Source organism: Tursiops truncatus, chromosome 5 (genome assembly GCF_011762595.2).
Source record: "Tursiops truncatus isolate mTurTru1 chromosome 5, mTurTru1.mat.Y, whole genome shotgun sequence".
Taxonomy (NCBI): Eukaryota; Metazoa; Chordata; class Mammalia; order Artiodactyla; family Delphinidae; genus Tursiops; species Tursiops truncatus.
Window position 1 is genome coordinate 26,860,073 of NC_047038.1, and position 1,153,433 is coordinate 28,013,505.

Below are 1,153,433 nucleotides of genomic sequence, written 5' to 3' on the forward strand. Positions count from 1 at the left end.
CAAATAATCATATGACTCAACATCATACATCATTAGGGAATTACAAGTTAAAACAGCAAAGTGAAAGCACTGCACACTCATTAGTTTGGTTAAAATTTAAAAAAAAAACTGATAATACCAATTGCTGGTGAGAATGTGAAGCAACAGGAACTCTCATGCTTTGCTGATGGGATTGTAAAATGGTACAGCCAATTTAGAAGACAGTCTATTAATTTCTTGCAAAGCTAAACACAGTCTTACCACACAATCTAGCAATCACACTCCTATGTATTTACCCAAATTGATAAAACTGTATGTCCACTTAAATACCTGTATTAGAATGTTTAGAGCAGTATTCATACCCCAAACTACAAGCAACCAAGATGTCCTTCAAAAGGTAAATGAGTAAACAAACTGGTACATGATTACAATGGAATGTTTTTAGCAGGGGGGATAAAAAAAGAGGTATTAAATGACAAAAAGCCATGTATGGATCTTAAATCCATATTGCTAAGTGAAAGAAGCTAGACTGAAAAAGTACATACATGATTCCAATTATATGACATTCTGGAAAAGATACATTTCTGGCAATGGTGAAAAAAATTAATGGTTGGCAGAGTTTTAAGGGTAGAGGACACAGTGAATAGGTGAAACACGGGACATTTTTTAAGGTTGTGAAACAATCCTGTATTGATACTGCAATGGTGAATAAATGACACTCTGAATTTGTCAAAACCCATAGAAGTTTACAGTACAAAGAATGAATCTTAAAGCAAATTTTAAAAATATCACATAGGAAGTCAGGGGAATCCAAGGATGGAATGCAGGATGTGACAGTACAATCTAACTGTATCACAAATGTATGAAAAAACCTCACAAAAGAACGTGAGGGAAAAGGTCCTGATCAAGGTAACTTTGGAAAAGAGTGGAGTGTGTAAGACTGAAAGCAAAAGAAATTGTATATAAGCACTGTATTCTAATCGATAAATTTGTTTCCCATGCGGGTATTGGTTAATAATTCTGATACCACTATACATATATACTAGAAGCAACCATTATAAGTGAAAAGCAGCTGGTTTGAATGGCAGATAAGTAACATAAATGAATGGTAAGATAAGGGGAAGAGGCTAGAATGACTCATGTAACAATGCATTAGAGTTGGGAGACATCAATATGAACTCATATGTAGCCTAATGTAGATACAGGTGGTTACAGATAATATTTTTCAATATATGTATATGTAAGGGTTATTATACACATACATTTCCTTGCTCTGGCAGCTGAGAAGGCCTTTGAGAAACAATATTTCAGTAGCAATGAGCACACTTATTGCCCAGATCTTTATACCATTCTCCAATGAAAAGAACCAAGAAATGGCTGGTTCTAGGACTACAGCAGGAAATAAACAAGATGAGCCCTGGATATCTGTAGTGCCACTATGTAAAGAAGTGCTTAAAAAAACACACCACAGTGATGGGAATGTATCAAAGGGAATACTGGAGCCAAATGAAAGGGCTCCCGATGACCAAAGCTGAAACAATTTAATCAACAAAATAAAGTTGTATTGGATTGTAACTCAAGATATAAAAATGTTCCTAAGTCCATACTGATATAAATAAATGATCAAATAAATTAATAAATGGAGGGAACAGGTAAGTCTCCTTTGCATAAGAATTAAAAATAATTCACGGAAATGTCTCCCTCAAGGAGGTAGAGCATAACTATCCACTCCTTACGTGTGGGCTGTGGAGAATGACTTTCTTCCAAAGAGTACAGTTCAGAAAGGGGGGAAAGAGTAACTTTACAGTGGAGAAAACCGACAAGCACGACCTGAGCCAGGCGATCAAGGTTTAACACCAGTAGTGATGTCACAGTGAGATGGGTACTATATACCCCTGAAATATGATAAAAATGGTACATTCCCTCTGGAGTTTTTCTCCCTCAAACATATAACTCTGGTCTAATTATGAGAAAAACATCAGACAAACCCCAATAGAGGGACATTCTCTGACCTGTACCCCTCAAAATTGTCAAGTTCATCAAAAATAAGAATGTCTGAGAAACTGTCACTGCCAATAAGAGTGTAAGGAGATGTAACAACCAAATGTTGTGTGGTATCCTGGAACAGAAAAAGGACAGTGGGTAATAACTAAGGAAATATGAGTTAGTATGAACTTTAGTTCATAATAATGTATCATATTTGTTCATTAATTGTAACAAATGTACCATACTAACGTAAGATGCTAATAACAAGAGGAAATTGGAGGTGAAGTATACGGGAACTCTTTGTACTTCACATTTTTTTCTGCAAATCTAAAATAAGGATTTGTCTTAGTTACTGTTAGAGAGGGGTTATGAAAGCTTACTTTGATAGAAAAAAGTTGACCAAAGTACAGAATCCCTGCCCTACTTTGAGTTTATGTGTATAATTATCAGAGAATACCATGATAGGTGAGATAGCCAACCTGAAAAGTATATTTCTTGAGGCATAGCTCCTAAAAATTAAAGCCAATTTCTAAGATTAGGAGATAAGATTTTCTCAGCAAAGCATACCAGCAGTTTATGAATATTAGCTTTTAGTTCAGAAATGAAGCCACTGCTCCATCAGATTATGATTCTTGTTGGACATCCTGCAGTGATGTCCAACAAGTCCTTCCAGACCCGGAGGTCTTGATAGATGGGGCTCACTTTCAATTGTAGCATTCAAGATTTCCTGTTTTTCTTTGCTGTGTAAAATCGCCATCCAGCCTGAGATCTTAGGGATTCTAATACTGGGTTCATGAATTTTAGTCGATTCTGTAACAGTTCCTGCTTATCATCTAATGATAATAGAGAAGGAGAGAGGGAGGGTAAGAGGGAGACATCACCTCATTATCTTGCATGTCACCTTCAAACCATATAAAACAAATGTGATATGGAGGAAATAATTACTCCTGTGTCCCTTGAAACCTTAATTTCCTTTCTCCTTTCAGGTGAGTAAACGTGGCATGTAGCTACTGAATGACTGAAAGTCTCCGGGCAGAAACCTAAAACCCTTGCCTCCTAAGACAAGGCTGGATTCTGGAATCATACTGGCAGACAATGATGCCTGTCTCTGAGTTAATCACTTCGTGTAATAAAGTATATGGAATTGGTTCTGCTATATCAAGCTTCTGTTCATATATCCAATGTGACAGCTCTGTAAGCTAAAAGCTATTTTTTTCGCCAGCAATTTAACTTCCCGAGCCCTCAATTTCATCATGTGAAAAAGGGGAGCTTGTGCCATATTATAAGAGCCCTCTCAGCTGTATTAGTCCACACCCAGTGGCCTGAGATTAACTTGAGACCCAGAGCTTTTGTACTTTGTCTCTGTTATTTTAATGCATGGTAATTCTATTTCTATCTTCATTGCTGCTCAGAAAATTTGACTTCAACTTGAGTTACCACCTTGCCTATCAACCTTATTTTCCCACTCTCAATTTCTAACAGTCCATTTACCAAACCAGAAAATTCCTTAGAAAATTCTTATCTCCCACAGAGCAAAGTTCTACAATTTCATAACATTTTAATTTGTTCTTTTTAATTCTAAATATCATTTTCAAGAAGTACACCCATTTCCAGGGGCTGCCATGACAAAGTACCATGAACTGGGTGGCTTAATCAACAAAAATGTATTGTCTCAAGTTTTGGAGGGTGGAAGGCAGAAATCAAAGTGTTGGAAGGGCTGGTTCCTTCTGTGGTCTGGAAGGAAGAATCTGTTCCATGTCTCTCCTAGTTTCTGGTAGCCTCAGGCATTCCCCCCATGTGTTTACATTGCTTTCTCTCTGTCATGTTGTATTTCTGGGCCCAAATTTCCTCTTTTTATGGACACCAGTCATATTGGATAGGGCCCACCCTAATGACCTCATTTTAATTTGATCATCTGCAAAGACCCTATTTCCAAATAAATTCACATTCACAGGTACTGGAGGTTAGGACTTCAACATCTTCAACACAATTCAATCCATAACAAGAAGAGAAAAACTGTTATTCCTAATAACAGGTAAAAATGTTTCCTCTTCCAAGTTTGATCTTTATAAAATGATACGGACATCTAATGTCTAGTTGGCATAATCTTGCTTTCTTTTCATATTTATATAATTCTCTCCTTCTCCTTTTTCCCTTTCCCTTTTTATTTCTTTCTTCCTACATCATATGAAAATCTAAGAACCTGATGCAGACTTTTGAACTTTCTGCTTTTTCTCATTCATCAATTAGCTTCAGCCAATGCAGATCATAACCCAGAACTATTTGTTTAGCAGGGATGGCTAGGAAAATGTACTTAACCCCAGGAAAGAGGGAGAGTTAGAGCAAGGGAGGGAGGAGTCAGCATCAGCTATGAAATGAAAAGTGGCCAAGGAAAGGTGAGATTCTACCTGCATGTCCATTTGCCCAAGCCTGGATAATTAAGAAAATTGCTTGGGGAGGGTGTAAATTGGAAGATTGGGATTGACATATACACATTACTATATATAAAATAGATAACTAATAAGGACCTACTGTATAGCACAGGGAACTCTATAATGGCCTATATGGGAAAGGAACCTAAAAAAGAGTGGAAATATGTATAACTGATTCACTTTGCTGTACACCTGAAACCAACACAATATTGTACATCACCTATACTCCAATAAAAATTTTTAAAATAAAAAAATATTGTAACAGATTGAATGGAGAAACAGTTATGACAATCCAGCTCTTTTATTATTAAGCCAGATATTAAAGAAATTTTGAAAATTTAAAAAAAAGAAAATTGATTGTAAAGCTGCTCATAAAATTTATATAAATCTTCTTGGTTGTAATAGGACACACCCTCACCCCAGATCCTGACTGTTATCATGGAATAAAATTGGCTCTGGTTTGAAATTTGTACTTATACCAAGGTACCATTAGTGTCTATGAAATAGACCTTGAACTTACCACTAGCAAGATACACATAGTGCAAAAGCCAATTAAGCCCATCAGGAAAGCTACTTAAAGCTCCTGGATCTGAGACCGGTCAGCAATTAGCATCTCTGTGCTTAGCACTTATTAGCTAAGAGGATTCTAATGCTGAAAGGCATGTAGCATATTTGAAGTTATTTGCCCCTTCTTTGAAAGGCATGATAGATACACGGAAGAGGAATCTGTGTCTCTGTCAGCACCCATGGTAAACCTTCCTCCTGCTGTTTACATATGCAACGTATCTAGTAGTTTCATGCCACATGGGTGGAACTATTTTATAATTCAGCAAATTTGATAAATAGTGATTTCTGATCTCCCTAATTCTTTTCAAGTCCAGCCGAAAGATATTGTTTATAATCTTAGCAGATCCAAGAAGAAAGCATCAATTTGTTTTCTTCATGCAGTTTTGCTCTCTATAAATTGTGTTTCAGTGGTTTCTGGGACTGCAATATAGTAAGTATTATTCTCTTTTTAACCACATTTATTATCATGGGTTAAATGTATTCCTTATATCTCTATGTTCTTACTTTACATGTATATCTATGCCAGATTGTACTCTAAGATTGTAGACTGCCATAGCAGTACTCCCAAACTGTGGTGTGCATAAAATCACTGAATTCTATTATTAAAATGCATGTTTAGGGCCATTATCCAAACAGATTCTTAATCAGTAGTTGTGGAAGAGAGACCCAAGAACCTGTACTTGTAACAAGCATCCTATATGGTTCCGATGCACCTGGTCCTTGGACCCCACATTAGGAAACAAACTGAAAGGATGGCGATTAATTCCATTTCAGATGATTTATACCATGCTGGGAGATATTTAACTAACTCTAGGTGTTAGCTGCTGCTGATTTCCTCCTAAGCACTGCTTATAGCCAACTTGCTGTACAAAGGTGGAGTTTTACATGGTTCATTAGCCACTGAGAAACAGGAGAAAGGGCTGATGGATTTTTTTTCCTGAGTAGTAGAGACGGCCATTAATTCCTAGACAAGTTACTCAGACGCCCTCTTTTCTTCGGTGCACACAATCCCTTTGGCTACAGCAGTTCTTATAGATGGCTATTCTATCTATGACTGACAACATATGAATGGAAAAATGTTTAGAGTTTTAGAGATGTACTCATTTCCCTTTCTGTTTTGCCTCAGCATGTCACTTCTCTTCACATTTGTTTGATGTCAGTTGAGGAAGATGCATTTGTTTCATCAATTGCAAAAGTATTGCACACGAAGGAAAGTACCTAGTAGGCAATACCATGCCACTAAGGCTAAGGTTTCTGTACGAAGAGCTCTGCAACTTCAGTACCCCTGGGCAGACACTTCACCTGATCCCGCATGATGTAGTCTAGCATCCTCTGCCCCCCTCACTCCTTTTCTAGTCTCCTACAGTACAGTGTCATAGACAATTTACTTGTCTGAATCCTACTGTCATTTCTCCTTGAGGGTAGGAATTATGTCAAAACCATCTGTATCTACAACTCTTGGCAAAATGCCTGACTTAAAGTAGACAATGTAAGAACAACAGTCTAATGAATGAGTCAATAAACCAACCTCCTGGAAAAGTAGAGCTAGTTTCTCCCACAAGCTTCTAGGAAAATTTCTAGTTTCTCCAGCAGTATTGGATCCGTACAGGAACCCACGTTGCTGCCCAGCCAGTTCACCACGTCTCAACCCTGCATGGCATCGACTTCACCAGATTTGTTTTGGAAGGATTGGTTGAAAAGAGATTTTAAAAAGAAATCTAACTTTCGCTCCCAAACATGAGATGTCTAAGGCAAAGAGCAAGCTTAGACCCATGAAGGGGGCGTGTGTGTGTCGGCGGGGGGGGAGGGGGGGGGAGGGGTAGGTGGGAAGTTAAAGGCATTCTCACAGATTATAAAGCTTCTGAAACTAACCGTTCACAATTTTCAAGTGAATAAACAGTTTGGGAAAATTATGGGCCACAGGCTGAAACCACAGCATTATGGTTAGTTCTCCCACTGAACTTAAAGGGGCCCTAGGATATAGAATTTAGCTTATAAAATCTCTCTCTATACAAGCTTTATATTAAAGCACCTGCGATTACTTCCATTAAAAGGCTCTTCTGTGCTTCACAATAAAAATTTTATAGGAAATTATATGCTATGTAGCTGGAGATTTTAAAGACAATTTTTCTACATATCCAAAACTGTTTTCTTTTCTACCATCCATGAAATCAAGAAGCAAAAAAGACTGTGGTTACTGAAAATAAAATCCTCCTAGGAAACCATTTCATACAATACAAAAATAATCTAATGCTGGCAGAAACGGTCCCTTGGAAATAGTGGCTCATTTGTTTAGAGTTCTACTGTTATTAACTTCTGGTGATCAGGGAGTGAGAAATGGAAAGGATGCCACAGAGGATCATTAAAAACAACACACCAGACAGAGAACCATTTAGCTGACAAGCCATATAATGCACTTCGGATTAAAAGCAAACAAACATAGAAAAACAAATAAAAAGTTTAAAACCACTGCTGGAGAGCATGTCCCTGAAAATCCTGGCAGATCACTGAGGTCTCTACAAACGAAGAGGTCACTGCAACTTTATTGTCCCAAAACAGTAACAAATGCTATTGCATTTAAAAGGAGCTAGGAAAATGAAAAAGAGACATTCTTATCTGGATGTTGGCAATGTTTAAATGAGAGATCTGAAGTGTCTAGTGGCTCATGACCTTTTGTGAACTTAGATGCTCAGATGCCTTGGAGGGGCAGAGCCTACAAGGTCAGGCCTGACCTAACTGCAGAGCCCTATCTGGAAACTTCTGTGCATTTCCAGAGAGCCTTGATCCCAGCCTTTGGGGGTTTTTTTTGTTTTGTTTTGTTTTGTTTTACTGTGCTCTCTTTGTGCTGTCACTTACTCAAAATGATAGAATGAGGCTTTGAACTCTAAGACTAAATTAATCATTGTGTCCACACTGAAAAGTTTCCCGAACACTTGCTGAGGGCAGAAACTGTACTGACCTTCAAGAAGGTGAGGGTGTGATGGACCCACTTCAAGCCCAGAGCAGAGCCCCCTCTCCAACACAGGACAGATATGAAGGATGCTTATCCTCTCTTCTTGGGACTTTGACAAAGTCACCATTGAGTGAAACCAGCTAAAGGGTTAGAGCATTCTTGCTTTCTTACTATTTTCTTCCCTATAGCTTCTCATTTTGGAAAATAGGATAATAATTGCATAGGCACCAAAGGATTTCCCAGTGCAGTTATTCAGATATGGAGGGGATGACCAGGATTCTTGATTCCACACACAAAACAGTTTAGGGATATTCTCAGTCATTAATAGAAGATTCAGGGATGTGGATCATATCAGGCTTGCAAAATGAAGTACCTTCAAGTTATTAGATTTATTTGACTCATAAATAGAAGCTGAAAAACCAAGTCAGGTTAAGTTGCCCTTGAAGAAAGACTTTTTCCTGAATTCATTTTTGAAAATTTTATCTTATTGTGGTAAGAACACTTAACATGAGATCTACTTTCTTAATTTTTTTTACCTGAATGTGTTGATCATTGTCTTATACCTTTACTTTTTCTCTATCAGAGAAGCTTTTCTGTTATTTGTCATAAAAATAATTGCTTCAAAATGAAATGCAGTTATTTGATAAAATATAGTATGTTTTGTTTGAATTTAACAATGCCTTATATAAACAGATTTGACTGTTTTATTTTAAATACAGCCATTTTAGACAAAATCTTTTGAGATTTCTTCACACTGTTTTATCCTTTCAAACCAATTAGTTAATTTCCTAGGTGTCTCAGTCCTTTTGGGCTACTGAAACAAATTGCCATAGTCTGGGTGGCTGATAAACAATAGAAATGTATTTCTCACAGTTCTGGAGGCTGGGTGCCAGAATGGTGGCATTCTGGTGAGAGCTCTCTTCCAGGTTACAAACTGCCTACTTCTGGGTGCATCCTCACTGGGAGATAAAGAGTGAGAGAGCTCTCTAGCTTCTTTCTGTAAGGGCACTAATCCCATTCATGAGAGCTCCACCCTCATTACCTAATCACCTCCCAAAGACCCCCTCTCCAAACACCCCCTCTCTAAACACCATTACATCAGGATCAGTCTCAACATATGAATTTGGGGGGAACACAAACTCACAGTCCATTGCAATAGGTTTCAGCCATAAACACAGTCAATCATTATGGAACTATTGTCTCCCTTTTGCAACACAAGGACCAAAAGGAATCAACCTATATATAAACGACCACACTCACTCTTCTCTCTGACCAGTCCTTCTTCCCTACATAGCTGTAAGCCTCACTCTCTTGCCTTTTTCAAATCTTTACTCAGGTGTCACCTTAGTGAGACCGTCCCTGTCCAGTCAGTTCAAAATTACAGTCCCACCCCTACACCCTAGTTCTTATTATGCTTCCCTGATTATTCATCTCAATAGGATCTTTACTATCTGTGTTGCTATATATTTTATTTCTTTAGGAAAGCCTCCCATTTCCATGAGTGAACAGATCTTTGTCTCTTACTTGCTGCTATATCCCCAGGATCTAGAAGAGTACAGACACAGAGTATGCAGTAAATAAAGACTTACTGTATGAAGGAAGGAGAGACTTGTTTAATTGGAAATTTGCTTTGCAATCACCTCCGAAGTCACCTTACTATGAATGGAATTAATTTATAGATAGTCCCCAACTTACAATGATTCTACTTAACGATTTTGACTCTGCAACGGTATGCAAGCCATATGCATTCAGTAGAAACCACACTTTGAGTTTTGAATTTGGATTTTTCCTGGGCTAGCGACATGTGGTACCACATTCTCTCATGATGCTGGGCAGCGGCCACAGCTCTCAGTCAACCATGTGATCAAGAGAGTAAACAACCAATACACTTTCAACCACGCTGGACCCACACAACCATTCTGTATTTCACTATCAGTACAGTATTCAACAGATTACATGAGATATTCAACACTTTAGTAAAAAATAGGCGTTGTGGTAGATGATTTTACCCAAGCTGTAAGCTAATTAAGTGTTCTGATCACGTGCAAGATGGGCTAGGCTCAGCTATGATGTTCGGTATCTTAGGTATATCCAATGCATTCTCCACTTAGGATATTTTCAACTTACAATAGGTTTATGAGGACATAACCTCACCGTAAGGTGAAGAAGATCTCTATATATCCAGGAAAAGTATATCATAGAAGGTCTTTGCAGGGCAAATCAAACAACAAAAACAAATAGTGATAGTAAATTATACGTTATTTTTAGATGTTATGAAATAGAACAGAGAAAGGGCAAGCTCTGTGGGGGGGAGAAACATACAAATTCTATATTTGAGTAGAGAGACTAATTCTCAAAAGGGCTTTACAGTGCTTGGAACTCTGCAACAATAGTGTGCATGGTCATAACTATTATAAATGGGTGAGTTGGCTGCAGTTTACTGTGGGTTTTCAGTTCCTTCACAGGTGACTGAAGAGGTTGCTAAACCTCGTGAACTGAAACCAAAGGAAAGATTTCCCCGAGCTGCTGACAGGCTCTGCCTGCCAAGAGTTTGATGTTTCTGATCCGGAGGTGCAGTTGAACAGCAGAAGAGACTTCCTGTAGCTAACAAGCCCTTTTGCAGGTGCTCTGCATTGCTGAGGCCCCACAAAAGTCAACACCATATCAGGGATTGCTCAAGGGAACTTTCTGGAGCCAAACTGGGCTTTCCGATATTGTCATTAGGCACAGCTATTGGCATGCCCTCAGGTGACCCAAGCTGCCTTCTCTGTACTCATTGCCGCCTTCTTTAGCACCTGCTAGAGAAATGTTTGCAACTTGTTGAGTTACAGGACAGAAAGGGCAGAAAAGGATTTACTGTGAGGCATGAAGGCAGCCATCTAACCTCACAGGAGACCTCTCTCATAAGCTAGGTAGACCAGTCAACAGAACTGGGACCGGCAGCATCTATTCTGTCCTGTGTGTGGAGGACAAGGGTACACAGTGTGGCTCCCTCTCTCTGCCTTCCATTTTCTCTTGCTGTTAACTTTCTTCTCCTCTTATAGTAGGCTGGGTCGTCTAAATTCCATGACCCAGGCATACCCTGGAGATACTGCGGTTTGGTTCAGACCACTGAAATAAAGCGAATATCGCAATAAAGCAAGGCACACAAAGTTTTTGATTTCCCAGTGTATATAAAAGTTATGTTTAGGGCTTCTCTGGTGGCGCAGTGGTTGAGAGTCCGCCTGCCGATGCAGGGGACACGGGTTCATGCCCCGGTCCGGGAGGATCCCACATGCCGCTGAGCGGCTGGGCCCGTGAGCCGTGGCCGCTGGGCCTGCGCATCCGGAGCCTGTGCTCCGCGGCGGGAGGGGCCGCAGCGGTGGGAGGCCCGCGTACCGCAAAGAAAGAAAAAAAGAGAAAAAAGAAAAAAAAAAGTTATGTTTACATCATGTCTAGAAAAACAACGTACATATCTTAATTTAAAAAATACTACATTGCTAAAAAATGCTAACCATAATCTGAGCCTTTAGCAAGTCAGAGTAGTAACGTCAAAGATCACCGATCACCATAATAAATATAATAATGAAAAAGTTTGAAATATCGTATCACAAATACTGACAGAGACGGGAAGTGAGCAAATGCTCTTGGGAAAAATGGCGCCAATAGACTTGCTCGATATAGCGTTGCCGCAAAGCTTCGATATGTAAAAAACACAGTATCTGCGAAGTGCAATGAATGAAGTGCAGTAAAACATGGTATGCCTGTACTCTATCGCCAGCTAGCTAGTTTGATGAAGTCTGTCCAGGGAGCATTGCTTTAATGACTGAGTTAACAACATTGAATGGGAGATCTCAGCTCTCGGTAAGATATTTCATGCCACTCTAACCCCATGGAGGAAAGGAGAATATCACAGATGAATTCACTTTCTCAAAAGAAAAATATGTTCACCATACTTTCTCTAAGAATGAGTATGCCATAGTTTGCTATTAGAGTAAGGAGGGTAATATAAAGGTTCAAGTCCTGGGTTCTACAGTCAGAGAGCACTGCTTCTTACTAGGTATGTGTGCTTGGCTATGGCCCAATTTTTGTGACTATGAAATAGGGGTAATAAAAGCATCTACCATTAGGGTTCTACTGACAATTAAATGAAACCATGTACATAAAGTATTTAAGACCATGCTAGACACACAATTTCTCAATAAACATGCACTGTTACAATGATTTCTTGTTACACTGTTGAAAAGAAAACACTACAGTTCTTCCCAACCGTGTAGGAAACAAACAAACAAACCCGGTCTTTCCTTCCTATGAGTCTTTCTTCTGTTTTTCTTTCCCATGTGTCTCCTTTACTACTCAACACAGAATACCTCACTCCTGACACTTCTCATCACCAAATGTGTCGGGGTTTTTCCCCACACCAAGCAATTCTCCAGGCCAGCTGGGCGTCCTACAACTTAATTCACTTCTGAGACTTTCTACCCAGCTACCTCATCAGATCCCGCGGGTTAGAGGCTCCGTTGCCCCAGATTGCTGCTCCCCATTCAGATGCTAATTACAAACCCAGGTTGTCACCTGTGTTTCTGACCTACAGGCTATAGATTAGAGCTTCCAATGATCCACTCCTTGAGTTTGATTGATTTGCCAAAGGAGCACACAGAATTCACAGAAATATTTTACTTACGTTTACTGGTTTCTTCTTAAATGATACGATAAAGGATACAGAGGAACATCCACATGGGACGGATGCTAGGGCAGGGTTTGGGGAAAGGGCACAGAGCTTCCGCGACCTCTCCAGGCACCTCTACTCGTTCACCACCCTGGAAGCTCTCCAAACCCAGCTTTTCTTTGGGTTTTTATGGAGGCTTCATTACATAGGCATGACGGACGAACTCATTGGCCGTTGGTGATTGGCGCAAGCTCCTGCCCTTCTCCCCTCCCCGGAGGTCGGTGGGCGGGACTGAAAGGTCCAACCCTTTAATCATTTCGTTGGCTCCACTGGCAACCAGCCCCCCACCCTTAAGTGCTTTCCAAAAGTCATCTCATCAACATAATAAAAGACACATTGATTGCTCTCCTCATTTAGGAAATTCTAAGGGCTTTAGGAGTAAAAAAGGGGACAAAGCTCTAAAATATACTTCTTATTATAAATCACAATATCATAATGTGAGAAAAAAACGCTTTAAACTCTTCTTCCCATGAAGATATGATAAATTTAGAGTGTTAAATAATATCACAGCCACCTCTCAAGTATCTGCGCATCTGAGACCAGGAGATAAAGGATGATCATCCCCAGTTCTAACTGCATTTCAGCTGCAACTGGTCAACTCTTATTTTCACCGGTGTTAAGAAGTAATTAACAGGCTTGTGTTTAAGCTCACCATCTCTAGCTCCTCCTCAACATCTGGCTCAGGTGCTAATCTGCAGTGAAATAGTTGAGGGAAAGAGAAGAAACAGAGAAAAGAGAAGAAACCTGGGGCCAGGCTGATCCCAAGCAAAGGACCGTGAGTCAGTGAGCAGGGAGCAGTGGAAGAGCTGGTGAACGGCTCTGGGTCGAGTGGCCACCTATATACAGGTCCATGTTGTCCTTTTCTACCATTACAAACCTAGGGAAGACGACAAAGGGTTAAATGACGTTAGTGAGTCTGTCTGAAAAATCCTGGGAATTAGTTTCAGCCACAGCACGAGGCTTCAACTTAGGTGGTGCCTGGCTACAGGACACGGTTTCCTGACTGTGTGAGAAAAAATATCTGCCTCTCTTCACCCTCCAGAGCAACAAAGCTCCACACTCTGGGATTTTGGCTGAAACTCGATTATCTGCCCAAATGCATCCTCCTTTTCTTCCAGGGTGATAGGACTCTAACGGGCAAGACCTTGCGGCCATGGGACTGAGTTCTCACCAGTGAAACGTTAGCACAGGGGATTTTGCCATTTCCTGATGGGAGCTTTTAAACAGAGCAGCGGGGCCTCTCTACACTCTTTTCCTTCCACCGCCGTCTGCGTGCACCTGTAAGGCCTAGCACATGGGTCTCTGAATCGCCAGGTGAAGCAAAGCTATCCAGTCACCCAAACATCCACACTGGATAGTTGTGTGAATGGGATATAAAATTCTGTTGTATTTGGTCGATGATATGGTGGTTTAGCCCGTCCCAATTAATCCACCACCTTCAATTCCACTGCTGGAAATGTACTCCTTTGGATTAGAGCTTTATTCCTTTGTCCGACCCCAATAAAAGACAACTATGTCTGGGATATGCAAAATAAATGTTTTCTTAGTCATTTTCTCCTTGGTGAGATGATTCAATCAAAGATCTCTTGAAAAGTGATTATGACATGGATCACAGAGGAGGAACTATAAAAAAGCAGGAACATAACCTAAGAAGGGAGAAGAGATCAGGACCTTGAGAGAATAGGTAAGAGTGACCTTTAAGTCCTTTACAACTTTGTGTGGAGCCCGCTCTAACTAACATGGTGGACCTAGTAAGACCAAACCCTATCCTCTCTGTGGTTATAGGGTGAATGGCTTTTCTCCCAGCCTTGCCCCGGAAATCAGTCATATGGTATCTGCTGTTCTCCGGGGCACGTATAAAGGAGTTCCTCTCTGTTGACTGAGCACCTACCATGTGCCAGCTAATGTACATAATGCCCCAAAGAGCTGCCTCCCCCCTCCAGAAGTTACCAGACCTCTGACACTTACGGCTGGGCTTTCCACAGGGTAAGGTGGGGCTCGCATCTGTACCCAAGGTCACCACAGCTGGAGGATCCTACTGGACAAAGTGACAGCTGATGTTTTTCATAAAGGTGCTTGCTTCCAAAGGAGCTTTGATCTACTAGACCCACTGGGCTCGGCTGCTAACCAAATATATATATTTCCCATTATAAATCCCAAGAACACAACATTACAAGGAGGAAAAAAATACATGAAACTCTTCCTAACATGAATATGTGATAAAGTCAGAGTGTTAAATAATCTCACAGACACCTCTCTCAAGCATCTCTCAAGCATCTGTGCCTATGAGACCAGGAGGAGATAAAGGATGATTATCCACAGTGCTAACTGCCTTTCAGCTATAACTGGTCAACTCTATTTTCACCAGTGTTAAGAAGTAATGACCAGGCTTGTGTTTATTTCACCCTCTCAATCTTCTTCTCTTCACCATCTGGTTCAGGTGCTAATCAGCAGCACCTGTGAAACAGCCAAGGGTCTTCCTGAGCCAAACAGCCATTTCCAAACTACTTTCATTTAGTAGAAGGGCATTTATTGAGTACCCACTCTGTGCTGGGAATTAGGTATTTGCTAGAGCATTAACTTTCCTCTGTCTCCTTTGAGACGAAGAACGTTACCCATATGTACACATCTGCCCACGTTCTGGGAGACTGAAGTTCAGAAGAGCAGGATCCGCCTCCACTAGTGCAGGAGCTGAGGGTGAGGGAGAATCCAAGCCATTGTGGATACAGAGGCCAAACAGAGAAGCCTTCTTCCTCATCTCTGCCCCAAGCCCTCCTCTCCCATCAAGGCTTCTGACCTCTCCTCAGCTCTTGGCTCTTGATTCAAACTGGCTCCTAATACAAAACCCTGGATCAACACCAAACCTTGGTTCTCTGCACAAAATCTTGGACCATTATTGAGGAATCCAAGCCAGAAACAAATAAGACCTCTATTCATCAGTTTCCATTTGTTGCAAGACTCATAGTTTGTTTTAGGGATAGCTCAGTTACCAGATCTTCCCCTGATAGGGAAGGTCATGAGGCCATAATGATCTGTTTACTCCATCATTCCTAAGCCAGAAAGAAGGACCAATAAACACTGCTGTTAGCTCTGAAACTGAACTCTTATTTTAAAACTCCTCATAATTTACTCTCTTCACTTTAATGATCATTAAGTCCATTCATTTAATCCAAAGGAAGGAACTATATAAAGTCCTCAGTAAAGCACTAGTCAAAGAACACCATGGATACTGTGAGAGCTGATCCACCAATCACCTCATTGCATCTACAGAGTCCTACATTTTTAGCAACAGGAAACAAAGAATTCAGACATGTTCAGTAGTAAGCATGACGTTTATTACGACATTCCTCATGTTGCTAAAGAGAGTGCTCTATTCCCTATGAATGAACAATTTTTGAAGAAAATGATTTCTTTTCCTCTCACCTTGCTTTGGCAGGTCCAGAAAGTTTGCAGGACATATGTCTTCTTGTAGGACATTACCCAAGCAGGACCCTATGGGGTCTTCTCGGGATAGACCCCCACCCCGCCCCCCATGTCCTCCATCTGCCTCTTTGTAGAAAAACTTTACCCTCCTAGGCCTTCCCTGAGTTCCAAAGGATAAATTTAATCAGAGAAGTGAGAAAATGCAGAAACAAAGGAAAACAGTCAAGCAAGACAAAGTAATAATAGTTTAGCCATTATACAAAGTCAGGGACCTTTAGTTCCTCCTCAAGGGCTAGAGATAATATTCTGAGACATATTCTAGAGCTATTTTGCAGCTACTTAAACCCCCACCAGCCGGAAGAAGTTAACTGTATGCTGACCACAAGCACGTAGACCCCAGACCGGTTGGAACCAGAAGGTTGATGATGTTGACCCCTGGTTACCTCACCACCAATCAATTAGAATAATGTCTGTGAGCTGATCACACACCCCTCAAAATTCTCCCTCACCCCTGAGAGAGCCAGGGGTGTTCAGGTCTTTTGAGCATTAGCTGCCTGGACTCCTTGTTTGATGCCTGCAATAAACATTGCACAACCCATTGTCAGTAGATTGGCTTTACTGTGTGTGGGTGAGTGGACCCAAATTTGGTCCAGTAACACTGCCACTATGTGAAAAGTAAGGTAATCAGGGCAAAGCCTCTCCACCCACCCTTTCAAATTGGGTGGAAAATTCGGCATAAAAAGTGGGAGCAGAGTAGGAAGCTCAATTTTGGCCCAAATCCTTGCCTACTCCTACTTTATCTTACTACCAAAGTAAAGCTGATCTTTACTCCTAAACTTTTCTCCATCTGGTTGAGAACTCTTAGGAGAGGGGATGTGATTCACCATCACCTTCGGATCCCACGGCAAGCAGGGAGGTGGGTAATTAAAGAAGAATATTCACTTCCTTATACATAAACTCAGATTTGGTTTATGAAAACTGTTTTCAAAAATTTATTTTGAAAGTGGAAATTCCAATATCCCTTTTGAATGATTTGTTGAGTTTGTTGACCAAATTCTGGGTCACCTGTGACTCTCACTGGAGATGACCAGGTGGCTGACTATGACACAGGAGGCCAGAACGAGAGGACATTCAGAACCTCCAGTCTGTGGTGAGATAGACAGGGTGGGGAGCGAACTTCTGTCGATGTTATGTGTGTGATTCCAGGCTTCTGTTGTGATTATTTGAAGGAAAGGAAGAACATTCATGCATTAATCAGATTTTCTAAATAAATATTTATGAGCCACAACCACTTCTAATGCAATATAAAGCCCCAAACTGAGCTTTCAAATGTGAAATCAGCACAATTGGAAGGTCTCTTTTTCAAGGTGCAATAACTTAAAATATATAAATATTTCATTGATTTTTATTACGTAAGTTAGTAAGGATTTCTGCAAGGTAAAGAATGAAACCATAAATTTTCACAAATAGAAATGAGTCAAATGGGTCATTAGACATATAAGAAAGGAAATGTTCTTTCTCTGAGGAGTTTTACCAAATTGGAGTAAATTACATAGAATTTATTTTGCTTTTATTCTTATATTTTACAATATTTCATATTTTGTTACTTGTGAAAGTAACATATTTTCAAGGAAGAAAACTTGGAAAGCACAGAAAAGCAGAAAAGAATTCCTTTTTGTACTCACAGAAGACTATTGTCCATCTTACCCTTCCTCCATGTTGTGCGTGTGTGAGTGTGTGTGTGTGTGTGTGTGTGTGTGTGTGAGAGCCTGTGAGTCTGAGTAAGAGTGTGTGCACATATGTGGGTGAGTGTGTGTGTCTCAGATGCTAAATGATCCTTTCCTGCTGACTCACAGCTTGAAGCTTTTGTGAGTCCCAAAGGGCAAGAACTATAGGTGCTCAGCCAGTTTGGCAACCCTAGCTCATCACTCACTCTGCAAGAATTGAACCGAAAGGGGAAGGTAGGGGAAGAGCCAGGCCTGATGATGTGGAGTACAGGTTGCCCCCCCACCCCCGCTATCTGAAAGCAGAGCCTTCCTATGAAACCTTTGTAAGCCGAAGTGACATACAGCAAAGACACAATTACCTTAGGGACACGTCTTGCTCTGGATACACAAAATAAATGGAGCAAAAGCCCAGATGCTCACAGACACAGGTCAAAACTATGGTGGCCTGATGCTGAGATGCTGAGTGTAGTTCCCAGGGAAGGAGCTTGGCAGTGCCCCTCTCGGGGTTGAGGGTGCACGCTGCCTCTATAAAGGCTCCTGCAAAACAGACACTGAACGCTATTTTCAATTTTCGCCTTTTTCCATAGACGCGAAAAACCTCTGGCATTTCTTTCAGTTGGCGAAAACAAGTATTAAAATTAGGTCTTTTGTAAAGGCGATGTGGCATAAAGCAAACTTTAGAAAAGTAGGGATGCCTGTACTTTGCAGAGACTGCTAATGTCCTGTGAATTCCGCTTTCACTCCCAGCTATGCAGGGAGAACTTCAAGGAAACCACCTGAGCAGATAGGCAAGTGTCCTCTGGAACTGGGGAGACTGAAATCGCCTGACTCGGGCCCGAAGAGTCTGGAATGGTCTGTGGTGGCAGAGCAAAGGCAAGAAACAGGTCTGCTTTGGTATGGCCTGAACTTGCAGATATTAACAGGGCAAGAATGCACAAGAACCAAGTGGACAGGAAAAGGTGAGTGGCCTTGAGCTGGCCTGAGAAGAGCTCAAGATGAGGACACACAGAGTGAGGTGGCCCCCAGATTATTGGTAGCTGGGGGTAAGGTGGGTTAGCAAGCAGCCAGCTGACGGGCTCCAGAGATGGGGGCTGCAGTCAGAGGGAGAGGATGGAGGTAGCGCCTCAGGCCAAATCACACACACAGACGAGCACGCGCGCACACACACACACACACACACACACACGTGCAGAAGATCACCCTGTCCCTCCTAATCCCCCTTAGTTTTTTCCAAAGCATTAGTTATGTATACATGTATTTGTATGTGCATTACTCCTTTGCAAAATAACATTTTACTCCATATACCAGTAACTCTCTTCAAAAATTTTCCACTGTGTGTAAAATCCCATGTATAAACACATTTTTTAATACTAATTGAAGCTTTATTTTAATAAACCCTGTCCTTGGTAATTATATCCTACTTTTCCAATAATGTTCTTATTTTCAAAAAGTTTGCTCTTGGTAACACCATCAGGATTTTCTTTTCTTTTCCGCGTTTGCCAGGCTCTCCTTCCTGCACCACACAGCACAGCTTTCTGTGTCTCCTGTCTGTGACCCTTCAATGCATTCTACCCAGCGCTTTCCTAATCAAATATCTGCTGTGGCTGCCCAGGGCTAACCCCATAACATCCAAACTCCACAGCCTGGATTAAGACTTTCGGTAATTTAATTTTAAAAAACCTTTTCAGATTTACTTCTCATCATTCCCCAAAACCAGCTTCCACTGTCACGAATACTGGTCTATTAGTACCCTTTGAACATGCCGCCCACAAGTCCTCCTCTCTGGCTCTCTTACATTCCTCTGGGCTCCTCTCTACCTACCGAGGAATAGTAGGTGAAATTTTTGGCCTTAAGGTTGGGGAGGAAGAGATAATGGAATGTATTTGGAGGAAATAGCAGATTCTAGTCAAGTTCATTTTAAGTTAGGCTAGAAAACGCCATGGGGAGGTGGGAGGCATCGCCAGCAGCTATGGCGATGGGGGCGGGGAGAGATTAGCGCAGAGATCAACAGCCATTGCAATCAACAGATTACAATGCTTTTATGGTAACAAAATATTGCTGAAATAACAAGGTATGGGATGCAATTGCATGAGTATATGCCTTGGAAAAGCTCCCAAGAAGGTCATTTTCTTAAAGACAAAACTATGAATTGCCAGCCAGATGCAATTAATGACATTTTATTAGACATTTGGGTTGCCTTTCATTGCACGAGTTCCCAGCATGATGGAGCAGTTGTTATAAATGTGGCCTCTGGCGTCAGAGCTCTCACAGCCTGGCCCTACCCTTCCTGGCTGAGAGACCTTGGGCAAGTTACCTCACCCTCGTCTTCTGCAAAATGGGAGCGTTAACTGCAGACACCTCAAATGGAATGTTGTGTACAAGCAAAGTGCTTAGAACAGTATCTGGCTCATAAGAAGCTCTCCATAACTGTTAGCTTTTTAAGAAGGAATAGAATAGTATTTAAACAGAGTTTGGCTTAAATAAGGTTTGTTTATTTAATGGTTAAACGTTAACGTGGCTAATTTCTAACTGAGTCCCTGTAGTCACTGAGTCTATCTGCAAGTTAAAATCACAGCTTGTGAGAGCTGGCAGAGGTCTTAGAGTCTTCCAGTCCACAACTCGTCCCCATGTCTAATAAAATGTCATTAAATGCATCTGGCTGGCAATTCACAGTTTTGTCTTTACAGAAAATGACTTTCTCGGAAGCTTTTCCAAGGTATATACTCATGCAATTGCATCCCATACCTTGTTATTTCAGGAATATTTTGCCACTTCCCGGTAAAACTGAGATCTGGAAAAGTTCAGCAACTTTTCCAGTCGCAAAGCTCCTGAGCTGGGCGATTCCCACTCTTATTGGGGCAGCTACCACCTGGAGCTGTATGGCAAATGACCCATCGTCTGCTGCCCTCTAGTGGCAAGTTGGGGAAATCCTCTTATGTACAATGATAGCTAAGAAAACTGTACTAATGATAGTACAGTGGACCCCTGAATATGGGACGACAGGGGTTAGGGGTGCTAACCTTACAAGCAGGTGAAAATTCGGGGATATCTTGTAGTCGGCCCTCAGGATCTTCGGTTCCATATCCACAGTTCCCAGCTGAGGATCGTGAGGTACTGTACTGTTTACTATGGAAAAAAATCTGTAACTAAGTGGACCCTCACAGTACAAACCTGTGTTGTTCAAGGATCAACTGTATAACAAGAACTGCTTATTTGTAGAGGGCTCAACAGGCATGGACCAAAGTCTCTCTGTGTTGTCTCTATAATGAAGTGAAAGTTAAACCTACTAGACGTTGGTATTATTTATGTTTATAAGTAGCTAAAATTCTTTCCACACAAATAATATAAGGGATTATTCCTCTTTTATATACAGATCTCCCTCAGCATAGAACGGGGTTACATCCTGATGAACCCACTGTAAGTTGAAAATATTGTAAGTCAAAAATTTAATACACATAACCGACAGAACATCATAGCTGAGTCTAGCCTATATGCTCAGAATACTTACATTTGCTTAAAGTTGGGTAAAATCATCTACCACACAGCCTGTTTTATAATCAAGTGTTGACTATCTCATGCAATTGAATTCTGCACTGAAAGTAAAAAACCGAATGTTTGTATGGGGACAGAATGGTTGTAAGTGTATCAGTTGTTTACCCTCATGATCACATGGGTGATGAGAGCTGTGGTTGCAGCCACTGCCCAGCATCATGAGAGAGTGTGGTACCACATATCGCTAGCCTGGGAAAAGATCCAAACTCAAAATTCCACATATGGTCTCTACTGAATGCATGTCAATTTCACACCATTGCAAAATTAAATGATGATAAGTCTGAGACTGTATTTACATTTCCCTGTTTCATGTACCTCCCCATTTGTTTAAAATTAAAGTGTTGTTTATGTATTAACAATAGCTCTTTATCGGTATCTATTTCTACTTGGGCTTAATCACCTACTGAATAACTAGATCCTCTCTCTCAAATAGCATGTGGTTTTTTAAAAAAGAAGAAAGAAATTAAACACAGCCAGAGGCTACTGGGTTAGTCTCTCGTACATACAACCTGGGGAACAACTGCCAACAGATTCACACATTCCCACCAACACATATATATTAAGTTCTACACAGATGTGGGCATACTATACCCCTTCCTCTGGACTTTACTTATTCATATGAGACGTACTTGAAGATAACAGCTACATACTATTCCATTATGCATCCTATTATGGATATAAAATTTGTCTCCAGGTTTTTTTTTTTTTTTTGAAGGTACAATATTTTCCTTTCCCATGGAGACCATCAAAAAAATCCCTTAAGGTAAAACTGTTGAGTCAAAGGATTTGTACATATTTAATTCTGAAAGGCATTACTTTGTAAATTATTTTTTATTCCCACTGGCATATAGGTACCCCATTTTCCCACACTTGGGCTAATACTTGGTCTTAATGAAAATTCTAAGAGTGTCCAAATTGATAGGTTTAAAAATGGCATATTATTGTTTTATTTTATGATGTCTAATTGTAGGTGAGACGGGGCTATTTTCTCAGGTAAACAAGTCATTTGAATTTCTTCCTATACCTGTGTGAAGTCTGTCCGTATCCTTTGCTGTTTTCATGTTAGGTTGTTGACATATGCAGTCTCTTTATATAATCAGTAAATTCATATTTTTTCATTTATATTTTAATTTTGCTTATGTTTTTTCTGTGTGCAAATTTAAAATATTTATATCATCAAATGTATGGGTTTTGTTCCACCTGGGCTTCTGGGTTTTTTCTTGACTACAAATATCTTCCCTATTGAAGGTAATAAAAAATTTTGCTACTGCTTTCTTTTATTATTTTTATGGTTTCTTTAAAAAATTTTGCATTTAATTAATTGAGTTATCTATAATTTGCTTTAGTGAAGGGAACAAATAGGGATTTAGCTTTATTTCATCCCCCAAATAACTAGTCATTTGACCCAACACTATATAAAATAGTCTGCTCTTTTCTGCTTGATTTGAAGGGCTACATTGATCATATACCAAATTTCAATTTATTTTCGATCAATTTCTCTTTCTGGATTTCCCATTCTATTTCATTGCTCTTGCTGTCACTTACTACACTCATATTAAACTATTTTAGAAACAGTAGCTTAAAATACATTTTAATATCCAGTTGGGTTACCTTGTTACAAACATTCCTTTTCTTTAGCCCCTAGAATCTTGATTAATTTCACATGCTTGTTTTTGTCATACAAACTCAAATTAAAATCCTATAAGAAATTTTATTGTGATCATATTAGGAAATAAATTAATGGAAAATTGACATCTTTACAATATTTTATAATTATATACAAGATAGTATATCTATCCAATTATTTAAGTAAAGCCATTAAACATTTTTTAATAGGTCCTGTACATTTCTTTTTAAATTTATAACTAGGAATTTAATCTCTTTTGTTGCTATTATAAATTATACGTATTTTTTCTTCCATTTTTATTTTTAATTTGGAGATTTCATATGTTAAGGAAAGTTATGGATTTTCTATGTTAATCTTGAAAAGAGTGACAAAATTGTTGACTAATTTTTCTTTCGGTCTGTCTCTGGTTTTCCTGTTTCACAAACATATTACCTGCATAAATTGATGTTTTCTACTTCTTTTCCAGGTTTTATGCTTTAATTTCTTTGTTTTTATTCAAATTTGCATTGATTAATACTTCTTGATCAATTCTGGGCAGTAATGGAAATAATGGACTTTTTTGTCTTGTTCAGAGTTTTAAAATAGGAATGCTCCCATTGTTCAAGGTTAAAAAGGATGAATTATGGTGTAAGGGGCACATGTCCCCTCCTTAGTGCCCTTAATTCATTAGAAAATAATCTGGGTTACAAGGCAAAAAAGCAATGAAATAAAAGTTATTTTCTATGAAGTACAAATTTTGCTTAAAATTGCTACATCATCTGTGAACTACGAAAAGTAAATTCTTTCTATTTGCAGTATATGCGTAACGAACAAAAGAATCCTCTATTGCACATTCTTTCTGTTCTTATGCTTTAAATAACTTAATGAATGTATTAATTTTGAAACTTCTACATGCGAGGATTCATAAATATTTCAGAAATAATATCACCTTGCAAAGAGACAAGCTTGGATACAAATGAAAAGTTGCTATTTGAAACAACCTGGATAGACTTGGAGGGTATTAATGCTGGCTGAAATAAGTGCAACAGAAAAAGACAAATACTGTATGATATCACTTATACATGGAATCTAAAGAATACAACAAACTAGTGAATAAAACAAAAAAGAAGCAGACCCACAGATAGAACAAGTTGTTACCAGTGGGCAGAGAGAAGCGGGGAGGGGCAAGATAGGAGAAGGGGATTAAGAGGTATAAACTATTCGGCATAAATTAAGCTATAGGAATACATTGTACAACACAGGGACTATGGTAAATATTTTATAATAACTGTAAATGGAACATAACCTTTAATATTCTGAATCACTATATTGTACGCCTGTAACTTATAACATTGTATATCAGCTATACGTCAAAAAAAAATTTTCATAAAAAAAAAGGCATGGGGGATGGGGGGGAAGTAAAGAGAAAGAAATGCTTTCACTGGTGATAAAGGAAATCGTACATTGGGACCCACAAAATAGAGGCCACCCCAGTGGTCTGGCCCATGTCACAAATCCGTCAGCTGCCACTTCCAGGAAACACATCACTGTCAAGGAATCCTAATGTACCAATCACAACCCTCCAACTTAGGTTCAACTAGCTTACCTGACCCTAGAAAACAAGGCCTGCTTGCCTTATAAGGAAATCCTCCACCTCCTGGCCAATCATGCCCTGATTCGGAGTTGTCTCCTCTAATGCTCTGTGAAACTCGCTCTTGTGCCAAACCCCTCAGGAAGAGCGCCCCACCTCTTGGGAGGCACTGCATTCCTTCAATCCATTGGTTGTTTTCCCCTTGAATAAAGAATATCAAACTCGTTTGATATTAAAGCTAAATTATTTTATTTTTGTCATACGATGCTGGTGATGTGGAGGGCTAGCACAAGGCGGTTGAGGAGAAGCATGTGGTTTTGTGTGGTGTGCAGTGAGAGAGAAGGTTTTCTCTATTACTGCAAAAGCCGTGCTCAAATGGGCATGACTTAAACGTGCTCACCAAATTTATTTGAACATTTGTTAAGGACGTGCTGTTTATACGTGCACATGTATCATGCGATCATTTTAAGGAAGAATATATCTCTTCTGACTTCTTAAAAAGATACAAAATTCAATACTGGAGGGGCTTCCCTGGTGGCGCAGTGGTTAAGAATCCTCTTGCCAATGCAGGGGACGCAGGTTCGAGCCCTGGTCCGGGAAGATCCCACATGCCGCGAAGCAACTAAGCCCGTGTGCCACAACTGCTGAGCCTGCGCTCTAGAGCCCGCGAGCCACAACTACTAAAGCCCACACACCTAGAGCCCGTGCTCCACAACAAGAGAAGCCACTGCAATGAGAAGCCCACACACCGCAACGAAGAGTAGCCCCCACTCGCCGCAACTAGAGAAAACCCGGGCAGCAATGAAGACCCAACGCAGCCAAAAAATAAATAAATAAATAAATGTTAAAAAAAAAAAAAAATCAAGACTGCATGCTACATTTTAGCAAATGCCTCTTGCCCAACTATGGGTTTGTCTCTTTCACTTTTCAATATGGGTAATATATTAACAGCTATTAGTAATGAGCCACTTTCATCTTGGAATGAAGCCACTTAGTCATAGTTTATTATTTTTAAAAATGTGTGCCAAATTATATTTGCTATTTTATTTGTGATTTTTGCATAGCTATACCTTAGTAAAACTGGTCTATGAGGTTTTTTTGTTGTTATTTTGGATGTTTTTTGGTCACATTTTGTCCAGTTTTGGTACCAAAGATATACTTGCTTTGTTAAAAAAAAACTAATGGGAAATTTTCTTTTCTCCCAGGGCCCTGTGGAAGTTTAAATGGTATTGGAATTGCCTGTTTACTGAAAGCTTAATATAATCCATCTGTGACAGCACCAAGATCTGGAGCTTTCTTGTGGGCTTAAGTCTTTGGCTACTTTCTCCATATCTTCCATGGTTATTGGGTGTGTTAATCAGTTAATCTTCATTCCAAGATGAAATCAGTTCTCGCGAGAAACAGAACCAATAGGATATATGTAAATAGATAGAAATGAGAAGGAAAGGGGGTCAGGGCACAACCTTTAAAAGAATGACACAGCCATTGACGGGTTAGAACCAATTAGATCCAAAATGGTGAAAAATTCAGCTTCCAGTGGACCTTGAGCTTCACTATACGTTCATTGCAATACATCAACATCTAAATGACACGCCCACAGGAACCATGACAGCACCAGGCCGACCATAAAAGGCCAAAAAGTGGGTAGTTGCCCAATTCCTCAAAATCCTCGCCCCTTCCCCAAAATAGTTGGAATAATCCTCCCATACACTAGCCTATGAAATTACCCACCCTTAAACCCTGACCACCCCTGCAGCCCAGGCCACTCTCACCTTCTGAGACAGACTACGTTCTGCCTATGGAGTGTATATCTCTCTAAATAAACCTGTTTTTACTTCACTATGGCTGCTCTTGAGTTCATTCCTACATGAAGCCAAGGACCCTCCTCTGGCAGCCCATCCCAGGGACTCACCTGCGACCTGAGACATGACCAGCCTTTCGCGCCCCATTTCCTGTAAGAGATTCATTGTGAGGAATTGGCTTACACAGTTATGGCGGCTGCGAAAGCCCCACGGTCTGCTGTCTGCAAGCTGGAGGCCCACGGAAGCCGGTGGTGGAGTTCCAGTGCAAACCCGAAGGCCCGGGAACCAGGTGGTCCGTTGTATAAGTTCCAGGCCAAGTCCCGAGGCCCGAGAACCAAGAGCAGAAGATAAACGTTCCAGCAACACTCGCCCTTTCTTTGTCTTTTGTTCTGTTCAAGCCTTTAATGGAATGCACGATCCTCACCTGCGTTGTTGAGGCGGTGTCTTCTTTACTCCGTCTACTCATCAAACGCTACCCTCTACTGGAAACAGCTGCACAGACACCCAGAAGTAATGTACCAGCTCTCTGGTCATCCCTTAGCACAATCAAATTGACAGGCAAAATTAACCATCACTTTAGGGTTTACCTTTACTATCTCTTCTGTGATCAATTTTTAAACAAAATCATCTCTTTTATTCAGGTTTCTGCATTTACTTACATAAAATTAGGTAACATTTTCTTATAATTATTTCCTCCCTGATTATCTTCCTAAAGAGATTCTACTCCTCATTCCTCTGTGTGCGTGTGTGTGTGCGTGCGTGTGCGCGTGTGCGTGCGCGCGCGCGCGTACTGGCGAGGTGGAGGGGCCAGGCGGGCGGAGGGTGCGGATTCCTCACCCTGAGGAGCAACCCTCCAACACCAGCTGGATGGGGTCGATTCTGACACTATACTCGGAGACAGTATCAGATCCCACAGGTTCAGGGCTCAGTCTTACAAGACTGTGCCCTCCCCTACCCGCCCCCCCTTCAGACACAATTCAAAAGGCCAGGTTGTTACCTGTGTGCACACCAGCTATAGAGTTTCCAGTGACCCCCTCGCTGGGTTCAATTCATCTGCCAAAGCAGCTCATAGAACTCAGAGAAACATTGTACTTACTAGATCGCGGGTTTATTATAAAAGGATATATAACTCAGGAAGAGCCAGATGGAGGAGCTGCACAGGGCAAGGTGTGGGGAAAGGAGCTTCCAAGTCCTCTCTCTGCTAGCGCCCACTCTCCCCACATCTCCAAGTGTTCATTCACCCATCCAGAAGCTTTCCAAACCCCAGCCATTTGGGGTTTTATGGAGGCCTCATTACACAGGTGTGATTGACTAAATCACTGGCTGTTGGTAATTAACCTCCAGCGCCCGCCTCTCCCTGGAAATTGGGGGGGTGGGGTGGTGGACGCAATATTCCACCCCTCTGTTCACGGTTGGTTCCCCTGGCATCCAGTCCCCATCCTTAAGTGCTTTCCAAAAGTCACTGCATTAACATAAACTTAGGTGTAGTGGAAAGGGTTTGTTAAGAATAGCAAGACATCTATTTCACGTTTGTGGCTCTGAAGCCATGTGAGGAACTGAGGAAAAGAGACCAAATATTATAACAAAAGATGCTCCCATTGCTTCTGTCCCTCAGGAAATTCCCAGGGTTTTAGGAACTCCATGCCAGAAACCAAGACCAAATATATTTCTTATTATAAATCACAATATCACACTCCCCCATTCTCTTTCTTACTATTGCACATTTCTGCTTTCTCTGACTTCTTGTTTATGTTAGTGGCAATTTATCTATATTATTGTTTCAAAAGACAGCTCTCAGATAGATTTTGCATTTTTACTGTTTTTTATTGTAATTAATAAATTGATTCTTGAAGGTTTGTATTTATCTCAATATATATTACATGTGGCATACTCTCTAAGTTTGCCACAGGCCTTACTAGTTCTTATTTTCTTTGCCCAGACAACTCACACATTGTTTTCCTGTCCTGCCACTCTAGGCATAAGAATTATGACCCTTAGTTTAAGGCTTTTAGTTTTCCTATGACCTATGCTTAGACATATCCCATAGTTTCTAACGCATTAAGTTTGAAGATTTTTTTGAAGCCAGACTTGAAGGAGGATTGTGAAAGAGGAAACTGGGGAAGCATACGCAGGGAGAGAGAGAGAGAGCGAGCGAGCATTGGTTGCCAGGACTGGAGGATAAATTTGTTTTCTCAGAAACTGGGAGAAACCTGAAAGTGTGCCTAGGCGGGAGAGAGAGCCAGTAGAGAGCATAACTGGTGAAAACAGTAAGGGCTAGCGTGCATGTGGATATGAATAATTTGGGAGGTAGGAAGAGGACAAGCATTTGTGATGGTTAATTTTATGTGTCAAATTGACTGGGCCCTGGATGGTCAAGCGTTGTTCTGAGTGTGTCTCTGAGAGCATTTCGGGATGAGATTAACAATTGACTTGGTAGGCTGAGGAAAGCCAATTGCCCTTTCCAGCGTGGGTGGGTGGGCCTTATCCAATCAGTTGAAAGCCTGACTAGAACACAAAGGCTGACCCTCCCTTGAGTAAGAGGGACCTTCTTCTGCTTGACTGCCTTGAGTTGGGGCATGGATCTCTTCCTGCCTTCAAACTCGGACTGAGACATTGCCTCTTAGATCTGGAGCCTGCTGGCTCTTGGACCGAAGCTATACCATCCTGGATCTCAGCTTGCTGACTGCAGATTCTGAGACTGCTTGGCCTCTAAAATCACATGGGCCAATTCCTTATCATAAGTGTCTATTCATGCATACATCCTACTGTTTCTGTTTCTCTGTAGAACCCTGACCAATACAGCACTGAAGTAATTAATGCCCATTGACAACTAATTTCTTATAAAACAGAGTCAAGGTCATCGGCTGAGTATGAAGCATGTGAGGAAGTCGGTTTTGGGAGAGATTTTGCAGAAGGATAGAAGTGAGGATGGTACTGAACAGGGCTTATTTCCTTATAAGTAAGGTAACAAGGTATTTCTCTAGAAGAAACTTAAATTTTAATTAATGATTTGTGAAATTATTGGTTCCGTATGTGTCTGCTGCAAGATTATAAACTCAAGGGGTAGGGACTATGTGTTTCAAAGATGGAGCATGGTTTGCTATTGGAGCCATCTGCTTGGGTTCTTATCCTAGCTTTGCTGTTTTTCAACTGCACGATCTTGAATGAATTACCCAAGTTTTTTGTCCCTCAATTTCCTCATCTATGTATACTTCATAGGATTTGGTAGAAATTAAAGAAGTTTCAAGGGCACTTTCAATGGCGACTGGCAATGGTAAAAAGTCATGATCATCTTGGCCTCAATCTACCCTAAGTACTTAGCAAAATGTCTGGAATAGAGTAGGTCTTGAGTGCGTGAGTGAGTGAATGGAAGAAGACTGTTATTCTGTGGCTCAGCCCCTGTGTTGTTGCTGCTCTAGTCTACATTCTTCCCTGCAGGCAGGGGAAGATGGTCAGAACTATATTTTTTGGAATCCCTTTCCAGTGGCGTTATGTGATACATTCTGCCAACGATAAGTGTCTGCCTGATGTTTGAAAGGGAAAGAAAAGGAAACAAATTATTTGTCAAGGGGCAGCTGGGGAGCGTGCCTGGACTTTGGCAGAAGACAGAGGAGGGTTTTGTGCACTCATGTCCGGGCAAGCACACACTTCTTGCTGCAAAGAGCCCAACCCATCAGTGGCTGCTTGGAGTTCTGATTTCTGATTTCTGCACTTAAGAAGTTTCTTCAAAGTAGCATCGGCTTCCTTGCCTTCACTCTTCTGACTCTTCCAACATTTGTGTAAGCATCTAATGCCCTGCATTAAATCCTTCCCTACTTAAAATACCTAGTGGGCTTTGTTTTTTTGGACTAAACCCAATTGTGGGTGGAGTTGTGTCCTCCAAAAACTCATATGTTGAAGCACTAACCTTCATTTTGTCAAAATGTGACTGTAGTTGGAAACAGAGCCTTTAAAGAGGTGATTAGTTTAAAATGAGGCCAGTTGGGTGGGCCTGATGGAATCTGACTGGTCCTAATAAGAAGATATTTGGACGTACAAAGAGACACAGGGATGCACACACACAGAAGAAAGTGAGGGCATAGGGAGAAGACGGTCTTGTGCAAGCCAAAGAGAAAGAGAAAGGCCTCAGAAGAATCCAATCTGCTGACACCTTGATCTCAGATCTCTGGCCTCCAGAACTGTGAGAAAATTCATTTCTGCTGTTTAAGCCATCTAGTATGTAGTGTTTTGTTATGGCAGTCCTAGGAAACTAACATACCAATCTAAAGGCTAACGGCATTGTTGGAAGAACAGACTCTCCAAATTGTTCCTCTGACTTTTTGGGGTGAGAGAGTGGGTGGCCGGGGGAGGTGTTTCTCTAAGGTATCAAATATTTGTGAGTCACTTGGAAAATACACACAAGGTCCACCTCATCCAGAAGTTGCTGCTAGACTAGTGTCACGTAAACCCTATATCGTGGCCTGGAGGAGGGCTGAGTTCTGATCAACGCCCAAGAAAAACTGGCAGGATGTGGATTTCACGCTGACATTGTAATTCAATTGTTTCTGCACAACCGCAAAGGCAGCTGTTGTGTTCAGATCCACCTCCAGTCCAGCCCGGGGCCCTGCCAGCACTTCTCTTTGCAGCAGCTAAGCTGGACGTAGGGGAGTTTGGGTGGCTTTATCTAATTCGCTAGTTTCGAAAGTGGAAAAGAAAGAAAACCCGAGCTAGAGTATGTGTGGGAAGTTTGAAAAAGGACTGGAGACCAGAACTGTGCGCTAAGAGCCTGATGAGAAGAAGAGGTCCTGAAGAATCCTTCCCCAGAAGGGGAAGTGAATCAAAGGGCTTAATTGACAAGCACGTTCTGCGAGTCCCTGAGAGGAAGCAGCTAACTTTATTTTCTAACCTAGAGGGCTAACACCTTCAATACCAATCCAGAGGCTCACTCCTCCCCAAAGAAGTGGAAGGTCACAAATACGGGTCCGTACCTAATGGCCTCCAAGGACACATAGGCCACCGCGGCACTTCTGGATTAAAGGGGGTGACAAATGGGGCAGGACTTGCTGCCCTTCCCTGGGTCTGGTAAGGCCAGAGGGTTCTGAGGCAAGTACAGTCAGCCCTCCTTATTCGAAGTTCTGCATTCTTGGATTCAACCAATCGTGGATCAGTTTTTCACCTATTGAATCCCTGGATGCAGAACACGCGGATTTGGAGGGCTGACTCTACTACACAATTTTATACAAGGGACTTGAGCATCCACGGGTTTTGGTTTCCGCAGGGGGTCTGGAAGCAGCTGTGGATAATGAGGGATGACTGTATTATCCTCTTATTTTACTGATAAGGGAATTGTGTGCCTGTGGGTAAACTTTCACAAAGTCACATAAATATCAACATAGCTGGATTGATTCCAGTCCAGTCTTTTCCAAGATCATCTGTTTAACCCTTGTGTCATAGTGCCTCACTGAAATATTTCAAGGATATATTAACCGAGCATTTCTAGTGATTGAAGATATCTGTTGAAGTACTGCAAATACCACTGTCAAGTATCTCTGGCTACCATACATAACAGCTCTACCCAAAATATATTTATGTGTATCGTTTACTCCATACCTTGGAGCTAATCCAAAGCAAGGGAGTACTTCTTTTTTTCCCCAGGAGTATAACCGAAAAAGAATATTTTAACTTGTGTGCAGGAGTTGGGTGGGAATGTTTTTCTTAAGGTCTTTAAAAGATTTTCTTAAATGTTCTATTCTTAGAGTGAGAAAAAGTTGTATTACATATTTACATAGGTGATTCATTCCAAGATTGTAATTCTAGCTTTAATCAGATCAGAAACAGAAAGCATACCTTAACTGAAGGAAGGACAGTGTAGTTTTTAAGCAGGGAGTGGTGACTGAAGACAGACTTGTTCAAACAGCTTTTTTTTTTTATAACATAATGAAAACAAGCAGACCATCTTTATGAATTAAGAAAAACTTGTAGTGATTTTGGTTCTCATTAAATATTTGTTTAGCTTCCCTTTATCTGTTTTATTCATGTGCTTGTCTACTTGCCCACACCCAGACCTTCCGTGATGACATAAATGACACAGGCATCTCAAGTTCAAGTTTGTTTCGATGTGCCTGTATTTAATTTGCAACTCTTTATGAGACGTGCATAATCTTCCCTCAGTCTGGAGGGCTCCCCCCAACTTCACATCTTAAATATATTTCTGTAAAAGGTCATATGAATCACTGTTCCTTTTTTTTACTGGGGTTTGCACACCACATAATTAAACACGGGAAGACACTGAACATTCTCTGATGCTTTACTCTCCTTAATTCAAACTCAAGGCAATGGAAGCTCAGAGTTCCTGTCAATAGAAAGCACAGCACGTGAAACAAATGGGAGGAAGAGGGATGGTCACACAGACACTCCCACTCTGGAAAAAAAATTTTTTTGACTCTCTTTTCTTTGAAATATTTCAAGCATAACTGGTACTTTAATTTTGGAAGGTCTTGTAAATCATCCAGGCAGATAAGCCAGATCCAGTGAGTTTCCTATCTCATACTAGATAAGATTTAAATAAAACTTAATTTTTAAACCGTGTCTTTCTGTTCTGTTTTTGCAGTAAAAAATGCTATAGCAGCACTAAAGGGAGTTTTCAAAAAGCAAAACCCAAAATAGTCTCCAAACAAAACTGATTCCAGTTTTGCATATTCCTGCCCTGTCTTCATTTCTATTAACGGATCCATTTCATTTCTAATTCTCAGTCAATGAGAGAGAAATAAAACCCCAGAGCTAAACACTGCTCCCAAAGGCAGAAGGTGTTTCCTGAGAGCCATGACCTTACAGGAGAGAAGTGAATCCGGGGTCCTTCTCTGTGCTGCCCACCCCTGGATCCCCTCTCCTCATGTCCTCCAAGCCCACAAGTTCCTACTTCTCATTTACTAGTGATCCCAAAACGAAATCTTTGTTTTTCTCCCTTTGCATAACGATCGCAATGAAAGTTCTTTGAGGGCAGGGATACAATCTTTCTGTTTCTCCCAGTGCTTAAACAGTGTTGGGCATAGAGCATATTCAGTTACCAAATAAAGAGAACAAAGGCAAGCTGCTTTTCTTTTGGCTTCACGTCTATTTCATCTCTTTAATAACGTCTCACCTCCTGAAATCACAGGTGAGTTCTAAAGAAGAACAAATCACTGTTGCCACACTTGACACTTGTACATTTTATTTAATTAAATCAGCCATTGTACACATTGCAGCTATGTATTGTTAGGGTTGTATTTTTTTCCATTAACTAATACATGCCCTCATAGATATATTCAATTAGTGTTATCACCATGGGAACAAGATGCTGATTCATCAACTGAAAATTCACTTCTTCTCACATTATTCAAGTTTTCTGATTACACAGCAAAAATCAAAATCAAAAAAAGGTGATTAACCATTATGTTGTTACACAGACATCATCTGCACTGCAAATAACACAACAGAAATGCTTTTCTTGAGCTCCAGTGAAGGTGTAGAGAAGGAGGCCATGGTATGTCCAAAATGTTTCACTGTTGGCCTCCTTCGTTTTGGCGGCCAAAGATGCTTGCTTTCCTATCCAGCTGCCAAACGTGCTAGCATTCAAGGCTTAGGAGATCTGGCTTGTGGGAAACCTCCCTCCCAGGAAATCTTCTCTCTTGGCAAAATTACTTGAAATGATGAAATGCCATTGTTTGTCATCTTTGTTTTTGACATTCAGAACAATGAGTCATTTTTGCACAACAGGAAAAGACCAGATAGGATTCGAAAATGTTTAATCCCTGGAGGATAGACTCTGGTTTTCAAAATTTTTTAATTTCATCTTCATTGAATATACTTTTCTTTAACAAATAACTGATTCAAAATGTATACCGTTTATATGAATATATTTGTGAATATATATATATATGTTAAAATGCTACACAGCTTCCACCACTAGAGGAATAAGGAATAGGACATGGAAATCACTCAGATGATTAAAGTCCCTTCTTTGAAACAAACAAACAGGAAAGTGCACAAATGCACTTCAGGGTTTCCAAGGGAGTTTGGATTTCAAATAAATAAACCCAAAATTTTAACCCAAACCAAAATTTTCAGGATTTCTCAATCTCGTCTGCAAGCTAAAAAACAGACCTAGCTGAAAAGTGAAAAGTGCTTGCTCAGGGTAAAAAGAATGAAAACCATCAATGTGATTAGAAGATGGGTTTGAACTGTGGTTTGATTCTTAAATGCTACATGCAGGTATTAGAGAAGATATAAACCTGGAAGAAAAAAATGAAAGAAACCACTCCAACACGGTGAAGGAGTTTAACCGTTTGTGTAGGGGGCAAATCTTGTTTCCAATGAATTATCTACAGTGCAGTGGCCAGGAGAAAGTACCACCAATAAGACAGCGTGGTTTGCTAAAGCAGCAATGAAAACTGGAAAACTACAGTAGTTATAGCTTTTTAAAATACCCTGCCAACATGTCCCAAATCTAAAGGACCTGAAGATGCTAGACAGCTGCAGGATGCCACTGCTGGCAACTGAATACCTCACCGCTTCACCTCGTTGCCACTTCTCCCTTCCTCCCCTCCCTCAGTGGCTGCTGGAGAGTCATAAATCACAGCTGGCCAGCACCAGCAATAAGTGCTTAGTTAGGACAGTTCTTCAAGGTTATGAACCCATCTTTCACTAGGAGCCAGGGCTACTCTGGAAGTTCTAAGGACATGGTAGGTCTGAAGTGCTTCTTTTGCAGGAGAACTGTATTACGTTCGATTGTGTTAGCAATATCTTAGTGAACCATTGTTCAGCAATTCCTAGAGGCCTTTTATTCCGTGATGCCCAGTGTAGTTACGACAGGCAGTGGTTTTAATATGTTGTTCGTCTGAGCATTTTAGCTATATATATTGTACACGGGTATCTCTTTGAAGGATTCCTAGGTATCGTCATTTGAAGAGGTCTGCAGGTGAAGTTCTTCTGTTCAATGGATTTTCATGGAGCTTGTGCAGAAGCCAAGAAGAATAATGGAGGTGGCCAGGTCCCAGGTGAGCACAGACACAACAAAGGAGTGGATACAGCATCCAGGATGAAGGATGCTATCTTTGGTCACAAATTAGCTTACAGTTAAAGAGGATGGGGAAAAACTCAAAAATGCAGCGTATATGCTAAGGGTGGAAATCCCATTCATCAAGCCAGTTAGTTCACTCCTCTAATGAAACGGGAAGTTGCATATCGAGTGAATGTGTGGTTTCTGGTGTGAGAATTGGACAGCCTCTCATTTGGCCTCTTGCTTCAAGTCCTCCTTGCAGAAATGCCGAAGGAGTCGCTTGAGGTCATGCTGGAGGTCGTCCTGGTCTAGTGCTTCTGGGACATCCTCCAGGTGCTCCAGGTAAATGCGTTTTCCATGCTGGTCCTTCACCACAGCCCTCTTCTGGGTTCTAGCTTTACTCATTGTTGTCCTGGAGGAAAACAGACAAGAGAACATTATATTCTTTCTTCACTGCTAAAAGGCAGCCACTACCTTTGGTATAAGAGTACCCATGATACGAAAGTACTGCTTATTGTCTTAACCTCTAGATATTTCTACACTGGGCTATTAGTAGGACAAGTACAGCCATCTTTTCCCTTCTTCCTTTTAAACATGGTTCTCCTATCTGAAATGACTCATGAGATTTTTAAAAAGTATTTTGGAACAAGGAGTTTTTTTTAAACCTTTAGGAAATATTTCAAATAAATGAAACCGTGCTTTCATATGATTCCCTCAAAAAGTAATTAACCACACAATCATTCATGTTTTGATTAGGAAAGAACGTGGCTCCTCCTGAAATAGCGATTCCATACGTAATGTTTGACAGGCTAAGAAACACAGTTTTTGATTTAATTTATTTAAAATACCTTAGCTGCCAGCTTAATCCTTAGAGTACTACCCAGCTCAAACTTCCCGAAAATGTCCTAAGAGAACTTTTCCATGGGATATAGGTCTTTAAAAACTGGAATAATATTCTATCAGCATAAAGGCAGGTGACTACCAGCAAGAGTTGCAGGTTGGCCCAGGCCTCTGAAGCTTCATCCGGAGACAGTGGGGAAGGGAGAGGGAAAGGAAAAAACCCACCGAGAGACACATCCTTCCTCTGTCTTCCCAGCACGCAAGTACTGGCCCACTTTATACCTCCTACAGCTACTCAACAGTGTACTGATTTCTTGGCCCGTCATCAGACTGGCCATTACTTGAGAAAAGCGGCTCTGACGTACTATTACGTCGGTACTATTATTTTCCTGCATCCTTTCTTGAAAATGATTATACTGTGATTTGTTCCCTCTCAGTTCTTCTCCCTCTCTACTTGTTTATGTATTTACTTTTGGTTCCATTGGATTTTCGTGGCTGCGCGCAGGCTCTTCTCTAGTTGTGCCGAGCGGGGGCTACTCTTCGTTGTGGAGCATGGGCTCTAGGCGCGCAGGCTTCAGTAGCTGTGGCGCACGGGCTTAGTTGCTCCGCGGCACGTGGGATCTTCCCGGACCAAGGATCGAACTTGTGTCCCCTGCATTGGCAGGCGGATTCTTAACCACTGCGCCACCAGGGAAGTCCCTTCCTCTCTACTGGTAAATATAATTCTTCATTCCGCAAATATGTGGTGAACGTGCCTTATGGGCCAGGTACTATTATTATAATAACAAGTAAGGAAACTGGATCTCAGAGAATTTAAGCAGTGCTCCAAATAAAAAATAATCCAGTTACTACGCAGCGGGGCCAAAAGTCAAAGATTCCAGAGCGTGAATCTGTCACCACGACGCCATGCAGCCTTGCTTTACAGCACCATCAGAAGGATCAGTTTTCATAGCTTTACCCAGCATTTTCCTTATAGATTCCTAGTGTCCAGAAGCTGGGGGCTCTGCCCATGGGCTGCCCTTAGCATTACTCTACCTTCCAACACCTCTATGCATTTCTTAAGATCACCTAGACTTTTAAAAAATGGCTGACTTCAGCCAGAACTCTTCTGGCTTTCCTTTGGACATCTTGTCTCCTACCTTCTTTCGTGTTTTCTTACCTCCCCTTTCCTTTGATTCTACATGAATTATTTGGTATCTGAAAGCAAACTTAAATTTGTTCCTTTTGATAAAAAGGTCAAATTTGGTTCCAGTGGTTGAAATCAGATTACGATTTCTAACTATTCAGCATCCACATATATTTTTTTCTCCCCAAAGGCAAATATCTGACTATCGCTGCCAAGAGCTAGTAAAAACCTCTATGGCATTAGTGTCGGGGGATAAGCTTCTATCATAGGACATTCCCTGGCGTTTTGTGCTCACACATGTAGACGAATATATTTATGAATACGCATATGTATGCGACTCAAGCAGCGGGTATGATCAAATGTCTTCAGCAACATATAAGATAAAGTGTTGCAGATCACGAATAGACTTCCATGACTAAGCAGCTGTGGAACTGGATTGAGATGTCTATATCCCTAGCTTCGCAACTCACCAGCTGTCATGGCGAATTTTGGATTAATTGATCTCTAAATCTATTCCCATGCGAAGATCTCATGATGCTAGGGTGTCTGTGGTTTATGTGGTTCCATATGAATGATGGAGTAAAAGACTTAAAAAGTTCAGAGTATAAGAAGCACTTTATCCTTAATTCATATATAGCATTTTTAAAGTTCTGTGAGCAATTACTCTCTTTTATATTCCTAGCTGGGGCTGTTTTTCACATGTGGTTGGAGGGTGGAATCGTGACAGAACCTTTAATTTCACTGTTCTAATTATTATGCTCTACAGGCTAAACATAGCTTTGTAGAGTACTATAAATGACAATCTTTCTCTTCTTTTTAATGAAGTGAAAAGCACAACAGTAACTTCAATTTCCATTGTGTCTTTTCACTGCAAAGCTGAGAACATTCTGTCAATCCTCACAGTGCTGCTAGAGGCCCAGAGAGAGGTGAGGGTATAGACCAAGGCAACAGTGCCGAAGTTTACACATCAAATAGGGGATGGGGGTGGACTGGAAAGCCTCATAGCTGGTCCCTGTTCATATGCACAAATATGAGCTGCTTACTGCTTTTAGGATACTTTCTTAACTTATTAAAGCCCCTGGTTTCAGCCTCGCTAGGTGCATTGAGGTTCAAACCTCATGTTATTTGCCACTCACGCTCATGTTATGTGCCACTCACATGCAGAGTCATGAAGCAGCTTGTTTAAAACAAAAACAAACAAAAACACCATGTGCCCTTCAAAGGAATGATTACCAAGAGCTGAAGGCACCTGGTCACAAGATTAGTTTGTGAGCAATTGATTAGATTCCTCTTACTGTGCTGGGCAATGGAATATCCCAGCTGCTTGGCCTCAGCGAAATTGATGACTTGCTGAAACCCAGGGAGCGACTGTGTAAACAGTTGTCTGACTATCATCATGCCTTAGTATTACATTTAAAACATCAAGAGGACACTTCAGGAATGACACAGCGACACATGTACCACTTGACAAAAGTCTTACAATGCAGGGAGAGTCTGCAGTTTCCAAGGGGTTTTAAGGTAGATGCAGGGGCTCTATTTTTCTTTTCTTAAAATTGGAAAACTTTTTAAAGGTGTTAGTTGGCAAAGCATCACCCCATGCTAACCCAAACCTTCTAAGTATTGATCCATCCTCCTTCAGGATTTCATTCTCTACTAAACTGGGGGAGTGGACTTTCATGTGGCTACCTGTGTAACTCAGAGCCTGAAGTGAGAAAAAAAAGAAAAGAAGACAAAACCCATCATAAACCATAGACTGTAACATAACCTATTATTCTGCTTAACGAATAGTATAAAAAAACATGCTTGAAAGGATAAAGAAAAACAGTTCTTAGGGGCAGATCTAATTATTGAGTTTTATTTAGCAAGTCTGTTAAATTTCTCCCATTTGTGAGGGAGATTTGTTCTATTGATAATTATTTTACGATTCTTGCAAACTATACTGGTTGACTTCTACTTTCGTGCTTGCCTTACCCGCATCCTTTCTGCAGTGAAGACTCTAATAACAAATACAATGAATAATGACCAGAGGCAAAAACACGCAACGGACAAATAAGGCCCAAAGTGTATAATCAGATAATACATCTTTTGATTGTCCAAGGCCACCAGTTGTCAAAATGTGAAGAACTAAAAGTATTTAAAATAAGGTATGCTCTTAATATCCCAATGCATTCATATATAATCTCAATGCACATTGTGGGTATGAAAGAGGACATACATGTAACATTTAACTTCAAAATGTTTCAATAGCAAAGAATGTCTCAAAGATGTTTGCACATGCCCGCCATCCCTTAGCTGAAACCTTTGGCGCCAGATGTGTTTTAGATTTCAGATTTTTTTTCCTTTTGGATTTTAGAAAGGTAATATGATGTATATACTGTATATTCTAATAGCTCAGATAGGATAGGGACAGCATCCTGTAATCAAAGCCATTGATATATCAATAGCAAAACATGAACATTCACTCTTGTAGAATAAAAAAGACTGCCAAGTCATTACAGCCCCATGTCAGTTCACATTAAGTTTTATTGCCAAATTAGCTTGCTACTAACCTATAAAACTTGTTTTGGTTTTCAGAATGTTGGGATTTTTTTTTTTTTAAGATATGGAAATTTATTTCAGATGATCTTCACCAGCACCATAAGTTCCATTCCCTGGATCAAAATTCTTATACCAACATTTTGATATCTTCAGTGTTCCAAATCCAGAATTCAAAATAGAAAATTGTGACATTTTATTCAAATTGGCTGCTCATTTATTGAAAAGACCTAGAATGTGTAGTTTTTTGTTTTTTTTTGTTTTTTTTTGGTTTAGAATGTGTAGTTTGAAAAACATTCTAGACAATAAGCAGCAGCCTGAAACCCTCTTTTAACTGGTGATATAGAAACAAAATATTCAATATTATATAAAATAAGCCAATTGATTTTTAATTGCCAAATGCTAATATAAGGTTATCAATTATGGCATTTGTAGCATTACCAATCTATTAGTTGTGGGGTTTTTTATTAATTTTTATTGGAGTACGGTCGCTTTACAATGTTGTATTAGCCTCCACTGCACAACAAAATGAATCAGCGTATACACGTACAGATATCCCCTCCCTTTTGTTTGTTTGTTTTTTTTTTTTTTTTGCGGTACGCGGGCCTCTCAATTCTGTGGCCTCTCCCGTTGCGGAGCACAGGCTCCGGACGCGCAGGCTCAACGGTCATGGCTCACGGGCCCAACCGCTCCGCGGCATGTGGGATCTTCCCGGACCGGGGCACGAACCCGTGTCCCCTGCATCGGCAGGCGGACTCTCAACCACTACGCCACCAGGGAAGCCCTATCCCCTCCCTTTTGGACTTCCCTCCCATTTAAGTTACCACAGTGCACTAGGTGAGCTCCAGAATGTTGGGATTTTTGAATTGTAATAAGTGTTTGTGGATGTCACTGTGGACCTGTTTCCTAATTATTGAAAATCAGAACTTAACTAATAAAAGATACCCGAATTTTCTTTAATGCCTATCGTTGGAAATATCTGAGAATATTAGCTAGCAAAGATAATGTACAATACCTATTTCTTTCCCTTACTAATTGGGAGTGCAAGTCACTTCTGGGACTTTTAGGCAAGATGTACAATCATGTCCCGACTTCAGAGATTCTGATTCTCATTGAGCTGAAGCGAATCCTGGTCATATGGATTTTTTTTTTTTTTTTTTTTGCGGTATGCGGGCCTCTCACTGTTGTGGCCTCTCCCGTTGCGGAGCACAGGCTCCGGACGTGCAGGCTCAGCGGCCATGGCTCATGGGCCTAGCCGCTCCGCGGCATGTGGGATCCTTCTGGACCGGGGCACGAACCCGCGTCCCCTGCATCAGCAGGCGGACTCTCAACCACTGTGCCACCAGGGAAGCCCCATATGGATTTTTTAAAGCTTTTAAGGTGGCACAAATGAACACAATAAGTTGAGTAAAATATTATTTCACTGTATACATTATTCAAACAGGAATTCTACTCTCTTGAATTATTCTGCATCCTTCCATGAATACATGTATGGAATGACACAATGATAAATGATTTTCTTCTCAAACACAAAGCACACATAAAATGCCCCCCCCCCCCCACACACACAGACAAAGTGATGATGCTTTATACCTCTTCAAAGTCATCTTTGGCTGAAGGAAGATCAGTGGCTAAACTAGAATCCCCCAGATGCTTCTCCATCCTCTCTCCATGTACCACAGTTGTTTTAACAACTTTGCTGACTCTACGGCCTTCCACTGGTTCAGCCTGAAATTGTGAGGTACTGGACAAAATGCTGGGCTCAGACAAAGTTACCTGATGAATGAAGGACATACAACATACAGTTTCTGACTGCCAAAATGTAACGATGATGAATTTTTCTATGTTAAAAAACACATTACAACGGTATATCCTGAAAACAGCATTTTGTCAACAAGAAGCAGTTAGAAGAAAACTCTAGAATCAATTGGTAATATCGATATTATGACTATATGTACACAGTACCAAATCAACCACTTAATTAGTCACTTGAACGAAAATTGGTCAGGAAGCTTCATGACTGAGAAATTGACTGCTCAGTGCAGTGCAGACATAGCACCCTGTGGATGAGCTCTCTTTTCCCATGTGCAAATGCTTTGTTTTGACATTATGGAGACAAAATTAACCTCCAAAGGAGGAACCGTCAGAGCTATGAGAAACTGAAAATGTAGACTTTTAGAGAACCTCATGTGTATAATAATTACATTTTGAGGATGTGAATGAACGCGAGATGGTGAGAATCTCCCGAATGACATGTCAAAGAGAGTAAATATGTTTCTGAAAGAGGGAAGTAAAACAGAAAGAAATAAAACTATAAATCAAGTGAGTTTCTGGATCCTGATTTCAGTGACTCTGAAAAGCAGAAGTTTGGAAATCAAATATTTCTCTAAGGTGCCCTACAGAAGGCTGCTGCTGCCTACTGGGCAAAGCACCACAGTGCATTTGCATCCCTACTGCTTGCCAGCCGATGGGATTGCTGTCTTTTAAAATTTGACTTTTGGATTTCTGCTGCAGTCAACTGAATTAAAGACAAAGTAGAAATAGAAAGGACCAAAGACAATGAGTATAATGGTTACAAATCTCACTGATGGTTACCTAAAAATTCCACAAAATCACGAAGAAAAAAAATGAATGTGTAACTAAACGAAGACTGCCTTATAAAGGGGAGAAGTGAGGCCAATAGGAATAAGCAATCTCGTCCATCTCTTGTGAGCTGTATCTTACACCTCTCCATAAAATCAGTTCTGGAGAATCAGATGGTCTCACCTCCGACTGTTCAGTGTCACTCTTTAACACAATGCGCTTTATGACTTTGGAATAGCCATCCCCTTCCTCAATGTTGATGGGATCCTGTGGTGTTCCCTGCATCGTAATCTCTTCTTTCTCTGTGCCATCAGAGGAGACGTACCGCCTAATGATTTTCCTAGTGACCTGGAAGATATTTTATTCACGTATCTTGTTTTTGAGTGACAGTGCCAGGGTACTGATACATTTTAGACAGGAGGCTTGAAATTAACCATGGTGAGATACTTAAGATAATACCTTCTTTACCACAGTGTGTCCCTGCTCATCGATGTATTCTTCTTCTGTGACTGTTTCCGGGGGTATGTCAGGCATATCATCTCCCTACACATTTGAAAGAAAAGGGTCACTTCCATGTTTGGCATCAATGCTGAGGAACTACTCCCAGTGCTTACAATGCCAGGAACGTTAGAAAATTAAAGGGGCTTTGAGAAGCATTGCTGAGATGCCAAATCCTGTTAAGTAGTATGTTTAAAAGAAAGAAAAAAAAACCGTGGGTAATAACATGCTAGAGAACCTGACCAAAGTCAGCTCAAACTTAAACAAACAAGCAAACAAACAAAAACAGACAAGCCAGAGGTGAGGTGGGTGGAACTGAAGAGGCTAAATCTTGCTCTCTTGGAGGTAGGGGGTGAATGTCATTACCGCTGCATTTCTTCACAAACAGAACTTAGGAGAGTTACGGGATCTGCTTTCTGAAGGCCATGCACTACCTAAGGAGCATGCCAAGCCCTCCGTTCTAGGTCGGTCACTCTCGAAGGGTTACGGGGACAGAACTGTCCCAGACGTGCAGTAATTTAACAGCTGGTACCTGAATAATCACTCGTCGGCGGACAACCCTGGTAGTTAGCATCGCTTCCTCATCTGAGCTGGCCTCCAGCTCACCTAATTCCTCTGTTAGCTCCTGGTGGAAGCATGGAAGCACTTTTTTTTTTATCATGCTAAGGAATGTCCTCACTACTCGTTTCTGCTTTAGCTCACACCGGTTTCCGAAAGCTTTATTCATGGTGATTTTGGTGGAAAAGCCAGCAGGAGTGAAAACAGTGCATGCTGGGCTCAAACTTCAGTGAGAATATAGCTTTTTGTTCTTTGAATGAAAAAAACAAATTCTGGATTCTGAAAGCTGTCTGAGCACCCATCTGTCAAAATCCATCAGAAGAAACAAGCAGCTTGCCCACTCCTGGTGAATAACCAAATGTAAGCATAGACCCTAGGCAGCACGATAAATACTTGTGAGCCATTGCCTCTTGGGCTTAGGCTTAGAATGATCCAACCAAAGGTATAGAAGTGTCTTAATTCTTGTAGCAGAACTTTCTGCAGGAAGTCAAAGTTTCCTGTAGTTATTATCTGGCCAGTAGTACATTTCCCTACTGGCAAGACAGAGGAAGGCAGACGGGCTACGAATAGTATTAGACTCATTTTGCAGAGAAGTTGAGGTGCAGAGGCCAATCCAATTTTATGGGTCTGGCCCAAAGCCAAAGCCGGAGCTAAGAACATAACTTTAGATTAAAACGTATGTTTTGGGAGCTATATATCGAATCACTCTTTCCTAATGGAATGCTATTAAAAAAAAGAAAAGAAAACTCAACTAAATTTTGTCAACATAGTTTAAAATACCGCTTATATTTCTATATTCTTTCCTGCTAAAGGAAAACATGTAAATTTTAAACCAAATTATTCTTTAAATACACTTAGGAATCTGCTGCCTAGAAATATGGTCAGCAAGAAAAGTGATTGAAATTGGACCCTCAAGTCAGGGTCACGAGAGGATAAGGGTCAAAATAGGAAGCTTAAGAACTGGAAATTCATCAAGAATAAGTAGAACAGGCCCATATAAATAATGTGGAATACAGGACAACTTGTCAAAATTTATTTACATACACAGAACAGATTAAATATATGAATTATCCAGATAACTGTCTCAAGCCTACGCTTCAATTAGCCTATAGATTCTTAGACTAAAATTGGCAACTTTTAAGTCCAGACAGCATCTACCAAACATTTTTACTAGGATTCATTTAAGCCAAAAACTTGGAGATGAATAATTCTATACAAAGGCAAACTTGGAATAAAAATCCATTCATGGGATGAATTCATTATTTAAGATAACTGCCAAAATTTCGAGCAGTTCTCATCTGCCTGGACCTCCGCTAATTTTAAACTATGATTTTAGATAAATCCTGCTAGCAGATATCACACTCATAGTGAACAAAAACAAATGTAGATGTTAAGCCCAAAGATATGTCATATCACTTTCTCCCCCAGAGTTTTAGCTATTTTATAAAACATTCTTTCTTAAAAGATGTATATTCATGCTTTAAAAATACTTCGACATATGTTCTTGAATCCAAAAAGGAAAAATATATCTAATTTAATCCTCTACAGAGTTACTGGAATGCAGATTCTTCTCCCTCTCCTGGCCTCCCTGGGATTCATTCTGATTCAGGAGTCCTAAGTGGGGAGGGATCAAGCCCTCCAGTTAAAGCTGAGGGATATGAACCATTCAGACCAGTTTTGAGAATAAATGGTTTAAATGAGTTTCTCCACCTCTCTTCACAACATCAAAGCTCACTTAAAGACAAAGGAAAGACTGATGCATATTCATGCTGCTATCGATTTTCTGACATTTAGAACCAGCCATCAATTTAGGCATAATGTCCTTTTCATGAGTCATTCTTAAAATAAATATAAGGAGATTTCGCTTGGAAATAATCCTTCCTCTAATGAGAAAAATTTGTTTTGGGAGTAAACCCCACTCAATATCCACAGTTTGTGTGCTCATCACCTGACAGCACGGACCTAATGAACAAGAGTGCAGTTTCTAGCAATTTCCCATGGCAGGCTGACTTACTTACCTGAGGCTCGGTTAATTCCCCTCACTAGTCTTCTTTATGCCCAAGATTACTAATTTTGAAAAGCTACATCTGGTATATTGTTTCACTCCAGGGTTCATTTCTCTTAGCAAAAGGGTTTCCATCTATAAAATTAGGGCTGATGGTCAAGTAGCTAGAAATGGAACCATGTATCATCTTTTTCTAGATTCACGGGTTCTCAGATTTTAAAAGGGATTGAGGGCTTCCCTTGGCCCAAGATAATTAATTTGGCAAACCTTTCTGTGAAAACATAAGCCATCAGAGAAATGGAAACTGGGAGAAGGTTTGTAGCTTTGTTACATGTGGGCAAGGAAATAGAGGAGGAGATTTTACCTTCTGAAAAGCAGCATCTTCATCGAGCCTTTCAAAGGCCTGTGGCTGGTCATCGGCTGACTCCACTATCACGAGGCTGGTTTTTCGAGGCGAACTCTCTTCCCTACGTTCTGGGGGCTCTTCGGGTTCTTGCACAATGGGAGAGTCTCCCCGCTCACTTGATGTCGGGGTCTGGAGATATGGCCTCTCCTCCTCAGTAGGGGTGATTTCCTCAGGTGTCTTGGTGGGAGAGCCAGATGCTGCCATAGCCTTTTGAGTCTCTGACACTTCTGTCCCTGGGGTTGTCACACTGAAACAGAAAAGCCCAATTATACCATGAGAGCATATGCATTTCCACCCCTGCTGATGCAAGGGATTTGGAAGGAAAGATGGAACTTGTCTTCACAGTCTGTGAAAGTCTAAAGAGGTTTTGTAAATTTGGCTAAGAAATGAAATGTGAATAAAAATTATATGTAAAATACAGAATACAGTTACAGCTCATTGATCTAGCATTGATTGGGAAAAATGTATTCTAAAATAATAAAAATTATCCTCAAATGTATTACCATTTCCTAATCTCTACAAAGTAGAGATAATTAATAATGAGAGATATTAATAAATAATAATTTCATCTTTCCTTTGATAACTCAAGGTAATACTGATGATTTGAGGAGGTATATATAGCAAAGATCTATAGACAATAAGGCTTTTGAAGCAAGGATCAAAATTTGGCAAAATTTCAAAAAAGCAATATATAAACCCCATGTTAATATAGTTACCATAATCATAAACACAGGGAGATTCTTATTATCCATCCAGAAAGCTGCGTTACTTGATAGGAAGATCTGTTGGCATTGAAACTTTTTCTACCGATATAGTTTGGAGATAAGCAATGTAATCTTTACAATACTCCTAAAAGAAAAAAATTATCTGCTTGTTCTGCTCCTTCCTTCTAATTTTCTGTCACTCCATAGATATTAAATGCCCAAAGTGCCTTTCTGATAGCCCCTCTTTGCTTCCCATCTTTTTCTCTTTCCTTCTCTCTTTTCCTGACCTATTCTTTATGCTCTCCCCTACAATCTAAAGGTAGATGGGTGAGGGGGCAGTGCTCCGTGGAAGAAAAGCTCATTTCAATACCCCTTTCGCCCTTTTCTCAAGTTCCAGTGACTCCAGCACAAAGCTCACTCAAGGACAAAGGAGATGCTGTGTTACAGCCTCCTGACACGCTATTCTCACATTTCAGGGCTGGGACATGCTTGCCTTTCTCATGATCTGGTTGCTTTTTCTAGACAAGAAGTGTCATTTATACAACTCCTTTTTGCCTTTGCTTCCAGAAAGCCCAGAACTTGAGTTCTAAGCTGACTGTGCTCTGCAGCTTCCTTTAGGCAGAAGCGCTCTAGAAGACTTCTCTTTATTCCTACCCCAACCCCTGACGGCCTTTCATTCTGTGTGAGTAATCTGTGTTGCATTTCTATTTTTATTGCTAGCCACCTCACAGCTTTGTTGAAATACACAAGGGCTGCTTCACCTACAGTGTCACTGTTCACCTTCTGAACCAGCCAGGGTGTGACAGGCACATATACAGAGAAGTGAGGTGCAGCAAACATACGAGTAATAACTGTGGTCTACAGTTTCAACAATGGTTTCACAGGCATATCCGTGACCTTTGAGCCTGTCAGATGAATAAGGTGGATATTATTATCACAATTTATAGACGTGGAAACTGAGACTCAAAGGGCTTAGGCCTTTGCCCAAGGTCATGGAACTGGAAGTCGGCTCAAGCAGGCTTGTGCCACACAACACCGTCACAGTCATGTCTCAAGTATTTTGCTTTTTTTCCTGTAGTTCTGAAAACTATTTGAAAACGCTTTACGCTTGTATACGCTTGGCACCCTCTGCATATTGGCTTGTGTCTTTGGAAAGACCCCGCATAGGCTTTCTTTTGGAACTCACAAGTATTCCTGCTGTTCGAGGGCTGACTCTTCAGGCAGGTCTTGCATTTTCCCTGAGAAATCCTGTTGAACTTGTTCCTTGTGAGTCTGGGGAAGGAGCTCTGTTGCTGAGCCGTCGCCCTCAGTTTTGGAGATGCTATCCTGAAAAGTGGAGTAACCGACAGAAATGTCTTCCTCCGAGACGATGGGAGGGTGATCATAGGACTCGTCCTCCTTAGAAGCAGTTTGCTCCTGCTTCTGCTTGTGCTGGGCGGTGCAGAGCTCCTCTTGAAGTACTGAGAACCCTACAGGGGAGAACGATTCAAATTAAGTATTTAATTGAAGCTAAACTATATTAAGTGGGTATTTATTAAGCGACTACTACATGCCATGTCTGTGATCAGTCATGGTTACAAAGCTGAAAGAGGCACTGTGCCTGCCTTCAAGATGCTGACCATCTAGGGAAGCTCAGGCAAGTAAGAGATAATTAAATGCAGAGTGACTGGGCCACAGGTGCCGGCCAATGAATGCCGAGCATCCAACTCAGGGTTAAAGAATCAGGAAAAGAAATGCAGAGGGTATGGCATCTTAAGGAGGCCTAAAGATAGGCAGGTATCAACTGCGACAGTTGAGGCATAAATCTACATGGTAAGAAGAGCATTAATAATAATAATAAATAGCTAACACATTCTGAATATTTACTATGTGTCAGGCACCATTCTAGGTGCTTTACAAGTAGTAACTTGTATTAAACAACACTCTGAGGTTAGTACTCTTTTGATGAAGGGTCTATTAGGCCAAGCTAAGGAATTTCATATAGCAAGGGCAATAAGGAGTCACTGAAAAACTTTCGGTAGAGGTGTGATTGACCTTCATCTATCTAGTTATTCACTCAGTAGATATATATTGAGTATCAACACTGTAGTAGGTGCTGTTAGATGCTGGATACGTAGCAGTGAACAAGACAGAAGAGGCTTCTGGCCTGACTGAACTTGCATTTCTGCAGATTCCTATTTCTGAAACCAGGGTAAAGGTACAAAGAAAAGAGGGCCAGTTTTTTAGATAGATTTGTCGGAAGAGGCTCCTCTTAGGAGCTGATACTTGAGCAGAGGCCTGAATAAAGTGAGAGAAAAAGGTACCCGGTGATCTTAGGGAAGAAAACTACAGAATGCAGGCAAGAGGAAGCACCAGAGCCTGGAAGCCTGAGAAGGTGTAGGGTGGCCAGGGCACAGCCCAGAGGCCAGGTGTCTGGGACTTGGGAAAGAGGGAGAGAGATGGGAGATGGGCCGAGCTATGAGGCTCTTGCTGAACAGTAATACATGCCATCATGTAAACCTATGGAAAGTAAGCTGCAGAAAGACACTGAGGAAGACTGTCCTATAAAATAAGAAAATAAAAAAAAAAAACAAGAAGAGAGGTTATCATGGAAAGTGAGTGAAGAAAATGTCTTAAGAAGAAGGGATTAACTTTCTGTGTCAAATGTTAAGAAGAGGTAAAGGAAGATGAAGACTGAGAATGGCGTCAGTGCATTTGGCGATGAGGAAACAATTGGTTAATTTTGCAAGATTCTTTTCTGTTGCGTGGTGATGACAAAACCTGACTTGTGTGGATTCTAGAGACAGTTCTAGAGAGAAGGGAAGAGAGAAAGTAGAGAGTAGTGACAGAAAAGTTAGACTATTCTTTTGAAGAGATTTCCCATGAAATGGATGGAGAAACAGAGCAGTCATACGGGGGAGCATATAGGGTGAAAGGAGTTATTTGCTTTGCTTTGTTTTTAAAGCTGGGATCTATCAAAGCACGTTTCAGTGCTGTTCACAATGTTCTAGTTGTAGGAGACAGAGTGGGTGATTGCAGAAGTGAAGTCAATAGTTGGTGAAAGGGGATGAGATCTAGTACAAAAGAAGAGATGATGGCTTTAGCAAAGGAAGGCCATTTCATACAGCAGGGAAGGTAGAGTATAAGCACTGAGATGCACTTAGGTTGAGAGACTTTGCGGTGAAAGAATATGGACATTTGCTTACAGGTATTCCTATTTTTTCTAAGGAATATGAAGTATGGTCATCAGGTTGGAATAAATAAAAAGAAGAGTAATGTTGGAGGCTTGAAAGAAGAGAAAGTGTAAAAATAGCAATGAGAGAGAGAGAAGGAGAAAGAATGGGAGTGAGTGAGCATGGAAGCGAATGAGGGTGGATTTGAGAAACTTTTAATACTGAAAAGGGGGTAGGACCAGTGACTAGAGGTCCAGTGGGTTTGCAGAATTATTGTGTAGAAGTAAAAGAGGATGTAAGTATAATGCTTCAAGTTAGGACCTGGAAGTAGTACAGTCACTGATAATGATTTAGTTTGGGTTGTGGGCACAGAAATGGGTCACTAAGGTAGAGTAAAAGACACAAGTATCAGAAGTACCACCAAGGGGCTGAGGAAAGGGCACTGGACGGGTCATCCATGTTGATGGCTGTTATGGACTGAATGTTTGGGTCCCCTTCAAATTCATATGTTGAAACCCTAGTCCCAACGTGATGGTATTCAGAGGTGGTAACCCTGCGAGGTAATTAGGTCATGAGGGTGGAGCCCTCATGAATGGGACTGGCACCCTTATAAGAAGAGGTCAGAGGGCTAGCTACTTCTCTGTCCCCTACGTAAGGACAGAGCAAGGAGACAGCCGTGTACAATCTAGAGTAGGGCCCTCACCAGAACCCAGCCATGCTATCACCCTGATCTCGAATTTCCAGTTTTCAGAACTGTGAGAAACAAATTTCTGTTGTTTAAGCTACCCAGTTCATGGTATTTTGTTACAGCAGCCCACGCTGACTGAGACAATGATGAAATAACAAAGAACGAGAGGGATGGGGGCACCTAAAATGGGCAGGGAAGTCTCAGGAGAAGAACGTACCAGCAAAGGCCATGGTTGACGCTCTGAAAAAAGGAAGACAGTGGGTCCAGTTGCCTGAATTGACCATACATCACAGACACTCATACACATACACAAATTGTCTGACCTTCACTATGATCCAGTGTGATGGTCTGTTCAATCTCTGCATAGCTATGACTGATGCGCTCCTGGAGAGGCTCTGTGCTGGTCTCCATGAGATGAACAATATCCATTCGGTTGATCTTGGTGAGACATTCAATGAGACTGGTATCTGGGATATCAGAGAAAAACTATTTATTACACCTGAGGGCTACTCTTTTAAAAATCTCTTTCATTTAGTTACCTTACTGAATTTTTTTGGTGATATATTGTAAGCATAGGAAAAATTTACTACAATTTTGATGTTTGTACAAGAAACAACCAAAGCCCAATTAAGGGTCTTTGTAAACGTAAGCAAACAAACAAGGGCTATGTAGGAAATGGGTGACAGAGCATATGCGCATAAGCCCTAAAGGCGGAGTTGCTAGATTACACATAGGACACCCTGTCAAATGTGAAGTTTAGATAAAAGACAAATTGTTTTAGTAAAAGTGTATCCCCAATACTGCGTAGGATATGCTTATACTAGAAAAGTATCTGTTGACTATCTGAAATTTAAATTTAACTGGGTGCTCTCAATTTTTATTTGCTAAATCTGGCAATCCTACCTAGAATCATGGTAAGAGAAGGAAAGATAAATGTGGGCTAGATGTAGATAAGGGAGGTCTCTAGGTAGGTCTTCAAAGAGGCATTAAACAAAGTGGCAAACTTAGACCAGCTGAGGGATAAGAAGTAGTTATGTCCTGTATCACTTCCCATTTTATTTGATGTGGTCAGAATATCATATATAAATCATTATGTAGAATATCTACTTGACATTTTCCCCGATTTTATTTATTTATTTATTTTAATTAAAAAATTTTTTTTTTCGGTACGCGGGCCTCTCACTGTTGTGGCCTCTCCCGCTGCAGAGCACAGGCTCCGGACGCGCAGGCTCAGCGGCCATGGCTCACGGGCCCAGCCACTCCGTGGCATGTGGGCTCTTCCCGGACCAGGGCACGAACCCGTGTCCCCTGCAGCGGCAGGCGGACTCTCAACCACTGCGCCACCAGGGAAGCGCCCCCCCATTTTAGTTATTTAGGAGTAAAGGAAGCAGGAACTGAATGTAATGCACCATCAGTAAGACAATGGCTAATAAAGCAAGTGTGCTGCTGTCAATACGTAGAAAATTTTAGGACTTTAATAACTTTCCTGTTAGCAGCCAGTGCTAGTATCACTTTCCACTAGTTAATGCTGTTCAAAGGAACACAGTACAAGAATTTTTATGCAACATGCATATTTGAGAAATGTTACAGCTTCTTCTCATTTGCTTACAGTAGCACTTCAGGTTGATGGCATCTGTCATTTTATCTGTTTACTGAATTTGCATAAAAGGTTTGTTGAACAAGACTTTTTTCTACCTCCGGCCTATTGCCTTTTACATATACCTCTCCACCTACCTGTCGCATGTTTCCCATCCCTTTCTAGCCAGTACTTCAATAGTGCATGACTCTGGTCTTGGAGGGAGTTAGGGTTCTCAATTCGAATTTGATGAATTTGCTCCTCAGTGAAATCCAGTTCTCTTGCTAATTCTAAAAGAGAAAATACTCCTCTGTAAATACATTAACTTCATAGTTTGAGTCTCTACACCTTGCCTTGTGATTTTGTAAATGATGTGTTCTTCGTATTGCTGTAACAGAGTTCCTTTATCTTTTCCTACTTATTAGAAATGACTCTCGTATGCCTTTGTTCTTCTAGCACTAACTGCAGATATTTTCCTTAAATTTGGGTATAGAATTGATCACTGTCATAGTGGAAATAGTAAGTTTGAGGCAATGATGATAAAATATGTAAATTCAGGACCATTTAATTCCAAAATTTGGAAGAGACCATTAATACTGGCTTATACTCTTAACCAAGACAATGGAAAATAAATGACTGAAAACAGTAGAAAGAGACCATGTCTCACTTTTAATCATAATTAGGGGACTTGCAAATACTACAAATTCTGTTTCTGGGTACTTGGATAAATACTGGTTGTAGCTATATTATGGTGGTTGGATAAACTCCTTTCTGTGATTTGATGTCACATGAACAAAAGGTCTGGGAAGGATTAACTGACCTAGGGAAGAAGCCTCAAAGTTTTCCTTTAAAGTCTACCATTAACATTCTATATGGTTGCTTATACATTGAGGTATGTGTGGCACGTGTGTGTGTGTGTGTGTGTGTGTGTATGTGTGTGTGTGTGAATGAGGTGTCTTTTCGGAGGGCAATTTGCCAATATCTTTCAAAATTAAAAATATACATATATTTACGCAGCTTTTTTTCTTCTAGGAATATGCCCTATAGAAACACCCACAAAAATCTATCGGTGCATAAGGATGTCTACTGCCCCTAACAGGAAACAACCTAAGTAGCCATCAGCAAAGGCCACTGATAAAATTATGGTACCTCCACAGAGTGGAATTAAATAGCCATTTAAAAGAAGGCCATAGATATTTCTATGCTGATGGAGTATTTATGAAGAATACTGTTAAGTAAAATTTTGCTTATTTTTAAATAATAAGCATAGATGTGGGCACTGCGGATTTTTTTCTGAATACATGAGAAAGTGTCAGCAGTTACCTTTGAGGAAAGGGGCTCAAAGATGAGATGTGGGTGTGAGAGACTTATTTGTTTCTTATTTTATACCATTCAGTGATTGTAAGGTTTGAATTTTCACCAACTATAATAGATATTACGTTTAATATATACACTCATAAATACTTAAGAAGCAAAATAAATAATTCTGAATGCTACCTACTTGTCAGTCAATCAGGGATATTTTGATACCCTTCCTTCCCCTAAATCCCTCAATTAAATAAATCTGCTCAGTATTTTTAAATTACTTTAAAATGCTTTAGTCATTTATTCTACATTATCAGTTATCTTTGTTATCGATATAATGACTCCTATCTCCTATTCATACCAAATTTTTAAGAAACTGAAAGGAGATTAATATTAACTTTAAACTGCTTGTTTCAATTAAGTAGTCACAAGTGACATAAAAGGAAGTCAGACCAAACAAATAAACAAACAACAAAAACAGAAAAAAATCCAGATGGACAATCTTGCTTTAATATGTTAAGTAGCAGGAAAGATGAAAGGGTATAGCTTTAAAACCTACAACTCATGAGTTGCAAATAAACCATATTGATTTTAGAATTCACTTTCCATTAAAAAATTATGTAACATACAATTTCTAAACTGAAACATACCCATCTCTCAGAGAATTATTAAACATCTCATTCATATGTACTTCAACATTCATCTGAAGTAAATTTTAGTACTGTTCAGGATGAAGATATCTGATTCAAGGCATCTAAAACAAGGAGCCCCGGTTGAATCTCAAATTAAATTTTATGACAATTACAACTAACAATGGTTTTGAAACACAATAATCTCCCCAAAGTTTAGATATCCACAGCTCCCAAAGGAGGGTAGTGGGGCTTCTTATATTCTCAAAATCTCTTAATCTAAAGTTCTATTATTCAAAATGCCAGAGACAATAAAAGGCCTGCCCTGGTTCACGCAGTGAGTTAATGCAGACCCTGGATTTTCTAGTTCATAGTATCATTCTTTTCACTATTCCATGTGTTCTTCCTCAAGGAAAGGAAAAAAAGGCCTTTTTTCATTGTTAATGACAGTTGGCTGATGCAACAATGTCATTTAAACCAAGCAGGTTTTGTTGAAAAAAAAAGGGTCACACTCATTTTACCTGTCCAGCTGAAACCAAGGTGATCAGCAATATACGCCAGCCTTTCCTCAATCCGTTCCTGCTCATCCTGTTGATCTACAGAAGGTCAAAAACAGAATGGCCAAAGGTTGTCCATGACAGGAGAGGAACCACAATACTGATCATCCAAAGAAAGGCAGTCAATTGTCCAAATATTCAATCATAGCACAAATTAACGATTACATTTTAAATCATATTAGATTGTGTGTTTGCCTGATTTCTGGAATGGAATGGGGAATAAATGTAATAAAAATCATGAAAACCATCTGCTTCCATATCTCTTTAATCAAGACTAGGCACTGGACATAATTATATAAGTTACCGATTTCTAGTAATCTTAGGACTTTCCTCTTAAAATTATCTGAGAGGATACTGCCCACCCGAAGAGAATCATCTAGCTCATCAAACACCAGAAAAATCATAAATGGGATGGAGAAATGGAGTAATTGGTTAGGACCTCCTATTATTGCCTGTGGCAGTATAAGATCATGTCTGGGTCATGTTGCAAAGAAATCACATCCGAGATTCACAAGAGACCGAGATCATGGGTTGATCAGACCATCGTGGCTTTTTTCAGTATGGCCAGAAACAACATTTATCTTGGTTCTGGTAACCTTGGAAGAAGGAAGAATAAAGTGTATGTATATGTATGTGTATGTCATATTGTCTTTTGGGCAAAGTTTCTGTCTGCTTACTACTAAGTAAGCTCATATAATACTCCCACAGACTATAATTTTCCCTGTGATTTTTAACCCCCATTAATTGATGGGCAGCATTTTAGGTCATGGTCATTTTTTTATAACCCAAATTTAAGAATAATAGTCTTTATTGTAGAGATATTGGAAGACCAGAGGCTACTTCTCAAAGCCATCTATGGTTTCCTTTTTTATAATTCAAAGAGCCATCATCCCTTCACAGTCAACTTAAATCATGCAAAGTTTGAGTTTTTGTTGTCTGCTGCATCTAATCAGAGTCCATTCTCCATTCATCTGCCGCATAAATGAAAAGCATGTTTTTACCTTATGATTGTTTGCTTAAAGTGTTTACCAATGGTATCTGAAATCCAACCTTTCTGAATCAAAAACAAATCCTCAACAATTAGAATTTCATGGTATGTGAAATCTTCTTGTGTAAATGGCTTCCTAATCATTGTAAAATCGTTAAGTACTTATTAAAGTACTCAAAGGTAATTAGAAAAAGCAATGAATCCTCATAATATGAAACAAAACCAAATATATCCGTACGCTTAATTTAAGGCTAAGCCTGGAACGTCAGAACAACAAAACTCAAAGCTTGCATGGCGTCACGTGCAGCAGCTAGAGAAAAGGCAAGATCCCCGTTGCCTGTCGATCATGTTTATGTTTTCCATAAGCATTCTCATTACTCAATCTTGAGATTGTTTCCACAGACAAGAGTATACAGAGAAAGCACAAAACACAAAGGGCTTACACAAACATAGTAACCACTACAGAAAGCTTAAAGAAAATGAGACACAAATCACCAAATAAAACAGACACACAAAAAAACTATATCAAATTTATGACATGCGTAGCACAGGGAATCCCAGTGGCTGGCAAATACCTTCAGCATGGTCATGGCCATTTTCATCAGGGATGCGTTCAATCAGAGTCTCAATGGACTCATCCCAAATGGGCCTTGTGTCAAAGATGTCCTCAGGAATTGAGTTCTCGGTCTCAACAGGTGGCAGATTTTCAATTACTGAAACTTCCAGGGCACTACTACTTTCGTCATCTGAAACTAACTCCTGCTCCCTTTCTGACTGTGTAAGTCTATCCACTAACTTGGAAGCCTCATCACTAATCTCCTCAAAGAATTCTATGGAGTTCCTGTAAAGGTCAAAGAAATGCTCCTTATTTTCTTTTGTGGGGCTTGTGGGCCCCCTGCAGGAAGATGTGGTGCTTTTGCTCTTTACTGGCAATCGGGATGCAAATATCTTTGGTTTTGTGGCCCCTTCCTCTGATTCTAACTCAAGCTCCTCTGCCCACTCTGTGCTTTCTGTTTCTGTCTCAATGTAACTTCTAGTTTTTACTGGACATTTGGTCTTTGCGTCCAAACTGGCATCAGATTCAGGTTTGCTTCTATTACTTGGCGCTCTGCTTGTCATGTCCTGTCCCTGAGGAGCCTCTGTTTTCTGTAGAGACAGGTCTAGATGCGAAGGCTGCTGCTCGACTCTTTGGACGGGCACTTTCGTGGGGATTTTAGACTTTGGTTTTGTTTCATCCTGTTTACTTTCCTCATCCAGGCTGGGTAGAAAATCTTCAGAAAGGGAGCTCTCATACTCCACAGATGGAGGTGCTGGGGTTGAAGTGGGTATAGTCCTTACAGGGATTTTGGACCTGCTTTCAGTAGAAGGCACATTCTCCATGGGTGCAGTAGGGATTTCAATGACTGATTTCTGTTCCTCTGGGGATGAATCGGGAGAATCATCACCCCGATCTGCATATACAGACCTAGTGACTGTGGAAAAATCTAACTGAACTTGTCCAACCGGTTTAGGGGAGTCGGGGCAAGCTGTCTGCTTCACACTGGACAGGGGAGGTGTGTCACCCATTCCCACGGAGGGGAGGTCCTCAGCTCCCGCAGAAGGTGCCTCTTTCACTGATGTTTCAATGGAGGCTGAAATCTCCATTTGGGAGTTAAGTGGAGCGTCTGAAGCGTGTGTTTCTTCTACTTCCTCACTCAGGTCATCGGGGAGTAGCTCTGCTTCGTCATCCACTGTTTCTTTCGATTCTAAGAGTGCTAATGACTCAGCCGATGTCTCCAGCTGTAGGGGCTCAGCACCAGTACCCCCTTCTCTCATGTCTTCAGAGAGAGTCTCTTCCCTGGATTCCTGCCCAATTTGGAAAAAGTGGAAACTTTCGTCTGCATAGGACCTTTTGGTCATATCAATGGCACCACTTCGGGTCATCTCAAACAATTTTCCTTCCTGAAAGAGAAACGGATTTTGCTCACTGGTTGGGGTCCCCTCTTCAGTTGGGGTCCTAGCAGGAGTGGTGTCAGGGGTGGTACCCTGCGATTGTCTGTCTACCATCAAACCAAATATCTTCTGTTCTTCCTCTTTCACTCGAGCCTCAAAGGCTTCATCATCCTCACGGATTTCACTCCAGGAATCAGAATCTACATCAGTTTTTGTGATGATGACTTTGCTTCTCTGTTCACCAGCAACTGTTGATGCATTTGGTACGGTTGGCTCTAAAGATGAGGAGGCTCTATCCGACTGCATTTCCCACAAGGTACTTTCTTGTTTGGGTTCTACGTCCAGGTTCTCGTCCTCAAAATTAGATTCTTCACTTGAAACAGTTCTTCCAGAGGCACTTGTCACTTCTGCGTCTTCAGCGGAGGATGTGATGGTAACAGAAGACACTTCAGAAGAGTGAAAACTTGTGTGTCTTGTATCTGTTTGGGTTTTGCTTTCTTCACTAGAGAAAAAAGGTTGAGAAGGAACATTTTCATAAGGGCTTATGATTTGAGGATCAGAGATTTCATCAGTCTCCGCTGGGTCAGACACTGGAACATCCAAGGACGATCTATCAGTTTGAGTAGTAATGGATGAGTCTAGAGTGGACCGGTCCTCTGGTAAGCTCTCAAAAGCTTGGTCAGGTTTTGTGACCTCCATTTTTGTAGCAGAAGATGTAGAGACTATGTCTTCGTCTAATTCTTTTGCTTCAGATGCTGGACAACGATGCAAAGAGGACAAAGATGAAGAGCTTTCACTGGGGCAATCTACTTGTGGAGATTCGACTCCAGAAACATCAAGCTCTTCTTCTGTATCTTTTCCACCAGTGTCTTGGAGAGCTAATGATTCCTTATGGATAACTAGCTGCTCACTGACATCATCACCAGTGGAACTGCGGAGACCTGAAGAGACAGGAGTGGCTGAGCCGCTGGGACTCCCTGCTTCATACCCACGGTCATCACAAAGTTTTTGTTGATCAGCATCTCTGTTTAGATCATCATAAGACATCTCTGGGCCATCAGTAGAAACAGTATGACTGTCTTCAGATAAATGAGATTCACGATCTTTTTCTTCCTCTGATTTACCTGAATCTTCCTGAGTATCTTCATTCATCTTAAAAGTGTATTGTTTGGAAACAACAGGCTGGAATTGTACTTCTTCGGGACTGGAATTTGAGTCTATGCTGGATGGAAGTGGGGAAGGGGGTTGCACTTGAATAACTGGCTCTGATAAGAGGCCTGAGTCAGCACCTTTCTTCAGCTGTGTCAACTCAGGTTCACTTTCTGAGGAGGAAGAAGCCTTTCTGCTCTCTGATGTTACAACCACAGGGACATCGCTTTCATCCTCTACACTCTCCGTGTGTTTTGTTTCATCCATGTCTGCTGAACAGTCAACATCTGCGTCAGAGGATGAAGAAGATTCTTCTTGCTTGGGTTCTCTTTTGTAGTCCCTTTTCTGCTTTGCTTCTTGTTCAAGTTCATCAAACGTTTTGATTTTGGTTACCATTTTAAACATTTCCTCTTCAGGTGTGAACCTCTTTCTCTCCCCATTTTCTGAGTCATCCTCCTCTGCACATTCAGGAATCACAGCTGGTTTGGGGGTGCCTGCATCTGTGGTTTTGGGTGTGACCTCATAGCTAATTTCTTCGGAGCTGGGGGTGTCAGGGGAAAGGGGGCTCTTCCCTGAGCTCTCCATGAGTGACGTCTGCTCAAGGCTGTCATCCTCAGCACTGCCGTCTGGGTCTCGGAGCAGCCGGGACCGCATAGAGGCCACTTCCGTGAAGAGTTCTGTTTTGGCAACGGCTGAAGGAAGAGGAAAGTGACTCGGCAGAATTCCAGCCTTCATCTTTGGTTCAACAGGGCTGCTTTCAAGAGAATCATGGCAAGGGGATTCTTTCAGAGGACTCGGTTCCAGGGAATCAGGAGTTTTGTGTGAGGAGTTATCCTCCAGCACTGGGCTGGCTTCCAGGGAGTCTTTGTGGCTCACTGTGAAGGACTCATCAGCCCCAGGGCTGAGGACCTCACTATCACGGCTAGGGAGTGCGAGTTCTAAGCCTTGGGGACTTCTAATGACCCCCTGGGGCTTTGGCTCAGCCCTTGGGCCTGTCTCTACAGCAGCATCAGGCAGCGGCAAGGCCTTCGTCTCATCTGAGGGCTCGGTGGCTGTGGATCCCTGAGCTTCAGTATCCATTTGTGTCTCATGGGCTGAACTAACATATTTAAGTGGACCTTCATCACAGGACACTTCCTCAGTCAGTCCTTCGGATGTTTCTTTTGCTAATGATACGCCTTGGCTGCCAAGGCCGTCACCTTCTTGTGGGGGGCATGTGTCTTTGGAAGGGTCTAGGGTGACCTCCTTCAGCAAACACTCAGCAGAGGGCTCTGTGCCCCCCGTGACTGCAGCACCTTGCCCTTCAGAACCATCAGTAACGTCTTTGGTTGAGGGATGTCCTTTTTCGGAATGAATTTCTGGTGGTGTTTTTAACTTGGTAGTTTCCTTTGTTTCCTCAATTTGCTCCTCCCTTTTCTTTGGTGAGAAAGAAAGGCTTTCTGGGCTTGTCTCGGGGGTCTCTGCTAGGCCCTCATGCTTATAGCTTTCTTCTGAACTAATCTGAGGGGTTCCTTCCATCAGGCTGCCACACGGAGAACCTGCTACCCCTTCCTGCTTCAGGCTTTCCGAACTGCCATGTAAGGCACCACTCTGTAAAGACAGGGCTGGGAGGAACTCATCTTTCATGTAATCTAGCGGGAACGTTGTGTTGAAAGGACTAGTGAGCACTTGGTCTAAGTGCAGCTGCGCCTTCTCAGTCTCTTCACTCAGGCGGAACTGTTGGTATTTGTCATTGTCTTCCAGTTCCTGCTTAATGACGTCAGAAAAGTCAGTGGAGGTTTTCCTGTCTGGGCTGATCTGGAGATCCATGTCTCCCTGTTCATCAGCCAGCTTTTCTTTGGGGACTTCACTATCTTTATGGCTTTCTTCTTCAGGTGCTGGCTGAACAGGTTCGGGTGTTTTGTGGTTGAGCGCTTTCTCCTTTCCTTCAGCTACATCTTCTCTCTTAAACCCTGCGGAGGAAGCACGGACCGCTCTTCTGGATTCTGAAGGTCCCGTGACCAGGAATCTCTGGCCTCGTTTGATTGTCTGACTCTCCGTTTTATGCGTTTCTCTCGGGGTTACTATCTGCCCCTTTTCTTTTTCTACCCGAACTTTGCTTTTTTCTTGTGGCTGTTTTGGTTTTGCGGATTTGTGCTCAAAGAGTCCAGTCTTATGTTTAGATGGGTCCTGACCTGACTGGAAAGCTTTCATCAACTCCCGAACAGACATTGTCTCCTCGATTCTTTCTGTTTTTGAGGTGGGGGAGACAGCTGGTTGCTTGTCTGTTTTCCCAGAAGGTGACACAGGCAGGTGCTTCTCGGTTTTCCCAGAGGTTGAGACAGGTGAATGCTTTTCCATTCTTCCAGCTGGTGATACAAGCAAGCGTTTCTCTGTTCTGCCAGGTGACACGGGTGGATGTTTCTCTGTTCTCCCAGAGGGCGAGCTGGGTGGGCGTTTGTCTGTTTTACCTGAAGGCGAAACAGGTGGGTGTCTTTCTGTTTTTGTAGAAGAGGATACAGGGGAGTGTCTTTCAGTTTTTGCGGAGGGTGACAAGGGTGAGTGTTTCTCAGTTTTACTTGACGATGACACAGGTGAGTGCTTTTCAGTTTTTGCAGAGGGTGACAAGGGTGAGTGTTTCTCGGTTTTACTCACTGGTGATACTGGAGGGTGCCTCTCAGTTTTTGCAGAAGAGGAAAGAGAAGAGTGTCTTTCTGTTTTCAAGGAGGGTGACGCTGGCGCATGTCTCTCGGACTTCAGAGAGGGGGATGCAGCTAGATGTGTCCTTTGTGTTATCTTTTTTGGCACATCTTCTTTGCCTTTGACTCTGACAGGCAACTTGCTTCGCCCTTTCTGTTCATCTTCCACTCGTTTCTGAAGGGCCTTCACCTTGTCCTTTATGGAACCAATGGGAGTTTCTTCTATCAAAGGTGACGTAGCTTTTACAGGGGGAAGAGGCGCGGGGGCTAAACCTGGGTCCTCATCTAATGACTCTTCTGAACTACCTTTTTTAAGTTCAGTTTTTTCTGCACTAGCTTGTGAACTATCCTCTTTTTGTTTCTGTTTTTCTTTTAGTTTCCTTCTCACTGGCTTCTTTATGCCCAGGCTTGGTTTGGGCTGTTTCTGTGTGCTCTGTGTCTCCTCTGAAGCTGCTTCTTTAGCTCTCCCTTCGCTTTCAGAGCTCCTGCAAGGCCCCGGAGCCTCGCGTTTCTCCCCTGCCAGATCTTGCACCGTCTGCGGCGGCTCTTTGTGAGGAGACACGTAGGAATTTAGATCCTCGGCAAGGTAGTTCACTAGCCCTGTCGAGTCTTTCTCTACTTTTGCTTTGGTCTCTTTCTCTATTCTAACTTCTGCACATGGGTATTCGGTGATTTCTAAAGCTGCTTTTTGCTTAGCCTCCTCTATTTCCTCATCACTGACAATAACCCATTCCTCTTCCACTAATTCTCTCTCTGGCTGAGACCTTGGCACACTGTCTTCATCTCTCATGCAGGTTCCGCTTCTCAGGATTTTGTTCACCTTCTCTAAGTCCTCTTTAACTCTTTCAACAATTTCAAAAGGCTCCCCTGGCTCTTCCTCAGCAGCCTTCACCAGCTCCTTCACTTTGAGGGAACCTGCCCTATCGGATCCATCTGTGGTCAAGATGGCAGTCATTTTGATCAAATCTTGTTTCATCTCAGAAACTTCAGAGAGCAAGTCCGGACTTGCTAGGACAGGAACTTCATTAACCAGGTGACTTTTCAGGACAGATGTTTCTGTAGATTCTGTCTCATCATCTTTGATGTGAATGAAAAACATTGAAAGTAAAATGGAAATCAAAAAAGATATTGGCAAATGTAATCAGGACTGAAACGACACAGTGTCTTTTCCTGTTGTGGCGGGTGGAACAACAAAAATGGGCTGGGAATGGTGGATCCACAAGGTCTCAGGATACAAAAGCAAAGCAAGGCTAACGGAAAAAAAACTGAAAAGGAAAAATGAGCAGGAAATAACTTGCTTAATTTTCTCACTTGTAGCACATCCACACATACAACAAAACTGTAACAACTAATCAAGACACACACAAAATCACAAAACAAAGAACGAACGCAGTGAAATTACACAGAGATATCTCAAGATTGTTCAGATGTTACAGACCAATGTTGAAAAAAGATGAACATGGGAAAAAAAGGAAAAAAGCATTAGAAATTGCAGAAAGTTGATTTCCTCTAGGAGAAAGCCAGTAGTAGCAAACTCAGAATATCGTCTAATGATGTATAGACATTGTTTAATCATACGAAAATCTGGAATTCAGTATATTTAGTTCTGCCAATACACAATGACTATGTAAAATATATCTGAATCAGCTGCAAACCGGCATTTCATCTAAGGGAAATTCACACCAACAACGAAACGAACAGTCTTGTGCTGAGAGGCATGGTCCTTTCCTTGGAGCAACCTCCTTGTTTAGACACATAATGGACAGACCAAGGAGGGAAAGAAAGGAAAGGAAAGAAAAACAACAAAAACAACGATTGTGATTAAACTTATATGTGAGTCCAAAGTTAAAATGTGATGCATGGCAACCCAAATCAGAGACAGTCACACAGGACACACGCACAGTTTATGTAAGCCAAGTTATTTCCATGCAAAGCAAAGGTGGAATAAAACTGGTGGGAGAGGTGGCCTTGCTGAAATGTGCAGGCAGGAGAATGGTAAGAAATTAGAACAAATATGGAAAACGTTACTGTGGTGAAGCATATTTACTTCCCTAAAAGTCCACATACAAGATGCTCGATGCAGTATGTTTGAGGCATAGGTAGTGGGGGCCTGCACCCCTTAAAGGCAAGGGGGAAAACTCAAACTCTCTTGGGATTTATTCTTGAAAAGACCTTAGGAAAGAGTCCTTTCAACAGAGCCCTCCTTTGGAGATTATTTCATGCCTGGTTGAAGATTATTTTTTGATTGTCTTTATACTAAAAGAAAGCCAAACATGAGTCTATATTTGAAACTTTTAAAGCAGTCACAATACCTGGGAGTCATTCAGGAGGATCTATGACATTATAGCAATATAGTAACTTTTTAAAAATGATTGAGCCAGATGGATGAATTTTTAATTCCTACTAGCTTGTATCCAAGGAACAAAGGGCCATTTAAATAAACATCGTAGTCCCAGAGAAGAAAGTGGGATAATAAAATCTCTTTAAAAAGAGGAATTAATGAAGGCAATGATAATGTAAATTTTTTATAAACATAAATGCCTTCTCTTGAGAGAATCAGTATATGTTGAGGAGCTATACTATGTGAAATGCATATACAAAGATATATTAAACTACTTTATATCAATACAGATTTGTTCAGATATAAAACAATGAAAACATCCGGAATTTCAAATATTCTCATCCTGAATAATGATTTAACATGAGGGTAAGGAGACTCTCATTTGAAAGTATTTCAATAACTTAGCAGTAAATTACATTGTGCTAGGACTTCAAAAGAAGGGGGGAAAAAAAGCCTGATGATTATTGCATAGGGCCTGATGACCATATTAAACATGGTTCTAAGTTTTCTTCTTTTGGGAATAGCACCCTGAAATACAGTGAATCAAAATAAATCTTAAAATGAATAAACATTAAAAATTAGATTTTTTTCTAGAGCATTTGGGGCATAAAAGCAAGAAGGAAACCTGAAAAACTCAACTTCTTCCACATAAGAAGTTAGAGTCACCAGAAACAGTTCAACACACTAAAAATTTAATTGACTGTTACAAACCTGAAATGAACTCTAAGATAGCTCTCTCAAAGTCTGTAAAAACCAGTTCTCTTTGTACTAGATTACGTTTAGGCTTTGAATCATTATTTAAAATTAGCACTATTATGACATACTGCTGTGATTAATAATTTCATCCAGGAGGTTTTAATTTTTGCTTTTCTGGTTCTTAATTTTTTCAGAAAGTTTTCACAAAAGTCCATTAGACCTCAGCCCTAGAAAAGTCAGTTATACTTCACCACAGTAAGAGGTGTAAGGGGTAGGGGTCGGGGTGGGGTGAGGGGAGAGTTAGCTTTAGCTGAAAACTATTAAGACAGTATCACTTTTGCAGGTGTAGCCTACATAAATAATGAGCTCTCTACTGATGTCAGTTGTTGCTTGATATAAAAAGTGATACTGTCATGTCAGAGCTTAAAAAAAATGAGATGACAATATTATGCTAACAAATGGACAAAAACGGTAGGGTGGGTTTCTAAACAAGCATAACAGCAATAGCAGGGTTAACAGGGATCTAAAAGAAAGTGAATGCTTAGATGAATAATCATTGCATTTTACTGCTAATTAGCTCACAAATTAGATATATTCATAATTTAACTGGCCAAGCTGCTTTTCTAAATAAATATTAATGATTAATAAGGATAGTATAAAAACATAATTATTATAGTGGTTAGTAATGGCAACTAGCTTGCATCTTGATTCATGCTTTTCTTTATTGTAGCCAGCTTTCAAACAAACTCAATTTTATTTGAAATCTTACTTTTTTCTGATGTCATATCGATCTGAAAGAAAACATACATAAATTGAATGGTTACAAATAGCATCTTGCCTCACAGCCCCTGATGTGTACAGTAAGCTCCTATTTTACAGACGTGGGAAATGCCATAAGCTAGAGGAAGGTCAGAGTAATTTGCTACTGTTCTTCCCTAGAGTCTCTGATTCTTATCCTAACTTTGGAAAAACAAATCTCCTTTCTAGACACTATGGGTGGAGAGTCCTTTCTAACATGTTACTCCTGGGAAGGTATGATGCAGGTGTGTTTGATGTTAGAAATACATATTACGGAAAAGGCCAGGAAAAAAGTGAAGTAGGTTTTAAACAGTAAGTGTCAATTTAGTTGAGAGAAAGGAAAGAACAAAGAGCATGCCAGGGTGTTACATTCTACAGAAGTAGTTTCATTATTAGTTATAAGCCAGAATTCCAAATCCTGAAAAGAATACAAACTGGATCTGTCGCCCTGAATAGTTCCTGAAAATACTCATTAGAGAAATCATAAGCCTAATGGAAGAATTCATTTGAACATAGCAAAGTTGGTTTCATAATTGTGTTGCTCTTTCAACAAGGTATGCACGTATCATCTTGAACAGCTTGGGGATTGAGTCATCAACTACAGAAAGGAAATTGAATATGAGAGACAAAGAGTGACTGCACAGTTGAGGGAAAAAATAACTTCAGTCTTGTCGTAAGTTTATTGTGTATCTGGTTATACGTGGCAGGACAATGAGTCTCTCATCCTGCCCCACTGCCTTGGTATCGGTAAAGAAGTGAATTCAGGGGCAGTCTATGAACTGGTAAGGCCTTACATTTTAAGCTGGTGAGTACAAGGGTGTTTATTATGTTTTTCTTTATGGTTTTCTAGTTTAAATCCAACAGAATAACATTAAAAAATAAAATTAGTATATTTGACAACATTTACGTGCAGCTAATAACAATTCCATTTGTCTATCTTAGAAACAGGAAGCTATATGTTAATCAGTTAAATATATGGACTTTTCCAACGATTTCTTTCATTTCTATGATAATGTTTGGGCATTTTCAGACCTTTATAAGGGAAACAAACGCACACTTGCTTTGACTATCGAAGCAGGTATAATTCAAATGGCTATTTATTCAAGGTAACCTCTCTAAGGCTCATTTTCTTCATCTGTCACATATCATCTATGATATGATAGCACACACCTCACAGGGTGACTGTGAGATCAGTGTTGGTGGGGTATGTGGAGCACGTAGTAAAGAATCTACCTTATAAGAAGTGCTCATTATATGTAGAGTTCTGCATTATAATATTAGTATAGTCAAATGGATGAACTATATGCTCCTTAAAGTTTTTTATTTCAGTAGTTCTCAAACTTTTTGTTATTAACCCCCCTTTACACTCCTAAAAAAATACTGAGGAGTCTGAAGAACTTCTGTTTATGTTTAACATATATAAATAAATATGTGTATTACAAATAAATATACAAGAACCCAAGTATACACAAGCGCACATTCCAGAGTGTCAGGGTGATGATGTCATCACATGTAATGGAGCCTCTGGAAGACTCCTATGTAGCTTGTGAGGATATGGGAGCTAAAAGGCAAAAAATGTTTCAGTACTATTAAGGAAAGAGTTTTGACCTCCAGGCGTCTCCAGACCAACCTTTGAGAACCACTGAGATAATGGTTTTGGTCTTCAGCTGTTGGTAGAGAAATCTCTATTGCTACATAAAGACAGGTAAGAATTTATAGGGAAATTTTACTGTCCTCTGAAATCAGTCCATAAGATGAGAAAACAGGCTCAGAGAGGTTAAGTAAGATCGTGACCCTTTAATTACTAAGGACAACGGTGTAACCCTTCTAAGACACAGGTAACCATGTGCTCTTATCAGTGGTTATAGCAGTAACACAGCCATTAACAAGTGACAATGCCACACAATTACCTCTTCCTCCTGTTCTTGATCTGACTCTGATTCCTTGCCGCCCCAAGATGCCATGCAAGATGGAAAAAAGAGAGCAGGAAGAGTGGAGAGTATTTAGAAGAAAAGACAAGACTAAATACCCTGACAACAGATATCAATAGGTAAGCATACGTCAGCATACTTGTATTTTTTCTTACTAACAGTGTACAGAAAACAAGCACAAAAATTAAAGATTGATTTAAATGCAAATGTCTGTAGCTTCAAGAGACAAAAGAACCAAGATTATAAATAGACTAATCTACTAGACAAAAGAACTAAAATTATAAATATACTAATTTCAGATGCTCCGTTACCAGCAGCCTCAAAGTTTGACGTTTAATGGATTTGATGGCATATGTCTACAGAAATGGTGATGACAATATCTCAGCCATTAACAGATATTGGCTAAAAATGTTAAAAGCCACAAATAAACATATGGTGAAAATATTTTCAATACACAGGCAATATTTAGGAGTTCTATTATAATCAAGAGCTACTAAGTTCTAAAATATATCTGAACTATACACTGTTTGGCAATTTTTTCTTTTGTTTTGAGTTACTAAATGGAAAGTTGTCCTGGACCATCACGGCATTAATAACTGTGTCTGATACATCTTGACTTAAAAGTAAAAAGTAATAATAAACTAAATGCTTTCTTTCATAGCACATTGAAAGCTCATTGAAATCAGAGACAAAGCTCATTCATCTTTATATATCACTTAGGTGGATCGCCCCAGCAGTACATATTTCTTCGTGGTTCTTATTTGGTATTCTGCTTCGGTGACTCAAAAGTGATCAGCAGTACAAACCCCAAAGTACATTCTGTACCACTGGAGTGCAATTACAGTCCACTTACTGGATCAATATACCTATTGCTGTATTCTAATTCTTGGAATAATATGTAAATTTATGTAAACAGATACTGGTATTTCATTTAATTTTTATCATTTAATAAGAATTTACAATGTTAAACATGACACTACATGCTTATCTCTATGTGACTGATCTCTAATTTATAAGAATAATTAAGTAAGAAAAATATACTGTGGTAAATAAAAAGAAGTATAGGAAATGTTTTGTTTTGCAGAGTCAAGATTTAGGATTTTAAATATACTTCTACCTCTCCTCCAGGTCTCACCTGCCACTACTCATCCCACTTCCCAACCTCTAAAATTCACACTGATCACTTGCTATAACCTCCTATAAATTGCCATGTGGGAGCTTTCCATTAAAAGGAAAGGGATACTGGTTAAAATTTTTTTTAATAATAAATAAAGTTCTCCCCAACATTTAATTCATCCCCCTTGCCTTCTTTGATTTGATCAGAGTAATCAATCAAATTGATTGATTACTCTGGGGAGAGGTTTGACTAGAAAGTAATACCTGTAGGTAGATTTGGGTCAAGAATTAATGAATTTTCCTTTCAACCATGTTTCAAATCTACTCCTATAACATGCGAGTATTTTATATACTAATCATGTTAAAATAGTTGAAAAATTAATTTGATGCTCCTAAAACAGTACAGGTTACAAGATGAACAAATAATTATTTTAGCAACAAGGTAAAATATCCTGTTGTTGCTCTGAATCTCATAATACATAATCCACCTGTGAACTGGTAGTAAACCGAAGCTAACAGACTCATAAAGTTTTGGTAGGGTGAAATGTACTAGTATGGTGCCAGGAGGGCACATAAAAACAATAAGAAAGGCAAAGTGAACTATTTAATTTTTAAAAATTAGTCCAAAAAATTAAATCTTAAATTTGAATTTTCTCTCTTCCATATTCAATATGTATTTATAGAAAATTTTCCATCAAAGTGAATTTAATGTGAAATAAGGTAGAGCTACTTTTTCCCTTACTTAAATGGAAAATCATAAATTGGACAGGGTATCAAAAATGACTGTTATATATGGTTGCATTCAGTGTCTTTGCTTTTATTTATTTTAAAGAATTTGAAAATCAAATACTATACTCCCTGAATTGCACTACAGCAGATTACAATACCTTCGCATAAATTGGCAGGGTGATGTTTAAGTTGCAAATAGCTTGATGCACCAGGCCTCTTGTAGATTTTGGCTCTTTCATAAATGATAGTCGTCCGCAAGGTTCCTGAGTTGTATCACGTACCTTGAACAAGAAAGGCATACATGCTTCACCCATGTGATGCACACTATTTATTTTAATGAGATGATACTCAAAAGAATCAGGAAATATCATTAGATAATGCTAAATAAGGATTTGGAGGTGTTCCTTTTCTCCTTTCCTATTGTCATTTAGAATGGTTAAAAAAGATCATTTAGCTTAAAAAAATGTGGTAAAATATACATAACATAAAATTTACCATTTTCGTTTATACACTTACCATTTTCAAGCATACAATTCAGTGTCATGAAGCACATTCACAGAGTTGTGCAATCATCACTACTATGCAGAATTTTCCATCATCCCAAACAGCAACTCTGTACCCATTAAGCAGTAATTCCCCATTCTACTCCTCCCCCAGCACCTAGTAACCTCTATTCAACCTTCTGTTGTTATAAATTTGCCCCTTCTAAGTGCCTCGTATAGGTAGAGTTATACATTCACGTTGCAACATATATCAGAATTTCGTTCTTTTTAGAAGTTTGTGTTAAATTATACATAAAACATCATTTCAACCATTTTTACATGCACAGTGTAGTAGCATTACATTAAGTACATTCACACTGTTGTATAACTATTACCACCATGCATCTTCAGAACGTTTTCACCTTCACAAACTGAAACCGTTTCCATTAACTTCCCATTCCTTCCTTCCCCGATCCCCTGGTAACGACCATTCTATTTTCTGACTCTGCATTTGACTACTCTAGGTACCTCATATAAGTGGGAACATACAATATTTGGCTTTTGTGTCTGGCTAATTTCCCTCATTTTAAGGCTGAATAATATTCCACTGTATGCGTATACCACATTTTGTTTATCCATTCATCTGTGGATGGGTATTTGGGATGTTTCCACCTTTTGACTACTGCGAAGATGCTGCTATGAACATTGCAAGTAACCAAGTCCCTGCTTTCAATCCTTCAGGAATTGCTGGATCATATGCTAATTCTATGTTTAACTTTTTGAGGAACTGCCATACTGTTTTCCACAGTGGCTGCACCATTTTACATTCCCACCAGCAATCAATGTATCAGGATCCCAATTTCTCCACATCCTTACAAACAGTTGTTATTTTCTGTTTATTTGTTTGTTTGTGATAATAGCCAACCTAATGGGTATGGAGTGGGATCTCACTGTGGTCTTAGTTTGAATTCACTTAAGTTGTTGAGCATACTTTCATGTGCTTATTGGCCCTTTGTATATCTTGTTTGGAGAAATGTTTATTTAAGTCGTTTTCCTATTTTTGTATTGTGTTGGTTATAAAATGACTTTTGCACATCAATAATATCAAATATTAGCACAATTATACAGCTGTTTGTGTTAAATGGATCCACTGCCCCTCAGCAGTTAGTGCTTAATGTGTGATCTGTAAGAGCCTTTCTTTAATCGGGCAAAACAAATGAACCAGAAATGGCACAATGAAGGCCTGCAGTAGAGATCTTGAGAAAACTTAACAGACTTATTAAAATTTAAATAGAATTATTACTTCAATTTCACAAATCTCTCACTCATATCCATTTTTGTCCCTCTTTAGAACTGGGAATCTAGGACAAAACTTGTATATGTTACTGCCAAATTCCTAACGTGGATTAATATTCCTAAAGAGGGACGACAAATTTATGGTACACTGAAGTGTCTCCATAAATATTTGTTGAATGAATTTATGAAAGTATATCCAGTCTATAGCTCTATCTGGGATAATCTCTTAATAGATTAAGCGAGATCCTGGGTCTTTTGAGAGCTTTTTATTACAAAAATTTGTCACTAAGAACTCTTTTGGTCTCTACAATTGTGAAATCACATGTTTTAAAAATTTAAGCACAAATATTTAAAAGAACTAATAGTAAAAAAAAAAAAAAGAGAGAGAGAGAGAGACTTCCCTTAAAATTTGGAAAAGAATGGCCAGTTTTTCTAATTAATGAATTGGCTATTTGTCCCTCATTCTTAGCCTTAAACATAGTCTATAACTAAAAATTAAGGTTGAAATTTTAAAAAATGGTTGGTTTTCTAGGACTTGAAAATTTTACAGAAATGGTTTAAAAAAATCACTGGAAATGACTGAAAAGCAAATATTTTCTTCTACTAAAGGAAGTCAAAGCTTTACTTGATCTTGAATTAATGCATTACAAAGTTCCATGTATATATTACCTTGACAAAGAGAGGAAGTCTGTTTTCTTTGAAGGCGAAAAAACTGAATATATGATGTTGGCCACTCTTGGTTAATGGCACCAGGTTGCCAAAACAATCAACATAGATGGGTTTTCCTTCTAATACCTGGTGGACATAGAGAAAAACAACACAGAATATAATAGCTGCAATTATTACTTGTTATTTACATGAAGAAGTGGTGGTATTACCTGGAACATTAAAATTCTTAAAATGTGCATACAATAATCTTTAAACTCCTGACTGACATTTGGTCTTATCTGTGACAAAGCACGTACCAGCACTCCCTCTTCTTACTAGTAATGGGAATCTTCAAACGCATAGTGGCATTTAATGTTAATGGTCTCATTTCTAATCCTCTAACATGTTACCTTCGCAAACCAATATATCTTTAAATACTAAATTTAAATTTCTTTTTGACATCACAATGAGTCAGGTTACTTGAGTTCAATATCCAAAGGCCCACACTGATGGAAAATTCTGAAATAAGAAAAAGTAATGTAGAAAAGCCCTGGATATCATACTTTCACATTTATACAAAGCATATACTTCCTGGACTGTTTTCTTCACTATTAAAGAATAATAAGAAAAAAAAAGAAATCAAATAAATATTCACCTCAAAAAATAATAACAAGGAAAGATAAAAACATATAAATTGCTATATTCATTTACATACTTTGAATTTATCAATGACATATAATTTTTCCCACAATAATCTTTAAGAGTCCTTTTACCTCCTCACGTACACTGAGACTATCCCAACTGAATAGGTCCAAACTGGCTAAAAATGGCTGATTTTAGACCCTGACCTTCCTTCTAACTGATCAAGATGTCGACTGGTCTTTTTTTTTGATGGCTCTATTTATGGTATACTATTTTAAATATAATTTATTAATAAAGGTATAAACAACATATTAACAAAAATTGGTTTTACAAATACAGTACCTCCACATCCCTGCTTCTGGCCACCTCAGCAAAGTTTTCTTGTTGTTCAAGCGTCTTATCCACTTTATCATCAGTCATGCAGAAACACCTCAGCCTGGCTTCAATGGGGTCATGTGATTTGGCAAACACTACAAATTTGGCCATATATGGTACACAAATAATTTCTCTATACACTTGTGATGCAAAGGTAACGGACTCCTGGATTTGTCGACAATCTATCAGCCAGAACCTATAAAATAAAATAAGGTCAGTTACCTGAAATTTAACGTACAGTTAGCCCTCGGTATATATGGAGGACTGGTTCCTGGAACTCCACAGATACCAAGATCCGCAGATGCTCAAGTTCCTTATTTAAAATGGTGGAATACAGTCAACCCTCTGTATCAGTGGGCTCCACGACTATGAATAAGGAAGGCCAACTGCATGAAAACCAAGTCCGTTCCTTCAATATGATCAAAGTAATCATTAAATGCTTCTTGGAAAAAGAAGGGAGCAAGAAAAGGAGATAATGAGAGGAAGTAAAAAGGAAGGGAAAGAAAGATAGGGAAGGGAGGAAAGGTAGGAGGATAGATGGCAAGGAGGAAGCAGGTGAGCGGAAGAGAAAAAGAGGTACCAGGTGTTTAAGGTCAACTATTAAATACTGTGTTTGTAATTTTTTCCCTTGGAAACTCTTCTGAGTATTCAATCTCCTGAAATATAGCTTCAGTGTTTAGAATCCTTTAGTGATATAAGCCCAGTATTGGACATTATGACAAGTATCTCACTGGATGAGTTTCTATTGTCCATGATTGCCCCTCCTGTTCATTTCATTTCCTGAAACTCTTTTCAACAAAATCTACCTAGCTTTTTTCCTCATTCCATCATTCTTTTCCAAAGGACTCACAGTCACCAAAGTTGGATCAACCCAGCCACTTAAAAAAAAATCTGCTTTTGCTTCAGAACTCCTAAGTATTGCTTAATACAATTAATAGAAGAAACTATTAGCTTTGTGACTAATTTATGATTTCTAGCCTCAGCTAAATCTGTGACATATTTTGGCAACTTCTTCCTCAGATACCATTTTATTCAGTACATTAATGGTGCTAAACCTTTATGATACCCCTGGACCTTCCCCCTCAGCTCAGACCCTCAGAAAGGTAACTTCACTGAGAAAGCAGAGACGATCAGATGGCCATTCTCTCAATTTGCTATTCATACACTTCAAAGATTTATTCCACATCCTCTTACTTTGAAACCTTTCTCCATCTATGATCACTCTCCTTCCCCCAACCCATTGCCCATAATCTTTAGGTATTCTGAGATTTCCTTATCTTCTTAGCCTTTCTTTCCTTCAGTTCCTGATCCATCTCTCTTCTTCTTCTTTTTAATTGTGATAAAATATATGTAAAATAAAATTTACCATTTTAACCATTCTTAAGGGTGCGATTCATTGGCTTTAAGTATGTTTACAATACTGTGCAATATGACCACTCTCCATTTCCAGAACTTTTTCATCATCCCAAACAGAAACACTGTACCCATTAAACAATCACTTCAAATTTTCCCCTTCATCTCAGCCCCTGGTAACCTCTATTAAACTTTCCGTCTCTATAAATGTGCCTGCTCTAGGTACCTCATTTACATGCAACACCTGTCCTTTTGGGTCTGGCCTATTTCATTTACTATAGTGTGTTGAAGGTTCAGCATAGTTCCTGGCTCTCGGCAGGCACTCAACATTACCTTCCTCTTTATACTGATTGAACTATACTTTATTCACTGCTTCTTCAATTGTCTGAAAAACTTAAATTATTAATACAATAACATAATAACTCATGATTTCTTGGTCTATCCTACAAGGCCTTCTGTAAATAATGTTGTTAACCAACATTCCGGTATTATTGCTGAATTATAGACTCCACTGTTGCCAGCTCCCAATGCCCTTCTGCATCTTTGCTCATGTTACCATCTTTTCCACTTTTATATATCTGCCTGTTAGGTTCCTACCTATCTCATGAGTCACCTCTTCTCAGACATCCTCTGTGACCACCCTGATGCAAACACCCTCCTCTGAATTCTTTTAGTACCTCTTTTGTACCTTTCCATTCAGAACTTGTCATTTTCTGGCATTAGAACGTGGATGCCTGAGTGGCAGGGCACACTGACACATAGAACCGGAGACTCAAAGTTGAGCCCTCTGGGTGGCTTGAACTATAAACATGTGTCACCACACCCATCTATTGCTGTGCACTGTTATTTACGCATCTATCTTTTTTCCCCCTGAATAAGAATTTAAGCTTTAACCACTCTCAACTTCAGTTTTCTCATCTGTAAAATGGACATAATGCTTCTTGCCCTTCTTAAGTCACAAAATTGTTGTAGTAATCAAATTAAATAAATGGGAAAATGCTTGGCAATCTATTAACAATCATGCAAATGAGAACTCATATTAATAAACTGAGTTAGTGTATACACATGCAATAAAACTAAATAGCTTAAGCTTTTTAAAGATGTGTGATACATAAGTGGGCAATATGTAAATGTGCTATGATGCGTAAGCATCAACGAAACCTCTAAACTGTTTAAGCAAACCATGATATGCTTTGTGTTTTGGTTATCATTCTGTTGGAAAAAGTAGTTCAGGCTATTTTGTTGACAGCAGGAAATCTATCATTCCTAAGACTTTTGGGACTGGAAAAATCAGCAGTGGCTGCTAAAACCAGAGTCTGGGTCATACAGTAATAGCCAACAATCATTTATTTTCTTTAGATTTTAATCTGACTGGCTGTACTTTGTTATTGCATTATCACTGTTACATTTACTGGCAGGTCTAGTTTATAATATGAAGGTAAATGAGACCATATTTAAAACCATACCAAAAAAATGACTTTTAAAGAATGTAAGGAACAAAATAAAAGACATCGGGGGCACACAATTTCACAGTGGGTTTTTCTGTGCAATATAATCATACCTGGCAGACACATTGGTTGTAAAGGAAACACATTCATTGACAAATGTTAATGGCGTAGTTCCTGTAATATCTTCCCACTGAGCAGGGGTGGTTCCACCTGAAATAATATGATTGTTGAAAAAAATTAGGCAAAATTCCAGACCCTGCATTGTAAAATAAAGTCTTTGTGGTAGTGGCTATGTTCACTCACCCTTCGAGATGACACACTGGAAGCAAAATGACTAAAAACTGTATGCTAAAAAATGACGCATTGAAAACAAACAGCAAACACCACACTTCATGGAACTAAATTTAAGGGAGGTCATTTGAATAACTGCTTCAAATTACTAGGCGCTCTATTCTCTGCTGACATTCTAAAGCTTTTATTGTAATTGCAAGGCTCTGAAGATAATTTTGAATTATATAAAATTGATGATTTTAAAAGATCCTTTGACCAAGCAAGGAGCTGAATGCTTTGTTAAAACAAAAATCCAAATATTCTCTTGTTCTTTAACTTCATATTTTATGCAATTATTTTCAAGAAAGAAAACTTCCTCTCAATTTGTAATTGAAGGCTGGCAAAAAAAGTGCTTGGAAAATATTAAGAGCTCAATAAATACTGCAAAGTGAATGAGCAAATGACTGAATGCCAAAGGATGACCTCTGTGCACAGACAAATCACTATGGAGGGTGATGCTGACTTTTATTTCTACTGAGAAATTAAGTTGGCATAGATAGGACAAAACTGTCTTCAAGCACTGCAGGAGAAATATACGTTTGAGATGAAAACCAATTTTGACTAAGGTTTCTTAAAGAAGGGAATGAGTTATCAAACAAAGGTCATGGAAACTTATTCTTGGAGGCCTCTAAAATATACACTGTAAGCAGAACCATAAAATATAACTGAGCAAAACACAAAAATCCAAACACCTAGGTTAACATATTTGTAAAAATTAATAGATAAATTAAAGAAATTGTTTACTACAAATCCATCCAAAGACAGAGGGCTGGAATAACTAGATCAGATGGTGCCTAGGCCCAGGTGGTATCTTCATTTTGTCATCTATAAGGGCAGGATGTACCATGGACATTTTTCAATCTGACTTGTTTTGCAACCACACTATTATGCTGCACATTGTAGGAAGGTTAATCATATACACATGGACCAAAAAGTATGGGAAAGATACCCAGGAATGCTATGTAATAACCAGAAATGAGTAAGTGGAAAGAGGCCATAAGTGAAGCATATGATTTCCCACTACCCTCATTTTAGTCCATGTACTTTAAAATTATGTCATATTATTAAACTTACGCGGTAAAGTCTCAATGATTCGTTATCAAGAGTACAGAAAAAACATTAATGAGGAGGAAGAATGAAAGAGAGAATAAAAAAAGGGTAAACATTTCTGCTAATATGAAGGAGAAATGAAAAAAAAATTCTAACAATACTTAAGCAAGCAGAGATGGTCACTATTCCTACTGACAACAGTACGAATATTTACTGAAAGCCAACACCATGTAGTTATTGTTAATTAGGGAAATCATCAGCCAAATTGTGTAGTTCTAACACAGGCTACTTGTGTGGATTTTTCACCTCTCACCATTTGTGGTGGTATTATTGGCAGAGACGACCAATATTCTGGGAATGTCTTTCTGGAGTTTGGTAGCTGACTGAAAGCTATTACAACTTCCAATTGAAAAGACCAAAATTCAGTTAATCATTAAAAACCTTCATTTTGTTTTTCCAAAGTTAGTTCAGCACATCAATGATAAAGACATAACCAATTCCTGGACAGAAAAGTTTGAATTATTGGGTATAATTATTCAAGATATTATTTATTTTTCAACAGGTATAGGATGATGTCTTCAAAGAAGGCTTAAAGCTTGGGTTTTGAGGAATATGGGCTTGGGTTTGAATCTCAACTCTGCTACATATTTACGGTATAATCTCAGGCAAGTTATAGAATTTCTCTCAATCTTGGTTTCCTTTTCAGCAAAATAGGATTAAAGTTTCCTCACAGGGCTACTGTGGAGATAAAAACAACAATGTATATGAAGTGTCTAAAAGTTTCGCATACAGGCTTTATTTAGTAAATATTAGCTCATTTCCTTTCCCCTAGTTAGAGTGCCTTTCCTGAATTAATGCATATAACCTTGCAGGCATCTTACGACCAAAGTAATTTAATATTTACAACAATCTAAGTTTCTTCTTTCAGAACTTTCTACTACAGTAGTCACGTGTGACTCACCTGTGATGCTGCATAGTAATCTTAAGGTTGGTGCATCTCCCCCAAAACCATTCAACATGACATCACTTGAAGCTTTGGGGACAGGAATGGTCATGGTAATTGGCTTGTGAAATTTTCTTCTTCTAGGTTCCAAAGTGACTATAGGGCTGAAGGTAGCTTTGTTGCCTAGGATCTTCTTAACCAACTCACTGTGCATAGGTTGAGCCTTTTAAAAGAAAAAAAAAATTAAAATAAACAATATATCATTATATTCCATGTCAAATTTCTTAATGCATTGCTCTTTATTTCATAAATCAGTTTTCTGGCTTCAAATATGGCAACTGAACGTTTACTACTGTTACCAAACACTCATCTAAAACTTTACGAGACGTATGATCTCCTAGGGCAGCTTTTGCTCACCCAGGAATAATTTGATTCTTTAACCATTTTAATTCCCATTTGAAAAGTTGACTTTTAATCACTGGAATAAAATCCATGTTCGGTTAACTTGCATCTTGATGTGGGCATACCTGTAGGCCTACACGGATCCGCTTGGTTAGTGCCCCCTCTGGGAAGACGGCCTGCACTTGGGGTACCACTGTGCTGCTCAGCACGCCTCCCTCTGGGCCAATCAGGTTGCTGTCCTGTTTGATGCGAGACACCACTGCAAAGTACTGTGGGAAGTCACGGGTGATGATGCGGCAGATCCGTTTCTTTTCTAGGTCTTCCGGGCTATCCAGCACTGAGACAAGAAATGACCCTTCTTCATATAGCAAGGATTTCCTTCTGAAAGCATTCTAGCAGACTCACTGGCATAGTTAATAGTGAACAGGTGTTGTAACAAAACACTTCCTTTTTTAAATAATAGGAAAATTTAAAAAGTAAGGCTATCCTAACAACACCCAAAAAATGACTGCAATCTTTCAAGACCTGTCAGCATTTAGCTGGCACGTTTTCTCTCTTTGTGGAAACTAGGTCTTTCCAGGGCACTGTGAAAGAAAAGCATCTAGTTCCAGATGCGGTATTGCAGGGCTGCCTTTGTAAATGAGGGGATTTGAGGGCAAACCTGGAATGAAAATGAACCTGTTCTATTCTCAGCTCAACATGACGGAGAGGAAATTTGTTATGGGCTCCTTTTCTTTGCAAATTTCAAAGTTAGCTCAAAAACCAGTTATTGTGGTTTTAAGAAGTAATATGGCCCTTTCAGTTCTCAGGGGAGCAGTGCATGAATAAAATCTGTCTTGGAAGGGTAAGATTCGTGTTTGTGTGTTCATTCCAGTGGCATGGTTGTCTCTGAGATAATCACTGTGGATATTAAAAAAAAAATCAGTGACTACAAATTCAGGGATTCAATATTCCCCTGAAACCATTAACTTACCAAATAGATCATCTAACATCAGGAGAATGGGATAATGTGCTCTTTATAAATTGTATTAGCGTAGATATGTAGGGCAATACAATAAATCTGACTGGTTTAAAATGCTGAAAATTTGAACTAAGTGGATCACTGAATTTTAAGGGATTATGGGACTTTATTCATTTTTAGAAATCATTTACAATTCTTATAGAGGCATGAACAGCAATCATGTTTTTTCTTAACTACTGAATATAACTAGATAGCAAAAGTCAGAAGTCCCAGGATCTGATCATTCATGATTGAAGATCGATGCACTGGCAAATACTAGCTTATACTTATAAAAGAACAGGTTACCACACATAATGAACATAAAAATATACAAATCCGATTCTCTGTTTTAAAATGAGCCTTTTACATATGTAAAAAGTTATAAGAGTGGGTCCCCATCCAAGGATAAGATGGCAGTGTTAATGACAGGTAAATACTTCAGATGGAAATATCCTAAACTAAATGCAAGCAAAAGAAATGGTTTCAAGGAGTAGAAGCAGCTAAATACTGCACAGAACAAGCCTTATCAGTAAGAATCCTGATCTTTTCATCTTGCGTGGAAGATGCTGACCTACACATCTAGAAGGCATAATTTCCTCTTCCATCCACCTCTTGGATAGGGTTAGCCTGGCCTCTCTTCTTACTCAGCCTCAGCAGGGTGCAGAAAGAAATGTTAGAGCAGCTGCTGTCAGGCTACACTTCACTGTTCGTGAGCCATACCTGAAGCTACAGCCAGTGGTCCTGGAAGACTAATAAAACTTGACAAACAGCCACACAGCTGTGTGTCTACCTCTGTGCAGACTTTGGTAGGCTCTTGGCACTTAGGCAAAGAACTTGCCCTATTTGTGTAGTTACATAAAGTGCAACATATCTGCCGTTATCAGGACTGAGAGATCTCATCTCTGTGCAACCTCGGGAGGCCTAAGAATGAGGCACCTCCCTCTAGTCAAACTAAGATATTTCAACCTGGGGCTAAATGGCCTAAGCTGGATTTGGGATTTACAGAGATTAAAGCCCTAATGAAAAATAAGTTCCTTAACTATATGTGTAGGTTTGTATATGAAATTCAACCCTAACGAACTCCCTGTTCAAACTATATATAAAGTGTGACTGAACTTAATTTTCCTATCTCCTTAATAGAAAGTTAAAATTTATATTATCTTATAATGCGGTAGTTATGGTTATATGTAGGTCTTCCTACAGAAAAGCTTAACACCTTTTATCAGTGTCTTAAATATCTAAACGTTCAAGTTAGGCATTTTTTAAAACCATGGATTTATTATCCAGTATCAGTTGTTTTGTTATGAAATGAAAATATCTATTCTATCTCACGTTTTAGAAAAGTTTACACTAAAGATAGAGATGGGCTGTATCTCTTTATTAAAATGAGATATTTACTATTAATGATTTTATTTTCCCAAATGTAACAAAAGTAAGACTAGATAAATATATTGTATACTCCAACGCATCACCATTGGAACATACCAGAATACTTGCTGTGGTAAAATAACAAAGGGACACATTTGTTACTAAACCAAACTTGGGTCTGCTTACCCTTGTGCAGTAGAACCAATCTACTGACACCAGGTTGTGGTGAAGGAAATTGTGGCGTTTACTGCAGGTGCCAAACGAGGGGTCTGGGCAGCTAATGCTCAAAAGACCCAGACTCCTTGTTTGGTACCTGCAATAAACACTGCACTTCCCTTCACCACAACCCGGGATCAGTAGATTGGCTTTACTGTGCAAGGGTGAGCAGACCCAAGCTGGATTAGGCAACACACACACACACACGCCCGTAGGACATAAAGAAACGCATCATTATCATGCTTTCGCTTCAGAGTTCTTTTAAAACATTTAATATGAAGTACCTTCATCCATGCCATTAAGGATTTCATTCAGTTCATCTTCAGTGTATTCGCAGTAATGCTCTTTCCAGCTGTCCCCATTCTCACTGCGCAGGACAACCAGTTCCCTCTCTTTTCCTCGAAGGGCAGCAAAATGAGGGATCTCCACGATCACAGGCCTGACACAGTAAGGCAGAACATTCAGTGTGGACAGGAGCTAACCAATATCGAGACAAGCACCTTGACTCTGTCTGTTGCAAAGTGACCTGGAATTCTTCTCTTTCTGGGGACAGGGACCTAGTGGGCCATCCTCTGAAGCCCTGAGGCTAGCAAATGGTCCCGCGGTAGCTAGCACTTCACCTCAGGGGCACCAATCCTCAGGGCCACGCTGTTACCTTAAGCCAGTGCTGTTTCTCTGTGAGTGCATGTGGCATTCTGGAACTTCTCCTTTGATAAATGTAAGGATAACACATTTAACCAAAAGAAATGTACATGCATATCTATGAGGTGTGCCAATCACTTAAAATGTTTTCTACAAGGTACAAAATGACAAAATGGTTTAAGAGGGAAAATGGCTCATACGCTGTGTAATTTGATGTGTTGTAAATGAGGAGATGTCAGAAAAGTCAACTACTTGGTAACTAGAAAGACATGCACTCATGGGATTTTTTTTCCTTCTATTTTCTCCATTCAAGAAAACAATAGGCATGTGTACACAGTGTGGCCCTAATTGAGCACCTCAGCAGGCAGCCCAATTTGTGTCCAATGCCTATTATATTCAGGACCCAGAACATGCACTTCCCTACTGCTTTTTAGGTCACTCTCAAAATTTAGAGAGGCTTTTGATTTTTCAGTCCAGGTTGCTTTGATACAGACTCCAAATTTACCATAGTCACATCGTAACTAGCACATAGTACAACTAGGCAGATCTCATGCTTTAAACGAAAATGAAGGTCACAGCACTTTAAGGAAAAAGATAGAAAAACATCACTCGAAAATAAAAGTCACATACCACAAGGGTCAGAAATGGTCCACTAAAGATAGGTTATACAGAATTTAAATCATAGAGAGGGACATGTCATGGGCACAATGACAAAAAGAGAAATCATATTGCAGAAGAAGGAGAAGAATGGGGGCCAGCAGCCATCAATTTGTTTTAAGTCACTCCTACCCAAGGAATTTGGTTCCAGGAGGCCCCAGCTGAAGGATGCGGCTGACCAAACTTTCTCCCTCATTAAGTGGGGGAGGAGCCGTTGGCAGGTGAAGTTTACTGAGTACATCCAAAGCAGCAGTGAAAGAAAGAACATAAGTAAGCTTCAGGTGTTGTTTTCCACAGAACCCCAGCGTCACCAGCTGATGAACAGGGTGAAGTTTGGTTTCACACTGCATTTGGTTCTGCCCCCTCCATTGGTCACAAAGAGCAAGAACAGAGACCCAGAGTGTACAATGGAGGCGTGTGGAAGGAGGGAGCATGGGGGTCAGATCTGTCCCTACTTAGGTTCACTGCCGGGGCATGAGCCAAAAAAGAAAAAAAATATGCTCCACTGGAAAGACAGAGCTGTTGGGGATACAGTAAAAACTCTGACTCCATAGCGAGGCCAGAAGTTTTCATGGATATTCCTCAACAGATGTGACGAGTATTCAAAAGCCTACAACTACCTGCACATGAGGAAGGGGAAAGCACTTGGTACATACAGAATGAAAGGAACCACTGGGGAATTACTCCAACCATAATGGCATCTTCTGATGCAACCCAGAACTTCACAGGCTCCTTCTAAATCGCTGGTCTGTCTGATAGGACATGGGGGGTGGTTTCCATAATTGGGAAATACAGACACACCCCTTTTCACATGTGAACGTAATTTGGAGCAACCTGTTAACAGTTTGCTCCAAATTACAAGGCTTTAGAACATTTCCTGAGTTCTAAAGCAAGAAATCCTCTCCCCAGTATGACACTGGCAAAGCAAGAGTTCACGATTAATAGGATTTTCTCCCAGTTCTTGAGCACAAAGGGTTGATATGACAAGACTTAAATACAATTGATTTGTTTCAAAATATTTTGAAACTTGTCCCCCTCCAAAACTTCATTGTTTTGTCAGTTTTCAGCAGTAGCTACTCACTTCTTGGCATACTGAGATACCACTTAATATAAGCAGCCATACAAACAAACAGAAGAGAGAAGAAATGTTTATTTCTGCTCAAAATTGCTAAAATGAGCATGGCGAAAGTTATTCTTGATTTGGTCCTCTTAATGAACACTATGCCTAAATAAAATGCCAGTATAATTATAAGACTCAAGGTAGCAATTCTGACAACAGAAAAGACAAATCACATAGACTAAATTTTTGGATGTTCTATAAAGAACACTGCTCTCCAAAGTGAAGATAAGGATTCTGTTTTGTAACTATACAAGACTTTACATTTGGAATAGACTAGTACAGTTGACCCTTGAATGACTAGGCAGGTCCACTTATGCCCTGATTTTTTTCAATAGTAAATATAAGAGGACCACACAGGCCGACTCTAAGGTGTATGCAAAGTTTTGACTGTGTGGAGGGTCAGCACCTCTAACCCCTGCATTGTTCAAGCGCCAACTGTATTTGTTTCTCCATGACTTCACCACTTAAATCTCAGATTAAAAAAATACCTACCATCGACCAAAACATGATTATTCATATTGGGAGTCTAGCACCTACTATCACATTCAAAGAGAAAGAGTAAATAACAGTTAACCTGAATGTTTAATCCATTAATGCCTTAAAATAAGAGGCATTTAAGTGGAGTCAAGCATTGAGGCATTACTTCCAATTCTTAAAAAAATTTCATAGGGGCCAATCTTCTTTCAAAATGTTTTGACGTACCTTTTTCCATTCCATCCTAGTGATTTCATGTGGAGGACACAAGCTCATCGGTGACTAAGTGGGAGGTTTATCAGAAACCCTTACCCAAGGAACTGAGCACCCGAAGGTCCGACTTCAATCAGGCGACTGGCCAGGCCTTCTCCTTCCACCATTGGAGGCATTGTCGCCAGTCTATGGCGTTTGACCAGTCGGCAGGTGACTCGTGTTGGGGCAGTACATTTCCGAGGCGGAATGATGATGCGGAGCCCATTGTGTCTGCATCCTCGCATAGCACCACCTCGGGCGTCCACCATAAAACTAACCAGGAAACTAAAAATTAAAATAGAAGGTTAGATGTGTTTAGAAATATCAATGGCAGATAAACAAGCTTTGTCAAGTTATTTTTTTTCCATAATGCTCTGTTCTTAAAACATCTCTTTTTTATTTATATGCATGGTGACCAAAAATTGCCCTTAAAAGTTATTTTACTTTATACCAATGCCTTTATTTTAATTTGATTGTTGTTTTAATTTTTGTATTTTTCGATCTGTAGCTAAAGAAGAGTTCTAATTTTTTTGATAATGGTAATATTAAATATAAATTGTAAATTAAAAATATAGCCAATTGACTTAGAAAGTAGAATGAAATTATGTAAAGAATATTGATTAGTTTCCTTTTGTTATCAATGCAAATACTTTTGCTTCCTTCTATGTGTGTCCTGAAAAATCCATATTTTGAAATAATATAAGGATAGAGCAGAGGGGAAAGACTAAATTGCAGCTTTTCTAAGTAAACTCAACTTGACTTTTAAAAATTACATCTTGTCCAGATCATTTTAGTATAATTCTATGACAAAAAAATTCACAGGCCTTCTCCCAAGATCAAACCCATGTACATGCATCCTGCTCTGACATCGGCTTACCCAGGATGCAGGTTTTTAACTCATTACATTCTAAAAATAAAAAAGAGGAAAAGCAAAGTAATCAAATGTTTTGGATAGAACCAATTTACTGGTTAAAATGCACTTTTTCACTTCTTACGTAGAAATCGCTCTGCTATACCTTTTTTTTTTTTTTTTTTTGCAGTACGCGGGCCTCTCACTGCCGTGGCCTCTCCCGCCGCGGAGCACAGGCTCTGGACGCGCAGGCTCAGGGGCCATGGCTCACAGGCCCAGCCGCTCCGCGGCATGTGGGATCTTCCCGGACCGGGGCATGAACCCATGTCCCCTGCATCGGCAGGCGGACTCTCAACCACTGTGCCACCAGGGAAGCCCTACTATACCATTCTAATTGAAGGGGTAGATAGGAAACAAAGATTATAAATACCCTCTATTCTGGGTTTTGAAGTGGGAAAACCTGGGCTCATTCTAATGGAGGATACCTGTGCATCATGATTTTCCCCAAATTATAATAAATTGAATATGGAAAGTCATAGGTAGTAATTTAGAAATGTAAAGGCATCTATTATTTTTGCTCCTTTTTTGCCAAGCTAATTACTTGTAAATAGGGGAATAATGATCCAAGGTGACTTGGTTTGTTTATTTTAAGTGTACCAAGAGAAAGGGTTGGTCTTAACTTTGAAGTTGTTTCCTTTGGGCTGTTTCTGCAGCTTAGTTTGAGTTCTTCTCACTATGTTAGTGTAACACTCATTAAAGCGTTGGAAGCACGCACTTTGTCAAGGAGCAAAAATTAAATCAGGCAATCTGATGGTCATACACATAGACACAAAGACACACACAGTGTGCACACCCTTACACAAATAACATTACTGTCTTTCCCAATTCTCCTTGCATTTGCAAGCTTTTTATACCAAAACAGAAAGAGGAAAGCACCATACAGGTGTATTATGGATCTACTGATAGCTTAACCATCACAGAACTATACCAGATTCATCACACCTAGACATTGCATCCATGACAACATGTAAAACATTTCAAAGATATTTCATCAAAGTAAGTTATGGGATAGAAACACAATACATTTATGTTATTTTTAGATAAGTGAAGGAAAAATACCTTAGCGTCCTCTTTATAGCAGAACACAACTCATTAAGCATGCTATTAAACAGAAACCCTGTTGCTAGTAATACAAATGGATGTGAAGGAGCCCAGACTGCCTGTCTGAAGCAGGTCGTGCAGGATGAGACCATGAGAAGAGGCGACACACTTCTTCCCACGTGCAGGAGCCGGTCTAGACCTACCAATTCATACCCAGTCCTCTAAGTTTTTAGTATGTGGCACAAACTGGGGAGTATAACCAACAGTTAAATCCTGAAGTGTGGATATTTCTGGTCTTTATCAAATCACAATGAGAAAATGTTGGCTGCTTTTCTTATTACTAGCGTTTAAGTAGGCGTTTTTTTTTTTTTTGGATCCCAAGAAAACAGGAGTTTACTGTGGTTTAGAATTCAGAATGACTGTACATAATAATTAGGTTTAACTGACAACACTTTTTTTGAAATTTCTGAATTTTTGCTAAGTTTTATATATTATCACTAGCTTGAGTTCCCCCCCTCTCTTACTTTTATTACTAGAGTCACCAGAAGGAAAATTTAAAATATTTCAAAAAGAGCTGTTTCTGGGCAAGTCACCCAGCACACACTCCTAATGTTTCCTCTGGTTTCAAACATAAAGGGGAACCCGGCTCAGACAAGGACAATCCTTGCTGCACACCCGCCGGCTCATGCATCCCACTTTTTATTCCGAGAGGCTCTAGCTCAAAACAAAAGTTACAAGGTTAAGCGCTACTCCGAGTTCCTGACACAGCTAAACCCTGCTTCGTCTTCAAAAACATAGAAGTCTGTAATTCCTTTCTGAACATGCCTTCGAAGTGGAGGTCTTTGGCCATGAGCTCCTTTCTGACACCATCTAGTGCCCACTGGTGGTCCGTCAGCTCCAAAGCCTCCCACTCTGTCTTAAAAGCTCTATTGATGTCTGCGAGCATGGCCATGGCTGCTCCAGTCATCTGTTCCTGCATTAGCCGTGACTGGACAGCAGCATTATCTTGGCCCAAAATCACAGAGTAAATGCTCCAAAGTCCAAAGACATTGAGGAAATACCAGGATGCAGAACTCACCCAGGAGGCATCTAATGTGAGTAGTTCAATTTCTTGCTGTAGCATAGGCTTAAAACAGAGGGTCCGTGGAAACAGGACCTTGGTTATGACAAAGCCTGAAAATGCCATGTTGATCCATCCACCAATAAGAATCAGAGGGAGGACATTTGTGACATTGCCTTTCATCATGTTGGTGAGCATAGTGGGATCAGTCATAAGAGAGGGAGGCACAAACTTCCTTTTAGTTTTTTGAAAAAACCCATCCTCTGGGCTGTTGAAGTAATATTTTCGTGTCAGGAAAGACTGTTTGGGAATTTTTTTCCATTTTCCCTGAGGACTCTGCTTCGAATTAGGACTTGACTGTCAGAGACTTGTTCCTGGGTGAGCTTCTTGTCACTCTGCAGCAGGATGGACATGTAGTGGCAAATCATGCCCATGAAGAAGGTGATGACAACGATAGGCAGGACCACCCAGAGGCAGATGTTGGAGTCGAGCAGCAGCTCTGGTCCTGCCATTTTCACAGAGAGCCGGCTCCTGGCCGGCTGTAGCTGGGTTGATCTTCACCAGGGCGCGGGCTGCGGGGCTCCTCGTCAAGTTCGCCTCTGGGCCTTCTCACGACCCTCAGCCAGGTGAGCCTGGGACAAAACCACAGCCTCGGCCCTTGCGCCCTGCCCACCGCCACGCCGCCAGGCCGCCCACTAAGTAGGAATTCTTAAAAAATTATTTTCTATTTGCCTTTTAAAATGCACTATTGCTCAAAAGAATGAGAGAACTGGTAACACTTCTAGATGACTATAAAGGTTTCTTTTCCATTTTACTATTTTCTTTTGACTATGATATTTATGTTGATTTTTATAAAAACTAGAAAAAAGTGACTTAAGTTTCAACCAGTGCTGTTCCAAACTCATTGCTACATTTCTGACTTTCTCTACTTTCTCTGATTTTGTTTCATCTTTTGAATACTAGCAGCACTGGTGAAGAACAGGGACTCAAACCAGTAAGGAACTATATATAATACATCTACTTGATATTATCAATCTTCAATACTATTTGTACCATGTGAAGGCATTTAGGGAATTTCCCAATTCATGTTGCATGCTGTTACATTTCCACTATGTTTATTCCAGTGATGGCTTAGGGCCTACATAACATCTCCATTTAGAACATCTTCTAGAGGTGCAGGATAAAGCAGGGGGCCCGAACCCCCGGGCCAGGAACAGGTATCTGTCCATGGCTTGTTAGGAACCAGGCCGCACAGCAGGAGGTGAGTGGCAGGCAAATAAGTGAAGCTTCATCTGTATTTACACCCGCCCCCCATCGCTCGCATTACTGCCTGAGCTTCACCTCCTGTCAGCATTATGGTGAGTTGTATAATTATTTCATTATATATTACAATGTAATAATAATAGAAATAAAGGGCACAATAAATGTAATGCGCTTGAATCATCCCCAAACCATCCCCCTGACCACTGTCTGTGGAAAAACTGTCTTCCATGAAACTGGTCCCTGGTGCCCAAAACATTAGAGAGCGCTGCTCTAAGGAATGAATTGAAGTAGCTATGTTCTTGGCTGTAACAATGTTAAAGTAACTATATGTTTGATTACTTTCTCTGATTTTGTGTCATTGGCTGATTTTTTTTTTTTTTTGGCGGTACGCAGGCCTCTCACTGTTGTGGCCTCTCCCATTGCGGAGCACAGGCTCCGGACGCACAGGCTCAGCAGCCATGGCTCACGGGCCCAGCCGCTCCGCGGCATGTGGGATCTTCCCGGACCGGGGCACGAACCCGTGTCCTCTGCATCGGCAGGCGGACTCTCAACCACTGCGCCACCAGGGAAGCCCTGACTGATCTTTTTAAAATTCTCTTTTGTTCTCATTTACTCCATAATTTCCACGCCCCTTTTCATGCAACAATTTGTTACCCTCCTAGTAAGTACTAGGTGCCCTGCTAGGAACCAAGCGAGAATACAGAAAGTAAAGACGTAGTTGCTGCTGCCGAGATGCTCACAGTCTAAGCCCCAAATGTCACATGATGGTTTCACTTACTCAGAATCACTTACTTTCCTAATCAACGAGAAATGAATTAAACCATATATAGAAGCCATATCAGTGCCACAATGACAGTGACCTTGTTCTCCATATTTCTTCCTGTGTCCCCTCAGTGCCTAGCACAATGTAAATAGAGCACATAGTAGGTAGTTAATAAATAATTGTTGAACAGTGAATGAATGGAAGAGTGAAAATGGTAAGTTGTGAGAAGCTGTATATATTTATTTCTTATTGAGAAGAAGCCTAAAATAGAAGGTTATTTAATTCTCTGGTCCCTGGACAAACAATCCAGTCAGACCTCATTCAAATTACTACACTCAGATATTTCAGCTCATAAAATAGCAAAACAGTTGAGAAGGACCGACCTCAATGTTAAATATTCCTCTATAGGTATTTTACTGCTCCAAAATGAGAGACCCAATATATTTATTTCCCTTGATAGAGGATGAAGAAAGACCAAAGGTTTGAAAATAAAAGAACTTAAAGACCGGAGCTGCAAGTAGATAAGTTTAACTATATGTGTCTCGGTGTCATCACAGATCTGGAAAATTATATTTAAGTACTGCACTGGAACACAAAGTAAATTGGAAAAATTTAGGTGCCCATGTGCATAATTCAGAGAAAAGAAAAATTAAATTTCCAATGAAAACAAGTTTTTGTGTCTTTATCAAATAACTAAAGGAAATGCAACAGAGTAACAAAAAGCAACAAGCTCTACTGAGGGAATTATTTGACAAGAGAGACAGAGAGAGAAAGAAAGAGACAAAGAAAGGGGGGGGAGGGAGGGAGGGAGATGGAGAGGAAAGTAAATCAGAAAGATATCAAGAAAGAAACAAAAGCATTGGAAGTCATGAAAGAGCTAAATACTGATAGTAAAAATTAATAAAAATATTTACAAATTTAGCAAGAAAATACCCTAAGCCAATCAGACTCAAATAATGTAACTGCAGAATAAACAACCAATTAAAAAGCTGACTATGTAGAACTCTATACCAAAAGAAGTCTTTTCTTCAAATAAGAGGGAATAAGAGAAATAATGATTCAAGATTATATCTAGGGCTGATGAAAAATCTTTTAGATAAAAGTCAACATGCTAATCATTAATCCCAATAGTTTGTAATATAAAATTAGGTTAGCATTTGAGCATTTTCATTTAAAAAATCAGAATCAAAAGGTGTCACTATTTGGATAGGAAGTAGAATTAGTGGATAGTTATTTTGTGATGTATAAAACAATTTCAAGGGACATCCCTGGTGGTACAGTGGTTAAGAATCTGCCTGCCAATGCAGGGGACATGGGTTTGAGCCCTGGTCTTGGAAGACCCCACGTGCCGTGGAGCAACTAAGCCCATGCGCCACAACTACTGAGCCTGCACTCCAGAGCCCGCGAGCCACAACTACTGAGCCCGCGTGCCACAATTACTGAAGCCCGCGCGCCTAGAGCTCGGCTCCTCAACAAGAGAAGCCACCACAATGAGAAGCCCATGCACCACTACGAAGAGTAGCCCCCGCTCGCCACAACTAGAGAAAGCCCTCGTGCAGCAACGAAGACCCAAAGCGGCCAAAAATAAATAAATGAAATAAATTTATAAAAATTAAAAAAAAATTTCAAAAAGCTAAAAGCAGATTATAAAAGACCATTTACTTTTTTTGGTACCATAGGAAAAAGTGAAAGGTTGGAAAGGAGGGAGTCATTATATGAATCAGTTCACATACTAGGTTTGATTAAGTAAATATGATTTTCTCATATGTTCAGATTAAAAATGGGACAAGATAATGCCTATAAACAGTTGGAGATGAAAGGAGTTGAAGTAAAAACATGTAATTAAGTATGCACAGAGGTATCGTATATGGATTAAAGCTAAGCTCCACTGTTTATGAGCACTGACTAAGCCTCATCTGTCAATGAAGGATAATCATACCACCACTTAAGGGCAGAGTGAGGATTAAATCATGTATGGGTAAAGCACATAGAATTCAATAAATGCTTGTTCCCATCATTTTCCTTTCCTGGCACCATATGGTTTTATATGTCTTAAAAATTATAGTATAATATAATACCTAAAAAATAAACAGAGAAACTTAACGTTTATTAAATACCTACAATGAACCCGGAACTTTGTTAAAGCAGTTTAATATGGAGTTTTCATTGGTTTATGAACTGTACTATTCAAAGAAGATATAAAAATACTATTATCACAGAGCACAAGATAATGCAGCAAGTACCATGCTGTTTCCTGGATACAACTCTGATCTACCAAGAGATCCATCCCTGTCTTGAATTATTGCTGTAACCTCGGGCAAGGCACTTAACATCTTTCGGTTTCAGTTTTCTCATCCATAACATGAGAGACATTAAATTCTTAAACTCTAAGGTGGCCTTCTGGTGTTAAAATTCTAACTAGGTTAGACAACCTATTGGAATATTCCATTTCAGATGTTCTGGAAGCATTCCTAATTGGAAAATAAACTGCTACTCCTGCAAGAAATATACACTATTTTTGCTGTATGGTTAAAACAGTCAAGGAGCAGTTTTGCAGAAAATGTATACACATACTGCACTAAACATTGACTTCAGACTGTACAGACAAAAAACATCACGTAACATACTCGGTTTTAACTGTATATCTTACTCTCCAAATGAAATTCAACAATCATGCAAATTAGAAACCCTTATTGAAGTTTTCTAAATTGTGAGATACGATGTTATCACAATTTAAAAGGAATAAAAGCCAAAGCAATCCACCATTATTATGCAGATGACTTGCCTAGGAATATGTAGTTGATTAGCTAGACAGGTACATGCTTCAGAGGAGGCAGCAGAAAACAATGATTCTGCACTTTTGAGGACTATATCCTCCACCCCAAAAGTTATGAATCCTTAGGTTTACTTTTAATTCATCCAGGACCATGGGGTGGGGACGGGGAGGACACTGCAGCATTTGAAGTTAGTTATTGATTGAAAATAGGGGAAAAAATGTCATCAGGGTGCTTCAGTGATCCACATATACATAGCAAGAGGGCCTTAAATCTGATTTCTGGGGCACTATGAGAAAACCGTATCATGAGCTCTTTCTCCTCTATAATTTCCTTAATTCCTTCCCAATCTTTGAAATTCCATGAACTGAAAAACTGATGAAAAACGGCTTTGAAAAAAGTGCCTCAAACTTGTTAAAATCACCAAAATATTTATCACTCACTTTGTTCATGTATAGAAACATAATATTTAGTGTGTATTTCAGAAAAAAGTAAAAGAATGGATGTACATTTTTCAAAATTGAAAACGGTTTTATTTGTAGACAATCTTTAGTATCATGATGGATGACTGTAAAATAAAACATAATAATCAGCAGTTTGATAAGAACCTTTAAAAATAACTTTATTAAAATGAAATAGAATAATGGATGTCTTTAGAACACTGGAATCATTCTACAGCACAATTTGTAAAATATCAAAAGGCTGCATTTAAAGTAGTACTAGCAAGCAAATGCACTATTAATAAACTTTCAGCCCTTGGTTCACCTAGAATATAGTTAAAAAAAAAAAAAAAACCTCTGCTAAGTGACACTTAAAATCACAACCTTTACTATAACTTGAAAATAGCTCAACCAATTTGCATAATTGCTGGAATAGCATTTTTCAGCTCTATGTAGCACTTGTTCTCACAAAAGAAGCTAAGATATGGAGACCCATGACCAAGACAGGCTCTCACTTTAGGTCTACATTCATTTTGGTACAACCCTACCTAATTTCCAATAAAATAAGAAATACCCACTTTCTCTATACCATATGGCCATGATATGAATAAAATACATCATTCTCTCTCTCTCTCTCTCTCTCTCTCTCTCTCTCTCTCTCTCTCTCTCTCTCTCTCTCTCTGGCTAGGTATGGTCACACTAAAGCATCCTGAGGCAGGGTATATGCAGAAGGAAATGACAAAAGGAGGAGAGGAAGAGGCAACATGTTCAGAGAAAGAATTATGCAGAAGTTCACCTGCTGTTGTCACGATCAAGACATGGAGAGGTGCGGCTGCAACAGAATAGATACTTTAGCACAGAGAAGGAATGGATAACGTGAAATATAAAGAAGGAAATCAGAAGTGACTTTCAACTGAGATATATTATTTATATACCAATACCGTATTCATTGAAAAAAAGATGGAAATACAAATGAGATACAGCTCTATGCAAATGCTGAGAGAAGAGCCAGGTACAGGGGCTCTGTAGCAACTCCCAGGTTAGGGAACTGGGATATTATAAAATCACTGGAACGTGGATTTGTAGCCTTATTCAACTCTGGCTTACGTGGGCACTTAAAATCTAAATGTCCAAGAAGCTACAAAGCATCAAAGGGCATTATAATGAGAGTTTCAAAGTTTTCGATTTGATGGACATAGTTTTGCCTCCAAAGCTTTTCTTTCATACTTTTAATACTTTCAAAATAATGGTAATGACCTTTTGGGCTCTTACAGAAGAAATGCAAACAGAAAAGGCACAATTAAAAAAAAATAGCTCCAATGACACACAATAGCATAAACTATAAGGCAGAGTAGGTAACATTAATTACCTACTAGTAAGTAACAGAAACTATGCAAACAAAATCTTAGTGCTTTTTTCAAGACTTTCACTCTCTGTTTTGGGGATTGCTGTCTTCCTCGCTGGTCATATTGTTGAATCCCACTTTACAGTCCTGCCTTTCACTCCTCTTCTACGTGAGTCTGCTCTTCCTCAAAACACTCCATACGTTTTTCACAGAGTTCACTTGGGTTTTCAACACCTGATGATATATAAATGGATATACATATCCTTTGGACCAGAAACCCAGCCTTACAAAAGGCTGGGTACAGCCTTACAAAAGGCTGGCTTTGCTACTTATAAAATAATTTTCTTCATCCAGAAGAATTTACCTTCATGTACCTTTTAAAAAAGGAGTGTTTGAAATACACTAACAGCTAAATTAACCGCTATATGTACTTAGATAAATATTAACGTTGTCAAATGAGAAACAGCTTTAACTTCCTTGAGTTTCAAATATCACCTTCCACTATTTGAGCTAACATCTTTACTTTTTTTTTTTTTAAATAGACTATATTTTTTAGAGTAGTTTTAGGTTCACAGCAGAACCATCTTCAGCATGTTTTTATGAAAAGGAAGTCCTTTAAAAGATTACTTTCTTATTGACTTCTAGTTACCATATCTTGTAGTATAACATCATGAATTGACATTTATTTGTTGGCACTTGGCTGTTATTAAAAAAGTATAAAAATAAAGACTTTCGAAATAATATTTCAAGTGAGTCACAAAACTAGCTCTCACTAGGAACTTGTGCCTTACATCTGTTGATTCATTATGCACTTATGAAATAGGGAAGATTAAATTCAAATTCAATCTTGTCCAACCTTGTGTTGGATGTGATTATGACTGGGATACTAGAAATAATAATTGTTGGTTAGAGTGTGAATCAGTAAGGCAACTTCTTCAAGAACAACAACAAAAATATTACTGTCAGCCTTTCTTTTGCTAGCTATTGGCTGTATCTCTTGGTCAGAACAGGCTTTTTAATCACTGATACCTATTCTCCTATAGTGACAGACATTAGTCATCGGAAACAGTAGAAGTAAAAGAAAATCACTAATAGTGCTTATTGGTAGAAGCTGTGTCTTCCATTAATCTAAAATCCCTTTATCTAATCTAATAGAACATTATACATCAAATTAGTGGCATATGCATATAAAAGCTAACTTTTTATCCCTCCTATCAAAAATTATTTTTTTCTTATATTTTGGGCAGATTTTGAAGTGGCTTAGGAATTCACCCAATTAATTAAAGAGAAACTCAGTTCCTTGAAAACTATATAAAAACTATTACTCAGGAATCTGGTGTATAATGAATAAAATTACATGTCATTGTTACATGATATATTATGAATTTTATTCATATACATTCATATCATGGTAGCTTTCAAATACCATCACCCTCAGAATCATTGAGTTTTCAATGGTAACTACCCATCCTCTTAGAGTCATCTTTTGCACTGTGTTCATTCAAATACTATAGTAGAGACACAACTTTATGATAGATTACCTGATTAAAAATAATAAGTCAAACACTGCCATTATGAACTGTACCACATTGGTTATTGTCATTTAGAGGATTCAGAATACATTTTGTTTCACTGATTTGGAATTTGTTAAAGATGTGGAAAATGTGTATGGGGATTATATAAATACTAATGACTATAATCTATTGAGTACTTATTCTTTCTAGGCAAAATACTAACTACTTAAGAAGTGTCGAATACTTAAAGCTCCACTATGGAATTCATAATATAACATTCATCTTATAGGTAAGTAAACTGAAACTTATATATTTTATACAACTTGCCCAGTGTCACATATTGAGTGTCAGGGCCAGGATCTGAATTCTGATTGATCTGATTCCAAACACACTCTTAACCATCATGTTATCTCTCTTCCAGAGATTGTCTTCCAAGTTCAAATAACAACACATAGGTGTGTTTCTTAAAGGTAGTGGCTAGGTTTTACTCATCTATGTTCCTTAGTGCCTGGCACAAGGTTTGATACATTGTAGAATTCAACAGTGTGTGAAGAATGAATACTTAAGTAAATGGAAAGGATAAAAAATATTTGAAGTAACTAGTCATATGTTAATTACCTAAGTCACCCTTAAAGTCAAACTTTTATTAGGCAATTTTGTTCCTTTCTAACGGTTTGTATAAAACATATATATCTGCTCTATTGGTACTTGTAGAATATACCAGTGCCAAGGCCCCAGTGACAGAGACTGTGATGTAACTGATTTGAGTTGGGGCCCAGGCATCAATATTTTTTAAAGCTCCCAGGTGACACCAATGTACAGCCAGCATTGAGGATTAGCATCAGTGATCAGGTGTGAAGTTAACAGAAAAACTGATTTATTAGAGACCAAGATTTTAAAGATCCTTATTTTAATGAGTGATTAAACTTTAACCACGGGATACTCTTGTTTCATCATAAGTAATCAATTCTAATTACTTACACATGTATCTAGTTTTATACTATTGGTATGTATATCGATGTACCTCATCTGAGTATTTTACTGCCCTTCAGTAGTTAAGACTTCTTTAAGAAATTCCTTTTATAAAGTAAATTATTTTGGAAATTGAAATACCACCATAACACTTTGACTCTTTTATAAATTCGGTTACTAATAGTTAATTACATTTTGCTTAAAATAATCTTGTCACTTTGTAGGCTGGGTATGGGCTTCAAATACTAGACTATGGTTTCTAGATTCTGAACTATTATCCATCAACACTCTAGGTCCAACTTTCTTTTTTTTTTTCTTCTCATCATTGTTGAAAAACTTAGTAGCAGAATGCAATGTTATGCTTTTTGAGTAGTTTATAGCTGTCAGATTTTAATTATTTTATACTTAAAAATGTGTAAGTAAATCTGGATGAGCTTTAATTGATTTTTATTCCCTTGAATAACACCTGCCTCAAGGACTAGCTTTTACTTATTTAACAAAGAAGAGTATTATGATTATTTTCAATAACTAATTTTATATTCATTCTCCGAGCCTTTAACAGAAGATCAGGCTAAGAAGTACAACATTTTTAACTACAATATCTTAGAATGCTTTCCTGAAAGGAGAATATTTTTTTTATATTTATTTATTTTGGCTGCTCTGGGTCTTAGTTGCAGCATACGGGATCTAGTTCCCTGACCAGGGATCGAACCCCGGGCCCCCTGCACTGGGAGCACGGAGTCTTACCCACTGGACCACCAGGGAAATCCCTGAAAGGAGAATATTTTAGAATAATCAGAACAAGAAAGAATCTACTAAAAATAGTTCTGGGGATTATGGAAAAAGAGTTTGGGATAATAATTTAAATCAAAATATTATATTTAGTTAGATAAAATATGGCAGGGATTAAAAGTGATTAAATAAAAACATCTTAAAAGTTTATATGTAATTATGAAATTACTATACAACTTGACACCATTGAAATGTAAGGAAAAAAGCAATCATGAAGAGTTTACAATTTAAAACTCCTTAAGGAATGTATATTCCACATAATTGAATTCTTATAACTTAAGATGATCTTTAAGAATGTTTAAACTTATTAACTCAAAGCCCTACTTTTTAATGAGTTGATATAAATAGGCAGCATTTCTTAAGTAGTGGCAAATATATTATCTGGATGACTTTTAAAAGACAACTGAGAACCTGACTGGTTGCATTCAAATTTTCCTTTTTAGAATATCCCTACTTCAAACAGCTTGTGAACTCCTCTATACATTTGTATGACTCACACTTCCGTAAACATGATTTTAAATGCATTAAAACATAAGCAAAGGCATTTATGAAACTAGTCAGTTAATCTTAGTAAACAGAAATTTCAAAAAAGCAAATGATCTTGCCCCTCTTTTCAAGGCCATCTTAAAGACAAAAATGTGAACAGTAAGGAGGCCACTGGTATACTCTGGTTAGTTAGCAAGCTGTCTGACGCAATTCTACGACTTATTTGAAAACAATGGTCAGTTCTTCTATGCTGAATTCGACGCTTTTTGCTGGTTTGTTTGTGTGGATAGAGTCGATGGTGGATAAAGCAGTGACAAGTTTTCAAAAAGGTCACTTCCCCTGTAAGCTAGCCATCAGCTAAAGCTACTGGACAAAGCTGTTATTTTCACTCATCTCTTTTTACCTCTCGATCTGGATGCATAATATTGATTTACTTACCCTGAATGAATAGGGCTGGAAGAAAGAGCCACGTTGTCTAAGTTCTCAGTGCCCCAGCTTAGACGATAAGAATTCCTTTCTGCCTCCTTGGCTAGAGTTGACACCTAAACACAAAGAACACTGGATTTAATAAAAAGATGTTCCTTCAATTAAATTAAAATATAATGAACTTTAAAAAAATGGCGTGACAGGAAAGTGATATTACCTGGAAAAACGCTCATTTAAAAATATGATAGAAGACCAAGGCATTTAAAATGTATCTTTATAATGCATTCCCATTTAAATTATATTATTGATATAGGATCACATTTCTGTAATTGTCTTTGAAAAGAGTAGGTGTTCATCTACTTCCTATATCCAGCCAAAGCTGATAAAATTATATCTAAAATGAAAATATTCCATAACAAATTCTATATCTTTTCTAATAGAAAACAATTTTAAATATAGAGAGACATATTTTTAACCTGTACCTTTCATCTTTTACCTTAAATGCATCCTACCTTACATTTTCCTTTAATAGAGATTTTATAAAGGAATTGAGTTTTATATATAATGTCCACCCGGAAGAATCCAGTATAGCTGAAGAAACAAGCAGTATGTTATTTTAGAAAAACTCTGCTCACTGAAAAATGCAGCAAACATTTTTTATGTTTTAGAAAAACTCTTAAATCCCTTATCCTAGATTATCAACTGAATTAATACAATTTTTTTTAGATTAAAAAACTTCCTCTGGACATTTCCGGCATCCGATAATGCTAAAAAGCTCTCCAGAAAGCAGAAATGTGAAGGCAAAAAGTCACATACCTGGTGACTGGGGATCACAACTGTGTCGTCAATCATGGCACTGTCCCTCAGGTATGAGGCATGGCTCAGGGTGTGAGACCTGTCGGAACTGAAGGATCGAAGGCTGGTAGGTTGGCAGGAGGTCATGGTCAAATACCAACAGCAGTAGTAGGGTTGGGAGGATGAAATGACGAGCCGAGCAGGAGAGTGAAAAAAGCGTGCTATTAGCTAACAGTGCAACTTCCAGGGGGACATAAATCGCAACCGTGGAAGAAGGAAACACAGGTCTCTGTGTTGCCGTACCTCTCTGTCCCACAGCTAAACTAACGTATCTTTTGACTGGTTCCTACCACTCAATGGCAAGGGCACAAGGGAATCCAGAAGATAAAATTTGATACTCCTAATCTGATTCATTTTCTTCCCAGAAATGTTTGAAACCAACAACTGTAGCTTACTTACTGCCAGTATAAGAAATTCACACAGAAAATAATTCCAGGATAGATTGTTTAAATCTGTGTTAAATGTAAATCTCCCTGCAACTAAGAAAAATGTTAGGGGTCGGGGGAGGGGAATAAGACAGCCCTTGGAGAGAATGAAATGAAAGCACAGGTTCCTCATTTTCCTTTCTCTCCACGCCTCTTTTTCCTCCTCTCCAACTGTGAATGACTGAATGTTCGTGCACACCCCTGGAAGCTACAGAGTGAGATGAACTGTGGCCAGATGCATGTTTCCTGCGGAAGTGGTGTCCCTCCTGTTTGTCCCTGGTGTTTCCAACAATGCTATTTCAAAGGACAGCACTGTTCCTCGTGCATGTCCTGTGTGTGGTGAGTGAAGCACCACAGAGTGCTGGTTGCTGTGGCAATGAGATGCAAGAGCACAAGAAACTGTTTCCAAGACCAACCCACAAAACACACACATCCGCCAGCACGAAAACGAACTACCAGTAGACACTGACCCAAAACTGAGGTTTGGCTTCAAAATGGGATTTAGGCCTTGATAATCAATGCTTTACACTTCTGATAAATCTGAATTTCAAAGTTCTGAATTATATACTCAAATGAAATTGGTGAACCTTGACATTTGCATAGATGCAATTTCATTCCTTCTTAGTCAATTTGTGCAATCAAATGACAAATAGATTGATAACTTAAATAAACTATATTTTATACATGTTAGTCCAAGTATTAAAGATCTGTATTCAAAATATTAGCCCAAAGCCCATAGGGGAAAATAAAGAGATATGCAAACTTTCACAATATTGATAGAAGCAAGGTTTCATTTACGTTTAGCTAGTAGGTATTTGGCTAGTGAAGCGCTACAGAATTATGGACTAAACATCAAGTTAGCATATTTATTAGCAGAAGCTATTTTCTTTTGCAAATATACCTAAGTTTGTAAGCCATATACTGTCATCTTTATGAGGTGTCAATATTGCCAACTTCAATTATTTTTGAGGAAATCATCACTTGGTAGATAATTCATAGTAATTTGGGGCTTTCTCCTATTCTGCTGTAGGATTTATGCCCCCAAAGTAAATGCCGAATATTAGAGGGTAAGTGACATGAATCAAAAAAAGTTTAACTGTCTGATCCTGGGACTTCCCTGGCAGTCCAGTGGTTAAGACTCCACGCTCCCAATGCAGGGGACATTGGGATCTCTGGCTGGGGAACTAAGATCCCACATGCCACATGGTGTGGCCAAATAAATAAATAATCAAATATACTTCAATAAAAAATAAAATAAATATTTAATTGATCCTATGTTTTTACACCTATATTAATCTGTGTTTATAATAAAATCAAATCTAAATAGAATTTGACAATATACTATTTTATGTTATATAAGCTCTTGGGGAAGATTGAGGCTCCTGACACGGCCAAGGCAGGAGCAGCCTGAACGCCTAGCAAACCTATTCACAGGGGTTTTAGTCCGGGCACTTGGAAACAGCTTACATTATAGCTGTTTTTACAGCTGTGCAGTTAGATTTTGATGGTGCGCTTCATAAACAGGCTGCTGTGACCAACCTTGGTGTGACCTTGAAATTGAGGATGGGAAGGTGATTAAATTATTGGGGAAAGGGGTTTTTAATCTCAGCAAAAGCTTGTCTCAATTAGTGGACTGAGCATTTTTTTTTTCCTGCACTTGTATTGTTTTGTACCAGGCAGCACTAAGATCAACAGCTCTTAAATTCTATTATCCTTTATTTTGTTTTGAATTGAGCCAAGAGAGGGCAAACAGTAGAGAGGTCAACCTCTTGAAATGATATGGTGTCTACAGGCGCAACCATCTGCCCCCATTAGTTCTGCTGGGCTCAGATTTGTTAATTACTTAATCTCTATCCTCAGCTTTAAAATTCAAAGATCCAGATGGTGACTTTACACATTTAAAAGTGCTAGATTCGTATGAATGAACAGTACTAAAGGACCAACAGGCACTGGAGTAAAGGAGTAAAGATGCCTGCTCATAACAGCAAGTAGAGACGTCGTCACTACGTAGATTAACCCTTAAAGGCAGCACTGGAATAGTAGAAACACAGGTCTCAAAGGGGAAATGGAAATTTAGCTTGGATGGGAACAACTTGAATGGCAAAAAGAAGGTACCTCAAATAAGACCCAGTGACGTGGCTGCCACCACTGTAAATGTGTAAACTTTGAAAAAAAGGCAGCCAGGTCTCAATGGCCACTCTAAGGGAGGCACCACAACTGGGTGGATGTCTGTCTGCTTTAGGAACGAGGTATAAAGAGCTCATCTGGCTGTGAATGTAGAGCTACATCCTGCAATCAGTGTATCAGAAATAAAGGTGGATTACTGATATCCATCTACCCAATACCTGGGTCTATCTTTCAATTGGTTTTGAAACAGGAGCAAAGGGGTGTTGGTGCTATTTTTTGTCTTTCCTAGAGCCCCAACAGGAAAGAAATACAGGGGGAGAAGAAAGGAAAGAAAGAGACAAAGTGACTGACCACAAAAAGGAGGTTGGGGTAGGGAGAAAAAGATATTAGAAGATGCAGACAGAGAGTGAGGAAAGTTGGAGAGACAGAGGGAGAGAGAATAAGTTGAAACTATATGTCTAAATATCTCTATCCTCTGATTTTATTCTAGTTCACTCTGCTTACTGCCTTCTAAAATGCTAATTGGTATTTAATCAATGTTTATAGTTCTAACTGATCTTTTTTCTATGACATCATAGAATCTACTTAAATGAAATATATGAAGTAAGAATATTCCAAGAGTAAAGAAATTATTCTCTCTAAAGGAATCATGACCAGCACAAAGGTCTGGGATAACTCAAGTCTCTGGATCAGAAATTGCCTACCCTGATTTAAAACAGTGCAAGCAAATTCAAATATTTTGCAACAGAGTTGCCTTTTTTTTTTTTTTTCCAGTAAGTCAGAGGTGGTGCTGTTCAGTTAATAAATCTGCAATAGCACATATCCATAAAAGTGTAAATTTTTACTTGCTGTTTAGCTAAGGGATAGGCCAAGAGTTTTTTATGATCTTAAATTTATACTTTTTTCACCATGATACAACTGGTTTCTGGACACATATTAGGTGGTATCAAAGTCTGTAATTCCACAGAAAAGTATAATAATTACTATCTTAGGAAGCTGCAATATTTATTAGACATCCAATGAACGGTGTTTTCAAACCTACTGAGCAAGTGAATATCCAAAAATGTCAATGTGTCTGATTTAATACACGGAGAATCTTTTGTGGTTCATTGTTATTTAGCGTTTTGCATTGAATTTGAATAGTATTTTTAATTTGTGAGTAATAATAAAATAAAAGGGACACAAAATCCAGCGAATCAAATTGACTGTGTTTCTATTCAATGTGATTAAAATTTACCTATTTTTATTCTTCTGCATCCATGTACATTTTAGGCATCTGAATCATTTTTTTTTTTTAATCATCTCCAACTATACATAGGCTAATTAGGTTCCTTTTGGGGAAGCCATGCTAATGTTTTATCAACCACAAGGTGGAGCTGTGACCGTTAAAACAGTCAGGCCTGGGGCCTGTCACAGACTGATTCTAGTAAAATACTCACCCTTCTAGCTTGAATAGATATTCAATACATAAAAATCCTAATCTGAGAATAAATCCATAATTCTAGAATATAAGCACCCCCTGCCAAGACAGACAGACAGACACACACACACACACACACACACACACACACACACACACATACATACATTGAGCAGGGAGCAGGGAAATGTGGATGTATCCAGGAAAATCATGTTTTCATGCTATGTAATACCTACCTGGGCATGGTACTATTGAAAGCACACCAAATAAAGAAATAATGAAAAGGAAAAAAATGGTTACCGAAAAAAGGTAACTTATATTGAATTGTCTAAGCAAAATTTAAAAAATAAATAAAACACTGCATTGCAATCATGAAAATGAGATACTGACTATAATTCCATCTTGGAGAGCATGAATACCTCTGGTGTTCTAGAAATGCAAGTGTGGAGCTGGACAACAGCTCACGTCTCCAATGTTTCACATCTCCTGTCTTTACAAGCTGAGAAGTATTCAGTTTAGGTAGAATCCTCTAACCACTGACCCCTGTCTTATAGAAAGTATTGTTCTAAATCTTTCTCAGTACTAAGTACTTTCAAAGAAGGCAAAAGGATCAAATCAAGCACTTACTCTTAGTAAAAGAAATCAAGCTGGGAAAAAAAAAGGATTTTTGGATAACAGTAATATGATTATTCATAGCTTATTATGAATTTTTGCAAAGCCATAAACATTTCACTTTATTGAAATTTGAAGCCTTTTAAGAATCTCAGACTGTGAGGCCCAAATCAATCAGTGTGTCAACATTCAATATCTAGAACGCTGACACCATCACAAGCTCCCCTACCCTCACCCGCCAAACGGCTCCTCCCTGTGTACCCTGATCCCAAGGACCACTCTCTACCTAAGTCATTGAAGCCAAGGAGCCAATCAAGTCTCCTTCCTCTTCTTCACCCACCCCATGAAATCCATCGCCAGATCTGGCCAGTTTTACCTCACAGATATGTTCTCAAATTTTTCATTTCTAAAACTCTCCCCCTGACTGCTACCACCCAGGTTAGAGTTCAAGTCGTATCCTAGCAACTTCAGCGAACATTACCGCAATAATTTCTCAGGTGGTTAATACTGCCAAGTTTAGCCCTTTGACAACTTTCCTCTAAAATTCATCCTCTATATCACGGTCAGAGGGATCCATCCGAAATGTAAATGTGACCTCCCCTCCTTCATACTTACACTCCAGCCACACTGCACTATTCTGTTTCTCTCATACACCACGAGCCTTTGCTCACCTTATTTAAGGCTTCAAATACCCTCCCCACCTTTCTTCACCATCATCACTATTATTCTGTCTCGGTTTGGGCTCATTCCCTCCAGGAAGCCTGAGCCTCAGGGCTCCAGTTGCACTCTGTGGGTACCACTAGCTTCATCTCTCTCTCACTCCATTAGATTCTGAATTTAGCAATTACATATTAGTCACGTTTGTACCTCTGGTACCCACCACAAAGCCAGCCCAGAAAGGCACTCATTACACGCACACTGAATTGCTTTTTAAAAAAAAAAAGATAGGAGGGAGGCATTAGTACTCAAGGGAAAGGCCCAAGAAAAGCTTGTTTTTGCTAATTCCCCATTCAGAATTGACTACTCTTTAAGGCATTTATTTCTTACACGCCAAATGTGCTGGATACAGCCAAGAATAGAGCCAATATTAAAGTTATAAACCTAAGATAATTGATTAGCAAAAGACATTACACTATATGTACAACCACATGCTTAACCTAAATTGACAGTCATACTTTTGATGAGGCTCCAAGGAATGTTCTTAATCAGTTTACCTCAAAAAATAATAAACACCTGGTGTGCTAGTTAGTAATAACCCCAAAAATAGATTGTATATTTCAGAATATAATATAAACCTCCCTGGATGTGGCTATCAAATCTGGGCTCCTTCAGATTTTGCTATCATTGCTTTTGGTATCCAGGCTCTTTAGGGATTCCGTTCTGATTCTTTTGCATGAAAAAATCAGTTCCAGCCAACATTTCCTTCTCAATTTGTTACCTTTTAATCCTTCTTCACAACATACTTTTGTTCACAGAAACTATGGCCCTAACAGAAAACCCCAAGGAGATTGGGAGGATCTTATAACTGCCGTTTAGTAAGAGTATCCATAAGGCAAAACTGTCCTTTTAATTTGCCTAGAGAAAAAAGTTGCAGATGATAAAAAATATCATATTTTAATGGTTCAGAGCTCTTTACTGATCATGGCTCTGATTCTTACAATGCTTGACTCCTACTAAACTACTTAATCTCTCTAGGCCTCAGTTTGCTTTAAAATGGACACTTGAAGTTGTTAGAGAATGCAGTAAGATAACATGCTAACTGCTGAGAGTAGTGAGATACCTATAGAGTGTCAATAATGGTGTCTACTTTTTTTATTATTATCATAAAAGTGTGTTGCACTCACTTCTGATATCAAGGGAAAGCTTTATGTGAATACCTGTCAGAGCGTCCTCCCTCCAAGCTGTATCTCAGGTAATTCATCCCATCCAGGAACTGACTGCTAGGTAGGGAGTCATCACCCAGTTCTTTTAGATCCTCAGGTCTAAGGTACTCTCCCCCATCACCTGTCATCGTGTCATCACCTTGAAGCAATCAGAGAAAGATGGAGAATTACTTGTTGAATGTAATATCGACTACAAAACATGATTATGATTGTGAAGAAATCAGCATAATAGCACTGACATCACTGAAACACTGCACGCTAGAAAAAAAAACAAAAACAGAACACATGCAGCTGAAGAGCGCTAAAACTCAGGTAAACAATATTTGACCCATGTTCCTATTACCTACTAAGAAGAAATAATTACCTGAATTGGAATTCTTTTAATATCAATTTTCTTTACTCATTTCTTTAACCCGATAGCTGATTTATCATGATAGCTGATTTATAGCTTTATATTTAACTTAGTAATTAGCACAACATGTAGACAACTTAGCTTCTGTCTATAGTATCAATAATTTTGTACATAATGTCCAGCATTAACAGTCTTTTCATGTAATTGACAATATGCTAAGAAATACCTACTGCTCTAAAACAAATAAGAGGTGTATTAAATGGAACAATATGACATAAAATTAGCAAAATATGCACATTAGGGAAAGAACACTAGAATGAAGTAGACAGATTATGACATTGTAATAAAAAACCTGGAATTTAATTTTAAAATCATTACGGAGCATAAAAAGGATGCTTTGTTGGAAACTAGATGGTTTCCCAAAAGTGAAGTACAGGGAAAAAAGTGAGATAGATAATAATTAAGCAGTGGCCAAAAGCGATGACTAAGTGTTGTAGCTCTCATTTGGAAGCACAGATGGTACGAGTACATTCCCTGCCCGTGAACTGGAATAGAACACTTTTAAAAATACACATTTCAGGAAATTCAATAAATAATACCTCATTCACAGAAATGCTCTCCATACCATTAATGTGCTGGGATGGGGCATGAGGCATTAGTACTCAGGGGAAAGGGGGAATAATTTAGCTGAGAGAAACAATTTTTGATGATCCTTTAAGCGTACTAATCACACACTGAAAGCCTGATAAACAATGTAAGGGAAAATGTGAAAGAATGTAGTTCATGCCTATAATTAAATTAAATATTTATTTTAATCTTATCTGTTTAAAATAAGTGTTCTAAATCAATACTAATTTATTTATAAAGATACAGCATTAAAGACTTTTAAGAGGAATACGTTTTCAGCATCTCATTACTTCCCTGTATATATGATCTTAAGAGCCCATAATCAAGACTATTAGCTCTCCAAATTACTTAAAGGCAAAGACAGTTTGAACAAAAGACCTTCCAGTAAATAGAAATGTAACTTATTCACCACTAAATTTTTTTCTCAAAGTCAATGCATTTAATATTTGGCAGTTACAAATCTCATCATTAAAATTACTTTTATTGCTCCTCAGTGAAATCATTAGATATTTATTTAGTTTTAGCTAAGTGAATTAGGCTACACAGAGTAGTTATTAAAAGTTTAGTCTTTAAAATCAGATAGACCTGGGTTCAAATTCTAATTCTACTACTTACGGGCCAGTTAATCTTCCTAAGCCTCAGTTTCCACAAGAAGAAAATGGGAATGATACTAATAATCTATCTCACGTGTCAGTTATCTGAATTAAGTAACATATAAGGATTATAACAGAGTTCTGGAATATAATAATCGCCAGTTATTATTTTTATCAATACAAAATGATCTAAGTGTTGACACACCAATGCAATATGAGCTAAATTTCATTTATGCAGAATAATTTTTGAAAAATTTAAAGAAAAATATAATTGTACTGTTTAAATATTTCATAAATCTGACAACTCTAATGAAAACATGAATACGTTTTTAAAATTAATTTTGTTAAAGTGGTTCCCCCCAACTCTTGTATATATTCTCTTCTTCAAAGTGTTCCCTCACAAAACACGATGCAGCAATAGCAGCGATCCAGGGATAAATAACAATATAGATGAACATGAAATGCATGATGTTGGTGAACTTTAAGAACCAAAAAGGTCAGAGGAGGGAGAGATCACTTTAGAATAATGTAATGGGTTGAGTAATGTCTCCCCTGCCCCCAAATTTCATGTCTACATGGAAGCCCAGGATGTGGTCTTATGTGGAGATAGGGTCCTTGTAGATGTAAGTAAAGTAAGGATTTAGACGAGATCATACTGGATAATTGCAATGACGGTGTTTTTTACAAGAGGAAGAGAAGGACACACAGAGACAAAGAGGAGAAGGCCATGTGAAGGCAGAGGTTGGAGTGACGTGTCTGCAAGCCAAGGAACACCAAGGATTGCTGACAGGCACAGAAGCTGGAAGAGGCGAGAAAGGGTTCTTTCCTAGAGCCTTCGGAGCTTAGCATGGTCCCACCATGGACTTCCAGCCTCCAGATCTGTAAGAGAATGAATCTGAGCCACCAGCTTGTGGTAATTTGCTGCGGTAGCCCTAGGAAATTCCCAAGGAAGCTGGAGAAGGAATCACTGAAGAAGGAATGGGAGCTGGTCAATTGCTTGGGAGCAATTTTGATGGGCAGAGATGATGGTATTTCAGGTGAGAGGCTAGTGTGTAAAGGGTCATGGAGGGCAGTAAAAACAGTATGAATAAAAGAGTAATACGCATTACTTACTTAGAGAATACTAAGTGGAATAACTTAGCACTAGTCAGCGTCCATGCTGGTGAGCAATGGCAGAAAGTCCAGGAAGAAAGCTGGTGTCTGAACAGAGTGACAAGATCGTGAAGCTTGGACATTTTATTATAGGACTTGTGGGACTTATGTGTTCCACTATTTCTCCCTTCTTGTTTAATTGGTAAATCTTTATATAGGAGTATTTTTATGAGTGAAATAAGTTGGGATCCCCATTGCTTTATTTCTGGGAGAAAAAAAAATTCTAAGATCAATCCTAAGACTTGGTTTACCAAAACACAGGTATTGTCTGGTTTGGATATAAGCCTAAATTATTTTCAGAAAAAAATATGCACGTCCTGTTAACTTTTGAGAAAACTAAGCCTAGTCTTATTTATGAAAAAGTGAAGGGAATGACTGAATGCAGGATGTCATATAATACAAGCTGTACCTTATGGATCCCTTGAGCAAGAGGCCTACAAAACTATGTAAAACCCCAAAGCCTGCTTGAATATACTCTCTCTCTCTTTCTCTATTCCCCACTCTACTACCCCCCCACACCTAATCCCCAAGAATCTAAAATAATTGAGCTTTGCTTTCTAGCATCTAATTCCTAATTTCACCCAGATTAGGGCATCCTGCCCATCTTCAGAGTCAATCTGCTTTTGCATTTCATCTTGCTTCTCCTAATTTGCCAGTTCTCACCACAGTCTCTTAGCAACCAAGATGGTTACAGAGAACAAAGACAACTCAAAATAAGTTTCAATTTCTTGGTCCTTAAAATTACTCAAAACTCCTTAATACAGTAGGGCCTACACTTCAAGTTTTCTGTCTTATTCCTCTCATCTTCTCCTCTTGTTATTCCTTGGTAAAGAGAAGGTTTATAAGAGTGAAGGAAAGAAAAAAGAAGGAAATCTAGCTGGATTGACTCCCAGTATGGAGAAGCAAGGCCCAGCACCGGCAGTTTTATCTTGTAAAAGATGCAAACAAACTACATGAACTTAGCTTTCCCCCTCTTGCGCATAAAGAAACTTACTATAAGACAGAAGGAAAGCAACTGGAAGAGTACATTTTTAATCAAATGTATCAAGTTGTGTGCCTCTGGTGTGGAGTCAACGTACAAGTTCAAAACCCCTGATTACACTGAGTTCTGTGAAATCGTGGATGTCCTTTACATTCTCCCTCATTTCTGCATTTTGATGGCTTTATTACAATGCTATCTGACTAAGACAGCTGCTACATTAAAAAACCCCCTCCTAGGTTCCATGTTACCAAATGTGAAGTTTAGGGGTTTGGGGACACCTATGGTGGCCTTAGGTGTATATCCTGATGTCTTGATTATGTCTCAGAGAGAAATGGCCCAAAGATGCAAAATCCCTAAATGCTGTTGTCAGTGGCCAGATGCTAACCCAATGTTGGAATTAGCTGGAAAGGTACCTGTTCAGGTACTAATCTCACCAGGGCTACCATAAAATGTCTCTCCCAGGATATGTGTGTATAAAGCATGCTATGCAATAGTACATTATCTGCAGTGTGGGATGGAAAGTAGAAATGCCTGTAGAAAATGAAAAATCAATTTGGGAAAAATATAATACAGCTCAACATTTTAAATGTTATTAATGTGTCCAAAAAATAAGATAATCATATCCTTGCCTTTCATCTTGGTAAGTGAGACGACCTCTACAGTCCAAGGCTAGCCTATCCCGGCCTTTAAATCCTCATCTTCTTTCATCTTCCTAGATACGTTGTCTGCTATCTTCAAATAAGATTTTGAATTTTAATATTTAACTCTTGTTTGAGTACAGTTCTATCAGGCTTGGAAAGAATTCTGCATAACTCAGAAAGCTTATGAAAGAATGGTTATACCCTAACATACTTTCTTTTATCAACTTATTTGATGTAAAACAAATAAACAAAGAGCAAACCCTATTTTTTTGCATCATAACAAACCTAAAGTGAATTTCCTTTTTGTTTCCTATACTTGAACAACCCCTTCCCTGCCATTACATATTTACTTACTTAATAGAATTCTGACTTCCAGGTTTTAGGACTTAACTTTTTTCATTGTATTCTCCAATCTTTCCAAACAATTTTATGAAAACCCTTTCCTACTAATTGTAGAGCATTGATGTATCACTTGCTTTTAAAGTTTCATGTTTTAATATCTGGAAACTACAAGATTCCTCAGTGATAGAGGCACATTTAGCCATGACCAGCCTCTATAAGACACAGATCACAAGAGTACGGGAATAAATTAAGATAAAGTGGGAAGGTCCCAAGGATTCTTCATTCTGACAACTCCTCACAGTGCTGGGAAGAAGGAGATTCTCTGACATGTCACTGAGCTCTCTCTCTCTTAAGAATGCTCAGCGCTTCTGCTGATAAGTGGGTAAAGGACTGAAACCTCGGGTGTGGAGCCCCACTAACGTCAAGTGTCCACAGTGGAAGTATGTCAAAAGGAGAAGGTAGATGTGCCTCCGTATTTCACCCCAACACTCAGTCATTCTGGAGTTCTCTTGATCATTAGTACACATCGTCCCAGAGAACGAATGCAGAAGTTTATACACACCACCCACTCACAAATCTCTGAGTATAAGGGATACACGGGTCACATTTCCGCAGGTAATTTAGTTACACAGGTGTATAACCCCTGAGCCCCACCATACAATTTATGGCTATGGAGCTGAGTCATCAAAGACAGGAGTCAGCTCAGGATCCTATGAAGATGGAGAGGATTACATTTACAGCTTTGTTTGAGTCTACACAGTAGAATATTCTGAGACTGAATTCCCATTTCTCTTTTTCTTCCATTTCTCTGCCATTTTGCTCCATCAGGACTCATTTACATCATGACTGAGCTATTACAACAGCTTTCAAAGCGGGTTTAGATTCCACATTCACCACTTAGGAGCTCTGTGCCACTGAACAAACTACTTAACGTGTTTAAGCCTCAGCCTCCTCATCTTCAGGTGAGCCTTTCTCACCTGAAAAACAAATGAGGGGAAATCCATAGCCTATCCCATATGGATGCTGTAGGGATTAAATGAGACAATGCACCTAGCATTGTGAGGTCTAGTAAATGCTTTCTCTTCCCTCAGATAGCTGCTTCCTTCCAATTTCATCCCAATGCACTCCTTCGTGTGCCGCTGCTGATTTAATCTTTGGACAAAACAGATTTAATTGTTTCAATCATTAATTGAAATCTTTAACACATCCTAATTTCCTTGACTTTTCAGTTGAGAATCCAAACATTCCACAGCGAAGCCCCGTGTGTTTTAAGGCATCGGCCAAAATGAATGACTAGATTATTTTGTCACTCTGTGTCTCTCTCTTGCCCTTTCCCATCTCGGGACCTTCCCATACTGTTCCTTCTCCACTCCCTAAAACCTGTGCCACCCTCCTATTTATCTCCCAGCTTTCAGCAGTTCCTTGAGACTGTGCTAGGTCTCTCCCTCTCCAGATTTTCCCAGGCAGATATGAAAAGCAGATGACATAGTGCCTTTAGTTATGCTTCATTAATTTATACATTACCTCTCCATATATGTTCACTTTTGATTCCCCCATGGTACCAGTCATAGAGCTTTACACACAAAAACATCACCTTCACTATCTGTTGATTGGATTTGTGAGTGGAAAATTCTGAATGCTTCACTATAGCAAGTTAGCCTGAAAGGACATCTGTACTTGGTTTGGATATTCTTCTGAGTATTGACACATAGACTATCATTAAAATCGTAGAGCTGTAAAGAAAACAGGGACTGGCTAATACTATCCAAACACATGTGGCTGCACTTCGTCCATATAAATGATGGTAGGTTCCGTGAAAACATTTGAAGAGCACAAAAAATTAAAGGATTGGCAATGTCAACTAGTCAAATTCCTTTATACTAATTGTTTGTACTAAAAAGTTACTTCACAAAACTCAGACATATCCTATACAAAAATATTATTCAACTTGAATTTCTTTCTGGGGAAAAATGTTAAGTTTTTGGCCACATCTAGACATGGAGAGCTTCCTCCATCACCATGAAAGATATTCTTGATCATTAGCCAACATTCCTCTCAAATCAAGAGTTCTTATCACTAATAACTTTTAATACATAATAGTTTTAACAAAAGTATACAAGATGTTATAGCTAGGTCTTATATTATGCAATGGGCAGGTCCAAGAGGATGTTTCACACAAATGGAATTTCTAAAAACCCAGTAAATACTTTGGATGCATTAGCTATTGGAATTCTTTAACAATTATTTTGGAAATAAATAACTATTTTTAGATTAAATAATCACTATCTAATTTATCTGATTTATAAAGTTAGATTTTCATGTAATAGGTTTGCTTAAAGTGGTACCACATATACTTTGGAAACTTCTTGCTAGATAGAATATTTTATATTATTCATTTTTCCCTATATGCCAAAGTTTCCCCTAAATAATATTTAAAGGTTACTTTATTCCTAGCTAACTTTAAAAAATTAGATTATAACTACTAACTTAATATATTTTTAACCACATCTAAAATATATCTTTATCCAGGAATGGGATGACTGCCTATCAAGTAGCCTAACGTAGTTGTTAACATGTTCATGCTAATTCAATGTCAACTTATCCAAAAATTAATTTTTCTCTAAATTTGTATTTTAAGAAGAAATATTAGTTTTGGGAAAATATTTATATAATGTTCATTAGATAATTTAATTATGGTAATAGGTCTCAATAATAGTTTCAAAAATCATTAATAGTATAAGCAATTCATAGTGTTAAGCTTCCAAGTTAATAAAAATCCACACACCCAAATGCACACATAAGCAATTCCACTCATATTACACACGCTATTTCAAAAACCACTAGATTAGTATTAGGCACCCAGATTTAAATATTAAGCTAGTTGCTTCTAGCCAGTTAAGAAAAATTAAAAGCAAAGACAAACTTTCACTTCAACAATTTCCTCTAAAGGTACCTGAATCACTAAGCACTTCCCCATCAATAAAGTGGTCACCAAACTGTTTAAAGGCTGTTCAACATGTAAGTGAAGATAAGAAAGAAGATCACACGAAACAAAATATAGTGTGCACGTACGGATGCCGAAAATTGGCAAGTATTAGGATGGAACGCAAAATTATTACAATAAATACTTGGAACCATTAGCTTTGGCAATACCTTTTAATTTACTTACAATAGTACATTGACCCAATATTTGTTTGTTCTTGTCGTAAGTTCTTATAAAAGCTGAGACAACTCAATGTCTGTTACCGATAGGTGAATTAACAAATTGTTTCCAAATAAGGGCATCTCAATGTAAAGTTTTACCTTCTGAATACATCTTGAAGAACCTAAAAAAATACCTTTAATATTTCTCCATAAAAGCAGTTAGTATTGGGCCTACTACTAGGGTCAGTATGGCAATAATTTTTCAAACATGTACACTTATGTACATGTATTCATGTATACATGTCATGTCATGTATATACATACATATATATTTTTCTAACAGGTACACTTGACCAATAGCTGCACTACTGAAACTTGGTTGCATACTTTATGTGCTGCATTCATGATTTTTTTAGCAGATTTTTCTTATTGTTCAAGAAAAGTCAACTACTCTAGTTGAAGTAGAGGTGGGGAGCTAGAAACCCTTCTGGCAGTACCTCTAACATGATGCCCCATACCCACCCCAAGGCAGTCCCTGGTGCTCCTCGTAGAGCTTCTCAGACCTTTGAAATCCACTGGCTTAGATAATTTTTATCAACTCTAGAACTATAGGGGGCATATAGTTCTTCTGACTTATCAATTCTTATGTTGAATTTGTATGACTTACTCCTGCACTATTTTTAACCTTCGCTAAGGCTCTTTTTTTCTATGTATTAGTTTTTAAATATATTTTTTTCTATATATTAGTTTTAAAATATATTCTGTATGTTTGAACCAATTAGAAAGCAGAGATTTCTCAATATACCATTGATAGAGTATACGTTAAGTTCTTTTACTTTAAAGCATTTTAATAAAAAATGTATTTTAGCATAGTTAAAACATATTAACAATAATTGTATTATCAGGTAGATATCTTAACAGATGGCCGACTTCCAGTTTCTCTCCCTTGTCCTAGTCCTGTTATTTAGTAAGTCATTAAAGATAACACCAGTTGAAAATATATAAACAAAATTCTCCCTCCCCCAAATTGAAAAAGTAAATGTACTGAAACAAAGGTGAAAAGGTTACTTTAAGTGCTAAGATGCTGTCATCCACATCCACCGTACCAGCTTGTTCCCTGAAAAAATGGATGGTTTCCTTTGTGTAAGACCATGACAGATGTCATAGGAGAATGAATAAAAGTCTTACCCTCTTCATCAGAAACATCAAGAACCTCGGTCATGGTCTCAGGAACATTTAGCTTGTGTTTCTCAGTGATAGTCTGGAAAGACAAAAGTCATTAATGCTCAACTTAAGAACAAAAATCAAACAAAAGATCAAAAGAGTCACAGAGGAGAGGCCATAGTCAACAGCATCAGCAAGCGATCAGGCCCCGAGCACTCCATCTTCTCCACACGGACATTTTGGAAGCTTAGTCTCTTATTCTCCTTCATGGAAACTCATTTGTTCTTTCTGAAGATAAATGATCGTTTACTCCAGTGAAGTCGTGCAAGAGAAAGTTCATTATTTTGAATTCCCATTTGCAAAATAAATTCTTTAGCAATGGCATTAATAGCCCTATTGAGAAAGCAGATTCAGGTTTTCAGGGCTTCCCTCAAATGGACTGAGTAATGTCTCCAGAAAAGCTTTCAAAAGAAGCAGTGAATATGTGCAATTTATGAAAAACAAAGCCACTGGAACGAAGTTGTAAACAATGTGAAAGACATAAACTTCGGGGCAGAAAATGTGATGCATCTCTTCTGGGATTAGAGGATCAACAGTGGAGAATCACCCATCCTTATAGTCTTTCATGGGTCTACAATTCTGGCTTGCTGCTTATTTGCCTTCCATAATAGCCCTCCAGAGTTGCCAGATGCACTGCCTTCTATCCCTGATGGATGAGGTAAGGTTAAGAGACCAGGCTCTGGAGTCTGGCTACATGGGTTCAAATTCTAACTTCATCATTTATTAGCTATGAGGCCTTAGCAAGTCCCTTTATTTCTCTGTGCCTCAGTTTCATCATTTGTAAAACAGGATAATAATACTACTTCATAAAATTGTTATGAAGATTAAATGAAATATATAAGAGCTCTAAGAACAGTGCTTAGTATATGTTAGTATTCAGTAAATATTAGCTAGCATAATTTATCATCACTATATTTTGATATTAAATTAATCTTAAAAACAAAGGGCCTCTGAACATTTTAGTCATTCAGGCACTCAAGAAACATTCTGAGTGCCTACTGCATGCCAGGCACTGTTTCAGACACCAGGGATACCACAGTGATAAAAAAAAAGGATAAAAATCCACATCTCATGACTTGAAATATCACCTAAAGATAGTTGAGTCTCAAATTCCTATCTCTAGTTTCTGCATTGAAAGTGCATTAAGTACATCACTTGGCATTGTTATGAGAAAATTTAAAAACTAATCTCCTAAAATAAGAGTAAAATCTTCAACTAAAGCCACTAAAATACAGTAAATAGGTTGTCTAGGTTTTTGAGCTTTGCTACCTAGAGACTACAGACTTGTTTGGCTACAATACCCCTACCACCAACTCTTTTTTTTCCAAAAGCAGTAGAGAACTTCAAATAATTTTACAGGGAAATTCAACTGATTAATTTAAGAATATATTTACATACAGGGGTATAATTTCTATATGTGAAGGACTGATTAAATCACAATGTGATACTGCATAACCTTTCAGTGGCTTCCCATTTTCTTCAGAAGAAAACTTAATAGAGTTGATCCCCGAACAATGCAGGTTTGAAACTCATGGGTCCACTTACACGTGGATATCTTTCAATAGTAAACACTACATTACTACATGATCCGAGGTTGGTTGAACCCATGGATGCGGAACCATCCTTACAGATGGCTGACTGTAAGTTATATTCGGATGAATTCCCCGGGTTGTTCAAGGGTCCGGCAAACTGGCTGGGAAGATGCTTGGTGATGTAGTAAGGATTGTCAGGGAGGCCTCATCCCTCCACCACACGCTACAACCGTGTTGGCAGCCATGTTCTCTTATGCCTCTGCTTTTTTCCCCCATATATCCTTTTCTTTACCAGAAATGTTCTTCCTTCTCTTGTCTTGGCTCATATAAGATGTAACTTCCTTGGAGAAACACACCCTGACCCTCCTCAATGAATGTGTTTGTTCAACCATGTTTATCTGCCGCTACCCACTCCTATAGCATCACGTGCACCACATCACACACACCTGTACGTGCCCCCTTCACCTCCCACCTCATGGGTGTGAGTCATGAAAGAAGTTGTTTCCACAGAACCTGAAACATAGTAGGGGCTTCTCAAATACATATTGGAATAAATTGATGACATAATACATTTAAGATCCACATAATGACCACATAGATTTTCTTTGGGAAGAAAAGAAAAGGAAGAAATGCAGAAAGTAAAGAAAGTCTCATGTTATCCAGATGAAGGTACAATTGTAGACTAGAGTAGTAAATTCAGCTTTCCAGCATGTTGTTTCTGATGTCTAAATAATTCCATAATGTCTTATTCACTGAAAACAAATTAAACACTGTAGGAAAGACAAAAGCATCTATCCAAAGTTCTGGAGAATAACAGGTAGTCAATAAGAATTTGATGAATGAACAAACTTAAAAATATACCATTTAATTATAATATTAATTAATTTATGAATTTAACACAGAAAGATGATAACCTAAGTTCTATATTAACGGTTCTCAGCTCTACCTGCATATTATAATTATTAGAGAAATTTAAAACATATTGTTGCTTGGGTCTCAACACAAGCCAATTAAATCCGCATCCCTGAAGACAGGGCCAGCTATAGGTATTTTTTAAAGTTCCTCAGGTGGGTCTATTGTGCAGCTCAATTTGCGACCCACTTTCCTGCATTAGGAAAATGTATAGATTGCAGAAAAATGACTTACATTTAAAATACAGGATAGAGACAATGACATTCAATTAAACTATGACTTTGGGGGAAACTTTTAAAATAAGTATCTAAATGTACATTAAATGATTAAAAATCTTAAGGGATACCTACTGCATTAGACCACACCAGAAAGTCCATTTTTGCAGAAACGTTCTAGAGTATTTGCCCTTCATAGGAAACATTTCCACAAGAAGATGCTTCTCCATTTGAAAATAACTGATGGAAATACACTTTAAATGATTAAATTATATTGCCCGACCTTCTCAGTTTCTATTTTCAGATGCTGATAATGTGACTATATTTTCTTTGAACTTGTGAGAGTGGAACTAACTTTGCTTTAGTTTGGTTATTGAATGCTATTAAGGTTATTATCAGCAAATATATGTGGCAATAGAAAAAGTAACACTGATCGTATTGGTCATGGATACTTTTTGGCACAGATATTAAAACTGCTTTCTATACACAATGTAGTAAATATAGTATGCCTTTGTACATGACATAGTGCCTGACCCTTAAAAGGTCGTCAGTAAATATTTGTTGAATGGATAATAAATAAGTCTTCCCACTCATTAGTAATGTGATAAGAAATGAAAAAAATTGTCCTTTTAAATGAAGTGTCCTTTGAAAACTTGATTAGCCAAACATAAATATGGTTTTATGCAAGTACATCTGAATAGCCCAAAGAAAACAAGGATATAATTAAATGATCATGGGCGTCTTCTTCTGCTATAGAATCTCGGATTCTATGGTCAAGATGAGAAACTACTTTAAAAGTTAAAATGAGTAGTGCACGATGCATAAGTTTAATAGGATGTAATTAAATCATATAATGTGGCAAAACAAATAGAATGCGATAGATGGCAGACTTAATAATGAGTTTTTAACATTTCTCATGATGTAGAAAATCAAACATGAGTCCTCACATGGTGTTTTATAAATGGGGGATAATATCTGCTTTTTTTTTGTGCAAAAGAAAAAGTGTGCTTTACTGCTCTTCATTTAGCCCTTCTCCCTGGTCAACCACTTCCTTTGTACCACTTACTCAGCAAGTCACAATAAGTCACAGCGTGGCGAGTGACCTTGGCTAGTATGCCACCTTCCAGTGTCCACACACATTGGCTCCCATCAGTGCTACAAGCTAAACCTGGTTTTGCTCCCAAACCCCTTTATACCAATTGTACATGTTAACATAATTTTTATATATAAGTTAAATACTACATAAGTAATATTTTTCTATAAAAACTAAGGTAAATGGTTTGGAAAGTCTCAACAAAGGTGAGTCTCCAAAAATAACTGCTACTCAGGTGTGGCTGAGACAATTATAGCACGTTGGGGAAAAAATGTCAAAAGTTTAAAAAGGTTCTGCACTCAGAATAGTGTCTCTTTAAGATAATACACAGGATAAATTGTATATAGATATAGACATTATAGGATAGACACACACAATACAGTATGTATTACAGATGTTCTTTGTTCAAGAATGACAACTTAGCCTTCTAGTCAATGGACCTGTATTCAAAGAAAAGTTCTTGACTCCACTTAAAAAGTGTCAAATGACTTTACATGTATTTATTGCACTGCCACTTTTATGATTCCCATTTTAACGGACTTACGGCATCAGATAAGATTTAGAACCAAAGTTTAAATGGTAATATAACTATAATGTCATTTTTATTTTAGTAGCTTATTCAGTAATTTATGCTCTACATATCAATGATTATATGCAACGATCACTTTAAAACTATGCAAATAATTGATGATAGCTGATCAGTAAGTAGAGGGATGAGTCATATCTCACAGTTCTTCCAAACTGCATTAGGAGACTGAGCTTGCTGGCTTCTGCTGCCAGAAATGTGTCCCTCCCACTCTGATGTCCATTCCGGCAAATAGACAATGACTGTAATCCCCAGAGAGTGCTCAACTGTCTCATATCCTCTGCTAGGTCTTACGAAGTAAAGTTAGAAAAGCAAAGGTTAAGGAAACAAACCAGGATTCCAAAAATGTCTCACAAATTTCGGAAGCAGTGACTTTTCCTTTACAAACTGCTGCCTTACTCTTCTCTCCACACAATGACTTTATTCATACTTTGGGGTGAAGAATTCTGGAAGGAGGAATAGCAAAGGAAACTTTCTCTGATGGCAGAGAACTCACATTGCTGCTCAAATGGCACATCGTATGAAGCCAATGATGTGAAATTCGTATGTTAGATGTATGGCTGTAGTTCAACTATTACATTCAAATGGTAGTAACATGAAATTTAATTGGATTAATTTTACATAATTATTGCCTCGTGCTATTTACCTACCACCAGTGAGTAGTTCCAAATTATTTTTAGTGAATCTGTAGATTTTAGAAAATGATACTGAATATGATACTTCCATGAAAATCCATAAAGGGCGCTATTTAAGTGAGTTTTTAAAAGTTGAAAATTCCTGGTAAGCTACTTTTAGCAAAGTCAAGATCAGTTACATCAGAGTGGTTAAGAATATGGATTTTGGAATCTGACAACCTAAATTTGAATCCTAGATCTACCCTCAGTGTCTGGCATATTTGTAACTACTAAATTTTAGTTATAGTTTTTAATATCATTAATATCATCGTTATGTGGGAAAAGAATGAATGAAAATCTCTTCTGAAAGAGAAGAAGTATAAAGTAAGAAGACTCACATCACGGAAGGAATAAGCTCATATTTTCAATCCTTAACCCCAAATTCCATTTCACAAAACAATAAAACTCACAGTTCTAAGAATCGAATTCTAAGAGAAGAAGAAAGTAAAGATAGGGCAGCATTAAAACATGTAACCAATAAAACTACCCATTTAGATAAAGGGGGTACTTGTTTAGTTAATGTGGGCAATGATTTCTTATTTTCCCAACTGAAAGCAGACATGCTGTTATGTTTTACATTTGTTTGTTGGCTTTTCACCTAGAAACTTGATTTCTAAGTATGGTGGTTTTTATTGGAGCAATGATTAGCTAGGCAGCATAGAGATTAATAGTTACCAGAAAAGAAAAAAAGCTCACAGAGAGTTTTATGAGGAGTTTTCACATCCCCCTAGAGCTACATATGTGGAGATATGACCATATGTCTGATTTCTGACAGGGTATTTGAGAACTTTAGCAATAGTATTTAAAAAAATTGCTCCTCTTTTTAAATATAGATCTGTATAGTTAAATTCATTCACTCTAAGTAATATTTGTGAGCCTGAGATCTCTTTGAAATTAGACGTGTACGTTCTATAGTTCTATTGATATTAAACAAGAATTTATTGATATTTTCTTACAAAACTTAAGTCTCATTCTTCACTCCCACTACACTGTAAGTTGCCGGTAGGGAGGAGTAGTGTTTTCACCATTGATGACACTTCAGCACTGAGCACAGAACCCAGCACATATTTTATATCCAATAAATACTAAAGGAATGAATTAATGAAATGAATGGAAGAAAAAGCAGGTCAAGATAGCTAAAAGATGCAAGTTTGCCATCTAGTGGTCATCTGATAAAAATGTACATGCATAATTCCCAGAACATGCAAGAGGTAAAGTTGAGAGAAAACATGACTTCTAAGAACAAAAGTGTTTACCCAATCTTGCCACCAAAACCTTCACTTATCTGTGATGTGCACATTGTTTCAAAGATGCCAAATAAAGATATATGTACAGGTGCCCAGTATGAAGATTTTCCTGGTATAACAAATCATATAGTAAGAAAAAGCCATTACGATTTAGCCATATGTAGTGACTCAGAAGTATAGTGCGAGGTGATGACAAGACTTGTTTTTCTACTATATAATTTATTGACACTATACTTTAAATCTTTAAAAATATTGTGGTACACTGGCCAAAGATTTTGCTTGAGAAAACACACAGTGCCATTCTCTCATCTAAATTCAGTCTCTGTCTTGTAGTTCATTAATAAATCATACTCCACTCTATTTAAAACTTCACATCAAACCAACTACCTCAATATCTGTCAACAGGGACTTGCTGTCAGCCTGAAGAACAAAATTCCTTTCTTTTTCCTTACATCTATCAAAAGTACCAGGTGTTCCAAAACTCTATATGCATTATTCGTAGCTTGGAGCATTTACTAGAACCTCATTCAGAATTTTATATTTGTTGATTCATGATCTTATTGTCTCTCAGGAACATCTAAATGTTCTGCTGTCGGTCTACTTTTCTACTTTATGAAGAGAAATTAAAGAGCTGTTGTTCTTAGAGTTGATGCTTAAGGAGAAAAGTTAATAAATATATGCAAAGAGAAGAGCACTTTTCAGCTGCGAGTTTCCTCTCAGGAGGCCTCCTTTTAAGCTTGGCTCCAGCTGAATAGCACAAGAGCATTAGGACTCATTAACATCACGGTCCTCACTCTTCCAGAGTTTCTCTGGCAAAGGCCAGTGATGATCACTTTTCTCTCCTAAAGAATCAGCAGTCATATTCCAAACAGCGAAAATAAAAAATGTTACATATATATTCTGTCAAGATACAGACACAGTTTCTCTCTTAAGCACATTCGATTTTCTTTTTGAATAAAAAATAATCCGAAATAGGAAGAAAAGCAGGATGAATTGTTCTCACTGGGAATGCATCTGACCCAGTCGTGAGCGTAGCAGGGATCAGGGTCTTCCCAGAGTCTGGCGTGACCTCCGGGCTAAGATAAAAAGTTTGCTGTGGAGTGTCCTACCACTTTGCCAGCGGTAGGTGTCACACCCAACTACAGCAACAGGGCAGAGGAGCCAGAAAAAAAGAAGTCAGTCACAGAAAAAGGAAGTATTATAAAATTACATTCACGCATTTTATATGGATTTATGTTGACTAAAGGAAGCTGAAATCCCTGTTACTAGTTGTGTAAATGCCTTTACATCTGCATACTTCAATGTATGCTCTACAATAAAAGAAGTTCAAAATCAAAAGCTCAAAACATTTTGTAAGTGAAAATGTCTGTGGCTTAAAAGCCACAAGGGAGCCGAAGCCGATGGGTTCCTTTCACTTACCGTGGTGGTGGTGGTGACCTCCTCGGTTACAACCTTCAGGGTGTCCACCACGGAGATGTAGCCCAGACGCTTAGCAATCGCCAAGGCAGTGTTGCCATTCTGAAGACAGAGTGAAAAAGAGAGAGTGAGAGCCGGGAGGGAGGACGGCGATGTGAGCCAATGAGCTCACCCGCGGCTCCACATGAGCCAGCATTTCCTTCCAAAACAGGCACAGCTTAGGAAAATCACTAGTTTTTACCATTACATCTGAATCTTCTTTGTAACTTCTCTAGACTATAGCCCAGGTCACCATGGTAACACAACAAGCTGCAGCTGCTTGCTCTTTCTAATAAGAAGTGCTTGACGGCTTTAACCCTAAAGTTGTCAAACCCCTCTCCGAATCCTGTACTATGCTTAGGAAAGTAACTCTTGAACTGAGGATGAGGCCTCCGAAGAAAACTATTCAAGTACCAAGTACACTCACTCCTCAACAGAGGTCAGGCCATCTGTTGCAGGTAAGATGTTACCACAGGGAACACAGTAACATATTTAGCTGCAGCTGTGCAGAAGCTCACCGTGCAGCAAAAGGACACAAGCAAACAACGCAGGCTCCAGCAGCCACTGGGGATCCCGGTTTGTTAAATTGCACCGCTTAGTTTACAATTCAACGGCTCCACATCCCAAACAGCTTAGTCGGAGCCAGCGGCCTCGGAAACTGTGCTCCCTTAAGAAGGCCGGGCGGGAGGGGTCGGACTCCGCGCCCAGCCGAGAGCCAGTTGGAAGCCGAGCTCTTTCCAGCAGCCCGAGCGCAGGGCCCCCTCCCGGAGGAAAGACTGGGTCAGGCCGCGGCGCGCTCCCTCCCGGGACGAGCGCTCCCTCCCGGGACGAGCGCTCCCTCCCGGGACGAGCGCTCCCTCCCGGGACGAGCGCTCCCTCCCGGGACGAGCGCTCCCTCCCGGGACGAGCGCTCCCTCCCGGGACGAGCGCTCCCTCCCGGGACGAGCGCTCCCTCCCGGGACGAGCGCTCTCAGGGAAATCCCAGGCTGATTTCTGGAAATCCCAGGCTTTCCGGAGTGCGGAGGCTCATTTAAGGAGGCTGTATGGGGACTCAGCTCAGCCAAGCGGCCCCCCTGGAGGGGGATAGGGGCGGGGGCAAGGAAGGAGCTGCGCGGAAAGGGGCAGCCGGCGCCGCCTTACCGCGGTGGTGGCGTTGGGCTTGGCCCCGTGCGGCAGCAGGACGTTGATGATGTGCGTGTGGCCCTGCTGGGCGGCCTGGTGCAAAGGCGTGTAGCCGTTCTGCAGACGATGGTGGCGGCAGATCGAGCAGAGATTTGCAAAAGGAGGAGGAAAACTAGGTTAGCCTTTATTTTGAATTTCTTAGTCTTATTTACAACCAAACCGTCACGGATGCCTGCGTCTTTGGAGCACAGTATCACCAGCAGCCCATTTTCTCAGCAGCAAAACTCCCCCCCACACACACCTTACCGTCTGCTAAACAAAGAGGCTGGCTTATGAAGTAGCAAGATTAACAGACTCCAAACCATAACTAGAGTTATATTTTCACCAATTAGCATTTGAGTTAGCATTAAAAACGTGTATGCTGAGAGAAGATTTATAATGAGAAGGAGCACTGTCACAGTGATTTCTTCCCTAGGAAAAAGGAACGGTCAAGTGTTTAACTGAAGCTTCGGAGTACCATACAAACAGCTGCTTGTTCATCGAGACTTCCTTCATCATTAACCTCTGGGCTAGCTTTAAGAATTCTAAGTCAATGAAAATAAATCTAAATCTTATATTCCTTTCAGAGAACACCTCAGTCAAAGACGTACCCACTTAAGAGAAGATTTCATTGGAAGCTGAGTGGCCCACTTTCAATTAAAAAATGTCTTTTAAAAGTAGGTTCTTTTTAACATTCTAGTCTAAACTTTCACTCAGATGAAAGTTCTGTAATCCGTGATTTGTGAGGAATTGTTGTTGAGGTTAGTGGGAAGCCAATCTTGCTCAAAACTCTAGTGGGTGGTGGGTATGGTACAGGTTGGTTGCATATGCACATTAATTAAACTGCATTGGAATCCTTGGAGGCACAGCAAAACATTAATAGCTATTGTGTATTAAGCATCCATTTTACGCCAGATATTGGACCTTATATTTATTCTTTTTTTTTTTTTTTTTTTTTTTTTGCGGTATGCGGGCTTCTCACTGTTGTGGCCTCTCCCGTTGCGGAGCACAGGCTCTGGACGCGCAGGCTCAGCGGCCATGGCTCACCGGCCCAGCCGCTCCACGGCATGTGGGATCTTCCCAGACCGGGGTACGAACCCATGTCCCCTGCAGCGGCAGGTGGACTCTCAAACACTGCGCCACCAGGGAAGCCCCATTGTCTCTTTTAATCTTTATTACCATTCTGAAAATGAGAGTGCTTGGTACACAGTAGGTGTTTTATAAATAACAGATGCCTAAATGAGGGCATGAACAAATGACTGAATAAATGAATAATTTTCTCCCCATTTCAGAGATGATGAAACTGAAAATAACAAGGTTAAGTAATTTCTTCACAGTCATTCTAGGTTCAGATCCTATGTAGAAGAGCATGAGAGACAATGACTACCAGATTACTTTTTTATTGTCTACCTGCCTCACCCCCAATAAAATTTCATCTATGTATGTCAAACCCAAGTGTCCTGGGCACAAAGTCCTGAGTAGCCCATGCATACCTTAAACTTGTAAGAGTATATGTTCCCTACATCTAGTGTCACTGCCTCCTCATGACCAACAGGCACAATTGCTTCTCCTGTCTACATGAAGTGTCTGACTCTGTGCTGTTAAAAAGAAAACCACAGGCCCAAGATGGAGTCACTTATGCTAAGCCACACCACCATATTGGGGCTTAATACCTAACCTAATTGAAATTTAGTCTTAACCAGGCAGTCAAGAATTTTCTAGTCAATACCAATGAGGTAATACGTTCATTCCCCAAAGGAAGATGAAGTAATCTGCCACATAGACCTTTTCTGTCCCCCATAGGTAGGTTACCTAAGCCTGAAATAATCTTTTTTTTTTTTTTTGCAGTACGCGGGCCTCTCACTGTTGTGGCCTCTCCCGTTGCGGAGCACAGGCTCCAGACACGCAGGCTCAGCAGCCATGGCTCACGGGCCCAGCCGCTCCGCGGCATGTGGGATCTTCCTGGACCGGGGCACGAACCCGTGTCCCCTGCATCGGCAGGCGGACTCTCAACCACTGCGCCACCAGGGGAGCCCTGAAATAATCTTTTTTCTTTATGACTTGCTTGTCCTGCCTTTAAAAATCTTTCCCTTTTGGTAGCCCTTTGGAGCTCCCCTCTACTCACAGAAGGATGCTGCCTAATTCATGAATCATTCAATAAAGCTAATTAGAGCTTTAAAATTTAGTCAGATGAATTTTGGTTTTTTAACAGATTTGGTGGCAGCAGTGTGATCCAAAGTGAAGTTCTGATGGCATTTTGGGACAACAAGAAACACAGTCGTGATACCTGCAAACTCCTATCTGAGTCCACTGTCTTTCTCTCCATTTCTGGGGACTGTTGGTAAGTTCCTCTCGGTTTGAGCTCTGCTCTTTTTGTGTTGAACTCCAGATCTAACTGGCTTTCCAGTTGGTTCCCAATTTGTTTGGAATCACTAGTTCCATGTTGGGTATTTCTGGTAGTTCCGACCACAATTTCCTATTTGACTGGAAACCCCAGCTTATGGTTCTGTCCCTAGATTCCATGTTGGGAACTGCTAGCTACAGTTCCCCATTTGTTTGGAATCAGTCCACAGACCCTATTTGTTGAGGTCTGCTGGTTCAGTTCTTCACCTCAGGCTCAGGTTCCAAGTTGGGAATTGTTGGTAGTGTACCAGGGCCTTTTTCTTGGCCAGGCTGCAGTATTTGGTATTTACTGTACTTAATTCTGCAGTGTTAAGGTACACATACTTGTTTGTCCTGTTTTGTGTAGATAAAGGCTAGCTAAAAGAGATGGGATCTTTAATTTCTAAAGAGTAAAGTGCACCGCCTTCTGGCACAACTGCCTATTTTATGTCTAAGAACTATAATCGCAGAAGCTATAGATGTCTACAAAAATGTCAAAATCTTACTGTGTCCTGAGAGTTTTACCTGGTAACTATCATGTTGGGGATCCCCAAAATATGACCAGACAGAAATGTGGGTGGCACTCCATTTGTGGCAAAATATGGCTGGACAGAAATGTGAGTTGAACCCCATATGAAGCTAGGGTCCTACCGAACTGCTGCCAGCCCTCAGGGAAATTACAATGGCCATTATGAGGAACATTCCAATTAGATAAAATCTTTTAAGAAGTGAACTTAAGGGCTTCCCTGGTGGCGCAGTGGTTGGGGGTCCACCTGCCGATGCAGGGGACACGGGTTCGTGCCCCGGTCCGGGAAGATCCCACATGCCGCGGAGCGGCTGGGCCCGTGAGCCATGGCCGCTGAGCCTGTGCGTCCGGAGCCTGTGCTCCGCAACGGGAGAGGCCACAACAGTGAGAGGCCCGCATACCGCAAAAAAAAAAAAAAGAAGTGAACTTAAAAGCAAGGGATACATATTTTAATTGGTATGCAAAAGCCTCCAAAAGGGTTCAAAATTTCAAAATAGCTCCACTGAAAGTTCTGTTGCAAAGAGCTAAGAAAAAATTAAAGATATAAGAGGTTCCTAAAACAAAAGACTGTAAGACTGACATAACTCCAGTGGTCCCCTCTTTCCTCCTTTACTTAAGTATTCATTCTAGTAATCCTGTCTGAATTGCCTTTTCCACTCTAAAGAGAACAGGAGACCGTAAACAAAAGCCCACCATGTTAATGGCCTTACAGACACCCCCATGCCTATCTTCGAAGGAGGGCCCCCATATGGACACCTCTCAGAGCTGATGAGACTTTGAGGGATCTTCTGGTAAACTGCTACACTATGCCCTTAAATTGCCAAGGAAAGCTAAAATTAAAGTGAATAAAAAACAGGAGCCTGTAGAGGGGATCCAGGGAAAAATGGCAGAAGCCAGGGAAAGGTAAGAATTCTTACCAAACCCAGTTCTACTGAACCTGTCTATAGTGCCCAGGTGAAAGAGGAAAATAAAATTTCAACTTGTCCCTTCCTTTCCAATACAGATCCATTGGTTATTGATCCTTTCTCTCCCAGGGATAGCCATTGCCTTCTTGCTTGTCTTGCTTGATGCCCTAAGTACCTGGCTTGGCTTTCTGCCTGCCTGGGACATGCAAGTTGTCAGTTCTTTCTTTTGCTTGCCTTTGGGTGACTCTAGATCTTGTGAATATAATATCTTTTGCACCCTTTCGGGGGACACCTCTTGAGTCCAAGAGTTTGTTCAATATTACCAGAAATATCCATTGTTTGTCCTGGCTGAAAACTGACAAGATATTTGAAAGGATTTAATAACTTTATAACCAGAGGTTTGGCCAAATTGGAAGCTGATATTCAGAGCCTGACAGATTAAAAAAAATTTTTTTTGGCCATCTTCTCTAAGCTAAATGTAACCAGAGAGAAACATTCCAACATAGGTAGAGGGGTATGTCAGTCCGTTAGCATCCAGGCTCCAACGCAGTTCTTTAAGGAATTGAGAACAACTGTCCTTATCTTAAAAGTCTTTGCAAAGCTAGAAGTATAGCTCTAGAGAACTGCAGGAAAAAAAAAAAGGAGGTGGGGAAGGGGACTTTAAAAAAAATACAAATTGCTAAAGCAGCACTCTTGCCCAAAAATCTAGTTCAAGGAAAATTTTTAAATGAAAACTGTAAGATCTCTGTTTATGTCTGTCTGTATGCTCATGTGTGTCTATATATGTGTTGTAGGTGTGTGGCATTTTTCTACCTTTGAATGGTATTGCTAAAGTTAATTTGTAAAAGAGCTCCATTTAACTGGCTTAAACAAGCAAGCCTTTTACAAATTTAGGATTCAAACTAACCCAAATGCTTTTCAAGTTCACATGATCTGCGATAATGTTTGGTAAATAAAGGCTAGTTTAAGTTTGATGGTTTAATGAAAATAGATATGCCTTTAGAGTTAATAACATTGAATATAATGCAGACAAAACTTTTTATTCTACCTGGGCTTATTAGTCAAATAAATTCATGTTATCTCTTGCAAAATTTGTCAGCCAGAAAAATAACCTAGAACATTAACAGACTTTGTCTAATGTCTCATGAGGTTTTTGTGGGTGGTCTAAACATAATTATTGAAAACAAGTAAATTAAATGGGTGTAAGTGAGAGAAAAGTTTCTAGATGAACTTTTTCGTACTTACCCCAAAGCTTTCTAGTATCCTGAGACCTTAAAGTTTTGCTAAGTTGAATTAAATGATGGATAGTCATTGAATATCCAGACCATTTCCAAATAGGATAAAATATTGAAACATTTATTACTGGGCATAGGTTTATCCACTTTTTGCTTCCTTTCACAAAGGAATTAAAGATATTTGGGTCTATTAGCAAACATCTTTTGTGCCATTGTGAGCATTTTTCCAGAAATTATAAAAAGTGTTTATAAGTCTGGCAGTAAACAGAATGCTGATATAAATGACAGTTTATAATGCTTACTTCTTAGTTTTCACTAGAATTAAAGGTTACTAAGAGTTAAATATTCTTATATGTGCAGTTAGTTAAGCCTACTAGAAATAATAAGGAAAAGGAATTTTACATGTGGTCAGGACTAGATAAGTAGAATGAATTTAGTTATGTAAATAAGTTTGAATATCAAAAGTTGGCTGGTGCAAAATTGGAATTTGTTTTTTTCTCTGTGAGAAGGTCAACATTTTTTGTTTTCTACAAGTCTGTTCTTGAAAATAAGAGATTACGGAAGGTTTTTCTTTAAGTAATCTGCCTAGAAATAACAAAGATATTATATCTTGTCAAAATAATCACCTATGTTCTATGTTGTCATTATCAGGTCATTGATTACTTAAATAAACCTAGTCCTCTAGATATTAAAAGAGCTAAGTTTTGCTCAGAACTATGTAACCTTCAGTGTCTACCTAGGAAATCTTTGTTATTTTGATTAAATAGGTAACTAAGTATTGTTTCACAATGACCTATGACCCTATTTGATCAAGTTATAAAATCTTCTGATATTTTTGACAAACTTCCCCAAAATCAAATTCTAAATGAAGTCTTTTTGACCTTAAACTAACATGGAAATTTTCCAGAGGGCCCCTGGAATGTTTCAAAAGATTTGTTCTCTCTCCTTATAAAAAGGGAGATGCTTATTTGGTATTAATTATGCTTATTTGGTATGTTAAATTACATGGGAAGCATGTAAGAAGTAATACAAAGCCTTCTTTATGTTGTGTTTATTACAGGTATATGTTATAAGTATTTCATAAATTGTGTGAAATTCCTGGAAATCTGATACGTCCTAATTCCAGTTATTATCTAAATATGTTGTGTGTCACAGAAATAACTAAATATCCTTGTTAATTCCATCAGGTCTTTAATAATGGACATTTTTTAAGTCTTCTGTCATTTGCAGAGAGCTATTGTTTTACTCTGACACTTTGCAAAGGTCTTCTGGCAAAAGTATTTCATCTTCAGAAAAATTCAAGAAAATAACTTTTTGACAAGTGCAGGCTTCTGATAACTTTAAGATCATACAACTGAATTGGTAAGCACAAAGCCTGCCTTTGGATATTCTTGGAAGGGATTATACCAAGTCCCGTTTACTATTCAGATGACAGCGAAACTTCAACAATTCAAGCCTTGGGCACATATTTCACAGTTAACAAAGACTCCAGCTGACATCTGGTCCCATCCAAATGCTGGAGACCTCCAAATTAAACTGACTAGGAAGAGAAGTAGCTGACATCAAGGTAGACTGCTTCTTCCCAAGACACCAGATCATGACTTCATGCTTTAACTAAACGTGAAACCCTCTCTTCTCCTTTCCTTTACTCCAGCATTGGCCTGGAAAGATAACACCACCATTCATATCTCCCAGGCCATTGCTAAGAGAAGTAACCTTTCAGACTGCTGGATTTGTCATCAAAAACTCGGATCTGTCCATGAGGCTAGAGACCCCTGGTATGTTTCCCTGTCTCTTATTAATACCCCAGATTTGGGAAACTTTGTGTCCATGTTCTATGCAAAGAAAGGGATACAAGGCAAGAATAACCAGAGTGCAACTGCCTACATGGTCCACAGACCCTTAATACCAGGAGGCATGCATGATTCCAAATTAACTCTCTTTGACAGATCCCTACATCCCTGATTAGGAGTAAATGTTAATGAGGAACCTCTCTTTAACTTTTGAAGATATTCCAGATTCTGTTGCAAAGATAAGAACTGCCCAAGAAAGATCCTTAGACTCTGTGGCTAAAGTTATTCTTGATAATAGGATAGCCCTTGATTCTGTTTGAGCTGAGCAAGAGTGTGTGTTGCAGCCAACACCCCCTGCTGCACTTGGATTAACACTTCTGGGGAAGTTGAAACAATTACATAAAATCACTGAGCAAGCCACTTGGCTTAAAAAAGGTGACTCCTTCAATGAGGTCTTGATTTCAATTGATTTCGGTCTTGGGCACCACGGCTCAGAAGTGTACTCCAAACATTGGGAATTATCCTGCTTATAATAATTATAATAATCTCCCTCGTGCATCGTGTTCTGGCAAAAGCTTTAAATACATGTTCACAGCCACTAAACACAAAGCAAATGATCTCCCTAAGACTGGAACATCAGGAAAGGAACGAAGAGAATAACCAATTTAAAGATTGTGAACCTGAAGCTATAATCTTTGAATATCACGGGGTAGAAGAAACATCATAACCTATGGATACCACCAAAGAGATGATAAAAACCATGAGAACTTCAGAGAGGTAGCTGAGAGTGATGCTAATGCCTTAAAGTTTGATCACTTCTTTCAGTTAAGCTGAAAGTCTGATCAAAAGGGGGGAACTGTTAAAAAGAAAAGCCATAGGCCAAAAAATGGAATCACTTGTGCTAGGCCACACCATGAAACCGGGGCTTAATACCTAACCTAACTGAAGCTTCAACCTCGCCAGAAATGTAGTCTTAATTGGTCAGTCAGGAATTTTCTGGTCAGCACCAAGAACGTAATCCGTCACGTGGGCCCGCACCATCCCCAAAACGAACAAGAGGTAATCTGCCACTTAGACCCCTTCTGTCCCCCATATGTAGGATACCTAGGTCCGAAATAATCTTTTTTCTTTATGACTTCGTTGTTCTGCCTTTTAAAACCTTTCCCGTTTTGCAGTCCTTCGGAACTCCTCTCTACTTGCTAGATAGATGCTGCTGATTCATGAATCATTCAATAAAGCCAATTAGATCTTTAAAATTTACTTGATTGAATTTTTTTAAAACAATGCATAGGGTGCCACATGATTCCTTCTATGCTTTCACTCTGGCCTTTCCATCCATGGGGATGTACCATATGTGTGACAGTCTATTTGTCTGACTACCCCCAGGCTGGAATGTCATCAGCTTTGCCTTGTCTGTTATATATCCCTACAATGGAATGACCTCAGGAAACCTGGAAATATAAATCAATTACAAGGACTCTGAGAAACTTATAGCTACTGCAAGGACTCTGCTCTCAAGTCAAGTAATCCATGGATATTTCAGGAGCATAAAGTAAGTAATATTTCTTTTCCTAAAAAAATTACTCCTTTCCATTGTGTTTATAAAGATTATACCAAAGTTTTATAAAATTTCCCAAATTTTTATACCAAGTGATGAATCTTTGAAGAGTAAACGAAATACGTATGTTTTTATTTTCATAGCAACAAAACAATTTTTTAGTAACTATGGTTACATATGGGATGTGAGGAAGAAAACATGATTCCTCCTCCAAAACTGTCATTTTCTGTGAAAAAATTCTGAAGTATTTATTAAAAGAATGTCCTTTGAGGTATGTATCTGTCCACTCCCCTGAAGATATATGAAAAGATATATTTACTTCCAAAAGCAGGTAAAATCTACATAGTTCACTTTTTTAAAATCTGAAAAGTTAAAATGAGATTTTTCTCTCAACCAAATGTCCATTTGAATGCAGATGAAACCCAGGGGAGGTAAATGACGTTATATAGACAACATGTCTGGCTTTTAAATATCCTAACAATTTCAACAAATATTTAACAAAAAAATATGGTAAACGTTTTCAAGTTCTGACAAAATCTCATTGCATTGCTGCATTTATGCTTTTCCGGAGAATACCTGGATTCCAGCAAGAAAGTCTTTCCAGCAATACTTATATGTGAACTGACTCAGCAAAAAGGTATCACACGCTAAAGCCTGAGAATTCATATGGAAGCTTTTAAATAAGTCTCAAAGTGCAATTTCATGAACACTCAAGAACTGCTCAGAAACTAGGCAATAGCTATTCTTGTTAGAGTCAGAGTAGAAGTTTTGAATCTCAAATGTTATTAGTATTATCAATAATTAAAAAAATAACTTTATTTTTAATTCAGTTACAAATACGCTTATGTATAGGCATGCTTTTGTTTCTACTTCAAAGAGGATATAAAAAACTGAGTTCCAAAACTTATGTTTCTAATTAGTAGCATCTTTTTTTTTAAACATCTTTATGGAGTATAATTGCTTTACAATACTGCGTTAGTTTCTGCTGTACAGCATAGTGAATCAGCTATACATATACATATATCCCGATATTCCCTCCCTCTTGTGTCTCCCTCCCACCCTCCCTATCCCACCCCTCTAGGTGGTCACACAGCACTGAGCTGATCTCCCTGTGCTATGCAGCTGCTTCCCACTAGCTATCTGTTTTACATTTGGTAGTGTATATATGTCCATGCCACTCTCTCACTTTGTCACAGCTTACCCTTCCCCCTCCCCATGTCCTTCAGTCCATTCTCAATGTCTGCGTCTTTATTCCTGTCCTGCCCCTAGTTTCTTCAGAACCACTTTTTTTTAGATTCCATATATATGTGTTAGCAGACGGTATTCGTTTTTCTCTTTCCGACTGACTTCACTCTGTATGACAGACTCTAGGTCCATCCACCTCACTACAAATAACTCAATTCTGTTTCTTTTTATGGCTGAGTAATATCCCATTGTATATATGTGCCACATCTTCTTCATCCATTCATCTGTTGATGGACACTTAGGTTGTTTCCATCTCCTGGCTATTGTAAATAGTGCTGCAATGAACACTGTGGTACGTGTCTCTTTTTGAATTATGGTTTTCTCAGGGTATATGCCCAGTAGTGGGATTGCTGGGTCATACGGTAGTTCTATTTTTAGTTTCTTAAGGAACCTCCATACTGTTCTGCATAGTGGCTCTATCAATTTACATTCCCACCAACAGTGCAAGAGGGTTCCCTTCTCTCCACACCCTCTTTAGCATTCATTGTTTGTAGGTGTTTTGATGAAGGTCATTCTGACCGGTATGAGGTGATAAATGTATTGTGGTTTTGATTTGCATTTCTCTTATGATTAGTGACGTTGAGCATCCTTTCATGTGTTTGTTGGCAATCTGTATATATTCTTTGGAGAAATCTCTATTTAGGTCTTCTGACCATTTTTGGATTTGTTTGTTTGTTTTTTTGATATTGAGCTGAATGAGCTGCTTGTATATTTTGGAGATTAACCCTTTGTCAGTTGCTTCATTTGCAAATATTTTCTCCCTTTCTGAGGGTTGTCTTTTCGTCTTGTTTATGGTTTCCTTTGCTGTTCAAAAGCTTTTAAGTTTCATTAGGTCCCATTTGTTTATTTTTGTTTTTATTTCCATTTCCCTAGAAGGTGGATCAAAAAGGATCTTGCTGTGATTTATGTCATGGAGTGTTTAATCCATGACATTTAATCCATTTACATTTTTTTAAACATCTTTATCGGAGTATAATTGCTTTACAATGGCATGTTAGTTTCTGCTTTATAACAAAGTGAATCAGTTATACATATACATATGTTCCCATATCTCTTCCCTCTTGCGTCTCCCTCCCTCCCACCCTCCCTATCCCACCCCTCTAGGTGGTCACAAACCACCGAGCTGATCTCCCTGTGCTATGCGGCTACTTCCCATTAGCTATCTATTTTACGTTTGGTAGTGTACATATATGTCCATGCCACTCTCTCACTTTATCACAGCTTGCCCTTCCCCCCTCCCCATATTCTCAAGTCCATTCTCTAGTAGGTCTGTGTCTTTATTCCTGTCCCACCCCTAGGTTCTTCATTACTTTTTTTTTTTCCTTACATTCCATATACATGTGTTAGCATACGGTATTTGCTTTTCTCTTTCTGACTTACTTCACTCTGTATAACAGACTCTAGGTCCATCCACCTCACTACAAATAACTCAATTTTGTTTCTTTTTATGGATGAGTAATATTCCATTGTGTATATGTGCCACATCTTCTTTATCCATTCATCTGTTGATGGGCACTTAGGTTGTTTCCATCTCCAGGCTATTGTAAATAGAGCTGCAATGAATATTTTGGTACATGACTCTCTTTCAATTATGGTTTTCTCAGGGTATATGCCCAGTAGTGGGATTGCTGGGTCATATGGTAGTTCTATTTGTAGTTTTTTAAGGAACCTCCATACTGTTCTCCATAGTGGCTGTACCAATTCACATTCCCACCAGCAGTGCAAGAGGGTTCCCTTTTCTCCACACCCTCTCCATCATTTATTGTTTCTAGATTTTTTTTTTCTTTTTTTTTTTTTTTTCTTTTTCAGTACGCGGGCCTCTCACTGTTGTGGCCTCTCCCGTGGCAGAGCACAGGCTCCGGATGCGCAGGCTCAGCGGCCATGGCTCACGGGCCCAGCCGCTCTGCAGCATGTGGGATCTTTCCGGACCGGGGCACGAACCCGTGTCCCCTGTATCGGCAGGCGGACTCTCAACCACTGCGCCACCAGGAAAGCCCTGTTTCTAGATTTTTTGATGATTGCTATTCTGACCCGTGTGAGATGATATCTCATAGTAGTTTTGATTTGCATTTCTCTAATGATGTTGAGCATTCTTTCATGTGTTTGTTGGCAGTCTGTATATCATATTTGGAGAAATGTCTATTTAGGTCTTCTGCCCATTTTTGGATTGGGTTGTTTGTCTTTTTGTTATGGAACTGCATGAGCTCCTTGTAAATTTTGGAGATTAATCCTTTGTCAGTTGCTTCATTTGCAAATATTTTCTCCCATTCTGAGGGTTGTCTTTGGGTCTTGTTTATGGTTTCCTTTGCTGTGCAAAAGCTTTTAAGTTTCATTAGGTCCCATTTGTTTATTCTTGTTTTTATATCCATTTCTCTAGGAGGTGGGTCAAAAAGGATCTTGCTGTGATTTATGTCATAGAGCGTTCTGCCTATGTTTTCCTCTAAGAGTTTGATAGTGTCTGGCCTTACATTTAGGTCTTTAATCCATTTTGAGTTTATTTTTGTGTATGGTATGGTGTTAGGGAGTGTTCTAATTTCATACTTTTACATGTAGCAGTCCAGTTTTCCCAGCACCACTTATTGAAGAGACTGTCTTTTCTCCACTGTATATTCTTGCCTCCTTTATCAAAGATAAGGTGACCATATGTGCGTGGGTTTATCTCTGGGCTTTCTATCCTGTTCCATTGATCTATGTTTCTGTTTTTGTGCCAGTACCATACTGTCTTGACTACTGTAGCTTTCTAGTATAGTCTGAAGTCAGGGAGCCTGATTCCTTGAGCTCCATTTTTCGTTCTCAATATTGCTTTGGCCATTCGGGGTCTTTTGTGTTTCCATACAAATTGTGAAATTTTTTGTTCTAGTTCTGTGAAAAATGCCAGTGGTAGTTTGATAGGGATTGCATTGAATCTGTAGATTGCTTTGGGTAGTAGAATCATTTTCACAATGTTGATTCTTCCAATCCAAGAACATGGTATATCTCTCCATCTATTTGTATCATCTTTAATTTCTTTTATCAGTGTCTTATAATTTTCTGCATACAGGTCTTTTGTCTGCTTAGGTAGGTTTATTCCTAGATATTTTATTCTTTTTGTTGCAATGGTAAATGGGAGTGTTTTCTTAATTTCACTTTCAGATTTTTCATCATTAGTGTATAGTAATACCAGAGATTTCTGTGCATTAACTTTGTATCCTTCTACTTTACCAAATTCATTGATTAGCTCTAGTAGTTTTCTGGTGGCATCTTTAGGATTCTCTATGTATAGTATCATGTCACCTGCAAACAGTGACAGCTTTACTTCTTCTTTTCCGATTTGGATTCCTTTTATTTCTTTTTCTTCTCTGATCACTGTGGCTAAAACGTCCAAAACTATATTGAATAATAGTGGTGCGAGTGGGCAGCCTGGTCTTGTTCCTGATCTTAGTGGAAATGGTTTCAGTTTTTCACCATTGAGGATGATGTTGGCTGTGGGTTTGTCATATATGCCCTTTATTATGTTGAGGAAAGTTCCCTCTATGCCTACTTTCTGCAGGTTTTTTTTTTTTTTATCATAAATGGGTGTTGAATTTTGTTGAAAGCTTTCTCTGCATCTATTGAGATGATCATATGGTTTTTCTCCTTCAATTTTTTAATATGGTGTATCACATTGATTGATTTGCATATATTGAAGAATCCTTGCAATCCTGTTTTGTGATTGCTTGTGATTGCTCTGTTCATATTTTCTATTTCTTCCTGGTTCAGTCTCAGCAGGTTGTGCATTTCTGTGAACTTGTCCATTTCTTCCAGGTTGTCCATTTTATTGGCATAGAGTTGCTTGTAGTAATCTCTCATGATCCTTTGTATTTCTGCAGTGTCAGTTGTTACTTCTCCTTTTTCATTTCTAATTCTACTGATTTGAGTCTTCTCCCTTTTTCATGATGAGTCTGGCTAATGGTTTATAAATTTTGTTTATCTTCTCAAAGAACCAGCTTTTAGTTTTATTGATCTTTGCTATAGTTTCCTTCATTTCTTTTCCATTTATTTCTGATCTGATCTTTATGATTTCTTTCCTTCTGCTGACTTTGGGGTTTTTTTGTTCTTCTTTCTCTAATTACTTTAGGTGAAATGTTAGGTTGTTTATTTGAGATGTTTCCTGTTTCTTAAGGTAGGATTGTATTGCTATAAACTTCCCTCTTAGAACTGCTTTTGCTGCGTCCCATAGGTTTTGGGTCGTCGTGTTTTCATTGTCATTTGTTTCTAGGTATTTTTTGATTTCCTCTTTGATTTCTTCAGTGATCTCTTGGTTATTAAGTAGTGTATTGTTTAGTCTCCATGTGTTTGTATTTTTTACAGATCTTTTCCTATAATTGATATCTAGTCTAATAGCGTTGTGGTTGGAAAAGATATTTGATATGATTTCAATTTTCTTAAATTTACCAAGGCTTGATTTGTGACCCAAGATATGATCTATCCTGGAAATGTTCCATGAGCACTTGAGAAAAATGTGTATTTTGTTGTTTTTTGATGGATTGTCCTATAAATATCAATTAAGTCCATCTTGTTTAATGTATCATTTAAAGCTTGTGTTTCCTTATTTATTTTCATGTTGGATGATCTGTCCATTGGTGAAAGTGGGGTGTTAAAGTCCCCTACTATGGTTGTGTTACTGTCGATTTCCCCTTTTATGGCTGTTAGTATTTGCCTTATGTATTGAGGTGCTCCTATGTAGGGTGCATGAATATTTACAATTGTTATATCTTCTTCCTGGATCGATCCCTTGATCATTATGTAGTGTCCTTCTTTGTCTTTTGTAATAGTCTTTATTTTAATGTCTATTTTGTCTGATATGAGAATTGCTACTCCAGCTTTCTTCTGATTTCCATTTGCATGGAATATCTTTTTCCATCCCCTCACTTTCAGTCTGTATGTGTCCCTAGGTCTGGAGTGGGTCTCTTGTAGACAGCATATATATGGGTCTTGTTTTTGTATCCATTCAGCCAGTCTGTGTCTTTTGGTGGGAGCATTTCATTCATTTACATTTAAGGTAATTATCGATATGTATGTTCCTATTCCCATTTTCTTAATTGTTTTGGGTTTGTTATTGTGGGTCTTTTCCTTCTCTTGTGTTTCTTGCCTAGAGAAGTTCCTTTAGCATCTGTTGTAGAGCTGGTTTGGTGGTGCTGAACTCTCTCAGCTTTTGCTTGTCTGTAAACATTTTAATTTCTCCATCAAATCTGAATGAGATCCTTGCTGGGTAGAGTAATCTTGGTTGTAGGATTTTCTCCTTTATCACTTTAAATATGTCCTGCCACTCCCTTCTGGCTTGCAGAGTTTCTGCTGAAAGATCAGCTGTTAACCTTATGGGGATTCCCTTGTGTGTTATTTGTTGTTTTTCCCTTGGTGCTTTTAATATTTTTTCTTTGTATTTAATTTTTGATCGTTTGATTAATATGTGTCTTGGCGTGTTTCTCCTTGGATTTATCCTGTATGGGACCCTCTGTGCTCCCTGGACTTCATTAACTATTTCCTTTCCCATATTAGGGAAGTTTTCAACTATAATGTCTTCAAATATTTTCTCAGTCCCTTTCTTTTTGTCTTCTTCTTCTGGGACCCCTATAATTGGAATGTTGGTGTATTTAATGTTGTCCCAGAGGTCTCTAAGACTGTCCTCAGTTCTTTCCATTCCTTTTTCTTTATCCTGCTCTGCAGTAGTTATTTCCACTATTTTATCTTCCAGGTCACTTATCCGTTCTTCTGCCTCAGTTATTCTGCTATTGATCCCTTCTAGAGTATTTTTAATTTCGTTTATTGTGTTGTTCATCATTGTTTGTTTGCTCTTTAGTTATTCTAGGTCTTTGTTAAATGTTTCTTGCATTTTCGCTATTCTATTTCCAAGATTTTGGATCATCTTTTACTATCATTATTCTGACCTCTTTTTCAGGTAGACTGCCTATTTCCTCTTCATTTGTTAGGTCTGGTGGGTTTTTATCTTGCTCCTTCAACTGCTGTGCATTTTCCTGTCTTCTCATTTTGCTTATCTTACTGTGTTTGGGGTCTCCTTTTCGCAGGACGCAGGTTCATAGTTCCCATTGTTCTTGGTGTCTGTCCACAGCGGCTAAGGTTGGTTCTGTGGGTTGTGTAGGCTTCCTGATGCAAGGGACTAGTGCCTGTGTTCTGGTGGATGAGGCTGGATCTTGTCTTTCTGGTGGGCAGGTCCACGTCTGGTGGTGTGTTTTGGGGTGTCTGTGGCCTTATGATTTTAGGCAGCTTCTTTGCTAATGGATGGGGCTGTGTTCCTGTCTTGCTAGTTGTTTGGCATAGGGTGTCCAGCACTGTAGCTTGCTGGTCGTTGAGTGAAGCTGGGTCTTGATGTTGAGACTGATATCTCTGGGAGATTCTTGCCATTTGATATTATGTGGAGCTGGGAGGTCTCTTGTGGACCAGTGTCCTGAAGTTGGCTCTCCCACCTCAGAGGCACAGCGCTGACTCCTGGCTGGAGCACCAAGAGCCTTTCATCCACATGGCTCAGAATAAAAGGGAGAAAAAATAGAAAGAAAGAAAGAAAGAGGATAAAATAAAATAAAGTAAGATTAAAAAAAATAAAGTTATTAAAATAAAAAATAATCATTATGAAAAATATTTTAAAAAGTAAAAAAAAAGAAGAAAAAATGAATGGACGGACAGAATCCAAGGACAAATGGTGAAAGCAAAGCTATACAGACAAAATCTCACACAGAAACATCTCAAAATCTCAAACAAAAAGAGAAAAGGGGAAACAATAATATATCTTGCTGCCAAAGTCCACCTCCTCAGTTTGGGATGATTCGTTGTCTATTCAGGTATTCCACAGATGCAGGGTACCTCAAGTTGATTGTGGAGATTTAATCCACAAGCAATCTGGGTTGTAGGTTTTTCCCTTTCATCACTTTAAATATGGTCCTGCCAGGAGTTTCTGCTGAAAGATCAGCTGTTAACCTTATGGAGATTCCCTTGTATGTTATTTATTGCTTTTCCCTTGCTGCTTTTAATATTTTTTCTTTGTATTTAATTTTTGATAGTTTGATTAATATGTGTCTTGGTGTGTTTCTCCTTGGATTTATCCTGTATGGGACTCTCTGCACTTCCTGGACTTGATTGACCATTTCCTCTCCCATGTTAGGGAAGTTTTCAACTATAATGTCTTCAAATATTTTCTCAGTCCCTTTCTTTTTGTCTTCTTCTTCTGGGACCCCTATAATTGGAATGTTGGTGTATTTAATGTTGTCCCAGAGGTCTCTGAGACTGTCCTCAATTATTTTCATTCTTTTTTCTTTATTCTGCTCTGCAGTAGTTATTTCCACTATTTTATCTTCCAGGTCACTTATCTGTTCTTCTGCCTCAGTTATTCTATTGATCCCTTCTAGAGTATTTTTAGTTTCATTTATTGTGTTGTTCATCATTACTTGTTTGCTCCTTAGTTCTTCTAGGTCCTTGTTAAACGTTTCTTGTATTTTCTCCATTCTATTTCCAAGATTTTGGAACATCTTTACTATCATTATTCTGAACTCTTTTTCAGGTAGATTGCCTATTTCCTCTTCATATGTTTGGTCTGGTGGGTTTTTACCTTGCTCCTTCATCTGCTGCATTTTTCTCTGTCTTCTCATTTTGTTTAACTCACCGTGTTTGTGGTCTCCTTTTCGCAGGCTGCCAGTTCGTAGTTCCCGTTATTTTTGGTGTCTGCCCCACAGTGGGTGAGGTTGGTTCAGTGGCTTGTGTAGGCTTCCTGGTGGAGGGGACTGGTGCCTGTGGTCTGGTGGTGGGGCTGGATCTTGTCCTTCTAGTGGGCAGGGCTGCGTCTGGTGGAATACCTGTATATCTTTTTTTTTTTTTTGGTACGGCGGCCTCTCACTGTTGTGGCCTCTCCCGTTGCGGAGTACAGGCTCTGGATGCACAGGCTCAGTGGCCATGGCTCACGGGTCCAGCCGCTCCGTGGCATGTGGGATCTTCCCGGATCAGGGCATGAACCCGTGTCCCCTGCATCGGCATATGGACTCTCAACCACTGCGCCACCAGGGAAGCCCCCCTGTATATCTTTTTTTCTTTTCCTTTGTGCTTGTCTAGTTTCACTTGAAGTGCACCCCACTCTTCAGACCAGAGTTCCTAGTGTGAAATGGCTGCGCCCAACACCTCAGCTTGGCAGGCCGTGTGCCTGAGCGCTATGCTCCACATGGGCAGCTCTCTCTTTCTCTCTCTCTCTCTCTCTCTCTCTTTCTGTCTCTCTCTTACTCTCACTCTCCTCTCTTTTTCTGTGTCAATTGTGTAGTCTGTCAGAGTCTTATCCCCCTGGGAAGCCTCACCAGCAGCTCTGCCCAGCCCTGGAGCCTTTTTATTCCCTTTGTGCTTATTCTATTTTTACTTGCTCATAGGGTACTGCATGCAGAGGCCTCGAACCCAGCGCTTCAGACCAGAGTTCCTCGTGGAAATCGGGACACCATGACAGCTCAACTCAAGATGGTGGTGGCTAATTATTAGCATCTTGAATGATGACTTTGAAAACTCCCGAATGTGCTCACACTAATTTACTTGAGCCTATTCACACAGCTGCAGTTAGTGATTTCTGATACATAAACTTAAACAAATGCAATTACATACTTCTTTGGACCAAGAAAATTGGAGCTGCAGGTTATATTATGCATAGTAGCAGTAGTCATTTTACGCATTTCTCTTCCTTGAAATAATTTGAATATACCGAAGTGTGGTTTTATGTTCCCATCATGCTTTGCAGGATAGGACCCTTCATATGGCACTGAGAAAAACAGTCAGCTCTGCATTATCTTTGAAATCTTCCAAGCCAGGCCTTACACAGTATTGCCTCACTGAGCACAACCACGTGGTAGTCCAAATGTGACAGAATTCATTAAAAATGAAAGGCATGCAGTCCAGGCTGCCTGTCTGTATTTCCTCACCAGAGACTGAGGGCTAGGGGAGGGCCAAGGCCGTGAAACAATGTAAAGGAAATCGGCCAGAACATCAAGATATTCTAGCCAGCATCTATTGTATCCTATAGTAAATTGTTAAATCGATGTCGCCTACATGGCTGTCAAAGGTTATTAGAATGAGAAGTCCCAACAACTGTACAAAACTACATCGCTTATTCAAAATCACTTAAGAAGAACTAAAAAGAAAATATGTTTGTAACTGTGGTGAGCTACTGAAGTGTCCATATAGCCGAACCATTTGTTTATAGAAAATAAAAATGAGTACATGTATTTTACCTTGGTTTTTGCATTGACATTTGCTCCCTGCTTCAGAAGAAAGTTGACCATTTTCACGTTTCCATAGTGACAGGCCACAATTAAAGGAGTGTAACCAAGCTACAAGTAATAATAAACAAATAAATTACTACTCTAGTAGTTAATACTCAAGGGGAGAGGGGGGCATGGAGGGAAGCAAGTACAGGAAGAAAAGTGCAAGTCATCCTGACTAGCTGAAGTAATGAGGGAGAGAGGGTAAACCTAAGTCTGCAAAGTTGGAATCTTTTTGTAAAGATTCCAAATATCTGCTATCCATTTGCACTTGCTTTCAGTAAAAATGGAGAACCATTATAGATTTGTGAGGAGAGTCATAAATTATTCAGAATGGGCTTTGAGGAGGGGGAACTTGGACTTGTGGTGACCTGAATGGGGGCTACTGGGAATAATCCAAGGCAGAACCTGTCACAATATTACAGTGACTCGCTTTACCTTTGTGTGAGCATCCTTGTCAGCCCCATGCTTGGTGAGAATATCAGCAACATTCACTTTATCTTCCTGGGCTGCAAGGTGTAAGGATGTGAGTCCACTCTATAGAGAGAAGGGAAGCAAAGGGGGTACAATTGAAGAAGAAAATACATTGTATCATCTATAATACTATGTCTTGAAAAATCCTGAAAAGTTCACAGCCTCTCTCTAGAAACTGCATTTTCTGATATCTAAGACAAACCCTCCAAGTTAATATGACTTTCCATCTAAGACATACTCTCTAAGTTACTCAACACTTTCTTCAAATTACATTTTCTATACTGTGTACTTATATTATGATGTGAGCCTTTAAAATAACTCAGCTAGTAAGCTTCCAAACAACATTTATTTCAAACCCATCTGTGCCTCCTGTTGAATCAATTTATTTCCTTAAATAATGGACCAACCGGTTACTACTTCTACATTATAACCACAGCAATAATTTATATTTTCATCAATCAAACATCACATCAATGAAAAAGATGTCCAGAGTTACAGGAAATGAGTTCAGAATAATTTTCTCCAGCATCTCCAAAGATAGTACATTATTTTGGGGGTTCCGCTAAGTGCTAAATAGTGACCCCATCATTTATATATTGCCCCATAAATTTGGCCAGTTTTATGTACATGTCCTGGCACACATACATCAAGTAATTATTTTAATTATTTGAATATGCAATTAAAGTACAGTTAAGAATTAATAAAAGATGAAAGAATAGAGAAAGGAGGAGGGAAAAGTGGTTCATTCAGTCAATGCCACAGTCTGGCAGCGTTACTACATATGCAAGTATCTCCCATCAAGCAAAATTGAAATTTAAAGAGTATCTTTAAAACCTAAGTCATTTGTATGTTTAACTAGTGTTTTTTGAGTACCTTTCACATGCCAGGAAGTGTTCTAGGCACTCGAATATATCAGTGAATAAAAGCTTCTGCCCTTTTAGAGCTTATATTCCAGCTAACAGTATATTCATGCCGTATGTTTCTCTCCTGCTGTATTGTTCAAATACCTAGTATATTTATCCTCTACCTGTACATCCTGCATCTGTATACTGAGGTATCTTACTTGTTCTGAGTTGGCACCCCCTCTCCCCCAATTCACATCCAATTAAAGTTGACCATCCCTCTTAACCATGGCTTTGCAGGCCTGCTTTACTTCTATAAACTGACAAGTTCTCTGACCTTTAAAAAATCGAAGTGATATTTACAGAGAAAGAAAAAGTTCTCCAACTAGAGAAAGGGCTTTATATTTAAGAGTCCAAGGCTTTTTGATTCTTACAGTGCTGGCTGAGCTCAGCTTTTGTTTTTCCTTTTTTTTTTTTTGGCTGTGCCGTGCAGTGTGTGGGATCTTAGTTCTCCAACGAGGGATCGGACCCAGGCCCTTGGCAGTGAAAGCTCTGAGTCCTAACCACTGGACCACCAAGGAATTCTGGAGCTCAACTTTGAGTTTCATAAAACATGAGGATGAGGTGGAATATGCACTCTTTTGCATTAAAATGTTATCACTTCTAAACAAATAGTATACAGTCCTAAAGTGTAAACAGTATGAATATTAGGACAAAACAGAAGATTATTCTTCATGTTGTTTTTCTCCATATTAAAATAGCAAACATAAAAATATTTCTCCTTTGAGATCATTGGTCTTTTAAAAATGTTATTGAAGTGATCATCAAATATCTCAAAGGCATCTTTAATGGCCTTTCAAATATATGTGCTGTTTTCTACATGACTTTGCAGAATGGATTTTCTACAGTATAAGATTGCAAACTAACAACCAGTATGAAAATCCTCTATAGTTTATTATGGTAAGCTTGCATACCTAAATCAAATTATGTAAACCTTCCTAATAAATTAAGAAAATAGAAGATGTTGAAGGAGTTCTTTTCAAAAAAAGTAATTTATTTCCTAAGATGTACCGGTGGACTCTACAGTCGGTTTTATTTTATTATTACATAGTGATTGGATAAGGAATGTAATATCATTTCTATATTACGGTTCTTACTAAGAAATAATCATTTAGAGAATATGAAATTACTGATTTTAGCTGGTCTTAAGTAGAAAAAGAATATATGTAATTTACAAAAACAGGAGAATTTATTATTGGTTTTGCTTATTACCTGAGATACTTTCACGGTTGCATTATCTTATAATTTATTTATTTCCTATATAACTTATTTATTAATTATTATAATGTATAATTATAAATAATACCAACCAAAAGCCAGGGTTATATTTTTATATATTATATTGTTATTCAGATATATCTTAACATATTTACTAACATTTTACTCTAGTAGCAAATATCAGTACATCATGCCTTTGTCTTTAAGACACCACCCAATGTTGAAATCATTGTTATAAAGATAACATAAATACTTTGTGATTCAAATTGAATATTTTTCTCCATTGCTGAGTGGAGAAAATATTCAAAAATACTCATTAAATATTTGCTGATTGACTGCTAAAATTCTCTCAAAGGAAGTAATATGTTTAGAAGAATACTATCAGGGAGAACATAGTGAACTGATTCCAGATATGTATCTATAATTTTTATGAATTAAAAATTACACCATCAGAAGCACTGTGTGATCAGTTTCATGAAATGTCTAGAATTTCCATTCTACTCAAAATTTTGCCTGATTTGTTTATGGATTTCTTGTGTTTATTTTTTAACGAAGATTTGTTTTTAATGGACAATAAACACTTACATGACTCATTTGTATACTGATGTTAAATGAAATATTCTACTATTGGTTTCATGGTGAGACTATCCCCAGTGGGGTAAAAGACCACCTGAGAGGCATGATTTTAACGACCACAAGGAAATCCATGCCCGGGACTTTAATGACTGTCTGACACACTGAATTTCACCATAAGGCTTCATCATGTTCATTCTTGTTAAAATGCAAATATCTTTTGGAGGGCTAACCGTGTAATTAGTATCACCATGCTTTAAAAAAGGATCTCAGAGGCCTTTCGATAGAGAAGAGAGAAGTGCGGAAGGGCAAGGGATGTACTGGAACACTTCTGAGTGATAAAGACACAGAATAGGGCTCTAGAGGCATTCAAGACAGGCCTGTCTTTTTCACAGCTCTTTCTAAAGGACATAAGCTACACGACCCATTTACAAATGTTATTAAGACCAACTTACAACTGAGTCTCCAAAAGTACTAATTAATTCAACAGTGAGATGTGGAAAACATCTTATTTGTATATTTGTGGAAAATCCTAAGAAACTTAATTTTCACTAAACCCACACCACGTGTTACAAAAAAGTATTAGGAGATCTAACTGATGAGCTAACTTATAAATACAGGCTCCAATTTTTTGTTTCTCAGCAGCTGGCTCCAGTGGAGTACACAGAAGTATATATAGATATAAATATATAGATACAGATACAGATATAGATAGGTATAGATAAGATAGGGGCATAGCTATATATGGAGAGAGACTGACATGTACTTGTAAAAATCTAAATATTTGAATAATCTCTTTTTCTGATATGTCCCTAACTATTACTCTATTAGAGCTAATATGCTGTCCACAAAGGCTATTCTCTGGAGACGTGCTTTATCTGACCACCTCCACAACAACCAGCCGAGCTAGGCTCAACTGAAGCTGGCTCAGAAATCTTTATTTTACTGAGTTCCCTGCTCCCAACCAACAGGTGCCTCGGAAGCTCAGCCCAGCTGAAAATGACTTAGGTCATGGGCACAGACCAGCAGCTTCGAAGCAATTGCTTGGGCCGGAACCCAGATGAAACTGCCACCTCTCTCCCTCTCTGGAATTTGGAATTAGGACCAGCAGGTACCATGGCAATCTGGACTGACTGCTTGAATTGCAGCGATGCTGACTATTGGCAGCTATAGGGTAGCCTCTTTGGTCACATACACAGAGACGCACAGGAAGCAGATCCACAGAGAGAGGCAAATGAAACTGACTTGTCGGGAAAAGTCAAGATACAAACATGCAGCCCTACAGGCAGAGTCTGTGAGCCTCACTCCTGCTTCCTTGTGATCTTCCGGTCCCTCATGAGGCTTGACTCCTTTGCTACACTTGAATTCTATGAGATATTCTTGTTTCTCTTTCAAACCTGCCCCCTTTTTGTTCCAAATGATCTTAGATTGGTTTCTATTTACATTCATTCAGAAGACTCTTCACTAAAGCAAGAGGCAAAACCGGAATACCTTGGTTGACATGTGGATATTTGCTCCCTTATCCAGAAGCAAGGTGACCATATCTGTGTGCCCCTCTTGCGAGGCCAGATGGAGTGGAGTGACTCCTTGCTTTGTCACAATGTTCGTCTCTGCTCCATAGTTCAGGAGTGTGGAAGCTATCTGCATTTGATTCTTCTTGGCAGCAATATGTAAAGGAGTATAGCCATTCTAAAAAAGTAAAGATAAAACTCATGTAATTTGTAAGCTTAGCAATTGCCATGATATATGTCTGAAGGAAATAAGAATCTCTAATCAACAGAAAAGTTAAAAGTGCGTTTATACTAAATCCAAATTCTTGCCCATCGTAAGTTTCCATCCAACAACATCCAAATCTTTGCAACCCATGTCACAAGGCACCCCATTCTACTTACATGTAAGACAGATATAGACACAAATGCCCCAAAGCTTAAAATCTCCCCCTCATAATGCTGCCCCTGAAGAGCAATAAACCAGATTCCTCTTCTATGTGACCGTCCTTTAAATACCTGGTGATGGTTTTCATATCTCCCTTTAGTCTTCAGTTTTCCAGGCTAAATCTCCCATTCCTTCAACTATTCCTGACAGAAGCCCCATTTCTAGAGCTCTCTCCATGAAGGATGACCTGCTCTGGACTGATGCTAGTTTGTCGATATAGCTCTTGAATTGTGCTGCCTGGAACTGAATACTACATTTCACACATGGTTTTAATAGAAGAGAATAAAATGGATTTCTATGGTCTTGTTATAACATTCCTACTAATGTGTACTTTTTACTCATTCAACAGCTATTTAGTAGGTACCTAGCGTGTGCTGGTCAGTGTGCTAGGTGTGGGGATATAGAGGTGGATAAGACCTGATCCCTGTCCTTAAGGGGCTGCATTCTGGTGAAAAAGATATTAATAAAATAGGCTTCTATTAATCCTATTAGGTTAATTAATTAATTAATCCTATTAGGTGGTCAGTTAAAATCCTGGATCCCCCCCTTCATCTCTACAAACTGCTCAAAAGTAGCAATAAGAGGCTACTAGTTTTATGTGGGAGTTTGTGGAGAGGACCAGAGGAACTCATACTTCGTTTACAACAGCCAAACTTTAAACCCCATACTTAGTTAAAAGAACAAACAAACAAAACCCTGGAACAAGTGTAAGTCTGGAACCTGTATTGTTTCCTTTCCTTTTCTTTATCAAGTCAGGTAGAATTTTCCATGAAAAATGCGTGATAGAAATGAAAAGCAGTGGCTTTGCCACTGCCTGTGGCATGCTGAAGGGAAAGACTGCATGTTGATCAAGGGCTTCTTTTGAAACTCTAAGAAGAATTTTAGGTCATGGGGATTCCTGAAGTCTAACTGCAAAGGGTACCAAAAAAATACAAAGGAGTTTTGAGAATTTAAATGCCCTTATGTGTTGTCATGAAACCTTGATCTTCAAACGTCCCTACATTATCTATCTACTCTGTCTTCCTTTCTCCAAGCCAAAATAAGCATCTTTCAGTTCAGATGAATATTTCCCTCTAAGCTGCTCAAGAAATTCAGCAGCTCTTCTTGGAAGTCCTTTCATAGGTCCTTGATGTTCCACGTCCTCTAGAACATTGCACTTGGACCGTGGGCTCTGTTGAATAAAAGGGCACATAGATTTTTGTGGAACCTATAAGTTTAAACACTTTTTTGGCTACGGTGGGCTTTCTTCAGCCCCACCTCCCCCTATTTCTGCAGCACAGGCTTTACCAAGGCTAAGCAAAGAATCAGTAAACCTACCAAGTTTAGGTAAAGTCAGAGACCTACGTGGAGAAGGACAGGGAGGTTTTAACATAACAACATAAGAGATCATCAAAGAGAGTGTCAAATTTTTAGTAATATAAGAGGTCTGACTGACCAGCAGATACTCAACCTGCAAGTCTGAAGAACCCTCCTAACTCCACGTAGAGTCAAAGTTTTTGGAACCAAATAACAATAACAACAGCAAAACCCGATGAAGACTAAGAAAAGATTCCGGATTTTGGTAGAAAGAAGCAAAGAGGTTCTAGGGTCCAAGGGACCACGTGTGTTGAGAGGTGGGGTGGGGAACTGTAGTGAATAGCGTGTCAAAAGTGGAGTTAGGGGTGGGGTCCAACCAACTGGCAGCTTCTCGGAGCGGCCCCCGAGCTACAGGACTCATGCTGATTGACAGGCGAGGTCAGATGAGTGGAAGACACTAGAGGAGCCTCCTGAAGCCCCCCTCTGTGGACCCTGGAGTAGAGGATGCTCTCCCTAGTGATCTGGACTTTGTTCACGTGTGCCAAAGAGTAAGGACCACACTCTATAGAGGCTGGAGATCATGGGCACATTTGTCTCTTTGGAAGAACCATACACGTTATTTTATAAGTTAGGTCTTTTCTCCCTGGTACATTGAGAGCCCATTGTGGGAGGAGAACACGTGTTTTATAGTTTTACTACAATCCCTTCTTTATATACATGTGTTGTATTGGGTGTTGATAAAGTCATATCTTTGTTCAAAATGGTCAGCCTAGAAAGTTAATGAAAAAAAATACTGGCATGTTAAATGAGCATATTTTTTTTTATTCCATTGGAATAGTCGCTCAGTCTTCATTCTTCCTTCAAATTTATTGAGAACCCACATAATACTGAATGAGATACCTCAGAGATATGCAAATATGAATATAACATGATTAATGTCCTCAAGTAGTTTATAATCTAGTAGGAAGAAAGACATAAAACAAATACATGATTGATGAGATTACAGAGAAAGGGTTATAAAGAAATAAGGATGGTATGTGCAATAAAAAAATTTGTCCTGCTCTTTTAACAGTTTAAATATTTTATTATAAGCCATATATTTGTAGCAATAAAATATGTATATGTGTGTATATATACATACATATATAGATCTATATATAGGTATGGGTACAAAGTTATACATATATAATAGTTTATTATATATAATTTGTTTATATACAAAATATACTTTCACATAGAATATTCTATTTTATTATATATGTATAATGTGTATAATTTAAATAGACATGTGAGCATATATGTACATAGTTATATAATAGAAGTGGAATAATTCTCCTCTACTGCTTTGGGACGCAGTAGACCTAGTGGTTAAGAGTGCTGCCTCTAAAGTCAAGATTGTCTGAGGTCAAATCCTAGCTCTGTCAATTAGTAGTCATGTGACTTTGGACGTACAAAGTAACCTATTTAAATCTCACTTCCTCATCTATAGAATAGAAATCATTATAATACCAATCTCATGGGATTATTATGAGATTAAATGAGATATTGCATGTAAAATGCTAGGCACAGTGTTTGGCATGTAAGTGGTAATAGTTGCTGCTTTATTATGTCATCTAACATAGCATGGATATTTTCCCACCACAAGAAATATTTTTCTTTTTAAATAAACTATGACATCTTCTCAATATATATTTACTGAATGAATAAATGAAAGATACAGTGATGACTTTATCTGTTATATGACATTTATGTATATTTTCAGCGTAATAAAGAGGCAGCTCAAATGGTGGGAAACACTCTGTCCAAAGGTTCAAGTCTTAGTTGGAGCTATTTTATGAGTTGGTGCTACACATACCCCCAAAATGCATTTCTAGCCTAGGAACTTGGAAGGATGTATGCTATAGTTAACACGAATGAAACATGTAAAAAACAAAAAGTCTTTCATACAGAGCACAGTGAAAAATTTGAAGTCAGAAGGAATGAGTGAATAAAAGGGTAGGTGTATCACGACATTCTGTTTATACGAGAGAAGGGAAAACCTGAACTGCCTTTCTTACGTTTAATTTCTCAAAACTCATACTTGTGTGCCTAAAACACTGAGTGTTGGCAATCAGAGTCATCTTTATTGGTTCCTGGGCACGTCCCCTTAGTATTTACTAACTTGTAAAAAATCTTAAAAGGCTTTGGGCTTCCCTGGTGGCGCAGTGGTTGAGAGTCCGCCTGCCGATGCAGAGGACACGGGTTCGTGCCCCGGTCTGGGAGGATCCCACGTGCCGCGGAGTGGCTGGGCCCGTGAGCCATGGCCGCTGAGCCTGCGCGTCTGGAGCCTGTGCTCCGCAACGGGAGAGGCCACAAAAGTGAGAGGCCCGCGTACCGCAACAAAAAAAAAAAAAAAAAAAAAAAAAATCTTAAAAGGCTCTGTGGAAGCAAACTGTCGGGAAAAAAAAAACAAGGACAATACCAAAAGCTACTATTGCCAAGACTGGTTGCAGTTATATCAGCACCATGTGCTTAAAAAACAGTTCCCATGTCCAGTCAGATTAGAGTTACACCCTACAGTCTGTAAATCCTTTCTGTGGTCCTCACCTTGGCAGTGGCATGAGGGGAAGCACCCTTCTCCAGTAACAGCAGCGCCACCTTCTGGTTGTCATAATGAGCAGCAACATGGAGCGGGGTAAGGCCATTCTGTAATGGGTGTGTTGAAGTTTCAGTATTAATAAATTAGCATTAGCTGCCCTGAAGCTGCCAGGATGCAAGGAAACTGGTATCGATTAAGTCCATGTTAATTAATTAATATAGTCAATAGGAAAAATAAAAATAAATACCTCATGATTTTCTTATTAGAAACGTAACTAAAACTGAAAATGATACGTTGAGCTTTCAGTTAGCACAGGGCATCTTGATTCCACCATAATTAAAAGTCTAAAATGCCATGTAAGGATTATTACGTTAACATTCCAAGAATTCTTCTTAACATAGAGAAGTTCTGGGCCCTGTTGTGACAGGAACACACATTTGAGGCACAGCTCTTTTAAACACCTTCTGAATCAGTGTATATGTGGGCAGGTCATGGACACCGCCATCATATCTATTTGGTATAGTTTCATCCATTACATTCATATTCCTTTAAGAAGAATGAGCAAAATATCTTGAAATGCAGATCTCCCAAGCTTCCAACTTGACCGAGTTATATAACAAACATATATGCTTGAAAACTTTTACCTTCCCCGCAGAATCTGCAGCAGCACGGCGTTGTAAGAGAAGTTTTGCCACATCCAGGCTTCCATACTTGGCTGCTACGTGCAAGGGTGTGAAACCCTTCTGAAAATGTGAATAACAAAAGTAAAATGTAGCAGTTTTCTTTGTGACGGCTAACAAAATCTTTTTTTACTGGTTAACATATTAAGCAAACTTATGTTGATTCTCCATTTGGGAAAAATACTGGGAGCGTTAAATGTTAGCCATAAACAAGGACTAGGACAAAGAATAAAGTTTAACAAGCAAGAGTTTGGCTTGACAGACTGAACAAAAGAAATTTTATCTTGAGGGCTTAGAGACTGAAATTTGACGTTCTAGGCTTGGTATTTATGTGTCAGAAAAATGGCTCTGATTTGTGAGTGAAAAAAAAAAAACCTACCCTGTCTTTTTCTTGCCTCTAAAATTAATAGGATTGAGACAGTAGTACCTCCTGTCCAGGCTTTCTCATTTTTCCTATCCTTTTTATAATACCTGAATTCCAAATTTCTTTATTTAAGGTTTAGGGTATTTCAGCAGCTATGATTAAAAAAAAATTATTTGTGATTCAGCTGATTGCATTTTCTGCAGAAATAGCAAGATAAAATGGTGGACAGAAAAAAAACAGTTCACCGTTTGAAAAGCACCTCTCGTCCTGACTTTTATCCCTTGTCTCAAAAGACCCACACTTTATATAAGACCAATTCCTTTCGGAAAATACACTCTACTTCTGGCAGGATGTTGAGCTGATTAACATCAAACTTTTAAACTGCTGCTCTCCTACACGTTTACACGAACAGATTCAATGTCTTGTGTGCCTAACCAATGTCACTCTCTGTAATTAGCAGTGTGTTACAAATACAGCTAGGTCCCTGGACTCAGATCTCAAGGATGGCACAGTTCCTACACCATGATCTCAAATCCATCCTCTTGGCCAGACAGTCTAATCACATGTTCTTCTGGCACTACATTGGGAGTGGGAGAATTCTAAAGCTGACCCGGGCTTGCAAAACACACACAGCAAACATGCCTGGGTTAAGTGGTCTAAGATAGGGCTTATCCTTCAGACCATTTAAGCCTTCATCAGAATACAGAATATTCCTCAAGAAGCAATACTGCTTTTTCACAGTGTCACTACACAAATTATTTTTAGCTAAGATGTCATTTTTCTTTTTGCTCTTTTTGAACATTAGGTACTAAGAAGTCCTTGGAGGAGAGTAAATCTGCTTTTTCCAAGTGTGGGGCAAATATAGGAAGTCCATTTAAGCCAACATTTGTTGTTAATGCTCTCTTCCCTCTAACTCAATCCACACAATGACCGGAGTGACACTCAGGATGAAGTCGAGTTCCCTGAGACAAGCCATGTGGTAAGAAAGAAAAAATAAACTCCTTATCCTTAAAGTCTTGCTGGAATAGCGGTCCAGCCCCTTTATAAATTTGGAAACTATTATTAGACAAAACTACATAGAATCTTTACTGTAGAATCACAAAATAGAGGTCGGGAAGCATCTCTTGAATCACATGTCTTCCTTCTTCCCCTATGTTAATCTCATCAGGATTTCATTTACCCTCTGATATTTATCAACACTGAAATAGCTTTACTGATGATGAGTCAACTACCCTTCAAAACCCCAGTCAGTTCCACTGTGGAACTGTTTTGCTTAATAGTTTCTTCCATTTAACTGTCCTAATTTACTATTGCTTTAGATATATTTTTAATTCTAAAAATCTTCAGAAGACAAGGGATTATGTTTTATTCTCTATTTCTGTATTTTATATATCTAAATTTCATTTATTTATCACCTTCATCTGATGAGACAATCACCCAGTCTCTCTTGGGTTATTATTACTATTATTATTATTATTACACAGTTGCCCCTTGAACACAGGTTTGAATTGTGAAGGTCCATTTATATGTGGATTTTTTTCAATAGGAAATAATACAGTACTACACAGTCTGCAGTTAGTTGAATCCAAGGATGTGGAACCATGGATATGAAGAACCCAAGATACAGAAGAACTGTGGATATGAGGACAGACTATAAGTTATATGAGGATTTTCTTTTTTTTTTTTTTTTTCTTTACCAAAATTATGTTTAATGTTTTAGAATGATCGTGGTTGTTTTATCATGACTATATATGAGGATTTTCAACTGTGTGAAGGGTGGGCGCCCCTAACCCTCTCATTGTTTAAGGATCAACTCTATGTTTGTTGTTTAGTTTATGATGTTTTTAAAAAAAAGATTTTAAAAATCCTTTCAACCCTTCTGATTTCAGCATTTGAATAATTACCAACTTCTTACATCAAAGCATGTTTTACAGCCATAGGCAACCAGGTAAGTCGTAACAGCAAGCAGGCTGCTCCTACCTCTCAGAGGACAGATGCCACCACAGTACTTCAGTTAGTACTTGCAAACTCCCTTCTCCCCCAGATGCAGTATTTGTGCCCGTTCCTTAGTAATCTGAATCACTGTTGTATTTGTGGGAATTATTTTGCCCTGTGAATAATTCACTTGTTGTAGGCTGTAATCTGTCTCGTTCTTCTTCTCTTCTGTACTAGTCCAATTTCTTTTGCTCCAATTAGCTGTGTTCGTGTTTTATTCTAAGTCATATCCAAAGAGGGGATCGCAAATATAATCTATCAAGTGGAGATAAAATTACTCTGCCCTAGTTCAAAACTTTGAACATAAGTCAAATTCTTTGTTAGATGACAACTAATACAACTAATAAAGTGTGACTCTCAGCCCAGTTCTGTTTAGACACCGTGTAGCTGGTAAAGTGTAGGGAGCAGAAAGGGCATAATAGCTGACACCAGGGATGGAAAAATGCAAGATTATGTGAAGTGAATTTCTAGGTGGTACTAAAACTCAGCAAATACAGTATTGCCAATCTAACGCAACATTATCTTCCTCAGTAGTAATACTAGCTCAATGTATTTGGGAATTGTATTTTTTTCTATAATATATTCATGGGAATATATTATAGATTTTTATCATGGAAAGTAAAGAGAAAATAACACTTGCTTTATGGAAATCATCTTAATTAAATTTATAGAGGGAATTCCCTGGTGGTCCAGTGGTTAGGACTCCGTGCTTCCACTGTAAGGGGCCCGGGTTCGATCCCTGGTCAGGGAACTAAGATCCCACAAGCCACACAGCGTGGCCAAGTCATAATAATAATAATAAAGTTCTAGAAACAACACCGGCATTAATTAGAAGAAGAGAATCCAGCCCTCCTTTTGAAGATATATGCAATCTCACAACCCCCCTTGGTCATTTAGAAAATGAATCTAAAATATTCAAAGAGGAAGAAGTCGGAGGCCTACAGGAGATCTACCCTTCTTGACACTCTATGATTTGGGATTGCTCCTGGTCCATGCCAGCATGAAACCATTCCTCTTACCTTGGTAGCTAAGGAGTGGGCGGCTCCTGCTTCCAGCAGGACTGATGCCACGTCTACCTGGCCTTCCCTGGCAGAGATGTGCAGTGGTGTGTACCCATTTGTAGTGGCCGCATCTGGGTGAGCCATATGTTGTAGAAGCAGCTGAACAATTTCTGTCTTACCCAGGCGAGAGGCAATATGCAAAGGCGTCTGTTCCTCCTACAACTCAGATCAAGTAAACAGTTAGTGCCAGGACAGACCAAACGTCACTAGTAATACATTTCACTCAGATGTTTCATGATGTCTTCTTGGAATCTCCAGGAACCCCTACCCAAAAGGAAATTACTGCTACTCTGACTACAATTTATATCTTGTTATATAGAATGACCTGTTTGGTCACAAAATCTTCCTTCAATTTTTTTAAAAGTAGATATTTCCATGAACTTGGTCACTGTTTTCTGGGCACGCCAAAATGTTTCTCAACTCATTAAGGCCTCAGCCTTCACTTATGTTTAAATATAAACCAGCTCATAGTTCTGAATAAGAAAGAAATCTAGTCCAGAAGCCCTAAGACCTAGATTCTCATCCAAAAGCTTTCACTAAGAGACAGTATTTATTCTGGGAACTGTATCAAGAGGAAAAAAAAAAGAGGGATGCTGGGAAAACTTTGTTCTTACTCCACTCAGCAAGCCAAGGATACAAATGCTGGTTATTTTCTTCAAGGAGAGACTGTGGATAAAGAAGATGTTGCAATCTGATTTAAAAAGATGTTGTTCCAGGAAACGTTGCAGATGGGTCTGGGACTTACATCCAGGGCTTCAAAGATGAAATGGAAGCCTGGCGAGGAGCAAATGGGGTTAAGTATTTGCCAAGTGCTTCTCATTTAAAAACAGGGAGAGGAGATAGCTGGTATAAGGGACAGGAAGGACACGCTGGAGAAGGCTTAAGAAATCACCTGACTCTAATGTGTGGTCAGGAAAATGTTTTCAGTGTTAAGAAAACGAGGCCAAACCATTGTCTTGATAAAAGAAAATTGTGTGTAACCTTAGTGATGAAAAGAGGTATATCTCTATAATCTGCCCAAGGGCATGTCATGACAAAGGTGAGAAAGGAAAAGCTGGGCCAACTTCCAGGGCTAAGAATGAATGGAGAAGGTAGAATAGAATAGGGAGAACTGTTCAAATAAATGCACCTTATCTTAAAGTTATAAGGAAAAAAGTATTAAGTGGGAGGTACAGGAAGAGATGAAATAGCACTGCATGCATTTCAGGGTGGTAAGAACTAAATAATAAACAGTAATAATACAATTATTTTAGCAATAGAATTGGAATTTTAGAAAAATTTGCACCTTATAAACTTCTTTCATGTATGATGCATATCTGACAAGTCCTATACTTAGACCTGAAAGGAAGGCGTAACATATATTATTCAACCATTTTCCAGTGAAAAGAGATTAGAGGAATTAAATGAGTTTTCCAGGACTGTCCAAGGTTACGCAGCTATGAAAACAGAACTTGAATTCAGGCATTGGATTCTAAAGACATTTCTTTGTCTATTCATTCCACGGAAAGAGAGACAATATGATGGCCTCTAAGAAAACTAACAGGACAAGAGGTCTCTCAATAGGAAGGGAGACAGACAACACTTGAAAGATACAAGTTTCTCTGAAATACAGAGGAGAAAAGAGAGGAATGGAGAGAATTAAAAGTTACAAAAATAAATGGACACAAAACACAATCAAAGACCAAAGAACTTGAGGATAGCTATCATGAACATCTGTTGTTTCTGGGTTTCCTGCTTGGACTTCTGCCCAGCAGAATTTGATTGAGGTGGGTATTACAAGTGACACACTCTAACATGTGTTTTCAGTGAGCGAGGGGGAGCGTTAGGGCAACGGTGACCCCTTAATCCATAGCTGAGAAGCGGCAGTCCTTGACTGGTGGTGGCCAAGTAACTGGTTAAATTATCGATCAGTGTCTCTTGGTTCTCAGAGCATTAAGGTACTTGTTTTTTTAAAAAAAACAGGAAGTTAAGAAGTAAGCTGTTTTGCCCATTTTCTTCAACTTTTGGTACGCTCCTATCTGAAAGTGGAAAAGGGAAGAACCTACAAATTTGATAAGAAAGTCTTTCCACCTGTAATCAGAGATTATAAGACCTTGGAGGTTTGGGTAATTGTTTCCCTGTAGAATTGCAAAAGTTGAATTTGCCACTCCAAGCTAAAGCTAATTCTATCCAAGGCAAAGAATTGGGAAATCACAGAAGATAATATTCGTGGGAAGAGCTAAAGAAAAAAATGTGGGCAGCTTGGTCCTCTAGGCCTCTTCCAAATAGAAGGGGCAATAATTCTCTCACCATAAAGCATCACTGACAGTGATACAGCCTGATCCAGGAAGACGTGAGCTCTGCCTTACCATCACTGCTAGTTTCCAAAATTAGGGAAACTTGCTGAGCCCCAACTCCTTTTACCAAAAGACAGAAATAGCAAAGGCTGGGACAGGGTTCAAATGTTTGATAAAATTTCTGCTATAAGTTACTAGCTAACAGGATTCCCAGGAACCATATATACCAGCAGTTAACTAAAGTTTTAAGTGAGTTTAAGACTAGGGGCCCTGTGATTGCTCAATCCCTAAAGCAAATGCCAGGCCCCTGTATTGTGCCAACAGAATACTGGCACCTAAAGCAAGTGAACTCCTAAAAGGGCAGGTCCCAGCGGCCCTCTCAGCTATGTCTATGGAGGACATTGGACAAGAAAGGACCTTCTTGAGGGCAGGGCCCCGGGGACAAGCACATTGGCTGACCCAGGAACTCATGCCACTGCAGCCCCGGCCTTCCAGTCTGTACAGCAAAATATGTCTCATGCTTTTGACTGGTGAATAGAGAATGCTGCTTGCACTTTTAACTGAGAGATATTATTGTGATGATATGACTTTTCTTTCATTATATATTGGGAGTAGGCATAAATATGACTTAGCCCCATGATTATATAACCATGAGGTATTATTTCTACACCTGATAGAGAAGAACACAGACTACCCAGAGATCTTGACCTTGGAGATCAGTGTAGTAGTGGGTATAATTTTAACTATCTCCCCTTTGGAAGAGAGTGAATTGTAGAGCAATGGTATTCAGTTAAGAGAGGGAGTTTTCAGAAGTGCATGCATGTGGGAATTTGACTACAAACTATTAAGCAGTTTTATTTTATATTAAGAGGGATTCATGAGAAACCCTTTTATTATTAAGTATGGATTACAAAATATTTACCAGGAAAACTACCACAATTTCTGGTAAAATTAATGAAGTTCAAGATATTCAGAGCGCATTGACGGACCATAAATTTTTTTTTAACAGCTGAATTGCCAGGTAAACTTAAAAGGAAATGAGACTAGGCAGAGCAAAGAGGATTTTTAGGGCAGTGAAACTACTCTATATGATACTATAAGGATGGATACATGTTATTATATGTTTGTCCAAACCCATAGAATGTACAACATCTAGCGTGAATCCTAACGTAAACTAGGTGCTTGGGGGAATAATGATGTATCAATGTAGGTTCGTCACTCACAACCAATGTACCACTCTGGTGGGGAATGCTCATAACTGGGAAGACTATGGGGTCAGGGGGCCTATGGGAAGCCTCTGCACCTTCCTCTCAATTGTGCTGTGGAACTAAAACTGCTTTTAAAAAATAGTCTTTAAGGGGGTGGGGAAGGGAAACAAGAAAAATGCCAAGGCAGGGAAGAAGAGAGTTTGAATAACAAAAGCATTCAATATATAAGAGCATAAAATGCCAATGATGAGTACCAAAGAACATAAATTACACTACTTGTACAATGGATAGAAAGGCAGAAAAAAATCAAAACTACTAGAGTAATGAAGGCGGCCCACGTATCACTGGATTCTGCATGAAGGTCTGTGGAAAAAAATGCTATAAAATTCAGAGTCAGAGAATGTTAAGAAGTCTGGAAGGCCAATGATATGTACCAAAGAACATAAATTACACTACTTGTACAACGGAGAGAAAGGCAGAAAAAAATCAAAACTACTAGAGTAATGAAGGCGGCCCACGTATCACTGGATTCTGCATGAAGGTCTGTGGAACTAAATGCTATAAAATTCATAGAGTCAGAGAATGTTAAGAAGTCTGGAAAGGAGTTTCAAGGTTTCTAAGTCCAACCCTTATATTTTAATAATAAAGACCCAGAAGTGAAATGACTTGTCTGAAATGACAATTTGTATGTTTCCAGCTGGATGTTTTCATTCCAATACAATACTGTTTTGAAAATGGACTCACTACGGTAGGATTCAAGGTGAAGTGAGTTCTAGCTTAGATATATCAAATATTGAAAAAGAAGCGAAAGTGTTTAAATATTCCATGAGAATCCCAAAGGTGCTAGTGCGAAAGTTAATGAAACAGCGTGGAAAAGGAAACAGAAGATATTGATAAAATATTCAGTGTAAAGGAAGAAGGTGAAAAAAGCAACTGGGAAGGGACATTTTTTAAAAAGAAGAAGAAAATAAGTCAAGTTGTGGGAATCAGAAATAGGAGAATCCAATCTCCCGGGCCAAAATTCATTTATTTTGGAATAGTGGAAGGGTAGAATGCCTAAATATGGAAAATCAAAGTAAGAAGAAAAGTAGAACTCATTATAGAAATGAGGAAAGTAAAACAGATGAAGGGAAACATTAAAACTTTGAATATGGTTTGTCTTTAAGTTACTAGTAAGGAATGTCTATGGAAATTTGATTGGCTTTGGTGGTAAGAAATAAATTTTAATATATATAGTATCTATATAATATAGGTTAAAATGTTAAAATTCATGAAAATGAAGATATATGTGGAAGGGCTTTCAAAGGTAAAAAAAATTTATTAAAATGTTAGTCAATGCCAAATTTCTTAGATATTAAATTGTATTATTTTTTCAAATGTTAGTGTTTCTGAAATTGAAGTGCATTTTCCATTGTGTATATTTACCGTACCATTTCACTTTTGCCTGAAAAACTGTCACTGAATTGATGTTTTCACTTACAGTCCTTGGCATTTCCACATCAAGAGATGAATAGCGGCATCTCTTAAGGATAGAACTCATGCACGTAACAGAAGAAAACCGCAAGCACCAGCACCTACCCTGGCTCTGGCATCGACAAGGGCACCATTTCTCAGGAGGCATCGGACCACTTCCACCTGCCCCGCCCGGGCTGCCATGTGCAGTGCAGTCTCCCCACGCTGCCAGGAAACAAAGATCATTCAATCATAAGTAAACCCACTGCTCTGCATGGCATAGAATAAAAATGTGCCTTTTTGTGAAAGATAGCATTATATCCAAAAGTTTCAGAAATCTATGAAAAGGTATAATTATTTCATAATTGTTTAGTCTGGAAAAACAGTATCTTCTCCATCTTCAAAAGGATAAGACAAGCGTTTAATTTTTTTTTCACTCATGACAAACCAGTGAACTTACCCAAACATTCAGGATACCCTGAGGTTTAACTTCACAGTCAACGTGGCATAACCTAAATTGCTTTTGGTGGTATGAAGTTACCTTTCATCCTTCAAATCTAAAATCTGTCACACTTAAATATGTGATTACAGCTCTATCCCGTTTTTATGAGAAACTCTAGATGCTGCTGATCTAGTCAACACAGTGCAAAAAAATCACATCATCTGTTACCATACATGTCATTTCTTTCCAGAATTCAAAATTTACTTCTGAAATAAGCTATTTTTTTTACTTTGGCTTTATCTTTGTGTTATGAGACTAGATAAAGACTGTTCATACGAGGAATCTGATTTGCCCAGGAGGTCCTCTGCTTGTTATTGATGAGCGTATTGAATTACAGACAGTTACTCGAGAGAAATACTGAGAGATGAGTAAAGCAATGTTAACAGTGCCATCAGTTGAGGTGGGCAGCACTGAGCTTCAGGTGTCTCCTCAAGTAGCTTCATGCTGCATCAAGGAAGACACACTTATCAGAAAAAGGTAGCTTAACCTGCAGCATGAAGGATGATGGTTAGACATCAGAGAATTTTCTCATTGGGAAGCCTGTTGATTACTGCCTCTAAGAGAAGGGTTTTTTTTTTCAATCTGCATATTTTAAAACCACATGTAGTTCTAAAGAAAGGGATTCATTCTTTCAAAACAATTTTACAGTTATAAAAGAATAAAATATTGGAATAAAAGTTATTTTAGTCACCACAACTATACTAGAAAATAAGGTTGATTTCAACCAGGTAAACTAGTCCAAATAAACTAAACTGATTTCAACGTTGGTTGAGGTAACTGGATAACGTCTGACAAATTCCAGTGAATAATTTCTTCTGATTACTTGCACAACAAACCCTTAAACTCAGATTTAAGACAAACTTTAGTTTGATACTTAGCTCAGAGTTCATTTTTTGCTAGTATTCAGAGACCCATTCCTTATGAAGTTATGAGAAATTCAATTCCAATGATTTGAATTTGAGAGCATTAAACTGGATGTCTATGCTAATCTTCTTTTTGTTGATAATTCATTTATCCTCTAATGGCCTTATTTTCTGATGTCATCTTTTGACTTTCATAGAGTAAATGTATTTGGAGTATGTTATTACATAAAATAACATGACTGGAACAGCAGTACTTTTCAGACTTTGGATGTACGGCAAGATTTTTCCTCTTCAGACAGCCATGATTTCTAACTTTTCTATATCACTTAAAACCTGCCTCTAAAAAAAAAACCCTCAAATCTTTATTCCATTTCTAAGTCTTATAATAGTACAACAATTTTACTAATTTTAGTAGAATGAAGACAAAAAATGAGTTTCCTTATAAGAAGTTAAGTCAAAGAGGCCTCAGGAGTACCTACTCAATGATGAATTTATATGCTTACAAGCCAAACTTTATCAATGAGGGGTTTTCAAAATCTAAAAGGTTTCAAATACTAGTCTTAGTATTTCTAGTACCTTTATTTATGCTTAAAATAAGTTGTTTTTATGATGTTTACACATTTGAAATTGACAAGTTAGATATAAAACCTAATCTAAAGTATTAAACATTATATACAAAGAAAACATTATATATACATATATATATATATGCAAATGGTCTCTCTACTTTAAAACAATGGTGTTGTTTAATTCTTATTTAATGATTTTTGGGTAATTGACCTTTATGTAAATTGCCTTTACCCTTTTATATTATGTTACCCTTGTTTATACATAAGTATAAATAAGAAAATGAAAGAGGGTATATATGTTTTAATCAGTAGGTTCCATTTCTTAGTTACTGGGCACCTCATCTTATTCAATGCCCTGTTTTCCTTATCTTAAGCTCATTAACTTTAAGGATTAGGGGAAATTCTTAAACATAATATGAAGTGTGAACTTAGTCATGAATCCGTTGATTTGCTGTAAGAAGAGAAAAACTCGATTGTCCCCCCACTTTGCATTGTGGACAGCTCCAAAAGTGCTGGGTTTTCTACTCCCAGAGTTGTCAATGAATACTTTGGATTATGGATGTATTACAACTGGCTTTCTAGGTTTTCAAGTGCATTTGTGAGCCTTCTGGAAAGGGAGATTTGCGGTAATAATATCTGCACATGATTGAGTTATTGGTACAGTTCACACTTGGAGTGAATTTTGAGACAAAAACAAGACTGGCAGGAGAATGGGTACGCTCATGTCCAAAGCAGGTACTACATTTCATGCCCCTCCCCCAGTTGTTAAAACTGACTCTGCTGACAGCTACATCGACTTCCACTTTGGCTGCATCAATTGTAAAGCATCAAAGCACAACAGACAGCACTGCATTCAAAAATGCAACATGATTTCAGGCAACACACAAAGGCTTCAAGGGTAGGGTACTTTGGGGTCAGGAAATGACCAACTCTGACACAGCAAGCAGGCAGTCAGTGTTCACACCGTTTCTTAATCAACCTGCAAAGAGTTTTGGATGCAGCAGCTATATCCTCACGTTCTGAGAATACACCAGTTCACAGGCATCCCACTGCTAGAGAAAGTTAAATTCCTCTAAATGTAGGGTTGCCAGATTTAGCATATCAAAATACAGGATGTCCGGTTAAATCTGAATTCCAGACCAACAAAGAATAATTATTTTAGTATAAGTGTGTCTCAACTATTGCATGGTACATACTTATACTAAAAACAATTATTTGGTGTTTATCTGAAATTCAAATTTAACCAGGAGTCCTGTATCTTATCTGGTAACCCTATGTACATGGTATCTGCTCTCTGAAGGACACATCATACAAAAATTAAAATGAACAAACAAAAAGCAACTAGGAAACACATTTGAGAAGAGGATTACATTGGCAGGTGGCTCTCAAGTATTTGTTTTGAGAAGGCTGAAGAGAAAGAGTATGTAATGGACGAATGAGAAGATAAAACAAAATGAAGAACTTTATAATGACCAACAGGTGGAATTTAAAGTTTAATATAGCAATTGCCAAATTTGGGAGTATTCAAGAACCTAAATATGTCAACATTTTTATTGTTTTAATTGATATTTTGTTTAACAAATAAAAATGTGTTTTTTATTTGAAAATCTATATGTAGCCCATATAGTTTTTTGGTTTTGTTTTCGTTTTTTTTGCGGAGTGGAGTATATCAATATGGAGCAAATACATAACCATCAAATAATTTGGAATTGGTCAGTTAAGAAGCAAATTAAGAGTGCCGCAATATCATACAATCATTTCATGTGGCTTTTCTTTGATGATTTTGCAAAAATCTCCCCTCAGAACGATTAACATGGGGGATTTCAATCAAGCATTGCGTAGAATATACTTGTCTATGTTACTATGATAATATAATTTTACATAGTATTACCATTGCTCCTGAGATCCTGTAGGCATTTTAATGCAAAGAAGGAAAATACAGTACAGTGGGAAAGTACTCAGAGAACTTCTTTTTAAAGGTACTGGTTTGTGTAGGTCTCAATTTTAAAAAGGGAGGTGGTCATCTCTGAACAGAAAAAGGATGCTATTGATTTCTTTTAAAGTTCTAAGAAGTGACCATAAATTAAACTCAAATTGGCATGTTGTGAAATTACTCTTATCCTTAGTGGAGAAATTTAAAATTAGCATATATTATTACTTTAGGATCAGTAAGCTGTAATTAGGGGGGTGTATAAATACAGACTATATTTCAATTCTTTGATGGTTTTATACTCCAATGGTGAATAATATGAAGAGAGGTATTAACACATATTTAAAATCAAATAAATTTATTTCACATGGATTTTGTCCATGCATCAGAAACTTCAGCACAGAAACAGTGTATAAAATACAAGGAAATGAGAAAATGAAAGGGAATATGAATAAAAAGTAAAATTGAACATTCCATTTCACAACTCAAAAGGAATGGAATACCAAAAATTAGCAACAATAGTAAACCAATTGCTTTTGAAAATATGATTCATTTTAATAATAAGCACTAAGATTTATTTGGGGAGTTATTTCTGTTGAATACTTTTTAAAAAATCTCAATATTCCAGTGGGTCCTGGTGAGCTTCAAATACATGACAGTATTTTGTACAGAGCAAGTTCTCTTGCTCAGGAGAAAATCTGTATTCAATGATCAAAGTTTAACTGGGCTGACTCCAAGAAAATGAGAGAAATATAAAGAAATGGGAAGTAAAAATCCTAATTTATATTAGGTAGAAGAATTCTGGAATATCCAGCATTTATTGTCAGAACAAAAGTTGTCTGAAGACCAACATGGATTTCAGGATACATGAAAAAGTTGCAAGTTATAACTAATTCAGCCAACCAAATCAAAAGGAAAAATCAAAGTAAGGTTAGAAAATGGAAAATCCATGTAACTGAAGGAGGGAGGGAGAATTTGATATTAAGTAAAAAATCTTCTAATATTGGTCTATCTCTGGTTAATCATTTGATAGAATTGATTATGGTACTGACTTAATATTTTAACCAAAATTTCCTGGAATATGATTCACTCAAGCAAGTAGAGTGAGTCCTGAATATTTTCTTCCAATCAATCATTCCTTCACGTTCAGAGGAGCTTTTAAAATGTATTTTGTTTTATAAGTGTATTTAAGATGCATGTTCAATTTATCTGCACCAGGAAGCTGACACAGTCTTATTCCACAGCTTCCATTTTATTACTTTGTAAAACATTTCTTACCCTATGGAGGTTCCTTTCAGCGACCTTCTAGCAATTATTTCAATAATACGTTATCACGGGGGCTCTTCTCAAAGCTCAGCCACTGAGCTTTGATCACACACACACACACACACACACACACACACACACACAAACATCCCTACACACCCACACGCTTCCTCTCTTTCTCCCTGTGGTTATTCTGACCCAAGCCATACTCACAATGTTAGTGACATCTGGAGAGGCTCCATTCTGCAGCAGAAGTAGGACAATGTTCAAGTGGCCCATGAAGGCAGCCACATGTATTGGTGTGAGGCCAGACTGCGAAACAAAGCGACAGCAGTTTTACTCCTCTGCACCGGTGGGGGCTTTGGGGCTTCTTCAGATAAATAATACTTGAGCGAAGAGGACAGAAGATGGGCAGAAGGAAGGGGAAGAAGGAGTAAGAGAAGGAATGTTTCGTGACAAGCTGAAACATTTTTCTACCTCTGTTATAGCTTGGATTGAAGCCCCATATTTCACCAGCAGTTCCATGACTTTGATGCGGTTTTTCTTGCAGGCAATGTGCAGTGGAGTAAAACCATTCTGTGCAAAAGACAATCAAGTTAGTTGAAAACATGCAGAAATGATTCTCACACAACTCCATGCTGGCACATTGCAGGCAGTAATGTTACATCCTCATTCATGTAGTGCGACCATTTCTTCAAGTGCTGTAGGTGTTGGATTTAGAGAGAAAGTGGTGGTGTATTCCTGGAGGCTCTGAACTTGGTTTATATGTGGTGGGCAGGTATGGCATTGTTCGTGTGGTTACAGAGAAAACAAAAAGGAAGAAAATTACATGGGCCTACTCTTCCAAGAAGGAAAAAACTGAGGCAATTATACTTTACAAGTTCTAAAATGTTTTAAAGCATACTGATTGGTCAGATTATGGAATGGCTTAAAGATGCATCAAAGATAAGCATGTGTTTTTCTGATGACGAGCTATTTCTTAAAGGGAAAAATCATCACCTGTTTTACTTCAAAAATCTAAGAACATGACTATAATAAATGTTTCAGCCTAGCTACTATTTTCTTTAGGGAATAGGTGTTACAAATTAACAGAAATCGTTATTTGTGTTGATAATTTTTTTATATCCAGAAGTTATAATGTTTATATTAAAAAGTTTTTATGAGGAGTTGTTGCATGTTAGTGGAAATCATTATTTATGTTGATAATATTTAATACCCAGAAGTTATATTTCTTATATTTTAATATATTTTTTATAACTTATGTCAATCACATACATTTTGTTTCAAAAAGAAATGATTATTAAGTTCCCAAATATTTTCAAAATAAGTATGAAGAATTTTTGGAATAACTGGAAGAAGGTATCTCTTAGAAGCAAAGGAATGTGGAGAAGTCTTTAAGGTATTTTCTAACTTTCCATACTGGGCTAATGTGCAGCAATTAGGGGAAACTACATAAAAATTTGTTAACTAGCTCCATGCTTAATCCTTATGTGTTATATTTAAGTATTACATTTTTATCTGAACAATGATGTCTCTATATAGAATCGTATCTATTCTGCTAGTTAACAATTTTGCATGTCCCAATAGGGACTGTTCATCAGTCAATATTTTTCTACACTAGTAGTTCTCAGGAAAGCATATGATTTTCTTTAACCTAATGACATTATTGTTCACAATATTTGTTAAGTAATTTCCCATTTATGAGCTATGTAATAAGCCAGATATAAATAACTACATGTATGTGCAGCACTTAAAAGATCTGCAGTGATTAGAATGTGATATTTTACATGCTTATTGACCACTATCCAAATGAAAATGAGTACTTTCCTCCTTATAAGAAAATAAATATCCTTACATAATTGCACATAAACCTAAAAGTATAGTTGCTTCCCAGGCAATAATAAATAAATTGATTCCAATGGAAAATTTCTAATAAAAATAAGATTAATATTTGCTAATTCTAATGACATTCTCTTAATATTGATTGTCTAAAGACTAATTTAACTTACATAAACCATTTAACAAATAGAAAAAAGGGTTTGCTTTTAGTTGGAGAATTAAGAAACAAGAGGCATAAATTAGTACATATCTAATACTTCCAATGATTATGGTTAAAATATAAGTGAAGCAAGAAGATTTATTCAATATTAGAACTTGGGAGAAACAGAAGCTGCTCTAGGGACAGCCTCTTGCAGATTTCTCCTGAGCAATTCCTGAAATAGTTTATATAAAATGCTTCCTGAAGCAAGAAGACCCTAAGCATTACTCTTCCATTAGCCTGTGGCTGAGTAATCAGGTCAATAAGGAATATCTCCAAGTGAATTCTTCACAGGCTTACATTTTACATTATCTTACATAGTAAAATCTATTCGCCACTTTAAAACTTTCTTTGTCAAAAAGAAATTAATAAAGTTCAACTTTTTTACAATTTTATTCTGACTCTATATAGAGGTGTCTAGAACTTACTTGATAATTGCTATTTTTCAACTTCTATTTTCCATTTAAAAATGCTATCACTCCAGAGGTTTCATACCTATCTATGAGTTGCTAATTATGGAAATGTTACCTTGGTGTTCTCTTAAATCTATCCTTGCCATCATTTAATAGCAAACTGTGAAGGCATGAAGTAGGCAGGCAGCTTGTGGGAGGTGACAAATTTAGAATTAACTACACATCTATAACCATGCACTGCTGTGCCTACAACCATTGGTCAATCAATGCGGGTTTGCTTATGTCGATCTGTATTCAGTTAATGTGGACTGGGCTAGGTTTACCAGGGCTCTGGCGTTTGGATTGGCTCTCTTGTCCAGAAGGAGTTTGGTTACACGGTAGTGACCACAGTGTGCGGCAACGTGGAGGGCCGTCAGGTAGTCCAGGGTGACGTCATCAACAGGCGCCTTGTGCTGGAGCAGGTGCTTCACACATTCCACGTGGTCTCCTTGGGCAGCCATGTGAAGCGGAGACAGCCCATTCTGCGCATCAAAACCAAACCAAACCAAGGCCACATTTTAGTCATTACTTTCAGATTCTGAAACACGACAAACAATTCTTGATCTCTGGAACCATTGGTAGCAGAGAAAAATAATTTCCACTCGACACCTAAACATACAGCAGATTATGTTTGGCAGAGAGGAAAGATAAGAGAATGTTTAATTTCATAACTGTGATATCCTTAGGCAAAAATTAATAGGTCTTTCATGAATGAATATATAGTACGTGTAGCAATTCAGCTGGCCCACAATTATCAGGGCAATATTAGCTGTACAAAAACAAGTAATAGCTGAGGCTTAAATTATCTGTATCCAATTCCATACATAGAAATCTACATTCAATTCATCTCTCTGCATGAATTTCTTTACTTCTCAATGGAGGGGAAAGTGGATGCAGGAGGAGCAAGTGGGTGGGTCAGGGAGAGAAGGAGACTTTGATCATCTCTTAGATCCACACTGCTCGGAAATTCTGCAACTTCTTTTTTCTGTCATGATGCGTAAATTGGATTTGGAGAAAGCAGTCAGATAAGAGCTAGAAAAGTATAAGGCAAATATGGACCATGTGTCAATGACCTCCCAACTTTAAAATTTTGAGGATAATCTAAATTTATCATCATTGATACTGCCAAAAACAGCTTTAGACTTAATCCTCAGAGAAGGTCAACAGCAGGGATACAAGACAGCCAAGTAGTTCACTGATAATTATTAGTCTAGGTGAGACTCTCATTTTTAAAAATTTAATAAACAAGCCTATAGGAAAAAGCGAAATTAGAAAACATTTGCCCATTAAAAGAAGGGGACTATTGTCCTTTCTTACTAATCAATGCAAATACAGTCACTAGAAAATAACTGTTGACCAAGGATTTAGTTTGGCAGTCATCATATTCAAAGAAGCAGAAATTGTCTGGATAAAGAAGCCAGAATAGGCCAAAGGCCCAACATTCTCAACCAGGAAGGTGATTTCAACAGTGTAGGACAGTCGCAGATTATGCAGCCACAGATGCTTTATGCTGTATCCTTATATATGAATGATATTTGATTTTACAAGAAGGCCATTAAAAATGTTCCATCTCGGTAACCCATGGTCTTCATTAGTGATATGACAATTACTGGCAGATTCTGTAGGTGAGATTATTTTATGGTTTGTGCAACAGTATATCTACCTACCCTCAATTTGAGATAAGCCTTTTATTGGTTATAACATGACTAGTCTGAAATTTTGTTATTTCCATTTAAATTTCAATCCGTTTCCTCAAGGAAACTTTCCATAATTATCTTTGCATGACCCAGCCCAAAATGTTACATTTTAAAGACAGATCTCTACAACATTCTCAGTATAGGTATAAGAATAAAAATAACGCAGATGATTTACTTCTCATCTTCATATATTTCTGATTTGAAGCCACCCTTTCATGATCTGCGTGGCACATCTCTAAAGACTGAGTGCATTCTATACAAATTTTGAATGTGTGGGCCAGTTTTGCTCCAAATTATATCAACTAAATATTCAATTAAGATATAATATAAATTAAAAAATATTTGCTGTGTTTGCTGCCTTATTTTTCTCACCTTACCCTAGTAACAGCATCAGTTGATATGAATCATGTTCAGGGGATGGGGGAGATGAAATAGGGGGAAAATATTAAGACATGTCCCTTGTCTAAATTTTTGTTGTATTTAAGGATCCGAGGGTTGTTACATGTCCCATTAAATAACTCTGTGTGATTATCTTCAAATTTCGTCTCATGATATTTTCTGGTAACCCAAAGAAAACCTCCAACAAATCAGCTCATCACTTGGTTTCTATTTATATGGATAAGAGTTTTCCCCATGGTTGGGCATGTTGATGAAATGAGACAAAAAATCCTAGATGTACTGTGCCATAGAGAACAGTATGCTTTTTTATTGGTTCTTTGTAGCTGGCCTATCCTAACTCATGCTTTCCACATCACCTATTAATCCCAATTATAATCAAACAACACCACCAGTGAGTAATTCTTTTTACTAGATATTGTCTATTTTACTAGATATTGTCTAAAGATTGGAGAGCCAAAAGACTTATCTTGTATTGCTACTTGTGCTTCTTTAAAAGACAGTTTTATAAAAGACAGTTTTTATATATATTTTATAGTCATCTCAGAGAATCATAAAAATGTAGACTAATAAAATGTAAGAAATTTCTCACTTATATATAATATTCTCATTCACGTATAATAGACTAATATTTACATTTCCATCTGCAGAGAGAATAGCAGGTAAAAATATAGAAAGAACTTGAAGTTATACATTTAATACATCTTAATGCATTTTTTCTTTTAAATAGTTTAAAAGGTTTGATATCTATTACTCATTCCTTGAACACAAATATTGAGCAACTAGAATACGCTTGGCTGATGCTTTGATTTCAAGAAGAATAGAGATTATCAAAAAAATGTCTTAAAGAGTTTGTTGGATCCCATCTTCCTCATAATGACTCACCTTCGTCCTTGCCAGCAAGGGAGCCCCCCGCTCCAGCAGAAGCTCCACCACTTGGTCATGTCCACTTCTTGCAGCGCAATGAAGGGGCGTCAAGCCATCCTGCCAAAAGAATGAAAGATAGGCCTCAGTTCACTTTTTTTAAAAAAACAAGATTGTATCTACTGCCACCTTGAAGAGAGGGTTTCCAAAACTCAGCCCTAGTGACTCAGTAGATCAGTAATAGAATTGCTATCAGTTAAATAATAAAGAACAGTAAGAGAGAAAACAAGACAGAGATCTCGGCAGAGAGAAAGAGAATGAGAAAGACAGAGACAAAACAGAAAGAGGGAGAGAGCAAGAGAAATCCCATGTGTGGAGGTTTAATGTAAAAAACACTGTGGCTGGTCATGTGTTTGCATATTTAGGAAGATGGAAAAGCAGAGGGTGTTGCATTTGTTGAACTTGAAAGCCCTACCTGCCTGGAGCCACACCCAGAGATTATACTGTTATACTATTTTCCTTCTGGTTGTCCTAACACAACTCCTAAAATTTCTTCTTAATCTAATTTGTCTGTCTTCTCTCTTGAATTGTCATTATTTTCATAAATTCTCCTAAAATGCTCCCTGAGGCTCGTAAAAGGGAAGGGTTATTTTTTCACATTCTTCTAAAGGTTTCCACTCAGATTTTTCATCATTTTACAAAATACATAATTATTTTTCAAAAATTAAATTTAGGGCTTCCCTGGTGGCACAGTGGTTGAGAGTCCGCCTGCCAATGCAGGGGACACGGGTTCGTGTCCCGGTCAGGGAAGATCCCACATGCGGCGGAGCGACTGGGCCCGTGAGCCATGGCCGCTGGGCCTGTGCGTCCGGAGCCTGTGCTCTGCAACGGGAGAGGCCCAACTGTATGTTACGCTATTTATAAAACTTTCTGACCCTGATAACCTCACAGGTAGTTTCTGATTCTAGAGCAATCTCCAAATACCCTCTGTCTTTTGGGTTTTATTTCTCTTATTCATAGTCCAGCCACAATGGTATAAAGAAGCCCTTTAATAATCTCTATTCAAATCATCAAATTTGAGTGTGTCATCTGTTTTTGTCTAGGACCTTGATGATAATTATTCCTTGCTTTGTTAAACCTATTTAGCCAGTATTGAGATACTAAACAGACCTTGCAGTTTTGGTTACCTGGGAATTAGCATGAAAAGACTGTCTCTTGAGAAAAAAGTATTGGAATGCCAAGTTATTTTAAAGTTTGCCAAAAGGAGCTTAAGAGACAAACTGTGGGGGCAAAGTGATTAAAATGATGATGCTTTTGTATCTTGTCCTCAGTGCCCTATGGTGGAAACACAGAGCATTGGTTGCTATATAAGTGAAATAGCAGTTAGATACAGCTTGATTTCTCAAACATATTCTTGGTGGGAGCTTCATTGAGATCTAGAGTTTGAGAAATCCAACACAGTAAATGAAAGCATGATGTGCACGGTCCAGCGGGTAGGCCCTGGAATCACAGAGCTCTGGGTGTGAGTCTCAGATCAGCCCGTCATGGGTGAAGCTCTCTGAGGCTCAGCTTCACGATATTTCAAATGAGGATGCTTTTTCTTACCCTGTTTAATTTACAGCATTGTTTGAAAAATGAGGGGATGCTGCCTTACATCATTTTTAAAAAGGTATTGCTTTCTATGGATTACATGAAATATTCATTGGGTAATCACGTTGAAACCTCTAAAATGCTCTCAGAACAACAATAGGAAAATATGGAGAACACTTAATAAACCCGCAAGAACATCAAGTAACAGTAAGGATTAAGTAATTGGGTCTAAATCTTACAGTTTAGTGATGCAGTTTATCTGCTCTTAAAAAGGATATGTGAGTTATATCAAATTCAAGTTGCCCAACATGCTCAATCTGGGTAGATTTTGGATATTTTCTACAAAGTGCAGTGTCTCATTATTGTCCCCCATAAAATCTTTATCAAAAGGTTTTGTATTCAAGAACTTTTAAACTTATTCTTTTAATTTAGTTTTTACTCTTAGAGACTATGATCTGTTCATTATCTTTTTTTTTTTCTTTTTTTAAATTCTTAAGACTGTGTTTGAAGTTTACATTTTCCTCCCCTCCAGAGTCCCCTTCCCTGTGTTCTCTTTCTTCGCTGGAATCAGTTCAAATCACATGGTGATGTCAGTAATTCTTAAAGGGACACCATTCATCTAGCTGGTAACCCACAGCGTTAGCTTCTTATGACCATTTCTTTCCTTATCTTTTCCTCTCTTCCCTCTCAGCTTACATTATTCTTCCAGCAATGTATCCTGAATTCTGTGTACTAATATAGGCTCTGCTAATTACTAAGCTGTGTGTCCTAGGTTAAGTTATATAACTCCTCTGGAACTCATTTTTCCCCTTGGTAGTCTCATTCTCAAATGGAGACCTCTATATTTTCTCAACAAGAAAATAATAATACTTTGTAAGTTGTTAGGAAGATGAATTAAGATGGTATTTGTATAGTACTTAGCAGGGTGCCCAGAACATAGTGGGCATATGACAATTGGTAGCCACTATTGTTATTATTTTAATTATTACTCCTAATAACAAATAGCAAGGGTGATCCCTTTTTCTGATGTATTGTTTTTCATTCATCATCCTTTAATGTTTTTTGTATACTTTTATTGTTTTCATTGAAATATGTATTTCAATATTTTAGCCATAATCCTTACAGGAAGTATTTCCACATTTAAATAAAAAATAAATTTAAAAATAAAAAATGAATAATGCCTTTAATAAAACTTGAATTAATAATATCATTTTAGCTATAACGTTTCTGTTTTAACATTAAGATGAGGTTTTCCAGATACCAGAAAACCAGGGCTCTGGTGAAAATGTCTCAGAGTTTCACACTAGATTCTAGTCAATGATGAGAATGCCAATGAAATGCAAAATGTCTCAGTGATTGACACAGTGCTGGTGAAAGTGGTGGAGAAACTACGGCTATGATTTTTTTTTTAATTACCCCAAAGCCTTTATATATCTTGCTCTTCTCCTAATAATGAAAACATTATAAGTGACAAAATAATAAGACCAAGGGAAAATCTTTGATGGAACATACTAAATTCAGAATGTTTATGACTAATTTGACTGCTAGGGGAAATTGAGACCTCTGTGAAGAAAATGAAACAATAATATTAATATTATTTGAAATTCCATATACAGACACACTATTGTGTTACCTAAAAAGATAGTCAAAAACAAGTATAACATTTTTTAATTTAAAAATATATTTTTAAAGGACAAAAGAAAAAGCAAACCATATTCCCTTAGTAATCAAATATTATAGTTCCAAAAATATATATATATTATAGTTCCAGAATTGGCCTCCTGATTCCAGACCACAGTACTGCATTTCAGTATTTACCTCCTACTTGATTTTACTTTTGGTAAGAAGGATACAGGTCTGATAGTTATAGCCAAAACTGAAAGAACCTAACTGTTTTTAAAATCCTACTGCTTAGAGATGAGGAAGTATTTTCACTTACAGGGAAAAGCTCAGCCCCACCTTCATTATTGTGACTGATCCTTAGGGTACACTGGAACCAGTTTGCACACACTAGTGAGAGTCAATGTTTTGCACGTCTTTTCCCAATTCTGCATTCAGGGATACCATATTGGTAGCTCCAATTGGCCATGGTGAAAGTATGGAAGTATTTACACCATGGAAATCATCAAAGGCAAAGGTGACAAATCAGAGCTTTTTATTTTATTTTTTTTAAGAGCTGATTATTAAATTTTTACCAGTACACTGCTAACCTAATCCCTTGGGTACTGTTGATTTGCATCTCTGAGTAAAGGGATATAGTCTGTCTTGTTAACTACTGTTATCTCTAGGGTTCACAACACCAAGTAGGAAATCAATAATTATTTGTTTAAGGAAGAAATGAACAGAATGTCGGTACAATGTATAATTAGAAAATCCATTTTCATTTTATAAATTCTTGAATGAAATTCCATTTATTTGCTATATCTAAAGGCTAAACCTGATGAAATACAGTCCAAATATTCCCTTCAAGAATAATTAACCAAGGCTTACATTTCATTGTTAAATTGCTCCAGGACAATTAGTTAATGGCAGAACTAGCATAAGAATCCATTTCTCTCCATTTCTTAGTACTCTTTCATAAAAAAACAATGTCTATTTGGAGTTAGACTTTTAAATTGTATATGCAAATGTATGTAGGGAATGCAAATTAGAGCATCTTTTAAAGAATAAAGCAAATATTGTGACAATCAATAAAAACAAAATCAATTGCCTCAATAATGAATGAATACTCCAGAAAAGCATTAATAAGAGCAATGTGCATCCTTAAGACATTGACCAAGATAAAAGTTTTTTGCATTTACAAAGTGCTGTCTTTCCACTGGTACTCTCAATTATTAGAGTCTCAAGAGAAACAGAAAGGTGAGTGTAAAGGGACTCATTATGTTAGAAATGTACTTAAAGGAGGAGGTACAGAAACTCTTTCCTTTAAATATAGAGAACAAGTAAGCAAAGCATGCAGCATTATATGTAATTGTTCCAAATTCTGCACACCTACAACATAGCAAGGGAAAAGGCATGCCATCAAATCAAAGGGTAGAAACCATATAAAATTTTGATGCAAAGACAATGGACACCACAACAAAGATCTTGATAGACAAAGCAAACCACTCCAGTACTCCCACATGATAATATGACACAAGTGCTCTGGACCAAATGTCTTAGAGAAATGAGATTAAGAAAGCAACATTTCCTGAGGTCATTAAAACCCAAAATGTATAGTCTGGGACTGGTGTAGTTTCTAGAAGCTCAGAGATGATAAGGTTTATTAAACAAAATATTTGTTAGCCTCAAGATTTGCAAGGGAATTAAATTAGATCCTTATTCCTTGGACTATGAGAATGCAAAGTCCCAGAATTAAACAAAGTGAAGATAAAATATCACAAGGGACATATTCTATCTACTAACTTCACAGACTTCTTCCACCATATATTTCAAAATTTTATATAATAGGAATGTTTAAAGTTTTACTTAAGTCTATGATTAATCAAGTCTACTCCAGAGAATTAATATTAAAGTACAAGACTAGTTTAGTTTAATGTTTAAGCAAGTAATTGTGCATAATTTCCATTACATAATAAAAAATTATGAGTAGCTAAGTAATTTACTTAACGCCACTTAAAAAATACCTAAGAGTTGATTCTCAAACGACCCTATGAAGTAGGTAGTATTATAGCCTAAGCTCAGAGAAGGCAAGTAAATTGCCAGTGTCATTCAGCTTGTAAGCAGTAGAAGCAGGCTTTGAAATTAGGTAATCTGCATTCAAAGTCTGCACTTTCAACAGGTGTACTGTCCTGCCTATCTTATTATTTATTTGTTGGGAGTATGTAAAAACTCAGAATTTTATTTAACTCAACAAGTTTGAAATGAATGAAGGGCACTGCCTCTTAGCGAGTTGACATGAGTAAAAGTGCAACATAATAACTGTATGCCTTTTTTTCCATAAGCATAATAGGAGATCTCCTGCTCAGATCCCTATAGCATAACCACTTAAGAAAAATGATTTAGGAGCTGAAAAGTTCGAAGCAAAAGATTTTCAACATGTATTAAAATATTTTACATAAAAACCACACTCTCATAGCTTAATGTATGCAAATGAGTTTGGGTTCTTGATACTTACAGCTAGCTAAATCAGAGATGAGTTAGTTCAATCTTTGATCTTTGTTCCATGAAAATCAATAAGCAAGGACTTGAAAAACTGTCTCAATGAGAGAGGCTAGCATTCTGTTTCTCCAGGCACTTACGAGCAAACATTAATTCCACTTTACATATGATGTGCAACCTTTAAATGCTGTATGAGGTTTAAATCGAATCCAAGAAAGCAATATCCTTGAAAACACATTGCCTGTGTTTAGGGACTGGTATTTTAAAGTGTCTACTAAAAGAATACAAAAAATAATAATGGTAGGAAATTGAAAGAACAGAGATACTCACCCTGGTTTTGGCATCGATCTGACCACCACGATCCAGTAAGAGCTTCACCATGTTTGTGTTTCCCCTTTTGGAAGCCACATGCAAAGGAGTGATTCCATTCTACACCGTGGAAAGACCAAACAAGAGCATGTTGGGTATGACAGGGCATGATGGTGATGGCTTCGTATTAGCACAAAGGAGATTGTGACCTATTTTGTAATTTTATCTGAGGTTTCTATGGTTTCAATGCTTTTGATTTTTAAGGAACAAAAAAGCACACAAACCACAAAGCACTGTAGAGAATGATAAATGCAATGAAACTGCATAATTAAGTTAGTCAATAACTACAACATATGTACTGAATGTACACATCACAGTCAAGAGACAAAGGGAGCACTTTGGCATAATACTCAATAGAAACAAAATTTCAGATCCTACCTAGATAGAGCCCTAGGCTAAAGTCTAGCTTTCTTATTATAACACTTATGTACTTAAAGATTCTGGGATCCTAAAGTTCACTATGCTTAAAAATAGAGTACACATATACATATCAATACCCAATGTAAAAATGATGATTAAAAACACCTTCTTCAGAATAATTCAGTATGAAAAACTTGAGAATAACTCAATGTAGTTTCAGAGAAGAAGACTTCTAAGGACAAAAATACTATATACATGAATTATATGTATTTCTTTCCTTGGCTCTCATATACCATTATTAGGTCAAGGATGTGTACCTGATTTTTTGGTATGTTATGATTTTGCAAATATTCAAGTACTGCATTTACTGATTCATATTAAGTACACTGAGTTTTATAATTGTCATGTAAGTGAATTCTTTCCAGTGAAAGCATACCATTAAAACTGTAACACAACATAATGTGCTTTTACTATTTCAGTAAGACTCCCCATATGAGCAAATTTTCAATTTATTAAAAAAAAAAAAAAAAGATCCCGGGACTTCCCTGGGTGGCACAGTGGTTAAGAATCTGCCTGCCAGTGCCGGGGACACGGGTTCAATCCCTGGTCCGGGAAGATTCCACATGCTGTGGAGCAGCTAAACCCGTGCGCTGCAACTACTGAGCCTGCGCTCTGGAGCCCGCGAGCCACAATTACTGAGCCCGTGTGCCACAACTACTGAAGCCCGCACGCCTAGAGCCCGTGCTCGGCAACGAGAAGCCACGGTGATGAGAAGCCCGCGCACCGCAATGAAGAGGAGCCCCTGCTCGCCGCAACTAAAGAAAGCCCGCATGCAGCAACAAAGACCCAACATAGCCAAAAAAAAAAAAAAAAAAATCCCTGTCAAATTGTATGCCCTATAGTCACTGTTAGGACATACTATAAATGTAGTTATACATTTTATACTTAATGTTTTAACAGTTTAATTTTTTATCAACTTGAAGCTGCTTGTTCATGATTCGTGGTGTGACCTTTAAATGTAACTGCTCATACTGATGTCAGAATCAACATCTTCCTTATTGCAAATGATTTGCGTGCATGTGAACTGACACACTATTTTTCACGTTTTGGGTTGTGACGACTTCCTGTGATTTGAAGGGAAAAAAATGGAAAATCTAATATCTCCAGCACAGATAAATCCAGGTAAGGAAAAGGAAATAAAATCTTTATCATTGTTAATGTTTACTTTAGTAAAATGCGAAATTCTCTGGTGGTGCAGTGATTAGGACTCCACGCTTTCACTGCCAAGGGCCCGGGTTCAATCCTTGGTCAGGGAACTAAGATACCGCAAGCTGGGCCACATGGCCAAATAAAATAAAATAAAATGAAACTATTTTAATCCATACCCTGGCTGTGAAGTCCACAGCAGCTCCCCGGTTTAGAAGAAGAGTTGCCACATTGACATTTCCATAGTGGGCAGCGATGTGCAAAGGGGTGAAACCACTCTGGGGAAAGCAAAGAAAATGACAGTCAGTAAAGCATTTCACCTCTGTATGTTGCAGTCACTGGATTAGAGAAGAAAATCACATCTATCTAATACGTGAACAATGCAATTCAGATCATAAATGCTTTATAAGACTTTTTAAGTTTCAGTGCTATTATTTAAATTTAGTGGTAAATAAGTCAACATATAAACAGGTAAATAAATATCCTACATTTCTTGGCAACATTATTTCCAATTACATTAATTTATTTATGAGATTTGTTATCTGTATGAAACCATGTTTCTTGAGTTGATTTAGCTTTAGAACAAAACGATATGATTAAACAGCATATTTTTTCAGCCATAGAATTAATATAATTATGAATAAAAAATGTTTTCTCCAGAGAAAATCTCAAAACTTCTCTTTTTTTCATTTGTTTGTGTTTTAGTTTGGGTGTTTTTTAAAATGAAAAACAGCATTGGTTGATGTTGTATCTTTGGAACTATGAAAATATTGTGAGAAATTCTTACAGAACATATACAATTCATCTTACATCATTTACACTGTCCTGACATTTCTATCCTCTTTAACAACTATGTTTAGTCAGACTATATTGTTATAATAAAAAAAAGTTAAAAAAATTAAACAATATACTTGGAATTAATATGAATATTAAAGAAAAAAATTAAGTGGAACCCAATTTTGAATGTTAATTAAACCAAACTTTATCAATAAAATAAGATTGATGTAGAATAAAATAAGCAAGTTGAATCAATTACATGAGCATTAGAGAACAGTTTACTATCAGAATGTTTTAAAAATGAGTCTGAAAATCTTAAATGGAAGAAAAGCATATTTCCTTTCTTCGTTTTTCTAATGAAAATTTAGTTAGAAATCTGCCATTTTCACAGTAGAAGCATATTAATTCTTTTTTCTCATTAAAGTATGTAAAGAGGCATTATTCTTGCTCTCCATCATATTCATTGCTTAATAAAAGATTATAGGAAAAATAAAGACTGTTCCTGTAAAACTGGATATCAAATCCTGCAGTTTTGAGGATACTTTGCATTGTTCTCTTTTATTTGAAATGAACTTTGATGTGTATAATACTGTTTCTAAGAAACATTACCTAAATCACAACCATTATTTTTCTATTCACTTGATATATAGAGTTTGGTGGCTTTATTTTTAAAATGGCCTAAAGAAGCATCCAGATACCTTAGGTAATAGAAATTCCTCTGTGCTATCAGCCAAATTAGCTGCAAATAATTTCTGACTGTAGCAAATCAAGACAAAATAAGAATAGTAACTATCAATCCAAATCCTACTCTTGCGGTCATGATATTTTTATTTTGTGTCTACATGATGGCAAATACTAATGTCAATATAGAAGAAAAAAATCAGTCTACAACTTGGCTGTTATTTTATAAAATGTCAAGCTTTAGTATTTTAGGAAATAATTCACTAGATGTTTTTCATTTTTATCTTGATATTTCCTGTCACCCAGTTATATCCTGAATATGCATCTTTTATTCAAGTTACAATTTAATTTCAGAAAAACATAGTGACTGCTGATGAATCATTTTCAAATTATTCAAGTATAATAATATTATTTTTCCTATTTGCAGAAATAAACTAATTTATCTTCTGACACAGCCTCATTGAAAATCCATGATGATGCCTCAGGCTGTGACTCTTGGATCAACACGAGGCTGGTATAAGCCCCTCAGAGGAACTTTTCCCTGAGTAACGTGGAGGTGGAAGGCTCAGGTCACCCTCCTACAGGACTATTGATGGAGGGGTTTTCCCTCTTTGTTATTCTATTGTCCCCGAAGAAATATTTCTAACTCAGTCTGTATCTACTCAAATAGCTACTTTCAGCATAATGATTAGAGCCAATACTGCTTTAAAAAATGTAAACGATTACCAAAAATCACCTACAAAAGAAAGGTATTAAAATCAGTAATTAAGATATATCAATTTGTATGATTCCAGTCTTGAGCAATTTCACCAAGCAGTTGGGCTTTTAAAAAAAAATCTGTGACCTAAGTTCCACACACAGATATGGAACAGAAGAAATGATATGAATAATTCAAGTATATTCACATCTCAATGGGTAAATTTGTCGATAAACAAGATATTAGGTTTAGAAATACACTGCTCTCGGTAAATACTAAGTGTAAATGCTCAAAACCCCCATAGGCCCACAACCCAGTGATCATATGAGATGTTAGTCTAAAGAATTCCCTCAGCAAAGTGAAAATCAACCTACATAAGCAGTCGCTTGCTTTTGAAAGTTAATTTTTATAATATAGGTTAATTTTTATAATATACTTTCAACGTTTGTGTTAGTGCCTCTTATACCACACACACACACACACACACACACACACACACACACACACACACACTCTCTCTCTCTCTCTCTCTCTCTCTCTCTCTCTCTCAGAGCCTTCTGAACCAAATACTCCTGTTGATTTTGTTAACTGATGGGACTTATTTAGGTATGTGGAAAATAGACGATTTCATGACAACTATTGTAAGAGCAAGATAAAAGTAAATGCTTTGCTCATGATAGGCTCAATATCATTACTGATTATATACAGTGTGGTAAAAATAAAGACAGAATAGAAGGGCAACTGCAATTAGGTAAGAGGATGAAACAGTGGCAGAGAAACCTCCTTAAATTATACTTCACTAAATTCTAAATGCAGAACTCTCATTAAGAAAGGAGGTCACATCTCTTATTGGCCAAAAGTTAATAATAAAGCTCACTTAGTAAAATACATATTATAGAAGAGTCTTGTTTCATGCTCTACTCTAATAAGCTACTTAACGTTTCACTGATTAAATAATGCTTCAAATACATGCTATATTAAAAATTTTGAATTATCTATCCACTTGCCTTAATTATGGGCAAAGTTTCCAAATTAATTAATTTCCTAATAATGAAAATTCCAATCATTAGTATAAATTAGTGAGCATTTATTCTAATTGGACAAAAAATAAAATAAAAACAAGGTATATTTTGATATAACCGCAATACTGTACCTCGGTTGTCCTATTCACCATCATCTGAAGCGGTGTTGTGTGGGAAAAAGAGGGAAGATATTACACAGTGCAAAATTAAGGAAACAATCAATCTGTTCTCTGCAGTTGAATATACCGTTCCAGCATGCCAAAATGCATTCTACTGAAAAAAGACAACTATAACATTATACAATTATATCTTTCTAATTCTGCTTCTATTATTTTTTTTACCACAAATAGAAATAGAATGAATAAGCAGATTGCTAAAAAACTGAACCTCACCTTTTATAGAAAATTATCTTGAGGTTTTTTTCTGTTTTCTTACTGTACTCAACAGACAGTCCCCTTTTTTTCTGAAATACCTCTGAAAGTAAATTCTCTCTTTTGATGACCAGAAGCAATTTTGCCTTATCACCATGGCCTACTTCTTTATCATCTCCCAGGAGGAATCTGGTGGCCGAAGAGTGCCTTTCCACAAATGTATGAAGCTTTTACCTTGGATTGTACGTCAGCGTTGTGATCGTTCTGAAGCAGGAGTGCAGCAGATTTGGTGTCATCTTTCCTAGCTGCAATATGCAGAGCTGGCAGCCTTACTTTCCCTTTGGTGTCATTCTCCAAGAGGATGGCCACTGCCTGGTTGTGTCCTTGCTGGAGTGCCACCGCTAGGGGCGTAAAGCCATCCTGGTAAAACAGAAGAAAAAATCTTCCATCAACTTTTGGAAGCCTGGGATTCAACTCCAAGAAATAGTGCATCTAATTTTCACATTAATGATTAAGACTGACAAGAAAAATGAAAGGATTAATTATTACTGTGAAGATTAAAGCAAATTATCATCACTTGTTGTACTATGCACTGGCTTCATTAGATTTTTTTAAATACCCATTCTATTTATTTTTTAAAACATCTACATTTCCTAACAAAGCATAATGCACACAGGATGTATTCAAATGTGTTTTGAATATGAAAATAAAAATTAGAACCAACCCTAAGTAATGCCTGTTTATGGAAAGGAAAATGTGGGAAGGGCAGAAATAATGGAGAACAAGTCTGACTGAAAATCAAAGATATGGTAGCCAAGACAGGGAAATAAATCACATGATTAACTATGCAAGGTGCTAAATATCTCACAACAACTGTTAATGGAATGGTCTGTTACCAATTAATTTGGGAAGTTTAGGACATCATATGATCTAAAATTCTTTGGCAAATTAGGCTAATTCATTAAGTTTTCACTTAGTTGAATTGTATATTATTTAAATCATTTAGATATAAAATTGTGCTAAGTAATGTAAAGAAAATCAGTCTTTCAATTAGAAACTTAACAAACAATTAAAAAAATAACAAAGATCGGGGCTTCCCTGGTGGCGCAGTGGTTGAGAGTCCACCTGCTGCTGCAGGGGGCACGGGTTCGTGCCCTGGTCCGGGAAGATCCCACATGCTGCGGAGCAGCTGGGCCCGTGAGCCATGGCCGCTGAGCCTGCGCGTCTCCGCAACGGGAGAGGCCACAACAGTGAGAGGCCCGCGTACCGCAAAAAAAACCAAAAACCAAAAAACAAAGATCATCAAAGTTAGAGGAGCCTTAGAGGTAGATGGATAACCACATTAGAAAAATTAGAAGCTATGTTTTCTCTCTAGAAACAAGTATTCAGCAACGGAAAGGTGATGAATAAGTAGAAAAAATATACGTATATATTCTAGGCTCTGTTAATGTGAAAACCTCCTTTAATTCACAAAAGCTTGAAAATAAGTCTCAGTTAAATGTTTCCATTCACAGAAGAGATGAGGGCAATTGGATATGGTACATCTATTGAATATATTCCAGAGACAATGGCAATTTATCAGCATCTAACTACTCCATTTGTTTTCAACAGTATTTTTTTAAAAGGTAACTGTAGACTTCGGAGGGAAAATCATTTCCCTCAAATGCATCATATCATATATGCACTACCACAGTAAGAGTTGAATTTTTTAAATTAGAATTGAATTTTAAATAAATACATTACTTAACGGAATGGAAGAGTAAAGCATGTAGTGTTGTAAGATGAAAGAGAGTATCCTAAATTTAGAACTTTGTTTGGCACAAATTAAGCCCTCTGTGAAGGAGGAAAGAACAGGCTCATTATCATGCACACATTTAATTTGATTCCCCCCTGCAACACTGGGATAGTTTATATTAAAATAATGTGAACTTTATTTTTTCTTAGAGACAAGGCATTTGCTGACAGCACAGAACCTAATTAAAAAGTTTTTAGCCTTCAATTTTGGTAACATTCAGGAAGAAGGAAGAAAGCAGAGAATTATAAAAATGGTACTGGACAGACAGAGAACTCCTTTGAGAGAATTTAACTTTGGACCTCCACCACACGGATTTCATTCTAACCTACACTTCATGGGAGAAGGGTAAAGATTTGAAATGATTTTTTGAAGTACCTTCACCAACTCTATGAAAAGGAAACCTATATTAAAAATCTGTAGCTTAATTTTTCATCATTTATTTACCAATGCTAATTGCTATAATTACGGGAAATTTCAACACTTTAAATATTTCTTTTCAAACATGAGTTTCATTGCCATACTGAATGATCTCACAATTATCTGATTTTTAAAGTGGTCACAATGTCTTGATTAGTAACTAAGTTTTGCAAATTAGGGCTACTAATGGGTTCAGGGTAAGTGTCTTCTTTAGGTATATTCATACATGTACATACAACCGTAGAAGGTATTTAGCAATATAGCCTAAAAGATCAAATAGTAATCAACCATATAGCCCTATGAAGATGTTATTCATTCACAGAATGATAGACTAAAGGGAACATGCCAAGATTTTTCCATTAGTGTATTTCCTGATAACCATTCGGGCCAGTGGTATGGAATCAATCAACTAAGTTTATACATATCCAGTCAGGGAAAATTAATTTTACTTATTTAAATGATTAAAAAACAAAACAGATATATGTTTGTTTAGAGGCATATATGTGTCTAAACTAGGATTCAAAACCTCATGTGATTTACTTGCGACAGTCATATTTCTTTGTGGAAATAAGAGACAGTTTTAATTCTCTGAGAATCAGAGTGTAACACGGACTCCACTGATGCAACATACATAAAAGGATATTTCTGGAAGCAGAGTGAGATGCTACAGGGGTCCAGACCGGAGGAGTCTTGAGAAAGCTGACAATGCTGTCAGGCAGCATTTCCCTAAATCATACACTAGAAAAGTCTATTTGGTGAGTAGAACTCTGTAGTGTAAAGGTTTCTCTAGATAAATGATTCTGCTTTCAAGGAAATAAAGTAAAACAAATGCATATTTCCATGGTTTGGTACGTTTCTCAGAGGTCCTAATGCAGAGATATAGTCTCGTACTGTTATCCAAGCTTTGCCTGAGGATATTCACGTGCTACTCATTGACAGAATTAATGTCTCAGAAAGTCATAAAATCATAATCATAAAAATCGCGCTGTACTCATGTGGTAAGAGTGTAAAATCTGTGTGTGCTTAGTAGAGAACGTGAAATCGTTTCATACTACGCAGTCGTGTTTTCCAGTCATAAACAGGAAATGTGGTCCCATTAATAGTGATGTCTTGGGATTGTTTTTAACTAATGAGAGTAAGCTGTCAGAAAGTTATCGCCAGGCTCCATAAAAAGTTTTCTCTCAAAGGGCCTGGACATGAATTTAACAGATTATAAATGACCTCTCTCCACAGTGCAGGGTAGAAGGGATTTCATGTTTATTTCACCTAAAGACTTAATTGTCCAGAAAGGAGGCCATGTTAGACATTAAAAGTTATCAGGATAGTTTCTGGGTGACAGCCATCTATCTACCAGTCACCTTTCACTCCAGGGCAGGAGTTTTAAAATTTTATCAGTGGAGCCACAGAATGTGAAATAGGAAAACTAAAGCCTGGTTGCTTTTGGGTGAGGAGAGGCATGTCCCAAAGGAGCTCTCTTCCCCTCCTCTCCTGTGTCACCTACTCCCAACCTTCCAGTGGCCCCTGAGGCATTTTCTCCAAGCTCTAAAGCATCCTAAGCATCACTTAAAAATCACTGTTCCAAACAATCACTGAACTCCCTCCTTAATCTGTTTAGGCAGAAATGAGAAGGAAAATACAAAGTAGGTTCGGCTTATTGGAGAACACACACAGGAAAAGGAAAGTGATGTTCTAAGTTGGCCCATTCCAACCCCTTTTTATGCCTAGATGGCCTGAATGTTTTGAGACTGGATTGATTTTGAACATTCTATTCAGTTGTTGCCATAATCAGTCACACAACCACATATCATAATTTGTACTTCATAAAATATGAACAGCTTCCTGATGACATATTTCTCATGAAATTGTGTGAACATAAATAACTCTGAATTCTTGCTAATCATTAAAAAACTTTCCTTTAAGGAATTGCATTAGATCCTAACAAAGACAAAACAGTGATGAAAAGAGATGGATAAAATTTACTATAAATTGATTTTAGAATAGTATAAAGCTCCCAAAAGCTAGAGAATGGCAAATTGATGGAAGCGTGATTTCACGTAAGAATAAATTGACATGAATCCCAAATCAAGGCATAAACTCATTGAACTGTGTGCACTGGGTCATTCGTTCATGGCCACTGTTGTAGATTACAATAGTAACATGAACACTCGTAGGATAAAGGTAATGGAGACCCTTTGCATCTGGATACAAAGAGCATGGACATTAAGATCAAAGAATTCAAGTGTCTTACCTCAGTAGCAGTGCTCTGATTAGCCCCATTTTCCAGCAAATATTTTACAACATCAATGTGGTTCTCTTGGGCAGCCATGTATAAAGGAGTGAAGCCATTCTGAGGACAAACAGTGAAAAAGGTATCTTCAACCATTTGTAAAGTTTAAACCAGGGAAGAATACATGACAAAGAAAGAGAGAATACTGTGAAGCAAAACTTTGAAATGGTGAAACATATAGCATACCTTCACATTGAAGAAGTCATACAAGCATTTACCATCAGAAAACTAGACAAATAAAAGTTAACCAATTCCCACCCACAATTTTTGAAAGAATGAGGAGAAAGGGAAGAAATATCCCCCTCATTTCCTGCTTTCATTTCAGCACCAGAGATTCACATTTCTTATCACCCGACACTGTGTTAAAAACTAAAGATATTTAGTATCTTAATATGTATATAATTCTATAATATATATCATTCATTATATATAATATCTATATAAAGATATCTGTAATATTTATGTAGTATCACCTATATTTATCAATTCATAAACTATTTAAACAGACGACGATTATCTTGAATATATACATTTCAACACCCTTAAAAGTATAAATTATTACTCATATCAGAATAAGCTGAGAGATTGCAAAGCTGATTGAAAACTTTTAAAATCTGTATTTCAATGTTCTGCTTGAGGTAGCATGATTTATACTGAACATCTTTACATTACTTTTTAAAAGCCATTCTGAAATTCTATCATTCATTAATTCTCATATTCATTTATTCAATTATTTAATAAAAATCCAAGCACTGGTAGCTGGGCCATCACTGGGAAACAATAATAAACAAGACAGACATCTGCCCTCATGGAGTACATACTACGGTAATATGATAACATTATATAGTCATAGTTGTTTTTTTTTAAAGCACTGAAATTTTGTAACATGAGTTTGACACTAAGTATAAACTGGCATATTTTCTTTTCATTAGATCGTTTGCAATATATAATACTTCATTAAGGTAAAAACCCACAAAACTTTTTTTAAAAAAGAAAACTTGTGAAATAATTCATCAACTCTCAAAACATAGCATTCTCTTAAAATTATGTCAGAGTCTTAAAGACAGTTGATTACTTTAAAAATTCCACACATTAATGAGAATGAGTAAAAACATAGATGAAACTTCAGGTATTTCCAAAAATTTATAAGGAGAGAAAAATTTTTTTCTTTTTTGAAAAATTCTTCTGTATACCTTGTATAAGTGTGGAAACATTATTCAAAATGGTCAAGATAGAGCAAAATACAGAGTATACAAGTAGAACACGAAAAGTAACTTTAAATTTGATTACAAAAGAAAATCTGTAGGTTTCAAATGATGGTGGAAAATTTAAAACTAAGAAACATTACAAATGGAATGAACTGACAATTTTGTAGGATTCAGGAATAACCTGCTAGCTGGAGAGCATATTTTTTAAAACACAGAAAATAGGTGAAACCTTGTGTATTTTAAGAACTGAAGAGGTGGCGGAAGGATGGAATTAGAGATTCAAAGGAAGGGAAAGCCAGTGAGGATGGTTAAAAACATTGAGTGGGTGTGGAATGGGGCTCTTTCACGACAAGTAAAAGGCAGGGATGCAAAAAGAACTTTGAACAGAATAAAACAATTTGCTTACGTGTTTCCCTCTGACAGAATCTTGTGTGTAGATCAGAAGAAAGGGAAATAGACTGTGGTTACCAGATGAATAGGGGAAAGGAGAGACGAGCCATCCCTAGGCTCTTGTCCTGGGTCCTAAACTTTACAGAGACCTCTTCTAGCTGAGCTGGGCAAGGGATCCAGAGGGCCAAGGGGGTATGCCCATCCTGACCCTGCAGCTCCCGCTTCCAGATCACACACCAGACACGAAACCACCCAGAGTTCCTGCCCACACAGCCCCAAGTGTGGTTCCAGTGCTGGCTCAGATTTCTTCCTTGGGTTCATCCTCCCAAGGGTCCACGGGTAGGCATACCCTACAGTAGGCTGAATAACGCCCCCAAATATGCCCACATCCTAATTGCCAGAACCTGTAAGTGTTACCTTAATGGTAAAAGGAACTTTGTAAATGTGATTAAGTTAAAGATCTTGAGATGGGGAGATTATCCTGAATTATCCAGGTAGGCTTGATACAATCACAAAAGGTTTTTATAAGAGGGAGGCAGGAGGTCAGAGAGAAGATACCACACTGCTTCTCACTTGCAGCCTCAAGTAGGAACCAGAAGTGCCAACACCTTGGCTTTAGCCCTGTAGAACTGCTTTTAGACTTCAGACTTCTAAAATTATACAAGAATAAACTTGTGTTATCTTAAGCCACTGAATTTGTGATAATTTGTTACAGCAGCAACAGGAGTCTAATACACACTCTTAGAGTTGTTTGTGAGGGAGGGTGGAAGTTAGGAGATGAACAGAGCTTGAACGTGCAGGCTGGGGTGCGTACACCTTTACACATGATGCTCTTGTGGTGTGGATGGAGCAGGGGATGAGGAGAGGAGAGGGGCCAGAGTGCAAAATCAGCCCCAATCTGCATGGAACGAACTCCAAGGTTTCTAAGAAGTCTAAATTTAGACCTATCTTATTGCTAGAAAGATATATTTATCAAGGTAGGAGGATAGGAGAAAGTTATTTTATAGTTTATTAGCTTGATATATAGCTTTTAGTTTTAAAAATATACTGTAAGTGGACCTCTTTTGCAGTCTTGTCCTGGGCCCTGCAAGCATTAATGGTGGGCTAGAGTAATAGAGAAAGAAAAGGGAAAATATAAAAAATAGAGAAATGTCAGGGCTGACAACATATAGTATCTGGTGGGGAAAGGCCAGTGACAGACAAATGATCAGGCTCTCGGTTAGAGGGCATCATGAATACCATGTGCTCCTTGTGCCACAACCTCAGCATGCAAGGGCTTCCAGCAGAGTGGGATGCACGTATAAAGAACGATAAAAATAAAAATGATTTATTGAACTTCTGCTCTATGCCATTCACTGTGGGAAATGCTTTGACTCTACTGCTTCAAATCACCATGACCACATGCTCCGGTTTCCCCAGGACAGTCTAAGTTTATGCATAGTTATCTTGGAGTAATTATTAATAGTATCTCAGTTTGGATGATAAATTAAATGGCCCAACATCATCTCTAATCCTTAGAATAGTGCTGTAACATTGGTATTATTATCCCCATTTGAAATAAGGCAGCTGAGACTCAAACACTTAGGTAACTTGGCCAAAGTCTCCCAGCTAATAAGTGAACTGGAAGTGACAGACAGGAGCCAGTACGTGGACAGCCTTCTTCCCCATAAAGGAGTTGGGATTTGATCATGTGGATGTGTGGTTCACAGCCTGGCTGTGTTATAGAATCTCCTGTGGAAACTTGTAAGAATGCCTAGGGACCACCTTGCCTCTCCTGAATTGTAGTCTCCATACAGGAAGCCAAAGTACATGCCTTTTTTAAAAAAGCTCCATTTAAAAAACTGCCCCAAGGACATTGTTTTAGGTGATGCAGAACAACTGAATGGTTTTGGGCAGGGATCACATATGCATTTTGGAAAGTTCACTCTGGTGACCACAGATGCCTTGGTTTGGGATGGCAGGATTCAAGAATGGAAGTAAGGGATTAATCAGCTTTTGCAATATTTGCGATAGTGTATTTAAGTGATGAAGGTAACATGAGCTAAGACAACACCTTGGCTAGAAGAAGGGGGAGCTATTTACTGTTACTAAATGTATGAAGTGAGAAGGCAGTAAAGATTTACTACAGGTCCTAAAGATGTGGGAAATTATCCTTCCTTAACTTACTGAGGCTATTTAACAAGAACTAGTCCACCAGAGAATGTGAAGCACACCTCTGGGTAACTGGGAAAGGGCATGGCTGCACTTTAACACCATTGTAAATTTTATAGGAAAGCTTTTATCTTCCCACATAAATAGGTCAGCCACACAGGATTATTGGCTCCTGTGTCCATGTACCCAAGTGCTTTCCAATATATTATGTCTCCACGTTTTTCTAAAATGGTCTGGCTGCAGGTAGGTATGAAAGTATATGCATTTTCTCCTTTTTGATATAAAAAAGTCAAAGAGATCCGGAGCCCAGGTTGATACTGGAAGGATGCGTACAAGAACAGCATTATTTGTTGTTAGGGTAATTCCAGGGTGACCAATAGGTGCCTCTACCAACTGGTTATTAAATATTTTGAACATTATCCCTCTCCATGGCAAATTATTAATTATTTGCCATTCATTTATATTTATTCACTAAAACTGCGTTTGTTGACTCTTCACTGCTAGGCATTGTGTTCAGCTTTGGTGATTCAGAGATGAAAGCTCCCTGTTTATTAGGAGCTCACTGTCCAGAGGCTGAGATGGGCAAGTAACCAAACTATTGTATTACAGTTCCGTGAACACATATATAGTTAGTTTCTTTCAAAAAAAAAAAGTTATGGGGCTTCCCTGGTGGCGCAGTGGTTGGGAGTCCGCCTGCCGATGCAGGGGACGCGGGTTCGTGCCCTGGTCCGGGAAGATTCCATGTGCCGCGGAGCGGCTGGGCCCGTTAGCTATGGCCGCTGAGCCTGCGCGTCCGGAGCCTGTGCTCCGCAATGGGAGAGGCCAAAACAGTGACAGGCCCGCGCACCCAAAAAAAAAAAAAAAAAAAAAAAAAAAAAAGTTATGTGTTGGGTATAACGAGAACATAAAAGGACACAGAACTCAACTGGATAAAAAATTACATCTGAAGGAAACACTGGGAGTGATACTTGGAAGACACTGGGAGTGATTCGGTTTGAGCTAAGATATGAAGACACTGAATTTAGGCACAGAGGCAGGAAACCTCATGAGAAGAGAAAACCCTGACCATATCTTTGGAAAATTCACCGTGACTAGCGGGGTGAGCAGGCCGAGACAGGCAGGGATCAGCCCCCATCCGTCACGCTGAGGCACCTGAATTTTTTTTTTTTTTTTTTTTTTTTTGCGTTACGCGGGCCTCTCACTATTGTGGCCTCTCCCGTTGCGGAGCACAGGCTCCGGACGCGCAGGCTCAGCGGCCATGGCCCACGGGCCCAGCCGCTCCGCGGCATGTGGGATCCTCCCGGACCGGGGCACGAACCCGCGTCCCCTGCATCGGCAGGCGGACTCTCAACCACTGCGCCACCAGGGAAGCCCAGAGGCACCTGAATTTTATTCTGAACTCTTGGGTGTCACTGAAGGGTTTTAAGCAGGGGTTTGACATGGCTACATTTGCATTTTAAAGAGATTAATTTGCCAGAGAGGGGAGGATGAATTAGAAAATGGCCAGAGAATAGTCTGGAGGAGTAAAAAGAAAGTTTTTGTAATAATTCAGATGAGAAGTGAGGATTAGAAACATTGAAATGGTTTTGAGATTTTGAAATGTCATTTAGTGTTCATGTATTTATATTCCACTTAAAGATCAGAAGTGGTTTCAGTCTGCATGAGTTATTAGTTATTGATAACATTTCTCAGATTTATTAAAAAGTTAAAATACTTTTCTTCAAATCTAGAAATTGCATCATATTTTAGAGAATTCAAACACTTATAATATTACCAAAAATGTTGTTCCTATTTTCATTAGTGATATATGAACCAGTAATCAGGTTTTAGCCACTGGAGAAAAAATTTTTTTTTTGCTAATTGGATTATCTGGGAAAACTGAATGAACATGAGCTGATAATCTTCCTATCAAATGTTAGATTTATTGCAGTTTGGGGGAACATTTTAATGCAATAAACCTATTGATATCTGTACGTCATTTCAAAGAAATTATATAGAGACAAATAATGTCAGTATGAAAAGTAATAAATGGTTTAGAATCAATGTTTTGGATAAGGATCAAAACTCTAAGAAGTATCAATATTACCTATTTTTACAGAATCTTAACTTTTCAGACATAATTTTGCCAGAACATATAACCTTATTCTTCTATTACATAAATTAAGATTCATCAGTCGGATGACCTGAAATGATCATACAAAATCACTTTTATCTTAACATAAAGGTCAATGTTCAAATGTATGGACCAAGGGGGGAAAGTGGCGGGGGGTGGTGGTGGGATGAACTGGGAGATTGGGATCGACATGTATACACTAATATGTATAAAACAGATAACTAATAAGAACCTGCTGTATAAAAAAATAAATTAAATAAAATTCAAAAAAAAGTCAATGTTACTATTCAATTCAAAAGGTCTCTTTTTAAAAAATGAGATGCAATTAACATATTATATTAGTTTCAAGTGTATAACATAATGATTTATTGTTTGTACATATTGAGAAGTGATCTCCACAGTAAGTCTAGCTATCATCTATCACCATAAATAATTTTTCTTGTAATGGGGACTTCAAAAAAAGGTCTTTTTTTATAGCACCAAATTTGTTCTAAAGTTTTTCTCCTTGACACTGGACTAGGTACCAAGTAACAAATATGAACATAATACTGTTCCTGCCCTCAAGAGCAGAAAATATAACAGATTCACCGACTACACGTATATGGAACCATAGCACAAGACATACTATAATTGCCGAAAGAGAAGCATGAATAAAATGCTGCCAGGGCACTAAAGAGTTAGCAATTGATACCATGAAGAAAGGCATCTCAGGCCCAAGCACACAGACCTGAGAGGAAATTAGGAGGCCTTAATGAAATCAAGACGGTAGATCTAAAGAAAAGAAAATGTGCTTTGCCATTTTTTTCTATTCTTCTTTCATTCTCCCTCTCAAGAAATGTGGTGTTTGTGTGAAAAGTCAGAGTGTATTTGCTGCAGGCATATATCACTTGGGGAATTCTGTTCTCTAAGCACAATACTGAGTCTAATGAATTAAAAAAAGAACTTCAAGTAAATTTACCAAACATGAGTAAAATCTCATGCAAGAATGCATCTTGAAAGGAATTCTTACAGGTCTAAAAATTTTTTTAAAAATTTCAAAGATCTCTAATTCATGTCTAACATATTACCACCCAGCTAAAGATATACTTTAGGAAATTTCATAGATCGAGTGTAAGCTTAACGAGTAGAAACTGATTATAGAAACTTCAAATGGTATATAAATTAATTTCTCTGTAACTGCTCACTGTTATTTCACTTGTTCTTACTTTCAGTTCTACGCTGCTAAAATTATTAAGTATATTTCAATGATTAAAAGAAATTGCCCTATTTTTCTAGATTAAAATGTTATAGCTAAAAGGAGACATCCTTTTACTGCTGAGGAAATTTTAACCCAGAGATTGAGCAAACTTCCAAGTGGACTGGGCAGTAACAGAGGTTAAGGAGGGAACAGGAAGTTAGTAGGAAGTAAATGGACACAGCAGAGGCAAAGATGCTTGGAAACTTTTGCCCTCTTCTTTTTATCTTTCAGGCACTGACACGTGTCACCCTCTTTGGGAGGCCTTATTCAGTGCCCATAACAATCTTAGCACATAGTAGGTGTTCAATAAATATTCGTTAAATGGATGAATAAATAAAGTGAAATAGGATCCAAGTTTCTTTCTACATCTGTGGTGGTTTTAAAATATGTCTACAGATTCTTTTCCCATAAAGGTTATTATAGAATACTGAGTAGAGTTCCCTGTGCTATAAAGTAGGTCCTTGTTGGTTATCTATTTTATATATAGTAGTGTGTATATGTTAATCCCAAAAAAGAATAGACATATGTATATGTACATGTATAACTGAGTCACTTTGCTGTACACCTGAAACTAACACAACATTGTAAATCAACTATACTCCAATATAAAATGAAAATTAAAAAAAGAGCAATGCATATGTCTAAAAGCTCAAAACCTAAGTATAAATTGTGAAGAGAATTCTGGAAAAGAATTGTGTTGTTGGCAAAATGGCATCTTAAAAAATCAAAAAATAAATAAAAATTAAAAATTCACACACAAAAATATATGGCTGCGAATTCTTTGACACTCCTCCCTTCAAAAGTCAACCTAACTCCATTTCCACAGAGTGTGAACCAACTTAGTAATTCACTTCTAATGTATTGATTATGGTGGAATCGATGATGTGTGACTCCCGAGGCTAGGGTTCAAAGTCACTGTCCTATTACTAGGTTTCTCTTGGGTGACCTGTGCTCTGGAGGAAATGAGCTGCCATGCCATATTAACATTCAAGCAGCCTGTGGAGAGACTCACATGAGATGGCACTGAGACTTCCCACCAACAGACAGTAATGACTTGCCAACCATGTGAAAAAAACTACCTCGGGAGTGAACTCTCCAGCCCCAGGAAAGCCTTCAGATGGCTTTAGCTCTGGTCAACATCTTCACTAAAGACTCATAAGAGACTCTGAGCCATAATTTCACAACTAAGCTACTACTGAATTCCTGATCCACAGAAGCTATGATGATAATATGTTTATTGCTGTTTTAAGCCACTAAAGTTTGGGGTAATTTGTTACGCAGCAATAACTAACACAATGTCTAACAAGGTCATACATGATCTGGCCACAGCCTACCTTGCTGACCACATCTCTTACCACTCTTACTCTATTCTACTTCCTTTCTGTTTATGAAAGACATTCAGATCCTGGACAGTTTTTTTTTTTCTCAAATTTTCTAGTCATATAACTCTCTTCAAATGCTATCTAACCCAAAAACTCTGAAAATAAAATATTAAACACTGCTGCTCTGTTTGATGTTGAATGAGTTATAACTTTCAGCAATGTCTTCCTTATTCCCAAATTACCGGGACAATCATTTGTAAACTGTGCTGTGTTCCGAGGAGGTATATCAGGGATCCTTCTAGTAGAATGGTGAGTTTTAGGAGCTATCACTGTTTGAAAACACAAAGAAAGAGTAGCCTAATATGGTAGTCATGTGTTACCTTTCTTTTAGTTTTTTGCAATTAAAAATGACATAGCCTTTCCATTAATAAGAAGGAATGAGTAAAGTAGGTAGTTGTGTATATTTGCTTAGATGGAGCAATTTATATCTAAGAGAGTCTGAAAACTGCAGCTTTAAATATTTATAATACCCTTAATTCCCTGTGCCATTTGCCAGTTAATAAGAACATTACAAACATTACATATACTCTCCACATCTACTGGAAAACTCATCAACAGATTACACAATCAATCCCAACAGTAGAAAATGGAAATGGTTATAGATAGCTCTGGGTTTAAACTTAGCAAAAGTAGAATTCCCCTTTTGATGAAACCTTCTTGTCTTTGGCAGGAAGGTCACTGTTAAGATTTAGATTTTTTCACAAAGCAGAATTCTTCAGCAGCCTTAGCTATGACATGGTAGTAGGCTTTTTGTCACACACCGGCTAGCACTGGTTGGGAATTACTACTCTAGTTTCTATTCCAAATACTATGTATCGTCTTCTTCTTTTGAATTAGCATTATGAGAGAGAAGTTTGGAAAGCATCCCAAAGTTATCACACAGCTTTAAGGTCAGGATAATTCAAATTATTTCCCTAAATATACTGTAAATGCACAGCTGCAAAGGATGTAAAAAAACCAATGGGTACTAATTGTAGTCACAAAAATAAAGACTACTCTTTGTAATTTGCGGGTGTGCTCAGGGCAAAAGAACAAAAGATACGATTATGCGCTTGCTTGGAAGTTAAGAAGGCATTTTATTAATTAAAATGTCATACAAATTTTCTCAGATAATCAGAACATGACAACTCTTTACCAGGGTTAGGATATTATAAGTTATTTTAACCTCTTCTCTCCAAAGGTCCTCTTTAAATAGCTAAACTTTAAATAGCTAAACTATTAGATGACATTAAAATGATTAATGTACTAAATCTTTCTAGGAAGGTTAAACTTTATGGAGTGTTTACTATGTCATCGTGTTTCATCCCCACCCCTATGCTATTAGGGCCATTTAAGACTACAGCTCATAGTCATTCATCCAAGGGTACACCCGTAAGTGATGTGATCAGGGTCTGAACACTGAAGGACTCCAAACACAGTGCTCTTTCCACTCCCCTCAGCTGTCCCCTTCAACCAGGATCAGATTACCTCAGAGAACAAACACTAATTGGACAATTAGCCTTTTCTTAAGCTCTTCACTAGAAATGACAGCATTGGAAATGCCTTGACTTGCTTAATGAAGAATGTCCAAGTGCCCTCTTAGGTATAAGGATTCTTCCAGTCTTTATTTCCAGTGATTAAGAAATTTGGGGTGGTGGTAGCGAGGAGAGAAAGCTACACACTTTATATTTGTTATTTAATCCTAACAGCCCAGTGAAATAAGTAATATATCTCTACATGACTTAAGGAAATTAACACTCACAGGGACTGGAAGCATTCCTAAAGTTTCACATCACTTACAACGTGGAGCTGGGATTTGAATCCACGTATAACTAATTCTAGAGCTCATGTTCTTTCTACTACACTATACTGTCATGTGTTTTAGCAGCAAATTTGGCAGACAGTATTTTATCATGTCTGGGTATTGCCAGCAATCAGAAACACCACTGAAAATACTGTATTCCCATAATCACCGCTTTCACCTCCTCATGGATAAATTACCAAGAAAACGTTAACTATTCTACATACTTCAAGTTACTCACTCCAGTGCACCCTATACATCAACCTGAACTAATCTTCCTAAAACTATTTTCAACGCTTTCCTGAATTGATTGTCATCTTACTGACCATAATTAAACATCAGTTTTTCACAAACCATGGCTAAAGATGAAGACCTTTTATACCCTAGCTCCACTGGCATATTAAGAACAAACCTTCAATGCACATTCTGATGTTGTTCCAGACCAGCTTGTCTCACCAATATTTCTACACTCACCAAGCTCAATTATACCTCCCATCACTGTTGTAACTAATCTTCCCATGTGGAAAGTCTTCTGTTTCAATTTCCCCTCTGCAGAACTTTCAGTGATGGGCTCAGGTCCTCTGAGAATTTTTCATTCATAGAATTTGGCCAATTTCAACCTTCTTCTCTTGAATATAGTCTAGAGAGGAAGGTTGAAATCATCTACCATCTTCTGTTGTTTGCCTTTGTTCCTGGTGTATTTGTCCTGACTTTGCAGGTAGCCTATGTACTTTTAAAAGCAGCTTCCTGCCTGACACTTGTTTAGAATCCTCCACAGCAATGAGAACTCTGCTGAGTACACAGTAAGCACCCAATAAACAGCTTCTAACAGTTTACCCTCAATTCCTGACAATGATGAATAACTTAGATTTATGCTTCTCTCCTTTATTCGTTTAAAATTTAAATTTAACAGGTGACTTACCACCAGTTCATTCTACAAAGGAGATGAGATGGCTGGCGATGTTCTATTCATTCTCACATAACACCAAAATACTGGAAACATTTATCTCCGTGTTTTACTTTACAAAAATGAATAAATACCTCATTACATTGTTAAGCCATTACTGATAACTATATAGTTAATCTCCTTGTATTTGTCAACAAAAAATGAGAGGCAAATGAATTTTTAAACAAATATAGAGAAAGCAAATGAATTTTAAAAGAAAGTAAATGAAATTTTAAAACTGAAGAAAGCAAATGAATTGTTTTTTTTATTCAGAGTCCAAAAAAACAACAGTCCAAATAAACAGATGTAGTATACAACTAATATAATCTATAATGAATTTTTTAAATGGAGGGCCCAATATATAGTAATAGGTATTGGTTGATGCCTACCCAGGATCCCTCCCCTTTTTTTGAAAGCATCCCGGTTTTTCCTTAGAGTATCTGTCTTTACTCACATAGTTCATGTAATTCCAGCAAAGCTGAACTTCTCAGCTTCCAGCTCCAGGAAGAGCATCAGATAACTTAAGCCAATCAACACATTCGATCCTCTTAGATACAATGAGTGGTTCAAGTTTGGGCAAGAGATTTAAGATAGTCTAATCAGTCAAACTCAGGATTCTCTTGTCGAAAGCTGGGACAAAGTTTCCTTATTTTAACAACAAGAAAATGTCTGACTCTAATCTTAGGTCCACAAAAAGAATAAAAATGACAACAGCATCTAACATAGAGCGCTTGTTATGTGTCATGGTTTGTGCTGTATACTTCGATCCTCACAACAGCCCTACATTTTATGTACTATAATTACTCCTGTTTTACAGATGAGTAAATCCAGACACAGATATGATAAGTAACTTGCCCTAAATAACAAGGGTAGGAGGTGGGTGATGGGGGCAGGATTCGGGATTCAAGATTGTCTGACCCCAGAGATGTTGCTCTTAACCACTGCTAAACTGAAGCCTGTCCAAGTTTAAATCAACTGCTTATTACGCTGGTCTTGATTGGTTCTCATTCTAGTTCTTCCAGACCTGCTATTTTTCACTCACTGTACGTTAAGAATCCACAGTCCGGGCTTCCCTGGTGGCGCAGTGGTTGAGAGTCCGCCTGCCGATGCAGGGGACACGGGACATGCCGCGGAGCGGCTGGGCCCATGAGCCATGGCCACTGAGCCTGCGTGTCCGGAGCCTGTGCTCCGCAACAGGAGAGAGGCCACAACAGTGAGAGGCCCGTGTACCACAAAAAAAAAAAAAAAAAAAAAAAAAAAAGAATCCACAGTCCTCTGGACAATTACTATAAATTTTTCAAAATTTTGGCCATATATCCTATATTTTCTTTATCACCTCACTTTCTCCAATCTGAAAAATTTCCTTAAAACCTAGACCCTCTTCCACTTCTCCCTGGCTTCACTGCTTTGGCAGTCTCATTCAAGTCCACTGCTTCGATAACCACTTCTGTCAGATGACCCATAAATGTCTTCATTTCATTCCAGAATTCTCCTCTGAGCTCTAGACTTGCAGCTCAGACTTACCATTAAAACCTCCTCTTGGATGCCTAACAAGCACTTAAAATACAACTCATGCTCTCTACCCTCCTTCCCACCCAAACAAAAACAAAACCTTGTCCTTATCCCATGTTCTCTATATCAATGGACTACATCACCATCCATACTGACAGAGGAGAAATCCAAAAGTCATCCTTGTACCACCCCCTTCTCACCTCCCTTCTGCCATCATCACCAAGTGCTCTGAAAGAGGTCCTACATGTCTCTCAAAGCAGTTCCCTTTCTCCATCATCTAAGGTAGCAGCAAGCACTCCACTCTAACTAATATCACCGACTGTCTAGAGTCAACCTCTGTAGCAGTCTCCAGATACTTTGCTTTGCATCTGTCTTGGCCTCCCTCCAAGCTGTTCTCTGAACTGCAGCAGGTGAGCTTTTCAAAATCCAAATCTTGTCTTGCTCTACCTCCCACCTCCACCTCATACTGGGCTTAGGATAAACATCTTAAAATGAAATCTTTAATATGGCTCACAAGGTCCCATAGGATCTGACTTTCTCTCTCAGCCCTCATATATACCACATTTCCCACTCATGTTTCAACTCCCAGATTTCTTTTAGGCTCTTGCACGTACTATATCATTTTCCCATAGCACACTTTATCTCCTCTTACCCCTAATTTTCATATCAATCCTTTCTTTAAGAGAATAGGTCACTGGAGGTCATTATGCTAAATGAAATGTCAGACAGAGAAACACAAGCATCACGTGGTATCACTCATATGTGGAATCTAAAAAAAAAAAAAAAAGCCAGACTCATAGAAACAGTGCATAGAAAAGCAGTTGCCAGGGGCTGGGGGTTGAGACAAATAGAGATTGGTAAAGTGTATGAACTTTCAGTTATAAGATGAATAAAGTTTGAGGATCTAATGTATAACATGGTGGCTACAGCCGATAACACTTGTATAACTGAAATTTGCCGGGAGTAGAACTTAAATGTAAAGAAAGAAAGACAGACAAAGAAAGAAAGGAAGAAAGGAAGAAAGGAAGAAGGAAAGAAGGAAAGAAAGAAAGAAAGAAGGAAAGAAAGAAGGAAAGAAAGAAAGAAAGAAGGAAAGAAAGAAGGAAAGAAGGAAGGAAAGAAAGAAAGAAAGAAAGAAAAAAGAAAGGAAGGAGGAAGGAAGGAAAGATGTGAGGTGATGGATTGTTAATTATCTCAATGGGGGGGAATCCTTTCACAAAGTATATGTGTATCAAATCATCACATTGTATGCTTCAACTATCTCACAATTTTACTTGTCAAATATACCTCAATAAATTTGGGGAAAAATTTTTTTTTAATTATCTATGAGTTTTAAAAAAAGAGAGCAGTTTAGTCACCACTTCCTCAGACTCCACCACCCCTACCTATTAGAGCGCACACATTAAATTCCCAAATACCTGCTAAGTGAGTGAAGGAAGGAGGGAGGGAATGAATGATTACTTCCGACAATTTTCTATTGGGAAGTTTTATTTAGTGTCATAGTTTTCCAATTTTGCCTTGTTTTGTGGTCTTTGCCTTAAAGGATGCTTGTTTTGGGGTCTTCCTGATGGTTTCACCTACATCTTGGTTGCTGTGGAATGAACACATTAAGCTGTGAGATCTGAAGTAAGAGGTAGACTGCTACACTGCTATTCTAACTATTTGCTGCCGGAGAAGCTTATCCTCCATACTAACTCAGAAGGAGAGAGAAGGAATGGTCTTCTGTATGAAATTCGAACTCCATATTTATTAACAGAAATTTGGAGCTATCTCTGACATTTTACTCTTCTCCCTACAAGTCTTACCTTACTACAAATTTATTTCCTTTAAAACGCAGTAATATTGGACTTGGATAGGCTTGTGAAGGGATAAATAAATGGGACATCTACCAAAGAAATAGATTTGATGATGCTTATGCCTTAATTCATTCAATTTTTAAAGATATCAATTCTCATCATTTCTCTAAGCACATTGGAGGATGGAGAACTGGAGAAAGCATATTTCCTTTATTTAATTTGGAATGCTGAGGAAGGCAGATACTCTTGCAAACTTGTAATCACCCAATAAACTGACTTTCCGAGTCAAAAAGACAACAAAAATATCCTGACTTCTCTTGTATCTCTGGTCAAATGCAAGTAGATGCCATCATCTTAACTTTAGACAATTTGTATTACAATAGTAACTTTCCCAATTAAAAAACGAAGAACCTTATTAAAAAAGAACCATATGTATAGGTTTGGAAAAAAAGCTGAAAACAAAACCTTTTTTGGAATCTGTGATCATGGATCCCATTTTATACTGTGCGTGTGTGTGTGCGCGTTAACAGAACGGAATGTTCCATTATGAGTTTTTATTTTGAGAGGCAAGGATGGCTCTACGGCCATATGGAAGCGATTCCGTGTAGTGGGCATGCTGGCCAACTGTGTAGGCTTTCGTCCTCTTCACAATCCAATTCAAATTACGTTTGACAATGGGTGAGTGCCAATGAAGAAAAAACTATTGGAAGCTACACCTGAAAAGACATTTATCATTGCATACAGTGGGTGTATGCACCTCTAAAATTCTGGGGGTGTAATCAATGGTCATGTAATCTTGCAACTGGCATTACTGGTCATAATCTGAACATCTGAAAGGTAATAAAATAACAGCCTAATCATGTTTGTGTTACAAATAGGAAAATCTTCTTCTGGAATAAAATTTCCAGGAGTAAATCAACACAGAGTAGTGAGCATAAAATAGGCAAAAGGATTCAAGAAAAATAGAAGTAAATTCAGTAAAATATGGTATCAAGAATACCAAATCAGAATATCTTATTTGGACTCACTTACCATCAAAATAAAATAAAAAGAAAAATATAGTGTTCCTGAAATCCTCATAAAAGGACTGAAAACATAAGAAATTTCAAGAAAAAGTAGAACAATGTAGACATAAGAGAAGAAAAATGAATCAAAACAATCACAAACCACATTTCAGAAAGTATAGTCTTCCCTGTGTTAAAAATTGTTGGTAAGAGAACACTCCAAGAAAATGGATGGCTGAGTGTCACAGTGCTAATGAATCCCCTTACTTGCTAGTTGTCCAGCTTCTGTGAAATGCTTTTAGTATTCCCAGCATCTGAGTGGACAGACCAGGAGAGAATGGATGGCATTTAAGCCATAGAGCTGGCTCTTGTGGGATGTAAGTAGGGTCTTGGACCTCCCTAGAGGAGACAGAAGGTGTAGAGACAGCTTAATGGGAAACAGTGAAGTATGCTGAGGATTTCTGGAAGGGAGGGGTCCATGCCATTTGGGTTTGTGGCTCCATTGCTAATTTTTTATAAGACCTTGGCTTTCTTATTTGTGCCTCAATTCTCCCCATATCCAAAATGAGAATAATCACTGCTGACTCACATCATTATAAAGATAAAATGAGATTAAAGAGCACATAAAAACACTTTTTAAAATTAAAAGTCTAAAAAAAAAAATTAAGAGTCTAAGTGCAAGATATTACAATTGGGCTGTATTTCTTTGGCATTTGGAATCTATTCCAAGAAACACTCAGCTCCCTGGACGTATACGTCTAAATCAGTCTCATGAGAGCTTCTAGCCCATCCTTTCTTCTAATGAAATCACACTTTCCTCTCTCTCTATAACTGTCAGAGAACTCAAACATCATAGGCTCCACTGAATAAGGTAAAAGATAGAGAGCTACAGCTGACCGCAAGTTCTATGTTCCCCACGTTCCACAGTTTCACTTAGCTGTACGGAGATATCACCTATTCTAGGACCCAGTTTGTTTTGTAAGCTGTGGTAAAATATAAATAACATACGCCAGTTTTCTTTGTAAAATCAAAAACCAAATACCTGTTTTTAAGTCACTTTGTTGTATTTCAGCGGTCATTCTGATTTTAATAATTTTATATACGGACATTATAATAAAGATCTAAAACCAATACTCACATATATGAGGAACAAGAAGTAAATTTTGGTAGAGATGATTAAAGAGGGGCATTTTCTCAGGCCAGATTTCCTTGGAAGCAACAGCACTTGGTTCATGCTTTGAACATTTTGCAGAGATACAGCGTTTAAGTTCACAAAAAGTACCAAGTAAAGAATTTTCACCTCAAACCTTTTGCATGGATTCTACTTCAGAAGAACCAGCTTACTTGGACCTTAATAGGGTTTGGGCCAAAAGAAAGAGGAATTTTAAAAATTATTCTCTGGGGTCTGTAGTGAAGGTAGAACTGTTATGGGAACTAGGAGAAGCAGTTTTGCCTGGAGAAGAAAATTATGAGCAGGTAAATGAACCATCTTTGTCTCAGTCTGTCATCAATACTGAGAGTCAATGAAGATCAAAAGAGATAATGCACACAATGCACCACAAGACAGTGCCTGGCAGCCAGTAATATTATTTGTACTATTATTAATATTAATATCTAGGGCTTCTCTGGTGGCGCAGTGTTTGAGTGTCCGCCTGCCAATGCAGGGGACGCGGGTTCGTGCCCTGGTCCGGGAAGATCCCACATGTCGCGGAGCGGCTGGGCCCGTGAGCCATGGCCACTGAGCCTGCGCGTCCAGAACCCGTGCTCCGCAATGGGAGAGGCCACAGCAGTGAGAGGCCCGAGTACCGCAAATAAAACAAAACAAAAACAAAAAAATTAACATCTACTGTTAGGAATGACTGGAATACACACCAAAGCTAATTCTTATACGTGAAGAGGATACATGCATATGTTTAGCCTCCAGTTGTAAGTAAGCAAGGCATTGTGCCAAATCCTAAAACTATGAAGTGCGAGAAAAATTATCTGCTCCCAAGAAGTTTACCACCTTGCAGAAACTGTAACTATACATTTAAAAAATAAACCTGAGATGGGCAAATATCAACAGGCAAAAAAGGCTACAAGAATTTAGAGAAACTCCTCACTCGGAGAATATTTTTAAAACCTTCTCAAAGTATAATTTCTTTGATAATAAATAATAGGAACAATTTTTTTAAAGTCATATCTCCAAGTCTAATAGGTTTACAGGTTACAAAGGTGACAAACAAACGTCCGCACAGATAGCTGGAAAGCATTCCAGCATTACTTATATAGGACTGTTTAAAGGATGTTAATATGCTTACATTTTATGAACGTGCCTGTGTTTTTCAGAAAGCAAGCAAGCACCTTCAAAGCAAACAGCATTCCTCAAATCACTCTAATTTGACTTCCAGTCCCATTATTCCACCAAAACAGCTTTCACTGAGATCTTGATGAGATCTTCACACCATTAAATCCAGGAGACTAAAAAACCAAGCCTGAGAGCTACATGGTCGAGGCAAGGCTTAAAATCACACCAAGAACTGCCTCAGTAGAGACTACACTGCCACCACCATTGAGCACAGAAACTTAAACATTTGTTGACTGTCATTGTATCAGTCACATAATTCTTTTTAAAACACTTAAATTGTTCCTGCTAGTATACTGGAATTCTTTTTTTTTTTTTTTTTTTGGCGGTACGCAGGCCTCTCACTGTTGTGGCCTCTCCCGTTGCGGAGCACAGGCTTCGGATGCGCAGGCTCAGCGGCCATGGCTCACGGGCCCAGCCGCTCCGCGGCATGTGGGATCTTCCCGGACCAGGGCACGAACCCGTGTCCCCCGCATCGGCAGGCGGACTCTCAATCACTGCGCCACCAGGGAAGCCCTGGAATTCTTTATGAATTAAGCACACCGCCTACCAAAATTGGCACTGTGCCATGTTGAAGGTCAGCCTCCTATGGATCGCATAGCTTACGTAGAGAATGCAGAAAAATTCCATAAAGGCACACAGCTACATAACCTAGGAGCCTGTAAATGTTTACTGAGTGATTGTTCCCTGGAGCTTTGCAGAGAGTTTCCTACCTTCTTAATTCAACAATAACCTTAGTGCTCCATTTCCAAGTAACTCGGAAGTTTGCCAAATGTAAACGACTATGCAGTCACCCACGCTCCTATAATAACAGATTATTCTGCACCCACTTTGTATTATGTTCTTAAAAAGATGTAGGAGAAGGTATAATTTGAGTACAAACTTCAGAATTTATGTTGTGCATCTGGGATTCCTATGCCCTTTTTCTGGTTCTCAAAAGGGAGTGGCTGTTCAACTATCATGAGCATGGCTCCTAACCATTCACCTGACATTCATTGTTGTCACACAAGAAATTTGTATCGTAAACAAGACACCACCAACAAGAATCATACATGGAGAGGGGTTCACATTTCCCCTCAACAAATCCTTAAAACCATGCCTTTGGAATTTGATCACACACAGGGCAAAATAATCAACCTCTTTTAAATAAATTCCTGCATTTTAATTTCAATTATTAAATTATAAAATATTCTAAGTAATAACAATTTGTGTTACTTGTTAATGATGGCTACCTGAATTTAATAGCAAATGATGTTACAGGTCTTATCAAATGATGTATGCATTTAGAAAAACACCCTAAATTTTAATTACTAATTGTTCTTACAGTATAAATTAAAACGTTCTCACAATATAAAAATCAGTGTGAAACTATCTGTCAGGATTTCCTACAATATAAATCTAAACAGAGCTAACTGAGTACAGTACAAATAAAGATTATTTTAATCTCATCGATAATATAAATTTTCCTTTAAGATCTGTTATTATCTGGCATGATTGTGACTATGAAGAACAGCCTCATTGACACTGAAAGCAAATCACTGATTAAATGGTTTTAGCTTGTTTTCCTTGAAAAGTCTCCAAAGCATCTAATGTCTAATAAAACAGTATAACAACTGATACAATTTTTAACAAGTTTTTACCTTGCAGCATTTGATACCTGTTAACTTTTATGAAATCACTATGTTCAACTAGTCATTTTGAGGAAAGTAACCAAGCTCTTTTTATAGATATTAACAGCAGCAACACATATGTGAACTCCCTGTCAAAAGTAACCTCCTACAGGCAATGGGAGGCTTTTACTGCCATGCTTTTTTAAGAACACAAACTACTGATTCATGCATGTAGTTGAACCTATATTTAAACAATCTTACTGCGATATTCTTACACTCAGTTTTCTCTTACATTCTCTAAATCAAAGGTTCTCAAAGCGTAGTCCCTGGACCAACAGCACCAGCACTACCTGAGAACTTGTAAGAAATGAAAATTCTCAGGTCCCTAGCCAGAACTGAATCAGAAACTCTAAGGTGAGGCCCAGAAACGTGTGTTTTAACAAGCCCTGCAGGTGACGCAGGCTAAAGTTTGAGAACCTCTGCTCCAAAGCAAAAAGATGTTCTCCAGATGTAAAGAAGTTTTTATCCCTTACTTTGGAACAGTCAATTTTGTAGTATCCTGTGTCTCTAAGCCCAAGATGCCATTATCATTATAGAATACACCAGAGTTCTTTACAAATGATACCAATTTTTTAAAGAATTTCATTTAATCAAGATTTTAGAATATGGCATATTCTCAATAAATGTTAAAATATTGATGCACACTTAACTAAAAATGTGGGTTGTATGGGGAAAAAAGCAGCATGATATTATAGAGATAAAAATGGATAATTTCTTGTCTGTCATAATTTAAACAGATTCTTCCCTCTAATTAAGGTCAAAGAAAATAGGGCTCTTTCTTACTTTTCCCCATTGGTATTTTATGGGTCCAGAACTTGTGCCATTTATACAAGTAGAGTCATGTCTGCACGATGAATGAATGAACAATATACGTAACACATATTCCTATACAAAGGCCTTCAAAGGCCCAAAGAATGGATAGAGAGGAACTGGTTTATTTTGCCAGTAGCCTGCATGGTGTGGCCTATGTTATTAGAAAGGCTAAAAACTTTAAAAAATAGAAGAAATGGATTTGACTATAAAGATATGCACCTCAATTTCTGCATAAATATATAACAGATACTAAGAGTAAAGCTTTGGGCAAAGCAATATTTTCTTCCCCTTTCAACCAGAGAAAAAATAGGGATCAAATTTATAGTATGATGTATTTTGATTATTCTTTTAAAACTGTTCTTAATTTCATTTTAAGAATATCATTCCCTATTCTATACAATTGTTATTACATGCATCATAAAGCTGTGGGTCTCGAATTTTCCTTTCCCTTAGGAGCTTTGTAAAAACCATATTTTATATGCAAAGTACCCAAAGTAGTGTGATTCCCACTTTATAGCAGATTTCCCACTGGAATACAAATCTTTTGAGAATTTTTTCAATTTAAGAAGAGAAAATACTTTTATAGAGCAACATAACTTGCATGAATAATTCATCTTTCACAGACATCACTGTCATTCTAGAAAAAACACTATATAATTCTTTTTTTCTTTGCACTTAAAGACAATGATAGACTGTGAACTTGTCAAATTTTCAGTTATATTAAGAGGAGATGATGTGCTAAGTGAAGTAAGTCAGAAAGAGGAAGACAAATGATATCAAATGATACCATATGATATCCCTTATATGTGGGATCTAAAATATGACACAAATGAACTTATCGATGAAACAGAAACAGACTCACAAGCATAGAGAACAGACTTGTGGCTGCCAAGGGGGTGGTGTGGTGGAGGGAGGGAATGGGAGTTTGGGATGAGCAGATGCAAATCATTATATCTCTATATGGATAAACAACATGGTCCTACTGTGTAGCACAGGGAACTATATTCAATGGTTTTCTATATGGTTTTCCTGTGATAAACCATAATGGAAAAGAATATGAAAAAGAATGTATATATATATGTATAACTGAATCACTTTGCTGTACAGTGGAAATTAACACAACCAACTATACTTCAATAAAATAAATTAAAAATAAAAAAGAAGCTAGAAAAAAGAGGGAGATGATGATACATCACGAAAATAAGAAATGTCATGGCATGAGTTAATAAAATAACTTGCCTGAAATAAATCACAGAGTGTTTATAGTAAATCTATCTACCCAACAGATGGCTAAACCCATTAAATCAATTTCACAAGGCTGTTCTAAGTTAAACTCATTTACATCAGAGAAAATCTGAATGTAATACCTGAGACTGTGCGTTAATATTGGCTCCTTCCTTAACGAGAACTTTGACAACTTCTGCTTGTCCAGCCAAAGATGCAATGTGAAGAGCAGTATTTCCTTTCTGTTTTGGAGAAACAAAATGGAAAATGTTGGAGGCTTCCAAATTTTGTAGAAATCAAAATGTACAGGTATTTTGAATTTTGCTGATGATTTGAAGTGGTTAAAACTTGTCATTCTATCAAGATTGCAGCCCACCTTGGGAAAAGATAATTTATACCATCAAAACATTGGCCATCCCATACAATGTCTTCCTTTTCTATCCTGCACAATTCCAGTTTAGTGTTAAGAACATGAAAAGACTGAGATCTTACTGAATCAAATAATCTGGGATGTGTGTACGTGTGTGTCTGTGTGTGTGTGTGAGAGAGAGAGAGACAATATTACCATTCATGTTATTACAACAAAAGAGTCCTACCACAAGATAATATAAACTAAAAAAAAAAGTTTATCTGAACCATTGAATTTATTTCACCTTGCAGAGAAACCTAGGAATTTTCAGTTGTAGAGAAACTGACAATTCACAGTTGTATTTCGAGTCACTGGAGCACACGGTTGTTCAAAATATTTTGGGAATAAAATAATAAATTTCACATGAGCTATACAATGTTACCAATAATTTCTACCATTTTCTACATCAAAATTTATCATCAACAGTACCAAACAAAAATGAAAAATAATTTAAACCTATCATGAAAAGAAAATATAGGCTAAGAGACTGAAAGATGCCTATCATAGGATTAAAACAAATAACAAAAAGAAAAATAAAAAGCAAGCAAATCTATACATTCAAAGCCATAAACTTTGGACACTAGTTCTCTTTTTGCCACCTCCTCACTGTGGGTCTTTATCCACTCGTACTATTTTGAAGACTTACTTGCCTTCTCTTTAAATGAGGAGATTTAATGAGATATTTTTCTGGATCTAAAATTCTACAATTGTAATCTGTGATTAAAAATGAACCTATATTTTAAAACATCAACAGAGTTTAAAGGAAAGGAAACAAACGATAATAAACAGTTAAGCAAGAAAGAGTGATTGGTCTAATGAATATATTAATATGAGCAACTCAGGGGAAGCAAATAATTTGATATACATTCAAACTGACATTCTTAAATATTTGTTTAACATTTATCTCATGTTGTCAAGAGAAATGTTAATAAAAATATTTATTCTCTCTTTAAAGTAAGCAATTTCTTGCAAAGCAAACATATTTTAACATCTTTGGAACTGCCAAAGAGTTCTTTGTTTTCGTTTTTAAATTTCCACTAGAACTGCTGTACACTATACTGTGAGCAGGGTCAGTCTACACTTTGGCAATTATGTATGAGGTGTTGGAAACCCAGGTTAACTGGCCATATCCCTAATTTACTCCAGGGCTCTTTCTGTCTATCCCTGATTAGACTAATGACCCGGCCAGGGGTTTGAGTACTTGCCACCTCTCTCTGCAACTCCCACGACCAGACTGTCACACTGCAGCCCTGGTCAAATGGCGTGATTCTGATAGGCTACTGTTTTTTTTCCAAATTAAAATTTCACCTTCTAAAGACAAAGATTTGTCACCACTGATATTTTTTTTAAAACACCTGTTGCTTCTGAAATGATCCCCCAAAGACAAGGTTCAAATATATTTAACCAAAAGAAGTATCAACAAGGAAGCAACAGGTTGTAGTATACCAAGCATCTTGTAAATTCCTTTAAAAATGAGTCAAATTTCTTTACGAACACACGTTACAGTGACAAAATCTAATTTTACCCTAATAATTCAATCCATGATCCCCAAATCCCTTTTCCATTAGAGTATAAAAGATCTGTATATTCTCTTACCAAGTTAAATGAATACATTAAAAGATATAACAATTTAATGAAAGCATGAAAATTATTTGTTCATTTCCATTGAGAAGTTTACTATATCAATTATTTTAAAAAATGAATTAACCTTGGGAAAATAGGTGCTTTTGTCTACAGAGGATTATATTAGTCTAGTCTCTCTGTGAATCAAAGGAAAAAAGATAGAATACTAGAAACTAGAGATACAGAATTCTTCAGTCTCTGATAAGTCCCTAAACGAAACCATTCAAACTCTGCAAAGTTTAATGGACAGAATTTCAATTTCAGTTCTGCATTGTTGAGAATCTGTGGTGTTCCAGCAAAGCTCTGAAATGTATAACCCGGGAAGAGAAGCTTTAAATCATTTCCTCTTTTCCAAGGAAATAAATTCTACTAGCATAAACATTACCTTAGTGGCAGAATCCACAGCGGACCCTCTTCCCAGTAGCTCGTGAACCAGCCCCACATGGCCTTCCTTGGCAGCCAGATGGAGAGCGTTGAGTCCATTCTGAGAAGAGAAACAAACAAGGCCTCAGAAGTGGAGTAATGATGAGGCAGACAGTGGCTGATCTTATGCAAGTATATAACCCAGAAGATGGGCAGACTCTGATCCCCTCATTTTCTCTTTCTTTTTGCATTAGCTTGAAGCTATTAATTTCAGAGAGACTAATTTCCAGTGATTTTGATTCAGAGAGGCAAAGAGGTAAATATTCATTAGAAATGTGGATCTGCAACTTCAACAAACTTTCTTTTTAGACTAAGAAATATCTAAACACTTTTGCAATGAGGAAAGAAAAAGAGCAACTCTGTATCATTTGTTGTGCCAGCCAGAAATAAAATTCTGTAGTTTCTAGAACATAAAGAACTTTAAATAAATCTTACTTTTTAAACAAATGGGAGAGAAATGTCCTCTTCATAAAAAGTAATTAGTGTCATAGGACAAATTCTAAGGTAAAACAACTTTGTAAGGACAACATTGTACTTAAAAAAACATTTAGCACTATGTCACTAATTTGTCTTGAGGGTTTTTTTCAAAAATTTATCTTATAATCTATGATAGTACTGAAATACCTGGTTCCCATCTATCTAAATTCCTGAAAAATTCATTACTCACCATAGCATTGAAAAAACTCTTTGAAAATTTCACTAAATATGGTATCTACGTATATTATACTGACAAAGTTTGAAAGCAGATCTTGTCATACATGTAGGAAGAACCAAATACAAGTACAAATTGCTTCATGGCAAATTTCCTATTTGTGGTCATTGTATATCTTATACTTAATGATTTTCTTATGAAAAGTATTCAGGCTTTTATATGTGACTCAAAAATAAAGAAATATTTGCTTTTCTTCTTTGCAAAACATGGTCCTGGTTTGTCACCAACATTTAACTTTGAGTAGCTGACAAAGTTGTATTCAGTACTATTAATACATTCATGTCATGGTTTCCATATATTTACTGGCACAAAATGCTAAGAATTAAATTTATTATTATCATTTATTAAATTAAATTTTGAAATTTATGATTATGTATATTCCTAGAACATTTAACAAATGAATTGACAATATAATAAAAACTTGAAAAATATGAAGTTTTATGACCCCTGGATTCTACTTGTTTGCAAATGATGTTAATGGTGTTGACTGTACACAAATGATTCCGCAAAGAAAATTGTCACTCCCTTTACCAGACCAAGGAAAGCATTATATTTTAAAGTTGTTTTCTGAGTTAATTACTCAACACCCAGTCTCCTTGGCAACAGGAAGTATTTGATTTAAACAGAGGTAATCTATTTCACTAACAGTAAACTCATTCTAACAAATAAGGAAGGGAAAGCAGTATGTCCATTGGGTAGGAATTTTTTTTTTTTTTTGCGGTACGCGGGCCTCTCATTGTTGTGGCCTCTCCCGTTGCGGAGCACAGGCTCCAGATGCGCCATGGCTCAGCGGCCATGGCTCACGGGCCCAGCTGCTCCGTGGCATGTGGGATCCTCCTGGACCGGGGCACGAACCCGTGTCCCCTGCATCAGCAGGCAGACTCTCAACCACTGTGCCATCAGGGAAGCCCGGGTAGGAATTTTTAAGGAGCTAACTAAGCCTGATGATAGTTAAGAGCCTTTACCTTTCCCGATATCTTTTTTAATTTATATATTCTTCAGCATGACATTTATTGATTTTCCTACGTTGTTTACAGGAAGAAATCTTTTACTCTGTATCATGAGCCATTGCTTAAATGTTTTGGAGAGTGGATCCATTCTTTCAGTCTGTAAGAATCAAATGTTCCAATCCTTGGGAATTGTTGAAATAGCCTAGCAAACTAATATTTAAATAATTTTGCATTTTAAGATGTTTCTTTTTTTTAAAGATGTTTCTTGTAAGAAGTTGCCTTTCCTTTTCCTCAATTCCTACCCTAGACTGGCTTGAAAATGATCTCAACAGTGCATTCTGAATGTAACTTTCTATGAAATTTAAAATAGAAAGGTTTGAGAATTAAGACTTTTTAAAGGTGAAAATTTTTATTTGATTACACGAGTGACCAACTTTCTGAAGGTTAGAGCATTTGCGATACTCTTCTCAATCACCCATCTGGGAGATATTACTCCCGTCACTACAGCATCAGCTCAGCTGAAACCTTTAACTTGCTGTAGACCACACTTTTAGAACACTAAACTTACTATGTTCATGTTTCAATAAATATTGACAAAAACTTTTTTAAAAGTTAACAAAGGTAACAAGACACCATCTCAAATAGAATATAGTTGACACAATCTAAAAACTTATGAAGTTCAAATATATATTTAACTTAAAAAATTTCAGGAGACATTATTCTAAGGAGGACTCCAATGCCAAACTATTTCTCTTAGTTTACTTCATACTTTTCTTTTCATGAATACAAAATGTAGCCTACCTCATTTTCACACACACAAAAACACAAACAGAAAACATTTAAATCTGCAGAACAGGATAGAACATTTTCTCAATAATTGGCCAGGTTTCTTCTCAATTAATTACAAGGCTGGGATCTAAATTAAAAGAATTTTATGAGGACAAAGTACCTTTTTGGGGGGGGGGCACAAAGATCCTACTACAAATCACTGCAATATAGTTGCAATTTATTTAAAAAGTCATTAAGAATATGATTAAAATTTTTTATATGAGGGAATAGTTCAGAAACAAAATTGTCTATAATATGTAAATCGAATTCAGGATATACATATGTCTTCAAGATTTCTGTAACACTAATACTACCAAAACGAGAGTGATTATAAAGACACAGATGATAATAGGTGAAATTCTAATTATAAATGTTATAAATTCTTAAGCTGCCTTCTTTTAAAATACAGTCAAATTGGGACTGCTATCATATCGTTGAATTCATGTCCTTCAGCTGTAGGAAACAGAAGACAAGCAACTTTCTTCAAGCTAATGTTTTGGTTTTAGAATTTCTAACCCCAAATATATTTAATTAGCAATTGAATATGTTGGGTAATTGTTATCAGAAAAAGCAACTCAGCAGCAACTGGACTTAACACCAAAATGTTTGATCTTGTGAATATGAGCTAACATATAAATTAATCATGTTTAAAATGGAAAGTGATAAATAAACCTATTTAATAGTACAGCTCAGCTAACTCTTTGAGAATGTATTTTGTAGTTAACTCATTTGGGTGAGTCCCTCAGGTCATGCTTCTAAAAACCAAATTTCCCATAGGAGCTACACTAACGCTCTTTAGCTTTCCACACTCTATTACCAATACTAGCCCACATTCCAAAGGATGTTTTGTTGTTAGATATTTTTCACCTTGTTGGATGTGGGGTGGAAAGGAGGTAGACATGCAAAACTGGTCAGACTTTTTGTATTTGGGTTCAAATACAGGGCAGGGCTTAGTATTTTCCCGGTAATGCCTCCCACACATATGGTATTTGAGGCACATAGGTCCTTTTTTATATCAAAACAGAAGATACTGTCACTCTCTGCATTTATTAGGACACTCATGATGAGCTTACTGAGCTCTGGCTAAAAAGTGTTCTGAGGCAAACTCATATTTAACAGAAACATTAACTATTCATTCTCCTAGATTAATATCAGAGTAGACATTCAGTGAGATCACCAAAAAGCAACATACCTGGGGCATGTTATCTCTGTTCTCTACAGTAATGGCTTCACAGAATCATAAAATGTTACTACAAATTTGATTTTTACATAAGGCAGATACAAGCAATGTCCATTTGAGCAATATTTATGTCCTTGTGTCTATTTTTAGATGGGTTATCTTGATGAACTATTGTTGAGTTCAATAACAGGAAAAATTTTAGTAATAGGAAAAGCCACTATGCTTATTCTCACTAATCTTTAATTTAGGAAAATTGCATAATTCAATGTGTTTGTCTTTTTTCACAAGTTTACAGGAAACACAATAAATTCAGTATCCATTGGAATTAAGTAACACACGTCCTTATTCCTCTCATCTTTTTACTTGGTTTTGCTTTTGTCTTGTTTAGTTTCATTTTTAATAATATCAGAATTAACAGTATATGAGTGAGTGTGTATATATTGAATATATGTTGTGCCACCAATACTTCATGGCAAAAAAATTTGTCAGTGATTTTGTATCTCAAAACAGCACTATGCCAAGTGCTATTCTCACTTAGTTTTATGTATTCCCTACCTGATAGGATTTATAGACAGCAATTATACTTTGATAGACAGAGTTGCTGATTCTAATTAGCTACTCAGTGACTCAAAATACTGACCACCACTGTGAAAAAAACTCAGAAAATTTTAAATGATTCAAAAATCAAAAACAAAATTTTAAGAGAAAAATTCAAGAATTAATTAAATCTGAAAAATAGTAGGCTAAGCAGTGAGTTAATATCCTCAGTATGTTTGAGAATAAAAACATTGGTATTATAATTCTGTTGAAGCAAACCTGGAGGAAAATAACTAAATTCACAGTAAAAAGAATTTAGATGAGCACTGGAAGAACATCCTTACACTGAGTTAAAGAATACTGGAAATATTTCTTTTTAAGGTTTTAAAGTTTAAATATTTCTCATTTGTATGTGATTGACTGAATGTGGGGATTTTCTTCCTTTTTCTTTCTTCCGTTCCTTTTTATCTTTTAATCTTCTTCTACTACTACTTTTTTTTTTCTTTTTTGAGACAGTGTGGTCAACTGCAGGAATAACATGGTGATGGGAATGATAAGAAATGAAATCTTCTCCTTGCTCCACTACTAACCAGAAGTGTGAATTTGGGCAAATCACTTAACCTCTCTGTGGTCTAATGGTTTTATCTACAAATAATATTTATAATGATGACAATGAAAAACAATGATGATGATGGTAAAGAAATAAACATTCATGAGCACCTGTTATGTGCCCATCATTGCTTTAGCCTTTTTCGGGGGGTCAGGGCAGGGATGAACGTAAATTTATTGAAACTGGTTTTGGGGAGGATGGGTGAGTAGATAGTTATGGGTTTTCCAAAAAGAACTGTGTGTAGCAGCCAGCGCCCAGCCAAGAGGAAGCGGGTGCTCAGCCACAGACCCTATCTCAGTCCCAATTTCTTCTGCTTCTTGCACTCAAGGCCCAGTTTCCGGGCCTTCCACGTGCTCTTGCACAGTTTGGTGGGGCACGAGCCTACTTACTTTGCATTCATCTCAACACACAGAGCGCACATAGTTGCTGGGGTCCTTAAAGCTGAAGAAGCTATAGCCCATGATCTTGCCAGTGCACTTGTCGCAGATCCCCTTAGCCTTAAAGAAGCATGGGAAGGGGAAGGGGCTGAAGGTGAGTTCCAAGATGGCATCTCCATTTCATTGCCCAGATCCCCACAGAAGATTCGGAAACCATCTGCATCCCACTCCAGCAGGCTGGGGTCCTCCCAGCTGCTCCCAGCTGCCGGTGCAAATGCTGCATCAATTTCTCTGGCTTTCCTTTTCTCTTGTCCTCACCCAGGGACTCTGGGATCTAGAAGGGTCACAAGGCCAGGGCGAGGGGGCAGGGGCCAGGAGCTAAGGAGTGTGCGCTGGAGGCAATAAGCCTGGCACACTACTTCCAGCAGGAGGGGCAGGGGCTCAGGCAAATCCATGGTCAGGGCCAGTGGTAGGTGGCCAGGGCCCAAAGACCAGGACCAGCTGGGGTGCTTCCTGCCCTCACAGCCACCAGCACCCTAGCCTCCTCCAGCCCAGCTGCTGCCACCACCACTGCCTCTTCCTTCTCTTCCAGAATCAACCCCAGGCTGACGCCCAGCTCTCGGTATGCTGCTGGCTCTTCTAGGAGAGGCCTCAGAGCAGCCATGGAACCCAGGGAAGGGCTTCAGGACCCCAAGCCATTGGTGACAGCATTAGAGGTGGTCCGGGGGGTTGAGGGGGTCCAGGCAGAAAAGGGGGCCCACGAGGGCCTGGTGAGGGGGCAGCAGGGCCATGGGGTGAGGACTGCCTGCTGCAGAGTAAAGAGCAGAATGTGCTCTCTGTAGCACGTGGGGGACTAGTGCTGGATACAGGAGAGGAGCCCTCTGTGGTGGGTGCCACAGCTGTTCATGGCAGGAAGAGGGCTTCTCCAGCCTTTGGACTGTCCAGTTGAATCCAATCATGGGGGCCAAATGCGCCTGGAAAGGAGGTACACCACAAAGGGAGGGTCACCCACCATGGGAGGAACCACTGTGGCCACGGTGGCTGCCCAGGTCTGGAGAGTCTGTTGGACCTGCTAGTATGTTGGTTGCTATCATTGGGCAGGCACAGGAGCTGCTGGGAACTGCATCATTTCTACCATGGGGACTGTGGGCACTGGAGTACGGCAGGCATAGCAGTTGGGATTCTGGTTACCAGAGCCCTAAAACTTCCTGCTCAAACAGGGCCGTCTCTGCCTCTATCTCTTCCAAGCTTTCCTTGCTGCCCTTGCCCGGGTGCTGGCACCAGGGCCCAGGACCACAGGTACTCCTGCACCTGGGGATCGCAGGGCTGGCCCGCCACCTGCTATCATTACTGTGGCAGCATCCTGAATGGGGACCAACCAAAGCAGGCTACTACTGATAAGTCTTCGATATTGGCTTTATGTAAGTTAACGTGGATAAAAGAATATGAACTTGAGTCGTTTGAAACAATCAAGAAATATTCATTGAGCTGGTTTATTGTGAGCAAAATATTGATTGGGCTTACAGATCTGTGAGTCCCAGGCAAGATATCACTTTGATCTACAACTTTTGGAATAATTCTATTTCTATATAATATCATTAAAATGACTAAATATACCATGTAGTTTAAAAATAAGATCTTAAGGCTACTTTGAAACAACCATGTGCACATTAATCAACCTTAAAGGGCAGAGTTATCTTTTTTGTTTAGCACTTCTATTAAATTTTTATAAAGCAATATTATAACATTTTGTCTATAATCAAATTTTGCAATAAGCTCTATTCTCCATTTCTCTTGATGATTCTATGAGATATTTTGCCCATTGACTGCTTTTCTATGATCATAAAACTAGTGGATGAAACCCCAGGTAGAACCACTAAAAATTTTATGCCACCATTTGAGCATTGGTTACATTTCTGGCACATATGGACAATGTATAGACTAGTCCATTTTTAAAAGTTGAGGAACAGATTCAAGAAGATACAGCTAACCATACATGAAACTTAAATGCTTGCATCAAAATGCATTAAATTGTTTTGGATCTTAGGACAAATCTGTAATGAATATAAACTTATCAGTTAATCAACAAGCATTTGCTAGTTACCCACCAAGTACTTAGCTCTAGGTGCTAGGTTCTAAGGGAGGACCAGTGACATAGTTTCTGTCCCCAGAGAGCCCCCCAAATATTTATTATTAAACAATTGAAAATCACCTCTGCGCTAGCATATACTCATGCACGATTTTTTCAAACCTTTGGCTATTCTACTTCGCAAATCTTACACGTTGAATTAAGGGTCCTCCAGTCTGTCAGAAAAGTACAACTAACTTAATATATAACTTCCTTAATAACATTAAAATTTAAATATTTGAAAGGAGGCAATTGTAAATATGAGTTCTTGAAAATACTAAAGGAAAAAGATGGAGGGCAAATGGATATATCAATGGGAAAATAATGGAGAAGAGAAAGTGAAATTTGTTCCCTAACCTCCACCCCACCCCCACTCATAATGGGGCTCCTGTGTCAGAGACACCCTAAATGAGGAGCTCTTTTCAAGAGGAACTACATGCCCACATATAGAGATACAAATAATTATGAAATGCAGTTTACAGTTTCACTCTGCCATTACCATAAATGACACTGGTGAAAGGTATCATCTATATAATGGGAGGAAAAAATCAAACTCAAAATGAAAATGACCTGTTTACATATTCCCAATCCAATTGCCACTCAGTATACTCATCCATAATGTATCTGCACCTTTCCCGCCTCTTTCATGGTGGCTGCTCTAAACTAAGAGTACTCACTATGATGGAATTAAGAATGTATTTAGTTTTCATGAAGATGGGGAAAAGCAAACCACGTGTCATCTTTTGTCAGTTGAACTGATCTTACTGTGTCTTTGATGTCCAAAGATTTCTGATTTAATATATAAATCAAACTATGGATGACCCAAGAGGAAACTTGTTTTACTAGTGAGTTATTCTCAAATCCTAGAGGCTTTCTTTTTAATTCCAAAATGATGAATATTTAATGAGGATTTGCTAAGTCTTCATCAATTAAAAAATATTTACAATGTGGCTTGAAATTTGGTGGCTCATTGGTCATTTCATAGGGAAAAAGCTTAGAATAAGACTGCTTCAAAGATACGACTTTATATAGTCTATTTCTAGATCTCCATTTCAACCATAGTGGAAGCCCATCTAGCGCTCCTGGATGGTAGCTCCCTTTTTGGCACTGGTCTTTTCCCCTGTCTAACCCCATCAAATGTTTCAATCATACAATCCCCCAAATATGGAGAATGACATTAAATATGATGGTGAGTTAGCCTGGGAGAAGAAAGAGTTATGAAAATTCTTCAAAATCTTACTAGGACCAAGAAGGATGAAAGATTATGAGAGCTGAGAAATAAATACTTAACGAATGAAAGAGAAGCTTAATGACATGGATATCATTATTATATTTTATATTTTACATATATTATTATATTTTATAGATGAAGATACTAAAATTCTCAGAAGCCAAGTGATTTGCCTCAAAGATCCTTACCGCCAAGAAGAGGAAGAGCAAAAATTCAAACTTAGATCTGATTTCCAAACTCATGCTTTCAAAAAAGCTAAAATAATTAAGCTCCACACCAGTGTTTCAAACTGTAGGTCATCATGCACAAGTACATCCTAAAATCTGTTTAATGGATTGCCAATCAGTGTATTTCAAAACATGAAGTAGAGCAAAGAAAAATAGAGTGCACTGTGGGTGGCAAGTGTTGATTTTGTTTCGGAGGGGTTTTTTTGGTGTAACTTTACATACACATACATGTGTACACACGTCTGCATGTGCGTGTGCATGTGGTGTGCTCCTGTGTGTGTGTGTGTGTGCATGTGCACACATGCTTCTCTAGATTACAAAAAAAAAAAACTAAGGAAGTTTAGGCAAGACCCAAGACATGAGGGCATCTTGGGGAAACAAGATGTTGTTTCAGACCAAATAAGTAAAAAAGCTAATGCTTACAAAGGGCACTCTAAGAGAGGAATGGTTTTTATGATATGCTTATTTGAATTTTATGAAATCAGTAATTTTCATTTTAGATGAGTGCTGTGATGCAAATAAGATGAATAACGTTGGGACAAACAAGGATTCTTCCTTTTGAAAATACTAGCAGAATCATGGTTAAACCACATCTGGAGTTCCAAGAGGGAGTGTGGAATAGTGGAGAACACACATGTTAGAGTTCCTATTCTGTCTCTCCATTACTAGCAATATAATTTAGTTTCTTCACTAGTAAAAGGGCAAGTTTCCATTCTGCCTTCTATAGATAGTTAGTTAAAAGAGAATATAGAGGGGCGCCTTCAAGATGCTGGAGGAGTAAGATGTGGAGATCACTTTCCTCCCCACAAATACATCAGAAATACATCTACATGTGGAACAACTCCTACACAACACCTACTGAACGCTGGCAGAAGACCTCAGACTTCCCAAAAGGCAAGAAACTCCCCACATACTGGGGTAGGGCAAAAGAAAAAAGGAAAAATAGACATTAAACAATAGGGATGAGACCTGAACCTCTGGGAGGGAGCTGTAAAGGAGGAAAGGTTTCCACACACTAGGAAGGCCCTTCGCGGGTGGAGACTGCGGGTGGCGGAGGTGGTGAACTTCGGACATGAAGGAGAGCGCAGCAATAGGGGTGCAGAGGGCAAAGCGGAGAGATTCATGGACAGTGCCGACCAGCACTCCCCAGCCCGAGAGGCTTGTCTGCTCACCCACCGGGGTGGGCAGGGGCTGGGAGCTGAGGCTCGGGCTTCGGTGGAATCCCAGGGAGAGGACTGGGGTTGGCTGCATGAACCAGCTGGAAGGGGGCTACTGCGCCACAGCTAGCCGGGAGGGAGTCCAGGAAAAAGTCTGGACGTGCTGAAGAGGCAAGAGACCATTGTTTCAGGGTGCACGAGGAGAGGGGATTCAGAGCACCGCCTAAACGAGCTCTAGAGACGGGCGCGAGCCACAGCTATCAGTGCGAACACAAGAGACAGGCAGGCATGAGATGCTAAGGCTGCTGCTGCAGCCACCAAGAAGCCTGTGTGCAAGCAGAGGTCACTATCCACACCTCCCCTCCCAGGAGCCGGTGCAGCCCGCCACTGCCAGGGTCCCGTGATCCAGGGACAACTTCCCTGGGAGTACACACGGCGCGCCTCAGGCTGCTGCAACGTCACGCAGGCCTTTGCCACCGCAGGCTCACCCCGCATCTGTACCCCTCCCTCCCCACGGCCTAAGTGAGCCAGAGCCCCTGAATCAGCCACTCATTTAACCCTGTCCTGTCTGGGCGGGAACAGATGCCCTCAGGCGACCTACATGCAGAGGCGAGGCCAAATCCAAACCTGAACCCCAGGAGCTGTGTGAACAAAGAGAGAAAGGGAAATCTCTCCCAGCAGCCTCAGGAGCAGCATATTAGATCTCCACAATCAACTTGATGTACCCTGCATCTGTGGAATACCTGAATAGATAATAAGTCATCCCAAAATTGAGGCAGTGGACGTTGGGAGCAACTTTAGACTTCAGGTTTGCTTTCTGCATCTAGTTTGTTTCTCGTTTTATGTTTATCTTAGTTTAGTATTTAGAGCTTGTTATGACTGGTAGATTTATTGATTTGGTTGCTCTCTTCCTTTTTTAATTTTACATATATATATATATATTTTTTTTTTTTTCCTTTTTCTCTCTTTCTGAGTGTGCATGTGCATGCTTCTTTGGGTGATTTTGTCTGCATAGCTTTGCTTTTGCCATTTGTCCTAGGGTTCTGACTGTCTGTTTTTTTGTTTTTTTGTTTTTAGTATAGTTTTTAGAGCTTGTTATCATTGGTGGATTTGTTTTCTGGTTTGGTTGCTCTCTTCTTTCTTTCTCTCTCTCTTTTTTTTATTACTTTTTATTTTTAATAATTTTTTTCTATTTTAATATTTTCTTTCACTTTTCTTTCTTTCTTCCTCCCTCCCTCCTCCCTCCCTCCCTTTCTTCTTCTCCCTTTTGGTGCACTGGCCAGGTGTCAGGCCTGAGCCTCTGACGCGGGAAAGCCGAGTTCAGGACATTGGTCCACCAGAGACCTCCCAGCCCAACGTAATATCAAATGGCGAAAGCTCTCCCAGAGACCTCCATCTCAATGCTAAGACCCAGCTCCACTCAACGACCAGCAAGCTACAGTGCTGGATACCCTAAGCTGAACAACTAGCAAGACATGAACACAAACTCACCCATTAGCAGAGAGGTTGCCTAGAATCATAATAACTTCACAAACACCCCAAAACACACCACTTGACGTGGTCCTACCAACCAGCAAGATAAGATCCAGTCTCATCCACCAGAACACAGGCACCAGTCCCCTCCACCAGGAAGCCTACACAACCCACTGAACCAATCTTACCCACTGGGAGCAGACACCAAAAGTAACAGGAACTATGAACCTGCAGCCTGTGAAAAGGAGACACCCAAACAAATTAAGTTAAGCAAAATGAGAAGACAGGGAAATACACAGCAGATGAAGGAGCAAGGTAAAAACTCACCAGGCCAAACAAATGAAGAGGAAATAGGCAGTCTACCTGAAAACGAATTCAAAGTAATGATAGTAAAGATGATCCAAAATCTTGGAAACAGAATGGAGAAAATTCAAGAAACATTTAACAAGGACCTAGAAGAACTAAAAAGCAAACAAACAATGATGAACAACCAAATAAATGAAATTAAAAATTCTCTAGAAGGAATCAATACCAGAATAACTGAGGCAGAAGAATGGATAAATGACCTGGAAGATAAAACAGTGGAAATAACTACCACAGAGCAGACTAAAGAAAAAAGAATGAAAAGAATTGAGGACAATCTCAGAGACCTCTGGGACAACATTAAATGCACCAACATTCGAATTATACGGGTCCCAGAAGAAAAAGAGAAAAAAAAAGGGACTGAGTAAATATTCGAAAAGATGATAGTTGAAAACTTCCCTAATATGGGTAAGGAAATAGTCAATCAAGTCCAGGAAGTGCAGAGAGTCCCATAAAGGATAAATCAAAGGAGAAACTTGCCAAGACACATATTAATCAAACTACCAAATACTAAATACAAAGAAAAAATATTAAAAGCAGCAAAGGAAAAGTAACAACATACAAGGGAATCCCCATAAGGTTAACAACTGATCTTTCACCAGAAACTCTGCAAGCTAGAAGGGAGTGGCAGCACATATTTAAAGTGATGAAAGGGAAAAACCTACAACCAAGATTACTCTACCCAGCAAGGATCTCATTCAGATTTGATGGAGAAATTAAAACCTTTTACAGACAAGCAAAAACTAAGAGAATTCAGCACCACCATACCAGCTCTACAACAAATGCTAAAGGAACTTGTCTAGGCAGGAAATATAAGAGAAGGAAAAAGATTTGCAATAACAAACCCAAAACAGTTAAGAAAATGGTAATAGGAACATACATATCAATAACTACCTTATATGTAAATGGATTAAATGCTCCAACCAAAAGATATAGACTGGCTGAATGGATACTAAAACCCTTACATATGCTGTCTACAACAGACTCACTTCAGATGTAGGGACACATACAGACTGAAAGGGAGGGGGTGGAAAAAGATATTCCATATGAATGGAAATCAAAAGAAAGCCGGAGTAGCAATTCTCATGTCAGACAAAATAGACTTTAAAATAAAGTCTATTACAAGAGACAAAGAAGGACACTACATAATGATCAAGGGATCGATCCAAGAAGAAGATAAAAATTGTAAATATTTATGCACCCAACATAGGAGCACCTCAATACATAAGGCAAATGCCAACAGCCATAAAAGGAGAAATTGACAGTAACACAATCATAGTAGGGGACTTTAACACCTCACTTTCACAGATCATCCAAAATGAAAATAAATAAGGAAACATAAGCTTTAAATGATACATTAAATAAGATGGACTTAATTGATATTTATAGGACATTCTGGCCAAAAACAACAGAATACACTTTCTTCTCAAGTGCTCATGGAACATTCTCCAGGATAGATCATATCTTGGGTCACAAATCAAGCCTTGGTAAATTTAAGAAAATTGAAATCATATCAAGTATCTTTTCTGACCACAACGTTATGAGACTAGATATCAATTACAGGAAAAAATCTGTAAAAATTACGAACACATGGAGGCTAAACAATACACTATTAAATAACAATGAGATCACTGAAGAAATCAAAAAGGAAATCAAAAAATACCCAGAAGCACATGACAATGAAAACACGACAACCCAAAACCTATGGGACACAGCAAAAGCAGTTCTAAGAGGGACGTTTATAGCAATACAATCCTACCTCAAGAAACAAGAAACATCTTAAATAAACAACTTAAGCTTACACCTGAAGCAAATAGAGAAAGAAGAACAAAAAACCCCAAAGTTAGCAGAAGGAAAGAAATCATAAAGATCAGATCCGAAATAAATGAAAAAGAAATGAAGGAAATGGTAGCAAAGATCAATAAAACTAAAAGTTGGTTCTTTGAGAAGATAAACAAAATTGAAAAACCATTAGGCAGACTCATCAAGAAAAAAATGAAGACTCAAATCAGTAGATTTAGAAAAGAAAAAGGAGAAGTAACAACTGACACTGCAGAAATACAAAGGATCATGAGAATTTACTACAAGCAACTATATGCCAATAAAATGGACAACCTGGAAGAAATGGACAAATTTTTAGAAAAGCACAACCTTCTGAGACTGAACCAGGAAAAAATAGAAAATATGAACAGACCACTCACAAGCACTGAATTTGAAACTGTGATTAAATATCTTCCAACAAACAAAAGCCCAGGACCAGATGGCTTCACAGGCAAATTCAATCAAACATTTAGAGAAGAGCTAACAACTATCCTTCTCAAACTCTTCCAAAATATAGCAGAGGGAGGAATACTCCCAAACTCATTCTATGAGGCCACCATCACCCTGATACCAAAAGATGCAACAAAAAAAAGAAAACAATAGGGCTTCCCTGGTGGCGCAGTGGTTGAGAGTCCGCCTGCCGATGCAGGGGACACGGGTTCATGCCCCGGTCTGGGAAGATCCCACATGTCGTGGAGTGGCTGGGCCCGTGAGCCATGGCCACTAAGCCTGCACGTCCAGAGCCTGTGCTCCACAACGGGAGAGGCCACAACAGTGAGAGGCCCACGTACCACAAAAAAAAAAAAAAAAAAGAAAACAATAGGCCAATATGACTGATGAACAGAGATGCAAAATCCTCAACAAAATACTAGCAAACAGAATCCAAGAGCACATTAAAAGGATCATACACCATGATCAAGTGGGGTTTACCCCAGAAGTGCAAGGATTCTTCAATATATGCAAACTAATCAATGTGATAAACCATATTAACAAATTGAAGGAAGAAAACCACATGATCATCTCAATAGATGCAGAAAAAGCTTTTGACAAAATTCAACACCCATTTATGATAAAAACCCTCCAGAAAGTAGGCATAGAGGGAACTTACCTCAACACAATAAAGGCCATATATGACAAACCCACAGCCAACATCATTCTCAATGGTGAAAAACTGAAACCATTTCCACTAAGATCAGGAACAAGAAAAGGTTGCCTATTCTAACCACTATTATTCAATATCGTTTTGGAAGTTTTAGTCACAGCAATCAGAGAAGAAGAAAAAGAAATAAAGGGAATCCAAATCGGAAAAGAAGAAATAAAATTGTCTCTATTTGCAGATGACACGATACTATATATAGAGAATCCTAAAAATGCTACCAGAAAACTACTAGAGCTAATCAATGAATTTGGTAAAGCAGCAGGATACAAAATTAATTCACAGAAATCTTGCATTCCTATAAACTAATGATGAAAAATCTGAAAGAGAAATTAAGGAAACACTCCCATTTACCATTGCAACAAAAAGAATAAAATACCTAGGAATAAACCTACCTAAGTGCACAAAAGACCTGTATGCAGAAAACTATAAGACACTGATGAAAGAAATTAAAGATGATGCAAACGGATGGAGAGATATACCATTTTCTTGGATTGGAAGAATCAACTTTGTGAAAATGACTGTACTACCCAAAGCAATCTACAGATTTGGTGCCATCCCTATCAAACTACCAATGCCATTTTTCACGGAACTAGGACAAAACATTTCACAATACGTATGGAAACATAAAAGACCCCAAATAGCCAAGGCAATCTTGAGAAAGAAAAACAAAGCTGGAGGAATCAGGCTCCCAGACTTCAGACTACACTATAAAGCTACAGTAATCAAGACAGTGTGGTACTGGCACAAAAACAGAAATATAGATCAGTGGAACAGGATAGAAAACCCAGAGATAAACCCACACACATATGGTCACCTTATATTTGATAAAGGAGGCAAGAATATACAATGGAGAAAAGACAGCCTCTTCAATAAGTGGTGCTGGGAAAACTGGACAGCTACATTTAAAAGAATGAAATTAGAACACTCCCTAACACCATACGCAAAAATAAACTCAAAATGGATTAAAGACCTAAATGTAAGGCCAGACACTATAAAAGTCTTAGAGGAAAACATAGGCAGAACACTACGACATAAATCACAGTGAGATCCTTTTTGACCTACCTCCTAGAGAAATGGAAATAAAAACAAGAATAAACAAGTGGGACCTAATGAAACTTAAAAGCTTTTTTGCACAGCAAAGGAAACCATAAACAAGATGAAAAGACAACCCTCAGAATGGGAGAAAATATTTGCAAACGAAGCAACTGACAAAGGATTAATCTCCAAAATATACAGCAGCTCATGCAGCTCAATATCAAAAAAACAAACAACCCAATCCAAAAATGGGCAGAAGTCCTAAATAGACATTTCTCCAAAGAAGATATACAGATTGCCAACAAATACATGAAACGATGCTCAACATCACTAATCATTAGAGAAATGAAAATCAAAACTACAATGAGGTATCACCTCACACTGGTCAGAATGGCCATCATCAAAAAATCTACAAACAATAAATGCTGGAGAGAGTGTGGAGTAAAGGGAACTCTGCTGCACCGTTGGTGGGAATGTAAATTGGTGCAACCACTATGGACAACAGTATGGAGGTTCCTGAGAAAACTAAAAACAGAACTACCATACGACCCAGCAATCCCACTACTGGGCATATACCCTGAGAAAACCATAATTCAAAAAGAGTCATGTACCACAATGTTCACTGCAGCTCTATTTACAATAGCCAGGACATGGAACCAACCTAAGTGTCCATTGACAGATGAATGGATAAAGAAGATGTGGCACATATATGCAGTGGAATATTACTCAGCCATAAAATGGAATTAAATTGAGTTATTTGTAGTGAGGTGGATGGACCTAGAGACTATCATACAGAGTGAAGTACGTCAGAAACAGAAAACAAACACCATATGCTAACACTTATATATGGAATAAAAAAAAAAACAAAAAACCAATGGTTCTGATGAACCTAGGGGCAGGACAGGAATAAATACTCAGACAGAGAGAATGGACCTGCGGACACAGGAAGGAAGAAGGGTAAGCTGGGATGAAGTGAGAGAGTGGCATGGACATATATACACTACCAAATGTAAAACAGATAGCTAGTGCAAAGCAGCCGCATAGCACAGGGGGATCAGCTTGGTGCTTTGTGTCCACCTAGAGGGGTGGGTTAGGGAGGGTGGGAGGGAGATGCAAGAGGGATGAGATATGGGGGTGTATGTATATGTATAGCTGATTCACACTATTCATATGTACAGCAGAAACTAACACACCTTTGTAAAGCAATTATACTCCAATAAAGATGTTAAAAATAAATAAAAATATGAATAAAATAAAATGGCAAAAATGCAAAAAACCAAGAATATAAAGTAATGTATGTCATTGTAAAGCAATTATACTCCAATAAAGATGTAAAAAATATATATAAATAAAGTAATGTATGTTTATGTTATTTGGACTCTTACAAATGTAAGATATTATGATTTCCTGGTTAGATGCAGAAAGTAATAAATTCACACATATTCCTAACTCTTTCTGTTTTCTATCACAGAGATCTGGATAAAGATGATGAGCTGAATTGAGTGTTTTTTCTTTCATGGAAGGGGCCACAAGCAGATGGCAGTCTGAAGTCAGAAGTCCACGTTGAGTTTCACTGGGCTAAAATCATGGTGTCAGCAGGGCTGCATTCCTTCCAGAGGTTCTAGGGTAGAACAGTTCTTTTTGCCTTTTCCAGCTTCTAGAGGCCACCTGCATTCCTTGGCTTGTGGCCTCTTCCTCCATGGTTAAAGCCCACAGAGGAGCATGTATAAATCACTCTTGAATTGAGTATTTTGGGTCTAACATATAAATGCTTACTTGGGCTGGGAAAATTATTAAGTTAGACAGAAATGATTATTTTTAAATGTATTTTGAATTCTAATGAAACCTAAAAAGCAGATGGGAACCTGGTCTCTTAGTAGTCATCCTGTCAAAAATTCAAAGAGCTGTTATTTCACTACTGAGTTTTAACTCTCCTAAGTTAAATGTCATTTTCATGTGGTCTCATTTCTCTGGTTAATTTTATGAGAAATGATATATAAATTACTTCTTTAGTATTTGACTTAACATGTATTAAAGCAAGACATCTGACTTAACATGAAGCTCAAAGACAGAAAATTATTTGAGCTACTTATTATAATAGTCATGGTTTAAAGAGATTTAGACATTAAAAGTCAGCAGCAAATTATTTAAATAAAACCTAAAACTTATTACAGTTTATTCTCATGTGTCAGGCTTAGATCTAAGCTTTTAATTGCATTAACTCATTTAACCCTGAATTGAACATTATGAGTTATGAACTGCCTGGTGATTCTAGCTCAGAAAGTATACTCTTAACCCCTACCATTAAAACAACAAAAAAAAACCTGTGGGCTCTGCATTATAATTCTATTTCGCTTTCTTTAGACCTCAATTTCTCATTAACTCTTAGTTGATATTTTTTAGAATAAAAATATCTTAGCCTCTGATAATAAGTCAGTAGTTAAGGAGAAAAACTATTTCCTTTAGGCCTCTAGACTTACAATCTCTAAGAGTGTCAAAATTAGAAAGGAATTCTATAATGAATTCTAGACCGTTATAGTATCATGTCCATGCCAAGCTTAGTTAGTTTTAATTTAACTTAAAAATGGAGGAAAGGGGTTATGTTTGGTTGATCCCATAAGTTACTTACGGTAGTAAAATTCTTTGGTTCTTAAATGACAAGTAATGAGAGTATAATTTCCAGAAGATTTAAAGAAAATATCGGGCTTCCCTGGTGGCTCAGTGGTTGAGAGTCCGCCTGCTAATGCAGGCGATGTGGGTTCGTGTTCCGGTCCGGGAAGATCCCGCGTGCCGCGGAGCGGCTGGGCCTGTGAGCCATGGCCGCTGGGCCTGCGCGTCCGGAGCCTGTGCTCCGCAGCGGGAGAGGCCACAACAGTGAGACGCCGCGAACCGCAAAAAAATAAAAAATAAAAAAATAATAGAAATTATCTACTAGACGAAGTCTCATCTTTGTATATTTATCACTGACTCATTTAATATTTCAATCAATTCATCTTAAAAGAGGGCATTAAAAACATGGATCTTCTTCTGACATAGAATTTATCAAGGTTGGCAAGCAGGGGAAGGAATGTATATCAGAATTAACCAGTAACTTTTTTTTAAATGAAACGAGAAAACTTCTCTAGTGGGGCAGCCTGAAGTGGATGTGCCTCCAGGGGCCAAGGGTGAGATTGAAGTGAGAGAGTGAAAGAGCAGCAGGACCTCAAAAGGAAGGAAGCAAAACAGGAGCGTGCAACCTAAAAAGGTTCCGCACAGCTCATTCTCGTATGTGCTGTGTCCGCCTACTTCTAGTGAGACACAAGAATGTTGTCCACCATATTAAACTCAGATAAAAACATGGCACAGAGTTTCAAATTAATGTAAACTAGAGAAAGCTTAAATTCAATAATTAATAATAACTGAATATCAATTATTCACCTAAACTTTTTTGTACATGTATTATATGTCAAGCATTGTGCGAGGAACCAAGTTTACATTTCCAGGTACCCATAAAAAAATCTAGTAATGTTATTAGATAATTAATAATTAATAATATCCCCCTTTTTTACAATTTTAATTAAAAATAAGCCAAATTTGGCTTGCTGGGCTCTAAAAGAATATGGGAAGAGTGAGGAGGGAGCCATCAAACAAGAAAACTTAGCTTATGGGAGTCTTCCAAGTACCACACCATCACTCTGCTTTCCATCATAATATTGGGTTGGCCAAAAAGTTCATTCAGGTTTTTCCAGACGATGTTATGGAAAAAACTTTTTGGCCAACCCAATAAAATGATTCCTGCAAATTGCATTCAGTATCAATTTCAGGTTTGTCTGCGATACACAAGCCAGCTTAGTCACTTTATCCTCTGAACAATCACAAAATTTGGTTCTTTTCACAACTGATTGAATTTTGTGTCCTGTTTATCTTCCCAACAAGGCTTCTTATGAACAAAAGTCAAATCTATTCACCTTTGTAACCTCTACGCCTAATATAGTACCTAGCACAAGGCGAAGGATACTGCAGTAATATTCTTACAACGAATGAGCTAATGAATAGTATGTCTCGTGCAGAGGTAAGCAGGATTTTGTTTAATTCATCCAGTCACTGTGCATTCTATCAGGAAATGTGGTCAGTGCACAGACAAGTCAGGTACAACTACGTCCACCTCTAGCCTTTGGAAACACAATCAGGAAAAGTGCACTCTCTGAGGCTGAAGCTGGTTAATATTAATGTGTATAAGAGCAAATTAGACCGTGAGAGAAGGATTTAATCTAAAGTGGCTTTTCGGGCTTCCGTGGTGGCGCAGTGGTTGAGAGTCCGCCTGCCGCTGCGGGGGACGCGGGTTCGTGCCCCGGTCTGGGAAGATCCCACATGCCGCGGAGCGGCTGGGCCCGTGAGCCATGGCCGCTGAGCCTGCGCGTCCGGAGCCTGTGCTCCGCAACGGGAGAGGCCACGACAGTGAGAGGCCCACGTACCGCAAAAAAAACAAAAAAGATAAAGTGGCTTTTCTCAGCCTGGAATCCTTGGATGTGCTCTTAAGGATCTCAGAATTCTCTGAGAATTTTTTTAATCTGATATTTACATTTAAGTGCCAATCTTAAAAAAATTAATAGACATATATGCTAGATCATCTGGGTAAATCACATTTTAATTAAATATCATCTAGTAATTTCTTGTTCTTGTGTTCTTGATTGATTCCAAGGGATCATTTAAAGGAACATGAATCTTAATGCAGGATTTCTGAAACTGAAGCATACAGATGTATTCTCAGGGCTCCCCCCAAAATCTCCTTCTCTAAGTAGGAGAAATACTACCTCAAGAGATAGTCTGTAAACATAACCTGATGAAACTTGGGTCTTTCCATTTGGAAAGCAGAATAGATGCTTGAGGAAGGAAGACTAGAACCTTCCTAAGTATTAGAAGCTTTACTATTTCCCACAGAATTACAAGTTGTCTGAAAGCAATAATGACAATTTTGATTAAGTTGGAAGGAATAAACTTGTTAGAACTTATCCAGAATTTGTCCATCCAGCTACTCTATCTTGAGTGAAATCATCCATTGTGGCCAGCCCAACTTTTTTAACTTCTCTCCGACTGCAACTGTCACAGCCATAATTTGGCCTCCTGAATGAGTGTGTGCAACACAGTGGGTTTTCTCACGTATCATTTGAGCCCAAAGTAGTTTCCCTTTAAGGTAGAGAAGTATGTTGCGAAGATTACATACATGAAGTATGTAACACAGTGATGAGCATGTAGTAGGCATGCAGTAAAGAAACTATTATTTGATATCATAGGTATTATTACTTCTCATTTCACAAATGGATTATTTGACTCAGAATAATTTAAGTGATTGGCTCAATGTCTGTGTTTATTCAATTATTCATTTATCAAATATTAATTGGAAATCTACTGTGTACCAATCCTGGGTCTTATTCCTTGCAGCAAAGTGCCCTTTTCACTAAACACTGAAGCTTAAATACTAGTTTATAAATCATTCATTGTGACCTGGTTCATATAAGCTAGTAGCCGTATTTAGACTGGTATACTTCATGGGCCTTTCTTTTTAAACCCCTTAATTTTCCTGTGTTGTTGATGTTCCAAGTTCCCAGTTTGTGGAGTTTGCCTTCCTTTCTGTGTATTGCTAAATTGTTAGCTGTGAACGCAAATGGTTAATAAGAATCTAATGTCTTCTTTAGAGACACAGAAATCTCACTAAAAGGAGTCATTAAAAAGGGCTGTAGGATTCCCTGGTGGCGCAGTGATTGAGAGTTCGCCTGCCAATGCAGGGGACACGGGTTCGCGCCCCGGTCCGGGGGGATCCCACATGCCGCGGAGCGGCGGGGCCCGTGAGCCATGGCCGCTGGGCCTGCACGTCCGGAGCCTGTGCTCCGCAACGGGAGAGGCCACAACAGTGAGAGGCCCGCGTACCGCAAAAAAAAAAAAGGGCTGTAGAGACCGTCTCCAGTTTGAGGTCTGAATTAATAATTTCAAGGGAACTTGAATAACAGATCTCTTGATATAACTTCTGGTGGTTGCTTTAGGTGAGAAAATATATTCTCACCTCCCTGGTAAATTGCTTCTTTCTCATGCTACTTCCCTCCTCTGCCTCCCATGGGCACTATTGTTGTCTTCCCTCATTCCTTAAGGGAAATATCACATCACAGGTTCTCCGATAAACTTCTTTCCCAAGGGCAGTGGCATGCTTCTCTCACCCCCGCAGTGAGTCTGCATACCCACTCAGGTGCAGGGTTTAATTTCAGATTGTCCTCTCTGCCCCCTCTACCCTGCGCAAAGAAGTTTTCTTCTTTTTATTGATGGTAGCTTTTTCTTTTTTTTTTTTTTTTGGGTGGTGGTAGCTAGGGGAATGAGGGTGTGGGGAGAGCCAGGGATGACCTCTTCCAAGGTGTGCCCTCATGAGCTTTTGTTCATCTGCATCTTAGACTCTTTCATTTTACCCTGAAGACCTTTCATTTCTGCGGGAAGAGGCTGAAAAGAAACTGAGTAAAGGACTAAAATCAGTTGCCTACATCAGGTTATACGCACGTACATATACAGGCTCATCAAGAGACATGTAGCCCCTGATCATGTCCATCTCAACAGACAAGCACTTTTTCATATGGAGCTGCTGAATTCTCTTCTCTTTTTCTGAATCTAAAGAAGGTATCATGTGAAAACAAGGTTTCCTTTTTTTCCTTCCTCCTTATTCCAGAAGAGAGAAGGCCTTGAAAAGACTAGAGATCCTAGGATTTGGGGTTACACCTTTATAATCATCAAAACACATACACATACACACGAAAGGATAAGGAGAAATCTATGAGGGTAGGGAGGGATGGGAGAGGCTTGGGAAACTTCTATAGAAGAAAGGAAAAAGACTGTTTAGAGTAAGTGATCAGCAAACAAAGAGACGGTTAGACTATGAATGGTCAAAATCTCGGTTACTGCAAAGGGGCTGTTTGATTTTTAATGGCACAAAGAAAATAACCAAGCAGAAAAATGACTAAGCGAAAATGGCCTCTACCTCTTACCTCACACACCACCTGTGTTTGGTTGTAGTGCGTATCTGAAGAGCTGTATTGAATAGGTGTTTGGATCAAGATCTTCCCTCTGTTGACCCTCCACAGCAGAAATCAAGGTGAGACTCCATAACTCTATGGGCTCCTGGCTAGACTCCCTGCTGCCTCTTATCTTGCTCCAGACAACTCTCACAATCTCACCATCACCACCTGGTTGGGACCATATGGACTACACTTATTACACCCTGTATCCCTCTTTGTGCCAGTCACCACGTGAATCCTCATCCCTCCAAATGCAACCCCTGTATGCCTTGCTATCCCCTTTTCTAACGATGTCTCTGATCACTTCCCATGTCCTGAAATTCTTACACAATGGCCTCTAGAAGACATGAATGTGGTTATTAGCAGCATCTGTGTCTTAAATCTTTTCTCTGAGCATTCCTTTTAACCTTTCTGTTCTAAATGAAACCCGAAGCTACTGCTTCCCTGAAGTCTGCTCAAGTGATAATATTTATCCCCTACACCCCAATTAACCACTGGACTCAGTGGAGCTATGCTAATGCTCCTTGCTCTTCAAAACGATTTTTTCCTCATCCTTTTACATAAACCTCCAGAAGCCACCAGCCTGTATGTTTTAGATCCCATCCTCATCTCTTGAAGATTTTAGCTTCTAGTTCATTGCCACCTTTTCCAACATATATGAAGGTGGTTTTCCCAGAACTCTACACATTCAGGTTCCTGACTTTTCCACCAATAATTTTTCTTCTCTCTACCTCATCTACTCTTTCCACGGTCATTTCCAGTGATATAATCTTCCTCCAGGATTTCAACTTCGAGCACCCGAGCCGTTAACTTCCATTTACCCTCCTGCCAATCTACTGACCCAAATCAAACAATCCTTCAGCCCCTGACACCTAGAGTCTGTTCACCTTCTCACTGTGTCCATTTCTTTCCTCATTCAGCCTAAATTCCATGCATAATCTTTATAATCATTTTAGTCATTCCCTTGTATGCATCCGCAGTTGGCTTGCCCTTCTCTGGCTGTACTATACATGCTTAGCTCAACCACAGTCTCTGCAACTGATCCCATGTCTGAATGTGGCTGCAGAGATACACATACGTGCTCGCTTGTCATAATCCTTAAGTGGGCCCTTAACACTGCCTGGCAATCATACTCTGTTACCCTTAATCACTCTCTCTCCCACTCTCCTAGATGATTATTTCATATCTTCTGTCTCCTCAATCTCCAACACCTCCTCTCCCATCTTAGCTCTCTGCTGATGACATTCATATTTCACTAAAAACTAGAAGCAATTAAAAGAGAATTTCCATTCCACATCCAGCTCCCAGCACCACACCCACACTACTTCTTGGTCTTTTATCCCTAAACCCTTCTTTTTCCTGAACTATCCATGTTCTTAGCAAAGGCCGACTCCCCCACTTGCGCACCAGGTCCCATCCCCTCTCACCTACCCTAGGACACCATCCAGCAAGTCTACCCTCTCTCTCATGCATCACTGATTTTTCCCTCTTCTGCTTTTTTCCATTAATAAAACAAAAATGCTATGATTTATCTCATATTTTTTAAAAAGCCTCTCTTAATCCTACCTCCTCTTCCAGCTGCGTCCCCTGTTCTCTCCTTCCCGTTACAGAAAGAGACCTTCCAGTAGTATCTGGTCTGCTCATTACCAACTGAATCAACTCCAGTCAGGCTTTCACCCCACCAGGCAACTGAAAATGCCTTTAACAAGTCATTAGCTACCACCACTTCACTACAGCATTTGTTCTGTTCCTCAGCTTATTTGATCAACAGCATTTTATAGGGTTGATCATTTCCTCCACCTGAAAATAACTCCTTCACTTGGCTTCCGGGACACTGCACTCCAGGGTTTCTTGCCACTTCTCTGGGCAACTCTTCCCCATTCCCCTTGCTGGTTCCTCCTCATCTTCCTGACCTCTAAGAGATGGAGGGTCCCAAGGCTCAGTCCTTGGACCTCTTCAATTTTTCATAAATTTTTCACTCACTGTTTTGGCAACCTTGTCCAGTTTCCTGGTTTTACATAACATCTATAACACTGAATGCTCCAAATAATAGATCTCTGGCCAAACTCTCTTCTCTGAACGCCAGACGCATCTATCCAACTACATGCTCAATATCTTGGATATCAACTAGACAAATCAAATTTAACATGTTCTCAAGTGACCTTCTGATTATTCCCTCAAACCTGCTCAAACCACAGTCTTTCCCATCTCAGTTAATGAAACGTTAGCCCACATTCGTCTTGCGACCCCAGCCTTCATCTCTGACTCCTCCTTTTTCCACTCGGCAATCATTCACTGTTACACTTAATCACGCTCTCCCACTCTCCTAGACGATTACTTCACACCTTCTCTCTCCTCTCGGGTAATGAATCTTCCACCCTCATTATTCTCTTTGCGACCCCAGCCTTCATCCCTGACTCCTCTCTTTTGCTCTTAGACTACATGAAATCCATCAACAAAACCTATCAGCTCTATCTTCAAAATATATCCAGAATCCAACCACTTCCCACCATCTCTCCTGCCTGCTTACCTAGAACACCTCATCTCTCACTGAAAGTATGACAAAAAGTGTAATACTCCTTTGTAAAGTGTAATACTCCTTTGTAAAGTGTTAATACTCCTTTGTCTTGGTAAAGTATTTCAAAAGTGTTCCCTCCTTCTGCCCTTGCTCCCTTTCAGTCTAAGGGTGACTATTCAAACTTAAGTCAGCTTATGTCCCTTCTCTGCTAATCACTTCTCTTCTCTTGGAATTAAAGCCAAAGTTCTTAAAATAGCCTACATGCTCTCTGGTGCTGCCTTGGGCTCTCCCCGACCTCCTACTTCTCTTCCCCTCCCTCGTTTTACTCCAGCTACATTGGCTTCAAACACGCCAGGCATGCTCCCTCCTTGGGGTTTTCTCCCCGTCAAGCCTTCTTCTAAGATATACTCCCTCCAAACAGTGCAGGGCTTCCTTGTTCAATTCCTTCAGGTCTTCCTCTGACCATCCGACCTCAAGTAACATGCTGCTCCCCTTCCCCTCCCTCTCCTCTCCCCCTACTATATTTTTCTCCCTGTCATTTACTTCCATCTCTCTTTCCAGATATTTCAGTTTTTTCCTTAGAGACTGTCTCTCTCAGGTTGTAGATTATAAGCTGTATGAGGGCAGGGTTCTGCCTCTCTCTTCATGGCACCTAGGACAGTGCCTGCCACATAGTAAACACACAATACATGCTTGAATAAACAGATAAGCAAATGGTAAGCCTGAGTTCAGACTGGCCGAAAGACTGCTATGATGATAAAATTTGAGATGACTTAAGGAGGTTTGAGTGGCTGCCTGGGAGTTATGTTTTAAAATCCACATCTTTTAGTCATAGAAAAAGAGCATTCAAGAGAATTCTTAGAATATAAATTGTTCTGTTCAATCTAAATCACATTAGCAGAGTACTTAAGAAGACGAGTTGGGATTTCCCTGGTGGTGCAGCACTTAAGAATCTGCCTGCCAATGCAGGGGACATGGGTTCAATCCCTGGTCTGGGAAGATCTCACATGCCATGGAGCAACTAAGCCCATGCACCACAACTACTGAGCCTGAGCTCTAGAGGCTGTGAGCCACAACTACTGAAGGCCGCATGCCTAGAGCCCAAGCTCCACAACAAGAGAAGCCACTGCAATGAGAAGTTCGCGTACTGCAATGAAGAGTAGCCCCTGCTCACCACAATTAGAGAAAGCTCGCGGGCAGTAACGGAGACCCAAAGCAGCCAAAAATAAATGAATAAATAAAAAATATAAAAAATAAAATAAAAAAAGACAAGTCACAAAAAAATCTGAGTGAAGCTACCCTTGGCAATTTTTAAATGAAAGAAGATCTTCATAATCCTGTGTAGTTACACACAGAAGTGAAACTTTTCAGAGCGATGGACAAGTAGTTGAGGAAGTCTCTACCAGAATTACTTTACATTGGATGACTTATCAACATTGAAACTGAAAATTCTAAGTTCTCAAAATATTCAGCATACATTATTCAAATCCAACTTAGTGCTACTCAGTATAGAGCAAGAACTGGTATTAATGTATTGAAAAAAATCAGAGAATAATGCAGAATCCAGAAACAAGAGCACACATAGCCAGAACTAGACAGAGGCAACACCTTTGGCTTCTTCTAAATGAGGGGTCAAAATAAGCTCATAGATATATAACAAGATTATTTGTACAAATATTTTTACCTCATTTAACTTGTTAGAAAACTATATATAGTTCATTCCATATTCCATTAATTCTATGAATCAATTCTCAGTTATTCATTTTTGTTGTTTCTGGCATTTTTAAATGTCATTTCTGGCATTTTTAAAGAGAGGTCCAGACCAGATGGACCCAAATGGCATTTATAAAAAAGATTTTAGTTCCAAAAAAGATTTTAATTTAAAGAAACCCAGATAAACAGTAACCGTTACCAAATTGCTACTAAAGGTGTTATTTCCTAATTGGTGACACAGGCTATGATAATACCTTTCATGTTCTGTCCTGCCTATAAGACCCAGCACCACTTTTGCTAAAACTTAGGTTGAGAATCAATATAAAAATATTTGCTAATATTTATTGAATACTTGCTCTGTTAACCTTGTTTATAATATTGTAATCTTATGAACAATTACTAAATAAATTTAAAAAATAAGTATATATGAGTTTCAAAAATAGGGAGCAAACACTAGGATTTATTCTCCTTTCTGAATGTACAAGAGATTAAAAGATAAATGAATACATTACCAGCTTAATCCTTTACGGAAAATGAAAGTTAACAAATTTGTAACTATTTGCGAAAAATATGAAAACAAAGTTTTTTTTTAAGAATATTGTCTTGTGTCAAATTTATGAATTTTTCCCACATCATTTAAACAATTAGAAGCCAAATGGTATTTTTCAACTGAATTTCAAAATTCTCATGGTAGTTACGAGACCAATTTTATAAAGAAAAAGATTTTCATCCAAATTTCAGTTTAAGGAATCTTAGCATGCCAATACATGTGGTATTTTTGGAAAGTTGGTACAGCCCAGATTGCCTTTCATTGAGAAATACAACAGGGTACAGAAAATCCTGCTTTCTATGTTACATGACATAATGCTCCCCAGAAACTCAGGCTTACAAGCAAAATAGAGAATACTTTTTCTTTCCTTCTTTCATATGCCATATTATCTTTGAGCTTTCACATATTTAGAAATAGCAGTACTTTGGCTGAAGAGTTGCCTCTTTTGCCCTCCTAGGTGTTTGGAAATTATATTCTGCTCTATATTTTATTTGAGTTTTAGTAGTAATCCTGGTGGTGGTGCTCTTTGACTTAAAAGTTCCTTTAACTACATATTATGTTGATTTGAGGATGAATAAAGTCCTTTTTATATTAGCAATGGTAGATTAAAAATAAGATTCAAACATCTCAGGAAGACGTCCTGTAGTAGAAAAGACTTGTATGTGAGAGACAGATCTGTGTGACCCTGGGGACATCACTTAACCACCTGTGGACTCAGTTTCAGGCAAATGCCTACCTTATAACATTTGTCTCTGCTGATTGATGAAACATCACACATAAAGCCACCAGCACAAAGCCTGATACATAGCAACTAACTAGTTAACATGAGTCACTTCATTTCCCTAATCTCTATTTAATATACATTCTTGAATGGGAATAATAAAGAACCAACACCAGACAACATTCACTTTCTACCTAGTAAATGCAGGTGACTGAACAGAGTCAATCTCATACTTTGTGTGGAGGTCAATTTTAATTTTTCTGATTCTTGGTAGACATACACAGTAACTGCAATTAGAATAGGTACACCTTAGAAAGTCCTTTCATATTTCATATTTAATTTACACTGCAACTCGGTGGTGTAAGATTGAATGTATTATTGCTTTCTTGTTTTAGAGATTAGAAAAATGTCACTTTCTGAATTGAAATGACTTAACAAAAGTGGAGATGGAACTTGAACTGCTGGGCTCTAAGTTCTGTGTGGTTTCATGACATTTTGTTGCCTTCTCACAAAAATACATGTTCTTCCCCTTTATAGTAACATGCTAGTGGACAGTCGGCCACTACACGAAAAATATGTTAGGCAGCTAAAAACTTATCAAAGTAACTCAAGAAGTGAGGTTGGTCAATAAAGTGAATAAGAATTGAGTATTTACTGCTGAGAGTTTGTTTTTCTTTAAAAATAAACTCCAAGATCTTTTATAAGATTAAGATATTTCTTATACTTTAGGGTGAAGTGGACTTGGTTTGACTGAGGTCAACTTTATTTTCCTTGGGTTCGTCTTTTGGTATCACTTACAATGATTTTACCAAATGAACTAATAGTTCTAACAGTTTCATTGCCTATTTTCCAGCATACTGCAAATTTAGAATGTTAATGAACTGATATTAAAATTGGGGGAATGTATTTAATATACTTGAAAAAAGTCTAAAATAACATGTGAAGGGACTTCCCTGGGTGGCCCAGTGGTTAAGACTCCGCACTTCCACTGCAGGGGCACAGGTTTGATCACTGGTCAGGGAACTAAGATCCCGCATGCCATGCGGCCAAATAACTAAGTAACTAAAGAAATAAAATTAACATGTTAAAAATTTTAAATATTTCATATTCAATCTCACAGGTAGCTTTGGAAGAATTTCATTTATCTATATCTATATAGGAATTTGGATGTTGTCTTTCTCTTTTAAAGTAACTAATGTATCTAAACTTCAAATTATTTGTTCAAAAGAACACTAAAAACATCAAGAAGAGATTCATAATGAAGTATAAGATGGATAAGAAATAGAGATGTAAAATATGAAGATCTTATATATTGGGATAAAGGAATTTACTCTTATTCCATAGGTCAGGGTCAAGAACTATGTAAGGTCTGGGATTTTATCTCACCTACAAGCTAAAAAGCTTAACTGCTACTATTTCCTGATACGGGTAGAAGACATGAGTCTCCTGGATCAGAGACAATGGACTTTACAGTTCATGGCAAAAGGAGCGGCTGAGTGTCAATATGTTGCTTACACCAGTTCCCTATGCCCCCCTCCCAATCCCATGCGAGTGACATACAGGACCAGTGATGGATGCCTGGGCATGTTGTGGGTTGTTAAAGAAGAACATTAACCTTGGGGAATTCACAGCTTTTAAAATAAGAAAGAACAAGCCTACTTCTTATCTAGAGGAAAAAGTTACCTAATCCCTCAAGGTTGCTCACTGCAATCACTACCCTGAGAAATGCTCCAGATAAAGAGCATACAGGGCCTTTCATTCTTGACACACACAAAAGAATATATAGGGATGCTCAGGGTGACGGCAGACTGATATTCCCTACAGCAAGCACTCAATATATTTTTTTTTTAAATGTTGAACCTTCTTTTAATTTATTTATTTTTATTTTTGGCTGTGTTGGGTCTTCGTTTCTGTGCGAGGGCTTTCTCTGATTGTGGCAAGCGGGGGCCACTCTTCATCGCGGTGCGCCGGCCTCTCACTGTCGCGGCCTCTCTTGTTGCGGAGCACAGGCTCCAGACGCGCGGGCTCAGTAGTTGTGGCTCACGGGCCTAGTTGCTCCGCGGCATGTGGGATCTTCCCAGACCAGGGCTCGAATCTGTCCCCTGCATTAGCAGGCAGATTCTCAACCACTGCACCACCAGGGAAGCCCAACACGCAATATTTTTGATGCCACCGGAGTTACTCCTCTAAAGGATAAGAAATACTGCCATCGATGACAGTGCTTCTTAAGTCAGTTACTCTCAAGGGGAGCAAGGAAAATCCTTCACCCTTTGCAAAAGGCTTCAGGTAATTCTTATACAACTATCTTACTAACCTAAGCATTGGAAGCCATAGAAAGTTTGGTAGTGAAAGGAGTGCCATAATCATATTTTTATTTTAGAAAGATGACCCAAGACATAGTATGGAGATTGACCAGAGTGGACAAGATGAAGACAGGACCTAATTAAGGAGGCTGTTATAGCAACCATGGTAAGTGACCATGTTGTGAGTTAGTGCAAATTTGTGGATGTGGAAGATGAACTGAAAAAGGAGTGCTAGACTGGTGTACGGGAGAAGACAAGGGTGGAGAGCTGTTGGAACTAACATTGGTGAGAAAACCAGCAGGTAGGAATTTGAGAGGAGAGTAAGTTTGAGTAAGAAAAGATATCAGGTTGCTTTTGAAAAGCTGTACTTGAAAGGTATACTAATTTCAGGTGACTATAGATGGAACGTAACTGGGCTCAATATAGATCAGAATATATATCAATATATATCATAGGCATTCTATAGATGATTTAGAATCCGCCAATAAAATTCATCTCCTATTAACTTAAAATTAGTCAGGATTATTCACTTCCCGGTCAGCTCTGTCTCACACACACACACAAACACACACACACACACACACACACACCCCCAACACACACACACCGATGTGCAACATTTAGCACACTGTATTGAATACTGTAGTCCACTAGACACTTTAATTCATGGCATTAAAATCTTAGTTAAAAATAGCACAAAAATCTCAACATCACTGGGACCAAATAATATCCAAATGTATAATATTGTCTAAAGTCCTTAGCGAATGGATGTGATAAATAAATAATCCAAATACCTCATTTAAGCCAACAGTTGCAACCTCTTCTCATTCAAATTTATATTTTAAAACTAACTGGGTCAATTTTAATTTTTCTGATTCTTGGTAGACATACACAGTAACTGCAATTAGAATAGGTACACCTTAGAAAGTCCTTTCATATTTCATATTTAATTTACATTGCAACTCGGTGGTGTAAGATTGAATGTATTATTACTTTCTTGTCCTAGTCAGTGTAATAGAGCATAAAAAATAAATAAAGGCATAAAGTTGAAAAAATAAAAATAAAAAACTAATTAGGGGGAAAGGGAGGGATAATTTTGATTTTATCCTCTTATTTCTCTATCCCAAATTGTAACAATCAGTTACCCCTAAGTAAAAGGCATACAGCAAACAAGAAAAGAAGCCACAGTCTGGATAACTAGTTGATGATAAATGAGAAGTAAAACATCGTTCTTGGTCAACATTCCAGCTCAGGGCAGCCCAGATCATTTCATAGGCAAAACTGAGGTTCAATTATTTTTGATCTATCTAATTTGCCAGCCTTATTAACTCTAGATACAACCATATGAGGCTTCAAAAGTTGGTAAGGAAGAAAAATGGACTTTCATAATTCTGAATTGCTGCTATCTGAGTAAATTCAACAAGCACACGAAAAAAGCTGGGCTCTTGGAATGTATCTGCAGGTAATAAGAGTGTTTTCAATGTATAATACAGAACCAGCGGCCGTGCTCTTACCTGGTTGCAGGTATTGATGTCTATGCCCCCCTTGAGATATTCCACTACTTTGTCTAAGTTGCCTGCTCTGGCAGCACGGAGGAAGCTTGCGTTGCTGTCAGACTGTGAGAAAAAGAAAAGACCTTTAGTGAAGTATTGATAAAATGAAAACATATCAAAGACAGAAACACAAGAATGTTTGCACCATGCATCAGAAAAGCTTCAGTTGCACTGTGTCCATCGACAGATGAAAAGATAAAGAAGATGTGGCACATATATACAATGGAATATTACTCAGACATAAAAAGGAACGAAATTGAGTTATTTGGAGTGAGGTGGATGGACCTAGAGTCTGTCATACAGACTGAAGTAAGTCAGAAAGAGAAAAACAAATACCATATACTAACACATATATATGAAATCTACAAAAATTTTAAAAAGGTTCTGATGAACCTAGGGGCGGGACAGGAATAAAGACGCAGATGTAGAGAATGGACTTGAGGACATGGGGAGGGGGAAGGGGAAGCTGGGATGAAGTGAGAGAGTGGCATGGACATATATACACTACCAAATGTAAAATAGATAGCTAGTGGGAAGCAGCCGCATAGCACAGGGAGATCAGCTCGGTGCTTTGTGACCATCTAGAGGGGTGGGATAGGGAGAGTGGGAGGGAGACGCAAGAGGGAGGGGATATGGGGATATATGTATACGTATAGCTGATTCACTTTGTTATAAAGCAGAAACTAATACACCATTGTAAAGAAATTCTACTCCATTAAAGATGTTAAAAAAAAAACAAAGAAAAGCTTCAGTTGCAAAATATTTCAATCCTGAGTTTAAAACACTGAATAATAATTCACAGTACAAGTCAGCAACTTCACAGTACTTCTAGAGAGTTGTTTAAAGACATTAAAGTCAATACACTCTGCTATATTAAAGAGTATAAAAGAACAATAAAAATAATTATTACCGATTTACTCCAAATCTTCAGCCACATTTGAAGATGAATTTACACTACCCCCAAATCCACTGTTATCCATGCATTTTAGCTTCAGGAAGCTAGTGACTCTATACTGAGCCTAACGTCGAGCTAAAAAACCAATGAAATAAGGTACTGGGTTTCTTCTTTCTCTTCCTTTACTGTTTGGTTTTCAGATGCATCTGCGGGAGAGCACTGAGTATGGGTCACCTGACAGTCTGTCCTCATTGTAAGGGAATAACAGAAAGCTCCCAGGATGCTTCGAGGAAAGCAGATAGCACTAGTTGGCAAGTGTGGACTGGGCCGATGCAAATTTTGTGATCCCAGTGATTTTGGAAAAACAAGATTAAATTTAAACCAGCTGACATAATACCAGGCTCAAATCTCTTGGTAAAGATGATCACTCTGGGTACAAATTGCTGTTTAAGTCCTCATCTTGCGCCCATTCCTCTCAAAATCTGATTCTGGGAGAACAGCTGAATTTCCCCCACAAAAAGTCTCGGGCAGGCTTCTCAAGAGATGTAGCCACAATTGCCCTGCCTGACAAAGTCTGATTTTCAAACCTTAACACAAGGATGATGATAAGCCTTCATTAGGTTCCAAGACACTGGCATCATTTTGTAGTTCTTTGGGTGGTACAACATCTGACTACAGAGAAAATGGTAACACGAAAAGGGACCTACTAGGAATTAAGATTCAGGTGGGGCAGCTCTTAATCCATCGTTCTCCTCGGTAGGCTGCCCTGCCCTCTCTCGAAGAATGGACTTGGCCAGGGCCCTTGGCACACTCTGTCAGGCCTATTTATTGTGACTGATGATGACGTACAGAGATAGAAATGTAAGCGTTTTCTCTGGGAGTCTCAAATACAGAATTACTTGCATACCATTAAAATGATTTACACAGGGGAAGACTGAAAACCCTAGGACGAAATTACCTCATATTTAACCCAAAACCACAATGGCGTATAAATTTACAAATAATATAGGTAATTTATGAGGATTTGAGAGGTATGACTGAAATCTACACATCTGGAATTCACGCTCGGAGTCCTGGTATGACTAACATCGCACTGTTTCTCCTCCCGCCTGCCCTGCTACGATGCCTCACGCTCCATCCTTCCTGAAAGCTGTGCCCATGGCAGGGTGCCCCAAGTATATCTGCAATGCTGCAGGGACTGAATTATGACTCATTTTTAAATGCCTATTCTATGAATGTATTTTGCGGCTTGCAGCAAATTCTAAATTCCAGGAAGATTTTCCGCCTTCAGGTTTCTTGCCGCAGTACTTAAAAGCGAAACATCATACTCTGCATCATGTTCTGTCAGTATCCCACAAGAAACATCATTGACTAAAAAACAACAAAAATTAAGTAATATTAGGTCACAGAAAGTATGACAAGGTTATTTCCCATAGATTTTTAAAATAAATCCACATGCTCTGTACTATATTAAAGAGGATGCCTAGAAAATACTTCCATCTTATACATGAGGCTTCATAATTATAGGTAACATTTATGAGTATTTACTGTGGGTCAAGCACAGAGCTAAGAAGTCATATGCATTTTATCATTATTACAATAATACTAGGAGAAAGGAACTATTATTACGCTCATTTAATAGGTGAGGAAAGAGGCTTGGCAAGTTTCCAAGGTCACATAATCTTTCAGTGAAGATTCAAGACTTAACCCATGTTTATCAGCCTCAAAGCTAGTCTTATCTGCTGTTCTACCGCATCCCTGCAAAGTATCAAAGCAGATGTTAGTACAAATACCTAACCTATGAGCTATAAGTTTGTTTCATTTGTGATAACCTCAGTATGCCCTTGGTCTACATATTCGCTCTGAAAATCATGGCACTTGCTAAACAGAGTGTCTTAGCTGGAGAGGGAATTCTTGGCAGACAGCCCTAGCCCCAAATTTATCAGCCATCTATGCACCTAGGAAAATGAAGAGCTGCCTTGAGACAAACTAATTAGAAACATACTCACTTGGGAATAAAGAAAGAGACGGTAAAGTACACACTGCATTTAAAAGCCAGTTGATTGTCTCGCTCTACATGTCTAACACGACTAAACTCATGAACTAAGATCAGGGTGCTCTATCATTCTTTTAAAAAAAAAAAAAAAAAAAAAAAAGAATGCCATGAACAAGTAGAGCCAGAAGGGAGCACCTGACCCTTTAGGGATGAAGAAACACCTGGAGACACCCTGTGGAAGCTTACAGAGGCAATTGTTGGTCTGAAGGGGGCTTCTGGCATCACGGAGGGGACTCTATTAGACCCTCTTAGAACCTTCTTTAGGGACTGGGCATGACATTGAGGATCGCTTTTGCTGTTACGTAACAACAAGTTTTAATAACTATTTTTCTCTTTTCTGAATCAAACTCCTAAAAAGTAGAGGCAAGTCAAAGACTTACAGCCAGTCCCTGGAATTTTAGCAAAAACTGCTCCCAGTGCTTTGGAGGGGCTAGAGACAGTGGAAATGTAACATCTGAGCCATCCTGCCAGGGACCTCTTCAACAGTTGAGTCACAGTAGATTTTGCTATAAGTTGGATTCTTCTAGAACCCCATTAAGGGATTGAGTTTTCCCAAAGTGAGAAAATGTATTAGAAATGCATTTTGCAAATGCAAATAAGTGTGTTATTATAAAACGGTTCCAGAGCATGAGTTTCAAGAACAAAATTCAAATGAGACTTCAAAATTTATATGTAGATATTGACATCTTTGAAGGTTTAAAGTATAGAACAGCATGGAAGTATGTATTTTTCTCCTACTTCCACATAAACACATGCAAACCCTATGCTACAAAGAGGTCAATCTGTGATTAAAGCTCTTGACACAAGAGCTTAGGATAAACAGCAGTCAGTCTGGTTACCTTCAATCAACACAGAGATAAAAGAGGATTCAGGGACTCATGGTGAGAGATGCAGCAATTTTTACCATGCTATGTTTCCCTCTGAGTATGACAAAAGTAAGAATTTAAAAATTAAAATTAGGTATTAGTAGGGGAGAAGCATGCTTTCAAAATAGACTGTTGTCTCTTGCCTCAACCAGGAGATTTCACACATAAAAAGTACAAGAAAGAGAAAATGAGGCAATAGCAATTCCTTTGGGGTAAAAGTCTCAGACAAATAGACTAACCTCTTTCTGCTTTGCTGCTTTAGGTCCCTAGAACTCTCAATCCTAAAACCAATTGTACTTATGCCTATAAAGTGTGACTCTGGACGAGGCATTCAAATGCTGAGCTCCACTTACTTTAATCTGCAACAGATGGATGTCATTAAAACTTGTCCCCTTTTCAACCTGAGTGTGGCATCTCAAGCCGAGAAAGAAAAATTTCCTCTTCAGTTCTTCTTGACACAGTTCTGTACATTTTTGATCACAATGTTAGAAAAACAATACTTTCTTAGCATCCAGCAGGGTGGACATGAAATGCAAGGAGGAATGTGCATTCACAGAGCCACATTATGTCCTAAACGAGTGCTTCCCCGAAGGGCCCAGGGGTACACTCACAGAGATTCATGAGTTTGCTCCAAGATTTTGTAAAACTTCTATGCTTACAGTTCAGTAACAACCTAAGAAGGAGAATATAAGCATGTCCCAGGTCATCTAGATGGCTACCCTTTAACTGAGTACAACCATATAATTTTGATATATGCCTTTGTGTTTATAATTCAGTGCATAACAGTTGAAATAGGGATGGAATATAGACAGATGCATAGGATGCAAAATATTTTGCCATGGGACAGAGACTGATCAGAGAATCTGGCCATCATACAAGGTAGGATGTACCAAAAGAACCTGAGCACAGCACTCAGTAGCACATTAAAGCTTCAAATAACAACAGGCTCAGGTGCTATCTTTGTAGAGTCCAACTTACCTGGACTATTACCAGTGACTGTAACAGAAAATCCAGAGTAAAATGTTTTTCAGTTCCCAATTGCAGCTTTTACTGGATTAGGTGCACATCTTTACCACAATACTAATTTCATCTCCAAGTAAATGAAGAGAGCTTTAAATGATTATCAAATGGCATGCCATTAAAATTGGCATTGGCAAAGTTCTCTAATCACTTTAACTATTCTGAAGTAGGAAACAAAACCTCAAATGCATTAATAATGGTTGTACAACATGCTTATAGAAACGTACACTCTATATTATTTTCACTGAAGTCAAATTCAGAAATGTATTATAGAAATCTGAGGTTAAATCTTTTTACTGTTAAATCCAACATCTGTGATTTAGTTTTAGACAATCCTATCCATTCTATTACATTGGTGTTATTTATTTAAATAATACTAGTTTTGTAGTTCTGTTCATGCTTAATTTGTACAACTTTCTTTTTAACAATGGTCTAAGAGTTTAAGGAATTTTATGTAGTTTTATTTTTACACTTAAATTAACTCTATAGGGAATTCCCTGGCGGTCCAGTGGTTAGGACTCCATGCTCTCACTGCCAAGGGCCCAGGTTCAATCCCTGCTCGGGGGAAATTAAAATCCCACAAGCCTCACAGCATGGCCAAAAAAAAGAGTCTTTTTTAATTAAAAGAAAAATAAATTAACACTACAATAAAAATAACAGCACTGGAGGTCACAAACTTTTTTTATACTTCAAAAGAGAGGAATACATTATTCAAGTTTGAGAAGCAGGCATCCTCTAGTGTGAGTCAGCCACCAGCCTCAACTACCCTAGGGAGTGACATGGGGCACCTCCCCTCACAGCCTCTGGCTTATCCCGTACCCTCCACAAATATTTGCTGACTGATTAACCACAGGAAAGCACATGCTCCTTGTGGAATTTAGGGAATTTGCTTATTTTCTTAGGATGCAGTCATTCCTTTGTAAAAACAGGGTCATTCACCTGCCTACTCCAAGATCCACATTTTTACAGTAATACAAAATAAATAAAATATATTAAAATCACTTGAGGGGGAAACCTTTAATATATACATAATGAAATAAGGGACATTTCTACAATTCCTTAGGTCTTTTCCTAGGAATGCTGGATAAGTTAAAACCATGTCCAGCAAATCACGAGTTGTATGATCTTGAGTCTTTGTGGGTCTTAATTTCCTTATCAAAAAATAAATGTATTTTATAGAGTTGCTGGGAGAATGAAATAAGATTTGAAGATGCTTAGCTCAATGACAGGCACAGAGGACACTGACCGAGATTTTTAATAATTGTAGTTTTTCTTGTAAATGATAAAGGCGAAACAACAATGACAAATCAAAGGATAGATGCATACACATTATCTTCTTTAAATAAAAAGGTTGTTGCCAGAAGACCAGAGTGTTTAAAAATATTTTGCTGTGTGCAGGTACAAAAGGACAAAAAAGAAAGCAGAACTGGGTGTGGTCTGTCTCCAAAGATGAAGATTTTACAAAACACCCTCTTTGTGATATATGAATGCTTTCACTTAAATAATCATACTTTTGTATAGGAACTGCTGGATTGTTTAAATGTTTTAGCTCTTTTAGTAGCTCAAATTGTTATCACTATCTTGTCATAAACCAAAAATTGGGGGGCAACTGAGAACCGCACACTAGATGTACTGAAATATTTCAGAAAGAAGTCCACAAGTTGCCTTCCTGCAGTTAGAACATATAAATGACCAGTAAAACACTTTATACCACGAAATCCTACTTAATTTCAATTCAGCCGGACACTAATAACAAAAATTGCTATAAACCATATGTTTGTACACTGTAGCTCAACCATGCTGATTAAGCTCCATTTTTAGCATCATTTCAATAGGTCTTTACACTGCTATTAAATGGGAAATGCAGAAGGAGCTATGATCTTCAGAAAGAAATAATGCAATTTCTCTAAAGATTGTTCCTACTTCAATGACCTATGTTTTAAGAAAATTGGTTCAGGCATAGGTGTTTCTATTTCACTTTTAAAATGTTACTTAACAGACTTCCCTGGTGGTCCAGTGTTTAAGACTCTGTCCTTCCAGTGCAGGGGGTGCGGGTTCGATCCCTGGTCAGGGAACTAAGATCCCACATGCTGCATGGTGAGGTCAAAAAAATGATAATAATAATGAAATAAATGTATTTTTAAAAATAAATCAAATAAAATAAAATGTTACTTAAGATAATTAATGATTAACACATAAAATATCAAAACAATAACTAAATTCTGCCTGCATATTTTAAGCAAATATCTTTTTGACATGTGAGATCATTTGAAATTACACTTTTATATAAAGACAAAGTTTGTTTTCCCTTAACTTAGTATTACACTTTGACACTGATTATTCACTAGCATGTTAAAATTATTTCATTATCAGTTGTTGGAAGCCATCCTGGAGTCCCGGCGCCGTGACAAAGTCATGATGCAATCAAAGGCAGGACTGCGAAGCAGCACTGTGCCAGGACGGTGGACTACATCTCTACTGATTTGTTTGGCTGTGTTAAGCTTATATATGGAAACAGCACAAGGGGGATTTGCGCCCAGGGTTAGGAAAATGAGAAAAACTACTACCCCCCCTCCACTATTATTATCACAAAATTGAAAGTACCTATTTCGGCCCCAGGAAACTGGGAACGCAATACACAATCTGGAAATATAGGGATGTTCCTATGGAAAACACCCCCAACTGAACAACAGTGGCCCCTACGAAGGGGTTGTTGATGATTTTGCTTTCATATGGGTCCACTATAAAGAAAGGTTAATACTCTGGCAACAATTGGCGGATGATAAACAGGAGCGTAGGAGGTATTGTGAGTGCTACTAGTGCAGTCAGGTACACAGGAACTGTAGGATATATTGTAAATATTTTCAAGGCACTATTCAAAAAACTTGCCCATGCAGAAAGAACACGAAGCTTGCACTTGTGTAATAAAGACTTACATAATAGCCTGGCTTAACTACTAGAAAATAACCTGCAACTAATGAGAACTTGGGGAAGTATCTTGTTAGTACATCTAGAAACTGGGGACATTTTCAGAAAACTGATAAAAATATTTTGAGGTTAGAACATGTTGAGATTTTGTACATGATGATGAAACCTGCCTACATATAAATACCTGCTCTGAAAAATAAATGTGTGCTCGATGTGCTGACATCTACAAAGGGTGTCAGGTCTTATTTCCTTCGCCGACGCCGTCCATCCCTCAGGTTTCCCTGGACTCGTTGGAGCTGGACTCCGACAATCAGCGTCTTCCCTGAGATTATCATCCATGAAAAGAAAAACTGCCTATAGCATACCAATTCCATCCCTTTCAAAGCATTAAGAATATTTTGCAATACTATGTAGAGATTCATGAATCCCTTGTACAATTCTTACACTTCAAAAAAGAGTCAATCTAGAATATTACATAGCAGTGGGAACAGAAGTGAATGAACCATATCCACATGGAACATCGACAGATCTCACACAAAAAAAGGCTAAGCAAAATTAGTCAGACCCAAAAAGGACATCTTTATGATTCCATTTATTAAAGTTCAAAAACTGACAAAACTAATCTATACTGTTAGAAGTCAGAATAGTAGTTTCTGGAAAGAGGCAGAAAGGGCCTTCTGGTTGCTGGTAATATCATAGTTCTACCTGCTCATTCTGGGTGTTGTTAAATGCGTATGTAAATTTTGTGAGAAATATCAAGATAAACAATATAATTTATGCATTTTTCTGTATGTTTGTTACAATTAAATGAAACATTTACTTTAAAAAGATGGCAACACTGAAAAATAAGTTGTTCCTAACTTACACAATAGTGACAAAAATCACTGAAGAGTAAATAGATGAAAAAATTAGTATTCAAAAGCAGCATCTTTTTCTTACTATGGAGGCAATTTTTCTAAGGCAGACTATTCATATTACGCAAGGTTTTTAATGAAAATTTGATTTGCATATATTTAAGGTGCTACACAGTCTAAGAGAAAATGCAGGCTACTAAATGCCCACGGCTTTGTGCTTGAACTCCGAAGAAGGTTGTTGCTAACTCAAATTCTACAGCATCTTTTTATTATACTGTACAAATAGTACTCCTCTGGTCTTCAAAAATATTTACTACAAATCCAAGAAGACCAGGTCTGGTTCAGAGATCTCAGTTGTTACGTCTTCTGGGATAAATATAAGTAAGTTCTAAGACACAATTTTATACCTTAAAAAAATTTCTGTACACTCACTTTGTGTCACTCACTTTTCTGAAAACTGAATCAAAATAATAATGTGATGATATCTTTCTCAATAAATTAGAAATACTGCAAGAACACAAAACTAGTAGGAACAAAAACCCTAAATCAGAAAAAAAAGTTGTGATATATATTTGATAACTATTTTATACTTCAGATTCCCTGTGATTTTGAAATTTTTACATGCTTATATATTTTTATAGATATTCATTTTAAAATAATTATCGAACAGAAGAAATAGGAATTCCTGAGTTAGTATGTTATGAGATAGTAAAAGTCTAACTTGCAAAGTAACTGTTCTGCTGACATGAGTTTGGTTCCATAAGATGTTTCTACAACTAGGCTCAATTCGAAGATATCAATACAATGAGACATTAAAACTTTCACTAAAATGAGAACTTTTACAGAGATAGGTAGAAACTTTCTTAAGTTTCTTAACTTAACTTGCTTACATCTCAGTTTCCTACTGAACATCGTAAGTTGAAAATTTAAGCAACTTCTCCTAAGGCAGGGAAATCAACAAGTTTTGATTACTTGTATTCTAGACATATGTTCTGCCTACGACTCCAAAACACCTACAGAACTCAGAAGTTCTGTCACAAAATAAAACACATCAATTTTTTTCTGAATTTAAATGGGAAAATGGTAAATTTGTAGATGGAGATATCTGTGGCTCCTCCACAACATTTACAAATCTAAGAAAATCAGAATAGTGAGGGAAACATTTTGCTGTCACTGTAGTCAGACACCAGATTAAATAATTGGAGGTTCATCTTAAAAATTTAAATTGAAGAACACTGCAACTGAATGCTTCAGATTGCCTCAAAGGATAAGATACTCTTTGAGAGGCTTCAGTTACATCAACAGATTTTTCTTTTTAACATCTTTATTGGAGTATAATTGCTTTACAATGGTGTGTTAGTTTCTGCTGTATAACAAAGTGAATCAGCTATACATATACATATATCCCCATATCCCCTCCCTCTTGTGTCTCCCTCCCACCCTCCCTATCCCACCCCTCTAGGTGGTCACAAAGCACTGAGCTGATCTCCCTGTGCTATGCGGCTGCTTCCCACTAGCTATCTATTTTACATTTGGTAGTGTATATATGTCAATGCCACTCTCTCACTTCATCTCAGCTTACCCTTCCCCCTCCCGTGTCCTCAAGTCCATTCTCTACGACATGAACAGATTTAAGACATTATTGCTTTGGTTAGGTAAGCACCTTAATGATTGCTTTAGCTATTAAACTATTTATCAGGAGTTAATATTTCTTCCTAAAGAGCTTATCATGCTTTGAGAAAATGGCATATGATTAGGAGATTATGACACCCCACTTTCATCACTGGTTCCTCTTGAGGTAGAAGTATCTTGTCACACCATGGTTTAATGTCATATACAACCACTAACACTATTGGGTGAACTGATACATTTGAAAAGTTCTGCTTTACCTTTTTTTTTTTTGACTTTTTAAAAAAGTTTTTTACTGGGGTATAGTTGATTTACAATGTTGTGTTACTTTCTGCTGTACAGCAAAGTGAATCATATACATATACATGTATCCACTCTTTTAGATTCTTTTCCCATATAGGTCATTACAGAGTACTGCTTTACTTTTTATGTTCAAAATGTTGACAATGCAAAGACAAGCAAAATATTCCACAAATCTTATACTGAATATTATACTTTCTCTATAATATTCCCTAATATTTTCAATAGCTAAAGTAACATGTATATCTGCATTTAACATGCCAACAATAAAAATAATGAAAATCTAGAGCTCCACAACAGAAATTTAATAACACATATCACATCTATATAGGACTGAATTCTAAACGGTTCTCTATTATTGCTTTGGGATCTCCAACTGGTTTTGTGTGTAAAATAATGAAGCATTATTTTTAAAACAATCTGTATCCGAGGTCTAATATCTTTCCTAATTTTCAATGAGCTGGACATCTCTGTAAAAATGTTCTGCCAGCATCTTAAACTCAAATGAACATGGGCCAAAACATGGAAGAGCTTATCAAGCTTTTATGCTATGTACACAAATCTCCAAAGGAATTTCCCTTTGGCCCACAGCTGGCCATAAAAAGAGTAGGTTTTATAAATGAAAAATAACCTACTATAATAATACTTGGGTCAGGCGAAAAAAGAGAGACCTTTTGATATAATTTGGCAACAATAGTTTATTTAATGCTTTCTTTAAGAAATCTTCTCTACAGGAAACTCTTCATTCCCTGACTAATCAGTCTGTTAAAATACTACAGGGCATTTGGAAGGAAAGATATATTAGAGTTTATCCCACTGCTATACTTAAGTATCAGGATAAATGGAACTGAATTAGGTTTTAGTCTCCTTTGAAGGCCTTTAGAACTGTCAGGATATGAAAAAACCAAACCCAACCAAGTGAAAATATCTTTCATCAATTCTTTATTATGTCAGGCATCCGACAGTGTTAATTTACTATTGCCCCCTTGAGGTAGGCACCGAATTTCTATCCCCATTGGTCTGATTATTCATCTTCAGACCATCTGCTCTGAAGCAGACATCACTCAAACAGAAGCAGCTTCGTGACACAGCACAGATGAGGTGCTGACCGCAGCCCCACATACTGCACACACTAAAACGTAGACTGTTTCTCTTGCATCGAATTATTCAAGATGCAACAACAAGAAAATACACTCTTGCAATGAAAGCTTCACAATGGCTTACCTCATTATATGACCACTATTTTAAAAGAACTTGCATATATTTTTGTATCCTTACACTGTTGATTTTAGTGTAGCCCTGTTAACATGCACATGGAAACAGAGAAGGGCTTTCTGTTTACCACAGTTCAGTGTACATCTGTAGTTGTCAGTCAGATGGATTTTCTAGGGGGTATCACTTAATTACAGCTCAGCAAACACACACAGTAACAACCTGACTGTCTTGTTTAAATGTAATTCTGAACTCATACTGTTTTCAAAAAAGACTAATTTAGAGAAAAATGCATCAAAACTGAGCTGTTAACTCAATTTTTTTATTTTACTTTTTTGAGTGCATAAGTTCTGCAATATTAATGTCTACTCCAGAATAAATAAGAATTTGAATTCATCACTTTCTAAAAAAAAAGTGATTCAAGATCACTTTTTGTTCCAAGACAATATTTTAATTTTATAGGAATAATAGACCCAAGAACTCTATTTGTGCCACCCTTGCAGTTTCTATGTTTTTGGAAATCTTTCTAATTACTGGGTGTCAGAAATTTCAGCATGATAATCATGTTGTTTATTAGAAATAATCTGTGTCCCTTTGGTTAAACTGCTATTAAGTTCATTGTCATCTGTAAAATGCAAAAGCCCTTCTTTCTAATGTGCATATAATTTTTGAGAAGTTGTTGATTCAACCCATTCTCCTAAGTAAGTCGGTCCCAAAGGAGCATGCACAGTTTTCAGACTCTTTTGCACATTTCTGATGATCTACATGGAAAGCAAAATTGTAATTCTCAAAAAATCTGCATCATCCTAAATGTAATATAGAAAATCATTTTTACATTCATTTCTTGACCCTCACCATGCTGGTCCTTGATGAATGTCAACAGACCTGTTAAAAATTAAATTAAATTTTTTAAAAACCTAAAGAATATGCAACATGTATGCTGTATAAGAAGTAAATAACTTCCAGTTTGACTCACTTTATTCACTTGATTAAATTTCTGAAAAGATCTATAGTTGTACCTATCTAAACGTGTACATATTGGAAAAATCACAGCTTCAGGGGACTTCCCCGGTGGTGCAGTGGTTAAGAATCTGCCTTCCAATGCAGGGGACGCGGGTTCAATCCCTGTTCAGGGAACTAAGATCCCACATGCTGTTGCAGGGCAACTAAGCCCACGTACCACAACTACTGAACCCGCACACTCTAGAGCTCGTGTGCCACAACTAGAGATAAGCCCGTGCGCCACACCAAAAGATCTCGCGTGTCACAACGAAGCTCCCTCATGCCACAACTAAGACCAGACATAGCCAAATAAATAAATAAATATTTTTTTAAAAATCATAGCTTCAGTTTGGAAAAAAGTGAAAATAAATTAGTCAAACAACAGATTATTTTGATAACAAATATTATATATAGAATGGCTAAACAGCAAGGTCCAACTATATAGCATAGGGAACTATATTCAGTATCCTGTAATGAACCATAATGAAAAAGAATATATATATTATATATATATATGAAACTGTCACTTTGCTATACACCTGAAACTAACACAACATTGTAAATCAACTATGTTTCAATACAAAATAAATTTTAAAAAATTAGTTAAAATAATTTAACCAGCTCTTAACAACCAGGCTAAGACAAATTTTTGGAAGCACCTATTGTATGCCCGGCAGTGAGCAAAGGATTAATGTAGAAAAAATAAACATGATCCATCCCCTCAAAAGATTTTAAGGTCTGCATTAAAAAAAATTTTTTTAGCTGCAACATAGTCCATGAATTAGATAGAAATGGGTAAAAGTGGATCCAGGGAGATCCATTTAGAGACAGTAGTCCAAGCAATAGATGCTTGTTTTGTTTTACAAATATATTTTACATTTAGATAGAGAGTAGGAATAGCAACATAGTATTTTATAAAGTTCCTGGTGATAAGTTAGGTGGAAAACATAGCAGGCACAGGGACTAATGAGTGCAACATCATAGTGGTAGGAAAGAACACAGTAGGAAGAAAATTATAAGTAATGCAGTGTGTGTGAATTATAAAGATCATGTTGGAAATGAGAAAAGTAAAAGTCTCAAAGTAAGGCAGGGCCCAGACCATGAATGTTCTTATATGTCGTCATAAGAAGGCTGAGCATTACCCTCTAAGTGAAAGGACAGGAAAAGCCAAGATCAGAATACTGTTTCAAAATAATCACCCTATAACATATGGAAGATGAGTTAGAGGGGAGTCTGTGAGACAATCTGGGATACTATTGCAACAGTTCTGGCGAGCAGTATGTCAGGGACAGCAATGTGAAAAAAGTAACGATTTGTCATAGGTGTAGGGAAAAGAAGCTACAAAACTTGGGGAAATTGAATTTAAGCGTTTATGGAAAAGAAATTAAGGAAAATTGGGCAACATCTAGCTTTGGCGTGTAATGAGCGACATTACTAATCAAGACCAGAAATCTGGGGAAACAGAATACCCTAAAATTGGAGAGAACACAATAGCTTGGTTTTGGTCTGGTGAAATTTGATGTGCTATCACGGCATGGTAGTGTGTTGAGAATGCAAGACTAAAAAATCCAGGAGAGGATATGGACTACCGACAGAGGCCACAGCCTAACCTCTGGGAGATGGTCTGGTTTTTTTTGCAGCAATACTGGTTTTTGCTTCATTCCTTACCATTTCTCTGTCAATAAAACTCCTAGGAATAGGGAAGCACTTCTTGTATTGCCTCTGGAAGCAGATACTGTTGACCTATCAACATCTTGCATGAAATGCCAGGAAGTGCTGATAAAATAAAAAATTGCAAGATCTATGTATACTGCAGTATATGTGTATACTTATACACCAGTGAGACTAAAACAGATTTCTGTACAGGAGATTTCGCATGAGCTCAGAATACTAATTTCATGCAGCTGACATTTCCCTGAAAGACCAGGGTACAACTGAGCTATTGCTTTATCCACAATGGATGTGACCTGCTATAACTTTCTAAATTTACCCTTGTGCTATGAACTGCAATTGTCTAGACTAGTTTGAGCTATTCAATTCTAACTCTATGCAAGGTAAAGAGCTTCCGTAACTTTACAATGAAATGTAAAAAGAGGATGGAAAACTGGCTTTGAAAAGGAATGTGTTAAATTAATTACAGTACATGACACATGGCAGTGGAAAAAGAAGAGCAAATCAAGTATTTGTAGCGTGCACTGCCTTTTTTCTTTTTTTTAACATTTTAGCTTATACTACAAAATCCCTCAGTTGGAAATCAGTCAATAAAAACCCCTCTGGTTATTACTGCATTTCAGAGAATATGTGAACTTCTTCTGAGGCAGCTATCAAAACAAATTCTTGATTTGTTGGGGTAAGAGCATTGGCATCAACTCCAAAGAGAATTTTGAAAAGTAAGGAAACTCAAAATTTAAACATAACTAAAAACAAAAATAGGGTTAATTTATCTCATGAAACTAAGCTTTGGTTCAGATGCCCAGGACCATTTTTTTAAAAAATCGGGCTTAAGCCAGCCAGGTTTAATGAGAAATGGAGAATTCTCTGTTAGTTGTTTTTTTATTATTTGACTTCTACGAGAAGTTGTATTAAGTGGATCTATGGGTGTATTTCCCAGAGGCTTGGGATAACTTCTTCACAACACCCTTCCAACCTACCCTTCTCCCCTCAAGTTTGACCAAGTTCCTTTACTCTGGGGTCCCATAACACGCTGAGAATTCAGTCATTCATAAAGGTTTGTTGACTACTAGTTATAAGCACAACACTACACTAGATATTGTGAATGGCTCTAGCAGGATCCCCAAATTATCTGTTTACACATGTATCTCCTCAGCTAGCCTGGCCCTCCAGGATAGATGAGGCCATGACTTCCTCACCTTTGTGTCTCCACTGCCCAGCACAGGGCCCAACACAGAGTAGATCAATAAATACTTGTGGAAATAAAACAAAATAAAGGAAGAAGTTCAACAAAGTGAAGGTGGACAAATAGGCACACGAAGCATCATTGGTCTGTATGAATTAAACTAGTGAAAAGTTTGGTGAATCAAGTAAATTTTTGCAGACTTACTAAATTTAAAAACTTGATTTAAAATCCTGATTAGCAAAATTTATACTTGTTATGTTAATTCTATTAGATAACCACAATAAAACCAAATCCTGTCTAACTCTTCCTAAGGGTAAGTGAATAAAGAATAATGGGTCAGCATGCCCGCCGTCTGTATAATTATTATCTTACAGTTGAAATCATGGGAAAATGACTATACTTAGCAATGGAATTGATTAGATAGGTTATGGAGCTCAACATTCTCTGACCTTAATTAGTTTAACAGATAATTGCCAACTGTGACATTAGTAATGAAATTAAACATAGAAAGAAATGGTATCATACTGATACTGACTACACAGAACCATTAGTATCCTGTTTCTCAGAAATAAGAAACTATAATTTTGTTCTTTTCTGGGGGGAAAACTTTACATAGAGCAATAACATAAGCTTTTATTATTGTAAAAATTATCCAAAGAAGAGGGGAATTACTGAATGCATAACAACATATGGTAATATATTGCACTATCCCCAGAAGTTATAGTAAGACTAACTTCTAAATAAAAGAGATCATTGGTATGTTTAAATTATTCGATGAAGATACAGAGGAGAGAGGCTGTTTCCTTTTAGAATTATTATGCATGTAAAATTCACCTCACTTCAGTCATAGGTAAAACTATATATTTAATTCTACCTCAACATTCTCATATAAATACCTACCTGTAATACGACATGTAAAATTAAACTATCCTATTTGTGCATATGTGTATGTGTGGTATATGTGTGTAAGAATGTGTGTGGAGAGTGGGAGAGTCATATATCCCACCAGTCAGAACAAAATTATAACATCTCTTGAAGACAGAAACTATGTTTTATAATTCTAGAATTTCCAAAGCATAGTTTACTGCCTAAAATATATTAGCCAATAAAGATGATTATGATGACAACAGAACCTTGGGAAGAACATTATCATAGTTTTTAGTCCTATGCAAAGCTGAGAACAGGTAACATAGATGCAAGATATTCTAGTTTTAATTGCTCAAAACTTAAATTTAGAAATTAAAGAAAAGTTAGATTACTTTTGTACATATAAAAATATAGCATTAGAACTTTTTTTGCAAAGCAGTAAACTGTAGCCACAAAGACCTCATTTGTCCACCAAAATTAACTTAGTTGATATATAAACATTTTTTCTTAAATATTAACACCATAGAACCTTATTTTTGGTCCTTGACTAAGAAGCAGGTGGCAGGCTACATTTGTCTTAGTAATTAAAGGCCAAAACTTGTGAAACTAAAAGATACTAAGATTTTCATTCAAAAGATGTTTAGCCATATATGAAAAACTCATAGCTAACATCATAGTCAATTGTGAAAAGCTGAAAGCATTTCCTCTAAACAGGAACAAGACAAGGATACCCACTCTCACCACTTTTATTCAATATAGTATTGGATGTCCTAGGCAGAGCAATCAGAAAAGAAAAAACTAAAATGAATCCAAATTGGAAAGGAAGAAGTAAAACTGTCACTGTTTGCAGATGACATGACAGCATACATATAGAAAATCCTAAAGATGCCACCAGAAAACTACTAGAGTTCATCAATGAAACTTTGGTAAAGTTGCAAGGTACAAAATTAATATACATAAATTGTTGCATTTTGATACATTAACAATGAAATATCAGAAAGAGAAATTAAGGAAACAATTCCATTTACCATCACATCAAAAAGAATAAAATACCTAGGAATAAACCTACCTAAGGAGGTAAAGGACCTATACTCAGAAAATTCTAAGACACTAATGAAAGAAACTGAAGATGACACAAATAGATGGAAAGATATACCATGTTCTTGGATTGGAAGAATTAATATTGTTAAAATAACCATACTGCCCAAGGCAGTCTACATATTCAATGCAATTCCTATCAAGATACCAATGGCATTTCTCACAGAATAAGAACAAATAATTTTAAAATTTGTATGGAAACACAAGAGATCTCAAATAGCCAAACAATCTTTTTTTTTTGGTTTGTTTGTGTGTGTGTGGTACACGGGCCTCTCACTGTTGTGGCCTCTCCCATTGCAGAGCACAGGCTCCGGACGCGCAGGCTCAGTGGTCATGGCTCACGGGCCCAGCCACTCCGCGGCATGTGGGATCTTCCCAGACCAGGGCACAAACCCATGTCCCCTGCATCGGCAGGCGGACTCTCAACCACTGCGCCACCAGGGAAGCACCCAAACAATCTTGAGAAAGAATAACAGAGCTGGAGGAATCATATTCCCTGACTTCAGACTATATTACAAAGCTACAGTAATGAAAACAGTTTGATACTGGCATGGAAACAGACACATAAATCAATGGAACAGAATAGAGAGCCCAGAAATAAACCCACACACTTATGGTCAATTAATCTACAACAAAGGAGGCAAGAATATACAATGGAGAAAAGACTCTTCAATAAGTGGTGCTGGCAAAACTGGACAGCCACATGGAAAAGAAATTAGAACATTCTCTAACACCATATACAAAAATAAACTCAAAAGGCACTAAATCCTAAATGTAAGATTGGAAACCATGAAACTCCTACAGGAAAACAGGCAGAACACTCTTTGACATAAATTGTAGCAATATCTTTTTGGATCTGTTTCCTAAAGTAAAGGAAATAAAAGCAAAAATAAGCAAATGAGACTTAATTAAACTTAAAAGCTTTTGCACAATAAAGGAAACCATCAACAAAATGAAAAGACAACCTACTGAATGGGAGAATGTATTTACAAATGATATTACTGATAAGGGGTTAGTATCCAAAATATATACAGAGCTCATACAACTCAACATCAAAAAACCAGACAACCCAATTCAAAAATGGGTAAAAGAACTGAATAGACATTTTTTTCCAAAAAGGAAATGCAGATGACCAACAGGCACATGTAAAGATGCTCGACACATCACTAATCATCAGGGAAATGCAAATCAAAATCACAGTGAGATGGGCTTCCCTGGTGGCGCAGTGGTTGAGAGTCCGCCTGCCGATGCAGGGGACACGGGTTCGTGCCCCGGTCTGGGAGTACTCCACATACCGCGGAGCAGCTGGGCCTGTGAGCCATGGCCACTGGGCCTGCGCGTCCAGAGCCTGTACTCCGCACGGGGAGAGGCCACAGCAGTGAGAGGCCCGCATACCGCAAAAAAAAAAAAAAAAAAAAAAAAAAATCACAGTGAGATATCATCTCACACCTGTCAGAATAGCTCTCATCAAAAAGAACACAAATAAAATAAAATAAAATAAAAGAACACAAATAACAAATGGCAAAAATGTGGAGAAAAGAGAACCCTTGTATACTGTTGGTGGGAATGTAAATTGGTGCAGCCATGGTGGAAAACCGTAGAGTGGTTTCTCAAAAAGCTACAAATGGAGCTACCATATGACCCAGCAATTCCACTCCTGGGCATATATCTGAAAAAAACCCCAAAAACATGAATTTGAAAAGATACATGCACCCCAATGTTCACAGCAGCATTATTTACAATTGCCAAGATATAGAAGCAACCTAAGTATACATCAACAGATGAATGGATAAAGAAGCCATGGTTTATACATACAGTGGAATACTACTCAGCCATAAAAAAGAATGAAATTTTGCCATTTGCAGCAACATGGATAGACTTGGAGGGTATTATGCTCAGAGAAATAAGTCACACAGAGAAAGACAAATACTGTATGATATCACTTATATGTGGAATCTAAAAAATACAACAAACTAGTGAATATAACAAAAAAGGAGACTCACAGATATAAAGAACAAACTAGTGGTTACCAAATGGGGAGAGGGAAGAAGGAGGGGTAATTGGGGTAGAGGATAAAGAGAAACTATTATGTGTAAAATAAGCTAAAAGGATATAATGTACAGCACAGGGAATATAGCCAACATTTTATAAATTTATTTGTAAATGGAGTGTAACCTTTAAAAATTGTGAATCACTATATGGTATTGTATACCTGTAATTTATATAATATTGTACATCAACTATATACTTCTATAAAAATTAAAATTAAAAAAAAAAGATGTTTGGATTGTGCCATTTCTGATTAACAATGTTTAACATGAGAACCCAGCACATAATGTGAAGCTTGAAGAGAACTTGGGTATATATTAAAATCCTGTGGCATCCCTACAAGGTACAGTCCTTTATAGTTGGAGAAGCTCCACTTCTATTTGGTTTCTTTTTCCCACATATAAGAATTGTGGCATATTTCAGCAATTGAGTTCCCTCTACTAATAATATCTTTTCATAGATGTAACTATTAATTTAGCATGAATTATGTAAAGTAATCATTACAAAAATTTAGCCTGACGTAAAGCCTTTCTCTTCTGGTTATGATTTCAAGTAAGAGAATTAATTACATGTGTTTTGATTGGGGTGACTACACTTTTGTTCACTATATTTTGCTTGAAGATAATTGTCAAAGTCACATTGAGCAAGTCAATTTTTCATCATTTTTACATGATTTGTTTATATTTATGTAGTTTTAGTGATTTTTTTACTTAAATTTAAAAAATATTTTCTCACAGAATATGAACTGACATACACTGTATTAGAATTTTACATGCCACCCAGACTTGCTTTTTCTTTTAAGCCATTCATCTACTCATGAGACTCCATGACATGCAGCTTGCTTTGGGTGCATACACTCTGGCTGCTCAACTTCTTGAAGGAATGAATAATAGTTTGTACCTTTTGTCAAAAAGTTTGTACTACTGTACGTACTACTACAATATTAATGTAGTATGTCAAAACATTTATAGTCTCATTTAATCCTCATAAAGCACCCAACTGAAGAAACTGAGGCTTAGTGAGATTAAAGCACTTGTCCACAGATATTTGGTAATAAATGTCAGAGCTGCAATTGGTACCCAGTCAGTCTTACTACAGAGGCCATGATCATACCACCGTGTGGTACCACTTCCCTAGCTCCACCCAAAGATGCCAAATACCTTTCCACTGTTGAATGATTTGTAGAAGTGTCTGCTGCTTCCTCTTCTGGGGAAAAACTACTGCAATCACATTCCTGGCCTCAGTGATCATGTTATGATTGCCCTTGATGCCCAATTCCCTTTCCTGTGCTAGGGGCAGGGCCTAAAGTTTGAACATTTGCCACTGACACCTCTGGACTACCAAGATTTCTTTTCTTTAATGTTGCTAACCCAAGAGTTGTGACTTTAAGGGACTCAGTTACATTACTTGAAAATATTATTGCATATTATACTCGACAAGTGAATCTAGAGCAATGTCTCCATCACCATTATTTTTACTACCATGCACAGAAAAAAAAAATCAATCCCCACAGCACGGTAGGCTTCAAAGACAACATTTGTTCCTCTGTTTTCAAAGCAGCATGCAGACTTTTACAAGCTCGCACTGACATATTTTCCTGAGTGGGATTTAAACCTGGACTGCTTCCAAGGTAGATGAAACCTCTCTCAGCTGTTTTTAATTAATCACCACACCTGCTATTTAAATGTTGATTACACCTATAGAAATGATCATAGTAAATCTTATTTCCCCTGTAAAATCTTAGTAAAATGTACCCATAAAAAGTTCTCTCCTCCAAATTAATTGAAAAGCTAAATAAGTGTAGAATATTAAATAAAATAATAATTTGTTATGAAACCTAAAGAATACAGAAATACATATTCCATCAGAGCATTTATCTAAAACTATAAAACTTTCTAGGTTCTTTAGCTACTTTTTGGTTCTTACAATCTCTCTTCTCTTAAAAAACATAGGGGAATCATTATAAAAACATATACATATTCTCATAGAATATTTAAGAAATGAATTTAAAAAATCAGCCAACAGCATAGTCCCATTACTCAAACTTAACACTGCATATTTTGATGCATTTTCTTTTAGAATTTTTCTACACATACACTGTATCTGTGCATATAAATAATATTTTTACAAAGTTGGGATAATAATACTCTGTCTTCTACTTTTAAAAACTAACATTGCCAAATAAGTATTGCCTACAGCATTCAGAAGTCATGAAAGATATTCTAAATCTTATATAGTAGTTTACAGATAGGTTACAATTGTTTTTAGCTTTCCCTAATTATTTGTAGAACTAGTGCCTTTGTTTTCATTGTTGTACATAAGTCTTTGTCCTTGTCTTGATTGTGTCCATTGTTTAAATTCCTGAGGGTGGAATAATGATGTCAAAGGATATAGATTATTGGTACATATTGTAATATTGCAAAACTAACCTTGAGAGAGGCTGAAGCAAAAGATGCTACCATAACTGTTTGTGGAAGAGCCTGTCTCAACTTAATCACATGCTCAAATTTGCTTTGCTCAATTGATATGCCTATCTTAACGGTTTTGATTTACCTTTTTCATTTTTGAAGAGTTTAAAAGCTCAGTCATACATTTAATGTCTATGACAATTTTTATCTTCTTTGACTTGTCAACATTTTTTGTCCTTTCAGAGTTTCAAATGTCTCTTTTATTTTTAAAAACTTTATATAGACAAGATAACTCTTTTCCAAGTTTGTTATTTTCTCTTTAATATATTTTTTGCCTTTTACAAGTTTTAAATTCTATAAATTGAAAAGTATAAATTTAGATTTTTATTCCATTGCTTTCATGCCTTCCAACCCTGAAATCAATAAAAGACTTCTCATTTTCTTCTGGCTTAAAAAAAATTGCTTTTCTTTCCATTTAACTTTTAGTAATCTGAAATTTGTTTTGGTATGGGGCATAAGTGACAATCTTACTTGAAATTTTCCAAGCAGACAATTTTTTTCAATTGTTGAAAATCATTCAACCCAATTTAACTTCCCCTAATGTCTCCTCTTTACATTTCTCTGTCTTCGAAAAGTTAGTCTAATATAATGAGCTTCAAACTACTTTTTCAAGGAGAGTACAAATGCAGGGCTTTTAAAATGCATTTGAAAGTAAGAGATCAGCAACTTAAAACAATCACGTATATGTATAGACTACTGTTAAAAAAATCCTCATGGTAACCAAAACCCAAAAATCTATAACAAGTACACACACAAAAAAGAAAAAGGAATCTAAACATAACACTAAAGATAGTCATCAAATCACAAGAGAAGAGAACGAAAGAAGAAAGAAAAAATCTATCTTTGCAATCCTGGTTCTATCACTTACCATGAGTTGTGTGACCATGAGCAAAGTACTGAACTCAAATAAGCCTCAGTTTACTTGTCTATAAAATGTATAGGATTATATGGACTAAATTAGATACTATATGTAAAAATTCCTAAGAAGAGTACATTGGAATAGCACACACTCAATAAAAGTAAATTTTAATACTTGATTCACAGAGCTATCATAAGGAGTAAATGAAATTTATACATGTAAATGGTATGTGGAGCACCATTACAGAACCTGGCAAATAATAGGGGCTCAATAAATGATAGCTATTATTATTACTAATTAATATAGAACATCCCCTACATCTCCACATTTCATTTATTTATTTATTTTCTTTATTTTTTATTCTCCTGCTATTTTCCACATCTAAGTCAACTGTTGATCCTGAATAGAATAGATCTAGTCTCAATGCAAAATCAAGTGGTTAGGGGTAGACCAGAAAGCAGCCCAGTATCAATAACTTGGCTGACAGTGTTATGGCTAGGGTCTAACACGTAGCTCTAAACGCTTGGGTCACATTTTAAATAGAAATGAAAGCTGACATGTCCATCTGGATCACTGTTTAATTCTTCAAATAATTAATTGGTGAGTTTACACAAATCAACACCAAAGAAAAGACTGATTCTTTAATCTGTATTTATATATTATATAACAAAAGAAAGAACGAAAGAAAGAAAGAGCATGTAGACAGTAGAATTCATTATTTACTTTCGTGGAAGAAACTGATTTAATATTTAATTTTACAGGTCTTTTAGAAATGCATATATAATTTTTTAAACTGAAAATATACGGAGTGAATATTTGACACCTCACATTAGTTGATGTACTAAGAAATTTTAATGAGGCCAAAAGAACTTTGTTAATCATCTCTCACATGCTGCATGACTTTTTAGGCAGAAGTGCGGAATTCAGTCAGGAAATCGTACTGGACTTCAATTCCAAGAAAGGATCAAATCATTCAGAACAATCTTACTGTTCAAGCTGGCTGCTCAATGGTGGAATGAAATTCTGATTTTTAAAAAACTGGGAGACACATTTTCATAACAACATCTTATGTTGTTAGCGCCTAGATTTCTGATGGGAGTTTACAAGCTTAAACAATGAAAGGACTCTATATAGGCGTACAGCAATTATTAGTTTTAGGAAGTGGAGCTTAAATTTACTTTAAGTACTGTGATTTAAAATTACATGGCGATACAATGCAGACCCCTTCTTACTGTTAAGATAATGCATTGGACCGTAGGAGGCCCCATTTGCTGGCAGAGCAGCCTCCGTCCCCACGTGTCCTGTGTGGTCTTGGTGTCTTTAATTGCCAGTAAACAGAATTTGGCAATCAGTTGAATTAACCTGGATTAGAAGAAATTTAATATAATGTGAAGGGTTTTAATACTCTTATGCCCTTATGTGCAGTTGTTACATATTCAGCCCCGTTTCTTCAGTAAAGTCAACCTCTTAGAACATAAAGCAGTGGTTATCATACAATAATGCACTTAAGGGTTACTTAGAGATCATGCTTAATCTTGTTAAATAAATATTCTCAGCTCCCACCTCAGAGATTCTAATTCTGGAGGTCTGGAGTAGAGCTCAGCAAGCTACATCACTTTAAAACACCCCAAGTGATTCTTCTGATGTGGGCAGTTCATGGAACACACTTTGGAAGGTGATGACATAAGGGATTAACTAGACCTTTCATTCTATGTATTTGTTACACAACCCAAAACACTTTATCCCTGATGTCATCCTCGATCATTTAGGCAGTCAGAATGTATGATGTAAGAATGCATAGGGCTTCCCTGGTGGCGCAGTGGTTGAGAGTCCTCCTGCTGATGCAGGGGACACGGGTTCGTGCCCCGGTCTGGGAGGATCCCACATGCCGCGGAGCGGCTGGGCCCGTGAGCCATGGCCAGTGAGAGGCCCGCGTACCGCAAAAAAAAAAAAAAAAAAAAGAATGCATAAGAAGCTGAATATGATAAGCCAGTTTTTAAAGAAATAATTATGCATTATAGACATATGGACAATTTTGTGAAACATACACCTTACTAACAGAAAACTGTTGAATGTCTTTTACTTCTGAAAAAGGAGTTTTTCCTTTTGTAAATCTAAAGAAAAAATTATATGTGACGACCAGTGGTTTTCAAAAAGAAAAGAGCCACAAATTTTCCTATGTCCTTCTGTTTTACTAGGTGTCTTAGTACATGCTTTCTAACTAATTTCCTTCAGAAGGCTAACAATCCAGAAGGATACGATTCTAATGTAGCAAGTCTGAAGAGACTTCAACCGTAGTTTTGTTTTGTTTTGTTTTGTTTTGTTTTGCGGTACGCGGGCCTCTCACCGTTGAGGCCTCTCCCGCTGCGGAGCACAGGCTCCGGACGCGCAGGCCCGGCGACCATGGCCCACGGGCCCAGACGCTCCGCGGCACGTGGGATCCTCCCGGACCGGGGCACGAACCCGCGCCCCCTGCACCGGCAGGCGGACTCCCAACCACTGCGCCACCAGGGAAGCCCTCAACCGTATTTTTAACACATTATTTCTGCCTGGAGCCATCTTTTCCGTGATAAAGTGAGAATTCCTCATTAGACAAATTAACAATCTTAGATATTTAATTTTAAGTACATGATGTGTTTATTTAATAGAGTTGTTATACTAGATAGAGAAAGCGCTATGGTGTCAAGTAGAACATAAGATTATACTTCAAAGCCCCCTTTTGAAACTCACTGATAACTGAGGTAGGTAAAGAGTACAAAAAAATCCAAATTTTAAAATAATATGTCAGCAACATTTATAATTCATCAAAAACACTGTTTCAACTCACAATCTCTACTATTCAACACCTGGCTTTCACATAGCTTTTAGATACAATTCATTAGCTCAAAGATGCCATTGAAATGATTATACTTCCGATGATCGTTGTAGTATTTTTTACACCTTATAAGCAAATTTTCAAGAAAGGTACAAAACAGTTTTACTATAGTCACATAAGCCCATACAAATATGACGTGAATGTAAGCTTTGAAAAGTCAAACTCTTAAAAGTCTGACAATGAAATGTAATATAATATGCCCCAAATTTCAAAGAGAAGCCTTTAAATGAAAATGAAGGAACCAGTAGCTATTTCTTATGGCAAAATAAATTTTAAGTTTCACCCATTAAGAAGGCATTCAATCCAAACCAGCAACTGAAAGTGGGTAAGAAACAGCAGATGTCTGTGTGGGAAGGAAGCAAAATATGGTTGAAAAGACAGCTCTCTCTCCACAGAGTATTCTCAGCTCTACCATACATGTGACCCTGAAAAAGCCACTGTATATCCAGTAGAACCAATGTTATTAAATACAGAAGAAAGACTTAAAATTATTACATAGTTCAAATTATGTTTGGTTTGGATGAACCTCATAAGGAAAATATAATGGAAATAGTATTAGATATTGATTGTTTATATTATAATAATAATTCCTCTTATCACAGTGTAATATTTCACTGAAAGGCATCTATTGCATTTTATGTACAATTTCATATAGAGATTGCATAATAATTCAAGGAATTATTATAGTAAATATGTTTTATACAATTAATATTTCACAGCAGTAATGTATGTGCACTTGCAGTAGGGTACATTTTTTTTTGAGCAGAAGGTTATAATTAAATCTTCTTAGTTTTAATTCTTAGTTTTTCCAGGTTCTTTAAATATTTTTAGAAATGCCTTTTGTATCTCTATCACTTTTTCAATTTTCACAGCCTTTGGTTTCATCTGGGGGCTTGTCACCTGCAGCTGGAAAATGCCCACAACTAGATTCACTATCGTGGGTGGTTTCTTAGTCATTAATTTATTCAAGTTTTCCAAAAATATTTATTGAGCATCTGTTAGGCACTAGGTGCTTGGTTAGGCACTGCAAAGAGAGTGGAGCTTCTGATACGCAAACCACAACCTAATTGGTTCTCCTAAAACAGCCTTTGTCAGTGGTCTTTCAGTAGAACAGAGTCCAAATTCTGAAGCTTGGCCTATGAAGCTCTTGATAGTCTGATCCCATGTATATTAACCAAATTTCATGAATTACACATGTGTCCAAAAAAAAAAGGTGTTACAGCAATGGGGATTCATAACATTGCTTCTCTCATTCTAATGTTACTATTGACTCCAAGACTGAGATTGTGATCTGCTCATAATGCTTCAAGATTTGACTTTTCTGTAACCCTCTGAGACTGAGTTGTCATTCTCAGGTATTCCACAACACCCTGTGCTTTCTCACCACACTGTAACACCATATTGGGACTCCTGCTTTGTCCATCCTTGGATTACGCTCCTTCAAGCCAAAGTTGCAGGTCTTATTCATCTTGGTAAACCCAGTGCCTGGCACTTAATAAATGCTCAGTCAATGCTTACTGAATGTGCCTTCTTCCCAACAGGAACCAAGATTGTACTCTGTTTCCAAGATCCACTGTAAGCTAGCACATCTATACAATGGAATACTACTTGGCCATAAAAAAAGAATTAAATTTTGCCATTTGCAGCAACCTGGACAGACTTTACGGGTAATATGCTAAGTGAAATAAGTCAGACAGAAAAAGACAAATACCGTATGATATCACTTATATGCGGAATCTAAAAAATACAACAAACTAGTGAGTATAACAAAAAAGCAACAGACTCACAGATATAGAGAACAAATTACTCATTACCAGTGGTGGGGGGGGAGCAAATTAGGGGTGGGGATTAAGAGGTGCAAACTACTAGATATAAAATAAATAAGCTACAAGGATATATTATATAGCACAAGGAATATAGCCAATATTTTATAACTATAAATCGAGTATAACCTTTAAAAATTGTGAATCAGTATGTTGTATACTTGAAACTTATGTAATACTGTACACCAACTCCACTGCAATAAAAAATTAAAAATAAAAATTTAAAAAATCTACTACAGGCTCTAACTTCTCCATTAGCAGAATGGATGTTCAAAATATTTAACAACTGGTACAGTTCACACACCAGCCTATTACAATGGACACTGTCTGTAGCACTGGAGGAAGGTGGTCCTGGAGGCCCCTAGCTGGTCCAGGCATCATTCTTCTATTTGTTCATTTGGGGGTTGGAAGTGGACTGGGGAATCCTGAGGATGGGCTCCATGTAGCCACAGTAGAAGGAGCAGCTTGGTGGGCTCACAGAAGTGGCTATTTAATTAGTATGCATGGAATCATTTCAAAGTATAAACAATTGGTACAGCTGTTCTGCTCCATACTAGCTGAATCTCAGCCCTGTCCATGAGACATTCCCAAAACAGTATGTATGATCTGTACCGTTCCTCTTCTTCCTTGTCATCTTTTAGGTACTCATTTCACCACTCACACTGCCACCTACTCTCCTATTGACTTTAATAGTTAATTAATTACATGTGGGTAAGTCCTGCTTCTAAAACTAGATTGAAAGTTCCTAGACGACAGAAGCCATATCTTATGTTCTTTCAATATTTATCTTTAAATAAATTATCCAAAAGCTACATAACCATGCTCTATATCATTTCATATTTTTAAAAATGCTTTACCAGAATGATTTTCAGCATACTCTTGGACCTTTTTAGGGTTAATAACAAAACTATAGGGAGAAAATTTTCTTATAACAGCTATAAAAAAGGCTACCAAAGATAATGTTCACAATATCATTTAAAGTCTCTTATTTCTATCCTCTTAGAACTCAAAATTGAAGAAAAGTTTAACTCTCTTGACATACTGTGTGCTTCATAGATAGGGAACCATCTCTCTTTCACACACACACACACACCGTGAGCACGCGCGCGCACACACACACACACACACACACACACCACTCCACCTTAGTAAATAGCACCATCTTGTACCCAGTTGCTTAAGCCAATAACCCCTTCTCTTTCTTTCAAGAGCCAAAACAAGCCTTCAATAAAAACAAAAATACATCTGGAATCTGATCACTTCTCTCACCACCACTGTTAACACCCTAATTTAATCCTACGTCATCGTTCACCTCAGGGGTTTCTGGGACAGCTTAAGTTGGCCTCCCTTGATGGAATTTACAATCCATTCTCCACCAAGCAGAGATAGAGAGACAGAGACAGAGAGAGATAGAGACAGAGGCACAGAGAGGGAGGGAGGAGGAGAAAGCTCACACGAGAGAAAGATCTTTTGAAGCATAAATGAGGTTCTCCTATTTCTCTAAAACCCTCCAGAGGTTTCCCACTGTACTTTGAATGAAATCCAAAGTCCTTTACCAAGGCCCCCTACATTTAGAAAGAAATCTAAACTTCTGCCAAGGTAAGCCTGTACCTGCCTCTCAGACCTCATTGCCAGCCCCTTTCTTCTCTGTTCACAATGCTGCAGCCATGCCTTTTTGTCCCTTGGACTCACCCGGCACATTCCTACCTCAGCTGGGCAGCACACTCCCCCCACCTCCCTATGCAAGTTTAATGTTTGTCTCCCCCTACTCTGTCTCATCCACATATGTCCAGCATTTAGATCGATACCTAGCTCAATAAATATTTGCTGGTTGACTTACTACCTTTTGATTCAGCACAGCAGAAAAGTACTACATTGTTTTCACAAAAACACCAGAATTCAATGCCTATGGGCTAAGGTCACAAGAAAATGTATACAATAACAAGAAGGCTGAAATAAAGAAGATAAAATTTTTTTACTATAACTGAAAAAATGTTTAAATAAATGAATCAAGAAAATAAAAATCTCTGAGAAAAAAACTGGTAAAACAAGGAGGATAACAATTTAAAAGTCATCTAGGACAGATAATCTAAGTAATATTTGTGATGAAGCGTCACATTTATGGTTTTGCTCTTGGGACAAAGCAAATTAATCTGATATGGTAAAGAAACTACAGTGAATATATGTCCATGCCACTCTCTCACTTTGTCACAGCTTACCCTTCCCCCTCCCCATATCCTCATATATACACTACCAACTACCAAACGTAAAATAGATAGCTAGTGCGAAACAGCCACATAGCCCAGGGAGATCACCTCGGTGCTTTGTGACCACCTAGAGGGGTGGGATAGGGAGGGTAGGAGGGAGGGAGATGCAAGAGGGAAGAGATATGGGAACATATCTATATATATAACTGATTCGCTTTGTTATAAACCAGAAACTAACACACCATTGTAAAGCAATTATACTCCAATAAAGGTGTTAAAAAAAAAAAGAAACTACAGTGAAAAGTACATGATCTCAATGCAAGACAAATATAAAGAACACTTAGACCAACATGCAAATCTATAAATGATGCCATGACAAAAATACAAGCCAAGAAGAACAAGAAATGAAGATCTATTCCTGACGCTGTTCTAGTCTGCACTTTACCAAAGCATGGTCAAGAAGCCGCCTCTCTGGAGCCCGCTTAGCCCTTGCATGGCTTTGCGGACTCATGTCCCAGACAGAGCTCCCCTAAGAATCCAGGACAAAATCTATAAAGCATCTCTGAGAGCTTCTTCTTTCATAAATAAAACTGGAATATATATACCCATCATCTGTAAAAAGGAAAAGGAAAAGGTATCTGAGAGATCATGCAGTTTTCCCTTCTGTGATCAACAAAAATTTTAGAAATATCACTAGGACTTACTCTGAATAAGAATTTTAGTACAGCTGAATTTTGTTCTCAACTCTCTACTACCCCACATGCTTCCTCTTTTTGTAACTGTCAAGCTGATTGTGATAATAGCAGATCTTGGAGTCCTTTAAGGACTAATGTAAGAGGCAACCACATTTCAGAGGAAAACCCTAACATAGGCTCATAAGCCTTACATCTTCATTAGGAAGGCAGACATTTTTTCTCAGTAGATTTGGAATAAGGTCTCTCTGGGAGTAGAGTTCTCTCGTGCCCTCAAAGTTTGAGTGAAGGGAGGGATGGACTTGGGAATACTCACAACACAGGGGTTGGAGTCCAGTGTAGTTCTTTATCTGTGGTCGGGGGTGAGAGTCTGCCCTGAAGGTTTGCCTACTCTTTTTCTCCATGCAAATATCTCCCTGCTACTAGAGTCCTGGCTGCACCAGCAAAATGAAAAAGACACACTGTAACTAGTTTGAAATGTATTTCCAAATTGCTTTCCAAATATTTAGAAAAATTTACAGCATACCCTGGAACGTCTACCCGTCTCAACACCCTCTTCTAAGACTGAATATTATTATATTTTATATTTTTGTTAACAGAATATTTTATTATTGTTTTAATGTATATCTTTACAAAATAGGAAAAGAATACTAAAATTAATATTTAGTGACTGAAAAATTTAGCAATCAAAAATTTAATAATAGAAAAATTTAGCAATTGTTGGAAAACAGCCAGGTCGATTTGTTGCCCTACTGTCTAAGGCTGCGTTTGCTCTACAACCAACAGGGCTGAGAAGCAGCAACAGAGACCACGTGCCCACAAAGCCTATAACATCCACTCTCGGACCCTTTACAGAAAGAGTTTGTTGGACTTGGCTCTAGAATTTAAGTATTAATTTGAATACACATTATAAAATATTATTTGTCCAGTTATAGAACTTTAAAATTTTGTGGTATATTAGCTGTTCATCATTTTTGCTATAATCTTTTTTTTTTTTTTAATATGTATTTATTTATTTTGGTTGTGCCAGGTCTTAGTGGCAGCAGGCGGGCTCCTTAGTTGCAGCTCCAGGATTCCTTAGTTTTGGCTTCCCGGCTCCTTAGTTGCGGAACACGGGCTCTTTAGTTGCAGCATGTGAACTCTTAGTTGGGGCATGCATGTGGGATCTAGTCCCCTGACCAGGGATCAAACCTGGGCCCCCTGCATTGGGAGTGCAGAGTCTTATCCACTGTGCCACCAGGGAAGTCCTGCTATAATCTTTTAAAGTTACTTTAAAACTTAGGAAATTATTACATTGCCACAATAATATTTAGTTTCATTTTCTACTTTTTTGTGGTATAATTTCTGGGTTTAATTATGTAACATATCTGGAAATAATTATTGTCTGATTTTTTTATCTTATAAAAAATGTATAAGCCTATTAAGTGGAATTTCAAATATGCACATACCATAATATGGTTCTAGAAGAAATTATTTTTGTTCGCTTACTTTCAACAATTCCTGGTAACTGATTTATTCCTCATTGCTATACTTATATATACAAACAAATGTCAGATTATTCAAAATTCTAAATAAAACTTATAGAAAAGAATGAAGTATAAATTTACATAAAGCCCAGAGTTTTAGAACTTTAAATTTATATTTTTTTTCCATGAGTTTAGTTCCGATTATGAATAAACCTGGAAATTTATTTAGTTGAAATTTTTGTCCCCCAAACACAATAAACTCTATGAAACATTTCTAAGTTAATTTCCAGAAGAAAAAAAAATGCTAAGGACCTGTGTTTCTGTTTTTCCCCCAAAAAAAAGATTATTATAAAAATAAAAGTTAGTAAGTTCTGAACCTCTTAACTTAATCATTAATAATGACAAGCATGAATGATGAAAAGGGACTAATTATGAAATGCACCTAGATGATGTAAGGAGTGAGTGGCTTCAGTCTTACAGTACCCATTTAAAAGTAAAGAAAGATGATAGATTTCTTAAATTTGGGAAACTTAAAGCTAGACAGAACCACATATTTTGCTTGTCATCTTTGGTATTAGCTTTTTTTTTGCCCATGTCTAAAGTGGTGAAATCCTGAGTAAAATATCACTTCAGAAAGTAGGCAACAGGTGCATTTCCACTTCTACCATACCTTTCCATGTCACAACAATCATTATATGCTCCTGTCCATAAAATCTTTGACAGAAGAGATTATCCAATGATCAGCAGGTTATATTATTTAATTCAGAGAAATCAGATTGTAGTAAATTTTTAAATATCAACTCAAATTTTTTTCAGGGCTAATATCCATATTAAAATGGATAGGAGGATTTTAACAAGGGAATGATATCGCTATTGATTATTTCTTCTTAAAACGTTTTTAATCATTTTCTGAACTCGAAAGTTTTGAATGAATTTCTTATTTCAGCCCTTGGATCTAAAAATCACGCTAAATCTTGCTCTTCTTTACCCAAAAGAACCTATCAGTGCATCAAAATATCATCACTTCTGTTCTCTATGTTTTAAAAATAGGCTTTTATATTTAATTTTTAAAGTACCTCTAATTTATTTTCATGCTTTACATTTTTCTTAATGGTTTTTAAGAGGTGAAAACAGGGAATACACTTGTGTAGCTTAAAAATATTGAGGGAATTATTAACTAACATTTTAAAGAATGGTCTCAATGTTAAATTAATGAAAAAAATTCCTAGAAACTACCTTTTAAGCAAGGTAGCCACTTCTTGGAGAATATATTCATATACTGCAACTAAGCAAGCTTGTAGAGCTACTAAATAGTTACCCAAAAGTTCACCTTTTTTCGCCCCTTCAGTCCAGAAATTGCACTTGAAGTGGCCGCTCAGAAATCCCGAATGATGCTGCTGGTGGATGTGGATAATTTAAACCATAAAACCATAACCCAGAAAGAGAACTGCAACAGCCCCTGGTCACAAACCTGGGCGGTGTGGTTGTTAAGGCAGGTGTCCTCCCTCCCCACCTTTTTGCTTAATCTCTTGCCTGGGGTGGCTTCTTTCCAATTCGGGAAGCACCGTCCTCATTTGCACTACAGTGCTGACAGACTTTCTTTTCACTGCAGCTATCTGGAAACACTGGCTCTGCACGTTGTTCTTACTGGTAAGTTCTTAGTTTCTCTTTCAGTTTCACTGTGGTCTGACAGAATTTCAATGCTACGAAATTATGAAATTCATCCAGCTCAGAGTAAAAGCCAAAGAGAGTAGGGAGTCACCTCAAAGTCCTCACTCCTGGAAATATCAGGCACACACTTCAAAGTACAGAGTATGTTTCTCTGATTCAGAAATCTTCCTTATCTTAGTTCCATGGCTACGCTCTGAAATACATGACTTGCAATAAGGTCAAATTCCTGCATCTGACAGATCAAAGATAAACTTTATCCTCCAGCAAATAGGAAAATCAAAATATTTCAGAAAGATTTTTGGCCCTCCCCCCCCAAAAAAATCACAATAAGCCTTTGTAATCATTTTAAGAAACATACCATGACTATGAATTATTAAAGTCTGAAAGTCAACTTAGGTATTTGATGGCTCGACTTTTAGGCCTCTGCACAAAATATTATCATCATAATCAGAACAGTATTTAAAGGGCTTTTCACTGAAGTTAGTTAAATATTAGAAGAAGAATGCCTTTATAGGCTGAAACTGGGAAGTTAGTACGTGCTTTTTAATCCTAATGAAAAATGAACTATGAATATATAAACAGGCAAAATAATTTAACAGCCTGAATGTAAGTGAATCTCTGCAACATTGCTGCAAGTCACTCCATAATAAAATATATGTTCAGCTTTGGACAAAACTTAATTAAAGAGACGGCATCCTTGCTTATTCCCAAATGTCAGTTCATAGCTAAAACCAGCTCAGAAGGAACAAACATGAACATTGCAGAACACGAAGAGGAAACAGCAGCAGGCCACTGAATCAGAGGCAGTCAGCTGGTTTGATCACATTGGTTTTATTCTGTCAACTTCCTTCCAGGAAGTTTAGAGTTTTAACCAATGAGGTCCAATGTTGATTCTTGGGCCACCATCCTCCTCTCCTCCAGTCTGTGACTTAGAACTTACCCGCACCCCAAGTTCTTTGGTGTCCTCGCTGTTACAGCCGTAGTAGTCTGGGGTTTTGTCCAATTCCTGCAAGTGTCCCTGTGCTCTTACACTCTTATCCGCATGACAAGACGGGCAGAGAGCTGCATTACCCATCTCAGTTCTACGGTTCCTGCTGTCAGTGGGGCCGTCCTTGCCCTCTGTGCTCTGTCCAGGGCCCCCAGGGGGACACTAACGTGGCCGATTCATCCAGACGATCCTGGGTTCCTCTGCTCAGTTCCCCTACACGCCCCTCACCAGTTCTCCCCATCTGCTGGCTGGCTTGCTGGTGTCAGAGAGAACTCAAAACCCGAGCAACTGCAGGCTGCCTTCAGTGACCATTTCCAATTCAGGCTCTGCCAGTCTATTTTTACACCTACCAGGCCAGCTATGCATGTCAATGGAGTGAGGGGGGGCGAGGCCAGGGGGGAGCAGGGGAGGGGGCAGTGTTGTTTTGTTTTTCACCATGCAAGCAGCCTCCTTTACACATGGACTGAAGTTCCTGCTGTGTAAAATGTCTCTACATAGGAGAATTTTTGCATTACTCAATGAATGTCTTTGATTTTCCCCCTCTCGGTCTTCCTGTTCACAAAGAACACTAAAGTTGCTAATGACCTCACTTCACCAGTATAACAGGTAAAAATTACTTTTGTCATTGCTTAAACCAAGAAGGATTCACTTGGCTTACAGATTTCTTTTTCATAATCATTTACAGAAAACAATTAGCCATCCTTGCAGCATTTAAAATTCACTGGAAACACATCAATCAAAATGGCTCATTTTATACCAGTATGGATGTTTTAAATTTAATAAGTTATCCACGGTTTTTCATTATTCATGAGTGTTCCAGTAAGAACAAACATTTTGCTTCATTTATAATTCTTTTTAATTTTTACTATTTTGAAAATGTTTCCCTCAGCTTTACAATAGATAATCAAGGATGGATGGCTTTCAAGGGGAGGGGAAAAAAAAAAAAGAATGGCTTTCAATATGATACATACTATCTTTGAAACCATATTACAGATTTTGAAAGAAATTGTTTCCCACTGAGATGAGCACAGCAAACACACCACAGATTTTTTTTAACATCTTTATTGGAGTATAATTACTTTACATTGTTGTGTTAGTTTCTGCTGTATAACAAAGTGAATCAGCTATACGTATACATATATCCCCATATCCCCTCCCTCTTGCATCTCCCTCCCACCCTCCCTATCCCACCCCTCTAGGTGGTCACAAAGCACCGAGCTGATCTCCCTGTGCTATGCAGCTGCTTCCCACTAGCTATCTATTTTACATTTGGTAGTGTATATATGTCAATGCCACTCTCTCACTTCGTCCACTTAGCCTTCCCTCTCCCCACACCATAGATTTTTGAAGCCAATTATGATACTTTTAAAAATCAAGACTTTGTTATAGACTATTACGGGTTGAACTTCATTCCCCCATTGAATTTCCTCTACAACATTATATATCTAATTATTTTAATAGTCCTGTACTTCTTCATTTGTTATTTGTTTTGTGTGTGCATATTTTCTCCTCCAAATAGGTTTTAAACTCTTCACTGGTAGGGTCCAGACTCGATTATTGTATCATCCACCCATATGTTACATATTAAATATTAAATGTTTAAGAAATGTACTGAAATGAAAGTGATCATTTGGGGAAAACAGGAAGTAGAAGATATCAATACTTAGGAATTAACCACATTACATTTGATAGAACTCACCTTTCAATTTGTCATTTTTTGAAAAAAGTAAAAATGCTTTGTCGTTTTTTTGTTAAAAACAGCATTCCTGAAAGAGTCCATCACTCTATATTGCTGTCCAAAGCCCTATGAACTCAAATCTGCAATTGGCACTTTTGGATTGTTGATTTCCACAAGAGCCCCACAATGCTTTTTTACCAATCCTGTTTTGAATAACTCTTTATCCCAGAGTTCACGAGCCTAGAGTATGTTACTAAATATTGGAGCCCTACACGTCAGTATCTAAGGCATTATCAGCATTCAGTGAAATTATTTTTACCTTTCAGCTATAGGTGAAGATACTGTTTAAACCCTTCTAAAAAAATTAATTGACTGAACCAACAATATTAGGACAACGATGGAGGGGTGGAGATGATTTCTCCATTCACATTAAAGAGGAGCATAGTCTAAACATTTAAGATATTAAAGATTTGGGTGAAAGTATTAAAAAAGATGGAGCTTCAGTATCAGTAACGAGATTAGACTGGTAGCTGAGATGTATCAAGCAAAGCCTTCCAAGTTGCCTGAATTATTCTTATAGACTAAACTAATGATTTTGTATAATGTGGTAATTTTTCATCAAACGTTCCATATACTTTGAACCATGTACTGTAGGAATTCAGTAAGCTATGATGTTTAATGATGTGGTTACAAACTCTACCAAAAGGATATGTTTTAATTTTTCCTATCTTCTCTAGAAGAAGGTTCATAAAGCCGTATGATGCCTTACAAAGTCTCAAGACAGCTGCTTCTTCCTGAATATATATGAACTATTTTATTCAAAATAGAAACCAATATCTCACCAACCGTTTACATTTACGCACATTTAGAATTAGTAAGTTGACTATTTTTAAAATTTAGCAGTCTTTTGATATAAAATCATGCAACTTAAAAATTGGAAGCAAATCCTGAAAATTCTCTCTAGCCTCCCCCTCTCATTGAGCTGTACTTATACATATAAAAGAAATATTTAACCACTCCGGATTGGGAAAGATGTTCCTAGGTGCTTCATAAATACTTCTACAGTGCTTTAACAGCATGAATTGTTTCCTGGCGTGTTTCTGTTGCGTTAATACATTACCCATTCTACCACTGTGTCTTTTGCTTCTCTTTCAGCCAAGCATGCATCTCCCTTCCTCTACCAGTACAAGTTCACCGGCTTTTTCAAAACTCATCTTATTCAAAACTCATCTTAAAATTCACTTTCCCCTGGAAGTCTTAATGACACCTCTGTTAGTCTCTTAATTTGTTCTATCTTTTTGAATAAAGTTGAGACTACTATCAGCTCTTGTCTTTTTACATAAAATGCCTCATCTCTCTCACTGACCTTCTCACAGAAGTAAAGCACACACAGGAGTATTAAATGTTTGTTAAGTAAATGAATAAAAGGCAGCCCCAAATAGGAGCACAGTATCAATATTTAACTGGCCTACACTGACCTAAACGTCTCCTTTTACACATTAACAGTAACAGATTTGAAAATTATAAACACTTTAAGCATAACAAATCTTTAATTTTATTTCCAGATTTGCAATAAACACCCCTTTTAGTGTTTGGAAAAATATTCACATTGTTTGGGGTGTATTTTCCTAGAAAGTAATTTGTAGTGCTTTGTTACAAGAGAAAAAAAAGTCTAAAAGTACACTGAATTATAAACCAACAAAGAAACATGTTGACAACTCTTAGAAGATACTTTTTCTAAGTGACTAGCCATCAGTCTTCTACCCTTCTCTCCCTTCATCCCAGGGAAATCTTCTCATTCTTTCCCTAGTAGAGAAACTTCATGCTTGTTGAAGATAACATCCATGCTCCTATCATTTGGGCTGCCCAAAATACACCCCATAGTGGTACCAAAATCTCACTGCTAAAGTTGAATGCCTAAAGAAGAATGAGCAAAGACAGGTACACACCGCTTGTGCTCCTGTGATTGCTGAAATTTTCTATTTTCTGGCTGAACAGATTTAAATTATCGACCTGGAAGATATGATAGTTACGAAAACATAACTTGCAATGAACAGCTTTCACATTTGTGATCACTCCAAACTTTGCCAATGGTCTGATGTTTTCAGCCTGATCAAAACCAAGGAGGAGAAGGGTCCACAGAAGAGGGCATTACTTCAGAAGTTAAAACATTTCCAGTTTTACCCCTAGTGCTTAACTAAGAGTGGCGCCTGACAGGTCTGTCACAAAGGCTTGGGTGATGTGACAGCCTATATACCTAACATTGTGTCACATAGAAGGCAAGATTAGCAAATACTGTGCAGCACCCATGTCTTAATAATGTGCCTGCAGACTACTGGGATCTCTGTGGACATAACAAGGGACATGTTTTCTGCCAGGGCAGAACAATGTCACCACTGTTTCTCAAAAATGCTTCAAAGTCATTAGGGCAAATTACTCAGAAAGCAAATATTTGCATGTTTGGCCACACTTGGAGCAGGATACTTGAACTTAGTATACGATATAGAAAGTGAAATTCAAGACCCCCCGTGCTGTGACATATTTGCAATATCTTCTTAAATTCCCAAGCACTTTTACTGGTATTATTTCATCTGTATTGCTGTGTTTCAAATCCATCAAAAGAGAGAAGTGATTAAGGACTGAGAACAAAGGCCAGCTTCTCAGCTGTAATCTTCTGAAAGTAGCTACTAAGGTCCCTATGACAGCAAATCTGAAAACCATCCATTGCAGTTTTAAATTTCACCTCTTAAGTAAGAAGCAATGATTACAGAATCATCAGAAAACTAACACCTTGGAAAAGGAATAACTGTCACAGTTCTATAATTTAGCCTAAAGAGTTAGATCACAGCTCCTGCAGAGGTGTGAAAGGACCTCTTAGCTAGGAGTAACTAATCCCAAATTTTGGTTCTACCACTAAGTTACCTGTGTGGATGTGTGTAATCTTTATCAAATCTGGGCTTTCATTTTCTCTTTTTTTAAAATAAGGGGGTTAGACTGAATGATTGCTAGATCCTTTCCAGCTCTGAAGTTCTTTACTTCTATGAAACAGAACTTGTTAACACTTGAACATAACATCTAACACGAGGTGGTGTCTGAAGCTGACCATCTATTTAGTTTGTTAGCGTGAAAAACAAACAAACAAAAAGGATAAGAACTACTCAGTGTCTTGCATCATGGGTTCCTGTGCTAGGAGCTGACTATGATCCGTAGCATTTCCCTGGGAGACTCACAAGGAAAGATGAAAGGACCACAGTGTGAAATGCGACCAACTCTTTGTTGGGATCCGGAGCTCTTTTCCAGGATGTAGACTCCTTTGCTCTTGCCCCACCCTTCCTGAATATTAGCCCCACTGAGAAACTTCAAACATTTTGGAAACCACACCCTGCCAGTTTTCTACATCTCACAATTTGTAATAGAACTTTCACTCTGAATGGTCTCACTCACCAAAACGGACATGGTAGGGCAGCTTTATAGGACTTTGTAGAACAAGTTTTTGCAAATCAACTGCAAACACTAGTAGGGGTTTTATTCTCCTTCAAATATTTTGATTCACTTGTTCCTAAAGGGCAAGTGCTATCATATTAAAAATACTGAAAAAAATATTTTGCCGAAAGTCTTTAAAGTGGCAAATCAGGAAGAAAATTTCACTCAGAGTCACGGAAATTAATTTTTTCCTCTCTTCCAAGTTGTAAGGGTTATTCAAGAGTATCCATCACACAGATGAAAAAAGTCAAGGTAGAGTCTCCCTTAATCTAACCTATCATGTACAAAATGCACTGTTCTAACATGATATTCAGTTAACACTTTGTATTTTGCAGATCATTGTTAACATGTAAGATTTACGTTCCCTTTGCTGAATTTAGAAATCTGCTTAGATTATAAAACATCTCTCCCTTTCCTCTTTTTCTCCCCACGGTAGTCATAATTCAAACCTACCCAGTATCCATTCTGTACTACGTCCTTAGTAGCAGAGTCCTGGGTATTCTGCCTAACCAAAACCTTACATTTCCTAGTCTGCACTTCAGATAAAGTTGTGCATTAGGATTTAAGAAGAAGTGGGAAGAGAGTCCTAGGAAAGCTCTTTAATGGTGTGCTCCCTTTTGCCCTTCCCCCTTTCTCCTTCCCATTGCCTGGGATGTGGATATGATAGCTGGCACTCTAGCAGCCATTGGGACCATGAGGTGACCTTGAAGATGGAAACCTATGCTAAACACTGTGGAACAACAAGATAAAAGAAGTCTGGATCTATAAGAAGTTGAGGTTATATATTATAATCTCTAGGGTAGCCACTAAAAAATATATATATATAATTAAGAAATTCAAAGAGAAAAAAAATGGAACAATAAAAAATAGTTGATTAATTCAAAATAAGGCAAAGAAGAATAGGAAAAAGAATATAACAAGTGGGACCAATGGCATACAAACAGTAAAAAGGTGGCAATAAACTCAACTAAATCACAAGCCTAAATGGTTGCTGGAATCCAAGCTATCATACCTACACACTGACCCAACATGGGAAAATCTGAGCCTCCATAAGGATAATAAAAGCACTGGGTTGAAACTAAAAAAAAAAAAAAAGACTGTTTTGGTCAAATGTATTTATCTGATTAAACTAATATTTCGTTACTCTTATTGTGTGCAAAATTCTCCATGCCCAACCACATGAAACCAAGGACAAGTTCTTCTAACTTTGGGAATCACTGACCTGTGGAAATAAAACTGGAACATTTTGTGCAACAACAGAGGCAGCATGTTATTTTCTCCCAGGTCTGGGTACATTCAATATCATTTCTTTGGCTAAAAGTTAAATATGTAATGATTTTCACCAGTTGGATCTGTTATATAACTGATCAATCATGAAAACTGTTGCATAATTTATAGATCTACACTAGATTCCCTATATTAACACGTGGCATAACTTTTCTAATTGAGGTCAGTACAAAGGAGTTTTACTGTTTATGCTGTACACAAATGAATCAAAATGAATATTGCCAAGCTATTTATGTGCCCACAAACATTAATTAACCAATTTAATTTTACATTCCTGCCAGCGATTATTTTCATTCCAGACTGCTGCCTCTTGACTTCTAGTACATAAAGGAGGACATTCTTTAATAAACAGTGCTAACAACTTGAGAAGTTTTCTAAAGGCTACTCCACACAATGCCCACTACAAAGTGGGCACTCAATAAATGTCGTGGACTGACATTAAAGAGACTATGAAGCAAGAAGTGTAGGGTATGCAAAGCTAGCCATTTGACCAATTCTATGCCCTGTCATATTAGACTGGATTTTGAAACACAACATGAATAAAACAATTTAGCCATTGTGCACTCCTACTTTCTCCGAAGAAAAATATGTGTGTACATAATACTCAGAAAAAGGTTAATTACTAAAGCAAGGGTTCCCAGCAAGCTTTGTTTATAGAGAGGGTCAAGCGACGAAAATAAAAAAAGAGGAAGAGGGCTCTATTACAATCTGGCTTTAATTGTTACCGTCTGAAACGCAAGTCAGTGTTATAGTTCACTAACATTTCTTGTAAGTTTCTATCTGTAAACTAGGAAGACCGCTGATAGAAGTAATCTGAAAAGTACTCTGTTAAGGTGATTTTAAAATCAGTGAATGGTGCATAGCACAACTGTGGATTAGTTAATGGGGAAAGTCTAGTGCTCAAAGGAACAACGTTCTCAGAGGCTGGGGAGAAAGCTGACCAGCTCTGCTCTATATGTTGTGTGCCACAGTTGTCTAGACCCATCTATCAGAGAGGTCTCTGACACACCACAGTGGTTAGACACAGGGCTTGAGCCTTAGGACAAGATAAACAGAAGAGCTGTACTAGTGAGAATTTATAATCAACCTCTCCAAATAATGTTCTCCTATTAAGCATACAGGGAACTCCACTACTAAGCTTAAATGAATTATCCATGACTGAGACTAGCAAATAAAAATTTTCTAATCCTTTCTATACTTCTCAATTCTCACTTCACTCAGTATCTGGACAGTGTTTTCCTTTGATGGTTCACAGGCATTAAGCTACATGTATTTATATTCTCAGTTTGTACATTCACCTTAGAGGTTATAGAGAAATAGCAACTTTTCATCAACTTTGGGGGTTATGACATAAAATATGATGGTTTAAATGTTTTGATACATTTGTCATTACTGCAAGAATGTCTTCAGTTGTAAAACAGAGCCCAGTTCAATGTAATCATATACTTACTGAAATATTTTAATCTATTGGTCTCAAAGTATTTTAAAATAATATTTTCTAAACAAAATTAATGCACATGTATACACACACACACACACACCATTTGACATACACTGCCTGTCACTGATCAATCAAGAACAAATTCAAGTTCAAGCTAAATATCTAATACTGGTTCAAACTGAAGTAGATATGAGTGTTCATCAAAATTACCAATTAAACTGATTTATTATGAGGATGATAACTGATACCCTTGTACTATATTAAAACATTGAATCACGTAGGTTCATCCAGTTGTGTTGCACTTACCTCAGTGAGTGATTGTAAACTATGGTATCACCAGTTTTTTTTAAACTGCATGTTAAGTGTGCATTTAAACAAGAATTAAAAGAACTAAAATTATAAAGTGATAGACTATATATATATGTATATTTTTTAGACACATGTTTTTTCTTATTTTATTCTTTTTTTTTTTAACATCTTTATTGGGGTATAATTGCTTTACAATGGTGTGTTAGTTTCTGCTTTATAACAAAGTGAATCAGTTATACATATACATATGTTCCCATATCTCTTCCCTCTTACGTCTCCCTCCCTCCCACCCTCCCTATCCCACCCCTCCAGGCGGTCACAAAGCACCGAGCCGATATCCCTGTGCCATGCGGCTGCTTCCCATTAGCTATCTACCTTACGTTTGGTAGTGTGTATATGTTCATGACTCTCTCTCGCCCTGTCACAGCTCACCCTTCCCCCTCCCCATATCCTCAAGTCTGTTCTCCAGTAGGTCCGTGTCTTTATTCCTGTCTTACCCCTAGGTTCTTCATGACATTTTTTTTCTTAAATTCCATATATATGTGTTAGCATACGGTATTTGTCTTTTTCTTTCTGACTTACTTCACTCTGTATGACAGACTCTAGGTCTATCCACCTCATTACATATAGCTCAATTTCATTTCTTTTTATGGCTGAGTAATATTCCACTGCATATATGTGCCACATCTTCTTTATCCATTCATCCGATGCTGGGCACTTAGGTTGTTTCCATCTCCAGGCTATTGTAAATAGAGCTGCAATGAACATTTTGGTACATGACTCTTCTTGAATTATGGTTTTCTCAGGGTATATGCCCAGTAGTGGGATTGCTGGGTCATATTGTAGCTCTATTTGTAGTTTTTTAAGGAACCTCCATACTGTTCTCCATAGTGGCTGAACCAATTCACATTCCCACCAGCAGTGCAAGAGTGTTCCCTTTTCTCCACACCCTCGTGACAGACTATATTGAACTTATTTCAAAGTTTGAAAACTTAAGAGCACCAAAAAGAATCTGAATTGCATTGTCCAGCTGATAATTAATGTGGGCTCGTTTCCAAGATCTCTCTAGAGCAAATTTATTCTTTGTACCTTAAAGTATAAGTAATTGTTTATAATCTTTCACTTATTATTCATACTGGAATAAATATCCTGATTATTATATATCATTTGTTCTCCCTGAAAAATGGGAGAAATTGTTCAAAAGTTTTTAATTATGCCCTAATTTTTTTGAAGACAATAATTTTATAGGCAATCAAAAATCGTGGTAATATAAAAATTAAAATATCATAAAATTCATATTTTTAATTCAATTCTTCTAAAATTGTGTCAGTGTGCTCTTATGTCCTCCAAGGTACAATGTTATTGGCCACATGTTGTTAAGGAATGAATACTGGACAGAGCACTGTCAGCTGCCATTTTGAAATTTGTTCTCATCTGTATAATAATGAGCTACAGTAAATAGACTCTTATGCTAATATTTGTATGTGTTTAATCTTTAGAGTTATAAGTCTATAAATCATGCTATGAGGTCAGAAGATGATTTATCTTCTCTGCAGAAGACAAGGAAGAAGGGAAGGAGGAATGGAAGCAAAGAAGGAACATAAATATGATAAGAACACAGATTTGTTTCTAAACCTTAAGAGTTTTTTTTCTAAGAGGAGTTATTTTAAAAATCTTTTTAATAGAAATGTTTCTCCTTTTTACTAGATCTTTAAAGCTAGTATTTAAACATGCTCAGGGCTTTCCCGGGTCAATAAACATCTCTCCTCGGAGCTACTGTTCTCCCCAAACCTGCTCCTGACCCTGTCTTCTTCCACTCACTGACCAGCACCCTTATTCACACCTTGCTGCTCAAGTTGGAAATGTTCATGGTTGTGACATTCCCTTTTCCATACACCCAACCTTGAAGAGTCTACTTTTGTCCATACTTTTGCCACTATGTTAGGTCAGGAATTCATCATTTCCTGGCTGATTTACTGTAACCATTTCCTAAATAGTTTCTTACTTCTAGCCTTGCTTGATTCCAATCCATTCTCCACACCATAGCCAGAGTGATCTTTCCAAAGCTTAAACCTATTCCGGGCACTTCTTACCATCTTCACCATAAAAGAGAGAATCTTTAATGTGGTCTACAGAGTCCTGTGGTATCTGATCCCCTCCTCCCCTCATCTTAGCCTTTTCTCTTCTGATTTCTTCTGGACTTTTATAAACAACTAATATTCCACCTGGATCACCTCCCTCCCTCTCTCTATATTTACAAGACTTCTCTTGGAAGCCCTGCCTGGCCAGCAGGATTAAGAGCCTGTTGTGAACATAGAGCCGTCACAGTGTTTGCTACACTGAACTGCAATCATCTTTTTCTACGCCTCTCTCCTTCACTAGAATATGAGCTCATTATATTTTATTTTTCTGTTTTGTCTTTAGTGCTTCTGATAATGCCTCTAATATAGCAGACACTCACAATTGATTACTGAATATGTAAAAAATAAAAATCTTCCTTAACATATTTAAAATAAGATTGGTTTTTACAAACATTTATTTCATCATCCCATAAATATCTATTCAGCACTATATGCCAGGCCGAAACATATTATTTAAATAAAAAGAGGCAAATGTGTAATATTTCTGATGTACACACAGAAATGCTTCAACAAGTCTCTGAGAATGGCAATCCACAGCAATCTATTCAATTACCAGTAAATGCTCCTTGGTTTTGTTCACATTACTATCCTGTCAGCTCTCATATGATTATTTTTTCAGATGTTTGATTTTGTCGTGAAATGGTCTAGGCACTGAACCTATTGGTAATCATCTGAATATGAGGAGGATTGAAAAGGACAAAAATACAAATGCCCACAAAAGTAGCCACAAACCAGAAGATGGTTTAATGTTAAGAGTAAGACAATTGATCACACGATGGATATTTCATCCATGCCTAAAACCTATGGAGAATAATCACTGTTAATGCCAGAGAAATGCAATGAATACTCTTACAATGAATGTCTACACACACACACACACACACACACACACACACACACACACACACAATGCTGTGGCTTGGCCACCATGGGCCTCTAATGTGTTACGTGTGGTGGACCTCCCTCCACTGTTTTTCTTTATTTCTTCACACATATCCTTACTTCTAATATGTCTTACCTTCAGTGCAAACACTAACCTCTTGTAGACAACAACAAACAATACTATCACAAATTCATAAATGCAAAAACACCTCACGGTGATCAGCCTACCATAGGACTCATAGAAAAGATGTACATTTTCTACTTTTGTTCACGAAAAACAACCAATTCAAGTGCTCAGGCGGAACTCTCCAATCTTTGCCACTATTAGACATCAGTCATCCAGATATATGGTAACTGCGGTAAATGTGCACCTTGAAGAAAGGAGCACCACAAAAATTCAACTCTTGCCTTCTTTTTTTACGTCACGTCTAATGTTTGAAATTAGAATTTACAATTTCTAAATCCCTATGGCAATAACATTTATTTCTGACTTCATATTTGATAACTCATAGGACTAATCAGATTTTGTCAAATTTTAATAAACACATAGGTAATGTTCTATTTGGCTGACTAAAAAGCATGTTATGATAACTTAATTTTTTTAACATCTTTATTGGAGTATAATTACTTTACAATGGTGTGTTAGTTTCTGCTTTATAACAAAGCGAATCAGTTATACATATACATATATACCCATATATCTTCCCTCTTGCGTCTCCCTCCCTCCCACCTTCCCTATCCCATCCCTCTAGGTGGTCACAAAGCACTGAGCTGATCTCCCTGTGCTATGCAGCTGCTTCCCACCAGCTACCTATTTTACGTTTGGTAGTGTATATATGTCCATGCCATTCTCTCACTTTTTCCCAGCTTACCCTTTCCCCTCCCTGTATCCTCAACTCCATTCTCTAGTAGGTCTGAGTCTTTATTTTCATCTTGCCCCTAGGTTCTCCATGACCACTTTTTTGTTTGTTTTTTAGATTCCATATATATGTGTTAGCATACGGTATTTGTTTTTCTCTTTCTGACTTACTTCACTCTGTATGACAGACTCTAGGTCCATCCATCTCACTACAAATAACTCAATTTCGTTTCTTTTTATGGCTGAGTAATATTCCATTGTATATATGTGCCACATCTTCTTTATCCATTCTTCTGTCGATGGACACTTAGGTTGCTTCCATGTCCTAGCTATTGTAAATAGAGCTGCAATGAACATTGTGGTACATGACTCTTTTTGAATTATGGTTTTCTCAGGGTATATGCCCAGTAGTGGGATTGCTGGGTCGTATGGTAGTTCTATTGTTAGTTTTTTAAGGAATCTCCATACTGTTCTCCACAGTGGCTGTATCAACATACATTCCCATGAACAGTGCAAGAGGGTTCCCTTTTCTCCACATCCTCTCCAGCATTTATTGTTTGTAGATTTTTTGATGATGGCCATTCTGACCGGTGTGAGATGATATCTCATTGTAGTTTTGATATGCATTTCTCTAATGGTTAATGATGATAACTTAATTTTTATCCTAAATTCTTCCTAAAAATGAATCACCAATAAGCGTGAATGTGGCTTCCATTATCCACTGACCTTTTTAAATGTCAGTTTTGCTAAAATATGTTCTTTCTATTTTAATAACATTCGATTTTAGCCACGTTGGGGATCAAATGTTAAAACCATATCTTATAACTTTCCTTCTCTTTGCTCTGGAACCCAGAATAGTTCAGTTTATTATTAGCCCACACTAAAATAAGGGAAGATCGACCTCTCTATATTATAAAGATAATATAGAGATCCTGGACCTCACTGTTAAGCAAAGCAGAAATGGCATTCAAAGACCTTTACGTGCCGCCCACCTTTTTGTGTTTGGAGTCAACAATACCCCAGTGGTCTTCCTTTTCCAGTTTGTTTTGTATTTATGTCCTTGGGTTCTCTCTGTGGTCCAGTGAAACAACTAATTTTCAAGAAATTTTAGAACTACTTCCATCTGCAATTTGATAAGCTGACTTCAAATTAACTGACCATTTGATATTTTGGATCTATGAGACCTACATCATCTGTCCTCCACTCTTACAACAGATTCCTGTTGAAGACATCTAGGACTTAGACATCTGCTTTGAAGCTATTTTGATTGTTGGAGATGCGAGTTGTACTTGAGCACTTGATAATTTTAACCATTCTGTCCTTCTTCCTATAATCTTATTATTGAAGACCTTCATGTAGTGTAGACCACATTATGACTCTTAAGAAGCCCCTCTATCCTGTTTGCTTTGTTCCTGGAAGTGTTAGAAATATTTTTGTATATCTTAGTGACATGTATTCTACATCTCAGCTACTTTTCTCTCTAGCATTATAAATAGGAGAAGTACAGATACAAGTTATCCAGAGTTTTCTCTTTCTTCCTTCTTAAACCTCACTTTTCCCACTTGACAAAAGGGGTTTATAATCATTTCTACCTCGTGGTGTTGCTGAGGGATGAAATAAGTTTCTGCGTCTTAAATGCTTAGCATAGTGCCTGGCTCATAGCATTGTTCAGGAAATGTTAGCTACGATTATTTTTCCTCAGCTTTACTCTTCCTTGTTTGAATTGCACTTGTATCTATTTATCTGTTCTCCAATTTAATTTAAAAGTACTCCAAAATTAGATATTGTGTCATAGTACATACCAGCATGGTTTAAAGAAAAAGCATGAGCTTTGGAATTGGATATCTGGGATCTATTTGCTGTGAGATTTTGCGGCAAATGAATTAATCTTTCTAAATCTCATTTTATGTACCTAAAAAATGAGGCTGAATATATCTACCTCATTGTGATAATCAAATAATATAGTGAATAATCGTTAAAAAAAAAAAAACAAGTACAGAACCTATATGGTCTTATTTCCCTCTGCATCCCATCTGCTGCCACCATTTATCCTTAATTTCAGAATAAATAGGTCAGACTTCCTCAGGCTTCCACCTAGGGGTAGCTCACAATGAAGTCATCTTCAGGAAAAGGTCCTATTTCTCCCCTGTCTCACCAACCATTTAGAAGCAAGTCCTTGTACCTCCACCTGTATCTAGGCACAACCAATAATGATGTCACCCCAAAGTATAACTTCATTTTCCTCTACATGTTGTCACTGAAGAGGAGTAACCCTTCCTTCTAAATTTAGTCTGTGTGACCAAAGCTATAGTACCTCTCTCTGGTTGGAGAGCTGCTGTGAAGAAGATTGTGGGTGGTACAACTTCCAAGGTACATTCATGACATTTTTCTTTCCCAATATCAAAGCTTTATCCCATAATCAATACCAGTGAGTGGTATCATGCTGGCCAAGAAGAGATGTTTGCTTGATTCCCAAGCTGCTGAAATTCCCCATTTCTGTATTCCCCCTGCCCAATAAAAACCCCAATGTTGACTGTTTTCTACATTGTGGATGAGGCAATTATGTGATAACATGCCTGGCATACCTGGCTGGGCCGAGTCTCTGCAACTATTTGGGTCTAATGTCAGATCCCAAACGCATCCATCCATCTCCTGAGCTATGTCTATCTGAGACAGCGCCATCAGGTCTCAGGCTACAGTTGCAAGGTATACAAAGTAGTGCTGTGAAATGATTCTATACTTTAAATTTTGATACTTTTTAAGTTACAAAATTTGTTTTCAATTTCACATACTTATGACAAAGATCATTTCTTTTGTTGATTCTTATTAAAATGATCATTCCCTTAAGTACACTTGAAGTACATACTACAGTAAAACTGCAATGCTGTAACTTCAATATATTGAAAACTCAGGGGGAGAAAAAATAGAGAGAGAGACATTATTAAAACACATATAAAAATGGAAATAGGGCTTCCCTAGTGGCGCAGTGGTTGAGAATCCACCTTCTAATGCAGGGGACACGGGGAGCCCTGTTCTGGGAAGATCCCACATGCCGCGGAGCAACTAGGCCCGTGAGCCACAACTACTGAGCCTGCGCATCTGGAGCCTGTGCTCCGCAACGAGAGAGGCCGTGATAGTGAGAGGCCCACGCATAGCGATGAAGAGTGGCCCCCACTTGCCACAACTAGAGAAAGCCCTCGCACAGAAACGAAGACCCAACACAGCCAAAAATAAATTAATTAATTTTTAAAAAAAGTAACAAATGTTCAAGTACAATTGGTGTGTTTAAAAAAAATGGAAATAAAATTTTGAGAAATACAGATGTATAGACTATAGATACGTATGTACATACATATACATACACATAATACCTTAAGAACAGAATTCCAAGGATAGGTTTTCTCAAAGAAGAACCTACTTCAAAGTGAGCTAATTTAAAAAAAAAAAACCCTCTAATCAAGTTGCATTAGTATTTATGATCTGATAGTTGTGACATCTCAGAATAGTATCCTATTTTTTCTTTTTTATGGTAAAGACACTTTCCTAGTCAACTTTACTACTCTGGTGGGTCAAATTCTTGACCTATCTACTCCAAGGAATTAAATGACCATTGAACTCAAAGAGGAAAGGGGGAAAAAAAGCCTTTGAACCCTTAAGGCTTTTGTCTATACATTTCATTCTTATATCTTGCCCAGATGTGTTTTTATCCCTGAATCTTTCATGAAAAATGCATGTGGTTTCACACAGAGAAAAACTGCTTCTTCAGGATATGTAGAATCACAAAGAGTCCCATTTAACTCTACCACGCTTTCGTGTGCAGGAATGTTAGAAGGTTTATACTCAGTTACAATATACTGCTTGTTGCAACAGAAGTGTGCCTTTAGTGTCCTGTTCTGCAGGTTGGTCTCCACTTGAGTCTATAGAATATGCTGACATGCCAGCCTTTAAAGTCTAAATGAGCTTCACACTTCCTTGCTTTACTTTTGCATTTCAATGATGTGCATACTTTGCAGCAGCTTTCCAACTGGAGAGACCTATAAGTGTCAGGAGAGGTAATCCCTCAGAAGTTTTATAAATCACTAGAACTCTGATATGTCTCCCAAGGAATGAAACCTAGATTTCAGTAATGCAACCTATACCTAAATAAGCTATATGCCCAGGTCACTGGCATGCAGACACCTCATTGCGGGAGCCTGGCTGGGATTCATCAAAATAGAGCAGGAAGAGAACAAGGAAATTTACTGAGTTTGGCCATGCTTTAGGGCAGCTTAATGTGCTAAACGTGAGTGTGAACAAGGATCAAGGTTAACAGGAGAAACAGGGCAAACAGGAGTTATGAGAGAGTGTTGCCAGCCTAGTGTAGTAGACTTCATGTACCACAGAGGAAAAGTTCCAGGTCCTACAAAGACAAGGGAATTTGTATTGAAAACAGTAAAATTAATAGTTTACAAATTTACTAATTTATAGTTTGAAACGTTAGTGTGACTTTAAGATGCCAATACAGTACATTAACATTTAAGTATACAAATACAAGGGAAGATAGAAAATATTTCTCCAGAAAAAATTTTTTGTCTCATCCTTCATAACATCTTTAATTTCCTTGTTAATATACACAATTGAGAATAGCTGTTCACAAAATGTTAAAACCTCTGGTTCTGTTTCATTCTGTGACAACGCTTATGCTACAATCTACAAGTTGCCCAAATAAACTTCTTTCTAGGTTTGACTCAGAAGACTAGCCTATGACAAATTTGAGTTTATGACACAAAAAGAGTAATTAGGTTGTTTAGAACCGGTAGGGTATCTACTGTGACTTAGGCAATGGTAGCATGATATAGGAAGAAAATCAGTAGCCATTACGGGCACAGCAAGTTGGTCATATACCATGACATCCAGGTATTAGGCTATTCCATGCAGGACACTGCTCTCATCATATGCATTAAAACTTCAAAGTACGTAGGCTTAGAGAAAGAACTTTGTCTTCCTAGATAAACACATTTAGTTATCACTCTATCATACAGTCATTTACGCAGAGAGAATGCATGTAACGTTAACAGAAATACTTGTGTGGGCTCTGATCCAGGGTCAAGTGCTCTCTGCAGGAGGTTGTTTAAAATACATGCTCAACTTACAGTATCATCATACATTTGATTACAGCTAAGAATTTAGTGTCAAGAGTGAAACAACTATACGCACCTAAATATTTTACCAAGCTAGATTGAGGCAGGCAAATGAATTGCTATAGGCAAAGGAAAACAAAAGGAAAAATTTTACTGACTTTGGCCACGCGGTAGCAAAGTTAATTAAAAGGAGAAACGGAGTGCATTTTTGGGAGGGACCAGGGAGTGAGTCATTAGTTGTGAGATTATCATCTGATACATGGAGAGCAGCTGCCTGCTCATGAAAATTATCAGAGAATCAAGTATGGTAAATCAAAGAGAAAGTCAATTCTCATGGTCAAAGTGGACAAAGGACAACTCTGTCATGTATTATCACCGCTGAAACAGGTTCCTGCAGATTCACGGTGTGTCTTAGTTACAAAAAGAGGCAGAGAAGTAGGACAATTATCTCAGTAATCAAACTGTGTAAAATTATAATTTTGCACACCAATGGGAAGATGAAAAGTGCTCAACAAATGTTAGTTGCCAGTGTAATTTTATCACCAGCAAATAAATATACCCCACCAATTACCAAAACAAGGATCTTTTAAATTACCATTTTGCTCAAAAAGGATTCAGGAATAAAATGAAAAAAATAAGAAAAGCACTGCATCGATGCCAACATCATCTATGTCAAGAGTGCAATATTCAGTATAAGGCAGACATATGATTCATAAAGACCCACTTCAGATAATTGAAAACTAGCACTGTCATGAATAAAATACCATTCTGATAATTTGGTTATATCATTTGATACACTGTATATAAGTTCTTTGCATGTGCCTTTTAAAAAATATTAATTTATGTAAAAACCTTCAGAAATACATGTAAAACAAAAACCCAAAACAATTCTGTTTTGCCTTTATAATTCCATTATATCTTTAAAATAAATCATTAAAAATATCATCACACAATCTCTTTATCTGAATGTGTTTGGGAGTTCAAAAGTTATTCTAAACTATACAAGATAATTGTGTCTCCTAAGTTTTTCCCTCTTTGAAGACTTAGGCACAATCAGTTAATTACTACCAAATTCTGTAGCTAAAAACAATTCACTGATAGAACTTTTAATAGTTTGAACTATCTAACAAGCTAGATTGCTGTTCACCTTTGTATTAATCATAATTTATATGATTTCTTCCAGATTTGTTAATTGGAATTCTACTGTAAGAAAAATACTCACCTTTTCCTTATTTATTCATTTATCCAATTATTTATTTCTATTAGTATGGACTCACGGATATTTATTTTATTCTATAAATTAATATCCATTACTTTTGTTATTTATTTTGTTGCTGAAATTTCTCTATAGCAGGTCATTGGGACTTCTTCAGGTTGACATGCCCCATCATTTTTTGAGCACTTTCTTACTTGAATCAGCCATTTCCCCAAGGAATTATGGTTCCTTGTATTGGAAAATGGTATTTAGAAAAGGTCTGGGCTACATATGCCCATTGCTACTGAGACATCATTGCGAGATGTATGTATTTACACATACACACAACATAGCTCTCTGTATTTCTCTTTATATCTATATGTATGTATAGATAGTAAAAATAATGAGTTTATATCAATACTTTCATGAACATTTTGTTTTGTTTTGTTTTTGTTTCTTGCGGTACGCGGACCTCTCACTGTTGTGGTCTCTGCCGTTGCGGAGCACAGGCTCCGGACACGCAGGCTCAGCGGCCATGGCTCACGGGCCCAGCCGCTCCGTGGCATGTGGGATCTTCCCGGTCCGGGGCACGAACCCGTGTCCCCTGCATCGGCAGGCGGACTCTCAACCACTGTGCCACCAGGGAAGCCCAAAAATACCATCATTTTTAATATCATTCAAATGTATGACCTTAAGGTCATTTTTATTCACCTCTTTTGTTCCCTATTCTCAGTTGAGTGCTAATATCCATCCTGTTTCCCTCTCCACCGATTTTCCTGTGCAACTCTTCTAATCCAAGCCCGATTCACTTTCTTGGATGACTTTACAGTCTCCTGGGTGACCTCACTAGCTCCACTTCCTCCCCATAAGCTTACATCATCACAGAAACTTCCATAGTTTCTTATTCTTTGCTTCACTGAGCTCAGTTACCTCTTCCTTGTTTTAAAGGCTCTCCTGTGCAGTCAGCTTTATTTCCAACTATCCACCAACTCCTATCCAGCCCTACTCTCTGGTCATGCCATGCTAGGTTGTTCATCAGCTTCTATGTCTGTCCTCTGAGACAGCCTCTCCACCTAAGCCAACCTTAATTATCCTGCTAATGCCCAACTTGAAGTCCACAACCTCTATAAACATAAAAGGCTATTACACCAATCTAGCACTGTCCTCTAATTTTTTTCCCCATTGACATCAATCTTAAATACCTATCTAGAAGAGAAGTTCCTTGACAGAAAATATTTCTTTTACTCAACCAAAAATCTTTACCACTCAACTTAAAAGTTAGCTCAGGGCTTCCCTGGTGGCGCAGTGGTTGAGAGTCCGCCTGACGATGTAGGGGACGCGGGTTCGTGCCCCGGTCCGGGAGGATCCCACATGCCGCGGAGCGGCTGGGCCCGTGAGCGATGGCTGCTGAGCTTGCGCGTCCGGAGCCTGTGCTCCGCAACGGGAGAGGCCACAGCAGTGAGAGGCCCGCGTACCGCAAAAAAAAAAAAAAAAAAAAAAAGTTAGCTCATAGTAGTTATTCATTTAATAATTATTTTATCCAAGAACTGCAATATCCTGAATTATGTTACATCTGAACTCATATTGGAAATAGGATGATTAATGGGAAATGAATTGTGATTTTTTAAATCTAACACACAAAAAAAGAGGAATTAACAAGTACAATCTAAAAGCTTCTAGGTGACTCTAAGTGAAAAATGTAAAACTCTCTAGCATAATTATTTGAGTTTCTTGATTAATTGAGTTTTATAGAATTTTAAAGATCATTGGAGTGACTAAATTGTTTTGTAAGCTCTTATACAACTTACTATAGAATACATAACCCAGAAGGCTCATGTGTGGAGGCTAATTACAGTGATTAAAGAGACATGCATCTCAGTTATCAAGCTGCCTTTGATGACAAAAAAATTTCTCATATTAGCTTACTACAAATTCTTCTTCCATCTTTCCAGTGCTGTTTTCTAGTATAAAAGTCAAAAGTTCTGAAATATTGCCTCTTGTGTTAAATGGCTGAGTATGAGTGTTGTGTTTTATGTTATATACAAAATCCTTTATATGATTCAATATAGTGTAGTCATAGGGCTGGCATCTGCTACTGGGTCCTTTGTCATCCGCTTCCTCCCCATTAATGACAACTTGTGCTTTCACAGATGGCTTTTTTCTCCCCCACCCACGCCCAGTCTTTGATTCCTGTCCCTCAGAGCCCACATTGCAGCCCCATGTTTTGTAGGTGACTGCCCTGAACAAAAGCTCCTCGTTTCCTAAGTGACCTCTTCCTCAAAGGAGTTACTGTTTCCAGGTAACCTGTGCTACTTACACTTTATTGGTTTCAGTCATGTTAGAATGTGACATACTTTAATTAAGCATCTGGCCCAGTTTGAGGCAGGAGCCATAAATAAGGAGGAAATCTGCACTTCTACCCCAGAAGAACGCAGGAGGTGTCTTATTTTCCCTGAGCTATACAGCTAAATGGTTTGTAAATTGCTGAGGTTGCTTTAAGTGCTTACCATGGGCTCTTGTTAGCCATAGCGCCCTGTGGTTCAAAGGCAGTTACCATTACTACCATTGGACCTTTGTAAAATGATTAACAACACTGTGATGATATTTGTCTGCGGGTTTATAAGTCATGGCAGTACCAGTATACACAGGCTTAATAGAAAATAAGGGAACCACAATAAACTTCTTCCTGTGAAATGACTCAAATCAGTACCTAAAATACAGAACAAAAACAACTGCAAGCTTCATAAGATTACTTCATTTTCTATATCTACTGCCTTAACAACTTCCAGAAAATTTCAAGTACCACAACAGGAACAATTTCCCTCCATTATTTCTTCTGCCAGATAAGAGCTTACAAATACAAGACCTATTAAAGAAAACTTGCATCATATATACAAAAATAGACAATTTCCATTCCACCTTAATGGCCCAAATAAATTTTATTCTTGTTATTTGTGAAAGTACCTATCACCCCAGGTGGTCTGAGAGCTTCTTGGATACAGGAACTCTGTCTGAGACATAGTGTCAGCTCAAAAAAATTCCTATTAGATGAAGAAAAACTTGGAAATTCCATTGAACTATCTCAATCACTTACAAAAATAGAAAGAAGCAAAGAATTTAAAATGGTGCAGAATCATACAAGTACAGAAAGACTTCTAACAGATTTTAGGTCCTCATCATTTTACAGGTGAAAAAACTAAGGTCAGGTCAATAATTTACCCAATGTCACAGTTAGTAGACAGAGTTACACACAGGTCTCCTGAACTTGTTTTTATGGAGCTTTAGAAGTATCTGGTAATTTTGTGTAAATATCACTTATTAAATTAGTAAACAGCTTTCTGGTATGTGGCCTGTTCTTTATAACCTTAGATCCCATATCCACTTCTAATCATGCTGAATGTCTTGAAAGTGTTGGCAGCTAAACTTAGTTTCAAATACAAAAGTAATATTTGATCCCTGTATATTAATACAAAATGAAAGTAGATTCTTAGAGTTCATGTTTGTGATGCTAATATAATTTATGTTTTAAAATTTAATCTAGAGATTAAATAGCTCCCCTGAAAAATAGACATTTGGTAAAACCAACATTACTCACATACAGATACATAGCGGTCAATGTCAGTTTTGATTTCAACCTCTTTTTACAAACTGTAAACAAATGAGTTAAAATTGGTAATTAACAAGTCTCTATGCAAAATATAGAGAGAGCCAAGAAATATATATTAATGTGAAATTACTAATGTGAAATAACACTATCACTCCTAACCAAATAAAAACTAGATTATGTGTTTATAATAATTGTTGTACCCTGATATTTCTCCTCCTTAATACCTCATAGTTTTCTATTAAGGTGTTCCTCATGACACGAGCAGTGCAGTAATGATACACATACAACAAAGGGACGTCTCTAGAAAAAGGCTAAGTTGGATTACAATGAAAGTTTAATAGGAAAAAGTTGTTTTTCTTTTCTTCTGGCAAGCTACGAATGAAGTGATGGAAAATGGAAGGAGTAATTCCAACTATACATGCTAAAAAGTCCATTCCAGACTTCTGTACAACCTAAGGGGGAATCCCTTTCTGGCTGCCCTGGCAGCTGCGGTGAGCCAGGAGGAGAGTGAGAGAGCAGTTGGTAAAATATTCATGCAAGAAACCAAAAACAAACAAACAAAAACACCTGGCATTGTAGAGATCCTGTTGAGTTAGAAATATTAAAAGGAAATATCTGGAGCTTCCCTGGTGGTGCAGTGGTTGGGAGTCCGCCTGCCGATGCAGGGGACACGGGTTCGTGCCCCAGCCCGGGAAGATCCCACGTGCCGCGGGGCGGCTGGGCCCATGAGCCATGGCCGCTGAGCCTGCATGTCCGGAGCCTGTGCTCCACAACGGGAGAGGCCACAACAGTGAGAAGCCCGCGTACCGCAAAAAAAAAGGAAATATCTGAAGAATTGGGAGAGAGAATTTATCTATGAGTTGCTCATTCCTTCTTCCTTCCCCACATTCATGGATTTTATATAATTTTGAAGATATGAAAAATCTAGCCAAGTTGAGTACAAAGAACAAAAAGTAGTTACTGACTCGTGTTTAGGAGTTCCAAAAGTGCTGACATCTCTAAAGGTTTGAGGTCTCCAAAGGCTGCTACATTACCAATTAAATTCCCAGGACATTTACTTGAGTTCATTCAAAACAGCACAATCTTTTTAAGACATAACTTTTAAATCACACTTCAGTGGTTTTCTTTCAAAAATTTAGCTTGGATAACACCTCGATTCTCTATGAGCTTAGTTATGTATGTGTGTATACACAGAAACATACAAGCCTCATTCTTGAAGATCATACCATCAGGGCAGAGATAGTCATACTGCATGCAGATCATGAAGCCTTACAACTTACCTATTAAACACTCTTTCCTCTTTTCCTGGCTCAAAATTAATTGGTTATTATATAGACCAATTAGTCTCATTAAACATTCAAAAAGTTGCCAGGGTGTCTCCTATACACACATGGAAAATTTTTCTCAATGGCAGTTTAGAGTAATCCTGATTATTAGGAGCAGATCTGTTATTGATTCAAATCAAAGATGGAATAGAGGGCTTCCCTGGTGATGCAGTGGTTGAGAGTCCGCCTGCCGATGCAGGGGACACGGGTTCGTGCCCTGGTCCGGGAAGATTCCACATGCCGCATAGCGGCTGGGCCCGTGAGCAATGGCTGCTGAGCCTGCGCGTCCGGAGCCTGTGCTCCGCAACAGGAGAGGCCACAACAGTGAGAGGCCCGCGTACCACCCCCACCCCACCACAAAAAAAAAGATGGAATAGAGTAAGAGTTGGTGGGGGGATGAAAATATTTATTGCTGTGGTTTCCAGTTCTGGTTGGAATCACCAGGGGAGCTTTAAACATATATAGATTATGGTCTTCTTTCCCTTTCAGTCTACCCCAGGATCCTGATTTATTATGAATGGAATGGAGCCAGATGACTCTAATGGGATTTTCCACAATATACATTTAAAAATGACAAGTCACCTTTGAAGTAAAAGGGTCACACTCAAATAGCTGATGATTCCACTAGCAATTTCCACAGAACTCCAAAATTTTGGAAGTGACTTCTTTGTACTATTCTCCATTTTAATATACCGTGTCTCTGTCTCTGATACTAAAAGTAATCATTCTTTGTGAAGAAGAAATTATTTCGAGAAATACAAATGAAAAAGGGCGACATAATGGAAAAATAAAAGCACATACCAAAAAATCATTAAATATGGCACAAGCAGAATTCTTAACTTCCTTGTATTTTCACCGACTCCTATAATACTTCTACAAAATATTTTCAGTATTCTTTATGATGTAAAAATGTGCTGTAAATATCATTACTTTTACCCAAATGATGAATAAAGTAACTAATAAAATTAAAATTTGATAACAAGGGTCACCAATGAAAACTGTTTTCATAAAGAATAAAACATTTATATGAATTCAGATGAACACAACTAAAAAGGGGGTGGGGAATTACACTGAGTTTGTTTAAAGAGTTTAGATTCCAAAAATAAACTCACGCACAGTAGGTTTTTTTACTTTAAGATTTTGTCTTTTAACAGTCTTCCTAAAAACTTATCTCAAGCCATATACTTGGGACTATTTTTGCCACAGTCCCACAAAATTTGACAGCTGTAATCCTAAGCTAGTAGTTAGTCACCCACTCAAATGGTTGAAAGAGGTTCTTTATAATTAAAAAACCAATAAAAACTCAGACTTAGGGTGCTGGCCAAGAGTGCCATTAATAGTGCAAGTCACTTATATAAAGATAATTATTCTAGTCCAGAAAGGGTTTCTGAATTGAACTAAGAAAAGGGGATAGAAGGAGGATTAAAGAAGAAGAAAATAGGTTTTTAAAAAAAATCATGCTTCTGTGAGTTCCCTGGTGGTCTACTGGTTAGGGTTCAGCGCTTTCACTGCCGTGGCCCGGGTTCAATCCCTGGAGTTGAGATCCCTCAAGCCACGCGGCATGGCCAAAATTAAAAAAAAAAAAATCATGATTCTATGGAAGCCTCCACATGTAAATAGATATGCCTGAACATATTTATTTAGACTGAAGTGAACATTAAGTCCTGAAAAGAGATTAAGCTCAAGACCTCACCAATCTACCTTATGTTACTGTGGTTTGTAGACATACTGATGTATTGGTGAAAGAGTCATAGGAAATTATATAAAGACAATTTGATGTAAATGCTAAAATATGTTATTGGAATTTTCCACGTTTGAAGGGTTCTAGAATGTAATATTATACAGGACCACATTATTGTGTTGTGATTTGTACTTTTAGTCACATCGCATTTGGTTTGGTGTCCAGAAATCTTTGCATACATGGTTCTTGACTAAGTTTTGCTGGTCTCAGAGCTGGGCTTCCCTTTGGAATCAGGTTGGGTGCCCGAGCAAAAGACTCAAGGACAGGAGAGATATCTGGCCTGTCCGCTCTTCTCCCTACACAACTAGGTTCACTCAAAGACCACCGGGGAAGGCAGGTTCAGCTGGCCATTATATTTTATGTTTATTTACAACTCATAAGTCAAAAGTTGCAGAATACATTCCTCTCCACACTTGCAAATAAGCACTCTTTCATTTTAACAAAGTATACTAACAGAGTAACTTTTAAAATTCTTCATCTCTTCATGTTCCCTTACAACTTAGTAATAAGTCCATTATATATACTCAGTAAGTATTCTCATTGTCATCAACTTAATAACAAAGTGGACAAGGAGAATATGGTTGGGGCAGTCCCCCAAAGGTTATCCTAGAAATAAGAAGTCTTGTTCCTTCCAAGATTTTAATTATATACATGTAAAAAAGCAAATAACTGATCAGAACCCTCTTCTATGAAATTCAATGAAAAGGACGTGGAAAGAAGTTTGCTTTTATTTTCTATTTAATCCTATGCAAAAGCACCTTTCAGTGTCAGTTTAATAAATGTAAATATGCAAATACATTTTGAAGTCTTGGTAAAACTGTAACAAAGAATGATCATATATAATCATCTATCATTGATGGCAACTGCTATATTTAAGAAGCAAATGTGGACTCCTAATAGCTGATTTTCCAAGAAATCTCATGAAATGTTTTGGTGCAATCACGACAGAAGCACAACCTTAAATTTATATAATTTCCTCTCAAATATGTTATTTAACTTATTCTCACAGTAAATTTCAGTTATAGGAAGGTATTTTGGAGGTTAGAAAACCAAGGCATTGGCAGATTAAGTGATTTACTTATGCTCTAGATTCAGTGTAGGTACAAGACCAAGCAATCATATTACGTTTTTTTCCCCAATGAACTTTGGAGCCTGGGGATCAAATCCCAACTCTGCTATACACCAGCTGGGTACGATTAAGCAAGTTCCATAATGCTGAGCCTCAGTTTCCTCATTTGTGAAATGGAGAGAATACCTACTATACAGGACTGCCATCGGGATTAAATAGTACAGCGTGTGTGCCAGACACAGGGCCACATTGGTACTCAGTAAATATTATTATCATAGTTTTTACAGGAAATGTAAACTCTGCCATTTTAATAGTATAAATTAAAATAACAGGAATACCAAGAACTAGTCATACAAATTGCCTTTTATGCCATACGATTTCAGTGAGTGTTGCGGACATTATGATGGACTAGAGAATGGTTTGTCCATGCCGAGAAATAGATATGGAGAACATATCTATTATTTGAAAATAACCGGTAATCATAAGTTTAAATGAGGAAGAGAATTTAAACACATGCTTTACATTCAAGAATGAAATTGTTTTGTTTACTGATTCTCTGAAAATTATTTATTTTTCCAAATTAAAAAAAGTACAGTTGGGAAATAGTATATGATTGTAGAAAGAATATTATACTCAAAATCTCATTCTAGAACAAAGTCTTACAAGTCTGTGAGAAATCATTCCTTTTGGAATCCTTCTCAAGTCTAAAATTCTCAGCGTTTAGAATAGACACTAGACATCTGGACATACAAAGAAATGACTGAAGTTAATATAAGCTAATAATGAGCCCTATCTCTGTAAAAAGCTGGAATATCAATGTACTCTTTTGAACAAATAAATGGTAAATGAGTTTGCTTCAACTAATCTTAATCTTGGTCCATTAGCTTGAAGCTTAGTTTTATTCTAGGTCTACCACAGTATGACACATATACAATATGTGTTTGGTACATACTATATTTAAATATTAGCTCTCCAGACTGTAGCCCAAAGAAGCCTGAATATTTTATTCTAAGATAAATTCTGCTTGTAATGAGGTTGAAACTAGGTCCCTTAGTATACAAATCCGGCCATTTACTAAAACCATAGCACTGAGAAGTTGGTAGAGGGCTTACAGCCAAGCATGCAATGTGTTTTAACTTTACAAATAATTAAAATTTATTTCAAATGTTTTATGGAGTACAAAATAATAATGCAAAGATTCTTTTAATTAGCAGTGAGTTTACAAAAGAATATTAAAATGAAATCCAAATATAAGGCTGCTTAATTGATTTGTTTTAATACTCAATAATTTTACTTCAGTAAAAATCTTTTCAAAATCAGTTTATTTATTTTTTTCAAGCTCCATGGTTGGCTTTTATTGCCACTAGGGCAGGTCTCATCTGAATTTTCGAATAAACAGTTTCATCTGCAACGCACTTTACAAATGGACATGCAAACGATAAACTCAATCATCTCTACAACTGATGTATTCCCTTATGGTTATAAAATGGCATCAGCAAATAAAGTATAATGATTTTTAGATTACTTTCTGGAGATGGTGTTACAGAGTGCTACTAATAGGCAACCATCCTTTTTCCATTTCTTTATGAATTACCATTATATATACCTTAAGGAATAATTATGAGGTAAAGTTTTCTTCTTTTAAACCAAATTTTAGAACTGGCTCAATTGCTTATGTGTGCATGGGGCCAGGGAAGGGGGAGATATAAATGTATCTAGAAAACAAATCTGACACAGCTAAAAAACCCAGCCACTCTTTCAGCAAGCATTTGTTCTGCTATGTAAATACCTATGTAATGACACATGCAGCTGAAGTAGAAAAGGGAAGGTGACCAATAGATGTGTGTGTGTGTATATATATATACATATATATATATATATATATATATATACATAAAAGAGGAACAAAAACAAATAGTAGCTATGCCATCATTCCCCCAGTTTCTCTGGTTCTAGCTTAATGATATTATCTAAATACGAAGATCAGATGATCCTGTCATATGATCACAGTATCAACCAATGATCTCTCTCCTGCCGTGCTGGATTCAAGCTAAAGCAATGCAGCATCCAAGCAACTGAGATTCTCAACAACTATTGGCACTTTTCCATCTTCATGATGTGGTTTTTCAACTTTAATAAAGTATAGAAAAAGAAGAAGCTTGAACTAGATACAGAAACAAACCAGAGTGAGACCAAGAGATTTGCCAGGTGTATGCGTGGTACTCTAGGTGAGCAAAGTTACTAGGTCACACTGTGTACTGAACAAGCGCTCCCCGGCAAAAAATAATAGACTGTGTTTTGGAGAACAAAAGATAAAAAAGATATAATCACAGGAAACTGCTTTATGCCATAAAGTTCCATTTAGACGATTAGAAACAGAACTGCAGTAGCTGTCAAGAAGGGTGCCAACTCCCTCAAAAATGGCCAAAAATACTTTTGATATTATGAAAAAGAATTAATGCATCCTTGAAACAAGGCCTTTTAAAGGTCAGACAGGCAGCATTAAAGTTTTCCCCAGAAGGGAAATGATAATATATTGCAAATTTTATTTATTCATGTTGCCCAATGACAGTCATTTGATCTAACTACTGATGAAATAAGTAGTAAAACTGAAATGTAAGGAATCCCTATGCAGTAAGATCTCAACTTAATGCGGGTCCTCAAGTGTCCTTCCAAAAGTAAGGCAAAGCTAATATCCCCCAAATGGAAAGGTAAACACATCTATTACTGAAGAAAAAAAAGACATTGAACACATGGATTACTAAGCCTATGGATCCCCAGTGCATCCCTAATCCCAGAGCTATGTTTAACAGCTTGTGTACAAACCACGATTTTTATGCTCTGCTAATGTAATATGCCATTTATCGTCTTCTGAAATTATTCAGTGACCTACTTTGTTAATTACAGCATTTACAGAGATCTTCTCCCCTTATAGAAACAGAGCACTAGCTAAATGAGTATAGCAGTTCCATCAAGTTGTAAGGTTGTTTCTATTTTAAAGAAAAACAATATTTTAAAAGACAACGATTCTACACTTTATCGTAAAGGGAATCAACATTTTGTCCCATTGGTTAACCTTGGTCTTTTCATTTAGTTGCTATAGTCAGAAAAGAAAATCATAAGATTAATAATGAAAACCAGAAAGTGAATTAATTAAAATCTTAAAAATCCTGATACACGGCTCACTGCACCAAGATTCTTAGCGCAGTTTTACATAGAACAGTGTCAACCTTCAGAAGGGGGAAAAAAAGAGTAAATAAAACCTGTGATTTATTCTTAACCAGAGATCTACATCAAATACATGGAGTCAGTAAGAAGGCACAGGCTTAAAGATCTTGTAGTAGAGGTGAGGAACAAGAAGAAAATACTTTAACCCTCCAACCATAAACCAATCCCTTCCTTCTTCTAAGACAAGTGTTCAGAGTCACTTGGAGAAATAAAAACACCTGGCTTTGAGACTGAATAAAGATACTGAGAAAAGCAGAAAAATGAAGTGGAGACATTTTCTTGCTTTACTTGGTTAAAGCCAAGGAAATGTGCCCTGCTCAGGCATCTCCTCCCAATGCAGCAAATTTAGGCACGAGCTATAGGCTGCAAACTGAGCTTGGAAATGGTGCAGGGAAATGATGGAGGGAAAGGAGAAGGAAGTTGCTGGTTCTCAGGCTCATGGTTCTACACAGAGCCACAGAGGCAAAGGGTTAAAGGGATGCTCTTCATACCTTTCTTTTCCGTTCCATACGTTCCCTGGGGATTTTCCGTTGTTTTTTTCTCTCTCTCTCAAGGATTTTTTCCTTTTCATCCAGTTCAGCCTCTCGAACTTTTTTAACAGAAGCAGCAGCGTGAGCCATTTTTGCAGAGGGAAGCAGCAGAAGCAGTTGCCGCGGCTCACTTTCCACTCCCCAGCAAACCAGGTGATTTTAGAGCTAGATGGGGATGTGATTTTCCCCGCTAGGGCAATGGCTGGCAGCCAGAACACTCACAAAATAATCCACTCCACCCCCGAGCTAGGTCGTAATCTTGCTCCAGCCTCTGCAGCACCATAATTCACCACAACGTACCAAGGTCCGAGGCCAAGCCCCCCAGGAGCACACACCTGAACACACGCGGGCATAGGTGTGTGCCCACACTCGGAAATGGTCCCACGGGAAGGCGGAGCACTAGACTTCGAGCTCTTCAGCCGTTGGGTAGCCGCAAGTGCAGACAAGCATCCTACTAGTTGAAAAAGCCTTCCTTAGGCACACATCACCAATAGGAACGGTCTTTGGGGACTCCTCCAGACAGTCTGTCTTCCGACTGGAGCCAGGAAGAGGCCACCTCCGTGGAACTGCTAGGGGGTGGGTAGTTTATTGCCGCTTCCAACCACACCTCTATGCAGGGTGAGAAAAAAATGGTGCAGTCGCACTAAATGACTCGCTTCTGCTGCTGCCGCTGCTGCCGTTGCTACTGCTGCTCTGCTGTAGCACATGACACGAATCCCTGCTTTTAAATCTCTCAGCCCTTCCCTTCTCCAAGGTTCATTTAAGAAAGAAGAATCAACGCTGCCGTTTGGGGAGAAGACGAGCACAGTTGGAGTTACTTGCCACTGCCAGCGAAGCACTGGGGTGTGCACGTCTGAGAAGGGCTGGGAGAAGCCCAGTCTTCGGTGTGTCAATTACAGACCTACGTGAGGCTGCCTCAGGGAGCTGCATTAAGCAGGGAATCGAAAGGAGCTGTCAGTGAGCACGCAGCATAATCTGGGCTCAGCCAGGTTATCCTGGGAGAAAGAGGGTGCCCTCAAAAGAGGGAGAGGAGGACAGAGGCAGAGAAAGGGAGAGAGGGAAGCAGGCAACACCTGAATCACTCTCCATCATTCTAAGAGGCACACAGGTGCTCATTATTCATTACCAAAAACTTTGGTTAAATACCAAATTAACATTAAATAACATGAGGAAGTAACGCAGAATTAGTATTTCTGGATGTTCCTGTATGTGTACCCAATAAAGAGACACAGTGAAAGAAGAGAAAGGATACAACCTGTTAATTCAAGAAGATGAAATTCTCTATAGTATTCCAATTGCATACACTACCAATTTTTCAGAATTTTACCACGATTTTATCAAGGGCCAATAGGATGTCACTCATTTCTTAATTATTCATCCCTAGACTCTGGAGACAGAGTCATAACACTGTGTTGTACACAGTGGATTATGGACACCACCACCCTTACATACAATCACACAGTTGTCTCATTTTAGAAGAAAAGTTTTGATAAGTACCTTAACTGTTGACATTTAAACAATATAATTTGATTCTATATATATCCTATTATAAAGAAAAAAGTAAAATAATATTAAAAGTGTCCTTTTAGAAAATGACATATTTTTGTATCCTAACTCTATGACATATCTACCTAGATAAATGGAAAATGTAAAATTTCATTTCAGTACTATTTCTAGGAGGGAAAATACTAATTTTCTATACTGTGGGTGGTCACTACATGTTTTAGCCTATTACAACAAAATTTATAATTTTTCTTTTTTACCTAAATTAAGTTGAAAGCTGTAGGATTACTAAAATATCCCACAAGCAAGCAGAATGCACTCCATGGCATAGAGAACCCAGCACTTAATTGGATTCAAAAGTCAGTTAAAGGAGAGAATAATCGGCAGGGCATGAGCCAGCACTGTATTGGCGCCATGATGGTTCACGGGCCAGTTAACTTCCAGGCAGCATGACTAGTTTCTTATATATGGGGAGCATAATCTTCTCTGACTTGAGCAGCTGAGACTTCATCTTCTGAAAAAAAAAATCAGCTTCTTATTAACTCCCTCCTCTGGAAAATATTTACAAAGAAACACACATAGACATTTAAGTTCCTTAACCAGGTGAGCCATCACCTGCCACTTTATATAATTCAAACATTTTCTCCTCTGAGGTACTTTGAAATAAATAGCTGTGATGGTGTCAAAGCAGCCATTAGGAGTGAAAGTGGTTCAGTGAAAGCATCAAGACTGGAGCACAGGGTGATCTTAGTGCCATCTGGCATTCTCTTTTCTTTTAAATATTTTTTTTAAATGTTTACAACCAACAAGTCTTACTTGATTTGTGACTAACCTTTTAACTTAATAACATGAGTCCCAACAAACTGTAGCGGACCCTCCTACAGTAGATTCCCTTTAGTGAGGTTGACTCTTCTGGGCTTCGTCTAGGATAATGTCCTTCCCACGGCCCCTTTAGAACCTGCTTATACTATATCACAATATTTTCTCCCCTCTATAGATTTCCCAAAAGGAAAGTGAAAAACTACAAGCAGTAGCTGAGAAGAGAGTGGGGAGTTCCTGTTGTCAAAAACATTAGTTTATTTCATTAGCCTTTAATGAACTCAGTAGACCTACCTGTAAAATTGGACAGCATCAATTCAATTATGTGATTTTCTAATGCCAGGAGAATTACACATTTTTAAAACTTCGATCTAATAACTTTAAAAAAAGAATTTAAGCATGGTTAACAAAGTCTTAGTCCCCTAGATTCCCTCCATTTTTCTACAAAAAGTATGTGAGCTCTGGGGCTTCCCTGGTGGCGCAGTGGTTGAGAGTCCGCCTGCCAATGCAGGGGACACGGGTTCGTGCCCCGGTCCGGGAGGATCCCGCATGCCGCGGAGCGGCTGGGCACGTGAGCCATGGCTGCTGGGTCTGCGCGTCCGGAGCCTGTGCTCCGCAACGGGAGAGGCCACAACAGTGAGAGGCCCGCGTACCGCAAAAAAAAAAAAAAAAAAAAAAAAAGTATGTGAGCTCTTTTCTTCACTTTGTCGCATGAAGAAAAGGTAATGAGTCAGATGTTAGCTTGTTAGATGTTAGTTTGACATTAATATTTCACAAAGCACCATGATTGCCATATCTTTAGAAACAATAATTATACTACTTTGCTTACATTTTCTCATATCTTTGGATGCAACCCAGAGAAGCAAAGTCACCGTAATTTTACAGTGGAGGACCCTAGAAGGCAAATGACTTGTTCCAGATAGCCCTCCCCAGGAATGGCAGGAGGCCTGAGGTTCAGTGCTCTTAAATCAGCCCACCTCAGGAGAAGGAACCCACTCATAAAACCCTCCTGTGGGCTCCCTTACTGAAATCACAAAACAGAAAATCTCAGACTAGTATGAATACTTTTATATAAAATCAACTAATCACAAGTTCTTTTTTAGCATGTGATTTTTCATTTATCTTGTTCCCAATCACAGAAAATTTTGCTCCCACATTAGATGAACAAAGACCACATAATCCTTTTTGGAGCACCAGGCAGATTAGACATTCCTATGCAGTGATAATATTGCCTCTCTACAACTAACCTATTCAGTAGTAAACTGTTGAGAAAATAATTTTCTAAAATCATTCCTTCCTGTATATTTGTGTTGCTCAAACTTTCCTATAATTTCTATTTGAATGGAAAAAAAAATCAGTATCAGTTTTCTGGAGAAAGAGAGCGGCACACACTCACCAGCTGACCTCTGCAGAGACAGGGCACCAGGTTCCAGTCCCAGGAGCTCCCGGCCATTTAAATGACGCTTGTACCACATTAAAGGAGTCTTCCCATCAAGCCTCCAGCAGAGGTATAATACTGGCTGAATTCTGAACTTGTAACAAAAGCTGTTTCCTTTCACAAAGCACCTTGGCCTTCAATGGGATAAGCTTGTGTCTGTCTTCAAAGTAAGGAATGCACTGTCTTTACATTTAAACTTGAGATCCAGTTTAGATAGATCACCCTTCAGAGAGGACATACTTCATTTTAAAGACAGGAGAGAAAATGGCCATTTGCTGTTCTCAGTGTCCAGCATTCCATCGATCAGAATCCAAAGAAAATCCTCTGCAGACGTCAGGCATCAGTCAGGATGTTGTTCAATAACAACTGAGCTAGCCATACGCAATTTAATCCCCCTGCTCTCTCCCCAGCCTCACCCAGGAGAAGCAGCAATGCAATTAAATAGCATATATTGTCACTCTTCCACAAATGGAATGTGGGTGGTAAGTGGGAAAAGAAGCAGATACACTACAAAGACAGTTAAAACATCACCTAACCAGAATAAAAAAAGGCTCTGCTCACTTGAACTATGAACCAAGAGTTCATTCTACTCAAGTTCAAGGACGTTTATCCATATTTAAAAATGTGTGTGTGTTCTGAGACTAATGAATGGTCAGGGTAAGGTAAAGCAAACCTAACGAGTGACTACATTGATATATCACCGCCCAAACTGTTTTACCTGAAGCCAAATCTAAAACTCAATTTGATAACAAGAATAAAGCAGAGCTTGCTAGTAATATAATAGATCCTTTCTGTTGATAACAGTTTCTGTAAGGAGATGACTTCATTAAAATTAGAATACCCAAAAGGTATCTTCCTTCTACTTCTGCCTGAGGAATGGAAACAGAGGGTTTCCATAGCTCAGGATGGAGAAGCAAAGCAGTCTCAAGTTCCCCACCTTCCAGCCTCCGAAAGAAGCTCATAGCACTTCTGAGGTTTCCCAGAAACCTTCAGCTGGTAACAACGGTAAGCCGACAAGGAGTGAAAAGCGTCCCTCTGGAGATGCCTTTACACATAAAGAAGATCAAGCCACACAAACTGTAGGTCATAAATATAGATAGCATTTTGTGACCGCAGGCCTCAGCCCTATAAGGACGGTGAGGATGGTCAGGGGATTACTGGCAGCAGTTACATCTGCAACGGGCAGAGGTAAGAGAAAGGCACAGAGAAAAGAAAATTGAAAAAGCCCAGTTCAGAAGAAAAAGAGAGACACAGCCTATCTCTCCCTGCGTCCTCCCAACCCCCATCACCAATCATTCATTCCCAGAGTGCGAATTTAGATGGACAAAGATGCCGGTGCCTTAGCCTCGCTTGCCTAAACTGGAGTCCGTGGACATGGGTTGGATCTGCTCATTGTGAAAAACTCTTCTGACAGAAAATCCCTTCACTGAGGCTTCCAAATTTATTTTCTCTGTGCTCAGTTGGACAGGAAAAAAAGAAACAAGTTCATTCAGGAATCAGAAAAGCCCCACAATGCTAAAATCTTCCTTCCTTTTAATTTACTCAATAGCATCTTGGATTGAAAGCCTAGGAATTAATCTTAAAATGTGCTTTAAATTTTTTTTTTTTTTTTTTTTTTTGCGGTACGCGGGCCTCTCGCTGCTGCAGCCTCTCCCGTTGCGGAGCACAGGCTCCGGACGCGCAGGCTCAGCGGCCATGGCTCACGGGCCCCGCCGCTCCGCGGCACGTGGTATTTTCCCAGACCGGGGCACGAACCCGCATCCCCTGCATCGGCAGGCGGACTCTCAACCACTGCGCCACCGGGGAAGCCCCTAAAATATTTTTAAAATAAAACCTTTCTCCCTGTCCTCATCTTGTTACTGCACAGCTTCTGTCTCTGGTGCCATCTTTTATCGAATACAGTTACTGAAGGCCAGTCAAGGAGCACTGCGGATCCAGTAGTAAAAATGACAAAGTCCCTGCCCTCGTGGAGTTGAAAATCCAGCGGTTATATATTTTCAGACTTCCGGCAACACCTCAGTCACTTCGTAAAATCTGCAGTGACTGGAACTACGAATATTCAGATCTTGACTAGAAAGCTGCTTCACAAACTTCACGTGCCTGGTTTCGAGTTTCCAACTATTTCTAGATATCTTCAAATGACTCCTCAAGGCCACTCTCTTCTCATAATTAAACTTTTATTCGGAAAAACATACTGATCCTGGACAAGAAAGCCCCATAGTCTATTAGAGACTGAAATATTGGGGTTAAATTCTTAACTCCTACTGAAAATTTACTGTTGTGTTTCAAAAAACATAAAACTTCCCTTTGGGGTTCGTAACAGCTTTTTATAAAACCTGTGAGTATATTTTTTAGCCCTTTTATTTTGGTCAAATAAAGAGCACTGAACTGTGGTTAAAATGTAAAAATGCAATGTCAAGCCTGTTAGTCCTGAAGACCCCTGAAGATGTTCTGTGTGCCTATAGTCCACGAAAAAATTTATATTTTTATTTTAGAATTTTTTTTTTTTTACTCAGGAATTATTATCTGTTAGTAGCTCTAGCATCGCAAAGGAAACAACTTATTGGTAAGAGAGAGAGAAGTTTGATCAATACTTGAAGGTTTATATTTGCATAATGTCAATTATAGAAGTGTTATTGGGATAGTTTGATAGAACATGTTTTAGTTAGACACACAAAAAGATTATTTTCCTGGTTGTGACAAAACTCTTTTTAATTGTTATTCTTTATGTGACTCCAAATTTAAGCCATGGGTGTTTTAAATTTTCATGAAATAATTTATATTTGCATATAAATCAGTAAGGCTTAAAAGCCAGTAAATGTGGCTTTAAGTGACTGGGCTATTATTCTATACTTTTTATGGACCATGAATTATAGCCCTCTAACTCAGTATTCCCTGGCCAGTAAATTATTAGCAAAAAGATCTCATTGTTTTTCAAAATTAACCATAGAAAGATGGCAAAATGTAATCTTAGAGTATAATCAAATCTGCTGAAGATCAAACATCAAATCAGTGATAGACACTTCAGATCTCTGATTTTCCAACCCTATGCCCTTATTATTAAACCACACACATAAACACTTTCAGCAATTTCAACAACCAATGCTATGCCCAGCAGAGTTTCTGTGTAGTAGATACTGCAATAAATATAAAAGACATAAAATATCTTGTTTGGATAACACAAACATTCAAAAAACAATCCCCTTAGGGCTGCATTGCTGGTACCAGAAAACTGAAGTGCTCTAAAGTGCTACTGATGTATCCATGGGTAGTTAGTAATTTTTATAAAGGTCTGGATTATTTCTGGATGCTACTACATGTATTTAACTGTCTCCTCCCTGCCCCACTGAGTGTCCCTGAACTGCTTCACGTAAGATATTCTTTTTATTGCACCTTTGTTTAATTAACCTATAAATAAAATCTGTTGCTAGGCAGTCAGTGTTTCTTGCTTTAGGCATGACCAGCACTTTTCATTTTATACTTTTACTCATGCAAAGTCATAGTCCACGAATATGGAAGCCAAAGTCTAAAATTAAATCAAACTTTCTTTGGAAACCACATTTTCAGAGGTAAGGCATAGTAACGCCTTTTATGTGACATGGTGTTTGTATCACTTCTAAATCAAATCAATCATGGAAATACTAAGCGCTGTACAGTATGTGTTTCCAGCTAATAGGAGCCAGGTCATTCAGACCCACCCTCCCAATGAAACACACTAGGCATGCTGGATAAAATATAAACAACTTCCTGTTAAAAGCAACAAACAGCTGACATAATGATAATAAGGAATTCCTAGGCAAAACTGAAGGAAAATGGAACCACTGGAAGATAAACAAGCAGAGAAATTCCTTTTGTTTCTTGAGTGTATTTCCTAGAAAATTTGAACCTTCGTTTTGAAAGTTCAAATTTGAACTTTCATTTTGAAAACTTCATGAGTAAGAGGGCAGAAGTCAAAGACCAATGTCTACACAAGGTGCAGAGTCTAACAGGGGGGCTCCCCACAATTATCTGAGACCTCAAAAAGCTATACTCTTAAGCTAGGGGTAGAATAATAAATAACCTGCCCTCCAGCAGAGGTTTTATTGCCCGGAGTTTCAACAAAACTCAAGCCTTGAACTTGGTTTAGGGTGATTTCCAAAGCATTTGTGACCACAGACCCTGGCAGAAGTAAATAAATATCTTCTCTGCAGAAGTTACCTTCATCCTTGACCTCAAATTATCTATATAAATAACTTTGCAAAAACAATGACCAGCATGTAATCAAAGACAACCAAGCATACAGCAGAAGCCACAGAGCAGAGAAACAGACTTATAAAGACTTGAAGTGATGGAACTATGAACAAGGCCCTGACACAAAAGAGGTGAATTAAAAGAAAAAAAAAAAAAAAATCAGTTCTGGTCCCCCAAAGTAAGATCACTTAGTTGGGAAGTTAAATAATCCGAACTCTTCAAACTAGTTTTATTTCATTTTTTTCTGTACCTTTCCACCAAACTATACTACTTTGCATAAGAACAAATAATAATAAATGTTATATAAATGGGCAATATAAGCATCAAATGAATTGTAGAAACAATGTGTACTCTAGGACTTTAGAACACTATACTTATTTCTTTTCTTTTTTTTTTTTTAAACATGGAGTAGAAGTTCTCTTAACAAACCTTTACTTAACAGAATGTCTCCATTCCCTCTGCATACTGACTGATGGCCACCGTATTAAAAGCTTGTAGCTTGGGCTTCCCTGGTGGCGCAGTGGTTGAGAGTCTGCCTGCCAATGCAGGGGACACGGGTTCGAGCCGTGGTCTGGGAGGATCCCACATGCCGCAGAGCAACTAGCCCCGTGAGCCACAATTGCTGAGCCTGCGCGTCTGGAGCCTGTGCTCTGCAACGGGAGAGGCCGCGATAGTGAGGGGTCGGCGCACCGCGATGAAGAGTGGCGCCCGCTTGCCGCAACTGGAGAGAGCCCTCACGCAGCAACGAAGAGCCAACACAGCCATAAATAAATAAATAAATAAAATTTAAAAATAAAAAAGGCAAAATTCCTTTAAAAAAAAAAATAAAAGAAAAAATAAAAGCTTGTAGCTTAATAGCTTTTCTTTACTATGTGTACATTCTTCTCCCACCAGTAAAGTCGTACGCTTACCAAGAGCCAGGTATGTTTATTACTAACCTTTTTATCCCAGTTGTAATTGTTATTGCAATTATATGATTTAAATGAAACTTATGAAATATGGGTAAAAAAGAGTTGTGGGCTTTTTGAAAATTAATATAAATGCTTTGTAAGGACTTGATAAAGATGAATCACTAACAAATATTGCTGTTGAATTATAGGTATGGCTGAAATAATTGTAAAAGATTGGGGAGGCGGCTTTGGAAACCTAGAAATTCTACAATCAGATGGTTTTGCAAGTGTCTTTAAGTTCTGACTCTAATTAAAAGATGCCAAACTGGAAAATATAGATGAGACAGTACTTTTAAGTAGGTATTGTTTATTTAAAAAAGATAAGGTGAAGCCCCAAACAGTGGAAAATTCGTAAACAAAACATTCTTAAATGAAAGATTATGATCCTACATCAAACCATTGGTAAAAGAATTCCAATGTATACGTTTCAAATTAAAACAAAAAAAGTTTAAAGTATGTATGTACCATTGTTTTTGGTTCTCCACTTTAACCACCTTTTTTTTTACTAAGGGATAAAAATAATAGCTTTGATAATGTTATAAAATAGAGCTTCTTTTGTGTGGTAAAGGGTCTTGAGTTTGGGTTTTGAATTCCAAAACTTGGACTTTATAACTTTGGGTATATTATCTAGCCTACAAAGACTTCAATCTTCTTTTATATAAGTGGGGATAATGTCTATCAAATAGAACCAAGAGAACTCGCATATGTAAAACATCTAGTAGGTGCTCACTAAGTAGTAACTACTATGATTATTGTTCTAAGAAAAAAAACCATGAATATAAAAGCATGAAAGGGAAGGAAAGTAGACTTGTAAAACAGAAAAACAGGGAACAAATAGGAAATGAGATAGGATCACGCCTCAAAATAGTGTGTGTAGAAAGACAATGCTGATCACTTTGGTTAATCGACACCAATAATATGTTCACACTTCTTAAGACTATATGGTAATAATGAAATCCAACACGAACCTTGTAACAGAATAAATCTTAAAGTCAATGAACATGTGCTATGGTCTGAATGTTTGTAACCCACCCCCAAAATTCACACCTTGAAATCCTACTGCCAAATGCAATGGTATTAGTAGGTGAGCCTTTGGGAGGTAATTAGGTCACGAATGAGATTAGTTCCCTTATAAAAGATACCCCAGAGAGCTCCATGCCTCCTTTCCACCAGGTGAGGATACAAGGAGAAGCTGCACCTGGAAGAGGTCCCTCATCTCACCTGACCATGTTGGCACCTGACCTTGGACTTTCAGACTCCAGAACTAGAAGAAATAAATTTCTGTTGTTTATAAGCTACCCAGTCTGTAGTATTTTGTTATAGTAGCTTGAACAGACTGAGACAACATATGTGCCTTGGAAAGTATTTATTAGCCCCTATGAAAGCACAGCTCTTTACAGTTATAATACTTAAATAAATTCAGTACCAAAGATTTAGACCAGGCCTCAATCAGAAAAAAGGGACATCCTACAAAAGCTTCATTGTGATTGGAAAAACAAAGCAAAGAACAATTACCATTTGGCTAGGAGGTAGGCATAGTTCCAAATGGAAGGCTCTGTAATGGTTTCTTCTGCAAATAGATTTATTACCAAGGCAAAGTAACAAATAGGCAAGAGATGGAATGCTTTTTCACTCTCATAAGTAATCCCTAAAATTCAATTTTAGTAAAGGGCAAAGCTGGTCCCGTTACAGGAATAGTTTTAGAAGTACAGTCAAACAGTCCATCAGTTTGGCACATCTATGAAATATTGTGAAGAAAATTTGTCAAAATAAATGCCTTTTTCACTCAAAAGATTGGAGATAAAAATGCCATCTTTCCCGGAAAAAAACAAAACCAAACAAGACATATAACCACACAGTAGGAACTCCAATTGAAGACAAAACCCTGGATGAGGCACTTTCATAATTTGCGTATATTTTTTCCCTGCAGTGTCAGCATTAGGATTTTTACAGAGGGAAAAATATTTACGACTATACTCAAGAAGAGCTGACTTTGAATTTGGAAGAGTATTTCTGGATAAATCAGAGCAGAGGGTTTCAATTATCTTCCACACCTCACTGGGGTTTCTGCAGAGGCAGCTCGGGGGGCCTTTTGAAACTAAAGCAGCTCCACGTGCATCTCCCTTATGTGTTGGAAAACTGCATTTTAAGAAAAGGGTCTGGTGCTTAAACAAACAAATGACTAGAAAACTGAAATAAACTATATAAATTTGTAGTCATGTGTGTAAATTGAAATTGATAGAGTTTGCTAGCCCTCTGCTGGATGAAAGATATTAAATCCAGTTGCTCTAAATATTATTTGAGGAACTAAACGTTTTCATAAGGTTTACAGGACAACTTTAATGCTTGCTATATGCATTTTTTTGTTTAGTGGATACTTTTCTGTTATTGCAGAAGAGAGACAGGAAATATCCGCTCTGCCAAGCCATATAATGTAACATTAAACTAGAAGAATCTAATGCAGGTTATAAATTAAAATACTGTGCAGGTTTCTTAAAAATAAAAATAGAAAAAAGCAAATAAACTTTGCAGACAAGAAATATATTTGTAGGTTGTCAGTTGTCAAATCCCAACCCAGGATTCTCTTAACCTCATTCTAAGTTAGATCAATATATTTATAACCAATTTAAAAAATTATTTGTTGATGCAGTCTCAAACTGTATACTAATATGCATTGTCAGATCTAATCTTACACACATTTGATTAATACAATATAGTCAGGTTTTTGTTTAGAGTAAGAACATTTCTAAACATCATGGCAGAATCAGTCTAGAATATTCATCTCAATTTGGATGTGCAATTTCTGAAGCAAATCACGTCCTAGAACAATACTATTTTTACAAAAATTGTTTCACAATTTAACTTTCATGCTTACATCAAACCCAAATGGAAAATTCGTTCATGTATATTTTTAAGTCTCAGTAGTAAGCCTTAAAATGAATGAGTCTTGAAATAGTCTGCTTAGGTCTTGGATCAATTTCTGGTTAATTTCATTTCACATATCCAGTCTTTTCAAAATCCCATCCTCCTGTTGTAGGACTTAAAACCGTTTCTTACTTTTAACCGTCTCCTCATATGCCCAAGCCTCTGTCACTACTTCTTCCTAAACCAATTGATAAGGTTTTGCCTGGTTCACAGTCTTCAATTTTCCCATCCCCACAGCAGAGGCCACTTGATGTTCACTTTCAAATTCTGCTAATCTTGTTCCAAGGCAAGAAGGGTTTAAGGAATTCATTTCCAATTCTCCAAAATGCAGGACCAACTCACTTTTACTTCTCAGTTTAGATAACTGGGCTTATGCTTTGATGTCAAAATTAATCCCAACCTGAGTTGGTAAAATGTCTATGACTTCAAAAGTGCTACCTACTGACAAGAGTTGCCTGTTACCAACTGCCCATCATTCTACCGAATACCCAGAATGATTCCCCTCCTGGATTCCCAACTCCATGCCTTACCTGTCTGCTGGGACACCGCTGTTATGCATAGTAGATCCTCTCAATCTGCTTGGACTGTCACCTATTTCCTGGAGCCATTTTCGAATATCACCCTGACCACTGAGTGTACTGAGTCTACCTATTTCCTGTTTCTGCTGTTCATTGTGCTTAACTAGACACTGCTGGAGGGGTTCCAAGGTACTACGCTTATTACCAAACTTATGTTCTTCACCTTCACCCATTATATTTTATTTCACTTATTTTAAATCATAAGACTCACTTCACTTGCTTTTTTTAATGATCCTGCCTTCTCCTTCAGTTTTTTTCTCAATTACACATGTTTTTCACAATTCTTTTCTCTTCTTCAAAAAAGCTGTCTAGATTTATACAGCTCTTTGTGTTAATAAGGTTTTCAAATTTTTTAAAAAAGGCAAAATCTGCTTTTCTTTTTCTTCTCATTTGCCAACCCAGAATTCCCACAATGTCTCCATCAAAATCACAAATCACTAACTTTTGGGAAAAAGGACTGTAGCATTTCACCCAGGGAACAGGAACATTAAGCAGGGATTACATTCTTAGCTTTTACTACTGAAAAAAGAAACAGGCTGGGGAATGAAAATGCGGACAAATGAGGTTTACCCTTCAATCTGTTTCTAACGTTAGCAAATACTCATCAAACCCCAGGTTTCTGAGACCCTTGATATTTTAAAAAGTACTGCCCAAGTCAGCATTTTGTCTGTCTTCTAAGGGAAAGAATAAGAGGCATGTAGGAGGACAGGGACACAAATGACAACTAATATTTTTTAACTTCCTAAAATCCAAATATTTGTCTTTCATTACAAAACTAGGCTTAAACATCTTCCTCTTATTTTATATTTAAGTAAACATTCCATGAGATATTTATGCAATATCATAAAAATTTACAAATGGATATATCTAACGTGTATACTCTATCAACTTTATACAGCTGACTTTTAAAACACTGGCAATAAAACTTATATTCCTAAATGATGATGAATCATTCAAGGCACAAATCATATTCAGTAATGCATTTCCAGAGATCCTCTGTGCTTCAAAAGTACTAAGCACTGGGCTTCCCTGGTGGCAAAGTGGTTGAGAGTCCGCCTGCCGATGCAGGGGACACGGGTTCGTGCCCCGGTCCGGGAAGATCCCACATGCCGCGGAGCAGCTGGACCCGTGAGACATGGCCGCTGAGCCTGCATGTCCGGAGCCTGTGCTCCGCAACGGGAGAGGCCACAGCAGTGAGAGGCCCGCGTACCGCAAAAAAAGAAAAAAAAAAAAAAAGAAAATTAAAGAAGTGAAAAAAGGTGAAAAAGTTCAAATCATCTTGACATAAGCCGTGTCACAGTATTTGTGTTCCAGATTAAGGCCAATTTCATTGTATGCGATGGATTACAGCAAAGAAAGTTCTATTTGTGATTTAATTACATCAGGAGTAGACAAAACAAGGACGTAGTCACATGGGTTTGACGAAACAGATAATACTTTATTATTAATTTTCCTAAGTAGAGGAAGGTAAGTAAATTAAGTAAATCTAACAAAGAGGAAAAGTAATTCTATGAAGGATGGTACAAAATAATTATATATTGAATATACGTTGTATTAACTTTTTCTTTTGGCCTGTTTCATTCTCCCTGTCTCCCCTCTCCTTGTGTCATACCTTTCTTCTGGCTCAAAGAGAGGAGAAAAATTAGACAGATAGGGGAAAATAACTTGAAGCAGAAAAGAAAATGAAGTCATTCCCTGGGGACAATACAATGATGAGAAGGATAAAGAAGAGGATGTTCTAGAAATCCAGCTCAGTCTAGTTATGTGCTTTCAAGACAGCTGGAAATACCTTACTAAGTTACCAGTGACCTCCATGCTGCCAAATCTTATAGAGGGTTGTCAGTCCTCATATTATTTGAACTTCTAACAGTATTTCATATAACTGAATATTCCTTCCTCTTTTGGAAAACTCTCTTTCCTCAGTTCTGGCTCTAGAATCTTCTGTTCTTCCATCATTTTCGCTAGGCTTCAGTATTCTGTGGGGTGAACTCATTTTCCATCATCTGAACTCAGATATTCCGAACTGTCCTGGGGTCTTCTCTCTTCTCACACTACACGTGTTCCCCAGCAGCAGCAACTTCCATGAATAGCGGCCAGCCAAAAACCTGGGAATTGTCCACATTCAACCTATCTTGTATCCATATTGTAAAATTTTCACTTAAATGTGTCTTCATCACGTCCTTTCTGGTTTTGGTGTTAGAGTAATGCTGGCCCATAGAATGGTTCTATTTTCTGGAAGAGATTATAGAGAACTGATCTTATTTCTTCCTTAAATGTCTGGTAGACTTCATCAGTGAAATCATCTGGGCCTGATGCTTTCTTTATTGAAAAGTTATTAATCATTGATTTAATTTCTTTAATAGATACAGGCTTATTCAGATAAGCCTTAGTCTAGATCTTCGTTGCGGCATGCAGGATCCTTTTGTTGCAGCGCACGGGCTTCTCTCTAGTTGTGGCACGTGGGCTTAGTTGCCCCGCGGCATGTGGAGTCTTAGTTCCCCTACCAGGGATCAAACCCACGTCCCCTGCATTGGAAGGCGGATTCTTAACCACTGGACAACAAGGGAAGTCCCCAAAATATTTCTTTATTGTCTTTTTAATGTACCTGGGATCAGCAGTGATAGTCCCTCTTTCATTTCTGACATTAATAATTTGTGTCTTCTCTCTTTTTTTTTCTTGGTTAGCCTGGCTGGAATTTTATCAACTATTTATCTTCTCAAAGAACCAGCTTTCGGGTTTGTTGATTTTTTACATTGTTTTCTTATTTTCAATTTCACTGACTTCTGCTCTAATTTGTATTATTTCTTTTCTTCTGCTTGCTTGAGGTTTATGTTGCTCTTCCTTCTATAGCTTCCTAGGGTGGAAGCTTAGATTATTGGACTTTGGATCTTCTTTTCTAAAACTGCATTCAATGCCGTAAATTTCCTTCTAAGCACTGCTCCTGCTGTTTTGCTTTGCTTTGCTCATCTTTATTTTTTAATTTTTCAAAATAGATTCAACACATATTACACATATAAGCAAACAGAGAAAAGAAATGGAAACTTTGAAACATGGCTAGAACTTATTGATCACTAAGATGTTAGGCCTTATTTATCACTCTGTTCAAATCATACATGTATATATGTGTTTGTGTGTATGTGCAAAAGAAAAACGTCTATAGGTATTTTGAGTTTTTTCTCTGAGCCAACAGTTAACCCAAACTTCAAAACTATCTTTCTAAAAGGTAAGATAATTAGCAGTCCTCAAATATCTGCAGCATATGATGTTCCTGAATCCATGTCCACAATTTCTCTTGACTGTATCTGAAAAGTAATATCCTTTAAAAGAGGATCAGCCTTAGGCAAAAATTAGAAAGTTTTTCAACTATACAGTGCTTCCTGAAATAAATATGTATCAAAAGCAGATAGCTCTAAAAATGACCTAACATTAATTGATCCTGATTTATTTTCCCTTTGGATTAGGAAAAAGAGTAAACTTTGATAGGAAAATATTCCCAAGCTGCATAAATTGGGCACAACTGCATTCTGGAATCCATTATTCTTACCATCACAGTTTGAAGCAGCCAGATCTAACAGAAAAAAACATAAGCTAGGACTCATTAAAAAAGAAAAGAATTACATGCTGAGTGTCTAGAAGTCCACCATAAACAATCTGCATGAGTACTATTAACTCTAGCAGATGGCCCCATCAGAAATATACCTTTCTGTGGCCAGACTTTAGGGGACTGAATACTTGTCATCAAAGCGTGCCATCTGGTACAATCTGGTGCAAAGATCACATCATACAGAGAATTCTAGCACAGCAGAGAGAGAATGAGTGACTTACTTTGAGCAAGTCCAATGAGATAAAAAGGAAAGGTGGCACTGGACAATTCTATAAATAACAATCTTAGCTAGAAGGGAAATTAAAGGAGTGGTAATATTTTGCCATAGAGAGGGCCAAATCAAACAGCCCATGATGGCATTGGAGCCAGTTAATACTGGTTTGACCCAAGGTCAACTGGTGGGTGGTCCAGAAAACTATTTGCATGACCACTGTGGCAAAGTCCACTTGTTATTCCTCAACAGCTATTCTCTCTTCTGTCATAATAAAGGCTATATTTTTCAGTCTCAATCTGAAGCCAAGTATAGTAATGTAACTATGTGATAACCAATAGGTTGTTTTTAAAAAAAACGGCCACTTGCAACTTTTGAAAGTGTCCTCAATGACAAGGCATGAATACCCTTCCCTACCTTTCCCCTTTCTGTTAGACATGATGATTAGAGCATGAGTCATTAGTTCAGGCTGTGAGGTGGAAGCCTCATGGTGAGGATGACAGAGCCGAAAGAGAAAACGACCCTGGATTCCTGACCCAGTGGAGTACCTTACCAGTCCCAAATTATTTTATGTGAGAGAGAAATGAACTTCTCTCTCATTTAAGCCACTGTTACTATGGGTTTTCACTGGTTCTAGTGATAGATGAATCAGTAAATCAACTAATTAATTCTAATGATGAAGAGAGTAGTGAGTCTTTTGGTAAACAAACAAACAACTCATCCAATCTTTTTATCAAGTGATGTTGAGAAAGCTGGATGGCCACATGTTAAAGAATGAAATTAGAACACTCTCACACCATACACAAAATAAACTCAAAATGGCTTAACGATGTAAATATAAGACATGATACCATAAAACTCCAGAAGAAAACATAAGCAAAACATTCTCTGACGTAAGTTGTAGGAATACTTTCTTAGATCAGTCTCCCAAGGCAAAAGAAATAAAAGCAAAAATAAACAAATAGGACCTAATCAAACTTAAAAGCTTTTGCACAGAAAAGAAAACCATAAACAAACATGTTTGTTGTCTTGAACAAACATACGTTGTTCAAAACAACCTATGAACTGGGAGGAAATATTTGCAAATGATGCCACTGACAAAGGATTAATTTCCAAAATATACAAACAGTCTATACAGCTCAATATCAAGAAAACAAACAACCCAATTAAAAAATGGGGGGGAAGATCTAAATAGACATTTCTCCAAGAAGACATACAGATGGCCAAGAGGCACATGAAAAGATGCTCAACATCTCTAATTATTAGAGAAATGCAAATCAAAACCACAATGAGATATCACCTCACACCAGTCAGAATGACCATCATCAAAAAGTGTACAAATAATAAATGCTGGAGAGTGTGTGGAGAAAAGGGAACCCACTTACACTGACGGTGGGAATGTAAATTACTATAGCCACTATGGAAAATAGTATGGACATTCCTTAAAAACTAAAAGTAGAGTTACCATATGATCCAGCAATCCCACACTTGGGCATATGTCCAGAAAAATGAAAACTCTAATTTGAAAATATACATGTACCCCAATGTTCATAGCAGGACTATTTATAATATCCAAGACATGGAAGCAACTAAGTGTCCATCAACAGATGAATAGATAAAGAAGATGTGGTATATATATATATATATATAAACACACACATGATGGAATGTATATATATTATATATATACAATATATATGTGTGTGTGTATATATATGTGTGTGTATATATGTGTGTGTACATACATACACACACACAGGAATATTACTCACTCATAAAAAAGAATGAAATATTGCCCTTTGCAGCAATATAGGTGGACCTAGAGATTATCATACTAAGTGAAGTAAGTCAGAGAGAGAAAGACAAATATTATGATACCACTTATATGTGGAATCTAAAAACATGTTACAAATGAACTTATTTGTACAACAGAAACAGACTCACAGACACATAAAACAAACTTATGGCTACCAAAGTGGGGGTTGGGGGTTAAGGGATAAATTAGGAGCTTGGGATTAACAGATACACACTACTATATACAAAATAGATATACAAGGACCTACTGTATATAGCACAGGGAGTTATATTCAATCTTATAATAACCTATAATGGAAAAGAATCTGGAAAAGAAAATATATATACATATATAAAACTGAATATATATATAAAACTGAGTCACTTTGCTGTACACCTGAAACTAACGCAACATTGTACATCAACTATACTGCAATTTAAAAAAAAAAAAAAACAGGGCTTCCCTGGCTTCCCTGGTGGCGCAGTGGTTGAGAGTCCGCCTGCCGATGCAGGGGACACAGGTTCGTGCCCCGGTCCGGGAAGATCCCACATGCCGCGGAGTGGCTGGGCACGTGGGCCATGGCCGCTGAGCCTGCGCGTTCGGAGCCTGTGCTCCGCAACGGGAGAGGCCACAACAGTGAGAGGCCCGTGTACCGGAAAAAAAAAAAACAAAAAAAAAAAACTCATCCAAATGGAAAAAGAAGTGAGTCGCAGAAGATTTATGTAATAACAAGGTCGTCTTCATAAAACAGGAAGAGCTGGCAGCTGTCACAGATATTTAACTCCTCATCAGCTCCTGAGTCCTCTCCTATTTGAACTTTATAGAAAGAATTGGAATAATGAACTCTGTAAGACACTGGGGCGCAAGCTACACTACTTTGGCCGCCCTTCAGTGTAGCACAGTGGGGAGTGAGTTCCAATCAGTCCCTTGGTACCTCAAGGGCACTGGTGCTGTGTCAGTGGAACCTGGAGACAGAGCAGTGGGCAGTGGAAGAAAAGCAGTGATGTGCTCAAACGCCTTATGGCAGCCGATGAGATGGCTCACCAGACCTGATCATGAGCACGTGCTAGATCCCACCTAGAGACCCCACCTCCCAAAATACAAGAGTGGTGAATGAGGGCAAGAAGAGTAGGCTTCTCAGGAGACTGAGATGGGGATATGGGTCATAAAATAAGACATGAGACTATTAAACTGACGTCATTTGTATCCATGGCTGGTGAGGTCTAAGAAAATTTGGACATCCAGATGTGGTTTCCATATGCCAGTGCCTGAATTACAGTTAACGAATACAAAACGCCACATACACAAAGACTATAGAAGAATATAAATATGAGCATGCGCAGACAGTGACATGTACAATATAAATGTATTTAGATGAGAAACTAAAGCAAGGGATAAAGATTCCATAGTTCCTAGAAAGCAGAAGGAAAAAAAAGTATGCAGTGGTGGTGGCCTGAAGGAGGTGAGCAGAAAAAGCTCAGAAAAAACTTAGTAGTGGTGCAGATTTTCTCACAATTGGTCCTAACCAATCTAATTGGTATCTGAGGTTCTCCTTTTAGTATTTGAAGAATTTGACTTTCTATAGATGAATTATTAACATACTTATAATCAGAAAAATACAATATTTGCTTCACCTATTCTAATCTAGACTCTTTCCCTGGTCCCCATCATTTTATTTGTGGTTCTTCTTGTCTACTGCTGGGGACAACAGAATGATAGAGAGAAATAATAAGGAGAAAGGACATGCCAAAGCATAGTTCAAGGTCTGAACACTCCCGATCTTCAGGCAAACCTCCCATTTACCCAAACTCATCAATAAAATGGCTTCAAATTAACAGGGCCATTGTTTTGTGGATCCTTCATTTTCACCTATATAGATACAATTTCAGAGTTCTTAGAGCATCTAACCAAAATTAAAAGCTGCCAGAAAAAAAAAGGCACAAAAGAAAAAACAGGTAACACAATAAAGATATATCTTGAAGAAGTGTCAGCATAGCAGAGAGAAGTTAGCCAGAGAGAAGTAAGTCTCTTCTCTGAGAAAAAGAAAATCAGTATAAACCTTCCTCTGTGAAAAAGTCCTGAGCAACAACTGCGTTAAAGTATCACCCAGTATCAGAACACTTTTTCCATATTGGGGGAATCCCAAGACTAGAGGGAGACAGTTCCCACCTCCCGTTACGGAAGACCTCATGTTCCATTTCACGAGCCCTGTGGATTAGCACATGGTGCATGATCTTAGCTGATGTGTCATTGCTCTTTAAATTCACCTGTTGCTTCGAATCTAGCAGTGATGCTGTTCTGCCTAGACACCACTTGAGGCCAGTCACGCTACAGTATGAATTGCAGCCACACTAAATTAAACATATACTTACAACTAAACTGTATTTACAGAAACAGTGCTTGTGACCAAACACAAATAAAGGAACACAAATCTAATTTTAATTTTAAAATTCAATATAATAGTAAAAATTTTTTCTGGAGAAGAGATGGGATTTGGTTTTGACATTTCAGTTAAACACCTCCATCAATCCAAAGATAATTAAATATGTTGATTATCTTGATTGTGGTGATGGCTTTACGGTTTATACGTATCTCAAAACTTATCATATTGTACACTACACTAAATATGCACACTAAATATTTATGTCAATTATATCTTTAAAAGCTGCTAGTAGAAAAGAAACACACACACAAGAGCTATATACAAACACATGTGTACACAAATACACACACATATACACATACACACATACATACGCACACATACACACACACAAGAGTTACACACACACACACACACACGAGCTATACACTCCTCTCCAGATCAGTAAATTTTTTCTGGCCCTCTCAGCACTGAAGTAATCATTTTGAATCCATAACCAAAGATCTTTCTTCAGATAAATGTCCAAATTTTTAAACTTTATATAAACATGGTTCCCTTGAGATTGTCTCTTTTCTAATGACACAAAGCCTTTTTCTCAGAGATATGTTGATAAGAAAAGTCTTTATTTGTAAATCTGATGACTAAGCAAAATAGCATTCCTATGGTTTTTAAGAAACCACTCTTTTTAAAAAAATTTTTTAAAGTTATTTATTTATTTATTTATAGCTACGTTGGGTCTTCATTAATGCACGTGGGCTTTCTCTAGTTGCGGTGAACTGGGGCTACTCTTTGTTGTGGTACGTAGGCTTCTCATTGCAGTGGCTTCGCTTGCTGCGGAGCTCTTTTTTTTTGAATCACAGAGTACCTCAATGGGACATGACTTACAGATGTATTAAAATAAGCAGAAAAAAATGAGCCAATTTAATTTGCATTCACTTTAACATTCAATTCAATTAAATATTTATTAAATGTGCTGGCCACATGTTCACCAGGAAAATTTACCATGACTAATTGAGAAAGAGAAATAAAGGCAGCAGATGAAGAAAGGTCCAAGAAGTTATACTCATTTATAAAAGTTTCATAATATACTCTGGTCTAACATAAACCCCGGCTAAGTTGATTATGAATCTGGGACAGGTTTTTCAGGCAAAGAAGAATTAGTCAACTCCAAACACTTAAGTTTTTGGTTATCGTAGAGTTGATATTTTGCTATAAACTTTATACCCAGAAAAGAGAAGCAACAAATTTCAGAGTTTTCCAGTGGAGAGCAGACAATTAGGGTGAAGTCACTGTCTTTCACTCAATGAAGAATTACTGTGTGCCTGCAATGATTCAGCCAGTGTGCTCACATACTGCCTAGACAATAAGGTGACAGAAAGAGGAGAGGACAGCAGACTTTTATTCGAAGCTTTGATAAATGAGCTATTACATTTTCAAATAACAAATTATTTCCTATAGAAATAATGGATTTGGGATTAGATATAGGCAATTAGGGTATATATGTGTGGCTGAAACAGTAATTTAATAATTTGAATGATTTTCTGAGCTTCTAAAAGTCCCCAGTGTAGTGCCACAAAAGAGCAGTCATCCGAACACAAATTCTCATCATTAAGATAACAAATGCATAATAATTGGGTTTTGCCAGTTCTATAAAATCTATAAAATAGTACTATAAGCATTTTAAAGCATTTTATGTTCTCATATAATATCCATGAAATCCAAAGGTGTCAAATGACAGGTCCAAGGTCAAGAGAATGGGACTAGAGTATAGTCTGTCTAATCCCTACTCCAGTGTTTCCTCTACTGGGCTCTAACTAGAAAATCTTCCTCCTTTTAACTTCAATTTAAAAGCATATTTATATTGGTACAACTTTGGAAAACAATTTTGTATTGCCTCATAAAATTGAAAATGTGCCCAAAAAATGCATATCTATTTATAAGTATAGGGGATTCTGAAATAAATGTATTATCTCACTTGCCATGTGATCAGTAAGGTAATACAGTACATCAGATAAACAATAACTAAAATAACCAATGCAGGCATTTATTAACTGCATACTATGTGAAGGATGGTCCATACACCTTTTAACCATTACTTCATTTAATCCTTACAATAGTATGAGGTAAGTATTGTTATTACCTCTATTTTCCAAGCAACTAAATGAAGATACAGAATTAACTGGTCCAGAATCAATGTAGCAAGTGGCAAGGAAGGAGGAAACTAAAATAGAGGTATAGTAAGTGACTTATTCAAGGTTGCACAACTAATTACTGGCAGAACCCAATATCTCTAGCCCAGTGATTCTCAAACTTTAGTGTGTACATGAATCACCTGTTGATGTAAATATAGGTTCTGATTCCCTAGGTCTGGGCTGGCATCTGAGATTATGCATTTCTTACAAGGGGATGCCCATGCTTCTGGTCTATGGATACACTTTGATTAGCAAGGATTTATACCATTGTTTCTGCCTCTATATCAAGTTACTTCTCACTAATTCTTCCATATATTTATTAAGCTTAATAGTTATTAAACCCCAGTCCCCACCGTCAAGAGTAAGGGCAGTTTTGCACTGTGATAAGTGCTATATATAACTTTGCTGTTGTGTATAGCATAGACTTTGACCACATGGATTTTAATCCTATAGTCAGACGCCATTCTAAATAAATCCAAATATTCTAACCTTAATTTTCATCTTTGTACATTACTAAATTTTAAAAGTAACTTTGAGAATGTACACTGACTCTATTCAAACCATCTTAGAGGAGAAAAATAATGTTTAAAGTGGAAAAACATGATTTTATTTTATAAGATTCTACCAGTCTTCATATTAATGAATCTTGTTTTTATCTGTCATTATAGTACCTATGACGAAAATTCCTTAAGTTTCATACAATACGTTCCAGAAGCCCAGTACACTTTAGACTCCTGCACATTATTACAATGTCTGAAAACAGGCCTTTGTGAAATTCAGTGGAGGCTGGAATGGGTGTCTGAGAGAGACCAGCAGAGAGGAGGTAGAGAAGAGTGATTAAGAGCAGACTTGGAAATCAGACTGCCAGGAAACAGATCTCTGTGCTCTGTGAATTTAGACAAATTTTATTCCCTCTCTATGCCTCAATTTTCTTATCTATAAAGTAGGGCTGGACTTCCCTGGTGGCACAGTGGTTAAGAATCCACCTGCCAGTGCAGGGGACATGGGTTTGAGCCCTGGTCTGGGAAGATCCCACATGCCACAGAGGAACTAGGCCCGTTCGCCATAACTACTGAGCCTGTGCTCTAGAGACCGCAAGCCACAACTACTGAGCCTGTGTGCCACAACTACTGAAGCCCATGCGCCTAGAACCCGTGCTGCACAACAAGAGAAGCCACCACAATGAGAAGCCTGTGCACTGCAACGAGGAGTAGCCCCCGCTCAACACAACTAAAGAAAGCCTGCATGCAGCAACAAAGACCCAATGTAGCCAAAAACTAATTAATTTTTTTTAAGTAGGGCTACCTAATAGAAACAAATGAATTAATTAACATGGAACTTAAAATACTGGCATGTAATAAGCTAACAATAATGTTAGCTACTGTTATTAAAAACTAACTTGTATAATTTTCAAAATTATTCATGCTGATCCATTCTTTGATTCAGAAAGGAGAACTATAGATGTTTGGTAATTTTTTCTTTTTAATCACCCTTAAAATTGCCAATTTGCATGAAATTCATAACTATACTCTGGGAAAAATTTAATAATGACAAACATGGCAGAACACATAACATTTAAAAATAGAGAGAGAGATCAAGGAACACATCTTATAAAGGCTGTCCCAATCCAAAATATGATCAAAAGATCTGACCACTATTTTGTTTGCCTAGATTCCTGAATTCAGAATTCAAGGTAACTTGGAATTATATATATATTTTTTTATCCTTTGTAGCTTTATAAGAGAGAAGTCAAAATTTCATGCTGTGTGGGTTTGCATTTCAATACGATGCTAAAGATGACTGATAAGAAGTATTTTTTAAAACAGCAGGTGCAATCTGTGCTGAAGTATTACTGCCAAAATCAGGTTTTATGATATAGTTCAGAGACAGGCAGAATCCATACCACTGTAGTTCAGGAGGCAGATAGACGGAGGTTCTTTTTTTCTCTTTGCACCCGTACACCTGATGGTCTCCATACTCTGTTACTTGTATACCATTGACACTCCGTTGTAGCCCCCAAAGTCTTTGACTATCAGACATCACAGGGGTGTTTGGATCCTTTCAGCCATAATTGCTTCACTGTCTCAAACTCAAATGCCTACACAGGCAAGCAGGTTATGTAAGCATAGGAAGTGGAAATGATGGTGACCAGATCGCATATGCCCCATCTAAAGAGGGCAACTTCCATTCAGCTTCAAACCATTATGTTCAAGTGGGAATGCTGGCCCAATATTCTCAGATATTCTTTTTTTTATTGGAGTATAATTGCTTCACAATGTTGTGTTAGTTTCTGCTGTACAATGAAGTGAATCAGCTACATGTAGACATATATCCCCTCCCTCTTGGACCTCCCTTCCACCCCCTCCATCCCAACCATCTAGGTCACCACAAGAGCATGAGCTGAGCTCCCTGTGCTATACCAGATATATCAGATATTCTGATTTTTATAGAGAAGCTGGAATTTCAGACTTTTATGTAAAATCTTCTATCAAAATATTGACAACTAAGTCAATTTTTAAACATTACATAAGCAAAACAGAATATGCCTGTAGCTTAGGCCATGTATCTTCTAATCCCCAGATGTTATTGTACAGGATGCAATTTGAGGAGACAAACTTATATAAAAACAACCCAAAAAACAACCAAAACCCAAAAAAGGAAACTTTAAATCCTTACAATGTCAGTTACTGGCGCCATTTAAGAACAGATCACTCAGGGTTAATTTTCAAGAACTTATTCCTAAATAAAGTTCCCAAATCTCAGGCAGCCTCCTCTTAGAAAAGAAATCTCAGGAGGTTATCTCTTTTTGTAGCACCATTTAGGTTTTCCATTTTAGAACTCCTTTTAGCACACCTCAATAATATCTTGAGATGCCAAAAGAAATTAGATTTTGGAAGGAGAAGGAGTTAAGAGTAATGACTTATTATGTAAAATGGTAGTTTATCAATTATTTGGTATTTTTATGAAAGTCATGTTCAAGGTTAGAATAATTCTTAGAAAGAGAGAATGTCACTGAGAAATCTTATATTGGGGGAAAGCCTTTAGATTTAGCAGGTATTTCTGCATTAGCCAGGACCATTCCATGTCCATAATATGATTCCACAGATTTCTTGGTATGAGAGCACTGGATCTAATAGTATTAAGTATCTGAAGGATGGCAAGACTTTGACTTCACACAGCTTTTACTTATTGCTTCATTCTACACAAACAACAACAATAAAAAAAAATCACATTTCATAGCATTTTACAAAACTATTAATGCCTCTGTAAGTCTAGGTGAAAATTCCTATGCCCTATGAACTAGAGATTATGCTTCACATTTCTTTTTCATCTCTTTTTAATATATTAAAAGTTCCTTTCAACTGCAAATCTAGCATCTTCTGTAACACCTTAGATTACAGAGGGCTCTATTTATAGGTTTTCAAGGTATCTTCATGCTCCTCCACAATGGTAAAGTATGACAAAATTAGGAGACATATTCAAGAATCTAAAATGTTGGGCTTCCCTGGTGGTGCAGTGGTTGAGAGTCCACCGATGCAGGGGACACGGGTTCGTGCCCTGGTCCGGGAAGATCCCACATGCCGCGGAGCGGCTGGGCCCATGACCATGGCCGCTGAGCCTGCGCGTCCGGAGCCTGTGCTCCGCAACGGGAGAGACCACAACAGAGAGGCCCGCGTACCGCAAAAAATAAATAAATAAATAAAATGTCATTTTCTAACATTCTTTAGTGCTTTGGTAATAATGCAACATAATATAACATATTAAAAATTAAAAACAGAAAAGAATAGCGAGCAATTAAACACGGTCATAAAATGTTTGCAGCCATTCCCATCAGGAGACAAATTTTTTTTCCCACCCATTGAGTCTGGGCTGGCCTTGTGACTTGCTTTGACTAATAGAATGTGGTGAAGTAGCACTGTGGGACTTTCAGAGCCCAAGTCTTAAGGCACCTTGCAACTTTCATTTCCATCTTCTTGGAATGCTTCCTTGAGACCACCATGAAAAAAAGCTGATCGAGCCTGCTAGAGTATGAGGGAATCTAAATTGTTGTTGTTTTAAACCATTAAGTGTTCTGCTGGTTTGTTATGCTGTGATAATTAACTAGAGCAGAACTATGGCTCAGAACAATCAAATGATGTGTTTTAGCAGAACTGGGACTCATGATTGGTGAGACCATGGACATTAGAGCCAGAAAGACTGTATTCCAATTCATGATCTGGTCATCCAACTTCTTGGAGCCTCAGTTTACTCATCTGTAAAATACGGTGCTAATGATGTCTGTGTAACAAATTGTGGCACATGAGCTAATGTAAAAGACCCAAATACAGATAAATGTTAGCTGCCTTTCCAGCTCAGGTCATTTGTCTTCTGTTTCATTGTCTTTTGGAGACATAAAATGTTCTTCTTTTCTAAATAACATTTTGTAAAAGATTAATATTCTGAGGTTTTTGAGCTTTGTTACATAAAGCTCATTAAAGCAACACTGCGATCATGCTTTTAGGCATGTGAGACCAGTTGTTGACGATGGTGTGCTCTGAAAGTCTCCACTTTAAAATTATGTTTGAAAATTAAGAAAGGTACTAATGTTCTGCTCACATGGACATGCATATGCTAAAACACCACTGCTATCTGCTCATTCCTAGATGAACTGTGACTATTGCCAACCACTAATGAAAGGCCCCCTCACATAGCCAGAGAGACAGACTCCTGTGAAAAACTCCTAGTGACCCAACTGTGCCTCTCAGGGAGCTGCCTACACCTCTGGAGAACCCCAGAGTCCCTGAGCTCCGGTTTTACAAGCCTGTGGTATCCCAGCATCAAGGGATAGCTGACATAGCAATTTATCAGCCCTAAACCTATCCAGTGAACAACACTCATGAGTGAATTAAAACTTCTTATAGAGAGCATACAACGCTGTTCTAGGAATTCTAGAAGCAATTAAATCTTCAAAAACAGTAAAATGAGGCTCTGCAGATGCCAACGCCAACACCCAGCCAAGGTCAACCCACCCTGTTCTTTGACATCACAGTCAAGGGTGAGACCTTAGGCCACGTTTCCTTCAACCTATTTGCAGACAAAGTTCCAAAGACAGCAGAATACTTGCATTCTGAGCTCTGGGGAGAAAGGGTTTTGTTGTAAGGGTTGGTGCTTTCACAGAATTCTTCTGGGGTTTGTATGTGATAATGGCACTAGTGGCAAGTCCATGTAGGGGGAGAAATTTGATGATGCGAACTTCTTCCTGAATCACAGAGTCCTGGCATCTTGTCCATGGCAAATACCAGGCCAACACAAACAGTTCCCAGTTTTGCACTTGCACCGTCAAGACAGAATGGTTGGGTGGCACACGCAGGTAACACGAAAGAGGGTATATAGTGGAAGCCATGGAGCACTTTGGGTCAAGGAATGGCAGGACCAGCAAGCAGCTCACAATTGTCCACTGTAGACGACCCTAATAAATTTGACTTGTGTTTTAACTAAACCACCAGGTCATTCCTCCTGTAGCTCAGGAGAGCGCCCGCCCCCCCCCCCCCACCAGCAGGCAGCATCCTGTAATCTTCAGGCTCTTGCTACAATTCTTCAAGGTCCCCCTTTTCCTATATCCCTGCAGGTCTAGCTGGCTTCCAGACTTAGGTTTATGATTATAAAATAACAAACAAACAAAAAGGAGTACCAATGAAAATACTACATGGAGAAAATTTATGTTCAGAATCTAGAATTTATTTATAATTCATTTCTAAAAGTTTCCAGCCAGGATGTAAGATAATAAAGCAAATAAATTTTAAGCAATGATAAGTCATTCAAAATATGTGAAATCTCCTGAAAGCTAGTATTACTTGAGCATGAAACAGTTGTTAAAAATACATTACTGGATGGACCTAGAGTCTGTCATACAGAGTGAAGTAAGTCAGAAAGAGAAAAACAAATACCGTATGTTAATGCATATATATGGAATCTAAAAAAAAAAAAAAGTGGTGCTGATGAACCTAGTTGCAGGGCAGGAATAGAGAGGCAGACATAGAAAATGGACGTGAGGGCAAGGGGTGGGAGGGCGAAGCTGGGGCAAAGTGCGAGTAGCACCGACATATATACACTACTGAATGTAAAATGGTTGGTGGGAAGCAGCAGCATAGCACAGGGATATCAGCTCGGTGCCTTGCGATGACCTAGAAGGGTGGGATAGGGAGGGTAGGAGGGAGGCTCAAGAGGGAGGAGATATGGGGATATGTATATGTCTATGGCTGATTCGCTTTGTTGTGCAACAGAAACTAACACAGTATTGTGAAGCAATTATACTCCAATAAAGATCTAAAAAAAAAAAGGTACATGTACACCTTCCCTATGACCCAGCGATTCACTTCTAGAGAAATAAAAACATATGTCCACAAAAAGGAAAAAAAAACAAGTCACGTTGACTCCCGTGTTCATTGTACCATTATTCCCAGTAGCCAAAATGTAGAAACTCAAGTGTCTATCAACAAATGAATGGATAAACAAAATGTGGTCTATACATACAACGGGATATTATTCACCCATGAAAAGGAATACATTTGTGATGTATGCTACAACATGGACGAACTTGAAAATATGCTATGTGAAATGAGGCAGTGACAAAAAGACAAATATTGTATGATTCTATTTATATGAAATATCTAGATAGGCAAGTTCATAGAGACAGAAAGTGGAGTAGAGGTTCCCAGTGGCTGGGAGAAGAGGTGGATGGGAGATATTGTCTTATGTTTATAGTTTCTTTTTGGAGTGATGGAAAAGATTTGGAAACACAGAGCAGTGATGGTTGCACAACAGTGTGAATGTAATTAATACACTGAATTGTACAATGAAAATGATTTAAATGACATATTTTTGTCATATATATTTTATCACAATAAAAAATGTTTAACCCCCCCCCCAAAAAATACATTACCATATTTATATCTCTAGAACTTGGGAAAAGTCAATTTCTGTGAGGAAATCCATCATTTTTAGAAGTTAAATAATTATTAAATAATATACATATAACTTTGAGATCTTGATTTTTTTCCCAAAAACTAAAAGTTAAAGTAGCCTTGGAAATTCTCCTTGTTTTCCTGCACTGAGGAAATGAATAAATCATCTCTATTTGATATTATTAATTGATTGTTAACAATTTTCCCTGCTTTTAAGGAGTGCCAAAAAAAAGAGAAAAACAATGAGCTTAATATAATGGATACACATTTTAAACTTCCATAGAATAAAATAACTCAAATTAAGAAGGAAAAACAGTCTAGAATACTTTACTGTAATGTCTGAAAGATTTTTGTAACTTGGGACCTTTACTATTTGGTTCTAATCTATTTTCCAGCCTCATCTCCCATTACTTTCTGATATACATCTTTGGTTTTTGTTTTGTTTTTTTCTTAATCTCATTAAACATTTTTCCAGACCTAAAAATATGCCTTGGCTTTGCCATGTGCTCCTCCCTTCCCTTCCTGGAAAACTCCTATTCATCCTTCAAACTCCATTTCACCATCATTGCCCCCACCCTGCGCAGTGCAGTTAGTTATGCTATCTACTGCATTTTGTTCCTTTCTTTATAATGGCACCTAACACATTGCATTGTAATTTATTTGCTTACACATCTCTGCGTATTTGAATATAAGCTTCGTGAAGCTAAGGGCTGTCACTTCTGTATTTCTGTATCCCAACATATACCTGCCACACACAGTGGCACTTTCATGACCTCTGACCTTATCTCTGACCATTCTCTTGGTGTTTCAAGGTCTATATTAAGAGAGTACTCTGGTTCTTAAATGAGTTCTGAGGCAGTTTTTATGTTTATATTAAATATAATATAGTACCTTAGTTCTACTATAATCTTCTGACCAATGATCAATAAATATATGCTTTGGACCAACTTTTGGGTTACACAAAAGGAAAAACCTGTAAGTAAATTGACTTGGATTTTACAGGGACTCGAAGCTGAAAGCAATCTTGCTAGGTCCTCTGTTCTTTCCATCTTTCCCTCTCCTGTCTATATTCATGCAGAGCTTCCAATAAACTGTTCCAGAAGATGAGAAACAATTTCTCTTAAAGAAAAATAGATCAAGTTTTATAAAGCCTAGTGACTGAACGTTCCTCCCTCCTCTAAATGCCTTAGGCTGCCATCTAAGCCTGTGCTGGTGGGCTTCCCCACCATGTTCCCACAGCCAGCCTTTCTGCTAACAGGGCCTTCAGGTAGTTCAACACTTTCACAAACTTATGTTCTAGGTCTATTTTCTCTATGATGAACTTTCTTTGATCTGCCAAAGGACTTTAATATGAAAAGTCACAATTTGCATCCATTGGTGACTTCTAGGTAGGCAATAAATATTACCACTGGGACTAATGAAAACAAAAAGCCTGCAGAAGCAAACGTGCCACAGAAACCTGTGAAGGACAAAGATTGACACAATAAAGTTGGGCATGAGTAACCCACATGGAAACAAATACACATCATAAGTGCATCAGAGCAGGTGCAGGAAATGATTTAATGCGGGATTAGCCACAGGTAGAATGGAGACAAGTAAAGGGAAGGATAAACTACAAATTGAGAAATACACATAGGTCACAATACATGACAGGATAGAATAAGCTCAAGTTAATTATAAATCTAACCATAATTCATGCCTACTATAATATCTTATTTTTTTAATTGGTTTTATTCCCCAATGTTTATGACTCTCTACTGAGCTATCCTTTAAATTACTTTTCTGAAGCCCAGATGTGGATATTATATTTTCGTATTATTTCAGAATTTTAAGTCAAATATTGATAATGTAACTGAACTTTGTATTTTACATTTTAAAAAGTACCATGTGCCGGGCTTCCCTGGTGGTGCAGTGCTTAGGAATTCGCCTGCCAATGCAGGGGACACAGGTTCAAGCCCTGGTCGGGGAAGATACCACATGCCCCGGAGCAACTAAGCCCATGCACTACAACTGCTAAGCCTGCGCTCTAGAGCCCGCGAGCCACGACTACTGAGCCCTCATGCTGCAACTACTGAAGCCCACGCACCTAGAGCCCGTGCTCCAGAACAAGAGAAGCCACTGCAAGCCTCCGCACCGCAGTGAAGAGTGGTCCCAGCTCACCGCAACTAGAGAAAGCCTGCATGCAGCAACGAAGACCCAACGCGGCCAAAAATAAATAAATAAAATAAATAAATTTATTTAAAAAAAAAGAAGTACCATATGTCTGTTTTGAACTCGTACTCATCCTTCCAGAATCAATTCAAACATCACCTCCTCTGGGACACCTTCTACAGCAATCACTCCATCCCACCCAACACTGAGGTAGCCTCTACTCCAAGGGCTTATAAGCCTCCCTGAATATTCTTCATCAACTTTATCAGATTGAGAAGTCTCTGCTTACTCTCTAACCCTCGTGAGACTGTGATCTTCTTGAGAAAAGCAACTTTGTCTTTTATATCTGTACTAAACAATTTTAGGCAATAAAAACTCAATAATGTATCAGTGAATAAAATGTTTAAAAGTTACTTATACTAAATAAAATCATTTTTGAAAAATATAGAAGAGTTATGGGTTCATTTAGAAATACACTGGAGCTGCAGCTTCGATGGCCCTTGTGAATTAAAAGAAAAAGCCTTAATATCTGTCCACTCCTGGAATTCTACTCTATGAATATTTAAAAGCTAATACACAAGATACGCCTACATCAGCAAAATGAATAAACCAACAATGCTGATCTGTTATTTCAGTCACCTTGTGATTCTCACATCACCTGCATCAGTGGTCATTTTTATAGATTGTACAAACTGCAAAATTCAAACTAATGGTCCTTTCCAGTGTCCAGGTAGATTCAGTCATGTAGGTAATGAAAACAGCATTACAAGATTACAGTTCTTACTCATCTAACCCTTACAATCCACAGTATTTTAAGCTGGCTGTTTAAACACTGTGAGTCTATATTTCTTTTTTTTTTTAACATCTTTATTGGAGTGTAATTGCTTAGTCTATATTTCTTGTCCAAAAGGGGGCTAATAATACCTTTTCTATCTTTCTCAAAGGCTCATTGATGGGCTCAAGTGGCATAAGGACTTAGAAATATTTTGTAAAGTACTATAAAGACACAGTTATTCTTAATCACAGAACTTTATTTTAGCAGCACAGAATGATTATATGTCATAATCATTATAATACAAAAGAATGTGTTGTATATATCTTCTAAATAAAACTAGCATCTTGCTTAGTAATTTTAGGTAAGCAACTACAGAAAGAGGGCTTTTTATCCCATTACTTAAAAATAATCACCTGAGGGAAAAAAGGAAATAACTATTTTGAACTTCCGAAATCTAAGAATATCTCCATAATCATCTACATGGGATTCTATTTGATGACACAACAATCCTCTTGTTCTAAAACAACAGTCCTAAATATATTCAATTATGGATTGATAATGTTTAGTTTTCATTTTTAAAAATAGCCTTATTTTTAATACCATTTCTCCAAAGACAATTTTCAGTTGTTGCTTGAATACAGCAATCATGATCACTCTCTTACCATAGCAGAGGAAGCAAGCTATTCACCAAAAATTCATGCTGTCCTTTCACAGAGAAGTGTTGTTTTTAGAAAATGGCCACCCACTGTTAACCTTGTCTTCCCACTCCTTTTGCATTTGGTTAGACTGTAAGACAGATTATGGAACCCAAGTAGAAGAAATACACACCCCTTTCAGACAAAAGTCCACAATTCTCCACATTTCATTTCCTCAGTTGGTCAACCCCGAGAGACACCTCAGAAGCCCAATGTTACAAGAAGCAGAGTTTTTATCAACCTGAGTCTCTAAACAGATCTGTATAAACTCAAGTCCCTGACAATGGTGTGCAGAATATATAAGAACCTCAACCCACAAAACACCATCATCACACTAGACTTTATGTGAACAAAAACTAAGCTTATTTTGTGCTAAGACATGAAATTTCAGGTTTGTATGTTACAGTGACCATCAACCATAACTCTTGTATCACCTAAATTTAGCATACAATCTAAATATCTTTTTTTAACATCTTTATTGAGTATAATTGCTTTACAATGGTGTGTTAGGTTCTGCTTTATAACAAAGTGAATCAGCTATACGTATACATATATCCCCATATCTCCTCCCTCTTGCATCTCCCTCCCACCCTCCCTAACCCACCCCTCTAGGTGTTCACAAAGCACCGAGCTGATCTCCCTGTGCTATGCGGCTGCTTCCCACTAGCTATTTTATATTTGGTAGTGTATATATGTCCATGCCACTCTCCCACTTCATCCCAGCTTCCCCTTCCCACTTCCCGTGTCCTCAAGTCCATTCTCTATGTCTGCATCTTTATTCCTGTCCTGCCCCTAGGTTCTTCAGAACCATTGTTTTTTGTTTGTTTGTTTTTTTAGATTCCATATATGTGTGTTAGTATATGGTATTTGTTTTTCTCTTTCTGACTTACTTCACTGTATGACAGTCTCTAGATCCATCCACCTGGCTACAAATAACTCAATTTCGTTTCTTTTTATGGCTGAGTAATATCCATTAGAGATACATTTTCAGAAAAAAGTAACCTGAATGAATTACTTATTTATACCAGATGTATAAATATTTTACATACTTGCTACTGGCTAGTTTCTTTAATGAGACTGAGATTTCTTATTTCCTAAGCAACACTGTCACTATAAATCAATACATATATGTTATGGTTTTGAAATTCAATGCCCACATGATTTTGTTTGGCTCAGAGCGCCTTATAGATTACATGGTGGGAGGAATACATTGTAATCCCCCTTTCCCACTCCTTATACCCATCAGTGATGGAACTGATTTGTGCTTCTGAAAGAAGATGGAGTTGAGGACAAGATGCAAGTCACTTGCATAATCTAACTGCAGAACTAACTAGGAAATTATAGAGAAATGCACTGTCCTGTCCAATGGAGCTGAGGGCATGTATCAGAGAGTAACTCACACTACTTGTGCCCAAGCTGCCCAGACATGTTTCCATCTTTGAGACTCAGACAGATTTTGTAGTTTTAAGCAGGACCACCTTCACAAAGATGGCTCAAAATTTATAGCAGAATTTATATGATATTTTAAGAAACATAACAATGAACTCTAAATATATAAAATTTAAAGAGAGAGCTAGGAATAAATTACCAAGGCATTCTGTCCTGTAATAGTCATAAGATGCAAAGTATATTGAGTCAGAATATTTAAACCACGTTTTCTCTCCTGTCTTGTATAATATTCTCAACTGAAGCAATTATCCACAACAGAGGAATCCACTCATTGTATTTCAAATACTGAAGCTGAATTGGTTTTGTAAACAGTCCAATGGATAAAATGAAAGGGTAAATTGTGCACTAAAACTAAACGTTTCATTAAGTTTTAATAATCCTGGCATTTCATCATTAATAATAGTATAAAATTAATTATTAAATAAAATGTATAGCCATTAAAAAATCTGAATATAAATGTAATCCTGCAAAAATAAGAAGTAATGCATTCTTGTACCAAATGAACCTGAATTATTGTACACATTTGCTGCATATTTAAATGCAAAATGTAGATCATGCAAATCCAAAACCAAGTTAGTACAAAATGTAAAATTTTTGTACATTACAGATTTTCATGTATTACTTATTCGGCAAATATTTATCAAGTACTTAGAAGGTGCAGCCACTGTACTAACTGCTGGGAATATAAGTAGGATCAAGTTATTTTACAGGGAGTAAGATGGAAAAGTGTAGAATGTAATGACTGAGTTTACTTAAGCAGAAAAGATTTCCTTAAAGAAATAGCATCTAATCTGAGACTTGACAGATGAGTGGCCAGTTTTGCTTGTTATTAATAAATAACTTTTCATCATCATTAAAAGCACTTATCATTTATCATGCAAAACCATCTGAAGTCTAAACCAACAGCTATTACGTGCTCTCCACTAGTGATTTAAATAATCTATTCAACCATCAAACCACCTTGACTGTAAAGCAGAAGAGCAAGATTCTGCTAAGAATAGTTGCCATGACAGCAAAAATTTCCCCAAGAATTGTCAATGAGAATAACATTTTTACATTAAAAAATAGATCTTTTTCTATTAAATATTCAGCTTCTTATTACTTTATTATTAAATGGTCCTTAATGTCATGCTGCTAGGATCGAGACAGTTGAATTACTGATTAACTCAATTAAATGGAAGCCAACTTTATTAATTTGGAAAAAAATGTCCAGTCATTGTAGCAGGGCATCAAAGACTGTTATCCTGGAGTGGAATCATGTTCTTTAAAGGAACTAATGACTACTGAGAGATATACTACTTTTTTTGTTTGTTTGTTTTTTGCGGTACGCGGGCCTCTCACTGTTGTGGCCTCTCCCGTTGCGGAGCACAGGCTCCGGACGCGCAGACTCAGCGGCCATGGCTCACGGGCCCAGCCGCTTCGCGGCATGTGGGATCTTCCCGGACCGGGGCACGAACCCGTGTCCCCTGCATCGGCAGGCGGACGCTCAACCACTGCGCCACCAGGGAAGCCCGAGAAATATACTACTTTTAAACTTAAAAGCAATCATCATACGTAGGAGTTTCTCGCTGATACCAGTTTACGCTGAGCTTAAAAATCTAAAGTGGTAAGTGGTACTAGATGTACACAGTAAAAATCTTATTAACAGGCCTAATTAAACGAAGACAGTCTGAGTTGGTGAAAACTCTATATTATAGTATTTTTTAAAAGAAATTCAACTTCTTTAAAATACACAAAATAATAGATTTCTGGATTCTGATAAGAATAATATATATTTTGTAAGTAATACCTTTGAAGTGCTTGAAAATAGTTTGTTCATGTATTTTATAGATTTAAATTTTCCCATACAATTTTGTTTATACTGTCAATGTGTTGATAGTGAATCAATGTGGAGGTTACCACACTGTCCCTAATGGGCCTTCCTGCATCTTTTTTCTCTGCCATCCTCTCCCTCCCCATCCCTGCTATTTCCTACGCACAGCATCCCTGGTCTCACTTTCTCCCACATCTCCCTTTGTCTTTCTGTCCTAGGGAGATGGATTCCAAATACAAAGGTGTAAAAAAGAATACAAAATCAGTGGGTTACTTGCCCACTAACCAACAGGTGACAGGGCACAAACAGCAAAACTAGTAAGCAGGTGAAGCCAGATACAGAGGTAACGGATTTTTTTCCAAGTAGCAGGATTTCTTCCCTTCCATTTGAACGGTTTCTAACGGCCTTTCATATACGTATGTTAATTCCAGGCTTGAACATTTTAACCTGTCTAAGAGTATAGTCATGAAATTGGTTTTCCTGTGTAGCTTAGTCACTCACAATTGTAATCACCTAAAAATTGGTCATGGCTTGGAGGTTCCTTAGAAAACTAAAAATAGAGTTATCATATGATCTAGCAATACCACTTCTGAGCATATATCCAGAAGAGATGAAAACTCTAATTCGAAAAGATACATGCACCCCAATGTTCATATCAGCGCTATTTACAATCGTCAAGACATGGAAGCAACCAAATGTCCACCAACAGATAAATGGATAAAGAAGATATGGTATATATATATATATATATATATATATATATATATATATATATACAATGGAATATTACTTAGCCATAAAAAGGAATGAACTAATGCCATTTGAAGTAACATGGATGGACTGAGAGATTATCATACTATGTGTATTAAGTCAGACAGAGAAACACAAATATATATATATATATAACTGAATCACTTTGCTGTACACCTGCAACATTGTAAATCAAATATACTTCCATTTTTTAAAAATTAAAATATAATCAAATATACTTCCAAATCAAATACTTCCAAATCAAATATACTTCCATTTTTAAAAAATTAAAAATAAAAAAAAAATAATAATTTGGTCACGGCTCAATTTAGAAAGTGACCTTTCAATTTGATTAGAACCTAAGGTTTATAGATAGTAGAGTCTATATCCATTATATTATATATTTTCTCAAAACGATATGGGAAGGAGAGCTTCCAAAATGTGCACTTAGTAAGCAAAACTGTTTTTCCATCAAACAATTTAAAAGGCTTCCCAGGGCTTTTATACTTTATACTGAGTTTTAAAGTCTTCTAGTGATAAAGAATAACAATGGAAAATATAACAATTAGGGGTTGACTGTGAAATGACAGACTGCTCTAACAATAAAACCAAATCTACCTTAATAAACCACACACAAATCACTTCCTCAGGAGAGCAATAGCGACTGTTTTGCTCTAGAGATCATCTTAAAGCCTAGCTAACCATGTGTCAGGTTCATCATTCTCTGAGGTCACAAAGGACCACAGCCAGATTAGCTAGAACTGCATCTGCCAGAAGCAAGACATTAAGAATGTCAGGGTGGCAACTGGCTCTCCTCTCTTAAATGAATGGTTAAAATCGCTTTCTGTTATCATCTTTGATTAGGTTTGAATATTTTTTGCTTTAGTTCTTGTGTAGGTTCCACCTGTTTTACTGTGATAATTTTAGGAGGAAATGAGCCTTCTCTAGGTTTTAATTTCTCATTTTTAGAAAATAAATGGGTTATACGAAATATTCTGAGACTTTCCATCTTTGAAACTCTCCTCTAAGATTCTCTAATTTGGGAATTAGCAATTTTACTTGTATATTAAACTATGAGTTTGAGAAGAAAGCAGCTTACTATTTTGCATTATTTTTACATGAATGGCTAACCCTAAAATACCCTCTGGCAGTTGGTTCTTCTAAGTGCTTCAATGTTCCTTTTTGAACTTTGTTTAGAATACTTATGGGTAAACATTGCTAGGTACTGTGCAGCAGAGGTTTTACAATCAGCCTACCTAGGAGGCTCCAAATTTTGGTCCACTACTTACCAGTCAATTGACCTTGAGTGTATTGGCCAGTTTTGCTTAGCCTCAGTTTCTTCATCTTTAAAATGGCAATAACAATAGTATATCATAGTACTGATGAGAAGAATCAATAAGACGAGGCACATAGAATGTTTTGGATAATGCCTGGCACATGGGAATTGTTCAATAAGTGCACTTACATGTTTTTATATTTCTTTTCTCTACTAGGTTGTAACTAGACAGAGAACATTGGTAGCTACCTGTTGGTGTGTCACCCTAGACACCCACTCTAGAAACCTGGCAGTTAGCTTTACACCCAGTCTATACCTGTTGATCTCACCTCCTTAATATTTCTTGAATTCTTCTTCCCATCCCTGACTACCAATGCGCCCATTGAAGAAATCCCCATCTATCCCCTGGATGATAATGCATCCTTACATGTCTCCCTGACTAGATAGCTGCCAAAGTGACTTTTCTATAATATAAACTTGGCCATCATTTCCTCTCTTGATCAAAACTCCACTGCCTAAAGGACAACGTAGCTTGGCTTTTAAGGATCTCAAAAAATATGGTGCCTGATCAGCTCTTTGCATACCAGGCTTTAGGAAAAAAATCATAGAATGATCTCACGGAGAGCATCAGGGAAGGTTTAATCAATAAGGTAGAAAGAGAATCAGAACAGTACAGTGTTCTGTAACAAACATCAATAGTATTTCTCCTTCCTCAAAAAGGTAGGAATACTGCTCTATAAATTGAGTAATAAAACAGCTAAAGAAACCAAAGCAGGAAAGGCTCACACCTGGGTATTTTTCTATTCTGACAAGAGAGAGGAAAATGTCTATCTACCACAAAATTAATAAACTTTTGAAAGACAAAAGAAATCAGTGCTGATAACTCTATGAGGTTTAAGCTTAATTTTAGAAAAAAAAAATCATAATTCATCTGGGTCCAGCCTATGCCTCGGACAGGCTGTAACCGCTAAATCATTAGTAACATAGTGCTTCACTTGACCTTATTTTCCCAGACACCACTGCCACTACTGACCATCAGAATCCAATATGCTGAGAGAATAATGTCATAAAAAACCCTCAGCAACTCTGCCTTCCGGAAGTGCTGCTTCTGCCAGTGACGTCACAGCTTGTCAGCTCAATATGCCACCGGCATATAGGTTCACTTCAAGTGGTGCTAATAAATAGCACCAGGCCATCCAGTTGCAGTCCACTTTGAGATCACATTACAAAGCTACATGAAGTCCTGGGCAAGGCAGGAGGACTGATACTATTTTACTGTCTCTTTAGCATCATTATGTACTTGAAAAGGAAAAGAAATCATAAGAAAAATAGGAACATAATCATCTAACAACTAACTGTAGTTTACAAACTTCTTTCTTACATGCTTTACAGGAGGTAGATAAAGCCAATATGATTCCAATTTTAAAGATAACTAAACTGGAGTTCAACTGAGTTTCCCCAGGTCACTCAATAAGATGTGGCCCTCACGTCTTCTGTCTTCATATTTTCTGTAGGTATCGCATGAGCAGAATCAGATAGACCGGGCCTCGGTGGTGTCTGCTTCTTATGCAGGCGTATTCAATATATGGGAGTAGGGCCCCTCTTGAGGGGCTTGGGCTTGGACTATTGTTCTCTGTAATAGCATGGATGGCCAGCTGCTGGCTTTGATTCAGTAGCCAGTTGTAAAAAGTGAACAACACTTGCATAGAAGCAAAGTAGAAAGCAGCCCTCCTTGGGGACAGCTTGAACTCAATAAATAGCTCCATTAGTTTAAGGCGGGAGATATGCACAGGGATACAGATAGAACTCACAAAGGCACTGTTTCTTTCTACCTTTACTAATTGCATCTAACTTCTTTCAGTGGTTACTGGTTAATAGGACTGGGCAGATGGTCCTTAGAATTGAAGAGACATTAAAGGTTCATTTCTCCCATATGCCTGTTCTTAAACAGAACCACCCTTAACACCGTATCAGATTGTTTTGTTATATTTCTTTAAACTATATAAAGTCACATAAGCTATTGAAGCTACCTAACTATTGAAGCTACCTAACTATAAAAGTCACATAAGCTCATTGAAAAGATTTTGAATTATACAGAAAATTATCAAGAAAAAATTAAAATCACCTACAATTCAATACTCTAGATATGGCCGTTATTACATTTTGATGTGTTTCCATTCAATTTTTTACATGTATGTTTCTATCGTTTTCAGAATTAACTTTCTTATATCCTGCTTTTTTTCTCTTAACATTATATGAGCGAAGCTTGATTATATGATGAGAATCTTCCTATTAAATATTCTTGAAAATTATTAATTTAAATGGCTGCACTTTTCTCTCATATGGATACACCAAAATATGTTTACCCTTGTTTCTACGGTTCAACGGTCAAGCTTACTTTGCTGTTGATAAAGAATGCTGCAATGATCATCCATTTACAGAAATGGTTGTTCAAGTTTCTGATTATTTTCTTAGACAACTCTAGAGAGGGAATTACTAGCTGAAGGAGCATTAAGATTTTATGACTTTTAATACTTTTTTTTTTACTACAACTATGACTTCTTTTGTTTTCAAGAAAGCACCAGCAATATATGAGGGACGTTTTACATTCATCAACTTTAAATATTATGTTCTATATTTGTTTGAGTTTGCTAATCCAAGAGTTTGTGAGTATTCCTGAAATGTATTTTCTTTTTAAAGACATTCAGAGAATGAGATTTGACACCCTCCCTTGACAAAACCCTGCATGACTGATTGAAGATAAACTGGCTTTGAATATAACAAAGTCTAAAATGTTACAGACACTTGTTGTTGTTGTTTGATGCAGAATAAAATTAGGAACAAGAGAGAAAGTGGGCCGGAAACCAGACCAGAGGCCGAACTCGGGATCCGACAAGATGGCCGGGCTGCCCCGCAGGATTATCAAGGAAACCCAGTGTGTGCTGGCAGAACCAGTTTCCGGCATTAAAGCAGAACCAGATGAGAGCAACGCCCGTTATTTTCATGTGGTCATTGCTGGCCCTCAGGTATTCCCCCTTTGAGGGAGGAACTTTTAAACTTGAACTATTCCTTCCAGAAGAATACCCGATGGCAGCCCCTAAAGTATGTTTCATGACCAAAATTTATCATCCTAATGTAGACAAGTTGGGAAGAATATGTTTAGATATTTTGAAGGATAAGTGGTCCCCAGTACTGCAGATCCACGCAGTCCTGCTATCGATCCAGGCTTTGTTAACTGCTCCCAACCCAGATGACCCATCAGCAAATGATGTAGCGGAGCAGTGGAAGACCAACGAAGCCCAAGCCATAGAAACAGCTAGAGCATGGACTAGGCTATATGCCACGAATAATATTTAAATCTATCCAATCATCAAGTGTACATCACTTCCCCTGTTCTGCCAAGGCTTCTTCCTTTTTTGTTTGCATTTAATGGACACAGTCTCAGAAACATTACAGAATAAAAGCCCAGACATCTTCAGTCCTCTGGTGAGTAAATGCACAGTAGCAAATCTATGTCTTGTCCTGATTCACTGTTGTAAAGCATGAGCAGAGGCTAGAAATATCATCTGGGTTGTTGTGAAATGTTTAAAAGCAGTGGCCCTTCTCTGCTTTTATTCATCTCCCTCATCATGGTTTAAGTATAAAGCACTATGAATGAAGGTAGTTGTCAGGGTTAGCTGCAGGGGTGTGGGTGTTTTTCTTTTTTTATTATTATTTTTTTTTAGTGGTGGGCGGGAAGGTAGTTTTCATTTTATGGGCTCCTTACCCCCTTTTTATGGTGATCTGATTGCATTGGTTAAAAGCAGCTAACCAGTTCTTTAGAATATGCTCTCTAGCCAAGTCTAACTTTATTTAGACACTGTAGATGGACAAGCTTGATTGTTTGAACCAAAATGGGAACATTACGCAAACATCACGGCCCTCACTAATAACATTGTGACTTTGCTGTCAAGTGTAGAATCCTCCCTTCAATTAAAAGCTTGTGACCACTTTGTATGGCTTGTCTGGAAACTTCTGTAAAACTTATATTTTAATAAAAAAATTTTTGTTATTCTACTTTGCCTCTGTACAGTTTATTTTACTGTGTTTATTTCATTTTTCCCAATGTGACCATCGTATTTAAAAATTAAAACTGATGAAACATTCTATTTTGGTCTTCACCGTCTGACAAATTGAATGGTGAGAGAGAGATTTTGCCAGTTTCTTTTCACTGATGCAAATTTGCGTTAAGATACATCACTGAATGGAGTATTTATAAGCTGGCCCTGAGCACGCCTAAAGCATCAGTATGTGACATTTTTTACCTCCTAGAAATTTGAAATGTGTTTGTATTGTCTGATTAGTTAGACGATCATAGAGTCACAGCACAGCCACACTTGTGACTGGCTTTGTGTGGGACTTTCACCTGTGCCACATTTGTGTCTGCCATTTGCGTTATGACCTTGCTCTTATTTCTTGTCTCAAAACTTCATGTGTGACCACCGGTGTGGATTATTAGGAAACACCAATCTGATAATCACTTGGGGTTTGCTGAGGCATTTATGAGTCTTTCTTACAGACCTGCTGAGCAAATCTCAAGCAGCCAGCTTGCATAAGTATCATCAGAAAGGTTTCTCCCTTAGAAGGCATCATATCCTCAGTTAATGATTCTTACTGTCATCCCTCTAATATTAGCTACGGGAGCTCCTTTTATTCTTTAATTTGATAATCAGCTCTTTTTTCTGCATTGACAGAGTTCCTCTCCCACAAAACTGTTCTTTCCCACTCTTCCATATCTAATTCCTGACTCTTGTTGTTTTTAAGACATAAATGCAGTCAGTCATAAGTATGTAAATGTTAACCTGTGGGTTGGAACCTTTGTCTCTTGCAGTTTAAGGTAATGGACATTGTAGCCCATCTGAGTTTTCCCCACTCTTATTCTCGTAACTTCTGGAGTTTCTTCAGAATGTGGTGTATTTTATTGTGCTCCTATGTAAGATGAAGCATTACCCATTAAAATTACATTTTCAACATAAAAAAGAGATGAAGTGATACAGAACATGAAGGTAATTTAATCATATTTTGATCATACTATATCTCAAATAAAAGGTTTCTTTGTGTCTTAAGTAACGTAAATCAAGTACATTGTTCTCCCTTACTGTCAAAAAGGTATTTCAAATTTGTCAACCTGAGTTTTTTATCTCTTGTATCTTCTTCTGTATTACAAAAGCTCTTAGCTCCATTTTACATGGGAATACAATAAAGTCATTGACTAGTCACAGTTGTAAAAAGTCACTGATAAATTAAGGAGGAGAAATGATACAAACTCCCCACTTTCTAAGATAAAACCTGACATTGACCCATGCAGCAGATTTTCAACAGGACAACTGTTATCTAATATTTCTCAGCCCACTGAATGACCTCACAACGGATAGGAACATCCATTCCTATTTTCTTATATTCTTTTTTCTTCTTCCCTCCTTTCCATCTACAATGGTAAGTAGGTATGGAAAAAAACAAAACAAAACAACAACAAAAAATTTCTAGCCCAGTAAAGTCAGATACTAATTATAAATTTCTTACAAAAAATGTACTGAACTATTTCCTGCAAAAATGCAACATGATCAATAATCAACTATAATGGATTGTACATTTCAATGCTTAGAATATGAAATTCTACAGTGAATTAAAAAATCATTTTCTAATATCATCTCCTTCAGAAAGCTTGCATGATTAAGTGGATTAATCTACAGTTTACTAAGCTTAGGTAATAGCCTGACAATTAGGTTTTAGCTAATACTGATACTGGAAGAAAGTTATCAATTCCTAAGAATATAATGCCTACAGCAATGTTATTTTCAAAATGTAGTATTCTTAGAACCAATAAAAGAATCTCCTGGAATATTTGTTTCAATGCAGATTCCTGAGCCATTTCCAAGTTACTGAATCAGAATCTCAGTAGGGTTTGGGATATCTTTTTTGAACGACATCCTCAGATATTCTTTTGCACACTAAAGTTTGAGAAAAGCAGATGATTTCTACATCTAAAGCAAAATAGCTCTTGTTGCCAAATATCAACCTAAGGATATTTAACCAGATCACCAAATCCAGTGCTATTTTGAGAAAAGGAATGTCTTAATAATTATTTGTGAATATACAGCCTTTTCTTGAATCGGAGGCACTGTTGGAAAATAGCCATTCATAAAATATTCTGCCATTTAGCAAAACCTCTCTGAACCACTATTTATAGTTATGTGTTAACTTCAGATTAAAGAGGTAAATAATGCTTAAGCATCTACCCTAGACCCTCTCCCCATGTACATCAGGTCTATTCTGGCATCCAGGTTTCCATGGATGAAGTTTCACAGGCCCCTGTGTTTCTTTCCCATCTGCCATATGCCACCAAACCCACATGCAGTAGGATGGCAGTGGCACAGTATAGTGGATTATAATGGGGTTTCAGAGGTGATTTTGAGGACATCCATTTGAAAAGCAAACGCAATATTATCAAGGTCTAAAGTGAAAAGATCTTCATTCAGGACATGAGGATTGGAACTCAAGAGGAATACCTCTGAAAGTCACATGAATTTAAATGCATTAATCATGCTTAAGGAAATTATCATATGGGAAAATAAGGTGTGATAGATATTTTTTAAATCTGATAAAAAGACACAATTATTGCCTGTCAATATTATATATTTTTCTCATTCACAGTCAAGTATAATTTAATTTATTGAAACATGTGCTTACTTCTCTACTGTCCTCAGTTGATTATAGCTGTATAGTTGTAATAGTAATTTAGATACAAAAGTAGTATTTCTCAGACTTTAGTGTATATACAAAAATCTTTCTAAAATGCATATTTTGATTCTTAGGTCTGGGGTGGGCCCCAAGATCCTATATTTCTAACAAACTACAGATAATATGAATGCTGGTGATCTGAGGACCACACACTTTGAATAGCAAGGTGCATTTTTACAACCATTTTTAATTGAAGTATAGTTAATTTACACTGTTGTCTAAAGTACATTTTTAAATCTATACCTACTGCACCATACCTAAGGCACTTTCAACCTTGTGGTCTTAGGAGTAATGTTTAGAGCATGAGAAAAAAAAGTTGTTGAAATATCCCACCATTTCATAAATGTATTTGGGCTCTTACTAGCTAACCCAAAATTACAAATCCATGGTACTTTTCATAATAGCAATCAACCCCATACTACTTTTCTCAAAATATGCATTAGCTACTCAGTGTTCACAGAGCTGGCCCCATTCTATCTCATCCTTGACTTTGACTCTCTTCCTGGACACCCAACTCTGCCAGTCAAAATTTTACACATTTCAAGTCCATTGAAATATTACCTCTTCATGAAATTTTTCCTGATGGCCTCAATAGAATGTAATTTCCCCTCCTTCCAAATTCTCATACTTATCAAATAGCCAAATCATATAAACACTGTCCTTTGAACATCTACTTGGACTTGGCCATCTACCTTTTCACTTCCTTTAGACCAGTTGTTCTTTCTCAAATCCAGAGGCACATTATGCATATGAGGAGACATACGACAGAAACTGAGGCCACAAGCCTCACCTAAGACTCATTAAAGCACAGTTTCTGGGGAGTGAGACCCAGGCATCAGAATTGTTTTAAATTTCTGGGATTCATGGCACCACAGCTGAGAAACACCATCTTAGATGGTAGGCTCTCCAAAGGGTTGCACTAGGTCTTAGGCATAAGCATTTATAATAGTATACTCAATTCAACTCAATAAATACTTACTAAGGGCCTTGAACACTTAACAGTAGGCACTTAATAAATACACATCAAATTGAACATTTAAATTTGTCATATTTGCACACTGGGAAGAAAAGGAAAGCGCGTTAATCAAACATTTTAATTCTTCACAACACATTCTTAGGTGATAGACTATCAAAACAGACCAAATCCTTTGTATAAAAAAATTTTGAAATTGCTGATCTATTCCTCAACTCCTCTGCCATCACATGTTCACTCTGTAGATTAAGATTTTCCATAAGACTGTGTCCAATTTACTCTTTTTTCAGAAAAGCACTTTTCTCCTCTCATAAGTTGAATAGGTATTACAAATCATTAATGGAATTTGCAGCAGCAACCATACTGGAAATAATCAGCTGACATCCAAGGTAGGGCAGACTTTTTGCTGCTGTCAAACAAAATTAATCACACATTTCCAGCATGCTGAGTAGAGGCGGCCTGGGCTCCATCAGATGCGGTATTTCTACAGCCTGGCAGCCGTCGGTGACCAGCAGGAGAGCCAAGCTGTTTTCAGAAAACACCGCAATGGGTTTCTGTATCTTCTCTTCTTTTCTTTCTTCTTTTCAATTCCTAAGGGAGAATCTCCTGGCAATGTACCCAGGAGATTCCAATGCCATGGAAACAAGGAAGTGGAGTGTTTGAAAAGCTGGCTGTAGGAAAGAATGCCATTCTCCTTGCTTTGTTCTACCTCTGCGTTATAGCCTTTTGCAGAGGACTCGGGGAATTATTTAAATAATTCAGGCTGAGTCCTAGTTTCACCTGAGTTATACAGATGATCCAGGCACACTAGGTTGCCCTGGCCATATTACCCAGATATACCTATTCTAGTATTCTTCAGTATTATTTAGTAGAGATCTAAGTTGTATATGCTCAATCAACAATGGGTTAACTTACTCATTATTTAAAAATAGGGCTCCCCTGGTGGCGCAGTGGTTGGGGGTCCGCCTGCCGATGCAGGGGACACGGGTCCGTGCCCCGGTCCGGGAAGATCCCACATGCCACGGAGCGGCTGGGCCCGTGAGCCATGGCCGCTGAGCCTGCGTGTCCAGAGCCTGTGCTCCGCAACGGGAGAGGCCACAACAGTAAGAGGCCCGCGTATCGCAAAAAAAATAAATAAATAAACTGCCAGGTATTGTGCAAAACTCCAAGAATCGACACAGTGGAGAAAATAGGCAGGTCTATGAACAGTACACTTCAATTGTCATAAATTGTATAACAGAGTTTGAATAGGGACACTCTAATATTTTTAATTACAGCACCCAATAAACAATAAACACATACTTTGGGAACTAGAAAGGAAGGACAGCAAAAAAATTTTTCTTGAAGTAACTGTTTTTTTAAGAAAAAAGAAAGAACAATCAAAGTCATCATGGTAATTTCTTACACTTACATTTTGGTTGAGCATTGACTAAGGCATTGTTATTACCTAAGCAACCTCCCTATACAACTCTCTGAGGTGATCTCACACCCCATCCCCCGCAATACCTCTAAGAAAATAATCTTCTAATTTTGAGAATACCTCATGCTTACTTTATTTGAACATCACAAAGGCCAGTCTAGCAAGAAGACTGACACTTGAACACCTGGATAGACTGGCACTTTGAACTCTGCAGCATTCATAATACAGTTTTCCGGTACTTCCCTGGTGGTCCAGTGGTTACGAATTCATCTTGCAATGCAGGGGGCGCTAGTTTGATCCCTAGTCGGGGAACTAAGATCCCACATGCTGCGGGCAACTAAGCCCATGTGCTGCAACTACTGAGCCCGCACGCCACAGCTAGAGAGAACAATGTGCACCGCGATGAAGACCCCAGGTGCCGCAACTAAGACCCGATGCAGCCAATAAATAAATAAATAGTTTTTTTTAAAAAAAACACACAGTTTTCCCCCAGAAATTCAACAGTCTATGTTGCTTGAGTTTGCTTGTCATATGCTCCATACAACTGAATCTCTGATTCATTCCTGCCTGCTAGAGATGCCCTAGACAGAGGATCTGGTTTGAGCACATAAGGACTGTTACAGAAGCTGTGTCTTATTGGCCTTCTTTCCCATACTAAGTAACCCTTAGGTTATCTATCTATCATAGTAGAGCCCCCTCCTACTTATATCAATAGGACGATGGTAAAAAGTGTTGGTAAAAGTGGGGGGTTAGTTGGTAAATGCCTCCTCAAGGTACTTGCCTTTCTGTCTGATCTCTTTGGCTGTACAGGGCTGATTTTATTAAAAAGAGGGGAGGGGTAAGGTGTACTGCTATCTAAGCCTAGATCAGATTATAAAGCTATTATGGCAACAAAAAGGAAGCAGTTAATCCTACCAGGGGTACGGGTAGTGAGTAGGGAAGAGTAAATATGTTAGTGGATCAAGGAAAGAGGAAGCCTGGTTAAGGAGAAGGTGGATTTAAGTTTGGAAGGTTTTCTGGCAGCCAAGGTAGGCTACAGTCCAGGTAAGGTACAAGATATGATGAAATATATGGAGATGTTCACAAAGTCCTGCCTGATCCCTTGGTCTGAGTAGTGAACTGTACTATGCATCTCTAGAGCACTCTTTAAAAATATGTAGCATGGCCTTCATCGCAATGAACTGTAAATGCTGTTTATTATCTAGCCTACCGCCCTGTCAGCTGACTGACGTTGGAAATCATGCTGTTGTATCTGCCAGACCCTGTCTCTAATCTGAGTGAAAAGACATCAGGCCTAAGCTTCTGTCAGCTCCTATTTCACTTAGGCTTTGTTTTTAAATAAATGTGAGGCAATTAAGACATGTACAATATACATGAGAAGCAGTCATTATTTTAGGACTATGGGATGGTTGCCATCTCAGTTTAAAGTGGACTCAATCTTATTCTTAGGGCTTTCTCCTGTCTATTATTTCTTTCTAAAAAAAATCTAACTAGACATTCTTGGCTCATCACTTCTCTGGGGTGTGATAGTGTCCTTTGTCCATCACCATTACTGTCAACAAAACTGGATGTTATGATAGGTACCAAGGGTTTACTAAGCAAGTAAATATAAGCATTTCAAATGTCCCAAGGGCTTATTGTCTTATACAGAAAAAGGCCAAGGCAGAATGGAAGGTTAATGACATATGCCATAAATTAATTAGTATCTAAGGGTTTTCAAAAGACTCAGTGCATTCAATGGCAGCAGCGAGTAAAGTCGGGAAAGTTACACAAGGGAGTGAGGGCGCTGGATCTCTATTCAAGGAAATGTAGTACAGTCTCACTGAGTAGGAATGGTTGCTGCAGAAGAAAATAAAGAGTGTTTAATTGGTTGATTTCAAAATTGTAGTGATAGACTTACAGGGCAAATATATTCTGTCTTTCAGACAAATGCAGTGCTTTCCTGATATCCCCAAACCAAGCAATTCAAGTAACTGCATTTTTGTTGGAATTCAAACTCAGAGTCACTAAGTTTAGTTGGAATCAGATGAAAAAATTCAAACAGTGGCAATGCCATTTGTACTGATTAGTCCCAGAGGAAAAGATGCCAAGTACTCATGTGCTTAGAGAATCAGCACTACACTTCTAATTAGAACTCACAATTTCATGAACTCTAGTGATGCCGAGACTTTTAAAGTGACAAAGTGACAATGCTTGCATGCTAGGAATAGAGCTCAGTAGAGGACAAAGGAAAGCAGATCAGCTTTGTCTAGCAGAAGGGAAAGCATTCCACGACAAGAGAAATGAAAAATAGTACATTTTAATTTGGAGAATATAAAATGACTCTCTGAGCAGAAAGGCTTGGAGAGGAGAATTTATGTTCCAAACCTCTGCAGTGTCCACCCAGGATGAAGAACAAAATATAGACAAGTGGTGTAAAGACTGACATGTGGGCTGACCCTCGACACAAGAGGGTCATACGAAGCCACAATATTGACCAGAACATCCAACTGGGCTTGGGATAAGATGGGTTAGATTATTCCGGTCAAGTGTCAATACAGAGGGAGATAATACCACTTTACAGCACAGTGCAAAGCTGTAAAGGCTCCGCACCTAGAAAACAAGATGAAAGGGAGGAGGAGGTTACCAGAGTCAAACAGAAGACAGAACTCTGGCAGTAGCACTACAGGTAGGATACTCATGCATCCTTGAGGGAGGCCAGAGAAGGAGGAATGAATAGGGACTGTGGTAAAGGTAGAAGTGATGAGTTCCAGGAACACACTGGATATTCAGTTTGAGAAAGAACAATGAGCCACATGCAGTCCCCAAGGTTAAAGAGAAACATTACCCTTTAATGGGAAAGTTTAGCATAAACGATGATGCAATAAAGAGATGAGCAGTTCTTTCTTGTCCTATTTAGTTTCATTCGGTAGCAAAATACTCAGTTTGAGATATCATATAGGGTGTCAAAGGCCAGATGCATTGTCTGACTTTTAAAAGACTGATTGCAATAGGGAAGTCTCACGAACGTACGTGGATCTTCTTTGATTGTGTTATCCCTTCTCTTACTAAGTACACCTTCTCCTCTCCCAGCCTTCCTGAGGCGTGTAGCTGTTGCTAATCGTTCACTGTAGCCCGTGCTGGAGACCTGGATGACAGCCTGCTCTAATTTGGCTCATTTGATGGCTTGTGCCAATAAATTCTAAAATTCGGCTCTCCAGGTGGCAAGGCTGTTTTATAACAAATTGCTGGCTAATTAGGGCATAAATGTTCTTTTCTTCATTTCTCCCTGACCTTGCTGATTACATGCCCAGCGTCCTCCCTCCCTCCTTGTTCTACAGTAACCCCTGCAATCTGTTCACATCGCCTATTCCTTCTAGGACTTTGATCTTCATTTCCAACTTTCTTAATCTGTTGAATCTGACATCACTTACTTGATTTTATATATTTTCAGTGTTTCCCTAAATCTAGAGTTGTACTTTATTATTTATTTATTATAAAATTGCCTACATTTTGGGACTCTTAGCCATGTCATTATTCTCTTGGTAACAAATATACAATCATATGAGTCATTTCTGATCATTCTCTTGATCCTCATTTGATATCAAACTCTAATCTGAAATCTGGGAAATACATACAGGTGCTTCTCTAGGCACTTTTCTAATCCACTACTAAAATAGTATATTTTTATTTGCTTTTCATCATATGTTATCAAGTTAAAATTTTCCAAAGTTTTTAGGGGAAGCCTATTTGTATGACATTCACAATACAGCAACTGGTAGAAGCAAACAAGGGTAACACAAGTTTAAAGGACTTCCAGGGACCTCTAGTTTGCAAATTATTTTAAAATAACAAAGTAAATATTCTTGTAATAATTTCCATCACCACTTACATGTGACACATCCAGTATATACATAACTAATTGCCTCAATTTTGTGTATCTTTACAATTCTTTCATTGTGTAAGAGAAATTCACAATGAAGGCAGGAAAAGCTTAAAGATTTTTTATCAGCTAGTCATAGGCAATTATTAGCAGATTTGTTTTGTTGCAAAGACGTGGCTATAAAGTTCAGATCTTTCCAATACTCTGGAGAAAACTGAAGAAAAAAATAAAATATCACAGAAAGAGATGATTTATTTTGGGTTTCTTTGGGAATAGTTGCCCAAATCATCTCTTTAACTTGTGATCTTTAATGATCTCTTTAATTTAGGAATAACTGCCCAAATGATATACTTAATGCCCCAACTGTACAGACTCATAACAGTATGCTTAGAAAATCAACTAGCATTACTCAATGGCCCCAAAGACACAATGATTGTGTGACCAATGGACAGGAGAACAAGCTTGGTCCACCTAACCAGGGAGAAACATGTGACCAGTTAACTTATTTTCACTGTGGCCATGCAGCCTGGGTGAAAAACCAGGCAACTTTAGACTCATGGTTTGGGTTATCATATGCAAAGTGCAGCCCCAGAGGAATACTTGTTAGCATCTAAGCCTGGCATTCTTATGTGGGGAAATCATACCTGGAGGCAAAGATGAGCATGTTCTCTTTCCCAGCTCTCCTAGGAGCTCTTCTATCTCCTTTTGTTGTCTCTACCCTAACAATTTCTTTCTTGTAACTACAGGTGTCACTCCAAGACTGTCCTCCATCTATGAGTGATTTCATTACTTCTCATGATTTCAACCTCACCACACTGATGGTTTTTAAAATTATAGCTGTCCTGATCTTTCCCCCAAGTATCACTCGTCAAATGTCTGTTGGACTGTTGGAAGCCATCCTGGAGTCCCTGCGCCGTGACAAAGTCATGATGCAATCAAAGGCAGGACTGCGAAGCAGCACTGTGCCAGGACGGTGGACTACATCTCTACTGATTTGTTTGGCTGTGTTAAGCTTATATATGGAAACAGCACAAGGAGGATTTACGCCCAGGGTTAGGAAAATGAGAAAAACTACTACCCCCCCCCCACACACTATTATTATCACAAAATGGAAAGTACCTATTTCAGTCCCAGGAAACTGGGAACGCAATACACAGTCTGGAAATACAGGGATGTTCCTATGGAAAACACCCCCAACTGAACAACAGTGGCCCTACAAAGGGGTTGTTGATGATTTTGCTTTCATATGGGTCCACTATAAAGAAAGGTTAATACTCTGGCAACAATTGGCGGATGATAAACAGGAGCGTAGGAGGTATTGTAAGTGCTACTAGTGCAGTCAGGTACACAGGAACTGTAGGATATATTGTAAATATTTTCAAGGCACTATTCAAAAAACTTGCCCATGCAGAAAGAACACGAAGCTTGCACTTGTGTAATAAAGACTTACATAACAGCTTGGCTTAACTACTAGAAAATAACCTGCAACTAATGAGAACTTGGGGAAGTATCTTGTTAGTACATCTAGAAACTGGGGGCGTTTTCAGAAAACTGATAAAAATATTTTGAGGTTAGAATATGTTGAGATTTTTTGATTTTGTACATGATGATGAAACCTGCCTAAATATAAATACCTGCTCTGAAAAATAAATGTGTGCTCGATGTGCTGACATCTACAAAGGGTGTCAGGTCTTATTTCCTTCGCCGACGCCGTCCATCCCTCAGGTTTCCCTGGACTCGTTGGAGCTGGAGTCCGACACTGGACTTTTCCCTCTGCATGTTCCACAGGCACCATGAGCCCTACAGGTGAAAATCAGAACCCAGCCCCTTTCCCTCTGAACCTGCTCTTCTGCTATTAGCTCTGTCAGTTGCTAGTACGAACAGCCACCAAATCACCAGAATTGGACACCTAGGAGTCACTTTTCACTCTTACTCTTCCCCCACTTCACCTCACTACTAAGTCCACTCAGTGGCTTAATCAGACTCATTTACCTTTATCTGTCCCTTCCTCTCCACAGCTACCACCACTACATCTTAGTTTATTCCAAGATCACATCTCCCAAGTTTTATAACTCCCTAAATAAATTCTGTCTCTAGACTTTCCCATTCTCTGCAGTCTCCACAGTGATGGAAATAATAAATCTGGTCATGTCGCCCCACTGCTTAAAGTCTTTTAAAGTCTCCTCTTTAGCTATACAACATACAGTCCAAGCTTACTACCATGAGGCACGATAGCTTTACTTCTGCCTCATGTATCATATGCTCTACTTGCTTTTCATTTTATAATCTAGCAGCAGAAAACCTACATGATGCTCACTATTGCCAAGGCTTATTCTATGCACTTTACATATATTAATTCACGTAATTCTCACAGAAACTCTATTAGGCAGGTTCCGTAATTATCTCAGTTTTTACAGATGAGGAAACCGAGACACAGAGAAGCTAAATCATTTGTCCAAGCTTACACACCTCGCACACGTCAGAGCCGCTGTCCCATTCCAGACTCCAACCTCAGCCCCAATATGCCCTTCTTTCCAGGCTGTGCCGGCCTGTTTTCACTTCCCCATGACATGAGTCATGCTCTAACTTCTGTCAGAAATGCTTCTGTTGCACCTGTGCCTGGATCACTCCTACTTATCCTTTAAAGCTCAGCTCAGTCATCAGAACTTGCAGGAGTTCTTGTCCGGCCTTTTCTGTGCTCTTGTACTAGACTATGCACATTTCCATCACGTCAGTTATCATGTAATAAAATAATCATCTATTAAATGAGGGAGACATATTCCCGGGCCTCAAGGAATTAGTTTTCTATATTTTGTATTTTGCACCACACAATGTCCTACCATTAAGAAGCATTCAATAAATGTGTGTTGAGTGAAGAATTAATAATACATGGATGAATAAAGAATACCCCGACTAGTAACCAAGAACCTTTCTTAATAAGAGGACCACAACAGAACTTTAAGCACTCACAGAATGGGTCCAGTAGCCCCTAGAGTCAGCTTACAAAAACTGTAAGAGGCCTAAGTGTGTGTGCGTGTGCGTGCGTGTGCGTGTGTGTGTTGGGGGGGAGGACAACGTGAATCAAGGTAGGAAGAGATTAAAACTTGAAGCTACACAGACTGTTCAGTAAAACCAAGCATCCTTATAAGATGGATATGTGTTAATAGTTCAACAAATCCATATAGTTTCCTAATAATGCTTTGATTTTGGCTACCTTTTCAGTTTGTTTTAAAGTTCTAATTTTAAAAGGCCTTAAAGTATCATAAAATATATACCTGGACCTGGCGGACACCAGGGTCATGACTCCAGCAAAGTAGCCACCCTTTTACACATCCCAGCTGAAAAACAGCCCTAGATTGGGAGCCCTGGTATAACAAGTTCTCATGAAGCACTCGATTAGCAAATATCAAGAAATTAGCTTTTGCATAATAACCTTGCAAATGAAAATTGGCACATCACTTGGTGTTAGAAACATGGCCTGTCCTCACTGTCAAGCTGACCTGAGTCTCCTTCATAAGCAGATAAGGGGCCTTTGTAAAGCTGTACCTCGCTCAAAATCAACATTTAAATACTCTTCTCATTGCTAGGCTTTGACTGCTCTTTAAGATGACCTCTAAGCAATAGAAAGATCACTGTTCTAGGGGTCAGGAGACCTTAAGTCTAGGCCCACATCTGCCCTTAACGACTTACATGATTTTGGCCAATGTATTTGATTTCTCTGCATCTCGGTTTCCTCATATAAAATAAGACATTGGGATTTTGAAATTTTAAGCTAATTCCAGCTCTATTTTAAGCTACTTGGAGCCCTACAAGTTTATACTCTCGAAGAAACTAGTATGAATCACACAGTAAATTCACTTGTATGCATACACACATCAACACACACACACTCTCGAAAGAGAGAGAGAGAGAGAGAGATTGAGGGTTCGTAAATATATTGGTTTTGCAATAATAAAAATATCACCTTTATTATACACATAGGATAGGTGCTAAGGATATTTAAGAGGTATTACATTTGTTTAAATTTCAATTCTAAAATTGTTTATTTGTTAGAGGTTCTACAGATGCACAGAAAATGAATTGCAATTTATGACTCAGATCATAAATAAAAGACTGTTTACTTCCCAAAGAACCATACAAGGCCAGAGTGTTCACACTAGTCTGGATTTTCTAAAAACGGGGAAAATGAGGGGCTTCTGGCATGGGAAAAACAAAAGACGGCTGTGTGCCACACCAGAGTATAGAGCCCTCCTGGCTAATCCTGGCTGAATCCTGACTGGCATGCCTGCTGTTACGTATATACTCACTGAACAATTGGTACTGCATATGGGAAACACAACTAAAGCAGGCACAAAATCCTATCATCATGATAAGCCCCTAGGAGTATTGTTGAGGGAACTTAATCCACACAGAGAGATGGATGAGGTAGGTGGAAGAGACCTTTTTTTTTTTTTTTACTGTTAGACTCACAGCGAAATCCACTATGCCATATCAAACTCTAAAGCGTTTCAAATTCATAAAGAATTAATGAGGCAAAATTTCTCAAAAATAAGTAATATACATCTTTAACACCAAAAAGCAAAACAGCTTAAACTGGACCACACTGCAAAAAGTTCCAAAAATGACTTTCAATGGAAGGAAAGCCATTTGTATTGTACATTATCTACTGAAAAAAAAAAAAAACTTTTTTTGTGTTTTTCAAAAAAAATCATATTTCAGTTTAATGTCTTAGGTCAACCACAAAATAAAACGTTGTACTAAAATGAGCTGAGTGGTGAGCACTCCATAAATAAAGTGACATATGAGCCATCAAATGAAATACAGGAGCAGAAAAGTATTTTTCCCTTTGCAACCTAAACAAATTCTCATGTATTTAGTTGAAAATTAGCAAGAACTATCATAATGTCTACTCAAAGTAGACTGGAGATTTCTTTTTCAGCCTTACTTTTATATTTGCTTTGAGTTTGGTTTCATAATTCTAAAGGTAGAAATATTTTATTATGAGAAAAAATACCATTTTCCATAATTCAGTTCTTTGATTTCCAAATTTACATTAATTTTCAAGAATTTTTAAACTTAAAATATAAAAACAGCTATCTATAACTGCCAGCAACTGAAAATAATCTCTAATAAATATCATAGATGTAGATTACTATTTACCAGTTTATTTGGTCTTCTGTCTTCTCCCAACTGAGAAAGTGGCCACAAAAAACAGAAAATGTTTTTTGACTGTGACTAAAAGCAGTTCTTTTTCCAATGGAAAATGACATATCAGCATCATTAAAGAAGTACAAACTTTGACTAGATACATGGTGAAAGCAAACTCAAGAACTACAGCATATTTTCTAAGAAAGTAATACTGAAGTCCACTTTTCTCAGAATGTCTTATTTTAATACGACTGTTATCAAATATTATCTTATCTTCAATTTTGGCTGCAGATATGATTTTACTAAATGATAACTGAATGCTATCACTTAGAAAACATGGCAAATTTTGTGGTATCTTTTGCTATCATTTGGTAATATCCGAAGATTTGTTATACACACATATATATGTGAATACATGTTCATATGTATTCCACTGGATATATTTTTACCAAATCTCATATTCAACTTCAAAATGTTAGATTCAAGTAGAAATTACACTCTAGAACGTGAATTTTGGTCAGCTATAACACAGACACTTATCATCTGTTACCTAAGTTAGTATAAGCACCTCATTTCCTCAAGGTCACTTTAGGGTCAACAGACATATTACTTTTCATTGTGGCAGGCCTAGGGAAAATAATCAAATTAGAACTGTAGAAAGAAGAAGCAAAATATCAATTCTATTTTTAAATATGTCAGCTATACAGCCTTGAAATTACTGGGTAAATAATAGGTGAATATGTACTTGACAACTGCCATTGAACAGAGGCAAGGGATCATTCTCATACCCCAGAATATTCAGTATATGGAAAAATGTAGTCAGCCATACCTGCCTAAGTATCAATCACCCCCATGAGGTACTTATTTGTATCAAAAACATTCTAGGAGTTCCATGTTGGATCACATATTCTCAGTTTACTGAATTATTCATAACTGTTCATTTCTTCAATTCATATAGTGTTAAATAATCTCTACTCAAAATAAGGTTCTTCTGGAGGTTTAAAAAAACGTACTATGAAAGGTTGATATGCATTCATATAGAAATATACAAAGAGCTGTGTAGTCAGGAGAGAATATAACAAGATCTAAACTCATTGATCACCTTGAAATGAATTTGAGAAACCATTCCAAAGAGTAAAAATTCCAAAATGCACACTAACATTACTTTCTTTATTACAAAGTATTAAGGCAAAATGTACATGATATTTGAATTATAGATTAGGCCATCTAGGGACTTCCCTGGTGGTGCAGTGGTTAAGAATCCGCCTGCCAATGCAGGGGGCATGGGTTCGATCCCTGGTCCAGGAAGATCCCACATACCGCAGAGCAACTAAGCCCATGCGCCACAACTACTGAGGCTGCATGCCACAACTACTGAAGCCCACGTGCCTAGAGCCCATGCTACACAGCAAAGAGAATCCATCACAGTGAGAAGCCCACACACTGCAACGAAGAGTAGCCCTCCCTCTCCACAACTAGAGAAAGCCCGTGTGTAGCAACGAAGGCCCAACGCAGCCCAAAAATAAATAAATAAATTTATTTTAAAAAATAAATAATAATAGATTAGGCCATCCCATGATAATCTCTACATGACCCTTGACTCCTGGGTTGAAACTTGAGACGGCCATCATAGATCCTGGCATACACAGATGAAAGTAGCCAAACCCACCCTAGGAAGGAAGCCTGTTTGAATATTTGGAAATTCAATTTATAGCTTCCAAATTAATAATCCTGCTGTAGACAAGAATCTAAAATCTATACATGGCATATCACTAGGTTTAGAATGAGGATAATTCATCATAGAAACTTTCTATAACAACAACAATAATGAAGACACTTCAAACATCCAGGCAACTATGAGTTAGAGTATGGTTATAACTTTTTTTTTTAATCAAAAGCTTCTAAGCCATTTACAATATATCATAGCTGAAACTCAGAATAATACAAATGTGCATGTATGTGTGTATATAATTTTTTCCTAAACTCTTTGACATTGTTATAGGCAGCCTACAAAAAGTATATCCTAATAACCTTTGGGAAAAGAAAAATTAATTGCTCTGCAAAGGAAAAAATACTTCCATTCAGCTAATTGTCTTCACATCTGGATAAATTATAAATAAAATGTTGTAAAAATATAATCATCTCTTAAAATTATTATCAGGAAGAAGCAATAAGGAAAGGAACTTCACTCTTTCATTGGACTCTGGCCAGTGACTCAGTAAATTGTCCATGAGTAGTTCTTTATCTGATCAAGGCATTCTGTCAAAGTAAGAGTAAGTTCCCAAACCACATACACTTGTTGCTGTTGCCTAAGAACTACCTTCACAAATCAGGCATGGAAGCCATTCCGGGTCAGGCCATCTGGAAGAATTTGCAGATGGAACAGACCTCCTATCCTCTCAAAAATGAAGGTTCCCACATGGGCCAGGAGAAAAATGCCTGATTGCCCCATGTAATAGCCCAATCACTCCTACTGATTCTTTAACAACTGGAAAGAGGTCCCTGCTGTGTAATGAGATTATGGAACACATGATAGATTAGTGACCTTTTGAATTAGGACAAGCAACATGAACTCACTAACAAATTCCCCCTTATATTGGAGAGGCTATGTTAAGGGTGTCAGCCATTTGACTAAAATAACTGAAGCACAGATGCAAATACCAATGTATAAAGCTTCATTCTTCAGTGTTCCAGTACTAAGACTGAGAACTCACATCTGGCTAGGATATTGTGAAAGCATCTGATAATTTTAGTCAACAACTACATAAAAAACATTTTCCTATTTGGATTTATACTTGTGTTTTAAACTATATTTGAAAAAAATCAATCAAAGTAGCTTTTTAGATTCATTGACCAATCAGTGAAGGCATATTGGTACAATGGGTTTTGGACAATGGGTTTATTCTTTCATTCTTGATCCTATTTTAATTGTTTAAAACTTTGTTCTATTATCACAGCACAGGGTTTTGGAGACAGGCAGAATGGTAGGTTTGACCCGGGGTAAAACCTGGGAGAGCTACATGGATTCAATCAGGGAAATCTTTCAATCCCTTTAGACATCAATCTCCTCATCTTTAATGTGAGAATAATGTAGTACCCACTCATCGGATTATTGTGAAGAGAAAATTAGATAATCTATGTAGAACTCTTAGCACAATGGCTAGCACCTAATACTGTGATAAGCTCTCAATATTTTTAACTATTGCTTTTTATTTTTTTACTTATTCTTGTAAAATGTTGTTCCAATGAGGTGAACTATTTTTCCTAATGAATAATTTTTCTATAGTTAAATTGCTCATCTTATTGGATAAAACATAATTTATTCAAACAAGTTTGACTTCGGTAAACACCATAAAGCCATAGAGAACCTCCATTTTACTTTCATTATTTTACTATTCTTACTCCTCATTTGGATCTTCTAGACAAGATAGAATTCCTTATCATATTAAGGAGATAGTAATTAGGGAATAATCTTGACACATAAATACGTGTCAATAGAGCATCCATTTTTAAAAAGTGTGTGTTTGGGTAATGGATTTAAGTTTGCACACATCTAGCAGTATCCTCCTTCTCTGTCTCCCTTTGATCAGCTACTCTTTGAGGTTACACATGAAGTCCATGCCTTTGAGACTGAAGAGAATTGGTCTATATGGAATATAGCGGCTAGACTAGCACTATACCCTAAATAGCTGAGCAATTCAAACCAAAACCCAGTCACTATTCATCCTAAAACCCCAGTACATGGACTTATTCAGAGTCTCAGAGTAATGTGTTACTCACAAACATTTTATTAGTGCTATTCAAATGTGGTTTTCAAAACAGTCTAAATTTATGAAAACAAATGGGTAATTTACATTAAGGCTTTCCATAGTCACTACTATACATTATAGGCTATGAGGAAAGTGTTACCAATTGCTGAATTCTCAAAGCACAAATACAAAATTCTCAAAGCCTTTTACACATATACTTTATTTTACTCCTGTCACTTGCTTCATTTTGTTCTGTATGTTGTCCTGGGAGAACCAAATCCCTTTGCTAGAACTAGGGGTAAACTCCACAATGTAAATTCTATTCTAATATCAGATTCACATGTTCAAAATGATCAAACGATTATAGTACCTTGAAACCCAAACCAAAATAACTGCTCTGCAGATAAACCTCAGATACAAATTTATTTTATCCTTCTGAATCACAAACTTTGATGCATGTCTTCAAAAACAGGTGGAAGAGAAGCTACTATGGGACATTTCCTCTATCCTTCTCCTCACCTGTACTACATAGGATAAAGCATTATCACCAGGATAGAGCAGTACCTTGACTTTCTACAGAGGATGAGAAGCTGACAATCATACTGAAAGGCATATTAGCTTTCTTCAGGAGATTTAGAAGAAACATCACAACACTGAGTATGACAAATTTGCCTCCACCCTGTCACAGGCCCACATCCCCATTACATGCTGTATGACCCGGCAATGCACAGGTGTGTGGCATATAGCCACATCAAAGTACTGGAACAGAGGAGTGCTTACACAAATACACCGTTATGATAACCCTCTCGTCTGCATGCTGAGGCAGAACAGAACTGATTCCTATAGGCTATTTATGAAGTCTCTCCGTTGGCCATTTAAACATAAGCTTTGGAACAACTTTTCTACACAGATGATGATACATGATAAATCATGCTAAGCCTCAGTTGCATAGACAATTATTAAATATACTACTACAGCTCATGACAACAATATACATATACCAAATCATATGTAGATCTCGTCTTTTGAATTTGACTGATTTAAGAGGACACTGAAAGGATTTACTGTGTCAGTTACACAGAAAATACTAGACAATTGTGTCAGGTGAAACACGGCTAACACAGATTTGATTGGATGTGTGAAAATTAGGTAGATATTCATACTCATTTTAATAAGCCAATAGCATGGATAGTGCTAATAATTCTAATGGTATCTCTGAACTACTGAATGAAAAGTGCCTGTATTTGTCCTAGTTTTTTTCCTTCCTGATTTTCATTTTTGAATATTGGTTTTTAGCTTTGCTGCCACCCCTCTGTGCAATGATTACAAGATAATGCTACAAAATAAGAGAGGAGGGCATCTTGCCACCACACTGTCTCAAATCAGGGCAAATATTGAGAACACCCAGGAAAAGGAATATTTAGGGATACACATTTTATGAAAAGAGAACTAAAATCCTGACACAGAAAATACCAAATTTCTCATACATAATTCTCATAATGTTTTGCTTCTTTAAAGTTTTCAATAATTTTTTAAAAGTTAGAACACCCTCACCTAAACTGGCTCAATTTGCCACATAGAGATACTTGTTGCTAAAGATCAGCATTATAGTAAATTATTACATTAAAATACTTATAAAAAGGTATCACTTTCTAGTACTTGGTGAAATGAATGGTCCACCTTTCATTTTTAACTTCTTCAAACTTGCAAAATCCACACAGATCCTAACATTTATTTCTGTTTTCATAGTTTTACTTCTAAAACACTCCTTTACTTCTTTCTCTTTAAACTTAAGTGTTCTCTGAAGTGGCAGCAGCTATAAGTGTCCTTACTTTATGGGTAGAAAGTCCAAGTAGGCTAACATACAACAGATATAATAATAACCAGATGAGAAAAGCCATTTTCTTTTTTTTTTTGAGAAAAGCCATTTTCAGCTAATATGTAGAGTCTTAGAAATTCCTGTGTAAGTGTTCTAGGTAATTACAGCCCTGGGTTAACTATACCAGTATCTCTTAAGGTAAAGGTAGAGGTTGATTATTTGTATAATTTCAAAAAGCATTCCTATGCTTATTTTTTGGAATTTACTATTGACTACAGAAATAATGTAGAAACATGAATAAATATGGGGCAAGACCTTCACAGATGAATGATTAGTGATATATTCTATAAGAGAAGGACACAGTATAATCCCCCAAACAAAGTGGATTCCAAAATGTAAGCCTAGAACTGACCAAGGCTCAGAGCATAAGGACATGTCAGAGAGAGTTCACCCACAAAGTTTACAACTGTGAACTACATTAAATGTCTCACCAGTTTCGTAATCTTTAATGTAGCTTGTAATTGTATGGCTGAGGTTGCTCCATCTGATTGCCTGTGTATCCCCTTCCTTCATACTTAAGTATTAGTTGAAATTCAAAGCTCAGGGCTATTGTTCACCCATTCATATGGCTTAATGTTTTAACAAAATCACACTGATCTCTTGCCCTTCTCCAGGCTCCTGAGAATTAATTTTTGGCAATGTACAACATAATAATTATTACTTATAATATAGGTATTACATAATATTTATAATATTTCTCTGGATGGCTTATTTTTTTGATAGAAATGTCTGCTCAGGCAGATATAAACTCAGTGAGGGTATCAATCATTGACTTTTAGTCCAGCAATGCCATAGCGGCTATTGCAGTACTATACACCTGGCAAACCAGTTGTTGAATTAAAGGAGCTTTCCTATGTGTTAGGAAGAAACATCTAAATTAAACTGAGTTAAACAAGTTGATTCTTAGAAATCAAAGCTCATTAAGCAAATGTTACAAATCAAGGTCTTTGTCTTAATGAGTACAAACACAAATTAGTGGGTAAAAGAAGAAGATATTTGTCTGTGAGTTACCAGAAAAACATGAACAAAAACTAGGTCTGATAACTAAGTAGAAGCTTAACCTCTAGATTTACGTGTATCATTAACTAGTACATTTCTTACTGTCTCCCTCCAGCTTTAAAAAATTGACCCTCCCTAAAAGGTTGGCAAGTATTAATGGATTTCAAAGAAAAGAAATACCCTATCATACTGACTTGAACTCGAGTATATAAAATAATTTTTTTCTATCAAAAGATTGTCTCATTTGGTAGCAATCCCAACTCTGCCCTTCCAAAGTCAAAGGAAATTGAGATGGTAAGTTTATTTGTTGTGATGACTCTTGCCAGTGCCCACTGATATAAAAATAAGCAGTGGCTTTGTTTCTGCTACACACAGGAATTAGAACAGAATACAAGCAGGAAAGAAATAAAACTGTAGACACATTTATAATCTAGTATGCTCTAACAAATGCAGATTAAAAATCTGAATTCTATTTCAATATGCAATCACTTGTCTCTTCAGAAACTTTATCAAGAAGGAAAAAGAAACCTCAAACACTTCAGAAAAGAGTATATGAAAAAGAGCCTTCCATAGAGCAATTACTGGGAATATCATGCTCACAAAGTTCCTCAAGGGAATAATTAGAACTCATATTGTGAAAGTAGGATCAAGTTTTCATGTTAGCTTAATTTAACACACCTAAACCACATGATACCTGTTTGCTTCTTTTGTTGTCCCATTCCTTTCTGTGGATTTTCAAATAAACATCTGAAAGAAACTGAAAGAAACATCTACACCAACATATCAGAAAATATAATGGAAGCAAAAGGAAGAGAAAGAGGAGTCCTGCTTGGAAGAATATTATAGACATCCAGGAAAGACATCCTCTTTACATATTATTCCCAGAGATTAGAGTGGGCATTTTGAAAAACGTGATCAACTGATGAAAGATAGGAAGCAACAATGGGGGAAAAGATCTGGAGGATATCTTGGCAGAAGATGAAACTATAGATAGCTTAGAAGCTTTGCTAGAGACACAGGAATAGCTTAGCATAGAATAGTTTAGCATCTGGTTTCCATGGGAGAAATGGTTCAAAATATGTCATTTGTTGATTGGTGGGGAAAATGTCTATCATTTCTCCATCTCTCTCTCTGTATAAAGTCTCTGAGTCTCCAGTTGCTCATCTACAAAACTGGGATAATAATACTCAATGGGAGTTATTTTGAAGATTAAATGAGATGGTGTATGTGAAGCATTCTAGGTTCTAGAGGTAGAATAAGAAGAACATGGGAGAAAAATGCTTTTGCTTCTTTTGTATCACTGCTGTTGCCATCTAGACTTAAAAGAAAAAAATGTAAGAGCCAAGTAGCAATCTAACACATCTAATTGAAATCAGAGATTCTTCTTTCTAAAATAACTCGACTTCATGACTGCTGACCACTTTCTAAAGCAATGGTTCTAAACTCTAGCGCACATCAAAAAGAGTAGGGCACCAGTTAAAAACCCTCAAAAGTGACTGAGCAGGTCTAAAGTAGGTCCTAAGAATTTTGTTCTTTTAGCAGGCAACCCAGGTAATTCTAGTAGTTGCGGTCAGCAGACAGCACTTTACTCTAAAAAAGGATATTTTAGGATTAGTTTCTAGCTATTACGTACATATGAAATTAGCAGTGAAAAATATCAGTATCATGAAGGTGGGTCAAAAGAGATGGAAAGAGAGAGACAGACATAGAAAGAAAATCACAGAATACTAGGTTGTAAGGCAGGGGTCCCCAACCCCCGGGCCGCGGACCGGTACCTTTAGGAACCAGGCCGCACAGCAGGAGGTGAGCAGTGGACGAGCTAGCGAAGCTTTACCTGCCGCTCCCCATTGCTCCCCATCGCTCGCATTACAGCCGGAACCCTAACCCTAACCTTCACCTCCAGCCGTGGAAAAATTGTCTTCCACAAAACCGGTCCCTGGTGCCAAAAATCTTGGGGACTGCTGTTGTAAGGGATTTTTCCATCCAGTAAAAAAAATTTCCGTTATCTCTGACAGATGGTCATTTTAAATACTTTCAGTGATGGGGAATTGCTGTCTTCAGGCAGCACACGCTATTCTGGGTTATAAACTGATGTAAAATAAAGGGTAAATCGTAAGTTTTTGGAAAATTGAAGAAATGTGGATATTATTCAGGGTGAATTATATATTAAAGGCTTTCTAGACTTGATTGGACAAGATAAGGCACCAACTAAATTCAAAACTAATTTGACTGCAAGACAAGGTGAACATCCAAATGTTGGATCTGCTACCTGATTCCACTGAAAAACCCATGCTTTCCATGGCTGCTGTAAAAATAAACCTTTCACTATGTCTCTCATTCACATTTCAATGGTTCAGCATTTCACTCACATATCTGGCACTACTTTCATCTCCCCATTTAGGCAGTGGCAAGTAAACAGCAATAAAATTATATAAAACAAAAATATTTCTGCAAAGGTCATAAATATTTTCAAATAATGGTACAGGTCAAAACTTCTTAAATGAATATAAGGTATCCTACAAAGCCATTTTATCTTACTACTTTGTTAAAAACACTACATATTTATACATTCATCTTTATATAGTTATTCCACCAAATGAGGAACATAGTTATTAAGCCATTTAATTATTTACTTGTTTTAGAAGAACTCACCAAGCCTAGTGGTTTCAGATGGCTCTGTCACATGTGATTGACGTTTGAGCATTTCCATTATCATTTATGTACATTATCTAAGGCTCGTGCAGCCTCTTCCAGTGTAAATCCACTGCCATGTCATTGATACAAAATTGGAAAGTATGGGTGCTGCCCACTAATATGGTCTTGGATTCTTTTCATCTAATCTGCCAAAATATTGTCTGGGATAAGAAATTTTTATAGAGTTGGCTGGGATTTAGAACAGGCTGAACACTTACCCTGATACATTTCACACAGTTGCCAATGCTTCCTTTTAGTCCAGGATCCCAGGTGAGAATTCCAGTAGTTTCCATATCCTCTTCTCCACTGAACCCTCACTAGAACGTCAATCCCAAATCTGTGTCCTAGCTAATATTTATTTGTGTGAAATAACTGAGCCTTAAGGAAACTATTTTTTGAAGTATTAAATGAAAAAGGTTTCTATGAATATTTTAGCAACAATACTATCTGATTTATTTTCCTTGGACACTAACGAGCATCCAATAATAAATAAATCTCTCTCTCTCTCCAAAAGTATCTTTGTGTTCAAGCTTGAGAAAGAGAAAAGCGGCCGCTGACATCCAGGAGCTGGCCTGTTACTATCAGCTTGACCTAGGTGTTTTGCTGTTGAACATAAATCATTTCACAGGGCATCATCATCAGACCAGGCCACTCTGTGACCACGATGGAGCAGGACAGTAATGGCACCTTATCATGTCTAAACACAGACAAAATATGAACATTGTCCAAGCCACAAAATTCTAGCCATCCCTCTCTCTTGCTAACTGAGAGATTGCCACTTCTTTACTGACTACAGCTTTAGTCTCCCCTCCTACAGCTAAGATTTATTGGGATACACAGTCATAAAACTGTTCCTGCTTTCTGACAGCACCCAACCCAGAGTGCGTCCCCACTTTCTTGGACCCTCCCCCAAATCACTCATTCAAAGCCCGAACCTAATGAGTCATTTCAAACTCGGTTCCTTGTGATGTGCATCCTCCCTCACTGCAGTGAGTCGGAACCCCAATACACCCAACGACAGGTGTTTTCCTGGTGGTCTTTGTGGGGAGAGCGCTGACGAGCTCAGTCACTAAAGCCAGAACAGACATTCTTAAGAAAAGCTAAAAGAATTTCTATCTTCCAGATACTCACTAAAATTCTAATACAAAATAAACTCCTTGAGCTTATTTTCTCACATTGTGGCTTTTTTGGCAAAGGACCCTTTAGTTCTGTCCCTCAGAAGAATTGCTTTTGTGAGGTGTAGAATAAACAGGTGGATTATGGCTCAACTGTTAAATATTTACTCAAGGAAGAGGCACGTTTCCAAAAATTATGATTCAACATGTTAGATCAACACCCAGGCCACAGTGAGCCTGGTGGCCCATAATCCTGGATGCTTACGTAGAATCCTATAGGGGGACTTCCCTGGTGGCACAGTGGTTAAGAATCCACCTGCCAATGCAGAGGACACGGGTTCGAGCCCTGGTCCGGGAATATCCCACATGCCATGGAGCACCTAAGCCCCTGGACCACAACTACTGAGCCTGCACTCCAGAGCCCGCGAGCCACAACTACTGAACCCGTGTGCCACAACTACTGAAGCCCATGCGCCTAGAGCCCATGCTCTGCAACAAGAGAAGCCACCGCCATGAGAAGCCCGCGCACCGCAACAAAGAGTAGCTCCTGCTCTCTGCAACTAAAGAAAGCCCACGCACAGCAATGAAGACCCAACGCAGCCATAAATAAATAAATAAAAATTTTAAAAAGAATCCTATAGTGGATTCAATGTGAACCTCTAGTAGAAAAGCAGACAATAGAATTAAGTGACGTGGCGTTGACTTTGCTCCAATTCTTGCTTTTCTCAGATTTCATCCTTATTAGGGATGAATATCTCTCAATTATTATTTCCCCAACAGAGCACATTTAATGGTCTATTAAAGTTAGCAAGAGAGGGGGATGTCTGGTATTTCCTGGCTTGGACAATTTAGAAGTTTCTAAATAGGAAAATTTAAATTGCCTGCTGTGCAAAAGATGTGAAGCAGTAATCTAAAGACCTGGGGTACATTTATATAAATCTCAATAATTTGTATGAGACAAAATGTTTCCAATTATAGCATATAACTTCTGACATTTTGAAAAATGACTAGTAGCCTTTGCAAAGTACCAATAGCATATTCTGCCTCTCTCTAAATTATAAATAGACTTTCCTCTACATGGTTTATTCCAAAAAACAATTCCATTTAAGGGAAGAGCAATAACACGTAAAAGCTACTGTCATCACCTATATATTAAATACTGCTCAAAGAATTTTATACACATTTGTGTGTGTGTGGTACGCGGGCCTCTCACTGCTGCGGCCTCTCCGTTGTGGAGCACAGGCTCCGGACGCGCAGGCTCAGCGGCCATGGCTCACGGGCCCAGCCGCTCCGCGGCACGTGGGATCTTCCCGGACCGGGGCATGAACCCGCGTCCCCTGCATCGGCAGGCGGACTCTCAACCACTGTGCCACCAGGGAAGCCCCACATTATTTTTAATCCTCACAAAATACCAAAAGGTATACATAGCTGTTCACATTTTACAGATGAGGACCTGGAAATTAAGCGATAGGCTCCAAACACACAACAGTAAATGATAGAGTTAAGGTGATAATCCACTTTCATCTGACTTGCCAAGCTGAAGGATGTTTACCTGTGTGCATGCGTGGTATGTGTGTGTGTTCTTTCTAGGTGAAATTACTTTTAACATTCAAAATTCACTGTGTTTTAACCGTTCATTTAGTATGTACCTTTTAATGTATGCACAAACATACACACACACTCAAAACTTGCTATTAATTGCTATCATTTTGACTGCAAGTTTGGAAAAGAATTTATTCCTAAAATAAATATGTTTGAGAAAATGGAGCTTTAAAAATATTACAGTTATCACATATGATGATTTCTTCTTCTCTAACCCCTCAAATAACTTTAAGATGGCTTTGGTCGTGTGAATTCAGTATCATCACTCAGAGCTTAAAATCTTCTTGAGATACGTTCTCCACCCCTTTAATAGTTCTGAGTATATTGTTTCTAATACAGCACAGGGAATTCAGAAATAAATTAAGAGGATTTTGAAATGATATCGTGAATCCAAGCAAAAGTTCCCTTTTTCTTTTTCCCTATCTCTTGCTCTCTTGCTCTTTTCTAGTTGTTTTTTTCTTTTTTAAAAAATTATTGATCAATTAGCTAACACTCTATAAAAATGTCCTCGAGGGCTGGGGGATCCAGAATCCTTAAGTACAAAAGGACATTCTACCAATGTTCCTGCCTGCCCTGAATTATCCTTTTACGTTTATCAGATTGCATCACTATCTTCATGCTATTATCTAAAAACTGTCATATGTGGGCATGCTTTTTTTAACCAAATTACACGGCACTGTACAAATATACTAATCCCTTGTTTGCCAGTGACCTTTTCAATATCAGAGGTTTGGAATTATTTCAAATTTTTTAGATTAGGAGACATTTAGTACATCAGAGATCTACCACTTTGAAGCACAATGCAATTTCAACATTATCAAAATAAAAAATATTCATTTGCTCATGATACTTATTTTTTTAATCTGCTCATTCAAAACCCCAAACCATCTAGCTTTGGAATCCATTTACATTAGAATCATAGATCCCGCCCATATTATTGACTCAGGAAATAAATGGATTTTAGGAGACTTTATTTAAAAGGCATCTCCTTCAGAGGTGGAGCTCAAAGAGCTCTGTGAGGCTGCAACAGTTTCCCAGGAGTCAGGCCATAAAGAAAGAAGTGCTGGCACTGGGTGGGGCTGAATAGTTCACATCTTTTCTCACTGTTTCTCACTGGTATGCTTCCATGAAAATCAAGGGTGTGGGAATGTATGCCAGGGTAGGAAATCCTACAGACTGCTTTGTGTGCCCAACACCCCCTAACCCATGATATCTTTAGCCGTTTATCTTAATCAATGAAAGAGCTATCACATTAATGTCTGGAAAAACTGCAAAGGAGCTAAGCAAACCAAAGAAATGTCATGCTGGGGATCAAATTTCTCCTGTCACATCAGTCTTTTCTCCTTCGGAAGAATACACTTAGCACGGATCCAAAACGCATTTGCTGTCCAGCCATCTCAAGATCGTCACGGAGCCAAAACATCTGGCCCCGAATCTTCCTTTTGCTCCACAATCCACCTTGCTTAACAGTTCCTTTTAAACTCACCCATTCTAAAAATAAAATGACTCTCTCTGTACCCAGTTAATACCAGAAGCATCCATCAGCGGCCACAGTCCTCAATAATCCACATGCCAAACACACCTTATCTCTGTGCATTTCACCACGCTCCAGTCAACGTTATCTATTATGAACCGAGGTCGCTCTCCTATTCTCAGAAAGCAGCGCTTTGCACCTACCTCTTTAAAAAGCAATGCTTGCACAGCTATAGTCTGTAGTTACTCTTAATGCTCCATGGTTTCTACAGCCTCACTGATATTACACACTCACACATACACACACATCTCTACACAGACATTCCTAATTCCAGCAGTTTACCTTTTTGGGTCTTTTTCTTCTCTGACTACTGCCATTGAACTTCTCCCCACTGTCGCTTTTCTGAGCTGCATCTTCGTTCATCATTTTGAACAGTTTGGAAAGAAAACAGCGCTGCCATTAAACCCTGCCGCCTGTCCAGACCACTAGCGAGTATGCACTTACTGGAGGAAAGCTAGAGGAGGAGGGGTGGGGAAGGGGCGCGCACTGGGAGGGTGAGGACGGTGACGTTGCCATGGCAGCAGCTGCCACAACTGTTTATCTGACTGCATTGTTCAATCTGATTCAACCAATTACCATCAGGGACCGGTTACAAGGAAGAAAGCCTTGAAAAAAACATGCCAGGGACTCGAATGATTTGGGGACACTGCTGGTTGGTTTTTGACACACCCGCAGTCCCAATGGCTCTCAATCCACACACAAAACCTGCACTTAATTTTCTTCCTACAGGTACTTCAACACAGAGCAGATACAGTGCGTAATGAGAAAACTATAACATCCTTGAATGTCTCTGAACCTGAAGAGGCACATTTTAGCTGGCGAAGAGGCTACTCAAGGAACAGGATTAGCTATTAATATCCTAAGGTAAATGTAAGAAAGTTATATTTTTAAGATGTTATTCACTTGATTCCAGACGATAATCTTTCAAAACTCAGCTCAAGGATGATTTCTGTTATCAAGCCTTGTGAGCAGGCTCCCCAGCAACCAGGTAGCAGACCTGTCCCTGTTCTGTGCCTCCCCTTTCCACTGAGCCTTTCTGACATAGCACCCTTAACACTGTTCCACAATTGCACGTTTACCCAGCTGTCTACTTTCGACAGGCCAAGAGCTTCTTAAAGCCAGAGACTGAGCTTTGTGTGTGTGTGTGTGTGTGTGCGCGCGCGTGCGTGCGCGTGTTTGGGTTGGGGGAGATTGCTGAATTTCCCGGAACCAAGCATGATGCAGTGGTACATTAAAGACACTATGGGTGGGCTTCCCTGGTGGCGCGGTGGTTGAGAATCTGCCTGCCAATGCAGGGGACACGGGTTCGAGCCCTGGTCTGGGAAGATCCCACATGCCACGGAGAAACTGGGCCCGTGAGCCACAATTACTGAGTCTGCGTGTCTGGAGCCTGTACTCCGCAACAAGAGAGACCGTGATAGTGAGAGGCCCATGCACCGCGATGAAGAGTGGCCCCCACTTGCCACAACTAGAGAAAGCCCTCGCACAGAAACGAAGACCCAACACAGCCATAAATAAATAAATAAATAAAATTAAAAAAAAAAAGACACTATGGGTAATACAAATATAAGAAAGTTGTGGAGTTAAAACATTTTATAACTGATCTTTTAAATCTTCTTAACCTAATTCTCTCTATTGACTGATGAATAAAACACAATTCCTGCTCTCCAGGAGCTTATAAAGTTCCAGAATTCTTCTTGATAAGAAAAGAAATTAGAGCCTGTTTTTATAACAAGAAACCCAATTTTATCCTATTGGATTGAGGTGGCCATATTTGTATGTTTAAACATGTTAAATTGTGGACGCAACCAGAGCCCAACATGTTTTGTACAAATACACACATGCACACACTAAACACTCATCCCTATTCCTAGAAAACAAACTCAAAGCACAACACACAGAATACTGAAATGGGAAAAATAGAGTAAGGATTAAACCAATGAGATAATGTATATAAATACACTTTGCAAATTGAAGGTCCCTATGTAAATGCGTTATTGCTATTGTTAATCCTATTATTATTACAAATATAGGTAATTTTCAACTCAGAAAAGTATATCTTAAAAAGGTTTCTTACAGGAAAACAGCTACCAAAATTGGGAATTCACCTTTCCAGTAAACACAGCAAGAAAAACTCAGCTTTTCTCCCCACTGCTGTCAGGATTGCTCCTTATCTCTGCCTGACCTCCCCTGAGACCCTTGCCACTTCCTCATCTAGGGTCAGCCCCACCTTGCTGCCTCTCATTCCCTCCACCCTCCTTCTGCTTGAGCAGACCCATCCCACCGTGATGCCTTGGATCCCACAAACAGGACAGAAGCAATAGGACCCTTTTTTCCTAAACAAAACCCTACAGGAACTTCTACAGAAGCTTCTAAGAGCCCAACTCCCACTGTTGTCAGAGCCTTCATGAAAATCCCTCCTGATACCATCCCACTCCTCCGCTATCCCCTCACCGAACCCCTCACTCATTCCCTCACCTGTCCCCAATGTGCCTCCCTTTTTGACCTTTCTTAGGAGCACCCTCAGCCTGGAAACTGGATTAATTTACTCAATAAATATTTATTGAATACCTACCATGTGGTAGGAACTAAGCACTAGGGACACACTGCCCTAACCACCAGGGATATAATGGTGAACAAAACAGGCAACATTTTTTGCAATCACGGTGCTTATATTCTAACAGGGAAAATAGACAGTAAACAAAAATAATAGTGGTAAGGGCTATGGCGGAAAAAAGTAGGATAAAGAGTGATGGGGAACAGATGCTATTTTAGATAAGGTAGATAGAACACTCTCTAGAAACCTGAATGAAGTTAGGGACCAAGCCAAGCAATTATCTGGAGGAAGATTATTTCCTTATTGCATTTAAAAATAAACCTTGGGCCCCTATCATATGCCGTGCAATGTTTTAGGTTCCATGTGGGATGTAAAGATAGACACTAATCCTGCCCTCAAAGCAAAGAGAAAAGCAGTTCAAAAGTCCTAAAATGGGAACTTCTTGTCAAACATATTAGGAAAACTATGATACTCCAAAAGGGGAAAAGAAGGGAAAAGGAAAACTTTTCTAGCAACTGGATCCATAGGAGAGATATGTTACTAATATCCTTCATTCTCATGTGACGCCAGAATGGGTTTTTCAATCGATCGGTTTGGTAGCCCAATTTGGAACCTAATCATTGCTTTTACATCACCTCTGCAGTGTATATCGCAAACAGATGTACTTCATATTTCACTACTTTATGAATCAGCAACTTTTTTTTTTAATTTATTTTTTTGGTTGCACCAGCTCCTTAGTTGTGGCACATGGGCTCCTTAGTTGCAGCATGCATGTGGGATCTAGTTCCCTGACCAGGGATCAAACCCCGGCCCCCTGCATTGGGAGTGTGGAGTCTTAACCGTTGCACCACCAGGGAAGCCCCAAGCAACTTCTGATTATGTTTGAACCGCCTCTTGTTACAGTGCCTCCTCTGTCAACATTCAAATATATAGTACACGGCTTAAACACTCAGATGCAGGCCTCCGATTCTGACAATGAGCTCTAACCTCTTGCTGCTTCTTCTAAACTTTTATACAGTATACTTTCTTTACAGAGTGAAAGTACTGCACACATACTAGACCAGCATACCACAGAGGTCAGCACCCATCCTCAAACTGTAAAATAAAAATCTCAGCACATAGATAAACAGGTGCTAGTAACATTATGTTCATTACAGCTTTAGAAGGTACATTTTATACGTACAGAGAACATCAACATGTTATGGTACTGTGAATGCGGGGGGTTTCTCTTTTGAAGCTTTCAATCAATTTCTCAGTGCCTCTCTAGTGGGCACTCCTCCCTGCCCGTCCTCATAGTGCAGTTTTTTTTGTTGTTGTTGTTTTGCGGTACGCGGGCCTCTCACTGTTGTAGCCTCTCCCATTGCGGAGCACAGGCTCCGGACGCACAGGCTCAGCGGCTATGGCCCACGGGCCCAGCCGCTCCGCGGCATGTGAGATCTTCCCGGACCGGGGCACAAACGCGTGTCCCCTGCATCGGCAGGCAGACTCTCAACCACTGCGCCACCAGGGAAGCCCTATAGTGCAGTTTTTTGTGGGTACGTGTCCAACTGGACGTTAAGCTCCTTGAGGGCAGGATATGTCTATCTTTGCATCACACGTGGAACCTAACACATCGCGTGGCATATAATAGGGGCCCAAGGTTTATTATTAAATGCAATAAGGAAACATTTTAAATATCTACCATGAGTCTATGCTTATGGTTAAACTTCTAATGGGTAAATTCATTTCTTAGATTATTTTGTGTACTTTCTGACCTCTAGGAGCTATGCATAATTTCAAATAAGATTTTTAAAGACACTTGAGAAATTGGAGTTGCTGCAGATAACATAGCAGCAATAATAGTACGTTACATTTTAAAGCATTTTATAATTTGTATAATTTTTAGCTCCAAAATAGAAAATCCATGAAGACTGAGATCTCTGTCTGCTCGCTGATATATCGCAAGCACTTATAACAATCCTGGCATTTGACAGACACAAATATTTAGTAACTTTATGGGATTCTCACAACCACACATGGAAAAAGGTTAAGATCAATCATAGCACAGGTGAAAAAACTGAGGTAAAAAGCAGTTTTGGTGACTTTCCCAAGATAACAAGGTTAATAACATACAGAGCTAACGTTCTTCTGATTCTAATGTCACTGTTCTTTTATTAAATCATGGCTGGCTTCAATGAAGAGCAGCCACTTAATAAAGTGCAGGAGGATGGAAACTGCCAAGAGCGGAAACTACAGTCGGATGACAGTGACCCGAGTAGAAAAAGGAAACCTTTATTAGTTTTATGTTAAGCATATTTTTATAGGCATGGCGTTTTAGAGGTGATTATATTAATTTTAATAGGCCTGCTGTTCCATGTTGTTGTCCAACTGCAGCTGGGAGGAGAACCCTGGGTACATGACAGAGTGGACATGACTCCAGGCACAGCAAGAGGGGCTCAAAGTGGGACTGGCCCTGGTGATTGGCATCAGAGAGAGGAAGTGGTATCATGGCTGGGTTCAAATCATATCAGGATATGTCCCGTGCCCGGCAGTGTTTTGGGCCAAGGCCACTGACTCTGTACCTCATTTCTATCCTACCTACCCATTCTCGATACTTTGCTTCTTCTGTCATTTATTTGAGCGGGGTAAATTTCCCTGAAGTGTAAGCAATTGTGTCTATGTTTAAGTCCTAACCCTCCAGCACTGTGAATGTGATGAAATCATGTTAAGATGAGGATGGGTGGATTAGGGTGAGCCTTAATCCAATGACCGGTATCCTTATAAAGAGGGAGAAATTTGGGCACAGAGACACACAGCGGGAAGATGGCCATGTGAAGACTGAGGTAGGAGCAATGTAGCTGCAAGCCAAAGAAGATCCATTGCCAACAACCACCAGAAGCTAGGAAGAGGTAAGGAAGGATCCTTTTCTAGAACTTTCAGAAGGAGCATGGCTCTGACAACACCTTGATTGCAGACTTCTATCCTCCATAACTGTGAGAGGATAAAGTTCTGTTATTTTAAGCCACCCAGTCTGTGGCCCTTTGTTACGGCAATCCTAGGAAAGTAATACAACCATATCTTCCAGCCACCCTTGCAGCTGGACCCAGCCATATGACCTAGTCCTAGTGTTATGGCACGCAAGTCTGTGTGCCCAATGCACAGTGAGGCCAACCAATACCAAAACTTCGGAGTTTAGAGCAGCAAAAGGTTTATTGCAGGCCAGACAAGGATGGCTGGCTCATGCCTTAAAAACCCCAAACTCGCTGAAAGCTTTCAGCAAAGCCCTTTTATAGGAAAGATGAGGGAGGGGCATGGTTAGTTGTTGCGTACTTCTTGGGGTCAGATCCTTTGTTCTCTCTTTTTTTTTTTATTTTCATGATCCTTTGTTCTCGGTCAGGTCATGATGTCCTGTTAACCTCCACCAAAACAAATGTTATTCTCTGGTCTGACCAGAAAGCGCAAGGTCCCAAGGCTCAACTTCCGCCCTCTGAGGTCCAGACCCCGGCTAAGAGGAGGAGATCCCTGCGCGGGCAGTTACCCTGCCTGAGAACGTTCATCCAGCACCCCATCTGGGTCCTCCCAGCACTGCCCGGGCCCAGCTGAGGAGGCAGATCTCAGCTGGCAGCGCCCTCAGGGCCAGGTCCCCAGACCCTGCCCAGCCGTCATCACTGAGGGAGCCCGGCGCCCAGGACCCAGCCAGCCCTCAGGCTTTTCATTTAAACTGGAGAGAATCATTTGTATGGGATCGATAGGAATACGTGTTGTAGCAAATACCCCTCAGGTGAATCCCCAGCTCACGACAATTGCCCTCTTTGAGAAGAGCCCCAAGCACAGAGGTGGACCTGAACTAAGGATGTGCAGTGTCCTTACCACGTAAGCCCGACCTCGGGCCACCTCCTTGGGGTAGACAACTGACCTAACCTGGACCAACTCTGGAAACGTGAACAGAGAGACTCAGGCTGGTTGAAGCTGTTACCTTAATGGCAGTGTTCATATACTCCAGTTGCTGAGGCCCCCGTGCACTGCGACCTATGGAGACTGGAGCCACCATTCAGTTGCGGGGGGTGGGGAGCGGACACCACAGCCAGCGCCCTGGAGCTCTGCGGGACACAGCCCTCAGCCCGTCCCAGGGCCCCTCAGCTCACTCACCAGCCCTGGAGGGCCCCAGAGGGCCTGGAGGGCCCCAGGGAGAAGGCCGCAATCCAGCTCTCACCGTGCTCTCTGCTGCAAGGACCACTGCCAGGCTGACTGCTGGCAGAGCAGGACTAACTCACGTGCTCAGGCTCTCACACTAACGGCTGTGCACCGGCTGCACCCCTATTACACCAGCCTGTAGAATGTGGGTGGAAGTGTATGCCACTCTCAGGCCTAGCTAATACAACCTTCCCATGAGCAAGCTTTTTTTTTTTGTGGCCATGCCAAGTGGCATGCAGGATCCTAGTTCCCCAACCAGGGATCAAACCCATGCCCCTGCAGTGGAAGCACAAAGTCTTAACCACTGGACCTCCAGGGAAGTCCCCCCATGAGCAATCTTACCTATTTTTCCCATCTAGTGGCTGAATACAGAGGAAGATATAACCTGGAAGATGGAAGAGCAACAGGTCCAAAAAAGCCTGAGTCCCTGAATCACTGTGTGGAGGAGGGACCCTCTTCTTCCTGTTCCCTCCTCAACTGACCCTCATTAAACCTGAGTAATTTTTCTCGTGAGGGCTTTGTCGTTATGGTGTTGTTCGTTACAACAGTTAGCCTGTGGTAACTAATCATATCTACTCATGTTTTCCAGGGAATATGGAGTCACATTTCTATTTTAGGTTGCCTGTTACACGAATGACGCTTGCAGTGCATCAAAGCTTTTAGCCATTGGAAATGGCTCTTGTGCCCTGGAGCAAAGGTGCTAGTCTCATTTAAAGAACAAAAAGAAAACGGAGGAACACAAGTAATTAGAGGTGAGCAACATTGTTGATTAGTGGTGGGTAGGGGAAAGGGATGCCTGACAGCTCTAGGGGATCAGAATCTCAGAACAGATTTTGTCCACTTTCCTCTTCATCCTGTCTCTCTTCCTGGATAAGTCCTTTGCTGCTTTTCCTATTTCCAGAAGTCATTGCTTCTGAGCATAGTAGTCTCCCTTTTCTGCCCCACTGAGTATGAACACATAGAATGCAAGTCTATCATATAAGCAAATACAACGCCTTCTCGAGGTTCTCTAAGGATTTTTCTTTCTTTCTTTTTTTAATATTTTTGTTATCAGTGGGGAGAAAATGAAGGAAAGATAGCAAACAAATGAAAAAATCAGTTTCTCAAAGTTCACAATGGTTGGAATGTACATAGTGTTGAACTCAGAACTGCTCTCCTCTGGTGCTTTGTCTAAATTGCCAGGAGTTCAGCACAAGTCTTATTCCATACCGTTGATGTTCCTTAGGAGACCTGGAGGGAGTCTATTTAACAGTTACACCTCCTTGGAAGCTAAAGTCAGGCTCAAGGGCCAGGCAAGAAGCCTTCTTCATTTTCCTCTCCCAGTTCTTTGCTGTCCCACCATCGGCATCAGCAGAAAGTACTTCCTCGCCCTCCCTGGGATCCTCTCCTCCTTCTCTCCCCTGTACTCCTCTTCCATCATTCATCTATTTCATGTAACACATATTCTGTTGGATGACAGACTGCTATACGCCAGGCTCCCTGGTTTAGGGGCTTTAGCATGAATTAAATAATCTTTGCCTTTAAGGAGTTTACAGTATAAAAGTGGTGATGGTCATTGAACTAGAAGCATAATAACTCTATAGGGGATTTTAAGGGTCCTGTTCTCTTAGGAGGACGCTTTTTAAGCTTTTATGAAAGCATAAAAAAGGGACATCCAACGTAGTCTGAAAGAACAGAGCAAGTTTCTGAGTGGAGGTGACTTGAATATTGAGAAGACTTGAATGATGACTAGGAATGATCTAAGTGGAAAGGGAAGTATAAGGTGAGATTTGGGAAGAATGATTCAAGCAGAATCAACAGCACAGATGAATGCCCTCTGGTGGGGAGGAACGTTCAATTGGCAGAACTGAGACAAGGCTCCCATGGTTGTATGGGGGTAGCTCCTAGTCAGGCCTGCAGTAATGACTTCACCCTGGGGCTTAACGGTTCAACAAGTATGCCTGTCCACAGACTGGTTATTGCCCCATGTAGGTATCCAAGTGTGATACCTAAACATTATTATATAACTTGTGAATCATGTAGCAAGATGACCCTGTTAGCTTACAAAGAATATGTACTCAGAACTAGGATGTTAAAACCAGGTGGAGATGGCCAGAAGAAAGCAGATTTTGCAACCATGTAACATACTTATTCTGGAGCTTCGAGGAACACATTTGGAGACAGAAAAATCCAGTCCTCACCCTGGACGGGAAAGATTCCATGATCAGGAAACTGAGTGCATCTCCTATGAAGAACTGGGAAGACTTAAGAAGCCACACACAGCAACATCCCTCAGCCTGATGTCACCAGGTGTCCTTTGGCAAAAGTATATCCTTTGTGCTTATTGCAGCAAATTTAAACTAAAACAAAGTAGTCATCTTCACAGAGCCACCCCTTCAGTCTTCTGTGGGACATTCTAGGCTACAGCAAAGCAAAGAAGAGGGAGTCATGAGAAGAGGCCAGAAGTATAGGTAGGGACTGAGGCATAAAGAGTCCAGTAAGCCATGTTAAGGATTTGGGATTCAGACTGCAAAGCCATGTGAAGTCGTTTTAATGAACTAAGGAGAGAAGTAAGATGATAAGATATGTTTTTTTAAGAACATTCTTTATAAAGAGCTATTCAATGGGACCTGAACAGAGAATGAATGTGAAGAGTTGTGTTTAAGAGGCCATATCAGCAGTCTGGGAGAATAATGATGGTGGAGCGGACAGAGGCATTAGTTAGTCTGTCACCATTAACGGTGCTACATTCATAAGTTCTGGAAGGAAGTGAAAAGTAAGAAGAGGGCGGTGGGGAGACATCCTTCCTAAATAGCAAGAAGAAGGAGACCTCACCTTTGTTAAAGTCTCATATTGAGAAGAGGCCTCAAAGAAAAATTTTGGAAATCCATCTCATTTAACAAAGAAAGAACAAGACTCAGAAAGATCAGAAATTTTCCCCAAGGTTCCATAACTAGTTAGTAGTAGAAGGAAGACCAGGATCCAGGACTCATGCCACCTCACTGAGCAGCCTTTACACCATGGTAATCTGCACGTGGGTGAACTTACAAAGCCTATGGCAAATCTTATCTATTTTTATTTTAAGTTAAGGAACCCTCAGCTCTTACATAAGGTGTAACAGAAATTAGAGAGAGGGCTTCCCTGGTGGCGCAGTAGTTGAGAGTTCGCCTGCCGATGCAGGGGACACAGGTTCGTGTCCCGGTCTCGGAAGATCCCACATGCCGCAGAGCGGCTGGGCCCGTGAGCCATGGCTGCAGAGCCTGCGCGTCCGGAGCCTGTGCTCCGCAACGGGAGAGGCCACAGCAGTGAGAGGCCCGCGTACCGCAAAAAAAGAAATTAGTCCACTAAACAACCATGCCCCTCAGGGAATGATTGGGAAGAAGGACCCTTGTTTCTCATGTAAACATGGTATGTGTCCAACACCAGACTGGAGCAGGCTCAGTAGATGTTTCACTGACATGGATCTTAAAGAAGCAGCAGCAACAATTGATTAGGGACCTACTTCTTTCCCTTTAAGCCAGTCTTACATAAGGTTTACCAAAGAGGTATTTGGTTGCAAAACTTACCATGTCCAGCATAAAGAGGAGCTTTTGGAACCCACGGCAAACAATTTTAGCGCCTCACTTCACCGGAGGCACCCACTTATTTAAATTAGCATAGTGATTGATTATAGTCTCATTTTACATCAATATCAGCAAAAATACTTGAGATCAAAGGTAGAATTTTACGGGAGAATAACAAAATGTGGCTGAGCTCACCATGTCTGTGTCCCTGTCTAGGTCAGTTTTTTAGGACGTGCTGTTACTTGCTTGCTCTACTCTAGGGTCTCTCTGCTCAGTCTCCAGTGATGTGAGTTCTTGAAAATAGCTGTTATAATTGGGTTTCCTTACAGATGCAAATGAATGGCACATTGGGGCAGGCTGTGTCCTTGACAGACATATTTTTTCAAAGCAATTTAACTTTATAACTGTAAACATTTTAAACCTTAAACCAGCTTGAAAGTAAGGGCATTTTTTTTCTCTTTTAACTATGAAGAGAAAGTATGTGTCCATTGATAAATACCCAACATAAAAATAATCTAGAGGCTTGAGTCTCATATAAACATAAATCATATTTTGAAAGATGCATAACTATGGTGGTAATAGAAGTGACAAAACCACAAAGAATCACAATGTTAGAAGGTAACTTAGAGACTGCTGTATCCAGCTCCTCACTTTTAACAAGAAAGTTGGAGCCCAACTTGGTTATGCTACTTACCCAACGCTGTACCTACAGTTAGTAGCACTTTGAATTAAATTCCAAGTTTTCTCATTCCTAATCTAGTATTGATGTCTTCCAGTGGGGTGTCTCTCTACTAAAATGAACTTTAAGAAGCCCTCCCTTCTCAGCAAACATACAGGCCCAGTGATGGCTCGTTACTCACAGAATGGGGGAAAAATTATATGATTCATTATACACCAGGCAGAAATGTTTCAGGCATTAGAAGTAGGGAACTGAATAAGACAAAATAATACATTTCTTAATGTTGCAAAACATCCCAAGTTTAGACCAGGGTTTACTATAACAGATTCATAGTAGGAGAAGGCAAAGGAGGATCAATTGTTTTTCCACAGTGCTAACCCTTTGCCAAAGACTCTCAAGAATGATAAAAAAAAAAAAAAAAAAAAGTAGTGATAGGGCGTCCCTGGTGGCGCAGTGGTTGAGAGTCCGCCTGCCGATGCAGGGGACACGGGTTCGTGCCCCGGTCCGGGAAGATCCCACGTGCCGCTGAGCGGCTGGGCCCGTGAGCCATGGCCGCTGAGCCAGCGCGTCCGGAGCCTGTGCTCCGCAACGGGAGAGGCCACAGCAGTGAGAGGTCCGCGTACCGCAAAAAAAAAAAAAAAAAAAAAAAAAGTGGTGATAATATGAACATTAAAGCTCCAAAGAGCCTTTAAACAAATGGCTATAATAAAAAAGACAGATGACAACTGAAGCCCGTTTGCTATCTTATCACTCCTGAGAATGAATTATTAATAAATGACCACTACTATTCCTCCCATTTAGAAAACAATGGTCAAAGTGAAGAGTTTATTATCTGTTAGTGCTCTCGGACTTCTAACTACCATCCAGTCCAGACTGATGGTGTTCTAAATATGTATTGCCATTGCAAACTACCTCATAAACGAGTGGTTTAAAACAGTAATTTTATTTTGCTCACAAACTTGTGGGCCTGGGATTCTGGAAGGGCTCAGCTGACTGGTTCATTCATATTCATGCGGTGACAAACGAGGCAGCTGGGGCTGGAGGTTCCACTTCCACAATGGCATCCTCACCCATATATCTGGTGCTGATTGGCTTCTCTCTATCCACGCGGCATCTCATGTTCCAGGATCTCTCCACATGGCTGAGGCTTCTAACTGTATGGTGGTCTCAAGGTGGTTGTATTCTTCCATGATAGCTGCTTCTAAGAGGCAGGACTTGGAAAGTGCCGGACCAGTTAAGGGCGCTGCCATATTTTATTGGTCAAGGCAGTCACAGGGCCAATCCAGATTCAGGAGGTAAAGAAATGGACTCCCCCTCTTGATGGGAAGGGTGGAAAGGTCAACTGGAAGAAGAACATATGGGATGGGAGCCATCTTGGAAAATGCAATTTGCCACAGATGGTTAGCAAGTGAAGTAGGCCATGAGGGAGATGAAGTACAAGGGCTGATTTTGCATACTATAAACACAAGGTCTTTTCCCAAATGAACAGACTCTGCTAGCTAGAAATGCTGTCTTCTGCATTCTTTTATTTATTTATTTTATTACAAAAAAGGTTATCAATATTAATTCCTGGAATAATTAACTACATATTACTGGGTCAAAGTCAACTACTTCCTTTCAAAGCGGAGTCTCTGTTGATCTCTGAAGATGAGTTTCATGTATTACACTTTCTGACTGTGAGCCACTGTGGCTAATAAATTCACAGGAAGTATTTTACATTTGAAGTACAGCTTGTTTTGCACTTTTTCTTTTTACTCTTTCTTTCCACTCTCCTTGGCCTCTCACTCACCCTTTTTTTTTTTTTAATAAATTTATTTATTTATTTATGGCTGCTTTGGGTCTTCAATGCTGTGCACAGGCTTTCTTTTTGCGGCGAGCAGGGGCTACTCTTTCTTGCGGGGCATGGGCTTCTCACTGCAGTGGCTTCTCTTGTTGTGGAGCACGGGCTCTAGGCACATGGGCTTCAGTAGTTGTGGCTCGCGGGCTCTAGAGCGCAGGCTCAGTAGTTGTGGCGCACGGGCTTAGCTGCTCCGCGGCATGTGGGATCTTCCCGGACCAGGGCTCGAACCCATGACCCCTGCATTGGCAGGCAGATTCTTAACCGCTGCGCTTCTCCCTCACTCTTTCATCCATTCTATCCTTCTATATAATATCAATATGACCTCATAACAACCTTAAATTCTCCTGTACAAAAAAATATGATAATAAAAACGCTTAAAAAGAAAACAGAAGTATATAAAATAGCTTAGAGCTAACTTTAGCTAATGTCTAAAAAGAGAGACATGCAGTGCACCCACATTCATTGTTAGCTTTAAACTCTGTACCAGAAAAATGATTGGAGGCAAGATTATTAACTTGTTAACTACACAGTTACTACAGCCCAGAATTTATCTTTAGTGCTGATTTGTGTAAATGTTGGATATTATTTGTTCTGGGCCTTAAGAAAACCTATGTATCTAGTGGGTTCTCGTTATCATTCAATATTTGTGGTATTCTCTTCTATTTAGGCCTCACGTTTCCTGTTTATGGCTTGGTAGTAAAACTAAAACAGACAATGTCTATTTTAATTATTCAATCTGCTTAACTACCAAGAACAGATTGTGCCTTGGGCCTTGATAACATAGTGATAAGCAGACCTGGAAAAGAGAGATTTCAAATTCAGGTAGGAAAAAGAATTTTCCTCAAGGAAGTTCTTGCAAAATTCAGGAACTAAAGTAGAGTCAATCCATCCATTTTGGTCACATTAACTATCTATACAAATTACTATATAATATCTGCTTGCCAGCCGATCCTGCATAAGTGTCCAAAAATAACTTTACTCAGTATGCAATTCACAGAAACATTCAGAATATAGCAATAATGTATTCAATGCTATACGGGTTGTAAAGGGTAATAGCGAGTGTTATTTCACAAATCCTATCACTGAGCCCCAGGATATTAATGCCACACTTGGATCTCTGGCTGTTCTATCTAAAACTACAGAAGTCTAACCAAGTAAAAACCGATATACAGCATTTCAAATTTTCTTTATGCCTAGCCAATTATCAGACTTTTCCAGGGTCCACAAACCTCTCTACCTAGAAACTGTTAAGAATTGTGAAGGGTCTGAGATCTTACTTGCAAGCTAACAAGTTAGCCTGCTGCAGTTTCATGGATGCTGCCAGAAGATATGAAACTCCTGGGTCTGAGACAAAGAATTTTATGACTCATGGCATAGCAAGCAGCATGGTCATCAGCATACTTGTGTCAGTTTCCCTTACTCTCAATTTTCACAGCGGTAACTTCTATGGTCCGAATGCATACCTGCACACTCATTGGGTTGGCTGCACACGGGAGAGGAACCCTGAGTTTTGGGACCCTGAATCTTTTATAATAGGCAATAAGCATATCTGTACTTTGCTCCTGAGGGAGCCATTATCTTTACTATATTGGATAGTAAGCATGCCTGAGCTTCTCTCCCCTATCTTGCAGGGCTATTTGCTATACGAACATCTTGGAAAATATAGTGTGGAACAAAGACAGCCAGTGCCTCTGCTTGCAAAATGTACAGAAATGTAAGAAACTGACAGAAAATTATCTCTTCAACAGAAAGTTTCAAAAAATACACATTATCCTACAGATGAGGAGATAAATGCCAAATTGCTCTTCATGACTATCTAAATTTAAGTGGAAACTAAACAAATTCTCTGCAGTCATTTACATACATGTCTGTGCAGTAAGTTTTAACAGTTAGCTTGGTTGTAAACATTTGGAAGATTTCACAAGATTTCACACACAAAGTAGTTTTGCAAGCATTACTATAGTGTACAATAAGGAGCAATGGTTTGAAAGTCAGCACACGTAGGTTTTCATCAGCATTCTAACAACTAACAACATGCTCACAACAAATCCTATAATTGACCTGGGCCTTAGTTTCTACATATCTCTGAATGTATGATCATTCTCTTATTTTTCCTAGATAATTCTCTACTTCTATATTGCTAAAAGTCCTTGAATCTATGAACCTACATTTTAAAGGGGAAAAAAATGACTCAAAGAGAATTTAATAAGCAGATTAAATAGCCAGTGATTCAGTATCAAACAGAATGTGATGTAGCTGTCTTCCTTTTCAGTTTCTTTTTCTTTTTTCTAATAGACAACAATACATTGGAAAACATATGAGTTACAGAACCTAATTTTCTCAAGGTTAACAAATGAAGTAAGAAAAATAATGAGGGAAAACAGAAATGCTGACAGTTATGATACAAATTATTTAGACCTGGAAAACAATTTTGGCACTGGTAGAAATGCTGTGGAGTTTTACCCACCAGTCTGGACAGAAATAAAAAGTCTACTAGGCTTAAAACTTCTGTCATTTTCCCTTTTCTCTTTCCAGTCTCTCATACCCAGTAAATAAAATCATTTTTGTTTCTACTTTGGAAATGTATCTTACGTATTCTTATTTTTTCCATTCTATTCCTATCACCACTGTACCCCCTCTTTTTCTCTCATATATATGAACTATTTTAATCAGCAGAATTTGCTGTCTCACCACCTTCAGGTTTTTCTCCTCCAATCTGACCTCCAGACTGTTGTAATTTTTTTCTTCATAAAACATTTTTTTCTAGTCTTCAGCATCCTCAGAATGAAGTTCAAATATCCCCAATTATTACTCAAATATATCTGTCTTCAAGTGTTTTACTCAAAATGGTCTATTTTAAAGGAGATGGATAAATCACAATACAGAATGTTCAGCTTTCTGTTAAGGAAATGTTACCAGAGCTGTTAGGCGGAGGAGCAACCATGAACTGCATCAGTTAGGTGGGTCAGTGAAAAATTCACAGTTAGAAAATACTACCCTTATTTTCTTCCTTCTCCCTAAAATCTACCCACCTCAAGTCCCAAACTGATCATGGAGCTTTTTCTAACAACAAACTATGTTAAAATTTCCCTCTCTCAAGATTGCTATGCTACTTCTCTGTATTAATTACACAAGCTAGTTAACTGCTTAATATACATCTATCTTTTATGCCCCACTAAATGCCTTGCAAAGTCAAATAAAATAACCATGGATAAATTCAGAACAATCCCCCACAGCACCACTTATCCTTTGATAAATATCTTTTTATCTTAAGTGAAAGGCACTCTTGATATTTATTTCCTCTACAGAGTCATAGCAGCAAGAATAGTAGAAAAGCCTACTAGAAAAACAAAAAAAGGTGGATGTGAGAACCTAACTTAGAAAAAGGATGGGTTCCCAAGTTTGAACACATTTGGTCCTAGAAACTATATGTGACCCGATGAGTTCCTGGATATCCCACAAAACCCTTTGCATCCCCCCAAACAGTTTTCGATTACATCTAAACTGCTGTTTTAAGCGTGTCTTCTACAGGAAAATGAATTTCATTCTCCACTAGGGATGCCAAAACACACTTCCTCATCATGGCAGCCTATGCAGGGAAATGGGGAAAAGTGGAGAGAGGGAGGTCATTAGATGGAAAAGAATGAAGTAATTCACTCATTCTCTACATTGGCCCAGAAAGACTGCAATACTCCTTCAGCAAACATTATTGTGCACCTGCTAAGTGCCAGGTTCTGTTCTCTCTTCTAGAGATGCAAAGATAATTAAGACATGATTCTTGCCCTCAAGGGTATGCACAAAAAGGCGCTCTCTTCTCATTGAGAACTCTCTGTTCCTGCCTTCACTGTAACCTTAGGAAAGTTAAAACCACCCCTGGGAGGTTCCTTTATATTGGCTGCAGTCTTTTCTCAACAATAATTTCTTCCCAGTAATGCTGGTCACACAGCAGACAGTGCATATTTCTTGATCAACTGCACAGATTGCAGATAAATCAATTATTAACTCAGTTATTATTAGTTTAATTGGAAAACTCCGTATGGTTATAAGCTACATAAAAATACAAAAAAAAAAAAATAGCAAACATTCCTCTTTTTGGCCCACCTAGAAAGCGTTGTGACATAATTAAAACTGATCTTGGTTTCCTGTCTTGTATAATTTCATTCTCAAATTCGCCCATCTTCAAGGTTTTCCTGTTCCACTATTCAACCTGGCTCTTCCCTTGAAGTCAGAGCCTCTTCCTCTGGAACATTTTTGGTAATTCCCAGCAAATGACTCATTCCATTCTGCTAGCTAATTTGACTGGTAATTTGACATGGCAGCATACTGACAGAAAAATGAAGCAAGCAGGAAAAGAGATGGTTCCCCAGCACCAGATCTATGCACTGAGTCCTACTAGGAGGCTCAACCAGGAAGCCAAGACACAGTCTTCAGGATCGTTAACAAAGCTCTTCCTGTAACTCAACCAGTCATCCAAGACGTAGGAATGAGAGAATGTCAGAGAGAGAATCGAGGCAGGTGATTGCTGGAAGTTGTCAATATAGGGGTCAAGTGGTAGTAATAAATGGGCAATTAGATTGTCCCTACAATGCTGTCTGTCTCAGAGCCTATACTTGTAGAACAAATGAAAAATGCCCATTTCATTTGCTTTTTACCATAAGAATCACATACCCGGCTGGGCTTCATGATACTGTTGAATGAGGACAGTCATGAAGATGACAACTTCCATCTGACCAAACTTGAAATGGAATCCACAAACTTCTTTTTCAAATTGTCAGTAGCTATTATTAGAGAAAGAAACCCCTCTTCTCCAAAAATATAATAAAGGCATATGATAATAATACAAAGTTTGCATTTGATGTGGAAAAGTTCTGTTTTGCTTTGTTTTTTAAAGTATGCCTCTAGTTTCTCAAGTTTAATTCCCTAGAGAGCACTTTTTTTCCTATCATGCTATTATTCACCTTGAGTTTTTGGTCTGCTCTACAGAATAAGAAGTCAGGACTCAAGGATCCCATTCCTGGATCGACCACTAATTGGATTACATCCATGGGCAAGTCACTTTACCTGCGTCTCAGTGCCTTTATTTCTAACATAAGAAAGTTAAGCTATAGTTATGATTTCCAAGGTTAAACTATAGGTATGATTTCTGAACTTGTAATCCTGGTATACACTCAGTCATTCTCACCTCACGTAATACAAGATTGCGCTGTTATCCTGCCATTACACTGGCAGCCACATGGTGTTCCTTGAATCACTATTTATCATGTTTCTTAAGTCCAGATAATAAGTGGTCTTTAAAACACAAGAAAGAGGCTGTTTCATTTTTCTCAAGTGTAATCTAATTTAAACGGTCCTTGTGGGCAAATACAGCAGTACTTGTTATTCCACCAAGGTGCATATGCTTTTCCTGCTAATGGAAGCTCTTTTGTAGTACAGTGAATGTCAGCTGGACCCTCTTCCAAAACTCACTCTAAAATTTGATTCTCTGGAAGGAACTTATTGCTTTCCTGAGTAGAGAAGAATGTTTCACCTGGCTGATAGTAGATATTTTCAGAAAAGATATATTTGTAAGTGTTTGAGTTGGTATTTTAACTCAGCCTAGGAACACTATTCCTATCAGAAACAGAACACTATGGGGTAGCTCTCTCTGGATAATATAAAACAAATGAGACTCACTGAATTGTAAAAGAGTACCTTCCTTCTTTCTAAACTGATTCTTACATCTTTCACTGGTATCACTGACTTCAGAAAACAGAAGAAGCTACCTTTGGGAAATACCTCATAGACACGTTACAGCCTTCCTCATTGCTAAGTGGAAGATTTGGGAACCACACGAACATCTCTAGATCTACTTTCAGAACCCCAACACCAAAATGACCAGATTGGGAAATTAATAATCTATACACTCAGCATGGAATTCCTTTGGGAAAACAGTTAAATGTGAATACTGTATGTTATCACTTATAGGTAGAATCTAAAAAATAAAATAGAAACAGACTTACAGATATAGAGAACAAATTAGTGGATACCATTTCAGAGAGAGAAGGAGAGAGGGGCAAGACAGGGATGGGGATTAAGAGATACAAACTACTGTGTATAAAATAGACAAGCAATAAGGACATATTATGCAGCATATGGAAATATAACCATTATTTTGTAATAACTTTAAAGGGAGTTTATAAAAATATTGAACCACTATGTTGTATACCTGAAACTAATATAATATTGGAAATCAAATGTATTTCAATTAAAAATAAGAATTACTTACAAATGATCAAAAATGAAAAGGGTGAAGGTGGGAATGAAGAAAAGCTGGCAATAGAAAAGGGACTCAGAGAAAGAAAGATTGATTTCTCATTGCTCTGGAATCCCTCTTATGCCCCACTGGGAAAATGGAGTTCAGTTCCCCAATGAGAAACCCAATCGGTACTGTAGCACATGACATTCACAAGGTGACTTCACCTAGATTATTGCCGTTAGTCTGCACCATAACCCTCCGTGAAGAGGTTCTCCTTGGTTCTCCATTTTACATGGTAGGAGACTTGCAGCTCAGAGGGGTTAAGTACTAGCCAAGGCAAATCCTAGTCAGTGGCAGAGAGGGAGCTTCAATGCAGGTCCTCCAGTTCCCATTTCCACTGTTCCACATTCCTTATATTTAACCTATGCCCTTGACTCTTCATACAGTTTGTGCCCCAGGTCTGGGACAAATCTGTGGAACAATAGGTTTTCTATATGTAGAAACCAACTGGAAATATAGAAAAAAGAAGAGACGAATTCAAAACATTCTTTATGTTTTTCTCCCTCTCAAAACCACAGATATATGATTTAAGTTGCATATATTTTTCAAATAGTCTGTGTAGCCAAATAGTAGTACAGTATACAGAACTGTTAATTAAAGTCAAAATAATGCTTTGATTCATGTCTGAGGGCATTAACATTCCTGCCATGGATATTTGGGATGCTTTAGTTTGAGAAGCTCTTTATTTTTAAAGGACTCTATTGGGCTCATAGAGGAATTACACTACAACTTGATCACACAGTAAGTACATCGAAGGGGACTTCCTCAAAACATGCTGTGCTTGAGTAAATACAAATGTTTTGTTTTAGTAAAAGAAAGAAAGAAGAAAAAGAAAAGAAGGAAGGAAGAAAGAAAGGAAGAAAGAAGAATGAATAAGGTTTACGGCAGTTCTCACATACCCTTGCATTTGATATTAAGGATCTCACTGTTTTATTCATCATGTGTATTCCATTTACGAAATAATAGGAGGAGGGGTATTCAGATGGGATTTCCCAATTTTTCTTTAATGAGAGGCTTCTCCTAGCTACCTCCCGCTGAACCCTGCAGTTACATCTGTCCTACTCTGATAACAAAAGAACCAACCACTGGTCGACTTAAGGTTTCATCAGTGATAACACTAAGTCATCAAGTCAAACCAGAATACCAAAAATGAGAAATACGTGGGGGCTAGGGGAAATGAAATAATATCTGTATTTTTATTTATATTTCCATGATTGAGTAAACCTCATTTTAAGTGGCTCCTATCCCTCAGGAAGAAGTTTAAAGTCAAACCATTCCAGCTTACTAATAAGCAAGAAATCAGCCCCTCTGCCCTTTATTCTGCAACAGTCCCCAGGGCATCTTCTCTCCCCTTAAATAAATATATCTAAGGCAAGATGAATGGATAGTTCACAGAGAGATAAATATCTCCAAAAAAGATGAAATAAAGAGAAATTTTGAGCCAATTAAGAAATTAATTATAAAATGTAATTTTATAATTAATTATATCTCTATGCATCTATATCGAATGCATCTCTATAGGAGTCTCAAAAATAACGTTACATAGCTCTGCCTTTCATTTATTTTAATTAAAATTTATAATTTATTTCAGAGTTTTTGGCAAACTTCAAATTACAGTCACAGGAATGGTAGACAAGACGATTCAAGTCATCTGCTAATTATTTTTCAAGCAATATCTCAAATCTTAAGGAAAAACAACCATTCATTATCTCAGTCAAGATTTCCAGGATGGTAATTTCACTATTCTCCTTGTCTCCTCTAATATTTATCATTCTCATGGTCACCAAAATGTCCTTTTCCTTTCACTGAGCCCATTTTCCCTCCATCTCAATATAAAAAGGAAATAATCAACATCCCTTACTAAAAAAAAAAATCCCTTCCTGTACTTAAAAGCATCTATGTAAGTAATTTTTAAGCTTATCTGTTTTTTTTTTAATTTTCTGGATTGAACCATCCTTATTTCTTAAACCTGTACTCATGTATGACCTCCTTTTTCTTTCTTTTATAGCATTTGGATTACTTTTCAACACTCTTCAGTTTTACCTTTTAGTTCTTAAAGTACATTTGCCATCCGCAAACATGGAACTAATAAAAATCACAGTCAGCATGGTGTCGACATTTTTAAACAATGGCGTTGTATTACTGACTCATATTCAGCTTGTACCAAATTTTTTTCCTGGTCTTTTCCTTCATTTCTTGTGCTGAGTCCAATTCTGTATTTAAGTTACAAAGAGCACCATACTTCTCTGTATGGAAATATTATTTCTGTTTGTAAAACTACTTGAACTTTACTTCTAACCTTTGGGGTCTCACCTAGGATTTAAGCATCAAGTATAAATCTGACAAACATATTCCAGATTCTTTTTTTCAGGTCCTCTGTAAAGATAGTAAAGCAAGGGGCCTCAAGCCCAGTCCTGGTGCTTGATATTTCATAAGAAAGATATGAGATATCTCTGAGCTACAGAGAACTGCATAGGTTCTTGCTTCAAGCTCTCTCCTCTTCAAACAATCAGCCAGGCTAGAGGTGACTACTTTGTTTAGGAAACTATCAAGTGTGTCAAATATAAGACTTTCCATTCTCTAGATGGTTGACCCCTCCCCACAGGTTATCTGATTGTTTTTACTATTATATTAAGAATGTACTTTTTCTTCTCCTTTTAGTTCCATAGATGAAATACATGCTTCATTTTCCATATTACCTATCTATACACTATCATCCTGTTGCCTTTGATGATATTTAAAATTCACATAGTACACTAGATATTATTTTTAATATGTATTTTTATTCTAAATAATAAATAGAATTATTTACTTTTCATTGAAAAAGTGTAACTTAGTAGCAGGTAAATTAAAAAGTAAACCAGATTTTACATTTCAATTTCAAATGGAACAATGAGAAAACCACATAAAATTGTGTGACTATTAAGTGATAAGGTATATACATTTTATTATTTCTCTCACTTATAATTTAAGAACAAGTCAACAGACATCCCCATACCCTACCTCTTTAATCTACCTCCTTAACCTACTGGGTATTTGGGCTGTCAAGATAAGGATGTCATTCTGAAGCATGGAGGTACAGAGAAAAGGCACACGCAGGAATGAGGAAAGGTGCACAGGTGAGGCTCTACGTGTGGGTGTGTCATTCTGAGCAGGTCACTCCAACTCACTGGGTCCCCCTGGGCCTCAGACTCACTGATCACCATGGTCTCTTAAGCTCTAAAGGGAAGAGCTAAGGGAAACTTCTGCCACATTTATTTGTAGTATCTTTTGTCAAATACCCAAATCCCCACATATCAGAAAAGTCCTTACTTTAGAATAATTTTGTTTTCTTAAAATAATATTTTTCTAGGAATTAATGACAAGTAATATATAACCTATTCTTATTTATACGTTAAAAGTGCCTGTAGTTTTTCTAGCTACTCTGAATCCAGGTTTTCGTTTTATTTATTTTTTAATTTTTTTACCTTTGGCCATGCCTTGCAGGATCTTAATTCTCTGACCAGGGATTGAACCTGGGGCCATGGCAGTGAAACCGCCATGAGTGGTTTCATGGCAGTGAAACCACTGGACTGCCAGGGAACTCCTTGGGTTTTCATTTTAATCTTCTAAATTCATTCAATTGCGTTGACACCCAATATGATCAAACCTTCAGAAGCTGAATTGCACTAAAAGAACACCTAGCAACACAACACTCCAAGATATTAATTTATATTAGTACACAGTACTTGAGTTGATTGTGTACTTCAATCCTTTTCCTGAGGAGACTACACATATTGGGTTCACATAAAGCAAAATATAATGGAAGTAGATGGCCTTTAAATTATCTCCTGCAACCTCTGAGTTAGCAAACCATTATTCTTCATCATGGAAACAATCCCCCAAATAGAATGTATAGACACTCCACAAGCATTGTTCTGCTCACTTATTCTAGGTTTCTTATTCTGAAACCTGCTGAAAGCAAACATATTATCTAGGTAGTACAATCTTGAATTCAGAATTAAGCTCCTAAATAAAAACTTAACAAAAAGTCCCTTTAACGTTTGGATTGTTGTAAAATAAATCTCCAGCCTTCCTTAGAACCTCTAAACATAATTGATTATTCCTTCTTCATTCTACTGCAGTCTTTGTACATGTCTGTCTATTCCAGTATCTATATACTGCTCTGCAATTATTTGTTAATGTGTTAATGTTACTTCTTGACTACATAGTAAACACCATGAAGACAGTTGCTTTGATTCTGTAACTGATTTTAGTAGAGTGCCTGGCACACAATAGGTGCTTAATATATCTGTTTGTTGGATGAATGAGAGCTAACAAATGTTCTCTCCATTTTTCTGAATTGCTGTGTCCTGACTGACCTCTGGGACAGTGTCATCACCTGCCTTTCTCTCTGTTCGGAATCACCACCTCCCTTTATTTCGTACCTTCCTATGCTACTTCAGGTCTTATGCCACAGGTGACTTCCTCTGAGAAACCTCTGTCCTGTTAGATTAATTGCTTGCTCACTCTGTGCTCTCATGGCATTTTACACTCCCTACCATGGCACCTGCCACTCTATTGCAACTGCTTAATGGGCCATGTCCCCTGCTAGATACAAGTAAATACGTGCAAATTGTTTACCATCACCACTACGGTATAATCCACAAAGGTGCTAAATACATGTTGGTCGGATGAATGACTGTCAGTCACCTATTTTAATACCTTTACCAGAACAGAAGAAATAAATTTGAAGGAAATTAATTTGAAATTTGAAACAAATAAATGGATGAGCTGTAGGAATGTACACTTTTACACCATCACATTTGTGTTATTTTTAACATCAACAAAACTATGCCACATTACATGACAACACGATGGTGTATTGTAAACAGAGAAATCAAGCATTTCACCCAAAGTCACCATTTCCAGATAAATCCACTAGTCTCCCCTCCTCTATATGAGCTATATTTCTGTGGTTTTAGGGAATTTCAACAAAGAAGACAGATATCTATTTCTATTTATTGCCTGTATACCACCCAACAGAGGATTTATGTTTAACTTCAGCTAACAACAGGCTAACAGGAATTTTAATATTTGTGAAAATGGAAGTGTGTCATACTGTTCAGTAGAGATCAAAGAAAATGGCTGCAAGACACCTGGGGACATGAGCTCTTCCTTAGCTCCCGGCAACCTGATATAATGCTGGAGTCCAGGGTCCGGAACACGTGGGTCATCTCAGGTAATGGTGGCCCCAGGAAGGGGACAGACATGGATTTCAGAAGAAGGGCTATACACAAAGAGGTAAAGATCCAGTTCTGCACAGCCAGCAAAAATAACCACAGAAGACTCTTGGCTCAGCTTAGCCCCACAGTCATATTTCTTGAAGTACAGCCCACCTTTAAGGAACTAAGACCATGGGTCTGGAGACACTATTACATGCTGGAGTGACCTTCACACATAGGAGAGAGTTTACCTTCTGCAACCTGTAAGGTAGTGAAGGTACTGAACTTCTGAATATACTCTGAATATGCTCAAATTATGAGCCATAATTTTATTAATTATCCCATGCAGAAGCTAGCAAGAAATTTTATGTTTCAACTGTACACACCATAGAGGGGTTCACATATGTCACTAGGCATGCAAGTCAAAAGAAGTCACTTACTTTCCAAGATACCAGTGACAATGAAGAGAGGGTATCACCATCCAACTTCAAGCAAGCGCAGGTGCTCCCCATTTCCAACACACCGTCTTCCCTGAAATGAATGGATTCCTCTACTCTCACCCTAGTCCCTTTTCTCTTTGTATCCAAGCTACTGGAAAAGTTGCATACCTCTGGCGCTTCCAGTTTCTCACCTCTCACTCCAGTAACCTTCTCCAACCTGGCTTCCATCCCAACTCATACAAAGGGCCACCCTTTCCAAGGTTTCCAATAACCTCCTCTCAGCCAAATCAAATTGCTTCTTCCCTAGACTAATCATTTTATTTCTTTCCTCCAGAAAGCCAGTCAGCACAGTCCACTATTATGAATAACTCCCTTCTCCTTGATTTCCCATTGTCCTGTACTTCCAGACGTAATTCCACCCTCTCCTGCTATTCCTGTCATTTTAATTTGCATCCTATTCAATCTTTTCCAGCCAGATTTGACTATGTTCCACAGCTTAGCACTTTCTTATAAATGGCTGCCCTCATAATTATCAAGGTCCTTTGTCCACTAAAAATACTTCTGTAGGTCAAATTTCCCCATAAAACTGCAATCCAATGAAAGTTTTGATTAAAATATTTCTATCAGTTGCTGATCCACAGTAGCAATGCTTTGTTGATATAGTTAAAGAGCAGACAGTTCCTGCCCTCAAGGAACTTAGAATAGAGCTCTCTAGCACAGAAAGGAATCTTAGAGGTGATCTAGTCTTTAGGAAACATATCATGACAGGCCCTGGGCAGCATATGACTTCATTGTGTGGTCTCATTGTGTTTAGTTTGGCCTACAGTTTCATTTTTGATAGAGGTCACTTTAAAAAAAGTCAAGAGATTTTGTATCAAAATTTCAATTTCTGGTCTTCCCTGGTGGCGCAGTGGTTAAGAATCCGCCTGCCAATGCAGGGTACACGGGTTCGAGCCCTGGTCTGGGAAGACCCCACAGGCCACGGAGCAACTAAGCCCATGCATCAAAACTACTGAGCGGGCTTCCCTGGTAGCGCAGTGGTTGAGAGTCCGCCTGCTGATGCAGGGGACATGGGTTCGTGCCCCGGTCTGGGAAGATCCCACATGCTGCAGAGCGGCTGGGCCCGTGAGCCATGGCCGCTGAGCCTGCACGTCCAGAGCCTGTGCTCCGCAACGGGAGAGGCCACAACAGTGAGAGACCCGCGTACCGCAAAAAAAAAAAAAAAAAAAAAAACTACTGAGCCTGCGCTCTAGAGCCCGCAAGCCACAACTACTGATCCCGCGAGCCACAATTACTGAAGCCCGCGCGCCTAGAGCCTGTGCCCTGCAACAAGAGAAGCCACCGCAAAGAGAAGCCCACGTACCACAACATAGCATAGCCCCCACTCACCGTAACTAGAGAAAGCCCGTGCACATTAACGAAGACCCAATGCAGCCAAAAATAAATAAATAAATAAAATAAATTTATTTTTAAAAAAAATATCAATTTCTTAATTCTTTTGAAAACTCAGATCTGGCCACATTGAGCTCACATTCCTACATGGCAACAATAAGTAGAGCTAAATTGCCACAGTTCCCTTCAGACAGGGCATTTGTTTTCCACGTATCAGGTCCCAAGTGTCAGCTGCCATATATCATGGCACTTGTGTTTGTACTTTTTTTCCCTTAAGAAATTTATCACACTCTGTGTCTGTCAAATGTCAAGTTGCAAAGTGATCAAGAAAAAACAATGAAATGCTTATTAGGCTTGTCCAGCTTCATTTATTTATTTAACCTGCCTGTTCCTGTTTTAATTTGTATTCCTGATCTCCTAATTTTATAAATTAGGAAATTAACACACAAAAAGATGAAATAACCTTCATAAGTTCAACCATGTATCATTTCTCACAATTTAAAGTTACACTGCTATTAGTTATACCACCCATACCTCCACATCTCTGAAAAACTTTTTTTCCACAAAGTAATTCCTGATTCCACCATCAGAGTGAGACCCCCTTCCCCCCAATGCCCTCAGCTCCCTTAGCAATTTATATTTACAGATTACATAGACAGAAAGAAAGAGGTACTCATTAACCATTCGCAAGAACCCAAGAAAGAACGAAGAAAGCTCATTACAAGTGCATAAGGAGATAGCTTCATTCAGCTTGAAAGAATGTGGGTATGACTGAAAAGAAGCTTTAGAAAGCGTCACAGAGATTAATTTTTAGCGATGTTTTGAACAGAAGAAACATTATATCTCTGGAGTTCAGAGATTATCCATAAAGGCACAAAGAAAAGAGAAATTTACACTCGTTTGGACAAAGTGAAGAATACAACTGGAGATGGGCCTATCAGGAAACACTGTAAATCAACTATACTTCGATAAAGTTAAAAAAAAAAAAAAAGATGTATAGCTGATTCATTTTGTTGCAAAGCAGAAACTAACGCACCACTGTAAAGCAATTATACTCCAATAAAGATGTTTAAAAAAATTAAATTAAAAAATTTTAAAAAAAGAAAATACCCAGGGAGACTCCCAAAGGACACATATACACACAAACTTTCTTTCTTTCTTTTTTTTTTAGCATCTTTATTGGAGTATAATTGCTTTACAATGGTTCGTTAGTTTCTGTTGTATAACAAAGTGAATCAGCTATACATATACATATATCCCCATATCTCCTCCCTCTTGCGTCTCCCTCCCACCCTCCCTATCCCACCCCTCTAGGTGGGCACAAAGCACCGAGCTGATCTCCCTGGGTTATGCGACTGCTTCCCACTAGCTATCGATTTTACATCACACAAACTTTCTTGCTCTGTCATGATTCTTACCTCATGGGTATGTGTTGTGAGGGGTGAAGGGTGGGGAGTTCATGGAGACAGCCACTTTATACATGTTACTGTGTTTTCAGAAAATGCCATGTGGTTAGAGTGGCATCTGAAGATTGATCCTGCCTCTTATGTTTAGGATAAGGTGGGGAAGAGAGCAGAAAAGAGCAGAGGAAAAGAATTAGAAAAGAATTGGAGGAATATGGAGGTGTACTTTGAACACGAATTATGAATGTAAGAATTAGGGGAAAAAAGATGACTTTCAGAATTTTAGCTTTGGAATAATAATGAAAGAACACTTACAGAGTAATAAATCAATTGTATGCTACAAAAAACAAGAGGTACAAAACTAACATGAAATACAATTTCTAAAAATTGACACAAGTAGATTAACTATAAATGTAAAGATAAGGGGTTCCTTGTGAAATCTCTGTACCTTACTCTTAATTTTGATGTGAACCTAAAACTGCTTTAAAAAATAGTTTTTTTAAGTAAAGAGATTTTTTTAGTTTAAAATATATTTTTAAAAAGTATGCTGGAAAAGATTAATCATTAACATTTTTAATAATACATTCTTCATACTTGTTACTATTATCACAGGGCCTGAAATTTTGTGACTAACAAATATTTAGAACCCATAACTTAAATCGTACTATTTCAACAATAATTTATACACGGCATTTATTGTCTGTTCTTTGTAAGGCTGGGAAGTGGAAGTGTATTTAAATTTGCATTATGTCCTCAGAGTCTTTAACTTACAAGCTCTACGATCCTTACAAACAGAGAATGGTTTGTCCTGGCATACTTCACAGTTATTCTGCCGGCCACAGGCCACGTGACTATCGCTATAGTTACACAAGTTCTGGCAGGGACACTTTGTTTGGAGGAATATTCCCTCCCTTGAGTGTCTTGGATTTTTTTTTTTCCTCCTTTTAGTGTTTCATTTGGTGTGTGTGTGTGTGTGTGTGTGTGTGTGTGTGTGTGTGTGTGTGTGTAGATAAAGGAAAATTTCTGCATCCTTTTAAGAATGTTTTCTCTATGTGACAAATTGACAAAGTAAATAGGTAGAGAAAAATTTTAATGAGGGAAAAGAAATCTGACATCATAAAGTTGAACAACAGACTATCTCACCTGTGTCTCTGAGAGAACATCTAATATGTTCTCAATTTTTAAGTAAAAACAGATGAACACATACTGCTCATTATTAAACCCTGTCTCTGCAATGGAAGAGGATGCTCTTTGGGTAAATATACAGTTTCGTGCTGTTAACAAATTATAGAATTCCTTTATATGTATCTTTTTTGGTTTCCATTCTCATTTCCTTGTCTCTTTAAGCCTGGTATGAGTATATGTTCTGTGCTAATGGACTAGAATAGATGTAAAGTTACTAAAATAAGAGGTTAAATATTTTAAGTTCCATGAAGGAAGGGACTTGATCAGTTTCCTTCGCTGTTACCTTTTAAAATTATCTTCTCATGAAGGAACTCATTGATTTTCCCCCAATTATTTATTAAGCACCCACTAAGTGCCAGGAACTGATCTAGGTGCTGGGGATGTAGCAATGAACAAAACAAAGACCCCATCTCATGCAGCTTGTATCATAGAGCAAGGAGAGAGAAAACAAGCAAATGAAGATGGAATATGGCCGGTAGTGATACAAAGACAACACAAGGTAAGGTAGTAGAGAGTGGCAGGTGGAGGGATTTTAGATGAGGTGTTTAGACACAGTGACTCAGAAAGTGGCATTTGTTCAGGGACCTGAAGGGAGTGTGGGAATCAGACACTAGCACATCTGAACAGAGCATTCCATGCAGCAGAGTAGAGTCCGCCTGCATGGAGCACGTGGTGAGGACCAAGAAGGACCAGGCAGGTGGAGTGGAGGATGGGAAGAGGACATGTGATGGGGCTGAGGTAGCCGGAGCCATCCAAGGAGAGCCTAGCTCCTGCTGGCTTAGACTGTTGGTGGGGAGTTTGTGAAATGAGATGAGGGTTTAATGATAAAGAGTGGTGTGAAATTTAAGCTGTGATCTGAATTCACTCTATTCTTTGGCCCATATTTATGGACTGACTCACTCCTCATTTCCTCTCCCACCCATACTATAAACTGTTTTTGTTTTTGTTTTTGTTTTTGTTTTGTGGTAAGCGGGCCTCTCACTGTTGTGGCCTCTCCCGTTGCGGAGCACAGGCTCCGGACGCGCAGGCTCAGCGGCCATGGCTCACGGGCCCAGCCGCTCCGCGGCATGTGGGATCTTCCCGGACCGGGGCACGAACCCGTGTCCCCTGCATCGGCAGGCGGACTCTCAACCACTGCGCTACCAGGGAAGCCCTATAAACTGTTTTTGAATCACAGATAACCCCTGGAGCTATGTACAGATTTTTTTTAAAAAAAATCAATCCTAACATTTATTACTTTTATAAAAATTCAAGTAATGGAAGGAGAAATCATCTCTTCTGCTGTAGCTCCATTGTATTCCTTATGCCAACCTCCTGAAATTCAGCAACAATTCTCCCGTCAGGATAGAAAAAACATAATAAGAGGAATTTGGCTAATTTTTCAGGACTCATCACTGCATCACCCAGTCAATGAAAAGTGATATGAAGTCTCTGCTAAAAATAGGCCATGGTTATTATGACACTAAAGCCACTCCCTGGACCCCCTCAAGGTTAAGTAAATTAGTGTCACAGCCACACTGAGAAGTAGCAGCTATATTTTTAGTTTTTAAATTTCTCTATCATGATTAGCTCTAAATGAATGATATATGCCCGAAAATTCATTCACATACAGTCAGTGCCTCCTGGCAGGCAATGGTCAAGTGCCTGCAGGATGTGACCAGGATCTTAGGCCTACCAAGAGCTGAAAAATCTCTGAACCACTCGGAGTCACTGTGAAAAGTGATGAGTTCGTACTAGAGCCCCTTCCAGTTGGAAAATGCTGTTATCTTGGAACTGATTATCAAACACAATTTGGGTGAGGAGTGTCCAATTTAAGGATGAGGAATTAGAATAGATTTTAATTAAAAAAATGCCTTTTCTCTTAGGCTTTCATTTGCAATCTGGTAAAACATGAATTTCATAAATGACGGGAGCAATGTTGCTGAATTTGCCCCAAGTATACTGATCACTTAATTTATGTGTGTTATCAAATACATATGATCAGCAACATCATATGGACAAACTGATAATCTGCCCTAGTTTCCCTTCCCAGGTAGGGGGAAAAACACACACACAAACACACACATGTACACACATATATTCTTTGTAAAAACAAAGAATAGGGTGTCCTTGCTGGACCCCCTGACCAAAGAATCCCAAAGTTTTTATTTTATTTATTAATATAAAATTACCAAAACTTCGGAAAAAATTTAGAAGTTCTGAAAGGTTGGAAAAAGGGGAAAATGGGAGAGAACAAGAAAGCAATCCAAAGACTGTTCAAAGTGGGAAGGTTACTTTACTTTAGTTGTTAATTAATATTTTAAAATATAGTTAATTCTTATAACAGTTTTATCTAAGTTTCCTTTCTTTCCCTTTAGATTCCAAGCTCCTCAAAAGTCATGGCTCAAATTACCTAATACATATGTAAACGTAATACAGCTTTAACAAACAATCACATAGGGAAATAGAAAGAGGTTGCCATAAATACATAATATTATGTCTCAGTCAGTGAATTATAAACACTTGTACATATTTCAGAAAGGCAACTCCTTATAAAGATGGCAAAGTTATTTCTCAAGATAATGTTTCTTGACATTAAAAAATCATACAAAATAGATAAAATGAGATCCAATCCAATAAGAGTAAATAAAAAATGTCCACAGAATTTACCTCCCTGCTCCTCCAGAATCCAGCCTGAATTTCTTCCCTGACTCTACCATCAATACGTTTTCTCACCTCAAGATCCATCACCAGAGGCTCTCTATATCACCTCCCTCCCATATTTTTGGGAAGCTTTTTCACCACAAAACTGAAGTAAATGTCATATATTTAAAGTTTCTTTTAAAAAATAAAAGAAATGAAGGATCACCTAGGGTATCAATAGTTAACTGAGAGTAGTACTCACTATTTTCAGAATTAATACAAGGCCTATAGCTTGTAGGTTACATGACCTGCAAGTTTTGCACCCCTGAAAGAAAAGCTTCTTTCAGTTGTATGAGTTTCTCATTAATGAATTCCTTTATTTTGCAGACTCCTAAACCTCAGTAAATATACGGAAAGAATTTTTACTTAAAGCTACATTACCTTAAAAAGGAAAACAAGAATGGAAAATGAGAGGATATACTGGATTCAATCACTGGAATAAGTGGTCAGTCATTTTGGCTAACTTGGTCTCAGTTGGGTCATTAGAGAATCACGAAACAAAATTTACAATTGTTTTCAGTGTTAGTTTTGAGTCAGGTTGGGCTGAATCATATGGGTGACCTAATAATTAATGGACTATTTTTAAAAATTGTGACTTTGAGTGAGCTGCATCGTTGAAGTTAATATCAGCAAGAGGATAAGGACATTTCTGATATCCCAAATTGCTTTTATTTGAGAAATCACGAATGGTTTTCTAAAATATGTTTGGTCTCCATTACAGGCAGAGAATTATTCTGAATGTTTCTAAGGAGCTATTGAAATTCAGTGATGAGTCTACATCGGGTGGAACAGCAGTGATATGTCTTTTCTATTGAGATTGCCTTAGGAAGTAAATTCATGTTGTCTGTACTAGGACATTTTCTGAAAATGTAGTTTTAAGGAACAAAAAGACAGGAGAATAGTAGAGAAAACCTGATAGACCTCCATCTGATACTAAATTGTATCGCAATGTTCTCTTCCTCTTTTGAATAATAATAATTATTATTACTTAACTAGTGCTTTATTCTTTAAAAAGCTTATTCATATTACTTCAGTTGATCGTCTCAAGAGCCCAAAGAGGTAGGTAGGTTTATACCAGCAGCATAGGGGAGCATTTGAAAATGCAAACACTTGCTTCTTTCCTCTCCCTGGGATTCTTATTTCCTTACTCCTTTTAGGTTTTTACCCCCAAAATGCCACCTTTTTCTGTGAGACCATCCCTGGTGACCCCACCTAAAATTATAAATCATCCCACATGTTTCACTGCTTTTTCTTTTTTCTTTCTTCCTTGCACTTACCACTCCAATATATGATATATTTTCTTTTTTAAAAATTTCATTCATTCTCCTTCCCGATTAGAACATAGGCTTATAAGGGCCCAAGCCCCTGCCTTTTTTGTATGTGTTGTTCATGCCTACATCTCCAGCATCATGAAAAGGTAACGCACATGTAATAGGGGTTCAGTAAGTACTCTTTAAATGAATGGAATCAGATTCCTCTCTGTACTTTTCTTTCTCTGTAAAATGTTTTAATAGTTCCTATTACTTAAGGTTGTTAGGGCAATTAAATCACCTAAGGCATGTAAAGCACTTAAAACAGCACCTAGAATGTAATAAGCATAGAATTAATAGAAACCATTATTACCTCCATCTTTCAGATAAGTAAACTGAGATTTGGAGAATTTAAATGACTTTTCTAAATCACCCGGCAAGTATTTAGTGGTGTCTGATCAGGATCTCGTTTGACTTCCATTTCAGTATGTTTTTTAAATGTACAGAAACTATTCAATACCATAAATGTCACCTTCTGTATACAACGAACCTACTGAAAAGTGCTTAGGAATAAAATGCCTAATAAAAGTAACTACCATTTATTCAGTGCTTACATGAGCCAGACATTTTGCTTCCCATAAATCTTTTCCGTTAATACTCATTAAGGACCCTATGAGATCCTCATGCTATTGATAAAACATTGAGGCACAGTTGAGTAACATGCTCTCTGTATTGAGTAACTTGACAGAGATCCCAGCACTACAAAGAGGCAGAGCTGGGATCTGCCCTGGGATCCTTCGACTCTGGAGCCCTAACTGCCCCGCTGCACTCCCTGACAGCTACACCCCCAGCTTGGCAATGCTCCACACCCTCTCCTTGCAGAGATCTTACAGGGGTTCACCCTAAGTTAACTAGCAGGGGTCCCCAACCCCTGGGATCTAATGCCTGATGATCTGAGGTGGAGCTGACGTAATAATAATAGAAATAAAGTGCACAATAAATGTAATGCTCTTGAATCATCCTGAAACCATCTCCCTCTGGCCCCATCCTTGGAAAAATTGTCTTCCACGAAAACGGTCCCTGGTGCCAAAAAGTTTGGGGGCCGCTGCTACAGTGTGTTCTGGTTCTGAGTGATTCATGGCAGAACAGAATAGTCTTGTGTGACCAGAAACCCCTGAAACATCTTACTCTAAGTATCTGGTAGAATAATGGAACTGTAAAAGGGGAAGAAGTGTTGTGCTCAAAGAGCACAGGACTCTGCATTTTTTCTTTGTATATAAAGGCTTCTATTCATTGGGATTTAAGAGAAAAAAACAAAATCCCCTTTACTCTCTGTGCTTTGAAGGGCTTACATCATAGCTTCTCACATTCCAATAATTCAGCAGCAACAGCTGTTCTGCTCTCCTGGGCAAGAAGCCATGAACTGCATTCCGAAGAATGTTTTCCATGCCGTCATTATTTATTAATTAATGCTATAGCTCCTGCCTTGTAATAAATGAATATCTGCCCAAAAGAGTAAAAAACAGAAAAATAATTTATTTTCTCTATTTCTCGAACCCAAAGCAATACCCTGATTTTATATCCCTACCCTCTAAATGAACTGCTATGTCAGTCTCTCCATTTTTCTAATAAATTCATTAAGAATCCTTTCTTGTCTTTGCTAGAAGGTAGACCAGAAACATTTTAAAATTTAAACTGCTTCATAAGCAAAAGTGAAAGTTTTCTTTGGCTCAGGAAGTCAAAAAAATATAAACAAACAAAAAAAAAATCCAAGACAGTGAAAATGGGAAATGTCTTGCACATAGATTTTTTTAATGATAAATATTCAAAATAGAAAAATTCTGCACAGCTAGTATCAATCTAATCACTAAAGCCTAGCCAGTTACCCAGGCCTTCGGAATCATGGAAAGACCAATACATCTTTACTGCAATTAACAACATCTAATCTTTGAAGTTTACTCCTTATCTATACAGTTGTATCTATATATTTATTAGATGATAGAGAATATCTTCCGAGTCTATATTTAGTTTAGAAATAAAATCCACAACATAAATACACATTCAGTTGTTTTTAGGAATACGTGCATTATTTTTCTGGATTTTTATAGTCATAAAAAATAGTTTTGCTACTTGAGATTTTAAAATAGTGATCTAACTTTTTCAGAAAACAGAAACATGGGAACTTTCTCCCTAAAACATAATAAAGCTCCAAACCCAGACTCAGAAGTGCTGAAATTTTGTTGAATAGCATTATAATTTTCTCACACACAGAAGGTATTTTTTATGCTCAAATGATGTTTAATCTGTGCTCATGGAAAACATATTTTAATTTCTTTTTAAGATTAAAATTTTTTGAAAGAAAGGCTCCATATACTAATATGAACAAAAATAGTTTTATTTACTCAATCATCAAAAACAATTATAGCTTTTTCCTACAATATTTTGTATGTTTTGTTTTCCCTGATTTATTTCTGTCCAAAAATTCAAAGGCTATACAAGATCACATAAAAACATTTAACTGAAAACATTTTGCTTGGAAGAACTGACTTTTATATACCTAGGGCAGATTTTAGATACAAAAAGTGTGCTCACAAGTTTATTTAGAAAAGTGATTAAATATACAGTGGAGAAAAGACAGCCTCTTCAATAAGTGGTGCTGGGAAAACTGGACAGCTACATGTAAAAGAATGAAATTAGAACACTCCCTAACACTATAAACAAAAATAAACTCAAAATGAATTAAAGACCTAAATGTAAGGCCAGACACCATCAACCTCTCAGAGGAAAACATAGGCAGAACAATCTATGACATAAATCACAGCAAGATCCTTTATGACCCACCTCCTAGAGAAATGGAAATAAAAACAAAAATAAACAAATGGGACCTAATGAAACTTAAAAGCTTTTGCACAGCAAAGGAAACCATAAACAAGATGAAAAGACAACCCTCAGAATGGGAGAAAATATTTGCAAATGAAGCAACTGACAAAGGATTAATCTCCAAAATTTACAAGCAGCTCATGCAGCTCAATATCAAAAAAACAAACAACCAATCCAAAAATGGGCAGAAGACCTAAATAGACATTTCTCCAAAGAAGATATACAGATTGCCAACAAACACATGAAAGAATGCTCAACATCATTAATCATTAGAGAAATGCAAATCAAAACTACAATGAGATATCATCTCACATCAGTCAGAATGGCTATCAACAAAAAATCTAGAAACAATAAATGCTGGAGAGGGTGTGGAGAAAAGGGAACCCTCTTGCACTGCTGGTGGGAATGTAAATTGATACAGCCACTATGGAGAACAGTAAGGAGGTTCCTTAAAAAACTAAAAATAGAACTACCATATGACCCAGCAATCCCACTACTGGGCATATACCCTGAGAAAACCATAATTCAAAAAGAGTCATGTACCACAATGTTCATTGCAGCTCTATTTACAATAGCCAGGACATGGAAGCAACCTAAGTGTCCATCAACAGATGAATGGATAAAGAAGATGTGGCACATATATACAATGGAATATTACTCAGCCATAAAAAGGAACGAAACTGAGTTATTTGTAGTGAGGTGGATGGACGCAGAGACTGTCACACAGAGTGAAGTAAGTCAGAAAGAGAAAAACAAATACCGTATTCTAACACATATATATGGAATCTAAGAAAAAAGATAATAAAGGTCATGAAGAACCTAGGGGTAAGACAGGAATAAAGACACAGACCTACTAGAGAATGGACTTGAGGACATGGGGTGGGGGAATGGTAAGCTGGGACAAAGTGAGAGAGTGGCATGGACATATATACACTAACAAATGTAAAATAGATAGCTAGTGGGAAGCAGCCGCATAGCACAGGGAGATCAGCTCGGTGCTTTGTGACCAGCTAGTGGGTGGGATAGGGAGGGTGGGAGGAAGGGAGATGCAAGAGGGAAGAGATATGGGGACATATGTATATGTATAACTGATTCACTTTGTTATAAAGTAGAAACTGACCCACCATTGTAAAGCAATTATACTCTAAGAGAGATGTTAAAATAAATAAATAAATAAAAGTGTGATTAAAGTAAAATGTTCTCTGTGTTTTTATTTCACACTATAAGTGTAGTGACAGAGAACTGATGAGAACTTTCAACTAAATATTGTTGAAAAATACAAAATATTTTTAACTAGGATATTTAAAAAATTTTAAACCTACTGGCAGTAAGTTATTAACTACCTTTTCTTATACACAGAATCTGTAAGTACATGTATCTTTAAATATAAATATGTACACATACCTTTAATTGCTACCTTAAATAAAAAGTTTTGAAATCCTATCATAAATGCTCAAGAATAAGGACGTCACATGGTTCCCCTCAGTTGGTTAATTTGAGGAGAAATCCAATATTTTAGGAGATTCAGCTACACCTTGCATTTATGTGACTACTGAGATGAAAAGAATAATAGCTAATCCCAGAGAGCTGCAGAATTAACACAAGAAGTTGATATTCTTGCAAGAATCAGCAGCCCTGTTCTGTCCATTCGCTTACCAAGGAAATGGGGAAAATGAAAGGAGTGGTGCCACACACAAAGTAGCCCATCCGAAAGGTCTGAAAGCATGCAGTTGCCTACTGGTGGCTGAAACAAGGTCAAGGGCAACCTGGAGAAGCATCCCCCAAGCCTCAGGCTCCTGTCCTTCTGTGAAATGATAGGAGGGGAAACCTGGCTGATGATAGAATTGGTATATTCTTTACAGTTTTGCTTTGGTTAGCCCTGGCTATGTCCCTAAAACATCATCTTACTTACCACGTTTACCACAAGTGCTAAAGGAAGCACCCTTCAGACTTTATATCTAAACTCTAAGTTTCTGGACTGGTGAGCTGTCAAATAGTAAAGAATGATTTGATTTTTCTTCCATTCACACAGGCTTTTCTCCTAAGAGAATGTGATCAACCACTATGATGTTGATTCTTAACACGATGGTTCCTTAGAAATTTTGCTACCAAAGCAAAATCATGCATTTTAATTGTAAGCTGGTGTTTTGATTGATGATCAGTGACTACTATCCCTCAAAGTATGGCCCTTATCCCAAGGTAGACTTAATTTCAAATTTTCTCCAAGTCACAACCACTAGCTTTGTAAAATGGCTTCCTGTCAAGTTGCCTGTGTTTTATATCATTAATTTCAGCCAGCTACCTCAGGCAACAGAATACTGATCTTGTCAGTTTGAACACACAGACTTGGAGAATGACTGACAAATAAAGCACTCCTTAAAAATCAAACACCCTGAACAGTTCATCTTGTTGCTTTCAAGGGAAATGTCATCAAAAATTGTGATAAATTCCTATTGTTTTCACATGTATGACTTTGAACTTTTCTTCTTTGTATCCATTAAATTCTCATAAGAGGGAGTGCCTCAGTGGCCCTTTTGCCCTTACACCTACCACATACAATTATGTAGAAAATGAATGCTTTCTATAACTGAGGATCAGGTCTGATGGGTCATTTGACTCCGAAATAAAGGTAGGGAGAAAAAGCTTTTCAGAGCAATTGGTATGGATCTCATTGCATCATATACCACCAGCTCAGTGTCTAGTTAATAGGGGCTTCCATAAAAACTGCATGCTGCAGCTAAAATTCAATCTCACTGGCCAAGTTTTCAAACCCATTTTTAAGTGCACTTAAAACAATTGGAGGATTAAAGGTCCCAATGAAGAGCTACATGTTAATGAGGGATGCAAATCCAAGGTTTGGATGGAACCCAAATACTATGAGTTTCTAAAAGATTTATAGTTGCTGCATACTTCATGAAGAGAGAGTCCATCAACTGAATTACAGAGTCTTCGGGAAATGTATTAGAGTTCTAATTTCTGCAGTGTTGGCTTAGCTTTTCTCTTTTGGATAGGCCAAAGTAGAGGTTTCAGTCTTGCAGAATTTTCTCTTTAAAGAAAAAGATCAAAGACTACTATGCTATACATGAAGCACACTGGGCTTCATCCTTCGTTTTTTCTATTTTTATTTTTTGCAGAGTTCACATTGTCAAGCATAGTTATTCACAGAATAAAAAATTGATCAAGTCAGAGTTTCCAAACCCCCAATACATTTCTTGAAAGTGAAATGGGTGCTTGGGAAATTTTAAGCTATACAATGTACTCAAGGAATATGAAATAAGTTTAATATTTCGCTAAACAAAATAGGAAAATAAACCCTTGCAAAAGAAAATTCAGCAGCATACATAGAGGTCAAAAATCAGCTACAAAGCCTTTTGAAACACTTTTAAATTAGAAATTAAGAGCTGTTTATTTACTATAGGTGCCCACAATAGTTTCAGAAGTGGTCTGCCACCTTTCTAAGTACATACTTGCTTAGAAATGAAGTGAAGGGGATGGTAGGGAACGCTAATAGTAATTCTCCTTCACCAGCTGAAGAGAAGAGGCAGGCTGGGGGTATGGAGACATGGCCCCCAAGCTCTCCAAGTTGCTGTGAGGTAGGGCCATCAGGGACAACCCACATGCCTCTGACCCTCAGAGACTGAGACTCGGCAGGGTAGCCTCTTCTCATCTCCTGGCCCTCACTACCTCTCAATAGCCGCTCTGGCAGAATGTATAGGTGGGCTCTGCAGAACCAGAATCCAGCTTCCTTTCTGCACTGCTACCTTGGACCCATCTTCCTATTGTATAATTTTTCATTCCTTTGGGTCTTGACAACAGCCCTTTTAAGAAACACAAACCCTATGCTGGGGGAGATGGGTCATGGCCACAAGAGGCAGAGGGAGGCATCAAACTATCAGTTAATGCCTTCATTAGCATTTAACCCTTTGCAGGGCCCAGACGGCACCCCAGGGAAGAAGGGGAGACCTAGGGAAGAGCATCCTGGAGCAGAGAAAAGATGATAGGAGCTCTGAAAATGAAAAGGCTGGTTGTCAAAACAACATGACAATGTTGCCATTTCCCCAAAACTGTCTTGCATCACCATTTGACACATGAGCTATAAGTTGCTGAGCAGAAACTTGGTAGGTAAAGAACCTACAAGAGTTTGTGCTTCCTGTACATTAAGAATGTACATGAGGACTTCCCTGGTGGTGCAGTGGTTAAGAATCCGCCTACTAATGCAGAGAACATGGGTTCGATCCCTGGTCTGGGAAGATCCCACATGCCATGGAGCAACTAAGCTCGTGCATGACAACTACTGAGCCTGTGATCTAGAGCCTGCGCTCTAGAGCCTGCAAGCCACAACTACCAAAGCTCGCACGCTCTAAGGCCCGTGTGCCACATATACTGAGCCCACATGCTGCAACTACTGAAGCCCACGCACCTAGAGCCCGTGCTCCACAAGAGAAGCCACCGCAATGAGAAACCTGTGCACCGCAACAAAGAGTAGCCCCAGCTTGCCGCAACTAGAGAAAGCCTCAACACAGCAACAAAGACCCAACACAGCCAAAAAAAAAGAATGTACATGAAAGTTTTTATGGGCCGCACATCAGATGAGGCTTCCATCTCTCTAAGGTCTCCTGATCATTCCCTAAATGCCCTTAATGACTGGAAGCCTGCCATCTACTAGGAAATTTGGAAAAAAAAAAAGCTATGTGAGGAGAATCACCAGTTTCTCTGATGATTCTCTTGAATGCTTCCATGTCTTTTTTCTCCTGAAAAATCTGTATGGGTGAGCTTTGCAAATATTGACTTTTAAAGACCATATCATGATCTCCTTATTAATCATTTGCTTGTCTCCCCAAATATACAAGATGTTATTCCTCAAAACTTGAGCCTAGGGCTTCCCTGGTGGTGCAGTGGTTGAGAGTCCGCCGATGCAGGGGACACGGGTTCGTGCCCCGGTCTGGGAAGTTCCCACATGCCGCAGAGCGGCTGGGCCCGTGAGCCATGGCCGCTGAGCCTGCGCGTCCAGAGCCTGTGCTCCGCACTGGGAGAGGTCACAACAGTGACAGGACCGCGTACCGAAAAAAAAAAAAAAAAAAAAAAAAAACTTGATCATAACCTTTTAAATCTATGCTGAATTATCTTTAACTCTCTAGGAATTAAATGAGCAAAAACTCATGAAAGTAAAAAAATATATGGACCAACAAAATATATGCACGATTGGGAATTCAAAATCTGTCAGGTTTTTATACTTCCAAATTCCTTTTGTGAAATGGCATCCTCCATAACAATAATCATTAGACCATGTAGTTTGCATGGAAAATGGAACATGATTCAATATGATCCAACAGCCTATATATTTTTCACTATTTATGAAGTAGAACAGAGAGAAAAAAAACTTCAGGTAGCCAAAAAAAAAGAAACTAATAAACTAATATTATGAATGACCTCATGAACATATTAAATCATGACATTTAATTCAACAACTGAAAATGCAGTAAACAGTGCATAGAGGGCTAGGGTTAGATGCTCTCAAAGTCTGTGCATATGATCACGAAAGTAAGACCCTTTGAAATTTCAATTACTTACACTATTAAAAAGAAATAGTCATTACCATTTATTTAGGGCTCTGAGCTAAGTCCACTCTCATCTTATCCTTAAACTCTATCACAACCTTGAAAATTAGGTCTCACTGTATCTCCTCAAAGAAAGGAGGAAATTAAGGCTTGAAAGAGGCTAGGAATTTGCCAGAAGTCACATACTTTTAGATGCCAGGGTTATTTCTAAAATTTCTTTAAACCTGCTCCATAAACAATAGATAAAATTTTGTATGATCCCTATTTACAGAAATGATGTCTCTCAAATCCAATCCACATGACAAGAATATTGGCTCCCATGTACTAAGAGCACCATGTGACTGACACAGTAGTAAGTGCTTTATATACTTTCTCATTTAATTTTACAGTAACTTTAAGAGAGAGTCTTAATCCATTCAGGCTGCTATAATAAAATACTACAGGCTGGGTAGCTTATAAACAACAGAAATTTACTTCTCACAGTTCTAGAGGTTGGAAGTCTGAGATTAGAGGGCAAGCATGGTCGGGTTCTGGTGAAGGCCCTCTTTTGAGTTGCAGACTGCCGACTTTTCATTGTACCTTCAAGGGCACAAGAGGCAAGGGAACTCTCTGGGGTCTCTTTTAAAGGACACTAACCCTATTCATGAGGGCTCCACTCTCATGATCACCCCCCAAACACCCCACCTCCTAATACCATCACCTTGGGCATTAGCTTTTCAACATATGAATGGGGGGTCACATTCAATCTATAGCAGAAAGTTCCTAAAAAAAAAAAAAAAAGAAAGAAAGTTCCTTATTATTTCCATTTATAAAGATGAGAAAACTGAGGCTTAGGGAAGTAGCTTCTGAAGGGGATGTGGAGAAAAGGGAACCCTCCTACACTGTTGGTGGGAATGGACATTGGTACAGCCACTTTGGAAAAAAGTATGGAGGTTCCTCAGAAAACTAAAAATAGAATTATCACATGATCCAGCAATCCTGGGCATATATCTGGACAAAACTCTAATTCAAAAAGATACATGCACCCCTATGTTCATAGCAGCACTATTCACAACAGCCAAGACACGGAGACAATCTAAATGTCCATCAACAGATGAATGGATAAAGAAAATGTGGTACATATATATATATAATGGAATACTGCTAAGCCAGAAAAAAAACCGAAATAATGCCATTTGCAGCAACATGGATGCAACTAGAGATTATCATACTAAGTGAAGTCAGAAAGAGAAAGACAAATACCATATGAAATCACTTATATGTGGAATCTAAAATATGACACAAATGAACCTATCTATGAAACAGAAACAGACCCACAGACGTAGAGAACAGACTTGTAGTTGCCGAGGAGGAGGGATGAAGTGGGAGGCTGGAGTTAGCAGATGTGAGCTATTATATATGGAATGCATAAACAACAAGGTCCTACTGTATTTAGCACAGAAAACTATATTCAATATCCTGTGATAAACCATAATGGAAAAGAAAATGAAAAAAAGAATATATATATATATATCTGAATCACTTTGCTGTACAGCAGAAATTAACACAATATTGTAAATCAACTATACTTCAGTAAAAAATAAATTAATTAAAATGTCAAAAAAAAAAAAAAAGAGAGAAGTAGCTTCCCCCAAAGCACATAGCTATTAAGTAGCAAAGTCATGATTGAACCCTGTCTGCTGGCCTGCAAAAGCCATGGTCCTAAACCACTTTGCAATATTGCCTTAACCTCTTCAAGTTGGTCAGCAAGTGAAGTGAATTCTCATTTATCGTTACAGAAGGTGAGCTAAATGCATGAAGAAGAGCAAGTTAATACCTACTGGGTAGTTTTTATCCAGCATACTGTGACGTGAAAGTGCTTTGATCTTAGATGACCTTTTTTTCCTTGACAGTAATATATTCCTAGAATTAAAGAAAATCAGCTACAATGAAAATGAAAACTTATTTTGAAAAATAGTCATTCTAATTCCATTTTCACCAGAACTTTCTGATTTGTAATTTGGTTCCCTGAGTAGATCTGTACAAAGAAAATGAGATGTGCTCTGTGGAGATGACTAGTCCATATTTCAGAAAAAGTTGTGTCTTCCTTTGTAAATGGTTTAAATTGTTTATGCATTTACTTACTGTGAGCAAACCACTAAAGATAGTGCACCCCTGGATGAACTGACAAAAAACACAAGTCTCTGGACCAGCAAAATTGCGGATCAAATCATGGGCCATGAATATCCCCAACAGGATAGCTTAGCCTAAAACAACCACCCAGTGTCCCTCAGAGCAAAGTACAGTGGTTTTAGATGATGGCTCTGGAAGTAGTCCAGGTTTGATTTCTGGCTCTGATACTTAGTAACCATGCAACCTTGGGAAGTTGTTCAAATTCACTCTGCCTCAGTGTTCTTATCTGTAGAATGGGGATAATAATAGAACACTCATAGGGTTATCAGTAGAAATAGAACCCCTGTATGGTATCATAAGACTTAAGTGAGTTAATAATGGAACTCTTATTAACAGTGCCTGGCACATACTTAGATCTCAAAACATGTCAGCTATTATTATTATTTTTTTTTTACGGTACGCGGGCCTCTCACTGTTGTGGCCTCTCCCATTGCGGAGCACAGGCTCCAGACGCGCAGGCTCAGCGGCCTTGGCTCACGGGCCTAGCCGCTCCGCGGCACGTGGGATCCTCCCGGACCGGGGCACGAACCCGAGTCCCCCGTATCGGCAGGCGGACTCTCAACCACTGCGCCACCAGGGAAGCCCTCAGCTATTATTATTTTCTTTTAGGTGCACAAGCAGCTCAGTCTTTATTGATTAGCCAGCCATCCTATGAAATCTTCAAAGATCTTCTGTTTTATTTCTCATTTATGGGTCTCCATGAAATGACAAACAGTAGACAGAAAGTCCTACTTATAATTCATGTCTGATGCAAACCCATACTCAGCCAACCTAAAGCCAGTTCTCCAGGCTTCAGTGCTCAACCTGTTAAAATATGTGCTTATTTTATTTCTTATTTTAATTAACTGTTTAAATGAAAGTTACACATTCTCTTTCCCTCACTCAAAAGTTTAGTGATGAAAATTTTAAAAAATGCTGGCTTTATGTTCTGTTAAGATGGTGATTAACCAAATCCTTAAACCAAATATTCTGAATACCTCTTGGAACAGGACAAAGCAGATATTTAGTAAACAAGGAGGATTTCAACTTTACGACTAACCCCTGACCATTTCAACATTTCAGTGTGCCTGTAGAGGAAAGAACGGTGTCAAAACCACAATAGAACAAACATGAAGACAGTGTTAAAGCAGATTAAAAATTCAATGTAAAGGTACCTTCAAAAAACACACTGCCGAGGAAACAAATACATTATACATCTCTTTATTTAGCAGCTATAGATATACATGATTTTTACCACAAGGTGTACAAAGCAATTAACTCTAAGAGATTTTTAACTATGTGCTTTATGCTTTCTAAACTGTCTGCATTTTAGATAAGAAATATGTAATAAGTATAACGAAAAAGTTATTTTCATTTTGGAAAAGAGAGAAATACAAATACTAATATAATTTTTGGAGTTCTCAAGTATTCTGATGCATGACAGAAATATGAAATAATACTTTTGCTTTCAAATCATCAATGTGTGATGATTGATGGTCTGACTCCTTTGTGGGCCCTTGGAAGAGTCAGGTGGAAATGACCTTGAATGAGGCAGTATCTGTGAAATCAAAACACTCCAAAAAGCAGGCTGCTAAATTACCACCCTGGTACTGAAGATTACATATGCTGGACTAATCATAAATTAGAGTGCAATTCATTGCGGATACCAGCTCCTTTCCGAAGTATGGAGTTCCTGCCTTATGCTAGCTAGGATCACTTTAAAATACCACTGAGATAAACAATGTCTTTCACTTATGAATTCCAACTGATTGCAGGGAAACTTTAAAGTCCTAGCAACACCGTTGCTATAGCAATGCAACCTGATTAGATATTCTTAGCAACCAGCCACAACTCACACCCACAGCGTCCCTTCATTTATTCCAAGAAGAATAATGTTGACATTCCAATTTCTAAAATATACAGAACTCAGTGACAGACATTTATGGATGAGAGGCCTGTGAGATCCAATAGAATAGCAAGTTAATAAATGATATACCTGAGCCTTGAACGCATCTTATATGTATACAATAAACATATATAAAAGTGTATTCTACATGGCTAAAAATTGAAGACATTTCATTTGGCCCTTGGAGTATATGTAAATAGCAGAATCCTTGAATTTCATATTATAGTAGCTAATGTTTACATGCTTCCCAGACAAATAGTATATTTCATACTGAATTAACAGAGATAACAATAAAATTACATGTTTGCAACCAACAGCAGTAATTTGACATTTTAATTCTAAAGCTTTCATCAGAACTGGTATCATACTTGAAAATCCACAGGCACTATTGAGAGTGAGGGTATGGCTAATTATGAGGGTACACAGCAGAAATGTGGCCTTGATATCACACATGCTTAAGCAGAGCTGATACAAAGGACTGAGTGAGTTACTGCTCTGAAGGAAAGGATCTGTCACATTCTGAGCAGGGTAAGATTTGAAGACTAAATTCTGGAGTCATCCCCAGGCTGATCTTAATCAGGATGGTCAGATGCAGGATCAGATCTATGAAGGCTCAGAAAAGACAACAGCCCAGAAATATACAAACATGACCCATGGTTCTATAACTAAATAAAGGACGCTTTTCTATAAACCCAGATCCTGAATCATTCTGTTTTGATAGGGAAAAGAAACGAATTACATTCTTGCCTTCCCCTGAATGGCTACATTCTGTGGTTAATAATCCAATCTCTCTCTATATGCAGTTTCTGTTACAAATGGAGTGTGGTGAGAAGGAATTAAGGTGAAAATAACCAGAAGCAATAACCAATGCTTTTTTTGTTGTTGTCATTGCCTTTGAAAGTTATTAAATTTGAGCCATGGATATGGTATTCTGAAAAGAATTACTCTCAGCTAAGCTACAGAATTAGAAAGCCCTTCTGAGAAGTCTCCAATTTTGTTAAATTATTTAAAAATATCAACTCTATATAAAAAATCTGCATCAAAAGCATGTTGCACATCCCTATATAACAATTCAACGTATCATAAGAAAATCATTATTGTGTACATATGCATGGTTAGAAGAACGTTCATTCCAGCAGTCGAAAATAACAAGGGGAAACAGTCTAAATATATAAAAATGTGGCATTAACTAAATTAATTATGGTGTTTTTTATCATGAAATACTGCTCCACAATCCCCTTACCTACCATCTTGAAATCTAAAATCTACAAAAAAATCGAACGTCTATATATAACCTAATTGGCAGAAAAACCTGATCTGACCAGAACTCATGTGACACCAAAACTTAACTGGAAGTGAGACTATTCAGAGGCTTTATTTATCTCACACAGCATGATTATTCTTATGCTTCACTACAGAAATATTCATGTGTTTGATTACAGGGTGCTACCCTAGACACTGCTGAAAATGTTTCCTAATATATGAATTTAAACATATTACGTTTCAAAAGTTAAAAAAATTCTGCATTCTATGTAAAATCTTGTGGACTGTGATATACCCCATGTTCTCTCTGCCTGAAATACTCTCTCCCTGACTTTTACATGACTTGTTTCTTCTCATCCTTCAGGTCTGGACTTGATAAATCTCCTCCTAGGGCTGGTTCCCATCTGCCAAGTCTAAAGAGAACCCATGTAGTTACTCTTCATCACGTATGCTGTTTATTTCCTTCACAGCACTTATTACAACCACTGGTGATCTCCTTTGTTTCTTCACTTGCACATCTAATGATTTTCTCCCCCACTAGCTCCAGAAGGGCAGGGACCTCATTTAGCTTGCTCACTGCAGTGTCCCCGCATCTCACAACGTCAGGCAACTAGTCTGTGCTCAGTATATATTTGCTGAATGAATGAATGAATGAACAAATGAGTTTTTGTAAATATATGTGCATTAAAAATGGAAAAAATTACCCAATATTAACAATTTAGTGGAAGTAGGGGTGTCTTTTCCCTTTGGGGCTTATTTTTATGTTTCAAATTTTCTGTGAAAAAGTATTGCTTTTGTAACAGTGGGAACAATTTTTAAGTGGATAGTATATCAAGTGCTTAAATTGATTCACATACACCAAACACTTCTCTAAAAGCACTTATTATTACAAAAAGTACACAAGCTAGCAAGAATTTCTTCAAGTCAGGATTACATAGTACAGTTCCACCAAAATGAGAAACCAGGCAAAATAAAAATGAAAGATAATATTAAGCCTCTCTAGAGGTTCCATATTTTCTTCAATTCTTTAGAATTTTCAGTTCTTCACCATGTGTAGATTATTATATTATATGCTCTCCTGCCTAATTCTCAGGCCAAAGCATTGCCATACCGCAAGCATAACAGGTGTGTGTGTGTATGATCTCTCCCAACAACGAGGCCTTGAAAAACATGGAACCTACCAAAACCTTTAGGTCTGTTTATGAAGAGAGACTGAGAATTAGAAACACAAACCTACTTCATAAAGGTAAAACATTTTTTAAATCCACAATGAGGCATTTCCAGAACTGACTTATCACGCTGAGTTACCGTGGATTAGTTTACAAAGGGCACATACAACCAAATGTTAAAATTTCCAAATCCATTCCCAAGATCCTTTTTATCCTGAGAAGCCGCCCAGCACTGAGCAAGAGAAAGCACCCTGTGTCCTCTGACCCAGCCGCATGCAGGCTCTAGAACTGCAGGGGGTCTGGAAACAGAAAAGCTACATTATATTATACCTACAGTTACACAAAACATTCTCAATATGCTTCACTCCAACTTCCAAACATGTTTTCAGGTGAACAACCTCTAAACACCCTGGTGTTTGCAGATTTTTTAACACACTCTGCTTTGTATTTATTGCACCTTTTTCAGATTAACACCTGGGCCCACTGCTTTGAAGTTAGAGGTACTTCAACTAAAAAGGTATCTGGACAATGAAGAAATACATCCTAAACACATAAAACTTTAAAATAACTCATGTATATTTAAAAGTTTCAGAGTTTTTGGACCCTGTAGTTTCCAGAATACATTTAAAACAAAGAACAGCATGGATTCACCATCATTTTGAGGAATCACTGGACACCACACCCATCTCACTTATTTTTGCTCTAATTTAATAGCAGCTCAAAAAGCAAAACAAAACAAAGCCACTCACCAGAACAGAGTTCTCCTTTATATGCATGTCTGCTTGTTTATAATTAAAAATCTTTAGTTTAGGCCTAGTGGAGGAATAAGTTCCCGACAGCCCTCCTTGTAGACTACCGTGGGCAGGTGTGTTATGTTGTACTGTTATTTAAAACATGCTGTTTAGAACATTGAATTCTTTCTCTGAGGCTCCTTAAGTGTTGAGGCAGCTGAAGACCAGCAGCTGCAAGTCTTCTGCTTTATTCCTGAGCTTGTCATTGTTAGCTCTGGTCACTGAGCCCTTTTCCCTAATGAACAGGCTGGGTCTGGGGGGCAGCTGGACGGCACTGCTCCTATTCACCAGCCAGACATGGAATACAGAACCCCAGAGCCACACCTGCCAATGGCCAGCAGGCATGGTGCTTACTTTAGGTAATGGAGTATCTGGGATATTAGATAATAAAATTATCCCGCTAATGATACAAAATGAAAAATCACCATTTGATTCAATAATTTTCTCCCCAATGTCCTCCAAATAGTATTTGGATATACTTATGTTTTATTTTTCTACAGTGGACCTCATTCCTTAATTCACATTAAAACACCAAATACCAAAGGCTTATTTCAGGGCCCCCCAACTACATAATAAGCATGAATTAAAGTAAATTCTTTTATTGCCCGTTCTATTTTTTGTAAATTATTTTCAAACTTTTAGCCTAAAACTGGCTTATAATCAGAGGTCACAGATACTCTTTCTGGTATGAGAATTAAATTTCCTGTCTAAAAACATCAGTTCTTGACTAAAGCTAAAATAACATTCTCATTGGTATATCAGAACTAAATTTTAAGGCTACACTTAAAAAAAAACAGATGGTAATCCTGTGAGGTTTTGCTCTACCTACCAATACAAGACATATGGACAAAAACCTACACTTAGCTGCCTTTAAAAGCCAATAAAGTGTAACACACAAGGCTTTATACGTGTTTACAGTCCTGTACAAATGGGAAATCCTGAAATTACAGCCTGAGTTTATTTCCATTAAAATTTAGTTCACAAGGAAAAAAGAAAATTCTTTTCAGAAAAAAGAAAAAAAAGAAACAAGCTTAAGAAGTGAATGATGCAGATACAATATTACCAGGGTAAAAGCTGCTATAAAATATAAGAATTAAAACTGTACATGATGGTGGCTCCAAGGAAGAAAATGTTTGCTGTTCTTACACTGAAAGATTTTTGAGTAGCTGAATTGGAATCTTGAAGCCCACTAGCTTGGATTTACACAGTGTGAAGAAACAGCACTCTATAATTCCTGTATGCTGCATTTTCATGCCATATTACTACCATATGACAGTATTGTTTCACATTTAGCGTACAATCCACTCCAATGCTGGTTTTCATTCTAGCTATGCTTATGTTTGTATAACATTGCCTTTTTATTCACTTTCATCTTTTTTGCTTCTGTTTTTAAATCTTAATGCTGTACTCCCAGGTACAAACTTCCTCACCATTAACAAATTCAGTATGCATGTTCTCTGTTTAGCAATCCAAATCATTAATTAAATAAATGTGATGTGATGCTAAATAATATTTTCTTACATCAAAGTCTTTCAGAGTTCTTTCTCTTCTTTGAGTAATAGTTTTCTCCTGGGATGGGGAGAATAAAACACTCTCAATAAAGTACATGGGAAAAATACATCTACCCACTTCGGCAGATGGCACTTTGGGTGACCTGTAATGGAACTATTGATTCTTCACAGTTTCTGAGCGTAGTTGTCAGGTAAGGATAAATCAGGGGTTTTGGGGTCAGGGTCAGACTTAGCCACCTGCTTCTGTAGGACAGCACAGCAGGTAGCCATATGTGTGAGAACTCCATTCTGAAAAGCTTAAAGCTTACTCTGTTCCCCAGGGGCCAAGACCAAGGTCAAAATATTTATAACCAACTGCTCCACAAAACACTAAGTCAGGTAATTTCATGTATTATATATTTTTCCATTTTTCTTATAAGTTAAAGTAACCAACATTCGATCAAAGCATCTACCCTAAAAGATATAACTGACTTTAAAAATAGGTATTTTGGAAAAGCAATGGATGGTATATGCCAATGTATAGTGTATCTATATATATTTTTAGACCACTTACTTTCTCAGGCTAAATAAAATGCTAGCATTTCAGCTTCAAACTAGAAGATAAGAAGAGTAACTCTTTTCCTTCCTTTAAATTTTCTAACTGTTAGTAATTTTAAAATTATGAGTTTCTGTGGAAATGTATTTGTCAGAGTCATGGTGGATTCATGACAAAGTTTTACATGTTTGAAGCAAAATATAGGGAGATACATTGCAGGGGGTGGATAAAGGGGGAAAGAAAAAGACAATGCTGAACTAAAAGATGGTGAAATAAAGGTTTTTAAAAACAAAATTCATTTAATTTTAATTTAAAATTTTATTTTTTTTAATATAGGAAGTACATTAACACAGTTTTAAATATTTCTGTGAATTAAATCCCTACATGTAGAATTACTGGGTCGAAGGGTATTTATTTGTAATGTTGATAGATGTTGCCAAATTGCCCTCTATAAAAGTTGTACCCACTTATACTCTTACCAAAACCCTATGAGAAAAATTGTTTTCCCATTTTCTAACATAAATTATCAGAATTTTTTCATTTTTGCTAATCAGAAAGATGGTAAATGATAATCCAATGAGCTTCAATGTGTACTACTCTTGTGAGTGAAGTCATGCCTCTACGCATATGTTGAAGGGACACATTTCCTTTTCTGTTAACTATCTCCTGTCTTTTACCTATTTTTATTAGTTCATTGGACTTTTTCTTATTCATATGTGAGGTCCCTTTATATATTAGCTAAACAAGTCCTATGTCCTGATACATGTTGCAAATATGTTTCCCTGATTTAGAGATATTTTCTTGAATTGACTTATAGTGATCTCTGCATGCAGAAATTCTTTATTTATATGTAGTTGAACTTGCCATTTTTCTTTCTTAAGGCTTATTGTTTTTGTTATACTTAGAAAGTTTTCTTTACTCCAATTTTATAAAAATATTCTCCTATGGCTTATTGAAATATTTATTTTATGCTTCCATTCTTCATATTTAAATCTTTGATTCATTGCCATTTATTGTGGCATCACGTAAGATTATTTTTTCATACCTGATCAGTGGTCCCCACAGATTTGAGATGCCACCTTAATCATATATTCAATCTTCATATGTATCCCAGTCTATTTCTTTTTTTTTTCCCAGTCTATTTCTTGACCTTCCATTTGGTTTCATTGATTTGTCTCTTTTCATATTCCAATACTATGTTCTATGTTTCATGGTTTTATAATATTTTTAAATATTTAACATATCCAGGCTAGCTCTCTTCCCATGTTATTACTCTCCTTTTCCAGAATCTTTTAGTCAATTTCTTTTCTTTTTTTTTTTTTTTTTTTTTTTTTTGCGGTACGCGGGCCTCTCACTGTTGTGGCCTCTCCCGTTGCGGAGCAACAGGCTCCAGACGCGCAGGCACAGCGGCCATGGCTCACAGGCCTAGCCGCTCCGCAGCATGAGGGACCTTCCCGGACCGGGGCACGAACCCGTGTCCCCTGCATCGGCAGGTGGACTCTCAACCACTGTGCCACCAGGGAAGCCCTAGTCAATTTCTTTTAGTCAATTTAGATTATTTTATTTTTTCATTTGAATTTTAGATTCAGTTTGTCTAGCTCAAAAAAAACATCAGTAATATTATTTTGGGGGTCATGTTAAATGTATAGATTAACTTAGGAAAAATGTATATGATATTGAATTTTCCTATGTGAAAACATGGTATGCCATTCCATTTGTTCATATTTGTTTTTGAAACCTCAGGAAGAGCTATAACTTTTTTTCATAAAAGCTCACACATTTCTTGTTTTATTCATTCTAAAGTATTTTATCTTTTCTGTTGCTGTTGTAATTGGGGGTACAAAGAATTGCAAGATAAGATTTCCATGCTCAGAGTTCAAACTCCAATAATAAAACATTCAGGTTACTAGAACCACTGAAATAGGTGATGCTTGCCATAAAAAAAAAAAAAAAAGTCTGGAAAAACACATTATGGGAATGGGACCATGGAGATTACCACACAGAGAAGTGTCACCTGAAGGATACATAGGTGTCTCCCAATAGACAACGAGACCAAAGGCACTTCAGATGGATGGAAGAATCTGTACAGTGCCACAGACACCTGAGAGAAAGAGGTGACTTGATGAACTGTAAATAGTTTCTCAGAGCAAATCTGTCAGAATCTTAGAGGGAGTGGGAGGAGATGAGGCTGAAAAGGTGGACAAGAGCCCAATTGCAAGGGACCTTGTGTCCTTCCAAGGTGCTTAGACTTTACAGATATTGAAGTGTTACAAACAGAGAAGGCCCAAAGTGCCCCAGAAAGGGGCTAGCCCAGAAATTAGAAAATAGGAGACTATTTCAAACTTCAAGGTAGGAAAAAACAAAGGTCTGCAATATGGAGCTCAAGGAATGGATTAAAGAGATTCTCAGGAAGTAGAATTTTAGGACTTATAAATAATAGAATATGAAAAGTAAGAGGGAGGATTCCAGCTTTCTGCCTTGAGCACATGCCAGGCCCGGACTGGAGAGAGAATTTCAAGGAGGTAAATATTTGGAGATAGATGAAACACACTGTCATAGTCAAGATACTCATCTGTTGGTGGTCTATCTCATCACCCCTCACCAGAGAGGTGACGGGGAGGGGACAAGTCTGACAACACAGTCCTAGGAAATCCCAAACTTTAAATGTCAGGTGGAGGAAGGGAATCCTTGTAAGACTGACAGGAGTAACCAGAACTGTAAGTGGATTTGACTCAGTGGTGTCTCAGGATCCAGGGCAGGACCAAATTCAGTGAGTGAGGGTCAATCACTAAAATCAAAGGTAAAATAATATTCGAATAATGTTCACCTAATCAGAAACACAGGGACACTTGAAATGCCTCAATTTTGGGGGGTAGAGTGGGATGGGGAAGGAAAAACCTTAGTTAAATATTTATTAGTCTGACACACTCCCAGAATATTCAAGAATATATCAATCATTTGACTGCAGTCTTCCCTTTGGTAGTTTTGCTTCATCATTTATGTTTTTCTGTATAATAAAGGTATTTTTATTAACATTCAATGATAAAGGTTCACATTATTTTTAAAGAAAAGAAGCAAGAAAGTGCAGTGGAATGACAGAAAACATTCAACATTCATCTCATATCTTTACCATCACAGACATGAGCTCAAAATTTTGTAGAAATTACTCCCGGGTCTTTTGTAAACAATTAGAAAAAGTGACAAACAATTATCAGTTTATGTTCTTCTTTACAGTGGTGACTGTTTGGGTGATAAGGAGAATAATAAAATCGACATCGTTCAGTCATGAAACTATAACAAGGAGCCATGTGAAGGTATCTGGAGTTTTGAGTCGATTTGCTGGGAGTTGATCTGAACCACCCATATGCTTTCACGAGAAGCTGTGTGCACAGATCTAGTTTTCCTGGTTTACCCAAATTATAACTCTGTCTTTAGCTACCATATTCAACTTTTCATTTTTTTCCTGGAAAACTTGCAACTGCCTTATCAGATTACCTTCCTCCATTAATACATTGGCCAGTGTAGTATGATGAGAAAAATATTGGACAGTGTATTAAGAAACCCAGACTTTACTCCCGATTGTCCCAGCTTTATTATATGTTACTGAATAAGTCCCTTTATGTCTCTAGACCTCAGTCATTTCTAAGACCCTCCAGATTTCACGCTCCCAAATCAACTTTCCTGTGATGTTTGCCAAGAAAAGCCAGAAAGAATTCCAGAGATTCAAATAAAATTAAAATTCACAGCCAAACCCTTCATGGTTGGTATTCTGACAGTGGATATGGGCCCTTTTTTTTAAGGAGGAGGAAGCAGGGTATGGGGGAGAGAGGAGACTTAGTATATTGCTAGAAGTCTCCTACTGTTTTTGCAGTATAAAATTTTAGATGTTCTTTGGTGAACCAAAACAGTGAACTGAATACTTCAAAACTATGTATAGACTTTAGGAATTTTTGTCCCTTTCCCTCCTGAGATGCAGGCCTAGATCAGGCTGTGTGGTCTTCAGCAAGTCATTTAACCTCTCTGATCTCCATTTCCTCAGTGTAAAAGGAGGTCAGGCTGGGCCTCTCTACCCTGCAGTATGATTTCAAGAACTAGGTTAAACAATATATTTAAAATTTCTTGGTGAACTGTGACATACAAATATGGAGTGTTACATTACAGTTACTCTTTTGAAACTGTATTCCTTATCGTTATTTTATTATTAAAAATTTGGGTAAAATATTTTCAACCATGAGGAATGATCTCTTCACATCTATCCGTATTGCACAGGAAAATGGGAGGGCAGAATCCATGACAGGAAATTGTTTATTTTAATATTTAAAAAGGCGCAGTGTGCACATACAGAGCATTTTGTCTAATATGTCCTGCAATACTTTATATATGTATATACCTTCTACAAGTATAGAGACAAGGCTACTCTTGCTAAATTCATAATTATTGTTCTGATTTCTCCTATTTTGATTTGCAATTAAAATATATACCAAAAGGAGCATATACAGAAAGATTTCTCCAAAATAATTTAGAAGTGTTTACTTTTTGCAAGATGAAAATGGATATTTTTGAATTTAAAAAAAAAGGTGCCGTGATCAAATATGTTTAGTCAATGCTGTGGACGACATGCTTATCTTAGAGATTAAGAATATAGCAATTTATGAAAAGTTCCAAGAAATCCTGCAACAGAGGAATCTGTTCAACTTTATTTAACACAGTTTCCCAAATTTATTTAACGTGACACTCAATTTTTTTTAACTAACCACCTATTAATAGCTTATGAACTTGCAGTGTTCTGCATAACACAATGCAGGAAAAGCTGGTCTGTTTCAAATATGCAACAGTCACTATGAAAATAAAAGACACCCAGTGTTAACTTTAAACTAGGCTTGCTGAGCACTTTTTTCCTCACTCACTAACATTTCAACCTAAAAGTCATCCTGGGAAAGCCCTGGCAAATGCAAATAAAAACATGCCGCCATGTGACTGAGATTGAATGAAAGGCAGAGGACACTTCTGGCAAATGGTACAAAGTATTACAGTCGTTAAACACCATCACTCATTTTGGACACAAAACCTCTTCTGAATTATACCCTAAGGGCCTAGTGGGTGAGGGGGAAATTGCACCTAAAAGGAGGCAGACATAATTGACTTCCGCTTGAAAGAGTTGGCTTGCCCTTGGCAAAATAGCTAAATGTACCTTGAAAACGGCAATTATTTATTACCACTGGATTATCTGAGATTTATGCAAAACTCACAGTGGGCCAGACTCTATAAAAATATTCATCTCAACTAATGGACTTTTTATGATTCCCGTAACTTTTGAGAATAAAATGTGAGGAATTACAACCATCATATTTAGGACCACATGCTCAAAAGTTGACTTTTGTATATGTTACAATTTCCCACATGCTATATAATTAAACAAAGTAGTCAATGGCACCAAAGTTTTGTGAAAACTGACACCACAATTAGAAAATAATGACCAAAATAACTGTGTATACTGTGAGAATAGAACAAAACGCTACGTTCTCTAAAAACAGGAGAGTTCTGTTGACTCTTTTTAGTGTGTAAGTGGAAATGAGCTCCGAAGGGTGAAAACTCCAAGAGATATGATGGAGGCATCACCTCAGCCTCTGAAGAGTTTCAAGGTGAAGAGCTGGTTGACACTGTTGTGTGTTTGTTAAGCATGTTGTATCATCACTGGTTTCCTGGGGCGGGGGGGAGGTATGAACTGGGGGAGGGGGATTGTGGGAGGGAAGCTCCCACAGATTGGGTTCTGTCAGATTCCACAGAGTGGGATGTATTTGCAGTTTGAAAACCTTTACATATTCTTACTACAGGAAAAGAAACTCCATCATAACCTTGACTAGTGAAGATACACTAGTGAAAAAGCACTAGGAAAGAACCTTAAAATTTATGTGGATTAAAATGAATGAAATATTATGATACAAATTAAGTGAACGGTTCAATAAAAGGAGGTGTTCCTATTGCATTCTATAACATAGTCCATGTTTGATGTGTAAACATAATACACATTCTGTTTTTTAATATAGTTTTATTGAGGTATCATTGATGTAAAATAACCTGCATATATTTAAAGTGCACAGTCTGATGAGTTTTAACATATGTATACACATAGAACATATGTGAGCCATCACCACATTAAATATAATGAACATATCCATCACCCCCAAAAGTTTCCCTATGCAGCTTCCCTCCCTATGCCAAACCTTGTCCCCAGAAACTCACAGATTTGCTTTCTGTCACTATGGTTTTGTTTGCATTTTCTAGAGTTTTATATAAATGGAATAATACAGTATGTGTTTTATATCTGGCTTTTTTCTTTTAGATAATTATTTTGAGATCATCTCTATTGTTGTATGTATCAATAGTTTGTCTCTTTTTGTTTACCCATTCGCCAGTTGATGGATATTTGGGTTGTTTCAAGTTTGGGGCTATTACAAATAAGGCTGCTGTAAATATTTGCATATTAATCTTTGTACGGATTCATGCTTTCACTTACCTTGGGTAAATACTTAGGAGTGGAACGGCTGGGTATGGTACGTGAATATTTAACTTTTTAAGAGACATATTTTTCTCCAAACTGTACCTTTTACATTCCCACCAGCAGTGTATGAAAGCTGGAAAGGGTGTGGAATCCTCACCAATACCCCATGAAAACAGATCATACTATCAAAATCCCAACATATATATCACAAAGAATTTTTTAAACTAATGGAGACTTACTCATGACAACTTGCATTCCAAGTACTGCCAACACTTTATCAGTAAAGGAAAGTCCAAAGTAGTTCTTAGCTAATTCTCTTATGAATTATTGACCTAGCTAGGATATAAATGTTCAAATTTTGTAAAGAATCACATCATTTTTCTTTTTGCTATTAGTTGCAATGAATCGACCAGTAAAGGGGAACTATATCCATTTGTTTATTGCAATATGTGACAAAAACATGGAAGAAGAATGTCTTTTCCTCAGTGTCAGAGGGAACCTGTAAAAATATCTTTGAGATTAAGTCAAAACAAGAAAATTGGCTGGATTAATATCTGTTTTTATTAATGTATTCATTGTTTCATTCAGGTCCAAGCATCAGCATACAAACCTACCTAGAAATGAATAAGAGGCTCCATTAAGATGACTGTCTGTCCAATGGAAATGTGTTTGTGTGCATGGATGAGCTCAGGAATTTAATTGCCAGTAGAATGTAAGCTCCATGTACCTGGGGACTTTGTCTAGTTTACCTCTGTGCTCCTAGCACCCACAACAATGCACAGAATACAGAAGGTATACAACCAGAGAAACAGAATCAGTAGGAGGTATATATTAAGAGATTGACTGCAAGGAATTGGCTAACACAATTGTAGGGCTGGCTAAGCAAGTCTGAAATCCATAGGGCAGGCCATCAGGAAAGGAAGGCTGGAACTCTCAGGCACAGGCTGAAACTGCTGCCCTCAAGAAGAATTTCTTCTTCATCAAGGAAACCTCAGTTGTTTTTAAAGCCTTTCAACTGATTGAACCAGGCTCACTCAGATTTTCTAGGATAATCTCCCTTATTTAAAAGTCAGATAATGGACTTTAATCACATCTACAAAACACCTTTACAGCAACACCTAGATTAGAATTTGATGGAATACCTGGGAACTCTTATTGTGGACACATCAAAATGACCATCACACCAGCCATGCAATCCAGGGGCGGGGTGAGGGAGTAGGGGAGCGAAAATGCTGACACTCTAAGTGTATTCTGTCCTGTGATAAGCATAGAAGATTCATACAAACAAGCAGTGGATCATTTCCTTCTTTGTCTACTTTGCCCCCCCAAATTGGTACCGTCTCCTTTTTTGAAGTGCCTATCATTTGAAAACATGAACTGTTGATTTACACGGGTGCATTAGAAATGATAAATTGGACTGTCTCTCTGGAACAGACTCAAACATGTATATGTAACTCTTAGGTATGCCAAGACAAAAACATACACCAAGATAAAAAAAAAAAAATCCCTCTCACTAACATGCTGGACATTAGAGAACAAAGAAGTATCTGGGCTTAATCAAAGAATACTCAGAGTAGGGTATCATATAACATCTGAGGGTAGGGATTCATGCATCAGAGATTCTGCTCATGTCAGCCTTCTTACGGCCTCAAAGCTATTGTTTTGGCTTAATACGTACATTATTTTAGAAAATTATTAATTCAGATTGCTAATATATTGTAATTTCAACAATACCTATTGAGATATGGAATTGAATGTTAATTTTCAATTTCATCTTGGAAGGATACAGTCATGAACTACTATCCAAAGTTAAAAAACGTATTTCCTTATGATCCATTGGTTTAAAAGCAAGCATTATTCCAATGGTGCAAAACTTGGCAGGCTATTAACATACCATACACTACCATTATACCATCAACCTCCCTGGCCTCCCATCATTCCCTTTGAAGCTATATTCTTTCCAAGATCTCTGATGAATTTCCACCATCTTGGGGAGCTGACAAGGCTGCAGGACTTTTTCTAAAACTATTTATTTAAAATTTGCCCCACTGTGTTGTTTCTTAACATCTGATAATCTAAGACCTATTTTATGAAACTATAATGAGAACATACTGTACAAGACTGCTGAGTCTTTGAGGCACCAGGGCTTATTTTTATCCCCAGAATCAATTAGCTACAATAAATATAAAACACCACCACAAACAGAAGGAAATATGGTAGGTAAATATTATGGCTAAGAAGGATCAATGAATCAGTAAGAGCACATGTTTTTTCATATGCTTGTGTCTACAGGTTTCATTTTCATCAATATTATAATGTAAATTGCCCTATTAAAGTTATTTATGAGTTTCTGTTATACTATTAAGTAAGAATTTTTAACTCGGGAAACTGATGACCTCTTTGTGCCTCCGTTTTCTTATTAAAATATGAGAAGAACTAGACCTCTAGGGTTACCACTAGTCATAGTGCTGGTTTTTACCTGCTTTAAGAAAAACACAGCTTGGTGATACATCTACACGTAAATTAAAGTAGCATTTGTCTACACAGAGTTGAGCAGAATCATTCCTATCTCATCAGGCTCACCTAGAAAATCTGCCTCCCTCCCATCAGACTGTTTTAAAACAAAGCTTTTTCTCTCCCATGTGGATGAAGAAAGTCACCTGCCATATCAGTAAACAAAGGATGTTGCAGCCATCAAGACATCAGCCACTGCAGCGGCCCTCCACTGTGTACCCTGAGGGGATTCAGATTGGAAAAAAACAGGATACTGGCCCTAGATAGTCAAGGTGCATATCAAAGGAATGATTTCAATAAGCCCAGACTCTTGCATCTTCCCATACATAGCAAAGTGCTAAATTCTTTAACTTGAGATGTCTGGTTTTCCTTTAACAATAATCTTTTGATGTTCAGACTACCTGGTTTTTTTGCAAAAACTCCTATATATCCTGGCTCCTCCCTCACCTCTTTGGAACAGTCCCTCAGAGCTGAGAGGCTGCCTCCCAGGTTTAAGTCCTCATTATGTCTACTGAATAAAAAAGAATTCTCAACTTTTAGGTTGTGCTTTTTTTTTTTCAGTCAACACCCATCAGATTTTTTTTTACCATTTGGGTTACCCAGCAAAAGCATATATATTGGTCTCTGGTTAAAAGCTATGAGTAGAATAAAGACTCTAACCTCCATCTACTAGTTCATCTACCTGTCCTCATGCATACATCCAGGTTAACATTACATTTCCCATTTATCTAAAGGGTTCTGTTAGGTTCCAAAAGGATAAGTTAGGTGAAAGAAGATTGTAGATCATGAGGCATTACATGTACTTTAGCTGTTACCATTTAACAAAACAAAGAAACAAAAAAAGCTAAAATATATCCCAAGTTAATCAGTCATTGTATCTCCAGATACTATTCTCCAATTTCCATCGCTAAATCTGGGGACTGGAGGTGACTGTGTTTGATTGGCCTGTAGCAAATTGTTTCCTCTCCCTTTGAGAGTAAGTATATGCTGGATTTCTTCTCAGCTCAAATCTTCTTTCCACTGATTCCCTAAATCCTTGCTTCCACATCTCAGGACCCAATGAAGTTGGGGGCTGGTGTAAAACACGGACTAACAGGTCCACATAAGTAAGAAGTGGATCACCCACTCAGGTACTTCAGCCATCATCCTGTAAGCAACGCTCCTAACATGGTCACCAGAATAACAGGTACAAAGGTCTGTTGAGGACATGTGATTCCCACAACAATGTAAGTGACAAAAGAGCAAAGTGTTTTCTCTGTTTTACTTAATGTTGCATCCCAGTTGCTGGAATAGTGCTTGGTACATACAGTAAGCTCAGTAAATATCTAATGAACAAATTAACCTGCTTCAAGTATGCTTCCTTAACAACTTCTAAAAGATTTCTTTTCTTACACAGCAGCCATATATGTATAGCTATTATTACTCTGCAGTGCAAACCACTGATTTCTTTTCACTAGGGCACTGAGAAAGTGCTAGAGCATAAACGATATCCAAATTCGGAGCCCATTTCTCCTTTGTTATGCTAGTTCTTCTCTGCTATCTGAGTCACCTTCCCTGTTTCTATATCCTATTCTGTTGTACACTAATAGTGTCACTACCTGGAATCTGAAATAATATATAGGAAATACCCTTTTTTTTTTATCATAATGTGCACCTGAAAAAAAATGTTACAAAGTTTACTGTCTGAAAGTTGGGCAACAGTCCTGCATGTTATAGTTGTTCCCTCTGAAACAAGACATGAAAAATAATAATTCTTGAATCAAATTTCTTTCTGGTACTGCCTTTCCCAGAGATAAGCAATCCTGTTGGTGGATGATAATTTTCCCAGGTGTGTGGGAATTGCTGACCTGGGAGCCAACTGGTTATTTCCATGTCCTGCCACGTTTAATCAGGCATTCCCTTCCCCAAAACATGCCACCTTCTAACAAAGGTGGGTTAGAAAGCCAGCCTCCAATCTGAACCTGGTTAGTACCTGAAACAAAGGATAAAGGATTATTGTTTATCTCCTGCCCTATCAACCAGGAGAGCTGAGCATAGAGGGCGCTGCTACCTGCTTACAGCCCAGCACTGCCCACAAAGCTGGGGTAGAAGGAGTTTGAGCCGGAAGAGCAGATATCTGCCCTGATGTCAACCTAGGATGAAGAAGACGGAAAGATGGGACCACAGACGCATGCAATATCTTGAAATAATTAGGTAGCTGATATGTGAAAAGTTTAATTAGATGTATGCAATGTGTGCTGATGTCCATTTAATCTGCCAAAGTGTAAGTTCAGTGAAATTTGAACAGAAAAGGTGGAACACAGCACAGTCTTATTGTCTGCAAGCACTCAATGTTCACTCTGAACAGCTACACTTACTTCATCACCCAAAATACTATTACCCTATATATGTAGTATACTCATAATGCTACTTAGCTATTTTTCCCATTTGATATTTCACAAGTCCAAAATGCTGGAATGGTTAACAGTGAAATGCCTTAAAAGCACTCTGTTACTGGCTTCCGTAAAAATGTCACCTACAAAGATATCTGTTGCAGGCACACAATATATAGGGCATCTTAGACATGTTGAAGACTTTCCAAGACAAATGTTACCAGGAAGGTTCTTCCCCACAGTCAAAAGTCAGTTCTTCTCTGCATGTGTTCCTTTTCCCACTCTCAGCAGTTCCCTGGCTGGAATAACTTAAGAGAAAACCCTCTGCTGGCTACCTTTCTAGGACTTTTACAATTTGCTGATTTTATGCTCATGTGGGTTACCAAAACACAGGCCTTCATATAAAACTAGCATTGTAAGCATTTCAAATGTTATAAATTCCTATTTTTATAAATGGAACTTCTACTATGTTTTAAATCTTAAAATGCATTTGAATGGTATGACATTCAATTAGAAAAAAATGTCTATTTATATACAGAAGCTATACACTTCTCTAAATGTACTGTACAACTCAATGATAAACAGAAACGAACCGACCTTACTGGGATCTAAAACCCTGATTCTATTAACTTAGACCAGAGTCTATTTCTTTAATCAGAGCCTAGGGTCTCTGAATATTCAGTCCCAAAACCTGCCTTCCCGGGAAAGCTGTGGAGCCTAATCAGAATGCCCATCAGACAACTTGAGTAATGAGACTGCAGGTAGACTGCTATATTACTAGAGTAATATACAGATGTCCTCTGAAATTAGTAGCTTCAAAGAACTAACATTAAACCAAGCAGGTCCCTGTGGAAGAGTGAATGTCCTCATAAATCTCCAGATGAGAACTGCTTTACAAATATGGAGAATAAGGACTCTCCTCAATAAAAGCTCGGAAAGAGGTTTCTTTCTGTTAAAACCACAACATAGCTGCAGAAGGAAAGCACACCGCTGTGAGACAGCCAGTTCTCTAGAAGGCTTTTTGCTCTCACTGCCTACCTTTCACCCTTAGAAAAATGACAGGAGATAAGTGGGAAAGAAAACAGGCTTGGGGCTTCCCTGGTGGCGCAGTGGTTGAGAGTCCGCCTGCCGATGCAGGGGACACGGGTTCGTGCCCCGGTCCGGGAAGATCCCACGTGCCGCGGAGCGGCTGGGCCCGTGAGCCATGGCCGCTGAGCCTGCGCGTCCGGAGCCTGTGCTCCACAACGGGAGGGACCACGGCGGTGAGAGGCCCGCGTACGCAAAAAAAAAAAAAAGAATATGTTGAATAAAATAAAATATATAATGATGTGAGGAAATACACCCATTATATTCAGAAATGCATATTCTTTTACAATCCTGCATGACAGCTTTTCTTCAAGATAATAAAGAGAATTTTGACTTTAAAGATGGCTATATATACACCAATATGTATAAAATGGATAACTAATAAGAACCGGCTGTTTAAAAAAATTAATTAAATTTTTAAAAAAAGATGGCTAAAAATACTGCTTAGAGTTAGTGAGAGAAATGAAAATGATTACTATCATTAGTCTTGTTGGGGTGACTGAAATGCTGTGTGGGTCTGGTACCCTGGTTGCCATGGTGTATATTGTTGCATTCTTCAAATAGAGGATAAAACAGTTCTGCAATCAATAACAAATATTGAAAGAATGAATTCTACTGCACAGACCACAAAACAACTTTCCCATCTCTGCTTTTTCCTTCAACTACCAGGAGGAGCCACAAAGTATACACCAAATGATGGAACTTTCTAGAACTGCTTAACTGAAAGGTGTAAACAGTGTCTTCTTGGTGGTTCAGTTTCAAATTTGGCCAGCTTTTGTGTCATTTTCTCCCCATCTGCAGGATAAGTTCAATTCATGCTATTCTTACAAATTAGATTAGTCTGCCATTCTGATCACTCTATACTAATGGTTCTATGTAAGACAATAATAGGACTTTTCAGTGTCTGTCAAAGATGATGATCCTATTTCAGAATTTAAAGCTGGGGAAACAAATTTTAGTATATGTGCTGCCGAAGCGAGCACTAAGGGGGAAACAAATTAATGCTGGAGATCACTTACCTCTAACTCAAAATTTTCTCCTATCAATTTTATGCTTCTCCTTGTACCTCTCAATGACCATATCTCCTGCATTCTCCACTTTCTCTTCAAAACAGACATTTCTTGAAGTTTCTTGCTTTGATAAATTTTCTTCTCTATAATCTTTTCCTCAGTGACCTCATCCTTTACCATGGCTTCAAAAATGTCCTCCATGAAGATACCCACCTCAGTCTAAAATAATGACAGTTCCCAGTTTTTCCCTTCAACACCCCTTATTACAAATATACATGTGTTTCTAAATTTAATGCTGTATTAGTTTGCTAGGCTAGGGCTGCCATAACAAAGTGGCTTAAACAACAGATATATATTTTTTCACGGTTATGGAGGCTAGAAGTCTGAGGTCAAGGTTCCTTCTAAGGGCGTGAGGGAAGGATCTGTTCCTGGCCTCTATGTGGATGGCCACCTTCCCCCTGCGTCTTCACATTGTCTTCTCTCAGTATGTGTCTATGTCCAAATTTTCTTATAAGGACACTAATCATATTAGATTAGGGCCCACCTTAATGGCCTCATTTTAACTTAATTATCTCTGTAATTACTATCTCCAAATATGGTCACACTCTGAGGCACTAGGGGTTAGGACTTCAACATGTGAATTTTGGGAGGGACATAATTCAGCCCATAACAAATATTATATGATTGCATTGTACTGAGATATGATTATTCCGTTAAAACGTATAAAATTAATACTATCTTATTGTCGTTATGGGAAGAATATTATCCAAGTGAGGTCAATCTTCATGTCAAGGACCCAAGAAAGAAACAGATACACACACAATCAGGATAGACCCCAGCTATGGAATTGACTTGTCTATCTTGGTCAAAAATCTTGAGGGGCTTCCCTGGTGGCGCAGTGGTTGAGAGTCCGCCTGCCGATGCAGGGGACACAGGTTCGTGCCCCGGTCCAGGAAGATCCCACATGCCGTGGAGCGGCTGGGCCCATGAGCCATGGCCGCTGAGTCTGTGCGTCCGGAGCCTGTGCTCCGCAACGGGAGAGGCCACAACAGTGAGAGGCCCGCGTACCACAAAAAAAAAATATATATATATATATTGAGGAAAAAGATATTAGGATAGGGATCCTAATAATATCCTAATAATAAAGATATTAGGATTGGAATCCTGGATGGTGGGTTTTGGGATAGCTATTGCATGGAGGGAGTCTGAGAGCCATGAGGGAAAAAAAACAAACCATGCCCATAGTAGGTCCCAATTAAACAGAAGTTAGAAATATTTTGTGGACCAAATTATCTGTCATGCTTAGTATTTTAAAAACTTATTCTCCATCTCAAATTCTTTTAAATTTTCAGCATTCTATAGCTTTCTCTCAGTGGTTGACAGTGAATATTAATAATAATTAGTACTCACTGTAAAATTAAAATGAAGTAAAATTAAATGAAGTAAAATAAAACAAGATTTTATAATTTTTTAAAAATGATTTACCTTTGTTTAACTCCGGCATTTCCAAGCTCTTTTAACCATAGACCTTTTTTTGCCCATGGACCAACAATCGTTACTTCACAGAACATTTTGAAAAGGGCTTAGTTTGGCATAGCTTTGTTTGGATTTTTAAACCTTGTCCCAGCTGTTCTCTGGGGTCAAAGTGAAAGTCCCACTGCTTCTATAAGCATAGCACTGGCAGAGACAATTGTCGAAAGGCAGAGAAACCCTTTCATAACCCCACTCCCAGGAAGATGCACCTTACGATTGTTAAATGAATAAAGTTAGAATCACACATGAAAAGATGCTCAACATAGCTAAACATCAGGGAAATGCAAATCAAAACCACAATAACATATCACCTCACACCTGTCAGAATGGCTATCATCAAAAAGAACACAAATAACAAATGTTGGAGAGGATGTGGAGAAAAGGGGACCCTTGTACACTGTTGGTGGGAATGTAAATTGGTATAGCCACTATGGAGAACAGTATGGAGGTTTCTCAAAACACTAAAAATAGAACTACCATATGATGCAGCAGTTCCACTCTGGGGTGTATATCTGAAAAAAACAAAAACACTAATTTGAGAAGATACATGCACCCCAATATTCATAGCAGCATAATTTACAATTGCCAAGATATGGAAGCAGCATAAGTGTCCACCAACAGAAGAATGGACAAAGAAGTTATGGTATATCTATACAATGGAATACTGCTCAGCCATAAAAAAGAATGAATTTTTGCCATTTGCAGCAACATATATGGACTTGGAGGGCATTATCCTAAGTGAAACAGGTTAGAGACAGAGAAATGCTGTATGATATCACTTATATGCAAAACCTAAAAAATACAACAAACTAGTGAGTATAACAAAAAAGAAGCAGAATCACAGACATAGAGAACAAACTAGTGGTTATCAGTGGGGGGAGGGCAATATAGAGGTGGCAGAGTAAGGGATACAAACTACTGGGTGTCAAGGACATATCATATAAATTGTACAACATGGAGAAATAGCCAATATTTTGTAATAACTGTAAATGGAAAGTAATCTTTAAAATTGTATAAAATTTTTTTAATTGTATAAAAAAATTTAAAAATTAGATTTGGCAGATTATAATTAATTCATTCATTAATTAAAATGAAGTTAGAATCGCACAATCTGGCCTCCTCCTAACCTTGGAATTTAAAGATTTGTTTTTAAGGAAGAGGCAGTGCTTCACAATCCCAAATTCCTACCTCTAGCCCAGACTCTCTTTTGCCCTTAAGTTTTGCAGTACTTCCATTCTTTTCCACTAAAGTTGATATTCCTCCAGTGTATCTTCCTTGGGTATATTAGCAAAAGGACTAATCTTTAGACTCTTAAACTCAGAATACCAAAACCAGAATTCGCCACCTACTCCCCAGCTTCTTCCTCCTTCTGATTTTATTATTCCCATTAATAGAACTATCATTCTATTAGTCCTTTCAACTTAAAACTTTAGTCGGTCCTTCTCGCCTCGATTTCTCATCCAATAAGGTACTACTAAATCCTGTGGATTTCACTTCTGCAGTGTCTCTTGAATTTATCCCTTCTTTTTCATTCCAAGCTATCACCTTAATCCAGCCGTTTTCATATAAACTCTTCTGATATTCCTCTTCACTGTTCTCAATCCGCCTCCCACCTTCCCTTCTCCATCCTCTACATTTCTACTCGTTAGTTTTCATGAAGGCAACTCTGACATTTCTGTACCCAAATCTTTGATATCTTGCCATTGCTTACCAAGTCAAACACACACAACTGGCATTCTGCCTAGGATATCTACTCCACAATTTCATATCCAAATTGCTTTTCCAGCCTTACTACGCATCCTTCCCTACTCATATACCAGTGAAGTCTTAAGCATGCGCCTCACTTGAGCACATCTCTGCCACTTTTATCTGGAATGTTCTTCCTCCGCACTCTTCTCCCATATCCATCTCAAGTATTTACACTTTCAGCCTGAGGCATGCTGTAGTAAAATGGTGAGCACAGGTGTGTACAAGCTTGGCCAGCAGGCAGATCTTGATTCATACTAAACTCTGACTCCTACCAACTGTAAACTCTCTCTGATCCTTAGTACCCTCAAGTGTGAAATGGGGATAATAATCTTACCACATAGGTTTTCATAAAGATTAAATGAAATACATATACATACACACGCATGCACGCAAGCACGCATATCTGGCACATAATCATTGAAAGCTTTCCCAATTTACTCTATTTTGAAATGATCCCTTTCAATTAAAAATCTCACAATTAAAAAACTTCACTTTATTGACACGAATTCTGCTTTATTGTGCTTACTAATTCCTACCACAGCTCCCACCCCAACCCTAAGCGCCGCAAAGAGGAAGGACTATACCACGTGTTAGCATACAGTAGATCACTTAACATGATGCCTGATTAAAGCACTCAGCACATACATGTTTAAATGAATTGAAGCAGCGGGACTGGTTTGCAATACTCTTCTCACAGGCAGAATTAAATGTCAATTCTTCACTTACCAACCATAGCAATCAAGTGTTATGCTATTATAATTTCCATTGTAAAAATGTGGACACCTGGTCCCTGAGAGACTAACTTACTCAAGGTCACATGGCCAGTGATGTACCGAGTCAAGATTTGAGTCCATATGGAGCCTAACCACACTCTATGGTCAAAGGATTTGTTAAAATTTATGCTTCGTGGGCTTCCCTGGTGGCGCAGTGGTTGAGAGTCCGCCTGCCGATGCAGGGGACACGGGTTCGTGCCCCGGTCCGGGAAGATCCCACATGCCGCGGAGCGGCTGGGCCCGTGAGCCATGGCCGCTGAGCCTGCGCGTCCGGAGCCTGTGCTCCGCAACGGGAGAGGCCACAACAGTGAGAGGCCCGCGTATTGCAAAAAAAAAAAAAAAAAAGTTTATGCTTGTTGAAGTACTTTAAAATTGCTAAAATTACAGTCCCAAAAGCATTAAATTATGGGGAAATTTTTTTAAATGGTTGGAAGCAACGCAAAGGTCCACTGATGGATGAATGGGTAAACAAAATGTGGTATACACATACAATGGAATATTATTCCGCCTTAGAGGGTAAGGAAATTCTGACACACACTACAACATGGATGAACCTTGAGGACATTACAATAAGTGAAATAAGCCAGTCACCAAAAGACAAACATCTTATCACTCCACGTACGTTAAGTACCTAGAGTAATCAAATTTATAGAGATTCAAAGTAGAAGGGTGGTTGCCAGGGGCTGAGAAAACGGAGGAAAGAGTAGTTGTTGTTTAATGGATATGAGGTTCAGTTTGGGAAGATGCAAAAATTCTAGAGAGATGTGGTGGTAATGTTCTCACAGCAATGTGAATGTACCTTATGCCAGTGAACTGTACACTTAAAAATGCTTAAAATGGTAAATTTTATGTTACGTATATCTTACCACAATAAAAAAAATGGAACAAAATTACATTGCAAACAGAGTAAGAGGAATTTTTAAATGAAGGTAACAGAAAACAAACTTTTAAAAAAAGACTCAATTACTTTCTTTTTTATCAGAATCTTAGGGGGAAAAAATCAACAAATCAATGTTGTGCTTAAAGAAGAATGATGATACACATTAGAAAACATAATCACATTTAAAAGAAATTCAGAAGAGACATTAGACTCAATGATTCAAACTCAGTTTTCAAATTTCTTTATATTATAAAATTAATATAAAACTATTCTTGAAATTAAATTCCACAAAGTACTTCCTAAAAATTTGGACCTTGTTGAAAAAGAAAAGTATACTTTGCTATTGTTAATTTCAACAATATCATTTAAGGGAGAAAGGTAATTATTCATAACAAATAACTTTATTTTTTTTCCATACCAAAACAGTCAATTTGACATCAACTCATTTCTTTAAAGATGACAATAAAGATGAAAGAAAGGCATATGAATACAACTTAATTCCTACTATTGGCTCCCCCTTTCATAAAAATCTAATTTTTATAATAAATTTGGCCCAAGATAAACTATTCTTTTAGCAGGGCAAACCTCTATTTTGTTTAAGAAAAGAAAAACAAGTGAAAGAATAGAACACACAATTCCTGCTTTCCAATCTTCCAAATTAAATCTAACTCAACAAGGACTTGCAAGAGCATATAATTGGCAGCCCCCAGTATGAGATGCTAGGGCTACAAAGATGACTAAGGCCCTTTCTCCCTGCTCTCAAGGAATTAAGTCCATGGGAGACATACATGCACGTAAATGCATCTCCATGTTGTGAGTAGAGATTCAAAGAGGTAGACTTAATAAAAGAGGTAGATTCAAAGTACAGTAGGGGCACAAAGAAGTAGTCAGCTCTAAGTTGGTGATTCTGGAGCTCTCTTAAAGGAAAGAGAAAAAAGAAAAGGAAATTACAAGTCTCTCTAGCTTGGGATGGATGTCTTTAGAAAAAAGCCAATATCAACATTAATATCCCCTTACATTTCTAATATCACCCTATGTTTCACTGTGATATTTATTAAGTGACTATTCATACACTACTGGATATAAAGAGCCTGTTGAAGGCTCCATGATTACTCCCATATTTCAGAAGAGGAAGGTGTCTCTCAGAAAGCAGCCAGCTCAAAATTACGCAGCTAATAAATCCCAGGGCTATTTATAATAAACACTTTTAATTCCTAAACTGCTTCCTCACTGCACTTGCCACTAGCACACTTACAAAAGAAAGGCATAGAGAATTTGTGGATTGCAAAAACAAGTCTGCAAGAAGTGAAGCGAAGAAATGTCAGAAGCATGTTTTGGCATATCACATTTTCAAAATGAGAAACATCAATTATATATAAAATGGGAACAACTATTTAGCCATCTGAGGCTTTCTGAATAATAAAAAACTAAAGATTAACTAACACCCAACACAGATTGGTCATATCCAAATATACTCGCAAATGGTACCCATTTACCATGTCGAGAGAATTCTCTAGAAAGTAATTAATCAGTGCTGTGATCTAATAATCTAAGAGTTTAAATGAAATATCTGATTATCACAATATAGAGAAACCACCTTGAACCTGATTATTGTCAACATTAAGGAAAGCATTTGCGCACAAAGAATGGTAAAAGGGAGTTTATTTGATTCCAATCCTGCTGTATGTTATTTATAGAAGGAATAAAAATTAGAGTGGTTGATGATGTTTGCTTTCAATTCATAGGTCACATTAGATAAAACTGTCAGCCCTTCCTTTTGATTTATTTCCTCCAATTTAATTAAACCCATTTTTTCTGTATTATTGAATACACCAAACAAGGAAAAATCATTTGAAGTTGTGTGTAATGTTTTCCAAAAATTTTTTTAGGATCCAATAAGTTTTTTTTTCCTTTTAAGTTTATATTTACCTCAGCTATACTTGACAGTCTGAAAACTGTGAATATATCATTTTATTTGAGAGAGCAAGGCAACTTCAAATTCACTCTAGCAAGAAAAAAATTGTAAAAAATAATCATCATGAACTTAGGAAAATTATGATTCCTGCTAAGTGAACATAAACATCCATAAAATATACTCATCATATACAAGTAACTAAATGGAAGTTCCTAAGCAGTATGTTCCTTTACAAAAAGACTATGTCAGACAGATCAATAACCTCACATAACTTAAATTTTTTGGGGGGCATTTTCTGGATTTGAAATGAAGAAAAGCAATGTGATATATGAAAAGTACTAGCCTGGGAATGGGCAACATAGTTTCAAATCCAGGTTTACTTCTAACTAAATGTTTTACTTATTTTGAAACTATAGTTAAGCCATATGAAAATGAAAATGTTGGACTAGATAAACTGAAAATTCTTTCCTATGGTATTTCCTCTCTTCTTTTGATAACCCTGCTTCTTCACTTTTGAACAGGCAAAGCCCACATCTATGTTCTCTTCTTTTCTTCTTTTTTTACATTTGCCAAGGCAAAATTAGGAGCTACGGTGGAGAGAGGAAACAGAGAAGACATTTCTATGGAGAATGTGAGTTCTTTATAGAAAACTAGCTAGGGAAACAAAACCAGACCAATTTTGTTAATCTCTCTGAACTTCACTGTTCTCATCTATAAAGTGAAATAATAAAATGATCCCAAGGATTCATGAGATAATCCATATGTAGTCCCTACTGCATAGAAAGCACCTAATAAATTCTGGCTATTACTGCTATTGTTTATTTATAGTGGGGAGATGGAAGGAGAAATAGGACTAGTCCAGGATCATCTATATCTTCTCTTCCTTCTTTTTATTTTATTTTCCCTCTCTTCACAAACTACTTAGCCATCTGAGGCTTTCTGAATAATAAAAAAATAATAAAAAACTAAAGATTAACTAACACCGGACATAGACTGGTCATATCCAAATATATATATATATATATATATATATTATATATATATTCACAAACATTTACAATTCCATTTCACTCTGTGCTATGATCTATATGAAATATCAGTATTTTAATTTAGTAACAAGAGAAAGCAAGCCTTTTGAATTAGCATTTTGTGTTGTTTATTCAATCCCCTTAGCTCTTTATATTGGACACAGAAAATTAGCAAAGTCCCCTCCTTAGTGGAAAATGTTTTCTTGCTAAATCTACATTGCTTTCCAATTTAGGCCCTTGTCATTGTGTTCCCACAAATGACACAGTTTAACAGTGCATGGGTAGATTCTCTAGAGACTGAGAAGCCTCATGAAAACATGCATAAGAGAGGTGTGTCATTTCCCTCAGCACTACACACTGCACCCAATTTAGAAAGCCAAACTCTCAGCAGATGGGTCTCCTGGCCCCTTTCCAATACGTGATTTGAATTGTTTTTAAAGACACCACAAAGCAAAAGCTGACTGAATGTTGCAAGCAATTTTTATGTCTCCGAGAACCAAGAGACAAGGTCACTGCCTTTAATTATTATACCTTTTAATGACTTGCTTTTTCAAGTATGGTAGCTGGTTGCATAAGTAGTTTGAGGCTTTCCTAAGATTATAATGAAATATTTCTTACTTTTAGTTATCTATCCAGTCAGACGGGCAGTGAGTGACCCCTAACGATAGTGCTGTGGCCTATAAGGAATACATTTCTGGTTTTAATCCAGTTCCTTAATGGAGAACCACCTACATCACACAACCCATCACCCAAAATGTGACAATTCAGACTGAAGGAATGATAGCCAGAAGTGGTCCTGCATCTGGATTAGCAAATATTTCAATCAATATCCTAAATGATGGCACAAGGAACATGCTTATTAAGTCTGTGTAGGAAGCTATGTTGCAAGGAAGGCAGTGGCTGGCATCTGAGAAAATACTAATCAGCTCTCTGTGACCACGTCTAATTGGATCCTTATCAAAAGCAACACAACAAACTCGGAAGGAGAGTACAAGCACAGTGGGGGAGGAAAGATAAGACAGAAAAGCACTAAACTAGTCAGAAGCTCTGAGGTCAAGACTTAACTCTGCCATCTACAGATAAATCTATAATACAAATTTATTAGTATATTATTATAATCATATAATATATATATGTACACATATATTTAAATCTTGAGCACATCACTCTGCTTTTCTATACTTTGTCAGCTGCAAACAGAGATAAAAATATCCTACCACAACTATTTGCTAGAGTTTTGCAAAACTCAAACTGCATCTGCTCATTTGATTTTAAAAATAAAAACACGAAAAACATTCACTCCAAAGAGTGCATTTCTCATAATCTCATTTCTTTGTTGTCCTACTCATATGAAAGTTTTACTGAGGAAATTGTATTTTTGGAAGACTATTTGATTACTACCTCCCCCATATTCACTATTTGTGCTATCCTACTGCCAAGGCCACTACCACTCATTCACCTTTCCCCTCCAGGCCCTCCCCTGGCTTACAGTAACACCTGTACACTGACAACTCTCAAACACTCATCACCAGGTCCCTTCTCCCCTCTGAACTTCAGTCAGTTCAGTCCACCTGACATCCGCACTTGCATATCTAAGAAGCATATAAAAACTTATTTTATAGTAAGAATAATAATTATAATGATGATAATAGCAGCTACAGATTGTTGAACACTTACTTCATTCCAGGCACTATGCTAAGTATGTTTTCAATATCGCTTTATTGTTCCTGCCCTGGCAGGACTCCTCTCCCTTAAATTTCACACTGCTCTTGGCACAACTGTCAAAAGAGCCCATTGAACCTTCGGTGATTCTTCTACATCTCTTTGATAAGAACCATTGCTAGAGGTGGATCCATCTTAAAGTCAAATTCTTGGACTATATTTTTTCCACTCCCTTCTCACCCTATCCCTGTCCCACTGGAATTGCTTTCTCTGGGTGGATTTTAATGTCATGTTTGAGGCTTCCATCACAGGGCACTCTAAGAAAACAGCCCTATGACATCTGTTATTGTGTTTGCTGGAGAACTATTTTGAGGACCATGGGATGTGTAATTCCAAGCCCTCACCCCACCCCCTGAACCACAATCTGAGGCTCCTCAGGATATACTTGCCTTTTCCTAAGAATTGATGTATTTATTCTTTCCAACCATAAAATCTTCTAACCTTTCATATCTTCTATTCTCTTTGGCTACCAGAAGACCTACAACTAAATGTAAATTTCAAACATACTGATTAATAGGACCTTACGGCTAGATTGTGTACTTATGGTCCATTTCCCACCTTGCTCTTGATACTTTACAGTAATTTTTTGAATTATTTGTCAGAAAAATTATCTGAAACCTGGAAATAGGAAAAAGAAATTACTGAGTATGCTTTCAGTGCAGTACTGTGCTTGACATTCTACTTCACGCCTGTTTACAACTCTGTAGGGACGGAAGTTAAAACATAGATTCTGTTCAACAGACATGCAAATAATGTCTGTCCAGTGGAACCCGAAGGTTATGGTTTAAGGCCCAGTTTTATATCTAATTTAGCAGTCCAATAAATTGTAATAAATCTAATAAAACCCAAACCAGTCTTTGGACTGGTTTTTAACATTTTACTGGTTCCCTCATCAATTAATAAGATGAATGATATCTGTGACATGCATTCATTTTATACTCTTATGAGTCAGGATTTTTCATTTTTAAAATCATAATTTTGGAAACAATCCCATTTACCATCACATCAGAAAGAATTAAATACCTAGGAATAAACCTACCTAAGGAGGCAAAAGACCTGTATGCAGAAAACTATAAGGTCCTGATGAAAGAAATCAAAGATGACAAAAAGAGATGGAGAGATCTACCATGTTCTTGGATTGGAAGAATCAATATTGTGAAAATGACTATACTACCCAAAGCAATCTACAGATTCAATGCAATCCCTATCCAAGTACAAATGGAATTTTTCATAGAATTAGAACCAAAAATTTTACAATTTGTATGGAAACAGAAAAGACTCTGAATAGCCAAAGCAATCTTGAGAAAGAAAAATAGAGGTGGAGGAATCAGGCTCCATGACTTTAAACTATACTACAAAGCTACAGTCATCAAAATAGTATATTCTTGGCACAAAAACAGAAATATAGATCAATGGAATGGGATAGAAAGTCCAGAGATAAACCCACGCTCCTATGGTCAACTAATCTATGACAAAGGTAGCAAGATTACACAATGGAGAAAAGACAGTCTCTGCAATAAGTGGTGCTGGGAAAACTGGACAGCTACATGTAAAAGAATGAAATTAGAACACTCCCTAACACCAAACACAAAAATAAACTCAAAATGGATTAAAGACCTAAATTTAACACCGGATACTATAAAACTCTTAGAGGAAAACATAAGCAGAACACTCTCTGACGTAAATTGCAGCAAGATCTTCTTTGATCCACCTCCTAGAGTAATGAAAATAAAAACAAAAATAAACAAATGGAAACTGATTAAACTTAAAAGCTTTTGTACAGCAAAGGAAACCATAAACAAAAAAATGAAAAGACAACCCTCAGGGGCCTCCCTGGTGGCGCAGTGGTTGAGAGTCTGCCTGCCAATGCAGGGGACACGGGTTCGTGCCCCGGTCCAGGAAGATTCCACATGCTGCGGAGCGGCTGGGCCCGTGAGCCATGGCCGCTGAGCCTGCGCGTCCGGAGCCTGTGCTCCGCAACGGGAGAGGCCACAACAGTGAGAGGCCCGCGTACGGAAAAAAAAAAAAAAAAATAGACAACCCTCAGAATGGGAGAAAATATTTGCTAATGAAGTAACTGACAAGGAATTAATCTCCAAAATATAGAAACAGCTCATGCAGCTCAATATCAAAGAAACAAACAACTCAATCAAAAAACGGGGAAGATCTAAACAGACATTTCTCCAAAGAAAACATACAGATGGTCAAAAAGCACGTGAAAAGATGTTCACCACCACTAATTATTAGAGAAATGCAAACCAAACTACAATGAGATATCACCTCACACAGGTCAGAATGGCCATCATCAAAAAATCTACAAACAGTAAATGCTGGAGAGGGTGTGAAGAAAAGGGAACCCTCTTGAACTGTTGGTAGTAGTGTAAATTGGTACAGCCACTATGGAGAACAGTATGGGGGTTCCTTAAAAAACTAAAAATAGAACTACCATATGATCCAGCAATCTCACTCCTGGGCATATACCCAGAGAAAACCATAATTTGAAAAGATACATGAACCCCAATGTTCATTGCAGCACTATTTACAATAGTCAGGACATGGAACCAACCTAGACGTCCATCAACAGAGGAATGGATAAAGAAGATGTGGTACACATATACAATAGACTATTACTCAGCCATAAAAAAGAACAAAATAATGCCATTTACAACAACGTGAATGGACCTAGAGATTGTCATACTGAGTGAAATAAGTCAGACAGAGAATGACAAATATCATATGATACCACTTATATGTGGAATCTAAAAAAATGGTACAAATGAACTTATTTACAAAACAGAAATAGAGTCACAGATATAGAAAACAAACTTATGGTTACCAGGGGGGAAAGGGGAGGAGGGATAAATTGGGAGATTGGGATTGACATATACACACTACTATATATAAAATAGATAACAAATAAGGACGTACTGTATAGCACAGGAAAGTCTACTCAATACTCTGTAATGACCTACGTGGGAAAATAATTTTAAAAAGTGGATATATGTATAACTGATTCACTTTGCTGTACACCTGAACCTAACACAACATTGTAAATAAATTATACTCCAATAAAAAATTTTTTAAAAAAAGGAAAAAATAATAAAATCATACTTTAACATATTTTATATAATCATGATTTTGAATTTCTATTTATAGCTTATTTTGTTATACATATTTTTTGTAAGCTGTTCTGAATCATTTACACGTCATATATCATCTATATAGAGAGATAACATATAAAGAGAGATATTTATATCATATATATATATAGTTTAGCACTACTGTCAAATAAAACAGTATGACAACACCTTGCATCAAAAATAGTATTTAGGGGACTTCCCTGGTGTTCCAGTGGTTAAGACTTCGCCTTCCAATGCAAGGGGTGCAGGTTTGATTCCTGGTCAGGGAGCTAAGATTCCACATGCCCCATGGCCAAAAAACCAAAACATAAAACAGAAGCAATATTGTAACAAATTCAATAAAGACTTTAAAAATAGTCCACATCAAAAAAAAAAATCTTTAAAAAAATATATTTTAGAATTAGATGTTAGCCCTCTTATACTCATCACTAATGAGACTAGTATATTAAAGTACCACGTAAGGACTCAGCTATGAAGAATAATACTTATCATCAAATACAAAAGGAGGCTGCTGAATAACTACTATGCATATCCACCAAGGACAGAACAAGAGGATACTGGCGCACGGTACAGGGCAAACATTGGTTTAGATGTAAGAACAAACATTCTATAAACAAAATGTCCCAAAATATTTTGAAAACCTGGCTAGATGAGGTTTGATTGAGTTTTTCTCCACACCATGCAGTTCATATTCTGCCTCTTCAGAACATCAGCCTCAGACTCATTTTTCCATTCTTTTCCTCCCTACCCTTCATTTTCCTTAAGCCTTACCCCTTGCGGCATCTAAACTTCTTTTGGAAACAGTATATATTGTTCAGCATTCAAGTCCTGGGCAAGACCAATGACATGAGAAGTCAGAAAAGAAGGCTGAAAGGATAAGAATTGAAGAGAGAGATTTGGAAGTAAGAAGGAAAATTTTGGGAATAGGCAATACCTTTATCCTGGACACTCAGGAAATAACAGACCCTTCCCCGGGAGAAATGACATGCTGCATGTCCAAGGCAAAGAGTATTCAGTGCATTTCTATGTCTTGAAATCTAAGTGGAGCTGCAAGTAACTCTCACTAACAGAGCTGTTGTAGATTCAAGAAAAGAGCTCCAGTGCCTGAAGTCTGAGAAATATAGATACCACCATTTATTAACCATGTGGCCTTGGGCAAATATCTCCCAGAGCCTCGTTTTCCCATTTATAAAATATGGATGATCACACCCACTTTGCAAGACAAAGGTGAAGATTAGACAATGTATGCAGAACCTCCAGTGTAGTTCCTGGGCTATTCAAAGTAATAGCTAAATAATTCGAATCTGTAATTATTATTAAGGAAGAGAGCCATTCTGAGTTCAGGCTGTGGTGATGGATTTGAGGCCAAGACACAAAAAGATCCTGTTTCTCCAGAGACCTAGGACCAGCTTAAAATGGTGTAAACAATCAAGGAAGGTCAGTATCAGTAGAGAAATGAGCAACTAAAGGGTTATAAAAATATTAAACTCTCTAAAACAGATTGTTTAATGCTTTAACCCTATACTAAGCTAATTAAGTAATAAAGGATTGTGTCCTGTATGGAAAAGCATACAATTTCTAACTGGGGATTCCTTCCCATTGTAGCAAAAATTGCTGTGAGTGTTATAATGGTGGTTGCTATTGGCAACAGCGGTCACAATGTGGGAAAAGAGGAAAAACAGAAAAGGGTGATTCTATAAGGAATCTGTCTTTGCAGATATTCTGTATCCTCATTCCTCTGTTCTTCATTTGGGGGTCAGGATAAATTTACTAGAGACAAGTAGAAGAAAAAAATCGGGCATGAGCAATTTCTCAACCAAAGACTCACTCTTTTCTCTGGGATGGCCACTCCCTTCAGCCAACGGCATGTTATAGGAGAGCTAAGATAGGAAAAAGCAACGGCCAGCCAGTCTAATGAGCCCTGTCAATGGTGAAGTGACAGATGTCCCATTCAATTGCTCTAACATCTGAAAATAAAATCTGTGGCTATGAGGATCAATGGATCTGACCATTATTTAATAGCACTACTACCTCTCTGAACCCTGTTCAGTGATAGAGATCTCAAGTTAAGAATTTCACTAACCTACTAATAATTCATGTTCAATTATAATTAATGATTCAGAGAAAAGTCCTTCAGATGAACAATCAACTGAAAGAAAGTTCAATGCCTTCAAATTTTAAGTATTCTGTGACTGAATAAATCTCTCTGGAATAAAGAAAGTCAAAGATGCATAAAAATCACTATGAGAATCATCTAATTTTACCTCCTAACATAAGTAATCTACCATCAACTATTAGGGAAATGTCTGTATGGTAGACAAAATGGATCAGTTAGACTTCCTTTTATGAGACAATGGATTTGACAATCTTCCTTGACATGTCCACAAGCCTCTGTCTATTCACCTCAAACTGAGAGAGGAAATGATTAAATATTAAAATAAGCAAGATGCTATCTCTTGTTTCTGCCACCCACAACTAAGGATTTTGCATTTAAGATCTGTCTGAGTGTGATTAACAAGCTAAAAATAAAGGATCTAACTAAAATAAAAATCAGTATAACATCAAAAATATACTGGCTTGACATTTTTTAAAGGAGAAATATGAAATTTTTAACACTTTGACTTACTACAACTTTGATTTCATCTCTGTTCAGTTTTATTTTTTATACCTTTGGAAATGTATACATCATTCCAGTATTTCTTCACAGATTAAAAAAAAAAGCAAAAGCCATTTAGTAATGGGCAACTTTATCATCTAAACTACTATTTTGATTATAAAATAAAGGAAAGAGACTTCTGAACCTCTGTACAAAATGGTGGTGAGAGGAAAGGTGATCAAACTAAAGCCCTAAAATGCAAGTTTCAGCTCTGGCTCAGAATTATGTGGCCTGGGGGAAGTTGTTTAACCTCTTTAAGTATCACTATACTCATGGGCAAAAACAAAAAAAAAGATCTGGATTAGTCTAATCTTGATCTTGACTCTTGCTTTCCAGCCCCAGGAAGGTGTAAACCATAATCCAGCCCTTGTACCTGACAAGAGAGCCAGGTCATACAAACAAACTCGCAAGTTGCACCTTCCTGGAGGGTGGAGATTACACTGCATTCACTTTCTTATTTGAAACTCAGTACAATACCATAATATTTCAGCATTTTAAAATAATAAGTACTTATTTCATGAAGAATTCCACTGAGAAAATTTCTAAATTATCTGTAGACAATATATTTTCTCCTACCACTCAGAATGGCTTAATGTGTCTTAAGAACATCCCCAAACAACTATTATGACAAAAGAACCAGCAATTTGCCCTGACATGCTAACCCCAAGGCTCTCGTCAAGCTTTCTTACATTTATTGACAGTGCTTGTTCAGGCTGAAAATGAGATTTTGCCATTCCAAGAGGGAAGGGTCAGAGGAGTAACACTTTTATTTAATAGGTTTTACAACATTTTATGTATCAATCAAACACCACCAATCAAGATTATTTAATTGTTTATAAAACAATTTCATAATGGATTTTTAAAGCCTTATATAGAATATATTGCTTTATATATCTACCATCTTACATATGGCTATGGTTCTCAGTGATACTCAAACACAGACATCTTTAATTCTCTAGAATTGACTCTATGTACAAAAATGTTCATTGTAGCATTACTTGAAATATTTTTTTAGAAAAGCAAGTAAGAGAACATTTTCTCAGAATACTTACAAACATGAAGAACTTCTCATTATATAATTAAGTTGAAAGATTAATTTTCAACATGATCACAAATTTGCTTTTAAAAAGTATTATATATATATATACACACACTCATTTTAAAAGAACTAGAAAGAAAAATAAAACATTAACACTAATTTACATGACGAATGTGACTAATGTGAATAATTTTCTAAATTTTCTACTAGTAAAATTTTTACAATGAAAAATATGTTTGAAAAGGGTTATATTAAAATTGCATAAAGAAAAATTATTTTAGTATACTTTAATTTTTTAATGAGTCATATAATCTTTTAAGAAGGAGAATAAATTTAATCAAACATTTATGATATAATTTGGTTTCGCAGCAGAAGTATTCATGAGGCAATGGAAATATATCATCATAGTTTCTTCCTATTTTTAAACTTGATACATGTAATTAAATTATTATAATTGAAGATGTTTATAGATTTAAAATTTTGTTTTATAATTAACAATGTGACAGGTATAATTCTATCTAAACACACTGAATATAATTTGAAAGTGTCATTAAGACTCTTTTTATGAATTTTAATGGTTTTGTAAAATCAGGCAATAGCTATTATTATAAAAAATAGTATTACATTTTTGGCTATAACAGGAATATTCTAATAAATGTAATTCAAAATATCATCTAGACAAAAGGATAGTAAAAATTGAGTATCATGTTTTACTGTAAATAATGTAAGAACACACAACAGGGATATAGTTGAATAATAATACAATGCAGCCATTAACATGATGTATAGGATGACTGTATACAATCATGAAGTGGTTAAAAGAAATCAGCATCAGTAAGGATAAACAGTTGGCTACTATAAATAACAGGGGTAAAGACAGCAAAGGATCACAAAAAATGAAATTGTGCTAGTATGTGGATGTTATCCTTTGTTATATTTTTACTTTGTATCAAGGTTATGCTAGATGTTTTGATTTATAACTATTTGATTCTTGCAAAAATCACATTCTATAGAGACATAGTTAAGCTGCCATATTTTACAATGTTTTTAAGCTATGTTTTTCCTCAAAGAAAATTTGTGAGAAGTTAACAAATATTTTATTATTTCCATTTTATATATATGTGATGATTTGTAGGTACCTACAGTACCTACAGGTAAGCCAAGGCCCAGTCTCTAAGGCATTTTAAAGTATTTAGAACCTATTAAAGAAATGAGGAGCTGATTAAACACATACTTTTCCTTTCTCAATCCCTATGTTTAGAACCTTTATGTTCGTAGCTTTGTTTTGGTAATTTTGAAGTAAAAACAGGTTCTGTTTGATAATATTTTGAAATGGAAACAAGTAACTATCACTCTTATATACCTACAAAACCATCCTTTAAGTCAGTTGTCTTTTTCCCACCGACACTGAAAGTAGCACACAAGAGTACTGTTGCATTTGATATACTGACTTTTAGAATCCAGAGAAAGCACTTTTTTCTTCACACAGAATTCATTGCAACTAGATCAGACAAACACTTTCCATGGGCTGTCTGCCCAGGCAAGGAAATAGCTGTTTGTACAGAACTCTTCTCTGTAGTGACATTTTTGTAATGGAATTTTATCTGTAACCTGTTTGTCTCGATTAAGCCCACTATTATAATAGCAGTTACTTAATTTACATAAACTAAAGAATTTACAGTATACCTTTAAAAAATAACAATGCTACACAAGTTTGATATGGAAATTGCATTTTGCAAACACCTTACAAATCTGATGATCTGTGAAAGCATCTGATGATAAGGCCATGTGGCAAACTGAGAATAACGTGGAACTTAGGTCCTAAGGAAAAGAGCAAATTATTATTTTCTGAACCTTGGTTTTATCTGTAAAATTAGAGTAATGATACCTACATCAGGACACCGGGAGGGGGAAGGGTAAGCTGGGACGAAATGAGAGAGTGCCATGGACATATATATATATATATACACTACCAAATGTAAAAGAGATAGCTAGTGGGAAGTAGCCGCATAGCACAGGGAGATCAGCTCGGTGCGTTGTGACCACCTAGAGGGGAGGGATAGGGAGGGTGGGAGAGAGATGCAAGAGGGAGGAGATATGGGGATATATGTATACGTATAGCTGATTCACTTTGTTATACAGCAGCAACTAACACAACAATGTAAAGCAATTATACTCCAATAAAGATGTTAAAAAAAATTTTTTAATTAAAAACAATGATTCCTATGTCAATATCCTCATGGGGATATTATGATGGTTAAGAGGAGAAAAGCATGGGAGGAAACTTGACAAGTCAATATATAAAATAAATTACTCTTAATACTATAAAATGCAGTTAAGGAAAATATTGGTAGAGTTAAATTTTAATGTTAAGAATTATCAGTAACTTGTTATCTTAAAGAATACATTTATCAAGATAATAGTGTTTGTTTATTTTAAATTCATTTAATTTTGGTCTTGAGCTAAATACAATCTAATTTTAGGCATTATGATTGCCCCAAAGATTAGGACAAATAATTTCTTTTAAAATAAAAGATGGGGACTTCCCTGGTGGTGCAGTGGTTAAGAATCCACCTGCCAATGCAGGGGACACAGGTTCAGTCCCTGGTGTGGGAAGATCCCACATGCTGTGGAGCAACTAAGCCCGTGAGCCACAACTACTGAGCCCACACGCCACAACTACTGAGCTCGCGTGCTGCAACTACTGAAGCCCACGTGCCTAGAGTCCGTGCTCCGTAACAAGAGAAGCCACCACAATGAGAAGCCCATGCACCACAACAAAGAGTAGCCCCTGCTCACCGCAACTAGAGAAAGCCCGCGCGCAGCAACAAAGACCTAACACAGCCAAAATAAATAAATAACATAACATAACATAAAATAAAAGATGTTCTGGGTTCTGGTTCTTAAAAATAAACAAACAGCAAAAAATAAAGAAAAAAACAAACAGGCCACTCTCACCTTCTGACTTGGACTGAATTCTACCTATGGAATGTGTATCTCTCTAAATAAACTTGCTTTCACTCTACTTCAGCTTGCTCTTGAATTCTTTCCTGTGAGAAGTCAAGGACCCTCACCTGGCGGCTTGTCCCAGGGACTCACCTGAGACCTGGGGTATGACCATCCTCTCGCGCCCCATTCTACTACAACACCCTGGGGTCAATTATATCTCAATTTGAAAAAATGGTACTTGCAAGCTGCATTGCAAACAATTATAACAGTGAGTGGAGGTCACATCCATTTTCTAATGCACGTAGAGATGTGTTTAAGGACAACTGAAATAAGGATGTTTCTAAAAATAAATGAATAAATAAATTTTTAAAAAATTAAAAAACAAACAAACAGTGATTATACTTGGGAGCCAGAAAAACTATGTTAGAAAATGGAAACTTCTTTTATGTCCGGTATAATGCTCAACTCATCTATTTTCTGTCATTTTGAGTGGCTTTGGAAATGAGATACCAAAAGATAACAATAAAATTTTTTTAAATGCAGCAAATATTCACACTGTTCCTTCTCTGGTTTAGAATCTACCCTACATACATTTCATCTACGGTCATCCCATTTAGACCACCTTGCCCACAGAAGGAGGCTTTCTGACTATATATAGGTCCTCAAATCTAGTGGCACCTCCTGACACTCCTGACACAGATGGGCTTCATATTATTACAGTATGGTTTTCTAAAACGTTTTTCTCTTAGATGTTGCTAGGCTTTCTCTTAGTTGTTAGGCTTGGATACACAAAATCTTTTCTCTCCACCTAGGTTATTTTAAATAAACTCTTATTATTACCAGTGTCACCACAGGAGACAAACACAATGAAAAGCTCATCAGAGTTTCCATTATGCACTTTGTTTTGCTGCTTTCAAGCTATTTCAGCTGCTTAACATTAAGTCAGTCTAAGCCTTGGCCTCCAGATTGCAGGAACATTTGTAATTGTTGACAGTTCTGAGGCAGATTTCAAAGAAGAGGGTGTCTAAAACTGGGCTGACATAAGGTACTTCTCAGGGACTGAGCAAGTATTGGTAGCTGGATTTGACAATTCTTCTCCCAATCTTCCCAGAGTCTATTAGCCAGAATTTATTTTTCCTTCCATTCTTTAATCTTACTGCCAGCACTTTCAGCAATAGCACTTATATTTCTACACATCAATACATTTGAGGTAAGAATTCTGGTCACAAAAGGCAACTACACTACAGACAGAGACTATCTCAAGTAAAACAAAATATTGTCTATCTACCTATCCATACGCATGTGTATGTCCCATAATATCTTCACAACGTCCCCAAACCTTTACTTTTTCACCTTTGCATCAATTCAATTAGGCAAATATTGATTAAAGCATTAGAGACCCACAAATAACTTTTTTAAATCCCTAAGGAACATCCTCTTATTTGTGGCAGCAGGGAGAGTTTCATTAATAAAATAACATTTAATATACTGAAGCTTATTTTTTTCCCAGAAAATATGCTTCTTTAGGGGTTAAGTCTGCATTTCAACCTCCTTTTTCCCAATAAAAGAAACCATTATCATTGGATAGGGACAAACACTTGGCTCCATATATTAACAATAATTTGTCATTACATGTTTTTCAAGTACAGTCAACTCAAAAACAACTGACCATATGTGGTACATATTAAAGCTTTAAGACAAAGGCAATACTGCAGATTCACTTTAGGGAAATTTAAGAGGCCACTTTACAGAAATATGTCATAATCTACAGAGTATAGACAGTGTCCACCTTCCTATCCTTAGCCATTATATTTAATTAATACCCAGAGCACTCAATGTCTTTATCCACTTTATTCCCTTCTTTCAATTTTAGTTTTTTCATCAAGACCCCAAGTGGTAATGACTTAGAGATTATCCACAATGATGATCTCAGGATGACTGATATTTATAAAATGCAATGGTTCTCTTTGAAGGGAAGAATAAAATAAGAATTTTTAAAATGTTTTTATATGTCTTTGCTAATCATTATCTCTCCTGCACTAGGTACAGCAATTGGCACATACTAGTGATTTATAAGTACCTATTAAGTGAATGAATAAATTAATAAATGCCTGTACTTGCTGCAAAAAAAAAATTATTTAAGAAACAAGATGACATCCATACAAACTTTCCTAAATAGAGATATGGGTCCTTCGTTGTCCCTCATCCCTCAAATGCTACTAATCAAAGATTAGTACATAAATATTGGTACTTATATATTTAATGTTTTATATGCCCAGCATATTACTGCATATGTTTGTTTTTAGTAAGTAACATTCATGACATGATAAACTAGAATCCCACTGTATCAGGCTGTATGTGTGCCAGGTAGTAAACTGGTAATCCCTTATGTACTCACATAGACAATAACTTCACTTTGATTAAAAAACGTTTTTTTATAATAAGATGTTTTGGGGTTTAAAAGATTTTGGACTAAGAATTAAAAGACTGGGGTTTTAGTCTTCCTTGCTATAAATGTTGTCACATCTACATGTCAAATGGAAATTTAGAATATATGATCTCTAAGGTTCTGGCACTTTCACTATTAAAAATTCTTACCTTGAGCATAATCTTAAATTATTACAGGGTTGAAAAATGGTTTGTATAATCATTAGACCTAGGTTAATGTGATGTCTATTTCTGGATGAGGAATGCGGCTTCTTATTTTTCATGTTCTTTATTATAAAAGTAATATGATATTTTTAATTTTAAAAAAGTAAAACATATTTAGAACACAACCACTATTAGCATATTGAGTATTTTCTTCCATAGATAGCTTTAACTGTTGCCTATTTTTAGTGAACTTTATTTGATTTGTATCAAAGGAAATTATTTCTATCTTCTTTTTTATTTACATGGTCATAAATTTTCATTTTATTGCCTTGTTTCTGTTAATATAATTGTAATGTGAGCATAGTTAGTATGACTTCATACCTCTTGCCAGAGATCTATATTTTTCACAATTATACACTCATTTGGCCAGGCACAGGGTTTTTTTTTAACATATTTAGAATTATTTCCTTAGGACTGATTCCTAGAAGTTGACTTCTTGCTTATGTACACTTTCATGTTTTTAATATATATTTCCAAATTATTTTCCAAAAATATTACCCCATCTTATGCTCAAACCCTATTTATAATACTGTATCTACACAGAATTTGTATCTACATACAAAAAGCAGAGGTGGCTTTTTAACTCTAAACTTTTTCACTTCATAAACTATCACCTTTCTACTTTAAGAAGATGGGGCTTCCCTGGTGGTGCAGTGATTGAGAGTCCCCCTGCTGATGCAGGGGACGTGGGTTTGTGCCCCGGTCCGGGAGGAGCGGCTAGGCCCGTGAGCCATGGTCGCTGAGCCTGCACGTTCAGAGCCTGTGCTCCACAATGGGAGGGGCCACAGCAGTGAGAGGCCCAAGTACCGGGAAAAAAAAAAAAATGTTGCCTTCTTAAAGACTATATTTATTTATTGCTATTCTTTTTGTTTCGAAATAAATGCCAGTTGGTCAAATAAAATTAAATCTATTAAGAAATCAATGGAGGTTGAAAACCAGGAGTTACTGGTCTAGGGAGGTAGTACAATTTTCTACTGAATGAAGCCCAAAAGCCACCACCTGTTTAACAATTTAGAGTTCTTACTAGTGTGCTTATATTCGAATTGTGTATTAGATATGAGGCATATCGGCTCCTGGTGCACAATCCCTTCCATTTAAATACTTTATCTCATTATTCCCATGGACAATAAATGGCATAACTGGAGTTCAAATAATATTCTGCCTTGGTTCAGGAAATAAGTCAATGGAAGTGCTTTTTGCCATTCTAACTCTGTAGAAGGAACTATGCCTTTTTAGGGTTGATATGTTGCTGAACTGACTTATGTAAAGATAAGAAGGAAGGAAGGGATGAAGGGATGAAAGGAAGGAAGGAAGGAAGGGAGGGAAGGAGGGAGAAAAATGGGGGGAAGGAGAGAGAATGCCAAAAGTTCAATATCCAATGACAAATATAATTCCATAAAAATGAACCAAATTATTCACATGGTAGTAGCAATCAGGTAATAAAATTCTGTTTGGGTTTAAAATGTGGACAAAAATTACTGTATTCTTCTCAGTCTTTAAAGTGTCAACCTATTCTGTTCTCTAGCCCTTCTTTTCCTTCCTTACACTGTACAAAAGAAGAAAACATCTGTTTATGTAACTTCAACCACCTAACAGAAAACTTAAAAACTGGGATAATTGAATAAAGTGGATAAGATATCTGTGGCTAGTGCCTATCTATTTTCACAATGTATGAGATGCTTAATATTAGGCAACAAAACACCTGATAATATCCTTACCAAAATTCAAGGGGTAAGCTTTAGTGCCAATCGAGCAAAAGAACTACCTTCTTGCAGAGTGGAGAGCCAGGGATTAGACCTCTAGAGAGGTTCAATTTCCTTAATCGGAAATTAGTATCTAGCAGAAGCAGTCCCACATGAGAAATGCTAGTGTCAAAGCTCTGAAATTAATGCAAACTAAACACATGTAATCCTCTCAACAAACAAATGATGGGATTCTCCCCACATCCACGTGAGGGGGCTTGGGAATGGTAGGCAGCGTGGCCCTCACTGTGAACACCTCCCTCATTGGAATAGCAGAAAAGACCTCTGGCCTTGGAGTTTCACATAGAATCAAACACCTGAATTCAGCACTTTACCTCTTTCTGGAATGATGCAAAATAACAACATGTGCAGCTGAGAACAATGAAGCTGTATTACTGAGTGGTTAATTGTTTAAAAATAGGCAATCCCCTACACAGCAGAATACTGTTTACCAAGTTAGCAGAGAGAACCTCACATGCAACAAAAGTCAGCAAACAAACAAAAGGCCACAAAGATGTGGTAAGATACAGTATCTGTTACAAGAAATCAGTTGTTTTTTTTTTAACATCTTTACTGGAGTGTAATTGCTTTACAATGGTGTGTTAGTTTCTGCTTTATAACAAAATGTATCAACTATACATATACATATATCCCCATATCTCCTCCCTCTTGCGTCTCCCTCCCACCCTCCCTAACCCACCCCTCTAGGTGGTCACAAAGCACCTAGCTGATCTCCCTGTGCTATGCGGCTACTTCCCACTAGCTATCTATTATATGTTTGGTAGTGTATATATGTCCATGGCACTCTCTCACTTCATCCCAGCTTACCCTCCCCCCACCCAGTGTCCTCAAGTCCATTCTCTACGTCTGCGTCTTTATTCCTGTCCAGCCCCTAGGTTCTCCAGAACAATTTTTTCTTTTTTTTTTTAGATTCCATATATATGTGTTAGCACGCGGTATATGTCTTCTGCATTCTGACTTACTTCACTCTGTATGACAGACTCTAGGTCCATCCACCTCACTACAAATAACTCAATTTCATTTCTTTTTATGGCTGAGTAATATTCCATTGTATATATGTGCCACATCTTCTTTATCCATTCATGTATCGATGGACACTAAGCTTGCTTCCATGTCCTGGCTATTGTAAATAGAACTGCAATGAACATTGGGGTACATGTATCTTTTTGAATTATGGTTTTCTCAGTGTACATGCCCAGTAGTGGGATTGCTGGGTCGTATGGTAGTTCTATTTTTAGTTTTTTAAGGAACCTCCATACTGTTCTCCATAGTAGCTGTATCAATTCACATTCCCACCAACAGTGCAAGAGGGTTCCCTTTTCTCCACACCCTCTCCAACATTATTGTTTCTAGATTTTTTGTTGATGGTCATTCTGACCAGTGTGAGGTGATACCTCATTGTAGTTTTGATTTGCATTTCTCTAATGATTAGTGACATTGAGCATTCTTTCATGTGTTTGTTGGCAATCTGTATATCTTCTTTGGAGAAATGTCTATTTAGTTCTTCTGCCCAATTTTGGATTGGGTTGTTTGTTTTTTTGATATTGAACTGCATGAGCTGCTTGTAAATTTTGGAGATTAATCCTTTGTCAGTTGCTTCATTTGCAAATATTTTCTCCGGGCTTCCCTGGTGGCGCAGTGGTTGAGAGTCCGCCTGCCGGTGCGGGGGACACGGGTTCGTGCCCCGGTCTGGGAGGATCCCACGTGCCGCGGAGCTGCTGGGCCCGTGAGCCATGGCAGCTGAGCCTGCGCGTCCGGAGCCTGTGCTCCGCAGCGGAGAGGCCGCAGCGGTGAGAGGCCCGCATACCGCAAAAAAAAAAAAAAAATATGTTCTCCCATTCTGAGGGTTGTCTTTTCATCTTGTTTATGGTTTCCTTTGCTGTGCAAAAGCTTTTAAGTTTCATTAGGTCCCATTTGTTTATTTTTGTTTTTATTTCCACTTCTCTAGAAGGTGGGTCAAAAAGGATCTTCCTGTGATTTATGTCATAGAGCGTTCTACCTATGTTTTCCTCTAAGAGTTTGATAGTGTCTGGCCTTACATTTAGGTCTTTAATCCATTTTGAGTTTATTTTTGTGTATGCTGTTAGGGAGTGTTCTAATTTCATTCTTTTACATGTAGCTGTCCAGTTTTCCCAGCACCACTTATTGAAGAGGCTGTCTTTTCTCCACTGTATATTCTTGCCTTCTTTATCAAAAATAAGGTGACTATATGAGCGTGGGTTTATCTCTGGGCTTTCTATCCTGTTTCCTTATCTCTCTTGACCTTGGTCAAGTCACTTAACTTTTCTGTATCCCCATTTCCTAACCTGTATAAATGAGAGCAATAATATCCCCCTTAACTGGATTGTTGAAAAGGTCAAATAAGACGATATGAAGAAGCATTTTAAAATGTAAAAGGTTTACATTATAAAAGTATCACCGAGAGATAGTTTAGTTCAGATAATTGTATCTGCATTGGAATAATTTCACTCGGTAACTGGGAGCTTTGCATATATCTTTTATGTTTTCTTCCCCTTTTTTTTTTAAACAAGATGCTCAAAGACTTAAAAGGCGCATGTTAAGCAAGAGTCACCTCCTTAATTACTTCATGTTAAGAAAGTAATTACTCTTCCTTAACATGTACTAACGGCAGATAACAATAAAAATGCCATAATACACTGCACAAATACAAATTAGAGACTCAAAGAATGCTTCTATTTCATGGTTCTGCAGTTTTCCCAGAACAATAAAGGTAACTCAGAAAGCAAAGATAAAAGCTATATTCAGAAGACACAGACATAGAGAAAGGACGTGAGGACACGGGGAGAGGGAAGGGTAAGATGGGACGAAGTGAGAGAGATGCATGGACATATATACACTACCAAATGTCAAATAGATAGCTAGTGGGAAGCAGCCGCATAGCACAGGGGGATCAGCTCTGTGCTTTATGTCCAACTAGAGGGGCAGGATAGGGAGGGTGGGAGGGAGACACAAGAGGGAGGAGATACGGGGATATATGTACATGTATAGCTGATTCACTTTGTTATACAGCAGAAACTAACACACCATTGTAAAGCAATTACACTCCAGTAAAGAGGTTTAAAAAAAAAAGTTATATTCAGTGGTGTGCTGTAGCTGTCTCACACAGGCGTGCAAGAGCCAAGTGTTAAATTTTCAAGAATTCTGCAAGACAGTTGGTACTGATCATTAAAGTTATATAAACTTACAATTAAGTACATTATATTAAAAGTAAAGATAAATGCACATTTCAAACTTATCTCCTCCTATTTATTTTACTACATTTACTACAATTCACTATTATACCTTTTTGTTGAAAATACTGTATAATGGTGTGCTACTGTGCATCTGTTCCCAAATCCATGTTCAGTGATGTCACATTGATTAGACTGAGACTGGCCATGGTGGGATATTTACACAACAAAAATTTACAAGTGCTATAGAAAAGGGCTTGATTTAGTGCTAAAGCTGAGATTTGAGTTTAATGAATATAATTTGTACAAGAGGGATAAACAGTTACACAGTAGATCATATATAATTGGGAAGACAGTTAGTGGATTGTGATACAACTCTATGTGTCAAATCATGGCTGAACTCACAGTGAGATGTCACCTCATACCATTCAGAATGGCTATCATCAAAAAGGCTACAAATAATAAATGCCAGAGAGGGTGTAGAGAATTGTAAATTGGTGCAGCCACTATGGAAAACAGTATGGAGGTCGCTTAAAAAACTAAAATAGAACTACCATATAATCCAGCAATCTCACTCCTGGGTATATATCCGGAAAACTCAAATTCGAAAAGATATATGCACCCCACTGTTCATAACAGCACTATTTACAATAGCTATGACATGAAAATAACCTAAGTGCCCACCAACAGACGACTGGATTAAGAATATGTGGTATATATACAATGGAATATTACTCAGCCACAAAAAAGAATGAATTATTGCCATTTGCAGCAACATAGATGGACCCAGAGAATATTAGTAAAGTAAGTCAGAGAAAGACAGACACTATATATCACTTATATGTGGAATCTAAAAAATAATACAGACATTCACAGAAGATAGACAAGATGAAAAGGCAGAGGGCTATGTACCAGATGAAGGAACAAGATAAAACTCCAGAAAAACAACTAAATGAAGTAGAGATAGGCAACCTTCCAGAAAAAGAATTCAGAATGATAGTGAAGATGATCCAACCTTGGAAAAAGAATGGAGGCAAAAATCGAGAAGATGCAAGAAATGTTTAACAAAGACCTAGAAGAATTAAAGAACAAACAAACAGAGATGAATGATACAATAACTGAAATGAAAACTACACTAGAAGGAATCAATAGCAGAATAACTGAGGCAGAAAATGTATAAGTGACCTGGAAAACAGAATGGTGGAATTCACTTCTGCAGAACCGAATAAAGAAAAAAGAATGAAAAGAAATGAAGACAGCCTAAGAGACCTCTGGGACAACATTAAACGCAACAACATTCGCATTATAGGGGTCCCAAAAGGAGAAGAAAGAGAGAAAGGACCAGAGAAAATAATTGAAGGGATTATAGTCGAAAACTTCCCTAACATGGGAAAGGAAATAGCCACCCAAGTCCAGGAAGCGCAGCGAGTCCCATACAGGATAAGCCCAAGGAGAAACATGCCAAGACACATAGTAATCAAATTGGCAAAAATTAAAGACAAAGAAAAATTCTTGAAAGCAGCAAGATAGAAAGCCCAGAGATAAACCCACTCACCTATGGTCAATTAATCTATGACAAAGGAGGCAAGGATAGACAGTGGAGAAAAGACAGTCTCTTCAATAAGTGGTGCTGAGAAAATGGACAGCTACATGTAAAAGAATGAAATTAGAACACTCCCTAACACCATACACAAAAATAAACTCTAAATGGATTAGAGACCTAAATGTAAGACCAGGCACTATAAAACTCTGAGAGGAAAACATAGGAAGAACACTCTTTGACATAAATCACAGCAAGATCTTTTTTGATCCACCTCCTTGCATAATGGAAATAAAAACAAAAAGAAACAAATGGGACCTAATGAACCTTAAAAGCTTTTGCACAGCAAAGGAAACCATAAACAAGACGAAAAGACAGCCCTTAGAATGGGAGAAATATTTGCAAACGAATCAACAAAGGATTAATCTCCAAAATTTACAAGCAGCTCATGCAGCTCCATATTAAAAGAACAAACAACCCAATCCAAAAATGGGCAGATGACCTAAATAGACATTTCTCCAAAGAAGACACACAGATGGCCAAGAAGCACATGAAAAGCTGCTCAACGTCACTAATTATTAGAGAAATGCAAATCAGAACTACAATGAGGGGCTTCCCTGGTGGCGCAGTGGTTGAGAGTCCGCCTGCTGATGCAGGGGACACGGGTTCGTGCCCGGGTTCGAGAAGATCCCACATGCCGCGAGGTGGCTGGGCCCGTGAGCCATGTCCACTGAGCCTGCGCGTCCGGAGCCTGTGCTCTGCAATGGGAGAGGCCACAACAGTGAGAGGCCCGCATACCGCGCAAAAAAAAAAAAAAAAAAAACTACAATGAGGTATCACCTCACACCAGTTAGAATGGGCATCATCAGAACATCTACAAACAACAAGTGCTGGAGAGGGTGTGGAGAAAAGGGAACCCTCTTGCACTGTTGGTGGGAATGTAAATTGATACAGCCACTATGGAGAACAGTATGGAGGTTCCTTAAAAAACTAAAAATAGAATTACCATATGACCCAGCAATCCCACTACTGGGCATATACCCAGAGAAAACCATAATTCAAAAAGACACATGCACCCCAATGTTCATTGCAGCACTATTTACAACAGCCAGGTCATGGAAGCAACCTAAATGACCACAGACAGACGAATGGATAAAGAAGATGTGGTACATGTATACAACGGAATATTACTGAGCCATAAAAAGGAACGAAATTGGGTCACTTTTTGAGACGTTGATGGATCTAGAGACTGTCATACAGGGTGAAGTAAGTCGGAAAGAGGAAAACAAATATCGTATATTAATGCATGTATGTGGAACCTAGAAAAATGGTACAGATGAACCAGTTTGCAGGGCAGAAATTGAGACACAGATGCAGAGAACAAATGTCTGGACACCAAGGGGGGAAATCGGCAGGGGGTGGGGGGGTGTGGTGAATTGGGCGATTGGGATTGACATGTATACACTGATGTGTGTACAATGGATGACTAATAAGAACCTGCTGTATAAAAAAAATTAAATTAAAAAGTTAAGAAGTAAAATAAAATAAAAAATAATATGAATGAATCTATATACAAAACAGAAACAGACTCACAGAGATAGAAAACAAATTTATGATTAACAAAGTGGAAAGAGGGGGAAGAATAAATTATGAGTATGGGATTAACAGGTGCAAACTACTATACATAAAATAGATAAGCAACAAGAATTTAGTGCATACCACAGGGCATTATATTCAACATCTTGTAATAACCTATAATGAAAAATAATCTGAGAATAAATTTATATATATATACATATATATATATATACCTCAAAATCATTTTGCTGTATACCTGAAACTAACACAATATTATAAATCAACTATCCTTCAGTTTAAAAAAATCATGGTTGACCTGCAAACATTGGTTACCTACAGACACAAGTTCAGCAAAAAATCAATAAAAGCATTTTGTGAAAATGAATTAGGTATATATAGCTTAAATAAAGAGTATTTCCTATTTTATTATGACTTTTAAATTGTGTGCTACCTTCATATTAACTGTGTGCATCTTTTATGTGAGTAGAATTTGTTAAAAATTTATTAATGTATATAGTTTTTCAGAGACCTGGTTGTTAAACATTCACCAGTACACTGCTGGTTTGTTGTTGTTTTTTTTAACTCTTAAATAGTGGGAAAAAACAAGCTGTAATCTCAAATAGTAAAAAAGAAAACAATTCCTCACCCACTAGGTGGCAGTAACAAGAATTAAGAAAATAGAAAAACAAACTAGAAGGAAAAGGAATTTACAAAGAAATTACTTCATTTGTTTTCTTTTCATTTGATTTATTAAATAATATTGGAAAAGAAAATTATGACCATTTTAAGGCTGTCTGTACTAGCTAGTTGTCAAAATACCCCACGTTCAGTATAAAAAATTCATAAAATGAACAAGGACATATAAATTAAGTAAAATGACCCATAAAATGATTAAAGAATTAAGTGCTGTCAATATTTTGGTGAATATCCTTGTAGACATTTTACAAAAACAGGGTCATATTGTACATACTTCTTCATAATTTTATTTTTTCCCTACTGTATCATAAAAATTTTTTCCATCAAGAAATACAGATCTATACATTATTTTTAGTGATTACATAATATTTGGCTGTTTGGATGTACTACAATAGATCAATTTCCTATTTATTAATGAACATTTCACTGCTAATAACTTTTCCCATCATAAATAATACTTTGATAAATAGCCATGTGCATGTGTATCTTTGTGCATAATTTAACCAACAATTTTCTTAGAATAAATTCCAAATCGTGGAATTACTTGATCAAAAGGATGCACATATTAAAATCTGATTCAAATTGCCAAATTTTCCTGCATAACTATTGTGTCAATTTATAAGACTACATTAGTTCACCCACACTGTGTATTTTCTGTTTTCAACCTTTTTCAATTCAATAGGTAAATATTGTATGTAATTGTTTTAATTTATCTACTATTAACTCCTTCATTCATTTACACAATTATTCAACAAACATTTGAGCGTCTACTGTGACCAAGCACTAGACATATATTAGAAAAAACCCAGAGATTAGCTTCCTGGCCTTAAAAAGTTTCTATTCAAACAGAGTCAGACAGGTTGTGACACAGAGAGTTACTGAGCTGAGGGGCATTAGAATGAAGACCTGAGGAGAAAGGAATTAATCTTTTAAAATTTGTGAGGAAAGGAAGGAAACATTTAATACAGACCAAATAGGTCATTTGTGAGGCTGAACATATAATCACAGTTATGTTTATTGATCAACTGCATTTCTTCTTTATCGAGTTGCCTATTTCTAGCCTTTGTTCATTTTTCTATCATATTTCTATTTTTCTTAATATCTCATATATTGAGAATATTAACCCATCTTACAAATTATTTCTCCACTGTATAATTAGTCTTTTAACTGTTAATGGTGCATACCATACAAAAGTCTTTAATTTTTACATATCTCAATTGAGCATTCTTTTCCTTTATGGTTTCTTAATTTTGGCATCAAATTTAGAAAGGCCTTTCCAGACTAAGATGACAATATCTCTTCTTTCTACTACTTTTATCAACTTTATCCTGCATTTTAACCTTTAACCCATCTCAGGTTTATTTTTGTGTGTGGTATTAAAACAGAGATCATACTATTTTTGTTCCAAATGGTTAGCAGGATATACCATACCATTTGGAAAAAACTTTCTCAAACATATATGATCATTACATTTGAAAAACACTGTGGAATAAAACTCTTTGTTTTGGCTCAGAATTTAAGCTGAAGCCCCAGTAGGTCAGAGATCTCTACAAATATTCTAACAATAACCAATAAATAGATCCATCATCTTCACGAGAATCAAAAGATTACAACAGTCAACCAGTGAATATGTACAAGAAACCTATAGATTCATTAAGACTGTTTCCTTGATGACAATTTTAGGAGAATGCTCTCTGATGTCTCCCCTCTGTCAAGCCTTGTAGGAAAAGGAGGGACCAAGAGAACCACTTTGGAGATGGTTGCAAGTTTTACCCAACTGAGGAGATACCAATCTCTTCTTTCAAGCTAAGACCAATGAAACTAGATTAAAATAGCTAAGCTAGACTTTTCGTGGACTTCATAGGCATTGCCAAGACAGCTGCTGCCTGCTGGGGCAAAAGGACCCAAGAGGAAATGGTGGGAATTGAATGGCCCTGCGCAAAAGCTCAGGGGTGAGAGAAACTCTGAGACTCACTGGAGAAATCCCACGGGAGATTTTCAAAGAACTCTAGTGGCCTCACAAAAGAGGCAGCATCTGAACACTTGAAATAAAGAAGACATCTGATACAAGGAAAGTACTACAAACAACATTACTCATTACCCTCTTTCTCCCAACCACAGAAGATCTGAAAGCGAGGAGAACATGAGGCAAGAAGAGTAGAAGTACAGGCCATACTCCTCCTTACACTCTTCTGGTTCCGAATTCAACCAACAGTCAGGCCTGAGCGGAAAGGAGACAGAGCCTTTAGATTGAGTATCAAAATAAAGTTTTGATATACAGGGACTAGACTCTTTAAGGTCTGAAAATGAGACCATTTGGGCACATGAAAGTGACCAAAAGCTATCAGATGACTTGAGATGATATCCAGGGCCAGGAAAGAAATGACAGCTTGAATGAAATGCTAGGAAAAAATCAAAGCTGTTTCCTGTGTGTAGCCCCTTCATTGAATCAAACCAGTTACACATTTATCATGTAATTGGATTTCTTCTGGATTCCACCCCAGCTCATTGATCTGTCTCTTCCTTCACCAGGAATAGTTTTAGTAACTAATTACTGTTACTTTAAAATTGCTCAAACACAAGTAACAAATACATTCAACTTTAATCCAAACAGTTAAAATTTTACATTAATTCTCACAAAAATAAACCACAGATAGGAAGTAGGCATGGGGTAAGTGTGTGTGTGTGTGTGTGTGTGTGTGTGTGTGTGTGTGTGTGTGTGTGTGTGTGTGTGTGGCTTCTCCAAGGTGCTGATTTTTAGTAAGTAGGCAAAAGGCAGCTGCCGGCCCCTCAAGCAGCCGTATCAACTGTCAATGCCCAGTTTTCCAAGGCAAGTGGCACACACTTGATCCTCTGTGATAACTTACCCCCAAAATCTCCGTTTCTGATCTTTCTCTACTCTGATTTGGACAGAAAAATGTGATGAGGAAAATGATAATCATGGGTCTGCGTGTAACATTAGGAAATGCATGTAATAAAATGACAGGGGTCACGAGGGAAGAGTGGCTCTGAGCACTTCCCGAGACCAGAAATTTTAAATCTCATCACGAGGTTGGCAGATATCATAAGGTTCTCCTATTTGCCACAATATGTTCTCCAGAAAAACAGAAAAGATGGCATCTCCAGTAGATTCGCTGACTTCTCAAAATAGTCTTTTAAGTGTTGGGCTTAAATAACGATAACAGTAATTACTGTTTACTGAGTGCCTACTTAATTCTAGATGTTTTACACATTTGATCCTCAGAACAACCTTACAAGCTAGGAATTACAAACTCCATGTAATAAATATTTAAAAATCAGTTTCAAAATGATTATCTAAATTGCTGCAGGTGACATAGCTACTAGTGAGAGAGCCTGGATGTGAACCCAAGTCTACCTGACAGACTTTGCCCTGTGTGTTTTCCCTTACTTCCCACAAGCTCTCTGGCTACTTACTATAAATGGCAGCAATTTTTTTATTTTATAAATTAATATTTTTAACTTTATCAGTATAACATCTATGCTAAATATATACTTCCTCACTGTCTGGAAACAGTAAGATTATAACCTTCAGTTGTACAGATTTCAGTGGGCTTCCCTCTGTGGCTTTGTTCCAGATGCCTGCATGCTTTTCTTGTTTGTATCTTAAGATTATGAAAGCATAATTAAATAATTCTACTCATTTTTTTTTGGCGTAACTCAAAACAAAGTATAAGTACCTTATTTGATAGCAAGATCCCAGAGCAAAGATTTTCATTAAAATTTTGGGCATATGTCATCAGTTAATGAGCTACATAAAATGCCTAACCATAAAAAAACTACACTTCATAAAATCAGCCACTAATTGAAGGGCACTACACCAAGAATAATAATGGGGGTTAAATAACTGTTTAGCTACGGTTCCTACTCCCAAAGGGCATACAATATTATGTGGAAGATAATATGGACTTAATTAATGCAGCACGCATTCATAAGAGTGAATCGTTCGAGAGAAAATACTGCTGTTTCTGCATCGGTTTCATTTCAGTGTTAACTGGGAAAGGGAGTCTAGAAATGTGGGGTGAGTAGAGTCTTTGAGAAAACATAGTTCTTCAACTTAAAAGCAGAATTGATCCACTGAAAATAATCACCTGTGCAAGTGTATTTCAAAGGAAAGCAGATGTTTGAAGCTTAGCACTGTGACTTTCCAGCCGTATAATGTGAGGGAAATTACTTAATCTCTTTAGGCCTCAGTCTGCTTACCTATAAAGTGGAATCATAATACCTACCTCATAGGGTTGCTCTGAGGAGTCAACAAAAAATCTGTATTTACTATAGTACCTGGCACTGTTTAGTAGTCAATTTTAAGAAAAAGCATATTTTTTACGGTTGTAAATACCAAAATTAGTCGGTCTGATATTGTTCCTGGTATATACATGGTAGAGGCCTTATTTATTTCTAAGTTAGAAATGGTCAAAATAGACAGCTGTGTCTGGTTGACTGACAATTTCACCCTATTTGCCTTTTAATTCTCCCCGAGTGCCGTCTTCCTCACTTGATTTGCTTTAAGCACTCCTTTAAAGGTCCATTAGCTGACTGTGCCTTAATCAAATTATAGGCACTCTTCCATTTACAGGAATCCTCACACCACTGTTCTGACTTTCGCAGCACTTAAGGCGTATCAGTCCGCCTGTTCATTTCCCCAGCGTTCCGGCTCCTAAAAGCCCACCTCGGCCTCAGTCCCACCACATCCAAGCATCAGGAGGACGGCTCTGCTGGGCAAGGTCTTCTTTCCAGGAAGGGCTCTGGTCTTCAACTTCTGGGATATCCCTGGCTCTCAGACTCAGACAAAGGCCCTCTCGCAGGCCCAGGAAAAACAACAATAATAACTGGACTTCTGTAGCAAAAGCCCAGAAAATCGCTAATTTATTTATTTATTTTTTTAAAAAATAAAATTTTTTACTTATTTATTTTTTGGCTGCATTGGGTCTTCGTTGCTGCACTCAGGCTTTCTCTAGTTGTGGTGAGCAGGGCCTACTCTTCGTTGTGGTGCGCGGGCTTCTCACTGCAGTGGCCTCTCTTGTTGCAGAACACAGGCTCTAGGCGCGCGGGCTTCAGTAGTTGTGGCTCGCGGGCTCCAGAGCGCAGGCTTAGTAGTCGTGGCACACGGGCTTATTTGCTCCGTGACATGTGGGATCTTCCCGGACCAGGGCTCAAACCTGTGTCCCCTGCATTGGCAGGCGGATTCTTAACCACTGCACCACCAGGGAAGCCCAAAATCGCTAATTTAAAACACTTCGTTATAGTAAGAGTATGAGCACGACTACCACGCAGAACCGAGATCAGTCACCCTTCCCTCGGGGAGTCCAGCTGGTCCAGCTGCACCAACTCTGTCTCCTGACCCTCCACGGCCCCAGCAGTCAGCTGTCCCGTGGTGCCAGGCTTGCTGCAAACTAGCAGAGTATGTGGATGAGCACATGCACTTCGAGGCCAGACAGGCAGAGCTCCGTGCTACTCGGGAAATGGTACTTGACCTCTTAGAGCCTGGGCTCCTTGTCCATAAAATGGGCATTACAATACTGCCACCACTTATTATAAGTACCATAGGATATAACCTTGTATTTCTCAAACCAGAGTCTGTTGAATTGAATTCTTGAGGTAGGGGGTTACAGGGTGGGAGTAGGGTCCTGTGTCTGCTGCAGTACTCATGTAGAATTATTTTACCTCTTTCTGAAGGAAATAAACTTTTCCTTAGTGATAATTTGCAATTAATACGTATTTTCAGAAAATAAAACTTAAATCGGGACTCCTCAAACTGCTGTTCATGGATGCATTCCCAGGTACACTTCTCAGAATGACTGCTGTGGTTACTGATAAGAAATAGTAGCCCTGACCCAGGGATTTATTCAATAATTTTTTGTGATTCGTCACTATGTCCACTTTTCCTTAACTAATGTACTACTTTTAAACTCTTGATACTAAATAGTAATTGGAAATATATTTTGCTTCTTTTGGTTGAGGCTGGTGCCATTCACCAATATTTCTGTTTCTCCTCCTTTCTGGGTACAAGGTGGGACTGCCCTGTTCCTGCACTTGCTTTGGTCAGTGAAGTGTGAGTAGAAGTAACATTCCTTTCTTCCAAGGAGAAGCCTTTCACAGTGTGTGCCCATTTCACCTGTTGCTTCCCAGTGCCATGGCAGACAGCAGTATTCCAGGCACTGGAAGCTCTGCCAGCCTGTGCCTTGAATGAGGGCAATGCTGGGCAGCAGCCCCGCCAACCCAAGATACACATGTGGCATAAGAAGAGCTAAATCTTTGTGGTTTTAAGTCACTAAATTTTGTCATTATTTGCTACTTCAGTATGACCTTTCCCATTTTGACGGGTACCCAGTTGGTTCAATATTACCTAATAACTTGTATAAAACCTTGGCTATGACAGCCTTAGCCTGAGAATGTTAGCTTTCACTACAGCATTGTCTTTTTCAATAAGCTACCTTTTCCTAAAAGGTTATCAGCCCTGAGAGGGAGAACTACCTGCACGAATTCCTATTCTTCCTCAAAGGTGAGGTGTCATCCTTACCAGTCCACTGATGGCTGTGTTACCTCTTTCCCTCTAATGTCCTCTACAAGCCATATTTTTATTCTATACTATCTGCCTCAGTTCTCTTTGCTGAAAATAAGCTAGTCTTTTCATTTTATTTTCTATGTTGCACCTTAACCTTGGAATCACTTCTCAATTGCCATGTGCAAGCAACTACCCTGCTCATCAAACCTCAGGGATCCTCCCATTCAGAGGTCACCATCAAGGAGGGAGGAGATGTTTATTAGATGGATATAAAAGAGAAAATTAGAGTTTATATAAAAGAGAAAATTAGAGTTTAGAGCCTCCCTAGGCTCTTAAAGTTAAGGGTACCTTTTATGTGCTATAGCACTCAGTAAATGTATTCTTTTTTTTTTTTTTTTTTTTTGCGGTACGCGGGCCTCTAACTGTTGTGGCCTCTCCCATTGCGGGACACGCAGGCTCAGCGGCCATGTCTCACGGGCCCAGCTGCTCCCCGGCATGTGGGATCTTCCTGGACCGGGGCACGAACCCGTGTCCCCTGCATCAGCAGGCAGACTCTCAACCATTGCACCACCAGGGAAGCCCATGTATTCATTACTGATAATAATTTCCCCTTATCCTATCATAAAGAGGTAGAATGTTTGCATCTTTGAAAAATTTCAAATTAGCCCATGATTTTATTTACCCAAGCTAAAGAAAATACTACGCTTGGCAGGTCTGTCAACTGCAAAAATCATTTCCTCAGTTTATTAACTGGAAATGAAAATACTTGTACAGTAGTCTGTGGGTGAGATCATGGTACACAAATAAACAAGGCAGCTAATACAATATATCATTTCTTGTCAATTACTAACAGGCCATAACAAAGAGATGCATACCAAGTCCAAGCCCTCACAGAACAATAAGTGAAAGTCTTGTCCAGAAGTGTAAGAGGGTGTAAGGGCTGATTTCTATGTAGATAACCCTTATACATGTTTTCTCTAGTCCTTGTTAAAGATATATATTAGTTCAATAGACTGAAAATTCTGCGAACTATACCTCAGGCTTCTCTAATTAGGGGCTACCAAAACCCATTCTCATTTCACATAAATAGTCTGAAGTCATCTAAATTATATCTGACATACAAATTAGGTTTGAATCCATAAAGCTTGTTACTGAATACCAACTCTTTCCTAATTAAAAAATATTACCTAAGAATGCCAGAAAACAAATCAAATTATATTCTCTGAGTAATCTTCTCTTTCCACAAACCCTATTCCATCCCCCAAATGTTTACAGCAAAACAAGGTAGAGGAAAAAGTAAAAATCATTATGGGCTCCATTTTACTATTTTTTTTTGTGAAACGTCATTAATCCTGACATTATCGTGTACACACACACACACACTCACACACACACACACACCTTTGATATATAATAAAGTTAGAAGAGTTTAGAGCTGAAAGGGTCTTTAGACGCCTAATGCCATTACTGTGAAGATGAGAAGACAGAATCCTACAGAAATCAAATCCAGGACTGGAATCCAGATCATATGACTTCTAGTCAAGGGCTGCTCTCACCAGGGTACAATGGCCACAAGTGAAGATAAAGAGAAAGGAGAAGACTAACAGGAATCTGGTTCTCCCAGCATCTCTAATTTTCTCCAGCAGTTGTTCAATCACTATAGTTAATTGTTAATTGAGGTTGCCTACATTTGCAAGTGTAAGGAAGGAAGGGATAGAGGGAGGGAGGGAGGGAGGGAGGGAGGGAGGGAGAAGGGGAGGAAGGAAGGGGGAGAAGGAGTGGGGAGAGAGAAATTTTCAGTTTATTATGAGAGATTTCTCACAGAGAATACACTTTCCTTTCAAGTTGTACATCTGAGACATCACCATCTAGGATCTAGGATAAGAAGACTTAGCCACCTGCTGAGCCCCATCTTTCTACTTAAATCTGATCTCAGAGTCAGGGGTTCATTATGAGACTTAGACTCTCCCATCCTCCTGTTCACAGAAGTCTAGAGAAAGAAAAGAAAGATTAAGAGCTGCAAAAATGGTTACCAAGTTTAATTATTTATATGTTGGGCAAGTAAAATTGGGTTCAATTTAGCCATTTGTCTTTTGCTAATACTTTAGATTACCGTTAGTTTAAAAGCTCCTCTCCCGCAAAAGAGATAGTATGTAAGAAATTAATGGAGAAAATTATTTTCTTAATTTTATGAATAGGAGGTAATATAAAGAGATAAGCAAATAAATATAAAATTAAAATTGATAAAAATAAAAATGATTTGGGAAATTATAAGGAAAGAATTTGGCATGTGTACTCATGCAAACCCATCTGTAAAGCATGCTAAATATGTACATAATCCGTTCCATTCTTACTAGTTTTATTTTTTCAATCCCAATAAATATTTCATATATGTCCTATATTATTGGTGTAATTCCCTAATAGTATTGCTTTGATCATTGTTCCTCATTTTTCTCATTGGAGGCCATACCCTTTAATAAAATTACCTGGGTTCAAACCCTGACCCCACTATTTGCTTGTTGTGAGTCAGCTTGGTTTTCTCATCTGTAAAATGGGAGTAATATCATTAAATAACATAACACATAAAACTAACGCACAAAGTACTAAGTGACTACGAATTCCTTTAAACATATCCTTAGCTTTCATTTGTTCAACAAATATTTACTGAGCACAGACTAGGAACTGGAAAAGCATTAGACACAAAGGAAACTAAAATCACCAAGACCTACACAGCCCTCTCAGTGAAACTTACAGCTTACTGAAGACAATCCTCATACAGATAATGAATTACAATATCAGTATGTGCTGCAAAGGAGAATGGTAAGATCCTATCTATCCCTCTAATGTTTGGATGACAGCATTTGGGAACTAAAAAATATCCTAGAAGTAGATAATATATGTTTAAATAACTTAATCATAAAATTAATATGTTGATTATAGAAAATTAGGAAAATAAAGGAAACAAAAGAAAATAAATCCATATAACAATAATCTATAAAACACTATTCATAGCAATAAAGATGACAATAATAATAGCTATCATTTATAGGAGGCATTATTCTAAACATTTTATAATTATTATTTTATTTAATCTTTATAACAACCCTATGAAATACCTCCTGTCATTATCCTCACTTTTAAACTGAAGAAACTGAGACACAGAGAAAACGTCTATCAAAATTTTTGTTTGTTTGTTTGTTTTTGTGGTACGTGGGCCTCTCACTGTTGTGGCCTCTCCCGTTGCGCAGCACAGGCTCCGGATGCGCAGGCTCAGCGGCCATGGCTCACGGCATGTGGGATCTTCCCGGACCGGGGCACGAACCCGTGTCCCCTGCATCGGCAGGCAGACTCTCAACCACTGCGCCACCAGGGAAGCCCTATCAAAGTTTTGATGTATAGCTTTCTTTTTTTTTCCTGTGCATACGTATTATATATTTTTTCTTTTTAACCAAATTAGATTAACACAGTTTATGTTCTTTTCTAATATGCTTTAATATGTTCTATTTACTCAACAAAATAGCATGAACATTTTCCCGTATTATTAACTATTCTTCTGCCGTATGATTTTAATACAGTATTATATAAATGAAGAATATAAATATCTTAAAGATGCTTTTAATAACATTCATGACAAAGTAGCCAAACTCCTCTGACAATTTTTCAGTGTACGTTTTCTCAACCTTTAGAAATGCCAAAATCTTATCTACAACAGCATGGGTGGGTTGAAAGTATCTGTCCCTTTCACCCTCTGATCTAAAGCTCTTAATGAGAATTCAGGCATTAAACTGTGCTCCAGTACATAAATAAATCATATGCCTTGACACAAGAATCCCTGTTTGGCTACACTTTCACCAAGAGAACAGATGCCTCAGGGACAAATCAGTGTGCTTTAAGCTATCTGAAATAAAAATGCTGCTTTTCCATGCAAAAAAACAAACCAAAAAATGTTCAAAGATTTTCAATAGATTCCTTCACTTTGGGTTCCTTTATTCGCAATGTAAATACTGAGCTGACATTGTACGTATGATTCAGAGGCTGTTATGCTAAATGAAGTCCTACAACAGTTATCCAACTGACCATATGTCAGACAGTCTGAACCCCCAGTGCATGATATTAACGGGTATGCTAATTTTCTGTACAATGCCTCCGGCATTTGGAGAGTCTTAAAATGCTAATGACATCACTTCTCATTATAACTAAATACTGAAAGTGATCTGGTGTCAGTCATTTTTGTTAAGTAATTAGACATTCCCTGTGTGTGTTCAGATACAGCCAATTTTCAGAATGTCACTAGCTTCTTCTATTTATGTGTCCCTAGGTAGAATTTGTACCTCAAATGCTGTACAAAATTATTAGGTGATTTCTACAGTCTCTAGCGTAGTTTTAGGGTCATAGGAGTACTTAAGAATGACTTGTCAGGTAAATATGTATCTTGCGTGTCTACTGGTTTCTTAATAGCAAATTAAAGAAATAAGGCAAAAACTAGCCTGGGTAACAAGCAAATAACATTTGATAGTATAAAATGCCTGTAATTGTGTTTCCTTGCCTGCTGATATGATTGCAGGATATTGCTAAGGCACCAGAAACATGAGATGGGTTGGTGGACATTTACAACAATCTGGTAAAACTCGCCAACATACCGAGAACCTGTGTAAATAACTCACATGCAAATAAAAATTTATTGTGAAAACTAACTTAAGAAATTGACAAAACTAAAATAAGAACTCCTATTTAAATATAATTTAGGGACTACCTAAAGGAATTTTTTTCAGTGGGAAAACACTGCCATTTCTAATAATTAAAAGCATATTATGAAAATCGAGAAGACTAAGTAACTAAGTTTTCCATCAAATTTTGTCCTATATAGTAATAGGTTTAAGTTGTATAGTAGTTTTATAATAATAGGTACAATTTTATAGACAGACATATTCACTTGCAAACATCTAAGACATCTCAGGAAGGACACATGGGAAAATAACATTGGTGGCTTCAAGGGAAGGGAACTGGGTAGCTGGAGGACAGAGACAGGGAGGGAGAAGTTTCACATTTTTTGTACTTTCTGAATTTTGAGTCACTCTAATGAATATCCAATTTTAAAATAAAAATTAAATTTTAAAGAATGATTGTTCCCTGATATTATGTTTTTTAAATTCAGTCTGTTCTGAACTTGACTTGATTAATATGCTTACAAGCTTTCCCATTTTCTACTGACTGACCTGCCATTTCCCAAGCAAATTTAACAAACTAGTCATGGAAATATTTCCACAAGCTTTATTTTAGTTTAAAAAAAAAAAAAAACTGTTTCAAGTTCCTCCAGATATTAACAAATAAACTTTATGACAGGAGTCATATCCTTTATGATAGGATCCAAAACTATAAAGCACTAATAAGACTTACAAACTTGTTTTTATATATGAACTGCAGAAAATTATCCAGCAAAAAGAAAAAGATGAGTAATATTTTTAATTTAAAAAATAAGTCAACTTTAACAATTAATTCATTTAATGAGTACTTACTGAGTTCCTACTGTGTGGCAGGCACTGTTCTGGATTTGGGGATACGGTAATGAAGAGAAAAGAAAAATTATGGTGCTTACGTTCCAGTGTAATATTCCACTGATGAGTAGTTACCAGTATACTAGAGATTCTGAGGTGGAAAACAGACCCCATGGTTACTTTTCCCCTTTCATTGTTTTCCATTTATTTCCACTTTTTCCTCTTGCCTCCTCTAATTTTTCTTTCTTAGCTCAGCTATCTAGAAAAATTCCACTAGGTGGCACTGTATTCATTGATCAGAATAAAAAGTAACGTTGTTCATGCTGTATTCTTTTTGTCTCCTTTGGTTTTGTTTTTAACTTGCTTTTTTTGTGACCAAAACACAACTTAAAATATACCATATGGGGAAAACAAAAAATGTACAAAGAGATGAGATATTAGTCTGAGTTTGCTACAACATACCACCTTCTAACACATCACTCAATCACATCCCAACACACATGGTGATGGATAGAATCTTCACCACAAACGAATAGAACTCCTGAAAAGAAACAGTGTAGCATGATGGAACAGAAGTCTGGAGAAGGTGTCTAGAGATATGCATTCTCAAGTCCTAGCTTTAGCTCACCTTTAACCCACCTTTAGATGAACAACCACGGACAATTCATCTAATCACCATGACCTTTAAGTTTCCCATTAGAAAAATATTGGGAGTAATACATCCTTACTCATCTAAGAAGGTCTTGTGAAGATCAAATGATTTAAAATCTGTGAAAGTGCTATTTTGAACACGTTTAGCTATGCGGTTCTGACAAGATATTTTGGCTGGGAGAAAATAACATGATTTTTGGAATTATGAACATAATAATATTTTTATTTTACTTTTTTTACATCTTTATTGGAGTATAATTGCTTTACAATGGTGTTAGTTTCTGCTTTATAACAAAGTGAATCAGTTATACATATACATATGTTCCCATATCTCTTCCCTCTTGCATCTCCCTCCCTCCCACCCTCCCTATCCTACCCCTCTAGGTGGTCACAAAGCACCAAGCTGATCTCCCTGTGCTATGCGGCTGCTTCCCACTAGCTATCTATTTTACGTTTGGTAGTGTATATATGCAGAATGAAGTAAGTCAGAAAGAGAAAAACAAATACCGTATGCTAACACATATATATGGAATCTAAGAAAAAGAAAAAAAGGTCATGAAGTACCTAGGGGTAAGACGGGGATAAAGACACAGACCTACTAGAGAATGGACTTGAGGATACGGGGAGGGGGAAGGGTAAGCTGTGACAAAGTGAGAGAGTGGCATGGACGTATATACACTACCAAACATAATAATTTTTCTTTTTACATCTTTATTGGAATATAATTGCTTTACAATGGTGTGTTAGTTTCTGCTTTATAACAAAGTGAATCAGTTAAACATATACATATGTTCCCATCTCTCTTCCCTCTTGCGTCTGGTTCTAACTGCTTTAAAATATTAGTTCATTTAATATTTAAATGTAACACTGTGAGGTAGATACTATTGTTATCCTCATTTACAACTGAGGAAACTGTGTTACAGAGATAGAATAACCTGCCAGAGGCCACTCAGCTATTAAATGGCAGAGCTCATCTCTTCCCAAGGACCACCTCATTTCTATAAACCATCCATTATATGAGCTGCTTGAGGAGCCCCTGCACCACTGAAAACATCATAACCAACAGAACACTTAGGGTATGCTAGGACTAAAGAACAAGAATTCCTTTCAGAGCATGACGGAGTAATGAATATAACTGCTTCATTCAGGGAAATCCAGCTACTCAGACCTAAAGATGCCCAAATTGAAAGAGTAAGAACTGTGCTCATACAAATAAAGTCTATACTCACATATCTTGGGTATTTTTTTAAATATTTTATTTTATTTTATTTTATTTATTTATTTCTAGCTGCATTGGGTCTTCATTGCTGCGCACCGGCTTTCTCTAGTTGCAGCGAGAGGGGGTTACTCTCCGTTGCGGTGCGCGGGCTCGTTGCGGTGGCTTCTCTTGTTGTGGAGCACGGGCTCTAGGCTCATGGGCTCAGTACTTGCGGCATGCGGGCTCTAGAGAACAGGCTCAGTAGTTGTGGCGCACGGGCTTAGTTTCTCCACAGCATTTGGGATCTTCCGGGCCAGGGCTTGAACCCGTGTCCCCTGCATTGGCAGGCGGATTCTTAACCACTGTGCCACCAGGGAAGCCCTTGGGTACTTTTATAGCTGCTCCAACATAAAGCCTGCCATCCAAAAGGTAAGTAATGAAAGGTAAGATTTTCAACACCTACCACTATTTCATCCAGTCCTTCAAATACGTGTAAGCTCTTTGAAAACAAGTTCAGATTTATTTGTTGGCAACTTTTTGAAAAGTTGTTGAAGTATAAATAAACTTTATCAGTAGAATAGTTTGGAACATGATCTCTGTAGAGTACAGACTGTCTTGGAGAATTCTGGCTCCCCACCTGCCAATTAAAAGATTTGGGGAAAGTTACTGAGCTCCGCATCTGTAAAATAGGGGCAGTAACAGTACCTCTTAGAGTTGCAAGAGAAAAATGAGTGAATATATGAAAACGCCTAGAATAGGACCTAGCACATAGTAAGAGCTCAATAAATGTTAACAGTATTCTTGTTGTTCCTACTTCTCAAATCACATGAGCTCTTTACACTCAGTGGCCAAATCATCTGCCATTTAGTGGTGTACAATACAGAAGCTCCTCCATTTACAAACTTTCAATTAACACAATTCCAGAGACAAAGACATGCTCTAGAAGAAAAGCATCTATCACTGATAGATGGTGAGAGTGGTCGCTGACATATCGTCATTCTGAACTAGTGACAGATTAATTTAACAAGTCTTTCTGTCCCAGGAAAGATAAACACTCACTATTTTACATCACTGCTATTCCTTTGTCATTCTTAAATTTTAATTTCTGTATATCTTTCCTTGTCTCCTGCTATGAATGACTGTAAATTCCTTGAGGCAGTGGTTTTGTTGTATATTTTTATATTCTTCATAATATTGACCAAGGAAGACTCTCAAAGGGCGTTTGTTGTCATCCTTGTTATGCTTATTGTATTCTTCAAAAATCACATAACTGAGAAGACAAGACGCCAGATGGATGGTCTCAAAGGCAGGGACATGGCCTAGATATCTTTTTCTCTCACGACTGATCACTATCATAGGTGCTATAATCCCATGGTACATGCCCCAAAATATTTATTCAAATAAACAAAAGATGATATCATATTTGTCTTCACAGTTTTAATCTAAGTTTTTTGCTTGTTTGTTTTGTTTTGCTTTTTACTTTCACCTCCAAGAGTGTAAACCCCGAGAAAAAGAAAACATTAAAATGCAACTTGGATCTTGTCACTTCTCAGCTAGAAATCCTCCAATAGGATCCTGCATCTCACTAGGAGGAAAGCTAAAGACCTTACATGGCACAGTATGTTATAGCACCCCAGCTGTACCCTTACACACACACACACACACACACACACACACACACACACACACACACGCACACCCCTGACTGCAGTTTCTACACTCTCACTTGCTTACCCCATTCCAGCCACAGTGGCCCCCTTGGAATTCCTGGAGCAAGCCAAGCAGGCTCTAACTCAAAGACTTTGCCCTCACTGTTGCCTGCACACAGAATGTATTTTCCTCCGATATTCACACTGTTCTCTTACTTCCTTCAGATCTTTGCTCAAATGTTACCCAATCAGAAAGGCCTTTCCTGTCTAATTTATATATTTAAAAAAAAACCCTCCCCTCCATACTCCCTATTCCTTTATCTATAGCACTGATTACTGTCTAACAAATATATTATTACTACTTTGTTCTCCGTCTTCTTCCAAGAATATAAACTCCATGAGAGCAAGGATCTTTTGCTTATTTTGTTTAGTGCTGTATCTCCAGTATCCAAAATACTGCCCGGCATGTAGAAAATGCTCAATAGTTATTTATTATAAGTTAATTTTACATCATCTTCCTTATATATAACTATATGTTCAACAAAGTATGAAGAAATAAATACTGGGAAAAGGAAAGAGGTGGATTGATAGTGACCTTTAATGGCAGAAAGAGAAAATATGATAATGGAATCTAATAAAATACCAATGAACTGACTTAAACCCTGAAAAAATAGAGATGTTGACCAAAAAAATCAAGTAGAGAGGAATTAGGAGGCCAGAGGGAGAAGAAAAGAATGTTGAGAGAGAGTAATGTCTTGGATAAAATGAAAAATAGAATGATATGGAGCGACAGGGATCAATGAAACCACAGACAGCTGGAAGGTTTCTCAGGGCTCGAGAGGATCTAACCTCCCATTTAAAGACAGAAACACCTCAGCGGGGGTCGATAGTAGGTCACTAGCTTCCACTGAAAGCTTCACACAGAAATAGTCTTATTTTACAAGATAATTAAATTCTATTTGAAGAAAATTCTCATTAAGAAGTCCTTCCAAATTCTGAATCCAAACCTTCCACTTTATTCTCCCATAAACTGGTCCCATTCTGCCTTCCAGAACTGCACTGATTCTCTTTCCACAGCTCTTCAAATATTCAAAAGAAACAAACAGGTCCCAACTCCCCCAACCATCCTTCCTGTAGGCTAAATCTCCCCAGGGTCTTTGGCCACTCTAATATGACATCATTTCCAGATGGCCATCCTCTTAGTCAATCTCCTTTAGATCTATTATAATTTTTCAGTTTTCTTTTTTTTTTAATTATTTTCACAAAGTTAAGTGATTATTTAATAACCTATACCTTATTTATGGAATCACTTTCTACTTTCTTCAGAGTTCCTTCATGTGAATTATATTAACACTCACTGTAAAATGCCTTTTTTTAAATTTTAAGTTGGAAAAACTGAGAATCAGGAGGGCTCATTGACACATCCAGAGCACAGGTCCAATATCAAGTACCTGTCTCTAGGTTTGTTTTTACTTAACTTTCTATTATGAAAAATTTCAGACACACAAAAAGCAGAGAGAGATTTGTAAAGTGAACGCCCATATTCTCTTTCCCTAGATTTAACAATTATTAACACTGACTTCATATAAGTTTTTTTATTCTTTGGCAAAGTATTTTAAAGCAAATTCCAGACATAGGCATCTTGGCAATTCATCACTAAATCTTTTAGTATGCATCTCTAAACCATAAGAACACTTGCTTACATAACCATGATCTGGTATCACATCTAACAAAATTAACAATAATTTCTTAATATCACCTAATTTGCCTCTCCATATTCAAATTTTTCTGCTTATATCCAAAATTATTGGATTTTTTCAATTAATTTATTCATGAGTCATATCCCTTAACTCCTGATCCATTCTTCTTTCTACTGTACCGTGGAAATTATAAAGAAAATGGAAAAAGGTATGCCTAAGAAAGCAAGATGAAAGAGGAACTTGAGTGTTGAATAATCAATTAACTGATATTTACATTTTCCTGAATATAGGAAGAAATAGGAGAATATCAAAGGTTACATGGAGTTAACTCCTTTGATTAAATGAAGGAAAATTACATTGGCAATTTTACTAAAGTTTTTTACTAGCACATCATTTTCCTTTAGTTTTACATTAGGGAAACTTTAATCTTATCTAGTATGAAACCACTTTAAACACTAATTGAAAGAGGTTTTTGAAGAGTGAAATTATATGCAGTAATCTGGAAAATACTTTCAAGAAGTTTTCTTTCTCATTGGCCTTAAAATATTCTACTAAATCTGATTACAAACAACTTAAACTTTGGATTAACACTAAACCTTATAGCCTTTGTAGGCAGAAAGCCACACCTACAGACATGAGAATGAGGCTAGCTCACTGAAGACTGTTCAGCATTTCAGCCAAGTGTTTTATCTTTATCACTATCAGGCTAGAGGCTGACCCTTGCACTTATTAAACAACAAATTAACACTCACTGATAAATAACTAGTTCTTAGCAGCGGGAACACTATGATATTCTGTTGTCTTTTTACATATGAATTAAACTGAATCTTCAGCACCTATATTAAGCTGCAATTCCAATTTTTTAGAGTCACTCTAAGCTTCATTGTTTGATTCCATGACAACTCCCAAATATGAATGAAAATTAATTTTGTCTGTAAAAAATGTGCAATTCCTATTAAGATAGAGATACCAGGATTGGGGATATAAATCAGTATGGGATGCTGATGGAATTATCACATGATTCTCTAGTCAAGGCATCAAGACCAACCTGCAGTTCCTTCAAACGAGGGAGGAGTCTTTGTGGAACTGGTTAAAGCAGAAATCCTGGAACTGTACATAAAATAAGTAGTATGCAATCAAGCTTGTCATTAACTTACAAAAGACATAGGGCTTCTTGGATCCCCATGGATTTATGCTGTGAGCCTATGATAAAATGCGATTGAGGGTAAGACCAATTTTGTAGGGTGCCAGCCTCTCTACTTCCAACCACTAAGACTCTGCCCTCCAAGGCTCTGCTCTGCTCAACACTTTCCCAGAAATGTCCCCCTATCATCTGCACCAGGCTGTCTCCCTAGTCACATGCAGACTCCACAATGGGTTTAAAAGTTCTTATCATCACCAAGAGGAAAGGACTAAAGTACTGTTACAAATCATCAAAATTCCTGCTCATCTACACCTGATATCTTGAAGCCTCGGTGTCCTATTCCACTTGTGCTCTGACCAAATCCTGGCAGTTATTCTCAATCCTTGCTTAATTATAGTTTCCCTGCTAAGACGTACACTTGTAAATGGAGACCCCACTTACTATTCCTGTCTGTTGTCCTTTATCACTTACATCACTCTTTTTCCCCCATACACAGTGCAATCCAGCCTTCTCTCTCCCCCGCTCTTACCCAAACTCCTCTGCTTGGTATTCACAGGTAGCACCCTAAACAACACTTGAACATTTTCAATAATCAGGAAAATGACTGTACAAAGATGAGCTCCCATTCTGATAAGAACTTCCACCCCCAAATACTCTATTCCTCTACTCCTTCAGCAACATCTTTTTCACCCACTCCCTTTTATGGGCCCGGAAGCAAAAAGTGCATTATTCTGCTAGTCGCCAGTCACTCAGAGACTACACTTCATGAGTCAGAGCGTCTATCACAGTCTCCTCGCTGGGCAATGTCTAACTCATTGTAAACTGGGTATAGGAGAGTTCTTCCAACATCTGTATAGGCCACTACTTTCTGGGAACAAGAGAGAACAGGCCATTATGCCAGTCCTCATCCCATAGAAGGATATCACTAGACTTGTGGTCATCAGAGAGTGAGAATCAAGGTTGAGTCTGCAGCACAGATCGTTAGATGAGAGCCTTGCCACCGGACGCAAGGACAATCGCTCATTGTAACCCAGACTCATTTATCACTGCATTCACCTAGAGACACTCAGTTGAGGTGAAGAAACGGAAGATTTCTTAGGGGAAAATCAGCTTGGCCAGCTGGCTAGTGCCTAGGTTGGTCATGACAGAAACAAAAAAGAAGGATTAATTCAATGACTGCACATGAACACAACTACAGACTGAATCCTAAGAACAGTATGAATATTTGTCACAGCAAGCCTACTAGTTCAGGAGCTCCCTTCCCACAAAGTTCTCCTCATTTCTTCATTATTTTCATAATCCTAAAAACAATTTGTTTTTATCATGGCAAACCCTGGTTAGAATAGACATATGTCTAAAGAATAAATAGTATGCCAATCACTTTTAAATGAAGAGATACATAGTAGTATAAATCAGGGACTTCCTAAAAACAGAAGTTGACTTTGACCAAAAAAATAAGCCAAATAAATGTTGACTGGTAAGCACAAATTAACCTACTTACAGACTTTAATATATGTGGTTCCTTATCCCACCTTGAACTCACTGAAAAAAAAAAACTTAAGACTGGGTATCTTAAACAAGAGAAATGTATTTTCTCACAATTCTGGAGGCCAGAAGTCCAAAATCAAGTGTAGGCAGGGTTGTTTCTTTCTGAAGCCTCTCTCCTTGGCTTATAGATAGCTGTCTTCTTCATGGATTTTCAATTTTCAAATGGTTTTCCCTATGGGTGCGCCTGTGTCTTAATCTCTTCTCACAAAGACAACAGTCGTATTGGACTAGGACCCACCCTAACGACCTCACTTTAATTATCTCTTTAAAGCTATATCTCCAAATACAGTCACATTCTGAAGTACTGGAGCTTAGGACTTCAACATATGAAGTTGGAGGGGACACAGTTCAGCCCATGACAATTGCTATTCCAAAACATTCTACATTAGGTGTTTTAAGTAAAATGTATATTTTAATGATTGACAATGGAAACATCTCATAATGTCATTTGTGTTTTCTATCATAAGTGCTAATTACATGAATATATATTCTTTTCCTATTTAAAACATTTCCTAATTGCATCAGCTTAGGAAAATGAAAGGTACTTCCTCCTGTCAATTATAATTACTGCAAAAGCTAGTTCAAAAAAACCCAGCAACTGTTTTATTCTGAACTCCAATATATTATACTTTTCTCTATATATTATTTTAAAACTTAATAAATATGTTCTCACACATGAGTCTATTCTTTGGCAAACTTTTTCTTGATATTTCTAAAAGTGTACATACTCATTTATTTTTTGATTTTTTTTTTAAATCAGAATGAACCTACAAAACTATTAGAACATCAGAAAATGCTTCTAAACTTTATAGGCTAATGACACAGCAGGGACCTTCTTAATCAAATATGAAGAGTATCTAGAGATCACCTTAAATTGGCTCTGATCATTGGTATGAGAAGGTTTATCAGTCTGGAAAGCAAGAGAGGATATCTCTGAATTGTTTCAAGAGCAAAGTCACATCTCCACAGAAGAGGTCAAAGAAATAAGTACAATTTATATATAACTTTGACATAGTTTGCCTGTTGCCATGGTAGCAAAGAATGTTTCTCCAGTGAATGTGATGTGGTTTATGACCATAGCTTAGCAAAAGCCATAGGAATGATTATGATGTAATTAAAAGATGCAGGATAGTTGATTTTTGTCAATAAATCTAACAGAATAGATTTTTCAGAAAAAGACAGGGTAGATGATTTTATGAATTTTTTCTGTGTGATATCAGAGAAGGAATCATCTCAACTTATGAAAGAAGCAGTGATGGGCAAGGAGGATATATATCCTATCTCCAGCTCCATTGCCAGGTAGTGATAAGTGAGAAAACAGCCAGCAGTTGGAAGAGCAGCAGGAATAGAAATATTCCTGATGAGAAATCTTTCCAAAGGCAAATCTAAGTCATGCAGGGATTTATAGTTGAGAAAGTACAATTTTCAAAAAGGTAAAATCATAACTATCATCCAAATATTAGATAATACATGTCAAAGATTTTATATAGCTAATTAATGACAAGATCAGTAAGATGTTAAAACTGGTTCAAAGAAGGATTAGAAGAACAGACTTATACATGGACCACTATGTATGCTGAATGCTGAAATAATTTGCTAGTATATGCGAAACTGGTTAATAACCTATTGGCAATAAAATATTATGTTTTGGATTATCTTTTCTATAAAACAGAAATTAAATGTATTCATACTGAGGTGGATAGACCTAGAGTCTGTCATACAGAATGAAGTAAGTCAGAAAGAAAAAGACAAATACCGTATGCTAACACATATATATGGAATTTAAGAAAAAAAATGTCATGAAGAACTTAGGGGTAAAGCAGGAATAAAGACACAGACCTCCTAGAGAACGGACTTGAGGTTATGGGGAGGGGGAAGGGTGAGCTGTGACAGGGCGAGGGAGAGTCATGGGCATATACACACTAACAAACGTAGTAAGGTAGATAGCTAGTGGGAAGCAGCCGCATGGCACAGGGATATTGGCTCGGTGCTTTGTGACAGCCTGGAGGGGTGGGATAGGGAGGGTGGGAGGGAGGGAGACGCAAGAGGGAAGACATATGGGAACATATGTTTATGTATGACTGATTCACTTTGTTATAAAGCAGAAACTAACACACCATTGTAAAGCAATTATACCCCAATAAAGATGTTAAAAAAAAAAAATGTATTCATACTGGACAAAATCTATTAGCATTTGTATGGAAAAGAATCATTTGCATTCCTATCAGTTTAATACAAATTAACTTCTACCTCCACAAAGTTGTAAAATGGCCTGGAAAGAAAATTAAATATGCAAACCTTTATAAAATCAGATAATTCCAGGAAGGTCTGCTTGATAATGCTTAGCACTCCACTGAACAGACACCCAGTAATCTCTTCTGCCCATTTCATATCTCTGACAATTTATTCTGACATAGTTGAATCAATCAATCGGCCTGTTCTTTGCCCTTGTATTCCTGGCATGGTAGAGCCTTAGACAATAAATATAAAAACTATCAACATGTGGGATGAGAGCTCATGACAGAAAAATATCTTTTCTATTAGAAAAATAAGTATTTTATCTATTTTAAAAAGTAGACTCTGACAAGCCTCTTAGATAGCCTCATCCACCAGAGGGCAGACAGCAGAAGCAAGAAGAACTACAATCCTGCAGCATGTGGAACAAAAACCACATTCACAGAAAGACAGACAAGATGAAAAGGCAGAGGGCTATGTACCAGATGAAGGAAAAATATAAAACCCCAGAAAAACAACTAAATGAATGCAGATAGGCAATCTTCCAGAAAAAGAATTTAGAATAATGATGGTGAAGATGATCCGGGACCTCGGAAAAAGAATGGGGGCAAAGATCGAGATGATGCAAGGAATGTTTAACAAAGACCTAGAAGAATTAAAGAACAAACAAACAGAGATGAACAATACAATAACTGAAATGAAAACTACACTAGAAGGAAACAATAGCAGAATAACTGAGGCAGAAGAATGCATAAGTGACCTGGAAGAAAGAATGGTAGAATTCACTGCTGCAGAACAGACTAAAGAAAAAAGAATGCAAAGTAATGAAGACAGCCTAAGAGGCCTCTGGGACAACATTAAATGCAAAAACATTCGCATTATAGGGGTCCCAGAAGGAGAAGAGAGAAAAAAAGGAACCAAGAAAATATTTGAAGAGATTATAGTCAAAAACTTCCCCAACATGGGAAAGGAAATAGCCACCCAAGTCCAGGAAGCGCAGAAAGTCCCATACAGGATAAACCCAAGGAGAAACATGCCGAGACACATAGTAATCAAACTGGCAAAAATTAAAGACAGAGAAATAATATTGAAGGCAGCAAGGGAAAAATGACAAATAATATACAAGGGAACTCCCATAATGTTAACAGCTGATTTCTCAGCAGAAACTCTATAAGCCAGAAGGGAGTGGCATGATGTACTTAAAGTGATGAAAGGGAAGAACCTACAACCTAGATTACTCTACCGGGCAAGGATCTCATTCAGATGGAGAACTCAAAAGCTTTACAGACAAGCAAAAGTTAAGAAAATTCAGCACCACCAAACCAGCTCTACAACAAATGCTAAAGGGAATTCTCAAAGTGGGAAACACAAGAGAAGAAAAGGACCTACAAAAGCAAACCCAAAACAATTAAGAAAATGGTCATAGGAACATACATATCAATAATTACCTTAAACGTGAAAGGATTAAATGCTCCAACCAAAAGACACAGGCTTGCTGAATGGATACAAAAACAAGACCCATCTATATGCTGTCTACAAGAGACCCACTTCAGACCTAGGGACACATACAGAGAGGCTGAGGGGATAGAAAAAGATATTCCATGCAAATGGAAATCAAAAGAAATCTGGAGTAGCAATACTCATATCAGATAAAATACACTTTAAAATAAAGAATGTTACAAGAGACAAGGAAGGACACTACATAATGATCAAGGAATCAATCCAATAAGAAGATACAACAGTTATAAATATATATGCGCCCAACATAGGAGTACCTCAATACATAAGGCAACTGCTAACAACTAAAAAAGAGGAAATCGACAGTAACACAATAATACTGGGGGACTTTAATACCTCACTTACACCAATGGACAGATCATCCAAAATGAAAATAAACACGGAAACACAAGCTTTAAATGACACAATGGACAGATCGACTGAATTGATATTTATAGGATGTTCCATCCAAAAACAGCAGATTACACTTTCTTCTCAAGTGCTCACGGAACATTCTCCAGGATAGATCACATCTTGGGTCACAAATCAAGCCTCAGTAAATTTAAGAAAATTGAAATCATATCCAGCATCTTTTCTGACCACAACGCTATGAGATTAGAAATGAATTACAGGGAAAAAAAAGTTAAAAACAAAAACACATGGAGGCTAAACAATACGTCACTAAATAACCAAGAGATCACTGAAAAAATAAAAGAGGAAATCCAAAAATACCTAGAGACAAATGACAATGAAAACACAATGATCCCAAACCTATGGGACGCAGCGAAAGCAGTTCTAAGAGGGAAGTTTATAGCTATATTATACAAGCCTACCTCAAGAAACAAGAAAAACCTCAAATAAACACTCTAACCTTACACCTAAAGGAACTAGAGAAAGAAGAACAAACAAAACCCAAAGTTAGCAGAAGGAAAGAAATCATAAAGATCAGAGCAGAAATAAATGAAATAGAAACAAAGAAAACAATAGCAAAGATCAATAAAACTAAAGCTGGTTCTTTAAGAAGATAAACAAAATTGATAAACCATTAGCCAGACTCAGCAAGAAAAAAAGGGAGAAGAGTCAAATCAATAGAATTAGAAATGAAAAAGAACTAACAACTGACACTGCAGAAATACAGAGTCATGAGAGCTTACTACAAGCAACACTATGCCAATAAAATGGACAACCTGGAAGTAATGTACAAATTCTTAGAAATGTATAACCTTCTAAGACTGAACAGGAAGAAATAGAAAATACGAACAGACCAATCACAAGTAATTAAATTGAAACTGTGATTAAAAATCTTCCAACAAACAAAAGTCCAGGACCAGATGGCTTCACAGGTGAATTCTACCAAACATTTAGAGAAGAGCTAACACCCGTCCTTCTCAAACTCTTCCAAAAATTGCAGAGGAAGGAACACTCCCAAACTCATTTTATGAGGCCACCATCACCCTGATACCAAAACCAGACAAAGTTACTACAAAAAAGAAAACTACAGACCAATATCACTGATGAATATAGATGCAAAAATCCTCAACAAAGTACTAGCAAACAGAATCCAACAACACATTAAAAGGATCATATACCATGATCAAGTGGGATTTATCCCAGGGATGTGAGGATTCTTCAATATATGCAAATCAATCAATGTGATACACCATATTAGCACATTGAAGAATAAAAACCATATGATCATCTCAATAGATGCAGAAAAAGCTTTTGACAAAATTCAACACCCATTTATGATAAAAACTCTCCAGAAAGTGGGCATAGAGGGAACCTACTTCAACATAATAAAGGCCATATATGACAAACCCACAGCAAACATCATTCTCCATGGTGAAAAACTGAAAGCATTTCCTCTAAGATCAGGAATGAGACAAGGATGTCCACTCTCACCACTATTATTCAATGTAGTTTTGGAAGTCCTGGCCACGGCAATCAGAGAAGAAAAAGAAATAAAAGAAGCAGTAAAACTGTCACTGTATGCAGATGACATGATACTCTACATAGAGAATCCTAAAGATGCCACCAGAAAACTACTAGAGCTAATCAATGAATTTGGTGAAGTTGCAGGATACAAAATGAATGCACAGAAATCTCTTGCATTCCGATACACTAATGATGAAAAATCTGAAAGAGAAATTAAGGAAACACTCCCATATACCATTGCAACAAAAAGAATAAAATACCTAGGGATAAACATACCTAGGGAGAAAAAAGACCTGTATGCAGAAAGCTATAAGACACTGATGAAAGAAATTAAAGATGATACCAACAGATGGAGAGATATACCATGTTTTTGGATTGGAAGAATCAATACTGTGAAAATGACTATACTACCCAAAGCAATCTACAGATTCAATGCAATCCCTATCAAATTACCAATGGCATTTTTTAAGGAACTAGAACAAAAAATCTTAAAATTTGTATGGAGACACAAAGACCCCGAATAGCCAAAGCAGTCTTGAGGGAAAAAAAAGGAACAGGGGGAATCAGACTCCCTGACTTCAGACTATACTACAAAGCCACAGTAATCAAGACAATATGGTACTGGCACAAAAACAGAAACATAGATCAATGGAACAAGATAGAAATCCCAGAGGTAAACCCACGCACATATGGTCAACTAATCTATGACAAAGGACGCAAGGATAGACAATGGAGAAAAGACAGTCTCTTCAATAAGTGGTGCTGGGAAAACTGGACAGCCCCATGTAAAAGAATGAAATTAGAACACTCCCTAACACCATACACAAAAATAAACTCAAAATGGATTCAAGACATAAATTTAAGACTGGACACTGTAAAACTCTTAGAGGAAAACATAGGAAGAACACTCTTTGACATAAATCACAGCAAGATCTTTTTTGATCCACCTCCTTGCATAATGGAAATAAAAACAAAAGTAAACAAATGGGACCTAATGAACCTTAAAAGCTTTTGCACAGCAAAGGAAACCATAAACAAGACAAAAAGACAACCCTCAGAATGGGAGAAAATATTCTCAAACGAATCAAGGGACAAAGGATTAATCTCCAAAATATATAAACAGCTCATGTAGCTCCATATTAAAGAAACAAACAACCCAATCCAGAAATGGGCAGAATACCTAAATAGACATTTCTCCAAAGAAGACATACAGATGGCCAAGAAACACATGAAAAGCTGCTCAACATCACTAATTATTAGAGAAATGCAAATCAAAACTACAATGAGGTATCACCTCACACCAGTGAGGTGTGAGATATATAACAGAGAAAACCATATACCCAGAGAAAACCATAATTCAAAAAGACACATGCACCCCAATGTTCATTGCAGCACTATTTACAATTGCCAGGTCATGGAAGCAACCTAAATGCCCATCGACAGACAAATGGATAAAAAGTTGTGGTACATATATACAATGGAATATTACTCAGCCATAAAAAGGAAAGAAATTGGGTCATTTGTTGAGACGTGGATGGATCTAGAGACTGTCATACAGAGTGAAGTAAGTCAGAAAGAGAAAAACAAGTATCATATATTAACGCATGTATGTGGAACCTAGAAAAATGGTACAGATGCACTGGTTTGCAGGGCAGAAGCTGAGACACAGATGTAGAGAACTAAAGTATGGACACTAAGGGGGAAAAGCCGCGGAGGGTGGGGATGGTGGTGTGATGAATTGGGAGATTGGGATTGACATGTATACATGGGTGACATGTATACATCCATTTTATACATTGACGTGTATAAAATGGATGACTAATAAGTACCTGCTGTATAAAAAAATAAATAAAATTTTAAAAAAAGAGTAGACTCTGAGCTCTTTCAGAGAGTAAACAATGTGAGGACCGGCCTGACATCTTATTTCTTCATATCCTCAGTGGTTTGTACATACAGCCCAGTCATTCTCAATCTAGGCTATACATCAAAATGACTAGAGGGGGTTTTATGCTTCATTTTGTTTTGTTTAAATATAGTCACCCTGACCCTACTGAAATCTACTGAACCAGGTTCTCCAGGCACAGAATCCAAGTCTCTGAACTTTTTTAATGATTTTAATGTGCAGCCCACAGGAAAGACACCCTGTTGACTGACAGAAAAGGTTCAAAGAAGTTATTTCTGAAATTGTTGTGTAGGAGCCCAGAACACAAACTAATAGCTGACTTTACTTGCAACTATTCTATTAAAAGCAAAGTAACACTGTATTTTCTTTTCATGATCACTACAAACTTTCTCTCTTAGCTGACAATAGGTCCAGTCAAGAGTGGAAGAATAGATTGATTACCAGGGAAGTGCAGGAAAGAAACTTATTTCATGCTCTACAACTTTAATTAATTTTATATTCTGTACCAGCTAACTCTTCTGAATAATCTCTCAAAGTTCTTCCAAGTTTATTCCACTAAAGTAATCCCAAAATGTTTACAGTATACTGTAACCAATGGATTTTATTAATAAAAAATTCCTTTGAGGGGCTTCCCTGGTGGCGCAGTGGTTGAGAGTCCGCCTGCCGATGCAGGGGACACAGATTCGTGCCCCGGTCCGGAAGGATCCCACATGCCGCGGAGCGGCTAGGCCCGTGAGCCATGGCCGCTGAGCCTGCGCGTCCGGAGCCTGTGCTCTGCAACGGGAGAGGCCACAACAGTGAGAGGCCCGCGTACTGCAAAAAAAAAAAAAAACTAAAAGTAGAACTACCATATGATTCAGCAGTTCCACTTCCGGGAATATATCCAAAGAAAACAAAAACACTAACTCTAAAAGATATGTACACCCCCTTGTTCACTGCAGCATTATTTTCAATAGGCAAGACATGGAAACAACCTAAGCATCCGTCAATGGATGAATGAATAAAGAAGTTGTAGTATAGATGTAAAGAACAAACATGGATACCAAGGGGGAAGCAGGGGGTTGGGTGGGATGAACTGGGAGATTGGGATAGACATTTGGATCTGGTGTGATAAACAAAGAAATAGATGATAAATGCCTCTCAAAAAAAAAAAGTTGTAGTGTATATATATATACTATGGAATATTATTCAACCATAAAAAACAAGGATTTGTGACAACATGGATGGATCTTGAAGGCATTATGTTAAGTGAAATAAATCAGACAGAGAAAGATAAATACTGTATGATCTCACTAATATGTGCAATTAAAAAAAAAAAAACCTCATAGAAAAAGAGATCAGACTTCTAGATAACAGACATGAAGTGTGTGGTGAGGGGGAATTGGAGGAAGGTGGTCAAAAGGTACAAACTTCCAGTTATAAGATAAATAAGTACTAGGGATGTCAAGTACAACATGATGAATATAGCTAACACTGTTGTATGTTATATAGAAAAATTGTTCAGAAAGCAAATTATAAGAGCTCTTCTCATAAGGAGAATTTTTTCCTTATTTTCTTTTTATTGTATCTATATGAGAAGATGAATGTAAGCTGAAACTATTGTGGTAATCATTTTGTAATATATGTAAATCAAACCACCATGCTGTATGCCTTAAACTTACACAGTTATGTACGTCAATCATTTCTCAATAAAATGGAAAAAAAGATTTTTTAAATAAATAGGAAAAAATCATTTTAACATATCATCCTTTCATTTTTTACACCAAGACTTATAGAATTATTTTGGGGGTCATTAAAACAGAGGTGTGACTAAGATGTTTCACAACTGGAAGAATAATTATTTTTAAATCTGTGCTGAATTTAAGAGATCATTTCCTTTTGGTTTGAATCAAATTCCGAGAATTTGGGCGTTTCATTGTATTCCTTTCCAAATTCCTCACTCCTCTCTATTCCAATATCTAAAATATCTTAACAACATAGCAAAAGTAACCAATTCTTTTTTTTACAGCTTTACTCAAGAGATGACATAATGTTAATATTTTGGTTCCCATTTTGTTCAAATCTCAGCACTTGCCCCTTTGGAGTATTTAAAATGAACATTCTAATTTTAGAGCAGTCATGAACTTTTTTTACTTAATATCTAATTCATATTTGCAAAAGACAGTGCTTTTTCTTCTCAGAAATACCTAGTTCATCTTATTTTCCCCCAACTTCATTTATTACTTGAGCTTGCTGTTTGTTGGGATTTTATTAGCCCAATGCCCTTTTAAAACAATACAGCAACAATTACCTTAATAATCAGCTAATAATCAGCTTCCAAAAGTAATTCCATACTACAGAGTTTAACAATTTAGTTAGCAGTTTAAGTACCCACAACACACTGTCTACTAGAGCGACTGTTTTAGCATTTAATTTGGACAGGCAAAGAGGCAACAGCATTAAATACATTTTTTTTAACTCTTCATTATTATCTTCTACAGCAATTATTTAAAGTGTTGGAAAATAAATTTCATTTCTCTGATCTCTAGTTTAGTACTATGTGTTAAGTGGGAATGGCTTGGAATCTAGTGCTATTAAATGCTAAAATACAAATATGTCAAGAAATAGAATAATGTGTCCACTAGAGTATATTGGTTAATGAAACTGCACTTCCATTTTGGAACTACTTATCTTGTGACATTTAAATCTATGCCATTCTAATAATAAATTCAAGGAATTACTTTCTTTGTAGTTAGAAAAATAATCTTAGCATTATGTAAGAATGTTTTTCTTTTTTTTTTTAAAAAAAGTATCCTTTATAATACTAGAAAAAGGGGAAACAACCTAAGACAAGAACTCTGTTCCCTTTGCTACTGCGTCTTGAGTTTTGCTAGTTTGGTGTCAGTGACAATGAATTCATATTCATATTCACAGTCATTTTTAATTATAGCTGTTTTTTTCAGGGTTTGGCCATACTTAACTAAAATTCAACATTGATATTGAACGTGCCGAATTGATTAATGTATTAAGTCAGCATCAAACTTCAAAACCTTCTTTTTGAAACTCCAAGTAAGCAAGCTCTTTATGAAACCTTTGCTCAAAATAAGTGATTCACCCCATCTCTGACTCTCTCGCACCAGGTTGAGCAGTCTTTGCTACTATCTCAAATAGTCCTAAGCAAACTACACTTTATTCAATATGCACTTTAGTTTTGCGAGATAATAGAAAATATATATATTGGTCTCTGCCACTGGCTCCTGACACAGAGCTCCTAAAACCCATGTAAATAATAAGAGCAGAGCAGAAGAAGGTAATCCTTCTGTTCTAATATTTGGTCTTTGGCCCTGGTTCCTGCCACCAATTTGGAATTTCCCGTGTGACAGGAGTGGCTCTTGTCCTAAAGAGGTGACTGTTAGTGGGGTCCTGGATGGAGGCTGGTCACCAGAAAGACCAAGCCTTGATTAGAAGCTTGTTATTTTCAGCCCCACCTCATCCCCACTCTCCAGAGAGAGGAGAGGGCCTGGAAATGGAGTTCATGAAGAATCACACTACATGATGAAGTTTAAAAGTAGGGGATTTGGGGCTTCCCTGGTGGCGCAGTGGTTGAGAGTCCGCCTGCCGATGCAGGGGACACGGGTTCGTGCCCCGGTCTGGGAAGATCCCACATGCCGCGGAGCGGCTGGGCCCGTGAGCCATGGCCGCTGAGCCTGCGGGTCCGGAGCCTCTGCACCGCAACGGGAGAGGCCGCAACAGCGAGAGGCCCGCACACCGCAAAAAAAAAAAGTAGGGGATTTGGAATGCCCCAAATCCGGTTGGTGAATACATGGAGATGCTGGGAGAGAGGATGGAAACTCCTCTCCCCTTCCCACAAAGCTTGTCCTACACATCTCTTCCATCCTGATGTTCATCTGTATTCTTTATCATATCCTTTTATAGTAAACCAGCAAATAGTAAGTAAACTGTTTTCCTGAGTTCTATGACCCACCCTAGTAAATCAATCAAACCAGACGAGGGAGTTGTGGGAACCTGCAGTTTATAGTTTCTAGGTCAGAAGCACAAGTAACAACCTGGGCTTGACATAGGCATCTGACAGGTGGGGGCAGTCTTGTAGAACTGAGCCCTTAACGTGTGGGATCTGACACTATCTCCAGGTGAATATTGTCAGACTTGAGTCAAATTGTGGGACACTCAGCTACTGGAGCACAACTACTTGGTGTGGGGAAAAGACCGGACACATTTGGTGACCAGAAGTATCAAGTGTTCTGTGTGAGTAGTAAAGGAGACACACAGAAGAAGTGAGTTTTTCCTACTCAAATGTCTTTAAGTCCTCTTTGACTTCTTTGTATTACTTTACTACTGAGCCTTAATTGAGAACACTGTTAAAGTTCAAAGTTTGCCAACATAAATCCTAGTTGGGCTACATATGTTGAACAGGATTTCAGAGTTAGTGAATATTCCTTGTCAATTATTTTATCATTTTATTTTAACTATGGCTCATAGGGATAGTAAAGAACCTGGTCGCAGAACTGGATGTGTCATCATGAGCACAGATGCTAGAATTCTTGGGCTCCATGAAAAATAGGATTGAAAGACCAACCACTAAAAAACTTAGAGATCAGGACAAGTACAAATACAACCCCATACAGAGCTACTCAAAAATTGATTACTCTCCTCAAAAATCCTAAAAATGAGAACCAGTCTCCCCTCTCTAACTGACCAGTTAAAGGAAATCAAGGGTTCCAGAGACTGGTATATTTGGACATTCGCAAGATCAATTAGAGTAGCCCTACAATTTCATGAATTGACAATATTTGAACTAAAAAAGACCTTAAAAATCATACAGTCCTACGTCTTCATTTAACAACTCAGGAAACTGAGGCCCAGAGATGTTGGTTAGGTGTTCAAGGCCACACGATTAAACAGCACTGGAGCGAGAACTAGCACCCCAGTCTTCCGACTTCCAGACCAGACTTCTGTTCCCTTTGCTGAGTGTCAGATGACAGTTCCCAGGCAGAGGAATACAAGGACAAATGAATGAGAGCTGAATTGCTGTTGCCATGGCAACAAACTTTTAAACATATGAACAAATGGAGGGAACTGAAAAAATGTGGAATTGTATTTAAAGTCACTCTTAAAAATCTGATAAAAATTAGAGAAATGGTATCTCACATTTCTCAACATACTTTTACTCAACTCTGAATCAGAGCATACAACAGTGACTATAAAAAGAATGAAAGAAACCTAATGCAGGAAATTTTCTCATAAGAAAATGATACTTAGAATTATTCATTTGGACTATCACCATTAAAACCGTCTGATAATATATTTAAGTAAATAAGATCCCCTGAATATTTCTTAACCAGAAATCCCTGAGCTATACAAGCCAAAGTTTTGTTTTAAGGTAGGGTTTTAAATGTAAAATTTAACAATTTTATATTTGGTGTTTAAATCAATATTAAACAGAAAGGGAGGGAGGGTGGAAGGGAGAATTCTTGATCCTTAAGTATGTGTGTGTGCAATAAGGTATAGCCAGAACTAATGAAAGTAAACATGACAATTTGATTATATAAGAATAGAACAGACCATCTTTGAAGGCAGAATCAAAATCTATACACCCTGTATCTCTGAGGAAGGTAAGCAAATAAATGGCTTCTCTGTGCCAGTTTGCACATTATTTATAACCAAGATGGTAAATCCTTCAAAAAATCCAAGAGAATTTAAAATATTAATGCTGAAATTGTTATTCATAACTGAAAATAATACATAATTGTTAGTAATCAAAAATCCTTTAAGATTGTTTTACTTTGTTCAGATTTTAAAAGCATAGCTCTTAATAAAAAATAAATCTTTCTTTTTTTACTGTTACATTCTATATCCTCTGATATGTGTGTAATATTTTGGAAACATTTATTACCTCTTAGCTAATTGCTTTTCCATAGGGAACACATGTTGTTTGGCTGTGGGAAAGTGTATGTATATATTGACATTTCCCACTCAAATGTCATGAGATCATGTCTCTCACCTGACACCATCTCAGGAGTTGTTGTCAGCACATAATGCATTTTACAGATATTTGAGGAAAGAAAATTGAACTGAGTCTCCTCAGTGTTAGAAATGCAGCCTGACTTTGCTGTCAAATAAAAGGTTTAGTGGATATTATATACCATAATCAGAGGTAGCACTGAGTGAGGAACAACATTCTGAGCTTAGAGGTGGAAGATGTGAGGTATAAACCTAGCTTTGCCACTAACCAGCCAGGTGGAGAACCTTTACTTCTACAGCACTGAAAATAAGATCACTGAACTGAATGATCTGTAAAGGTCCTTTCCAGGAAACGTAAAGTTCTAAAATTTTATTATTCTACTCTAAAATAAAATAAATGTTGTTAATATCTACATGAGGAAAAACTATAAGCAGATTGACAGATTCATTTATTAAAATATTTATTCTTATCTAGACAAATAATTTTTTCATTAAGATGTTCAATCTCCATTGATGGCAGACATTTTAATGCATTTAAGGTTCTTTTTTTAAATTTTTATTTATTTTATTTTTTGGCTGTGTTGGGTCTTCGTTGCTGCGCACACCCTTCTTCTCTAATTGCAGCAAGGGGGGGCTACTCTTCATAGCGGTGCACAGGCTTCTCATTGTGGTAGCTTCTCTTGTTGCGGAGCACGGGCTCTAGGCATGTGGGCTTCAGTAGTTGTGGCACGTGGGCTCAGTAGTTGTGCAACATAGGCTTAGTTGCCCCGCGGCACATAGGATCTTCCCAGACCAGGCCATGAACCCGTGTCCCCTGCATTGGCAGATGGATTCTTAACCACTGAGCCACGAGGGAAGCCCCTTAAAGTTCATTTTTTTATTTCCCAACTAGAACTTTAGTTTGGCTACACTTAGCTACATTTGCAAGCATTAGCAAGACGCTTAATATGATTAAAGCAAACAAAGGATTATTCCCTATTACAGAAGTATGAGCAAAATGCTGGTTTATGAATTTTCTACTTGTTATTTTTTGCTAAGGGAATTCTATTTGGTAATGCACTTACTTCATTTGTCTTAGGAAAAATAAAGAGAATAAAAGCTCTATGCATCTCAAATTGTTAGGATTTAGGTATACGTTAAAAATAATTCAATGTATTTTCAAATTAGTTACATTTATTATCCTCTATTGGCTTTCATAAAGTAAACTAATTGCTTTATTTCCTCACTTGAAGGGTTGGATTTCAACCAACGTTAATGACAATCAGTGAGTGAACATAAGTTTTCTATTTATTTAAAAATACCATTTGTTTTTTAAAAGCATAGTTAATACTTACAAAGGAAAATATCTGTGATAAAGAAATGAAACCTGACTAAAGCTAATGGAAGTATGAACTACACTTCCATACAGTTACTACAAGTCTTCAATGTCACCTATAAACCCATTTAATATAAAAGATGCTTCTCTCACAAGAAAAGATGCTCAACATCACTAATTATTAGAGAAATGCAAATCAAAACTACAATGAGGTACCAACTCACACCAGTCAGAATGGCCATCATTAAAAAGTCTACAAATAACAAATGCTGGAGAGAGTATGGAGAAAAGGGAACCCTCTTACACTGTTGGTGGAATCGTAAATTGGTGCAGCCATTATGGAAAACAGTATGGAGGTTCCTCAAAAAACTAAAAAAGGAGTTGCCATATGATCCAGCAATCCCACTCCTGGGGATATACCCAGACAAAACTCTAATTCGAAAAGATACATGCATCCCTACATTCATAGCAGCACTATTTACAATAGCCAAGACATGAAAACAAGCTAAATGTCCATCGACAGATGAATGAAAAAAGATGTGGTGTGTGTGTGTGTGTGTATATATATATATATATGTATATGTATATATAATGTAATATTAGCCATCAAAAAGAATGAAATAATGCCATTTGCAAAGCAACATGGATGGACCTAGAGATTATCATACTAAGCGAAGTAAGTCAGAAAAAGAAAGACAAATACCATATGATATCACTTATATGTGGAATCTAAGTATGGTACAAATCAACAATCTATGAAACAAAAACAGACTCACAGATATAGAGAATAGACTTGTGGTTGCCAAGGGGCAGGGAGGGGGGGAAGAATGTAAGTTTGGGATTAACAGATGCAAACTATTATATATAGGATGGATAAACAACAAGGTCCTACTGTATAGCACAGGGAACTATTCAATATTCTGTAACAAACCATAGTGGAAAAGAATATGAAAACGAATATATATATATATATATATTAACACAACATTGTAAATCAACTATATTTCACTAAAATTTTTACAAATAAAAAATAAAATAAAAAATGCTTCTGCCAATTTTCAATATGGAGCTAAAGCCAGCGGACAATACTGATATGCATATCCCAGTATACTAAGACATTTCTACTAAGCTAGGAAGAGCTCCATTTTAGTCAATCCAAAAGGGCATTTGCATGGAGAAAATGGTAAATATTTACTAAATACAAAGTGTAAGAAAATAGAAACTCAATAGCGAGCATATAATACAACACTGTAAAGCAACTATACTCCAATAAAAATTAATTTTAAAAATAGTGAGCATAACTAATGGGGGGGGTCAATTAAAGCAGAGTATGTTGCTACCCCTGATTAGCATTATATAGACTTAAATAATTATGCAGAAATGACGATAAGCAAACACTAATCCCAGTTCCAGAAGTAGCCAATTAAAGAACAGATAGGAACATAGGAAAATAGATTGCCATGAAAAACTTTAACAATTTTTCAAAAACAGAAAATAATTGGCATGAAAGTTAAAGAATTAAAAAATGAGGAATACAAAAAATCAGTTGCAATCCAAAGCCAATAATTCTTTTGGCATGCCAAACAACTTAAAACAAAAAACGCAAAACACTAAGAAGACAGCAGATAATATCATTAGTATTACTGCCATGCTTTTTTATTTTATTTGTTATAATGTGGCATAATCTTCAGGTTAAAAGATTTTGAGAGAGAATGTAAATAGTATCAATCATTTTACACCCTACAGAATCCTTTGGGAACAACAGCACGAATAACATTCAAATTATTGTATTTTGCAAACTGTATTCCCTCACATATGTTCTTATGTAGTTATAATGACGGTAGGCTTTGTCATTAAAACAGGCCTGGGTTCAAATTTAAATACCATTTTTAGCTGTCTAAACTTGAGCAAATTATTTCATCTCTTATAATGCACATTTCTTATAATGCACATTTCAAAAGTGAATATTAATAATGTTCCCTCAAAAATTAATGTGGGGATGCAAAATTATATCCACAAAGTGTCTAGCACATAAAAAGCATCTGGCTCATAAAAGGCCCAAGCCTACTAGTTTGTAGTTACTTACAAAACTAACCATGTCTTACAATAAATTATATGCCTAAGCCAGGTACGTTATAGATAACATTTGAAAAATACTCTTTTAACAGGCAAATGAGACTCTAGTCATTAAAAAATCTCCTATGTCCAGGAAAAAAAAAAAAAAAAGCTGCTCAAGAAAGAGTCTCAACCCTGTTTAGTGAAGTGTACTGTCTGTTCATGCCACAGTCCAGGGCTGCCCAATCCCACCCACAGCAAAACATAAAAATGACTCTCTTTATCAATTAAATAGTCTTTTATCAAATTGATTTCACTTACTAATGAAATAAAGCAACAAACAAAACTATAAATCTTTAGATGTGAACATGGAAGTGAGGTAGTGAGGATTAAAAGCACTTAGTGGAATGGTTTGAGTAATACTAAGTAGTATTCAGATTAAAAGGCACAAGTAGGGGCTTCCCTGGTGGCGCAGTGGTTGAGAATCCTCCTGCCGATGCAGGGGACACAGGTTCGTGCCCCGGTCTGGGAAGATCCCACATGCCGCGGAGCGGCTGGGCCCGTGAGCCATGGCCGCTGAGCCCGTGCGTCCGGAGCCTGTGCTCCACAACGGGAGAGGCCACAACAATGAGAGGCCCGCGTACCGCAAAAAAAAAAAAAAAGGCACAAGTAGATTTCAGCCATAAAATATGATGAACTTGTCTTTCAATTAACATTACTCAGAATTAAGCAAGAATTTTCCGCTTTATAACTGAGGAGTGTTGACCGAATTTAAAAAGTCCCTCAGCTTTGCTGAACAAGGCCAAGATTTTTTAATATGTTTCAATTTATTCTTCAAACAGGAAAAATAGTATTCACTTGGACAACAGATGCCATCATGCTGAAGACAACCACAGAAAACTAGTGTCTGAGGTTAGATGTTTCTGCCATGTCCCTCGGCTACTCCCAGCCAAGTAGCTTACACTCAGTGATGCTGGGTGCAACAAATCTGGGCAGGTGACTTGATCATCTTGGACCCTCCTTAAAGGAAAATCTGATGATGTCACTTTTCTGCTTATGCTCTTTCAGGTACTGTACATAATATGAATAATTAATGCAGAGAAGGGAAATATATTGAATTATGTCTACTCTACCCTCCCGGAGCCCAGAGCATTCTTCAACCACTCTAGATTTGAATCTCTAGAGATTCAATCAATCTCCCAGTCACTCTAGTCCACCGAGCTTGTCTGAGTCTTGGAGTCCTTCTCAAGACTGCTCTAGGCAGCCAATTCCAATCAATCAGAGGTGGCCCATGAAATAAAACCTATTCACCTCCTGAATACATTACTAATGAGGACAATGCTCTGACCAGATGACAGTCTGGGCAGCAGTGGCCTCACAGGTAAAGCAGAGTCAGAGAAGAAAGGTGTGGACAGTGCCAGTCCAAGCAAGGGAAGTGATGCACTGGCCCTACGTCATCTGTATCCCTACCCTGCTAGCCACCTAATCCTTTTTATGCAGATGGTATCTTGGGATACTAGGCTGATGCCATTGGAAATTAAATTATATAATTATCTTCCTCTTCCTCTGGCCTCGTGCTTATGTAAAAACCTTCTGTTGGGCTTCCCTGGTGGCGCAGTGGTTGAGAATCTGCCTGCTAATGCAGGGGACACAGGTTCAAGCCCTGGTCTGGGAAGATACCACATGCCGTGGAGCAACTAGGCCCATGAGCCACAACTACTGAGCCTGCGTGTCTGGAGCCTGTGCTCCACAACAAGAGAGGCCGCAACAGTGAGAGGCCCACGCACCGCGATGAAGAGTGGCCCCCGCTCGCCACAACTAGAGAAAGCCCTCGCACAGAAACAAAGACCCAACACAGCCATAAATAAATAAATAAAATTTTTAAAAAAACCTTCTGTTAATATTTGGTTCCCATACAATTTCAGTTACTTTTAAAGTTAGAATACTATACTCATGTTAGCACTACTATTCAAATGCCTTGAAAATACAGTGGAATCCTGTTTTATACATCACTTTCTGCGAGCTCAGTTAATATGAATTCACCCGAGACTGCTCTATTCTTGATGTGCTGACAAACATAGTTTCTGAACCTACAAAGTAAGGATTCAATACAGAACCATGATGGATTCCCCAAGATGTGGCATCTTACAACATATCATAACAACCAAACAGCTGGAATTTATTGCTAATGCTACTTCTTTCTCACCAGACCCTCAACATATAACACATGGAAGAGAGGTCCCCTATGAACTGAGCCCCACCCTTTTTTTTTTCTAATTTTACGTCTCATGTGGTCCTCCAGTTAGTACCAACAGCAGGAGTGCCACCCATGGCAGTGCTGGTGGTGGAGGGTGGAGGATAGGATGCATCAAATCAAAGTTATGAAGCAAAATCTAAAATAGGAGAATGAGAAACAACGTTGGAAGCTGGGAGCATCAAAAGCTTGTAGAACTGACCTGGATGTAATATGATACGGGAAGTGGGTTTACATCCAAGAGAGCTATCCATAAAGAGACTTTTTTTCTTTTTTTTTTGGCGGTATGCGGGCCTCTCACTGTTGTGGCCTCTCCCGCTGCGGAGCACAGGCTCTGGACGCGCAGGCTCAGCGGCCATGGCTCACGGGCCCAGCCGCTCCGCGGCATGTGGGATCCTCCCGGACTAGGGCACGAACCCGTGTCCCCTGCATCGGCAGGCGGACTCTCAACCACTGCGCCACCAGGGAAGCCCCCATAAAGAGACTTTTATGAGTTCTGTTTTCTTGTGGCGTTTGGTGCTTTGGCAGAAAGATGGTAGCTGAAAGCAGCTGTGTGACTCTTGGGCCCTCTACTCAGACTTGTTTTGTGCACAAGCCCTGAGGACTAGCTATCCTGAATTACTTGCTGTTCTGGAATCGGCATGTTCCACACACCCTTGTGCCTTTGCACATGCTCTTCCTTTTTTCTGAAATACCCACTGTCCTTTACTCAAGCCTTCCCTCCTCTCTGCTCCCACAGCATTTTTGGAATTGGAATTTAAGTTACCCCTGTATATTTCCTTTGTGATTGTAAGTTCCTTAAAAGCAGAGCCCTGTTTAAGTCATCTTAATTCCACTGAAGTGCTATAACAGTACTTTATATATAGTAAGGATATATGTAATTTGATCATTGAATTACTCATTAAAATACATTGAATGGAAATCCTGATGCCATTATAATGGTTGAAGATGTTCTCACACATACTCATTTATTCACTTATCTGACAAACGCCTATTGAGGTTTTCGTTTTTTACCTTTTTAGTGTGTCAGACCTTGTGCTAGGAATGGAAGGTACGAAAGTGACTCAGTCTTGACCATTAATGAGAGTACAGTCTTAGCAGAAAGTTGACGCGTTTACTCTCAGTCACATTACTATCCAAATACACTCCAACCTATACTCTTCTTTGACAATTTTAACCTATCCTTTTAAGAAAAGTCTCTTTGGAGACTAATTTTCCTCTCAAACTAATTCATATTCTTGGTAAAGATTTCTTTAAATCTAGTTTGGCATTTACCATTTATTTGTTTAACCCAATATGATTACTGAGCTCCCATCATGAGCTTCAAGGCACTGAGGATCCTGAGGTTAAGAAAACAGACAAGACTCCGGCTCCAAAAGAGCTTTCTCTAGAAAACACACAAGGAAGTAGAAAGAGAAATAATAATTAGAGAAGAAATCGAAATCTAATTTTTGTAACTCAGTTCTATTCACTAGAAGTCATAGACTTACTGTCTTGGGAAAATCAGAAAATACAGACCCCATATTTAGCCACAACCTTTAGTCTAGATGTATTTTCTAGTAACTATTCAGAAGACCGCAGTCATCGGGACTCAGCCCCAGAAGCACCAGTCATTACCATTAATATGAAGACTGTGTTGCATTAAGCTTTCAAAAATAGTATTCACATCTTCAAATTCACATGTTCCTTCATGTATCCTCAACAGATCTCTCCTCCAACAGAAGAAACATTCTGTTCTTCCTAGACTATCATTTCAACCGTGATTTGGGGATTCGAATGTAAAAACAAACAAAAAAACAAACAAAAAAAACAGGGGTTGGACTAGCTCTCTAAGGCCCCCAAAAGCTCTAAATTTTAGGAAACAGCAGGTGCTACTCCTTCCCAATCTGAATACACATGTGCTGGGGGCTTTCCCCCATCAGGTTACAGAAATAAAAGTAAGCAGATGTGGAATCAGATTGTAGTTCACATTAGAAACCCTATGCAATCACATTTCATCTTACCCTATGTTAATTCTATCAATGACTGGATGTAATTAAAGTAACACAAATGGATATTTCATTATTATGTTTACATATGAAAGTTATCTATATATTTAGATACATAGGTTGCAGTTTGATTTTGTGATTAAAGGCATGAGTTTTGAAATCAGACAGGTGTGGATTTGAAGCCTAGCTATGCCACAATTGATGTGACCCAAACAAGTCAATAACCATGCTAAGCCTCGGTTTCCACTTCTACAAAATGGGAATAAAAGTCTACCTCAAAGTATGATGCACCTGGGACTTCCCTGGTGGTCCAGTGGTTAAGACTCTGTGCTTCCCCTGCAGGGGGTGCAGGTTCGATCCCTGGTAGGGGAACTAAGATCCCGCATGCCGTGTAGTGTGGCCAAAAAAAAAAAAAAAAGGTATGATGTGCCTGAGGTCCTTAGCATGAAGTAAACACTAAAGATGTCAGCTATTACTGCAATAAAACATTTCCATTGCAAAGAACATAAAACAAGCATCAGTGAAAGTTCCCTAATACAAGAGAACATAAATGCAGAAAAAATATCTTGAAGATGCTATTATATCTAAATTTCATAACAAACTGCCCCATGTTTATAAGACTTGGATCTCTTTTCAAGCTCCACACTATAACTTCTCTATGGTTTCCAAATAAGGCTTTCAAGCTACTGGATAAAAATAGGTACATCTTAAGAGTTTTATGATACATGTCTAACAAATTTACAGACAAGGCCAACACAGATGAAGAGAATAAAGGATATGAAGAGATTTTTTAAACATTTAGAGAATTCAAAGTGTTGAACTCAAATATAGACTCCAAAATCTAACTGGGAAAATTCAAGAACATATCCTTTTCAAAAGGTATTATTAAAAAATTAATCCTGATCTAAAACAATGTTTTAGGAAAATAATTTAAAAGTACAAACTAAAACCTATTTTCAACATTAAAATATTCCATTTAAGGGGCTCATCTGGACTTGACAAAGTAGTCATGATACACTGGAAAGTCTCATTCTCTCATTCCCGCTATCTCTCCTTTCCTTCCTTTTTACCTTTTTTGTTTTTAAAATGGTAGAGATTGTATTCATTTTTTAAAACTTTTATTAAGAATTATTATATTGAGCAAACCTCTTATTCTCTCAGTATCTTAATTACCTTGGCTCAGAAAGTGGGAATGATAATAACTTTACCTATTCAACAGGGAAAGGAGTTACACTGGTCAAAAGAATTTACAATAAGCTTCATTTTGCTATAAAATTGTACTGCAAAAAGATACTGAAGTGCCGATGACAGACATTTTATGTAAATATTTCATATTATATAAATATTTATTATTCAGGCAATATTTAATAGGGCACTATTTGAGTGTTATCAGATAATGTGGATAGTTACAATGGGAAGAACTAGCAACAATAGATGTGAACAACTATGTAAAGTACTCTAACCACAAGCTAATATTAGTTCTACTGTTACATAGGTAACCTGGGCCAAGGTAACGCATCTTGTTCCAATCCTTTATTGACCTATTATATCAGAAAATTATAGATCTGGAAGAAACGTTAGAGACTTCAGTAAGTATTCAGTTCAGTACATTTTTTCTCTAATATGTTTTCCTAGAGGTAGTCATTATCATGCTCCTGAAGGATACAGACCATATGGAATTTTAATGTAGATTTATAGTAAGTGAAACTGATGGACCCAAACCAAAATTCTACATATGTTATGGGGGGGGGGGGGACTCTAATTGCTATTACTTTTCCACTCACTAACAATGGCTAATGATGTATTTTGTAACTCCACCACATACAGTCTTCTCTATCACAGGGATGCTTTTGTGACTCCTCAGTTTCAGTCCTTTTGGAGTAACACAAATAGAAATAACTTTATGTCAGTGCTACTCTCTTGACACCATCCTAACTGTACACTTCCTGCAAAGTTCTCAGCCTAATTATCTCAATAGAACTGCAACGTTTTCTAGTTGTCAGTGTCCCTATTTGACAACAAAAAAGTTCATCTCTTCCTCATCCATAATTTCAAATGATTCTCATAATAATCATGTAAAATAAGCAGATCTATTTACTTTTTTAAATGGTCACACACTCAATAGCAAAGTTAGGACTAATAGTCTTTCCACTATGTTATTCTCTTTAAAATATATACATATTCCCTTAGAAAAATAAATATATATGTGTGTGTGTGTGTTAATACACACTCATTGAAAAAAGATCCAAACAATACAGAATGTATTTATAAAAATCTCCTATGTCTACTCAGAGTCCTATTTACCAAAGGCAGCCACCATTAACAGTTTAGTGTTCTTCAGATATTTACTATGGCCAGGCACAGAAATAGATTCAATCATAGTATTCTATGCCTTTCTTTACTTTCTTTTTTCTTTTACATTGGCCATGTTTCCACCTCAGAACATATAAATTTATTCATTTTATTTAAAAAACTCTATCCACCAGTCCCCTCTTAAAAGTGCATGTTCTCTTTAATGTTCCTATTTTAAGCACATTAAATATTATTTTGTAATGCCACAACTGTAACTAAAAAATTCTACAAAATGTGAAAATCAAGGATTTACATTTCAAATAAGTCAGTCCTCTCTACTGTTTGGTATGATTTAATTTTTTTGATAAAAATACTTAAAATATGTATACTGGAATTTAAAACACTTAGGTCCAATTACTTTAAATTGCTACAATAATTTGTTCTGAAAGACCGTCATCCACCCATCTCATATATTTTCATACAAACACATATACTATAAAACACATACTATAATATGTTAATATTGATATATCAGAACATTTTCATATATGCCAATATTTTCTAGGAAATATTCTTTGGAGATAAACTCATCTCTACTCTTTTGTAGCTTGTTTTTCTGTAATGTAAATAATCTGAGTCAGTAAACAGGGTTTGTTTCATACAGATACACAGAGAAATAATGGCATTGGTTTCATAACGATGAAACTACAGCAATAAGCAGCAAGAAAAAAAAGATAATGAAAGAGAATTTTTTTTAGTTAAAAGGCAAAGAGCAAATAATAAACAAACATCTTCAAATTATAAACCATATGGCTTGGACTACTGTTAATTATGATAAATTATTTAGGGAGCACAAATGGGTATTAAAAGGCTAAATATAGGTTTTTTTTTTTGAAAAAGGCTAAATATAGGTTTTTCTTTCAACATTTTTCAAACGTTGCTTCTAAAATCTCTTAGCAGTTAATCATCTTCCAAATATTATCCTCTTTCTAAGGTGAAAAAAACAAAAGATAATTAGTTCCTCTGGAAGTCTCTACATTTGCCTGATTGTTCTGAGTAGAAATATGCACATTTGCAGATTTGCCAAGTTCAACCCATTTTGCTGGAGAATTCCCAGTGCACTGGATTTTTGCCAAAGAGCTAAGCTAGGTTGTTGAAAGTTCTTTTTTATCCATCTGCAAAATTTCACTCTCCCTCTGCTGGCGGCCATAGACACCCTTTTCAGATTAGGTTTAGATGTGCAATGAAACAAACATTTGTTCCCTTCAAGCTTTACAACAATGCACACTTCAGCATCCCCTTCTTACAAGTATTTTACTTTAGAGCAGCTCTCACTAACTGGCGTTCACCATTCCCTGTGGAGTTGAATAAAGCTTTTCTGTGATAGGCTCTTCCTATAAGATTTGCAACTCTTACCATTATTTGAAGAGTTCAGAAGCACTTCCAAAAGCTGTAAGCATTTTACAATGTTTTCTTTGCACCACTGAACAGCCCCAGCTGATGAAAGCAAAATGAAAAGGGCCAGATGCATGCTGAGAAGGGCATGATCTTTTCTGTGAGATCAGTATTTCCAGCTTCAGTCCACTGATCAGGGTAAGGCCCTGCTTTTCTAATATGCTTTGCCTCTAAGCATGTGGACTCAGACATGGAAATTGCTGTGATTCATATGTTTGTGAAAAAAAAAAGCCTCTCTAACATGCCCAAGAAGAACATACTTACTCTACTGTTACTTTGTTTGCAAAATTTTAAACACTAAAGAATATGGTTGATAATAATTAACACAAATTTTACTGTTGTGCCCCTGATTATGTGACCAATACAGTAGCTGTAATAAAGAATTACTAACATTGCCTGAATTACAAATAATTTATACAAGTTGAATGGAGGGACTGTGGGAGAGGAAGGCAAATTTTGCTTTGAGAAAAGTAAGTAATCAATTAGCTCATTAGAGCTTTGTTCATTTTATCGGATATCAATTCTTTCTACACGGTCTGTGTTGTACGTAGACTGACCACAGAGTGAGGGATTAGTTCCCAAAAAACTTGTCATAGAGTGAACACATTCCCCCCCACCCCCAAATGCTCTTCTGTTCTTTCAGAAAAATCAGTAGTACTTTGGTTTACTGAGTTTCATTTTCCCCCTCTTTCACAGTGAAGACAGAAAAAGGGTTTTTATGCCTATTGTAAACAGCTTTAACCAAAAACAAAATATAACAAAACAGGAAATAAGATGAAATGAAAAAAGATTCTTATCTTCAGTCACAAGAACTGTATGTAAAATACAATTATAGTAACACAAGGGTAGTATATCTATTAAATTTAGCTGAGGAGAGAGAGACCAGAAAGCTGCCACTTTGATTTGACGATTACACTTAAATGGGTTAATATGAACAAATCTAATTCTATCATTATTCCCAATTATATATGTTCTCCAGGAAAAAAAATATTCCAGAAGATGCAGAGCTTAAGAGTTTGAATTTTCTAAATTAAAGCAAGTTATGTTATAATTATTGATCAGAACAGAGGGTCAATATTTCATCACTGTAGGAAAGTCTCAAATATTACATTTGATTTACACCAAAAGATAAGAAATTGACACCACTGAAGTATAAAAAAATGTGTTTGACATCACAGACAAACAAAAGTACACGTATTATTAATGATCATTCCCATGCAGGGTATTCTATTCCCCAACATCTGAGAAGTTTATTAGTCTTTGCTATTTTCTCCCAGGAACCCTACACATTTTAAACAAGCCTTAAAAAACCTTTTCAAAACTCAAGATTATAAACTTTATATCTGGCTCACGTGATGTCAAACTTAACCCTTTTAGTTGTTCTTATTTCCTTTCATTACTTTCTTCTCCATAACTACAACAAGATGTCACAAAGTAGGAGATGCAGATCTTAGTGTGTGATTCAGGGATAAACACCTGAATAGAAGATGTCAGGACACAACCCAGAACTGAGCTCCTTTTCCTTCCCCAGGAAATGAATCTTGGAATGAAAAGACAAAGCTCTCCCCATCAATGGCCAGACTCTCAAACGGGGACATCATGGGGAGTCCTCAGCCAGCTAGAGTTTTTCCCATCTGACCTCAGTGCTAAAGCTCTTGGTGGCATAAGCCCCAAGTGACCTGAGCCCTGAAGGGACAATCCTCTAATCACCGTAGTATTTAGAGGAAGGATTGTCTGGAGGCAATGAGAAAGGCAGTAGATTTTAAGGATACAAACCGTCATTGGTCTGTCAGAATCACTTCTTTCTCATGGAGCTATTGGAGGTACTTAACTTCCTGGGAAGCACTCTGACATGGAGGACCAGCCCTCTTCTAGCTACGTCTCTAACAGTTTAGGACATTGCCTTCACTTCACCTACTTCTAGTTCCAGCTGGCTGTTGAATCTGACTTCACTAGGCCACTTTGGTGATGAAATAAAATGATCCGGATCTCAATTTTGACCCCACTACACTTGCTGGTAACTCACTGTGTGAGATGGACAAATTGCTTAACCTCTAAGAGACTTCATTTCATCGAATATAAGATCAAGTCATAATATTTTCCTCATTCATTTGCTATGACTGTTAAAAATAACTCAACCAAACAACTTGACATTGTATGTGGCACAAATCATATGTTCAATACTGTCCCATATTAGTTTGACTTTATAACTCTGTTAGCAAGTTCCACATACTCCGCTTTAGCTTTCTTTTGACCATTCCTTATATCTACTTTATCCATGCTCTAGTTTTCAAAAAGGTACTATTATTTTCTTGAAAACATCCAATTCCATGCCTATGGATACTGTCAGTCATAGACAAAGTCATACCCTAACAGAAGAACAACATCTTCGTTAACTTATAACAACATACTTTCATGGCTACTCAAGACCAAGGCAGTTAAATCCTCCCTGCCATAGTCCTATGTCCATCCTCTGAGGACAATAAAGAACACTTCTATTCCTGAACTTAGTAAAGGGGTACCCGTTTACGAACTTTGGTCATCCTGACCTGCAGAATTAATTAAACTGAGTGCCTGGCTTTTCAAACCTCAGATTTGCAACATAAATAGCAGTGGTTTCTATGGAGTTGCTTTGACCAAATTCAGTATCTATTATATTATCATTAAAATTAACAATATAAGATAATTATACACTTTGGGTCAAAGTAAACACTAACCTGCCTATTTTATTAGAGAGAAAAATTATCTTAAAGCCACAGCTAACTTATGTTAAGAACTTTATATTTTAATGAAATTCAGTAGAGTTGTGACCACCTAGAATTATAATTTTCAAGCAATGTTTCATGGAGGGTCAATGGTGATGTCTCAGGGGACCTACCCGAAAGTGGGTGAAGAGGAGGGGAAAGAGGTGACCTGAGTAAGTGGGCTCCAGGTCCCCCATGCCTACTGGAACCAGAATAGTTCTCTTTATATCTTTATTTACACCAAATTTTATTATTCAGTGTGGTTTTGCAGCTAAAACAACATCTGAAAGTCCCTCAACTAGAGACCTCTTCAGTTTTATAAAATGCCCTATACTCTCAAGTAAACAGTCTAAAATATCAAAATGGGAAATAGAAATTTAGAGTTTCTAGTTAAATAAGCATATTAACATTCTTATAATTCAAAGTCAACAAACTGAAGTCTTTCATCTTCGGGCCTGTTTAATACTTCCACAGCCTAACTAGACCATCCAAAGGACGCACACCAGAGTAGGAAGAACATGCCAAACCAATGATGCCTGAGTAGCTTCGGACAGCAGGCTCTCTTCAGTCATGGCAAACAAGATATAAGTTTTGAATTAAAAATAAAAGTCATCTTTTCTTCAAGGTCAAACAGTTTCTTAAATTTTGCCATAAAAATACTGTCATTAGGAGACACACACCAAAAATGAGTACCCGTGAAAAGAATACTCAATATCTTTCTTTTCCCTTTCATCCAAGCCAAATATGTCTGATTTCTGATTTTTAGAAAGAAATATTCATGCATATAGTACACTTATAAACACACATATGTTCATGCAAATTAAGGGAAAACACCATAATTAGATTAATGTCTTCAAATATGGCTCTATTTTAATTCTATGGGAGAAGATCATTATATATTAGGTTTCAATAAATCCTTCAACCACCTAAGGCTTGTCATGGTCTACAATGGTTGACTGAGAATTGTAATCAGACTGGAAGCTTAAATCCACTGGCAAAATTCAGGGAATCGGATGACACAGTCATTAATTCCCAACCATTACAAATTCCCAGTCATTAATACCAACCTAGTCTAACACTGTCCCCAGTGCAAATTTCCTTCTCCCATTCCCCACAAACACCACTTCAAACTCTTCGCATTTCCTCAAATCCCTACTAAGTATTCTGACCACACCCTCTTCTTAGAGGAAATAGAAACCTTTGTTGATACTCCCCTAAACTACCTACCAAGTCTATAACCCTATCTGTGTCTGTACATATCCTACTGCTATTGTCTTAGTTATGTTGAGGAGGATTCCTCCCATCAGCTACAAGTAATCCCCCTTCCTGCACTGAGACTCCATCCCTTCCTTCCTTCTCAGAAATCCATGCCTTTAATCTCTCCCCTTCTCTGCAATGTTCCCATTAACACTTAAACATGTTCGAAACTCTGTCATCCCAACATCCCAGTCCAGCTACTGGATTCTCTCCACTTTTACTTACAGACAAAAATTTCACAAGAACTATCTTTTTTGCTAACTTTTTCTCCTAACCTCCTATTTATTCTTCAACCCACGCCAATATGGCATATGCCCCCACCATTCCAAGAAAACTTCCCTTGCCAAAGTCACTAAGGACCTTTATGTGGAAAAATTCAGTGGGTTTACTGAAGTCTTCATCTTCCTTCACCTGTCAGCAACATTTGACACTCCAGCTCAACTCATCATTCTCTCCTTTTCTTCAGGTATTGGAACCGGTCCTCTATTCTTCATCATACTATAATCTCTACAAAAGTGGTCCCATTGGTTTCCACAGTCTTTGTTACCAACTGTGAGACAATGGTTTCCAAAACCTACCATAGATCTCTGCTCTGAGTTTCTAAGACTCATCTACCTATCCAACTGCCAACTTAGCATTTACACTTGGAAATCTCACTGATATCTCAAGTGAAGCAAATTGTATCATAATATATTCATATAATAATACAGCGTAATATTTGCCCTTCCTAAAAATAGCCCAAGCTAATTAGTGCTCTCTCATTATCAGTATTAATAAAGTCGCCTAATTCTCATTTGACATTCAAAAAATAGCCACAAAGTAGAGAAAATTCATGCTACTTAAATGGTCATCATTGGAAGAGTATAAACTTTTTGGTGTAAAGTTATTTCCTTAATTTTTTTTTAACTTCTCTTCAAATTAAGCCTCTTCATAGCACCTGCCCTGAGTTCTTATAAGCCCCTTCAGCAAGATTAGAATTTTTTAATTGTGGTTTTATACAGACAAGTTGAGTTCTTCTCTTTTACTATTCTCATATATCTTCTATTCATTGGAATGAATTTTTAATTTAGTATAAAGGGACAATACATGCTTCATTACATCTAAATGTCACTGGTCTTTTGCATAATTGTCAATGGTAGTGGAGTCACAGCTCATCTAATAGCTCATAGTGCAATTATCTCCCTCTCAACCAGATGTCATGGTTGAGACATGACACTATAATATTTTAAAGATTCCTTCTTGAAAATAAAGAGGTTCTTCTAGATAAGTTTCATAACTTCAAAAAGGAATCATATTTCCCCAAATCATGCATGTGACAGATATCCAAGATCTCTATATTCTATTATTTAAGTGTAATGTTTCCTTCTTCCCTCCCTCCCTTTTATTTAAATTTTTTTCATATAAAAAGAATCTGGCAAATTCTCCACACTGATACAATCCATTTGAATTATCCAAAATCAAATTGCCTTACTGACAAGCTTAGAGCAATCAATTTTATGAGCGATTCTGAAGATAATTTTTTGATCACAGGAAACAAACCATAAGCCCTTGGAGAAAACATACAGCTCTGATGCACAAATCTCAATGTGTTCACTTTGTTGCATCTAATTTCTTTCCCCCACCTCCCTCATTCCACCAATGAATATGTTGACAAAGTGATCAATTTATTTATCTTTCTATTCCCAAATAATACAATAATTTCCTAGACTCAGAAAGAAAAGTCCTATCATACAGGTATTACATTTCTCATAATTAAAATATTATCAAAACTATAACATCTTTAAATCTGTTTACACAAAAAATTATTTTTACCAAAACAGAACTTATACATTCCAACCTCTGTGTCTTTTTATAGTGCTCCTTCTACAGTAATATTAAAATACCAAAAGTACCTTTTGCAACATGGTTGTCATTTGAAATATCAGTTCTTCATGTCCCCGTTCAGTTACTTACCTAAAAGAACAAAAAAGAAAACATAAGTCTGAAATAATTTCAAATTATCTTTAAGAACAGCTTTTACATTTCTAATAAAAATAGGTTTGTAGTAGGCACTGATAAACTTGTTAATAAGAAAACTGTCACTGTATTATAAATGTGAAAGAGCAACCGAAAACATGTAAATCTTTCAAGAGCTCAGAAAAGTAGGCAAAACAGAGTAGATGAAGATGGAAAAATAGCGTGTATAACAGGAACAGATTTAAGAAATTATGAAAATGTTCATCTAATCATAAGGAACTTTAAGCAACGTTAGTAGATTTGAGATGGTCAAGATAATTGAGAACAAGATTAAATTCTGTGTTCATACTTCAGAATTATTTTTTATTGGTTCAAGTTTCGCATGACAAACATCATCGAGCCAACACCCTTTGGTTGATGCTTTAGTCATAGTCTATAAAAGTTTACATAATCTACATTAAAACTTTTATTGTTAAAACATTACAAAAACAGTAAGATCATTTTAGGAACAACAAAAATCATTCTTATTCCACTATCTGAATTCAACAAATATATTTATTCATGTTCTTTCTCTTTTAAATCTATGAATATGAATATGTACTCATTTAAACAGGTGAACATACACCGAGCACGAATGTGAGTATGTTCTCCTTTAAACCTGGCATATATAATACATTATAATTACAAAACATTGTATTCCTTTTTGACCTATTATTTATACTTATTTTTCTATGTGTCTGTCTACTGTTCATACATGTCATTTTAATATCTGCAAGTTTGTGCTGTTTCATAATTTACTTAGCCATTATCTTTTTAATGACATTTAAATTATTGTCAAATTTCTATAAATAATAATTCAAGTATATGTGTATACATATCCTTTTTATCTCTTTTCACTTCCACTTATCTTTAGTCCTAACTTTTGCTGATTTACAAGTGTCCCTACATCTGGTAGGATACATCCTTCCTCATTGTGGTTCCAGAATATACTTTTATATTCATGCCTATGTCTTTTCCAATTGAAGCTTAGTATCAATTTGTTGAGAGTTTAATTCCTTAAAGTCCAACGAGGCTCATTAGGATTACATTCAGTTGATAAACAGACTTGATAAGAACTGACATCCTAACAACCATTTGTCATCTTATCCATCCCTTATTCAAATCTCCCTTTTCATCTCTAAAAGAGTATTCAGTTTTCTTTGCATAATCCATGCATATCCTTTGCTAAATTCATTAAGAAGTACTTCAAAATTTTTCTTGCAGTTGTCAAAAGGAACTTCTTTCTAATTGTATTTTCTCTCTGATATACATTACTACTATTAATTCCTATACTTTTATTTTGTGTTTATTCTCCTTAGAACGTTTATAGCCTCTTAAGTTTTTGACATTTCTCTAATCACATCACAATTTTTAAAAACTATAAGGAAAATTCACAAAGTCTTCCTGAGTATTCCCTTTATAGAAGTTAAAATAATTAGACAGACTATGATATTCAGAACAATCCGTAGTTAATGACAGTGAGGACGATTAAGATGACTTAGCCTCATTTCAAAAGCAGGCTTTGATTTTAATGCGTCCGTCCATTTAGAAACTATGCTGCCTCATACATAATATTCGAACATTTTATACGTTTGCATGAGGAGCCTGTAAGTACCAACCTAAATAGTTTTCCTGAACAGATTTTCAGAGAAAACTTACTACACAATTATATCCTTTGACTTTTCTTAGGAAGCTATTATAAGTGCATTTGCATCTTATGGGAGAAAAGGCCAAAGGATGTGAACTGCAGTTTAACAGCAAGAGGCCTGGCTTTGGGATCATATTGGCCTGGCCTCAAGGCCTGACTCTGCCACTGGTAACAACAGGCCCTGCACAAATGGCTTACTCTGAGCCTGAGTTCTCCTCCTGAAATGAGGTTACTTGGAGGCTTGGAGATAGTAGGTAGAACGCACCTGGCATAAATTTGGCACTCAAAAATTGGTAGGTATCATCATTCATCGACAGAAGGCCATGTCTAGACCTCATCCTAAGCATTTTACATATGTTTATTCATTTAATTTCACAATAGCCATGTGAAATACTATGCACATTTAGTCCACGAGGAATGAGTTCAGAGTCTATATTGCACAAATTTACGGTAATATTCAACACTGATCCAGGATTCTAACCATTGTTTCTCTGATCCTAAGTCAATGTCCTCTCCACTATGACATCCTATCTTCCGTTTTCATTACTTTTCCCTACTAAGATCTGGGATTTCATAATATTCTACAGATTTCCTTTTAATTTGAAATGATTGGAAAAGAGCCTTTTCTAATTTATTTTAAAATCCAGTGAATATCGTCTATAATCTTGAAACCGTCATTAAAATCCATTTATCATCTATCTGACTCAAAATAACCTTTTCCAACATTATCACTACTTCCCTTTACTCGTCCTACAACAAGACCAAATTCCTTGATTTTCCCCTTTACATATATACAAAATTTTATCTAATTTTCCTGTCTCCATACTTTACCTCAAGGTAATTCGTTTTTAAAAAATTTATTACAAAAGAAATAACTGCTCATGCTGGTTATTTTCTAGGCACCCCTGAGCTCCCATCTGTTCATTTTTCTTCTCTGCCCTGTTCTCATCCTGTGAGGTTGACCCCTACCCTGTGTCACACAAACTCTCTTGCCCACTGGCATCCATTTGTGTTTGCTCAGTTGCATGCACCAGCAACAGATCCCAAAACAGAATTGGAGAGAGATTAACGTATGTATTCTTCATGTTCCCTCCCTGCTTTGACATCCAGGCGGTAGCTGCATTCCTCTAGCACCATAGCTTCCATCAGACGTTCCCTCATCTACATTCTAGTAAACACAGCTTCCTCCACCTCTTTCAGATCTAGCCTAAGAGTGATGGTGGTTGCCCCATGGTCCCTCACCACCCCTTGATGGTTCCCTTAACCTGACTCACTTCTCTTTAAACTACCTCTTTATTAAAGTCTCTTCAAGAAACCTGGCTGAATGCTTCATCTATTCCTTCTCATTAAAAAAAAAAAAAAGTGGAAGCATATAAAGTACAAAGAAGAATATTCTATATATAAAGCATATAAAAGTAAAGAGAAAGGTGTTCTTGGAATAACCAGGCTTAACAAGAAACACACTACTTCCAGAATCACTTTATATACATACATATAGTTACTGTCTTAAATATTATACAGTATTGTTATTATATAACATTGATTTTTTTGCCCTCATGGTCCTTAACCATGCCAAAATATAAAAACTCACCTCATCTGTTTAAATTTTCTTAGCATTCCAGAAAATATGCATATACCATATACCTATTTAATCAAAGAAAGACATGCTTTCTATTACACAATATCTGAAATCAGTCTAAAATTTCCTTAGTTTTAATTTATATCTTCAAGGGTTACATTCATAATTCTTACATGAAAGAAATTGAGGGATGATGTCTACTTTCAGAGTCAGTCTCAAATTCATACAAAAGCATTGGTTGAAATTGCTGTTCAAGGAATGTTAAGCTGAACAGGCATCTCGTCCCAGTTAAATTGCAATGAAAAAAACTAAGAGATGAGAAGTGCCTGTGTCCTATTTTTTCTTCTTCCTTCTATAACTACCATTTATTAAACACAATATGTCTCTCTGTTTATATTATCTATTTATTCTTCATGACATGTAAGACAGGAATTACTAAGTCCCCTTCACAGATGAAAAAAGGTTAAGTAATGTGCCTAGGCTCTAAGTGCTGAAGCCTGGAACTGTCCATCTCCAAAGTCATCTTTTTTTTTTCTTTTAGTCTTCTTTTTCATTGTATCTTGCTGCCTCCTCTATAAGATTTGATTTATTTACATTTTACTTGATATCAGGAGATTACCAACTTTTTCATGCCAAAGTCTTATTATATTATATTATATCAGGTTTTGCTAAATGCTCATCATATTTTATCACAATATATCATATTTTCATAAGATGTGATTTGGCCTATGATATCATTAGGCCATTAAGATATTATAAAACAAAAACAAAAAAATATTGTAAAACAAATATTGTAATGTTTCCATTTTATTTTCTCTTTCTCTTCAAGGCATATTAGAACTCTAACAGTCTGAGAGTCGAGTTATAAATAGTTATGAAAATATGAAGGACCCAAGTACTAAAGAGTTAGTGATGTCCCAGTGGCTTGGAGCCCCTAGACCAGTGTCCCTGGGCCAATTACAACAGACCAATCACTAAGGGTGCTTTTATTTTTTAAATCACAGAGTCTTGAGCCTCACTCCAGTATAATTTTTTGACTTTACACTTTTTACAACTTCTGCATATTCAAGTTTGAGAGAACAAGGCAAGAATCATTGCTTTATTTCAGAGATCCCAGGACCAGCAGTATATCAGCATCACCTAGAAACCTATTAGAGATGCAAAATCTTGGGCCCTACGCCAGACCTTCTGAATTAGAAATTCAGGAAATGGGCCCAATAATATGCGTTTTAGCAAGCCTTCCAAGTGATTCTGATACAAGTGAAAGTTTGAAGACCACTGCCCTATGTGAAGCAATTTCCTGGCTCCTGTGTCCTATTTGCATTCCCTTATTATGGGACTATTCTAGAGCCACTATGGAGCCAAGGCATTGTCACTCTTCACTTTCCCAGGAGGCTCTTTGAAGTCCCAAAAAGAGACCTCTCTGGTACACACATTATCAAATGCTTACCACTTCTCTTTCCCTGCCCTTATCTATTTGACCTACCCTATGTCTAGATTAAAAGATTAAAGTTTCAACAGATGCAGTGTCCACACTCACATAATCTTATTAGGAGTTACCAAAATCAAAAAGGTATTCAGACACTTAAAACAGAATCGTCATTTCAAATTCCTTCAGAATCACATATGTAACCATAGAGATCACATAGTTTGCATAATACCATTTAGAAAAAGTCTTCCCCTAGTCCACTTTTTCTCTGGTGAACAATCCTCTCTGTGCCTTAGCACCAATTTAGAAAGTACAACATTTAAGCATTCATAAGGTGTTTCCATGGAAAAGGTCAATCAAATTGAAAGAAGAAAAACATCGCCTCCAGGTGTCAAAAGAATAAAGCAAGTTCACAAATACCTTGTCCAATTAAAGTTCAAGGCAAATAGGCAATAACATCTCAGAACAGTAATTATGGATGGAGTTGCCTTCCAGCTCTCATATTCATGAATGCACTCACAGGGACCTGATTCAACACCTCACGCAACAATGCGGAACACAGTAGGAAAATCAGTGTTGTACACCACACGCTGAGCAAAGTGTTTCATCTGACACTTAGAACTGGTTGCACTCAACTACTTTTAATTTTAGTCCCAGTTTCAAGAGACTGCCACTGACACAGAGCTACTACGTGAAGTCCTTGCATCCAGCTCCCATCAGGCTGTTCTGTCGAGCCTTTGAATACTTTGAGCTCCACTGACAGAACACACATTATTTCCTTTTGAAACTGAAAACCAGGGCCTGGGCATTTGCATATGCATTTATTCTTCTCCAAGAGAATTGAGAGCAATTTACGTGATCTCCTCTTCACCGTGAGCCTGTAACTCTCCTCTCTTAATGAGGCAGTGTCTTGTGCTTAGCTTGGTTTAAAATGCACTTTTTTGGCCTCCTTCAGATGCACAATTCAACTGGATTCTCCTGGCCTCTGACTGTGAATAGCTTCCTGTGGTGAAATATAACACACCTCTGATTTTTCTTCCTTCAAGGCAGAGTGTTTTGCTTTGAGGTTGGCAAGGAAACAACTCGGAAAACCATTTGCAACAAATAAAATATTAACAAGACAGAATCTCTCAACATCATTTTCTCAACACCTCTCTTTCCTGCCTAAACTTCATAGAAAACCCCATATAAAGGAAAAGACTCACTAATTTAATCATTTGGCCTAATTTTAACTCCTTATATAGGAATAATAGCTACAGTTGCTTTCCCTTCATGTACTAGTCATTTTTCACAGTGTATGTTTCTGTTCATACCTTATAGCTGTCCAGTCACAACTGACTACTAAAAACAATATCTGGACAAGTGGATCAATATTTAGATGACTATGTAGGAGCCCCAGGGGCTAAAAGTGGTAGGTCAGAAACCTAAAAAAAATGACTGCCCACAAAATGACACGCAGTATCAACAGTGTACAAGGAATTATTTAAAGGCCTTTCAGTCAAGTTAGAGATGATATAATTAAACAAAATAAAATAATTAATAATAAACTATCACTTATAGAATGCTTCCAAGTACCAAAAATTGCACTGACTACTTTACACACATTACCTCAATTACTATTCAAAACAGCCTCATGGGACTTCTCTGGTGGCGCAATGGATAATGACTCAATGCTCCCAGTGCTGGGGGCCTGATCGATTCCTGATCAGGGAACTAGATCCCACATGCATGCCACACTGGGAGTGCACATGCCGCAATTAAGGAGCTGGCAAGCCGCAACTAAGGAGCCCACAAGCCACAACGAAGGAACCTGTCTGCCACAACTAAGACTCTGTGCAGCCAAATAAATAAATATTGAAAAAAGAAAGAACAGCCCCATGAAAATCATCCTGTATTTATATTCTAAGACAAGGAGAGTGAGACTCTGAGAAATAAAGGGACTTGCCGCAAGACCCTATTACTAATAAGTGATTGGACTGAAAATCAGATCCAGGGCTTTCTGGTTTATAAAGTCTAGGTCTTAGTCACAGCTGGTTGTATAAATGAAGGCAAGGGGCTTCCTGGTGGCACCGTGGTTGAGAGTCTGCCTGCCAATGCAGGGGACGCGGGTTCCTGCCCCGGTCCGGGAGGATCTCACATGCCGCTGAGCGGTTGGGCCCGTGAGCCATGGCTGCTGAGCCTGCGCGTCCGGAGCCTGTGCTCCGCAACGGGAGAGGCCACAACAGTGAGAGGCCCGCGTACCGCAAAAAAAAAAAAAAAATGAAGGCAAGGTAAACTAAGTGGCACATTGGTGGACTGGGCATTAAATGGCTTGGTGGTGTGTAATCTTAACTGAGGTGATGAAACTTGTGCTGAGCTTTGAAATAGATAAGAAGAGAGAATACAGGGCTTCCCTGGTGGCACAGTGATTAAGAATCCACCTGTCAATGTAGGGGACACGGGTTCCAGCCCTGGTCTGGGAAGATCCCACATGCTGTGGAGCAACTAAGCCCGTGCGCCACAACTATTGAGCCTGTGCTCTAGAGTCCGCGAGTCACAACTACTGAGCCCGCGCTCCTAGAGCCCATGCTCCACAAAAAGAGAAGCCACCACAATGAGAAGCCTGCGCACCGCAACAAAGAGTAGCCCCCGCTCACCGCAAATAGAGAAAGCCTGCACGCAGCAATGAAGACCCAATGCAGCCATGAAGACCCAATGCAGCCAAAAATAAATAAAAATAAATAAATTGAAAAAAAAAAAGAGAGAATAGGAAAAGAAATTGGAGAGAAGGAGAGGGAAGGGAAGAGAATGACCCAAAGAAGAATGTAAGATGCATTACTATTGGCCTAATGTAAAGATACAGAGCAGATACTCAAGGTAAGCTCAAAAGACCAGTCTCGCTGCAGTAGAGTTAACAAAACACAAAGATAAAATTGAAAACATAAGTTAAGGTCAGACTTCAAGGTCTTAAGTGTCAAGCTAGGCAGTTTGACCTTTATTGACAGAGTATGAGTCATACTTTAGGTTTTTCGGTAAGGAAATGTCATGATCAAAACGGAGTTTTGTTTTGTTTTGTTTTTTTGAGGTACGCGGGCCTCTCACTGTTGTGGCCTCTCCCGTTGCGGAGCACAGGCTCCGGACGCGCAGGCTCAGCGGCCATGGTTCACGGGCCCAGCCGCTCCGCAGCATGTGGGATCTTCCCGGACCGGGGCACGAACCTGTGTCCCCTGCAGTGGCAGGCAGACTTTCAACCACTGCGCCACCAGGGAAGCCCCAAAACGGAGTTTTAAGAAGATTCATCTAATGAGTAGGCAGGCAGCTTGGATAGGAGTTAGAGAGAAATAACTGCAATGGAAATAATGCTCTAATAAGGACCTGACGCCTGCAAAACACTTCAAGTCTTAATAATATCTTAGCTCCTAAATGACAAATCTGCATCAGTTAAATCTTCTGGACATACTGCTGAACTTCCTTTCCTCCCTTCCAGGTCAAATCTAGTGCTATCATCTGCAGAGGCTCCAGCCATCAGAATGCAAGCTCCATGAGGTAGGGATTGCTGATGCTGTTTTAACTGTTGAAACTCTGTGCCTACAACAGAGCTTAACACTGAGGAGGCACTCAGTAAGTACTTATTGAATGAATGAACACATGAACCAAAATGCTCGATCATGAAAATGGCTAATTCTAGGCCTAATGTTATTAAATGTTTAAGTAGAACAGAGAAAAAGTGAAGCAGAAATAAACTTTTTATGCACACCATCATTTACCCATCTTTGACATAAATCACACTCCCCTATGAGTGAAGATTAAACAAGGCCTCACTATAACCGAATGCAATGTACGGGTCTTGTTTGGGTTCTGATTTGAACAAATCAACTGTAAAAAAAAAAAAAAAACAGGTTTGAGACAACCAGGAAAATATGAAAATTAGATATTTGGTATTAAGTTATATGAATGAGGTGTGATAATGGCATGGTGGGAAAAAACTAGGTGGTGGGAACTTACTAGGTAGAGGCATAATGAAATATTTACAAGTAAAATGACACAGTGGGGCTTCCCTGGTGGCACAGTGGTTAATAATCCGCCTGCCAATGCAGGGGACACGGGTTCAAGCCCTGGGCTGGGACGATCCCACATATCATGCAGCGACTAAGCCCATGTGCCACAACTACTGAGCCTGCACTCTAGAGCCTGCAAGCCACAATTACTGAAGCCCGCGTGCCTAGAGTCTGTGCTCAGCAACAAGAGAAGCCACCCCAATGAGAAGCCCGCACACTGCAACGAAGAGTAGCCCCCGCTCGCTGCAACTAGAGAAAGCCCGCGCACAGCAACAAAGATCCAACGCAGCCAAAAATAAATAAATTTATTTTTTTTTAAATGACACAATGTTTGGTGTTCTCTTTCTAATACTCCAGCCAAATGAAACCAAAAAAATGTAGGATGGGAGATAAGGTGAAACAAAATTAGCAAAATGGTGCTGATTTTTTAAGCTGATTGGATACATGGAGATTCATTATAGTATTCTCCTTACTTTGGTCCATGTTTGAAAATGTTAAAAAAAAATGTTCATCAAAGATTTTTTTAAGAGACTCATGAAGGGTGGGCAATAAAACAAAAACAGATGCCAGTATTTTAGTCTATGCATGAAGATGTCCACCGGATATCCTCCAAATATACTCACTCGTTTACTCATTCATTCAGCACATGGTTACTGAGTCTACAATGTACTAGGGGTTATTCAAGGTGAATGAGACACTGTCCCTGCCCTCAGAGATCTCATCATCATGTAGGGCAGGCAGGACGAAAAACTAGTGATGGCAATCCAGAGTCATTGTGATGTGCAGATATGAACAAGTTACAGTGGAGGCATAAAGGACATAATTAAATTTAATATTGAGAAGGCAAGCTCTGGCTGCACGGCACTTAATAGATTGAAGAAAAGCAGAGAAAATGTGGGTGAGAACTGAAGCAGTAGCACTAAAGAAGGGATGGATCCAAGAAATTTTAAGAAAGTAGTAGGGGCTTCCCTGGTGGCGCAGTGGTTGAGAGTCCGCCTGCCGATGCAGGAGACACGGGTTCGTGCCCCGGTCCGGGAAGATCCCACATGCCACGGAGCGGCTGTGCCCGTGAGCTATGGCCACTGAGGCTGCGCGTCCGGAGCCTGTGCTCCACAACGGGAGAGGCCACAACAATGAGAGGCCCGCGTACCACAAAAAAAAAAAAAAAAAAAGAAAGAAAGTAGAATTCTCACATTACTTATAATTTACTTTTAATATTAATAAAATAGCTACCTCTATTAGGTGCCTACTTTGTACCCAATTCTGTAAAGAAAATCATGTTTTTGATCCTGTCATCTGTGCTAATGGCTAAGAAAATGGTGTTGGTATATGTGGGCCAGAGGAGGAAAAATGCAATTGTACAATACATGTATGCACAAAGCAGTAATAATGTAAATACTCATTGACAAAAGGAGAAAAAAGTTTATGGAGAAATATATAAATAACTAGTATAAAATCATTTTGGACAACACTAAAAATTATGTAAATACACATTAATCTATACAATGGGTTTTATTTAAAGGGAACTCCTTTTGCTAAACTCACATATGTGGTATTTAGAATTCAAATGCTACAAAGTATATCTAATTATAAGGTCACATCTGTATTCTGTTAAGGAAGTTATTTTCCTAACTTTCACTAATATTAACATATGTGACAGGATATTTAAGTAACTACATACCTGAATTATTCTTCATAATACTTCTTTCACTCAATTTTAAATAAGAATAACAAGCCTGAGCCCACAGGAAAAGCTTCACAACCCCATCAACCTGGATAGAGTCATGCTAGAAAGATGCAGACGAGGGTTAGGAAATGCCTTTTCCTTCCTTCCCTGAGCAAGGTGTTCCAAAATGCTGAGAGTACCCCTGGATGGTAACTTCTTTAAATGGCTCTCAGACCAGAATGAAATATTTAAGTCGACAGTCATGATCAACAGGGCAGTGATTCCTTCCTGGTGCTGACACTTCCCAGAGAAAAAGATCATCTTCTGTTTCTTCCTTTTTATATGGCTCACGCGCCCAGCCGCTCCGCGGCATGTGGGATGTTCCCGGACAGGGGCACGAACCCGTGTCCCCTGTATCGGCAGGCGGACTCTCAACCACTGCGCCACCAGGGAAGCCCTGTTTCCTTCCTTTTTATCTCCTGGTGTGTCAACTACACACACACAAAATTTGTCTCTCTTGGTGAGTGGTCTCGGTAAATGACTATTCCATTTGTTTCCATTATGCTGAAGGCCCTTTCCTCATGCTATTTTCCAAATTAATTTCCAAATCTAGACCTCTTATTTGAAGAAATAGTCAACACAGGTTTAAAACTAGTTTGCTTCCTTGGAGAAATCTGACAAACACTATTTCAGTCAGGCAACCAAGATTCACATCAACAGTGATAAATCATATTGAAGGTATTACCTTTGATCAGATGTGATGAGAACAGCACTTTATTCTGTGATCTTCCTCTCAAAAACATATAACCCAATCTAATCATGAGAAAACCATCAGACAAATTTCAGTAGAGGGGTATCCTCCAGTATACCTAATCGATACGCCTCAAAACTACCAAGGTCATCAAGAACAACGAAAGTCTAAGAACTGTCACAGCCAAGAGGAGCCTTAGGAGGCATGACAATATGTAATGTGGTATCCTGGATGGGATCTAGGAGCAGAAAAGGAGCATTAGGTTAAACTAAGGAGATCTCAATAAACTGGACTTTAATAATAATATAACTAATAACTATAATTCGTAATAATTTCTTATTAATTGTAATGAATGCACCACACTGTTGTAAGATGTTAACAATAGGTGAAATGGGGGGTGGGGGATGGGTAATACAGGAATTCCCTGTACTATCAACTCAATTTTTCTGTACACATAAAACTACTCTAAAAAATAAGGTCTGGGGCTTCCCTGGTGGCGCAGTGGTTGAGAGTCCGCCTGCCGATGCAGGGCACACGAGTTCGTGCCCCGGTCCGGGAGGATCCCACATGCCGAGGAGCGGCTGGGCCCGTGGGCCATGGCCGCTGAGCCTGCGCATCCAGAGCCTGTGCTCCGCAATGGGAGAGGTCACAACAGTGAGAGGCCCGCGTACCGCAAAATAAATAAATAAATAAATAGATAGATGAAAGTCTGGGACTTCCCTGGTAGCGCAGTGGTTAAGAATCCACCTGCCAATGCAGGGGACACGGGTTCGAGCCCTGGTTCAGGAATATCGCACATGCCACGGAGCAACTAAGCCCGTGCACCACAACTACTGAGCCTGCCCTCTAGAGCCCACGTGCCACAACTACCGAAGCCCGCGCGCCTAGAGCCCGTGCTCTGCAAGAAGAGAAGTCACGACAGACAATGAGAAGCCCGCGCACCGCAAAGAAGAGTAGCCCCCACTGGCGACGACTAGAGAAAGCCCGCGTGCAGCAACGAAGACCCAATACAGCCAAAAATAAAAAACAAACTCATTAATTAATTAAAAAAATAAATTCTGTTATTTTTTTAAAAGGTTCGCTTCTCCCTTGAAGAAATAAATCAAAATATAAGTTTACCTTTTAAATTTATATTTCATTTTATAAATTAATACCAGACTAGATATTAAATCTCTGTTCTTTTGAGCTACTTGAAAGGAATATATTTTTCTTCTCCATTACCCCAAAATAGATTTCCCAGTCTCAGAAAGGAAATATGAAAGAAACTAGCTCTTATAATATTCTTGGAAATAATAAGAATAAAAAGCTCTTCCAGAGACAAGAGGCCTGATGCCTTCTGGAGAGGCATTCTGTTGCTGCCAGCTGAAAGGGTGAGCAGTGGGAATTGCAGTGCAGTGGTATCAGAAATCCCAAACAGATGTTCAAGCCATTGATCAAAAAGATGAGTAGTATGAAAGCTGAGCATCCATCTGTTCTCTCCCACAAGGAGACAGAGCATCATCAGGGCACGGAAACTTTGAGCGCGAGAAAGACCCTTATGAGATCCTTTGCTCTAATCCCTTCATTTTCACAGATGAGGGAATTTTAACAGCCAACTAATTTCTGATAAGCAATCCTCTCAATACTTTTCTGAAACTTGAAAAATAAAGACCCTGATTCTAAGAGGTTAGAGAAAATCAGCCTCTTTTCTTTATCATCACGTATGCAAATGATTTTTGCTTGAGACAGGAGATTTTTTCCATTTGAATTCCTATTATGGAGAATGAAACAGTAGCAAGGACGAAGACACAAATAAGAGTCACTGGGCAAAGAAAGAGAGGGTTGGTAGACTACGTCAACGAACTTGAAGCTCAAGGGAAAATCCAGGAAAGGGGAGAAACTTCTGTCATGAGGTCCAGAAGCCATAGTTTTTGGAGGCAGATACAGTTTTTGTTTTGCTTGAGTGAAACCCTGAGTACCCATTGCCAGATCCCTAAAGAACTGTCCTCTCCCTCAGTTACCAGTTATCAGAGAAGCTCAAGTAGAGAGGGGACTCTAGCCTTGGCTGTAAGAGAAAGAAGACTTGTCAGATCACCAGTTGGAAAAGAACCAGTGGGAGAGTGCCCTGGAGAAGGGAAATTGAAAAAAGGAATTCGTGACTAAGGAATGATCTTCACCTAGGATACAAGAGGCTGCACTGTCACTGACATGTCTGTAAACAGTTGTGCTCAGCAAGCTCACACTTGGAGTTAAGTGGTTTGTTCTCCTCTGAAGGACAGTTTGACTCTAACGTCAGTAACGACTCAGTGGAAGGAGCTGTCCTTAGAGCAGGGAAGTGGCCATGGCCATGATTCCAAGGTCAAATACAGACAGAAGCCCCTAATAAGGTCTCAGGTTGGTGACAACAGAAGTGACAACCTGACAAAGCCACCAGTGTGAGCCCAGCATTCATAGTGTTTATCCAAACGAGCCCCATAGCAGCAATAAAAACCTTGGCCAAAAGCTCTTTAACCCCTTTCTCAGCGTCTGAAATGCGCTAAATGAGAACTCAATGGCTGCCTTTCTCTACCCCGAGAAAAGGGTTACCAGCACCCAGACATTAATTTATCGCTTCTGCAAGGATAGAGAGATTTCAGTAAGCTAAGTTTTATGCTGTGTTCCTCAATCCTTTTTTCTCCCCCTCTTTATTTTGTTCTGGTGAAAATGGTTTGAACTTTCCAATGCACAGATTTACCTCTCAGAATCCTCACTTACTTAGACAAAGCAAAGGGCTTAGAAACAAATGGAATGTAGGAGAAGTTCATGCTTGCACTTGAAAATACGACCCTGGTGAATAAACAGAACTTTTTCAAACCATAGTCTATATCACCCATGGCAAAAGAAATAATTTTTGCAAGTATACTGTAGCTCCTCCCCTGTGGCTGAGAAACAACATACACACAGCTGAGCTCTCAAAATAACCAATGGATATAAATTAAGTCAGTGCTTCACTCCAAGTCCAGCAATCCTGCTGACCCTTCAAAGCATTCTAAAGTGGGTTCCTTTTTCTCCGTTAAGAGTTCGGGCACAGTGGCCTGGAACACAAGCAGTGCGGTGACAGGAGACTGAGAACAAATGCCTCCACTGTGCAGCTTGCTAAGACAAAAACGAGAGTTTGACTCACAAATACAACACAATTAGAGGCAGCCCAGAGGCCACAACGGGCCAACATAGAAACACAGCCGGTTTGAATGCTTTCACTTTGATGCACACCCTGAGTCCAAAAGTTCTCCAGCGTGCCCCTGAAATTACTGTCAACCGAGAAAACTATTTTTAAACCGCTTCTGTTCATATTTTGACTGTGGAATTCAGGAATACTTAGGAAGGTAGACTTGACTGGATGTCTTGCCTGGTTTGTTGTTTTTGTTGTTGTGGTTGTTGGCATTTTTTTTTAACATTAGAGTCTTGCATTTCTCTTTAGTTTGGGGACGCACGGGTCGGGGAGGGGGGTGTTAGGCAGAATTTCAAAGTAACTGAACTACACAATACAGTTGCTTACAAATTAAAAGTGTTGTTGGAAGAGATATGGGAACATATGTATATGTATAACTGATTCACTTTGTTATAAAGCAGAAACTAACACACCATTGTAAAGCAATTATACTCCAATAAAGATATTAAAAAAATAATTAAAAATAAATAAATAAATGAAGTTGGTGAAAATGAAAAAAAAAAGAAAGAAGGAAAGAAAAACAAGCCATTAAAGAGAAATTCTTCCGAGAGAATTAAAACATGTTATATACCTCTGAAAAAAAATAAATAAATAAATAAAAGTGTTCCTTTGGGTTCTTATCACTTGTCTGAAAAACACAGAAATGCCAGCACCTGCAAGCCCTGGTGCTCTATGAGCATAAAAGTAAAACTGTGACCTCACTGGAGCATTTAAAAAATCTATTTAATTCCCCTGAAGAATAGACAATGATAACTTTCTGTCACTCTGGGGAGAAGTTGATGGCATCTTTCACCTAAAAGGTCATATAATTGGTGGGGAAAGTAATCCTGATCCTCACTATGAATGAAAATTCCTTTTGCAAGTCCTGCTTTGAATGATTTTTTTTTTCTTTTAAATTGAAAATAGGCTTACATTTAGACTTGGTTCTGCTATTAAATAACTTTGTAATTTTAAACATATGACAGCCTTTTCATCACTCTCAGCTGTAAAATTAAAATTGTTGAACTAGAAAAAAAAAAAAGAAAAAGAAAATAGGCTTACCTCCTCCTCAAGTCTGGGAAGGAGAAGATTCACTGGTTTTATGGCGATTGTAACCAGTTCTCCCCTAAGTACTGTATTGATGTCATCCACTGTGGCATTAGGCTAATTAGGCATTATGCCTGTTTTCAATGCCATCTGTATTTTTACTCAGACAAATGGAATATGATAGCAACGATACTAAGTGGTTCAATGCTCATCACAATAAAAATTTCCATTAAGAAAATATGTTTCAGAATGCTCAGGATAACTAAATTACCCTTAAGTCATTTACCAGTACACTGATGCTTCATTTCTAAGCGTCTCCATCGGAAGCGGCCTTATAAAACTACTGAACAAAATGTGTCTAATGCACCAGGATCCTGATGTCACCAGTGGTATAATTGGTACATTAACCCTGCCAGGCACTTAGTAAATTGCTGAAATTTTATCACTTGATAGTCATGAAAATTGAGGGGAAGAAAGAAATATTATATATCAAACTTGGCATTCAACCCATGCAGTCTCATCATATCTATTAGCTCGGCTGTTCTAAAGCATGTTTCATTGATGTGACTCATAAAAATCACAGCTAAATCATGAGTATACCAGACTCCCCTCTTGTTTCCACTCCTGTAAAGTCATGCTGGAACAGCCAAGGGATGGTGAAAAAATTGGGGTGGTGACTGAATCCAAGAGAATATCATGCTTCCAACGAAGAATGACAAGGAGTTTGAGTATTTGTATTTTACTGTGTTTCTACATTTAACACTTAGGCAATTGTGGAACATTCTACAGCACACCCAGAGAAAATAAGTAGTCCAAAAAATTTTATGACAGTCAATAACATCAATCTCCCTGAAAAGAAAAGACTAGCGGATGCCATCTATACAAATGAATGGAGTTCTCCTTCCCCATAGAATTTTTTTTTGTACTCTTTATTGGAGTATAATTGCTTTACAATGGTGTGTTAGTTTCTGCTTTATAACAAAGTGAGTCAGTTATACATATACATATATCACCATATCTCCTCCCTCTTGCATCTCCCTCCCACCCTCCCTATCCCACCCCTCTAGGTGGTCACAAAGCACCTAGCTGATCTCCCTGTGCTATGCAGCTGTTTCCCACTAGCTATCTATTTTACATTTGGTAGTGTATATATAAGTCCATGCCATTCTCTCACTTCATCCCAGCTTACCCTTCCCCCTCCCCGTGTCCTCAAGTCCATTCTCTACGTCTGCATCTTTATTCCTGTATTGCCCCTAGATCCTTCAGAACCATTTTTTTTCTTTTTTTTTAGATTCCATATACAGGCGTTAGCATACAGTATTTGTTTTTCTCTTTCTGACTTACTTCACTCTGTATGACAGACTCTAGGTCCATCCACCTCACTACAATCAACTCAATTTCGTTTCTTTTTATGGCTGAGTAATATTCCATTGTATATATGTGCCACATCTTCTTTATCCATTCATCTGTCAATGGACACTTAGCTTACTTCCATGTCCTGGCTGTTGTAAATAAATTTGTCTGTGTAGCTTTGCTTTTACTATTTGTCCTAGGGTTCTGTCTGTCCATTTTTTGTTTTGTTTTGTTTTTTAGTATACTTTTTAGCACTTGTTGTCATTGGTGGATTTGTTTTTTGGTTTGGTTGCTCTCCTCTTTCTTTTTTTATTACTTTTATAATTTTTTTAATAATTATTTTTTTATCTTAATAACTTTATTTTTTTCTTTCTTTCTTTATTTTTTTTCTCCCTTTTCTTCTGAGCCGTGTGGCTGACAGGGTCTTGGTTCTCCAGCCAGTGTCAGGCCTGTCTCTCTGAGGTGGGAGAGCTGAGTTCAGGACATTGGTCCACCAGAGATCTCCCAGCTCCATGTAATATCGAAGAGCGAAAGCTCTCCCAGAGATCTCCATCTCAACGCCAAGACCCAGCTCCACTCAACGACCAGCAAGCTACAGTGCTGGAAACCCTATGCCAAACAACTAGCAAGACAGGAACATAACCCCACCCATTAGCAGAGAGGCTACCTAAAATCATAATAAGGTCACAGACACCCCAAAACACACCACCGGATGTGATCCTGCCCACCAGAAAGCTAAGATCCAGCCTGATCCACCAGAACACAGGCACTAGTCCCCTCCACCAGGAAGCCTACACAACCCACTGAACCAACCTTAGCCACTGGGGGCAGACACCAAAAACAACGGGAACTACAAACCTGCAGCCTGAGAAAAGGAGACCCCAAACACAGTAAGTTAAGCAAAATTGTAAGAGAGAGAAACATACAGCAGATGAAGAAGCAAGGCAAAAACCCACCAGACCTAACAAATGAAGAGGAAATACACAGCCTACCTGAAAAAGAATTCAACATAATGATAGTAAAGATGATCCAAAATCTTGGCAATAGAATGGAGAAAATAAATGTTTAACAAGGACCTACAAGAACTAAAGAGCAAACAAACAATGATGAAAAACACAATAAATGAAATTTAAAATTCTCTAGAAGGAATCAATAGCAGAATAACTGAGGCAGAAGAACGGATAAGTGACCTGGAAGATAAAAAAGTGGAAATAACTACTGCAGAGCAGAATAAAGAAAAAAGAATGAAAAGAATTGAGGACTGTCTTAAAGACCTCTGGGACAACATTAAATGCCCCAACATTCAAAATTATAAGGGTCCCAGAAGAAGAAGAGAAAAAGAAAGGGACTGAGAAAATATTTGAAGAGATTATAGTTGAAAACTTCCTTAATATGGGAAAGGAAATAGTTAATCAAGTCCAGGAAGTGCAGAGAGTCCCATACAGGATAAATCCAAGGAGAAACACGCTAAGACACATATTAATCAAACTATCAAAAATTAAATACAAAGGGCTTCCCTGGTGGCGCAGTAGTTGAGAGTCCACCTGCCAATGCAGGGGACATGGGTTCATGCCCCGGTCCGGGAAGATCCCACATGCCACGGAGTGGCTGGGCCCGTGAGCCATGGCCGCTGAGCCTCCGCGTCCCGCAATGGGAGAGGCCACAACAGTGAGAGGCCCACGTACCGCAAAAAAAAAAAAAATTAAATACAAAGAAAAAATATTAAAAGCAGCAAAGGAAAAGCAACAAATAACATACAAGGGAATCCCCATAAGGTTAACAGCTGATCTTTCAGCAGACACTCTGCAAGCCAAAAGGCAGTGGCAGGACATATTTTAAGTGATGAAAGGGAAAAACCTACAACCAAGATTACTCTACCCAGCAAGGATCTCATTCAGATTCAACAGAGAAATTAAAAACTTTACAGACAAGCAAAAGCTAAAAGAATTCAGCACCACCAAACCAGCTTTATAACAAATGCTAAACGAACTTTTCTAAGCAGAAAACACAAGAGAAGGAAAAGACCTACAATAACAAACCCAAAACAATTAAGAAAATGGTAATAGTAACACACATATTGATAATTACCTTAAATGTAAATGGATTAAATGCTCCAACCAAAAGACACAGACTGGCTGAATGGATACAAAAATAAGACCAGTATAAATGCTGTCTACAAGAGACTCACTTCAGACCTAGGGACACATACATACTGAAAATGAGGGGATGGAAAAATATATTCCATGCAAATGGAAATCAAAAGAAAGCTGGAGTAGCAATTCTCATATCAGACAAAATAGACTTTAAAATAAAGACTATTACAAGAGACAAAGAACCCCAAAGAATTTCTCAAAGACAGGGACAGTGTTGTATTCACTTCTGTATTACTGGGGCCTAATACATGCCTAGCACATAGTAAGTGCTCAAGTAATGAAAGAATTAGGTTAAAAAATATATGCTTATAAGTAGTCAACTAGGACATCTTGAATTGAGACATCACTGAGCTTCGAAACTAGGAATCAACATGACATGGTGGAAACTGCACAAGCTTTGGGGTCACACAAGCTTGTGTTTGTATTCTGATTTTACAATTTCCTGTCTGTGTGATGTTGAATAAATAACTCAACCTCTGTGGAGATTTCCTCCATCTCTAAAAAGAGAAGAATCTTGCAAGACAATTATGGAGAATGTATGCAAAATGTAGAGTTTGATAAATGGTAATTACGATGATACCCTCATTTCCTGAGGTTACTTATAGCAAGTTAAGATTTAAGGTGCGTTATTATTCATATTCACAGTAATAATATCTCACACTTGTAGGTATAATGCACTTTTCTAAGCATCTCATTACTTTTATCATGTTAACCCAATCAACAACCATATGAAGTAGTATTACCTCCATTTTATATCTGAGAAAATTGAAGTTCACATTCCTAGGTATATTCACAAAATTAGAGTTAGAATATCAGAATGGGCTCTAAAGGAAACATAAAAACAATTAAATAGAAAACCTTACACATTTATCCAAAATGTGGTTGAAATGACTATTTTTGGGGTATATTACCTGTTTTAATGAATAACTCGTAAAAAATATAAATAAGATACTTAAAGCACATGTACATGCAAGAAGATTATCTCTTCTCACCTTAAAGGCCACTGATGCAGCAGCATTCAGTAGCCAAATATGTGGAGTGAAACTGGTTTTTCAAAGATCTTTATTAAGCTCAAAACTACTTAAGCCTCATTTTTTTTAAGGGAATTTAAAAAGTAGTTATGCTTTAAAGTTTAACCTCAATACATTCTTAGCAAACACATCAGTCACAACCTCGACTCTTGAATCCTTGCTGCTCTGACCACGTGAATACGGAACACTGCTGTTTCCAAAGAACAGCACACCCAAGGTCCAGAGATTATAACTAGAACAATGTCAGCATTCATAGCAGGGCCACATCTTTGTAAAGCACTTATAGTCACAAAGAGCTTTCAAGTACTTGACTTCAAAATTCTATGAGTAATGTAGCTGTTACGATCCTTAAAAATTATAAAACTATCATTTGTTGAATTTCTACTATAAGCAAACATTATATTCATGTACACACTCTTGCATGCACACACATACTTCGTTCTAATCCTTACAACAACTCTATAAAGGAAATATTATTATCCCTAGCTTTCCAGTGAAGCAGCTGAGGCTGCTTGCCCAAGGGAATTTACTCAAGGTTAATAAAGATAGTCTGGTTTCAAGGGCTGAATTTTCCTGCCATGCAAGAGCTATTTCTCTTTTCCTAGCATATAATGCCAATAAAGTCTTTGTGCAAATGACATTTGTCTAAGGGCCTCTTCCATTTCTACCCCTTCTTTCCATCTGAACTCTAGAAGTTTTACTGGCCCACAGAACTTGTCTAGAACTCCCACATCCCATCTGAGTCTGCCCCCCCAGAAGCTCCATACAACATTTCTCCTACCCAAACTCCCATTCTCTACTGCCACCGTCAAAACCTACCTACCTATCTCTATTCTTTTATGTCTCTTTAAAATACAAATTGTCGGGCTTCCATGGTGGCGCAGTGGTTGAGAGTCTGCCTGCTGATGCAGGGGACACGGGTTCGTGCCCCGTTCCGGGAAGATCCCACATGCCGCGGAGCGGCTGGGCCCGTGAGCCATGGCCGCTGAGCCTGCGCGTCCGGAGCCTGTGCTCCGCAGCGGGAGCGGCCACAACAGTGAGAGGCCCGCGTACCACAAAAAAATAAAAATAAAAAAATAAAATAAAATACAAATTATCTTTGTAACACAAATGGATGCTAGTGCATTTTATTTCTCTGGAATAGTATATATTCATTTATTCATTTAATAAATATTTATTGAGAATTCATTATGTGATACTTCCCCAAAACTAATGTTTTAATTCTAAGAACCAATAGAGCTACATTTATTGTCAGACAAGTGTTTGGATGGCATTCAAAATTCTCTCTCTACGTATAATAACAGATAATACTCACCAAGTGTTTATTCTGTTTTAGTGATATACATGTATTACCTCATTTAAATCAATGACCTTATAAAATAGGTACTAATAATATTATTCCCGTTTTATATATAAGGAAATTGAGGCATAGTGGTGAGATATTTTGACAAAAATTATTTGGCTAGTAAATAGCAGAATCATGGTTTGAAGTAAGTTCTGTCTTGACAGCTGCTCCTCTTAATAAGCTATACTCGCTTTAGGGTTTTTTGTTTGTTTTTATATAAAATTAGGGCATGTATACATTCTAACTTGCCTGGGATAATTCTGGGATGAGCCTGTATTCCCAGAATAATTAATAGCGCCCCCTTTCACTCTCAAAAGTGTCCTTCTTTGGAAACTTCCCTGATGGTCCAATGGTTAAGATTCCGTGCTTCCACTGCAGGGGACACGGGTCCACCTCTGGTTGAGGAACTAAGATCCCGCATGGTGAGTGGCCAAAAAAAAAAACCAGAAGTGTCTGTCTTTGAAGAATAAATTATATTGTTACCCTATTGCCAATAAAAGAATAATAGGGGCTTCCCTGGTGGCGCAGTGGTTGGGAATCTGCCTGCCAGTGCAGGGGACTTGGGTTCAAGCCCTGGTCCAGGAAGATTCCACATGCCCCGGAGCAATTAAGCCCGGGTGCCACAACTACTGAGCCTGCGCTCTAGAACTTGCGAGCCACAACTACTGAGCCCACGAGCCACAACTACTGCAGCCCCCGCGCCTAGAGCCCGTGCTCCACAACAAGAGAAGCCATCGCAATGAGAAGCCCACGCACCGCAACGAAGAGTAGCCCCCGCTCGCCTCAACTAGAGAAAGCCCGCACACAGCAATAAAGACCCAACGCAGTCAAATATAAAAAATAAATAAATAAATAAATAATAAAATAAAAATAAAAAAGAATAATAGTTAACTGGACATGGCCAAAAGAGAAAACAGCACAGGGATATTCTACAACATAGTCACTAGGATACAAAGGGACTATGGAGAGGAAGGAAAAACAAAAAACTAGGAATCAATAGACCTTGATTCAAGACCGGGCTCTGCTACTAGTCAGTTGTGTGCCATCGGCCAAGTTGCCTCTGTGAGTCTCAATTAATATCCTCTATAAAAGAGTTAAAAACACCAACTCCCAGGGCTATGGTGAAAAGCACTTAAGATTACCTAGGAAAAGTACCTGGAACATGATAAGATCTCAAAAAAATAGACATTTAGTTATTCTTTGGAACAGTTTCTCTTACATTTTACATGATTTTTCTACTGCAAATGAAAATGAGTTCTTAGAGGAATTAAACAGCCTTTGGACAGGCACCTAACATTCAGAGCCAACAGAAATTTATACCAATAATTCCAGCTGTAATCTTAATTCTTCAGAGTTATAGAATTGGGAATTATTTACAAAAATGAATCCATTACATAATGCATTTCTTGAAGGCCACACAATATCCTAAAGCCCGACTATCAACTCATTGTAGGTGGTCTTACCATGTAGGTTGAAGTGGGAAAACCACATCACATTCTTGGATACATATTTTTACTTTAAAATCTGGGACTTCAAAGACTGAGGAACCAAGTTTCAAGACATCTTGAGGGAACAGGAAAGGAAATCCCAGAGCAGCAAGGTAAAATGAAGCTCTTTTCCTTTCTCCCAATGTGAAAGAAAACTATTTGGCAAGGATACTATGTTTGTATCTCCTTGTACTATGTTTAAAAGAAGAAGAAGAGGTGAGAAAGAATGGAGGGGGTGTGAATGTATTATAAACCACTAAATATTATTAGTTTAACATTTCCTAAGCCTATTTGTTTATTTCATCTTTTAAGTAGTCTTCCTTCATAGCATGGCTTGGCTAGATAGTCATGAGGCAAGATGCTAAAGAATTATGTGTTTTCACCTAACAGGCTATAAAAAAAGAAATCAATTTAAAATGGCACTCAACTAAGAAAACATCACAGTCCCACAGACCTCTGGAACCCTGAATCCTTGAAGAATGTAGATTTATCCAGCACTGGGTATCACTATATTGTGGGGCGATTGTGTTTCCTTAAACTCAAATAATTCATGGAATTACAGAACTCATGCAATTACTCCCTATGGATTTAGTAATTCCCTAACAGCTGGGATGTGAAATAAAGACCATAAACTCAGTTCTTTTCAAGGATAAATTAAAACATAAACCTATTTTATCATGACATGCTTTACTAATAAAGAAAGTATCATGGTGTACTTTCATTTCTCACATTAATTTTGTAAAGTAGAAATAATTGGTCATTTTTAAAAAGGAAAAAAAAGAACAAAATCAGGAACCCAGCAAAAAATGGGGGAAAAAGGAAAGATCTTTAAAAAATAATGATATCCTGAAAACCTACAGTATGACATCTAAAATACAATTGAGATAAGTGTTTATTCTATTCTATTCAGTGTAGCTCTGCAGAATTATGGGCTCCACTGCACCTAGAAGAATGAAAATAGGCCATGTAGAGCGTACATCTCTAAACGTGCATAATAGCCTGTATGTCGTACTCTATTATAGAAGCAACATCATGCATCACTCACCCCAAAGAGAAAAGTCAATATCTCCCATAAAAGAGATGATTAATAGTAGCCATAGTGTTTAAGTGAATTTAAAGTTAATCTTTTTGAATGAGAACGTCAAGAGAAATAGCACTCATAGAATTCAGGAACTGTAACAGAAATAGTTTCTATTTAACAAGCTTAAAAAAGCTGGAAAATTTTGTTATTTTAAGGAAACCTGCATAAATTGAGATTTTAAGGAGAGGAGAAATGTCATTTACAGGAGAGTTAGGAATTGCAATTCACATTTTTGTGACACCACTTGATGTATGTTAGTTGATAAATCTGTATCAGTCAAAGGGACCAAATATAATGTGGGGTTTATGCCCTGATTTCTTTTCTGCATCACTATTAACAAGCCTTCCAGAAAACCCACCAGAGTCAATAAGGTTCAGTGTACTGGGGTCAGCATTCTGAATCATCCCCTTCTTTGTTTGGCTATCCTGACATGATACTTGTTGGTACCACAACAAGGACAGCTGACAACTGCTTTTCCTATTTGAAAAGACTTTGCCATTCAACTTGAACCAAAAACATTTGTCATGTTGTAGGCAGTGGATTAACTATAATCGGACCAAGCCAGTGGTAGTGCCAGTGCCAGGTTGAAAGAATCTTGGGGAACAAAGCCTGGATTTATCTCTTTGAGCATTGTTAGTTTGTTTCTTTTTGGGGGGGTGGAAGGGTGAAAGGTTAGAAAACAGGCAGAACTCCCCTTTCTGTAAAGTAGAAAGAAAATATCAAAATTAAAATTATTTAGAGCTGTTTACCTTGCTAAAATTTTCCCCAAAAAATACGTTTTGATATTGAGTATTTATCTTAGTTATATTTTAAAATGTAAACATCTGTTTATTTTCAGAATGCAAAAAAAAAATCTTCCTTGTGTATTTTTTTTTTGTATTTTTATTTGAAAAAAGTAATTTTCCAAAATATCAATTTATCCTGACTGTGAACTACTCTCTTTAACTTTCTGGAATTAATTTTTCATCACCTCTAGTGATTAGATGAATCTCTAGGGTCCATTTTGGCTTGGGAATGTGATGACACTAAACATTCTGTTAACCACCATGTTTTATATAACTAGCAATTCCCCATCAACTGATTATTTTTAACTTGTGAGTCGTTATCAAAGGGAGCATAAAATTACTGTCAGTATGATATGTATAAATAGCAAATAAAATCTTCAGCTGAAACCATCTTGAAAGAAACTAACAAATAAAGGAAAAGACTACTTATCTTAATTTTTGTTAAAATATAGATTTTAGTTAATAGGACTTACATGCAACTATCATTTCTGAGAAAAATTATTTGGAAACTCTGAAGGCTTTTCTTGATACACTTAACTGTTTTAAAATAAATTATCATGAAATGCTAAAATGTGTACCATATTTACCAAAGTTTGGACAAATACCAGTCGATGTAAGAAATTTAATAAATATTTATTGAGCATTTACGATGTGACACAAATTGTTGAAAATACTGGGGATACAAACAAAGTCTCTATTCTCAAGGAGCTTACATTCTAGTGGAGAAGATAGACATAAATAAATTTATATTCAACGTTCTAGGATAAAAACAATAAGCAATTACTTTTCCCATTAATACAAAGGGAATGAAGACTAATCACTTTAGCCTACTAATTTTTGGAAAACTCTACGAAAACTCATGATTCATGATAACATTGAGGAAGATTTTCCACTCATACACATATGTACCTAAGTAAACACAAAAATTTCAGAAAGTAAATATTTTTAAAATGGGAAAAAAGAACAGAACACATACATCTTTTACTCATATATTCAAAAATAATTTTTGAGTGCTTACTATATGACTTTAGTGGGTAAATACATTAGTGACTAAAAAGATAAGGAAATACAATCTCTGATTTCAACCAAGAAAATAAAATATGCATGGAGGTAACTATAATATACTATAATATAATATAATATAATTAGGTACCATGGAAGAGGCATAAATCAGTGAGAAGTCAAAAGAGAAATAAATTATTTCAAGTTGGAGGAATTCAGGGAAGCTTCTTGAAATTTTCCTACCATTTAAATAGAATCTTGAAGGATGTATTAAATATTAACTTTAAAAATGGGAAAAGGCACTACAGGTTTTTTTGTGGGATGGCAATATCTGGGTCATCCCAGGTACACATTCTATTGACTGCATTTATTTCTTGATCATGGGTCTCATTCGGCTTTCCCACATGACCAGTAATTTCTTTTCAATGTCTAGTGAACACTGTTGGTGATAAATTGTAGGAAGTCTGGATTATGTCATCTTCCTGTAAAGTATGTTGAGCTTTTTTCTGGAAGGCAGTTAAATTACTCAGACACTTTTAGTCCCATCAGAATCAGTTTTGCATTTTTTGTTAGGGCAAGTCTACTTTGAACTTAAACTTAAGGCATAGCTCTTATCCCTACTCCACACACTCGCTGAAGTGTGGTCTTTAGGGAATCTCAACTGAACACTTAAGGTGCCCAATGTGGTGTCTCCATTCTTGCTGGACCAGAACTTGAACATCTCCCAGCATAGTACAAGCTCTGTATCACATTCACCTCTCAACCCTACACCAGGCAATTTCTGCTGGGCCTCCTGGAGCCTTGCCTTATATATATATGCAGGTCTGCCTTTGGCCAAGGATGAACAGTAAGTCCCCAAGAAGACTTCCATGACTCTCCTCTTCTCCAGGGCCCTGCCCTACAAAGCCCAGCTACTTCAGCAGGCTCAAACTCTGATCCCGGCCTCCTCAGCCCAATGAGACTGTGCTTCATTTGGGCTCCACCTCCATGTGTCATGGCAGGAAAGTGTTCCCAGGAAGAAGTTAGGGCCACCTCGTCCCTATCTCTTTAGATATCCAAAATATATTATCTCAGGAAAAACTAAATGCCTTAACTCAGTAAGGGATACATGAATACCAATACAGACAGAAAGCTTTATTGTTACTGTTGTTAGTTTTTTAATAAAGCGGAGACTTGAGCATGATTATGAACACGGAGGGAAGTCAATGGAGAAAGATTAAATAAAGATGGAGAAATAAAAGGATATTTGAGACCAAAGACCCAAATCAAAATGCTTTCAAACTTAATGAAAGAATAATAAATATTGTATTTTGATAGCAAACATGTCAATCTATTAAGTATTTATCCTTCTATGTGCTCAGTACTATGCTGAGGGGAATTAGAGGGAGGATAATACATGATCTCTGATCCTAGAAATTATACTCAAAAGAATCAAAGCTCACGGATCTGGAATAATAAAGGACTAATTCACACTAATCATAGGAAAGAGAGCGAAGGTACTTAAAAGAATTTGAAAGCAAGGGAGGTACCTGAGAGAAGCTGGGAAAGTTATGAGGAAAGGCAGAGGAATTAAGCTAATTCTGGATTAGAAGACACAAAGAAGCTATTCCAGGCAATAAAAAATGTGAGCAAAAGAATGTGTCAGCAAATATGAATACAACGTGTTTCTGTTTTACTGAAACATCCTGATTAGGTCATGAAAAGGCAACGTTGGATAACTTGAATGAGGGATAGATCAGGGGTTGGCACACGAGGGCCCAAGGGCCAAGTCCAGCCTACCATGTGTTTTTTTCAACAGTCTGTGAGCTAAAAATGGTTTTTATATTTTTAAATGGTTGGGGGAGAATCTGAAGGAGAATAACATATCATGACATGTGAAAATTATATGAAATCCAGATTTCAGTGCCCATAAATAAAGTTTTATTGGAGCACAACCACACTGACTCATTTACATGTTGTCTACGGCTGCTTTGGGTACAAGAGTAGAATTGAGTAGTAACCATATAATCCACAAAGCCAAAAATATTTACTATCTGGTCCTTTACCAGAAAAGTTGCAACCCCCGATCTACAAAAATGAAACTCCTAATTTATTCTATTACCCACAGACCAACAAGTTTAATAATTTAAGTCAAAATAGGTCAGTTCTTTTCATTTTTGTGATAAGACAACTAGAGAGAATTTTAAAGATTACAAATTTATATTGTTGTCGATCACTGTTTCTAAAACGAAATTCGTTTTCCTATAATTACTTACCAAAAGTACTGATGAGTCTAAGTCACATTTTCATTGTCACTCAGGGGAATTTATGAAATGAGACCAAATTTGGTTGAACCATTACTGAATCTTTTTTTTTTTTAAATCTCTATTGAAAATCACTCACAGTGTTAAGTCCACTCTCTTATCTCCTTATCTAGAGCAAATCAGGTCCAGGTGTTGACTGATAAGTTGAAAAAGTTAGAACGGAGAATTAGTTTAAAAGATGTATACGTAACTTAAATATTTTATTTTAACTTAATTAAAAGTGCATTTAGGGCTTCCCTGGTGGCGCAGTGGTTGAGAGTCCGCCTGCCGATGCAGAGGACATGGGTTCGTGCCCCGGTCCGGGAAGATCCCACATGCCGCGGAGCGGCTGGGCCCGTGAGCCATGGCCGCTGAGCCTGCGCGTCCAGAGCCGGTGTTCCACAACGGGAGAGGCCACAACAGTGAGAGGCCCGTGTACCGCAAAAAAAAAAAAAAAAAAGTGCATTTATTCACCATTTATTGCAAAGGGACAAAAACCCTTGTTTAATTTCATATCTACAATACGGAGTTCCAAGTCTTCTTCCCTGCAATTAAACCACATCCTCAGTGGATATTCTCCACTTCAAATTTCAGTTTCTTTAAGTGGAGGGAAAATGTCAAGCCAAATGTGAGGCAATCTGAATATAGACCCTTCATGATTTATATTTATATAAAAGGAAATTCTCTCTAATCTTTTACAGTTTTCTGGCCCACCTTGACTCACTTTTGTGGGTTTTTTTTTTTTTTTTTTTTTTTGCTGTACGTGGGCCTCTCACTGTTGTGGCCTCTCCCGTTGCGGAGCACAGGCTCCGGACGCGCAGGCTCGGCGGCCATGGCTCACGGGCCCAGCCGCTCTGCGGCATGTGGGATCTTCCCGGACCGGGGCACAAACCCCTGTCCCCTGCATCGGCAGGCGGACTCTCAACCACTGCGCCACCAGGGAAGCCCTTGACTCACTTTTATCATCTTTCCAAAGCATTCCATTTTTCATACAAATAACATTTATTTCAAATATGTTTCATCTACAATGTAACATTTAATCAGTTTGCATAACTATAATAACAAATACAAAGAGACAGAAACACAAGGGACTATGGGTACGCACACAACTCCCAGGCAAACCAGAAAGTCGTCACTCGCCACATGCATTCAGCACATCACGGCCAAATTCAGCATATTCTCCAGGGGAAAGGAGTATATAGGTTAATCCAGCTTGATGACTTTGTGAACACTTACTGTATTCTGTTAAAAGCTAATAAAGTTTTGTATCCTTTGTACAAGACTTATTTTCATGGAATTTGTCTAGAAATATTTTTCATATTCTCAGAATTCCTAAAAAAATTAAGTATTTTCTGCTTATATTAAGTGATGAAATCAACAGAACCCAGGGATTTTTGCTTTGTTTTGTTTTTTAATCTTTCAATTATTGATGCATTAGAGCTGGTATTCTTGCTTAATGCTAATTTGGATAATTCCATGTTGCTTACATAAATTTTCCCAAAGTTTCAATTAGATACAGCATCCTTTGATTCTGATCCTAAACCAACATTCTTATTGTTCTGAACCATCGATCAGCTGCCAGATTCCATTTCCCAGATCAGGTTTCCAACCATTTCAATTAGTAAACATCATTCAGAATTTGAGATGGAAAATACATTTTAAACTACTAATGAATATTTCAGCAACTTAAAAAAATTAATATTTTCTTCTTTTCTAACTGAGCTGGCAATATTGACCCTAACATTGCTGGCAATTACTTCTGTATATTTTTCCCTACATGTGGGACTATAAAAACAATTCAAGGGTCAAAAGCTTAGAGAAAAAAATATCTTTATTCACAGCAGCTGATATATTCAAACTTCATTAAATAACAGTATATGTTAGCTATTTTAAATTGTGCTATAGAACATATTTGATAACATAATAATTCACGATACAGTAAGTAAATAACACTTAAAATGTGTGGTATATTTTCATTGTTATAAAGAAGAATGAGAATTCTGTTTATACTAAAATATAAAAGTTAATAAAACTGTAATTGGGGCTTCTCTGGTGGCACAGTGGTTGAGAATCTGCCTGCCAATGCAGGGGACACGGGTTCGAGTTCTGGTCTGGGAGGATCCCGCATGCCACGGAGCAACTGGGCCCGTGAGCCACAATTACTGAGCCTGCGCGTCTGGAGCCTGTGCTCCACAACAAGAGAGGCCGCGATAGTGAGAGGCCCACGCACCGCGATGAAGAGTGGCCCTCACTTGCCACAACTAGAGAAAGCCCTCTCACAGAAACGAAGACCCAACACAGCCATAAATAAATAAATAAATAAATAAATAAACAAAGCAAACTGTCAACAAGTAAAAATAAATAAACACTATTAAAAAAACTGTAATTGTAAAAAACTACATATATGTAGTTATTTCTATATGTTAGGCATAGTCATAACTTTTACTTTCTTTTTTTAGCTTATCTGTACATCTGATTTGAGGCTATTCTCCAAGAAACAAACAATTGGAGCTATTCTCCAGAAAAAGACTGTATTAATTCATGAATTCTAATCTGATCCTAATTCATCAATCTCTTTGAGGAATTTATAGGGAAGTTACCAACCTCTGGTCTAATCAAATACAGAAAAGAGAAGAAGGAAAGAGGATCAGAGGATACAGATAGGGGATGCTCTGATCAAATTTTTATGTGATAATTAAATGGAAACAGCAAGTTTTGTTTTTCTTCTACCTCAATCAAAAACTACAAATCTCTTTCAACCTATAAAGCTAACTTTTCTAATTACAGTCAGAAGCTAGTTTCCTGGAGGAAGATGATGCTTTGCTGTTGGCATTTCACACTCTGCTCAATGGTGTAAACTTACTATATCTCAACCGATCTGGCAAACAGATCTCTAAAACCCAAGAGCCATCTCATCACAACTGTCAATAGATAGAATTGTTTCCCTGCACTATTAGGTTCCAATGCTCACTGACTTTGTAAACTAGTATATTAACTACAACAAAATAAAATGGGGTATTCTTTACCAGACTTACACAAGCACTTTCCAATAGAACTTTCTGTAATGATGGAAATGTTCTATAATTTGCCCAAAGAAGTATAATTTGTACAAAGTAGTTTGGAGAAGAAGGAGGTGACGTGAGAGGAAGAGGTTTGGAGGAAACTTTTAAGCATAATGCATATTCACTATCTTGACTGTGGTGATGTTTTCAAATTTATTTTAAATTTATCAAAGTGTATGCTTTCAATATGTACAGCTTATTATATTTTAATTATACCTCTATAAAGTTGTGTGTGTGTGTGTCCCACTGTGCTAGTAATATGTAGGGGATATCACTTTTGTTAAAGAGCTGCTTTAGGGTATACAGCTGGAGCTTCAATTCAAGAAGCTGATCTTTGTTGATCCTGGAATTCCAAAATGTCAGAACATAGATGAAAGTCCAGGGGAACCAGCACTAAGTATCTCCTGGCTGGAGACGCTGAAGAGGGAAGTGGAACCAGATCACATAGACTGGGTAAGTGCAAGGAATTCGAAATGTAATGAGAAACCATTGGGGGATTTAGGGAGGAATTTAATTTTCAGAGCTCCCTTTGTAGTTGCCCTTGCTGTGTTTGTTTATACATATAATACACTCCCATGGTTCAAGAGTTCAATACCTATAAAAATGTATACAACAAAAAGCCTTCTGCATTAGTTTTCTATCGCCATGTAACAAATTACTCTCAAACTTAATAGCTTAGAACAATAAACATTTATTATTTCACAGTTCCTGTGGCTCAGGGATTTGAGAGTGGCTTGGCTGGGTGGTTCCGTCTCAGGGTCCCTCACAAAATTGCGTCAAAACTCAGGCCAGGACTCCAAGGATCTGAAGGTTTGCCTGGGGAAGAGGATCTGCCTCCAAGAAAAGACACACATATGGCTGTTGTCCGGAGGCCTCAGTGCCTCAACAGATGAACCCCTCTACAGGTGTGGAGCTGTTTGAGTGCCCTACACCAAGGCAGATGGCTTGCTCTATAGGTACTGATCCAACAGAACAAGATAGAAGCTGCATATCTTTTTCTTTTTAAGAATTTTATTTACTTATTTATTTTTATTTTTATTTTTATAAAAGATATGTGGCTTGGGACTTCCCTGGTGGTCCAGTGGTTAAGGCAAAAACCTCAATTTAAAAATGAGTACATCTCTCCAAAGAAGACTAAAAATAACCAATAAGCATATGAAAAGATGTTCAACCTCACAAACACAATGAGTTACCACTTCATACCCACTAGGGCAGCTCTAATCAAAAAGTCCTGGGACTTCCCTGGTGGTCCAGTGGTTAAGAATCCGCCTTCCAATGCAGGGGATGTGGGTTTGATCCCTGGTCAGGGAACTAAGGTCCCACATGCTGTGGGGCAACTAAGCCCGAGGCACACCACAACTACTGAGCCCGCACGTTCTGGACCCTACACGCCACAACTAGAGAAGCCCAAACACCACAACTAGAGAAGCCCACACGCCACAACAAAGATCCCGCATGCCGCAACCAAGAACCGATGCAGTCAAATAATAAAATTTTTAAAGTCCAATAATAACAAGAGTTAATGAAGATATAGAAAAATCAAAACCCTCATACTCTGCCAGTGAAAATGCAGTCTCTTTGGAAAACAATCTTGCAATCTCTCAAATGATTAAACCTAGAGTTACCATGTGGCCTAGCAATTCCACTCCTAGGTAGAACCAACAGAAATGAAAACATATCCATGTGAAAACTTGTACATGAATGTTTATAGTAGCATTATTAATAATAGCAAAAAAGTGGAAACAATCCAAATATGTGTCAACTGATGAATGAATAAACAAAGTGTGGTGTATGTATACAGTAGAATATTACTCAGCCATAAAAAGGAATGGAGGACTGATACATGACAACATGGATGAATCTTGTAAGCATTATTCTAAGTGAAGCCAGACACAAAAGGTCATATAATATACTGGGTTGGCCAAAAAGTTCCTTCAGTTTTTAAGTAAAAATAAAAGACACATTTTTTTATTTTCACCAAGAACTTTATTGAACAATGTTTCACCATTTTGTTCTACTACCTTCTGACATTTTTCAGGCAACTTCATATTTCCATCTTCCCAAAACATTTTATCTCTGAGCAAAGAACTGTTCCAGATACCTTTTACAGTCTTCCAGGGAATTGAAATCTTTTCCATCAAGAGAATTTTGTAAAGACTGAAATAAATGTAAATCCAAAGGTGCATTGTCTGGTGAATATCGTAGATGAATCAGAACTTCCCAGTCAAGCTATAACAGTTTTTGCCTGGTCATCAAAGAAACATGGGGTCTTGCATTAACCTGATGGAAGATTATGCATTTTCTGTTGACTAATTCCGGATGCTTTTCATCGGGTGCTGCTTTGTTGGTCTAACTGGGAGCAGTACTTGTTGGAATTAATTGTTTGGTTTTCCGGAAGGAACTCATAATAGGGGACTCCCTTTCAATCCCACCATATACACAACATCATCTTCTTTGGATGAAGTCCGGCCTTTGGTGGTTGGTGGTGGTTCATTTCTCTTGCCCCAGGATTTCTTCCATTCCACATTATTGTACAGTATTCACTTTTCATCACCCGTTACAATTTGTTTTAAAAACGGAACGTTTTCGTTATGTTTCAGTGGAGAATCGCATGCAGAAATATGGTCAAAAAGGTTTTTTTCACTTAACTTAGGTGGAATCCAAACATCAAAGCGACTAACATAACCAAGCTGGTGCAAATTATTTTCAACACTTGATTTGGATATTTTGAGTATGTCAGCTATCTCCCGTGTGGAATAACGTTGACTGTTCTCAATTTATGCCTCGATTTCATCATTATCAATTTCAACTGGTCTACCCAACCGTGGAGCATCATCCAGCTTGAGAAATCTCCAGCATGAAACTTGGCAAACCACTTTTGACACATTCAATCAGTCACAGCACCTTCTCCATACACTGCACAAAGCTTTTTTTGCATTTCAGTTGTGCTTTTACCTTTCTTGAAATAATAGAGCATAACATGCTGAAAAATGTGGCTTTTTTCTTCCAACATTAAAATGGCTATACAAAAATTCACCAGTTTTGATGAATTTTTTTTAAATGCATGTTGATATGACACCTGCCACAGTACAATCTAACAAAATTGTTTCGAATCAAGTTAAAGACAACTAAGCGCTACTAGAGCCATCTTATGGGAAAAAAATGAACGAACCTTTTGGCCCACCCAATATGGGCCAACCCAATATGATTCCATTTATATAAAACATTCAGAATAAGCAAACCCACAGACACAGAAAGTTTATTAGTGGTTGCCAGGGACTGGGGGGAAGTGGGAATGGGGAGTGACTGCTAACAGGTACAGAGTTTCTTTTTGGGGTGATGAAAATATTATGGAATTAAATAGTGGTGTTAGTTGCACAACTGTGAATATGCTAAAAAAAACCACTGAATTGTAGCCTATACAATGGTGAATTTTATGGTATACGTATCATACCTCAATTTTTTTAAATAGTATTTATACAAAAAAATGCAAAACTGAAGAAAAACAGAAGAAATAAATAACAAATTAAGAGTATTCACCAGAAAAATGCTCCCAAAGACACATAAAATTTAATCAAGTATATATTAATACTATTTTTCTTAAACTTTTAAAAGTAATTACCTTTATAAAATAAGAGCACAAAGTAGAAATACAAGTACTTAGGGAAGATAGGGAAATACTTTCAAAGGAGATAAAACATGAACTGGTAGAGTTCAGAAAAAAAATGGAAGAAAAAAATTAAAAGACCTCAGGAGTTCCCTGGTGGCCTGTGGTTAGGATTCCAGGCTTTCACTGCCAGGTCCCAGGTTCAATCCCTGGTTGAGGAACTGAGAGACCGCAAGCCATGTGGCATGCCCCCCCCCACACACACACACACAATTAAAAGCCCTCAAAAAACGAAGTTATTATGAAAGCAGAAAAGAAGTACATTACAAACAAAAGATCTTTTGGAGTATATTAAAGGAGAACTTAGAAATCCAGTATAGCATGAATCTAGAAAATAGCTAGATCTATAGAAATACAAATAATTTTTTAGTGTATGAAAAGTAAATTTGAATTGCAGAAACTTAGATTTATTTACAATTTATGTAATTTTAGTTACAAGGAAGTAACTATTCTGACATAGACCAAGACTGATAAACCACCACAAAAGATTATCAGCAGACAATGTAGAATTGCGAGGGAAAAAGAAAAGACTATAGTTTTCCTTTAGATATATTTAACTTTTAAGAAAAAGTTAAGAATTTAACATTGGGACCACAGCACAAAGCTCCCATCTCTTTAAAAAATAATAATAAACATGAGGAAAAACACATTAAAACTTTACACCAGTGTTAACATCAAAAATTAACTGTTGGGGCTTCCCAGGTGGCGCAGTGGTTGAGAGTCCGCCTGCCGATGCAGAGGACACGGGTTCAGGCCCCCGGTCCGGGAAGATCCCACATGCCACGGAGCGGCTGGGCCCGTGAGCCATGGCCGCTGAGTCTGCACGTCCGGAGCCTGTGCTCCGCAACGGGAGAGGCCACGACAGTGAGAGGCCCGCGTACCACAAAAAAATATAGAAAAGAAAATAACAGGGTACTTAATTGCTTTAAAACTTGGAGCAACAACTTTTTTTTGGAATTAATATGTAAGAAACCTAGTAGACTATTCCTACCAATAATAGATTTTTTTTTTTTTTTTTGCACAGGCTCCGGACGCGCAGGCCCAGCGGCCATGGCTCACAGGCCCAGCCGCTCCGCGGTATGCGCGATCCTCCCAGACTGGGCACGAACCCGCGTCCCCTGCATCGGCAGGCACACTCCCAACCACTGTGCCACCAAGGAAGCCCCAATAATAGATCTTTTTAAAGGTGCAAGGAAATTTGTGAAACTCATCCATCTTCAGTGTTTCAAGTATATATGTCAGGAAATAAATCTTAGGTAAATGACAATATATTTTTTAAGGTTATGGTGTAAAATTAAATTAGATTCCTTGTAGTATTTTCTATGAATTCTAACTGCAGCAAAAATTCGTTCAAGTAACTCATGTTTCCCATCTCCATATCCCCACACCACATTTTGTTTTGTCCTCACCACTCTGTAAGTAGTTTATTCATCTATTTTTCATGGGTGAAACTGGCAGTGGAGTGAGATTACTGCAGCAAAGTACATCCTTTTTACGTGGCACAGAAATGCTTTTCATATACCCAGAAATCTTTTAAAAAGTGATTTTTAAACCATTTTTTAAATTGAAGTATAGCTAATTTACAACACTGTGTTAGTTTCAGGTATACAGTAAAGTGATTCAGTTTTTATATATATATATATATATATATATATCCCTTTGCAGATTCTAAAAAGATTTTTGTTTTTAACATGAGTTAAAAACAATACACAAGCATTCTCAGTGAGACCTTCTACAGTTGTGAGTTTGGTATAAACCAAAATTCATTGTAACTACAAGTAACAGAGCTTTCAAAAAGTTTTGAGAAAATGAAAGATGGGAAGGTTAATTTCTTTACTGCAATTTTTAAACTCTCCACATTAAGTTTCAAGACTGTATACAGTCCTTTTGGGAGATTATGACTTAAAATGCTGAGCCAGAGTTCTCCCCATTACTTTGGCAGCAGCTGAAGTAACCTGTACCATTGGATGGATCAGTCATCATAATGCACAGGTCTTAGCTAATGCCATTTCTAAGGCTAACGAATCCCTAGTTTCTACTTCTAACTGTCACCAAAATTAAAGTGCCACCAGCATAGCACCTAGTTGTTTTTATATGGTTTCAAACTACAGCATTTGTTCATCACTTTTGACCAAGTAAAACATTAAAGAAAAAATATCTTGGAGGTGTGGGCTCAAACCCTAATAAAAGATATTGCCTGTTTTTTGTTTTTGTTTTGTTTTTTGTTTTGTTTTTTGTATTACAGGCAGTATATAATGTCAACAGTCACAAGTAAGAAATCTGATCTCCTCAAAGAATTAACATATAAAATCAGTCCATAGTGCAAAGTCATCTTAAAGAGGCAGAGTAGCAGAAGTTAAAATAAAGGGAATGTCATACCTGCCACTCCCCTGCCCTGATCAGCGCCTGCTACACAATAAGGATCTCAACAAATATTCATTGAATGAATGAATGGCAGTCTCTGATATCATTAACACTCTGAGATCTCATTTACTATATGAACATATCCAAAGTAAGAATGTACTATTTCGAATTAGAATTCATCAGTAGCAGAGGAACACAAAAGGAAAGTCGTCAATGCAGATGTTGGCAATGTCCATCTAAAAAAAAAAATTTTTTTTAAATTCTTATCAATGTGTTAATTAACTAGATGGGGGGTGGGATTCCTTTCACAATGTATACATATATCAGATCACCACGATGTACATTTTAAACATCTTACAATTTTGTATGTCAATTGTACCTCAATAAAGCCTAAGTTTTAAAAAAATCCCTACCATTTAATGAAAATGTTACTGGTCCTTCCCAAAATGTCACAATGATGAGATGGCACTGAGAATCAGTGATATATCTGGTTAAGGGATATCTTGATCCCACCTGGAACAAAATCTTTGTTGAATGCTAAATGAATGTTAATATTCATTTATTAACCAGAACGCTTATTTTAGTCCTTCCCTATTATTTTGAATCTGTTTTCTTCCTTCTACAAGTAATTTTTGGCTCTTCTCCATAATACCCTATCTAATCCCTGTTTCTTCTTCTCATGACCTCTACATTTAGATAGTTTTTCTGGTTGCATGTATACCTACATAAATGTAAGGCCCTTGGGGACCCCTGAGTATACTGTCATTTACCTTTTATTAATTCCTTTAATAACAGTATTTTATCATATAATATTTGACCTTCCTTTGTTTACGAATATTTTATTATTTTCCTTGTAATATTACAAGATGGAGTTGCTCAGTTATAGTCATCACCAAATCAAATACATATAAAGATACTCTAAAGTTAGATATTTTCCCCAAAATTACATAGGAGTAAAAAATAAAAAACAGGGGCTTCCCTGGTGGTGCAGTGATTGAGAGTCCACCTGCCAATGCAGAGGACACAGGTTCGTGCCCCGGTCTGGGAAGATTCCCACATGCCGCGGAGCGGCTGGGCCCGTGAGCCATGGCTGCTGAGCCTGTGCGTCCAAAGCCTGTGCTCCACAACAGTGAGAGGCCCGCATACCACAAAAATAAATAAATAAATAAATAAATAAAATAAAAAACAAGATTTTTAAAAATTTATTTACTTTATTTATTTTTGGCTGCATTGGGTCTTCATTGCTGCACACAGGCTTTCTCTAGTTGCGGCAAGCGGGGGCTACTCTCTTCATTGCAGTGCACGGGCTTCTCACTGCAGTGGCTTCTCTTGTTGTGGAGCACAGGCTCTAGGCATGCAGCCTTCAGTAGTTGTGGCACGTGGGCTCAGTAGTTGTGGCTCACACGCTCTACAGTGCAGGCTCAGTAGTTGTGGCACACAGGCTTAGCTGCTCTGCGGCATGTGGGATCTTCCGGGACCAGGGCTCGAACCCGTGTGCCATGCATTGGCAGGCAGATTCTTAACCACTGCACCACCAGGGAAGCCCAAAACAAGATTTTTTTAACCTTTAAGATAATGCTGAAAGCTCAGGCTATTGAATTTATTACATCTTACATAAAATTAAAAATTATGACTTTTTAATTTGGGAGTAATATATGATCATTCATTTTTTTTAATGAGACTATTTGAAAGATAAAAACTCTAAATCACCAATGTTTCCACTACCCACACATAGACACTCTTCCTCCTAGCCTTTTTCTCTATTGAAAGACACCTTGGATTTTTTTTTTTTTTTTTTGCGGTACGCAGGCCTCTCACTGCTGTGGCCTCTCCCGCTGCGGAGCACAGGCTCCGGACGCGCAGGCCCAGCGGCCACGGCTCACGGGCCCAGCCGCTCCGCGGCACGTGGGATCTTCCCGGACCTGGGCATGAACCCGCGTCCCCTGCATCGGCAGGCGGACTCTCAACCACTGCACCACCAGGGAAGCCCCGACCCCTTGGATTTTTATAGTTAATCACACTAACTATGTATAAATTAATATCCCTTAAAATCATTTTTTTAATGAAATAGCATATTTGGTGGGGGAACATAGCTTACTAACCTTTTGTTCTAGGAAAAAAAACATAAACATGGATTAGAAGAAATTATAAAATGGCAAGGCATTTAATAAATTCCAAAATCTTTACTTCATCACTAAAGGTACATGTGATCATTTATGTATACAAACTGTATTTACAGGAAAATTCAAATTCTGGAATTGCCTGCATCCTCTAGAGTAAATGGTTTTCATTTAATTTTTTATTCATAGGAAAAACATTTATCTCATGCCTTAAGAATGTTTTCCAAATCAAATATGTAAAATAACTGAAAAGAAAACAACTAGTTAATCAAACAATACGATTAGGTCATAAGACTTCACATTTGAGTATTTGACTGACTAATTTCATTGCCTTCTAATTGGAGGAGAAATAACCCTTCTCAATGGAATTAGACTCAAATCAGAGTCCATAAACATTTCCTCCACTAGTTTTGTTTCTGAGCTTTTTTTAAAATCCCATAAAAAACCACTGGGACTCTGGAATACAGCTGCCCTTGTTAGCATTCCAAAAATTAAAGCTCTCATGTGCCTCGGCCAGGAACACTCCAGAAATAATGAAGCCCAGCTTTCACATGGAAGATAAGCATGTTTAAAAATGTAGCTTAGAAGTGCTCTCATGGAAGAAACCATCTCTATCTCTTTATGAAATCAAAAAGTAATAATTGGATGCTAAAAATAATGAGATGAATTTATTCCAAGAGGAAGCATCATTCCTTAAGCCTGTCAAATACCACCATATAAAATCTCTTTGTTCCTATTTTTGATATTGAGTGCTCAGCAGTTTAATGCCAGTGGTGGAAGTAACAATGATCCTTAACTTCTACTAGGTGTTGGGCAAATGCCAGATATTTTCTTTCCATTCTTTATTTCCTTTCATCTTCACAACCACCCCCAGTGAAACCAGGACCCCCTAAAACTGAGCTCCTCTGGTGAGTTTATGATCAACCTCTCCACCCAAAACTTAATTCCCTTTCTTGTCCCACACCTGTTCCCCCTCAAAATTGAGGAGTATCAAAGAAAATGGGGATTGAAACTGAGCAGGATTCTTTGAGGTCTTCCCAGGTACAAACGCCCCTATGTGCCCCCCTCTTTCTTGTTTGTAGCAAAAAAAAGAAAAAAGGTTTTAGTCTCCTAGGCCTCCCCTGAGTTCCAAAGAGCAGGCTTAAGCAGTTAATAATTAGGACAATAAAGTCACAGGACTTAGTTCCTCCTGAAGGGATATACATCTGATGATGAGTTGTTCTACAGAAACTGAGACTCCCACCCAGGTGGAGGACGGTGACTACATGCTAACCACAAACACTAGACCCCAGACTGGTTGGAGCCAGAAGGTTGAGATTCTAGAAACTTCACCCTGTTACCTCAACACCTACCAGTCAGAAGAAGGTCCATGAGCCGATCATACAACCTATGACCCTCTCCCTTAACACTATCTTTGAAAACCCTCACCTGAAAGCCAGAAAGTTTGGATCTTTGAGCATGAGCTGCCCATTCTCCTTGCTTGGCCCTGCAATAAATCTTTCTCTGCTCCAAACTCCGATGTTTCAGTTTGTTTAACCTCACTGTTCATCAGGAACCTGACCTTGGGTTTGACAACACTAACTATTTTAGATGAGGAAATTGAAGCAGAGAAGCTAAATAACTTGCCCCAGTCACTTAGTAAGTGGCACACTCTAGATCAGAATCTAGATTTGAACTCAGTGCCAAGTTCTTGATGCTCTTATATTATAGAATAAGGAAAATTTTTCTTTATGTTCTCCACATAGCTCTGAATACCACCCCCTATTCTTCCCCCGTTTTCTCTCACCACCTTTTGTTTGCTTGTTTTTAACAAAGAATTATCTCAATGCACATTTATGATAAAATGTTGCACCCTGAAAGAGCTACATTTTAAAACATCATACCAAGTAAGGATTAGAAGCACTATCAGGTCCCTTGGGACACAGACCATGTCATTAAATTTTATTTAATCCTCTCAATAACGCTTTACATATCCCATTCTATACAAAAACTCAAGTAATTCAAGTAACTCCCCTCAAAGCAAATAGCTATTTATAAAGCTGAAATTTTTGTACAGCCAAATTTGAAACCCACATATTGTTTACTCCAGAGACCATGCTCTTTAATAGGCTAAAATATGTGCACTGCCATGCCTGCAATAAACAGGGTATTTAAACAACCCTCAGTAAATCAGAGTAACCACATGTTTAGTTTGGGTCTCAATCTAAATCCTCGTTAGTCAAATATGATCAGCCTTTGGGAGAATCCTAAATTCCTCAGAAATGGATTTAGAAGTTCCAAATTTCAAGGAATTCCAACTTATTTAGTAGTCCATATGCAATTTCAACCTTTCCTTTCCCTAAGAAGACAAAGCGTGTAGCCCAGCTAATTAGGTCTTTGTCAAACAATAGTTCTTTTCTTTAAATCTGTGGCTTCTCACCCAGATGATAAAAAGCTATTTCAGCTCAAGACTCTTACTTAATTGGTTTGCACCCTACCAGGGACCTCCTGGGCTCCTGCATATCCCCACATCAGAGTGCAGGGAGAATTCTCTGCCTGCCAGCAAAGCACAGTTCTAAGATTTATGCCTGGTTTTCATGTTCACCCAATGAATTAACTGGAAAGGCTTTGCTCCTATTGCTGCAACTACGTTCCCTAAGGAAAGCACTGCTTCGGAAGCTTGTGCATGTCAAAGGAAGTTTGTTTACCATTAGAAAAGTCCACCAGAATTAACAGTGAAGCGATTCTTTTGCAGCCTTTGGCAGCCCACATAGCTAAGGACCCCAAATCCCAGTGGCCTCAGTCACCCAAGCTTGGAAAGCAAAACTCACATCCAAAAACTAGCCATTATAAAATCTTTCCACTTTAAAACGCTAACTTTTTAAATATCCTACTGGTACTTTTTAAACCCACATATTTAAACAAGCTCCTAATTTAGCAAGTATTGCCTTATGTTGTAACTATATGGTGATACAAGTTTAGACCTAAAGATACCAGTAATCGTTTTTTCTAACCACTTCATTTTTCCAGATACTTAAGGACCAGAGGGTTCAAATATCTTTTCCAGTTAGTAGCAAGGGGTGGGGGGTGGTCCAGAACCCAGATCTTCTCAATTATTTCTTAGTGTTCAAATAAAAACTTTTTTTAAAAAAAAAAAGGAAGAAAAAAACCTCTGTTAAAAACTTGGGTCACAATACATGGTAAATTTGACTCCAAGAGACTGTGGGAGGAGAGAGTGACTGGGAAAGGAAGCACAGTCAATGGCACTTAATCAAATAAATGTTTTATTCTCTGAGTGATAGGATGCTGTAATAATGAAACACTGACATGAATCTTCCTTTCACTACAGCTATTTTCCCCCACAGAATGGATCAGATTTGCTGGGATATACCACCCACCCAATGTAGAGAATGGTATTCTGTATTCTGTAGAGAATGGCTGTTCCATGATTGGCAGATCAGCCAGTGAATTCACATCTGTTAGGGAGCAAACAAACATCATGGAAACCAGGGCAAATTTAGTAAGCAACTAAAATTTCATCTTTTCATTATTATTTTTTTTCAAGCAATGAAGGTTATCAGTTCAGGAGAGTGCCAGCTCTCTTAACCATCTAACCGGAAGTCAGTCAGGTGAGAGGGAGCCCCAGAAAGGGCTTGTGGCCAGGCAGGGTGGTCACAGATGAGCAGGGATGCAACTGCCCCCATGCCGATTGCACACACACTTGCTGCTCAGCAGAGACTTTATGAAGGAGACTTCAGGCAGCAGAACAAAAATCTCTGGCTTCCTGCCATATATGCTGGCAGCAAATAAGAGACAACAGAAGAGCACAAGCTTAGGCACAGCACCGCTGAGGGTTGGAGCCTTCCTGGATGTGGGGAGGAGGAACCTGCTGAGGCCAGACAACTCAGGAAGACTGACATCTATCTGGGCCCACCAGCACTTACCCTTTCCCAAATGCAGAAAGCACAAAAGAAGAGTACCAGGAGTCTAAAAGGCATGGTATTTTAATGTAGATATTGAAACAAATGATCATAATTACCTTATTTAAAACTATAGCCCTTTGAGAGAGTATGGCTAAGAAAACCCCCAAGTTCTCTCTTTTTGCTTTGCCCAGGAACTATTTAGCCCAGTGACTACATAGCCCTTGGCCCAGACATACTTGTCTGTCATTTACTTCAAAGACTTCAGGGTAGGCAGCAGGATAATGTGGTTGTACACGGATTTTAATCCACACTCTGAGGGCAGCTAAATCACGTTTCCTAGGGGGTGGTTTTTGGCACTGGACAAACCCTCACCAAGAGTCCAAATTCCCAAGGTTGCTTGGGCAAACACTTCAGTCATCTCCCTCTGAATCTGTGCAAGAGGGGTCATTAATGAACACAAGGGCCTTAGATATAATCTATTAATGGTGAACTGAGTGGTGCTCAGGCAATGGGGACTGGCTGGAAATGATGGATGGAAAGCTCTGCCCTGCAGGGTCGAGCACCTGTCCAGCCCAGCAGCATAACAATTTTAAGACAGCTCTTATGACAAAAACTTCATTTGTTCCTGTGTCTGTCACATAACAGAAAATTCTGCCACCTGATCCAAATACAGTTAGGAACCCTGCTGCCAGACTATCATAACATTGCCTCAGATGGACCTCCCATATGTTGGTGATTTCAGGAAAGTATGAAAGGGTGGAGACCAGAAGTTGCATTCCAGGTTGTATGACTGCTTTTGTGCTAGCTCGCTATTAAATGTATGTTCATGGAACACAATTTGGTCCAACACGTGCTTTTATTGTATTATGTCACATGGTAGTTAGGTTGTAGATGGGAGAGAAGATGACTCTCACTCACTTCCTCTACTCATAGCACCTACTATGTGCACGAAAAGAACCTGAGAACTGTGAATGCCCACACTCTGAAGAGAGACCAGTGGTGGGCGCCACTCATCCCACCACTACCCACCTCTGCTTGTGTTCTTCCTGAACAAAGAGGGAATTAAAAGGGAAATTTCCCACACGTAAGTCCCCCTCTAGAACAAGGTATTACTATAAAAGTTGTGAAGTTACATTTACTTCTATAATCTCCAAGTTTGTTAGCAAAATGATAAAACAGTACAGACAAGAATGCTATATATACGGGTGACGTGTGAGGTTGGTGGCTGAACTTTGATTGATCCCACTAACTGCTGACAAGATGAGCACTGTGGGATTCTAGGATGACTAGAGGCACGGCCTCTGAAGGTTAAGTAAGCTGTGAAATGCAGGTCCATTTCAGTAAATAGGATCAGTCAGGCCCTTTGCTTTGGGTTTTGTTTTTAAACGTTGTCAGATTATATATCAAGTTTTTTTAAAAAATATATACAGCAGGTTCTTATTAGTTATCCATTTTATACATATTAGCTTATATGTCAAGTTTTGTTGTTTTTCACCAAAAATTATGCAGCGGACTTTGCTGCCAGCGTAGCAATTTACTGAAAATACCTGTGTGTGTGTGTTAATTCATTGATTAGCATTTGTAGTATATAATCATGAATCAATACTCCAGGTCAAGAAAAGAGAAACTTTCATGGAAGACAATAAGAGGGTAAATATTCTCTAAATCATCTTTGTCCTCAAAGATATTACATACAGCCATAGTCCTAAAGAAAATCATTAAGCCAAGCTGGTCTTTTTTTCTAATTTTCCCTTTGTTTCAGTCAATACAAGAACTAAGATAGAGTGTAAAGAATAGAATCCTCCTGGAAAAATAAGAGACCTTGACATCATTCCCGTTACCAACCCCAAAATTGCTCTTATAGATCAGAAACAACTTAAAAGTCAAGCAGGGCTTCTCTGGTGGTGCAGTGGTTAAGAATCCACCTGCCAATGCAGGGGACACGGGTTCGAGCCCTGGTCCGGGAAGATCCCACATGCCGTGGAGCAACTAAGCCGTGCGCCACAACTACTGAGCCTGTGCTCTAAAGCCCGTGAGCCACAACTACTGAAGCCCACATGCCACAACTACCGAAGCCCACATACCACAACTACCAAAGCCCACGTGCCTAGAGCCCGTGCTCTGCAGCAAAGAGAAGCCGCAGCAATGAGAAGCCCACCCACTGCAACGAAGGGTAGCCCCGCTCGCCGCAACTAGAGAAAGCCCACGCGCAGCAACAAAGACCCAATGCAGCCAAAAATAAATAAATAAAATAAATTTTAAAAAAAAAGTCTAGCAGATCTAAGTTCAAATTTCCCTTCTTTCATTGCAGATACCTACCTTCTCTGAACTATGATTTCTTCATCCATCAACAAAACATATTTAATAATATCTACTTTGCAATGTTGTTGTAAGGACTAATACAGATAACAGAAAAAGAGCACCTGAAAGAATGCCTAACACATAATCTGTGCTCAATATATGACAGTGTTATTATTTTTCTTACTGACCTTATTTCTGTGAGTAATAATATTGTCATTCATTAGCAGCTTGCCTAGAATGAAGGAAGCAGTAATATCTATAAATAATTCATGACATTCCATGAAATAACAGTCATCTTCATTGCCTGGAAGCAATAAATAAATTAAAATTCTGATTTTCTTCATGATGTGACAAGAATGTGAATGGGATCAAAATATCTGCCCCCAAATATGCCACTTTGGCATAAAAATTGTTTTGACCTGAAGGCAATTAAAAAGCAGCGAATGTAGAATGTAGAAAGAGATCTCTGCTCTCACCCTATCTGCCTAAAAGTGAAACATAAATTTCCCTTTTTGAAGTTGTTCTCCCTTTCCTCTCCAAAACCAGGAAAAGGAAAACAACCATTATTACTGGAGACAGAAAGATGACACCAAAATCAGTCTGCACAAACAAACCTTACTAAAATAAATTTTATCTTTCATAACTTTCCCCCATATACTTACTTTCCCCCAATATACTTTCCCTAGGAGCCCAAACCCTTTTTCCTTTGTCTAATCACTTCTCCACAATTTATCACTCTTTGTTTAAACGGTATATGAGATCTCAAGGCTAACTGCTTCTTTAGATCTTCGTTTCCTTTCTATGAAGGGCTCTGTACCCTAAAATTAAACTATTAACGTCAAATAAAATGTGTGTGCCTTTTCTCCTGTTAACCTTTTTGTCAGTTCCAGTCTAATTTGAACATCTCAATAACAGAAGGTAAACGGTAGATTAAAAGTTTTTTTTTCTTCCCCTACAAATCTGTATATGTTTTGAAACTAAGAACTACTCATCTTAATTTTAGGGGAGACAAGTAAATAAACAGTTTGAAAGAGCACTTAGTGCTATTCCTTTTGAGTTAGATCTTTGCTACACATCCAAGGACCGGCAGAATCAGCATCACCTGGGAGCTTTATAGAAATGCAAAATTTGAAGGCCTATCCCAGACCTACGGAATCAGAACCTGCATCTTAACAACCTCCAGGGGATTTGTATGCACTTTAAAGTTTGAGGAACACTGGACCCTTACTGTCCATATTCCTCCACTTGCCAGCCAACTCAGAGTGGTGACATTCTATTATTCTGTTTCTAATCAGTAGGAGGTGACTAAGTAAATTATTACAGCATAGAAACTTGTTATTTCTTTTTTAAAAACCCAGTTAGAGCCTTGTACAATGTGTAAAAGGCTCGGAATACCCATGGTGCCAAATTCTGGACAAATACATTCTTGTGAATTTAAACATGGTGGAAGAATATTTCCTAATGATTTTTCAAGCTGCCTAAGCCTAACCATGAGCACCTGCCCTTTGTGCTATGGCCAGTGTAGCACAGATACATTTTACATAATATGTTATGGTGAGCTCAAAAAGCAGACTGTCTTACATACACTGCTGATTTGATATTTCCTGACTTTTTGAAATACGAATGCTCAGTAAGTCTGAGGAATACCTTCCTCCATTTCTTAGAAGACTAATTTCATCCACATCACATGTCTATTGTTCACAGTCTCTTAAAAATATTTTTTTTTTTTTTTTTTTTTTTTTTTTTTTGCTCTAATTGACAAAGACTCGCTTTACCAAAATTTAGTTAGGTTCCTTTGAGCCCTCAACTAAGCCTCAATCTTGACCCCCATCCTTGCTGGGACTGGAGAGCCCAACTTTAGCAAGAATCCTGTTAAGTCAGTTTAGAAAGAATCTCCCACCCAGGATATCTGAGCAAATTCTTCATCTCCCATTCTTGATTTCTAGTCACCCTGGCTTGCCTTCAGCAAGAATCCTAAGTCAGTTCAGCAAGAATCCTCCTCCTCTGGATGCCTCCTCTTATTATTTTCCATCCACTGGCCCCCTCACTCTGCTCACTAGTTCTAAATCCCCAGCTCTCTTCGCTATATTGAGAGTTGAGCCTGATCTCTCACTTCTATTACTGTAGTCTTGACATCTTCCATAATAGTTCCAAGTAGTCTTCCTTACCATTTTAACAAGTGTCAGAATAATTTTGTCTTTAACAATACCCTTTTTAAAACTTCTTATTAAGAAGCAGCCAGGAAAAAAAAAGCGACAGCCAGAGCACAGAAACATTGGCAAGAACTGTAGCTTACTCCCTGAGAACTGTAAAGCACTGGGAACAGTGTGTTTGAACCAAGTTTATTTTATTAAAAGTATATTTGAGACTATTTAGCTCAAAACAAAACAAGTTAAGTTATTCAAGGCTGTGATTTTACCCAGAATGCTAGATAGAGATAGTCTAAATAAAATCAAACATCTAAACGATGGTCCAAAGATGTGAAGCCCCCAAATATTAATGATCTATTTCTGTTGGGAGTATAAATAGAAATGAGCCAGCTGAACAGAGGTCCAGTGATCCCGCATTAACTTACCTCTTGGGCAAGTACCCACATCTAAGTTTCACTCATACTACTCAATTGAAGTCCCAGAAACGAGACAACAGGAGACTCTTCTCACATCCCTCCAAAGGCCATCAAAATGACAACAGGGTGGTCAATTTCCAAAGGTCCGGGCACTCTACATAATACTGCCCCCATCACATCAAGCATTCCCACTGGGGATAATTTTTATTTTTAAAAAAATATTTATTTATGTATTTATTTAGGCTGTGCCAGGTCTTAGTTGTAGCATGCAGGATCTTTAATTATGGCATGCGGGTCCTTTATTTTATTCTACTTTTATAGTTGCAGCATGTGGACTCTTAGTTGCAGCATGCATGTGGGATCTAGTTCCCCAACCAGGGATCAAACCCAGGCCCCCTGCATTGGGAGCACGGAGTCTTACCCACTGGACCACCAGGGAAGTCCCCCACAGGGGATATTTTTTAAAAGACCTCTAAATACTCTCAAGTCTAAAAATTAACAAAATAGGTCAAAGTAGATGTAGTTACTAAAATGTGGATAGACGATAAGACAATTTCAGGCCACTTTTACAGGCATCTCCTTGGTTGAGTGCTTCATTATCCATACCTGTGTTTCCCAAGGCTGCGTTCTATAGAACACTAGCCGATGAGATGTTTTCAAAAAAAAAAAAAAGGTTCCTTGATCAAATTAACTTGGAAAAGAATGAATGCTCTATCCTCCCTGAAAAGAATCATATGTTCATTAGCATACAAAAGATTCTAAATCATATTAGCATGTAAGGTTCTGAAAAGTTCCGAAGGAAAGGAGCCTGTATAACTTTCTTTAATCCAGGGTCTTCCCAAATGCAATTGCCACAGAACTTTTTTTTTTAAATCCCACACTGTGTGGGAATTCCCTGGTGGTCCCGTGGTTAGGAGTCGGCGCTTTCACTGCTGAGGGCCTGGGTTCAGTCCCTGGTCGGATCTGCAAGCCGCGTGGCCCAGCCAAAAAATAAAAAGTTTATTTTAAAAATCTCACAATGTGAATTACTCACTGAAAATCGCTGAACCTTATGGTGAGGACTTCATCTTCTTGGGGAAAGAAAAGGAGGAGGGGATGGGAGGGACAGGTGTCTTATATTATCAGTGAAGCTTATTTTACAAAAAAGGATTAAGGTATGGCATTCACAATACTCGCAGACACACAAATACACTACCATCATTACTTGTCATCTCTCCCAAAGTATAGAATAATGGGGAAATTTTGCTTTTCCTTTAAAGGTGGAGAGCCTAGAGGTAGAGTGCAGTCATCCAGAAGAACCCCTACTGGTAACAGAGTTAGAAAGTGAGGACAGGCATGGAGGGTGAGAGGCGTTCTGTATGGGGCTGGGACGAGACACCTGCACCTGACAAATCATTCCCATTTATTCAGAAAGATGAAACACAATCACTGAGGGCACTAGAAGACTGGGAGGAGGGCTGGAGAAAGCAAAGAATGAGGAGGGTAACAGAGGGATCGCTGCACCCATTGTTATTCACCATTTGCTGTTTCCTTGAAGAGATGGGTAACTTGGTGGTCAAGCTCAGGGACTCTGAGTCTGAACCCTGGCTCTGTCACTCTCCAGGTGTGAGGTGTCGGATAAGTCACTTAACCTTCCTGTGCCTCTAGTTTTCTTGCATATAATCATACTTACCTCATAGGGTCGTTGTGAAGTTAGTATGTGTAATTCGATTATGGCAATGCCTGGCACACAGTAAGTACTAGAGACATATTAGCTATAATCGTTACAGGTATTTCTGCTATAGCTTGATGTATACATCCTGAAAAAAAATTCTATATTCTACAAAACTGTGCTCTAAAAACACAGTCTATGGAGGGCAAAAGAGGAATAGAGGGACTTCTTAAAACCTATGCAACCTGTCATCAGGGCACTACCAAAAACTATAACTGGTATTGCTTGGACTTCCTGGCCAGGCAACTTAGCTGAAAGTTGCCTCAGCAGGTGTTCAAAATGCACAAAGACAATCGAGTAGAAATGTGGACAATACTTCAGTCTGAGCAGGCTGGTAGGTACCAAGAGAATGCAGATGGACACAGGACTCTGGGCCAGAGGGGCTGGCACCGAGGAGATCCCAGGAGGGCAATGCAACCCACCAGGAGTCGTAAGAGGCGTGCAGCCAGGGGTGTGTCCATCTGGGAAGGTAGCCCTTGGTCCAGACACTCGTTTTTAATTTTCACAAAATCCAGCAGAAAGTATCCCTGGTAACAGTGCAATTTATCTATTCCAGGGTCTCCACTGAGAGAAAGAGACAATTAGGAAGCTCACTGTTCCCACACATCTAAGCCACATCCTTTCACCCAGCTTTTTCAGTACTACAGTTAGTTGTTTGCTGTCTGTTTGCCTGAATCCTTTGTCATTCTCAGTTAATTTTCAAGTCATGGAGAAAAGAGGAGTAATTATATATTAGCCCCCTGCTTAATACATTTTCCCATTTTAAGATGAGGAAACTGAGGAAAAAAATCATTAACTTGCCCAACGTCAGGCAGCCGTGCAGAGAGCAAGTTCACGGGCTATGCCCAGAGCGTGGGTAGCCTGTCTTATTCAATGTATTTGTGGGATTAAGAAACTGAACTGCAAAAACAACACTTGTGTCATTCGGAGCTTAATGTTTAGAAACAAACTAAAATCTTTTTTGAGGTTTGTCTATATACCTTCAACCTAACTCTTCAACACCCAATCAGAAACACAAGTAATATTATACAAAGACGCAAATAATCAAAATCAAGCCAGAGCACCTCACCCCCCATGCTACCCCATTCCTCCCACACCGAGCCCCTTCTCAGCACCCGGGCCTCCCATTCTTTTTCCTCACCCGAGCCCCCACCTCTGCACAATTGGTCCTAAACTGAATCCTCCATCACAAGCTCATTATGAACCCATTATCCATCTCTATCAGGTGTTGCTCCTGAATCCACTCTTCCACCTGTAACTCCAATCTTGGTCAATCATTTCTCACTCTCTCTTAGGCTAGAACTCTTCAGCACCTTCTTGAAATACTACTTCCAGACAGCTGAACTGCTGAATCATGTGGATCTAACCTCTCATTCCTACAGTACTGGCCCTTATCGTCTGTCCCCTGGAGTCTACAACACGCTCCCAACTATCTCCTGCCTCCCTGCCACCACTTATGGGGTCTTCTACCAATGTGACCGTGCGGGAGCACAACGCTACCCCGCCACCACAGCACGGCAGGCCATACATCATCTGGACAGCCAGTGGACAGGCCGTCCACTGTCTACGGGTTCCTCTCCTACCGCGTGCCTTAAAATTCCTTAAACATGCCAGATTGGCTCTTAAATTTTTGGTCCTTCAATCATGTGTTTCTGCCTGAAAGACCCCTCCTCGACTCCCAGGCCCCACCTCCTCCAGTTCTACAATCTATATAACCTACTTCCTACTAAACGCCCCCCCACCCCAAGTTTATAAGACTCCATTTAAGAATCATTTCCAGAGGAGTTTCAAGATGGCGGAAGGGTAAGACGCGGAGATCACCTTCCTCCCCACAAATACATCAGAAATACAGCTACATGTGGAACAACTCCTACAGAACACCTACTGAACACTGGCAGAAAACCTCAGACCTCCCAAAAGGCAAGAAACTCCCCACGTACCTGGAGACAAAAGAATAGGGACGGGACCTGCACCAGTGGGAGGGAGCCGTGAAGGAGGAAACGTTTCCACACACTAGGAAGCCCCTTCGCTGCGGAGACTGCGGGTGGCGGAGGGGGGAAGCTTCGGAGCCGCGGAGGAGAGCGCAGCCACAGGGGTGCGGATGGCAAAGCAGAGAGATTCCCGCACAGAGGACCGGTTCCGACCAGCACTCACCAGCCCGAGGGGCTTGTCTGCTCACCGCCGGGGTGGGCGGGGCTGGGAGCAGGCTCGGGCTTCCGGTGGAGCGCGGGGAGAGGACTGGCAGCGTGAACATAGCCTGAAGGGGTTAGTGCGCCACGGCTGGCCGGGAGGGATTCGGGGGGAAAAGCCTGAACCTGCCGAAGAGGCAAGAGACGTTTTCTTCCCTCTTTGTTTCTTGGTGCGCGAGGAGACGGGATTAAGAGCGCTGCTTAAAGGAGCTCCAGAGACGGTCGCGAGACGCGGCTAATAGGGCGGACCCCAGAGACGGGAATGAGACGCTAAGGCCGCTGCTGCCGCCACCAACAAGCCTGTGTGCGAGCACAGGTCACTATCCACAACCCCCTTACAGGGACCCTGTGCAGCCCGCCGCTGCCAGGGTCCCAGGATCCAGGGACAACTTCCCCGGGAGAACGCACGGCGCGCCTCAGGCTGGTGCAACGTCACGCCGGCCTCTGCCACCGCAGGCTTGCCCCGCATCCGTGCCCCTCCCTCCCCGCAGCCTGAGTGAGCCAGAGCCCCCGGATCAGCTGCTCCTTTAGCCCCGTCCAGTCTGGGCGGGAACAGACACCGTCAGGCGACCTACATGCAAAGACAGGTCCAAATCCAAATCTGAACCCGAGGAGCTGTGAGAACAAAGAAAAGAAAGGGAAATCTCTCCCAGCAGCCTCAGGAGCAGTGGATTAAAGCTCCACAATCAACTTGATGGACCCTGCATCTGTGGAATACTTGAATAGACAACGAAATCATCCCAAATTGAGGAGATGTACTTTGGGAGCAAAGATACATTTTTTTTCCTTTTTCTCTTTTTGTGAGTGTGTATGTGTATGCTTCTGTGTGTGATTTCGTCTGTATAGCTTTGCTTTGACCGTTTGTCCTAGGGTTCTGCCTGTCCATATATATATATATATATATATATATATATATATATATATATATTTTAGTATAGTTTTTAGCACTTGTTATCATTGGTGGATTTGTTTTTTGGTTTGGTTGCTCTTTTCTTTCTTTCTTTCTTTTTTTCTCCCTTTTATTCGGAACCATGTGGATGACAGGGTCTTGGTGCTCTGGATGGGTGTCAGGGCTGTGACTCTGAGGTGGGAGAGCCAACTTCAGGACACTGGTCCACCAAAGACTTCCCAGCTCCATGTAATATCAAACAGCGAAAATCTCCCAGAGATCTCCATCTCAAAACGAAGACCCAGCTCCACTCCATGACCAGCAAGCTACAGTGCTGGACACCCTATGCCAAACAACTAGCAAGACAGTAACACAACACTACCCATTACCAGAGAGGCTGCCTAAAATCATAATAAGGTCACAGACACCCCAAAACACAACACCACACGCGGTCCTGCCCACCAGAAAGACAAGATCCAGCCTCATCCACCAGAACACAGGCACCAGTCCCCTCCACCAGGAAGCCTACACAACCCACTGAACCAATATTAGCCACTGGGGAAAGACACCAAAAACAACAGGAACTACAAACCAGCAGCCTGCGAAAAGGAGACCCCAAACACAGTAAGTTAAGCAAAATGAGAAGACAGAGAAACACACAGCAGATGAAGGAGCAAGGTAAAAACCCACCAGAACTAACAAACAAAGAGGAAATAGGCAGTCTACCTGAAAAAGAATTCAGAATAATGATAGTAAAGATGATACAAAATCTTGAAAATAGAATGGAGAAAATACAAGAAATGTTTAACAAAAACTAAAGAGCAAACAAACAACAATGAACAACACAATAAATGAAATTTAAAATTCTCTAGAAGGAATCAATAGCAGAATAACTGAGGCAGAAGAACGGATAAGTGACCTGGAAGATAAAATAGTGGATATAACTACTGCAGAGCAGAATAAAGAAAAAACTGAAAAGAGTTGAGGACAGTCTCAGAGACCTCTGGGACAACATTAAATGCACCAACATTCGAGTCATAGGGGTCCAGAAGAAGAAGAGAAAAACAAAGGGACTGAGAAAATATTTGAAGAGATTATAGTTGAAAACTTCCCTAATATGGGAAAGGAAATAGTTAATCAAGTGCAGGAAGGGCAGAGAGTTCCATACAGGATAAATCAAAGGAGAAACGTGCCAAGACACATATTAATCAAACCATCAAAAATTAAATACAAAAAAAAATATTAAAAGCAGCAAGGGAAAAACAATAAAAAACATACAAGGGAATCCCCATAAGGTTAACAGCTGATCTTTCAGCAGAAACTCTGCAAGCCAGAAGGGAGTGGCAGGACACATTTAAAGTGATGTAAGGAAAAAACCTACAACCAAGATTACTCTATCCAGCAAGGATCTCATTCAGATTTGACAGAGAAATTAAAAATTTTCCAGACAAGCAAAAGCTAAGAGAATTCAGCAACACCAAACCAGCTTTACAACAAATGCTAAAGAAACTCCTCTAGGCAAGAAACACAAGAGAAGGAAAAGCCCTACAAAAACAAACCCAAAACAATTAACAAAATGGTGATAGGAAAATACATATCGATAATTACCTTAAATATAAATGGATTAAATGCTCCAACCAAAAGACACAGACTGGCTGAATGCATACAAAAACAAGACCCGTGCATAGGCTGTCTAAAAGAAACCCACTTCAGAGCTAGGGACACATAAGACTGAAAGTGAGGGGATGGAAAAAGATATTCCATGTAAAAGGAAATCAAAAGAAGGCTGGAGTAGCAATTCTCATATCAGACAAAATAGAATTTAAAATAAAGACTATTACACAAAGAAGGACACTACATAATGATCAAGGGATCAATCCAAGAAGAAGATATAACAATTGTAAATATTTATGAGCCAAAAACAGGAGCACCTCAATACGTAAAGCAAATGCTAACAGCCATAAAAGGGGAAATCAACAGTAACATAATCATAGTAGGGGACTTTAACACCCCATTTCACCAATGGACAGATCATCCAACATGAAAATAAATAAGGAAACACAAGCTTTAAATGATACATTAAACAAGATGGACTTAACTGATATTTATAGGACATTCCATCCAAAAACAACAGAATACACTTTCTTCTCAAGTGCTCATGGAATATTCTGCAGGATAGATCATATATTGGGTCACATATAAAGCTTTGGTAAATTTAAGAAAATTGAAATCGTATCAAGTATCTTTTTCGACCGCAACGCTATGAGACTAGGCATCAATTATAGGAAAAAAAATCTGTAAAAAATACAAATACATGGAGGCTAAACAATACACTACTTAATAACCAGGAGATCACTGAGGAAATCAAAAAATACCTAGAAACAAATGACAATGAAAACACAATGACCCAAAACCTACAGGATGCAGCAAAAGCAGTTCTAAGAGGGAAGTTTATAGCAATACAAAAAAATCCTACCTTAAGAAACAAGAAACATCTCAAATAAACAACCTAACCTTACACCTAAAGCAATTAGAGAAAGAAGAACCTTACACCTAAAGCAATTAGAGAAAGAAGAACACAAAATTAGCAGAAGGAAAGGAATCATAAAGATCAGATCAGAAATAAATGAAGAAAAATGAAGGAAACAATAGCAAAGAAAAATAAAACTAAAAGCTGGTTCTTTGAGATGACAAACAAAATTGATAAACCACTAGCCAGACTCATCCAGAAAAAAAGGGAGAAGACTCAAATCAATAGAATTAGAAATGAAAAAGGAGAAGTAACAACTGACACTGTAGAAATACAAAGAATCATGAGACATTACTACAAGCAACTATATGCCAATAAAATGCACAGCCTGGAAAAAATGGACAATTCTAAGAAAAGCACAAGCTTCCGAGACTGAACCGGGAAGAAACAGAAAATATAAACAGACCAATCACAAGCACTGAAATTGAAACTGTGATTAAAAATCTTCCAACAAACAAAAGCCCAGGACCAGATGGCTTCACAGGTGAATTCTATCAAACATTTAGAGACGAGCTAACACCTATCCTTCTCAAACTCTTCCAAAATATAGGGGAGGGAGGAATACTCTCAAACTCATTCTATGAGGCCACCATCACCCTGATACCAAAACCAGACAAAGATGTCACAAAGAAAGAAAACTACAGACCAATACCACTGATGAACACAGATGCAAAAATCCTCAACAAAATACTAGCAAACAGAATCCAACAGCACATTAAAAGGATCATAACACCACGATCAAGTGGGGTTTATCCCAGGAATACTATGATTCTTTAATATAGGCAAATCAATCAATGTGATACACCATATTAACAAACTGAAGAATAAAAACCATATGATCATCTCAATAGATGCAGAAAAAGCTTTTGACAAAATTCAACACCAATTTATGGTAAAAACCCTCCAGAAAGTAGACAGAGAGGGAACTTACCTCAACATAATAAATGCCATATATGACAAACCCACAGCCAACATCGTTCTTAATGGTGAAATACTGAAAGCATTTCCACTAAGATCAGGCACAAGACAAGGTTGCCCACTCTCACCACTGTTACTCAACATTGTTTTGGAAGTTTTAGCCACAACAATCAGAGAAGAAAAAGAAATAAAAGGAATCCAAACCAGAAAAGAAGTAAACCTGTCACTGTTTGCAGATGACATGATACAATACATAGAGAATCCTAAAGATGCTACCAGAAAACTACTAGAGCTAATCAATGAATTTGGTAAAGTAGCAGGATACAAAATCAATGCACAGAAATCTCTTGCATTCCTATACACTAATGATGAAAAATCTGAAATTGAAATTAAGGAAACACTCCCATTTACCATTGCAACAAAAAGAATAAAATGCCTAGGAATAAACCTACCTAAGGAGACAAAAGACCTGTATGCAGGAAACTGTAAGACACTGATGAAAGAAATTAAAGATGATACAAACAGATGGAGAGATATACCATGTTCTTGGATTGGAAGAATCAACATTGTGAAAATGACTCTACTACCCAAAGCAATCTACAGATTCAATGCAATCCCTATCAAACTAACACTGGCATTTTTCACAGAACTAGAACAAAAAATTTCACAATTTGTATGGAAACACAAAAGACCCCAAATAGCCAAAGCAATCTTGAGGAAGAAAAACGGAGCTGGAGGAATCAGGCTCCCTGACTTCAGACTATACTACAAAGCTACAGTAATCAAGACAGCATGGTACTAGCACAAAAACAGAAATATAGATCAATGGAACAGGATAGAAAGCCCAGAGATAAACCCACCCAATTATGGTCATCTTATCTTTGATAAAGGAGGCAAGAATATACAGTGGAGAAAAGACAGCCTCTTCAATAAGTGGTGCTGGGAAAACTGAACAGCTACATGTAAAAGAATGAAATTAGAACACTCCCTAACACTATACACAAAAATAAACTCAAAATGGATTAAAGACCTAAATGTAAGGCCAGACACTATCACATTCTTAGAGGAAAACACAGGCAGAACACTCTATGACATAAATCACAGCAAGATCCTTTTTGACCCACCTCCTAGAGAAATGGAAATAAAAATAAACAAATGAGACCTAATGAAACTCAAAAGCAAAGGAAACCATAAAGAAGATGAAAAGACAACCCTCAGAATGGGAGAAAACATTTGCAAATGAAGCAACTGACAAAGGATTAAATGCCAAAATTTACAAGTATCTCATGCAGCTCAATATCAATAAAACAAACAACCCAATCCAAAAATGGGCAGAAGACCTAAACAGACATTTCTCCAAAGAAGATATACAGATTGCCAACAAACACATGAAAGAATGCTCAACATCATTAATCATTAGAGAACTGCATATCAAAACTACAATGAGATATCATCTCACACTGGTCAGAATGGCCATCATCAAAAAATCTACAAACAATAAATGCTGGAGAGGGTGTGGAGAAAAGGGAACCCTCTTGCACTGTTGGTGGGAATGTAAATTGATACAGCCACTATGGAGAACAGTATGGAGGTTCCTTAAAAAACTAAAAATAGATCTACCATACAACCCAGCAATCCCATTTCTGGGCATACACCCTGAGAAAACCATAATTCTAAAAGAGTCATGCATGTATACACTACCAAACGTAAAATAGATAGCTAGTGGAAAGCAGCCACGTAGCACAGGGAGATCAGCTCGGTGCTTTGTGACCACCTAGAGGGATGAGATAGGGAGGGTGGGAGGGAGGGAGATGCAAGAGGGAGGGGTTATGGGGACATATGTGTATGTATAACTGATTCACTTGTTATAAAGCAGAAACTAACACACCATTGTAAAACAATTATACTCCAATAACGATGTTTAAAAAACAACAACAGGGCTTTCCTGGTGGCGCAGTGGTTGAGAGTCCGCCTGCCGATGCAGGGGACACAGGTTCGTGCTCCGCTCTAGGAGGATCCCACGTGCCGCGGAGCGGCTGGGCCTGTGAGCCATGGCCACTGAGCCTGCGCGTCCAGAGCCCGTGCTCCGCAATGGGAGAGGCCACAACAGTGAGAGGCCCGCGTACCGCAAAAAATAAAAAAAAAAAAAGAGTCATGTACCACAATGTTCACTGCAGCTCTATTTACAATAGCCAGGACATGGAAGCAACCTAAGTGTCCATTAAGAGCTGAATGAATAAAGAAGATGTGGCACATACATACAATGGAATATTACTCAGCCATAAATAGAAACGAAACTGAGTTATTTGGAGTGAGGTGGATGGACCTAGACTCTATCATACAGAGTGAAGTAAGTCAGAAAGAGAAAAACAAATACTGTATGCTAACACATGTATATAGAATCTTAAAAAAAAAAAAAAAAGTCATGAATAATGTAGAGGCAGGACGCAGACCTATTAGAGAATGGACTTGGGGACATGGGGAGGGGGAAGGGTAAGCTGGGACAAAGTGAGAGAGCGGCATGGACATATATACACTACCAAATGTAAAATAGCTAGCTAGTGGGAAGCAGCCGCATAGCACAGGGAGATCAGCTTGGTGCTTTGTGACCACCTAGAAGGGTGGGATAGGGTGGGAGGGAGGGAGACGCAAGAGGGAAGAGATATGGGAACATATGTATAACTGATTCACTTTGTTATAAAGCAGAAACTAACACACCATTGTAAAGCAATTATACTCCAATAAAGATGTTTAAAAAAAAATCATTTCCATTGTTGTGCCTTTACAAACCCACATTCCCTCCTCCATCCCCGAACTTCTGTAAAAGTGTCCATCCCTTCTTTTTGGTCCCCATTTTTTGTCATATAAAGTTCCACCTTAGTCCTTATAACACTCTTATTGCCCTTATTTCCTTACAGGTACATCTTGGTCTGCTATACTCTAGGCTCCTTGAGGACACGTACTGTATCTAAATTGTTTCAGTTTCTCTGGTGCCTAACATTATTCCTGGCATGTAGCTGTGGACTATTAAATGCTTGTTTACTGAATGAATGAATGACACGTATGTTTAAGGTATTTATTTCTACACCACTTTGTGGTCATTCCTAGACATGGCACCTTCTCCAGGATCCTGAAATCCTGTGAATTAAGAAACATTCCCAATTTCTCCAAGATTTCCTCCTATTCTTAACAGTTCAAAATATTCATAAAAGATGGAAGACTCAATTGATTAGCTAACTTGTAATAGTTGTTCTACTGTTAAAAGGAAGACTTTTTTAACAAATGAAAGTCAAGAACAATAAAAGCTCAAAGAGTCAACCTCTCAAATTGTTCTGTATTTATTAGAAAAAACAACTATGTGGATGTAAGTAAGACAAAACTTCTGCTTTTAATATTTTCCTTTAGTAAATTAAGTTCCAGTAGATACTTCTAGAGCATCCTTTGGCCTTTCCATCACATATTTTATGCTGTTGTACAAAGTCAATTCAAATTTACCACTATACATCAGAGAGAAACCAGAGTCATTATAAATAAATAACTTATTTTCTAAGATGAAGGGTCCAGAAAGTGGCTTTAAATATTAAATGTACCCAAATGTTTTCTTTTAAAATCAATAAGCCCAGATGACAACATGTCTTTTCTCCAAATTCCTGCTTAATTCCTTCTGATGCTTTCTTGATTGAGGCCATGTGTTATCTTGAGAGCTTTTTTTTTTCCTGTCAGTATTCCATTCCAATACTCTCACTTAGGATTCAGCAAAGAAAAGGGTCTTATATTCCAACAAGGAATGCATCAGAAGAACTCTAAATTGGATACTTATAAATGCCATGTCATTTACAGAAGTTCTTAACTAGGAAATGGAGAAATTTTTTGTTGTTTAATATGTAAAGACTCACATCTTAGCCTGGAAATTTAACCTCAAACATATTAAATAACTCATGTTATTCTAACTTTCTTGACTAATCAGTTCCACTGATTTTTTTGTTGTGTTTAGCCCATACTAGACATGTAGGGAAAGGGAGGGCAGACATAAGAAGTAAAGGAAATCTTCTTGACCTCAATAAAATTAGTTGAAAAAATAAAACAAAAAATAAATAAGTTGAGAATTATAAAATAATAATTTTTAAGTACAATAGCAGAGATGCCAACTAGAGGTACACAAAAAGCCATCTAGGAGAGGTGGACAGTGAATTGGAAATTTAAGAATATAAAGGGTTAAGGGGCTGTCCTTCAAGCAGAAATGTCCACTTGGGCAAAGATGCAATAGGAATGAGCATGGAATGTTCCGAGAACATTATCTTTCTAAAGTGCTGTTTGTAAGCTGGAGTATGTTGTAAAAGAATGTCATGCATTAGGGCAATGAAGAGACACTCGAATGCCAATGTGCATCTAATCCAAAATACCTTGGATTTATAAACATTCTTCTTTAGGAAGCAAACCAGAAGTGAAGGAGAACACTTACAGATTGGACAAATCCATTCGAGGGTGCTAAGGGTCCGTCCTAAGTTAATGGTAGCGATACTGGAGAATGATCAAATTACCGAAGCATTTTAAAGAAAAGGAATGTTACTAAAATACTCAACTTTGTGGCATATGAGAGAAGTCAAGTTAAAGGTGGTGAAAAGTTCTAGTGTAACAAGAGCAGTCGGGGAGGAGAGCTGTCTTTGAGGGGAATATGATGAACATGGATGCAGGATGAGAGTGGGAGAGCAGGAAGGAGACTTGTGTGTCAGGGGAGGAGGAGAAATGTTCCTCCCACTCCCAATGTTTCCTCCATGTGGACAGATGTCCAGTAGTGCAACCCCCTCGGCCTTGCTCCATCTCCTCACTCACTTCTCCCCACAGGAGGCTGACTGAGGACCTTGAGAGCAAAAGCTGGACATGTACAGCATCTCTCCTTTTTCTCTTTATCTTTGGGCAGCAATCGCCAGTAGGAAGTGCATCCTGCTGTACACTACCTGTTTAAGTTTTAAAGTGGACTAATTTTAGGTCCAGCATTAGGAACTCTATTTCCCCCAAGTATAAGCCACCTTCTCCAGTTGCAACTTTATTAATAATAAAGATGGTATTTTGGTTTCATTTGTCTTACTCCTAGTCTATCCCTTAACTGGCTCATATCTTGGGTGTGGAGGATGAGTGCTAGTCATTGGTCCCCTAAAACCTCAGTAACATCCTTGAGGCAATGAGATCATACACAGCGATGCTAACTTAAGAAATATCAACATATAGGTCAAGGTTAAAGATGAATTCCCTAGGAGCAAGTATAGAGAAATAAGAGCGGAAGATGGCAGACAGAGAGATGAATGACCAAACGAGGGTCACCAGCACATGCTAATGCATTCCAAGTTAAAAGACCAGCACGGGCAAAGTCAGGAAACTATGGGGCAACACAAGGAAAAGGCGATTCACCTTGTTTAACTAAACTATAAAGTCTGTGTAGGGAATGGGAGAAAGGAACAAAGGATAGGCTGTAAAGGTAAGTCAGAGCCAGATTTTAGAAAAATTTAGACACTTCTGCACAGCAATGGGGAAACTTTAAGTATTCTAAACAGATCTATAACTAGACATATGCTTCTTTAAGAAGCATAAACTGGAGGCAGTATATTGACAAGCCTGGAAAGGGGAGAGATGTCATATAAAGAGGAGAGAGAAATCCATACAGGAGTGATAAACCATGTGTGCAGTGGAATGGAGACAGAGAGAGAGAATGGATATAAGAACTATTACCGAATTGAGTGGTCTTAGGCAACTCTTCATTATAGGGGACTAGAAAGAGATATTTCAAGACTTCAGAGCTGTGTAACACAAAGACCGGTAATGTCATTGAAAGAAATAAAAAAGTTGGGTAGGACACCAAAACTACAGGCAACAAAAGCAAAAATAAGTGGGACTACATCACACTTAAAATCTTCTGCACATCAAAGGAAACAATCAATAGTGTGAAAAAGCAATCTACATAACGGAAGAAAAAAATTGCAAAGCATATATCTGATAAGGGGTTAATATCCAAAATACATAAGGAAATTTCACAACTCAGCAACAACAAGGACAACAGCAACATCCAATATTTTAAAAATGGGCAAAGGACTTGAACAGACATTTCTCCAAAGAAGATATTCAACATCACTAATCATTAGGGAAATGCAAATCAAAATCATATGAGATGGGCTTCCCTGGTGGCGCAGTGGTTGAGAGTCCGCCTGGCGATGCAGGAGACACGGGTTCGTGCCCCAGTCCGGGAAGATCCCACATGCCGCGGAGCGGCTGGGCCCGTGAGCCATGGCCGCTGAGCCTGCGCGTCCGGAGCCTGTGCTCCGCAACGGGAGAGGCCACAACAGTGAGAGGCCCGCGTACCGCAAAAACAAAAAACAAAAAACCATATGAGATAGCACCTCACTCTAATCAGGATGGCCACTATCAAAAAAATGGAAAATAACAGGGATGGTGAGAATGGAGAGAAATTGAAATGCTTGTGCACTGCTGGTGGGAGTGTAAAATGGTACAGCCATTACGGAAAAGAACATGGAGATTCCTTAAAAGATGAAAAATAGAATTACCATATTATCCACCCATCCTACTTCTGGGTATTTATCCAAAAGATTTCAAAAGAGAATCTCAAAGATATCTGCACACCCATGTTCATCACAGCATTAACACAATAGCCAAAAGATGGAAATAATCCAAATGTCCACTGACAGATGAATGGATAAAGAAAATGTGGAATATAAAAATAACAGAATGTTATGAAGCCTTAAAAAGAAGGAAATCTTGTCATGTGCTACCACATGGATGAACCTGAAGAACATTATAAGTGAAATAAGCCAGTGACGAAAGGACAAATGCTCTATGATTCCACTCATGTTAAGTATTTCAAGTACTCAAAATCAGAAATAGAAAGTAAAAGGGTGGTGCCCAGGGCAGGGAGAAGGCAAGAGGAAGAATTAGTGTTCAGTGGGTGCAGAATTTCACTGTAACAAGATGAAAAAGTCCTAGAGATCTGTTGCACAATAATGTTAATATACACTACTAAATTATACACTTAAGAATGGTTATTATGGTAAATTTTATTATGTTTTTTACCACATTAAAATAAAAAGAAATAGAGAAGTAAAGAAGAGGAACTTGTTTATTTGTTTGGTAGGGGGGAGTTGATATTAAGCCTGATTTTGTCACATATATATACACCCTGCACCTAGTGCCAAAATTTCCTCTATAAAAATAGCAGATTATGTTGTCAACTCTGCATGCTTGAACACATCAATTTGTTTTACATGTCACTTTTTTGGGACTGTGCCCCACTTCAACTTTGGCCTCCATACAGATGCTCCTGTAAATCCCTTACATGGTTCAATAAACATGGACTATGAAACAACATTCTACCCTACTGATGCCAAAACAAAACACTCCAGGATAAATGCAATTTTGCAAATTGTTTCACAGTCCAGCAGTTGCTATTTCATGTTCAGAATCAGAAGTCTGCTCCTTTTTATTGCAAAACAGCATATGCACATCCGTCAAACTCTTGTTCCATTCCTTATGAGAAGGGTAAGTCAGAGCCAGAAAAACTGATTGACCTTTTTTTTTTTCTACTACAACTCCATTTCAATACAGTTCAATGCACTTCAGTTTAAAAGACATTTATTTTATGTCTATTTTTGCCTGGCACCAAAGATCAAAGGTGAGTCAGTCAAGACTCCTATCTTCAAAGAGCTCAAAATCCAACAGGTGAGACAACTACATACATAAATAAATATAATAATAAAAGTTCTCTTATAGAAGCATTATCAAATGCTATAAAAACAGATTGGGGAAACCAACTTCTTCCTGCAGTATTCACACACACACACACACACACACACACAAAATACGGAAGTGACATTTAAGAAGGAGAGAGAAGGAAAGGAAGTGGCATTTTGAGGTTCTCCTATGGACTGGGTACTTTACATACATTCTCTTATTAAACCCATGCAATGAGGAAACCAAGGCTCAGATGAGGCTCTTCAGAGGCTCTCCAAGTCCGCCTAGCTCCAAAGCTCATGCCCTTTCAGGTGAGTAACAGTGTGGCCAGCGTACAACAAGGAGGCACCGCTCAGGACTGAAGGAACGGGAGCAAACACAGACCCACAAGGGCCTGAAGTGTGTGAGAGGGGTGATGAATGCCATGCGACTAGAGCAGAGAAGATGATGGAAATACTGGCTAGAGGTAAGTTTGGGAAGGTCAGCTGGGCCTCGATTGTGAGGGTCTTCTATTTACCAGCAAGTAATCTGAATTAAAATCCTAAGGCCAGTAATTTTCAAATGACACTCTAAGGACAATGCCCATATAAGAAGTTCTGAATATTTTTTTATATGGGGAATTTGGGGTAGGATTTATTTTAAGAAAAAAAAAAGTGTTCTATTTCTAAAAATCATATTTAAAGAAAACCCACAGGAGCAAATGGAGGGTCACTACAGACTTTTAATCATCCATATGTGCTTTAGAAAGATAAATATGGTGGCTGTGTGGGGAGGACAGTCATCTAAGGAACAACTTTTGGACTGGAGACCAGTCAGGGGGCTTCAGAAATAATATAAGATAAAGCTTTTTAGGGCCTGGATAGACACAGACAGTGGTAGAAGGATGGATTCAATAATTAAAATATATAGAACTTGGTGGCAAATTTGCTGTGGGGAATAAAAAAATCAAGAATGACTAAGTTTTCTAGTTCAAACAACATAGTAATAACCACTAACTAAGACTGAGAAAGTTTGGTAAGAGGAGTCAACTTGGAGAAAACAATTAGTTCACGCTTGTTTCGTTTTGACATGTTGAGTTTGAGGTGTCTTTAGGACATGCAGAAGAAGACATCACATGTGTGAATTAATTAGATGGGGAAATTCTTTCACAGTGTATATCAAACCACCACAATGTACACTTTAAATATCTTATAATTTTATATGTCAATTATACCTCAATGAAGCTGAAATTTTTTTAAAAGAACTAATGAACCATAAAAAAAAAAGCATCACAAAGTAGACAGATCTGTGAATGTGGAACATGAGAGAATGGGGCTGACCCACTCATTTAGCAGGGACCACTCATTTTGCCTTCTCCCCTTCTTCCTCATAGTTATTAAACTCACCGTTTTCGCAGAGCACATGGCCACTCATTTCCCAGCCCCTCTTTTTTTTTTAAATATCTTTATTGGAGTATAATTGCTTTACAATGGTGTGTTAGTTTCTGCTTTACAACAAAATGAATCAGTTATATATATACATATGTTCCCATATCTCTTCCCTCTTGCGTCTCCCTCCCTCCCACCCTCCCTATCCCACCCCTCCAGGCGGTCACAAAGCACTGAACTGATCTCCCTGTGCTATGCGGCTGCTTCCCACTAGCTATCTACGTTTGGTAGTGTATATATGTCCATGCCTCTCTCTCTCGCTTTGTCACAGCTTACCCTTCCCCCTCCCAGCCCCTCTTGACGCTACAGGTGGTCAGGAGACTATAACCTCATCAATGCAATTTCAGCAGAAACACTGTGTACAATTTCTTTATCACTTCCTTTGGAAATTCTTGACCTTCACTTCCTGGGTGTTGGAACATAGACATGGTGCCACTGGGCTACTGCAGATGTTGCAGATAAAGACAGCACCTTAGGGGATGGTGGAGCAACAAGAGATAAGAAAACTGAGATCCTGGGTGACCAGATGGAGCATAATCACGCACCTACCTCTTTGTTACAGCAGCTTAGCCTCACTCTGACTAATGCATGGGGCATCAGCATATAGTTCAAACCTCAGGATGAATGAGATCACCAGAAAAAAAGAGAGAAAACTTAAAGGAACACAAAGATGAACAACAATCTCTAAAAAGTGAAGAAAGGCCCTTTTACAAGACCAAAAAAACAGCCACAGGGGTAGGAGAAGGTCAAGAGAGAGGAGGGTACTTCGGACAGGAAGAAGACTGGTTTAGAGATATACAATGGGGCAGAGGAAAACTAAGATGGAGATTTAAAAGAGGCTAATCAATTTGGTGAAGAACAAAATTGATCTTTGTTCTTTGCCAGAACAAAGTCAGTGAAGCAGTAGGGGTGGTGGCCTATTAAAAGTTAATAGGAAGGACGGAAGCAGCTAGAGTTGCAGAAGACTACTGTTTCAAGAAGTAAAGAGGGGGCTTCCCTGGTGGCGCAGTAGTTAAGAATCCGCCTGCCAATTCAGGGGACACGGGTTTGAGCCCTGGTCCGGGAAGATCCTACATGCCGCGGAGCAACTAAGCCCGTGTGCCACAACTACTGAGCCTGCCTGTCACAACTACTGAAGCCCGCATGCCTAGAGCCCGTGCTCCACAACAAGAGAAGCCACCGCAATGAGAAGCCTGCGCACCACAACGAAGAGTAGCCCCTGCTCGCCACAACGAGAGAAAGCCCGTGCGCAGCAATGAAGACCCAACGCAGCCAAAACTAAATAAATAAATAAATATTTTTTTTAAAAAAAAAAAAGGAAAGGGAAGAGAGATGGAAAAAAGTATTTTGACGGTCATTTTATATAGGCTTAAAACTCCTAAATGTATGGTGACTCAAAGGAATTAGAAACCAAATAAGAAGGCTTATTTTCCATTCTATCGATAGATCTGATGGGTTCCCCTTGCCAGTGCCAACGCTGTAAGTCAGAAGTAAGGGAGGAGGCCAGGGTAAGGTTTTATCCTAACCTTAGAACTTCCAGTAGTTAGACAACATCCCAAGAAAATCTCTAAGACTTAACAATAACTTTTGGAAATTCACAGTTTCGTAAACTCTTCAGTAAATTTTTGCATGTTGACAAATATCTCCAAACTGCCATTGGTGGTGCCTCTGTTACAAGATGGCAACATAAAATCCACACGGGTGCATGTGGAAGCTAGACGGGAAGCTAGTGATGGTTAATTTCCCAAAAGACATGCTATTTCCATCTATCACATCCCTGCAGTTACAACACTCCCATCCAACTTTCCCATCACCAAGAGAGGGCTCCAGGTGCATGCTCTTCTTTAATTGGTTTCTACTCTCACCTTCCTTTTAAGTCATCATTTTCTGGGATAATTGGTATCTGTGAATTCTCACTAGAGTCTGTTTCCTTCTACTGAAAAGGAACTTAAATTACAACCTAAGGAAGAAATATATTCTCTGTTTAACTGAATTTTCCCTGTTGTTTAACAACTAGTTCCATTTGCTGCATTCTGTAGTTATACATAGAGAGAAAAGTTAAAAACAAAAGAGTAAATTATGTTCATCAATATTTGAGCCCCATCTTCAGATAATTGATTCTATTAATTGATTTCAATTTTATTCTAATAACTAGGCAATAGATTTTACATTATTCCACATTTGCTTCTGCTAATGAAATTTTATATGTACATTAATTGCTAAGTACAGGTTTTGCAAAAACTCTTTGAAAGCTATCTTGCAGTTTCCTTTGAATCACAGGATTTCATGAACCACTGTTTATCCCTTTCAAAAGCTGTACTCTTCATATAGGTTATGGTGGGGATGCTATCAGTATAAACCAAGGGTAATATAAGAAATTTCTCTTTGAAATGCATCGCTGTGTTTAAAGATAAGCTGAATACATTATTCTTTATATTACACAGTAAACTCCTTCTGTTATACCATAGGAAGAGTTTCTCTCTGGTCCTAATTCCAGGAATAACTGTTTCATGTGAGCAACTGACGTCATAATTTTCTAGATATTGAAAATCAAATAACCAACTGCTTCCTTCATAGGCTTCCAGTAAGCTTAGCACCAAATTACTATTCTCCCCTTACAAATGCATAAGATTTTGTGGTATATATTTTTCAGAACTAGGCTCAGTCCTAAATCCATTTTACTTTCCAGCCCTTATCTTTCCTTTGCTTTAATTGTCTTACCTAATTTTAATTTAGCTTTTTCCTTATTCTCTCTCTATATATTTGGGAGTTTCCTCAAATTTTAAGTAGGGAAGGATATAAATGGATGGATCAACTGATGGATTATTGACATACACACTTGATATTGCTAGGATTTCCATCCTAAATTAATGCATTCATTCATTCATTGAGCCATTCATTTGACAAACACTGGTCCAGTTCCTGCTAAGGGAAAAGCATTGAAACAGGCACACAACAGATATATTGATGGCTCCTACCCTCAGGAACTTTACTGTGTGCAGGCAAGCCATAATATACAACTAATAATATATGATTAAAAAGTGATTGGTGTCATAAGAAAGTGCAATGAAAGTCTTATCTGACAAAGATCGCATTGCCAACCTATGCTAAGGACCATCTTTCCATGAACCCAGAAGAGGAAGCTAAAGCTCTCTTCACACCACTGTTGGAAGCTTCAGGTGAATCAACCTAAGTTATCAGTTACCATTCTGGACTCCTTCAGAGGAACTGTCTTCTCAAAATAGGGAAAAGATTAATATAATTTTTAAACGAATGGATTCCAGTCCAGCGATTCAGAAATAGTATTCACAGTAGTAAATTTTTCTACATGCCTTGAAAAACATCAAGACATTATCTTGCTTTTCAAAACAATTTTGTTTGTGTTGTCATAGTCACAAAATGTTTTATGCATGTAATATTATTCTAAATATTTATTAACAGAAACTTAAGTTATTCTTAATATCAGGTTTTTAGTTTAAATTATGAAAGTTGGTTGCTTTACAGTCTAAATAAACTAAGTTCCACATAAGTAGTAGAGACAGAATTAAATAGGAAAAATGTCATTTAGGAGATATTTAGAGTCAGCTCCACTATGCCCTTTTTATTTTATTTATCTTTTCAGGGCAATATAGTTAGTTAACTTTTAGAATGAAAGACCGCATTAAGAACAACAGTTCCTGAACATGATACACTGGTATCCCTGAGAAGGTCATTAATGAGCATTCTTTTTAAATATATATATATATAAAGAGAAAAAATATTTCATTGTAAAATACATTTGGAATCACAGACAACAGCAAGAATTCTCAGTAGCTTTCCCATGTGCTAATGTGTATTAAAGAGGAAGGTGAGTGGGAATGTATAACAGATAGCTAGTGGGAAGCAGCCACATAGCACAGGGAGATCAGCTCGGTGCTTTGTGACCACCTAGAGGGGTGGGATAGGGAGGGTGGGAGGGACGGAGACGCAAGAGGGAAGAGATATGGGAACATATGTATATGTATAACTGATTCACTTTGTTATAAAGCAGAAACTAACACACCATTGTAAAGCAATTATACTCCAATAAAGATGTTAAAAAAAAAACAAAAACAAGAGGAAGCTGAGTGGGTAAGAGCACACAATGTATTGAATATTTCAAGCTTATTTGACTCAGAACACTTTTTTTTTTTTTTTTTTTTTTTTTTTTGGCTGCATCAAGTAGCTTGCAGGATCTTAGTTCCCAGACTAGGGATGGAACGGAACCTCGGGCCACGGCAGTGAAAGCACGGAGTTCTAACCACCGGACCTCCAGGGAACTCCCTCAGAACACTTTTTAACGCAGAACATCTTTAACATTTCATGGGCCACTAGAGCGCCAGTTTGGTAAATGTTGCTCTAGGGCCCACTTCACATCACTGTCAGGTGTTCTCAGATAAATCAAATGTGAGACCTTAATGGAGCTTCTGGTATTTGGATGAAAACAGAAAGAAGAGTTGAGGGAGAAGTGCTAATTTAATATGAGTTTCTCCCACACAAAACCCCTGAGCAAATCAGTCATATGTCTCTGTGGTAGCTAAGTAAGGCCTCCACCACAAGATGTCCACGCCCTAATCCCTATAACCTGTGAGTGTCACCACAGATGGCAAAAGGGACCTTGCAGGTGGGATGAAGCTAGGGATTTTGAGATGAGAGATTATCCAGATGGACCCAGTGTAACCCCAAGGATCCTTATGAGGGAGGCAAGTGGATCAACAAGGGAGAAGGTGATGTGATGACAGAACCGGAGGCTGGAGTGATGTTTTTTGAATATGGAGGATGGGGTCAGGAGCCAAGAAATGCAGGCAGCCTCTAGAATGGGGACAAGGCAGGGAAACAGATTCTCCCCTAGAGCCTTCAGAGGAATCACAGCCCTGCCAACACCTTGGTTTCAACCCAGTGAAACCCACTTGGGACGGCTGATCTCCAGACTGTAAGGTAATACATTTGTGTTGTTTTAAGCCAGTAAATTTGTGGAAATTTATTACAGCAGCAATAGGAAATTAATATAGTCTCTTAGTAGTCAAAAATTTAAAAATAACTCTTATGAATCATAACTCTAGCTTTCAGCGGTTTAAACTATTGTTTTCTTTGGTGGAAAAATGGTTTTAAGAGAAGCACCAGATAGCTTTGAACCCTGAAAATAATTGGGGGTTGAGGGTCACTCACCTTTTGCTTTAAATATTTCTTCTATTGAATTTTTTATAAGAAACACTTATTGGGACGTCTCTGGTGGCGCAGTGGTTAAGAATCCGCCTGCCAATGCAGGGGACACGGGTTCGAGCCCTGGTCCAGGAAGATCCCACATGCCGCGGAGCAACTAAGCCCGTGTGCCACAACTGCTGAGCCCGCGCTCTAGAGCCTGCAAGCCACAACTACTGAGCCCGTGTGCCATAACTACTGAAGCCTGTGTGCCTAGAGCCCGTGCTCCGCAACAAGAGAAGCCACCGCAGTGAGAAGCCCGCGCACCGCAACGAAGAGTAGCCCCCGCTCGCCGCAACTACAGGAAGCCCATGTGCAGCAAAAAAAGACCCAACGTAGCCAAATAAATAAATAAATAAAAGAAGCACTTATTATTTTAATGGAAAACAATTAGTTGAAATTAATAAAATAATTTGGGTTTGGATATTCAGTGGGGTCTATCAGAAGTTCATGCATCTTTTCATAGTCAGAAATAACCATGCCCTTCTGTAAAGCTGCAAGAGCTGACCCAGTTAGGCAAGGGTATTGATGAGTGCAGGAATAAGTGTTTATGCAGCAAACCTACACCTAAGAATGATTGGGTCAGTGTTAGATAATGTTTTGTGGGTGTAATTCTTCCAGCAAGGAGGCCAGGAAGGTGTCTACGTTGCCAGACTACTGGGCAAAATTTCCAAGAAACGGCAGGCCTCTTGCTCCTACTCCTACAGAGAGAAAGAGAGCCACTCAATTCACCAGTTTCCTTCTGATTCAAGATAACTCCAGATCTGTTTGTAAGCCAGGTCTCTGTCAGCTGGCACAATATGTAAAAATGTTAAATAGCTCCTGAGTAAGAACTCAGGTCAAATAACTCTCCATGTCAGAAGCTCAGAGTTCAAAAGTGTTTTTCCTTGTTAACATGTTTTAAACTTGTTAATAATTAGCCATGTTACTGAACACACAACATGAAAGCTTTTAGATACTCAATCTGATATTAAAATCAAATAAAAGAAGCTAAAAAAAATAAGAGAAACTGAAAGGTTGTTCAGCCTTCTAAACATGCACTGTGAGTTTGGGGGTGTTTTGTTTGGTTGGTTTTGTTTTGTTTTGTATCACACACTTGCTTAAAGACTAAGATGTTGGGGCCTTAATCTCTAAAAAGAGTGCATCCAGTCTTCACTCAGGCAGTGAAGTGAAGGACCACATCTTCTGTAACAGGGATTTTCACTGCATCTAGATTGTAAAGTAACAACAAAAAGAAGCATGTAATTTCTTCTCTAAAACCGAAGCCAGTCCTAAAGGCGTTTAAGAGGGCAGCTGTCAGGGCTTCCAGAAGTGCTCTTTGTGTGGCCCATGGAGGAGGGAGGATATTACTTGGTGAAAAGCTGAAGAAATCAATGCTCAAGTAGAACAGTATGAAAGGTGTGCACTTCCGCTTTACCATTTTACATGATGCTGCTTCTAAGAGACAGCTGACTGCAGTGGTAATGAGCTAACCTTCTGTACTACACTTATCTGTGTTGGAATCCTGTGTCTTCTAGGGGACTCTGAGCATTGCTTAACCTTCCTGTTTCTTCATTTGTAAAATGAGGACAATAGTACTAACACAGTTACTCATAAGGCTGTTGGGATTGAATGAATTAATGTATGTAAAGTGCTTCTAAGCACCTAGGTATAACAAGACATTGCATATGTACTAGCCCTTATGCTTTTACCTCTACATTTTTCTGTCCCTAAATGAATGTTCAGAATATTAGCTGCCAGCTATATTCTCCCCTTGAACAGTCCAGGGACTAAATTATGGACCCTCTAGGGGTACAAGCCCTTAACCCCACCACCACCACCCCTGACCCAACCCAGAATCTGCCCCTCGATCCAGAACTAAGAATTTCTGGAGGACAGAACTCATACCATTCCCAGAAACCTTTACACCAGCACTCAGCCTACCTCTTCCAAGGGAAGCTCCTTCAAGCCAGGCAAGGTGTTCCCCTTCTGTGGAGCCTCCCAGAAATATTAATGCTGAGTGGAAAGAAAGCCCTCTCTGAGGGATGTGTTGCACTGCATGCTGGCTGGTACTCTCCCCCTTAACCACCTTATTCCTACTATGCTCTGGACCAATGCATGAGAATCATCTGATGAAAATTCAGATTCCTCAGTCTATCCTGAGATTCTGACTTGGTAGCTGAGGTAGGGCCCCAGGAGAGGCCACAGACCACACTCTGGGAAACCCTGCCTGTTCCAGGCAGAGATGCTTAACCTAGTGGCAGCTGTTAGAGCAGGACCACATCTTATTTGTCTTTGTACCACCAGATCTAGCACTTAGTAGTTGCTTAATAAAATTACTGTTGCATGAATGAGTGAGAGCAGGAGGAATAACACTTGTCCTTCATAGATGGGAGAAACAATCTATTGCCCAACGCATAGAGGAGTGCAAACCTAGCAGAGAAAGATCACAAGTTGACGTTTTTAAGAGGTTTTCCTCTTTAGGAGTTCCAGGTACAGAGAATGTACAAGACAAAATTTCAACTTCTACATATAATTTTTTAAGTCATCCTTCATCCTAGGTATAGAATTTTTTTTTTTTTTTTTGCGGTACGCAGGCCTCTCACTGTTGTGGCCTCTCCTGTTGCGGAGCACAGGCTCCGGACGTGCAGGCTCAGCGGCCCTGGCTCACGGGCCCAGCCGCTCCGCGACACGCAGGATCCTCCCGGACCGGGGCACGAACCCGTGCTCCCGGCATTGGCAGGCCGACTCTCAACCACTGCGCCACCAGGGAAGCCCCCTAGAAATTTTTTGATTGAAGAACAGACATGGGTCATTCCTGCTTAAAATTGATCACTGACATCTGAACTAACTTGTCATGGATTAATCATAAAGTGACTGAAAAAATAAGCGGCCTCTGTGTTCTTGACTTTCTTTCCTCTGCTTTATACTTTATTTTTCATTTAAGTAGCAAAGCAATTCTATGAGAGTTTGTGATACTCCAAATCTCAATTAAAATACCAAATGGCACTCATCTTAACCAAAACCACACCTTAATACTTAAAAGTCATTCAAATTTGGCAAAATATTTAGCCTCACCACTCTTTAAAGACTCAGCACACATTCATGGTATCTTTCTGTCAAAGTAGAGTATCACTAGAATTGCCAAAAGTACCTCTTGTTTTCCAGACTGTTACTAAAATATTTGTGTGCTCCTTCAGCAGATTTCATTGAAAATAGAATGATCCTGGCATCAGGGAGCCAACCATCCTCATCCAGTCTGCAGGGCTGACTCCGTTATTATCTTCCGCATATCATTTCAAATCACTTAACCTTTCTGCATTCTGTATATCCAAGAAACCTGGGACCAGTGAAAGAAAAGTGCTTGTCAGCTATTCTATAGGAACATGGGAAAAAGAAATGAGGTAATGCTGAGAAGGGCCAGTTTTATCCAATCACATGAACAAAGGAATTGTGCAAAATGTCTCCTTACTTCCTGGACAGATGGTGCTTCTGAGAATTGAAAGATTAGAGCAGAAAGTAAGGAGAGGAGGTGCTAGAAGCCTTAAACCCTAGGAGAAAGAGGGAAGAGTGGCCATGATTTGATAGGGGGAAGTAGAGGAATAAAGCTAAGATGAAAACCTCACTAAGATGAGGAATACATGGGAAAGAGGAATGCCAAGAGCACAGGAGAAATAGTCATTCTCATGAGTTGCTAGCAAAAATAATTTAGCGTATCAACTTTTAGGCAAATTGCATTTATTCTAGAGTAATGTTTGATGGGAATGTTAATTGGTCATGGTTCTATTTGGGCAGGGAGGGCAAGGCAGAGGAGAGGAACACTCTATTTCTACTGGTCATGGTTAGAACTTAGTGTTGTTTGCATTCTACCTATTCTTTTTTTGGACTGAGACAACCTGAAAAGCAGTTTCTCCGTATGTAGCCAGGCCTCCGCGACAGGAAGCTGCGGCCCCAGAACCTCCATGTGAGTCTCCACCAAGGCTAATACTAGAGTGACAGAATGGTCTCTCAGCAAAAGGCTCAGAGGAGCTAAGACTTTTTGGGTTTTATTTTTTCATTCCTGAAAACAGGTGGAAAAAGAACAATCATTACTGCTCAGATTGGGGGCAAAAGTGAAGAAAGGGAGAAAAGTAGCACTACGTATTGAGCATCTATTTGCCCGGGGCTGTCCAATGGACTTTGCATGTGCTATTTCATTTAACCCTCAAATGTTAACCAAGTTCATCTTACTGAGCACTTACTATGTAGTAAGCACTGTACCAAGCATTTTGATAGATTGTTTCAAAGATGAAATAAAATCAGGAATTGGATATTACTGTTATTCCCAATATATGAATGAAGAGAATGAGGCTTAGAAAGGATAAATAAGTTGCTCAAGGTCACGTGATTAATAAGGGATCCAGGGTTAAAATACTTGTCTGTGTGACTCTAACTCTTGCGTTTATACTAAACTAACACTCAGAAAGTAAAAAATCCAATAATTATTTTTCTATTAAAATATAAATATCTTAAAATTCTATAGTTTTCTCATATGCTTATGTATGTATAATGAATAGTAAATACAGTATAAAAAAATATTTAATCCAAGAAATAGCAAAAGAAACACTCTAAATATCCATAAATAGGGACCCGTTAAATTATGGTACAGTAAAATGCTATATGGTCTTTAAAAGGATAAGCCAACTGTACTTAGACTAATCAAAAAGTTGATGAGGGGAACTTCTTTATTTTGCAATAAATGCAAAAATGAATGGAGAACTAGAAAATTATTTTGCAACCCCTAATGGAATAATGGACTGAGGCAGTAATAAACACTGGATGTCAAAAACATTAGACAAAATGTAGATGGGAAGCTTTACAATAGGCAGATCAGATTGACACCACCCAAATCCTCTGCTCAATCTTTGAATCACTCAAAATCAAACGTGAGACATATGAGCCTCTTAAGGTGATGCAGCAAGAGCACAGCAGGCAGCATCTAGGAAGGATTCTTGCCAAAAATATTCAATCTGAATCCAATCAAGTCTCAAATACAAGGGACAGAGGAACAAGTTGAACACCACATGGACGGAACAGTCAAATCCAGAAGGTGTGGTCTTCTGCAAGATAAATAACTTAAGTTTCTTAAATGAATGGATGCCTTTTTTTAAGGAAGAGAATTATTAAAGTTTAAAAGTGTCAATAGATGCCATATGTGGACCTATTTGACTTTTAATTTAAACAAAACAACTTTAAAAAGATATTTTTGAGAAAATTAGGGAAATTGAAAAATAGATTGGATTTTAGATTATTAAAAAATATTGGGCTTCCCTGGTGGCACAGGGGTTGAGAGTCCGCCTGCCGATGCAGGGGACACGGGTTTGTGCCCCGGTCTGGGAAGATCCCACATGCCGCGGAGCGGCTGGGCCCGTGAGCCATGGCCGCTGAGCCTGCGCGTCGGGAGCTTGTGCTCCGCAACGGGAGAGGCCACGTAACGGGAGAGGCCACAACAGTGAAAGGCCCGCGAACCGGCAAAAAAATAATAATAAATTAATTTTCTGAGACGTGATAATGGCATTGTAGTAGGTTTTTGTTCAGTATGTCTTAGGAATACATACTAAAGTATTTATGGGTGAAATTACATGATATCTTGGATTTATTTTAAAACACTCCTGAGAAAAAAGGAGAGCTATAGTTGAAACCAGATTAGCAAAGGTATTCTTACGGAAATCGTCCAACATATACAATAGCAGAGAAATAATACAATGAATCTGCATTCATCCAACTTCAACATTTTGCCTATCTTGATTCAAGTTATTCCTCCCACACATATCTTTTCTTATATATTTTAAAGTAAATCTCAAACATCAGACAACATATCATTTCACTCATAAATATATCAACATGTATCACTAATCAATAAGGAGTTTTTCTTTTTCACATAACAACTAGGCCAATATCACATGGAACAAAATTAATGATAATCTCTTGATATTTTCTAACATACAGTAAGATTGTCAAAATATTGATATGTATGTTGAAGCTGGATAATAGATATCTGGGAGGGGTCATTATACATGCTAATCTTGTGTATGTTTGAAATTTTTCATAATAAAACACTTGCTTAAAAAATAAGCAACTTTGTATGTACTGATATGGAAAAATGCTCAAGACATATTAAGTGAAAAAAGACACAGAATAGTGTACGTACTATGCCACAATTTGTGTTTAACAAGATATAGAGATACGTGTGTGTACATATATACATCTATATAGATAGATAGATAGATAGAGAGAGAGAGAGAAAGTCATGAAATACAATCGGAAAATACACATGGAACTAAAAACAGTGATTGTCTCTGAGGAGGGGAACTAGAGCACAGGGGAAGGAAGAAGATATGTTTATCCTTTTGTGTCTTTTGAATTTAGGGTTGTATATTATATATACAAAAACATAAATCATTCATAAATTAAAAGAAAAAAACAATGTATAGACACCTGGTGTATCATGTATCATCAAAACTAATCATTAACTGTGATTATCAGTCACAGCTTAAACTAATCTAACTTTGGTATCCTACCAGATTTATGTTGGAAAATTGCTCTGATATCTCTAAAATCAGAAATCTCCAGCCATCTGTTTAATCCAATGTTCTGTTCTGGGTTTTCAAGCTACTATGGTCTAAAAGATTGCCACTTCAACTTATTGTTATCTCCCTTACTTACTACCTCATGTTTGGCTTATTCTGGTTCAAACCTTTTTATATTTCTATGTTCCAGCGTTTCCTCAGTAGAGCAAAGCCTCTCTGTTTATTTCTCTGGTGGTTAAGCTGAAAGCAAGACCACCTTTCAAAACTGTCCCACATCCAAATGAGACCTGTATTACAATCCAGCTGCTACAGATCATTTTCTGCCCTTCCAACCTAGCTAAGTGTTGATCAACTAACATATACCAGTCTAGCTGTCATTACGGGGGATTTGCCTTTTTTCCAAATTAAATTTTAAATAATTTAAACAGATTAGTGCCTAAACACAAAAATATATAGTTGTCTCTTTACAGCAACAATTTAGGTTTAACTGAGGCAGCATATTGGGAGCTTATAAAGCACCAAGGCATCTCCTTTTTAAATATTTTTTTTTCCTAAATTTCTTCTTTTCAATCCCAAATGGAAAATGAAGCCAGAGTACGTAACAAATAGAAAATCATGGAATGTTATTCCCTGTGTGAAACTTTAGAGCAACAATTATTTTTAGTAACATCTGGGCCAAATGTTCTTACAGGATTCAGTTTATTCTGAAATTAAATACCATACAATATCAGGATGAGGAGTTTAAAATTCTGCCGTATTACTCCCCAAGTAACTTTACAACTAGAAAGAATATGCTTTTATATATACCAACAGTTTTAGTAAGCATAAAATGTACAACATGGAGTAATAATAGTCTTTTCTGGACAAAACATAATAATTGTGTGACTGTGAAATCATGCAAAATCTACTTTGTAAATCAGCTTCATTCTTCATTAGGGATGGCTTAATGTTTCTTTTATTATAAAACCCAATAATATTGAGTTATGAGGAAAAGTTATTGAATGGCAGAGTTGATGTTTCAACACCAAGATGAGAAAAAAGATCTAATATGTAAACCTTTCTGGAACCTATTTTTCATTAACACTTGAATAGCACATTTAAGGGTATACTTTCAAGTGTCACAAACAAAACCTGCAACAATGGGTAGGTATTCTGAATGGCTAGCATGAAAGGATTTGTCAAATTGCTTTGCTAAAAACCAAGGCACAAGCAGTTCAGTTTGGATTACTTAGATATTTTCTGTTTTTCTACAATTTATTCTCTTAAGAAGTCAAAGAAATCCTGCTTTGAAGTTTCAACCACTAAGCTTACACCTTTAGAGAGCTGGCCTCTGAGTGGTTGGCAATTTTGTGAACAAGCAACATCCTGTACCAGCTACTGTGCCCAGCTGAGAAGGCAAAGGTAAAAGTCGGCCTCTCTCTCGAGGAACTTAAAGAAATCTAAGCTATGAGGGCAACTGACTACCCAAGTTCGGGGACGTGAACTAATATACAAAAGGAGGAAAATATAACAAATATGATAATGTGCTTTTTTAGATTTTTAGTAATATCGTTCTGTGAAATAACTGTATTAGTGCATTAAATAACATTGATTACCTTTAGGAAGTCTTAATCATTGCAAAACTTTATAGTAAAAGTCTACCCTGTTTTGGATAAAGCTAAAAGAGCTACCCTTTTAATAATAAGGACCTGTAATGCAAAATTTTGTTAAATTACATTTTCATTAGGAACTTGCTACGGGGACTGTCTTCTAGATACTGAAAGTAGAACTAACAAGCAGGTAAGTATTACTTCTAAGCATTCCCTGTACCTTTCAACCATATCACACCACGATTCATTAACACAACGAAATCTTACCTAAAATAAAGGCATTCCCTCCTCATCTGTAAATCAACATCCCCCCCATCACCAAATCTGTGTTGTATGTAGATAAAAAAGGCTTTGTCACAACCTTTTAGTTTGTGTACAAAACTCGATAGAAATCTATAGTTGAAACAATAAGCATAAGTTATAAGAGAAAGCGCTTTAGACTTCGAAAGACCCGGTTGGAATCTCAGCTAACAAGTCATGTGCTTTGGGGCAAGTTTACCTTACTGTCTGTGAAATGTCCATAAATAAATGAAATGTTGGTACCGGGTATAGCATATGGGAAGTGCTGAACACGTGGTAATGGCTATTGTTATTATTATTATTGCTTATGATACTTCCTCAAAATATGATAAAAAGGCACAAATCAAATGGGGTAAGATTAAAATAAAGGATCTAACTGAGTCAGTAAAACCCAATACTGAGTCTTGAATGATAGAATTGTCTTTACAACGGAGGACAGTAGATAGTCTTTTTCTAAATCAGTATACACAGAACGGCTTTTCTACCCAGTCTTCTCAAAGGCTGTGATGTAGTGGTGCTTTCAAATGTAGTGTTGTGCAATAGATCTTCATGCCTTCTTTTCCATGCTCAAGACAAAGGACAAAAATATGCTGAAGACCTACACCAAACCCAAAGCCCAAAAGACAATAGACAGTTTTCACAAGGAAGCCCTCCATCTAAACAGTTTAGAGAGTTGGGTGTAAATTAGGCTTACGAGATTGTTCTAAAAAGCAGCATTAATTAAACCAGACTGGAGTGTAGAAGCTTGAATTCATGATCAGAAAAATCAATCTATAACTTCCATTGACCCCAAACTGCAATCTCAGATTTCACGTTGAAGCTGGCAGAGTTACTAGCACAGTAAACAGTAGCATCTGGCTCTCATGTGGGATGGTGTATACAATGGACTGATCCATAACTTTAGTCTACTTTAGACATTTAGATGGATGGGCTAAGAGCCCAGTGTGTTATAATAACCCTGAAAAGCTTTTGGCTCTGCCTGTGAACACATTAGCATTAACTTAAATCTGTTGCTTTGTTTACCACAAGAGGTATTTTCTTGTGCTTTCAGCCTAAATGGAACCAGTTAAAGGCACCCAAGACCTGAGAGTGAAATTTACAACCAGGACAGCAGCTATTCACTGTATTGAGACTCCGGTGAACATCCTTTTTTTTTTTGGATTTCCTCTTAAGTTACATCTTTTTAAAATAAGTGGTACCTTTATTTGGAGTCTCTGTCTCTCCACAGTAGGAGCATTAATGCCTAATTTCCCTTTTCTGTTTTTTGGCCCTCTCCATAACCTGAAGCTGAAAATAAAAAATCAGAGGGTTCCTTGACTATGTCACCATTCAGAAATGTCACACATGCAGCCATTTGTTTCTAAGCTAGAGAGTGCAGGCTCTTTAGAACAGTGTTCCAATTATTCTTGTTGAAACCACTCAAAGCTACCAGAACTAATTTCTCCCAATATATCACTAGAGTTTAACGTCTAGAATGAAAAGATGCCCTCACTGGACCAGTAGAAACTGATGATTGCACACTAAGGATATAATCAGAGGGTCTCTGTATTGTAGTCAAGGTTTCCAAAAAATGTAATTAAACAACACCCAACCTAATTATGTGTTTATTGCTTTTACAAATAGCATTAACATAGACAAATTACATGTGACATTTATTCATAATTATATTGATTTCAAAGAAATATGTGAATCTCACCCTGACTAAAATTAGACTGAATAATTTACAGATGGGCATTCTAATACCATTAAGGAACAGCATAACATTGTGTTACATTTTAAATTGCATTATACTCATAAGCAGGCATTGTAGTATTCTTTATATTCTATCCCTCAATCAGTAAGTATTTTTTGAAATCTCTTTGGGGTCTAGCAGTAATCTAAGGAGAGGAGGTCAAGCTGAAACTTTATTTTAAATTAAACATCCCTTATACACGGTTTTAAATATGTCACCATAAATAGGGCCTGCATAAACAAAGAACATTAATATGACTCTGAAAACTACCCAACGGGGAAGAAGCTTCTAAATGATCTTGTGGTATTTGATTTGCCAAAACTGAACAATAATCCCTTTATTAATTAGGGTGGTCCTCATTTCTGGTACGGCAAGATTGGAAAACTAATGATCAGGTATTTGAAATCTCATCACATGACCTGCAAAGAATATATACATGCCATGCCCCTAAGAAAAAGAAACTTAATTTTCTCTTTAAGGACTTTCCAACCTATTCCAAGATATTCTTAGGCAAGTGAAATGGCAGTGGTTTTATTATTCCAGCAATACCATAGCTAAAGAAAAAGAAAAAGAACCTGAAATTGAAAGAACACCTAAGTTTGTAGGAAAATACTCTTTCCTTAAGTTATGTGACTGCAGAGGTGCACTGAGATCTAGGTTCTGGTCCTGATTCTGTCACTCATCACATGTATAACTCTGGCCAGTTTCCCCCTCTGTAAAATAAGGGGGTGAACTGTCAGTCCTTAAGGTTTGTTCAGCTCTAAGTTCCTAACTGCGCATGTCTTCCCTGAAAAGTAGTATGGGGTATAGATGGCCTCTCTGCATTAATCATAACCTGCCCAAAGTAATGATTAAGACAAGGGAACACAAAGACAGTAAATGGAGCTTGTGCGAGTGAGATGGGGAAATGGGTAACTTTTCTTCCATTTCTTTTCATAGCAGTGTATTAATTTTTGAAGAAAAGAAATTCTAAAACTCCCATAAATGGGCATCTCTACCCTGAGAAGCAGGAATTGTTTGCTTACAGAGAGATGAGGGCTCCTCAAGTTTCTATCCAAGGAATCAACACGCCCAAGCATGGACATCACTTCATCAGGCTTCCCCTCAGAGAGAGATGGTGTTTGGCACATGGCCAGAAAAGGGGGTGTGGTCTCAGGCTGGTCAGAGAAGGCAGAGAGAGAGCGCTGGGTCAGTAATACCTCTGAAAACATTCCTCACACTGGGCTCACCTACTCTCCGCCGAGCACCAGCTGCATTTCCTCTGCCCTTTGTCAGCGTCTCTGGAATAACTCACAAATTTACAGGCAGTGATAGGGCCCTTTCCAGCATAAATCTGCCTTCACTCAACAATATGGAAGGAGGACAAGGTAGGGTGGGGCAGGACAGGGGGAAGCTCATTTTTCTATGCTTCATTTGATTTGGTTTGTACTCTATTCCACAGAGTCACAGGATGAATTGGAACCCTTTCTGCACTGAGTGCTCATGCGAGTTAGTGGAATAAAATGGCAAGTGAATAATCCATGTTCACAACACTATGGGTGGGGCAAGCTCTTGTCTGTTGTTTGATGTTCTGTGACTTAAACCATCTATTGCAAAAGGCTATAAAAAAGAATAGACCTCATCTCAGCTTACTTTCTTTGCTCCCATCTCACCATCTTTCCCACCCAAAAGTTTCTTCAATGGCTACATGTTTCTGGAACCAGTCTTTGGCCCCAAAGCCTACAGTTTGTGCAGAGACTCACAGAAAAGACTAGGGTTATCCCTCAAAATAAAACAAAAAACGAATAAATATTTTACAATGCTTAAAGATATAGCCTAATTATTTATTTGCTATTGTCTTTCAAGTGGACATCCTATACCTTGACCTAAAACTCTGTCAAGTTTTCATAGAAAAGTACTAAGGCAAAGAAACGATTTGTTCTCCTAAATTTCCCTTTAAAGTCCCTTCCAACCACACACACTTATTTTTACTTATCTCTAAAACAAATGTAGTGTCATATGCCCAGAAGAAACAGTAAGATGTTATTGAATTTATTCCCTTGCTCTCCAAAAAGCCCACACCTAAACATTGCCAAGGTGAGGATCTCTTCTGATGCATGAGTGTGGGAATGTGATGCTTGTTACCAGCAAAAAACCAAAAAGCAGTGCTTAGAAATCTGTGCTCTAGCACTTCTCACTGCTCTTTAATTCGGCTTTTGAAGCAGGCAACAATTTGCTTGCTGGGAAAAAGGGCAGAGAACTCCATCATTCTTCCACTACCGGCACCTGTTCTGCCAGCTGACCCCACCTAATATAAATTAGACCATTAAAAATCGCAATTTACCAGTAACTACCTAAATCTACATGCTCCTCACTGCTGGTTCACCCTCCTTCCCCTCTCACCAGCCACTCACCCAAAACAGAAAAGAGGCGGCAACCACTAAATATTTATCCAGCACAGACACAGCCAATATCTTAACAGAAGCAGTGATTCTGACCAAGAGAGCCACCACCCTCTTTCCCCTCTCCCTGCTTACCATACAGAGAATACCAAGTCCACTCATGGGTCTGTGAATCTGAAATCAATTCGCTTTAACCAGCTCTAACAAATCTACCCTAGAATTACAAAAATAGAAAATGAAATTCAGAAAGACACATCCTGTGGAGAACAAACAGAAATCAGGGCTGGGGGACATTTGCACATCAGTGCTGCCTATGAACTCCAGGATGGCACAGAAAGCAATGCTGCCCAGCCCAGATCCGGGAGAGTGTTTTACAAAGGGCTTCCAGAAACCCCCATCAACACCAGTGCTTCCTTTCCGCTTCCAAAATGCTCTGAATAAAGACCTTCTTTAAGCACTTACTGGGAGCAGCAGCTTCTCTCAGCAATGCGCCCGTGAGTCACGCAGCAGGAGGGGTCCCTGAGCAGGGCAAATCGGAGAGCCCCCAGCTTCCCAGCAAGCTGATGTCTAGCAGACAGTAGCCCAGGAGCCGACTTTCCCATTACAGCCTCAGACTGTAATCCATGTGCTTTCGGCGGGCCAGTCCCAGCTGCCCACAGAGCACCACATGATCTGCTCTGACATCAGATCAGCCAGACGTGACAGCCCATCGGCCAGCCTCTTCCACACTCATGGGTTGCATCATTTGGGTGCCTTTAGCTTGCCTTTAAGCAGGTGGTACAGAGTAAGGAACTGTTGTTTTCTCACAAAGTGTTTTTTTATTTGTTGCCTGATTCCTTCTGTTTCTAACAGAAGGAAAAAATAAGAAAGAAAGCACTTGGATTCGTTTGCAGCCAGAATTTATCAGCTGTATGGGAAGTAACTGGACTTCCACACCTGGTTCAGGGAAGGTGAGGAATGAGCCACTGTCAAGATGCCAATACCAGAGGGGTGATTTCATCTGCAAATCACCACCACCTCCCCCATGTTTCTGTAGATCATCATGTATATAATATATGATATTATATATATCATAAAATAGCAGTGGGTTTTGTGTAGATTTTATAAGCTAGGCACCACTGATGTTAGTTCATGGAAGATCTCAGGGAGGTAACCACTAGACTCAGTGCCAATTACAATAATCCCACCGTGAGGGCACTCATATACAGTCCAACAGAAAAAGACTTGTAGATCTAGACGGACAGAGGTAAGTAGGTAGAAAGTCAGGATGATCTATTCTTGCTTGTGTTCATTCATTCAGTAACCATTTATTGATCACATGTTAGGTACCCAGCACAAGGGGGGAATATTAAATTGGGGGGGGTGAATATTTGAACAATATGCATAGTTGCAAGTTTTTTTTTTAATTTGGCACAGGGTTTCTAATTCTATTTCTGTAATATGCAGTGGAAGTAATAGCTTTATGAAGGCTTTTTACAATATGTTCTGTGTCGAACACTGAATCTGAAGGCTGATAACAAAACCATGTTCTACCCTAATTTCATTATGATAAATGGGGATAAATGTAACCTTTAAGGAAAGAATAACCAAAATTATTAAGCTTTTATGAAGCAAAATCATAGCCAAGCTAGGCAGCAAGGACCAGAAATGTATTCTTCCCTAATCAAGAGAAGAATTCACTCTGTGTGCTTTAACTATATTACTTCCTGTGAATTTGGTTAATCAACTGCATTTCAGATATTTACGTGGAAACAGGAGCTCCCTAACCAGCTTAGAAACCCATTGAATGCCATGTACCTCGGTATTATTTACAGTGATTTAAACATAATAGGTGTTCAATAAGTAGTAAGAATAAATGAATTGACTCAAACAGTTTTATTCTTTATGTAGCTTATTCCCAATAGAGATCAAATGGAAATTAGTTGCCTCATGGAATCTCATATTGAATTCCATAGTCACAAGCAACCAGGTAATCTTCTCAGCGGTAAACATCACAAGTTTGATGCAAAACAAATAGATGACTTAAATATTACATATAAAATAACAAATAGATTATTAGATTAATAATTATATAGATAATAGATTGCTATTAGATTAGATTGCTTCCATAACAGAGGATATGTAGATACTATCTAATCACTGATATTATAGCTTTAATAAATGCATAAGAAAACAATACAGTCCACTTTAAATATAAAGAACAAAGCTGAAAAGCTGCTCAACATCACTAATTATTAGAGAAATGCAAATCAAAACTACAATGAGGTATCACCTCACAGCGGTTAGAATGGGCATCATCAGAAAATCTACAAACAACAAATGCTGGAGAGGGTGTGGAGAAAAGGGAACCCTCCTGCACTGTTGGTGGGAACGTAAATTGATACAGCCACTATGGAGAACAGTATGGAGGTTCCTTAAAGAACTAAAAATAGAATTACCATATGATCCAGCAATCCCACTACTGGGCATATACCCTGAGAAAACCATAATTCAAAAACAGTCATGTACCATAATGTTCATTGCAGCTCTATTTACAATAGCCAGGACGTGGAAGCAACCTAAGTGTCCATCGACAGATGAATGGATAAAGAAGATGTGGCACATATATACAGTGGAATATTAGCCATAAAAAGGAACAAAATTGGGTCATTTGTAGAGACCTAGAGACTGTCATACAGAGTGAAGTCAGAAAGAGAGAAAAAAATATCATATATTAATGCATATATGTGGAATCTAGAAAAATGGTACAGATGAACTGGTTTGCAGGGCAGAAATAGAGACACAGATGTAGAGAACAAACGTATGGACACGAAGGGGGGAAGTGATGGGTGGTGGGGGTGGGGAGATGGATTGGGAGATTGGGATTCACATATGTACACCAATATGTATAAAACAGATAACTAATAAGAACCTGCTATATTTAAATAAATTAATTAAATTTAATTTAAAAAAAAGCTAAAATGTTTTTGGTTATTCTGTAGGAAAAAGCATATTAATAAACTAAGATACAAGAAAATGAAAATGATATATTTTTCTACTTAAGAAATGTCCTTTAGTTTCTTGGCATTTTGTTCACCTTTAACTTTATAAACATAATTAACTTGAACATTTCAAAATAATACTTCCCAGGGCTTCCCTGGTGGCGCAGTGGTTGAGAGTCTGCCTGCCGATGCAGGGGACACGGGTTCGGGACACGGGTTCGTGCCCCGGTCCGGGAGGATCCCACATGCCGCGGAGCGGCTGGGCCCGGAAGCCATGGCCGCTGAGCCTGCGTGTCCGGAGCCTGTGCTCCGCAACGGGAGAGGCCACAACAGTGAGGGGCCCACGTACCGAAAAAAAATAATAATAATTCCCAGATATGTGTCTGTACCAACACTCCACTTAGTGAATTTTGCCATTATCTCTTACTATATGGGCTAAGTGAGAAATTTGGCCTCACAGACAAAATGCTACTTCCAAATCTATACAGCTAATAAAAATTTAATATTCAAAAGACTATCACTAAAGATGTTAAAAAAAAATCTTCCAACAAACAAACAAACAAAAAAAGACTATCACTGCTACTGCTAAAACCCTAGTTCAATCTGCATCATCATTTGTCTCCTAGACTATGGCAACTGCCTCCACTCTGTCCTCCATTCGGGAAGCAGAATGTTCTTCTTGAGCAAATTGAATCACTCTTTTACTTAAAACCTTCCACCAGTTTCCCATCTCATTTAACTCCTTACCATGGCCCTTAAAACCCTTCAATAATAGTGCATAGATGTTTCTCAAGAGCCTTTCCTCTCTAGTAAGTAACATACTGAACATTACTCTCCTTGACTGAATTATTGTTCTTTAAGGAATTAATACATTTTCTATAATTGATTTATTTCATTAGGGTAGACTATCAGAAAATGGAATTATTGCATCAAAGCATATGGTCTTCTTCCAAAGTAATAATGTTTAAGCTAGATACATAGTTGACTGTCCAAAGACTAGAGCTCCCAACCTCCCTTGCAGCTGGGTGTGGCCTTGTAAGCAGAATTCTACCTCTCTTGCTTAAAAGAAAATTGCTTCTCTTACAGTTCTTTTTTTCCCCTTCATGCAAACTGGAACACAGACTTGCCTGTGACCGAGCTTCAACCACACAGCTTTAACACTTTGGAAATGGCAGGGCAAGAGAATGGAAGGAAAAGTGGCCCCTGAATAACGACAGAAAGCAGAGCTGTTCTTCCAACCCAGACCACTCACTATGGACTGTTACATGAGAGAAAAATAAATTTGTTTTTTTAAGACACTTTATTTGGTACCTCTTTGTCACAGAATCTTAGGCTCTGTCCTAACTAGTATAAGTGGTCATAACTTTCTTTTTTTTTTTTGGATCACAACTTTTTAATATTGCAACTTAATTCATATTGCACAATTACTTAGCAGAAAGCCAAAAATCAAGTGACATTTCCACCAATGTGTACAAGATTAGTTTTACTGCATTCTTGTCAACACTGAAGCTTATTTCTTTTAAAGAAAATCTACTAAATTGATAAAGGAAAATAATAGTATATGTCCTCTCTTTTATTATTAGGAAGTTAAACATGATTTAGTGTTCATTTGTATTCCATCTTTTGAGAATTGCTTATTCATGTTGTTTTTCATTTTTATTGGATTTTTAGTATTCTTGTCCATTCTGTTGAGCTTCGTAGTTTGTCTTTTAATTCTGCTTTTCGAAAACATGCTGAAATGTTTTATTGTCATCAAATTTGTAATTTTTCTACTACAACTTGTTCCATGGAAAGCATTCCTAATGCCCAGATTTTGAAACCTAAATACCATTACCTCACTAAAAAGAGTCAGGGTTTTTAAGGGAAAAGGCTGATTTCAGATCTGAGGCAGAGAAGGTACAAGGTAAACTTGGGACATTCTCTTACGCCAGAAAGCAAGGAAATTATTGAAGAGCATTGGCGTCGTGTCAAAGGACATAGGAATCAATTTGGGGAGGCTCCCAAAAGCCAACTTCATCAAAGCATCTGTTCTAGTTACTATGGACATGTAAGAGCCACACCAAACTTAACTTAAAACAACATTTATTTTTGCTAAAATCTTTAGTGTCGGCAAGGCTCAGTGGGTCAGCTGGTGTCTACTCTACTCAGTATCAACTGAGCATCTCAAAAGCTGGAGGCTGGGGACTTCCCTGATGGTGCAGTGCTTAAGAATCCACCTGCCAATGCAGGGGTCACGGGTTTGATCCCTGGTCTGGGAAGATCCCACGCGCTGCGGAGCAACTGAGACTGTGCTCCACAACTACTGAGCCTGCGCTCTAGAGCCTGCACCCTGCAACTACTGACCCAGCGTGCTGCAACTACTGAAGACCACGCACCTAGAGCCCATGTTCTGCAACAAGAGAAGCCACCGCAATGAGAAGCCCGCGCACCACAACAAAGAGTAGCCCCCGCTCCCCGCACCTAGAGAAAGCCCGCACGCAACAAAGACCCAACGCAGCCAAAAAAGAAAAAAAAAGCTAGAGGCTGAAATCTACTGAGAGCTTGTTCACTTGCATGTCTGTTGTTGCCTGGACGTGAACAGCTAAGGAATGGAACAATCTGGACTTCTTAGCTAACTCTCTTTGTCTCTATGGTGTCTTTTGATGTGCTCTTTTCAGTGCGATGTCTTCAAGGTGATCGAATTTCACTAAACACACATGTCCCAAGAGAGTGCCCGGCAGAAGTGATGGAGAAGTGTCAATATCACATTATAAGAAGAACATGTGAGACCAAATATATTGGTGTAGCCTTCTTCGGTAAATGTAATCACAGCATAATAAAGAATTCTATAATTGACTGATGTATTTGAATATATAAAAATCCTAATGACACTCAACACAGGGAAAAAACCCACATTTGCCACTAATTGAGATGACAGTTATACCAATTCCTTACTCAAAAAGAGAGAGAATTTTAAGTATTAATTCTTTCTTTTCTACGTGGGACTCTATTTCAGAGTAAAAATTAGTTCCAGTGGATGAGGGGAAGCTCTTCTTGACAGAAGAATTCCAATTAATGAATGCAAAAGGACAGAAGGAAGTGGAAAAAAACACCATTTTTCAACTTGTAATGGGATAAGTGGTTCAGGCAAGAATCAGCAATGGATACTGAAAGCATTCAATATGAGGTTGACAAGGGACTGGATACTAATCTGCCACAAAGTTAACAACACACAGAATATTTACTTGTCTCAAGGGGAAAAATCATAACTTTACAATGGAGTAATGTTGTGATTACATTACAATGGAGCAATTTTCACGTTAACCATTAATCCAGTGATGGAGCTTAGATTATTAAAAAGTAAAACAACTAGGTATTATGCAACCCCTAAAATAAACAATATAATATGCACAGCACCAGGTCTTCCCTGGTGATCCAGTGAGTAAGACTCGGTGCTCCCAATGCAGGGGACTGGGTTCAATCCCTGGTCAGGAAACTAGATCCCACATGCATGCCACAACTAAAAGCCCACATGCCACAACTAAAGATCCCGCATGCTGCAACTAAAGATCTCGCATGCCACAGTGAAGACCCGGGGCAGCCTAAAAAATAAATTAATTAATTAAAAAATATATATATTCACAGCATCACCCATGAAATATTCTTGACAAGAATGTTTTACCTGACTTTAGTCATAACGTGAGATCAAAATTTCGTGTTTACAGAAAATACAGTGGAGAGTTAATAAAAAGTTAAATGAAACCAGAAGGAAACAATCATGTGAGTCCAGAGGGTGGAATTCTACCAGAAAATTGACGCAGTCTCTTCAACGAGTAAATATAATTTTTAAAAAGGGGGAAATAGAGAAGGGTGGAACTTTCCTGAACTAATAGAGAAATAAGATCTACAATAGCCAAACGGTAAGAGCCATGTAGGTCATTGATTAGATCCTGGTTTGGGCAAATTAGTTAAAAACAAACAAAACAAACAAAAAAACAAACCACACCCTTTGGGGACAACTGAGGAATGTGTATTGGGTATTACAAGATATCAGGGAATTTTTGCTAATTTTTTAGATGTGATAATAATAGTATCATGCTTAGGAAAAATATCCTTATTTTAGAGATGCATACCATAGAATGTAGAGACAAAACATGACCGTAATTTGTTTCCAAATGTTTAAAAAGAAAATTAAGTAAATACGGCAAAATGTTAATAATTAGTAACTCCTATATAGGAGTATGTGGGTATTTGTCACGCTATTCACCCTATTTATTTTCATGTTTGATAGGTTTTATAGTAAAACATAATAACACAGAAAAGTACTTCCCAAGTCCAGGAGTTTTCTAAATATTTACTTCTAATTTTTATGGTTTGATTTTTTTTTTAACCATTTAACAATTTGTTACCTGGACTGTTTTTTGCAGTATTTTGTCTTTCCCCAATTATGAAAGCAATTGCCCTAAAAAATGATTAAATAATCCTTCTATTTCTCCTAAATTGTTATACTTCTTTTGTCTTTTATTAATTATTGATATATTAGTCTATTTCTAAGATAACTATTCCATTGATATATCTATACCAGTGTCATTTTAATTTAATTATTATAGCTTTCTGCAATGATAAAACAACCTTCTCTTTTCAATTTTTAAAGCCATTATTGCCCATTTGTTTTTCTGTTGTTATTATATTCACAAGTTTGGTTTATTTTTTATATTCCACATATAAGTGATATCATACAGTATTTATCTTTGTTCATTTGTTTTTGGGGGTAATTTTTGAAATTTGCCCCCAACCTCCAAAAAAATCCTATTTTTGTTTGTTTGTTTTCTATTGGGGTTTGATTAAAGTTGAATTGGAAAGGATTATCATCTCTATATTACTGACAATTAATACTTAATCTCACTCAAATTTTAAGAGCTCTAGTTTTAATTCCTCCTCATATTGAATTATTAGGTGCTTTCTTCAAATTCCTCAACCCCACAGTTTTAGTTCTGCTCTCTGGAGTGACATAAAATTTGTGAACTCCTTCTACATAATTGAAGAGAGCAATTAAGTTCCCAGTTTATTCAGCCGTTTCCTGTTTGACATGATCTTTCACTCTCTTCATTGTCCTGCTTACCCACTTCGAAATATGCTCCACTTTGTCAGTGTTTCCTCTTGAAATGTGAAGCCCAGATCTAAGGACTCAAGACTCCAAATATATGTGATCTGAGAAGCACAAAGAAGGGATTATTATTTACTTTATCCTGAACACTCAGCTGTTATTAATGCAGTCTAGATTTGTATCCAGTTTTCTTGGCAGTCCTCTACACTATTGGCTCAGAATGAGCTTGCAGTCAACTAAAATCATTAGAACTTTTCCACTGAATTGTTCTTAAAATAGATCTACATTTTCTTGAATATAAGCAGATGAATGCTGAATCTATTTGTATATATATTACTATATGTACCCTTGTGAAATTTCATCTTTTCAACATTGGTCCATCATTTCAGCCTGACTATAAATCCTAATTTTACTTTTCAAGCAATTAAAACTTAGTCATTAGCAAATTTAATAAACATGTCTGACAAAGAGTAAAGAACCAAGTCCAATGACAAAATAACCAAATGCTTCATTCTGGGGGATTGCCCAAGGCTGAGTTGAAATAGTGGATCTTCAGCATTTCCTTACCAACTAGGAGACCTATGAAAAAAAGGAGCAAGGTTAGTTTTGATCTCACCTGCTCATCGTAAACCCATACCGATTCCTAATGATTATCTCCCCCCAATCTGAATGCTCACACACCTCCTATTTTAAAATTCATTCTAAATTTTGCTGAGGACCAACATCGAACACAATTATACATCAAAATCCAAAGTTTATTCCCTTTCTGAAAATATGAATAAAAATCACCCATCACCTAGAATCTCTGCCATTCTCCAGCTCTCCTCAAAGAATAGTGACTGTGAATTGCACTTACATATTTTTCATTGCTCTGCTATACCATTCCTTAAGTCCTAGAGCCATGAACTTATTATGGTACCTGCATGTACTTCTGTGAAGGTGTTTGCATACACATTTGTCTCCTCAATCAGATTTTACGTTACTTAAACAATACTGAGTAACATTCAGTTCAATTCAACCTACACTTCATGAATGTCAGGTATTTTAACAGTAACTGTGAGAGTTTACAGGGAGGCAACAGAGAAAACAACAGAAACAGAGATGCAGAACAGCACAGTGTGTACAGGGACTAGAAACAGTTCTGCACTGCTGGACTGAGAGTTATGGAGTAGCAGGAAATAAGGATGGAAGGTACCTTTTAAGTAACATCCTTTAAGGACCTTTTAAAGACCTCAATCAGAGAGTCCCTTGGAAACCATGCTAAGAAACTTCAACTTTATCCTTTAGGAGAAAGTTGGAAACAGGCCACCCAAGAGCCAGGTTCCTCTGCAGTCTCATTTTGTTTGCCCCACACAATCTCAAAAAAAAAGATACAAAAATCCACAGACCTATCTACTTTGTCACAGTCCCTACATCCTTGTGGTCTTAAACTGCAACCAGAATATTGGCTATTGGTACACTGGACCTTTGTCTGGATCCTTTATAATGGGCTCCTCGATGCCTAGGTCAGTGCCTGAGGCATACAAAGCATCGAAAGACTATGTTGCTGGTGGTGGGAATGTAAAGTGATACAGCCGATATGGAGAACAGTATGGAGGTTCCTTAAAGAACTAAAAACAGAACTACCATATGACCCAGCAATCCGACTACTGGGCATATACCCTGAGAAAACCATAATTCAAAAAGAGTCATGTACCACAATGTTCATTGCAGCTCTATTTACTATAGCCAGGACATGGAAGCAACCTAAGTGTCCATCAACAGATGAATGGATAAAGAAGATGTGGCATATATATACAATGGGATATTACTCAGCCATAAAAAGAAACGAAATTGAGTTATTTGTAGTGAGGTGGATGGACCTAGAGTCTGTCATACAGAATAAATTAAGTCAGAAAGAGAAAAACAAATACCGTATGCTAACACATATATATGGAATCTAAGACAAACAGACAAAAAAATGGTTCTGAATAACCTAGGGGCAGGACAGGAATAAAGATGCAGATGTAGAGAATGGACTTGAGGACATGGGGAGGGGGAAGGGTAAGCTGGGACAAAGTGAGAGAGCAGCATGAACATATATACACTATCAAATGTAAAATAGATAGCTACTGGGAAGCAGGTGCATAGCACAGGGAGATCAGCTCAATGCTTTGTGACCACCTAGAGGGGTGGGATAAGGAGGGTGGGAGGGAGATGCAAGAGGGGGGGATATGGGGATATATGTATAGGTATATGTATAGCTGATTCACTTTGTTATAAAGCAGAAACTAACACACCATTGTAAAGCAATGATACTCCAATGAAGATGTTAAAAAAAAAAAGACTATGTTGGTTTCATCCCAATAGATGCAAAAAAATCATCTGACAAAATTCAACATCCTTTCATGATAAAACCCTCAACAAATTGGGTATAGAAGGAATGTACTTCAATATAAGATAGGTTATATATGACAACGCCATATCCAACATTGTACTCAACAGTAAAAAGCTGAAAGCATTTCCTCTAAGGTCAGGAACAAGACAAGGATGCCCACTTTTGCACTTCTATTCAACACAGTACTGGAAGTTTTAGCCAGAGTAACAAGGCAACAAAAATAAAAAACAAAAGGCAACCAAATAGAAAAAGAAGAACTAAAATTGTCTCCGTTTGCATATGACATGCTCTTATATATAGAAAACCCTAGAGACACCCCCCATAAAAAAAAACTATTAGAATTAATAAACAAATTCAGTAAAATTGCAGAATACAAAAATCAATGTACAAAAATAAGTTGTGTTTCTATACACTAACAACGAAGTATCAGAAAGAGAATTTTTTTTAAAAAATCCCACTCACAATAGCATCAAAAAGAATAAAATACTTAGGAATAAATTGAACCATGGAGGTAAAAGAGCTGTACACTGAAAACCATAACATACTGATGAAAGAAACTGAAGATGACACAAATAAATGGAAAGATACCCTATGTCCATGAATTGGAAGAATTAATATTGTTAAAATATTCATACTCCCAAGGCAATCTATAGATTCAATGCAACGCCTATCAAAATTCCAATGGCATTTTTCACAGAAATAGAAGAAAAAAAAGAAAACTTCTACAATTCATATGGAACCACAAAAGACCCTGAATACCAAACAAATTCTGAGAAAGAAGAACAAAACTGAAAGCAACATGCTCCCTGATTTCAAACTATATTATATAACTATAGTATTCAAAACAGTATATTACTGGCAGAAAACACACACATAGATCAATGGAACAGAATAGAGAGCCCAGAAATAAACCCATGCACATACATTCAACTAATCTTTGACAAGGGCACCAAGAATACACAATAGGTAAAGGATAATCTTTTCAAAAAATAGTGTTGGGGAAATTGGACAGCTACATGTAAAAGACTGAAATTGGACTCTTTATCTTACACCATACCCAAAAATTAACTCAAAATGGATTAAAGACTTAAATGTAAGACCTGGAACTGTAAAAGTCCTAGAAGAAAACATAGGGAAACAACTTCTTGGCAATGATTTTTTGGATAGGACACCAAAAGGACAAGCAACAAGAGCAATACTAAACAAGTGGGACTATATCAAACTAATAAACTTCTGTACAGCAAAGAAAACAAACAACAAAATGAAAGAGTGACCTACAGAATTAGGTGGCTCACATATCCAATAAGAGGTTAATATCCAAAACATATAAGGAACACACACAACTTAGTAGCAAAAAATATCTGATTAAAACATGGGCAGAGGACATAAATAGACATTTTTTCAAAGAAGACATACAAATGGCCAAAAAGTACATTTTAAAATGCTCATTGCTAGATTGTTTCAAGATGGTGGAGTAGAACGACATGCTCTCACTCCCTCTTTCGAGAACACCGGAAGCACAATTAACTGCTGAACAATCATCAACAGGAAGACACTGGAACTGACCAAAAAAGATACCCCACATGCAAAGACAAAGGAGAAGCTGCAATGAGATGGTAGGAGGGGCGCTATCACAAAAATCAAATCCCATAACTGCTGGGTGGGTGACTCACAGACTGGAGAACACTTATACCACAGAAGTCCATCCACTGGAGTGAAGGTTCTGAGCCACAGGTCAGGCTTCCCAACCTGGGGGTCCAGCAACGGGAGGAGGAATTCCTAGAGAATCAGACTTTGAAGGCTAGCGGGATTTGATTGCAGGGCTTTGGCAGGACTGGGGTAAACAGAGACTCCACTCTTGGAGGGCACACACAAAGTAGTCTGTATATCAGGACCCAGAGGAAGCAGCAGTGACCCCATAGGAGACTGAACCTGACCTACCTGCTAGTGTTGGAGGGTCTCCAGCAGAGGTGGGGGGCAGCAGTGGCTCATCAAAGGACAAGGACACTGGCAGCAGAAGTTCTGGGAAATACTCCTTGCTGTGAGCCCTCCCAGAGTCTGCCATTATCCCCACCAAAGAGCCCGGGTAGGCTCAAGTGTGGGTCCCCTCAGGCCAAACAACCAACAGGGAGGGAGGCCAGGACCACCCACCAGCAGAGAAGCGGATTAAAGTTTTACTGAGCTCTGCCCACCAGGCCAACAGCCAGCTCTACCCACCATCAGTCCCTCCTATTAGGAAACTTCCTCAAGCCTCTTAGATAGCCTCATCCACCAGAGGGCAGACAGCAGAAGCAAGAAGAACTACAATCCTGCAGCATGTGGAACAAAAACCACATTCACAGAAAGATAGGCAAGATGAAGAGGCAGAGGGCTATGTACCAGAGGAAGGAACAAGATAAAACCCCAGAAAAACAACTAAATGAAATAGAGATAGGCGAACTTTCAGAAAAGGAATTCAGAATAATGATGTGAAGATAATCCAGGACCTCGGAAAAAGAATGGAGGCAAAGATTGAGATGATGCAAGAAATGTTTAATAAAGATCTAGAATAATTGAACAAACAAACAGAGATGAAGAATACAATAACTGAAATGAAGAATATACTAGAAGGAATCAATAGCAGAATAACTGACGCAGAAGAATGGATAAATGATCTCGAAGACAGAATGGTGGAATTCACTGCTGCAGAACAGACTAAAGAAGAAAGAAATGAAGACAGCCTAAGAGACCTCTGGGACAACATTAAATGCAAAAACATTCGCATTATAGGGGTCCCAGAAGGAGAAAAGAGAGAGAAAGGAACCAAGAAAATATTTGAAGAGATTATAGTCGAAAACTTCCCCAACATGGGAAAGGAAATAGCCACCCAAGTCCAGGAAGTGAAGAGAGTCCCATATGGGATAAACCCAAAGAGAAACACGCCGAGACACATAGTAATCAAATTGGCAAAAATTAAAGACACAGAAATATTATTGAAGGCAGCAAGGGAAAAATGACAACTTACAGGAGAACTTCCATAAGGTTAGCTGATTTCTCAACAGAAACTCTGCAAGCCAGAAGGGAGTGGCATGATGTACTTAAAGTGATGAAAGGGAAGAACCTACAACCAAGATTACTCTACCGGGCAAGGATCTCATTCAGATGGAGAACTCAAAAGCTTTACAGACAAGCAAACGCTAAGAAAATTCAGCACCACCAAACCAGCTCTACAACAAATGCTAAAGAAACTTCTCAAAGTGGGAAACACAAGAGAAAAAAAGGACCTACAAAAACAAACACAGAACAATTAAGAAAATGGTCATAGGAACATACATATCGATAATCACCTTAAACATGAATGGATTAAATGCTCCAACCAAAAGACACAGGCTTGCTGAATGGATACAAAAACAAGACCCATATATATGCTGTCTACAAGAGACCCACTTCAAACCTAGGGACACACACAGACTGAAAGTGAGGGGATGAAAAAGATATTCCATACAAATGGAAATGAAAATAAAGTTGGAGTAGCAATACTCACATCAGATAAAATAGACATTAAAATAAAGAATGTTACAAGAGACAAGGAAGGACACTACATAACAATCAAGGGATCAATCCAAGAAGAAGATATAACAATTATAAATATATATGCACCCAACATAAGAGCACCTCAATACATAAGGCGACTGCTAACAGCTATAAAAGAGGAAATCGACAGTAACACAATAATAGTGGGGGAATTTAGCACCTCACTTACACCAATGGACAGATCATCCAAAGAGAAAATTAATAAGGAAACAGAAGCTTTACATGACACAATACACCAGGTAGATTAAATTGATATTTATAGGACATTCCATCCAAAAACAGCTGATTATACTTTCTTCTCAAGTGCACATGGAACATTCTCCAGGATAGATCATATTTTGGGTCACAAATCAAGCCTCTATAAATTTAAGAAAATTGAAATCATATCAAGCATCTTTTCTGACCACAACAACACTATGAGATTAGAAATCAATTACAGGGAAAAAAACATAAAAAACACAAGCACATGGAGGCTAAACAATATGTTACTCAATAACCAAGCGATCACTGAAGAAATCAAAGAGGAAATCAAAAACTATCTAGAGACAAATGACAATGAAAACACGATCCAAAACCTATGGGATGCAGCAAAAGCTGTTCTAAGAGGGAAGTTTATAGCTATACAAGCCTACCTCAAGAAACAAGAGAAATCTCAAATAAACAATCTAACGTTACACCTAAAGGAACTAGAGAAAGAAGAACAAACAAAACCCAAATTTAGCAGAAGGAAAGAAATCATGAAGATCAGAGCAGAAATAAAAGAAATAGAAACAAAGAAAACAATGGCAAAGATCAATAAAACTAAAAGCTGGTTCTTTGAGAAGATAAACAAAATTGATAAACCATTAGCCAGACTCATCAAGAAAAAGAGGGAGAGGACTCAAATCAATAAAATTAGTAATGAAAAAGGAGAAGTTACAACAGATGCCGCAGAAATACAAAGCATCCTAAGAGACTACTACAAGCAACTCTATGCCAATAAAATGGACAGCCTGGAAGAAATGGACAAATTCTGAGAAGGTATAACATTCCAAGACTGAACCAGGAAGAAACAGAAAATATGAACAGACCAATCACAAGTAATGAAATTGAAACTGTGATTAAAAATCTTCCCACAAACAAAAGTCCAGGACCAGATGGCTTCACAGGTGAATTCTATCAAACATTTAGAGAAGAGCTAACACCCATCATTCTCAAACTCTTCCAAAAATTGCAGGGGAAGGAACACTCCCAAACTCATTCTATGAGGCCACCATCACCCTGATACCAAAACCAGACAAAGACACTACTAAAAAAGAAAATGACAGACCAATATCACTGATGAATACAGATGCAAAAATCCTCAACAAAATACTAGCAAACAGAATCCAACAGAACATTAAAAGGATCATACACCATGATCAAGTGGGATTTATCCCAGAGATGCAAGGATTCTTCAACATATGCAAATCAATGTGATACACCTTATTAACAAATTGAAGAATAAAAACCATATGATATGATCATCTCAATAGATGCAAAACAAGCTTTTGACAAAATTCAACACCCATTTATGATAAAAACTCTCCACAAAGTGGGCATAGAGGGAACCTACTTCAACATAATAAAGCCCATATATGACAAATCCACAGCAAATATCATTCTCAATGGTGAAAAACTGAAAGCATTTCCTCTCAGATCAGGAATGAGACAAGGATGTCCACTATCACCACTATTATTCAATATAGTTTTGGAAGTCCTAGCCACGGCAATCAGAGAAGAAAAAGAAATAAAAGGAATATAAATTGGAAAAGAAGAAGTAAAACTGTCACTGTTTTCAGATGACATGATACTCTACACAGAGAATCCTAAAGATGCCACCAGAAAACTACTAGAGCTAATCAATGAATCTGGTAAAGTTGCAGGATACAAAATGAATGCACAGAAATCTCTTGCATTCCTATACACTAATGATGAAAAATCTGAAAGAGAAATTAAGTAAACACTCCCATTTACCACTGCAGCGAAAAGAATAAGATATCTAGGAATAAACCTACCTAGGGAGACAAAAGACCTGTATGCAGAAAACTATAAGACACTGATGAAAGAAATTAAAGATGATACCAACAGATGGAGAGATATACCATGTTCTTGGATTGGAAGAATCAATATTGTGAAAATGACTATACTACCTAAAGCAATCTACAGATTCAGAGCAATCCCTATCAAATTACCAATGGCATTTTTTTACAGAACTAGAACCAAAAATCTTAAAATTTGTATGGAGAAACAAAGGACCCCAAATAGCCAAAGCAGTCTTGAGGAAAAAAACGGAGCTGGAGGAATCAGACTCCCTGATTTTAGACAATACTACAAATCTACAGTAATCAAGAAAATATGGTACTGGCACAAAAAGAGAAATATAGATCAATGGAACAAGATAGAAAGCCCAGAGATAAACCCACACACCTATGGTCAACTAATCTATGACAAGGGAGGCAAGAATATACAATGGAGAAAAGACAGTCTCTTCAACAAGTGATGCTGGGAAAACTGGACAGCAACATGTAAAAGAATGAAATTAGAACACTCCCTAGCACCATACATAAAAATAAACTCAAAATGGATTCAAGACCTAAATGTAAGACCAGACACTATAAAACTCTTAGAGCGAAACATAGGAAGAACACTCTTTGACATAAATCACAGCAAGATATTTTTTGATCCACTTCCTAGAGTAATGGTATTAAAAACAAAAATAAACAAATGTGACCTAATGAAACTTCGAAGCTTTTGCACAGCAAAGGAAACCATAACCAAGACCAAAAGACAACCCTCAGAATGGGAGAAACTATTTGCAAATGAATCATCGGACAAAGGATTAATCTCCAAAATATATAAACAGCTCATGCAGCTCAATATTAAAAAAAACAAACAACCCAATCCAAAAACGGGCAGAAGACCTAAATAGACATTTCTCCAAAGAAGACATACAGATGGCCACGAAGCACATGAAAAGCTGCTCAACATCACTAATTATTAGAGAAATGAAAATCAAAACTACAATCAGGTACCACCTCACACCAGTTAGAATGGGCATCATCAGAAAATCTACAAACAACAAATGCTGGAAAGGGTGTGGAGAAAAGGGAACCCTCTTGCACTGTTGGTGGGAATGTAAATTGATACAGCCACTATGGAGAACAGTATGGAGGTTCCTTAAAGAACTAAAATTAGAATTTTACCGTATGACCGAGAAATCCCACTACTGGGCATATACCCAGAGAAAACCATAATTCTGAACGACACATGCACCCCAATGTTCACTGCAGCACTATTTACAACAGGCAGGTCATGGAAGCAATCTAAATGCCCATTGACACAAATGGATAAAGAAGATGTGGTACATATATACAATGGAATATTACTCAGCCATAAAAAGAAACGGGGCTTCCCTGTTGGCGCAGTGGTTCAGAGTCCGCCTGCCGAGGCAGGGGACACGGGTTCATGCCCCAGTCCGGGAAGATCCCACATGCCGCAGAGCGGCTGGGCCCGTGAGCCGTGGCCGCTGAGCCTGTGCATCCGGAGCCTGTGCTCCGCAACGGGAGAGGCCACAACAGTGGGAGGCCCGCGTACCGCAAAGAAAAAAAAAAAAGAACGAAACTGGGTCGTTTGTAGAGACGTTGATGGATCTAGACACTGCCATACAGAGTGAAGTAAGTCAGAAAGAGAAAAACAAATATTGTATATTAACACATATATGTGGAACCTAGAAAATGGTACAGATGAACCGGTTTCCAGAGCAGAAATTGAGACACAGATGTAAAGAACACACTTATGGACACCAAGGGGGGAAAGCGGTGGGGGGTGGGGGTTGTGGTGTGATGAATTGGGAGATTGAAAAAAATAATAAATTAATAAATAAATAAAAGACCATGGGTTCAAGGCCCAATCTGGGTTGTACAATATCAGTGGGAAACCCCATTTGTAGTCAGCTGAACAGAAATGTGGGGTAGCCTGGGCAACCCATTTGTGGCTGGTGTCTGACGTAGGGTAGCCTGGTGGGACAGAGGGGTATGAGCTAACTTTGATAGTATCAGAGTTGAATTGCATTTTTGGATACCTAGATGATGCCAGAGAATTGGAGAATTGGCTGTTGATGCTGGAAAAGACACCATTTATTTGGTGTTAAGGAGGATACAAACTTCAAAACTGCCTACTGTGTGGAACTGGGCAAACCACAAAATTGTTCTTAACTGCAGTTTCCTCATTTATGAGCTGTGCATAATTCTTCCTTTGCAAGGTTATTGTACAACTCAGAAAAATTATACAGCAACCTCAAATAAACCTTGACTTTCACAGGTTAAAAAATAATAAAATAAAATAAAATGCCCATCGCTAATCATCAGGGAAATGCAAATCAAAGCCACAATTAGATATCACCTCACACATGTTAGCAAAAGAACAATAGATACCAAGTGTTGGTGAGAATGTGGAGAAAAGGGAACCCTCGTAGACTGTTCGTGGGAGTGTAAGTTAGTACAGCCATTATGGAAAACATCATGGAGATTCCCCCCAAAATTAAGAATATAATTACCATGCAATCCAGCAATCCCACTTCTAGGTATATATACAAAGGGCATGGGATCAGCATCTTGAAGAGATATCTGCACTCCCAAGTCATTGCAGCATTATTCACAGTGGCCAAGATATGGAAACAAGCTAAGTGTCGATGGATGAATGGATAAAAGAAAACGGGGTATATATATGCAATAAAATATTACTCAGGCATAAAAAAACATAATTCTGCCATTTGTGACAACATGGATGACCTTAGAGGCCATTGTCCTAAGTAAAATAAGCCAGACACCGAAAGACAAACACTGTATGATTTCACTTATATGTGGAATCTAGAAAAGTGAAAACTCACAGAACCAGAGAATAGGACAGTGGCTGCCAGGGGTTGGGGGTGAGGGGAATGGGGTGATGTTGGTCAAAAGGTGTAAACCTTCAGTTGTAAGATGATAAGTTCTGGGGATCTAATGTACAGCATTGTGACTATAGTTAATAATACTATATGATATACTGGAAACGTACTAAGATAGTAAATTTTCAATGTTCTCATCACAAAAAAAAAACAAATCAAAAATTGGTAACTATGTGAGGTGATGGCTGTGTTAATTAATTTGATTTTGGTTATCCTTTCACAATACATACATAGAATAAATCATCACATTGTACAACCTTTAAAGAGGATTATAAATAGACTAAGGTTATTTTAATTATCATAAGAATTTTTGATTACTTAAGAAATATCCATTTACATACGATTATTGATTTCAAATTATTCCAATTTAGTGACATTTTCTTGTGCTTCGTTACTCTGTCTTGAAGTACTGCCAAAGAATGTATGTCAAAATAGAGAATGTAATTTTTTCAATCTTTCTTTAAATCAGATTTTAACTAATTCAGACATCTTTCCCGATTAGTTTAATTTGAGAGGGTGACATCTGTGATATCACATACAAGACCTGGGTTCTTCTACTGAATACTTCTCATCATAGACAGCAATCTTGGTAGAATAATTAGGGAATATTATATAACATTTATGATTCTAGACTCAAAACCCTATTCTGCTACTTACTAGCTAAAGGTAAGTTACTCTACCTCTTTGTGCCTCAGTTTCCGCAACTATAAAATGGAGATTAAAATAACATCTATTTTTAGAGGGTGTGGAGAGAATTACGTTAGTTAATGGGTATAATGTGTTTAGTATACTACCTAGCATGTAGCAATGGCTCTATAAAGGTTCATTGCTATAAGAATCAAAATTGAATCCCTAACTTTTTTAGATATATTTTCTCTATATTAAAGATATTTTTACATTACAATTACCAATAATTAATATACTAATAACTGGTATTTATATAAATAATACAACAATCTTTGAAGAAGGTATAAGAGAAAAGTGACCTTTCTAAGCCATGGTACTTGTGAATTTTACTTTTAAATTTTAAAGAATTTTCAGGTCCCAAAGGAATAAGTATCATTTTGAGGTGCACAGTGAAAGAACAACAATAAATGCTTATTGATTGACCTGTAAGCAAACAAATAATCTTTCTTCTCTGACACATTTTGTACATTTCTCTGACCTATTTTTCCTATTCATTTTTCTTTCCTCATTCTTGTGTCTTCATACACTTTTAATATATACAATTTTCTTTGTCAATTAAACCTCAATAAAGCTGGAAAAAGAAAAGGCTCTCTCGGCTGAGATGCTGGACTGGACCACTTCACTGGTTCACACCACCTGTTATGAGGATGGGCAACCAACAGCAGCTGCTACAGATGCCTGGTTTATTCTCCTCCCATAAAAATGTATGAAGCTTAACTGTAAAATTTTCTTTTTTAAAGAATTTTCTGTTCCTCTGGCACCTGCACATCATTCAACATCCTTATGATGCAATTAAACCTGAATTTTTGAAGCCTACTTTTCCTACAAACCATGGTCTAACTAAGCCCAGCCCTCCATTCCTTGGCAACTTCATATTCTGGGATGATATGACCACGTGGTCATGCCCTCCCTCAGTGCCAATCACGTCCACGTTTCCAACCTGCTCTTCCTTGGCATTCAGAATCAAGTTCTGGATGTCCATTCTCTTGACTGCTTCCTTGCTATTCTGAGAGGTGAAATTAGCAGCAAAGCTAGTTGAGGGTTCATGAACTGCTTTTTTAGCAGAACAAGACTACCAGAAGTCTCTGTGCCTATGTTTCAATTTATACTTGGAAAATATTGGCCACGTCTTCTATCTTACTCGGCGTTCTATAGCAAGCTCCTTTAATCATAGGAGTCTCGTTTTGCTCTCCTGTCATTCATATACAAATGCTTATCATTCTCCACTTTCTGGATTCTTTTGGAAAGATACAGTATCTTGAAATTCAGTGCTATTACTACCACACCCCTCTTTTGCTGTACAAATGTACACATACTCATAAATATACACACACAAAACAAAACCACCAGAGCTGCTTATTTTAAACAAAGTATTGTTTTAAAAACTGTGAGATTAGCCATGCATTGATGATTGTGGAAGCTAGGTGATCCCTACATGGGGCTTCATTACACTATTCTCCCTACTTTTGAATATATTTGGAAATTTCAATAATAAAAATACTCTTTAACTATTTGTAAAATTATTAGGTTATTTATTTACTCACCAAACATCCATTTTACCAAATGCTGTTAAACAGTAATATGAAGATTAACGCAAGATCTCTATCTAGGGTTACCAAATAAAATACAGAATGCCTGCCCTGTTAAATTCGAATTTCAAATAAACAACAAACAATAGGTTTTCAGTATATTTAAGATATTTATTGTCTCCGACTTCTGGAGTTAAAGAGCATGAAATCAGTTTCGCTAGATCAAAATCAAGGCGTTAGTAGGGCTGCATTCCTTCCCAAGGCTCTAGGGGAGAATCTGTCCCTTACTTCTTTTAGCTTCTAGTGGCTTTCAGCATCCCTTGGCTTGTGGTCACATCACTCCAATCTACAAGGCCGACATCTTCAAACCTCTTACGGCTCCACCTTACATTGCCTTCTCTCCTGTGTATGTGTGTTAAATCTCTCTCTGCCTATCTCTTATAAGGACACTTGTAATGGCATTTACAGCCTGTCTGGATAACCCATCTCAAGATCTTAAACTTAATCACATCTACAAGGATCCTTTTTCCAAATAAGGTAACATTTGAGGGTTCCAGGAATTAGGACCAGATACCTTTGGGGGTTATTGTTCAGCCCACCACAGGAGCCATGATAGACATCTATCAGGGAACACTGGAAAAACAGAGAAGGAGTTGACAGTTCAACTTGAAAGGAGATGGAAAACAAGCAGATGCCAAGAAAGGTTTTCTAAATCAGTGATGCCAGAGAGTATAAATAACTAAAGCAGTAGTGATAATAACAACTAGTAATCAGACCAACCATAACAGACATTAGCTATAAATAACCACTATAGCCTACCAGGGAGTGCCGGTTGAGCATCAGTCTTGCTAACAGGTATAATGTTGGAGGCTTGCTACAGGAGAATAAATAAGCAGCAGCAACTGAATGACAAACATTCTTTACACATAGTTCCTGATATACCACTTAGGGAGGCAGGAAGGCAGAAACACCTGTTCCATGTAGTTTGTGGAGTATCCCCACACCTCCTATCTCACTTCCAGTCTTTTTTTTTTCTTTCTGGGTCTTCTGCATTGCCCTTCAAAACTTCCGCAACACTTTAACTACTTTTTTCAACTCAATGTACTCAAAATTTTTACTCAATTATTTACTAAATAATTTTCATTTTATTATTTTCATAAAAATAAAGTGCTTTGTGTAAAAAAAAGTTCTAGCAATATAGAGGTATATAAAGTAATATTTCCCTCTCCTCCAACTAAACCCACTTCCTAAAGATGAGCACATCAACAGATATATCAAGACCTTATCTATGTATATATAACCATGTATATATTTAAGTAAATAGGAAAGAGCAATCGTTTAGCTGTTGGCAGAAAGTGATAATCAAAACAGTGCTACCTCAGCCCATTATGCTCCCAAGAAGCTGCAAGTTATATGCTCCTGCTTGTTATATGCTTTGGATCCAATCCCACAGGAAATATCTCTAATTCACAAATTATTTATTTTATAGTGGCATCCTAAGAGAGGATTGGCAATAAGGGCAAGAATTAAAACATCAATGACAATAATTTCCCCTAATCTCCCCCTAAACTTTTCACCCCAAAAGCCTTCTTGCTTGTTGCACAGGCACCTCAAATATAAATTACCTAAAATTGAACTTACTGTCTTCCCTAGGAAATCTGATACTCATAGTGTTTTCCTTCTAATCCAGTGGCCAAGCCAGAAACCAGGGAGTCCACCTTTTCCCTCACATTGTATATCCAGAAAGCTACCAAAGTCCCAAAGAGGGATTATAATATCCTAGATTAGTGAGCTCCTGCTTATCTCTCTGGCTTCATCTCACACCCTCGCAATCTGGTCTCAAACCATAATGTTCACATTTTTTCATTTTCTTAAGAGTGTATGCTTACCCACGCTGGGACTTTGTATGTGCTGTTTCTTCTAAAAACAGTTTTCCCTCTCCTTGCTTAGCTAACTCCTATTAAATTGATAGGTCTTAATTTAGCCATCAGTTTCCCCAGGAGGTCTTCCCCCTGATTCTTCTGGTCTGAGTTAGGGGTCTCTTTTCTGTTCTATCTCAGCATCCTGTGCTTTCTGTCACTTATTAATACTTAGCAATTGTAACAGCCTATTCATTTGTCTTTCACCACCACTAGACCACAGGATCAGTTCACCTTTGTATTATCAAAGTATTATCAAATACTACCTAGCCTAATAATGGGGACACAGTAGGATCTCAATAAATATTGTTAAATAAATGGAACTAAATAGGTAAAAAGAGCAATACTGATCCCAGTAGCAAAGGTACTGTACATTTTTGTTCAGGGAGGCAGTTCAATGCATGGCTTCCCTGTAACAAACAAAATGGCAGCATGATTGTTTACAGCATTTTGTTGACTTGGGCATAAGACAAATAAACCCAAACACCACCACCCCGCCCCCTCGCAAATAAGCCCATTCTCCTACAGGAAGAAAACCAGACTGTGATTCAGCTGCAAATTTGTTTCCACCTTATCTTTCTGAATTTATACAGAAAGTAAGAGCAGTAATGTAACAGCAGAGTTGACTGATTCCTGCATGTTTCGGCCATTATCATGGTCCAGTGAACAGTCCTCAGCTTTGCAGGCTCAGAAGCTCAATTTTTTTTTTTTTTTTTAACATCTTTATTGGAGTATAATTGCTTTACAATGGTATGTTAGTTTCAGCTTCACAACAAAATGAATCAGTTATATATATACATATATTCCCATATCTCTTCCCGCTTGCATCTCCCTCCCTCCCACCCTCCCTATCCCACCCCTCCAGGCAGTCACAAAGCACCGAGCTGATCTCCCTGTGCTATGCGGCTGCTTCCCACTAGCTATCTACCTTACGTTTGGTAGTGTATATATGTCCATGCCTCTTTATCGCTTTGTCACCGTTTACACTTCCCCCTCCCCATAGCCTCAAGTCCATTCTCTAGTAAGTCTGTGTCTTTATTCCTGTTTCACCCCTAGGTTTTTCATGACATTTTTTTTTTAATTCCATATATATGTGTTAGCATACGGTATTTGTCTCTCTCTTTCTGACTTACTTCACTCTGTATGACAGACTCCAGGTCTATCCACCTCATTACAAATAGCTCAATTTCGTCTCTTTTTATGGCTGAGTAATATTCCATTGTATATATGTACCACATCTTCTTTATCCATTCATCCGATGATGGACACTTAGGTTGTTTCCATCTCTGGGCTATTGTAAATAGAGCTGCAATGAACATTTTGGTACATGACTCTTTTTGAATTATGGTTTTCTCAGGGTATATGCCCAGTAGTGGGATTGCTGGGTCATATGGTAGTTCTATTTGTAGCTTTTTAAGGAACCTCCATACTGTTCTCCACAGTGGCTGTATCAATTTACATTCCCACCAACAGTGTAAGAGGGTTCCCTTTTCTCCACACCCTCTCCAGCATTTATTGTTTCTAGATTTTTTGATGATGGCCATTCTGACTGGTGTGAGATGATATCTCATTGTAGTTTTGATTTGCATTTCTCTCATGATTAGTGATGTTGAGCATTCTTTCATGTGTTTGTTGGCACTCTGTATATCTTCTTTGGAGAAATGTCTATTTAGGTCTTCTGCCCATTTTTGGATTGGGTTGTTTGTTTTTTTGTTATTAAGCTGCATGAGCTGCTTATAAATTTTGGAGATCAATCCTTTGTCAGTTGCTTCATTTGCAAATATTTTCTCCCATTCTGAGGGTTGTCTTTTGGTCTTCTTTATGGTTTCCTTTGCTGCGCAAAAGCTTTTAAGTTTCATTAGGTCCCATTTGTTTACTCTTGTTTTTATTTCCATTACTCTAGGAGGTGGGTCAGAAAGAATCTTGCTGTGATTTATGTCATAGAGTGTTCTGCCTATGTTTTCCTCTAAGAGTTTGATAGTTTCTGGCCTTACATTTAGGTCTTTAATCCATTTTGAGCTTATTTTTGTGTATGGTGTTAGGGAGTGATCTAACTTCATACTTTTACATGTAGCTGTCCAGTTTTCCCAGCACCACTTATTGAATAGGCTGTCCTTTCTCCACGGTACATTTCTGCCTCCTTTGTCAAAGATAAGGTGACCATATGTGCGTGGGTTTATCTCTGGGCTTTCTATCCTGTTCCATTGATCTATCTTTCTGTTTTTGTGCCAGTACCATACCGTCTTGATAACTGTAGCTTTGTAGTATAGTCTGAAGTCTGGGAGCCTGATTCCTCCAGTTCCTTCTTTCGTTCTCAAGATTGCTTTGGCTATTCGGGGTCTTTTGTGTTTCCATACAAATTGCAAAATTTTTTGTTCTAGTTCTGTGAAAAATGCCAGTGGTAGTTTGATAGGGATTGCATTGAATCTATAGATTGCTTTCGGTAGTAGAGTCATTTTCACAATGTTGATTCTTCCAATCCAAGAACATGGTATATCTCTCCATCTATTTGTATCATCTTTAATTTCTTTCATCAGTGTCTTATAATTTTCTGCATACAGATCTTTTGTCTCCTTAGGTAGGTTTATTCCTAGATATTTTATTCTTTTTGTTGCAATGGTAAATGGGAGTGTTTTCTTGATTTCACTTTCAGATTTTTCATCATTAGTATATAGGAATGCCAGAGATTTCTGTGCATTAATTTTGTATCCTGCCACTTTACCAAATTCATTGATTAGCTCTAGTAGTTTTCTGGTAGCATCTTTAGGGTTCTCTATGTATAGTATCATGTCATCTGCAAACAGTGACAGCTTTACTTCTTCTTTTCCGATTTGGATTCCTTTTATTTCCTTTTCTTCTCTGATTGCTGTGGCTAAAACTTCCAAAACTATGTTGAATAAGAGTGGTGAGAGTGGGCAACCTTGTCTTGTTCCTGATCTTAGTGGAAATGCTTTCAGTTTTTCACCATTGAGGATGATGTTTGCTGTGGGCTTGTCATATATGGCCTTTATTATGTTGAGGAAAGTTCCCTCTATGCCTACTTTCTGCAGGGTTTTTATCATAAATGGGTGTTGAATTTTGTCAAAAGCTTTCTCTGCATCTATTGAGATGATCATATGGTTTTTCTCCTTCAGTTTGTTAATATGGTTTATCACATTGATAGATTTGCGTATATTGAAGAATCCTTGCATTCCTGGAATAAACCCCACTTGATCATGGTGTATGATCCTTTTAATGTGCTGTTGGATTCTATTTGCTAGTATTTTGTTGAGGATTTTTGCATCTATGTTCATCAGAAGCTCAATTTTATTATTTCACTCCCAAGGGGAAAGTCACTGAGGCAGACTTTCTCAACAGGGGTTCTTCATCTGAACACAGAATACAGAAAATTATTTGAGAGATTATTTCTCCATTCTCCCAAGGATGGCAAATAATTACTACCATTCTAGATGCAATGAGAAGTTAATTCATTACATGCAATGGATGCCTAATAACCATTAGGGCTTATTTCACTCCCAGAATTCCAGGGGGCTTGAATCCCATGAAGTAAACTATATATATATACATATATACATATATATATATATATAGTTTATACATATATATGTATACATGTGTGTAGGTATGTACATGTATATATTATATTTACTAATTGGTAAAAGAAAATACATGTGTCACAAAAACTAGAATATAGTATCTAGTTATAATGTGGCTAATTATACTAATTATAATTATAATGTGGCTTAAAAAATATGGACTCTAGAGCCAAAAGGATTAGCTGTTTTTAAGGATTCATTAATTAAGCTGTCATATTTTGGTGACTCAGCTTCCCTCCTTGGAGAGATAAGAGACTGTGAGCTCTTTGAGAGAAGGAACAACATTTGTCTTGGCTTCACTTTTTATTAAAATTTGAACTCCTAATAATTAACATAGTGCATGGTACACACTCCGTTTCATTAATGGATAGATGGATAAGTTGTAATACTTCCTGGATTATATTCTAATGGTCTTGCATTTCATATATGAAATGTGAATTCTTGCCCATTCATTTAACAAGCACCTACTATGTGCTTGGAGCCTAGACAGGTTATGCATTATGCATCATTTCTTTAGGATTAACCTACCACTTCACATCCATTAGGATGACATTAACAACAACAACAAAAAAAAACAGAAATAACAAGTGTTGGCAAGGGTATAGAAAAATTGGAACCCTTGTGCACTGCTGGTGGGAATGTAAAATGCTGCAATCACTATGGAAAATTTGGGGATTCCTCAAAATATTATAAATATAACTATCATTTGATCCAATAATTCCACTTCTTTTTTTTTTTTTTGGTACGCGGGCCTCTCACTGCTGTGCCCTCTCCCGTTGCGGAGTACAGGCTCGGGACGCACAGGCTCAGCGGCCATGGCTCACGGGCCCAGCTGCTCCGCAGCATGTGGGATCGTCCCGGACCGGGGCACGAACCCGTGTCCCCTGCATCGGCAGGCAGACTCTCAACCACTGCGCCACCAGGGAAGCCCTCCACTCCTTGGTATATACTCCAAAAAACTGAAAGCAGGGACTTGAACAGATATTTATACACCTATGTCTATAAAAGCATTATTCACAATAGCCAAGAGATGGAAGCAACCCAAGTATCCATTGACAGAGGAATGGCAAAACAAAATGTGATATATACATACAATAGAATATTACTCAGCCGCAATAAGGAAGGAAATTCTGACACATGCTACAATATGGATGAACCTTGAAGACATTGTGGGAAGCAAAATAAGTTGGTCACAAAAGCACAAATACTGTATGATTCCACCCATGAGGTATCTAGAATAGTCAAATTTATAAAGACATAAAGTAGAATGGTGGTGACCAGGGGCTGGGGGTGGTGGGAGTGGGGAGTTATTGTTTAATGGGTATAGCGTTTCAGTTTTGGAAGAATAAAAAGTTATAGAGGGAATTCCCTGCCGGTCCCGTGCTTAGGACTCGGCGCTTTCACTGACAAGGGCCCGGCCAGGTTCAATCCCTGGACAAGGAACCGAGATCCCACAAGCTGCTTAGCGAGGTTAAAACAAAAAAAAAAAGTTCTAGAGATGGATGTTGGTGATGAATGCACAACATTGTGAATGTATTTCATGTCACTCAACTGTACACTTACTTAAAAATGGTTAAAATAGTAAAGTTTATATTATATGTATTTTACCACATTTTTTAAAAGATTAATACAGTTGTCCTTATTGATCCTGTCCCTGGACCTTGACATCTATCTTACTTTAGCATCTGTGGCTCTTGTTCATCTTTCACAGAGAATAACAGTAAACCCACCTTACCTGAGCACTGGGACTCTATAAGCAACTGGGAAAAATTTTGGATCACTTCAACCTGGAATGAAGGCCTCGTTATCATCATGTCAAGTTTCTAAGTAATATAGCCAAAGATGAGGCTTCTGGGAATGGGAACTAATTGGATTTGCACTGCTTGAAGTTAGAGTCAGGAAGGGGACACAGTGGAGAATGGTAATCTCAATTGTATTTAAAGGCAATGTCCACAGATGGCTTCTGTAGTAGCCCGATGTGCTCTGTCCCCACTTCAGTTATTCTGCAGTTTAGTCTCCAAAGAAATCCGAAAGAAGTAGAATTGAATTTGTAGGGAGACAGGGAGGGAAATAAGACATGTAACATGCACCATATACTGCCACTGGTGCTTGACATATTTCATTTGATTCTTTTTTTTTTTTTTTTTTTTTTTTTGCGGTACGCGGGCCTCTCACCGTTGTGGCGTCTCCCGTTGTGGAGCACAGGCTCCGGACGCGCAGGCTCAGCAGCCATGGCTCACGGGCCCAGCCGCTCCGCGGCATGTGGGATCTTCCCGGACCGGGGCACGAACCCGTGTCCCCTGCATCGGCAGGCGGACTCTCAACCACTGCGCCACCAGGGAAGCCCCATTTGATTCTTATAACAAACATATTATTATACTCATTTCATAGATGGCCAAATTAAGGCTCAAAGCAATTAGTATTTCCCAAAGTCATTTGCCTGCAAGTCCTAGGACTAGGATTCAAACTTGATTATTTTCTAATTCTTATAGCCCAGGATCATTTTATTGTTCTGTCTCACAATTGCCTATAGAGTCAATTTCTGCCATTGGCTCCTACTTGGAAAGCACTATGTTACCCTGAAATAAAAAAACCTATACCCAGGGGCTTCCCTGGTGGCCATGGCCGCTGAGTCTGTGCGTCCGGAGCCTGTGCTCCGCAACGGGAAAGGCCACAACAGTGAGAGGCCCGCGTACCGCAAAAAAATAAAATCTATTCCCAAACTTTTATGCTGGCAGGCAAATAAGGCTCCTGGCAGCAAGTTCATTCTTTGATGAACTTAAGAATTGATTCCCAGGGCTTCCCTCGTGGCGCAGTGGTTGAGAGTCCACCTGCCGATGCAGGGGACACGGGTTCGTGCCCCGGTCCGGGAGGATCCCACATGCTGAGGAGCGGCTAGGCCCGTGAGCCATGGCCGCTGAGCCTGCGCATCCGGAGACTGTGCTCCGCAACAGGAGAGGCCACAGCAGTGAGAGGCCCGCGTACAGAAAAAAAAAAAAAAAAGAATTGATTCCCAGCTAGAATAATTAGAGGCAACAGAAGAAAGTGCTTCTTACCCCTGCATTCAGTACCTCCCTTGGCTCAAGAGGAAAACAGCCACCAACTCATATTGATGAAAGAAATTAAACCTGATGCCTGAAAATCACTAAGTTTAAATTCAGGCTTGGATATTGTACTCCCCTATAAGCATTCTAGGCACTTAATTATATTTAAATTGCATTTTCAGGAGTATTTCTTATGGGATTGATTTTACTTTATTGGCTAAGAATAAGCAAAGCAATAAACAAATAGGATAACTATATACTCTGTTTTTATTACTCATTTAAGTAATTGAATATCTTCCAACAAGTGACCTGATCCTCTTCCAGACAACAGCAGACTTGTCTATCAAAATACTGCATTAAATACATCAAATTCTTATAAATGAAATCTTACTACACAGCAATTGATTTTATGACTTCCAAGTTAGAAATCTACACAAATTAACTCTTAACTGCATGAAAACTTTCCAAAGGATTTTCATGACCTTCTATGGCTTGTCCTAAAATGAAATCCACTTTTGTCATAGAAGCACTTCAGAGTCTCCTGCATTGTTAATATATCTTCCAACACATTGGATTGCGGTGGGGGAAATCAATAATTCATTATTCCACAAACCCCACCAATGAAATGTGATGAAACCCGATGGGGTTGGGAAGGCAGGGGAGCTGCTAGTTACTCAATGGAGGAAATTATCTCATCTCCATCTGAGCTTCAGTTTTCTCATCTATGAAAGATGGAATTGAGTAAAATCATCTCTAATTTATTCCAGTCTTTGAGCTTCTATGATTTAGTTATTCAGCAATGTGATAAACCAAAATACAAAATAGTTCCTACCTAAGTTTTAATAACTAATGGCATGATGAGATAAAACTCTTAACAGAGGGTTTGCAGGGTAAATAATAATGATAAAAACTACATGTCATAACTACTTTTCTAAGTTATTACAGTATAACTAATATGCCTATAATATAATTAAATTCTTTGAACAAAATAAAAATAATATTCCAGGCTTTCACATCAATAATCTTGATATGAACGATCTTAACACCTTAACTTTTGGCTCGTTTGTGACTTGTTTTAATTTCTTGGGCAAAATAATTTAATAAATGGCACCAAAAGATAAAAAGTTAATTTGAAGATTTTCTTATATTTTTAATACTTTTAGGTTCTTAACTCTAAAAATTGAAGTTCTTTTTAAAGTAAACCACACTGTTGTGGTTTTATTTTATACTTTTGGATCAAAAGGGATGAGTTCAAGTTATCCAAAAAAAAAAAATCTAGTTTTGAGGTAACAGATGGTAAGTTTAAAAAGAATGCACTCTTTTCCAAGTGTTCTATAATAAGCATGTATCAAATTTATAATAAAACAAAAACAAAAGAATAACATACCATGAAAATAAAATTCACATTCTTCTTTATATCAGGATAAAACTTTTCTATTTCTCTCTTTCCTTTTGGCCCTTCATTTCTCTACATTTGTAAAATAGTAGGAAATCAACTAAGCAGGGAAGGTAGAAAACTATATGATGTATAGCATCTATACGTTTCTAACATTTCTTGTCGCAAACCAAATATTTTTTTCTGCTGCAGTTAGCATAAAGTATAAATTTTTGTGTGACCCAAAGTAAATACCAAGTGCCTAAGATTGACCATCCACCTAGTAGCCAATCTATGGTCATCAACAACACTGAACAATGTAGACTATCATCTATTTTTCATGCTAAAAGGATTCAAATTCCAGTGCAATAAACCTGTATATAAGAATGTTTTCAAGGGCTTCCCTCGTGGCGCAGTGGTTAAGAATCCGCCTGCCAATGCAGGGGACATGGGTTCAAGCCCCGATCCGGGAAGATCCCACGTGCCACGGAGCAACTAAGCACATGCACCGCAACTACTGAGCCTGCACTCTAGAGCCCGCGAGCCACAACTACTGAGCCCAGGAGCCACAACTACTGAAGCCTGCACGCCTAGAGGCCATGCTCCGCAACAAGAGAAGCCACCACAAGGAAAAGTAGCCCCCGCTCACCGCAACTAGAGAAAGCCTGCGCACAGCAACGAAAACCCAACAGAGCCAAAAATAAATAAATAAATAAATAATGTTTTCAAGTCATTCAAATGTTGATTGTTATTAGGTCCAATTCCGATATCCTAACAGAAGCAAAATTTACCTCACTGCCTACTGAGAAAGGAACTCTGTCAGGACGTGCTGAAGAATAAAATGAAATGAGGTTTATGTTCTCAGAAAGTACTTATCAACATCCAATAATTACACAACATATTTATAATGTTATTATGAATTTGTCCTTTAAAGAACCAGCTACATGACAAATACATATGTATTCCCTTTATTTCTGTTATTTATGAAGATTAAGATATTTGGAAATTCTATCTAGGTAGATTCTAATGCTTTCAATTCTCATAGCTAACCAAGTACAGGCAGCTCTAGAGGTAAGAGGTTTTCTTTACTTCCACTTTGATTTTCCAACACCTATAATTTTGGTTCCTAACAAGTTTCCAGAATAAAATCAAACTTTTTTTTTTCAAATGTGTGCTCCAATATATGCCTATCTTCAAAAATCTACAGCGTGACCTTGTTCCTTCAGATTTAAGAAAACTGAGATCATCTGGCCAAGCCTCTCCTAGTCTGAGGATGCCCTCTAAAACTTTCCGGACAGATGGCAACCAGTTTCTATTTAAACACTTCAAACACAGTGTTCTCCTGTTTTGTTTGTGTCCCCACAAAATTCCTATGCCAAAGCCCTAAGGCTGAGATGGAGCTGCTAAGGAAGCAATTAAAATCAAATGATGTCATAGGGGCCCTGATCTGACAGGAATTAGTGTCCTCATTAGAAGAGACACCAGAGCACTCACTCATTCTCTCTCTCCCTCCCCCTCCACATATGTACTGAGGAAAGACCATGTGAGGACATAACGAAAAGGCAGCCATCTGCAAGCCAGGAAAAGAGCTCTCCCTAGAAACTCAATCAGCCAGAACCTTGACCTTGGAGTTCTAGCCTCCAGAACTGTGAGAAAATAAATTTCTCTTGCTTAAGCCACCTAGGCTATGGAATTTTGTTTTAGCAGCAGACTAATACACCTTGCTTCACAAGGTGGCCAATTCCACTCTCAAACAACTCCAAGTGTTGCAAAGTTCTTATTTTAAGCAGAAACCTGCTTTCTGCAGCTTCCACCCGATAATCCAAGGTCTGCCTTCTGAAGCTACAGGAAATAAATTTAACCCCTGTTCTCGATTTAAAAAAAGATTACGTGAAGAGTCCCCAATATTTTAACAACTCTTCTCTATCCTTCAGCCTCTTACTTAAACATACTCTAATTTACCAAGACTCTCTTTAAAATGTGGCAGCTTGGGGATTCCTTGGTGGCGCAGTTGTTGAGAGTCCACCTGCCGATGAGGGGACACGGGTTCGTGCCCCGGTCCGGGAAGATCCCACATGCGGCAGAGCGGCTGGGCCCGTGAGCCATGGTCGCTGAGCCTGCGCGTCCGGAGCCTGTGCTCTGCAACGGGAGAGGCCACAACAGTGAGAGGCCCGCGTACCGCAAAAAAAAAAAAAAAAAAAAAAAAAAGTGGCAGCTAGAAAGACTCCTTAAGTACTCCATAAATATGAATAATAAGAGGCACGATACTTTGCTAAATTAGTCTTAAATTTTCCTGAGGAAAAGCTACTCTCTAAAAACCCCTCAAAACCCTTAAGAGGGGATTTCCCTGGTGGCCCAGTGGGTAAGACTCTGCGCTCCCAATGCAGGGGGCCCGGGTTTGATCCCTGTTCAGGGAACTAGATCCTGCATGCGTGCCGCAACTAAGAAATCCGCATGCCGCAACAAAGATGCCACATGCCGCAACGAAGATACCACGTGCTGCAACTAAGACCCAGTGCTGCCTACATAAATAAATAAATAAATAAATAAATAAAATATTAAAAAAAAAAACCCTTAAGAGGAAGGGAACTTCAGTCGATGAGACCACCTATCTATGACGAAAAACCTTCTGTAAGGTCCTCTTTGTTGGAAATCTAGTCAGCTGGCTCAGAAATCAACAAGATAGACTTCAAGATCAACTGGTTGGAGACCTGATACTTCATGAAAATAAATGAGTACATCATTGAGGACAGATTATTTCTATTTACCTCAAGGTCATTGTGGACAAAGAATCCATTCATTCCTTCTCACCAGTAAAATTCATTTATTTTTTATCACCTTTCTTATGTCCAAAATGTCTACATTAGTCTTCTCTTATTTATTCTCTTTTTTTCCATAGGGAAAAACTAGTTAGTCCAATGCACATGTAAACTACTATATTAGAAGAGCAAATAAGCCTAGTCCTTTGGTGCCTGGGGAACTCCTCAGTGAATCCCTTGCTGTCACCATCTTGGGTAACTCTCTGGTGCTGCTTCCAAGGACCAAAGAGAGGGAGATTTTTTTTTTTTTTTTTTTTTTTTGGCTGCGTTGGGTCTTCGTTGCTGCGTGCAGGCTTTCTCTAGTTGCAGTGAGTGGGGGGTTACTCTTCGTTGTGGTGCACGGGCTTCTCATTGTGGTGGCTCCTCTTGTTTTGGAGCACAGGCTCTAAGCACGCAGGCTTCAGTAGTTGTGGCTTGCAGGCTCTAGAGCACAGGCTCAGTAGTTGTGGCACACGGGCTTAGTTGCTCCATGGCATGTGGGATCTTCCCAGACCAGGGCTCGAACCCATGTCCCCTGCATTGGTAGGCGGGTTCTTAACCACTGCGCCACCAGGGAAGTGCCGAGAGGGAGACTTTTGCCTTCAAGTCCTGCACCTTTTGGTTCATGTCCTCTCGCATCCCTTTTTTCTTTTTCTCTAGCTTATTCCAACTGCTGTGCTTTTCTTGTAAATATGTCATATCTGAATTGTCAAAAAATTACTTTGAATACTAACTGCTGTGGTCCACAACACAGAGATCAAAAGCACAGATTTACTAATGCCATTTGCAGCAATGTGGTTGGACCTAGAGATTATCACACTAAGTGATGTAAGTCAGACAGAGAAAGACGAATACCATATGATATCACTTATAAGTGGAATCTAAAAAACAGTACAAATGAACTTATTTACAAAACAAAAACAGACTCACAGACAGAAAACAAACTTATGGTTACCAAAGGGGAAGGAGGGAAGGGATAAATTGGGAGTATGGGATTAGTAGATACAAACTACCATATAAAATAAACAACAAGAATTTGCTGTAGAGCACAGGGAATCGTATTCCATATCTTATAATAAACTATAATGTAAAAAATAAAAAAGAATATAAATATATACATATATATGTATAACCAAACTGCTTTGCTGTACACTTGAAACTAACACAATATTGTAAAGCAACTATACTTTAATTAAAAAATAAATAAAAGAGCACAGATTTACTAGAGTATAAAGGAGATAGGGGACGTAAACCACATACACCAGAGTAAATCATTGGCACGATCTAAAGAATTCAGTAATCTTTGTTGTCCGTGTTAGTGCATGTTGCTTCTCCCTGCACCTCCAAGCCCAGAATAAATTCAACTCCAAATTTAATAAATATTTTTATTTTTGCATTCTTACAGACTGTTGAAAAAGTCATTCCTCTCTAGGCCCTTCACTTCCTTGGTCTCAAATCATCACTGTGCTCTGTGATGATCCGCTAAAAACTCAAAGATGGAAGATATCAGTAGACTGCAATATTTGGGGCAGGCTTTGCCTACCTAATCATTAATATTTCAGCTTGGTAAAATCAGAATATGTGTAAATTCATAGGGAACGCCCTATGGATAAGAGAGTAAGTGTCAACAAAGGCAGAGAGGTAGAAACACCTTAGACACGTCTTGGACATAGCAGTCCCAGGGTCACACAGAAAATCTCATTCTTCTCACTGAAACTGCCTACCCATGACAGTGGTGCTACTTTTTCTTTACTCAGAAATGGCCACTGAGTAAACCAGAGTGGGCCTGACCCAAGGGCAGCAACTCCACAGTCTTGACTCATGGGGTGGCCCAATTCAAAGGACTCTTCCTACTGGAGCAGTGGAAATTAGTCCAATCCGACTATCTCCCTCCAGAATTTTTTTGTGTGTGTGTGGTACGTGGGCTTCTCACCGTTGTGGCCTCTCCCGTTGCAGAGCACAGGCTCTGGACGCGCAGGCTCAGCAGCCATGGCTCACGGGCCCAGGCGCTCCACGGCATGTGGGATCTTCCCGGACCGGGGCACGAACCCGTGTTCCCTGCATCCGCAGGCGGACTCTCAACCACTGCGCCACCAGGGAAGCCCTCCCTCCAGAATTTATACTGGAGAATGCAGAGAAGATTGAACAGGGGGGAGAAAAATAGAGAGCAATCACCCGGAAAGACATCAGAAAACAAAGTCTAGGTCCTTGGTATTTACAATAAACCCCTTTTATCTTACGATTACCTGAATGAATCTCCTCCTTACAACAACAAAAAGCCTAGTGCAATATATTTTAGGAACAGGCAATACACAGGTCTACCCTGATGAAGGGTTTATCCAGGGGACAGCAAAAGGTAAATTCAGGACAGTAGATTAAGGTCTTCACTTGTGAAGAACTTTGAATACTAGCTATATTTTTCTTTCTTTTTTATGTAATCTTACTTTCACTTTGCCATTGCACATTCGGCAAAACTTTAAAAAAAAAACAGAAGAGTGCCTACCAGTCGAGACTGAAATAAATTAATTTGCAAGAGATATATGTGACTTGAGGAGTCAGTCACCTCAAGCCGGGCGAGCACTGTGGGCCGAGCAGGGGCAGCGGGGCAGTGGGAGTGCAGACTGAACAAACGCAGACCACCGGGGCACTACTCACTCCTCCTGCTCTGATCTGCTCTTGTACTAGGGGTCTGATCAGGCCTGTGTCTGCCTCCTTCCTGAGGAGGCCAGAGGTCCCATCTGAACAGCCTTCCTACAGCAGAGTCCCACTCCCCGTGGCCAGGCGGGAGTTCCGGATCAGTGTTGTCTCCCGGGACCCTGACACAGAGGCCAAGGTTATCGGCGCTGGAGCCGCCGCAGTTGGTGTGTCTGGTTCAGGGGCCGGCATTGGCACAGTGTTTGGCAGCTAGATCATTGGCTATGCCAGGAACCCATCTCTGAAGCAGCAGCTCTTCTCCTACGCCATTCTGGGCTTTGCCCTGTCTGAGTCTATGGGGCTCTTCTGTTTGATGGTCACCTTCCTCATCCTCTTTGCCATGTGAGGCTCCATGAAGGTCACCTACCCACACCTGATGCTTCGACTCCAGGCCATGCCCAGTGCTAGAGTGTGCTAAGAGAGAGATGTGACTTGAATAGCATAAATAACAATGTTTGATTTTATATCTATTTGTCACAGATAACCAAAGGTATTTAAAAATCTAGTAGTGTGTTGACATAATAAGATGCTCTCTAAATCTTTTTTTCACACACAAAAAAGATGTACATCTCCCACTAAGATCAGGTATATGGAAAGGACATTCCCCTCTCACCACTTCTTTGCAGCATTATAATGGAAGTCCTTGTTAATGCAGTAAGGCAAGAAAAGGAAATAGAAGGTACACAGGCAGATTGGGAAGGAAGACATAAAACTGTCTTTGTTTGCAGATGACATGATCATCTATGTGAAAAACCAAAAGGATCAAACAAACTCCTAAAGCTAATAAGTAATTATAGCAAGGTTGCAGGATACAAAGTTAATACATAAAAGTCAATTGTTTTCTACGTACTAACAATGAACAAGTGGAATTTGAAATTCAAAACACAATAACATTTGCATTGTTATTGCAAACAATAACAATCCTGCATTGGCAATGGAATGTCAAAAAAAAATACTTAGGTATAATTCTAACAAAATAAGATCTATAAGAGCAAACCTCTGATTAATGAAATAAAAGAACTAAATCAATGGGGAGATACTGCATCTTCATGGATAGGGAGACTCAATATTGTCAAGATGTCAGTTCTTCCCAACTTGATCAACTGATTCAATGCAATCCCAGTCAAGATCCTAGCAAGTTATTTTATGGATACAGACAAGCTGATTCTAAAGTTTGAGGACTTCCTTGGCGGTCCAGTGGTTAAGACTTCACCTTCCAATGCAGAGGGTGTCGGTTTGATTCCTGTTCGAGGAGCTAAGATCCCACATGCCTTGCAACAAAAGAAACTAAAAATATAGAAAACAAACGCAATATGGTAACAAAGTCAATAAAGACTTTAAAAATGGTCCACATCAAAAAAATCTTTTAAAAAAATAATAAATAAAGTTTGTACACAGAGGCAAAAGACCCAGAGTAGCCAACACAATATTGAAGTAGAATAACAAAGTTGGAGGACTGATGCTACTCAACTTCAAGACTTACTATAAAATGGCAGTGATCAAGACAGTATGGTATTGGTGAAAGAACAGATAAATAGATCAATGGAACAGAACAGAGGTCACAGAAATAAACTCGCATAAATATAGTCAACTGATCTTTGACAAAGGAGCAAAGGCAATACAATGGAACAAAGGTAGTCTCTTCAACAAATGGTGCTGCAATAACTGGACATCCATGTGCAAAAAAACGAATCTAGACATAGACCTTACACCTTCACAAAAGTTAACTAAAAATGGATCATAGGCCTAAATGTAAAATGCAAGAACTATAAAGCTCCAAGAAGATAAACTCCCAGATAACCTTGGGAACAACACCACCAAAGGCATGATCCATGAAAGAAATAATTGATAAGCTAGACTTCATTAAAATTAAAGCATCTGCTCTGCAAAAGACAATGTCAAGAGAATTAGAAGACAAGCCACAGACTGGAAAAAAATATTTGTAAAAGACACATCTGAAAAAGGATTGTTATCCAAAATATACAAAGAACTTTTAAAACTCAATAATAAGAAAACAACCATATTAAAAAATAGGCCAAAGGCCTTAACAGACATCTCACCAAAGAAGATATACAGATGGCAAATAAGCATGTGAAAAGATGCTCTACAACATACGTCACCAAGGGAATGCAAATTAAAACAATGGGATACCACAACACACCTATCAGATTGGCCAACATCAAACACTGGCAAGGATGTATAGTAACAGCAACTCTCATTCATTTCTGACAGAAATGCAAAATGGTACAGCCACTTTGGAAGACAGTTTGGCAACTGTATTAAAAAATTAAACATATTCTTATCTTACAATCCAGTAATCGTGCTCCTTTGTATTTACCCAAAGGAGTTGAAAACATGTCCACACAAAAACGTGCATACAGATGTTTATAGAACCTTTATTCATAATTGCCAAAACTTAGAAGCAACCAATATGTCCTTCAGTTGAGGAATGGATAAACTCTGGTACATCCAGACAATGGAATGTTACTTAGCACTAAAAAGAAATGAGTTATCAAGCTATGAAAAGACATGGAGGAAACTTAAATGCATATTTCTAAGTAAAAGAAGCCAATCTGAGAAAGCTACATGTTGTATGATTCCAACTATATGATATTCTGGAAAAGGCAGAAATATGGAAACAATGAAAAGATCAACAGTTGCTAGAAATGGGGGTGGGGGTGAAGAGACAGAGCATAGAAGGGTTTTAGAACAGTGAAAATACTCTGTATGATATTATAATGACATATTATTATATGTCATTATGCATTTGTACAAACTCATAGAATTAGAACATATAACACAGTGAACCCTAAAGTAAGCTATGGACTTTAGGTAATAACGATGTGTCAATGGAAATTCATCCTTGGTAACAAATGTACCAATCTGGTGAGTGATGTTAATTATGGGGGAGGTGGGAATTCTCTGGTTGGCCAGTGGTTAGGACTCGGTGCTCTCACTGCCGAGGGCCCAGATTCAATCCCTGGTCGGGGAACTAAGATCCCACAAGACACACGGTGTAGTCAAAAAAAAAAAAAAAAAAATTATGGGGGAGGCTATGCACATGTTGAGGCAAAGGGTATATGGAAAACCTCTGTACCTTCCTATCAATTTTGTTGTGAATCCAAAACTGCTCTAAAAAATAAACCTTTAAAAAAAAGATGTACATCTACATCCAAATCTCATATTGCCATATTTTCTTACACACAGTGAAGAATGGATTTTGCAAGCCAAAATATTTTGGTCAACATTGTAAAAAATTTATAGGTTATCTCAAAATAAGATTGATTTTTCTTGTAGTTGAATTTAAATATTAAAGGCTTTATGGTTCCAATTGGTAATGCATAATAACTGGGTCTGCTTTATAACGATTTTTTAAAGCAAAGCATAAATAGCAAGAAAGTTTAAAGGAGTAAGATGCTAAAATGTTCTTTCCTGTGTCTAGTAGTATGCTTTAAAAATTTTTTTAACCATAATTCTTTAATTGAAATATCTTCTTTGACTCTGTCTGAAGTGAAGGCAGCTGAAACCTTTAATATTCAGAGGAAAAAAAAAGCAAGTATCCAGTTTTCCAAGATAATCTCAACTAAGAATCTACCTACAGTGCAGGAACATTGACTACTAAGTATTGCTAACGTGGGAAAAAGAGAAAAGCTTACAGTTAAAAAACAACACCGACTGGTAATGATTTATTTTCCAAAGTCATTCCAGCACCTCTTACCTCTTTCTACAAATGTGTGTACCAAGAGCACAAGGGCCACGGCAGCCTGGCAAAGAAGATTCACCTTGGTATGCTCAGTGTTCATTATTGAAGCTCAGGCTTCCCTGTGTCTTTTCAGGTTTTATGTAAGAAAGGGTCACTAATTCCAAGGGCCTCAAAAGGTCACCAGAAAGGCTAAAGATATATTAGGTATCAAGGAGAGGTAGCAAAATAATCGTGAGAGAGTGGGCAGTAAAAATGGATAAATACTCCCACCAACGATCCAGATGTACAAACTCTTCCATCATTTACATCCACAGCCCACCATAGACTCTTTCTTTCTTCTTTCTTTATGGCTGCACTGGGTCTTCGTTGCTGCGCAATGGCTTTCTCTAGTTGCGGTGAGCAGCGGGCTACTCTTTGTTGCAGTGCGCGGGCTCCTCATTGCAGTGGCGTCTCTTGTTGCGGAGTACGGGTTCTAGGCATACCGGCTTCAGTAGTTGGGGCACACAGGCTCAGTAGTTGTGGCTCGCGGGCTCTAGAGCGCAGGCTCAGTAGTTGTGGCGCACGGGCTTAGTTGCCCCACAACATGCGGGATCTTCCCAGAACAGGGCTCGAACCCGAGTCCCCTGCATTGGCAAGCAGATTCTTTAACCACTGCGCCACCAGAAAAGTCCCCCACAACCCATAGACTCTTGAAGATGGAGTTCTCTCAAGAGCAAGCAGCTGTTTCACCAAAGCTACACTGGGGTTATTTCTATAAGATAATATATTATTTTGTGAAGACTCCCTCTCTCCTATTTCTGGTTCTTTCCCTCTTTTTTATGTTATTGGCCACAGTATCAAACTGAGTAAAATTTTCCAGCTCAACCACATTATCTGCTTTGTCTATCCACACACTCTTAAAGTTGCTCTTAAGGGGGGCTATATTTTTCTGTGAGAACAGATGAAATACAGCCTGTCATGACAATCAGTGTGAACCATCTGGAATATTTTCAGGAAAGACCAAATAAAATCCAATCAAATACGTTTGAGAAGCAACAGAAGTTTAAGGTGGTGTTTTTATCCACTAACTGTAAAATTTATAAATTGCCATTGTTGATAGGTGTTTATCCTTTGAACACACTCATACGACTATGCCCTATATATTTGTAGGAGAGTGCTTGTCATAACAAAAGGCTAGAAACAGCCTAAATGTCTATCAGTAGGGAGCTGGTTAAATAATTAGTCTACCCAATACAATGAATGGATACTATGCAGCTAATGAAAAGGAATGAGGTAGCCCAATATTTGTGAGATAGAAAGCCCACCAAAGAATAATAAGTGACACTGAAAACAAGTTAAAATGAAAAGTTTAGCTTTAGTCCATGTATTTTGTTTTTGTTTTTATTTTTTGCGGTACAGGGGCCTCTCACTGTTGTGGCCTCTCCCGTTGCGGAGCACAGGCTCCGGACGCGCAGGCTCAGCGGCCATGACTCACGGGCCCAGTCGCTCAGGCGGCATGTGGGATCTTCCCGGACCGGGGCATGAACCCGTGTCCCCTGCATCGGCAGGCGGACTCTCAACCACTGCGCCACCAGGGAAGCCCAAGTTCATGTATTTTCAATTGTGTACTATGCCAGAGTATGAGTATACCACAATATATTTATAAAACATATCAACATAAATGTATCTCATAAACATAAATTGAGGGCAAAATGCAAATTGCTAAAATACTAACAATATTATATCATTTATATGACATTTTAAAACATGAGAAACAATTCTACCTACTGTTAGGGACACATATATATGAATTAAGAGTACAAAGAAATGCATGGGGATTAGGAGGGACAATATAATTGGGAAAAGGTATTGGGTTAAACCACATGATAGTGCCAATGTTCCACCATTTTTGACCTACAAAAACAACAATGTCATATATCGTTCAACCTCACCTGTAAGTGGTCTTTGACTATGTTAAGTAGGTTTTACTTTTTAAGCTAAGAGGAAGATACACATGGGTTCATAGGAACCCATGTGGATCCACCATTATTTAGCTCTATGACCCAAGACAAGTTATTTAACCTAATTTCTTTATCTGTAAAATGGGGATAATAATGAAACATATCTCACAGGGGTACCATGAAAATCAAATAAGTGAATATATATTAAGCACTTAAACAGTACCTGGCACATGGGTAAGCACTATTTGATTCAGCTACTATTATATTCTATAGCCTTTTGTACAGCTGTAATATTTCATGAAAATATTTTTCACTTATTTTTTTCACTTATTATTATGGAAAACTGTAAATATAAACAAAAACAAGGAGACTAGTATAATAAGCCCAAATGTGCCAATCACTTTGCTTTAATAATTAGCAAAGCATGGCCAATGTTTCACTTCTACCCCCATTCCCAGAAACGCACATTAGATTATTTTGAAGGGAATCCTAGATTTCATCCATAGATACATTTTTATGTCTTTAAAACATAAGGATTTCTAGAAACATAACCAAAAATACCATTACATTTTAAGAATTAACGATTCCTTAATATTATCAAATATCTAGTTGCTGCTTCAATTTCCTTGCTTGTCTCATAAATACTTAAGTAAATTTTGTTTTGCAGTATTTATAAGTACACAGCTTGCTGAATTTTTACAAAGTGAACATTCCCATGTAACCAGCCAGCACTTGGAAGAAGAAATAGAATGTTGAGTTTTCCATCTTTTTGTGTGTTTTTTACAAATGTTTTCAAATCAGGATCCAAATAGGGTTATATCTTACAAATGGTTGACAGTCTCTTTCACAGTAATTTTTCATTTTTAAATTAACATTACAGTGATGAATGATATGAGCCTATTTCTACTTTTTAGACAATTTAGGTGCTTTTCATTATTTCTAAAAGAAAATATAAAATACTGTTTTGTTACCACTGGCAGTGAGAATGGAAGTCAGAAATATGCCAGGGTAGTCTTTCAAGGCATTATCAACAAACAGCATTTTTAGAAAGGAAATACCACTGAAAATTAAAAACAGATTCAACTATGGTCATTAAAGTATAGCAAACAGCCAGAGATCTATTCTCCAGCTAACTCAATATAGAGATTCGCTTTTAGAATTTACTTGTATTTTTCATTATTATAATTGTATTCTACCTTAACTACTGTGCTTCCTTACTTGGGTTTCCAGCCCTGAGTCGAAATGAAATGAAAGTGTCTCAATGGTGCGCCGGTAATAGAATTTGAAAATCTTTATTCTGAGATATTGTAGTTTTGCAACCCTTAATGGCATTGTCCTTGACTGGAGATGCACAAGCAAATTCATTTCCTGCCAGCCTCTCTGAGGCTAATGGGCCTTCCAACTGCAGAGTTTTCACTGACTTCTAATGACTGGGTGCAGCAGAGAGGGGCCTCTGGGAGCAGGATGCTGTCTTCTGGCAGAGTTCCTGGGAGAAAGAAAACCTTGAAAGATGCACTGCAATAAATCCCTTTTTCTGGGAAAACAGAAAGTCAAGCTCTACCATAAATTTTTTATTTTCCTCCATAATCCGATTTTAAGATTATGTTCAGGTGAAAGCAAGAGAAGATTGTCTGATAAAATAATTGTGAAAAGGTCTGAAATTAAAATATGTATAAATGCTTATGTAAAACAGTCATGTAGAGTATTTCACTCTCCAAGACTTTGAGAAAAATGCTAAATCTGGTGATAAAATCTGAGACTGTCTCTCATACATTTGTAAAATTAAGATAATTATGTGAGTAAATGAGAAGAAAATGAGAAATCTATATACTACTATACTGCATTGTCAGTAAGAATAAGGTGACTGATTTTTAAAGAAAATGCAGAATTATCAAAAAAAAAATCACTTACTTATTCCACATTTATATTATAAGATGTGTGTAGCTATTGAAAATACACCAGAACCTCACCCAGAGAGTGTTTCCACAGTCCGAGAAGACAGCATTGATAAATGGAAGTTGCATATCACACAAACTGAATGGTGATGTAGAAACCTTGCACAGAAGCAGGCTTTCATTTCTGACCACTTTGGTACAAACTAGATTTCCCTAGAGGTTCAATTTGATGTAAAGAACAGGCAATTTAAGCTAACTCAGCAGGTCAGAAATCAGTGGTAATAATAAGTGGTAAGTGCCGGAAAAAGGTGATGAGAAGTTGGAAGCTGTTATAAATTCAATTTCCCCATACAAAAGAAAAATTAGCAAAGCAACAAATGCAGCTCCAGGCAATGGTGTGTGGGTTGGTTATCTGATAGTCAAGCCACTCTCTCATCATGCTCCCACCGCCCAAACACAAATAAGAATAATTTAGCTAGCCAATCCCATTGCAGTCTGGCATCAGTTCTCAAAGATTTGGTTCCATGACATAGTTATTGCAAGGGGGTAAGCAAGGTACAGGGACCTGCTTTCAGAGGAAAGGAACCTACCGACCTCTCAAGGAAAGGAACTGTGTGTTCTATTTACCCTTGTCTTCCCAGACCTTAGCACTACCAGGTCTCATTGTATCCTCCACAGATGTTTGTTGACATTGCAGTTGGTTGGAAGTCATAATATTTCAGGATTTGTGTTCAGCCAGACCTTGAAGTAGCATAGTAAAGAAGAAATCAGCTATGTGTATGAAACTGCTTTTACAAGGATACATTATTTCATGAATAAGTTAAATTTTGTCAGCACCCTGCTACTTCAAGGTCTGGCTAGAATAATTATTATCCTGATTTACAAAACCTGTTTAAGACTACCTGGGACTTCACTAAAAAAACCAAGATAGGTAACAAAGATGGGGCTCAAACTCTGGTATACTATATCCAGTGTGATTTTCTCCATACCTCATCTGTTGAGCTATCAAATACCAACAACCACAGAAAAGAGAAGGGCGGGTGACAGCCACCCTGATTGGCTCTTCAAAGTCTTACTGTTATTATCAGCAGGACCCTGGTCTTGTTTGTAGCCAGCACAGAGATCAACTGTCTTGACAATCCCAGAATCAGCTGTAGCTGTAGCCCCAGGGCCAGCATAGACTGTTTTCACTACATTCTGATGAGTGTTGGAGATTGGGAATATTCGTCTGGAAGTAATAAGCAAGATCAGAAGTGACTGGAGGCAGGTAGAGCAGTTAAAGGACCACAAGAATAGCCCTAGAATAAGAGACTCTCTTAAGTAATATAAAAGGAAAAGAAATATACATCAAAAGCTGAAACACAGATAGATAATAGGTGGGTAGATATATATCTGATAGATATCAGATACATACATATAAATTAGAATGTCTTAATTCTGAACTATATATCTTTACACATCTAATGTTTCTGAAATAGGGATGCATTTTATAATCAACGTGCATATTTAACACAACGGTCTTTTTTTCCTAACACTACAGAAGGGAAGAAATGTACATGTAATTTCTACTGCCTAACGACTTCTTTCCTTTCATTTGGAACTGTAGATCAGAGAGTGGTTGATCAATAAACTAAATTTGATTATCATTTATACTCTTTTTATATTTTTGCCTTACTACATATGATCTCTCTGAGACCAGAGGCCCCATTTTACTTATCTCTATAATTTCCCATAACACCTAATATTTCTTGATACACAGAGTTTAATACATATTTGCTAATGGGTATTGTTAAAAGTTACACACATACAATTAGCAAAAAAATGTCTCAAGCAGGTGATTCATGTCAACAAAATGAAAGAAGTTGAGGAAAATAAAACTGATGAGCATATTTAAGCACTAGATACATCCATTAACTCAGATGAGATATCATCTAAATATCTAAACAGCAAGGAGAATGTTGCCAAAAATTAATTTGTTTATGACATTTTAGTAGAAATTCTCTATCATACAAAAAAGAACATTAATTTTTACCTCACTTTATTTTGATTAGAATAAATTTTAAAAAGGAAACAACTGGAGGCAATAGTTAAATTATAATACAACCATAAACTAGAATGCAGTGCTGCCAATAAAAAATGAGGTTTCCAAAAGATACTTAATGACCACATTATAATATTTAGTGGAAAAAAGCATGATATAAAATTAAATCAATTATTTGATTTAAGTTTTTAAAATACTGATGGAGTTCAGAGCATGCTGCCCCCAAATATGGCTCCATGACATATTGAATACTTTAAGCTAAAGGAATTTGAGAAATGACAGATACGGAAAGGACTCTCAGACCTACCCCATCTCCCCTGAAACAGGTGATAAGACCATCACGTGAGAGGTGCCATCCTTATACCTGGAAGAAAGTAGCGTCCTTATCTCTGAAGACAGAGGAGCACCAAGAAGAATCCCAATAAACAGGGCTTGCTAAGTTTCCCCCAGTTTACTACCCTTAGCTCATACTTCTTTGTCCATAACTATCCACTCTTCATCAAATCTAGAATAAAAACACTCAGGTTTAAACTGTTTCTTCAGGTCTTCATTCCCTTATGAAGGCTCCCAAGTCACATAAAACTTAAATAAATGTGGTTGCTTTCCTCTTGGTAATTTATCTTCTGTCAGTCCAATTTATAGGGCCCCAGCCAGAGAACCTAAGAGTGTAGTAAAAAGAAAAAAAAAGAAATTTTCTTCCCCTACAAAATATATAAGACTAGAAAGAAATATACCTAAATCTTCATAGTGGTTTTATTTCTCAAATATGAAACTACAGATATTTTTAAAAACTAATTTCTATAATTTCCAATATTTTTATCAGCAGGGCTTTTAAAACGTTTACCTTAATGAGCAAGTTCCCCACAGTGTGATTTTGTTCATTTGAGTCTTCTATGTGCATATTGCTGGCCAGCTGTAGCTTACCCCTCAGAACAAGACTGTGTATAGAAACGACTCAACCCAATTAACAAAAATATACTACCCCAACCTTTACTGAGTTATTGTCACCAATATTATTTTTATTTTCCTCCTAATAAGAAAATTAAAATCTATTTCAATTTTTAGAAGCAACTCACATGAAATCTCAGATTATAAACTGGGTCTGACTTTTCTATTCCAGGAATGGGTTAAACCGATCAGTTAATGAAAGGACTAGCTACTGAGACCTGTAGGAAATGGATGACACCCAAACGAAAGCCATTCAGGGATTAGAGTGAGAGGGATCCCTCAAAAAAGACCAGATTTCTGGGATTCACAGTATCCTCTCTTTCTCCAGGTTCTCCTCTGATCCTTCTTATCTAACTGTATACCTGAAATGTGCATATTTTATGTGCAAATATATGTGCATAATGTACACATGTAATGTACAGTTATTTTTCTTACTAAGCAAGGGAACACTAAGACATATCTATAAGTAGCTCTCACTAGCTCCTCTTCCTTCACTTCCTCCTTAAGCTGGGCACTGCCCCAATTGCCACCCTCAGACCTCTTCTTTCACTACATGTTTCTTTAGGCTGATGCTTCTCCAAGTGTGCTTCCAGACCAGCAGCATAAGCACGACCTGGGCGTTTGTTAGAGCTGCAAATTACTGGGCCTATCCCAGACTGAATCAGAAACTCCAGGCATGAGGCCCTGCGGTGAGTTTTAACAAGGCCTCCAGGTGATTTTGATGTGTGTTGAAAACCACTGCCTCCAGGCAATCTCATCTGCCTCGTAGGTCTGTGGCTATAAACCTGTACTGCCTGGCTCTGACCTCTCTTATGAGCTCCAGACCTGAGTTACCATCTGCCTGCTAAATCTCTCTATCTGAATATCCCCAGTGTAACTCAAACTCAGCAAAGTAATAAGCTTCGACCTTCCTACCCCTCTCCCTGACCACCTCTACCCTAAAACCTGCTCCTTTTCCGGCTCTCCCATCTCAATGAATGATACCTAATATTCACCTGGTCCCTTAGCCTAGAAATCTTAAAAATCATCTATTTTAGTTTTCTTCCGGTCTCAAGTCCTGACTCTACCTTAGCGATGTCTCTCATGTCCTACTCTCCTTTCTTACTTTCACTACCGTACTGCAGTAACAGGTCTATTCACCACTGGTTGATCCCCACCCAAATCCATCCCTCACACTTCTGCTGGACAAAAAAAATAAGAGGGAGAAAGACCATGTTGTACATCAATATAATCCCATTGCTGGTTGCTCCAAAATATTCTTTTTCTGGGACTTAATTCTCTCTGTGACCCTGTTGCTCATAAATATTAATAGTATTGCGTTATTTTTCCAAAACATCAGTCTTTTCCTGTTAAACCTCTTCTCAAAAACTTTCAGGAGGAGGGGAAGAAAAAAAAAGAAAACTTTCAAAACTTCCCATTGTCGAGACTTCCCTGGCAGTCCAGTGGTTAAGACTCCGCGCTTCCACTGCACGGGGCACAGGTTCAATCCCTGTTTGGGGAAGATCCCACATGCCATAAGGCCAAAAAAAAAAAAAAAAAAGAAAAAGTTCCCACTGTCTATTTAAAAATCTCAACTCTTTAAAATGATGTTTTTAAACCCCTGCCCCCTGCCATGACAGCGTGGTCCCACCCCACACTTTCACTCATGCTCCTCCTTGGATCTGGATTTCACCTCCCATTTCCATCCCTCTTTCTTTCTTTCTTTCTTTCTTTTTGCGGTACACAGGCCTCTCACTGTTGCGGCCTCTCCCATTGCGGAGCACAGGCTCCGGACGCGCAGGCTCAGCGGCCATGGCTCACGGGCGGAGCCACTCCGCGGCATGTGGGATCTTCCCGGACCGGGGCACGAACCCGTGTCCCCTGCATCGGCAGGCGGACTCTCAACCACTGCGCCACCAGGGAAGGCCCCCATCCCTCTTTATTTACCATTTTACTTTTTATCCTTCAAAGACCAGTTTGAATGCTACTTGCCTATCAGAACTCACAAATCAGTTATCTTTGTGCCGCCCATGGCACATTTCTGTTTTTCATAATGTATTTATTTATTTACTTTTTGGCTGCGCTGGGTCTTTGTTGCTTCACGCAGGCTTTCTCTAGTTGCAGTGAGCGGGGGCTACTCTTCGTTGTGGTGCCTGTCAGGCTTCTCATTGCGGTGGCTTCTCTTGTTTCGGAGCACAGGCTCTAAGCACGTGGGCTTCCGTAGTTGTGGCTTGCAGGCTCTAGAGCGCAGGCTTAGTAGTTGTGGCGCATGGGCTTAGTTGCTCCGCAGCATGTGGGATCTTCCTGGACCAGGGCTCTAACCGTGTCCCCTGTATTGGCAGGCGGACTCTTAACCACACTGCACTAACAGGGAAGTTTCCCAGGGCACATTTCTTACACCTCCGTGTGAGAGTTTCCTTTCTTCCAGGCATAGTAGTTATTTGCTTATCTGATAACACATGCCCTAAAGGGCATGATGGAGACCTTAATTCATTTCTATCTCTTAAACTACTTAGCCTACTTTGAAAGCATTATGCTATGGTCTGAATGTTTGTGTCCTCCCAAAATTCATATTTTGAAATTCTAATGCCTAATGTTTATAGCATTAGGAGGCAGAGCCTTGGTAAGATGATTAGATCGTGAGGGTGGAGTTTGCCAATGGATTAGTGCTCTTATAAAAAGGCTCACAGAGCTCCCTAGCCCCTTCGGCCATGTCAGGATACAATGAGAAGATGGCAACAGGGAAGAGGATCCTCACCAACCATGCTGACATCCTGATCTTGGACTTCCCAGAGTCCAGAACTGCGAGAAATAAATTTCTGTTGTTTATAAGCTACCTAGTCCATGGTATGTTGTTACAGCAGCCCAAACAGACTAAGACACACTCAATAAACACTAACTGAGCGGAAATACATATTGTATCAATTACCACACAAAGGTTAAGTCAAACCAACCTATCTTGGCACAAATTAAATGCTTGAATGGGTCTCTCCTAGTTTCTCCAGAACAGGGGCTGTCACACCTGGGTGATGGTGAAAGAAGAGGGCTGAGGATGGATTTTGCAGCGTGCCCAATTTAAGAAGGAAATGAGGGAAAAGGAGCTAGTGAGGGATACTTATAGATATGTTGTAGTGTTCTCCTCACATTGTAATAAAAATAGTTCTACATTCAGTATGTACATTTCTTCCCCAAAAAGTAGATTCCCAGAATATTATCTAGATAAAAACAGGGAAAAGCAATGAGTGATTACTTTTTAGTAAAGGAACTAAGGAGAAGAGGATGGAGGGAAGGTTTTACTATATTAATGTTCCAATATGTTCATTTTTCTATTCTTAATGCCAATATAGGTTATCTGAGTAGAGGAATATGGGCCAATGTTATGGGGTTTTATTTTTTATTTTTTTTATAACTTTTTTAAAAATTTATTTTATTTATTTATTTTTGGCTGTGTTGGGTCTTTGTTGCTGTGCACGGGCTTTCCCTAGTTGCAGTGAGTGGGGGCTACTCTTCATTGTGGTGCGCGGGCTTCTCATTGCGGTGGCTTCTCTTGTTGCAGAGTACGGGCTCTAGGTGCCCGGGCTTCAGGAGTTGTAGCTTACGGGCTCTGGAGCACAAGCTCAGTAGTTGTGGCGCACGGGCTTGGTTGCTCCATGGCATGTGGGATCTTCCCGGACCAGGGATTGAACCTGTGTCCCCTGCATTGGCAGGCGGATTCTTAACCACTGTGCCACCAGGGGAGCCCCTCTTATGGGTTTTTAAAAAATAGTTTTCTGTATTTTTTTAAGACCTAATACACTGTATTAAAATTAAATTAAAATACAGATTCTAAGGTCTCATTCTGGAGGTTCTCAGCTGGTAAGTCTACAGTAGGGATCTGCATTTTTTTCCAATCTCCCCACATGATTCTGGTACATCCCCCAGGACACATGTTCCCCAGTACAATAACCTCCTACCTCTGGTGGTAAGTGGGTGGGGCAACTTCTGTTAAAAGTGTAACAGAAGAAGAAAGCAACTTCACCAGCAGATAATAAAATGGACTTGAAGGTGTGACCTGGCTACAAAATCCATCACACCAAGGGTACCAAACAGACTAAACAGCAAGGGTCTTGGCCCTCTCCCTCTTGAACACACATTTCTTTCCTGAGGTTATGCTGTACTATTTAGTGAAGCTACACTTGCCTTAACTGCCTTCTTTTCCCCTCAAAACAGTCCTTCACACTCTTTTAAGCCAGATTTTAGGGGAATAAAATATTGCCTAGCCAAAAGGGGAGGGTAATCCAGGTGTGACACACCAGAGAGGGGATGGTGCTCTTGGCATTGTCGCCTCTCCGAGGTAGAATTCCCCATCTTCACATCTGAGCTCAAGTTATGGAGGTCCTTGTTAACGGTGCTGAGGAGTTGGGACTTTATTCAGAGATAAAGTACCTTTCAAAGTGCAATTACCAGACCATCAGTATCAACAGGGTGCTAGGAACCTGTTAGGAAATGCAATTCTTGGGCATCACCCTAGATCTACTGAACCAGAAATCCTGGAGGTGGGGCTTAGAAATCTGTGGTTTATAAAGCCCTCCAGGTGATCCTAATGTACATGAATCTGAGAACTACTGATGTAAAGGAAAGGTAGTGACTGGTGGTTTAAAACAAAGAAATGATGTATTGAATACTTTTATCTGTGTTTTAGAAAGGTAACTCTGATTGTATAAATTAAAGCAAAGAGAAACACAATAAATCAAATATTTATACTGCACCTACAATGTATCAAGTACCAGGTACTTTACAGATATTTATGTCTTGTTTGGACTGAAAGCCAGTGAGGCTGTCTCTGTCCAGACTCCCAGAGAGCCTTCAGTGCAGTTCTCCCAGTAAGGGTCCCCTCAAACTGCCCATGCCTGCTGCCCTACTGCCCCCTGTGCCCACTCTCTGTTCATTCTGTCCTATGTCCTTCTTAGATGCTGACCTTTGAGTCCCCCACTTCCTGTCTAATGGCCAGAACTGGTTTGCATGGACCTCAGTGAGGCACAAGAGATAATGCAGTGTCTGCTGGGCCCGTGTACCTTTTGGGCCTCTGCCACAAAGCTCTAGAGCTCCTCGGATCAGAATGGTAAGTCAGCACCAAACTTTTCAGTATGGAATCCCTCCTCCGACCCCTGTGTCCTAGGGCCATAAACAAAAAAGAGACACTGGTGCCAGATCTGGATGAGACACTTGCTAACTTCTACCACGATAGTCTTAGGGTCACAGTCCTCCCCAAACACTTCCTCTCTTCATCCTCGTAGTAGAAATACTCCAATATACCACCCAGCTTTTTAGCCAAAAGAAATTTTAGATTTTCTTCTAGAAATGTCGAGCCTACGGCACCAGCTGCTGTTCTTGTAGAAAGTATGAAGATTTAAGGCTCTGAAAGGCATCAGCAGAGGCATGCCCAAGAAGATACCACAGAGAGACACTGGCATCCCAACCAAGATCTGCTTTTAGTGACCTCCTGTGACCCCAGCGTTAGAGGCCTCCAGAATCTGTTTCCAATGCTGATGCATCCAGTTCTCTGCGATGAGTGTGCTATGGAGACCTGGAATCTTCATCAGCATTAGCTACAGTAAAAACTGCTCTCCTGGGCTTCCCTGGTGGCGCAGTGGTTGAGAGTCCACCTGCCGACGCAGGGGACGCGGGTTCGTGCCCCGGTCCGGAAAGATCCCACAATGCCGCGGAGCGGCTGGGCCTGTGAACCATGGCCGCTGAGCCTGCGCGTCCGGAGCCTGTGCTCCGCAACGGGAGAGGCCCCAACAGTGAGAGGCCCGCATAACGCCAAAAAAAAACCAAACTGCTCTCCTCCCATTTAACCAGGGATGGTACCGATGAATGGAGCATGAGTCCTTGGGATGCCTTCTGATACCCTATCGGTAACCGATCAGGACCCTATGGGGCCTACCCGGACAGACCCCTCCCCCATATCCTCTGCTTTAGCTCCTCTCTTAAGTACCCAGATAATACTATCTCATGCATATTTCCTGAATTTTTCAGATGCTAAAAACCACCACCAAATGGAAGAAATTACCTACCTGATGATCATGAGCATGTAGCCCTCAGACCTACTGGTGCCCAAGGATTGATAATGTTAACCACCCTGTCACCTCAACATCAACCAATCAGAGAATTGTGCACGTGCTGATCACATACCCTGCAACCCCACTCCCTTACCTGGCCTTTAAAAATGCTTTGCTGAAACCCTTCGGTGGATTGGGGTTTTGGGGGGCATGAACCACCTGCCTCCATGGATGGTCCTACAATAAACCTTTCTCTGCTCCGAACTGTGACATTTCAGTATCGTTCGGCCTTACTTGTGTCAGGCACACAAACTTGCGTTCAGTAACGTACCCCATGCTGGATGAACAAACAGCACAGAATCTGCAGCAGGCTCACCCAAACCATATGTCCACACTCCCTGGAGCTCCTGACTGTGGCACAGGACTAGGAGGGCTAAAACATCTCTGGGGTTGTGAGTCAGAACTTCCAGAAAAGGGAAACCAAACTGACGGGGATCTGCAGGGTTCATGGAGAAATGAACCAGTTTTATTTTGATCTGATGTAGAACTTGATAAAATGGGGTGGGGTTGGGGAAGCCTACCAGTGCAAAGACTATTACAGTAATTCAGGAGAGTGATGGTTAAGGTCTTAAATCAATCAGCATTAGTGGGCACTGATGAGGAGAAACAGCTGATTCAATTCAAAGGAAGAATGAAGACAGGATCAAAACTCTTAGAGGAAAACATAGGCAGAACACTCTTTGACATAAATTGCAGCAATATCTTTTTGGAACCACCTCTTAGAGTAATGAAAATAAAAACAAAAATGAACAAATGGTACCTAATTAAAAGTAAAAGCTTTTGCACAGCAAAGGAAACCATAAACAAAACAAAAAGACAACCCACAGAATGGAAGAACATATTTACAAATGAAGCAACCGACAAGGGATTAATCTCCAAAATATACAAAGACCTCATATAGCTCAATATCAAAAATACAAACAACCCAATCAAAACATGGGCAGAAGATCTAAATAGACATTTCTCCAAAGAAGACATACATATGGCCAATAGGCACATGAAAAGATGCTCAACAACACTAATTATTAGAGAAATGCAAATCAAAACTACAGTGAGGTACCACCTCACACAGGTCAGAAAGGCCAACATTAAAAATTCTACAAGTAACAAATGCTGGAGAGGGTGTGGAGAAAAGGGAACCCTCTTGCACTGTTGGTGGGAATATAAATTGGTACAACCACTATGGAGAACAGTATGGAGGTTCCTTAAAAAGCTAAAACTAGAACTACCATACGACCTAGCAATCCCACTACTGGGCATATACCCTGAGAAAACCATAATTCAAAAAGAGTACCACAGTGTTCACTGCAGCTCTATTTACAATAGCCAGGACATGGAAGCAACCTAAGAGTCCATGGACAGATGAATGGATAAAGAAGATGTGGCACATATATACAATGGAATATTACTCAGCCATAAAAAGAAACGAAATTGAGTTATTTGTAGTGAGGGGGATAGACCTAGAGTCTGTCGTACAGAGTGAATTAAGTCAGAAAGAGAAAAACAAATACTGTATGCTAACACATATATATGGAATCTAAAAAAAAAATGGTTTTGATGAACGTAGGAACAGGACAGGAATAAACATGCAGATGTAGAGAATGGACTTGAGGACACAGGGAGGGGGAAGGGTAAGCAGGGACAAAGCAAGAGAGCAGCATGGGCATGTATACACTATCAAATGTAAAACAGATAACTAGTGGGAAGCAGCCACATAGCACAGGGAGATCAGCTCGGTGCTTTGTGACCACCTAGAGGGGTGGGATAAGGAGGGTGGGAAGGAGACACAAGAGTGAGGGGATATGGTGATATATGTATACATATAGCTGATTCACTTTGTTATACAACAGAAAGTAACACAACACTGTAAAGCAATTATACTCCAATAAAGATGTTAAAAAAATAATACCTGAAAAAAAAAATAAGAGAGAGAGATGAACAAAGTAAAAGGAATTCATAATCCTATGTGTGATAAGAGGTGAAGGGGAATGAGGGACACGTGATTAGAAGGGTAAACTGCGATGGACTTTTAACACAAAGGACTCAGATGCAACCCAGGTGATCCATGAGAAGGCTCGCATGCCCAGCGTTCAGCTGAGGGAACCATGATTGACGGACCTGGCTGGGGTCCAGGGAGAAGACATGGGAACGATGCTGAGGAAGACCATACCTCTGCAGAGAAGCAAAAAGGGCTTCATACACCAGGGATGGGAAGAGCAGGCAAAGCAAAGCTTCCAGCCAACACTCAGCTAATAACAGACATGTGAGGGAGCCAGGCCAAGCCAAGAACTAACCAGCTGATCCAGAGATGCACAAGCAACAACCTGTGCTTGTTATTTTCAGCACCCAGTTCGGGGAGGGTGGGCTGTTTTGCAGCAGTAGCTAAGGGATGCATCAGACTCAGCAACGCTGAGGCAACCAGAGGTAACTTCAGTACAATCTCCATTTGAACCAAGTATTTTCTTTGCTGTCCGCCCTTTTTGTGTTGCTTATAAAACCTCAAAAGTATATAATTCACCTCAACATAATAAAGGCTATATATTCTATATGACAAGCCCATTAAAAAAAATACTATATAGATCATTCCTGGAATGTGACAAATTCAAATTTTGCTTTCTGGAACTTTCTGGAATTGTTTGGTTTTTTCCTGAATATTTTTGATCCATGGTTGGTTGAACCTATGGAGGTAGAACTTACAGATACAGAGGGCTGACTGTATTTATATCTTGTTATATTTTTTAACCACGATAAAAATTAAAATCACTGAAATAAAAAAGACATGGAAGCAACCTAAATGTCCATCAACAGATGAATGCATAAAGGCGATGTGGTACATATATACAACAGAATATTACTCAGCCTTAAAATAGAATGAAATAATGCCATGTGCAGCAACATGGATGGACCCAGAGATTATCATACCAAGTGAAGTAAGTCAGACAGAGAAAGACAAATATTATATGATATCACTTATACTTGGAATCTAAAAAAAAAAAAAAAAAAGGATACAGGGACTTCCCTGTCGGTCCAGTGGTTAAGAATCCGCCTTCCAGTGCAGGGGATGCAGGTTCTATCCCTGGTCAGAGAAATAAGATCCCACATGCTGCAGGGCAACTAAGCCCGCGCATCACAACTACTAAGCCCGCGCATCACAACTACTGAGCCCACACACTCTAGAGACCCTGCACCACAACTAGAGAGAAGTCCGCGCGCCACAACGAAAGATCCCATGTGCCGTGACTATTTTTTTAATAAAAAATTTAAAAATTAAATTAAATTTAAAAAAAGGATACAAATGAACTTATTTACAAAAGGGGAACAGACTCAGATTTTGAAAACAAACTTATGGTTACTAAAGGGGAAACGTCGGGGGGAGGGATAAATTAGGAGTTTGGAATTAATATGTACACACTACTATATATAAAATAATTAACAACGAACTACTGTATAGCACAGGGAAATCTACTCAGTATTCTGTAATAACCTATATGGAAAAAGAAACTAAAAAAATGGATATATATGTATAACTGAATCACTTAGCTGTACACATGAAACTAACACACCATTGTAAATCAACTACACTCCAATATAAAATAAAAATTAAATTAAAAGAAAGAAGACATGATCAACTAACTGCATGGCAAGTAAAGGGAATAGAGAAACCAAGGATAACTCTGAGTCAAACTTAGAAAAGTGCAGTAAATTGATTCCATTTAATGGCCCCAATTAAAGGGACTCCCATATCTAGACCCTTTACCCTATATTTAGTTCCCTCTTACTCTGACTCTGGGCTGGGCTATACTACATGCTTTCACCAGTGGGACAATATCAAGCTTGAAGCAAGCAGTGACTTGAAAAAGCTTTTAAGAACTTCTACCTTCTTTTGCTTCTCTGTGATCGCTCTGTGTATATTCTCCAAGCTTGCTTGAAAACATGCTCCGGCTAGCCTACTACAAGGACATGAGAAACGTGCATATGAGAGACACTTGAAGAAGAGCCCAGTTATCCGACTAAGGTCATGTTAGACCAGCCTATAGCCAGCTGCTCCTCAAACATGTGAAAGCCTCATCAGGCTCACCAGAACCACGCAACCGAAGGGCAGCTGACTTCACACTACATGCGCAAAACCAGCTGAGACCTGTAAGCCATAAAAATGACAGTATTTTAAGCCACTGAGCTTTCAAAGTGAACTGTTACACAGCATTTTTATAGCAACAGGTAAAGGTAACTGAGAGAATCAAGAAACCCAGTGGGGGCTTCCCTGGTGGTGCAGTGGTTGAGAGTCCGCCTGCTGATGCAGGGGACACGGGTTCGTGCCCCGGTCCGGGAGGATCCCACATGCTGCGGAGCGGCTGGGCCCGTGAGCCATGGCCACTGAGCCTGCGCGTCCCGAACCTGTGCTCCGCAACGGGAGAGGCCACAGCAGTGAGAGGCCCGCGTACCGCAAAAAAAAAAAGAAAAGAAAAAAAAGAAACCCAGTGGTTCTCTTTGCAGACTTTGAAACAGACATAGAGCATGTGAGTAGAGGAAGAAAAATTCAAGTCTAGACATCATGAGTTTAAGAGCATTATAGGACAACTAGGTAAAAACATGCAAAAGTAACATAGAAACACAAGTCTAGAACCCAAACAAAATTTTGAGTTGACGACATAAACTTCCTCCTTCAGCATAAACTGATCTCAGAGAGCACAAAGAGTAAGATTTCTTTTTTAACAGCAAAATATAAAAGTAATAATAATAATAAAAACTTTTTAAAAACAGCAAAATAAGAAATTTGGGGAACACCGTTTAAAAGGTAGTCAGTAAAACAGGTATTCTCTCCTGCTACAGACGAAAATAATACCGCAAAATATAAACAAACAGAATTTCAAGAAGGCAAGCATGAACAATAGTACCAAGTGCTTCTGATTTCAGTTCGGATGAGGTCTGAAAATGTATATGCCTACTGATTATGGAGTAATGTCAATGCAGATAGAAGGACAACATATAAAGTTAAACATCCCTTACATCCATATGCCTTACTCCCATTCACCAGTAGCCATTCAAGAAATCTTGCACATCAACGTTGTCTTCCCAGGTTTCTTCCTCCTTGCCCTCTCCCAGTCTCCTGCCCCTTTTGTGCCTCTCTGGCCCTATTCCTTTCTTCCTCTGATTGTTTTCAGCTAAAAGGCAAAGGGAGTATTTCAGACCTTGATATGGGATTGAGGAGATGGGAAAGGTATTCCTATAATAGGAGTATTTGATTGCCTGGGTCAGAAACCCCAGCCTTTTTGAGCATTAGTTCCTTCTTTCTTTTTTTTTTTTTTGAATTTTATTTTATTTATTTTTTTATACAGCAGGTCCTTATTAGTCATCAATGTTATACACATCAGTGTATAGATGTCAATCCCAATCTCCCAATTCATCACACCACCACCACCACCACCCTGCTTTCCCCCCTTGGTGTCCATGTTTGTTCTCTACATCTGTGTCTCTATTTCTGCCTTGCAAACCAGTTCATCTGTACCATTTTTCTAGGTTCCACATATATGCGTTAATATACGATATTTGTTTTTCTCTTTCTGACTCAAAAGTCCAGCATTAGTTCCTTTTAAAGTTGAAAAAAAATGTTACTTCTAACATCTGCTAAGGTAACAACAATGGCCAAAAATGCAACCAATGAGGGACTTCCCTGGTGGTCCAGTGATTAAGACCCCGAGCTTCTATTGCAGGGGGCACAGGTTTGATCCCTGGTTGGGGAACTAAGATCCTGCATGCCGCATGGCAAAAAAAAAAAAAAAAAAAATGCTACCAAGGAATAGACATTTAATTTTTAACAATAGCACCTACATATTCAAGACCTATCCAAAAAGAAAATTTAGTCTATAAATAATATTTGCCTGCTGTCCATTCCCTTTGCCCCAGAGGTGAAAGCTAGGAATATATGGACTAAACTATATTTTTAGAAATTAAATTTAGCATTTTAACTCATACTACCTTGAAGTGTTCTTCAATTATTTTACTAGAAATTTTGTTACCAAGGCTGTTGCCCCAGAATCATATTCCTGCCCCTCCTTTGAATAGAAACCAACTAATCTAAGTTTCAGGAAGAAGCTGCAAACAGAAAAACAAAAAACAAAAAAAAAACCATGAACTGGTTAGAATCAATTAGGCCCAAGATGGGGGAGGATTTGCCTTCCAGTAGACCTGGAACTTCATTATAGCTAATTGTAATGCACTAGATTGCTAAATGACACACCCACCAGAGCCATGACAGCTGATGATTGCCATGACAACAACTGGAAAGCCCAAACAAGGAATGAAAAGGAGAGTTGCATCAATTCCAGGTCCAAACCACACCCCTGTTCTTGGATAACTCATGAACATTCCTCCTACTCTTTCCAATTTCCTCCCTTTTACCTCCACCCTCCTATATATTTGGTGTCTCTGCCTGAATTGAGAGGATGATTTGTGAACTAGGTTCCGGCTTCTCCATTCTTTGGCCATTGAGTAAAGCCTGTGCTATTCTAGTCTCAGCATCAGTTTCATTATTGGCTGCACAAATCCTATCAGAAAAAGAACCTCCCTGGCCGAAACCTCCTATCTCTCTGAGGCTAGGACCCAGACACCGGTCTGGTCGACCAATTCAGTACAATGTGACACTACAAGTAGGCCTCAAGAAATATTTGTAGAATCGAATTAAACACTTCAGTTCTATTTGGGAATTCCCTGGTGGTCCAATGGTTAGGACTTCCAGCTCTCACTGCCTAAGGGCCCAGGTTCAACCCCTGGTTGGGGAACTAAGATCCCACAAGCCATGCAGTGCAGCCAAAAAGAAAAGAAAAGAAAAAAAACACTTCAGTTCTATTGGAAATATTCCTTTAGTTTCTAGTTTCATGGTAAGACAGGGATGATGTTTTACATCACAAGATATTCAAAATACACAAATAATATTTACTATTTAGTGTTGTGTAATAATGTTAAAATTACACTGTATAATTTCGTTTTTAAAATCTGTCCCTGGTTCAGATGATGATGACTGAGTGAATATTTGATTGGTGTTCTGTACTGAGTGATGGGTTAGAGCAGTGGAAATGCATGTTGTTTTGCTGTTTCCTGCTCAGCATCCATCCCCTCTTCTTTGGATAAAAGCATCTGGTGCAGATGGGCTAACTTCAGTGCCTGCCTTGAGTGAAGGAAAAGAAACAATCTTGCCGGACCTGTTAATGTACCCCATCTCCTCTGGCCACAGTGATTGGCTTAGGTATGAGCAGGTGATGCAAATGACTCTAGTAAGATGAAAGTGTGGGTTGGAACTGTTAGGACAAGGAAATTCTCCTTTCTCCTGGACTTCGGGGTAAGGGATATAAACCTTGAGCTGCTGGGCACTCTCTTGAGGAAAGAGCCCATCAGAAAGTGAAGCCAATATTCAGAGTAGAAAGCCAAAAGTTAAAGGAGATCGAGTGCCAATAATACAATTTACGGCCATGGATCTGGCAATTTCTGAAGGCAGATACCCCTGAACTTTTCAATTACATAATCCAGTGTGAACTGAGTTTTTCTCACTTGTAATTAAAGGAGTTCTAACAAAATAATTTTGTGTAATATGTGTGTGTGTGTGTGTGTGTGTGTGTGTGTGTGTGTGTGGCAAAACAGTCTGCTTTAAAAGGTCAAATTTCAAAACTCATTCATTCAACAAATATGTACTGAACACCTACTATGTGCTGGTGTAGTGTTTTTCAACATGGGCACTATTATAACTTTAGGCAAGATAATTCTTAGTTGCTCTGGATTATTCTAAGTAGGGAAGAACATTTAGCATCCCTGGCCTTTGTCCAATATACATGCCAGTAAGCCCCCAGTCACTGTGACAATTGAAATTGTCACACATTTCCAGAAATTCCCCTAGAGGGCAGTACTACTCCTGATTGAGAATGACTGAGGGGCGAGGAGCGGGGAGACCCTGATAATGACATCATAGAACTAAGGATTTTACAGCTGTCAGGCATGTCCAGTATAAAGGACATATCAGAAGTACTCATCGAGGAAAAAAAAATATATATATATAGAATAGGAAAAGTTGTTCAAGAAGTCAGAACAGAGTGATATCTACTATTAGAAGGTAAAAGACAAATAAGGGTTTCAATGAATAGAAAGAGATATGAAATAGCAAATGATTAAGGATGTAAAGAAAAAAAATGCTTGAGGTCGCCAGCAGCCAGGGGCAAGACAAAACAAGTTAATAATAAAATAGAGCTTCATTCTGACAAGTTCAAAACGGAGACATTCTGCAGTCAGTTGGCCCTCCCTCTCAGCAAGGCAAGGTCAAAACCAAGTTGGGGCTTGGGGGCAGTTAGAACTATTCTAGATTAAAAGAGACCTAAGAAACAGAACAAGCTAATGTGATAAGTATGCTGAGCGTGCTTGAATCCCAATTTGAACAAATTCGCTGTAAAAGACATTTGGGGGACAACTGGGAAAATCTGAACACAGACTGGATCTTCGATGATATTAAGAAGTTGTTGTCCAGTTTGTTTGATGTAGTTATATAGAAAAATCTTCATGTTTTTAGAGATGTATAATTAAATATTCAGGGGTAGACAATCATCATGTTTGTTAGTATGTTAAAATATTTCAGATGAAGCAAATACGGCAGAATCTTAATAACTGTTAAATCTAGGATACTGTGTTAGAGATTCATTTAGCATTTTAATTCTCTCTTTAACTGCTTTTTAATTATTTTGTTAAAATACTGCTGGATATATAGATTTTCACTAGCGTATTCTCTCTACTTTTCTCTATATTAGAAGAATTTTCATAATAGAATGTCAATTAAAAATTATAACTTTATCATAGTTAATTGAAGAAATAATACATATGCATCCTTCCTACGGTTTTCTATTTCTTGTCCTACATAGTTCCTATGTACTGATACTATTTAAAGATTCGTTTAAACAATTTCCAATTTTTTAAATAAATAACTGTTTATTTAAGAAAACACTGAAGGGTATGAACTGTGCTATAATATTTTGGTCTCCCCACTCCTTTTAATTTTAAAGCTGAAGAAGAACTAGAGAAACAGCTTAGAGTACACACTTAGAACATCACTTCGAAACTACTTGAATCCAAAACATGGGCAAGTTGCTTAAAATCTCAACACCTCAATTTCTTCATCAGTAAAATAGAGATAATACTTATTTTATATGTGGTTGAGATTAAATGAATGAATACTTGTAAAGTGCTTCAAACAATACCTGGCACATATTAAACTGCATATAAATTCTTTTTAAAAAGATCATTTCAGTTTAATAAGTGACAATTTGCAAGGAAAAAGCAAACTCCTCATGAGACATTCTAAAACAATGGTTCTCAATTATAATTGTACGTTACAACAACCTGGGTACTGGAGAGTATTTTGAACTTCTTTGTAGCCCCTTCCCTAGACAAATTAAATCAGAAACTTTGGGAGTAGAAACTGGGCATCAGCAGTTTTTAAAGCTCCTCTGGTCCTGTGGGCTGCCAAGTTGATAAGCACTGACCCAAATTTTACTCTGCATTCATTCATGTGTGGGTCCCCCATCCTATCTGGGTGATGCCCTATCAAATTCCTGATACCAACCTGCAGTTCGGAATTTATACTGACTTGAGGCAAGAAGGGGTTTTTAATAACCCTGACCCTGCCTTTCAGCATTTGGCTACTCTTTCTTCTAGGGCCATTCTCACTTTATGACCCAGTTCTGAAATCTGAGATAAACCGACTGGGTATCAATATCCCCATTACTATAAGAAGACACTGGAATGTAAATATATGAAAGATCTTCATAACTGAAAAAGTTTCTGATCCAGATAAGAACTCAATATCATGATTATTAATATTATTTATTATCATCCCATTTTGCAGACATGGCTCAAAGATATTAAGGACTTGTCCAAGTTCACAGAGCTCGTAAACAATGCAGGCAAATCATAATCAGAGGCCTCTGCCTCCATGTTCAATGCACTTGAAAAAAATGAAACCAGGGCTTCCCTGGTGGCGCAGTGGTTGGGAGTCCACCTGCCGATGCAGGGGACACGGGTTCGTGCCCCGGTCCGGGAGGATCCCATATGCCGCAGAGCAGCTGGGCCCGTGAGCCATGGCCACTGAGCCTGCGCGTCCGGAGCCTGTGCTCCGCAGCAGGAGAGAACACAACAGTGAGAGGCCCGCGTACCGCAAAAAAAAAAAAAAAAAAAAAAAGTGAAACCACAGGTTAGCCCTGGCCTGTGCTTGAAGAATATAACTTTAGCAAGTGTATGCAGAATGAATTAGACCAGAGTCTTAAACTACAAATTCCTGAGCCCCATCAAAAGTCTAGTAAAAAAATCTAATAAAACGTAATCTCAGGTCCAGGAATCACTCTAGCTAATTCTCATCCTTTGGGGAAAACTGAATTGGACTCATTGGTTCTTTGTAGATTGTAGAAGGAAGAGAAAACAAAGTATATTGTTGAGGGTCTGATATAGCCCGGGTGGTTTGAGAGGAGCAGAATAGAAAGCTCTCTAGGTGATCTTTTTTTTTTTCTTTAGGTGATCTTGATTCATGATGACCACCTGTGTCAGCCCTACCAGTCAAGACCGTAAATTAGAGGGGATTTATGGTGAGGTCAAGGAGACCAATTAGAAGACACAAGGGGAAAAAATCAATGAGAAATATTTTAAAAAACACGAAAGTGACTGGAATAGAAGGAGCCATAGATTAGAGAGCTACAATAGAAAAGAGATCGATGGGACCAAGAGCCATCTGATTGGATATGCAGAGTAAGTAAAGTCAAAGATGATGCCAATATTTAGCGGCTGTATAATGGGAGGATGGTGGGGGGAAAATAATCATGAGACCCAGAAGGAATAAACGTGGGAGTTACGTTAAATTTTAAGTGTAAGTGAGATATCCAGGGAAAGCTATAGGACAACCAGGTGGCACCAATCACCAAGTAGGCCAATGGAAATGTTATCTATGCATCTCTGGAGATATGTACCTAGAAACACAGATTTAGGACTACTCTGAACGAAAACAGTGATTAAAGCATTGGCAGTAAGTGAGATCAGTAAGTGTACAATAAGAATGTTGAATATAAACGCACAAATCTTGACATAGAAGAAGCCCTTAGGGCTAGCTCCCCATGGCCTTTAAAGATAGATTCCAAGTGTGCACACAGACATGGAACGCCCTCCAAGATATTCCCCTCACGCATCTCCCTAGTTTAGCTGCAAACTGTGTGGACATTTAGCCACACTGAACTTTCATGTCACTAAGGCCAAAACTAGACTCATCACCTTTCCCTACAGCAAGACCTGCTCTCACATTTTCTATTTTACGGTCTGATCTATCTTTAATGACCGTGTCAGAAGTGTGGAAGACTTCCTCAACCCCGCACTCTCTGGCTGACGTCCAATCAACACCTTGTCCTGAGAAATCTATCTCCTGAAGCCATCCTGTCTTCCTATCACCAAGGCAGCCAGCAAAGCCAGGCCTTCAACTCCAACGTCTCTCCTGTCTCACCACCCTTTTGACTGGGAGCCTGGCTTTCAGTCCAGCCCCTGCAGCCACAGAGCGAGAACCTCCCTCAACCACAAATCTAATCCTTTCACTTGCCAGTGAAAAAATTGCCTTTGGGATAAAATCCTAAGCAATTAACATGACCATTACGGTTTGGCCTCAGCTTGCAGGCTAATGTCTATTCATTTATTTTAGATCTCAACTTTAATATCACCATGTTCTTTCTTGGTAGTAGTTAACTCATCACACCTTAAACTGACTGCTTAACTGTCAACCTCATATGCTACACTAGAGAGTAAACTCATTGAGAGTAGAGACTGAGTTTGTCATTTCTAGCATAGTACCTAAGCATAGGTACTCAAAATCTATCAGGTGGTTGGAAGGCTATGGAGTCTTCCAAACTTGGCAAACTCTTTTTATGGTTTTCTTGTTTGTTTGTTTTTGCAGGATCTCGCTTCCCTAACCAGGAATTGAACCCAAGCCATGGCAATGAAAGTGCCGAATCCTAACCACTAGACTACCAGGGAAATCCCCATGGTTTTTTGTGGTTTTTTTGCGGGGGCTGCGTTGGGTCTTTGTTGCTGTGCATGGGCTTTCTCTGGTTGCAGTGAGCAGGGGATACTCTTCATTGCGGTGCTCAGGCTTCTCATTGCAGTGGCTTTTCTCGTGAGCACAGGCTCTAGGCGCATGGGCTTCAGTGGTTGCAGCATGAGGCTTAGTTGTGCCGCATGGGCTTAGTTGCTCCACGGCATGCGGGATCTTCCCGAATCAGGGCTCGAACCCGTGTCCCTTGCATTGGCAGGTGGATTCTTAACCACCGCACCACCAGGGAAACCCAATCCCCATGTTTTAAATGTATGTTTTACGTGCAGTAACCTCTGCCCAAAAGGTGCTTACACCCCGTCTTAATTAAATCTTCTTCAAACTCTTTGACCTTATTAAACATTTTTTTAACTTTCAACTCTGGCATCACTACTTCAGTTCTCACTGCTCAGTCTGTAATTTCCTAGGACCCCAAGTATCATAACCCATATCAGAATAATGCCATAGCAATGCAACCATACTGTACTGTAATGGTGTGTGTCTTTCCCATACTAGACCTTAAACTCCTCCTCATTGTACTTACTTGGTTTTAAATGTTTTGCTGAAGACTAATAAAGTGCACAAATCATGATGTACGGCTTTATGAATTTTCACAAAGTAAACACATCCATATAATAAGTAATCAAGTTAAGGAATAAAACACCACAGAACCATTTTCCAATGTCCAATGATTAGTACAGTGACTCTCATCTTCTCTCATACATTCACACACACACTAAATGAATGAATGCCTAAATAAATGAATTTGGAGAAGGACCAGTCAGATTGATGTGTCACAGAAAACAAAAGAAAGAGCTTCAAGAGAGAGGAAGGACCTAACAATGCCAAGAGTAAGTGGAGGTTAAAAAAAGAAAGAAAGAAAATATGTTAGAAAACTGGTGATTGCTGATCTTAAAAAAAAAGCTTTGATCAAGAGCCAGAATGCAGGGAGTGGAAGAGTAAGCAGTTGATAAGGGAATAGAGATAGTGGGTTGATTTTGGTGATGAAAGGAAAGGAACATGTTGACAAGATCAGTGAAGGATTTTAAGCCAAGAAAGAAAAAAGAAAGAAACAAAATGCCTGCATAGCACTGTGGCTGACAGCAAGAACTCTGGAGTCACACTTCTCGATTCACATCTTCACATCACCAAACGCTAGGTGTGCGACTTTGGACCTCTTACTTCACTTCTGCGTGTTTCATCCAGTTCCTCATTTGTAATACAAGGTTCATAGTTTGTACAACACAGGGAATTTAGCCAATGCTTTATAATAACTATAAATAGAGTACAAACTTTAAAAGTTGTGAATCACTATATTGTACACCTGTAACTTATATCACATTGTACATCAACTATACTTCAATTTTTAAAAAAACTAAAAAAAAAATTTCATAGTAATACCTCCCCCATAAGATCATGAGGATTAAACGAGAGGCTGCTAGAAAATACTGAAGTACTAAACACCCAACATTCGTCCTTGAAAAATCTCAGTAGGTGGACAGGTATTTGAAAAAAAGAGAAGAGGTCAGAGGTCAAGAAGATAAAAGGGAGACAGTAATTCAGTGGCTAGAACACTGCACCAGGATCTTGGAGATGTAAAATCTTGTCTTGGTTCTGCCATTATCTAGTGAACACTATCCCCCCAAATGTGGCACCTTGGCATACTGAATGTTTTAAGCCGAAGGAATTTGAGAAATTTGAGGAATTTGAGAAGAAATTCTTCTGCAGATGCAGGAAGGACTCTCTGACCTCCCCTGTTTCTCCTGAAACAAGTCTTAAGACCCTCATGTGAGAGGTGCCTTCCCTATACCTGGAGGAAAGGAAGATTCTTATCTCCAGAGATAGAGGGACACAGAGAGGAACAGGCCTTGCTAAGTTCCCCCCAGTTTATTACCCTTAGCTCATACCCTTTTGTCCTATCACATTTTTCCGTGACTCTTCACTCTTCATCAAACCTAATTCAAAAACCCTCAAGATTAACAGTTTCTTCGGGTCTTAGGAAGGCTCCCAAGTCACATAAAACTTATGTTAAATAAACTTGTATGCTTTGCTCTTGTTAATCTGTCTTTCATCAGATCACTTTTTAGGGCCCCAGCCCGAGAAAAAAGAATTTTTTCAGTAGGAAAAAGAATTTGTGTTCCCCTATGCTAGCAACTCATTAAATGTTTCTGAACCACATCTGTAAAATGGGATCACTATAACCTATCCCATAAGGATAGTGTAAGATCAAATGAAACAATGGGTGTGTACAGATGTACCTCCATTGTTCATATATGGATGGTAAGTAGTCTAAGTAGAAAGGAGCACAGAAACAGCTGATTGAAAGAGATGGCCTAACCAACCAACTCACTACAAAAGCAATTATGTCAGAACTAGGTGGAGGGCTTCCCTGGTGGCGCAGTGGTTGAGAATCTGCCTGCTAATGCAGGGGACACGGGTTCGAGCCCTGGTCTGGGAGGATCCCACATGCCGCGGAGCAACTAGGCCCGTGAGCCACAACTACTGAGCCTGCACTTCTGGAGCCTGTGCTCCGCAACAAGAGAGGCCATGATAGTGAGAGGCCTGCGCACCGCGATGAAGAGTGGCCCCCACTTGCCACAACAAGAGAAAGCCCTCGCACAGAAACGAAGGCCCAACACAGCAAAAATAAATAAATAAATTAAAAAAAAAAAAAGAACTAGGTGGAAATGATTTGGTAGACCCTATAGGGAGGCTACATATCAATGACAAAGGAGAGCCTTGAAGAACAAAGTCTGTACCAGAATCCAAGAGAGGTAGCCACTGGGGGTATTGTTGCCTCTTCACTATAGTTTCAATTTAGAACTAAAATAGAAACCCTGGGCCCAGATATGAAGCCAGAGCACAGTCTCAGCATTCCTAGTAAAAAGAGAGGCTGGAAAATCCTAGGGGGCATAGGGAGTGCGAAAAAAGGTGATTTCCAGTGAAAGAAAAGACGACAAGATATGTTGAGAAGCTTTGCCCTAGAAATGTTTGCAACTGTCATTGCTTTAAGTTATTTTAATACTGTGACACAAGCTAGGTTCCTCTGGCTTACTTAACAGTCAAGATTCCCTGGAATTCCTGAAATTAGCTTCAGCAGTTGTATATGGGTTCTCCATTGATTGGGACTATGAACTACTGAGTTAGAGGGAGGAGAGAGTGCAGTCAGGAGACCAGTTAGAAGATACAGGGAAACACCTCAGTGGAAGAAAAGTGTGTGGATTCCAAGGGAATGATTTCTTTGGGGGAAAACTTCCTGTTTGCCAGATGGTAGGTTTAGTCAAAGTCTAGAATGAACCCTTAGGTGAGTGAACCTTGCATTCCAGAAGCCACCTTGGAGTCTGACAGTGTTAACTCCCACAGGCAGATTCCAATGGGGAAAAGCAGTGTTTTTTTCATGGGGCCCGGATCTTAATGGCTGTATCCTAAATAAAGTGGTAATTGATATTAAATGTGTTTTGAAAAGTTTCAAGGACAATTCATAAATTTGAATGGAAACACCCCAGAGTCCCCCAACAAAGACCCAAATGAAGCCCTAACAGTTAAATAGTAAAAAGAGAAAGGTGCACAATAAACACTATTCACAGATCCAGAGAGAAATGTCTAGTCCCATTCCCTCGGGAGACTAATTCTACATGCCTTTATTGACCTTTCAGGCCTAGCCTCCTATATGCATTATAGTTTTTTTTTTTTTTTTTCGGTACGCGAGCCTCTCACTGCTGTGGCCTCTCCCGTTGCGGAGCACAGGCTCCGGACGCGCAGGCTCAGCGGCTCACGGACCCAGCCGCTCCGCGGCATGTGGGATCTTCCCGGACCGGGGCACGAATCCCTGTCTCCTGCATCGGCAGACGGACTCTCAACCACTGCGCCACCAGGGGAGCCCTATGCATTATTAGTTTTGAACTCAGAGACTGGCAAAATTTTCAGAATGTCTTAGCAGTTGCCAAAAGCCTGGTTGAAATATCCCTTTTGAATGGCCCTCCATCTCTCTCTGTCTCCTCATGCTCTGCCTAGTAACAATAGTAACAATTCCTAGCAACAAAAATAACCTAAATTTTAGGGACTTCCCTGGCAGTTCAGTGGTTAAGACTCCGTGATCCCAATGCAGGGGACACAGATTTGATCCCTGGTGGGAACTAAGATCTGTATGCCGCAAGGCATGGCCTAAAACATTAAAAAATAATAATAATACAAAACAAGAAAAACCCCTAATTTTTAGAGTTGTTCTAAAATTAGCAAGTGCTTTATCTACACATTTCATTTAAGACACAAAATCAAACCAATAAACATTGATATTACAATTTCCACTTTACAGATGAGAAAACTGAAGCCCAGCAAGGATAAAGGGCAACAGCCAGTCGGAGTTGAAGCAAGTGTCCAAACTCAGTCTTCTCCAGACTCTGGATCTTGAGCCCACCATTGGGGTGATGGCAAACAGGGTATTTTAAATATCGTGGGCACCACCCTCCCACTGGTGAGGTGACTGATCTTGAACTAGAAGCAAGGTCTTTTAGTAAAGTTTTCAGCTGCATGATTCTGCCTTGAGTTTTTCAAAAGAAACATGACAGGTTATCTGATACTTTGTACCTCTATAATCTGATTTCTGGGATCAGGGAAAATTCCACTGCACTTAGTTATCTTTTAAATACAGCAGACTACTGCCTCCCGGGGGCAAAATTCCCTAATTATTGAAGACCTATAGATGAAAGAAACTATGTAAATTACCACTCCACTTTGTATGTTCTTGATTTCCTCTTGATTTGATATACTTAGCTTCCTAGATAAGTGTATCAGCTACAAACTACTAACTGTAACACTTTTTGAGAACTGTAGCCCACTGATTCTTTTTTTTCTTAAATGAAATTAATATTCATCAAATGTTAGAACAATGTTTCTAGGAGTTATTACTTTATGTTAATCCAAATTAGTACTTCTTTCCCATTAGTTGTAAGCCTAATTTTCTCCTAATGAAATGTTGAATATGCATAAAATTAACTATATCGAGTAGTAGTGAGCATTTTCAAAACACTAAATTAAGGATTTAATAGTTCATTCCTGCCACTAGAGGGCACGAGAAGCTCAGAAGCTCAAGCATTTAAAAAATACCATAGTTTTCAAGTTGCTAAAAATTCAATTTTGAAGTATTTAAAAAATAGAGTACAGGTTAGAGCGTCAAAATATTTAGAAAATCTAACTCATGGCTTAATTTTATGCTTTTCCATTAAATATTTTTAAACTGATTTTTAAAAACTGACACAATATTTGAAACACTTACAAAAGTAAAAAATTATCAGAATTATATTATCGAGCTTATTGCTATTTTAAATTAGAAGGTATTCTGCTTAAACCAATAAATTACCTCACTTTATTAAGGGTACAGATTTGAGCTTAGTAATTTTCACCTTAGCTAACATATTTCCTTGCCTTCTCTTATATTCCAATGATTTATTTAATCAAAAGTTAAGAAAACTTTTTTTTTTATCTCGTTTATTCCAAAGAAACAGACTAGCCCTCAGAGGTCTATGTTTCAATCTTTCAATGCACTGATCAACTGGGGCAACAAGTCACACCTAAAATGCTGGAACTCTCCCTACCTTGGTGATATGATTCCTTTTACCTGAAACATCTTTCCCCCAGCCCAATAAATTCAAGGACCGGCTCAAATATTGGTCCAGCTGCCTTTCACACTATGTCACCTGTAGAAAAATGAATCACTCCTTCCTCTGTGCTTTTCTGTACTCCTACAACACTTGGTATTTCCAGTGTCATTAGATGAAGGAAATATTTCTTAAAAGCCTACTATATGCCGTGCATCAGAGGCTTAGCTTTTTCCCTCAAGGAGTTTATATCATGGGGTTCAGAACACGCTTCCCTAAAATACGCCATCTTGGTATATTTAATATTTTAAGGTGAAGGAATTTGAGAAATGGCAGGTGGAGGAAGGACTTTTTGACCTTCCTCTAAAGCAGATCATGAAACCCTCCCTACACTCAGACAAAAGGATCATCCCTATCTCCAAAGAGAAAGAAACACAGAGATAAACCTGAATGAACAGGCGTTACTAAGTTTTCACCCAGTTTACTGCACTTCATACCCTTTGTCCCATCACTGGGACCTTTCCCAAACTTTTCACTCTGCAGCAAATCTAGCATGGAAACACTCAGGTTTAACCATTTTGTTTCATTAGGTCTTCATTTCCTTATAAAGGCCCTGATATCACATAAAAAATATTAAATAAACTTGCATGCTTTTCTCTTCTTAATCTGTCTTTTGTTGAAGGGGTTGCAGTCCAGAACTAAAAAAAATAGAGAAAAAAGATATTTTTTTCTCCCCTACAATAGGTAACAGAGTGACACGAGGAAAAAAAATACAATTACATGCAAAAATAGGTATATGATAATGGAAGAAGCACAGTAGAGGAAGACTAGCAAACATTAAGTAAGCATTCATTAGTGAAAGAAATATTTCCAAGTACTATCTTTGCACTCAACTTGGTAGAGAACTTTATTTGTATTAATTGAGATCCAGCTCAGAACACTGCATTAAACACTGTGAAGAAGCCTACAAAAGAAATAAATGGCACAGTTCCAAACTTTAGATATTTTAAGCATACACACCCCAAACTTCAGTACATTACAAAAGTAATATACATTCAACTGTAATATATTTACTATAAAGACAGTGCACACATGTTCAAGAAAAAAAGGAATAGTTTATAAAGAAGGTACACATAATTAACCCTCCTAAAGCACTTTTGATTTCATATATCAGAAAATAAGTCCCATTATGTCTAGAGGAGAAAACTCAGCTTTAAGAAAATGGAATTTGAAAAATATTTTCAAAAAAAAAAAAAATTTTCCTCCTAACTCTACAGAACGAACTGGAACTGGGGTGAGAATGAGGATGGGGGTGGGGACTAAGCAGTCAAACTGTGATTTATGGCCTGGAAGGCAGTGGTCCAGAGACCTGCAGGGGGCAGGGGCGGGCAGTGGACCTATAATCTTGCCAAAGTTACATATCTCAGTTTCTTCATTTAACAGATGATGTGTTCATATTAAATGGTCTCTAAGGATTCTTCCAGCCCCACCACGCTGTGATTTTTATGGTATCAGCTACTGGAATGGATGGGTTGAATCTAAAACACATAATAGTCAGGGAATCAATAGGAACTTAACAAAAATTGGGTAGAGAGAAGATGAAGGGGAAAACGAGTGAAATACATCATGGATGCAGAAGCCCTCTGAAAAGCATAAAGTCCTCTACAATGTATGAAACTCTAATAATCACTAATTATCAAATAAAGGTTCCAAGTCTGGATGACAGGAAAATGCTGGAGGGATACCACTGAAACCAATCAAAGCCACAGAAGTTAAGGATGAGAGAGAAAATGGACTTTCCTTTCATATGCTAATTTACTCGCCACTACCACCCACTTCTCTACAGTATTGAGATGGAATTTACCACCAAGAAATGGACCAGAGGGAATCCTCTTATTTTTATGCAACTTCCACCTTTGTTCTTATTGTCTGATACCAATTCCTAGGAAGATAAAAGAAAATAGCAATTCAAGTTTGGTAATTAGAAAGATCTGCTGCCTTGTAAAGACTGTTCCGACAGTTTAGTAGATCTGATCCTTAGTATTGTTTCCTGAAAATCATAAATAGAAAAACTAATTTGGAAGGAATGACATTCAAAACTGATCAGAGAATTAAAATATATTTAGGTTTGCATTTCAAATCCAAAATAGACAATAAACAGAAAAAAAATTCTATTTTTCTAACTTAATGTTCAAACTTGTACATAATCATACACCTAAAACACTGCATCTTTGGAAAGATTACGACAGGGTTCATAATCAGGACATACTACCCAAAACATGGTGCTTTGGCATATTAAACGTTTTAAGCTGAAGGAATGTGAGAAACAGCCGGTGCAGGAAGAACTTTCTTACCTACCTCTGAAGCAGGTCTTAACTTCCTCATGTGAGAGATGCCATCTCTATACTGGAGGAAATGAGCATCCTATCTCTTAAGAGAAAGGGACACAGAGAGGAATCTGAATGGAGAGGCCTTGCTAAGTTTCCCCCAGTTTACTCCACTGACCTCATACTCTTTGTTCCACCATATCTTTCCATGACCTTCCACTCGCTGACAACCAAGCATAAAAAACACTCAGGTTTAACTTCTTCTTCAGATCTTTCCTTATAAGAGCTCACATGTCTTATAACACTTATATCACATAAATTTGTATGCCAAAAAAAAATTTTATATGCTTTCTCCGATTAATCTGTCTTTGTCTCATTTTCAGACCCAGTCAGGAAACCTAAGAGGGTCAAGAAAAACGTTTTCTGCTCCTACAATTAACAACTCCAAATTATGAAGCCCTTGATATTTCTGTCTTTTACCACACACACCATTTCTCAACCCACAGACTTTATTCCTGTGTTAGGATGGGATGGCTACAGACACAAAAAGAAGATTCACCCTAAAACCTAGCAGGCAAAATGTTGAAAAGTGTAAGACGTTCATGCTTGAGAAACTCTATGACTTCAATTTTGTAAACTGTGGATTACTTATTAAGTGACGAACTGCTCAGAAGTAATCTACCATAGACTAACTCTCTGTACTTCCAATACCTCATCTATAAAACCAGAGAATATAGTAGATCCCGTCTCACAGGATTATTGTGAGACTTAAATAAATTAATACACGGGAAATGCCTGACACGTGGGGTGCCATCAAGGTAGACTCATTAATACTGTTAGACAATTACTAATAAGAAATGTCACTGTCATTAAGAGACCACAGGAAATGCCAAGTTAACTGTCAACAATGAAATTGTAACATGGGAATTGTAGGATGATGTAATCACAAATGGAAAAGGTGAAATCACAAGAAGGCAGGGATTGACTTTAAAACACTATAGCAACAAAAATAAAGGAAAGGGGCTTCCCTGATGGAGCAGTGGTTAAGAATCCGCCTGCCAATGCAGGGGACACGGGTTCAAGCCCTGGTCCGGGAAGATCCCACATGCTGCGGAGCAAATAAGCCCATGCTCCACAACTTCTGAGCCTGCGCTCTAGAGCCCGTGAGCCACAACTACGGAGCCTGCGTACCACAACTACTGAAGCCTGCAGTCTAGAGCCTGTGAGCCACAGCTACTGAAGCCCGCGTGCCTAGAGCCTGTGCTCCGCAACAAAAGAAGCCACAGCAATGAGAACCCTGAGTACCGCAACAAAGAGTAGCCTCCACTCACCTCAACTAGAGAGAGCCCGTGTGCAGCAGAAGATCCAATGCAGCTAGAAATAAATTAATTTTTAAAAAAATAGGGTTCAGATGAAGAGCAAATATTAATAACTGTTGAGTCAGAGTGATGGTTATAGAGGATTATTAAACTATTCTCTCTACTTCTCTACAGGATTGAAAACTTTCATAATAAGAAAAGTAATTTTGTGGGCTTTTTGTTGTTGTTGTTTTTTTTTGGCTGTGCCACGCAGCATGTGAGATCTTAGTTACCCGACCGGGACTGAACCTGTGCTCCCTGCATTGGGAACGTGGAGTCTTAACCACTGGGCCACAAGGAAAGTCCCAGGAAAAGTAATTTTAAAAATCAGAAGAGCATTAAGAAATACACAACTCTTAAAACAATATAATTGCTATTATTTATTGTTGAACTTATTGAGAGCTCAAAAGGTTTTTTTTGTTTGTTTGTTTTTCAAAAGGTTTTAATCAACTCAGTTTTATTTTTGCTGGTTTGTTCTTCTTTGGTCCTACTGCTGCTAATAAACTTGGCTTTTAAGTCAACTTCCTAAATAAATCAAAACTGAACTTCTTCAATGTCAAATGAAGGCAAGTTTCTTCTCTGCTTTCCTCTTGTGCAGTCTCTCCACACACTGGAATTTAAGGTTTTTAGAAGAATGATGTGGCTGCATGATGTGATGAAAGATACCCTCACCTGGGATCCAGGCCACATTCTGTTCTCAACCAGCTGTGTGGCTCACCTTTCAGAATCCAACTTACTCACTTCTAAAATGAGGGATTTGAACTCCACCTTTTAGGTTCCTTCCAGATATAAAATATTTTGACTTCTAATTGCAAGAAGAGGGATTTCCTCAATTACTGATACACTATTTATCACCTGCATTTCATAAGGATAAGGGATAAAAAGGACTAGATTTGCCGACAAGGAATAACCTGTCTTTCTCGAGAATGAGATGGGGATTTGTTGATTTTTTCAGACATTTAGTATAACTGAAACTCCACACATTTATGTATGGCCTGTTTTTCCTTTTAAAAATTAGATGCATAGGGGAAAAAAACAAAAGCATACAACAACACGTTAACAATGATCATTTTCAAGTGAATACTATCAGGGGTTTTTACTTTTTTTCTTTTTATCTGTTTTCTTATTTTTATTTTTCTACATCTATAAGATATCACTAAAACTATTTTAATTACTACATTCAAATATTTTAAGATTCAAAAGTATTCTTCCCCTCTCCCAATATAATCTCCTATCCCCACAGGGAACAAATAATACCAGCTTCATTAGAACCCCACGAAATATGGTCTCTCTGTTTACAAGAAAATACTTGGACATTGCTTTGCAATATGGCAAAAGAGTGTTTTAAAGCAATAAATAAATAAACCACCAATGCTTACTTTCTATTCTAGCCCCTCTTTGCACTGGCCTAACACTGGATCCCGTTTTTCACTTGGTAAAGGCTCTAGTAACCAAAAGTCAATCCTGTATTCCTGCTTCATTCAGGGGCTAGCTGAGCTCCCAGCAAGGAAGGCCCTTTATTAGAGGAACTGAGGGGTCTTTCTGCCTGAAATACATTTTCCACTCATAGTCATTAAGGAGTACAGGATATTTTCTTCCCTTTTTAAAAATTATTCAGACACATAGTGACTCACTTTAATAATAATTTCAAATAAAGAAGATGATGTTACACAGATTATAAATAATGTCGAAAACTTATGAACACAATGGTTAGGAAATAATAATAAAACCATTACCCTATTTATAAGGATTAGCAAGGTTAGCCAAGGTTGCAAATCAAATACGGGGGAAAAGCAATGCTAATTAAGTGCCATCTAAGTAATTGTTGTTTTACTTTTGCAACGTCTTCACTTTTTGCCTTCACTTTCTTGATTTAATATGGCCATCCCCTCCCCCTACATCACACTGCCAATCTTTGTTCACACCTCTTCCCTACCTCCCCAGTCTGTCAGCAGTCAAGGGGTAGGAGGTTCCTTACACATCATGTACCTTCTCACACACACAGCAAGAACTTAATATCATTAATTGAGCTATATAATATAAATTGAGGTCAATAAAGATATATCAGAGAGAAACTTTTGGAGTCTCAATTTGTTTTCTATAAACTATGTACAAGTTTATCCACTCTCAACAGTCTATCATTTTATGACGGCTAGTGATATACTGGTACTTTTCCAACAAAACTTCATGCAAGGGCAACAATATACTTTGGCTCAAAATTAAAATAGACATTTATTCTGAAAATTAGAAAAGGAAGATCTACAGAATAAACTAGATGACCTTCCTGAAAAAAAATCGTAAATAGTACATTTGATTTGCACATTTGGTGGTGTGAGATTTAAAAGTGTATATTTTATGTGGGGTTTTTTTGTTTGTTTGTTTGTTTGTTTTTTGCCTGTATCGGGTCTTTGTTGCTGCACGCGGGCTTTCTCTAGTTGCAGCGAGCGGGGGCTACTCTTCATTGCGCTGCATGGGCTTCTCATTGCGGTGGCTTCTCTTGTTGCAAAGCATGGGCTCTAGGCACCCGGGCTTCATTAGTTGTGGCATGCGGGCTCAGTAGTTGTGGTGCACAGGCTTAGTTGCTCCACAGCATGTGGAATCTTCCAGGACCAGGGCTCAAACCCATGTCCCCTGCACTGGCAAGCAGATTCCCAGCCACTGCGCCACCAGGGAAGCCCTGTTTTATGTTTTTAACAAGGTTGGGAAGTCCAGATAGACCTGAACAGAGCTTGCAGGGTTAGATTATTAAGGCTCTGATTTCCTACTGTTCTCTGTAGCAGTAACATCCCTGAATAATAGCACTGATAAGGTAACTGCAGAAGGAGCATAGTCTTCTATTGAACAAATATTTAGGAAGAACATTCCACCTGACCTTAGAGAATCTAGTCTTGCCTTTTTAAACTGTAGAAACCAGTCCCTATAGTTTACAGGGCAGGACCAAAGTCACATGACGTGCTGACATGCTGGAGCCCAACGACCTCCCTTGGGACCCATTTAGTAAACATCCTCCAGTGCATGGTGAGACCAGATGCTGACAAATTCATGGTCAGATATACTGGAACCATTATCCCAACAGATTCAAATCACATCGGTAAACCTCAGCCAGCCAAGAATAGCCCAAAGGATCCTAGGAACCAACTATGAGAAATACTGAAATATATGCTTGTCTCGAGTATACAAAGCAATAATCTTAAGATTAATAGTTCTCTTATTTCAATGCAATAATCATTTATTCTGCACCAATATCACTCTGCAGGGCTTATAGGCTAGTTAAAAGAATGAACAAGAGTTGTTCCTGCCACAAGGTATATACATTGGTCCACCACCAGACTTAAAATCTTGACAGAGTAAATATTAGTTACTTTTAAGTTTTTGATGTGCCTGAAAGTTTTCATCTTGGATTTTCCCCACTTGTAAACTGTCAGGACACAGAGCTTAAGGTAGAAAGTAAAAGGTTCCTGTCCACGCCTCCTCCTCTGTCTCTGTTTACAGGGGTGACCACTGTCAGGTTAGAATTTGTCATTCAGTATTCATCCCCCTCAATCTCCACTCCTGTTTTTTTTGCGGAGCGCAGGCTCCGGACGTGCAGGCTCAGCGGCCATGGCTCACGGGCCCAACCACTCCACGCATGTGGGATCCTCACGGACCAGGGCACGAACCCGCGTCCCCCGCATCGGCAGGCGGACTCTCAACCACTGCACAACCAGGGAAGCCCCACTCCTGGTTTTTCTTTACATGATCCCTCACTCTCCCTTTTACCACTTTCCTTTCTAGCAAATTGTCCTGGGCAGTTTTAGGGCAGCGACTCAGATACAGTACACACAGTGGTTAGGAAATAACATGAAAAGTTGAAACAGGCTTGTGGACCTGGGAACTGGTGAACTTTATCCAGTCTGCAGGTGGTGGCCACAAGAAATGGCTCCAGCTGATATCTATCTTAAGGAAACCAAGTTTTTTCAAAAGAAGCTGGAAATCCATACTTTTATATGAAGGCTTTTAACCATTGGATACTAAAAATTTTTGAAATAATTCAGCCCACACATGCAACAAAAACATAACATGGACCCAACTCAGCCCACAGGTTGACAGCTACCTATGTTTTTAATTTACAAGAAGCTTTAGCTTGCTTATAGAAATTTAGAACTGAAAAAGATTTTAGAAATCAGGAAGTGCAAAAAACTTTGTTTTACGGCAGAAAGGAAACTGGGGCCCAGAGAGGGACCACGGCTTCAGTGCAGGTGAACCAGTGTTAACTGGCGTTGAATTACCATGCCAGACAGAGGACACGGATGCCCTCAAGGAACTGTCCTCAAGCTGCTCAGTCTAGTGGAAGAGGGGAACCTGTGAACTCTTGGAAATCCGTGTCATCAAGGCCCAAGCAATAGGAGAAGATCGTTCAAGGCCCAGAAATAGAACAAAGGAGTAAAGTACTCGACTCTCTGATAGCCAGCTGATGTCTGTCCTCCCAAACCTGGTCTCTTGTTCCAGTCTCAATCTCCTCCAGGTATACCAGACTGCCTCCTGCCTCCTACGAACAACCCCAAGCCCTCACTCCAAGGAAACGGAGCAGTATAAAATGTGGCCGTGCTTGCCAATACAGAGAAAAGCTGCCAGTACTTAGAACGCCAGGTACCAGAATCAAGCAACCTGTGAAAGAGAAGAAACACTTGGGCTTTAATTTTTAAAATACGATGGTGCAGCTAACACAGCCCTGGGTATGAGAAAACAGAGGTCTAGTCCTGGCTCAGCCATTAACTAGCTCAAGGATTAGGCAAATACCTAAACCAATGAGGTTAGACTGGAAGGCGACTTAAGGAGCTGCCAGTTCAGTCATCCTAAGACTTTTTATGACAGACTTCATTGAAATTCAAAGAGGAAAGATACCATTGTGGGCAGGAAACATTGGAAGCAGAGGAAACCTTGCAGAGGAGTTATGGATTAGATTAGGTCCTAAAGGATGAGAAGGTTTAAGTAGTGGGGGGGGCCGGGGAAGGGATGGAATTAGAAGTGGGGGGGGTGGGAGAGTTGAAGGAAACAACTTTAGCAAAACTGTAGGGAATGGAATGCATCCTGAGATATGCTAAGGTGTGGAGGGAGTTTACACCAGATGGCAGAGATCTTATCTCTAAAGTAGGAAGTGAGGTCTATCTGCATAAGGAATCCCAAGGGAGCTGTTAAGGACTTAAGAAGTGGGGCAAATTTTTTGACCTTTTCTTGTGGGGATGTGCTGAGGTCTCAAGAAGTGATGTTGCAGCAGAGCTGAGAAGCCTGTTTAGTGAAGATGATGACATCTCAGGGAGCTGCTTGTACTATCAGTACAATGATGGGGGAATATAGTTTGGGGCATGCTCTGGTGTTTTTGCTACAATTCTTAGGACATAGTACCTGAAGATAAAAGACGATGGAAGCCAAGACTTCTTATATACATGGCACAACCTGATCCCCACTCCCAGGAACTCTAGTTTCTTCAGGAGACGGAAAATCGAGGGGAAAAAGACCCCAATCCGGGCTTCCCTGGTGGCGCAGTCGTTGAGAGTCCGCCTGCTGATGCAGGGAATACGGGTTCGTGCCCCGGTCCGGGAAGATCCCACATGCCGCGGAGCGGCTGGGCCTGTGAGCCATAGCCGCTGAGCCTGCGCGTCCAGAGCCTGTGCTCCGCAACAGGAGAGGCCACAACAGTGAGAGGCCCGCGTACCGCAAAAAAAAAAACAAAACAAAACAAAAAAAAACCAATCCTTTATTCATCCATCAGTCATCCACTGAGTTCTATACGACACCCTGTTAGGAACCTGACTCTGTTACTTGTCCTCATTAGACTACTAACATCGTTCTCTGCTCTTTACCATCTGTTTCAACCCCACCAAACCTTCTTGAGTGACATGCATTGGTGTGTGCACGGTAAGCACTCCACTCACACCTGGGACACAAGGACGAAGCAAGAGAGATGCTTGCTCTTTGGGTGATTAAATTTTGGGCAATTGGTGCCTGTTGCTTCATTCTAGGCCCGGCCTTGTAGTGTACACACAGCCTTTCTTTCCCTCTCTTCTAAGCAACACTCTCTTGGTCGGGTTTGTCTCTTTTCTTCACTTCCTTCATTTCATAGCAATGTTCTCAGCAGCCTTCCAATGAGCCTGGTCCCTCTCTTTCCACAGGCCTCTGTTCCAGGTTCTTTTCTGTAGCCCCAGGCCCTTTCCTTCATAGAGTACCTCATTGCCTCTCAAGCCCTCACCTGGGGGCTTCTCCTGGGCTCAGAGCACAGGACTTGCTTCATCTACTGAGATTTGAAGGATTGCACTGGCAGGAGGTAGAAAGAGTTTAGGAGAAACCTCCACCTCCACAGATATATATACAATAGATACAAATAGTTATATTGTAGTAAATAGTAATATTAGATAGCAACATTGAATCTGGTTAAAAGGCAGTGTGCTGAGATTCTTGTCTGCCCTTATAATTCAACCAGATCTAAATACATAAAAGTCTGAAGGGTGATTTTTCTGAAAAAGAGGTAGATATTTCCTACTTAATGAGCTTCCGTCTCAAGGGCTTCCATTTCTCTTTATTTCCTTGATGTGCTGAATCACAAATTTGTTGGAATGGGGCAGGGGATCCTGGGGCTTTCTAAAAGCACTGACTCCTCCTATTAATTACACTTGAGTTAACCTGAGATTCACCCCTTCACTATCTGCTTCCTGTAAGAGAAGGTGAATGTCCTTACAGATCAAATAAAGCCTAATAATATCCATACTCCAATGCATGGAAATAAACAGGTGCTTACTTACTGTTGATCTGTTTAAATTTTTCTCATTCATGAACACTAGGGTAATCAAAAAAGTGGGGTTGGAGGTATCTTTCTTGAGTTTCCAAGTAAAAAATTACGGAAGTAAGAAAATAATGTTAGAAGGTGCCTAGAGCTGAATAATAGTAAAACGAACACGTTTTATTACTATGGTAAATCTTGTTGTCAAAAATTTGCTTCCTAATTATCCAGCACCATCGAGAACATCATGGTGCAATCTTAGAAAATACTGCTGTGATTGTTTTCAATCCAGCGACATTATTCAGTAGCCAACCATCTACCTTACAAGCACTGCAGGGTTGGAACAGCTGACTTTGGGAAGTTTTAGAGTGAACAACACATGCTTTTCCATACTTTATCTGAATGTAACATTTTTTTCCCCGAATTTCAAGGTTTATTTATTTAGGTCCATAAGCAAATGCTTGCCATTAGTATCTATGGATCTAGTTTAACACCTAAGTGCAAAGTTAACCATTTTCCCACTAGAAATTTGAAATCGTCACATATATGTTACCAGTGACAACACTTTATAGATGGCGATAATTGCTGAAATGTGCAGGGGTCATAAAAGAGTTGATTAAAAGTGACTTAGAGAAAAAAAAAAAAGTGACTTAGAATCATGAATCAGTCCAATGCCTTTATATTAAAGAACCACCTCTACTTTTACCTGTTATTTACTAAGTTGATTATCTGCAATTTTTGCTTCCAATAGTTTCAAGCACTTTAAAAGCATGATTGTGTTTCATAATGTTCTCCAACAAAGTGGTTTTCAACTGCCTTGCTTCAGGGGACCATAAAGCATGTATATGAGAATCTTGTTTTCATCCATTCTCAGAACACATGCAGGAAAAAATCATCTTGTAAGAAACTTCAGGCCCAACAGCACTAGGCTTAGAGGAAAGGAAATAAGATTAAACAGGAATGTGTTTTCTGTGTATGAAATTAGCACACCCTTATAGGTTAACCGTAAGACAAAGATAGAGCCAACTAAAAAAAAAGACAGATTTAAGGAAAGAAGAATTTATCACTGTGAACTAGTCCTCTCTCCAGGAATTAAAGACACTAGGGTTACTCACTTTCCTAAAAGTAAGTGCTTCAGGTTTGTTATGAAGATGTTCTCAACCTTTCCATAGGAGGTTCAGTTGTAGCAAGTCTGAATTAGATCTACCACACTTGGGGACCTTGAATTTTATTTCTGACTTGTGCCTCCATATTTACTCTATGAAATTCACAATGACCATTTTAATTTGCTATCTAACAATTATGACATGGGAAACATGTTTGTGTAAAAACGCAAATTTCGTGGTTTAGCTCCTGATTAAAAACTGATTTTTGCCTCAGGCATCCCTTGTGAATTGGTACAGAAATTCAGGAACAAGAGAGTGTTCCAGAAGGGCTTTTAGTGTTCTACATCATACAATATTAATCACTACATTTTCTTGATGTCCTGAAGATATTGAATCACTTGGAGGATACCTTACCAAAAAATGTATGTATGAAAACAGATTTTACTATATCTCAATAGCAAATGTAAAACTCATTATATTCTAGGATGATAGACAGATCTTTTCATCAATGGAAAACAAAAAAGTAAACATACATATGATGACATCTTTGGGAATCTCTACAATAAAGAACTATTAGCTCCTTGTGCCAGGATTATCCTGATAACATCAGCAGATGATGTTAGATTTAGGAATACTTATCAATTTCTACCTTTTATCTCTTAATTAATATTTCTCCTTTTCAACCCTAGGATACTGAAGGGTTAAAGTATTATTTAAAGTCTATTGTTACTTCTGTCCTATCACTCTTCATACTTCTCCCACCTTCTTTTAATTCTCAATATTAAGAGGGCAGCTGAATTCCAATAAGGAGAACCGGAAATTAGAGAACCACCATTTTAAAAAAATCACTTCAGAGCAAAGTCAACTTGCTTAACTGTCAGCACTTAATATTTAACTTTTGATTTGCAAAATAAATCTACTTTTAAATTTAGTGCTTTCATGTAAAACTGAGCTTCCCCTACTGCCTCCACCCCAAAAGAACAGCCACCTTCCAACTCCCCTACAAAAGGTATTCACCCAACCAATTTGCGCATAAACCACTCATTTTCACATGCAAATATCCTTGTACATTACCATTTAGCACCTTTAAATGTGATTTTTTCCATTTAAAGTCCAGTGGCAAGGCTTTAGAGATCCCAGCCTGTGGTCTCTGGATTAAGATTTCATTTCTAATTATCATTTCCTTTAGGTGCTAATGTGTTTGTTCCTTATTAGTGCCACTCACTGGCCTGGATGTAAATCAGATTAAAAGAAATTCCTTTGATTGTCCTGGTTTCAAAGATACAAAAGAATTTCTCACTTTGAAAATCCCCACAGAGTTTTGGGTGAAGAATGTATCACCTCAGGATGTTGATACCCTTCATTATAACTTACATTCTTAGGAATTCCTCAACCTCAAAAGACCTGGTTATTGTTGCTCCTTTCTTTTGGGGAAATTGGAGTCTGAAACTATTAATTGTACTCAATTCCTGAAATAATATAATACATATTGAAGTTCATTTTAGAAATAAGTGAATACAGTTATAGAACTAGTTACTGCTTAAAATTGAATATTTGAATGCATTTGAAGTATTTACAGAAAAATAAAATCATGTCTTCTTTGGTCACCAAATAATAGGAATAACTTTAATAAGCTTCATCAGGCATTCCCTGCTATGCATAGTTAACATTTAAAATAATAAATCAAAAAAAATCATTTACACCTATTTTAAAGTAATAAAAATTAAATTCTTTTAGATTAATATGTATTAAGTATTTGTTCCTATTTTACAAATATTCAGATAAAACTAAATATTATTTAACAGTAAAGCATGTGCAAAACATAAGGGGCTCATCATCTGCATCTTTCCAATACAAGAAAAATAATGATATTTTTCTTTATCCAGAAAATTATGCACGTTAGAAAGAGGTAGGTATTTAAAGGCATTTTCTGGTCCCCAAGTTAACTCTGCCACCTCCACAATCCAAATAACATTTTATTTGGACTCTCCTTTTATTTGCATCATACTTGAGATTTAAAAAAAAAAGGCAGTTTTAACTGATGTAAAACACACCAAAAAGTGCTCTTTAAATATACTTAGGAAACGACTCTTAAGATTAATATAATTTTTCAATTTTCTTAATTCTTGTACATTTTAATGATCAACAAAACCTGGCCATACATGCTAATGTATTTGTCATCCCAAATATGTGTAATCTTATCTAATAACTTCCAAAATATCTTAGCAACTGTATAATTGAAAATTCAGCAGATTTCTTTCCATGGATGAAGTGAGGAGCAGGGGTGGGTTAGAGGAAAGACTCAATGCTGTGTTGCAAAAAAAAAAAAAAAATGTTATTATAGTTCTTATGTATGAATTCATACTTGATACTTATGTGTTGGTACCTGTACAATAGGCGTATATGTAATTTTTCTTTCTAAGTATTAGAGAAGTATATAATGAAGGAAAAAAGAGTGGTAAATATGACTGCCTGCTTATGAATATAATAAAGGAAAACTATGATAAATGGAATCCAAGGATTCCAATCCAACTGCAAAAAAAATTAGTTGAGGGTTTCCCTGGTGGCGCAGTGGTTGAGAGTCCGCCTGCTGATGCAGGGGACACGGGTTCGTTCCCCGGTCGGGGAAGATCCCACATGCCGCGGAGCGGCTGGGCCCGTGAGCCACAGCCGCTGAGCCTGCGCGTCCGGAGCCTGTGCTCCACAACCGGAAAGGCCACAACAGTGAGAGGTCCGTGTACCGGAAAAAAAATAAATAAATAAAAATTAGTTGATCACATATGACTTATACAAAAAGTCCTCACAAATCAATTAAAAAGAGACCAAAGCACGAATAGAAAATGACGAAGACTGTGAACTGACATTCACAAACAAGGACAATATAAACGGCTGATAAACTTATAAAAATATGTTTAACCTAATCACAAATGAAGAAATACGTGTTAATCCAACGAAATATGTTTTGACTGTCAGGTTGGCAGAGATAAAAAATGAGAGGAGGGCTTCCCTGGTGGCGCAGTGCTTAAGAATCCACCTGCCAATGCAGGGGACAAGGGTTCAAGCCCTGGTCCGGGAAGATCCCACATGCCACGGAGCAACTCAGTCCGAGCGCCACAGCTACTGAGCCTGAGCGCTAGAGCCCACAAGCCACAACTATTGAAGCCCACGCGCCTAGAGCCCGTGCTCTGCAACAACAGAAGCCACTGCAATGAGAAGCCCTTGCACCTCAACGAAGAGTAGCCCCCACTCGCCGCAACTAGAGAAAGCCCCTACGCAGCAACGAAGACCCAACACAGCCAAAAATCAATAAATAAAATAAATAAACTTTAAAAAATGAGAGGAAAGATTTATCATTGGCAAGCATTTGCTGAAACAGGCACTCTCATATTCTATAAGCAGGAATGTAAATTTGTGCTGTAAGCATAGAGGACAATTTGGCAATATACTCTAAAATTCAAAATACACTGAAATTTGACTTCTAGGATCTCATCCTAAGGAAATATGATAGGTAACATGAAAACTGGAGACAATGGAAATGTCCTTAGAGTAGAATTACCCATTAAATGTAATACTCTGCAGCCATTAAGTAAATGTATTTATGCTATTTTATCCAAAATGTTCAGTGAGAAATATAAACTACAGAATAATATACATCTACATGTGTTGGTTTAAACAACAGACACGTGAAAAAGTTGAAAGACTGTACTAGGGAAGTTATCTTTAGGGAAGAGACTTGTATTTTCCTTTAATATATTTCTATAATGTTTCAAGTTTTTACAAGCAAATACTATGCTGTAACCAGAAAAATGCATTATTTTAAAATAAAATACAATATGTAAAACTGAAACAAAATATGTAAATAACAATTTAGTAAATAAACAAAGTGACTCACAGGATTCTACTCTAATGGACTTGTCAGATATCGACTATCGACTGCCTGTAGTTTCATGTTTCTGTCCCAAATGGAAAGGAAAGATCACAGAAAACCATTAAAATGGCGAGACTGGGGAAGAAGCCAGTTTCCTAATGACCGTGTTATTGACCTAGCAATGCAGTGAGCTGATGTGGGGAAAAATTTGCTTTCACAGCCTAAGGAAGATTAAAGTTCCATATTCTTCATGCAAAGTATCATAGAGTCAACATTTGGGCTTTGACCTGATTTGGTGGCCCCAGCAGAACTCAGAAGGACACGTGGAATGAAGATGGAAATCTCCAAAATCTGTTTATGGATTCTTATAATGGAATTTTGGATCATCTGGCATTTCATTTTGGGGGACTTTTACCCAATTTTAGTTTTACTCTGTTTTAAGAAGAAACAAAGTAAATCTGATCATGTTACTTCTCTGCTTGCAAATCTATTACGGGGAACCATTGTTCAAAGGATAATTCCCAAACTCATCTTTATCAAGGCAAACAGGCCCTTAGCATTCTGGCCCCAACCTACCTTAACCAGTCATACCTAGGATCTCAGTTCGCCCAATTCCACACCCAACCTACACACACACACACACACACACACACACACACACCTCCGTGAAAAGTTTGATGAGGACACAGTGCTAACATAGGGTGAACTTCATCTCCTCTATGGAGCCTTCCCTGAGTTTGTGTGATATTTATCACACTTTATTTTGTTTGTTTAAGTGCTTATTCTCTGCTGTAAACAGTAACTTATTCAAGTAAAGTGTAAGGAAAATGCTTTGAGAAGTGTTTAGAATCCAATACCAATTTTAAAGATTTACAAATCAGCCATTTCACAGGAAGCATAATGAAATCCAAATGGAATGGAGAACAAAAAACAAATTTATAATTATAAAATTATATCCAGAACAAAATCTGACTATGAGTGATTATCCTAGACAGCTCTACAGACCCCAGCCCTGAGACAGATGGCTGTGGTGAGGGACAGCCAGCAGCTCTGCAGACCACACTTCCCAGTTCCAGCCCTAAGAGAGCATGCACAGGGCAGCTTGCCTTGTCCAGATGCCCCTGTAAGGAAAAAGGAAGCTGTCTACTGATATAGGGCCAACTGTAGAAGTGTCACACTTGCTGGAAAGAAGAGGCCTTATTGGATAGTGCTTTTGGAAAGAGGAAAGCCAAATGGTTAGGGAAAAGCCTAGTGGGAGCAGTTAGATCACTGAACAGAAGGGAGTCATGCTTATATCTTTCTCCTGGGTGTTTATGTCGGGGTGAGAAAGGCAAAGCTGAATCTCTGGATACAGAAGCACATGATAAACGGTTGTTGCTAGGGAGAGGATGGTTGTCATACGTGATACTAATCCTTCAGAGAATAATGCTTTTGGCCCTTTGGTAATACCTATTTGTTTCTGCTTTTCCTTTCTCCCCATCCCCTCAATAAGAAACTGGACTGCAAATACTGACAGCTAACCACATTTAAAAGCAGCTGGCTGGTGGTGAGAATTTGGAAAACAAAATAGCCAGGCTAGAAAAAAACCAGCCTGCAAGCAAGATTTTACATATATATATATATGTATATAATTTGTTTGTTTTGTTTTGTTGGCCACGCCGTGCATGTGGCTTGCAGCGATCTTAGTTCCCCAACCTAGAATCGAGCCCATGCCCCCTGCAGTGGAAGCACTGGACCACCAGGGAATTCCCAAGATTTCATCTCTTAAGAAGGGTTTTTCCCAAGAAAAACATTACCATTCATTTAACAATTCATATAACACACATCTTGTGCCTTCTCTGCACCAGGCACCAGGCTAGACACTGGGGATAAAATGAATAAGACAGAGCCCATGCCCTCCAGGATGTTACAGATGTTAAGACAAAGAAGTGCATTAAACTGTTAAAGGTGGCGACAATGAAAGCTTAAAAAGGTGGAGGCCGAGCACAAAGAAAGACTGATGAATTCAACCTGGGAGACTCAGAAAAGCCTCCCATAGAGGGTTGACTCTTAAGATGAGTCTAGAGATAGAAGTAGACTCCGTGGGTGGCAGGAAGGGGGAAGGCTTGGAATCCAACCAAAGGAATTTGTATAAGAAGCAAAATGTGCTTGGCCCATTCAGAGACCTGGGGCCTTGCTCAGAAGGGACAATTCAGACTGTGGAGGATCTTAGAAGCCTTATCAAGAATCTGAACTTTATCTTAAAGGCAATGAAGAATCATTGAATAGTTTCAGGCAAGGAAATAACAGGATCAAATTTGAGTTTTAAAAAGATCTTGCTGGCAACAAAGTAAAGGATGAAATAGAGGACACTAGGAGACAAGCTAGTAAGAGAAGAGAGTAAGAAAAGCAAAAAGGGACATGTAAGAGATGTTACTTTATCATTCTGGGGGGGGAGGGAGGCGGGAAATACTGACAAGGATTACATTTTAATCTATTGTTTTAGTATCAAAATGTTTGTATTGCACACCTCTTCTTCCAGCCCTGAAACTCCAGCCATACTTTCCTGATAGACCCAGAAGAAAGCATATAGGCGTTTTCTAGCCCAGCATGAGTGTTAATGCTAATTATGCAGCTAGAGGAGACCAGGTTTCTAATTCAGGGCAAACTGTTAGCCTCATGGAAATAGGTAAATAGAGGAACCACTCATTGAGAACTTAACCTGACATTTACCTGGGTTTTCTTAGAGCTAGAAAGAATCTCCTAGGATGAACAGTAATCCAATCCATCTGGACTATGTCAAATTTCCCACATCTTTCTGACGAAAATATGGTAACACAAGGTCATACTGATGGGATTGAAGATTGTCCTCCTCAAGTATCTATCATTCAATAAATTAGTCAAAATTGTTTATTATAAACAAAATATTTTAGATATAAACTTTAAAAGTATATATAAGTATATATTATATGTATGTATGTAATTTTTATATATATAATATAATTTACCAATATTTACTTAGTTCCAAATAGGTTTCAGGGTAAATGAACAATGAAACATGAAACACAATCCCTGCCCTTGCGTAATTTACACCTGAACAACAACAACAACAATTTATATATATCCTCCTATTTTCTGAATATATATGCCATAAAGGTAAATTTTAAAATGTATTTCATAGCATACTTTTTTTTTATTTTTTTGCGGTACGTGGGCCTCTCACTGTTGTGGCCTCTCCCGTTGCGGACCACAGGCTCCGGACGCACAGGCTCAGCGGCTGTGGCTCACGGGCCCAGCCGCTCCGCGGCATGTGGGATCTTCCCGGACCGGGACACGAACCCGCGTCCCCTGCATCGGCAGGACTCTCAACCACTGCGCCACCAGGGAATCCCATAGCATACTTTTGATTGTATAAAGCATTCAGATATTCCAGAAGTTACTTCACCCTGTGCCTACATTTCTTTTTAAATGGTTTATACTCAGTTGATTATTTTTAACATTATTAATGCAAGATGACAATTTGGGCAATACAGAAAGTATTAGGAAGAAAATTTTAAATTATTCGAGCTATTATTTTTTTAATCACAAACCTTGCATCTTATTGCTTCCTTTCTTTCCCTCACCCACCAACCGTACCCAATTTATCAGAAAGTCTGCAACTCTATCTTCTAAATACATTCAATACCATCCACTTTTCTCTATCTCCATTGATAGTACTCTAATCCAAGTTACCATTATCTCTTCCATGGATTGCTATATACTATCTTAACTAGTCTTGTTAACACTCTTGTCCCCATTCCACCTAATCTCCACACAGTAGTGATTGAATTTTTTAAAAAGTAACTCAGGGGATTTCCCTGGCGGTCCAGTGGTTAAGACTCCACGCTTCCAACGCAGGGGCTGCAGATTCGACCCCTGATTGGGAAACTAAGATACCACATGCCAGGTGGCACCGCCAAAAATTTTTTTAAAAAATAGAAAACAGGGTTTCCCTGGTGGCGCAGTGGTTGAGAGTCCGCCTGCCGATGCAGGGGACACGGGTTCGTGCCCCGGTCCGGGAGGATCCCACATGCTGCGGAGCGGCTGGGCCCGTGAGCCATGGCTGCTGAGCCTGCGCGTCCGGAACCTGTGCTCCATAACGGGCGAGGCCGCAACAGTGAGAGGCCCGCGTACTGCAAAAAATTAAAAAAAAAAAAAAAAAATATATATATATATATATATATATATATATAAAATAAAAATAAATTTAAAAAATAAAGGATAAAAAATAATTCAGATGATGTCACTCGCATACATATCTTTCAATGTGGTGACTAATAAGCAACAAATAATAAGCAACTCTTTATAGAAGTTCATCATCATGACAGTGACCTTCTGTCCAGCAGGATAACTGTTGCAGTTTTTCTCTACTTAATTTTTCCATGGTCGTGAAACACCCCTATTCCCTTGAGTATTATCCTATCTCATTCTACATTAAATGAAGTCTGAAAATGATTCAGCTGCAAGGGATCTTAAAGGTCATAAACTCCAGTGGTTTTTCAGTTTTGTTTTTAGCTGTATAACTCAAATGAACAATTATACAACAACCCCATATATAAGGTGATATGAACTGTATTTTATTAGGATAAATGTGCTATATAAATTCAAATCTATATTTTTTTGTAAAGATACTTGTTAAGACTTATCTAAGGTAATAACTTGGAGCTGGTTATGTGCTTGACTCTCCTTGGTGGACAGAGCATGCTGGTGCTGATGGGAGCTTGTGGAGGTTCTCTTCCGATGGCTTCAACTTTCTCAGTGAATCCAGAAGGAAGGTGAGAGTGAAGGTAAAGGAGGAGATGTTAGAAGTTTAAGAGAATGGAGAAATGAAATTATGAAATAGAGTGAAAAAGTGAATGGTCTAAGACACTAGTTTGCAAAGTGTGGTGCCCAGACCAGCAGCACTAGTGTCATCTGGGAATTTCTTAGAAATTACAAATCTCAAGGACCACCAGACTTACTGAATCAGAAACTTAGGAGGGGAGGTACTCCTGGATGTCTTGTTCTAACAAGCACTCCGCCCTGGTGAGAGTGATATGCAATGAAATCTGAGTACATGGGATGAGGGAAGTGCAGTAACATTTCTGGACAACATTAAGAGCCCCTGGAGGTTCAGGATTATGAATCTAAAGGGAAACCAGGCACCACTGTTGCATATTTTTCTTTGGCCAAATGTAACGGTGGGGTGCAGGCTTGAAGTAAATGGAGATTTTAATTTGACTCAAATTTGTGGTTTCTTATTATAGTACTTTTATTTAATATATTTCAATGTTATGCTTTTTTCCAATGTTTAAAAATGAAAAAAATATATTTAAAAAATAATACCTGAACCACATCGTTTTCATTCCTAAAGCAAAAACACCATATGAAACCATGGGATCTAACCCAACTTTCCCATTACACAGATGAGTATGCCTCATTTGATTAAACTGGCCCCTATTTTATTCCAATTGATAAGAATTCATATTTTGAATAGGAAATTGGACAATGGTTATATTCAACAATGACAATGATATTTTTAAGAAATATTGGGAATTCCCTGGAGGTCCAGTGGTTAGGACTCCGTGCTTTCACGGCCTAGGGCCCAGGTTCAATCCCTGGTTGGGGAACTAAGATTCCGCAACCCACGCGTCACGGCCATAAAATTTTTTTTTTTCTGGAAACTTCTTAGCATACTTGAGTTAAATTGGCGGTTCTCTAATATTTTCCTCCTCTAACAAAAGAGAAGGCGACAACTCAGATTTATCAGAAAGAGAGGTTGGAGGGGAGGTAGGAGGAAATTGCTCCCCGCCCCCCAAGGAAACATCAGGAAGTTGGTAATTTGGCGTAAGGGGGCATGGGCATAGGTAGCCTTTAAAAGCTTCCATCCTGTGCAGTTTATTTATTTATCTTTAAGTAGAGTTGATTTACAATATTGTATTAGTTTCAGGCATGCAGCAAAGTGATTCAGTTGTACACATACATATACATATCTCATGCACATTTGCCTCTCCCTCTCTGGAACCACTTGGGAATTTTGCTGATAACCTCAAGGTCGAAGGGTCAATCCCTAGATTCCTGAGTACCAAATGCACACTCCTCTCTGCTTGCTATTTTGCAAGCACACGCCCGTGGCTCTAAGTTAGAAAACAGTGAAGAAGCAGTACAACCTCAGCACGGCTGCTACGGAGAAGAATCACTCACCTCATTCACACACACACTGGCTTCCATTCTCAGCACTGGGCTTTTTTATCTGGAATGCTTCCTCCCCTACACCTTACCATTTCGTATCCAGACAAAAGAGACTTCTCCTTACCTACTTTAGCTCTGCTTCTCTCCTTTCATTTGAACTCCTACAGAATGTATTGTTTTTACCTCACAGTCCAGAATTTTCCTGAACCCGCAGACTAGGTTAAGATCCCTGCTAAATCCTGCCAACATATAGTTCTTACCGTTCTCAGAGCACCATCAAATCACAAGTTAGCGAAATCACTTAATTGCCTGATGTATGCTCTATCAAGGCAAGGATCTTGTACATTTTGTTCACTTGTGTATCCCCGGTGCCTACTACAAGCCCTGGCACAGGATAAATGCTCAGTAAATAACTGTGGAAATAACAAATAAATATCCTCTTATACACCAAGGGCAGTCAAATATTTCTATTAGATTAAAGGTGTGGCAGTCTGTTACATTAACGGACCCCGATGAACCACACCTCCTACTATTCACATCCTTGCGCAGTCCCCTCTTCTTAAATCTGACACACTTTAACCAGTAAAATACAGTGGAAGATACTCTGTGCCAGTAACCAGGCCTAAACCTTAAGAAAGCTTAGCAGCTTCCTTTTTTTGCACATTTGGAAGCTAATCCATGTACATAGTCCAACTACCCTAAGACCATCAAGCTAGGAGGAAGCCCAAGTGACCTATATGCTGGGGCCACATGGAAGAGCACTGAGAACGCAGCCAACAACAAGAACTGAGGACTCAGCTGAGCAAGAACTGAACCTCTCCCGAGCCAGCACCAACTTCCCAGGCATGTGAATGGGCCATTTGAGAAGTGGACCATCCAGCCCCAATCAAGCAGCCCCAGCTGATGCCACATGGAGCAGAGACAAGCTAATCGACCAAGTCCCGCACAAATGGCAGAATCATGAACAAATAAACGATTTGCTGTACTTTTAGGCCACTAAATACTGGAAGGGTTTGTTATGCAGGAATTGATAACCGAGATAGATGGTTGACGGACAAATATTAAATTTCATACAAATAATACCCAATAAATAAACATATACACAAGCATACTCAAAGATTTGCTTCAATGAAAGGCAACAAATTTACAGAAAGAACTTGTATATTTTCTGGTCATATGAGAGTCTGATGTGTTATTAAATCAAGCAGTAAGAAGTGTTTGCATATTGTAGGCATCACTTAATCCTCACAACGATTCTGTGCTACACATACTATCCCCAATTTACAGATGAGGCAACTGAGGGTTAGAGAGATGAAGTACTCTAACCAGTCCAAGGTCACACAGCAAGCAAGATTCAGTGCCAGGATCTGAACCCAGACAATGTACCTTTGGATCCCAAGATCTTAAAAACACTACAGTGATTTTCAGAAAAGAACCGCTGCCACCGCCACCCAATCATCAGAACCATTTAACTGTGCTCCTTAAAGGAAGAAGACAGCAATCTGCCGCGCTAACCACTTCTCTTTCTCTAGTTTCAGCAGAGCTCCTCCAGGGCTACTGGTCAAGTGGGAGAATCGGAAATATTTTCTCTCTAAAAAGGGTTTGTAGAAAGACAGTCAACGTCGCCAACATTCAGCACCTACGGAAATGATGTGATTGCAAAGAAAACCTGTCTGACCAAAAATTTCTTCCCCAGCTGGTAGACGCCTGAAGCGTGCCATCACAGCAGGGAAGTGATACTGATGTGTTACATACTTCTGTAAGCCCAATTCTCTGGACTCGATTTCTTCATGTGTAAAATTAGAGAACTTTATTGTTTAAATTCTATGGTTTTATTTTTTTTTAATATTTTTACGATAAATTTAGCAGCTATGTCACTAAGTTAGGTAAATTAGGGAATGTAGCTGTTTAAGTCATTAAGTTAGGTAAAGGACTATAAAATATCATGACTTAATTGAAAGGTACTGGTAATACATGGGGTTTATTTCTATTCTGAAACTTACAAGAAAAGAGAGAGTTTAGGGAACACTTAGTACAAATGACTCCCAGACAAATTATCTACATTAAATCTGCCAGCAAAGTTAAAACTTGTTGAGAAAAAAAAAATTTTAAACCCGAGAATAAGAAATGTTACATAAGTAGCCCTCATGATCTCCACTAGTATGCACGGCATGCAGCTAAAGCAATTCTCTGTATGGGTCAAATTGCTTTATTCATTTAACACAAGTTTATTGAACATATTTAACTAAAAATTTTCTGTTCTAAGCAACATGAACAGTCAGGAAATGCACATTAAAAAAGAAAATGTACATGACAATATCTTTCCAGTAGCTTAAAATCTGATAGGAAAGAAAAGATGCATCTGTGAATAATTGCAATCAAGGAAAAATATAGTATATGAAATACTGTGTGATTCTACTTACATGAGGTATCTAGAGTTGCCAAATTCATAAAAATAGAAAGTAGAATGGTGGTTACCAGGGGCTGGGGGAAAGGTGGAAATGTGGAATTGTTGTTTAATGGGTACAGAATTTTAGTTTTGCAAGTTGAAAAAGTTCTGGAGATCGGTTGCACAACAATGTGAATATACTTAACATTACTGAACTGTATGCTTAGAAATGGTTAAGATGGTCAATTTTGTGTTATGAGGTTTTTTTTACCACAATAAAAAAGAAAGGAAATAGAATATAAATACCACATGAATTACACAGATATTAAGTAGTGCAGGGATTCGAGGAGATGAGAGATAACATTTGTTCGGTGTGAATGTTAGTGTGATAAGGGAAGCTTTCTTTTTTTTCTTTTTGGGAAGCTTTCTTGTAGGAAGTAAAACTGTGACTTGAGTCTTGACAGGTAGAGATAGGGAAGATTGAAGTGATGAAAAAAACTGGGGAAATAGAAAAGGCCAGTGTATTGGGAGATCAGAAGAGAACTACTCTGACTTTGCACTAAGCAATGAGCACAGAGAAGAAATACTTAAAGAACCAAAATCCAGGGAATTTTAACTTCACTGTAGTTAGAGTTATATTTCCACTGTGCACCATTTCATACCTGAGACAACATATGAGGTTGCCCTAGGGAATGAACTTTTTAATTGCTTCAATCTTAGATTGGTAAGAACATGTTATCATGTATCATTAGTAACAGCTAATAACAGTAATGATTTAATAAGTTTAATGTAATCTAAGGCACTTTACAAATAAACAAATTAAACCAAACTGGGCAAAATGCCCAGATTACTTCCTACACACACCAACAAAGTACTATACAAAGTAAAAATGGAAACAAGTGTCTCACAATAATGCTGGTTATATTTTGGATGGTAAAATAATGAAAGACTTTTTTCTTCTTCTTCCCTGTATTACTTTTTATTTCTGTTTTAAAAATAAGCATGGGGGCTTCGCTGGTGGCGCAGTGGTTGAGAATCTGCCTGCCAATGCAGGGGACACGGGTTCGAGCCCTGGTCTGGGAAGATCCCACATGCCGCGGAGCAACTAAGCCCGTGAGCCACAGCTACTGAGCCTGCGCGTCTGGAGCCTGTGCTCCGCAACAAGAGAGGCCGCGACAGTGAGAGGCCCGCGCACCGCGATGAAGACTGGCCTCCGCTCGCCGCAACTAGCGAACTAAGACCCAACACAGCCATAAATAAATAAATAGATAGATAGATAAATAAATAAAAATAAGCATGAACACCTTGTCTAATGAAAAAACATTTCATGAAATAAATTTCCAATATAATGAATGACATTGGAAAGTGGAAGAAGTATTCTTTGAAAGATGGGGATCCTCTTTGATAAAATAAGGGGACATATTTTGTTGGTCTGATTCTCTCAAAGCCTTCTCAGACCACTCTCCACATCTATGTATCACCAAGCAAAGTGGGGATTACAGCTCCATGGTGGCAGGTAACTTGTGTTTCATTGATTTTACATACCCCTAACAAGGCTCTTTCCAGCATGCTTTCTCAGTAAATAGTTCTTGAGGATTAGTGACTCTGAACACAAAAGACAGAAAGCACTAAGCCATCCCTGGGGTTCATCTTGGCCCTGAACTTAACTAGAAAGACAAAGACGGAACAGTGGGAATACTCCCATCACTTATTACGCTAAGGAGAATGTTTTTATAACTTGTCAAATCCCATCAGTGAGCCAATTTGGGGAGTTAGTTCCCTCACCCAAAAAGTAGAAGACATGGCATCTTCTCATAAGAAGACACTGCGAGTAGGCTTACAATTGAACTCACGTTTTTCACCCCTAAAAAAACCCAATGCTACTAGTTTCTCCCATTTTCTTCCATATTCTGTGTATATAGACACAAATATGTATGTTACACACACACATCACATCGTATTACGTCACGTAAGTGATCTCTGTGTCCGATTTTCCACTTTCTTTCCACCCCCAATATATTCAGCCTCTACCCATAGTATTAGTCCTTGTTCATCTGAATTGAATTGTTCAATTGAATCAAAGAAAATTTCACTTATTCATTCAACAAATGCCTAATTTGAGCTAGATGCTGAGTCTACACCAGTGAACCAAACAGACAGGGTTTCTGCCATCACAAACTTTAGAGTCTAACTTGCAAAATCATAATAGGCTATTAGTCTAAAACCTACCTAATTTATGCAGAAAATACACTTGTATGAAATAACTAGAGAAAAATTACCAATGGAGTCAAATGCTTAATCACTGATAGAGCTACAGGCTACACATGGAACAGACGCTGAATCTCCAAACATTAGGGCCAAGAGGCAGAACTGGACAGGCTTCGGTTAAGCAAGAATTTTATGCCTAGAAGACACTGTAGATATAAGAAAATCCAAATTCTTTACTGTTTTGGTGAGGAATCTGAGGCTCAGGAAGAAAAGTGAATACTATTTAGCTGCAGAGGGAAACCCAGGCCCTTTCCAATCCAGAGTAAACGGTATTGTCTGGTGTTGATGAAAACCTGTATAGATGACTTTGAAGAGTACATTACAACCTTCAATTGTGAGGCTGCATTTTTTTTTTTTTTGTAGAAAACACTGTAAGGAGAGAACACCTCTTTGGGAATAATCAATAATAGCAATGCAAAGCATTTAAGGCCATGAACTCCAGAGCCTGACTGTTGCAACCAAAATTCCTACTCTGCTACTTATTATCTGAGTGACCATGGGCCACTGACCATAACTTCCCTGGCCTCCATTCCTTCATCTGTAAAATGGGAATGATAATGGTACTCATTTTATGGAGTCATTTTGAGATTAAAATGAGTTGATAAACACACAGTGGTGTGATGGAAAATGTTTAACAATTGGCCTGTGAGATAAGATTGCTTTGAAGAGATTGCCTATTTCCTTCCACAGCCAATTTCAAGCTACCAACATAAAGACAATCAGGTCACAGAATTCCTGATATTTGAACAATTGGTTCTCTCAAGCTGGTACATGGCTCACCACTGCATGCAGAGCATTATAAAATACACACACACACACACACACACACACTACGTAGATATTAGTTACTATATATATATACTATATACATATACACAAAATACGTAGATATTAGTTACTATATATACTAATATAATACATATGACAGCATTTTCTCTGATTTTATATCATTCAAATACCCTACAATATTCAGAATAACTGAATTTATAGTAGTGCCCAGGGGGCCCTACTTCCCAGGAGGCCCCCCAAAAACATACAACCTAACTAAAATAGTATGCTTACTATACAGATCAACACAGATTCCCGCAATGTCTCTGCCACTTCTAGTCAGATTTCCACCCTTATTCCCCTCCTAGAGTAGAGCCACTGTAAATGCATGAATGATTCCTATTTGAATGACATTATTAATGATACATGATTTATAATTTCATGACAATTAATTGTGGAGCCCATGTGCTTTACTTACAATATCTCAATGAATCCTTACAGCCAGCATATTGGGTGGATATTATCCCCAAGTGAAGAAACTGAGTCTTAGAGAGGATTCATAACTTTCCAAAGGGTACACATCTAGGAAATAATATAACATATATACTTAACCTAGTCTTTTGAGGGTAGAGCTTAGCTTGCTCCATTATCCCACATTATTTCATAATTAGCAGAAATTTTTTTGTTTTGATTTTCATTTTTTATCAGTTCCATGTAAAAATTTGGGTTAGCTTATATAATAGTATTTTAACAATAACTCTCTCTGCTGCATACTACAGCTACTATATACTGAACCATGTATGTATTATTTAATTTTATATATACCGTCCATAGTAAGCTCTAGTTGGATATTTATAAACACTGAGAAAACTCATCTTAGTGTATATTTTCCAGTGAATTACCCATAATACCAAAATCAATAAGGCTTATACTTCGATTTCTGTAATTTTTAATTTACTTTCACAATAATGGAATTCTTAAAATAAGCTTTAATTTCTGACTCTGAAGATTTAGACACAATGTTAATTCTGTAATGTGAACATTCTGGAAACATATTCCTTTAGAAGAATGGCAAGAGGGGGCAGAGTTGGGGGGTTGAGGGGGTGAGGATCATACTGAATACAGTTAATGGAATGTGTGAGCCAACACAAATGTTCATCTGTTAACTGCAGAGGTATAGAGAGTGAAACATACATGATTTAGATCAATACAATCATCTGCTTTCCAACAAACCGACACTATGCCTACAATTATAGAGAAATATAATACCCATATTTTATTCATGCGAGGACATATTTGTACACACTCAGTATCATAACCTGAAACACGATCTGTCCACCCCCACCTCTGCGAGATCTCATTCTACCACTTTCCTCCTCACCTACTTTGCTTGAGCTACACTGGCAAGCTCCCTATTCCCGAACACACCAAACTGGTCCTACCGTTGCCCATTCCCATTTGCTTTAACATCTGCCTAAAACGCTCTTCCCCCAGAGGTGGGTCCCCTCCTTCACATACTTCATGCCTCTGCCTGACTGCCACTCATTAGGGAGGTCTTCTCTGATCACCAAATATAAAATACCAATCCACACCCCTCCCCGCAAATCCCATGTGTTCCACACTCATCTTGTTTTATCTCTTCCATGGGCCTTATCACCACCTGACATTTTATTTCTTTTTAATTGTGGTAAAATATACATAAAAATTACCATCCTGACTCATTTTTAGTGTACAGTTCAGTAAAGTACATTCACATTGTTGTGCAGCCAATCTCCAGAATTCTTTTCATTTTCCCAAACTGAAACTTTATATCCAATAAACCACGACATTCTCCCCTCCCCACAGCCCCTGGCAAACACCATTCTACTTTCTCCCTCTATGAATTTGACTAGGTACCTCATATAAGTGGAATCAGACAGTATTTGTCCTTTCATGGCTGGCTTATTTCACTTAACAATGTCTTCAAGGTTCATCCACATTGTAGCACATGTCAGAGTTTCCTTCCTTTTTAAGGCTGAATAATATTTCATTGTACGTACAGTCAGCCCTCCATATCCATGGGTTCCACATCCATGATTCAACCAATCGCACATCGAAAAAAAATTTAAAAAATTTTTCCATTAAGTTCCAAAAAGCAAAACTTGAATTTGTCGCATGGCAGGCAACTATTTATATAGCATTTACATTGTATTAGGTATTGCCAGTAATCTAGAGATGATTTAAAGTATACGGAAAGGTGTGCATAGATTATATACAAATATTGATATTAGACCATTTTATACAAAGGACATGAGCATCCTCAGGTTTTGGCATCTGAGGGGGTCCTGGAACTGATCCCCTATGGGTATAAGGGATTACAAGAGATGACTCTCTCTCTATCTCTCTCTCTCTCTCTCTATATATATATATATATATATATAATATTTTGTTTATCCATTATTCCATTGATGGACACTTGGGTTGCTTTCACTTTTTGCCTATAATGCTTCTACGAACACAGGTGTACAAATATCTGTTCAAGTTCCTGCTTTCAAATCTTTTGGTTATATACCTAGAAGTGGGATTGCTAGATCATATGGTAATTCTATTTTTAATTTTTTGAGGAACTGCCATACTGTTTTCCATAGCAGCTGTGCCATTTTCCTTTCCCACCAGCAGTGCACAGGGTTCCAATTTCTCCACATCCTCACCAACACTTACTAGTTTTTGCTTTTTTTTTTTTTTTTTTTTTTTTTTTTGTGGTACCTGGGCCTCTCACTGTTGTGGCCTCTCCTGTTGCGGAGCACAGGCTCCAGACGCGCAGGCTCAGCTGCCATGGCTCACGGGCCCAGCCGCTCCGCGGCATGTGGGATCCTCCCGGACCAGGGTACAAACCCGCGTCCCCTGCATCGGCAGGCGGACTCTCAACCACTGCACCACCAGGGAAGTCCCATATTTTTTGCTTTTTGATAGTGGTCATCCTAATGCAGGTGAGATTATATATATTTATTCTTATGCCTTTATTTTCTCTCTTTCCTACCTACTAGAATATAAGCTCCATGAGGGCAGGGACTTCATTTTTGTCACTGTTGTATTCCCAAATCCTATAACACTGCCTGATACATATTAGTTATCCAAAAAATATTTGTTGAATGAACTAATGATAGCCCACCTTAAAGATCTCATTCATCTTAGCATAAGTTTCAAATTGAAAAGACAAGAGAATAGTTATTGTAGGAATTATTACATAGACCATCTTTAACAGATCCCCTCAGAAGTTTGAGTGTAAAATTGAGACTCTTATAACTATTGATGACATTTTAAAATTCAAAAGCAGATGTAACTTCAGTAATGTAATGCATACATCACATCAGCTGAAGAATCAATTCTTTCAAAACAAACACATTCTCAGCAATTGTCAAGAACCATATTTGTTTGTTCCTGTGATCATCATCTAAACAGTTTCCTTTGCTGTTAGGTTCTAAAGGAATGCTCTTAGATGACAGTGTTTTTGATCACCATGGAAACATCAACCACAAAGCTTATATCAAGCCCTTGTAGAAATAGCTAAACAGAAAAAGAATTTAAAAACGACTTTTCCTTCCATTGAGGTAGATAAATTGAACATAAGATACAGCATTTAAACCTAACTGTGGTAAATATCCAGTAAATTAATTGCAGATTCATGAGCTCTGAAATTCAATTGAGTTCTATCTATGTAGATGTAGCAGATTTCTTGGTTGGCTACCAAACACCTTTCTCTAATTTTTCCCAACCATTTTGGTTGGATGATAATGTATCCAACCTCTACACATGGCATCCTGTTCATTTTTAGGGATTTTTCAAAGGACAGGCAGGCACATGATCCAGTTCTAACAATGAAAGGAAAGGAGGCTTTTGCAGGATGGCTTCTAGGAAAGATTTCCCTCCCTTATAAGAAAAACGTATGACCAGAGGAAGACCTGGCCACCACCTGCCCCCTCGCCTTACCCTTGCTTTAGGCTTTGGCTGTTACACAGAGACACGATGCTTGGAACTGTGGCAGCCATCTTATGACCAAGAGAGATGACATAACACCTGAGGACTGCAAGGCAGAGGAATCAGAGAAGCTTCAATCACTCATAACATTACTGAATCACTGAACCAAACATCCTGGGACTGATAACTTCAGCCTCCTTGTTAGCTAAACAGTAGATATCTGTATGGCTTAGGGATGTGTGTGAATGTGCGTGTGTGTTTTAGGTAGACTCTTCCATTAAATAGCTGTGATTCTAGACCACAGCTTCATCTTTTGCAAAGAGAGAGAGGGACAGAGAGACAAAGAGACAGAGAAAGAGAGACTGTTAGGTGGTTCAAACTTATAAGCTTTGGGGACCAGAAGTAAGGATGAGTTAAAAGAGAGTTGAAGACTAAACACAAGATAAACTGCAACTATATTATGTTTGTGGGAACTGTCCCTGCCAGCCTTGAAGTAATTTAGAGCATACAAAATGGTGGTAGCTAGTTAGAAATCACTCAGATAATATGTCTGCAGATACAGGAATCTGTGGACATAAAAGTTAACAAAGCAAAACCTTTAATAAAAGTTAATAAAACAAAACCTTTTATGAGATTACATTTTTTTCTATTAAATTTGAGGACAACAAATGAAGTCTGATAATAATGCATGCAAGATAGGCAAATTCCCTCTCTGATGCCTTCACTTCTCTTCTAAAAGAAACTCATTTTAATCACTCTCCATGACATGAGTTTAGATTAGTGTGATCCCAGGTGATTCACTTACTCAAACAATGACTTACTTTTGATATCTTTTCTGTTAAGGCTCGCAATTCCACTTCCATCACACCTGCATGTGAGTTGCTAGCTAGACATAATAACTCCTGACAGTTTCAATTCAGGATTCACAATTTCATTGTTACGTTTCCCTTTGAAAAGAGCAATAGCTTTGGAATCATTTCTTCTACTTTCCACTTCTCCCACATTCTAATTTGGAAACTCACAGCCTTTTTCCAGGTGTACAGGGACACTGCCTTCCTCAGGGCAGCCAAACTCCTAGTGAGCTCCAGGGTGATGAACGAATCTCTATTACCTTCATCACAATGGCAAACCCAGTTCGAAGAAACACAAAGGAACTCTTCATCTTCTGTCCTACCTTTTCCTCAGCATCCTTCTCCCACCCTACCTTTCACGTACCCAACCTTTAGAGTGGCCTGGGAGCATAGGGGCTTTTGAACTTTAAGAAGAGAGTAAAAAGAGCCCACAAAGTTGAGGGGGGTGGCATGGGAGACTTTTTAAAATACTGAGATAATCCCATGTAACTTTTCAGAAAAACAACAGGTAGGCAAAACTTCTTAGTCATGGACCCATTATTTCTTTCATCCCTCACTGACAGTCACAGCCAAATTTAAGCTCTTTTTCAGTACATAATGGCTTTTCCATTTGTCAACACAATCTCTAGACAACACATATCTGAGTTATTCATTACATAGTAAAGTGCTCTGAAATAACTTAATTATTAAAACCAAACTGTACTTTTGTCCTTCAATCTAGTCCACATATGTGAGACTTTTGGTGGGGTAGGGAGAAAACAGTGACTTCCTTTTAGACAATATTAAATTTGAAGGACCTGAGGAATAAAAAGGAGAAGATTTACAGAGGTCAGATGAAAACATTAAGAGAAGCATTGGCGCTAAGATAGTGATGGAAGAAAGATCAGCATTTGAGGGGTAATGGAGGCTATAGGACTTGATGACTGGGTCTGGGAAGAAGTATAAACACATGAGATGAAAATCAAAGATAGCAAGCAGAACTCTGAGAGACACTAATATCTAGATAACAAGGGAAGGAAGAGGAAGAGATGGAGGAGAATGATAAAGAACTGCCTGGGAAAACCCTAGGAAGAAAACCACAAATGAGTCATGATAATAAACAAGGCTTTTTATGGTCTGGCTCTAGGCTGACTCACCAGTCTCATCTCCTGTGACCTCCCCCAAACACTCTGCTCCAGCCATTCAGGACTGCTGATCACTCCCGAATATGCAACATGCTTTCTACTTCCATGCCTTTGCACCTGCTGTTTCCTCTGCCTGGAATTCCCTCCCTGTCTTACTCTTCCTTCAAGCACCAGCTTCTCCTTGAGGCCTTTGCTGAATTCCCTAACCAAATAAAAGCCCCCACTGCATTGGATCATACCTCCATATCAAAATCATCACATTCTACCTGTTTAGTTTGTTTTCCCTATAACATATATGCCATATAACTATAGCGTAAGTTCCATGAGTACTGAGTGTTTTCACCTCTGTATTTGAGGTGTTTTCACCTCTGTATTTCCAGTCCCTACCAGGGAACCTGGCATGAAGAGGTGGTATCATATGCTCTGTTTAAGGATGAGGGTTCTGATGCCTAACACATGTGAGTATGAATCCCTAACTCTGCCATTTACTTGGCTGTGTGATCGTCAGCAAACTACTAAGCCTCAGTTTCTTTATCTTTAAATTGGGATAATTATTGTACCTACTTCATAAAATGGATGAGAGGATGAAATGAGATAATACATGTGAAGAACCTGTCACAGAGCTTGGCACACACTCAGGCTCAGTTAAGTGTGAACATCATTACTTCAGAGGAGTTAATATAATTATTGAACATATGAACGGAGATCTACAGTCCTACTGGGAAGAGCTTCAGGAAGGAGAGAAAGATCAACAGAATCAAAACTTCTGAGACGTCTAGAAGGATTAGGGCTGTCAGTTTGCTAAATTCTCAACCAAAGCATCCTTCTCTCCACAGCCGTTGGGTTTCCTTACCCTCACCATCAGGCTCACCCCTGCCCTAGTCTCTATAACAATGAAGACTGAAAAATTGGGGAAAAAAGAAAAGCACCTCCTGGACATAGTCAACTCCTAGGACAGGCAAAAGGAGTGTGATCGAGGTCAGGATAATTCTTCCTCTGAAATAGGAAGGAAGAAAGCAAGAATATGTGAAAATACGAGGTTTAGAGGTAGAGGTATGTCCCTGGTTTTCTTTTATAACTGAAGAAGGTGGCTATAAAAGAGGCATTCATGAATAAAACATTTTGTACTCTCAGATGAAAGAGTTAATTCAGTGATAAGCAATCCAAGCTTTTATCAAAAATAGAGATAGGATTTTCTAAGTTGCCATACGAGGTCTTTTATCCAATTGGAAGTCTGATTTAGTTAACAGCTCTGTTACTGTTGTACATTTTAGCTTCTTATATCTATAAATTCATGTTTTTTAAGTAAATATTTATTCATTGGTGTCTAAATAAATTGTATGAGAACTTCTAACAAAGCTATACAAATACTTGATAACTATCATGGGTAGGGAATAACACTAAATATACTGATTTACTGAATATTATTTTTAGCTCAATGGTGCAGATGTACAAAACAAATATTTTTCTTTATAAATTGGCACTATGAAAGTCATTAGTCCATATAATTTACGTTAAATATAACGTTACTCTTAAATTTATAAGCTTGCACAATTTAAGCAATATCACAAAATCATGCATCTAATACTTTTGCTTGTGTTCATGATTATCAGTCATTACATGGGGCAGCAAATTGGTTAAACCAGGTCAAATCCAGTTCCAGAAAAGGTTTATTTGACTTGCCTGATCCCAAAATAAACTAGGGTGAAATAACCTTATGATATTAAAGCAAAGACACACATCAAAAGAGAAACACAGTATTCAGAAAACCTGTGGGAAGATTTCTTTTAGTTTCACAAGCCTATCCTTTAGGACAGTCAGAAAAAAGGTCAGAGAAACCCAATTTATATTAGATCATACACTGAAGAAAAATGATGTGATCCTTCTACATTTATTACCATAAGAGTTGAATAAAGGTTAATGGATTTGAAAAACTGCATTTCCAGGAGTCTGGTTTTTAATACCAAGTGGCTGGCAAGTTACCGTCTACTATAAAGGAAAATTGTTGAGATAAATAACTTGTGTATAAAGATAGTGTAGCAGATTCAAGGAGATTTGTTACTACCTCAGTCTACCTGCAATAAAGCATTTAACAGAATTAAACTGTTTTCAGACCTCCTCAGGTGAAACAAAAGAATGTTTGTTTAATTTCCATTAAAAGAAAAAAATAATAAATTCCAGGTGTAGCTCTTGATAAGAACTCAGATCTTGGTGTTTCCTCTAATTTCTTTCAGCTGTGAGATACCTTGCTCCATGAGCACGATCGCATCTTTGCTTTCTTGTTAGGCTTCCATTGTCTAAACTTGAGTATATCACCGCAGATTCTGCTTCTGGTCATGTGTGACACAGGAACTACCAGCAGTCGGCCCAAGGGGTTCTGTTTTCAGCCTGAACTCCCATCAAGAAATGACCTAGTTGGGGCTTCCCTGGTGGCGCAGTGGTTGAGAGTCCGCCTGCCGATGCAGGGGACACGGGTTCGTGCCCTGGTCCGCGAAGATCCCACATGCTGCGGAGCGGCTGGGCCTGTGAGCCATGGCCGCTGAGCCTGCGCGTGCGGAGCCTGTGCTCCGCAGCTGGAGAGGCCACAACAGTGAGAGGCCCGCGTACCGCAAAAAAAAAAAAAAGAAAAAGAAAAAATGACCTAGTAAGCTGTAACTTAAAATACTCCTCCCATCACCCACAGCACACCAAATGATGACCATGGCCAAATACACATTCTCAAGACGGAAGACACTGATTAGAGAGAGATCATTAACAGGTTAATTGATATATAATGGTAGAAGATTTGCAGAGTAAAGTGACAGAGGCACAATAGCCCAGAAATCAGATGATAAAACTTAGTACTTTAAATAACATTTAAATTAATTTTTAATAAAATCAACTAATTTAACAATTTTCAAATTAAATCCCATTAGTATCAAATGAGATTAATATGCAAATAATGATAATGGCCTTAAAGAATTTATCAACTACAGCACAAACATTACTGGGAAAGATAATGGGATTCAGAATGTGATCAGGCTCTATCTGGAAGAAAGGAAATCCAGACAGGACTGAGAGATACTGAAGAGGCACAGAACTTCGTATCAAAACCCCACTGAATAGTATTAATAACTGCAAGGATATGCTTAACTTATTGTATCTTTAAAGACATGTAATTTTTATTCTATATTGTGAGTTCAATTATTCCCTATGCATTCTTTTATTACCTTCATAAAGTCCTGAATTAAAGAACTTTTTGAAAGCATTGTTACAAAAAAATATCTAGTTTATTTCCCAGACATGTCAAGACTCTGGAGCTCAAATGAGACAAACCAGATAAGCAATAACTATTACAATGTTCTTTTTTTTTTTTCTGAGTGTTCTACAAGTTACATTTACACAAAAGGATCTGAGTGAGAGCTATGATGTTAAATCTATTATTGTTCAACCTTTGAAATAAATTATTCCTTCAACTAAAATCTCGACATGCAGCAACAGCTCCAAAATTTTTATTCAAGAGAAGGTAATCTGATAGGAAGACAGAGAGAATCTAAGGGAGCATGGCATGAAGTTATTTGTGCAGAGAGTAAACATATGGTTTTTCTTAGATTTTATGTTACAGAATTGATGAAAATAGCAATGTTTCCTAGTTAAGATTGTGAAAATATGGTTTATCCATGATTAGGTGATGGTGAAGATGATGATTTTATTTGAAGGTAGCTTTTATCTGAGGATGAGAGGGAGGTGGGCAATAAAGCCAAGCCCTAGCAGGAGTATGCATATTCTCAAGAATAAAGACCAAACTCTGGTCAATTGAAGACTTTGCATGATATTATATCAATTATTTTCCCAATTTTATCTTGCACTAATCTCTCCTTGTCTCCTACCCTGTAGCCAACTGGGATTGATTATTAACCATTCTGCCTACCTGTAATATTTTTCCATCTCTATGTGTCCCTTCATGCTGTTTATTCTGGACCTGAAATGCTTTTTATCTAATCTCTACCTGTCAAAATGAAATCCATTCTTCAATATTGCACTCACATTTCAACTGTTACACTAAACCTAATATGATTTCCTCCAATCAAAATAAACTTCTTTCATCTCCTCCCATGGTATTTTGTACTCTATTATTATACTTACCATATTCTATCTGCATTACAGTAAGCTGTGTACACGGCTTGATTTCTTCTATAGGATTGTAAGATTTTTGAGAGCAGGGATAGATCTAATATCCTTTTGAGGAAGAATTTTCCAAATGAACCATAACTTATTTTATATAATGATGGCTTTTCTTTTGAAAAATCTGAGGAAGTTATCTCTTAAAATGAGCACTTAGGGGTATTCTACACCTGATTCGTTAAATTTGATTTCTCATTTTAAGAGCTACTTTCTATATATCCAAGTATATACTATCTATATCCAAGTGAAAATATAAAGGAGAGTTACATTATTAATAACCTTCCACCAAATGATAGTTAAAATTGAAAATGTGATTGATTGCTAACTTGTTGTTTGAAATGCAATAAAGTTCTGTTGGTTAAAAAGCAAATAGTTACTAATCAGGGCCTTGTTCAGACTGCCATTCATCTGCTAGGTAATCCCAAACAAATTATACTCTTTGCGCATCCACTTAACTAATCTGGAGTCTAAAATATGGATTATCTGCTTTCCAAGCTGTTACACATATTGGTCATTGTGAAATTAAGAATGATAATGAAGGATTCTGAAAAGTGAACAGAAATAATACTTGTTAATAACACTCTGGAACTTGAATAATCTAAAGTGATCTAAGGAAAGAATGGATTTAAATGAAGAAAAGTTTTCAGCCAAAGTAGTGTGATCCATAATGATGCATCGCAAGACTATGATGGCTCTTTTCCTAATATGTTGACATTTGAGCATGTAACATTTAAAACATGGAGAAAACAAAAGAGGATTAGCAAAATATAAACTTGACTGACAATTATACACCTAAGACCAAAATTGATATCATTCAGTTTTGTTACTTGAGGGTTTCTACATTGTTGAATATAGTATTCAGAAGTGAGAGGGAGTAAAAAGTAGCTTTTGATCCAACAATTTGACTTCTGGGAATTTATTTACCAACACATGTGTTCAAAGACCCATATATGCCCACACACATTCTTAAATACAAATGTACAAGATTTTCACTGAAACAAAATACTAGAAACAACCTAAATGTCCATTCACAAAGAGTGAAATGAATTATGATACATTCATTTAATAAAATAATATGTAACAATAAAAGATCAAGTGTATGTACCAAACTGGACCAGAATAAATTTTTATGAAAGAAGCAGAGTATCAAGCAATGTGTATAGTAGGCTCCCATTTGTGTAAACAAAAGGGGGGAGGAGTATGTACACAGATAAATGTTTCTATAAACAGAATATTTCTAAGGGAATACATAAGAAATGACTGTTCCAGGGGTAGGGGATTGCAGAGTTTGGGTTTGTAGTAAGGTTTACTTTTCAAATATATCCATCTCTAAAAATATTAATTTATTACCACACTTTTTTTCTATGACCACACCACAGCTGCCAGGATCTTAGTTCCCCAACCAGGGACCGAACACATGCCACAGCAGTGAAAGCACCAAGTCCCAACCACTGAACCACCAGGGAATCCCCTACCACATTCTTATATGACTTCTTCAATTTTAAAAAAAGTATAATAAAATTGTTTATAAACTGTTAGAATAAGTTCAATTAGTTAACCAAGATGCTTAGGTCACAAACAATTCAAATCAAAATTACATGTTTTGGGCTTCCCTGGTGGCGCAGTGGTTGAGAGTCCGCCTGCCGATGCAGGGGACGCAGGTTCGTGCCCCGGTCCGGGAAGATCCCACATGCCGCGATGCGGCTGGGCCTGTGAGCCATGGCCGCTGAGCCTGCGCGTCCGGAGCCTGTGCTCCGCAATGGGAGAGGCCACAACAGTGAGAGACCCGCATACCGCAAAAAAAAAAAAAAAAAAAAAAAAAATTACATGTTTTTTCACAATAAAGTATACCTCTGTATTATTTTATTGTTTAGAAGTACCTGCACAAATATTATATCAAAGTTTAATGATGGGTTTATGAGATAGAATGATAATTATTTGCATTTTACAGATTACAAAAGTACGGTTTAGCAAGATGAAATTATTTACTCAGAATTACTCAAATAGCAACCAGGACAGCTGTACAAACCTGATTTCTGACTTCTCGGAGGCTCTAGAGCCTTGTGTCTAATGGTGGTACTATGCAACGCCCTCCAAACTCCACAGGCAGACCCCAAGTCCAGAACTACTAAGCAATCGAAAGTCAAACAACGTGAAAAAAGTACAGTGTTTGCACAGAGTGATTTCTGATATTTAAGTGGGAAAATATTTCCTGTGAAATACTTATTTAACCAGTTCTTGTCACATCTGTGTTACCTCCTGATCCAATGACAAAAATAATGTGCCGAATATAGCAGCTTACTTTGTATTAACTTAGTTCTCACTCTGTGGTAGATCATATTTTCAAAGGTGGCCAAATAGCCTATCCCACATGCATTTCTTACAATGTAATGTTGATATTCATCCCTTGCATAGAGCAGTGGGGTCTATTCCCCTCCCCTTGAATCTGGCTGAACCTCTGTGATTGCCTCAACCAAGAGAGTATGGCATTAAGTAACCCTATGTGATTTCCAAGGCTAGGTCATAAGATGTCCTTTACTTCTGCTGTGATGTCTGGGGACTCTTACTCTCAGACCCCAGTCACTATGTTGTGAGGAAGACAAGTATCCACCTGAAGAGGACTCATATATAGGTGTTCCAGCCAATAGCCCCAGCATTGGCCAGTAGACATGCAAGTGAGCAAACCTGAGATGCTCTGTCCCCAGCCGTAAAGTCACCTCCAGCCTTCCAGTAACCCCAGCTGATTCCCAACGTTCTCATCAAGCCCTACTCAAATTGCAGATTAATGAGCAAAACATATGATTACTGGTGTTTGAAACCACTGTTTGAGGTGGTTTGTTATGCAGCAATAGATAACCTAACGTAACCTAAAAGCTAGGTTTAGACTATTGAACTCAAGGCCATATGTGTCACTAGGAACAGATAATTAGCTCCTTAATATACCATATCTACCCATATAGTAATGCTTTATAAAAAACGAAATGCTAATCTCGACAAAGCCTATAGTGAATGAAACTTAAAGTCCCCATTTATTTCTCATCTCACTTCCATGTTCAACATAGCTGAGTTAGAAACTGTTTTCTAAAAACCTCTGGAAACTCTTTGTATTCATCAAATAGGGTACACCTTGTCTTTTTTCCATTTGTTTTCTTGACATAGTTTTATTATATGCATTTCACTTCCATAAACTGCTTCCGTTCCAGACATAAGGGCTTGCCTTGTACATTAATATGATGTTTAGATTGAAAACTATGTAAATAACATTTAAAAAACAAAGTCAAAAGCATGTTAATGTCATTAGATTTTCTAAAAATTACATGATACATACTTTTTTCTGAAATCTGAAAAACTCAAAATATCTAAATCCAGAGGAGACAGTCCAGATATTAACTCATGACAATATGTCAACTGATTTTTTTTTTTACAAAGCTGCAAAGGTGATTTAATAAAGCATAGTCTTTTCAACAAAGGGGAATAACTGGATATTCATATACAAAAAAAAAAGAACCTTGAACTACACATCACAAAAATCAACTCAAAGTGACTGAAAGACTTAAATGTCAAATGTTAAAATGATAAACTTTTTAAAAAATGAGAGAAAATCTTTGTGACTTTGGGTTAGGGAAAGAGTTCTTAGATACAACAGAAGGACAACCCATTAAAGAAAAAACTGATAATTGGACTTGGTCAAAATTAAAAACCTTTGCTCTGAGAAAGACACTAAAAAGAGAATAAAAAGAGCAGAGACTGACTAAAATAAAATATGTTCAAATCATATATCTAGGGCTTCCCTGGTGGCACAGTGCTTACGAATCCCCCTGCCAATGCAGGGGACACGGGTGCGAGCCCTGGTCCAGATGATCCCACGTGCCACGGAGCAACTAAGCCCGTGCACCACAACTACTGAGCCTGTGCTCTAGAGCCCACAAGCCACAACTACTGAAGCCTGTGCGCCTAGAGCCTGTGCTCTGCAACAAGAGAAGCCACTGCACCACAACAAAGAGTACCCCCCGCTCGCCACAACTAGAGAAAGCCCCCGTGCAGCAATGAAGACCCAACGCAGCCAAAAATAAAATAAATGAATTTATTTTTTTAAAAAAATTATATATCTAACAAAAAACTTGTCTCCAAAATATATAAATAACTCTCTAAACTCAACAAAAAGAAAACAACCCTATTTAAAAGATGGTCAAAATATTTGGACACTTCAACAAAGAAAATGTTGGCAAAAGTATTCAAGTATCATTAGTCATTAGAGCAATACAAATTAAAATCACAGTGAGATACCTCTACAGATCTATTAGAATGACTAAAGGAAAATAAATGACAATACCAAATGCTAACAAGGATGTGAAGCAACAGGAACTCTGGTTCACTGTTGGAAGGAATGCAAAAGCCATAGAGCCACTTTGAAAAATAGTCTGGCAGTTTCCTATAAAGTTAAAATATGCTTATCATATGATCCAGCAATCCTATTCCTAGGTATACACCCAAGAGAAGTGAATACTTATGTTTACACAAAACCTGTATACAAATATTTAATAGCAACTTTATTCATAATTGCCCCAACCTGGAAACAACCCAACTGTCCTTCATCTGAATGGCTAAACAATGGTTCACCCATACAATAAAATACTATTCCACAATAAAAAGGAATAAAATATTGACAAATGAAAGGAGTTAGATGGCTATTAAGGGCAATACGCTGAGTGAAAAAAAGTCAGTTTCAGAAGGTTGTATTCTGGGGCTTCCCTGGTGGCACAGTGGTTGAGAGTCCACCTGCCGATGCAGGGGACACGGGTTCGTGCCCCGGTCTGGGAAGATCCCACATGCCGCGGAGAGGCTGGGCCCGTGAGCCATGGCCGTTGAGCCTGCGCGTCCGGAGCCCGTGCTCCGCAGCGGGAGACGCCACAACAGTGAGAGGCCCGCGTACCAGGGGGAAAAAAAAAAAAGGTTGTATTCTGAATTATTCCATTTATATGACATTCTGTGAAAGGCAAAAATATAGGGACAGAGGACAGCTCAGTGGATGCCAGAGGTTGAAGGTGGGAGGATTTGTTTGACTACAGTCGCATTAGCACAAAGGACTATTTCAGGGGAATTCCCCAGCAGTCCAATGGTTAGGACTCTGCACTTCCACCACAGGGGACACAGGTTCAATCCCTGTTTGGGGAACTAAGATCCTGCATGCTGTGCAGCGTGGCCAAAAAAAGAAAGGAATATTTCAGGGAGCTAGAACTGTTCTACACCTAGACTGTGGTGATAGACACACAAATCTAAGGATCTGTCAAAACTCATTAAACTGTATAAAAAGTGAATTTTACTGTATATAAATTAAAAAACAAAATTAAAAATCTAAACCAATTATATCAATGCATCACTATATTCACTTATTGCTTTTATTCTCTTTTATCCCTTCACTGTCTAAAGGAAATTATCCTCTTTTTGTAACTCAAATACTTTGCATAACACAAAAATTCAAAATATAACTTATCTTGACAAGCATAAACAAAGCATGGAATTAATATTGGAAGAAACTAAAAAACTTGAAAATGAAAGCCTCCTATTTATTTATGCCTGTTCAAGAAGACTGTCCATTAATCCAGCTCATTCTTAGAACTATTTTTCTCAGGACCAACGTGGAAACAGCAGGAATAATTGAGGAGCTCTCAGGGGAAACAAAAGCTAAATGAGGGCCTTAGTCTTTCCTCTCAGCAACCATGAGGCTGCAGAAATGCTCTCTTAGAGAATACAGAAGTGCAAATGGAATTCAAGTTATTTTCATTTGATGAATTAAAATAATGAAAATTTTTTCAACTCTGTTGTAAATCCTACAGTTCATCAAGGCAAACTAAAGGAGAATTCTTGAGAATGGTTACAGAGGGCTCAAAGTAGAAAGAGTGCTAAGAAGATCTCCCCCAATGGTTACAAATTAGAAGGGAAAGACAATAAAATAACAGTGAGTGTGAAATGAGGCATCATGACGACGTTTTAAATCCCCGAGTTGCATAGCTGCAGCTTACTAGCTATGAACTTGAGGATGCAGCTTAGTTTCGCTAAACCCACATTACTCATCAGAAAATGGGAATAATAATATCTCCTTCATAGGACTGTTGGGAAAACTGTGCCTTGCTTAGCATCACACCTGGCCCCTTTGTAAATATTTTATCATTACCATATGAGAGGTTTCTGAGTTTCTACAACAAAGAAAGAAAGAACACTGGTTTGCGTCCATAAATGAAATAACACTAATACCCACAGATCATGGAGAAGGATCGATCATGAAACAAGAAAAAGACACTAAATTCTACTGGCACCAATTATAAAGGATGTGTTATAGCTCTCCAATTCTCAAAGCAATCAATGCTTTGGAAACTCCCATCATAGCTCATCAGAAAGATGATAAGGCCCAGAAAGATGTTAGCAAAGTATCTTAACTTCAAGATCTCAATAAATACTCATTTAATTAACTGATTTAAATTGTCTGGCAATGCCATAGAAATCATATGGATCTCTTGATACACATAATATATGTAGACAAACTATTTAAAAGCTTAGTGGCAAAACTATCATTTCTTAATCTTTTATGGTCAGAAAATGTATAAAGAATAAACACGTAATGAAATCCAGGAGATTTGTCTTTATAGTTTGGTAGCTAATTTGATTTAAATGGTTTTAAAAAGTAGTGAAACTTCTGTACCATAGTTATCTTGTAAAGAAAATAAAGAAAATATAACCCTTTTCTTAAAAGAGGAAAAAAAATAAATATCTAGTATCTTAGGAGCCTGAGAAGACAGAGCATATTAATAAATTGTTCTCTCCCTTAACATGACAGAATGAAGTTGAAGGTCATTTTCCCTTGATCATCTCATTTTTGGAAACCTAGATTTTAACTGCAATGTGCAAAGGCACTGGATTGCTTCAGCTATTTCATGCTATATCAGCAATTTCCAAAAGCTTAAAAAATAAAAATAAAACGTCCAAAAGATCAATTTGTAAAAATAATATATACAGTTTCTGATATATCATTCTAATAACAGATTAAATAATTAAAACAGAACAGAAATATATCATATATCAAATGGATGCAAACATTAATTCAGTCATACAGTGACTTTTTAGGTATATGCAAACCCAGGAATTATTTAGACTCATTATTAGAGGAATGATCAAAACAAAAAGTTGAGAAATATATTTTTAAATAATGTGGAAAAGCCCCTATAAGCAATTCAAATTTCAGATACTTTAAGGTTTGTCTTCATTAAAAACACCTACACCTCCTAATGGATAACATTTTTATCTTCTTCATTTCTTTATCTTTAGGGCATGAAACATTACTCTGTGCTGAATAAGTGTTTGTTGAATAAATGAATCTTCACATAGAATATTTTCATTGAAATTAGCAGTTAAATATACTAATTTTCAAGATATAAATATATATTCACTGAAAGCCTTTCTAAAATATTTTATTTCTAAATTTCTGTTATATAATTAAAATGATGGCCAATAAATTTATCTGTTGCTAAAGCCCATGCCATGTCTTCAATTAAAATCTTTCAACCTTTGGACTTCTATGTTCTTTCAATTATACTTTTTCTGTCAACTATGGTTTAAAAAGAGGAAAACAATTCAGACTTTAATTCAATTCTGATTCAATCAGAATTGATTTGAAAAAGCATTACTAAAGAACAAGGAGAAATATGTCAGGGAAACAGTGACACAGTTAAAATATACCGGGACTGGGACCTAAAATATTGCACCACTTTGCAGGAAAACACTGCTATCCCTTCTGGTTTTTTTTAATTTCTAATTTCCTCAAAATCACTTGCAGGAAAGTGGTGACGCTGTAGTCAGAGGTTGTCAGGACTTCCGTTCCACCTGCCTAGATGAATCAGGTAGACTGGAATGACCAATAATTCCAGCAACCTATTTCTACACCCTATGCAAATTAATGCACCAATCACTAAAAGAGTGCTTCTGTAAGGTCATATAAATGAAAAGCTGAGTAGAGGACACCAGTCAAATACTTGAATGTTGAAGCATGATGTCATTTACACAGCTTCTAATTATGAGGTCCTCTAAGTAGAGTGTCTACTCTGCAAAATAGCAATGACCTTTCATACAAATATCTTCTCCTGACCATTTTCACACATACTATTTCTTAGATCAGTAAAATTATTCTAAGTATAGAATGAGGCTTCACAGAGATTCTTATGAATACATATAACTATATACACAAACGTACATATATATTTAGCCAAATAGGTATTAAAAATGATTTTTCACATAGGACATCATTTTTCTTACATTGCAAATAGCGGTGATTTCACCATCATTCTTAGACGCATAAACATCACAAATACAGATGTAATGATGCCTGCTACCACAATGCTTCAGGAAAAAAAATTAACTCCAAGTGCAATTAAAAATGCATTGTCATAAAATTAGAGTCTTGGACTCTACAAGCATTTAAAACCCTAACAACTTCATTGAGACACAGAGGGCCATTAAAAAAAAAGTACACATTGATTTTTAGTCATTGCATTAAAAATGCACAAGGTTATCCCTAAAATAACATTATCTATACACATTAAAATTCAAATGTGGCAAAGACCTTGTGAAGTGTCAACCAAATTTTACTGTCATGTTTTCATAAATTCTAAAGCTTCTGGGTTCTTCAAAATTTCCACACTGCCCTGAAGAAAAACTGTTCTGTTGGGTATTATCCTCCTGCTGCATTCACCAGTTTTACCATATTTCTAAACAGGAGTTCGATTCTCCTTGGTCAAGAGGTTGCCTATCTGTAGTCAGTGGATCATATTCTCACACCCATACACTACACTGAACAGGGCAAACTGACGCTTGCGTTGCTACCGCGATAACCTAAAGTGCTAATGCTGTAGTTCCTGGCAATGGTAGCACAAAAAGAAGGCGGCTCCTTTAGATACCAAATCACAGATCACAACCAGATGCAGTGCTCCCATGTTTTAATATTACCATACAAACAGAAAACAGGGTTTATTCAGACAGCCAAAGAAATGTGCATCACCCACCCCACATCCTCCCTTGCAGTGTTGGGGAAAACTGTCTCTGCAGACAGAGACAGTCGGGAGAGCAGGAACACATGTTTTCCAGTACTAATGTCTAATACAAGGCTGCAATTGTTGGGTGTAGCTCTATCTGAAAGTTGAGAACTAGTAAGAAACCTCTAGACACGGTTCCTTCTCTCCTGTGGGTGGGAAGTGAATGCTTCCAGCAGTACCTCTCAAGGTCCTCGGGGGTTAGGGGTGTGGGGTCTGGGGTGCATTTCCCCCCTGAGGGCACCAAGGGCTCCTCCTTAATGGTGTAGCTCCGCAGTGGGTCATGTGACAGCTGGGCGTGTGTGTGCGCGCGGTGGGGGGATGAGTTTGGGTGGTGAGTTTGCGGTGTGTATATGAGCGTGTGTGTATGCATAAGTTACACATCTGGTTTTGGAAAACGTGTTTTTCTAGGAGAGTGTGTGTGTGTGTGTGTGTGTGTGTGTGTGTGTTTCTGTGTCCGTGTGTGAAGCGAGACTGGGAACAGGGCATTCAGAGAATGGTCCTGGACCAGGCGATGCGGCCAAGTATGCCTGTGTCAGTCCCACTCCTCGTCAGCCTCTGCACTGGGGCGACGTCCCCGTCCTTGGGGAAGGCGAGAACAATGGGGTGCGGGCGCCCCTCCCCGCACTTTGTGCACCCACCTGACGAATCCGCGGCGGGTTCGGCGGCGTGGAGGCCCCGCCTTCCGGGGCCGGGGAGGTGGGAGAAGCCATCTTCCTGGTGCTCCGGTTTCTTCCTCCTGTCACGCCCGGGTCCCTCGGGTCTCCTGCGGCTCCTCCGCGCGGGGCCTGCGGCCCGCGGCCCCACACGGGCGGGGAGGTTCCGCAGCCGCCGCGCTCGCGGCCCCGCCCGGCTCCTCCGCCGCAGAGCGCGAGGAGCGGCTGCCCGCTTGGCTCGCCCGGCTGCAGTCCTGGCCGGAGCCCCTCGCCCCTTCCTGCGCCCACCTACCTCCCGGCGGGGAGACTCCGGGCCATGGCGGACCAGGGTCGGGGGCGACCTTGGCCTCGGGGTTGGGCCGGCGGCTGCTCCTTCCCGGCGCCGCGCGCCGCGCGTGTGAATGTGCGAGCGGCGGGGCTTATTCTAGCGGCGCCGGGGGGAAATGAGGCTGCTTCCCTCGCTGCCGCCGCTATCGCCGGGAGAGCGATGAGCTCATGGACAGCTCCCAGAAATATGTCTATATGCACCACTGACTGCCGGAGTTTGGGAGGTGGGTGGGGAGAAGGAGGCTCCTCGACTGGCGCTCCCGCATCACAGGCAGACGTTCCCTCGGGAGGCCCCCGGCCGCTGGGGCGCCGCGTGCAGCTCTTCCCTGCCCATCTCCACACTCATTGGCCTGTTTCCATTCATACCGTGCACACATTGCCTGGTCCCACGCATTCTCCCCTTTCGCATTGAAAGGCACCCACCCAGCCACCCCTAGCCTCCGCAGACACACATTCTTTGTTCCGCCAACCACTCCCTCCTGATTAGGAGGAATTAATTTCTGGAGTGAATGCGGTGTGAAATGCGAACTGCGACTTCAACCCCAAGTCAGATGTGGGCTGGTGAGCGAAGCGACTTCAGCCGTGTGTCTTCCACACGGCTTTGGGCGTTTCCGCCTTCCCCAAGATTGAGCTTCTCCCTTCCCACCTTCTTCACTATGAGAAAGCATCTTTCAGCTACCGTACAGGGTAGTGACGGCCCCCCGTCCTCACTAAGGCGGAGAACACGTCTTCTGCAGCCCTGTGAAGAACTTAAACGGCAGGACCAGGTTCTGCAGACCTCCATCTGTGCCAGGCCTGGTGGCAGGAGGGGTGAATCCCCACAGGGACCAGCCTTGTGTACATCACTGTTTCTCAGGGATGCAGTTGGAGCTGTCTTTTTTTTTTTTTTTTTTTTTTTTTTGTGGTACGCGGGCCTCTCACTGTTGTGGCCTCTCCCGCTGCGGAGCACAGGCTCCGGACGCGCAGGCTCAGTGGCCATGGCTCACCTCACGGGCCCAGTTGCTCCGCGGCAATGTGGGATCTTCCCGGACGGGGGTACGAACCCGTGTCCCCTGCATCGGCAGGCGGACTCTCAACCACTGCGCCACCAGGGAAGCCCTGGAGCTGTCATTTTGATTGAGGGCAAACCACTTTCCAAGACCTGATCCTTATCTCCCTTCATTAGCTCAGTTGCCCCATGGAGGTGGGAATTATGGCTTTTTACAGATAAGATGACCCTCAAGAGATTAATTTGTTCCCTCTCTTATGGATCTCCATATAGACATACTCCCACCTTTGAAAAATGTTTTCCTTTACCGCAGACACCCTCCTCTCCCCTGCAGCTAGTGTTCCAGTCTCAACACCGCTTCTCAGCAAGATCCTCCACAAAGTTTTAATACAGCCAGTTCCTCTCTTCACATTCTTCGTTGAATCCACTCCATTCAGGCTTTTTACCCCACCAGACTTCCTCTTGACAAGGTTCCAAGTGACCCCCATGTTACTACATCAAGTGATCAATTTTCAGTCCTCATTTGGCTCAACTTGTGAACTTCTAAACTTTGAAATGTCAAAGAGTTCAGTTCTGGTTCTCCTTTTCCTCTCCATGTACATCTTCTCTATCTCTGTACTCACTCTGTTGTTGATCTCACAGTTCCATGGCTTTATTTATGTATTTTTAAATATTTATTTATTTATTTATTTTGGCTGCACCGGGTCTTAGTTGTGGCACGCAGGATCTTCCTTGTGGCATGTGGACTTCTTAGTTGCAGAATGAGGACTCTTAGTTGCAGCATGCGGGATCTAGTTCACTGACCAGGGATCCAACCCAGGCCCCCTGCATTGGGAGTACGGAGTCTTACCCACTGGACCACCAGGGAAGTCCTGCATCACTTTAAATAGAATCTACTTTCTGATATGCATTTCCAAATGTATGTCTCCATCCGCAGTCTTCCCCCTTAAATTCAAACTCCTATTTCCAACTGCCTTCGCCTCTACCTGATATCTAGGAGTTGCAAACTTATCACGGGCAAAACTGAGCTCCTTTTTGTCTTCCCCTGCCAAAGTCACTGCTCCAATATAGCTTTTGCCACCTTTAAGATGCTCAGGACAAAAACCTCAGAGATAGTCTTAATTCCTTACTTGCTCTCACAATCCACATTTGCTCTAAGAGCAATTCATGCAGAATCCAACCACTTCTGTATTTCCAGTACAATCTGTCTAGTCCAAGCCACCATTATCTTTCACCTGCCTGATAGCAAAAGTCTCTAACCAGTCTGTATTCTTCCACCCTTGCTCCTCACACGTGGCTTACCAGAGAGCAGCTAGCAGTGCTCAAAGCCCTCCTGTGTCTTCCCTTCTCACTCAGAGTAAGAACCAAGGCTTTTCCATCTTTTGATGTAAGATAAGATCTATGTAATCCATCCTCCATTCCTGCCCACCCCTCTCCAACCTTATTTCCAGGCATTCCCTCACTCACTCACCATGGCCACACTGGCCTTGTTTCCACTTCTTGAACATTCTAGGACCTGGTCTCAGGTCCTTTGCATCTGGACCACTCCTCCCTCAGATATCTGCATGGATCATTTCCTTACTTCCTTCAAGCCCCTGTGCCAATATCACCTTATCAGTGAGGACTTCCTGATTACCCTGTATTATGGGGTAAATTGTGTCCCCCCAAATGCAGATGTTGAAATCCTAATCCCTAGTACCTGAGAATGTGACCTTTTTTGGAAATAAAGTTATTGCAGATGTAATTAGTTAAGGTGAGGTCATATTGGAGTAGGATGTGTCCCCAGTCCAATATGACTGGTGTCATTATAAAAAGGGAAAATTTGTCCATAGACACACACACAGGGAGAACACAATGTGAACATTAAGGCAGAAATTGGGATGATGCACCTACAAATGGAGGAATGCCAAAGTTTGCCAGCAAACTACCAGACTCTAGGAAAGTAGCATGGAGCAGATTCTCCCTTGCAGCCCTCATCAGGAACCAACCCTGTATTGATCTCAGACTTCTAGCCTCCAGCGCTGTAAGACAATAGATTTCTGTTGTTTAAGCCACCCACTTTGTGGTACTTCTATAGCACCCCTAGGAAACTAATATATCCTATAAGATAATAACACTCCACCCTTTTTATATCTCTTACCTTGCAGTACATCCCTCCTATGCACTTACTGCTGTCTGACAGAGTTTATATATTTACTTGTTGATTTATTGACACTCGCCTGTCACTGGAAGGTAAGTTCCATGAGATCAGGGAAGTGATTTTGTTCACTGTATTAAACACCTAAGGGAGTTCATTGGTGGCCTAGTGGTTAGGATTCTGGCTTTCACTGCTGTGACCCGGGTTCAATCCCTGGTTGGGGAACTGAGATCCTGCAAGCCGCGTAGCGTGGCCAAAAAAAAAAAAAAGACAAAAACAAACAAACAAACAAAAACCAAGCAAACAATTAACATGTAGAACCTCCAGTACCTTGAACAGTGCCTGACACATTGATGTTCAATAAGTATTTGTTGAATGAATTAAATATTTCTGTCAAGTTTATTTAGAAGACTGGAGAGTCATGATTTGAACTCCAGTTCAAATCTTAAAACCCAAACTCTATACTATAACTCAAACACTATACTATAGTTTCTCAAATGTGTGGATAAGAATTACATTCATATTCAAATATGAAAAACTCGTTATGAAGCTACATCATAAAAACTGTTTTCTTTTTTCCTTTACAAGCATTTCCTCAAGTCAATCAATGTGAAAACTTTTATGGTGGCAGTGTAGTAGGCTTTAAGATGGTGAACTTCCTTTTCAGCTTAAATTCTAGTTAATTAACATTTCTATACTTTAGTTTCCTTATCTGTGAAATGGAAATAATAATAGTACTAACTTTACAGGGTTATTGTGACTATTAAATGAGATAATGTTCATAAACATTATAAACACATAATGTAAACACTCAATAATACAGTTATTACTATTTATTTATGTAATGATAGCTACCTAAAAAATAGGAGGCTGAGTCGGGGGAGGGATAAATTGGGAGTATGGGATTAATAGATACACACTAGTATATATAAACTAGATAAGCAACAAGGATTTACTATATAGCACAGGGAACTATGTTCAACATCTTGTAATAACCTATAATGGAAAATAATCTGAAAATATGTATATAACTGAATCACTTTTCTGTACCCCTGAAACTAACACAATATTGTAAATCAGCTATACTTCAATTTAAAAAAAAAGAAAAAGAAAAAATAATAGGAGGCTGAGGATAAAGGTGGTTAAAAAGAAACTATTTCAGAGAATCAGGGGAAACTTAGTGAGGCAAGTTAAGTGACAGTAATTTGGCTATGACTTCCAGCTCTTCTGTATCATGACTGGGCACATAGAAATCCAAATCAGGTTCTTCAGTCTCTAGTGGCCTGGGGTACTTAATTCAAAATTAACAAGAAAGGAATATATCAATAAATAATGTTAAGGTTTAAGGTAGACAGATAGGTAAGTAATAGGTAGATATTGAGGTTGATAGATATGGATAAATAGATTTATAATGTAATCTTGTGAGTGGGAAAAGAGTCCCATTTTTACTTTCATACATCTTGGTATCACTTGCACCTGCCACAGCAGTGAAGAGTACTCCAGGAAGGTGTTTGTTCCAGTGCATTAAGTAATGGCATTATTCAGTCCCTAGAATATGAGACGAAGTAAAACACATCCCTTTTTTCTTATCCATCTCCTCTATCCATCCATATACACGAATACTCAAAAAAACCTGCTCCATCCTCCATTCCTAATCTGGATGAAGATTCTCAGCAGAAACTGAGTGACTCCAACAAGAAACTGTACTGTCACTCTAGGCCTCTCTACATCTCTCACAGTCTATAATAATCTCTCACCAAACCCCGGGAATTCTCATATGGTAATGTCCTGCTTCTTTTTTTCCATATCCATGGCTTTATTCTAGGCTTTCAGCTACACCTAGTGTATTGTAGTTTCTTAATAATGACCCTGCAGAGCTTCTTCTATCCTGGAACATCTTGTTACCTTCCTTAAAAAAAATATTCTCTCATTTCAAAACCTGATGGCTTTCCATTGCCCTCAGGATAAAATCTATATCCCTGTGCTTTGACGTAAAAGCCCTTCTTAATATTAATATACTTTTTGTGTTGAGGGAGATTTTTCAAGGATGATACCTATGGGGCTTCCCTGGTGGCGCAGTTGCTGAGAATCTGCCTGCCAATGCAGGGGACACGGGTTTGAGCCCTGGTCTGGGAAGATCCCACATGCCGCAGAGCAACTGGGCCCGTGAGCCAAAACTGAGCCTGCGCATCCGGAGCCTGTGCTCCGCAACAAGAGAGGCCGCGATAGTGAGAGGTCCATGCAACACAATGAAGAGTGGCCCCCGCTCGCTGCAACTAGAGAAAGCCCTCGCACAGAAACGAAGACCCAACACAGCTAAAAATAATAAATTAATTAATTAATTAAAAAAAAGAATGATAGCTATAAAATAATAAATAAGAAAAAGATTGCTAGATTTTTTTTCTACATAAAATTATAAAATTTCTTTATGTTAAAACTCATTTTATTATAATTTGGGTATGAAAATGTATAATACACATAAATGTATGTATTTGTGTGTATGAAAAGAAAAAAATTAACAGTTAAATGACCCCAAGCAAAAGCATTTATACAGTTTTTATGGACAGATGGAGTTAATATCCTTAATATGTGGAAAAGACAATCACTTTATAAAAAGGGAGGAGGGGTTTTAGGAAAACTCACAAAAGAATAGTGACTTCCAATGAGCAGATGAAAAAAAAAATGTTTAGACTTATTAAAATTAAAGGAATGCAAATTCAAATGACAAAACACTATTTTCACTTATAAACTGTCAGAGAAGCAATTTCTAGTAAAGAAAATTCCCCCAGAGCTTCAGAAAGAATATTCAGGCATTGTTGATAGAGCTATAAACTGGTACAAACTCTTTGAAGGGTACTTTGTCACTCTGTACAAAAAAAAGCCCTAAAAATATACATAACTTTTTTTTTTTTTTTTTTTTTTTGCTGTACGCAGGCCTCTCACTGTTGTGGCCTCTCCCATTGCAGAGCACAGGCTCCGGACGCGCAGGTTCAGCGGCCATGGCTCACGGGCCCAGCTGCTCCGCGGCATGTGGGATCCTCCCGGACCAGGGCACGAACCCGTGTCCCCTGCATCGGCAGGCGGATTCTCAGCCACTGCACCATCAGGGAAGCCCTATACATAACTTTTTTTTTTTTTTTATACATAACTTTTGACTTCGAAAATAATCATGAACAAGAGTAAAGATTTTTTTCTACTGCAGCAGTCTTTATAATAGTAAAACAAATAAACAATAACAACCTGGAAATCACCTAAATATTCTAAAGGAAAAATTGAGTGCATAAATTATATAAATTCTGCATATTGGGATGTATAATGGAATGCTATTCAGGCCATTCACATAATACTTTAGGCAACTATTTCAGGTATAGTTGTTATAATAAAATTGTTTCAAGTTATTAGTTGGTTGAGGTTTTTTCCCTTTAGTGCCTGCCCTTCCCAATCTTTCCACAGCTGGCCTTTGAGCCTGTCTCCTTCTGTTTCTCATTCATGTTCTTTTCCTGCCACTCCTCAGTTCTAAAAGCCAGCCTTGCCTGTGACCAGGGCCTCACACATGCTGGGTTCTCTCTGCCCAGAATGCCCTCACCTCTCTTCTTCATCTGACTAACATCTGTGTACCTTGCAACACCTAGATCAAGAGAAAGCCATCCTGACTCCCTCAGACCGATTAGAGTTTTGTTCTCTGGGTCCCACAAGCAATTTTTCCTAGTTCTATTTTAATACTTGACATCTGTAAATTGTCTGTCTACACAGTTATCTCCCCAACCAGACTATGAGCTCCCAAGGGTTAAGACTGGGTTTTATTTTTTTCTGAATTCTCAGTGCCTAGCATAGTTCTTCACATTTAATAAATACTCAGTAAAGCTTGTGATTTAAAAAAGCACAACTTCAAACAGTATTGAATCATAACCTATAACTAGAGATAGCTGACTGCACTGAGGTTCCACCAAACTGTGTGTGTGAAAGAAAGTGTGTGTGTGGGTGTGTGTTTGTATAAATAATTTGGAGAGATCATTGTATCAAATATGAAGCAAAGAAACATAACCACATAATTCTTAACTTACAGTTCTCAGAAGTCTTCTCAAAGGTCAATGCTTTGTTTCCTCTAAGAGATTATAACTTCTTACAGAGTAACAGGAATGTACATATAAAATTTTAAAAAATCAAAATAAATTTATTATCTTGTATTTTCTTAGATTCACAAAACTCCCCAAATAGTATTATATATAATGTAATATATATGTTAATAATATATTTTAAATATGTATTAATAAGCACTTCAATCAAGCTTCAAAACACACAGGGCCCCCAACCTCTCAAATGTTTCCAATTAGCTCCTGATCTCTATTTCATAACAGAGACTCATTACCCTCATTGCCAGAACACATAGATATTTGTGCAGGTCTAAAAAAGTAAAGGTATGTATTTTGGTGTGACAAACTTGGCTTTGAGTTTGGATTCTGTCTCTTATAATCTGTGACATTAGGCAAGTTACCTCTCCAAACCTCATGGGTTGTTTTGTGTGTGTATGTATGTGTCTAGTGGGGTAGAGGCTCTAAATGCAGTATAAAACACTCATTACTGGGTCTGGGAACTAAATGAGTGAGAAACAATATTGGGTATTATTTTTTCCTTAATCTGAAATTCCCATTAGGATTACTTTTTCATTTGCAGGCTTTTATACCTATCACACATTTGATCTTCACAAATACAACGTGGAGCAGCAAGACCACATTACACCTATGTTACAGTTAAGGAAAATAAGACCCAGCGAAGTTTAGTTCTATGACCCTGGTCACGTGGCTAGTAACGTTTTCAGAGCCCTTGTCAAGCACTTTCTGCTGAATTATACTACTGTGGAACTTTATTAAAATTCCCAGGTGTTTTCTAATTCTGACTAAAAAGCACTCTTTTCTTTCCTTTTCTTTTCTGACTCTGGAGCTTGATTTCCCTCCACCTGCTTTTACTCGTTTGCTCAGATGAACTGAAGACCATGTATAACATGAAATAAATGCTTCAATGTGTAACCAGACTAGATCATGTGAAATGCTGAATTAAATTCCTAGGAAGTTATGGGTCTGCCACTAATGTGCCATTACTCTACCCCTTCTGATGTTTATCACGGGCTGCACTCCCGAGGATCAAATATATGTGATAGCACATTGTAAATGATAAGGGCCATGGCATACAAATGTCAAGGATCATTACCTGCAGCACACCACCTGGCCACAGCATTTGTAATTAGCTTACAGGTATTTCCTCCTCCTCTACCTCCATATATAACTGGAAAAGAAGCTAAGGACCCATCTTACTCATAAGAGAATATAGTTTTAATACAGTATAATTGATACTTTAGCTCGGATTTATAACCTAAAACCCTAGACCTTGGAACTTCCCTGGTGGCCCAGTGGTTAAGAATCCGCCTGCCGATGCAGGAGTCACAGGTTCGAGCCCTCGTCCGGGAAGATCCCACATGCCGTGGAGCAACTAAGCCCATGTGCCACAACTACTGAGCCTGCATGCCACAACTACTGAAACCCATGCACCTAGAGTCCACGCTCCACAACACAGAGAAGTCACTGCAGTGAGAAGCCTGCGCGCCGCAAGAAGAGCAGCCCCCACTCGCCGCAGCTAGAGAAAGACGCGCACAGCAGCAAAGACCCAACAGAGACAAAAATAAATTTATAAAAAAATGTATATATATATTAAAAAATAAAACCCTAGACCTTGCTTTCCACACTATACCCTAGCAAAGGTTTAAAAAGTCTCTCTCCAGTTTCCAGACAAAATTGAGAGGGTAGTAAATCTCTAAAGAGAATTGGGCCCTTTTCCAAATAAACATACTAAACCAATATGCAAAGGTCCAAAACAGTCTTAAAGCTGATCAACTAAAAGGACAGGAGTTTTAGTTACACAAAACAAATCAATAGGCTGAAATTCAGATATTCTATCTTACATAGATCTTGATCCAAGTTCTATTTTCATATTAAATATAGACTGAGGGCTTCCCTGGTGGCGCAGTGGTTGGGAGTCTGCCTGCTGATGCAGGGGACACGGGTTCGTGCCCCGGTCTGGGAAGATCCCACATGCCGTGGAGCAGCTGGGCCCGTGAGCCATGGCCGCTGAGCCTGCGCGTCCGGAGCCTGTGCTCCGCGATGGGAGAGGCCACAACAGTGAGAGGCCCGTGTACCGCAAAAAAAAAAAAAAAAAAAAAAAAAAAAAAAATATATATATATATATATATATATATATATATATAGACTGAACGTTAGGAAGGTGACATGAAGGCTTCATATTAGGACTGATTTGCTTCTTTTCGATTTTATTTCCTATCTTTTCTCTACATAAATCTTTGTAGAGCTGAATCAGTCTACTCTCTCTTAAATAAGTCCCCACATTTATTTTGGCCTGCTAGCAAAAGTATTATTGGATTTTCCTAAACTTCTGTAACTACCTCATCCTCTGATAATTTACCAGCACTTACTGTCTGTAGCAAGTATATAACTCTTACATATATATAATATTTATGTATAACACTTATTATACAGTTATCTATATTTTATTTATATACTCTATTTCTCAGTAGCTATATCATCAACATCTTGAAGTCAGAGGCTATATCATATGCTTGCTTTTATTCTCAGAAACTAGCACATGTACTACAAATAGTGGGCATGAAATAAGAATGATGATTATTGATGATTTGAAGAAGTTGCCAGAAATAGGGAAAAAATGTTAGAAATGGGCTTTTTCTTACACAGGAACTTTTTTTAAAAAGGATTATTTTTCTCATTTTCAAGCCATTTTTGGCTTCATCAAAATAATAGGGAGCATAGAGAAGCAAGTTTTGAAGAACACATTGGTCTTTAGTTGACAACTTATTGATACCATATTACTTAAAGTTATTCCAGATGTTTTTGACTCTCATGTTTACAAGTATCTCAGTACTTCACAAACTTTCATTAAGATTTAAGATAGTTATGAAGCTGTAATCTTTTTTGTAAAATGTTGATTATTAAAGGTAATAGGGGGCTTCCCTGGTGGCGCAGTGGTTGAGAGTCCACCTGCCGATGCAGGGGACACGGGTTCGTGCCCCGGTCCGGGAAGATCCCACATGCCGCGGAGTGGGTGGGCCCGTGAGCCATGGCTGCTGAGCCTGCGCGTCCGGAGCCTGTGCTCCGCAACGGGAGAGGCCACAACAGTGAGAGGCCCGCGTACCGAAAAAAAAAAAAAAAAAAAAAGTAATAAATGCTCATGATAAACAACACACAAACATTACAAAACTATATAAAGTGAAAAATGAGTCCTCCATTCCCCATTATTCTAGTCCCATGACCCAGCAGTAAACTACCATAAACTGTCTCTTATTTGTCCTTCCAGAATTCTTAGCACACACATCTGCAGATATAAGTATAATTTAGGGATCGTGTTATACAGCCTACTTTTTTTTCACTTTACAGTATAGTGTGTTTCCATATCAGTACACATAAATCTACTTTGTTTCTTTAACTTTAATATAATACTTGATACCTACAAACAACTTATGTAACAAATATATAATAATTAAAACAAAATATGAGCCTATTTGAGATAATTGTAGATTCACTTGTAGTTGTAAGAAATAATACAGCAAGATCCCCTGTACACATTGCCCAGTCACCCTCCATGGTAACATTTTACAGTTATAGCATAATATCACAACCAGGATATTGACTTTGATACAATCTACCAATTCAGATTTCCCCAGTGTTATATAAGGGGAATCATATAGTATGTTACCTTTTGAGATTAACTTTTTGTTAAATTCCCAGTCAAGTTGTTGCATGCATCAATGGTTCATCCCTTTTATTGCAGAGTGGTCTAAGTTAGAATCTTAATACTATAAGCAGCAAGGTATTATCAGATGCCACAGCATCTTCTATCACAACATGTTTCAAGAAATCAAATCGAAGTGACTCTAAAAGTCAAGGATTGTGTTCTGAAATTAATACAGGCCCAGCTTGTTTTCAGGAGTGTAATGGGAACTTTATGAATACGGTCCTGGGTGAGGCCCAGGACAGTCTTTCCAGTAGAAAATGTATAAAGTTCAAAAATACCATTCCATTTGTACGTGTTTTATCATTTGGTAACATGATTTAATTTGAACTTAAGAGACAAAAACAGCAACCTTAGGTTGAAGGAAACCCAGAAGACTTCTGACCTTCTTCTCTACTGGGATATCCTCCAGCTCACCCAGGGCAGAATGCCTGGTACATGAAGAGCCAATGTGAAAATCAGCTATCTGAGTAGGTCAAACGGGTAAGCACCCTTTTATGGACTCGCTCTAGTGTTTGAAACAACTTCCTGAAGGACAGGGAGTATCTTAGTGTATTAAGATAATATTGCCCCTTCGGAGCAGTTAGCAAACTGTGAAAGAAAAGGAAGACTGAGGAAAACTACAAATTTAGGACACATTTAACCTCACAATTTCTGAAACAGCTATATAATGTGTTTCAGAAAATGTGAAATAATATGCTGTCAAAAAGCACTGTTCTAAAAGAGGAAACTAGAATAGAAAAAAAATTTACAAATATATAAGAATTCTTCCATAACGGGGCTTCCCTGGTGGCGCAGTGGTTAAGAATCTGCCTGCCAATGCAGAAGACGCGGGTTCGAGCCCTGGGCCGGGAAGATCCCACATGCCGCGGAGCAAATAAGCCTGTGCGCCACAAGTACTGAGCCTGAGCTCTAGAGCCTGCAAGCCACATCAATTGATCCCACGTGCCGCAACTACTGAAGCCAGTATGCCTAGAACCCGTGCTCCGCAACAAGAGAAGCCACTGCAATGAGAAGCCCGCGCACTGCGATAAAGAGTAGGCCCCTGCTCACCGCAACTAGAGAAAGCCTGCGCACAGCAACAGAGACCCAACACAGCCAAAAATAAATAAAATAAAATAAATTTATAAAAAAAAAAAGAATTCTTCCATATTGGGGCTTTCCTGGTGGCGCAGTCATTGGGAATCTGCCTGCCAATGCAGGGGACACAGGTTTTAGCCTTGGTCCAGGAAGATCCCACATGCCGTGGAGCAACAAAGTCCATGCGCCACAACTACTGAGCCTGCGCTTTAGAACCCGCAAGCCACACTACTGAGGCCGTGCACCACAACTGCGGAAGCCCGCGTGCCTAGAGCCCGTGCTTCGCAACAAGAGAAGCCACCGCAACGAGAAGCCCGCACACGGCAGCAAGGAGTAGCTCCCGCTCGCCGCAACTAGAGAAAAGCCCGCGTGCAGCAGCGAAGACCCAACGCAGCCAAAACCAATAAATAAATAAATAAAAGAAATAAATTTATTTGTTTTTTAAAAAGAATTTTTCCATATGATAGAATTTTTTTCCTTAGCAATGTTAGTTCTTAGGAGGGAATACAAGCACAGGAAATCAAGTTAGACATAGGTTTATAGATGGGACAATGTGCATTTGACCTTTTATTTTCTTTTTATCAATTAAAATGTGATCTAAGGATCTGTAAATAGAAGTAGAATGTTCATAGGCAACTAGGAAAATTTGAAGAGCAAATTTCATTGGTTTGCAGATGGTACATAAATATGACTGTAAAAATAAATCAGAAAGAACGGGAGAGAAATGGAGAGTAGTTTATTTCAGTGACAAAGAAAATAATGTGTGGATCTCCAAACTAAACAATTATTTTCCTATTTCTGCAAAAATGCTTATATGTTAGCTTTTAAGATAAATATCTCTATTTTTTCAATTTGACACGCAAGCAAATTTCAGTTTGTGTCCTTGAAATACTTTCTTCACTTATATGCATCTTTTTTTTTTTTTTTTGCTAGGCCTTTTGGCTTGTGGGATCTTAGTTTCCCTACCAGGGATTGTACCTGGGCCCTTGGCAGTGAAAGCAAGGAGTCCTAAACACTGGTCGGCCAGGGAATTCCCTACATCCTTTTTTTTTAACAGCGCAAAAGGGGATATGGAGAATAATAATGAAAGACTAGAATGAGGATAAAACAGCCTTTATAGGTCAACTATTCAGGCCCAGGAAACATCTCTAACTCAGCATGTCCACAACCACCTTGGCTGCTTCTCTGTGTTCTCATAGTGAAATCCCAGAGATTCAGGGATTATCCCAAATCTCCTTCCTCTTTTTGTCTAATCATCCCCACATCAGATATTAAATTCCCTTTATACCAATTTATTTTGTATCAGTTCCCTTCTCTTTCTTCACAGTTGCCATAATCTCAATTCAGGCTCTCACTGCTTATTTTTTTCCTGTTTTACTGCAGGGATTTCTTTTTTTTTTTTTTGCGGTACGCGGGCCTCTCACTGTTGTAGCCTCTCCCATTGCAGCACAGGCACCGGACGCGCAGGCTCAGCGGCCATGGCTCATGGGCCCAGCCGCTCTACGGCATGTGGGATCTTCCCGGACTGGGGCACGAACCCGTGTCCCCTGCAACAGCAGGCGGACTCTCAACCACCGCGCCACCAGGGAAGCCCTACTGCAGGGATTTCTTGACTGGTCTCTCCCACTTCAATCCTGTGATCTATCCTGGAATGATCTTTCTAAAATGAATGTTTAATCAGGGGGCACATCTGCTTCCACTTCTTCAAAGGTTCTGCATAGTATTCAGGATAAACTCTAAACTCCTTAGCTCAATGCACAAAGCTCTTCACAATCTGGCCCCTGCCTGTGGCTCTTGCATCATCATCTGCCATTCCTACACACTACACACTGCACACTGCACACATTTTTCACCATCTTGCCTTCAGACATCCTGCCCCCAGTAACTCAAACGCTCTTCCCCTCTTTAAAACACAACTTAAGGTCCTTTTTTGGGTTCTGCTACCCCTACCCCACCATCAGTTTAATTTAAATTCCTCTGTCTTGGGGACTTCCCTGGTGGTGCAGCAGTTAGGACTCTGTGCTCCCAATGCAGGGGGCCTGGGTTCAATCCCTGGCTGGGGAACTAGAGCCTGAATGCTGCAACTAAGACCTGGCACAGCCAAATAGATAAATAAATAAATAGTTTTTAAAAAGATAAATAAATTCCTCTGTCTTATGCTCTCATTTTACCTGTGTTACTCCTTCATTCATTCAACAAATATTTGAGTGTCTACCATGTGCCAGGTATTATATTATATTGTCACAATGTGGTGATGATTTATGTCTCTCCTCCCGGCTTGAATGTAAACTCCTTGGATACTGGGTTCAATTTGAATACAGTGTCTAGTTGGTGGATGGGTGGATGGATGGATGGATGGATGGAGATATTTAAGGATGGCTGACAGTATTCCTTATAAGCAACAAAAATATTTTTATATTAATCATTTTATGTAGAAAAATTTCTAAGACATATTATAACCTCCCTGCCTTCTAAAAAATTACTAAGACTGTTTGACTCTTCTAAATGACTCCTTATTACTATTCTTTGAAGTAGTTTTTTTCTATATTTTCTGTTAGCTTCCTTGCTGACATGAAATCGCTTGTCGCTTATTACTGCTGTCCATATGCCACCTGAGTCAGCTCTTCTTCCTCTAATACCATTCTGATCTGTTACAAGTTTGGGAGACACATCATGAAAATTGCTGTAACTGTATGCAAAACACAAGTAGATTCAGAATGAGGTTCTGGACACTCTCTTATAAGAATCGTCATGAACTCTAGGGCAGTAGTCTTAATGACAATTATATTTGCCTAACAGAATACTTTCCTTACTTCATGACTCTTTGGGCTCTGGATAGGAATGGTATTAATGTATAAGATTTAGTACCGTTTCAGAAACTAAATCTGGGACTTCCCCAGCAGTCCAGTGGTTAAGACTCTGCTTTCCAATGCAGGGGGCACTGGTTTGATCCCTGGTTGGCGAACTAAGGTCCCACATGCCGCAGGATGCAGCCAAAAATTAAAAGAGAAGAAAAGAAATGAAAAACTACCAAATAGAAATAAATATCTGAACATATACCAAATTAGGAAATAGTGGTAAGATATGGTATTTTAAAAAGACATATCACAAAATCAATTTGATTTAAATATCTGACACAGTCTATGTTCTCTTCAATATATGGTGAAATGAAAAGAGCATGGACTTTGGAAACAGATAAATTCAGGCCCAAATCTTTGTTCATTCTTTGGATGACTTAGCTATTCTCCCTTGATTTCATCTATAAGATCCCTAGGCCGGAAAATGGAGATAAAAACACTCTTCTTACTGAGTTGTTAGCAAATAGATTAAGATAATAATTTAAATAGTCAACAGCAATGTACATTTAAAAATTTGTTGAGAGAGTAGCTCTCATGTTAAGTGGACTTAACAGTAAAACAAAAAAGTTTTTAAAAGATAATATTTAAGAGCAGTTGCCTATTTGGCATTTCCTCTTGCAAAAATGAGTACCTGCAAAATAAGATAGTGGTAACATCAGTAATTAGAAAAAGAAAGCTAAAGTCTCAGCAAAGTGATAGATCATTAATGTTTTACTGGGCAAATCTTGTAAATCCTTGCAAATGTATGCTCTCAGTGCCTCTTTCAAGCAACCTTGTGACCTTTGCTAACTCATGATTACAGCCTTACTCAGCCTCCTGTCAGGAGATCTCCCCTCCTCTACTCGGAGTGGCAACAAGCTCCTCTTCCCCTACAGACCACCAGGCCATTCTTGGAGAGGGTTTTGTTTTATAAACTCTGAAACTGTGCTAAGCACTTCATAACTAATAACATTTAATCACACGAGACAGGTCTCTTTTTTAATGTTATCTTTATTTTTTTAGTGAGGTATAATTGACAACATTGTATTAATTTGAGGTATACAACATGATTTCCATATTTGTATTACTGCAAAATTATCACAAGTCTAGTTAACATCCACCACCATACATAGTTACAAAATTTCTTTTTCTTGTGAGAACTTTTAAGATCTACTTTCTTAGCAACTTTCAAATATGCAATACAGTATTATTAACTATAGTCACCATGCTATCCATTACATCCCCAGGACTTATTTATTTTATAACTGGAACTTTGTACCTTTTGACCTCCCTTTACCCATTTCACCCACCTCTCCACCCTCCAGACCTTACCGTTCTTACACACACTTTACAGCTAGGAAAACTGAGGCAGAAGTTTAAGCCTGAGTTGTTCAACACAGTAGCCACTAGCCCATGTAACATTTGAGCACTTGAAATGTAGCTTGTGTCAATTGAGATGTAGGGGTGAAGCACATATAAGATTTCAAAGACTTAGCACAAACTAAAAGATTGTAAACTACCTCATTAATATTAGTTTACATTAGGGAATTCCCTGGCGGTCCAGTGATTAGGAATCTGCGCTTCCACTGAAGAGGGCATGGGTTCGATCCCTGTTCAGGGAACTAAGATCCTTCAAGCCACACGGTGTGGCCAATAAGTAAATAAATAAATAAATAAGTGTAAAAGTTTACATTGATTGCATGTTCAAGTAACATTTCGTGTATATTGGCATAAGTGAAATACGTTATTAAAGTTGATTTCATTTGTTTCTTTTACTTTCTTTAACATGGCTACTAGAAAATTTTAAATTGCTTATGTGTCTCCTATTATGCTTCTATGGGACAACTCTGGTTTAAGCAAGTTGCCCCAGATCACCCTGGTGGTGTCAGAGGCAGGTTAGAACCAGGTGGTCTGGTCCCAGAGCAAGAGCTCTTCATCGCTGGGCTCTAAATATGCATAAAGCACTTAGTGCTTCTGGGCATATACTGGTAGCACAAATTCAGTGAATGCAGGTTTCCTTCTATGTTCACTAATGATATATCCCTTTTCCTGCACCTCTGCTTCCTTCTAAAGTACTTAATAGATAGTATACGATTTAATTTCTATAATAAGCCGATTAATTGCCTGCTATCATTATCCCCATTTTACAGACAAGGATATTGCAGTTGAGAGAGGTTAAGTCCCTTGGCCAAGATCACAAAGCCAATGAGGAGTTAAACTATCTCAGAATATGTACATTAACAAGGATCATAATATTCAGTCCATCTGAATTGCCTGAGACAACTGTATGGAGCATGCTCTGTGGAACCAGTGTTTCTAGGTAATTGTTAAGACAATCTGCTATCAGGAGGTTGAAATCAAGTTTCAAGTCCCCGGTAGTCATATTCACAGAGACACAACCTCAGAAAAGTATCAAGCAATAACTGCTGCCATATTTCTTCTGTCATAAGCTATACATCACTTTCAATATGAATTAATGTTAACCAATATATTAATTTTATTTATTTATTTTTTTTTTTCCCGGTATGCGGGCCTCTCACTGTTGTGGCCTCTCCCGTTGCGGAGCACAGGCTCCGAACGTGCAGGCTCAGCGGCCGTGGCTCACGGGACCAGCCGCTCCGCGGCATGTGGGATCTTCCCAGACCGGGGCACGAACCCGTGTCCCCTGCATCGGCAGGTGGACTCTCAACCACTGCGCCACCAGGGAAGCCCCCATCAATAATCTTTTAACAGTTAGTAATTGTGTTTTAATTTTCAAAAAATTAATTTTGTGTCTAGCAGTAAAAAAAAACAACAAGAAAATCCCTTGCGTCAATGGAGCTTACATTCTAGCCGGGGGATAGGAGGGGAGATAGATGTTACAAATGAATATGTATTATTTCAGGTGGTTAAAGGGGCTATGAAGAAAAACAAAGCAGAGTAAAGGCACAGAGAATGACAGGAGAGTGATGGATGGAAATGGTGCTATTTTTAGTAGGAGAATCTGGGAAGTCCTCTTTGATATGCTGACATTTACACAGGGGCCTAAATGAAGTGATGCACGCTTTGCAGTTATTCTGGGGAAAGAATTCCAGGCAGAGGGAAAGGCAGGGGCAGAGGACCTAAGGAAGGAGCAAAAAGCTAATATGGCTAGAATGGAGTGAACAAGGGTAGATCATGAGGTTAGAGAGATGTGGAGTGGGGGGCAGATGCAGAGTCTGACAGGCCGCTGTAAGGACTTTCGACTTCATTTTGATTGACACTGAAAGTCATTGGAGGTTTTAGAACAGAAGAGTGAGAAATTCTGAGTCACACTCTTACTGCTTTATGGAGAATAGATTGTAGGCAGCAAAAATGAAAGTAGGGGTGTCCGTTAAGAGGCTATTGCAATTGCCTAGTTGTGCAAGTGTGGTAGCTTAGACTAGGATGGTACCAGTGTAGGTGATGAAAAAGGTCGGACGTGGGTTATTTATGGAGTTAAGGCCGACAAAATCTGGTTGGATGTGAGATGTGGGAAAAAGATAGCAGTTAAACTGGCCTGAATGCATAGGACTTTGTTTTCTTTCATTCATTCATTCACTCGTCCTTTCATAGGCTCTGAACTCTGCCACTTGTCCTGTGCCCAAACCCAAACTCGTGCTCATACAGAGTAACCCCTCTTGCTCTTGGGTTTTTGTTTTGTTTTGTTTTGTTTTTTATTTATTTTTGACTGCTTTGGGTCTTCGTGGCTGTGCCCGGGCTTTCTCTAGTTGTGGTGAACGGGGGCTACTCTTCCTCACGGTGCGCGGGCTTCTCATTGCGGTGGCTTCTCTTGTTGCGGAGCACGGGCTCTAGGTGCATGGGCTTCAGTAGTTGTGGCTTGCGGGCTCTAGAGCACAGGCTCAGTAGTTGTGGCGCACAGGCTTAGTTACTCCGCGGCATGTGGGATCTTCCCGGAACAGGGCTCGAACCTGTGGCCCCTGCATTGACAGGCGGATTCTTAACTACTGTGCCACCAGGGAAGCCCTCTTGGGTTGTTTTTTGAGTGTTCTTTTTTTTTTTTTTAGATAATTTTTCCCTTTTAAAAGCAAACTACATCTATAAAAAAAATTTTTTTTGAAGAAAATAGGTGGAAAATCAACCTAATTTCATCTCCCTAAATCTAATTTTAATATTTTGTATATTCTTTTCCTAGTACTTTGCAAAATGCCCGCATATTTTTACATAATGACATTATTGGGAATAACCTATCATCTGTATTGCATATTCAACTTTGCCTTTTGTCTACATGGTATTCAAAAGTAGCATTTATAATTGTTGTATAATGCAGAGGATATATATTACTATTTCAGTCACTATTTCACTTACAGTTTCTTCTAATTCTTCCTTATTATAAATAGCCCTGAAGGAACGTTCCTATTTTGGGATTATAATATTAGGTCAAGTTTTCAGATTTGGATTGCTGGGTCAAAAATAATGAATATTTTGTCTAATATATTAAAATTCATTTAAAATTTATCTCTCTATTCAGTATCTGTATAAGACCAAAATTAAACTGAACTTGGTGAACATAAAAATTTTAAAAAGCTTCTAAATTTTCAGTGAAAGATCCCAATCTTTCTCAAATTGTTTGATTAATATATGAAAAGGAGTTACTTTTAAATTTGTATTACTATGGCTTTTCTGTTTATTTCAAATGTAACACACTTACTTTAAAATTTTTAGAAATGCTGAAAGATAGAAGTAGGAAAAACACTTTACTCATGTCCCATCCTCAAAGTCACTGATAGACTATTAGTGGATTTCCTTCCAGTCTTTTTTTAATGCTTAGATTATTTTTATTTTTTAAAAAACTTATTTGTATTCCTACTATAAATACAATTTCACATTCCAATTTATTCAACATTTTTCCACATAATTAAAGTTTTCATAAATATACTTTTTTTTTTAGATAATTTTATTTTATTTTTTAACATCTTTATTGGGGTATAATTGCTTTACAATGGTGTGTTAGTTTCTGCTTTACAACAAAGTGAATCAGTTATACATATACATATGTTCCCATATCTCTTCCCTCTTGCGTCTCCCTCCCTCCCAACCTCCCTATCCCACCCCTCCAGGCAGTCACAAAGCACGGAGCTGATATCCCTGTGCTATGCGGCTGCTTCCCACTAGGTATCTACCTTACATTTGGTAGTGTATATATGTCCATGCCTCTCTCTCGCTTTGCATAAATATACTTTTTAAAAAATGTTTATTTATTTATTTATTTTGGCCATGCGGCTTGTGGGATCTTAGTTTCCTGACTAGAGATTGAACCTGGGCCCCAGCAGTGAAAGCACCGAGTCCTAACCACTGGACCACCAGGGAATTCCCATCGCAACATACTTTTTTATTTATTTTATTTATTTATTTATTTATTTATTTTGCGGTAAACGGGCCTCTCACTGTTGTGGCCTCTCCCGTTGCGGAGCACAGGCTCCGGACGCACAGGCTCAGCGGCCATGGCTCACGGGCCCAGCCACTCCGCGGCATGTGGGATCCTCCCGGACCAGGGAACGAACTCGTGTCCCCTGCATCGGCAGGCGGACTCTCAACCACTGCGCCACCAGGGAAGCCCCAATATACTTTCTTAATGACTGTAATGTTCTGTGGAATTTACTTGGATATTAGTACGATCTATCTCTGACTATTGTTAACCCAACCAATCAGAGTTTAATCAGGTTGACCCGTCAAGCTAAGTGGTGGTTTTAGCCCTTCCTTAGCACACCATTAGGGTCCACTGAACAAATTTTCCCAAAAGTAGGCTTATAGACGTCTCCATGCTAGACCCTCTACAGATTTTCCTTAACTCTTCACCTATTATTTTTAGTTTCTTTAATTCTATCTTGGTGCTACATCTGTCCTTATATAGCCTTTCCAATTTATATATTGTTTTCCACTTTTAAATATATTGGTAAGTCATCATATATGCATTTTTTAAAATGAAATGTAATCTTCATCTCCTTTATTAAAGAAGCAATACCTGTTTACTAAAGAGCATCATAAAATATACAAGGGAAAAAAAGGAAAAAGAAATCCAAGAGATGTGTTCCAAGCAACAACGTTAAATCCTGGCATATACCGTACTACATCTTTTTTTTTTTAATGTATGTATATATACCCCTTGCACTTCACCTGCACTTGTCTGTGTTATTTATCATCAACAATGGAGAATAACCTAATTTTTCATCTTGGAGGAATAAAAGCTGCCTCCTTGAGCTGAAGTTTCATATTGTTGTAATGTTTTTCTCAGAGGGATTTAGGAAGCCTCACCTATTCATTTCAGGGAACAGAAAACACAAAGTGAGAGAAGGTTGATGCTGGATATAAAAGAAAGTGGAAAAAATAAGTCAAGGTCAAAGAGGAAGGATGGGTTTCAGAGGCCCTGGATCCTCAGCTGCTGTTGCTTCTCATTTTGCACCTGGCCTCCTGCCGGACACCAGTGCCTGCCCTTAACCCTCCTCCTCCATCCTGCCCTTGAGGAGACACACATTAAGACATGGTAAGCCTAAACTCCCACTCTCCTGTTCTAACTGCATAATGCAAATGCCCATGACATTTAGGCTGGTACTGAGTGATCCCTTAGGGTTCCTAATGATCAGCATTGCTTTAGGCAACCTCCTTGGGTTTGGGCAACATTCTCACCTCAATAAAAGATCAAAGAGGGGCTTCCCTGGTGGCGCAGTGGTTGAGAGTATGCCTGCCGCTACAGGGGACACGGGTTCATGCCCCAGTCCGGGAAGACCCCACATGCCGCAGAGCGGCTGGGCCCGTGAGCCATGGCCGCTGAGCCTGCGCATCTGGAGCCTGTGCTCTGCAACCGGAGAGGCCAAAACAGTGAGAGGCCCGCGCATCGCAAAACAAAAAAAAAAAAAAAAAAAAGATCAAAGAGATCTGTCTTGCCATAGGGATACACAATTTAAAGAGTTTACTTATGTTTAATGTTCCACGAAATAATGAAACTATATATGGACTGTATGCTTGATATTTATATGCTATTTTACAAAATGTTATCATTGGTGCTGGTAAAACGTGGGCTTTGATGTCAGATAAACTTGAAATCTTACTCCTGACTTTGCCACTTATTAATTGTGGGAACTTCATTAAGCAATTTTTACTTCTCTAAAGTTCAATTTGTTTAGACGAATTGAAGCTAATAGTACCCAACTGCAAATTTAAGTGCTAAATGAAATAATATATTCAAAAAGACCAATAGAGTGCCAGGCAGATAGTTTTTTTAAACCTTTATTTCTTAGCACAGCTAGAATGGTGTCTCATGTGTATTCGTTGCAACTGAATTAAATAGATGAGCACGTATATACATGAGTTTAATTCTTTGCCAGCATGACATCTGAGAAGTTTTGCAAGGGAGAGAGAAATCTCCTTGGCCCTTCAATGTCACAAAATGGTGCCCAGCACTGCCACTCACACGTACATACCCCAGGTTATGAAGTCTACTTGGCTCCATGTCAAAGAAGAGAAAGGGGGTGAGAATTTAAGAGTGGCCAGTGGGACACAGATCCAGGAATTTTCTGCTGTGTTGCCATAGAGCCTGCACTACTGAATTGACAGCAGAGCCACACAGGACTTTGCATTAGCCATCAACTTCAGGGACTCTCAATATAAATCTGGTTCAGGCAGAGAATTTAGAAAAGGAAGACGAGAGAAATAATGGTCCTGCCTCATCCTAGAAGAACTTAGGATCCAACAGGAGAGAGAATATGAAATGCTAAGAGTTGGTCAGCATACTTTTATGATGAGTTAGCAATGATGGGTCCCCATCTAATGATGGGTTCATACTGAGAATAATATTTCTGGAACAATGTAATTTGATACTTTTCTCTTTATTTCTTATTTTACCTCTAGTCACTAAAAGAAGACCTTCATTCTCACATCGCTAACAAAGTTCAGGGTACTACCTTGTTGGTCCTGTCTATAGATAGGGGAAGAGAGAAAATGAGGTGATTTCAGAAAGAAGATATCCCTTGCCCAAAAATATCTTCCTACCCCTGAAATTCTATTTCAGAATCTCCTTGTAAAATGCCTAGCACAGTGCCAGCACATATTTATTAATTATTCAATATATCATGGTTATTTCTATTACCATATAATATATATATAATATTACATATTATCTTTACTTTTTTTTTTTTTTGGCCATGTTGCGTGGCATGTGGGAATCTTACTTCCCTGACCAGGGATCCAACCTGGGCCCTCTCAGTGGAAGCGCAGATTCCTAACCACTGAGCCACCAGGGAATTCCCTATTTTTACTTTATCTCTACAGTTTTGTAGTCTTGGAAGGGACAGTACTCTAAGATGTTTTAGATCACATCATTCTCCTCAAAACCCTCCAGTGGCTTCTCATCTCCCTTAGAATCAAAATAAAAAATTTTTACAGTGACCACCCCCCAAGTCCCTACATCATCTGATCTCCAGCTCCATGCTTACCCTCATATTCTACCACTCTTACCTACTCCGCAGCTGCTCTGCTGGCCTTCTTTTTCTACCTCAATATCCAAGGCACACTCCCACCTCAGCGACTTTGCATTTGATATTCCTGGACTTAAAACCTAGACTCCCCCTATCTCACATCCTTCAGGTTCTTTGCTCAGATATCATCTTCACAATGAGACCAACCCTCCCTGGCTTTATTTTTCTCCATAGATGTGTCAAAATCCAAAATAGCACATATGCATTTATATATTGATTGCTATCTCTGTCCATTTATGCTCTCTCCAGAGCATAAGCTCAACAAGGGCAGATATATATTTTATTGCTGATGCTTAGCCATTAATAGCTACACAATAAATATTTGCTGAAAGAATAAGTGAATAAGTCATATACCTTGCCATTTGAAATGGATTACCTAAGAAAATATTTTCTAAAAGTACAACCATGAGAGGAAGCATGAGAATCAGATGGGACACACATGGAGGTAAAGGGCATGGAACAGGACAGTCTTGGAGGTCTGAAAATAAACTCGTCTACCTGATCATTTTGCAGAAAGCCAAGCCTTTTTGGTGGGCCAGAAACAATATTGCATTAATCCAGGCAATTGAAGAAAACCCAAACCTCATCTCAGAAATTCCACTGTATTAAAACTCTTTTGTGGCCATTTCTCATTCATGTTAATAGATCTCTCCTTTTCCTCTAAGAGCAGTAGAGGAAAAAAAAAATTTACTTCAAGGGCCCAGAAGGGAATGACTTAACTAAATATAGCCACCTTGTACTGTAAGAAATAAAGACTAGGCACCGGTCTGCACGGGGAAGCAGTAGGGACGCAGCCCGGCACCACCTCCTGGTTCTCCCTCCAGGGAAACCAGGAAAACAAGAACTAGCAAGAGCTTGACAAACGCCTGGCTTTGAACTGGAGACCATTCACCTGCCTATTGCTTCATTCCTGGAAATTTCACTGCAACTAAGTAAGGAAAAAAATACCAAGAAAGAAAACAAAGAACAAAATACCCGAGAATTCCTAAAGAACAATACACTAGAAATACATCTAACGTGGAACAACTCCTACAGAACACCTACTGAACACTGGCAGAAGACCTCAGACCTCCCAAAAGGCAAGAAACCCCCCACGTACCTGGCTGTGTGGATGAAAGGCTCTTGGAGCTGCAGCTAGGAGTCAGTGCTGTGCCTCTGAGGTGGGAGAGCCAACTTCAGGACACTGGTCCACAAGAGACCTCCCAGCTCCACGTAATATCAAATGGCGAAAATCTCCCAGAGACCTCCATCTCAAAACCAGCACCCAGCTTCACTCAACTACCAGCAAGCTACAGTGCTGGACATCCTATGCCAAACAACTAGCAAGACAGGAACACAACCCCACCCATTAGCAGAGAGGCTGCCTAAAATCATAATAAGTCCACAGACCCCCCAAAACACACCACCAGATGTGGACCTGCCCACCAGAAAGACAAGATCCAGCCTCATCCACCAGAACACAGGCACTAGTCCCCTCCACCAGGAAGCCTACACAACCCACTGAACCAACCTTAGCCACTGGGGACAGACACCAAAAACAACGGGAACTACGAACCTGCAGCCTGCAAAAAGAAGACCACAAACACAGTAAGATAAGCAAAATGAGAAGACAAAAACACACAGCAGATGAAGGAGCAAGATAAAAACCCACCAGACCTAACAAATGAAGAGGAAATAGGCAGTCTACCTGAAAAAGAATTCAGAATAATGATAGTAAAGATGATCCAAAATCTTGGAAATAGAATAGACAAAATGCAAGAAATATTTAACAAGGACCTAGAAGAACTAAAGATGAAACAAACAACGATGGACACCGCAATAAATGAAATTAAAAATACTCTAGATGGGATCAATAGCAGAATAACTGAGACAGAAGAACAGATAAGTGACCTGGAAGATAAAATAGTGGAAATAACTACTGCAGAGCAGAGTAAAGAAAAAAGAATGAAAAGAACTGAGGACAGTCTCAGAGACCTCTGGGACAACATCAAACACACCAACATTCAAATTATAGGGGTTCCAGAAGAAGAATAGAAAAAAAAAGGGACTGAGAAAATATTTGAAGAGATTATAGTTGAAAACTTCCCTAATATGGCAAAGGAAATAGTTAATCAAGTCCAGGAAACACAGAGAGTCCCATACAGGATAAATCCAAGGAGAAACACGCCAAGACACATATTAATCAAACTGTCAAAAATTAAATACAAAGAAAACATATTAAAAGCAGCAAGGGAAAAACAACAAATAACACACAAGGGAAACCCCATAAGGTTAACAGCTGATCTTTCAGCAGAAATTCTGCAAGCCAGAAGGGACTGGCAGGACATATTTAAAGTGATGAAGGAGAAAAACCTGCAACCAAGATTACTCTACCCAACAAGGATCTCATTCAGATTTGATGGAGAAATTAAAACCTTTACAGACAAGCAAAAGCTGAGAGAGTTCAGCATCACCAAACCAGCTTTACAACAAATGCTAAAGAAACTTCTCTAGGCAAGAAACACAACAGAAGGAAAAGACCTACAATAACGAACCCAAAACAATTAAGGAAATGCAAATAGGAACACACATACCGATAATTACCTTAAATGTAAATGGACTAAATGTTCCCACCAAAAGACACAGATTGGCTGAATGGATACAAAAACAAGACCCATATGTTTGCTGTCTACAAGAGACCCACTTCAGACCTAGAGACACATACAGACTGAAAGTAAGGGGATGGAAAAAGATATTTCATGCAAATGGAAAGCAAAAGAAAGCTGGAGTAGCAATTCTCATATCAGAGAAAATAGACTTTAAAATAAAGATTATTACAAGAGACAAAGAAGGATACTACATAATGATCAAGGGATCGATCCAAGAAGAAGATATAACAATTGTAAATATTTATGCACCCAACATAGGAGCACCTCAATACATAAGGCAAATACTAACAGCCATAAAAGGGGAAATCGACAGTAACACATTCATAGTAGGGGACTTTAACACCTCACTTTCACCAATGGACAGATCAGCCAAAATAAAAATAAATAAGGAAACACAAGCTTTAAATAATACATTAAACAAGATGGACTTAATTGATATTTATAGGACATTCTATCCAAAAACAACAGAATACACATTTTTCTCAAGTGCTCATGGAACATTCTCCAGGATAGATCATATCTTGGGTCACAAATCAAGCCTTGGAAAATTTAAGAAATTTGAAATTGTATCAAGTATCTTTTCCGACCACAACGCTATGAGACTAGATATCAATTACAGGAAAAGATCTGTAAAAAATACAAACACATGGAGGCTAAACAATACACTACTTAATAACAAAGTGATCACTGAAGAAATCAAAGAGGAAATCAAAAAATACCTAGAAACAAATGACAATGGAGACACGAAGACCCAAAATCTATGGGATGCAGCAAAAGCAATTCTAAGAGGGAAGTTTATAGCAATACAATCCTACCTTAAGAAACAGAAAATATCTGGAATAAACAACCTAACCTTGCACCTAAAGCAATTAGAGAAAGAAGAAAAAAAAAAATCCAAAGTTAGCAGAAGGAAAGAAATCATAAAAATCAGATCAGAAATAAATGAAAAAGAAATGAAGGAAACGATAGCAAAGATCAATAAAATTAAAAGCTGGTTCTTTGAGAAGGTAAACAAAATTGATAAACCATTAGCCAGACTCATCAAGAAAACAAGGGAGAAGACTCAGATCAATAGAATTAGAAATGAAAAAGGAGAAGTAACAACTGACACTGCAGAAATACAAAAGATCATGAGAGATTACTACAAGCAACTCTATGCCAATAAAATGGACAACCTGGAAGAAATGGACAAATTCTTAGAAATGCACAACCTGCCAAGACTGAATCAGGAAGAAACAGAAAAGATGAACAGACCAATCACAAGCACTGAAATTGAAACTGTGATTAAAAATCTTCCAACAAAAAAAGCCCAGGACCAGATGGCTTCACAGGCGAATTCTATCAAACATTTAGAGAAGAGCTAACACCTATCCTTCTCAAACTCTTCCAGAATATAGCAGAGAGAGGAACACTACCAAACTCATTCTACGAGGCCACCATCACCCTGATACCAAAACCAGACAAGGATGTCACAAAGAAAGAAAACTACAGGCCAATATCTCTGATGAATATAGATGCAAAAATCCTCAACAAAATACTAGCAAAGAGAATCCAACAGCACATTAAATGGATCGTACACCATGATCAAATGGGGTTTATTCCAGAAATGCAAGGATTCTTCAATATATGCAAGTCAATCAATGTGATACACCGTATTAACAAATTGAAGGAGAAAACCCATATGATCATCTCAATAGATGCAGAGAAAGCTTTTGACAAAATTCAACACCCATTTATGATAAAAACCCTGCAGAAAGTAGGCATAGAGGGAACTTCCCTCAACATAATAAAGGCCATATATGACAAACCCACAGCCAACATCATACTCAATGGTGAAAAACTGAAAGCATTTCCACTAAGATCAGGAAAAAGACAAGGTTGCCCACTCTCACCACTCTTATTCAACATAGTTTTGGAAGTTGTAGCCACAGCAATCGGAGAAGAAAAGGAAATAAAAGGGATCCAAATCGGAAGAGAAGAAGTAAAGCTGTCACTGTTTGCAGATGACATGGTACTATACATAGAGAATCCTAAAGATGCTACCAGAAAACTACTAGAGCTAATCAATGAATTTGGTAAAGTAGCAGGATACAAAATTAATGCACAGAAATCTGTGGCTTTCTTATACACTAATGATGAAAAATCTGAAATTGAAATTAAGAAAACATTCCCATTTACCATTGCAACAAAAAGAATAAAATATCTATGAAAAAACCTACCTAAGGTGACAAAAGACCTGTATGCAGAAAATTATAAAACACTGATGAAAGAAATTAAAGATGATACAAATAGATGGAGAGATATACCATGTTCTTGGATTGGAAGAATCAACATTGTGAAAATGACTCTACTACCCAAAGCAATCTACAGATTCAATGCAATCCCTATCAAACTACCACTGGCATTTTTCACAGAACTAGAACAAAAACTTTCACAATTTGTATGGAAACACAAAAGACCCCGAATAGCCAAAGCAATCTTGAGAACGAAAAACGGACCTGGAGGAATCAGGCTCCCTGACTTCAGACTATACTACAAAGCTACAGTAATCAAGACAGTATGGTACTGGCACAAAAACAGAAAGATAGATCAATGGAATAGGATAGAAAGCCCAGAGATGAACCCACGCACATATGGTCACCTTATCTTTGATAAAGGAGGCAGGAATGTACAGTGGAGAAAGGACGGCCTCTTCAATAAGTGGTGCTGGGAAAACTGGACAGGTACATGTAAAAGTATGAGGTTAGATCACTCCCTAACACCATACACAAAAATAAGCTCAAAATGGATTAAAGAACCTAAATGTAAGGCCAGAAACTATCAAACTCTTAGAGGAAAACATAGGCAGAACACTCTATGACCTAAATCACAGCAAGATCCTTTTTGACCACCTCCTAGAGAAATGGAAATAAAAACAAAAATAAACAAATGGGACCTAATGAAACTTCAAAGCTTTTGCACAGCAAAGGAAACCATAACCAAGACCAAAAAACAACACTCAGAATGGGAGAAAATATTTGCAAATGAAGCAACTGACAAAGGATTAATCTCCAAAATTTTTAAGCAGCTCATGCAGCTCAATAAAAAAAACAAACAACCCAATCCAAAACTGGGCAGAAGACCTAAATAGACATTTCTCCAAAGAAGATATACAGACTGCCAACACACACATGAAAGAATGCTCAACATCATTAATCATTAGAGAAATGCAAATCAAAACTACAATGAGATATCATCTCACACCAGTCAGAATGGCCATCATCAAAAAATCTAGAAACAATAAATGCTGGAGAGGGTGTGGAGAAAAGGGAACCCTCCTGCACTGTTGGTGGGAATGTAAATTGATACAGCCATTGTGGAGAACAGTATGGACGTTCCTTAAAAAACTACAAATAGAACTACCATATGACCCAGCAATCCCGCTACTGGGCATATACCCTGAGAAAACCATAGTTCAAAAAGTGTCATGTACCAAAATGTTCATTGCTGCTCTATTTACAGTAGCCCGGCAATGGAAACAACCTGAATGTCCATCATTGGATGAATGGATAAAGAAGATGTGGCACATATATACAATGGGATATTACTCAGCCATAAAAGGAAGCAAAATTGAGTTATTTGTAGTGAGGTGGATGGACCTAGAATTGGTCATACAGAGTGAAGTGAGTCAGAAAGAGAAAGACAAATACCATATGCTAACACATATATATGGAATTTAAGGAAAGAAAAAGTGTCATGAAGAACCTAGGGGTAAGACAGGAATAAAGACACAGACCTACTAGAGAATGGACTTGAGGATATGGGGGGGGGAAGGGTAAGCTGTGACGAAGCGGGAAAGAGGCATGGACATATATACACTACCAAACGTAAGGTAGATAGCTAGTGGGAAGCAGCCGCATAGCACAGGGATATAGGCTCGGTGCTTTGTGACCGCCTGGAGGGGTGGGATGGGGAGGGTGGGAGGGAGGGAGACGCAAGAGGGAAGAGATATGGGAACATATGTATATGTATAACTGATTCACTTTGTTATAAAGGAGAAACTAACACACCATTGTAAAGCAATTATACTCCAATAAAGATGTTAAAAAAAGAAAGACTAAGTTCTGCCAAAATTAGATCCTATCAACAAGGAACACATTATGTTATTCCTGGTTTCAACCTTGAGATAGGAAAGTTTAAGAAACTAAGATTTGCAATTCTCTATTTTCATATAATAATTAGAAATTTAAATGATCTGGTATTTGGACCATCTTTTCCAAGCGCAAACTGGATATTTAAAGGCAGGGGCTACGTGACTCCAGACAAAAATACTCTGTATCATATTGGAAGCCATGTATGCCTTCCCAGCAGCTGCAAGAACATTTGTCATGTGGTGACAGCATTCTTCTCACTTCTGATAGCACGCACACTCTCAAACCAGTACCCAGGGCCTCTTCTAGTCTTTGTGAAGTCAATTTTCAATAACTCTTTCAGATTAGAACAATGTAAGAAAGGTCTTAAGTCCCCTACTACTTTTTCAAACTGTTTCAAAATTAAGAATGAGGTCAGTAGAGACTACATTTCAATGATATGCAGTTTGGGGCCAGAGGTGTAGTGAAACCAAACACTTCTTCGGCCCTGTGCAGGGTCCCACAACTCTAGGGTTAAACATCAGCTTTGGATGCCAACTAAATCAGAGTCATCCAAAACTTGCTCTGGAAAACTTTTAATTATAGCTCTTTCTTTCTTGGCATAGGTAAGTTAGGAAGCAGTGATGGAAAGAAACACTATTTAGAGGATGGTAGTCTTTTTTACTTAGAGGGTTTAGGGGAAGAAAAATTAAGTATAAATGAAGAGGGGTTATGTTGGAAGCAGACAATAGGTTACCTCACAAGGGAATACGATGTGGGGTTTAAGCAAGTAGAAGAAGCCAAATGATATTCAAAAATGTATTGTATGGGATAGTAATACACTTCCATGTATAATCATGAGATAATCTCGAGAACAGTGGTCCTAAAGTGTGGTCCCTGGACCAGCTGCATCAGCATCACCTGGGAACTTGTTCAAGATGCAGTGTCAGTCCCACCCCAGACTTACTGAATCAGAAACGCTGCGGGTAGAGTGCAGCAAGCTTACCCAGCCCCCCAAGGATTCTGCTGCACAGTAACGTTTGAGAACCATTGAACTAGTGAATCTCAAGCCCTGGTGCAGTAGTTCTGCAACCTTAATGAACATTAGGATCATCACCTGGTGATAGACCACAGCCTCTAATGCCCTGCCCAAAATAGGCTCTTCATCAATTCTTGTGGGCTTGTGGACAAAAGGAAAGTTGGGAAAGGAGGAATATATTCACATATATCAAAGAAGAACTTATCAACTTCCATCACTCATCTCTCATGTTTTGGGTTTTGTTATACTCAAGGAAATTTACAAAGAGATACAAACTTCTATGTATAATAAATAAGTAACAAGGACATATTGTACAGCACAGGGAAATATGGGCATTAGTTTACAATGACTTTAAATGGAGTATAGTCTATACAAATATTGACTATGTTGTATATCTGAAACTAAAAAAATATTATAAGTCAACTATACCTCAATTAAAAAAAAAAATTTACAGAAAATATTAATCTCTAACACCATTTACATTGTATGACGTACACACAATATTTTACCTGAGTTGAAATCAGTGTATATATACTAGTTTTGCAATATGATTTTAATTTTTTTATTTCTGCTTCATGTTTATCTATTAAGGATTTGAGGCTACCGCTTCTTTTTCACTTGTTTTATGTACACACTTCCATGTATCAGTTTAGCCAATATGCTTTTTATTGTTATGCTTTACAGTCTTTCTGTGTGTTTCCTTTTCAGTGCCTTAAAAATAGAAAATAACTAATTTTGATTTTTACGACAAACAGTGGCAATAGCATTTGAATCTCCTGCAGAAAACAGCATTGAGTGCTAAATTCAACTCCAGTAACAGAGAAACAAAGAATCAGTCCCTGTTCTGTAGAGACAACAGTCAGTGAAGTAATTTAAGGAAATAAGTGAGAAGCACCACAGTACTTAAGTGATTAGAGAACACGCAGTAAAGAAGTGATCAGAATGGGAAGGCTTCCAGAAGAAAGTTAAGTTTTGAATCAGCACTGAGAGGAAGTGATGGATATGATTGGCAGAGAGTGGGAAAGCCATTCCAGATTTAAAGAATGGCCTTTCCGAGGTCCAAAAGAGAGGAACTAGCAAGTCATATGCTGGGTGCTATCTGCCAATTAACTTGGCACAAGAAGAAGGTCATGTTAGGGAATAACAAAAGTTGAGGTTGGAGAGTTGACAGTGAGCCCAGAATGCTAAACTCAGAGATACGGTAACCAGTAAACAGAGAATTCTGATAGATTTACAATGAGGTAGTGATGTGATAGAAACAATTTAAAAAGGTTCACATCCAAAATGAATACTGATATAGAAGTAAAATCCATGGGTTTATATTGTTGGCAATATAAGCCATTTAAAGCAAGAATTGTTGTGAATAAGACACATAATAATTATTTGCACTATTATGTCTTTCTCCTGTTTGTATACTTAATCTGCTTTAACAATTCCCTGCCCTATTCCCCCCAACCCAAGCATCAAACAATGTACAATAATTCTAATGTACATTTGTGCTGGAAAAAAATAACTTCTAATACACCAAATTTCTAGCATGCAAAAGGAGTTCAGGTTTCTTGAACCAATCCTATCACTGTATTTCTTTTTTTCTAACACTGTATTTCTGAACTACATTTCTGAACCTCCACTTGCCTTGAGCTGTAAAGGCTGTACCACTTAACCTTGGTCAAACCAGTGAAGTCTCTGCTTGCTATATCGTTTGCATACAATGTCAGCTTCATTTAAGGCAACTGCATCTAGACTTGAATTTCACCATCTTTAACTGGAGCAGTAACAAGGCTGAAAATAGCTCTTAAAAAATCTTGATATTTTTAAATATGTCAAAGATATTAAATAAAAGGGAAAATGTGATGCTATACTGTCTAGTACTAATCCTGAGTTTTACTGTTCTTTTTAATTTTGATATTCTACATGCATAAGAAGTCATCTATAATTGAGCTCTAATTGTTCACTCTGGGGTCCACATAACTCAAGGATACTGTGGAGAATTTAAATCAAGAGCAGATTTGATGAATAACAAATCAGTGTAGGAATTTTGCCAAGATTTGATAGCCTGGAAGTGATGATGTCAAAGAGAAACTTTTCCAAACCTGTCTAGGACTCTAAGAGCTAGGGAGAGCAAAGTATTGAAAAGCAGAACCTGTAGATTTCATTCAACATGTGTTAAGGGTCAACACTAACTTTTGGCCAAAAGTATAGAGAAATGAGTTTTGCATTTTGGGAGAGTAAGTCATTGGGATGGCGAGAAAAAAAGTGTAAGGATTTCCTACTTGATATAAACCAAAGAAAATCACTGGGTAGTTTCCTCACCAGCAGATGCACATCATTCTTGTATTTTCTTCTATGTTCCCACTATTTCAGTTCCTCTTGTGGTTCTATGGGCCCATCAACTATGGTAGAGTGAGAAAATATGAACATTGACCTTAAATAGCAAACCATACATACTCAGAAAGAAGATAGGGAGAATATGAGGGAGAGAGTGAAGAAAAGGAAGAAGAGGGAGAGGATTGAGAGTATGACAACGATGTAATTAGTACGGAAAAGTATCCTTAATTGGGAAATGGGAATATGCTCTTCCCTGAGTTTTTTAAAATAAATTTATTTATTTTATTTCTGGCTCAGTTAGTTCCTCATTGCTGTGTGTGGGCTTTCTCTAGTTGTGGGGAGTGGGGGCTACTCTACTGCAGTGTGCGGGCTTCTCATTGCGGTGGTTTCTCTTGTTACGAAGCACAGACTCTAGGTGCATGGGCTTCAGTAGTTGTGGTGCATGGGATCAGTAGTTGTGGCTCATGGAGTCTAGAGTGCAAGCTCAGTAGTTGTGGCACATGGGCTTAGTTGCTCTGCAGCATGTGGGATCTTCCTGGACCAGGACTCGAACTCGTGTCCCCTGCATTGGCAGGTGGATTCTTAACCACTGTGCCACCAGGGGATCCTGTTTCTTGACATTTTTTTTCCTCTCTTTTTTCCTCACATTCCTCTCTGAGTGTGGGCATGAAGCTACACTTAGCATTTAAAGATTCATTTGTTGAGAGGGCAGACAGCAGAAGCAAGAACTACAATCCCACAGCCTGTGGAACAAAAACCACATTCACAGAAAGATAGACAAGAATGAAAAGGCAGAGGTCTATGTATCAGATGAAGGAACAAGATAAAACCCCCAAAAAACAACTAAATGAAATGGAGATAGGCAACCTTCCAGAAAAAGATTTCAGAATAATGATAGTGAAGATGATCCAGGACCTTGGATAAAGAATGGAGGCAAAGATCGAGAAGATGCAAGAAATGTTTAACAAAGACCTAGAAGAATTAAAGAACAAACAAACAGAGACGAACAATACAATAACTGAAATGAAAACTATACTAGAAGGAATCAATAGCAGAATAACTGAGGCAGAAGAACGGATAAGTGATCTGGAAGACAGAATGGTGGAATTCACTGCTGCAGAACAGAATAAAGAAGAAAGAATGAAAAGAAATGAAGACAGCCTAAGAGACCTCTGGGACAATATTAAATGCAACAACATTCGCATTATAGGGGTCCCAGAAGGAGAAGAGAGAGAGAAAGGATCCAAGAAAATATTTGAAGAGATTATAGTCGAAAACTTCCCTAACATGGGAAAGGAAATAGCCACCCAAGTGCAGGAAGTGCAGAGAGTCCCAGGCAGAATAAACCCAAGGAGAAACACGCTGAGACACATAGTAATCAAACTGGCAAAAATTAAAGACAGAGAAGTATTATTGAAGGCAGCAAGGGAAAAATGACAAATAACATACAAGAGAACTCCCATAAGGTTAACAGCTGATTTCTCAGCAGAAACTCTACAAGCCAGAAGGGAGTGGCATGATATATTTAAAATGATGAAAGAGAAGAACCAACAACCAAGATTACTCTACCGGGCAAGGATCTGATTCAGATTCCATGGAGAAATCAAAAGCTTTACAGACAAGCAAAAGCTAAGGGAATTCATCATCACCAAACCAGCTCTACAACAAATGTTAAAGGAACTTCTCTAAGTGGGAAACAAAAGAGAAAAAAAGGACCTACAAAAACAAACCCAAAACAATTAAGAAAATGGTCATAGGAACATACATATCGATAATTACCTTAAACGTGAATGGATTAAATGCTCCAACCAAAAGACACAGGCTCGCTGAATGGATACAAAAACAAGACCATATATATGCTGTCTACAACAGACCCACTTCAAATCTAGGGACACATACAGACTGAAAGAGAGGGGATGGAAAAAGATATTCCAAGCAAATGGAAATCAAAAGAAAGCTGGAATAGCAATACTCATATCAGATAAAATAGACTTTAAAATAAAGAATGTTACAAGAGACAAGGAAGGACACTACATAATGATCAAGGGATCAATCCAAGAAGAAGATATAACAATTATAAATATATATGCTCCCAACATAGGAGCAACTCAATACATAAGGCAATTGCTAACAGCTATAAAAGAGGAAATTGACAGTAACACAATAATAGTGGGGTACTTTAACACCTCAGTTACACCAATGGACAGATCATCCAAACAGAAAATTAATAAGGAAACAGAAGCTTTACATGACACAATAGACCAGATAGATTGAATTGATATTTATAGGACATTCCATCCAAAACCAGCAGATTATACTTTCTTCTCAAGTGCGCACAGAGCATTCTCCAGGATAGATCACATCTTGGGTCACAAATCAAGCCTCGGTAAATTTAAGAAAATTGAATAAATAAATAAATATTCATTTGTCATATGACATGATCCTCATGCTCACTGGTGTCCACCTGAAGGAACAAGGACTGCTTCTAATAGTGGTAGAAAATTGGCTCTGTTGAGTTTCTTTTGTTTTGTGTTGTTTCATTTTGTTTTGTTTGCTTTTGGTCGCACCACGTTGCACGTGGGATCTTAGTTCCCCAACCAGGGATCAAACCCGTGCCCCCTTCAGTGGAAAGTGCTGAGTCCTAACCACTGGCCAGCCAAGGAATTCCCTGTTGAGCTTAAAGAACAAGTTTTTCCACGGAGGCATATTCGTGGGGGATATTTTTCCCTAGGATAAATTTGATTATTAGTGGTGTTTCTCCTTTATTATGTTGATATACATTCTTCTGTACCTAATTTGTTGAGAATTTTATAGTGAAAGGATGTTGAATTTTGGTAAATTCTTTCCCTGCATATATTGAGATGACCAACATATCTTTCTTGATGCTTCCTATGCAGCAGGCACAGATCTAGGCACTGAAGAGATCTGGTTTGAAATCCCAGCTCTGCCATTTACTAGCTGTGCAGCCTTGGACAAGTTTCTTAATTTCTCTGAGCCTCAGTTTCCTCAAAGGTAAAATGTATCTATCTCATAGGATTGTTATGAGTGAATAAATGCATGTGCTTGTAACAGTGCCTGGCACAGTAAGCAGCTGTGAGTATTCTTTTATTGTTAATTAATACAGAAATGTATAATGTAAAAGGCGAAAATCCATACCCATCCCATACTGCATACATAACCAGTGTTAATAGTTTGGTTTATATGTGTCCTATTTTTATACGCATATACAAATTTCACATCTGAATGTATGTGCATAACTGTCTTACACGAGTGGGCTTATTCTGGTCTTGAACTTGTTTTTTCACTTAAATATATTTATTTTATCATCAGAAAGAAATATGTATATATATGTATGTATATATATAGAATTAAATTTACTATACATAAATTAAGCCCCTCCCATACATACTCATAATCAAATTTACACAGGGTACTGACTTCCAGGCTGCCTTGAACCAAGCTGTATAGTTTCTGGTTAGAGAGGATAAATGTGTAATAGAGAATATGGTCCTTTGGTAAGCTGGTAAATCTATTTATTCACTGACAATGATTGACGTCAGCTTTTGTTCTTTAAAAATAATCTAAGAAATCTTGATATATGATATATTAAACCTGAGACTAATGCTAGATCCAACCAAACCAAAATATGTCCATAGAAGCAGAAAACAGTCCTGAGGGCTGATCTTAGGATCAGTGGGGAATGTACGTGAATAGCATAATGTGATCAGAAACTTGCAGACAACTTATTCTTAGAAAAGCAGTGTTTTTAATCAGATTACTAAAACACTGAACACACAATTGGGAAGAAAGAGCATGTCTGAGTATCCATGCTGGCATCGATAGTGAGCAACAGTTCAGCTGGTGCTCAGAAACAGGACAGGCATACTCAGAGCTAAGAAAAATGTATAGTGTCTTAGAGATTTCTGATTAGGTGTTCCTTTCTTCCGGTTTCTCTTATTTCATTTTTTTTTTTTTTTTTTTTTGCGGTCCGCGGGCCTCTTACTGTTGTGGCCTCTCCCGTTGCGGAGCACAGGCTCTGGACGCGCAGGCTCAGCGGCCATGGCTCACGGGGCCAGCCGCTCCGCGGCATGTGGGATCTTCCCGGACTGGGGCACGAACCCGCGTCCCCTGCATCGGCAGGCGGACTCTCAACCACTGCGCCACCAGGGAAGCCCTCTTATTTCATTTTGAAGATGGAAAGTGAGATTCTTTAAAGTGGTAGGAGAGAGACATGCCCAGATTACTTCAGAATATGACACATATGTCAACTCATCAGGCATTCCAGTCAAGCCTGTGATGAAAGCAGTCCTGTTGGAGAACCACCCAGGAGCTCAGCTTGCTCTGCAGCGACCTATCACCTAAGAGAGAGGATGATGCTGCGTCCAGTGGTACACCGACTGGAGGGACTGGATTCCATCAGGTCAGCACACACGTGTGCCTTTGGCTCTGGTCTAGTCAGTCATGGTCACAGTAGCGAAGTAGATCCTTGACATGCATGGCACAAACCATATTAACTTTGCAGGAGGGGCAAAAAAGGCTTTTAGAAATATTTAGCAGGCCCTTACTTAGGACTGCATGGCCCAACCTCCTCTGTACTCTACAAGCTACCTGCCATCAACACTTCCAGGAATTTATCCTAAGCATACACAAAAACTTATAATAATCAAAAAATAGAAAACTAAATGTCAAGTAATGATGGATTGATTAATAAATTATGGCAGATGACATAATGGCACACCAGATAGCTATTAAAAATAAGGATGCTATTTGTAAGAGATTTGATGAATGCTTACCATATGCCATGTATGTGCTAGATGGTAGATAATATTACTATCTCTGTTTTTCAGATTAAAAAACCTGACCTGAAAGTAATATTTATTGACAGAAAAATCTTTACAGTATACTACTCAGTAAACATAGGAAGTTATGAAACAGTGTAATAATATGTATAGAATTCTGATGACTTCCTTTTCTTCTTTCCATATATATTTTCTAATATTTTTCCTCAGAATTTGTGTTATTTATGTATTTGAATTATAATAACAGGGGAAGAACTTTTTAATAAAAAATTTAAAGTTATTTTCAGTACTTGAGATAATTTAAAAATAAATATATTTTCATTCCTATATTCAGCCTTCCTTCCTTTACCCTTTATCAAACATTTTTGCTTTTCTTTTTTTTTTTTAAATCTAGAGAAAGGGCAAATAAAGTTGGTTTCCTTAGTAATAGCAACTAAAGCTTCCAAACATTCTTTCTTTTTGTTTTTCCCCATTACTTTCTTTTAAAACTGTTTGGATTTCCTGGGTAATAGATATGCATACTAATTATCAGTCTGATTTTATTCTAGGCGTTTGAAAATGATGACTGTGAAAATGGCCTGATTCAAAGTTTAAACCAACAATTTTAACAGCTTAAATAAACAATTTTAAGTGGGTCACCATTTCCTCCTAGAATTTTCAGACACTTTCCAATACTACAATTTAAGTTCAAGGGCCAATGTCTTAGTGCACAGATGGCAAGAAGGGTTCTCATATTAAATGTAAGGACTGTATTCAGAGGATTCTTCAACTTTCTATTCATATTTTTAAAATTAAATACAAGTAATGCATGTTTATTAGAATATGGAAACAGGACAGAAAGACATAAAAATTAAAAAGTCTTTGTCATTACTTCAGTTCTTCTTCACCAAAGGTATCACTATTATCAAATTTCCTGTGTATTACTCTAAAATGTGTTTAATGCATATAATAGTACATATATGATACATGCTTTTCTAAAGGAGATATATTCTCTTTAATATGTTTACCCAGATGGGATCATATAATATTATTGGTTTGTAAACATCTTTTCTCCACTTCAATCTTACCTGCTACAGAGCATTCAATTGTATAAATTGTACCATAATGAAAACAACCAGTCTCTTTTTGATGACTTAGGATTTTTCTTTTAGAAACAATCCTGGAATGAGCAAACCAGTGACCTAAAAAGAACATCTAAATGTCTGATTCTGTTTGGATCAAGCACAAAATCAGCTGAAACTAATCTATGCTGATTCCTCCCTTGGTGAAGGGAGTCGGAGTGACTGGAAGCAGGGGTTTTTCTAGGGTGCTTATCTGTTTCTCGATTTGGGTGCTCTGCTTACCCAAGTGTAGTCCTTTTGTAAAATTTCATTGATCTTTACTAAGCTTTAACATACAGTTTTCAGTATACATGTTACACTTCAATAAGAAGTTGAAAAGAGAGTTGTTACTGTAATTGCTATTTATAAGACTTAAACACTGGTGCTTTTTGCAGCACAGCAATTACTTAGGTTACTTTTAAGTTTTAGCTCTGTGCTTTTGCATATTTAAATGACTAAATATATAATAATTACAAATAAATGATTGACATGTGACCTTATACCCTCTTTTCCAAAATACTGCTCTAGCATCACAGCCTCAGTAGCATAGCTATGTGGGAGAAACCCAAGTCCCTGTATTTGGCCTCTTGCTATTATCTAATCGTGGTTCCTATTTGTCCAACAAACTGTAGTATATTTCCACTTAGAATTCTACCCCCAAATTAGCACACACTAAAAAGCTAACAATCACACCTCCACCTCACTGGTCTGCCTCTTGAAAAATCAACTCTCATCTTAACCTTTTTTTTTTTTTAAATCAACTGCTGTGTTCCGCCATCCAGCCTAAAATCTCAGGCTTTGGCTCTTCAACTTCCATCAACATTTATATCTGATCAGTCACCAATGATTGTCAGCTCTTCCTCAATAATACCCTTTCCATTTTCACTGAACTCCACTTCTTCATGACAGAGATATTCTAGTGGCTTTCTAATTTAGTTTCATTGATATCTGTTTTTTCCTTCATCACTTCAAAGAGTTACATATTGATGTTGGTTTTATTAGACTGATATTTCATGATATCTTTCCCGTGTTTAGAATCTTCAGTTGCCTACAGGTCATACCCCTGAGTCTGCCATTCAAAAAATTTCTATAGACTGATCCTTATCAACTTATCCCATTCTTTATCTTTTCCTACTTTCTTTTTATCAATGTTTTCAGCTGCTTAGATTCTTTGCTGTGTCCCAAACATGCCAGACAAGTTCCAAATTTATTATTTTTACATATGCTGTTCTCTCAACTTTACTACTAAAATAGAATTAGTTAGGTAAATATTCAACTAACAACCTTTGCCCTCTCTAAGAAATACTTCCAAACCTGTAATCAATCCTAGTGTGACTATTCAGAAAATCTACTCCTCTGGCCACAACTGATTGATCTAAGAATGCACCTGACCCGGGCTTGGTCTGTCAGAGTCTGTCTTCTGGGAATTGGAAATTTGGAATTGAGAGTTACAAGCCTGGAGAGCACTGCTACTGAGTCAAGTGAACAGTTGAAGTAGGCTCTCTAAAAACTCCTATTGTCAAGAGGTCCAGAGCTGCCCGGGGTCCTCCACTTCTTGAGGCTTTATTATTCATCTATCTCTTCCACAGAGTTCATGTGCCTCCCTTGTATTCTGACAATAATTTTTTTCCTTTGCTTAATTTAATGGAATTATTTTCTGTTTCTTGCTACCAAAAAAAACTGTAAATAATACAATTTCTTTCTCATTCTTGCACACTTATTCTGTAAATATGTTGCTGGGCCCCGTATTGACCTAGTCTTACTCTGATTGACAGGTGAAGAAAATCAACAATCACTGAGTATTTATTTCATGAGCCGGGCAAGTTCCAGCACAGCACAAAAGCTCTGGAGTTATTCTTGTGTCCTATGCATGGCCCAGAAGTACCATGAGAACTATTGAGCCAAGTATACAAGAATACCTTTGCAGCTGGAGTGAATTCAAGATTTGTAACTTCATAAATGGAACAGTGGCCTTCTCAGATATATTTCTGGAGATAAATGGTCCCCTCAAACTTCATATTGCATAGCCTTGAGAATTTTGACTCAACACTAAGTGAAAGGGAGAGAACCCTAAATTGACTGAGATTAAGAACATTTGTGGGTGTATCAATTTACATTCCCACCAACAGTGCAGGAGTGTTCCCTTTTCACTACGCTCTTTCCAGCATTTATTGTTTCTAGATTTTTTGATAATAGCCATTCTGACTGGTGTGAGATGATACTTCATTGTAGTCTTGATTTGCATTTCTCTAATAATTAGTGATGTTGAGCATCTTTTCATGTGCCTCTTGACCATCCGTATGTCTTCCTCGGTGAAATGTCTATTTAGACTTTCTACCCATTTTTTAATTGGATTGGTTGTTTTTCTGATATTGAACTCCATGAGCTGTTTATATATTTTGGAGATTAATACTTTGTTGTTTCATTTGCAAATAAGTTAGAAAGAGAAAAACAAATACCATATTGTAACACACATACATGGAATCCAAAAAAAAAAAAGGTACTGATGAACCTAGTTGCAGGGCAGGAATAAAGATGTAGACATAGAGAATGGACTTGAGGACACAGGGTGGGAGGGGGAAGCTGGGGCGAAGTGAGAGTAGCATCGACCATATACACTAGCGAATGTAAAACAGTTAGCTAGTGGGAAGCAGCAGCATGGCACAGGGAGATCAGCTCTGTGCTTTGCGATGACCTAGAGGGGTGGGACAGGGAGGGTGGGAGGGAGGCTCAAGAAGGAGGGGATATGGGGACATATGTATGCATATGGTTGATTCACTTTGGTGTACAACAGAAACTAACACAGTATTTTGAAGCAATTGTACTCCAATAAAGATCTATTAAAAAAAAAAAAAAGAATAGGGCTTCCCTGGTGGCGCAGTGGTTAAGAGTCCGCCTGATGATGCAGGGGACACGGGTTCGTGCCCCGGTCCGGGAGGATCCCACGTGCCGCGGAGTGGCTAGGCCCGTGAGCCATGGCCGCTGAGCCTGCATGTCCGGAGCCTGTGCTCCGCAACGGGAGAGGCCACAACAGTGAGAGGCCCGCGTACCGCAAAAAAAAAAAAAAAAAGAATATTTGTGGGATGTGGGGCTTGAAATAAAGTTATATTTCTTGCACACCTTCGTTTGTGGGCTGATTTCTATTGCAACAGAAATAATGGTTTTGTAATATTTTAGGTAAAGATGTACATTATTATTTTCCATACTCATTGGTTCAGAATGTAATTTATCAATTGAATAATGAATTCACTAGTTAACCCACGAGATATGAAGATTAATTTTTAAATAGCCACCCTATTTTTGTACACTTCACTTTATATTAAAATAAGGATTTGGCAGGGGTTTGTTTGAAAGGTTACTTTATAAGTAATTCCATGAAATAAATGTTCTTTAAGTACAGGAAAATAAACTCCTTAAATCACAACAATTTTTATTTACTCATGCCACTAAAGACTCTTGGAAATACAAATTCAGATCTATTCTAGTTAAAAGATAACAGAGCAAGAGGCTTATCAAATGGACTCAAGGCACAAAAAAGCCTTTTTTTTTTTCTGGCATCAGCTAAGCCTATTGTAGGGATATAAGGATGCTGATATTGTCAGTTGATTCTTTCAAATAACTGTTCATTGGTATAAGCTATTATTCTAAATACTACCGTGGATTCCAGTTGCATGGTGGTAAAGTTCTATCAATTCACAATACAGTATATAATATTACCCCTTTACCCCTATCCCTGACCATACAGGATAATACTAATACTAATCTTTCTTTTTGTAAAAATTTTAGTTATTTATTTATTTTTGGTTGCATTGGGTCTTCGTTGCTACCCACAGGCTTTCTCTAGTTGCAGCGCACGGGTTTCTCAATGCGGTGGTTTCTCTTGTTGCAGAGCACGGGCTCTAGGAGCGTGAGCTTTGTTAGTTGCGGCACACAGCTCAGTAGTTGTGGCTCCTCGGCTTAGTTGCTCCGCAGCATGTGGGATCTTCCTGGACTACGGCTCGAACCCATGTCCCCTGCATTGACAGGCGGGTTCTTAACCACTGCGCCACCAGGGAAGCCCTAATCTTTTTTATTTTGTCAATCTAATCGACCCATAAAAGGCAGGGTGCCTCATTTTATTTTCCTTTTCATTTTCTTGATTACTAGTGAGTTCATGGGTCTGTTCATTATGTTTATTGGCCTTATACTTCCTTATCCTCATCCATTTTTCTATTAAGTTTAATCTTTCCTCACTGGTTTGTAGGATTAAAAACACAACACTTTTCTTAAGACCAAGCCTTGTTTACTCAAGACAAAACAAATCTAAAACCTTCCAGAAACATAAATTATATTCCATACCCTTGGAATATAGTTATGATTATAGCTCTAAGTATTTGCTACAGAAAGAATAATAATGAAAAACTAATATTGTCCTATAGTAGTTCAAAATCTCAGGGCGATGGACTACCTTTAGAGATCCCTATTTTAATTCTTGTCCCTGAAGTCTCTACTTAGATGATGATTTGGTCTATATTACAAATCATGCCTCTAGGTTTGGATCACCCCAGACCTGGACTACTTGTGATGATTTATAAGAATGTTAGTTTTTTGTTGTTTCCTTCAGTAGTGGAAGAATATTCTCAAATACAAAATACAAAAAGCTGAACATCCTTGTGCACTGGGCTGCCACGTATGGTGGGCAGATTGTGCACTGCACAAGAACATCAAATCCAAGAACATAGGTTCACATTGTAACCTATGCAAATGCTCCCATCAGTGCATGACTTGTGCCTCAATATGAAAAAGGCAGCCTTGTTTGTGTGGTATCATTAAGAAGGTCAACAGACAAGTGGGGACTAAGTACAAGAGATAGTGTCGACTCTTTCCTAGTGTGACTCCTTTCTAGTCTTTCATTCCAATTGCTTTCCTGTATTATAAACTTCCTAAGGCATTTTCAAAAACGTGTGATTTAAAACCAACAGGGACCTACTGTATAGCACAGGGAACTATATTCAATATCTTGTAATAACCTATAATGGAAAAGAATGTGAAAAAGCATATATATGTATGTACATATAAATCACTTTGCTGTACACCTGAAACTAACACAACATTGTAAATTATACTTCAATTTAAAAAAATGGTTAAAAAAAAGATGGAAATTTTGGGAAAAAAATTTTAGATGAATAGTATAACTTGGTCACAGCAGCTCTCTTAAATCCAGAGAGAGGTAAGGAAGCAAGATAGCACAGAAATATGTCTTTAAAAAGACCAAGGATGTGGTTATTAGCATGTGGAATTCTCTGGAATCAAGGAAGTCTACTGAGTTCTTGAGAAATTACTACTGCCTAAAAACTCATGAACCTAGACTAAAAAAAAGTGTGATTTATTTTTTAAAGAATGATATTCCTTTTAATTAAGGTTGTACTGGCTGCAGAGAATGGACTCACTCATGCTAACTCAAGAAAGATCTCTGCTTATGTCTCTATCTTTTGGATATCAAAAATCTAAAAATGAGGTAAAGACAGGATTCACAGGCTTCAGCCTGGGAAATCATGTTCTATTAACAGCAGATTAAATGATATGGCGCTGGGAATTCCCTGTCGGTCCAGTGGTTAAGACTCGGTGCTTTCACTGCCACGGGCCTCGGTTCCCTGGTAGGGGAACTAACATCCCACAAATCATGTGGTGTAGACCAAAAAAAAAAAAAAAAAAAGATATCACTCTGTAAAAATATAAAATATCTGTAAAATAAATGTTCCGTAAACCAAGTTGAAAGGCAAGAGATTGAATGGGAGAAAATATTTACAAGAACGTAGTTAACTGTTTCTGGCAGTGAAAATTTGTACAGCGTTTTTGGACTATTTCAGTCATGCATTGTAAAATATATTTCTGCCCTGGCAATTCCTATTCCAGAAATCTATACTGCAGACACACACACACGTCAACAAATGTGGAGGACACACAGCATTGCTTTTAGTAGTAAAATAAAGCAGATAACTACAAGAAAGTGCAGTACCTCTCTACTACGAGAGGCAAAGCATTGATTGAAAAGAAGGAAATAAGAAAGGAAGTGGGAAGAGGTTGGGAGAAAAGGAGGTGTTCTAATCATTTAAATATGTGGTCTTTACAGTAGGAGAAACTGAGTTTAAATCCTAGACTGGCTAGCTATTTTGACCTTGGGCAAGTGCTTCAGTTTCAGTTTTGAAGTGGTGATAATAGTGGCACCTACTTCACTGAAGTAACACAGTAAACAGGTTAACAAAAGACAATGACCATGGAGGTTTTCTTTGTGACAGTGGTACTGAGCTACTGCAAGGTGCTTAAATAAAATTAGCATCGCAGTTAAGGAAGGAAACCCCACTGACATGCACAAAGACAGGTATGTAGTAGGCACTTAAAAAAAAAAAAGGAACATGAGTACTGAGAATCAGCAACTTGAAAGAGAAAATATCCTTTATGCAACTAAATCAGCAACTGATCTCGGGGAACATCCTGAAGCACACATTCAATTAAACAAATACTTACTAAGCAATTACTAGGTACTAAGTGTTGGATAATGAAGGGAATACACTTACCCAAAGGATCGAAGGTTAGAGACCTTGAAAGGTCATGCAGAATTATGACTTTGCTTTCAGGAACCCATCCCATATCTGGAGTAACTTGTCCTGTCACTTATATTGTATCCCAACTTTATGTTGACTTGCCTGTCTTCCCCAAGGCTGTAAATTCCTCAAGGGCAGGGGACCTTCCTTACCTCTTCTTTGTATCTCTAATGTCTATAGTGTCAGTGTCTGATATATATAGCAGGGGCTAAATAAGTATTCCTTTAATTAAGTGAATTATAGAATAAATGAGGGCTTCCCTGGTGGCACAGTGGTTGGGAGTCCGCCTGCCGATGCAGGGGACGCGGGTTCGTGCCCGGTCCGGGAGGATCCCACGTGCCGCGGAGTGGCTGGGCCTGTGAGCCATGGCCGCTGAGCCTGCGTGTCCGGAGCCTGTGCTCTGCGACGGGAGAGGCCACAGCAGTGAGAAACCCGCGTACTGCAAAAAAAAAAAAGAATAAATGGAAGAATGAATGAATAGGGTTTTCTCCTTCTCCACCTTTTTCCCTTTGTCCCTAGGACTTATCTAACCAACTGTGTGATTTTTACTTATTTTTGTTTATTTTCTCTATCTACTGCTGAAACATAAGCACCACGAGGGCAAGAGTGTCTAAACACAGATATTTGTTGAATGATTGCTTCTCTTGTTTTAAAGACTGCCAAGAGGAGAAGTTTTGAAATTTTATCTGATAACCTCTTCGAAGTCACCTTATGACAGTCTTCCTTGAGATTAACTCAATTCTTGAGACATACACCTACTTTTGATTATTCTAGATCAACTGGAGCATTATTTACTCACAATCCTCACAAAAGGGTTTAGCAACTATTAATTGATCATTCTTTTCCTTCACGAGTGTGTATGCTAGCTTTCCTTCATGGGGAGAGAAAAACTAGTGAGTCAGTGGCAACCTGTCAGTATACCTTTTTTTTTTTTTTAATAAATTTATTTGTTTGTCTTTACTTCTGGCTGCGTTGGGTCTTTGTTGCTGCGTGCGGGGTTTCTCTAGTTGCGGCGAACAGGGGCTACTCTTCGTTGCAATGCGTGGGCTTCTCATTGTCGTGGCTTCTCTTGTTGCAGAGCACAGGCTCCAGGCTCCAGGCACGCAGGCTTCAGCAGTTGTGGTGCGTGGGCTCAGTAGTTGTGGCTTGCGGGCTCTAGAGCACAGACTCAGTAGTTGTGGCGCATGGGCTTAGTTGCTCCACGGCATGTGGGATCTTCCCGGACCAGGGCTTGAACCCGTGTCCCCTGCATTGGCAGGCAGATTCTTAACCACTGCGCCACCAGGGAAGCCCCAGCATACCTATTTTTGGTACTGATAAGCTGTTGCCATCCCAACCAGTGATGCAGCCAATTTCCTCAAATTTCTGGCCCATAGGAGTGAATAGATTCTTGATCCTTTGCTTCCCACAATGCATAGAAGGGACAGCCAAATTAGTCCTTCACTGCTGGACAACGCTGATGGAACTAAAAATGGGTTTATAACCCAAGAAAATGAACCCCAGGGCTGTCCAGAGTACTTTCCTGATACCTGGCGAGAGATTAACATGCCAGTCACATACATGCCCTTCAGGTTCAGTTCTGGGAAGGCCTTCAACATACCATTCTGTGATTTTCCCGAATAAAATGACAGACTTCGGTTATGCCTAAGGCTGATTCCTAGATTTTTTTTTTTCTGTGTTCACAGTATCTGGTACATTTTATTTTGTCTAACCAAAATAAAATGTTTATTAGCTTCATTTATGAAAACAAACTCACTTAACATTTTAATTGGAAACAGTTCATATGGTCTGTTCAGTGGAAGCTCAGATAGGCAAAGTGCAATAAGCAGAATGAAATATCAACATATACGTCTCTGCATAAATCAACATGAAAAAGTATTTAAGATGTTTCAAATGGAAAAAGCAAGCTACAAAATAATAACTACAGTGAGAGTTCTCTGTTAAACATTGTTTCCTAAACTATTTATGTAGTACTATTATTTTTGCAAAAATGTTATTGTTTTTGTAATACAAAACAGCAAAATTAATGATAATGTTTGGAAAAAAATATAATGTTCAAAACACATTTATTTTCTAAATCACTTTGAGGTTAATTTATATCAGATAATTTCAACAAATACAACGTTTAATGAAAAAACTGTGGTATACAGTGTAATTGTCTCTGGACAAACATCTTGTTTACAAATTAAGGAACAAAACTATTTCTTTTAATTAAATGTAGGTTTTAGAAAAACATTCATTACACATTACTACCGTAAAAAAAAAAAAAAAAGAATTCCCTAAGAATAGCTCTAGCATCCAGTGAAATCTTAAGAGGTGAACCAAAATGTTTTTTTCAATCATATTCAGAAAATCTAATGTGTTTACTTGCTTGTTGAGTCTTTTCGAGTCTGATCTTTTCGGCTTTGGTGATTAACTACAGAGAAAGAAATCAGAAATTAGAATGTACTGGATACGTAAAAAGAGAAAGATAATTATGACTAGAAAAATCTCATAACTATTAGCTTGAATAAAACTTCTTAAAAAGGGGAAGAAGAAAACAAATGAGATAATTAAGCTTACATCAAATCAGTTACAGAGAGAAGTGTCTAGATTATGGCTTATTAAATAGATACTAAACCTTTGAATTACCTAAGATCCTCTCATTTTAGTTCCAGATTACTAAAAAAATTTTCAATTAAAAATAACCATTCCACCAACAAGGACCTACTATACAGCACAGGGAACACTCCTCAATATTCTGTAATAAATGAAATGGGAAAAGAATTTGAAAAAAGAATAGATACATGTATATGTATAACTGAATCACTTTGCTCTACACCTGAAAGTAACACAACATTGTTAATCAATTATGCTACAATATAAAATTACAAAAAAAAAAAAACATTCCATGCTCGTAATTTTTTTGACATTTTAGGAGGCTTAAGGACCAACATTTGTTGTTTTATAGCCCTTTGGGCTTGAGTATTAATTATCAAGACACTTCTTAAATGATGTGTGGTCTTTAATAATTATATTGTGCTTGAAAATTCATATATTATTTGAATGAGACAGCATATTTTGGGCTGAGTGCTACACAAAGGTTTGCTTACAAATTTAAAAAATATTCCAAATAAGAAACTGCTATTAAGAGTACTTATTAATTACACTCTTACATAAATACTTGAAAATTTTAAAGAAGGCAAATGAAATTATGTGGAATGCAGAAGAACATTTAAAATATCTTTATATTCCAGAAGTTTTCTTGATAAAAAAACTTAAGGTATCTTACTTAGCTTTGGAGGAAATGAAAATTTTATTCTCTTGAAAACACAGATTCTAATGAGTATTCATTAAAATAGTTTATTTAAACTGGTGATAAGTGGCCACTGGCAGGAAATCACTTTCAGATTAAACTAAAAGCCTTTTAATCAGTGAAGTGAGTCAAAATGTAAGTGTTTAAAACTGTCACACCGATATGCTCTTCACAGATTTTATGAATTCCACCTATACCTGCTTAATATCTAACCTATCAGTACTTTGTAAAGGAAAGAACATTTTGATAAAAACATTAAAAAATTCAAAAAAAAACATTAAAAAATTCAAATATGTTTTAAAAACTAAAGAGAAATGACAAAAGCCTTACTGTGTCTCCAGTACCTGTTATCTAATTTTACCAATGTGCTCAAAGCGATAGGGTACACTACAAAGATTTGGTCTGGGTAGAATGAATCAGACCCCTTTTGGCAGATCTTTCCTTCATCTTACTGATCTTTTGTCAGAGGTCTTAATTTAACTTTTCTGTACTCGATTTTTATGGGTAAAAATATCATACATAGAAAATAAAATATTTCTACCAATTCTTTTGTCTTTTAATTCTGTGTAAACTGACCAGAGCTCAGGAAAGTTTCCCCAGTAGCCTTCTCCTCCACAATGTGAAAATAAGAACCAGGATTGTTTTTAGTGCTTTTTTTTTCACTCAATTATGGACCAAGTATAATGTTACTGTGGAAACGGTAGGCTGGCATGTCAGTGAGGTATTTATGCTATACTTTTGGCTGCTAATTTTTTCTAAAATACTTAATTTCCATTACTAACATGCTTGCTTCCAATACTCCAGCTAGTCTCACAATCTCCTTTCAAGACCTCTGCACTTTCTTCTTTTTTTTTAAAATATTTTTATTTATTTATATTTTTGGCTGTGTCAGTTCTTAGTTGCGGCACGCGGGCTTCTCTCTAGTTGTGGCTTGCGGGTTTTTTTCTCTCTAGTTGTGGCATGCAGGCTCCACAGCGCATGGGCTCTGTAGTCTGTGGTACTCGGGCCCTCTAGTTGAGGCGGCGGGCTCAGTAGTTGTGGCACACCGGCTTAGTTGCCCCATGGCATGTGCGATCTTAGTTCTCCGACCAGGGATCAAACCCTTGTACCCTGCATTGGAAGGCAGATTCTTTACCACTGGACCACCAAGGAAGTCCCAAGGCCTCTGCACTTTCTGTTGCCTCCGACTGGAAAGCTGTGCATCTACATTTTTTTTTTTTTTTTTTTTTTGCCGTACATGGGCCTCTCACTGTTGTGGCCTCTCCCGTTGCGGAGCACAGGCTCCGGACGCGCAGGCTCAGCAGCCATGGCTCATGGGCCTAGCTGCTCCGCGGCATGTGGGATCTTCCCGGACCAGGGCACGAACCCGTGTCCCCTGCATCGGCAGGTGGACTCTCAACCACTGCGCCACCAGGGAAGCCGTGTGCATCTAAATTTTCCTGACTTGCTTGCTCACTTCCCTAAGGTCTCCTCTACTGTCACCTTTGCAGATAGAACTTCCCAGACAATCTCATCTCATGTATCCCATTATACTTTTGAGTTTTCTGTACAGCACATGTCATCATCTGACTTATTAATATATTACCTCTAAGCCTCAACAAAGAAGGGGACTTTGTTACTCACAGCTATATACTCAGTTCCTAGAACAGTGGCTAACACAAACTGGCACCAAAAATATTAATTAAATGAATTAAGAAAGAAGTAAACTAAATTACGGTCTAACCCCCTCTCCTCTGAGAAGCTTCTCTGTGTGGTACCTTTTTTTCATTTCATGAAATGAGCAAACTAGATATATCCATAGCTTTAGCTAGGAGTCTATACTTTCAGAGGTTTATCACACAAATCATGTGTATGATAAACCTGATGGTGTAAGAGGTAAATGAGAACTCTCCCAATGATAGAACTACTCACTGCTTTCCAACCCAATTTATAAAATTCCCTAAGTCAGTGTTTATTTCCTTGTCTCAAATTTAATTTGTGGAGATGGAATCTTTCTGAAAAATAAACTTTCTGATTTCTAGTTTTAAAAATATATACAATTTAAATGAAATTTCACACCAATTAGAAGGATAAGCATTATTTAACAAAATGATTTCATTTCAGTTGTCAGTTCTGGATTAATGATTTTATTAACATTTAAATACTCTCAAGCAGGCTTTGAAATTAACACCTTATGGACCTGAAAGAGTCCTTAAGAAGGGAGGCCTCCCCATCTCAGCAAATTTAGTCCACATTCACAGAATTAACAAAGACCAGTAGAAAACCTCCTCCTAAATCATCTTAAATTCCAATGAATCCTAGGCTATCTAACGCTGATGAAAAAACTTAATTTTCCAATTAAAAAATAAACAACAAAGAATTTTATAAATAGGACCCTAAAGCAACAAACCTAGAACATAGGAAGTATGACCTTTCAAGTGCTAATCAATCATAAAAGGATGTACGTACATCGTTCCGTATTTTACCGATTTTTACAATATACATTAAAAAATTTATACTAGTAATATTACTATTATTATGTGCACATAATAGGGCACAGTTATTATGTGCCCTATTTTATTCTAAGCACTTTAAGATGTTCTAACCTTTACATGTATAATAATGTTTTAAAAGAATAAACTAGGCAGCTTACTAGCAACAATAAATATCTGATAAATTTAGTGTCATTTAAAATAAAATTATTGAAAGAGAGACTTGTTTTAAATTATTTAATGTACTTATTTAAGTTTGTTTCTTTCACTTGTCAGCTAGCCTAGAGAAAAAGGAATAAAGCTTACCGTTGCTACAGGGAATGTTATGCATAGTCTCTCAATCTTATCTGTGGAGGCTCATATTTTTAAAAAGTACAATCTAAATACATTGTGTTTTTTACCATTAAGACAATCTTTAAATAATCATTCACCACAAAGCCATAAATGAAAGCAGCCAGAAATTTAAATTACATCACTATTTTCTTTTTTAAAAAAGATAAACTTATATACCCTTGTGTGGAAAATATTTCTAATTTCGTATATTTCAAAATCTAGAGAAATAAAAAAAAATGCATTGATTACCTTCTCAGTGCCTCTTTTCTTTTCACGAGGCTGATTAAGTTTGGCCTGCCTATCTACCAAAATCTTCTGCCAATACCTCTGTTCATGGTCACCTTAAAAAAAACAGAACAAAAAACCCCACGAAAATGCTGATCATAAGGATACAGATGAAGAAACATATTCAAGGCTTTATATTGTCAACAACCGAACCGGAATAGTCTCATTTTATTAATGCTACTTTATGCATATTATAGTACCAAAAAAACCCAACAACGTAGTTTCATTAGCCAAACTCAGAAATTATAGAACAATCACCCCACAATAAGAATTGTTGAAAAAGAATGTTCTATAAAGTTTTACCAGAAAGAATCTCTAGTTTCCAGCAGTGTTTCTTTTTAATTTCCGTATATGCATTTATTACCGCTTGAGCATCGTCAGGAGTTTTAAATCTAGCATGGCATTCTGTATCTCCTTCCAGCAAATCAACATAAACAACTTCTGAGATTACTGCCAAAGTATCCTGCGTTAGAGTTTAGAAAGGCTTAAAGTAAATAATAAAAATGTTTCAATATAATTTTAAAATTATTCCAATGGCTGTACTAGAATCTATTATAAAATTGAGCCATATGTCATTTAAAATGAGGAGAAACTATCCTATATCAAACATTTCTTCTAAATATATACAAATGGGGAATTTCCTGGAGGTCCGGTGGTTAGGACTCTGTGCTCTCTCTGCTGAGGGCCCAGGTTCAATCCCTGGTTGGAGAGCTAAGATCCCATAAGCCACACAGTGCGGCCAAAAACCAAAAAAAAAACCCACAAAAAAACAGAAAACGAGAAAGAAAAAAAGCCCCCAAAACGAATGCTCTTAAAAAGTGACTTGGACAAAGCTGAGAACCAATTTAACATCAACTCTAATAATAACTTTCCTTCCTTCAACAGCATCCTTAAAATCTTAACTGGCATGGGAATATTGCATAAGGAAAAGAGATTTGTAGAGCGGAAGGTACAAATACAACTCCAAATTCAGAAGAAGGTTTCCAAGTCTGGGTGTAGTTAAAGAGTAAAATTAAAAACAAACAAAATCGAAAAGGGATGAAGGAAGGTGTGTTTGCACTTACCTGTACCAAAACACTTATGACTTAAAATATATGTAACCTTTTTATAACCACTTGTGAAAAACATTTCAAGGAACATACAAAGTAGTTCCCAAGTAGTCTATGGGAATACAGATAGCTCAAGAGCTTTTATTCTCTGATAAAAACACCTAAGCAACCTCTTCTAAACAAGTTGAGTCACACAGCAAGGAAAAGTTTTACCTATGCGGCCTGCTGTGAGGGCAAATTAACAAGATTCCTGCATTCCTAGTCTTTTTTTTTTTTCACAGCAGGTTCTAGAGTGTACGCAATGCAATTATGCAGGAATGTTACACTAATTCTTAATTCATCAACTTCCATTCATAAAGCTAAAGAAATAACTGAAGGTTCCCAACTGGGGGAAAAAAGCCTTACCCACCTCACCTCCTTTAGTTTTAACCCAAAATTTCAAGGCACAACTAATTTAGATTACTTTTATTTATTTATTTTAAAACATTTATTATTTTCTTTGGCCCCGCCATGCAGCTTGTGGGATCTTAGTTCCCCGACTAGGGATTGAACCCGGGCCCTCAGCAGTGAGAGCGCGGAGTCCTAACTAGTGAACTGCCAGAGAATTCCCTAGATTACTTTTAGACATTGGATTTTTAAAGTATGAATTACAAAAAGAACTGAGCAATACCTGGAAATATTTTTTCATAAGAAAAGTTTATAAAGTAGTAAAAACCTGTGCTTATGTACAAGCCAGGGACTATATCTTAATTCATACCAACACTTAAAACACTGCCTATCACAAAATAGGCTCTTAATAAATGTATGCTAATTCAATGAAAAAAAAATTAAGAGAACTGGAGAGAAATATACCTGCTAATTCTTCCCATTTCTCTATCTATTCAATATTAAATTTAGACACAAAGCAAGAAACTATGGTATGAAGTGATGAAATTTTAATGTGTTCATTGGTAGTAGTTAGAGTTTTATAATTGATTTATCAGACAGATTAGATTACTACAATTCAAAAGATATTTACTAAATATCCATTATAATGTCAGGCTAATCTCCGGATTTAAAACCCTTCTTAGAATGACAAATTAACCTGGTAATCACATGGGCAAGTCACAGACAGCAGTAACAATCGTAGCTCAGTTTTTGTTCCAGCAAAATGTAAGTAATTACTAACTTGGTTAATGCAGTTATTTTACGATTTTGGTGATCATAAATGAAGAATCTATAATTGACATAATTACCATTTAGATAATAAAAGCTATTTGATAAATATAATTAAACCTATGTCAGTCATTCCAAATAACAAACTTTGTGTAATTTTTCTGTTAAATCTTTTTCAATCTGACTAACCACAGCAGCGTTTACATCCTCAATTTTTTATCCTTCTTATTTGAAAGTCTATACTGTGACCAAACTTGAAATGCAAGCTGGTAATACCAATTTGGGATTGACTAGGTTTAATACTGTAATGAGAATCTAAATTTTGTGTTAGTGACAGCTACAGGATTTTAGGGGATAGGGTTTCAGATGAAGAGTGCTTACAGATGGTTACAATGAGCAACCTTAATGGTTATGCGAGTCAAAAAATGTGACTGCTAAGAGTCTATGCAAAAGCAAAACAATATACTACATGGTGCTGATGTCAGTATAAGAATTTTAAATATATTTGCTACGTTACAGAACATGTTATATAGTTTAAAAAGAAAGCGTCTTACCTAAATGGGTGACAAGGTTTAAAAGTAAATAAAATATGGTACTCCCACTCAAAGGAATATGTGAATAAGAAAGGAATATTGCTGTGCTGGTACAAAATGCTGTAAAAGATAACTTTATAAAGTGAAAAAAGAAGACTAGTACCATATGAATAGCAATTTGAAGTGTAAATTGTGTAGAAATAAAGATTTATTTGCATATGCATGTAAAAGTTTTGGAGCTTTGGAAAATAGTTCACACTTTTCTGTAATTGTTTCAAATTTTTAAAATAATCAGCATGGATTAAAAATACCAAAAATTTTTAAAAATAAAAAATTTAAAGGCTCTTTTCTCCAAAAAAACCCGTGCCTTTCAGGAAAAAAAATTTCTATTCCCAAGAGGATTCATTAACAGACAAAAATAAACTAAGCCCATGGTAAGTGAAAAATATGCATATTATCCCTTTTATTCCGAAATCGTTCTGACTTGTTTTAAGTCACAAAATCTTTTAGGAATCTATTGAAAGCTAAGAGCTCTAATGAAAACAAATTACAAATTCTCTAGTTTGCTCCAAACCAGACAATGGCAGATAATTACAATTTTATTTTAAAAATTATTTCAAACCAACTCTAATGTTGATTAAATATTTAAAAAAGTTTTAGCACTAAGTATTTTCCTAAAATCTAGTTTCTCTAGGTTTTTCTGAAAACAGAGGAAGTCCCCTAAAAAATGAATACTGGAAAACATTTTACTTTATCTACCCTATTAGTTATAATAACTATAGTATGGTTTCCTTATCCAACTATACAACCACCATTAAGGGCACCAATAAAAATAAGTACAAATTGCTCTTTTCCTATAAATGGATTAAACTATATTCACTGTAAATTTGATCCAGTGAGGAATTTCAGTCTTTAGAATTTGCTTCAAGTCAAACTTAAGGGTTATTATGGAATCAAAACCAGTAATCAGTTTATCACAAGAGAACAAATTCTAATTTGATTTGCTTCATTTTCCACATTCAAAACACCTTCACATGGGGGAGTTTTTTAGAGGAAAGAGAAACAACTATCCTGGGGATACAAAAGCATTACCCTGACTTGTTTCCTGCCAGGTAAAGGCTCAGCGCTAATGATCTTCACAATCACACCACTCACAAACTGTGGTCCTGCTGCATTAACCTTCTCCTGGGGACCACCCTCTTCACTGTCTGCTGTTTGAAAAGAAGAAGACCAGAAATAAATCTCTTACACTTAATAATTTAACCCTTAGGAGGCCCACTTTAGAATAACAATAATGATTTCTCAGCCTGATTTAAATAATTAAATTTACTCATAAAGTCATCATGTTGTAAGTTATACTATTTATTGCAGATCAGCATGAAGTAAAATACAAAAACCTTTATTATTGTAAATGCAAACTTTTACCATTAGAAGAGCACCTGTAAAACCTTAATAAAAAAAAAGCTCCTTTACAATGAACCAAGTAACAAAGTGCTTTACTAAGTGAAGAAATAAACAGGCATAGGATAATATATAAGAATATTGTATATAAATTACAATTCAAATGTGAAATTTATATTTTCAACTTACAGGAATTTAAAATATATCCTAATATTGAAGATTTCACAAAAATCTTGTTTTAATTTGTTCCTGCTTGTGGTTAATACCAAGGAGTAACATGTCATGTGAGAAATTATCATCTTTGTTTCTATAAACCTGCTCAACTCAAACTAGGCACTCATTACTAAATTTGATTAATAATGAAAACTGTAGAGAAAACTTATATGATTAAAAAAGATTGTTTAAAATGAACCCTTCAAATATTCTTATGTTAAGAATAAATCACGTCAGGACAACTTGACAAATCAGTAATTTTTCTAATAACAAGCACTGTATAATCAAGTTTTTAAAACTAAAGTTTATCATATAATAACTCAGAAAGTACATTTAGTGTAAGTACAATATAATGATACAAAAACTATCACAGTGATGCTTACTTTTTTCATTTTTCATTTCGGACTTAGTAGGTACTCCATGGTTTGTTTCCATTTCTGACTCTAATTTTATTTGGGATATTGTTTTTTTTAAAGAAGCCATGCTAGCTTTTTGCAGTGCTAAATACTCTTTTTTCAAATCCAGCCATTGGGTCCTATAATGAAAAAACACTGTAGTTTTAAAATAGTGACAATAGATCATTAAATAAAAAGTAAGTATCTAATACAGACATTCAGTGACTTACAATCACTCCTCCTCCCAACCTTTCTTTCTTTAAACACTTACACTCAAATTATTTCCTGAGTTCTAAGTCCATCTGGCAAACAAACAAAGGGGAGTTCCCTTTGCCCCAACATTCAGATTAAATGTTTTATATTTGATGATTCAATTCTTGAGTATGTTTCAAATATCTGAATTGATGAAACTAAAAGTATTGAATTAATTAACTAGTAACATTTACTAGAAAAGTCAGTCAACTTTGGGGAAAAAATGAGAAATTAAAATTTAAAGATTTGTTAAACTGCTTCCAATTTGAGAGACAACATTCCTTAGTATTTACTTGAGTCAAAAGGAATTTCTAAGAAGAAAAAAACACCCCATGGAAGCAATTTATTTATTTACATACATTTAACGTGTAAGATGTTTCTTCAAACAGCTAGAGCTCCTCCAGATAGAAACACAATGCCTCGCCTGGCTCTGCAGGAGTACTCATTGTTACCCTAATCTATGCCATCAAACAAGCAGATAGGGGATTTTTTTTTTTTTTTTTAAAAGAGGAGAATATCTGTGGTAATGGTTTTAGCTGTTAACATTGACATCTGTATACTTCAAAAAAAAAAAAAAGTATCCAGACCCACCCAGGACCATACATTCCCTGAGAGCTGATACATTAGAATAACAAAGGGCTCTTGTAATGATTCTCTGAGATAAAAAGGCAAAAGGAATTCAGGAGTTAAGAATAGTATAAATAGAAGTACCCAAAGTCCTTGCCTTTTAACCCTCCAAGAGGAAAACTGGATTCTTTGGAAAGTAATCCAGGAAGGTTAAGAAAAACTCTCTTCTAAAAGGTATGCCATTTGCTTTCTTCTACTTATCTCTCACTCCTTGAGTAGATGGACTCCCTTTAACTTTAACATGGAAGTACTTTCTGTGACTTTTAAAATAGTAAGTGCTTCCATGTTTTAGTAGAAGTGAATCCAAATTATGCCTCCGGATTCGAGATGGCAACCTTTCTAATTTACAGAAGCCAAGGGGATCCCCTTTGCTTTAACATGGGGGTACCTGCTGTGTAAAACAAAAGTAAGTGCTTCCATGTTTCAGTGGAGGTGTCCCCAAACCGACACTTTCAAGGATTCAGATCTATTTTTATAGGATTAAACTGTTGAAACTGGCTACTAGTGAAGCTCTGAAAATAAAATAATGAAAATACAGCATTGCTTGTTAAATTTTGAATAAAGGATAAAAATATATAATCCTTACAATGAAATTTTACTTAATTTAACTTCATATATCTTTGTCGGACAGGTCCAAACTGACGCGTTTGTTCTGATCCCAGATTATTTTCTAACTTTCCTTTACAGGTCAAAGGACATTCATGATTTTTATTTTTCTTCCCAAGACTGGGCTCCCCACCACTTAAACGTGGATGTACTTGCTTTGAAACTAAAAAAGTAAGTGCTTCCATGTTTTAGTGATGGTAAGTCTTCCTTTTTCATTTTAACTTCAAGAAAACTTCAGGAGTACTTAACTGAATGGCCGGTCTATGATACATTAAAGCTGTGCTTCTAAATCTATTAAGGAACACCCTCTACTTTAACATGGAGGCACTTGCTGTGACTTGATAAAAAATAAGTGCTTCCATGTTTTAGTGTGGTGGTTCCTTTTTAAACCCCAATCGTGTTAAAGCAACTTGTCTGCAGATCATGGCTTCAGGCCATTACTGTTGCTAATATGCAACTCTGTTCAATACAAATTGGAATTGCACTTTAGCAATGGTGATGGAGTGTGTCAAATGCCAACAATATAATTTGTACCGCTGACTTACTTTGATAGTACTCGTAATGGTATAACCTCTTCTCCCATTTTATGCCTCTCTTTATGTTTTTTCTTATGCTTTCTTTTTGCTTTCAAGAGGGATCCATCTTTTATATCTCCAGTGTCTTTTTCCTCTTCAGTAGAGACTTCTAATTCTAAATTAAAAAATAAAGTCGTGAGTTAAGAAAAAAGAACCTTATTTATCTAATCGTAAGCTTAAAGTTAGAAATACCTTTGTTTTCTTTACAAACTTCTGAAGCTTTTTTAATGTCTTTCTGAGCCACTTTTTTAAGTTTTGATTTGGGAGTTAGGTAATCTGCATCTTCAGAGCTACTTCTCTTTCTCTTCCCTGTTTTGCCTAAAGGTAAGCTGGATACTTCAGTTCTTTCTCGTTTTTTCTTCTTCTTTGTGGGTGGCTTTTGGGCTTCAGTAACCTCTACTTCAGAGCCCTCAGATGTGGTCCTCGATCTTTTTTTACAGACGCTTTCCTTGCTTGGGTCCATATTTGACTCTTTGGTCTGGATACTGTCTTCTTTCTTCATTCGGCCTTTCTTCTTCTTTTTCTTTTTCTTTTCTTCTGTAACAATTTTATCTTTTTATTATTTATTATTTTACTTCAACTACATCTACTTTAAAAATATTTAATAACTCACCAGCTACTCTAAGGGCAGGAATGGGCTTGTTTTTCACTGTCTTGGGAAATACACCAGGTTTTCTTGGTGCTTCCTCTGGTGGGTTATTAAGAAACTGAAATGAAATAAAATTTTGTTACTATTTAAAACAGTTGGTTATTTTCTTTTCCTTTGTTTTAGGTTCTGGACCTACCTCAATAGCTTTTGCTGCTTGTTCTTTTGTCTCAAATTCCACAAAGGCAAATCCCTTTGGATCTCCAGTAGACTTATAATGTGGTATACTTATATAAACAACATTGCCACATTTCCCAAATACTCTTTCAATCCAGCTGTGATTAACATTTTTGGGAAGTAATTCCTATGATAAATTAGAAGCAATATTAAATAAAATGTTAAATCTTAAAATAAAGTTTTACTTAACTGAATATTAAAATGTTTCTGTTGTTTTTTTGGGGACAACACTTCTGAGCTTTTCCAGAAAAATGGCTCACCACATACACAGTCCGCTCATCCTCATCCTTTGGTCTTTCACCCAGAGGCTTTTTTCTCCTGATTCTGGTGCCTTCTAAATCCAGCTTTAAAACAGTAAATAAGGTTAATACACTAATACAATATAATGTGACATAATAAGTTGTAACAATTCTTACCTCTACAACAGCTGAATTTTTCAGTGCTCTGGCTATTAACTTTCCATCAGTGGTCAATTTTTTCATTTTGTTGAATGACACGAGAAGTGATATATCAACATCTAATGAAAACAAGTTAAAGTGAATAAATATAATTAAAAAGAAAACATTAAAAATATAAACATTAAAAATAAAAAGAAAAAGAAAACATTAAAAATATAAACCAGCAGGATAAAATGGTACTTGGGATGAATTAAATCTGCCCCTTAAGTTAGACACAGCCTTACTGGTCACAGTTATACATTCATAACAGAAAATTGATACAACTTCCCTTCAAAACTAGTCAAAGGTGTTTTGAAATGTAGACTAGGTAAAATGCCTTTCTGTCTGAATCCTGCACATACCTCTATGCATTCTCAAATAAACATGCGTGGTAAATGTTCATCTGCTTTGAAGTTGCTAGAGGCCTAGTGAGTCTTTAACTGTAAAAATATAAAGGCTATATAAAAAGTGGCCTACAATAGTTCTCGTAAAATTATACACATTACACAAGCGTAGTGGAGTTGATGCTATATATACACTACATTATAGAATTACATACACTATCTTAGAAGTAGATACACCTCTTAAAACTAGTTCAATTATACACTGAAGCAAACTTACATCCATCTCTAGATTTTTCTATCTGCTCTCGAAGAAATCTATCCTTGTGAAGATTTGCATCTCCAAACCAGAAGTCCACCTGCTTTGCAATATCTGCAAGCACCTGTTTTACCCGAGACCTTTTCTTTTTTTCTACTTCTTTTTTCTTTTCAGTGCTTTCCTCTTCCAGTGCTTTTTCTTGATTTCCACTTCCAGTTTCCATTCCTGTCAACTGGGAAAAGGTAAATATCAACTCAGTACAAGTAATTAGTAATACGGAAAAAATGTTTAGTTTAGCCTTTGACTGAAGGGAAATGGACTCAAATTTGACTGCCAGAGAACAAACTTCAGGGGAACACTTCATTTTTCACCATCAGCTGAGGAAACTTTCATTGGTCTTCTTGAGTGGTTTTTTTTTTTTTTAGTTCTTTCTCGTTCACTTCTCATTTGGCCTTGTTTTTACTTTAAAAATAATTTACCTCCTATGTTATGGAGCACAGCTTCAGGATTTTATGTCTTAAACTGCAGAACCAGATTATCCTAGTATAATTTATGTCTACATTTATATCTCAAAGTATATCATTAGGAACTGAAACATTTTCAAAAACCTCAAAAAAGTTATTTGCATTTTAAAATACAACTTCTAATGAAATAAAAATTGATTCTTGATTTTTAAAAATGTTAATTTGTTTACTAGAAGCAGAATTCAACTGATAAGTCACAGAATCCACCATCTCTTTTTCAGGTGACCTTCCTGTCCCAGTGTTTATTTCTTGGTCAGCAACTTTCAACCCCCTCATTCCTCAAGTCACTGTGCATGCTTCTTTGCTCCCTCCACTCCAGCCATGCTGCTTTTCTAGCTGTAGCTACAACTCAGCTGGCAAACTGAACTGAGGGATTTTTGAATCTTGCTATTCTTTCTAAAATTATCCCCTAGATAACATGGCTTGCTTCCTCACTTGCTTAAGTCTTGTTCAAATGTCACCTCAGTGAGATCTCCCATAACCCTATTACTATACATTTGTTTATTCTTTATCCTTCCTAGAATGTAAGATTGATGAAATCAGATTTTTGTCTCTTTTGCTTACTGGTGAATCCCCAGTCCCTGGTACACAGTACTCACTCAAAAATTTGTTGAATGAATTGTGTCATCTTAGTTGAATCACTAAAGGTATGCACACAAAAATGAGTAGATGAGCAAAGGCTTAACATGAGGCCTGGGGTGATGCAGCCTTGCCTAAGAATAATCTCGGTCTCCCATAACATGGTTTTTTGGAAACAGGAGCATTAAGACAAATGGGGAGAGTCATCTGTCTCCTCTGTCGCACTGGGTTGGGCGCTGCTATTAGCTGGTATGCAGTCCTTAAGGCTGTGACCAGAATGACACAGTAGATTGGTGGGCAAAAGGGCTAAAGCTTTTACATATCAAGGTGACCCAAAACACCGTTTGCCTTTATCTGTGGAAGCCATACTTGTCTACTGTAGATGGCAGGGCTGGGGGCAGGGGAAGCAGTGGATTTGAGTAAATGCTGGGGCTAGGACTCCAGATGAGATGAAGATTCTGTCTCCACTGTATCTTCTGCCTTGTATCCTTTAAAGCTCAGTAAACACAGTATTAGATTAAAGCCTATTTGTGTCTCCTGAGTCTGACTGTCAGCTAGAATCTGTCACTGCAGCAGTGATGTTGCAGACAGTACCAGAAATAGTGTTTCAAAGTGACATCCGGTAAGAGGGTACAAAGCCATTAATGCATTTCACTTCAATCTCCAACTAAATATGCCAAAGTCAATAGAAGAGTATTCTGGTATTTTTAAAATAGGCTTTTTGACTTTGGTTCTATTGACCAAAGTCAATAGAAGAGTATTCTGGTATTTTTAAAATAGGCTTCCGCTGATTGGCTAAGCACCAAGTTTTTAAATATACAAGTAATGAAGTATTTATTTAGATGATGCTAGCATAACTCATAAAATGGAGGAATATGGGGCTTCCCTGGTGGCGCAGTGGTTGAGAGTCCGCCTGCCGATGCAGGGGACACAGGTTCGTGCCCTGGTCCGGGAGGATCCCACATGCTGTGGAGCGGCTGGGCCTGTGAGCCAGGGCCGCTGAGCCTGAGCGTCCGGAGCCTGTGCTCCGCAACGGGAGAGGCCACAACAGTGAGAGGCCCTCGTAACGCAAAAAAAAAAAAAAAAGGAGGAATATGTCAGAATTAATCATTAGAAAGACAATCAGGTGTCATTCAGTGCTGCATAACCACAGTCCTCACCTCGCACTCCCACTCCAACCCATCCTGTCAGGCTTTCCTTTCCACCTTTCTAATGAAACTGAAAACAATTATCTCCGCTGTCTACCGGACCTCTCAGCAGCATCCGCAGTCGGTAACTCCCTCACTGAAAACGTTTTCTTCCTTTAGCTTCCAGGAGCATTCTTCTCAATTTCCTTTTCCGGACCCTCCTACTCCGCTCTACCTTTACATGCTGCCTAGGATTGCATTCAGTCCTGAGCCCCCTTCTTATCTACACAGACCTCCTTTCAGAGGGTGTCTGGCTTGAAGCTCCTTGGCTCTATGCTGATGTTTCACAAATCTATCTTTTCCCTGACTTTTCCCATTAGCTCCCCATTCCAACATGGAACTGTCCATTTGACCTCTTCACTTGTTTATTTCTTGCGTATCTCAAGCTTAAATTGGCAGAAATTGAACTCTCTAATTTTAACAAACCTATTTTTTGCCTAGTTTTCCCCACCTCAGAAAACACCAGTGACAAAATTGCTGAGAGGGCAAAAACACTGAAATTCTTAATTCTTCTTTCCTCACACCCCATAGCCAATTCATTAGCATTTCTGTTAGCTCTACCTTTTCGAAATACATACTGAATATGAATCTTTCTCATTTCTTCCATCACAACCACCTGTTCCAAGCTATCACGGTGTCTTGCCTGAACTTCTGCAAACACATCCTAACATTTGCTTGCTTCTACTCTTCTTCCATTATCATCAATTTTCCAGATAGCAGCTGGAATAATCATTTAAATATGTACATAAAATGTCAATCTCTTGAACAAAATCCTCCACACGTTTCTTATCACACTCCGAATAGAATCCAAAATCCTTACTGTGGCCTACAGGCCCTATTCCATCTGGCCTGGGGATCTCGCTCTAACTTCATCACTCGCAACTTCTTCCAGGGTGCTCATTCCAACCACAACATACCATCTTTTTGTTCCTTTTTAAACAAGCTAAGGCCATTCCCATCTCAAGGCTCCTGTTGCTCTCTAGCTTCCCTGCCACACCTGCAGAGATTACTTCCTTGTTCATTCAGGTCTCTGCAAATGTCACTTTCTCAAAGAGGCTTTCTCTTTCACCCAATCTAAAATATCCCCTCCCAGCCAACCTTAACCCTACCCGCCCCCTTAGTCACCACTTTCTACACTTGTATCCTCTTATCCCTAACTGGAATAATAATTCTATTGCCTGTCTGCCTCACTAGAATAAAACACTATGAAGGTAGAGACTTCAGTTTGATCACAACCTCAGCATTTGTTGAATAGCTAAATAATATATCTAAAAGGATCTAATAAACTGTAAAGTGTTAAGCATTTCAAGTTATTTTGTTAGGGGGTCAAATGTAGGGTATGACTGTCACTACAGCAGGGTCCACGCTAACTTTCCTTCTGAAAAAACTACAAATTATAGAGGGCAGACTACCAGCTCTCCACTTCTTTGCATCGTCAAAGCCACCATCTAAGGAAATAGCGGACAGAACTGCATAAACACAGAAAGTCACAGTTCTCCCAGAAATCAGACTTTTCCCATCATTCTCATATCTCAGCCCAGATACTCTCCTTCTTTCCTTCTCCTAAAGAATTTTTTGTGGCTTGGAGAATTAAGTTCAGAAAATCTTGCCTAGTGTGAATAACACTCATCTGCAAATTTTAATCTTAAAAATATATTCTATAGATAATCAAATATACCTTCACTTTAGGGGAAGACATGAATTAAACAGGAAATAACAAGCTATGGTACAAGTTAGCTTCCCTACACAATGGTTGCAGAAGATCAGGAAGTTACATGGCAGTATTTTTGTTACAATTTTGATCTTCATAGTTTACTTTCTCAATGTCCTATGATAAAAAATATGTGTGTTGTCATTCCATATATTCCAAATCAAACTTATTATCTTTCTTACCCATGACTGTTCTTCTCACCATCCTCATTTTATTTAAGGATGACATATTCCACTTAGTTAACCAAGCAAGCTATTTACTAGCTGTATGGATTTTGAGCAAGTTACCTCATCTTTCTATGGTCTATAAAATGTGAATAAAAATTATACCTGCATAATAGAGTTGTAAGAATTAATCAAAATAAATAAACCATTTCCCATTGCTGCTATATAGCACACACTCAATAATATGTAAGCATTATTATTTATTATCATTTTATCATTTACCAATCTGTTATTAAGTACTATGAATTCAACCTTTGGAATGGCTCTTATCTCCATCCACTGTTTTCCACAACTACTGTCACAACAGTATGGAACTAGTTTATAAATTGTTCTAGAAGTCATCCATCCTTCACAGAAGCTGTGTAACTTGTCTAAAACACAGATCTAATTTTCTGACTCTGACATTAAAACTTCCAACATTAGAAACTCCTCAGCACCTTCTAGTAACATAATCTGTGGTTTTAAAAAATTGTTAAATGAATGAACTGGTTTCATGGGCTTTAAACAAATAAAAGTTACCGTGTAACAATGTCAGTTACTTTACATACGTTGTTCTAAATCCTCATAATCCCTCTAGGTTCTTTTAACTTCTTTTTACAAAGGCTCAAAGATTAAGTGACTTGGCTAAAGCTAGCTGGGTAAGTAAGCTCAGGTATGCTTGACTCCCACACTGCCTACCTCTTAGCAGACCTTCTTGCAACCTGTTACCATGTGCTCTATGTTCTGACTCAGAAATCCTTAATCTGAAGCCCATGGAATTTGCGAGGGATTTCAAGAATTCTTGTGAATCCCATGAAATTTTCAAAAGATGAATTTTAAAGAAAAGGTGAAATCATTACTCTTCTACATATATAAAATGATCACATGTCAAAGATTTTATTTAAGCAATTAACCAGGGAACTAGCCAAGTGTTAAAAACCAGGAGTTTTTAACTCCTGGTTAAAAGGAATTACTCAAAAACTCCTTTTCAAAGGAGAACTCAAAAATTAGACATGCACAAGTACAAGCAATCAGGAATGTTGAAATGAATTTGTTAAAATAGATTGCAATACTAATCAAGGCAATAATTGCAAGACTGATTTCCATTATTGTTTTCTACAACTTACACAATTGTAAAATAGCTCAATGACGATGAAAGGCAGAGATAGCCTTGAACAGTGAGCTAGACAAGACACCACATATATGTGTGTGTGAATATATATATATATATATATATATATATATATAAAATGGGCCATTTCAACGTCTTCCACAATTTTTCTTAGAAAAAGTTGTAGCAAAATGTTTTCACATGTACATGCATTTTCCTGGGAGGCTCATCCACAGCTTTAAAATCATGTTTTAAAAGGAAATGGTGTGCCCAAAAGGTTAAGAACCATTGTTCTAGTCACAGCTGACTATTCAGCAGTACCCAAAAACTTTCTTGTCTCTTGGGCCTTCGCTTTAAATGAGTCTTCTCGTCTTCCTTGCCTTATAAACTTCTATACAATTTTCAAGGCCCAGGTTAAATGGTATCTTACTCTTTCTAGCCTTCCACTACCACGTCTCCCGTAATCAACTGCCTCCTCATCTGTTTTCTCTTAAGTAAGTCTATTAACGTACTCGGTACACTATTTAACGCTTATTATTTGTTCCTTCCATAACTGGATTTTCAGCTCTCTGAATGACAAGGACTAAAGTTCTGAGAAAGAAAATGACTTAATTTTAAAATACAAGTCCTCACATTCGGTATCTTTTAGCCAGCAAAACTCGAACCTGTGAAGTAAAGCAATTTCACTTTTGACTACTGCCTCTCTCGGTACCCGTGCTTCCGCACGGACGCCGCCAAACGCTGGACGGCCCCGAACCTTCCAACACCGGACAACACGCGCCCCCAATCACTGAAAACTGGGAACTACAAGGGCTGCCGGAGGACTTTTGCGCGTGCGCACAGAGCACTACGACGAGCAAACTGATGGTTGATGGGAGGGGGCGGGGTGAGGACAGATGATAGAATGGGCTGCATAAAAAAGGACTGAGAGAAATTCAGACCTCACCTAACCTGGGCGACCCTATAGTCCACTTAGAACTTACTCCGTCCAATTCCCAAAATACAGGGCCAGAGACTGCGTCCTTCAGTCCTTCGCGTCTCCCGATCCTTAAAGTCGTAGTTGTTTTCGCGTCATAGGAGGAGCGACACCGTTCTTCCGTACGCCTCGGAAAAGACAGGCCCAGCGACTGTGCGCCTGTCGTTTACGTCACAGGCGTGGGCTGCCTCAGCGTGCGGGGCGGGGCATCGGAGAAGGCGGCCGCTGCGGAGGCTCGCAGACGATGAAGAATTTGATTGGCGGTTTGAAAACGGCGGTTCTCGCCGGGGCGGTGGTGGGCGGGCTAAATATTGGAGCTTGATCTGGTGTGGTCGCGAGCGGATGACGTCACGGGTTTTCGCGGGAGACGTTCGAAAATGGGTTTTGTGCAATAGATGGGTGAAGTGAGCTGTTTCACGGGGTTTCCGGGGAGTAAGGAGGATTAGGCTGGAGTTTTGAGCGAGAGGTGGTGTCACTGATTTTGGCGCGACTGGACGAAGGAATTTGCTCCGCCAGAAGCGGGCCGGTAAGGAAGCCCTGTGGAACCAGGATTGGATCACAGGGTTCTCGGACAACTTGTAAGAACTGGTGTCTCCTCTTCACCGCCTTTCCCAGCCCTTGCTTTGCAGTTCCCACATACGTGTGAGAACCAGAGATGGTTTTGCTCTTTGTTTTTGGGACTGACAAAGGGTCAATTCTCCACTGTCATTTGGTTACACAGGATCATGGTAATTAAACTTTGGCAAATGAAACGGGAGCTTCTTTTGGTTATCTGGACTGGATGCTTTCTTAATAAGCTATCGGGTTCGTGACTCTTAAATCTGTGAATCATTTAGGGATTCGAAAGATCCTGCTTGTTCCAAAACAAAAGGACCAAAAACATCTCGTCGTACTTAACAGAAAACATCTCATTTTAGTGATAACACAGAATTTTATACATAAATCTATAACGCAGCACAATAATGTATGTGTGAAGATATGTATATATTTCTGTACTTAAGTATCACAGAACATCTAGGGTCTCCATGCCAAAAACTCATTTGCACATTAAGCTTTCACCCACTAGAGGTGGGTCAACACTTGAATTGTTTTAGAGATATGGATAGATGAATACTTTCAGAAAGCTTTTTATCTTTGCACCTCACTGAAATATATGATGCTTTTCGCTAAAAACGTTTTTCCTGTTTAATGGTAAGAAAGGGGTGTTGACTCACCTTTGAATGTGGGAATTAGGGCTTCTTCTAAATATTTTAAGAGCCAGTTAGTCTTTTTTTTTTCGATGTCTAGTCCTATAAACTAACTTACCACATATATGAGTTTGGACCTCCTCAGTTCCTTTTAAATTTTAAACAAGTAATATTTCTAATTTAGGAAAACAATGGGAAATTTTATTTTGCAATTTGTAAATAGCATATAAGCAATCCTAAATTAGTAAATACTGGATTTCTAATATGTAAATTGTGATGGTAATAATTACTTTTCAGGATTATGAGATGATAAATATTATATGTAAAGTATCTAGTCCCATTCCTGCCTGATGCAGTAGGTGTTCAACAAATAGTCACATAATGTAGTTTTTGTGAATATGAGCACCAGAATTTAGACTACTTAATTTTGAATTCTGAATCTGCCATTTATTTACTTCATGATCTTAGGCAGATTACATACCTATTATGCACTTCAGTTTCCTTTTTTGTAAAATGAATATGAAAAATAGTATCTATACCATAAGGTGTGAACATTTAAACAGTGTCTAGCATATAATTGCACTGAGTAAATAATAGCTGTTATTAAAGGGGCTTAATGTTAACAACTGCCACATGCCAGGCATTGTTTTGACACCATGTAGTCTTACCTACATATATAGGATGTCTAACCCATTCAGTGGCTAGAAGCAAGTTGCTATAAAAGCAGCAGTGAATGATGTATTTCTCTGGACCTCTCTGTTATCTTCTTGGCATTCATTGGACATCTAGCAATCCCGTGGGCTGCAGGGGAGGGATATCGGATATGGGAGTTATGTTTCTGAAACGCAGTGCCTCTGTAGGTCTGGGTCCTGTCCTGTGCACTGTGTTGTGGGGCAAGTATTCACATCTCATTTGCGTACCCCTTGCCACACCCTTTCTCCATTTGGCAGCCAGAGCAATCTTTGTAAAACCCAAGTCACGTTGTGTAATCTTATTCTTAAAATCCTGCCTTGGCCTCCTACTGTCTTTATAGAAAGTCCAGACAACTTAGCATAAAACAGAAGGCCCCTTGAATCCTGTTATTGCTCACTTTTTCAGTGTTATCTCTCACAACTCACTGTCTTACACTTGATTGTACTAGAGTTCCTTGATTATGCCTTGCTGTGTCTTCCACAGGCTTTTGGACATGTTGATTCCTATTTGGAAATACCTTCCCTGGCATTTTTCCTTGGTTAATGATTATTTCAGTTTACAGCTTAGATATGTCTTTCAGGGAACCTTGTTTCATGCCCTAGACCGAGTTGGGTGCCCCTCCTGTGCTTATTCCTGCTACATTTTATTGTAATTACCGTTTATTACCCTGCTATACTGAAAATTCCTTGAGACTAGGAATAGTATTTTGTTCAATTTAGTATCTCGGCCTGGCACAATGTCTGGCACGCAGTAAGTACAAATATATGTGATTTATAAATAATATGTAGGTGGCCTGTTTTTATATATATTATATGTATATAGGATGAATTTAATCCAGAATTGCAAATTATAGCTTTATTGAATCCGTCTGGGTTTCAAATTTGAGCATGTATCACTATCACCTGCAGGGCTTGTTAAATTACAGGCCATCCAGCCCCAACCCCAGACTTTATAATTTAATAGGTCAAGACCCAAGAATTTGAATTTCTAACTGGTTCCCATGTGATGCTAATGCTGTTGGCCCAGGGACCTAAGGCAGTGGTTAAAAATAACTTTCCTGGGGTTTCCCTGGTGGCGCAGTGGTTGAGAGTCCGCCTGCCGATGCAGGGGACACAGGTTCGTGCCGCGGTCCGGGAAGATCCCACATAACGCGGAGCGGCTGGGCCCATGAGCCATGGCCGCTGAGCCTGCGCGTCCGGAGCCTGTGCTCCGCAACGGGAGAGGCCACAACAGTGAGAGGCCCGCGTACCGCAAAAAAAAAAATAATAATGATAATTTTCTTTGGCATCTCTACTTACTTCTTCAATTCACCCTCTGATTTTAGATTTCCAAATTTGTCCGCAGTAATAATTTTATCCAATAGCGTAGGATAACTACAGTACTCACTGCAATGATATTGGAAAGGTTTTTCCTTGGAGAGGTATTATAATGTATATTTGGTCTTAAATACTGTGTTATATTGACTTTAAAATGTAAAATGAAAAATTTGAAATGCAAGAGGGCCATCTTGTGGTGATCGTAGCAACTCAGAAAGTTTTAAAAGTTGAAACTTTTTCTGTAAAGAATCAAGCTTGGGGGGAAGGGAAGAATCATATTTTCTGATACATATTATGGCAGCTGGAAAAATGTTTGCAGCCTACTAATTATTTTATATATTTTACTTGGTTTTGTCTTTACTTGGCAAATTCTTTTTCCACAGTGTAGTGTCACTATTCTATCATGTCCTCAGTGGCAGATAATTTGATTATACCTGTGGGTTTTTTTTTTTTTTTTTTCTTGGCCATGCTGCATGGCTTGTGGGATCTTAGTTCCCTGACCAGGGATTGAACCCGGGCCCTTGTCAGTGAAAGCGTGGAGTCCTAACCAGTGGAGCGTCAGGGAATTCCCTATACCTGTGTTTGCCTTGATAGTTACATAGTCTCAGGACGCTTAGATGCCTCTCTCTGGTCAAGAGTTTGTGGGGGAAAAATTGTATTTGATACTCTGTTCATCAGGGTTGAATATTCTTTGTCATTTTTCATTTTAGGTGATATAAATTGTTGAATGACCACTGATTATTTTCTGGACCTGACTATATAATTTCAGAAGAAACAATGGAAAGCCAAGAATTTATTGTAAGTCTTACCAGTTTTCACTATTTCCTTTTTTCTTCCTTCTTTCCATGTTTCACAAATGTCTTGCCAGATTTAGCAAAAAAACCTAAAATAAATTTAAAAAAACCAAAAACCCAAACCTAAAAGAAGGGCACTCAGTTGAAATTGAATTTCAGATAAACAGTGAATAATTTTTTAGTATTAAGTATGTATGTCCCAAATATTGCCCTATATTGTGTCTGGCAACCCTACACATTGGTTATACAAAGTCCTTTGGAACAAATTCTTTGGAAGTTTGGGACCAGGAAATAATTTCTTTCTCTTGAAGGACTGGCATGACTCTTCTAGATTAGTGGTTCTTAACCTGTTTGGTCTCAGGACCCTTTTATACTCTTAAAAATTATTGAGGACCCCAAAGAATTTTTGATTATGGGCCTTATATCTAGTGCTGTCTTTCATATTAGAAATTATAATGGAAATTTTTAAAATGTTTATTAATTCATTAAAAATAATAAGCCCATTACATTTAACATAGATTACATTTTTAATGAAAAGTTTATGGTCCAATAACAACAGAAACGTATTGTAAAGAGTAGCAATGCTGTGCATTTTTTGCAAATCCCTTTAATATTTGACTTAATAGAAGCCGCTAGATTCTCAGATCTGCTTCTGCGTTCATTCGGAAATTGAATCTTGCAATATTGCATATATATAACCTTGGGAGCTTCTACTAAGTACATGATCAAAGGAGTGAGATTGAGATACATACAACATCATGAAAATAGTTCTGACTTCACAGACCCCTGAAAAAGTCTTGAGGGGGACACCTCCAGGAGTCTCTGTACTCCTGGACTTTGAGAACTGTACAATTTTTTCCATCCCACAAATGACTAGGAAGCTCAAAATAGTTTTTGTTGCTCAGTTAACTTTTCAGTTTCTTCCTTAGGTTTTACCTCTCCTTTCTCCCCTCCCTTGCCTTTTGCTACCAGGTATTTTTTGTTGTTGGTGTTTGTTGTTATTGTTATGATATCTGTGCTTTTATTTTGATAAAAGATGTCTTCAATATTTTTTGTAGGTAGGAAGGGTATAAAAATATATACATTTAATACTTGTAAATAGAAACCATTTCTTTCCTTTGTACTTTTGGAAATAAGGTACTATATACTCATCAAAAGATGAAGAAGTCAAAAGTGTGGCAAGATGGAATTCTGAAGATCACTCACTTAGGAAACAAAGTAAGTGCATAGCAGTTGACTATGGAGTCTAAGAGTTGGGTTCTTGCCTTTTGATTGAATATTAAGAAAACTCTGTAGATGATAAAATCTTAGATATGTCCATAAGCTGATGTGATATGAAAACAGAAGTTGTCAAATGATTCCCATACCACAGTGATTCATTTGTGCATTATAAAAGTTCAGTTAATACTATTTAATTGGGCTTCCCTGGTGGCGCAGTGGTTGAGGGTCTGCCTGCCGATGCAGGGGATGCGGGTTCGTGCCCTGGTCCGGGAGGATCCTACATGCCATGGAGCGGCTGGGCCCGTGGGCCATGTCCGCTGAGCCTGCGCGTCTGGAGCCTGTGCTCCGCAGCGGGAGAGGCCACAACAGTGAGAGGCCTGCGTACCGCAAAAAAAAAAACAAAAAACTATTTAATTTCTTCAGATTTTTTTAAAATTAGATTTTCTATGAAACTTTTCAGGAATTTTAGCACACTTTTTTCTTTTGTTTTTTTAAATTTATTTATTTATTTATGGCTGCGTTGGGTCTTTGTTGCTGTGTGTGGGCTTTCTCTAATTGCATTGAGCGGGGGGCTACTCTTCACTGCAGTGTGTGGGCTTCTTACTGCAGTGGCTTCTCTTGTTGTGGAGCATGGGCTCTAGGTGCACGGGCTTCAGTAGTTGTGGTATGTGGGCTCAGTAGTTGTGGCTCACGGGCTCTAGAATGTGCAGACTCAGTAGTTGTGGCACACAGTCTTAGTTGCTCTGTGCCATGTGGGATCTTCCTGGATCAGGGCTTGAACCCATGTCCCCTGCATTGGCGGGCAGATTCTTAACCACTGTGCCACCAGGGAAGTCCTGGCACACTCTTTTTCTTTGCAGGTAATAAGAGTTTAACTATACAGAAAAAACTACTATTAAAATATATTTCTAGGGCTTCCCTGGTGGCGCAGTGGTTGAGAGTCCGCCTGCCGATGCAGGGGACATGGGTTCGTGCCCCGGTCCGGGAAGATCCCACATCCCGCGGAGTGGCTGGGCCCGTGAACCATGGCCTCTGAGCCTACGCGTCCGGAGCCTGTGCTCCGCAACGGGAGAGGCCACAACAGTGAGAGGCCCGCGTACCGCAAAAAAGAAAAAAACAAAAAACAAACAAACAAAAATATATATATTTCTAACATAATAATGCTCACAGTGTAATGGTACACACAGAGTTGACATACCATTTTAGAAAAGCTGCCAATTTCTGAAATTATGTATAGAATTCTTCTATTTTTGGATTTTCTTTGAATCTGTTATTTTATTATATGATCCTATCAGTCTTGAGAAAATTATTTACTAGGATAATCGTCAACCCTGCTAGATATGGTGATCCTTCCTTGGGTTTCCCACCCTGATTATCTCCATCTGTCAAATTTTCATGTTCTCCTCTTATCAGTTCTCGTGACCTTATTTAACACCCTTGTCTCTTCCATTCTTCACAACACTTCTTCATTTGACTTCTGTGACACCATGCTCTCCTGATGTTGCTTACTGCCCACTTCTGAGTATTTTCTGTGGGCTCATTCTCTTCCCATACTTAAAATTTTTAGTCAGGACTCAGGATTACATGCTCTTATATATAAAGATATATAAATTATCTCTGTCTCTCTTTGTTACTCCCTCTATGGAGAAGACAGAGATTTATTGTAAGGAATTGGCTTATGTGATCATGGAGGCTGACGAGTCCCACCATCTGTAGTTGGCAAGCTGGAGACCCAGGAGAACTAATAATGTGGCTTTAGTGTTTGTGCCAACAGGCTTGAGACGCAGGAAGAGCCAGTATTTCAGTATGAGTCAGAAGGTAGGAAAAAACTGATGTCTCAGCTCAAAGACCGTCAGGCAGGAGGAGTTTTCTCTTACTTGGCTGTTGTGTTCTATATAGGCCCTCCACGGATGGGATGAGGCCCAGCCACAGAGCAATCTGCTGTAGTCATTTATTTTATTGAGGTATAGTTTTGACATTTAAGTTTCAGGTGTACAACTTAATGATTTGATATTTATATACATTGCAGAATGATCATAATAAGTCTACTTACCATCCATCACCATCCACAGTTAGAAAAATTCTTTTTCTTTTCTTTTCCTTGTGATGAGGGCTTTTAAGATTTACTCTCAGCAACTTTCAAATATACAATACAGTGTTACTAACTATAGTCACCATATTGTACATTATATCCCCATGACTTATTTATTTTGTAGTGGATATTTGTATCTTTTGACCCCCTTCACCCATTTGGCCCATCACCCTGTTTTGATTTCTTTAAAAAAAACTTATCAAGTGCTTACTGTGTACCAGGCATAATGCTTTAAATGTATCAACTTACTTAGTCTTTATAAGTCCCGTATTAGTTACGTACTATTTTTATCTTTATTTTATTGATGATGAAGCTAAGGCTCAGAGAGATGAAGCCCATAGATCTCACAGCTAGAAAGTGGAGGAGTTGTTTATTAATTTAGATTTTTTGGCTCCAGAGCCCATGCCCTAACCATTCTATTGTTTCTTTTAATATTACTAATTTAAAAGAAGAACTTTATTATAGATGAGTTGATAACATATAGGACACATTGACAAGATTGTGGCCTCCTGAATGAAGCCAGCAGTTAAAGATCTCCATATTCTGTCCTTATTCTACATATCTATCACTCTGAAATTATCACTAAGAGAACATTTTTAATGTAGAAAGACTACTTATCATTTTTTAAATTAACATTTGATTTATTAAAACAGAAAAGTAGGAATTCCCTGGTGGTCTAGTGGTTAGGACTCTGCGCTTTCACTCAGGTTCAATCCCTGGTTGGGGAATTAAGATCCCGCAAGCTGTGCGGCGTGGCCAAAGAAAATAAAATAAAAGAGATGGTAGGGAAGGAAATGAGTACTGTTCTTTAAAAACAAAAAAAAAGAAACAACAAAAAACCAGAAAAGTAAAAGAAAAATTAGTTTTGCCTTAAGCCTTCAATTTCAGCTTACAGATCCTATTCAGTTTATAAACCTAGTTTAGTTTAACTTTTAGTTGAGTCCTAGCTTAATATTTAGTCAACTTAAGTCAAACAGGCTAGATACTTTTAAACTAATCCATTCACTGTTCAATGCTGTTCTGTAAAACTCTGGGGGTTTTTTTTGGGTGGTCTTCCTATTCAGTTAAGGCCAAGTCTTTAAAATCTTATAGTTTGTGTTATGTTAAAAAGACATATGATTGGATTCTGCCTGTCTTTCATGTCTTCTTTTGGCACAAAATCAGGTTATGCTAGTGGTTATGCTAGTGGTATTAAGGTTATGCTAGTGGTATTATCCAACTTTATCTTCAACTATAGCTTATATTTATTGAGTGTCCATTATATACCTCACACTGATAGGTTACAGGAAAGCAAGATAAATACAAGTTAGTCCCAGAGAGTTTTTCTATGATCCAGGAAAATTAATAATCTCATATCCTAACCCTTGTTCCCAAATCCAAACTGTAAACTGTAAACTATTGTTTACAGTATTTTTCTTGATAGTAATGCCTTTTCTCTATGTATTCAGATCCTTACTGTCAGGGTTATTCATCTTCCATTAACTGAGTCATCATTCAGTAAACATATATTGCTGCTGGGCAGTGGGAAAATTCAAATAAGACGTATGGAAGCAGTGTAGAAGAGCAGTTAATGTCAAATAGACATTAGCCTGAATCCTGCTCTTCACTTACTAGATGTGTAATCTTGGCAAGTTATTTAGTCCCTCAAGGCGTATAGTCTCTTCTTTGTAAAATGGGGAAAATGATACTTCATAAAGTTTTCTTGAGGATTAAATAAGATAACAAACCTCTTAACGAAGTACCTGGCACATTTTAAGCATGCAATAAATAGTAACTGTTATAGTTTTTGTCTTCAAGGGAATTTTATCTAAGTGCCTAAGGATTAGAGTATATACAGAGATATGCTTAAGGGTCTATGAGATTACAAATGAGAGACATCAAAATTGGACTCTGGTTCAGAGAAGTCTTTCCAGATGAAGAGTATATTTTTGAGTATTTGTTTTGTTTTGTAAACAAAATTGATAGGTCGGAAGGAGGGGAGCTGAAGATTGAAGATTGTGTCATTGCTGTAACGGTGTTGAGGTGTGGAACAGTGTGAAATATTTCTGGGGAATTATAAACAATTGACTCTGGCTGGAATGAAGGTCCCATGTGGGCAAACTGTAGAATACACAGCTAAAGAGGTAGGCAGGAGCCATATCATGAAGGACTTTGTGTGCTCAGCTTGAGGAGCCAGTGAAGAATTAGGAGTAGAAGAATGACATAATCATGTCTCTATTTTAGAAAGATCACTCTGGCAGCAATGTCTAACATACCTTTTAAGTTATGTAGGATGAAAGATTGGATTTCGGAAGACAGTTATAATAAAGAGGCTATAAAATAATGTAGATGAAAAGTGATGGGGGTCTGACTAAGGAGGCCTTAGCACTGACAATGGAGAGAAAGGATGATTAGAGAGAAATTGTGAAAATATTATAGAATCTTAAGGTCTTGGATATGGAAGGTGAAGAGAATCCAGAATGACTTCAGGTTTCTGTATTATGATTATGGTATTGAGTGAGATAGGATATCTGAAAAAGAAAAGCAAGTTTAGGGGGAACAATGAAGATTTACAGTTTCATTTTGAACATACCAAATTTTCAGTGTCATCAAAACACTCAAGTAATTGGCGATAGGGACCTGGAACTCAGGAAACAGTTTTGGGCTACTGATGCAGATTGGGAGTACTTGGCATTTAGATGATATTTGAAGCTCCTGGAGTGGATTCGTTCATTCATTTATTTAACAAATACTTTTTGAGCACCTGTTAGGAGTTACACACTGTTCTAGTAGATGCAGCAGGTAACAAAACAGTTAAATCCCTGGCTTTGTGGAAATAACATGGAGGAGACAGACCAGTAAACTAAATGAAGATGTATGTCTAGTGAGTTAGGCAAACAACAAGTAGAGTGAGCAAGGGTAAGAATGAAGATAAAGGGGACTATGTAGGCCTTATTGGCTAATGTAGGGACTTTTGTCTTATTCTTTGGGAGCTGTGGAGACATTTGAGCAGAAGTGTGACATGAATTTTGTGCATAATATGCTCAGGGATGGAGAATAGAATGTAAAGAGTAGAGAAGAAAAGGTAGGAGACCTTAGAAATACCAAAATTTTTAACTGCTTTATTGAGATATAATTCACACATTTTTCATTACACCCATTTAAAGTATACAACTCAATATATTCACAGAGTTTTGCAACTATTACTGCAGTCTAATTTTAGAATATTTTTGTCACCCCCAGGAAGAAATACCATAAAGGCACTACTCAGTCCTAATCTACTTACTGTCTCGACACATTTGTGTATCCTGGACTATTCACATGAATGGAATGATACAATAAGTGGTCTTTTGCGAATGACTTCTTTCATTTAGCATGTTTTCAAGGTTCATCCATGTTGAAGCATGTACCAATACTTTATTCCTTTTTATTGCTGAATAATATTCTACTTTATGGATATATCCCACTTTGTTTATCCATTCATCAATTGATGAACTTTTTTGAGTTGTTCCTACTTTTTGGTATTATGAACAATGCTGCTCTGAACATTTGTATGCAACTTTTTCTGAAAACATGTTTTCATTTCTCTGTACGTATATCGTACTTAGGACTGGAATTGCTGGATCATGTGGTAACTCTGTGTTCAATCTTTTAAGGAACTGCTAACTATTATCCAAAGTGATGGAAACAGCAATGTTTAAGGGGCTAGTAGAGAAGCCGCTATGAAAAATGGCTAGAGAGCTAGAGAGACACGAGGAGAAAGCCAGAAAATGACAATCACCTTGGTTTCCTTTTTCTCCCATATCCTGCATGTTCGATAAGTTTTACTCTTTATGCCTCTTATACAATTGTCTTATCCCAGTGCTAATGACTTATTTCAAACTCTAATTATCTCCTTGATCCTTCATATCACACCATTACAATAATCTCTTTACTGATCGTGTTTCCTGTTTTGCCTCCTGTAACTCATTCCAATTCTGTCTTCTTCCTGATTCCATTCCAAGATTCTCCTGGTAGGGAATAAGTTGTTGAATTTATGTGTATGCCTTTGCTCTTTTGCACACACTGAATGGATGCTTAGAAAACATTTGAGATAGATGCACTTTCTAATCCAAGTTTACAAAGTGGGTAATCCTTTCAGTACATGATTTACTTATATAACAATTTTTGATTTGCTTTGAAGATGTTTAAGAAAAGTGGAATTGTGTTGTGTCCCTTTTTAACATTTTTAACACTTTTTTTGTTTTAATATAGGCAATTCTATATGATGACAAAGGAGAATGTTTGGAGAGTTTATTTCTTAAGTGCCTTGAGGTATTTTAATTTATCTTATTTTTAAGTTATTGTTAAATCTTAATTCCTTTGTGAATATTGTTAAATAGTATAGTAATGGTACTAATACTAGTAATTATAGCTAGTATTTATTGAACATTTATTGTTAGCCAGACTCTGCTAAAAGCTTTTAGGTATTTTTTCATTTAACCTTTATACAACCCTGTGATTTTTTTTTTTTTTTTTTTTTTGCGGTACGCAGGCCTCTCACTGTTGTGGCCTCTCCCGTTGCGGAGCACAGGCTTCAGACGCGCAGGCTCAGTGGCCATGGCTCACAGGCCCAGCTCCTCCGCGGCATGTGGGATCTTCCCGGACCGGGGCATGAACCCGTGTCCCCTGCATCAGCGGGCTGACTCTCAACCACTGCACCACCAGGGAAGCCCGGACCCTGTGATTTTTATAGATCAGGAGTATAGTGCTGAAAGTTTAAATAACTTGCCCATGCTTATAGAGTTAAAGTGGTAAGGCTGAGATTTGAACCCAGAAAGTGACTCTAAATCTATTATGTGGTTTTGATAAGCAGAGACCTACAGTGGGATATATTTTGTGAAATTATTCCTATTTAAAATATTTTCTCAAATATTTATTCCATGTTTTCCTCTGTTGGAAAATGGAAGGGAATATTTTAGTGTAAAGATTAAGGATATTAGAATTTGTTTGTTCTTGGTTTATTTCCCACTTTCACATACTTCCTAGCTAACCTAACCTCTCTGTGTTCAGCTTCTCGGCTGTCAAATGTAGACCGGAGACAGCCTGCTCAGTTGGTGGGAAAGTTAGAAATAGCTTAGGCAAAGTGCTTAGCAGTTTAGTACAGTGATTTTCAAAGTGCTAAAATGCATACATATTCTTATTATCACTGTGTTGATTTTGGCCATGGTACTTAACCTGTTTTTAAATTTTATGACAGTAGTGGTTGTGGAATTTTTATACTTACCAAAAGAGGGTCTTGGAGAAGCCCTGTTTTAGTAGATACTTAGTGATGGTAATGACTGTTGTTATTATTTCATTTAAAATTATTTCATGAGTAAAGATTGAGCACATTATCTGTGATAATACACAGATTTTGTATATTATCAACTAGGTTGATAATCTTGTGTTTATGCTGCAGTCAGAAGTGGTCGCAAGTGCTGTATTTGTTAATTAAAGTGATTAAAAATTCTTTCTTGGGAATATGATTAAGAACTAACAATTAATAATTTGTGATAATTATGAGTATGTATGTAATTCACATTAATTTATAAAGATATATATATAACTGATTAATAACTTTAATTGTTTTTTAATTAATTTTTTTTAGCTGCATTGGGTCTTTGTTGCTGCGCACAGGCTTTTTCTAATTGTGGCGAGCGGGGGCTACTCTTCATTGCGGTGCGCGGGCTTCTCATTGCAGTGGCTTCTCTTGTTGCGAAGCACAGGCTCTAGGTGCGCAGGGTCAGTAGTTGTGGCTCACGGGCTCTAGAGCGCAGGCTCAGTAGTTGTGGCACATGGGCTTACTTGCTCTGCGGCATGTGGGATCTTCCCGGACCAGGGCTCAAATCCGTGTCCCCTGCATTGGCAGGCAGATTCTTAACCACTGCACCACCAGGGAAGTCCCTAATAGCTCTAATTTAAAAATTACATTTAGATTTATGAATTCTAGGTGAATTGAGAGGAGGCATCTTTTCCTTGCTTGTCTTTGTATCCTCGGCATGTAACAAAAGTTCTCACATAGGTCCCTAATATGTATTTTTTTTAGTACAAATTTATTTATTTATTTTCCGCTGTGTTGGGTCTTCGTTGCTGCGCACGGGCTTTCTCTAGTTGTGGTGAACGGGGGCTACTCTTTGTTGCGGTGCACGAGCTTCTCGTTGAGGTGGCTTCTCTTGTTGCAGAGCATGGGCTCTAGGCATGAGGGCTTCAGTAGTTGTGGCTCACGGGCTCTAGAGTGCCGGCTCAGTAGTTGTGGCGCACGGGCTTAGTTGCTCTGCGGCATATGGGATCTTCCCGGACCAGGGCTTGAACCCGTGTCCGCAGCATGGCCAGGCAGATTCTTAACCACCGCACCACCGGGGAAGTCCCCCTAATATATATTGTTGAATAAACAAATTAGTGAATTTTTTTTGTTGTATTACTTTTTTTTGTTCTTGTTGATAGTTAACTAGTGCATAGTAATCAATAATTTAGTTATTGATTCATTCATTCAACAACTATTTATTGAATATCCATTGTGTCTTTGCTTGTGCTAGAAGCTTATTGGAACACATAGGTAATCAAATAATTAGATGTATATGATCTTGATGTTAATTCTTTAAAATTTAGGTGAAACCTGGAGATGATTTAGAAAGTGATCGATACTTAATCACAGTTGAGGAGGTTAAAGTTACTGGAAGCACAGCTGTCAAACAGGATGTTGTTAAAGAAGCACCAGCATTGAATTCAAAGAGGTTTATATCTTCTGGCCGGTCCCTTGGGTGTCAGCCTGCTGGTTTAAAAAGGAAGTTTGCTGTAAGTTTCTCTGTTGAAAATAATAAATCAATATATATTTATAAAATTGTTTTAAGAAGTAGTGAATTGTGAAGCTATTGTACTGTATGATTAAAACAGTGCTTCATAGTATATGCTTAGGTAGGAAGGAAGTAAACCTTAATCTTAATACAAATGAGTGTTTGTATTTTAGCTTAGCAAACTTTATATCTTAATTATTACCTTGTAAAACATCCACATTCCTTTTTCTTTTTTTTTTTTAGTCAGTTCATTTTACATTTTCTTTATAGGATATAGAACAGCTAATAATTGTTTAATATTTTTAGGGTTTTCAAGGACCGCGTCAAGTGCCGAAGAAAATGGTTATTACAGAAAATAATGAATCGGCTGTTTCATTTGAAGCTAAGAAGCCTGGTCCTATTTTTCTTCCTCCATTGTACAGCACACCTCCTTTGTTTTCTACATTTGGCAAGAAAGATATAAATAATATACCAACAGACCCTGAGAACATTGTCACTTACAAGAACAGAGAGAGAAATGGCATACCTTTTTCTTCACTTGTCTCTACTTCGTCCTTCAAGGTTAACCCAGAAATGCTATGTGAAGAAAATTATTTTTGCTCTCCTGTCAGTTTTGTAAATAAGCATTCAGATTCTTTACTGACCAATGAGCCCATGAAAAGAGATAGTTTGGTATCTCACTGTTTAGGAGTTTCACAAAATATTAGAAGCAAAGCCCAAATATTAGCTCTTCTGAAGTCCAAATCAACTAGTATGTCTAAGGAACTAAATTCTGAGATTACAGGACATTTCCCTCAGATGCAACCACAAGGAAGTTTAAAAATTCCTACTAAACCAAAGTGCTTAATTGAACAAGAAGAGTATGCTGAGGTGAAGAGCACAGAAAGTTTACACTACCAGCATCAATCAGAAAATACCATGAGAAATAAAAGCCGGTGGGCCATGTATTTATCCTCACAGAGTTCGCCTATACATTCCTCTACGGTAGATGGAAATGATATAGAAAAAAACCCCAAGGCCCAAGTTGGTAATTTAAACTTGAAAGACCTTTTGGTGCAAAAAAGGATACAGTTCTTTGAAACAGGTGCTGAAAATGGAAAAAACTATAACGAAGGCAAGCCAGTAGATGATAATGATCAGACCTGGGATCAAGAAGGAAAATTAGAAATTCCTTCATTCTGTGATAGCAGCAGCTTACCAGTTACCTGTAGTAACGCAGAAAATGATGGCTTTTTATCAGAATCTGACATTCAAAAAAATAATAAAAGACCTCTTAATCAAAATGACCAGATGGGCATAAAAGGGTCAATTCTCATTAGAAAAAAAGCTCAGGAGATAGATATACGTGGAACACCAGAAAAGGAGTATAAACATCTACAAATTGAATCTTCACTAAGTAACAATTCTGGGATCTCTGATGATAATATGGACATATTTTCTAAAAGTAGTACTAATAATGAACTCCTTAATAATATTCATGAACCTATGAGTAATGTAACACAGCCACTTGTGGAGGTCACATTTAATCTAAAGAATTTTGAAACCAGTGACACTGAGGAGGAATCAGAGGAAAGCAACAGAATTTCCCAGGATTCAGAGGGTTGGGTGAAAGAAACTTTGGTTAATGACGGCAATTCAAGATGTGAGAATATAAGCTGTAAAGAAGTTGGCAGTGAACACTTGCCTCTCTTAACGTCTACTGGGGACAAACTATCAGAGACATTTCCCATGAAAGAGATTCTGCCATCACAGTTTTGTGATAAAACGTGTGTAGGTTTTGACAGAGGACCTTGGAAAGCTGGAAGCACTGGAAAAGAAATAGAGGAGGAGTGGAGTGACACATTAAGCAATTTTGACTCATCCTTAGAGTGGACTGATGATGTATATGCAGAAAATAATGAAGGCAGTAATAAATCTATTAGTGCTTCATTCCCAAATAAATCTGAAAGTATAAACACGAATTTACATATTCCTCATTTTTTAAACATAGCCACTCATCAGAATCCTGAAAAAAACCTATTTTCAGAACAGGCTCAGCCTCGGCCTTTTATTATGGGAAGTGACTTGGACAAAAATTCCAAACAGGTTTTACCATTAACCTCTAGCAGTGACAACAGTATCCAGCTATTAAATGCCAGTCAGATTCACTCTGAAGAATGTATTGCACTTGATAAATCACATAACCAAGTTTCCAATTCTTTGTTTTACCCTTTGGGAAAAAAACATCCTATTTCCAAAGACACAGAATCACATGTTCCTGAATCTGAAGACTTGGGAAGGACTAGAAGTTTACCCCAGGACCATATTGATGTAGAAACTGCTGGAGAAAGCAAACAATACTGGAATAATCCTAGACATTCTTCAGAACTTTCCAGATTAGTAAATAGCATTTCCCTATTAAAATCATTGTCTGAACACAGTACGGCTTTGGAAGGCTTGGAAGTATTGAAAAAGAGGAATACCGCTTTTAAACAACAAGGAACTCGGCAGACCGATGAGCCAGATAGCAATCCTGAAGGTTAGAATGTCATGTCTGTTTTGGATTGTTCTCTTTATAGTTCAAAGGATGAGGAGATATTTGCTCTGGAGGCTACATTAAGAATTACATGGTATTTAAATAGGTAATACATGTACTTGATAAAATCAACTGTAATAGAGGATAATATAGTGAAAAGTAAGTCTCCTTCCTACCACAGCCCTTCAGTCCACTCAGAATTAGCAGTCTTCTTCCAGAGTATTCTTTCAAAAATATGTGTATATAAGCATATATAGGCACATATAAGCAAATATGTGTGTGTGTTATAATCCATTCCTGTCGTTATACATTTTTGGTCATGTGCTAGGAGATACTTTTTTAAGAAAAACGTCATGAGCTCATATTGATATCTCTAACTCCAGTTCTAAACCACAGGGTTCTTCCTTTCTTCCCTTCATTCCATAATTGTGTTTCTTTATTCTCAGAGTGGAAAGGGTCCTGGTGCCCAGCAGCATCAGTATATTTACTTCCTCAATTCTATGGTGTGCACCAAATGGTTTCCAAATTGTTAAACCAATATCACTACTGGCAAAAAAATTTGTAAAGCTTACAAATTCCTTGGAGTTTTTCTTTGTTTCCATTTTTTTTTAAACTGGTTGTGTTTTGTTTCTTTGTTTGTGTTTAGAGTATATCCTGAGAGTATAGAGTTGGAGTATTATGTTCCAAAGTTATTGGGTACTTTTTTTTCTTTACCGTGATTATGTTATCATTTGATATATAGTTAAGTTCATCGTCTATATTTCGTATGAGGATATAGTTGATTTATTCTTTAAAAAATTTTTTTTCTGACTATGTAGAATATTAACTGAGTACAAAAATCAAAACTGTATAAAGACATATACTCAGATTCCTTCCTTATGCCTTCCATCCTATTCCTACCTGCTGTAGGTAACCAATGTATCATACTTGTGGTCTGGTTTTTATTTTTTACTTTTTTGCAAAAATAGACACCTCCCGGTATAAATTCTTGTTTCCCTTTATTCAACATAAGATACTGTGCTCTGTATTCTTTAGCACCTTGATTCTTTCACTTAATAATATATCCTGGAAATCACTACCTATCACTTCATAGGACTCATCCTCATTTTATTTGTTTATAGCTATATAATATTTTACTGTGTGGATGAACCATCATTTTTGCAACCAGTCTCCAGTATTTTGCTATTGCAAATAATGTGACAATAAGTAACTTTATATATCTGTATCTATATAACTGTATGGACTTTTTGCATGTTACTGCAGGTATGTCTTCAGGGCAAATTCCTAGCAGTAAGGTTGTTGGGTAAAGTTGTGTCTTTGTTAGATACTTCAAAATTCTCTTGAAGGAATCATACCATTTCTCATTCCCACCAATAATGTATGAGAGTGCCTGTTTCTCCATAGCATTGCCAGTAGAGTATTTTGCCAAGCTTTTGAATTTTTACCAATCTAATAGATGAGAAATGAGAGTGTATTTTAAATTTGTATTTCTTTCACTACAAGTGAAATTGAGCTTTTCATATGTTTAAGCATCATTTGTATGTCTTTTTTCATGAATAGTCTGCTCTACTCTTTTGTCCAGTCTTTTGATGGTTGTTGGTCTTTTATTCTCTTTTACTTGGAAGAGCTCTTTATGTATTAGAAATAGCAGCTCTTTATCTATGTTGCAGATATTTTCTTTCAGTATGTCATTGATTGGTCTTTTGACTTGGCTTGTGGAACGTTGCCAATAGCTTTTTTTTTAAGAAAAATAATATTATAGGACATAAATATTATGTACACATGAATGTGAATGAACAGTGTACTCAAAAGTTAAAATTGAACTCTTCTTTGAATATCTCAAGGAATCCCTGAGAAAAATAGGAATAAATTATTGTACCTAGTAAAATGTTTCTTTCAAATGTAGTTAAATATGATGACTATTATTACAGTTTATTTTCTTTTTTTAAAAAATAAGTTTATTTATTTATTTTTGGCTGCATCAGGTCTTCGTTGCTGCTTGTGGGCTTTCTCTAACTGTGGCAAGTGGGGGGCTACTCTTCGTTGTGGTGCGCGGGTTTCTCATTGTGGTTTCTTCTGTTGTGGAGTATGGGTTCTAGGCATGCAGGCTTCAGTAGTTGTGGCATGCAGGCTCGGTAGTTGTGGATCACGGGCTCTAGAGCGCAGGCTCAGTAGTTGTGACGCATGGGCTTAGTTGCTCCGCGGCATGTGGGATCTTCCCGGACTGGGGCTGGAACCTGTGTCCCCTGCATTGGCAGGCGGATTCTTAACCATTGTGCCACCAGGGAAGTCCCTACGGTTTATTTTCTAAAAAATTAAAAATAAGAAGAAACCTATTGAAAAATAAATATGGGTAGATGTAGTTATGCAATGTCATATAAGGATATAAATTCCTAATATGAAGGTTTAGAAATTACAGAATTTAGTTTTGGGAAATTTATTCTTTTTTCTCATCAAGTTGGAAAAGAGGATTACAGTTGATTCTCATTATTTGTGGTGGTTGTGTTCTATAAAGTTACCAAACAGTGGATTAGTGAAAAATAGGCCATTGGTTTTTGGAGAAATGCAGGGTTAGGTTCCTTCAAACCTCTGGTCAGAACATTTTCATCAACTGATCAGTACAAAACCTTGTTTTATGTGTGTTTTCATTTAAAGATTCCTTATTTAATATATATTGGTGATCGATTAACACTGAACTTATGACCAATAGCACTGTAACTAACTCATGCCTGAATGAAACTTACCACATGTTTCCTACATAAAGGACGTCAGAGCCTTCTTGCACTTAGGAACACTAGGCAGCACTATGCTTAGGGAACATTTTAAATAGCAAAGTCACCAATAAAAAGCCCCCAAATATGAAAAATGTACTAAATAGATCACAAGAAGGACACTTGTTTGTAGCATGAGGGCTGGAATTAGAAGGCAGAATGTCGCCTTGTTCTACCTCAGCTGGGAATGTGCATGTCAAGCAACTCACTTTTCGTAGCTCTGCATGTCTGCAGATGACCTCAGAAACACAGTATTGATTTGGGGGTTACAAATAAATTTTAGCAAATAGGCGGAATCTGTGAATAATGAGGATTGACTGTATTTTCTGACATAAATATATTTCTCTAAAAATGATTAAGTTGGTTTTCTTGAGACAATTTGAGAATTGGAATTATTTTTATTGGAATATAGCAAATGACTTCATGGATTTTAATACAGAATTAGAAAAGAATCTGTTTTACCACCATTTTAGAATATGTGAAAGTGTTAAAAAACATTTTCTCGGGCTTCCCTGGTGGCGCAGTGGTTGAGAGTCCGCCTGCCGATGCAGGGGACGCGGGTTCGTGCCCCGGTCCGGAAGGATCCCACGTGCCGCGGAGTGGCTGGGCCCGTGAGCCGTGGCCGCTGGGCCTGGGCGTCCGGGGCCTGTGCTCCGCAACGGGAGAGGCCACAACAGTGAGAGGCCCGCGTACCGCAAAAAAAAAAACATTTTCTCCATTATCTTCAAGTTTTTGTGAGATGGCTGGATATATTTTAGAAATGTTAATTTAGAATTTTATTCTTAAGTGAAGGCAGTAAAGGGAAAAATAATTTTCATCCAGTGCCTTTTTAAAATTCCTTTTATAAATAACCTCAAGTTCCAAAATGCACTTATTTTTGTTTCATTTGGTATAGTCTGAATGTTTACAGGAAAATAATGAAACCAAAAGTAACAATTGGCAAAAAGTGAAGTTTGCACTGGATATGGCTTTTTTTTTTAAGTTATTGAATTTTTTTAAAATTAATTAATTATTTTTTGGCTGCGTTGGGTCTTTGTTGCTGTGCGCGGCCTTTTCTCTAGTTGTGGCGAGCGGGGGCTACTGTTCGTTGCAGTGCATGGGCTTCTCATTGTGGTGGCTTCTCCTGTTGCAGAGCACGGGCTCTAGGCGCGCGGGCTTTAGTAGTTGCAGCACGTGGGCTCAGTAGTTGTGGCTCACAGGTTCTAGAGTGCAGGCTCAGTAGTTCTGGCACACGGGCTTAGTTGCTCCATGGCATGTGGGATCTTCCTGGACCAGGGCTTGAACCCGTGTCCCCTGCATTGGCAGGCAGATTCTTATCAACTGCACCACCAGGGAAGCCCCATGGCTATTTTTTTAAACGGTAGTTATCACTAAAATTATAGTCTTATTGGTGACTTTGCAAGAAACTGAGATTATTGAATTTCTTTTAAGGGAAAAATCCCAATTTAAACAGATACCTGATAAGGTGGTTTGGCCTAGCCACCCTGTCCTCCTTTTTTTTTCCTTTATGCACTTTCCTTTCTTTCTTTTTTTTTCCTTTTTTCCTTTAACATCTTTATTGGAGTATAATTGCTTTACAGTGTTGTGTTAGCTTTTGCTGTATAACAGAGTGAATCAGCTATATGCATATGTATATCCCCATATCCCTTCCCTCTTGCGTCTCCCTCCCACCCTCCTTATCCCACCCCTCTAGGGTGTAGCACAGCACCGAGCTGATCTCCCTGTGCTATGCAGCTGCTTCCCACTAGCTATCTATTTTACATTTGATAGTGTATATATGTCATTGTTACTCTCTCACTTTGTCCCAGCTTACCCTGCCCCCTCCCCATGTCCTCAAGTCCATTCTCTACATCTGCATCTTTATTTCTGTCCTGCCCCTAGGTTCATCAGAACCATTTTTTTTTCTAGATTCTATATATATGCGTTAGCATACTGTATTTGTTTTTCCCTTTCTGAGTTACTTCACTCTGTATGACCAACTCTAGGTCCATCCACCTCACTACAAATAACTCAATTTTGCTTCCTTTTATGGCTGAGTAATATTCCATTGTATATATGTGCCACATCTTCTTTATCCATTCATCTGTTGATGGACACTTAGGTTGCTTCCATGTCCAGGCTGTTGTAAATAGTGCTGCAATGTATATTGTGGTACATGACTCTTTTTGAATTACGGTTTTCTTAGGATATATGCCCAGTAGTGGGATTGCTGGGTCGTATGGTAGTTCTATTTTTAGTTTTTTAAGGAAACTCCATACTGTTCTCCTTAGTGGCTATATGAATTTACATTCCCACCAACAGTGCAAGAGGGTTCCTTTTTCTCCGCAACCTCTCCAGCATTTATCGTTTGTAGGTTTTTTGATGATGGCCATTCTGACTGGTGTGAGGTGTAACCTCACTGTAGTATTTTTGTTTGTTTGTTTGTTTGTTTTTTTGTGGTACGCGGGCCTCTCACTGCTGTGGCCTCTCCCGTTGCGGAGCACAGGCTCTGGATGCGCAGGCTTAGCGGCCATGGCTCATGGGCCCAGCCGCTCCGCGGCATGTGGAATCTTCCTGGACCATGGCACGAACCCGTATGCCCTGCATCAGTGGCGGACTCTCAACCACTGCGCCACCAGGGAAGCCCTGGATTGGATTGTTTGTGTTTCTGATATTGAGCTGTATGAGCTGCTTGTAAATTTTGGAGATTAATCCGTTGTCAGTTGCTTCATTTGCAAATATTTTCTCCCATTCTGAGGGTTGTCTTCGTCTTCTTTATTTTTTCCTTTGCTGAGCAAAAGCTTTGAAGTTTCATTAGGTCCCATTTGTTTATTTTTGTATTTATTTCCATTTCTGTAGGAGGTGGGTCAAAAAGGATCCTGTTATGTTTTTTTGTTTTCTTTGTGGTACGCAGGCCTCTCACCGTTGCGGCCCCTCCCGTTGCGGAGCACAGGCTCCGGAGGCGCGGTCTCAGCGGCCATGGCTCATGAGCCCAGCCGCTCCACAGCATGTGGGATCCTCCTGGACTGGGGCACGAACCCGTGTCCCCTGCATTGGCAGGCGGACTCTCAACCACTGCACCACGAGGGAAGCCCCCCTTGTTATGTTTTATGTCATAGAGTGTCCTGCCTACATTTTCCTCTAAGAGTTTTATAGGGTCTGGCCTTACATTTAGGTCTTTAATCCATTTTGAGTTTATTTTTGTGTATGGTGTTAGGGAGTGTTCTAATTTCATTCTTTTACATGTAGCTGTCCAGTTTTCCCAGCACCACTTATTGAAGAGGCAGTCTTTCCTCTATCGTATACTCTTGCCTCCTTTATCAAAGATAAGGTGACCATATGTGTGTGGGTTTATCTGTGGGCTTTCTATCCTGTTCCATTGATCACTGTTTCTGTTTTGTGTCAGTACCATACTGCCTTGATTACTGTAGCTTTGTAGTATAGTCTGAAGTCTGGGAGCCTGATTCCTCCAGCTCTGCTTTTCTTAAGATTGCTTTGGCTATTCGGGGTCTTTTGTGTTTCCCTACAAATTGTGAAAATTTTTGTTCTAGTTCTGTAAAAAATGCCATTGGTAGTTTGATAGGGATTGCATTGAATCTGTAGATTGCTTTGGGTAGTATAATCATTTTCACAATGTTGATTCTTCCAATATAAGAACATGGTATATCTCTCCATCTGTTGGTTTCATCTTTAATTTCTTACATCAGTGTCATAGTTTTCTGGATACAGGTCTTTTGTCTCCTTGAGTAGGTTTATCCTAGGTATTTTATTCTTTTTGTTGCAGTGGTAAATGGGAGTGTTTCCTTAAATTCTCTTTCAGATTTTTCATAATTAGTGTATAGGAATGAGAAAGATTTCTGTGCCCTAATTTTGTATCCTGCTACTTTACCAAATTCATTGATTAGCTCTAGTACTTTTCTGGAAGTATCTTTAGGATTCTCTATGTATAGTATCATGTCATCTGCAACAGTGGCAGTTGTACTTCTTCTTTTCTGAACTGGATTCCTTTTATTTTTCTTATCTGATTGCTTTGGCTAAAACTTCCAAAACTATGTTGAATAATAATGGTGAGAGTGGGCAACCTTTTCTTGTTACTGATCTTAGAGGAAATGGTTTCAGTTATTCACCATTGAGAATGATGTTGGCTGTGGGTTTGTCATATATGGCCTTTATTATGTTGAGGTAGGTTCCCTCTGTGCCTAGTTTCTGGAGAGTTTTTATCATAAATGGATGTTGAATTTTGTCGAAAGCTTTTTCTGCATCTATTGAGATGATCATATGGTTTTTTTCCTTCATTTGTTAATATGGTGTATCACGTTGATTGATTTGCATATATTGAAGAATCCTTGCATTTCTGGGATAAACCCCATTTGATCATGGTGTACGATCCATTTAATGTGCTGTTGGATTCTGTTTGCTAATTTTTTGTTGAGGATTTTTGCATCTGTGTTCATCAGAGATATTGGCCTGTAGTTTTCTATTTTTGTGACATTTTTGTCTGGTTTTGGTATCAGGGTGATGGTGGCATAGTAGAATGAGTTTGAGAGTGTTCCTCCCTCTGCTATATTTTGGAAGAGTTTGAGAAGGATGGGTGTTAGCTCTTCTCTAAATGTTTGATAGAATTTGCCTGTGAAGCCATCTGGTCCTGGGCTTTTGTTTGTTGGAAGATTTTTATTTATTTATTTTTTGTGGTACGCCGGCATCTCACTGTTGTGGCTTCTCCCGTTGTGGAGCACAGGCTCCAGACGCGCAGGCTCAGCGGCCATGGCTCATGGGCCCAGCTGCTCCACGGCATGTGGGATCCTTCCGGACCGGGGCACGAACTCACGTCCTCTGCATCGGCAGGCGGACTCTCAACCACTGCGCCACCACAGAAGCCCCCTGTTGGAAGATTTTTAATCACAATTTCAATTTCAGTGCTTGTGATTGATTGGTCTATTTATATTTTCAGTTTCTTCCTGGTTCAGTCTCAGAAGGTTGTGCTCTTCTAAGAATTTGTCCATTTCTTCCAGGTTTTCCATTTTTTTGGCACATAGTTGCTTGTAGTAATCTCTCACAATCCTTTGTATTTCTGCAGTGTCAGTTACTTCTCCTTTTTCATTTCCAATTCTGTTGATTTTGAGTCTTCTCACATTTTTTCGTGATGAGTCTGGCTAATGGTTTATCAATTTTGTTTATCTTCTCAAAGAACAAGCTTTTAGTTTCATTGATCTTTGATGTTTCCTTCATTTCTTTTTCATCTGTTTCTGATCTGATCTTTATGATTTCTTTCCTTCTGCTAACTTTGGGGTTTTTTTGTTCTTTCTCTAATTGCGTTAAGTATAAGGTTAGGTTGTTTATTTGAGTATTTTCTTGTTTCTTGTGGTAGGATTGTATTGCTATAAACTTCCCCCTTAGAACTGCTTTTGCTGCATACCATAGCTTTTGGGTTTTTGTGTTTTCATTGTCATTTGTTTCTAGGTATTTTCTGATTTCCTCTTTGATTTCTTCAGTGATCTCTTGGTTATTTAGTACTGTATTGTTTAGCCTCCATGTGTTTGTATTTTTTACAGTTTTTTTTTTCCTGTAATTGATATCTAGTCTCATAGCGATGTGGTTGGGAAAGATACTTAATATGATTTCAGTTTTCTTAAATTTAGTAAGGCTTGATTTGTGACCCAGAATATGGTCTGTCCTGGAGAATGTTCCATGAGCACTTGATAAGAAAGTGTATTCTGTTGTTTTTGGATGGAATGTCCTATAAATATCAATTACGTCCATCTTGTTTAATGTGTCATTTAAAGCTTGTGTTTCCTTATTTATTTTCATTTTGGATGATTTGTCCATTCGTGAAAGTGAGGTGTGAAAGTCCCCTACTATTATTGTGTCACAGTCGATTTCCCCTTTTATGGCTATTAGCATTTGCCTTGTGTATCGAGGTGCTCCTGTGTTGGGTGCATATATATTTACAATTGTTATATCTTCTTGGATTGATCTCTTGATCATTGTGTAGTGTCCTTCCTTGTCTCTTGTAACATTCTTTATTTTAAAGTCTATTTTATCTGATATGAGTATTGCTACTCCAGCTTTCTTTTGATTCCCATTTGCATGGAATATCTTTTTCCATCCCCTCACTTTCAGTCTGTATGTGTCCCTAGGTCTGCAGTGGGTCTCTTGTAGACAGCATATAGACGGGTCTTGTTTTTGTATCCATTCAGCCAATCTGTGTCTTTTGGTTGGAGCATTTAATTCATTTACATTTAAGGTAATTATTGATATATATGTTCCTATTACCATTTTCTTAATTGTTTTGGGTTTGTTTTTGTAGATCTTTTCCCTCTCTTGTATTTCCTGCCTAGAGAAGTTCCTTTAGCATTTGTTGTAAAGCTGGTTTGGTGGTGCTGAATTCTAATAACTTTTGCTTATTTGTAAAGGTTTTAATTTCTCCATCGAATCTGAAAGAGATCCTTGCTGGGTAGAGTAATCTTGGTTGTAGGTTTTTCCCTTTCATCACTTTAAATATGTCCTGCTACTCCCTTCTGGCTTTCAGAGTTTCTGCTGAAAGATCAGCTATTAATCTTATGGGGATTCCCTGTATGTTATTTGTTGCTTTTCCCTTGCTGCTTTTAATATTTTTTCTTTGTATTTAATTTTTGATAGTTTCATTAATATGTGTCTCGGTGTGTTTCTCTTTGGGTGTATCCTGTGGGTGGTACTCTCTGCTTCCTGGACTTGATTGACTATTTCCTTTCCCATGTTAGGGAAGTTTTCGACTAATCTCCAAATATTTTCTCAGACCTTTCTCAGAACGCTGAGTTCCCCCCATCCTCCTTTCCATTCTGTAGGCTTGCCAGCTTTTTCTGTCTCAGAGTCTTTACACTTGTTCTGCCTTTCACCTGAACACCTTTACCCCTGCATAGCTAGTTTTTTCTTGTCTTCAGGTTTCAGCATAAATGTTACTTCCTGTGAGAGATCTCTTCAGGTCATCCTGCTAGCGTTACTCTCTCTCATTTCACCCTGTGTTATGAAACCCTTTTGTATCACAATCTGAATTTATTTATCTTCTGTGTCCCTTTCTTTTCAAGGGATCTTGTTTGTTTTGTTCACTGCTGTTTCCCCAGTGCCTGGCATACTGTATTTTGGAAATAATTGTTATATTCCTTGTTTCACTCAGTTTTAGATATAAGTTTTTAAAAATTTTAGAGCACTACTATATTTATGATGAATAAGATAATTGGATTTTGTCCATTCTAGCTAGGAAACCATTGACTGCAGTAGTTTCACAAGCTATACCAAAGTCTCCTCATCTGAACCAGGATCCTCAACAGGTACATATTTTTCTGTCAGTATATTTATTATTTTGATATAGAATGTTCTATAATTTGTAATGATACTATAGAAATACAGGAGTCTGAAGCTATGTTGGTTCATGACCTCTCCTGTATCTTAGTGATTTTTTTTATTGCATTGCTTGGCCAAAAGAAACCTAGCAGTTCCTTTTATTTAGTTAGTAGTATTAAAAACTTAGTAATTTGGTAAGCATTTTGTCCTTTTTTTCCAGTGTTATTGAGATATAATTGACCATATAACATTGTATTAGTTTAAGATGTACAACATAATGATTTGATATATGCATATATTGTGAAATGGTTATGATAAGCATTTTATTTTTAAATAAACACAGTTACTAATGGAATGCATGCACTTGTTGGGCACTGTGCAACTTCTCAAAGCTTGGAATAGATTCAGTTTCTGGGTCCACATTGATTTTTGTATGGCAATTGATTTTTATCATAGCCATTTCCTAAAACCCAGCTTCACAAAGATATGATGTCACTGACAGAAATGACGTGAAATCTGATGTTGAAACTGAACTACCTTGAGTTTGCAGTTTGTTCCGTTTCTGACAGATGTCTAATGACACTGTGTTTCCCTCAAATTTAAAATATCTTGTGGAGCCTCTGTTGAGTTCACTGTGGCACCCCAAAGTACCTTGTTATACCAGTTTGGGAACCATGGAAATAATATAAAAAGTAATAGTACTAATTAGGATGAAATGAAATTCTACAATAAGTTATCTAGGTTAGTGTTTCTCAGTGAAGATGCTTTTAGCACTTTTGAAGAGACAGTTCTTTCCTTGTTTCATTTACCCCCAGTTTGTATCATATTCTATTTTCCATGTTACTGTTTTTTTAATAATATCAATTTTTTCCTCCTTTTTTTTTAAATACAGAAAAAGGTAAAGAAAAAATAAAACTTACCATACCACCTGGAGATAATTACTATTAACATTTCCAGCATTTTTGGCCTAATTTAAAAAATATGGTTAGATTGATAGGTACAAATAGTTTTATATCCTTTCTCCTTAATATCATATTGTATTTTCTCACATTATTAAGAACACTTACACATACCTTTTAAAGGTTACTTATCATTCCATCTCGTGGATATCCTTTGCTTTGGACAAACAGTTCCCTATTTTGGACATTTAGATCATTTCTAGCATTTTGCTTTTGTAAATAAAACTTTAGTAGATGTTTTTGCACATAAATTATTGTTTACGTTTAGTTATTTCCTTAGATTTGATTCTTAGAAATGGAACTGATAATTTGAGAGGCCAAGAACAACTTTCTTAGATTGTTGATATAAGTCAAATCAAAATATCTTAATGTTTTACAATATGAATATTTGTTTCATTTCATATTTACCAGTACTGAGATCTTTTAAAATTCTTCCTAAGTGAAATAGTATTTAATCAACACTTAGTTTTTATTTCTTTGATTATTAGTAATGGTGACCTTATATTTCTTACATCTAAAAAAATCTATATTTTATTTCTAAGTTACGATTACCTTTTGGCTTATCTTATATTAATGTTCTATTCCTAAGATGATGAAAGAAAATGAAGTTGAACCAAGTAAATCACTTCAGTCTTTGCAGGTGAGTTAACTTTTAAAATGTAACATAGCCAGAAATTGTATTCGTATATATAAGTATGGCATGTAATTATACGTTTGTATTCTATATTGCCAGTTTTCAAATTTATTTGTAATTAGTTACCCTTTTATACTCATTTAGATGAGCCTACTGTCTTGTATAAGTGTCCTGTGTAGTCAGTAGAATTTGGGTAAATAACAAATATTTTATCATAAAGCTAATTTTTCAAACTTGCAAGCATTACCTAATCCAAGAATTGTCATTGACAATTACAACTGCATCTGCAGGCTCTGTTGCCTAGAACAGTACAAAATAAAACAAAATCCATTGTGGTGACTCAATCATTTTTCACCCTTATATTACAAGATCAAGTATAAAATAATGAACAGTCAGCAGCTGCTTACAAATGATCACATTCTTACTGGGTTTTTTTCACTTGAAAAAAATACGGTTTAGGGCTTCCCTGGTGGCGCAGTGGTTGAGAGTCTGCCTGCTGATGCAGGGGACACCGGTTCATGCCCTGGTCTGGGAGGATCCCACATGCCGTGGAGCGGCTGGGCCCGTGAGCCATGGCCACTGAGCCTGTGCGTCTGGAGCCTCTGCTCCGCAGTGGGAGAGGCCACAACGGTGAGAGGCCTGCATACCGCAAAAAAAAACAAAACAGAAAAACAGAAAAAAACGTTTTCAACTTTTTCAAGTATAATTATCACAAAGTATAAATTGCAAATTAACACTATCACTGTTTTTCCCTCCAGGATGAGTTGCCATTTAAATAAATGTCATATATATATATATATATATATATATATTTTTTTTTTTAAATAAATGTCATATATTTTTAAAGCAAAATATTTTATAATCTCAAAATAATGAAAAAGGTCTTAGAATCTTCTGCAAAAAAAAAATTTAAATCTTTTTAGCATTAATATCAAAGTACATTTGTGTTTTTATAATAGCTTTCTTGCTACAACTCTCTGAATCAAACTCTTCATACACACCTAGTGATAGAAGGAACTTTCAAAACTTAAAATTAGGGTGCGCTTAATATTTAATGCCACCTTCACCTTATTGCTGTAAGTGTGATTAGTCACACAAAGCAAAGGAGCTAGAAGATACAATATACTAACTAATTTTTTAAACTCACTATATTCAAAAATGCTAGTTCTAAAATATGAGTTGAATGTTTTTAAGAGCTACCTGATTGGCAGTTGTGCTTATGTATATTGTTATAAAAGGAAAGTGACTATTATTTGAATAAATACACTATTTTACCTCTTTTAGTGGCATATTTTTTCTCCATATTTGTTAAACATAAAGAAATTACTTCTACAGTTGAGTTCATTTTCTGAGTCTGTAGTTCATATTAGAAATTATGGCTATTTTATATAGTTACTTGATGAACTAAAAATGACTAGTTGCTGTTGTCTGTATCTTGTGTTTTATGGTGGCTAGAAGATGATTCTCTCTTTAAATAAACTATTACACTTCTTTAATTTTACGCTAATTTTTGAATTAAATAATCTGCATTAACTTAAATATTAGTATGGGATTTATAACATACCCAGCAATGTTAAAAAAGAATTCAATTAAAAGTTTAGAATTCCAATTTTCTAATATGCTGAGTTTTTAAATTAACTAGTATAGTACTTTCTCTGCTAGAGCACTCCTTTGCCGGGGGTTGCTTATTGTATGTATGTATATAGAGAAGCAAGATGGAGATGACAAGTATCATCATTTTGAAAGGGCAGACTTAACTTTAAGTTTGAGGAATATTTTCCCATCAAACTCATAAACACCTACAAAACTATTTTAGCTAACATACTTATTGATATTTTATCCTAGTTCTTTTCCTTGGGCAGTGAAGAAGAGACTGCTTTTCTAGCTGTTATTCCTAAACAAATGGAGAGAGAAACCTGTGACCCCAAGGTAAAATTTGTGAAGAATTGATTTTCTAAGCCACCGTGTTTTCCTGCTGTTTTTTTACACAACTGTCAGAGTTTTCATAAGCAGAAGATTAGTGAGCAAAATGAATTAACCTGGTTTTAAGAACAAGAGACACTAATGACTCCTACCCCTTTTTTTGGTCTTGAGGCCTCTCTCTGTTACTAATGAACTAATAATGCGTTATGTATGCATAGGATATCCTAGGGATTGGGCACAAAGATATGTAAAGTACAGTTAATGAATGTTCTGTGTAGAACAAAGTGAAGATGTTTATAACTTTTAATTCATTATAGTTTACTCCACCACTTTTACTTCAGGCTGAAGGGATAGAAGTATATATAACCCAAGCTCTGAGTAATGCTACCCACTCCACAGCAAAAATTGATAGAGACAACAGCATATAAATGGTTGGGTTTTGTAAATAGTGATTCTATTCTTAAAACTCAACAGATCTCTGGAAAGGATCTACATAGCATCAAAGAAAGCAAGGCACCTGTTTGTTTGTAGAAAATTTGTATTCCACATGAAACAAAGCAGAAATATACAGTCTTTAAAGGTTTAGACTTTTTTTTTATTGATATATGTTATGTTTTAAAATTCAAAATAATGTTTTCAACAAAACTCTTGTTTCAGAGGCAATTTAGTTCCTTTCAAATGTGTGATTTAGAATCCTCATTTTTAAATAAGAGAATTTTCAGATTATGTATTTTTGTCATTCTGTTAATTTATCAGTTAGAAATAAATTCATTCTTTATGTACATTCCTTTGACTCTACATACTCTTATTTTTCCACATTCTGGGTAGGCTTTGTCACCCTGCACAGAGTAAAAATCCTAGAACCCTCAATGGGGCAGCAGAGAAAGCCATCTGAAGTCTGAAAGCAGACCAAGTCTCTGAGGGGGTGAAAGCACCCCTCTGAGGTACATGTCTGTCTTGGTACTCTTAGGCCTTTGTTCTCAGAGCTATAGGATCAGATCATCTGGGAAGCTGGGAACCCAGCATCCCTCTTGCTAATATTCTGATAGTTTACAAAACCCTTAAAGGAAAATGCTTCCTCTGTTCCTTCTCTCTTCCCTTCCTATTATCATGTGTTTATTGATTGCCTCCTGTATTCCAAGCATGGTATTAAATGCAGGTGATATCCTGATGAAGCAGAAGCGTCTTTGCCCTCAAGGAGCTTGCAGTACAGTTAGTATACAGATAAGAAGAAACTTCATTGTAGTGTAATGTGATGTCTACAATGGAAAGTTGTGGGGAATTCCCTGGCAGTCCAGTGGTTAGGACGCCACGCTTTCACTGCGAAGGGCCCGGGTTTGATCCCTGGTCAGGGAACTAAGACTCCACAAGCCATGCAGTGTGGCCAAAACAAAAATAAAAAACCAAAAATGTTGTGTAATGTATAGTGGAAGCATAGAGGAAGGAGCACCTGTGTCTTTCTGGCTTAATCAACCCATTATCATTACACTCCTTGTGTTTGTAAAAAAACAAAAAAAAAATCATACTTATTAATGTTGACCTTGAATGCAGTTAAATCACTGCACTTTATTTATTTTTTAATGTTTTATTTATTTTTATTTATTTATCTTTGACTGTGTTGCTGTGCGCGGGCTTTCTTCTAGTTGCCACTAGCAGGGGCTGCTCTTCGCTGTGGTGCTCTGGCTTCTCATTGCAGTGGCTTCTCTTATTGCAGAGCATGGGCTCTAGGCGCGTGGGCTTCTGTAGTTGTGGCATGCAGGCTCAGTAGTTGTGGCTTGTGGGCTTTAGCGCACAGGCTCAGTAGTTGTGGCACATGGGCTTAGTTGCTCCGCGGCATGTGGGATTTTCCCGGACCAGGACTGAAACCCATGTCCTCTGCATTGGCAGGCGGATTCTTAATCACTGTGCCACCAGAGAAGCCCCAATCACTGCACTTTAAATTAGTCTACCCTTAACATATTTTAGGATAATAGGAATATTTCCTGGTTTTCAGTATTAGTCTCTTAGTAATTATTTACATTAACTAATATTCAATAGAAAGCCGAATTATGCATTATTTTCTTTGTATGTGTGTATTGTAAATATGTATACTTATGTAATACTCATTTTTAATAATTTACTATAGCCTGTTGAATTTCAAGGGCATCAAGTGAAAGGATCAGCTGCTAGTGCTGTGATAGTGAGAGGACACAGCTCACAGCTTGAATGCAGTCAGTTTCCAGATAGCATTGTGTATGAAAACTGCACGACAAACAGTTGTTTTTTGACACCAGAGTTGCCTAGCACTTGTATGCAGATTGACTTCTTTCAGGTAAAAAAAAAAAAGTATATATATATATATATATTTAGTTTATTTAATTTATTTATTTTTGGCTGCATTGGGTCTTCAGTTGCTACGCATGGGCTTTCTCTAGTTGCAGCGAGTGGGGGCTACTGTTCGTTGCAGTGCGTGGGCTTCTCATTGTGGTGGCTTCCCTTGTTGCGGAGCATGAGGTCTAGGCACGCGGGTTTCAGTAGTTGTGGCACGTGGGCTCAGTAGCTGTGACTCACGGGCTGTAGAGCGCAGGCTCAGTAGTTGTGGCACACGGGCTTAGTTGTTCCGTGGCATGTGGGATCTTCCTGGACCAGGGCTCGAACCTGTGTCCCCTGCACTGGCAGGTGGATTCTTAACCACTGCACCACCAGGGAAGCCCTTAAAAATATTTTTATAGCTGCATCTTACCAAATCATTTTCTTTATGTCAATACTAAATTTTGTAAAGAGAGTATATTTAAATCTTTGTACAGTTGTAAGTTAAAAAAAAGTTTAGTAAATTGACAAGAAATATCATATCTTAAATCAAACTAAATAAGACAAAAATATTTGAAAGATTTACTGCCTTTTTAGGATCAGGAACTTAAAGGATTACTTTTCACTTCAGACAATAGTAGAAATTTATGACAAGAACAGATAGGCAGATTACATATAGAAAATATATTTAACAGCTAGCAGATTTTTTTTCCTTCTAATATCCACCCCTCTCCCCACTAAGTAGGACACCAAGTACCTCTCATTGCTACCCAAATAGAAAAGGTTATGGAGAAAGGATGTATGCATATATTTGAAACAGTAACTGTTAAAGAGACTTTTTTAAACTTTTCCCTTTTTTATTAAAGCATAATGCACATACAAAATAAGTGCACAGACTGCAAGTGCTCAGCCCAATAATTGCCACAAAGTGAACACACCCATGTAACCTCCACCCTTAAGAAATAGAGCATTACCAGCATCTCAGAAGTACCCCTTCTGCCCCCTTTCAATCACTACCCCTTCCATTCTCCCCAAAGATAACCACCATTTTGACTTATAATACCATATATTAGTTTTGCTTTTAAAACTTTAAATAGAGTAATACACAGTGTTTTTTTTGTGTGTCTGCCTTCTTTTGTTCAACATTGCAGTTTTGAAATTCATCCATGTTGTTGCTTGTCGCTGTAGTTTATTCATTTTCGTTGCTGGTGTAGGATTCCATTGTGTAAATACACCCCAATACATTCTTCAGTTGTTTAGGTCGTTTGCCTTTGGAGGTTATCACAGATAATACTGCTGTGAATAATCATGTACTATCATGAATGTGTATACACATGACATGCTTCTGTTATTTACACTACCTAGAAGTGTGATTATTGAGTCACTAGATATGCATGTCTTTACTTTTGGTAGATAATGCCAAACTGCTTTCCAAAATGGTTATTAGAGTTTATATTTTCTATCAGGAATGTATGAGAGTCCCCATCACTCTACATCTTCATTAACACTTGGTGCTGACAGTTTTTTGTTTCGAATTTTAGCTATTCTGGTGGGTATGTAGTGTTATTTCATTGTGGTTTTAATTTGCATTTTCCTGCCTAATAATGAGGTTAGGACCTTTTTGTATATTATTAGCCTTCTCTGTAATCCTCTCTCATGAAGTGTTTGTTAAGCTTTCTTCCTCAGTTTTTAATTGGCGTGCTTATCTTCCCTGACTCTGACTTATCTTTCATTCTTAATGATGCCTTTGATGAATGGAAGTTTATAATTTTCAATACAATACAATTTATCTGTTGTTTCCTTTCTGATTATTGCTTTTTTGTCTTATTTTAGAAGTCTTTCTCTACCCTAAGGTCATAAAGATACTCTCATGTTATCTTGTAGAAGCTTTATAATTTTGCCTTTCACATTTTGATCTGTAATTCACCTATAATTGATTTTTTTTTTTTTTTTTTTGCGGTATGCGGGCCTCTCACTGTTGTGGCCTCTTCCGTTGCGGAGCACAGGCTGTGGACGTGCAGGCTCAGCGGCCATGGCTCACGGGCCCAGCCACTCCGCAGCATGTGGGATCTTCCCGGACCAGGGCATGAACCCGTGTCCCCTGCATCGGCAGGCGGACTCCTAACCACTGCACCACCAGGGAAGCCCTTCGCTTGGATTTTTAATGTTATATTTAGTGGAATATTCTTTTATATTTATTTGAGCATAGTGTTTTATTGTATTTCGTACTGTTTTGTTTTCTTGTCTTTCTATGAACACAATACTTTTTATTAACCTTTTTAAATTTTTAAATTTAATTTTATTTTTTTATACAGCAGGTTCTTATTAGTCATCAATTTTACACACATCAGTATGTACATGTCAATCCCAATCGCCCAATTCATCCCACCCCAGCCCCCCAATGGCATTCCCCTCTTGGTGTCCATACGTTTGTTCTCTACATCTGTGTCTCAACTTCTGCCCTGCAAACCGGTTCATCTGTACCATTTTTCTAGGTTCCACGTATATGCGTTAATATACAATACTTATTTTTCTCTTTCTGACTTACTTCACTCTGTATGACAGTCTGTAGATCCATCCACGTCTCAACAAATGATCCAATTTCATTCCTTTTTATGGCTCAGTAATATTCCATTGCATATATGTACCACATCTTCTTTATCCATTCATCTGTCGATGGGCATTTAGGTTGCTTCCATGTCCTGGCTATTGTAAATAGTGCTGCAACGAACATTGGGTGGCATGTGTCTTTTTAAACTATGATTTTCTCTGGATATAAGCCCAGTAGTGGGATTGCTGGATCATATGGTAATTCTATTTTTAGTTTTTTAAGGAACTTCCATACTGTTCTCCATAGTGGCTGTATCAATTTTCATTCCCACCAACAGTGCAAGAGGGTTCCCTCTACTCCACACCCTCTCCAGCATTTGTTCTTTGTAGATTTTCTGATGATGCCCATTCTAACTGGTGTGAGGTGATAACCTCATTGTAGTTTTGATTTGCATTTCTCTAATAATTAGTGATGTTGAGCAGCTTTTCATGTGCTTCGTGGCCATCTGTATGTCTTCTTTGGAGAAATGTCTATTTAGGTCTTCTGCCCATTTTTGGATTGGGTTGTTTGTTTTTCTAATATTGAGCTGCCTGAGCTGTTTATATATTTTGGATATTAATCCTTTGTCTGTTGATTCGTTTTCAAATATTTTCTCCCATTCTGAGGGTTGTCTTTTCATCTTGTTTATGGTTTCCTTTGCTGTGCAAAAGCTTTGAAGTTTCATTAGGTCCCATTTGTTTATTTTTGTTTTTATTTCCATTACTATAGGAGGTGGATCAAAAAAGATCCTGCTGTAATTTATGTCAAAGAGTGTTCTTCCTGTGTTTTCCTCTAAGAGTTTTATAGGGCCCGGTCTTACATTTAGGTCTCGAATCCATTTTGAGTTTATTTTTATGTATGGTGTTAGGGAGTGTTCTAATTTCATTCTTTTACATGTTGCTGTCCAGTTTTCCCAGCATCACTTACTGAAGAGACTGTCTTTTCTCCATTGTCTATCCTTGCCTCCTTTGTGATAGATTAGTTGACCATAGGTGTGTGGGTTTATCTCTGGGCTTTCTATCTTGTTCCATTGATCTATGTTTCTGTTTTTGTGCCAGTACCATATTGTCTTGATTACTGTAGATTTGTAGTATAGTCTGAAGTCAGGGAGTCTGATTCCTCCAGCTCTGTTTTTTTCCTTCAAGACTGCTTTGGCTCTTCGGAGTCTTTTGTGTCTCCATACAAATTTTAAGATTTTTTGTTCTAGCTCTGTAAAAAGTGCCATTGGTAATTTGATAGGAATTGCATTGAATCTGTAGATTGCTTTGTGTAGTATAGTCATTTTCACAATATTGATTCTTCCAATCCAAGAACATGGTATTTCTCTCCATCTGTTGGTATCATCTTTAATTTCTTACATCAGTGTCTTACAGTTTTCTGCATACAGGTCTTTTGTCTCCCTAGGTAGGTTTATTCATAGGTATTTTATTATTTTTGTTGCAATGGTAAATGGGAGTGTTTCCTTAATTTCTCTTTCAGATTTTTCATCATTAGTGTATAGGAATGCAAGAGATTTCTGTGCATTAATTTTGTATCCTGCAACTTTACCAGATTCATTGATTAGCTCTAGTAGTTTTCTTGTGGCATCTTTAGGATTTTCTATGTATAGTATCATGTCATCTGGAAACAGTGACAGTTTTACTTCTTCTTTTCCAATTTGTATTCCTTTTATTTCTTTTTCTTCTGTGATTGCCGTGGCTAGGACTTGCAAAACTATGTTGAATACTGGTGGTGAGAGTGGACATCCTTGTCTTTTTACTGATCGTAGAGGAAATGCTTTCAGTTTTTCACCATTGAGAATGATGTTTGCTATGGGTTTGTCATATATGACCTTTATTATGTTGAGGTAGGTTCCCTCTATGCCCACTTTCTGGAGAGTTTTTATCATAAATGGTGTTGAATTTTGTCAAAAGCTTTTTCTGCATCTATTGAGATGGTCATAATGGTTTTTATTCTTCAGTTTGTTAATATGGTATATCACATTGATTGATTTCCGTCTATTGAACAATCCTCATATCCCTGGGATAAATCCCACTTAATCATGGTGTACGATCCTTTTAATGTGCTGTTGGATTCTGTTTGCTAGTACTTTGTTGAGGATTTTTGCATCTATATTCATCAGTGATATTGGTCTGTAATTTTCTTTATTTGTAGTATCTTTGCCTGGTTTTGGTATCAGGGTGATGGTGGCCTCATAGAATGAGTTTGAGAGTGTTCCTTCCCCTGCAATTTTTGGAAGAGTTTGAGAAGGATGGGTGTTAGCTCTTCTCTAAATGTTTGATAGAATTTACCTGTGAAGCCATCTGGTCTTAGACTTTGGTTTGTTGGAAGCTTTTTAATCACAGTTTGAATTTCATTCCTTGTGACTGGTCTGTTCATATTTTCTGTTTCTTCCTGGTTCAGTCTTTGAAGCTTATACCTTTCTAAGAATTTGTCCATTTCTTCCAGATTGTCCATTTTATTGGCATAGAGTTGCTTGTAGTAGTCTCTTCGGATGCTTTGCATTTCTGTGGTGTCTGTTGTAACTTCTCCTTTTTCCTTTCTAATTTTATTGATTTGAGTCCTCTCCCTCTTTTTCTTGATGAGTCTGGCTAATGGTTTATCAATTTTGTTTATCTTCTCAAAGAACCAGCTTTTAGTTTTATTGATCTTTACTATTGTTTTTTTTTGTTTCTATTTCATTTATTTCTGCTCTCATCTTTATGATTTTTTTCCTTCTGCTAACTTTGGGTTTTGTTTGTTCTTCTTTCTCTAGTTCCTTTAGGTGTAAGTTTAGATTGTTTACTTGCGATTTTTCTTGTTTCTTGAGGTAGGCTTGTATAGCTATAAACTTCCCTCTTAGAACTGCTTTTGCTTCCTCCCATAGGTTTTGGATCATCGTGTTTTCATTGTCATTTGTCTCTAGGTATTTTTTGATTTCCTCTTTTATTTCTTCAGTGATCTCTTGATTATTTAGTAATGTATTGTTTAGCCTCCATGTGTTTGTGTCTTTTACGTTTTTTTCCCTGTTATTCATTTCTAATGTCAAAATGTTGGGGTCAAAAAAGAAGCTTGATATGATTTCAATTTTCTTAATTTTACTGAGGCTTGATTTATGACCCAAGATGTGATCTATCCTGGAGAATGTTCCGTGCACAACTGAGAAGAAAGTGTAATCTGCTGATTCTTGTTGGAATGTCCTATAAATATCAATTCAATCTATCTGGACTATTGTGTCATTTAAAGCTTGTGTTTCCTTATTAATTTTCTGTTTGGATGATCTGTCCATGTAAGTGAGGTGTTAAAGTACCCCACTATTATTGTGTTACTGTCGATTTCCTCTTTTAGAGCTGTTAACAGTTGCCTTATATATTGAGGTGTTCCTCTGTTGGGTGCATATATATTTATAATTGTTATATTATGGGATTGATCCCATAATCATCGTGTAGTGTCCTTCCTTGTCTCATAACATTCTTTATTTTAATGTCTATTTTATCTGATATGAGTATTGGTACTCCAGATTTCTTTTGGTTCCCATTTGCATGGAATATCTTTTTCCATCCCGTCACTTTCAGTCTGAATGTGTCCCTAGGTATGAAGTGGGTCTGTTGTAGACAGCATATAGATGGGTCTTGTTTTTGTATCCATTCAGCAAGCCTGTGTCTTTTGGTTGGAGCACTTAATCCATTCACGTGTAAGGTAATTATCAATATGTATGTTCCTATTACCATTTTCTAAATTGTTTTGGATTTGTTTTTGTAGGCCCTTTTCTTCTCTTGTGTTTCCCACTTAGAGAACTTCCTTTAGCATTTGTTGTAGAGCTGGTTTGGTGGTGCTGAATTCTCTTAGCTTTGCTTGTCTGTAAAGCTTTTGATTTCTCCATCGAATCTGAATGAGATCCTTGCCGGGTAGAGTAATTTTGGTTGTAGGTTCTTCCCTTTCATCACTTTAAGTATATCATGCCACTCCCTTCTGGCTTGTAGAGTTTCTGCTGAGAAATCAGCTGTTAACCTTCTGGGAGTTCCCTTGTATGTTATTTGTTGTTTTTCCCTTGCTGCTTTCAAGAATTTTTCTTTGTCTTTAATCTTTGCCAGTTTGATTTCTATGTGTCTCGGCGTGTTTCTCCTTGGGTTTATCCTGTATTGGACTTGCTGCGCTTCCTGGGCTTGGGTGGCTATTTCCTTTCGCATGTGAGGGAAGTTTTCGACTGTAATCTCTTCAAATATTTTCTCGGGTCCTTTCTCTCTCTCTTCTCTTTCTAGGACCTATATAATGTGAATGTTGTTGTGTTTAATGTTGTCCCAGAGGTCTCTTAGGCTGTCTTCATTTCTTTTCATTCTTTTTTTATTCTGTTCCACAGAAGTGAATTCCAGAATTCTGTCTTCCAGTTCACTATCCATTCTTCTGCCTGAGTTATTCTGCTATTGATTCCTTCTAGTGTAGTTTTCATTTCAGTTATTGTATTGTGCATCTCTGTTTTTTGGTCTTTAATTCTTCTACGTCTTTGTTAAACATTTCTTGCATCTTCTTGATCTTTGCCTCCATTCTTTGTCCGAGGTCCTGGATCATCTTCCCTATCATTTTTCTGAATTCTTTTTCAGGAAGGTTGCCTATCTCCACTTCATTTAGTTGTTTTTCTGGGGTTTTATCTTATTCATTTATCTGGTACATAGCCCTCTGCCTTTTCATCTTGTTCATCTTTCTGTGAATGTGGGTTTTGTTCCACAGGCTGCAGGATTGTAGTTCTTCTTGCTTCTGCTGTCTGCCCTCTGGTGGATGAGGGTAACTAAGAGATTTGTGCAAGTTTCCTGATGGGAGGCACTGGTGGTGGGTAGAGCTGACTGTTGCTCTGGTGGGCAGAGCTCAATAAAACTTCAATCTGCTTGACTGCTGATGGGTGGGGCTGGGTTCCATCCCTGTTGGTTGTTTGCCCTGAGGCAACCCAACCCTGGAGCCTACCTGGGCTCTTTGGTGGGGCTAATGGCTGACTCTGGGAGGGCTCACGCCAAGGAGTACTTCCCAGAACTTCTGCTGCCAGTGTCGTTGTCCCCACGGTGAGCCACAGCCACCACCCGCCTCTGCAGGAGACCCTCCAACACTAGCAGGTAGGTCTGGTTCAGTCTCCCCTGGGGTCACTGCTCCTTCCCCTGGGTCCCGATGTGCACACTACTTTGTATGTGCCCTCCAAGAGTGGAGTCTCTGTTTCCCCCAGTCCTGTCAAAGTCCTGCAATCAAATCCCACTAGCCTTCAAAGTCTGATTCTCTAGGAATTCCTCCTCCTGTTGCCGGACCCCCAGATTGGGAAGCCTGACGTGGGCCTCAGAACCTTCACTCCAGTGGGTGGACTTCTGTGGTATAAGTGTTCTCCAGTCTGTGAGTCACCCACCCAGCAGTTATGGGATTTGATTTTACTGTGATTGCGCCCCTCCTACCATCTCATTGTGGCATCTCCTTTGTCTTTGGATGTGGGGTATCATTTTTGGTGAGTTCCCGTGTCTTCCTGTCGATGATTGTCCAGCAGCTAGTTGTGATTCTGGTGTTCTCACAAGAGGGAGTGAGAACACGTCCTTCTACTCTGCCATCTTGGTTCAGGGCCACAAATTTCGCTTCGTCCTTAATTTTCTCCCACCAAAAGTATCAGCTTTTGTGAAGGCACCATCAGTGGCTCCTTGTTTGTTGTATTTCCAGTGCCTCACTCTGTGCCTGACAAATAGAAGCTATCCATGAATACCTTTTTTTGTTTCTAATTGGAGTATAGTTGCTTTACAATGTTGTGTTAGTTTCTGCTCTTTATTAATCTTTATTTTTGGCTTTATTGGGTCTCCCTTGCTGCACGTGGGCTTTCTCTAGTTGCGGTCAGTGGGGGCTACTCTTCGTTGCAATGCCCAGGCTTCTCGTTGTGGCTTCTCTTTGCAGAGCATGGGCTCTAGGCACCGGGCTTCAGTAGTTGTGGCACACGGGCTCTGTAGTTGTGGCTCGTGGGCTTCAACAGTTGTGGCTCGTGAGCTCTAGAGCGCAGGCTCAGTAGTTGTGACGCACAGGCTTAGTTGCTCCACGGCATGTGTGATCTTCCCAGACCAGGGCTCAAACCCATGTCCCCTGCGTTAGCAGGCGGATTCCTAACCACTGTGTCACCAGGGAAGTCCCCACAGTACATTTGTTTCAATGCTAAATCCTAGTGTGATCTTTCTGAAGGCATTTAAACAGCAGAATTGCTTAATATGTGTAATGTTAACAATGCACAAAGTCATATTTAAGTCATCATTCTTTGAATAGTATTACTACTTTGCATATAGTTGCACTTGCACAGGCAAAGACAACTATGTCACAGATGTTGCCTGTGCTATTAGAGATGTAAAAATGTCATTTTTGAGGTGCATCCCTATTTCAAAGTTGTTAAGATGTAAGAAACTTGAGTCATAAGAATTGATGAAATATAATGTACCCTGCTTTTCCGGAAGGGAACTGGCTTTATAACATATTTCTTTCTGTTTGTCTGTGTCTCAGGTTATAACTATAAACTATATGTGTAGAGAGAGATAGGTAAAGATATGGATATGCACACACATTTTTTCTGAACTGATAAGTAGATCTCTCTTTTCTAGTTCCCAGATGAAGAAAACTTTCCAAAAGGAGGTACTAGCTTTAATATTGAAGAGAATTTTCAAGTGACAGCTGAGTCTAATAAGGACTCAGTTGAAAATGATTGTAAGTAAATTATAAATAAAATGTAACATTAAGAAGTTATTTGACATTGAACAAACTATGTAAAGATCCATGCTTTTTTTTCCCCCCACAGCAATTTTAGATTTCCCTCCTAAAGATTCAGAGCATTTATATAATTATTTGGATTATAATTTAAAATCAACAGAGAGGACTTCGTGGGAAGCAAATAAGGTATAATGTAAACAAAGGTTTTTTTGTTGGTTTTGTTGCCTGCACCCTGCGGCTCATGGGATCTTCGTTCCCTGACCAGGGATTGAACCCAGACCCCAGCAGTGAAAGTGCTGAGTCCTAACCATTGGCCCACCAGGGAATTCCCTAAACAAAGTTTTAACAGTTGTGAGTAAAAAATTTTTGTGGTCTTATAAGAAATGACTCTACTAAAAACTAAAATGATAAAATTCTTAAGACTAGATGATTTTTTTAACATGATCAAGAAAGTTTATGAACAACCAACCATGATTATTTTAGTAATGAAACAGCACAGAATAATTTTTGTTAGAATAAATAACAAAATATGGATTACTGCTATCTTCTTTGTTATTCAAATGTTTTATTTTTTGCAGTGTGACATGAAATGCGAGGCATACATAATTAGAAAGGAAAAAATAGAATTAGATGAATCAATTAAAAATGAGGGCTTCCCTGGTGGCGCAGTGGTTGAGAGTCTGCCTGCTGATTCAGGGGACATGGGTTCGTGCCCTGGTCCGGGAGGATTCCACGTGCCGCGAAGCGGCTGGGCCCATGAGCCATGGCCGCTGAGCCTGCGCGTCCGGAGCTCCGCAGCGGGAGAGGCCACAACAGTGAGAGGCCCGCATACCACAAAAAAAAAAAAGAGAGGTTTAAAAATAATTTTGTAAAGGAGCTGAAGATAAGATAAACTTGAAAAGTTAATAGCTTTCTTAAACCAAGTAGAAAATATACCAGAAAAAGAGTCCCAAGAGTAGTAACAAATGATATGCAATGAAGTGCCTAGGCATGATCTTAATTGGAAATGTGTGGAACATGTGTGAAATGAGCAATGAAATTTTACTGTGAAATATAAAATGTATGAATAAATAGGAATTCAGCAGTGTTTACTGAATGCCTTCTATAGGTCAGGAACTTGTTAAGACTTGGATATAGAGTGTTGGACAAAACAGGAATGATCTCTGATTTTAAAGGCCAGCAGGGGAGAGAGATGTTACTCCAGAGAACAAACAAACTGAGATAATTGCTATACAGAAAAGTTGTGAAGATACTCTGAAATTATAGGGGAATCTACTTTATAGATGATTAGGAAGGCTTCTCCAGCTGTGGCAGCAGAAGGGGGAAGAACATACCCCGTACAGAAACAGCAAGTGTAAATACCCTGCGATTGAAAAGAGTTGGGTGGGTTCAAGAATGTGAAAGGAGATCAAAGTAGCTGGATTGTGGAAAGTGACAGGGAAAGTGGTAATTAAATGAAATTGGGAAAGGGAGCAGGACCAGACATACAAAGCCTTGCAGGTCAGGTTAAGAACTTTGATATTGCTCTGTGTTCCCCGGGGAAATCACTGAAGGGTTTTCAGCAGAACACCCATTACATTTACATTTTTAAGAGATCTTGCTGGCTGCTGGGTGGAAGATGCATGTGATGGGCACTGTGGTGGAAGCCAGGGAACCAGTCAAGAGGAGCCGTAGACGATAGTGACTTGAAATAGAGATTGTGGCAGTGAAAGTGTAGAGCAGTTGATAAATAGATTTAAGATAAATTTTTGAGTTAGAAGCATGGATGTTGCTGGCTTGGATGTAGAGAGTAGGATGAAGGAAGGGCAGGAGAAAGACTCCTGGCTATTTTGACTTAACAGCGTGGACTGAGGTGGGTTTACTGAGTGGAGTAAGATGCAGGACTCTATTAGTTGGCTAGGGTTGCTGTAACAAAATAAGCCACAGGATAAGTGGCTTAAACAACAGAAATTTATTTTGTAACAGTTCTGGAAGGTAGAAGTTCAAGATCAAGTTTCTGGTGAGAACTCTATTCCTGGCTTACAGATGGCTACTTTTCACTATGCCCTCTCACTATGTCCTCACATGTCCTTCCTTGGTATGTGCACATGGAGAGAGAGAGAGCAAGAGAGAGCACAGCGAGTGAGAACTCTCTTGTTATAAGGACGCTAATTCTGTCAGATTAGGGCACCACTCTCATGACCTCATTTAGCCTTTATTACCTCTTAAAGGCCCTGTCTCCAAATACAGTCACACTGGGGGACAGGGAAAGGAAGAAAGCAATAATAAAAGGTGTTGAGTCCAGCTGGGAACCCTCTAAGAGGCCTATAAAACAAAACTCCGAATTGTCCTCCCAAAGAATGAGGAAAGTAAGGTATTTATGCACCAATTCCCATCCCTCTTTGGCTGAAGATTACTCCTGGGCATATTAACCACCTGGCACTTCTGGTCTGCCCTACCTGCTGTCCCAGCGCGCTCCCGCAGCTGCTGTCCTCAGGCAGAATGATGCAGATGCTAGAGGTAGGAAGCCTGGGACAGGTAGGGGAGCAATTCCCCAACTGTAGATGACCTCATAGATGGGCCAAGGAGACATGGCCAGGACAGCAGCAGCATCTGCTACAGTGGTTAATGGTGGAAAGTTTAGGAAGTTTTCAGTGGGCTGTGCTTCCTGCCATGTGGAGGAATCTGGTCTACAGGGAAAGAGAGAGGAGCAGACTTTCAGAGAAAGAGACGGAGTTAGTGACAGCGGTGGAAGCCCTGATTCCAGCTGCCTGTGAGGCCCAAGCCCCAGTTTTGTCTGTTCAATTAGTATTAGATTTTTAGGGTGATTAATTTCTGGAAGCAGCAACAAAATTAAATACTGTTCTAAGGAGAATAACATAGAGAATAATATGACTGTTCAGATGTGGAATATATCAAAAAAGTCCTCCTAGACCTGAGGACCTAAGAGAAAGCTGTCCTTGGGTTTTCAGGAAGTTTTACCTTCACAGCTCCAAACATAAGATCTGATTAAGCCTGAGACCCTTAGACTGGAAACTGATCTTCACAACCAAATCCCCGTAACCCAGATCAATCCAAATCAGAATCTGACCCATTTCAAGTAAATCCAACAGGTTTTATGTTCTGTATTTCACTTTCTATTATTCTTGTTTATTTTAGTGAGTTTACTCTGTCCTGCCCCTTTTGGAGGAAGCTTTGCCCCACTATAGCTCTACACAATGTGCTTGAAAGCATTATTTTTACAATAGTTATTAGAATTCATTCAAACTATAGGGGAAAAGATTTTGATCTGTAGTTTTGTCTCTTCTTTCTGGATAGGTGACATCACCAGAACAAAAGATCTCCACATTAAGCCCTGTTTCTACTTTACCTTTGAACTCAAGAGATGAAGACTTCGTACTGGAATTCTCTGAGGAGTCCCTGAAAGCAAGAACTTTACCTGGTGATTTTCACTTTCTCAACTTAGACAGTTGCTACCATATGGCTCTAATCTGTCTGTCCATGTAAAGTGAAGTTTTTTATTTGAGAGATTGTTACTAAACTAAAAATAATCTTGAAACCAGATTCAATGTCTTAAGCCCTCAAACCTTCCCACACCCTCTCTCCCTTTTGACTTTTTCTATTGGAGACGGCTCTTATTTTCAAATACAATACTCCCAGCTTTCTACTTCCTTCTTATTTCTTCTCTCATCTTCTCATCACAGACCTCTAAAAGTGTCTTCTACCATTGCCAACACTTCTCACAGCTGTAACTCCAGAGCCCGGCCCCTCTATAGCCCCTTCCCCTCTCAGGGAAAGGATTCATTGTGAATGTCTGGTCATGGTTGACCTTAGCATAACCTCTTAGTTCCCCTCTTTTGCTTTGGGATCCTGGCATATCAGGGAACTCTTCAGTTGCTGCTACCTCAATTGCATTCTCAGGCCTCTGTGTTTTCATACATTCTGACTCTTCCCTGTGAGTAATTTCCTGCTTCTTGATAAGTATAATACATTCTGTAGGATCCCTTTCGCTAACTTTTCTTTTTCTCTCTCTTTTCTTGTAATCTCATCCATGTATCTTCCCTTTATTCTGAAGTTATGTTGGGTGAGGGGTGAAGTTGTAGATAATTTTTTGGTCCTGGGTGGATGATATAAAAATAAAAACTAATGTGTCCGGGTAGCTGGGTTGAAGAAGGTTTAGTAGGTGTGGTTGATAGAGGAAACAAGGTAGGAAAGAGTCAGTATGGGAGCTGTGGGTATCTAAAACAGGTGAGGTGACAATGGCCTGTAGATGATTTACACAGTTATACCACGAATCTTTTACTATTTAATGAGGTTTTAACTTTTCTGTCAGTGTTGCTTGATCAGCTTGTTAGAATTACAAGGTAACAGTTTATAAAAAAATATCATTGACTCACCTGCTGTTCTACTACCTTCCCAAGTGACCTCCAGAGTTTATTCCCAACAAAATAGAAACTCTATCAAGAAGGTACATTATTATAAAATAGGAAACCATAGCATTTCAGAGAAAAACTTTAAGCTTATATAGTTCCCATGCAGTATTATTCATTATTTATTCAACAAATATTACTGCTTTTTACATTTTCAGGAGTATATCAATTACTAACAATGCTGACAGAAGGAATTATAAAACTCAGCCAAAATCTGCCATAACATGAGTTTACCAGAGTTGAACTCTTATCACATAACAGTATATCAAAATAAAGCTAAAAGTCTTCTTTACCCTGAAGGTCAACATATTAGTCTGTGAATGTAATAAATACATAAAGGAAGTTGCAACACATCGATAAGCAAACCTTGAACTTCAGTCTCTGGAGAATATAAAGTTGAGAACAAAAAACTAGTTCTGGGTTCTTGTCTTAACTCTGCCAATTGGTAGTCATGTTACCTCTAGGCCTTGTTGGCAATCTTATCTATAAAATGAGAATGATGAATCCCTTCTCGGCTGTAAAATACTTTGAAAACTTCAGTGTTATGTAAATATAATGTAGTAATTGGTGGGGCGGTGGTGAGTGGAAATCCTTAGCTAAGAGGGAAAAGAAAAAGAGAAGGATTTCAAGTTTATTAACCTTGGAAAAGTTTCTTTATTTTTTGGAGACTAAAACCATTAAAGTTTTTTAAAGGAAATGTGATATTTTTGTTTGTTTTGGTACAAGGCATGTTGGTACTTTTTGCTTTTTTGTATGGATACCCACTGTTTTCTAGAGATTGGGTGATGTCTGTAATACATTTTTATTTAACTAGCTTTTTTTTTCTTTAGTAATGAAAAAATCGAGTTCTCTGGAGGATAAGAACCTTCAAAGGCTTTCATTAGTAAGTGGAACCCGAGTTCCACTTATTACTTTGCCACCTGCCAGTGGGCCACCTGATGTAGATTCTTGTTCATATGTGATCGACTGTGACAGGCAAGAGTCTTCTGGTTCTCCCATATTCAACTTTTGTGAAGAGTCAGAAGTTCCTTCTTTTAGCTTTGGGTCAGAGGACCAGAGCGAAACTTCTATCTCTAAAGAATCTATGGAAGTGACTCCGAGGGACGTTTCACTTTTTGATAATATATCTACTCAAAGCAAGTGGCTGAAATATCAAAACATACTCCAGTGCAACTTGACTACTCCAAACACAGTTGATCAGAAAGTAACAGATGGCTTCTTTGCTGAGGCTATTTCTGGGACGCATTTTAGTGACACGGGTGAAGGACAGAGTGGTGCTGTGAATGAGAGTTCTGTAGACTCTGTGCGTTTGCAAATCATGAAACACATGCTTCAGCAACAGCAGCAGGATTTTAGCAGTCAAGATTTGGTTTCCAGAAAGAAAGCGTCTTCTTTGAATTTAAAGCAGACTTCTAAGACTGAGGAAATTCAAAATGTGTTAAGAGAGTATGCCTGCTACAACTGCAGTGTAACAGATTTTCAGGTGAGGAAATGTACCAGTGTTTTGCATCTTTTTTCCAGTAGTTGTTATCTGAATTTCAACAAAAGAATTACCAAAATCATGTAGGTGCAATGATTTTAGTCTCGGAGCCAATGGCTTTGTTTTTTTGGTTTTTTTTTTAGAGTTTTCCAAAACTCTTGCTACACTCACATTTTCTTTGACTTATCTTTCCTAGAGTTTGTGAACGTTAAATGAAATTATATATTTGAAAGTGTCTGGTGCAGTATCTGGCACATAATAGATACTTAATAAATTATAGCTCTGTTTCTACCATCACTTCCACTACTACTGTTACCATGATTGTTTTCATTTTTCACTCTCAGCTCAGTTTTGCTGATCAGATCATTATTAGGGTAAAGATACATCTTATTATACATTGGTTACGAACAATTCTTACTATAGTTGTAACCAGAAATAGAGATACATAATGATTCACTCACATCAGTTAAGTTTTTCCTAGCAAAAATATTTAAAAACTTATTAAGGGGCAGACAAGAAAAGTTAGTCTTATTTATCATTAAAAGTGCCATGGCATAGCCTTTCTTGCTATACTTAGTTTCTCATTAAAAATTAGAAAATGGTTTTCATGGATTCTGGAAATCAAAAGAAAAATTTGTTTATTTCCTTTAACATATCTATGGAATTTGCTTATTAGTAAACAGTATTTTTCTGGAGTTGTTATAATAACTTGAATTATTCCATTTCAGGAGATAAATGACTCCGAGCTATGCTTCCCAAGTGGGAAGAAAATAAAATCTGCATATCTTCCCCAAAGGCAAATACACATACCAGCTGTTTTTCAGTCTCCTGCTCATTATAAGCAGATTTTTACATCTTGTCTCATAGGTATGACTATTATCTTTTTATTTTATTATGATTGATTGCTACTTAATGTAAATAGTTTAGCTGTAAGAAAGTGTATCTTTTATGAATTTTTACATTAAATTGTCTACTTGAGATTTGTTATTTTCTATATATTTAATCCAGTTTTTGACAGCAAGTTGTATTTTAATTTCAGATCAAAATTGAGTTTTGAGTGGGAAATGACAGCATTATCTTTTTCAAGGTGTAGTTTAAAAAAATTTTTTAACTGGAAGTGTTACAGATGGTTTTGTTAAATTAAGTAGGAAATTTTAAGTATGGTGCATAAGTTTGTTTTGTTCAAGAGTAAAACTGGACTTTTAAAAAATGGATGTTAGTATTAGGTTATAGTTTACTCTGTCAAAAGGCTATTTTCAAATTTAGCTAATACATATCTGATACAAATGTGAAATTATTTTGTATTTAATTTTCATCTGTACCTATGTATTTTTTAAAATTATCTTGAAAAATTTTTTTGTAGAACATTTAAATATATTGCTGTTTGGGTTGGCACAAAGGTTGCACAGAGCTCTTTCAAAAGTTGACATATCATTTTACACATCATCAAACAGAGACAAACTGAAAAATGTAGAAAATAATGTGCCATCCTGCCATCATCGTCAGCCTGCAAAACTTGTCATGGTTAAAAAGGAAGGTCCAAATAAGGTATTGTTCCCTCTTCCCCTCCTTTTATGAGACAAGTAAGTCTCATAAAAGGCTTAGGTACCTATTGCTTTATAACAAGCTTAAAGAGTAAGTCTTGACTGGGAGCCTTCTGCTTGAGACATTAGTAACTAACATATAGTAAACTCTCGATACATTTTTCCTGAAAGGTGATTTGCATTCGACGATACAAAAATATGAGTTAAAATCAACCTTCAAGTTGCTTAGGAACTTGTTGCACAGTAGTGGATGGAGAGAGATATATAAAAGGAAATTTTATATAATACTGTAATTGATAAAGTAGGAGGGATATGCCCAAATTACAGTGAGAGCACTGAGAAGGGAATATGTCCCAACCTGAGGGCTTAGAGAATGCAGAGATGAGCCTGAAGGAAGTAAAGGTTAAAGCTGGTCTACTATGTGATCCCTAGTATGAGTAACGTAACTGATAAGGCCAGGGGAATAGAAAAACATATTGATTTAATTTATACTGCTGATAACATTATTATGGAAGAAGTTAAGTTAGTAAAATGTTTGTAATATTGACCGATGGTTTGTACTCGTAAGACTGTGCTTTCACTCATAATAATACAACTTTCCTCCATTGCTTGCATATTCCACTTCATCATTTGTTGAGTATGTAAATTTGGTTTTAAATTTAGTTTTCAAAAGCAAGAATTCATAAAAATATTATAACCATAGAATAAAATATTATAGAGCCACTAAAAGTGTTTTTTTTTTTCTTTTTAAGATTATTTGATGACATGGTTGTCATGCTCATAGTATGTTGTTGGGTATAAGACTTAGGTTATAGACTAGAAAATGTGTTGTTATCTGAGTTTTATTAAAACAATATACATGTGTGTATCCTTGTGTGTGTGTGTGTGTGCATGCTTGCACTTACGTGAGTGAGAAGAAAGTCTGGAAAGAAATGCACGAGGGGCTTCCCTGGTGGCGCAGTGGTTGGGAGTCCGCCTGCCAATGCAGGGGACGCGGGTTCGAGCCCTGGTCCGGGAGGAGTCCCACATGCTGCAGAGCAGCTAGGCCTGTGCACCACAACTGCTGAGCCTGTGCTCCAGAGCCCGCGAGCCACAACTCCTGAAGCCCGGGCGCCTAGAGCCAGTGCTCCGCAACAAGAGAGGCCACCGCAATGAGGGGCCCACACACTGCAGCGAAGAGTAGCCCCCACTCACCGCAGATGGAGAGAGTCCGCGCACAGTGACAGAGACCCAATGCAGCCAAAAATAAATAAATTAAAAAAAAAAAGTAAATGTTAAAAAAAAAAAAGAAATGCACGAGATGTTCCCTATAGTTGTTTTGGGGCAGCTTTCAGGTTTTCTATAGTGAACATGTTAAGTCAGAGATCAATAAATATTATTTTTCAAATAAGACTGAATTTTCAGAATAGTGTAATTTTTGATAAAAAATGAAAAGTAGGTGGTTTTAAGTTTTAATTTATTGTTTAAATTAATAAAAAGATTAAGTTGTATAGCGGCTAATTTATTAGAGTACATTAATGCCAAGCGGTCTTTATAAAAGTCTTGACATAGTACAAAAACAGTAAAAAATAAATAAATAAATAAAAACATTATTTTTCTCACTAAAGTTTCAATATCTTTTTCCCCTTAGGGTCGTCTCTTTTATACCTGCGATGGACCCAGAGCTGACCGATGTAAATTTTTCAAGTGGCTTGAAGAAGTGACCCCAGGATATTTAACACAGGAAAAATCTCTACCTAGCATGGTTTTAAATGATATAAAAAGTATTGGCTTGTACTTAAGAAGTCAAAAGATACCCCTCTATGAGGAATGCCAGCTTTTGGTGAGGTATGTTTTATGGTGCCAAGTAATTGCCTCTAATTATATCAGAAAATAGTAACCTCACAGAATTATGATCAGTTTTCAAACAGACTGAGATAGGAAGAATGTCTAAAAGATAGAGTACCTCATTTTTTATGACTATAAAATGGCAATAATTCCCTAAAGCTATTTTTGGCCCCCTCTAAACATTGAGCAGTGTCAGCAATATCAGGATTACTGGTGGGAATGCCATTTTTCTAAGCATTTTTACATATAATCATAATTCTAAGGGAAACCCTATCAAACAAATCACAAGAATAATTTTTATCAGCACAGGATAATACATATTGGTCATTCACAAGCCTGAACTACATAGTTTATAGGATGATAGAATGCTACTTTTTGGAAACATGTCTTACAAAAGTTGGATTACCCAAAAAGTAAATATAATGAACATTTGCATGGTAATTTAATAATAACAGCATTTATTGGGAGTTTGTACATGCCAGGCACTCTTCTAAGCACTTTGCATGTATTATTTCATTTAATCATCATAATTTATAAGAAATGGTAATATGATAATTTATTATTCCATTTTTACAGTTATAGAAACTGAAGTACCCTGTCTTTTAGATACTATTCCTATCTCAATCTCTTTTAAAACTAATGATGTTTCTGTGAGGCTTGCTATTTTCTTCCTTTGACACAATGTATTTTTATTGTGTATATATGTATGAAAGTATATAAACATACACATCCCTGGTTCTTGCCTCTTCATACTGTATTTTAAAGATTTAAAAAAAAAATTTGTACCTTCAAACTTCCAGTTATAAAATAAATAAGTCCTGCAGATGTAATGTATAGCATGGTGACTATAGTTAATATTACTTTACTGTATATTTGAAAATTGGTGAGAGAGTAAGAGCTCATTACAAGAAAAAATTTTTATTTGAAAAAAATTTTAAACACGCAATGAGTTCTTCAGTGCTTTTTTAAAAAATTCAATTTATTTAAAAATAAAAACTTCATCCATTTTCTTCACAAGAAAAAAACTTTGTGTGGCAATGGATGTTAACCAGACTTATGCTGATAATTTCACAGTATATACATATATCAAATCATTATGTTGTACACCTGAAACTAATATAATGTTGTATGTCAGTTATATAAAAAAAAATCATACCTTAATATTCAAATTCACTTTTGTCTTTTACTCATTTTGCAGAAAAGGGTTTGATTTTCAAAGAAAACAGTATGGTAAACTAAAGAAGTTTACTACTGTAGATCCTGAATTTTATAATGAACCTAAGAGCAAACTTTATCTCAAGCTGAGTCGGAAGGAAAGTTCTTCGACTTACAGCAAAGGTAAGTTGATCTGATTATGTTGTGGCTGCGTCTAGCCTTGTATCTCAGTTACATACAGCCCTGTAAATTCTTTATATTAAAGAGATTTTTAAGAGTACAGTTTCATACTACATATTGTGAATTATTTTATAATAAATTAGACCATTTCTAAAAAGCATATTTTATTTTATTCCCCCCACCCCTAAAAAGCATATTTTAAATTTTAGTTTTTTTAAAAGCTATAAAGCTTTTAAAGCTTTTATAAAGCAAAAACTGTTTAATTTTGGTTAAAGAGTCACACCAAGCTCTTGGCATCATAAGTATACTGAATGAACTGTATCCTGAACCTAATATAAAAAATAAGCTGAAAATGTAATGAGTTTAGTGATACTTCTGTCATTGCTGCACAATATGACAACCTTGGACCCCAAATTTTGTATATTTGGAAATAAAATCCTTAAAAATTTTTTTCTTTTTTTGGCTGCATTTGGTCTTTGTTGCTGCGCACGGGCTTTCTCTAGTTGCAGTGAGCAGGGGCTAGTCTTCATTGCAGTGCGCGGGCTTCTCATTGCAGTGGCTTCTCTTGTTGCGGAGCACGGGCTCTAGGTGCGCAGGCTCCAGTAGTTGTGGTGCTCGGGCTTAGTTGCTCTGCAGCATGTGGGATCTTCCTGAACCGGGGCTCAAACCCTTGTCCCCTGCCTTGGCAGGCAGATTCTTAACCACCACGCCACCAGGGAAGTCCCTAAGTTGGGTTAATTTTTATCTTTGGTTTCATGACCTACACTTGTCATTGATCCTAACCTAGCTTGCTTTTGTTATTTGATTAGTTATTTTAAATGATATAAGAAACTTTGAATCAACAAAGCAAAGCTAAATCTAGTACCTTATAGCTACCTACATTTAAAAAAAAATACATTTATTTATTTATGGCTGCATTGGGTCTTAGTTGCGGTGCATGGGCTTCTCACTGAGGTGGCTTCTCTTGTTGCGGAGCACAGGCTCTAGGCGCATGGGCTCAGTAGTTGTGGCAGACAGGCTTAAGTTGCTCCGCAGCATATGGGATCTTCCTGGACCGGGGCTTGAACCTGTGTCCCCTGCATTGGCAGGTGGATTCTTAACCACTGTGCCACCAGGGAAGGCCGGAATGTAGTTTTCTTTAAACAACAAGTTTTTTCCTTCATACTCATAATGGGTCAAATAATATGTGATTAAGCTATGTAATTATAATAGCAAATACAACTAGTATAAATAAGTTTTAGAACAAATGCAGTTGACTCTTTGGAAACTCCACTGATGGTAGAAATAGTGCATAGATATTCTGGAAAGCAGCCTACTAGCTATGAGTGCTCAGTGTACTATGGAGAAGAAAGGAGAACGTTAATTAATCTGGAACATATGTTAAGTGGAAGTCTGTTACGAGAACTTGTATTCTATCCATGGATTGCCAACTTTATTTGAGCATAGAAACCTTTACATGGTGGAGCATCTTTTTAGACTAATATTCTACCTTGGGAAAATCAAATGTAGCTATAAGAGAAAAATGAGTTAGATGTTATCTTTGCTTTATTTACAGTTTTTTTTTTAATTATAAAGTAACTTTAAAAACATTAAACTAATTGAGTTATAAACATGAGAATGAAATGTTATGTGTTTGGGTCTCTGGGTGTAATCTTGTTGGTGATAATAACCAAGTTTGTTTTTTTGAGAAATAACGTAGGACTAAGCATCAAAGAAATCCAAGGTAGCTTTGGATGGAGCATAATTCTGAATCCTTTAAAAGTGTTTGTCTTTTCAGATGATCTTTGGGTGGTTTCAAAAACCCTGGACTTTGAATTGGATACTTTTATTGCATGTAGTACTTTCTTTGGTCCATCATCTATCAATGAGGTAGAGCTACTACCTTTGAAAGGTTATTTCCCTTCGAATTGGCCCACTAACAGTAAGTATTATTATGCCCATATTAATTTGTATTAAAAAAGAATGAAAGACATGTGATGCACTGTGAGCAAGAATGCTAACTTTGTGTGGGATTGTTTGATTAAAGCCAACAAAAAGCATCCACCTCTACTTGCTATTATTGTGTACAGTATTCTTGAAATGTGTATGAAAGTTGAATATCTAAATATTTCTGCAGCTCAAGTCCTAGAGGGCTAACAATATAATAAAATCTTGACCCCTCACTTAAGTATTTTGTTAAAGTTGAATTTTACATGGTATATACCCGATTTCTAAAAATATAAATATTAAACATATAAATAAGAATTTCCTTAAATAATTTCTTACATCAAGTTCCAGTTCTTCATTTATTTAATCCTCTTGGTTTATTATTCTAGTAGTATACATTTAGTAAACAAATCATTTATTTTTACATTGAGAAGGTCTTGTAGATTTTGCAAGAGATTTCGTGAGCAGTTGAGCAGGACGGTATGATTTTCATTTGAGGCTATTTTATCATCTGCCTTGAGAAATTCTCAATAAGACAGTAGGCTATGAGCCTTACTTTTCGTTTAATAAAGGAAGCTTTAGTAAGCTGGATCCCTATCCAGTTCTATGAATCTGTATACTTCTCTATACATTTTGATCTCTGGAGTAATTTCTGATGGTCGAATTTGGTCCATATCTAATTAAGACACAGCATTTAACGACCCATTTCAAATATTTCATAGACATTTTTAACTTGATTTTTTTTCTTTTAGAACTGAATAAACCTAGTCAACCAGCTTGAGTTCAATAAGAGCCTAATTAAGTGAACATCTGTCATTTTTTGAATGCATCTTTTCATATTTGTTGCAGTTGTTTCCTCACCAATAAAAGCATTCTAATTTTCTGCTTTCCATATATTCCTATAAAATAATTGAGGAAGAAATGCAAGAAAATGTTAACAAATTCCATAAACACTACTGTACTATGTATGCTGATTAAATCGAACTGGCTGTTAAGCAGTGTCACCGCACCCTAACTCAAAACAGTTATTCTTATTCATTAACTGACATATGGAAGTCCAAATTTGATGTTAAGTTGTGCAATTTATAAAGTATGAATGAGCAGGTAGTATAGTAGTTTAATGGATAAAAGGACCTCTGCATGTACTTAAGCGTTTATTTTATGTTGTGTGATTAATTCAGTAGCTGAACTCTGAGTTATGTGTACATTTAATAGATTTTTTTAATGGTTCATTTCATTTACATTAATGTTAATTTTCTGCATTCTGTCTACAGCAGTGGTCCATGCATTATTGGTTTGTAATGCTAGCACAGAGCTGACCACTTTGAAAAATATTCAGGACAACTTTAATCCAGCTACTCTACCTCTAACACAGTACCTGTTAACAATGTAAGTCATTATTTACCTTTGGGTCATTGGTATTAAAAAATGATGACTAATTGTAAATATGAAAATGTAATAAAAGTACATTACATAAATTTTTGCCAACAAAGTGTTAATTTTCTTTCAGTGATTATGAGGTTACTGTTTTGTCAGTGGTTCAAAAGAGAAAGGGGAATACACATCATTTCCACCCATTCATCTATCTGTTTATTTATTTATTGTGGTAGAGTCTAGTAAGGGTTACTGCAAATCTTTTTCCTTTGTCAAGGAATAATTTCCTAAGGGTCTTTTGAGTGTTTTTATTTATTTATTTATCTGTACTTTTATGCTACAAATTATTCAACATTTAAAACATTTAAAATTATGTAACATTTTACAGCTTGAATCCAGTATATATATTGATACTAATTTTATTCTTGACATAACCTATATCTCATTTTTAATTTCTCAAGCACCATGCCCCTTTTTTAAAAATTGGGAGCGACATTATATTGAATTCACTAAAATGATAGAAAAAGTCTAGTTTCTAATTTGTAATATTATGATCTAACTTGTGGTATTTCATTTTTTTTCACCATAATAAAGTCCTAGGTAAGAAAAATAAATATCCTTATCCATTATGTCATTTATCTACTTTGAAAGGAATGCATTTTTAAAAAATTTATTTATTTATTTTATTTTTGGCTGCTTTGGGTCTTCATTGCTGTGCGGGGGCTTTCTCTAGTTGCGTGAGCGGGGGCTACTCTTTGTTGCGGTGTGTGGGCATCTCATTGCAGTGGCTTCTCTTGTTGCAGAGCACGGACTCTAGGCACACGGGCTTCAGTGGTTGTGGCTCACGGGCTCAGTGGTTGTGGCTCGCAGGCTCTAGAGCGCAGGCTCAGTAGTTGTGGCGCACGGGCCTAGTTGCTCTGCGGCATGTGGGATCTTCCCAGACCAGGGCTCGAACCCTTGTCCCCTGCATTGGCAGGTGGATTCTTAACCACTGCGCCACCAGCAAAGCCCAGGAATTCAGTCTTAATAGAAATAAAACCAGTTTATTGCAGTTTTACCTTAAACGGAGGCTATATTAATTACCTAAGTCGGTTTTGTTTAATAGAACATGGGCTTTAAGTCAGTATATGACTTATTAGCTGTGTGCTTTGGGGGAAAAATGTTAATATTTCTGTACCTCTATTTGGGATAATTAACTACTTAGTACTGTTGTGAAGATTGCACCAAGTAACATGTAAAATGCTTAGTATAATGCCAGCACATAGTAGGTTTTCAACAAATGTTAGTTCTCTTCCACCCTCCTCCAAACTGGGGTATATGTTTCTTTGTGTCTCCAAAAAAATGTTACTGTGATGCTTATAAAGTGAAGGCTAAGTTATGACTAGGTCTACTCACCTATTTCAAAAGCCTCTCATTTAAAAAAATTTTCATTTGCTTAGGTCTTCATCAACTACAATGAGCAACAAAAGAGTCAATAAGAGAAAATTTATCCCACCAGCCTTCTCGAATATCAGCACAAAATTTGAACTACTCAGTATAGGAGCAACATTGCAGTTAGCTAGTGAGTTAATTCAGGCACACAAGTTAAACACGGATCAAGCGACAGCTCTAATTCAGATAGCTCAAATGATGGCATCACATGAAAGTGGTGAAGAAGTGAAGGAACTGGGAATTCATACCCTCCCTATCACGATCATACATGGTAAGAAGCAAGAAAAGAAAACGGTTCTAGTAAATACACTGTCATATAAGCTTTTGTAACTCAATCTGCTCGCTTGTAATTTCCTAGTCAGACAAGATTCCAGAATAACTCTACATTTTTCAAATCTGGACCCATTTTAGTAAACTATTAGATGAGAGCAGAACTGACCACCCTAAAAGGGAGAATAGGCAGCATATCTGATGAATGGGTAGCATTATACTCTCATTATCAAAGTATCCAGATTTGATCTAGACATCTACGTGTTGCTCTCTATTAATTCCTAGTCAGCTCACCCTTCATCCTTCATAGTAGCTATTCCAAACCTTCATCCTTCCCATAATACCATCCTTGCCCCTGCCCCACTCTCTCTCTCTGAAATTGATTTTGCTTCTAAAATAGGAAATGGAGGTCATAACAGAAACTCCTTTCAATGTCCTGCCTTCCTTTTCCAACTTACCTAAGTATGGACCTATTCTTACTCTTCTGGTTCTGTCTCAGTGAAGGAGCTTTACTTTCTCCTCTTCAGAGCTACTACTTTTATCTGGAATCTGTTCCTTCTTTAACTCATTTCCTCTCACAGACCTTTTCCCTGAAGCTGATCCTACTTTTCGTTCTATTTTGAGGATTTGCTTCACATCCACTCTGTGGACCAAGCTAGACACTTTGGAGTCATCCTAGATTATTTTTCTCCCTAGATTAAGTGACTTTCTCTTAACACCGCTCCATCTCTCTGTTTCTCTCCCCTCATCAGATCAGTCACTGAGATGTCCCTTCTTGTTTGTACCCACTTTTCATATTGATTCTCTCCTCGCCAGCTCATTTGCACCTCCTCAATCCAAGCCTTCATCATGCCTCCGTATAGCCTAGTTGGTGAGACTACCCTGTAAAATGGGGTTTGATAATAGCATCTGTCTCATAGGTTTGGAGGATTAAATGAGTTAACATAAATAAAGGGCTTAGAGTGGTGTCTGGCACATGGGAGGCACTTAGTAAAGTTGGCATGTATTATTGTTATGATCACCTCACACAGCTTTCTAATTGACCTACCTTTAGTTTTACCCTTCTTCATATTTTCCCTCAAGTAGTTTTTCTAAAAAAAGAATCTGACTTAGTTCCATTACTTAAAATCCTTCGTTGATCTCCCCTGGTCTTTAAGATAAAATTCAAACTTTTAGCCATAGCAAGCAGAACTCTTGTGATTTATCCCCTTGCCTACCTTGTCAGACAGCCTCATCTCTTGCCTATTTGCTATAGGCTGTATGGAAATACTTGTCAGCTGTGTGCTTTGTCATGCCTCTGCCTAGAATGACCCTCTCTTTAACAGATTTATCTGTTAAATCTTATGTTAAATCTTATCCTGGAAGATTTAGTTCCGTTACTCTTTTTATTTTTAGGAAGCATTCCCAACTCTACCAAAGCAAAGAGAGATGTTCTTTCTCTGATACCAACAATGTTACTTACCATATTGTTTTATCATTGTTCTTTGCTCGTCTATCTTCCTAAGTAGACGATGGTCTCATTAAATATGGAGGTCTTTTGAATAATTATCTATGTATTTATCCCTTGTCCTAATTAAGCACATAGTGAGCACTCAGTTAATATTTTTCAATAAATTACTTAAATGAAGGAGAGAGGGAGATGGATGAAATATTTCTTGTGCTTTTCAGAAATTTATTTATGATATTGCCTTTATTTTTTTCCCTTTCAAAATAATTAGGTGTTTTTGGAGCAGGAAAGAGTTATTTGCTGGCAGTGGTGATTTTGTTTTTTGTGCAGCTATTTGAAAAGAGTGAAGCTCTTACCGTTGGAAATGCAAGACCATGGAAAGTTTTGATTTCTTCTTCTACTAATGTAGCTGTTGACAGAGTACTTCTTGGGTAGGTATCACAGGTATATTTCAGTACCTAATGTTTTAGGTTATTGTTGAGAGAGGTAGATCACCATAGGCCCTGAGTGTCCATGGACATTTTTCCTGGGTATACCAGACATGCAAGGCCTTTATCTCTGACTCAAGAACCAGCATCCATGAAACAGTAACAGGCTAACTTATTAGTTGCTCGTGTAAAAATTTGAGTCCAGCCCAGAACGTGTATTGTTGGGGGAGGAATCTACCGTGCAAGGCCCTGACCACTCTTACTCAGCACATTTCGTAGGGTTGTGTCTGCAGTGAGCAACCTTGACTGATGAGGTAGTATCTCCCTCCCCGACAAAGAGCAGGGTTACTTACTGCTTGTTATAAAAATAGTGGATTCCCAAGCTCAGTGTTCCTTTCCTACAACTCAATCCACTGCAGTGCAGGCGTCCATTTGGATTCTCTGTGTCTCCTCATAGGACAAGGGGACCAAGGGAAACCACAGTAGATATGTTGGTGCTTATGCTGCTTCCTGTGCCATAAGTAAAAGTCCTTTGTCTCTGACCCAGGAGCTTTGGGTTGTTACCTTGGAAGTAGGCTAAAATTGCAAAACCAAGTCATGGGTTATTCTCTTATCCACCTGCCTATATGAACAAATAATGGTAAAATAGCCGAACAGTTTGATTAAATTATGTTTTTGGTTTCAATAAGAGGGATCTACCTTTAGTTTTACCTTTATCCCATCCCTGTACCAAAATTGTCAGGTTTTGTATTTGATTTTATCCTACTTACAGACTAATAAGTTAGCCTGTTGCTGTTTCATGGAAGGCAATAGCACAATCTGTTTTACAGGTGTAAAATTTTTGTGTAAATTTTATTAAAAATTGGGACTTCCTTGGTGGACCAGTGGTTAAGACTTGGCGCTTCCACTGCATGGGGCCGGTTTGATCCCTGGTTGGGGAACTAAGATTCTTCATGCCGCAGTGTGGCCAAAAAAAAAGCAAAGAAAGTATTACGTAATGTTTTACCAATATTCCAATGTTTAATGATCTGAATTTCACACAAATGATAAAGTTTGATTAGGAGAAATAATCCCTTATTTGTAAGTGTAGACTTTTTAAAAATTAACTTTTATAATTATATAAGTTAATGCTTATGGCAGAAAATATGCAAGACAGTACAGAGAATATTTTATTATATTTCTTTACAGACTTTTAATACATATACACACACTCATTTTGTTTTCCAAACTTAGGATTCAACAGTATATATTGTTTTGGGTCCTGCTTTTTTTTTTTTTGCAGTACGCGGGCCTCTCACTGTTGTGGCCTCTCCTGTTGCGGAGCACAGGCTCCGGACACGCAGGCTCAGTGGTTATAGCTCACGGGCCCTGATGCTCTGCGGCATGTGGGATCTTCCCGGACCGGGGCACGAACCTGTGTCCCCTGCATCGGCAGGCGGACTCTCAACCACTGCGCCACCAGGGAAGCCCTGTCCTGCTTTTTTTTACTCAGTGATTATTTCTCTATGGTATTAAAGCTTAGAAACCAAAATTTTTCATAGCTCTATTAAATGCAATGATTTTCTTATACGATAAGCAATTTTTGATCAGTAAGTTCTTACCAGATTTTTGCCATTATAAATAATATTGCAACCAAGTTCCTTAAACATAAATCTTGGTATCCATTTCTTATTCTTTCCTGAAGAAAACGTCCTAGGCCTAGAATAAAAGATATGAACATTTTTAAGCTTCTTAATATACTTTGCAAGATTGCCCTCCAGGAAGGTTCTACCTGTGTGTACTCTTTCTTCTGAGTAATCGAAAACAGTGGCTGAGGACATTTTCTGATTCAAGATAATGACAAGTTACCTGGAGACTAAACAGCAAAGAACTTCAGATTGCTTAGCCTAAGATTAAAATTTAACTGTAGACTGTTAGAAAAGAAAAATCAAGAAGCTAGAAGAGTAAGTACTAACTACTGAAAAGTAACAGAAAACACGTAGAAGAGATTCTTTAGGGCTTCCCTGGTGGCGCAGTGGTTGAGAGTCCACCTGCCGATGCAGGGGACACGGGTTTGTGCCCCGGTCCGGGAAGATCCCACATGCCGCAGAGAGGCTAGGCCTGTGAGCCATGGCCACTGAGCCTGCGCGTCCGGAGCCTGTGCTCTGCAACGGGAGAGGCCACAACAGTGAGAGACCTGCGTACCGCAAAAAAAAAAAAAAAAAAAAAAAAAAAAAACTACAAAAAAACAAAGTTGCTCCTAAAGACATAATAATATGGAAAGCAATAGCTACCATATATTTAGCATCGAGATTTAGTAGAAAGAGTGTTAGCTTCTTAACATACCTTATCTTGTTTAATACTCATTACAGCTCTGCACAATATCTTATGTTAGAGATGAGGAACTGAAACTCAAGTCAGGTATTTTGCTGAGGCCACATAGCTAATAAGTAGACTCCCAACCACTGCGCCACCAGGGAAACCCTGTTTTTTTGTAGTTTTTGTTTTTCTTTTTGGCCGCGCGGCTTTTGGGATCTTAGTTCCCTGACCAGGGATTGAACCTGGGCCACAGCAGTGAGCCAAATCCTAATCACAGGACCACCAGGGAATTCCCAGGGCAATTTTACTTGTGATAAATTCTAACATAAATATTTTATGAACGTTTCATGAGCCCTCAACATAAGATGATACATATTTTTGGGCTTCCCTGGTGGTGCAGTGGTTAGGAATCCGCCTACCAATACAGAGGATACAGGTTCGAGCCCTGGTCTGGGAAGATTCCACATGCTGTGGAGCAAATGGGCCCGTGGGCCACAACTACTGAGCTGGTGCTCTGGATCCCGCGAGCCATAACTACTGAGCCCACGTGCCACAACTGCTGAAGCCCGCACGCCTAAAGCCCGTGCTCCGCTATAGGCGAGGCCACCACAGTGAGAGGCCTGCGCACTGCAGCAAGGAGTGGCCCCTGCTCGCCGCAGCTGAGGAGGGCCCGTGCACAGCAATGAAGACCCAATGCAGCCAAAAATAAATAAATAAAGTTAAAATAAAAGAAAATAAAGGCATGCTTTAAAAAAAAAGATAATACATTTTTTTAAAATTCTCTGAAACACATTTTATAAAAAAGTCAACTACATTATATTTACTTTGAGGTTAGCCATTTCACATTGAACTACATAATATAAAATATACTGTTATGCAAAGTTAATTTTAATAATGTAAATATTATGTGAAACTTTTAGATTCCATTTTCTAAATAATCAGAATCTATTTTACCCTGTTTTCTTTAAAGGCTTCTTAGTCTTGGATTTGAAAAGTTTGTCAGGGTTGGGAGTGTCAGGAAGATTGCCAAGCCAGTTTTACCTTACAGGTAAGAACGCTAAATTCCAAAAGTCACAGAATGTTCACAGAAGTATAATTTTATATAAGTCTTACCTTAAATCTGGTTTCTGAAGAAGACTAGAGAAAGCTGTATCTTTTTCTTGGTGTTAATTTAGGAAATCTGTATTTTACTTTTTTGTGATGCTGTGAAAATGGAATCAAAGGGTATTCTTTTATGTAATTCTTTTTTAAGTTTGCATGCTGGCTCAGAAAATGAAAATGAACAATTAAAAGAACTACATGCACTCATGAAGGAAGACCTGACTCCTGTGGAAAGAGTCTATGTGAGGAAAAGTATTGAGCAGCATAAACTGGGGACCAATAAAACCTTGCTGAAGCAGGTGAGGGGAAACAGCTTCAGTTTGTCTGTTTATTTATTTAATTTATATATACGATTCAGATCCCTTTTATTCCTGTTGATAGGAGTATTATTCCTATTTATTTCCCTTAAATAAAACAAATGACAGTGATAGCTCAGATTCAACTGAAGTATGCCTGTCTATCCAGTGCACGTTTTATTGCAAAGCGTTCTTCAAATTTGTGAACACATCCAGCTCTCCGTGACAGAGTCATCTTCTCTCTTTCTCCCTATATGCATGTCTTTTTATAGGCTTAAGGGGAAAGTGAAGAGGTGGGAATAGATTCCTGGGAAGTTAAACGAAACTTGGCTTTTTTCTAGGAGAAACAGAGGAAGAGAAAGTCTGACACTCGGCAAAATATCCAAGTTCATTTTTATCTTTGGTGCTTTCCTAGAAACCAAACCAATCCTTTCAGGGTCTGTCTGAAATCTATCCTAAGAATCTAGGAGGCTCAGACACTTAATCCCAGGTGTTGGGAACCAACACTGGACACATAGGGTCTCCGGCTGCAACAAGTAGCATCATCTCCTTCATCAAGTTCTGATCCAGGCCAGTCTGGGTGTCAGCTGGGAGGAGAGAAAGAAGTCATTTAGTAGCTTTCTCCTGTGAAAGGAGAGCCTGGGGGGAAGAAAAGGGAGTGGAGGAAAAGAGGGTTGTTGGCTTGTTGGACAATGTGGACATGGGTCCACTTTTTCTGCGAGAGATTTGGGACAGTCAACCTGTTTGGGACCCTGTTTTGGTCAGCTATTGCTGAAATCATGTTGCTTAACAAACAGAATCTCAATAATTTAAGACAACAAACTTAACAACTCTACAGGTCATTTGGTGTGGGTCAAGCCTCTCGTTCTGAGAACAGTTGTCTGTGGCATGATGCCCCTCTCCTGACAGCACAAGTGCAAGAGGGCAGGCAAGATCATACAAATACGTGTAAAGCTGCTGTTCCCAGCACGTCAGCTAACATTCCATTGCTATAACAGGTCATATGGCCAAGCCCGACATCAGGGGGCAGGGAAGTATACTCCACCTACTTCTCTGGTGGGAGACACCGCAGAGGCACGCAGCAAAGGGTGTGGATGAGTAATACTGTCACGGGGAAGGAGGGAATTGTAAATAATCATCAATCTACAACAAGTTTGGGTTCTAGAAGTCCTCGGAAGCCTTCAGACCAGCTTTTTATTATCTGAGTTATAGACTTACCTTTCCTCCCTTCTCCTCAACCAAATCCAGAGGGGCTTAGTTTGACTACATTCAATTAATGCAAATTAGTCATTTATGTAAACTACTTACCGTTTTACATCCTTATCCAGCACATTGATATGTAAGAATAATTATTAATGGTTTCTTTGATACCTTTCTAAGTGAAAGCCCGGTTTACTATAAACTGTTGCTCATTGGTATCACCTGTTCATAAATAAAACTCTTAGAGGAATTTCCATTTCTTATGTGGGAATAATGAAAATGTAAAGTGGCCTATGATTTCTGATTGCCAGTGATTAAATTAGGACCTGCTCATTTCTGATTTTAGCCTGTAAGTTCTTTGGTAAATATATTCTCTTAATTTGTTTAATAGTTGTTAATGAATAACATTCTTACTGTAATAAAGGTCCGAGTAGTTGGAGTTACCTGTGCAGCCTGCCCATTCCCATGCATGAATGATCTTAAATTTCCTGTGGCTGTCCTGGATGAGTGTAGTCAAATCACAGAACCGGCTTCCCTCCTTCCCATTGCAAGGTAACCTAAAAGTTCTTTTCCAAAGATGCTCAGATGTTACGATTATTTCAAACATTTCCTCAGTTCAAACTCTTCCCAGACTTTTGTGAAAATTCCTAGCAACGCAAGTACTAAACTGATTTTTTGAAAGAATCCAGAGGGAAATTTGAGGGAGGGGTTAATGTATCAAAATTTTGTTAGATCACCTTTGAGGCAGTTGGATCACTACTTGGATCACAGTTTAGACATTCTTAAAGCCTTGAAAGTTCAAGTGCTAGGATTCTACTAGAACGTTGCAGGCTTCTCAACCAGACTAAAGGTGCCTCTTTAGTCATAGTTTAAGAACCTAACTCTACTGAAGAATGTTCTTTAGTTCTTTACCTTGATATAATTCTAGTGTTTAGGTTACGAAAATATTTTTTAGATTATGAAAGTAGATAAAGAAAAATAAGTTGAAAATGAAAATTTGTCTACTAAAATTTAGGAAACTATGAAATCTTCTAAGCTGTCTCAGCCAATTGAAACACTGTGCTTTCAAAGCATCTCTTATTGAGGAATCCTAAAGGTAGTGGAAGGAGTACTAGACCAGACTCAGTAGGCTTCAGTCCCAGGCCTTGTTCTGTCCCCCTTGTTGTTTCGTTTTCTTTCTTTTTTATAGTAAATATTTAATCTTCTGATTTCCAGTTTGTAAGTGTTGAAAACACACAAGAAAGATTTTACTTCACAAGTACTTTTATGTTAATATATTTTGATTCAATATATATGGCAATAAATCTCCACACGTCATAACCAAAAGTATGTTTTCTTCCCCTTAAAAAATGGGGATGTAACATTAACAACCACTGTAAAATAAAGCACACAATTATTTTGGTGAATTTACAGTTCTTTTTTCCCAGGTGTAAGGATGAGGGAGTAGGGCATCAACTGTCACGATCTGCCCGGGACTTGGGAGGTTCCGGCATCATGGGGTCTTCAGTGTTTAAACTGGGACAGTCCTGGGCAAACCAGAATGAGTTGGTCACCCTACTCAGGAGCCAGGGATGGAGAAAGTAAGGCCCTGCATGAGAGGGTGGAGGGTTAATACTGTGGAGCACCTACTGTCTACTAAACACATTACATACTTTATTAAGTCCTTACAACAGCCATGCATGGTATTATTATATCAAGATTACTGATAAGAATAGTGAAGCTGTAGAGATTAAATAACTTGCTGTGTCCACACAATATAACAGAGCTAAAATTTGGATGTAGGTTTTTCTTCAAAACTTGGACTTTTTCCCACTATATTCTATTCCTATTTAGAAAGACATTTTACTCCTGAGAGCCTAATTTGCTTCATCTCTAAAACAAGAGTTTAAGGCAGATGACTTCTAAGAATGTTTCTAAGTTTATAGATTCTAAAAATCATTGTTTCTCAAAGTGTGTTCTGTGAAACACTAAGTCCTTGCAGAGGCAGGGGACACTTACTGGGTTTTATGTGGAAAAAAGTAAAGTTATGTAAAGGATTTTTTTTTTTTTTTTTTTGCGGTACGCGGGCCTCTCACCGCTGTGGCCTCCCCCGCCGTGGAGCACAGGCTCCGGATGCGCAGGTTCAGGGGCCATGGCTCACGGGCCCAGCCGCTCCGCGGCATGTGGGATCCTCCCAGATTGGGGCACAAACCCGTGTCCCCTGCATCGGCAGGAGGACTCTCAAGCACTGCGCCACCAGGGAAGCCCAAGGATTCTTTACTGCACAACTTTTTAAAGCCTTTTAATACACTTATTATCACTGTTAAGCCTTGTTAGTTCTGAGAACGTGTCATGGTATTCAAATTCTTTGAAATACATTTTAGAAAATAGTGCAGTAAATGATGTTAATGCATGTTTCTCTCATTGCTTAGATTAATTTTTAGAATTCTGTTTTTAGGTTTGAGTGTGAAAAGCTGATTCTTGTTGGAGATCCCAAACAGCTCCCGCCTACTATTCAGGGTTCTGATGCAGCTCATGAAAATGGATTGGAACAAACACTTTTTGATCGACTTTGCTTAATGGTACTACTGCTAAATCCATACAGAACTATCATTTATTGATTATACACTGTGTAGGTTGATAGAAAGTGAAAATAAAAGAACAAGTCCTTGCCCTAAAATTATTTTAATTGGAATTGTTTAGAAAGTACTCATCTTAAAGATAAGTTGAACCCTAATAATTTAAGAATGAAATGAATCTTTTCCCTGTGTACTTTCGTAGTGGGTAGTAAGTATATTGATTTTGCTGTAAAATAAAAAAAAATCTATATGTCTCTGTTATCCATGTCCCCTATTGTAGAGCTGTTCTAGAGCTCTACTTAACATTTTTTTAATTTAAAAATTATTAATATAGTCTTAAGTTGAGGTGACATTCACGTAACGTAAAATTAACTATTTTATAATTGCTGTCATTTGGAGGCTCATTCTTCCATTTTTTTTCACTGGGATGGATGCAGATTTGGGGGGCCTGGGTTTATACATTTTGGAAGTTCACTTTCAATGATGCAAAAATTAAAATTCAAAAGTGAATATATATTTAAATGTGGAAAGCAATCATAACAATAAATTTTACAAATCATCCCCCCCAAAAATTAACCATTTTAAATGAATAATTCAGTGGCATTTTAGTACATCCACAGTGCTGTGCAACCACTACCTCTGTCTAGTTCCAAAACATTTTCATCCCCTCAAAATAAAACTATACCCATTTAGCAGTTACTCTCTATTCCCTCCCTCCAGCCCCTGGCAAGCACCAGTCTGCTTTCAGTCTGTATGGATTTATCTTTTCTGTATTTCATATCATACGGTCTTATAATTTTCGTATCATACAGCTTGAAATCATACAATATGTGACCTTTTGTGTCTGGCTTCTTTCACTTAGCACGACATTTTTGAGGTTTATCCACACTGGCGGCATGTAACAGTACTTTTACTTTTTTTTTTTTTTTTTTAAGTACATTTACAATGTAGTGCAACCATTACCCCATCCTTTTCCAGAACTTTTTCATCAACCCAACAGAAACTTTGTACCTATTAAACAATAATTCCTCATTCCCCTCTCCCCTGAGCCCCTGGTGACCCCTATTCTACTTTTGGTCTCTATATTTGCTTCATGTAAGTAGAATCATACAATATTTTCCCTTTTGTATCTGGCTTTATTTACTGAGTATAATGTTTTCACAGTTTGTCCATGTTTTAGTATATGTCAGAATTTTATTCCTTGTTAAGGCTAAATAATAGTCCATCGTTTTATGTGTACACCACATTTTATTTATCCACTCGTCTGTTGATGGACATTGGGGTTGTTTCCGCCCTTCAGCTATCGTGAATAATGCTGTTAGGAAAATTGGTATCAATTATCTGTTCAAGTCTCTGCTTTCAGTTGTTTTGAGTATACACCCAGAAGTGCAACTGCTGGATCTGATGGTAATTCTATGTTTAACTTTTGAGAAACTGCCAAACTCTTTTCCATCGCTGCTGCTCCATTTTACGTTCCCAACAGCAATGTACAAGGGTTCTAATTTCTCCACATCTTCACCAACACTTGTTATTTTTCATTTTTTAAAATAACAGCTATCTTAATGGGTATAAAATGGTATCTCATTGTGGTTTCCCTAATGTCTAATCATGTTGAGCATCTTTTCATGCACTTATCTTTGGAAAAATGCCTATTCAAGCCCTTTGCCTAATTTTGAATTGGGTTGTTTGTTGTGTTGTTGAGTTGTAGGAGTTCGTTATATACTTTGGATATTAATCCCTTATCAGATATATGATTTGCAAATATTTTCTTCCATTTGGTGGGTTGTCTTTTCACATATTTATGCCCTAAAAGAGTATTGGGGATTGATTTTTTTCCTCACATATTTCTCCCCCATAGAAGATCCTTTGTCCATGTGATCAATAATCCTGCATTTTATTACATATTATTAGAGTGCCTTGTAACTATTCAAAATGTTCAAACAATATTACAGAACATTTTGCAAATAAAGAACATACTCAAGGAAAGCCCTGAAGTAGATGGGAGTTGGTTTATGATGTATTAAGAAAATCGGAAACTTCTTTGAAGATTCAGAATGAAAAATGGCTTGTACCTAAGGAGGATAGTTAATGAGTTATCAACAAGTTTCTAATTTTTTTAAAGATTTATTTTCAATTTAGTGTTAGGCCAGTTCCATATAGATTATGAAAGCATGATGTTAGGTACCATATTTATTAGATAGTCTAAGATTTGTTTATATTTTATAATTTTCTGGTATAAAAAGTTTACTATAAAAATATTTTTAGTAAATTCAAAAAAATTCTTTTTATTCATTTTATCATGGTTGTAATTTACTAAGATCACAATATGGCAGTATTTTTAAACTTTAAAATATTATTGTGGATTTTTTTCCACTAAGAAAAAAAATGCTGTTTTAATTCTTTATTTTTCTGCACTTAAATTTCTTAGGGTCACAAACCAGTTCTATTGAGAACCCAGTACCGTTGTCACCCTACAATCAGTGCTATTGCTAATGATCTGTTTTATGAAGGAAACCTCATGAATGGTGTTTCAGAAACAGAGAGGAGCCCTTTACTGGAATGGCTCCCAACCCTGTGTTTCTATAATGTTAAAGGACTGGAACAGGTAAATGACATTAGTGTTGATAAGAGTCAACACAGTTTAGTTTCCTGTTATAATTTTATTGTTGTTGTTTGCATGCTTTTCATGGTCTTTCCGTAGTGTTTCTGGGAAATGTCATTTAGGTTCTGTTTCTTATTCCAGATTGAAAGAAATAACAGCTTTCATAATGTGGCAGAAGCTGCTTTCACACTCAAGCTGATCCAATCACTGATTGCAAGTGGAATAGTGGGCTCTATGATTGGGGTGATAACATTATACAAATCCCAAATGTACAAGGTTTGTATTACCTATTATGATATTTATCATTATTAAATATAATTTCATATTATAATATTTTATATTACATTTGTAGTAGTTTGGTTTGTGTTGGTTTGGTGCTAGAAAAACTTCGGGGACCGTAGTTACTATATTAAAACAGCATTCAGACTTATGTCTAGTCTGGCTTTTTCTCTGTATAATTAAATGTAAACCTAACAAGGTTTAATTAAATTCAGTTTACAGCTGTTGGGGCAAAAATGCAAATAAACAAATTAGAGGGAAGGAAATATGGTATATGCTTTGTGTTTTGGGACAGATGGGATTGAATCTGTTTTCCAAAATGTTCTTTCATTATTATTACATTTTATCAGTAAATCAAAGATAGATACCGGATATTAATCTACACACAAGCCAGTTACTTCTAACTAGTTTTCATTTATATTTATTTATTTTTAGTATTTTTCATCTGTTTCATTTAGTTTATCAGCTCTAAATTAGCATATCTAAATAAGTTTCCTAGCAAAAGATAAATCATCACTTTGATTTTGTTTCATAACTTACATTATCATTAGTTATTTATCATTTCAGAAATTAGCCAAATCTCTGTGAGTAATAAAAAAGAAAATGAAAATTACCCACTATTAGTTAAATGATGACAGCTGCTGTGGGTAGGTTGAGAGGCGTAGGTTCTTCATGACATCTGCACCACATGAGCCTTGTCTTCTTTCCTCCACAGCTCTGTCATTTACTCAGTGCTGTGGACTTCGACCATCCTGATATGAAAGCTGTGCAGGTGTCCACAGTAGATGCTTTTCAGGGAGCTGAAAAGGAGATCATTATTCTGTCCTGCGTAAGGACCAGACAAGTAGGATTTATTGATTCAGAAAAAAGAATGAATGTTGCATTGACCAGAGGAAGGAGGCATTTGTTGATTGTAGGAAATTTAGCCTGTCTGAGGAAAAATCGACTATGGGGGCGTGTGATCCAACACTGTGAAGGTAAAATAAAAATGTATTTAATTCAAGCATTTTGAATTAAAACGGACTTTTGGGTTAGTGCTTGGGGTGGTTCAGGTAGGAACAGCTTTGAATTTGCCACTATGGGAGATGAGTGAAATGATAATATGGAAACTACTGTAAAGTATAGTTGTCTCATGTTTTGTATCTTTCTAAGGGAGGGAAGATGGATTGCAACACGCAAGCCAGTATGAACCACAGCTGAACCATCTCCTTAAAGATTATTTTGAAAAACAAGCAGAAGAAAAACAGAAGAAAAAGAGAGAAAAAGATAAATCTAAAGATAAATCTTATTTGCAGAAAGACATGATATAGTTTGTATTTATATAATTTCAAATTCATTTTACACTATACATTTGTATATTTTTATTACCCCAAACCCATTATTGAAATAAAAAAGATATTTAAACAAAAGTAAATAAACATATGTAAAATTTTGCTCTTCAGAAAAAGTATAGTTACTTATATTAAGATAGGCAGATGTTGAAAGTAATATATAATCTCACTAATAAAAGTAATTTTTTTCTAAAAATGATGGCTTCTGTTTGTTTGCTAAAGAAATGAATTTTACAAGGAGCAGGAAAAAGCCTTTATGGGGAATACCAATGTTACTTCAAAAATAAGTGAATATCTCAAAAGCTCATCTGTTAAAACATGTCTACACAGTTATACCAACACACTCCTTTCTGAGCTACAGCTCTAGCTGAATCTTTTAAAAATAATTATAATGCCCTGTCATTTTATAAGTAAAAACATATTCACAATAAAACTTTTAAGCAGTACAAAAGAAAGAAGAGAAATGAACTAAAGGTTCATTCCTGAAGACAGCAGTGCTCAAAACTGGCCATGACCCTGGTATAGTAGGTGCTCAATAAGTATCTGTGGGATGAATGAATGAATGGATGGATGAAAGACTCCCTTTGGCTCATTTCATTCTATAGTCTTTTTCCTGTGCATTTATTTGCATAGTAGTTATTGGTATATATAGTATATAATGGATTTTAAAATATTATAAAAAGAATACATTCCCCTTATAGAAAATCTGCAAAATACAGAAGAGTATACAATAGAAAATAAAAAGCACCTGGAGATTCACTACCCAGAGATAATAATTGCTAACATATTGCTTCAGTCTTTTTTCTATCCTTATATTCCATATATAAATAAGTTAAACGATTTGTTGTATGATTTTTAGCCATTATTAAAGGAACATTTACTTATCCTACATGGAGAAATGGCAAGGGCTTGATTATAATTAATACCAATGAAATATTTGTCTTTACCAATTAAAAACTCATATTTTTTATGAGTGATTCGAGTCAACTTTTTTTTTCTTTTTTTTTTTGCGGTACGTGGGCCTCTCACTGCTGTGGCCTCTCCCGCCGTGGAGCACAGGCTCTGGACGCGCAGGCCCAGCGGCCATGGCTCACGGGCCCAGCCGCTCCGCGACATGTGGGATCCTCCCGGACCAGGGCATGAACCCGTGTCCCCTGCATCGGCAGGCGGACTCTCAACCACTGCGCCACCAGGGAAGCCCAACATTTATTTTAAAGATGCAGAAAATTGCTTACTTGAATTACTTCACTGTAAAACATGGCCAGTCTACCTCTATGAAACTCTTCTTTTGTTTGGGAGAAAAATAAATCTAATGAAGAAACAAAAGTTGTAATTCTCCAAGCCTTGTCCACAATGTGTTAATGATTGCAACAGCATTTGCTCTTTTAATGTAAGTGAAAGATGTGACTCTCGAGTTCCAGGCAATACCTGACTGAATAGGAGACACCTCAGAAATTACTCATTGCCCCTTGGGGACCCTGGTGGGACCCAAAAGCCCCTTGAGCCCAGCACATCCTCAGTAGATTCACTAGGACAGAGACCCAGGCCTGAAGATAGCATGTGAGATGCTACCTGTAGGCTAGACTGGGTGGGTGCTCCAGCTGAGCTCCACATCACCATCTGGGGAAACAGGAGGGGAGAGAAGCCTTTAACAATCTGCCATTACCCCAAAGAGGCCTTGCTTAGTTGGAAGTTACTTTTCTACCCTGGAATTGCGTGTCTTACAACCAGAAGAAAAGGAGTAACCTTAATGGACCAGTTTACTTCCCAACTCTACTGAGAATGCAAACTTGAGTGCCACCTTATGTCAATTACATGGACAAGAAAGGAGCCACATTTTCACATAACACAAGATGGCAGAACAGAAGGACCTTGAGCTCATCTTCTCCTACGAGGAGATTAAAAATGAAAAAGACTGAAAAAAAATATTAAAAAGACTGGAACCTACCAAAAAAGATGTTCTACATCCAAAGACATAAAGAAACCCAGCAAGATGGTAGGAGGGACACACACGATATAATCAAATCTCATAACCCCCGGGTCAGCAACCCCCAAACTGGGGAACAATTATATGACAAAAGTTCTACCACAGGAGAGTTCTGAGCCCCTCGTCAGGCTCCTCAGCCTGGGGGTCTGGCATCAGGAGGAGGAGCCCCCGGAGCATTTGGCTTTGAAGGCCAGCAGCACTAGAGTGCAGGAGCTCCACAGGACTGGGGGAAACAGACTCCACTCTGGGAGGGTACACACAAGGTCTCATGTGCACCAGGACCCAGGGCAAAAGCAATGACTTCATAGGAGCCTGGGCCAGACCTACCTGCTGGTCTTAGAGGGTCTCCTGGGAAGGTGGAGGGCAGCTGTGGCTCACTGTGAGGACAAGGACACCAGTGGTGGGCCTACTGGGGAGCATCCATCAGTGTGAACTGTCCTGGAGACTGCCATTTTGGGACCAAGACCTGGCCCACCCCAAAAGCCTGTGGACTCCAGTGCTGGGATGCCTCAGGCCAAACAACAGGGCAGGAACACAGCCCCATCCATCAGCAGACAGGCTGCCTAACAACGTCCTGGGCCCACAGCCACCTCTTGACACGCCCCTAGACATGGCCCCGCCCACCAGAGGGCCAAGACCCAGCTCCACCCACCAGTGCCCAGGCACTGGCCCCTCCCACCAGGAAGCCTGCACAAGCCTCTAGACCAGCCTCACCCACCAGGGGCAGACACCAGAAGGAAGAAAACTAAGATCCTGGGGCTTCCCTGGTGGCACAGTGGTTGAGAGTCTGCCTGCCGATACAGGGGACACGGGTTCGTGCCCCGGTCCAGGAAGATCCCACATGCCGTGGAGCGGCTGGGCCTGCACATCCGGAGCCTGTGCTCCGCAACGGGAGAGGCCACAGCAGTGAGAGGCCCGCGTACTGAAAAAAAAAAAAAAAAAAAAAAAAACACTAAGATCCTGCAGCCTGTGGAACCAAGTCAGCAGACATAGATCATAACCTACCCTGGGACCAGCTGGTCCCTGGCCCTTGGGTGACAAGAGGCAAGTGTACTGCTGGGACTCATAGGACACCTCCCATAGAGGGCCCCTTATCCAAGGTTGAGAAACATAACTAACCTTCCATATATATAAAAATACAAATATAAATGTAGACAAAATGAGATAGCAAAGGAATATGTTCCAGACAAAAGAACAAGTCAAAACCCCAGAAGAACAACTAAGTGACATAGAGATAGGCTATCTACCTGAGGAAGAGTTCAGAGTAGTGATCACAACAATGATCCAAGAACTCAGGGAAAGAATGGATGCACAGAGCGATAAGCTACAAGAAGTTTTTAACAAAGAGTTAGAAAACATAAAGAACAACCAGAGTTGAAGAATACAGTAACTGCAATGAAAAACACACCAGAAGGAATCAATAGCAGAAGAATATGAGGCAATATGAGGCAGAAGAATGGATAAGTGACCTGGAAGACAGAATGGTGGAAATCACTGCCATGGAACAGAATAAAGAAAAAGAAATGACGACAATTTAAGAGACCTCTGGGACAACATCAAATGCACCAACATTCACATTATAGGGGTCCCAGAAGGAGAAGAGAGAGAAAGAACCTGAGAAAATATTTGAAGAGATAATAGCTGAAAACTTCCCTAACAACAGAAAGGAAACAGTCACCCAAGTCCAGGAAGTGCAGAGTCTCATATAGGATTAACCCAAGGAGGGACATGCTGAGACACACAGTAATCAAACTGATGAAAATTAAAGATAAAGAGAAAATATTAAAAGCAGCCAGGGAAACCAGCAAATAACATGTAATGGAATCCCCATAAGGTTATCAGCTAATTTTTTCAGCAGAAACTCTGCAGGCCAGTGGGGATGGCACAATATATTTAAAGTGATGAAAGGGAAAAACCTACAACCAAGAATACTCTACCCAGCAAGGCTCTCAGATTTGATGGAGAAATCAAAAGCTTTACAGATAAGCAGAAGCTAAAAGAATTCAGCACCACCAAACCAGTTTTATAACAAATGCTAAAAGAACTTCTCTAGGCAGAAAAGACCACAACTAGAAACACGAAAACTACAAATTGGGAAAGGTCACTAGTAAAGGCAAACATATAGTAAAGGTAGGAAATCATTCACATACAAATATAACATCTAAACCAGTAATCATGAGGAGAAGAGTGCAAATGCAGGATATTTGAAATTAAGAGACCAGCAATTTGGGACTTCATTGGTGGTCCAGTGGTTAAGACTCCACGCTCCCAATGCAGGAGGGCCCAGGTTCAATCCCTGGTCAGGGAACTAGATCCCACACGCTGCAACTAAGAGCCCGCATGCTGCAACTAAAGATCCCACATGCTGCGACTAAAGATCCTGCATGCCGCAATGAAGATGCTGTGTGCCACAACTAAGACTTGGCACAGCCAAATAAATAAATAAATGTTAAGAAAAAGAGACCGGCAACTTAAAACAATCATATATATATATACAGACTTCTATATCAAAACCTCATGGTGACCACAAACCAGAAGTCTATAATAGATATACCACCACACACAAAAGAAAAAGGAATCCAAACACAATACTAAAGATAGTCATCAAATCACAGGATAAGAGAATAAAAGAGGAAAGGAATAAAAAAGACCTACAAAAACAAATCCAAAACAATTAACAAAATGGCAGTAAGAATATACAAATCGATAATTACCTCAAATGTAAATGGATTAAATGCTCCAACCAAAAGACACAGACTGGCTGAATGGATACAAAAACAAGACCTGTATATATGCTGTCTACAAGAGAGGCACTTCAGATCTAGAGACACACATACAGACTGAAAGTGAGGGGATAAAAAAAGGTATTCCATGCAAAGAGAAATCAAAAGACACCTGGAGTAGCAATACTCATATCAGACAAAATAGACTTTAAAATAAAGACTGTTACAAGAGACAAAGAAGGACACTACATAATGATCAAGGGATCAATCCAAGAAGATATAACAATTGCAAATAACATGCACTCAACATAGGAGCACCTCAATATATAAGGCAAATGTTAACAGACATAAAAGGAGAAATTGACACTTATACAATAATAGTGGGGAACTTTAACAACCCATTTTCATCAATGGACAGATCATCGAGACAGAAAGTCAATAAGAAAACACAGGCCTTAAATGACACATTAGACCAGATGGACTTAATTGATATTTATAGAGCATTCCATCCAAAAGCAGCAGAATATACATTCTTTTGAAGTGCAGATGGAACATTCTCCAGGATAGATCACATGCTGGGCCACAAAGCAAGCCTCAGTAAATTTAAGAAAACTGAAATCATATCAAGCATCTTTGCCGACCACAACACTATGAGAAATCAACTACAAGAAAAAAACTGCAAAAAACAAACACATGGAGGCTAAACAATATGCTACTACACAACCCATGGATCATTGAAGAAATCAAAGAACTCAAAAAATATCTAGAGGTAAATGAAAATGAAAACACAGTGATCCAAAACCTATGGGATGCAGCAATTCTAAAAGCAGTTCTAAGAGGGATGTATATAGCAATACAAGCTTACCTCAGGAAACAAGAAACATCTCAAACAACCTAACCTTACACCTAAAGCAACTAGAGAAAGAAGAACAAACAAAACCCAAAGTTAGTTAAAGGAAAGAAATCATAAAGATCAGAGCAGAAATAAATGAAATAGAGATGAATAGCACCATAGAAAAGATCAATGAAACGAAAACTGATTCTTTGAAAAGATAAACAAAATGGATAAACCTTAAGCCAAACTCATCAAGAAAAAAATGGGAGAGGGCCCGAATCAGAAATGAAAAAGGAGAAGTCACAACTGGCACTACAGAAATACCAAGGATCATAAGAGTCTACTACGAAAAACTATATTCCAATAAAATGGACAGATTCTTCACATACTTGTCTGCTGATGCAGTCACAAGACAGTCCTTGATTTGACTGCTTAGATCAAGACGAGAAATTTCATCCCTGTGTGCATTAAGTGTAAAAATTGGCTTATCTGAGCATGCATCCAAATTATATACAAAACCATCATTTGTACTGGCCAAAAAATGACAAGGTGAAAAGTGATTCCAAGTCACTCTCAATCTGCCCACTGAATCGCCACAGTTGATGGCTTTCCTCTGGACCTCGGCAGTCATACAAAGCCACTGACTTATCACATGATCCAGAAATCAGAGTCTGTGCTTCAAATGGATGAAACTGGAGAGTCTGGATCTTGTCTGTATGTATGGCAAGGCTGGCTGCTGGTTTCCCCAAGGACGTATCCCACAGAATAACAGTGTTAGCTGATGCACTGGCCGGCACATTTCTGATCAGCTTATTCCAAGAAAGGTCAAGGACAGCATTGGTACGCCCATCTGCTGAGGAATTCATCTTTCCTTTCTTTTTCTTCTTTTTTGATAGCTTATTTCTAAGTGTAAAGACTGGCTCTAAAGAGTTCCACTATATCGAAATCCCACACTTCAATGACGGGGGTCATGTTTCCCACAGCAATGTAATTTCCAGTTGAATCATCTGGGCTAGGATCAAAATTCAGCCATTCAACACTCAAAGGGTATGCAGACAACAGGATATCATGGTGGACATAAAAAGAATCTTCTTATTGGTTATAAACATGTACCTCTAAATTGCATTGGTCCTGTTCGGCTCTGCCACAAACTATGAGAATGTCATTGGGCTTAATCAAGAAAACTTCACGTTCGTACTGCTCCATATCTTTCAGAGTAACGTAAGGATCTTGATCATTACTCCCATAGACTGTAAGATCCAAAAGAAATTCACCAAGAGTTTCAGTATCTGGGTCACCTTCTTCATTATATTTATCTAAGTCATACTCAGCCAGCTCATCATCCAGCGTCCCATCATCCTCTGGGTCACCATCCTCCAGGGGCTCCTGAAGTCGGGCCTGGGTACAGACATGCTGCATGCCATCTTCTGAAGGATCGCCTGTCTCCTCTTCATCACTGCCACCTTTTTCTTGTAATTTTTCCTTTGCTTCAGCAATAAGACGTTTCACTTCTTTTTCATTAGGCTCTTCTAGGCAGATTCTTCTAGGTAGAAGATTCTTCTAGGTAGAAGAATTCTTCTAGGTAGAAGATTCTTCTAGGTAGAAGAAATGGACAGGGGCTTCCCTGGTGGCACAGTGGTTAAGAATTTGCCTGCCAATCCAGGGGACACGGGTTCGAGCCCCAGTCCGGGAGGATCCCACATGCCATGGAGCAACTAAGCCCACACGCCACAACTACTGAGCCTGCGCTCTTAAGCCCGCGGGCAACGACTACTGAAGCTTGTGGGCCTAGAGCCCATGCTCCGCAGCAGAAGAGGACACCGCAGTGAGAAGCCTGCACACCAGAACAAAGAGCAGTCCCCACTCGCCGCAACTAGAGAAAGTCCCTGTGCAGCAACAAAGACACAACACAGCCAAAAAAAAAAAAAAAAATCTTAGTAAGAAAAGAGTGTAAAGTAACCTAGTAATAATTAAAAAAAAAAAAAAAGAAATGGAAAGATTCTTAGAAAGGTACAATCTCCCAAGACTTAACCAGGAAGAAATAGAAAATATGAACAGACTAATTACAAGTACTGAAATTGAATCTGTGATTTAAAAACTCCCAACAAATGAAAATCCCGGACCAGACAGCTTCACAAACGAATTCTACCAAACATTTAGGGAAGAGTTAACACCTATCCTTCTGAAACTATTCCAAAAAATGGCAGAGGAAGGAACACTTCTGAACTCATTCTACGAGGCCAGCATCACCCTGATACCAAATCAGACAAAGATATCACAAAAAAGAAAATTACAGGCCAATATCACTGATGAACATAGACGCAAAAATCCTCAACAAAATACTAGCAAACCGAATTCAACAATACATTAAAAGAATCATGCACCATGCTGAGTGGGATTTATTCCAGGGATGCAAGGACTTTTAAAATTTATTTATTTTTATTTTTAATTTATTTTGGGCATGCTGCCCAGCTTGAGGGATCTTAGTTCCCTGACCAGGGATTGAACCTGTGCCCCCTGCAGTGGAAGTATAGAGCAAGGACTTTTCAATATCTGCAAATCAATCAGTGTGATGCACCACATTAACAAATTGAAGAATAAAAACTATAAGATCATCTCAATAGATGCAGAAAAAGCTTTTGATAAAATTCAACACCCATTTATGATAAATGCTCTCCAGAAAGTGGGCATACAGGGAACCTACCTCAACATAATAAAGGCTGTATATGACAAACCCACAACTAATGTCATACTCAGTGGTGAAAAGCTGAAACCATTTCCTCTAAGACCAGGAACAAGACAAGGATGTCCACGCTTGTGACTTTTATTCAGCATATTTCTGGAAGTCCTAGCCATGGCAATCAGAGAAGAAAAAGAAATAAAAGGAATCCAAATTGGAAAAGAAGTAGTAAAACTGTCACTGTTTGCAGAAGACATGATAATACACATAGAAAATCCTAAAGACGCTACCAGAAAACTACTAGAGCTCATCCATGAATTCAGTAAGTCGCAGGATACAAAATTAATACACAGAAATCTGTTGCATTTCTATACACTAAAAATGAAAGATCAGAAAAGAGAAATTAAGGAAACAATCCCATTTACCATCACATCAAAACGAATAAAATACCTAGGAATAAACCTACCTAAGGAGGCAGAAGACCTGTACTCTGAAAACTATAAGAAGCTGATAAAAGAAACTGAAGATGACACAAACAGATGGAAAGATGTACCGTGTTCTTGGACTGGAAGAATCAATGTTGTCAAAATGACAATACTACCCAGAGCAATCTACAGATTCAAGGCAATCCCTATCAAATTACCAATGGCAGTTTTCACAGAACTAGAACAAATAATTTTTAAATTTGTATGGAAACACAAAAGACCCCAAATAGTCAAAGCAATCTTGAGAAACAAAAACAGAGCTGGAGGAATCAGGCTCCCTGACTTCAGACTATACTACAAAGCCATAGTCATCAAAACAATATAGTACTTGCACAAAAACAGAAATACAGATTAATGGAATAGGATAGAAAGCCCAGAAATAAATCCATACACCTATGGTCAATTAATCAATGACAAAGGTGGAAAGAGTATACAGTGAAGAAAAGACAGTCTCTTCAATAGGTGGTGCTGGGAAACCTGGACAGCTACATGTAAAAGAATGAAATTAGAACATTCTCTAACACCACACACAAAATAAACTCAAAATGGATTAAAGTCCTAAATGTAAGACCAGATACTATAAAACTCTTAGAGGAAAACATAGGCAGAACATTCTTTGACATAAATCACAGCAATGTCTTTTTGGATGTGTGACCTAGAGTAATGGGGAATAAAAACAAAAATAAACAAATGGGACCTAATAACTTAAGAGCTTTTGCACAGCAAAGGAAACCATAAAATGAAAAGACAACACACAGAATGGGAGAAAATATTTGTATATGATGTGACCAACAAGAGATTTATCTCCAAAATATACCAAAAAAAGAATACAACTCAATATCAAAAATACAAATAACCCAATCAAAAAATGGGCAGAGGATCTAGATACACATTTCTCCAAAGAAGACATACAGATGGCCCACAGGCACATGAAAAAATGTGCAACATTGCTAATTATTAGAGAAATGCAACTCAAAACTACAACGAGGTATCACGTCACACCGGTCAGAATGGCCATCATTAAAAAATCTACAAATAGGGCTTCCCTGGTGGCGCAGTGGTTGAGAGTCTGCCTGCCGATGCAGGGGACACGGGTTCGTGCCCCGGTCTGGGAAGATCCCACATGCCACGGCGTGGCTGGGCCCATGAGCCATGGCCACCGAGCCTGCGCGTCCAGAGCCTGTGCTCCGCAACGGGAGAGGCCACAACAGTGAGAGGCCCGCGTACCGCAAAAAAAAAAAAAAAAAAAAAAAAAATATACAAATAATAATTGCTGGAGATGGTGTGGAGAAAAAGGAACCCTCCTACACTGTTGGTGGGAATGTAAATTGGTACACCACTATGGAGAACACTATAGAGGTTCCTGAAAAAACAAATAGAGTTACCATATGATCCTGCAATCCCACTCCTGGACATATACTCAGAGAAAGCCATAATTCAAAGAGATATGTGCACCCCAATGTTCATAGTATCACTATTTACAATAGCCAAGACGTGGGAACAACCTAAATGTCATTGCCAGAGGAATGGATAAAGAAGATGTGGTATATTTATATAATGGGTATTACTCAGGCATAAAAGAGAATGAAATAATGTCATTTGCAGCAACACGGATGGACCTAAAGATTATCATCCTAAGTGAAGTAAACCAGACAAAGAAAGACAAATATCGTATCACTTATATGTGGAATCTATATAAAAAAAGGATACAAATGAACTTATACACAAAACAGAAATAGACCCACAGACACAGAAAACAAACTTATGGTTACCAAAGGGGAAAAGGGGGAGGAGGGACAAATTAGGAGTTTGGGATTAACATATACACACTACTATATATAAAATAGATAACCAACAAGGACCTACTGTATAACACAGGGAACTATACTCAATGTTTTGTAATAACCTATAAGGAAAAAGAACCTGAAAAAAATAGATACTTATGTATGTATAACTGAATCACTTTGCTGTCCTGAAACTAACACAACATTGTAAATGAACTATACAAAGGAAGGAAGGAAGGGAGGGAGGGAGGGAGGGAGGGAGGGAGATGTGATTCTCAACAGTTCCTTACATTGGGTAAGGAATAGTTAAAGGAAGTATTACAGAGCCACGCTTTACCTCTGAGCTGTACAATCTGACAACACATATTTAAACTTTATTCCTGAATTTTGCTACCCAAACTTCCCCTATTTTTCATTTCTTTTTTTTTTTTGTTGTTTTTTGTGGTACACGGGCCTCTCACTGCTGTGGCCTCTCCCGTTGCAGAGCACAGGCTCCGGACGCGCAGGCTCAGCGGCCATGGCTCACGGGCCCAGCCGCTCCGCGGCATGTGGGATCTCCCCGGACCGGGGCATGAACCCGTGTCCCCTGCAGCGGCAGGCGGACTCTCAACCACTGCGCCACCAGGGAAGCCCTATTTTTCATTTCTTGAGTCAATCCATTCTTGGCCATCTGGAGCTAGGTCTCAAGTAATTTTTTTTTCCAAGAAGAGTGTATAAATGATATAACTTTTGAGGCTTGGTATATCTGAGGATATATTTTTGTTGCATATACTTATGAGAGCTATCTAAACACCGTGGGAATTGCCCTTGGACTCACTTCCTGTTCATTTGGATGACCGTTGACTTTCCATCTCAGATCTACACCATATGGCAGGCTGATTTTGCACAGCTCGTCGTCTAATTCCTACTGGTTTTCATCTAATACTACTCAAAGACTTTGATACAGTCTTCCCCACCTGTGCTCATGCTACCATTAGTTCCCACATCCAGTCTCATTTTGTCAGTTTTCAAGAAATTTTGATTTCTGCAACGATGTAGAAAGAGGTCTTGATGGTGTAGAGCAGGATCTCTCAACTTCGGCGCTCTTGACATGCGGGGGTAGATAATTCTTTGCTGTGGGGGGCTGTCCTGTGCCTCATAGGATGTTTGGCAGCATCTCTGGCCCCTGCCCCTTAGATGCCAGTTCCACCTTCCCCACACGCTGTGACAACTAAAAAAGTCTCCAGCCATTGCCAAATATCCTGATGTAGAGTGGGCCCAGCATCCCAGCCGTCTCCAAAAGAGGCAGCTGCACTTAGAAGTATGGCTGCCCCACTTCCTGGCTGGTGTCCCTCTTGTATTTTTGATGCAGGCAACAGTTAATAAAGGAGAGCGGAGAATCTTTTTATTTTTAGGTAGGCGTGCCTGCCCATTTCTAATGGCATTATACAGGTAGTCCACCAGGCATGTTCCCAGTCCAGTGCTGTCATCCTTATAGCTCATGACTCTTCCTCCCAACTTCTATGAGTGTCAAATACTTATCTTATGTGTCTTCACAGTTATTTTAATGTGACAGAGACTACTGAAATCTTTTAAACAGGAACACATCAAAATCTTTAGAAGAACTTCCAATTCATTTAGCAATATTCTTATATAGAACATAATAATAGGTATAAATGTTAATAGGTATAGTAGGTGGTTAAGAGATTGATAGTATGGTATATGGTATTCTACTTTTGCTAAGGGGTAGCTATATCTTATCATTACCTACCTAAATTTTTCTCTAATTTATAGTATATATATATATATTTTTTCCTTAATGGCAATATTTTTTTTGATAAGTTGACATTCCATTTTTTTTTTTTTACCTTTTGACCCCCTTCACCCATTTCTCCCACCCCAGCCCCCCATCTCAACACTGATCTGTTCTCTGTTCTATGAGATTTTTTGCTTTGTTGTTTTTGTTTTTTAGATTCCACGTATAAGAGAGACAATATGGTATTTGTCTTTCTCTGTCTGACTTATTTCAGTTAGCATAATGTCCTCAGGGTTCATTGATGTTGTCGTAAATGGCAAGATTTCCTTTTTTTAATGGCTGAATAATATTCCATTGTATATACACAGTCATCCTTTGGTATCCGAGGGAGACTGGTTCCAAAACTCCCATTGGATAACACATCCATGGATGCTCAAGTCTCTTCTATAAAATTGTGTAGTGCTGCATATAACCTACGTACCTCCTATCATATACTTTATTTTTTAAATAATTTTATTCAACACTACAATGCGATAACCTTGCCTCTGCCAGAGATTTGTGTTTAATTCTTTTTTAAAATTTTTATTGGAGTATAGTTGATTTCAATGTTGTGTTACCTTCTGCTGTATAGCAAAGTGAATCAGTTATATATATACATATATCAGCTCTTTTAAAGATTCTTTTCCCATGTCATTATGGAGTATTGAGTAGAGTTCCCTGTGCTATACAGTAGGTCCTTATTAGTTGTCTATTTTATATACAGTAACGTGTATATGCCAATCCCAATCTCCCAATTTATCCCTCTGCCTTTTCCCCACTGGTAACCATAAGACTGTGGTGACTCTATTTCTGTTTTGTAAATAAGTTCATTTGTACCATTTTTTTCGATTTCACATATAAGTGATATGATATTTGTCCTTTTCTGACTTACTTCACTCAGTATGACAATCTCTAGGTCCATCCACGTTGCTGCAAATGTCATTACTTAATTCTTTTTTACAGCTGAGTAATATTCCATTGTATATATGTACCACATCTTCTTTAGCCATTCGTCTGTTGATGGACATATAGGTTGCTTCCATGTCCTGGCTTTTGTAAATAGTGCTGCTATGAACATTGAGGTGCATGTATCTTTTTGAATTACGGGTTTCTCTGGGTATATGCCCAGAGAAAGGCATTGTAGGATCATATGGTAGCTCTATTTTTAGTTTTTTAAGGAACCTCCATAGTGGTTGTACCAATTTCCCACCTACAATGTAGAAGGGTTTCCTTTTCTCCACACCCTCTCCAGAATTTACTGTTTGTAGATTTTTGGATGATGGCCATTCTGATCGGTGTGAGGAGATGCGTCAATGTAGTTATGATTTGCTTCCCATAAACTTTAGATAATCTCTAGTTCACTTATAATACCTAGTACAATGTAAATGCTATGTATGTAAATAGTTGCCGGAGTGAGGCAAATTCAAGTTTTGCTTTTTGGAACTTTCTAGAATTTTTTTTCAAATATTTTTGATCTGTGTTTGGTTGAATTTGTGGATGCAGAACTTGTGGATTAGAGGGCTGAGTGTATACCACAATTTCTTTATCCACTCATCCACTGATGGACACTTAGGTTGTTTCCATATCTTGGTTATTTTAAGTAATGCTTCAGTGAACATGGGGTTGCATATATCTGTATAATTTACAGTATACTAAAGTTAACAGAGTTCTAAAACCTAATTAACAGAAAACATTAGTGTTGCAGAATTGCTTCTGGGCCAACTTTTTCTCTTTTTTCTAGCCCACCTGCATAATTTACTATATTAAGCAGTCCTTTACACAAGGCACTTTAGAAAAGAAAAAGAAGTAATAGTGGTGTGAGAAAAAACGAGAAGAGATGGAAATGGCTCAGTCTATCTTCTTTTGCTTCCCTCAGCCCAGGGTGGAGATTCGCAATTTAGGCTTTCTTTCCCTCTGGGTGGACATGACTTACAGTGGATACGGTGTTGGTGTCTTTTTCTCTGGTTCTCATCTTTCCTAGCCTGGAGAGAGACTATCTGCATTGGCTCACAGAGCACCATCCCAGGGTGTACTGTCTGGTGCAGCAGGTCTGGTGAACATGCAGGGGTCAGAGCCTACACAGTGTTCTTGCCCTAGCTCCTGCGCATCAGAGCACAATCAAGCTTCATGCATTCCTTCTCCCCAAGGCTGTTACAACAGAAATGGGGTGAGGGACAGTTAGCTCTCACTTCTTTATTTCCTTCAGAAACTCACTCAGTAGGAGGAGCTGGGGAATCTACTGACTTTCTCAAAGATTAATTTAATAAATCAAAACATACTTCTGATTGGGTGGTGTTGACCACTGTAGAGTTGTTTTTGGTTCATGATCTATTCTGAGCAAAAACATACTGTCTGAACCCTGAATATTAGTAGGGCCTTAATTTCTATTTTCAAGAAGAAAAGGGCCATAACAATTCTTGATAAAGAAAAATCTCCCAAATCCAGACTAATGCCTGCTTCATCTTTTTCATCTCAAATACCAAGGTTAGATAGACACAAATTGAACTTTTTTTTTTTTTTTTAAACATGATGTACATGCCTCATCTCTCACTGCGCCCTCACACCCAGGCATTAGCTCCGACCATTCTAATTTATTGCAGTTTTTTCTTTTTAATTTTTTATTTTTGGCTGTGTTGGGTCTTCGTTTCTGTGCGAGGGCTTTCTCTAGTTGCGGCGAGCGGGGGCCACTCTTCATCGCGGTGCGCGGGCCTCTCACTATCGCGGCCTCTCCCGTTGCGGAGCACAGGCTCCAGACGCGCAGGCTCAGTAGCTGTGGCTCACGGACCTAGTTGCTCCGCGTCATGTGGGATCCTCCCAGACCAGGGTTCGAACCTGTGTCCCTTGCATTGGCAGGCAGATTCTCAACCACTGCGCCACCAGGGAAGCCCCACAAATTGAACTTTAAGGAGTATCCCATTCAATAAACAACAAATATTAAAATTTCTCATCATTTTACAATATACTCAAAGTAGCAGGCCAGTTTTACAGCTAGAGCCATCATATATCTACAGATAGCAATAATATATATATAATTTTGGCCACGCTGCTTGGCATGCAGGATCCTAGTTCCCCAACCAGGGATCAAACCCGCGCCCCCTGCAGTGAAAGCACAGAGTCCCAACCACTGGACCACCAGGGAAGTCCCCAGATAGAAATAACATTAAAACAATGTTTCCCATCTTGTGCTCAGTAAGTGATAGAATTAAATAAGAATGTTCTCTAGATTTTTATTTATAAAAAAGGTCTGTTAGTTTAGGCATCACATAATGAAACAATGACGTTTCTAGGCTTTAATCCACTCACCAATTGCCTTTGCTTTACACAGGGTATGTGTGTGAGGTTTCTTCCAAGATTCTTTCACAAACATCACAATGATCCCTAGGGAGGAGAACAGGTATTTTCCCCGTTTTATAAATGATGAAGCCAACAGTCAGAGAAACTGAAGTGATCCATCTAATCTACCATACAAGGCAGGATACAGGCAGGGCTGGAACCCAGACTAATCCAGTGGAGTCTTTTCTGCTCCACTGCACTGCCTGCGTGGTAAGTCACTTCACTTTATCAAGCAGTGAAAGACACTAAAACCAAAAATCGTCTTTGACCGAACCAAACAGGCTCATTTCCTGATAATTTAACTTGGTTAATTTATTATGCAAAATATTAACAATTTATTTGTTTGAAAAATCTATACCTTCCTGGTAAATAAATTTTGCTAGAAAATGGGATTGTTGATTTTTCTTTGAAGGTCTTGAAGGTCTACATTTGCTACTAGAAGATCTGTTTAGATTTAATGCAAGAAAAACTGATTATTAACAAAAATGTAGTAATAGCTGAGCTGGTGATTCTGTTCTTATTATCAAAGGTCAGTTAAAAATTAATAATTATGTTGCATACTCTGCTCCACTCTGCAGCCAACCCCTGTCCTTAGAAACATACATTTCGGGCTTCCCTGGTGGCGCAGTGGTTGAGAGTCCGCCTGCCGATGCAGGGGACACGGATTCGTGCCCCGGTCCGGGAAGATCCCACATGCCGCGGAGCGGCTGGGCCCGTGAGCCATGGCCGCTGAGCCTGCGCGTCCGGAGCCTGTGCTCTGCAACGGGAGAGGCCACAACAGTGAGAGGCCCGCGTACCGCAAAAGGAAAAAAAAAAAAAAAAAAAAAGAAACATACATTTCAATATTTGAGTTACTTGTGAAAAATCACAAGTTAAAACCTGAGATTACGAAGCCCGGCTTAAAACTTCAAAATAAAACATAACTATTGGTATTGTTCTTTAATATCTGAACAAAAAGAATGTTTGATTTGGAGATGCCAAAGCAAGCCCCAAATGCTGCATGCTCTTGATTATGGTTTAATTTAAAGACAGCTGTGAAATAGCTTTATACTAATTTGATTTTTTTTATATTAGATAAGAATGAAATGGAAATTGGTGATTTACTTGACAGATATTGGACGCTGAAAATTAAATAACTGTTCTAAAAGCATTAGCTCAACACTGATTTGAAATGCCTGCTTTGTAATTAGTCATGAGTGAAATGTATGTTTAATTCAAGTTATGTTTCTGGTTTATATTAGCATGATTTGATTATAAAGTAAAGGAAAAATACAATCCAAGTATCTCTGCAAGCCCCTGAGTTCCTTTCATCCTGAAACACTAGTTAGGTTGATTTTTTTTAAAAACTCTTGTTAGTCTCTTGATTATAGATTTTCCTTACTACTCTACTTTCTAATTGGGCAAATCTGATCTTGATAATACAGTAAATGAAGGGGTGTGTGTGTGTGTGTGTGTGTGTGTGTGTGTGTGTGAAATCAGGAAGCAGTCAACTTTCAGGTTAAAAAATTAGTAAAGGAGACTTCCTAAGTGAAAGTTTTAAGGTACCTATTGCTTCTTTTAAAACAAAAACTTCCAGTACATTGATTTTATTGGCTGAATGATGATGGATTTGTGGCTTCTTGGAATAGATTCTTTGGTTCCATTGAAGTCAGTGCATTCATTGAGCATCTACTCTGTGGCTGGTCCTGTGTAAATGGAGAGCAGTCTGGTTCAGTCTGGAAGACATGTGCAGTGTATTTCTCAGCCCAGGCATGGAGTATAGGTGAACTAGCTACATATCACTCTACCCCTACATGGGGCAAGCTAAAGCTCTCCCTGATGGAGAAACTTGGTGGAATTCTTGAAGTAAGAAAATTGGGCTTCTTTGGCCATTCTTTTGGAATGCACACTTCTAAATGAAACAAGAACCAACATGGCCATGATGCTCTGGGAGCTCAGATACATTGTCCTCTACATCCTCAGGTTCCTTATCTCTAGAGTTAATGCAGGCTTTCAGGCTTTGGGTTGTGAGGCAGAGACCAGACCTTTGAGGACCAAGTAAGGCAGTGAGAAGTAAACGAGGGATGGATGTGCACGGTGAGGAAGACACATGGTTGACAAATTCTGAGTTTAGTGTTTTGAATGGATAATAACCTTCTCAACCCGCATGGTGACATCACATGAGTACAAGATCAGGGCATCAGGCAAAGTGTAATTGCTCAGTCTAGATGTTGTATGAGACTTGCTTTTTATTTTTTAATTATTGCCACTAAGTCAATCTTTTCTTTTTTTTAATTAATTAATTTATTTATTTTCGGCTGCGTTGGGTCTTCGTTGTTGCGCCCAGGCTTTCTCTAGTTGCGGTGAGCGGGGGCTACTCTTTGTTGAGGTGCGCAGGCTTCTCATTGCGGTGGCTTCTCTTGTTGCGGAGCATGGGCTCGAGGCGCGGGCTTCAGTAGTTGTGGCACGTGGGCTCAGTAGTTGTGGCGCACGGGCTTAGTTGCTCCGCGGCATGTGGGATCTTCTTGGACCAGGGCTTGAACCCATGTCCCCTGCATTGGCAGGCGGATTCTTAACCACTGCGCCACCGGGGAAGTCCGAGACTTGCTTTTATGTGCTGGCATACTCTAAGCAAGCTGACTGAATATAAAGGACCAAGAACAAAATAGACAATATATTGTGAAGAAGCCACATGAATAACTTCAGTGCCAATGGCTCTTCAGAATCATATTTTGCATTAATAATTTGGGATCAGCACCAGCATAGTAGGTGCTAAGTGTTTAGCCATTAGATAATATAATCTAGAATGTCCAGTGATCTGCTTTTTTTTTCTTTTTTGATTGCCTTCTTTTTAAGCATTTTCGTCTATATTCTTTTTTTTTTTTTTTTTTTTTTTTTTTTTTGCGGTACGCGGGCCTCTCACTGTTGTGGCCTCTCCCGTTGCGGGGCACAGGCTCTGGACGCGCAGGCTCAGCGGCCATGGCTCACGGGCCCAGCCGCTCCACGGCATGTGGGATCTTCCCAGACCGGGGCACGAACCCGTGTCCCCTGCATCGGCAGGCGGACTCTCAACAACTGGGCCACCAGGGAGGCCCTCATCTATATTCTAAAACAAATCAGGGACTTCCCTGGTGGTCCAGTGGTTAAGACCCTGTGCTTCCACTGCAGGGGGCACAGGTTCGATCCCCGTCAGGGAACTAAGATCACACATGCCACGTGGCTAATAAATAAATAAATAAACAAATCAAATAGGGCTTGTTTCTCCTACCATCTAGTACTGGTTCACATATGTGCCTAAGCATATATATATTTGAAGCATACCTTTATATGTGAAGCATGAATACCTCACTTTGCGTTCTGTTTTTATTCATTATATCACATCTATTTTCTTTTTCCTTGTTTTTAACATTTTATTTATATATTTTTAATAGGTAATAACACACACATGGGTCAATATTCAAGAGGAGAAGAAGGGAAGAGAGCGAAAAGCCTCCTTCCCTCCTGTGTCCCCGAGCTACCTAGCTCTCCTCCCCAGAGTCAACTGATATTATAAGGTTCTTATATTTCCTTCCAGAAATAGTTTACTAACATGCAAGTACATACATATAAATGGTCTCCCCTTTTACCTGGTAGCCTACTATACACATCTTCCTGTATCTGGTCTTTTTCACTAAACAGCGCATCTTAGAGTTCATTCCATGTTGTCTAGACTTTTAAAGAATTGCCTGGGATTTGTCAGCCCCTAGATTACTCCAGCACGCCACTGACCACAGCCTCTCCCCCTCACTTCCCCTACACATACTTTCCAGCCCCATCATGATCTCGCATCTCCTGCCTCCTTGTTATCCTATCAGCTGCCTTTTATCTCCTCCTGTCACCATTATTTTGAACCATTCTCAGCTGCCTTGGTGCATTGCCTCTCTGCTACACGTTTTTCCACGGATTAGTCTAAACATCCTTTTCCATTTTCTTACACCTGGGCTGCTGGTGCTCTAGGGAAAAGTATACTAATGTGCAGATTAGTGCCACAGCACATTTATGATAACTGATCTCACAGGTCCCACAGGCCCAGAAGTTATACGTCCCTAATAAGCTCTTCAACTCACTGCCTCCAGTCACTCTTCCCACCAGAACGATTTTTCAAACATGCAAAAATCCCACTAATTCAATCCATCCCTCCACCCAAGGTAACCACTAATCCACTCTGTCACCACAGATCAGTTTGACCTGACTTAAAACTTCATGTAATTCAAACCATACAGTATCTACTCTTTCAAGTCCTTTTACTCAGCATGTTTTCAGGTATATCCATGTAATTACATGTCTCAGCAGTTCATTCCTTCTAATGCTGAGTCATATTCTCTTGTATGAATTTTGTTGTCGTTGTTTTAAATCTGTTCACCAGTTCTTCACCTCTCAGATACTTTCATCTTCTCTATTTTCTCTATTCTCTCTGAAACTCCTACTGGTCAGATGATAGACTCCTGGACTGATAAATATCAATATCTTTTCCTTACTGTTGTTTAATCTTTGACTTTTTTTTTCTATACTCTGGGAGATTCCTTTGAATTTATCTTTTTTTTTTTGAAAGGACTTTATTTTTTTAGAGCACTTAGGTTTACAGCAAAATTGAGAAGGAGGTCCAGAGATTTCCCATATACCTTCTGCTCCCACACACGCACAGCCTCTCCATTATCAACATAACTCATCAGAATGGTACATTTTTTTTTTACCAAGGATGAACCCACATTGACACATCATAATCACCCAAAGTCTAAAGTTTACCTTAGGGTTCACTCTTGGTGTTGTACATTCTAATTCTATGGGTTTGGACAAATGTATAATGACATATAGCCATCATTATAACATTACACAGAGGGACTTCCCTGGTGGCGCAGTGGTTAAGAATCTGCCTGCCAATGCAGGGGACACGAGTTCGAGCCCTGGTCCGGGAAGATCCTACATGCTGCGGAGAAACTAAGCCCGTGAGCCACAACTACTGAGCCTGCACTCTAAAGCTCGCGAGCCACAACTACTGAGCCTGTGTGCCGCAACTGCTGAAGTCTGCATGCCTAGAGCCCGTGCTTCGCAACAAGGGAAACCACCACAATGAGAAGCCCGCACACCACAACGAAGAGTAGCCCCTGCTCGCCGCAACTAGAGAAAGTCCGTGCGCAGCAACGATGACCCAACACAGCCAAAAATAAAAATATATATATATATAGTAAAAGAAAAAAAAATCATACGAGTATTTCCCCTTCCCTAAAAAACCCTCTGTGTATACATTATTTGTAGACACTTAATGACAGCCAAATAACACTGTCCTAAGATTTCTCAATACATCTAAAAGAGAAAAGTGGTGGGCATCATCGTATAATACTGATGTGATACAAAAGGCACCCAGACTTGAAACTTCACAGTGGCAGGCTGTATAAAATTTGTGTTGTGAGGTCCTTAGGGGAAAAAAAATATAAAATCTATCACATCAAACTAATATTGATTTGGATGGAATTGCTTTTATAGTTGTGCTTATATTTAATTAGTAAATTTGTTGGTTTCCATGGTTTCATAAGAGATATAAACATAAGAAATGTACACCAAGATTTATGTTTATAGATCTTTAAATAACATCATAACAATAGCCGTGGTCTACACTGAGGGGAACACAGAGAATCTTTTCCTTTACAGAAGTATCAACATATTACTCAAAGAAGGTGCACAGACCTGGAATTGTCAGGTCTTTGTAAACAGTGTGACAGGTCTAGACAGCGATCGGGATCCTGACCTTTAGCCAACACGTGACCTTGGGCAATAGTTTCCTCATTTGTGAAGATGGTAATGGCCACAATGCTCTCCTTGGGATTTGTGTGAAGACTAAGCAAAATAATATATTGAAAATTCCTACCTGGTACAGGGCCTGGCCCACTGTAGGTCTGCTTCCCCTCCACAAGAGGTAGTTCCTATTTCCTCAGTTTTCATCAGGTATCAGCCACAGATAAGCCTATGAAAAAGCACTCCAGAAAATGCTGCCTCCTTGGCCACTCACTGCAACCTAAAAATACAGAGAAAGACTAAATGAAGGAAAAACTGCAAAAGAAATCATTCCTGTAAAAGACAGTTTTGGGAATTCCCTGGGTGGTCCAGTGGTTAAGACTTAGTGCTTTAACTGCCAGGGAACTAAGATCCTGCAAGCCGGGCAGTGCGGCCAAAAAAAAAGACAGTTTTGTCAAGAGCGCTGATATTGATCTGCCCAGCCTTAGCACAGCCATGAACTATGTACCATCCAATCAATATTAATTAATTAAGAGGAGGAAGTGAAAAAAGTGATGGTCCTCATTCCTATGAATGTCTTGTTGACCTAAATTCTGACTTAGCTCCCCTACAATGATTAAATTCACTCTGTGTTCTATAGATACAGATTTATTTCTTCTTAAGTATTGAGTTAGAATTTCCAGTTGCCCACAAATTATGACTTGAAATCACCATCAAGGTGTTCTTTCTCGGCCAAATGCTGGGAACAAAGGAATGTATTACTGACTTCTTATTGGACTGTATGCATATGTTTTTATCTATTATTTTAAAATTCTGTGTGGTATATTTTATTTCACCCCTATTTTGTGCGGAAAAGAAAAACACTTTGAGTTTTTGGGATAAGAAGAAAGGAAAGGGCTACTATTTTAATAAGACGCTACTTCATAATTAGCTTATTCTGAATAAAGGAATTGTTTCCAAGCACCAGCTCTGGGGAAAAGTAAGCATTGTTGATGCCAATTTCATGAGACTGAGGACCAAAGGAAGATTCAGAGAAAAAAACCAAAATACCATGTGATTCTTTGGGAGTGGCCAGCAATTTACCCTAAGGAACAATGCACAAAGCCCCAAAAAAGTCCTTAAACCTCCAATGACTCATTTTCTGAGAAACAGTGTTGGTCTCAAATCCAGTGTAACTCAAATAATTTGTAGTATAAGAGTAGAGGTCACTAGATTCATGAAAATAATAAAACTGTACTTTCCTCTCATTTTTAGTGGCACATTAGATTCTCCACAGCTGGGAAGTTTTTAAAAAGGAAGGGAAAAGCTATGTTCTATTTAAGGCATTAACAGGAGTTCAAATTTGAGTTAATATTGACATGAAGTTTTAGTTTTTAATTCTAGCCTGTTTTATGTTTTCAGAATTTCTTCGTAAACGTTTACCCTGAAAATATATTGATTTTTCTGTACAATATTGTACTGTGAGATTATTCTTTCTTTTCCTTCAAGAGAAAATGAACTCTCAAATCCTCAAAAATAAAAACCCTGGAGAAAAAAGAATTTGCTTAGAAGCATGCCATTATCCTCTTGTAAATCCTTTCCTTTCTCTTATTCTGAGTCCTGCTGCCTCATGCACTGACAATAATACAACATAGTTTCAGTGTGGTGATTGGTGCTATAAACAGGCAGAGTTAAACAGAAACCCACAGCAGCCTCCTTCAGTGTAAAGTTGGCTTCTGTCAACAGAGAAAGCCAAAAGCATAGGAAAGCAAAACTCAGAACTAAACTTTTTCTGGATCCTGATTATTTTTAAAATAGAAGCATCAGATGCTATATTTTCAAGCACAGAATGACAGAGGAGGAAAGTTTGTAATCACCACTGAGGAGTGGTCAAGAAACGCGTTTAAGAAAGGTTAGACATAAATAATTTCCTGTCACCAAATATTATTAAATAAGGAAATATATGACCTTAAGACATTGGTAAAAAAATCTTTCTTTAAAAATCCATGAAGTCGGGCTTCCCTGGTGGTGCAGTAATTAAGAATCTGCCTGCCAATGCAGGGGACACAGGTTCGAGCCCTGGTCCGGGAAGATCCCACATGCTGCGGAGCAACTAAGCCCGTGTGCCACAACTACTGAGCCTGTGCGCCACAACTACTGAAGCCCGCGCGCCTAGAGCCCGTGCTCCGCAACAAGAGAAGCCACCGCAGTGAGAAGCCCATGCACCGCAATGAAGAGTAGCCCCGGCTCATCACAACTAGAGAAAAGCCAGTGCGCAGCAACGAAGACCCAAGGCAGACAAAAATAAAATAAATAAATAATTTAAAAAAAAAATCCATCCAGTTCCTGGGATGTGATCTCACACCTCCGGGAAAATTAGATGTGATTTACCCAGAAAAGAGAAAATAATAGCACTGAGGAGCTTTTCTTTCTCTGTCCAATCCCAGGAATTGTGATTTGACAAAAATTAAATTTAAAAATTAGCACTGAATGTTTCTCTTCTTTACAACGTTTCCATTATAATTAAATGTTCGTTTTTAAGTTATAGTATCCCATGTCAACACAAATGGTCCAGCTCCTGGGGCCTTAATTTTAACTGTGAGCAAGGTTTATGATATAACTCACCCCACTTCAGACATCTCTGATCTGAAATTTACTCCCAATCTTTAATGAAGACTAAAAAAGACAAAGGCATTTCCAGAAGGCCATTTTTTTTTTTACATAACAATTTCTGACTATAAATGTTCCAAAATTTACTTGGAAAACACAAAAAAGAAAATTTAAATTACCAATAACAAAAAGATAAGTACTGTGAATATTTTTCTCTCCTGGATGTCTGTGTTTCTATTTCCCTCCAATCATTCAGAGATATAAATCATCTACATATTGGTGTCATACTAAGCATTATATCAAATTTGAAAAAAATTAAATATCCATCAAAAATATGATTTTAAAGTCTGCACGACATTTTGTTACTGTGGCAGTATTATATTTATTATTAGTTAGTCTCTACTGTTGGTAAATGTGGGCAGCTTAAAAGATTCACAGGTAAAGTGCTAAAATAACACGTCCTTAAGTTGCCTTTGACACTTGGGAAAGCACAATTTCCCTGACAAAGTTGAGGACAAGCAAATTTAAGCAAGAAAGAGATGAAGCAGAGCGGAAATAGGAATTCGGGCGTCTGGATCCAGGGAATGAGGCCCAAGGCGACTGGCACTTTGAGCCTCTTAGACTCCTCCCCCAACATTTTACACACATGACATCTAGCTAAAATGAGCATTAAGCACCAATTCGGAAGAGAATAAAAAATACCAGGGGAGCGACAAGCACTCTGGAGAATGAATCTGGAAGTGGCTCTGGGTGTGAGGAGAATCACAGATCTCTACTGACACAGTATATACCCGCTAAGTGCATATGAGGTCCTTTTAACAGTCTGGAGTCTAAGTCTTTCCCCAAAACGATTGAGTCTTGGCGTCGCTTCTAGAGGCTGAATAGCTAACTCCTCAAAACAAAAGTCTTGGGACCGAGGCCCGCTCGTTCTCAAACTTGGCAGCCATCAGAACCACTGGAGGAGGTGTCTTATAGGTCAGTTTATTTCGGCTCCGAGGCGCACACCACTGACGCTTTTGAGCCTGAAGGTTACAGGTGGCCGCGTACCTGCGTTCGAAACCGGAGCCGCAGGGGAAGGCCCCAGAGCCGGTCCTGGGAGGGACTGCGAAGCGACGCCCAGCCCAACGCGGTGTCTGCGGCTGGCGGGCCGGGCAGGGGGCTTGTCCGCGGACCCCGCCAGAGGGCGCCAGGACCTCGCCGCGCGCCCAGCGGCCCCGGACCTTAGGCGAGACCTGAAAAATGCTCAGGTGCGGCAGGAAGGGCGCGTGATCCCGGGCCGCGGCGGGCTGTGCCGGCGCCTGCTCCAAACCCATCCGCGCTCCGGCTCCCTCGGCTATCGCCCGAGCGTAAGACCTTGTTTTGTGTTTTATTTTAAAAGCCTTCTCCGCCCCCGTACTGCTTGAAGGCGTAAATGAGGGAGGGTGGGAGGGGTGAGAGGGGGAAATGGAGAAAAGAGGCGCTGGAAGGCTGAATGCCTTCTTTAAATTACTGCTGACACCTCGGTTCCAGGCCCCTACAATCTCAATCAACAATCCATTAGAACTCAACAGGAGTAAAACGAAATCCTCGTTTAAGTGTATTTATCCGATCTCCTTTCTCTCTTTCAAATGCTAAATCCATTTCAGCATATGCCCCCTTCTTTCTCTCGCCTTTCTCTCAAGACTGGCAGCCCATACCACTCTTGTAAATATGAAAGATGCTAATCATATGACATATCACGTCTCCGTCGGAGCCGGAATAAAGCCTTCAGATTTGGGATCATTGCCTCCAGACAACAGCTTCATCAGCCGGAAAGTTGGTTTTTTTCTCCTTTCCTTCAACTCTCAATCCCTTCTTTGTCTGGAGTAAAATGCAGCCGACTCGAGCCACCCAGGCCATATGGTTCACTCTGTATTTTCTTAGTTGAATTCTGAATTGTTTCTGTGACTTGCGAAGTTTTTTTGGAAGTGCGTATAAAGACATAGAAGAGCTACTTGTGCAGGGAGAACTGCTGGACGCGCCGCGGCCGCCCCCTCCCGGCCTGGAGCCCCGGCGGCTCCGCGGAGTGTAACACCGGCGACTGCGTTGTCGCGCGGTTGGGACCAACGACCAGCAGGCCGCAGCTGCCCGGTTCGCTCGCGGTACCCGGCACACAGCAGGCGCTTGCAGAAATATTCGGGGGGAATGATAAAATGAATAAATCAGCTACGCGGGTTGACCCCGAATGGTTTGTGTCCTAAAGTATCCTTTTGGATCCGTGAAGAGAAAAGGTAGCCTCGCCCTCTCCTGACACACGGTTTTCTGGCATGTAACTTTCTCATTTTTCTGTCTACGTATTTGAATGTAAGCTCTATGGGGGTGGGAATGGTGTCTGTCTTGTGCATGGCATTGTTCCCAGGGGTTGGTACAGTGCTTGGCACACACTGGGTGCTCATTAAGTACATTTTGAAGGTAAAAGGGAGAGATGATTGAATGAACGCGCTAACGTAGAAGGATGATACCTTATTTCCCCAAGGAACAGATTTAAGAACTTTCTCTGCTAAAGATTCGAACTTATTTACCCCACCTCACCCTTTTAATCTATATCATCAACAAACAACAATTTCCAGAAGAGAATTCTGGGAGGTTATGTTTTTCCTTAGTGGGGAGAGGAGAGGGAAAATCGGCTTTCAGATCTTTATCCATTGCTTTGAATAAGTTTTGTGTTTTCCAGGTTCGGGACTGTCCGTGCAAGGGAGCAGGCTGCCAAATTTCCATTCTCTCTTTCTAACTCCTTACACAAACCCCAAAGAGTTCTTTCACCAAATCATTAAATTCTACAGAGGTGGTCAAGCTCGCACTGCTTTTCAAGAAACGGAGAAAGAAAAGGGTCCTTGAAGTTTAGAAGATGCCCAAGGAAAACTCCTTGAATGACATCAAAAGAATGAGTTTCCATAGCTGTTGAAGCACGAGGGCCGTGTATCCGCACAAAAAGGGACCGGGGCACCGGGACGGGCCCACCGCTCTGTCCCAGGACAATTGGGTCACTGAAATAGGGAATTAATTACCATTGGAGAGTGGGCAGCCCATTCACCACTGGCTGAGTTTTATTAAACGCCAATATAAATAACAAAACAACTCTTGTGGCTGCACTATTCCTACACGCCAAAGGAAGGATTATGCTGGGGATTAACATCTTAAAGTCTATGAGACTTTCTGACTCAAGGCTCGGAGCTGGTAATCGTGTTTGTCTCCTGGTTCAGCGATTAGTGCTCTCTTTCTTGCACTTTCCCCTGGATGGCCAATGTCCCTTTTTGCAGGCACAGAGGGGTGGGGGGCTTCTCTCCCTAGTGGGCCCCCAGCCCCCCCATTCACGCGCCGGCTGTTCTTTTCCCCTTACCTGAGGAAAACAATCAGAAAGCTGGCGGAGATTGGCAACATCTCCTACAGTGATTTCTTTCCTTCGTGGGAAAGAAGAGGGGTGCTTGGGCAGCGGGTCGCGTAAGGAGCGAAGAGAGGCCTGCCGGGCGCTGCCTTTCCGGAGCGGGTGAGGAGAGGGTAGCGTCGATGCAGAAGGAAGGGAGCCTTTCGGCACCTGCCGGGCGGATTTCGCCGCCATCAAGACGACCTGTGCGTCAAGCTGGATTTCCTGAATGTTTGACTTGAGGCACCAAAGCACGTTATGCGGGTTCAGGGCAAAGGCCTCGGAATGCGGGTCCCGGAGGAGGGGTTACGATCTTCTCTGCCTCTCTTCTCCTCTTGTAGATTCTCCCGCCTCTCTCCAAACACGGAAGGGGGAGGGGCTGGCGCGCTGAAATGACAGCGCAGCATCCTAGCTCGGACCTCTGCAGGACTAGATTTGACAAATCCTCCCCGACAGGATCCGAGGGAAAATCGAGGATGAGACTGAGAAATCCGCACAGGGGTCCAGTAAGAAGGTGGGGCGTGAGTTTACACTGTTATTGCTCTTGGCTTCCTTGGCTCCCCAGAAGGGGACTGACAAAAATTCCGGGCTCACTCCGGCTCCCAAGCACTCACCATCATCGGTAATGAACTCTGACAGGGTGAGGAGTCCTCTGCTGGGGTAGGGGGGGGAGCTGATCTTTCCCACTCGGGCCTCCTCGGCGCTGGAAACTGTGCTTCTAGCCTGCGGCGAAGAACTAAAGCTCTTCAGGACCGGCTAACTTTTTCTCTCCCTCTTTCCGCCTTTCTGAGAGCTCACCAGGCAGACTAGGATTTAGGCTACAAAGCCACCCTTGGCAGATACATCATCCGGTCCTTTTGGCAGAGCAGAGACCCTCCCTTCCCCTGCAGGCAGGGCGGTTTACTGTGAATTGGGGGACAGGCTTGATGGGCGGGCAAACTTTTGCTCCTGCAACGCTCTGGCAAAGGAGCCCTTCTCTGCCGCCGCCCTCGCCCCATTCACCTGCAACAGCAAGAGTATGGGCGTGGGGATCATTTGTCCTCTCTGGCCACTTGCGAGGTCGAAGTGTGGAGGGGATGTAGCCTGTGGCTCCACAGCAACATCTACCCTAAACTTTGGGGCTTTTGGGTCGTCTCAAAGTTCAAACTTCTTAAAAACAACAAAGACTTTCTAAAGGTCTCCACCCCCTTCCCCCTCCCCTTACGTCACTTTTCTCTCCCTACACACACTCGGTCCCCCTTTCTTTTTAAGGCTTGGGGATGAGTTTAAATCATTGGGCTCCCATTTCTTGATAACTGCCTGCTTTGAGCTTTTGTTCCCTTAAAGTAGGACTGCACACTGAAAGCGGGGCTGAAGATGAACAGCTTGACCCTTTAGGACAGTTCACGCAATGGACAGGAGCAGTTCTCGGTCACCAAACTCCCTGACACTATTCACGCGCTCCCCTCCCCCTTCGCATAACATTTCAGCCTCGTTTCATCTGGACAATCTTTTAGACCACACAAGTGCCTCTTGAATTTATTTAAGTTAAAAGAGTGTAAGAAGAGTCCAGCTAAGGATATTTGGCGTCGGTCACGTCTTTGCAAATCTGAGTACAAATCGAAATTGCTTTCTTTCAGCAAAACCGAGCAAAATGTTGAACATATAAAATTTTGCAACTGAGTGTGAACGGCTGATTTCTGGATTGCACTAGCAAGTTAGTTGTTCTTGGCGTTCTTTTGAAAAACAATACTCTTCATGGTGGGAAATATTTCCAGAAATATTATCAAGAGTGATGTTTCTCTTGAAGGTTACAATGGAAACACACAACCAAAATTCTTAAAATTCCATGATAATATAGAGGGTGACTTTTTTTTTAAACGCCTGTACTTTTGCACAGTGATCTAACACACACCACTGCATATATCCAAAGAAGCCCTTATTTTAAAAATAAAGTTATATAAACTCCCTGATATATTTCCAGTTACATAGATTAGAGACTGATTTATGTCATGTGAATATGTACACAATATATTAGTTTCTTGGCATACTTTTTCTTTTTCAAAATAATTTCCTTTCCTGGAAATTTCCAGAATCAGCAATGTGCAATTCATCATAATAATACTTTACTGTTACTACATATCTGCACAGGATACACTTAAATATGCACTATTAACTTCTCATAGACAGTAGAGAAAGTTTGGATTTTGACAAAGAAAAGCATTCACCGTTTCAGTGCATCATAAAAACATAAAGTCTTGAGAGAACATAAAAACTGGGGGATCAGATACCCAAATACTGTTAAAAATCAACTAAAGAAATCCACTGTGGGGCTGCCCTGGTGGTCCAGTGGTTAAGAATCCGCCTTCCAATGAGGAGGACACAGGTTCAATCCCTGGTCGGGGAACTAGGATCCCACATGCCGCGGGGGCAACCAAGCCCGAGCGCTCTGGAGCCTGCGCACCACCAACTCGAGAGAAGCCCTCGCACCACAACGAAGAGCCCGGGTGCTACAGCTAAGACCCGATGCAGCCAAATAAATTAATTAATTAAGAAAAGAAAAAGAAATCCATTGTGTTTTTCACTAGCCCTAACCATTAGAACCAGCTTGATCTCAGTGTTTGTTTGGAGTTATAAAAGCTAATCAGGTCTTCCTGTAGTCCTCCACTTAACTGGATTCTGATTCTATTCTTCCCCCCAATATATTTTATCATAAAATCAACGCAGTACTTCCTAGCTTAACCAAAAATTTAAGACCTGTGCAAAGAAGCATGTTTCTATGATGCTAAAGTAAACTTTCTTTTGTTTCTATTACATTAACCTATTGGTTTGTCTTTCTTTGCGGGCAACTCCTTCCATGAGATGTAGATATCTAAAGACTGACACTCCATAATATCTCCCATCATTCCAGTATTTGTTTTTAGCAGTCTGATCATCTCCTCAGAACCTAGCTTTCTCATCCTCTGTTTCTTTTAAAATTAACACAAAAATCCTGCATCCACTCCCATGTGTCCCTTCAATTTTTTACCTAGGCTAGCCAAGACATTAGAGGGTTTTCTTTTAGGGGGACTGTAAAGAGTATTTACTTGTTTGGTATCAGTGATCATCACCTATAAAATAATGCTAACGTGTGCATGCAACCATGGTAAGCACTTCTGCTATCTTTCACTACTGACACATCTTTTGCTTGGTCAAACTCTTTTATGAAGTTCTTATTCTGCAGGCTCATGATACAGAGATAGAGACCCAAAGAAGTGTGAGAGAGGCAAATGCTGTATTCTGGAGACACTGAACATTTCTTTCTTTTTTAATATCTGCATTTCTGCCTTATGAAATTAATCTGTTCTAAAAGGATTGAGGAGGGAACTGGGGAAATAATTCTTTTAAATTTAGGGAGTTTGTTTTTAAAGTGGAGGAGACGCAAAGCACAAATATCAACCAGCAAGGTGAAAATCATGGCAGTTTTCAAATAAATTCAGGACAGAAGGAAGTCTAGAGGTTGGGTAGCTGCAGCGGATAACAGTCTCTTTCATGGGATTCTAATTTTCATTTTCTTTACTTTGTGCCTTTCAGGCCGGCTCATGATCTCCCTGCAGAAAACATTAAACAAATTGAAACCACTCCAAAACACTTCCATCATCCCCTTCTCTGAAATACAACTTGTTTCCAATTCCTACAATTCGAATGAGACCGAGACCACAGACAATATCCTTTTTCTCCGGCCACTTTTCAAATCCTAACATTCCAACTGTGCCTTGCTGAAACTTAAATCTGCAAAAGGACTCCTCTCCAATCTACTGGAGTCCAGATCCATCCCCGCTACTCATGCACCGTCTAACACTCAGCCCAGCACACACTTCTGGGGGCTCTGGTTCTAAGAAGTCAGCCACTTCGACAAGAGGGTGGGCGTGAGCGCGAGGAGGAGGACGACGCAGGGAGGGCTATTGAGCAATTCAGAACAAGTTCCCTTCGAGGTCCAGTAGCCCTCCAGCTCTTTTTTTCCTATTGAAAAGCCGGGAGAATCGGGAGGACGGGCCCCATGTCCCTACAACGCCCCCCAGCGCGGAGCAGAGGTCATGGAGATGTCAACGCTGCCCATTCGCTTGAGGGAGCTGCGAGTCGGCCGCTCTTCCCCCTGCCCCCCCCACCTCCCGCAGGAAGCCTCTTTGCTGTCCCGCGCCGCCATAAACTGGGGTTAACCCTAACGCCCCCCACCCCCAGCAAACCAAAAACCTATATCCGTGCTCGGAGCCTCAGTGTGTCACACGTAAAATGAGGAGGTCCCTTTTCGTTCTCAGATGTGAGTGCTTTTATTCTCGCATCCCCTAAAAGCCTATCAGCTGCTCCCCTACTCTATCTGCCCTGGCAGGAGACGCCCCTATGAATCCTCCAATCTCCTCTCTCTTCATCCTCCCACGTCAGTCCTTCTGGAACCTAAACACGCTTGCCCACCAAGTGCCCACAGCTCGTCATCCATATCCCATTCCTCCTTTAACCAAATGAAAGCGTTTTTAAATAGTTTACGATTTGATACAGCTCCTAAGAAGCTTTGCCAAGAGACGTCCGGCATCACCAAAGGGCTAACTGCTTTCCCCAGGATTCTGACCCCCATTAACTAATTCCTCGGATCCCGACGTCCGGGAGCTAGGAGGCCGGGCAACGCCCGGTGCGGTGCGCGCGCGCGCGTCGGGGCGGGGGTGGGGTGCAGCCGCAAGGACCCGGGCGGGGGCGGTCGCCTTGGTCTCCCCGCCGGCCCCCGGAGCCCTGGCCCCTAATGAGCCGCTGAAAGGGAGCGGGCTCCGGTGCGCGTGGCTCGCAGGCCTCCCGGAGTCCCGGGCGCCCTGATTGGCCAGCTGCGCCTCGCGACCTCCATTCATTAATAAATTAGCGGCACGCTCCAGCCGAGCGCGAGCCACCAATCACAATGGGCAGCGGCGGCGACAACAGCCGCAGCTTGAGCCGGTGCAGCCGCCACCGCTTCAGCACTCCGACCGCAGCCTCGAGCTCCAGCAGGAGCTTTAGAACCATTTTATGCTGATTAGATAAAGGGGGAGAAGAGAGGCGGGGGCGATGGGAGGAGGAGGATGGATGGCAGGGCCAGGGGAGGGGGGAAGTGGGTGAAGAAAGAGAAAGAAATGAATGATGATAATGCAATGAAAAGAGTAAGCCGGGGAGGGAAAAGCGGGGGAGAAGGGGGGCTGGCACAGGGGGAGGAGGCGGCGGCGGCCGCGGATGGGGGGAGATGGGGGCCCCGGGGGCAGATCTGATTGTTTTCTTGGTGGTATATAAGGGGTTTTAAGGAGAGTCGTGTGCCAGACACGCAGCCACTGAACCACAAGCAGCTTCGCTTTAACTGGAGTGCCTGGGAGTCGCGTGCCAGGAGCCGCACGGCCGGGGACTTACTGACAGACAGACACGCACCACCAGCACAACACACGAGACCCGGGCGGGTCGCCGCGGCCGCCGGGGCTCTTGGCAAACTCGCACGACGGAGAGGTCCCCCGCGGAGCTGCGCCGCAGTAGCGCCAGTCTCGCTGCTTCCAAGGCAGCAGAAGGGGCAGCACTGCGCTCCGGACCGCTCGGAGAATCGCAGCACACGCCAAATAGCGACGCCGAGGCACATTTAGAGAGCGAACCAAGTAAGTATCCGCGCGGCGGCTTCCAACTTGGAAGGGTGTTTCCCGCACTCCGTCCCACCACGCCCGAACGCCCTTCGCTCGCGCTGAATCTTTGTCACAGGGGCCGCAGCCCTTTCCGGGGCGGGAACACAGCCGTCAGGGCGGCCGGTAGAGTTCGGGACTCGGCTGGCGACGGAGTCACAACAGGGGCGCTCCTGAGCTTGGGGAGCACTGGAGGGGTTTCCTCCCCAATTTACCTTCCTCCTTGGCGCCGTTCCGGGGCGTTCTTCTCGGGTGCGCGCAGCAGTACATCCCGGTGACACCAAGAACATGCCTCTGCTTCTATACTGACGCCTCGTTTGGTTCTTTCGCCTTCTCTGCTCTCTTCTCCAGGATGTTCGTCAAATCTGAGACCTTGGAGTTGAAGGAGGAAGAGGACGTGCTGGTGCTGCTCGGCTCGGCCTCCCCCGCCTCAGCGGCTCTGACCCCGCTATCTTCCAGCGCCGACGAGGAGGAAGAGGAGGAGCCGGGCGCGTCGGGCGGGGCGCGTCGGCAGCGTGGGGTCGGGGCCGGGGCCGGGGCGCGGGCTGGCTCGCCGGGAGGGGCCGAGGGCTGCCGGCCAGCGCGGCTGCTGGGTCTGGTGCACGAGTGCAAACGGCGCCCCTCCAGGGCGCGGGCCGTTTCTCGCGGCGCCAAGACGGCCGAGACGGTGCAGCGCATCAAGAAGACCCGTAGATTGAAGGCCAACAACCGCGAGCGCAACCGCATGCACAACCTCAACGCGGCGCTGGACGCGCTGCGTGAGGTGCTCCCCACGTTCCCCGAGGACGCCAAGCTCACCAAGATCGAGACCCTGCGTTTCGCCCATAACTACATATGGGCGCTCACCGAGACGCTGCGCCTGGCTGACCACTGCGGGGGCGGCGGCGGCGGCGGCCTGCCGGGGGCGCTCTTCTCCGAGGCCGTCTTGCTGAGCCCCGGAGGCTCTAGTGCCGCCCTGAGCAACAGCGGAGATAGCCCTTCGCCTGCCTCGACGTGGAGCTGCACGAACAGCCCCGCGCCGTCTTCCTCCGCCTCCTCCAACTCCACCTCGCCCTACAGCTGCACTTTATCTCCTGCCAGCCCGGCGGGTTCAGACATGGACTATTGGCAGTCGCCACCTCCCGACAAGCACCGCTACGCACCTCACCTGCCCATAGTCAGGGACTGTATCTAGAGCCGCCATCTCTGCTACCCACGCCAGGCCTTAGTGGCTACCCTTTCCTGTCCCCGTTCAAGCCCTCCTCCCACCCCTCTCCTGACCCCGCTTCCATGCCCCAGAAACGATCTCACTACTCAGAGCAGGTGTAGCCGTTATGATTCCTGGGTTGTTTGTTGACTTCCTTGGAGAAGGGCTTCCTTCATTCAGACGGGCTCTCTAATTTATTGGTGTGATGGAGCTTATTGTCAAAGAGGATGGTAGAGTTTGGGGGGCACTTCTTAAGGCTAAAAAGATGCTGGGAAGAGATGAAGGTGGCATGTCGAAAGAGTTTGCAGAGCGGACTGACGCTCCTCCTCTCTCTCGGTGCAGTGCGTGTGAATCTCCCAGAGGGAATGCAAGTGGTTCCTGTGATCTCTTCACCTTTGCTTCTATGTAGAGATGTTAATGTCGAGTAGAAAGAAATGTATCTTAGCATCTGAATGATTTTACCGGTAATAATATTATCCACAGATTTGCAATGGCTGGCATCTGCTTTATTCCCAGTGCTGTCTTCGGGCTGTGGGAATTTCACCTGTCAAACCAAACTTTCCCTCTCTGATGTGCACTTTGTTCTGTTTCCCAGATTCGTCACAATGCCTATTGTCCCGCCCTTCTCTTTCCTTTTTCTTCTCCATTTTGCCATCTGTCTCTTATGATTTATAAGGGGGAAAAAGTTGTTTTGTTAGAGGGCCAGGTTAGAAGTCATTGTATAATTTGTAGGCTTTGTAATGATTGAATGCAAGCGTGGAAATTTAGGCTGAACTCTCTATCAAAAGGAGAAATGTGGAGGAAAAGGGAAAAATCAGGAGGGAGGATTGCTTCATGTATTGTTTATCTCGACCTTTTAGGGGAGAAGGAACTCCCCTATTCTTTCAAGAGATTAAAAATAAATCAACAGGCTGAAAACCTAAGCAGACACGGAGCATTGCCAGGATCAGCCACACACGTGTTTCCTTCTATTTATTATAAAGAAAAATTTCATGAGAAAAGTATGTATTTTTTGTATATTCTACAGAGTTTATTCTAGTATGTATTTACATCTTGGAAGAACAAGAAAATTGTTCTCATGATTAAACTATAAATAAAATATCTAATTTTCATAGTTTTTGTATGTTGTATGACAATTTTTTCTTGCTTATGTGGCTTTTAGAAGAATGAGTTGCATTTTTCTGAAATTCTCCCGATATCAAATTGAGTACTTGTATTTTTTTGTCAATGTTTGTGTAGAGATTTCACTGACACATAAGGTCTAAGCAATCACAGGAAGCTGAATTATATTCGAGACACTAACACTGATATAAAAGTATAACTCTCAATACAGACAAAACTTAGTTTCTAAGAAATCAATTTCGGAGCAAACAAGATTAGTAAAAAATTGGGGGAGCATTTACGATAATTTTATTTTGATAATTAATAATTATTTTAATTAATGATAATTAAGCCATGATAAGTGCCAATGTTCAGAAACCTTGATTTTAAAAAACAGTGAAGTTGAAATTTCTTGGTGGAGTATGTAGAAATTTGATTCTTACACTTCACTTCTTTGAGCTTCAGTTATCATCTGTGAACTAAAGGGATTGGACAGTGATCTCTAAGGGCCCCTTCCAGCTCTAACATCTGTGACATAACTGAGTATTTATAAATTCATTATTGAAAGCTGATTTCATATTAGCCAATCCAATCTTTGTTAAAATAGTTTACACAACTTCTTCAAAGAAAAAGCAAAGATGTTTTCCTAATCTCCAGGGTACATAACTCTGTAACTTGTACCTCAATCTCCAAAGCAGAAATCAGTGACCTTTGGCCTTGGGTCAAAGATGACCAAGTGAAGGTTGACCACATTCTAGGTTTAAGCCCCTTAGGGAAGGGTGTCCAGGACAACACAAACTAAAAAAAGATCATGTCAGTAAAGAAATGTTGGTTGTTCACTGTCTCCCCAACCCGCAGAACTTCATATCTGCTCCTGGTTTGAGCCAAATCTTCCACTCCTCTGCATAAAGCAATGATAGCCCTCCTGAGACGTCTATCTGACACTGCTCTTCCTCTCCATCTATATGGAAAATATTAAGTGTTTAATATCTCAATAACACCTTTTTTTTTTTTTTTTTTTTTTTGCCGTACGCTGGCCGCTCACTGTTGTGGCCTCTCCCATTGCGGAGCGCAGGCTCCGGACGCGCAGGCTCAGCGGCCATGGCTCACGGGACCAGCCGCTCCGCGGCATGTGGGATCCTCCCGGACCGAGGCATGAACCTGTGTCCTGTGCATCGGCAGGCGGACTCTCAACCACTGTGCCACCAGGGAAGCCCAATAACTCCATTTTTAATAAAAGGAAGAACCAACCCAGGGTTTGTCTGGCTTTCATCTCTGGGTGTAAGGGAGACTTGTTGGAAAACCCCTTCTAGTTTAAAGGTTGTATTATTCTTAGCCACTCGATTATCTGATATGAGGAGAAAGTGATTTTTCTCGTACATTCACCTTTATGTTTCTAGTGTTTAAAAAGCCAAGCCAGCAAGCAAAGCAATCGTAGTATGAGAGTTTTTAAAATCACGGTTTTAATGCCAAATAACTGTTAATTTAGTGATGATGATGCTTTTATGGTGATTATAGGCTTCTTTTGGAAACTTGCCAAGGAAACAGGTTCATGACACAAGTCTGGGGAAGGTAAATCTTCAGGTGCAGGTACTCAGGAAACCTCAGCTGGTGAGGGGATCCTATAAACAGGTGGTGACCCTAACAGCTTATTTGGAGAGGCACAGATGGGGGGAGGGTTCAATAGTCATAGTTTTGAGTAATGGGTAATAAACCTAATGACTCAACCTGCGACCTAGTTGAATCTAGCAGCCACCTCTGCAGTTTCTCCAGGACCAGAGACCCGTTCAGCAAGAGCTTGCAGGTCCTCTTACACACCAGCATCACGTCATATACGGCAGGAATTCCGTCTCCCGTCTGTGGTCTACACTCGGGCTTTTCCCCCGCTATCTACAGCAGACCTAATTTTACACTAAGTAGGTGCAGTTATTTTTTTATGGCGTCTAATCACTTTTAGCGGTCAAGAACGATGTTCTTTCTGCCTCACTTCGCGCTGGGAGTTCTCCTCGCCACCCACTGCAACCTCCGCAGCCTGTGGGCTGAGGCCCAGTCGTCCTCTCCCGTCCCTTGTAGAGATGAGAATTACTGGTCGAAGCTTCAGCGGTAGGGAATATAGTCGATCTTCCTTTTTACCCATTCGCCTCCCGCCCTGGGACCAGCTCGGTCCGTCTGCACCAAGCAGGTTCGTGGGCCGCTGAGCCAAGCCATTCTATTTCTGGAGCTCTCTGCTGAGAGCCGTTTCAAGCAAGGCCATGAAGATGTTGTTCTGATGACAGTCCCACACCGCAAAATTTGCCGGATCTTTCCAGCTCCAGGGGCGCAGTGGCGTGTTTACCTAAGCCTGGAGAGGTGCGAGGGTTGGTCCTGGCCCGGGTGGATCTCTGCTTCGGCGCCGCCAGGCTCCGGGCATTGATTGTATTTACTTGTTCTGAAGTGCCCAGGACTTAGGGCTGATTTTCCTTCACCAGATCTAAGACAAATCCATCTGAAGGCGAACAGGAGAAAACGGAGAAGCGGAAAGGTGGGCCGCCGGGCGAGGTAGGGACGAGAGGAGTACTGGGGCTCCCGGAGCCCCCAGCACCTGGGCAGGAGCCGTGTAGGCTCCCTCCCGGGCAGAGCCCTGCGGGCCCTGCGGAGGCGCGGGCTTCGGAAGGCCCCGGGCGGCCTTGGCCGGGAGGGAGCGAGGGTCCTGTTACCGCGGAGCGCATCTAGACCCAGGGCCCGCTTCTGCGGCGCCCACCCTCCGGCCCGGGTCGCCTGGACGCAAGGCTGCGGCAGGGCCGAGGCAGAGGCAGGGAGTTGCGAGCCGCCGCCGCCCGCCGCGTGCACCCCCTGCATCGCACAGCCTTGGGCAGGTTGTGACTGCTGGGCCTCGACACCTGGAACCCGTTAAAAGCGCCTCCTCCTCACGCCCGGCCACGGTCTCTTCCCCCACCCCCAGGCTCCCGGGTCCCAGGCGAGCTTTGAATGTATTAATTAAATAAAGCAGGCAGCCCTTGAATCGCGCCAACGCAGGGCGCTCTCGGGAGCGTGAAAGTCCTGGCCTCCGAATCCGCAAAAGAAAAATGTGTGAAAAGAGAATTAGTGAAATTAGGTTAGGCCAATAAAACGTGAGGGCTCCAGCACCCCCCCTTCCCGCTCCCCCAGCCTGGGGCTAGAAGGGCTATCTGGTCTGATCTATTGTTTCCCGCCCTGGCAGGGGGTTCATTGTTTGATAAATAATTCCCCCTCCATTTTATTCTTTAAAAAAAAATGGGTATTTGCATAATCACTGCTTTGATGTGGCCAGAAATAGGAGGCTTGGTCTCCCCAAGTCTGCTATTGGTAGCGAAGCAACAAAGCTCGATCCAGATCTTTCACTTCGCTGACAGCGTGTGGGGCAGATTGTCAGAAACGGCTGCGTTAAGCTCCTGCCTCCTTTTTAAAAAGGATCCACTTTAATGATTAAACCTAAGGAATGTCCCCAAAGGGGGAAGGCGGTGAAGGACGAGAGCTCTCAGCCCCCTCCACCTCCCTCTGTCCTCCAGGGTTCATTGTTCTCGGCAGTCTCTTTTCCAAAGCCCTTGCGGGCGTGCGCCTCGCTTGGGGCCTCCCCACGTGGCTCGCAGTGGGCACCCGCCGGGGTCCGCCGGGGCCGAGGTCTGCAGGAGCGGTCCTTCTCGTCCCCCACCCGTTTTTCCTTTCCCAGTTTGGTTTACCCAGCCTGGGTGGGGTTTTTCTTATGGAGGACGCCGAAGTGAGCTGCTCTTTGGTCCCCGAGTGGAAACGAGGCGGGTGGGGAGGGCCCCTGGGAACGCAAGATGGGGGCAGTTTCAGATGGTCCCCGACAGGAGAGAGGAGCAAAGAAATTCAGTCATCCGGAAAGCGGATCGAGAAAGCCAGTGTGGCCGGAGCTATTATATCCCTGCACGGTGGCGGGAGTCGGAAGATGGAGTGGGGAAGAGTCCTGATGCTGTGTGCACTACAATAAATGACTTTTTTTTTTTTCTTTCCTCTTGGTGCCGGGGTCGCAGGAGGAGGGAAGGCGGTGGGAGTTCTCTGCTTTCATCTCTGCTTTCTCTCTCACCCAGCTTCTCCAAACCTTCAAGCACGAAGGGGGAAAAGCCAATTTGGATTATTGACTAGGAACGCTATGTGATGAGGCTGGGGCTTCCTGAGCAACCGGACAGCCGCCAGCTCTGCGCTCCAGCCTGGGTAGGTCTCACCTGTGGGAGAAACGCTCAGCCTCCTCGGGCCCTAAGCCCAGGATTCCGGGAAGGCGGGGGCGGGGAGACGCAGGCGGGAACGAAGGGGGATCCGCGAAGCACCTGCGCGACCGGGGTCCCATTCCTCTTCCGAGCCCCCGCATCTCACCAAGCTGGACTCCGGGGCATTCTTCAAGTGTCCCACCAGCTTTTGGACTCAGAGCTTCAACAGTTGTTTAGCTCATTGTAAATTCTCTTTTTACTTATCTTTCCTTTTTACTTTTCAAGGCTGTAATTGTATAAGCAATCGTTTTCCTTCATATCAAGTTTCTCACAAAAGTCATACTTCTTACGAAATAGAAGGACTTGGGATTCAAGATTTTTCCCAATGGAAGCATACTTTTAATTTTGTTTGGACTTTGACAATAGCCCTGTAGAGTCATGTTACCTGGTAGACACTGTAGGGTATACTGAATTCCAGAGATGTAAGAAATCAAGAGGCAAAAAGTTAGAGTTATTTCAAAGGACACATCTCCCAGAGAGGCTGTTTGGACTGTAGCTGGTCTTTCAAAGATTCAAAAACAAGTGTATATCTTCTCTGATCTTGTTGAAGTGTAGAACAGACTGTGCCACCAGTATTTTTCATCATTCATCCTTCCCTTCTAATGATTCCATTACCACCTTCTCCTTGATTCTCTTCACTCCAGGACCTGGAGGCATACCTGGAGACATTAAACAACGATGCAAAGAACCAAAATCTTTCACCTATCTTACTTGATCTAGAAACAATTAAGTAAAAGTGCTGAAGTCCATGTTATATGGGAACAGGAACCTTCAAAATAAGCAGAGAAAGCTGGGGGCTGGTTTCCAGGGTAGCAGCTTGCAATAAAGCCTAATTCCTTGTGACAAAGAGGTCATCTTCCTTTTCACATGTGTTTATGATCCCTTTGTGCATTGTATTTTGGCATAAAAGCTTCTATGCTCTGTCAGGCCTCCACAGGCAGCTCTATGACTCTCAAGGGGGTTTATTGCCTCTTTGGTATAAGAATAGCAGAAAGAAGCCAAACTAGTGCCAGTGTGACAAAGGACAACCCCACAGGCTTGCCACTGCTTTCTTTCTGTAACATAAATTTTGATATGCATTGAAATAATTTAAAAATGAGAGATTCTGGGATAACTTTAATTTGATTTTGTGGTTTTTCTTCATACCTTTCACATCTATTGAAACACTACATGCAAACATGTACAAGAAGATTGATTCATTGTGAGGATATGATCAATTTATCTTTTTGCCTTACTTTCCACATAATTTTGGAAAAGAAATCAAATGAGGTAAAACCTTTGAAACTGTACGGAGAAAAGTCTAACCATAAACTTTACATAACTATTGTATTAATGCATTAATACTTCTTTCATTCCTAGAACATGATCAAAAAATTTTTTTTTCTGAATCAAACCTATCTGAACTAATATCTTCCTTAACTCAAAGTTGCCATGGCAGCAGCTTGAAACAGACAAAGAAGAAAACATGATTTTGCTGGTGGAGCACTAAAGCAACTCAAAAGTTTTGAGTTCAAATCCAGTGTTTCTCTTGAATTAGAAGAAAATGATTTCACCATATCTGCATGACATGGGCACTGCACAGGCAAGCCTTGCCAATAGAGCTCTTGATGGCTTTGCAAAAGAAATTCCTATCATTTTCAGTAGACCTAGGAGGGTCTATATGACATCTTTAGTCTGGGAAGAATCAGAAAGAGTGTAGTGAAAACTGAGTTTTATTTTTTTGTGAGCAAATAATTTAAAAGGGGTTTCAGTTCTACTTGAGTAAAACTGTCCTGGAATCTTAAGACCATTCTGCTCTCCTACATTGGGGAGACTTGTCTAGACTTCCTAGAGTTTTTGTCAGAGCAAAATGGTTCTAAACTATGTAAGATGAAACTGAACTGCTGAAGGCACTGGCCAGAGTACTTCCCTCACCTTCACATTACTCTGAATTTCTCAGATACTCATGTCTTCAATAACAACATGTATAAGATGGTAATGGTGATAACACATTACAAAGCAGGCTGGAGCAAATCCCTATGGTGGCAACTACTGGTCATAGCTCTCCAGATAATTGCTAGTTCCATCTCTTTCCACCAAAAAGACACCAAAGTTCAATGGTTCCCCTTTCCTACCCCAGCAAAACAAGTGATGTTACGAGATCTTCCGTAAGGGACTAAAAGGAGAGTATTCATAAATGTTAGGCTTCTCAACTTTTTGGTATTCATGACACACTTTAGAATTTTGATAGCATATTTGAAGGGATTGGGAGTCTCCAAATAACATTAAACAAGGTAGCTATGATTACACCACACAGTATCTTCACTGTCTCACAGAATCTGTTAACAGTCATAACCGTCAGCCACTGCCCTTCATCATGGTATCACTGTTTCAGTATTACTATTTCTTGTCCTGAGAGCGCCTCCCATATGCACTAGGCAATATTCCTGCATGTTTCAGGAAACAGAATTTCATTGGTACTATCTTTATCCTACTCTGGAACTCTTATTCAAAGCCTGTGACTTCATTTCATTCCATCTGGACAAAATGCTGCCGCTGGATACTGTGGAGGACAGTTCTAGACTCCATGAATATCTGATGTTCTAACCCTATTGGGCATGCTTAGGCCCCTTACAGTAGGGTGGGGCTCCATCTCTGGTCTCTATCTTCCTCTTCTCTTGAGAGGGTGAGGCCAACATATCAAAGCTCGTTGGGCTTCTGAGTGATCATATAAAGAGTAGTGGTTCTTGTGAGTCACCTCAACTCACAGTGTATGTTACATGAGGGAGAAAAAAACTTGTGAGTTGAAAGCCAGGAAGATTTGAAGGTTGTTGCTGCATCATAAAAACCCACTTTGATTAATATGGAAGTATATTTATTTGAAGACTATATAACTTATTTGTAGCAAAAAAAAAAAAGTCTGTAAAACTTGGTGGCTCACCTCTGAATAGTTTGAAGATTCTGTTATAAAAGACAATTTTATTTTTATTTTTGGCCATGCAAGAAAGCTTTATGTCTCAAAGTCTACAGCCATTCTTAGAGTGATTTTTAAAAATCATCTTAACCATTTTAACTGTACAGTTTAGTAGTTTTAAGTATATTTGCAGTGTTGTGCAACCAATCTCCATAATGTTTTCATCTTGCAAAACTGTAACTCTACACCCATCAAACAACAGCTCCCATTTCTCCTCCCTTCCAACCTCTGGAAACCAATATTCTTCTTTCTGTTCCTATGAATTTGACTACTTTACATACCTTATGTAATAAAAGCTATTTTTATTTTTAAAGCATATAGTGTCACTGTCCTCATTTTCTCTATTGTAATAAACTTTAATTTTATTTCTCCCTACTGCTGATGTAGAAGTAAGCATGTATGAAGTTCTGTCATTCACGACACATAACCTTTCTGCTATCTTGTGGGAAATAATAATATGCAGCTGTACTCTCCTTTGTATAGTGTTACTGATTGACTGAAGGCAGTTTTGCAGGAGGGCACCCATTATCTGAAGCCATCTATTCTTGAGAGAGCCCTGCACGTAATTATGTGTTTGCCCCATCCTATCCAGAAAGTGACCGAGGTGCTTCTATAGGTTCTGGAGGTTAGTTTGAAGAGTAGATTGACTCCTGGGGTGCTATGGATAAAACTCACTGTGATAATGTTATTTGATCCTGTTGTACCCAAGCCTGTAAGGGGACAGTAAAGATAAATTACACATTTGGCTGAAGTACTATAATCAGCTTATTAACTTAGAGTATGTGATGAGGCTTTTCATTTTGGGGAAGCCAGAGCACTGGATTGAGTCAAGAGGCTGAATTTGTGGTGAGGGTCCGTTTTGTTACTGATTGGCTGTGTGACCATGAGTAAGTCTCTCAGCCTGATAAGCCTGATAAGACTAGGTATTTCCAAAGTCTTTTCTAGTTCTGATTTTCAAAGTTTTTATAAAATACTACAGGTTTGTTTTTAGAAACACTTTTGGACAAACCCTAACTGTTTTATGTTTGTACGTGTATTTTCAGAAGACATATCTTCAGAAGAAGAGCTGTGTTGATTTTCAAAAATAGATGAAGACACAAAATTTTAAGTTGCCTTTTATAACTGTGTCTTTAAAAATGGAAACTGGAGGATGGAGAAAGGCAACTGAAACGTCCCTCAAGCTAGGCTCATATTTAACACCGACATCTAAGACTTGCCGTGCACTTTGAATCCAATCTTTTTTTTATTCAGCGCTTGCATTGAACAGAAAAAGTCAATCATTTTAGGTACGGAAGAAGAGCAAACCTTTAAACAAGATTCTCTCTTTCAAGCTGCCTCTGAGCAGAGGATGACTATTTTTTTTTATTCAGAGACATATTTCTTCATCTACCTCCTTTCTCCCTCATCTTTAAAGGTATATCTTGATTTGGGCATCAAGGATCTACAAACACATCACACAAGTAATTTAAAATTGTTCTTCTTGGGGGGAAAACAGATTAAGTCTCAGCTCCCCATGAATAGCTCTGCTCTCTCCTTTTTAATAAAGAAGAGTTAGACTGGACCAGTGCCGATGGCATATTTACCTTCATGAGCTAAAAAAAAAAAAAAGAAAAGAAAAAGAAAAAAAGTTAATTACTGCTCGGAGCAAGTTAGTCTGGCTGTCCTGAGCTGTCTTTTATTAGTTGTCCCCTTCATTAATTTCCCTCACTGGATTTGCTGCTAATAGCTGCCTGGTCCCAGTCAGCTCAAAGCCGCATCTGTGCCATTGAGCAGAAAAGTAGGAGCCTGGCCAAAGGGGGATGGAGATGGCGTGAGGGAGACGCTATTTACAAATCAACTCTTATTAACATGATGGTCTGGTTTGCTGAAGAGGGGAGAGGGTGGGCCTCAGAGCAGAGAGCTGTAGAGCAGAGGAGAGGTAGTGAAAGCTGAAGGAATCAGCCCCAAGCATGGCAGTTTGGATTTTTACTTCATTCCTTATGAACTAGTGTTCTCCTAGCTTCACCTTAGATTAATGTCAATACTTGTTTTCCAAAGGCTGGATGAAGTATACTACTCTGTCACTGAACTTCATAAAAAGCAATAGAAGTATGGATCTTTTAGTAAGGAGGTTTGCTCTTCACCTTATGATGCAGAGACTTTGAGACTCTCTTTGAGACTTTGAGAGATCCAAGTCAACAAATGGGCTTTTTCCTTTTAAAGTTTATACCTTATTTTTAGATATTAATTCAATTGGAGACAGTGTACTGAATACATGTATGAGTTGTTTATTCTTGTCCAGTTGTGTACATCGCTTTGGAAAGGTCAAACCATCTTTATTTTCCTCACACTTATCACCAACAGGTATAAGAACTTACCAAGTTATCTTGTTACAGTAAGCTCCAGGAGGAAGTGTGCACGCACGGGCACACACGCCGGTTCTCATTCTCCAGCGTCTGTAACAGGGCCTCCCATACAGTAGGAGCTCATCAAGTATTTGTGGGGTTAACGCTGATGAATGAGGAATTTTTTTAATAGACAAAGAACAATCAGTCCCAAATTCCTATTTATATGCATACTCAATTAAGAAACATCTCAAAGCTCTCCCACCTGTTTTTATTTATTTATTTGGCTGCGTTGGGTCTTAGGTGCAGCATGTGGGCTCTTCCTTGCAGCGCCGGCTTCTCTCTGGTATTGGTGCTCCCGCCTCAGAGTGCTCGGGCTGGGTAGCTGTGGAGCGTGGGCTTAAGTAGCACCTTTCTGTGTGCGTTGTAATATACTTGAGCTTCCATTCACATTGCTCTATCACAGTAAAATAGAAAAGTTAAATTTGAATCCTCTGAGTATCACATGCCTGGGCTTGGGGATCAGTCAGCTTGGGTTCAAACCTCATTTCTAATATTTATTAGCTGTGTGGTCAACTTAATTTTGGCTTTAGTTCCCTATTTCTAAATAGAGTTAAATGAGCTAGTACATGTAATGTGGTTGGCACATAGTAAGTCCCAACAAATGGTTGCTATTTGGTTATTCTTTGGAAATACACGTGTACCAAATGTGAAACCAAGGGTAGTCACCAGTTACAGCCTTTAAATTGTTTAATAAATAATGCACTGTAACGTACCTTCTCTGATAAATCTCCACTTTATTTTTGCAAAAATTTGCACGTCCTTCAAGTGTCAGGTAGCCTAAACAATGTTTGCCCAAGTTGTTCTATCAGGAACTTGGAGTAAGCTGTGTCTAGTTCGAGCGGGTTTGAGACGACCGACCCTCCAACTGGGCATGTGCGAGTGTCCACTGGTGACCCTGTGATGTCAGAGGGCCAAAACCTCCACCCTTACAGCATGCTAACCGCCGTTTTCCTCCACGAAGAGGCTTGTTATTGAGTTGCACCTGTGGCATCTACAGGGCAGCACAAGTACCTCACCTTTTCCTTATCTTCAGTCACTTTTCCCCACGCTCCCCATGCCTCAGCTTTATCCCATAAATATTCGGAGCCCCTCGCCTTGGGGGAGGCTGACTTGAGACTTTTTCTTCTTTGTCCTCACTTGGCTGCCTCCTGAATAAACCTTTTGTCTGATGCAAACCTCCACGTCTCAGCATTTGGCTTGCTGGACTTTGGGGCAAAGTTCAGTAACAAACGAATATGGTATTTTAAATATAAAAATTATACAGACTTCGGATTTTTAGTTATTTCAAAAATAACAGAGAACAAACTAGTGGTTACCAGTGGGGAGAAGGGAGGGGAAGGGGGAGGAGGGGCAATATAGGGGAAGGGGAGTAAGAGGTACAAACTATTAGGTATAAATTAAGTTACAAGGATATATTGTACAACATGGGGAATATAGCCAATATTTTATAATAGCTATAAATGGAGTGTAACCTTTAAAAATTGTGAATCACCATGTTGTACATCTGTAACTTATATAATATTGTACAGCAACTTACTTCAATAAAAAAATAAAGTAATAATTGAGAAAGGTAAAAAACAACATGAGTTCTATTGAAGTATCGAAGAAAAATCCAGATTAGTAAAAATCTAGAATAATCATAATTACCATTGATTTAGAATGACATTATTTATAGTTAATAACTATAATTAATGTATTTATTTGGAGAATGAAATAAAATGCTTCATCATTTGATAATACATCGTAGAACAAGAAAGGAGCCTATGTGGCGTGGTTTTGGAGGGGTTGTTTCAAAAATTAAAAAGCAGATACCCCTTGAACCCGAAATTCTATTTTTAGGAAGTTATTCTACAGAAACTCTCTTCTTTTTTTTGGGGGGGGTGTACGCGGGCCTCTCACTGTTGTGGCCTCTCCCGTTGCGGAGCACAGGCTCCGGACGCGCAGGCTCAGCGGCCATGGCTCGCGGGCCCAGCCGCTCTGCGGCATGTGGGATCCTCCCGGACCAGGGCACGAACCCGTGTCCCCTGCATCGGCAGGCGGACTCTCAACCACTGCGCCACCAGGGAAGCCCCCAGCACCATTTATTGAAGAGACTATCCTTTCCCCATTTGAATGTTCTTGGTGTCCTTATCAGATTAGTTGACTGTATTTCTGGGATCTCTGTTCTGTTCCATTGGTCTGTGTGTTTGTTTTTATGTCAGTACCATACTCTTGATTACTATAATTAAGCAATATAGTTTGAAATCAGGAAGTGTGATACTTCCAGCTTTGTTCTTCTTTCCAAGATTGCTTTGGGTATTTGAGGCCTTTAGTGGTTCTGTAAGAATTTTAGGATTTTTAAATATCTCTATGAACAAAGCCTTTGGAATTCTGATGGGGATTGCATTGAATCTATAGATTGCTTTGGATAGTATAGACATCTTAATATTAATTCTTCCAATTCATGAACATAGGGTGTCTTTGCATTTATTTGTCTCTTTTTCAATTTCTTTCAACAATGTCTTATAGTTTTCAGTGTACAGATCTTTTACTTCCTTGGTTAAATTTATTCCTAAGTATGTTACTTTTTTTTGATGCTATTGTAAATGGGATTGCTTTCTTAATTTCTCTTTCAGGTGGTTTACATCTCTCTATTGAAACTCTCAGTTTTGTTCATACATTGTTTTACTGAATTTGCCACACGGTCTATCTGTGTGCTCACTGAATTGTACTCACCGAGCGTCCTTAAAACAATTATTATATTTTGAATTCTTTGTCAGGCAATTCATAGACTTCTATTTCTTTGGGGTCAGTTACTAGAAAATTATTGTGCTTTTTTGATGATATCATGTTTCCTTGATTTTTCATGCTCCTTGCTTGAAGTCTTACATTGCTGTTTTCACTTTTGAAGAAGCGGTCACCTCTAGGCTTTAGTGACTGGCTTTAGCAGAGAGATACTTTCACTTGATAGCCCAGCCAGAGGTTCTGAGGCTTTTCCAGACCTTTTCTATGGGTGTGCCTTCTCCACACTTTTTGTTCCTTCTTGGGGAAGTTCCTAAGAGTGTATACCTTCTCTCAGTCCTGCAAAGCCTGGCTAGGTGTTGAAAGTGTCCCATTTGTTTTCCCTGATGAAGTGTTCTGAAACGCTCAAGTCTGTGAGTCTTCATCTAATCTTGCAGAATTAGACTGGCTTTCTGCGCTTGCTTGCTAGTCATCTGCAAGTACTTGTTCTCACTGTCCACAGAAGACGGCTACGCGAGGAGGCGGGCAGTTAGGCGTTGGGGGTGCATGTGGGGGGACGTTGGGGGGGGCTGCATGTGAGGCATCCATCATTTCTCGTGGAGGGACTTTCTGACAAGAGTCTGTGAATCAGTTAGTAGGCAGAACCATGAAGCAATTAGTAGTATTCCTTTGCTGAATTCCGAGCCCTGGCTGCTGTACTCTCAACTTCTCCCAACACTCAAGGTTGCAGATCCCCTCAGTAATCTGGGTGAAGTGAGAAAGAAGTGGGTCTCTTGGGTAGCATCCTGCGCAGCTGGGGAACCTGGGCACTCACTCACATGCTCTCAGTCTTCCCTGTGAAAGAAGTCATGGCCGTGGGGGTCTTTCCTGGCACCGAGCCTTAGGAGAAGAGTGATGTGGGCAAAGTGAAACTGCTCCTCTTACCATCTTCAATGAATCTATTCCTGGATTCTGCTGCTTCAGTGGCATGCTGGGGTTTCTCTGCTGGACTCCTGGACGCCCACAAGGGTGCTCTTATCCGTGGGTGACTGTAAAAGTCGATGTACTGTGGGGGGATGAAGGCGGAGAACTCCTATTCTGCCATCTTGCTGATGTCACTTCAATTATATTTCTATGTACTAGTAAAGAACAATTGGAAATCGAAACAAGAAAATAAGACTATGTACAGCATCAGAATATAAACTACTTAGGGAAAATTTAACAAAATATGGGCAAAATGTGCATGCTGAAAACTAGAAAGTATTTATGGAAACATTAAAGAAGACTTAAATAAATGGAGAGATGTATGGTACTCATGGATCAGAAGATTCCACGTTGTTAAAAATATCAATTTTCCCCTACTGTGGTCAGCCTGCAGACGCACAATGGATCCCCTGCTCCATCCAAAATTTGGATGTCAAAACTGACGATGCCACACATGCACCAAAAGGGTGTGAGATTATTATTCACATAACACGGCTTCCTGGGGAGAACAAGGAAGCCTCCCAAACGAGTGTAAAATGGCTTGAAAGAATGGGCTTAGGGTTTCATGGAGTTTAGAGGGTAGGGCTGGTGTGAGAGTTCTTTCCACGGGCTGGGGTTTCATGCTTTTAACTTCCTGCTGGTGCCAAAGAAAAAAGCACCTAGGCTTTCTGGTCAGCTCATCCAGATGTGGGGAAGAGAGGTAAGGGACAGTGGAGGGGCTTCACAGCTGGCAATCATCAAACATCAAAAATGGAGTCAGACACTTCGTTAGACTCCCAATTTGATCCATAGACTTCACACTACCCAATTAAAACCCCTCTTTATCCCTGATAATTTTTTTTTCTGAAGTCTGTTTTGCTTGATTTTAGCTTTATGATGTATCCTTAATCTCAATGATGCTTGTCTGCTCTGGCTAAAGGATGAACCACAGTCTTTAATTCATGAAACTTGAAAAACAGCCTTCTTAATGCACTTTAAAACACTTGGTTTCTGAGCCAAGACCCATAAACTAGGTCTTCTTTATTGCTTATTTTAAAAATAATTCAGTACTTTATTTGACGCATATTATGTAGTAATACATACAATGAGGGTTAGCAACATTTAGTGATCATTTTAAAAATTTGATTACTAACACATTTTGGCCACATAATAGTAGAATACTCCTGGTGATAATGATGCCTTATCACTAGAATCCAAGAACAGATGATAACCAATTTCTCCAGAGTTATAAAATAATGATAAAAATCAACATTAACACAACCCTGGGAACCATTATTTTTTATCAATTTAAATTAATGTACCCAAAATAGTTTAATTTTCTTAATTAAATAAGCACTAAAATTAAAATCATGGAAAATAAGAGGGGACTAAATCTCCCTAAGCCATGGAGCACTCATCACTCTTTCACTTTTCTACCCAGCCGAAAAACAAAAACAAACAACAAACAAACAAACAGAAAAAACCTGTCCACCCAGGAGCTAATCCATTTTCCACACTCATTATCATTCAGATGAGTCTTTTGTAAGACAAAGATGGCGGCATAGTTTTTTCAGTGTCTGAGAACGAACGCCTTTCTTGTTTGGATTGTACAAATAAAGAGGACCCTCTGGATCTAATTAAGAGATTTTCACCTGCCATCATTCATTCATTCAGTCCACAAACATTTATGGAACACGTGCAATGTGCGTGGCATAATGTTAAATAGTGTATTACACCAGGAGTTATGCCACAATGGGTCAATCATAAAACTACACTCTTAATTAATCTTGTGATTTTTAATGATTTAATTCTCTCATTCAACAGGGCCTTATTAACGACCAAGTGCTAGGCTAGGCACTGGTGCTGACAAAATGAACTCACAATCTCTGCTTTCACGTACTCATAATCTAATGGGGGAGGCATATACATAAACAAGCAATTACTGCTCAGCTGAGGTCCCACCATAAAGGTTGGTGATGGTGTAATGGAGGCTCTGTGTGTGTGTGTGTGTGTGTACGTGCAAGTGTGTGTTTGTGTGCGTGTGTAACTAGAGGGAAGTAGGAGAAGAGTCAGAGAAGGTTTCCCTGAGGAGGTGAAACTTGAGTTGTCTTGAAGGGCAAATAAGAGCTTCCCAGGAGAGGTAGGGGAGGATATTGCAGGCAAAGGTAAGAGCCTCGGGAAACAGTTCTGGGAGGGCAGGCTTACCTGGGGAACTGCAGTCAGATGAGGCTGGGTGGATGTGGGACTACCTGGTGATGAGGTTGAAGAGAGATAGAACAAGAGGATCATGTTGAGTATTATTTAGGCTAGGCCATAATGAACTTGTCAATATTAGACTATTTTGACTTAAAAAACAGTAATTTGATACAGTTTAAATGACATGATAATGATGAATAAGCATTAGTAAATAACTACATGAACGGAACCTACTACTGTTGCTGTTTTTGTTATTTGTATTTCCCACTTCTTCACACCCTGATTAGAACTGACTTCTCCAAAATATTTGCAAATGACGTGACCGACAGGGCTTAATTTCCAAAATATACAAACAGCCCATACAACTCAATAACAAAAAACCAAATAATCCAATCAAAAAATGGGCAGAAGACCTAAATAGACATTTCTCCAAAGAAGACATACAGATGGCCAATAGGCACATGAAAAGATGCTCAACATCACTAATTATTAGAGAAATGCAATCAAAACTCCAATGAAGGGGGATTCCCTGGTGGAGCAGTGGTTGAGAGTCTGCCTGCCGATGCAGGGGACACGGGTTCGTGCCCCAGTCCGGGAGAATCCCACATGCCGTGGAGCGGCTGGGCCCGTGAGCCATGGCCGCTGAGCCTGCACATCCGGAGCCTGTGCTCTGCAACGGGAGAGGCCACAACAGTGAGAGGCCCGCGTACCGCAAAAAAACCAAAAAAGTCCAATGAAGTATCACACCAGTCAGAATGGCTAACATTAAAAAAAGTCTACAAATAACAAATGCTGGAGAGAGTATGGAGAAAAGGGAACCCTCCTACACTGTTGGTGGGAATGTAAATTGGTACAACCACTATGGAGAACAGTATGGAGGTTCCTTAAAAAACTAAAAATAGAATTACCATATGATCCAGCAATATCACTCCTGGGCATATATCCAGAGAAAACTCTAATTTGAAAAGATACATGCACCCCAATGTTCATAGCAACATTATTTACAATAGCCAAGACATGGAAGCAACCTAAATGTCCATTGACAGATGAATGGATAAAGAAGATGTGGTACATGTATACAATGGCATATTACTCAGCCATAAAAAAGAATGAAATAATGCCATTTGTAGCAACATGGATGGACCTAGAGGTTATCATACTAAGTGAAATAAGTCAGAAAGAGAAAGACAAATATCATATGATATCATTTATATGTGGAATCTAAAAAGAAGGTACAAATGAACTTATATACAAAATGGAAACAGACTCACAGACATAGAAAACAAACTTATGGTTACCAAAGGGGAAAGGGTGGGGGGAGGATAAATTAGGAGTTTGGGATTAACAGATACACACTACTATACATAAAATAGATAAACAACAAGGTCCTACTATACAGAACAGGGAACTATATTCAATAGCCTGTAATAAACCATAATGGAAAAGAATATGAAAAAGAATATATATATATATATATATATATAAAAATATATATATAAATGGAATCACTTTGCTGTATACCAGAAACTAACACAACATCATAAATCAACTATACTTCAATAAAAATTTTCAAAAAAAAGAAATGACTTCTTAAAAGCAAGACTATCCCCTGCATCTGGGGGGAGAGTCTGAGGTTACCTGCAGTTAAGTGGCCTTGGCCACTAAAGTTAATGAGAGTGGGGCTGGGGAAATGAATTCAGCAGGACTGCAAAGGAGAAAGAGTTTAGATAATAATGATAACAAACTTCTATCACTTACTGAACACCAAAATGTGCCAGCCACTGAGCTAGGTCCTTCACATGCATTATCTCCATCCTCACAACATCACAAGGTGTGTCTTTTTACACCCATTTTACATATGGGAACTCTAAGGCTCTGAGAGGCTAGGTACCATTCTTCTAGTAAGTGGCAGAGCCAGGGCACATACCTGTGATTTCACCAGACTCTTCCCTTCAAGGAGGCCTAATGAGAGTGACTGCAGGTAGAACTAGAAGTGACGTCACCACCTGCTGATGTTTAAAAGTTATTTCCCAGAAGAGGAAAGACCAGAAAATCGGTGTAGCCCCACCCATCAGTTCAGTGCCAGAAGTTCTCGATTTTTAATTTTAATGTTTTTGGCTTTAGAGAGGTAGGGAGGGAGGAAGAGGAGAGGGTGCAGGAGATGAGGATGGGGGTCTATAAGAAGCAGTTTGGTAACATGGGAAGAAAAGTGAAGACAGGATGCTCTTTCCTCTCCAACCTCCCTGGCAAGCAAGCAGCTGGCTCTATAATTTAACTGTTTACTGTAGCAAGGACAAAGAACATTCTGCTTAGTGAAGTCCTTCCCGACAACAGCTAAATACCAGGGGGAAAAAACTGTGTGCACATCATATAATTAAAACATTTTCCTTGATTTATTCTCCTAAAAATGTGCATAGGAAGGAATATACAATCACCAAAATACAACATCACAATCTGAAATACATTACTGAAGGAGTGTTCTTAGCTGGGAAACTTTAGACAGTGTTTTCATCACTTTGGGATGATGGTCCAGTGGAGATGCTGCAGTTCTCTGCAGCCTTGTAATCTCGAAGCCACCCAGCATGCTCTCACAGTGGGAACAATGCCTCAGGAGCCCATGTGGTCCACGAGCACAGCGTCTCATTTATTATCCAAGTGGCCTATTCTAGAAACCATCTTTTGGGTGTGCCTTTTCATTTGTTTCTTCTGTCCCACATGCTGAGAGTGATGACAAGGGTCATTTCTAGTTAATGTTGTGGACAGTGCACTTAAAGTGACCTTTCCAACTGAGAAGCAGCTATTCAGTCTGGATTTTTAAACAGTTTTCTCCAAAAAAAAAAAAAAAAAAAAAGTGGGTGTATTTCCTGAAAAGTCATACTTCTGAATTTAGACTTAGGTGCCTTTGGCTCTCTGAGTCTTAGTTCTTTTCACAAGAAACATGATGTTGTTAGCGTTTGAAAGAGAAAATAACTCTAGAGTTATTTTGCAGGGGCAAAAGGGAAGCGACTATCAGCAGGGTGGAATATATATTTAGTCTTTCCAGTAGAAACACTACAATAAATACACAAATCACTTGGCAGGGTCTCTTTTCTCTTCTAGCAATTGCATGAGCTAGCTGTACTGAACTATAAAATGCTTCATGAAAACAATATTTGCTTGATGACTGGACTGATTTTTAAAATTTATAAAGTATTGACTTTTCTTTTTCAATTCACCTTTTTCAATTCACCATTTTAGCATTTGAGATACACTCTGGTTGGTAAATGTTCTGAGCAAGGCATTTTGGGCACATCTTCAAAAATCACCAAGGAACTAAAATAGTTGATGTATACCAAGTGACCAAAGCACTTAATTCACCTTGATCTGTCTTTTAATTTAATTTTTAAGTTACTGACAAAATCTGGCATCTCTTCACATCCAGGGCAATTTGGAGCTTTCTGTCTCCCAATCATCAGCTACTGTGTTAGCCACTGAACAACAACAATGTGTCACTGGCCTATGTAGAACGGATCTTAAACAAAAGGCTTCTTTTTGATTGTTTCCATTTTTCCCCTTCCCTCTGGTAACCAAGAGTGAAATGTAATAAAAGCTGATACTTAGCAATGCAGAGTTTTAGAGATGCCAAGTTTAATTAGCCTTTATATGTGATCATGTTGTCTCAAGATGCTTAGGAATAATTTTTTGTTTGTTGACTGTGTCCTTGCTCAGCTCAGACAGGGCAGGGGCCATGCTGCCGGGATGGAGTGAGGAGAGCAGGCAGGAGGGGATGAGCTCGGGTCTCTTTGCAGTAGTTGTCGATGTCACGCTGAATTGCAGAGCTCTCACTAACATCCAGCTCCATCTCACATCGTCTTCCTTGGTGCTCGTCTGAAAGACCTAGGACTTTGATATTTTAAATTGCCTTTGTCAGTACAATTTATGGCTTTGAGTCTTTGCACAAGGCATGTTTCAACGGCCCCAGGCTCCACTGCACTTAACCTTTATCTACACCCATTGAAGGACCTTGCTAACATGTCCATGGTAGGGCAAAGAGGCCAGCCACTCAGATGATGCCTGTGTGCTGGTCGGGCCTGGCCTGGCTCCTGCACTAACATGCCCCGGAGGCTGGGGAAGGATACAGCTGGCCAGAGGCTCCCGTCCCTCATATACCATCCTCTCCGATGCAGGTGGCTCAGTGACTGCTGTCCAGCCCAAGGGAACGCTGCACATGATCCAGGTGCTCAGCCCAGAGAGAATGTTCCCTATTGAAACCATGTTGGGAACACGGCCCTTCAAAGCCAGTCTCTGTGGGTCCTTCTGTTATTTGGAAAAGACCATGTCAAATGTCTAACAAAAGTGTTTAAATAGTCCCTCTCCTTTTTGGTGATTTGTGTAGGAAAAGAGGGTTAAATCTGGTGTCTGTCCTTGGCAGAGAAAACTTGCATATTCCAGCACTATCATTTATTCATATAGAACATGTATAGAATATATAGATGGATATAGATAAGCAATGTTTGAAAATTTAGTTAAAAGTAACAAAATAGGGCATTCTTTGATTTGAAACCCCATTGACTAGAAAAATGGTCTGTACTTTAAGGAAGAATTTGGCTTGGCAAAGTATGGGCAAAATGGACATAGTGAAGACATTTCTAACAACAGTGTTGCCTAAAATTCATGAGAACCTAAAAGAAAACAGAATTCCTTCTCTTTAACCTGTGTCATTTTCAGTGTATGGCTTAAATGGCAAAACACAAATTAAACTTGAATATCATTTTAAGTTAAAAAATTTAATTAGAGAGAAATGAATTTTTCTCATGTTAACTTTAATTAATGCACTTATTTAATCTTAAACAGTTTGATACTCACTTGGGTCTTCTTCCTTTTGAAAATTACTTTTGAAAACAAATGTAACAGTTACAGATTCAATTATTTAAAAATACTATTTTCTGTAATATGATAAATGTTTACCTCAGCTTGTTACACTAAAGGCTGTAATCCCAGCCTTGCATTGTGAACTCATTTCTGTATGAGATTCATTAAAAATTTTATTACTGTGTAGATCACACAATGGAATAACAGTGTTAATAACTAGTTACTGTAGCTGCAGGATTTGCAACCTACTCTCATGAAGCTAACTGCCCCAGGGCCAGCGGCTGCTCATTTATTTCACCATATTTAAATCAATTGCTAAGGCAGTCAGACAATAAATTGCGTGCCCATCTCTGGTAATAAAATTGGCATCTCAAACAGCAGAGGCTTGTACAAAGATTTAATAGCTCCTCCTTTCGTGATGGATTCTTCTTTGTACCATTTTTTCAGGGAAGGTGCCTAGATGTAAAGTAACATTCTTTTTCTGCCTTCTTGTTAGATTCTCTGATTTACCACCGTATAGTTGAGTCCAACTTTTTCAGTTTCTGTAAAGCTCCCCTTACTGCTTGAGGGGAATTCTTTTGTCTGGGCAGCAGAACAAGATAACTGACTTAATCTTCCTAGTAACACGTGAGTCGCCATGTATCATTTTAATCTGCAAAACACTAGGGCTGAGTAGTGTCACATGCTGATTTTACTTTTCTATGAGAAAGTGACTCCCTGGTTCAATGATGGATTGCTTGTTCTCTTTAAACAACAGTCAAGATGGTGAATGCCCTGGGGTGATAGACAGAGTGTGCAATGGGAATGGGGGCCAATCTGATGGCCCGGTTCAAGTTCACCTGACAAAGCTGGAGCAGTCTGCAAGCAGCATTTGAGAAAGGATTATTCACACTGGCATTATAGTTTTGAATGCATTTTTCTCCTTGTGCAGCTGCAAAGCTCCCTCACACTGAAGGTTTATGCACCATAATAAAGAGATTTATTTTTTTTTTCTCTCACTCTCTCTTGCTTCTTACACTTTACACCTAGTTTCTACTGAACTGTTCAGGCAGAGGACATCTGTATAACCAAACTGCACAGAACAAGCATCATCCTCAAAACAATAGCAGTGCTGAAAGACAGTAACAAAAGCCTGACATTTTTGATGTTCGAAGGGACAGAAATTGTCTCCTTACGTTGAACTCAACTCCTCAAACTTAGCTTTTAAAATATTGTCATTTCACAACTCTACACACAAAAGATTATAATATAAATTAATTATTTAGTTCAATTTAGAAAAATGATAATGGAATTTTTCTAAAAATTACTTGAAAATTTCCTAATATCAATTTTGCTATGAGAAATTAAAGAATAGGGGGAAGAAGTTAGAAAAAAGTAAACACGATGAAGCAAAATAGTTTTCCTTATAAAAACAGAGGTGGGGCTGAGGGGAACTTTGCTGTTCTTTCCTTCCAACTTTCTCCATCCTTCTGTCCATCCACTTATCTACCCACAACCCACCTTATTGCAGAACGGTTTTCTGAAGGCTGGAGAGCTCACACATTCTTTACTTCTATAATTAAGACATAAATTATCATTGCCTCTTGCCTTATTGTAGCAAGAGGTAGTTAGCTAATAAGCACTTACTGAGCATATAAAATACATAGAATTACCACTGATGTCTCATTCATTTACTCACTTACTTAAACAAAAATGAACTAATTACCAACTGTTAAGCAGACACTATAAAATGCAAGTGTGGGATGGGGGATACAAAGGGGCCCAAGGCTCAGTTTAGGCTAGTGAGATAGACAGAGTCACCTTCGAGGTGGCCTCCGAGTGATCCCTGCCTCTTGCTGTTCATGCCCTTTTGATCTCCTCCCACACGGTACCAGGGTTGGTCTGTGCAACTAACAGAATATAAAAGTGATGGTATGTCACGTCTGAAGCTAGGTTATAAAAGATGTTGTGACTTCTGTCTCTCTTGACCTTAAGATGTTTTGCTCTGGTTGAGGCCAGCTGCCATGTTGTCATATGGACAGGCCCACGGGGTGAAGAAGTGAGGTCTCTGACCAACAGTCATCAAGGAAGATGCCTCCTGCCAACAGTCACATGAGAAAGCTTGGAAGCAGAACCTTAAGTCCCAGTCAAGCTTTCAGATGACTGCAGTTCCACTGACATTTTGACAGCAACCTCAAGAGAGATTCTCAGTCAGCACTACACAGCAAAGCCAATCCCCAATCCCCAAGATCTGTAGTAACTTTGAGATGGTAGATAATTGTTATTCTCAGCCTCTAAAATTTGGGGGTAATTTGTCATGAAGCAATACATAAATAATACAACAGATAATTATAATTCACCTATAGTGTAGGTAATACGACACAAGGGTATATTAGCTTCCATGATAACTGTGCAGTGATCGTTGCATAGTTATTCGGGGACTTCAAAGGAGGGGTAACTTACCTAGGTTGTGGGAAGGGAGGGAATGAGAATGAAGGGTATCAGGGAGGGTTTTCTGAAGGTGGTATTGGTTGAAGTGAGTCTTCAAGGATGAGAAGATATAGGGTGTAATTGTCCCTGTAGGTATAAGCATGAAAACACTCACCAAGTGACAAAGCATCTTTGTACCGGGGTGGAAGGAGGCGGGGTGGACTACAAACTGACACCATAAGCAGTTCAGTGTTCCTAGAGAGTATATTACAAGACTGACAGTGGCAATGGGCTAAAGGAGAAAGCACTATATGATCGTCCATAATGTGGACTTTCTACTGAAAAAGAGAACCGTTTGAATTTCTTATTAAATACTATTTTTTGGTATAAGAAATACATGCTTATTGCAGAAAACTTGGAAAATATAGATAATAAAGAAGAAAATAAAATTCCCTACCACCAATACACTAGCCAGGGAAAAACACAATACACATTTCCATATATTGTCTATATATTATTTTTTCTATTTACATATATATACTGAGATTGTGATCAATACTATAAATGCTAGTTTATAGATTGCTTTTCTTTACTTTGAAGTTTGTATATCATTAAATATTTCTGGAAATATACAATTTCAATGGATGAATAATATTAGGCATATGGATAAATTATAATATATAACTATTTCCCTGCTCTTGAAAAATTATTATTTTTTATTTTTTTAAATTTTTTTTTACTATTATAAGTAAAGTTATAACAGACATGCTTGTATATAAACATTTGTTCACATTTCTGATTATTTCCTCATCAGAGATTTGTAGAAGTACAATTACTGGGTCCAAGAATGAACATGATACATTGTCAAAGTTCTTTCCGTAAAGGCTGTCATAGTTTACATTCCCTTCATCAGTTATAAGAGAGTTTCTTCCAACCTTTCCAGAATTATTACCTTTTAACACATTTGCGATTTGATGACTGAAAATAGTATTTCCTTTTTTTGTGAATTCACTATTTACACTCTTTGTCTGTTTTTTCCTCCTTGTTTTTTAGTGTTTTATGGTAGGATTTAAAGCAAGTTAATGACATGGTAAGGTTTGTATTTAAGAGAGATCACCAGTGTCTCGGAGGATAATGTGGGGCAAAACAGGAGTCATAGATCACACAGACCTCAATTAAGGTTCTGGTCATAGGGACAGAGAAAGAAATGAATTCAAGAAGAGCTAGAGAAGGACTCACAGAGAGTTTCCTCACATTATTACCTACATCCCTATTCACGCCCATGTGCATTGCACTCAGGGCTCTGCCTTCTCACCTGTTACCATGGGTAAACTATCCGTGCTTTGGTCTAAAGCCATTCCCTCCATTTGTATAATGATTCCATCCCTCTCACCTACTCAATGGCATTGCACCAACAATTCTTTATTCTGTTTCTCCTGTATCATCATTTCTTCAATCTCTTCAACTCTCCCATCAATATGCTGTAATTTCTCCCATTTACAAAAAAAGAATCTGTATCTCTCCTGATTCCACTTTCCCCACTACCTACCACATCATTCCTTTGTTCCCCATTACAGCAAAACACACAGAGGGTTCTATTTGCTCTTCCTCCAATTCTTTTCCTCTCTTCTCTCTTAAACCCTTTTGTGTGGATACACTCTAAGGTAAACCCCAGAGAATCACACCCTTGTATAACTCCCTCCCCTTGAATGTGGGTGTAAGTTGTGAGTGGCTTCTATTCATCAGAATAGGCTCTTAATTAGGTTATGTTACATAAAACTCCCTCTTAACCTACTGGAAAGGAAAGAGATGCTCTCCTGCTGGTCTTGAAGAAGCTTAGCTGATGAGAGGCGCTGTGAAAGGGCCCCTTGGCAGGAAGCTGCAGGTGGCCACTGGGAGGTGAGCGTGGCCCTCTGCCAACAGCCTACAAAGAAATGTGGGCCTCAGCCCTGCAACTGTGAGGAGATGATTCTGCAACAACCCGGTGAGCTTGGCAGTGTATTCTCTTGTTAAGCCTCCAGATGAGAACACAGTTGGCCAACACCTTGATCATAGCCCAGGGAGACACCGAGCAGAGGACCAGCTAAGCTGTGCCCAGCCTTCTGACCCATGGTGACTGTGACATGATAAATGAGTGTTGCTTTGAGCTGCTAAGTGTGTGGTAATTAATTGGGCAGCAAAAGAAAACTAACACACCTTTCCAGGCAAGTTTTCAACCCCAGTATGAAACTATACTGCCCATATCAAGGTCAGCAGGGAACTCCACATCGCTAACTTCAACAATGTGGTTCATAGCCCTCATCTTATCTATCAGCAGCATCTGACACAATGGATCATGCCCTCCTTGATTCATTTTCTTCACTTGATTGAGAGGATTTCCTCTCCTTCATTCTCTTTTTCTCCTTTTAGAACTCCAGCTAGTGATGTTAGTTAGACCTTCTTCTTCTTTCCTCCAAATCTCTTAGTCTCTCTTTTATATTTTCTATCCCTTTATCTTTCTGCTGCATTTTGGTTAATTTCTTCACATTTCCCTTCCATTTTAATAATGCTTACTTGAGCTATGCCTAGTCAGCTATTTAACCTTTCTATTAAATTATAAATATCAGTGACTGTATTTTTCACTTTTGAGAAAGTCTGTGGCTCTTTTTAAACCCAGCTGATCTTTTCCTGTATTTATACAAAGCTTAAAAGTATTTCAGAAAACTAATACTGGATATTTATTGTTACTTTTATACAAAATATAAGTGTATCATATTAAATAAATGAGTAACAACATTAAGGGGAATGAGAACCAACAGTTTCTGGGCAGCGATTGCCTCTTGTGGGGAGGAGGAGGTAGAGATCAGGACATTTAATTTCTTAAGCCAGATATATGGGTGTTGGTGTAAATAAATAACAATTTAAAGAGATTTTTAAAATGTAATTTTCTGCAAATTCCTCTCAGTAGCTCTATTTCTGCCTTTTGAAATACAGAGATATGTATTGTTTCAAAATCTTTATTCCTTTCAAATTCCTGACTTTGCTAGTCTCATCTAACTTAGCAGGTATTCTATCTTTTTCACTTCACAAAGAAAAATGTGTTCTGACATATGCTTTCTAATAACGTCTCTATTACCTTCAATTTCCAGTTTCTTCACCCATTATTACCCCTTTTTCTTTTACGTTAGTAGAGATATCAAATATTTCTTTGTAATATGTTACCAGCAAACCATATGTAACAAAGTGTGTAAACATCCCGACCTTTTTTTTTTCCGCTTTCATCTTCTACAACAAGGGTTGACAAAGTTTTTTGGTAAAGGGCCAGACAGTAAATATTTTTGACTTTGCAGGACAAATAGTCTCTGACACAACTGTTCCACTCCGCCACTGTAACACAAAATCAGCCGGAGACAATACATAACTGGGTGAGTGTGACTGTGCTGCAGTAAAACTTTACAAAAACAGATGGCGGCAGGATTTGACCCATGGGCCAGTTTGCTGATCCCTGTTCTACAACATCCAAAAGGTCACTCTGGGGCTTCCCTGGTGACGCAGTGGTTGAGAGCCCGCCTGCCGATGCAGGGAACACGGGTTCGTGCCCCGGTCCGGGAAGATCCCACATGCCGCGGAGCGGCTGGGCCCGTGAGCCATGGCCGCTGAGCGTGCGTGTCCGGAGCCTGTGCTCCGCAACGGGGGAGGCCACAACAGTGAGAGGCCCGTGTGAAAAAAAAAAAAAAAAAGTCACTCTGTCAGTTAATGGCTTCTTTTTGCTGCTAGCAATCTCTTTTCACTGTCCTCAGTCTCTCACCCAATACATAATTCTATTTCTTCTTGATTTTTCTGCAGGATTTTACATTGTCGAACACTCATTATATTCATTTCTGATTAGTTTGTTTGATGTAAATCTTGGTTTTGATCATCTCTATCTATCCAGTCCTTTGGAGTTTTCTTGGTATTTTTTCCTTTATACGATCTTACATTTAAAGAACATTTTTGGAGATTTAAAAATATATACAAAAGCAGGGGCTTCCCTGGTGGCGCAGTGGTTGAGAGTCCGCCTGCCGATGCAGGGGACACGGGTTCGTGCCCCAGTCCGGGAAGATCCCACATGCCGCGGAGCGGCTGGGCCCGTGAGCCACAATTACTGAGCCTGCGCGTCTGGAGCCTGTGCTTCGCAACAAGAGAGGCCGCGACAGTGAGAGTACGGCACACCGTGATGAAGAGTGGCCCCCGCTTGCCACAACTAGAGCAAGCCCTCGCACAGAAACCAAGACCCAACACAGCCATAAATAAATTAATTAATTAAAAAAAATATATATATATACAAAAGGGGAAAGACTAGTGTAATGAATTCTTATGTACCCTTCTCCTTGCTTCAAGACTATCAAGAAAAAGCCAAGGATCTTTCACTTTTTTTTTGGCTTTAGTATTTTTAAAAGACGTCACTTCATTAATTTTATCTAACACTCAATACACATTACAAATCCCTAATTGTCCCCAAAATGTTATTTTACTATTGATTTACTGTCCCACTTTAACTGATGATTGATTGAGGTGCAGAGTCACCTCATTATAACAAGAGACACTCCTATCACCAGGAAATTCCAAGGGATTTAGGAGCTCTGTGCCAGGAACCAGGGACAGAGACAATATATATATTTTCTGATTTTTCCAAATGGTGGATAGGGTTGGTATAGTGAGCTAATTTGCTTATCCCCTTTCTCAAATAGAAAACTTTAAGTGCTTCACTATTAATTATGATATTCCTTTAAAAAAAAAGTTAAAATACCCTTTATCTGATTCAGAACCTTTTCCTTTATGCCTAGTTTGCAAAGAGCTTTTTTTAACCATAAACTGACTTGTCTACATCTTCGAGATTATAATATGATTTTCCTCCTTTATTTTGTTAATAAGATAAATTAAAAATTCTTCTTTAATAAACTTTTGTTTGTTTGGGTTTTTCAAGAAGCCAATGCCAAGAAGGGATTAGACATATAAGGTATTGGTTGGGAGAAATGACTGTAAAGGATCAATGGGGGAGACCATGATGGAGGTCTGGCACTGTGAAAGGAGAGGGCAGACAGAGGAGGACTGGGCAGGAAGAGTCTCAACAGAGACCACAGCAGAGTGCTAAGAAGGTTCTGGTCAGGCTGATGGGAAGAGCTTGTGCATAGTCACCCGTTAGAAGTATTTTGCGCCTGGCATCCTTGCTTTACTTAGTCACTGGCTGAGAGCCACTGGGGGAGCATGACTTCAATTGTGAACACAGTGGTAGATCGAGAGGGGTGCAAGCCGGGGGTGTCAGTCAACTATACTCCCCGTATCAGGAGATCTGAATGGTTCTCACCTGCTCCATCTGCAATTATGAAAAGACATGTGCAGTAAACTCAAACTGAGAAAGGAATAACTATTTAGAATTCAGAACCTGCACGTATGTAGGCCTGAGTCACATCACTAGGTAAGGCACTCAGATTTGCTGAGGTAATAGTTAAGGGAAATTTAGAATGAATAGTGGAGGAGGGAGAGAGTGTGTACCAGTTGCAGCCCCGAAGACTAACTGCAGTAAGGGAATAGCTCACCAATCTTTCTGTAAACTTCCGGTGAGCTCATGGAGGCGCTGATCCCCAAACCTGTGTGAAGCACCAGATCTGTGTGGTGCAAGGGCAGACTGTGGTGGCCATCAAAATGCACCATCTTCCCTCAGACCTCTCACAAGTGTAAATGCACTAGAAGAAAATGTGGGAGGATTAAAAATAACAAAACCCAGAGTAGGGAAGATCTACGGAAGACATATAACCTAGAAGCCATAAAAAAAGACTGATGAATTCAAGTGTATAAAACAAATTCTGCATGGAAAAAAGGTTCATACAAAGTCAAAAGACAAACAAAAAAAAAAGGAACGCATATCACAAAGGCCTGAATTCTTTAATATATATATATAAAGAACTCCTAAATCAATAAGAAAAACACCAATAGTATCAGTCTTGATGGACAGTGACAAAAGCTCCAAAATTTCTGGCTTAAGCCAGAAAAGTTTATTTCTCATGTGTGTTTTCTGTCCATCGTGGGTCAGTGGGGCTCCTTCCTGTGATTTCCTCATTGCAGGACTTATGCTGATGAGCAGCTATCTCCTGGTGTACTCTTGGTAATTGCGCAGAGGGAAAGAGACTCTGCCCTGGTGTTGCCCTGGCAATTTAATATGGGCCTGAAAGTGATACTTATCAATGCCTCTCACAAATCATTGGCTGGAACCAGTCCCATGTTCCCACCTAAACCCAAGGAACCAGGCTGTGCCATAACTGGTGTCCCTGGAAGGAGGGGAGAGCCCAGCACTGGTGAGCAGCACTAAGTGGTCATTATCACTCTAGATAGTCTATGAATTATTTGGTTTCTCAATTGAAGGTCTTGTCAAAGAAAGGCGATGGCATATTTCATTACATTCCACATGCTGGTTATTAAAGAAGTAAAAAATTCCTCTCTTTCCAAAATTGGTAGTGACATCTTTCTGATCAACAGAGTGAATCTGGGGATCTGTGAGGTAGATAAGCCCTTTTCCATTACCAGTCACCCAACCTAAAAGAGAAATACATATGTCTGAGAATTAAATCCTCTATAAATGTCAGTAAAGTGTTTCTGAAAAAAAAAAAGTATAATATATACAAGACACTTTAAAAACCTGGTCATCCTCTGGTTTATGACAAATAAATTTCTGTTAAGGGACTTGGCGTTGCATATTCCAATTATTGCTTTAAGAAGAATAATTAAATATTGGGTAATTAAATTTGTCAAATATGACATACCAGACCCAGGAATTAGAGAGCAATAACATGCACTTAGTATAATTATTAAATCACAATATTTTCATGATTCAGAAGTTTCTTTAATGCTTCACTCATTAGTTCATACATTCCTCTGTTCATTAACAAATACTTATTGAGTGTACACACTGTATAAAACACTGTTTTGGGTGCTGGAGATACAGCAGTGAACAAGTTAGTAAAAAATCTCTGTACTCATTTGTGTAACATTCTTGTGAAGGGGGACAGATAAATAAATAATATAAGTAAGTAAAATATGTAATATAACAGAGTGATGATAAATGCTATGGAAGGGGGATAGAAAAGATCTTGGAGGATGGTCATAGAATCTTTACTAGAAATAATTATAATAAAACTCATTTATCATTTAAATGAAGATAGAATAATGGCCAATAATTCTGATAAATAAAATACCAAACTGAAACAAAATTTAAATGTTAATGCAGATTTTAAAGGAAGTTAGATTCAAGTACACACAGCTTTCTGTTCCATAATGATTCCAGTTATGAAACCCAGTATCACACCTGTAATAAAGGTAAAGAGCTAGAGGAAAGAAAGTGTGGAAAGACTGTGACACATTACAACATGCAGTCATAAGAAACCTACATCACTCAAATCCACTTGAGTGAAATTTTAAAAAAAGCTGTTACAGATTTGCTCTAGAATGAAGCCCAAGAGAATGTGAGCCAGATCTTCTCACTGATTATTTGACACCTTAGACACTTGTAGAAAGCTTTAAACATTTTTTCTAGGCATCATTTGCTACATACAGCAAAATTGATTAATTTAATTCCAAATAGTAGCCTATGCACTGAACAATCTATTTATTAAATAATGATTAGTAGAACTAGTTACAAAACCTCACATTTACATATAAATAATACTAAAAATAAAAAAATAATTCCCAGTTTCACATACCTTGTAAATCGACCACAACATCTCTATGATTGGAAAACTCGTAAGAAAAGTGGCCGTAAGCCAAGCCATATTCTGTGGCTTTGTATTCTGTTTTCACCACTTTCGTGTTATTTGACAATTTTACAAATTCTCCCAGTATGTAAGGTTCCACACTGACACATCCTTTTATTGTCTTGCCCTCTAAAATCTGAAAAGTAGAAATGGGAGACAGTATAACAATGGTGAAGGCCGTGGTCTTTGAGGACAGAAGATCTCAATTTGAACCCAGGCTTTGCCACTCAGGAGCACTATTACTTCTCTAGATTTTGGTTTCCTTATTTGTAAAGTGGGTGTAATAATAGCTATAGGACCATTAAAAGGATTATATGAGACCATGCATGTAAAGTGCTTAACATGTATGTGGCATATAATAGAACCTAAAATTTTTATTATTCTTTTATTAAAAAGTACAAATAAAAATTAGTCCATGAAGTGACCTATGCTAGGGGGCTGGCTTGCCAGGGCATGTAGCTAGATCATGCACTGTGACTCTGGGTTGGAATATCAGCTCAAGCATTTTTGTGCAATGTGATCTATTTTGTAGACTGTAGAACTATTTTGTTTCAAAGGTTAGAGTTAATGTTTGTTTGTTAAATGCCCAGCATAGTGCTTCACATAAAGAAATTGTAAAATAGATAATAGCTATTATTAAATAAGTAATAAAATATGGGTCTAAAAATATCTCTGGCCAAAGTAAAAAAAAAAATTCTTTAGGGTGTAAATATGCTAAGACCCAGCACCTGTGGGGAAGCAGGGTATTCTTAATCCAAAGAAGAGAAATGTCAGTGGGGATGGGTGCCTTTGCATATTTAAACAGATATCATAGTGAAGAGGGATTGGTCTCAACGGTCCCAGAGGGAAGAGCTACAATCCAGGTAGAAATTAGAAGATGACCGATCTGGGCCAATTTCCTAACAACTGGAATTATTTAAAGTAAAAAAAACGATAATTATTTTTTTCTTACTGAAGGTGTTTAAGCTATGGCTTAGTTATCACTTGATTGCAAGGGGTGGGGGTCAATGAGTATGAAACAGGATTTATGCATCATGTTGAGGGAATAATTTGTATAGATATGATCTTTAGGGTCCCTTCTCTCTCTCTAAAAGTACAAAGACAACACAAAGGAAAAGTATACTAAAAATGCTAACTCGACCATGACGGACCAGGTACCAGGATCAACAGATCTTCAAATGTGACTTGAAGGATCCAAATGATGCATCAGGGTACAGAGGGTCATATTTCTTACATATCTTACAAGTAGTTGAAGCAGATGAAGTAGATGAAGGAAGCTGGTAACTGAGTTTATTGAATTTTACCAGAATGATGGTGGAGGTAGATGAATGGTAGGTTGGCAATAGAAATCTAACCTAATATATATTTACAGTCCTGCTTAATCAAACTCTTGATTTCTTTAATCTTACCAGTAATACTGAGGATGGTATGTAGAATATCTGTGTGTGAATATTTTGTTCATAAAGTCTCTTGTTAAATTCTGTCACATAGTGCTGTGCAGTCATCTGCCTCTCCACATCGATGAAGTGGTGCCAGAGCCCCTTCTGCTCCTTATATTCTTTCCCAACATATCTGTGAATGGAAAAAACCACACGAAGAAATGCAAAGTGATCCTACTATAGAGTAAGAAAGAAGAGGTCAAGAGAGATATGCAAAAAAGCTTGAAAGATGTTACTCTTTCTCCGCCTTAGATTGTTAATGTTATCTTATCTCATGACTCAAATAATTTTGTAAGAGCCACCTGAACAGTGGAACATAATTCATACTAGCTGACTGATGGTTAAGTCTATGTGTCAACCTGATTTGTCCATAGGGTGCCCAAGTATTTGGTCAAACATTATTCTGGGTGTTTCTGTGAGGGTGTTTTTGGATGAGTTTAACATTTAAATCAATAGACTGAGTAAAGTAGGTTGCCCTCCCTAATGTGCGTGGGCCTCATCCAGTTGAAGGGACAAATGGAACAAAAGGCTGACCTTCTTTCAAGTAACAGAGAATTCTTGCCTGACTGCTTCTGAGCTGGGATACTGATCTTTTCCTGCTTTGGGACTTGAACTGAAACATCATCTCCTCTTCGGTCTCAAGCCTGCTGGCCTTTGGACTGGAACTACATATCATCAGCTCTCCTGGATCTCCAGCTTGCCAATTACAGATGCTGAGACTTGCTAGCCTCCATAATTATGGGAGTCAATTCCTAAAAATAAATCTTTATGTATATATATATACATATATATATGTATATATACACACAGACACACACACACATATATACATTACTGGTTTTGTGTTTCTGGAGAATCCTAATACAATGACCCCAGATGATACTGATTTTAAAGAGAAAGTGTCCACTTAGTGCAGCAGTTCACCAGACTTCTTTGGTAAGTCAAGGGAGCCAGCATGGGTACTGGAAAGTGCATGGACTCTGGAAGCAGATCTTTCACTCCCTGCAGCATGACCTTATATTAGGTCAACTAATCAATCTGAAGGTTTCCTCTACCCTTTCCTTTTATAATTACTTAATCTGTACAAATACTTGTTTTCCATCATCACCTATTATGTGCACAACACTTTTTATCCTACTTGGGATTCATTGTGATTCCTGTTATTTGAAGATTAGTATATTTTGGCAGTTCTGGAAAATTGTCAGAAATCATCTATTAAAGTAGTAATTCTTTTCTATTTGCTCTGTTATCTTTTTCTGGTCAGATGTATGTTAGACCCTTTCACTCCATCTTCCCTGTCTCTTCTTCTCTCTTTTATTTCCCATCTCAGATCCTCCTATCATGTATCCTGGTATATTAGTTGCTTAGGACTGCTGTAACAAAGTGCCACAACGTGGGTGGCTTAAACAACAGAAACTGATTTTTCTCACAGTTCTAGGGTCTGTAAGTCTAAGATCAAGGTGTCAACAGAGCCATGCTCCCTCTGAAGGCATTAGGGAAGGATCTTTTCCAGGCCTCTCTCCTGGCTTCTGATAGTTCCTGCTTGGTGGCAGTGTAACTACAATTTTCATATCATTCTCCCTGTGTGTGTCTGTCTCCAAATTTCCTCTTTTTATAAGGATACCAGTCATAGTGGATGATGGGCCTATCCTACTCCAGTATGAACTCATCTTAACTAATTACATCTGCAATGACTCCATTTCCAAATAAGATCACAGTCTGAGGTACTTGGCGTTATAAAGTCAACTTGAATCTGGGGTTGGAGGGACACAATTATACCCGTTACACCTGGCTTCACCACTTTGACGTGTGAATTGGTGCAGGTTTCTTAACATCTCTGTGTCTCAGTTCCCTCATCTGTAAGATGGGGATACTAATACAGTAGTAACTACCTCATAGGGTTTTTTGAAGATTAATTAAATTAGTATATCAATGACTTAAAACAGGGCTTGGGAAGTAGTAAGAAATGTACATGTTTACTATTATTAGTATTATCATCAACAACCTTTTCAAGAAATGTATTTCTACTATTTAAGAGTCACCCAATTTCTCTCTTTTTTTCTCTTTCTATTTATTTCTTACATTTTTTGGATTTGGCTAAAGATCAAGGTCTACATTAAAAGTCTTGCCTATAGGTCCTTTAAAATACACACATGGTATAAAATTAGGCCTTAAACCCAATGAGTACCACCTGTGATCACTAATTTTCAGGTGAGACTTTGCTTAAAGTTGTCGTCAAGAACTAAGGCCAAACAAAAAACTTTCCAGGTTATTTGCCTCAGTGGGAGTGGCATTTCTTTAAAAAACCTATTTTTGAGCATGTAGCCATTCCTGTGTCCCTGCTTTATATCGGTGGTCTCTATGGATGGACCTAGAGACTGTCATATGGAATAAAGGAAGTCAGAAAGAGAAAAACAAATATCGTATATTAATGCATATATGTGGAATCTGAAAATATTGGTATAGACGTTCTTATTTACAAAGCAGAAATAGAGACACAGATGCAGAGAACAAACAAATGGATAGCAAGGGGGGGCGGTGGGATGAATTGGGAGATTGGGATTGACATATATACACTATTGATACTATGTATAAAATAGACAACTAATAAGAACCTACTGTACAGCACAGAGAACTCTACTCAGTGCCCCGTAGTGACCTAAATGAGAAGGAAATCCAAAAAAGAGGGGATATATGTATACGTATAGTTGATTCACTTTGCTGTACAGTAGAAACTAACACAATATTGTAAAGGAACTATACTCCAACTGGGGGGAAAAATATATATATATATATCCGTGGTCTCTAAACTCATCCCCTTCCATGTGTAACTTCTGTCACTAGCTGCTCTCTCATCCCTCCCCTGCCCAAAACTTTTATGGAGGGTGTCTTAAGGATTCAGTATTCACTTATATCCCTGGATATGCTTCAACCCTGGCCTTAGAGGATTTTTCTGCCTTTTTTTGCAGACTCGTCCATTTACTTAGAAATATGGCTTGCATAGTTTAGCCTTTCTTGCCACCATTTTTAGTGACAGTGTTTAAGACTCTGTGGCCTGTCATATAGCCAGGAACACTATTTTTCTTATCTGCACAATGGGGTTTAATGTTCCCTAATGGGTTTGAAATCGTATATAAAACATCCAGCCCAATGGCTGACATAATGTGGGTCCTCCATATATGATAATGAGGAGGAGGAAAAAGGAGCTGAATTCTGAAAACATACATTTTAGCCATTTTTTCAGCCCTTTCAAAGTCTCATAAACAATTACTTAACAGAAGGGAAAAATTGGCCCTTTTTACATTGGTGATATAGGTGCTTTTAAGCAATACCTCCCCAGAGTTTCTTCTTGATGAAGATGATGTACCCAAAATGCATTCCTTTGTCTGCCTTTCTTCTTCACATTCAGGTAGTCCCCCAAATACACAACAGTTTCCTGGGCTGTCCACAGTTCAGATTTCTTGGAATATTTTAACAAAAGAGCATCTTGAAAAAAAGATAAGATGAATATTGATCTTATTTTTCAAAAAGATCTTACAATTCATGGATAAAATTGAAGTAACACAGGTCCCAGTCCAGCTCATTTGAAATATTCAACTTTTTAATATATTTTCTCAAACTTTATCCTCTTCTATGACTATTACTAAAAAGTTAGTGAAGTACGATAAAAAGGTAAAGCTTGAGAAATTACAGTGAAGAATATCCTTTGGTTCACAAAATCTCTTGTTTGTGATGGAAACATATTAAGGTCAGAGCTTCTGTATGAAAGTAATGGAAAATAAAAGGGCTTTTTTTTTTTTTTTTTTGCGGTACGCAGGCCTCTCACTGTTGTGGCCTCTTCCGTTGCGGAGCACAGGCTCCGGATGCGCAGGCCCAGCGGCCATGGCTCACAGGCCCAGCTGCTCCGTGGCATGTGGGATCCTCCCGGACCAGGGCACGAACCCGTGTCCCCTGCATTGGCAGGTGGACCCTCAACCACTGCGCCACCAGGGAAGCCCAAAAGGGCTTTTTAAACAGCAAAACCCCAGAGACCATCTTGGAACAAGCGATATGTGTGTGCATCTTCTTCTAATTATCTGGGGACCTCAAATAATAGAGGCTGCTACCTATGCCAGATCACGCAGATAGAAATAAATTGAATAATTCTACCCCAAAGGTTCCTGGCAACACCAGGAATCCTAGATTGCATATGAAAGTGCACCCTAGCTTTCTCTTACATATTTTGTTTACGTTGGGAAAGTCCAGGAACTACTGAGAAAATATAGCTATTGTACAAAGACGCAAACTCAATTGAAAAAGGAAAAGATAAGAGGAAAAAGTAAGCGTTGTTTCCACCTTAAAGAAAGGAAGACCAATGCTAGCAAGAAAACATCTCTTTAAGGGGGAAGACCAACATGAACCCTAATGAAGAAATGCAACATTTTGGATCCAAGTTAAAGTGAAGTGAACAAAGACTTCCAGTGTCTAGGTTGTGATAAAGGGTAAATGAACAGGAGACTCGGGAGAGAAAATACTTAAAGTGAGATAAACCCACAGGTCTGGGATCGGTAAGGGAGATGATGGGGTTGGGGGAGATGGTGATCGCGGTTGGGTGACTCAATCAGAGAAGCTGGGGAAGGAAATGGAAGGCGAGCTGCTTGCACACACACATAGAAAGGGCAGTGAACTGAGGGAAGAAGCAAGGGGAGAATGCATAACTTGTTCAGTTTTTTCAACTTTGGGCCTTGCTTCCTCCAATGTGTTTTTTCACCTATAAATTGGCACACAGACAAAACAATAAGGCAGCTACCTAACTCTCAGAAATGTGATTTTGAAACTGCAGAATCTCACAGCAAGCAGGGAAACCCTATTATTAGAAAATTTTGCTTCTTTTGGCAACAACCTGATCTGTCTTTTAGTCTGACTTCAAGGTGGCAGGCAAAACACTGAAATATTTTGAAACAGAAGTTCTTTACATTGGCTTTACACAAAGTCACTGGGGAGCTCTTAAAAAATAAGGATGCCTGGATCACATCACAGACCCATTAGACTGGAATCTCTGGGGTGAGGCACTGGAAGTTTAAAAAAGCTAAAAAGCCTCTTGGGAGATTCTCAGGACTTCCCTGGTGGCGCAGTGGTTAAGAATCCGGCTGCCAGTGCAGGGGACATGGGTTCGAGCCATGGTCTGGGAAGATCCCACATGCTGCAGAGCAACTAAGCCCGTGACAACTACTGAAGTCCGCACCTCTACAGCCCATGCTCCACAACAAGAGAAGCCACCACAATGAGAAGCCTGTGCACCGCAACGAAGAGTAGCCCTCGCTCGCCGCAACTAGAGAAAGCCCGCATGCAGCAATGAAGACCCAAAGCAGCCTTAAAAAAAAAAAAAAAAAAAAGCCTTTTGGGAGGAGATTCTCATGCGATACCAGTGTTGAGAACTACTACTTTAATATGCAGTGCTCAGCAATCTACGTAGTTTGTTTCCTCTGAAATTCATTTTACAATATATATTTTTTTCTCATTCAAATAATTCTTCAGTACCTTGGAGGGCATTACAATGTGATCCTCTGGGCTAAGAGAAGAACCTTCTTTTGTCTTTGTCCCAGCTTCTCCACCACTTCTAAGCTGTTGTGGACATGCTGATGGCTGGGTGGCCCCAGCCGAGGCTTCCTGCTAGGGGAAGAGACCTTGCGCTGTTCCTTAAGCAGGAAGCAGTTGCTAATTGTACCTGATCAATCCATTGACTGGCAAGAAACCACTTAGGACAGATGTGAAAATCTCTGCCCACTAGAAGGATGATGTGTAACTACGTCAAATCCCATCTCCCTAGGATTTGAATGGGAAAAATAGGGAAAAATCAGCTGGTTGGTAATGAGAATCAGTGGAGGAGACAAATGCTGAGTGTATATGGCATCCAGAGCTGTTTAAGCCCTGACTGATGACTGCTCCTGAGTCCTGTAAGATTCTCCCTTACTGCCTTGTGTGTCCTTATAGCACGGAAGAAGGTCCCTGAACTACACATTTCTCTATATATTCACAAAGCATAACTGGGGTCGATATCTTTCATGAGCTTTAAGTGATCTACATAACAAGAGCTTCAGAGGGCCCTGAACATGCAGAGATGCTTCCTGAAAGGCTGTACTTACTATGTGCTCCATGGAGTTGCCTGGACTTAAAAACTCCTGTATTCTCCAGTCTCTGGAACAGCCAATCATGCCTCACCCCTGCCAAGAGTTTTTCAAAGTCATCAGGCTGCAGGGTGCGAGCCTTAAGGATCTTTTGTGTTGTCATTCCTGGCAATGAAACAAAAGAACTTCCACTGGAATTCAGAAAGGACCATGGGTTTTCTCCCTCAGAAGAACCACTGGAAATTGCAGGTGATTCCAACCACCATGCCAAGGATGAGCTGGAGCTCTGGCTGCAGTTTAGCACGTTTCCAGGTTCATTTGCTTCCTCTGTGGTAGTGCAGTCCTCGCTGAGGACAGGGATGGAAGTGTTACCACTTACAGAGGAATTGGAGATCTGGGCTCCCTGACCACGCAGCTGCCTCAGAGCACATGGTCTGTGAGAGCCATGTGTGCTTGTGGCGTGAACATCTGTGCTGCCCAGCAGTTGGCTCTCCTCATCCACCGTGGAGGCATCAGGGTCAATGTCCTGCTCTTTGACTGAGCCACCACTTTTCCCTGAGTCAGGATTTTGAACAAGCCAATGAGGAGTGAAAGTGCTACATGCTGTCATGGAACTTTTGCCCAGAGGCTCGTCCACAACTATGTGGAAGTCTACAGGCCTATCTTCTGCTCTCTCTGCTGTTTCTTCTTCTGCGTCAACCCAGCAGGCGCTATCTTTAAATGTGGGACCTGTGTCTCCTTTGATTTCTTCTCTCTTCTCTTCTTCATGACTGTCTTTGGCATCACAGTTGATTTCTGGAAACTTATCAATTATTTCAAAGGTTTCTTCTTCTTGGATCGAAGGATATGTGGCCATGTTCTTGGGCCAACCAGAATCAGAAGACCAAGAAGCAGAACCAAATGAGGGTCTGGAATGAGCAGAAGTATCTCTGGACCCCACATTTCCAGCTTCCCACATACCTTCTGGGGCTCCTTTTAACAGCCCTGCACCTGAGGCCAACAAAGTGCCTGTTGTGTTATGAGGAGGAAAAGTTGTCAAGGGCATGGGCTTGGGTAGTTGACTTTGAGAAGACTCTAAACTGTCATCCCTGGACACCTGGAGAGAGAGACCATGAAGCTCTGAAGACAGTGGATGTACAGCTCTGCTCCCCCCATCGATCTCCAGTTCTTCTGCCAGGGCAGTGGAACACTGAGTGTCCACATGATGCTCTTCCTTGCTAGGCTCTCTTCTGGCTGACATATCACCAACATGGTAATTCACTTCCTCCCAGCTTGTAGAAGAACTACACCCTGATAACTTGCTCCAAGAACTGGAGCTCTGGCTGTCGCTCAGAGACTTGTTCAAAACAGCTCCCCCACCACTGCTATGGTCTGTTGACTCAGCCTCAGTCTCCACATCTTCATCCACGGAGACTCGAAATGCATCAGAACTGGCCAAGTTTCTCCTTCCTACCCTCCTGAGTTTCTCCCAACCATTCCTAGCCATTTGGGAGGCAGATATTACCATGCCTTTTTCAAAACGTGGTTTGTCCTCAGTAGTACTCACAGTATCTATGTTTTTTGTTTCTGTTTTTAGATCAGTGATACAGACTCCTGTTTTTGTACCTTCCTGTTTATTTTTGTTGTTTCCACAAGTGCTTTCAAATATTTCGCACACTGAAGTGTGGTGCTGTGAATAGGTTTCAATAATTTTTTGGAAATCCACTTGCCCATGCAAGATGGGTTTCTCCAACCCACACTTGAAACCCTCTGGAACATAAGACTTATCATCTAAATTTGAGAAGCTCTGAACTTGTAACTGTCCCTTCACCCTGGTGATAAGAGACATGACTTCCTGAGAGACAGCTTCTCTCTCCTGACTTCTGGAGGAAGTACTGAAAGTATACAGCTTTCCCATAGCTTCACTACAGAGCTGACTTGCTGTGTGGACCGTCTCCATCTCCCCATAGAGCCTCTGGTGCACCGTGGTGAGACCGAAAGCAGCTTTGAGAAAACTATGGAGCTCCTGTTTTCCAGTAACTGGTTCATCACATTTCTTGGTAAGGAGGCCAATTTCAAACGCCTCTTTGGCTTCACACAGATATGAATTTTTCATTCCTGGAGGACAGTCATTAGAACTACTATATGACAACAGGCATGTGCCACGTATATTCTGAGGAAAATACCAAATACAAAATCAGACACTGAATTGGAAACTGGAGGTGAATCAGGGAAAACTTTTCATCCCTGGAGGACAGTCATTAGAAATATTATAAAAAAATAAACATGTGTCATGGAAAAATACAGAAACTACCAGCTACCATCCTACCGTAGCCCTGATACTTTTTGATCAAAGACAATAAATTTGTTACTGTTGTTATTGTTAGTTTTAGCAAACAGAGTCTATATGTGGAAGGTGGACATAATAATTTTGCTATATACAAACACAACATTTGTTTAATAATAGTCAAAACAATAGATTAGTGGCTTCCAAACCCCTCTGTGCATTTGAATCACCCGGGCAGTATTTCATAATGAAAGGTTTCTGGGTACAAACCCCAGGGATTTACATTTAGTGGATTTAGGGTAGAGCCCAAGAATATGTATTTGGAAAGGGCTTTTAGGTGATTCTGACATGCTTGGGAACCATTGTTCTAGAGCAGATAACATCAAATCCTCCAGCTGTATTAACTTAGCTCCCACCAGGATGTCACTACTCTGACTGATAAAACCTTTACATATGTGAGGTCTGATCACAATTATCTAATGATATACACAAAGCCTATTTTAAGGTTAGACCCTTCCCTCCCAGCAGTTACATCTGTCACTGGAGAGAGGAGCAGTGAGGGCTGCACTGTTTACCATAGCCGTGAGCACGAAGAGAGGCGTGTAGGGACTGAAGGCGGCTGCCAGCTTGCAGGCTTCAGCGGCTGACAGCAAATGGTGGTCAAACTCCTTCAGCAAGCCCTGTGAGAAAACAGGAGGCCGAGTGTACTGTTGACAATTATTGATCCATTAGCAAAAGACAGGCTATAAAATTCCTTTGCTTTTCTTTCAAGATTCTGAGGCATGCCCTGCGCCTAATCACAAGCATTTCAGAACAGGGCCAAGAAAGAGTAAGCGGGTCAAAAGACCCCAAGACAGTGACTGTCCTTTCCCCCACACCCATACATCATCCATCCCCAACTCATACCGCAGAGAGGGCCTCACGTGTGCAAACATTCACACTGCCTGCCTGTGCAAAGTAATTCAGACAAGTTTCTTTGGAGGATCATGCAGCTCTTTGTTCACAGAACTCTGCACATTTTGCAGTCAGATTCACTGATGATTTCTGCATTGTTCTTGTCAAAGAGCCCTTTAATGTACGATTTCACAGCAATTAAGATTGAATCATTTATTCCAGAAATATGTATTGAGTACCTCCATGTGCCAGGCACTGTTCTAGCCATGAAGGAGAGAGCAGACAGTGAGCCTGCAATAAGCTTATTTCCTGTTAAGGGGAGGAGATCAGTCAATACACAAAACAAGTAAAATGCATAGTATTTGAGATGGCAGCAAGTGTTCCAAAGGAAAATAAAGTGAGAAGAGGCTGAGGAGGTCCAAGGCAGAAGGGCAGTTTGCAATGTTAAACAGTCCTCAGAGACAACTTCACTGAACAAGGGGCATAACCCTTTTCCTGTGTTTTGTTCTGACAAAAGCAACATTTTGCTAAGATTCAGATTGCTAGCAGCAAGCTGTATGTGTTCTTATGCTACACTAATTAGTACTGAGTACAGTTACTGTTGCTGCCTTGGTATTTTTTTATAAATGTATTTTATTTATTTATTTATTAATGGCTGCATTGGGTCTTCGTTGCTGCGCGCAGGCTTTCTCTAGCTGCAGTGAGCGGGGGCTACTCTTCGTTGCGGTGCGCAGGCTTCTCACTGCAGTGGCTTCTCTCGTTGCGGAGCTCGGGCTCTAGGCACATGGGCTTCAGTAGTTGTGGCTCGTGGGGTCTAGAGTACAGGCTCAGTAGTTGTGGCGCATGGGCTTAGTTGCTCCGCGGCATGTGGGATCTTCCCAGACTAGGGCTCGAACCCATGTCCCCTGCACTGGCAGGCGGATTCTTTTTTTTTTTTTTGCTGTATGCGGGCCTCTCACTGGTGTGGCCTCTCCCATTGCGAAGCACAGGCTCCGGATGCGCAGGCTCAGCGGCCATGGATCACGGGTCCAGCCGCTCCGCGGCATGTGGGATCTTCCCGGACCGGGGCACGAACCCGTGTCCCCTGCATTGGCAGGCGGACTCTCAACCACTGCGCCACCAGGGAAGCCCCCTGGTATTTTTAAAAAGGCAATAATTGACGATACCGTTAAAAATCTCAATTTCAGTGCAGTGCAGGAGAGAAGTCAATGTCTGTGCGATGCTGCAAACTGCTTAGAGACCTGGCTTCTGCTCCCAGTTCTCTTTATTACTGATTGTACAAGTTGCAGAGGTCACTTAGTTTCTCTGGACCTTAGTTTATTTTTCTCAAAAATGGGACTGACACATTTTGCTCTACCTACCTCATAGGCAGATGTGGTGTATGTGGATCATATACATATACACACACTTTCTGAATTATAAAGCAATATACATATATTTGTAATCATTACTATCACAGATAAGAGCCTAAGCAAGTGACTGATTTGAACAGATGGTAATTAAAGTCTTAAAGTTATTACCCCTTTACTTTGTCAATGAGATAGCCCAAGTGTAGAAACTGAATTTTGTGATAATTTGAAAGGAAATCATGGGGTTCAAAGCATTTATCACTTTGATTTCATTCATTCATTCATCCATCTTTTTTTCCCCAGTACCCTCTGTAGGTCTGGTACTGTGCTAGGTGCTGGGATAATAAAGCCAAACAGGACACCATAGGAACTGTCTCCAGGACTGCTCACATTACTTGAAGAGGGGAGACACCGTGCCGCCTGACTCCTGGAGAGAGAACTAACGAAGCGCCAAAAATAATGTTGACCGTTTTGCAGGTGATGCCACTCTGCACTGTGGTTTTGACAAGTGATAGTTACCAAGTTAATTTCAGGATTGCTTTTAAACTTTTCATAATCTTTCCTGCTCATGGAAACAAAGATATCTGCCAGTATACCTAGTGATGTGGAAATGCCCTGTAAGGAAACACAAACAAAACACAGATTAGGAATTCACAGTCAACTGTTGCTCTCATCTCAAGGCCTAAAGTCAATGATTAGCCTTCTAAATAAACCATTGCTTATTATTATTGCTATTGTTATTATGACACTGTGGATACTTCTCAACTGGATGTCACTGGGCTTGAGAGATCATCACATCCTGAGGACATGGGAATAATGCAAACTCAGCTATTTCTTAGTTGGGCTTCACTGGATTGTCAACACTAACTTGTCCATACTGCTAGGCATAATGAATTGGCCCAATCAAGAGTCCCCACACCCCATTCCACTTGTGCTGTTAAAAGGACTGTAGGCGGCAGTGCTGCTGACACAGCTTGGGAAGATGTATAACCCAAAGCTTCAATTAACAAGGAGAATATTCTCACAGAGTCACAGAGAATGAAAACATCAAGTAGGAAAGCAAATGTTGCTTCTCAATTTCTTGAATAAATGTTGCATAAACAGTTAATTGAAGTCTTTTCCCATTCAACTCAAGAAAAATGATTTTACATATAAGCAACTTGACCACCTCAACTTTGCTATGGAATTAGGTAAAGGCTAAATATATAATAAAATCGGTATCAATAAAAATAAATGGATTGGTAGAAATAAATGCATAAATAGTTACAAATATATATAGAAATACTACATATATACCAGGCGTCTAGCTGTGAATGAGGACGAGCAAGACACTAGAAGGAAGTTACCAAATGTTCCCGGTCCGACGCCTGTGTAGAATCAATAAAAATAGGACCAATAAAATTGATAAATGATAAACTGAATTGTGCCATAAGGAGATAATCTTTCAAAGACAAGTACAGGAAATGAGAAAATAAGCACTAGACAAACAACCTTTTTATCTGGCTGAGGAAGTGTCAGATATCCTATGATTGAGGCCCATATTAACTCTGCTGCTTCGTACCACATCCCTGCAAAAAAGGAGATGGGACAAACTGCTAGTATCTGCGAGTATCTGTGCTCTTGTGTCAGAAAATACCTTTAAAAACTAATACAGAAAGAAGATTCATTGGATTTTGTTAAGAAAATATATGACTAGATTAGACTGACAGCAATCAGCAGATAGCAATCTGCTGGAAAAACAGCAATCTGTTTTTCCAGTTGGTTTAATACAGATAATTTTTCACTTCACAGGGAAACAGTAAGAAATATTATATATTACATGTGTACATATAAGATACATTAATATAGAAATAATTTTCTCCATTATTTACAAGATAACAATTACCATCCTCTGTTAAATTTCAAATACATTAGTTTGCATTTTAAAGTATAATTAGGGTCCTATAAACTTTGCTTGTAAAACTCAGGAATACCTTCCCAGGAACGAATGGGTAAGCTGTCAGGGTGGGTTTAGAATAAGGTGTCACTATATCAAACGGAGTCCTAATGAGCTGAGAGCCAGATGCCAGAAATAATACCGAGAATCCTGTGGTTAACAGTCATAATATACAACTGTAAATGTCTTTAACAAAACTCAACAGAAAAATATTTTGTTTTGTTAATGTTCATAATATTCCTGGCATCTTAAGTGTCATTCTCTTTTCCATAAGGAAACTAAGGGAAGTGGGGATGAACTGTATCAACCAGATACAATGAGAAAAGTCCATAGTAAAATCTTGTAGCCAGACTTGGTAAATGAGCCTTGAGAGGATGACTGTACCTAACTTTTGCAGAATTTGCCCTCTGATCTGTATGCAGACCGACTGCACCAGGACCTTGTCGCTTTCATTTCTGTACAGCCAGGTACCTACAATAAAGAGGAAAAAAAGAAAAGCATTTTTGGCCTTGAATTATTTTTTAAAATTAAAAAAAAATTAATGTTTATTTATTTATTTATTTAGGCTGCACCGCTAAGCATGTGGGATCTTAGTTCCCTGACCAGGGATTGAACCTGTGCCCCCTGCAGTGGGAGCACGGAGTCTTAAACACTGGACCTCCAGGGAAGTCCCTGACCTTGAATTATTAAAGAAATAGCCTGGTGAAATAAAACGATTTTCATAGAAGCCTTAACGAACACATGTGATATAAATTCGGGAGACAATCTCTTCTTTGTATTTAGAATAAGGTCCATACTTCTTGCTGCAACCTATGAGGCTTCACAGGAACTGAATCCTGCCTGGTCTCCACCTCTCCCCGTTATCAACTGGGCTCTGCCATGCAGCTTCATTGTGTTCCTTATAATAGCAGCCGTCTCCTGCTTCATGGTATCTGCACTTGCCATTCCCTCTACCTAGAGGGAGGGATTCCGCCCCCTCTAGCTCCTAATTCAGGGCTTATCCTCAATGCTATTGCCTCTGAGGCTTCCCCAGGTTAATTAACTACAGTGTCAACCCCACTGTCTTGTGGTTGCCTCATGGAGGGCGGGATCCATCCCATCCACCCAAAATTGGTTTGAATGTTGAAACTGATGGCTCTACACAGGCACTAAGAGTATATGAAAAGATTCAGTGCTCACATAATGAGCCTTTCTGAGGAGAGCAGGGAAGGCACCGAAGCTGGTCCGTTTGACTTAAGCGAAGGGAGTGGTGAGTGGCTTTTGTTTTTATTGTGATTAGGGTGTGGGTCTGGGGTAAAGGTTCCCACAGCTAGGCCAGGGTTTACTGATAAACGAGCTTTAAAAAAATCAGCCTGTTCAGATGTGGGGCAAAGAGAGAAGAAGCTGGGGCCTGACAGCTGCCAGTTGCCAAACATCAAAAATAAAGTCAGACTCATTATTACATGCTCTTATTATTCTGTGTCACATCACGCTCCTTACTTTCTCCCTAGCTTTTAATCTGTGTGTGTGCGTGCGTGCGTGCATGTGTGTGTGTGGCGTAGAAGATGGGAAGTATGCATATTGTAGGTTAGTGATGGTGGTCACAAATGGGGGTATGTGGTCAATATCTGTTATTTCAAACTGCCTCCCCACTGGAAATGTCTACAAGTTTCAAGGAGCTCAAGACCTTATATCCAAGCATATTGAGCTTAAAAGTCGACAAGGAATTGTGTTCAATGTAATAGGAAACTTGCTGACTTAAGTGCCCAGAAATTCAGACAAGGTATTTGAGGCTTAAATTGTTACCCAACTATTAGGACTTGCTTCCTCTCATGTATGATTAAATATCAAAAGAAATCTATTTCAAGGTAAGTTTTTATTATAGCTCCTCTGTAGCAAAATAAAATTTATTTTCCAGACCCTTTAAATACATAAAACTGTAAGTGTATTCTCCTGAATTTATAGGCTCAATTTCCATTCACAATTCTTTTCAAAGCTGTAGCTGAGCCCTTTCTGAGGTCCAGGGAGTTACCTACCTTCACAGCGAATGTTGATTAGATAACACACTCTACAATAAAGCAGGGCAATATTAGAAGACTTGGTTGGGTTGTTTTTTGTTTTGTTTTTGTTTTTAAATAGAGAAAATGGAAACATAGAGAAGTAACCTGCTTGACCAAAGCCATTTCATTTATCAGTAGCAGAGCCAGTCCTAGGTAGTTCTGGGAACATCTAGTGTATAGTAACTACCAGGTCATTATGTTTCATTTATTTATTTATATTTATTTACTTATTTAGGCTGTGCTGGGTCTTCATGGCTTCTCTAGTTGCGATGTGCGGGTTTCTCTAGTTGCGGCATGCAGGCTCAGTTGCAGTATGTGGGATCTTAGTTCCCTGACCAGGGATCGAACCCTGGCCCACTGCATTGGGAGCGTGGAGTCATAACCACTGGACCACCAGGGAAGTCCCCACTAAGTTGCTTTTAAACTGGAACTCTGGTAGGGATGGAGGGTGAAGGTCATTGTGAAGATATGAGAGCACCTTACCTGTTGCTCCACTGTTGCTTATTAGACTGCTCAGAATATACTCTGCTTTTAAAAGTTTCCCTGAAAAGAAGCAACACATAATTAGTTCTGAACATGTGCTTTAAATACTGCTGTTCATGCTCTAAGGTTAACACATTATAACGGGGAAACATTCTATTTTAAAATTTAAAATCAGTAACTACATCATACACAAAAGTGAAAAAGAAGTTTTCAGGAACTGGTAAGGTGGGAAGTTGTACAGTATCTGAAATTGCAATTAAATTCATATACATGTACATACATATACACACACATATTCATTCATATGAATGAATAATCCATTCATATAGAGTAAGGCTTGAGAAGTAAAGGCAAACCTTTGTCAAAGGCTGTGTCTCCTTTTTGTGAAAACTATGCCTCCAGAAGTGGAGGAGAGTTGCCCGTGAATAGGTCTATTTACAGAATTATCAGGAAGGAATTTTTTTAGGGGGTGGGTAGAGAGGTTCTTTGTAAACTTTTCATTTATTTCATTAACACCACGTAGGAGGGGCCTATACTATGGATGGCTGTTTTTCTGTAAGGAGGAAACTCAATCATTCATCCTTTTATCCATTTCTGCTCCCAGGTGCCTCTAAGCCCCATATGACCTGGCCCCTGGGACTTCTTTGACCTCTTCTCTTAGCATTCTTTCCCTCATCCTCACTCCTTCTACTTTGGTTACAGTGGCCTCCTGACTGCTCCTTGAATCTGCCAGGCTTGTTCCCATGTCAGGGCTTTTGTACTTATTTTAGTCTGGAATGCGTTTATTCCAGATATCTCCAAGGCTTGCTCTCTTCTCCTTCAGGTCTTTGCTCAAATGTCACTTCACTGTCTCATAAGGCCTTCCCTGACCACCCTATTTCAAAGTGCAGATACAGACATATACCTGACTGTGGTAGATTGTGATCCAAAGGAGGTCACAACAATATCTTCTATCCCACATGCTCTTCTGCAACGTGACCTTGCCATTCCTCCATCAAGAAGTGGAATCTATTTTCCTTCTCCTTGAGCCTGAACTGGCCCTGTGACCTGTTGTGACCAATCGATGTGGCAGAAGTGACACTGTGTACCTTTCTGGTCGGGACATTAAGAGATGCCTCTTGAGTGTGGATGCTTCTCTCCAGCATAATTTTGTACTTGATCTGCTAGGTCCCAGAGATTTCAGTCCTGAATTAATTTCTTCTTAATTACTTGGTGGGTGATTCCCTCTCTTGTGGGTAAATTCAGACTCCACACAGACATTTGGCACAGACTTGGGGTTTTTATTTCTTTACAGAGATTTTTTTTGGCCTCCACCTCAGAGCTTGGGCAGAGAATAAGCTTCCTCATCACCTCTCTGGGTGGGCTGGTAGAGCAGTTCAGTCCCATTTCATAGCTGTGCAAACCTTTAAGGATTCCAGCTTTATCCAAATATTTCACTCCACGTAGGCCCAAGGCCCTGTCTCTTGTCCCTGCACAGGAATTAAAGTGGCAATCCCTTCCCCTAGGACTATATCCAAGTGTAAATCTCTTTGGCTATAGTGTCAGGAGCAGTAGTCCACTATTCTGATTTTGAATGTCTTCTATGTTTCAGGCACTTAAAAAATATTTAATTCACGATATTTATGTACCGTGAATTAAATATTTCGATATTTAATATTTAAGTGGGAGAAGATTCAACACTTGCTCAATCCTCCACACTGATGGAACTGGAAGTTTGACTCTTTGTTTTTAACTGTGGCTTGAAAGGTTTTGTCTCCTAATTTCAGGCAGGAGTGAGCTGGGCAGGCCCAGGGCATCCTCTCTTGCCTCTGAAATCCCACGACATTGAACGCTTGGACCTTTGGAATGGGTTTTGAGTGGATACCAGGATGGGCTGGGTCAAAGGGGAAAACAGGCAGACTGTGCTGTCCCTTCATATTATCTTTATCCCTTTCCCTTATCCCTTATAACATCGTACACACCTCTCCTTTCTCTATCCCAGGATTCCCAAATGCTGGGGACTGAGACCCCTTTTCACTGTACCTTGTTCTCTTTCCAGGGCACCACTCCTGCCTTAAGTCCCCCTTTCTGGCTGAGAAACCCAGTGTAGGTAGAGCCTCAAGAGATATCTGGGGGCAGAAGTTTACAGATAAGCACTTTAACTCTGAGGCTGTGTCTGTTTTCTTGTGGCATTTCTGGCAGTATCTTTGAGGAAAAGACAACCCCAACTGTTGCAGAATAAGATCTAGGACTTTTACCTTAGACATGTGATGTGTGGGCAGAGGAGCGTGCTGCTCATGATGGTATCAAGGCTTAATTGTCATCAGAAGAAAAAGTCTATATCACCTTAGTTAGAGGCATGAGAGGAACAATCAACCAAACAAGTAAGTGAAAAGATTATTTGGTTGTGTAAAGCAAAGCTATCAACATGACTACTTACCACTTGACCTTGATTTCCATGTCACACTATAGCAAATCTGTAAATCTGTGTATCATGAAACATGCCTCAGTAACTGTTCCAAGCTCAATTTGATGAGAACCAACATTAGTTTGCCCACGCACGCCCGGCCCTCAACTTTCGGTTCCCCTAACAGAATGCTCTGCTCACACATTATTCCATCTGATGCCATCAGAAGGCGTATTAGTGGTTAGGTTTTTCTCATACCCTCAACATGATAAACCCCAAACATTACAAAATGTCCCAAATCATGGACATTTGAAGTAAGAATTTTTTCGTAAGTTCAACTCTGTTGATGCAATTACTTTAGAAAATAATAAGAAAATAATAAGATATGGGTACAATTTATGCACAGCTGCAAGAACTTGAGAGTGAATGAACTTGGGTTTGTGAAAAGTTATCCTCCACAAGCCCATGTCTCTCATGTCCTTTTATCTCTATCCCTCTCTGTACTCAGCAACTGTCCCATTCATTACAGTTAGTACAGTTCCTTTTCAAAGGAAATGAAGTAGTTAAAAGATATTTTAACTTCTTCAAGGCCAGAGTTATTAAAACAATAGCAATAGCTAAACCCAATTTAAAAAATGAGCCAGTCCTGTTTCTGGGACAGGCAACTTGCATTCTATTTTCATCCTTTATCCTTTCACTCTTGGAAAAGAGAACAGCAGGCTACAAGTTTCTAAACCTCATGGTTATCAGTAATTTAAATAATTCAAGAATTCTATGAAAGTGAACTTTGCTGTAACACATAGCAGGCCCCTCTCCCCTCCAGTCCCCCTCTACATTACAGCCTAAGTTAGAATGTCAGCCTCATTTTTCATTTTATTCAAAGTGACAGAAGGAAAAAAAAAGATACTTTAAGGCCTAATCAGGTACTGTACTGGTGTTCCATGTGATGGAAAAATATCTCAAATTACTTCAGTGGGTTTGTCAGGTCTATTGTTAGCATAGTCAAGTGGCCCTACAGAAAGGAGACTGGAGAGCTAAGAGAAAATAGTAGAATTCTAATCTGATTTTTAAAGGCTGCTGGTCAGAAGTATAGCAATTCAGATACCCCTGTTTGAAAGCAGCAGGACAGATTTGTTAGACGACAAAAGCTCCAATTAGTATTTTCCACCCCCTTTCACAATTTTCTCTATTGCTTTTGGCTCTGAAATCCTTTATGCCAGGGCCTTTGTGCTGGCTAGAGGCAGGGGGAAGGGCAAGGCGGCGGGCTGGCGGGAGCGCCGGCGGCTACAAAAGAAGGCCCGAGGGCCCCGGTGCCCGCCGTCCCCGCGGAAGTCAAGGAGCCCCGAGGAAGGTGAGCCCCAGACGGGACGACTCCGGGACGAGGAGGGCCAGCAGGAAGGAGCCTACCTGAGTGCATCGAGATTCGGGCTTGGCGAATAACCACCTGCGGGGCAATTGGCGTTGCTGGCTGCAGCTTGTGCAGCCCTTGGGCGACCTGCAGGAGTTCGCCCGAGACGTCGAGCCCGTACAGGAACCGGTCGCTGAGGAACACAATGGCAGCTGCGGTGGCACACTCCCGAGCGAGGATGGAGGCTTTCAGGGACGCCTGAATGAAAAGAAATAAAGTCGGGCAGAAAAGAAGGCAGTCTTGGGACCAGTAGTCTTCTAGGTATTATTATCAAAACAAGAACAACAACAAAACCTACAGCTACGAGAGGAAACAGTACGCTACTGAACAAAAAGCTAATAATAATGATAATGATAATAATAACGATAATGAAAAGCCCAATTCATTTGTGGGATAAAATAATATTTCTTTCATTCCATTTTTCCCTATTACATTTCTAATATTATACACGTAATAAATGCATATTTCTTGTTATGAAAAAATTCAAACACCAAGTAAAAATTAAAAGTGCCCCTTTGTTTTTTTCTGACACCTTACATTTTCCCTTCCACAAATTTCATTCTCATTCTTCCTGTTAATGGTTTCCCAGAGATCCTTCCAGAACTTCCTCTACCCTTTTCTGTTTATTTAGACATTGTTTCTTTGTCCTACCTTGCCTTCTCTCTCTCTCCTTTCTCATTTTCTCCCTCTATTTTTCTTTTCTTTTTTCTCTTTCTTTTCCTTGCTTTCTCCCTCCCTCCCTCCCTCCCTTTCTTTTCCTTTATTTCTTTCCTCCCTCCCTCCCTTCCTTCCTTCCTCCCTCCCTCCCTTCCTAAATGGCATTACACTAGATATATTCTTTTGCTACTTGATTTTTTTGGTCATCATAACATCTAGAAGTTTCCATGTCAGTTCATAATATTCTGCTTCATTTATTGCCTCTATTTTAATTAAGAAGAAATATAGGGGCTTCTGCGCTGGTGGCGCAGTGGTTGAGAGTCCGCCTGCCGATGCAGGGGACACGGGTTCGTGCCCCGGTCCGGGAAGATCCCACATGCTGCGGAGCGGCTGGGCCTGTGAGCCATGGCCGCTGAGCCTGCGCGTCCGGAGCCTGTGCTCTGCAACGGGAGAGGCCATGGCAGTGAGAGGCCCGTGTACCGCCAAAAAAAAAAAAGAAGAAATATAGACTTCTAGGCAATATTTTATATTTGTTTAATATGATTATGTTTAGTTAATGAATAAAATAAGAAAAAAAACAGACATGAAATGAAAGTATAACATAAAGAGTGAGAAGTAGAGATAAATGAGGCAAACTTTTATGGAAAAAATCATCTTTTGGCCTTTTAAGGTATTATACAAAAGACATTGAAAGTCATGCAGCTGTTAGCATAAATGAGTTTACCACCCACTAGTACTTTCTCCATTTGCTAAACTATATCAAGCAGAGTTTTTTCTGGGCATGTTAGCTCACGTATGAAGCCTAGAAAGGCATTGTAAGCATTGCCCATTCTCCTACCACAATCTTATCATACAAGCATTGCTTTCTTCACCACATAAGTACTAACACTTATTGGGCAAAACCAGGTGCCAGGCACAGTGCTAAGAGCTTTATATGTATTAATTTATTCGATTCTCACAACAATCCTAAGAGGCAGGTTCTATTTATTTAAAGGTCAAAACCAATATTTTAATCATCCAATTGAATCACTCCTCTCATTCTTACTCCTAGAATCCTATTTCTTTTCATTTATACCTTGCCTACTGAGAATCAGCACAATAATCCTTCTCTTATCAAACTGATGCTTTCTTAACTTGTTAAGGGTTTTAACCTATGCTGTGTTTTTTAAGTTTGAAAAGTGATAATGTGCTCTTGTATTTATCCTTTTGTTCTTAGTTGATCACTACTGAAACTGTGATAGTGATGCCAATTGTTAGGGGAATACCTCTTCTCTCCTTTGATGTTTCCTTCCACGTGAAGGGAGCTCAAGTACTGTAGCACTCCTGGCCTCTCTCTACTCCTTTACCCACTCTGTCCCAGGAGAGTTGGACTACACTGATAAGAAAAATTGGGAAGAAGAAACTGGGCATGCATGGCTTAGCTCCTCTCTTTTTTCTTTTGGGAATGAGTTGTCTAAAGGAAACAGGGATTCTTCTCTGCTCTTCTATATCAGAAAGCCACCCTATATGGGGTGTTCTGCTTGGCCCAGTAATTTCTGTGACTGAATGGGGAAGTCGACATAATTCTGGGGTTCATCTAGCAGACCCCCTTGTTCTAATACCAAGCTATATCTTTCAATTTAGCCTTTGTCAGAATTAAAGGTAATATTTAATCTCTTGTCTGCCTAACTCCTCTTTTGTTTTATATCTTAGTTTGCTCCAGGAGGGGAAGAGAGGTGTTAGTTACCCCAACATTAATCACTGCCTGACACACCGTAACCCTTTCTAAGGGAAACTGCTCTGCCCACAGCCACTGCCTTTGAAGCAGCAATGTATTTTGCTACTTGACCTTGATCCCCTCTCCCCATCTTACCACCAGCTCAAGGCTAACCTAAGAGTACCCACCTGACACTTGGCCCATGACTCTGTGGTCTGGCTTGAAAAATGAACTTATTGATCTGAACTAAGAAGGATAGAAAAAATTTTCCAGTTGTTGCAGGATGGGAAGAAGCAGAGACTAGAGTGTAGCTAAGCTACATTTATAGATGACACCAGAGTGAAGATCCAAGAATATGACTCCAAAGCCACCTTTTCACAAGTGCTGTTCTTAGAGCTACAGGTTTCCTTTATTGCTCCATGTGTATCTTCATAACAATGTACACTCCATTTTATGAGTTTGCTTGTGTGAGCCTCTGTTTTACCCAACCAAAAAAGCCTAACTAAAACTGAAATGCTCAAAACTGCAATTGAGGTTTGTCAAATAAACTATCAATCTGAAAAACACAAGTTTTAAAATGAGAACATGTCAGTCATTTGACATTCATGAAATGTACACTTAAAGATGGAATAGGAAATTGATGATTTTATGTATGCCCAGCTCTGTTTAATAAGGACAGTCTCTGATCAAGAGTCCTTTCTATGCTAGCTACACATAAATATAGCCCTTTGGTTTGCAACCTCAGCTGCCATCTGTAGAACTTGCAGCTTCTGCCACTGCCAGGCTCCCTTAAACCTTTCTTTGAAACAGCATCTCTATTCCTGTCACCCTGCTCATGACTATGTACCCTGTGGAGGGTACTCAGCAAGCCAGAGTGAGTCTCCTCTCTTTGAGGTACATGCTTCATGTTTAGTTCTGCTCTCTATTCTCACAGGTGCTTCACTTCAGTTTTGGGGTAACTGAGTTCCTACAAGGGATGCAATGTTTAGAGGCCGGTCAATTCTCTAGGGCTGATTCTCCACCCTTTCCTCCCTGATAATAATGGTTTCCATCTTCGTAGTACCATCTAGTTTATGAAAAACGTTCACACAAATGAACTCATTTAAATCTATAGTAACTAAAAAATCTAAGTAAGATAAGGAAACCGTGGCTGAGAAGTTGACTTTCCAAAGTTACAAAGCCAAAAGGGTCAGGGTGAGGCAGGAAGGAACTCGTCTCTATCTTTTTTTTTCTTTTCTATTGTGGTAAAAAGCACAGAACGTAAAATTTGCCATCTCAGCTTTTTTTAAGAATGGCGTTCAGTAGTGTTAGGTATAGTCACATTATTGTGAATTAGATCTTCAGGACTTTTATATCTTGCAAGTATGAAACTTGATACAACAACCCTTTCTCCCTTCTCCCTAGCCCCTGGTAACCACAATTTTACTTTCTGTTTCTATGAAGTTGACTATTCTAGGTAACTCATATAAGTGGAATCATAGTTTTTGTCTTTCTGTGACTGGCCTACTTGACTTAGTATAAAGTCCTTAAGGTTCACCTGTGCTGTAGCATGTGACAAAATTTCCTTCCTTTTAAATGATGAAGAATATTCCATTGTATGTATATACCAATTTTTGTATGGATGAATCTATACCCATTCATCTGTCAATGGACATTTGGGTTGCTTCTACCACTTAGCTATTGTGAACAGTGCTGCTATGAACATGGGTGTGCAAATATCTCTTTGAGGCCATGCTTTCAATTCTTTGAGATATATACCTAGAAATAGGATTGCTGGATTAAATGGTAGTTATATTTTTAATTTTTTGAGGAACCACCATACTGTTTTCCATAGAGCTGACACCATTTTACAATACACCAACAGTGCACAGAGTTTCAATTTCTTTACATCCTCAGCTAATACTTGAGGAACCCAAGTCTCTCAAGGGTCAGTTTTTCGTCTGCTTTCCACCTGTGTCTGATGAAGGTGATTTTGAGTAGGGCCTAATCTGGGCACAGGAATCTGGGTCTTTGTAGCTAGGGCTGAACTCACCACTCACTGAGTCCAAACAGTGGTTCTAAGGAACCCATATCTCTTATTATGATAAAAAAAAATTATAAGAAAAAAAAAAACAGGGACAAATAAAAACAAATCCCAATTGAAAAGAGTGTTCTTGTTATGTGTTTAAAAATAAGAGAAAGAGGGCTTCCCTAGTGGCGCGGTGGTTGAGAGTCTGCCTGCCGATGCAGGGGACACGGGTTTGTGCCCCGTTCTGGGAAGATCCCACATGCCGCGGAGCGGCTGGGCCCCTGAGCCATGGCCGCTGAGCCTGTGCATCCGGAGCCTGTGCTCCGCAACGGGAGAGGCCACAACAGTGAGAGGTCCAAGTACCGCAAAAAAAAAAATAAATAAATAAAAAAAATAAGAGAAAAGAAAACCTTCCAGGAGATGGCCTTTAATTTCAGCATTTTGAAATTCTCTAGTGAAAGTTGGTACCAAAGGACCAAATGATAATTTGGTGATTAGCTGGGGATTACTCCAACTGGGAATTTCTTACACAGAGCTGAAAGGACGCTCCACAAGTCTAGTGAGGTGGTCTTCCCAAGTTGAGGAGATGGAGCTTCTAGGAGTCTGTAGAGGCTAAGGTGGCCAGGGTTCACAGAGCAGAGAACCAGAAGGAGAGAGCTGCACAAAGCAAGAAGTCCAGAGGTCTGCAGAGGGTCCCCTCTGAGTCTCCAGCAGAACACTACTGATCAGCTCATGTATGAAAAGACACCACCCAAGGCCGGGGAAAGAACCATCTGAAAGGAGCAGAGGAAACAATCCCCAAGTCTCATGTAGTTTGTGTTTCTACCAGCCATAGTAGGAAATCATGTCATTCACAGGGCAGGGGGTAGAATATTCAGAAGGGTATTGCTTCAGTAGTGAGACAAAATTAACCTCAGAGGAAGATGGCTCTTGGCCCACTCTGAAAGTTTAGAAGCAAGCATGGCATGGATCAAACTATTTCCTAACTTGACTGAATTCCAGAACAAGTTTCAAGAATATTTATAGGCACCCAAATTATCTGCCATATTATAAGGTAAAATTTATAATGTTTGGCATCCAGTCAAAAATTACCAGGCATGAAAGAAGCCTACACTAAAAAGAAAAAGAAATCAATAGAAACTGAACCCCGAATGACAGTTTTAACTGTATTTTATAAGTTCAAGAAGGTAGGGTAAAAATTAGGTGGGATTAGGGACATGGGAGATATAAAAAATGATCCAAATACAACTTCTAGAGATAAAAAAAATGTCTGAGATGAAACCACAGGTATCTGGACTGTGTCCAAGGTCCTCCATTTGCTTGCCATGGTCAGTTACTAAACCTCTCCTAGTCTCAATTTCCTCATCTGTGAAATGTGGATAGTACCTATTTTCAGTGCTGTTTTAGGATTAGAGGAAATGTGGGTCAAATGTTCAGCACAGAGCCTGGCACATTGTGGGTGCTTAATAAATGAAGAGGAACACTACGAAAAAAAATAGGAAAAAAGAATTCCGTTCACATGCTCCCATTCTCCTGTATGATAAAATAACAACAAGCAAAGACAGGCTCCTAAAAGAAATGTCAGTGGAATTTTCAACAGAGTAAAAAGGAAATAACAGATCATGCATATAACATCTCTAAGGTTTATCTCAGAAAATGGTGAAACCTCTCATTTAATTTCTTCTCTTCACTAAGTCTAAGGACTGATGTTACTGGAAGCTGAGGAAAAAAAAAAAAAAGGAAAATGAGCAGGCTCTATGGCAACTGGCGAAGGAAAGCTGGTTCTTGAAAGGGAGGCTTCTTAGCGTGCACGTGTGAGCTGCTTTTGCTGTCGCCAATGGAGGAATCCCTCCCGAGCACCTGTAAAGGATGCCACAAACACCCCATTCTGCATCCTGCGTGAACACGCCATATATTTGAGCAGAGAACATTCCCTCATCTATTTTTCCCCCTTCTACTCTTAATAGTTTGGAGCACAAAGCCTGAGAGAGGGTGACCTGCCAGACAAAGGCCCTTTGAGTTCCTTGGAAAAGTAGAGTTGGAGGAGGATGGAAGGAATCCAAGTGGCCCTATTATTTCCACTTGCACTAATTAGACATTTTTCTGTCAGCTATTGAGCACTGCTGAGAGGCCAAACTCACTGAATTCATTTCTAAAGTGTTTACAGAAGTTTGCATCTGTTTGTGTCTCTTCAGGAGGAAAATAAGCACTTCAATAGCATTGTGGAAAATCTAAACGAAGCATCCTATTCTGGAGGACCTGGCATCCCCGCAGCTGCATAATTTGACTCTGTTCAGGGCCCGAACCTCTCGCATCTCTCTCCAAAACCTAACGACGCAAAATGCAGAGAAGTCAACTCAGGGGAATCTTTTCTTTCTTGTCATTGTCTTTTCTCTCCCTCTTTTGAAACGGTGGCCTGCTGTGCACTACATACAGATTTAGGTGGGTATCATTCTTGCAGCCCCTCTCTCGCGTTTCCACCAGCACTCTGAGAAATTAATACCCACTTTCATTTGTTGCCAAGTGGGGGGATAGTAAATTCCTCAGCAGCAAAGCAGAATACATCACCATCCTGGGAATCTCCCCCAAATGTACACCGGGGGAGCACTCTGACTTCAGAAAGGGAGGAATGAAAGGAGGCCCGAGTGTGTGGTAGGGAAGGACGCTAAAGAGAACGTTTCCCTACATGGTAAAATGTGCCTGGGTTATGCACAATTAGATTAACATGAAAGAGAGTCCCTTTCCCTCCCCCACTCCCCCAAAAAGAAAGAAAACAACACAAAAACCCTAACCCACTGACTACGTGGCAGTGCCTTTGAAATGCATATTGGTCTACGTGGTATTTGATTCAGGATTCTTTTTGTCTGGGTTTTTAGACCCACGACTGACCTGCCATCACAGAGGGCTCAAAAATATAATCTTTTAAGATGGTGTCACAGTAACAGAATTTTAGTGATGGAACCAACATAGGATAACTCAAGATAAAAAAAAAAAAAAGGAATTCTGTTTTATTATCTTTCCTCAGAGGCTGACTTAGGAAGCTTGTCCCAATAGCCACTGAATTGTGGCTTTTCTTCCTGAATGAACCTGTTTAAATAAAAATATATGGATACAGATAAGGGAGTGTGTATGCTGGAGCTCTAAAGAGACAGGCTCATAAATGTGCACACACACACACCACAGTTTTTTCACATCTGTTTTCAGGATGGGAAATATGGGGTCCTAATTGAGTTTATGGCACAAAGGGAACTTCATGGCGAGGAAGCTGAGTCAGGTGGTAAAGGAATTAAACTCCACAATGAGATTTCAATACGCAGATGATTGAAAAAATGCGAAAGAGCCTTTTCTAAGGGCTTTTACTGAACAGCAGCAGGAAAAGTGTGTGCTGTTTTCATGGCTCCTGGCATTAGTGCTAGCCCCTCCCAACGCTGAGCATCAAGTTTGGGTCCCAGCTATGGGTTCAAAGCCACGATGTGTTCACAGCAATGACAATGGCAGCTGTTCTCAAGGGGGGCTGGGTGAGGGGACTCAGAACAGAAGCCATCTGGCATTGCAATTGGCAGGCGCAGTGTAAGGGGAAATTATTGCTGCATAGCAAATTGGGAGATAGGAAAAAGGCAGGGGAAAGGGAGGGGGGAAGTGTCCTGAGGTGAGGAATTAGCCGAATAAACAAATGAAAAGTGACTGAGGGCTGCATAGTTATATATCAACAATAAGGCAGAGTAAGAGTCAACTGATCAAACTGGACTACTCAAGGTCAAGGGAAGACCAGGCACAGCATGCACCACGTTTGTCCACCCACCGAAACGTGAGGAGGAAGAGAGGAAAAATCCTGAACCTTCTTACAGTTTATGTTCGGGGCCTGTTAACATTTCACCAATCTTTCCTTCATTTTACCAGTGGGGCATGCAGATTCAATCACTTTCCAGAAATAGTTATAACCTTTCTCTCAATCTCAATACCTAAAGATAATAATTTGCATCATCTATCCCTGCTTTCTTACCCTCCCTCTCTCAAATCTACTGTGAATGGAGTTGGGCTGTCTGTTAAAAGAACGAGAAAGCAGTATCAAAACAGAGGCCACCCACCCAGGATTCTGGTGAGCCTCACGGCCCCGGGTACTGTGGACCTGTGTGTCTTACCTTTCTTCTGGACTCCAGGTTGCTACAGCCACCATGGTGGTTTCAGCATCCACACTGATGACTCACCCAGCACACTGGTCTCTCTTGCCATGGCCTCCTTATCTCCAAGAGGCTAGCCTGACCTTTAGCCTCTTACCCCACCCCTCACTCCTCCTCCCTACTGGGGGTGGAGTGAGTTATCTGATCTGGCTCAGACCTTCCTCTTTCCTCTCTTCAAGTCTTCCTTCCTGTTCTACAGTAAGGGAAGGGGCCTGCCAGCAACAAGATGTGTCTGAAGTGAAGAATTTTCCAACCCACTTGTCTGAAAACCTAAAGATACATTCTCCTATCTGTTTTAGAATAATAAAGGTTGCTCTTTTGCATCTATCTTTCAGTTGGTTCTGAACACAGGAGGGGAAGATGAATATTATTTTTTGTCACTTAATATTTTCAAATTATATGCAATTCTCTGCCTAATCTGAGCTTCTACCCAAGCAAGTGAATGTGGCTGGAGAAAAATACACAATCATAACACTTCAAATTTATGACCATGACCTGAGGCTGGCCCTTAGCATGGCCTAACAACCCAGCTACTATTATACTTCTGCTCTCCTCTCCAGCTGCCACAGCCCCTTTAACCTCCTCACACTCAGCTGATGACCTGGCTTCTTATCTCACTAAGGAAACAGTCAGTGAGATGACATCTTCCTTATTCTCTTACCCAAATCTGCCAACCCTCTTGTACTGTAACCCATGTGTCCTCCCTACTTTCCTATTGGCATGTTTAAGGCCAACCCCCCCACTTAAATATTCAATTCTATCCTGCCTTCTTTACTCTAGGACATTATGCCTGTAAATACTTTCTTTCACTTCTGCATCATTAATTTCCTTATCTCTACTGGATCATTCTCATCAGCATACAAACATTACAATATCTTCCATCTTAAAAAGTCCTCCCTTAACCATATATCTCTGTCTTAGTCCTTTCAGGCTGCCATAACAAAAATGCCATAAACTGAGTGGTTTATATAACAACAGAAATTTATTTCTCATAGTTCTGGGGATTGGGAAGTCCAAGATCAAGGAACCGGCAGATTCCGTGCCTGGTGAGGGCCTGCTTCCTGGTTCACAGATGGCATCTTTTCTCCATGTCTCTCTGGGACCTCTTTTATAAGGGCACTTATCCCATTCATGAGGGCTCTGTCCTCAAGGCCTAATCATCTCCCAAAGCACCCCCTCCAAAACCATCACCTTGAGGGTTAGGATTTCAACCTATGAATTTGGGAGGTAAGGATACAAATATTCAGTCCACAGCATTCTGCCTCCAGCACCTGTCCCATTTCTCTGTTCCTCTTTACAGCCAGTCTCAAGAATTGTCTAAACTCAGTCTTTGCTTCCTCACCTCCCACTCTTTCTTAAATCTATAGCTTTCATCCCCAGCACTCCACTGAACCCATTCTTTTCTAGGTTGCCAACAACCTCCAAACCCAATGCCCATTTATTAATCCTCATCTTATTCAAACTCCTAGAACCATTTGGCTGTGACAATCAACCCCTCTTTTTTTATTCATGTGACTTCTGGCATTTCACACTCTCCTGCTTTTCTTCCTACCTCATTGGCTGCTCACTCTACTTTGCTGGAGCATCCTTCTTTTCCAGCCTCTGAATGTTAAAGCCCTAGGATTCAGTCCTAAGACGGCTTCCCTTCTCTAGCTACATTCACTTAGACTGTCCCATGGCCTCAAATATCACTTCTGTTGACAATCCCAAATTTAAATACCATCCTGAGTCTCTTTCCTGCAATGCTGCCTAGTGTATGAAATTGCCTAGACAATAAATAGCCCGATGTGGATGTCAGTTAGGTATCTCAAACTTAACATGTTTAAAACAAAACTCTATATTTTCTCTTCCATACTTGCTTTTCCATCTCAGTAATGACAACTCATCCATTCATTTGCTGAGGGACAAAACTTCAGAGGTTTCATTCTAAGTTTGTGGCTCTTCTCCTTCTCTCATACTCTACATCTAATCCACCAGCAAACGCTGTTGGCTCTACCTTTAAAACATGCACAAGATCTGGAGGAGCTTCAAGAGGGCGGAAGAGTAAGACGCAGAGATTACCTTCCTGCCCACAAATACATCAGGAATACATCTACATGTGCAACAACTCCTACAGAACACCTACTGAACGCTGGCAGAAGACCTCAGACCTCCCAAAAGGCAAGAAACTCCCCACGTACCCGGGTAGGGCAAAAGAAAAAAGAAAAAAAACAGACAAACAATAGGGACGGGACCTGCACCTCTGGGAGGGAGCTGTGAAGGAGGGAAGGTTTCCACACACTAGGAAGCCCCTTCGCGGGCGGAGACTGCAGGTGGCGGAGGGGGAAAGCTTCGGAGCCGCGGAGGAGAGCACAGCAACAGGGGTGCGGAGGACAAAGCGGAGATTCCAGCACAGAGGATCGGTGCCGACCAGCACTCACCAGCCGAGAGGCTTGTCTGCTCACCCGCCAGGGTGGGCGGGGCTGGGAGTTGAGGCTCGGGCTTCGGTCGGAGCACAGGGAGAGGACTGGGGTGGGCTGCGTGAACACAGCCTGAGGGGGTTAGTGCGCCACAGCTAGCAGGGAGGGAGTCCGGTTAAAGGTCTGGAGCTGCCGAAGAGGCAAGAGACCTTTTCTTGCCTCTTTGTTTCGTGGTGCGCGAGGAGAGGGGATTCAGAGCGCTGCTTAAAGGAGCTCCAGAGACGGGCACGAGCAGCGGCTAACAGCGCGGACCCCAGAGACGGGCATGAGACACTAAGGCTGCTGCTGCTGCCACCAAGAAGCCTGTGTGCGAGCACAGGTCACTATCCACACCCGCCTTCCGGGGAGCCTGTGCAGCCCGCCACTGCCAGGGTCCCAGGATCCAGGGACAACTTCCCCGGGAGAACGCACGGCGCGCCTCAGGCTGGTGCAACGTCATGCTGGCCTCTGCCGCCGCAGGCTTGCCCCGCATCCGTACCCCTCCCTCCCCCTGGCCTGAATGAGCCAGAGCCCCTGAAGCAGCTGCTCCTTTAACCCCGTCCTGTCTGAGCGAAGAACAGATGCCCTCCGGCGACCTACACGCAGAGGCGGGGCCAAATCCAAAGCTGAACCCTGGGAGCTGTGTGAACAAAGAAGAGAAAGGAAATCTCTCCCAGCAGCCTCAGGAGCAGCGGATTAAATCTCCACAATCAACTTGATGTACCCTGCATCTGTGGAATACATGAATAGACAATGAATCATCCCAAATTGAGGAGGTGGGCTTTGGGAGCAACGATATATACATATTTTTTACCTTTTTCTCTTTTTGTGAGTATGTGTTGCTTCTGTGTGTGATTTTGTCTGTATAGCTTTGCTTTGACCATTTGTCCTAGGGTTCTGTCTGTCCATTTTGTTTTTTTTATTACTTAAAAATTTTTTTTATTAGTAATTATTTTTAATAACTTTATTTTTTTTATTTTACTTTATTTTATTTTATCTTCTTCTTTCTTTTTTTTTCTCCCTTTTATTCTGAGCCGTCTGGAGGACAGGCTCTTGGTGCTCCAGCCAGGCGTCAGGGCTGTGTCACTGAGGTGGGACAGCCAAGTTCAGGACAGTGGTCCACAAGAGACCTTCCAGCTCCACGTAATATCAAAAGGTGAAAATCTCCCAGAGATCTCCATCTCAATGCCAAGACCCAGCTCCACTCAACGACCAGCAAGCTACAGTGCAGGACACCCTGTGCCAAACAACTAGCAAGACAGGAACACAACCCCATCCATTAGCAGATAGGCTGCCTAACATCATAGTAAGGTCACAGACACCCCAAAACACACCACAAGACGTGGACCTGCCCACCAGAGAGACAAGATCCAGCCTCATCCACCAGAACACAGGCACTAGTCCCCTCCACCAGGAAGCCTACACAACCCACTGAACCAACCTTAGCCACTGGGGACAGACATCAAAAACAACAGAAACTACGAACCTGCAGCCTGCAAAAAGAATACCCCAAACACAGTAAGTTAAGCAAAATGAGAAGACAGAGAAACACACAGCAGATGAAGGAGCAAGGCAAAAACCCACCAGACCTAACAAATGAAGAGGAAATAGGCAGTCTACCTGAAAAAGAATTCAGAATAATGATAGTAAATATGATCTGAGATCTTGGAAATAGAATGGAGCAAATACAAGAAACATTTAACAAGGACCTAGAAGAACTAAAGAGCAAACAGTGATGAACAACACAATAAATGAAATAAAAAATTCTCTAAAGGGATCAATAGCAGAATAACTGAGACAGAAGAACGGATAAGTGACCTGGAAGATAAAATAGTGGAAATAACTACCACAGAGCAGAATAAAGAAAAAAGAATGAAAAGAACTGAGGACAGTCTCAGAGACCTCTGGGACAACATTAAACACACCAACATTCGAATTATAGGGGTCCCAGAAGAAGAAGAGAAAAAGAAAGGGACTGAGAAAATATTTGAAGAGATTATAGTTGAAAACTTCCCTAATATGGGAAAGGAAATAGTTAATAAAGTCCAGGAAGCACAGAGAGTCCCATACAGGATAAATCCAAGGAGAAACAAGTGAAGACACATATTAATCAAACTATCAAAAATTAAATACAAAGAAAACATATTAAAAGCAGCAAGGGAAAAACAGCAGATAACACATAAGGGAATCCCCATAAGGTTAACAGCTGATCTTTCAGCAGAAACTCTGGAAGCCAGAAAGGAGTGGCAGGACGTATTTAAAGTGATGAAGGAGAAAAACCTACAACTAAGATTACTCTACTCAGCAAGGATCTCATTCAGATTTGATGGAGAAATTAAAACCTTTACAGACAAGCAAAAGCTAAGAGAATTTAGCACCACCAAACCAGCTTTACAACAAATGCTAAAGGAACTTCTCTAGACAGAAAACGCAAGAGAAGGAAAAGACCTACAATAATAAACCCAAAACAATTACGAAAATGGTAATAGGAACATACATATTGATAATTACCTTAAATGTAAATGGATTAAATGCTCCATCCAAAAGACACAGACTGGCTGAATGGATACAAAAACAGGACCCATATATATGCTGTCTACAAGAGACCCACTTCAGACCTAGTGATACATACAGACTGAATGTGAGGGGATGGAAAAAGATATTCCATGCAAATGGAAATCAAAAGAAAGCTGGAGTAGCAATGCTCATATCAGAGAAAATAGACTTTAAAACAAAGACTATTACAAGAGACAAAGAAGGACACTACATAATGATCAAGGGATCAATCCAAGAAGAAGATATAACAATTGTAAACATTTATGCACCCAACATAGGAGCACCTCAATGCATACGGCAAATACTAACAGCCATAAAAGGGGAAATTGACAGTAACACAATCATAGTAGGGGACTTTAACACCCCACTTTCACCAATGGATAGATCATCCAAAATGAAAATAAATAAGGAAACACAAGCTTTAAATGATACATTAAACAAGATGGACTTAATTGATATTTATAGGACGTTCTATCCCAAAACAACAGAATACACATTCTTCTCAAGTGCTCATGGAACATTCTCCAGGATAGATCATATGTTGGGTCACAAATCAAGCCTTGGTAAATTTAAGAAAACTGAAATCGTATCAAGTATCTTTTCTGACCACAATGCTATGAGACTAGATATCAATTATAGGAAAAAATCTGCAATAAATACAAACACATGGAGGCTAAACAACACACTACTTAATGACCAAGAGATCACTGAAGAAATCAAAGAGGAAATCAAAACATACCTAGAAACAAATGACAATGAAAACACGATGACCCAAAACCTATGGGATGCAGCAAAAGCAGTTCTAAGAGGGAAGTTTATAGCAATACAATCGTACCTTAAGAACCAAGAAACAATTCAAATAAACAACCTAAACTTACACCTAAAGCAATTAGAGAAAGAAGAACAAACAAACCCCAAAGTTAGCAGAAGGAAAGAAATCATAAAGATCAGATCAGAAATAATTGAAAAAGAAATGAAGGAAACGATAGCAAAGATCAATAAAACTAAAAGCTGGTTCTTTGAGAAGATAAACAAAATTGATAAACCATTAGCCAGACTCATCAAGAAAAAAAGGGATAAGACTCAAATCAATAGAATTAGAAGTGAAAAAGGAGAGGTAACAACTGCCACTGCAGAAATACAAAGGATTATGAGAGATTACTACAAGCAACTCTATGCCAATAAAATGGACAACCTGGAAGAAATGGACAAATTCTTAGAAATGCACAACCTGCCAAGACTGAACCAAGAAGAAACAGAAAATATGAACAGACCAATCACAAGCACTGAAATTCAAACTGTGATTAAAAATCTTCCAACAAACAAAAGCCCAGGACCTGATGGCTTCATAGGCGAATTCTATCAAACATTTAGAGAAGAGCTAACACCTATCCTTCTCAAACTCTTCCAAAATATAGCAGAGGGGGGAACACTCCCAAACTCATTCTACAAGGCCACCATCACCCTGATACCAAAACCAGACAAAGATGTCACAAAGAAAGAAAACTACAGGCCAATATCACTGATGAACATAGATGCAAAAATCCTCAAATACTAGCAAACAGAATCCAACAGCACATTAAAAGATTCATACACCATGATCAAGTGGGGTTTATTCCAGGAATGCAAGGATTCTTCAATATATGCAAATCAATCAACGTGATACACCATATTAACAAACTGAAGGAGAAAAACCATATGATCATCTCAATCGATGCAGAGAAAGTTTTTGACAAAATTCAACACCCATTTATGATAAAAACCTTACAGAAAGTAGGCAGAGAGGGAACTTTGCTCAACACAATAAAGGCCATATATGACTAACCCACAGCCAACATCATTCTCAATGGTGAAAAACTGAAACCATTTCCACTAAGATCAGGAACAAGACAAGGTTGCCCACTCTCACCACTCTTATTCAACATAGTTTTGGAAGTTTTAGCCACAGTGATCAGAGAAGAAAAGGAAATAAAAGGAATCCAAATCGGAAAAGAAGAAGTAAAGCTGTAAATGTTTGCAGATGACATGATACTATACATAGAGAATCCTAAAGATGCTACCAGAAAACTACTAGACCTAATCAATGAATTTGGTAAAGTAGCAGGATACAAAATTAATGCACAGAAATCTCTGGCATTCCTATACACTAATGATGAAAAATCTGAAAGTGAATTTAAGAAAACACTCCCATTTACCATTGCAACAAAAAGAATAAAATATCTAGGAATAAACCTACCTAAGCAGACAAAAGACCTGTATGTAGAAAATTATAAGACACTGATGAAAGAAATTAAAGATGATATAAATAGATGGAGAGATATACCATGTTCTTGGATTGGAAGAACCAACATTGTGAAAATGACTCTACTACCCAAAGCAATCTACAGGTTCAATGCAATCCCTATCAAACTACCACTGGCATTTTTCATAAACTAGAACAAAAAATTTCACAATTTGTATGGAAACACAAAAGACCCCGAATAGCCAAAGCCATCTTTTTTTTTTTTTTTTTTTGCGGTATGCGGGTCTTTCACTGCTGTGGCCTCTCCCCTTGTGGAGCACAGGCTCCGGATGCGCAGGCTCAGCAGCCATGGCTCATGGGCCCAGCCGCTTTGTGGCACGTGGGATCTTCCTGGACCGGGGCACGAACCCGTGTCCCCTGCATCGGCAGGCGGACTCCCAACCACTGCGCCACCAGGGAAGCCCTAAAGCAATCTTGAGAAAGAAAACCAGAGCTGGAGGAATCAGGCTCCCGGACTTCACACTATACTACAAAGCTACAGTAATCAAGACAGTATGGTACTGGTTCAGAAACAAAAATATAGATCAATGGAACAAGATAGAAAGCCCGGAGATAAACCCATGCACATACGGTCACCTTATCTTCGATAAAGGAGGCAAGAATATACAGTGGAGAAAAGACAGCCTCTTCAGTAAGTGGTGCTCGGAAAACTGGACAGGTACATGTAAAAGAATGAAGTTAGAACAGTCCCCAACACCATACACAAAAATAAACTCAAAATGGATTAAAGACCTAAATGTAAGGCCAGACACCATCAAACTCTTAGAGGAAAACATAGGCAGAACACTCTATGACCTAAATCACAGCAAGATCCTTTTTGACCCACCTCCTAGAGAAATGGAAATAAAAACAAAAATAAAAAATGGAACCTAACGAAACTTAACAGCTTTTGCACAGCAAAGGAAACCATAAAGAAGATGAAAAGACAACCCTCAGAATGGGAGAAAATATTTGCAAATGAAGCAACTGACAAAGGATTAATCTCCAAAATTTACAAGCAGCTCATGCAGCTCAATATCAAAAAAACAAACAACCCAGTCCAAAAATGGGCAGAAGACCTAAATAGACATTTCTCCAAAGAAGATATACAGATTGCCAACAAACACATGCTCAAACATGAAAATGTTCAACATCATTAATCATTAGAGAAATGCAAGTCAAAACTACAATGAGATATCATCTCACACCAGTCAGCATGGCCATCATCAAAAAATCTACAAACAATAAATGTTGGAGAGGGTGTGGAGAAAAGGGATCCCTCTTGCACTGTTAGTGGGAATGTAAGTTGATACAGCCACTATGGAGAACAGTATGGAGGTTCCTTAAAACACTAAAAATAGAACTACCATATGACCCAGCAATCCCACTACTGGGTATATACCCTGAGAAAACCATAATTCAAAAAGATTCATGTACCAAAATGTTCATTGCAGCTCTATTTACAATAGCCAGGACATGGAAGCAACCTAAGTGTCCATCAACAGATAAATGGATAAAGAAGATGTGGCACATATATACAATGGAATATCACTCAGCCATAAAAAGGAACAAAACTGAGTTATTTGTAATGAGGTGGATGGACCTAGAGACTGTCACTCAGCGTGAAGTAAGTCAGAAAGAGAAAAACAAATACCATATGATAACACATATATATGGAATCTAAAAAAAAAAAAAAAAAGGTCAAGAAGAACCTAGGGACAAGATGGGAATAAAGATGCAGACTTACTAGAGAACAGACTTGAGGATACGGGGAGAGGGAAGGGTAAGCTGGGACAAAGTGAGAGGGTGGCATGGACATATATACACTACCAAACGTAAAACAGATAGCTAGCGGGAAGCATCTGCATAGCACAGGGAGATCAGCTTGGTGTTTTGTGACCACGTAGCGGGGTGGGATAGGGAGGGTGGGAGGGAGGAAATTGCAAGAGGGAAGAGATATGGAGACATATGTATATGTATAACTGATTTACTTTGTTATAAAGCAGAAACTAACACACCATTGTTAAGCAATTATACTCCAATAAAGATGTTGAAAAAAAAAAAACATGCACAAGATCTGACCACTTTTCACCTCCTCTAGAGCAACCACTTTAGTTCAAGCCATTATTATAAACTTGCTTGGATACAAGCAACAGCTTTCTAACTTGAATCCCTCCCTTTGCCACCTAAGTCCTCTCCCCCTTCTCCCCACATTTCTCACACAGCAACCGAAGTGATCCCTTTAAAATGTAAATCAAATAATAATGTTGATTCTCTGCTCTCAACTTCAACACGACTTCCCATCACAATTAAAATTTAAATCTGTTGTCTTGGCCAAAAAGGCCCTATATGATTGTGCCTCTGACTACTTCACTATTTCCTCTCATTCTCATTTTTTCTCACTGTTCTGCAGCCTCCCTGCTCACCCTCCAAGTCAAGTTTGTGCTTCGGGCCTTTACACTTACTGTTCCCTCTGTCTGGAATGCTCTTCCCTCAGCTATCTGCAAGGCTCCCCCATTCAGATCTGGGCCCCAGTTACCCTTTCAAAGAAGCCTTCTCTGAGCATTTCTCTAAAATTATAGTATCTATATCCACTTGCTATCCTTTCCTTGACTCTGCTTTATTTGTCTTCATAGCACTTAACCTACAACATTAAATTGTATTTTTTTTTTTTTTTTTTTTTCGGTACGCGGGCCTCTCACTGTTGTGGCCTCTCCCGTTGCGGAGCACAGGCTCTGGGCACACAGGCTCAGCGGCCATGGCTCACAGGCCTAGCCGCTCCGCGGCATGTGGGATCTTCCCAGACCGGGGCACGAACCCGTGTCCCCTGCACCGGCAGGTGGACTCTCAACCACTGCGCCACCAGGGAAGCCCTAAATTGTATATTTTTTAATGTTTACCTGTTTATTTCCTTTTTCCCACCAAAATATAAGCTTTTCGTTTACACTGAATGTCAGTGCCCAGGCACTTTGTTTTGTTTACTGCTGTAGCCTCAGTGCCTTGAAAAGTGGCTCAATAAGTAGTTGTTGAATAAATGAATTAGTTCATGGCTCTCTAGTTGTTTCCCCGATTCATTTGTTTTCACATATGCATGCATGGCTGCCTTAGTGCTACTTCAGATTTTAGATCATGATTATTTGTTATATGAGGCATAAGTGAAAATATTGATCGATCAAAGTTTTTTTCAGGGAGTAAAACACCAAATAATTAAAGAAGATCAAAACAGACAAAAGGAATACAGAGGGATTTTATTTTCCAAGCTAGCATGCTTTAAAAATATAGACTTTTATCATTGGGTATAAAGTCCATATTTTTATGAAAACATTTATTAGTGAAACCGATGTCATGATTATGTGCAGTGACAAAGAAATGTTAGAGAAGCCTGAGAAATTGGGATCCTTTTTCTTTTCTAACTATGAAAATGCCTATAAAACCATAGTAAAGCCATATTCTCTTAAAGGACCTTTCCACTAGAAATAACCATAAAATAAAAATGAAAATCAAAATAACACTTTGCTGTGGACAGAACTAACAGATTTGGGGCCCATGAGCTTAATCTCAAAAAAATGAGAGGGAACTCATCATTGCAATATACTACATTAATAGGGGAAAATTTTGCACCTGAAGCTTTATAATGTAGCAAATAATTCTTGGCACATGGTTTAGTGGGAATTTATGCATTTATTCAACAAAATATTTATTAAGCATCTCCTAGATGCATCTGATATTCACTGAAAAGACAACAGTGAAAGACAGACGCAGTGTTATCTGATCTGTAAACATTCTGAAGATGAAAATTCCCAGCTAAATGGGTTGGGTGGGGAGGCTTATAGAAACTATAGCACAGATGAGTATCAGAGTTGGAGATTAAAACTTAATATTTAGACTGCAAATTAGGATTCTAATTTGAGTCAATGCATTAACTGCAAGTCCCCCAAAAAAGGGTCCTGAGAGGAAGAGTTATCTGATGAAGAAGAGGATGCATTCTTCTCCCATATCCCAACCATTCGGGCTTATGGGAACATGCCCCTCCTCCCCGAAGAGTACAAAGTCAGGTCAAAGGTAAAAGTCTTTTTTAACTGATATGGAATTGGAAGACCCTTGTAACTTATGGTGGGGTGTTCCTTTGTTTCCTGGGAACTAAGTCTACCCCATGTGGATATTACCCCTTTTAACGACCAGTGTGTTCCATGGAGGGTTAAGGCTAACAAGTCTCAGGCTTTGTCCCGAAGGCTCTGCAGGGAGCAATCCATAATACTGAGTCACCACGACCTGAAGCTTCTTCTATCTCAGTGGCTGTCACTGAGATAGAAGCAGCTTCTATCTTAACTCAGTGAAGAGGTGATCAATAATGAAGTTGCAGAGGAAGTGGCTAGCATGACAACCTAAGTCTTGCTGTCTAGGTCCTCCCACAACTTCATTATTGATCACCACTTCCCTCCTTTTTTTTAAACAGTGGCAGTGCGTATCTGGTGGTATTTGGGGAGGGACTCTTATGGAGAAGTTCAAACTGTCAGATTCACTAACATACTATTTGGAATGTTAAGTTGTTTGCATTGTTTGAAAGGTTGCCTATACATGTTAATGGATTATTCTGAAAATATATCACAGTCATTTTTTGATGTCCTGATAGCAAAATTGAGTTAGAGGCTTGACTACGCTATTTGATCTTAGCTTCTATCTGTCTTGCCTCATAACTATAATAATCCCACCTGGTCCTAAGCCATGTCCTTGTGTCAATTAGCTTATACAATAATAAGGGCTATCATTCATTGAATGCCAGGCACTGTTCTAAGCATTCTATGTTATCCACTCACTTAATACTCCAAACAATCTATGAAGTAGGCACTGTTATTACTACCACTGTAGAGGTAGAAAAATGGAAACCAACTGTTTAGGTAAGGTACCCAAGATGACAAAGCTAATAAGGGGCAGCACTTGGATTCAAACTCAGGCAGTCTAGCTCCCAAGTTAGCTTCCTTAATCTCTACCTATATGACCTTAATTTTATCAAGATTGTCATTGTCACTGTTACCAAAACCATATACTAGAATAGTGGCAGATATATAGTCCAAAGAGAACTGTTTGAACTTCATTGTCCCTAGGGCTTTTTACTTGTTCTTAAAGTAATAATTACCACTGAAAGGACTGAGAGCTTTATTGTGCCTTTTGCAGTTTTAGGAGCGATGCATGATTAGAGAAACAGACTGATCTGTCACTTTAGAATCTTATTATCCCAGAGAATCACATTTACATTAGCAAAGCAGAAATAAATGTTTTAACAGTAAGGGTTAGCTTTGCTTTAATAAAACCTCATTAAAAAAATCTCAGACTACTAAACTAGGAAGTGTCAACTTAAGGAATGATTATTCACTAAATCAGAATCTCTGGGTAGTAAGACTTGGGAATATATATTTTTTAAAAAGCCATACTTTTCCCCATTCTTCCTCTCCCTCCCCAACTAATGCACGTGCACACACAGACACGCACATAGACACACAAGCACATAGACACCAGGTAATCTTGATTCAGTCACCCCCTTGAGCAGCATTTAGAACTCATAAATCATTAAACCATAAACCATAAATCATTAAAGTCAACCATAAATCATTAAAGTCATAAGTAAGTCTAAATCATGTGCATTTTAAGCATATTAGGCAAAGATTTGGCCTTACACAAAGAGTGAAGAGAAGCTGCCATAGTCTTGTGTTCAAAGTAATAAAATGTGAGAGTTACTGAGAGAGAATGTTAGGAGCCCAACCCCTATGCCCCTTTAACACTCTACCTGACGATGACTCCAGAGGCCCAGAGATTTTTAACTTCCTATACAATACCAGTGGGAATAATTCATGCCTAACATGATAGAAGGTTTTCAGTAACCATGAAAGAAACATATTTTGCTTCCAGTCTTTACATGGTGAAGAAATATAAAAAGTTCCAGAATTGAGTTGGTAATACTTTCAAAATGTGACAGATTATACATATGTATGGAAAAGAAATCAATTCGTTTGAGACTATTCTCAGGAGGAAGCAAATCAAATCAGTTACTAGAGGGAGATACTTTATAAAATAAAGATAATAATACCACAGAGATTACTGAGAAAATTAAAGAAAAATATATGTAAAGTGCCTTGCACTTAGTAGATGCTCCATAAATAATAACACTATTTTGAGTGGGTTGAGGGTAGATCTGTGGAATCAGTACCTGAGATCTCAAAATATAAAGAAAATTCCAAAAGTTTCCTCCAAAGTTTACCAATGAGAAAGTAAGTAAGCTTTACTAACATTTTAAAAACTGGGTAGACCCCAGCCCCTTACTTTGCCTGTATGTCAGATGGTGACTCATCACAGATGGTACACAAGGAATTCCTCATCTTGGAGGGGCTGATGATGAGGACTCACCCACTGGACTGTTTTCAGCTTATTGTATTGCAGTTTATTTATACCTGGTTAAGTAGATTTACAGGCTATATTATCATAAATCATAGATATGTTAATTCATAATGAGAGGGAGAAAGACTGCAAAAAATCTCAAGGCAAAGTACTTTAAAGAATAGTCAAATGTAAAGAGTTTGGAAGTCTTTCTATAAAAGAAAGACAAGTGCTAGCTTTGTGCTTTGGCAGTATCATAGCCAATAAATTTTATCCGAGGTGCGATTATTGCTAATTGAAACAGACAAGTGCTCCAAATTTGCCAACCTTTTCTGTGATGACAAGTAGCTGACAATAGTATGTTATCCAACAGGTATTCTGAAAATATTTTTCAGATAATGAGGCTGGAAGTGTTTTCATCATTGTGATTTTCATACTAAAAAGAAAGTATCACATATAAAAAACACTCACACAAATGGGAAACTTTCCACCTGTTTAAAAATCTCCCAAATGAAGAATCTGAATGAGTTTTGACATCGTTTGTTAAAACATGTCTTCTGATTACCTTGCAGAAACACACAACTGACACTGAAGAAAGTGGAAATTTGCCAGCTGAATTTTATCAAATGATTTTTCGTAATTGGTAGATGGATTGAAATACGAGCAGCATGGATTAGCAATCACAGCCTATCTCTTATTCGGATGTACATATCTTTGAGACAATTTTTCAGCTATTACAGTCAGAACTAAGTACTGAAATAAACTGTACTAGCCATATCTTCAAAAGAAAGTGCTAAGCCAAATTTAAAAAATAATTAAACATACTCAATTACAATTTTAACACAAACAAAAAGGTTCTTGTGCCAATAATGCAGTTTAAAAAAATATTTTAAAATATTCATTTAATCTTTGTTCTTCTTAAATTTCTATCCTAAAGAAATATGTATAACATAGTATGCGTAGCACATGCATATAATTTATTAAACAAATAAATAAATGTGTATCAGAGTGCCTGCTCAAAAGTTTTTACTGATGAGCAAAAAAAAAAAAAAAAAAAAATTAAAGACAACAGATTCAGAACGAATTAATCAATGGGATAGTGAAAATCTTCTTTTGTTCTATACAAACACATCCGAAAAAAGAAAGAAGTAATTCCACTCATCTATGAATTTGTTGAGCTTAAACATTTTTGGTTTCTGCCCTCTGAGGCAAGTTGGTTTAATAAGCAGGGCAGGTGATTCTATATCATCAAAGGATGGTGGCAAGCAGATGGGGGTGGCACAGAGGGGAGGTCTGGAGTCATATCCCAGCTTCACCACACTTAGTAGTATGGATGGGGAACATCTCTCAAGCTCTCTGAGCTAATCATCTCATCTGCAAAATGGACATAATCAATTCTAAATATTTTGCAGGGTTTTATCAATATTATATGTTGTGAAGAGAATATCGTATCGAATCACATGAAATTGCCTGTATTTGGTGTTTGTTGACATACAGTACAACACTGTGGTTCAACTAATATAAACAGTATCAGATATGTTATGGAGGTGATGTTATTCTTACTTGCCGACAGGACTGAATAAGCACATCCCTAGGACTGATCATTTTCTGGAGGTTATCACTTTCTTTTTTCTGCCCAACACTTCAATCTGTTCATTTTCTGCATTTTGAGCTGGGTTGCTCTGCCCACTTGTCTTAGTTTGATGAACTCCTCCAAGACTTGGCTCAGCTTTTGGGCCTCATTATGGGGAGACATGAAATCCATGCCATAGGGTTAGTCGTCATCAAAGGGATAACTCGCATGCCTGATTCTGTGGCAACCAAAGTTTCACTGGTTGAATTTTAAGGACAAGTCACCATTTTCATTTATCTTCCATTGAAGCTTGAAAGTACCGTATAAAAAGGGGCAGTTTTTTGGCACAGTTGTAGAGCAGGCTTTAAATACTTGGTGATTTTAATCATACTCCATCTCGAAGTCTGAACACACAGAGGCCTTGGGGCTAGTATTTATCCTCCGAAGGCTCCATTCTCTTGGTGCCTGATTTTTACTTATTAAATGAAATTCATTTTTGATGGATCTGAACCTTTTGGCTGGCTTCTTTTCAAAAGAAGAACTATAATGTTCAGCAGAGGAAACTAAAGTTTTAAATGTTGGCAATTGGAAATTATAAAATTTGTCTCAATTAATTCTGCTCTGAGTAAAAAAGTCAAATCGCATTAACAGAGAAGGCAGAGGGCAGGTTACAGGGCAGCAGAGACGATAGGAATATAGTAGGGAAAGGCTGCCCCAGCACTGCAACAGCCCTGTGTGAAGGATGGAATTGTGTAGACTGACGGAGGACACGCCAGGCTCAGGCTAGGAAACCTGGGTGCTGTGGTCCTGCTGCTCCCACTGATGGGCTGTGCAACTTACAGCAAGCCACTTCTTACTCTCTCTGGGTTTCAGTTTGCTCATGTATCCAATGATGGGCTTGAAATAGATGACCTCTAAATTGCCCTCCAGGTTTGGTATTCTATCATTTGATAAAGAAATAACTTGTATTCATGAATATCAATTATGTAGATACATGTAATAATGTGTATATTACATAAGTGTGTGTATGTGTCTTCACACATGTGTGCTAAAATGATCTCCAAAAACTTAACAGGAGAATAATGATACTTAGCTTACAGCAGGCTATCAAATGGGAAAAGAAAAGAATCAGAAACAAGAGCACTGCATTTTGAATCTTCACTTTATCAGTGAAAAGATGCATGGTCGATGTCATTTAATTAATGATGTTAGCTTCTCCATTAGAATCTGAGCGGTTCAGTGTTTGACTTTATATGCTCTTAGAGAAGCAATGCAGCATAACTTTACTATCCTCACTTAGGTTTTTGAACATTTGATCCTATTTAGATTTAAGGGCAACTGAACAACAGATGCTCTTCTCTTTCTCAATCCCCTTCCATATTTTTGTTTATAACGGTAAGAGATGTCTATTATGGAATCAAAGAAATAAAGAATAAAAGTAACTTGTAATTCACCACTTTAATAAAAATGTTCATTCAAATTTATTTAGATTTTATTGTTCAGGATTAGTATTAGATGCTTTTGTAAAATATACATGTTATTTATTTATTATTTCTAAATTAACTGAGATTCCTCCACCCTCACCCTAAAAATTTTAAGCAAGAAAAAGTCAGATTGCTCTTTTAGAAATATGGCTTTGGTTACAGTGTGGAGAAAAGCTGGGGAGCCATGGCAATAATGGGTACTATCTGCCCATGTATTTCTGGGTCTCCTCCTTCTGAGCACATGGTAGAATTGTGCTTCCCTGGCTCCTTGAAATGAGGTGTGACTATGTGGCTTATCTTGACCAATGGTCACTTCTGTATGGAAGTATTTAAGAGCCACTGTGCAAGTCACAATTTCCCCTTCCCCCTGCCATGGCAACCAGCAATATTCTAAATGAAAGGTATCCCATCAAGCTGTCTCTGAAGGGGAGTGACATAAGGCTGAACTCCCACCAACATTCCCTCAGATGGACATGTAGCAAGAGGAAGGAATAAATCTTTATTGCTTTAAACCCCTAAGATTTTGGAGTTGTTTGGGTTTTTTCCTGCAGTATAACCTTACTATCCTTATGACACATGGGACATGATTAGAAATAGGGAGAGGGTTGGATATGGTCTAAAGAGATAATAGGGGCTGAACTAGTATAGCTGCACTAGGGTTGAAGAAGATGCATTTGGGAGATATTTAAGAGGAAAATTAGGATTTGATAACCAATAAGAAATGAGGGTTGAGGGGGAGATAAGAGTTACAGGAGATTCCTAGGGCTTGACCGGGGTGACTGGGTGGTTCATTGTACCATTTAATGGTACGTGACCACTGGAGGAGGATAAAACGTAGTTGGAGGAGGGAGAAGGAGCTGGGAGATGAGGAGTTCAGGTTTCGACCTCTTGGACTTGAGCCATCTGGGACATCCAAATGGAGATGTTTAGTGGGCTGCTGTATTACAGCTCAAAACGGCATGAAGTAGGAAGAGTGATATGTTTTCTCCAGTCTACTTTCTCCAGTCATGTTTAGGGATGAAATAATACAGATACTAGATACCAGAACCTACATTTTTTCCCTTGTAGACACTACTTTTGTTGAAATGTTCTCTGGAACAAATTCTGTTCTTGACTGGACTGTGGTTTATTTTGCCTTCCTCCCTATGGGGGCAGAGGACCACATGCTAAGAATCTTGAAGTCATTTGAAAGCTTTCTTGTTTCATTATATTCTACATGTGCATAGCCAGCTTTTACTTGGTGTGCTAGTTTCCTGTGGGTGACATAACAAAGTACCACAAACGAGGTGGCTTAAAACATAAAGATGTGTTGTTTCAAAGTTCTGGAGGCCACAAGTCTGAAATCAAAGTGTCAGTAGGGTCATGCTCTCTCTAAGGTTCCTTGCCTTTCTCTTAGCTTCTAGTGTTGCCAGAAATCCGTGGCATTCCTTGACCTGTAGCTGCATAACTCCAACCTCTGCCTCCATCGTCACATGGCATTCTCTCTGTGTCTCTGTTTTCACAAGGCTGTCTTCCTATAAGGACACCAGTCAGACTGGATTAAGGGCTCACCCTACGCCACTATGACCTCATCTTAACTGATTCCATCTGCAATGGCAGTATTTTCAAATAAAGTCACATTCTGAGGCACTGAGAGTTAGGACATCAGGGTATTTTGATGGGGAACAAATCAACCCATAACACTTGGTTAAACTGTGATACCCCCCAAATCTCAGTGCCTTTAACAACAAAGTTTTTGGTGTTTGTTCATATTTCACATTGGGTGCAGTCTGTCTCCAACTCGGAGACTCTACTCCATGTATCTTGCCCTTTCCAGGATCCAGGCTGAGGGAGCAGCCCTTCTTTTTCTCATGAGGCAAAGGAAAGCACCCAATTGCTGAACTATGCAATGGCTTATAAAGCTTCTGTCACTTCTAATCACTCTTCACTGGTAGGACAGGTCATATGGCTAAGTCTGTAGGAATTAGAAGAATATGTATTGACTACCCGCCACACATTTGGTGGTTAAAAAATGGGAGGAACCATTCCAACAAGCAGGCCTTTGACAAAGGGTTGCCCTATCTCTTCACTCCGGTAGTTTTTCTGGAACATGAATTAGGTCTTCTATTTCTCTTGCATTACTCTCAGTGCTCTATATCAAATGCCTGCCACATGTTAATACTCAATAAAGTTTTCCTGAATGAATGAATAAATATACAGCTCATATTCACTTTGCTTTTAGCATCCTGATGAAAAAGATTTCAGTTATTAAAGCCCCAAAGGACATAGTTAAAGATGAAAATCTCATTTGAGAAAATAAGTTGCTGAACAAATCATAACCCCAAAAGCACCTATTACTGTTCTGAGTTCTCTATTATTAATATGAAAACTGGTGCCTGAAATAAATGGTCTTAAAATTAGTTTTAAGAACATCTTTTAACCCAGAGCTTATTCATGGAGGAAATTTTATTGTTCCCATGGATAGCATCTCACCCCCTTACTTTGTCCTCATACCCGTATCTTTCTTCGACCTCATATTTCATTTTCTAATAAATTCATACTTTAGTTATCTTTTGCTAAAGGCCCTTCTTTATTACCTCTCTGCTTCCAGGTTACTCATACTAGACATTTTTTTTTTTTTTTTTTTTTTTTTGCTGTACGCGGGCCTCTCACTGCTGTGGTGTCTCCCGTTGCGGAGCACAGGCTCCAGACGCGCAGGCCCAGCGGCCATGGGCCACGGGCCCAGCCGCTCCGCGGCATGTGGGATCCTCCCGGACCGGGGCACGAACCCACGTCCCCTGCATCGGCAGGCGGACTCTCAACCACTGCGCCACGAGGGAAGCCCCATACTAGACATTTAAAAATATTTCCCTGCAGTCTTGTAATGAGCTATTCTTACATTTATTCATATTTATTTATGTTTTAATTCTTGGCGCTTTAATATTTTAAGTAGTTCAAAATTACAAATATCAACAACTTAAAGGCACCTAGATTATCTAAAGAGACATATTAGAAACAATATCCTGAAAGCTAAATTTATCAAACTCGATTCATTCACAAATGTTTTTCAACCATATGAGCATAAGAAAACAGTTATTTTTTTGGTCTCTCTTCAAATCCCTGCAAGGTAGCACAGATATTTCCCTAAAAGTCTGTTGAGTAACGGTTATCATGTTGTCCATCCTCATGGTTGTGAAGTTGAAAAGGAAATAGAAAAAATACCCTCATTGTGAGCCTGCTTCATTTCCTTGTACTGTATGTAGTTAGCCAACCTATAAACGGTGTGTCTCTTTACAGAGGTACCACACTAAATCCAGGTTCCCTCCCCACACAGAAGCAGGGTTGGGAAGAGGCCAGTCCCTGCATCAGGACCCCCAAATCTGCAGGGAATGCGCAAAACCCTGGTCTATGAAACAATTCTTGGCCCTGCAGCCCTGTCTGCTCCCAACTGCCACTGACACGCAAATCTAAACAGGCCGTTTATCTCCCTTTCAAAAGTTTTCTTTTCATATTTTCTCTTAATCATGTAGAAATTGTCCTTTTCAGGAGTGTGAAAGTCACTGAAGAAATCACGAAAGTTGAAAATCACATTGAGGCCAGTGCCTTCGCGTCCTGGCATCTCACAAGCAAGGACAGTTTTACTAGTTAGAACTCTGCTCTGTCCTCCCCAAACCAAGCTAAACTGAAGCTAATGCTAAAAGCCTTCAATACTTTTTGAAAAATCCATCAAAGGTTTTGCTGAATGATATTTATAAGGGCCTTACTGTTCTCTTTCAAAAACTGAAATGCCCTTCTCTGACAGTTGAAAAAAATTGCTTGTGCTTTTCATCTTTCCCTCTCAGAGTGTAAACATTGTTTTGAGTGAAAGGAGCTGAAGGAGCGCTTACTTTCCCTTGAAATTTTATTTTTAAATAAGAGAGGGAGAAAATCCTTTTTCTGACTAATACTAATAATACAGGTCAAAGTGTCAGGCGATATACAATTAAATGGAAAACAAAAAAGGTTCCCCCTCTTTTTCCCACAGTACAATGGCACTGGAATATAAATTACCGATGAAGATGAAATAATACTTCAAAGCTTGTAGGGCAGGGCAGGGCAGTGTTTACAAAGTATTTTCTATGGCACGATAAGACACTGAAGATGACGGTAACCCATGGACTTGAGGGTGTTGCTGAATAGTCTAAAACTAGCATGAGGTAGGATTTTAGGTCCCTATAGCCTGTGACCCCGTGATATGCTTTGTTTCGCAAGGGCAGCTGCAGTTATCAACAGATGTTTCAGCAATAAATAATTGGTATCATCTCAGAAAAGACCCATCTACCTGGGGAGAGGGCATAATACCAAAAACACTGCCCAGCTATTACAGCCACATTAATCTCCCATCTCTCCAGGTTTCTTGGGGAGCATGCTGCAGGTGTTTTTTCTGAGAGAGAGCAGACAAACTCTCTCAAGTCAGCAAGCTTTGTGTGGAGTGTAAAGGAGGTTGGCCCCTGCCATAAATTTCTGTCTGTGGCCACACACCAAAGGAGAAAAGATTGGGGGGATGGGGACTTAGGAGAGGGAGGAAACAGGGGAAGCTGTGGAGAACAGAAAGGAGAGCACAAAACACATACGATTTTTCTTGATTAAGTTAAGCCTAAGAGAGGAACATTAGAAATGACGCTTAATTTTACTAACTCAGGCGCTCAGCACAATTCTATGCTTAACTTTGCCCTGTTATTTGTGGAATTAACTTAAAGACAGCGTTTACACTCCAAGTGTAATGCTAATTTTTAAAATGGAAGGGAAACTTTTTATGGGAAGGATTCATTTCAAGGTAAAAAAAAATCACGGAAATTTAGATTTATAAAAAAACGGTAAGAAGAGATAACTGAAAAGACAAACTCAGCAGCCTTTAACTATTTTTTATGTAAGAACAGAATCTCACAATTATATTATAACATGGTCGTCCAGCTTCAGTAAAGTGTAATATTGAAACCAGTGGATAACGGGACAAAAACAAATCATGGATCATGGAATTTCCTCGAGATACTTTTGACAAACTAAGATATTAATAGTAGCCCGAGTTCACAGGGTGCTATAGTTCTCCGTATTTACAAAACAGAGTGGTTTAGCAGTTGTGCACTTGGGGTCTGACACAATAAGAAAGCATCCTGAGAGTCTTTAGGAGGTGTGGTTGCTTAATTTATAGCTTGCTGGGTAAGCGAAAGAAAATGATGCTCAGAGTTCAAAAAGCTCCCAGGTTAAACACATTATGGGCTAAAGCAGCCTAATGGACTGATTCTTAGAGCTGCGCCTGAGTGATCTTGTGAGCAGGGCACAAACTTCTTAAATTCTCTATGCCTTTACTTCCCCCCAATTGTGACATCCGTGCAATATATAGAGGGAAAGTAGAAGGAATAATGAATGGATTCCTGAAATAGTCTAACAACTATGAGCCGTTTGTCTCTCAACTCACATTAACCCCAAATGCAGCGAGACCTGGAAGTTTTTAAAACACCATTTTCAGTTTTTCAGCCAACGTCACCACCAGCTTTGAATACGGCAAGGGGGATCTGGTAAGCGTGCATGGAATGAAGGGAATAAAACCCTGGTTATAGTGATGTGCTGCATCTCAGCTTCTCAGCCTATGCTGGAAATTCAGAGGAACTTTCTAAGCCCCAAAGCAGGGGTCACTCCCTCTGTGAAGCTATCCTGCTCTTACCTTCCGGGGAAGCCGTAGAAAGTTCTTATATGCCACCGGCCGAATCACATAGGGCTTTCCAAGCCCTTCTCCACTCACATTCCTGTTCAGGCTGTCTGCCTTTAATTTATAGCTTGCTGGGTAATCTAAAGAAAATGATGCTCAGAGTTCAAAGAGCTCCCAGGTTAAACACATTACGGGCTAAAGCAGCCTAATGGACTGATTCTTAGAGCTGCCCAATTAATCGCCACCCTATTTTTTGCAGCAGTCATTCTTAAACTCTAACATGCAACAGAATCATCTGAAGGGCTTGTCTAATGTTGACTGCTAGGCCCTCACACCCAGAGTTTTTGATTTGGTAAGACTAGCGCAGGGCCCAGGAATCTGACTCAGTTTCTGCGTGATGCTAGTGCTGTTGTTGGGAGGTCTAACTTAAAGCACCATTGCTTTAGAGCTGCACTATCCAGTTAAACAGTAGCCCTAGCCACATGTGGCTATTTACACAGGAGTTCATTTTAAAAATTAAATAAAACTAAAAATTCAGTTCTTCAGTCATTCGAGCCACATTTCAGGTGCTCAAGAGCCACATGTGGCCAGGGGCTAAATGTATTGGGCAACAGAGATATAGAACATTTCCAACATTGCAGAAAGTTCTACTCTACAGCTTGCATTAGAGTAAACAAGTTTCAGGACTTCTACCTGTGCTGTCAAGTTCATTCCTTGAGGCTTCCAGAGGGAGAACTGGAGCAGGACGGAGGAAGGGGCTAAGTCACAGCTCCACCACTCACTGGTCTGTTCCCCTAGGCAAGTTAATCTCCCTGCACCTTAATTTCCTCATCTGCAAAATGGGCTTGATAATGGTAATAATCACTGGAGGGCTACTTTGAGAATTAAATGACATGATGCATGTGCAAGCATTTTGTAAACCCTACAGTGATATACACACTACAGTTTTTGTTCCATTCCACTTCTCCACTAACAACAAGCACACTTATTTAAAACCCCTGGTTCACCACTGAATTCGTTCCAAGTATTCACTTTCCTTTGCGGTCCTGAGTCTGCTTAACCTCGGGTGTTTGTTTTTTGGAGGGCTGGAAAGTTTTTTTGGGGGAAGTTACTGTTCCTCCAGTAACAGTAATGACTGGACCACAGTAATGACTGTTGGAGTCATTGTTTCCAACAATGCTGTTATGTGTACATAGATTAGGGGATCTTCCCTGGATTTTTGTTTTAATAGGTAAAAACAATGTCTATATCTATACATTTATTTTGGGATGACCCCAAAACACATTCCCATGTAAACCAATAAAATAAAATTTTGGGAATATTATCATTGCTTGTAATGCCTGGTCTCCAGACAAACGTCTATATTTTATGTGAGAAAAAAAATACAAGCTAATAGAGTCTCTTCTTTGATAATCATCTAAGAGAATGTAGGGAAAAAAAAAACCAAACACTATCAGAAAGGAAAATGGCACTCCTAGTAGCATCCCCAGAACCTAAGCCTGAAATCTGAGCTCAAATCTGAGCTCATGTGTTATTCTTGAGGCTCTCTCCTATCTGAGGTAGAGGTACCCATTTGATTAGTTTCCAATAAATGAGTTGAGGAATAAGCATGCCAATGACTTTGACATGATACTTCCTGAACAGTGTGAATCATGAGGAGATAAGGGAGTGAACAGGATTCCAGGCAGGGCTCAGGGAAGGGACATGCCAGACCTCAGTAGCTTAGACAGCAAGTCACATGGATGAAATAGTGGTGAATTTATTTTTTTAACCTACCCAACTTTGAGAAAGTAGTATTTCAAAATAAAAATGCTATGAGGCATGGTGGAATCAAAACTACTGCTTCTGGCCCACCAAGAATATGCAAATAGGGACTTCCCTGGCAGTCCAGTGGTTAAGACTTCACATTCCAATGCAGGGGGTGAGGATTCAATCCCTGGTCGGGGAGCTAAGATCCCACATACCTCGCAGCCAAAAAACCAAAACATAAAAAACAGAAGCAATATTGCAACAAATTCAATAAAGACTTAAAAGAATATATATTTTTTTAAGTCATGCAAATATTTCAGCATGACATGACCACACTTCTTCACTTGTACTTGATTTGCCTTTCCAACAGAAGGTCTTATGGGCAAGCAAACCCTCTTAAAAAGCTTCCCCCCACACACATTAGTCAATCTGGCAGAGCCGACCATAAGGGTAGGGGCTGTTTTATGCTTCAAAGAAATTTAATCTATTAGACCACTTAGAGGCTAAATGCCTCACTTGGGGGTGTCAGAGGAACAGGTGGTGTGGCTCTTCCTACCAGTAACTGCTCCAACCCGGCGCCAATCACATCCTGCAGGTTTGTTTTGTCCTCTGGGCCCACAGCTTGTTTGTACTGCCACTTTTCAGGCACGAAGGGCCACTTCATTTCCTTTGCCTCCTGGATCAGGGTTCTTAACTCGCTGGGGAGTGAAGCTGCAAAGGTCAGAGTTCAGGTAAGGAAATTGCAGTCAAAGAAAAGGCTGTTGAGTTACCAATGTTATGATGAAGCACCTCAGTGGCAAAAAAATTTTTCCTACCTCTTGCTGGCTGGCCTAACCTGGTGGTTCTGACTCAAAGAATAATAGCAAAAAGCTATCTGTCAGGGGTGGCCCTGGTCTACTTCGCCCTACGGGTAAATTGGGGTAGTCAGGCATTAAAAAAGGTTTTAGCAGGAAGTAAAGCACTTCAGTGACCATCTCTGCATGAAGAATCAGAGAAAGGAACGAAGGAAATATTATTTTTCCTGTAAAATGAGAACGGGACTGAGATGGAATGGCATTTGGGGCTTGTGGCAGCTGGGTAATGCAGAGAATCAATCTGTACAACCTCTTTTTTCTCCTCTAAGACCTCACCTCACCTCAGACTTTCCCTGTGGACTACATTTGAATATAGACAATGAATGCAAAAAAACCCATATCAATTTATTATGAAATGGCCTTGTTTCACATTAGGAGATATAGTTAATCTCTTAATAGACATCAAACCTAGTTAATTATATAAGTCAACAACCTCCTATCCAAACTTGGGAAACCCAAAAAGCTCTGCAAACTAGAAGGTTTTTTTTAAGTTTGGCACCTGAACCAGACTTGAATTGACTAGAGGCTATTTATAATCTTGTTATCGTGAGATTAGTCAACATTTTGTTCTGAAAATTTTAAGTTTTGACTGTAGATGCTGCCCCAGCTTCTACTGGAGTGTATATACACCATACTTCCCTTTCTAACATTTGAAAAAATTCTGAATTCTGCAGCACATGTGACCCCCCTCCAGGGCTGTGAATAAGGTATCATGGACTTGTATATATGACTGCCAGCTATAAATCTCCAGGTGCTTGTCTTGCAGACATCTCAGACTCAACATATCTAAAACTGAACTCATCACCTTTTTTCTAAATATTGTATTTCCCTCTCTGTTTTCTATTTTGATGAATGCTACTATCATTCACTGACTCGCCCAGGTCTGAAACCCAGAAGTTGGTCTAGACTTTTTGTTCTCTCTTCCTCCCTGAATCTAATTGGTTATCAAATTCTGTGGATCCTAAAATCGACTTCTTCCTTTTAATTATCAGTAATTCTTTCCTGAATCATTGTTTTCTATCTCCCCCCATCCATTTCATCTTCCAAACTGTTGATCCATTTTGCTAAAAACAAGATGGACCAGGCCATTGCTCTGCACAAAATTCTCCAATACTTTTGCACATCCTGTCCTCACTGTTTGCATTGCCCTCCCTCAATTGCCTCATGACCAAGCTCAGGCCCACTGACTTCATTCAGCATTCAGCGCAAACACTGCCACTTCTCATTAGCCCTGCCATGATCTCCCAGTGGAATTGAGATGTCCCTCATGAGTGCTCCCAAACCCACAGGTGCATGCTCCTTTCAGCGTTCATCCCACTGTTCTCTAGCCACATCTATCCTTTCATTGAACTGTGGACTGTCAGCTCCCTGAAAACTGGCATCACATCTTATCACTTTTGTAAATCATCACATCACTTTTGTAAATCATCTTATCACTTTTTGTAAATCATCACATCACTTTTTGTAAATCATCTTATCACTTTTGTAAATCATCACATCTTATCACTTTTGTAAATCACACCATGATGGTTAAAAGAAAGATTAGTCTCATGTTTACATGAGACATGCTAAATAAGACAAAAGAGATATGACAAAGAGAGTGAAAAAAAAGAAGAGAAGGAAGAAAAGCTAACTCTGCCTTGGTTCATGATGTCTTCTTGAGTCCTTGCCACCAGCTGGACAAATGTAAGGAAGTCTCCTGAGGGGAAGGACTGCTTGGCATTGAGGGGATAATGCATGGGCTATGTCAATGAAGGATCGATCTGGACTGACTACTAAGGATAACTTACAAGTATCACACTGAAACCATTGTCCCCCCACCCCCTGCCCCATTCAGTAACCCAGAACTACTGAGCACCCTCTGTGCAATGGCACTCCCCCAGTGAAAGCAAAACCACAAGGTTGGAAGCCTATGTGGTCACAATCTCCTCTTACCACCACTGACATAATTTTAATCTCTGAAAATGTTTCCAATATACATATAGAGAAAATTTCTTAAATGATATTTCTAAATAGTCATGAATAGGATGACTATTCAGTTCTGTTTGCTTAGGACAGTCCTATGTAATCATAGTGTACTTATTAATAGTGCTCTTTCACTCTCAAAAGTACTTCAATTCTGATAAATTATTTGGATACTCTGTCCATGAGTGTCAAGCTCAGGAGTCAAAGGATTAGTTAAATGACAACAGAAATGTGATTTCTGGATTCACAGAATTTCACTGCATTTTGGCAATGAATAGCTTTAAATATTTTCAAAATTTCTTCTTGATGATATATTTGTCACAAATCCTTTTTTCCTCCTCATACCACCGTTTCCTTACAGATCGTGCCAGAACGTGGATAGTCCACTGGGGAATACTGAAATAAAAGATGCCTCTGAAGTACGTTTTAAAAATATATCTCTTTTTGGATTTCAGTTCCTTCTCTATCCCAGTGGGTTAGAGTTGCTAGGACTAGTCACCCATGCTGACTATGACAATTTCTGAAGAAAAGGGATGGGGTTGAGAGGAAGAGGGAAAAGAATAAAACCCACAGTGTTTGTGTTCGAGTCTACCAGCTGGCCCTGTCGCCTTAAGTGACCCTGTACTAATGCCTTTCTCTGGGAGCACATGCGGGTGATGACATCAGTGGTGGTGGCAGCCCGACCCGTGAGCTAGAGCTGCTCAGAAACCACCTGCCGAGGGACAGGCTCCGTGTTCAGACTGTGTCCAACCACACTGATGGCGCTCGGGTGGACCACGCAACAGGCAGTGGCGATGGGCGAATGCTGAGTTTGTCAATGGCTCAGCACAGGGTTCCTCCGCCATTGGTTTACTGGATTCAGCCAACCCCAGCAGTCCGCCCCTGACCGAGCAGTAGCCTCCTCTGCCTCTCTGGTCACTTACTTCCCCAAGCAGCTTACCTGAAGGGCCATGGCTAATTGAGTGATTTTGCAGTCGTGATTTGCCTTATCTGGAACTAAACTGATTATTTCTCCTATTCTGTGGCACTTGGGAAGAAAAAGAAAATGAAAATCCTTCCTGAATGAGGGCTCAGAGTCTTCACTAAGGAGAACACAAAGCTTAAAGGAATTTGGGCTGAAGAGACAAAGGACATGATGTAGTAAAAGGAGAAGAGAAAAACTTCAGGAGTAATAACAGAACACAACGCACTGCCCCTGGGGAGAACCAGGACCAGCACTGGAGCAAGTGAAGTTAGACTCTGATGTATCTGGCTAGTAAAGAAAGAAAACACTAAGGCTGTGCAACAACTGGACATGGGGCATGTTATCTGGAAAAGAGCCTGGATGACAGGTTACAAAAAGTTAGACTTCTAAAGGCACCTAAAAGTTCTCTTATAAAAATATATGTGCCTATATACAAGAATGTGGGAAAAAGACTCTCCTAGAACCTTTTCCCATTACATAATCAACAACAACAAAAGAGATGGGGAGTGTGCATTTTATATGGGGATCTTATTTCTGTAAGGAATAGCAAATGACTAAAAATACAAAGAAAAATATTAAAAGCACATAAAAGGGACACACTGATAGAAATGAAGGGAAATTTATCTGAATGCTAAAAAGAAATCTAAGAAGGCTGCCTCTTCAAAACTGGCTAAAGAAGAAATCAGAAATGCTTTAACTTTCTAGACTTTGTGATTATAACTTCCCAAACAATGACTCATCTAAAACTATGAACGGCACAAACTATGAATGAGCAAAAAAGCCAAATTCTTAAACTCTGATAATGATGCAATAAGCATTTATCAGTACGAGTGGATTTATTTTACAAATGGCATGTAAATACAAGATAAGAAAATGTACTGATGATCAAAAAAGAGAGATGGGACTGATGAGATGACATATTTGTGGAAACTGTAGAAGTCTATGGAAACTGATGAGGCACAAAAGCCTAGTTTGAAAAAAAAGTATGTGCCACCATTCAGAAGTTGCTTCAATTTTTTAATAATTGAAATTTACGTGCACCAGCCCACTTGGACCCTTTGTTCTTCCTGAACTAAACTGTTTCTTGTGGCCTCATGTTTACTGAAGCTTAAAATTAGAACTGACAGCAATTCACTGCAACAAAGTGGGCTTCCTCCCCTGCCCGTCCACCCACAGCCCATGTCCCATTCATGCCCTAGAAATCCACTCATCTCTCTGTGGTCATCTGCCAAGAGAAGAAAAATAGGGCAGAGATGAGAATGTGTTGTTCAGACAGGGGAAAGGAGAGAAAACCTGCTGCTCCCCATTTCCCCCAGCACCTCCCATCAGGACCTCACCTCTGCACCGCTGGTCCTCCCTCTTGTCCTCCTCTAACACATCTGACGCCTCCAACAAGAGCTGGTCCAGCACTTGCTTGCACTCTTGCAGTAGCACAGCTACAGCTTTTTGATTATTCATGATGATTACCCTCCCTCGATGATGAGTCGTGTGTCCCTGGGTCTACAGTGATCAATTACCTAGGAGAAGACATTGATTCTCAATAAAAGAGCCCCTTCAAGCCTGAGGTACCTGGTGAACAAAAGAGGGGGAAAGATGATTAACTGAAGCGTCATCAATTATCTATAAGACTCAAGCAGGGAGGGATAATAGAGCAAGCACATGAAAATACATGACAGCCCCTGAGGACTTTCTTAGGGGAGTGTGTGAAATTACTGCAGGGCCTGGTCTAGATGGGCAGCACCTCGAAGTCATCAGAGAGCAGAAGGGAAAGGGTCCTGGTGCAGACCTGGTTACCCACAGTGAAGTCAGTGGAATCACATGGAGCCAAATGAAATGAATATACCCTATGATTCATGTATCTTCTGAATACCTCATATCAGTGCCTCTGGATCCCAGGGGCACCACACTTTCTTGCCTCTCTGGGAGTCTACAGGAAGCATCTGGCTAACAGTTCTAATATTCAGACACAAGCACATGGTAATATGAAGTTTACCACTCTCATAACCCACTGCTGATTTCCCCTGTGCAGTATTCTTTATGGTATTTAGCATCATATAATTTGGACCAAAATAGGCAATGACAGATGCCAAATTTAAAGCTCTTCACTGCCAGGCACATTGCCAAATAAAATAAAGAAACGTAATCCCAGAAAACCCAATTTCCTAGATCTATCATATGGATAGATCTACTTATATCCCATTTAACACATATACAGCTGAGGGACTTCTTATATAAATATGAGTATACTGTAATGAGCTATTGCAGTCAAAGTAATTTCAGGAACAAAATAACCCACTGACTGTACAAAAAATGCCTGACAAATACTGAAAAGTCTCTTGATTAACAAATTTTTTTTAATTGAAGTATAGTTGACTTACAATGTTGTGTTAGTTTCTGGTGTACAGCAAAGTGATTCAATTTCATATACATACACACACACACACACACATACACACACACACACATATATATATATGTTCTTGTTCAAATTCTTTTCCCTTATAGGTTATTACAAAATATTGGGTATAAGTTCCCTGTGTTATACAGTAGGTCCTTGTTGTTTATTTTCTATATAGTAGTTTAACAAATCATTTTGCTTGTTTTCCTTTTATTAAAGAATGTACATTGTAAACAAAACAAAGGAAGTTATTCTCTTTCTGAATTTGCCAGAATAGACAGTGGAGCTGCTGTCTCGTTGTGACACTCTTGTATGGCATGTAGAATCTTATTACCAAAGAAAGAGAATCTGAAAAGGAAGAAAGTACAACAGATATATGATCTATTCCCTCTGTTATCTAGCAGATCCATGAAACACAATATTTTACTGTTTTAGTAATCATTAAAACTATTAAACCAGTGAATTATTGTGTTGGTGTTGGGGAAAATGTGCTCTGCTACACAATGGCCTCACTTTAAGAAGCTGGTTTTGAATCTGAAATAGCAAGAAAGTGTTTTTCTATCTTTTATCTATTCTATGACTTAACAGGAACAGAAAATGAAGGATGAACTGTGAAATCTAAACTCTGTAATTTTCATTCTAACCTGAATTTTATCCTCGCTGTACTTTAGGTTTTCATTCACACACACACACACACACACACACACGGAGAAGTGCCAAAGCAAAGTTTTAGGATGCAACAGACTTGTTTCATGAAGACAATCATGTACTCATTGATGAAGAACACAAGCAGAGTTTTCATACAACAGTCTTGTTACTTGAAAGAGCATTTACATTAAGTGAAGTCATGAAATTAGTTACTGGAAGCATTTAAACATAAATATAAATTTAATCTCTTTTCTGCTTAAGATGTTTCATAGAGTATTCCTTCATGGATTGGGTTGTTGGACTAAATGGTTTTCAGTGTCCCTTTTAGCTCAAGTGTTTATGTCAATGTTTTGTGGTACAAGCTGACCATTAGCTTGCCTTTCTATGAAAAGAACTAAACAGTAAGGGCTGGTCAGAGAGTTAATCAGTAGACTAGAGTGAGCAAGAGGCCATGTAGCAATGATAGCCCATTCCCACCATTCCCTGAAAAAGGGAGATGGTGACCATAATGGAAGGTTAGTATGGAAATTGGGAAATGCAGTTGGTGGATGAGAAAGTTAAGAACAAACTTTGTTTGGAATGAGTAACGGGTGAGTAGGACTCTCACTTTTCTTCAAGTCCTAAATTAAATCAAGAAGGGAGTTCACTTTCCCAGGATCCTTTTTATAGGATTTCATATAGAAATAGAGGTATAAAAAGAAAATATGAAGAGCTCATGCACAAAGAAATAAAACTGCACTATAATATAATTTTAATAGCACATCACCCCTTTGTCTAAAGGCTTAATGTTTTATTAGTGCTGTATCATCCTCTTAGGGTAGACAGTAGTCTTCCATTATAAATTTTAACTGCTTTGTTTCTGTTAATATTTTAAGCAGAGAGAGTATGTAGTAAAGAAAAGACCTAGAAATAGGAAAACTAATATACATAATAGTGCTCAACAACTAATTCCACTTCATTCTCTACTATTAACTATTTCTGAGACCTCTGAGTTTCACTTTTGAGATTCACTTTTCTCATCTATATTTTGAGGGGATTGGTTGGGAACAATTGTTAAAATGTTTCCAGGTCTTAAATTACATACTCAGCAGCAGTTTAGATAGACCAGGTTGTCTATCTAAAGAATAGATAGACTAAAGAATATCTGATATGTATTTACTGAAAAATTCCTGGCTCTTTTCAGAACACTTAAGTGTAATATTTTTATGCATACTCTTCTCTGTGGGTTAGAAGTATGGGCTTGAATCTTAGAGGCTGATTACTAAATATTCTTCTTTGCTTTTGTTTCCTCACTTGAAACCCTGATTCCTGATGCACAGGATCATAAATCTCTTCCTTTTGTCTAAGTGCTGTGAAAGAGAGATAAGATACATGGTTTTGTGAGGGCAAACAACAGGACTTGACCTAAGCATTTGGGTAAGGACAGGGCAGGTCAAGGGGGGCTTCTCTGAGGATGTGATGCCTGAATTAACCTCTGAAAGAGGAACAGGGCTTAATGAAGTTAAAATGGTAGGGAACAGTCCTAACGTAGAAGGAAATATAGAGGGAATGAAAGAAGGTCAGGTTGGCTGAACTAGACATAAAAGGAGAAAGCTGACATGAAGTGATGCTGGAGAGGTAAGCAGGGACTGTGGAGGGCCTTGTGTGCCAGGTAAGGAATTTTGTGTTTACCCTAAGAGTCACAGAAAACTACTGGTAGCAGTAGGAACACAACCAGATTTACATTTGGGAATGATCGTTCTGTTTTGGACGTAGTTTGTATATAAGGGGGCAGGGAGGAAGAGGGTGACTGCAGGAAGATCAGTTAGGTACTTATTGCAATAATCCAGGTGAGAGATACAAGGACTTTGGACCAGACTGATGATATCAGGGATATGGAAAATTGGACAGATTTGAGAACTGTTTAGGGAGTATATGCACTGTTGGTGTTGGATGGCTATGAATGGTCTTAAGGATGAGTCCCAAATTTCTACCTCACCATAGCTCAAAACTGAATAGATGATGTTAGCATACTTTGAGACAGGGAACATAGACGAGAAAAGACATAAATACACCTTCTACTTCTAGCAATAAAGATAGTAAGGAAGCTAAATCATACAGTTCAACATAAGCAATCAAATTTTAACCAAGAAAGCATGTCTAAAACGGAAGAAGAGATTTCCAAGATAATGAATGTTTATTACTTGTGACTTCCCAAACTATACCAAAGATATTCTTTATACTTTTTGAAAGTTATAGCATTTCCCCCTTTCCCTGTAGAATTCAGGGGAGACAATAGGAAGAAATATTGTAACATGAGAAACACTGTGGAATCCAACCATCTGTCTAGACTTGTATGGTTCATTGTTAGGCATAACAGAGGCTGGAGCCCAGGAAATTTTCCTTCAGGCAACAGTCCCGCTGAAAATTTTGGTCAGCTTCATTTATAAAAGAATCATTTTCAATTTTAACACATATTGATTTTTGCCCCCCTGAACTGTGATGCTCTGTGAGCTATACATTATTTCTAAATTGGAAAATGGATGTTTCCCAATATTTTTTATAATCTATGAATTATGGTTTTCTATTTTAACATCCCCCCATATATTTTTTCTTTAAAAATCAAATAGAAAGAGACCAGAAAAAGCAAACAAACATGCAAACAGATAACTCTAGAATAAGTTAGACTCATATACTCTAAGGCACACATGCACACACACAGCCAAATGGTTATTTGTTCATACACTCTGTGTTTGATTTTGGCATATGAATAGTTTTATTAATGACTAAGAATTTAGCTGAGTAGCTGATTTATAGAATAACTGGCAAGTCAGCCATCATTAGAAAGAAGCACATCAGTGGATTATTCAAAGCCCCATTTCTTTTGGCATTTGTGTTTAAGTTTTTTTCACTGGACAATCAGTATACTTATTAGGGGGTAAATTAGGGAAAATAAAAGAACTCCAAAGGTATTCCATGGTCTACTGGCTGCCACCTTTGTAATAAATGACCAGCCAACTAGTGAGAATCCTTAGGCTTGAAGATGTGGGGAAGCATAAAGAGGTAAAAGAGATGACTCCTACTGTCAAGAAGTTTACAATGTAATTAGAGGAATAAGACATAAATATATAAAAAATGAACTATTCAAAGCATATCACACATGATTGTATTCTAAATGCTCTATTTAAATTATCTTTGTTGGAATTTAATTAATGGTTGGTTAAATTTATAAGCAAGTTTAAAGAGCTCATTTAATTCATATGCACATGAATAATTATACTAAAAGTACTTTTTCATCTACATTCAAAATTATGTATCACATTGTTTTTAGGAGAAAATATATTCTGGTCTCCCACATAGAACAACAAGAATAAGTTTCTCTAATCAGGCCCCAGCAATGACAATCCAGCCTTTCCCACCTTTTCACCCTCTTCTGAGCAACACCACACATCAACTCTGACCATATTACCTCTTGCACTGGTTGGTGGTCGAAATGGGTAAATAAAAGGAGAAAAAGAAATCTGACTGGAGAGTAATACAACTGTGCAGCTTGATTAGATACGTTTGGGTGACAGCCATTTGTTAGCATTTTAAAACTGCATGAAAAGGGAGAAGGAGAAGGCAACTTCTAAGCCACAAAAATCCTAAAGGGTAGACTTCTCTTTCTAGCAGTATAGAAGACGATATGGTCTGACCAACATTCCTGCTGAAAACAACTAAAAATGCTGGAAAAACGTGTTAAAATATCTAAAATATATCAATGAAATGGCAAAAAAGGAAGGACTACTCAGAAGACAAAAATCAAGTAAAAGCTGGAACCCAGAAAGTTAACACAGAGGCTAGCGTTTGCCTTGAGTGTATTTGCCAAACACTGTGAGTTGAAACTGGTTTTCACTGTTTTGGAACATGGGAGGATAGGAAATAAAACCAAAGGCCTACCCAGGAGGGAGTAAAAGAGGAGACTCCCCCCTGCATAAAACTGTGATCCTAAAACGTTGCACTTTTAGTGTAGGGGTGAGCTAAAAATATATTCTCATCTTCTTCCCCTACCTGCCAGGAAAATTTTCTGTGGCAAAACATGCTGCTTCAAGGAGGAGAACAAAAATTTTTCCCTTGCAAATTGGAAGGCACAGGTCTGCAAAACCTCTGTCTGATAATAATTATTATTTTTTTAATAGATTTTATTTGCTTATTTATTTATTTATGGCTGCGTTCGGTGTTCGTTGCCACACGTGAGCTTTCTCTAGTTGCAGCAAGGGGGGGCTATGCTTTGTTGTGGTGCACGGGCTTCTCATTGTGGTGTCTTCTCCACTCTTGTTGTGGAGCACGGGTTCTAGGCACATGGGCTTCAGTAGTTGTGGCATGTGGGCTCAGTAGTTGTGGCTTGCGGGCTCTAGAGCGCAGGCTCATTAGTTTTGGTGCACAGGCTTAGTTGTTCTGCAGCATGTGGGATCATCCTGGACCAGGGCTTGAACCTGTGTCCCCTGCATTGGCAGCCGGATTCTTAACCACTGTGCCACCAGGGAAGCCCCATCTAGCTGATAATTATTTTTAAATAAACTATTTACAAATGAGCCCAGGTTGGTGGTTTTCTCAGGCAACTGGTGGAATGAAACATAATCTTCCCTAAAGGAATCTGATTTCAATCCAAGTTTCAAAGACTGTCACCTATAAAATACCAAGAAACATGAGCTCCTGGTCAAAGCTCACAAAATGCATAAGATAAAAAGAAACAATGAATGAAAGCAGAAACAACAGATAGTAAAATTAGACCTACAAAAGACTATAGATAATGGAATTATCAGATATATACTACAAAATATACATGTTTAAAGAACTGAAAGAGTAATGTTGAGTGTATGAGTAAAGAGCAAGAAACTATAAAAAGGGACAAGCATATTGAAAAAGAATCAAATACAATTTCTACAAACAAAAAACATAATAATAATTTTAAATTCAGGGCATTGGATATATTTGATAAAATATTAGCTCTGGCTAAAGACAGAATTTTTGAACTGAAAAATACATCAGAACACATCACCTAGAATGCAACAGAAAAAGATAAAGGGATGGAAAATACAAGACAGATTAAGAAACACAGAGGACTGATGGAAAAGCTCTAACATATATTCAGAGTCTTAGATGGAAAGAAGCTGAGGAAGCAGAAGAAATTTGGAGAGATAATGACTAACAACTTTTAGACCAGGAGAAAGACAATAATCAAAATTCCCATAATACTCAAGCAGGATAAATTAATAAAAATTCATACCTAGAAATATCAGCGTGAAAGTAGGTAACACAAAAGACATAGAGAAGATCTTTAAAATGGCCAGAGAGAAAAGACAGATTATCTTCAAAGAAATAACAATGAATTTATAGATAGCTACCTAAAAGCAAGAGTGGAAACTAGAAGACAGTGAAAAGATAGCTTTAATATGCTAGGAGGGGAAACCATACAAAATAAAGGTATTTAAAAATAAACATCAACAGTTCCAAACATACCTCTATAGTATGTACTTTAGATAAACGGAAGGTGGTCACAGATGAAAGGCTTGAGATTCAAGGAGAAGTAATAATAATAAAAGTGGTAAGTTACTGGCTAAGTATAAACAAACATTGATTGTATAACGCTACAGAAACAATTTCTGTCTTGTGGATGAAAAAAATAGAACAATACACATACAAACACCAACAGCATATATGTCAGGAGGAAAGTGAGCGACATTAAAGTTTTCTAAGATTCTTGAGTTGGTCAGGAGGAGTGGAGACATTAATTTTAGACTATGATAAAATGTCTAAGATAATCCATAAAAAATTAAAATAAAACATATAACTTAGAAACTAGTGAAAGGAAAAAAAATGAAAAAAAACAATCTAAAAGAAGGCAAGAAAAAAAGAAAATCAAGAAATATACTTCTAAATGACTCACAGGTCAAAGAAGTCACTATTATGGAAATTAGAAAATATTATAATGGAATGACAAATACTACATATCAAAATGGAATTCAGTCAAAGTGGAACATAAACATATTAATGCTTCCAATAAATACACATGGGTTAAATACTACAGTAAAATGATAATGATAGACTAGATTAAAAAATAGCTACATGGGGCTTCCCTGGTGGCGCAGCAGTTGAGAGTCCCGCCTGCCGATGCAGGGGACACAGGTTCGTGCCTGGTCCGGGAAGATCCCACATGCCACGGAGCGGCTGGGCCCGTGAGCCATGGCCACTGAGCCTGCGCATCTGGAGCCTATGCTCCGCAATGGGAGAGGCCACAACGGTGAGAGGCCCGTGTACCGCAAAAAATCAAAAAAAAAGCAAAAACAAACAAACAACAAAAAAAATAGCTACATGGATTTAGGTAAGCATAAGAATATGGAAATGTTAAAAGTAGTAAGATGAAAAAAGATATAGAAAAATACTAACTAAAAGAAAGCTGATGTAGCTATATTAATATCAGATAAAACAGACTTTAAGGTAAAAGGCATTAGAACCGATGAAAAGGTCACTTCACAATGATATAGTTCAGCTCACCAGAAAGGTATGGCAATGCTAACTTTGCATATATCTAGTAGCATAACTTTAATATATATGAAACAAAAATTGAAACAATCATACAGAAAAATATGCAAATACATAATAATAGTGGGAAAATTTAACACACTTCTCTTAGAAGCTAACATATTAAGCAAATGAAAGTCAGAAGTGATATCATTGATTTGATCAACAGAATTGACCAACGGATCTAATAGATATTTATGAAACAGCATACTCAACAGTAGCAGAATACACATTATTTTGAAGCATACCTGGAACATTTACAAGAATTTAACACCTGCTGTGCCATAAAAGAAATCTCAGCAAATTTCAAAGGATTAATATCAAACAGATGACATGAACTAAATAACAAAAGAGAGGAGGGCCCTGAACCAAGATGGTGGAGTAGAAGGACGAGCTCTGGATCCCTCCTGTGAGAACACCAGGATCACAACTAGCTGCTGGACAATCATCAACAAGATGACACTGGAACTCACCAAAAAATATACCCCACGTCCAAAGACAAAGGAGAAGCCACAGTGAGATGGTAGGAGAGGGGCAATAACAGCAAAATCAAATCCCATAAATGCTGCGTGGGTGACTCACAGACTAGAGAACACTTATACCACAGAAGTCCACCCACTGCAGTGAAGGTTCTGAGCCCCATGTCAGGCTTCCCAATCTGGGGGTCCGGCAAAAGGAGGAGGAATTCCTAGAGAATCAGACTTTGAAGGCTAGTGGGATTTGATTGCAGGACTTCGACAGGACTGGGGGAAACAGAGACTCCACTCTTGGAGGGCACACACAAAGTAGTGTGCACATCGGGACCCAGAGGAAGGAGCAGTGACCCCAGGGGAGACTGAACCAGACCTACCTGCTAGTGTTGGAGGGTCTCCTGCAGAGGCGGGTGGTGGCTGTGACTCACCGTGGGGACAAGGACACTGGCAGCAGAAGTTCTGGGAAGTACTCCTTGGCGTGAGCCCTCCCAGAGTCCGCCATTAGCCCCACCAAAGAGCCCGGGTAGGCTCCAGGGTTGGGTTGCCTCAGGCCAAACAACCAACAGGGAGGGAACCCAGCCCCACCCATCAGCAGTCAAGCAGATTAAAGTTTTACTGAGCTCTGCCCACCAGAGCAACAGTCAGCTCTACCCACCACCAGTCCCTCCCATCAGGAAACTTGCACAAGCCTCTTAGTTACCCTCATCCACCAGAGGGCAGACAGAAGCAGCAAGAAGAACTACAATCCTGCAGCCTGTGGAACAAAACCCACATTCACAGAAAAATGGACAAGATGAAAAGGCAGAGGGCTATGTTCCAGATGAAGGAACAAGATAAAACCACAGAAAAACAACTAAATGAAGTGGAGATAGGCAACCTTCCAGAAAAAGAACTCAGAATAATGATAGTGAAGATGTCCAGGACCTTGGAAAAAGAATGGAGGCAAAGATCAAGAAGATGCCAGAAATGTTTAACAAAGATCTAGAAGAATTAAAGAACAAACAAACAGGGCTTCCTTGGTGGCGCAGTGGTTGAGAGTCCGCCTGCCGATGCAGGGGACACGGGTTTGTGCCCCGGTCCGGGAGGATCCCACATGCCGCGGAGTGGCTGGGCCCGTGAGCTATGGCCCCTGAGCCTGCGCGTCTGGAGCCTGTGCTCTGCAATGGGAGAGGCCACAATACTGAGAGGCCCACATACCGGGAAAAGAAAAAAAAGAACAAACAAACAGAGATGCACAATACAATAACTGAAATGAAAACTACACTAGAAGGAATCAAAAGCAGAATAACTGAGGCAGAAGAACGGATAAGTGACGTGGAAGACAGAATGGTGGAATTCACTGCTGTGGAAGAGAATAAAGAAAAAAGAATGAAAAGAAATGAAGACAGCCTAAGTGACCTCTGGGACAACATTAAACGCAATAATATTCCCATTACAGGGGTCCCAGAAGGAGAAGAGAGAGAGAAAGGACCCGAGAAAATATTTGAAGAGATTATAGTCGAAAGCTTCCCTAACGTTGGAAAGGAAACAGCCACCCAAGTGCAGGAAGCGCAGCGAGTCCCATACGGGATAAACCCAAGGAGAAACATGCCGAGACACATAGAAATCAAACTGGCAAAAAGTAAAGACAAAGAAAAATTCTTGAAAGCAGCAAGGGAAAAACAACAAATAACATACAAGGGAACTCCCAGAAGGTTAACAGCTGATTTCTCAGCAGAAACTCTACAAGCCAGAAGGGAGTGGCATGATACACTTCAAGTGATGAAAGGGAAGAACCTACAACCAAGATTACTCTACCCAGCAAGGATTTCATTCAGATTAGATGGAGAAATCAAAAGCTTTACAGACAAGCAAAAGCTAAGAGAATTCAGCACCACCAAACCAGCTCTACAGCAAATGTTAAAGGAAGTTCTCTAAGTGGGAAATACAAGAGAAGAAAAGGACCTACAAAAAACAAACCCAAAACAATTAAGAAAATGGTCATAGGAACATACATATCGATAATTACCTTAAATGTGAATGGATTAAAAGCTCCAACCAAAAGACACAGGCTTGCTGAATGGATACAAAAACAAGACCCATCTATATGCTGTCTACAAGAGACCCACTTCAGACCTAGGGACACATACAGAGAGGATGAGGGGATAGAAAATGATATTCCATGAAAATGGAAATCAAAAGAAAGCTAAAGTAGCAATACTCATATCAGAAAAAATGGACTTTAAAATAAAGAATGTTACAAGAGACAACGAAGGACACTACATAATGATCAAGGGATCAATCCAAGAAGAAGATATAACAATTATAAGTATATATGCACCCAACATAGGAGCACCTCAATGCATAAGGCAACTGTTAACAGCTATAAAAGAGGAAATCGACAGTAACACAGTAATAGTGGGGGACTTTAACACCTCACTTACACCAGTGGACAGATCATCCAAACAGAAAATTAATAAGGAAACACAAGCTTTAAATGACACAATAGACCAGGTAGATTGAATTGATATTTATAGGACATTCCATCCAAAACCAGCAGATTACACATTCTTCTCAAGTGTGCACGGAACATTCTGCAGGATAGTTCACATCTTGGGTCACAAATCAAGCCTCAGTAAATTTAAGAAAACTGAAATCATATCAAGCATCTTTTCTGACCACAACACCATGAGATTAGAAATGAATTACAGAGAAAAAACTGTAAAAAACACAAACACATGGAGGCTAAACAATACATTACTAAATAACCAAGAGATCACTGAAGGAACCAAAGAGGAAATCAAAAAATACCTAGAGACAAATGACAATGAAAACACGACTATCCAAAACCTATGGGATGCAGCAAAAGCCGTTCTAAGAGGGAAGTTTATAGCTATACAAGCCCACCTCAATAAACAAGAAAATTCTCAAATAAACAATCTAACCTTACACCTAAAGGAACTAGAGAAAGAAGAACAAACAAAACTGAAAGTTAGCAGAAGGAAAGAAATCATAAAGATGAGAGCAGAAATAAATGAAATAGAAACGAAGAAAACAATAGCAAAGATCAATAAAACTAAAAGCTGGCTCTTTGAGAAGATAAACAAAATTGATAAACCATTAGCCAGACTCATCAAGAAGAAAAGGGAGAGGACTCAAATCAATAAAATTAGAAAGGAAAAAGGAGAAGTTACAACAGACACCACAGAAATGCAAAGCATCTGAAGAGACTACTACAAGCAACTCTATGCCAATAAAATGGACAACCTGGAAGAAATGGACAAATTCTTAGAAATGCACAACCTGCCAAGACTGAACCAGGAAGAAATAGAAAATATGAACAGACCAATCAGAAGGAATGAAATTGAAACTGTGATTAAAAATTTTCCAACAAACAGAAGTCCAAGAACAGATGGCTTCACAGGGGAATTCTATAAAACATTTAGAGAAGAGCTAACACCCATCCTTCTCAAACTCTTCCAAAAAATTGTGGAGGAAGGAACACTCCCAAACTCATTCTACGAGGCCACCATCACCTTGATACCAAAACCAGACAAAGATACTAAAAAAAAAAAAAAAAAAGACAGACCAATATTACTGATGAATATAGACGCAAAAATCCTCAACAAAATACTAGCAAACAGAATCCAACAACACGTTAAAAGGATCATACACCATGATCAAGTGGGATTTATCCCAGGGATGAAAGGATTCTTCAATATACACAAACCAATCAATGTGATGCACCATATTAACAAACTGAAGAATAAAAACCATATGACCATCTCAGTAGATGCAGAAAAAGCTTTTGACAAAATTCAACACCCATTTATGATAAAAACTCTCCAGAAAGCGGGCATAGAGGGAACCTACCTCAACATAATAAAGGCCATATACGACAAACCCACAGCAAACATTCTCAATGGTGAAAAACTGAAAGCATTTCCACTAAGAGCAGGAACAAGACAAGGATGTCCACTCTCACCACCAGTATTCAACATAGTTTTGGAAGTCCTAGCCATGGCAAACAGAGAAGAAAAAGAAATAAAAGGAATACAAATTGGAAAAGAACAAGTAAAACTGTCACTGTTTGTAGACGACATGATACTTTACATAGAGAATCCTAAAGATGCCACCAGAAAACGACTAGAGCTAATCAATGAATTTGGTAAAGTTGCAGGATACAAAATGAATGCACAGAAATCTCCTGCATTCCTATACACTAATGATGAAAAATCTGAAACAGAAATTAAGGAAACACTCCCATTTACCACTGCAACAAAAAGAATTAAATATCTAGGAATAAACCTACCTAGGGAGACTAAAGACCAGTATGCAGAAAATTATAAGACACTGATGAAAGAAATTAAAGATGACACCAACAGATGGAGAGATATACCATGTTCCTGGATTGGAAGAATCAATATTTTCAAAATGACTATACTACTCAAAGCAATCTACAGATTCAATGCAATCCCTATCAAATTACCAATGGCAGTTTTTACGGAACTAGAACAAAAAATCTTAAAATTTGTATGGAGACACAAAAGACCCTGAATAGCCAAAGCAGTATTCAGGGAAAAAAACGAGCTGGAGGAATCAGACTCCCTGACTTCAGACTATACTACAAAGCTACAGTAATCAAGACAATATGGTCCTGGCAGAAAAACAGAAGCACAGAGCAACGGAACAAGATAGAAAGCCCAGAGATAAACCCACGCATCTATGGTCAACTAATCTATGACAAAGGAGGCAAGGATAGACAATGGAGAAAAGACAGTCTCTTCAATAAGTGGTGCTGGGAAAACTGGACAGCTACACGTAAAAGAATGAAATTAGAACACACCCTAACACCACAGACAAAAATAAACTGAAAATGGATTCGAGACCTAAATGTAAGACCAGACACTATAAAACTCTTAGAGGAAAACATAGGAAGAACACTGTTTGATATAAATCACAGCAAGGTCTTTTTTGATCCACCTCCTAGAGTAATGGAAATAAAAACAAAAATAAACAAATGGGACCTAATGAAACTTCAAAGCTTTTGAACAGCAAAGGAAACCATAAACAAGACGAAAAGACAACCCTCAGAATGGGAGAAAATATTTGCAAAGGAATCAATGGACAAAGGATTAATCTCCAAAATATATAAACAGCTCATGTAGCTCAATATCAAAAGAAAAACGAACCCAGTCCAAAAATGGGCAGAAGACCTAAACAGACATTTCTCCAAAGAAGACATACAGATGGCCAAGAAGCACATGAAGAGCTGCTCAACATCACTAATTATGAGAGAAATGCAAATCAAAACTACAATGAGGTATCACCTCACACCAGTTAGAATGGGCATCATCGGAAAATCTACAAACAACAAATGCTGGAGAGGGTGTGGAGAAAAGGGAACCCTCTTACACTGCTGGTGAGAATGTAAATTGATACAGCCATTATGGACAACAGTATGGAGGTTCCTTAAAAAACTAAAAATAGAATTACCATATGATCCAGCAATCCCACTACTGGGCATATACCCAGAGAAAACCATAATTCAGAAAGACACATGCACCCCAATGTTCACTGCAGCACTATTTACAATAGCCCGGTCATGGAAGCAACCTAAATGCCCATCGACAGATGAATGGATAAAGAAGATGTAGTACATATATACAATGGAATATTACTCAGCCATAAAAAGGAACGAAATTGGGTCATTTGTTGAGATGTGGATGGTTCTAGAGACTGTCATACAGAGTGAAGTCAGTCAGAAAGAGAAAAACAAATATCGTTTATTGATGCATATATGTGGAACCTAGATAAATGGTACAGATGAACTGGTTTGCAGGGCAGGAATTGAGACACAGATGTACAGAACAAACGTATGGACACCAAGAGGGGAAAGCCGCAGGGGGGTGGTGGTGGTGGTGTGATGAATTGGGCGATTGGGATTGACATGTATACACTGATGTGTATAAAACTGATGACTAATAAGAACCTGCTGTATAAAAAAATAAATAAAATAAAATTTAAAAATTAAGAAAAGGGCTTCCCTGGTGGCACAGTGGTTGAGAGTCCGCCTGCCAACGCAGGGGACTGCGTTCGTGCCCCGGTCCGGGAAGATCCCACATGCCGCGGAGCAGCCGGGCCCCTTTGCCATGGCCGCTGAGCCTGCGAGTCTGGAAGTTCTTCCTCCAATTAAGCTACCCGCTTCTTCTTGCCAGGCTGCCTTGACTTATAATGCACCCTTTCCTTCCCCTTCCTTAAACAAATCCGCTCTCCCCTCAGGTCTCAGATTAGATTTTATTTCCTCAAGTTTTTCTTAAAAAAACTGTTTAAAAAGCATGAGGCAGGGCTTCCCTGGTGGCGCAGTGGTTGAGAGTCCGCCTGCCGATGCAGGGGACACGGGTTCGTGCCCCGGTTCAGGAGGATCCCACATGCCGCGGAGCGGCTGGGCCCGTGAGCCATGGCCGCTGAGCCTGCGCATCCGGAGCCTGTGCTCCGCAACGGGAGAGACCACAACAGTGAGAGGTGCGTACCGCAAAAAAAAAAAAAAATTAAAAAATTAAAAATTAAGAAAAAAAATATACAGATGACACTGTACGGCCAAAATTCAATTAAGTTGGTAATCAATAATGAAAAGTTGACTAGATTAAAACCCTTATATAAATGAAAATTAAGAAATATGCTTCTAAATAACTCACAGTTCAAAGAAGTTTTCATTATGAAAATTAGAAAATATTAAAATGGAATGATAAGCACTACATATCAAAAAGTGTGGAATTTGGTCAAAGTGCAATGTAGAAGGACATTTATAGCCCGAATACTTATAACAGAGAAAGAAAGAATTATGGAAAATTAATGAGTTAAGCTTATATAACCAAAACTAAGGAAATGAATAGAAAAAGTAAACTAAAAGAAAGTAGAGGAAAGAAAATAAAGAGCAGAAATTAATGAAATAAAAAAACAAATAATAGGAAGATCAAGAAAATAAAATTCAAAAGACCAATGAAATTGACAAATTACCGGTAAACTTGATTGGGCAAATAAATCCAACCTTATGCAAATTATTTTTAAAATCAGCAACAAATGGCTAGAAAATATAATTTAATAAAAATATACCATTTACAATGGTATAAAATATGTAAGTTATAATAAAAACAATATATGTGTATATATAAAGTACCTAAGAATAATTCTAACAATAAATATGCAAGACATTTAGAGAGAAATTATAAAACTTACTTCGTTGAAAGATATTAATGAAAATCTAAATACATGAGGAGATACCCCATGTTAGTGGCATGGAAAACTCAATACTATCAAGACATCAATTTCACCAAGTTAATCTAAATTATTAATGCAATTCCAAGCAAAACAAACAGCTCTGTGTGTGCTTGTCTTTGTGTGCATCCTTACAAAATGATTCTAAAATTTATGTGGGAGAACAAAGTTCAAGAATAATCAAGATACTCCTAGTGAAAAATAACAAGGGAGGAGAGGGGGTGTCACACCAGATGTCAATAATTAATACAAAATGACATTAAATGATACAAAAATTACTGGCACTAGAATAGACCAAATGGATCTTCTAAATTAAATCAGGAGCTTAGCAAAGGACCCACGTACATATGAAAACTTGATTTATTACAGAGCTCAATATATGACACTGAGCTAATTGTTTTTTTAAAAATCAATATAGGGACTTCCCTGGTGGTGCAGTGGTTAAGAATCCACCTGCCAATGCAGGGGACACGGGTTCAAGCTCTGGTCCGAGAAGATCTCACATGCCGCGGAGCAACTAAGCCCGTGCATCACAACTACTGAGCCTGTGCTCTAGAGTCCCCATGCTACAACTACTGAAGCCCGCATTTTTAGAGCCCGTGCTCCGCAGCAAGAGAAGCCACTGCACTGAGAGGCCCACGCACCGCAATGAAGAGTAGCTCCCGCTCGCCGCAACTAGAGAAAGCCTGCACGCAGCAACGAAGACCCAACACAGCCAAAAATAAACAAATAAATAACTAAATATGTATTTTTTTTTTTTGCGGTACGCAGGCCTCTCACCGCTGCGGCCTCTCCTGTTGCAGAGCACAGGCTCCGGACGCGCAGGCCCAGCGGCCACGGCTCACGGGCCCAGCCGCTCTGCGGCATGTGGGATCCTCCCAGGGGCACGAACCCATGTCCCCTGCATTGGCAGGCGGACTCTCAACCACTGCGCCACCAGGGAAGCCCAATAAATAAATATTTTGAAAAAATAAAATAAAATCAATACAAGTCACAGACCAAAAAGTGAAAGACAAAACCATGAAAGAAAAAAAAAAAGACAAAACCATGCAACTTTCTAAAAGAGAATACCTACAAGAGAATATCTTTATGAGTTTTGGTTAGGAAAGAATTTCTTAAACACTTGCAAAAAAATGCTAATTATAAAGGAAAAGACATATATTTAATTAACTGGAAAGATGAGTTTCTGATTAGTAAAAAGTCATCAAAAAAGAAAGTGAAAAGAGAAGTCACAAACTGGGAGAAAGTATTTGTAAAATATGTAACTGACAAAAAATTTCTATCCAGAATGTGTAAAGAATTCCTATAAACCAATGAGAAAAGGACTAACCACATAGTAGAAAAAGAATGAGCAAAATAATTGAACGAAACTTCACACAAGTAAACATGAATGGCCAATCAACTTATGAAAAGTGTCCAACCAACCTCATTAGTAATTTGGAAATATATATTCAAACCACAATGAAAAAACATTCACAACTTCTTGATTGGAAAAAAAAAATGTAAGTTGGATAACAGTTGTCAAGAACAGTCAATATTAGTTACTCCCATCCACCACTGTTTGGTATTATCCAGTAAAATCAAAGATGCACACACACTATGACCCAGTGTCACTCTTAGGCATATACTCTAGGGAAGCTCCTGGACCTGTGTCAACAGGACATGTGTAAGACTGTCCACAGTGACAGCTTGTAATAGCAAACAAACAAAAGGAAACAATCTGAATGTCCATCAATATAGGAGAATGAATTAGAAAACTGAAGTACAGTTATACACTGGAATAGAATAAGCAAATGAACGAATTACAGTTACATACAACATGGATGAATCTTCGAAATAAAAAAGGAAGTCACAGATGAATACATGCATAAAATTTATAAACATTCACAGCTAAACAACATACATAGGATACAAATATATAAGGTAAAATTACAAACAAAAGGGAATGATAAACTAAAAATTAAGAATAGTGGGGACTTCCCTGGCGGTCCAGTGGTTGAGACTTCGCCTTCCAATACCGGTGGGGGTGCAAGTTCGATCCCTGGTCGGGGAGCTAAGATCCCACATGCCTCACAGCCAAAAAACCAAAACATAAAACAGAAGCAATATTGTAACAAATTCAATAAGGACTTAAAAAATAAAAATAATAGTGGATTTACTGAGGGAAGAGTGAAGAAGATGGGAGGTAGGTATACGGACACATGAGATTTCAAAGAAAGTGATAGGTTCTTTTACTTAAATTGGTTGTTTGATCTATGGGTATTCACCGTGTTCTGTGTATATTACACCTATTTTACAATTTTTTGATATCTATTTGACATTTAATGAAAAAATTAAAAATAATATAATGGAAACTCAAGTCTAGGAGTATTGCACAGGTCTGAAGTCAGTTCCCACCCACAGGGATGGAGCCAGTGATTCCACTGAAAGACAGTAAAAGACAGGATTTCAGAGCAGGTAAGGGCACTTGCACAGGGACTTTTCAAGGGTAGGATTTGTAATAGTTGAAGAGAAGATAAGGAAAGAAATCTAGTTGGGGAATGAAGTGAGCAGAGACTTCAAGGAAGAGATCCTCCTCTTGTGTTGGGAAGTCATGAGTATGCATAGGCTACTGAAGTAACTGATGAGACAGGCAGCTTGAACCATTAGTTTAACAAACACTAGATTGCCCAGAAATTCAATTTATCTTTCACTCCATTTATAAAGAAAATGGAGTGTGCTGTGATTAAAAAAAACAAAAGTGAAATAGATTTTAGAAAATTCTGTAAGTGAAAATGAAGTTCTTTGCTATGGCTTTTTTATATCAAGATTTCCAGCCTGAGGGCCACACCTTGTTAAAATGGGAGACTGGAGGCCAAAGCTGCCTCTTCCCTCTTTCTCTCTTGCTAATGTGCCCCACCCTCTCCAGTTCCCTGCAGCTGAATGTGTTTATCAAACTTGACTGCACAGGAAAGTGCAATGAGAGTGTTCCGGGTCACAAACGGGTTACCTGCCGGCCTCAGGAAGAAAGAAGAGGAAAAAGAAAAGGCCACAGTTGCAGGGTCTGTTGCTCATACTCCCCGGCTACAATTACCTACTTCATCAGCCATGGTGACATCTGATGAACTATTAGCCTAGCCCCCATGGCTAGAAGAGCGACATCTCAGGTCAAGGTGAGTCAGGCCTGCCATCTGGTCCTGCTCAGGGCTCCTGTGCTTATGACTACCAAATGGTCCTGCTAGGAGAGTTTTCTTTGTATTTCTGCACCTCAAAGAAGAGAAGAGCACTCCCATATACCGACTCCATTATGTCCCCAAATCCAGAGCTGCCATGATACTGGGAGCCATTTGCAGAGTAGGAAAAAAAAATTTTTTTAATTAATACATTCATTTATTTTTATCTTTGACTGCATTGGGTCTTCATTGCTGCACGCGGGCTTTCTCTAGTTGTTGCGAGCAGGGGCTACTCTTCGTTGTGGTGCGTGGGCCTCTCGTCGCGGTGGCTTCTCTTGTTGCGGAGCACGGGCTCTAGGTGTGCGGGCTTCAGTAGCTGTGGCACGCGGGCTATGTAGTTGTTTGCGGGCTCTAGAGCGCAGGCTCAGTAGTTGTGGTGCACGGGCTTAGCTGCTTCCCGGCATGTGGGATCTTCCTGGACCAGGCCTTGAAGCTGTGTCCCCTGCACTGGCAGGCGGATTCTTAACCACTGCACCACCAGGGATGTCCTGGAAAAGTGATTTTTATAAACTTTGGAGGGCCTTCAATCTGAGGCATATCCTCTGGGAAGCAGATATTGTCTACCCAAACTCTAGGTAAAGAATTTGAGCCATGAAGAGGGGGTGAAGAGGCAGAAGGAGGTCAAGTAACTTGCCCCAAGCCCCAAGCAGAGATCAGGTAAGAATTCAGGGTTCTGACTTGTCCTCAAAACACACCTGCTCCCTTTTAAATAGACATTAGAGTTCTGGAGATAAACTCAGCAAGTGTAATTTGCTAGAAGAGAAACAGTTTTCTTTTAAAAGAGAAATTTCTTTAAAAGAAGAAATGGAGTAGTCTGTGCTGTGGTGGATGAAGCAACTGAAATGCTCTGTTTACTCCTACAGAGTCAGAATGGCAAAGCTGCTGGAAGCCTCCAGGGACGGAATAGGAGGAAAGTCCAGGTGATGGTGTGGTATGTATACGCAAATGGCATGAAGCGTACTGTGATATAAAATTGCCAGGGCTATGAAGCATTATATACTTCTGATGAGGCCAGCAAATGCGAGGATTAAGGTTAACTCTGCAACAAAATATGTTCAAATCTGTTATCTATAATTCCCACAGCCAAGAGAGTTATTTTACAAATAACCATGTAGATTTTGAAGTTAGAGATAGCCCACAAAGGAGCAGTCTGTATTGGAGAAAAGGGATGAGGGGGCTCTGAAACTGTTGCAGCAGAAAAATGAAGGTATTGAAATGAAGAACTGCAGTTTCACTGTGATGGTCTTCAATAGGCAGCCAGATGAAGCACTTGCTCTTTGCAGTCAGGGTTCTTGGGTTTCAATTTCAGTTCTGCTACTTGCTAGCTGAGCAGCCTTAGGCAAATCATGTCTCAGTTTCCTCATCTCTAAAAAAGAGGTAGTAATAGGACCAATCTCCCAGAGTGTTAAAAGGATCAATTGAGTTAATATTTGTAAAATATGAAGAACATTACCTAGCATGTAATAAGTGCTTTGTAGGTATCAGTTACTGTTATAAATAAAGTTTTCAAGAAATAAAGTTTTATTTTTAAAGGGTCACCCAGTTTCTCCTTAGTTTACCTTTTATTTTTGGATTTGGTTTCCTTGTTGGCTTCATTAGCATTTATGGTTTTGAGAAAGAAAATTGCTTGGCTATGCAAAGTCTTCAGGTTCTTGATATTTTTCCCAGTATAAAGCCATGTAATAAATGGGATTATCACCTAAATAATTCTCCAGGTCCACATTCAATTAATGAATAGACATGCTGTTAGAGAATTGAAATATTATGACCAGTCAGACATCTTCAGAAGGAAAGATGTGAGTTTTATTTGCTTGGAAAAAAACCCCTTAAACCCAGCCAACTTGGTTTAATCAGCTGTCTGAAGTGTCAGAAAAGTGAGTCCTGAAGTGGCTAAGGGAAAGTGTGTCCACTGGATTACAGATCAGACAGAAACACCCCGAGCCCCTCATCTTCTTCTTTGCTCTGAGACACATGCAAAGCTCTTTATTTACTTTATACTTGAAATGTCAAAGGCGCCTGGGGGTGGGCCTCTGGACCAGGGATTGGCAGACCACACTCCTGGGCAGACATAATAAAAGTCCACCATGGGGCCGTGTGATTCACACAGCGTGTGCATGTCAGCAGCAACCGATGGGTCTTGGCAGGGAGCCTCCTTCTGGCCTGGGAACAAGTACGGACTTGTGTTTCCTCCAGTGGCAAGTGACTGTGATGGAGAACCACTCAGATATCCACACACTTTGAGGGCCCACAGGCAAAAATATCGTTCAGTGGGGCAAACATCCACACACCAAACTACTTCAACATGGTGACAACCAAGTAGAGCCTGGAGGCAAGGGGCTCTGTAGAACAAAGAGTTTACAGCAGAATTTTACTACTTCTGTAAGATGGTAAAGGAAAAAGAAGTGTCTAAAAAGGAAAGATAGCACATTTAATTTGGGGGGTATTTACCTCTTGAGGTAGACATTCCAACGCATATGCAAACACACAGAGTCCTCAACATGGCTCATCTTAGCCAAAAAGGCTCAAGTAGAACATCAGACCTACTCTGTTCTCTCTGTACCTGCGGAGAACCCCAAGGCCCTCACTTCATCAGGCTGACTTGGAAAATGAGTACAGTTTTAGAATTTCAGGATTCTATGCTTTCTGTAAAAGTTGTGCTACTCAGTAAAATGCCGCTCAGTCACGGAGCAAATGCTCTCAGTGTGTTAAATCACCTGATTTGGGGGATAACTTGATTGTTTTGAGCCACTCCACTCACTTTCTTTGGTAGCTCCTCAAGTGGAAGAACTCTCATTTTCTCTTTTCTTTAATAAAGAGGATAGAGATCTGAGATTTGGTGTTAATTCTATTCTTTACTTTTAGCTAATGAAGGAATATTTGCCAGTACAGAATTAACAGTGATACAGAAAATTTTAAAAAAATGAGAAAATCAAAAAAGGCAAGTGAAACACACTAGCTTTCTACACCATCTATTACTGGCAAAAAAGTTTTGTTTCCTACTGTTTCCTTAATGCTTGGCTTTAATAGCTAACTTAGAGGTTTAAAATATAAAATAATACATACTGACTGTATTTGCAAACTGCTGAATGGTAGTTAAGCCTTTATTGAGTATCCATTATATACTGTACTTCAAACTTTTAAAGGTTACCAAGAAACAGAATAAACATTTCCAACCCTCAAAGACAACCTTATTGGGGAAGTAAAATGAGTATATAATTCAACTTACAAAAAATTCCAAAGCAACATTCTGACTCACAGGATGAGTTTATTTAAATTTAGACAAGTTGGAGAACTTATTCTATACTTCCAACTATTATAGAAGAAAAGGCATTTCATATTACACCTTGACAAAAGGAAATAGAAGAACTGGATTGATAATTTTACTTTTATAACATTACAGTGACGAAGGTAGCAAGTAATATGGTGCCAATTTGAAAGTAGAGTCAGAAGTTTAGTGATCTGTCCAAGTTCAGTGGGAATTCACTGGGATTATCTGCAGGAGTTAGACACAAGCTATTAAATATCCAATCCACTGTGGTTTTACATGAGACCACTCTGTGTCCTGGCTTTTGTGGGGGAAGAAACCAATACACACACTGAAAAAAAGTATGTATTATTTTGGTAGTTTGTTGATTCTGTGACAGAAATGTATAACACGGTCTGTTTAAAAAAACAGGCTTGATTCTCAAATTTTAAAGCACTGAAATAACAACTGCTATGTTTTTTCTTGGGAAAAAGTATCCTAATTTGACCTTATTCAAGCAGCAATATATTTCCAGGGGGATGAATGAAGAGGAAGGAAAGAACTGATGAGGTCTAACTGGTGACTGCATTTACAGATTAATCTTGACAGGGAACAAATAACATCTCCTCCCAGGAGGCCCCAATATAGCCAACTGAGAAGTGGGGTCATTATGAGCACAGTGGATTTTTCTGATTACAATAAACTTTTTAATTACTTTAAGTGAAACATTCTTTTCAGTGGTAGTAAACTTAAAAATTAAGCACTGTACTGTCTTTTTTTGTCATACTGGCTATGCATGCAATCCTTTCTTATTCTTTACATTGCTTTGCACAGCAATTCGTCTGCCCTGAAATCAAAATGGGAAAATGGTACACATTTATTAAAAAAGCACTCACATACCAAAACCTGCAAGAACCCACACAGGGAAAGAATGAGCTGAATTAGTGGTCAGCAGCTTAGCCCCAGAGCAGTTTCATTTTTATCCATGTTCTACCGTGGCCTTTCTCATGTAATTTCATTTGAAGATAATAAGTTTGGAGAACAGTTATCCAAACGAATCAGTGAAGGTGGGGTAGGACTAGAATAATGATTCAATTTTTATTTTTCAATTAGGTGATAAATTTTCATTCTAGGAAGATACTACAACATATCACAAAACATACCAACTACATACATCCACAATGAAAGTCATTATGAAAGAGTATTCATGAAACGATTGTGTCATGGAAGCAAAACAACTAATTTGGAACGTGAGAGCCAAGTAATCAAGTTCCTTTAAAAAGCGGGGCGGTGTGGGGAGAATGACATTTTCTGACTGATAATATTAAGTCACAATAAATAATATTAAGGAATCAGTGTTAATTTTCAAGGTGAGATAATAGTACTGTGGTTACGTTAAATAGGAGTTCATATCTTTTAAGGAAACACTCTGAAATATTTACAGATGAAATTATATGAAGTCTGAGATGTAGGGCATGGAAGCGGGGAGAAAGTGAGAATGTAAATAAGGCGAGATTGGCTATAGGTCGTTAAATGTTGAGGCTGAATCAAACTACATCAGATTTCTTATATTGCCCCCACCACTTTTGCACATATTTGAAACCTTTCATAATAAAAAATTTTAAAAGACTCTGTTTTGAGGACTGTAAGCAAAAAGGAATGGCTTTGATGAACTCTGAGAAGCAGCAAAAGACATTTCTGAAATTATTTTAATTCTGCCTAGTCCCTGCTTTCGATAGTCAACAAAATTGGGCTTTAGTTCCCTAATGTGAAGTAAGGCTCTATAAAGTGAGGCTATGGCTTCATCCAACTCTGTAATTAAGCCCAGACTGTGATGATGCACATTTGGAGTGTCTGCCTAATGAGTTACCAACAACACGTTGTGTTTTTTATCATGGCCCCATTCTACCTACACACCCATCATATAACATTTCTAGCGTACTCTGTTGCATTTTTCTGTTAGTTTGTGCTTCAAAATCACACCCGAATTTCAATATTATCTTAAGCAAAACATAAACAAAAAGTTAAATGTGGTGCAAAAATAATCATATCAAATACTTCAAAGCCATTAGCACGGGTAAATGAGTTCTGTCTATAAAAACACAAGAAGCACACCCGCTATTAACACTGTCTTGGGAAATCAGAGGCTATGACTGTGAATGAGTAGAGAGGCCATGGCTGCTTTTACCAAAACTATGTGACATGCTCCTATTTTTCTACTTTTCACAGAATTAAAAAGTTAAACAAAATGAAAATTCCAAACTATGGAAGGAAAATCTCCAACTTCATCTGTCTTTAAACATTTTTTAAATATGAAGAAGTAGTCTGATGATCTGAATGTTTAGGGTATTTGAGCTAAGTTAACTAATATTTTTAATCCATAGTTTGCTGTCACCAAAAGGCAGCGTGGAGAGGGAATTTTTCATTGGTTGAATACTTTCTATACTTTAGGTACTGTGTACCTCAGACATAATCCCTTATGATGTAGGCTTTATTATTCCCACTTTAGAGATAAGCAAGTTGAGGGTCATGGAGGTTAAGTAATTTGCCTTAAGGTCACATACTGAATAAGGGGCATATTCAAACTTTCCAGAAGATTTTGACCCCATGGGTGTTTTTAAAATCATTTGCCTTCCAGCTTACTGACATAGTCCTGAACATTTCAGAATGCAGTAATATACAGAAAGGTAGGATTAACAGAAGCCCTTCTAGGTACTCTTATTAGACTTCCAATAAAATAATTCTATAAATATATATGTGTGTATCACGTATGTATGCTTCCATTTTACTAATGAATCAATTTCTACCCAGCCGGGTCCAAAGAAAGTTAATCAAATTCCACAATTTCCTCTAAATACACTAGAGAGAGACAGCTGAAAAGTCAGAGACTAATTCAGCTGGTCACTCCTACTATTTTCACATTGGAAAGACAATTGCTTACAACTGAATTCTCTCTAAACTTCAAGCAGCAATAACTCAGGCCAGAACACGCTCTCCTGTCACACTCTATCTTCTCCAAGTTCGGGGGAGTTTTGTCTCATAAAGATAATTAAAGACATGGCAGTGCCACTTGCTAGGATTTCTCTCTTTCTCTTTTACCTCTTATAAAAGAAGAAACTTCAGTTTAAAGATTAGATTTTTTTCTCTTTCTAAAGCTGAGTATACCAACTGGCATCGGCTGTATTAAAATCAGGAAAAACCTCAATCAAAAAGCCCCTCTCAGAAGGCAGGCTTTCTTGTTAATATGCACCAACATGAAAGGCTTTCTTTTCATCCTATACAACTACAGTGTGTGTAAATTGCAGGGGGCTCATTGGCATAAATCTTGGCTGCGACCTCTGAGGTAAACTGGATTTACATTACTTTCTGACAAGAATTAAATGAAGGCCTTGTGGATATACGAACAGCCTTCTAGGCTGCAACAGATGGGCATGAATGTGCTCCCTAGGAAAACTATCAGTGACATCTGTGTCCTCCAAATTCTGGTGGTCTCAGCCAATTAACAGGGGGAAAGAAAGGGTGGGGTTGGGAGGCCACTGCACAGCCCGCAGCCAAAACTGAGGCAGAGTGTTTGTGTTTGGAGATGGGATCAGGCTGGCCCGAAGCAGCGAGGTTAGCACTTTATTGTTATCTTTCAAACGGAGAATGTGGCTTACAAGCTATTTGTATACCACAGTGAGGATAATATGATTTTTCTCATTTGACCGTAGGAGATGGCCTTCTCTTGCAGCTGATATCATATTTCAGCGCAATCTCTTTGAGATGGGTGTTTACTTTTGTCTCTTCTGAGGCAGGCTGATGGTGCTGCTGTCTGCCAGTTTATGTGGTGCGTTCACGTGTCACAAAGCAGGTGAACTCTAAGACAAAACAGAGATCTCTCCCCAAAACCTTCCTCAAAATCTATTTCTTTCCTCCTTCAAAGCAGCTTTTACTGATTTCACAAGGAAGTCAAAATCAAGGGTTTCTGGTTAAAACAGTCAAGAGAGATTACATCACAGAACTTCAATGAAGTGATGCAGGATTCCTTGAAAAGACAGCAAAATGAACCATGAACCCTACTGTCTGAATTTATCAGATTTTGGCATGCCAATCCCCCTGTGTTTAACGTGCAGGCAGAAGGAAAACTGGATGAACATAAGCAGAGAATAAGATTCCCCATGCACTCTCTCGTCTCATTTCCCTGGATTGCATGGAGCAAACGACCAGGACTGGGGAGCTAAAGACATGGCAGGGGAGATGAGAACTAACATTTACTTGTTCAGCACCAGAAGGAATTAGGAGATGACTATTTAGATATTTTAGGCCCCGTGTCTCCCAGGCCCAAGCATTAAGAACAGAGGCTTTGGACCCAAAGTACCCAAATCTGGCTCCACCACTTCCTGGATATGACACAGTGGGCAAGTTACTGAACTTCTTCGTGCCTCACTTTCCTTATCTGTAAAATCAAGCTAATAATCGTATCTACCTCTTAATAAGGATAAAATAACCTAACACATGGAAAATGTTTCTGACATTATTTGAGGGCTATTTCTATCCTGACTTTATGAAGAGGAGTATTGAGGGCCCATTTTCCCCAGCCTCCTCCTTAGGCTTGGTTTAGAGGCCCAAACCTCTAAACTAATTTTTCAAAATGAAAGGCATTATGTTCTATTAGCTTTTAGAAATTCACAAAACTGATTTTCAAAAGAAACAATTTGTATTGCTTTTAGGAACTTAAGGTCATACTTCACATATTTCCTTTAATGTGTAAGATTCTGAAATTATGATTTGCTAAAATAAACTTATCAATAGCATCTGAATATCTCTAAAATATAAAATAGTCTGTCAAGAGGCTAATAAAATACTTAGACCCCCCCCAAATTTAAGGCATTTGTTTTAACCCCCTTTTCCTAGTTGTAGAAATGGAAGTGAGTAGCTTGTGCTGTTGTAAATTGAGGTTATTATATGTGACGTTTTAGAAGACAACAGTTAACTGTGATAGTTTGGATATAAACTATTTACCTCTTTGTCCATGGCATTGTTTAAAACACTAATTCCATATAGCAATTGTTTAGAACAACAACAACAACAACAAAAGGAGGGCAAAAAGGGTAAGTGGACCTTCTAAACAAGAGAGCCACTAGCTGTACATGCTCCTCTTGCTGTGTTTTTAAAGTAAATTTTCACTTATGTATTCTTAGTCTCTTATTTTCTGCTCTGTATGACTTCTAGTACTGATCCAGTTATAAAAACTGGAGCAAGGTGAGCCTCAGAAAAATGTAGGATTGCTTCTAGGGGAAGCCAAATTATTGGTCCACAAAGAAGTGCTTGCTCTTTCTCCATTACTTATTTGCTGGCTTTCAAAACTCATGGACTCAATAGTGAGGACGAAGACAACTGTGGGCACAATTTTTATATAAATTGTGAAGTTTTCAAAATCTTCATTAGGCTGTAGTGCCAAACATAATTTTCTCTTATTCTATTGGTATGATATCTTCATGTTGATCTTCAGACAGCAGAGGGGCCTTTGTCTGCATAGAGATTCAGAAGAGAATTGACACTAAACAAAAGCACCTGTTGTTTCGTTCTCCTAATGGCCTCAGAAGTGACCAGTTGGCTGCATTTTCCCCACCCTCCTCCTTGGGCTTTTCCCAACACTACCATCTCACACATCATTACTGGACGTAAAAGGAGAATAATTGAGGAGAAGATCAATAAATTTAAAAGCTCTTTAAGGAAAGACATAATGAATTTGGTACAGCACATATTTTTAGATCAAAGATGCCTTTGAAGTGACAAAACCCTAATCCATAAACTACTGAAGCACTTCCTTTCTCTCCCAAACAGCTTGTTGTCAAATAAAATGGAAGTTAATGAAATTATCTTTATCTGAAAATGGCCAAAAGAAGCCATCACCTAATGACAGCCTTGTCACAAACGACAATTGGGGAAACTGTCAGGAAGGCAAGGCCTAACAAGCAGAGGAGTGGGCTTGCTGTTTGCACTAATCTGGCCATGCAGCCCCACACACAATCCCAGCCAGCTTGCTGTGTGAAACAGCTAAGGCTTTGTCAGCGGTGGCAAGGACTGGAAAGAGTGCTCTTTCATGAATATGTATTACCATCCCTCGAAGCCTACAGAGACAAACCCTTCAAAACGGAGATATAAAACACACACACACACACCACCGATCAACAAAAACCAAGAGAACCTAAGCTACTCGGTTGAGTGTAGGGAAATGCTAGTAACTAATGAAAGATCACGCATTGGAAATTGAGCCACAGGCACCCAGTTCCATGTGTTTGCAGGATCTTTATTTCCCAGCAATTGAGATGAAATCTTTAGGGGGCTTTTCAATCTTTGGGAACCACGTCTATAGATTCCAACAGGCTACACAGAGTTACATGGTTTGCAAAGCATACACCTTATAATGAATTCACCTTCCCAATGCCAGATATGGTCTGAAATTCTAAATATGTGAAAATAATTTTCATATTAACTAAGTATACGTGCAGTTTTAAGAAACTGATCAAATCTCACATTGGCTTCCTATGAAAGTAGTAAAAACACTATATGGAAAACTATGAAAAAGATGCATTTGTCCAATATTGAGCAGAAAGACATTGTACAGGCAAAAAGTAAAAACTACAAGCAAGAAATTTTAAGGTGAAATGGGGAAAAGACCCACTCTGCAAGCCCTCTGTAATCCTAAAATAGTGTTTAAAAAAGTGTTAAAATATTTTTTAAAATTCATATTATATGTATATCCTTTTCTACAAAGATGAATTATTTCACGTTCATCTCTGGACACAGATCTAGTAGGATGTTTTTGAATGACTGAACTTTGGTTTTTCTACTGACATGGCAACTTAATTTAGTTCAAATATGAGTATATATTTAAATTCACTTTTCATAGCAGCAGATGCATAGGCAGAAGAGTAAAAGGTTGTTTCTCTTTTAGTTTTTCTTCTGATATGATAAAGTTTGGTTTCCCACTGTGCAAGAGACAAAGCTCAGTTTTGAGGGTTTTCGATATTATGCCATGTTTGCCATAGATATTTACATTTCATTAGCATATTCTACTTTACGTGAAATCCAGCATTGAACGCTCCCAGCACACTAAAGCTAATCCTCTTTAAAGAGCTACAGGCTATATTACATGTAGCCACAGCAGCAGCCGTGCCATCGTTGCATCACTTTGAAGAAGATGAACAGAGTTCTCTTGTGCGTCCCCTGTACCCAGACTCATAAACCACTGCTTTCTGTGCTGTGAAATCCTTCTGTTTTCATCAAGGAGAATTATGAGAAGGCCGAAATCCACGTTACCACTCTGAAAGCTGGATTGTACTTGAAGAGGAGATGTTATGCTGATTTCACTTTTTCCTAAGTGTCTATCCACAATGTTTTCAACTAAGATTAAAATGAACTATATCCAAGTATTTTGGGTCCTTTGATTAGCATCAAGTGCTAACCACATCTTTCATCTAGGGAATCTGATCGTGGATAATCAGAGGAAAGAGACTCAGTGATGTCACAGGTCTTCTTTTCTTTACCCTATTTTTATAGGATAACATTAAACATTTAGATGAAGTAATTTGTAGTAGCTCACTTCTCCGCAGACAAAGATGACTTAGCTAGCATTATCTATGCAGCAGATAGATAATCCAGTATCCAATTTCAACAAAATATAACAAACTAAAAGTTGTACAACATTGCAGAAAATGTAATTTTTTAGTTAAAAACTAAAGTGAGTACATCCTTCTACTGATGATATTCCCTTACTAATGCTTAGATTGTACTATAAATAAAATTGATCTTGTTTTTCTTATTTGATTATAATTAAATTGTAAAAAATGGTTTATAAATTGTAATTTTGAAAATAATTATTTGGTAAAAATTGCTATTGAAGATGTCCATTATACTGCTTAATGTTATTTTAAAGTGCCACATGGTAAATTCTCCTATGATTAAAACAGGAGACACTTTGATTTTCATACCAAATGGAAATATTTCTTTTTATTAGACTATGAGAATCTAAACCTCATCATATTGTCCCTTTTTGCCTTTACTCCCAGGAAACTCAGATTTTGTGATCAGTTCCATGCTGTCCTTCACTTAGATAATCTTGTACAAACCATCTAACCCAGACCCTTTGTTACTTGGTCCACATTCTTTACCATTGGCTTAGTAGTTCTAGACATATGAATGTGTCTCTTTATAGGTAATTTCAAATATTTTTGAACGTGTGTGCAAGTTAAAATACAATTCACAACAGTGTTCCTTATTTCATTTCGCCATTTTCTTCACAAGCATGTGCCAGAAAGTCTTTTTGGAACAATGGAAAGAACTCAGCGCTTGGAGTAAAATAGGCCTGGATTTGCCGTACACCTACTAAGTGGCAGGAATTATTTGCCTGCTCTTCTGAGGTGACTGAGCCGTGAGGCAGGCAACCAATTATTTCCGTTGCTGTAGGCAACTTTGGCACTTCCAGACACCAAAGAAAACTTTGCTGTACGTTTTCTTGCTGTACCCCTTGCTTTAATCCTGGCAATACCTAAATTCAGACTAAAGCCTCATTTATAATTAGTATAATTCTCTGCTTATTCTTATAGTCCAGTAATTTCCAAGGTAAAACATACTCTGAAAGATTTTATTACAGTCATCCAGACATTAGCAAATACCTTTCCTAGGTGGCATGCCTCCTTCTGTGTGTGTACCACTTTAAAGCTGCTAAGGCACCTCTTTCTGGGTGATTTTCCTATTCTCTCTTACATTTCTTCCTGAGTGTCTGTTTAGCGTCACTTTTCCCCCACACTTCTGATTTTTTTTTTTTTTTTGCGGTACGCAGGCCTCTCACTGCTGTGGCCTCTCCCGTTGCGGAGCACAGGCTCCGGACGCGCAGGCTCAGCGGCCATGGCTCACAGGACCATCCGCTCCGTGGCATGTGGGATCTTCCCGGACCAGGGCACGAACCCATGTCCCCTGCAGCGGCAGGCAGACTCTCAACCACAGCGCCACCAGGGAAGCCCTCTAGGATAATTCTGATTTACTATCAAAACTGAAAAAAAATCTAGACTATAATTAAGACAAGTGAAAAAATTCTCTTACTTTCAAAAGAAAGGTGTCAGGTTCAGATGATATCAGAGTCAATTTCCACTAAATCTTTCAGATTTATGTGATTTCCAGGATATTTAAATTATTACAGAAGACAGGAAAGTGTAAAAGACATTTCCAGTTCATTTTATGAGGCTGACATAACACTACTATTAATATCTGACCAAGAAAATGAAAAAAAAGATAACTAAAGATAACTATAGTAGACACAGTTGTTGCCCACTCACATCTCCAAAATATAAACTGCCAAGTGTAAATTTAATAAGAGGTGAATCTGAGCCATAAGAGGAAAGAAACCTTTACTGAGGTGAACAAAAGAACAACCAACCAAATAATATTTATGGATTCAAAGCCTTCATAGTTTAAAGATGTCATCCTCTCCTAAATCATCTATACTTTTAATAAACAACCCCAATGTCCATCAGCTGATGAAACGAAAGTGTAGCATACCCATACAACAGAATATTATTCAGCAGTAAAAAGGAACTTGCTACAACATAAACGAACCTCAGAATCATGCTAAGTAAAAGAAGCCAGACACAAAAGACCACATATTTTGTGATTCCATTTATAAGAAATTTTAAGAAAAGGCAAGTCAAGAGATAAAGAAAGAGGATTAATGGAGTAGAACGAGGGCTGGGGATAGGAACAAGGATTAAATGTAAATGAGCATGAGGGAACACTGGGTGATTAAAATGTTCTAAAACTGGATTTTGGTGATATTTGCATAACTTGGTAAATTTACTAAGAAGAATTTAATTGTACTGTTAAATGAGTAACTTTTATGGTATGTAAATTATATCTCAATAAAGACGTTAAAAATTGTATTTAGCTAGTAAGTGTCATTCATTAATTTTTGGTTATCCCTATTTACAAAAGAGGCAAATGAGGCTCAAGGAAATTAAGTAACTTGCTTGCTGTTAAAGCTTTTTGTTTTACACATCAGAATTCATACCTCAAACTGTAATTTCTGTCTGCTGTCCTCCCCTGATTGAATGCTTAAAGACATCTATCTGAATCTCATTTTACCCACTCTATTAGTGAACCTACTTTCCATTATGCAGGGTACTTCCCTATCTATCCCCACTGTATGTTGGTTACGCAGATCTATATATGTGTTAAAATTATAAAATAAAGACCAAACTAAAGGTCAATTTTACTGTATGTTAAGTTAAACAATAAGATAAATAAAAATAAAGCCAATTTATTCTGGTTTCCAGAAAACGAAAGAAAGAGAGAGCGAGACAGGAAGAAAGGGAAAGGAAAAAAATCATGAAGCTGTAATGTCTTACCTTTTAAAACTGAGGTATCTAAATAGCAGAAAAAGAGTCTGACCAAGTTACACCTGGAGGAGTGGGCTTACACACCAAAAAAAAAATTGCATGATTTTTTTCTGACTTATATTGATATCAACAGAAACTAGGGGAATGTGTGTGAAAATAAATTCTAAAATGCTAGACTAAGGAAGGAGAAAAGAACATAGCTCCCTTGGGTCAAAATGATTAACATGGGTACATTTACCAGAGATTCTAGATTCACTGTGCTGTTTCATTAGGTGGGATTGGTTATCACAATTTGGTTAGAAAGTAGAAAATACATAAGACGCCTTGGTAAGACACACATGTAACTGAGAATAAGAGACAAATTCCACGAGAGTTCAGAGATCTATTAATTCACTGATGTTTCTGGGAGTCTAGAGATCTGGGGTACACTGAGGTATCCCCTCCAAACTAAAAGACAATTTGCTGCACCTTGTATCCAGTTCCACAAAAAAAGAGGCACACACATTTGGTGGGATTCTAGTATAAGAGAGGCAAAATAATATTACATTGGTGTTGCTCCTTCCTACTTATTGAAGAAGCCATGAGGCTTCTATATTTAAGGAAGGCTCACAGCAAATGAATATTCTTCAGCCAGTTCAGTTTAAAGAAAAAGCCACTCTTGCCACTTAGCTCTTGTGACCCAGGAAATCTAATGTGTACAACATTCTGTAGCAGATCATTGAGCCCATGGAATTTCCAAATAACACAATAATAGTACAGCCCCTAGAACTGACAGCAAAGCCATACCTCTTTGACAAATAACTAATGTCCTCAAGAAACTTCTGTTTTTTTCTGTTGGGTTCTTGTAAAGACTGAATATCTGGTCATGGGAAATGAACTGATAATGATACCTGTGCTGTCTCTCCCAAATTAGATGCTGTTTGACGGACCTGTTGTTAAATTTGGATGCGCAGAGCAGCTCTCCATCATCAAGATGAAATGGCACATACAAGGTCACCCTCAACCACGTTCTAGAAGCACAAGAAACTTTCATGAGCAAATGGCTCCAACTCTCGTGGCCCCTACTCTTGCTGTAATGCCACCTCTTCCTGGACCCACACATATAAGGGACTACCTTATGGACAGGGACGAGACAGTTCAAGACTGATTTACTAATGATTATGCATAATATACTGGCAATGGCCATAAATAAATTGATGCAGCATTAGAGTTTTCCACACTGTTGGCCATGAAGGACAAGTAGGAAGATAAATCTTCACAATAAGCAGAACTTTGAGAAGTACATCTAATTGTATATTTTACCTAGAAAGAAAGATCATCATAGTGAAGATTTATACATAGAGCCTAAAGGTTTGTTTCAATGATGAGCAAGTTGGAAGGAACAAGATTGGATGACAAGGAGGTTTAGGGTAGAGGTACATGTATACACATCTCAAAATAGGTTCACGCTGTGAGAATATTGTGCCTCATGTGAATGCTCAGCAAAGGGCTCTCACTACAGAGGAGACTCAATAATCAGATGGGCAGGAAGCTCAGTACTGCAAATGTCAGCTATCCTTTCTCCCCCAGAAACATGACTATTCCTCAGTAGGTTCAAAAGCAAAGTGGCCGTGGTGACAGAGATGGAGGTTATCCATGGGCTCAACCACGAGAACTTGTTACCAAGGCAGATCCAGCAACCACCTCAATTGAACGCTTAAAATGCCAGCAGCAGAAACCCATGCTGAGACCTCCATACAGCTCCAAGTGTGGGGAACAGGGTGGCGTGGCTAGCCTCCTGCTGACTGATTATACTGAACCTCTTTCACTGTGGACTTGGTAGCAATTTTTCTCACTCGAATATGTTATGCATATAGATTTTACTTCCCTGTTATGCTTCTATGAGCAAAACTTTCTGTGAACTTACTGAAAGCTTATTCAGCCCACAGTAATCCATATACTATTACTTCTGGCCAAGAGTGCTATAGGATTCCCACAGGATTCATTGGTTTTACCATAACTCAGGAGGAGCTGGCCTTGTAGAGAAGTGCAATAGTCTGTTACAAAGACTCACAGAGCCAGCTGGAGGACATCTTATGAAGCTGGGGTACTGGCATAGAGAAAATGGTGTATGCTCCAAATCAATAACCAATATATGGTGTGTTTCACCCAAGGACAGATCACATGGATCCAGGGATCATAGGGAAGAAGTGGGAGTAGAACCTCTCATACTACGCTTCCTCCCCTTACTGAGAGTGCATTAAGGAAGCTATAAATCTAGCCTCATAATAGTTGCAAAAAGGGGAGCTGTGGTCAACATTTATATTTTCTTGCTTTCATGGTAGTGTATATGTTCATACAGTAATCTATTTGTTTTTTCCCCATCTCTTTTCACCTATCATTTTACCTAGGCTGTGTTGGTGGTGATGATCTTTATAGTTTAGTCCGTGAATAATATATATGTAGCTTTCACAAAACTTATCAAATGTCCTCTTCTTTTTCTTATTTAACTGTCTACACAATAAATTCTTTCTAGAATTAAGTTCTAAGAATGAGTCTGCATTTCCAGATGAATTTACACACTTTACTGACTCATGAGAACAGTACAATCTAGCATGTTTCTCTTTTAAACTGGTTGTCTAGAAGCTCAGAGATTCCTATAAACTCCATTGTAATGATTCATTCACTTCAGGTTTCCAGACACTGCTTCCTTCCTTTCTTCTAAATGGTTTCTGATCAGTGCTTTTCACTTTAACTTTTCCTGCACTAGTTTATACCCACTTTTAACGGTGCATGTCACTTTGGCTCCTATTTATAGATAAACCCTGCCTTTAGCAAAGCAGTTCATGACTTCCCTTAGCAGCAGCTGAGCCACAGAATGACCTGTTCACTCAGCCAGGATTTGTTGGCTGCTTACCATGTGCAGGTGCAACAGGGCCACTCCTCTTCACTGCGCACGGTCCTCATATCCTCGAGCATCCCTATTATTTCATGTCAGATGCCCATTGTCAATTCCATGGGCAACACTTTTGTGATGTGTGGCTCCTCTTATTTGGACTGTCTTTCAGAGTCTGTTTCTGACTGTTCCTCAGTCCCATCCTCTAGGTTCTGTCTTACACCAGTGGGTGCCTTTAGACCCAAATCCACTCTTAAATAAGATCTTATAATTTCTGAATTTTCTGATAACTTCTCTATTTACCATGGCTTAGACTAACTACAACATTTTAGAAGCTTTTAGAAGTTACCTGAAAACCAGAATTGCCTCATCCTGAGAGCTAGGGACTTTCTTCCTTTTGAAATGAATGAAGATGCCGTGACCGTATAGTGGTTAGTAGTCTGTATTGTGAAATGAATGAAGATGTGAAATACATGGAATTGGGACACAATGCAATCTCTGGAGAGATGTGCTCTCCACTGGCAATAGTCAACCAGGATGTTGGTGTATACGTCAGTCTCTTGAGAGTTTGGTTAGTAAAAATAAAAGGATTAGGCTGCACACAATCCACTGCTCTTTCCTCTTTTTCTATTCTTTAGGAATAATACTTGTCTGATATAGGTACAATCCCTCATGGGTAGGTGGACTATCTTCCTCTTTTTTTCCCCTAAATTGACCTTTCCTCCTTCCTGGCTGCTTGTTCTACCCAAGCACATATATTTATTCTTTAATTCATTCAACATTCTTGTAAGTACCTACTATGTGCCAGACACAAAATGTTTAAGGATAAAGAGATGAACGTGGTACTGTTTCTGGGCTCTAGAAGTACACAGTTGTGGGGAGGCTGATATGTAGACAATAAGTACAGCCTCATGATAAGTGACAAGGCAGAGGCACTATAGAGGCCTAGAGATGTCCCTTCACCTGACCCACAAGCTGAGAGGCTCTTTGGGGACAGTGACCCTGCTTTATAATGCAGCTAAAAGTCATCAATCCATCCTGTTGGGTGAGTTGCTGAGCTTTTTCACAACTGAAAGAACCAACAAAACATCTCAGGTCACTGCAGGAACAGGCAGTTTTGGAAAGTCACACTAATTTTCCCACAAACTCATGTAGTTGTGATCTGGGATAGTAAAACCTGTACTCCAAAGTAGAATTTTGAGGGAAAAAAATATGTTTCTCCAGAAGGTAGGGCACATAGATTATACAAAGTACTACAGAGCTCCCTTAGGAGTCCTGAATGCCCAGTGTGGTACTCTAGAAATTTCCTTCAGCCAGTGAAATGATGTCACTAAAGGATGGTAATTGGTCCCTAAAGGATTGCCTTGGGGAGGGTACAGAACAAATACTCAACAGTGGCGTAATCAAGCAAGGGAGGATATAATTACTTATACACATCAAAACATGTGGACTCTTTGGACATGTACAATGGGTTCAGATAATTAAATAGTGTTACATATGGATATTCTGAGAAGGTAACATTTCTGTACCCCTCAAGAGACTTACAAGAAATCTATTGATGTTCCCTACTTGATACTCCTTTTCTTTGTATCAGTGACTAGCAACCAGCATGAATACTCAACAAAACATTTCTACCAGAAGCAAATGCAGACTTGTCTCTCAAAGCACATATGATTGAGGGTGGACTCACTTTGACAGACAGATTAATGGTCCCCTTGGAAGAAGGAACCCAGTGTGTCGGCAAAGGATGCTTTTGGCTTGTACAGCCTTTATTAATGTATCCACTTTACTTAGCCCTCCATTCAACAAAACAAAAACCACTGCTTTCTCTTCTAGGTAGTCATTGCTTAATACTCATCCGATCCAAGTTCGCCATCTGCAGGTCATACAATTTACAATTGCTTTTGAGAAGATTGCATGGGAGGATTCACATGTGCCTCCTTTTGGGGGAGTTTATACTGCTGTTGATTGATAACCACAACTGATGGCTATTTACTGCATAACTACTGTCTTGTTAGATATTTCCTGGACTCTTCTTTTACATCTGTCTACACGCAGGGATTTACGTTAAAAAGTTAACAGTGAAGAGGAGCTATGAAATACATGTTTTAGTGTCATGTTTCTTAACTTAAAAAAATACAACCTCCCTTCTGGTTAACATAAAAATAACACACATTCATTAATGCTCGTATTACAAAGCACTAATAATCCTAATCATCCCTACCATTTACTGATCCCTTAGCTTGGTACCATTGGCCTAAGAACTTATAAACATTAACTAATTTAATACTTACAGCACATTTATGAAGTACTTTTATTCTCATTTTGTAGATGAGAAATCTGAGGTTCTAAGAGATTAAGCAGCTTAGCCAAGGACATAGAGCTAGTTAGTGAGTTGGAGATCTGTCTCACTTCAAATCTATGCTCTTGAAAAACCCACCATACTGCCCCCAAGGATTCCATTTTTCTGTGTTTCAAGCCTACAATGACTGCCTATGTATTTCTCAACTACTCCCCTGCCTTTGAGGTAAACATATAAATATGTGTCCTCCCAGGCAGGGAGCAGGAAAGAATAACCTTTTTCCTCAACGTGCTGTACAACAGCCAAGAGTACAACCAGAAACTGCGAAGCAGTCTCTTGCATCACCAAGCTAGTCCAGTAGTATTCCAGAAGCATTCCAGAAGTCCGGGGTAAAGCTGTGACCCACTCTTCTTCTCCCTGTTCCTGGAGCTTAGGTTGGCAAGTGTGTCCTGATCATATCTGACCCTCTCCACTGACTTTAAATTTAAAGTCGTGTTCAATCAACAATGCCTAAGGTCCAACCCTCTCTCCTAAAGGATCCTCAATTTGCAGTTTCTGTCATATTTTTCTTCAGAGTTTGCCTTTTTAGAAGATCAAGAAGATTTATTTGGGGAGGTATTTTCTTTATTTTTAGTTGAACTTGAGTTTCTATTCTTTTCTGTCCCCAAAGGTGAGGTTCACTTGGGCAAAGTGGAGGCATGCCCACTTCTGGAATCCAGTAATTTTTGGATAGGCTACCTAAATAATTAGTTTGCATGAGAAACCATAGTTCCCTGGGGACAAGAATACTTTAAAGACTGAATTAGGAGATTCTTCAGTTTAATTTAGCTGCAAGGAACAGAACATACCCAAACTAGCTTTAACATAAAGGGGAAATTATTGGGTGGACACAAGGATATCTCATGGACGTAAGGACAGAAAATGAAGATAGTCTTCATGAGGGATTACAATCAGGACATGGAAATTTGTTGGAGGCAAAAATAATCTCTCTCTCTCACTCCACAGTCTGCTTCATTCATTCCACCAAGACTTAATGAAAGCCTACTATGTCAGGCACCATGCTAGGTGGTAAGAGTGCAGAGGTGAACAGAACAGATAAGGTCGGCTTTATTCCTCTCTGTAGACCATCCGTATCTGATCCACTTACCCTGGTTTTACATGCCCTCCTGATTCAAGCCCTCAACAGAAACTGACTCAGTCTCAGCATCCTCAGTTCAAAGACAAAATCTTAGCATAACACACAGCTTGTTACCTCTGGTCCAATCAGGTATCCACCCCTGGTCCAATCAGGTACAGCAACAATGACTCTGGTAGGGAGGGAGGGGGAGTTGCATGGGACAGTCTCAGCAGTCAGGGAAGAAGAAAGTAAATTGTGTGGAAACGGGTTGTTGGTAAGGAGGATATGACCGGTGAAGGAAATGATGATCATCTCATCTCTACTGCAAAGATTTTCAAAGGTAAAAGAATGGGGCTTCCCCGGTGGCGTAGTGGTTGAGAGTCCGCCTGCCGATGCAGGGGACATGGGTTCGTGCCCTGGTCCGGGAGGATCCCACATGCCGCGGAGTGGCTGGGCCCGTGAGCCATGGCCACTGAGCCTGCGCGTCCGGAGCCTGTGCTCCGCAACGGGAGAGGCCACGACAGTGAGAGGCCCGCGTACCGCAAAAAAAAAAAAAAAAGATAAAAGAATGATGAAAGTTTCCATAACTTGATAAAAGAAAAGGAAAGCACCTCAGAAGGGCTGAAAACTCACCATGAGGTATGGAAGGGTTCCCAGACATATGGCCTATGTGGGGACACAAGTTTGAGTCTGAGTGGAAGGCTCTGAATGAAGAACGGGTTACTCAAAAGCCCTCTAACCCTGCATAAGGGGAACCTTGGTGACTTTCCTTGCGAGCAGAGAGGAGAGAGCAGGGGAATTACAGATCTTAAAAACAAGGCCTTCCTTGAAAAGTCTGAAAAAATCTTGTGGCTGCTTAGAAGTTCAAATTATCTAAGGTAAGAAGAAACATTTGTAAACCCTGGAGGCAGTCAATCTCCAGTTTTAAGAGCAGCAGATGGGGAACAGTGACACTGCAGCAATAGCTTACGAAGACTGGAAAGCCTCCCAAAAAATGGGGAGTGGAGTGGCTAAAAGGTGAAATATGCAATGATAAAATTTTTGTGATGGTTGCCTAAGTTTTTCAGGCATTAGGGCTAATGTGGTCTCTGGAAATAGGAATTATAATTATCAATGTAAAAATAAACTCCTCTCCGAAGTCTGGACTGCCAACTTGAATGTCTCAGGTACCTCACTTCTATACACTGACGAGATATTTCAGGTTAACTCCCTTCTTTCAAGAGAATCTTGAGAGGGTAAGATATGTCATTTGTTCAACTGCAAATTTCTAAGGAAGTGTTTAATTCTGATCAGATTTACTAGCAGACTCTACTTTGATTTGTAGTTCAACTTACCATTTTGAGAAAGTAAAAATCATGTCTGGTAAAAGTTCCCAAATGAGTATAGTGTCTAAAGTTCTTTAAAACTTGCAATGAAATTCAGTATATGGCAAAAGGCTGCAGATGTAAAGAACTATAGTTACTGTAATACTAACTTAGCAAGCTACAGACATTGCCTTAGGTTGTTTGGACTTAGCAGTTATTTTGTATATGAGTCATAGACTCACTTGCCATGAGGTAAGGTGTCTAGAAATTTTATTTATGAAACCAGGCGGCCTACAATAGCTTATTCTCATTAGCCCTCTCCTAATCAGATCTGAAATCTAGAACTGTTTTCTCAGGGGATGGTCATCCTAACCAGGGGACTCTTTGCCTTTTTTCAGTTCCTTAGTGGTTCCCCTTCTTCTCATTAATTAGTTAATTTGATTCAACAAGTATGTATTAAGCCCCTCTGATGTGCCAGGATCACCACAATCCTTATTCTCACCACACGATTTGGGGAGGGGCAGTCCACCCTGGGCTGTGGGTATGTCTGCAAGTTCTTGCTGGATGTTAAGAATGCCAGACCAATCTCTCCTTGCCTGGGCTATCTATCAGGTTTGTATTTGCCTCAGCCTTGAGGGATGAGGTAATGTCTTACTCTGGGCCAAAGAGTAGCCTTGCTATAAAAGCAGTGGATTCCCCAAGCTCAATGTTCCTTGGCTGCAGCAGAAACCCACTAACATCTACCTGGATCGCTCAGTATCACTCCTTTGGACTAGGAGGACATGAAGAACTGATGGCAACATGATGCTCATGCTGCTTGCTGTGCTCTGAGTAGTAAAGTCCTTTGCCTTTGACCCAAGAGTCTCATGTCTTCTGCCAGCATCCATGGAACAGTAGCAGGCTAACTTATTAACTCTAAGGAGAGTAAAATAAAATCCCAGACCCTGAAACAATCTTAATTTCCAAGAATTTCATCACCCTTAAACAAGCCTCTTGCAGAGTAAAATTCCCTAAAAGTCTGTCTAAAATAGGACAAAGGTAAAAATGTCAACTTTATTCGTTATAAATTTGTTTTTATACTTTCTACATTCTCCCAAATTTGTAGCCTGCATATTACAAATTCCATGCTCTTCAAAAGTAACAATTCTTAAAAATTAAGATCTGTGGTACTTTTCTTCCAACAATGCAAACTAAGCAAAATTTCCATGGTTTCTGCTATGTGCCAGGGTCTGCAGGGGATGTAAGGATGAATGAGACATAGTCCCAGTACTTTTAGGACTCAGGGTTTAACAGAGACAGCAAACACAAATGTGTATCTCAAATACAAGACTGAGTGTGATCAGATATAGTTGAATTCTAAGCAAAGAATGGGTAAAGGATGGGGGAGAGGAGATTTAGTTCAGTTATTGTTTATTCAGAAGTCCAAACATGAGCCAAACACTGAAGGACGGAGACACCAACAAGTGGGAAAAATGGGCGAGAGGCAGGGTATAGGAAACGAGGGAAATGGTGTGAAGAGATGCATTGCAGACAGATGGCATGAGATGGGGACACAGCAAGAGCAAAGATGCAGAAGGATCTTGCAGATCATAACAGGAACCAGCAGGTAGTCCAGGGTGCCCAGACACCACTGAGAGATGATGAGTTCAGGCCATTTCTGCTTGAAGTGCCCATGAAACCTTGTAGAGAAATGGTGCTCTCTACAAGAGGTGGGAAATGTTAGTTAAACTGAGGAGAGAGATTAGAACAGGAGATGAATCTGGGAATCATCCACACAGGGGCAATAATTGAAGCCATTACATGAGATTAAAGGAAGCAAAGGTTGGATATGAAGAAGACATGGACTTCTAGAGAATGCCTCTATCCAGGAGTCAAAGAGTGAAACAGTGGCCTGCAGAAGCAGCAGCTGGAAATGTGAGAACCAGGAGAGTGTAGAGACATGATACTGTGCAACAAGTTCTACAGGAAGCCCCAGGATAACAACTAGGAAGAGGCAACTAGATTGGGTGCCTGGAATGTTTTCATTGATCTTGTAAATAGATGTTTCAGAAGAGGACAGACCAGAAGAGTTGATGCATGAGTGTTAAACAAGGAAGTTTAACAGAACTATTCTGAGAAGCACTGCTGTTAAGGGAAGGAAAAAGAATATAGTCTCAAGGGAAATGAATATTTCATAAGAATCATTAGATTTGAACATGTGCATAGGCTAAGGAGAAGATGTCAGAAGGCAAAATTTTTTAAAAAGAGAGATGAAAGAAAGGGACTATGAATAATGAGAAAAATCACAAAATAGGTAAAAAGATGTTGGTTTAAGAAGATAGAAGGAGTAGGCTTGGACACAAGGTAGAACATTGTTTTTCTGAGGCAGAATGGAAGGAGAAATGAATGGCTAATGATATAGAGAAAATCTGAGAGTTCACCATGGATAACCCGGTAACCTAAGTCAAATAGATGGAAATATGGCAGGAGTGAGTTCAGTTTGAAAAGAGAGATCCTGGATTGAAACAGGTGCTGTGGAGAATTGGAAAGATAATCAATTAAGGATGAATAAAAGAATCGATAAGCATCTTTGAGAACCCAGCTATGGTTCACCTTAATGGATCTCATCAGAGTCAGCTGGGGAACGATCTCAGCTCTGGCTTAGAGAGCTGAGCCAACCGAGGGAAGTGCATACAATGGAGGTCAAAGAAACAAAACAGAAGTCTAAGGAGGCAAGGGGCATTTTACAACACTTCAAATGGGCAAAGTGTTTTATTGCTGCATATCAACTACCCAAATACTCTTTTACAATGTTATTTTCACAACTCTGTAAATTTTACCTGATCCATTTTATGTATTGTGAAAAACATAAATAATATAAATGGGTATTAAGAACTTCAGACAAGTTGTTCTTGAATCCTTTTTAAAACTTCACTGAATTTCCAATTTGGGGGTTGAGCCCAAACTAATTTATTTAGGGCCCTGTGGTAGACTGGTTTCCATTTTTTCTCTCAACTGTAACTAATGAATTAATTGTGAGGCTTTGTGTAAAGTCTATCCTCCCCACTATAATATACATTCCAACTGGGCAGGGAATGTGCCTGTTTTGTTCTGTTCTATATCCTGGAATATTCAGCACCTGGAATAATTCCTAGCGCATAAGAGGTATTCAGAAATATTTGTTGTTGACATGTGGTTGCCAAGGGGGAGGGATGGAGTGGGATTTTGGGGGTTAGTAGATGCAACCTATTATGTATAGAATGGATAGAAAACAAGGTCCTACAATCTAAACCATGACCTTCATAATTTTCATACATGTACTGACCACAATCATTTCTTCCACTACTAAGCTATATAATAATAAAAGATGAACAATCAAAAAAAAAGAAAACAAGGTCCTACTGTATAGCACAGGGAACTATACTCAGTATCCTGTGATAAACCATAATGGAAAATAATATATTAAAAAAAGAAGGTATATATATGTATAACTGAATCACTTTGCTGTACATCAGAACACAACATTTACACATTGTAAATCAACTATACTTCAATAAAAAAAATTTGTGGTTGTTAAATATTTATAAAAGAAGATACCGGATATGTCTGGGTAACCTCTCTTAGTCAATTTGTCATATGCATTGCTTACTGCATGTTTGATAAGTTCGAAATGTTTCTTTTTATTTCAGGAATATCTATAATGTTCAAAGAAGATAATGCCTTTTATTGTCTCTATAAACTATTACATTCTCTGCCTACACTGTTGAAATGACAAGAAACAACATGCTTACTTTTAATTCACCCTCCAATCTCCTCCTTGCAAACTGATGTAAAATTTTCAGAGTATCTCTTAGTGTCGATCCTCACCAATCTTAACAGAAATTTCCACAAATTTATTACCGTATTGCTTTATAAGATCATCATCAGATTTTCTGAAAATTCTGTGACAATGTTTATGTCATAGTCTCTGGCTCAGAAAATGAGTCAGTTAATTAGGTTGTCTGCCCGAACAAATGTTTTCGTCATTCACATCATGATCTTAACTGTCTTTCAGCAATTGAAGAGCCTGTAAATTTATTCTTTCTAACGCCTCACTGCCGCCCTCTTCTGGTGGCACATAACAGCACAGGCACATGAGATAACTAGATGTATATTTTTACTTAATGAAAACAAATATTGCACTCCACAGAACAAAAAAGATACTAATAAATTACAAGACTGAGTAATGATGTGAGAAAATGGAAAACATTTTGAAACATTAAAATGTGACATATTTACCTCACCAATAATCTTCTTTTAACTCCATTTCAGTAAAAATCCATTAATCTTTTTGAATTTCATTATAGAAAAAAATTAATCCATTGTTTTATCTCTATGATGTTTTAATATAACAACAATAAAAATTACACTTGTACTACGGAGAAAGAGTTTGCTAACCAAATTAACAGTGTAAATAGCACTGCAGGGCATGTTTAAATTGCTTGAGAGAAAAAAATCTATTAAACTATTAGAGTATTTTAGAATGACTAAATATATGAAAGAAATACTGATAATTCAAAAGAGTATTATCTATTTATGAAATGCTCCATAGGTCCTTCACTTTCAAATAATGCAGTAGTTCTGAACATACATATCACCTGAATCCTCTGTTCACACTATTCTCTTGACTCCTACCTTATTCTCACTACACATCCTACAGTCAAGGAGGTCTGCCAACTTCTCATAAATGTGGTCTCCACGCTCTCTGTCTCTCCTGTTGCTGCCTGTACTGGGTCCTCTCCAGTTCAGACTGTTAGTCTCTATACTGGTTTTCCTGCTACCCGTCTCTTCCCCCATTTCCACATTCTACTCTTCACGGACTGCCAGATAGCTTCTTAACAACAGAACTGTGTCACTTTTCTACTTAAAAATGTCTGTTGGCTTGTTGTTGCCTATAGGATGAAGTCCAAGCCTCTGATCTTGGCATGGAGAGTCCAACCTGCCATGCTCAGCACTATATACAGTGCAGCATAGTTTCTGCCACTGAGCACCTGCCCTTAGTATCCTGGAATAGCATCCCCCAGCACTTTGTTTTTGACTCTGTGGCAGAGCTTGGTCCGAGGCTCTGTCATACATCAGTTACTTAACTCTCTTCCCAGAGACTGTGACTCCTGAGAGTGGCCAGTGTCTCACTGGTTCTCTTTTGAATCTCCAGCACACAACTGGAGCTAGCTGTGTAACTAACACACAGGAGAAGCTCAGTGCAGGTTTATGAACAGATAAGTGAATGAATGAATGAATGAATGAATGCTACTCTCCCCACCTTTAATGAAATCCTCCATTTTCGAGTCTTAGATTATAATGCCATCCCCCTAAAGCCTTTCTTGACTCTTATCTAGCAGAATTAATTGCTATCACAGTTTTTTGTTCATGTTACAGTTAGCTGTATATACTCCTGTCTCCTGTGCTAGGTCATAATCGCTGAAAAGCAACCTGGGAGAGTGAAAAGGGCATGAGCTGTGGACACAGACAGCCCTGAGCTTGTATTCTAGTTCTGCCACTCATTCTCTGTGTCACCTTCAACAGGTAGCTCAGCTTTTTTTTTTTTAATGTTTAATTTTTTTATTGAAGTAGTACAGTTGATTTACAATGTTGTACCACTCTCTGCTGTACAGCAAAGTGACTCAGTTATACACATATGGACATTCTTTTTTTAATATTTTTTTCGTTATGGTTTATCACAGGATATTGAATATAGTTAGTTCCCTGTGCTATATAGTAGGACCTTGTTGTTAAATTATTTTATTTTTTTTGGCCGCACCATGCAGCTTGTGGGGGATCTTATCCCCTGACCAGGGATTGAACCCAGGCCCTCAGCAGTGAAAGCGTGGAGTCCTAACCACTGGACCGTCAGGCAATTTCCAAATTATTTTATTGTTTTGGTCAGCTTTTATGAAATGAACATTATTTTCCTCATCTCTAAATGGGGCTAACACTGCTTCCCCATAGGTTTAATGCAAAGATTAAAAAAGAAAGTGAGGGAATTCCCTGGCAGTCCAGTGGTTAAGGCTCCACGCTTCCACTGCAGGGGGCGCGGGTTCCATCCCTGGGCGGGGAACTAAGATCTCACATGGCTCATGACACATACTAGACTTTCATGAAATTTTAGTATTTATTGCCTTTCCCTGAGAGTGAAGACCATATCTAATGTATATCTAGGTTTCCAGGGCTTCAAAAACTACAGAGACTCAGTAATGTTTGCTGAGTAAATAAATGAATTCGAGTTGTATTTGGTCAAAAGTAATATAAGTATATATTTTAACAGTCTTTTAAACTAATACAATTGGTTGTCATTCCTTCCTACTCACAGTATAAATATTGCATCCTAATACTCTGATATGTCTCAAATCAAATTTTTCTCACTTTTATGATTATAGTATTGAAAAGTATACAGATGTCACATAATTTGAGGCATAAATGTTTTCTAATCTTTCAGTTATACTTCCATTTTATATTCTCCTTTATGTAGTCACTGTACAGTATGTTCATGAAGTGTTTCAATAAAAAGAACTAATGTTTATTTTTTAATGGGATAACTATATTATATAACGTTAAGAAAAAGCAGAATATAAAATAGTTCATACAGTATGATAGCAATTATATTTTAAAAAGTCACTGAGGACCAATGATGTTTTTTCCAGAGACAGCAAAAATCCACCCTAAAATTCATATAAAATCTCAAGGGACCCTAAATAATCAAAACAATCTTTAAAAAGAAGAATAAAGTTGGAGGTATCCCACTTTTAGATAAATTGGACTACATCAAAATTAAAAAACTTGTGTGCATCAAAGGACATAATGAAGAGAGTAAAAAGGAAACCCATGGAATGGGGAAAATATTTGCAAATCATATAGCTGATAAGGAGTTAATATCCAGAATATATAAAGAATTCCTACCACCAAACAACAAAAACACAAAAATCCCAACTAAAAAACAGTCAAAGGACTTGAACGGTTCTCCAAAGAAGATATACAAATGGCCAATAAGCATATGAAAAGGAGCTCAACATTACTAACCATTAAGGAAATGACAATTAAAATCACAATGAGATACCACCTTACACCCACTAGGATGGCTACTATGAAAAAAAAAAAAAGGAACAGAAAAAGTTTTGGCCATGATGTGGAGAAGTTGGAACCCTAGCACGCTGTTGGTGGGAATATAAAATGGTGTAGCTGCTATGGAAAACAGTATGGTGGTTCCTCAAACAATTAAAAATAGAATAATCATATGATCCAGCAATTCCACTTCCGAGTACATACTCAAAATAATTGAAAGTAGGGGCTTGAAGAGGTATCTGCACTATTCACAATAGCCAAAAAAAGATGGAAGCAACCTACGTGTCCATTAACAGATAAATGGATAAGCAAAATGTGGTATATACGTACAATGGAATGTTATTCAGCCTTAAAAGGGAAATTCTGACAACTGCTAAAACATGGATGAACTTTGAGGACATTGTACTAAGTGAAAAAAGCCAGTAACAAAAGGACAAATATTGCATGATTCTACTCACATGAGGTCCCTAGAGTTGTCAAATTCAGAGAAAGAAAGTAGAATGGCGGTTGCCAGGGGGCGGGTAGAGGGGAGAATGAAAAGTGTTTGTTTAATGTTACAGCGTTTCAGTTTGGCAAGATGCAAAGAATTCTGTGGATGGATGGGAGTGATGGTAGCACAACAACGTGAATGTAAGTTAATACCACTAAATGTGTACACGTAAAAATAGTTACAAAAGTAAACTTTATGTGCATTTTACCACAATTTAAGAAAATAATTTAAAAATAATCAGAAGGAAATACATCAAAATATTGAGTTTTTGACTCTAAGTAATATTTTTTGATTATTTTCCTCTTCTTTTCATATTTTCTACAATGACTACATATAGCTATATCATTAGGAAAAAAGAATTTAATTCAGAAGTTTTATATGAAAACTTACCCCAAATCTGCGTTTATTAGATTTCAATCCACTTCTGATTTAGGAGAACTTCCTAGTTAAGAAAAAGAAAGTTAAACTCAGAGGCCTCTCTTATAATAAAAGTATAAACACAGTAGGAAATAATCTCTACTCTTTATTTCCTGCATTATGTCATAGGCATTGTTACATGCTTGCTATCTGAAACATCCGGGTAAGAGAACAAAGGAAACTCATGTTCCTGTGTCCCCAGCGAGAGTGGAGAAGTTACATCTGGTCATCGCTGTTCCTCACTTTAGATACACAAGGAGGAGGAATATCACATCAAGGAAGACCAGATCCTGTCCAGAGTGCTTGATGGGGGACAAATCTCTTTTGGTCTCCCCCTTACCCGAGCCCCTTAAATAGAGGAGGAGGTCTCAAATCTCTCCTTAGACTTTTGAAGCAGTTCAACCATAAAGGAGAGAAACCTCACTATTGCAGGTCTAAACTATCAGGGGTGGTACTATCTGATAATTTCGTTATGCAGGAAATAGCGAGCCTTTGCAGAAAAAACCCTACCGGATATCTTGTCTCTTGAAGTTCTTAACTCCCATTCACCGACTTTAAAAAAAATCTATTTATTACTTTTGGGGCTTGCCAGAGAGAGGGAATTCCCCTGGTTATTTATACAAAAATTTTGTTAGAAGAGTTTGCAGTAATAATCACTACTTTTTCATATGTTAACAATGGCAATACAGGACTTCCCTGGTGGTCTAGTGGTTAAGACTCTGCACTTCCACTGAAGGGGGCAAGGGTTCGATCCCTGGTTGGGGAACTAAGATCCCACATGCCTGCTGAGCAGCGCGGCCGGAAAAAAAAAAAAAAGGCAATATATTACATTTCATAACGCTTTACATTTTTCAGTCACCTTGAAAAATCTCTCAAGGGGCAGCTTAGGTACCTAGCGCCCCTGAACCACCAGTTCTGGATAAGCAGCCTCCTTTGCTCTATTGCCACTTTGGACCTTGCTTTTTCCTTCCTTGTTTAAGCTGCACAGCCCTCCTCCCCACAGCTTTGAATTTCATGTCATCACCCACTGTCCCTCATTGTTCTTGTCAACTGCCAACTCCCAGGGCATTTAATTCCTGGATCCTTACTATTCTCTCCAAACCACCCCTACTCTTGGAGAATTCAACTATATAGTGATGAGGGGTTCTCAGTTCCTTGAAATCGTTTCTTCAAAGATCTTGTCCTTAACCCAACTTTAGGTATTCGTTCCCAAGGTCATACAGCCTACACTTTGTTATGACCAAATTTATTCTTCCATACTTTCAAATTCATGTATTCCACTCTCTGTCCACTACCACACATCTTGTCCCTTTTGAGTCTCCCAAATCCAACAATCCTAACATTCCACTGGGACTTCTAATCCACTGGTCCTATCACCTTTCCATAGGCCCTCACCCCCTTTGAGGTCCTGTCTCTTCTTTTTAACCAGCTTAATTTCCATGGTCAATCATCATAATCACCATCCACATACACCTTTGACTCCCTTGTTTTTAATATTTGCATGTCAAAATAACAACTTTAGTTAAATCCAACTTTTACACAGCTGAGCAATGATGGGAAGAAAACATAACTGTGCCACCTGTTCTCACTTTAAATTTCTGACTCTGAACCTGTTGGGAAAACTAATATTCAGGCTTCAGAGGCAGAAGCAGGCCTCTGACAGACCTGTGACGCTGCCCGGACTGCGCCGCCCCTGCTTGCACACCTAACAACTGCTGCTAGCAAGTCAAGTGGCGCTTATGATAAGAAAGGGAGTGGGTCTTGGAATTTCTTGAGCCCTGGGGACCTGGCCAGTCCCCCAGGGTCTGGAAAATCTTGTGACTCACATGGTGAAATCAACAGCATTTTAAAAAGTGAATCCAGAGCTGCATTTTTGCACGCAAACTGATGATATCAATTTGCGGCCTGGAATTATAAACGGAAGCCCCCAGAACTCCAATCTGAAGTCTCACCCGTGGGGTGGATGCACGGCCTGGGACCTTTCCCAATTGGGGCTCCAGACTCCTGTCACTTGAGACTTCGCAGCTGCTATTTTGATCCGGAAGTAGGTGTCAGCCCAATTCAGTGATGTATACCCTGTTACATTTCCCTAATATTCTTGTTTCTTTCCTTCTAATGATTGTATATTGAAATTAAGTTGAATCACCTTTCATTAAAGAATTGATTAAAGCTATTTATGTGAAACGAGTGGTTATTTTGCCAGTGAATCCAATGAACCTTAAAACCGAAAACAGGCTTTCAGCAAAACAGAACTTCAGCAACTAATGCTGCAATCACACTGCACTTCTTGGGTCCATTCACCTTCCAATCTCTTAGTTGCCTATTTCACACTTTCTCTCCCTCCTCTACCCTCATTCTCAGCAATCAGAAGAGGATTTCCACAGACTCCCACCCCCCTCTACCAATCTAACAGCAGCTGCACCCCACACCCTGCCTTCCCATCTGCTGTCAGAGATGAATCACCCATTCTCTTTTTTTTCTTTGTGTGTGTGTTTAAAAGAAAATCAACAAATGTTTATTGAGATGTCATAGAGTACAAAATAGATTTTTAAATGCTTGAGATAAAAATCAAGGAACTGTTTATGTCAGTAAAAATATTAACTTTAATATGTTGTCTCTTGTGTATGGAAATGATGGTCTTGATTTACTATCAGTAGGACATTCCCTTTGTTTACTTAACTAGTGATTAAAAAACTCTTACCTCCTGAAACAATTAAATGGATAGTGTTGGTCTCATTAACATATTTGGACCATCTGATTCACATGGAGGTAGATAAATCTGAGAAATGTGAAACTAATAAAAACAGATAATTGCAAAATTACAAAGCACACTGGATGAAACAGGGCTAAAATCACTTGCCTATACTGCTTTGTGAGAGTGTACACTGTAACAACTCTTTTTAATTAATTTATTTTTTAAAAAAGTAGGTCACTGTTGGTTATCTGTTTTATTTTTTAAACTTTATTTTATTTATTTTTTATACAGCAGGTTCTTATTAGTTATCTATTTTATACATATTAGTGCATATATGTCAGTTCATATATCCCAGTTCATCCCACCACCACCCCTGCAGCCACTTTCCCCCCTTGGTGTCCATATGTTTGTTCTCTACATCTGTGTCTCTATTTCTGCCTTGCAAACTGGTTCATCTGTACCATTTTTCTAGATTCCACATATATGCATTAATATATGATACTTGTTTTTCTCTTTCTGACTTACTTCACTCTATATGACAGTCTCTAGGTCCATCCACGTCTCTACAAATGACCCAATTTCATTCCTTTTTATGGCTGAGTAATATTCCATTGTATATATGTACCACATCATCCTTATCCATTTGCCTGTTGATGGGCATTTAGGTTGCTTCCATGACCTGGCTATTGTAAATAGTGCTGCAATGAACATTGGGGAAGAATCAATATTGTGAAAATGACTATACTACCCAAAGCCATCTACAGATTCAATGCAATCCCTATCAAATTACCAATGGCATTTTTTACAGAACTAGAACAAAAAAATCTTAAAATTTGTATGGAGATACAAAAGACCCCGAATAGCCAAAGCAATCTTGAGGGAGCTGAAGGAATCAGACTCCCTGACTTCAGACTATACTACAAAGCTACAGGAATCAAGACAATATGGTACTGGCACAAAAACAAAAATATAGATCAATGGAACAGGATAGAAAGCCCAGAGATAAAGCCACACATCTATGGTCAACTAATCTATGACAAAGGAGGCAAGGATATACAGTGGAGAAAAGACAGTCTCTTCAATAAGTGGTGCTGGGAAAAGCGGACAGCTACATGTAAAGAATGAAATTAGAACACTCCCTAACATCATACACAAAAATAAACTCAAAATTAATTAAAGACCTAAATGTAAGACCGGACACTATAAAACTCTTAGAGGAAAACATAGGAAGAACACTCTGACATAAATCACAGCAAGATCTTTTTTGACCCACCTCCTAGAGTAATGGAAAAAAAAAAGGAACCTAATGAAACTTAAAAGCTTTTGCACAGCAAAGGAAACTATAAACAAGATGAAAAGACAACCCTCAGAATGGGAGAAAATATTTGCAAATGAATCAACGGACAAAGGATTAATCTCCAAAATATACAAACAGCTCAGGCAGCTCAATATTAAAAAAACAAACAACCCAATCCAAAAATGGGCAGAAGACCTAAATAGACATTTCTCCAAAGAAGATATACAGATGGCCAAGAGGCACATGAAAAAAAGCTGCTCAACATCACTAATTATTAGAGAAATGCAAATCAAAACTACAATGTGTTATCACCTCACACCGGTTAGAATGGGCATCATCAGAAAATCTATAAACAACAAATGCTGGAGAGGGTGTGGAGAAAAGGGAACCGTCTTGCACTGTTGGTGGGAATGTAAATTGACACAGCCACTATGGAGAACAGTATGGAGGTTCCTTAAAAAACTAAAAATAGAACTACCATACGACCCAGCAATCCCACTACTGGACATGTACCCAGAGAAAACCATAATCCATTCTCTTATGTAAAACCAATCATTCCATTCACACAATAATTCTACCCCTCTCTCTACTCAAGCACATTGATGCACGTTTTTGCTCTCCTCTCTCTGCCTCTTACATCACCAAGTTTTTGCTCTCCACTGGCTCATTCTTATCAATTTACAAACAAGCCATTATTTCTTTCACCTTAGGAGAAAAGTCTCCTGACTTCACTTTCGTCAGTAGCTATTGCTCTTTGCAGCAAAAATTCCTTGAAAGAACTGTTCCTACTTGAGCTTTCAACCTGTCTTTTCCCATTCTCTTTTAAATGTACTCCAATCAGACTATTGTTCCATCACTCCACTGAAGCTGCCCTGGTCAAAGTCACTGATAACTCCACATACCTAAATCCAATGGTCAGTTCTCACTCCTCATCTTAGTTGACCTACCAACAGCATGTACACAGTCCCTTCCTCCTCTACTGCCCTCCGGGATACCACACACTCTTGGTTTTCCTACTATCTCACTGATCACTCCTCCTCAGACTTTTCAGTTGGTTCCCTCTCCTCTCCTAGACCCCATCATATTGGAATGTGCAAAGGCTCAGTCTCTGGCCCTCCTCCTTTCTCCATCTAGATCCACTCCTTGGTGATTTCATTCAGTTCATGGTTTTAAATACCACGTATTGTTTAAAAGTCATCTGATTTCTATCTCCAGTTCAAACTTTTCTCTTGAACTTTTCAGAAACATATTTTCAACTGTTTGATATGTGCACTTGGATATGCAATAAGCATCACACTTTCAAGATGTCCACATTGAACTCCTGATCTGCCTCAGCTTATGCCTACACCCTTCCAGGAGAGTGAAATGAAAGACCAGCTCTTAGAAGAGCTGTGCATTCAGAAGATGCTGAGTGGGAGCAGATGGGGTGACTGGAAAGGATACATATTTTCGGGGAAATTTGGCCAGGGGAACTCCTTGGTTCCCTCAGGTTCACTCAGCCTTTCACTTTGTATGTGTGCAGCTTTCAGTCTAAAAAGCTTTTCCTTTGACAACCGTGACTTGGGGGAATTACGGTGTTGAGATGCTGTGGAACTTCTGAAATCTGTTGCATAATAAGTAATGCTTTTCTTTTCTTCCACTCTGACTTCCTTTTTCACACACAGTGGCTACTAGCTTGCAGGTGAGAGGTATTACCAGCCTACTGGATGCTTCCCAGTAGCCTTGGTCAAGAAGTATTTAAATTATAAAAGTCTTGAAGGTTGTGCCACAGTAATCTCTGATGTATTATTTCAGAATTTAGATTTTTCTTTTTTTCTTTTTTGTGGTACGCGGGCCTCTCACTGTTGTGGCCTCTCCCGTTGCAGAGCACAGGCTCCAGACGCACAGGCTCAGCGGCCATGGCTCACGGGCCCAGCCGCTCCGCGGCATGTGGGATCTTCCCGGACCAGGGCACGAACCCGTGTCCCCTGCATCGGCAGGCGGACTCTCAACCACTGCGCCACCAGGGAAGCCCAAGAATTTAGATTTTTGAAACAGTTTATTATTATGAGTGCAAAAAGTGTTATTGTAGAAAATCTGGAGAAAAAGTATGGTAAAAAAGAAAATAAGAATTACCTATGGTCTCACTAATAAATAAGCGCTATAAATATTTTGATATCATTGTTTCTGTGCATGGTTATAATACTCATAATGAAGTTTTAAAAAGTGTAAGTTTTCAAAAGTTGAGTATTCTTTGACTATAATTAAGCAGTCTGATTTTTGCCTCTCAATTACGATGCCTACATATATTCCGAAGTGATTTAACAAAACATGGTGACACTGTACATACTTTGGTGGCACTTCCTTTTACTATGTCCTATGGTTAACTTAGGGATGTTTACTGCATGTGTTATCTTCTGTTTTTCTTTCAGCCTTACTTTGCAACTAGACATCCTTACCACTCTGCCTGCCCCCTACATCCCACCTCTCACAGATGACTAATCCCAACCCTCATCAGTGAGTGTTAACCTTTATCTAAATTTTCCTAAGAAAAGATCTCTCCTATCGTGTATAGGGCAGGCATAGTGCACTTAATAGCAGGATGCAGGAGCCTGAAGTAAGGCCAGAACCTCCTTTGGAGTTATCTGTTCAAGTCAGGAAGGCACCTGAAGGACAAACACAGCTGCAGGTACTGGGGAAAGTCTGGTCTGGCAGGTATGTCATCTCACTTGCAAGGGATGTGAAAAGACACTGGCAGAGTTCTAGCAAATGGTTGCAATTAGAGGTGGAGGAAGTGTACTGCATGAGGTAGAGTAATGGAGTCACCCTAATAGCACAGCCAAGAGGTGGAAATAATAATTATTACCATTTATTAAATAAATACGACAAATAATAGTACCTGACTCACAAAACTGTAGTGCATATTAAGTAAGATAATGTATATAAGCCTTGTAGCAATAAGACTGACATACAGGTAGTCCCCCCTTATCCACAGGGGATCAGTTCTAAGACACCCCAGTGGATGCCTGAAACCGTGAATAGTACTGATGAAATAAAATTTGTATTTTAAAGTAGGACAAGAAAATTTAAGCATAAAATTCTCTCTGTCCGTTTGGGCCTCCTCCCTCCCCCTTTAGTGTGCCGTGTTCATCTGCATTATACATTAACCAGACCTCCTCAAAGGTGGGAATGCCTGCTCAACCGCAAAAGTCAATTTTTTTTTTCCCTTTCTTCGACACTAACGTTTTCTTAACTTGGTAAGTGAATTTTCATTGACAGTACCGAACCTTATATATACCCTACACACATTATCTATGACAAAGTTTAACTTATAAATTAGGCACAGTAAAAGATTAACAATAACTAATAATAAAATAGAACAACTGTAATAATATACTGTAAAAGAAGTTATGTGAATGTGGTCTCCCTCTGTCTCTTTCTCAAAATATCTTACTGTACAAATTTTATGCCTTTCTCTTTTAACTACACACTAATCATGCACTAGGGCCAAAATTGTTGCAGTCTGAGGTGTGACAGCAAAACTAGCACAAACTTCATTTTCTTTCTTTACAATTTCACGAACAGAAGATTCGTAGATCTTGCTTACCGTAGATCTTAGCAAATTCAGCGCACGACTTTTTTTCCTTTCCTTATTAAGTCGAGAACTTTCACCTTTTCACTTAGAGGAAGCACTTTAGAGCTTCTCTTTGGCATATCCGAATTGCCAGTATCACTACTCTGGCTTTTTTTTTTTTTTTTTGCGTTACGCGGGCCTCTCACTGTTGTGGCCTCTCCCGTTGCCGAGCACAGGCTCCGGACGCGCAGGCTCAGCGGCCATGGCTCACGGGCCCAGCTGCTCCGCGGCATGTGGGATCTTCGCGGACCGGGGCGCGAACCCGTGTCCCCTGCATCGGCAGGCGGACTCTCAACCACTGCGCCACCAGGGAAGCCCATTACTCTGGCTTTTTAGGGCCACTGTTCAGTAAAATCATGGTGACTTGAACGCAGCGCCTGCCTATCATATACCGCCACCGTCGGTCTGATAACCAAGATGGCCGCTAGGTAACTAATGGGCGGCTACACTCCACAAACAGACGATCCACGCTATTCACGCCCCAGCCAGACAGCGCGAGATTTCATCACGCTACTCAGAAGGGTGGGCAATTTAAAACTTAGGAATTGTTTACTTCTGAAAATTTTCATTTAATATTTCCGGATGGAGAGTAACTAAAACCATGGAAAGCAAAATCATAGATAAAGGGGGACTACTGTACAGAATATGCTCAATAAATATGTATTAATGAATAATGGATACTTATTATTAACTATATTTAGCATTGGTGAACAGATTGTCATTTATGGTGAGTAGGAGAGAGACCTGCTTTCATGGCTTCTTAGACTTTTAGATACTGCCTGTTCATGAATTCCCTGAACTCTGTGATCTGTTCACTTCATGTTGGATCCCAGCCACACAGTAAGTCTCTTGCTCCCAGGCTCTTTCTATTCATCACGCATTAGGATACCTGGGTTCTAATTCTGGCGCTGTCACAAACCAATTGTATGAATTTAGGCAAATCACCTTTCCCTGCTAGACCTCAATTTACTCACCTCTAAAATTAGGGGGGTTTTAGAGATTATCATACTAAGTGAAGTAAGTCAGACAGAGAAAGATAAATATTGTATGATATCACTTACACGTGGAATCTAAAAAATTATACAAATGAACTTATTTATAAAACAGAAACAGACTCACAGACTTAGAAAACAAACTTATGATTACCAAAGGGGAAAGGTGGGGGGAGGGATAAATTAGGAGGTTGGGATTAACATATATACACTACTATACATAAAATAGTTAATCAACAGGGACCTATTCAATACTCTGTAATATCCTATATGGGAAAAGAATCTGAAAAAGAATAGATGTAAGTATATGTATAACTAAATCACTTTGCTGTACACCTGAAACTAACAAACTATTGTAAATCAACTATACTCCAATACAAAATCATTTTTTTTAATGTTAAGAAAAGAAAAAAAATTTTTTAATAAAATTAGGGGGGGTTGCTAAGGTCTCTAAAGTCCTTTCCAACTCTACGATTCTGTAATGCTATTTCCACCTCTCAAAATTCAGCAGCAAGTAACTGAAGATCAGTGTCGGCCTGGTCTGCTAGCATAGGAGCTACGTGGTCTCCACGGGATTTAACGTAGAATTATTTCCTCCCTAGAATGAATTCCCAAAAAGAAACTGCCAATATGACCATTTTAATGGTCACTGGCACATACCATGTTATGTTAATGGCCCTGGACCTAGATGATGCTCTCCCCAACTCCCACCCTTCAGCCCCAACCTGAACCCCACTTCAGAGATAATGGTATCTCAATGAAACCAGCAAAATGGAGCTACAATGCTTACTCTGGGATACTTCACCCTCTCTATGATTCTTATTTCAAAAAATATTAGCTACATGCTGCATCTCTTCGATTTTATGACAATTCATGAGGACCGCAGGTCTGATAAAAGTTTGATAAAGCATTTCTCTATCTATATTTTGTACATCTATAATTAGGAATTTCAACAGATTGCATTATCAGTTGAGCTCTGTCACCAAGGACCAGTGAAGTTCAAAGATATTGCACTGGTTCGGAAAATATCCACTTCTCAAACACATTACAGCAGTATTTCCAAAATTTTAGCCATTTACATGCCACTTTCACAATCTTGACCATATCTGCATATTATCTGTAACAGTAGTTATTTGATCATTTCCTTAAAATCAATAGTAAAGTGGCTCACTTTCTTTTTTACTTAACATCTTTCTGGGCAATAATATCCATGAAATCATACATTTTAAAAGCTAATTATATTTTTAATGCACATTAAACTAAGCACAACTCAAATTTTCAGTTTGGATATGTGACACCTAAAAACAGTAATTTGTATACCATACTTTGGGCAAATGATATTAATATGTAACTGATATTTAAGCTATGATCATCTCTTTCTGTTCTTCAGACATAGAAGAATGATAGCATCAGATAATATTCTTACTTTTAAATTCATCTACTCCACTGAACTCTATAAACAGAGCAAATCACAACATCCTGAGAAAATAGATGTCACTGTCAATAACAAGAAACAGAGTCCCCCATATAGAGTGGCAACAAATACAATAAACATAAATATGGGGCCTCCCTGGTGGTGCAGTGGTTGAGAATCCGCCTGCCAATGCAGGGGACACGGATTCGATCCCTGGTCCGGGAAGATCCCGCATGCTGCGGAGCAACTAAGACCGTGCACCACAACTACTGAGCCTGTGCTCTAGAGCCTGTGAGCCACAACTACTGAGCCCACGCACTGCAACTACTGAAGCCCGCGCGCCTAGAGCCCATGCTCCGCAACGAGAGAAGCCACGGCAATGAGAAGCCCGCGCACCACAACAAAGAGCAGCCCCCACTCACCGCAACTAGAGAAAGCCCCTCGCGCAGCAACAAAGACCCAACACAGCCAAAAATAAATAAATTAAAAAAACCCATAAATATGGAATGAGTTTACAACAAAAGTTTGAATGTCCATTCTTGTTAAAGTTCTTCAACCCATAGAACTTAAAATATCAGGAAATAAAAGCATTTACAATGAACATTTTATTTTGAAAAGCTGTCATTCTCTGCAAAAGATTAAGGGACAGAAAAATAGTACATGTGCTGTGTTCTGGGAAAGGGGTCAGTGAAATTTTGGAATGGGAGAAGCCATGGAATTTCAGAAATATTTTGAAATGCACACACTTATTCTTAAGGAAAATTCCAGGTTCTAAACCCAAACTTAGATCACATAGCACTTAAGGGGGGATTGTTACAGCTTAACAAATCAGGCGCAAATCAGTATTATTTTATGTGAGATTTTATAATATCCATCACAATTTACATATAGCTTTTTTTAACTTCAAAAAATAATATTTTAGAGTTTAAAGTAGTTATTGTCTCTCTACTCATGCAAGTGGATGCTATAAAATTTTGGAGTCTTGTTGGGGGAAGAACTTGAAGAATTCATCTCAGACTCAAAAAGACATTTGAAGTGGAGAGTAAATTATTGCTAGAATAATTTAAAGTGTTTTGTTTCTTTTGAGGCTGCAGGTTGACAGGATTTGGACAAAGGAGGTGGGAAGACAGAAGTAAATTATTTTGGTCAGTGGATATAAAGACTTGACTTGGCTTTTGTTTACATCTGTTGTGTTATCCAAGCGGTAAATTAACCTACACCCACCCTTACCCAAAATAATGCACACCGTACAGTCATGTAATCTGCTGACACACCACTCAGACCTAGGGGTGCACAGCTTCTGTGGTATAATTACTAATACTCTTTTTGGTTCACTTGAATTCGAGGTCAAGGAGGAAAGAGGAGAAACAACAGAATCTTGAGACTATGATGAAGCATTATGTATAGACTTGTACAGCAACAGTGATTACATGTGAAGAATTAAAAATGTTCTTAACAATGAAGTATCAGCCAACCAAAACCGAATATTGTTTCTCATAAGAGTACTAGCTGCACTAAGTAAAAAGAAAAGGCAGAGGGAGATAGAAGCAAACAGAGATGCCATTATGTTGTGACATAAAGTCCCCTCCCTTCTGATCCTGCCTCTCTTTTTGCCCTCACCCACCTGCAAATTCCAAACAATTCTAAAGGTTTTAATCTGTGGCTTTAAAAAGTCATCCGGACCCCTAATTTTAAATGCTAAAATTGGTTAATGAAAGGACTCTTTTGAATAGAAATACGAAGGATTTTAATTTTTCATACTTTCTCTCTACATAATGCTTCTCCACATCCAGAATTCCCCTCGGGGTTCATCCCAAATGAGAAGAGCAATTTTTCAGCCTTATCTGTTTCCTGGCAAAACTATTGAGGCCATGATAAAAGTGACAGTTTCTGTTATCACTACCTATATACTCCAGGCAAACGTCCCAAGGTTAATTTTTCAAATAAGTAATCCCAGTTCCTGTAATCAAAGATCATGATTCAGTGATAAATAAAGCCAGATGTTCACTAGCAGCAGTTCTAGCAAGTCTCATGACTTGAGGACTTTATTATATAAACTTTTTTTTTTTTTCTTTTTTGGCCGCCCAGCGCGGCGTGGGGGATCTTAGTTCCCTGACCAGGGGTGGAACCTGCGCCCCCTGCAGTGGAAGCCCGGAGTCTTAACCACTGGACCGCCAGGGAAGTACCCATTATTTAAGCCTTTAAAAGAAAGGGGTTTCGGGACTTCCCTGGTGGCATAGTGGTTAAGAATCTGCCTGCCAACGCAGGGGACACAGGTTCGAGCCCTGGTCCGCGAAGATCCCACGTGCCGTGGGGCAACTAAGCCCGTGCTCCACAACTACTGAGCCTGAGCTCTAGAGCCTGCGAGCCACAGCTACTAAGCCCGTGCGCCTAGAGCCCGTGATCCGCAACAAGAGAAGCCACTGCAATGAGAAGCCGGAGCACCGCAACGAAGAGTAGCCCCCGCTCACCGCAACTAGAGAAAGCCCGCGCACAGCAACGAAGACTCAACGCATCCAAAAATAAATAAAATATTCAAAAAAAAAAAAAAAAAGCTGGTTTCTTTTCTCTTCCTAATAACCTAACTTTACTGCTGTAGGTGGTCCTTTTCCCCTCCCCCTCCCTTTCAGGGGAGTTTTCAGAAGTGAAAATGTTCTTGGAGCTCCAAAGTTATTTCAATGTAGAGAAGGCCACCAGGTGGAAACAGGGTCACAATTTAAGAAAACACTGCCTTAAAAACTATGTCATCTTTTATACCCACATCTACTGAGTTTTTGTCATTAAAAGGCTGATACTCACCTTTATCTCGAAGAAGAGGAAATACACTATAAAACTAGCAAATCTAACTCTGAAAAAAGTTAATTATAGCACAACCTCCCTGAAATATACTGTTTCTCATAAACGGCCTCCGTTTCAGGAAGTAGGAATCTGAAAGAAAACATAGACTGTTATTGTCTCAGAGTTTGATTGTGCAATTCAACTCCGGGACTTTCAGCAGTTCTGGAATTGCTTAAGTGAAAGGTATTCTGGGAGTTGTAGTACTACAGAAAAGTTCCTTCTTCTAAAGAAAGTGCAAGAAAACTCCTTATTTGGACTAAGTCAGAATGGAGAGCCAGTCCCCTTGAGAGCCGAGGAAAGAGACCGTTAGTAAGAAACAATGAACATGACATTGTTTGTGATCTATTATCAAAAGAAATTCATGTTACAGCACCATTCGGCGCTCCACCTATTTTAGAATTAGTGTGCAGAATTGAGCTTATTGTTACAAGGACACCTATATTACCAAGTTTTTGAATTGAAAAATGAAATTGGGATTGACATGTATACACTGATGTGTATAAAATTGATGACTAATAAGAACGTGCTGTATAAAAAAATAAATTAAATAAAATTCAAAAATTAAAACAAAATGAAGTTGGAATTTATCTCATAGAAAATCTCATTGGGCTGACTGGCTTAACAGTGAGGACTATCAACTAGTGTTATATAGTGGATATCGTCCTTCAATCTGAATCTGCGGCTACAAATTTTGACAAAAAAATATCAAAAGTACATGAAAAGATATTTAAATGTTTAACAACATTTTATTGGAAAAGTTGTTGACGTCAACAATATTGTAATTTCCTCAGTCCTTTCTGAGCCTGCTGGATTAAAGAAGTGTCCTCTCCAGTGAAGGAGTAAGACATTTCATTAGTAGTCATTTGATAAGTCTTGGTAAAACCTTTTTGATATAGTTCCCCCAAACTGAGAAATTGAATGACGAATAAGTGGGTGACAAATCCTTCGGCAAGCTGGATGGTTTCCAGCTCTGCTTCTCAACAAAACAGAAAAAGAAACTACTTACGTATTCAGCTACTAAGTATTTTAAGTACTAAATACTCAGTATTTAGACAACTTAAAAAAATTTTTATGATAGATCACTATGTAATTCTTAATATATGACCTTAGAAGAAGTTCAAATAACCAAATGAATTGTATATCAAAACTCTTTCTATCTCCTTTTATTTATGTAAAGAGTTTCTCTTTTCTTTGTATGCATTTTTTTTTGTAGAATGCTGGTTTATTCCAGCTTTCAGTAACATTCATCCATGAACTAATTTTTAAAAACCTTATAAATCGGGCTTCCCTGGTGGCGCAGTGGTTGAGAGTCCGCCTGCCAATGTGGGGGACACCGGTTCGTGCCCCAGTCCGGGAGGATCCCACGTGCCGCAGAGCGGCTGCGCCCGTGAGCCATGGCTGAGCCTGCGCATCTGGAGCCTGTGCTCCACAACGGGAGAGGCCACAACAGTGAGAGGCCCGCGTACCACAAAAAAAAAAATAAATAACTAAATAATAAAAAGAGAGAAAACCTTATAAATCTCACTGAGAAATGCATTTTCCATAAAATCTTATTCTGTTTAATATTCACCAGAATATTTTTGTCTTTCTAATCTATTATGAATTCATAATCCTTGTAATGTATAACTCTGTATTTAAAAAATTAACACTTAAAGTCTATGGTCAGAGGAAATAAAAAAGAAATTTAAAAATGTTTAAGTTTAGTATGCACATGTTTTTATTGTAAAGAAATATGACTTTTTTTTTGGCTGCTTGGCTTGCAGGATCTTAGTTCCCCCACCCAGGCCCTCAGCAGTGAAAGTGCGGAGTCCTAACCACTGGACCGCCAGGGAATTCCCAAGAAATATGATTAAAATAACTTTCAAGCATATAAACTACTAATATTAGGAGAAAATTCTATGGAGAAAGTGGAAAGGAAATAAAAGTTAAAGGAGATGAATAATATAAACTTTCCAGTTGTTAAACTTGTACATGTACAAGAACTTGTACCTGTGTTTTTAAATGGATGATGGGGTCAGCAAATTACTAGCATATATAATTTCCATTGGGTACATCTAAAAGAGTTATTAAACATCTGACTTAGATCATTTGCAACTATTTAAAGTGTTGATAAAAGATGGATATCAACTTAAAAATGTGTGAGTGTTGTTTTTGTAAAATTCTGTTTGAGAGTAAATGAGCAAAAATGTTAGAAATTCAGTATTCTAGAGCCTAAAAGAGGGCATTGGATACTTGGGAATGGAAAGAGAGAAAAAGGGTACTGATACTTTTATCATCCTTATTTGAGGGATGCAATGAGGCATTTATCTTGCCTACTATCTGGACAACAGGTGAATCTGTCTCCAATAGCGATTTCTGGTAGAATTCCCAGAGCCATGGAAACACAAAGATAGAATGTCTCATTTATGATCACAATGTTGAGCTTTAGAAAGATTTCAAAGATAAAAATTCTTTGAGATGGAAAACTAATAACGCAAGCCTCAACTATTGTGAGATGTACACTCATAAAAGAAGTACATTATGAATCACTTAGAAAAACTGGTTGCACCATCATATTCATTTTTATTTTCTAGGTTTGACTATTTTCTTATCTTGACTATAAATCGCTAAAACAAGCTGATATCATTCATTTGTTCAGATAACATGTTTAGAGCATTTATATTGTGCCTAGTGTTACATTGGTGCCATGGATTCAGACCGACCACGTAAGAAATACCCTTAATGCAATCACAGCGACAGATAGATTGGTGGATATATGGCTAGAAATTACCTGGAAAGATAGGAGTTAGCTCATAATATGAGAGCTTTGTGTTTAATTCTAAGGAGTTTGAACTTTTATCTTGAAAGCACTGGGGAATCATAGAAAAATTGAAGGAATATGGTAAAATCATATAACTATTTTAGAAAGAATGCTCATTGTAGTAGGAAGGTTGGATTATGGGACAAGGTTTATTCCAGGAGAAAATCATGGTAGTGGATGGATTAGAAGGCAAGACTGGAGTTAGGAAATTGAGTTAGAAGACTACTGCACTGGTCTATACTGCAATCATGACTGGGCTTAATTAATAACAGTAGATAAAAAGCAGAAAGAAATACCGGCTTCCCTGTGGCGCAATGGTTAAGAATCTGCCTGCCAATACAGGGGGCACAGGTTTGAGCCCTGGTCCAAGAAGATCCCACATGCCGCCGAGCAACTAAGCCCATGCGCCACAACTACTGAGCCTGTGCTCTAGAGCCTGCGAGACACAACTACTGAAACCTGCGTGCCACAACTACTGAAGCCCACGTGCCTAGAGCCTGTGCTCTGCAACAAGAGAAGCCACCACAAAGAGAAGCCTGTGCACTGCAATGAAGAGTAGCCTCCGCTCGCCACAACTAGAGAAAGCCCGTGCACAGTAATGAAGACCCAACACTGCCAAAAATAAACAAATAAAATAAATAAAATTTAAAAAAAAGTAGAAAGAAATATTTAGGAGACAGGTTCACAGGCTTGTGTGACAGACATAGAAGTATGGGTAAACGACTTAGAGGCTGTCCAAAAACAATAACTGTAGTTAGAGTTTACCGAGGGAGGATGTGAAAAGTCACAAAGAGCAAGTGTGGTAATACCAGTATTCATGTCAGAAAAGAGGGGCCACAAACGAGATGGGGAAAGAATGTGTAGATCACAGCAGAGAAAGCAAAACAAAATTATGCTCTAAAAACAGGATTGGCTGTATAATCTGTGGGATCTCTTGTCCAAAAATTATTAAGAATTTCAAGATGGCAACAGCAGAGCCAAGCATGAGGCCCTGAGTATGGGGCCCTGTGCCACCGTTCAGGTCACATCCTCATGAAGCCAGCCCTTCCTAAAAGCCAGGTAGGTGAGAGTGGCTGGGTCATATCTCAATAAAGTGGGAGTGGTCAACAGTACCAAATGATGCAGAGAAGTGAGAAGGATGAGGATAGAAAAGTGTCCATTGGCTTCGCAGGTAGGTCAAGGATAGTTTTAACAAGAACAAATTCAGTGGAGTAGTGGTAGAAAGGAGATGAAATATTTTTAAAATCCTAGTAAGATAAATAGAGTAGAAAGAGAAACTTTCCATCCAAGCCTACATTAAATAAAATATCCAGGTGGAGCCTATTTTTGGAGGGGGTTACATTCTTTGCAAAGGTCTTCAGTGATGGAGCAATATGATCTCAAGACCAACTTAACCCTTTTATTATATAACTAACTACATAATAAACATGAAGGCCACAAACAGCAGGGAATAGTGAGATTTCTATGGGCATAATGGCCAGAATGTCATTCTGGAACTTTCTTCTCAGAATTAGTTGTCAGCACAATGATGATAAGCATAAAGAAAGAACCAGAGATGGAGGATAAAAAGAGAACTTATTCCAGGTATGGCATTTTTCTGGGGAAAGACTTTCTGTTTTATTTCATGAGAAAATGAAATTATTGTATTATAAATTAAATAATGTATATTGTCTAATCCCTCATTAGTAGTATAAAGTTGTTAGTTGTTAGGATGCTAGTAATTCATTAGATTTTAAAAATTAATGGAAAAGCACTGGGACTTCCCTGGTGGCACAGTGGATAAGACTCTGTGCTCTCAATGCAGGGGGCGTGGGTTCGATCCCATGCGCATCCCCTAACTAAGAGTTTGCATGCCGCAACTAAGGAGCCCGCCTGCCACAACTAACACCCAGTGCAACCAAAAAAAAAAAAAAAAAAATTAATGGAAAAGCACTAACAAATAAAATATAAATATTTAAACATTAAAGAGGAGGTGGTGTGGGGTTGTTATTTTCTTTCTTACTAAAAATTACACATTAAGGAGTACTATATGACAAAGTATAGATTTAACAAGGCAAAATTAAGTTACTTGGTTTGGAGGATATGTGACAGGTAGAAATAATGCATCCCTCCCCCCAAAACTGGCCCTTCTTTTCCTGCTTACATAGCTCTCATAATAAGTGACTGGGGATTCCAGGATCAGGATCCACTGGAGACTCTCATTATCCACTGGGCTCCTCTAATCAAAAAACCTTATTAGTGTTTTATTGTTGTCTAAAAATTACCACAAATTTAGCAGCTTAAAACAGTACCCATTAAATGATCTGTTCTATGAACTAAATGTAAAATATTTATAAATGAAGATGCATTTTAAGTGTCTATAAAATGATATTATAACTAGAGCATGGACATTTTATAAGTATTTAAGAATTTAGAGGAAAAGTAATAAAGGTCCTTTGGTATACAAAAACAAAAAAAACCAGCATCCATTTATTATTTCAAGGTCTCGTCAGTCAGAAATCTGGGCACATTACAGCTGAGAACACTGCAGTTCTCGTGTGAGGCCTGGGGGGACTCCTTCAAGGCCCATTCAGGTTGTTGGCAGAATTCCATATATAGGACCAAGGTTGCCAATTTTCTTGGTAGCTGTTGGCTGGGGAACACTCTCAGATCCTAGATGTCAACCACAGTTTCTTGCCGTGTGGTCTCTGTAGACAGTTCCTGACATGGATGTTTGCGTCCAGGCCAGCAGGGGCATGTGTCTCTGACTTCCTGAAGGGCTGAGCCCTTTTAAGGATTCACATGTTTAGGTCCGGCCCAACCGGATAATCTCCCTTTGGATTCAAAGACAACTGATTAGAAACCTGGTCACAGGAAGATATCCTATCATATTCATGGATTCTGCCCACACTCAAGGCGAGGAGATTTTACAAACTGTGTATACCACAGGGTGGGAATCTTGGGGGCTGTCTTAGAATTCTGCCTACCACACAACTTCCTCGTAACTGCCCAAGGAGGGGCCGGACAAATGGCCCGAGACAGCGTGACTCCTTCTCTCCCTCCACCCTCCAGGTGTCCTGCCTCTGGGGGCTCCAATTTTCTCCTCACCATCTGCTCACTCTCTTGAGAGCCTGAATTTTATTGCAGTTCTCCTCATGTGAAAAATATTGAGGCATCAAAGCATTGAGACCTTTCTCTCAGGAGATTTCTTTCATTTGGTTCTTCTTAAAAAAGCTTTTTTGTGTGTGCATGGAACCATATTGCTTGCAAATGAGACCAAAATCCAAACAGCTTGAAAAAGTACACAATGAAAAATCTCTCCCACCTCCACATTCTGCCCTGTCTCCCAAATTCTTTTTCTCAGACTAACCGGTATACAGTTCCATTTCTTGGATCTCTTTGTAGATAGTTCATGCATTAACAGACATTTTTCCCCCCCACAAATATAGCATTTTTGTTCTGCACTTTGGTTTTTTGCTTTAGTGATGCATCCATCAGATCTTTCCACATAGATCTAAGTTGTTTTAACTGCAGATGCTTGACCCCCCAAATAGGGAGAAAGTGAAGTCTAGGCTAGTTTTTCTTCATTCTCAATACTTTGGGCCTACTCCTGTCTCCCATTTAGCAGATAATGGGAAAAGAGCTAAGTGAGTTATCTCAGTTGATTCTGAATGTTTTCACAGGTTTGCAGAGAGCATCAGCCCTGAGATGGGACACTCCTGAACTGAGTCACTCTGAATCTGAACATTTTAGCTGGGCCTGGGAGAGTTAGATGAGTCTGTATTCAAGGTGCTTAGAGTGCACTGAGCACAAGGCGAGTATCATATAACCCAGCTGCCACAAGGCAACGCAAAAAAGCAACACTTTCTAATTTTTTTCTATAGTGTGCAATTGTATTACCACAAATTAGCTTCTTCTATTTTTGATTTTTAAGTGAAATACAGTAGGCTTTCAGGTATATCAGCTTAGTTATGGGCTAGTGAAAGTATCTAAAAGCAGTTTTTTAGATTGTTTCCATGGACAAATATTTTTGTAATTCCAAACATGGAAGTAACTGAATTAGAAATTATGTTGCAACCCATATCATGGAGGTGAGTGGTAGTGATAGAAGGGGAAACAGTTACTGAAGGGGACATCATCATTTGAATATGAGAGCTGAGACAAAATTTTACTTTATTGTTTAACATTAATACGATTTGGAAATTTCAAATTGTTCAAAGCTAGATAGAAATTTATTGGATTGTAGGCATTTTATGTTATTTCCAGATTATATGATTCATCACTAATTCAGATAGTAAATCCCTCTTTTTTTTGGTCTCAACAATATAGATGCCTAGTGTTTCTTCTGTTTTGCTTTGATAAACAATTCTGGTCTGACCTTTGAGGTACCATTTCTCTGAAGGGTTCCTTTTAATCTCTCTAATTAGCAGCCTAGGAATACTTAAACCCTCCAGAAAGCATTTAGCTTACTCCATATATACCCAGCAACACTCACAGCATTTGGCTGTGTCAAGTGAAGTTAACCAAGCTTTAAAGCCATCCAAAGCCTTCCTTCATTAAACTCACAGGAAAGGAGTCTATCCACATTCCGTGTAATTTAAAAGATGTTGAAAACTCATGAGCAGTTCTGAGTGCAAGAGAAAGTTCTTGAAACTTCAAAATCAAAGAACGGGTTTGTCAAAATGACACAACCACATCGAAACCAAAATAAAAATTGTTTTGCTCCTTTCCGAAACGGAAATCTGCAAATAAGAGGCCCTAAAAAGTGCTTTTCAGTAGGTATGTTCTCATCAGCACATGCGTGATGGTAGCACATGCTGGAATCCTTACATTTCTTCAGACTGATGTTACTTTGGCTGAAGTATTTTCACACGGGCTTTTAGTAATTCTCTTGCTTTCAGAGAAATCACAGGCTGAGATGAGGATATTTTATAAACCTCTTCCTGTAATATCTGGTAAACTTTCATCACATAAAGTCCTATTGTGTTCCTTTAACAGCAAAGACATTTTCATTATCAAAGAACGATGTTCATGTTTCTCTGTAAATGCTACTGTTACTGTATTTAAACTTTGATCTTGAATAACAGTAAAAAAAGTAAAATCTGTAGTAGAATTGTAAAATAATCTCTTCTATTAAAAATGTTTCTAGTGGTTTTACACAAACAGAAACAGTAACAAAATGAAGCAATTATTACAGAGTACTTTGCCTAATTTACATATTAGTGATTTAAAATCTTTTAAAATTGAAGTACAGTTGACTTAGTATATGAGTTTCAGGTGTACAACATAGTGATTCGATATTGTTATATTTTATGAAATGATCACCATGATAAGTCCAGTTACCATTTCTCACCAAAGTTATTACAATATTGTTGACGGTATTCCCTATCTTGTATGTTACATCTCTGTGACTTCTTTATTTTATAACTGCAGGTTTGTACCTCTTTATCCCCTTTCCCTATTTTGTCCAGCTTCCCATACCCCTCTCCCCTGACAACTACCTGTATGGTTTCTGTATCTATGAATCTGTTTCCGTTTTGTTTTGTTTGTTCACTTTTTTTTTAGATTCCACATATAAATGAAATCATACAGTATCGATCTTTCTCTGTCTGACTTATTCCATGTAGCATAATGCCCTCTAAGTCTATTCATGTTGTCATAAACGGCAAGATTTCATTCTTTTTATGGATAATATAACATTGTATATATTTACCATATCTTCTTTATCCATTCATCTATCGGTGGACACTTAGGTTGTTTCTATATCTTGGTTATTGTAATAATGCTGCAGTGAACATTGGGGTGCATATACAATTTCAAATTCGTGTTTTCGCTTCCTTTGGATCAATACCCCAGAAGAATGGAATTGTTGAATCATATGGTAGTATTATTTTTAATTGTTTGTGGACTCTCCATACTGTTTTCCATAGTGGCTGCACCAATTTACATTCCTATCAACAGTGCAGGAGGGTTTCCTTTTCTCCAAATTCTTGCCAATATTTATTTGTCTTTTTGATAATAGCCATCCTGACAGATGTGAGGTGATATCTCATTGTAGTTTTGATTTGCATTTCCCTGATGATTAGTGATGCTGAGCATCTTTTCATGTGCCTGTTGGCCATCTGTATTGTCTTCTTTGGAAGAATGTCTACTCAGGTCTTCTACCCTTTCTTTAATGTTAGTTTTTTTGATGTTAGTTGTATGAGTTCTTTGTATATTTTGAATACAAACTCCTTATCAGATATATCATTTGCAAATATTTTCTCCCATTGAGTATGTTGCCTTTTTGTTTTGTGACGGTTTCCTTCACTGAGTGAAAGCTTTTTAGCTTGATGTACCTTCATTTGTTTATTTTTGCTATTGTTGCCCTTGCCTGAGGAGACAGACACCCCCAAAATATTGCTAAGACCAATGTCAAAGAGTACACTGCCTATGTTTTCTTTTAGGTTTCAGGTCTTACATTTAAGTCTTTAATCCATCCTGAGTTTATTTTTGTCTATGGTGTAAGAAAGTGGTCTAGTTCTATTCTTTTGCATGTAGCTATCCAGTTTTCCCCACACAATTTATTGAAGAAACTGTCTTTCCCCCATTGCATATTCTTGCCTCCTTTGTCTAGATTAATTGACCATAGGTGCATGGGTTTATTTCTGGACTCTATTCTGTTCCATTGATCTGTGTCTGTTTTTGTGCCAGTGCTATACTGTTTTGATTATAAAGCTTTGTAGCATAGTTTGAAACCAGGAGCAGGTAGCCGCCACCAACTGTCCCTTCAAACCTTTAAGGAACAGAAACTTTTCATATGTGCACTCTTGGCTGTTTCTCAACTTGCACAAGCCATTTTCAGTTCAAGGCCCATTGTTTTTAACCAGTTGTCAGAGGGTGAAAACCATTACTGAGATTAGATACTGATCTGGAATTGAAGGCTTATTCAAATTTTATTTTGGGTCATTTAGTAAATCAAATAAGTCATCTTAAAGGAAAGAGAAAAATGGAATAATGTTCAGCATCATGAATTTTAACAGTTGTTGCATCTTCTCGATTAGTGTTATCGATAACACCTACTTAAATAGTCCTTTGCAGTTTATAAAGCATTTTCACATCTCATTTAATTTTAAAGGTTAGAGATCAGAAACTCCAATTCCGGTAATACTATTTCATTGTGTGAGCTTATTGGTGTAGTCAAATTGCATGTCTTATCTTCCACCTGCTCTAATGTTCTTTGACTGAAAGAAGATACTGTCACTGTCTTTCAGGGGAGAAATAGTGTTGATGATTAACGAACAAAATTGCAGCCTTACAGGAATCTGCCTCACTTATAGATGCACCGGTCCTTCCTCATGCTTATGGTTCTTGATTACATGTAACTTTGAGAGTTCAATACTTAACCCCTCCTCAGAACCTCTTTATCAAGTGGTGACGCAGCAAGCATCACTGTTATTTTATTACCAGTGAAACAGACCCATAAACAAGCCCTCTCCTGAAGTCAAGGATGGAACCCAGACAAATGAGCGGCTTCCATCAGACATTTACCAGAGTTGGTGGGCGGTTTCCCAAGCCTTGAAGTAAGTAAGCCAGTATGACCTCGATCACCAGAAGCTTTGTCCCCCCACTGCTGTTCTCAGCCCTTTTTCTCTTCATACAGTCTCCTGTCTCCCTCTAGACGCCTATTGTCTTTATGCTCTCTCCACCTTTAGTTCATCCCAGATCTTCTCCCTGAGGCAGGAAAATAGTATCATCTTATTTACTCTAAGCTATAAAGGACTCCTGGGAGGTTGTTTCCTGTTGCATCAGGTACTAGCCCTTACTTTTGGAACCCGAGACCCTGGGTGTTGAGTGAGGACTGCCTTCAGGTAGATGGGGAGACAGGGAGCGCCTGGATGCTCGGGTGTAAGGTGAGGGCACCATGGGTACCAGGAGGCTGATCAGGAGCTCTGGAGCAAGTTCTGCCTCTTCCTCGCTCAGAAACTTAATCACTCTCTGGGCCTCAGTTGACTCACCTGTAAAGTGGACCTACTCTCCCGACTGTGAGGATTGCATAAGAATAACGTGCGCCCCGCACCTGTCTTGCTTGATGGTTAATTCAACACCTCGCCTCTCCCCACGCTGGTCCCAGGCCAACACTCCCAGTGTGTGGGGGGAAGTCGCCCTTAATGTTGAAGTGATTCAGTCCCCTTTTCAAAATCCCGCTCGAAAGCCACGCCCTCTTCGGAAGGGCCCTCGTTTGGGAGGTGGGGTCCTCGCCGGCTTACCTCGCATCCCACCCGGCCTGGAGGCTGGGCTTTCTGGTCTGACAGGGCAGCGTCGGACACGGAGAAGGCGGGGGCGGAGGGAGGCTGGCAAGGCCGGGGTGGAGTCTGGGAATCTCCGCGCTTTCGGAATTAAGGGCTCAGCGGAAGGGCGCACTCGGCCGGCCGACGGAAGGAGTCGCCGTGCGTGCCGCCGCGTCTGAAAGCCGCAGCCCCCCGCGGCCCCGGCTGGGTTGCGTCTGCGTCCCTCTCTCCCCGCTCGGCCCTGTCCCTCCGCTTCGGCTCACATCTGCTCCCCCTCCTCGCACCGCAGACCGCAGTGGCGGCGGCGCGGCCGGCGGGCAGAGACCACCCCTCGATCCAGGGCCTCCTCCAGGTCGCGTCCTTTGACCTCGTGCCTAGCCCGGAAAGCAAAGGGAAGTTCACGGACTCTGGGACCCCAAGGTACCTGTCTAGGGGAGGTCTGGGGTGTAAAGTGGGGACTGCGTCTTTTCTGTTTATCGCCCGGAGAGGGAAGCTTTGTCGAGGGGTCTTCCGGGGCGTTGCGTAGAGTCATCTGCCCCTCCCGCGGACTCGGCTGCGGGCAGACGCTTGAGCGATTATTTACGGCGTGATCCCAAACTATAGGAATATTTATAAATGGAGCGAGGGAGCACTGAAAGGAAATATTGGAGATGGGTTTTCCTTGTACTTTCCTGTGCTTTGCAAAGTTTTTTTCCCCCCTCTAGTCAGTAAACAAAAAGGAATTCCATTTATGAAGTGTAGCTCACCGAGCGGTTGCATGTACACCTGCCTTGCTTCAGCCTATTTGGTTAGGAAAATAACGTAATCCGTTGTTTCCCGGGACTTTCTCCAGCTTTCAGATTGAAAGGAGGAATTTCCCAAATTTTCTAGAGCGAGAATACACCCTGAGCCTCGCAGCGGAAGTCCGCAGCCACGGAGAACCGGACTCTGCAATGTTGGCTGGCTACAAGGCACAGTGGGAGAAAGAAGACATCGTCTCTGGAAAAAACAGAGCTTTACTAAGGTTTTTGTCCTGTTGATTTTGGTTTTCACGACTCCTTTAGCAAGACCTGTTACTTAAGTAAGTATTGATTCTGCTGAACAATAGCGTTCACGGATGTCTTCAAAGCCACACTACAGGGCGATGACCTGGTGAGGGGGGTCAGGATAGTTGTCTTTTGCTGTGCTTCCAAGTTTCTCTTCCCTTCCTATTAGCTCAGTGCCAGCAAAGTTATTTTAGTTCATTTGTTAACACAAATATTACTGTATGTCAGACATCATTACAGTGTTTTACAGCTTTTTGATGTCAGAGATCATGGTTTAAACCCACTTTGATGATAATCTCCAACTCCATTTAGTTCCATAAAAATCAGATGGTTTGTGACTTTGTAAAGAAAATATTTGTTATATGTTTGAATAGATATTAGATGCACATGGTATAAAATTCCGAAAGTACAGAGCGTGCAGTGACAAGTCTCCTTACCACCGTCAATCCCAGTTTCCCTCTCCAGAGGTAACCACTGATACCACTATATAAGCTCATTGTTACTGTTTCTTTGATAACTTAGGCCAAACAGATTTGAAAAAGCTGCTTTTGAGCACCTGCACGCTAGTGACTTTTTAAATAAAAAATCCAACAATTTTATTATTTTAGGTTTTTTTTGTTAGTTTCTGTCTTTTCTGTTTTTCTACTGACCACTCTGAAATGTCAGAGATTCAGGTCACTTTGTAGAGGGAACTTGCAGCTCTGCAAACTAATGAATGTTAGTTTCTGAGTTCCTTGAGGTCAGATACCATGGTTTCCTAAATTTTGGAGCTCCCTAACAACCCGCTATAATTATTAGTGACCTGCCAACATCCATACACGAAGGCTTAAGGTTAACTGATAATCGAAGTAACCTGGTGCTTCACAGCCTCTTCCTCTTATGAGGAGCCAGTAACTGTGTTTGCCTCCCCAACGCTAGATTCTAGGTTGGTGTCCTGCTAGTTCTGACAGACACCTCTGTGGCCCTCTTCTCTACTGGTTAGCTGCTATAGTTTGTGAAGTAACTGGTATTTGGGAGTAATGTTTGTAGTGGGCAAGAGAGAGGGTGCATTTCTGTTGTGTGAATCCTGCCTTTGACACTGTCTTTGTGACCTGGGTTACTTAGATAAACCCTCTGAGACTTAGCTCCCTCATCTGTGAAGCGGTGATTCACAGCGTTATTTTGAAAATTAAGTAAGACAGTACGTATAAAGGGCTAGCCCTGTACCTGGCACATGAAAGGCATACAGTAAGTAGCAGCCTTTGTTACTGTCAGGCTTTGTTATCATTTCATACATTCATAAGATAGGTGAGTACATGTGTCAGGGTACCTTATGGCTCAGTAACACCTTACAAGAAGGGTTAATTTTTGCTTATATTATGAGTCTCTATGGCTCTGTCTTTGGCCCTTCCCTCTGGGAGCCCACGCTGAGCTGCTACTTTTGTGGAGCACCGAGGTGGCACACGGAAAGAGAAGAGGCAGGTCTATCTACACAGTGGTTTTTAAAACCTGCGCTCGGAAATAAGCTTCATGTTACTTCCATTCACATTTCGTTGATATGGTTGTCACTGGAGTGGGAAGTATCATCTTTCTAAAGGGGCAGAACCAGTAGAGATAGGCCTGGTAGTGAGGGGCAGCAAATACTTGATAGTAACACAGGTTACAATTGTGAACCCAGAAGTTCATCAAAAGCTTAGAATTGAGTTACCCCAAGACACTTATAGCCACTGATTTATAAGCCAGAATGCCAAATTTTCCTTTAATATATCTCCCCTGGGTACTAGGCATAAGAGCCTGTACAGGGCAAAATTTTCTTGATGGTGGATTTTCTCAAAAGACTGAATTAATTCTAAGCTACTAGGTTACATAAAAAACACAAAAACACAAATTTGGGTGTTACCAAAAGACTGTATCCAGAATATACCATGTTTTAAAATCCAGGTCTCCTTTTGGAACTGTTATTGTCCAAAGTCCAAGAATGAATTAGAGTGATGGCAGTGTATCCTAGACAAGGTGGAAATCATGACAGATTCTTGCTCTTTCTTTTTTTTTTTTTTGCTGTACGCGGGCCTCTCACTGCTGTGGCCTCTCCCGTTGCGGAGCACAGGCTCCGGACGCGGAGGCTCAGCGGCCGTGGCTCACGGGACCAGCTGCTCCGCGGCATGTGGGATCCTCCCGGACCGGGGCATGAACCCGTGTCCCCTGCATCGGCATGTGGACTCTCAACCACTGCGCCACCAGGGAAGCCCTTGCTCTTTCTTTTTAGGCTCTTTACGTGTTATCAGCTAATTGTTTTCCTGTCAACCATTAATTGCATCATCTCATGATTTATTATATTTATTCTAAGCTGTTTCTTGAATAACGACTTTATTATTGTAATTAAAGTATTTTCAAATCATGGTGATTAACCAGTTCTACCCACTGTGTGTTAATTCTTGCTGCCTTTGGTTTCATAGTAATTTTTATCACCCTTGCTCCAAGATTCTGAGCATTCCTTTCTCTTTTTCTGCTTATAGCTGGACATTTGTTGCTTGGGTAAGGCAATATGGTAAAATAATGTCCAAAAAGAACCTATTATGAAAGTAAATTTAAAACTAAAAATACGTTTCTAAATCAATAAAAAAGAAATTTTGCTTAGTTATTTGTTAAGTAATTGAATAAACTGAGTTTGATTTTTTGCAACACAACTTTGAAAAACAGAAGATTGTATTTTAAAAGTAAACAGTAGCAAGCATGGAAAGAAAAGGAAAACATTGTTTTTTTCTTTTTAACCAGCATAATTTTGATACCAGTATCTAATATAGATGGCAAACAAAAACCAATAAAACTACAAATCAACTTCGCTTAAGGCTATTGCTCCCCAAACCCCACTGTAAATATTGTATAGTATTTAAGGAATGCAGGGAGCACTCAGCATCACTCTACCAACTGGTATAATTTACTACCACACTAGATTAAAGGAATTCTATGCAGCTGTTTAAGATTGAGGTATATTTATATGTATAGATATGGAAAAAATCACCCATTTGTGTTACTAATTGAAAAATACAAGGTCTAGAACTAAATACAGTATGTTCCTATTTGTGTAAGAAATTTTTTTCTCTCTGTGTAGAAATGTGTTATGTGTCTTTGAGTGCACACAGTTTTGCTTGAGGTGTAAAGAAGACTTCTGTAAGGATAAAAGCAACATAGTGGTTGACTCTAGAAGAATAAAAAACAGATTAGGGTGGAGGGAAGATACTTAAAAAAATCCTTTTTAAGTGTTTGAATTTTTAAATCATGTGCGTGTAATTCTTTTAAAATAAATTGGTTTTAAAATGGCAGCTTTGGGTCAAAATAACCTCTCATAGATTTTAATAATTAATTCTGTCTGTTTTACTGCTTAAACTACTCCACTGATTATTAAAGGTACATATAGTGAGTTGGAGGTGGAGGGCACCACGGGGCCATGCACTCTAGAGGGATGGGTTAACAGCAGTTAGATTGAGCTGCTTGTGGCTAATGACAGTTTGTCCAGTCATTAGGAACCATTGACAAAAATGAATAATTCCAGTACAAGTACAGACTATGATATTTAGAACTACCTCATGGAGATATTTTTTTTTAAATAAAAAGTGTGTAATGTCTAAATTAAAAAATTATAGGATAAAGTAAACTTTTAAAGCATTTACTATTTTTAATGCTTTACCTCCTAGAAATCTAAGTCAGGATATAAAGGACAAATGTTGCAGTTATTTGTATATAACTTTTACATGTCTTTAATCAGGATAATACATAATACCTCAAAAGTCACAGAAGCCCATACCTGAGTGTGGTAGTTATTCATCTTGTTCCACCCAAAACAATAGAAAATTCATAATACATTAAGTTTTAATTCAGTTAATAAACTGTAGGTTTTCTTCATGTGTATATCTTCATTTCTTTATTCCTGATTTTCTGTTTAAAGTACAGCTGTCATGTTTGGTCTGGGACCAAGTCACTCTATTTAAATGAAAAAGGAACGGAAGTTTCTTTATGCTCCCCCCAAATTACTTTATCAATAGTCATTCCTTGTTATCGTCCAGATTATATGTATGGTCTTACTGTCAAACTAGAAATGAAAAATAGAGAGGAAAAAGTAATGCACCAGTTCGTATGGGGTTTGGTATAAGATTTCACATATCTACTCATTAACTGAAAGTATCCTGCCTATGTATTGTTTTCTTAAAGTCTAAATAAATCAGAAGATTTTCATCAAAATATTAGAATCAAAGATCTCAATGCCTGATGTATGGGAGTGAACTAATGTGCTGACTTGATTGTTGCAGGCGGGTCAGATTCTGGTGTACGTCATGTCCAATTTCGAAGATGCCGACACAGAAGAGACAGTAACTTGTCTCCAGATGACTGTTTACCATCCTGGCCACCAGCAAAATGGAATATTCCAATCAATAAGGTTTTTTAACCGAGAAAAACTCCCCTCCAATGAAGTGGTGAAATTTGGCCGAAATTCCAACACCTGTCATTATACCTTTAAGGACAAACAGGTTTCCCGAGTTCAGTTTTCTTTGCAGCTATTTAAAAAGTTTGATAGCTCAGTTCTCTCTTTTGAAATTAAAAATATGAGTAAGAAGACCAAACTGATCGTGGACAACAAGGAGCTGGGCTACCTAAATAAAATGGACCTGCCACACAAATGCCTCGTTAGGTTTGGGGACTATCAGTTCCTGATGGAGAAGGAAGATGGAGAGTCATTACAATTTTTTGAGATTGAATTTTCTTTGTCGACAAGACCACTCTTGCAAGAAAACAACTGGCTGCCACAGAAGCACATACCTGAGTGTGGCAGTTATTCATCCTGTTCCACCCAAAACAATTCTCCTATAGAAATGGGTGAAAATGAATGGTAAACGCACAGGGCTAAGGGAATCATGAAGGATGAAGAACTCTGTAGACACTTTATAGACATTCCACTTATTAAGAGTTTCTTAGTGTAGTATATTACTGTCATCTATTACTTTGTCAAATTTGAGATCTGGTGTTATCATTTGAAGTCTGTAACTTGTGTTAGTCATTGATTTAGTCACCTGTTGCATTGCTGGATATGTGAAGAATTACTGTACGTGTACATCTGTGAGCATTAATGTACAAATAGTATCCTTTGTGATGAAGGAATAGTATTCTCAAAATATGGTTATGTTACTTTCTTCTTATGCCTGATTTTGGTCCTATGTTTTATATTGTTTCATTTTGGTTTGTAAGTTTTGGTTTGGTCATATTATTTCACAGTAGTCATTTGTTTTCAATGTCAGGGCTACAAACAAGTTATTATGGGTGTTGTAGCCTGTTGGTACTTGAACCAGAGCATTGGAACAGAGCATCATGTTTTTTAGTGTGTCATTGTGGTTTTAATATGGGAAGACTTATTTGAGCAATAATACCTTGATTTTCTGTTTTTTTTCTCTATAGACTTATACCGTTTATTCCCAAGAATACCGCTTTCCTTATCTGTATTCAGTATCTAAAACCAATATTTTAAACATTTTAACAAACCACTGTGTTAAGCTTAGAATTCTTTTTCTTTTTCCTTTTTTTTGGCTGCACCACATGGCTTGTGGGATCTTAGTTCCTGACCAGGGATTGAACCCCGGCCTCTGGCAGTGGAAGTGCCGACTCCTAACCACTGGACTGCCAGGGATTCCCAATTTTTCATTTTTATTACCAAATTTTAAATAGTTTTTTTATGTACTACAGAGTTTTAAATTCCATGAATTCAAAATTTTAGCAGCATCCATATACATAATAAAGTCAAAGTTTAATTCTCTAACCATTTTCTTTGAAACTCTGAAGAAAGGGAGGAACTGTTTTTAGACTGCTCTTAAGGGAGGACTGCAGTAGGCCGCAGGCAGAGGCTGTGGCTGGGGATTCAGACACATCCAGCTGTGCCCCTCAATGCATATTGGCTCCATTATTTGTTCCTCACCCCGCATGGAGGCACATGGCCACCAGTAGCTCCCAAGTTCTATATGTTACCGATCACCCACCCAAAGAGAACCTTATCTCCCAATTCCAGTCCAAGAGAAGGGTCAGCTTGTGTCAGGTGCCCACCCATCTACCAACCAACTTGCCACAGGTCACGTTAAATAATGGCTGCTCCAGTCAGTGACCACGTGGATAAGAAAAGAGTTTTCTCAAAAAATGGCCACAGTGGGGTGTGGGTGAGGGCAAACAAAAATGTTGGTGTTTGATACTAGGTACTGCAGCTAAGTTGTGAGACTCGCTGTTCACCTCTTAAGGACTCACTTGTCCCAGGAAACTGATTTTTCTTGCGCTCTTTAAGTAAAGGGGTGTATTAATTGGTGCCAGTGTTACAGTCATAGGCAGTCTCTTCTTGAACCTGCAACTTTATGACAAGGGGGTGCTTTCCAATGGTGGAGTCTCATATGCTATGTGATTATATAACCATATTCTAGAAGATTCTGTCTCTACTATCTACTGCATTGACTGACTTGAAGAAGCATTACTTTTAGGCTCTAACATGAGTGTAGTATTAATTTTAATATGCCTTGTGGAAAAATTAGCTATAATCTTTACTACTAGGAGATAACTGTTGTTCACATTTTGTGTGTATATATTTAGTAGCTGATTCCATGTTATCTCATGGCCCTTTTAACATTTCCAGTTCTCTAACACTTGTTTAATTCCTTACAGTAATTGTTATCATCTGTTAAAATAACAGGTAAGGTTACCATTTTACTTTCTGGAGCCTGATTGAAACAATTAGATCTTCCATTTCAGGTGATGACGGAGGATGAGCACTTGGAAAATTGTGATTGGAATTTACTGGGCTTCTAGTTGGTATGAGTTGTACCCAAGTCCAATCACTCATCATTCTACTAAACAACCTACATGAAAATATTTATTTGGCCAGGTATCTCTCCAAGCGATGCATTTAGGGCAGGGACACTGGTGAAAAAAATAGGAAAGCAGTGGTTTTAGACTGATGCTGGTTTCAACAGTTTGTTGCTGGTGGAAGGCCACTGAGGGACTAGAGATGAGCCAGTGTGGCACTGCTTACTAGCACCTTCATAGAAGAGATCATCGTGAGATGCAGGGGAACACAACGGCTTTCTTAATACTGTTCGTGGAATCATTTCTCAAAAACCCAAATCAAGGTAGTAATATTTTAAAACAGGAAACTTCTGGGGTTAGACAGTCAAAATAAGGTGTGACATGGGAATTCCCTGGCGGTCCCGTGGTTAGGACTCCGCGCTTCGGCGCAGGTTCAATCCCTGGTCTGGGAACTAAGATCCCCACAAGTCGCACAACGCTCCAATTACTGGAAAGAAAAATAAAAGCAGGCATAATTCCTGGTTATACCATTTTAAAAGTTCTAGCATCTTAAAACCCTCACACAACTCCATATACCCTCCAGTTACCCCATATCTCTGCTCTGACCGCAAATTTTCAAATAATTGTCTACACTGGCCATTCTTTATTCTTCACCCCTTACAAGATACTTCTCAGTTTCCATCCCTTCATTTGAAAAAATGGAACATGCAATATTCATGTTCCCAAGCCCAGCTGATGCACCTGCCCTTTCTCTCAGTGCCCAAGCAGCATTTGATATCATTGACTCCTCTCTTTCTGGCTATGGTGACACCACATTCTTTGGTTCCTCAAATTCCTCCCCTATCTGCTTCTTTTGGCCTGTTCTCTACCCCCGACTTCTGAAGGGCAACACTTAATTGGGCTTCTCTGCCTGTCTGCTTCCTCAGGGGGATCTCAGCTGGAATAATTACTTAAATTACTATTTACCTACTACTGACTCCTAAACTTGTACCTATTCTTCTCTGAGCTGTAGACATATATCCCATCACCTACTTGGCAGACATCTTCATTCAGGTTTTTTTAAAAATAAATACCTCAAATTTAACTTTACAAAACAGAGCTCTTAATTTCCTCCAATTTCCCAAACCTGTTCCTCCTACTACATTTATTAAGTCAGAAACCAATAAGTTATCATCAAGAGTAGCTGTAGCTGCTGGTTTGGCTGTCATACTTCCATAGATTTGGCCAACAGAAAGGCAATGAACTCAAACAGATTTAGACAGTTTATTACACAAACAGAAAAAGCAGGACCAGTGAGGAGTCAGTGTCCCACATCCCTGGTCGCTAGGGATGTCCGGAGCTAACACTGAACCGAGGGGGCCAGATGACAAGTGCCTTCAGTGGAGGGTAGCTCTGTTACTGAGGAGCTAACTCTAAACTCCAACCAAGCAGTCTTGTTAGCCTACATCTGTACCTGAATGCGGGTGAGGCGATGTTCCCTTGCCTTGCTGGAACCAGGGAGTGGGATGAGAAACTGCCTCATGGCAGTCTTCTGCAAGCCAGGGAGGCAGATGATAAATGGCCTTGTGGTGGCTCCTCTAAGACAGCCTGTCTTGCCATGTTCCAGGAAGGATCGTAGGGGTTCCTGTCAAGACCTGGGTCAGGCTATGGTTGAGTGTTGGCTATGCAGATATGCAAAGTGAGCAAGGTCGCCAGGGCACCATGCTGAATGCATTACCCTACAGTTAATGGGCAGAGGACCTGAAGACGTTTTTTCCAAAGAAGACATACAGATGGCTAACAGGCCATAAAAGGATGCTCAACATTAATCATTAGGGAAATGCAAGTCAAAACCACAATGAGGTATCACCTCACATCTGTCAGGATGGCTATTGTCGAAAAGACAGCAAATAACAAGTGTTGGCAAAGATGTATAGAAAACGGAACCCTTGTGCACTGTTGGTAGAAATGTAAATTGGTGCAGCCACTATGGAAAACAGTATGGAGATTCCTCAAAAAAATTAGAAATAGGGCTTCCCTGGTGGCGCAGTGGTTGAGAGTCCACCTGCCGATGCAGGGGACACGGGTTCATGCCCCAGTCCGGGAAGATCCCACATGCCGTGGAGCGGCTGGGCCCGTGAGCCATGGCTGCTGAGCCTGCGCGTCCGGAGCCTGTGCCCTGCAATGGGAGAGGCCACAACAGTGAGAGCCCCGCGTACCGCAAAAAAAAAAAAAAAAAAAAAAAATTAGAAATAGAACTACCATATGATTCAGCAGTTCCACTCCTGGATATTTATCTGAAGAAAACAAAAACACTAATTAGAAAAGATATATACACCCCAACGCTCATTGCAGCATTACTTACAATAGCAGAGATAATGAAAGCACCCAAAGTGCCCATCAATAGATAAGTGGATAAAGAAGACATGGTGTGTGTGTGTGACTATTACTCAGCCATAAAAAAAAATGAAACCTTGCCGTTTGCGACAACACGGGTGGACCTACAGGGTATAATGCTAAATGAAGTAAGTTAGAGAAAGACAAATACTGTATGATTTCACTTATATGTGGAATCTAAAAAACAAATGATCAAACATAACAAAAAAGAAAGTTAAAGACAGAGAACAAGTGGTTCCCAAAGGGGAGGCGGGTAAGGGGAGGAAAGAAATAGGTGAGAGAGATTAAGTGGTAAAAACTTCCAGTTGCAAAATAAATGAGTAATGGGTATGAAATGTACAGTGCGGGGAATATAGTCAATAACTATGTAATAATATCTTTGTATGGTGACAGATGGTAATTAGATTTATCGTGGTGATCATTTTGAAATGTATAGAAATACCAAATCACTATGTTGTGTAACATGAACTAACATAGTGTTGTACGTCAATTGTACTTCAAAAACAGACAAACAAACAAACAAATAGAAAAAGAGATCAGATGTGTAGTTACCAGAGGTGGAGGGTAGGGGGAGAGGGAATTTGGAGGAAGGTGGTCAAAAGGTACAAACTTTCAGTTATAAGATAAATAAGTACTAGGGATGTAATGTACAACATGATAAATATAATTAATACTGCTGTATGTTATATATGAAAGGTAAGAGAGTAAATCCCAAGAGTTCTCATCACAAGAAAAACAAATTTTTTCCTGTTTCTTTAATTTTGTATCTATGAGATGATAGATGTTTATTAAATTTATTGTGATAATCATTTCACAATGTATATAAGTCAAATCATTATGCTGTATACCTTAAATTTATACAGTGCTCTGTGTCAATTATATCTCAATAAAACTGAAAAAAAATCTTGTTGGTCTACCTCTAAAGGTAATCTGTTCTGCACTCCTATAGCAATTATCAATCCAAGCCACACCATGTCCCACTGGGAGTACTATACATATATCCACTTGTGCCCTCCTACAGCATATTCTCTACATAGCAGCTACAGGAATTTTTCGAAAATGCAAATCTGATCACTGTACACTCTGGCTTACAAAAAGTCAGTGGCTTCCTATTCTACATCAAATAAAATTCACTCTCCCTAACACCCTACCAGATACAGTAGATTCTCCAATATTTGCTGAATAAATGTTATTTCTAATGTTTTTTATAAACATACAAAGCAAGAAAATTGATATCCTTTTCTTAGCAGTTCAAACACATTTTCAAGTTTAGTTCCATCCTGCTTTACCAATTCATTCTTTTTTGTCTTCATAGCAGATTTAATAAAATAATTACAAGCCAGGAGTCAAAACTGTTGCATGTTTATGGAGTAAAACTAGTAATAATCAAATAATTTTTATAATAATCAAATTATTTAAATGTAAAAATGTGTTTATTCACAATCTTTGAGAAGTTACCATTCCTTCAAAAAATTCTTTATGAACAAAATGCCAAGAAAAATTACAATAGTAGCTTATGCCAAACCAAAAATATACATCTGATGTATACAAACTTTAAAAAGCATAACACAGGCAACGTGAATATAGATTATCTTTAAAATATTTCCAATGACATAGCTACAACTTAAATTATGTTGAGACATAAATAACAGCATTACCTAATATATTTACATATTTAAAGTGTCATATTTATTTCTATGAGATAAAAAAAGGTGACAAAACTATATATGTCATTGCCCAGCAGTTCAAATATTGAAAGGGCCACATGATATTTTTAAAGTATAGCAAGAACTTTAAATTACTATTTATATCTGGACCTTCCTATATTTTCGAGAACATGCACTGTCATTGTTGCAAGAAAAATAAAAAAAAAACACTAAGGAAAAATTGAAAAACAGTTTGCTTACTAAAGTCATATTCAATCCTCAGCAAAATCAAGACAAGTAATCAGGGAGTGTCTTATATCCTTGGCCTTTTAAATTGATACGTAAACTTTAGAGAAAAGAAGAGTTAACTGTATATCGTAAAATTCAGTTATATATATTGATTTACTTAGTTCCATCCCATTAAAGCATGTTGTATTACAAGGCAAAGGAAAGCTTAATAAAATCAATGGATTCTTTCATGCCAGAAAGGATTTTATTTACTTTGAAATACCCGTATTACCTTTTTCAGGTTTTCCCTTCTTAATAAATCATGCACAGAGAATATGTTCTGTGTAAAATCTTTCAAGACCATTCATTGGAAATACAGAATTTTAAAAAATGACAGATAGAAATTTACTATATCAATTAAAGTCAACATTCATTTATAGTGGCACAGAAAAGGAAGTGAAAAACCTAAGTATAGGACTTCCTTGGTGGCGCAGTGGTTGAGAGTCCGCCTGCCGACGCAGGGGACGCGGGTTCGTGCCCCGGTCCGGGAAGATCCCACATGCCGCGGAGCGGCTGGGCCCGTGAGCCATGGCCGCTGAGCCTGCGTGACTGGAGCCTGTGCTCCACAACGCGAGAGGCCACAACAGTGAGAGGCCCATGTACCGCAAAAAAAACAAAAACAAAAAAACAAAACACAAAAAAACCCACCTAAGTATATATATTTTCTTAAATATCTTTTGATTACTCACTTTAAGTGTCCAAACTCTGAAAGATTATCTTAACATATCACGTACCTTGTTCAGATTGAGTCAACATTATTATAGTAGGATATGCAACAAGTGTAGAAAGAAACTGATACTTCGGCTTTTCTTTCGGGTCATCTACTCAAATTAATTGTGCTTACTATCACATAATAAAATTTAAGTAAGTCATAGGAATGAATAATGCTGGAAAAGGGAACACTATTCTGAATCTGAATCTGGCAGTCCCTCCTCATGCTCCCTTCACATCTGCTGAGAATTAACACAAAATGCCTTAATACTTTGGCAGTTAGCTACTGAAACAGAGTTAAGAAAGCATTCAAGGTGAAATTAATAAAACTATTTTAAAAGCTGAAAATCTACAAACAGTAAACAGAATTGCTATGAAGAAAAGAGTTAAAGAAATTTAATTAATAACATGACAGAACCATTAAATTGTTTTTGAAAAGCAGAAGGCAGATGATGAAATTGCACTTAAATCTGAAGCAATTCAGATATAACCTATCATTCCTATTCCTTTCTAATAAGCATTTATAACATGTTTCTTACTTCCCCTCTTACAAAAAGGCTCAGCACAACCATTTATACATTCTAGTTGGTTTTAAACATTTGGTCATAACTGATAAACAAGATCACACAATTTTTCCCTACCGTTTTTGTTGATCCACATCATATTGCTTTAGGCCAGAATCAGACAGTTCTAATACAGGATTTACAAATCCAGAATACTCAGAATTGCCATTATCATCCATTTCGGCACTAACAAAATCATTCTCCCACTCCAGCCCGTTGGAATCATCCGAGGCAGATGTAGGATTACTTCCAGTCTTCCTGCTGCTATACTTAAGTGCTGCCTGGAGAATGTCTTCCTCTGTTTTGGAACGTTCTCTCATTGGAAGCATTCGATTCATTCCTATTATATGGGCAGGGTTATTAAAAATCTCAGTAAAGATTTAAAGAGCTATATTAAAAGACAAACTATCAGACTTGATTTGTGAATTAACTTAAAAAGCCAGTCATACGGAAGCCTTTCTTAAGGGAAATGTTAGGGTATAATCCTACAGTGAACATTAATACTCAACAAAGGACAGTTTTATGCAACACTGGTAATCTAGTAAGATGAAATTTCTGAAGAGCCATAAGTAAAGCAGAATGCATGGAGGATTTCAATTGCTATTAGTCTTATACGGCCAAATTAGTGTGTCTGCAAAAGTTCTTTCCTACCTAGATGACAATTTCATTTCTCAGAGATAATAGTAACTCTAATGATAATGATAACAATATACACATTTCCAGCACTTACTAGGTTCCAGTTAATGTTGTTTGCACTTGACATATGTTAACTGATTTGATCCTCAACAACTCTATGAAGTTACCTACAGTACTATCATTATCCCCCATTCTGCAGTTGAGGAAACTAGGGCAGAAAGAGGAAAGTGATTTGCCCAAGGTCACATAGCAATAGAAGTAGTGGGGCAAGAAACAGATTCCATGCAGTTTGGCTTCAAAGTCTGTGCTCTTTTGCTAGTCTGACGCTAGTATAACAAAGTAGAGACATTTCTAGAGTAAACTGTTCTAGATCTAATTCTGAACAGAAAGAAACTGATCAGTAAAGTGAGCATCAAAAATCTTTGAAGAAAAAAACATGATTTTGGCAGAAGGAAGAGAGGGAGGACAGAAAAGAAATTTGAATTTGCAAGTGCAGAATCAACACTGCTAATAGAATTAAAATCTAAGAAAAGAGATTATAAGAGAATATCTCTAGACACACCCAATAATTTTGTTTTCTGAGCTTAAAGAATCAGATCCTACAATAATAAAAGAACATTTAAATCTAGGGACTTCCCTGGTGGTCCAGTGGTTAAGACTCCACGCTCTCAATGCAGGGGGCTGGGGTTCGATCCCTGGTCAGGGAACTAGATCTCACATGTTGCAACTAAAGATCCCGCATACCACAACTAAGACCTGGTGCAGCCAAATAAATACATTTTAAAAAAATAAATAAATCTATCACTATTGTCTGTCACTCCCCCAAAATTGCACACTCAACCTAGCAAACTAAATCATCCTTATAGACACAATAAAAATATGAGCTGGAGACTAATATAAGTTTGTGGATTTGTATTTAATTGAATAATATGTCTAAAGGAAGCTGGATTAGACATCATCAGGTTTCTAGAGGGTTCTGTCCTCTACCTAGTCTAGTTTAATAATTCTGTTATAATAATTTGAATAACAAACTTGAAAGTCATGTTATCTAAAAATTTGATTAGCATACAGCAAGGATGACAAATCAGGAATTAAAACACCTGAAAGGCTTTAGATCAAATTGAACAAGATGCTAAAATAAAAATAAATTTAAAATCTAGATTGGGATATAAATACACAATAACAAAAGTATAGGGTTGGGGAAACAGTGTTTAGCTGAGAAGACTTAAGTAAATTAACGCAATCTTTGCTAAAGTTATTCAGTTTCTTTATTGATAAAACAAATGGCTCAACTAGAGTATATCTAAGGTCTATTCCATCTCAAAATTCTATGAAATATTTGATACTGAATATTAAAAAAAATTAAAGTTAAAGTTCCATATTCTGTAACTGATTCTTCCTTTTGGGATTACCTATTTCTTAAAATGAAAATAAAGACTTGGGCCTTATTCAGTGAAATAGCTGAATATTTAAAAAAAAAAAAAAGTCCACATTTAGCTATAATTTTGAGTACCTGCTATGTGCCACACTATGTACTGGGTGTTTTATATAAATTTTATTTACTCCTCCTAACATTCATGATTTAATTTGTTCAAATATTTATTGACTGTCTATTATGTGCCAAGCTTTTTTAGACCATCAGTATATAACAGTGAATTATCATTCTTCAAAGTAGGTTTATAATTCCCTTTTTATGATGAACTAACTGCAGTTTAGAGAGATTAAGAAACCTATCTAAAGTACTATAGCTGGGAAGATATACCAGGTAAAATTCAAACTCATGTCTGTGTTATGGCTTTTGTACTACCAACAGAACTAACAAATTGCTTATTTATTATGAACCAAAAGTTAATTAAATTTTGGCTTTAGGTTGCTCACAAGCGGGCAGTAATTCCTACAGAGTAAAATGGGCTGGATTACAAAAACCTTAAAATGAGAAACAACATTTATTTTCTAAATCTCAAGAAACACTAAGAACTAAGCAACTTTCAGACGTCCCTGGTGGCACAGTGGTTGAGAATCTGCCTGTCAATACAGGGGACACGGGTTTGATCCCTGGTCCGGGAAGATCCCACATGCTGCCGAGCAACTAAGCCGGTGAACCACAACTACTGAGCCTGCACTCTAGAGCCCGTGTGCCACAGCTACTGAAGCCCGCGCACCTAGAGCCCGCGCTCCGCAACAAGAGAAGCCATTGCAATAAGAAGCCCATGCACCGCAACGAAGAGTAGCCCCCACTCGCCGCAACTAGAGAAAAACCCATGCGCAGCAACAAAGACCAATGCAGCCAAAAATAAAAACAATTAAAAAAAAAGAATTCAGAAACTTTCTAAACAATTTACAACAAATGATAAAATATAAGAGTCTAAGAAATTTTTACACTGATTTTTCAAGGCCTTGCATTCATTTCAGTTTAAATAAAGTAAAACACAAAGTAGATTTCTATAAATTAACACATATTAAATAAAAATATTCAGGTAGGGCTTCCCTGGTGGTCCAGTGGTTGAGAATCTGCCTGCTAATGCAGGGGACACGGGTTCGAGCCCTGGTCTGGGATGATCCCACATGCCGCGGAGCAACTAGCCCCGTGAGCCACAATTACTGAGCCTGCGCATCTGGAGCCTGTGCTCTGCAACAAGAGAGGCCGCGATAGTGAGAGGTCGGCGCACCGCGATGAAGAGTGGCCCCCGCTTGCCGCAACTAGAGAAAGCCCTTGCACAGAAACGAAGAGCCAACACAGCCATAAATAAATATATAAAATTAAAAAAAAAAAAAGGCAAAATTCCTTTAAAAAAATATTCAGGAAAATTGTAAATATAAAATACCTTCTTCATCTTCCCATTCTAGATCTAAAGATGTGCTGTCATCATTTCCACTAGTTGATTTAGTTTTGGTCATTAAATCACAACTGCTTTCTGTATTTGGTGTCAAAACCGTGGCATCTGATGAGAGTCCTAGAATATACACCAAATACAATTAGATGTGGTGAGCTATACTCTTTTACTACAACCATTTATTTTGCAATAATCACCTCTCTTCAAATCATAACATCATAAAAAACAATTATTGAAATCATTACACTGGTAAGTTTCTGTTAGAAATAGTATAAAGGGCTTTTCCTGCTTTCTTTTTACTTTTTTTTGCCATATAGCACAGTACACATGCAAATTTAAATGAATTATAAATTTTTAAAATATGATGAACTCTAGGCAGTATTTTTAATAGTCAATTACAAAAGGGGGCAAAAAAATGAAAAACTAAAAATGATAAATGAAAAGCACCTATATTTTCAAAAGGAACCACTACTATTCTTCCCTATCTGGGGAGCACAGGAGTTTTGACTTTTGAAACTTGGAGAAAAGTTTAATCTTATAATTTGTAGTAAGTAAAATAAATACACTTTTGTGTACCTGCTTCCCTTTTCTGGGAGGAGGAGAGGTGAGAACAGAGTGGAAATGGAAAAAGGAATTCCTGATTCCCTATACATATCTACAGAAATAGCCTGAGGTTTTTCTTTGCTCCAACTCCTTTTATTTATTTTTAAAATTTATATTATTGAAGTATAGTTGATTTACAATGTTGTGTTAATTTCTGCTGTACAGCAAAGTGATTTAGTTAATACATATATATTCTTTTTCATATTCTTTTCCATTATGGTTTATTATGAGACATCGAATATAGTTCCCTGTGCTATACAGTAGGCCCTTGTTGTTTATCCATTCTGTATATAATAGTTTGCATCTGCTAACCCCCAATTCCCAATCAATCCCTTCCCCTTCCCCCCTCCACCGGCAACCATAAGTCTGTTCTCTGTATCTGTGAGTCTGTTCCTGTTTCTCCAACTCCTTTTTAAAAAGGAAAGATAAAATTGTATAATTAAGGACTAGTTAATTGACTTATTTGGGCAACACACATTGAAGGGCAGAAAGTTCTTCTAGAAAAACAGAGCCAGGATCTTCAATTATCTGTTTAACGTGGCATAAAGTAACCTTAAAATGAACGCAGATATTGTAAAAGACTTACTACTACTTCGAAATACTTCATACTGTGACTTTATATTTCTCAAACAAGATTCAAAGTCATCTTCTGGTTCTGAACTGTAATAAAAGTGAAATAATTTTTTTTATATATTCATAGTAGATACAACATAATTCATGCTTAAGTTAAATGATGGCATTTTGGTTTGAAAAGGTCTATTCCATACAAATTCATAATTGCTGTACAATTAGAATAACCTAGGCAAAACAGGTCTTACTTTTCCTAATGCTAGCAATAAACTGAAAAATAATAAGATTTTGGTTAGTCTTGAAGTCAAAATCCAAAGCTTAGCCATAAGTCTAACTTGTAATTTACAATAATGAAGCATGAACAATTTTCTTTGAGTGAGTAGGAAATACTCCTGGAAATGTGACATTGAAATGCATCTTCTAAAAAATGATCACATAGGGACTTCCCTGGCTGTTCAGTGATTAAGACTCCTTGCTCCCAATGCAGGGGGCACAGGTTTGATCCCTGATCGGGGAACTAAGGTCCCACATGCCCCATGGCACAGCCAAAAAAAAAAAAAAGATCACACATAAACTTTATTATAAGAAAAGAGAGGAGCTAAGGAAAACACAAACAACCAAGGCATAAACAATTTATCCAAAGGCATTCAGTGTGCTATTGCATCATATTCTGTATGAAAGATGTGACCACTCTTAAGAATGCAATAAAGTCAATTTAAAATAAATGATGATCATTTTCCAACATAAAGAAAGCAAATGTTCTCAGTATTCTTACAAGTGTCTTCAAGAAGCAATCACTTTTTATGCAACATATACACATGAATATGTATATAAGCATCCAGAGGTGTACTGTGTTCTCTTTGGAAATAATATTTTCTACCACAAAGGGAAGAAGTATATTTCACTATTTACCTTTGATATTCTCCATTGTTTGAAGGATGGTATTGCTGCAAAACTCTCTGTCTTTCTTGCTTTGGAAACATAATGCAACACAAAATCACTCTGTTGTAAAATTATGTTTTTTAACACTATTCATGCAATGCCAGAAAGTGTTATTTTCTAGTTTCGGGGAAAAAAAAAACTTTAAAAGTTATTCCATTGAAGTTTTTCTTTCCTTAAATTAATCACTGTTCACTTCTATATCCTCTTATTCATGGGTAGAATTTCTCTCAATTTTTCAGTGTATAATCCTTAAGTGGTCAGACTATTCATACTGTTATTAAAAAATAACTTAAAAAATATATATTGGTATATCTGACTTCCTTATTACACCTAAGAACTTCTAATAACTGGAAAGTAATAGTTAAAACAGTATATGAAGTTCTATTCTGGGTGAAATAAGTAGCAATTAAAAAATCTAAAAGACCTGGCTGGCTTGACTCAGAAATAATAAAAACAGAGGATTTAGAAAACCTGTCAGAGTTATGGCTCTGACAGTTATTACTGTATGTCCCTGGCATGTCCTTTATTTTCTGTTTCTTCATCTGTAAATTACAGATGGCTATAATACTGTCCTAGCAAATTCATAGGGCTACTGTTAAAATCAAATGAATTTGCATGTATCTGTGTATCTTTGTGTCAGCATATGTGTACAGACTGCTATGTGTTCCCATATCAATATTTATTCAAGGAAGAAAAAACTCAGGAACTCAGATTTTGCATATGGAATCATTTTAGTCTTTAAAAGGTAAGCAGCAGAGAATTTATTATAGCAAAAAGAGATGTCTAAATTATAACCAGAAAAATACTTTCCTTTCTTAGTAGAAGGTGAGTTAATTTTTAAACTTTCCCATTACTTAGAAGTTAGTAAAAAATAAAAATAAAAAAGATACTCCCTCACATAATCTAATTAATCTGTTGAAACACCAAAAAAAAAAAAGAGAGAGAGATGAAGAGCATGGGTCCCATAGAAATCACACAGAAAATGATACATGATTTTTTAGTTCATCTAAGTTACAATAATTATGTGACATAATCCTTGTACTACACTTCAGTTAACACTGCAGTAGAGTTCACATAGGCAAAAGATGGAGGAAGATACTAAATACTAAATAGGAAAGTGGCTAAGCAGTGCTTGAATTCTGGCTCTGCCGTTTATTAGCTGTAGGATCTTAAGTTACTTAACATCTCTGTCCCTTGGTTTCATCACTTATAAAATGGGGATTAAAAACACTACCTTTCTCCTAGGATTGTTGTGACGATTAAACAAGGTAAAACATGTAAACTAATCAGAACAGTTACTGACACTTAGCCAGGGCTCCATAAATGTCTATTATTAATAGCTGTCTGGCATTATAACAATGCCATGTTTGAATACAGCATGGTAAGATATGATAAATTTGTTGTTTTTTCTGATACTACAGCAAAGATTTCCCAAGACCCAAACTCCCAATCTCCCAAAGACACAAATATAAAGATGAGAAATACAGAGTATTCCTATGGGGCAAAATCGCTCAGCTTACCCAATTTTAGGAAGTATAAGAAAGTCTAGCAGTTCAAGAAATTGTTAAAAAAAAAAAACTCACAAAATAAACTAAAAAATGCTGCAGAAATGATATTTAAAGGTTAGTTTTGCAATGTTTCATCTAAGAGTATATTTATTTTTCCAAAAGAATGCTGAATTTTGGAAAAGTATAAAGTTCATTTTTGCGATAAACAAGAATTAGCTTCTGGTAATTTAAAGCTAAACAGCACTCAGTAGCAAGCATATAATTTGATGTTATTTCTAGCTGTTAAAGACCAACTAATTTCCCTTTAAAATTCCTAAGAGTATAGGAATAAATACATTTGTTGTTGAACAAGAAGCCCTTGATTCTAGGGGGAAAAAGTCCCAACTAAGATTTGTCAAAGAAAATCAGGAGAAAAGCAGCCCTAATATATGTCGGGGTCTTTTCCCCTCACCTCCAAGAGCTTTTGCTGCTTTGCTGCCCTGGCTGCTTCACGCTGTGCAGCGTATAAAGCTTCTTCTTCTAGTCTTAACTTCTCTTCTTGTAAGGCTAACTGTACATGAACAAAACAATAAGGATTAACAAAAATCAGAACCTGTCTAACTGCTCTAAAAATAAAATGCTTCTATTTATAAAATAAAAAATAAATTATTAAAAAAATAACTGAGCTCTACAAAGCATAATAGAATTAAATTTCTGCGATTTCTCATTTCTCTTTTTACAAAATAATTCAAATGATGTCAAACATGTTACAGAATTCTTTAGAAGTTGAATTATAAAGTAGAGCATCTAGTTTGCATAAATACAAAACTGTTTCTTTCCTTAGAATATGCAGTGATCTTCATTCTGAACAATCGTTCCAATGCCGATCACCCTGATTAGTTTCATGGTTTGGGCCCTCCTTAGTCCAAGGTCTTTAAAACTAAGGTCAATCACATCACTGTCTACCAAAGCGAAGTAAGCTTTCACAAAGTTCATGGTGCATTGATACACATGTCCTGTATTTTATTACCATCAAGTTATTAAAAAATTACTTCCAAATTTAAGTTCCTGCCATTCATAATAGCATACGAACTGCTTTAATGATAATCTACTGCAAGTCAAATCAAATTTAAAAATCAAACACAATATTTTTCTTTAGCCTAATATTAGCATCTATTGTGTAGCTTAAGTTAATGCTGTTGAAATCACTAATTGGTACTAAACAGACTATTTTTAAATGTATAATGGAATATGACGTATTCCATTTAGTTTAGTGAATGCAAAACTATAATTACAGGCCACCTCTGTAAATATATTAAAGTAAATATAACATTTATGATTGTTAGAAGTACTTGGTTCACTTACTAAGAATAAATAAATCCAAGACAAAAAGATTTTAAAAAATAAACCACTTATTGTGAAACAGAGTAATTTTTAAAGTTAGTTTTAAACACAAAGGTGCATGTGTCTTGCCAGAGTCCCTACTTGTGAATTCAGAAATTATTTTCAGAAGAATGTATTCTCTTCACTTATTGGCAGCATATGATTTCTGATAAATTGTGCCAAACTAAACCAAATTATTATAGGCTGGAATAATTTTTTAACTTTTAACTCATTTTCACCTCTATGTATCTAAATTTAGGTTCACATGTAATATATTATTTAATGACATCTTTCCCATATAAACAGAGACTTTATGATAATATATACTTAAGCAACATAAGACTATTTACCTCTTTTTGGATTTTCATATCAAGATCTTTCTGTTTTTCAACAATAGAATCATAATGCTTCTCTCTTAGGTCAACAATTTCTTCCTCAGTAAGAGGCCTACAGAGAAAAATAAGGCAGAAAAAGAAAGAAAAGGAAAAAAAAAGTGCTGATGAGTCCAAGTTAAATAAAACACTCATAAAATCAGTGAAATTATGAAATTTTACTGTCAAAAATGTATTAAAGCAATTTGATGCTATGATTTCAATTGTTAGAGTAAAAAATCATACATTCTAATACTTGTTATAATTTGGTATATAAGATGATATACTATCAGAGTACCGTTTTTTAGCCCTAAAATCAACTTTAAAGAAATGTGGACTCCCTTTACTTTGGCTCTTCAGCCATCTGACTATATCCCAAAATGTTCATCATAAAATATAAACTTCAGTATACTATACTCTGATCTCAGCCCTCATATCATTTTGGAACTCCTAACTCTCATACCCACTGCCCTATTTATCCTGCTCAATCCCTCTAACCACCCCAGGCCCTTGATCCTCCCTTTTCTCTCAGTTTATCGATCCTGATCATCTTCTGGCTTTACTTCACTTACAACCAGTGTGGACTCTGTGGCAAATCTGAAGTACTTTCTTACCCACATACTCGCCTTCCTGCACACCTGTCATTATGCCTTATTCACCCAGATTACTCATTCTCTGACCTTGGATCATTTCCATGATTAGCTCTTTCTGCTGAGAGCTGTGAGAGAAAATCCTACATCTGTTTGGCCCTCTGCCCCTAGCAATAACCCTTTACTTATACATGGCCAACTCCCTCTCACATCCTATGCTAACTACTTCAAAATCTTCACAAACACACTCCTTAAGTTCTTCATTCAAAGTCTTTTCTCTTAGAAGTCAATTTCACCCCACTCTGAGACATGACGAGCATGTCTCCAACCATCAAATCCCTCAACTTCTTGCCAGTCCTCCTCTCACCTAAGTCTATCCTCCCTACTCTTCCCTCCTTCCTCTAAAGAGGTGGTATTCCTTAATTTGTTCAAGGTCACCTGTCACACTTATACTTGATTCATTCATCACTGATGCTACCCCACACCACCTTCACTCCAGAGAATTCTGTGGGACATTGCTCCATCAATTAGTACCTCTTTTCTTCAGTCTACTCTTTTTGTCTGTTTTCACCTCTCTTCCTTGTGAAGATTGGAAGAAAGGAAGGAAAGAAAGGAAGAAGTAAAAACTTTCATTTGACCTATATCTATCTCTAACTACTGCTCGCTCTCTCCTTCTCATTTCAGCCAAAATGTCTGAAATTAAAAGTTTATTGATAGCACATCTAGCACTTACTATGTGTCAGGTTCTTTTCTATGTGCTTTACATATATTGACTAATTTTAATTCTCAAAACAACCCTGTAAGGTAGATACAGAGATCATACATATGAGGGAAATGAGATGAAGACAGATTATGTCCAAGTAAGTCATATAGTATGTGGCAAAGCTAGAATCTGAACCCAAGTAGTCTAGTTCCTTGCTCCTAACAACTGTGTTTCTCTTCCCTTCTATGTCCTTACTTCCCATTCTCTCATCAACTCATGACAGTCTGCATCTGCTTTCATCGCTCTACTAACTCTAACAAAGGTAATTAATGGCCTCTATGTTGCCAAATATGAGACAGTTTAAGTCCTTATAATATTTCTTCAGTTTCATGTGGCAGTGCTGACCATTCCCTCCATTCCATCTGTCAGTCTGTCTCTACCTCCTCCCTTGGCTTTCTATGCTCTCCTGGTTCTTTTTGCCCACTGCTTCTTGGCTATCTTCTGAATCCTCTTCTAGTGTCTGCCTATTCAGTCTTCAGACCAACTGCTCTCTCTCCATGCTCCAATCACCCCACTTCCTCCCCCTTCCCCAACTTCAGGTCTTGATAATTATCATGGTTATAACCAGCCATGTATAAGGTAATGTCTCCTACTTTTGTTCCTTTAGCCCTAACTTCTGCCTAGGGCTTTTTGTTTGTTTGTTTTTTGAGGTATTACTTATATAAAGTAAAAAACATGATTAGTAAAACAAGTTTTAGAATGTCATAAGGAAGCAAAAGGGCGATAAAGTTTTACAAATTCAAAGAAATGTACTTATCAATATTAATATATTAAATAGTTTTTTAAAACTAAAATATATATAACAACTTACGTTCAGTAGGAAAGCACTTAGGCACTTATGTAGATTAAATTCTTTAATGTTCAAAACAACCTTTTGAGATATTGCCTCAATCTTATAGAAAGAGAAAACCAAGGTCCTGAAATGTAAACTGTTCAATGCCTCAAAGCAAGCAAATGACAGAGCCTCGATTTTTAGAGAGCTTCTTATAGTTCACATAGAAGTCGTTTGTTTTATTAAAAAAAAAAAAAAAAAAAGCCTTACCTATGATTGCTTCCTGGGCTTTCCCCCTGTGCAAGAATTAATTAAACAATTATACAAATTTCACTAGCTGAATTCTATTTAAGGCAAGCCAATAAAATTTTTATTTAATCAAAATATTTTCTGCTTATCTATTTTACCTTGGTAATAAATTTCATTATTAAAAGTGTTTTAAACAAAAAGCTTTAACATTTTACTATTTCTCAAAGGCAAAATTTAGTTTATTATCTATCTTAATTATATAGCAACCAATTGTTGGACATTTCTTAATTTTTTATAACAAATATTTACTCTACACCAAATGACCTTCTGGGTTCAAGATGGTACTAGACAACATATTCTCTATGTTCTCATCATTTACAATTGATCTTCATTATTCGCAGATTCCAGATTTGAAAATTCACCAATGAGTTAAAATTTATTTGCAACATCAAAACCAATGCTCCCCTCACTCTTATGGTCATTCATGGGCATACACAGAGCAGCAAAAAATCTGGTTGCCTGACATACACATTCCCAGTTGAAGTAGAAGATGATGCTCTGCCTTCCTGTTTCAGCACTCTTACTGTGCCCTCTTTGCAGCCTATGCAGTGTCACTTTTTGCATTTTTGTTCCTGATTTTGCTGTTTAAAATGACGCCCATGTGTAGTGCTGAAGTGCTGTCTATTGTTCCTAATCATAAGAAGGTGTGACATGCCTACATGTGCCTACACATACATGTGTTAGATAAGCTTCATTCAGGCATGAATTATTAGCGCTGTTGTTAGTGAGTTCAAAGTTAATGAATCAGTAATATACACTAAAATAAGGTGTCAAACAGAAACATAAAACAAGGTTATATATTGATCAGTTGATGAAAATGTTGTGATCAGAAGCCTGTAGGAAGCTAATTCTGTATTTCCCCTAGGAGTAATGTTCCAGTATCCACTAATTCAGTATTCACGGCAACTTCATAGAATGTAACTACCACAGATAACGAGACTGCTTTTGTTCTTTCCTGGGATTCTGAAATTACCTACAGTTTTTTCCTCCAAAGCAAACTGTAACTACTTTCAAGACTGATTTGGATTTATGCATTTCTTACACATTTGTGCTATTCACATCTCACAATTAAAATATATGACTAAGTAACAGCAGAAATAAAATTTCAAATGGTCCAAATTAACTTAGGAAAAAGCACTACAAAGCAGGATGTGACATTCAACTAAACCAAACACTAACTATGACATGAGAGAGGAAAAGACTGGTTAGCAAAACAAACAAACAAACAAACTCAAACCAAACAAAACGCATCTTAGGAAAACACTTGGAATCACACATTCTTTTAAAGAGCTGTATGATGGGGGGATGAACTATATTGAAGGTTAACAGAAATCTTACATTTAGTACTTGTCAGAAACTTTAAAAATATGTTAAGTGTTTGTTTAAAAAAATACACAAAATTAATGTTACTTCTGAAAAGGGAAAGAAACGAGATTCTATGAAACACTAAAATATTTGGGAGAAATTTTACTGGGAAACAAAAGGCTAAGACAGGTCCTCAAATATATTCTACCAGATAATAATAAATATGTATTACTATTTTAAAAACAGATTTATACTCAAATTAATTTGGGAAATGCTAAATTGGACAAGTTTAAATAATTTTCTTTAACAGTTCTTTAACAATTTTTCTAATAGTTCTTCCCAGAACCTTTAATATGCCAATTTACACTCTGAGACTAGTATTCTATACACACTCTGGGAAATGCTGGGCTAAAGAATAATTTAAATTTGGTTTAATACATTTTTCTCTTTCCTTAGAAAACAAAAATGATGAAGAAAAAAAAAACTTGCAATGCTCTTCTAGTCAAATATACTTTAGAGATGTGGAAAGTAGGCCCAAGGCAGGTTAAATAATTTACACCAACTCATATAATTAGTTTAGCAAAGTTGGAAAGTAACACACAAACTAAAACTCTTCTAACTATACCAGTGCATAAGAAATGTATACCATATTTCACTAATTTTAAAATGTATTTTTTTTTTTCATTTTAACATTTCTGTACTTGGGATGCATCTTAAAATTGATTTTTAGATGAGGTGAAATACAAAAATCAACAAAAAGAATAACTTATAAAAAAGATAATGGCTAAAGTCAGAAAGTGATTGCAGAACAAACATGTATAAATTCTACCCTCAGAAATCTATAAAAACTATGGTCAAACAATGGGTCTACTCTGGATTGCTGAGGAATTTTACCTTAGGTAAGATGGCAAGATGTTAGAAATATCTTTTTTTAAAGTTTCTCAAGTTCTACAGAATACTTTAAAAACCTGTTTTATGTATATGTATACATATACACACACACATATAATATATAACTGATGTATGAAACTATAATATATATGTAGTATATATATTATTACATATGTTAAATAATAGAAAATTCTGAATAATTTGCTAATATAAATTAGTAAAAGAAGGAAACGATAAGGGACTAAAAAGTAAAAATAACAACTAAGAAGTAAAAATTCTAAAATAAAAGAATATAATAAAAATTAAAAAAATAATTGTCAGAACTTATGAGATGACTAATAAGAACAAATATGAATTTTATACTGCTGTGAAAATACTTACTTCATCACTTTCTACTAGATTCTCAAACTGAAACAACAAGAAAGTGAGTGTTAGGATGAATATTTGTCTAAGGTACATATCTCACAAAAAATTATATGGTGGAGTTGCTCAAAATCAACTTGCTGTTTTGATTCTGCCACACCTCTACTAGGGCAGACCAATGATCTGTCTCTAGAATCGCTGGCTACTATAAGCCACTATAATTGATAGAAGTGTACCCTCTCGCTCAGTTGTATAGGGCAGAAAAAAGACAAAAACAAACAAAAAATCCCACCACTTCTTAAGTAGAAATAACAATTCTACTAGAAGAATGGGATCTTAATCTTTTGCAAACTTGTTCTCCCCTATTCATGCTTCCCCCACCACTCCAATTCTCTTCCTATTCACTAGCTATCTAATATTAAATTATAAAGAGTCCATACTAAATTTAGGTACAGAGCCTTCCCCTTACTTAAAAAAAAGTGTCTCTCCTGCCCTTTCGAAGGTAGTTTTATTCAATCAGATTTACGACTCTACTTACCTCTATAGTTAAGTGCTCACCTCTTGAGCATGTTCTAAAATACTTGGATCTGGGAAGAAAAACAGGAAAACAACTTTAAAAATTACAATCAATCCTAAAACTGAGTTAATATAGTGGCATAAAAACATTTCCTCAAAAGCAACTTTAAATTCTCCAATGTATAGTATCTTATATTTACAAAAAGGAACCACTAAACTTACATAAGAATATAAACACTCCAGATTTTTAAACTTAGTTGTAGGTTTAAAAGTGTTTAGTCAACCAATATTTTTCTATTGGTCCTAATATTTACTATACCTGTAATAATAAGTTAATTTACTATATTTACTACATAGAACAGAATACAATTAAATTTAAAATTTTATCTCATTATTTTTACTGTATCAAGAAAAATATCTTGTTAAAGTACTGCTGTGTTAAATAATGTATAAGAACATGTTCCCAATTTTGTTAAACATTTGCAAAACAACAAAAATCTAAAAAAGATATAGGCCAATATGCTAAGAATAGTTATCTCTAGATGGTGGGATATGTGTTTATATAAAGCTTAGGTGCTTTTTATTCTCATCCCATGCCTGCACAAATAAAAGAAAGAAAATGAAAAACAATATACATCACATATACATCTACCAAATAATCCATTACATTAATTTTTCCAACTAGGGTAAAATATTGACTTTAATTTTAATTTCTCCTCACAATGTATATACATATATCAAATCACCACAATGTATACTTTAAATGTCTTACAATTTTGTCAGTTATACCTCAATAAAGCTGAAATTTAAAAATTCTAGTTATTATCTTCTGCTCCTACTAGTGAAACTTACATGTAGTCAAATAAGCATCTCCTTTGTTATATCTGCTCCAAAGATATCACCACATTCTATTAACTATATGTCCTCTAACTACTATAGTATGAAAGCTGGTACAGGACAGAGCCCCTCAAGCTCCTTTACTACTGGAAGTACCAGGAAATTTTAAGACTTTCACTTATAATGTGGATCCTGTTATTGCTGCCTAAACTGATGACACAGAAGACCCCCCCATCCTCCCATGGGGATCCAAAATCACACTGTGGGTTCCTAATGTGTCAGGACTCTTGAACAAAAAGCACCCCTTTGAGAGATGGGAAGAATCCTGGGGTTAGGACAGGTCAGAATGCTTTGTATTATGTGTGTATGTGTGCAGAGGTGGCAGATGGGCTCAGTAAAAGAGAATGGTATATTATCATGACTAAGTTTTTATTACCATAAAGAATAAAAAAAGCAATTTTTCCAGTACAATTTTTATTTGCTAACAGATGCAAAGCAGTTTTATTGCCCATTAAGAGATCATTGGTAGAAACGGAACATTTGGTATTGTCATCCCATAGATCTAATAATTCATGGAACATATCCAATATAAATAAAATACCCCAATTCTCTAGGCATCTAGTGCTCCCATTCTTTTATTTTCCCTATTTCTCAAATAAAAACAGAAATGAGTTGAGCCTTCCAGTAGCACTGTGTTCTGGCATTAGGATTCATTCATAAAGTGCTATACGTTCTCCCTCAGCAACCATCACTCTCTTCCCTGAATGAAGAGTTTGTCTCTGATTAATCTATTTCCTCTTCCAGGCTTACTGAATGATATAACTGAATAGTAAAATAAAGTTTAATACCAAGCATCCCAGTATAAGCCATCAGTGTGACTTCACTGCTGAAGCAAAGCCTGAAGCTAAGACTGTCTCAATACAAACCAAGGGAAGTAACTGTTGCACTACACTTACATTAGACGGCAGAGTACTGTGTTCTGTCCCAATTTTACACAGATATATAGCTAACTTCAGTAGAAGCCCAAGGTGTTGGCTGTTGTAAATCTATCTTTTCTGTCCCCTCTCTCCATATCTAACTATGGTGAGGACAATCATGCTCTTGCATGACTCTGGCTCCCTGATTATCTGACCAACCTAGATCATAGCCATCCCCCAGACTTCATTTGATTGGTTCAGGGTTATACAGAAACTGAGCAGACACATACCCTCCTGAGAGCTCTAGGGAGCTGCTAGGGGTTATACTTCTGACAACCTGCAAAGAGGAATGAAATCAATTGAAAGAGTGTTCTGACAGTGTTGAAGTCATTCCTAAGGACCAGTTGCATCCCTGCCCTGCCCATAGTTTCCTTAGTACTTGACAAACTTAGTATCCTTATAAGAAATTCTACCTTTTGCCTACGATAGTTTGATTTGGGTTTCTGTCCCCATAACCAAAGTCCTGTCTAATAAGTAAACAAGTCTAAGAGATAGAATGGCAAAAGAGCAAATTAAAAAATAGCAAAAAAAATTTTAATGGAAAGAAAACAAAAAAGCAAAATAAGTTTGGAAGAAAATTTAAGCTTTCCTTTTAGGACAGATTAGATTGAGACCTTATTACTCACAAAGGGCACATACTGACTCCTACTACCATAAATGCTAAGATTATATTGATAGATTAAAGTAATACGCAATTTGGCAAACTCGGGTAACATTTTTATTAGAAGAGCTTTATCCTGGAATTTATCTGAAAAGAAGATGAGAAACTTTGTGATACATATTTTAAAAGTAATTAGAAAGCCAGTTTTTGAAAGTATCCTTTCAGATTTCAGAGTGCTCTCCATTACTTAAGCAGTAAATGAAAGAAACTGAAACTAAAATCTTTCTGTATTATTGGATTCTTAAAAGCCTAACACATTTCCAATGTGACTTTTTCAGTATTTCCCATTATAAACCGTCCGGACAGGAATAAAGATGCAGACGTAGAGAATGGACTTGAGGACATGAGGAAGCGGAATGGTAAGCTGGGAAGAAGTGAGAGAGTGGCATGGACTTACATGTACTACCAAATGTAAAATTGATAGCTAGTGGGAAGCAGCTGCATAGCACCGGGAGATCAGCTCAGTGCTTTGTGACCACCTAGAGGGTGGGATAGGGAGGGTGGGAGGGAGACACAAGAGGGAGGAGATATGGGGATATATGTATATGTATAGCTGATTCACTTTGTTATACAGCAGAAACTAACACACCACTGTAAAAAAAAAAAAAAAACTGTCCTGATATTTTGTGTTTTCTTTTAAAAATTTTTTTTAACATCTTTTATTGGAGTATAATTGCTTTACAATGGTGTGTTAGTTGCTCTCCAAAGCCATCCATGGACATTCCTTTATACACAATCCTTATGCCCCTGAGAGCTGTCTCTAAGTAATGTAAGTTTCTATATAACTATTCTACTATCGCTGACGATGTGAAAGTAGACTCAAATATGTAAACGATATTAAAAAGGTAGAAAAGATAGGCTATCATACTCTGAATGATCGTGGCATGTAAAGGTATTTGGAAAAGGTTGAAAGTAAAGACATACAAAGGTGGCAATTCTTGCATATATATTTATTTGTCAATGTTGTGAAGGCAGATATCAAGACAATCTTTTATTAAGGATAAAATCAGTCTCATCAAGAATAGAATGAAAATGCAGTTTTTTATGCTTCTACATGTTATTACGGAAAGCAGGCAAATACTCATATCAAAGTGACTTAAGTAAAAGATAACTAAAAAATTCTCATAAATCCTACATTGTTATTGTTCCTTTTCTTCATATTCTCCTGTATAGTATCTGTTAAAATAATAGTCTTTCCTTATATCTTCTGTTTGACATTATAAAAAAATAATGAAGAACCATGGTAAACTGTTCCACAGTCTATTAAAAATTAAAAGCTTCCCAAGACTCTTCTTTTCTAGACAAAAATTGGAAAGGTTACAAATAGAAGCCTGGCAAAAACTATTACATTGAAGATGATGGACACATTGTTTTTCAATTAGTACCAAATACTTCAGTGAAGATTTAAGCATTCAGATCTCAAGGGATGATCCATCAACAGATTTTCCACGTAGAACAGCATCAACATAGGTGGTAATAATAAAGTAATAATATTTACTATTAAATAAGCCCCTCCCTAATGAAGGCAAATTGAGGAAGACTGGATGTTCAAAACATTTATTGTGTTCCTTGGAAGAGACAAATTCTCCTGTTAAACATGTTGAAGATGGAAAACATGTCAAAAAGAGTCACTGTCCTTTAAGAGGAGCCTGATTTAGAGGAGACCAACAACTAGAAGGGATCTTAGAGGTCTTTTAGTTCTTTCTCGTTCATCCTCTGCAGTCTGTGAGCAGCATCTGAAATTGTTGACCACCTTCTTCTTTCAGAAACTGTTGCCATTTATGTGTCTATGATTTTGAATGTTCTAATTTTTCTTACTTCCCTGGATAACTGAATGACAGTCATAGCTATGTATTTATATTTAAAGTACAGAAGTGAGTAAAAATTGACCCATGTACCCAGGAGGTTTACAGTCTAATGGGGTAGACACACAGGTAAATTAACAACTACCATGCTCTGAAAGGGATACGTTCAGATGAAGAGCATCAAAAATCAGCTGAAGGAGAAGGAATTAGCCAGGCCCCCAAGTAGTGGAAAGGAATGTTTCAGGGAGCAGCAGCTACCAAAGGCAAAGGGGAATGAAAAGATCAAGACTGCATACATTAATTCTGTCAACAAGTATTTACTAAACATCTACTACATACTATGCACATAACTTGGAGCTGTGTATTCAATGGTAAGCAAAATAGGCATGAACTTGTTCCTTTACACTGAGAGCGGAAGACAGACATTAACCAAATAATGACACTATTTCAGATATAATTATAACCTGAGGAAGTGCTGAGAGGATAAGGAAGATGGTTCCATCATGGTGTGAGAACTCATCCCCTGAGGGTAGGAAACAGATTGGGAAGACTTCTGTGGGAAATAATCCTTGAGCTGGCACCTAAAAGATGAGTAGGAGTTATCTAACTAAAAAGGGAAGAAACTGATTCAAGGAAGAGTGTGGCACAAATGAGGCAGAAAAAAAAAAAAAGGCAAGGAATAGATAATGTGAGGTCTTGAAAGCTACCTTAAATATTTCAGTCTTTATCCTAGAAGTATGGTAAACCACTGAAGAAAATGGTAGGGGACATTCAGAACTTGACAACGCGGATTTAGAGGATGAGTGAAAGGGAGGAGTTTATTATGATTCGCAGGTTCATGGCTTTGGTAACCGTATATTATTTCACTACTCACAAAGTAGGACACAAAGTAGTAAAAATGGTTGGGGCTTTAAAAAAATGAAGAAAAGGAGTAAAGAACTGTGAGCAGGAAAGAAAGATGAGCTCAACTTTACAAACCGAATTTGAGGTTATGTTTGATACCCAAGGGGAAATACTCAGTAGGCAATTAAGATATTCAGGGCTCAGACTGAGATGACTGAGCTCATTAGTATGCAGGTAGTAGGTAAGGTCATCTGTTTTCCTGCCATCACCCAGGGAAAGTACATTAAGGAAGGAAAATATATTAAGGAAGAACAGAGTGAGATTCAGAACACAGCCCTGGGGAGTCTTCAAGGTACAACACAGAATGTTCAGGAAATTCATATCCATTTAAGTCTGCTACTGTTTTCCTTCCTAACTTCTGAGATTTCAAGAGAAATATCTTATGCTTGTATATTTCTCAAAGCTGACAAACATGCAGAAAACCAAACTGAATCATTCAATAATAACTACTGATTAGTATACTTTAGCAATATACATTATGATAAAATATTTAAAATTCTCATTCTCTATACGGGCTCTTTAAAAAGTAAGTCAACATAAAACTGGTAAGATAGATATTTAACTATGTGAGTGATGCCAAAGTTAGGGAATTATCTTGAGGAAAAAAAAGGAGAAAATACTGTTATCTAGATTTTACAAGTTCATTTAGGAAAACAGAAACAGGTATAGTCCAACTGGTATACAGGCCATTGGGGATGTACCAAGTGAAAGAATGGCAGAGAATCCTTTCACTAATTCCCCCCGCCTGTGCTGCCACGCTATGTGCACAAGGAGTAAAATCTACAATTTTAATGCTATGCTGTAAGGAAAATATAATTAGAAAATGCAATTAGCCTGGTAAAATAGATTAAGGTTAAGTTATCTTGTCAGGAGTCTGCACTTCATACTACTCTGAATTGGAAGGTTATCATTTATCAAAAAAGTTAAAATACTAAGGTTTATGAATGAGTTAAGTTTTTTGAAATTAGAATAGAGTCATTGTTTTCCTTTTAATGTTATTCTGATTTGTATTCTGACATGATTTTCTGAATGAGAGAACAAAGAGTGAGATCATACTCTTTACCCAAATGCAGAACTGCATATAATCCTGAGTATTCAGATGGACATTATGTTGCATGTTTGAATGCCATGCAACTCATCATCTGTCACAGAAGGAAAAAAAGGTTGAGCAACTTAGCTGTAGGAAATAGTTCGCAGATGGAAATTGTTAAGCAAGGGAATGGCATGATCCAGTGTGGTTTTTAGAAAGCTTAACTCTACTGACAGGAAGGGGAGATGGCATGAAGTGTAGAGATACAACAGGGAGAGCAATGTGAAAGACAAAGTTTAAGGAAGAAGCACAGAGGAAGGAAACAGGTTCAGTATGTATTAAGCAAAGACTGAATAGCTGATTAGTGAGGACTATAAAGTTGGTAGTATAGAGACTGTGAACAGAGCTGTTAAGGGAGTCCCTAATCCCTGATTAGGGAATACACGAAGCAGAGGAAGAAAAAATCTAGGGGAAAAGGAAATGCACTATTTCGGATATTTAATGGGACACAAATATTAAATATTAGATACTTCAGATAAGTTGATTTGAGGAGCTTTGGTACATCTAAGTATATCTCTTCAATAGGCAACTGAAAATACAGTGCTGAACCTCTGAAAAGAAGTCTGTTCAGAAGACATGAGATTTGGAAGTGGTGGTGGTTGAAACCATAGGAGTGGATGAAATTAAGGGAACTACATAAAGAAAAGACAGAGAAAAATTCCATATTTAATGGGTAGAGAGAGTAAATATAGCCAGGACAGGAACAGGAAAATAAAAAGATAAAAGCAATGTTGCAGAGGTCAAGTGCATAGTTTCAAGAAAAGGAAGACAGCTTATCACACAGAATAAAGAGCCAAGTTGTGGAGATATATGCATAAGAGCTCCCAGTGACAAAGTACAAGATAATGCACAGAGAGATAGAGCAACTAAATGTTTATAATATTTATGTTTAATAAAATGTTTATAATGTTTAATACAAAACCATGAGATATTAGTGGTTAAGGGTAAAAGGCTCTCAGTTCAGAGGGACCTGGGCTGCAATCTCAGCTCTGCTATCTTAGGCAAGTTAAACTTTCTAAGCTTCAATTTTCAACCTACAGTGTATATAATAGTACTCACCTTCCTCACAGAATTGTGGTGAGGAATAAATGAGATAGTGTAAAATACTTAGGAACAGTGCCTGGAACACAGGAAGTAATCATATGTTGGCAGCTATTATTAAAATCATTTTTTACCAGTAAAGAAAACACCAAATCACTGTAAATTATTGTCTGAAGGCAACTTTGCTGCTGCAGCCAAAAAGGCCAACAAATGTTAAATATCAAGAGAGATATAAAACATGAGCATACTTTCATATAAACCTACAGTACATCTTAACTGGAACCACTACGTGCAATTATATGGTAAGATAGAAATAGGAATTAAAATACAACACAACAAAACTTAATTGGACCTTCAGTTTGAGAAAGAAAAAATTAAGAACACGATAAGTGTCTATACAAAAGATTTCTCGTACTACCCAAAAAAAAGGAGAGCTGACAAGCAGATGGAGCCCTCTAGAATGTGTGGTAGGCAAAACTCCCTGGAGTGAAAAAGGATGACTCATTAGGATGTCTAAATGTTATTCCTTGAAGATATTTAACTCCCTCTGCTTTAACCATCAAATAACTTTATTAGTAGCAAGGTTTCTGACATACCTTAACACTGATATTGATATTCTGACTAGTCTACATATTCTAGAATATAAAATACCAGAATTCTCTAATATGTTATAAATTTAAAAATAGGTAATTCTGGTTTTGAAATTGGATAGTGAAAAGTGAGTGATCTGACTCTGAGGTACCCCTGGGAAATCTACAAGGCTAAGAAGTCAGGCCCTGGATTATAACGTACCCTTGTGAGGCCCAGCTTAAATCAGCCTAAGAAAGCCCAGGATTCTTCCACCTACGGTTGACAAAATATAAATCAAGTTTTTCAGATTGCTCCTCAACTTTTTTGCCCTTAGATGAACTACTAGTTAAGTACCTAGACCTATAACTGAAAGAAAATCATAACTACCAGGTGATTAAAGAAAAGCAACTACTAACATGAGAGGTAAAGTTTAACCTTATTCTGTAAACAACAATGAACTATAACCACCTTCCTCTCTGCATGTTTATTAGAAGCTCCTAAAATGAATATAAAACAATAAGTTAATCAGAAGATTCAAGTAACTGACTGTTCAAACCTACATTTATGGATTAAAACAAAAGGATGGATATCATTATTATATTGTTTTAGATGACAGTGTCCACAACCCACAGACTCTCACTGCCGCAATAGAACTTGTTTGTTCAAGTTTTGCCCACAGCCAGAAGAGTACAGATCCAGCTATTATGCTTTTATGACACATCTACAGACAATTAACACTCACAATGATTCACTGATTTTCCCCTCACCCTTCCCTATGCTGTCAAGTTCATGTGCTCAGGGAGTAAAACCTGTAATTTTAATGCTATACTCTAAGGAAAACATTTTCAGTTTGTAAAATCACCATGAAAGAACAAAACCCCAAAATCCCAGACACCAAACAATGCACTCCAAAGTGAAATATAAATGATTTTTGCTTACCTAATTTGTGTATAAGATCCTATTTTTAGTTATTCTACAACACAACTACAAATGAACAAATAAAAATATTAACAAAGCCAAAGATTCTGTGGCACCTAGTCCTTAGGCAAGCCTATTTAAGCAGCTTGACTATTATGAGTATCTACGAATAAAAATTAGAAGTAACTTAGATGACTTTTGCTGACAAGATAAAAGAGTTGCCATGTTCCCCTGTAACAGTAATAACCCTTAAGTCAGGAAAACCAAAATACTAAAACTAGGCACAAAGTCTTCAAGTCCTTACTTTTCCATTCAAGGGACACTTAGTGTAAAACCCTAACTACTCTGCATCAGAGGTCACACAGTGCCTGATGAACGAATGAGTGACTCATATAATATCTACATCGCCAAAAGATCCAAATGATAAATCATTTGTTTTCAGTATGTGTATGTTGAACATCTTATTACCTAATGATGTTGGTTAAATGGGACAGATGGTGAAAACTTAGCAATCTGTTCCAGAAAGTGCAAAATTAATGTCTTATTCCTTACATAAAGTGGTGTGGTTCAGATTTTCAATTGTAAGTTTGAATTCCTGGGAAATATTTAACAACAACAACAAAGCCAATTTCCAAGGAATTTAAGTTTTTCACTACCTTATGAAATAAAAAACACAAAAATGGAATAATTACAAAATTCTATTATTCTATGGATGGTGTGGGTAGAAAAACCTAGGCATATCCCAGATTTAATCAAGAGAACTTCAGAAGGACTGTGATTTCCCTAGTGTTACAGAGCTTGTGGGTAGCAATCAGGGTATGGCATTCCCCTCGAAATTCCAAAAAATTAATATGAAAAAGCTACACACTGCTCCTCTTGTTATTAACATTAAGAATCCGAATGCCCAGTGGAAACCCAGCAATTCGCAAGTATCAAAGAAATGCTCAATGTCTGAAACCTTATTTCACTCCAGCATCCAAATGACTTCTACTAAAAAATCTCTCAGAGACATCAACTTTTTGGAAGAGATTCTCCACCTGCTCTGTCAGAGCCAAAGAGAGAATCAAACACATAGCTACTACCAGCTTTAGCAATAAACCAAGCTCAACGTAGGGAGTGCTCGGGTCGCCGTGGATCCTGTTCTACTGACCATTCATTCATGTGAGGGTGCCCCGTGCTTCCTAGAGATGATGCCTCCCGTCACTCTTTCCCCGCGTGATAGCGCGCCCAGCGAGAATCTCGCTCGGAGGAGGCAAGAGCGACACCCCGCCCCCTTCTCTACCTCTTTCCCAGGGCCTCCACTACGACAACCCGCTCGACGCCTGTTCAGCTGTGAGGGTACCGGGGCTCCCAGCCTCCTCTAAGCTATTGGGGAAGTGAAAGGGGTTCCCCGCCAGGGGCCGAATAGGAGGAGCCAGCGAGCGCCGGGCCCCTCCCCCCGGGGGCTTACCCTCCGCCTCCGCCTACTCGCTGCAGCCGCCCAGCTTCCTTGCGGAGGAGTCCGAGGCACTGCGTCCAGCAGCAGTTCCCCATTGCATGCCGCCCAGGTGCCGCCGCTTCTCCTCCTCCTCCAGCTCAAAGCCCAAACCCAGGCCCGTCAGCCGCATCCGCGCGGCACGAGCCGAATGGGGGTTCGGGGACCGAGGGCGGGCCGGCCGGAGCGCGGCGGAGAGAGAGGCTAGGGCGACGGGAGGGACAGGCGCTCGGAACAAAGGCAGCGGTTACTCCAGCGGCCGCCGAGTCGCCGCTGTGCGAGGGAGGAGGGCCGGGCAGCGGGCTCTAGACTCCCTCGTTGTCCTCATGGCCCCTCGCTCGCCTCAGATCCCCAAGCTCAGATCCAGTGACCGCCTCCTGGCGCCGAAAGAGGCCAGTCCCCGCGAGTCGCGCGCCCAGGCCCCGCCCCCGGCGCGCCCAGGCCGGCGCCTGGCCACCGTCTCCGCCACACCCCCAGGTTTTCCCGGGCCCCAATAGGCCGTGCCCTCGGCTGCCCCGCCTCCTCCGGCGACTGGCCTTACGTCACTTCCGCCAGCTCTTGGGTACGCATCTCAATTCGTGGGTGTGGGTGTTTGTTTTGTTGGATATTGACCTGACTAGGAAATCTTTTTTCCTTGCAGTTTCCCGCTTTTGGGTCTCGAGCGTCTCCGGTGTCACACTATCAAGGCTCAGTTTTCGAACTTTGTACCAAAGCCTTGTGAGCGGCTTACCTAGAGCCCCGGGCCAGGAGTCATCAGGTGTGAAGGGGGCACTTCTCTGTGAGGTGTGTGCTTAGGTTTTGTTTATATTACACCATAAGTGGCAAATAGAGTCAGGGAACTGACTGTGGTTGTTTTGAAGCACTAAGAATTTTTTCTCTCTCGTCTCTAGTTTGCGTTTCAGTCTCCATACTTGTCAACATTGTAGGGAAGTTTATAAACAGTGCCCTACTGGCCTTATTTGTTCGGTTTCGAATCGAACCGTCAAATAATTTCGGAGGAGCGGTTGGGGTCCAGAGGAAATATGTTAGAGGGCTAAGGTTTTTCAGGGACACCAGCCTTGCCAGTCCAAGCGTGCTTCCCAGAACAGTAGTAGGTGGGAAGAGACAGCTACTCTGATGCAACTTGGTTTGCGGCACCCTCCTCAAGTGCTCCTTTAAAACTAGGTTTTTTTCTGTGGTTGGCCTTAAAATCGGGTGTAAGTCATGGCTTAGTAAACGCCTGGTCTAGTGGATAGGATGTTTTCATTACTAACTAACCAGACATGCCAATTTTTAGGAATATTTTTACATTTTAGAAAATTGTTATTAATGATAACATATTCTTTGACCTACTCATTTTCTTGCTTCCTGAATTCTATTCCGACGTGGGTTTCAACTTTAGCCCTGCTACTTCACTAATTTTGATTTTATTTTGGTCTTAGTCTTTTTTTGGAATCAAGTGTCTAGGGATATATTTGGCCCAATAGTCTGCCATCAGTGAATGTTGGCAGAATGACTGAATGACTTCCTGAATAGTGACTGTATTTTCTTTTCCCGTTTCAGCCCCTGAAATCAAGCAAATATATTTGTGAAATAGTCTTTAAAATTTAACTCTACATGTTTAAAGCAACTGGAATTTCTATTCCAGTTGGAATTTCTATTCCAATGGAATTTCCATTCTATGGAATACTAGTCAGCAACAAAAAGGAACATATTATTGATACACACACCTTAAATGAATCTGCAGGAAATTATACTGAATGGATACAGTATCACTTTCTCAACCCTACATTTGGGCATGGGTATGAAATCAGTAAAGACAAAATTGACAAGTGTATCACAGCTAAAGAATTCATTTATATGGCAGTTGCCAAGGCAGAATATTAAGGTAACCAGTAAGAGACACAAATAGATTATTTACAATGATGGGCACTTAATGTCAGCCTTCTAGAGAGACCCCATGTGCCCACCTTCCAGGTAATAGGACCTTTCTCTGTCTTCCCCATCCCTTTCAAAGTTCCTTTCTCTCTCGTAGTTTATCCTGAAGTCAAAGCAAGAGTTTTTCTTATAGATGCTCTGGAGTCCATCAGGATGCAGTCTATACCTTGAACTGTCTTTTGGATTATCTGGTTCCAAATTGGAATCTCTCTTCGCTCAGAACTCCCTGTGTATTGACTATTAATCACTTTTTGTTCTTTTGAGATTGGTTGCTACCATCGTGCTTTTTGCGGGGTTAGGGGGAGAATTCTGTGCTCCTCATTGCCACACTCGTCCACTGAGTTTATCAATGTAGATGCATCCTTTTAATTCATTGGAGCATTGTTTGAATTACCAAATTTACACAGGATACTAGATATGACCACTACAACATGGAGATAATAATGAAATTTACCTTATGGGATTGTTGTCAGTATAAATGATTAAGCATTTAATCAAATGCTTAGTAATATAAAAGTAAGTGCTTAGAATAATATAATTACACATATAATTCCAATCGTGTACTCTGTATATTATGCTGTAATTATCTGTAATACCATAAATGTAATATAAGTATTAGCTGTTATTATTATCCACAGACCAAAGGAGATTTTCATCAACAAGTTATTCTTTCGTTTGTAGCTACATCCTTGGCATCCCATGAAAAAAGTTAGCTTTTTCAAAATTGCACTTCTTAGGCATGCATTCAGGCATACCCCACATTACTACTTGAGATCAGGCTCTAAGCAAGTGTGGCCTACGTGGGAATGAATTCTCAAACTCTCAGGCCTTATCTGTCCCATGATCTGCCTCTTTCCAGGATGATTGAAAGTTAGAATATCCACCGACTTACAGGGAGACCTCATCCCCTACCAGCTAGGAGTGTTTGTATTCGGAGCCCTCAATCTCACCATAACACAATAATCCAGTATCATGATTTCTAAAGTCTTGTTATTAATTCTTAACTGTGTAAAAGACCAACAGTCCAATCCAGGTTTAACTTAACCCAGCATTGCCTAGTTCTTTTGTACGTATTTACCTTCATTATGAAGTGAAAATTTAGGTTCACTAAACCTAGTTTCAGCTTCTGAATGCTCAACAGTGGCTTGAAAAGAGCATATTTCCATAAAAATAAGTCCTAACATTTTGCAGGCATGTCACAGCTTAAGTTCATACTTAAAAAACAAACATTTCTCCAAAAAAAGTCCAAGTGAAACAACTCTGCCTACAATGCAGACAGCCTTTGCATTATCTTACAGAGGGGTTTAGCTCCTTAAAATCACTCTTCTCAAATGACTTTATTTCTGCAGTGGTCTTTTACTTTACATTTGCATAACTAAATAGGTAAATGGACCGTTTAAGTGATTTTCCAAGAACAAAGGGATGCAAAGATGGGCTTAAAGATAAAAGGGAAAGTAGAAGGGGAAATTACTTAAATCTTGGCTGAATCTCCAGTGACCCGTTTATTCTGACTTTTGGGTGTGTGATGTGCTTCATTAGTTGGTCAGTACCACTGAGTAAAATGAACACTGAGTGATTTCCTTCCTTCTTTGCTCATTCAACATTTACATTTCACAAAGAGAGGGATTAATAAGAACAGTTATGTGATTAATATGAAGTGCTTCCACTGGGTAGAGTTTGTCCCAGATCTTTCTTGCCTGTTCAGAAACTGTGTACTAGTGATTTGAGCAGGGAAAATTTAACACAAGGAATCATTAGGTAGGTAAGTAGTGATTAATGCTAGAAGGAAACTTGAAGGTCTAACAGATGTAGCTACTGCTGGGAGCTGCCACCAGCCCGGGACTGAGGAAAAGTAAAGAGGGAAGAAATTTAGACATTTAGAGGAAGGCCCTACATACTAGACATTCAGACCTCTGAGAAGACAGTGTGGATGCCATAGAAACATGCTGCCTATCATGGTGGTAACTGAGAAGCTAGATGGAAAGCTGTCTGCCGGTGAACCCACTTCTGTAGGCTAGGGGGCATTCACCACTGAAGTAGAGGGCTGTGGCCACTGTGGTAATCACTGCCAGGATTCCTTCCTGCTCATCTGCTTGCCACCATATGGAGAACAGAACAGCAGAAAAAGAGTGAATTGCTTCTTCCAGCCTTGCAGTGTCCCTCTAGCACCCTTATTGGAAGATCCCAGCATAGAGCCTGCCAGCAAAGGAGAAAGGTAGTCTGCACAATTGAGTTGTAGCATCAAAAAACAGGGCAAAGAAAGGTGAGAGATATAAAGGAAGCTTTTTAATATTGATGTGATCTGGGTTAGGAAAAAAAAACCACAAGGTCTGTCTTCTTTCTACTTAAGGAGTTGGAATTTACAGTAACCTCAGAGTTTTGAAATGCCAGGCCAAGAAATTAACATAAAAGTGGTTTTGATGCAGTGATGCCCTTGAGATTTCTTGCAAAGCAAGAACATATTTGGTCTGAGGGAGGGATATAACTTCCATCTAGGTTGCATAGGACTCCCGTGGATATAAAACCACACTGAAAATGAACCTGCGATCACATATTACAAACTACCATGACATAGGCATGACACAGGGATAGCAGAGGGGGAAAAAATCCCATGCATTTTATAGAATAAATGTAATAAAGCAAGCAGATAGATACTCTAAAATAAGTATGTTTAAAATAGTTAATGTTATAAAAAAGAAAACAAGGAAATACAAAAGAATAGTTAATTAAAACAACTAATAGAAATGAAAAATGAAGATATTAAAATCAAACAGTAAGGAGAGATTTCTGCTTTCAGTTAAGATGTAGAAGTACATGAAAGACAAATGGTAACAACAAGAAAAACCTCAACAAAGTTAAAATCATATTTTTTAATGAGGTCAGCGAGGAATGAAGAATGAAAGAAAACCCTGAGGAACTGCTTTTCAAAGAGAAATGAGGCATTCATAAATGAACAGAAAGCCTCAGCAATTTCCCACTTGGGAGTAGGCACCTGGTCTAAATACAGGCAGATGGAGAATTAGCTTGTCAAAGATGGAGATGAGAAGAAACCAACCAAGATTTTGACAGTAATGTGGGCTTGTGGGATGCACAGGAATTTGGAAGAAGACTATAGTAGATTGAGTTTTCCAAAAATGTCCTGAACAGTATCTTCCATCCTACAGAATCTTTCCTACAATGTGACAATGACATTCCTTCCACGGAGTGGTAGTGTTCATGGTCCCTGCCTTGAATCTGGTCAAGTTTGTGACAATGGTGAAAATAATGATATGTGAATTCTGAGGCTAAGTCATAAAAGGTGTTATAGCTTCTAGCTGGACCTCTCGCGATGCATGACTTTGCAACCCCAACTGCAATGTAAGGAGTCTAAAGCTGCTGTGGTATGAGGAAAGATCATGTGGAGATGTTCTGGATCATCCCAAGCTGAGTTCGCAGCCAACAGTCGGGATCAACCCACAAGCGTGTGTGTGATTGGAGCCACCTCTAGAAGATTCCTGCTCCCTGGAGGCAGGTTACTTCCAGCCTGATTCACATAATCCCTGAACATAATAAAATGATCTTATTTCAAATTTTATTGTTTTATTTCCATTCAAATGTCTTTGTTTCAAATGTTTAAACTGCGAAATTTGGGGTAATGTGTGATGGAGCAATAGATAACTGGAATAAGCTCCAAATTTGAAAATAAATTACGCACCTTGACAATTCTCCCCTCTCCACATACCACTTACACCCAAACATTGCCAAGAAAGCAGCAATAAGGAGTAAAGCCTGGAAAATAGATATAAAAAGTATACTCCTCTACATCCTCACAATGTTTGGTGTTCTGGGCCTTATCAGAGTTGAATCTAAAAATGAGCCAAAATTATCTGAAAGTACCCAGCCTCCTCCCAACTCAAATACTTAAAAAAAAAAAAAGACATAGAGTTAATGTGTTGGGAGTTGGGCTAATTATGGGTGAATTAAAGCTAAAAAAAAGTGTGGCTTGACTCTCTTCAACATAACTTTTGGAATAATCTGAATAATCACCCTCACCCTAACTGAGGAAAGGGCTTACACTCTCTGGGAATAATCAAAATGAAACAAATTACATTTTTGTTTTCATTGCTGTTTTACATAAATATCTGTAAATTTTTTTAATGGGCATGAAAATAAGCAGAAAAGTGGGACTATAATCAAGAAAAATAGTCAATAAAAGTAGACTTAGAGACCCTCCCTCCCATCCATATAGAATCTAACAACTAAAAAGTTAATTCCTGGCACAGAGAGAGGCTTCCAGGACCTTGTTCCAGCCCTGTGATTGGTGTCTATTTTGATTAGTTGGGTCCTGCCCATCTGCCAAATCCTGCTTCCCAGGCACTGCCATTGGATGTCCCAGAGAACCCCCAAAGGACTGGCCTATTCTTTGCCTGAGCCTATCACCTGGTCCTTGTTGTGGTGGAGGTCAACGTGGGTACCACTGGAAGTATGTGCAGGTACCTGCCAGCCTACAGGTTTATAAGCCAGGTTGCTGTGGCTCCCATGTGGTAGCACCCAATATACAATGTTCTCCAGGCCAAAATGGGCTTCTGTCCCACTGGAGCAGCCCTTGGGGACAAATGCTCAGCACCAGTCTGACTCCCTCCCCAGTGCTGTGGCCACCTGCTGCAGGCTGACTCGCCTTTGGATTCACCTTTGAATGGTCACTTGTGGGAATTGTAATCTCCTTAGGACTTTGAGAAAGCTATGAAGAAACAGAAATCAGTTAATAGCAGTAATGGAGGCCACCTTTGTCCCTGCTCAGGTGCTGCAAGTTCTTCCAGCATAGGAGACATTCCATGACAGACACAAGGTCACAGAGGATAAGCAGACCTACATGGGTGGTTTGGAGCCAGAGGATGCCCTTTTTATTATCCTGTTTATTTTCAGTTCTATTTAATAGGATGACTTTGTTAAAACCATTTTTACACCCTCCATCACAGGCACACAACATTTGTTTTTAGAGTAAAAATGAGAACTAAATTATATACTGCTTGCTCTGTGTCAGGCATCACTATAAACATATATTAACATATTTGGGTCATAGAATCACATTTGGGTCATAGAATTATCACTATCACTCTCATTTTACAAATGACTATACTAAAACATAAACAAGATATTCAAAACTTAAGTTGAAGAGTTGGTATTTGAACCCAGGAAGCCTAGACACAGAGTTAGTCATAATCATTGCAGTGTTGTGCTTCTTCTGGATTGTAGGATTATGTTTAACCGAATTAAGTATGATAATCCTGTAAGAGATAATAGAGTTAATAACTATGTAAAAATCTTAGACAGTAATATGAGAATTGGAAAAAAATTATAGGTCAATATTTTAACAATTAAAATTATTAATATTATAACCACAGGACCAGCTCAAACTGGTCCTTCTCTGTTGATAAAAAGGATGTTTAGTTGTCCTGCAGATACAGCAGAGCCAAAACTGCAAGTCATGTAACCTGGACATGTGCAGAGAAGGAAAGCCCCCCTCAAATAACACTCAGAACCTACATCTCCTCCCCTTGGAACCTGAACACTGGAACCCTTTCAGAAAAAAGGGGTCCATTGTCCAGGAAGATCCGATGCTGAAACCCACCATTACATACCTTACCATCTATGGCCAAGTGTAAAGCTCTCCAATGGAAACCTGCCCCGCCAGCAGTTGTGCATACCAGCCTGTCCTCCATAATTCCAAAAAGTTGAGCCCTGCCTCCTGTCTTGCTGGTCGACCTTGCAGTAAAGCTCTTTCTTTTCTCGAAGGCCGGTGCAATAGTATTGACTTCTATGCATATCTGGCAGCGAGCCCGTGCTTCGTAGCAATATTAAGAGAACTTCTTTATGTACTGAGACTGAAAGTTGCCTGATTACTCTCAGTTTAGTGCAGAGTTTATTGAAACAGTTTGATATAGTTTCCTATGTCAAGTCATGGCTAAGAGAGGGGTATCATTCAGCAAGGGACACCTATGTAAAATAAAAGATCGTAATGGCAATTTGTAAAATTCAGTAAATGATTTGGAAATAACTAGAATGATTTGATGAATGATACACATTATAATTTATGTTACTAACAAGCAGTTTTACATAATTCTATAGTATAGAGGACAAAGGTGAAATACATTTTTAATATTTGAATCTATATATTGATTTCTATAGTAATTTAGATTAGCATATCAGTTGTAAAAATTTTTAATAGCACCTTGGAAGTTCTTGAGAAAAAGGGAGTGGGGAGCCAGTAGTGCCGGGGGCCACCTTCAGAGATTTGATTTAACCAATCTAGTCTCAGTACCTAGCATGGGTTTTTTTAAAAGGCTCTCCAGGTAACACTAATGTTCTGTCAAGGTTGAGAACTACTGCTCAGCAGTTGTGGTTGGCAAACTACCATCCACAGCTGCCTATTTTGGTAGATAAAGTTTTATTGGAACATGGCCATCCTCATTTGTTATGTGTCGTGTATGTCTACTTTTGTGTCAAAGCACAGAGTAGTTGCTGCAAAGCCAATATGGCCCCAAAAGCCTAAAATATTTTCCATCTGGCCCTTTATGGAAAAAGTTTGCCAGTCCTTTCTCTATAACACTGAAAATGAATGAACTAGTACTATGATAATATTTTTTAAAATCTCCAATAAAATTTTTAATGAAAAAAAGCAAACTGGTGAACGATGTGTACAGTGTAATACAATTTAAATGGAATTCCAAAATACACAATGCTACCGTAAGGTACTAATTTATGTAGTAACTATTTTTTAAAAACTACATAGAAATGTTAAACACAACATTCAGGATAGTAGCTACATGTAGGAAAGAAGGAAGGGAAATAAGATTGGGAAAAAGAGGGAGAGGAGAGCTAAAGCAAGCAAAGAAACAAAATGAGGCAAAAATGGCAAGATTGACTAGAGCTGGAGGATAGATACATACAGGTTTATGTTATTCTCTATACTTTTCTAAATGCTTCAAAACCTAAATAAATTAAAGAGTGGTGAGCACTGAGGCATTTAGATTTTACCTGTAGTACATTACAACAAAATATTTTAAGTATATTAACTTGTTTCATTCTCACAATAATCCAGTGAAGCAGGTTTTTGTTTTTGTTTTAATTGAGGCATAGTTGATTTACAAAGTGAAACAAGTTTTAGTAACTCCATGAGGGTAGGAACTATATCTGTATTTGCTCACTATTGAATCACTAGCAACTAAAGCAGTGCTTGGTACTTAGTATGTGATCAAGAAATATTTGTTGAATAAATAAGCCAAAGAATGCATTTGTAATTGCAGAAGCCCAGCCAAGCAAAGTGGCTTATATGAAGTAAAACAGTTCATTCATGGAACAGCTAGCATTTGAATTCTGGTTACTGACAGTGTCATTTATAATATTCTAAGTTAGCCTCTTTTCTCCTTTTCTATAATCTGTTATGCCTTTGAACCAATGGCTTGACAAGAGCTGAACTTGTGCTAGCATTTTTCTGCAGTTATTAGAAACATAATCTTGAGACCATCAATTTAGTGATTTTGTGTTTTTTGTTGTTGTTTGACATATACAAGAATGGGCACATGGCTTGGTTAACTGTTTCCTATGGGATTGATACGTTTTATGAATTGCACATCTGGGAAGAAGGGCTAGGTTCACTGGTTAACTAGGATGGCTGCCTAGAAGGTGGATTGATTTAGTATACAAATCCCATATTAATATTATTTCCAATGTAATTGCCTTTGTTAGTCATTTATTGAATGGAAAAAAAGCCTGCCCCACCAGCCTCCTCTTTCATGCTGCTGTTGTGGCATTTTCTTTTTCTTCTAATGTCTTGATTCTATTGATTATGAATAAGGTGGTAACACTGTCAACCCCTCACCATCAAAACCAACTTCATCAAGAACAGAAACACAGTTGCATAGCCTTTTAGAATCCTAAAGTAGTTTAAATTAATTATTTCATTTTTCTTTCTCAATGAGGAAGTTAGATTTACAAATGAGAAAGCTGAAGCTAAAATAATTAGGTATCATCCAAATTCAAAAAACCAAAATGTGGCAAAGTTATGATTTAGGCCCAAATATGATTTCAAAACCATTTTTTCTTTATGGTTCTAGGAGGCTAATATCAAACTGGACATGGGAAACTAAAGAGCAAGTCTAAAGCAGTACTTTTCCTAATCTTAAGAGGTAGGTTGGTTGGTTTGTCTCTTAATTGGTTCTTATGCTTTGGATGTGTTATTTTCAGTTCAGAGTACCTAGTGAGTTCTAAAGTTGTTTTGGGGCTTTAGGCCAAGGCTAGATTTCCAGATGAAATGTCTGTCACATGTCCTGCACTACACACACTTGCTGATAAATGAGTGTTTACTCCACAATGGACTTTTCTCCAATCTGTGAGCCCGTGGTGGTTTAGATCTATGCTACTAGGGCTTGCTCCAAACCAAATGGCTCAGTGATTGCAGGGAACATCTGTCTATGCTTACCAGTTCATATAATGTATCTTCCCTAGCCATATAAATCCTCACTTGTGTGGATAGATTATAGTTATATACAATATAGAATATTTTATATACTATTCCTAATGACATAATAGGCATGAAAGGTATTATTCTAAAACAGGTCATGGCATGAATATACACATTCAGTATTAATATTCCAAGTGAAGTAGTAGATAAAGAGATATACTGAGTTAATCTTCTTTAGTTATGTTGTATTTGAAATTTACACAGTGTAAAATATGAAAGTCAGGACCTATTCAGACTTTTGTCAGTAGAGAGGAAAATATTTTCAAATGTAGATTTTGAATTATCACTGACCCTCTGTGAGAGGTTGGACTTTCCATACTTTTTCTTTTAGAGTACAGGAACCATGCTGAGCACCTAATAGCTAGCAGAACAAAAGATTCAGCATTTTTTTCAAAGGCAAATTGTTTGCTTTATGTCTGTTCTCATTTTTCAGATCTTTTAATTGGTGTAAATACTATTTTTGTGATTGGATTAAAATATTTTTAGAACTATTTAGACTAGAGATCAGCAGCCAATTATCTCATTTCATAGTAAGAAAACCTCAGCTCACAGAAGTTAAGAAGCAGAGTTGGGACTAAATCCAAAAGTCCAAATTAAAAGTGTTAACCATTCAGTTGCTAATTCATATTGAAAGTTATTTTGAAATGTTGGATTTATCTAATTCTTTTGAAATCTACTGCTAATTCCTCAATCAAAGCATTTACTAGGTATCTAGATATCTATAGGATTTTATTTTTCAAATTTATTTTTATTTTATTTTATTTTTTATTGGAGTAAAATTGCTTTACAATGTTGTGTTAGTTTCTGTTGTACAATGAAGTGAATTAGCTATACATATACCTATATCCCCTCCCTCTTGGATTTCCCTCCCCGCCCTTCACCCCCATCTAGGTCATCACAGAGCACCGAGCTGAGCTCCCTGTGCTATACAGCAGGTTCCCACTAGCTATCTGTTTTACACACGGTAGTGTATTTATGTCAAACCTAATCTCCCAATTTGTCCCACCCTCCCCTTCCCCCACAGTGTCAACATGTCCGTTCTCTCCGTCTACATCTCTATTCCTGCCCTACAAATAGGTTCATCTGTACCATTTTTCTAGATTCCACATGTATGTGTTAATATGCGATATTTGTTTTTCTCTTTCTGCCTTACTTTACTCTGTATGACAGACTCTAGGTCCATCCACATCTCTACAAATGACCCAGTTTCGTTCCTTTTTATGGCTGAGTAATATTCCATTGTATATATATACCACATTTTCTTTATCCATTCATCTATAGTTGGACATTTAGGTTGTTTCCATGTCCTGCCTGTTGTAAATAGTGCTGCAATGAACATTGGGGTACCTGTGTCCTTTTCCATAGGATTTTAAATTGGACTTAGTGCTTCCAGTTTCTTTTTACTCCAATTCATCTTGTTTTTGTTTCTGAATTTATTTACTCCCTACTAGTGCCCTAAGTAGTCCTTAAATTCTTTTAAATGATCATGAAATATTTTATCTTTACAAAATGATATTATTGTAGATCAGGAAACACACTCTGAGAGGGAGATTTATGCTCAGGGAATCTACTGTGACATGTTCTTGAGATCAGTGCCTGTAAGGGGAGGAAAAGAAGTAAGATTGGGCAGAGGGAGTTGTTGGGCAGCTCTGGAGGGCAGGCCTTTATACTCCTATATCTGCCTGTATCTGCTGCTTCTGGAGAAGGGGAAAACATTGGGTGAAGTGCCTCTCTTTGGTTAAGGGCAGTTCCTAGAGAGGGCACTGTCAGCTGCCAGGTTCCCCAGAAGGCATGAGTGCCTTAGGCCTGAACCGAATTTTGAGAGGTACACTACGGCATCCACTATGAATATATATAAAATATGAATAAGACATAAGAAATAAAACAAACACTCATTGTGTTGGAAAGATAATCCCTGCCCTCCTCCCCACCGTACACACAAGATGTCCATGTACTATCCCTGGAGCATATGAATATTATACCTTACATGGAAAAAGGGACTTTGCAGATGTGATTACGTTAAAGATCTTGAGATGGGGAGATTATCCTGGATTATCTGTGTGGGCCCAATGTAATCACGAGGATTCTTATTATAGGGAGGTAGGAAGGTCAGAATCAGAGAAGGACATGTGATGACAGAAGCAGAGGTTGGAGCAGTATGGCCAGAAATCAAGAAATGCAGCAGCCTCTAAACACTGGAAGAGCCCCAAAATGTATTCTCTTCTAGATCCTCCAGAAAGCTCTCAGCTCTGCCAACACTTTGATTTATGCCCCATAAGACCCATTTCAGACTTCTAAACTTCAAAACTGAAAGATAATAAATTTTAATGTTTTAAGCTACTCAGTTTGCAATAATTTGTTACAGCAGCAATAGGGACCAGTACACCTATGTGCTCTCACCCCAGATTAAGCAATAGAACATTAACCATGCCTTTGAGAGCCTCTATCTGCCCCTTTCCAGTCACATCCCTCTCCTTTCTTACCAAGAGTAACTACTATTCTGAATATTAATTTGATCATTTCCTCAATTTTCATTATAGTTTTACTCTGTTTATATATTTCTAGTGGTACATTAAGTGTTTATGATTTTGTAGTATTCTGAAGTTGCTTTGTCACTCTACATTGTGTTTGAGATTCATCAATGTGACGTGTGGAGCTGTGGTGCATTTATTTTACTGGTGTTGTATTCTAGTTTTATGAGTATATGGCAATTGAGTTATCCTCTTGTTGGTTATTATTCTACCTTCTCAAACTTGCTTTAATCTAGTAAAATTACTACAGATTGTCCTCTGAATGGGTAAGGGCAATGTCTAAGGAAAAGCACATCAGAGAGATCAGTGTAGTATCACAGTCTTTCTATTTACCTCACCTTCTTTCCTGACAAGTGAATATCCTTCTCATTTTCATGGCCTTATTTGTTTAAATCATTTTTACATCTTTATTGGAGTATAATTGCTTTACAATGTTGTGTTAGTTTCTGCTTTATAACAAAGTGAATCAGCTATACGTATATATATACCCCCATATCCCCTCCTTCTTGCATCTCCCTCGCACCCTCCCTATCCCACCCCTCTAGGTGGTCACAAAGCACTGAGCTGATCTCCCTGTGCTATGCGGCTGCTTCCCACTAGCTATCTATTTTACATTTGGTAGTGTATATATGTCAATGTTACTCTCTGAGTCTGTCCCAGCTTCCCCTCCCCCCTCCCCGTGTCCTCAAGTCCATTCTCTACGTCTGCATCTTTTTTTTAAACTTAAAAATATTTATTAATTCACTTATAATAACAATAATCAACCTATTATGTGTCAGCATAAATCATGTTTTTAACAGAAAATATCTATATTTTCCAAAACAAGAAAAAATATGTGAGAAGAGTGGCATTGTTTTACATTAAGTTCTTTTTACATAAATTTACATCACATCTTTTTTTATTCAAACAGAAAGTCACAAAAATTATAATCATCCTCATCAGTTAACTCAGTCCCATGTAATTAATTTTTTTTTCATCTTGATCTTTTTTAGCACTTTTATGAATTCATCAGTTTTCCATTAGAGTTCTAAATGCTTATTCATTCAGTTCAGCAGTATAGTCAGTTACCAGAAACCTGTACTTGTCAGTGAATTCCTTGAAGATGAAACCCTTTTATGGGAACATTTTTGCAAAAGCATCAGAGTACACCCACGACTGTCTGTAAATGACAAAAGACTTAAAAATGACCACGGTTAAAGATTTGATGAAAGTTCATAATAATGCAATTGACAAGGAAATTTAGTTATTTCTGAGATATACATTTTAAAGTAATAACTGGAATTATGACTTATAACATTATACCAGAATATATAAGATTTTTAGGAATTTCATGTAATGTCTGAAACATTTATATTAACATATTTCCATACAAATAACCCAAAGAAAGTTTAGTATTAGTTTCTTTTTTTAATTTTTTAATTTTATTTATTTTTTTATACAGCAGGTTCTTCCTAGTCAACAATTTTATACACATCAGTGTATACATGTCAATCCCAATCATCACACCACCATCCCCACCACCCCCGCGGCTTCCCCCGCGGCTTCCCCCAGCTTGGTGTCCATATGTTTGTTCTCTACATCTGTGTCTCAACTTCTGCCCGGCAAACTGGTTCATCTGTACCATTTTTCTAGGTTCCACATACATGCGTTAATATAAGATTTTTTTTTTTTGACTTACTTCACTCTGTATGACAGACTCTTTGACTTTTTTTTTGACTTTTTCTCTTTTTGACTTACTTCACTCTGTATGACAGACTCTAGGTCCATCCACCTCACTACAAATGACTCAGTTTCGTTTCTTTTTTTTTTTTTTTTTTGTGGTACGCGGGCCTCTCACTGTTGTGGCCTCTCCCATTGAGGAGCACAGGCTCCGGACGCGCAGGCTCAGCGGCCATGGCTCATGGGCCTAGCCGCTCCGCGGCATGTGGGATCTTCCCAGACTGGGGCACGAACCCGTGTCCCCTGCATCGGCAGGTGGACTCTCAACCACTGCGCCACCAGGGAAGCCCAGTTTCGTTTCTTTTTATGGCTGTGTAATATTCCATTGTATATATGTGTCATGACCGAATTTAAATGAGTTCCTAGATGATAGGAATTGTGATGCTAAACCTGTTATATTGTACAGTACTTTGTTTGAGGTATTGCTGGTGCTGAATAATTGTGAAATAATAATAGCAATAAATGTTATGTACTACCAGCATGTAGGCATCGGGACCATTTGGTTGCAAACAACAGAAACTCAACTCATACAAGCTTAAGTGGAAAACATATTCTTTTGGTTCCCATATGTGGAAATTTCAGTGGGAGGAGCTAGAGCTTTAAGGCACAGCTAGATACAAGGGTTGAAATGATATCCTTAGGACTCTTTACTTCTTTCCATCACTCAGATTATCCATCTTTGCCTGACCTCATTCTCAGAAAGAGAATATCAAAATGGAAAGGTGCCTAGTGTTGCTCCAAATCTACTTCATTATAAAAGTCATTTGTCCAGAAAAATAGAACATTACACTCCCTCCTAGTTACCAGATATGAAATCTCTGATGATCTGGAGATATTTTAATAGGTTTTGTTTGAGTCATGACAGTCTTACCTGATTTGCATGGACTGAAACTATTAATATGGAATGGATGAGATTTCATATTAATCCAAAGGAAAGGATGCTGAGCAGAAAAGAAATGTCCTCTACTACATGTATCAGAAAACCTTCTCAAGTTTAATATATTTAACACTCTGCTGTGTGTGAGGTTGGTGGGATCTTAATCTAAACAAAAATAATCCTTATAAGCATGGATTCTCCCAGTCAAACATAAAAATCCAAATAAAGTTTAGGTTGATAGCCTATTATCTGGTTATTTTCTCTTTGGGATCCAAATTGTTCTTAAAATAAAAGGAAAAACCTGTGAGGTATATGCCATTTTGTTGAATTTTGAACCACAAAAGCTTTAAGCTTCGAATACTGATTTTCACAGTGTCCACGCTGTGAAAATCCCTCTGCTAAAACCAATTTCACTTTCAATTCGGTGTTTCTCTAATTTGGAATATGAGTGTATTATTTTTAACCTGCCTCTGAGTTTGTATGTATACATGTGTGTGTGTATTGGGTTATATGAATAGACAAAATGGTTGAGTGGGAAGAACATGGGGTCTGTGAGTAATAAGGCTTGAATTCCCACAAAACTTTAAAAATAATGCTTTAATACTTGCTATGTTGCAGTTATCCCCCCACGTTGTAATCTAGCCTTTTACGTATTTTATTTAATCATCAGTAGGATGTGAACATATCAAGTTCAAAATAAGGATAGTGTTTTAGTTATTTTTATATTCCAGGCCTTGACCAACATCTGACACATAGAACTCACTGAATAAACATCTATTGAATTCTTATTGTTAACATAATATTTATCAAAAATAGTGATGTTAAGCATAATACTAATAAATATTACTTATTAAGTGGCTAAATGTGTCATGTTCTGCCAGGTACTTTTCAAGTTAATTTACTGTTTATTAAATTATTAACATCACAGCTTAGATGAGGCTCCTCGTTTGTAAGAAGAATGTGGCTACATAATATCTAGTATCTCTTCCAAGTTAAATGTTGTAGGAATTTATTTTTCCCTTTGACTTCCATTATAAGATTGGAGATGAGTTCTTATGGAAAGTATTTAAACAAAGTACATAATAAAATTTCACTTGGCACACATTGAACAATAGTTATTCACTAGGGGCCATATTCTGTGTTCTTCTAATACTTTCTCTGTGGGAGAAGGCTGTCTGCTCTTCTCCAAAGATAGCCTATTTTTAAAAATTCTGCTTAGAGTGGGCAGGACACTAGCAGTCTCCTCCAGGCTTCACTGTACCAGAACTTGAGTTTTATGTCTACCATCACCTTGAGAGTTTCGGAGCAGATCCATTCCCTCCCAATATCAATCTGCCTCTAATTATTACAAAGGAAAAGACTTCTGAGTTATGCAGTAAGATGTTTATTTCCAGCTTGCCTTTCTTTCTTCAAGCTGACTTTTTAATTTTTTTTTTTCGGTACGCGGGCCTCTCACTGCTGTGGCCTCTCCCGTTGCGGAGCACAGGCTCCGGATGCGCAGGCTCAGTGGCCATGGCTCACGGGCCCAGCCGCCACGCGGCATGTGGGATGTTCCCAGACCAGGGCACGAACCCGTGTCCCCTTCATCGGCAGGCGGACTCTCAACCACTGCACCACCAGGGAAGCCCCAAGCTGACTTTTATCATAGTTCAACTATCAACATATCTCAAGTGTACAACTGCAATAATGAGTTTATTCACATCCACTCTAGCCCTCTCTAATCTCTTTTCCACATTGAAACCAAAATAATATCTTCAAAATTCCTATTAGTTCTTACTTACAAGACTTAAATGGTATCCATTGTTCTAAGAATAAAGACAACATTCTGCAACCTGGTTTAGAAGGTTTTGCATAATAGGCCTCTACTTCCTCTCAGAGAGGTCTTCACGTTTCTTTCCCCTCTCTGCCCTAGCCACACTGGCCTACGTTGAATCCCCATACTCCCCAAGCACATGGGGTATTTTCATGTATTGTTTCATCTGCTTGAAATTCTTTCTCTTCCCTCATCATCTATTAATTTCATAGTTAAGAGTGTGGACCCTTGAACCAGATTACTTTGGTTTGTAATCCCAGTTCTACTACTCACTGGCGGTATGACCTCAGGCAAGACACTTAGCTTTTCTGTGCCTCAGGCTCCTAATTTGTAAATTGGGGGGGGGGGTTAGTTCTGAGCACCCAATTCTAAGTTATGGGGGTGGAGAGTTTGTCCCCACACCTCTAACAAGCAATGCTCTGACACCAGCTGGGTATTCTACAATTCTACCTTATCTACCCAGAGACAGCATCAGATTCCACAAGTCGAGGGCTCAGTTCCACAGTACTCCCTAATCCCTCCCTACTCCAGATGCCAACCGCAAGCCCAGGTTGTTACCTGTGCTTGTGACCAACCGGCTGTATATTGAAGGTTCCCATGAACTCTTCCTTTGGTTTGATTAATTTGCAAAGCGCCCCACAGAACTCAGAGAAACATTTTGTTTACTAGATCACTGGTTAATTATGAACGGCTATAACTTAGGAACAGCCATTCCTAAGATGGAAGAGATGAATAGGGCAAGATATGGGAAAAGGGGTGGAGCATCTATGCTCTCTCTATAGTCACAGTCATATTTTTACATTTATTTATGGATTTAAAAAATAACCTAGGTGTATCTTTTATTCTCTTTTTCCTTTTATTTTTACTTTAAACTGTACATTAACATTAAAATATTTTTCCTACCAAATATTTGCCAGTTTTATTGAGGTATAATTGACATACATACACTGCACATATTTAAAGTACAATTTTATAAGCTTTGACATATGTATACAGCTGTAAAATATCACCACAATCAGGCCTATCAAAGTTTAAAGTAGACCTGCCTCCCATAGATCTCAAAGCCTCCAGAGGTTTTTGTTTTTGTTTTTTTATTGCCGGAGCACTTCTAGAAGTGTTTTCAAAGGTGGTCTTTATGTGATGAATGTTCTGATGCTTATGTGCATGAAAGAATCATTATTTCAGCCGCACACTTAGATAATAGTTTAGTTTTATGTAAAGCCCTAGATTTGAAGTTCTTTTCTTTCAGTACTTTGAAAATATTGCTTCATGTTCTTCTTATACCTTTTAAGTGATTATTTGACTCATGTCTTTTTCCACAACTATACTGTAAACTCTATGAAGGCAGAGGTCATGGGGTTTTTGCTCATCATTGTATCCCCTTGTGTATCCAGCACAGTGCCTTGGTACTTAATAGGTGCTCCTTCACTTTTGTTGAATGAATGAACAAAGGTTTAGGGTGAAGCAAGACTAGAAAGATATTTGGGATGTTTTGGATGGTCTTGAAAGCTAGTTGAAAAGTTTGTATTTAATTTGACAAGCAATAGAGTTACACAGAGTTTTAAGATAGTGTTCCGTAGTGACATAATTAGAGCAGCCCTTTAGGAAGCGTATTCTGACAACAATATATTAGATACATTGGAGTGCTAGAAGCATGGAAACCAATTATAGTACTGCAATAACAATGCAGGCTAAACAATGAAAGCCTGAACTCGGATGCTGGGTGTGGGAATTGCAAACTGGAGACATATTTGAGACAGGACAGGACTTGACAAGGGTAGTGAATGATTTTTAAACTTCAGGTCTGGATGACTGGGAGACAGTGTTCCATGAACAGAAATAGGAGATTTGAGACAAGCAAACAGTTTAGATGAGACATATGTTCTGAGTTAGGTTTGAAATGGTTTTGGTTTGAGGTGCTGATGGGATGTTCAGGAAAAAGCCGAAATTGTGGCTGTGGAGCTCAGGACATGGTTCACAACTAGAGATAAGGTCTTAAACAGGGCTAGCCATCTATGAGCCAGGGATAGCCAACCTGCTACTGACTTTTGTATGGCCCACAAGTCAAGACTGTATTTTACATTTTTAAATGCTGAGAGAAAATTAAGAAAGAGTAATATTTTGTGACACATGAAAATTATGTGAAATTCAGATTTTAATGTTCATAGTTTTATTAGAACAGAGCCACACTTGTTTCTGTATTGTCTATGGTTGCTTTTGTACCACAAAAGCAGAGTCACATAGTTCCATCAGACTGTATGGCCTGCAAAGCCTGAAATATTTACTGTCTGGCCTTTTACTGAAAAAAATTGCCACTGTATACATACATTCCTGAGTTGTCAACTGTTGTCACTCTTTTGCAAAGCAGTTTGACTAGAACACAAAAAAATGATAACAGCTGTATTAAAATAACAAAGTTATGGACTTTTCTCTCCTTTTACAAATTCAAGTATTTTAACAAGACATTGATAATTTTTCTTAAAATAAATTTTATAAAAAATCCATTCAAGTATTTCAGGCAAATGCAAATGTATTTACTGTTTGAATGAAGAGCAGAATTCTAGGCCTGTAATAAAAATTGGAACACTTCATTAGGTCATACCAAGCAGAATTTTACACAAATGAAGGTGACTGTAAGATGTGGCAGGGAAAGGGGAAACTAGATTCTGCTTGTTCAGCCCTAGGGAGGGGCTGTGTTATAAATGGATCAGTCACCTGTGGTTGAAGGCCCAGGTCTTAGCTTTAAGGCACAGGAATTCAATTTTTCAGTTATCTTGGAGTTGGTTTTTGATTGCATTTCTTCCCAATAAGAAGGACAATCTGGGCTTCCCTGGTGGTGCATTGGTTGAGAATCTGTCTGCCAATGAAGGGGACACGGGTTCGAGCCCTGGTCTGGGAAGATCCCACATGCCGCGGAGCAACTGGGCCCGTGAGCCACAATTACTGAGCCTGCGCGTCTGGAGCCTGTGCTCTGCAACAAGAGAGGCTGCGATAGTGAGAGGCCCATGCACCACAATGAAGAGTGGCCCCCACTTGCCACAACTAGAGAAAGCCCTAGCACAGAAATGAAGACCCAACACAGCCATTAATTAATTAATTAAAAAAAAAAAAAAAAGAAGGACCATCTGGTACAGCAAAAAGGAAAGGTAGCTGGGTGGACCTGTGGAGAGTTGTCATCAAACCAGAAGAGCTTCTTACTATTATATAAAGACAAAGTGAGGGCTTCCCTGGTGGCGCAGTGGTTGAGAATCTGCCTGCCAATGCAGGGGACATGGGTTCGAGCCCTGGTCTGGGAAGATTCCACATGCCGTGGAGCAACTGGGCCCATGAGCCACAACTACTGAGCCTGCGCGTCTGGAGCCTGTGTTCTGCAACAAGAGAGGCCACGTTAGTGAGAGGCCCATGCACCGCGATGAAGAGTGGCCCCCGCTTGCTGCAACTAGAGAAAGCCCTCGCATAGAAATGAAGACCCAACACAGCCAAAAATAAATACAAATAAAGAAAAAATTAAAAAAAAAGACAAAGTGAATCTGATTCAAATGCTTGAATTGGTCAATCAAGTTACCTTCTGATATGAATAAAGTTGATAAATATTGACAAACATTACTCTTTGGCTTTCTTATTTTAATGATCATTACTCATAATGATCATTACTCTTCAGTTACATAGCATGACACCATTATAGACAACAATAAAAAATACCCAAAGTTATCTTTATATTTATTCCCTTTGATAAAATTAAGGAGCAGTTTAATTTGGGAGAACACTCTAACATTGTGAAAGTTAACTTAGAGAATGATTTTTATTAAGCTCTTCCCCCAAATTCTTGAGAGTTCATCCTTTTTAGGAATTACATTTTCATATTTTCAGCTTATAGTGAGTATTTAATATATTTTGTGATAATTCTTCAGCTATTTTGCCAAAAGGTAAGAGTTATTTCCCTTTTAGCATGGTCAATAACATAGATAAGGAATGTCACATCATTAAAAAATACAACTTTGTAGGATTTGAGGTATATAGAATTTTTTCAATATTTAGTGTGACTTGAAATATGTTTTAATATTTTCTGTGGTAATTTTTTAGCACATATTTTCTGGCATGATATAAAATGGCAGCTGGAATGGCATAAGTATTTCTATGTCAGACATATCAAGTTTGAGGAACAAGAGAGGACAATATGAAGAAGTCCATCTGTTGGGAATGTGGCCCTAGACCTGTGGACAAAGGGCAGACCTAGAGATGCTAGAATTGAGATTTGAGGCAGAGCAACAGATGAGGTCAACAAGAGAACCTGTAGAAATGGAGGAGAGGCTGTATGATGTGAAGGTAATATGTATAAAAGTATCTGCCACAGCGCCTGGCACATACTACGCACCTTATATATGGTCAGTGCTATAGAGTGGACTGGCAGTCAAGGAGCATTGGGGTTATGCAAAGAAAAAGAAGCCAGAGAGAGTGGTTTAAGAAATAGGAGAATCTTCAGCAAAGAAGCAGGATACAAGATTAACATTCAGAAATCAGTTGTATTTCTTTACACTAATAATGAAATATCAGAAAGGGAATGTAAAAAGCAAACCTTTTAAAATTGCACCAAAAAAAAAAAAAAAAAAAAAAAAACAAACCTAGGAATAAACCTGGCCAAGGAGGTGGAAGACTTATACACTGAGAACTATAAAACATTAATAAAGGAAATTAAAGGGGATTCAGAATTCAGAGAAATGGAAAGATATCCCATGCTCTTGGAATGGGAGAATTAATACTGTTAAAATGGCAATACTACCCAAAGCAATCTACAGATTTAATGTGATCCCTATCAAATTACCCATGACATTTTTCACAGAACTAGAACAAATAATCCAAAAACTTATATGGAACCATAAAAGACCCAGAATTGCCAAAGCAATCATGAGGAAAAAAAAGCAGGAGGCATAACTCGCCCAGATTTCAGACAATACTACAAAGCTACAGTAATTAAAACAGTGTGGTATTGGTACAAAAACAGACATACAGATCAATGGAACAGAATAAAGAGTCCAGAACTAAACCCACATACCTACAGTCAATTAATCTTCAACAAAGGAGGCAAGACCATACAATGGGAAAAAAGCAGTCTCTTCAGCAAATGATACTGGGAAAGGTGGACAGCTGCATATAAATCAATGAAGTTAGAACACACCCTGACACCATGCACAAAAATAAACTCAAAATGGCCTAAAGACAAACATAAGACATGATACCATAAAACTCCTAGAAGGAAGCATAGCATAGGCAAAACATTCTCTGACATAGGTTGTATCAGTGTTTTATTAGGTCAGTCTCCCAAGGCAATAGAAATAAAAACAAAAATAAACAAATGGGACCTAATCAAACTTACAAGCTTTTGCACAGCAAAGGAAACCATAAAAAAACTAAAACTAAAACTAAAACAAAAAGGCAACTTATGGAACAGGAGAAAATATTTGCAAATGATGCAACTGACAAGGGCTTAATCTTCAAAATATACAAACAGCTTATACAAGTCAACAACAAAAAAACCAACAACCCAATTGAAAAATGGGCAGAAGACCTTAATAGACATTTCTCCAAAGAAGACATACAGATGGCCAGTAGGAACATGAAAAGATGCTCAACATCACTAATTATTAGAAAAATGCAAATCAAAACTACAGTGAGGTACCACCTCACACTGGTCAGAATGGCCATCATTAAAAAGTCTGCAAATAACAAATGCTGGAGAGGGTGTGGAGAAAAGGGAACCCTCCTACACTGTTGGTAGGAATGTAAGTTGGTACAGACAACAATGGAAAACAGTATGGAGGTTCCTCCGAAAACTAAAAATAGATTTACCATATGATCCAGCAATCCCACTCCTGGGCATATACCTCCCAAAACTATAATTCAAAAAGATACATGCACCCCTATGTTCATAGCAGCACTATTCACAATAGCAAAAACATGGAAACAACCTAAATGTCCATCAACAGATGAATGAGGAAAGAAGATGCGGTACAAATATACAATGGAATACTACTTAGTCATAAGAAAGAATGAAATAATGCCATTTGCAGCAACATGGATGCAACTAGAGATTATCATACTAAGTGAAGTAAGTCAGAAAGAGAAAGACAAATAACATGATATCACTTATATGTGGAACCTAAAATATGGAAACAATGAACCTATCTACAAAACAGAAACAGATTCACAGGCATAGAGAACAGCCTTGTGGTTGCCAAGGTGGGGGGAGGGAGAAGGATGGACTGGAAGTTTGGGGTTAGTAGATTCAAACTATTACATTTAGACTGGATAAACAACAAGGTCCTACTGTATAGCACAGGGAACTATATCCAATCTCCTGGGATAAACCATAATGGAAAAGAATACAAAAAAAAGAATGTATATATGTGTATAACTGAGTCACTTTGCTGTACAGCAGAAATTAACACAACATCGTAAATCAACTATACTTCAATAAAAAAATAAAATTAGAAATAGAATCTTTTTATTAAGGGCTGGAGTATTTAATAAAATTTCTTCATCCTTGGGGTCTTTTCTCCCAGGATTGAAATCTAAACAAGTATCTGTAATAGCTGGTAATAAAAAGACTCAAAGTTCAGTTGACAAGAAAATTAACTTCTTTACACTGAGTGAAGTTAGCAACATTGGCAAACAAGAAGATTGCAGAGGTCATGGGATGGAAATGCAATAATCAGAGCTTCTGAGTTAATTATTAGGGCAAATTCCTCACCACTCTTTCTAACATCCTTCTGCTTTCAGAGGTGAAATCCTTTACTTTATAAATACAGTTTATCAAAGAGTCTTCTATTTTAGAATAAATATTAATTATAAAGCAGTTTCTAGAATATGAAGCCTAATCTCTAAAGTGTTTCAATCTTCAGGCAATTATTCAAAAACTTTTTCTTCTGGAAAATTTCAAACATATACAGAATTAGAAAAGAAAATAATATTAATCTCCATCTGCCATCACTCATTTTGCCAGTCTTGTTTCATCTATCTCCTTGCACATCTCCCACGGCCAAAAAAAAAAAAAAAAAGTGTCACTTGCATCCTAACAATGAGAAAAAAGCCAGGTAATAACTTATCAAACCCATCAGAGAACTGAGGTTGCAAGGCAAACAGGTAAATTCTAAAGGGTGACAAGTCTCGCCATGGAGAAATGGCACAGACAACCTGTTTCACCTTTTGCAGAGCATAGACAGAAGAGGTTGTTGTCATAAAAGCAGAAAAAAGAAAACAGTTAAAGTTTTAACAAAACCTTAAAGCTGAGTGGGGGCTACCCTGACAGTTTAGGGTATATAGGAACTTTTGAGTCATTAATTTGTCAATTCTTGTCCATTGGTCTCTACCTGGTGTTCACAAAAAAGACTGTGGGTACAATCTTGGGTACAGGCCAGGAGATCTAAGAGCATGCTCCTTGGTGAAAATCTGTCCACTTTCTAGACTTTTCTCACATGCAAAGTAAAAGCTGTAAACCTCTGGGGAATGGGCAGGAAACCATTCTACTCCCAGGGCCCAGGCATAGGTATAGTGCTGCTGAGGAAGGGACAGAAGCAAAAGCCATATGCCACAGTGAGAAGGACAGGAAACTCCTCTGCCCAACCACGAGTCTTGTACTGGGAAGAAGAGCTGTATGCTGCTGGAGAAGAGGCAGAAAACCTTCTCCAGCCTAAGACTCCCAAGAGTTTGATTCCTAGAGCTGGGAGGGACAGAAGAATTGGGAAAGCCTACACCTAAACACCTGGGTACACATGGCCTGCCTAAGGCTGAGGATGGGCAGGAGAAATAAGAACCCTCTACATCCCACCATAAACTACCCATAAAGTAACAAACAATGACAGTCCACTGCTGGAGAAAAAGGAAAAAATAACAAGGTGGTAGGTTTAAATTCAGTCATATAAATAAGTACATTAACTATAAATGCTTCAAACATCCCAACTTGATGGCAGACATTGTTAGACTGAATTGAATTTGTAATTAAAACCCTCCCTACAAAGAAAACTCCATGCTCAGATAGCTTCACTGGTAAATTCTACCAAACATTTAAGGAAGAAATATACCAATTTTACTCAAATGTTTTTGGAAAATAGAAGAGAAAGGAATACTTCCCAACTCATTTTATGGGACTAGCATTCACTCTGATTCCAGATCAAAGACATTTCAAGAAAAGACAATTTAAGACTAATATATCACATAAACATGGATGCAAATATCTTCAGCAAAATATTAGCTAATAAAATCCAGAAATATATAAAAAGGATAAAACATCATAACTAAGTTGGATTATCCCAGGACTGTGGGGTTGGTTCATGTTCACTAATCAGTGTAATTCACCATATCAATAGACTAAAAAGAAAAACCATATGATCCTCTCAATAGATGCAGGAAAAAAAAGTATTTCATGCCACATTCACAGAAAGATAGACAAGATGAAAAGGCAGAGGGCTATATACCAGATGAAGGAACAAGATAAAACCACAGAAAAACAACTAAATGAAGTGGAGATAGGCAACCTTCCAGAAAAAGAATTCAGAATAATGGTAGTGAAGATGATCCAGGACCTCGGAAAAAGAATGGAGGCAAAGATCGAGAAGATGCAAGAAATGTTTAACAAAGACCTAGAAGAATTAAAGAACAAACAAACAGAGATGAACAATACAATAACTGAAATGAAACCTACATTAGAAGGAATCAATAGCAGAATAACTGAGGCAGAAGAACGGATAAGTGACCTGGAAGACAGAATGGTGGAATTCACTGCTGTGGAACAGAATAAAGAATGAAAAGAAATGAAGACAGCCTAAGAGACCTCTGGGACAACATTAAACACAACAACATTCACATTATAGGGGTCCCAGAAGGAGAAGAGAGAGAGAAAGGACCCGAGAAAATATTTAAAGAGATTATAGTCGAAAACTTCCCTAACTTGGGAAAGGCAGTAGCCACCCAAGTGCAGGAAGCGCAGCAAGTCCCATACAGGATAAACCCAAGGAGAAACACGCTGAGACACATAGTAATAAAACTGGCAAAAATTAAAGACAAAGAAAAATTCTTGAAAGCAGCAAGGGAAAAACGACAAATAACATACAAGGGAACTTCCATAAGGTTAACAGCTGATTTCTCAGCAGAAACTCTACAAGCCAGAAGGGAGTGGCATGATATACTTAAAGTGATGAAAGGGAAGAACATACAACCAAGATTACTCTACCCGGCAAGGATTTCATTCAGATTCGATGGAGAAATCAAAAGCTTTACAGACAAGCAAAAGCTAACGCAATTCAGCACCACCAAACCAGCTCTACAACAAATGCTTAAGGAACTTCTCTAAGTGGGAAACACAAGAGAAGAAAAGGACCTACAAAAACAAACCCAAAACAATTAAGAAAATGGTCATAGGAACATACATATCGATAATTACCTTAAACGTGAATGGATTAAATGCTCCAACCAAAAGACACAGGCTTGCTGAATGGATACAAAAACAAGACCCATCTATATGCTGTCTACAAGAGACCCAATTCAGACCTAGGGGCACATACAGACTGAAAGTGAGGGGATGGAAAAAGATATTCCATGCAAATGGAAATCAAAAGAAAGCTGGAGTAGCAATACTCATATCAGGTAAAATAGACTTTAAAATAAGAACACTCTTTGACATAAATCACAGCAAGATCTTTTTTGATCCATCTCCTAGAGTAATGGAAATAAAAACAAAAATAAACAAATGGCACCTAATGAAAGTTCAAAGCTTTTGCACAGCAAAGGAAACCATAAACAAGACGAAAAGACAACCCTCAGAATGGGAGAAAATATTTGCAAACGAATCGATGGACAAAGGATTCATCTCCAAAATGTATAAACAGCTCATGCAGCTCAATATTAAAAGAGCAAAGAACCAATCCAACAATGGGCAGAAGACCCACATAGACATTTCTCCAAAGAAGACATACAGATGGCCAAGAAGCACATGAAAAGTTGCTCAACATCACTAATTATTAGAGAAATGCAAATCAAAACTACAGTGAGGTATCACCTCACACCAATTAGAATAGGCATCATGAGAAAATCTACAAACAACAAATGCTGGAGAGGGTGTGGAGAAAAGGGAACCATCTTGCACTGTTGGTGGAAATGTAAATTGATACAGCCACTATGGAGAACAGTATGGAGGTTCCTTAAAAAACTAAAAATAGATTTACCATATGATCCAGCAACCCCACTACCGGGCATATACCCAGAGAAAAACATAATTCAAAAAGACACATGCACCCCAATGTTCGTTGCAGCACTCTTTACAATAGCCAGGACATGGAAGCAACCTAAATGCCCATCAACAGACGAATGGATAAAGAAGATGTGGTACATATATACAATGGAATATTACTCAGCCATAAAAAGGAACGAAATTGAGTCATTTGTTGAGACATGGATGGATCTAGAGACTGTCATACAGCGTGAAGTAAGTCAGAAAGAGGAAAAGAAATATCGTATATTAATGCATGTATGTGGAACCTAGAAAAATGGTACAGATGAACCAGTTTGCAGGGCAGAAGTTGAGACACAGATGTAGAGAACAAACGTATGGACGCCAAGGGGGGAGAACTGCGGTGGGATGGGGATGGTGGTGTGCTGAATTGGGTGATTGGGATTGACATGTATACACTGATGTGTATAACATTGATGGCTAGTAAGAATGTGCAGTATAAAAAAAACAAAAAAACAACTAATACTAAACTTTCTTTGGGTTATTTGTATATAAATATGTTAATGTAAATGTTTCAGACATTACATGAAATTTCTAAAAATATTATAAGTTCTGGTATAATGTTATAAGTCATAATTCTAGTTATTACTTTAAAATGTATATCTCAGAAATAACTAAATTTCCTTGTCAATTGCATTATTATGAACTTTCATCAAATCTTTAACCGTGGTCATGTTTAAGTCTTTTGTCATTTACAGACAGTCGTGGGTGTACTCTGATGCTTTTGCAAAAATGTTGCCATAAAAGGGTTTAATCTTCAAGGAATTCATGGAAAAGACTCTGACAAGTACAGTTTTTTGGTAACTGACTATACGGCTGAACTGAATGAATAAGCATTTTCAGAACTCTAATGGAAAACTGATGAATTCATAAAAGTGCTAACAAAAGATCAAGATAAAAAAATTAATTACATGGGACTGAGTGAACTGATGAGGATGATTATAATTTTTGTGACTTTCTGTTTGAATAATAATAAAAAAAATCCCACAAGGACTCAGCGGCAAAAAATATACAAATCAATTTTCACTGCAAAGTAAAGGAGCTGCTACAGTGGAGGATTACTGGACTGAATGTCAATATTATGACATAGTATGAGTTTGTTTCGTGTTTGGTAATTGCAATCATTGTTGCTTCTGTTGTGGTCATCCATTTGCAATGCTTGGTGTCAGTTTATCTCTTGTAAAAATAAAATACAGTGTGTGTGTGCGAAAAAAAAAATTAAAAATAAAGTTAAAAGCAGAAAATAAATACTTAAGCCATTACTCCAACAACAACGACAACAGCAAAAGTATTTCACCAATTTAACATCCATGCATTATAAAAATTTTCAGCAAACTAGGAAAAGAAGGAAACTTTCTCAACTTGATAAAGGAACTATAAAATACCTACAGCTATAATCACACTTAATGGTGAAAGAGTGAATGAATACTTTTTTGCTAAGATGAAGAACCAGGCAAGGATGTTGGATTTCACCATTTCTATTAAACTGGAAGTCCTAGACAGTGAAATAGACAAAGAGGGGGAGAGAGAGAGAGAGAAATAATATATATGCATATTGGCCATAGGCATCCTTGTCTTTATTCGAAGATGACATGAACCTGTAGATAAAAAATCCCAATGAATCTACAAAAAAATACTAATGTCAATAAGTGAATTTAGCAGAATTTCAGGATATAAGGTCAAAATACAAAAATCAACCATATTTCTGTATGTACTACAGCAAGCAATTGAAATTGTAATAAAAATATGCTATTTAGCAAAGTGACAAAAACCATGAAAGATTTTGAAAAATTCCTATTTTAGTACTGTATTAAGAAGTGACAGTAATACAATTTTGGCTTCTTTTTTTTTTCTTTTTAAAGTGAGAGCCTAGGTTTAATTCTCAGGATTACCTACGTGAGGATAGTACAGAAATACTTTGGAATATCTGTTAACATTTAGCTAGAGCTGCCACCTGCAGGCAAAAAATAAAATAGCAATTCACTGGGCCTTTTTTCTTTTTGAATGGGATTGAATTCATCATCAGTACTCATTTTTTCTTTATTTAAAATAATAGGGTGGGACTTTGGGATTGACATGTACACACTGCAATATTTAAAATATATAATCAACAAGGACCTACTGTAAATAAAATAAAATAATCTAGTTCCCTCTTCCAATGATTTACCAGTCTTTCCTGATTTTCCTTTGTTGTTAGTTTTTTTAATTCCCATTTTTTCACTTGTTCTTTTGTCAACATCATCCTCTTCACCTCCCTTGTTCAACTATCCTCCACACCAAAAGACACATGTGATAAGATTTCTAAACAATAATGATTGGATTTAGGAATTTAATTTTCGATTAGTTAGTATGTACATAACCCTAAGTCTTGCCATGTGTAAAACATTATTTATCTCAGATTTTAGCCTCCAAAGACTAGGAATGTGCAAATTTAGCTGTTTCTTTTTCTTGTTTCTTCCATGAATTATGTTTTAAGCCTTGGATTTAGCTTTAAGAAATATCAGTTTAGAGTGAATTTCACATAAAGTCATGAACGTCTTTTACTATTTCCCTTAATCTCTGGGTTTTTCTGAGATTAAATTGCCGCCATTAATTTTTCCTCATAGCTTCTTTGTTCTCGAGGCTATTTTTCTTTGATTCTACCCATTAGGTAATAATTAACTGGCATACAGTATGATGCTCCATTGACTGGATTTAAATATTCTAGTGTCAGTTGCTTTTATTTGTTCTTGAAAGGAAATATCTTAATTTCTAATAAGGATAAAAACATTTGTTTAGGACATAAAAAATTGTACTTTTAAATATTTAAAGTATTAGCAGTATGAATTAGTCACTTTATGCTCTGTTATGCTATGCTAGCTAACAAATTAATCCTCACACTTTAGTGGCCTAACAAAATAAATGTTTACTTTTCATTCACAATATAGTTCAATAATGATTGAGGTGTCTTCTTATAGAACTGGAACATGCACTATTCAAAGTTGCTTTGGGAGAGAAAAGAGGGCTTGAAAAGGCGACTCAGCTTTTAACTGTCTCGGCTTGAATATGACATCACTTCTGTTTACAATTTATTGGCTAGGACTTGATGTATGGCCCCAATCTAACTGTAGGGAAGGCTATGACGTATACAGAAGCACATGTATATTTTAGGAGAATTAATAGTCTCTGTCACATTGCTTTTATTGTTAAATCTTGACTTTTTTTCTTTTTTTTTTTTTACAGAAAAGTGATATATGAAATAGAGAAAAAAAAATTCGAACAAAATAATTAGAATCCTAATATAGAACTTCCTTTACTTTAAAATGTATATCTCAGAAATAACTAAATTTCCTTGTGAATTGCATTATTATGAACTTTCATCAAATCTTTGACCGTTGGGCTTCCCTGGTGGCGCAGTGGTTGAGAGTCCGCCTGCCGATGCAGGGGACACAGGTTCGTGCCCCGGTCTGGGAGGATCCCACATGCCGCGGAGCGGCTGGACCCGTGAGCCATGACCGCTGAGCCTGCGCGTCCGGAGCCTGTGCTCCTCAACGGGAGAGGCCACAGCAGTGAGAGGCCCGCGTAATGCAAAAAAAAAAAAAAAAAAAAAAGAAATCTTTAACCGTGGTCATTTTTAAGTCTTTTGTCATTTACAGACGGTCCTGGGTGTACTCTGATGCTTTTGCAAAAATGTTCCCATAAAAGGGTTTAATCTTCAAGGAATTCATGGAAAAGACTCTGACAAGTACAGGTTTCTGGTAACTGACCATACTGCTGAACTGAATGAATAAGCATTTTCAGAACTCTAATGGAAAACTGATATATTCATAAAAGTGCTAACAAAAGATCAAGATGAAAAAAAAATTAATTACATGGGACTGAGTGAACTGATGAGGATGATTATAATTTTTGTGACTTTCTGTTTGAATAAAAAAAAAAATCCCACAAGGACTCAGAGGCAAAAAATATACAAATCAATTTCCACTGCAAAGTAAAGGACCTGTTACAGTGGAGGATTACTGGAATGAATGTCAGTATTGCGACATAGTGTGAGTGTGTTTCTAATTGCAATCATTGTTGCTTTTGTTGTGGTCATCCATTTACAATACTTGGTGTCAGTTTATTTATCTCTTGTAAAAATAAAATACAGTGTGTGTGTGTGAAAAAACCAAAAAACAGATTCTAAGCCTACTCTGACATATATTCTATGACATAGTTAAATATATTTAGTCTTTATTTCTATTAGCGAAACATTCCCCTAAAGTGATTATGGTCAGCAACATTAGTCTATAAAATTTGCATGTGATAAGGTGCACAGAATGCCTGTTGACAAGTGATTCTCTTATTAGATCTCTTGATTTGAAATAAAGAAACCTTTCAAATCTACTGAAAAAATAAATTAATTAATTTTTAAAAAAAGAACTAAAATTAGTCAAGTGAAATTTGGAGCCAAATTAATACAACATGAAATTTATTTGTACTGCATTAACTATACACTCATGCTGATTGATTGATTTCAAAGATTTAAAAATATGTCTACAAATTCTTTGACATTCTTCTCTTCTAAAAGTCGAATCTAATTTCTAAGAGTGGGCTGGACTTAGAGATGCACTTCTAATGATAAAATACAGTGGATATTATGATGGTTGTGACTTCTAAAACTATATCATAAGAAGTATCATGGCTGCCTCCATGCTTTCTCTCTTGGGTCACTGGCTTTGGGGGAATATACCAAACAGCTCTATGTACAGTGAGGAACTGAGGCCTCCTGCCAACAGCCATGTAGCAGAACTGGTGTAGAAATGGATCCTGTAGTCCCAGTCAAGCCTTCAGCTGAAGCTCCAGCAAACTCATGGGAACTCCTGAGCCAGACCACCCAGCTCTGAAACTCCAGACCCACGAAAACAGTGAGATAATAAATTTCTTTTTTTCTTTTTATTTTTTTGCTGTATGCGGGCCTCTCACTGTTGTGGCCTCTCCCGTTGCAGAGAACAGGCTCCGGACGCACAGGCTCAGCGGCCATGGCTCACGGGCCCAGCCGCTCCGCGGCATGTGGGATCTTCTCGGACCGGGTCACGAACCCGCGTCCCCTGCATCGGCAGGCGGACTCTCAACCACTGCGCCACCAGGGAAGCCCTAAATTTCTTTTTTTAATTAAAAAATTTATTTATTTATTTTGGCTGCGTTGGGTCTTCGTTGCTGCACGCGGGCTTTCTCTAGTTGTGGCGAGCGGTGCGCGGGCTTCTCATTGCGGTGGCTTCTCTTGTTGCAGAGCAGGGGTTCTAGGTGCGCCGGCTCAGTAGTTGTGGCACACGGGCTTAGTTGCTCCATGGCATGTGGGATCTTCCTGGACCAGGGCTCGAACCCGTGTCCCCTGCATTGGGAGGCGGATTCTTAACCACTGCGCCACAAGGGAAGCCCAATGTTTTTGTTTTTAATCACTATGATTTGGGGTAATTTGTTATGTAGCAGTAGATAACTAATTCAGTATTATAAGGTAAAATCAACTTTATTGGCATAAAAAATTTCCTAATGAAATGCTAAGTAAAAACATTTTAATTGGCACTAACACTTTTAAATAAAACTGTGAGTACTTCATGTGTGTAGGGGAGGAAGAGGGAAATGAGGGGTGGAGAACTGTTATTCATTAATTTTATTGTCCTCTTACAATATTATATTAACAAAATATTAACCAAATAATTCAGGAGAAAAACCAAGAGAATTTAGATGTTTTCATTTAAATATGTCAATAATACATAGAAATTTAATAACTGCAGTATACTCTCAACATGAAAAAGGATTCTAATTTAAAAATTAGTCATAATAATGTTTAGTTTACAGTAATTAAAATACGGATTCTGCATAATCTGTGTGTAAAATATACAAGATGTATTGATGAATATTAGAAGTCAGGCTATGGCCATATTCGTGTATACTGCCAGACACTTGCTTTATGAGTCAAATTAATATTTGAGGCCACATTGCTATCAATTTTCACTGTCATTGGTGATAAGAACTCTAAAAATAACCAGCACCCCTATGCTATTATAATGAAAGTCTGTGAAAAAGCATATTTGCTCTTGTTTGTGTGTCATATTACTTTTCTTTTGGTAATAAGTTCCAAAATAAAATTTAAGAACTAGCATATCCCTGAGGAGATTTTAAATATGGTCTGTATTGCATTAGTTTTAATATTCTATTTAATAAGTAACAATAACACCCTTGTCTCCCAAAGAATCAGCCCACATGATCCTTATGCCCGTGGGTCAGTAAACTTGACAAGATTGATACCCTGACCTTGGGCATGCAGCTCATAATGAAATTTGAAAAAATCATTGAGATATAATTCGCATACCATAAAATTCACCCCTTTAAAATGTACAATTCAGTAGTTTCTATCATATTCACAAGGCAATGCAATCATCACCACTAATTCCAGAACACTTTCATCACCCCCAAAAGGAGCTCTGTATCCATTAGCAGTCCTCATTTTCACTTCCTCTCAGCCCCTGGCAACCACTAATCTATTTTCTATCTTTGAACATCTCATATCTATGTTATCATACAACATATGGTCTTCTGTTTTTGGCTTCTTTAATTTAAGCACAATGTTTTCAAGGTTCATCTATGTTGTGACATGTGTTAGTACTTCATTCTTTTTTATGGCTGAATGACATTCCATTGTATGGGTGGATATACAACATTTTGTTTAGTTATTCATCAGCTGATGGGCATTTATGTTGTTTCCACTTTTTGGTTATTATGAATAATACTGCTTTGAACATTTGTGTACAGGTTTCTGTGTGGATGTGTGTTTTTATTTCTCTTGGGCATATATGTAGAAGTAGAACTCCCGGGTCATATGGAAATTCTATGTTTAAATTTTTGAGGAACTACCAAACTGTTTTCCAAAGCAGCTACACAATTTAAAATTCCCATCAGCAATCTATGAGTGTTCGTTTCTCCACATCCTTGCACAGGTGTTATTATCTGTTACTGACTATAGCCATCCTTGTGGGTGTGTACTAGTATCTTGTGATTTTCATTTTTATTTCCTAATGACTAATGATGTTGAGTATCATTTCAGGTACTTATTGGCCATTTGTATATTTTCTTTGGTGAAATATAATGAAAAATTTAAAAAACTTTCTCATGTCACCTATTTATCCAAGACATTAATAGATATAGGTATAAAAGTTTTAAAGATATTTTATGTATGAAATTATAATTTTTACATTACTCTTATATCAGCTACATCTGCTTCTCTAGGGCCAGCCTTGAGCACGTGATATATGGAAGTTAGCCATGGTAGAGCATGTTAGGAGTGCTGCTTATCCAGTTTTGTACTTCCTAGGTACCCAAATGTCCAGGGTAGGCACCACTTAATTCAGGTATCTGTACCTGATGAGTTCCTTAAGATGTGAAATTAATGAAGAAAAAAGAAGTTCATTGAAAGTGAATACTGTTTAATGACAACTGTATTTAGTTTTCTATACTGTTGACTTAAGTGAAATTATATGCAACAACTACTAATACTATACAGTAAGAATGTTGATATTATTAATTCTATTTATTTTGATTCATTGGTTACTCACTATTCTATGTTTTTAAAGACATTTAATGGTACATATTTTTGTGATTATAAGATTAATACACACTCATTGTAGAAAATTTGACAACTATAAAATACAAAAGAGAAAAGAAAAACAATCAGTCTGTATTTTTCAGAGATAACCACTATTAACATGCTGGTATGAATCCTTTTGGATATTATATATATGCATTTAAGATTATTTACTTTTTAAAAAACTAGTTAATACATTCACATGGAACACAGTGAAATGTTAAGTCTCTCTCTCCCCTGTGCCCCAGTTTCCCTACTCAGAAGCAACGTCTATTACCAGTGTCTGGTATAATCTTCCAGAGATGTTACACATACAGACACACACACACACACACACACACACACACACACGTGTTTTAAAGTTCTCTTTATAGTATTTATTGGTGAAAATTATACATCATGGATGGTTTAAGACAATGCGTCCCTTTTCTGGTCTAATGTGGTTTCTTTTTCTTTTTGTTTGCTCCACTTCTGTTGATCCTATTCTTTGCCTATTATTTTGCAGAATTACCAGTCTCTTTGTGTATGTTCCATATTCTCTTGAAGTATTGAGTTTTTATAAATGGTATTCCTAAGAAAGTATACTTCTACAATATGCTCTGTAAAATATCTGTAGTAGTTACACAAAGAAAAGTTTTACCTTTCATAGTTCCCTTAAACTTGCTCTGAGTGCTCTAATTTGTACCTCTATAGGGACTGGAGAAGGCATTTTAAATTCTGTTCCTTTTGGCAGAAAAAGTAATTTCTTGATTGAGCCTTAGCCAGTAATGGATTTCTCCATTGAACAGAAGCGTGGGCATCTTTATCCTGACTGTGAAATACTATTAATACTTCCTAGGGGCATAAGGTTTAACTATTTCACTCTCAGTATCATGTATCTTACAAATATACAGAGAAGCTGGGAATGTTTCTGCTTTTGAATTGATAATAAATTTGGCTTTCTGGAATTTGTTGCTGATACTTTGCTGTGAAATCTTCCTGAAGCAGAGTTAAACCTTTTCTGAAATAAGCATTTTCTACTACTTTTTCTTTTTTTCTTCCTTCCTTCCACCATTGACTATTTCATCCTTCCTTTCATAAGAGGATGGGAATTTAGGGATTTTAGACATAAAATTAACTTTCTCATGGTACCATTTCCCTTACCTGTAGTTTAGTTCTGTAATATCTGATCATCTGTGATGGTGTCAGAGAAAATGTAATTTTTTGAGTAAATTACTATATATTGACTTTCTGGACTTAAGAAACTCCCACATTATTTACATACCCACTGCAATTTGAAAACTTTCATATTGGTTGTCTGTCTTATTAACAAAATATCCTCTTAATTAAAATGCATAAAGACACTCATACTTAATGTATCCTTGATCTTTATTATGTATATTAAGAAATAAAAAAAATTAAATGAACTCCCAAAGCATACCGTTGAATTGTAGACTTTTTTCTTTGGTGATTTTACTTCAGTTGTAATATGAAGACAGCAGGGAGGCTGGAACAAGCATGTGACCAGACGCCTTGAGACCTGTGTGGTTATCCCAGGTCTGGAACAAAGAAGCTGGCTTCACTTGGGCAAATTACTAATCTGAGCCATAGTTTTCTCACTTCTAAAATGACACAGATGGACTTAGTATTCAGTGTCCCTCTCAACTTGTAAGGCCATGATTTTAGTTCAAAAAAATTGATAGAATGAAAAAGAAAGATCCCAGGGGAGAGACAGGATGACTAATGGCAAAGCGAAACAAAAGATAAAATTAAAGAAAGGGGCTGGCAGACAAACACTGAAGACAAATTCCAGTTCATCATAATTTCTTTGCCTACCTTTGTTACCTCAGTAGCATGTAGCTCAATAATACTGCCCAGTGGGTTTCTGTCTGCCTGTGACTCTGAAGTGGAAGGATTTGCCCTTAATCTCTCTCCCTGACAGACTCAGTTCAGGACTGGTAGATAGGGAATCAAGACTGGGTCCTACTGAGCTGTAAGGAGCTAGCAAACATCACATCTAGTCAAATTCTGTTAATAGAGACCTAAGCAAGTAAGTCAAGGACTGAGAAAATAGTAACTGCGCTGTTGGTTATTTATAAGAAGCCAGACTCATTATCCCTAGCTGTCAGAACATCTCAACAAGGTACAGATGAGAAAATTGAGAGATCAGAAATTAGGAGGTAGGGAAGCTGAGATTTAGACCCAGGTCTGTTTTGTTCTAGAGTCCATGCTCTATCCTGATTTATGCAGCTCTCTGTATATGAGTGAGTCCAGGCTCACCTAAACCCAGATGTAGGAGTTCTGCATCTCCAGTCCAATCAAGGAAAGCAGTGGTTCTTCTTTCCAGAAGTGCATGGGAGAGCAGCTAAAACTATAATTTCTAACATTAGGGGAAGGAACTAAGGTTAGTGTCTCCAAGGAGGGAAAGGAGCAATTCCTAGTGGAGGGAGCTAATCTGGAGTCTAGGTCTGCACAGTCTAGCTTGGTGCTGGAGAGGGCTGGGGGCCTGGGGCCGCGAGAGCCAGCCTGGTGCTGGGGTAGGTTGAAAGCCTGCGTCTGTGGTAATTGGCCTGGCCCTGGGCCCCGCTGGGAACCTGGGTTTGCAGGGGAGGAGTGGGGGCTGACTTGGAGCCTGGGGCTTGGGAGCTGTCCTGCATGGGGGTGAGCTGGGAGCCTGGTGCTGCAAGAGCTGCCTGGGGCCTCAGGAGTTACCTGCGGCTGCTGGAGCCAGTAGACACTGGGGTGAGCCCGGGGCCTGGTTTCACAGAAGCCCACATGGAGCCAGCTAGGGCTGTGGGAGTCATCCTGGTGCTGGGGTCTGAGGTGAAGGCGGCTGGTCCCTTCACTCTCCTTCCACGGGGAGGGTCCTCTCTCCATGTTCGGGGGCCTGGGCTTGGGGGAGGAGTGATGGGGATAATGTGAATCTATCTTTCCTGTCTTCCTCACTGCATCTTTTCTTATTTCTATGCTTTACCCAGGTGCTGTAATCCCTCGCCTGGAATCCTTGGCTCTGTGAAGGTAAATATTTTCATGCATGGATAATTGTTCAATTTGATGGTTTGTTTTTTTGGCGGGGGGCAAGCACTAGAAATTCCTATGCCACGATTTTGCTGATGTCACTCCCCCATATAATATGGTATTCTAACTTTATCATATTCAACCACAGAATTGGAACTATAACCTATTTTTATCTCTTGTTGCTATTAAAATTTTCACATTTATTTCTGATTTCTTCCAGCTAGATTATAAACTCTGTAACAGCTAATACCAGGCTTTATAATTTGAATTTCTTATAGCATGTCATGCCTGCATTGTTTTGCAGATTGTAGGTGTTTCATAAGTGTTTGCAGGTTGAGTGATTCAACAGAAAAAGCAGACCTACAAAATTTTTCCAAAATAAAACAAAACCCCAAAATCTCAGTACAGAAAGCAAATGCCAAGTGAAGGCGCAGACTGCTTTTCCAAAGGGTTCTCCTCCCTGCAAATGTCTGGATAACATATAGGTGAGAAATTTTTACTTTGCCCATTGTTTTGAGAAAATATTGAAGAAAGTAAGAAAATCTTCTAAAAATCTGTAACTGGGGCTTCCCTGGTGGCGCAGTGGTCGAGAGTCCGCCTGCCGATGCAGGGGACACGGGTTCATGCCCCGGTCCGGGAAGATCCCACATGCCGCGGAGAGGCGGGGCCCGTGAGCCATGGCCACTGAGCCTGCGCGTCCGGAGCCTGTGCTCCACAACGGGAGAGGCCACAGCAGTAAGAGGCCTGCGTACCGCAAAAAAAAAAAAAAAAAATCTGTAACTGAACTTTTTTTTTTTTTTTACTTTTGCAATATTTAAATAAGTTCTGTACAATTTTACATGAAAGGAAATGAGGAAAGCAGTCATAATGTTTGGGAGATAGACACTTAGACTTGAGCAAATCACTTGAGAGCTGGGCCGTATTATTTAGTTTCAGCTACTACCTAACTCCCAGACTATCCAGAATGTGGCAAAGCCTGGTTAAGCAGGTCTGCAAGGCACTTTGATTATGTATAAGGGAAGAATTAAGATTTAAGAAATAAGAATTTTGGACTTGCTGTTTATTTGATTAGTTAGATTAAAATAGGCATTTTTGCCAACTTGAGGGAGAGAACAGGACTGCTCCAGCAGATGGTCCAAGTGGGCTTCAAAAGGAACTTGTCTTGGCCTTGTTTGGAATTATTCCCCTCTTTCCTAGCATTCTGTTATGATGGGAGTGGAAGAGCAGCAGAGGTAAGGAACTCCCTGAAAAATGTTTTCAGGGATTCCAGAATTTAAACTTTCATTATTTGTCCTGGGTATGCAAACAGTTGAACAAAATAACTGTATAAAAATTACGTTCAGGGCTTCCCTGGTGGTGCAGTGGTTGAGAGTCTGCCTGCCGATGCAGGGGACACGGGTTTGTGCCCCGGTCCGGGAGGATTCCACATGCCGCGGAGCGGCTCGGCCCGTGAGCCATGGCCGCTGAGCCTGCGCGTCCGGAGCCTGTGCTCCGCAGCGGGAGAGGCCACAACAGTGAGAGGGCCGCGAACCGCAAAAAAAAAAAAAAAAAAAAATTACGTTCAAAGTACAGTGATAAGAAGTTATTTCAAATGGTTTTCAGTGTTACGATTGACCTTTCTGTGACATTAAGCTCATTTTCCCAACAACCAATTACGACATCAGCTTTGGAGAACTTTGGGCTCCCATAGACCAGGTGCAGTGCAAAGAAAACAGCTCAGCATATGGGCCTTATTATCCTTTTTGTCATCTAGGCATCACCAAGTTTCCCCATCTGTGTTCAGGCCTGACCACTCATGCAATTTTTATAGTAGCAAGTGAAAACAGTTTGGAAATTTCCATCTTGAAGGCCAATACCTCATGGGAAACTTCGAGAAGCATTTTATTTATGAATAAAAACTCAGTTTATTAACATTGTTAGTATGTATTTTTGCAGCTTTTCTATTTCATTAAATAGAGTATCCTTTAAAAAAATCACTTTTCTGCCAGGCAGGGAGCAGATAGAAGGTAGAGAAATTTAATGTACTGAAGGCATAAATTAGCATAGATTAAAAACAATAGCCTTTTGCTACTAGTGTACATGGACTGCATTGTAGAAAATAAATTAAGCAAAAATGATTAAATAAAAACATGTCCACCACTGTTAACTCCTTACTATGTCTTCTGGAAAATGTATATAAAAATTAAATAAGTATAATAAATATTCATAATAAATATATATATAACTGTAACCCAATAATTTAAATTTAATATTTAACCAAAGTCAAGATGTTTTTTAAACCTTATCTGATAATGTTTTACCCCTTTGAGAGTTAGATTAAATTGACATTTACAAACAGGAGAACCAAAGCACAGCCTGCTTCCTCGAGGGCAGGAGTGAAGAATAGATTGCAAGTGAAATTCCTTCTTCTCTGTTATGTCACCTGTTCATTGTATAGATAGTCTCCATAATCACCATTGGATAGTTAGAATCGCTGACCTTCAAAAAATGATAGGGAATATACTGAAGATACTCAGGCAGAAATAGTTTCAAACGCTCAGAAAGCACAAGATCGCTTAATGAGAAGAAAACAGGTGTTGCTGTCAGAAGCAGTTATCAAACCTTGTAAAGCCTTACCCTATAGAGAGTACCCAGCACCTGTTATTCTCCCCTGAGAAGGCCTCTTAGTGACATGCAGATATGAATGCAAAAGGAAGTTGCCAGGCTGCAGGACCCATCCTTGCATGCTTCCTCTCCAGGGTCCTTAAGGCTGCAGGGGCATATTGATATGAACCTTGGAGGCTGCCCTGGAAAGACTTTTAAAGATATTTACAGCCTAGGAACTCTCTTCTGGGTAGGCTCTAAGATTAAGACTTTTCTTTGGGTGTTGGTGGGGGAAGGAGACGGCGTTCCAGTTTGGTGTGCCCTGAGCAGGTCAGAACACTCAACAGTGGTAAGGCTCGTCAGGACCTCTGAGCCAGCAGACTCTCTGTTGCATTCACAGTGTGTCCACTTCCAAGGCATTCTGGAAGCACACTCCACACCCAGAAGGAACATCTACAAGTACAGGAGTATATGTCAAACCTAAAGGCTCTCTTGGGTATGAGCTAATTGCTTTGTATCAGGACATTTAGATTCCTATTCTTTTCCCTTCCCCTGGAAATTTATTAAGCATTAATCAGATGCTCACATGGAAAGTTACAGGTCAATGATTTTTCAAAGAAGAGTGAATTAGCATGAATTTCATATTGCTGTTATAAAATAATATATAAAGAGGATGAAAGGAAATCATCAGAAACTCATGTTGTCTGATAACACAAATTAAATTTACAGTAAAGGGGATAATACACAGTTACTGACATGACTAAGGGTTTAGGTGGAATTCATTAAATTACTTTTTTAAAAATAAACTTTTAATTCTAGAATAGTTTTAGATTTGTGGAAAAGTTGCAAAGATTGTACATAGGGTTCCTATCTATCCAAGCATCCAGTTTCTCCTATTAACATCTTACATTTACATTTGTACTTATAGTATTGTACATTTGTCACAACTGATGAACCAATATTGATACATTATTATTAACTGAAGTCCATATATTATTCAGAATTCCTTAGTTTTACCTAATGTCCTTTTTCTGTTCCAGAATCCTTTCCAGGATACCACATTACATTCAACAGTCATGTCTCCTTAGCCTCCACTTGTCTGGAACATTAACTCAGAATTTCCTTGTTCTTAATGACCCTGACAGTTTTCAGGAGTACCAGTCAGATATTTTGTAGAAAGATACTCAATCTGGATTTGTCAGATGTTTTCCCCATGGTTAGCATGGCGATATGGTTTCTTGAGAGGAAGATCACAGATGTAAAGTAACATTCTTATCATATCCCATCAAGGGTACGTGCTGTTAACATGACTTACCACAGATGAAACTGAGCTTGATAACATGGCTGAGGTAATCAGGCTTCTCGACTATAAAGTTACTTCCCCATCTCCCTTTCATACAGTAATCTTTGGAAAGTAAAAGCCCATACTTAAGGGGTGAGGAGTTACGCTCCATCTTCTTGAGGGGGCAGTATCTATATTAATTATTCTGAATTCTTCTGTACAGGAGATTTGTCTGTTCTCCCACAGTTATTTATTTATATCAGGATGAACTCATGGGTATTTATATTATACTTTGTGTTACAATACAATACTACTTCATATATTTTCTTGTTCAAATTGTTCCAGCTTTGGTCACTGGGAACTCTTTCAGTTGTCTCTTATACCCCTTCTGTGTGTGTGTGTGTGTGTGTGTGTGTGTGTGTGTGTGTGTGTGTGTATGTGTGTGTTTGAGAGACAGAGACAGAGACAGAAAGAGACAGAGAGAAACATAGAGAGAGACACACACACAGAGAATAGAGAGAGAGACACACACAGAGACACAGAGAGAGAGAGAGACTGACTGATTTTAGCCCTTACTTTCTGGCACTGTTAGATATCCCAGGCTCATCTTGTATATTCCCTGCCCAGGCTAGAATCGGCCATTTCTTCAGGAAGCCTGGGTTCCTTTTATTAGAGAATGGTATTAGAAACAAAGGTCTGGGTGCTGGTGTACTGATTACCACTGGGGTGTTTTTACTTCTAGGTGCTCTCAGTTTGGAAATATATGAGTGTGTGCTGCAGGGAAGCAAAGACTTCCCCTCTATCCTCCTGGATTGGATAGCTGTGTCTTTGAAATAAACTGACGACGGGCAGATTAATAGGAGACAAGGTATACAAATTCATTAAATTTTAATATTTCATGCATGGGAGCATCACAGGAAAAAAAACGAATTAACCCTCACCCCGCCAATCGGTGAGATTTGAGAACTTATATACCATCTTAATAGGGGAAGGGGAGTGGGGATGTAGGCAATTTAGAAAATTATTTTTAGGAAGGTTGAATGGGCTCTTAGAAGAATGGGAGATGGGAGGTATGATGGTTTGTGACAAAGTATATCTGGCTGTGGTGTCCACTAGTCATCTCCCCTGTGATAGGTGTCAATGTTCCCTGGTTGATGAAACTCATGTCAAGAGGATTTATGACTGAGTTCCTTTTAGAGGATCTGTCTTTAGGCAGATAAGGGGAGTTCAGAGAAAGCCTCCTCTGCATTTGCGGCTTTTCAGGTGCTTTCAGCTCAAAATAATCAATGTACCAAAGTGGTATATTTTGGGGTGGCATGTCCTGAACTCTTTCAATACTAAGCCATTGCATATACTCATATCTATACTTATTTCTGTCTTTATTTATCTGTATCTATATTAGGCTAAATATGAGTTCATACTGATGTTCCTTGTTCCGTAAAGAAAAAAGTTGGCAACAGATGGTGTCTCACAGCAAGTTTCCTTTCAGTCTTGCTATGATTATATGTGCCAAATCTATGAAAAAAAATTATTGTCCATTCTCTAGGCCTCCTCTGAAGATTAGATTGTATTGAAAAACATGGTTCTATGAGGCACAAAGCCCTGCATAGAACTGGAAGCTCGGTCAACATTAGAGGAAATAGAAGAGTCGGGAAGGTGGGGCAACAACCTTGCTCTTTGACTAGATGGCAATGAAGAGATGAAGTACGGAGTTTAGAAATACTTTGAGGATTCACTAGGATCATTTTTTCCTGATGTGACCACTTCCACTAGGCACTGATGGAGAGAAGTGACTCACCTAGTAAAGAGGTAGTTTTCACAGCAGTTTGTCTTACTTGCTTTGGCAGAGATGAAGCAGCAGCACCTAGCACTAGTAAATGATATCAGTAAACCACCTGCAATTTAAAACAGGCATGGAAGTTCAGGCCTTTTTGTGTCTAAACCTTTCTGCATTACAAAAATAATGTCTTCTTTGTTACCCTAGGTCTTTTGCAAGTCAGGGTGGTGGAAAAAAGCCTGTCATTGACTTGAGTGTCAGTGATATGGCAGGGGAAGGAAAAGCACAGTATCTTTCCATTACAGAGGAAGGAGATTGTGATGATTAGGTAGCTAGGCATGGAGCTCTCAAGAAATGTTTCTTACAAGTTGAAAAAGGAAGAAATGCCTGAGGAGAGCTCTATTTTGCCAACATTAGCTCTATCTGAGCATCTTATAAAAATACCTGAAAGCATAAACTGACAGTTAAGGAAAATGTGGGAGAACCAGTTTTGAAGTGCGCTAGGAGATGGCACTAAAGATATGCCATAGTTTATTATAAAACATTCATATCCATAAACATCTGATTTGAGGAACTTTCACTTTTCAGGTAGGGAGAATACTTAAAAGAAAAGGAAGTATGAAAGAGAAACCCAGGGTGGAGCGATGTAATTGAAGATTTACTACAATAGAAATTAAGATCATAATATGCTTTTAGCATGTTTTTACAGACTAAAAAGATAAGACTTCATGAAAAAATTAATAAAACTCTTTTAAACACTATATATTAATAATCTTTACTGGCTTATACTATCTACCTGTGTACAGATGTATCCATGTATGTAACGGATTTTTTATGTGAGAGTACTAGTGTTCAATTATATATATCTTGGTGATAACATTTCTAGTGCACATTGAAAATGTAATATAACATATAAACCAACAGATTAGTCTGAAATTTCACTTTGGAATCAAAGCAAGATACCGTTTGCAATTCTATAAACATAACATAGTATTCTTGGCCTATGCAATGGAGTAAAACTTAGAAAAGTATCTTCAGAATTGATTTCATTTTATAAACTGTGCAAATCCACAGCAGAATTGTGTATGCATTGGTGAGTGTGATTCTGCACCTAAGTTTACTAAGGCAAAGGAGCAGTAGAAAGTGCATGGTATTGTGGTAAGCAGGTGTTTCGAGAAAACAACATCTCGTTAAGGAAGGTGTGGTTGTACAGAGGATAGTTCATTTCTATTCAAGTCTTTAGGCTCTTGAGTCCTTATTTCTTTTTTTTTTGATTCCTTATTTTTATGACCATTTTGATTCATGAAGCACTAATAGTTGAAATTAATAAGACAATTCACAGAAGTTTCAATCATGAAGAATTGTGAACCATAGCATTGTAATAGAATTCACTTGTATTTATCTATCTTTTGGCAACAATAAAATACTCATCTTTTATGGCTCTGAATGTATCCATGGATAATGAAGAATGTCCTCTCTTATGTGTGAATGTTTATAATTAATGACTGTCATTTATTGAAAGCTGGCTATGTGTAAGGCACTATGATAAGATATGCGATAATTTATTCAGCCTTACATAAAATTACCCCATTTTACAGGTGAGAATCTTGGAGTTTAAAGAGATGTGGGTGTGACTTATACAAATTATACAGTTAGTAAGTGCAGAACCAAGTCTTAAATTCATGTCTAAAATTCATGTCTAACATAAAGAGATCTTTTTATCTGATCTTTTTATCTGTACGTTTTTCTAAAATTTTTCTATAACCAAAGAGAGAAATCATGCCTAAACAGTGCTATAGCTTTAGTATATAACTGGCTTGGGGCCACTGTCTTGCTTGATCTTGCTCACTCCTAAAATTCCAGGGATAAAAATAGTAAGTAAAATTACTCTTAGGGGCCCCCAAAATATTCTGGGCCAAGACTGGAGAAAGTTCAAGTGCCTACTGAATTACCAAATTCAGCTGCTGAGACTTTTGTGCTAAAAATAAATAGAAAAGCCATGATTCGGGCCAAATCTCCACAAGTCATAAATCAGTTGCGGTAGTGTGTTGGGGGCAAGGGGAATATGGTTTCTTTACAAGTGAGTTCTGCTCTGCCATTGAAAATTTTATTTTAAACATGCTCCAGAAGTTTGAGGATTAAAACTGCTTTGGAACTTGGGAAAGGGGCCAGAAAGCACAAAACACTTACCTACCTCTAGGCTTGAACCTACCTAGCTCCCAAGACACGCCCTGATGGTTTGTCCTGATGTCTTGTAGGCACTATCTGAGGGACTTATTAGCATAAATTTTGGCGTAAGCAGTTTACATATACAAAATTTCATAGATTTCCTACTCCTGATTTTAAGTAATGGGCCTTTCTGTCAATCATTTGCCCACCTGTTTGTAATAACTTCAAGCCGTTTTTGAACTCTGGGCATAGTGTTTAGTCAACTGAAACTTTATCATAATTGGAGACCTGAATCTCATAATAGAAGCAGGCAACACAACAGAATAAAGGTTGTACCCATTTAAAAATTTTTTAACCTACCTTGACCAATGAGTTTATTACTTAAGTTAGTCATCTTCATACTGTACTCTGAAGAGTGAGGTTTTTGGAAGCGGCTCAGGGATCATGGAAGATGAGGTGAGAAAAGAATAGAGCCTACGTGGATGCTGTGTTGTGCTGCTCAGACCCTTCCTTCAGAACCAAAGGTTCTCTGATGGCTGCTGGAATGCTGCTAAATGACAACCCCCAGCTGTCAGTCCTCTCTGGCGGTTACTTTTGGCTGAAGAGGGCTCCCTTGTCCCAACTATAGGTCAATCCCTAAGGGTCATCCCTGTTTGGGAGCACCCGGTAGAGTCACTGAGGCCTTGCTGTGACTGTATTGAACTGCCCAATCCTGCTTCTTTTACTTCCTTCACAGGTGTTGATCCCAGAGCACTCCCTAATAAATTTCTCGCATGCTGATGTCTTCCCAGAGTCTGCCGCCCAGGGAACTGGGACCTACAGCAAAATCAATTATAGCAGCTCTGCTTTTATCATTTATAAATATTGGATATTTATGTAAGATTTCACTTAAAGCAAAACAAACTAAAACCTTTGAAGGCCACTGATCCAACAATTAAACAATGTTTCACCTTATATGAAAAATCATCATTATGGTTTTGTGCAAGATTGATTTATGTAGGTTAATCTTTCCAAACCAACATCTAAGGAGTGTAGTTGTTTCTTCTTGATCTTTATTTGTATGTTACGTTTACACATATACTCTTGTGCCTTTTAAAAAGCTGAAAATACATTAAATAATAGACATGAATATTTTTTATATTACATATGTAAAACCAGGAAAATATATAACAAGCTATCATGACAGACCAGAGGAGGGCATTCAGTAGATGGCACATATTCTCAAATATTGAGTCTTTACATATCCCACTCCCCTAGCCCCACAAAAATAATTCTTAAGATTTTGTCTTAAAGCAGCTATGGTATAAATAACTACATTGTATATAGAGTTTTCATTCTTCCCTTTAAAAAAAATCTCACATTAAAAAATATACCGTCAGCTAGCCTCTTGTAATACAGGGGTAAACCCGTAGCAAAAAAGGTCCATAGTCTTGTAGTAAAAGTCACTATATTCTATGGTGCTTTGGAAAACTAGCAAAGAAATTTCCAACTGATTAACTTGATGAAAGGTTAAATGATAAAACTTTAGCTGCTGATGTGTATAAAATGGATGACTAATAAGACCTGCTGTATAAAAAAATATAGAAAATTCAAAAATTCCAAAAAAAGAAAAAAAGTCCGAGATGGTACCTGTTAAAACTATGCTATGGTTCCACCTTTGAACTCAGCTCCCCTCAAAAAAACAAAAAAAACAAAAAACTTTAGCTGCTGAAAAGATAACAATTCAAATTTAATAAGCATACGAATGACCAAGTTCTGAATCTTAGCAGGCTCCTGCTAAGCTCCTTCAATAATTCTAATTTACACAGTAGTCAACAGAAAGAAGAAATACAATTTGGTTGTTATTGATCTAGATTTTCCCACTACTCTATTGCCTGGGAAGCTATACACATATCAGGCCTTGGCTTTCTGCTCCAGCAATATGGATGAGGAAAATAAGCTGTTTTCACTCTCAGGTGACAATTTCCAAACTTGATGTGGCAGCAGTTAACTGACAAGTAGAACACAATATAAGGAGTCAGAAGGGAGACTCAGAATGCAGGGTTGTGAAAGAGTATTATTTATTAGAAAGAATAACAAAGTATTTATTCTGGAGCCCAAAATACCAAGCTTACATACTTGAGAATTCCTGCTCACAATTCTGAGATTTTTAGAAAATTAAAGTTTAGTAAATAAAGGTCTATTGAAAAATACTGGAAAAATATGAAATATTTTTTATATGTTACTCAGGTAACATGAGTGACCCTATGCATTTTGGAGAAACAGTGATTCCACCAAGCACAGCACTGAAAATACATTTTCTCCTAAAAAAGGCAAGCATATAGTAGCAATACTGTATATGTATGCAAATAACAGCAATATTCTTCCATCAAAAGCGAATAAACTTTATAAATGATAACATATACATCAATCACTCTATGCACAATAAGTACATTTTTGGAGTCAAAAACCTCTAAAGTACAACCAACTCTAGATCTTCTGTTAATGCACTCTGGGGAGAGCATGAATAAATGAAGCTGATTTATTCATTTGACAAAGATTTTGAGCACATACTATATGTCAGGCATTGTTAGGCAGTGCAGTTATGAACACGAGAGACATGTTTTCTGCGGTGTGAAGCCTATTGGTTAATGGAAGAAGCTGACCATAAGCTTTTACAATATGTCAATAGCATGATAAATGCTGATAGGGGAAATACAGGGTTCTCTGAAAGCACGTGAAGTACCAAAACTGGATTTAAAAGAGTCAGAGAAGTTTTCCCCGGGGACGCGATGTCTAAATTGCGGCCTTACAGTCGTGGATATGTTGGTCAGTTTGGTAGGGAGGAGTTAAAGAAAGAAGGTAAAGTATGCACAGAGTCATGGGAGGGAGAAACACATCACTCAACTGAAAACAAAATCAGTATAGTGAATCTTGGAAAGAGAAGGTGGAAGTATAGAGAGGTGAGGTCTGTAAGAACCAGTTCATGAAGGACCTTGTAAAACATATTAAGGAGTAAGGATTTTATCATAATGGTAACAGGAAGCCATTGAAGAGATTTAGGCCAAGGAGATTAGAGTCACATTTTAGAAAGATTATTCTGATTATAAAGTGGAAAAACGAAGGCAGGAGACCAATGAGGATTCTGAGATAGCAATCTATGGATGGTGGCATGGACTAAGTGATACTGGGAATGGAGAGAAGTGGAAAGGTTAAAGATATTTTTAGGAAGTAAAAGAGCAGGGCTTGGTGACTGGTTACAATGCGGGCAGTGTAGGAGGGGATTTTGTCATTTGCTGAGACTGGAAACATAGGAAGAAGAAAAAGTTTGGGAGAAGGATGTTGAGTTCCTTTTTGGACATATTAAATTTGGGGTACTAAGGGATAAGCAAGTACAAATGTTGGGCAAGCAACTGAATGTATGAATCTTATATTCTGTATGGAACTCTCTGAACTGGAGATGTAGACTGGAGAGCTGTTAGTATGAAATGGTAACTGAAGCCATGGGAGTGGTGATACTGCCCAGGGCAAGGTGTAGAGAGATGAGAGAACCATCAAAACACCAAAAATTAAGGGTTGGGCAGAGAAATATGACTTACAAAATACACTTAAGTCCAGCAATAATACTGAAGCCGTAATTTGTACATTAGTTTATATTCTCCTTGGTCAAGTCCAGTACTAGAAGTCCTAATAGGTATGAAAGTCTTATTTGATTTTTTTCTCTTCTTTGACCTTGTAAAGCCATTAGTTTGCAATGAAAACATTTAAAATAAAGTGAAATCAATAAACTTTTGTAAAATAACTCAAAATAATCACAAACCAAACAAACAGTCCTTTATTGCTCAATACCTAGCTTTGATTATTTTGAGGTTAATACTTTACAACAGACCTTTACTTAGGCTGTAATTTGCCCTCTATCAGTTCTGTAACTGTTTCTTATTTCCTGATCATCTGGATAGTCTTTAATGGATTTGCAGATTAGTGATAGCCCGGAGAGATTTTCTCTGATCAAAATGTGATTAAACAGAGATATATGTGGTCAGAAGACACCCATGGTCCATAGTTCCCACATGGAAAAGATTCAAATACAGTTTCTGGATGGGTCCATGGGGATTTCCCTTAATATGCTTCCTTTATATTTGTAGGAGTAGAAATGGAAATGGGGCCTCTAGAGTGGCTAATCAGTGATGTGCTGGCATATGTTTAACAACTGGCTTGCTGGGAAAAAAGAGCCCTGATTTGTTGTGTTTGCCAGTTTTTATAGTGTAAATACTGCCCCCATACTCAATGACAAGCCACCAACTTGATGTCACTAAAGGCAGAGTAGGGATAAAATGTATGCAGTTGGCTCTTGCAAGCCAGTGAATGCTGGCTCCAGCACACTACTGGACCAAGAATGATCTGACTGGTGCCTAGGAACGGAAGAATGCCTTGTATATGACAGCTTAACATATGAGACAACTGAATTCTACAAAACTGAGTTTTTCCCTTAATGAAAATTGATTTATTCAACTATAGTCAGTTTACTTGTAGGTCTTGACCGTTTCCCTTTGAATCGAGGGCTGGTGGTATGAGTGATATATACACTAATCTAGTAATGCAGCCTTGTAACTTTTATCTCTTTATTCATAGCAGTACTGGTTTCTAAAACTGGCTCGTATCTGAGATTGAAATGATGGAGAGTCATTTTTTCTCCTCCCCCTCACTTTTTTTTGGCCTCACTGCGCGTCATGTGGGATTGAACCTGGGCCCCCTGCAGTGGAAGCACGGAGTCTTAAGCACTGGACCACCAGGGAAGTCCCTGAGAACCATTTTTGAACAAATTCCTTATACCAGTGGTCCCCAACCTTTTTGGCGCCAGAGACCGGTTTTGTGAAAGCCTTTTCTTCCATGGACAGGGTGAGGCGGGTGGCAATGGTTCAGGCGGTAATGTGAGCGATGGTTCAGGCGGTAGTGCGTCGCGGCAGACGAAGCTTCGTTCACTCGCCCGCTGCTCGCCTCCTGCTGTTCCTAACAGGCCCCCGACTGTACCGGTCTGTGGCCCATGGGTTGGGGACCCCTGCCTTATATCATGAAGCAAAGAAATGACCAGTTTCTTTTCATTTCAAGATATCAGTATAATTTGCATTCTGTTATATTTCATAAGAGAAAATATTTTATTTCCATCAAATGAGCAAAGTTTGTTTTTTCCCTATAAAAGCAAATAATTTGATGGTATACTGCTCTAATAATATATGCCAAAAGAATAGCAGCAAAATATCTCATTTCTTTATAGAATTTAATATATATTCTATTAACAGCAGTGTGTAGATGCATAGTATTTGACCGTATACTAAATAATTACAATTAAAACTTACTTTTAAAATATTTTCAATATTAGGCACTGGTGGAACCAGAGCTTTTATTATGCATACTATATCTTTTTACATTCCAAAAGGAAATTAAAATTCTTAGTAGTATTAGAAAAGAATACACTTTTTAATATTGAATGCAGATATACAAAATCTCATGACTTCTATTAAAAACCTCTCAATTCTACTGGACACAAATAAAGACACCTTTTCAAATAACTCGCACTTATGCCAGGTTCTATAAAATATTCTATAAAAATATTACAAATCCAATAAAAACACAATAATATAGTACAAAGTCTTTTTTTTAAGTCAAACTTTAAAAGTTCTGTATTTATACAAATGCACAATACTTTTTAGTGCCCTCTGACTGGTATTGTTGGTTCAGGATGATCTAATTTTAGAAATCTAAATTGAACATTTTCATCATTTTTCTGCTTCGGAATGGAAGACACTGAGAACTTATAGAATAAATTTTAAAACTAGGATTGGATAAAAACTTTATAAAGTAGAATAGTAAACACATTACACACTTTAGTTATTGCCCTGCCAAAGATAAAAATGCTCCATTGTTCCATTTTTCCTCTATTTAACTTAAATGTCTAGATAATTATCTTCACTACCTATCGTTTGTCTACATAGAAAGTCTTTCAGATGAAAGTGTAAAGATTTTAGATTCTCTAACAAAATCCAAAATATCAGTAAGCCATTTTCATTTTCTAAGTATATTGAAAGAAATGCTTATTTCAATATAAAACCCCAAAGTGCTGAATTAAGACACATTAATAACATGCCTGGCCAATTACTATCTTGGCTTTAGCCTTAGAAGAATATTATACAATTGGCTGCTGAGTTCCAAATTTAAGCATTTGGTTTTATACTGTAATACTGTACTTTCTAATACAGATATCAAAGAAAATGAGATGTTTTTTTTTTTAAGAAATAGTAAATAATTTCAGCCATAATACAAATCAATTTTGGGGGGAAAAATATCCATGTCAAGATAGGAAATAGATTTTTAAAATCTTAGAATAATTGCTATAAAAGAACTAAAAAATATAAATTTCTGAAAAAAATACACTGAAAATGCCTCTCTAGGAAAAAAATACACAACTGGTTAGATACAAGAAAATATTCATTACCATGGGGTACAGCCAACTATGAACCTGGCTTATGAGACTTTAAAAATTCACAAAAAGTAATTAGCACCAAAACTGTCTAAAACTCCAAATGACATACTGAAGTGATTCTAAGCCCAAATATTACATTATAAAAAAGTTACATTTAACTTGGGAAGTTTCCTCAGCAATAATAAATATATTTCTTTTCAATCTTTAGAAAATGTGCTAGCTTTACTGATTTTCATCAAAATATTAAGTTAGTATATAGAAGTTATCATTTATATTGGTTTGGGCTAAGCAGGGACAATGGAAGTTCAAATTATTTCCCAGATAATATGGGTTTATTTGGTGGGGGTAGGTGGGGAGCAGTTCTCCAATTACAACTTATTTTTAGCTGCTTGTTTCATCCTTTTTCTTCTAAAATGTTTTAGAACATTTAGAAGAGTGAACAGGGGAACATTCCCTGCTCACTTTTTGGTGTTATTCAAGATTTGGCATGGGAATAGGAGTGTTTAAAAGTGGGCACAGATCACAGTAGTTAAACAAGAGTTATGAATAAGCTACAAAATATATATTCAACCCTGTTATAATCGAGTTGAGTTTAATTTTATAACAACATCAACTTATAAATTTAATTACAAAACAGCACACAATTTGAAACAAGGCAAAATTTTCAGCCTTTATGTGTGAAATACATAACTTCACTAATTATATATATGGCTGCCAAATGTCAGTAGTTCATTCGGCCATATTTTACTGTTGCACATAAATAATGACAAGGCAAAGAATAGCAACTAGTCCAAGGGCTGGTAGGCCAAGGAACCACAGCATAAGCCAAAAGAAAATGACTATTACTGGTTCTACAATTTGGTCTCCAAAATACATCCTTGTAAAGCCCATGTTGATGAGGTTTTTGTTCAGTTCACCAAAAAGTGTTCCCATCTTTTTGTAGTCATCTCCAACAGGCTCGCCAGTGGGGTTTTGTGATTCTTCAATATCCTTAAAAAAACAGAACAAGACAAAACAAAACATAAACATAAAATGAGAAATAGGTGAAGGTCTTTAAGAATAATGACTATCTCACAGTTCTTCTTTATCTTCCAAAGTATGTACTGGGCACACTTCTGATAATTATTCAATAACACTTGGGGATGTTCCTTTTGATTGTCATCAAAAACAGAGGCAGGCTCTGATTGCTCTGTCCTGGTAAATAAGCCTCTTTTTTAGTCCATTCCTTTGACACTAAGACTTTAAGGAACCCAGCCTCAGCTGACTGGAGCAGGGCTTGCTGCTACTATTGAGCCATCCTCAGGTATTACAGCTGTGATCTTTCAGTTTTAGCTGGGGAGCTAAGAACACTTAAGTGTAGGTCCTTGCGTAGTTTCCTGTCCAGATTCTATAGATGTCCTAAATGTTTCTTATTAATCTCATCAGGAGAAACATATAGTCTCCAAATAGGAATCATTTTGTAATATAAGCCCAAAAATCTACCTAGATATCAGTCGCCTAGAAAATATCCATCTGTACCCAATTATAGATACCAAAAATTAAGTACTATTTCTATTACCTCTCAGTCTTACTACAATTATGGTCTTTATGTCAGTTAATTAAGTTACTATCTCTCAGCTTCAATCCCACCCTTTGGAATTCTGGAAACAATCTGTCTCCCTGTTAGGCTCTGCCAATAGAGGAACTAGAGAGACACTGCACAGCTGGAGGAGGAAGGGATTTGCTCTTTCCTTGTTTGCCTCTCATGGGTTTCTTGATCCTGTCAGTCTCTAGTCATAGTTCACTCTGGCAGTAGTAGGTCCTTCCGGTAGCAGCCACTGATCTCAATTTAGTGGCTTCCCAACACTTGCAGAACCAATCTCAATGTGCCTTCTTGAGACACCAGATCAAACTTGTGGGTTCCTTTTCCTCAGATATCTGGTTCCCAAGGCCTATGGTGTCTCTCCTTTGAGCTCAGAAACACCAGCACCAGGTGAGCAGTGATCAGTTCTTGGAGGTCTGAGTTTCAGCTGCATGGGATGGGGCCGTCCCCAGTCTTCTCAGTTTTAGTATTCTACCTCTCTTCTTTACTCCCTCAGGCCCAGGAGTGGTTGCTGCTTCCTGCTGTTACTGTCTGTGGCCCTCTAGCCTACTTTAGTGCAGTGGTTTTTAAAATTTAGTATAAGTTACGATCCCTTGGAGGGCTTTTAAAGCATGGACTGCTGGCCCACTGCCAGGGTTTCTGATTTAGTAAGCCATGAGTGGGGTTTGGAGTCTGAGAATTTGTACTTCTAGCAGGTTCCAGGGGATGCTTATGATGCTGTCTTTTTACCATCTTTTGAATATCACTGCCTTAATGTTTTTGCCTTTTCTATTCTTCAATGCCTACTTAACAATTCTTTTTTACATTTTTATTGGAGTATAATTGGTTTACAATGGTGTGTTAGTTTCTGCTTTATAACAAAGTGAATCAGTTATACATATGTTCCCATATCTCTTCCCTCTTGCGTCTCCCTCCCTCCCACCCTCCCTATCCCACCCCTCTAGGCGGTCACAAAGCACTGAGCTGATCTCCCTGTGCTATGCGGCTGCTTCCCACTAGCTATCTATTTTACGTTTGGTACTGTATGTATGTCCATTCCACTCTCTCGCTTTGTCACAGCTTACCCTTCCCCCTCCCCATATCCTCAAGTCCATTCTCTAGTAGGTCTGTGTCTTTATTCCTGTCTTACCCCTAGGTTCTTCATGACATTTTTTTCTCTTAAATTCCATATATATGTGTTAGCATACGGCATTTGTCTTTCTCTTTCTGACTTACTTCACTCTGTATGACAGACTCTACGTCCATCCACCTCATTACAAATAGCTCAATTTCGTTTCTTTTTATGGCTGAGTAATATTCCGTTGTACATATGTGCCACATCTTCTTTATCCATTCATCCGATGATGGACACTTAGGTTGTTTCCAACAATTCTTTATATTAGATTATCTTTGTTAAAATAATTGGTATAGTTTCCCTCTCTTCACTAGCCCCTAATGCAGTCACAAAAGAAAAACTGTCATGTAGATGACATAGTTGTAATTATAATTTATTAAACCTAATTTCTTTTAGGAGTGATGATTCAAATCAGTAATTATTTATTGAACATATACTTGCTCATAGTAGGTGCAAGGTAGAAAATTACTCATGTGTAAAAAGAAGACTTTAGGTATAGGGTTTCACATAATAACAGGTAAGTATTAAATGCCATTAATTTTGCTGTCTATGCCAAACATAGTTAATTATCTTAACTTGAGGCACTCTTCAAACACATGAATCAAACTTAGATTCCTTTAGTAGAAACCAAAGCTTAACCATTTCAGTAATCAGTACGTAAATAACTAAAAATATTTTTTCGTTTAAAAAAATGCCTTATTTTCTGTTCTACATACACAGTTTAAGGAAAGAGAGTGAAAAAATCTAACTTTATTCGCCATAGTCAGAAAAAATGATTTTCAATATGATTTTAAGGTGGTGTTTTCCCATATAACAGTAATTTGTGTAGCACACAGTGTCATTGGTGTTGTGGAAAAATGAGACTCAAAGGGGCATCACTGTTAAGTCTATATTATAAGTTTAAGCCAGAATTATTTTTGAGTTAACAAGTACATATAATTTAATAAATCACTTTCGGATTTCCATTTCCACCAAAAAAAGAGAAAAACCAAATGTTGTAGAGATATCTGGAGAGTTCAGATTTAGTCTCCCAACACTTCAAGTGAATGACCTTGACCAAGTTACTTCATTTTCCTGAGCTTCAGTTTTCTAATCCATAAAATGGGATTTATATGAACCCCTTTTGATACTGATAATACCCTCTTGAATTATAATTTGTTAACCTTTCCTTATTTTTTGTATTTTAACTTCTAAGTTATCTTTTCCTTCACTGATGTGCTGTAATCAATTTTATGTTTCTCAGCTTCTCATACTTTTCTATGTGTTCCATGATAATATACTATATTAAAAAAGAAAAACAAAAATCTTGTTCTTTCCTGAGATTAAGGCTTTCTTTTCTTTAGGACAGAACTTGAACAGTTCTTGATTTAGTTTGTAATTCTTCTGGTCCCTCAACTCTCTCTTCTACTCCAGTGTCTAGCATTGCTGGTATCATTTTTGGCCTCTTTTTTTTAATTAAAGTTTTTTTTTCTTTTTTACCACCTCTAATTTCTTTTAATCTATGCACTTATTGTACTTTGGGGTTTTCTGTTGTTACTGAAGCTTTTTAAGACTTTTTCAGTATTTTTGTGGTTTTAGTACAAAGCAAGTACCCTAATCTGAAATGGTTCTTTCTGAAGATTTCTTTGAATTCTTTTACAAACTGCTTGTGGGTTTTTCAGGGGAAGAGGCAGGTGTTGCAATGCTTATTTAACTCCTAGAGGCCAGGTGGGGAGGCAGCAGTTAATCATATCATCTCAGATCCTGGGAGCAGCTGGGGGGACTGAGAAGGGAAGTAGAAGGCCTAATAAGGACTGGCCTAGGCGTGCTGTGGCAGCCTGCCGCTTCTTTTTTTAATATGAAAAATTTCAAACACACAGAATTAGAGAAAATAGTACAATGAACCCCTAAATACCTATCAACCAGATTAAATAATTACTAAAAATTTGCCACTTTACTGAAGCACTTCTTAATCTGGGCAATCTAAAGGAGAGGAAAAAAGTAAAGTCACTAGAAGAATGCCTAAAAGCGGCATATGTTCACAAATGAAGTTCTGTGGAAACATCAAAGATATCCAGCAATGAACTGGATGGGGGTTTGAATAATCCTAGAGGAAAGACACTTAAAAACATGGAAAAGAAAATAGGCAGCATTCTTAAATCACTGGCATTACAGTTAATCTCATTACAGTATTTTCTGTATCAGTAAATATTTGTTGAATAGATGGAGAGAATTTATCATGTGTCTGGCAAGCATTAAAGCAATATCTTGATAGGTTTTCTACCTGCTCCACTTTTTGCCAAACAAAAGATGGTCTCATTTTTCCAAAGTATTATTTATTATAGTAATCTCAAAACATTGTATCAATTTTTATGGAATTAGCAGTCCTTTTTGGTTGTGGATATTAATAAGCATCCATTCACTCTTTCCTCTTTCCTATTTGAACCTTAATCCAGTCTGCATTCTTTATGTGAGGAAAATCCCATCTACAGCTTCAGAGGTGATGGGTCTAAGAGTAATCCCCTTCC

The 1,153,433-nt window shown here is 38.4% G+C and overlaps 9 protein-coding genes, 1 long non-coding RNA gene and 5 pseudogenes across 68 annotated transcripts in view; 7 read left to right on the top strand and 8 right to left on the bottom strand.

The window, feature by feature from the left end:
• Nucleotides 1-33,498: 33,498 nt before the first annotated feature.
• On the bottom strand, nucleotides 33,499-723,332 carry ANK2 (ankyrin 2). Of its 19 annotated transcripts, XM_073804958.1 has the most exons (48): nucleotides 276,606-276,966; nucleotides 241,933-242,034; nucleotides 209,754-209,852; nucleotides 207,480-207,578; nucleotides 185,728-185,826; nucleotides 181,502-181,687; nucleotides 181,028-181,051; nucleotides 177,899-177,997; nucleotides 176,115-176,213; nucleotides 170,115-170,213; nucleotides 167,421-167,618; nucleotides 165,124-165,222; nucleotides 164,860-164,958; nucleotides 159,643-159,741; nucleotides 154,539-154,736; nucleotides 151,125-151,223; nucleotides 150,489-150,587; nucleotides 146,163-146,360; nucleotides 141,943-142,041; nucleotides 141,475-141,573; nucleotides 122,580-122,678; nucleotides 121,404-121,502; nucleotides 113,690-113,762; nucleotides 104,663-104,807; nucleotides 98,163-98,265; nucleotides 97,359-97,462; nucleotides 83,621-83,845; nucleotides 80,700-80,854; nucleotides 77,957-78,168; nucleotides 77,448-77,652; nucleotides 75,220-75,316; nucleotides 72,273-72,501; nucleotides 71,310-71,435; nucleotides 69,021-69,143; nucleotides 66,997-67,029; nucleotides 65,058-65,079; nucleotides 56,068-62,328; nucleotides 54,469-54,543; nucleotides 52,172-52,303; nucleotides 50,761-50,904; nucleotides 47,784-48,066; nucleotides 45,852-46,140; nucleotides 43,457-43,549; nucleotides 42,886-42,969; nucleotides 42,610-42,774; nucleotides 41,437-41,619; nucleotides 38,919-39,010; nucleotides 33,499-35,754 (listed from the first exon to the last, which is right to left on the bottom strand). In XM_073804958.1, exons 1-48 carry the CDS (start codon nucleotides 276,738-276,740, stop codon nucleotides 35,571-35,573), a joined length of 12,363 nt encoding a protein of 4,120 aa, XP_073661059.1. In that variant the 5' UTR covers nucleotides 276,741-276,966; the 3' UTR covers nucleotides 33,499-35,570. The 19 variants fall into 19 exon arrangements, with proteins under 19 accessions (XP_073661059.1, XP_073661048.1, XP_073661046.1 ...); XM_073804947.1 differs by lacking the exons at nucleotides 38,919-39,010; nucleotides 56,068-62,328; nucleotides 276,606-276,966 and adding an exon at nucleotides 723,041-723,332 and having other exon boundaries at nucleotides 35,599-35,754; XM_073804945.1 differs by lacking the exons at nucleotides 38,919-39,010; nucleotides 56,068-62,328 and having other exon boundaries at nucleotides 35,599-35,754; nucleotides 98,163-98,250; nucleotides 276,606-276,952.
• On the bottom strand, nucleotides 86,251-87,162 carry LOC109548786 (ER membrane protein complex subunit 3 pseudogene; annotated as a pseudogene).
• Nucleotides 122,598-141,554, top strand: LOC141278756 (uncharacterized). Its single transcript, XR_012331901.1, has 4 exons — nucleotides 122,598-122,737; nucleotides 124,813-124,941; nucleotides 130,828-130,993; nucleotides 140,626-141,554. It is a non-coding gene; the product is annotated as an uncharacterized lncRNA (long non-coding RNA).
• LOC101325255 (RNA-binding protein 42 pseudogene) lies at nucleotides 214,898-216,333 on the bottom strand (annotated as a pseudogene).
• Nucleotides 347,927-348,386, top strand: LOC109548748 (ubiquitin-conjugating enzyme E2 N-like; annotated as a pseudogene).
• On the top strand, nucleotides 573,603-642,308 carry LOC101317957 (ATP synthase F(0) complex subunit C1, mitochondrial pseudogene; annotated as a pseudogene).
• Nucleotides 723,333-771,387: 48,055 nt separating the features above from the next.
• Nucleotides 771,388-790,844, bottom strand: LARP7 (La ribonucleoprotein 7, transcriptional regulator). 2 transcript variants are annotated; one of them, XM_019927835.3, is made up of 13 exons: nucleotides 790,687-790,844; nucleotides 784,410-784,620; nucleotides 783,768-783,868; nucleotides 783,612-783,695; nucleotides 783,314-783,478; nucleotides 783,142-783,235; nucleotides 782,721-783,062; nucleotides 782,499-782,643; nucleotides 780,457-780,608; nucleotides 779,552-779,670; nucleotides 776,026-776,185; nucleotides 775,687-775,778; nucleotides 771,388-771,754 (listed from the first exon to the last, which is right to left on the bottom strand). In XM_019927835.3, the coding sequence occupies exons 2-13, from the start codon at nucleotides 784,609-784,611 to the stop codon at nucleotides 771,674-771,676; spliced, it is 1,737 nt and encodes a 578-aa protein (XP_019783394.1). In that variant the 5' UTR covers nucleotides 784,612-784,620; nucleotides 790,687-790,844; the 3' UTR covers nucleotides 771,388-771,673. The 2 variants fall into 2 exon arrangements, with proteins under 2 accessions (XP_019783394.1, XP_019783388.1); XM_019927829.3 differs by having other exon boundaries at nucleotides 782,721-783,065.
• A 194-nt stretch (nucleotides 790,845-791,038) lies between these two features.
• ZGRF1 (zinc finger GRF-type containing 1) lies at nucleotides 791,039-861,767 on the top strand. Of its 9 annotated transcripts, XM_073804964.1 has the most exons (30): nucleotides 791,039-791,205; nucleotides 794,586-794,673; nucleotides 795,807-795,887; nucleotides 802,216-802,275; nucleotides 804,592-804,777; nucleotides 805,083-807,294; nucleotides 817,275-817,348; nucleotides 818,910-818,960; nucleotides 820,800-820,883; nucleotides 823,003-823,188; nucleotides 832,341-832,443; nucleotides 832,535-832,632; nucleotides 835,744-835,867; nucleotides 837,686-838,338; nucleotides 839,064-839,202; nucleotides 839,699-839,883; nucleotides 841,510-841,706; nucleotides 842,905-843,044; nucleotides 844,819-844,962; nucleotides 846,242-846,356; nucleotides 847,781-848,043; nucleotides 849,761-849,920; nucleotides 853,186-853,263; nucleotides 853,468-853,615; nucleotides 855,237-855,364; nucleotides 857,250-857,373; nucleotides 859,799-859,975; nucleotides 860,114-860,248; nucleotides 860,967-861,228; nucleotides 861,404-861,767. In XM_073804964.1, the coding sequence occupies exons 2-30, from the start codon at nucleotides 794,653-794,655 to the stop codon at nucleotides 861,559-861,561; spliced, it is 6,486 nt and encodes a 2,161-aa protein (XP_073661065.1). In that variant the 5' UTR covers nucleotides 791,039-791,205; nucleotides 794,586-794,652; the 3' UTR covers nucleotides 861,562-861,767. The 9 variants fall into 9 exon arrangements, with proteins under 9 accessions (XP_073661065.1, XP_073661061.1, XP_033712641.1 ...); XM_073804960.1 differs by lacking the exon at nucleotides 820,800-820,883 and having other exon boundaries at nucleotides 791,039-791,257; XM_033856750.2 differs by lacking the exon at nucleotides 823,003-823,188.
• A 2,752-nt stretch (nucleotides 861,768-864,519) lies between these two features.
• Nucleotides 864,520-871,292, bottom strand: LOC141278757 (periodic tryptophan protein 1 homolog pseudogene; annotated as a pseudogene).
• A 22,767-nt stretch (nucleotides 871,293-894,059) lies between these two features.
• On the top strand, nucleotides 894,060-896,836 carry NEUROG2 (neurogenin 2). Its single transcript, XM_033856756.2, has 2 exons — nucleotides 894,060-894,523; nucleotides 894,896-896,836. Exon 2 carries the CDS (start codon nucleotides 894,897-894,899, stop codon nucleotides 895,716-895,718), a length of 822 nt encoding a protein of 273 aa, XP_033712647.1. The 5' UTR covers nucleotides 894,060-894,523; nucleotide 894,896; the 3' UTR covers nucleotides 895,719-896,836.
• Nucleotides 896,837-925,422: 28,586 nt separating this feature from the next.
• On the bottom strand, nucleotides 925,423-1,057,796 carry ALPK1 (alpha kinase 1). 21 transcript variants are annotated; one of them, XM_073804966.1, is made up of 17 exons: nucleotides 1,046,600-1,046,750; nucleotides 1,033,763-1,033,814; nucleotides 1,019,137-1,019,217; nucleotides 985,394-985,573; nucleotides 980,830-980,984; nucleotides 947,610-947,808; nucleotides 946,236-946,280; nucleotides 943,817-943,876; nucleotides 941,679-941,765; nucleotides 940,850-940,926; nucleotides 939,878-939,973; nucleotides 937,691-937,795; nucleotides 934,868-937,001; nucleotides 932,075-932,228; nucleotides 928,713-928,875; nucleotides 927,253-927,439; nucleotides 925,423-926,089 (listed from the first exon to the last, which is right to left on the bottom strand). In XM_073804966.1, exons 4-17 carry the CDS (start codon nucleotides 985,512-985,514, stop codon nucleotides 925,890-925,892), a joined length of 3,783 nt encoding a protein of 1,260 aa, XP_073661067.1. In that variant the 5' UTR covers nucleotides 985,515-985,573; nucleotides 1,019,137-1,019,217; nucleotides 1,033,763-1,033,814; nucleotides 1,046,600-1,046,750; the 3' UTR covers nucleotides 925,423-925,889. The 21 variants fall into 21 exon arrangements, 18 of the variants coding, with proteins under 18 accessions (XP_073661067.1, XP_033712651.1, XP_019783378.1 ...); XM_033856760.2 differs by having other exon boundaries at nucleotides 985,394-985,625; XM_019927819.3 differs by having other exon boundaries at nucleotides 1,019,098-1,019,217.
• Nucleotides 1,057,797-1,063,022: 5,226 nt separating this feature from the next.
• TIFA (TRAF interacting protein with forkhead associated domain) lies at nucleotides 1,063,023-1,064,108 on the top strand. The gene has a single exon (XM_004316925.4). The coding sequence runs from the start codon at nucleotides 1,063,023-1,063,025 to the stop codon at nucleotides 1,063,578-1,063,580; it is 558 nt and encodes a 185-aa protein (XP_004316973.1). The 3' UTR covers nucleotides 1,063,581-1,064,108.
• A 134-nt stretch (nucleotides 1,064,109-1,064,242) lies between these two features.
• Nucleotides 1,064,243-1,095,832, bottom strand: AP1AR (adaptor related protein complex 1 associated regulatory protein). 8 transcript variants are annotated; one of them, XM_019927811.3, is made up of 12 exons: nucleotides 1,095,694-1,095,832; nucleotides 1,085,464-1,085,512; nucleotides 1,084,944-1,084,970; nucleotides 1,082,328-1,082,353; nucleotides 1,079,912-1,080,008; nucleotides 1,078,651-1,078,749; nucleotides 1,076,662-1,076,720; nucleotides 1,075,766-1,075,839; nucleotides 1,074,568-1,074,696; nucleotides 1,071,185-1,071,446; nucleotides 1,067,764-1,067,798; nucleotides 1,066,772-1,067,680 (listed from the first exon to the last, which is right to left on the bottom strand). In XM_019927811.3, the coding sequence occupies exons 1-11, from the start codon at nucleotides 1,095,774-1,095,776 to the stop codon at nucleotides 1,067,795-1,067,797; spliced, it is 909 nt and encodes a 302-aa protein (XP_019783370.1). In that variant the 5' UTR covers nucleotides 1,095,777-1,095,832; the 3' UTR covers nucleotides 1,066,772-1,067,680; nucleotides 1,067,764-1,067,794. The 8 variants fall into 8 exon arrangements, with proteins under 8 accessions (XP_019783368.1, XP_019783369.1, XP_019783371.1 ...); XM_019927809.3 differs by lacking the exons at nucleotides 1,066,772-1,067,680; nucleotides 1,067,764-1,067,798 and adding an exon at nucleotides 1,064,243-1,066,009; XM_073804970.1 differs by lacking the exon at nucleotides 1,067,764-1,067,798.
• The window catches only part of LOC109548747 (uncharacterized), a 680,792-nt gene continuing 623,138 nt past the window's right edge, over nucleotides 1,095,780-1,153,433 (top strand). The window contains exons 1-3 of one of the 5 annotated variants that reach the window (XM_073804973.1): nucleotides 1,095,780-1,096,279; nucleotides 1,096,358-1,096,500; nucleotides 1,100,432-1,101,203. In XM_073804973.1, coding sequence (XP_073661074.1) covers nucleotides 1,095,780-1,096,214 — 435 coding nt within the window. In that variant the 3' untranslated portion in view covers nucleotides 1,096,215-1,096,279; nucleotides 1,096,358-1,096,500; nucleotides 1,100,432-1,101,203. Of the gene's footprint in view, nucleotides 1,096,280-1,096,357 lie in introns of those variants that run through there. The other 4 variants (XM_073804974.1, XM_073804975.1, XM_073804976.1 and 1 more) reach the window with 4 other exon arrangements.
• Nucleotides 1,143,814-1,153,433, bottom strand: part of FAM241A (family with sequence similarity 241 member A) — a 40,403-nt gene continuing 30,783 nt past the window's right edge. Inside the window, exon 2 of the mRNA XM_004316926.4 lies at nucleotides 1,143,814-1,149,220. Within this exon, the coding sequence (XP_004316974.3) occupies nucleotides 1,148,975-1,149,220 (246 nt within the window). The 3' untranslated portion in view covers nucleotides 1,143,814-1,148,974. The remainder of the gene's footprint in view (nucleotides 1,149,221-1,153,433) is intronic.

Excerpts from the sequence above, each read along its gene's own strand:
- ANK2 (XM_073804958.1), bottom strand. The coding sequence starts at position 276,740 with ATGGGTAATGCAGCTCTCTGCCCGTCTTGTCATGCGGATAAGAGTGTA. Across the intron at positions 142,042-146,162 it reads ATATCCACATGTCAACCAAG|AGTGGACTCACATCCTTACA; the intron begins GTATTCCGGTTT and ends TTCTCTCTATAG. Across the intron at positions 78,169-80,699 it reads CCTTAATGGCATGGATGAAG|TGCTGGATAGCCCGGAAGAC; the intron begins GTACTTCATATT and ends TTCTTGTCTCAG.
- LARP7 (XM_019927829.3), bottom strand. The coding sequence starts at position 784,611 with ATGGAAACTGGAAGTGGAAATCAAGAAAAAGCACTGGAAGAGGAAAGC. Across the intron at positions 783,696-783,767 it reads AAAATTCAGCTGTTGTAGAG|CTGGATTTAGAAGGCACCAG; the intron begins GTAAGAATTGTT and ends ACTGTTTTAAAG. Across the intron at positions 776,186-779,551 it reads CTGGCAGGAAACAAGTCAGG|GATACTTTGGCAGTAATCTC; the intron begins GTAATGCTTTTG and ends ACTCTAACGCAG.
- ZGRF1 (XM_073804964.1), top strand. The coding sequence starts at position 794,653 with ATGGAAAGCCAAGAATTTATT. Across the intron at positions 832,444-832,534 it reads GGACTCAGTTGAAAATGATT|CAATTTTAGATTTCCCTCCT; the intron begins GTAAGTAAATTA and ends TTCCCCCCACAG. Across the intron at positions 849,921-853,185 it reads GTTGACAGAGTACTTCTTGG|GCTTCTTAGTCTTGGATTTG; the intron begins GTAGGTATCACA and ends TTTTCTTTAAAG.
- NEUROG2 (XM_033856756.2), top strand. The coding sequence starts at position 894,897 with ATGTTCGTCAAATCTGAGACCTTGGAGTTGAAGGAGGAAGAGGACGTG.
- ALPK1 (XM_073804967.1), bottom strand. The coding sequence starts at position 985,514 with ATGAATAATCAAAAAGCTGTAGCTGTGCTACTGCAAGAGTGCAAGCAA. Across the intron at positions 943,877-946,235 it reads ATGGAAATCAAGGTCAAGTG|GGAAACTTTTAAAAGCAGAG; the intron begins GTAAGTAGTCAT and ends GCTTCTTTTCAG. Across the intron at positions 937,002-937,690 it reads TCTTCGTGCTCACGGCTATG|AATATACGTGGCACATGCCT; the intron begins GTAAACAGTGCA and ends TATTTTCCTCAG.
- TIFA (XM_004316925.4), top strand. The coding sequence starts at position 1,063,023 with ATGTCCAATTTCGAAGATGCCGACACAGAAGAGACAGTAACTTGTCTC.
- AP1AR (XM_019927809.3), bottom strand. The coding sequence starts at position 1,095,776 with ATGGGGAACTGCTGCTGGACGCAGTGCCTCGGACTCCTCCGCAAGGAA. Across the intron at positions 1,085,513-1,095,693 it reads CGAGTAGGCGGAGGCGGAGG|ATCCAAGTATTTTAGAACAT; the intron begins GTAAGCCCCCGG and ends TTTTCTTCCCAG. Across the intron at positions 1,075,840-1,076,661 it reads AACAATGGAGAATATCAAAG|TTCAGAACCAGAAGATGACT; the intron begins GTAAATAGTGAA and ends CTTTTATTACAG.